Here is a 1153433-nt window from a genome sequence, read left to right as displayed (position 1 = left end):
TGACAGCGCTTCCCTATATGCCAACATGTCTCATGCTTATGGTCTTGCCACTATTCAACACTGTCTCCCCAACGTCCTTCAGACTCCAAACCCACTACCTCATTACTCATACACCTAACTAACTTTATTGTAACATACAACTACTACTCCTTTGAAGGATAGGTATACAAAACAAATCCGCAGCACAGCCATGGGCGCGCGTATGACATACTCCTACACCAACCTGTTTATGGGCCATCTAGAGGGCACTTCCTAGCCTCCCAAAACCCCAAACCTCTGGCATTGTTCCGGTTCATCGATGATACCTTCATGATCTAGACTCAGGCCCTAGACACCCTACCAATGTTCCTTCAACAGCCTGAACATTTTCTCACCCATCTACTTTACATGTCCTCCTCAACACAGCATGTCAACTTCCTGGACATTGACCACCATGTCTCTAATGGTTCCATCCACACCTCTGTCCATAAGAAACCCAACAACCACCAATAGTACGTGAATTTTTGGCAGCTGCCATCCCTTCCAACCAAAAAGTCACTCCCATACAGCCTGGCCACCTGTGGACATATGGACAGCTTATCTGCAGTGATAAGAACTTCCTTGACCAGTGTGCTGAATGACTCTCAAACATCTTAACAGACAGGCACTATCCCCCAGACCTACTCCATAAACAGATTTCTCATGCCATATCTCCGCACATACCCAATCCTCCCACCAAAACCCAAGAAGCAGCTACAAAGGATGGCTTCCTCTGTCACCCAATACCACATCAAACTGGGACAACTGAACCATATCCTTCATCAGGGCTTTCAGCATCTATTATCATGCCCTGAAATGAGAGACATCTGACCCAAGATTCTTCTCACCCCTCCTAAAGCAGTGTTCCACTGCCCATCGAACACCCACAGTGTCCCAGTCCACTCCTACGTCACTCTCAGTCCAGGGCCCCCGCCACAGGCATCATATCCCTGTGGAAGACCTAGTGTAAGGCCTGTACAACTCACTAACCCAGCACTTTCTATTCCAGTCCTATCACAGGCTTATCTTATGACATCAGAAGCTGGGCCACCTGTAAAAGCAGCCATGTCATATACCAGCTCTGCTGCAATCACTGCACTGTTTTTTATGTTGGTATGACTACCAACCAGCTGCCTACTAAGATGAATGGATACCCCCAAACTGTGGCCAAGAGCTAAGTGGACCACCCTGCGACACAACATGAAGCTGAATATAACATGCTTGACTTCGATGGCTGCTTCACAACTCCAGCCATCTGGATGTTCCCCTCCACCACTAGCTTTTCTACACTGTACAGATCAGAGTTGTCCTTATAATACATTTTCAACTCCTGAAATGATCCTGGTGTCAGCCTACAATAACCTACTGCCCCACACACTTTACCCAACAATTTCCGTCTCCCATGTCCTATAACTTCCTCCCGATCCACGACCCCTCACCCCTACTGTGCGCTGCTCTCTGCCTGTGCATCCACCAGTCTTTTCTCCTCTCTGCTCCTCTCCTTTTCTGCTCCCCATTCCCCTTCTGGCCCTCCTCCACAGCCTTCCAACACTTCAGCCGGTAGTTTTGTCCTGCCATCTTCTAGCCTCTACATGCACTGCCCTGCCAAACAACACTCTTCTCTCTCCCTCCCCCCACCCCCACCCATACCCTAACTACCCCCACCCATACCCTGATATCCCCCCTCCATTTCCCACTCCAGATTGCTGCTTTCATTCAACACAACAACTGCAGTCTGCCCAGGGTGGCCAGAGATAGCAGTCGTGTGACTTAGGTGTGCCTGTTTGTGTCAACGTGTGTTTTTCTTTACGAAAGCTTTGGCCAAAAGCTCGGTGTCTCTTCATTGAGCCTGTCCATAGCTCGGCACATCATCTTTAAGGTGAATGGCAATCTTTAATTTTCATAAATGGTAATATTCCAACCTGGACTTTCCATTGTTTGAATGTATTGTGAACATATTTTTACGTACCTTGAAATTCTTATATTTCTATGCAACTCTTGGAAATAATATTATTGTGCATAAATTGCACAAACATAACGTTTGTGTCAACGTGTGTTTTTCTTTACGAAAGCTTTGGCCAAAAGCTCGGTGTCTCTTCATTGAGCCTGTCCATAGCTCGGCACATCATCTTTAAGGTGAATGGCAATGTTTAATTTTCATAAATGGTAATATTCCAACCTGGACTTTCCATTGTTTGAATGTATTGTGAACATATTTTTACGTACCTTGAAATTCTTATATTTCTATGCAACTCTTGGAAATAATATTATTGTGCATAAATTGCACAAACATAACCCAGTAGTATTATTTCCGGGAAATCCGAAGACTACAGACTCCTGTCGAATTTGAACAATGAGGGAATAAAATAAAAAATATTACAACATGTGATCTTGGCAGCCAAATATTCTCATTTAGCAAATATGAGATCACTCCCAAGCAACGTGTGCAACTTATTCAAATAGTAGATAGCTTATATATTTCCCAAGACTTGTTCTTTACTGTTGTTGTTCATCTTTTGCACAAAATGTAACAGTTACTTAAGTGTACTTCTAGCTATTAAATGGTTTCCTGCAATGCTAAAACGGATCTGCTAACTCTAGTTTCAGAGATTCCGAAGCTGTAAAATCACCCACTTTCTGTGTGTGTGGGCAATCTGTTTTAAAGAGTTGGCACCAGAACTCCATTTTGTAGAACAGACAGAAACAACTTTTTTATATCATTCTTGTTGTCGAAGTCATTTGGAACCAACTTTTATTAGCTACAACAAATAACATAAAAGAATAAATGTGATGGCATACAAATATAAGAATGTCAAAGGCCTGAAAATATGTCTCCAACAAATTTTATATCACCGAATCTTGAGATAACACAGTTACCCAAAAATTCTCTCACCGTTGCCACTGATTAACTTGCAATGTGCAATGGCACACCATCCTGTTGAAACCAGGTTTTATGAAGCTGTGGAATATTGTTAAATGCAGTGCAACAAAGGATTGCAATGTCCTAACATACTGATCCGAAGTGACAGTAACTGTGATCTGCTCTTCACTTTAGAAAAAAGTAAGGACCAATGACCCCATGTGACAAAATGGTACACTATACTCTCTCTCACCTTCCTGAAATGTAAAGGGCACTCTTTATTCATGTAAACTGTGAAATGAAAATGGGCCTCAGCTGACATCCACAGCTTGTCCAGAAATCCACTGTCCTAACTTATGTCTGTGATAATCAGCTGACAGAATTCTAATCATAACTGGTAATCGTTCCCCTTCAGTTGCTGTGTGATCTTCAGCTTTTACAGTGACATTTTAAATCATAATGGAGAATTCACAACACACTGCTCACAGTTGCTTCCTTACAAACTACACACTGGAGCCTCTGTAAAACTGAAATGCATACAGCTTGGTATTCTGTGGAGTACAAGCACTTCTTGGTCATCCTGTTGGTTTCTCTTTTACAGAGCAGATCCAGTCTCTTCAAAGTTTTTAATACAAGTTTTTATTGTTTGTTTTGAGGGAAACCAACCACGACTCTCCATGCTGGGAAGAAGAAGGTTCGAACACACTGCGCAATTTCCAAACTATCATGGTTTCTGTAAAACATTTTTACGCCAAAAACGTACCGGTAACCATTGCATTGATCCATGATTACTAAATGAAGAGATTGTCTGCAGCTCAAGGTTCCTGTTCCGCGTGCTGCCGACTATATATGCCGACCACTAAGCATTTCAAAAGTTCCCATTTTTTCCAGGTCATGCTGCACCATTTGGAAGAAGTGTACAAGAGCTACCCAACTCATGAACCTCCACAATTTCCATATGTAGCCTTCCTGTTACATGTGATAGTAGTATGATCGAATCTTTGACATTTGAAACAGCACATTGGGTAGGGAAAAAAAAACAGTCACACCTTGAAGACGACATATAGTCTGTAAGAATATATTTGGGTAACGTTAGAGTGTTGAAGGTTTGGATAAATGATGCCATTTTTCCAATGTGCCATTAACTCTCCTCATATAGTTCCGCATTTCTGTGAGAACCCCATTTCTCCATTCTTCACATAACTCCTCATGTTCCATCTCCATTATATCAGAGCAAGTAATCACACTTTTACAAAGTTAAGGATGTTGTGCAACTCAGCCATAACAGGGTAGTCTTCTAAAGCCTTGCATCCCAGAAGCTTAGACACTTGGTGTGCTGCGGCAGTTTCTATTAGATGTGTTCCATTATGAAGTCATTTAATACTTTTTAAGGACCCTGCAATACCACCCAACACATGAATATAGAAGCCCTTAAACAGTGGTGTAACTATGGTGTGTGTGTGTGTGTGTGTGTGTGTGTGTGTGTGTGTGTGTGTGTCCCCTTGCATGTGCAAATAAATTTTGGGAGCCTTGTTTACAACTAAACCTTGAAAGAACAAATATGAAAACATTAGATATTCACGCACCACAGTTAGGTTAAAAGTGAAATAAGCTTTCAACTGATGCATTCCTTGTAGAACAAACAATGCTTTCAGTTTTGTAAAGTGACACAACATGCTGAAGCGAACTTGTCTTTCCAACTCTCCTACAACTGGCACTACAACCTTTTTGATAATGTCGTCCAAGTTAACAGAATACGTTTCATGTCCAACGCTTAGAAATTCTAAAGCACTTAAATTGAACTCTTGATATCGAGTCTCTCAGAAATGCTTTGAGTGATTTCAGTTTAGAAAATGATCTTTCTCCTGTAACAGAAGCACCTGGCAGAGTCAAGTGCAACCGAGAGCTGTGTGCACATTGTGGAGACTACTGACAAGGAAAGTATTTTCCACAAACAAAAATACTGTGAGATATTTAATTGACAATATGTTTCCTTTCTTTCCAAATTCTTTCGATATAAGTATTTTAGGCAGAACAGTTCATGTGAAGGATCTATGGTTAAATCTGATTCATACTTTCTGTCTAGTTTTTCTGCTCTCTTCTGAATATCTTCACTTTCAAACTCAAAACAATGAACAGGAAGGCACAGAAGAAAACTAATCATTAACATTCTGTAGGCTGGTAAAACACTTAAGTGCTGAATTAAAATATCAATAGAACCACTGAAAATGAGACTTGAAGAAAATTTAGTTTATTCACAATTCTACGATCTGCAGAAAGCTCATCAAAATGTTTCTTCATTTTATGGGTACGTTTTGAGGTCAATTTACAATCAAGGCTCCAAACTTTCACTAGTACTTTTGCTGCTTCTACTACAACTTCAAAATTGTTTCTTAGATTGACTAGATTCTTGCTTGCATTTAGAAGAAGTTGAGAGGCATTCTATCAGCATTAAAGGCTGGAGTAGTTTGGAAACTAAGTTAATATCTTCCAAAATCTCACTCTGAAACAAGAGAGGCATGACAAAATCAAAAGTCTTCAAAAAGACACTGGAGAGGTACTGCAAAATTCGTATGAAATTCTGTTTTACTAGTAACAATGAATCAGATCTGGAAGACCACCTCGTTGGGCACAGTTTGAAGTTGTAACACGCCTGATAGTTGCAACAGTTTTGTTCATTTGTTACCACCAAAGCACAGGAGCACTACAGAAAACACAAATACATTGTACTTTCTTGTAAATATGTTGCAATTCCACTACATTCATGCCGGAATCATTTAGTACAAACAGAAATTGTGTGTTGAATGATGTATGAATTCAGCGTTTAGGGCCCATGCTTTAATTCTTGAGTGCAAACCTGAGTATTTGCCACTTATAGATGCACCACCACCGTGTTGTTGACTTCTGTACTGATCCAGCAGTATATTCATCTTCTCTAAATCATTTATTATATCTTTTCCGTAACTATCAGCATCATAGCCTCTTACCTCATGACACCCTAAAAGTGATTTCTTTATTTCAAACTCCTTTTGTATCTAGTTTGCTTAAATATAAGTGCAAATATTTGACAACAGCACTAAGTTGTTCCTTTCTTGATACATCAGTGTTGTGCCTACAAAAAGCAGAAAGAATGGCTGCTGTTAATTTCACTGAAGATCCACTCTAAAACACAATAATTTAACAGTTGTGTCGTCTTGTTTTGAATTTGTGGCCTCAAATATTTTGTTTTAGGTTTTTCATTTAAAGGCGTGCCCTGAGAAGGATTATATTTCAGATTCACAATTGCTGCAGAAAGCAATCTGACAGAGAGCGAACATCCTTGTTACATCCAGTTGCACTACATTATCTGCAAGGCCATTATGTATGCTACTGTTGTCGAAGGTTCTGCTTGCTCTCTTGGTTATGATGTAAGTAATATGGCAGACTAGCACCATGTTACCATAATTCTGAGACTACTACTAGGGCAGAATGACCAGACTACTACTTGGGCAGAATGACCAGACTACTACTTGGGCAGAATGACCAACTGAGCTCTCTTTGTTGGGTGGGTGTAAGTACTATCTGAACTGCATCTGTCTCGTCAGGTGCAGATACAAGTTAATGCCACTCCTTAGGGATCCCACTAGAGAAACAAATGTCGACCCATGCGAAGTCCTGCATGCATGAAGGAGCCTTATAAAACTACTGGGTGGCATGTGTCACTGAGGTTGCATGACAGAGACTGTTCTGCCAAACACCCTATCAGCAAGCACACATTTTGAGACTGAGTGTTCTCTCTCTCTCTCTCTCTCTCTCTCTCTCTCTCTCTCTCTCTCTCTCTCTCTCTCTCTGGTGTGTATGCCTTCCTACTCTACAGGAGTAGTAGTCTGGCAGCACTGGCCAGTCTCCAGCTTAGGAAATCCAGAGTCGTTGCTGTGCCCATACCAAACCACTGCTGGAGGAGCACCGTGGGAGAAAAAACTGCCCTCCCTTTCACAACTTGTGGGACACTTTGTCAAGACCCACTGCTGAGGCCTGCCCTGCTTGGGAGGCCCTGCCAGTAGCTATGCTATGACTGATGATGCAAATGTGTGTTGCTAGAGCTGTGACCAACCATATTCTTTAGGAGATTCACAGTGAGTATAAACGTAAACTACATGAAGAATTATGCTCAACTTATCAAGAAAAACTGCTCCCTTGTCTTAGAGAAGTCGTATTTCACAAAAACAATACTATTATTCGCATCACATATTTTGAGTAAAGATTAAAGAACAAGATAATAACGACTGGGGCATACAGTCTCTCAAAAAATAGATGGAACAGGAAAGTATTTACGTGTGGTGCCGTTCAGTCGTGGCACTCCAGATGACAGTAATATCTTTCCAACTATTTTAAGTTGCCAGTGGAACAGTGTGTGCTACTGAAGATTGCTACTGCACTTAAACAATATGGTGGATGTCAGTAAACTAGTGCCTCCATCATTACTACCATCACATTATAATTTGTGTTGATTATCCCATAGCAACCCTCTGTTAATTTTTTTCTATTAACAAATCTTAACTTTTGTAACAATGTTTCGAGAACCACATTAATATAATTTTTTGCAAACCTACCCAACAACTTCAGTCCATCGGAAGTCAACTGGGCATGCATAGAAATCGAAGTCATATGCTGATAAAGCTTTCTGAAACGAAACAAATAATCCATATAAAAATGTTACACCTAATACGAAGTAGTGGCAACTATGTGTCAATATTCAATAATACCAACCTTTGTGTCTTTGTTGTAATCATTTTTTGCTGCATTTAAGGCCCTCACAAATCTTATGTACTGCTGATTATTGGCCCTGCCAATACCTCGAATGAAGTAAGATGCAACTAGTACGAGTCCAAGACCAGTAATAAACTTGGCTATTGTGAGCACTCCATCAACAACAAATAAGCCTTTCCTGTGCAATATTGCAGCTACAATTGGTGATGTATAAATCCCAAAGTTCCAAGCTAGATATAACTGAAACAAAACATATTTGCACCTTAATAATACCTGAAATATGAAGAAATGTTATATATTTCAGATAATCTAATTTTGTATCATCTACAGCTGAAACAAAATAAATTAACACTGTAAGTGGTTTAACAGATCCATCCCATATTACAAATATATGATTAATATCGAATTCCGGATGGGTTGACTCTTGACTTTTTCTCGGATATACACACTGTGTGTGTGTGTGTGTGTGTGTGTGTGTGTGGAGGGAGGGGAGAGTAGTAGTATACATCTACTAGGGAATTGATCCTGGCAACAGTAGATCTGAAGATGATATGCCCAGCCAGATCAAAATCACTCATCATTAACAAAAAACAGTGATTCAGGCAGATGTTTTCATTCATTATACCAACAGAGATCACAATTTCCTGAGACATGCTATATATTACAAGAAAAGCCATAAACTACTGTCTCACCTCTCTCTTGACCAAGTTCAAGAAAGTTCTCAAGTTAGTAATGTATTCCCATTTTCTTTCACAAATAATGTACTGGAATCCAAATAAAAAAAGTCACTTGGTATATTTTGCGATCTTCCTACGGCTTCAGACTGTGTGAATCACAAAGATCTCTCACCAAAGGGTGTCGCAAAGACATCTGAGGGCAATGAGAAATCAGCTAGAAGGTAGCTATGGATACAAGCAGCAAAGCAGATGGGGAAAGGGGGAGGGGTGGGGGTTAGGGTCCGACTAGGACTGTAACATTCTCAGGCAGAACATCTTTTTCAATTAATAAAGCAAAGACACAAGTGAAGCAGCCTTCAGTTGCAATACTAATATTACATGTTATCATATTATTATTATTATGTGGTATAAAGATTTGTTTATCAGTCACAAATACAATGATCACAGCCTAAATGAATTTTTCTAATACTAAAGTATCTCAGCACTTGAAGGGGGCAAGCACTTCACTTCACTGGATGTTTCTTGCCAAGAAGAAAGCGATGATGTGACAAGTGGTTGGTTGGTTGGTTTGTGGGATTGATGGGACCACACTACTAAGGCCATTGGTCCCTTTTTCCACAAACTTGAAACACCCACAAAGAATAAAAACAAACAATGAAGATTACAAGAGACGACACAGGACAAGAAAGACACAGACAGAGACCAGAAATAAGGAATTAAAATCACACTGAGTGTGACAGTGGTTGGCCAACCATACAAACAAAAAAAGAAAAGCCAACCACCAAGAAACAGAAACAGAAACAGAAAACCCCAGTCTAAAATCGTAGGCCAAAGGCCAGACTCAACACAAAAAGATAGGACAAACACTTAGATCGAGCGATAAAAACCCCCTGCATGAATAAAACTCAAAACTAAATCAGCCATTGCAACATCATCTGATAACAGTGCAGGAAGCATATCAGGCAGCGCAAACGTCTGCCTGAACGGAGTTAAAAGTGGGCAGTCCAACAAGATGTGGACCACCGTCAAAGCTGACCCGCAGCGACAAAAAGGTGGGTCCTCGCGGCACAATGAATAGCTGTGTGTTATCCAGGTGTGGCCAATGCGCATCCGGCAGAGGACAACAGAGTCCCTGCAAGAGACCTGCAAGGAGGAGCGCCACGCACCCGTAGCCTCCTTGATGGCCCGAAGTTTGTTGGGTGAAGGAAGGGTGCGCCATTCTTCACCCCACGTACGAAGTACCTTCTGCTGTAAAACAGACCTGAGGTCACTCTCCAAAAGGCCAATCTCCAAGGCTGGTGCACCGACAGCCTATTTGGCCAGTGTGTCAACACGTTCATTTCCCAGGTTTCCGACATGACGCGGGGTCCACACAAAGACCACAGAGAGCCTGCAACGGGCAAGAGTATGGAGGGACTCCTGGATAGCCATCACCAGACAAGAGTGAGGGAAAAACGGGTCAATAGATCATAAACCGCTCAGGGAGTCACTCAAATGAGCAGGAGCGGATATACTCTAGGGCGCGAGAGATGGCGACCAGCTCAGCAATGAAAACACTGCAGCCAGCCGGCAATGAGAGTTGTTCATAATGATCCCCTAGAGTAAGAGCATAACCGACATGACCAGCAACCTTCGAACCGTCAGTATAGACAACATCAGAGCCTTGAAACGCAGCAAGGCTTGAAAGAAAGCAGCGGCGGAGGGCCTGAGTCCTTCGGGCCCTGTGCCAAATCGCGCCATAGGCATGGGCGGGGCACACAACACAGGGGTATACGCAGAGGGGCACAGAAAAGAGGTGGAAGAGGGAAAACCTCAAGCCCAGAGAGAAGAGCTCTGACGCGAACCGCAATCGTATACCCTAACCGGGACCGCCATTCCGGAGGACTGAGGGAACAGGAGACGATAATTGGGATGCCCGGGCAAGCTACAAACATGTGTAGCGTAAGCGGCCAGTAATCAGAACCGCAATGGAGGGACACCTACCTCCACATATATGTTGTTGACAGGGCTTGTCCAGAAAGCCCCAGTGGCGAGTCGGATCCTGCTCTGAAGGATGAGGTCCAGCAACCACAATGTGGATGGGGATGCCGAATCATAAGCCAGGCGTCCATAATATCGACGGGACTGAATTAACGCCTGGTACAGCTGTAGAAGGGTAGACTGATCAGCACCCCAGCTGGTGTGACTCAAGCAACGAAGTGCGTTAAGATGCCGCCAGCACGTCTGTTTAAGCTGCTGAATATGAGAAAGCCAAGTCATCCGGGTATCAAAAACCAATCTCAAAAACCGAAGCATCTCCACCACAGCAAGAGGTTCGTCGTCAAGATAAAGCTGTGGCTCAATGCATAATGCAAGTCTTGGCAGCCAAAAACTGGAAGCCATGCGCTACACCCAAGACTGCGCCTTGTGGATAGCGCCCTGCAGCTGCTGTTCAGCTAAGTATAGGAGCTAAAGTATAGGCAGAAGTCGTCAGTGTACAAGGAAGCCGAGACAGACTTCCCACTGCTGCAGTGAGCCCATTAATTGCAATTAAAAAGCGGTAGACACTTAAGACAGATCCTTGCAGTACCCCATTCTCCTGAACTTGGGGAGGAACTATGGGAGGCCGCAACTTGCATGCGGAAGGAAAGATGAGACAGAAAATTTTGTATGAAAATCAGGAGTGGACCCCGAAGACCCCAACCATGAAGCGTAGAGAGGATGTGATGTCACCACGTCATATCGCATGCCTTCCACATGTCAAAAAAAGACAGCGACAAGATGCTGACAGCGAGCACAGGCCACACGGGTGGCAGACTCCAGGCACACCAAATTATCAGCAGCAGAGCGGCCTTTACGGAACCCACCCTGAGACGGAGCCAGAAGGCCCCGAATCTCAAGTAACCAACTCAACCTCTGGCTTACCATGTGTTCGAGCAACTTGCAAAGAACGTTGGTGAGGTTAATGGGGTGGTAGCTGTCCACCTCCAGTGCGTTGTTGCCAGGTTTCAACACAGGGATTATGATGCTTTCCCGCCATTTCGACGGGAACTCACCCTCAACCCAGATACGGTTGAAAAGGTCTAGGAGGCGTCACTGGCAGTCCACCGAGAGGTGCTTGAGCATCTGACAGTGGATGCGATCTGGCCCGGGAGCCATATCAGGGCAAGCGGGTAGGGCACTTTGGAATTGTACGATTCAAGGTGGCAAGTGTGAAATGAAAGGCTCTGACATTCCAACCGCTCTTTCAGGGAGCAGAAGGCCAGTGGGTAATTCGCAGAAGCGGAACTCTGAGCAAAATGCTCCGCTAAGCGGTTTGCAATAGTGTCGGAGTCAGTAAAGACTGCTCCATTCAGTGAAAGCGCAGGTACGCTGACGGGGGTCCAGTAGCCATAGAGTCGCCTAACCTGGGCCCAAATATGTGGGGGAGAGGTATGGAGGCCGACGGTGGAGACATACCTATCCCAGCAGTCCTGCTTGCATTTGCGAATGAGGCAGCAGGCTTACGCACGGAGCCGTTTAAAGGCCATGAGGTGTGCCAATGAGGGATGCCGCTTGTGACGCTGGAGTGCCCGCCTGCAATCTTTAATCACCTCAGCAATCTTAGGCGACCACCAAGGCACAGTCCTCTGCCGAGGGGACCCAGAAGAACAGGGAATGGCAGATTCTGCGGCAGTAACTATGCTGGTGGTGACCGAGTGAGCCACAGCATCAATGGCATCATTGGAAAGAGGCTCAATAGTGACAATGGAGGTGAACAAGACCCAGTCAGCCTTATTCGTAGCCCATCTGCAGGGGTGCCCAGAAGAGGTGATGCTGTGGCAGTGACAGAAAGATCAGGAAGTTGTCACTACCACACAAGTAGTCATGCACGCTGCATTGGACAGATGGTAATAGGCTAGGGCTGCAGATCAAAAGGTCGATGGCCGAGTACGTGGCATGCGCCACACTGAAATGTGTGAAGGCACCAGTATTTAAGAGAAAGGTCGAGCTGTGCCAATACTTGCTCAATGATGCTGCCTCGGTTTGTTGCCACTGATCCACCCCACAGAGGGTTATGGACGTTGAAGTCGCCCAATAACAGAAAAGGGATTGTGTCAGCTGCTGTTTTTGGGCAGACAGTGAGAGAGCAGTGGGCAAATGAAATGTCTGAAAGCAGGAGACAAAGAGATACTGTCACATTCTCACATCAATATAGGTGTGAAATCTGCTATGTACTCAGAAAAAACAGCTGCGACCTCAGCTCCTACTGTAACCATAACCTCAAAGAATGCAACAGATTTGAAAGATACAGTCAAACATTCATTACAACCAACATTATAAATTTCATTGCTGTTTGTATATAGAAATACATTGTCTTTCTCTCACTTCTCATTGATTAGGTGAAACTACACTCCCAGTTAATGATAACAGTGACAATGATAATGATTAAAAATAGTGATACAATAGATGACTGGCTCAGACTATAAGCAAAAAAGGAAGTGAAATAACCATTACTGTAAACCATTCCTTTTTATTTTACTACTACTTGTATTATCAACAAATGGTCTAATGTTGACTTTTACTGCAGATCAGTAAAACAGTTGGTTAGTTACAACACAACACAAATAAAAATTTTCTCAAAGAGCCTTTAGAGTTGTCTTATATTCAGGTAAATATAGTAATTTTTGGAGCAGTTTTTCCATCGCTGTAACATATGATTCAAATAGATGACAGTGAAATTACAATCCTGCTTCTCTTCAATTGGCAAGGACAGATGCTGCAAATCCTCAACCATGTTTATTACCAGTATTTTGTCATCATTCAGACCTTGTGCAGCTCCTTTAAAATACAGGGGACATTCCAACGAATTTAAAGCAAGTAATGAAGGCTGAAATTCAATGACAGAAACAACGCACATCTCAACATCAGTGATGGATTAAAGGTCACAGGCCTCCCGAAAACACAAAAAATTACAATGTTAAGCAAAGGACAAATGGAATGTATTAAAGAAATACTCTATAGATAGTGTCATTGAATACAACAAAATTTTTGACAAGGAATGAATCAGACAAAGCCTCATAAAACAAAAAACAACTCTTCATGAAGAAATGCAGAGGAATGGGTAAAAGTTATATATTGCATCCACCTTCCCATCTTTCATAGTTTAGGATGTTTTATGGAGTGCGGGTTATTGTTTACAGGTTTTGGGCGATGGGCAGTGGGGTTGGGGTCATGGGTCATGCATTGTGGATGATACGCATCACAATACTGGAGACTTAGCCATAATCTAATACAGGTTTTCCGAATTTGTCTTGCAGTTTTAATTTTTATGGCAAAAAAAAAACGCTTAATATGGTGTGAATGCAAACAGGTCAATCTGTTACTACAACCTTTATTTAAAGAACTACTCACCAAGCAGCGGCAGAACACATTCATAGAAGAAGGTTACAATTAGGCAAATTTTTGGAGTCAGTGGCTCCTCCTCGAGGCAGAAGGGTTGAAGTGGAAGGAAGAGGGGTGAAGGAAAAGTACTGGAGAGGTCTAAGAAAAGGTGTAAATTCTGAGAAAGTCACCCAGAACTGCGGGCCAGTGGAGACTTACTGGATGGGATGGAAAGGAAAGACAGATTCAGTCTTTCCTTCCCATCTCGTCCGGTAAGTCTCCCTTGAGCTGCAGTTCCAAGTGACTTTCCTAAAATTTTCCCCCTTTCTTAGACCTCTCCAGTCCTTTTCCTTCACCCATCTTCCTTCCCCTTCAACCCCTGGAGAAGGAATTACTGGTTCCGAAAGCTTGTGTAATTGTAACCTATTACATGTGTGTTCTGCTGCCTCTTGCTGAGTGGATTTTTTAGCTAACCAATTAAATTATTTTGCCAAAAATTGATTGTTTTCATTGTTATGCAACTTTTATTTGGCATTCATGTTCACTGGCTCTGCCAACTCACTACCAAATTATAAATTTCCAATTTAACCTACACCTTGGGCTACACTACAGATCAGTCTGTCACCACAACCAAGATGTGGAGGGTGGGAGTCATCCCATACAACACTCTAGCCAAACTGCAGCATTTATGCGATACAACCTGGGGATTTTGACATTATATTCAGCTGCCTTTCTCAGTCTTCAAATTTTAGTGTATGTAACATCGCAGGAAGTCAAAAATAAAACAGCAGATGTAAGTCATTTCATTCCAAGCAACTGGTAAAACACATACATTAAAGATGGTAAAGGGGTCCTCCACAATGTTTAATACCATTATTGTGTTGTATAGACCTTGTTCATCTCTGGTAAGATACTGAGGGCATTCCAAAACACACAAAGCAAGAGGAAAGGTCTGAAATTCAATTACACAAAAATTTGAAGACTGAGAAAGGCAGCTGAATATAAAGTCAAAATCCCCAGGTTGTATCGCATAAATGCTGCACAAACAAAGCACATCTCACAAAACTGGCAGTGATGGATTACAAAATACTGCCAAAAACACAAAATTCTCATTAGTCTGCAGGTCTCCTGGTACTACAGAAAAATTATGATGTTAATCAGAGGACTAATGAAATATATTAAAGAAACATTCTACATAGAGTTTGTCTGCTTTTGGCTGCAGATGTCACTATTACAAAATGTTCTGAGCTGTTTTCAGTGTCCGGTCACAAAGACCGGTCACAAATTCCGGTCACAGATTTGAATAGGATGAGTATTGGGCATTTAATGGGAAATCAAGATTTTTTTTTCTAACAGCGTCTGGTAAATGAGGCATGTATGTCAAAGTGCATAGGTGTTATGAGCATTCAAAAAATCCCTTTGTTCACTGCATACTATTTACTAGGTTTCTGTCGAATGCTAATGCTAAAATAGTGGTTAGCCGGTATGTTTCCTAGAAGAGCTCACATTTTTCTATTTGGGATGGTCGTCTTTATTTTAGGGTGTACGTTTTATGTACCCCACAGATGTAGGAAATACTATGTCGAGGTAAATTTTTTTAAATGTAATCATGTACATTTTATTGAATAATACACTCACCCTCTCCAAGATCTATTCACAAATATATCACACTTTACCATTTTTGTCAATAAAACGTAATGTGCAATAATAAAGAGCACAAGGGTTGTGAAGAAACCAACTGTTTACTTCTTTGGTTGTACACGTTACATACCCACTGTATTGCTATAATAGAGGTGTGGGTTTTGTTTATGATTTCTAACTCATGTAAACAAAGGTATTCCACTCCTCTTCGTCCCCCCCCTCCCCCCATTCACCACCATGCACCTTATTTGTTGTTGCTTTAGTGTACAGCACACTGCATACCAGTGTAGTTGTGCATCAGAGTGACTTAGTAACTGCATGGTGATAGTACACACTATGAATACAACTTTTGATGTGTAAAGGTGTCTGATGTACACGCATAACGATAAGGTAGAAATTCTGCCAATCTATGGAGAAAGTACGTAGACAGCAAATAATTTAGTAACTAGTATTTTTATGTTCAGCACTGTTAGAGAAAAACATGATTATTATGTTATTATGCCTATCTTGCTCTACTGTACGTACCTGTACTGCAATTTTCTGTAGGTGGGCGATATTCTGAACAACTACTGTATAGCAGGCAATTCCCTGACAAGCCACTGGCTTTCACTGGACGTTTGGTCACCTCATTTTTTTTCTACCTGAAACGGGCAGTTTAAATGCGAGAACACTAACAGACGAAGCTGCTGAGGTTGCTGTGCTCACTGCCGTACCCATTAACACTCTCCCTCCACACAACAAATTCCACACGAACTTGGTGTCTTGAAATTAAGTGCACATCGCGTTCTGCAATGTTATAAATTCTATCCTTACAATGTTCATTTGCACCAAGAGTTTCATGGAAATGACTTCAGCAATAGGCTTCAATTTTGTCAGTGGGCTCAGCAAACAACTTCTGACTAATCCTAATTTCTTCTCAGGTGTTCTTTTTATTGTTGAGGTGCCATTCTCCAACAGAGGTGTCATTCTCCAACAAAGGAATTGTCAATATAAGAAATATGCATTATTGGTCCATCAACAATCCACGATGGTTCTGACAGGTAGAGCATCAATGTCCATAGAACGCTAATGTTTGGTGTGGAATTATTGGAGATAACTTTTTGGTCCTTTCTTTGTCAGTGTCAAATGGCAGACAATATGCCTGCTTTGTAAGCCACTCTTTCTGTTCTCTTAGATGCCGTGCCTCTGATTCAGTGGATGGTCCTGTGGTATCAGCATGATAGACGTCATGCACATAACGCCTTACAAGGATTAATTGTGGACCATAAATATCCTCGTAGGTGGACTGGACACAGCAGGCCAGTTAGTTGGTCTGCCTGACTTCTGGACCTTACACCACTGGATTTTTTCTATAGGGAAGAATCAAGGCTGCTGTCTACTAAAATGTTCCACCACCGGAGGACATACGGCAACACATTACTGATGTCTGTACAGTCATTACAGACAAAGAAGTAGCACCATATAGGCCGGCCATGCACAGAGAAACCCTATGTATTAATGTCAATGGTCACCATTTTGAACATGTAATGTAAACACTTGTGTTTTCCATGTTGTGTTAGTGTCACAGTAAGAGTTACTACAAAGGGCCATGTTACTTTTGCATTGTCATAAGTATTGTAGTATGGTACTGTACAATGACAAGATCCAATTACTGTACAGTGAAGTACTGTTGCAATTAAACTTTATTGATAATTTGTAAAATGTTACAATGCTCCTTGAAGAGGTTAAATGACTTAGTTAATGAACTTAAGTGATATTTATATTAGAGAAGTTATGTATTATTTAACATTTCCATAGCTACTAGTTTTGGGATAAAATGGTGCAGTGTGATACATTTTTTAATACTTCTTTGAGAGATTGAATGTATTTTTGAATAAAATGTACAGGTTCCATATAAAAAATTTAACCTCCACCCCATATCTCCTACAAATGCGGGGACACATAAAACGCATTCCCTCGGCAAGAACCAACCAATGATGTTAAAAATCATTGGTTGGAACAATTTTTCATTTAACTTATCAGAAAAAAAGGCTATTTTGAGTGAGAAAGATGAACGGGACACCCTGTATACGGTGCAGTCAACCTGCACCACACAGTCACCTTTGCTGAGTCAAGTGGTACCAGGTGATGTGTGTGCAGACTTTCTACATATTCTGCAGTTCTGTGTATTGACATGTCCTTGGAGATGGAAATGGGTTCCATGGCCATTCACTGTTTACTTCCACATGAGCAAGAAATTTCAGATTTTTTCTTACTGGCAGGTTAACAGGAAGCTATGCATTGTGCTTGCAGGCGTGTCCAATGTTTGGGCAACATCCTGTGCACCGTGTGTTTGTGCACACCACGGCATTTCAGATCAACTGCTTTCCTCCCTCTGACACATTGCATTTCTCATGAACCTTTCTTGAATTTTGTAATCATTTTCCCCAGTGTTATCAGGCATCAGATCAATGCCTTTTTTGTACTCTTACATTTCTGGAACTTCTGTAGGGCTACAGCCAGACAGTCACCAGTTCCTGCTAAAGAGCTTTACCAGCAGCACGAGATCCTTCATGTAGACAGTCATGTTGGGCTTCTCGGACACTACATGAGGAACAACTGTCTGTTCGTGTGCATATTCTGATGCTTACAGCATCATCTACTGGTCGATTTTTCATTAATTCTTTGTTCCATGACATTTCTACTGTGTCAATAATATGCAGTTCAAATTTGACTTCATTCTTAGCAGTGGTTCTCATTCTATAGCGTTTTGACACTGGAACTTTAATTATGGACAGCCTGCTGTCCCTAATATGTGTTGTTTTACCTGGTCAACAGACTGTTGACCACTGAGGTTGCAAACTTTACATTAGACCAGTAAACTGCACGATTCTTTGAAGAATCAAACTCTCAAGTGTACACCAACTTCAAACTTCTGATTAGTTTACAAATGAATTATTGCGTTAAATATTTGACATTAAGCATGTAAGCAAAAAAGGCTTAGGAAAGGTTTGAAATTACATTTGAAGTTAGTTGTGAGTCACTAAGTGCTCTCATTCTCAAATACTGGATGAATATAGTCTGGATCTATGTGTGGTGAGTTACACTGCCTCAAGACATATGCATAGTTTGTAACTATAATACTTGTGCTAAACCTTTAACATACAATTATACCTCTTAGTGAGTAGATTATGATTGCAATTTACATTTGTTCAATAATTGTACAAAATATTAAAAATCAAATTTTTTGTTGCCTCTGGAAACCGTATGATTAGCAACCTGCAACTGGGATGGAGTGCCTTGAATTGGATTAGCCGTTTAGTACTATAGATTACATACACTTTTCATTCCAATAGATCTACAGCGAGGAGATCCTCCAGGATATAGAAATGTCACAAAACAAGAATACACAAATATTTACAAATTTAAAAAAAATGCCATTTTATTTTCCACAGATCCCAAGAGAAAATGTACTCATAAATGTGGAATAATACAAAAACTCTTAAACATATGTTCATTTCAAAGACTACATTCGTCACAAAACACGCAAATGTTCTACACTCTTGAGTTGCATATAAGAATTCTTGGCACTTATCAAGTTTAGGGGGACAAAATTTTCAAAAATATTTTTTCTCACTTTTTGATCAGTTAGACTATGTTGATCTCAAAGATGTTATTTACATTCATCCCCGATAAAAACTTTTTAATATACTGAGACAAAAAAAATTTTTTTTTCTAATTTTTTGACCAGACCACAAATATGTTATTTGCAAACATCATTGAAGGTAAATTGTAGCACATCAAAGTACTCTGAGAAACTAGCCTCATTCAGTTTACACTGAAGTCAAATAACAGTGAAGCTAAGTGTTAGTTCGGTGTTTGTTCTGTGCATTTGTTCTACTAACTCGTAATGACTAGAATCTTTCCTGATTTGGTCGAATTTCATATGGTAAATTTGTCATTATGTTGTTGTATTGTTACATTTTGATTAAATTACAATACGTTGTTTTACTTTTTCAAAACTGATGAAAAATATGTCATATTTGTGATCAGCATAGTCAAATTGACAATGTCGTTGTTGCTGTTGTTGTTGTTGTGGTCTTCAGTCCTGAGACTGGTTTGATGCAGCTCTCCATGCTACTCTATCCTGTACCAGCTGCTTCATCTCCCAGTACCTACTGCAGCCTACATCCTTCTGAATCTGCTTAGTGCATTCATCTCTTGGTCTCCCTACACAATTTTTACCCTCCACGCTGCCCTCCAATGTTAAATTTGTGATCCCTTGATGCCTCAGAACATGTCCTACCAACCGGTCCCTTCTTCTTGTCAAGTTGTGCCACAAACTCCTCTTCTCCCCTATTCTATTCAATACCTCCTCATTAGTTACGTGATCTACCCATCTAATCTTCAGCATTCTTCTGTAGCACCACATTTAGAAAGCTTCTATTCTCTTCTTGTCCAAACTATTTATCGTCCATGTTTCACTTCCATACATGGCTACACTCCATACAAATACTTTCAGAAACGACTTCCTGACACTTAAATCTATACTCAATGTTAACAAATTCCTCTTCTTCAGAAATGCTTTCCTTGCCATTGCCAGTCTACATTTTATATCCTCTCTACTTCAACCATCATCAGTTATTTTGCTCCCCAAACAGCAAAACTCATTTACTACTTTAAGCATCTCATTTCCTAATCTAATTCCCTCAGCATCACCCGACTTCATTCGACTACATTCCATTATCCTCGTTTTGCTAATAATTGGTAAAAAATCAAAGATTTCATGGGTGTCCCCCTAAACTCGATAAGTGACGAATTCTTAGGCTATGTAGTCACATATCATCAAACAGAAATATCATTTTACAACATTTATTTTGATATTGATCACTTTACTGAACTGAATTTGTAAGGAAATCATGTCTTATATAATACTGGTATTATTTGATATTATTAACACATTTGAGACAGCACCTGAGTCTCACTTGTGCAGTTGCATGCCTAGTGCCCAAGTGAGTTCGGGCACCGTATTGAAAGGGTTAATAACATAAATACATCAGTTGGTTCCGCTAAGAAATCCATCAGTGGAGGAGGAGGAGGAGGAGGAAGAGTTGGCCACTATTAAATCCTTAAGTTTTTCTTAAAGTGAACTATATAAGTAGCTATACTTTTTATAGCTGCTGGTAAGTTAATAAAAACAATTGGTCCTGAATAATGGATACCTTTCTGGACCAAAGTAACCTTAAATCCTTGTGAAGATTATTCTTATTTGAAGTACTGATTCAATGAACTGAGCTGTTAATTTGAGAAAGAGAAATTTATTGGGAAGCAGATGTTAGTATCCTCAGTTCTTTAAACAGGCCCCTGCAGAATATAATCGAGTTTGCATCACAAATAGAATATATAACACATCTTTGGACTCTGAAAACTTACATTTGGCTTGATGAGTTACCCCAAAAAAATGATCATATATGAGACAGTGGAACAAAAAAAGCAAAGCATGTTAGCTTTTTTATTTTTACACGATCTGTGTCTGCACACATTGCAATGGATTTGCTTAGTCAATTAAGCAGGTCTGTAGCATGGTCCAGCTGAATTTATTATTAAGCTGTGATCCCAAGAACTTACTGGTCAACTTTTTCTATCTTGTTATCATCACATTTTAGGCATACACTGGCAGGAAACCCCTTACAAGTTCTAAACTGCATAGAGTGTGTCTTTTTTTTTTTTTAATCTTTAAAGACACAATTGGCTAGGAATCATTTATTGATGTCCATGAAAAAAAAAGTTTGTTAAGGTTATACCTATTTTACTGTTTATCACAGTATCTGTATGATCTGCAAACGAAATGAACTTGGCATATTGTAATGCTTTTGTTTGAAGGATGATTGCTACATTCAAGAAAAAGAAAAGATCGTAAGGTTGAACCTTGTGGGACATCTCTAGTAATTAGGTCTCATTTGGATTACACCTCACACAGTTTTATATAGGTCTTTCCTAATGTCAGGCTTTGTTCCCTGTCACACATTTATGATCTGAACAATATTGTAGCATTTTACATTATACCCTAATACTTTAATTTAGTTAAAAGGCTATTATGATTTGCACATAACGATGCCTTTAATAGATAATGAAATATACCAGTAGCCTGTAACCTACTGTGTAATCCATTATGTATATTCCCATATGTTTGTGTATGTGTAGGCAGCCTGCCCTAGATTGGAACCCTTCAGAAATGCACACTGTGGCAACATATTATTTATAGTCAGGTGGTTAAGAAGCCGACTGTACACTACCTTCTCTACAATTCTTGGGAATACTAGCAAATATTAAATGGGACAGAAATCTGATGGCATTTCTTTACCTCCTTTCTTAAACAATGGCTTAACTTCTTCATATCATATGTGACCTGAGTCATGTGTACTAGGTAGAACTACATCTGCCAATATCTGGTTTTAATGAGCATGAACGGGGCTTTGGCCCTGAAACTACCTACAACCAAAAAATTAAAGAATTTCAGTGTGGCTGCATAAGAGTTATTTCTGGAAATATGTGTGGGTGCATACACACACACATTCCACAAGGAAAAATGCAAAGTAAAGAAACAACTAATACACGGCTCCCCATTGTGTGACAGAATTATTATAGGAAGAAGTCTTGTCAAGGAACAACCAAATGATCAGATTGTTGATAAGGTGAGTTAAATGTAACAGATAAAGTGAAGACAAGAGTATTACACACACTACATAGGATAAAGCAACAGTCCCAGTTATATAGCACCCAGGAACCGACACTCAGGATTAAATATGCTAACAGTAAAGAAGCTTACAGCAAATTATTCTCCTGCACGGTGTTACAGAATCTATCACATGCCAGTTCATCTATGTAGAAAACAATACAACACAGGAGATTGCAACACCATCTTCACAAAGATAATGATTTACATAACAAACTATACGAAAATTCGAAAGTTTCAACAGTTTTAGCTACACAGCCATACATCTGTGTATAAGTACGCTGATATCACGTACACACACTGGTACAGATCACATTCATCCGACTTAAAATTATTGCTAGCATTTTCAGCACAATATCCACCAAAAGGAAAACGTGTAATTTTGCAGGCAGTGCTTTACTGTAAGTTCAATATATTAAGGTAGCTCAAAAACTAAATAAGAAAGTCTTTGTTACTAATTACGAATCTGTCAAGTAACATAAATGAGTGAAATAGAAATGTATTGTCACGGTTCGTCTGCAGAACCACTGATCACGCTGCAGCAACAGCGGGACAGAGCGTAACAACTTACAAATAGCAGTTCTGGAAATTCGTTAGTAACATTAGTTCTCAATGCAGTTTTAACTTACCGAGTTAATGACTTGGTCACCAAATTTTTCTAGTTGGCCGGGTTCGTACACCTACAACAACAATAAAACAACGGTTTTGAAGGGTAAACACTCGATATCCTGGTAAGACAATTAATTTCTTTTGGTAAACACAAAACGTACTGCGGCGTCACTGTATACTTTGTACAACTTCGGCGTAAACATACATTGCCAAACCAACCTAACACCAGCCATATTTCGACCAAAGATGTGACTCTGAGTGAATGAAACTACGCTAGTGATCCAAAGCTCTCCAAACGACTCTAGACGAACTCGTAGCCGTAAAGTGCTCAAATGACAAGACCAGTGCAGTATCGATTTTCAATTCTACGACATTTTTCACAAATCAGCTCCATTTGTTTGCCATCAAATACAAACACCAATTAATCCTATTTTGCGACACTTTAAAGACTAACAATAATTTTATTTCACTTACGATAAATGTATAAGGGTATAGGTAATTTATTAATAAGTCAAACAAATGAACAGAAATTATACAACTTGAGTAGTTACCCATTAACAGTTAATTGGAAGAACCAGTTCACTGTGGGACGGAAATGTACTCATGTATTTCTTCTGATGAGAAATTGTAGCATTAGTGACAAGTAGGTCTGTACCAGAGTCTCTTGGTGTTTTGTTTATTTTTGTCTTTAATAGGAGGCATTAACATGGTGTTTATCCTCTTTTATGAAACATGTGCTGTACGGTTCTATCATCGATTTACCTTGAATGAACCGTGCAAGTCTCATACTGACTTCATTTATAAGACAAAGGAAAAGTTAAATGCCGGACAACATTCTTTGGTCAGTCTTGTTACACAGACTACCTCCACTAATTCAGGATGTCTTTATTTCGAAGGAACATGATTAAAAGACATTAATTTGTGTTTAGCTAGCTAGGCTTAAGGCAATTCCACAATAACGACAGGGAGCGGCAGTCCAACAATATAATCTTCCCCCATGTAAATTTAATGGCCAATAACCCAACCCGACCCTGTGCTAGTTCGCTATATTTTATCGTCTGTTGTATTAAAGCTGGGCCGATCAGCCAACAGTTCAGTGACCTTTCAGTTGTTAAGGTGAATATTTACAATACAGTAAGTTAGCGTATTTCACCTTCGGGAGAAATGCGTTTACTCCATGAAATATAGTAGTTGCAAGATGAACAGACTGTTTACATAAAAAATTAGTGATTAATGGGAACTCTGTTACTACAAGAGACGCAAGTGTGAATATGTACATGATTCTGATGCTAATAACTTTCTATTGTTACACGCCATTTGCAAAACAGATTGGAACTGAATTATTTGACGAAAGAAAGGGATAAAAAAGCCATTGGTGTAAGTTTCAGCAAGAATATACTGATATGTTAAAAGGCAATTCTATCAGTCTTAATTATATCAGGAAGTTTAATTTCTGTAAAGTATTCTATGCCAAGCTTCTATATAGGAACTCTGGACATTTGGTTAGTGATGTTTGTTGGTGAATCTGCAAGCATAGCTAAGGAAATTTGGGAAGTGTTTTCTTGCAACTAAGACAAATTTGCTTTATGACTGCGCATCATATAACGAAATGTGCACTGAATAGCACTGAATCAGTATCTGCAGATTTTATATAAGACCCTATTTATGAACAGTAAATTCACAGGCGACCTGAGATCATTGGCGGCTGCTTCTGCGCTACAGGATAGATGAGTTGCCATTACTGCAGTTTCATTGTTATTTGCAGGTAACAATTTTATTTCAGCACATTATATCGCGCTGTTTCAGCGAAGACATAATGATTAATGCTTGTGTTCTGCAAGACTATAATAATACAAATCATTAGGCCTTGCTACATTAGTTTGGATGTTGGATAATTAGTGAGAATAAATTCACTCAGTCATGAGATTAATTTTTATCTGTGTAGAAGTAGTATCCACAAGACATTACAATTATACATTCTTAGTAATGCAAAGTTTAATTACTTCAGTCAGTCATTAAGTGTACCTTTAATGCATCACTTACATTACATACATACATACACACACCTATACAAACTAGGGTGAAACTTTAACAGCCTTAGGTCTGACAGGACTAGAAACAGTGGATTTCTATTTTCAGATTTATTGAGTACTTTAATTGTTGTATTATAATACTCCACTCCTGGAAATGGAAAAAAGAACACATTGACACCGGTGTGTCAGACCCACCATACTTGCTCCGGACACTGCGAGGGGGCTGTACAAGCAATGATCACACGCACGGCACAGCGGACACACCAGGAACCGCGGTGTTGGCCGTCGAATGGCGCTAGCTGCGCAGCATTTGTGCACCGCCGCCGTCAGTGTCAGCCAGTTTGCCGTGGCATACGGAGCTCCATCGCAGTCTTTAACACTGGTAACATGCCGCGACAGCGTGGACGTGAACCGTATGTGCAGTTGACGGACTTTGAGCGAGTATAGTGGGCATGCGGGAGGCCGGGTGGACGTACCGCCGAATTCTCAACACGTGGGGCGTGAGGTCTCCACAGTACATCGATGTTGTCGCCAGTGGTCGGCGGAAGGTGCACGTGCCCGTCGACCTGGGACCAGACCGCAGCGACGCACGGATGCACGCCAAGACCGTAGGATCCTACGCAGTGCCGTAGGGGACCGCACCGCCACTTCCCAGCAAATTAGGGACACTGTTGCTCCTGGGGTATCGGCGAGGACCATTCGCAACCGTCTCCATGAAGCTGGGCTACGGTCCCGCACACCGTTAGGCCGTCTTCCGCTCACGCCCCAACATCGTGCAGCCCGCCTCCAGTGGTGTCGCGACAGGCGTGAATGGAGGGACGAATGGAGACGTGTCGTCTTCAGCGATGAGAGTCGCTTCTGCCTTGGTGCCAATGATGGTCGTATGCGTGTTTGGCGCCGTGCAGGTGAGCGCCACAATCAGGACTGCATACGACCGAGGCACACAGGGCCAACACCCGGCATCATGGTGTGGGGAGCGATCTCCTACACTGGCCGTACCCCACTGGTGATCGTTGAGGGGACACTGAATAGTGCACGGTACATCCAAACCGTCATCGAACCCATCGTTCTACCGTTCCTAGACCGGCAAGGGAACTTGCTGTTCCAACAGGACAATGCACGTCCGCATGTATCCCGTGCCACCCAACGTGCTCTAGAAGGTGTAAGTCAACTACCCTGGCCAGCAAGATCTCCGGATCTGTCCCCCATTGAGCATGTTTGGGACTGGATGAAGCATCGTCTCACGCGGTCTGCACGTCCAGCACGAACGCTGCTCCAACTGAGGCGCCAGGTGGAAATGGCATGGCAAGCCGTTCCACAGGACTACATCCAGCATCTCTACGATCGTCTCCATGGGAGAATAGCAGCCTGCATTGCTGCGAAAGGTGGATATACACTGTACTAGTGCCGACATTGTGCATGCTCTGTTGCCTGTGTCTATGTGCCTGTGGTTCTGTCAGTGTGATCATGTGATGTATCTGACCCCAGGAATGTGTCAATAAAGTTTCCCCTTCCTGGGACAATGAATTCACGGTGTTCTTATTTCAATTTCCAGGAGTGTATTTGTTGTAAATCATTGTGATTGGTGAAAGTATACAAATATATTCTAAATCGGCTAAATCTGTGTAAGCTGCATCCAGGTTGTCCAGTCAGCCATGATGATGAGGGTCCATCATATACGAATTTCACATATGAGTTTAAGACAAGCTCAAGAACAGTTTCCAATAGAGACAACCAGAATGATCCAGGAATTAGAAACTGTACAGAGAAGACAACAGGCGATGAAGACAGAAGTGGGGAATTTTTCTACATCAGTAAAGGAGATAGCTTCAGGGTGCAAAGTGCTTATGGAACAAAAGTTCCAAGCACAAAAACGGAGGTTCACCAAACAGTTAGAAGACTGGGCGCCAGATAAGACGCAACAAATTTGCTGTGTGTTAATAAAGGTATTAAAGAAGCAGTGAAGAACATACCACAAAAGGCTTACCAATATTGGGTAAAATGAATCGAGAACTTGAGAAAGTCTAAGATCAAATAGGGACAGAATTTGGTAAATGGAAAAAAAGAAGCCACACAAAATGTGCAAGAATGTGCACAGGGTTCAGAGGAAACACGAGGGGTAATTAGAGAAGGCAGGAATGAGAACAACATAGACTGGAAACCACAGGTTCCCTATTATGGATCTTTATCTGACTATGCAGATGGAGAGCAATACCATTGTAGAAGCCTGAACAAACGTATTTACGGAAGTGTGTCACTGTTGATTATGCAAAATTGGAGAAAAAGGTGTCAAAGCATAGGCAATTTCAAACATTTTTGCCAGAGAAAAGGACACTCAACTCAGCTGTTTTTATAAAGAGATTTTATGGTGTGTTCCCAAGATCATGGTCAGAAAGACAAAGGATTGATTATATAGCAGGATATATTCAAGGAGACGATAGCTTATGATTGACAGACATGAGTGATAAGTGCCAAACATGTGAAGAATTTGAGAAGGTGTTCTTGGTTGTGAGACATTAAAGAGAGATTGAAAATGGACGTTTTTAATCCCCCAAACTATTCTCACACAGAAGAAGAAACCTAAGAAGGTACCGAGAAAAATATTTGAACAAACCATGGTACTGGGATGAACTGGTACATCACCAAAGTATTCTAAGGACCCCAGAGGCCAAGCTACTCATGGAATTTAGGGAGAAGTTAGTACATGTATCTGAGGAAAATTTTTTGTTGGCTTTGGATTCACCCGGTTTGTTGCAAGAAGACCAGAGAAGGAGGATAAACTACAATAAATTTTACACACTGGAGAAGCTACAAGTCAATTATAATAATAGTAATTGTAGAAACAAAAGAAGTGAGGTAAAATGGTAATAGGACAAAGAATAATAATAGCAAAATTAATGGACAGAACAACAGCTGCGGACCCCAGATTTGCAACAACAGTTTCAGACCAAACAGGAAGAGACAGGCATAATATAACAGGAGATATAATGCAGTATATGACGCTAACAACAAAAAGAAGAGGGTCACCAAAATTTACCAGAGCCAAGACCAGAAAACAACCAAACATTTAAGGACAAACACCCATAATATCAGAGATGGAAGACAACAATGATCCAAACAGACATGGAAGTTTAAATTAAATACAACTGGGTTGAACAACAACATGTTTTATGTACAAGAATGGCATGAGTACAATGGAAGAATTAACCAAGGACATGAATCCATGTGAGAAAGTTTCTCTTACAGTACTGGTCTCAGCTACACAGGCAGAAATTTTAGATATCCCTAAAATAATACTAGATACCAGAGTTTCACTGAATGGAATACCCAATAAATTATTTAAAAGATTATCCCAGAAGACAGAGCTACCAAGATTTCCAGTATGTAGCTGTCAGATCATTGGAGCCACAGGTATCCAATCATAAACTGTCCGGATATAGACTATGTTAGGAATGAAAGCGGGAAATGCAGCGATTTTGTGAGCATGCCTGGTGATTCACAAATTAATTGTAGACTGTAACATCAGATTGGATACAATGAGTGAGAAGGACATGAAAATGGATTTCTCAAGGGGTAAAGTCAGCCTTTGCAATAGTGGAAAATTAGCACAAGTTGATCTTATCTGGGAGGAATGATGTCATAGAAAGTACTGTCAGAGGTGTGGAATTAAGTGTATCAGAAAGGAGAAGCATCTTAAGTGTTTAGAAGAAGGAAAAGAAAGGAAGATACTGGGAATAGATGAACAGGTGGGAGAGAAGGTCATAGAAACTCATAGAATGCAGGTGAAACAAAGGAACTAGCTGCAGAAGACCTTGGAGAAATATAGTTTGGGTTTGAAAGAAAGACCAGGATTATTCGTGGATTTACATGCAACTTAGAAGTGTTTCCACACTGTGACAAATCGTCTGAGTGAAAACTGAAGAAGTTTGTGGATGAAAAAATAGATAGGATGATAAATTGGGTCATAACTGAACCACTGACAAGCCCATATTATAGTCCTTTATTAGTTGTATCTAAACGAAGAGGGAAAGTAAAGTTTATATTTGATGCACAGGTCATAAACACAATCATCATGCCTCTGAGGACTCATCCAGACAAAACCAATCAACGAATACAAAAATTTCATGGGACCAAGCACTTCTCAAGTATAGATCTGTGTACCTCACATTGTCAGATTAAATTAAATCAACAATCGAGGAAATATACAACCTTTATATATGCCAGAAGAAGATATGAGATTAAGGTACTATCCTTTGAACTTAATGCAAATGTAGGGGTATTTATAATGGCATTATATACAGTTTTGGGGCCAGAGCAGAGATGTCAGCTAATGCTGTTTGCAGACAATATATTAACAGCAACTTTGCCATAGGAACATCCTGCAGACATGTTACTCTGATTGTCAGAACCAAGGTCAATTTACAAAAATCTCGTCTTGGAATGAAAAGGATAAAATTTTTGGGCCATATGATCAAGTCATGAACGGAAAACCGCTAATCAGTCTACTGAGGAAGAATGGATCTTGACAATGGAAAAGTGACTGTCACAACGCATTTGAGGAGATTAAATACAGCTTGATAAACGTAAAATTATTACACCACCCAGAAATGGAACTCGAATTTCGCCTGATCACTGACTCCACAAATGTGGAATTAGGAGCTTGTCTGTTTCAAATCAAAGCAATTGAAGGTCAGCCAACCTTCTGCTGATAACTTTTGAAATAAGATGTTACTGATTAATGAAAGGGAATATATAACAACCACAGAATAGGAAGCACTAGATGTTGTCTGGACCTTCAAGAAGTTCCACTATTTCTTATATGGATACAGACAGTAGTGTACTGCAATCAACAAGTCCTTAGTTTCATGCAGTTGTGTAAGTTAGTTATAGCAAGACTATTAAAGTGGACACTGGAGCTGCAGGAATAAAGTTTTCAAATACAATATATAAAGAGAAAGAAAAATCAAATTGCAGACGTCCTATCAAGATTTCCTGAAGGGTTAGAACAGTAAGAATCGTAGGATGAGAAATGTGGAGAATTTCTGATTTCGTTGATGAGGGAACAAACAGCACAGAGATACAATTCAGAGCTATGTCGAGAAATGCCGTTGTTACAGAAAAAGACCAGTGCTGGTGTGAAATACGATGGAAGTTGGAACCCCTCGAGTTTCTAAAAATAAACTAGTATTTTTGGGCAGTGAATGATGTACTATTCCAGATATCCATGAAAATGAGTTGATAAAATATATGCATCTGGCGTAGGGCCATTTTGGAATGACTAAGTGTGCGAATAACCTATGGACATATAGTTATTTCCCCAGCTTCCAACGGAAGGTACAGAGATCATGTGTAAAACGTCAGAAAACCAAATCAAGTAATAAAGGCAGCATAGGATTACCCCAGTAAGTTTTGCTGGAGAAGCTGTTAGATTTGGTATTGTGATATTCGCTATTTTTGGCTTAATTAAAATAGCAAATTCAGCCAGAAGGCAAATACTTGTTTATAAAGAATGATTAATATATAATAAGGCGTCGCATGGCGACGGTGGAATTTTCTAAATAATGTAATTCGTCGTCTCTGGGCGGCCATATAAACAGAAAAATACGGATGGATATGCGATCCTTCACTATTTTGTTCGCTGCAGAACAAATGAAGCCTTGAGCGCTAAAAAGACTTGTACTGTTTTTCTCGAGTAAGATGGACTCAGATTTGTGGCGGTCTGATCTAATTATTTTTACTAAATAAATAAAAACTTGTTCCGTCTAAGTTTGAGTGAAGTGTAAGAAGAACTGTTAAAACTTATCGTGACGACGCATGGGTGACTCAAAAGGACAATGGCTATATAAAAGAGCGCTCAATGGAAATGACACGGACATAAAAATCTACCGTCATTGTAGTATTAAGCTTAAGGTACGATATATGTTTTAGTTATAATAAATATTTGTTCTGGGAATACTGAATCATTTAGCAGTGCTCATTTCTATTATCTCCTCAGTATTATTTTCATTTTAATTATGCATTTTGCTAATATTACAGACTCCAAGATCAGCAGTCCAATGTGCGTGTTACATTGATAAAAAGAAAACTGTTTTATCGTCTTCTTGCATCAGCTTTAATATTGAATTTCCCTTTTGTGTGATGTTACAGTTGTTTTTGCGCCCTTAAGAACTTTCTGGTCCCTTAGGAAATTGTTTTGTCATAACAATAACTTCACAACCGGGTATGATCGTATCTACGATCATGAAGTAATTAGAAAGATGATAACGCAACTTCTTAATCAATAGCACGCTAGTTGTGACTGCTTCAAGCCACGCGAAACTGCAAGTAAAAACTATTCACATCTCATAATGCAATATTTTATGACAATGGTCAATCCATGATTCTTACACCAATTGTGAGTGATAAAACAGTTAGTTAAATCTCAATTTCCAACTTTCCATTGAATAACAACATCACTTTTATTTTGTAACATCACACCTGGCGCCCGAACAGGGACTTGACCAAAAATTAGTTCAGATACTTGGAAAATTTTTTATGTGCTTGTGTTAATAAATGTTCTGTCGTTTCATGTACACATCATCTCTCTGAGAGGAAGATGGAAAATATGCTGGTTGATAAGGCAGTTTAATTACCGAGAGAAAAGAAAAGAAAAGAGATGTGAATTTGCTGAGACAACATAGCGGTAATCAAGCCATCAAAAAGTAAGTCAGAATTTTGCATACGCAGTGTAGTGCTTCAGTAGCAACGTTGCTTTTCCAAGTCGATCCACATCCTTTCTATCTCCTTCCCGCTATAGAAAATCTGCTTTATTTTATCTTTCAAAGTAAAATTCTTCGTAGTCTGATAATAGAAATTATTTCTCCCCATTGTTAGTATAGCTGTATTGCATTTTCAACATGGTGGATAGTGTGCGCAATTTGCAGTGAAGAGCATCTTCATTCATTTGTCTGAAACAGTTAGGTTCCATCTTGTCTTCTCGCCAGATAGAATTTCATTTGTTGCTCACGCGAGAGCGGTGCTCTTAGCGGACTTACCACGTCACTGACAAATGACGAAAGCCTTGCGTAGCATGTGATTTACTGACGAAAATGGCAGATAGTAAACAGAGACAGGTGACAACAGGAGACGGAAGTGAAGATGTTAATAGTATTCCATACCCTTTACGGTCGCGAACGGTAGGTTCCCGTGTGGAAACTGAACTAACCATGTCTGTAACAGGGGAAAGTGACCCTAAAGTCCAAACTCTTCCCGCTGCAGCTACAAATGACCTCGGTGCGTTAATGGAAATGCTGAAACAGTTTGACGCAGTAAATGAGACTATAAAAACACAAAATGAGACTGTTAACGCCCGATTAGATGCTGTAAGCGAGTCAGTAAAAACACAAATTGAGGCCGTTAACGTCCGATTAGATGCTGTAAGCGAATCATTAAAAACACAGCTAGGCACAATCAAAACAGATCTGCATAAAGAAATTACGGCTGAATTAAATACCCATTTGGGTGAGGTGCAAACTAAGATCAGTGATCAAATTTAGAAAATGCAGAAACAGGTGAAAAGTGAAATAGCTGAAGTATCTGGAACATTAAACACAAAAATTCAGGCAGCTACCAAAGAAATAAACTCAGTTAGAAATGCAGTATCTGACATTGAAGGTGTAGTAGAGGATCTGTCGAGGCAGATAGACTCAATCAATATCGAAGAACAGGTTAAGAGCACTGTGAAAGCACACGCGGAGGCATTGTCGGAGCACTACGGTGAATGGATAAAGGGTAAAGATATTTTTATCGAAAAGAAGGTCAGGGAGGAGCTTGGGGAGACTGTCAAGGATGTAACTTATGAAATCTTAGCTGCTCCTGGTAAGTCGGGAGACACAGTGGTTTCTGAATTGGGACAGATTTGGAGGACACTTACACGGGATCTTCCCGAGTGGAAGCAGCAAGTAGTGGACGAAGTCAGAATGCTGAGAAAGTGGGTAGAAAATCCGCACACACATACGCAAACTATAGGGAACAACTCTTTAGACGGTGACGAATGTCAGTCAACTCCTTATCGTTCACCGCCTGATTACATGCAAAACAACAGTCCTGTTGAGTCCCGAGTAGGGAAACTAAATGATCCGCCCACAATTGTGAGTTTAATGCAAGAGGAAAGTGTGATTAAGCATCGCACTTTTCCTGTTTTTCATCCGCAGAAGCGAGAAATACACCCCATCGTGTTCCTAAAGAATTTTTCCGGCATATTTCCCAGGAGCTGGACAGACAGACAGCGTATTCAGTTCGTCACTGGCTTTATTTCTGGTGATGCAGCATTATGGGGAACGGAAATGGTAGACACGTGTAGGAATTATGAAGAGTTTGAGAAAATGTTCTTGGCAAAATTTTGGAGTAATGGGGTACAGCAAAGATTAAGGAAGGAGGTGTATGGTGCGGAAATTTTCAATGAGAAGCATGGAAGTCTCCGGCGATACTTCGAGAAGTATCTAGCAAAAATTAAATTCTGGGATTCTCCGATTTCTTCCAAGGACGTAATTATGATTCTCAAAAGCAAACTCCCTGTGTCTATTAGAGAGAAACTAGTAAATGTGTCCGAAGAAGACACGGATGTATTCCTTTCTGTGCTGGATTCCTTAGATTTAATTAGCGAGGATGTGCGCTCCAAGGTTGGCAGCGGCAAATTCTTCCCTGGCAGCCAGCAGAATGCATCGCACGTGGACAACAATGCGCCGAAGGAGAGAGCGAGCTACTGCGACCGCTGTTACCAACCTGCCAGCGGTTATCAAAACGCAAACGGCAATAACTTTAAACGGAAGCAGAAAACCAATTACAGTAATCAGCAGAGATACGACCCAATTTACAACCACCAGGTACAACATCAGTACGGAAACCCACCCTTTAATTCTGCGCCTGAGCAGTATGGAAATTCTCCACAAACGATTGGTAATTTTTCAAATGGGCCAGTGTACAATCAAAGTTATAGGTCGAAAAATAGCAAGTGGCATGGGAAAGGCGGAGGCCACCCAGCACAACATCAGAACAACTTTTCACAGGACAGAGGACCGCGGAACAATTTTCAAATGGCACCAAATGCGAACTTTCCTTCACAAGGAAATGGTTTTGCCGGCAACCAAAAGATCGGGCGACATCAGCCGTCTCAAGTATTCTATTCACAAGTGAATGCACCCAGTGGATTTTACCCCTTTACACCGGCATTTGTACCACATAACCAGCACCAATATGAAACGGAACAAACACTTAAGGCCATGAATGACAAACAGGTTAAACATCCTGCGGAAAATTAGAGGCAGCGCCTTTCAGCCTCCTAGAGGTCGCTGCCGGTTCCAGTGGGGGTACTAACGAATACTCTGATTCTGAGTATGTTAATGCGATACGGTACGACCATGAGACCGACTTACGAGATGACCTTGCACCTGACCTAGAAGCTCAAGACATTAATGACATTTAAGATGAACAGGTCCAGGCTTCGATTAAGATTTCTATTGCCAACATTCCTGTCACAGCCATTGTTGATACAGGAGCAAACATCAATGTGATGTCATGTCTTTTCAGACAGGTGTCTTCTGTTTCAAAAGTTTTATCACTGCCGATTCAGGGTTGCTCCATATCGGGAGCGATTGGTCCATTGAAACAGAGAGTTAGTTTACAGACACAGCCTCAACTGCAGATAGAATCTGTTTTGGTTTCCTACCTCTTGCGTACTGGAAATTTCCTTGTGTGAACTGTTAATGATAAGTATTGTGTTGAACAGCGCACTGACTACTTGGTAACGGCTACTACATGTAAACTTTAAGTATTAAATGCTATGTATGGAAAAATTGTTTATAGTGATGGATATGAACTAATATTTCTTCAACAAGCTGAAGCAGGAAATTAAGGTTGCAGAAAGAATTTCAATTTAGCTTTAAGTTAGTATAAAAAAAAATGTGCTTGCGAGGTGATTGCCCGGAGCTATATAAATATGTAAAGGTGAGAAATGGAGGAGGATGCGTAAATAAGCACTTCTCTCAAGGTACAAGAAGATTTATAGATTTATATTTAGTAATGTAAGTACTTGAAATTCTGTTGTAAAAGCCCAAATTACCTGCTTAAAAAAAGAGGTACATGTTCAAACAGTCCAGACAGTGAACAGCAGTAGAAGAAATAGCTTAAAGTTCAGTTAAAGCGTGCTGTTAAATGGAAAAACAAGTGGTAACCCACATGTGTTCACGCAAGGAGACAATAAGCTGTAGTAAACTAAGTTAGGTGAAATACAGTACAAATAGAGGCAAACCATAAAGCATCAATAATGTAGCGTAAGTACTCCACGAGGCCACTAATTGCTATGAAAGTAAACTATTTCCCTGTGATCTGAGCCCAATGTAAAGAGTATATGAGGAATGTTAGCTGACGAATTGATCTCAGTAGAATCGAGGTACTAAATAACCACACAGCAAGCCCCCTGTATCATAAATAAGTCCAAGTAAAGATCTTCAGAAGATTTCTAGTGTAATCTAGCGACCATTCAATACCCTAATTTAAGGCTAACCTAAAGAACAAGCAATGCAGTGATATTTAAACTTAATATTGACTATAACCAGAGTAAGACGTAGAAGTAGCAAAGCATGCTGTAATGAAAGAGGTTGAAATTTATATATGTGCCTATGTTTATTATGATAATTTTATTTACATGCAGATTTATTGCAAAAATGTCTCCTAAGACACTCCTCTTATGAAAGCCATTTTCCTTGTGCCCGTTCCTTTTGATCCTGGTTCATTAACCCAGACCAAGGGTCGACTTGTAAAAGGCACGTGTGCTTCGAAGCAAAGCAGTGCTTATGAGAAATGAGACACGTAGCGTGATGAACTTCGCTAGCTTTGGTAGTGTTTGTTATGGACCGGTTGCGTAAACCCAGTGAACTGTCGGTAATTCCATTCATGCGAAAAATAGTAGACACGCGTTACCCTATTTTTTTTTTAACAGAGAACGATTGCTGAGTACATGAAGCGAAGAGGGAGACCTATTGTTATCCAGTCTGCCCTCAAGTATAAAAAAAAAATTTGGCAAGCACAAAGGAAAGCATAAAAAGAAAAAAAAAAGATTCAGCGTTAAATGTGTACTCGTTAAGTAGTAGATATGCTGCGTGGCAGTAGAAAATGATCTTGGGTGCACTAAAGAATAAATGCAACGAGTGTTGCGAAACCTGTAGTTTTCATAATGAGGAAATGAGCACTTAAAAGAAAGTTTGAAAGAATATTTTTAGGTTCACTAGTGAAAGTAAACCTTCAGATATAAAGAGTCCATTCATAAAGCAGTTGTTCACTGGACTTAACAAAAGGAGTGACCATTAATTGTAAATATTAGCTCGTAAGTGATCTTTTGTAAATAGTAGAATATAAGTCTTTCTATACCACTGGAGGAAACGTGCAAAATTGATTGTTTTGTAAATGAACTCTATCGGCGAAGGAACTAAGCACGAATGCTGTGTGAAGATGCACACCAAAGTGCGACGTGCATAATAAAAATAACTGTTCACTGTATACTAGTGGTAGTGTTGTACTGCAAGTGTAAAAAGAAGTCAAGGCTACGACAACAGGTGCAACGCAAAGTTCAGTGTTGTTCTAAGTGCAGCGACAGCTAAAACATTCGTCGTCACTTACCTGTGAGCCTCATGGGAGGCAGTTGACAGAGAAGTATGGAGGCAGCTTCAGTGTCCGGCTCCTCCGATGGAAAACGCGCGCGAGGTGTTTGTATCGATGGACTCGGGTGACACGAAGTTCACAAAAAAAAAGGAGCAATCGACGACAGCTCTGTTACAGCCTGAGCGCGAACGGATACTGAGTATTGGAGCTCACGCAACACTGTGCAGCCGCTGTGAGTGGCTGACGTGTGGGTGACGAAACAATCCAAACTTTAAACTGCTAACCGCCATGACTTCAATCGTACATACTGGAGGAAAGACGTTTGTACACTTGTGTGACTACATTTTCGTACGTAAATTAAGCAATTCTCTTGTGTTGAAGTTAAGATGAGTGAGAAGTAGATTGTTAGATTACTCAGGCCATGAAGCCATTAATACCGGCACTCCTGAACACTGCTAAAATGAATTATAATCCTGTCTCTTGATGGACAAAGAAAATGAATGTGCCCTATAGGAAGACCCTAAACTCCAGACCAGTCCCGATCCTTAACAAATGTATCCAATAGGTTGTAAGTTATACTAATAATTTTCCACTTCTTCTGTTTCATATTGTAAATAAAAACCCGGGAAGCCACTTGAATTCCTGGCACCACAGTGGAAAGGACAGATGTACTGCATGATGAACGCCGTAGACAGCTAACACAGAAAGTGAAAGCATCACGAAGTGTAGTGCTACGTTATTAAACTGTAATCGAACCACAAGGAGTCAACAGATTCTCGAACATTGTCCACTCTAGTTTAGTGAAAATAAGCACTCACTGTACTCATGTATTAGTTGTTAAGCTCAAGAGAAAGTAATTTCTGAATTCTATCTCCTGAAGTGCGAAATGCACGTTCACTTATTGTTATAAGCAAATATGGACCAAACTTAAATATGCACAAAAATGTTAATCTTGGTATTATGGAATGAAGTGACTGATGAACAAAGAATGAAAAACTTTATTTTGAAAAACTGATAAATATCTGATATATGTTTATAAATGTAATTTCAATTTATGTACTTTGTACGCCAGTAACATTATGTAAATGTCACACCAAAAATCACGAATATCTCATGAGGACATGAGGATCGAGGTAATCCTTCGGCATTCCCTCTCTCTTCATGGGAGGCAATGTGATATTCGCTATTTTTGGCTTAATTAAAATAGCAAATTCAGCCAGAAGGCAAATACTTGTTTATAAAGAATGATTAATATACACTCCTGGAAATTGAAATAAGAACACCATGAATTCATTGTCCCAGGAAGGGGAAACTTTATTGACACATTCCTGGGGTCAGATACATCACATGATCACACTGACAGAACCACAGGCACATAGACACAGGCAACAGAGCATGCACAATGTCGGCACTAGTACAGTGTATATCCACCTTTCGCAGCAATGCAGGCTGCTATTCTCCCATGGAGACGATTGTAGAGATGCTGGATGTAGTCCTGTGGAACGGCTTGCCATGCCATTTCCACCTGGCGCCTCAGTTGGACCAGCGTTCGTGCTGGACGTGCAGACCGCGTGAGACGACGCTTCATCCAGTCCCAAACATGCTCAATGGGGGACAGATCCGGAGATCTTGCTGGCCAGGGTAGTTGACTTACACCTTCTAGAACACGTTGGGTGGCACGGGATACATGCGGACGTGCATTGTCCTGTTGGAACAGCAAGTTCCCTTGCCGGTCTAGGGATGGTAGAACGATGGGTTCGATGACGGTTTGGAAGTACCGTGCACTATTCAGTGTCCCCTCGACGATCACCAGTGGTGTACGGCCAGTGTAGGAGATCGCTCCCCACACCATGATGCCGGGTGTTGGCCCTGTGTGCCTCGGTCGTATGCAGTCCTGATTGTGGCGCTCACCTGCACGGCGCCAAACACGCATACGACCATCATTGGCACCAAGGCAGAAGCGACTCTCATCGCTGAAGACGACACGTCTCCATTCGTCCCTCCATTCACGCCTGTCGCGACACCACTGGAGGCGGGCTGCACGATGTTGGGGCGTGAGCGGAAGACGGCCTAACGGTGTGCGGGACCGTAGCCCAGCTTCATGGAGACGGTTGCGAATGGTCCTCGCCGATACCCCAGGAGCAACAGTGTCCCTAATTTGCTGGGAAGTGGCGGTGCGGTCCCCTACGGCACTGCGTAGGACCCTACGGTCTTGGCGTGCATCCGTGCGTCGCTGCGGTCCGGTCCCAGGTCGACGGGCACGTGCACCTTCCGCCGACCACTGGCGACAACATCGATGTACTGTGGAGACCTCACGCCCCACGTGTTGAGCAATTCGGCGGTACGTCCACCCGGCCTCCCGCATGCCCACTATACGCCCTCGCTCAAAGTCCGTCAACTGCACATACGGTTCACGTCCACGCTGTCGCGGCATGCTACCAGTGTTAAAGACTGCGTTGGAGCTCCGTATGCCACGGCAAACTGGCTGACACTGACGGCGGCGGTGCAAAAATGCTGCGCAGCTAGCGCCATTCGACGGCCAACACCGCGGTTCCTGGTGTGTCCGCTGTGCCGTGCGTGTGATCATTGCTTGTACAGCCCTCTCGCAGTGTCCGGAGCAAGTATGGTGGGTCTGACACACCGGTGTCAATGTGTTCTTTTTTCCATTTCCAGGAGTGTATAATAAGGCGTCGCATGGCGACGGTGGAATTTTCTAAATAATGTAATTCGTCGTCTTTGGGCGGCCATATAAACAGAAAAATACGGATGGATATGCGATCCTTCACTATTTTGTTCGCTGGAGAACAAATGAAGCCTTGAGCGCTAAAAAGACTTGTACTGTTTTTCTCGAGTAAGACGGACGCAGATTTGTGGCGGTCTGATCTAATTATTTTTACTAAATAAATAAAAACGTGTTCCGTCTAAGTTTGAGTGAAGTGTAAGAAGAACTGTTAAAACTTATCGTGACGACGCACAGGTGACTCAAAAGGACAATGGCTATATAAAAGAGCGCTCAATGGAAATGACACGGACATAAAAATCTACCGTCATTGTAGTATTAAGCTTAAGGTACGATATATGTTTTAGTTATAATAAATATTTGTTCTGGGAATACTGAATCATTTAGCAGTGCTCATTTCTATTATCTCCTCAGTATTATTTTCATTTTAATTATGCATTTTGCTAATATTACAGACTCCAAGATCAGCAGTCCAATGTGCGTGTTACATTGATAAAAAGAAAACTGTTTTATCGTCTTCTTGCATCAGCTTTAATATTGAATTTCCCTTTTGTGTGATGTTACAGTTGTTTTTGCGCCCTTAAGAACTTTCTGGTCCCTTAGGAAATTGTTTTGTCATAACAATAACTTCACAACCGGGTATGATCGTATCTACGATCATGAAGTAATTAGAAAGATGATAACGCAACTTCTTAATCAATAGCACGCTAGTTGTGACTGCTTCAAGCCACGCGAAACTGCAAGTAAAAACTATTCACATCTCATAATGCAATATTTTATGACAATGGTCAATCCATGATTCTTACGCCAATTGCGAGTGATAAAACAGTTAGTTAAATCTCAATTTCCAACTTTCCATTGAATAACAACATCACAGTATCTATCGATATCTGTGGATTGTTAGCCAGAATGAGAGGTGGATGCAGATTTATAGTAGGTTTCCTAGATGTACTTACAAAATATGTAAAATTATATCAATTGAAAATGGCCACAAGTAAGCTATTCTTAGAAGGCTCATTCAGGAGTATATACTACAAATTGGCAAGCCACAGGCAATTTTATCTGGCAGTGCCAGTAACTTCAACTGTTATACCTGCAGGAAAACATTGGATCAGAATGGAACTGAGCAAATATTAGCATCAAGATACCATACCCAGGCAAGTCTAACATAAAGGATATTTAAAAAACTAAATAGATTTATGAGGGTGCAGTGTTCAAATCGCCAGGTGATGTGGATAGATTACTTACTGGATTTTGAAGAAACTGTGAATTATCTACCCCATACCTATACAAAATTCACACCTTCTGAACTTATGCTAAAGAGAGAAGAAAATAACGTATAGATTAATAGTCTACCTAAATTGCAGAATTCTAAACAAAGTTGGGAAGAAAAGATACAACTGACCTTACTTAACATGGCCAAGAAGCCAAGAAAAAGGAAATTGAAGTATGACAGTAGTAGAATAAGGGTTCAAATTTTTAATGTGGGGGCAGGGTACTATTACTGACATACCAGTAGGCACTATTATTGAAGCAGTACAACAAGAAATGGCAGGTATTTTTCGTAAGTCCATTTGAGATTATATGAATCCCACACCCAGGTGCTTTATTGTTAGTGTACCTAGGAACATGAAATGAAATTTCAATAAGGTTATTTATTTGTTTATTGTCTGGAGTATTTGGGGAATTATAGTTATGTGGATCTATTTTCATTTCTTGATGATAGAAGCTTCCAAGAACATTTTGACATTAATTTTTTGCAAACACTGTGGATACATGAACCTGTCACAAGATAGGGAGTAATTTTCATGGTGATGGCAACTGACACAAACAGTGGGCGTGGATTTCTTTCTCTTGTGGTCGACTTGACTATTAATAGGTGGAAATTTATTTCATGACAAACTTTTCATGTAATGTAATCAGTGAGCTAACAGTGGCTGAGTTTTGCCTGCAGAGTTCTTCATGGTGACATGTCTGAATAAAATATTATCGGTTTTGAAGCAGTGTCAATTCGAATGAAGTACTCAAGCTTTCGATGGCCATCTCCACCATCACCGTCAGGAGTGAAATCACTGACTGTCGGGGCTGGCACGGGTTTCCGCTTATATGGTCACGACTGCAGCCTCTGGCACTCGCAGAAATTTATAGAAACACTCAAGAAAATGAAAATAGGCCGAAACAATGCAATGGTTAATATGGACGTTCTGTCACTTTTTACGAGGGAGTCATTGCAAGACATGGTGGATATTTTGGCCCAACAGTTTCCACCTGAATCCCACCGCGACGAATACTTTGAAATGACGGATGGGACAGCGATGGCCTCACCACTGTCATAAGCAGTCGCGAATTTCTAAATGGAGCACTTTGAAGAGCAGGCTCTGAACTCGGCGGCGTTGCCTACGTCCTGCTTCCTAAGCTATGTCGATGACACCTTCCTCATATTGCCTCACGGTGAAAATACACAGCTGCAATTCGTCGATCACATGAACGGTGTCCATCCCAACATTAAATTTACCTTCGAGGTGGAGAAGGGTGGCAAACTATCGTTCCTGGATGCTTTAGCTGCGCGGAAGGCAGGAGGCCGGGATTGTCATTCAGTGTACAGGAAACCGACGCACGCTGATCGATACTTGAACGCCGATAGATTTCACCGTCCTGTACACAGGAAAACGGTCCTGAACACGTTAATACACAGAGCAAAAATTGTTTCTGACGACGTCCACCTGCAGTATCAATTACAGTACTTGAGACACGTGTTCAGAGAGAGCGGCTACAGCAAGAGAGACTTTGCAAACCTTTCAGGTTCCTTCGAAGAAGAACGCCTTGTGAATCGGCTGAAGAGGCCAAGCTGGCTGCTTTGCTGCCATACTGTGGGACAACGAGCAGAGACATAGACTGAGAACAGTGTTCCAGCTCGCCCCCAAGATACGATATATGCTGCGCCCTGCTTAAGACGGCGGAGCTCTTCGTGTGCCTGGTGTGTATGATGTCCCTTGCGAATGCAGCAGCATTTCTATAGGTCAGACAATTCGTACAGATGAAGAGAGCTGTACCGGTTACAAGCGGAATATTAAATGAAAGGAGCTTGACAAGTCGGCCTTAGTCGAGCATTGTCTCGGAAACGGACACAAAATACTGTTTGAAAACACGAGAGTCTTGGCTCATGCGTTAACGTACTGGCATTCCTTTATAAAAGAGACGGCTGATATTAGAAGGAGCAGTAAAAATTTTAAGAGAGACAACGGGTACACATTGAATAGGGCGTTGGAGGCGGGCTGTAGATGTCGAAAGGAAGCAACGATGAATGCTTGACGCTTGTAGGGAGGTGGGAGCGGCTGTTCCAAACGGAGCGCCGGCCCCTTCCGCCACGTGACGTCATTCTTTCCCCCGGAGGGCCGGAGCTGCTATGAGCTGTGCAATCGCCTTCTGCACACTCATCGTTTTGGCTCTCTCTGACTGGTGCCAGCGGCCGTAACCGTGGCTATGTAAGCGGAAAACCGAGCCATCCGCTTAGTACCACTACAGGATATCACCAAAAGAGAGCAAATTATGCCCAAATTCCGGTTCGGATTCCAGCGATAACATTCTGCCCATCAACAAATATCGAGGGTGGTTGAAGCAGCCAGAGAAAGCTTCAACCGTAAAGGCTAGTGCGGAATTGTCTTATTAGACGTGGAAAAAGCCTTCGACTAAGTCTGGCACACTGGGCTGCTCCACAAAATGTATGTCCAGGGTTTCCCCGGAAAGATCGTGAAACCAGTGAAAAACTATCTCTCTGGTATAACATTTTCCGTGAAGACCGATACTTCGCTGTCAAGAGGGAGAAGAATACTTGCGGGAGTGCCACATGCTCAGTCCTAGGATCGACCCTGTACAGCCTATACATTTCGGACATCCCTACCAGCCGGCCTGTGTGGCCGAGCGGTTCTAGGCGCTTCAGTCTGGAACCGCACGACCGCTGCGGTCGCAGGTTCGAATCCTGCCTCGGGCATGGATGTGCGTGATGTCCTTAGGTTGGTTAGGTTTAAGTAGTTCTAAGTTCTAGGGTACTGATGACCTCAGATGTTAAGTCCCATAGTGCTCAGAGCCATTTGAATCAACCCTACCACACAGCATGTACAAACAGCGCAATGTGCAGACGACGACGCATTCATCTCCTGTTTCACGAACAGGAACCTGGCAACGAGACCTCTGCAAACTGCCCCAAACAGGACGGACAACTGGGCAAAGAAATAGCGCATCACTCTGAACTCAGAGAAGACGCAAGCAATGATGACCACTAGACGACTCTGAAGACGCCGACCTCTCTGAAGACCTACTAAAATGCTGCAACTTCAAGGACAAAACCTCCTCTGGAGAAACACTGCGAGTTACCTCGGTGTGACTCTAGACAAGCGCTTAACTTGGAAGTGCCACGTAGAGGAACTTCCCAAGAAGGTCCTTGGCAGGATGGAGATCATATACTCTGGCCTCAACAGTAACAGCACCCTTTACCAAAGCATCGTAGTAGCCGTCTATAGAAGTCTAATTACATAGATACTGGAATATGCGTGCGCTGTATGCGGATATGCGGTCAGATTGACGATAGAAAGCCTACACGTAGTATCGCGTTTCCCCACAGAAGACCTCCATGTTGCTGCAGACATGCAGAAACTGCAGACGCGATTGTTGGTTGTTTTCGGGAAGCAGACCAGACAGCGTGGTCATCGGTCTCATCGGATTGGGGAAGGATGGGGAAGGAAGTCGGCCGTGCCCTTTCAGAGGAACCATCCCGGCATTTGCCTGGAGTGATTTAGGGAAATCACGGAAATCACGGAAAACATAAATCAGGATGGCCGGACGCGGGATTGAACCGTCGTCCTCCCGAATGCGAGTCCAGTGTCTAACCACTGCGCCACCTCGCTCAGTTGCAGACGCGATTCCGCACCATGGCGGAACAGTTCTCTGCCAAAGCGAGAACACTGCGAAATGATAAAATCTTAAACATGGCTACGAATCAGCAACTGCGGAAATCTGAAGAAGTTGAAGAAATCAGCCATCAAGTTGCAAACAAAGATTTACACATGGTATTACATTAAAATAGATGATGCCGAACAGTTCTTGTCAGATTTAAAACTGACATAAAAATGAGAATTATTACATGCCATGACTTTAGATAGCAGCCAGATTTCATTTAGCGTAATTCAGAATAAAAGTCCACTGGTAAATGCCCACTTGTAAATGCCCCCAAACAAAGGCTCTTGTCCCGCTGGTGGATCCACCACGCATTATATCCAGTACGATGTCTAGAGGATGATCCGCACTGCAGTAAGTCCGGGATAAGGTTGAAAGGTGGATCCATCAGCGAGGCGACTGGGTGAGGCTTATGGCAGCCATCCATGACACTCGCATAGACACAGACATACAGAACAATAGAGCAAATGCATTGCATCTGTAGAACATTTGGTTGAGTGACTAGGTGCATTCGAGTATAGTGCTATACTGTTCGACTGATGTGCTGTTCTGTAATGTACATAAGAGTAATACTCACAAAGGACTGTCTGCATCGTTCCGACAGATATCTAGCACGCAAAATAGCGGAGCTGGGATAGTGATGTGCCATCATTGTGGATCTTTAAGAGCATAAAACGAGGTGTAACAGGTGCGGCAGGGTGTCTTGCTTTGTTGTTGTTACTGGAGAATCTACACAATATTGTTACGAAATATCGATAATATAACTTACATAGAAAATGTTATGTTCTTTAGCAGGATGAATTTAAATTTGCTTACATCCCCTAGAGAATCGTTTTACGACGAGTTTTTCGGTCTTTGCGGGTCTGTAGCACTGACGAAAATAACGTGAAGCGGTTTAAATAAAGACTTCGCGATTGGTAATATGCGTGCATAGTTGTGTGTGTGTGGAGAGCTGTTAGCGGCGGACAGTTACGGCTCTAAACGATAACTGGCTAAATGTTCGTCTATAAATTACGTTGACTGGGATGCGCACCCTGTAGGTATGGGGAAGGGAAATTCTCACGTTCCATAATGCTAAGTGCTGTCGACACACTGTCAAGTAACGAATAGCTTATTATTAAGATAAAAGAAATTCCCCAAAATCTAAAATTTGTAGATGTCCTAACATTGTTGAGGGGGCGTATCAGAGTTGGAAGGTGTAACAAAAGGAGCGAAGCTCGATTGGTAACCAATAAGAATTTATACTTAAGGGAAAAAATATCAGAGCAGCAGCAGAAATCAACTCTGTACACTGTCAACTCCCTGTTGCAGATCCCTGCACGGAGAGTGGAAGTCAGGTGAAGGTGTAGAACTGTGCAGACTTTGAGTTTGCATCAAGTGCATCGCTACATGAGTCTGCAGACAAACTCTCTGACGTATCGTAGCCGTAGATAGATTTGTTTCCAGACTATGAGTTTCCAATCTGAACCACTCTTTGTGTCTCATCAAGGTAGGAGGCGAGTGTTCCTACACTTTTCGTGATTTGGCTATCAAAAATACATGCGTGTAGATCATCGAGAAAAGAAGAATTCTCAGAATTTCTTTAGTAAGCTGGTGAATAGGACACGCTAATATCCCTGTATAAAGACAAACAACGCATGTGTATGCCGGCAATACAAGCATATACATACGGAAAAATATCAAAAAATATGAAAAGTTACATAAAATAGGTAAAAATTGAGGAAAACCTGGTATAATTACGGAAATTTGAGGTAAATACGACGAAAAATGCAAAATCACGAAAAAACTTGCATAATTACGCGAACTGACTGAGAATACATAAAATTAGAGAAAAACTATCATGAAATGCGGGGACCTGAAGTATGTTGGAGGCACCCGGACACTGCAGACCGAGAAAAGCTTAAAAATTATGCTCTAGTTGTACTCAGTTTTAACCCTGCCCTAATAAAGTACGTGGGTTTTCGTACACAAAGTACATATGTACTACACAGAGGCGCTAAGCATGCAAACCGTATGTATCCCAATCTGTAACAGTGTTCTCACAAACGTAGTCGAATATAGGAAATCCCGAATTACGGCCGGTTCTCACAGGCAATGTCATTCCTTAAGTATTAAGGAGAAGAATCAATTCGTTTGTCAGACATAAGCAATTTCCTAGAGCATCTACAGGAGAGTGGACCGATGTCACATGTGTCACCCCAAATAGTGTGAGGGGAGTGTACTCGAAACATGTGTTAGGACGAAATTACTAAATTATCCTACGCATGAGCAAAGCTACCTAACATAAGACCAGGACTTCTTTGTGCAACACAAACGCTACCAGAGCTATGGTGATGCTTCCTTGAACAGCAATAAGACTCTTACATCTCATTTGGCTACAGATCGTACTGCTTCTTCGCGTGCGTTTTCGTGTGGCAAGCTGTGGGTTGTACCTCAATCGAAAATATTCATGTCGCATTTTCTTGGCTCTATTTCCTAGTGAGACACAGCCGCATCCGTCATAACCCAAACTACTACTAATTATTAGAACGACTGATGAAGGAAGTGTGATTGAGGAAAATTGGAAGTCTGTGGTAAGGTCTTGTGGGAACAAACTGCTGAGGTCATCGGTCCCTAAGCTTACACACTACATAATCCAACTTAAACTAACTTATGCTAAGGACGACACAAACACGCATGCCCGAGGGAGGACTCAAACCTTCGACGGGACGAGAAGCGCGGACCGTGGCAAGACGCTCAAGACCGCGCGGCTACCACGCGCAACTGCGTTTGAGGGTACGTAATTTTCCGACTTAGAAAGACGTATAAAATCCAGTAATTTCCTAAGAGACAGAACAGCAGTCTCCGGACTTGGATCTAGCTAGTTTATAAGCAGCTCGAGCGGTAGACATACACTGACGAGTCATCCTAGAACACCAGAATAGTGCAGAAGGAAGTAGTTTTATCATTTTTAAGTTTGTCACCGTAGTGTTCGAGAAGGAAATTTACGGGGTGGCTTTATGTTTGATTTTGCACAAACATATCCTGCATTAGAGTATTACGAGCGTTGTACTCTGCGCATTAACTATATAGCAGTTTTGGGTGCAGAATCTTGTAACCATAGGAGTGTGTGTTTATTCTCTACGATTATTTGTCTCATGCCGGTACCTTGTACTGACTCCACACATTGGAATAATGGTTCAGAATTGATATCACGGTTGATTTACGTGAAATGTTTCAAATTCCATTCGTCTAGAGCTCCATCATGTATAAACAACACGTTTCTTCCCAACTGTCTGCTATACCACCCAACTCTCTCATGTCTACTGCACCGACAAGAGGCGTTACCCTCTTTGTCATGCACGCATCTGTAGAGGTATTGTACTTTTGGATGGGTGTAGTGGGTACGATTGGTGTTGCAGGGAGGATTGGTCAAGGATGTGGGAGCGATCTGCCAATCTCCGACTTTATCTTACGAATGCGTGAATAATCTTGTGATGTCCATCCACAAGGGAGAGATGGCCAGTCGTAGTGGTAAATATCGAACTATGGTCTATGCGTTGGAAATAGGAGTATGTAGATAACCTAATTGCACCGGTATAGGACGCTTTCTGGTATAATTTGGTGCATATGGTCGAACGGACGTATTGCTCACTCATCTAGCTGCATTCGTGGTACTTGCAAAATAGTGGAGGAGTGATTCAGCGATGGTGCAGAAACTGGAAAGAAATCTGCTGTGTCATTGGCTGACGTTGAAATTACGGAACAACTGATAAAATTGCTAAAATTGATCGTGCTATCAACTGCGGTGTGTATTACAGTACATCGTCCAGTATCAACAGTGTCTTTCCCATCCCGTCCGTCCACTCTACGCTGTTAATTACCGCCTAATGATTGATTGACACAACTTGGTTTGATGGAAGGAACCTTGGAGGAATACTATATAGCTACTATTTGTCACTGTGGAGTTTGGGATTAAATGTAGAGGTCATCACCTTCAGGCAGTTGTTTGGAAGCGTTCCTCAATGCTGCACTCTCGTCCTATTTCTATTTAGAAGAACGATCATCTGTATTACGTACAAATTACTTCTCGCCAATTGATTTGAGCATTGATGAATGGAGTATTGCATTGATTGGATTGGAGACGTACAACAGCTTCCCAAACATCGCTGAGACTAATAACAAACTGCCTCTGGATATTAATGGTGGGAAAGACATTGTGGAAATAGATCCTGGTGCATACGATATTGATGATTTAAACGAATTCCTATACAGTCCGGAAAAGGTATTGAGTTACGTGCAAACATCACTGCACTTAAATCTTAAATAAGTACTGTGAATGCAGCGACTGACTTTAACCAGAAAGGTTCAATAGGGCGCCTACTGCGTCTCAAAAAAGGTCAATATTTGCAGAAGGATCCTAGTAAATTTCACAAGTCAGATCAGACTGTTGACATACCGCCCGTTAGCACATTCCGAGTCGACTGTAACATTGCAACGAACTCCTATCTCAACGACAGTCTGATTCATACTATTTACTAATTCTTCCCCTCAGTTATAACAGGGTGTAAGACTGTTGAGACTCCCAGCAATGAAATATATCTTGCAGTAACAGTTCAGATACTGGGCTATTTAGAGTTTTGATTTGTGGACCAGATTAATCAACTTGTTGGCTTTCGTGGTGAGGAAATCATTGTACGATTACATCTAAGGCAGGATGGGCGTATGGTATAAAACAAGCGCACGCAATCCACAGCACGTCACTTCGTTGCCGAACCACAAAGTGATAACACGCGCGAACTACGAGTTTCTTAAAATAGTTGGCTTGAAACCTCACAATGACGTCCTCACTCAATGTAACCCGTCCACTAAAGTATGATGAGCGAATTAAACGTCAGGAATGCCTGTCGCATAAACCTTACGCATCAACCACATTTAACAATAATGATCAAATTACGATTGTCATCCAGCACCAAGACGCGCTGACGCTTCCATGCAAGAGTTTCATATATTTGAAGGGATAATTCAAGAAAATCGACGGCAGCGCTACAGTGGGATCCAAGCTTACACGTAACGCTTTATTCCTGTTTCAAGAGATACCCTCTGAACTCAATGGGTCCGAGATTGGCAGTACATGCAATGGAGACATAACATCAACCCTTAAAACATACGAATCTCAAAAATGGCTCTGAGCACTATGGGTTTTAACATCTATGGTCATCAGTCCCCTAGAACTTAGAACTACTTAAACCTAACCAACCTAAGGACATCACACAACACCATACGAATCTGCATCACCCACAGATCTGAATCGTTTAGAAAATGCGGGGTGGTTCATAGACGATCCGACGGATAGAGCAGTTGCAGAGTACAAAAGATTTACTGCATGCACACCTCTAAAAATGCTTATGGGCTACTTTGAGGACATGAGGCAGATTATTATGAATGCTCAACAGGAACTCATTCTCGTATGGAGTGCGACAAATAATACCTGATACATTCAAGGAGTTCAAGAAGAGAATATGATCACAATCAGCCAGACAATATGGCAAATGCCACACGTGTATCAGCCGAGGCCAACATGAACGGGAAACAACTCTTAGATTTCTGTGCCAGCATAGGCTTAGTAATCACAAACTCCTTTTCTAAACATAAGAACATTCACTGGCATACTTGGGAAGACAGGGGAACCAGATCTGTCATTGACTATATAATAACAGATCAGGAATTCAGGAAGGCTTTGAGGGACACACGTGTATTCGGGGGATTCTTTGATGGCACTGATCACTGTTTAATCTGCAGTGAAATTGGTATTGTGAGGCCAAAAGTGCAGGAGGTCAGGTCCATATATAGGAGCATAAGAGTGGAGAAACTTCAGGATAAGGAAATCAGGCACAAGTACATAACAGTGATCTCAGAAAGGTACCAGTTAGTTGAATGTAGTCGATTACAGTCATTGGAAAAGGAATGGACAGGGTACAGGGACACAGTACTAGAAGTGGCTAAAGAATGTCTTGGAACAGTAGTGTGTAAAGGTAGGATGAAGCAAACAGCTTGGTGGAATGACACAGTCAAGGCAGCCTGTAAAAGGAAAAAGAAGGTGTATCAAAAATGGCTACATACTAGAACTCAGGTAGACAGAGAAAGTTATGTTGAAGAAAGAAACAAAGCCAAACAGATAATTGCAGCATCCAAGAAGAAATCGTGGGAAGACTTTGGAAACAGGTTGAAGACTTTGGGTCAAGCTGCTGGAAAACCATTCTGGAGTGTAATTAGCAGTCTTCGAAAGGGAGGTAAGAAGGAAATGACAAGTATTTTGGACAGGTCAGGAAAACTGCTGGTGGATCCTGTTGATGCCTTGGGCAGATGGAAAGAATATTTTGAAGAGTTGCTCAATGTAGGTGAAAATACGATCAGTAATGTTTCAGATTTCGATGTACAATGGGGTAGGAATGATGATGGAAATAGGATCACATTTGAGGAAGTGGAGAAACTGGTCAATAGATTGCAGTGCAATAAAGCGGCTGGGGTGGATGAAATTAAGTCGGAACTCATCAAATACAGTGGAATGTCAGGTCTTAAATGGCTACACAGGATAATTGAAATGGCGTGTAGTCGGTACAGGTTCCATCAGACTGGACGAAAGCAGTAATCACACCAATCTTTAAACATGGAAACAGAAAAGAATGTAACAACTACAGAGGTATCTCTTTAATCAGCGTTGTGGGTAAAATCTCCTCCCGTATTGTTGAAAGGAAAGTGCGAGTATTAGTTGATGACAAATTGGATGAAAATCAGTGTGGGTTTAGGCCTTTTAGAGGTTGTCAGGACCAGATCTTTAGCTTAAGGCAAATAATGGAGAAGTGTTACGAGTGGAACAGGGAATTGTACCTATGCTTTATAGATCTAGAAGAGGCATATGACAGGGTTCCTAGGAAGAAGTTATTGTCTGTTCTACGAGATTATGGAATAGGAGGCAAACTTTTGCAAGCAATTAAAGGTCTTTACATAAATAGTCAGGCAGCAGTTAGAGTTGACGGTAAATTGAGTTCATGGTTCAGAGTAGTTTCAGGGGTAAGACAAGGCTGCAACCTGTCTCCACTGTTGTTCATATTATTTACGGATCATATGTTGAAAACAATAGACTGGCTGGGTGAGATTAAGATATGTGAACACAAAATAAGCAGTCTTGCATATGCGGATCACTTAGTTGTGATGGCAGATTCGATTGAAAGTTTGCAAAGTAATATTTCAGAGCTAGATCAGAAATGTAAGGACAATGGTATGAAGATTAGCATCTCCAAAACGAAAGTAATGTCAGTGGGAAAGAAATATAAACGGATTGAGTGCCAAATAGGAGGAACAAAGCTAGAACAGGTGGACAGTTTCAAGTACTTAGGATGCATATTCTCACAGGACGGCAACATAGTGAAAGAACTGGAGGCGAGGTGTAGCAAAGCTAATGCAGTGAGTGGTCAGCTATGATCTACTCTCTTCTGCAAGAAGGAAGTCAGTACCAAGACTGTGCACCGTTCAATCTTTCGACCAACGTTGTTGTATGGGAGCAAAAGCTGGGTGGATTCAGGTTACCTTATCAATAAGGTTGAGGTTACGGATATGAAAGTAGCTAGGATGATTGCAGGTACTAGTAGATGGGAACAATGGCAGGAGGGTGTCCACAATGAGGAAATCAAAGAAAAACTGGGAATGAACTCTATAGATATAGCAGTCAGGGCAAACAGGCTTAGATGGTGGGGTCATGTTACACGCATGGGAGAAGAAAGGTTACCCAAGAGACTCATGGCTTCAGCAGTAGAGGGTAGGAGGAGTCGGGATAGACCAAGGAAAAGGTACCTGGATTCAGTTAAGAATGATTTTGAAGTAATAGGATTAACATCAGAAGAGGCTCCAATGTTAGCACTGAATAGGGGATCATGGAGGAATTTTATGAGGGGGACTATGCTCCAGACTGAACGCTGAAAGGCATAATCAGTCTTAAATGGTGATGATGATGATGATGATGACTATATCTGTTGTATTGGCTCTGAGCACTATGGACTTAACATCTGTGGTTGTCAGTCCCCCAGAACTTAGAACTACTTAAACCTAACTAACCTAAGGACATCACACACATCCATGCCCGAGGCAGGATTCGAACCTGCGACCGTAGCGGTCACGCGGTTCGAAACTGAAGCGCCTAGAACCGCACGGCCACACCGGCCGGCTATCTGTTGTATTCTTCAAGCACAGGAGATATAATTTTATATATGTATGCTATAATTCTTTTGAAGCGGACGTGTTCACGTGCCTCCTCCTCCCATAACCCAATTCGTGCTGTGTGATAGCCGTAATTCCATGCAACCATTCTGTATATTTTGTTATTTTCGGTCTTACACTTCACCTCCTTAACAGCATACATCTTAGGAAAAACTAATGAATTTGCGACCTGCACGTATTTGCACGTAGCCGTACAGTATGTAACATACTCGCCAGCCGACCTATCTGGGAATGCTGACAATTTGCTTGGTCAGTGGACGTGCGTCCGGCCACAGTAGAGTAAGCCACTGCCCGCCGTCCGCTGCGCGCCATATAGCTAGCGCGGCCTCGGACGCGAATATTTCTCTTTTCTTAGCTCACCATGGAGCCTTTCGATACGACCGTAATTACCCGGTGTTAGGATGTCAGACACAATGATGGTAGGTGCGCGTAACATGCGTGTTTTGTAATCAGCCTTTTGTTAATATACCATATAAATGGAAATGATCATATGGTATTGTTGGCCAGGAAGCCCCATGCGGGGGAGTCTGGCATCCGTATTGCAAGTCCTCTTTAGTTAACAGCACTTCGCGAGTTGTGGGTCAATGATGATGAAAATTATATTGAAGGACACACAACACCCAGTTCCCAGCCAGGAATCGAACCAGGGTCCCTTGCATGGTAGTTGGAGACGCTACTGCTAAGCTGCAGGGGCTATACAAGGAAGACATAGGGTAACCAATTTTTTTAATTTATTCAGTTATTGAGACTACAATTCAGTTCTTGAGATTACAATATAGTTCTTGAGTTACAATTTGACTCTGCTATTCCAATGTGGAGATATTTTCAGCTTAATACTATAACAGTAACACTGGATGAGTATAATTTTTACAATTTTTTTTCCAGTAGCACTGGATGAGAATGTTTATAATTTTTCAAGATATATAAATCTATGCTAAAAAGTAATGCGGAGATACTTTTGCTGCAACTAAATTCCACAGTCCCAGTAGCATAGATTTTACAATAATTCTGATGGTCAGTGGACACTTAGAATTTAATTTCAACAACCACAGAAGCAAAGGTTTTTACAAAAATAATCATTCTAATGGACTGTTAGCTAACCACATACTGTGTGTACCCGCGCTTTATACTGTACGACCATCCCGCCTTAGATGTAATTGTACAATGATTTCCTCACCACAAAAGTCAAGAGGTTGGTTATTCTGGTCCACAGTACGCAACTCCAAATAGTCCAACATGCGAACTCTCACTAGAAGGTATATTACACTGGTGGGAGTCTCAACAATCTCATACCCTGTTGTAACTGAGGGGAAGAATTAGTAAATAGTATGAATCAGACTGTCGTTGGCCGTGCGGTTCTAGGCGCTTCAGTCTGGAACTGCGTGACCGCTACAGTCGCAGGTTCGAATCCTGCCTCGGGCATCGATGTGTGTGATGTCCTTAGTTTAGTTAGGTTTAAGTAGTTCTAAGTTCTAGGGGACTGATGACCACAGATGATAAGTCCCATAGAGCTCAGAGCCATTTGAACCATTTTTTAGACTCTCGTTGAGATAGGAGTCCGTTGCAATGTTACAGTCGACTTGGAATGTGCTGGAGGGCAGTATGACAACAGTCTGATCTGACTTGTAAAATTTACTAGGATCCTTCTTCGAAACTCGTCCCTTTGGGAAACCCAGTAGGCGCCCTATTGTACCTTTTCGTTAAAGTCAGTCGCTGCATTCACAGTACTTATTTAAGATTTAAGTGTATTGCTGTTTGCACATAGCTTAATACATTTCCAGACTGTTTAGGAATTCGTTTAAATCGTCACTATCGTATGCACCAGGTTCTATTTCCACATATGTCTTTCTTACCATTAATATCCAGAGGCAGTTTGTTATTAGTCTCAGCGATGTTTGGGAAGCTGTTGTACGTCTCCAATCCAATCAATGCAATACTCCATTCATCAATTCTCAAATCAATTGGCGGGAAGCAATTTGCTCGTAATACAGATGATCATTCTTCTAAATAGAAATAGGATGAGAGTGCAGCATTGAGGAACGCTTCCAAACAACTGCCTGAAGGTGATGACCTCTACATTTAATCCCATGCTCCACAGAAACAAATAGTAGCTATACAGTATTCCTCCAAGGTTCCTTCCATCAAACCAAGTTGTGTCAGTCAATCATTAGGCGGTAATTAACAGCGTAGAGTGGATGGACGGGATGGGAAAGACACTGTTGATACTGGACGATGTACTGTCATACACACCGCAGTTGATAGCGCGATCAATTTTAGCAATTTTATCAGTTGTTCCGTAATTTCAACGCCAGCCAAAGACACAGCAGAATCCTTTCCAATATCTGTATCATCGCTAAATCACCCCTCCATTACTTGGCAAGTACCACGAATGCAGCTAGATGAGTGTGCAATACGTCCGTTCGACCATATGCACCAAATTATACCAGAAAGCGTCCTATACCGATGCAATTAGGTTATCTACATACTCGTATTTCCAACGCATCGACCATAGTTCGATATTTACGACTACGACTGGCCATCTCTCCCTGTGTGGATGGACATCACAAGATTATTCACGCATTCGCAAGATAATGTCAGAGAATGGCAGATCCCACCCACATCCTTGACCAATCCTCCCTGCAACACTAATCTTACCCACAACACCCGTCCAAAAGCACAAGATCTCTCCAGAAGCATGCGTGCCAAGGAGGGTAGCGCCTCTTATCGGTGTATAATAGACCTGAGAGTGTTGCAGTGGTATAACAGACGTTTAAGAAGAAACGTGTGGTTTATACATGATGCAGCTTTAGATGGATGGAGTTTGAAACATTTGACGTAAATCAACCGTGATAGCAATTCTGAACCATTTTTCCACCGTCTGGACTCAGTACTAGGAAGGTACCGGCGTGAGACAAATGATCGTAGAGCGTGAACACACCCTCCTATGGTTACAATATTCACACCTAAAATAATGCTACATTGTTAATGCTGTAGAGGACAAGGGGTTATTTTTAGGAAATATGGTGCGAAATTGTGATTTAGTGTGTTTCAGTGCGCGATGCGCCAGCCTCACGGCAGACGGAGGACGAAGGCTGGCCAGTGCATTATGCAGATGACACAGTTTTGCAACGAGCGTCGGTATGTGTGTACATGCGCGGCAGCCATCAAAAGCCAGAACGCAGCATTAGTAGAATTACGCAGGCGCGGGCCGCGTGTGACGCGGTTGCGTTAGCCAACTCATCGAGAACATTCTAATACACACGGCACCGCGTAACTGGCGGATTCAGCAGCGGTCTGCACTATTTAAGGGGTTCCGGAAAGGATCAAAATCATGAAAAGTTCAATTTTTACTTTTTTGCGTTTTCTGAATCTGCAGACTATTACCTTTTAATAGATATATAATTTGTTCAATTCCGAAGACTACAACTATTTTTAAATTTTTTTTGAAATGAGTTCTACATGGGCGTGACCTACTGTGGCGCTGTTAAACTGCTGTCAAATGGTGTTATTATTAACATCCGTGTTCATCAGGTACATTTTAGTGATGTGAGATAAAGTATGTGTTGTGGCTAACCTGTGATGGTTCAATATATATCGCTGGTGTGATTGTCGATTGTTTCATGTTTATTTACTCTGTCGTTATCTCGAAAATATTCGTAATTAATTCTGTTTCTTGAGTCTCTGTTTTGTTGAAGTATAATAATGAGTAAAAGTAAAGTTATTAGAAATCGTCTGAAGGCTTCTAAGAAAAGGAGAAATGTTGGAAAGCCAAAGGTATGTGTTATTACTGTAAACAATAAAGATGAAGATAGGTTCTAACATGGTACGAGCGGTGCTTGCTTTAGACAAGGAACGCCTTCGGGCTGCAGACAGGGCTGTAAAGAGTCTAGAAATACAAGCAAGAGTAAACAGGAGGAGGAACAAGAGGAAGTTGGAGGAGGAGTTTGCAGAGGATGAAGATAATCCATCCTATGGACCTGGAATGCACTAAAAAGTTAATCCAATCTTTGTCGCTCGATTCCCAAAACTTTTATTTTCTCATACTAATTACGTGTTTCCTAAGGATCTTCCAAACATATTTGTTTCAAACTTTCAGTAAATGTTACACAGTACCTTGTGCATAATTTAACACAGCCTTTTTCCAAAAAACTGTATATTTTTGAATATACAAATAAAAAATTGCAAAAAAATGTTATGAATTTTCATTACAATTGAAAAAAATCATCTTTAATAACTGAACGAAAATTTTGTAAAATCACTGTGTTAAGTTGTAGCCCATATTCCAATAAATAATCTGTAAAAAGTTCAACTTCCTACCTCAAATACTTTGTGAGGAAAGATGTAATTTATAAGCGTTATTTTAACATTGCAAGTATAGGGCGTTCCGGAGCCCCTTAAGGGCATCAGAGGTGGGCGTCGGCATCGGTTCGACCGATTGGGCGTTCAGTCGCTGCTACGTCGTCGTCATCAGGGACGCTGTCCCTGAGGACCGGCCGGCGTAGGGCGTTGCCCGCTGCTGCACCGGCGACTCGCGGCGTCGTTATGAGCCGCAGCATCTGCAGGAGGCGTGCTAGGCCGGGCCTCGTGCTGCTAACCTCCTACCGCCTGTGCAGCCGCTGACCGAGCATGGCGTCGTGTTCCCTGGGCTGCGCGCATCAGCATGTCTCCACCACGACACGAGCGGTGGGGCTGAAGAACCAACAATAAAGAGGAAGATTGCTAAAAACAGCCACTTTCTTCTACCCAGCCACACCCTACAACCCCGACCACGTCACCCGCTCCGGTCATCCTATTACAAGTGGTGTCAGTCGGACAACCTGCGCATCACACACTCCTGTTACAATTGGTGACAGTAGTGGTCTTCCTGGATTTGGAGGCAATTGTGGCTGGTAATCGACGAGGATATGTGGCACCTGAGAAGGGCAACAATGGATCAGCAACTCCTGCAGTATGACAAGTAAGTTCCAGTTTTTCGTTTGGTGGTTTGTCTGAACCTGTAGCATAGTCTGTCTTCCCTTCCTGTTCCTCTTTCTGGGCCTACTTTAGTCTTGATTTGATAGCTGGTAGTGATGGAGCAGTCTGTGTCAGCCGAGGTGGCTATTCAGCAGCTACTTGAACGAGTGTTGGAATTAGAGATAGAGCTTGCCTGGTCTAAAGAAGTGAGCAAGGAACGGTTTCCTGTTAATGCAGTAATTCTTGACACTAACGCTGCGTCTTTGGCCACCCCTTTCTCGAGAAAAGCTGGGAAGGATGTTATAATTTTTTTTAGAACCTTAGCACAGCCGCTAAATTGGGAAATTGGGGTGCAGAACCACTTTTGCATGTGGCTAAGTTGAAAGTAACTGAGGATGCCAGAGCGTACGTTACATGCCATGAAGAATTAAGGGCTGCTCAGACATTTGAAGTATTCAAAAAAGGGTTGCTGGAAAGGTATCGGAGGAAAAATACGTCTAGATTTTCCCGGGAACAATTGAATAGAATGTATCAAAGGAGTGGGGAATCAATAGAAGCTTTTGTAGATCGAATTCGAAAAATTAATGTTAATACCTATGCGCTAACGAATTCCGATAGGGTTAATGGAGCCATTCTACAGGAAGCTGAGCAGAGGGCACTAGACGCCTTTTTGCGAGGAATACAACCTGAAACCTCCCGCAACATTATGATGGAATTCCCTAAGGCTCTCAATGAGGCAGTCGGAATCACTGTGGCGTTAGAGAAAGTTGAAGCAGTAACAAAGACGCGGGACAGGAAAGCAGTGTTTAATGCAGAAAATGTTTCAGATGTAGTCGGATGGGACACATTAGATGCGATTGCAAGGAAGTGCAGTGCAGGAAATGCAGACGTTGGGGTCATCGGGAGCGTAATTGCAATGGGTCCTGGCAGAGACATGAGAGGAAACCGCAAGGTTGGCCTCATCCCCCTCAGTTAAATGGGGCAGGGGGTAGTGTGTCCACTGTGCAACACCCCCGGTAAGGATTAATGCTAGTGCAGAATCAGTGGCAGACTTTTTTCTGACCGGCTTGGTGAGGGGCACACCGCGCAAATTTTTATTGGATACCAGGTCTCAGATATCCGTAGCGGGTAGAAATGTACCCGGTGAAGTAGAATTAAAACCACCACGCTGGGCGTTAAGTGGCGTGGGTGGGGGACAGGTGAAGTCACTCGGAGCAGGGGAGTTAAACTTCCGAGTGGAAATGAGGAACTTCCAGGCGAAGGTAGAAGTTCTTCCAGTTGTTGGCAGCAGCTATGATGTCATACTCGGATTGGATTTCCTGGTTGCGCATCACGCAAAAGTGAACCTGGAACGGCGTACAGTATAACTGGACGGAATATAATTTCGCCTAGGTTATGCGCCTGAAAAACCATTACTGTCACAAGGAACTGCCCAGACGTTGGGTGGGCCACCTAAACTGCGTACAAGATCCCTTAAAGTTAACTCGCAGTATACTATACCGAAGGGTACAGAAAAAATAATCTGGTCAGATGTTGGAGCTAGCGAGCCGGTAAATTCGTTGTGTGTCGTTGAACCTTTGTCTGAGAATGAGCCGCTGGATAAAATGAAGTATTTTACGCGCCGTAGTGCGTCCTACGTGCGGGAGATAGAAGGATAAAAGGTTGTGCCTGTCAGTATTGATAATTTTGGCCCTGAGGAGGTGCAGTTAGCACGGGGTACCGTAATAGTGAATCTGGAGATAATAGGGGAAGATGAACTGGATAAGGATTTCGCACCAGATTACACAATGCCGGGAGAGTCTGTCGGCTGGTCCGCACTGAGGGGTAAAGTAGCACATTTAGAAGGGCAAGACAGAGAAGTCATGGAGAACCTTTTGACGGAATATAAAGAGTTATTTAATTTTCATGGTCCACTGCCTACCACACCGTTAGTTCAGCATTACATCCCCACTGGGAATGAAGTACCGGAGTACAAACGTCCATATCGTGTTCCAAAAAGTTTACTGCCCGTCATGGAAGTTTATGGATGGGATAATAGAAACCAGTAGTAGTCCCTGGTCCGCTTCTGTCGTAATAGTGGGTAAAAAATCACCTGACGGGGGCAAGACATATCGTTTTTGTTGAGATTATCGTTTCCTGAATCAAAAAACTGTATCAGATGCGTACCCAATGCCTAATATCACTGAAACTCTGGATAATTTGGGTCAGTGTTGGTACTTCACGACCTTGGATCTTCGAAGTGGGTACCACCAGTTGAAGATCGCCCTGGAAGACCGACCAAAGACAGCTTTTTAAACACCTACAGGTCATTTTCAGTATCGGCCTTTCGGACTCAAAAATGCTCCGGCAACCTTCCAACGGTTGCTAGATAGCGTGTTACGAAGGCTGAAACCTAATCAGTGTATGGTATATTTGGACGACATAATTGTTTTCTCAAAGGACGTGCAAGAACATGTGCGCCATTTGCGCGAAATTTTCGATCATCTGAAAGCAGCTCGGTTAACTCTTCATATGGAAAAATGTCATTTTTTGTTGCAAGAAGTCCGTTATTTAGGTCATATAATAGAACAGGAGGGTGTCCGCATGGATCCAAAACTTGTGGAGGCGGTAGTGAATTTTCTGACATCTACAAAAGTAAAAGAGTTGAAGTCTTATTTAGGTCTCGCCAATTACTACAGGAGGTATATTCCAAAATTTGCGGAAATTGCAAGGCCCCTCACGCAGTTGTTGAAGAAGGGAGCAAAATTTCACTGGTCAGCAGAATGCGAAGAGGCTTTTCAAAAGTTAAAAAATTTGTTAACATCTAGTCCGGTTTAGGGTTTTCCACATTTTAGTAAACAGTTTATATTATCTTGTGACTCTAGCAATTTTGCTTTGGGTATTGTATTATCTCAGGAAATACATGGGCGGGAAGACCCGATAGCATATGCTTCCAGACAGCTAAACAATGCAGAAAAAAATTAAACAACCGAGAAGGAATTACTGGCATTATTTTTCGGAATAACCTATTTCCGGTGTTATTTGTATGGACGACGTTTCAAGGTGATTACTGACCATGCAGCACTTAAGTGGTTGTTAGGGCTTAAAGAGCCAACGAGTAGATTAACTAAGTGGGCTTTGCGTCTTAGTGAGTATGATTTTGAAGTGATTCATCATCGGGTAAATCGCATGGAAACGCGGGTGGTCTGAGTCATAGAGTATGCGCCATGGAATGCACAGGAATAAATGAGAACGAATGGGAGGAGGCACAAATTGCTGACACAGATTGTCAACGATTTACCTCACAGTGACAGTTTGTCGTGGAAGACAGGATATTGTACCATAAAACTCGGAACGGTCCACACATAGTCATACCAGAAAAATAGCGAAGCGAAATTTTAAGGCAAGCACATGATTCATTGTTTTCTGGTCACTGGGGTCGAAGATCAATGGAAAGGAGGGTAGCACCGAGTTATTGGTGGTCAATGCGTACGCAAGATGTCGATCAGTACGTAAATAATTGTATTCCGTGTGCTCAACGGGTGGAATTGGGTCATCAGAAAATTGTGTTGCCATGACTACCGGAAGTGGACAGACCTCTTCAATTACTTGGCTTAGACGTCTTGGAACTGTTTGTGCAAACACCACCGGGTAATCGCTATGTTTTAACAATAATAGATCATTTTTCCTGCTATGTGTCTATGACAGCTATTCCGAACCAGCGAGCCAAAACAGTGGCTCACACCATGGTACATCAATGGATATTGAAATTCGGAACACCTGAAACTATAATTACAGATCAAGGGACAAACTTTATGTCCAATTTGATGAAACAGTTATGCAAGTTGTTGCATGTAAAGAAATTGAGAACGAGCGCGTTACACCCGCAGGCTAATGGTCGGACCGAGAGAGTTCATCATACAATAGCTAAGATGTTAAGTTATTATGTAAATTAGCAACACAACAATTGGGATACCTTATTGGCGTTTGTAACCATGGCGTATAACTCAAAAGTGCATGAAAGTACAGGATTGTCTCCGTATGAAGTACTGTTCAGTCGGAAGATTCCATCTCCGTTTGAATTGTTCAAGACCCCACCAGGAACCGATATTTCAGCTGTTAAGGATTTCGGTCAGAAGATGTCATCTCCGTTTGAATTGCTCAAGACCCCACCAGGAACCGATATTTCGGCTGTTAAGGATTTATCCACAAAGTTGAAAACAATCTGGCGGCAGGCGAAAAAAATGTACACTAAAGCGTTAGAGAGACAGGACAAAGTTCAGAATAGAAAGGCAGCTTTACCCAAATATCATGTAGGACAATGGGTGATGATGACTAATCAATATGTGCCAAAAGGCAAAACGAAAAAAATTGTATCCCGTTATCAACGTCCTTTCCAGGTGATCGAGATGACATCGCCGGTGAATGTAAAATTGCAGCTTCCAACTCACCCCACTATTGTGCATGTGAGCCGAATTAGGGCTTTCAAGAGGAATTTTGAGGAACTTCCTTCATTGTCTGCAGTAACTTCTAGTGGAGAGAAAGATGAATCTAAGAAAAATAATAAGAAAGGAGTAGATAAACAAGAGAACCAAGTTAATTGTGGAAGAGATCAGACATGCTATTATGTTCTTAGGCCACGCGTAAAAAGGAAGAGCTAATGTGAGTTGTTTTTCTTTTGTTTCTCAGGAGGCGTGACGTTCTGGTAAGACCAGCAGTTTCAGCATCATGGGTTGCGCTGAAGAGCGAAGAGGGAAGGTGTGCACTATCTCTCTGTTTTGCTGTTGCAACTTAGCTAAAGCCTTGAAGGTACATCCTATATTAAGTGGTGTTTTGTTCTCGCGACAAGTGGACGTAATTATATCCAGACATCAATGGACCTTAAGGGTGGACTGTAATATTTGGGCGGTTGACGACGAAATCTGTAAATTAGAGTATACATTTAATGAACTTCATTCCATGGTGGCTAATCAGTCGAGGTTTAATGACACACAGGGGGAATATCAGCTACTATGATCAGCTTTTGCACACTTACAAGCTCAGTTGCGGCAAACTACAGGGTTAATCCCGCATGTCCGAAGGAAAAGAGGATGGTTAGACCCAGGTGGTCATATCCTAAAGACTGTTTTTGGGACCGCCGACGAAGAAGATATTAAATGTAGTGGACTGACAAGACAGCCAGTCCACAGTGACGGGTAACCGAAAGGCACGCGTTTAATTCACGCAGGCTTGCTTAAGTCTGAAACAGGATACGTAATGAATGCTATAAAGAAAAGTACGTAGCTGCTGGAATACTTAACTTTAATCCATCATTTGTATACAGCATTCTTGATGATACAAGTGAGGCTCTCTTTTGAAATGGTTAATGGCGCCTTGCTAGGTCGTAGCCATGGACTTAGCTGAAGGCTATTCTAACTGTCTCTCGGCAAACTAGAGAAAGGCTTCGTCAGTGTAGTCGCTAGCAAAGTCGTCGTACAACTGGGGCGAGTGCTAGTACGTCTCTTTAGACCTGCCGTGTGGTGGCGATCGGTCTGCGATCACTGACAGTGGCGACACGCGGGTCCGACATGTACTAATGGACCGCGGCCGATTTAAAGCTACCACCTAGCAAGTGTGGTGTCTGGCGGTGACACCACATTAAAAGTATTAATGAAACGCTACGGCAGGTACAGGATAATGTGAATAGCAACCAGGGAATGCTAGATCTTCACATAACCCAATTAGAGAGTTTAGAGAAAGATGTAGTTAATAATACGCGCCAATTGCGAGCTTTGGCCCCGGCCTTGACGTCCCAGATTAAGTCCACAGACGACAAAACCAATCACGATTGGTTGGATAACATCGATTCACAGCTGATAATCGCTAAGCTGCTCCGTCTCCTTGCTGATTGTAATATGGAAGAACTCATAGAAGCCACGAAACTACAGGAGGTTTTGGTGCACGCAATGCGCGGGCACCTAACCCTGATACTGTTACCTTCGGAACAACTTCGGGAAGGATTATGGAAAGTTCAATCGGAATTGCTCACATTCCTGGAGCTACTGACGACATTAACAGAGGAACACTTATCTTTGTATTACAAAATGGCCACTGTTACCAGTACGCAGACGGGTACCCTGCTGAGAATTCATATCATAATACCATTAACATGCAAGGATTGTAAATTTGAATGTTATGCCTAGCATACATATCCAGTAAAGTGGGAAATTTTGCAGAAATTCGTACAATTAACCATACGGGAAATAATGTTAGTGGTTCGTAACAGACAAGCTCATGCGTTCCTCACTGCACAAGATTTGCTGCGTTGTCGAGAGGTCCAGTTACCATCTGCCCCGCGAAATTGTTACACACTGTTCCCAAATCTTGTGAGTATTCTCTATTCCGCTCTCAAGAACCAGTCGTGGAGTGCCCTAAGGAAATTATAGCAGGCATGGTGCAGTTCTTTCAGCAAGTGGGTCCACATTGGGTATTTTTAGTAATGGAAAACACAGTCGTTTTTTTCGTTTGTTACGAGCAGGGTAAGCAAGGGAGTACACAAAGAATAGAATTGCAGGGGCAGGGACTGTTAATTAACGGCATACAGTGTGACATTTCAGGACCAACTTTCTGTTTACCAGCCGTGATTACTGGAGCTACAATCATGAACATAACACGCGCATTGATCTATGTACCCGACCAACCGGTGCAATTTGTCACGAAAGAAAATCTCACTCTTTTGAATAGCACATTAGACCCGACTTTGCTCGCCTCTTTGGACAGGATGCTAGCAGCTCAGGATGGACGTATAACTATGGAACATCTTTTACAACGAGGGCACGAGTACCGTAATGAGCATAAGCAACACTTACTAGTTATTGGATCATCAACCACTGCCACCTGTATTTTTATCTTTGTCGTAGGATTAGTGTACTATCGGCTCATGAGGAAGGTAGCCCAAATCTCGCCCCTTCCAACCTTTAACCTAAGGGTCCAGACAAAATCTGTGGTGTCACCGCCAGACACCACACTTGCTAGGTGGTAGCCTTTAAATCGGCCGCGGTCCGTTAGTATACGTCGGACCCGCGTTTCGCCACTATCAGTGATTGCAGACCGAGCGCCGCCCCACGGCAGGTCTAGAGAGACTTCCTAGCACTCGCCCCAGTTGTACAGCCGACTTTGCTAGCGATGGTTCACTGACAAATTACGCTCTCATTTGCCGAGACGATAGTTAGCATAGCCTTCAGCTACGTCATTTGCTACGACCTAGCAAGGCACCATTACCAGTTACTATTGATGCTGTAAAACATGTACCGTCAAGAGCGATGTTCACCAATTATGGATTAAAGTTAAGTATTCCAGAAGATACGTACGTTTGTTGCTAGTCTTAATTTCTTGTCCTGTTCCAGATCTCACGCCAGCCTGCGTGAGTTTAAACGCATGCCTTTCGGCTTCCTTATAGTGGGTTGGCTGTCTTGCCAATCCACAACAAAATCACAGAACAGTTGTGAGGCACTGCAGCAGAACACTGAGTAATGTTTATGAACAAATATTAGACTGAGGATAGAAGTGAATGAAAACAGTGTAAATAGTGAATCAATCGCATTTTGTGGTGTTTGTGAAGTGAACTGTAGTTGTTTTGACTTTTTGGTTGTATTCGGGGACGAATTCTTTTCGTACAAGGGAGGAATTGTAGAGGATAAGGGGTTATTTTAGGAAATATGGTGTGAAATTGTGATTTAGTGTGTTTCAGTGCGCGATGCGCCAGCCTCACGACAGACAGTGGAAGAAGGCTGGCTGGCGTGTTATGCAGGTGACAGTTTTGCAACAAGCGTCGGTATATGATTACGTGCGTGGCAGCCATCAACAGCCAGAACGCAGCATTAGCAGAATTACACAGGCGCGGGCCCCGTGTGGCGCAGTTGTGTTAGCCAACTCATCGAGAACATTCTAATAAACACGGCGCCGCATAACTGGCGGATTCAGCAACAGTCTGCACTATTTAAGGGCATCAGAGGTGGGCGTCGGCATCGGTTCGACCGATTGGGCGTTCGGTTGCTGTTACATTGTCGTTATCAGTGACGCTGTCCCTGAGGACCGGCCAGCGGAGGGCATTACCCGCTGCTGCTCCGGCTACTCCCGGCATCATCATGAGCCGCAGCGTCTGCAGGAGGCGAACTAGGCTGGGCCTCGTGCTGCTAACCTCCTACCACCTGCGCAGCCATTGACCGAGCACAGCGTCACGTTCCCCGGACTGCACGCATCAGCACGTCTCCACCACGACATGAGCGGTGGGGCTGAGCTACCGGAAAATGGGATGGGAGAACCAACAATAAAGAGCAAGATTGCTAAAAACAGCCACCTTCTTCTACGCAGCCACACCCTACAACCCCGACCACGTCACCTGCTCCGGTCATCCTATTACCATGCCATACAGTTTCGGAAGTATTAGTTGTGCAGAATGAAATGCTCGTGATACTGTAATGCAGGATATATTTGTCCAACATCAGACATACCCAGCAAGTTTCCTACCAGAATCACTACAGTGCCAAACTAAAAATGATGAAACTACTTCCTGCTGGAATCAGATTTTCACTCTGCAGCGGAGTGTGCGCAGATGTGAAACTTCTTGGCAGATTAAAACTGTGTGCCGGACCGAGACTCGAACTCGGGACCCTTGTCTTTTACGGGCAAGTGCTCCACCATCTAAGCTACCCGAGCACGACTCGCACCCCGTCCTCACAGCTTTACTTCTGCCAGTACCTCGTCTCCTACCTTCCAAACTTTACAGAAGCTCTCCTGCGAACCTTGCAGAACTAGCACTCCTGAAAGAATGGATGTTGCGGAGACATGGCTTAGCCACAGCCTAGGAGATGTTTCCAGAATGAGATTTTCACTCTGCAGCAGAGTCCGTGCTGATGTGAAACCTCCTGGCAGGCCAGGGGCATGAGTCGTTTTTGGGTAGCTCAGATGGTAGAGCACTTGCCCGCAAAAGGCAAAGGTTCCGAGTTCGAGTCTCGGTCCGGCACATAGTTTTAATCTGCCAGGAAGTTTTACTTTCTTCTGCACTATTCTGGCTTCCTGGGACGGTATCGTCAGTGCATACCCAACGCTTGAGCTGCTTATAAACCAACTAGAACCAAGTCTGGAGACTGCTGTTCTGTCTCTTAGGAAATTCATGGATTTTATACGTCTTTTTAAGTCGGAAAATTACGTACCCTCAATCACACTTCCTGCATGAGTCATGCTAATAATTAGTAGTAGTATCGCTTTTGATGGATGCGGCTATGTCTCACTATAAAATAGAGCCAAGAAAAACCGACATGAATATTTTCGATAGGTGATTCATTGAGGTACAACCCACAGCCTGCCACACGAAAACGCACGTGAAGAAGCAACACGATATGTAGCCAAATGAGATGTAACAGTCTTATTGCTGTTCAAGGAAGCATCACCATAGCTTTCGTAGCATTCCTCTTGCACAAAGAAGCCCTGGTCTTATGTTAGGTAGCTTTGCTCATGCTTAGGATAATACAGCAATTTCGCCCTAACGCAACATCTCTCGAGTACACCACGCCCCTTTCTCACACTCTTTAGGGTGACACATGTGACATCGGTCCACCCTCCTACAGAACATCCTAGGGAATGGCTTAAGTCTAATAAACGCATTGATTCTTCTCCTTAATACTTAAGGAATAACATTGCTTGTGAGATCCAGCCGTAATTCAGTAATATCTATATTTGATTGCATATGTGAGAACACTGTTGCCGATTGGGATTACCTATATTTTGCATGCTTTAATATAGCGCCTCTGTGTAACACTTCTGTCGCCTTTGTTGGAGTATGTATTACGAAAACCCACATAGTTTACAGGGGGAAGGGGAGGGTTAAAACTGAATGCAGCCAGAGCATAATTTTTGAGCTTCTCTTGGCCTTGAGTGTTCGGGTTCCCCCAACCCACCTCAATTTCCCGCATTTCGTGGTATTTTTCCTCTAATTTTGTATATTCTCAGCCAGTTTTCGTAATTATGCAAGTTTTTTTCGCAAATTAACATTTTTCGTCAAATTTCCCTACAATTGACGTGTTTCTCGTCAGTTTGTTGTTATTATATCAGGTTTTCCTCGGTTCTTACCTATACTATGTATTTTATGGCATTTTTCATATATTTTTGATATTTTTCCGTATGTATATGCTCATATTGCCAGCATACACATGCGTTGTTTTTCTTTATATGGGGGTATTAGCGTGCCCTATACACCAGCCTACTAAAGAAATCCTGAAAATTCTTCTTTTCTCGATGATCTACACGCATGTATTTTTCATAGCCAAATCACGAAAAGTGTAGCAACACTCACCTCGTACCTTGATGAGACACAAAGAGTGGTTCAGATTGGAAACTCATAGTCTGGAAACAAATCCATCTACGGCTACGATACGTCAGAGTGCTTGTCTGCAGACTCATGTAGCGATGCACTTGAAGCAAACTCAAAGTCTGCACAGTTCTACACCTTCACCTGACTTCCACTCTCCGTGCAGGGATCTGCAACAGGGAGTTGACAGTGTACAGAGTTGATTTCTGCTGCTGCTCTGATATTTTTTCCCTAAAGTATAAGTTCTTACTTGCGCTCCTTTTGTTACACCTTCCAACTCTGATACGCCCCCACAACAATGTTAGGACATCTACAACTTTTAGATTTTGGGGAATTTCTTTTATCTTAATAATAAGCTATTCCTTACATGACAGTGTGTGCACAGAACTTAGTAATTTGGAACGTGAGAGTTTCCCTTCCCCATACCTACAGAGTGCGCACCCCAGTCAACGTAATTTATAGAGGTACAGTTAGCCAGTTATCCGTTAGAGCCGTAACCGTCCGCCGCTGACAACTCTCCAAACACACAGGAATGCAGGCATATTACCAATTGCGATGTCTCAATTTCAACCGCTTTAAGTTATTTTCGACAGTGCTAAAGACCCGCAAAGAGCGAAAAACTCGTTGCAAAACGATTCTATAGGGGATGTAAGCAAATTTAAATTCATCCTGCTAAAGAACATAACATTTTCTATGTAAGTTATATTATCGATATTTCGTAACAATAATTTGTAGATTCTCCAGTAACAACAACCAAGCCAAGACATCTTGCCACATCTGTTACACCTCGTTTTATGCTCTTAAAGATCCACAATGATGGCACATCACTATCCCAGCTCCGCTATTTTGTGTGCCAGATGTCTGTCGGAACGATGCAGACAATCCTTTGTGAGTATTATTCTTATGTACATTAAAGAACAGCACATCAGTCGAACAGTATAGCACTATACTCGAATGCACCTAGACACTCTCAACCAAATGTTCTACAGATGCAATGCATTTGCTCTATTGTTCTGTATGTCTGTGTCTATGCGAGTGTCATGGATGGCTGCCATAAGCCTCACCCAGTCGCCTCGCTGATGGATCCACCTTTCAACCTTATCCCGGACTTACTGCAGTGCGGATCATCCTCTAGACATCGTACTGCATATAATGCGTGGTGGATCCACCAGCGGGACAAGAGCCTTTGTTTGGGGGCATTTACAAGTGGGCATTTACCAGTGGACTTTTATTCTGAATTACGCTAAATGTAATCTGGCTGCTATCTAAAGCCATGGCATGTAATAATTCTCATTTTTATGTCAGTTTTATATCTGACAAGAACTGCTCGGCATCGGCTATTTTAATGTAATACCATGTGTAAATCTTTGTTTGCAACTTGATGGCTGATTTCTTCAACTTCTTCAGGTTTCTGCAGTTGCTGATTCGTAGCCATGTTTAAGATTTTGTCATTTCGCAATGTTCTCGCTTTGGCAGCGAACTGTACGGCCATGGTGCGAAATCACGCCTGCAGTTTCTCCAAGTCTGCAGCAACATGGAGGTCTTCTGTGGGGAAACGCGATACTACGTGCAGCCGTTCTATCGTCAATCTGACCTCATATCCGCATACAGGGCACGCATATTCCAGTATCTGTGGAATTAAGACTTCTATAGACGCCGGCCGGAGTGGCCGTGCGGTTCTAGGCGCTACAGTCTGGAACCGAGCGACCGCTACGGTCGCAGGTTCGAATCCTGCCTCGGGCATGGATGTGTGTGATGTCCTTAGGTTAGTTAGGTTTAATTAGTTCTAAGTTCGAGGCGACTGATGACCTCAGAAGTTACGTCGCACAGTGTTCAGAGCCATTTGAACCATTTTTTGAACTTCTATAGACGGCTACTACGATGGTTTGCTAAAGGAAACTGTTACCGTTGAGGTCAGAGTATATGATCTCCATCCTGCCAAGGACCTTCTTGAGAAGTTCCTCTACGTGGCACTTCCAAGTTAAGCGCTTGTCTAGAGTCACACCGAGGTACCTCGCAGTGTTTCTCCACGGGAGGTTTTGTCTTTGAAGTTGCAGCATTTTAATAGATCTTCAGGGAGGTCGGCGTTTTCAGAGATGTCTAGTGGTCATCATTGCTTGCATCTTCTCTAAGTTCAGAGTGATGCACCATTTCTATGTCCAGTCGTCCGTCCTGTTTAAGGCGGTTTGCAAACGTCTCGTTGCCAGGTTCCTGTTCGTCAAACAGGAGATGAATGCGGCGTCGTCTACATAGTGCGCTGTTTGTACATGCTGTGTGGTAGGGATATCCGAAGTGTATAGGTTGTAGAGGGTCGACCCTAGGACTGAGTCTTGTGGCACTCCTGCAAGTATTCTTCTCCTTCTTCAAAGTGAAGTATCGGTCTTCACGGAGAATGTTGTAGCAGAGAGATAGTTTCTAACCAGTTTCACGATCTTTCCGGGGAGAGCCTGGATATACATTTTGTGGAGCAGCTCGGTGTGCCAGACTTCGTCGAAGTCTTTTGCCACGTCTAATAAGACAAATCCGCAGTAGCCTTTACGGTTGAAGCTTTCTGTGGCTGCTTCAACCACCTTCATTATTTGTTGATGGCCAGAATGTTATCGCTGGAAGCCGAACTGGAATTTTCTCTCTTCTGATGAGATCCTGTAGTGGTACTAAGCGGATGGCACAGTTTTCTGCTTACATAGCCACGGTTCAGGCCGCTGGCACCAGTCAGACAGGGTCAAAACGAAGAGCGTGCAGAAGGCGATTGGACAGCTCATAGCAGTCCCGGCCCGCCATGGGACCGAGTGACGTCACGTGGCGCGAGGGACCGGCGCTCCGTGTGGAACAGCCGCTCCCACCTCCCTACAAGCGTCAAGCATTCATCGTTGCTTCCTTTCGACATCTACAGCCCACCTCTAACGCCCTATTCAATGTGTACCCGTTGTCTCTCTTAAAATTTTTACTGTACATTCTAATCTCAGCAGCCTCTTTTATAAAAGAATGCCAGTATGTTAACGCATGAGCCAAGTCTCTCGTGTTTTCAAACAGTATTTAGTGCCCGTTTTCTAGGCAATGCTTGGCTAAGGCCGACTTGTCAAGCTCCCTTTGTTTAATACGTCGCTTGTACTCTGTACAACTCTCTTCATCTATACGAGGGAGGAGGAGGATATTGGTGTTTAACGTCCCGTCGACAACGAGGTCATTAGAGACGGAGCGCAAGCTCGGATTAGGGAAGGATGGGGAAGGAAATCGGCCGTGCCCTTTCAAAGGAACCATCCCGGCATTTGCCTGAAGCGATTTAGGGAAATCACGGAAAACCTAAATCAGGATGGCCGGAGACGGGATTGAACCGTCGTCCTCCCGAATGCGAGTCCAGTGTGCTAACCACTGCGCCACCTCGCTCGGTTCCTTCATCTATACGAATTGTCTGACCTATACAAATGCTGCTGCATTCGCTAGGGACATCATACACACCAGGCACACGAAGAGCGACGCTGTCTTAAGCAGGGCGCAGCATATATTGTACCTTGGGGGCGAGCTGGAACACTGTTCTCAGTCCATGTCTCTGCTCGTTGCTCCACTGTTTAGCAGGAAAGTAGCCAGCTTGGCGTCTTCAGCCGATTCACAAGGCGTTCTTCTTCGGGGGAACCTCAAAGGTTTGCAATGTCTCTCTTGCTATAGCCGCTCTCTCTGAACACGTGCCGGGCGGGATTAGCCGAGCGGTCTTGGCGCTGCAGTCATGGACTGTGCGGCTGGTCCCGCGGAGATTCGAGTCCTCCCTCGGGCAGAGGTGTGTGTGTTTGTCCTTAGGTTAATTTAGGTTAAGTAGTGTGTCAGCTTAGGGACTGATGACCTTGGCAGTTAAGTCCCATAAGATTTCACACACATTTGAACATTTTTCTGTGTCTCAAGTGCTGCAATTGATACTGCAGGTGGACGTCGTCAGAAACAACTTTTGCTCTGTGTATTAAGGTGGCCAGGACCGTTCCCTTGTGTACACGACGGCGAAAACTGTCGCCGTTCAAGTATCGATTAGTGTGCGTCGGTTTCCTGTACACTGAATGTCCAAGCAGACCTCCTGCCTTCCATTCAACTAAAGGGTCCGAGAACTGTAGCGTGCCATCCTTCTCCATCTCAAAGGGAAATTTAATGTTGGGATGGACACCGTTCATATGATTGACGAACTGCTGCAGTGTTCAAATGGTTCAAATGGCTTTGAGCACTATGGGACTCAACTGCTGTGGTCATAAGTCCCCTAGAACTTAGAACTACTTAAACCTAACTAACCTAAAGACATCACACACATCCATGCCCGAGGCAGGATTCGAACCTGCGACCGTAGCGGTCGCGCGGTTCCAGACTGTAGCGCCCAGAACCGCTCGGCCACTCCGGCCGGCTGCTGCAGTGTTATTTCCACCGTGGGGCCATATGATGAAGGTGTCATCGACATATCTGAGAAAGCAGGACAAACGCAACGCCGCCGTAGTGAGAGCCTGCTCCTCAAAGAGTTCCATGTAGAAATTCGCGACTGCCTAAAACAGTAGTGAGCCCATCGCTGTGCTATCCGGGGAGGGGGGGGGGGGTAAAAATTGTAGAGGGAGACCAAAAAATGAATACAGTATGCAGACTCTGGAGGATGTAAGTTGTAATTGTTATTTGGAGGTGAAGAGGCTTGCATGGGATAGAGTAGTATGGAGAGTTGCATCAAAGCAGACTTCGGACAGAAGATCACAATAACAACAACAACAACGTGGAGTAAGGAAGAAAGAGTGCTGAAATACCTCTGTGTGCGTTGTAATTAGTCTGATCTTGTCTATGTGGTCCCTACAGGAGTGGTATGTCTGATGTTGCAGTAGATTTCTGGCGCGTTTTAACTCTTCACGTAGGCTCTCAGGGGACAGTTTGCATCTATCTTAAAGCATCGTCAATTCAGATTCTTCAAAATGCCTATGATTCTCTATCACAGGTCATGCAAACCTGTGACCAACCGTGCTGCCCCTCTTTATACACATTTAGTATCCCCTGATAGTTCTATTTGGTATGAGTCCCATACAGTTCAGCAACATTCTGTGATGGGTCGTACCAGTGTTCTGTAAGCAATCTCCTTTGTAGACTAATGCATTCTCCCAGTATACAACCAATGAATCGAAGTATGTCGCCTACTTTACATAAGATTGAGTCTATGTGATCGGTTGGGGTTGCCAGATGTCCCAGTTTTTCGGGAAAGTCCCGGTTTCAGGTTAAAGAAATCGGTGTTCCGAAAAATATTTTCGGAACAGTAGTTTGTCTCGGATTTCACAAAAATATTCTCATACGATTTATTTATTTTCCAAATTCTTTCGTGGATCTACATTTCAACTCTAGCTGTTAAGCTAAATAACGCAAGTTTTTATTATCGCAGCTGTCTGAGTGCCTTACGGAGTATTACGGCGCGCTAACGCTGATGAGTTTCCATTACCGTCCCGTATCTCAGTTCAGTAACGTGGTTCTCTGTTTCCCTGTGCGAGTCTTAGTACGGTTAATTTGTTATTAAAGTGTTTGATTGTTTCAAGTGACCTCAGAATGCCAAAGAGGAAGTGTTCATTCCAAGAAATATGTTCAGAAGAATGGTTCTTCATAAAAACTGGGAGACGTGACAGTTGTGTCTAGGACTTCTGCATATGCAGTTCGCTAGACAAACAACTCGTATTAATGAGTTTTGTTACAACCAGACAATGACGATACTTGACTTTGATAGATGTGTTGCAAGCAAAGGGCGACGTACAAAATAATCAGTCTTCTTCAGAACAAACAGATACAAGTCTGCATATGCAGTTGCTAGACAAACAACTCGTATTAATGAGTTTTGTTACAACCAGACAATGACGATACTTGACTTTGATAGATGTGTTGCAAGCAAAGGGCGACGTACAAAATAATCAGTCTTCTTCAGAACAAACAGATACAAGTGTGTGCTAAGTAGAGATAGCTAACGAAGTGGATAACATTGAAACTGCTATCGAAGTAGGCTCTACCAGTCGGGCGCGACGCTTATGTCGTCATCACCTAGGAGCCGCTGCTGTCGATTTGTCGTCCTGGATGGAACTCGGTGAGTGCATGATTGGCTGACCTCTTCTCACAGCCTTCTCTTCCCTGCCCTTCCCGACAGGCGTGCCGGCGCTGACTTTACGCCGTAGCAGTGACTATGAAGTGAATGTGTAATTTGTGATATGTTTTCATTGCAGATAGGGGAAGAGCAGATGTTAAGGATCGCTTAGCTAGCGCAAAGCACGAATCAAACGTGTGCCCTGCAAGCACTTTTTAAAAAAATGGACAGTTATTTTGTTTCAAATACATTCAAACAGTGCAAATTAGTAAGAGCAGCGGAACTGGCAATACAAACTTATGTCCATTTTTAGTCAGTTTAAGAAAAATGTCCAGCTCTGTGAGACAGAAATTATGGCAACCCTCCGATCACTCCATCTAATATTCTTACAAACTGTTGCATCTGGGTATTTGTATGACTGGACTGTTTATAATTTTGTGACATACTGATATTGTAGCCATACGTTACTATTTTCTTTCGTTTTGTGAAGAGCATAATTTTACAATTTAACACAACTAAAGCAAGTTGCACAGCTTTGCATCCCTATCATATCTTCTCAAGGTGTAACTGAATATTTGTGCACCTGTTACCGGATAGTGCTTCACTATACAGGGTGGTCCATTGATCGTGACCGGGCCAAATATCTCACGAAATAAGCGTCAAACGAAAAAACTACAAAGAACGAAACTTCTCTAGCTTGAAGGGGGAAACCAGATGGCGCTATAGTTGGTCCGCTAGATGTCGCTGCCATAGGTCAAACGGATATCAACTTCATTTTTTAAAAATAGGAACCCCCATTTTTTTATTACATGTTCGTCTAGTATGTAAAGAAATATGAATGTTTTAGTTAGACCACTTTTTTCGCTTTGTGATAGATGGCGCAGTAATAGTCACAAACATATGGCTCACAATTTTAGACGAACAGTTGGTAATAGGTTGATTTTTTCAATTAAAATACAGAACGTAGGTACGTTTGAACATTTTATTTCGATTGTTCCAATGTGATACATGTACCTTGGTGAACTTATCATTTCCGAGAACGCATGCTGTTACAGCGTGATTACCTGTAAATACTACATTAATGCAATAAATGCTCAAAATGATGTCCATCAACCTCAGTGCATTTGGCAATACGTGTAACGACATTCCTCTCAACAGCGAATAGTTTGCCTTCCGTAATGTTCGCACATGCATTGACAATGCGCTGACGCCTGTTGTCAGGCGTTAGCGGTGGATCACGATAGCTAATATCCTTCAACTTTCCGACGGCCAGTGTGGTCGAGTGGTTCTAGACGCTTCAGTCTGGAACCGCGCGACCACTACGGTCGCAGGTTCTAATCCTGCCTCGGGCATGGATGTGTGTGATGTCCTTAGGTTAGTTAGGTTAAGTAGTTCTAAGTTCTAGGGGACTGATGACCTCAGATGTAAAGTCCCATAGTGCTCAGAGCCATTTTTTTTCCTTCAACTTTCCTCACAGAAAGAAATCCGGGGACGTCAGATCCGGTGAACGTGCGGGCCATTGTATGGTGCTTCGACGACCAATCCACCTATCATGAAATATGCTATTCAATACCGCTTCAACCGCACGCGAGCTATGTGCCGGACATCCATCATGTTGGAAGTACATCGCCATTCTGTCATGCAGTGAAACATCTTGTAGTAACATCGGTTGAACATTACGTAGGGAATCAGCATACATTGTACCATTTAGATTGCCATCGATAAAATGGGGGCCAATTATCCTTCTTCCCATTATGCCGCACCATACATTAACCCGCCAAGGTCGCTGATGTTCCACTTGTCGCGGCCATCGTGGATTTTCCGTTGCCCAATAGTGCATATTATGCCGGTTTACTTTACGGCTGTTGGTGAATGACGCTTCGTCCCTAAATAGAACGCGTGCAAAATCTGTCATCCCCGTAATTTCTCTTGTGCCCAGTGCCAGAACTGTACACGACGTTCAAAGTCGTCGCCATGCAATCCCTGGTGCATAGAAATATGGTACGCGTGCAATCGGTGTTGATGTACCATTCTCAACACCGACGTTTTTGAGATTCCCAATTTTCGCGCGATTTGCCTGCTACTGATGTGCGGATTAGCCGCGACAGCAGCTAAAACAACTACTTGGGCATCATCATTTGTTGTCCGCCCCCGGTAGCTGAGTGGTCAGCGCGACGGACTGTCAATCTTAATGGCCCGGGTTCGATTCCCGGCTGGGTCGGAGATTTTCTCCGCTCAGGGACTGGGTGTTGCGTTGTCCTAATCATCATCATTTCATCCCCATCGACGCGCAAGTCGCCGAAGTGGCGTCAAATCGAAAGACTTGCACCAAGCGAGCGGTCTACCCGACGGGAGGCCCTCGTCACACGCCATTATTATTTATCATCATTTGTTGCAGGTCGTGGTTGACGTTTCAGATGTGGCTGATCACTTCCTGTTTCCTTAAATAACGTAACTATCCGGCGAATGGTCTGGACACTTGGATGATGTCGTCCAGGATATCGAGCAGCATAATAGCACACGCCTGTTCGGCATTTTGATCACAATAGCCATAAATTAACACCATATCGACCATTTCCGCAATTGGTAAACGGTCCATTTTAACACGGGTAATGTATCACGAAGCAAATAGCGTCCGCACTGGCGGAATGTTACGTGATACCACGTATTTATACGTGTGACTATCTATCTATCACAAGGCGAAAAAAGTGGTCCAACTAAAACATTCACATTTCTTTACGTACTACACGAATATATAATAAAAATGGGGGTTCCTATTTTAAAAAATGCAGTTGATATCGGTTTGACCTATGGCAGTGCCATCTAGCGGGCCAACCATAGCGCCATGTGGTTTCCCTCTTCAAGCAAGTCGAGTTTCGTTCTTTGTAGTTTTTTCGTTTGATGCTTATTTCGTGAGATATTAGTGTTCCACTAAGCTACCGTTCAACATACTTAACATTCATTTGTTGTAGAATCTTAGAACATATTATGAGCTCAAACATAATGAGGTGTCTCCAATAAATTAAGTCAGTCAGGTAGATGCAGTATTTCATGACTTCTAAAAAGTATTTGACTCAGTACCATACAAAGAAATTTCTGACTGGATTGAGGAGATCTTGGTAGAGAGGACACAGTATGCTGTTCTGTATGGAGAGTCATCATCAGATGTAGAAGCAACTTCACGCTTGCTCCAAGGAAGTGTACTGGGGCCCTTACCGTTCCCATTTTAATTTACTGGCCTTGCAGACAATATTAATAGCAGTCCTAGATTTTTTGCTGATGACACAGTTTGCAATAATGACTGGATGTGTAAAAGAACTGCACAAAAATTCAATTCGATCTTGATAGGAATCCAAAGTAGTGCATGGGCTGGCAACACGGTTTAAAAATTGTAAAATGTAAACTTGTGCGCTTCACAAAACGAAAAAGTTTAATATCTTATAATATCAGTTATGTATGTGGTGTCTGTTCATTCGCCGGCCGGAGTGGCCGAGCGGTTCTAGGCGCTTCAGTCTAGAACCGCGCGACCGCTACGGTCGCAGGTCCGAATCCTGCCTCGGGCATGTATGTATGTGATGTCCTTAGGTTAGTTAGGTTTAATTAGTTCTAAGTTCTAGGGGACTGCTAACCTCCGCTGTTAAGTCCCATAGTGCTTAGATTCATTTGAACCATTTTTGTCTGTTCATTCGGACATGTCCCTAAGAACAGGCACCACATACGTAATTTAAGGCGATGACGACTAGCGGTCCCTTTAGCGCAGATGCACACCAAGCTGAACACTTGCGGCAATCGTCGAGATGCCACGAGAAATGAAGCTAATTATCAAAGGCATTACGTCAGTAGTGTGTGGTATAAGCTGAGAATTGGGGTCTGACGAGAGATGTGCTAGGGTAATCCTTGCGTCTGTAGTGACCACTGTGTCTGGATGGTGTTGTGGTCAGCGCGTCTGCCCAGCAAGCTCGAGACCCAGGTTTGAATCCCAGTCCGGCATAAACTTTCAACTTGCCCCAATGACATAAATCGATGCCCGCTGGCAGGTGATGTCTTTAATTCCCTTGTGCCTTTAATATCAATGATTCACAACTGGAATAAGCAATTCATAAAAATACCTGGATGTCAGAATATGTAAGGATATGAGATGGAACGATCACACAGGCTCAGTTGTACGTGAAGCAGGCGGCATACTTTGCTTCAATGGCTGGATACTATGGAAATGCAATCAGTCTACAAAGGAGATTACTTATAAAACACTCACGCTAGCCATCCTAGGATACTGCTCAAGTGTGCGGGACCCACACCAACTAGGAAAAACAGGGGATATTGAACGTGTACGGTGAAGAGCAGTGCGTATGTTCACACATTTATTTGAGTCATTAGAGAGTATCACAGAGAAGCTGAGAAAACTGATCTAGCAGATACTTCAAGACAGACGCAATGCCTAATTACAAAGTTTCAAAATCAACTTGTACGTGAAGAATCTAGGAATATACTACAGCCTCTTAAGTACCGTCTCTTTAATGATTATGAAGGATTCGACTAACTACAACACTCGAGGTTGCTTAAGTGATCATTCTACCTAACATCCACACACAAGTGGAACAGGAAGAAGTGTTAATAATTGCTACAATGGAAAGTATCCTGTGCTATGTACTTCCGTGAGATTTGCATAAATTCAGATGTAGATTAGACACACTGTCTGACAGAAAAAGTGAAGGACTGGGAACACATGGACAGATGTCAATATAACTTTGTACACGTACAGATCATCGACGGTTATCTAAAACATTAGATTCAAATGGCTCTGAGCACTATGGGACTCAACTGCTGTGGTCATAAGTCCCCTAGAACTTAGAACTAATTAAACCTAACTAACCTAATGACATCACACACATCCATGCCCGAGGCAGGATTCGAACCTGCGACCGTAGCGGTCGTGCGGTTCCAGACTGTAGCGCCTTTAACCGCTCGGCCACTCCGGCCGGCTAAAATATTAGAATTCCAATTCTCTGTGACAGGTAGAATGACAACTAGAGTGCATTAGTGATGTTCGTGTAAGTGTTGTTACTAGCTCTGATAGGGTACATAAGTGGAGTGAACAGTGACAGATGCCTGATCACTGTGAAAGACCCAAAGGTGCTAGTAGTCACATTAGACAGTGTTTTCAGCACAGAGTGACAGAGTTTGAAAGGGGCCTCATTTTTGGTCTCCGTTGGCCAGCTGGTCAAATAATGTAACATCCAGATGTCTGAGACACTGGGCTGTTTCATTGTCCCAATGTGGACTGCAGAGGAACGTGAGGCAGACATACTCGTATTAAAGATTCTGGTCAGGTAGATCTGACCACCACAAGAGAGGACCGCCATACTGTGCATTAAGCACGAGGTGAGCCCTTCACATCTGTGCTGGCATCTGTGAGCAAGTAATGGACTCCCTGCAACATACTGTGTCATGCCACATGGAGACTAACAGCAACCGGAATAGGGAATTACTGTTCCATGCAAAGGTGCCATCAACATCATCACCACACAAAAGGTTGCGTGACTGGGAAGCATGGACTGCTGAAAAACGTCGTCGCATTTTGTTCAGCAATAAACCGCCCTTCTGCACTACCCCGGATAACGATCGCCAGTGAGTATGGTGGCGACGTGGGAGAAGTCCCATTATTCCAATGTTTTGGATAGGCTCCACGGTGTTACTTCTGGCTCATAATGCGAGGAGCCATCGGTTAAAACTTCACATCATGGCTGGCAGTGACTGAGGGGACTCTGATGACACAATAGTCCGTCACAAACATCGAGGAACCTCTTGCGTTACCTCTTCAGCGATTGTACCCTGGTGCGACTTTTTAATAGGACAACTCCTGTCCACACATGCGACATGTTACTATGAACTGTCTGTGCAGTGCTGAAGTACTGCCACGGACAGTATGATTCCCAGGTCTGTCCCCAATAGAACATGTGTGGGAACAGGTCGGACTTCAGCTCCATCCGAGTACCAATTCTGAGAACCTGTTAGAACAGTTTTTACGAGGAGAGAATACAACGGCTTTATGACACCCTTCCCAACATAATCAATGCATACACCCAGGCCAGAGAGTGTGCTACTTTGTACTGATCAGGGCCTCAAGTTATTTGTAACTTTGTCTACATATTGTATTCACTGAAATAACATCACACATTCTCTCAACTCGTGAAGTTTCAGTTCGTTTCCTTCACCTCTTTTGGGTGCCTCACTTCTTTTATCTGGCAATGTATGTACAGGGTGTTTCAAAAATGACCGGTATATTTGAAACGGCAATAAAAACTAAACGAGCAGCGATAGAAATACACCGTTTGTTGCAATATGCTTGGGACAACAGTACATTTTCAGGCAGACAAACTTTCGAAATTACAGTAGTCACAATTTTCAACAACAGATGGCGCTGCGGTCTGGGAAACTCTATAGTACGATATTTTCCACATATCCACCATGCGTAGCAATAATATGGCGTAGTCTCTGAATGAAATTACCCGAAACCTTTGACAACGTGTCTGGCGGAATGGCTTCACATGCAGATGAGATGTACTGCTTCAGCTGTTCAGTTGTTTCTGGATTCTGGCGGTACACCTGGTCTTTCAAGTGTCCCCACAGAAAGAAGTCACAGGGGTTCATGTCTGGCGAATAGGGAGGCCAATCCACGCCGCCTCCTGTATGTTTCGGATAGCCCAAAGCAATCACACGATCATCGAAATATTCATTCAGGAAATTAAAGACGTCGGCCGTGCGATGTGGCCGGGCACCATCTTGCATAAACCACGAGGTGTTCGCAGTGTCGTCTAAGGCAGTTTGTACCGCCACAAATTCACGAAGAATGTCCAGATAGCGTGATGCAGTAATCGTTTCGGATCTGAAAAATGGGCCAATGATTCCTTTGGAAGAAATGGCGGCCCAGACCAGTACTTTTTGAGGATGCAGGGACGATGGGACTGCAACATGGGGCTTTTCGGTTCCCCATATGCGCCAGTTCTGTTTATTGACGAAGCCGTCCAGGTAAAAATAAGCTTCGTCAGTAAACCAAATGTTGCCCACATGCATATCGCCGTCATCAATCCTGTGCACTATATCGTTAGCGAATGTCTCTCGTGCAGCAATGGTAGTGGCGCTGAGGGGTTGCCGCATTTGAATTTTGTATGGATAGAGGTGTAAACTCTGGCGCATGAGACGATACGTGGACGTTGGCGTCATTTGGACCGCAGCTGCAACACGGTGAACGGAAACCCGAGGCCGCTGATGGATCACCTGCTGCACTAGCTGCGCGTTGCCCTCTGTGGTTGCCGTACGCGGTCGCCCTACCTTTCCAGCACGTTCATCCGTCACGTTCCCAGTCCGTTGAAATTTTTCAAACAGATCCTTTATTGTATCGCTTTTCGGTCCTTTGGTTACATTAAACCTCCGTTGAAAACTTCGTCTTGTTGCAACAACACTGTGTTCTAGGCGGTGGAATTCCAACACCAGAAAAATCCTCTGTTCTAAGGAATAAACCATGTTGTCTACAGCACACTTGCACGTTGTGAACAGCACACGCTTACAGCAGAAAGACGACGTACAGAATGGCGCACCCACAGACTGCGTTGTCTTCTATATCGTTCACATCACTTGCAGCGCCATCTGTTGTTGAAAATTGTAACTACTGTAATTTCGAAAGTTTGTCCGCCTGAAAATGTACTGTTGTCCCAAGCATATTGCAACAAACGGTGTATTTCTATCGCTGCTCGTTTAGTTTTTATTGCCGTTTCAAATATACCGGTCATTTTTGAAACACCCTGTAACTACATCATCTGCCAAAAGTTTGAGATTACTATTAATGTTCTTGCCAGTACACTAATATACACCTCACTGGGAGGCACAATGACTTTCCATCCAAGATAACTTACTGTGTCCTCCGCAAAAAGAAATCCTCAGTACCGTAACAAATTTCATTTTGTACCCAATGTGCCCATACCTTCGTTAATAATTTTCATCTACTTTCAGAGTCAATGTTTTTTGGAAAGTAAATCGCGAACAACTTGTAATCCTCTCTCAGAAGCCAATCCTGTTTCTGTGCCTGGAGGAAGTTGTTGTTAAAAGATTCAAGTGAGTGTGTTGCAAGAGCACTTTATTCATTTTAACTGGAAGCTGCGCTTTTCAGTAGACGGGAGTTCACTGGGTAGTGTCGTAGGAGCCTGTGGATTGCTGGGAGACGGTGCTGGAGCAGGTTGGAGGCATGCGCTCCAGCTCTTCCTGGTACTGCTGCTCCAGCTGACGCTCCAAGCGGCACGAAGACTCATGCAGATGCCTCATCAGTTGCTCCGGTGACGGCACGCCTCCAGGCTGCAACATGGCCCAAACAACACGTTAGTCATATTATGTGTCTGTCCAACAGTTACACTACTGGCCATTAAAATTGCTACACCACGAAGATGACGTGCTACAGACGCGAAATTTAACCGACAGGAAGAAGATGCTGTGATATGCAAATGATTAGCTACAACGTGCTGACATTAGGAAAATTTCCAATCGATTTCTCATACACAAACAGCAGTTGACTGGCGTTGCCTGGTGAAACGTTGTTGTGATGCCTCGTGTAAGGAGGAGAAATGCGTACCATCACGTTTCCGACTTTGATAAAAGTCGGATTGTAGCCTATCGCGATTGCGGTTTATCGTATCGCAATATTGCTGCTCGCGTTGGTCGAGAACCAATGACTGTTAGCAGAATATGGAATCGGTGGGTTCAGGAGGGTAAATACGGAACGCCGTGATGGATCCCAACGGTCTCGTATCACTAGCAGTCGAGATGTCAGGCCTCTTATCCGCATGGCTGTAACGGATCGTGCAGCCACGTCTCGATCCCTGAGTCAACAGATGGGAACGTTTGCAAGACGACAACCATCAGCACGTACAGTTCGACGACGTTTGAAGCAGCATGGACTATCAGCTCGGAGACCATGGCTGCGGTTACCCTCGACGCTGCATCACAGACAGGAGCGCCTGCGATGGTGTACTGAACGACGAACCTGTATGCACGAATGGCAAAACGTCAATTTTTCGGATGAATCCAGGTTCTGTTTACAGCATCATGATGGTCGCATCCGTGTTTGGCGACATCGCGGTGAACGCACATTGGAAGCGTGTATTCGTCATCGCCATACTGGCGTATCACCCGGCGTAATCGTATGGGGTGTCATTGGTTACACGTCTCGGTCACCTCTTGTTCGCATTGACGGCACTTTGAACAGTGGACGTTACATTTCAGATGTGTTACGACCCGTGGCTCTACCCTTCATTCGATCCCTGCGAAACCCTAAATTTCAGCGGGATAATGCACGACCGCATGTTGCAGGTCCTGTACGGGCCTTTCTGGAAACAGAAAATGTTCGACTGCTGGCCTGGCCAGCACATTCTCCAGATCTCTGACCAACTGAAAACGTCTGGTCAATGGTGACCGAGCAAATGGCCCGTCACATACCCCAGTCACTACTTTTGATGAACTGTGGTATCGTGTTGAAGCTGCATGGGCAGCTGTACCTGTACACGCCATCCAAGCTCTGTTTGACGCAATGCACAGGCGTATCAAGGCCGTTATTACGGCCAGAGGTGGATGTTGTGGGTACTGATTCCTCAGGATCTATAAACCCAAATTGTGTGAAAATGTAATCACATGTCAGTTCTAGTATAATATATTTGTCCAATGAATACCCGTTTATCATCTGCATTTCTTCTTGGTGTAGCAAGTTTAATGGCCAGTAGTGTACATACCGGCTGTTGTCCGAGCATTCAATACAGCATGTATAGATGCACTTCAGTCACTACTTGTTATCAGGCCATACGGCGGGCACAGTCAGTTCGGTATCCCACTGCTGCCCGGAGTGTCTCCAGACACGTCTCGCTGGTCATTGGGGCTCAGTTCTAAGTGGTACTCTTCACTGAAGACAGTTCTACTCCAGTCTAAGTCTTGAAATGTCGCGGACAACGGTGGATTACCATCGCGACTGTCACCCGCCATACGGCCGCACAACCAGGAGTGATGGACTGGGGTGTCAATTCTCTCCACACATGGACTCCTTTGCTTGTCATCCGCAGCACCCTTCAAGCACAGCGGCACGCCGACGATATTATGTGCCTCGTTTTTGTGTCCTTCATGGCATGCTATCCTGGGCTTACATTTCAGCAACGTAATGCGCGCCCGCACAGGACAAGAGTTTCTACTGCTTGTCTTCATGCTTGCCAAACCGTACCTTGGCAAGCAAAGCCACTGGATATCTCTCCAATCGACAGCGTTTGGAACTTTATGGGCAGGGCCCTCCAACCGTCTCAGGATTTTGACGATTTAACATGCCAGTCAGACAGAATTTGGCACGATTCCTCAGGAGCACATCCAACAAATTTATCATTTAATTCCAAGCCGAATAATTGCTTGCATAAGGGCCAGAGATGGACCAACGTGTTATTGACGTTCTCAGTATGTGAAGCTCTTTTTGTTGAATAAATCATCAAGTTCTTTTTTGAAATTGTAATCATTTGTTTGTCTGTAATAGTAAATCCGTCCCATTCGGATAATTCCTTCATGGTGCCTTGTTTTTTTATTTTTAAATTTTTTTTTACAGTGTATTTTCCAGGAATCCCCCGTTGCGGAATTCTACGTCTATGACCTATGCTAACATTACTTAGCATCTGTGTGAGTGGGTCCATGATTGCTGGAGACAACATACTAAATCTCTAGAACAGCTGAAACAGGAGGGGGCCATAAGTGAACCAGCGCCGTCGACCATAGTGTCATTGGGATCAGCCAACGGAACTTAACGGAACCACCACCACTCCACCCAACGACACCCCCCCCCACCCCCTCACCCCCCTCCGCAGCCTTCACTCGATGGGAGACCCACTTACGACGACTACAAGTTCCCACATACACATAGCTGGTCGTCTTCTGTTTAGAAATTAACTTCTGCATCGCGGAACCCTCGATGATATTCACTGCACACATAATGCTCACTTCAGCACTGTCACGTACAGTTGGGTTTTCTCTTACAGTGCTGTTCTTTTCTAATTTTTTTCTAATGACACTCTAGGATACCGATACCGTTTTCCTTTGTCTCTAACGATGTCACTTACTGCATCAGTGCCCATTGTTTGAGCCCACAGATGTTCATAAGCATGGCAGGTCTATTGGTCAACCAACGTTACTACATGCACACATTAGTCAGACTTTACTTTATTCTATCAGCATATGGTCAGTGAGCTTTCAGTCAGGAAATTGTACATCTAGATGGATATAAATGACTCATAACCATCCTCTCTTTAATATTTGGGAATATGTCGTATCCTCTGCGACCTATTGTGATACTATCCAAGTCTCGCTGCCACTCACGCACTCTAGTGAGGTTTTTATTCCCACATCAATAATTTCTCTCACCTTGGGAACATTCACTTTGCAATACTAGTAACAGAACGTCTGCATCTGACAATGATACACTACTGGCCATTAAAACTGCTACACCAAGAAGAAATGCAGATGATAAACGGGTACTCATTGGACAAATATATTATACTAGAACTGACATGTGATTACATTTTCACGCAATTTGGGTGCTTAGATCCTGAGAAATCAGTACCCAGAACAACCACCTCTGGTCGTAATAACGTCCTTGATACGCCTGGGCATTGAGTCAAACAGAGCTTGGATGGCGTGTACAGGTACAGCTGCCCATGCAGCTTCAGCACGATACCACAGTTCATCAAGAGTAGTGACTGGCGTATTGCGACGAGCCAGTTGCTCGGCCACCATTGACCAGACGTTTTCAATTGGTGAGAGATCTGGAAAATGTGCTGGCCAGGCCAGCAGTCGAACATTTTCTGTATCCAGAAAGGCCCGTACAGGACCTGCAACATGCGGTCGTGCATTATCCTGCTGTAATGTAGGGTTTCGCAGGGATCGAATGAAGGGTAGAGCCACGGGTCGTAAAACGTCTGAAATGTAACGTCCACTGTTCAAAGTGCTGTCAATGCGAACAAGGGGTGACCGAGACGTGTAACCAATGACACCCCATACCATCTCGCCGGGTGATACGCCAGTATGGCGATGACGAATACACGCTTCCAATGTGCGTTCACCGCGATGTCGCCACACACGGATGCGACCATCATGATGCTGTAAACAGAACCTGGATTCATCCGAAAAAATGACGTTTTGCTGTTCGTGCACCCAGGTTCGTCGTTGAGTACACCATCGCAGCCGCAGTCATTGGATCTCGACCAACGCGAGCAGCAACGTCGCGATACGATAAACCGCAACCGCGATAGGCTACAATCCGACCTTTATCAAAGTCGAAAACGTGATGGTGCGCATTTCTCCTCTTTACACGAGGCATCACAACAACGTTTCACCAGGCAACGCCAGTCAACTGCTGTTTGTGTATGAGAAATCGGTTGGAAACTTTCCTCATGTCAGCACGTTTTAGGTGTCGCCATTGGCGCCAACCTTGTGTGAATGCTCTGAAAAGCTAATCATTAGCATATCACAGCATCTTCTTCCTGTCGGCTAAATTTCGCGTCTGTAGCACGACATCTTCGTGGTGTAGCAATTTTAATGGCCAGTAGTGTATACTAAAAATTTCAAGAACGCCGTCAGCTGTAATTTCAGTATATTGGCTACTGGTTTCACCATTATACTACGTCATCATCAGGCCCTCTATACCGAATAGCAGGTGAATTTGCCCAGTGACAACATTATGTATGTTACATGCGAAAATAACCGGACTTCGCGCCAGGCATTACGACACCACCACTTGTGTTTGGGTCGTTGTCGTGTGCAAATGCAGTGTGAGAAAGAGCGGGATCCAAGTCCCGTTATTCTCACATATGACATATACACTGGTGTAAAAATTCAGTAGCTAACTGGTAAAGAGGGACTGATTATGGCGTATGGTACGGCTGGTATTGGAGATGAAGTTACAGCTGACTGTGTTGTTGACATTTTGAATCAGGAGTGATGGTCTGAGGTGCCATTTCTTTTCATATCAGACCGCTTTGGTTGACTTTCGCGGCGCCCTTAAAGCATAACGGTACGACGACTATATTCTATGACCTGTTTTGTTACCCTCGTGGCAAACCATCGTGAGCTTACATTCCAGCAAGATAATGCCCACCCACACACAGCGATAGTTTCTACTGTAATGAGTAATGATTTTTAGCAGTCTTCAGTGCTGTTGCATAATAGTCTCATTACTAGTTGCAGATCGTCTATCCAACTTACCGCTACTGTTATTCGAGGTGGCAACACTTTTCTTTAAGCACAATGAACAGTTTTGACACACAATACCACACGCGCACAACACTAACGTACTATTTCCTGTCAAAAATATTTCATAAAAGTTGTTGCGAAATAACCATGCTGTTTGCACTATATTTGAAGATTATTCACAATCTAAGTGGAAATTATTACCTCTGAGTGGGTTCTGAGCCACCAATACACAATTATTATCGCAATAATGACCATAACTGCCGCTGTAGTATTTCACTGAGATGGCGGCTAACATAAGACAACCACTTATCGATTCTACTTCGTGCACTGTTTTACTACTAACAAATAATATATATTATATCTTTTCTGTACCTTTACTATACGCATTAACATTTAAAAGTATTTCTCGATGTTAATCACTTATTATTCAGCATTTACCAATAAACAGCGCTGTAGATCAATAGCGCTAATGGCTGCGCCCCATTGTAGCTGACCAGAAAACTTAACAATTATATAGGATGAGAATCATATTGAAATAAAAGTTCAAACAAAAGGATTGATTCCAATGACACAAAAACTCTATTTTTCAATATTACTTAACAACATAATACAGTTTTCTTACAGACCTCTGTGCTATGAGACATCAATCACATCCGATCAGTACAATAGTTCGAATAAGAAGAAGGATTATTCTAGAAGAATCATAGATAACAAAAGATGGAGATTTTCATTATCTTTTTTCATAGGTATTGTCTGTGATATACGTTTTTACACAATATTAAATTATGTCACAGGCAATAATTATTTATTGTTTTAGTAACGATGGATTTCTTTGTATTAATATCACGAGAATGTTCATACAGATTCCACACACAATGATGTAAATATTTTTCTGAATAAAAGATATGCGTGGATGTTACACTACGTTACAAATCTTCAGTCGAATGTTTAATTACAGTTGTGTACAACTTTCTGCAACTGTGTGGAAATACCACTCTCGATAACTTCCAGATGGCATGCGTCGGGATTGTAAGCAATTACCCTTATTTACATAAAAATAAACCATTTGTTTGGCCGTTCAGAATTTACTGTCTCAAAAAGTAATGGTCCGATTTACGCGGAATGTTTTGCAAAATGATCAGCATTGTCCGGAAAACGTTTGTAGCTATTGCAACTTTTCAAGCAAAAAGTTGTCGCTTTTCCATTAAAACCGACTGTGAGAGAGACAGTGATGCCTTTTTAATACACATTTTGTGGAGGCTCAAATATGAAATATTTTATAAGGTTCTGCCATGGGAAAGTAATGCAAATTTGCAAACTTACCACATGAGACGAATGCACTATGGCACGTAAGAAAACGATAGAACGCTTTATCGACCTATTCGAGATCTACGAAGATATGCAGAACCTTCTGGTGGAGCTCTCATTTTATTAGCAGGCGACTTCCGACAGACTCTACCAGTTATATTAAAATCAACGCTGGCGTATGAACTAAACACTTGCCTCAAAGCCTCACATCTTTGGCACCTTGCGCATAAACGCACATTAAAAACCAACATATGTATTCATTTACAGTGGAATGCACCAGCCATATTTTCAAAACACTTCTTGGACATCGATAATGGAAAAGTTCCAGCTGGTGGTTATAGTTAAAACTGACGGTGTTCTGGCTGCTCCAGTGCGGGCTGTATGCATTGTACGACGTGGAAGCATCGTAGGTATCGGTGCGTTCGTGGAGTATGCTGAAAAAATAATAGTTCCACTGTCTGCCACCAGGAGAAAATATGACGCTGTAGGCAGTCATGTGAAATGTTTGCTGTTTTGATGTCAGTATGCTGTTTGTCGCTTGGTGACACATGCTGATTTCTTTTGTGTTGGTGTAAACGCTCATGACGGCTGAAATTGTCTGTACGAAACGCAATGGCTATTGAAAAGAAAGACCGTGCTCTGCTGGTTAGGTTGTTTTACAAGAAGGGCAGCAATAAATAGCAGCGCTGCACTGCGGGAATATGGCCGACAGAAATAGCAGCGAAGAAACCCCGTGTCAAGAAATGGATCAAAGAATAAGATCAAGAAATTTGAAGAAACAGGTGAATTAGGTACCGCAGTATTCCCGTGACAGTTGTTGATGAAGCTGCTGTAGCCAGTGCGCGTTAGCAGTGACAGGGGAATTGTCTCTCCAATGGTCAACAGTTTAAAAGATTTTGCGGCAAATTTTTGACTGATATTCCTACAAGATTCAGACTGTGCACCAAATGAAACCCCATGATAGGGTACAACGTCGTGACTTTGCTCATTCGATATTGGGCAAGTATGTAAATGGATGACATGTTGTCGGGCAATATTCTTTGGACGAACGAGCACCAAAAACGCTGCACGGTGACGTGAGTGCACAGAACTGTCGCATATGTGATTCTATTCCGCCACGTATTGTGCAGGAACATCCACTGCGCTCAGATTATGTAACTGTGTAGTTTACTTTCAGAGGCTCCTTCATTCACGGTCTATTTTTCATTAAGGAGATGGCACCTTGCGAGCTTGTTACGTGTAGAGTGACATCTGTACGTTAGAAGGACTTTGTTGTGGAACACCTGATTCCACTTTATCAAGAACGTAACTGTTTCCACACGGCCGTTTTCATGCAAGGTAAGGCAACACAAGAAGTTGCTCGCCAAGTGAAAGAGTTGCTTCTAGAAACCTTCAGTAACTTCCTCATCATCTCTAGGAAATTTCAAGATGTGTGGCCTTCCAGATCCCCCGATCCAAACCCATGTGAGTTCCGATTGTGGGGTGGTATCTGAAAGATCGTGTCTGTCAGAGATGTATCTAGACTCTTACTGGTCTGAAGGATAGCATATGACGACGCTTCGCTCTGATTGCACTGGATATGATGCGAGCAACTGTCGACCATGCTGTGTTATGGATGCAGCATGTTGCTGAGTCGAGATAGCATACTGAACACATGTAACTTGTGACTATGTCCTACCAAACGTGCCAAACCCACAGTTATCGTGTGTTTGATCGTTCCTCCCTTTTTCCTGCGCCCACACTACATTGTGACTCATTAAACAGTGCCACATTTTCACCTGATGGCAGAAAGTGGAACTATTAATTTTTTCAGCATATTCCGCAAGAGCGCCGATTAATGAACATACCCACTATGTTTCAACGTCCTGCGATGAATACAACCCGCAGTGTAGCACTCGGAATACCGCCATTTTAATTGTAAACACCCAGTATATTTCATTTCAATTTAACTTTTGAGTCAATGATTCGTTGATCGAACACATAATTGAGAAAGTTTTCCCAGAAACGGCCACAATTTACACAAATCATCAATGGCTACGTGAACATGCTATTTTGGTAGCAAAAAACACCGGCATCAGTGCAGTCAATTATGCCATCCATGAACAAACTGCGGGAGAGTCCGTCTCGCATATATCGATTGGCAGCACCGTGAATGCAGACGATATTTTAAACTATCAGCCTTAATTTTTGCTGTTGCAGTTGGTCGGTCAATGCTGGGACGGTTAATGCTGTTTGTGGATGACACTGGAGTTATCGTCCCATAATGTCCCATATGTGCTCGATTGGAGACAGATTCGTTAATCAGGCAGGCCAAGGCAACATGTCTACACTCTGTAAAGCACGTTGCGTTACCACAGCAGTACGAGGGGCGTTTGAAAAGTCCGTGCAAAGTCCGAGAGATGGCACCACCGGCGCGTGTCGAGGTCATGTTTAGTACTTTTTTTTTTTTTTGTTTTTTTTTTTTTTTGTGGTTTTAGGGCGCAAAACTTCTATGGTCATTAGCGCCCAAAATGTTTAGTTCGTAGCATCTTTGGAAAGAACGCACACCAAGTTTCAAAAAAATGTTCAAATGTGTGTGAAATCTTACCGGACTTAACTGGTAAGTTCATCAGTTCCTAAGCTTACACACTACTTAACCTAAATTATCCTAAGGACAAACACATACACCCATGCCTGAGGGAGGACTCGAACCTCCACCAGGATCAGCCGCACAGTCCACGACTGCAGCGTCTTAGACCGCTCAGATAATCCTGTGCAGTGCCAAGTTTCAGCCATATTGGTCTATTTCTTCGTGTTTGGCATTCATGTGAATCAAGGAAGTAGAGTGATTGTCAAAAAAATGGACGAAAAAGAATTTCGTGTGGTGATTAAACATTACTCAGGAGAGTACAGAGAAGCTTGATAAACATTACAGTGACTCTGCACCTTTGATTACAACAGTTTATAAGTGGTTTCAAAATTTTCGGAGTGGCCATATGGACACAAGTGATGCTGAAGGTTCTGGACACCCTGTGGAGGTTACGACTCCAGTAATCATCGATAAAATCCATGATATGGTGATGGGTGATAGAATAGTTAAGGTGCGTGAGATTGCTAGTATTGTGGGCATCTTGAATGTATGAGTACATAATATTTTGCATAAACATTTGGACATGAGAAAGTTATCTGCAAGATGGGTTCCGCGATTGCTCACGCTTGACCAAAAATGGAATCATGTGAAGTGTTTTGCAAGGATGGTATGCAGCTGTTCAGGAAAAATCCGCAGGACTTTAAGCGTCGTTTCGTTACTGTGGATGAAACATGGATACATTACTATACTCCAGAGACCCAGCAGCAATCTAAACAATGGGTTACCAAGGAAGAATCTGCACCAAAAAAGGCGAAGACCATTCCTTTGTCCAGAAAGGTTGTGGTGGCTGCCTTTTGGGATTTGCGAGAGATAATACTCATCGACTATCTGGAAAAGGGTAAAACTATTACAGGTGCATATTATTCATCGTTATTGGACCGTCTGAAAACCGAGCTGCAAGAAAAACGCCGACGATTGGACCGCAAAAAAGTCCTTTTCCATCACGACAATGCACCAGCACACACCTCAGCAGTTTTGGTCGCCAAAGTATTGGAAATAGAATTCCAACTCTTTTCACATCCCCCCCCCCTCCCCCCTGTTCTCCAGACTTGGCTCCCTCAGACTACTCTTTGTTCCCCAATTTGAAGAAATGGCTGGAGGAACAAAGATTTTATTCAAACGAGGAGGTGATTGCAGCAACTAATAGCTATTTTGCAGACTTGGACAATTCCTATTATTCGGAAGAGATCAACAAATTAGAACAGCATTGGACGAAGTGTATAAGTCTAAAAGGAAACTATGTCGAAAAATAAAAAAGGTTTACCCCAAACACGTAAGTAATTTTTAATTTTGCACGAACTTTTCAAACGCCCATCGTATGTGGGAGAGCATTATCCCATTGTAAAATGCCCCCTGGAATGCTTTTCATGAATGGCAGTACCACAGGTCGAATCACCAGACTGGCATACAAATTTGCAGTGGGGGTGTGTGGAATAAGCACGAGAGAAACCACAAGAGAGATCCTGCTGCTCCACTAAACCGCACCCCAGACCATACCTCCAGTATGTCTAGCATCCAGACAGGATTGTCGCAGACCCGCAACTGGTCTCCTTCTAACGAACACACAGCCATAATTGGCACCGAAGAAGAACTAGTTTTCATCAGAAAACACGACCGACCTCCACCCTGCTCTCCAATGAGCTCTCGCTTAACATCACTGAAGTCGGAAAATCGCGGTTGTTTGGGGTCAGCGGAATGCACGCTACGGGCGTCTGGCTCGGAGCTGTCCTTGATGTAACCGATTTGCAATAGTTCGTTGTGTCAGCTCAAATTGCTATTGCAGATGCAGACGATACGCCAGAGTTATGTGTCAAACACTATAGTCTTCCATCTCGGTAGTGCTATGTGGCCGTCCGAAACCCGGTCTCTTTGCAATCGTACATTTTCGTGACCGCCGTCAGCAATATGTACAGTGGCTACATTCCTGCCAAGTCCTTCTGCAGAAGGAACATTCAGCTTCTCGTGTAGCCCTATTATACCACCTCGTTCAAATTTAGAGAGGTGTTGATAACGGCGTCTTTTTCGCCAAAAAGGCATCCTTGACTAACATCAACCCACTACCTACAATCTCGAAGGTAACTAATGCTCACTACCTTTACAGGATGTACTTCAAAAAAACCTGATCTGCATTATCGTAGTGGCGCTACTAGCGCCACTCTTATGCGATTTGCGCGAAATTTGAAGAGACATCATCTTTCAGATGTAGAAACATGTCTACCAACTTTCGTTTATATCGCAAAACTCCTTTCGCTTTTGTTCGATCAGTGTTTAGATGAACCCTACCGAAAGAAGCAAAGTAATTTCGTTAAGGTTTTAATACGCACTGTCATTGGGTAAAATAAAAAACTAATATCGCCATCTATTTTTTCTTTGGTGTACTGAGAAACTAACAGCACCACCTCTCGGTTCTTTGGTGTACTACACTGTCACTAAGGTAAACATCCATAATACTAAGCTGAGAGGACTCTTAAAGTTTGAAATTACGGTAACTTCTCTTTTTGTGATCCGATTTTCACTACATAACGCCAGTTCGTTGTCTCAAGCTATGCTCAAGTTACCTGTGGAAACCCCTTGAAAATTCAACTACAAGTTTTGGAGATAGCGCGTTCAAAGAGACAGAAACGACGGTTTAAGATAAAACTTTAAATCACGATATGTTTCTCTTTTCACTACTAGATTTTTATTAAATGATGCCTATTTGTTACCGGAAGCTACGCTCAAGTTACCTGTGGAAACCCCATGAAAATTCGCCTAGTGGTTTTGGAGACTAGTATGTTCAAATGAACAGACATAACAGTTTTAGATAAAACTTTAAATCAGGATATCATTGTTTTTCATGATAGATTTTCTTGGGCTGGGGCCTATACAGTGCTACGCTCAAATCATCTGTGAAAACCCCAAGAAAATTCGTGTAGTAGTTTTGGAGATTAGCGTGTTCGATCAGACAGATGCCAAGGTTTTACAGTTTTATTATTAGTATAGATGTACATAACGCAATGATAAAGAAATTGTGTGTGTGCTTCGTTTATATGCATAATTTAAAAAACAATTGACAGACGAATTGCACTGCATACCGAGCATTAACGACTAAGTAAATGAACACTACGTTTCTACCTGTCATCCCAAAAATATCTTTATGTCATCTCTGTCAAACGTGTCTCTAACTTATTTAAGCCATGTAAAGCAGACATGGGAGACCTTTGATGTCCCGCGGGCCTAATTCAGAAACTGCTGCCACGTCACGTGAGGCCACAGCAGCGCTCTTAGCGCATACAGTCAAAACTATAGCGTTCATGACGTTAGTGTTTATGCACTAATATCAATGACACCCTCAACAAATTATGTCTCTGACACGCGTTTTTGAGCTTACATTCATTTTATGTTTTCCTCGTCATTGTTTCTTTACTTACGTCCTTTTAGAGATGCAGTCGTACTTCCGTGAAGTAAAAAAAAAATTGCTACGTCATCAGTAGAGAAACAATGTTCAGACGTAAATAAATGCAAACTTCTAAAGATGGGGAAAATAGACGGCTATAAAACCTACTGGTGGCAGATAATTCAGTACAATACACACTCAATTCCAACCGTAGCAGTATTATAATACGTTCACATTGGATAAGAATTATTTACTAATGTTAATACGAGAAAGGATAGAAAAACAATGAGATACGCAATTCCAGTAGATAAACAACTAGGAGAAACTTGGTGATTTTTTGTCACAAGCAGGTCATTCGCCTCAAATCTAGCGGCGGCGAAATGGCACTACAGATGCGCGGAGTAAGCAAAACTTTCGCTGGCCTCCATCACGACCTGGAAACTCCGAGGCGAGCCGAGCATTGGCGGAAATACCAGAAAATGCGTCCTCGCCGGAGTACAATGCGAGCGCCTCGCTCTCTCACTCACGAGTTTCTTCCGCGGGTCGGACTGCAACCAATCGCAAGCTCGATTCGGCCTGCAGACTGCCGGTTGCCCACCTGTGATGTAAAGGAACGTAATAACCGGAGCTCTGCTGAATAGGAGTTCATTTTGGCCACAATTATTTCAATAGTGGTGTGTTCTCCTGGTCCGTCTGTTAGTGTTTGCAGCTAGAATGAGATCTCTCTGAACAGAACAGCTGTGACCCCTATGCTAAGAATACGTCATAATATTGCTAACCTTGATAACTGCGTCAACTCGACGAGCAAGAGAGTTATCAAGCTTCTTTAGGCAGGTGACATCCAACTAAAGCCACTCATTGACAGTCTGAGCTACTAATTTGCAAGGATGATAAGAGCTAAGTTGTACCCACCGTTCCCAGACGTTCTTTTGAGGATTAAATAGGATGATTTGGAGGGCCAGTTAAGGTGCGTGACATTTATCAAACAAGGAATGAACACATGCAGCCCTGTGAAGAGGACTTTTCGTCATCTTCGAAGTATTGGATGATTGGAGTGTCCACAACACACTCATCATGAAGTAGATGAGGAAAGGGTAACATACTGTCATTGATAACGTTGATATGTTCACGGTTACCTAAATGAGTGGGGCCAAGTCATGGTGTGAAAAGCATCCCCAAAACATCACGGAACCGCCTCTGGCCTGGATTAAACCATCCACACACGGCGGGCTAAATGCCTCACTGGGCTGTCGGTGCACTCCGACATCTCGCATCATCTGAAATGACAACTCGCAGGATAACATTACACGCCTCCAGTCAGCTATTGTCCAGTTTCTGTGCTGATGGACCCGCTGGAGGCGTACAGCTTTATGTACAGCAATGAACACTGCCGTCCGCAAACTTTCCGATTCCAAACGCGCATTACATGCAGTTCCTTCGACAGCGATCGTTCGGTTCAGATGGATAGCAGCAATTACTGACGAGTTTGTAACCGACTGTCATTGACCAGACTTGATACTCATCTACATCCACATTTATACTCCGCAAGTCACCCAACAGTGTGTGGCGGAGGGCACTTTACGTGCCACTGTCGTTACCTCCCTTTTCTGTTCCAGTCGCGTATGGTTCGCGGGAAGAACGACTGTCTGAAAGCCTCCGTGCGCGCTCGAATCTCTATAATTTTACATTCGTGATCTTCTCGGGAGGTATAAGTAGGGGGAAGCAATATATTCGATACCTCATCCAGAAACGCACCCTCTCGAAACCTGGCGAGCAAGCTACACTGCGAAGCAGAGCGCCTCTCTTGCAGAGTTGCCACTTGAGTTTGCTAAACATCTCCGTAACGCTATCACGGTTACCAAATAACCCTGTGACGAAACGCGCCGCTCTTCTTTGGATCTTCTCTATCTCCTCCGTCAACCCGATCTGGTACGGATCCCACACTGATGAGCAATACTCTAGTATAGGTCGAACGAGTGTTTTGTAAGCCACCTCCTTTGTTGATGGACTACATTTTCTAAGGACTCTGCCAATGAATCTCATCCTGGTACCCGCCCTACCAACAATTCATTTTATATGATCATTCCACTTCAAATCGTTCCGCACGCATACTCCCAGATATTTTACAGAAGTAACTGCTACCAGTGTTTGTTCCGCTATCATATAATCATACAATAAAGGATCCTTCTTTCTATATATTCGCAATACATTACATTTGTCTATGTTAAGGGTCAGTTGCCACTCCCTGCAACAAGTGCCTATCCGCTGTGGATCTTCCTGCATTTCGCTACAATTTTCTAATGCTGCATCTTCTCTACGGTCGCTGTCAGATGGGATCTTTTTACAACCACTTCTTCTGACGCCGTGTTGCACGATTCTGAATGGTACACCATTCACTGTAGACTAGTTGCAAGTCTGAGCTCGTAACCCAACAAATTGACCAGTTTCATTCACGGTGTGGTCACTGTTGTGACCAAACGAAACCAAAATAGTTCAGCCAGAGCTGTGGGTTCTTTGAGTACTCCTGGAGATGATTCATTTTTAACTACAACAGATGAAATTTTAGTTCATTTTATTACATGAATGAATAAGAAGATTTAGTTACCTTGATGCAATTCTTCGTTACAGGAGAGCAATGAGTATTTACAACTGTCACTGAATATGAAAGCATCATTTTCAGCCTTAACACAACTGCGTGCCCCCTTAAGACGTCAATTAACGGAGGATGGTGTGAGGCGCTGTTGCTAGACATAAGAACGTCCTTTACGTCACCAGCGAGGCACAGTTTTCTGGCTCGAAGCAAGCCATAGTGCTTAATAAATGCTTGCTAATAAAAGTCGCTGTTAGCATTACAGATATTAGAGGAAGACTATAGGTCATGAGTACTTCCTTACAACCATATTACGTATAACGCCAGAAATCGCTCATCTTCGAAAATAAAGGAATAATGCTTAAGCTAACGGAAATGAACGAACGGCTATGAAATATCACGAGTGTAAGTACAAGGTACAGCCTGTGGGCCATAGTCACCAATCGCCGACAGGATGCCTTCCAAACTAGTTCTGTGGTACGACCATGCTGTCAGGAAGTTGTTAGTTTTCAGTTAATCGTTATTGTGTCGGTATTATCAGTTTATAGTATTTGATAAATAAAAACAACGTAATGGCATCCCTTTTTGGACTTAAGTCCGAATAATATAGCTTCCCACTTTATCACTAAGAATCACAGGAAGTAAAATTGCACTTTACAGAGACCGTGACGGCGCTGTTACTGCTTCTGCGAGGGACGTAAAAGTCGAGAGCTTCTCGGCAAAACTGGTTGAAAGAATCCTAAGAGATGACTCACTAAGATAGTCGAATGACGGAGTGTCTTAATCTCCACAAAACTCAAAACTACTAGTCGTGGTATACGCCTGTCACATCATCCTCTACGGACTCCCTGGCTAAACTGAGAACTGACACCATGAATCCTGCAGGGCTGTCCATAAATCCTTAAAAATATGACAGAGTGGAGATCTCTTCTGCACAACTCGTTGCAAGACATCCCAGATATGTTCAATAACCTTCCTGTCTAGGGAATTTGGAGGGCAACTGTCCAGCTGGAATTGTCCAAGTCCGTCGGATTGCACAATGGACATGAATGGATACTGGTGATCAGACAGGATGCTTAAGGTACGTGTCACCTGTCAGAGTCGTATCTAGACGTATCAAGGGTCCCGTAGCACTCCAACTGCACACGTCCCACACCATTACAAAGACTCCACCGCCTTGAACAGTCCCCTGCTGGCATTCAGGTCCTGGGATACATGAGGTTGTCTCCATACCCATACACGTCCATCTGCTGGATACATTTTGAAACGGGACTCGTCCGACCAGGTAACATGTTTCCAGTCATCAACAGTCCATTGTCGGTGTTGATAGGCCCAGCCGAGGTGTAAAGATTTGTGTCGTGCAGTCATCAAGGGTACACAAGTGGGCCTTCGACTCCGAAAGCCCATATCGATGATGTTTCGTTGGGTGGTTTGCAAACTGCCACTTGTTGATGGCCAGCACTGGAATCTGCAGCAATTTGAGGAAGGGTTGTACTTCTGTCACGTTGAACGATTCTCCTCAGTCGCCATTGGTTACGTTCTTCCAGGATCTCTTTCTGGCCGCAGCGATGTCGGTGATTCGATGTTTTACGAGGCTCCTGATATTCACGGTACACTCGTGCAGTGGTCATACTGGAATATCCCCACTTCATCGCTGCCTCGGAGATGTTGTGTGCCATCGCTTGTGCGCTGACTATAGCACAATTTTCAAACTCATTTAAGTCTTGATAACCTGCTATTCTAGCAGTAACTGATGTAGTAACTGATGTAACAATTGCGCCAGACACTTGTTGCCCTATAAAGGTGTTGGCGATCGCAGCACCGTATTCTGCCTGTTGTAGTGGGACGCGAAATTGAAGCGTCACCCATCCACCAGTGTCAGCCCAGTTTGCAGGTGAATATAAGTTTAATTTAGTTTTGTTTATGTATTTTTTTAATATTTGTAATGGTTGTGAATTGTCTAAAGTTTTTGTATTTATTTTTTATGTTTCATGTACGGAGAGGGCGGCGCAACGAACGGAGACAGCATCTTCGCTGCCGGGACCAGAGAGAAAATTGCTGGCCACTATACGTCGCGGGTCGACAGCCAAAGAGCAACAGAAGATCCTGGAACCGAGTTGTTGCGTCGTGCTTCTAATATCATAAGAAGTTTAATCTTATTGAAAATGTTAGTCCTATCTTGTCAAGGCTCAGGTTCACGTCTGTATGTAGGAAGATAATAAACTAGTGGATGCTACTAAAGTTGAAATACGTGTTCCGAGGATTTATTTATGAGGAATTATGTGAATGAATTAATAATATATTTGACAAGATTATTGAATTTTGACTGCGTTCATCGCGACTTTGAATCTCTAAAGTTTATTCAGTGTGGTTCTAATATCGATTAAATCAGATAACGTGTATCAATATAATTTCTGAGGAGAAACAAACGACATCTAAAATTTAAAAGGTTTACGCAAACCAATTGGCCCGAGTGGCGTAATTCTGCGCATACGACTCAAATGATGTTTCACAGTTTCGTTCAAGAACCATGCTGAGACAATTTAAAAAGAACATAAATAATTTTGAAGTGGGTTGTAACTGACGTAGGTGACGAAGTCTACACATGGTCATTATCGAAAGAAAATCATTTAGAAGAAACTTACGTCGTTACACTACACCGTGGTGACCGTGACAGGACTTGTGTGCAACTAAGGCACACAGGTACGAAACAAAACATCAAGAGTCCTTCGGAAGTCAACGCGAGTTTTCGTGGAGCCTTCACCAGCCAGCGGCGACTTCGCGGGTGTGGGCATCTGACGGAGCGCAGCCAAGCAGTACGGTCACGCAGTTATTCCACGAGAAGGCGCATCTGTTGGCAGCAGCTGAACGCTGCAGACCCCGACAACCTTTTTTCTCCCTAAACTAACAGGCCCAGTACGTCAGCTGCGGGGCGTTCCTCCGGCTGGTATTAGAGGTGTTGCTGAGGGCTTCGCCTGTCTACGGCGGTGCCGAGCGTGGTTGCAGCCAGTGACGTCTCAGGTGTTCGACTCAGCGTCCTGCCGGTTGCGGAAGCGGGGTCGCAGCATCTCAGCGGCTGCATCGACGGCTGTTATTTCTGCAGCCCATAGCAGCACACTGATCACCGAGAACTACAAACTACAATATTAGTGTCCGGTGAGTTTGTTTCAAGTTGGAAGTGGAGTGTTGTACATAGGGAGTGTGCTTTTACAGGATTGTTGATTACAAGTCTGCGTGTGTAACTAGTTAATATCTTACAATAATGTCGGGAAGTGAAATGTCAGACGAAGAGCAATCTATGTCCGATAGGAGCATGAGATCCCTTTTTAGGGCGATCGCTAAATTGAAACAATCTAACGAAGAATCTACTGCTAGATTAAAAGAGGAATTAAAACAGTCTAACGAAGAATCTACTGCTAGATTAAAAGAAGAATTAAAACAGTCTAAGAATCTACTGCTAGATTAAAAGAGGAACTAAAACAGGAATTAAAACAGTCTAACGAGGAATCTACTGCTAGATTAAAAGGGGAGCTAAAAAAAAAAACTACAGACAGGTTACAGGAACATGTTAATGAAACCAGTCGAGAATTAAGTGATAAAATAGAGGCTTCTAAAGTTGAAATGCAGGAAAAACTAGTAGGACTTAGTAATAAGATTGCTGATAATTGTAAAAGGTTAGAAGAACATATCCAGGAATCGCGTGAGGAAAAAGCTCGCATGCGAAATGATATTACTGACTTAACCACGAGACTAGATAATGTCAATTTCTTAGTTGTAAATGAAATAGAGAAAAATAACGATAAGTTACGAGACGAATTTTCTATGCAAACAGAAACTGTCCGTAGAGAATTATTAGAATCTATTAAACAGGTTTCTACCAAACATGTAGAGATTTCTTCAATAGATAATGTAGAATTAGAGACATTAACTCATCGAGTAGAAAAAGATCATACTGAAATAGAACACATGAAATTTTTAATTACCGAAATATGCAGTAACCTTGAGACTTCCAAAGATAATAACATTGATGAAGGTACAGAGCGTTCACATCGTGAACACAGTGAAGAATCGATATTAGCTAACCGCGTATCCGATACAGAAATGCGAATACAGGAAATTACTAAACGGTTATCGGAATTAGATAATAATGAAAACATTTCAGGAAGTAGAAGTAATAACGTAATCAGAGACAACAGTCGCATCGTGTTTGCTAGCTCGGACGACAACACAAATAAAGAAATCACGGCAAGCCAATCCGATGCAACTCCGTCTCTGCAATCTAAACAAAATCCAACTATGTCTCTCGCAGAATGTTGGGATGATATAACGACAAATTCCAATGTAGCAAGTCGATTTCCTGTATTCAAACCAGGAGGCGAACTTCACCCTATAATCTTTATAAAAGCTTTTGAAACATCATTATCTCCTAAATGGAGTAATGAAAAACGGATTCAATTTGTAATAGGACATTTAGAAGCAGAAGCTGCGGAATGGGCAGTACTGCATAGAACTAAATTTAGGGACTGGGATGATTTTGTTAAGCAGTTTAAACAAAATTATTGGTCAAGAGGAAAACAACAACACTTAACTTTAGAGTTGTTAGACCCTCCTCCATATTCTAAACGCTGGAGAGGTTATAGGAATTATTTCGAATGGCATTTAAACCGTGCTAAATTAATTGAAGAACCAATTATTGAAAGTCACCTAATACGAGTCCTAATTAGTAGGTTACCGTATTATGTAAAGGAAAGAATGATAGAAAGAGAATGGTCAGAACCTTGCGAATTATTAGGATATTTAGAACAGTTAACAGAGAAAGGGAAGACGAGAAATATAGATTTGGTAGAAATGACAATCCTCGAAATAATAATAATTCAGAACCACGAAAATACAACAACAACAATCATAGCCGGTTTTGTTATATAAAACGTCAATCCAAAGATAAAGAGAGCCAACAAAATCATGGTAATAACTCTAAAATGCGGAAATTACGCAATAACGATAATGAGATAAATCATCCTCAAGTAATTAATGAAGGCCAAGTTGTAGGTGACGTTATCATAGAAAGTTCGGAAAACTAGTAAAGTCCTTTAGTACGGGTCAACTAAAGGGAACTGTTGGTCAAGATTATACAAGACCCAATTGCAATTTATCATTAAGCTGCCAAAAGGAAGGTGATTGGCAACAAGATTTATTTCAGGAAGACAATCAGATAAGGGAGAATATAACTTATAAACCCGTTATTAAAGGTTATATTAAAGATACCGAAGAAAATATTATAATCGATTCGGGTAGCGAGGTAAGTATTTTATCTAAAGAATTATTTCAGCTTAAAAGAAAATATTGGAATTTCCCAACCTTACCTGTAACTGGGGTGAAATTTATAGGAGTTACTGGTAAAAGAAGTCAAAATATTACTGAGGAAGTTTATTTAACTTTTGAAATTTCTAAACAATTAATTGCCCACTCTGTACTTGTCGTAGCCAACTTAAATGTGGCCATAATTTTAGGTATAGATTGGCTGTGTAAATATAAAGCTATATTAGATTTTAAAGACTCTTCCTTAACCATCCATAAGGAGGCATGTGCTTTTAAAGTGAGGTTTTCTGATAATCGAGTACCTGAAAATTTCTACGAATCCTTACAGATTAAGTACACACAGACCATGAACCTATTAATAGATTCTAGTGATCTTGAATATGAAGTATACCAATGTCAGGCTAGTAATAGTATCGAAACCGAAGTGAAAGAAAAATGTTATTCTACGAATTGTCTATCCGAAAAAGAAAAGGAAGAGTTGGAATCTTTGTTGTTAGAATTTAGAGCCGTCTTCTCAGATGAACCGGGGAGAATTAAAGATTACGTTTGTAAACTTAAGATTAAAGATCAAAAACTATTCTTTAAGAAACCTTATCCTATTCCAGTACAATTCAAAGAACCGGCTAGTAGAGAAATAAGTAAGATGCTAGAACAAAACATTATCGAACGATCATGTAGCGCTTTTAACAGTCCTTTGTGGGTAGTTAAGAAAGCTACTGGTGGGGTACGACTGGTTCTGGATGCCCGTGAATTAAATAAAATTATAGAGATGGAAAGAGACAGACCTATTCCTATGGAGGACGTACTTCTTAAGATTGCTGGTTCTCGTTATATGAGTACAATGGATTTAACTGCTGGCTACCATCAAGTAATATTACACCCGGATTCACGGCAATAAACGGCTTTTCTTTTTGAAGGCAGATCATATCAGTTCCAAGTTTTACCTTTTGGACTTAATATATCAGTGTCAACTTTCATTAGGGCATTAGATTCTGCTTTGGGTCAGCAAATGTTACAAAAGATTATTTTATATGTAGATGATATTTTGGTAGCCACTAAAACGTGGGAAGAACACGTAACGATATTACGGGAATTGTTTGACCGTTTAATTGACAGAGGAATTACGTTAAAATTATCTAAGTCTTACTTCGGAAAGGAGGAAGTGAGATTTTTGGGGCATATAGTGGACAGTAAAGTTATTAGGCCAGACCCAGCACGTATTGAAGCTATTGCTGGATGCCCGAGTCCTAGAAATCTGAAACAACTGAAATCATTCATAGGAATGGTAGGATTTCTGAGAAGATTTCTTCCAGGGCAGGATATTGTTAATCCTAAATTACCGGATTTATTAAAAGAGAAGTCAGTATGGCTCTGGGGAAAAAAGGGAGAGGAAGTTTTTAATAAGATAAAAGGAGCGTTAACAGAAGCCAAAATGTTATACCATCCAGATTTCAATCAGGACTTTTGTATGTGTACGGATGCCTCTGATTATGGTGTGTCTTGCGTAATATTCCAAGGTGATCTGACCAATGAAAAGTGATTATATCGGCCTATTGGATTCGCTAGTAGAACTTTAAATAAACATGAAAGAAATTGAAACTTCCTGGCAGATTAAAACTGTGTGCCCAACCGTGACTCGAACTCGGGACCTTTGCCTTTCTGCAGAAGTAAAGCTGTGAGTACCGGACGTGAGTCGTGCTTCGGTAGCTCAGATGGTAGAGCACTTGCCCGCGAAAGGCAAAGGTCCCGAGTTCGAGTCTCGGTTGGGCACACAGTTTTAATCTGCCAGGAAGTTTCATATCAGCGCACACTCCGCTGCAGAGTGAAAATCTCATTCATGAAAGAAATTATTTTGTAACCGAGAAGGAAGCTCTCGCAGTGGTATGGGGTTTTCAACGATTTAGAGGATTATTAATGGGAAGAAAAACAATTGTATATACTGATCATCAGGCTTTAACCTTTTTGAACAATTGTCGGTTACTTCACCGTAGATTGTTACGTTGGGTATTATGCTTGCAAGAATTTCAGTACGAAATTAGGTATATAAAAGGATCTCAGAATGTAGTTTCGGGTGCTTTGTCGATACTTCCAGTAGGAATGGAGAATATTAACATTGCAGAAGAACCAGGAACAAATTACCATGTTTATTTCCTTTTAACTCAGGAGAACGAACGTAAGGTTAAACGGATAGTAACTACTATTAGATGCAATCAAAGAAATGATGATCAATATAGGGACCTTATACAAAACCTTAATAATGGGGACGAAACAGTTAACACCCAGGGTGTGTGGTTATATTTCAACGACTTGTTGTATTGGAAAGCACAGAGGGAGCACCAGAGATGGAAAATCTGCATTCCGAAAACTGTTGTGTACGAGTTAATTACTTATATTCATGAAGGTTACGGGCATTTTGGAATTCAGAAATGTATTAAACATCTAATGAAGTATTATTATTTCAAAAATATGTCCCGTATTGTGAGAAGTATTATTAGGGCTTGTGAAACCTGTCAAAAGGTTAAAGTTAATAACAAATCTAAGCGTTATAAATTATATGCTGTAATTCCTCGAGGTCTGTGGGATCTACTGTCATTAGATTTTTTCGGCCCTCTGCCTCGTAGTTCAGGAGGATGTACTTACGTGTTTGTTGTAATGGAATGTTGGTCCAAACATGTGAAGCTATATACTTTGAAACGAGCGAATACAGCAAGCGTTATACGCTGCCTCACCTGAGATTACTTTGTTAACTGGGGCATTCCTAAACGACTTATGTCTGACAACGATAGTGCCTTTATCAGTCAAAAGTTTCAAGATATGATAAAACAATATGGAATCAAACATATCTTAATTTCGAAATATCACCCTCAAAGTAATTTAGTAGAAAGAGTCATGAAAGAATTAGGACGATTATGTAGAACATACTCGGTGGGCCAAACTAATGCCTGAATTCGAAAAGATATTAAATGAATTGCCTCACCTAACGACGGGATTATCACCTATAGAAATTTTAGGCAAATGAATTATAGGTGAGCCTTTACTAGCTACTCTACCTTGGCCACCAGTAAATGAGATCCAACAATGCATCCCAGACGAAAAAGTTGGCGAACAGATTGTTAAAAATGCTGAACGGAGAATTAAAAGTTGTAATCAACATGCTATAGAACCCTCATTTCAGGTAGGAGATCTTGTATTAGTACGATCTCATCCTAATAAGGAATGCAGAAAATTCTTCTTTATCTTTGAAGGTCCATATGTTGTACATAAGATTGTACATCCCAAAGCGTTACTTCTTATGGAACCTTCATCAGGTGTAATTAAAGGATTATATAGTGTCGATCAAATGAAACCCTTCATTCCTAAATAAGTTAATATTTAGTATATGTTACATACGGATGACGTTCATAGTTTATTCATGTGAAGTTTTTCGTGATAGTTACGTGTTATTTTAAAGAAATGACGGGAAGTTTAAACAAGTGTTCTACAATAATCTACCGGTACTTCAACAGGAGAAAGATAAATAAAAGGGGATTTATATGGAAGAAATTTTGTTATTAGGTCAGAAGGAATTTTGTATATTTTTATATTTACTCGGATAGTAGGAACCAAAGAAGATGGTTAATAATTTTAGGGACCATGGGCGTCCACAGTTATATGGCTCACGAGAACATAGCAGAGTGCCTTTAATAGATATTTGTAATAGTGTTAAAATAGAACACAGCAAACGGGGCTCTCTCACTTGTTTCTCCTAAATAAATTGCCATTACCCAACAAAGGGTCCGAAGGTAAAGAAAGCCGTGCCGAGATTCTAAAGAAAGTTTTTCTTGATTTCTTCTTGACCTCAGGCATAAATAGGGCATTAGGGAAAAGAATGACGTAAAGTAAATAGTATTATTAGTTATTGTGAGAAACTTATTAGTAATATACATTTTTGGAAAGAATAACTCTAGTAAATGAATAAAACTGAAACTAATCTATCACAATTTGAACGCTCTGTCCTAATGTAACACGTTAAAGAACGTACTAAATTATTATTTACTAGCAACTATTAAATGAAAAGGAGTAATCTCCATATATTCGGTTATGAATTACCATAAGTAAGTAAGAGTAAATGACAAATAGTCACAACAATATTGTAGTAAAAGGATTAAATCTATCTAAGAGCAAGGACTCTAGATTACGTAAAATGTGAAGAAAATGTATTAACAGTTAAATATTGTATATAGAAAAAGTTTTATTTTCGGTTAAAACCTGACAAACTGAGCTTGTGGGTGGGGTATGTAGTGGGACGCGAAATTGAAGCGTCACCCATCCACCAGTGTCAGCCCAGTTTGCAGGTGAATATAAGTTTAATTTAGTTTTGTTTATGTATTTTTTTGTAATATTTGTAATGGTTGTGAATTGTCTAAAGTTTTTGTATTTATTTTTTATGTTTCATGTACGGAGAGGGCGGCGCAACGAACGGAGACAGCATCTTCGCTGCCGGGACCAGAGAGAAAATTGCTGGCCACTATACGTCGCGGGTCGACAGCCAACGAGCAACAGAAGATCCTGAAACCGTGTTGTTGCGTCGTGCTTCTAATATCATAGGAAGTTTAATCTTATTGAAAATGTTAGTCCCATCTTGTCAAGGCTCAGGTTCACGTCTGTATGTAGGAAGATAATAAACTAGTGAATGCTACTAAAGTTGAAATACGTGTTCCGAGGATTTATTTATGAGGAATTATGTGAATGAATTAATAATATATTTGACAAGATTATTGAATTTTGACTGCGTTCATCGCGACTTTGAATCTCTAAAGTTTATTCAGTGTGGTTCTAATATCGATTAAATCAGATAACGTGTATCAATATAATTTCTGAGGAGAAACAAACGACATCTAATATTTAAAAGGTTTACGCAAACCAATTGGCCCGAGTGGCGTAATTCTGCGCATACGACTCAAATGATGTTTCACAGTTTCGTTCAAGAACCATTCTGAGACAATTTAAAAAGAATATAAATAATTTTGAAGTGGGTTGTAACTGACGTAGGTGACGAAGTCTACACATGGTCATTATCGAAAGAAAATCATTTATAAGAAACTTACGTCGTTATACTACACTGTTTACATATCTTTGTATTTGAATTTGCGTGCCTATATCAATTTCTTTGGGGCTTCAGTCTATATTAACCTCTTGTGAAGGCGCTACTATGCTGAGAGGGAGGCGTGGTACTCGGGTGTGTCTCCCATACGTCGTTGCGGATTGCAGTGAGCCCTCGCTAATGCCCGTGGCGTAGATTAGCGTTGCCCACTTCGGTATGGCACCGCTATCGCTGGACAATACCACAGCCACAGGCATCTCCTAAAAGGATAACCCCTTTCTGTCGTTCTGTCGTGCCTCTTGCTTCACAGGTTCCATACAAATGACTGGAACATACATGTCATCTACACTATCAAGACTTATGTCAGAAGTGGAGGGTCACGGGACCACCTGGTAACATTTCTGCACCATCTCCAGCGCTCCAAAGCAGTCAATGTGTTCTCTTTTAACGGGGTAGACAATGTTTTGTCCGGTGAACTATTATAAACGACTCATATGTGAAGAATAGGACGAATCAGACCGAAGTTCTAGGTTCAGCTAGACAGCTTTGTACGTGGCAACCGGAGGCGTTTGAACACTGTAGTGTCACATTTAATTTGTACTGGTCACACTGCTGTCTTTTTCGCCTGATTGAAGATAGGTAAATGTTTCTATTTTAATATTGTAGTGTGTTTACGATTTCTATGTTTCGTGTGGAGTTGATAGTGGTCGTGATAGTGCGTATTGTCTTTTTCATCTGAGATAGGCATTCAAAGTACTTCTCAACACGATTTTTTTAGTCTCAGCCGACGGCCGCGAGGAGATTGCAGCCGCATTATCAAGATATCCTACGGTCTTTTCAATATTGAAAAAGTGTATTGAAAACAAAATCTGTTTGTTCCAACAATGTGATGTGCGGAAAAGAAAAAGTTAGTAATTATCTGTCAATCAAAAATGTACGGTTGTACAGTACTAAAGCTGGTGAGAATAGTCGTTCGCAATGGAATTTAATAAATGTCTTTCAAGTCACTTGGAGAAAACTGTTCTAAAGCTGAGTGTTCTTATTTATGAAGAACTGCATTTATTTGACAAAACTGAAGTAGGTCTGATAAAATTTGAAACGATTGAAAATGAAATTTAATAAAATGACAAAATTTTAAACCATTGCAATCTAAGTAGAATATATTTTATGCAATATATCGTAGAAACGAGTGGAAAAATTTGCTCATAAATAGTTACAATTTTTTTTCGAATGTAAGAAACTTATTTATTTCGATTATTTGCTTGTTCTATGTCGAAAAACACGAATCGAGTCGCCAAATTCATAAGAAGAAAGCAAAAAAACTCCCAAAAGCGTACTGAAGATAATTTACGAGGATGGTTTAGAACGGAATAGAAAAAAAGTACTTACATCACTCCAACTTTTTTATTTTTCAATGTTGTCTTCTTGTAGATTAATGCACTTGGTCCAACGAAGTTGCAGTGCCTTGATCCCATCTCGAAAATGAGTTTCCTCCAGGCCTGCAAAATAGTTGTCAACTCCGGCTATCAACTCTTCGTCTGAAGTGAATCTTCGTCCACCAAGCAAAATGTGAATAAGGCGGATGTGGCAACAATTCATACCTTATTTGGTATAATTTTGTCTTGACGACGGTACATGTGTGCAGGCGCTCAAAGTCTTTGATGGAAGATCAGTTTCTTCCTTGCTAAACCTGGGACTTTTTGCTTATCTTTTGTTGCAATTTGTCAACAGTATTCTCCAGTAATTCTTTACCCAGTGCTACAAACAGAATGCCCTTCGTATCCCAGAACAGTGATGTCATGACCTTTCCCACCGAAGGAATTTGCTTTCTTTGGTGGCGGAGAATCAGCATGTTTTCACTGCTTTGATAGTTGCTTTGTCTCTGGGGTGTAGTTGGGCACCCAAGTTTCATCTGTGGTCACAAACCACCGCAAATTTCTTGTTCTTTTTCCTAACATAGGCCAAATATTATTCTAATTATGTCCATTCTCATGCGGTTTTGATCCAGCGCCAAGAGTCGCGGCACCCATCTTGCAGATAATTTTTTCATTTCTAATTCTTCAGTTAAAATGTGATATACCCTTTCAGATGACAACTGGCAAGCGTGAGCAGTCTCACACACTTTCAATCAGCGATCCTCCATGACCATTTTGTGCACTTTTGCAGTGATTTCTTAGGTAGTGACACATCTTTGCCGACCGCTACGCGAATCATCATCTAAGCTCTCCCGACCAAATTTAAATTCATTTGTCCAGTTGGCAACAGTTGAATACAAAGTAGCAGAGTCCCCCACTGTATTCTGGAAATCGGCATGAATGTCCTTTACTTTCATACCTTTGTTTACGAAGTACTTACCGCTCGAATCTCGGTTTTTTCCTTCTTCGCACATCGCTATGTGGGAACAACAACAGAGCCACGACACCGCAACAGCTCTCTTCCAAGAGCACTGCCAGTGCCGTGGCACATGTTTACAGGCAACAGTCCAATGAATATCACGTGAACAACTCGTAGCGCTAGCGCTGACCTCTCATGGTGATTCCGAGAAATTTCAAAGCACCCACGGACTTCAGAGGTAAGAAATTTCACACTGTACTGATTCCCTGAGGGTCATATAATTAAGCTCTATAACATACACGGTCACTGAAACTTCGGAAAAAATTATTAATACAATGTAAATACATAAATGTAGCTGTTAAATGAAGGCTATTAGAGAGAACACGTCAGCAAGTGCGTCATCCTGCTGAAAGTGCTGAAAGACAATATTTTTTCCCCCAAAGGGACTGAATATTTATCAACTCATGAAGGGCTTTAGTCAATAAAAGGTTATACGAGGGTAAGTCAATTATTATCCGCAAATTAGTTATATTCTTGTTGTTTTGGTAGTACTGTCGTTTTAGTTGATGACGCATGCTTTGTTTATTTGTTGTTATATCTTTGCAAATTTAAAGCTGCTACGTTAGATCCGTTATCACTGCCGTGCTTTTAATCATGGCTGCTCAGCTGTCTATTTGCACCGAAGAAGAGCAACGTCCAGTGATCCGTTTTTTGTGGTCGGAAGGCGCATCAGGGTCCAAAATTCATCGAAGACTTTCGGTACAGTACGGGAACAGTGTTTTGCCATAACGGAGTGTCTACGAATGGATTGAAAAATTCCGAAATGGTCGCACAAGTGTTACGCACGATGAAGGAGGCAGACGACCGTTTATCGCCACGTGAAATTATCCTCTTAGACGATTAACTATTGACGAAGTGGCACATTGTCTGCAAATTAGTCACGGTTCTGCCTACGAAATCGTCCACAACAGACTTGGGTTTCATAAAGTTTTTGCAAGATGGGTCCTAAAACAACTCACACAGCTGCATAAACAAACGCGCTTGGACATCTGCAAAAAACATTTGGATCGCTATGGTAATGAATGGGACAACTTCTTAGACAGGATCATTACTGGTGACGAAACATAGATCCATTATTACGCGCCGGAGAGTAAATGGGAGAGTATGGAATGGAAACATCCAAATTCGCCGAGCAAGAAAAAGTTCAAGACCCAACCGTCCGCAGGAAAACTGATGCTTACGGTTTTTGGGAAGCACAAGGTTCAGTACTGGATCATTATGGGGAAAGGGGCACAACAATAAACAATTTACGTTACAGTGAGATGCTTACTGCCAGGCTAAAGCCTGCAATTCGAAACAAACGCCGAGGATTGCTGTCAAACGGTGTTGTGTTGTTGCACGACAATGCCCGTCCGCATACTGCTGCCCACACTGCTAAAAGTACTGCTGAAGTACTGGATCATCCTCCATATAGTCCCGATCTTGCTCATTCTGACTCACTCAAACAGGCATTAAGGGGCCGTCGATTTGCCTCGGACGAAGCAGTGAAAGAAGTGGTGCATTCTTGATTCGCAGCTCAGTCGAGGACCTTCTTTTATGGGTGCATGAGAAAGCTGGTTCAACGATGGACCAAGTGCGTTGAAACGCAAGCAGTCTATGTCGAAAAATGATGTTCTTGTAATTTTCCTATGTGATTAAAATAAAATTTTTAATTACTTTGCGGAAAATAATTGACTTACCCTTGTAATATCAATCCCAAACAAGGGAAAGTTGGAATCAAATAGAAGGTTAATTTAAACACGAGACAGCTTTGCTATAAAAAATAGGCGTTTCCCTATTAAATGTGTTATGCCCATAGCTTTCTCAGATATTTGGATTAACTTACCGAAACAGTTACAAGGGATCGTACAATTTAACAGAGACTTCGGAACGCGATGCAACATTTTCTCACGGAGCCATATAGACTCACGTATATTATTGTGCTCTCTCCTTTCCAATAAACTGATAACTATCATAAAATTCCAAGCACGCCAACACACCCAAATCCTCCTTTGACGACAAAAAAGAAACAAAGAAAAAATTCAGCTGCGTCGGATTTTTGAATAGTTCCGAGCATGTTCAGAACGAAATATTCACAGCTTTGTTTTTCTTACTCTCTATCTTATCAGAAGTAACGTTTCTAATTTTCTTCAGTCGTCATTTAAACCGTCACTTATTCAGCCGCGCGGGGTGGCCGCCCAGTTAGAGGCGCCATGTCACGGAGGAGGTTCGAGTCCTCCCTCGGGCATGGATACGTGTTTTGTTCTTAGCATAAGTTAGGTTAAGTAGTGTTTAAGACTAATGACCTATGACCTCAGCAGTTTGGTCTCTTAGGAATTCACACATAAACGGACACTTATTCGGTTGGAAGGTACTCAAATACGTCCAAACATTGCTGGGAACTGACTACGCGATTTTACCTTCGATCAGTTCTATGGAATTGTGGCACCATCCCTACCGAATTTTTCCCACAAATCAAACGTCTGTGCAGGTCATTAAAATACCACCTGAGTTGAGATGTCATCACAGTCTCGCAGATCTTGTTTCAGCTGGCATTTATTTTTTCAGAAAGAAAGGGTCACAGGACATTGTAGTGAATGCTGCAATGACACTTTCTGCACAGATTAATATTATGTGCCATCCATTCTGCAAAAGCCAAAGGACGAAGTTTGATTTCCGACCAGGCACGGGATTTTCATCTGTCAGGAGACTTCATACTGGGTTTAGTCAACCATCGCTGTTACGACTTCTACCAGATGCCCAGATGCTTAGCATCACTCGTGGTAGGATCTCCACAAAATTTGTTTAGCAACTTGCAGCCCCGAATCTACGATATTTCCAAACCGGCGCAAAAGCTTGACAGTGGTGCCCCCTCTCCTTTTCGTCGAGCATTTGTGACAGGACGTCGAAAATAAAAAAAAAATACATTTTTCAAAACTTTGTTCATTTTATAGCGCACATCTCTATGAAGAGTTTGGTCTATAAAACATATATGTTCAAGGAAATGTGAGAAATGTTATTCTGTCTTAAGTGTGCCAAACTGCAGTGCCACGCCTCTTCACATGGCGTTCTTGCCACCGTATTTCGCTCTGTAGAATTCAAACGTGTATATTTTGTAACGGAAGCCATCAAGCCTATATTCAGAACAGTGGAAATTAAAATGCCGTGTGGAGCCTCTCCTGTTTTGACGCAAGTAGTCGTTTTTATCTACTTCATTTACACAAATAACACGACAGAATATAATTCACGAAGTACCAATATCAAATTGCTATTAGACATACTACAAGAAAAAAGTTTTACGTCAGGAAATAGTTTCAGATTTCATACATACGCTACAGTTTCTCAAGCATGAGATCCAAAAGTAGTAGCACGAAATTTTTATATGGATTTGGGATCGTCATATTCTTCCGTATAATTTTTATGATGTTCCCGTTTCTTCTCCTTCCTCGTTGTAACAAGCAATCTTGTCATGATTAATTCTGTAACTATTCCTGCCATTGTCAAAACTTATTCTCCGAGTAACTACAATGACCCTGCCAAAATCACCTGTTTAGTTATACCGCGTTTATTCTCCGGATAGGTGTTATTATGTATTGGTAAAACGCGTTTTCCGCGCTATTCCGAGAATAGAACTTAAGCGGCTGCTAACCGGGGACTGTACAAATGGCCCTTAGCAGTGTAACGAGCTGGCAAAAATTTTCTGCCAAAATTTCATTTTCTTGGGTTCACCGAGAAGATCAATATGTAATCTTTCTTACATGTTATTCCTGTTTGTCATTTATTTCCACTCAAGTAGTCTGAATCTACGGATTTTGCAAATAATTATAACAACGCTTATAATTTGCACACCCAATCGACCGCTTAAACAGCTATTGGCATTCGCCCACTCGTGTTCACTCGACTCACTCATATAACCCCGTCCCCTTTTGCCTGCGGGAATGATTTTTATTTCTAGATTCCCCTGGCAGAGACATCACGTATACTATGCACGTATTCAAAAATCAACTTGTGATTCGTTCAGAAATCAACTTAAAATATGCTCAAAAATGTTCAAAAACCAACAGCGATGCGCTTCAAAATCATATGTATAATCAATAGACCAACGTGCGCTGGACGGTAGGCGCTTTGTGAAACAAGGTTTTTTCTTCAAGGCAATAAATTTGAGGCCCCCCTGAAATTGCCGCCCAGAGCACCGGTTTGCCCCCCCTCCCCCTATCCCATCCCCTCCTCCCACAGATCCGGGCCTGACAACTTGTTGACCGTAATACGAGATGGAGCATAAGCCTGACACACTTCGGGTTGCCATAATATCTGACTGACAAACCAGGACATTTCGCTTAAACTGACTAAAAATGAATACAGTTTGGGAAGCAGAAACCGGGAAAAGCCAAGACGCTTCTCTTACGGTTAAAAAAAAAAAAAAGTGAAAGATGCGAGCAAATTGTCATTTTCTGTCGGCAGACTGCGAACCGCTGAAGCGAACCGATCACGGCAGAAGTGGCTCACACAAGCAGGTCTTCTGCCAAAGCACCTCAAATAACAGCTGCTCTTCAGTCAGTTCGAGGGGTAGAAGTAGCCGCTGTTGCGGCTGTGGCGGTACTAAACAAAAGGAAGACGAGGTGAAGAAAGCAGCGGAGTCACCACATCACTGTCACAAGGATGTACAGGATGTACTTGAATGAAAGATTTTACCGCAAAGTTACACTTGCACATATATTGTTTTGCCGGTCAACTGCACTCGGAACTGCTCAAATTCACGACGTACAAATTTAAAGTTTTTTGGTGAACTAGTTGGCCTCAGCGTATTTGTTCAGTTTATTTCCAGACAACAAATGACACCTAACAAATGATACAGCCAAACTTTGCGAGTCCAATGTGGCTGTCTAGAAGCAGTGCAGACAGTAGTTACCTGTAATCTCAGTAGTACGGAATTTGGAACTGGCACTATTCCTTTGTTGTTAGAATTATCGCGCTTGCTTACTAGCGCTTACATGGTACATGGCCATCACTACAAAGTGTGATCAGTCGATTATAAGTTCACTCGTCGAGCGTAGTGCCAGTAGCAAGCGATTCGCTTTGCACCTGGGTCAGCTCCACAGACGAAGCAGTGCAGCTATTGCCATTCGCCCACTCGGGTTTACTCGACTCACTCATATAACCCCGTCCCCTTTTGCCTGCGGGAGTGATTTTTATTTCTAGATTCCCCTGGCAGAGACATCACGTATACTATGCACGTATTCAAAAATCAACTTGTGATTCGTTCAGAAATCAACTTAAAATATGCTCAAAAATGTTCAAAAACCAACAGCGATGCGCTTCAAAATCATATGTATAATCAATAGACCAACGTGCGCTGGACGGTAGGCGCTTTGTGAAACAAGGTTTTTTCTTCAAGGCAATAAATTTGAGGCCCCCCTGAAATTGCCGCCCAGAGCACCGGTTTGCCCCCCCTCCCCCTATCCCATCCCCTCCTCCCACAGATCCGGGCCTGACAACTTGTTGACCGTAATACGAGATGGAGCATAAGCCTGACACACTTCGGGTTGCCATAATATCTGACTGACAAACCAGGACATTTCGCTTAAACTGACTAAAAATGAATACAGTTTGGGAAGCAGAAACCGGGAAAAGCCAAGACGCTTCTCTTACGGTTAAAAAAAAAAAAGTGAAAGATGCGAGCAAATTGTCATTTTCTGTCGGCAGACTGCGAACCGCTGAAGCGAACCGATCACGGCAGAAGTGGCTCACACAAGCAGGTCTTCTGCCAAAGCACCTCAAATAACAGCTGCTCTTCAGTCAGTTCGAGGGGTAGAAGTAGCCGCTGTTGCGGCTGTGGCGGTACTAAACAAAAGGAAGACGAGGTGAAGAAAGCAGCGGAGTCACCACATCACTGTCACAAGGATGTACAGGATGTACTTGAATGAAAGATTTTACCGCAAAGTTACACTTGCACATATATTGTTTTGCCGGTCAACTGCACTCGGAACTGCTCAAATTCACGACGTACAAATTTAAAGTTTTTTGGTGAACTAGTTGGCCTCAGCGTATTTGTTCAGTTTATTTCCAGACAACAAATGACACCTAACAAATGATACAGCCAAACTTTGCGAGTCCAATGTGGCTGTCTAGAAGCAGTGCAGACAGTAGTTACCTGTAATCTCAGTAGTACGGAATTTGGAACTGGCACTATTCCTTTGTTGTTAGAATTATCGCGCTTGCTTACTAGCGCTTACATGGTACATGGCCATCACTACAAAGTGTGATCAGTCGATTATAAGTTCACTCGTCGAGCGTAGTGCCAGTAGCAAGCGATTCGCTTTGCACCTGGGTCAGCTCCACAGACGAAGCAGTGCAGCTATTGCCATTCGCCCACTCGGGTTTACTCGACTCACTCATATAACCCCGTCCCCTTTTGCCTGCGGGAGTGATTTTTATTTCTAGATTCCCCTGGCAGAGACATCACGTATACTATGCACGTATTCAAAAATCAACTTGTGATTCGTTCAGAAATCAACTTAAAATATGCTGGCTGACGCCCGCTCGTCTGAACGCTCTCATGTCACTCGGTCTGCAGCCGGTCCGCGTTCCCTCGCGCGAAAGATCCAAATCTGCTTTCAACTACGTAAATAAACTGCATTTAACGCCACGTATAATTAATTTAATAACACCAAATGAAAGGCATTATAACAACAGTACTTGTGGCAAAATAATAAATCACGCATACTATTTTCACATCTGTGCATTATGAGACACAAAATTAAATATTTAAGTATATTGAAATGCAGCGTTTTCGTTGCTTACACATAGCAAAATCTCACTTTAAAAATCTGCTCTCTTCTAAATTTGGTACTAATCGCATTTATGATCTTGAGAGAGAAAATCCTACCGCTGAATGATATAACCATTAAAGTCACAGCAGCCTATTTCGTCTACATCTACATGGATACTCTGCAAATCACATTTAAGTGCCTGGCAGAGGGTTCATCGAACCACCTTCACAATTCTCTATTATTCCAATCTCGTATAGCGCTCGGAGAGAATGAACACCTATATCTTTCCGTACGAGCTCTGATTTCTCTTATTTTATCGTGGTGATCGTTCCTCCCAATGTAGGTCGCTGTCAACAAAATATTTCCGCATTCGGAAGAAAAAGTTGGTGATTGGAATTTCGTGAGAAGATTCCGTCGCAACGAAAAACGCCTTTCTTTTAACGATTTCTAGCCAAATTCCTGTATCATTTCTGTGACACTCTCTCCCATATTTCACGATGATACAAAACGTGCTGCCTTTCTTTGAACTTTTTCGATGTACTCCGTCAGTCCTACCTGGTAAGGATCCCACATCGCACAGCAGTATTCTAAAAGAGTACGGACAAGCGTAGTGTGGGCAGTCTCCTTAGTAGGTCTCTTACATTTTCTAAGTGTCCTGCCAATAAAACGCAGTCTTTGGTTAGCCTTCCCCACAACATTTTCAATGTGTTCCTTCCAATTTAAGTTGTTCGAAATTGTAATACATAGGTATTTAGTTGAAGTTACGGCTTTCATATTAGACTGATTCATCTTGTAACCGAAATTTAACGAGTCCCTTTTAGCACTCATGTGGATGACCTCACACTTTTCGTTATTCAGGATCAACTGCCACTTTTCGCGTCATTCAGATATTTTTTTAGATCGTTTTGCAGTTTGTTTTGATCTTCTGATGACTTTATTAGTCGATAAACGACAGCGTCATCTGCAAAAACCGAAGACGGCTGCTCAGATTGTCTCCCAAATCGTTTATATAGATAAGGAACAGCAAAGGGCCTATAACACTACCTTCTGGAACGCCAGAAATCACTTCTGTTTTACTCGATGACTTTCCGTCAATTACTACGAACAGTGGCCTATCTGACACGAAATCACGCCGCGCGGGATTAGCCGAGCGGTCTTAGGCGCTGCAGTCATAGACTATGCGGCTGGTCCCGGCGGAGGTTCAAGTCCTCCCTTAGGATAGTTTAGGTTAAGTAACGTGTAAGCTTAGGGACTGATGACCTTAGCAGTTAAGTCCCATAAGATTTCACACACATTTGAACAAATCCAGTCACATAACTGAGACGATATTCCATACGCACGCAATTTCACTTCAAAATGGCTCTGAGCACTATGGGACTTAACATCTGTGGTCATCAGTCCCCTAGAACTTAGAACTACTTAAACCTAACTAACCTAAGGACATCACACACACCCATGCCCGAGGCAGGATTCGAACCTGCGACCGTAGCAGTCGCGCGGTTCCGGACTGAGCGCCTAGAACCGCTAGACCACCGCGGCCGGCGCAATTTCACTACGAGCCGCTTGTGTGGTACAGTGTCAAAAGCCTTCCGGAAATCCAGAAATAAGTAATCGATCTGAAATCCCTTGTCAATAGCACTCAACACATGATGTGAATAAAGAGCTAGTTGTGTTTCACAGGAACGATGTTTTCTAAACCCATTTTGACTGTGTGTCAATAGACAGTTTTCTTCGAGGTGTTCGAACACAATATATGTTCTAAAATCCTGCTACATATCGACGTTAACGATATGGGCCTGTAATTTAGTGGATTACTCATACTACATTTCTTGAATATTGGTGTTACCTATGCAACTTTCCAGTCTTTGGGTACGGATCTTTCGTCGAGCGAACGGTTGTATATGATTGTTAAGTATGGAGCTAATGCATCAGCATACTCCGAAAGGATAAAACATAATTAAAAAATATTTTCCTATTGCCTCAGCTGTTGATATTTATAATCTATTTTGTTCCTTCGTCCACTGGACATTCATGAGAGAATACTGTATCCACGTTAGCATTGTGTCTGGAACACTAAAGATGAGTCCACACAGATTTAGTAATTGTGAATACACTTCCACGCGTCCAAAATGTTAAAAGAAAATTAGTTCGTTTCTCCTCACATGACTTACTAGGCCAGTTATCACTATGCTTGCGAAATTGTGATACAGTGAACCGGTTGAGGAAGCAGAGCCGGTCAAACAATGCACTATCGTCGTTTGGTAATTCTTTAGCTTGCAGAAATGGTGCTGTCCTTGTCATTTAATTCTAAACAGCCACTGAGTTCAGCAACATCCATCTGAAAACGGAAAATTTTCTCAGGTTCTTTGGCCATTTTTAAATAATAGACACATGTTTCGTAAAACCGTTCAGTATCAGAATTAAATATCTGAATATCCCTAGCTTATACAACGTCTATTTTCTGCAACATGGATGTCGCTTTGAGTGATACAAATTTTTCTTCATTACGCCTTACTGGCACTCCGATAATATCATCCAAAATCGCAGCTACTTCTATAATACTGCTGTCTGTCTTCTCCAGTTTACGTATTTGTCTCTGAAATACACTCGTCTGGCATTGCAAAAACCGTAAGTATGGCTCAATCCGAAACAGAGTTGTCAGAAATTCAAGTGATTTTTTCTTCTGAGAGGGAGAATGACTCAAAAGCAACATATAATTTCAATACTCTGTCTACTGCAGTAAACAAAGATAATCACCTTGCCTTTGTATGTGACAACAACGCATGATCTCAATAAACTCACAAAATTCTTTTAGACATTTGTTCGTACAGTGCATATGGAGAAGTAATTGAAAAGTTTAACTATAAATGTTTCTACATCAACACTGCTCACCACGTCAGCGGCTGCCTTTGTCAGCATTGTGTAATATTTTCGTTTACTTCACTCTTCAGTTTCGCGAGCACTTTGTTGTACCAGCTTCTGTATTCCTCCAGATCAGTGTTGGCATTGTCACCGCAAAACGCTACGCACTTTCTCAACATTGTTTTCCTCTAAGGCAGTGACTCAAAACGTACTTATTATAGACGCTGTTTCATTTTTCACAAGAGTTAATTTCGATAATTTCACTCGAACGCCATTTTTCGGTGTATAATACTGGACAATTAACGGAAATATTTTCTCGGCTTCATGGTTACAAGCGTCTGTAGCTGTACCAAAATAACAGACCTTAGAAAAATCATCGAATATTTGTTTGACAGTGTCGGGCGCTAACACCAGTTTCACAATTGCTATACATTTTGTTCTACACAAAGTCATATTTTTGCTGCTTCGCAATCATTAAAAAGTTTGGAGCTGAGCCTACACGCACAGCCCACTGATTTCAACCACAAATGGCGTCGTTTGACCAGCAAGGTATTCCGGGAATTGATGCGCATGTGCGTTTCAATGTTCACACGACATTAGATTAGCTACGGCGATTCGAACCTTACTTTCCGAATAACCTTCGAATTTGATAACTTCTACAGTATGAGAAGTGACTGGGAAAAACTATTTCAAATGTGGTGTACATAGATTTAAGTGAACAGTTTTGTGGAAGCAAGTAACAGTTGAAAGGCTAGATACACGGTGGAGCCTGACATCAGGGCACCCTTGAGGGGTGTTAATAGCCGACTCCGGCCGCCCTGCCTTTCAATTTCAGCACATTTATGGGAGTAAGTTGGTAAAGAAGAGATGGGAGATTTGATACTGCGAGAAGAATTTGACAGAGCACTGATAGATCTAAATCGATACAAGGCCACAGGCGTAGACGGAATTCCGTCAGCGCTACTCGTATCCCCAGAAGATCAGCCATGACAAAACTTTACCACATGGTGTGCAGGATATATGAGACAGCCTAAATACCCTCAACCTTCAAGAAATCAGGTGCTGATGGTTCAAATGGCTCTAAGCACTACGGGACATCTGAGGTCATCAGTCCCTAGACTTAGAACTACTTAAACCTAACGAACCTAAGGACATCACACACATCTATGGCAGAGGCAGGATTCGAACCTGCGACCGTAGCAGCAGCGCGATTCCGGAATGAAGCGCCTAGAACCGCTCGGTCACAGAGGCCGGCGGTGCTGACAAGTGTAAATATTTTCGGACTATCAGTTTTATAAATCATGGTTACAAAACAATCACACGAATAATTTGCAGACGAAAGGGATGAAAACTATAGAAGCTGATCTCAGGGGAAGAATATTTTGGATTCAGAAGAAATGTAGGAATACGCAAGGTAGTACTAAGCCTACGACTTATTTTAAAATTTAGGTTAATATAGGAGATGGGACCTGGATAAACTGAAAGAACCAGAGGTTGTAGAGAGTTTCACGGAGAGCATTAGGGAACGACTGACAAGAATGGGGGAAAGAAATACAGAAAAAGAATGGGTAGCTTTGAGAGATGAAATAGTGAAGGCAGCAGAGGATCACGTAGGTAAAAAGACGAGGGCTAATAGAAATCCTTTGGTAACAGAAGAGATATTGAATTTAATTGATGAAAGGAGAAAATATAAAAATGCAGTAAATGACGCAGGCAAAAAGGAATACAAACGTCTCAAAAATGAGATCGACAGGAAGTGCAAAATGGCTAAGCAGGTATGGCTAGAGGACAAATGTAAGGATGTAGAGGCGCATATCACTAGGGGAAAGATAGATACAGCCTCCAGGAAAATTAGAGAGACCTTTGGAGAAAAGAGAACCACTTGCATGAATATCAAGAGCTGAGATGGAAACCCAGTTCTAAGCAAAGAAGAGAAAGCAGAAAGGTGGAAGGAGTATATAGAGGGTCTATACAAGGGCGATGTTCTTGAGGACAGTATTGTCGAAATGGAAGAGAATGTAGATGAAGATGAAATGGGAGATATGATACTGTGTGAAGAGTTTGACACAGCAGTGAAAGACCTAAGTCGAAACAAGGACCGGGAGTACACAACATTCCATTAGAACTACTGACAGCCTTGGGAGAGCCAGTCCTGACAAAACTCTACCATCCGGTGAGCAAGATGTATGAGATAGGCGAAATACCCTCAGACTTCAAGAAGAATATAATAATTACAATCCCAAAGAAAGCAGGTGTAGACAGATGTGAAAATTACCGAACTATCAGTTTAATAAGTCATGGCTACAAAATACTAACGCGAATTCTTTACAGACGAATGGAAAAACTGGTAGAAGCCGACCTCGGGGTAGGTCAGTTTGGATCCCGTAGAAATGTTGGAACACGTGAGGCAATTCTGACCCTACGGCTTATCTTAGAAGAAAGATTAAGGAAAGGCAAACCTACGTTTCTAGCATTTGTAGACTTAGAGAAAGCTTTTGACAATGTTGACTGGAGTACTCCCTTTCAAATTCTGAAGGTGGCAGGGGTAAAATACAGGGAGCGAAAGGCTATTTACAATTTGTACAGAAAGCAGATGGCAGTTATAAGAGTCGAGGGACATGAAAGGGAAGCAGTGGTTGGGAAGGGAGTGAGACAGGGTTGTTATTCAATCTGTATATTGAGCAAGCAGTAAAGGAAACAAAAGAAAAATTCGGAGCAGTAATTAAAATCCATGGAGAAGAAATAAAAACTTTGAGGTTTGCCGATGACATTGTAATTCTTTCAGAGATAGCAAAGGAGCTGGAAGAGCAGTTGATCGGAATGGACAGTGTCTTGAAAGGAGGATATAAGATGAACATAAACAAAAGCGAAACAAGGATAATGGAATGTAGTCGAATTAAACTGGGCGATGCTGCGGAAATTAGATTAAGAAATGAGACGCTTCAAGTAGTAAGTTTTGCTATTTGGGGAGCAAAATAACTCATGAATGTCGAAGTAGAGAGGATATAAAATGTAGACTGGCAATGGCAAGGAAAGTGTTTCTGAAGAAGAGAAATTTGTTAACATTGAGTATAGATTTAAGTGTCAGGAAGTCGTTTCTGAAAGTATTTGTATGGTGTGTAGCCATGTATGGAAGTGAAACGTGGACGATAAATAGTTTAGACAAGAAGAGAATAGAAGCTTTCGAAATGTGGTGCTACAGAAGAATTCTGAAAATTAGGTGGGTAGATCACATAACTAATGAGGAGGTATTGAATAGAATTGGAGTGAAGAGAAATTTGTGGCACAACTTGAGTAGAAGAAGGGATCGGTTGGTAGGGCATATTCTGAGGCATCAAGGGATCACCAATTTAGTACTGGAGGGCAGCGTGGAGGGTAAAAATTGTAGAGGGAGACCAAGAGATGAATACACTAAACAGATTCAGAAGGATGTAGGTTGCAGTAGGTACTGGCAGATGAAGAACCTTGCACAGGATAGAGTAGCATGGGGAGCTGCATCAAACCAGTCTGAGGACTGAAGACCACAACAACAACAGGTTAAACAACGGCAAATCTATCTTCATAGAATTTGAACGAGGACGTGCTAAAAAGTAGTCTCCTAATTTTTTTATTCTGTTGTCAATGTCGGTTGAGGTGTTGCATATCAATGCATATTGCTCGATCGACTTTCCTGCTTCGCTGATGCAGCTTGCAACCCTGTGACGCTAATAGGTCTTGAATTGAAGCGTTAACGTGACGGTATGCAACATACCAATGTAGGTGCATAAGAAACAGAGCGCTGTAATCGAGTTTCGAATTCGAAGAGTTTCTCCCTGCTTCGGCTGGGCATGTCCGACCACACGCGAGCGCTGCAGTATCTGCAACTATCCAACGCCTTGGGTTCATACCATCGATCGTACTCCATACAGTCCTACTTGGCACCCTCCGATTTTCATCTATTTCCAAAGCTTAAGGAACACGTTCGAGGACTTTACTTTCATAGTGATGAAGCCTTCCAAGTAGGGGTGAGGTTGTGGCTCCGCCAAGACAGTCAAACATTCTACAGTGACGGTATCAACAAACTGATCCTCACTGGAAGAAATGTGTTCGTCGCGATAACATTTGTTTAATTTAAAAAGCCTTAAGAGCTTTCGCATAAGAAATTCGGAGGCATTACTTTTCAGCAAGCCCTCGTATATTCAGAGAAAGCTTCTGACAATGATGACAGGAACACACTCTCTGAAATTGTGAAGGTAGCAGGCGTAAAGCACAGAGAGCGGAAGGTTATGTACAAACTGTATAGAAACAAGGTAGCAGTTAAGTGTCGAAGGACATTAAATGGAAGCAGTTGTTGAGAACGGAGTGACGCAGGGTTTAAGCCCGTCCCCAGAGTTTTCAATGTACAGACTGAATAAGCGCAAAAGAAAACCACAGAAAAAAACAGGGGCAGGAATTAAAGTTCGAGGAGGAGAAATGAAAACTTTGAGGTTTGTCTATGAAATTGTAATTCTCTCAGGGGCAGCAAAGGATTTGAAAGACCAGCTGAGCGGAATGGATAGTATCTTGAAAAAAAGTTATAAGACGAACATCAACAAAAGTAAGACAAGGGTAATAGAACATTGTCGAATTAAATCAGGCGTTGCTGAGGCAATTAGAAACGAGACACTAAAAGTAGTAGATGAGTTTTGCTATTTGGGCAGCAAAATAACTAATTATGGCCGAGCAGAGAGGATATCAAACGCAGAAAGAAATTTCTGAAGAAAGGAATTTCTTAACTTGGAATAAAAATTCAAGTGTTACGAAGCTTGTTTTGAAGGTACTTTTCCTTAACTTAAGTTATCCGTATTTTAAAGTTGTGAACGTGATTGTATACCATAAACAAGTAGTTTGAATAAAAAAGCTTTCAGTCATAATTTTTTCATGTTTTATTAAATTATGTGATGCATTTCTGTCCTGTGGGTCCATCTTCAGGTGCAAATCGTCTAATACATAATATATATTTGCTCTTGAGTGAGGCGAAATGCATTTTCCTGCTATGAGAAAGTTAGTTATTAGGTTTCGTATTTCTTTAATCAAGTCCGAAAATATGCGAGAAACAGTGAAAAAAAACAATGAAAAACTTACGGAACGAACAAAGAACATTTTAAACCTTTTGCGGTCAGAATAGGTTGGTTTATTCAGGTATTTGCGTTGACTGTAGCCTTGTGCGAAAGTGAAACGTATGCAATAAGCAGTTCACACAAGAAGAGAATTGAATCTTTCCGACTGTCATGCTACAGAAGAATGGTGAAGATGAGATGGGTAGATCGCGGAACTAACGAGGATGTACTGAATCGAAGGATTCAAGAACTTGCGACTGCCGAGGTGGCCCAGTGATTAGCACCTTTGACTCGCTTTCGGGAGGACGACGGTTCAAATTGTAGTTTGGCCATCCAGATTTGCGTTTCCATAATTTGCCTAAATCACTCCAGGCAAATGCTGGGGTAGTTCGTTTGAAAGGGTACGACCGATTTCCTTCCCCATCCTTGAAACATTTCGAGCTTGTGCTTCGTCTTTAATAGCCTCGATGTCGACGAGACGTTAAATCTTGATCTTTCTTCTTTCTTACGTCGACTGTCGTTAAAAAGTGTACGTCGTTCCATTAAAAAAAAAACATACTTGTTTAATTAACCCTTTCAGGGGCAAAATAAAAAAAAATAATTTTTAATTTTTCCTTGTTTTTATTCTATTAATTTTCATACAGCGAGACAGAAAAATGTAAAAATTAAATGAAATATACATAAACTGAGCATATACAGGGTGGTTTCAAATGAGGCCACTGCCCGCTACATGTCATCACTTTTGATGATACAGTAAAAAGCAATTACTTTCTGCAGATAAGCGTAAGGCTACCTGGCAGTGACTACATGTCCATCTGCCTATGTGGGGTTCTTTCTTTGTGCTGCAGTGCACACAGCGCCTTGAGGTTCCATGTTTTGGCAGATGTTTTGCTTCCAATATACGTTTCTCATGGGGAACAAGAGTTTTAAATTTTTTTGCAGATGATTCTGACGGTGTACTGGGATGGCCAGGACTATCTTTGAAGACATTACTGCTTACCAGGCCTGTGGCAGCACGTCTTCGAAAATCCTTTAGCACTTGCTTTGCTGATGGATTACATAATCGAAACAGAATAAATTCATTTCCAACAGAAATATCAACTATATACTAAAATAACCCTAGCCACCACCTTCGTGATTTCCTGTCTATTGCATAAAAACTGTTCATCATATCTGCCTAATCGACACATCCCATATTTGCATTATATGATTTCACTATTTTTGGGCAAGGTACCTTTGTGATTTTTCCATCCTTTTCTTTACGGCTGACGTCTTCAACACATACAGGGAATCAACTTTAGACAGCAACATGACTACACATTTGTCTTTCCAATTGATGCAGGCAGTGCCATTAGAGCAAACTGACCAGTCAAACTCTCCTCTTTGCAACTCTTTGTCTGTTTTTAGCGTAGGAAGCCCTTTTCTGTGTGATCTAATTGTTCCAAAGATAAAAAGTCCGTCTTCTTTTAGCTTCTGTAAAAGTGAGACACTGGTGAAAAAGTTATCAAAGTATATGTGGTATCCCTTGCCTTCCAAGCCTTTACACATATCTCTCACAACTCATTCTCCTAAGGATTTTTCCACTACGCCTTCAACTTTTCCAGATTTTGTATCCCCTATTGATTGGCTTTTGGGGCATATATTGTTTGAATGCGATTCGTCCTCTTCACCATGCATTCATCTATAGCTTGCTCCTTAGTAGGTGCGTAGAATTCTTTGAATTTTATCAGTATCTGATTGATTAGTGGACGGATTTTATATAATTTGTCATAATTTCTGCTCTTGATTGATGTGAATATGTGTCAAAATCCAGCTGAACCTTTTTACCGACATTAGTGAGGAAATGTACTCATTTCGAAGTTCCTTATGCCATGACCAGCAATCACGATAATAACAAAGTTTTTTGATTTCCATTAGAATGTTTATAGCCAAAAATACTTTTAGTTCTGCTTTAGAAAGAGGCCTGAAATTGCCACCTTTCTGTGTTGCGTACAGGTTAGACTGGAAAACTATGTGTTCTAACATAGTGTCACAAAACAGACACAAAAAATCTACTGGTTGCATACCTTCACTGTCATTTTTAAGTTTTCCTCGTACACCAGCTTCCTCTGAAAAATTGGCGGCACTGTTCATTGCACTGACGTCCTTTCTCCATGAAAAATTCGCGATTGGAGACAGTGGCAAATCGTCATAACTGCTGTCATTGTCAAAATGGTCCTCACTCTCACTTTCCGAAATAATTTGAGATAAAATAGATGTTTTCATTCGAAAATCCAGATCACTATCTTCAGCTAGCACATCACTTTCACTGTCACTGCTAGTGTCAATCTGTGAATCTGGATCTGAAGCAATACCTGCGAAAAGGCACTCCAGAATTTCCTCATCCTTTACTCTGTGAGAATACATCACGTGAAACTGGGGAAAAAAAATTCGTCACACCTACTAACGCTGCCGTTACAGGAGCAGTGGTTTCAAATGGAACCACCACAACATTCACGGAAATAAACGCATTATTTTGGATATTATTGCAGTACATATAGTATTAATGTAAACAGAACAGTTTCTGCATTTAATACATTATAAAAGTTACCTAATACAGAAGAATATAGTCACAATTTGAGAACAAAGACGTTCGCGCACAGCATACAAAAATGGATATGCAACTCGCCTCACTACTTGCTAATATTTACAGATTTTGAAGCGGTTCCAGGGACAGTCGCTAGAGGAAGCATCAACTAGGCTGTTGATTGGTGTCCCCAATTGTAGCCACTGCCCTTTTGCCACAAAATGAGAAAATTGTAGGTGGTTTCTAACGGAACCACTTCCCGTGAAAGGGTTAATGTATCTACATAGCGCGATTGTTCGGAAATATAGGGCTATTCAAAAAAAAGGAACAGATTTCAATATTTAGTGATTCCAAACTACAAAAGGTAGAAACACAATTCCAACGTTCAAATTTTTATGTATTCAATGTGGGCACCATGTGTTAACAAGACACATGTTAAAACGATTGCTCACTTCCTGTCACACGCGATGCAGCCGGTGTCTCGTTACCGAATTCACAGCTTCAACAATGCGATGTCACAGACTTCCAAGGGTGTTAGGCAAATGATGGATAATAAAAAAAAAAAAACACGCGATCTTTCACGTAACCACACAGATAAAAGTCACAAGTTGTGAGGTCTGGAGACCAGGGAGGCCCCCTCGTCGAAGTTCATCTTCCGCTCCTCCTCTTCCAATACACCGTCCTAGAATGGCTATTCAAGTACCGTCGGACGTGCTGAGAGAATTTAACTTTTGATGATCACAACCTAATTTTGTTCCTATTTATGCTGCATTATCAGTGGTAGTTGGTAACAGTCAAAATTATTATTTTATTTCTCGTTTTTTAGATCAGTTTTTTCGTGCGACTGCATTTTTCCATGCACTGTCTTGTAGGATTTAGTACCGTGCGTTACCGCGGGAGCTAGTTCCATCGTTTCACAGGAGTTTAATGCCACGCTGCAACTCGGAGAAGCGAATCGAGAAAATCTCGCTGTCTCTGGCCTCCAAAGCGACCGTTATGTCCGCTTCCAACTTGGGAAACCTAACAGTAAAGCTTACACAACACCTTTGTCCATGCCGTATTGACGCTAGCAGTGCAGTCCTCAAAAGGTTGCCTTTCACTAGACTAGGGAGTAGTACCGTCGCACCTCTTAATGTACAGCAAGTTCCAAGACATTTTTGGCACATTCTTTCCTCTTAATGATGTGCCCTGGTAGGCCCAAACTCAAGACGACGTTTAATTATTATATTCTTCCTGTAATGCAGGGCTTCCCAACGTGTGGTCCGCGGACCCCTTAGGGGTCCGCCGGCTCTTTCTAGGGGGTCCGCGGCCACCCTTCACTAAATAGTGTAAAATAATGAGTAAAATTATTGAATAAAAATGTGAAAACCAAATTCATCGCTATTTTTTTTCGTGTGAAAAAAATGTGTACTTTTACTTCAGGTCGTATTACCAAGTAGCCTTTGCGGTTTCTAAGTGAGAACGCATACACAGTTTAGTGCCGGAGAATGTGGCTTCTCTGAACGCCTGTTTCGCAACAATACGGGGGTCATATTGGAACAAAGAAGCCCTCGGTCACAAATATTAAGTCAAAATTGACCTGGTTTCGACGCTAGTATGAGCGTCGTCTTCAGAATTTGACTAACTGTTCTAAAACATATTAGGTATACAGAGTGTTACAAAACGGTACGGCCAAACTTTCAGGAAACATTCCTCAGACACAAAGAAAGAAAATATGATATGTGGACGTGTGTCCGGAAACGCTTACTTTCCATGTTAGAGCTCATTTTATTACTTCTCTTCAAATCACATTAATCATGGAATGGAAACACACAGCAACAGAACGTACCAGCGTGACTTCAAACACTTTGTTACAGGAAATGTTCTAAATGTCCTCCGTTAGCGAGGATACATGCGTCCACCCTCCGTCGCATGGAATCCCTGATGCGCTGATGCAGCCCTGGAGAATGGCGTATTGTATCACAACCGTCCACAATACGAGCACAAAGAGTCTCTACATTTGGTACCGGGGTTGCGTAGACAAGAGCTTTCAAATGCTCCCATAAATGAAAGTCAAGAGGGTTGAGGTCAGGAGAGCGTGGAGGCCATGGAATTGGTCCGCCTCTACCAATCCATCAATCACCGAATCTGTTGTTGAGAAGCGTACGAACACTTCGACTGAAATGTGCAGGAGCTCCATCGTACATGAACCACATGTTGTGTCGTACTTGTAAAGGCACATGTTCTAGCAGCACAGGTAGATGATCCTGTATGAAATCATGATAACGTGCTCCATTGAGCGTAGGTGGACGAAACTAAAATGAGCTCTAACATGGAAATTAAGCGTTTCCGGACACACGTCCACATAACATCTTTTCTTTATTTGTGTGTGAGTCATGTTTCCTGAAAGTTTGGCCGTACCTTTTTGTAACACCCTGTATAGTACATTAATAAAATTAAAGTTTGTACTGACTGGAAAAAATGCAGTACTTACAAGGGTTGCAACCCTTGTTCACAGTACGAGCAGCCCTTAGCGGCTCGCCATCTCACAACTGTTCATGATGTCACCTTTCCGGCTCAGATCTTTTTTAATATGTGACTTGTAAGTACTGCATCTTTTCCAGTCAGTACAAACTTTAATTTTATTAATGTACTAAATACCTAATATGTTTTAGAACAGCTAGTATAATTCTGAAGACGACGCTCATTGTAGCGTCGGAAACATGTCAATTTTGACTTAATATTTGTGACCGAGAGCTTATTTGTTCCAATATAATTCTGACACGGTCACTGAGCCTTAGCAGTTATGTTCAAAGTAATACGGGGGTCGTTTGTGTGCCGGCTCACGGAGGTAGATGCGCTGAAACCTTTTACGCATGCGCGAAGCGAGGTTTGTCGACCAATCACAGCATTCGCTGGCACGCATGCGGCCCCAGGCATCATTAAATGTTAAACTTGCTTTGTCAGTGCACTACCTATTTCATATGTCGATTACTTCGCGGGGGGGGGGGGGGGGGGGAGAGGAGGGGTGAGGGGAGGGGGGGGGGTTCATTGGGAACATGGAACTTGCATTAAGAAGCTTTCAGTTCCCAAGGGTTTCGCTCTGAAATTTAAAGTTACTGTGCTCTTGACTGACTTGGGGTCCGCCATGTATTTTCGACTGAAGAAGGGGTCCACCGGCTGATAAGGTTGGGAAGCCCTGCTGTAATGAATTATTCCAACCACAGTATCAATGAGTGCACTTAGAAATTGGAGTCAGCTACTAAAGTAGATCGTACGCATCTCGAATATATTACGAACAAATTACTAATTTCTGGGAATCATAAGACGAAGCATTCCAGACGTTCGGTTCCTACAAAAACTGGATAAAGTGAAGCTACTAAGTCTTTCGATTGGTACGTACAGATAGAACTGCCCGGACCTCGGTTTTCAGAAATCGTTTCATACAAATGCTACACAAATACATCACGGGCACAGTCGATGCCATATTCATAATTTGAAAGATTACAGGGTTAGGAGACAAAAGTGTGGTGGATTCTCCATTTCTGCCGGAGCTGATTAACTGCGTGGGTTGCAGAGTGAACTCACTACTAGGAACTGTCGAATTCCATTGGTCAGGTTTCTGGAAATAATCTGTAGACAGACAAAGAGGACTGTGTGCCTGGAAGGATTATGGTGAATGTCAGAACCATATGAGGACCAGGGCCGACGTTTATTATTCTGTCGTATTCTTTCTTCCAGACGGGAGAATAATACGGACCGAAAAAGGTAATACACGCACGTTTACTTTCAATTTGCCCAGTTATGGAACAGCTGGATCAGTTCTTCTGGGCCACAATATGGTACAGTTATGTACACATTTCGGTTGCATAGGCTGTACTGATAAGGCGCTCGCTGTCTGTGCTGCGTTTATAAGCGTCTCGTGTACGAACTAGTAGTTTGCGACAGCATAAACAAATCAGTGTGCCTGTAAATGTCGTATAAACCTGCTTCAGCACGGCATCAACGGAGCCCATACGCGGGGGCAAAGAAGGCCCACAGCCCTCTGCACCCCCCTCCCCCGCACGCTCTCAGAGAAAGGAAAAAAATATATTGTGGTCAGGCATTTCTCTTTCAAGAAAATAATTTACAAGTCGGTATTACTTAACAAAGTCAGAACTGGAAATTTTTTGCGGCTACTTACAAGTCGCCATTCGTCTTCCAAAATATTAAAAATATTTTATACTCCTGGCTTGCCACCGCCCCCCTCTCCCTACAAACCAGTGAATAGGTGCCCTTGCACGTTATAGATTGGGCATGGATAGTAAAAAGAGCAACAGAGAATAATTTGGGAAATATAATACCTAAAAGCTATTACTCATTCGCAAAGACGGATTTTCCTAGAAAGAAAAATGTAGTTTGAATACAATGAGTTATTCAAAGCCTAATGGATACTGTAGGACATACCGCAACCACACCCTACTAACCATGACCAATATATTTCTTCGTTCTTCCAGCTTATAAGGAAAGTGTCTTTGCCTTTGTCTCAAGATTTTTGTTCGCATTTCGTTAGACAATCGAAATGGACAAACATTCTCTCTCATTCTTGACTACGCAGCGAATCTGAAAAAAATGGTTAAAATGGCTCTGAGCACTATGGGACTTAACTTCTGAGGCCATCAGTCCCCTAGAACTTAGAACTACTTAAACCTAACTAACCTAAGGACATCACACACATCCATGCCCGAGGCAGGATTCGAACTTGCGACCGTAGCAGCAGCGCGGTTCCAGACTGCAGCCCCTAGAACCGATCGGCCACCCCGGCCGGCAGCGAATCTGAACACCTCGACAAAATTTAGTAAGTTGTTGAGGGTCATTTTCCGTGTATTTTGGCGTAAGGGACCCGTGGTCTCCGATGGCTCGTGACAGAGTTATTGCACCTCGTTTAACTTCTTGCCCTCATTTGACCCTGCGTTGATACTGGGCTAAAAATGTTATTTGCGTGAGATTATAAATGTTTACGATGTAGGATACGTTTTCTTGTTTGGAAACAACCTTTCTCCATTCAGTCGCAGTACTTGATACTGACAACAGCATGCCCATTTTATTCTTCACCCTTAACCTCGCATTCCGTGTTACTCGCTTCTGTATCGGATCTATTTCTTCCGGTAATGTTAGTTAGATGTTTACAATGACACACAGTGGTACGGATAGTGTTATAATAATGATTTAACCGACATGCGACTCGCGCAGGGGCATTCGTGGCAGAACAGGATACTGGTGTACAATGACATTGCACTGTTTTCTAGACTGGAGAGTGCTGCAACTTACTGCAGTGACACGTACATGGTGATAATTATTGACCGACATGAAATAAAATCGTCATAACTTCTGAACGGTTTGCGTTAGGACGTTCAAACTGCACAGTTGGTCGCGGGGCATGATCGAAATTAGTGTGGTATGCACAGTTTGGTTTAGCGACGAACCCCTCTTTAATTTAGGTGGGTTCGTCAATAAGCAAAATTGCCACATTTGGTAGACTGAGAATACGCATTTCGCGATCGAGAAGTCTCTTCACCCTCAATGTTGACTGTCTGGTGTGCAGTCACGGAATAGTCGGTGTGATATTCCTTGATGGCACAGTGACTACCGAACGGTACGTGAGCGTTTTGGAAGATGCTTTCAACCCCATTATCCGCAGTGACTCCTTTTTGTGGGACTATATTAAAGACAAGGTGTACAGCAATAGCGCCAAAACAATTGCGGAGCTGTAAACAGCCATTCAGGAGGTCATCGACAGCATCGATGTTCCGACACTTCAGCGAGTCATGCAGAATTTCACTATTCGTCTGCGCCACATCATCGCCAATGATGGGATGCATATCGAACACGTCGTAAAATAAATCCGATTATCTGTAGTGACATTTAGGTGCTGAATGTCTGCACGCTGTAGTTTATCACTAAATTATGTTTTCTGTTCATATAGTTCAATAATTGTCATCGTGTAACTATGTCTCTGATTGCAAGGGAAGGTGTGGCAGCTATTTCGACTTAGTTTGTACAGCGACTTGTTGTTGAATTGTTGTTCTTTCTGTTTCCAGTTGAGTCTTTATAATTTTTGTTGAATTTAAACGCAAGATAAGCCATTAATTGTTAGTTGTACACCCTCAAATGACATGTAATGTTAAAGTGCATATCACATTAGTTTCATAATACGTTTAAATCCGCCAGTTATTGTGCTCCACAAAAGTTGTTAACATGAAATGTGGTCTTGGAGTGGTACAGAATGTGGCAAAATTGGATAGAATCCTGACGTACCCCCATCATTTTTTGAATGAAGTAAATTTCAAACCATATACTGTGCTTAATTTTTCCCCCCTTGTTTTTTCAGATTGTGTGAACTTACATTAGAAAGACTGACAGAAAGCAATTGGATGTTAAATCAATGGAAACGGCTGTTTGCGCCGTTTCGTCTTGTAAAAGCACCTGAGGAGTTTAACGTACCCAGATCAACTTTGGAAAGACGGGTTGGTAAAACAGACAGTAGTTCCAAGTACAGAGTTGACAAATCAGATGGGAAATTTAAAAATTTGGTCACTGTAGAACAAAAATATGAGTCTGAAGTCAATGGAGAGCAGACTTTTTAGCCCAAAGATGAAACATCTCGTTGTCAGATGATTCTCCTATCAACTAGCAGAAAGAAATGGTTTAGCTCATAGATTTGATAAAAAGACTTGTCTTGCTGGGCAAGACAGGGTTGTGGGATTTATTACTAGGCATCCTACGTTGTCTACTCGTAAGCCAGAAAATAACACGATCTGTGGGATTCAATGAAGAAACAGTTAACTTCCAATTAAGCATTAAAAATGACTGTACATTTTTCAGGATCTCGCGCGAGTTCTAGAAACGGGGCGTCGACGTGCGTATACTGTCAGTCGTACGTAGCCACCAGCAAGGTTGAACCACCTGAAGAGCCGGACAGTTGCTCCGAGAAAATATTGCGGAATTTGCACAACGTGATCCGGCGGCAAACCCGTGAAGATTATTTAGAACTTCATGGCTTACTTTTAAGATGATATTCCTAATAACTGCAATAATTTCACAAAAAATTGCCTTCTCCCAGTATGCCACGTGGGTGGGGCAGAATGGGAAACATGGGAACATTCCTTTGAAAACATGTAAAAATTACATAATATATAGTTTTAAGTGATTTTCAAGTAAAATACGTTAAGTTAGGGTAATTTTTTTATATCTTTAAGAAATGTTTTCTTATGCTCCATTATTTTGCAAAAATTGTTAAATATTAAGTATGCAGTTCCACACCGAGTTGCCTTGTAGAGTGCTAAGTGAAGAGCGGCAGAACCTTAGGGAGGTGATCTTACGCCCCTGGCAGACCTGCCAACACTAGATGTCCCTTCCACCGCCACCCCCTCCCCACTCACCCTCCGTAAAAAAAAATCCTTCTTTTAATTTTTTGTACGCAAATTTAGCTAATTTCATTATTTTGTAGATTTAATAAAAATGGAGCATTATTGCAAAATATTACTTACATGAAATACATTGATAAAAATACTGTATACAACAAATTAAGTGTATCACTGTAGTAAGTGAACTGCAAATCATATCAACTTTCTAAGAGAACTATTGTTTATGGCAGCTACTGTACATTGAACTTTCGACTCTTTAGTGCGAGTCAGTTACATTTCGAGTAGAATAACAACAAAATACTTAAGCTTCAAAGACATAAAGGACATTTTAACAAAGATCGCCAACATATTCTATTTCTGTTTACCAATATAATGAAATAACTTCAGCAGCCGATGATTTCTATTCCCCTACAAAAACAATAGCCGGAGCAGAACAGTCAGAAAAAGCTTGCATTGCTGATAATCCTCCGAGGCACTTCGAGATTTATACTGACGGCTCCAAAACAAGAGACTACGGCAGACTGAGTTGTGCATTCCTGCGTCCAAAGCAAATGATTTCGCTTTCCGACGGAACTTCTCGTTTTTCTGCAGAAACTACAGCTATACTTGCAGCTTTAAATTATTTGCGGAACCACACAGTGAGAAACATTTTGACATAACGGATTGCAGAAGCTTAGTCCAAGATATGCACACACCAGACTTTCTTAAGAAGACTAATTCACTGATAATGAACATCATAAAACCTACAAAACAAAACGAAAATCTCAGCAAAAGGTAAAGTTTATGTGGATCCTAGAACGTGGTACAATAAATATAAGGAAATGGACGATGTCTTAGCGAAACCCACCGCTCAAAATAGCAGTCTTAAAAACATCGTATTACCGCCGTCAGAACTGAAGAACTCATTATAAAGAATAATAAGGCGCCAACAGCAAGACGAGTATCAATCATCGATATCCATTAAAGAAAAATATTATGGGCAAATACAGCCAAGCCGGCCGGAGTGGCCGTGCGGTTCCAGGCGCCTCAGTGTGGAACCGAGCGACCGCTACGGTCGCAGGTTCGAATCCTGCCTCGGGCATGGATGTGTGTGATGTCCTTAGGTTAGTTAGGTTTAATTAGTTCTAAGTTCTAGGCGACTGATGACCTCAAAAGTTAAGTCGCATAGTGCTCAGAGCCATTTGAACTTTGAAATACAGCCAAACATTCCCTCGAAGCCCTGGTTGTACACAATTAAACTGAATAAAAAGTCATTAAGTTCCATAATTCGCATGAGATTTAATCGTGGTTCATTCCCTAGCCATCTCCACTCAATACATGTTCGAGATAACGCCTTACTATGAATGTGATGCGGTAGCAGAAGGAGACATCAATCAAATTTTTTTTCCCAACGTAAACTGTGTGCAAACCACAAACTGATTTCATCCGACAGCTAATCACACCTCATTAGCCCTTACAACTGACATAGCAACGCTCCCACATGAAAATAATATACTGATTTCAAAACTAATTGTGTAATTTTTAGATAAATGTAACCTTACTCTCTAAAATTCTAAAACACTCAAAGATGACGGTATGACTTCAAGCCAAAAGTCACAAATTTTAAAAAGACTATTACAAAAACTTGGATGAACAGAATATAGTTATCTATAGGTACAACGACTAACAGCTCCTGTAATATTATTAACCAATAAATTCCCGATTCTTTAAGGAATCGAATTCCCACGTATAAAAACTCTTCAAACCACCGATTACTTTGCAAATGAGTTAATTTTTTAAATATTTTATATTACGCTTGTTAGCGAAAAAAAGTTTAGATCAGGTTTGAAATTATGTTTAAAGTTTGTTGGAAGTCGCGAAGTGCTCACATCATCAAATACTGGATGGGTCTAGTCCGTGTAATTTGCTCGCCGTTTCATGCAAAAGCTCACTGTTTATGACGTCACATCCCCTGAACCAAATGTGGCAGAGTGATATACGCTTGCAAGTTTATTCATAGCAACATGTGGACACTGTGCAAAAGTACTGCGAATACAGTTAGTAGTAAATAAGCAATACTTTAAAACGTTATGTCTAATGCGGCAGTTTTAATGCATGAAGCACGAAACTGTAGTAAGCGATAATCTCTTTTCCTTTCATTATTTTTGGGTGGAGGGGGGATAGGGGCCAGCGAGAAAAATGTTGGGCATTTACTGTATTTGTAAAGTTTGTTAAAAGGCATTAAGTGCTCTCATTCGCACTTCCTTGATAATATAGTCAGTATATTTGCGCACAGAGAGTTATGCTCCCTCAGTACATATACACAGTTTATATGTGTAATACATGTCTCACTGTTTTGAACGTTTCACATAATATTATACCTCTCAATGAGCAGATTATTTCAGTATTTTAAATTTTTAAATTCAGTCACTACTTACATGAAAAGTTGAAAATCAAATTTTTGTTTCCCCAGGAAGTTATTATAGGTGACCTGCAACTGGGATCAGATCTCAGGATAGTCGCTTAGTAATACAAATCAACGACAGGTTGGCCTATTCTTGAATTCCTTATTATTTACACAGCAGCATTTTTTTGTTCGCTTTCTGCACTATTGCGTCTATCTCCAGTTTTCAGTCAGCCAAAATCAGCAAAATTTGGACGTCTTCGATCAAATAGCATATTTTATTCAGTCCCCGCTCGGCTATCTTTGAGATCCTACAATACCTGAGAGAAGTAGCAGCAATGTTTGACATGAGCGAACTGTGTAGGCGGCAGCTGTGTGAACCAAGCGCTGTGTCCCCACACTAACCATGTCAGCGACAGGCACCTATTCCGTTGTAGTAGTTTCCATGACGCTACTAGGACGAAATGAAACTACAGAAATGACGCTGTCAAAAGAGCGTACCTTTACAACCGCAGGCCGAGGAAAAAGCTTCCTCTCGTATACAGAAGATAGGAATACGAGGAGTAGATCTCACTTACCTCTCCCAGTTAAATAATTAAACTTTTTTTCTGTGAATGCGTTCATTCGGGGGCCGATTACGCAAAGAGGGTGAAACTCATACTTGGACCCCCAGTAACATGACCTTGATCCATTGTCAAGCCACTTGGAGCACTGCAAATATATCAGCTCCTATTCTGATTGCATTCTGTTCGCATCCGCAACAGTGGGTGGGGTAAATGATTTGGTTTTGTTTCATACAAAATAAAGGCAGCTTTCGTTCCTTGGTGTTCTGTGGAGTCAGCGTATTTTTTACTGCTTTTGAATCTCTGTGTAAACTTCACGATTTAAATGCGTTTAAGTATATTGCTTTTATTTTATTTTTGTTTGCCTTCGTTTTCCGCTCTTTCTCGTGTTTAATGGAGAACCCCATGGTAGCAGGTTTTGACAGTATTAGTATTCAACTTCATTACATATTGTCACGCAATGCGTATTTAATTCTGCTTTAAATAGTGCACTGAACAGTGCACTTCACAGAGGCTTGCGTAGTGTGGATGTAAATATAGAAGTAGATTAGTATGCTTTATACTCTTCCAGTCTAGACCATTCTTCCTTGAAAATGCTAAAAGTACGAGAGTATTGACGCAAATGTTTTCACATGATATTAACAGATAGTAAAAACAGCAGATTTTATCAGAAGTCAAAGACCATTTCGGTGGCCTCCATAAAATGCGAGAGTACGAAAAACGGATCTACATTTACATTTACATGGATACTCTGCAAATCACATTTAATTGCCTGGCAGAGGATTCATCGAACCACCTTCACAATTCTCTATTATTCCAATCTCGTATAGCGCGCGGAAAGAATGAACACCTATATCATTCCCTATGAGCTCAGATTTCCCTTATTTTATCGTGGTGATCGTTCCGCCCTATGTATGTCGGTGTCAACAAAATATTTTCGCATTCAGAGGAGAAAGTTGGTGATTGAAATTTCGTGAGAAGATTCCGTCGCAACGAAAAACGCCTTCCTTTTAACGATTTCTAGCCAAATTCCTGTATCATTTCTGTGACACTCTCTCTCATATTTCACGATGATACAAAACGTGCTGCCTTTCTTTGAACTTTTGCGATGTACTCCGTCAGTCCTACCTGGTAAGGATCCCGCGCAACAGTATTCAAAAAGAGGACGGACAAGCGTAGTGTGGGCAGTCTCCTTAGTAGGTCTCTTACATTTTCTAAGTGTCCTGCCAATAACACGCAGCCTTTGGTTAGCCTTCCCCACAACATTTTCTATTTGTTCTTTCCAATTTAAGTTGTTCGTAATTGTAATACCTAGGTATGCCACTTCTCCCACCATTCAAATATTTTTTCTAAATCGTTTTGCAGTTTGTTTTGATCTTCTGATGACTTTATTAGTCGATAAACGACAGCATCATCTGCAAACAACCGGAAGACGGATGCTCAGATTGTCTCCCACATCGTTTATATAGATAAGGAACAGCAAAGGGCCTATAACACTACCTTGGAGAACGCCTGAAATCACTTCTGTTTTACTCAATGACTTTCCGTCAATTACTACGAACTGTGACCTCCCTGACAGGAAATCGCAAATCCAGTCACATAACTGAGACGATATTCCATAAGCACGCAATTTTACTACGAGCCGCTTGTGTAGTACAGTGTCAGAAGCCTTCCGGAAATCCAAGAATACGGAATCGATCTGAAATCCCTTGTCAATAGCACTCAGCACTTCATGTGAATAAAGAGCTAGTTGTGTTTCACAGGAACGATGTTTTCTAAACCCATGTTGACTGTGTGTCAATAGACAGTTTCGTTCGAGGTAATTCATAATGTTCTAACACAATATATGTTCTAAAATCCTGCTACATATCGACGTTAACGATATGGGCCTGTAATTTAGTGGGTTACTCCTACTACCTTTCTTGAATATTGGTGTGACCTGTGCAACATTCTGGAATATTTACTTTGTCTTCTTTCGTGAAGGCATTTGTGATGGGAATAAGAATAACGTACAATACGAGCAATATACTTACAATGCATTTAAATCGAACTGTTCACCCTGGGATCCGTTAGCAGTAACAAACAGACATGAGACCACAGAATACCATGCGAGGAATTCAGCTTGTTTCATGAAATCAAAACAACCATGGAATTATTTACCCCACCCAGTATTATGATAAGAGTAAAGATCACGCACAGCAGAAACAATATATTTACTACGCAATTCTACGAGTGCAATACACTCAAGAAGGTTGTAACCAGGAACGTAATCAGCTCGTTTACCTGGGCTACCAAAATCGGTTCTGGAAATCCTCTTCTAGTTGCCGTAATTGATTTTCGCTCCCATGTAAACGCAGCCGGTTTTGAAACGTGCTTGGGCTGTCAGGTTACGTCTTGTTTTTAAAATTTTTTGGTTAATATGGACGAAGTGGCTTTTTGTAAAGTGAGGGATAAGTAGAAATGTGAGACTGAAGCTGTTTACACCTCATTTCATTGGAGAGAAATAGCGATTGTGCTGGCTAAACCAGAAACTGTAACAGCTGCTTTCCAGGCGCCATATTTAACTGGGCTAGCAAATCCGCTTCAGACCTTAACAAGCAAACACGACAGCGCAAAATTGTTTCCGAAGTTCGGTTTTCATCTTTCGGAAGATGTGCCGCATGTAAACATAGTGAATTTCCTCTTGATAGTAGTCACATAATGGAAACTGCAATATTGACTTTTACAAATACACACACAAAAAAAGTTTTGCATCACCCTGGTTCCCAGAACTCCTGAAGATAGACGTTGACTGTGAATATTGCATCACTGACACAGTCCCTTTGACTGTTCAGAGATGTCACTAAACCCGCCCAAGGGGATACACGGCTCGTGTTGTCAGTAGTCCAACCATGACTAGACGGTCAATACCGCGGTTCGATCGCGTTCGCATTGTTACTTTGTGCCAGGAAGGGCTCTCAACAAGGGTAGTGTTCAGGGGTCTTGGAGTGAACCAAAGCGATGTTGTTCGGACATGGAGGAGAGACAGAAAGACAGGAACTGTCGATGACGTGCCTCGCTCAGGCCACCCAAGTGCTCCTACTGCAGTGGATGACCACTACCTACGGATTATGGCTCGGAGGAACCCTGACAGTAACGCCACCATGTTGAATAATACTTTGCGTGCAGCCACAGGACGTCGTGTTATGACTCAAACTGTGCACAACAACAGGCTACAGATGCGCAACTTCACTCCCGACGTCTTTGGAGAGGTCCATCTTTGCAACCATGACACCATGCAGCGCGGTACAAATGGGCCCAATAAAATGCAGAATGGACCGCTCAGGATTGGCGTCACGTTCTCTTCACCGATGAGTGTCGCATAAGCCTTCAACCAGACAATCGTGGGAGACGTGTCTGGAGGCAACCCGATCAGGCTGAACGCGTTAGACACTGTCCAGCGAGTGCAGCAAGGTGGAGTTTCCCTGTTGTTTTGGGATGGCATTATGTGGAGCCGACGTACGCCGCTGGTGGTCATGGAAGGCGCCGTAACGGCTGTACGATACGTGAATGTCATTCGGCGACCGATAGTGCGAGGCATTCGTCTTCATGGACGACAATTCGCACCCCCATCGTGCACATCTTGTGAATGACTTCGTTCAGGATAACATCATCGCTCGACTAGAGTGGCCAGCATGTTCTCCACGCATGAACCCCATAGAACATGCCTGGGATAGATTGAAAAGGGCTGTTTATGGACGACGTGACCCACTAACCACTCTGAGGGATCTACGACGAATCGTCGTTGAGCAGTCGAGATGACAGGCATCTTATCCCCATGGCTGTAACGGATCGTGCAGCCACGTTTCGATCCCTGACACAGCAGATGGGGACGTTTGCAAGACTACAACCATCTGCACGAACAGTTCGGCGACGTTTGCAGCAGCATGGACTATCAGCTCGGAGACCATGGCTGTGGTTACCCTTGACGCTGCATCACAGACAGGACCACCTGCAATGGTGTACTCAACGACGAACCTGTGTGCACGAATGGCAAAACGTCATTTTTTCGGATGACTCGAGGTTCTGTTTACAGCATCCTCATGGTCGCATCCATCCTACCAACCGATCCCTTCTTGTAGTCAAGTTGTGCCACATGGTCCTCTTTTCCCCAATTCTATTCAATACCTCCTCATTAGTTACGTGATCTACCCATCTAATCTTCAGCATTCTTCTGTAGCACCACATTTCGAAAGCTTCTATTCTCTTCTTGTCTAAACTATTTGTCGCTCACGTTTCACTTCCATACATGGCTACACTTCATACAAATACTTTCAGAAACGACTTCCTGACATGTAAATCTATACTCGCTGTTAACAAATTTTTCTTCTTCAGAAACGCTTTCCTTGCCATTATCCTCGTTTTGCTTTTGTTGATGTTCATCTTATACCCTCCTTTCAAGACACTGTCCATTCCGTTCAACTGCTCTTCCAAGTCCTTTGCCGTCTCTGACAGAATTACAATGTCATCGGCGAATCTTAAAGTTTTTATTTCTTTTCCGTGGATTTTAATACGTACTCCGAACTTTTCTTTTGTTTCCTTTATTGCTTGCTTAATATACAGATTGAATAACATCGGGGAGAGCCTACAACCCTGTCTCACTCCCTTCCCAACCACTGCTTCCCTTTCATACCCCTCGACACTTATAACTGCCATCTGCTTTCTGTACAAATTGTAAATAGCCTTTCGCTCCCTGTATTTTACCCCTGCCACCTTCAGAATTTGGAAGAGAGTATTCCAGTCAACATTGTCAAAAGCTTTCTCTAAGTCTACAAATAATAGAAACGTAGGTTTGCCTTTCCTTAATCTTTCTTCTAAGATAAGTCAGTATTGCCTCACGTGTTCCAACATTTCTACAGAATCCAAACTGATCTTCCCCGAGGTCGGCTTCTACCAGTTTTTCCATTCGTCTGTAAAGAATTCGCGTTAGTATTTTGCAGCTGTGACTTATTAAACTGATAGTTCGGTAATTTTCACATCTATCAACACCTGCTTTCTTTGGAATTGGAATTATTATATTCTTATTGAAGTCTGAGGGTATTTCGCCTGCCTCATACATCTTGCTCACTAGGTGGTAGAGTTTTGTTAGGCTCCGACGGCTGTCAGTAGTTCTAATGGGATGTTGTCTACTACTTCCACCTTTCTGCTTTCCCTTCTTTGTTTAGAACTGGGTTTCCATCTGAGCTCTTGATATTCATGCAAGTGGTTCTCTTTTCTCCAAAGGTCTCTCTAATTTTCCTGTAGGCAGTATCTATCTTTCCCCTAGTGATATGCGCCTCTACATCCTTACATTTGTCCTCTAGCCATCCCTGCTTAGCCATTTTGCACTTCCTGTCGGTATCATTTTTGAGTCGTTTGTATTCCTTTTTGCCTGCTTCATTGACTGCATTTTTATATTTTCTCCTTTCATCAATTAAATTCAATATCTCTTCTGTTATCAAAGGATTTCTACTGGCCCTCGTCTTTTTACCTGTTTGATCCTCTGCTGCCTTCACTATTGCATCCCTCAAAGCTACCCATTCTTCTTCTACTGTATTTCTTTCCCCCATTCCTGTGACTTGTTCCCTTATGCTCTCCCTGAAACTCTGTACAACCTCTGGTTCTTTCAGTTTATCCAGGTCCCATCCCCTTAAATTCCCACATTTTTGCAGTTTCTTCAGTTTTAATCTACAGTTCATAACCAATAGATTGTGCTCAGAGTCCACATCTGCCCCTGGAAATGTCTTACAATTTAAAACCTGGTTCCTAAATCTTTGTATTACCATTATATAATCTACACTCCTGGAAATTGAAATAAGAACACCGTGAATTCATTGTCCTAGGAAGGGGAAACTTTATTGACACATTCCTGGGGTCAGATACATCACATGATCACACTGACAGAACCACAGGCACATAGACACAGGCAACAGAGCATGCACAATGTCGCCACTAGTACAGTGTATATCCACCTTTCGCAGCAATGCAGGCTGCTATTCTCCCATGGAGACGATCGTAGAGATGCTGGATGTAGTCCTGTGGAACGGCTTGCCATGCCATTTCCACCTGGCGCCTCAGTTGGACCAGCGTTCGTGCTGGACGTGCAGACCGCGTGAGACGACGCTTCATCCAGTCCCAAACATGCTCAATGGGGGACAGATCCGGAGATCTTGCTGGCCAGGGTAGTTGACTTACACCTTCTAGAGCACGTTGGGTGGCACGGGATACATGCGGACGTGCATTGTACTGTTCGAACAGCAAGTTCCCTTGCCGGTCTAGGAATGGTAGAACGATGGGTTCGATGACGGTTTGGATGTACCGTGCACTATTCAGTGTCCCCTCGACGATCACCAGTGGTGTACGGCCAGTGTAGGAGATCGCTCCCCACACCATGATGCCGGGTGTTGGCCCTGTGTGCCTCGGTCGTATGCAGTCCTGATTGTGGCGCTCACCTGCACGGCGCCAAACACGCATACGACCATCATTGGCACCAAGGCAGAAGCGACTCTCATCGCTGAAGACGACACGTCTCCATTCGTCCCTCCATTCACGCCTGTCGCGACACCACTGGAGGCGGGCTGCACGATGTTGGGGCGTGAGCGGAAGACGGCCTAACGGTGTGCGGGACCGTAGCCCAGCTTCATGGAGACGGTTGCGAATGGTCCTCGCCGATACCCCAGGAGCAACAGTGTCCCTAATTTGCTGGGAAGTGGCGGTGCGGTCCCCTACGGCACTGCGTAGGATCCTACGGTCTTGGCGTGCATCCGTGCGTCGCTGCGGTCCGGTCCCAGGTCGACGGGCACGTGCACCTTCCGCCGACCACTGGCGACAACATCGATGTACTGTGGAGACCTCACGCCCCACGTGTTGAGCAATTCGGCGGTACGTCCACCCGGCCTCCCGCATGCCCACTATACGCCCTCGCTCAAAGTCCGTCAACTGCACATACGGTTCACGTCCACGCTGTCGCGGCATGCTACCAGTGTTAAAGACTGCGATGGAGCTCCGTATGCCACGGCAAACTGGCTGACACTGACGGCGGCGGTGCACAAATGCTGCGCAGCTAGCGCCATTCGACGGCCAACACCGCGGTTCCTGGTGTGTCCGCTGTGCCGTGCGTGTGATCATTGCTTGTACAGCCCTCTCGCAGTGTCCGGAGCAAGTATGGTGGGTCTGAGACACCGGGGTCAATGTGTTCTTTTTTCCATTTCCAGGAGTGTATCTGATACCTTTTAGTATCTCCAGGGTTCTTCCATGTATACAACCTTCTTTCATGATTCTTGAACCAAGTGTTAGCTATGATTAAATTATGCTCTGCACAAAATTCTACCAGGCGGCTTCCTCTTTCATTTCTTAGCCCCAATTTATATTCACCTACTATGTTTCCTTCTCTCCCTTTTCCTACTCTCGAATTCCAGTCACCCATGACTATTAAATTTTCGTCCCCCTTCACAACCTGAATAATTTCTTTTATCTTATCATACATTTAATCAATTTCTTCGTCATCTGCAGAGCTAGTTGGCATATAAACTTGTACTACTGTGGTAGGTGTGAGCTTCGTGTCTATCTTGGCTACAGTAATGTGTTCACTATGATGTTCATAGTAGCTTATCTGCGCCCCTTATTTTTTATTCATTATTAAACCTACTCCTGTATTACCCCTATTTGATTTTGTATTTATAACCCTGTATTCACCTGACCAGAAGTCTTGTTTCTCCTGCCACCGAACTTCACTAATTCCCACTATACCCAACATTAACCTATCCATTTCCCTTTTTAAATTTTCTAACCTACCTGCCCGATTAAGGGATTTGACATTCCACACTCTGATCTGCAGAATGCCAGTTTTCTTTCTTCTGATAACGATATCCTCCTGAGTAGTCCCCGCCTGGAGATCCGAATAGGGGACTACTTTACTTCAAGAATATTTTGCCCAAGAGGATGTCATCATCATTTAACCATACAGTAAAACTGCATACCCTCGGTAAAAATTACGACTGTAGTTCCCCTTGTTTTCAGTCGTTTGCAGTACCAGTACAGCAAGGCCGTTTTGGTTAGTGTTACAAGGCCATATCAGTCAATCATCCAGACTGTTCCCTCTGCAACTACTGAAAAGGCTGCTGCCCGTCTTCAGGAACCACACGTTTGTCTGGTCTCTCAACAGATACCCCTTCGTTGTGGTTGCACCTAGGTAGGGTTATCTTTATCGCTAATGCACACAACTCTCCCCACCAACGGCAAGGTCCATGGTTCATTGGGGTGGTGGGGGGGGGGGCGGTGGGGGGAGGGGAGGGGGCGGCACTACTGAGTTCGAAACGGTAACAAACACGACCTTGATTAATCTCTGTCGAGAGCTGGAATGGTGGTGCGAGTGCACTGGCTTGTGATCATGTTGCGACTTGATACCATATCTCCCTCAATTGAGTTCTAGTTTAAAATGTCCAGCACACTCTTCCTATTTCAATCATTTTGGAAAATGTCAAACATTGAGGACAAAGGTAAGAATCTGAAGATATTTGTTGTCCTCGATCAGTTTTAAAAGAATTGAGCACAAAAAATGACAATTGAGGACTGTTCCCAGAAAATGAGGACATCTGGTCATCCCCAGGAAATGAGGACATATGGCTACCTTAGATTAAAGATTAATAGCACATATAATAAGAGACTTACATGGTTGTGCCGTTGGTTGTTGATGGCGGTGGTGGAAGGGGGGATGTCGGAGAGGTCAATGGTAGTAAAAAAGAGGAGGCGTCATTTTTCAGTTCTCGCCTAGGGCGGCAAAACACCTAGCAACTGCCCTGCACATTATAGCACAGCGTAGCACCGCAAGGAGCGCTAAAGAACGTGCCACAGCTTCCCTATGTATAATCTCTCTCTCACTGGGTAGAACGCAAAGAGCTAATAGCAGAAGGATTTCTCGCCACCTCTTGCACATTTCTGGCTGCGTGGCTCTCAACAGCAGAGCGCAAGGTCATCGTCATTAACAAGCCTGTGGAGACAACCAACAAATACAAAGCAAAAAAAAAAAAAAACAATAAATATCTCTCTCTCATCTTTACATTCATTCTTTCTTCTCATAAAAGCTTTTCTGTTGTATCCCCATTAACAAATCCATGCTCTCTACCTTCCTTTCTGTATCTGTCTCCCGTCCCCCATTAGGATCCTCTATGACCTTATCCCCTTTCCACATCTCCTCCATTTCGTTGAACACATCCATATCGTCTACACCAACCATCGCCTGATCCCCCTCACCTGCTGGTGTCTCCATTCCTCTCCACTCCCCACCTGCTGCCGCGCCTTTACCGATGTGCCCCCCCCCCTCTCCATCTCCACACCCTCCACCTCCTCTTCCAAAAGAACTTCCAACATCTCCCTGTCCCAGATGATGTGCTTTGCCCCAATATTTATCCTTCCTTCCAACTCTGACCCTCCTCTTCCCCTCTTCTCTTGGGCTCGCTCTCCTTCTCCTCGCCCTTCTGCTGTTTCCTCCTTTCTGACCTCTGACCTTTTCACTTCTCCTTCCCCACTCCTTGCACTCCCCCTTCATCTCCTGCTCCCTTGTGTGCTACCGGCTCCACCCGTTCCTGCCCCCCTCCTCCATCTACGTCCCTCTCTCTTTCCTCTCTCCCCCCTCTCCGATCTCCCCTCCCTTGGCAGGTCCTTCGAATTTTGATGCAGTTACTTCTTCGTGTTTTGGTGCTCGCTGTGTATGTACATAAGTGCAGTGTGTGTTCAGTGCCATCGTCCCATACTGTGAATGCCATTTTTAATTGTGCTATTCGTTCCACCAGTGTTTAAGTACTACACTTTCATCGAGTGCCATTTTAACTGAATGAGGATTTTATGCAAATGTGCCTTGTCAAACTACCCTTTTTTTGTTTATTTTAACTTCAATTGTTTCCCCTTTCTCATGAGTACATTTCATCTTTTATCCCTGTACTTTATATATGTACTGCTCTGCTGCAGTATTTTACGTAATCACTGTGCTGAAGACAGACGAACTTTGCACTGCCAGGGAAAAAAAATACCCCTCACAGCAAGGGTTTGAATCCCTTAGCTCTGAGTAAATGAAGTGCTAAAACTGCTCTTATAGTTCTGGAAACTGTTAATTAAAACCTCTCCATAATTGCGTCGTTCTGTCGCTGCCGACAGCACATTCATCGCTGCCATCTTCACCACACTGTCGCTGAGAGATCACCTTCTCCTGCCATGGACGAAATAAACGCTGCCTCCATCGACGGACCACTGTATGACAAGTACAGAATGATGACATGGCCTGGAATCGCTGCCACAGTGACAACAACCACAATTTACACGACACTAACTGCTACTTGGACAAGAACGTGGGCAACGACTATCTGTCAGACATTCGCCAGACCTTTTTGCAACTCTCCTACACCACCAATGGCGCCGCCTGCTGCCCAGACATCAGGAGCATCACTGCCAGGAATCGCATTGCCAACCTCATAACCGACAGCAGCATCAGCCGCTGCAACTTCGCCAGCAGTCATACCAACACCAGAACCAACCAAAATGGCACTAGCAACATAACCAACTATTAGTCGACCATAATTTTATTGCACCTGGTAGTGAGAGCCCTTCGGTCACCTTATCGTGCTTTTGTATCGTAATATTTGATGAGGATATGCTGAACCACTTGATAGTATATGCACAACTGCCTTAAAATCATTCACAGTGCGATGAGCTTTTCTTAGCCACCACTGTACTTGTTTACTCTAACGTCACTGCATGTTTCCAATAACGGCCACGGGAGGCCACGTGCAATAATGTCGTGGCCAGGTTGTACGATGCTCACAAAAGTACCTGGAGGTAAACAATTCCTACCTGCAGTCATCCCACTACCTCCCTTCCACACCCAACTTAAACTCATTACAACAACTAACACAAGCCGTAATACAAGTGATTTTTACTTATTTAATCGTATGGCTAGGGCCCCCCGTCGGGCAGACCGTTCGCCGGGCGCCAGTCTGTCAATTTGACGTCACTTCGGCTACCTGCGGTAGATGAGGATGAAAGGATGATGATGACGACAGCACAACACCCAGTCCCTAGCGGAGAAAACCCCCGACCCAGCGGGGAATCGAACTCGGGCCCAGAGGATTGACAAGCCGTCACGCTGACCATTCAGCTACCGGGGGCGTACAATACAAGTGATTGTAAGACTGAAACTAAAAGGACTCAAGTAACTCTTTCAGACACTGACGACACACATCGAAATCACTGCAAAACCCAGTACATTCCTTTTCATTTTTGTTAATAAGATGTGACCCCAAATTTTCTAACCATAACACACACCTAATCCACACTCAGCGGTACACACCAGCAGCAATGCAAATCCAGCAACATGTCCGCAAGGGAGACTTCATCATCATAAGACCCATGATCCACATTCCCATTCATCTCACAACGAATTATCCTCTCTTCTGGAGGACTGTACTCGCAACAAGAAATCAATGTTTGCAAAGCACTACATAATCAGAGTGATAACGGACCTCACATCTTAGTAATAGTATTCCCAGAATCACCCGACACCCCAGACAAACTCATAAAATATGGGGTCTTCATTTACTGCAGGAAGCATCCTGTCGAAGTGTCCAGAACAACCACACAAGCATACCGACTTCAGTGGTGTCTTCCATACAACGGCCACCAGACCGAAAATTGAAAGAACACTCCAGCTCGTCGACGCTGGCAGCAACATCCGAATTTCGTCTACATCACTGGCGATTAAAATTGCTACACCAAGAAGAAATGCAGACGGTAAACGCGTATTCATTGGACAAATATATTATACTAGAAATGACATGTGATTACATTTTCACGCAATTTGGGTACATAGATCTTGAGAAATCAGTACCCAGAACAACCACCTCTGACTGTAATAACGGCCTTGATACGCCTGGGCATTGCGTCAAACAGAGCTTGGATGGCGGGTACAGGTACAGCTGCCCATGCAGCTTCAACACGATACCACAGTTCATCAAGATTAGTGACTGGCGTATTGTGACGAGCCAGTTGCTCGTCCACCATTCACCAGACGTTTTCAATTGGTGAGAGATCTGGAGAATGTGCTGGCCAGGGCAGCAGTCGAACATTTTCTGTATCTAGAAAGGTCCGTACAGGACCTGCAAAATGCGGTCGTGCATTATCCTGCTGAAATGTAGGGTTTCGCAGGGATCGAATGAAGGGTAGATCCACGGGTCGTAACACATCTGAAATGTAACGTCCAATGTTCAAAGTGCCGTCAATGCGAACAAGAGGTGACCGAGACGTGTAACCAATGGCACCCCATACCATCACGCCAGGTGATACTCCAGTATGGCGGTGACGAATACACGCTTCCAATGTGCGTTCACCGCGATGTCGCCAAACACGGATGCGACCATCATGATGCTGTAAACAGAACCTGGATTCGTCCGAAAAAATGACGTTTTGCCATTCGTGCACCCAGGTTCGTCGTTGAGTACACCATCGCAGGCGCTCCTGTCTGTGATGCAGCTTCTAGGGTAACCGCAGCCATGGTCTCCGAGCTGATAGCCCATGCTGCTGCAAACGTCGTCGAACTGTTCGTGCAGATGGTTGTTGTCTTGCAAACGTCCCCATCTGTTGACTCAGGGATCGAGACGGGCTGCACGATCAGTTACAGCCATGCGGATAACATGCCTGTCATCTCGACTGCTAGTGATACGAGGCCGTTGGGATCCAGCACGGCGTTCCGTATTACCCTCCTGAACCCACCGATTCCATATTCTGCTAACAGTCATTGGATCTCGACCAACGCGAGCAGCAATGTCGCGATACGATAAACCGCAATCGCGTTAGGCTACAATCCGACCTTTATCAAAGTTGGAAACGTGATGGTACGCATTTCTCCTCCTTACACGAGGCATCACAACAACGTTCCACCAGGCAACGCCGGTCAACTGCTGTTTGTGTATGAGAAATCGGTTGGAAACTTTCCTCACGTCAGCAAGTTGTAGGTGTCGCCACCGGCGCCAACCTTTTGTGAATGCTCTGAAAAGTTAATCATTTGCATATCACAGCATCTTCTTCCTGTCGGTTAAATTTCACATCTGTAGCACGTGATCTTCGTGGTGTGGCAATGCCAATGGCCAGTAGAGTATTTTCAAAATTTAAAGAACACCTTCGAGGACTTCACTTCGATAGTGATCAACGGTGGAAGCAGAGGCGAGGCTATGGCTCCATTAACAACTTCAAGCATTCTACAGTCGCAGTATCAACAAACTGGGACTCGCTGGGAGAAATGTGTTGTTTATCACCAACGTGACTGTGTTGAGAAATAAATATGTAGATATAAAGAATAAAGATGTAAAATGTTAATAACGTTTGATTTATCTAAAAAGCCTTAAGAAATTTCAGATAAAAAATTCGGAGGCTTTACTTTTCAGCACACCCTCGTATTTTCCTTACCGCGTCAGGGGCCCAAAACTCTACCAGGTGACATTTAGTCTCACATTGATTCCTCAGTGTAGATTGTCCTCTTTGCGCAATCTGCGTATAGGGGGAGGGAGGGGGGAGATACCCGACAAATGTTACTGGATACACTTAGATTAAAAAACCAATGAAGTCAAGTTCATAGTCTTTTGTAATATCAGCAGTGTCACAGTTCACCTTTGGAATATCAGCTGGTTCTCGACTCGCCCAGGAAGATACGAAACGCTCCAATTCCATCTTCAGATTCCATAGCTTTTGCTCGTGTCTGCTCAGTTCTATTTCCTGAAAAGAAGAACACATTATTAACGTCCTAGAAATGTGAGCAACAATTACAGTAGATTCCCCACCAACTGCAGGATTCTATCTCTTTCTGTATGTTGTCTTTGGCAGGTGTTCACAGAACCCGTCACGTTGAACTGTAACGCATGATGTTTAGTTTTGGAAAAACGAAGGAAGGAAGGAAGATTTGGGATTAACGCGTCGTTGAGGAGAGTTTATATGGAACGGAGCACAATCTCGGATTGTGGGAGGATAGGGAGGGGAAATGGCAGCGTCCTTTTCAAGGGAACCATCTTAGACTTAGCCTCAAGCGATTTAGGGAAACGTACATATGGTTGGCAGGACGGATAAGAGTACAGTGTGCTAGCCTCCGCGCCACGTCACTCGGTTTACGTACGGCACACTATTTTCCTAAGCAGTCGAATTCTCGCACATTAAAAGTCTTGCTGCCTCGGCGAAAAAATGTTAGCACTGATTAAAAACTGTACAGGCCACAAATATTTTTAGGTCGACCCTGGAAGATCTCGAAAGTCTGTGTCTACATCTGTACTCTGCAAAGCGCCGTTAACTGTATGACTGAGGATATGTCCCATTGCACCAGTTATTAGGGCTTCTTCCATTTCCATTCACGTATGGAGTGCGGGAATTATTACTGCTTACAAGCCTCTGTGTGCATTGCAATCAGCCTAATCTTGTCTGCTTGACCTCTATGGCAGTGATATGTAGGGGGTTGCACTTTTTTCCTAGATTAATCATTTAAAGTTAGTTGTTGAAAATTTGTATAAATATACTTTCTCAGGGTAGTTTGAGGCTAACTTCAAGCGTCTGCAATACAGTTTTTTTATCATCTTCATGAAGCTCATCCACAGGTGAAACAGACCTGTGACCATTCGTGCTGTCCTTATTTGCATAAGTTCAAAATCCCATATTAATCCTCTTTGGTATGGGTCCCAGACATTTGAGCGATATCCTAAGATGTGTCGCACAAGTGTTTTGTTAGTATCTCCTTTTGATTGCATTTTCGTATTATTTTACCAGTGAGCTGAAATCTGTCATTTGTTTTCTCTATGACTGATAAGAGAATGGTCCAATCAGACATGTCGAAACGCACCCTGAAATTTTTTGTGGAAGAAAAGTACGACGAAAGAAATTCACTGTCAAAATTTTAGCTACTAAGACGCACTGCAAGTATTTTTTAAAAATTCCTGAAGTTACTTGTTTTTGTCGCACAAAGACCCGTGTATGACAGTAGTTTGTATAGCCAGTCCCGACTGGCGCGCGATCGGCTGTGATAAGTGTGTGTAGTGCCACGTAGCGACACAAGCGAATTTGAAGCATCTAAACCATACAAAAAATGTCACGTACCATTAGTGTTTTGAATACGAGGCGGTTCGTAGCAAAAGCTAAACTCTTGCATATGTAATTCTTACAAAGGTGACTAGCAGAGGAAGGTAAATCAAGGCAATATAACAGACGACTTCTATCATCTGTGACTATAATTTACTGAAATGAAATATTTCTTACACATACATCATTTTATAACATCTCCTGTAGCACTGTTCTTAAGATTATTTTTGAATAATGTACATTTTAATAACAATCAAACTGTCCACGGAAGTAATTTTGCATCGTGGAACCAAATGACCACAACTGGGAATTTTGTTTTTTAGTTTAACAGATTTATTTCACTTCGGATTTTAAACTAAAATGGCTAGCAGAGGTGTCTCAGATGTAGAAATCGCTGAAATGCAGACTAATCTTTCTGGAAATGATGCCACACGCTTTTCCGATGATTCTATTGGAGACCGGAATGTTTCGCCTGCTGACGGTCGCAGTTCAAGTTCTGAGGATGATGATGATAAACATAACCGATTATGAATCTAACGATGACGTCCCTCTTGTGAGTCTTTCAGACTGGAACAAATGGGAACCTGTAGCAAGGGACAGAATTCATTTTGCTTTTTCTTCTCCAAACACTGATATTCATCGAGATGGAGTGCAAAAGCTTCAAGGACTACCTCCTATCTTTATTTTGAACACTTCATAGACGGAAATGTTATCTTGCTATTTGAGGCTCCAAAAATAACGAGTCGTAAAAGATTTAAGTTGTTACCTTCGATGTTCCATTTATCAAATAAAGAACCAGAAAGAGATCCAGAAGACAGGCTTTTCAAAATCTCACAACTTTAGGATATTCTGGGGGAGAAATTCAAAATAGAGGAAAGCAGCGTACCATTTCGTGGACGTATTTATTTTCGGAAATATATCCCTAACAAAAGGCATAAATATGGGATTAAGGTTTTCAAGCTTTCTGTTAGTGGAAGTTACACTAGGTCATTTAAAGACTTGTTGACAAAGAATGAGCAGACGGCATATCTGTTGCCACGAGGGTAGTAACATAATTACTGGGTGGACTCAGAGATAGTAACAGAACACTCTATACGGACAACGGGTACACTGGTGTTTCACTGTCTAAAAGACTAATCCAGCGCACTTGGAAGGCATGGTACGTGCAAATCGAACGAATAATCCCCCTGATGTAGTCAAACTGAATAAAAAGGGTCGTTCTAGCCCAACCGACTGGAGACAAAACTGTAGTCTTAATATGGAAGGATAAACGAGACGTTCTAACGCTTAATGTTAAACATGGTGACTCAACAAACAAGTAAGTTTTAAGGTCATCGACTATAACAAAGAAAAGGCTTTTATCGACCTCTTCGACCAGATGGCCTCATACACCCATACGTAAGAAGAACTGTCAAATGGTACAAGACAATTGTCTTCCATTTCATCACTTCTACAGCGACCTATTGTAAATGCTCTGCTTTTGTACAATTTGTTTCACGAGCATTTCTGTAACCTTCTACACAGCATTCATGAAACGAAAATAAAAAAATAATAATATAACATGTCACAATACGTTTTCTATTCTTGATCCTCAAAACTCAATATCAGTACATACATTCCGCCCAGTCCGCGTATGATTTTGTCGTTCATTGGCACCACAAAAATCTCTGGTGTATGGTTAAAACATACAAAACATGCCCACAGGCTACAAACAGGCTTGAAGTACGACACGCCGAATGACCTCGGGTTAGCAACTGGGCTGGCAGAGATATTTCAAAATGCCCACCAGCGGTCATATGGTGTTCGACGTGTTAGCTCAGTTTTATTTCAACTGTCAACACTTATGCTGCCACAAAAGCAATTAGCAATTATTACGGATATTAGATGAATTGCAAATTTGAATGAACTGTAACTGTGGATAGTTGTTTCAGAGAAACTGTTGCATGGGGGCTTAATTAAATAAAAAAAAAGAATGCAAATAATTTTAATTTTCTGGTTTAGTAGCTGTCTATCCGATTACGAAGTCTCGTAAACGGCTGGCCCTGAGTAGTTTTAGTACGCAATCTGACTGCTTAGAGTAACAACAAAGAATGAAGGAAAATTTCCGTTAACACACTTAATTAATTAAGTCCCCAGCAACTATAAAACCTACGAAACCAAAACACAAGTATAGCTGTTCTGTGTGTGAAGTGTGACTCAACGTACACATCTGGCACGGTTCTTTTTCAATAAGATAAGATAATTTAAACACCATATATACTGAAGCAATTAAAAGAAAATAGAAATACTATAATTACGCAAGAAAACCAGAATTACACTCTAATCCAAGAACACAAGCCAGATGCTTTGTTGACTGAACCTGTAATGACGCATTATTTAAGACACAGAAATAATGAAAAAAATAGTGTTTTGTTACCTTCATATATATTGACGAAATGCAGTCTAATCATTACAATATCTCCATTGGAACAACATCTGCAGTCTCTCCCATCAAACAACTGCATAAAACATGGAACAGGCACTCACTACAACGACATCTCAACAACTCTCCACTCCGACTTCACGACAACCACTCTCCACTACATCTGAACAAGAACTGCCCACCGCTACTTCTCAATAATCACTGCCAGTGGAGGCAGCGGAACAAAACTCTCTGGCGCTGTGGCTCAGTGTAGCCACCTTTCACTGTCATCGAAAACTGTAATTCGCTTTACAAATTACAATCATCATGTTATCTGTTACACCATCAACCAAGCATATGTGCCTGACACGTTGCACAAGCGCAGTCCGCTACAGCTCCGGCAGAGTAGTACAATTCTCAGCTGCCTGGCGAGCTACGAATTTGGTAGTTTTCAACATTTTTTTAAAAATACTTGCAGAGCGTCTTACCAGGTAAAATTTTGACAGGGGCTTTCTTTCGGTGTATTCACCCTATATAAAAAAATTTCAGGGCTTGTTTTGACACGCCTGACTGGACCATTTCCTTGTGAGACAATGTGATCATTTCACTTACAAAATTACCCATACAAATTGTTACAGCCAGGTATTTGTATGAGCGGACCGACTTCAACTGTGACTAGTTGGTATTGTAGTAAAGCGAAAAATTTTACAATTTTGAACATTTAACCCAAGTTGCCAATTCTATCATCACTTCGAAATCTAATCATGATCTCACTGAATATTTGTGCAGATTATATCGGGCAGTTTTTCGTTACAGATAACGGCTTCATCTGCTATAAGTGTGGAGTTACTACTAATACTGTCTGCAAGGTCGTTAACATACCAGATGAACAGCTAACACGCTTCCCTGCCGCACACTTCTACATCTGTCGATAAATCTCCATACATGATAACATTATGAGTACTCCCAATCCAGTCACATATTTCGATTGGTATCCCACATGATTGTACTTTCAATAATAAGCCGAAGTGTGCTACTGAGTCACATACTTTTCGGAACTCAACAAATACTATATCTACCTCACTGCCTTGATTCACTGGTTTCAAGATGTCATTTGAGAAAAGCGCAACCTGGGTTTCATATGCTCTGAGGTGATTCTATTCGAGATACCTTACTATAGCTGAGCTCAGAATATGTTCTAAAAATTCCAGAACAAATGGATCTACATCTACCCTCTACCACCCCTTGTCATTTCCTTTCCTGTTCCACTCGCAGATAGAGCGAGGGAGGAACGACTATCTGTTTGCCCCGTATGAGCCCTTATTTCTCGTATCTTAGCTTCGTGGTCCTTATGCGCAATGTATGTTGGCGGCAGTAAAACCGTTCTGTAATCAGATTCAAATGCCGGTTCTCTAAATTTTCACATAGTGTTTCTCGAAAAGCACGTCGCCTTCCCTCCAGAGATTCCAATTTGATTTCCCGAAGCGTCTCAGTAACGCTTCCGGTTGTTCGAACCTACCGGTAACAAATCCAGCAGCCCGCCTCTGAATTGCTTCGATGTCTTCCTTCAATCCGACCAGGTACGGATCCCAAACAATCGAGCAGTATTCAAGAATGGGTCGCACCAGAGTCCTATACGCGGTCTGCTTTACAGGTGAACCACTCTTTCCTAAAATTCTCCCAATAAACCGAAGTCGACCATTCACCTTCCCTACCACAGTTCTAACATGCTCGTTCCATCTCAAATCACTTTGCAACGCTACGCCCAGATATTCAAACGACTTGACTGTGTCAAGCTGGGCACCAGTAATATTATATACGAAATTTGCAGGTTTGTTCTTCCTATTCATCCGCATTGACTTACGTTTTTCCACATTTAGGGCAAGCTGCCATTCATAGCACCAACTGGAAATTTTGCCCAATTTGTCTGGTGTCTTTCTGTAGTCACTCAACTTCGACACCTTACCATAACTACGGAATCGTCAGCAAACAACCGCAGACTGGTGTCCACCCTGTCCGCCAAATCATTTATGTATGTAGAGAGGTACAGCGGTCCTATCACACTTCCCTGGGGAACTCCTGATGATACTCTTACCTCTGAAGAACACTCGCTATCGAGGACAACGTAGTGGATTCTACTATTTAGGAAGTCTTTGAGTCACTCACATATCTGTGAATTTACTCCATATGCTCGTACCTTCATTAACAGCCTGCTCAGTCCGGAACCGCGAGACTGTTACGGTCGCAGGTTCGAATCCTGCCTCGGGCATGGATGTGTGTGATGTCCTTAGGTTGGTTAGGTTTAAGTAGTTCTAAGTCCTAGAGGACTGATGACCTCAGATGTTAAGTCCCATAGTGCTCAGAGCCATTTGAACCATTTTTAACAGCCTGCAATGGGGCACCGTTTCAAATGCTTTCCGGAAATCTAGAAATATCGAATCTGCCTGTCACACTTCATTCATAGTTCTCAGTACATCACATGAAAAAAGCGCAGGCTGAGTTTCAAACAAGCGATGCTTTCTAGAACCATCCAGATTCGTGGTCATAAGCTTCTCAGTCTCAAGAAAGTTTATCATATTCGAAATGAGAATATGTTCAAGGATTCTGCAGCAAATGAAAGTTAGGGATATTGGTCTGTAATTTTGCGGGTCCGTTCTTTTACCTTTCTTATATAGGCTGCTGGAGTCATCTGCACTTTTTTCCAGTCGCTTGGGACTTTGCACTCGGCGAGAGATTCACAATAAATGCAAGCAAGGTAAGGGACCAATGCCGTGGCGTACTTTTTGTAAAACTGAACTGGGATTCCATCCAGACCTAGTGACCTATTTTCTTTCAAATCTTTCAGGTGTTTCTATACGAGAGTTATGCTTATTACTACGTCATCCATACGGGAGTCTGTCCGATGACCAAATGACGATATGTTTGTACGATTCTGCTGTGTGAACGATTTCTTGAAATTGAAATTTAAAACTTCGGCTTTGGTTTTGTTATTTTCGACTCCCACACCAGACTGGTCAACAACGGACTGAATGGATGTCTTAGATCCATTTATTTGTTTTGTGAAGTGTAAAATTTTACAGTTTTGAACATTTTGTGTATTATTTCTACTGGCTTTCTTGTAGATGGTGTGAGCTGTCCCAAGCCAAGTGTTCTGTACGTTGGGCACCCACAATATGGTTGCGGTTAAATACACTAATATCACAGGCCTGACTTACCCAAGGCCCAGTGCTATCACTATCTCTCTCTCTCTCTCTCTCTCTCTCTCTCTCTCTCTCTCTCTCTCTCTCTGTCAAAAATGGTTCAAATGGCTCTGAGCACTATGGGACATAACTTCTGAGGTCATCAGTCCCCTAGAACTTAGAACTACTTAAACCTAACTAACGAATCTGCGACTGTGGCGGTCGCGCGGTTCCAGACTGTAGCGCCTAGAACCGCTTGGCCACTCCGGCCGGCCTCTCTGTGTCGTTCAAGTTCAGCACTCTCTTTAATTCAGTTATTCATGAGTATTTGTGTGCCCGCATCTCGTGGTCGTGCGGTAGCGTTCTCGCTCCCCACGCCCGGGTTCCCGGGTTCGATTCCCGGCGGGGTCAGGGATTTTCTCTGCCTCGTGATGGCTGGGTGTTGTGTGCTGTCCTTAGGTTAGTTAGGTTTAAGTAGTTCTCAGTTCTAGGGGACTGATGACCGTAGCAGTTAAGTCCCATAGTGCTCAGAGCCATTTGCACCATTTTTTTGAGTATTTGTGTAAGATATTTTGCGTCTAGATACTGCGGGATAACAGGCAGCACTCTGCCTCTTTTCAGCATTCTTTCTTATCTTCTAAGATTCTCTCATTTCTTCTCCACAGAGTCTCTTTCTGTCTTCAGTCTACTTTGTAACAGGTTTCTTGGGGATTTCGGTCTCTGGCCTCACATTTCACTTGTGTATCTTGTCTCTGTATGTGTTTCTGTCTTCAGTATATATTGGATCAATTTGTACTTTTTCCAGGTCAACAGTGACTTGCATGGTCCATGATACTGTTGACTTGACTCCCTGTATGTATGTCAGAATTCTGTTGGTGACTCATTGGTGGTGACCTGCTGACACCACCTGCTAGTTTTACTTCTTCTCTATGGTTTTCCTAGAGCGCAATCTGTATCCCTTTTCTGTCATCTTTGGGCTGAGAATTTTTCTAATAATTTTGCGTTCTTCCTACAGTATGCTTTCCATGTTGCTTTTCGCATGGAGTGATAGCGTTTCACCTACATATAGTATTTCAGGGTTCATTATTGTGTTGTAGTGTCTGATCTTTGTTTGAACGGACACACACACTGAGGTGACAAGAATCATGATATAGCGATATGCACATATATAGATGGCGGTAGTATCGCGTACACAAGGTATAAAAGGACAGTACAATGGCAGAGCTGGGTGATTCATGTGCACATGTGTCAGAGACGATTATGGCCACACGACGGGAATTAACAAACTCTGAATGTGCAATCGTAGTTGGAGCTAGACGCATCGGACATTCCATTTCGTAAATTGTTAGGGAATTCAGTATGCCAAGACCCAAATTGTCAAGAGTGTGCCGAGAATACCATATTTCAGGCATTACCTCTCACCACGAACACGCAGTGGCTGACAGCCTTCAGTTAAAGACAGACCAGCGGCGTTTGCGTAGAGTTGTCAGTGCTAACAGACAAGCAACACTGTAAAATAACCGCAGTAATCAATGTGGAACTTAGGACGATCGAATGCGTTAGGACAGTGCGGCAAATTTGGCGCTAATGGGCTATGGGAGAAGACGACCGACGGGAGTGGCTTTGCTAACAGCACGACATCGCCTGTCCCGTCTCTCCTGGGCTGGTGACCATATCGGTTGGACCCCAGACGACTGTAAAACCGCGCTCTGGTCAGTTCCGATTTCAGTTGGTAAAAGCCAACGTGAGGATTTGACTGTGGTGCAGACCCCATGACGCTATGGACCCAAGTTGTCAATAAGGCACTGTGCAAGCTGGTAGTGACTTCATAATGGTGTGGGCTGTGTTTACATGTAATAGACTGGGTCCTCTGGTCCAACTGAACCGACCATTGACTGGAAATGGTTATATTCGGCTACTTAGAGACCATTTGCAGTCATTCATGGAGTTCATGTTCCCAAACAATGATGGAATTTTTATGGATGAAGATGCGCCATGTCACCGAGCCACAATAGTTCGTGATTGGGTTGAAAAAAGGTTTCTGGACAATTCTTGCGAATTGTCTGGCCAATCCAGATAGCCTGACATGAATCCCATGGAAAATTTCTAGGCCATAATCTAGAAGGCAGTTCGTGCCCAAAATCCTGTACCGGAAAACTTTCGCAGTTACCGACGGCTATACCGGCAGCATGGCTCATTACATTTCTGCAGTGGTCTACCAATGATTTGTTGAGTCCCTGCCACGTCAAGTTTCTGTACTATGCTGGGAAAAAGGAGGTTCAACATGATGTTAGGAGGTATCCCATGACTTTTGTCACCTCACTGTATGCCTTGTATTTTGCCGTGCCAGTGGCCTTGCTGCCAGTGGTAACACCGGCTCCCGTCAGATCACCGAAGTCAAGAGGCGTCAGGCTTGGCTAACACTTGGATGAGTGACCGTTCGGTCTGCCGAGCGCTGTTGCCAAGCGAGGTGCATTCAGCCCTTGTGAGGCCAATTGAGGAGCTACTTTATTAAGAAGTACCGGTTCCAGTCACGAAAACTATGACAATGTCTGCGACAGCAGTGTGATGACCAAATGCCCCTCCATATCCGCATCCAGCGACACCTATCAGCTGAGTATGACACGGCAGTCTGTTGGCACCGTTGGCCTTTCTGAGGCCTGTTCGGGAGGAGTTTATTTTTTTTTTTTAATATTTTGCCGTAAGCTCTCTTCATTTTTTGTATTCGAGTCTTCCGTGAGATTTTTTCTCCTCCTGTATGTTCGAAGCCTTCACCTAGACATTTGAAATGTGTAATTGTTTATCTTGCTGTATTTTGTATCTAATTTTTGTATGTTTAATTTTGCACAAAAGAATTCAGACGTCTGGAAAGATATTTGCAGGCCAACTTTTACTCCACGTTCCTTTTAGTATTTCTATTTGTTGTTTTGTTGCTGTTGCTTTGTAATCAGAGAGTATGGCCAGGTCGTCTGCGAAAGCTAGGTTTGAGATAGGCCTATCTATCTTGTCCCAGGATCGTCGCCGGCCGATGTGACCGTGCGGTTAAAGGCGCTTCAGTCTGGAACCGCGTGAACGCTACGGTCGCAGGTTCGAATCCTGCCTCGGGCATGGATGTGTGTGATGTCCTTAGGTTAGTTAGGTTTAATTAGTTCTAAGTTCTAGGCGACTGATGACCTTAGAAGTTAAGTCGCATAGTGCTCAGAGCCATTTGAACCATTTTGAACCAGGATCGTCCTAGTCGTGTTGGTTTCCATTGTCCTTGGATTTTCAGTTCTTTTTCCCATTGATTTGTCCAGGAATAGGTTGAACAGTAATGGGAATAATCCGTCGTATTGGCATACTCCAGTTTTGATCATAAAGGGATCAGAGATTTCACCCATGAATTTAACTTTCTATATTGTGCCATCCAATGTCTGTCTGATTAGTCATAGTGTTTTTGGGTCAGATCCCTGTTCTTCTAAGATGTTGTACAAGGTTTGTCGGTGAATAGAGCCGTGCGCTTTCTTGAAATCTTTGAAAGTACAAATTATTGGAGTATCCCTGATAGCCTTGTCTTTTAGAACTGTTTTCAGATTGAGAATTTGTTCTGTGCATGTACGACCGGGCCGGAAACCTGCCTGCTATGCACCAATTTTGTGTTCTAACTGTTCTTGTGTTCTCTAGAGTCAGATCGATGAGAAAACTTTGTAGGTGACTTGTAGCGGGGATATTCCTCTGTAGTTGTTCACATTCGTCCTAACACCCTTCTTGTGCAGCGGATGGATAAGTGCACATTTCCGGTCGTCAAGAAGTTTTTATGTTTTCCAAATGGTGGTTATTATTTGAGTAAGTTCCTGTAAAGTTTTTGGTCCGAGGTTCTTTAGTAGTTCTGCAATGATGTCGTCTTCACTGGATATCTTGTTCTTTTTTAATTTAAATGCACGGCTTTAGATTTTGGTGGGAGTGACACTGGGTGAGTGGGGGTGCAATCCTGTGTTCCGAATCTTGTTTCAGGTTCAGGGCCGTTGTGGAGATCAGAGAAATAACGTGCCACTTTCTGACAATTGTCTTGATTGTTAATGTGAATTTTCCATCTTGTTTTCTGAAAAATATGTTTTGAGATGTGTATCCGCGGACCTTCATTGCGAAACTCCTGTAGAATTCTCTCGTGGTATGGTTGCGGAAATTTTCCTCTATAGCGTCCAGTTGCCCCTTCATGCAAGTTCTCTTGGTCTGCCTAGTGAGTTTTGCAATCTGTTGTCTGGGCACGTTAATAGGATATAGGTTTTCTAAGAACTTTTTACTGTTGTATTTCTGGAAGATCTTTTTGCATCCTTCTAGTGCAGCATTTCGTGGGTATTATCAGTTCTTTTGCTTTTTAACTGCAATTTTTGTGGAATTCCACCCATGTTTGCTTGTTGTCTTTCCCTTCCCTGCTCTATGTTGGATTCTATTATGTTTTTCGTGTCAAACTTCTCTGTGTGTTTTATTTCTGACGGATTTCTTTCGGTGTAAATTTGATTTTGATTCGAACTAGACAGCATCCACATATGCCGCTGAATGCACCTACAAAATTGCATCATTGTGAGACGCTTAGTTCAGAAGATACGACGTCGCAAACATTCAGCTGCGGGAAAACAAACTGCAGGTCGAAATTCGCCAGAGATACAGGTGAGATATGAGAGATGCGTGAAATATACACATATCAAAAAAAAAAAAAATTTGCATCACCCCAGTTCCCAGATCTCCTGAAGATAGACGCTGACTGAATATTGTATCGCAGACACAGTCCCTTTGATTGTTCAGAGATGTCTCTAAACCCGTTCAAAGATATAAAAAACCATGCATGAGAAGCGCCTATTAAACGTAGGGGGTCCGACAGCCGATCAGTTCCAGTTATTCCATCAGGAAGGAGGTATACGGCTCGTGTTGTCTGTAGTTCAACCATGCCTAGACGGTCAATACCGCGGTTCGATCGCGTCTGCATTGTTACTTTGCGCCAGGAACGGCTCTCAACAAGGGAGGTGTCCAGGCGTCTTGGAGTGAACCAAACCGATGTTCTTCGGCCATGGAGGAGAGACAGAGGGACAGGATCTATCGATGACATGCCTCGCTCAGGCCGCCCAAGCGCTACTACTGCAGTGGATGACCGCTACCTACGGATTATGGCTCGGAGGAACCCTGACGGCAACGCCACCACGTTGAATAATGCTTTTCGTGCAGCCACAGGACGTCGTGTTACGATTCAAACTGTGTGCAATAGGCTGCATGATGCGCAACTCCACTCCCGATGTCCATGGCGAGGTCAATCTTTGCATCCACGACACCATGCAGCGCGTACAGATGGGCCCAACAACATGCCGAATGGACCGCTCAGGATTGGCATCACGTTCTCTTCACTGATGAGTGTCGCATAAGCCTTCAACCAGACAATCGTGGGAGACCTGTTTGGAGGCAACCCGATCAGGCTGAACGAGTTAGACACACTGTCTGGCGAGCGCAGCAAGGTGTAGGTTCCCTGCTGTTTTGGGTGGCATTATATGAGGCCGGCGTACGCCGCTGGTGGTCATGGAAGGCGCCGTAACGGCTGTACGATACGTGAATGCCGTGCTGCGATCGATAGTGCGAGGCATTCGTCTTCATTTACGACAGTTCGTGCCCCTGTCGTGCACATCTTGTGAATGACTACCTTCAGGATAACGACATCGCTCGACTAGAGTGGCCAGCATGTTCTCCAGACATGAACCCTATCGAACTTGCCTGCGATAGATTAGAGATACCGGTATGTACAACAATCTGAACCACCACCTCTGAAGGTCTCGCTGTATGGTGCTACAACACGCAATGTGTGGTTTTCATGGGCGATGATGAGGGTGGAATGATGTATATATTGATCTCTATTCCAATTTTCTGTACAGGTGATGCAAAACTTTTTTTGAAGTGTGTATCAAAACATACGTGGCATGAGTGTATGCGGGCAAAGCGAAAGGTAAAAATATCCTCCTAAACCCTTGGATCATTTAATGATACACATTAAATTTACTATATGGAAAAAGTACTGTGGGAGTAAGAAACAGAAATCACTGGGGTGGGGGTGGCAACGTGGAGAGGGAAGAGGGGGTGGGAGAGATGGCCACATAGAGAGAGGAAAGGAGGACAAGGACCAAGATTTGGGGGGGGGGAGGAGATTTACAGAGAGAGGTGGAAGGGAAATTGATAGATAAAGGGAAGAGGAGGAGATGCACTGAGAGAGGAGAGAGGAGGAAGTGGACTGAGAGATGGGGAGGGGAAAATAGACAGAGAAAGCGAGGAGGAAATGGACAAAGAGAGGGGGAAGGAGCGAATGAATAGAGAAGTGGGGGAGAAGGAGATTGATGGGGTGAAGGGAAGGTGGAGGTGTCAGGAGAAGAAGGACTCAGACGATGGAGAAGGAGATGAATATAGCGCGAAGCAGCAGATGGACAGAGGGGGGAGGAGCGTACAGACAGGGAGAGTGGGGATGAACACGTGGACACAGAAAGGGTCAGAAGGAGATGGACAGAGAATGGAAGGTGGAGGAGTTGGACAGAAAGAGCGGAGAGAAGGAGATGGCCAGCGAGGAGGGCAGAGAGGATGGACAGACAGAGGGGGAAGGAGATGAACTAATATAGTTGGAATAAATACATACCTGGGCAAAGACAGGTACTCAACTAGTAACAGATAAATAACGTTAATGGGCGGATGCCAGATAAGTCTCCTGATTTTAAAATCATTTTATGCAGCATTAACTATTACAGGTGGGGTTCTTCACTTGTCAGAAGCTGTTCTTTTCTAACGCCGTTACGGGCAAAATTTCTTTTATTAGAACATATACTCTACCTCATCGTCTCATTTGAGATTTCCATTAATTGTTTTGTGACTTTTTAACGCTCATTATGAATGTTACACTCTTTGCTGTATAGTAACTGTATATAAACGGGTAGTCTTCAGCACACATCATGTTTACATGCTATAATATCTGTCGTAGACCTGCGTGCATATGAATACTTTAATGTGTGGCTGTTAAGTTCAGTTGGTCGCCAGAAACCGGCTCGCTGGTGACCGCTTGTGACGCAGCTGGAACGTCCCCTTCATTTTGTGCTATAGATTTCCACCATGTCCCGCTATCCAGATTCTCACGGACATGAACAGCCTCGTCAAGGAAAGTGGTAAGGCCAACAGTGTGTAGTGGTGAAATCTCTCTACGGAGGAAGGATGCAACGTAAAGCCGCGCCCACACCAGCCGCGCCGGGCTGCACCGCGTCGCACAAAAGCAACAAAAGAGATTCGGCGTAGCGCAGCGCGCTGGGTGTGGCCAACAAAACGCGCCGCTCTGCGCAATAACAAACAAGCTCCGTGCAGTGTCGATACATCAGACGAAATGCGTTCATCCGCGTATCTATTTGGACCGACGTTTCTCATTATCCACTTTTATTAACACGCGTGCACACATTGCTGCGCACCTACGAACATTCTGCTCCATTCAGTGCAGTTCTGAGCTGCTCTGCGGCGCACGTTTGTGCTCGGTGCGGCGCGTCCGGTGTGGACACTGCTAAACTAAACCTAAGACTTCCTGTCCATAAGAGAATCTCGAGTGCTTTTAGATTCACCGATGCAGTTCCAAATTACCTTGTCGTTTGTTCATTTTATAATTGCGGTTGCGAGGCAGTGGTCTCAGAGAGATTCTACAAACAGTGAAGATGATCAGGCGTAAGTTATTCAGGTAGTGCTGGTCGTGTATTGTCTCAGCACGAAACGTAATGTGAAAAGATGAAGAGTTAATCGTTTGCTCTTTCATTGACACTTGGAATTACGGCGTAAAACAATGTTGGAAGAGCAGCGATTGAAAATATATTCACTTTAAAAAATGGCTCAAATGGCTCTAAGCACTATGGGACTTAACATCTAAGGTCGTCAGTCCCCAAGACTTAGACCTACTTAAACCTAACTAACCTAAGGGCATCACACACATCCATGCCCAAGGCAGGATTCGAACCTGCGACCGTAGCAGCCGCGTGGTTCCGAACTGAAGCGCCTAGAACCGCTCGACAACAGCGGCAAGCTATTCACTTTAAAGATGCTGATAAATGAAAGAAGGGAATTAAATAATGATATGCACATAGTTTTTATCTACTATGTATGTCTGTTAAACACAGATTAAACAGGACAAATATTTGGTCCATATTACAAGAAAATGGAATTCCGCGACACTCCGTAAAGCCCATAAAAAGCTTAAGCAGTGAAGCTAAATTTGTAATAAAAACAAGGAATAAAATAAGCAAAAATTGCGTTATAACTAACCAAGGAGTTAAACAACGTCGCTCTCTTCCGCCATTAATTTTAAAATATCAGTGGGAAAGCCAGAAGTAATGGCATCCCGGGAATATACTGATAGGAAACAAAATAATCGCCTAAGTAATGCATTTTAGCTACCTGGGCTGCGAAATTTCTTTTGATTATTATAAAGATGTAATTAATAAGACACTAAAATTTCAGAGTTTCTGCGAAACAATGTAAAAAAGCATTAAACGAAAAGACAAGTACAGAAATGCAACTGAAATAATGCAACTGAAATTCTGTAAAACGCTAACTGTTCTATTGCTTCTTTAGGGATATGAGGCTTGGATAGCAAACAAGGAAGACATAAATCAAATATTGACGTCAGAAATGGAAATCCTCAGATCAGCTAAAGGATGCAAACTAGAACCCGGATTAAGAAACGAAGGTATTAGAAATGAGCTTAAAATATTTACAGTAACAGAAAAAAGCAGAAATGGAAAGAACACGTAAACAGAATCCATCAATTTAGACAACATTGTCTATGGAGAGCAGCGAGATGCAGGCTAGGGTGGCCGAGCGGTTCTAGGCGCCACAGTCTGAAACCGCGCGACCGCTACGGTCGCAGGTTAGAATCCTGCCTCGGGCACGGATGTGTGTGACGTCCTTAGGTTAGTTAGGTTTAAGTAGTTCTAAGTTCTATGGGACTGATGACCTTAGAAGTTAAGTCCTATAGTGCTCAGAGCCATTTGAACCATTTTTGGCAGCGAGATGATGCTTTATTCAGGTTAAAGTGAACAGTCGAGATCTCAATAAAGATCTCGACGGTTCATTTTAACCTAAATATAGTTTCAGGTCGCTGCTCTCCATAGACAACGTTGTCTAAATTTAGGAACAATTTATCGAGTCAGGTATTTGGAGATCTAAAGACGTTCAACGACTTCAGAACTAAAATCATGAAATCATATTGCGATCTCGATTAAACATAAACAGAATGCCGCAAGACAGATACCCTAAAATAATTTTGCAGTATGCAGAGCCAATATTCACGAGTATGAGAGGAGGGATAGTACACATGGCCACTAAAACGCACTCCTTAAGAGACGTGATTACTTGTTCAGTAGTGTTCGATTGTGTTCGTATTGGCACATCTCATGACCTCTTCCACAGCGCAACTGCTGCAGCAACCCACTGTAATGGATACTACACAACATGGATTCTCAATAGCCTTGTGCAAGAAGCTGTCACCGGGTGACCACGTTAAAGTTTCGTAGCTCCTGTACCACTCTCCTAGCAGTCTCATCGGTGATCTACATGAACTATGGTTTTATCCACCTGGCGGAGATCTAGCATGTGCTAACTGCACTCCTCTTATAATGTGGAATTCATTTTAGGACTACCTTTAATAAGCAATCAGCTTTTTCGACTTTGAGTCTATCATAAAAAAGCCTTGGTATTTTACTGGAGCATTAGTTTTGACCCTTTCGACGTTCTCGTTGCAATGTATAAATTCCAGCTTTAGCCATTCAATGGTCAGTCTTTTAAGAGGTTACGCAATTAATGATTTAAAACTTGAACGATAGTACTTCGTAAATGCTCTCTATCCTTATGACATCAAAAGTTATTATCACCTGAAAGTGCACGTATAATGTTGTTGAGAAACCGGTTCTGTTGCCCAATAAAGGAAGCTGTATACAGATAATGCGGCTCTGAAGGTTTTTCATTAACTTTCTAAAAAAGTTGAAGCATTTTTAAGAACACTTTGGAAAAGTTTTGGAAATTTCATGACAGTAACAATGTGAACAAGTGTTCACATCGGTATGCACTTTAGTGCCTGTGCTTACTCGGCATTTCTTCTTGTTTTTGTCCATACCACTACCTCTCAAAATATGAAAAGCAAAGGGCTTGCGGTAGAAGAGATTTATTTCACAGTACGGAAGACGAGTGATAATTCCTGTCATATCCCTGAATACTGACCATTGCTCCTGGGATAAGCCTGTACAGCCTAACAGGAAAGGGACGTAGGTCAGTCCAGGGAACTACTGAGCTAAGAAGCTGAAGCTGGAACAGTTTTCTCGAACGTAACCCATAATGGCAACCACTCATCTGTTTTTCCCCGAGGGTGTGAAGAAATACTCAAAGGTCTTAAGGTATGCGGTATGCATTGTAGAGCCCCGATTTAGTGGACATTTTTTCCATGTTTTCGTCCATGCTAACTCCTCCAAAAATTTGGAAACCAAAGTGCTTGAAGCAGAAATGCCTTAATTTACAGTATAGAAGATGGAAAGTGCACATAGCTCTTAAGCTATGCGTCTTAGAGCCCTTCACCATCATCCCTGAAAGTATGTAACATCATCAAGAAACCACACTGTATGTAATGTTAATATGGGTTGGCTGCACCTTTTAACTTTGCATAAAATTTAACCTATTCACTGCCTCACTGAACATCATACCCATGAACAATGGATAAATCATTATACAGACTTATGGTGAACACAGAAGGCCGAAGATGACACTGGAAAAAGAATGTACAACGAAATAGTAGATCCAGTTACTGTGCAGGAGCTACAAGAGGCTTTGAAGTACACGAAGAATAGAAAATCCACTGGAACAGATGGAGTAAGTGCAGAACTAATTACATATGGAGGGTTCTCACTAGATAAAAGACTTTTACAATTAATAAATGTATGTTGGACGGACAACAGGATCCCAGACCCTTGATATACAGTAGAAGTGATCTCTCCTTTCAGGAAATGGGAACGTAATGACTATAAAAATTACCGTGGCGTCAGTTGTTTTAATGTTGGCCACAAACTATGCTCAAAGATAATCAATAACCCTATGAAGAATATCATAGAAGCTACTATCTCTGAAGAACAAAATGGATTTGGATCAAGTCTTTAATGCACAGACAATGTGTTTGTAATAACAAACATTATGGAAAAACACAGACAATTTACTACAGAAACCCAAATGGCCTATATCGACCTTGAGAAGGCTTTCGACAGCGTGGGCCATGATAGCGTATGGAAGATTATGTTTGAATGCGGATATCCTTATCATCTAAGAGACGTAATGAAAAGTCTTTACAAAAATACACGCATTGCAATAAACACACGTAGAAATCGATTAGAAAAATAATTATTAACCAGGGTGTTAGACAACGGTGTAGACCAGTGGTTCCCAAAAGGTGATCCGCGGACCCCAGAGGTTCGCAAGATGCTATTAGAATAAAAAATATATTAAATATATTTCGTATGATAACAGATCTTTTGTTTTGGCCGCTTCCTGCATGAGCAGAGCTTTAGCGAACGCTAACTTCTGCGTCTAGCGTCTTCCTAGAGCCAACTGACACTAGCACACTCTAGCGCAAAACTAGAATTAGATAGAGTCTTAATTTGGCTTCTTTAGGCACTTGATACTGTGATATGACAAAGTACCAATCATGCTCGATGAGGGGGTCCTCGAGAAAATTTTGTTGGGAACCCCTGGTGTAGACTATCGCCTACCCCTTTTAATATGTACTTCGACTTCATTCTTCATAAATTTAAATGTGAAATAAACAAAGGAATTAAGATAACGAACGAGGAATACCTGAATGTACCTTTCTTTGCAGATGACATCTTTATCATTCAAAAGAATGAACAAAAAACTTTGTGTTCTGCCTTACGGCAGCTCATGTTTTTTTAACGTTTATAAACTTTTATTTACAAAATAACAATTTTCGATTCACAAATACAGTTTGCATTTTACTTTTTCCGATAAGACAATCCGTTCTGTGCTTTTATTTTTTCTGTTATTGTCCAGGTAATTATTTCCTTTGGTCTTTCTATATTTATCCAGTGTCTGTCAGACTGAGTTCGTTAGCAGTTTCTTACGCTGTTTATTATTTCAGTTTAGCGTTTTCTGAGTCTTGATACATCACATTTGTACATGTGGTAGGAGGAATGTGGAAGAAAGCGTTGATTGCAAGATGTAGTTAGCTACACAGAACAATTGATTAATAAAAGTTATTTTAAGGAATTTTTACCTATTACTAGTTGGGTTATTTTATATATATATATATATATATATATATATATATATATATATATATATATATATATATAGTTTGAGCAGTGGATGTTCCCTATCCATTTTAAAATAATGTTGTATTTTTACTATTTTCTTATTAAACCTAGTGTTGGAAAGCAAAAATGGGAGGCATTTTACGTTGGGCCGTAGTGGAATATACATTAGACATGAAATCAACTTGACAGAAGTTTCAACGAATGTATTAACTGTCAGTCGTTATTTGTTGAGCAAAGTGGTATCCAAAGGAGAACACTCGAGAATAACTATCTTAACACAGAAAACAAAATATGATAAAATGAAAAAGAGAATTATTAAAACAATTTTGTCGGACAGTGAAGAGCAATACACTAGGAAGCAGTGGACGGTGCAATCGTAGAGCTAGTTTGATACAGGTGGTGAGCGAGAGTAATGGAGGGAAGGAAGCTATTCATGGTGGAAGGAAAGGCATATATAAGCACTTGAAACACTAATCTGTTGCAATGATAGAACTATAATTATATTGAGGTACTCACTGCTGGGCACACCTCTCGATTGCACACTCGAAGCAAGAGTTACGCTGGCACGATATGGGAAACTTTTACGTGTTGTAACACTTTTCACTGATTTTTTTTAACACTTTGCGACACACGTAATCACTATTGTATTGGTGCTTTTGGGATGTGGGAGGGCGTCGGTGACGGTGACAAGGGCGGGGGGGGGGGGGGGGGAGGAGGAGGGGGGGTGGCTGCGGGCGGCGACGGAACGTCACGTGGCGGCAGACAGGGCGTCCCTGAAGGCGGCGGTCAGCGGGATCTCCATGAAGTTGTGGAATGTCTCAGACTGAAACGCCTAGAACCGCACGGCCACACCGGCCGGCGCCTTCTTGTTCTCTTCCCACAAGTCCATGAGGAACTGCACGCTGTCTGACTGCCTTTTGTCAATGACTGCGTGTGCAGTCATGGCGAGTATCCACATCGTGGTCGTGCGTTTTGGTCTTGGAAACGGTTTCGCACCAGGGACGGTGAGTACCGTGACTTGAATGTTAAGTGGGTGGCTTCTGTTTATGTGAGCTATCATTTATTTGCTTGTCTCCCATATATTGCTGCTTGCCCTGCATAGGAATCGATGTTCTATGGTGTCCTTTTCGTTGCAGGTTTCACAGTTGGGCGATTCCTTTATACGGATTAGGGCCAGCCTTTCGTTGGTCGGTATGGTCTTCTGCGCTACTTTGTACCACGTAGATCTGGCGTGCTCCGGTATTGCTTGGGGGAAGCCTCGTCAGAGAGGTCCACCGCAGCGTCTAGGGAAGTGATTCGAGTGGTGGTTTCCCGTTGCCTTCCACTGATGATGAAATGATAATGAGGACAACAATACACCCTGTCCCTGAGCGGAGAAGATTTCCGACCCAGCCAGGAACCGAAACCGGGCCCCTTGGTGTGGCATTCCGCCGCGCTGACCACTCAGCTATCGGGGAGGACAGAATAAACAAGACCTCCAAAGATCAGTATACCAGCTGAATGAAATATGCAAGAAATACAACTTTAAAATTTCTAGTAATAAAAGGGAAATAATGGCCTTCTGAGGAAAATATCCAGTGAGATCAAAAATTGTTTCGGATAATTTAGTTTTAGAGAAAGTCTCACAGATCTCTTATTTAGGCAGTGCTATAAGCTTTGGTTTTGGCTCTGATACCGAAAATAAAATGCAAATATTCCAAGCTGTCTGCGATACCATTAGCAGTACACTGGGCCATAAAGTACAAAAAGAGACCATCATCAAATTCTGTAAATTGATGGTGGTTCACTAGTTATCCAAATCGAAGCGAAAGCAGGGTTACCACCAAAAAAATAAAATGAAATAAAATTCGAGCAGCACAGATGACGTTCCTAAGGGTAACGAAGGGCTGCATAAGAAGAGACATGACTAGGAATGAAAATATTAGAGCAGCATTAAATAATTTCAACATGAATGAAAAAATTCAAAAATATTGTGAAGAATGGAGACAACCCCTCATGTGAATGGCAGGTCACAAAGATCCTGAACTACAAGCCGAATGGTAAAAGAGATATCGGAAGACCTCAGAAAGATGGTAATGATTTTGTTTGTTTGTGATTTCGGACCTGGCAGCAGCCCAATCCTTGAAAGGAAGATGATGATTATTATGACAGTTTTTTGAGTTGCGTGGGATATCTTGAGGGTCCTGTAAAATATGCTGTGAGTGAGCCCAGCCCGTCAGTCATGTAGCCTATAGCCTTGAAGCTGGGTGCCGACGGAGTGGAGGCGATGCATTGGGCTGCCTACCTGCTGGATGCTGAGCAGGCAGCGCTTCCGCAGCTGCTCGTCCTCGATGTCCTTAGCAGCCTGCGGCTTCCCCGGACACACGGGGTCCGGCGGCGGGTCGTCCATGCAGCCGCACCGGCACGGCGGCAGCTTCTGCACACACCGGAAACCAAGTGCGGTATCGCTCACTGGCTGCTTCTGCACTCTGAATGCATTTACTTATCCTGCTCGCAGTAAGCAGTAGCGTGTACTTCTCAAGCGTTACTGAGAAAATCGCAAGATAATTTTGGTCGTCAAATACCTGGTGATCAAAAAGTCAGTATAAATTTGAAAACTTAATAAACCACGGAATAATGTAGATAGAGAGGTAAAAATTGACACGCATGCTTGGAATGACATGGGGTTTTATTAGAACCAAAAAAAAAAAAAAATGTTCACAAAATGTCCGACAGTTGCGCGTCGTTTGGTGATGATCGTGTGCTCAGCCGCTACTTTCATCATGCTTGGCCTCCCAGGTCCCCAGACCTCAGTCCGTGCGATTATTGGCTTTGGGCCTACCTGAAGTCGCAAGTGTATCGTGATCGACCGACATCTCTAGGGATGCTGAAAGACAACATCCGACGCCAATGCCTCACCATAACTCCGGACATGCTTTACAGTGCTGTTCACAACATTATTCCTCGACTACAGCTATTGTTGAGGAATTTGCATGGGGGCTTTATTATATTTTTATGAAAATATAATTTACTGTCTGTCCGGTTACGCAGTCTCGTAAACTGTTGGCCCTGACTAGTTTTTGTACGCAATCTGACTCCATAGAACAACAACAAAGAATGAAATGAAATTTTCCGTTAACACAATTAATTAATTAAGTCCCCAGCAACTATAAAACCTACGAAACAACAAACACAAGTGTAGCTGTTCTGTGTGTGAAGTATGACTCAACGTACACATCTGGCACGGTTCTTCTTCAATAAGATAAGAAATTTTAAGTACAATTTATATTGAAGTAATTAAAAAAAATAGAAACACTATAATTACGCAAGAAAACCAGAATTACACTCTAACACAAGAACACGAGCCAGATGCTTTGTTTACTGAACCTGTAATGACGCATTATTCAAGACATTGAAATAATGAAAAAAAAGCGAGTTTGTTACCTTCATATATATTGATGAAAAGCACTCTAATCATTACAATATCTCCATTAGAACAACATCTGCTGTCTAGCCCATCAAACAACTGCATAAAACATGGAACAAGCACTTCCTACTACATCATCTCGACAAGTACTCTCCACCACGACCTCTCGACAAGCACTGCACACCGCTACTTCTCAATAAGTACTGCCAGTGGAGGCGGCGGAACAAAACTCTCTGTCGCGATCTCTGGCGCTGTGGCTCAGTGTAGCCTCCTTTCATATGCCCCTCCTCCACAGGCTAGAATTTGATGGTATTTTTGCCAGCATTGGTGTTGAAAATACCACCAAATTCGTCCAAAAAGAAATACAGACAAAAATAAAAGATAATATTAATACGTAAATATCCCATAACTAGATAAAATTAGGCTTTGCACTGACCTTTCAAAAACCTAATATATAAAATACAGTAAGCAATACAAATTCTTTCATACATGTGACTTTATATAATAGTTTACACAAGTATTATGTGGTTAAACAGTTCAATCAATAGCGTCAGCAATGACGAATATGTGCAGGTAAGAGTCTCATAACATTTCACAAACAGTAATACACAAAAAATCAGTTTATACAAATATTCACATAAATGATTTCCATAGTTCAAGAAACAAGTAGTTGACAGTTCCAGCAGTAGCACCCAGCAATGGTCAACAGGTGCAAATACCAACAAGTGACATCATTTTAGTAGAAGCAGTTCCATCAGTGGCACCCAGCAATGTTGAGCAGGTGCAGACACCAACAAGTGACATTATTTCAATAGATGCAGTCCATCAGTGGCACCTAGTAATGTTGAACAGGTGCAGACATCAACAGGTGACATCTTTTCAGTAGAAGCAGTCCATCAGTGGCACCCAGCAACGTTGAGCAAGTGCAGACATCAACAGGTGACATCTTTTCAGTAGAAGCAGTGCATCAGTGGCACCCAGCAATGTTGAGCAAGTGCAGACATCAACAGGTGACATCTTTTCAGTAGAAGCAGTCCATCAGTGGCACCCAGCAATTTGAGCAGGTGCAGACACCAAGAAGTGACTTCATTTCAGTAGAAGCAGTTCCATCAGTGGCACCCAGCATTGTTGAACAGGTGCAGAGACCAACAAGTGACATTTCAGTAGAAGCAGTTCCATCTGTGGCACCCAGCAATGTTGAGCAGGTGCAAAGACCAACAAGTGACATTTCAGTAGAAGCAGTTCCATCAGTGGCACCCAGCAATGTTGAGCAGGTGCAGACAGCAACAAGTGACTTCATTTCAGTAGAAGCAGTTCCATCAGTGGCACCCAGCAATGTTGAGCAGGTGCAGACATCAGTCCATAATATTCACTATCACTAATCACACTGTCGATCAGAGTTTATCAGCAGAAATGAAACATGTCCTAGTGGCACCAATCACGTAGAAAAAGTGCAAGTAACAGTCCATAATATTCACTATCACTAATTAGACAGTTCATCAGCAGTAATTAAACATTTCCAGGTGGCATCCACCATGTTGAATAAGTACAGGTAACAGTCCATAATATTCACTATCACTAATCAGACAGTTCATCAGCAGAAATTAAACATTTCCAAGTGGCACCCATTATGTTGAACAAGTGCAGGTAACAGTCCATAATATTCACCATCACTAATCAGACAGTTCATGCATGAACAACAGTTTGAATGCACACACAATTGCTTTTACAAAATTATTATCAATGCTCTTACACTAAACATACAAATCATAATAAACACACAAATGATATCAGATAATTGTACATCAAAATGTACAGTTGCTGAACAACTGTCAGTGTGCCAAGATATGCAAATGCTTTCTCTCTCCAAAAAAAGTATATACTGCTTAGTGATTTAACAAAGTGTGTGTGTAGACAATCTTCCTTCTACTTAAGTGATCTAGTCTGCCATCTTCATCCTCCTTGTTCCATATAAACCAACAAAAAAAAAAAAAATATGCGCCTCACTTACTTTACCTCTTACCCACCAAAACTCCAATAATCATCAGCATCACATAATCTTAATACTTCAATAATACCTCTTACATCGATACATATAAACCTTATCATCAATATCATTTACCTTACCTCTTGTCCACCAAAACTCCAATAATCATCAACTTCACATAATCTCAATACCTCAATAATACCTCTTCAATACGTAGATACATATAAACCTTAGCACCAATATCATTTTACTTCCATAAGAACTCTTTCCTCTAGTCAGTCTCCTCGAACAAGTACAGATAAAATCCTAATGAAAACTTCATCATCCCATACAATCCGAAGACACAATGTCCACACACAACCTCTGTGTAATCCATCTGACCCAAATCTTCTACTCATTATGATTTATAAGATACGTTTTGGTTACCTTGTCCATCATTAAATAAAAGAAATGCATACATGACCTCTAACAGCCTTTAGTTTGAATAACTTTCAGTAAGTAAGTACGAGTACGAAGTGTTAATGATCGTAATATTTCACAGTGTGTACACCACTTCAAGAATCATGGCAGAAGCAAACGTGTGGAGTATTTCTTGTGTCAAGTGTCACTTGCTATTTCAATTGCTCACGAAGAATGCAGTGTAATAACTGTCAATGGTCTAAACCTAGTGTTGGTATGTCATGTCGTTAGCTCCCTTCCTATTAGCATAATTTTTACAGCTTCCATAAAACCTCCAGCTCATGTGACTTCAATGAATTTTCTTGTACTAATGTCGTTCGTAGCATTATAGCAGTTCATTTTCTTATCTTAAAAATATAAGGCACTGAGCGTAAGCAAAACATGCAACAGCGAGTAAATATACCAGTAGAGAACATAATGTCAACAAGTGGATGCAGCACAATTCCTACATGGAGGCTCTGCCAAGCGAACAATCTATAATTAATACCACAGTGTAACCTAAACTCCATGTTCGTACACAGTATATCAGCATTTCTGTACACCAAATTAAAGTGCAGTTATAACAAAAAAAACAGAAATGTGTTAATATGCAATCCATACGAAAAGCAGCAAATAGGTATCTTACATAATAAACAGGTCATTGTCATCATATCAGCATAAGCAAATAAATGTTCATATGTAATCTTAATAAGTAAACATGAAGGCGCAAGCAGATAAATCACAAAGTGTAACCTACATACATAACCATATCAGCACAATTAATCAAGTGACAATTATAATTTAAATAAATAAGCACAGCAGGCACATAATAGAAAAATATGACATCAGTGAAAAAGCAGTGCAGCCAAGCGATGCATAATATACACAAGTAACAACCCCGTTCATTAATCAATCATTGTCAATATCAGTTAATGTACGCAAGCACGTTGCTTCACAAGTAAATTCATAGAACATTAAATTTAGTACAAAGTATGAATCACGTAATCGCGAGCAGCAAATTACCTCTAAAGTATGTACCTAAGTGGAAATATGTTACCTGAAAAATAAACTCAATTAATAGTTACCTTTTTGGTTTATTACCTTTTTTTAGAAATTACATTCTTCCTGAAATTTTCTCGATAGCAAGTCCTCTTAACGTCGGACACATACCGAATTTACCTGAAGGTCTTAAATATTTTATACAACCGTATCCTGAAAAATACTGAACATTAATAACATAATTTATCAAGTCACTATAGCTTTATACTGAATTTAATCGGAGAAATTAGACTGTGTATTTGTTTACGGCTGTCAGTGTATTCGTACTGAGCGCTCGATCAGCTGTAGGCGCGTGACGTAGGAAGTAATTGTTTGCGGTCAACGACTGCCTTGTGCGGCGCGCAGACTTCACTGTTGCTTTGAGTATCTGCCGCCGCCGGAACACGGCGCGGTATCCTTGCATTCTCTGCGTGTTTACATGTAACTTAGTCTCTCAAAAGTATGTCATTCCACAAAAATTTTAACGTTAGATATATGATGTATTCCTTTAGAGCGTCGAGATTTAAGAGTTTCTACTTCAACAGTGTTATCATGAATAATTTTGCGAATCCTATATGGACCGTTATAAAGCAGAAAAAATTTGCGACACAAGCCTTTTCCTTTGTGAGACAAACGATGAGACTTAATTAACACCTTTTGACCAACTGACCAGGTTTTTAAACGACCAGGACGCTTAGCTGATTTCTCTCTTCTAGCAGCCGCAGATGCAATATTTTGTAGAGCCATGTTGACAACTTCAGAATGCTGCAGTTTCCGTGTAGGCGGAAAAGGAACGATTTCAGAAATGCGATTTGTCGGTGCTTTATTTTTTAATATCAGTATAGGCGGTAAAGAAGTTGAGTCATTAGGAAGTTCATTCAGAATGTTTTGAAAAATATGAAGATACTGATCCCATGTTCTGTGATTCTGATGACAATAAAGACGACACAATTTATTGATTTCCTTCATCCATCTCTCTGAAGCATTAGATTGAGGGTGAAAAAGTGAAATGAAAATTGGTTTAATCTTACGACGCCGTAGAGTACGAAGCCAAATTTTAGAGCGAAATTGTGATCCATTATCTGATATAACCTTATCAACACGACCCACTTCTTTAAGAAAATGTTTGATGAAAGCGTTAGATACTGAACGAGCTGTTGCTTTGCGTAAAGGTGTAAAACACACATATTTTTATGTCAGTTCCACTGCTACGAAAATGTACGCAAAACCATTAGTAGAACGAACCACTGGACTGAACAAATCGACCGCAGCCATGTCCTTTAATTTCGCTGGAATGATAGGAAACAACAGTGCTCTGTGAGAAATAGTTGGCGGCTTAGCCTTTTGACATAATTTGCATTTGGCAAGAACAGATCGAATACGTTTTTCCATATTACTGAAGTAACAATCTTCTTGCAATTTATGAAAGCATTTTCTAGGACCAAAGTGTGCATAACTGAAATGCGTGTACCAAATCAATTTATTGACCCACTCATCAGGAATACAAACTAACCAAACAGAGTTGTCGACCGATTTTCGTTTAAAAAGAATATCATTGTGAACTAAATAATGCTGTCTAATCGCTACGCTTTCCTTTCTCCTCCACTTCTCCTTAATGTCCTTCCAGATTGGATCCTTATTTTGCTCCTTAGCGATGTCCTGGAGCGAAGACGAAATAAAATTTTCGAACGCAACACCTTGAATATACATCAAACAATAATTGTTTTCTTTGCACTCCTCTTCGGCACTTTGTTTCAAACCCATAGGTGCACGTGATACAGCATCAGCAATATTATTTGAAGATCCCTGTATGTAAACAATACTAAAATCAAATTCCTGTAGGTACAGCGCCCATCGTGACAATCTTCCATGTGTTAATTTTGTTGACATAAGAAATTCCAGAGCTCGATGATCGGTGTAAACCTTAGTATGTCTGCCAAACAAAAATGTCCGAAATTTTGTAAAAGCCCAAACAACAGCCAAAGCTTCAAGTTCCGTAATCGAATAATTCTTTTCTGATTTAGAGAGAACACGACTTCCAAATGCAATAGTTTTCTGTACTACAACGCCGTTTTCTTCTATCTCTTGAAATAAATGTGCCCCTAGGCCTTTGTATGATGAGTCCGTCGCCAAACAAAAATCTTTAGATAAATCCGGGTGTGAAAGAAGTGGAGCAGCAACTAAAGCATCACGGAGTTGTTCAAATTCTGACTGAGATTCCTCATCCCAACACCAATTATAATTCTTACCAGACAGTTCACATAAACGAGGTGTGGCCAAATCGTCCAATCTAACAAAGCGTCTAAGAAAATTACAGTCACCAAGGAAACTACGAACATTACGTTTTGTGGTAGGAACAGCATAATTACGAATAGCGTCTAATTTCTCTGGATCAGGAAGAATACCTTCTGTAGAAATAATATGACCAAGAAATTTCACCTGAGAACGACCAAATTCAGATTTTTCCAAGTTCACTGTAATGCCAACTCTTGCAAAAATACGTAATAATGAATCCAAAATTTTGTTGTGCTCACTCCAAGAACGTTTAGCAATAAGAAAGTCGTCCACATATGAAGTAATATTGTCACGAAGATAAACAGGTAAAATTTCGTTTAAACTGCGAATGAATGCTGCTGAAGATACAGTAAGTCCAAACGGTAATTTCCGAAACTGGTAACAATTACCAAAGGCTAAAAAGGCAGTGTATTTTCTACAATCAGGGTGGAGTTCTATTTGCCAAAAACGTGCGCGCATATCAATCGTGGATAAAACTTTAATTCCATGAAAATGTTGAAGAAGTTCATCTAAATTTTGTGGGCGGTCAGTTTCAGGAATGATGATATTATTTATCTGTCTGGAATCCAGAACCAAACGAATTGACCCATCCTTTTTAAGAATGACGTGTAATGGGTTGGTATAAGGACTGACTGCTGGCTCAATAATGTCCTGATCTAACATGTATTGAAGTTCACTCTTAACCTTGTCTCTGTAAGCCAAAGGAATAGCGTACGTTTTCCCCCGAAATGGTGTGTGTTCTTTTACTTTAAATAAATATTGTAAGCCTTGTATAGTTCCTGTGTGATGATTAAATACTATAGCATGTGAAGTCAAAATGTGGTGCAGCTCTTCTCTTGCAACGTCATCTGGCACTTCAGCTTTCTTAACCTTTTCATTAATTAATTCTTCGCTATTAATTATATCATCCATTGCGTCTCTGTATCTAATGTCATTGTCATGAATAAACACACTGTCGTCATAATGCTCAACGAAAACATCAGAAGTAAGAAACCTTAAACATTTTGTATCTGATTCAGATCTTGCTAAACACTCGAAAAATTCCAAACATTTCGGCTTTCCGGCAACAGTCAAATTCACACTTCCTTCTTTAAAGTTCAAAATTGCTTTATGTGCGTTAAGACACTCCATACCTAATATAATTTGTGTGTTGAGTAATGGAACAATAATAAAATTAGCAGAAAATTCGTATCCTTGACAAATGAAATTTAAGTTGGTCTGTTGTTTGACTTCCACACTTTTTCCAGAAATAGCGCCTCGAATTGTAGTTTTAGAAATAGGTAACACAGGACAAGCAATAATTTTTACACATATACGAAAAACTGATTCACTAATGACATTCAATGGGCTCCCAGAATCTAAAACTGCAATGAACTTATTCTTACCCACACATACTTCAATAACAGAATGTAAAAATGCGTCTACATTATTTTCCTTTTCGTCTAGCAAAATGTCTCTCATGTCTTCCAGGCGTACGTAGTGTAAAGTCGTAGTGTCATTACTTTCTGAACCGTCTATATTGCTGCCAGAAGCCGAAGCTACAAGTCATTGTCGATTGTTTGCGTCACGTCTTTGATTATTCCCGTCATTTCGCGGATCAATTTCTACGATTTGCACTTGTCTCTCTGAAGTTCTGTCACGTGGAGGATGCCAATTAGGTCCTTCCTGTCTGTTAGATGCAAATTCTTGGTTGTGTCTGTTATTAAAATTTCTGTTTTCCTGTCTGTCTGCATAACTACTTCTTGTGTAATTTCGACTGTCACTTCTGAAATTATTGTTGTAGCTACTACCCTGATTATTTCTGTAGTAAGAACTTCTATTATTGTATGAATAATTTCTGTCTTGATAATACTGATTACTGTTTCCGTATGATTGATCATTCCGGTAGGAATTACCGTTATTATAATTGTCTGTGTAATTTCTGTTAGAACGTCTGTTATTGTCATACGGCTGATATCTATTATCCTGTCTGTTTCGTCTGTCATTCTCAAAATTACCCATATAAGGTCCGTTCCGTTCATTATCCCTTCTCTCTGTAAATCTATTGTGATTACTGTTACTGAAAAAATTACAAGAAGTCCCGTCGTCGTTGTCATACTCAAGTTCTTGTAACAATGTCTTAAAAGTCTCAATGTCGTCTTTACATCTTCCGGCTAAAGCAATTTGTCTTTTGGATTGTGGCAGCTTAGTTAAACAAATGCGAATTAATTCAGTCGGGCTATAAGGGTTGGAAAGGAACTGATTCTTTCGAATCATGTCTTCAAAATATTCTGCTGGCGTGCGGAATTCAGACTGTTTAAAATTACGCTGCATAATAATACTATGTTTGACTCTGTCTTGCGTGTTTTCGGACCAATATGCCGATAGGAATGCATGATAAAAGTCATTTAGATTATTACAATCTCTAATAAGTGCGCGCATGCGCGTCGTCGGTTCGTTTTCTAAATATCCACACATAAATTCCAATTTGTGACTTAGTGGCCAATTTGGTGGAAGTGCGTACATAAATTGATCTAACCATGAACATGGATGTATGTCATTCTTAGAATTGCGAAAGATCTTAAATTTCCGAACAGTTAAGAAGTGTTTATAGTCAAAGTTTTCTCCTCGTGGCGACAAAGACCTACCACGTCTGTCCATCACCACCTAGAGACAAGGCCGCGGCGCGAAATTCATAGCAGGCCGTGACGTCACTCCAAGCGGGCCACCATATTGTGTTTCGAAGCGTTTGTTTATCTACACGTTTGTTGGATCGAGTGCTATATTCGTGCTTAAAACTAGCGATTACAGTGTTTACGTGTAGTGAAGCTACTGTGAACATGGTTTACAAGTGTTGTGTGCCAAGGTGTCGTGGGAATTACGGAACTCGACCGAAAGTAATGTTGTTTTCCTTTCCGAAAGATGCGAATCTGCGTTGGAAATGTCTTTCAGAGATTCATCGGGTCAATTTCCAACCCACTGAGCACACGAAGGTATGTAAAAACTGTATACCTAGTACAATTATTATTTTTTTCTGGAGGAATATCTTGCATTTTGGATACATTTGACTAAAATTGTGAGCAAAAGTTCGCAGTAAATAGGCCTAGTATTCGTTGTCAAGTGGCTTTATTTTGATTTTGAAAACGAAATATAAATTTGTGGCTCGTGTTACTTTTTATTCGTGTTTAAATTTCTCTGCATTTCGTATTTTGTTACGCATTACTGATACGTTTTATTCTCTATTTGTGAGTGGGTGTTGTTTTTCACTCTCGCATTAGTTAGCATGAGTGCTAACGAATGTTGAAACTGCGGTTTTCATGTTTTAAAAAGCGAGCTCTCTGTATGAAGCATATATGTTTTATTTTTCGATGTGTCAAACAATGGAACAAATTAATCTAGAAATAGGTTAAATTTATTATTGACGTTTTTAGCTTGACACATTGTCTCATTCCAACTGTTGCAAATGTCTGCTGAAGGTTTGTAGATTTTCACTGTTGACTTATGCTCAAAATCTGCCATATTTTTACAGGAAAGAAAATTTACATTACTATAACAACGCATAATTGTTTTTGTGAGGTGAGTTAAAAGTGATTGTTTGCTTGGGGGAATGTACTCAGCTTTCCTGAGGGAGCTCTATAAACAGCTACACAATACTTATTTAGGATACTAAACGCAGAGGAATTTAATATTATACACTGTATTAGTGCAGAATTTTTCAAGTGAGTGTAAATAATAGTTGTCTGGTCCAGAAAGAATGTACTTTATCACAGTGCATTTTCCACAAATGTACCTTGTTTTATCATGTATATCGCAATATTATTTACATCCCGCACTCGTACGTTTTCACTGGCTATTGATAAGTCTTATGCAATTACATTACCGGTAAAAAAGAATTATAAACTATAGTTTCTGCTATATCGCGATTGATAAAGTTACTTATTTTAACCATTCGGCAAAGTACTCTCCTCTTTGCGTGGTATCATTTGCCAAGATCTCGTTTCGTTATCTCCAGCGGTTTACGAGATATGACTGGCGTTATGAATATTTCATTCCCGCGCGTTGCGATCGGAAGTGAAGTTGCTGCAGATGCTCAATTTTTTCGAAATTGGAAGCAGATATTGTTCCAAAGTTTTACGAAAATTTCAAATCCTCATCTGTATTTCATACTCAGCAATAGAATGTGTAATGTGCATCAAACACAAATTCATAGCGACCCCTAATTTTGATGGCAACGTTCTCCAATTTGATACTTATCTGTGAAATACCACAATAGTTATAACCATTATCGAAATGATTGGCACTTCATCATGAAGCTGCCATATAAAGCTAAAAGTATTTCAGAAATTAATTATTTTTTACGGAATAGGTTCTGTAAAACCGTTTGACAAAGATTTGCAGGCCGTGCGTCTCGTTTCTTTAAGCGCAGCGCCAAGCCAACCCTGGCCCGCTTTGCGTGACGTCACAAGAGCGCGCCGCGGCCTTCTCTTTAGGTGGTGGTGGTCTGTCCCACTCCCAATGTCGATTATTGTCAAGTTCGCGCGCCTGGCGCTCTCTTGTTGCTTCTCGTAAATGAAATAAATTATTTTCTTCAAACCCCTCTGCTATCTGTGATTCTAAATTTCTTCTGCTGTCTTTTCCTACGATTTCGCCTTCAATTTGTTTGACTTGCTTTCGTAATGCCTCCACTTCCCTTTTAACGCGTTCATTAAATTTTCCCTGATTTTCAACATGCTTATTTATGATCTGGTACTCTTCAGTTTCTGAAAAAGGCAATGGAGCTGTGTCATCTGAATCTCTGTCCCCATTTAAACTAAGATTTGTCAATTTATCTGAAATCTCCTCCACTCTTTCCGATAAGTCACCAATTTGTTCTTTCTGTTTATTTACGTCTTCCGTAAGTGTCGCGACTCGGGTTTCAGTATTAACACATTTAGTAGTTAACTGTTCATACTGTTGTGTTAGGTTATTTATTCTGTCATTTGGTACGGATTCCTCTATTCTTTCAAGTATTTCTTCCTTATCGTGTGCACGTTGTAAATTTAATTCTGAAAATTTTTGTACTATCGCGCGATCTCTTTCTTCCTGTTCTCTATTCTGTTCCTTTTGTCTAATCTCTACTGCAATTAATCTATTATTGTGAGCATTCAAAATCGGTTGTACTTCTTCTCTAATTTCTTTCTTTAATTCATCTTTCATATTTTTGAAACATGTCCCTATTCGTGAGTCTAACCGTGTTTCCATTGTTTCCATCTCTGTTTTAATTGTTCCTATCTCTGTTTTAATTGTTCCTATCTGTGAGTCTAACCGTGTTGCCACTGTTTTTAATTCAGATCCTAACTGCAATCCCAGTGAGTCTAACTGTGTTCCCATTGTTCCCATATCAGTTTTAATAGTTCCTATTTGTGTTTCCATATCTGTTTTTAATTCAAATCGTAATTGTGATCCCATTGTTCCCATCTCAGTTTTAAATTCAGATCGAAAATTTAATATTGCCCTCATCAGCTGCTCCATATTAACTTGTTCGAAATTCTTTTCGCCCCTAACATTTCCCGTAAAACTAACTTCCTTCGTCATAGCAGTAAAGCTATCTGTGTTCGATACTATTTCAGAATCTTCTAGCGTTAATTTCGTATTCTGTAAATTTTCTGATTGAGAAAAATTTTGAAATGGTTCCGGACTATTTTCCCAACTTATTAAATTGTTTTCCACTTTATTATTCAACATACTGTTCTCCTGTGTTGGCGAGTTCGCCATGTCAACAATTTCGTCATTCTGACTATCCATCATTTTTGCCTTTTTCATCGATCGCGTAATCATTTACAAAATATACAAAACTCGTCACTATATGAAAATTACACACAATGACACTTTATCATCAACAATATCATTCACACGAAATGCTTCCCTCAAACACGATTAACGAACAATTGAAATTTTCCTAACTGCACAAAATTGTCAAACCCGTGTACAAGACAACAAAAATTAAATTCTGCAAAAATACCGTCAGAAGAATGACAAGACAACTGCAAATGTTCAATTACAAAATCTACACATGAAATATAGACTACAATTACTGAACTACAAATTACTACAACAATACTACTGTCCACTATTTTTACAATCAGAAGATTCCAAGGGACGATCCGAAGCAGCGGTCGCCACGTGCATGGGGGCTTAATTATATTTTTATGAAAATATAATTTACTGTCTGTCCGGTTACGCAATCTCGTAAACGGTTGGCCCTGACTAGTTTTTGTACGCAATCTGACTGCATAGAACAACAACAAAGAATGAAATGAAATTTTCCGTTAACACAATTAATTAATTAAGTCCCCAGCAACTATAAAACCTACGAAACAACAAACACAAGTGTAGCTGTTCTGTGTGTGAAGTATGACTCAACGTACACATCTGGCACGGTTCTTCTTCAATAAGATAAGAAATTTTAAGTACAATTTATATTGAAGTAATTAAAAAAAAATAGAAACACTATAATTACGCAAGAAAACCAGAATTACACTCTAACACAAGAACACGAGCCAGATGCTTTGTTTACTGAACCTGTAATGACGCATTATTCAAGACATTGAAATAATGAAAAAAAAGCGAGTTTGTTACCTTCATATATATTGATGAAAAGCACTCTAATCATTACAATATCTCCATTAGAACAACATCTGCTGTCTAGCCCATCAAACAACTGCATAAAACATTGAACAAGCACTTCCTACTACAACATCTCGACAAGTACTCTCCACCACGACCTCTCGACAAGCACTGCACACCGCTACTTCTCAATAAGCACTGCCAGTGGAGGCGGCGGAACAAAACTCTCTGGCGCGATCTCTCGCGCTGTGGCTCAGTGTAGCCTCCTTTCAAATTATGGTGGACATATTGAGCATTTCCTGTAAAGAACATCATCTTTGCTTTGTTTTCCTTTGTTATACTAATTATTGCTGTTCTGATTAGATGAAGCGCCATCTGTCGGACATTTTTTGAACTTTTGTATTTTTTTGGTTCTAATAAAACCCCATGTCATTCCAAGCATGTGTGTCAATTTGTACCTCTCTATCTACATGATTCCGTGATTTATTCAGTTTTCAAATTTATACTGACTTTTTGATCACCCGGTATATACCCGTGCGTGGCCATTTTTAGGATGAAGCGGCGGCACCCGAGTGGTTAGCGTTCAAGCCCCGTAATCGCTGGATCGCTGGATCGAATCTCGTTCGTCAGTTTTTTTTATTTTCAACACAGTCATTTTCTTTACTGTTTATATTACAATTGATATAATGGGAAAATACGTGCAATCGGATGAACTTTTATTAAATTTACAATTTTATTTGGCAGTCTACAAATTTTTACTATCACAAGTAGTATAATATTTATAACTATCGACTAGTAAACGACCAAAGGCATTAAGTGATACTGAAAATGTACGCTTGTCCGTGTATTCACAACTGTTCGTATTTAATCGAAAGAGAACGAGAAATTGCTTCTCGTGAAGACGCTATTAAAATACACTCGATACGGCAGGACCAATTATCAGCGCCGATATTTAATGAAATGCTGCGTTACACATGGTTTGCTTCCAAACTATCGGCTGAAGGAGAGGTTTTCGAAAATGTTAACGAGGTTTGTTTTCCCACGGAAAACACCAAAAGACCTTGCGTATGCGGAAAAATAGCATTTATTCAATGCAGCTGGTGCCGTTTAGCTTTATGTTTTCCTTTTTTTTACGAAGAAAACCACCCTGCAACTTGTAATGTCGAAAGCAACGATTAATTGTACATCTTTTGAAAGCCGTCTGTGCCGGTCAAAACTTACAGGTAACAAGTCGTTTCGGGCTCTTTCCAGGTATAGGGGACTTCTCAAATCACGGCAAGCATACATTTTCGGTATCACTTTATGCGTTTGGTCGTTTAGTTCAAATGGCTCTGAGCACTATAGGACTTAACATCTGAGGTCATCAGTTCCCCAGAACTTAGAACTACTTAAACCTAACTAACCTAAGGACATCACACACATCCATGCCCGTGGCAGGATTCGAACCTGCGACCGTAGCAGTCACGCGGTTCCGGACTGAAGCGCCTAGAACCGCACGGCCACCACGGCCGGCGGTCGTTTAGTAGTCGATAGTTATGAATATTATATTATTTGCGGTAGAAAAAATTTGTAGACTGCCAAACAACATTGTAAATTTAGTAAAAGTTCATCCGATTACACGTATTTTTCTCATTATATCAATTGTAATACAAATAGTAAAGAAAATGACTGTGTTGAAAATAAAAAAAAAACTGACGAACATGATTCGATACAGCAGTCTAGCGATTACGGGGCTTGAACGCTAACCACACTTTCTTTTTTTTTTTTTTTGCATGGTTCGTTGTATTCGTCGTAGCGGACGTCACATGACATCCGTTGAAGTTCGTTGAAGTTCGTTGTTGATCGTTTCACTCAGTTTTTTTATGGCAGAGGCCAGCCAGCTGTCTGACCGAACAAGCTTTTTTTCCGTTGTGCTTAGTCGTTGCGGACGTCACAATGACATCCGTTCAAGTTAATTTGTTGATCCTTCCACTCAGTTTTTTTATGACAGAGGCCAACCAGCTGTCTGAGCGAACACGCTGAGCTACCATGCCGGCACCACTCGGGTGCCGCCGCTTCCTCGTACCATTGGCCACGCGCAGGTATATACACTCCTGGAAATGGAAAAAAGAACACATTGACACCGGTGTGTCAGACCCACCATACTTGCTCCGGACACTGCGAGAGGGCTGTACAAGCAATGATCACACGCACGGCACAGCGGACACACCAGGAACCGCGGTGTTGGCCGTCGAATGGCGCTAGCTGCGCAGCATTTGTGCACCGCCGCCGTCAGTGTCAGCCAGTTTGCCGTGGCATACGGAGCTCCATCGCAGTCTTTAACACTGGTAGCATGCAGCGACAGCGTGGACGTGAACCGTATGTGCAGTTGACGGACTTTGAGCGAGGGCGTATAGTGGGCATGCGGGAGGCCGGGTGGACGTACCGCCGAATTGCTCAACACGTGGGGCGTGAGGTCTCCACAGTACATCGATGTTGTCGCCAGTGGTCGGCGGAAGGTGCACGTGCCCGTCGACCTGGGACCGGACCGCAGCGACGCACGGATGCACGCCAAGACCGTAGGATCCTACGCAGTGCCGTAGGGGACCGCACCGCCACTTCCCAGCAAATTAGGGACACTGTTGCTCCTGGGGTATCGGCGAGGACCATTCGCAACCGTCTCCATGAAGCTGGGCTACGGTCCCGCACACCGTTAGGCCGTCTTCCGCTCACGCCCCAACATCGTGCAGTCCGCCTCCAGTGGTGTCGCGACAGGCGTGAATGGAGGGACGAATGGAGATGTGTCGTCTTCAGCGATGAGAGTCGCTTCTGCCTTGGTGCCAATGATGGTCGTATGCGTGTTTGGCGCCGTGCAGGTGAGCGCCACAATCAGGACTGCATACGACCGAGGCACACAGGGCCAACACCCGGCATCATGGTGTGGGGAGCGATCTCCTACACTGGCCGTACACCACTGGTGATCGTCGAGGGGACACTGAATAGTGCACGGTACATCCAAACCGTCATCGAACCCATCGTTCTACCATTCCTAGACCGGCAAGGGAACTTGCTGTTCCAACAGGACAATGCACGTCCGCATGTATCCCGTGCCACCCAACGTGCTCTAGAAGGTGTAAGTCAACTACCCTGGCCAGCAAGATCTCCGGATCTGTCCCCCATTGAGCATGTTTGGGACTGGATGAAGCGTCGTCTCACGCGGTCTGCACGTCCAGCACGAACGCTGGTCCAACTGAGGCGCCAGGTGGAAATGGAATGGCAAGCCGTTCCACAGGACTACATCCAGCATCTCTACGATCGTCTCCATGGGAGAATAGCAGCCTGCATTGCTGCGAAAGGTGGATATACACTGTACTAGTGCCTACATTGTGCATGCTCTGTTGCCTGTGTCTATGTGCCTGTGGTTCTGTCAGTGTGATCATGTGATGTATCTGACCCCAGGAATGTGTCAATAAAGTTTCCCCTTCCTGGGACAATGAATTCACGGTGTTCTTATTTCAATTTCCAGGAGTGTATTTGACGACCAAAATTATCTTGCAATTTTCTCAATAATGCTTGAGAAGTACGCGCTAGTGCTTATTCATTTTGTTGTCCTTAACGGAGTACAACGGGTGTACGAAGTTTGCAGTAAATCCGCGTTCCAAACGTCGTGGCCTGCCCTTGTTAGTGTCGGAGACTCTCACACCGTTGTTCTTCCTGCCTAAGCTATCAAAAGGCGTAATAATGAACCACCAGTACGCTACCTGATCGATAGTATCCGGACAGACCTGTGCACTGCGAAACTTCGCAAACTGACCACTAGATGTCACAAGACTTGCGGACCTGGAAGTATAAAAGGAGGCGTTGGAGTACTGTGTTATGCAGTTACCGACCCGCTGCTCTTCTTAGTGGTTTGGGCAAAATCTTCCAGAGAGTCATCCAGGCCCGCATTTTGGAACCAATGGTGGCAGACAGTACAATCAGGGCAGAACAGTATGGCTTCCAACGTAAATTATCCGCGGAGCTGCAACTCCTTCGTCTGTCAGAACATGTTACCAGGAATTTCATTCGGAAACTGGATGAACTGACGTCGATACCCAATTGTTATGTGAAACTTATAGCCAGTTTTGTGACAGAAAGAAAGATGTTTGTTGCAGTATAAGGCCAATCGTTTGATACCCGACTGGCGCAGACGAAGCTGCCTCAAGTATCTCAAGTATCCGTTTTATCCCCACTTCTATTTAATCTCTGTGTCAATGACATGCCAACAGTCACTGGGGTACAAATTACGCAATTTGCCGATGATGCGGCTTTTCTCACCAGCAGCAGACATATTCACGCCGACATTCGACGCCTTCAAAACTGTTCAAATGTGTGTGAATTCCTAAGGGACCAAACTGCTTAGGTCATTGGTCCCTAAACTTACACACTACTTAAACTAACTTAAATTTATGCTAAGAATAACACACACACCCATGCCCGACGGACGACTCGAACCTCCTGCGGGAGGGGTCGCGCAGTCAGTGACATAACGCCTCAAACCGCGCTCAACGCGTTCAGTGTCAACTAGATGCCACAGCCGCTTGGTGTAAGACCAGTAAGGTGCAACTAAATCCCGCCCAGACGACAGCCATCTGTTTCAACAAGAAACGCCCCTCAGTGCCTACCAACGTGAGACTGCTAGGGGGGATATCCCCTGGGGAGGCAACGGTGATTTACCTGGGGGTCACTTTGGACAAACACTTCTTTCTCCATAAAGATGTTGACCTCCTCACGAACAAAGCTTTCGGCATCGCCAAGAAACTCATCCCTTTTTTCCAAGAATAGTGACCTCAGAGCCACAGCAAGACTTCGATTATATAAGGCGATGGTGCTCTCTAAGATACTGTGTGGCAGCTCGGTCTGGGGTCTTTCCAGTTCAACATAAATTGGCTGTCTACAAGTTTTACAAAATATGTTACTCAGAGTGGTACTCCGTGCCAGCCGCTGTATTTACATCGCTGACTTGCACACTGCCCCACATGTGGATACAGTAGAAGCAGCTCGCAAATGGACGACAACCTTGCACAACAAAGTAGATATTTGGCATAACTCAGTGTACCATAAAAAAACTCTGGGGAGGACAATACCCCTCCCATTGTATCAGTATAAAAAAAATGGTTCAAATGGCTCTGAGCACTATGGGACTCAACATCTTAGGTCATAAGTCCCCTAGAACTTAGAACTACTTAAACCTAACTAACCTAAGGACATCACACACACCCATGCCCGAGGCAGGATTCGAACCTGCGACCGTAGCAGTCCCGCGGTTCCGGACTGCAGCGCCAGAACCGCTAGACCACCGCGGCCGGCTGTATCAGTATAAGGTACCATGTTCTGTGGTACCATGACACACTAACCCATTGCACCAACTGGCGGTACCTTATGGACCCTGAGTAGCTGAACCTGAGTAGCTGACCCCAAACATATATTCATAATAAAGTGAACCTAAGCACCTAATTACTTTTCACCACGAAGAAGTCTGGATTGTCGTCGACGACGGTAATTCGATTTACAGTGCAGCGTGTAAAGAAAAAAAAAAGAAAAAAGAAAAGAAAAGAAAAGAAAAAGAAAAAAAACTATGTTGTGTAGAGAAGCAGTAACGGCAGAATGAGCTGGTCAAGCGAGCTCAGTGACCAGTAATTTGATGTCACCCGAGTAATAAATCCAACAGCGACACTTCAGCCCTTCTAAAGTTGTCGGCTGTTGCTGTTGTGATTGTGAAGCGGAACCGCGAAGGAACAACCTCAAGTAATCCAAAACAGACAGATCTCATACGAGGGGCGTTTCAAAAGTCCGTGCAAAGTCCGAGAGATGGCACCACCGGCGCGTATCGAGGTCATGTTTAGTTAGTAGCATCTTTGGAAAGAACGCACACCAAGTTTCAGCCATATTGGTCTATTTCTTTGTGTTTGTCATTCGTGTGAATCAAGGAAGTCGAGTGATTGTCAAAAAATGGACGAAAAAGAACTTAGTGTGGTGATTAAACATTACTTTATGAAAGGCAAAACGCGTCAGGAGACTTAAGAGAAGCTTGGTAAACATTACAGTAACTCTGTACTTTCGATTACAACAGTTTATAAGTGGTATCAAAATTTTCGGAGAGGCCATATGGGCAGAAGTGATGCTGAACGTTCTGGACGCCCTGTGGAGGTTACGACTCCAGAAATCATTGATAAAATCCATGATATGGTGATGGATGGCAGAAGAGTTAAGGTGCGTGAGATTGCTAGTGCTGTGAGCAGCTCGAATGAACGGGTACATAATATTTTGCATGAACATTTGGACAAGAGAAAGCTATCCGCAAGATGGGTTCCGCGATTGCTCATGCTTGACCAAAAACGGAATCGTGTGCAATGTTGCAAGGATGGTTTGCAGCTGTTCAGGAAGAATCCGCAGGATTTTAAGCATCGTTTCGTCGCTGTGGATGAAACATGGATACATTACTATACTCCTGAGACCAAACAACAATCTAAACAATGGGTTACCAAGGCAGAATCTGCACCAAAAACGGCGAAGACCATTCCTTCGGCCGGAAAGGTTATGGCGACTGTCTCTTGGGATTCGCAAGGGATAATCCTCATCGACTATCTGGAAAATGGTGAAACTATTACCGGTGCATATTATTCATCGTTATTGGACCGTCTGAAAACCGAGCTGCAAGAAAAACGCCGGCGATTGGACCGCAAAAAAGTCCTTTTCCATCACGAAAATGCACCAGTACACACATCAGTAGTTGTGGTAGCAAAATTATTGGAAATAGGATTCCAACACTGTTCTCCAGACTTGGCTCCCTCGGAGAACTCTTTGTTCCCCAATTTGAAGAAATGGCTGGCAGGACAAAGATTTTATTCAAACGAAGAGGTGATTGCAGCATCTAATAGCTATTTTGCAACCTTGGGCAATTCCTATTATTCGGAAGGGATCAACAAATTAGAACAGCGTTGGACGGAGTGTATAAGTCTAAAAGGTAACTATGTCGAAAAATAAAAAAGATTTACTCCAAACACGTATGTAGTTTTTATTTTTGCACAGAGTTTTCAAATGCCCCTCGTATACTGACGGACAGAGACTGTCGAGCATTGTGGAGGGTGGTTCTAAAAAATCGAATGAAACCAGCGGAAGAAATCTCTCATGAGTGTCGAGGTGCTACCAGCAGTCCAAATAGCATAATGACGGTGCATAGGGAAATAAAAAGAATAGGGTAAAATGATCGAGCAGGTTCTCATAAGCCACACATTTCTGTAGGCAATGCTAAGCGGCGATCGATTTGATGTAAAGAGCGATGCCACTCGACAGTGAATGGCTGGAAACGAGTGATTTGGAGTCTTGAATCACACTATGCCATGAGACAATGCGATGGAAAGGTTTGGGTTTGTCAAATACGTGGAGAAAGTTACCTGCCACTCCCGTTTAGCGCCAACAGTGAAGTACGGAGGCACTGGTGTTATGGTGTGAGTATGTTTTCCGTCGTTAGGATGTGGTCCCCTTATTGCGCTTAAGGAAACGCTAAACGCCGAAGAACAAATTTCAGAGTGTTGTGTGCTGTGTACAACAGAGAGACAGTTCGAAGACGATGATTAGTTTTTTCAGCATACCAATACCCCCTGTCTAAAACAAAATGTGAGATGGAACGGTTTGAGGACAACAGGATTCCTGAAATGGGCTGACCTACCCAGAGTGCTGACTTGAACCCAATGGTACACTTTTCGGATCAGTTAGAACGTCGATTTCGCTCCAGGCCCCAGCACCCAACATCACTACATTCTCTGATTTCGGTTGTTGAGGAAGAATGGACTTCCATTCTTCCAGGGACATTCACGCACCTCACTGAAAGTGTCCCCAGCAGAGGTCACGCCATCAAAAAAGTGAAGGATGGACACACCCCATATTACAAGTAATTTCCACAATAGGTGTCTGGATGCTTTTGATCAGATAGTGTATTAAAATACAAGCATACTGGACCAAAAAATATTTTGCTGCTATGTTTGATGTTTAGAAGTCCGTGACTGCAGACACACGATGCGGTCTAGAATATGTCACTAATCAAACTTTCTTTTAAGTTATGTGAATTAATACAGATCCTTATTTGTGTGAAGCATATTCCCATGCATACTGAATTAGCTCTTCCATTGTAATATAGCTATGAATTTAGTGTTGACCCACACTATAATACTGATGAACCAGAACATTACGACCTCTATCCACTGCGAATCGAATGCCGTCTGTTGGCGTGGTGCGGTAAGGAAAGATCCTATGTGCTCTACAGGAGCCCATGGCGTGATAAATCGGGACATTTGTTCTTTCATTCAAGTAACAAGAGACACTACAGTTATTTAAATATCAGTCTTTTGCTTCTTCACCAAACGGAAATAAATGGCAGGCAATCTTATCTTTAATTTATCAAGTAAAATCTATGATTATAAGGGTAACTAAAAAACATAAAGTTGTGTTTCACGATCCGAACACTATCTTCAGATAATTGGTAATTAATCGATTTTCCGGCGTAATAACACACTAAGCGTGTAACTTTTGACTGAAATGAAAAGTACGTCGACCTAGCTGCTATATTACCTGCCTCAGGACCCTATCCAGGATCTGAGAGCCATGGGTGTCCAACCTTTACACTTACCTTGGCCACAATGGAAGGAAGAAGACGAGTATTTTTGGGCCGCGCGTAATATACTTAACAGTAACAATAACCACTAAAAAAAGAAAAGCAACTGGATGGACCAACGACAGAATAGCATCGTGTAACGGAACTTTCAAATTGAAGATAGTTTATCACAAATTTACATACAAGGGATTTCATGGTCTCTTTTTTTTTACCGATCCAGTGGTACATGAACTGTGTGTGCTATGATTCACGTTGTTGCGTGTCGCTTTGCTTTGGGAAACGGTTTCCATTCGCTTTGGGCCGCATGCCGCCCGCGGGTTGGACACGCCTGAGCTAAGCTGTGGGAGAGTAGTCATACTCGTTCTATGAAAGAGGGTGAAAAAGGGGCGTGTGGAGAAAACAACGCACAGATTCTTGCTAAATAAAACCACTGAAAAACACTGTTCATAAATCACCAAACATACTAATGTTACCACTTATAATAGATCCCGGTGTGTTTTTCTTTTTCAATTCCCCATCCGGGGCGGGCTCGCAGCAGCATTGGCCTAGATCCCTGCTATCTATTATGTACTTAAAAACGGAGGCAGATTAGTATATTTGTGTTTTTAACACATTGTTTTTTGTCAGGCAAGTAACGTTCAGATGCATGCGAATAGTTTCTTTATTCGTAGTTTTTGACATTTGGTCATAACTTTGGGAAAATATCGCGTATTGAAGACACAGCGGTACTAGAAGTTTTTATAACAAAGATACAACTGGTATTTTAGTTGCAAACAGAATGGCGGCGAACAGCAAAATTGTTAGAGATTTCACGTCAGATGGCTCGAGGTACACTAGCTATGAGCCAGTATCCATTGGACATGTGTCTAGTTGCCTAATGTGCTGTGCGATCTTCGTATATGTCCCATGACAGATTTTGACTCTTATAAATTTTACGTTTTATTTGTTTACAGACGATATGCCGCTTATTGTAAAAAAAACAGATGTAATGTGAAGATAATAACCATACATAACGTGGTAGGAATATTTACGTTGTTTTGTGTATTATAAAAGGTATCTCTTGGTTTGTCTCTATCTTTGACATCAACGCTATCTGGCGCCAAGTTGGTACAGAACGGTCCTCGGGTCTGCTGTCTTCAGCCTGGCATGCGAAGTCTCCAAATAACATCTTTTGCAAACACGCGTAACTGAAATTGCACATAGGACTGTACGTTTTTCTTTTATTGCTCACATGTATGAGCTTTCCTAAGCATATTGTAAGTATTTGTACTTAGTACTTACATTTATTTTGGCCCTGTAATTATTATGCCTTAGCTTTTCTGATTTATCATTTGAGTAGATTTTGTTACAATTATTTGATGATGGTAAATAAAGTTTTTAGCGATCAGGACGTTACCATGGAATTACTACATGTCAAGTATGGATGGCCATACATCTTATGAATGGAAGACTTCATCAGTCAAATGGAGTTAAAATACGCAAGCACTCTTTGCGTACGCGTCATACAGACGCACACACAATACAACTCTACCGGCCACAGTGAGCGGTATGTTTGATGCTATAAATGGGGACATTTTCATTACAAGAACAGTGAAAAATCTTCGTTTTCTGCGCTTGCATTGTGTGACACTAGTTTAAACTCACCGCAGTTGATTGATACGTTTGGCGTGTGGTGTCATGAATGAGAAGAAAGTGCGTACTAGCATGCGACAGTTCAAAGAAGTGTAAACGTAGCATGTCAGCGAAACGAAACAATCTCAACCTCGCGCCAATCGGTCACACAGTTTCGTGAGGAGACAGTTGTTTTGGAAGACTGCGGGAAAGCCCTATGGTGGCAATTTCGAGAGCTATCAAGATGTTTTGAAAAACAATCACCTGTCTTGTTGAGGTTAATAGCGTTAAGCTCATGTTTACACTATGACGAAAGGGACGCAAGGGTTTCTTCCTGAAAACATTTTTGAAGTGGTTTCTCACGCTCCTAAATCACCAGACCAGGTTCGTAGCGATTTCTGACACACCTCGAGGTTGCACATCGTCGAAACAGACTCCTAAGGAAGCGTTCGCAATAGCTGTGAAAAAATACGCAAGACTGCATGAGATTATGCTATGAAATGACAGAAATTTATAACTTTTGAGTGACTCGTTTGTAGAAATCAAAATCGGAGATCTAAGAACATGTTTGCCCTTCGCACTTCAGCGAATCAACTTTCGTAAGTTTGAAGTAGTCGCTCCCATATTACCACTTTTTTACCTCGCCGCATGTTAGCAACGGCGGCCGAAGCAGATATTAAAATGCATCACCCCGTCGATGCGGCGTCACACATTCGTCATAGCGTAAACATGAGCTTAATGCTATTAACTTCAAGTCAAGTGACTAGTCTTTTGTCCAGTGACATTATTTCAATCCTGTTTGACCATCTTATGGGTTCGTGACTTCCATTAATATACCTTTGTTGCAGCTTTGACTATAACGTCTCGCCATTTTGTATTGTCTTGAACAATCTTCTTCATCTTTCTGTGCATCCGTTCCGCATTTTCCATCAAACTGGCGATCGTTTCTACAGGCCTTTCACCTTGAGCATGTTTAATGCAGCAACTGTCAACAGAAAGCAGATGATATACTCATTGTAGCATAGCCCGTGAAAACTAAACAAGTTAGAGTATCAGAATTACACAGGGTTAACAGATTTTTGAAATTATTATTTTTATGTTATTACGAGGATAAGTCAATTATTATCCACAATTTCGTTATATTTTTGTTTATTTTGGTGGTACTGTCGTTTACGTTGATGACGCATGCTCTATTTATTTGTTGTTATATCTTTGCAATTTTCAAGCTGCTAGGTTGGTTTCGTTATCGCTACCGTGCTGTTATTCACGGCTGCTCCGCTTTGTGTTTGCACCAAAGAAGAGCAATGTTCAGTGATACGTTTTTTGTGGTCGGAAGGCGTATCAGGGGACGAAATTCATCGAAGACTTACGGTACAGTACCGGAATAGTGTTTTGCCACAACGGAGTGCCTACAAATGGATTGAAAAATCCCGAAATGATCGCACAAAGTGTTACGCACGATGAAGGAGCCGGACGACCGTTTACCGCCACAAACGAAGAAATCATTGAGCGTTCACGTGAAGTGATTTTCTTAGACAGGCGATTAACTATTGACAAAGTGGCACATCGTCTGTAAATTAGTCACGGTTCTGCCTACGAAATCATTCACAACAGACTTGGGTTTCACAAAGTTTGTGCAAGATGGGTCCAAAAACAACTCACACAGTTGCATAAACAAACGCGCTTGGACATCTGCAAAAAACATTTGGATCGCTATGGCAACGAAGGGGACAACTTCTTAGACAGGATCATTACTGGTGACGAAATGTGGATCCATCATTACGAGCCGGAGAGTAAACGGCAGAGTATGGAATGGAAACATCCAAATTCGCCGTGCAAGAAAAAGTTCAAGGCCCAACCGTCCGCAGGAAAACTGATGCTTACAGTCTTTTCGAACGCACAAGGTCCAGTACTGGAACATTATGGGGAAAGGGTAACAACAATAAACGGTGTACGCTACAGTGAGATGCTTACTGCCAGGCTAAAGCCTGCAATTAGAAGCAAACGCCGAGGATTGCTGTCAAAAGATGTCTTGTTGCATGACAATGCCCGTCCGCATACTGTTGCCCACACTGCTGAAACGCTCCAGAAACGCAAATTTGAAGTACTGGATCATCCTCCATATAGTCCCGATCTTGCCCCTTTTGACCATCACTCGTTTGGTCCACTCAAACAGGCATTACTGATACAGGGTACTTACAAACGGTGGAAAAATCGAATTTTTAAAAGACTTTATTAAATTCTATAGTCTTTCTTGATTACATTGATATATACATTATAGGATTTCAAATGAAAATTGACCTATATATACCAAATTTTAAAGTTACAGTCATGTATGCCGCCACGCTCCATTTATTTCTGTTACAGAAACCAGTATTATTTCGAAAAGAACTGTGAACTTTCTGTTTCCAGCGATTATACGTATGATACATTGTATATGTTGGCAACACTGCAGGTTTCTAGTGTCTGTGAATGATTATCTTTGCTAGTATTTACCTGTGTTTCGCTGAAGCAGTTTGTTCAAGTGTTACTGAATGTTTGTTGCCCAAGTGCAACAAATACTTGTGGAAGTACATATCCCTTAGTGTGCAATGAATATGAACTATGCCACGCATCTAGAAATTCAATAAAAGGGAATTCCGTGATAACCAATTCACAAACAAAGCAAGCCACACTGTTGAAAGTATCAGTTCTTCAGGGAAGGAAGTCCCACAAGGCACGCCTCCTGGTGATTCAAATTTTTGTGTTAACAATGACGCTGTTTGTAGTGGATTTGTTGTTGTTGACGTGGACATCTTATTTTCTTTGATAAAGGAATTGGCAAAATGTAAACAATGTGATGGTGTAGGCTGTCTGAAAATAACTAAACAACAAAGTCGCAGGAAGGGTTTAGCATCAAAATTAGTTGTTCTGTGTAGATCCTGCAATAAATCTACCTCGAAAATGAATTCGAACATGGTGCATAATTCATATCATGTGAATTTGAAGTTAGTGCATGCAATTCATGCAACAGGAAAAGGAAAAAAGGCTACTCAAACGTTTTATGGTTTGATGGACCTTCCTCCTCCTCCCAGTAGGTTCAGCAAGTACATAAAAATACTTTTAGGTGCCTTGACGGTAGTGTCTAAAGCATCTATGAAACGTGCAGTAGAAGAAACTGTAAATATTAGTGGAACCAGGGACATTGCTGTTGCACTTGATGGAAAATAGTAACATCGAGGACATCGTTCCTTGAATGGTGTTGTAAGGGCTACTTCTCTGGAGAATGGAAAAGTAGTTGATGTTGAGTGCTTATCTAAGTTCTGGTAACACTGAAGGACATACTGAACAGCAGTGTTCTAAGAATTATGGTGGTTACAGAGGAGGTATGGAGTGTGATGGAGCTCTAATAAAAATATTTCAGAGGTCGGTGTCCGTTTATAACCAAGGCGATGGGGACTCTAAAGCTTTCAATAAAATTAAATTAATGAGGTCAATGTTTATGGTGATACCTTGGTAACAAAACTGGAGTGTTGTGGACATGTGCAAAAGAGGATGGGTGCTAGATTGAGGAATCTATGAAGAGAAATGAAAGTTGTTATCTGTCTGGCCGAGACAGATTGACAGAAACTGAAATATACCTTCTTCAGAGTTGTTATGGGCTGGCCATTAGACGAACTGCATCTCTGAATTGTGTTACAGCAACGAGAAAAGCTGTATGGGCCGCCTACTTTCATAAGTACGAACAATACGAGACTGGAATAGAAGGGAGAACCGGTAGAGGTATTCAAAGTACCCTCCACCACACACCGTCAGGTGGCTTGCGGAGTATGGATGTAGATGTAGATGTAAGTTGTCCACAGATGACCACCCTGTTCACTGACTGCCCTAAAGGAGCAGATTCTTGGTGTGGTTACCAAAAAGCAAAAGAAAGTAGTCAAATACACCATCATAAGCATTCTCTTCCTGGGCCTGTTATGAATGAAATAAAACCAATTTTTAGAGACCTGAATGACCCTGTTTTGCTTAGTAAATGTCTTCATTGGGGCACTCAGAATAAAAAATTAAAGTTTCAACCATTGCATATGGGAAAGATGACCCAAGAATGTTTTTGTAGGGCTAAATACATTAAAAGTTGTGTACTAGATGCAGTGATATGTTTCAATGATGGAGTGATAGCAAGGTTGAAAGTCCTGAGAAATTTAGGCATAAAATGTGGTTCTAATTTGCAAGATCAGTTGCTTGGGTGTGACAGACAACGGGTGCATGAAGCTGCAGGTTCGCCCTTCAAGTTACCAAAGAAGCAAGAAGTGCTAAAAGAAATGCCAAGAGGAAGCTTGAAGATAAAGAAATGCTGCAGGATGAAGACTATGCTTAAGGAATGTTCTGAGGCACAGTTTAATTGGACTCATATCTTCATTCGCATTTTGCTGCAAGTTGCATTTTTCAGAATTCAGGTACAAATATTTTCTTAAGTTTATAAAGCATTGCTCAATTTTTTTTCTTCTGTAACTTGCAATAGTCCATACTTCTGTAGCAGACCTAAGCTTTATTGCACAATCAACTAAATTACAGAAAAATAACATTTTTATTAGGAAAAAATTATAAAAAGTAAAATGTAAGATGTGATATTTTTTATCATTGTAATATACATCATGACGATGAAGTCCCATACTCCAAGGAGAGTAGGGGACGATGCGCGAGACCCCCACCGCCGTACTAGGCAAGGTCCTAACGGAGGTGGTTTGCCATTGCCTTCCTCCGACCATAATGGGCATGAATGATGATGATGATGACGGCACTACAACAACCAGTTATCTCGAGGCAGGAAAAATCCGGCCGGGAATCGAACCCGGGATCGCGTGCGCGGGAAGCGAGAACGCTACCGCAAGACCACGAGCTGCGGACTGTAATATACATAATATGTGGAATTAAATAGGTCTAGTACCTCAGCCATTATGTCATGCATATCTGGTAAAAATTTGGTCTCCTTCAAATGTATAACATTGGATTAAATGGTACCTCAATTTGAGGAAGCATTTTAGAAAAAAAAAATGCATCAATTTCTCTGTAATTTTTTAATAACCCCAACAGGTTCAAAAATATTCAAAATACTTCTAATTTGTTTCGAAAGTGTGTTGAATTACCTGAGCCGGCCGGAGTGACCCAGCAGTTCTAGGCTCTACAGTCTGGAACCGCGCGACCGTTACGGTCGCAGGTTCGAATCCCGCCTAGCGCTTGGATGTGTGTGATGTCCTTAGGTTAGTTAGGTTTAAGTAGTTCTAAGTTCTAGGGGACTGATGACTTCAGCAGTTAAGTCCCATAGTGCTCAGAGTCACTTGAACCATTTTTTTGAATTACCTGATATCAACAAAAAATCTGTAAAACATATACATTAGAAACAGTGTCTGAAAGAAATAGGTATTGATTTTTACATAATATTGAGCCGGAAAAGCACCCCGCATCCTTAAGGGGCCATCGATTTGCCTCGGTTCAAAAATGGCTCAAATGGCTGTGAGCACTATGGGACTTAACATCTGAGGTCATCAGTCCCCTAGAACTTAGAACTACTTAAACCTAACTAACCTAAGGACATCACACACATCCATGCCCGAGGCAGGATTCGAACCTGCGACCGTAGCGGTCGCGCGGTTCCTAACTGAAGCGCCTAGAACAGCGCGGCCACACCGGATTTGCCTCGGACAAAGCAGTGAAAGAAGCGGTGGATTCCTGGCTCGCAGCTCAACCGAGAACCTTCTTTTATTAGGGCATCAGGAAGCTTGTACAACGATGGACCAAGTGCGTTGAAAAAAAACGAGACTATGTCGAAAAATGATGTTCTTGTAAGTTTCCTATTTCATTACAATAAAATTTTATAGCGACTTTGCGGATAATAGTCGACTTATCCTCGTAACAACTTTCATGGTATATTATTCTTGGTTCGATTTTCCTTTAATTTTTAAAAAAGTAATCATTTATTCGCAGGTTTGATTCCGTCACCCATCTTTTCCAATCTATTGCTAATGTTTTCGTCTCTCAGGAAGAAGGAAGGAAGACTGTGTGTAACGTTCCGTCGACATCGAGGTGATTAGAGACGGAGTTCAAAAATGGTTCAAATGGCTCTGAGCACTATGGGACTCAACTTCTGAGGTCATTAGTCCCCTAGAACTTAGAACTAGTTAAACCTAACTAACCTAAGGACATCACACACATCCATGCCCGAGGCAGGATTCGAACCTGCGACCGTAGCGGTCTTGCGGTTCCAGACTGTAGCGCCCAGAACCGCACGGCCACTTCGGCCGGCCAGAGACGGAGTACGAGCTAGGATTACTTCAAGGATACGGAAGGAAATCGGCTGCGCTCCTCTCAAAATAATCATCCAGACATTTTCCTGGAGCGATTTAGGGTATCAGGGCAAACCTAAATCTGGATGGCCGGGCAGGGGTTTGAACCATCGTCCTCCCGAATGCGTGTACCGAGCGAGGTGGCGCAGTGGTTAGACACTGGACTCGCATTCGGGAGGACGACGGTTCAATACCGCGTCCGGCCATCCTGATTTAGGTTTTCCGTGATTTCCCTAAATCGCTCCAGGCAAATGCCGGGATGGTTCCTTTCAAAGGGCACGGCTGACTTCCTTCCCCGTCCTTCCCTGATCCGATGAGACCGATGACCTCGCAGTTTGGTCTCTTCCCACAAAACAACGAACCAACCGAATGCGTGTCCAGTGTGCTAATCACTGCGCCACGTCGCTCGGTTTTCATCTCTATACAGGTACTTATCTAGGGTGTCGTCCAAACAGGCGAGTGCCACAGCAAGATTGGCACCTCGCACCAAAACCACAGAGTAATAGTCACTGCACGCCGCGACAACGAATGAGAAACGCCGACGCAGCCTCTCCTCCTAGAGCTTCACTATGCCGCCACATTAGATCGTCTACTTACGGCAGAGCAGAGGAACGCTCAGCCCAATTCGTAGTCAATGACGAAGACGGAAGTATCGTCTTAGATTGGGCTCTACTGTATTAAATGTCTTAGGCAGAACATTAATGTGAACATTGTGTCAGTTATTCTTCAAGCGAAGTGTCTTGCAAAATTGTCTGTATCAAGTGATAGTTTAACACCCAGAGACGTTTGTAAATACCCAGAACGTTCTAGTGTAAATGGATCATACGAAGTTAAGTAAATCTTAATATCTATGTTGTAATAAAGTGAACTAATATTTTACGTGTTCCAGGCAATCTCCTTCTGGAGCAAACCAAAGAACCAGCCGTTGTGCAAGCGAGGCTATAACAACATCAACATCCTCTACCGCCTGTAGCCCTTTTATTCCTCGAAACGTTTTCCACCAACTGCTCTTTCTGACGCCAAGTCAACTATTCATGAACTGCCTCTTCTTTCAGAAGGGGTTTGCCACTGTTTTCGTCTTTCTTTTCAGCACCTCTTCTTTAGCACCTTATCCACTCAGTTTTTGACACTCTCACAGTAGCACGTTTCGGATACTTCCTGTTTCTTCTCCGAATTTCCCGTGTTCCATACACATCCGTATTCCAGACGTACACACTATCTGGTTTTAAGTGTCCAGACACCCCTGTGTAATGCGCAATTGACCACTACAGTCTGATCCACGAACGATGGCGCTTCGCGCATGTCGAGGCACAGACGGGTATTGCATTACTGACGTTTCCAACGACAGTTGCGGTATGCGCCTGCGCGTGGTTTCCGCTCGAAGAAAGCGTATATCCTGCGAATTATGTCTCTCGATTGCTTCTGCAGAATTTATCACGTACCTCCACTATCAGCGATGGCAACTACCAACAAATGGACTAAACAACAAACACTAAACACCAAACACTAAACAACCCGCTACGGTCACGTTTAATGCGAGCATTAACAATAGAGTGCTCACAGTGCTACTCTACACTCATTGACTTTCGGAGAATGCGCAGAACAAGCCAAAACCCGACCACCACCGTTCTTGACTCCAACTGTAGATGTTGCGAGAGGTGGACCCGCCAGTATAAAAGGAGGCGAGAAGTATCGTGTTGTCAGAAGAGAAGCAGTAACAGCAGAAATGGGTCGCTCAGGAGAGTTGACTAACTAGAGAACGTGGAATAGTCACCGACTGTCACCTGAGTAGTAAATGCGTCAGCGACTTTTCAACCTATCTAAATCTGCTCAAGTCGACTTTGGTGGTATGATTGTGACGCGTAAACGCGAAGGAACAATCACAGGTAACCCAAGACTAGGCATAGAACGTGTACTGACGGACTGGAGCCGTTGAACATTGAGGTTGGTAAAAATCGCTTGAAATCAGTGTATGAAAATACGCGAGCTCCAAAGTGCTACCAGAAGTCAAGCCAGCACAATGATCGTCAGTAGGAACTTAACAAGAATGAGTTACAGTGGTCGAATAGCTCCTCGTAAGCCACTCATTTCTGTAGATAATGCTAAGCAATGGTTGAGATTGTATAAAGAGCGATGCCATTGGACTGTGGATGAATGGAGACGAGTTATTTGGTGTTATGAATCACGCTATATCCTGTGGCAATCCGACGGAGGCTACCCAGTTTGGCGAATGCCTGAAGCACGTTACCTGCCATCATGTGTAGTGCCAACAGTGACGTACGAAGTAGGTGGTGTTTACGGTAAGGGGGTATTTATAGTGATTAGGATGTCCCTTTATCGTGCTTAAGAAAACGGTAATTGCGGAAGCATATGAACACATTTTATAGCACTGTGTAATGTGTACAGTAATGAACAGTTCGGGGGCAATGATCTTATCAGCATGGTAATGCGCCTTGTCATAAAGCAGCATCTGTGAGGCAGTGGTTTGTACACAATAATATTGCTGAAATGGATTCGTCTGCCCAGGGTCCCGACCTGAACGCACTGAAACGCCTTTGGGATGACCTTGAATGTTGACTTCGCTCCAGACCCTAGCGTCCAACATTACTAACTTTTCTGGTTTCGGCACTTGAGGAAGAAAGGGCTGCAGTTCCTCCAGAGAAATTTCAGGCACCTTACTAAAAGTGTCCCCAGCAGAGTTCAAGGTGATATATGGGGCAAAGAATGAATACATTCCGTATTAATATCGACTATTAGGTCAACGGATACTTTTAATCAGGTAGCACAGCCGCAGTATCTTCCTTCGTGATTTCAGGAAAAACGTTTTATGCCAGTATAGCTGTTATGTTCATGGAAATTTTCTCCACCCAGTTCAATTAATTCTAAGATTTTCCTTTCTTTTGTCATTCTGACTAACCAAGTTATTGTGCCACTTTTTCTACTGTCTCCAGTTATGTAATCAGTTAAGCTGCTATTCAAATGTCTACTGATCTTCATCACTTTCGTGTTAATTATGTTTATCCTTTACTCATGTACGTGGCAAGTAAACTGTGCATTCCATTCTGCAGGTCTTGTAAGGGTTCTTTGCTTTCTATCAGAGAAGCTATGTAGTCTGCGACTATCAGCACTGCTATCTGTTTCTTTGAACTTCTGTTCTTCTTCTCAAATTTTATTTCACTTCCTTTGCTGCTACGGCGATTTATATGTGAAGCAACTTTGACAAAAAGCTGCAATCCAGCTTTACAGTTTTTATAACACAAAACGCTTTTTTCGTGATTTTCTATTGCATTACTTCTGTCTAAGTTGCCTATAACCATTGACAATTACACGGGCTGAGTCTGATTATATAACTCACGCAGCATAACTAGTACACGACCTGCGTTCTCATAAACACGCATATGTCTTCTCCAAAGGCCATGCAGTGAAGTTCTGCCGACTGGGACATTGAACCAACGTGTTTTCACATCGGAGAGTACTCGCTTCCTCTCCATGGAAAATGTTTCCATAATATCCTTCTGCGACAGGTTACATGAATCAGCAACGTGGCCTACTGAACAAATAGAGCAAGATTATTCCTCATAAAGTAAGGCCAGCACGGAAGTTGTTATGTTGTGCATGAAGCGCATCAATGGTACTCCTTATTTTATTATGGCAGGGCCCTTCTCCAGAATGTGATAAAAATTGGCTTCAGCTTCGCCTTCCTGGTGTTCTTAGCAACTGATTGCTGAATATCATCGCCATATGTATCTATACACTATAACTCACTAAGAAAGCCGTACCACTTTTGGTAAGAGACGTTATGAGCTAAAACATTATGACCACTGCCCACCGCGACATTGAATGTCACCTGGTAGTGTTGCAGGCACTCGAAGCGTTATGGAAAGTATACAGTGTTAGGAAAATGACTCGAGATATTTCTGTTGATGACTGAGGACAGTTCGTTGACAACATTATATCAGTATTTACTTCAATTGAAGAATAATAATTGTAGTTATTATGAGTAGTTAGTATCTCCTAATACACACATCAAAAAAAGTTTTGCATCACCTCGGTTCCGAGAGTTCCGGAACCTGTACAGAAAATTGGAATAGAGATCATCATAAACATCATTTCTGCCCTTTTTATTGCTCATGAAAACCACACATTGCATGTTGTACCACCATACAGCGAGACCTTCAGAGGTGGCGTTCTAGATTGCTGTACACACCGGTACCTCTAATACCCAGTAGCACGTCCTCTTGCATTGATGCCTCCCTGTATTAGTCGTGGAATGCTATCCACAAGTTCATTAAGGCGCTCTTGGTCCAGATTGCCCACTCCTCAACGGCGATTCATCGTAGATACCTCAGTGTGATTGGTGGGTCGCGTCCTCCATAAACAGCCCTTTTCAATCTATCACAGGCATGTTCGATAGGGTTTATGTCTAGTCGAGCGATGTCGCTATCTTGAAGGAAGTCATTCACAAGCTGTGCACGATGGGGACGCGAATTGTCGTCCATGAAGTCGAATGCCTCGCCAATATACTGCCAATTTGGTTGCACTATCGGTCGGAGCACGGCATTCACGTATCGTACAGCCGTTACGGCGCCTTCCATGGCCACCAGTGGCGTATGTCGGCCCCACATAATGCCACCCCTAAACAGCAGGGAAACTCCATCTTGCTGCACTCGCTGAACAGTGTGTCTAAGGCGTTCAGCCTGACCGGGTTGCCTCCAAATACGTCGCCGACGATTCTCTGGTTGAAGGCATATGCGACACTCAACAGTGAATAGAACGTGATGCCAATCCTGAGCAGTCCTTCGACATGTTGTTGGTCCCATCTGTACCGCGCTTTATGGTGTCGTGGTTGCAAAGGCGAACCTCGCCATGGACGTCGGGAGTGAAGCTGCGCATCACGCAGTCTATTGCGCACAGTTCGAGTCGTAACACGACGTCCTGTGGCTCCACGAAAAGCATTATTCTACATGATAACGTTGCTGTCAGGGTTGCTTCGAGCCATAATCCGTAGGTAGCGGTCATCCACTGCAGCAGTAGCCCTTGAGCGGCATGAGCGAGGCATGTCATCGACAGTTCCTGTCTCTCTGTATCTCCTCCATGTTGGAACAACATCATTTATGTTCACTCCAAGACGCCTGGACACTTCTCTTGTTGAGAGCCCTTCCCGGCACAAACAACGATTCGGACGCGATCGAACCGCGGTATTGGCCGTCTAGGCACGGTCGAACTACAGACAACACGAGCCGTGTGCCTCCTTCCTGGTGGAATAACTGGAACTGATCGGCTGTCCGAGCCCCTCCGTCTAATAGGCGCTTGTCGTGCATTGTTGTTCACATCTTTGGGCGGGTTTAGTGACATCTCTGAACAGTCAAAGGGACTGTGTCTGCGATACAATATCCACAGTCAACGTCTATCATTAGGAGTTCTGGGAACCGGGATCATACAAAACTTTTTTTTGGTATGTGTACATGTATCACAAGCAAGTCATTAATGGTTATTTTCCCTTGGGCAGCAGGTCAGGTACCGAAGTGTGGATGCACGGACGAAAAACGGAAAGTCTGTAATGACAGGCGTAGTCCTCCTTCACGACACAGTTATGACCGAGCAGGAAATTTTAGGTGGTAGATTACGTGATGTGTTTGTGGGAATACCGTTAGATGCAGAGAAAAAAACAACCAACACACTGAACTGGGTACGTATTAAAACAACAATGATCTCAAACCTGTACCTTTAACATCCTATATAAGTGGAGCAGAGACGAATGAGGAATCAATCTAGCGACTATATGGACCGCAGACGGGGAAGTCAACTGACATAAGCGATTTTTATCGAATGGCTCGTTGCTACGGCCCTGTGCTTGGTAAGGAGCATCTCAGACACGGTGAACCCGCATGGTTGTTCGCGTGCTGCTGTCGAGAGCATTTATGGAAAGCCATCGCAGAACAAGAAGGACGGGGCTTTCCCGCTCTGTAAAGCGGGATAGGCGGCGATCTGTGACAGATCTGAAGATGGGGTACAGTGATGATGCAGGCACAAGTGTTTGGAGGCACGCCCTTCACAGAACTTTATCGAACATGGCACTCTGCGGGAAAGACCCCTACGTGTTCCCGCACTGACACAAGGGATATCGTCTGTTACGACTGCAGTGGGCACGGGCTCATGGAGATTATACTGCGGATCACTGGAAACATGTCGCCTAGTTGAATGAATCGCCGTTTGTTTGTTACACCAGGTCGATGGTGTCGTCTGAATACTCCGTCATCCAAGAGAACAGCTGCATTGTGCCATGGATACAGACTGGTAACGACACTTTCATGCTATGGATGATATCCCTGGACATCCACGGCGCCTGTGGCAGCAAAGCTGTGAACTACTTGAATATTATTCTGGACCATTGCATCTCCTCGTACTTGTTGCCTTCCCCGATGCCGATGGCACGTTCCAGTAGGAGAGCTGTCCGTCTCACAATGCCAGAATCGTGTTCATCGGTTTGAAGAGCATGTTAGAGAATTCATGATAATGCCTCAGCCACCAAATTCTCCTGACCTTGTGACATAATTCTATTGAACTCGTTGCTCTTTTCATAAATCCAAGATTGACTGTGATCACTCGGTCTACTCCATCCTTGGCTTTGACAGTTGAACTCATCGTTTAAAAATGGAGGCACATAGCACAGTTGATCGAAACTTCCACTCCTTTAATGTTAATACCCTCCCTAAAAATAAGGTAGCTCCGTGGAACATTCTAGAGGCATATTAAACACACCCGAGAGAGAAAAGCAAGTAAATTGAACTCCTTTAGAAATACGACATCCGCACAGGAATCATAGATAAATTGGTGCGATGAAGTGAGTCACATATTTTATTCCACGTGATTAATGTTCAAAGAAGAAACATGTAAGGTTGCATACTTTAACAACAAGAAACAAAATTCGATCTGCTGACCAACTTAATTATGTCATCAATGTGTCTCAAGCTACATAGCTGAGTCCATCGACGAGTCTGAGGGTGGGCGGCTTAACCCCCCCCCTCCCCTTCTGGAATCTTTATGTTTCTTCTTTATACGGGCCGCCGCGCCCTTACGTTGGACGCGTTATTTACAGTGACTAGGAGCTAAAACGATATCTGCAATGGGGACGGAGGTGATTCTTGAACCAAATTATATGGCAAAAATGGAGCCTCAGAGGCCCACTCCACAGGATGAGACCCCTGCAGTTGAGATAGATACACAAGAGAGGTATCAGGCGTCACAACAGCTGGGTCGACAGGTAGAACTTCCTGACCGTCATTCACCTCCACAGGAGTAACAACAATCGGTCGTTCGGACTTCACCTGAAGGGGTGACATCAAGGGAGCAGATGAGTTCAGGGGCACCTTAATTTGCTGCTGTTGAATCACTGGAACGACAGACGGCTCAACGAATCCCCACTCTTGGTTGATTCTGGAGCAGTTACCTCAACAGCAGGAGGAACACTACGAGAAACAACAGAGACCTCAGCAGCTGTTTTTGCACCACCGACTCCATCAGGAGCGGAGAACTCAGCACTACAAAATACATCAACCGACTTCAGCGAGGGGTGGATGAGAAGAAGACGTGTCTGACTCCTCATCATCCTGTGTTCGACATCTCTTGTATTGCTTTGCAGACGCTGCCAGCTTGGCAACAACAATTTCAGCACCGTCCAGCGAGAGCAAAGTCGGAGATTCGGGAGCAATAAGCTGCACATCTCTCTGTTGTCCCATTGCACCCGGGGAAGGCATGGTACCAACCTTATGAGCAGTAGAAATGAGATCAGCAAACATCAGTTTTTAAATGACGACTTCAATACACACCCCCCGTGGGCAATTAGATATAAGGCGGCCATTTTCATCGCAGAGAAAGCACATCCACACTTGTCCAGTATACGTTACATGAATGTAGTAACCAGAGGCCTGTAGAGAGGAAAGAATGTCACGTTTGACAGCCATCTTCACTGAATGGATACCAGCGTTCGCGTCGTATACCTCTCACATCCCTTAAGTAAACTATCGTCAACCTGCGGAGGGAGTCTGAACACACTTACATTTATATAATCCAGTTCCTCTTTAGCAAGAAGCACTATACTTACGGAATCATGATGACGCTTAGAGGGAACTTGAGGGCCATGGCGCAAAAGCAACCTAATCTACTTGTAGGGTATCCAGAAACTTAAAGAAATAGACGTAGCTATCAGAATTAAAATAGGTAGTACGAATCTGATCATAAGAATGGTATCAGCATGCCAGCCATGAATCTCTAAAGACCCGGGCTACAAGGAACACGTGGATTTGTCAAAACTCTAGCTTAATGTACCTTTTATCAGAACACACTTGGAAGCTGAACAAACACTGGTTTTAGCCTTGTTTCACAATTTATTATTAATGTTATTGCACAACCTAGGTTTCGGGTTATAATCCCATATTCAAGTACATTACTGATTCCCGAAGATGATAATCCACACATAAGCAAGATGACCAGGCAAAGATAATCATTTCAGCTTCTTGAGGTATCGATCCATAGCTTAATGTACATTTCAACTTCTTGACGTATCGATCCATAGCTTAATGTACCATGGAGGTAAGAATAGAGGGAGACGCCGTGACGTCACAGCTGTGAAGCTATGTGAAGCCGAGGGTAGCCATCTCAATCCGACCAAAACATTGCTCCTGTAAGCTTGTGTGCATAGGCTTGTCGCTCGCTTTTGGAAGGATTTTGCGCTATTATGGTGACTTGTGTTGTGTTCGGATGTACGAATCGTTCTGATTGTGATGCGAAATCGAAGGGAATAACATTTCATGTGTAAGTTGTCTCGTTAAGTGTGATTTTACAACTTCATTGTGAATGAACGTGTGCTACATCGGTACTTGTACTATAGCGTGTTTTTCTCCTGTATGATTTTAGATTTCCTAAAAATGAAAGTCGGAAAGCGCTGTAGGAGAATGCCGTGAGGAGGAAGAATTGGCGTGCGTCTAAATGGAGCACTATATGTTCTCAGCATTTCCGAGAAGAGGACATAGACCGAACTTCCCTTTCAACAGTAAGGCTCCGAGAAAATGCTGTACCATCAGTTTTCCCTACACACCCAAAACATTTGCAAAAGGTATGTTAATTCAAAGAATTAAATTCTTAGTTTCCAAGTTCACGTTTCAGTATAATACGTACGTATCGTCGATAATAGAAGTGTTGAGTAACTCACTTTGTCTTCATCAGGTACCAAATTAAAAGCTAACACTACATTAACTGGCGTAAAGTATAGGCCTAAACGGGGCACTGTGTAGATTTGCCATTCTATGTACCGTATTTCAGTAAATATTGGTGGTAATGAACAGTGTTTCCCAGTAGTGTAACGTAACTGAAATGTCCCACTACGTATTACAAACAAGATGTATTTGGAGGGAGGGTATAGCTAACTTAGTTTTCAGTTTCTATTATTTAGTTTGTGATACACGTTTATTACTGAATTAACAAAATTGTATCATTTACATTGAAGGCTAGCTATTCGTAATATTACATTAAAAACTATTTTTAATCAGCAGAAATGCGGAATTTCGCCTTTACGAGATTTTATTTTAAACAAAAACTTTGAAACAACTAATCTGATGACGCTACATGCGTATATGGTGCAATTAGCGACTGTAATACACGCAGCGCTATAGCACACTGGCAATGTTGTGGTCAGAGTGTCATGACAGCGAGCCACGCCCCCATGGCTTCAAAACGTAGTACGGCTGGGATACGTAGCGCCATCTCCCCTTATTCTTACCTCCATGCAATGTACATTAAGAAGTTGAAATGATTATCTTTGCCTGGTCATCATGTTTATGTGTGGATTATCATCTTTGGGAATCAGTAATGTACTTGAATATGGGCATATAACCCGAAAACTAGGTTGTGCAATAACAGTAATAAATTGTGAAACACGGCTAAAAACAGTTTCTGTTTAGTTAATTTACAATGTTTCACCAAGAACCCACAGTTGATTCAATTACAAAACACTGGAAGCCATGGTCGACATTATGAAGCGCACTGCGCCACTACCAATGGATACACACAGCAACCAACGTTATGGACCAAACCACGATGTGACACACACGATAACACAAACAAAACTGAAGAAAAGCTGTCCACGCACACGCGATACTGGGATGAGGCGGAAAACTAGCGACCTTCCCGTCGACGCACGAGGTGGGACTATTCCCTAAGCTACGGAGGCGGACATTCCTCATGACACAGCAGTTTTTTTTTTCAGAATAGTGGCTTTCTTTCTACATTGAAGCGCCAAAGAAACAGGTATAGGCATGCGTATTCAAATACATTGAAGCGCCAAAGAAACAAGTGTCCGCATGCGTATTCAAATAAAGAGATATGTAAACAGGCAGAATACGGCGCGCGGTCGTCAACGCTTATATAAGACAAGTGTCTGACGCAGTTAGATCGTCTACTGCTGCTACAATGGCAAGTTATCGAGATTTAAGTGAGTTTGAACGTGATGTTACAGTCGGCCCACGAGCTGTGGTACGCAGCAACTCCCAGAGAGCGATGAAATGGGGATTTTCTCGTACAACCATTTCACTAATGGACTATGAATATCAGGAATCCAGTAAAATATCAATTTCCGACATCGCTTGCTGCCGGAAAAATATCTTGCAAGATCGAAACCAACGACGACTGAAGAAAGTCAAAAATGGTTCAAATGGCTCTGAGCACTATGGGACTCAACATCTTAGGTCATAAGTCCCCTAGAACTTAGAACTACTTAAACCTAACTAACCTAAGGACATCACACACACCCATGCCCGAGGCAGGATTCGAACCTGCGACCGTAGCAGTCCCGCGGTTCCGGACTGCAGCGCCAGAACCGCTAGACCACCGCGGCCGGCGGAAGAAAATCGTTCAACGGGACAGAAGTGTAACCTTTCCGTAAATCGCTGAAGATTTCAAAATGTTCAAATGTGTTTTAATTCCAAAGGGACCAAACTGCTGAGGTCATCGCTCCCTAGACTTACACACTACTTAAACTAATTTACGCTAAGAGCAAGACACACACACACACCTATGCCCGAGGGAACACTCGAACCTCCGGCAGGAGGGGCCGCGCAATCCGTGCATCGCGCCTCAAACCGCCTGGCCACTCCGCGCGGCGCTGCAGATTTCATTGCTGGGCCATCAACATGTGTCAGCGTGCGAACCATTCAACGAAACATCATCGATAGGGCTTTCTGAGTCGAAAGACCACACGTGTACCCTTGATGACTGCACGACACAAAGCTTTACGCCTCGCCTGGGCCCGTCAACACCGACATTGTACTGTTGACAACTTGATACATGTTGCCTGATCAGACGAGTATCGTTTCGAAATGTATCGAGCGGATAGACGTGTACGGGTATGGAGACAACCTCATGAATCCATGGACCTTGCATGTCAGCAGGGGACTGTTCAAGCTGATGGATGCTCTGTAATGGTGTGAGGCTTGTGCAGTTGGAGTGATGTGGGACACCTGATACGTCTAGATACGACTGTGATGGGTGACACGTATGTAAGCATGCTGTATGATTACCTACATCCGTTCATGACCATTGTGCATTCCGACGGACCTGGGCAATTCCAGCAGGGCGATGCGTCGCCCCACATGTCCAGAATTGCTACAGAGTTGCTCCTGGAGCACTTTTCTGAGTTTAAACACTTCCGCTGCCCACCAAACTCCCCAAACATGAACGTTATTGAGCATACGTGGGGTGCCTTGCAAAGTGCTGTTCAGAAGGGATCTCCAACCCCTCGTACTCTCAAGGATTTATGGACAGCCCTGGAGGATTCATGGTGTAAATTCCCTCCAAAACTACTTCAGACATTAGTCGAGTCCATGGCAAGTCGTGTTGCGGCACTTCTGCGTGCTCAAGGGCCCCTACACGATTTTAGGCAGGTGTTCCAGGTTCTTTGGTTCTTCAGTGTAATTTACTTCGTTAAATGTAGCTAAAATTGGCATGACTGTCACTCGTCAGTATACTGACTGTTTATTATTAACACATTATGTAGATAAGTTTTTTATGATTTGCTTTTAATTTGTTACTGTATACCTTGACTCGTTCTTTTTGATGGGATCTACAGCACGCAACGAATGAATGAAGGGATGCACGTGATAATTTCAGTTACTGTGATTTTCAATGCCTTTTTGTTGTAGACGTTACCAAATCCGCTAGTACCGGGGTGAGGTGGAGCAGAGGTAACAATGGCAGGTCAGAGGTTCAAATCTCCGTTCGACAATCGATTTTCAGGTTTTCCGTTTACTTCCCTAAGCGGCTTAAAGTGAATTTCGGTATGATTCCGTTGATGGTGAACGGTCAATTTTTTCCTCCAATGCGAACTTGTATTCCGTCTTTAATGAACAAGTTGCTTATGGGACGTTAAACCCTAATATTCCTTCCTTGTAAATCTTCTAGAAGAAGACAATCGACCTATAAAGGTGCCTTATAGTGACTCAGCACTAATTCAAATAAGGTAACATTTTGTGGTGGATCATTGTATGATCCCTGAACACCTCGAGTGACTCACAGCAACAGAGGCCAGCAGATACATCGCCGTTCGGCAAAGTTGGGTAAACTAAAAATTAGACAGCATCTGCAAGTTTACCACACAAATCCTTTCCACTGAGAGAAGCTATAATCAGTATCAAAGAGATGAGCCAGTCTTGCTATCACCAAAGTTGAAGACCTTGCCTGTCATCTTCATAATGTCTAAGTATAAGCACTGAACAATTAATTATAGCACTCGGCTGCCGCGATACGCTACAGCAGATGTTTAAACATGGTTGTGTAGCGATGTCTAACTTTGCATTCTCCAGTTCATTGTATACAGGGTGGTCAGAAATATTCGTTGTAAGAGAGGTTGTGCTGAGAAATAATTGTTAAGGAAAAGAATTTCGATCCGTTGCCGTTTCAGAGTCGTTTACCACTGAATTTAGGCGATCAGGTAATCGAACGCGCAAATTCGAGCACTTGCACGCGTTAAAATGCGGCAATGCCACTTGATGAAATGTTCATTACCAGCTAAAGTGTGTCTTTTTCGGAAGCAATAAATGAGCAAAACATACGTTTGCTCGGTTTGGGGAAACCAAACAAAGAGCACGCTTGTCGATACCACCTCTGGTTGCCGGCTAGAATTTGCGCGTGACGACCTGATTGGCTAACTTCAATGCTAAATAAGTCGGAAAGGCCCAACATATCGAATTTTTTCTTAACAATTACTTCTCAGCTTTTCATGCTGTTTCTGACCACCATGTATAACCTACATAATACACTCCTGGAAATGGAAAAAAGAACACATTGACACCGGTGTGTCAGACCCACCATACTTGCTCCGGACACTGCGAGAGGGCTGTACAAGCAATGATCACACGCACGGCACAGCGGACACACCAGGAACCGCGGTGTTGGCCGTCGAATGGCGCTAGCTGCGCAGCATTTGTGCACCTCCGCCGTCAGTGTCAGCCAGTTTGCCGTGGCATACGGAGCTCCATCGCAGTCTTTAACACTGGTAGCATGCCGCGACAGCGTGGACGTGAACCGTATGTGCAGTTGACGGACTTTGAGCGAGGGCGTATAGTGGGCATGCGGGAGGCCGGGTGGACGTACCGCCGAATTGCTCAACACGTGGGGCGTGAGGTCTCCACAGTACATCGATGTTGTCGCCAGTGGTCGGCGGAAGGTGCACGTGCCCGTCGACCTGGGACCGGACCGCAGCGACGCACGGATGCACGCCAAGACCGTAGGATCCTACGCAGTGCCGTAGGGGACCGCACCGCCACTTCCCAGCAAATTAGGGACACTGTTGCTCCTGGGGTATCGGCGAGGACCATTCGCAACCGTCTCCATGAAGCTGGGCTACGGTCCCGCACACCGTTAGGCCGTCTTCCGCTCACGCCCCAACATCGTGCAGCCCGCCTCCAGTGGTGTCGCGACTGGCGTGAATGGAGGGACGAATGGAGACGTGTCGTCTTCAGCGATGAGAGTCGCTTCTGCCTTGGTGCCAATGATGGTCGTTTGCGTGTTTGGCGCCGTGCAGGTGAGCGCCACAATCAGGACTGCATACGACCGAGGCACACAGGGCCAACACCCGGCATCATGGTGTGGGGAGCGATCTCCTACACTGGCCGTACACCACTGGTGATCGTCGAGGGGACACTGAATAGTGCACGGTACATCCAAACCGTCATCGAACCCATCGTTCTACCATTCCTAGACCGGCAAGGGAACTTGCTGTTCCAACAGGACAATGCACGTCCGCACGTATCCCGTGCCACCCAACGTGCTCTAGAAGGTGTAAGTCAACTACCCTGGCCAGCAAGATCTCCGGATCTGTCCCCCATTGAGCATGTTTGGGACTGGATGAAGCGTCGTCTCACGCGGTCTGCACGTCCAGCACGAACGCTGGTCCAACTGAGGCGCCAGGTGGAAATGGCATGGCAAGCCGTTCCACAGGACTGCATCCAGCATCTCTACGATCGTCTCCATGGGAGAATAGCAGCCTGCATTGCTGCGAAAGGTGGATATACACTGTACTAGTGCCGACATTGTGCATTCTCTGTTGCCTGTGTCTATGTGCCTGTGGTTCTGTCAGTGTGATCATGTGATGTATCCGACCCCAGGAATGTGTCAATAAAGTTTCCCCTTCCTGGGACAATGAATTCACGGTGATCTTATTTCAATTTCCAGGAGTGTATGAATCCCAACATAAAGTATTGTTAATGATTTTTTATTACTATTTGTTGGGACAGAGATTAGTATGAAAATCGATACAAGCGTATGGTAAATATCCTTATATTTCTACCCGACAAACTCATCATTAACTTGTGCGTACACTCGACCGGCAAGACACTGTGTCGAGATTGCAGATTTAATTTATGCCACTGTATGATTCGGCTGGACGAGAACACTACGTTCGCACCACTCCCTTCGTGTCCAACTAAACGCTAGTGATAATAGTTCCCCTGCAGAAGTTAACCGCAATGAGGCTAGGAAACAGTACACAGAACGCAAGATAGGGTTCAGATAGAAAGTGAAGGAACACTGGACTTGCAGGAACGCTCAAGATACCAACAAGGAAACAGCTACAAACTTCACCAAGGCTACCAGAAATGGTAGGCGACAACAGCAAAGCAAAGACACAAGTACCGTGGTTCACATGTGATTCAAACGAGTTAGAAATGACTGCTGTAACAATTTTGGTTGATGTTAACTAGAAAAGAAAAAGGTTGTCGCTTTCGTTTCTGATGAGTCAGGAAAACTTTTCTTTGACTCGTAAACAAATCATATAACTTCGTATTCTTGATTCGCTCATATTTATATAGCACTGTTTCTTTTATCCAAATGCGCAATGCACATAGCCTAGTGCAGAAATATAAGAGAGAGCACTGACATAACCACAAAAGCAATGTACTCACTTGTACAACATACAACACGCGGCAACTGTCGGTGGTGCGAAGTATACATTTTTTGTGACCCGTATGAAAAACGTTTTACCTGTGAGGATGTGTTTCCAGTTGCTCTTCTTCCATTGAAACTGCAGACGTTACAGCACTTGGATGAAGTTTTAACAGACGACCTTTTTTCACAGAGAAACTAAGGAATATCTTTGGCTACCAACGTAAGCAACTTTAACAATTCGGATCGCTCAGAAGAATATGGATGAACTGAAACTCATTCATTAGTGATTATACTATTAACTTGCGCGCATTTCATTTCTGCCTTCTGTCTAACGTCGAGGCTTAAGAATAGTGCAGCGATATTTGTGCCATGATTCAATTTCTCGAACGACATATACGAAGGGCAGAACAGCGAGAGCAGGCTCCACAATGATGACCACGATCTATCGTATACGGGAATGCAATTAGTGTTTCAAGCTGAAGCGGCAGCTGAAAGAACGATCCATACAAAAATATAAGCATTGGCAATTTATTTCGGTATCAAATGCAACCAGTTGCTTTTTTGAATTTTTGATACGGTTTATTTTCCGTGTGATTAACTAGTTTTCGAGGCACTGCAGGCTGATAATCAGACAGACACGACCGTTGGGTAAGGTTGCCAGGTACCCGCATTTGAGCTAGACTGTCCTGATTTTTCCGTTGACAACCCAACTCCTGATTAAAGCTTATCGGGATACATAAAAATCCCGATTACACAGGAACGGATAATATTTCACGCAATATGGTCTGCTCATTATACGAAATAAGATGCACTCATGTAAATGTAACTGAACTTAAAAATGCAACTCTTAGACCTAGATGTACACTCAAAAGCAGTTCAGAGTCTCAACTTTAAGTTGGCCGATCAGCTCCCTAAACTGAATCGCTGTATGACGACGACGAAATGCCTATTTAGGGCAAAGTAAGTCCTGAATCGGTGGAAGATGATAGGCTTTGGCCGATAGTCATTTGTTTTTGGGTGCAGCCATTTTTACCTACATAGCTAACAGTACCGTGTGAGGTCGTCATTGTTTCTGCTGTATTACTGGGTACTGGTCTTTGTTGCAGTTAACGGTGAGGGTGATGCATAAAAATCATTGGAATCTTCATGAAGTAGAGGGAACAACCGGTTTTGCAGTATGTCCAGATATGACATTTCTGTCACACGTTTCCCCCGCAAAAATTAAAGGTCCCATAAACTTTCTGAATGTAAACGGCACAAAACGCATTCAGTTTTGATGAGTGTCACGTTCAACGACGGCGCCAGGATTTTGTGACCCCCAAATTCTTACCCGATTGATGAAACGTCGATTCCTCCGATGTGAATCGTTCGGAAAAACTGTCCACAGCCATATCCTGGAGAACTGAAATGCAAATTCGTACCTTCTGTTGTGGTAGCCAGGACGCAAGTGCTGAAGTAACGGCAACTTGTAAGGCTTCGTATGCAGGCGCGTTTTACAACGCGCCGCACCGTTGTTTGACGAATTTGAATCTTTTTAATTTACTGGCTTTCGGAACGTGCCCATACAGCAGTCTCAACAGTGTAATGTCAATTGTGACGATACGAACGCAAGGACAACACAACACACTCTCCCTGAACGGAGAAAATCTCCGACCAGACTGAGAATAGAACCTGGGCCCTTCGGTTAGCAATCCGCAGCGCATCCAGGCGGAAAGTAGGTGAAGTTTCTGGCATACCCTTATCATGAACTTCGAGGGTTCCGGGCCAAAGCACCTCGGATGCTCTCGACATTTCCGTCAGACGTGCTTGGCCGACCAGTGTTCTTCCCTCCGCATATGCAACCTGTTTCCGAGAACCTTTTATGCCAGTCATAAATCTGTTTGTCCAGAACCGCCTTCTTGCTAAATCGACGGCGGAGTGCACGTTGCACTTAAACAATGAATTGACTTTGCGCCAATACCGAAAGACAAAATTATTTCTCTTGTGCTGCAGCCTCCATGTTCCTGCAGACAAACAACAGCGGCTGTGTTGAAACTTTTAACCTTCCTCCGTCTATTGGCATACATAATGTGTTTCCATTTTTGTACCTTTTCTGCAATAAGCAGCTGAAATCCATTCTTCCCTTTTTTTTTTAATCACCCCGTAGGATCCTCGCAAGATGTTACAAAAACATTATCTGCACCATGCCGAGGTAGAAACTGTGGTTGTGGTAACTACACTGCATCGTGGTTTCCGTGGTAAATCGCACTCGCATTCGGAAAGACGACGGTTCAAACCCGTTCCTGCCATCGTGATTTAGATTTACCGTGATTTCCCTAAATCGATTTAGACATATGCCAGGATGGTTCCTGTGAAAGGGCACGGCCAATTTCTTTCCACATCCTTCCCTAATCCGACCTTGTGCTCCGTCTCTAATGACCTCGTCTCTATCACCACGACCAAAGTGTCTAGCAACAATGGTGCAGATAATGTTCCTGAACACCTCAGGCTCATGATGAACTAGTTGAAGCTACAGAAGATAAATCATACCAAAAATTCAAAAAGGCAACTAGCTGCACGTTATACTCAAATAAATCCACAACTTAAGTCAAAATTGTAGTTCGTCATCCACAGATATAGCCAATTTCTGATTAGCTACCAGATGCGGATTGGTATGGATGTAGTGTATATAGCAAGTAACCGTAAAGTTCCTATGGATACAAGGGCAAATGATAAGAATGATGGAAAGAAATGTGTTCTGATGCCTGTACCACGATTTGTGTAGGAGCTCATAGCTCCCAGAAATGTCTACTGTATACTGTATAGCTGGCCGGGGTGGCCGAGCGGTTCTAGGCGCTTCAGCCTGGAACCGCGCGACCGCTACGGTCGCAGGTTCGAATCCTGCCTCGGGCATGGATGTGTGTGATGTCCTTAGGTTAGTTAGGTTTAAGTAGTTCTAATTTCTAGGGGACTGATGACATCAGAAGTTAAGTCACATAGTGCTCAGAGCCATTTTTATACTGTATAAACAGTGCATATAGGAACTTAATTTTGCAATCATGAGAAGAATACACACAGTATTCATAGTCCTTCTAGGCTTCCAAGACGTACTCTGACGAGAAAAAAATCACAACACCAAGAGGGATTTGTGCGACATAAACGGAAGTTGGTAGGCTACATCTGAAAGACGACGTCTGTTCAAATTCGCACCAGTCTCAGCACCTCACTGATATTGAACGAGGTCGCGTAATAGGGCTACAAGTGGCTGGATGTTTATTCTACGATACTGCATGAAGAATTGGCAAGAACGTAGCCCGTGTACACGATTGCTGGCCGCGGTGGTTATGAGAATGTAGTGTCCTAAGAAGACCAGGCTCCACGTGGCATAACGAGAGAGAAGACATGGTGTTCGGCGTAAGGCTCTGGCGCAGCGTACTGCATCTACAGCAGTAATTTGAACAGCAGTTGGCACCACAGTGACACAACGAACTGTTTTACAAATCGTTTAAAAACAGATGCCCTGACCTTAAACCACCACCATTTGTGACTTGAGCGATGTCGAGCGAGCGCTCGTTGGAATGCGGAGTGGAGGTCTGTTGTGTTTTCTTATGAAAGCTGGTTCTACCAAGGTGTCAGTGATGGCCATGAGTTGGTTAGAAGGAGGCCAATTAAGGACCTGCACTCAACTTGTCTGCATGCTTAGCACAATGGACCCTACACCTAAAGTTAATGGTTTGGGGTGCGATTTCGTACGACAGCAGGAGCACTCTCGTGGTTGTCCCACGCCCTCTGGCTGCAAATTTATACGTCAGTGTGGTGATTAGACACCCTTAGCGTTTGTTCTACTGACCTCAACCCGCCATTTGTGACGTAAGTGGTGTAGGGTGAGAGCTCTTTGGAGGGCGGAGAAGAGGTCTGTTGTATTTTCTAGTGAAAGCTGGTTCTGCCTTGGTGTGGATGATGGCCATTAGTTGGTTAGAAGGAGGCCAGTTAAGGCCCAGCACCTAACTTGTCTGCATGCTTAGAGACACTGAACCTACATCTGAAGTTATGATCTGAGGTGTGATTGTGTATGATAGCAGGAGCGCTATGCTGGTTATCCCACGCACCCTGACTACAAAATTGTAAGTCAGTCTGGTGATTCGACCTGTTGTGCTGCGATTCATAAACAGCATTCAAGAGGGAATTTTCCAACAGGATAATGCTCGCCCAGATAATGCTGTTGTTACTCAGGATGCTCTGCAGAGCGTCGACATGTATTCTTGGCCTACTTGATCACGAGCTCTATCTCTAATCGAACACCTATGGGACAGCATGGGACGACAACTCTAGCGTTGTCAGACAGCGTTAACCAACCGTATATTGACCGACCAAGTGCAACAGGCATGTAACTCCGTCACACAAAATGGCTCCGAAACCTGTACAGTACAGAGCATGCACATTCTGGCGGCTACACCGGCTATGAATGTACCGGCATTTCACTTTTGCAATGGCTTATCTCGCACTTGCATTGACATGTGATCTTGCGAAGTTAATCGCTGAAATATGTTACCTAGACAAATGTATTCCCAAAATTTCAATACTTTACATTAATTATATTTTTGGCTTTGCGAATTTTTTTCCGTCAGTGTAATATCACTAGCCAACGTTGTAAACTGCCTTTAACCAAGTGCTCAACCAGATGGAACGCTGGGAGCGACAGTTCGGCTCGCAGGATCACCGGCGTATTCAGTTATGAACGAAAAGTATTGTGCATGGAACATGCTATAAGAAGTATGTTAATCAGATAATGATAGCAGCTATCTTTCAATATCCCGCGGAACCAATATACAGGGTGCTCCATTGATAGTGACCGGGCCAAATATCTCACGAAATAAGCGTCAAACGAAAAAACTACAAAGAACAAAACTCGTCTAGCTTGAAGGGGGAAACTAGATGGCACTATGGTTGGCCCGCTAGATGGCGCTGCCATATGTCAAACGGATATAAACTGCGTTTTTTTTTTAAATAGGAACCCCATTTTTTATCACATATTCGTGTAGTACGTAAAGAAATATGAATGTTTTAGTTGGACCACTTTTGTCGCTTTGTGATAGATGGCGCTGTAATAGTCACAAACGTATAAGAACATGGTATCACGTAACATTCCGCCAGTGCGGACGGTATTTGCTTCGTGATTCATTATCTGTGTTAAAATGGACCGTTTACTAATTGCGGAAAAGGTCGATATCGCGTTGATGTATGGCTATTGTGATCAAAATGCCCAACGGGCGTGTGCTATGCATGCTGCTCGATATCCTGGACGACATCATCCAAGTGTCCGGACCGTTCGCCGGATAGTTACGTTATTTAAGGAAACAGGAAGTGTTTAGCCACATGTGAAACGTCAACCACGATCTGCAACAAATGATGATGTCCAAGTAGGTACTTTAGCTCTGACGCGGCTAATCCGCACATCAGTAGCAGACGAATTGCTCGAGAATCGGGAATCTCAAAAACGTCGGTGTTGTGAATGCTACATCAACATCGATTGCACCTGTACCATATTTCTATGCGCCAGGAATTGCATGGCGACGACTTTGAACGTCGTGTACAGTTCTGCCACTGGGCACAAGAGAAAATACAGGAAGGTGACAGATTTTTTGCCCGCGTTCTATTTAGCGACGAAGCGTCATTCATCAACAGTGGTAACGTAAATCGGCATAATATGCACTATTTGGCAACGGTAAATCCACAATGGCTGCGACAAGTGTAACATCAGCGACCTTGGCGGGTTAATGTATGGTGCGGCATTATGGGAGGATGGATAATTGGCCATATTTTATCGATGGCAATCTAAATGGTACAATGTATGCTGATTTCATATGTAATGTTCTACCGATGTTACTACAAGATGTTGCACTGCATGACAGAATGCTGATGTACTTCCATCATGATGGATGTCCGGCACCTACGGTCGCAGGTTCGAATCCTGCCTCGGGCATGGATGTGTGTGATGTCATTAGGTTAGTTAGGTTTAAGTAGTTCTAAGTTCTAGGGGACTGATGACCTCAGATGTTGAGTTCCATAGTGCTCAGAGCCATTTGAACCATGTCCGGTACATAGCTCGCGTGCGGTTAAAGCGGTATTGAATAGCTTATTTCATGACAGGTCGTCGAAGCACCATACCATGGCCCGCACGTTCACTGGATCTAACGTCCCCGGATTTCTTTCTGTGGGGAAAGTTGAAGGATATTTGCTATCGTGTTACACCGACAACGCCTGACAACATGCTTCAGCGCATTGTCAATGCATGTGCGAACATTACGGAAGGCAAACTATGTTGAGAGGAATGTCGTTACACGTATTGCCAAATGCATTGAGGTTGACGGACATCATTTTGAGCATTTATTGCATTAATGTGGTACTTACAGGTAATCACGCTGTAACAGCATGCGTTCTCAGGAATGACAAGTTCACAAAGGTACATGTATAATGTTGGACCAACCGAAATAAAATGTTCAAACGTAGCTATGTTCTGTATTTTAATTTAAAAAAACCTACCTGTTACATACTGTTCATCTAAAATTGTGAGCCATATGTTTGTGACTATTACAGCGCCATTTATCACAAATCGAAAAAAGTGGTCCAACTAAAACACTCATATTTCTTTGCGTACTACACGAATATGTTATAAAAAATGGGGGTTCCTATTTTAAAAAAACGCAGTTGATATCCGTTTGACCTATGGCAGCGACATCTAGCGGGCCAACCATAGCGCTATCTGGTTTCCCCCTTCAAGCTAGACAAGTTTCATTCTTTGTAGTTTTTTCGTTTGACGCCTATTTCGGAAGATATGTGGCGGTCACGATCAATGGACCACCCTGTATGTGTCACGTCGGTAACAGGAAAAAAAAGATCACTTCCGTTTCAAAGAGAAATGCTTCTAACATGGAAAAGGAAATCCTGAGGCCCCTTTAACCAAGCACTTAAAAGTGCTGTGTGCCTAACGAAATTCTGTTTACAAAGTAATGAACTTGTAAGTGCAATCTTCTATATTACAACAAGCTTGACGACTTGGTGATGAATTTGGCCAGCAAGTGGTGGGGCGGATTCAAAACGTAACTGACGTGGTAGCTGTATATGAGTGGTACCACAGATTTTGCTACCAAAAGCTGTTTCTGCTACTGGAGAGAAACGGCGGTACCGACCTGCAACAGAAATAGATGAATAGATGGAGGCTATATTTGCCTACCTGGAGACCATCACAGAAGAGTGTCAGTCTCCTGTGGACGATGTGTTAGAGTAAATATCAACATCACCTCGTCCTGATTTTCGATATGCAAAGGCTGACCTTTTCCAGAAACATGGTGACAATGCGATGAAAGCTGAAACAGCTTCATAGGCAGCAACGTTGAGCACCAACTATGAAAAAAAAAATTCAGTTTCTCTGCAGGAAAGACACCAATCCTCAATGTAACTACAAATATCACATTAGACGATATAAGATAGGAAGTGTGCGATGTCAAACAGTACCCTCCATCTGATAACTTTTTGTGTGACACGAAGTCTTGTTACCCCGGATACCACAATCTGCAAAACTGGTCTTTGACACGATAACTGGAACACAAGCGCTCTCTTGGAAAATGGGAGAAAATATGCGTTTCTCTTGCTCATGCGCTCGTAAGTGCTGTGAGACCACGTTCATTTATGGTCCTACTGACCGCGTTTGGTGCATACTGGTACAGGAAGTTAGGCTCAAGACATCTCACTCAGGTTTTGTCTGCCCTTGGCTTTGCAGCATAATGTATTCTTTCTTCATAAACATAATATGAAATAAAAGTTATCAAAAATGAGATATTTGGCCATTTTGCTTAAAATTTGGAAAACTGATTTATTTTGACGAATTGTAGCGCTCTTGGTTTTCGGTACAGTAAAAAGTTGTAGTAAATGAATTTGTAGAGAATTCTGTGCTTTTGAAAACGGAAATATAAGTCAAAGCGCTAAGAGCACAAAAAACTGAGATTTTTTGGAAAAATTGCAAAATACCCGGAATTTTTTGACTACAGAACTTTTAGTTAATATATATTTCTTTCTTTTTCTTTCCAGCCATATGAATGCGATCTTCTACCTCCCCTTTTGCAAGGTATATCTAATACCTGTTATCTGACTGGGCTACGCTGCTTAAATCGGGAGTAATACTCTGTTGCTCTTTTCCAATTAGAGACATGTCTGCTTGTGTCTGTGTATATGCGGATGGATATGTGTGTGTGTGTGTGTGTGTGTGTGTGTGTGTGTGCGCGAGTGTATACCTGTCCTTTTTTCCCCCTAAGGTAAGTCTTTCCGCTCCCGGGATTGGAATGACTCCTTACCCTCTCCCTTAAAACCCACATCCTTTCGTCTTTCCCTCTCCTTCCCTCTTTCCTGGCGAAAGCTTGATTTTTGTGTGTATGTTTGTGTTTGTTTGTGTGTCTATCGACCTGCCAGCGCTTTTGTTTGGTAAGTGATGATGATGATGTTTGGTTTGTGGGGCGCTCAACTGCGTGGTTATCAGCGCCCGTACAATTTCCCAATCTTTGCTCAGTCCAATTTCGCCACTGTCCTGGATGAAGATGAAATGATGAGGACAACACAAACACCCAGTCATCTCGAGGCAGGTGAAAATCCCTGACCCCGCCGGGAATCGAACCCGGGACCCCGTGCTCGGGAAGCGAGAACGCTACCGCGAGACCACGAGCGGCGGACAAATTGTTTGGTAAGTCTCATCATCTTTCTTTTTAGATATATTTTTCCCATGTGGAATGTTTCCCTCTATTATATTCATATCATTAAATGTATTGTTACATAATCATGTGTTTGATAAATTACTGTTTCCTGAACCTACACCCTAAACTTAGTGTGTGGACGCAGCTGTAGAAGTTGACTCACCACACAACAGACTTGAAAGTGGTCAAAATAACCTATTTTCGCATTTCAATGGTGATCTCAACATGATCTGTAGGCGAACACGTAGGGCAGACTTGATTCGTGGAAGTGATGCAGACAATAATGTAACAAAGCTGAAAATTACAATAATGCATTGTGACGTAAGGAACAGAATCTAAATTTCAGTGATGTTGCTTGTGAATGATGGATTCAACTTTGTACTCGAATGTAAAGTGCCATCGAATCTTATACACACCCCAATTTTGAATAATGAATATGATTAAAAATAAATGTGTACTAGAGTCACATAAAAGTGGTATACTGTTCTCATAGTGATAGTGAAGAAAAATGACAAGTGTAATGACCTGTTAACCTGTCATTCTTGTCTTGGTTGTTTACTTGTGGTCCTACTGCAACATTCCTGGTACATTATTACCTCACTGAAACTGGCTTGTCAAGAGTGATTTTTTGTGCTTAGGTGTCAGTGCCAAAATTGGATGTGTTGTGAATGCTATCTACTACGCAGTTTGGCACCCAAATAGGGAAAGTGACATTATAAGGGTCCATCCATCTAACATATAGTCTATAGAAACAAAATTAAGGTACTAGCAATGGTAATATAGTTTACTAATGATGAAAGCTAAATTCATTGTGAATGTTCTTGACATACATCATACACTATACTTCCACATTGCTGAGAATTAAAGAATATGGTAAATGTCATCCAGATAATTTCAGAATATTCACATTTATTTGCCCAAGGAAACATTTACATAAAAATAAACAAAAATCTCCCAACCTTGTAGAGAAACAAATCTCCCATGTCTTATCTCTCCAGTCACCTGCTAATTCCCAAAGTCCCACAATCTGGCCACAAAGGAGAACTCTTCTTGTGACTCAGTACCACACAGGACTGGAGCAACTGAGTCACATTCTCACTGTGCCCTGAAATGAGGAATATCCTACCCACTACCCTTCCCACCCCTCCCACATGGTGTTTTGCTGCCCATTGAATTTCACAACATCCTCATTCATCCGTACTCCACCCCCGCTCACAACCCATTGCCTAATTTTTAATTCCTCATTACTGGATGGGCATTCTGTTAGTAAAAGGGTAAATGGCCTTTCAGACCATGATGCACAAATTTTAACACTAAAAGGCTTCTATACTCAAACGAATGTCACATATAATTACAAACTATGTAGGAAAGTTAATCCCACAGCAATAGAGAGTTTTTTAAACCTTGTCAAGGAACAAGAGTGGCAGGATGTTTATAGTGCCAATAACATATATGATAAATATAATGCTTTCCTTAACATATTTCTCATGCTCTTTGAGAGTTGCTTTCCATTATAATGTTCTAAATGGGGTAGTGGCAGTAATAGGTAGTGTGGATGGCTGACTAGTTGGATAAGGATATCATGTAGAACAAAGCGGGAATTATATCAAAATGTTAGAAGTAGTCACAATCTAGGTACAGTAGCCCATTACAAACAGTATAGTAAGGTGCTTGAAAATGTTATGAGGAAGGCAAAGAGTGTATGGTATGCAAATAGAATATGCCTAGCTAATTCACGAGATAAAATTAAAACCATATGGTCAGTTGTGAAGGAAGTGTCTGGTCAGCAGCACAAGGTCGACGATATAAAGTCAGTTTATAGTAAAAATATGTCTGTTACTGATAAATCAGATATATGTACAGTATTTAACAATCATTTTCTGAGCATTGCTGGTGAATTAAATAAAAATTTAGTTTCTAGAGGGAATCATATAACTTCCTTGGCAAATGCCTTTCCGAGGTTGGGGTCTGAAATACTCCTCTGTGATACAGACAAGGGGGAGATTGAGTCAATAATTAAATCACTGAAGACTAAGGACTCTCATGGATATGATGGCGTGCCTAGCAGAATATTAAAGTACTGTGCTCCACATGTTAGCCCTGTATTTAGCCATATTTGTAATTTTTCTTTTAGGAATGATGAGTTTCCTGAATGATTAAAGTACTCAGTAGTAAAGCCACTTTATAAAAAGGGAGAAAAGGATAATGTAGATAATTTTAGACATATTTGTAAGCCATCAGTGTTTGCTAAAGTTATTGAAAAGGTTGTGTATGTAAGGATAATTGATCATTTTATATCACATGATTTGCTATCAAATGTACAGTTCGGCTTTAGAAGTTGTTTAACAACTGAAAATGCTATATTCTCTTTTCTCTGTGAGGTACTGAATGAGTTAAACAAAAGGTTTCGAATGCTATGCATATTTTTTAATTTAACTAAGGCGTTTGATTGTGCTGATCACAAAATATTGCTCCAGAAGTTGGACCATTATGGAATACAGGGAGTAGCTCACAATTGGTTCACCTGTTACTTTAGCAACAGACAGCAAAAGTCAGTATTCACAATGTTGAGAATGGCTGTGATGTGGGATCTGAGTGGGGTACGGTCAACTGTGCCGGAGGGGGGGTGGGGTTGCCCCAGGGATCAGTGTTGGGGCCACTCTTGTTCCTTATTTGTATAAATGATATGCTCTCTAGTATTATGGGTAACACTAAAATATTTCTGTTTGCTGATTGGTAGTAGAGGATGTTGTGTGCAATGTTGGCTTGGTTTCATATAGTGTGGTTCATGTCCTAAGTTCTTGGCTTGCAGAAAATAAAGTAATGCTAAATCACAGTAAGACTCAGTTTTTACAGTTTCTAACACAGAATTCAACAAAACCTGACGTTTTAGTTTCACAGAATGGGCATGTGATTGGTGGTAGGTAGATGGTTAGTGTTTAACGTCCTGTCGACAACGAGGTCATTAGAGACGGAGCCCAAGCTCGGGTTAGGGAAGGATTGGGAAGGAAATCGGCCGTGCCCTTTCAAAGGAACCATCCCAGCATTTGCCTGAAACGATTTAGGGAAATCACGGAAAACCTAAATCTGGATGGTTGGAGACGGGATTGAACCGTTGTCCTCCCGAATGCGAGTCCAGTGTGCTAACCACTGCGCCACCTCGCTCGGTATGTGATTAGTGAAACTGAACAGTTCAAATATCTAGATGTTTAGATAGATAGTAAACTGTCGTGCAAAGCCTGTGTTCAGGATCTTGTTCAAAGACTTAATGCTGCCATTTTTGCTATTCGAAAGGTATCTAAAGTGAGTGATCCTTCAACACAAAAATTAGTCTACTTTGCTTATTTTCATTCGCTTATGTCGTATGGTATTATATTTTGGAGTAACTCTTCCCATTCTAATAGGATATTTTTGGCACAGAAACGGGCACTTCAGGCAATAAGAGGTGTAAGTTCATGAACCTCTCGTCGACTCCTGTCCATGAGCCTGGGTATTTTGACAATGGCCTCTCAATATGTGTATATTCCTTACTGTCATTCCTTGGTAACAATATTAGCTTATTCCCAAGAATAAGCAGCTTTCACTCAGTTAATACTCAGCGGAAATCAAACCTGCATTTGGATCGGAATTCTTTAACTCTTGTGCAAAAAGGTGTGTAGTATACTGCTGCATCCATTTTCAATAAACTACCACTCAAATTCAAAAAATTTAGCAGTAATCCACATGCTTTCAAATCAAAACTGAAGATTTCATCGAGGGTCACTCCTTCTATTGTGTCGAGGAGTTCCTTGAAAAATTAAGCTGATTCTTGTTGTGTTGTTGATTGCGTTTACTTAAACTTATTTACTGACTATTTTTGGGTTCATAAACATTTTATTTTTGTCTGTTATTACTTTTATGTTGTAATTTCATGTACTGACACATTCCATGACCTTGGAGATTTGCTCCTCAATTTGGTCCTTTGGAACTTGGCATGTAAATAAATAAATAAAATTGCTGTAATAGACCTAGATGAAAGAGCTGGCCCATACATCCACCACCACCTACTCTAGTCTGGTCGCAAATGTCACCAAACCATCAAAGGCAGGACTGCCTGTGGAAGCAGTCATGTTATCTACAAGCTCAGCTGAAACCACAATGCTTCATTCTATGTGGGCATGACAGCCAACAAGCTGTCTGTTTGCATAAATAGCCACCAACAAGCTATGGCCAATTGACTACCTACCGTATTTACTCGAATCTAAGCCGCACTTTTTTTTCGCTTTTTGTAATCCTAAAAACCGGCTGCAGCTTAGAATCGAGTGCAAAGCAAGCAGAGGTTCTGAAAAATGTTGGTAGGTGCCGCCACAACTAACTTCTGCCGTCGAATATATGTAGCACTACACAGGCAAGCTTTGTAGGCACAAAGATAAATACTGGCGCCAAAACCTCTGCGCCAGTAAAAAAAAAAAAAAGAGAGAGAGGAGGGTGCAAGACGAGCTTTTTTTCTCCGCCACGAGTTTCAACCACTGCATTTTCATACATTATCCAATGAAGTAAATACAAATTCCGTATTGTTCATCTTCGAATGTAGCAGAATTTCAATGTACTACGAAAATCCGACTGGCAAGACTTTGAGATGTTTGTCAATATGGCCAACTCTACGTTCTCAATTTTTTCCTACCTGTGAGAAGAGATGGTTCCTAATAGGAACCTGATGAAATGTAAATCACATGCAGTATTCTCTTCACCATAAGAATAATACGAATATAAACATTTTGCCACGTATTTTTCATGTTTGCTGCTATCTCATTTAAATCCTGTCTGCCTAATAAATACGAAACTAGAGTGAGACAACAGCAAACGCGGAAGAATATACGTATCGTGCCATGTTTATATTCGTATTATTCTTATGCCTAATAGTGATACAGTCAGAAATGAAGCACGGCAACTGACTAGATTTTTAAACCTAAGATGACTAATTTCTGTGCAGAATTTGATGTACTAAAGAAGCGGCCGCAAAGATTTTCAAACGGAGAAAAATTTTCACCTAACTCTCATTCAGAACATGTTCTGTCATACGCAGTCTATTATTTGGTTCTTGTTAATCATTATCAAAGAAAGCAGCAGTGTAAGTAACAACAAATAGCAGTCTCTTGCCATTGTTTCGCTAATGAGACGATTCCTCTCTCTCTCCTTTTTTTTGTAAGCGGCAGTAGCACGCACAAAAGCAAGCCATGCCGCGAGCCGCGACAGGTCGTAAACACGCACTATCAGAATACGACAAACAATGCATGACACAGTACAGTAATGCATTTTCAGCTTAAGAGTGATGTAAACACCTATAACAAAGAAAAAGGCAATTATCAGATCGAAGTAAACTAAGCAATCGATTCAAACCAGACGAAGCACGTGAAAAAGGAAGGTACCCGAATAAATACGGACGGAGCGCCTGACGCATAGCAATGGCTACCTGGTAAAGCTTAACTGCTATGCTTACGACTCGAACCAAACTACTGTAGCTGTATCGTCATTCATTCGACCTAAATTGTGTCTCATATTACAATGGACCAACTTTGTTTCGATTTGGAGGTGCGGCCTAAAACTTTTCTCTCCCCTTGAATTTCGAGTCTAAAATTACAGGTGCGGCTTAGATTCGGGAATTTTTAATTTCCTTTATTTCGAGTCTCATTTTTCAGGTGCGGCTTAGATTCGAGTGCGGCTTAGATTCGAGTAAATACGGTAGTTGCTGAGGATGCTTTCTGATACAACGTTCTTCACTTAAATGACTGCTTCACAGCCTGCACTATTTGGATCATTTCTACCAACACCAGCTTTTCTGAATTGTGGAGGTGAGAACTCTCTCTGCAATATATCCTTCATTCCTGTAACTTTCTTGGCCTCAGTCTTCATTAGTTCGTATCCTTCATGAACCTATCCGTTTCACTGCTCCCACTCCAGCTCTACACAGCCTTCTATTCTGCCAATGCGCCCACTAGCCTCTCTGTCTCCTTTTTTCACCTTCCCTACTTCTCTCCTTTCCATTCCCCTCCCTCCTCAGCACTTTAACATCTGCCACCTATACCTTGCTATTCCACCATCTCCCTGCCCCAGCAATTTCATTTACCTGGGAAGCGGTGACTTCATAAGAAAGAAGCAGATAACCTGTTTTCTTGGAAAATATAGATCAGTGGTACACTAAGATAAAGATCCACTGTTAATTTCCTAGAAATTGTTTTATGGGTAGAAAATAGCAACCATAAATTTAAAATCTACAGGAAAGACTCCTTTATTGATACATTCATCCCAGCCTCCTCTTAATGTCCAATAGTTTACATACATATAGCATTCCACTCCTTTATTGATACATTCATCCCAGCCTCTTCTTAATGTCCATATAGCATTCCACGATGCAATCCACAGTCTCCTTTCTACACCCATGTCCCAAGAAGACTGATGAGAAACTTAACACAATAAAAACAATTGCTACAAGTAATGACTTTGAATTCAAAATTATTGACAACATTCTCAATAAAAGATGAAAGAAGCAAGCCAAATTGCTACTGAACATTGTAGATACACCAAACAGAAAATGGTGCAGTTTAACTTTTATAGATAAAATTTCTAATAGCATAAGCAACATTCAGAAAGCAACAAGCAGAAAGGTGGAAGGAGTATATAGAGGGTCTATACAAGGGCAATGTTCTTAAGGACAATATTATAGAAATGGAAGAGAATGTAGATGAAGATGAAATGGGAGATATGATACTGTGTGAAGAGTTTGACAAAGCACTGAAAGACCTAAGTCGAAACAAGGCCCCGGGAGTAGACAATATTCCATTAGAACTACTGACGGCCTTGGGAGAGCCAGTCATGACAAAACTCTACCATCTAGTGAGCAAGATGTATGAGACAGGTGAAATACCCTCAGACTTCAAGAAGAATACAGGGTTATTACAAATGATTGAAGCGATTTCACAGCTCTACAATAACTTTATTATTTGAGATATTTTCACAATGCTTTGCACACACATACAAAAACTCAAAAAGTTTTTTTAGCCATTCACAAATGTTCGATATGTGCCCCATTAGTGATTCAGCAGACATCAAGCCGATAATCAAGTTCCTCCCACACTCGGTGCAGCATGTCCCCATCAATGAGTTCGAAAGCATTGTTGATGCGAGCTCTCAGTTCTGGCACGTTTTTTGGTAGAGGAGGTTTAAACACTGAATCTTTCACATAACTCCACAGAAAGAAATTGCATGGGGTTAAGTCGGGAGAGCGTGGAGGCCATGACATGAATTGCTGATCATGATCTCCACCACGACCGATCCATCAGTTTTCCAATCTCCTGTTTAAAAAATGCCGAACATTGTAAACGGTAAGGCTTCTGCTTTAGCCTTTTCCGTAATATTTTCCAAACTGTCGGCTGTGGTACGTTTAGCTCCCTGCTTGCTTTATTCGTCGACTTCCGTGGGCTACGCGTGAAACTTGCCCGCACGCGTTCAACCGTTTCTTCGCTCACTGCAGGCCGACCCGTTGATTTCCCCTTAATGAGGCATCCATTGGCGAATGGAGTTAGCAGTTGGTGGATCTTTGTTGAACTTCGTCCTGAAGTGTCGTTGCACTGTTATGACTGACTGATGTGAGTGCATTTCAAGCACGACATACGCTTTCTCGGCTCCTGTCGCCATTTTGTCTCACTGCGCTCTCGAGTGCTCTGGCGGCAGAAACCTGAAGTGCGGCTTCAGCCGAACAAAACTTTATAAGTTTTTCTACGTATCTGTAGTGTGTTGTGACCATATGTCAATGAATGGAGCTACAGTGAATTTATGAAATCGCTTCAATCATTTGTAATAGCCCTGTATAATAACTCCAATCCCAAAGAAAGCAGGTGTTGACAGATGTGAAAATTACCAAACTATCAGTTTAATAAGCCACTGCTGCAAAAAACTAACATGAATTCTTTACAGATGAATGGAAAAACTGGTGTAAGCTGACCTCGGATCAGCTTGGATTCCATAGAAATGTTGGAACACGTGAGGCAATACTGACTCTATGAATTATCTTACACAATAGATTAAGGAAAGGCAAATCTACGTTTCTAGCATTTGTAGACTTAGAGAAAGCTTTCGACAATGTTGACTGGAATACTCTCTTTCAAATTCTAAAGGTGGCAGGGGTAAAATACAGGGAGCGAAAGGCTATTTACAATTTGTACAGAAACCAGCAGTTATAAGAGTCGAGGGACATGAAAGGGAAGCAGTGGGTGGGAAGGGAGTGAGACAGGGTTGTGGCCTCTCCCCGATGTTATTCAATATGTATATTGAGCAAGCAGTAAAGTAAACAAAAGTAAAATTTGGAGTAGGAATTAAAATCCATGGAGAAGAAATAAAAACTTTGAGGTTCGCTCATGACATTGTAATTCTGTCAGAGACAGCGAAGGACCTGGAAGAGCAGCTGAACGGAGTGGACATGGTCTTGAAAGGAGGATATAAGATGAACATCAACATAAGCAAAACGAGAATTATGGAATGTAGTCGAATTAAATCGTGTGATGCTGTGGGAATTAGATTAGGAAATGAGACACTTAAAGTAGTAAATGAGTTTTTCTATTTGGGGAGCAAAATAACTGATGATGGTTGAAGTAGAGAAGATATAAAATGTAGACTGGCAACGGCAAGGAAAGCGTTTCTGAAGAAGAGAAATTTGTTAACATCGAGTATAGATTTAAGTGTCAGGAAGTCGTTTCTGAAAGTAATTGTATGGAGTGTAAACATGGACGATAAATAGTTTATACAAGAAGAGAACAGAAGCTTTCGAAATGTGGTGCTACAGAAGAATGCTGAAGATTAGATGGATAGATCACATAACTCATTAGGAGGTATTGAATAGAATTGGAGAGAAGAGAAATTTGTGGCTCAACTTGACTAGAAGAAGGGACCGGTTGGTAGGGCATATTCTGAGGCATCAAGGGATCACCAATTTAGTATTGGATGGCAGCTTGGAGGGTAAAAATTGCAGAGGGAGACCAAGAGATGAATACACTAAACAGATTCAGAAGGATGCAGGTTGCACAGGATAGAGTAGCATGGAGAGCTGCATCAAACCAGTCTCGTGACTGAAGACCACAACAACAACAACAAGCAACATGTTAGAAACAAAGGGTTTCTCTGTGTTTTTCTATGTCCTACAGACACTGGGTAGATATGTCTTCACTTGAAAAGATAAGCAAGTGTCTGTAGGAAAAGTGGCATTTACAAGATCATCTGCAAAGAGTTTTGATCCTGCTCTATTGACTATTGAATGAGCAAACTCAGTTCAGTTACTCATGCCTTTTAGGCAGTGTTACAACTTCTACATAGAAGGAAAAAATCTGGATGCCTTCATTCATAAACAGATAGTGACACAAATTCCTGTGCACGTTGCCTTGCTCCAGTGTATGTTAATCATACTTATTGTCAATACTGTCCTAGTGACCATTGTAGAACTCAGATCTAACTGTTACAGAATTGTCAACTTTTATAGTTCAATTCAACTATTGATAGATTAAGAAGTTGACATGTTTGTCTATGCTTTGTTGCTATTTTTGGGATCAGTTGTGCTCTAGAAAAAGGGCTTTAACCTGAAACCTAGGCTGTACAGTAATAATAATGTTTGTGATACAATGCTGAATAGTTGTTTTGTTTAATTAATACACTATGCAGTGTTTCACCAAGAACCCACAGTTGAAACAGTTAAAATGAACAGCAAATTTAGTTTCATATGAGTGAAGCTGTGACTGATAGTAAATGGACAGTGTTGTCAATATTGTAAGACATATACCATCCACGCCCCTATTTTATAGTTGATAAAAACATTTTTTATCATTTTTTTAAATGTGTGATATCATGAGAGACAAGTGTGTTGTTAGAGAAACAGTTTGGGTTTTGCTATTGCAGAAACAGTGTAACAGTATCTACACAAGCCACAGAAAATAGACTGAAAGCAATGATATCTTTTAATTATAAGAGCAGTTATTATTATCACTGATTTTTTGTTGCATTCTTTCTTCTTGTTCAAGTAGCCATGATGCTAGCAAGATGCACTTTAATCTGCCACCTATGATAAGGTCTGGTATTATTATTGTTATGGAAACTACCTATTGTAAATTATTGGAGAAAAATAGAGAATAATGTTATTCAAGTTTATCTCATATTTTCTGTAAAAATATTACTAATCTTGATCCTCTGCATTCCATCTTTGCTTTGCTGCGGACGAGCTGAAATGCCGCCAATAGTGGTAATATATTTATATGATTTTATTGGCAAGAGTTATAGTTTTATTTCAGATTGAAAATGCCGAGAACAATTATTTAATGCTGATTAATGTATTTTCAAATTGAATTCAGTCAGTTATTTTCATGTAACCAGAACAGATTGATTCTGTGATACACCGATGTTCATTTATCTGCCACCATTTCCTGAAAGCTTTATGCAGTGAGTTTAAATTGCCGAATAATTCAGACATATATATTTGCCATTGTAAAAAGAATCCATGTAAAGGTAACTTGATTGTATATCCAAATCTATGCTATGAGAAACTATTTTAACATCTACCATTCTTTGCTGGTATCAGTACATAAATCTTTTGCAGCTAAAGCTCAGAAATCCTTTCAGTAAAATTTGCTGATTCCAATGTTGTGTGTCTCCATGTTATAAAAGTGAAGTGATATTCAAGGGTGAACTAAGTTTGTATGAAAGTAGTCAATGAACCTAATTGAATAATTTTAAACAGATAACACTTCTTTACAGACAACATATGAAAACGATTGTGTGTTTCAATTTAGTTCACATTCATGCTCATATCATATTCTAGCCAGGTAATGCAGTAATTGAATGACAATTTAGAACTGTAGACATATTTAAATATTTATGTTGGACTGCTAAATTTACGCATTCACAACATGGTGTAAAAGGCAGCACACTGGCGTCCAACGTGGGGCTTTATATGAAATATATATATGTATAAAGAATTTGTAACATCACCATATTTAATTAACATATATATTAAATATTTTCAGGTATATCATACTATTGCAATATATTAATGTATTGCCTTATTTTATTTCATGAGTGCTGATTGGAGAGCAAATGATAAAAGCAGTTGTCTGGAAGAGAGACCCCAAACAGGAAAGTAAAAATAAATATTAATGGGCATTGAATCATCACGAGCATGAGCGTTAAGGTAAGGACATTTGTTCATGTTTGTATATCATGTGGCACACACAGTTTGTGATCAACCCTTGTTGCATTTTAGTTTTCAAAACTTCATCCAGTATGTGCTGCAGCCTCATGAGTAGCTACCATTACATTGCGGCTGCGAGATAAAATGATAATTAAACCAGAACTGTCAATATCATAAAGTAGAGTTTATACCACACAGTATATGGACTTGATATTAGCTACCTATGTGTGTTAGTAGTTAGTGTTCTCAATTTCACAAAGTATTTTGCATCACACATTGTCTATACTTGAAATTATTTATGTATGTATAGGTTATAAGGTTTTATCAGTGTTTACTCTCATTGCCATTGTGAGTAAAGAAATTTTGTTGAAATGGTTAGGCCAAAGAAACAGCCCATTGAACTTACTGATGTTAATGTAGATACTGATGCAGTATCAGAGAGTCGAAGCCAACAAATACAGCACACTTCAGTGCAATTATTAGGACATATGTCATGAATTAATGACGAAATTTTAACAGAGTTACCAAACGAAAATGAAGTCAAGGATCAGCCTGAAATAACAGGCAATCCTCAGACAAAAGTTGCTGATATGACTGAGAGTAATGTAACAGAGCAGGGGGTGGACTTTGTTACTTTGTCAACTCCAACCCTGTCTGATAGTAACTTAATAAAACTTCTGTTCCAAAGACTTAATGTTATGGAACAAGAATGTAGGGAAGCTAGGGCTCTGAAAGAGCAAGATCAAAAGCAAAAGGAGGAAGAGATATTAAGGGAACAACAATGTGAGCTCAAAGAGCAAGAACGAGAAAGAAAATTTCTAGGTTTAATAAATAAAACATTTGTTGAGAGAGACAAAGATCTAGTAGAAAAATTCAGTCAAATCTTGGTTTAACGGGGCAAGGCTATTGTCAAATAGTTCAACAAAGACATTGATATTGTCAATAGCACTATTAAACCTCTGGCAACGGTCTTGCCACAGTGGATGCACCGGTTCCTGTCAGATCATCGAAGTTAAGCGGTGTCGGGTGTGGCCGGCACTTGGATGGGTGACCATTCGGGCCACCATATGTTGTTGCCATTTTTCGTGGTGCACTCAGCCTTATGATGCCAATTGAGGAGCTATTTGACGGAACAGTAACGGCTCCGGTCAAGGAAAACCATTGTAATGACCAGGAGAGCGATGTGTTGACTACACGCCCCTCCTATCCGCATCCTCAGCTGAGGATGACACGGCTGTTGGATGGCCCCAATGGGCCACTTGTGGCCTGATGGCAGAGTGCTTTACTATTAAACCTCTGGAAGATGTTCCAGTTCAGGTTGATACTATGCAGCAGGAAGTTAATAACTTAAATAAGCAGTTTTAGAGCTTGGCCATTACTGCAGATTCTATACAGGGCAATATGCAAGAAGATATCGAATCCCAAGTTCGTAAGGAAGTGACTCAAATGTTACGTTTAGAAAACCAGAATATCAAAAGGCCAGCAATGCGATGTAATGAAACAACACTCATTGAGAATCCATGCAATGTATCAAATTCACCTGCAAGCTATTCAGAGACACCTAGGGAACAGAGTTATGGCAACCGTGTTGTACTGCAACAGGTTACGCCACAACATTGGCCGAATTTGGAAACTGGCTGTACATGCTATAATGAGGGTGCAGCGCAGGTTAACAATAATAGTACAGTACAGTTAAATGCATTAATGCATGACGAAAGCCTTATCAAGCACTGGCCATTTCATGTATTCAATGAAGACAGTAAACAGAATATCCACCCAGTAGTTTCCATTCGAAACTTTAAGAGTATACTACCAAAAACCTGGACAGAATAACAAAAGGTACAGTATGTTGTCGCTCATATTACTGGAGATGCTTCTTCTCTGTGGGCACTTGATACCGCAGCAACATGCAGGAGTTTCGATGAATTTGAAAAGGAATTTTTAGAGCAAATTTGGTCTAAGTCTATCCAAGAAAGATTATGCAAAACAGTTTACAGTGTCAAAATATATAACCCAAAGATGGGTATGCTAAGGAAATATTTTGAAAAATTTATAATATGGCCCGTCACTGGGATGAGCCGGTAGCACCTAGAGATTTGTTGAGAGTTTTGAAAGCAAGACTACCAGTCACTATTCGACAACAATTATTTTATATCCCTGATACTGATATAAAGGAATTTCGTAACATAAGTAACTCATTAGATTTAGTACAGGAGGCTGTAAGAAAATCTACTGAAGGAACTGCCGATGGTAATAATAATAATAATAATAATAATAATAATAATAGTACTAATAATAATAATAATAACAGAAAACCCAGTTGATGTCAACACCTTCACCAAAACAGGCAAATTAAAGCAACTCACCAACACAATGGGAAAATTTGACCTGAAAATCATTGCACTGCAAGAGACAAGATTCATGGATGAAGGACACTTTAACACAGAGAATTACAGGATCTACAAGGGCTAACCTGCCATAAAAGTAAGAGACAGACTACCACTTTTTGGAACTGGATTCGCCGTACACACTTCCATACTCGACTCAGTTATTGAATTCATGTCTACCAATGAAAGAGGCTCCCTGCTTTCAGTAAAATCAGCTAATAAAGCCTACACTTTTATCACTGTGCACCCCCCCACAAATCATCACAATAAAATTGACCCTGCAACAGTGGACAGTTTCTGGGAAACACTAGAAGAAACAACAAATAAAATACCAAGGCACCATGTGAAAACCTTAGTAGGCAATTTTAATGCACAGTTAGGCAAGGGAAAAAAAATTGGAGATACCACTGGCCCCCATACCAAACACAAACGTACCAACAAGAATGGTGGAAAACTAATTGACTTCTGCAGAAACTTTGGACTTAAAATCATGAGTACCCAATGTCAAAAACCTGCACATAAATTATCCACATGGAGATCACCCAGTTTTAGACAGGGTGAATACCAAAGTGACCATGTTGCAATTTCCAAGGAAAATATAAAAGAAATTCTGAATGTCAGAACCCGCAAAGGTGTCTTTGAATCAGATCATCATCTTCTCCAATTAAAAACAAAATTCCAACCCAGCAGAATGTTAAAAAAGCCACCCAAAAGTACAAAATCAGATCCAGAATATCTGAAACTCAACAAAGAAAAAATCATCAGGCAAATCAATCAGGAGAAGTCAACGGACTGGAAGAAACTAACAGAGAAAATTCAGGAATCCATCAAATTAGGACAACCCCCTCGCACCAGGAAATATCGCTGGTGGAACACAACCTGCGATCAGGCAGTCGAAAACTGAATAACTGCGTGGGGAAAATTTAGCCATCACAAAACTGAAGAAAACTGGAAGAACTTTCTTAAAACCCAAAAACAGACCTCAAAAATAATTAGAAAAAAAAACGGGGATATGACAACAACAGACTCTAAGAAATCCAGCAAGATTTCATCAAAAATAATACAAGAAATTTCTATAACACTTTCAGAGAAAACTTAGACGGATATCAAGTGTCTAGCTTGTGCTTCAAAAAAACCTGATGGCACTTTGGAAACTAACATGAAAAATAACTGCAAAATCTTAGCCCAATATTTCAGTTCTCTCCTCAACTGTGAACCACCCCAAGAAAAACTTGTCTTCCCTTCTCCAGTATTCACACACCCAGACTCACATGCCCCGGATCTCGAAGAAATTATGGAGATAGTCAAATAGTTGAAAAATAACAAAGCACCAGGAGAAGATGGGATCATTGCTGAATTCTGGAAATTAAACAATCCTATACTTATGCAGAAACTACATCATATAATATCAGACATACGGATGACAGAGCAAATACCAGAGGACTGGAAATGCAGTCTAATTCACCTGCTACACAAAAAGGGCGACAAGAAAGACATCAACAGTTATAGAGGAATTTCCCTGCTCCCAGTCATTTACAAACTCCTTTCCAAAGCACTTTTAAACAGGATAGAATCCCAAGCAGATCCACTAATCGGTGAATACTAGGCTGGATTCAGAAAGGGACGATCATCTGCGAAACAGATCTGGTGCTTAAAAATGACATTACAAATGAGGAAATGCAGAAACACAGTAATTACATTCATCAACTTCAGGAAAGTATAAAATCATAGAAGAATTTGGGATCGACCAAAAGACACTAAAAATCACAGAACAGACACTTACAGGAACAACATTGAAAGTGAAATTCATGGGTGAAATATCAGAACCCTTCAAAATCAAAACTGGAGTCTGACAGGGGGACGGGCTATCCCCAATGCTGTTCAACATTGTTCTAGAAAAGATCATCAGGGAATGGGAATCTCATGTAAAGGGCATACAAATTAGTATCAAAAAATAGAACCGAATTAAAGTCAAGTACCTAGCTTTTGCTGACGATATTGCAATTATCACCAATAACAGAACAGAAGTGATTCACGCAGTGCAAAAGCTACATGAAATTTCACAAAAAACTGGACTACAGATATCTTATGAAAAAAACAACAAATATATGGAATGACAGACAGGAGATAAATCCCCTTTAATCACAAAGCATGGTAAAATTGCACAAGTCTGCCATTTTAAATACCCCGGTCATTCAAAAATTAGGGAAATAGAAAAGCAGGAAAGAAAAATTCTCAGGAAGATTTACAGGGCAATCAACAAAAACAGAATTAGGATGAAGAAACCACAAAACAAGCTCAATATAAAGACCAACACAGTAACAGATGAAATCAGGAAACGCCAAGCCAAATTTTAAACACACATTTCTACAGGATGGAAGACTCCAGAACAACAAGTAAACTTTTCAATATTATCACAAAGAGTAAATGTGGCACAGAATGGCTGAGAGAGAAGTCCAGAGGGATCTGCAGCAGATCAACATAAAAAATCTCGAAGATCGCACTGAGTGCCGGAATAAAATCACAAATGTGAAGTTTGAGGAAAGAACATCGCTCCAGTCTGGTAAAAAATGGACAGCAGAACGGAAGAAGGAGCATTCTGAGAGGATGAAGAGTTTTTGGGAAGCAAAGAAGAAAAACGTCCAGACATAAAATTACACTCCTGGAAAAGGAAAAAAGAACACATTGACACCGGTGTGTCAGACCCACCATACTTGCTCCGGACACTGCGAGAGGGCTGTACAAGCAATGATCACACGCACGGCACAGCGGACACACCAGGAACCGCGGAGTTGGCCGTCGAATGGCGCTAGCTGCGCAGCATTTGTGCACTGCCGCCATCAGTGTCAGCCAGTTTGCCGTGGCATACGGAGCTCCATCGCAGTCTTTAACACTGGTAGCATGCCGCGACAGCGTGGACGTGAACCGTATGTGCAGTTGACGGACTTTGAGCGAGGGCGTATAGTGGGCATGCGGGAGGCCGGGTGGACGTACCGCCGAATTGCTCAACACGTGGGGCGTGAGGTCTCCACAGTACATCGATGTTGTCGCCAGTGGTCGGCGGAAGGTGCACGTGCCCGTCGACCTGGGACCGGACCGCAGCGACACACGGATGCACGCCAAGACCGTAGGATCCTACGCAGTGCCGTAGGGGACCGCACTGCCACTTCCCAGCAAATTAGGGACACTGTTGCTCCTGGGGTCAGATACATCACATGATCACACTGACAGAACCACAGGCACATAGACACAGGCAACAGAGCATGCACAATGTCGGCACTAGTACAGTGTATATCCACCTTTCGCAGCAATGCAGGCTGCTATTCTCCCATGGAGACGATCGTAGAGATGCTGGATGTAGTCCTGTGGAACGGCTTGCCATGCCATTTCCACCTGGCGCCTCAGTTGGACCAGCGTTCGTGCTGGACGTGCAGACCGCATGAGACGACGCTTCATCCAGTCCCAAACATGCTCAATGGGGGACAGATCCGGAGATCTTGCTGGCCAGGGTAGTTGACTTACACCTTCTAGAGCACGTTGGGTGGCACGGGATACATGCGGACGTGCATTGTCCTGTTCGAACAGCAAGTTCCCTTGCCGGTCTAGGAATGGTAGAACGATGGGTTCGATGACGGTTTGGATGTACCGTGCACTATTCAGTGTCCCCTCGACGATCACCAGTGGTGTACGGCCAGTGTAGGAGATCGCTCCCCACACCATGATGCCGGGTGTTGGCCCTGTGTGCCTCGGTCGTATGCAGTCCTGATTGTGGCGCTCACCTGCACGGCGCCAAACACGCATACGACCATCATTGGCACCAAGGCAGAAGCGACTCTCATCGCTGAAGACGACACGTCTCCATTCGTCCCTCCATTCACGCCTGTCGCGACACCACTGGAGGCGGGCTGCACGATGTTGGGGCGTGAGCGGAAGACGGCCTAACGGTGTGTGGGACCGTAGCCCAGCTTCATGGAGACGGTTGCGAATGGTCCTCGCCGATACCCCAGGAGCAACAGTGTCCTTAATTTGCTGGGAAGTGGCGGTGCGGTCCCCTACGGCACTGCGTAGGATCCTACAGTCTTGGCGTGCATCCGTGTGTCGCTGCGGTCCGGTCCCAGGTCGATGGGCACGTGCACCTTCCGCCGACCACTGGCGACAACATCGATGTACTGTGGAGACCTCACGCCCCACGTGTTGAGCAATTCGGCGGTACGTCCGCCCGGCCTCCTGCATGCCCACTATACGCCCTCGCTCAAAGTCCGTCAACTGCACATACGGTTCACGTCCACGCAGTCGCGGCATGCTACCAGTGTTAAAGACTGCGATGGAGCTCTGTATGCCACGGCAAACTGGCTGACACTGACGGCGGCGGTGCACAAATGCTGCGCAGCTAGCGCCATTCGACGGCCAACACCGCGGTTCCTGGTGTGTCCACTGTGCCGTGCATGTGATCATTGCTTGTACAGCCCTCCCGCAGTGTCCGGAGCAAGTATGGTGGGTCTGACACACCGGTGTCAATGTGTTCTTTTTTCCATTTCCAGGAGTGTATATGATTAGATAACAGAATGGTAGGGACATTTGTGAAGAATTATATGAAGAGCCCACCATTTCAGACAAAGAGAAGCAAGAAATAATTCAAGCAGGAATAACTGCAATTATAAGCAGTGTGACTACCACTATACTTCTTGATACTGGAGCGAGTGCGTCAGTTAAGAATATGCAGTTGTATAAAAGGGTCTTGCAGATTACAAAATTACTGGTTTTGCCCGTTTCAAACTGCAAAGTTGTTCGTGCACTAGGACAGAAGGCCCAGACAGTCAAGTTCCAGACTCAAGCAAAGAAATGGAAATTGGAGCCATAGCGTGCCCGTTCCTTTTAATAGAAAATCTTTTGGTACCTGTATTACTATGACTAGATTTTATGCGGGAGAAGGAGGCAATTATAGACCTTCCCCATGGGACCTTCACCTTTAAATACTGTCAGCAGCAGATGACTATAGAGCTCAACCGTGAATTTGATGTAACCCATTTGCCAATAAGGAATTTGATTTTTTCCGTCAATGTTCCGAAACTGCTCATGTTGGAGTATGAACAAATGAAATTCTGTCATACCCATCAGGATAATGATGCTCTCAATTCCAATAGTGTCATGAGAAATACATTAATCATCATCAGTTCAGATCAGACCTGTGTTGATCACAGTACATAGTCCCTTCTATATAAACTCTTATTACTTTCATCATCATTCATACAGGTAACATGCCTTACTGAAAGTATAGGACAAATGTCCATGTTTGGCATTTCAATCATAAGTGAGTTTCGGAATACTTTAGTAAGAAACTCTCTTAAGTCAACCTGTACCCAAATGGTACACAAAATCTTACTTAAGCTGAGCCAAAGTCAGTAATTTAGAAAACACGCGGACTCATGTGCAGCTTATGCTCAACTCGTGTATCCATTCAAAAGTTATCTATCCATTGAATTATTCATTTAAAGACACAGGATAATACATGAATATTTATATTATGTACAAGGAATAGAAAACAAACAAGGTGCAGTGTTTTTCCTGATCTAGCACAGATAATAAAATTCAGTATAGAAAGTATTGAAATGATATATAAATTCACTAATCTTAAAATGTGATTCACATATCTCTGGCCTGATTGACCCTAGTTTCTTTATGTTAGTTTTCTGCATTTTCTGGTTGTGAAGTGCCCTAATCTTCAATTTTAAAATTAACAAGACACAAATAAATTTATGAAATGCTGTAAGTATATCACTTATAACTTCTATATACAATTCTTATACAAGTGTACCCATACTCGGCAGAAAAATGTTATTCACACCATTTCCATTGTTATTACCATTTAGTGAAGATATCTCTTTAAATCTCTGTGGCAATACAACCCTTTTATTCTGCTAGTAAGTAACATCCCTCATGTGGGATAGAACTAATTTTGTAGGGACATGTATATAGCAGGTGCCACTTCCTATTCTGCTTCTTTAAAAGTGATGCCTTGGGATGTGTCCAAATCAATACTAATTCATTTACAGCATATTCTTGTCGGTTGGTTATTTTCTTGTCGAACTTCATTTTATGGAATTCTGCTTGCCTAGTAATATTTCATAATGCCATATCCACCTTTTCTTGGTGTGATTTATCTTCGTTTTGCATCTTAGGTATCGCCTTAGCCCATTCGTTCTTTTCCTGACTATTACCCATTAACTCATTTGGTACAAATACAGTTGATAGGTGTGGTAAATCATTGTGTATTTCAATGAAGTTGTTCAGATATTCAATTCATTTTGTTTGCTTATTAGACCCATAGGTCCAGATAAATCTGTTTAATTCCCTGAACGTTCATTCTACTGGGTTACTACTAGGTGAAAATCTCAATAGTAAGACATGTCTTACTCCATATTCTTCCATTATTTTATATGTTTCCATGTGCTTCCAGTAAAATAGGTAGCATTATCTATTATATAACAGTGGTAAGGTATCCAATTGTTCTAAAGTAATCTGTAGTTAGCTTTCTTCCAATACTACTAACAGTTGCTGCATGCAAAGCATACATTTCAGAATAAATCGTATATAACTAGGATGCATTTTACCCCCCTTGAGCTGTTGGTAGAGATCCTGTTATGTCCATTGCAATTACCTCTCGAGGTCTTTTTGTTATTATTGGGTGTAATTCTGTATCCCTGAAATACCCATATAATTGTAATATGAACTTATTGTCTACAACATTTTGTGGCTTATGTCACTCAATATCTATGACACTATCAAATAGAAGGTAAATGAAGCAACAAACATTGAGGAATTTCAAGCTAAACAATTTACAGTTATTATCTAAATACCCTGCAGTATTTGCCGATAAACCTGGTATCATGAAGGGATATGTTTATGATATGCAGGTATATCCACATAAGACCTTTTGTTGAGTGTCTTACTTGGTCGTCTGAACAAAAAAGGAAGAGGTAATGAAAGAGATAAGGAAGATGATGGGCTGAGGTATAATTGAGACATCCAATTCCTCTTATAGTAATCCTTTGCTAGCAACAAGTAAAGCAGATAAAAGTATTAGACTGGTTCTTGACGCATGGGACATTAACAAAATTATCATGCCTGTGCGAATGAAACCTGAAAATTTAGACTAGCAGATCCAGAAGTTTTATGGCAAAAGATACTTAAGCTCTTTAGATCTGAGATTGTCATTCTGGCAGATCATGTTGTCGAAGCAATCCAGACAATATACAGCATTTGTATTTGGAAGGCGAGGGTTAAATATAAGCGCCAGAGTACTTATTGCAGCACATGACAATGTGCTAGGGCCACAGTTGCTTGATCGAGTCACAGATACATTGATGATCTCTTAATAGCAACAGAGACATGGGATGAGCACATTAATCTATTGCAAGATGTTCTAAGTAAATGTGCCATAAGGGGAGTCACGGTAAATTTAAAGAAATCAAAATTTACTCGAAAGGAGATTAAATTTCTAGGACATATTATTTCACCTGAGGGTATAAAACCAGATCCCACTAAGATGGCAGCAATTGCTAACTTCCCTTATAAGTGACAATTAAAGAGTTTGGCGTCCTTCTTCAGGTGTTTTCTATCCACTCAACAGTTAGACAGTGAGGCATTACTGCAATTATTATAGAAAAATGCACAATGGTACTGGACCAGTCAGATTGCACAAGTAACAGGTAAGGCGAACTCTAGATTGCAGTTTATTGGTAGAATCCTGAAGCGATGCAGTCCTTCAACAAAGGAAATAGCTTACAATACGTTAGTTCATCCAGTTTTGGAGTACTGTTCGTCTGTATGGGACCCTTACCAGTTGGGTCTGATTCAACAGATTGAGAAGGTCCAAAGAAGAGTGGGAAGATTCGTGACTGGTACATTTAGCCATCGCGAGAGCATTGCAAATCTCATAGAAAGTTTGAAGTGGGACACACTGGCAGATAGATGGTGTGCTAAGCGGAAGGGGTTGCTCGCTAAATTCCGAAATCAGATCTTCGCCGAGGATGTAGAGCATATAGTATTACCACCAACTTTCAAATCGTGTAATGATCATCATTCAAAGATAAGGGGAATAAGAGCTCATACTGAGGTGTTCAAACAGTCGTTTTTCCCTCAAGTGATCTACGAGTGGAACAGAGGAGGGGGGGGGGGGGGGGGGGGGAATACGACTTTGGTGCGAATTGTGCCCTCCACCACACACTGCTTGGTGGCTAGTGGAGTATATATGTAGATGTAGATATTTAGATGTAGACCAGTCAGTGCAGAGAAGGTTTTGATAGGATTAAAGAAGCATTAGTTAATGCACCAATCTTGCACCAGCCAGATATGTTAAAAGGCTTATTTATAGCTACTGATGCTTCAAGCTATGGTTTAGGTGCATGTCTGTTCCAAACTGAACAACAAGAAAATGGACTGGACATAAGAATGATAGGATCCGCCAGTCGTATATTGATGATGAAGAAATATGAACGGGCAGACACTGTGACAGAACTGGAAGCATTGGCCATTGTCTTCGCATTCTTAAAAAAATCCATTATTATGTCTATGGGAAGCATGTGAATGTCCTATTCAACCATCAGGCATTAAGATTCATGCATTCTTGTAAATTGCTACATGGATGTTTAGCTAGATGGACTCTGGCACTACAGGACAATTACTTTGAGATAAGACATGTCCATGGGCCAGATAATGTTGTTGCAGATACTCCTCAGAGATTGCCACAAGGAATGTCAGAATTAGTAGCATTAGTTGAGAATTCTATGGAATTTAAAGTTTTATTAATAAAAGACCTGACGTATCGAAAAAGATACATAGAAATGTGGAAAAACTTGGAAAAGTCACAGGAAAATGATCCTATGTGGAAAAACATTAGAGACATCCTCGAACAACAAGATAGTGTCTTACATCGATGTGACATAAGCCACAAAATGTAATCAAAAAACGAGGTCACTAATTATGTGATAACAAAACGAAACTGATGTAGCTGTTGTGTGAAATGTAAAACCACCGGCAGTGAATTGGACAGTGACACATGTCTAACTAAAAACTGCATAAAGAGGGTAAGATAGACATTTGCTAAACTGTGAATTTTTTTAAATAAACAATATCATAATTTTCAAAATGATTTTATGGCCACTCGTAGAATGAAATGATATTAGTTGCAGTGATAAGAGACGTTGATTTCAGTTAACAACTTAAAACAGTATAAAATGACAGACCTTTAGTAGTGCAGTCACATCTGTGCTATGTTAGTAAGATATTTTGAATCAGACTATACCTGCTGTGGTGCACCAACAATGTGTGCTACGTCACTGGCTCCGTTGTGTCACACAGGAATGTTTATAAACAGTGCTGACGAAAACAAAGTATCACGACGGACACCAGGTTTCGATGCAGCCCCTCTTTGCGATGTTCTCAAGACTTGACACAGTGGAAGACGTTCTTATCATCGGCATGAGGACCGACGATTTTAATGACTTATGTCAATCAAAAACTTTTAAAATATTTTTGTAGAACTGAGTTCCTATGAACTAGTCACAGAAATTTTCATAAGAAATACCCATATAATTCTAATATGAACTTATTGTCAACAAATGTTTGTTAATACCAAAAAATTCTATACCAGACTCAGAAAGTAAGTAGTTATGGATGTTTTGAAGTCCCTTGGATGGTTTTATTCCCAGTTTTCTGTATCCAGTGAATCCGACAGGGGGGGGGGAGAATAATCTGGGCAGTCTCCGCTGCTATTAATGAGGCATCTTTAACTACCAAATTAAACCTGACTATTACAAAAATACTTATTGTTATATGCATAGATCCATATAATATGTATATTAATATCAACATCCAAACTATTATGAGTCTAAGTATAATGAGACTATCAGATACCTGAACGATGAATAATTATGACTAAAACCAGTGCATGTCGTGGTTGTTGTGGACTGTTAAAAATAATTTTTAACAGTCCAAGGGGCAATATAGCATCCACATCGCTATTTTATAGTTGATAAAAACATTTATTAATATGTGATATCATGAGAGACAAGAGAAACAGTTTGGTTTTGCTAGTGCAGAGATGGTGTAACAGTATCTTCACAAGCAGAAAACGGACTGAAAACAATGATATCTTTTAATTATAAGAACAATTATTGTTATCACTAATTTTTTGTTGCGTTCTTTCTACTTGTTTGAGTAACCGTGATGCTAGCAAGATGCACTTTAATCTGCCACCCATAATAAGGTCTGGTATTACTACTCTTATGTAAACTACCTATTGTAAATTATTTGAGAAAAATAGGAAATAATGTTATTCAAGTTTATCTCATATTTTTTATAAGAATATTACCAATCTTGATCCTCTGCATTCCATCTTTGCTTTGCTGCAGATGAGCTGCAACATCGACATTAGTGGTAATATATTTATATGATTTTATTGGTAAGAGTTATAGTTTTATTTCAGATTGAAAATGCTAAACTTAATCATTCACAACACGTTTTAAAAGACAACACAGACAGTATTACAGGACACGTAGAAGAACTTTGCTCAAAGTTAAAAGAAAAATTAACCATACACAAATATGTACCCAGCAGAACAGTTCGTGGTGGGGCCTCCATGGTGTACCATCACTATAAAGGAACAGTGACTTCTGCATAATGTGTGGAGCCATAGATAGAAAAATATTGAATGAAACACATTATTTGGCTGCCAAGATGACCATGTGTGAAGCCTTCAATGGATACTGCAAATGAATGTTATCAAAAGACCTCTCACAAAAATCAAGGAAATTCTGATCAAATGTAAAGACTGTCCATGGTGCCAAAGGTGTCCAGATGCATACGGATGACACCAGAAATGAAACTGAAGGTAGTGAACCAAAAGCATAAATGCTGAACTCCCACACTAAAAAGGTTGCCCCAATTTATGACTCGCATCACTGCATGACGAGTGATATTGATATTAGTGTCAGTGTTGTTGAGAAACAGCTAAAATCACTAAAATTAAACAAGGATTCAGGGTCCAATATTCTATACAGGATTTGCAGCTAATTTAGCACCCATGTCAATGCTGATGCCATATATCTCTTGAACAAAAAAGCTGTATCCTATTATTGGAAAAAAAACACAGGTCACACCTGTGTATATGGAGGATAATAGAAATGATGCATAAATCTAACTGTCCAGTCTCATTAACATGTGTAGTAGAATTATAGTACATATTCTGAGATCAAATGTAATGGGCTACATCAAAAAGAATGACCTCCGCCATACCAAGCAATGTGGATTTTGAAGAGATTGATCATTCGTAACCCATCTTGCACTTTTAACACATGACATCCTGGAAGCCATGGATCAAGGCAGTCAAGTAGATGCATTATTTCTTGATTTGTGAGAATCTTTTGTCTCAGTACCACACCAATACTGATTATCAAAAGTATGAACAAGTAAAATTTTTGGTGAGATTGAGAATTTATTGGCAGGGAGGACACAACATGTTATTTTGGATGGAGTGTCATTGACAGAAAAATAACAGTTTGCAGGGATATCAAATAAAATGATCACATAGGCTCAGTCACTCTACAAACAAGACATCTTAGAATATTGTACAGGCTGTAGGACCCATACTAAATAGGACTAAAAGGGGATATTGAACGTATATAAAGACGGTACAAAAAATGGATCAGAACACTGTTACAGAAACAGTGAAAAAAACATGCCAAATTTAAGAGAATGCAAAATATCCTAAGTTGGCAATCTTTTACAGAAGCTCAAATTTAGTGCGGACTTCAGTGCGTGATGCTTATAACAATTTCCACAACAAAACTTTATCTCGGAACCTGGCAGAAAATCAAAGGAGATTCTGTTTATATGTGAAATATGCTAGTGGCAAGACACAGTCAATGCCTTCTCTGTGCAATAGCAATGAAAATATTTTCAATGACAATGCTGCCAAAGCAAAGTTACTAAACACAGCCTTCCGAAATTCATTCACCAAAGAAATCGAAGTAAATATTCCATAATTCGAATCAAGAATAGCTGCCAACATGAGTAACTTAGAAGTAGATATCCTTGGAGTAGTGAAGCAACTTAATCACTTGATAAAAGCAAGTCTTCCAATCCAGACTGTACACCAATAAGGTTCCTTTCAGAGTATGCTGATGCAATGGCTCCATACTTAACAATCATATACAAACACTTGCTTGACAAAAGATCCATACCCAAAGACAGAAAAGTTGCACAGGTCACACCAGTATTCAAGAAAGGCAGTAGGAGTAATCCTCTAAATTACAAGCCCATATCATTAACATTGATAGGACTTTGAAAGATATGTTGTGTTCAAACATTATTAATTACCTTGAAGAGAATGGGCTATTGACACACAGTCAACACGAATTTAGGAAACGTCATTCTTATGAAACACAACTAGCTATTTACACACATGAAGTGTTGAGTGCTATTGGCAAGGGATTTCAAATTGATTCCGAATTTCTAGATTTCCAAAAGGCTTTTGATACAGTACCATACAAGTGGCTTGTAGTAAAATTTCATGCCTATGGAGTATCATCTCACTTATGTGACTGGATTTGTGATTTCCTGTCAGAGAGGTCATAGTTAATAGTAACCAACAGAAAGTCATTGAGTAAAATGGATGTTCCGGTGCAAAGACAAGTGCCAGCACAAAGATCTAGAACAATACAGCAGACAGGGCTGTGAGATGATGTCAGCCAATAGCATGCTGATTAGGACGTCACCATCACAGGAGAGCATCTACATGAAGAGAATAAAAGTGACATGCCACCTAGCCGCAGCCGGACAGTAGAAGACGCGCACTAGTAGATGTGGACTAGAAGAGAGCACTAGAAGAGCTGCAGTGTTTTATGCACTTGTGTAATTAGCTTGCATGGAAATTGTATCTATCAAAGGGCATTGATTATTTGCATGTCGCCAGTTGCTTGTGACCCATCATGTAGAAAAGTTAAGTATTGTCAATTCAATTACTGTAATAAACTCCATTAATGTGATTTGCTTGTGTGTTGTCTAGTTATCTGAGAAAACAGCTTCCTAGGCACCCTAGAAGAGGCGAGTGGGCAGGATTCCACATTGGCGATGAGTTATCAGAAGAATCCAGTGCCTTGTAGCTATGGAATTTTCTGTTATGTTTTGCTGGTGCCTTAATTCTCTCTTTCCTTTAATTTGCATGGGTGTTTACTTGCTTTAACACTCTCTTTTGCTAATCTGTGTTTTCAGGTGGGTGTTACAGAAATTTTCTTTGCGTTTATACTTATTTTTCTTGCTTGCCTTGTCTGTTTCTTGCATTTGTCTCTTCCAATATGCCCATCCCACCTATCCAGTCCCCTGCTCAGGTGCCACAGCTGCAAGCATTAGATGCCACACAGCTAATGCAAATGTTTCAGTTCCAGACACAGCAAATATTTTTGTTGCTCAACATGGTGCAGCAGCTACTGGCCAACGCTGCACGCCTGACAGAACAAGCACCGCCTACAGCAACACATACTGCTATACCATCTTTTCGACAGTTACGTGAAGAAGAAGAAGAAGAAGAAGAAGAAGAAGAAGAAGAATGACTCGAGTGGTTGCAACAATTTGAAGCACACATACTTCTTCACAACATACCAGGTACTGAGAAACTTCTGTATCTATTACCCACAGTAGGAAGTGCAGTGTTCCAGTTAACTCAGAAGTTGTTTCCTAATGCCACTCCGAGTTAACTTTCCTATGAGCAGGTGGTAGATTCGCTAACAAACTATTATGCCAACAAGTGAATGTGGTAGCAGCTAGGTATCAATTCTTTAATTGTAAAAAACAGTCAGAACAAACTTCTCGTGAGTGGGTAACAAGATTTACAGGATATGACAAGGAAATGCAAATTCCAATGTGCTTGTGGTGAGTTATATTCAGATGTTATGTTACGTGATGCGATCGTGTGTAATGTAACTGATGTCAAACTTAGAGAACAGATTTTGAAATAGCCCGATCCATCATATCAGCAGGTAGTGCAAATACTAGATCAGTACGATTCAGGTGCCCTGTCAGCTGATAAATTTGAGCAGCCAGCTATTTGTCAGGTTGAGTCCCTTGTTTGTGATCAGCCCATTCAGTGGCAGCTTGTGCTAGCCACACCGAGTGAACAACACTCCACAGCTCATAAGCAATTCACTAAACAGGCGGCTATACAGGTAAAGAGAGAAAAGTTTTGCTCTCGGTGTTATTCACAGCACCAACACCAAGACTGCCCCTCCTGACAAACTTAGTGTTATGCTTGTGGTAGGAAAGGACATGTACAATCTGTATGTTTGCAACGGAACAAACCTAAGAATTCGGCCCAATCACAAAAATCTAGTCACAATGCCCATGTCATTAATGCAGTATATTAAAAGTCTGCAACAGGCATTAGCATAACTGGCACGTGAGCAGTTTCTTCAGTGATGCGCCAGTCAAACAAACTTCTTGTTCATTTACTTCTTTGTGGGAAACGTGTCAAATTTCAGTTGGACAGGGGTGCCTTTGTCACATTTCTAAATCATCACACATATGAACTATTAGGCTCCCCACACCTGTCTAAAACTATCGTGGAACTGATGGCTTATAATGGACAAGACTTTCCCATTCTCAGAAAATGTACTTTGCCTGCCATGTATCGCTCGCATATGCCAACAGTCACTTTTATGATGTTACAGTCACGTGATTGTGGGAACATATTTGGTCTTCATTCATTTGATTTGTTTGGCTTTAACATTCAGGACAATGTGTTGTCAGTGCCTGCATTCCATGCAAAAAACAGTGTAGATAGCTTGCTAAAAGAATTCTCGGAATTCTTTTTCTGAAGGTTTAGGCAAGGCTAACAGTTTTGTTGCATATATTACTCTGAAAGACAATGCTCAGCCAAAATTTTGCCTAGCTAGAACTGTTCCCATTGCATTACAGGACAAAGTTGCTGCTGAACTTAAAAAATTTGCAAGATAGTGAAGTTACTGTGCCCTTATCAGCTTGTCAGTAGGCAAGTCCACTGGTTTTGCTCCCTAAACCTTCAGGTCACATTCGCCTCTGTGTTGACTTTGTCTACAGTGAACTCACAAACTGTGACTGATATGGTATCTTCATGTACCACTAGATGAAGAATCTCAAAAAATGTGTGCAGTTAATACTTATTTGGGCTTGTTTAGATATTTGTATTTGCCTTTTGGCAGTGCTTCTGCACCTGCCATTTTCCAATGGTGTTTGGAACAGCTGACTGCACAAGTGCCAAACTGTTCAAGCTATTTGGATGATATTGTTGTAGCAGGTCGTACACCTGAAGAACATATTGGAAATTTACATGCTTTGTTTCGTATGTTATCTGGTGCAGGACTTAACTGTATACTGGACAAATGTGACTTTTTAAAACCTGAGCTGCAGTATCTTGGTCATGTCATAAGCAGTCAAGGTGTACATCCTCTGCAGTCGACTTTGTTAGCCATATAAGAATTGCCAGTTCCTCACAATGTCACAGAATTGCAGTGAGTCTTAGGGAAAATGAATTATTGTATTCAGTTCATACCAAATGCTGCACACATTGTGGCTCCACTGCATCGCTTGTGTCGCAAAAATGTCCCCTTTGTTTGGACAGATGAGTGCCAAGTAGCTTTTCGGAAACTTAAAGATGCATTGCTCAGTGATCTCTGCTTAGTTCACTTTGATCCTGAAAAACCATTTGCATTGCAAGTTGATGCTTCCTCTTACAGAATTGGTGCAGTGCTTTTCCACAGAATTGGTGATGAAGATGTACCTATTGCTTTTGCATCAAAAGTGGTGTCCAAAGCTCAGGGTAATTATTCAAAAATTGAGAAAGAGGCTGTGGCTATTGTGTATGGTGTCACTAAATTCCACCAACATTTGTATGGCAGAAAATTGTACTTAGTAATGGATGACAAGCCTTTGCAGTCCTTGTTTCATCTGACGAAACTGATTCCTGTATGAATTGCCCAAAAATTGCAAAGATGGGTTTTGTTGTCTCAGTATCAGTACGAGATTATGTATTGTCTGACAGCTCAACATGATAATGCAGACACACTTTCACATCTTCCAATTGGCCCTGATACAGACTTTGACGCTTCTACTGCATCTTGGTGTCACAGCGATGTTCAGGTTTCTGAATTGCTTCAATCTTTTCTGCTAACTATAAGAAAATTGCACACGCCACGGAAGCTGATTCAGATTTGAACATTTTACTAACATACATTCACACATCTTGGCCTCATTCCTTGCATAGCATAAAGAACTCTGTAGTGTGCGAATAGTTTGCCTGTCAGCATAGCCTTGCTGTACAGAAAGGTGTGATTGTTGTTCAAAATGACAGTAGACAGTCGTATGTTGATGCCTAAAGCTTTGCAAAAAGAAGTGTTGCTGTTACTTCACCAAGAACACTGGTGGATTGTTCATATGACAAAGTTAATGTGTTGCACTGTACTTGGCAAGGTATGGACACTCAAATAGAACAGATGATGCCACAGTGTCACGCATGTGCAGAAAATCAGTCCGCTCTGCCACAAAAATTCTTTGCTTGGCCTAAGTCACAATTGCTATAGCAACTTGTGCACATAGACTTTGCGGGACCTTTTTGGAACACTCACTGGGTGATTGTGGTTGACTCATATGACAAGTTTCTTTTTCAAATGTACCAATGAACTTGACACTGTCACGTAATACATTTCGGGTGTTGTCCTCTGTTTTTTTCCTCGAAGGATTACTTGAAGTCATAGTGTCAGACAGCGGCCGTCAGTTCATGTCAAATTTATTTGAAACATTCTGTGAACATGATGGAATACAGCACCTCACTAGTGCACCAATCCATCCACAGTCAAATGGCAAAGTGGAACATTTTGTCAGAACCTTCAAGCCAAACTTCAATCCGACATGCCAAGGATTAAGCATATCAACTGTTTCTTGCCTCCCATCAGACACTGCTCCACCTGCTTCACCCTCCTCAGCATCCGGCGCCGAAGGAAGGCCACAATTATTGCTTCGTGCTGCATGATATTGTCTTTCACAGGGTTTTTAGTGGCAGCAGACGGTGGATGCGAGGCGAGACCGTCAGTCAACTTGGTGCTTGCATGTATACTATTTCAGATCCAGATGGCTTGCAGCGCCAACATCAAAATCAACTTCACCACTGTCATTTGCTCGATGATCTTTCAGTGTCTCTTTGCGCAGATTTACAGTTCCAGAGGACAGTGTGGTCACAGCAGCTGCCAGTTGGAAGCTTGATGTCCCCTGCAGCCACAGCTTTCGGTCCAGCACTGCACCCACACTCCTGCCTCTCCCACCATTGTTGCGCTCCCTACGCGACAACGGTCCATTGCTTTTGAGAAGAGAAATGTTCTGGCATAACGATAAGTGCTGACACAAAGATCAAGAACGATACAGCAACGGAAGTGATTTCTGGTGTTTCCCAAGGTAGTGTTAATGGTCCTCCACTTTTCCTTATCTATATAAATGATTTATGAGACAATCTGAGCATATTGTTTGTACATAATGCTGTCGTTTATCGTCTAGCAAAGTAATCAGAAGATCAAAACAAATTGCAAAACAATTTAGAAAAGATATCTGTATGGTGTGAAAATTGGCAATTGATCTAAAATAACGAAAAGTGTGAGGTCATCCACATGAGTTTTAAAACGAATCTGTTAAACTTAGGGTACAAGATAAATCAATCAAATTTAAATTCCGTAAGTTCAACTAAATACTGAGAAATTGTGATTACAAACAAATTAAACTGGAAGGAACACATATAAAATGTTTGGGAAAGGTGAACCAAATACCGTATTTTATTGGCAGAACACTTAGAAGATGCAACAGATCTACTAAAGAGACTGCGTACACTACACTTGCCCATCCTCTTTTGGAGTAGTGCAGCACAGTGTGGGATCCTTACCAGATAGAATTAATGTAGTACATTGAGAAAGTTCAAAGAAGAGCAGCATGTATTATACTATCACAAAGTAGGAAAGAGAGTGTCACTGACATGGTGCAGGATATGAGGTGAACATCATTAATACAAAGGTGTTTTTCATTGCAGCAGGATTTTCTCATGAAATTTGAATCACCACCTTTCTCCTCTAAATGCGATAATATTTTGTTGACACTGACCTACATAGAGACAAATGATCATCATAATAAAATAAGGAAAATCACAGCCCACACAGAAAGATATAGGTGGTTTGTTATTTTTGTGCACTGTTCGAGATTGGAGTAATAGAGAATTATTGTGAAGGTGGCTCAATGAACCCTCTGCCAGGCATTTAAGTGTGGTTTGCAGAGTATACAAGTATATGTAGATGTAGAGTAGAGGCAGTAGTTGTAGAGGTGACACAAATTGTAATGTTTTGTTTGACTCATGAAAGAGCATCACAGAGATGTTGAAAAACCTGAATTAGCAGACTCTTGAAAAAAGACATAAATTATCCTGTGGAAACCTAATTACGAAATTTCAAGAACCAGTATTAAGGAAAGAATCTTCTACGCATAACTCTCATAGGGGCTGTAAAGACAAAATAGACTAATTACAACGTGCACAGAGGCATTTAAGCAATCTTTCTTCCCACACTCGACACATGACTGGAATGAGGAGAAACCCTAACATGTGATTCATGCAAAGTAACCTTTGCCATGCACTCCAAAAAGGTTTGCAGAGTGTGTATGTAGATGTAGAAATGAGCAGCGATAGTCTGGCATCCCACATTTCTTACACTGATGAAACATGTATAAATCAGAAACACACTAAACTGAAACTTCCTGACAGATTAAAAGTGAATGTCAGCCTGGGAATCAAACATGAGATCTTTTCTTTTTGCAGACAAGTTCTCTACTGATTGAGCTATCCAAGCATCATTCATGATCCACCCCTACAGATTCTACCAGTATCTCATCTCCTACCTTCCAAACATTACAGTTGTTCTCCTGTGTGGGGCTAGCTCTCCTGGAAGAACTTCTGGAAAGTCTGAATAGTAGGAGATGAGATACTGCTGGAAGCAAATTTGTGGAGTGGATTGTGAGTCTTACTTGGAGAACTCAGTCAGTAGAGCACTTTCCCATGAAAGGCAAAGGTCCCAGTTTTGAGTTCCAGTCTGGCACAGAGTTTTTATCTGCCAAGAACTTTCAAATCAGCACACACTCCGTTGCAGAGTGAAAATTTAGTCTGGAACCAACAAAGTCATTGTGACAAAAAAATGAGTGGAGAGCTTGGCAGTATTCTAGTTATGCTTGGTTAGAGGTTGTATATTGGACTGAACTAGATAAGTACTGAACTAATTATTGCATTGTCTGTGTTGCTGTTAAGTTTATGGTTGCATTGCATTTTATTCATAGCTAAAGTTTCATCTTTTGGAACAATGGTTAAGCAAATTTGCTACGTTTTGTTTATTTAAAGGCAAATAATGATCTCCAGTTGCTGTCATGTTAGTGCACACTAGAACAATTGTAGTGTTTCACAAAAGCGATCATTTCTGATTTTGTAAACTGAGCATGTAACAAGACTGTTTATACTGCTTGGTTATTATGGTTTATTTGAGTATTTGAAGCATGTGATCAACAAAGAGAATTATTTATAAATAATTTACTTTTCAAGCACTGCCTTGAACAACAGTTTATTGTTTTTGCTTTGGCCCAAACATATTTCACTGTTATTACACACAGATCAATAGTTTGTTATTACTTACAAGGGAAACTCCCCAATGCACCCCCCTCAGATTGAGTGGTAAAATGGTCCAGTGGATAGCCTGTCAAGACCTGAGCACAGATCATGAATGAAAACAGGAAGGAGGTGTACTGCACTGTGAAAAAAGACACAAAATAGAAACAGTGAATGGTCCAACCCAAGATGTGCAACATGAAGCAATCTGAATAACCAATGTGTCGTGGTTGTGTGGCCATGGTATTGGCCTGCAAAGTGGGAGATCCATGTTCAAATCTCCATTGTACCCTATATTTTTTATCACAAAATTATGAACTTCCCGTCCAGTCACTGATGTGTCTGTTCTCCTTCTGTAGTCTTGGCAATTGTTATACTATACATTGGTTTCAGAATAGGAGTCATTTGGTAAGAATATATTACCATTGCAAGAAAAGGTGATGAATAATGAAAGCATGTGAGCTGCTGCATGTATCTCTCATAGAAAGGAAAACAACAAATAACAGGTGTGAAATATCACAACAAATGAATTCAAGAATCAAAACTTCCACAATGGAAAGCTAGAGTCATGACATGTGGTACTTGTGTAGAATAAATAGGAAGTATGTACACCTTGGAGGTATCTTCCTTACACCTCGCTGTTGCAGACGGACGTTACACTACAACACAGACACAAATTTGAATACAACGAACAGACATATCATTGACCGGATCGAAAGTTCATAATTTTGTGGGAAATAAATAAATAAATAGGGCACAAGAGAGATTTAAACATGGATTTCCCCCATCACAGTCCAACACTCACCACACATTCATGATGCATTGGCTTTTCAGTTTTGCTTGATGTTGCACATCTTGAGCTTGGACAGTACGCTGTTTCTGTTTTCACGGTTTAGTGCACTTTCTTCCTGTTTTCATGCTTGATCTACGTTCAGTTCTTGATAGTCTATCCAGTGGGCCATCTTACCACAAAATTTGAGTGGGGTGTGATGGGGGGTTTTCTTTGTTAGTAGTGTACTTGTTGTTTACGTAACTGTGTGTGTTGGTAGGTACAAGTGTACTTTGCTAGAACTTGCCATTTCCTTTTAAAACTGTATATCACTGCTGACTTATGGTCATCCATCAGTCCTCTAGTTTCTGTTATTGAAAATCATTTCCAAGATTTTTCTTACTGTTGTGTGGTGACTCTTTTGTGATGGCAGACAGTTTCACCATCTACGAAATCATTAGTATGAGGTGCAATAATAAAGTAATGAGACTGATGTGAAAAAAAATGTTGCCTACCGTTTTAGTCAAGTTTAGTGTTTGTTGTCTCCTTCAAAGTAGTTCACTTCTGATTGCACACATTTTTCCAGCACTTCTGCCATTGTTGGTAACATTTCTGGAACTCATCTTCTGTAATATCCTCCAAGACCCTCATCACAGCTTTTTGAACATCTTGTGTTGTTTGAAAATGTGTCCCTTGACCATTCTTTTGACTCTTGAAAATAGAGAGATATCTGGTGAATAAGGTGGCTGTGGTAGTAGTGAAATTTGTTTTGAGGTTAAAAATTGCTGTACTGACTGAGCAGTATGGGATGGCGCATTATCATGATGCAAAATCCAATTCAATCTTCAGTTATTATTAGACAAACCTTTCTCGATTGATGTTCAGTTCTTCTGCAATCATTTTCACAGATAATTTTCGATCAGATCATGCGAGTTCATGCACCCTGGCCAAGTTGACATTCGTCCGTGAGGTTGATTGTTGTCCGCTGCGATCTTCATCTTCAACATTCGTTCTGCCTTCACTAAACATTTTATGCCAACGAAAAACTAGAGCTCTCGACATAACCTCCTCTCCAAAAGCCTTCTGAAGCATACTGTAAATTGTCGTCGTGTTTTCACCCAATTTAACGCAAAAAGAAATATCATACCATTGCACAATATTATGTGGTTACATTTCCATGACGAGAGACACAAACACATATTAACTTATTACAGGACAACTCATGACTGAGCAGTTGCATCGATGTGCTGCTTGGACTAGAAGCAGCTTATAGACCAAGGTCAGAGATATTGTGCCTATGCAATCCTGCAGGGTAGCCACATCTTTCAAAGAAACTCAGTATCATTACTTTATTGTCACACCTTGTATATTGTTTACTAGGTCCACAATATTTCTGCTGGAATGACAAAATCTTTTCAATAATTAATGTGCTGTGTGGAGGGAGGGGGGGGGGGGAGGGAGGGGGCAGGGGGTGGCATGTGCATATGTGCACGTGCGCCGTACCCAGCTATTTGACTCGTACTGTAATGACACATACAAAAGGCAAACTGGTGACTCTGCAAAGTATTCATTCTCTCTCTCTCTCTCTCTCTCTCTCTCTCTCTTTCTCTCTCTTTCTCTCTCTTTGTGCAGAATACTTCACTAAGCCATCTTCTTTTTTCCACACCTATCTTAATACTTGAAATAATTCTTACAACATACTTCTATATTAAGTCCACAGAGAAATGGCATACACATGGGCCCAGAAGTAAACTCACCCCTGTAGCTGGAAATACGAGAATCCACTGAGATGTACTGAACTTTTTGTTAAGGGAAGCAGTTGTAAAAAAATAAAATGTTATTTTCAAATATGAAATTACATGTTTGGTGAATTCCTTGGTCACTGGGTTATAAAGTTCAGACATGACCAGTTGCTGTAGGATATCCTTTTCAGTTAATAATACATGTAAGCATCCTGTTCGTGAGGGTGTGAACTACATGTGCAGCTTTTTATCTTTTTTATGGCTGGAAAGGTTCTCTTAGCTGAGGCATTGTATGCAAGAATATGTTCAATGAATTTTTTAGTTTCACAGTATGCTGTCTGGACCCCATTTGACAATAAGTTTCAACAAATCACCAACGCTTTTATGGTGGATTTCTACATCCACATCTGCATACATACTCTGCAAGTCACTGCATGGTGCTTGGCAGAGTGTATCTTGTAACATGGCTGGTCATTTCCTTTCCTTTTCCACTCCAAATACAGTGAAAGGAAAATGACTATCTTCATGCCACCATACGAGCCCTAATTTCTCTTATCTTAACTTTGTAGTCTTGTGTTTGTGGCAGTAGAATCATTCTGCAGTCAGCCTCAAATGCTGGTTGCCTCCAGAGATTCCCATTTGAGTTCACTGAGCATCTCTTTAACACTCACTTGATTATCAGAATCTAATGATAATAAATCTAACAGCACACTTCTAATCTGCTTCAATGTCTTCCTTTAATTTGAACTGGTGGGGATCCCAAACACTCAAGCAATACTCAAGAATGAGTCGCACAGGTGTTCTACACATGGCTTCTCTACAAAAGAGACACCCATTCCTAACATTCTCCCAATAAACTAAAGTTGATCATTTGCCTTCCCTAGAACAGTACTTACACTATTTGATCAAAAGTATCTGGACACCTGGCTGAAAATGACTTACATGTTTGTGGCGCACTCAACATGGTGTTGGCCCGCCCTTAGCCTTGATGGCAGCTTCCACTCTCACAGGCATATGTTCAGTCTGGTGCTCAAAGGTTTCTTGGGGAATTGCAGCCCATTCTTCACAGACTGCTGCACTGAGGAGAGGTATAAGTGTCTGTCAGTAAGGCCTGGCACAAAGTTGGCGTTCCAAAACATCCCAAAGGTGTTCTATAGGATTTGGGTCAGGACTCCATGCAGGCCAGTCAATTACAGGGATGTTATTGTCGTGTAAGCACTCTACCACAGTGCTCGATCGTGTTGAATGATGTAATCACCATCCCTGAATTACTGTTCAACAGTGGGAACCAAGAAGGTGCTTAAAACATCAATGTAGGCCTGTGCTGTGATAGCGCCACACAAAACAACAAGGGGTGCAAGCCCCCTCCATGAAAAAATGACCACACATAACACCACCGTCTCCGAATTTTACTGTTGGCACTACCCACTCTGGCAGATGACGTTCACCAGGCATTTGCCATATCCACACCCTGCCATCAGATCACCACATTGTGTACCGTGATTCGTCACTCCACACAATGTTTTTTCATTGTTCAGTCATCCAATTTTTACGCTTCTTACACCAAGCAAGGCATCATTTGCCATTTACCGGCATAATGTGTGGCTTATGAGCAGCCGCTCGACCATGAAATCCAAGTTTTCTCACCACCCGTCTAACTGTCATAGTACTTGCAGTGGATCCTGATGCAGTCTGGAATTCCTGTGTGATGGTCTGGATAGATGTCTGCCTATTACACATTATGACTCTCTTCAACTGTTGGCGGTCTTTGTCAGTCAACAGATGAGGTCAGCCTGTGCGCTTTTGTGCTCTATATGTCCCTTCACATTTCCACTTCAGTATCACTTCGGAAACAGTGGACCTGGGGATGTTTAGGAATGTGGAAATATTGCATACAGACATATGACACAAGTGACATCCAATCAACTGACCATGTTCGAAGCCTATGAGTTCTGTGGAGTGCCCCATTCTGCTCTCTCATGATGTCTAATGATTACTGAGGTCACTGATATGGAGTACCTGGCAGTAGGTGGCAGCACAACGCACCTATTATGTTTTTGGGCTGTCTGGATACTCTGATCGCATAGTGTACAAGCTCATTCTATTTCATATCGCTTTGCAGTGGTATGCCAAGGTACTTAACTGATGTGCCTATGTGAATCAGAACACTACTAATGCTGTATTTGAACATTATGGGATTGTTTTTTCTGCTTATCTGCATTAACTTACATTTTGAGCCAACTAGAAATGTCGTCAAGTAATCTTGTATACTCATACAGTCACTCAATGACATTATCTTCCCGTATACCACAGCATCATCAGCAAACACGCACAGATTGCTGCTTACTCTGTCTGTCAAATCGTTCATGTATATAGAGAATAAGAGCAGTCCTGTCTCATCTTCCAGGGACACTCCTGATGGATCCCCTTGTCTCTGATGAACACTCACTGTCGAGGACGCCACACTGGGTTCTGTTAGTTAAGGAGCTTTTGAGCCACTCACATATCTGGGAACGTAGCTTGTATGCTAGTATGTTCGTATCTTCAGTAACAGTCTGCAGTTGGTTCCGTGTCCAACACTTTCTGAAAACCTAGTATTATGGATTCTGCCTCTTGCCCTTCATCCATGGTTCTCAGGATATCATCTGAGAAAAGGACATGCTTTCTAAATCCATTCTGGTTTGTTGACAGAGGCTTTTCTGTCTCAAGGAAGATTTTTGTATTGGGTCATTCTATGTCAAGTGTCCTAGAATAAAAAAGCGGTCCCCACTCGACCATCTCAGATTCGGTTCAAAACTTGTTTTTGTATACATATGCATGTCTTAGGTCAATGTGCAAAATTTAGGCTCAATTATTATAGTGGTTCCAGAGCTAGGGCTACCTTAGTGGACCCATACCAAGTCACAAAGCACACAGTGTGAAGAATTTGGTTAACTTTGTTATAACTTTGTGCATCTTCTTTGATATTTATCACTCTGAATTTTTGTATCGTAATACAACTTTTGTTGCTGAATGCAACCAGAGCATTCAAATTCCTTAGAAATGACTATCTATTATGCTACTTGGTCTGAAAGTGCATTGTAAAATTTATTGCAGAAGATTCAAGCCCTAATTTAACCACCCTTTAAGATAAGGGAAAGACAGCTGGAACCTCGATTTTTGGGCTGCTAGCCAACAATCAAGTGCTCACTATATTACACCAGTATTAGCATTTATGAGTAAATAGCTCTGATTTTATTGACACTTGTCTCAAGTGTCAAATTGCAAATTGCAAATTTCTAGCACTTTTCAGGATCAGTTTTCTATATTGCTATCAACTCCGATCTTCTTTTTATTGACACCAGTGAAAAGAACACCCTTCTTTTGTGCTACAAGGGACTGAAAAAGTAGAATAGTAATATTCCATACAAGGCATTTAAAATAGATTAAAAGAAACCTAAGCTGTTAAGCTTACCACATGTATTGCCATGGTGGCAGCTGTTATGGAGAATGTCAAGGCACTTGACATGTGATTTGTTAGTACATATTATTTGCAGCATGATACTTTTGTTCCTCTGATGCGCAGGTACAACTGTTTCATATATGGGTTCCAGAAATTTCTGTAAATTGAGATGCAGATATTGCTGTTTTATAACACAGGGCATGGTTTCCAGAAACCTCTGGAAATTCAATATGCTAGTATGACTGTTTGATAATACACTCCTGGAAATTGAAATAAGAACACCGTGAATTCATTGTCCCAGGAAGGGGAAACTTTATTGACACATTCCTGGGGTCAGATACATCACATGATCACACTGACAGAACCACAGGCACATAGACACAGGCAACAGAGCATGCACAATGTCGGCACTAGTACAGTGTATATCCACCTTTCGCAGCAATGCAGGCTGCTATTTTCCCATGGAGACGATCGTAGAGATGCTGGATGTAGTCCTGTGGAACGGCTTGCCATGCCATTTCCACCTGGCGCCTCAGTTGGACCAGCGTTCGTGCTGGACGTGCAGACCGCGTGAGACGACGCTTCATCCAGTCCCAAACATGCTCAATGGGGGACAGATCCGGAGATCTTGCTGGCCAGGGTAGTTGACTTACACCTTCTAGAGCACGTTGGGTGGCACGGGATACATGTGGACGTGCATTGTCCTGTTGGAACAGCAAGTTCCCTTGCCGGTCTAGGAATGGTAGAACGATGGGTTCGATGACGGTTTGAATGTACCGTGCACTATTCAGTGTCCCCTCGACGATCACCAGTGGTGTACGGCCAGTGTAGGAGATCGCTCCCCACACCATGATGCCGGGTGTTGGCCCTGTGTGCCTCGGTCGTATGCAGTCCTGATTGTGGCGCTCACCTGCCAAACACGCATACGACCATCATTGGCACCAAGGCAGAAGCGACTCTCATCGCTGAAGACGACACGTCTCCATTCGTCCCTCCATTCACTCCTGTCGCGACACCACTGGAGGCGGGCTGCTCGATGTTGGGGCGTGAGCGGAAGACGGCCTAACGGTGTGCGGGACCGTAGTCCAGCTTCATGGAGACGGTTGCGAATGGTCCTCGCCGATACCCCAGGAGCAACAGTGTCCCTAATTTGCTGGGAAGTGGCGGTGCGGTCCCCTACGGCACTGCGTAGGATCCTACGGTCTTGGCGTGCATCCGTGCGTCGCTGCGGTCCGGTCCCAGGTCGACGGGCACGTGCACCTTCCGCCGACCACTGGTGACAACATCGATGTACTGTGGAGACCTCACGCCCCACGTGTTGAGCAATTCGGCGGTACGTCCACCCGGCCTCCCGCATGCCCACTATACGCCCTCGCTCAAAGTCCGTCAACTGCACATACGGTTCACGTCCACGCAGTCGCGGCATGCTACCAGTGTTAAAGACTGCGATGGAGCCCCGTATGCCACGGCAAACTGGCTGACACTGACGGCGGCGGTGCACAAATGCTGCGCAGCTAGCGCCATTCGACGGCCAACACCGCGGTTCCTGGTGTGTCCGCTGTGCCGTGCGTGTGATCATTGCTTGTACAGCCCTCTCGCAGTGTCCGGAGCAAGTATGGTGGGTCTGACACACCGGTGTCAATGTGTTCTTTTTTCCATTTCCAGGAGTGTAGATTCCAGAAACTTCTGGAAAACTGATATGCAGGTATGACTATTTCATAGCAGGGCATGTGTTCCGGAAATTTCTGGATGTTTGATACGCAGGTATGACTGTTTTATAAAACAAGGCATGGATTCCAGAAACTTATACGCAAGTACAACAGTTTTATAACAAGACACTTCCAGAATTTTCTTTAATGTTCTGGAATGTTCTCCAGTATTCTCATTTTATACATTCACACTATGTAAGATGTAATTTGATTTGGGTGTGATTCATGTTTGTATGCAAATTGTCAATCTTTGTATCATTTGTGGTTATTATCTGTGAATGTTTACCTTGCAGCTTGGTTGATTCCTTCACTCCATTGTTGATTCACTGCTGAAGTTACAACTTGTTATTGCTTCAATCAATGGAAATATGGACCTAGAGCAGTGCACCATTGGACAAGTCAACAAGTCTGTGTGCCCTTTAATCAAGTTCACCAAGAACAATGGCCTTCTGAAGTCATTTAGTGACCTCTCTGAGGAGGATCAGAATTTGCTGATTTGACAAGTTGTATTTCAGCTTGATTGTGATGCCAAAATATGTTTACATCATGAAGCAGAACTGTTGACCAGGTTTCAATAATGCAGAAATCATGCTGCAATCCATTGCAAAAGAAGAATCATGTGTTCAACAAAGGTCTGCATCCTATTGATGTTGCAACAGACGACTTTTTGAAACAACTTACAACAGTTGATGTTAAGCCTCGACAGAAGCATTGCCCTGCTTGTATAGTTGCCATCTAGCCATTGCCATCATCAGAGTTTGATGAGATGATTCTACAGTTGCTTCAGACAGCTTGAACTCTAGCCTGACAGCAATTGGTGTGTCACCATAAAAATTTCAGTACATTTCAAACCGGGATTCTAGTGGATATGCAAAACGAAAGATAAGGCATGTTCAAATGGTTGTGGCTACCAAAAGTGCTGAAATTGGCAGGCCTAAAGCAGACGATGTTATAGAACCGCAACCGGGTCAAAAATGCCACGATTGCTCTTCATACAAAGTGCACATCATTGAATTGAAAGCAAAGCTGTAGGTCTCCTCAGCTTCTGAGAAAATTCAGATTTTAACTTTGGCTCCTAGGAGTTGGAGCATTAAAAAAATGTTGGAAGAATTCAGTGCGTCTGAACGAATGGTGAAAACTGCCAGAAAGCTGAAGGAAGAGAAAGGCATATTAGCAAAATCAGACCCAAAGTGAGGAAAGGCTTTGCAAGAAGATATTAAGGAAAGTGTAGCAGAATTCTATGACAGTGATGAAGTCAGTCGAATCTGCCCTGGATAAAAAGACTTTGTTGCCATAAGAACATGTGCTGCCTCAAAAGTTCATACGCAGAAATGTCTGCTGCTTTTTAACTTGAAACAAGCCTATCAAGAATATTGCAGACAAAATATACCAAAAGTTGTCTTTTCCAAATTTTGTGAGCTCCAGCCAAAGTGATGCATCACTGTTGGCTCAGAGGAACATACTCAATTTGTGTTTGTACAGCAAATCAAAATATCAAGTTGATGCTAGTAGTGACTCCAATTAAGGATGACTACAAGACTTTGTTAGTCAAAAGGGTTTGCAATATGGATTTAAAAGACTGCATGCTCCACAAGTGTTACCAGTGCCCTGGATTAGAAGTCTTGGAAAGATCTGTAGAAACTGCATTTGAATGTAATGACATTGATGAAGCAATTGAATGCGAGGAATGGATACACACTGAGCAAGATGCCCTGGAGACAAAGCAGTCAGTGATTGAAGAATTTATCCAAACCATTGTGACCAAAATTGTGAATCTCTCACCCCATCATTACATAGCAAAGCATCAAAGTAACTACCTAAAAGAAACCAAAGAGAATCTAGAACCTGGAAAGCTGGTTGTTCTGATGGATTTTGCAGAAAATTACATTTATTGTGCAGGGCGCTGTACAAGGCCTCCATTGGGAAAATAGGCCACATTACATCCCATTGTTATTTAGTGCAAGGCTTTGACTGGAAAGCTTCTGCATCATCAGTGATTGCTTGTGACATGATACAGTCACAGTTCATGTTTTCTGCTCCAAGCTGATTCATCACCTGTGAACCCAATTTCAGTGCTGAAGCACATCAGCTATTTCAGCGATGGATCAGCTGCCCAATACAAAAATTTCAGGAACTTCATGAATCTATGTCAGCATTACAATGACTTTAGTATCAGTCCAGAATGGAACTTCTTCACCACAAGCTGTGGAAAGTCTCCATGTGATGGTATTGGGGCGACAACAAAGCAATTAGCAGCAAGAGCAAGTCTCCAATGGCCAACTTCAGATCAAATTCTAGCACCAAGTGATCTATTCAGATTTTGTGGTGAACAAGTTCACAAAAAAGGGAAATGGATAGGTTAAAGATAGATATAGTGGGAATTAGTGAAGTTCGGTGGAAGGAGGAACAAGACTTCTGGTCAGGTGACTACAGGGTTATAAACACAAGATCAAATAGGGGTCATACAGGAGTAGGTTTAATAATGAATAGGAAAATAGGAATGCGGGTAAGCTACTACAAACAGCATAGTGAACGCATTATTGTGGCCAAGATAGATACGAAGCCCACAACTACTACAGTAGTACAAGTTTATATGCCAACTAGCTCTGCAGATGATGAAGAAATTGAAGAAATGTATGATGAAATAAGAGATATTATTCAGATTGTGAAGGGAGACGAAAATTTAATAGTCATGGGTAACTGGAATTCGGCAGTAGGAAAAGGGAGAGAAGGAAACGTAGTAGGTGAATGTGGATTGGGGATAAGAAATGAAAGAGGAAGCTGCCTGGTAGAATTTTGCACAGAGCACAACTTAATCATAGCTAACACTTGGTTCAAGAATCATGAAAGAAGGTTGTATACATGGAAGAACCCTGGAGATACTAAAAAGTATCAAATAGATTATATAATGGTAAGACAGAGATTTAGGAACCAGGTTTTAAATTGTAAGACATTACCAGGGGCAGATGTGGATTCTGACCACAATCTACTGGTTATGACCTGTAGATTAAAACTGAAGAAACTGCAAAAAGGTGGGAATTTAAGGAGATGGGACCTGGATAAACTGACTAAACCAGAGGTTGTACAGAGTTTCAGGGAGAGCATAAGGGAACAATTGTCACAAAAGGGGGAAAGAAATACAGTAGAAGAAGAATGGGTAGCTTTGAGGAATGAAGTAGTGAAGGCAGCAGAGGATCAAGTAGGTAAAAGGACGAGGGCTAGTAGGAATCCTTGGGTGACAGAATAAATACTGAATTTAATTGATGAAAGGAGAAAATATAAAAATGCAGTAAATGAAGCAGGCAAAAAGGAATACAAACGTCTCAAAAATGAGATCGACAGGAAGTGCAAAATGGCTAAGCAGGCATGGCTAGAGGACAAATGAAAGGATGTAGAGGCTTATCTCACTAGGGGTAAGATAGATACTGCCCACAGGAAAATTAAAGAGACCTTCAGAGAAAAGAGAACCACTTGTATGAATATCAAAAGCTCAGATGGAAACCCAGTTCTAAGCAAAGAAGGGAAAGCAGAAAGGTGGAAGGAGTATATAGAGGGTTTATACAAGGGTGATGTAGTTGAGGACAATATTATGGAAATCGAAGAGGATGTTGATGAAGATGAAATGGGAGATATAAAACTGCGTGAAGAGTTTGACAGAGCACTGAAAGACCTGAGTCGAAACAAGGCCCCGGGAGTAGACAACATTCCATTAAAACTACTGACAGCCTTGGGAGAGCCAGTCCTGACAAAACTCTACCATCTGGTGAGCAAGATGTATGAAACAGGCGAAATACCCTCAGACTTCAAGAAGAATATAATAATTCCTATCCCAAAGAAAGCGGGTGTTGACAAATGTGAAAATTACCGAACTATCAGTTTAATAAGTCACGGCTGCAAAATGCAGATTCTTTACAGACGAATGGAAAAACTAGTAGAAGCCGACCTCGGGGAAGATCAGTTTGGATTCCGTAGAAATGTTGGAACACGTGAGGCAATACTGACCCTACAACTTATCTTAGAAGCTAGATTAAGGAAAGGCAAACCTAGGTTTCTAGCATTTGTAGACTTAGAGAAAGCTTTTGACAATGTTGATTGGAAAATGCTCTTTCAAATTCTGAAGGTGGCAGGGGTAAAATACAGGGAGCAAAAGGCTATTTACAATTTGTGCAGAAACCAGATGGCAGTGATAAGAGTCAAGGGACATGAAAGGGAAGCAGTGGGTGGGAAGGGAGTGAGACAGGGTTGTAGTCTCTCCCCGATGTTATTCAATCTGTATATTGAGCAAGCAGTGAAGGAAACAAAAGAAAAATTTGGAGTAGGTATTAAAATACATGGAGAAGAAATAAAAACTTGAGGTTCGCCGATGACATTGTAATTCTGTCAGAGACAGCAAAGGACTTGGAAGAGCAATTGACTGGAATGGATAGTGTCTTGAAAGGAGGGTAATGGAATGTAGTCGAATTAAATCGGGTGGTGCTGAGGGAATTAGATTACGAAATGAGACACTTAAAGTAGCAAAGGAGTCTTGCTATTTGGGGAGCAAAATAACTGATGATGGTCGAAGTAGAGAGGATATAAAATGTAGATTGGCAATGGCAAGGAAAGCGTTTCTGAAGAAGAGAAATTTGTTGATATCGAGTATTGATTTAAGTGTCAGGAAGTCATTTCTGAAAGTATTTGTATGGAGTGTAGCCCTGTATGGAAGTGAAACATGGACAATAAACAGTTTGGACAAGAAGAGAATAGAAGCTTTTGAAATGTGGTGCTACAGAAGAATGCTGAAGATTAGATGGGTAGATCACATAACTAATGAGGAAGTATTGAATAGGATTGGGGAGAAGAGAAGTTTGTGGCACAACTTGACTAGAAGAAGGGATCGGTTGGTAGGACATGTGTTGAGGCATCAAGGGATCACCAATTTAGTATTGGAGGGCAGCGTGGAGGTTAAAAAACATAGAGGGAGACCAAGAGATGAATACACTAAGCAGATTCAGAAGGATGTAGGTTGCAGTAGGTACTGGGAGATGAAGAAGCTTGCACAGGATAGAGTAGCATGGAGAGCTGCATCAAACCAGTCTCAGGACTGAAGACCACAACAACAACAACAAGTTCACAGAATCAAATTCCTTTTGATCATAAAGAAAGAAATTAATGTTGTAAGACCTTTGCAAGAAAGGAGATTTGAAAATCGTTGTACGGTTTTGGGGACCAGAGAAAACCACTGCTTTAGACCAATTGATGAAAAATGGTTACAAATTAGCAGAGTTTCCAGTGACTCAGTGTCATTTATTGCAAGTGTTGATCAATTAGCACACCTGCTCCCAATCTGGGCAATACATAGCCCGCATTTATGACAGCAAGTGGTGGGTTGGAAACATCTGTGACACATTATTGGGAGAACGAGATGCCTTAATCACTTTCATACATCCACATGGTCCAAATAATTCATTCCATTGGCCCCTAAGGAAGGACATCTGCTGGATCCCAGAGCAGCAGATAACTGGCATTTTGCCAACTCCAAGTGCCAATTCCTTGGGTTGGAGATGCACTTACCCATCAGAGGTGCTGGAGAGCATTGAAGAGAATTCTAGAACCATGGAAATGGTTTCATGAATTCTGGCAACAAATTTATGATGCTTGGTTCATTTTGTGAACTTAGTGCTTTGTTATGTTTACAACAATGTTGCTTACTTTTGTATGCTGTTCATTGAAGTATGCTTGAGCATACGGTATGTGCAAAGGCTAAGGTATCTTTAAAGCTGGTTTAAAAACCTGATATGGAAAGTTGCCATTCTACTTTTTAATGTTTCTTGCAGCAAAAATGAGCTCTTTCCAGTGGTGTCAGTTAAAAGAAGATTAGAGATGGTAGCCATATTAAAAACTGGTCCCAAAAAAATGCTGTAAATTTGCAATTTTTAGTTTGACACTTGAGACAAGGTTCAATAAAATCAGAACTGTTTACTCATAAATGATAATACTGGTGTAATATAGTGAGCACCTGGTTGTTGGCTAGCAGCTCAAAAATCAAGGTTATAGCTGGTTTTCCCTTATAGTAAAATATGCGTAAAGTACGACTTAAATCTTTTGCGGTACATTTTACGAGGTACTTTCAGACCAAGTAGCATAAGGGATAGTAATTTCTGAGCAATTTGAATCCTACAGCTGCATTCAGCAATAAAAGTTGTACTAGTGTACAAAAGTTCAATGTGATGGATGTCACAACAGATGCACAAAGCTATACCAAAGTTGGCCAAATTATTCACCCCGTGCACTTTTTGATTTGGTATGGGTCCACTAAGGTGGCCCTGGCTCTGGAACCACTGAAAGAATTGAGCCAAAATTTTGCACAGTCACCCAACACACACACATGTATACACATATAAGTTTTTAACAGGATCTGAGATGGTCAAGTGGGGACGCTCAGGACACTTTATGTGGAATGACCCTATTTGAACTGAGAATATGTTCAAGAATGCTGCAGTACAACGATGTTAAGGATATTGGACTGTAATTTTGGGGGTCCATTCTTTTACCCTTCATATACACAGGAGTCACCCATGCTTTTTCCCGTGGTTGGGACTCTGCGCTGCGTGAGAAATTTGCAATAAAGTAAGTTGTAAGTGCCAAGGAATACTCTGTAAAAACAAATTAGGACTCCATCCAGACATGGTGACTTGTTTGTTTTCAACTCCAACATTTGATTCTCTATGCCAGGGAAGCCTGTTACTATGTCGTTTATGCAGGAGCCTGTGTGGCTGTCAAACATTGGTATGTTTGTACAATCCTCCTGTGTGGCTGACTTCTTAAAAGCAAAATTTAAAATTTCAGCTTTTCTTTTGCTGCCTTCTGTTACCACACCAGACTGTTCATTGTGTGACTGGATGGAAGCCTTAAATCCGCTTAGCAATTTTATGTAGGACAGAATTTTCTCGGATTCATGGCAACATCTTTTTCTAAGGTATGACATTGGAAGCTGTTGTATGCTTTGCACAGATGCACAAATTTCTGTTAACTTTTGTCTGTCATCATCTGTGGGTTTTTTTTTTAAGCGAGGGTGAAACAGTCTGCTTTCTAACAACTCTCCGAATTTTGTTATTAAACCATGTTGGGCGTTTCCCATCCTTAATCCACTTACTTGGCACATACTTCTCCATAGCGTGATGCACAATTCGTTTAAACTTTGCCCATAATTCATCTACATCTACATCCATGATACTGTACATCCATGATTCTGAAACCAACTGATGTCCCTTCATAGTTTGAGTGGGATGTTAACAACTGTTTATCAGCTCATTCTAACGAAAATACTCTCATAACCTTGATGGATTTATTAACTTGAGTAACCATTGTTGCTATAACGCCATGATCATTACTCCCTTTCTCTATACTGATGTCATCAAGAAGGTCAGGCCTGTCTGTAGCTGCAAGGTCTAAACTATTCCCATTGTGTGTGGGCTGCTGATCTAACTGCTCAAGGCAGTTTTTGGAAAAAAGTGTTCAAAAGTACTTCACAAGGCTGTCTATCTAGATCACCTGCAATGAATCCACAGATGTCACAGTCTATACCTGGTGGGTTTAGGTTGCCTCCAGCTTCTATTGCGTTAACTGTGTATTTCCACACTACTGAGCATAGAATTTCTTTGAGTAATTCTAAAGACTTTCTTTGAGTAATTCTAAGACTGCCATAGCAGAATCAGTTGGCTGGTAAAATCATTGGGTAGGTAACTTGAATTTACCTAGACCTTTTACACACATCAATTCAACTTTACAGTCAGACTCATTTTTGACCTCGACAGACACTCTATTTTTGTCAACTGTAGTGAACACTCCCCCTCATACTTCGACAATTTACTGACATAATTTGGACCATCAAAGTCTCTTTCTTTATACGTGATCTACTTTTCCTCTCTGCATATTGACTAGCGAGCTTCCATCAGAGGACCTCAAACTACCATCTAGCCAGAAAGTCCCAGTATGCACAGTGTGCACTTCACAAGTGCTCTGCTACTCGAGTAGCTGTTTCCTTTGTGAAAGGCGCCCCTTACCTACCAAGGGGAGTCCTGCAATTCTCCACTAAATAATACAGGTCCAGAAATCTGCAGCCAACATTGTCACAGAATTGGCAGAGCCTTTGGCTGGAAACCTCCACTAACTACAAACCAAAAGACCCTTATCAATTCTGGGAACCATGCTTCAGATTGAGAGCTCTGCTTATATCCTGCACATGAGGCTAGCAACCTTCACCACTTCTACCAGCCACCTGTATGAGCTGAGGATGTCCTCAGGATCCAAGCAAACAGATATCACTGGTGAAGATTTGCCCCACAACATGCAGCTAACTGCACCCTGCAAGTTTGATAGCCACAGGCAGGACCTTGTCCACATCTTGGATGAAACCCCCTTCCAGAAGACATACAGAGTGCACATTGAATTTTTTCCGGCCCTGGAGGCTATTTCCGTAAGATGCTCCATGACATGCCTAACATTGGAGCTCACGACAACTAGCAAATCACTCCACCATATACCTGCTTAGGGTCTGGTCAAGGAGCAGCCACGTGTCCACTTGCAGGGTGAATGAACAAGGCCATATTGCCAAGTCCCACAGTGACTCTCCGCTTTGAACAACGCTACTCACCCTGTGGTGACAAAAGCCATTGCAAGGTACCTCCGCAGCAGAGCATGTGCACAAAACAAGCAACACATGAGGTTTCCCATGCAACACACCACATTCTCTGCCACCATTACACCCTGAGGCACTGGCATGAAGAGGCTGACAATAGCCAAAAGCATGTTCAGCTATTCGTAAACTGCGGCCAGGTCCTCCTGGACCCACACGCAGCATGCACACACCATACCCATCCTAGCATTACTAATTAAGAAATTAACTATGAAAGCACACAGAGAAAACTAACTATGTAACTTGCTACCTTCCTGATGTGTCACCAATGGATGCTGATATCTTACTGAGGTGTGTAGATGACCCTTCAAAAGAAATCACTTCTGTGCTACAGTCTACACTTTACAGTTACTAACACACAAGATTACATCTCTTAAGTACAAATACTTGCACAGAATTTAAGAATTAAACTATGAAACAACAACATGCTCTGCTGGTCCATCACAGGTGACATTCGGAAACTAACTAGGCTCAGAGAAATGATCACTGGCTGTTCCAAGCAAACAAATACATGCAATCACTGGTTGTGATCTTAAACAGGAAAAACAAAAACCAACCCATTAGCAGTCTTTTAATAATTGCAAAGCAAGTGCAGAATGACATTGTTTATATAGATAAAAATTATGTATATTTAAAAGTTCTAAAAATAATGAAGTGTCCATGTTACTGATTTTATAAGGATAATTAAATGAAAACACGATGATGAGAAAAGGTAAGTAAACTATTTATGATTTCAAAAGTAATCACTCTAACTGTTAATACATTTACCCTACTGTGAGACAAGATGGTCAATGCTTTCGTGGAAAAATGTTTGTGGTTGCCTGTGGAACCACAATTGTACTCAGGTGTGCACCTCTTTGCTCAAAGCAAATTGAAGACCACAAACATCTTCCTTCAGAGCTCCAAAAGCATGGAAATTGCATGGGTGGAGATGGGGGCCATGTGGAGGATGTGTCTGGGCTTCCCAGTAAAAACTTCTGCAGCATACTCAAAAACAGCTTTTAGTTGTAACTTCATGCCAAAGCCCATAGTCATCTCTCTGTGGGACTTGGTGGCTGGGGGTAAAAAGTAGCCATGCAGCTTGGATCTCCATCTGCTGCATGCACAGACCATTCAGAGAAAATGAGTCCTTGCCAGGGACTGTAGCTCATAGTGACCATAAACTTATGAATTTGACTGAGAATCGTGAAAATCAGCAGCACTGATAAAAAAAAAATTGTATATTACCACATTGTCAACCCTTCAAACAATGTTTTTAAACATGAATATTTCCATTAGTTTCATCATTGTTTCCAAATTATGCTGGTTAAGCAATACTTACCTTGCATCTGTTGAATACATGCTATAGTGAGAGTCGTGCTGAATTTGGACAGTGGATCAGAAGTAGTGGAAACGTAAAAGGTGCAAGTTATATATTTGTTTTCTTGCAGAACATGCTGCTTTGATAATGATGCCTGTGGAACCAGTGGGTAGAAAAGAGTCCTTTAGTACAGTGAGCAGGTATATGATCAAACTATGTGACTATGGCAGTGGGATGTCCACATGGTCCTAAGGCACTATATAGCTTTGTGCTTAGTGTTGGCACACCTACATGTTATACACTGTCATTATGATCATGAACCATCATGCTGCATTGTTGAGTGGTGTTAAAGACAAACACCATAACCGCACACAAGATGTGAATTCTTATGTATTGAGGAAATCAAACTTGCATTCAAACTATGTGGAGGGATATTCTTAAGAAACTTATCTAGTTTCTCTTTGATTCCATCACACAGTATTTAGATGCTCTGATTGCAGCATGTGGGGTCTTGTACCATACTGAAATTTCGAAGTTTGAAAAGACCTGCCATCCAAATCATTTGTATACCATCATATACCTAATTGTTGGTATAAAGTTCTTTTTAGTTAGGTGAATCATTCTTGATGTTGATTTTTGTTTGTTTGTATATAGTACTTCACGACAGGTTAAAACTGTTTACCAAACGAGGACTCAAACCTGTGACCTTCGCATTTTGCTAGCAAGCATTTTGCTGAGCTGTCCAAGCATGACTCACAGCCTGCCCTCACAGATTCACTTCAATCAGTACCTCTCCTCCTTCCATCCAAACTTCACAGAAGTCATCTGCTTACTGTGTTCCTGTTTCAGTTATTGGTAAGTAAATATTTTTTCCCTCAGAAATAAAAATTAGAGATGTTTGTATCATATGCTGATGTATATTATAATGACTTACTACGCTACTTATTTGCAAAAGAAGCTTCTGGTCTACTGGCAGTCTTTTTTGGAATTCTAGTTACTACATCCTAGAATATCAGTCTGTAATGTTTGGTATAATGTTTCCTTGTATTTGAACAAATAACTTCCTGACCTACTCTGCATAAAAAGCGTATCACTCCAGTTGAAAAAAAAAAGTAAGTTGTAGGTGTAACACACTTTACACGTCAACAATTAAAAGATCACTTGGAATAATCAGTGTCATTAAGTTTTAAAAAAATAACACAAAAAGTTATATTCTATTTGTTACATTTATTAATGGTCAATACACATGAATATAACTGAATACATGTGGGAAGAGTGCTTACATTATATGTTACAGATGCTGACTTATACATTTGGCTCCAGTCATCAATAGTTCAATCTATAAATACACTGTCATTCATTACTTTTTGCCAAAACAAATTACAAAACATTGTATCTTACACACATACAACCTAATCAGTCTTACTTTATACAAGCACATACTCTGTGGGGCATGGCAGTTTTTTTATATCTCTATATACAAATGGCAGAAGTGCAGCATCATAAAACATAAGGCAACAATCTTATGGCTCCTACTCTTGGTACAGAGGTCTGTGACTTAATTCATCATTATGACTCACAAAAGCAATCATTATCATGTAAAATTTAGTCATTTGCTACACCATGTTTTAGAACTTTGACAATTTTCTATTACTTCAAATGAATATCAGAGAATGCAGGAACATTTTCATGGCTAGTTATGTATAGGCTTCTGTATCCTACTTACACAAAGGAAATATGAGTGCTAAATGGATGAAGATGATCAAACTGATTACTTCAGATTGTTTAATGAGGATTCACCATTTTCTACCAATCAGCAAGGAAATTAAAAAATATCTTTCACATTCTTCTTCTGAATAAATCAATAATAAAAATTACATCCATTATAAAATAATGTGATACAGATACCCTGATAATTTTTATTTTCTACAATGCCTACACATGAAACACTGAAGATTATAAAACTTTTATCAAACAAGCTGGCAAAATGTTAGTGTTTTGAAAAGGTAACTTTTGTCAGCCAAACTTTCTGTTATTGTGTATTGTCATTTTGAAGTCTCTTTATTGATGGAGTTTGCACGTGGAGGCATAGCAAAGATGACATAACTGATGACAACTAATTCATATCACAGCATGTATTGTTGCCGTCAGTTTCATAAATTAAGAATAAAGATATGGAACGCTTATGGAATGTAAGCCAGTGAAATAATAATACACTTTACAGAATATTTGCATACTTGTTAATGATAAAAAAGCTCCATCTGAGAATATTATTCAAATGTATTTTCAAAGCAGAAGCTGTTTTCTGCCGAGGGACAGCTGCAGCCCAAGTTACATGGAGTGAACCTGCCAATCTTAGCAACATGCAAGTGTGGTATTTACAATTGTGATAGAGTATTGTAAATATCATCCAAAGCATATTTATTTTGTAATCACATCAATTATAAGCAGAGAAGGACTATTTTACTGCAGAAGTAGAAATATTTGTAAATGTGCTGTCAATATTCTTAAAATCCCTCCAGTATCATGCAGTTATTATATTTGTACATACATAGAATACTTATTATTTACATTTTAATACATATTTAAATATTTAGCTTTCTGACACGAAAACACTCACATTTTTAAGATTTAGATATGTTCATAAATAATGATACCAGTGATATTCTGAAAGATGTAGCATGACACTTCATAAAATTGAGCTGCACAGAATAAACTCCTGATTGAAATAAAGTAAAACTATATTGATAGTGATTTTAAATTGAAAACATTTAGTGAATAACAGGCACAGTCATTTCCGTTTGGTGCTTATATGGCAATATTTAAAAAAAAAAAAAAAAAAAAAAAAAAAAAAAAATTTGCACGTAATTTATTTGTTTTAAGACTGTGAAACTCATTTTTAAAGAGGTATCTTGCTATGTAAATGTTAAGTATCTTTCAGTTATGCCTTGTAGGCAGTATATCTCTTCATAAAGCACATATTTTACCACTTTTTATTTCATTAGAACATCACAGTTTTTGACTAGACCTTCAAACTAAATTTTCAACTTGTACTCCATTTATTTTTGATTGCTGCAAGGCCACCTCTAAGAAACTAAAGCTTGGAAGCAATTGAATATTTCTGATTGTACAAGGAAAAGCATCAGTCTGTTATGACAGTGAAATCTCCTTTACTATGTTCTTCCAACTCTAGTGTTTGTTGAATCTTTGAAGGTACATTTCCACATCAGTTGCCTTCCTTGAAAATCTGTATTTTTTAAATGTAATTTGCATTGCATTTTGTAGTACATTTGCTTACTGATGTCATCAGAGCTACAGACTCAGCTTAAAAGAGGAAGTCTAACGCTTTTATTCTCTTGAAGTGCCCTTCAATTGAAAGAAAATGTAGGCCCTAGAAACTCTGAGAGCACTCACAAACACTGCCCCAGCACTATTATGGGCTGTAGAGGACAGGATATAAAGACAATAATTCTTTATAAAAATATAGGAGATATAAATATAAAGAAACGTAACCTCTGGTTTTGTAGTATTAGTGAGATGGGGTGACAAGATGGTTTGCAACAAAATGAGACATGTGCAGCATGTCTGGTAGGATAACATTTTCCTGCCATCTTCAGAGCTGCAAATCACTACTGCTTTGAAAACTGGTTTCTAATTTATATTACTGCCCCATCAATGGATATTTACAAGTCGCTACTCATCTGGCAATTTAAATCAGGCTGATGCTAAAAAAATGAGCTTGGTCTGACGTATCATAAAACTTGCCACTGTTTGCATTGACTACATTACTTAGAAAAAAAAAAATTACATTTAGGCCACGAACATACCAAAATATTTTACACTGATAAAAGGCCATGACCTGATCATTACAAAAGTGAATCTTTTTGTACATTTTCCCTGTCTTGATTACTTATGAAAAACATTGACTTATAAACAAACAACAGTTCTATATTTTTGCTGAATGTCATTTTACAATACTGTCTTCTGGTTTTGTAAACTGCTTACCCATTCAAAAATACAATGCTAACTCCCCCCACCCCCCCCCCCCCAAAAAAAAGAAATGTTACTGCTTCCTAGTCATAGCTTGTTCATAACTTTATTATATTCATTTATTAGAAAGCATATTAGATCTGAACAATATCAAACAAACATGTTCTGCGTAAATAGAATACATAACCTGTGCACCTATATTTACATTTACTGTTCTTAAAACTTTTGCAGTAAGCAAGTTCACACTGATGACAGCTCTAATAAAAACCTAAAATTTATCTGTATGGTACATGTAACAGTAGTTGATACAGCAGTAACAGATGTAATGTACACTGTGAGTCAAAAGGAATGAATGTCAGATATAAATGCAAGCAGTGTTTGCACATATACCCACGCAATATTTATAATCAGAGTGATAAAGAGAGTTTAAATATATATTTTTCCATTTTAAGTAACAATAGAATAGATAATACTGGGGGATAAAACAACAATATTCCATATATTTGATGACTTTGTCCAGTGTGGTTCCAGAATAAACTTAAATGATTACATTATAGGCCATACTCGAATGTAGATGTTAAACAAGTCTTGTCACAAAATAATGCTCAAGACTTTGTTATGCACAGGAGGAACATTTAGGATATAGAAAAGTGACCTTAATATATGTAGAAAGATAATATTTGAAGATGTATCACAAGTTAACAACATACAACAACATAACTGTGTCACAGGACAGCAACAGTTACAACAGGAGATAACTTATCCGTATCGCGATTTAAATTAAAATTTTTATATTTTAACATTTTAAAACTTGGTTATACTTCTAGAAAGCTTAAAATTAGTATGTCTTCAGTACTGCTGAGGTACTGTAATGCAGTCAATAATTACACATTGCTTGTGCTCTTTAGTTTCAACACTCAAACTCACTTACTATTCACTTATAAATGTGTATAATTTATAAAGGTAAAAATGAGCTAATGAAGTTTACTACTGTACTTTTAATACTGAATCCAAAATGGCACTCGTATCCAATATGACATATAAAATTATGGTGTTACAAATGTGGAGGAGAACCTTGTACTACATAAATTTTTATATGGCCCTCAAATTTAATTGAATAGATTGTAAAAACCTTGACACAGAGTAAAAAAATAGAAGCCTGTAAGGGGATTTAATTGTGTTTCAGAACTGCTAATATGCTACACAAGTGACAATTTTAAGTGATTTTGATAAAATATGCTCTGTCATAAAAATTACACAATATATAAGTAAATATATAAGGATATGGTCATGTTGATCAGTCAGTTACTTAACTGTCTTCAAATGATCAACAGCAGCAACAATAACACAGCGCTAATCACCAAATGCGTGCTTACAAAACACTTGAACGGAGTTCATTGTATTTCCAGCTTCAATATAAAAATGTAAAGTATGTCTACTTCATACAATTCAGTAATATTTAACTAAGCAATAATACTCACTCTAAAACAAGTTTTGGTGGACTTTGTTAATATATCTTACAAATTCATTACAAAAATTACACACTACTGCTCTTAATGTTTCCACATTACCATTTGACAATGTGGATATTGAATTTAACTAATGCAGCTAATGTCATTTCATATTCACACCACTAGCCTTTTCCTTCGGCCTTTTATTCTGTAGATGAAAATACACCATTGCTCTAATTAACTTTAGTTATGAGGCAGATACTGATCAGAATCTCCACTGGATGCCATTGAAAAATTAGCTGAATCCCTATCCTGTTTGTGAAGAAGCTGCTGAGGATTGTACTTGACAACTGGTGTGATCTGAGGAAATGTGTGATGTACAGCTATGCCACTGTTTTGTGGATCCACACCACAAGTCTTTGAACTTGCCTGTATCGCTACCAGTGGCCCTAACGGAGGTGCGATATGTGGTGGACGTCCATTTAGAACTTGGTGGTGGTATGGTGGAAAACGTTTTACAAATGGATTTGGCCCACTGAATAGACGGACACCATTGTGGTGAGTGGGTATTGTGGTATGTTGTCTGGGGAAAAGGTGACAGCTGCCTGTACCTGATGAATTTGTAGTGTTGTGAACAATCGATCCAGATGTACTACTTGGTAATGGCATGGTTGAACAGTGAGGGTATACAGCAGCCACGGGTATGGGTTGTGTTGGATAGTGAGGTAAGGTAGAGGATGATGATGGGAAGTTCTCTTGTTCGGGCCTGGAGCCATCCGGGTTGTCTGTAAATGATGTCATTCTCATATTTGTTGAACGACCAAAAGGTTCATCCTTAAGGACAGGAGACTGAGTCCCATCACTCGTCTTTGGTCTCACCTGCTTTCGGCGAATAACGACTGTGCTCTCTGCAGCATTTTCAAGGAGGACTGCAGGACATCCCCCCACTGTTCCTGCATCAGTAGCGATAACTGCATTTGTAGAAGGCATGGCAGCTACACCAGAAAATCCAAAAGATGGTGGTGCTGCACCTGCACTACCTGAAGTTTGATTGAGAACTGCTGTATTTGATGTTGGTGGCTGTACATTCCTCTGGAGCGAAAAACTGCGCCAGGGAGGTTGTGTTCGAGGATTCTGTTCTGATGCAGGGAGATCGTCAACACTTGTTGAACGTCTCCCTGGCTGGTTTTCTGAACTGGAATTTGAATGCACTCCACTTGATGTTTCACTGTGATTTCCACATGGTGGTGAACCTCCAGAACTTTCAGTACTGACAGAATCAGATCGTGGTGTCAGTTCATCATGAGGCATTCCCGAATCAGCTCTTCGTAAACAGCGTGGTGTTTCCATACTCTGTAACTAATGAAAATATTACAGCAGATTAGTACTTAGTTTGAAAACTGCATTGAAGAATAAATACAAATAAGCCAAATACAGTAATAAGAGAAATAATATAATAACTGTAAAAACAATTGTGAGGCATAGAACACCTGTTTTTAAATATTTAATATTCACTTATTTCAAGATTATTCAAAATTATAATGGTTTATAGTATCATTTTATATCATTTCATGGCTGTGCTTTCTTCCAGTTTCATAGAGTGACCTGATCTGTCAAGTTATTTAGTTCTCAGACTGTGGTGAATTAAGAGTCAAGTCTTCATCAGCATTACAGACAAACAAATTAATTACACATTAGGATATGTACTATTACAAACATATTTCACTGCAACGCATAACTGCTGTGAAATTTCTATTACATAATTATTTTAATAAGTCAGAAAAATTGTTGTAGCCACATCTTAGCAGAGAGAAAAGAATGTTAAGAAAGGGTAACTGGATGGTTACAGGAATACGCAAAAAAAAGTTTTGTTTAAAAACGAAGTTTTAATAGCAGGTTGAAACAAAAAGCAGACACTAATGACATCAGACTGCAACTGTTTGCTTACCAGGAGAGCAAAATAACTTAAATGCAACTAGTTGTAAACACAAAGCAGTAACATGGCACAAAGCTCAGTAATTGAATTTCTGAAAGACTGGAGATAAAATGTTTAGTTGGATAACAATATTTTAATGCAAATTTAACTTCCTTACAGGGGAACAACATCATCCTCAAAATTAGTAACTTTAAGGAGATATCTTCTGACATAAAAACTGCTGCCCATCCTCTCACATAAAAAAATGCTCGTAATGCTATTCGCTGCATAGGGTATTTCCGATATGACAGTAGTAGTGAGACTACTGATAACAGGAGGTACTACTATCCATTATCATGAAATGCAACCTAAGGTAACTGCTTTTTTGTCTCATGACTGGGCAACTTAGTGAACCATAACATGCTTTGTTCCAGTTCATACAAATATGTGACTGTCAGAGTATTTAGCAAACTAATCAAACAACATGAAGAATACTGGATAAACAATTTAAGTTTTACAAGGGAGTATAATTCATTCCATGAATAATGTCATAGAAACTGCTAGTCATCTCTACACTTTGCAGTATATAAGTTTTAATTGACCTTTTCCCAGACAAACTTATCTTTGTTTTTCTAACAGCGGCCATCTACTTCTACCTGGCTTGGAACCAAATGAAGATGATTTGTGGAGCCATTTTTTACATGATTACCACAAACTACATGATAAATTATAGAAAACATTATGCACAAAATTAACTCTAAAGGCATCATTTATGTAATGTCTTAATGGTCAAAATGTGAGAGATTAAAATATTTACATATTTACATCAGCCACTTGGAGTGCACGGCAGAGGGTAGTTCTCATTTTATAGTTATTAGGGTTTCTTACAATTCAATTCACATATAGAATGTGGGGAGAACAATTGCACAGGCCAACAATGGAAAAACCTTTTTGCTGAAAATGCCTTATTCTTATGTTTTTAGGGTGGGAAATCCAAATATAATACTTAAAAAACTTTATCACCCACCATTTCTTCACATTTTACAGTTAAATTTATTAACTTAAGTGATTCTTAAAGAATTTAACAGCTATTATATAGTTAAAATAATTTAAAAAGGAGGTGTAATGAATGTAGATGATATTGGTAGCCTTTAGATTTGCTGTTCCTATGATATGGAGGGAGCCAATAAATCATTCTGATGATTGCTACTTTTGCTGTGTTGATATTACTGGTCATAATTTGAAAAACAAGAAGGTAATAAGCTACCCTAACCTTCCGTCTGCCATCCAACCAGTAGGGCATGGTGTTGATTTGTCAGTTCCTGAACCACCAGATGATTTAATTTCTATTCCATGATGATGAATTCCATTATAATACAGAAAGTCTAGAGCCCAAATTGTTTACTCAGACAAAGCTTAACGATTTGGTTAGGGCTCTGGGCTTAACAAAAGAAAAAGGTGAATTGCTTGGCTCTAGATTAAGAGAAAAAAATTTATTGGCAGTTGGAACCAGCATATACATACACAGAAAGAGAGAGCAGCAATTTTTCAAGTTTTTTCAACAAGAAGATGATTTAGTGTACTGCTGAGACATTCCTGGTCTGATGAATAGTTTGGTATTGAATACAAAAAGGAAGACTGGAGCCTGTTTATTGATTCATTCAAAACAAGTTTAAAGGCTGTTTTCTTACACAATGGTAACATGTATGCATCTATACCTGTTGGACATTCTGTACATATGAAAGAAAGCTATGAAAACCTAGAAATAATGCTAAATAAAATAGGCTATTCTGCTCATGGTTGGATGATATGTGGTGATCTAAAAGTAACATGCATGCTCCTTGGTTAGCAAGGTGGCTTTACCAAATTTCTGTGTTTCTTGTGTGAATGGGACAGTAAGGCTAGGGGCCAACACTGGTGCAGAAAGAACTGGCCTGTGAGGGAGTCATTAAAACCTAGTGAGAAGAACATTCTATGCAAAACCTTTTAGATCCAAAGAAATGTACTCCTACCACATCTACATATAAAGTTAGGCCTAATGAAACAGTTTGTAAAGGATTTGCCTACAGAGGGACAATGTTTTAAGTATCTCTGCCAAAAGTTTTCACACCTTTCAGACGCTAAACTAAAAGAAGGCGTTTTGTCGGACCTGACATTAGAAAATTGATGTTTGATGTTAACTTTGAATCCACAATGACCTTAAATGAGAAAGAAGCATGGGCATCATTCAAGTAAGTCGTTACAAAGTTCTTATGACATGAAAAAGACCCATAATATGTTTCTATTATAGCTATAATGTTAAAGAAGTTTAAAACTTTAGGATGTTTAATGAGCCTGAAAGTTCACTTTTTGAACAGTCACCTTGATTACTTCCTGGACAATATGGGAGATGTTAATGCAGAGCAAGGAGAGCGTTTTCACCAGGACATTAAAGTGATGGAAAAACGCTACCAGGGCTGCTGGAACACCAACATGATGGGGGACTACTGTTGGTCACTTCACCGAGAAGTTCAGCAAGCGATCCATTGTAGAAAAAGATACACAAGACGCTTCAAAGAAAAAAGAGAAAGAAAATACAAACCAATTCCAGCTGACAAGTGAAACCTCTATTAACACATATCTTTATTTTAAGTAGCTTACTGTAAACACAAACCATGCTTATGTTGTAACAAAGTGTTTCAATTTCCCCGTTTACTGTATAGCATAGGATTTTTATATTATATAATAAAAAGCATATTGCTCAAAAACTATGAGCGACACAAAAAAACTAAGACTAGACTTGGATTCAGCTCATAAAAATCTATAAATATCAGCTATTAAAGTAAAAAAAAGTTTTTCAAAAATTTTTTTTCGTTGGCCTGTGTTGTTTAAACACATCTGTGTGCACTGTATTTAATCTAATCTTGTCCTCACGATCCCTATCAGAGTGATTCGTAGGGGGGTTGTAATATATTACTAGATGCATCATTTAAAGCTGGTTCTTGAAACTATATTAGTAGGCTTTATTGGAATAGTTTGTGTCTGTCTTTAAGTGCCTGCCAGTTCATATTTTTAGCAATTCCATGACACTCCCTTGCACAATAAACAGACCAATGGCCATTTGTGCTGCCCTTCTGTGTAAACATTCAGTATCCCCTGTGATTCCTGTTAGGTACAGGTACCACACACTTCAGCAGTATTTTATGATGGATCATCTAAGTGTTTTGTATGCAATCTCTCTTTTAGAATGATTACATTTCTCAGTATTCTACCAATAAACTAAAGTCTACCATCTGCTTTACCTGTGACTGAGACTATGTGGCCATTACATTACATATCCCCAGAAATTGTTCCACCCAGTTGTTTGTAAGGGTTGACTGATTGCAATTGTGACTTATTGGTATTGTAGTCATATGACTTTTTTTTATGTTTTGTGAAATGCACAGTTTTTTATTTCTGAACATTTAAAGTAAGTTGACAGTCTTAGCACACTTTCAAATCTCATCAAGATCAAACTGAATGTTTGTGCAGTGTTATTCAGATGTTATTTCAGTACTGATAACTGTGTCATGTGCAAAAAGTCTGATGCTACTATTAATATTCTGTGCAAGGTCATTAATGTATGACATGAACAGCAAGGTTCCCTGGGTTACAAATGAAGCTACTTCTATATCTGTCAGTGACAATGTAAAAGTTATGTCTACCCTACCAAGAAACCCTAAATCCAGTCACAAATTTCCCTTGGGTACACCCTTGATTATACTTTCAATAATAAACATACATTTAACAGTGAGGCAAATGCTATTTAGAAATCATGAAGTATTACATCTATCTGACTACTTTAACCCTTGGTTTTTCAGGATTTCATGTGAGAAGAGAGTGAGTTGGGGTTCACATTATCAGTATTTCTGTAATGCGTGCTAGTTTGCATGGAAGCGATCATTCCGTTCATGGTACCTCATTACATCTGAACGCAGAATATTTTCTAAGATTCTACAACAAATGGATGTCAAAGATATGGGATGGCAGTTTTGTGAATTACTTCCATTACCCTTCTTGTAGATGGTTCTACAACAAATGTATGTGAAGAATGTTGGACGGTAGTTTTGTGGATTACTTCTGCTACCCTTGTTGTAGACAGGTGTGATCTAAGCTTTCTTGTAATTATTGAGCACAGTCCTTTGCTCAAGAGATCTGAATGGAAAACAGAAGTTCTTCACAGCCACTGTCTATTATGTGGCTGTGGGCTGCAAACATCTTGCTCCTGTTGCGCTGTATCATTGCCCATCATCTTACAAATTACATATAAGATGATAAAAAAGATTAGGTACCAAGGATGATATTACATTGTCAGAAGATGAGTGACTTAACCAGTGTGGAGTATTACAAGAGTGAGAATAAGTGACTTATATGATGTCTCTTGATACTGTTCAGCAGTCCACACATGATGATCAAGCTAAAAATATGTGATCAGCCTACATAAAGGATGACATAGTTTAGACTGAGGTGGGAAAGAATTACTCATACAGCTCACGGTAGATAGTGATTTGCAACAGTATTTGAGAATTTATACTTGAGAATGAAAATGTTCAAAAATGTATATTTAACCACCACTATGTTAATTATGTAAATAGCTCTTGACGAGTAATCAGACCAGATGCTTAGCAGTTTTAGAACCGTAAAATTCTTTCTAGCAGTGTGATTTGCATGTTTCTGCAGTCTTAACGTGTAATATTTTTGGGAGTATAAAAGTATCCTATGTAACACACATTTCCTCATTAAATTTAAGCTGTTTTTTATAGGAGTGAAATTATGGCCCAACATTCTAGAATTCACTGAGGAAAGAAACAATGTTGCTTCACTATAACATTGTATTATACAGCCTTCTAGCAAAATATGAACTTGATGCAGAAAGAAAAGATAAATTTGCATTGCCCACAATGAGACCGGAAACTTTCTAATCAGGTTCATGATGGTGTTGTCAGCTACTACCTTATCCTAATGAGAATCTAATGGAACTCTGAATGTCTCCTTAATGCAGATAATTATTGTTGCAACATGGTACAGACACAATATCAGAAGTAACACCAACCAAGTTTTATTCTGCTTCCATATGAAGAAAAGAACAACAGAATACAATGAAGTAAAGAACAATACAAAGTCTTGTAACTATAGAACACATCAAAAGCTGTTGAACTCTGCACAAAGTTCAGAAACTTTCTGGACTGTCTGACTGATGTAGTTGCTTCCAAACTGACAAAGCATTTTATAAATTCCAGGTACCCTGAACTCAAGAATGTCCATGAGTAGGTGTAGCACCACTTCCATCTTCTTGTGTGGTCAGAAAATAGCTCTCAAGTGTTATCTCTAAGGTCCTATTTATTTTACTAGATGTAGTCCCATAGAAAGGAAGAAATGCAGCAGAATGATCATTACATCACTGTGGAGCATATTTGCATTTTAGTTTCTTACAGAGTGCTAACTTGATGTCTCAGTTCCTATTGGGGACGTAGCATGATAACTGAGACCGTTTTATACAAGGCTACAGTTACAAGAAAATTGATGCTCAATAGCAGAACTTGTCTTCTGTTTGTTCCAGAATGATGACATTCAATATTGAATTGTGAATTGTTTTGAAACTCATATTACCTGTTCTCTTCTCCTTCAGCACCTGGTTTTCCATAGACTGAAAGTTCATATTACAGAATATTGTAAATTTTGCCCAGTCAACTTGTGTTCTGTGTGTGGTTTAGTTACTTGTCACTACTGGAGTTATCCTTCTTCTACAATATAAGAGGCAATCAAATGAAAATGAGACAGATGCAAAATTAACTGTTCGATTTTGAAATAATAATCACCATACCATAGCTTTCTATAGCCATGTTGCAAGATTGCCTCCAAACAGATTGACCAACCATCTGTTCACCTTCTGGCAAAACAAGAAAGTTTGCACCACTTGGCTGACAGAAACTGAGAAGGACATTAAAGAACTGGGAATAACTGATCTCCAGAATAGACAGTCTGTGAGACACACCCTGAAGAAAGTCTGAGGATTTCAGGGAAAGCCCCGAAGAAAAGGTACCCCCTGGACAGAAAAAAGGAAGAAGTTACACCGGCAGAGGATGTGACAGTACTGGTCAAAGATCAAAGCCCAACAGTTGAACAAGTGTGGTTCAAAGTAGGCCCATTAGAAACAAGAAGAAGATTCACCATACTTGTTAATACACTTTACCCACTGTGAGACATGACGATCAGTTGCCTTCATGGCAAAATGTTTGTGGTTACTTCCAGGACCATGATTGTACCCAGGTGTGTACCTCTTCATCCAAGCTATCTGTCAACATTCCAAGATGTTTGTGCTTGAGTACACACTTCAGTTTCTGAAAAGCATCCACATACTGCTGTTTGTTAATTGTGATTGTGTCCCATTTAGTCATTAAAAAGTAGGCCCTTGAAATAAAATAGAGTGGTCTTTATGACTTTTCCAGAGCTGGCATGCATAGCTTGGATTTATTTGTTGGGGGTGAATCCATGTGCTTCCCTTGTTGGCTCTGAGCTTGATCTCCAGCTCAAAATGATAACACCATGTTTCATCTCCCATGATAAAATGAGACAGGAAATGATATTCTTCAGTGTGGTACCATTCTGGATGCCACAGAGAAGTTTACATTTTGTTCAACTTCTGGACTCAGTCAGGCTGTGTGGAACTCATTGTGCACAAATTTTCTGGAACTGCAGATACTTGATCAGGATGGTATGAGCAGTACTATGACTGATGCGTAACATGAGCCAAACGTCTTCCACCATCTGCCCTCTGTTGTTTGTGACAGCAGCATCCACTGCAGCAACGCCATGTAATAATGACATGATGAACCAGTCCTAACCAAATGGTGTCTTTCAATGACACCCAACCTTCACAAAATCATGTATTCCATATAAACACATGCTCATGTCATACTGTGTTTGCCATATATAGCAGACATTTGTGCATGAATTTCACTTCCCAACACTCCTTATGCTGCCAAAAACCATGCTAAACCTCATTGTTCCTCTTTTCTGACCTCCATAATGAAGTTAGATGCACACACAATTCACTGACCTCACATTGAGCATTTCTAACAGACAGATGGCACAGCAGTGAACATTCACGCTGTTCCTTCCTGATTCCTAATAAAGGGCACTTTTATACATACATCTTCCTGCTGTAGCATTGTGTATGCCGTGCTCATTATCTAATCTGTCTCATTTTCATAATACTGCCTCTTATATGAAGTAACTGATGACAGAGGAATTTTGTGTTTTGTGAAACATGTCTCATGCTACTGTTTCATTTCTTTTGTTAAATAAGACCATTTGTTCTTTGGAGCAGTTGCCAAAGTTTAAAAATATGAATAAGTATATTTATATTATGAGAAGGAAAGCTGCTCCTCACCATATAGCAGAGATGTTGTGTCTACTTGCAACTCAGCATCTCCACTATATGGTGAGTAGCAGCTTTCATTCTCATAATAGTGTTACATTCCATCCTGGATTTTCCATTGTTTTATTGAATATGTATATTCTTCTTTCAACACTGTTTTGAACAGAAGAGGAATGTCTACTTACCCATTACTGAAACAATGATCATAAGAACAAATCTCTAGTCTTCAGAATTCCCTCACCAAGAGAGAAAGCAAAAAGGAAATATGCTTGGTTGGTTGGTTGGTTGGGGGGGGGGGGGGGTGGAGAGAAAGAAAGCTTAAGGTACAGGACAATTGACCAAAGGATAAGTTACCTCACAGCATGGAGAGAGACAAGGTGTAAGTTAAAAGCAATAATTTTTGTCACTTTCACATCTTATTCATTTTTATCAGCACCCTGTCATTGGTTTCAGATCTCTTCTTTGACCTAATGTCTGTATACATGTCATTATTAGGACTTCATTCTCAGTAACTACTCCATTGTTAATTCTGTCTGCTTCCATGCACCTTGCTCTTACATGGCATTACAAACTATGATTCTTTTTGTTTAGTGACATCTGTAAATCTCTGTTTGCTTTGTTTATTTTCTTTATATCAATTTCTCTTCTAACAGAAGTGCTTTAACAGTTATAAAGGTCTATTTTATGCATTTTGTAACCCTGCTCCAGTTATTTTTGTTTCATTAGCTGGTGAAATGACATTCCTCTTCTGTCTGAAATAGTGTTAATATCTTTCTGTTTAATTAAATTCCTGGTTTATTTTAACATGCAGCCTTAATATCAAGTATGTACTTAAACAGCTTAATGGAAGCACAATTTTAAAAATAGGATACATTTCAGGCAGATTGCAGTGTTAGAAGGAATTAAACTCTCACAAACTGAAGAAAGTATTAAAGAAGGAGCAGACAAGCACCTGTTATTCTTAAGCCATCAACAACATCAAAAATACCAAACTGTCACCTTACTTAATTGAGCTGGTAGATTCCCATCACTTATGCTGTCCCAATGGACATACAGAAATTACAACTGAAAAGATAAGGTGATTTAAGAAAACTAGAATTTATTTCCTTAGAGTAGTAATAGATGTTATTAGAGTGAAACTAATAAAAAACTCAAACCTGCATGCAAACATGATCCTTGTATACTGCCCACATTAAAAATATTGAAGTGATTATATAAAAGAAGATTATTACAGTAAATACTGAAATGCTGTCAGAATGACTTTCATCCATAAATAGATTATGTAAGATGTTAATTACACTGAAGTTCAAAAATTCTGATTTCAGATAGAGTTCACACAATTTATATCAACTCCCCACAGTACATAATCAGTTAAACATCACAAATAAAGTACAACTAAAATAAGCTACCCACTGAAAGAAAGTTTATCTTCATAGATCAAATGTGTGTTGCAGTAACTGCTTATTAATTATATTTAGGCATATTTCTCTGTATTTTTTTTGGGGGGGGGGGGGGGGTGGAGGTGGGGTGAATAAGTTGTTTTCCGCAAATCTTATGCACAAGTGTAAGTCACAGTTCAGAAAAATACTTAAGGCTTCATTTTATATTTAAGAAGAGTTAATAAATGTGTGGTAGCCCTATTCTGTTACCTTCATCATTATGAGAAAGGAGTATAACAATTAATGTACATCAAAAATTATCATTCTTACTTTACACCCAAAAATATGACAGTATATTGCTTCTGTACTTCCATTTTGCAATCCTGTGACTTAAGATTTTTTTAATCACTATAAATAATGGTCTGGCAGATGCATACTTGTTCTTTAATAACAACATGCAATCTGATTACATAGGAGATAACATCCCTCAGTATTCAACTTAAAACAAGAGAGAGGGAGGGAGGAGGAGGTGATTCATCGTTTTTGTCTGCATTGCGTTTGAGACACAACTGGGTAAGCAGACAATAGTGCAGCGATGAATTCTGCACTTTAGCTCTCTGATTTTTTTTTCTTTTCTAATAGTTTGCTAAATGGACTTCATCACATTCTCATATGACAAAATTTATACTTACATCATTCTTCTATTGGATTTCATGTTGCATATCAGCTTAGAATTTTATTCAGAATGAAATACATGTTGCAATAAAATATGAACAAGCAACAAACAAGATGTATGAGCCTCCCTAACTTTCAAGTATTTACTAACCAAATTATATCAAAAGATTACATTCAGAGTGTAATACATTGTTAACACATAGATTTGCTATGTTTCTAACTGGACTAACGGGTCATACAAACTAGAAAACTATACGACAGCCTTTTTTTAGTACCTGGTTTGGTTCTGAGCTGTTGTGAACAGAAACAGTGACAGGAGCCGTTACTGGGTGAGAGCTGCTTGGCTCTCCATGGGGCTCAGGTGTTAGTAAGGGACTGGGATCTTCGTAGTCACCAGGAGTCAGATCTTTGTTAGTAAGCCCATATGTACTGGAGCTGTCTTCACGAGAGGCTGAATCCAGCAGCTGTAAGCATGCAATTACACAACTTAGAGCAAGTTACAATAACAGGTAAGACTTTGTGGAAGTAAACAGTATTCTGTTTCCAAAGAATTCACAGCAGCTTCAGATATTCCACAGACAGTAGGAATTTTACTCACTGAATTGAATAGCTGACAGACAGAAAAATATGTATTCCTGACATTGTGCCAGAATGGATTCGATCTGCAGTGTAATAAACACAGGAGAAAAACTTTGAAAAGCCAAGATCACTAGTAAAGTATTTATTTCAATAACTAGATTTGGTGAGACTACATTACCATTTTCAGATCTTATGCTCAACAAATTCACATAATCTCCTCTATCTGTGTTATGTATCACGTCACATCATAAATACGCATGTGAAACTCATGAAAATCACTGAACATTGGCATGCTCACACAAAAGCTGACTACAGACTTGAGAGTCAGTAGTCAGCTGTTGTGTGAGCATGACCACTTATATTTGGCAGCTATTCTTATGTTTGTAAATATGGCTTGTTTTAAATTTGACATGCTGATATCCAGTGATTTTCACGATCTTCACTTGCATACGTGTGATGTGACATGATACATAGCACAGATGGAGGAGATATGTAAATTTGTACAGCATGGAACCCAAAGATGCAAACATAGTCTTGCCTGAAACTGGCTATTGAATTAAATGCTTGGCCTTTTGAACATTTTCTTATAAGTTTAGATGCAAAATAATTAAAACAGTTGTAAGGAAAAAAGGGTTAGATATCACATCCTTGATGCTTATGCAAGCATTGAATGTAGTTATTAGCATTCTACAAGCAACATGTAACCAGTAACAATTTGGTTAATAAAGTGTGTCTTATTGGGAGTAGTATTGATATTTTCATAAATGAAAAGATAAAGGGAATCTGGATATACACCATGCAGTATCATTTAAAAGAATATTTAAGCACACATAAGTAAGCTGAAGCATTCATTGCAGGCCATGTTATGGTGAGCAGAAACAGCTTTGAATTCATCAGTGAAATGAGGACAATTCAAGGTATAGTTTGTATCATAAGAAGTGTGATGTAGAATAAAAAGATATGTGGAAATACAGTCAATGTATACATGGGCATCTGTAGGAATTTTTCAAAGGGTGGGCAAATATCCAGTTTTCATATGAATAATTCGATGAGTGCCGCAAATACTAAATTTGACAAAAATACACAAAACTCATTGCATCTGAAAAGATCGATAGTAAATCTACTTTGTACTTATGAGGTAGATTACTCTGGCATCAAAATGATATGCATATTTCAGTGGTACATGCAAGTACATCTTTTATGTTGTTGATATGAATATGACTGCTGAAATTACATCCTCGTATGATTAAATCAAGAATCTGAATGAGTTATAGAATAAAGCTAGAAAATACTCATTATGTTAAGCTGAAACAATAAATAAAGTTTGGAAATAGAAAATATGTCAGCATGATAGAGAAAGTACTACATTAATTCTTCTCAATATGGGAAAAAAATAAATGAGTAAATTTACTGAACTTTGATGCCTTCTACAATAGTTAGTTTTCTCATAATACCTCACATCTTATCACGTTAATGTATTTATGATTTATGCCATTTCTTTCATACTATATAATGCTTATTGTGAGTGGCATAACTGAAGTTCAGCAAAATATATTTTCCAAGATACATTTTTTATTTTTGGCTAGGTAAAATACAGCCCAGTGTCAGTGTACATCACAATTAATGTGGGGAAACCTCCCAAAACTGTCCTCGTGGCAGAATCAACTTTTAACAGCCTGGGACTAAACCAAGGCAATGCTCATGTCTCCCATGTGTCACATGATTGTGCAGCTCTACTAACTGGAAAGCAGAATTTGTAGTTTTGTGACTGTATGTGGTGCTGTATTACACCCATAGACACTGAGAACATCCCAGTCCTGGAGAGGAAATTGTATAGAGCCTGAAATTGCACACTTTTCCCCTCTCATCTAGCACAAGAACAGTACTTTATTTTTTGATTATGATATACAGTATTTGAGATTAAGTACAGCTGTCTACACCTATAGTATACTACGGCTGTGTTCTTATTAGTGTACCACAATAGCTCATTCATGTAAAACTGAATGAAGAATCAGCAAGCCCTCATTGTGATCCTTGATCACCAATAAAAAGTTAACTACTGCTGGTATTCCATTGTGGAGCAAGGTCGGGATGTCTTTTTGAGAATCGGTTAGTGATGAGCGGCATTGCTTCTGTGGTTATGATATCTTGGGAATTGTGCTGAACCCATGTGCCATAGTCTAATTATCTCATATCTGTGGCCTAGAAAGGTGAGAACAGAGAAGTGGCAGAAAAGATTGAAGGCACTGTTCTGTAGAGGCGTGCATCCAGCTTGACTGCAGAACAGTGACAAAACCTCAGCTGCAACAAGGAAATCAGCATGGGCAAGTGTCCCCTTTTGTTCCATTCTCCTTGTGGATGCTAATGAATGTATGAATACCTGAATCACAGAAGAAAATGAATAAACAAGTGTAAATATTACAGTGCCACTGTGTGCTGCTAACATTCATCCTCCACAAATGGTACACAAGAGTGTTATCACAAATATATGAGAGCTAAGTGAAGTCAACTGTGCTAAACAAAGTAGGACATGTACTTTTGCAAGATATGAAAAAAGTTCTCGTTAGCAATAAACTTATTTTGCAGGGTTTATTAATCCATGCACATGTTTCTTAATATTTAGTCCTGCTGCTATCCTTCTGACAGTGCATGAAGTAACTAGATATGTCGCGCAGTGTTACCATAAAATTTAGATTTATGATCTTTGGCCTTTCAAATTTATAGAGGGAATGTGATTTAAACTTTCATCAGGAATCTCAGCAAATAAGCTTGCAATCTGGGTTATTGACTGTCACTGGGAATCAGTAAGACTACGTTACTGTATGCTGTAGCAGTGAATGCAAACTTCCCTTTCAATTCACAACTTTCCCATTGACACTTTTAGAAGCTGTGTGACAGATTTGTCCCATACAGCCTGACATGGGAGCATATGGACATCAAAGACATCAAAGTTAATTTTTTTTAGAGTTGTTGACCATGACCGGTTGTGACAAGAACATTATAGGCAAGATTAGTACTGGTGATGTTTTGTTTACGATCATGAAACAAAGTTTCAGATTTCCAAACAGGTAGGGTCAAAAGACCCGTGCTTCCAAAAATCCAGGGTAATGAACCTGTTTTTTTGTTAGGAGTGTAATTTTTCACAAAGAATATGTGTTTTCAAGTGGAACAGTAAGCAATGAATCCTACTATTCCCTTCATGAAATGCAAGTTCTAATGTTTCATTCCATTCACTATATTTGTCACCTCTGGTCTATTTCTTCTTCTCAAAACTAAAAATACTCCTGAAACTTTCAAGATTCAACACAATAGAGTAGATCCACAAAAGTGTAACCAACAAAGTTGAGGCAATTCTGAAAGAAGCTTCTCTAAGGCCCTGAGTTTTAAAAATCATGTTGAGCAATGTATCGTGCCAAATGGTTTGTATTTTGACTAAATGAACAGTCAGATCTCATGCACTGATGGTTTCAAATTTGTTACTTCCGTAGTTCAGCGACTTAGGATTTTACTATATACAAGATGGTCAGAAACAGTCTGAAAAGCGTGTAATGGAGTTGCAGGGGAGGTTGTGCTGAGAAATAATTGTTAAGGAAAAAAATTGGATACATTGTGCCATTTCTCAATCACTTAACATTGAAGTTAGCCAGTCAGGCTGCCACATGCACAAATTCAAGCAGCCTGGTAGAGACTGTGTCACCAAACTTGTTCTTTGTTTGGTGTCCTGAAACTGAACTAAGTAGCTTTTGCTCACTTCCTAAAAAGGCACATTTTAACTGGTAATCAGCATTCCAAGAGTGGCAACTTACAGATCCACAGATGTTTGTGCATTACCATATTTTAGCACATGCAGCTGCTTGAATTCGTGTGTACACTGATCTCACTTGCTAATTTCAATGGTAAATAATTCGGATATGGTATGACATACTTAATTTTTTTTCTTTACAGTTATTTCTCAGTACAGCATACACTGCAACACCCTTACATGCTTTTCAGACTAATTGTGACCATCCTGTATATATGCTCTAAGCTCCATGATTTCATTTATGTGGTCACTGTGCAATATATGTTTGCTTATTAAAACATAAAATTAAATGTTCATATTTTATTAGCCTATAAATGAAGTAGCTGTTCTGTTTATGGATGAGACTTAACCAATCATCACTTTGCTCCTTGTATATACCTCAACTGATAATCCACGACCATTCAGGGTCTGAAGAAATATGTTTTCTATAGTAGTTAGGTGTATTTTTCCATGGGGTTTGCACTAGTGATTATTATGCTGCATACTTCAGTGTCTATGATGCAGTCAAGGAGATGAATTACACTGCAATACAAAATATCTCATTTCACATAAATGATAACTGTTCATTTGAAAATAATGAGGAGAGAAACTAGTGACAAATATGAGCATTGAGACAATTGCTGAAATGTGCTCGGATTGATTGAATGGAATAGCTCTGCTCACAAAAGGCAAATGACCAGTTTGAAGTCCTGAGGCATCATGCAATTTTATCTGTTACATTATTTCTGCTTTTCTTCATTCTATATTGCTGTTAATACTTTATCACTATAAAATAATGAAACATGTTAAACTCTCTAGATAGTATATGTTTATTTAAGTAGTTTTCAGTAAGTTACACCCAGAATAAGACTATTTGTTATTTGATATTTCCTATAGCATTGTTGCACTGGCTGTCAGTTGCACCTTGGTTAAAGATCAGACAACAGGGAGTGAGCTATGATTGTTGACATTTAAATGTCCTGCCAATAGTGACTGACAGTGAAATACTTATATTCATTACACTACCCGAAAACTGCAAATGAACTAGCGCATGGCAATGGCAGACAGTCTGTGTATGGTATTATGACCTCTCATTGCAGAAAATTAGTCCCAAGGTGTGAAATGTCAGTTAAAATGTAATTTCAAACTATAATTCACATTTAGTTCCCATTGTAAAAGAGCCAATGGAAAGAAAATGAAATGCACAACAGTGCTTCAACATTGTAGTTACCCCATGACTGTAAGCCTACAAGACAAAAAATTAGTCACTCCCAGGTAACATCGTGCTGATACCATGTAATGCTGCCTTTAGCCATGATAATGGCCTCAGTCAGGTGAGAAAATGAATCCACAAATTTCTTCAGGTATGCCAAATCAAGCTGAAACAACTCATCTGCCTTCTACCTATTTTTAATCTATACATATATAAATTCAAGCCCCATACATATGTAAATTGAATTCCCCTATTGCAGTTCTGTCTGTATGTTAGGGCTATTCTCAGCAACTACTGTAGGGATTTTGATATGATTTTCGGTAATAAATAGAATGATCCATGAGGAAGGTTTGTGTATATACAGGTAAATTGTAAATATTTCAAACAAATTGGCTGCTCCACAATGAATTAAAGTCCCCTGCTACTATGAAATTGATGCCACAGCCCTATAATGGTGAATGCCATAACTCTTTGGAATTGCTCACAGAGGCATAAGGCTGTCTGACTGCAGCACCAGGTCACCATACCAATTTTGCATGGCAGTGGGTGCTTCAACAGAGTTGCATGACGGAGTGCACTTTGTACCGCTGTTGTGTGGTAAAGGGTCTCTCGTAACGATGTTGCAGGCAGACAGAAGGTAATAATATATTACTGGCATGTTGTTGTTGTTGATGGGGTCTTCAGTCCTGTGACTGGTTTGATGCAGCTCTCCATGCTACTCTATACTGTGCAAGCTTCTTCATCTCCCAGTACCTACTGCAACCTACATCCTTTTGAATCTGCTTAGTGTATTCATCTCTTGGTCTCCCCCTATGATTTTTACCCTCCACGCTGCCCTCCAATACTAAATTGGTGATCCCTTGATGCCTCAGAACATGTCCTACCAACCGATCCCTTCTTCTGGTCGAGTTGTGCCACAAACTTCTCTTCTCCCCAATCCTACTCAATACTTCCTCATTAGTTATGTGATCTACCCATCTAATCTTCAGCATTCTTCTGTAGCACCACATTTCAAAAGCTTCTATTATCTTCTTGTCCAAACTATTTACCGTCCATGTTTCACTTCCATACAGGGCTACACTCCATACAAATACTTTCAGAAATGACTTCCTGGCACTTAAATCTATACTCGATGTTAACAAATTTCTCTTCTTCAGAAACGCTTTCCTTGCCATTGCCAGTCTACATTTTATATCCTCTCTACTTCGACCATCATCAGTTATTTTGCTCCCCAAATAGCAAAACTCCTTTACTACTTTAAGTGTCTCATTTCCTGATCTAATTCCCTCAGCATCACCCGACTTAATTCGACTACATTCCATTATCCTCGTTTTGCTTTTGTTGATGTTCATCTTATATCCTCCCTTCAAGACACCATCCATTCCGTTCAACTGCTCTTCCAAGTCCTTTGCTGTCTCTGACAGAATTACAATGTCATCGGCGAACCTCAAAGTTTTTATTTCTTCTCCATGGATTTTAATACCTACTCCAAATTTTTCTTTTGTTTCCTTTACTGCTTGCTCAATATACAGATTGAATAACATCGGGGAGAGGCTACAACCCTGTCTTACTCCCTTCCCAACCACTGCTTCCCTTTCATGTCCCTCGACTCTTATAACTGCCATCTGCTTTCTGTACAAATTGTAAATAGCCTTTCGCTCCTTGTATTTTACCACTGCCACCTTTAGAATTTGAAAGACAGTATTCCAGTCAACATTGTCAAAAGCTTTCTCTAAGTCTACAAATGCTAGAAACGTAGGTTTGCCTTTCCTTAATCTTTCTTCTAAGATAAGTCGTAAGGTCAGTATTGCCTCACGTGTTCCAGTATTTCTACGGAATCCAAACTGATCTTCCCCGAGGTCGGCTTCTACTAGTTTTTCCATTCGTCTGTAAAGAATTCGTGTTAGTACTTTGCAGCTGTGGCTTATTAAACTGATTGTTCGGTAATTTTCACATCTGTCAACACCTGCTTTCTTTGGGATTGGAATTATTATATACTTCTTGAAGTCTGAGGGTATTTCGCCTGTTTCATACATCTTGCTCACCAGATGGTAGAGTTTTGTCAGGACTGGCTCTCCCAAGGCCGTCAGTAGTTCCAATGGAATGTTGTCTACTCCGGGGGCTTTGTTTCGACTCAGGTCTTTCAGTGCTCTGTCAAACTCTTCACGCAGTATCATGTTATATAATGTTTTAATATATTTACCTACGATTATATATATGATCAATGCACATATAAGGCTTGGTTTTGAATGTGCCTTAGCACCATGAATGATGAATGCATCAGATGATGCTCAGTATGGTGCCGTGTAATGCTTATTTAAATCGTTACTACAGGATTCGTACCAAAAGTACACTAATAATGTAATTTGTAAAGCTGTAATTGTTTTATGACTTTTGCCTTATTTCATTTTTAGACAGTATGTGTCCAACATACAGTAATGAACAGCATTTTTGGTAGTAATGCTTGGTATTATAATCTGCTACAAAAATATGGGGCTGTGTACAAGAGGGTGTGCTATGATATCACCTCCCGGCTTTGTATGTTCTGTTTCAATGCTATGTTATTTTGTAAAAAAAAAAAAAAAAAATTTTAACATTTCATTTAATGTAAAATGGATATTTTCATTTGATTGCTACATTATTTTGTGAAACAAAATTATCAGCATTTGATATTTCTTTACTTTTAAAAATCTTTTCATTTAATGACAATGGTTGCTGCAGCACCATAGAAAACTAATAGGCATCAATATGCACATGCTCATATGTATGAGGGCAACACCTGCAGATATGTCTTGTTGACTACTGTAGATAGTATTTGTCAGACTGGTTGTGTCAGTCAGCTGCAACAGACACACAGGCTAATCAATGAGGGTACTTATTGCTCACTGTATGCTTTGCTCTATAGAAGCCTTTTGTCACCATATTGTATGAATAATTATGGCTAAGAGCAAGGTATGTCTATAAGCGTTGAGTATCTGTAATGTGGACATACATATTGTTTGTAACATATGAATAATTGTGGCTAATAGCAAGGTATTTTTATAAGTGTATGAGTACCTATAATGTTGACATACATACTGTTTGTATGCATTATTGTTAGATATGTACTTTGTGATTTTTAGTTGTATGGTTTGAGAATGTGTGTGTCATTCAGAAACCAGTAACCAATACAGCTGAATTTTATGTCAATGCAAATAAGATGGATGAAACAAAAAATTATCCAATTTCCTCATTTTTTGTACAACTTTCACACAATTATGTTGCAGAGCCCATTCACTTTATACTTCCAGTCATTAAAATTGTCTTATTCTACATTTTATTGGCATTCTGGCCAGAACAGCTGGAGATAGTAGTCATATGTGTGTGAGGTGTGCTTGCTTTTGTGAATGTGTGTGCATTTTTCTTTTGTGAAGAAGCCTTTGGCCAAAAGCTTGTACGTAACAGTGTCTTCGTCATACCTGTCTGCAACTCTATGCACTGTCATTATGGTGAGAGTAGCAATCTATCTTTTTCATAATATTGTTGATATTTCAATCTGGACTTTTCATGGTTTCACTCTACACTGTATTTATGCTTTTCTTATAAGGCCATGTGGAAAATATATAGCAGCAGTATTTATAGAATCCATAATTTGCTTTATGGTCAATCTACATTTCAGACTCCAGGGCTTATAAGCATTGATGCATACCTTGTTTTCCTCATTTTCTGCCCGAGGCAGTTCTCGCAGTGTTGCATAGTCACCATCATCTTCTGACTCTTGCTCCAAACCATTCTGTGGGCCCTTCTTGCCTTTGCTCCCAGTTTTGGGAGACTTTGCTAAGAGACACTTTCCTTTCCTGTAATAGATGTACCTCCAAAGTAACATCAAACTAATTTGCAAAATGTTTCTAGTAAATTATTTTGGAGCCACACTTACTTTGATGTTGAAAGTGAATCATCAAATGTGACTTTGTGTTTCGTATTTGTGCTTAATTTGCGATTCAACCATGTTAATCTGTCAGAATCTGGAGAAGTCTTTGGTGAAGGTGGTTTTGGCCGCAACCAGTACACTTGTTCCTCATTTATATCATCAATACCTGCAAAAATGTGCACAATAAGAAAATAGAAGTACAGCAATTTATGGAGGAGGATATGAAACTATGAAGGTAATAAATCAACAACAATCATAATAAACTTAAGGAACATGCAAATATGTATATCTTTTCCAGTTCTTTCATTGTAACTTAGTATATGATTAATCCAATGCATTATCAAGGGGGAGTGGGAAACGGGACACTTTATTAAAAAAACATACATTTTAAAGAGGTACTGATGTGTAAGTAGGGGCCAGAACCTGAAAATATCTGTTAGCACTCCCTCAGCAATATCAACACACTTTCAATAACATGTACTACCAAGGGGGGAGGGAGGGGGATACTTTGTGACCACCACAAAAAAATTTTAAAAAATGCAAATGTTGTTCATTGCTGTTGACTTTTACACTTAACAGGCTTTTTAGGGAGCTATTGATATGAGGCCATGAAGCTGGAAATGTTGAATATGACTTTCACTGGGGAAAGTGACATCTACTACTGAAACTTAAATTTTTGTGTTAAGTTTAAACTGAAAAGTTTAAAACTTATGTGGAATCTAGTAGAAAAATTCATTAAAAAGAAAAACATTTTTTGAATAGTTTAAAGTATAAAGTAACTGACTAGATTACAATATTTTAGAATATTGGACACTAGGTACCCTTCTACCCCTTTGTACCACAAGGGTTAAAATTTCCACACATAATGGTACTTAACAACATAGTGGCTCTTCTTGTGAACTTAAGTTCGTTTTCAGAGCGTATACATAGCTTCTCTGCCTAGGATTGGAACCTTACTAGGCCAAGGTGCGATATTAGGTGAAGTGATGGGAAGAGGGGGGGGGGGGGGGGGGGTTGAAGAGAAGGAAGAAACAAAGGGTATAAGAAGAAGAGACAGGGAGAAAAGTGGTTAGAAATACAGCATCATTGAATCTTCACCATGGCATAGGAAGATTTAGCAGTATGTTAAACGCAGTGATGTAGGGTAGGTTGTTGGGTGGAGAGAGGCACGTAAATAGGAAAGAGAGACCACTAAGAGAACAATATGATTGTTGTTTCAGCAACCTATAAAGGGAATGAAAGTTATAACGTACTGGTGTAAGGTGAGGACTGGCATAAATTAAGGATAATGAAAAGATACCTTGGATAAACAGTTATGCAGCAAATATTAAAGTTGAATGTGGTGTGCTAAGTTGCATGTTTCACTGTTCTATGGCCAACCTTACTCTTGGCCTCAATTTACAGTGGTCATTCATGTGGGTGGACAACTGGTTAATGATCATGACCATATAAAAAGCCTTTCAAAGGTTACAGTGGATTTTATATGTGATTGGATAGTATATTCCATTGACAAGACAAATTGCTACAAAAATCATTCTGTGTTGATATCAGTGTCACTTGTCACAAGTAACATTGTGGTTCCTGCCGTACTTCTCTTTCATTTTAATAGCCTCTTTGCAATTTCTTACTCCCTCCATTAATTTTGCCTTAATTACAATGCCTGAGAGATATGCCAGGTTTTAGAGACATGTACATTATTTAATATTTCTGAGCCAATGATAATGTCATGACATGTGTGATATAATTATACATTTTATGCTCCTGATAATGGTTTCAACTGGGAGTCATGAAGAAACTCACACTCACAGGCAGCAGCTGGGAAAGTCACTGTTATGGGTGTCACGCAAACAGAACATGTACCATACATGAAGGTACAAACCACTGTAGATCTCCACTAATTTTTCATTTAAACGACTGCCGGACTCATAAAAATAGAACCTCAATAGGCATGCACCATAAGATATTTTCAGCTCAGTGTGGGGGGATCTGTAGCATATTTTCCCCTAATGATACATCATCATTATCTCTACAAAAAGTACAAAATGCATAAGTTTTAAAAACGTTTGCAGGTTACTGACTTGAAAGTGGACTTACTTTGTGCAGCCTTCGGCTTTCGCTCAGCAGCAACACGGTGCACAACACTCATGATGGCACGCTTTGGTGAGCTCTCCGTAATAGCATAGGTGCGGCCATTGCCTATTACAAGTAGTGGTGCACCAGGGCCCGCATCACGGGATGACAGCTTTACATCAGCCACAAGTCTCACAGACCGAGGCGAACGCACCTCGGCACGAGCCACACTGACCCGGAGACGAAAAGCCCAGCGTCGCTTAATGGTGAGTAGGAGCCACAACAGCACCCAGAGTAGAAGGTGTGAAATGCCACCTACTACACATGCGAGTACTGCACCATCTAGGCTGCCACGATATACAGCTGTGTAATCATGCAGGAGTGGCGCATTGCAGACAGCAATGGCAAGCAGAGCACACAATGCTGCACAATGTGTGAAGTACCCCCAGCCACGTGCTGCAGGTCGCCGTCCCAGCACAGCCCGCCGTTCTTGCTCTGCATGCACAAATGAGAGGAACCTGCAAAAAGAAAAAAAAATTGTAAATTATAATTGACAGTACAGGCACAAAACTAGATTACTTACAGGGTGACAAGTGTGACTGACAAAATGGGATTTGAACATGTTGCAGGGAATATCTTTACAATACATCACTGGCTTAGTGGTTGGAAGAACTGACATTTTAATAAATGTAATATATGTTAGTAGCATACGATAATGGCTGTAAGCAAACTTGTCAACATTGTATGTTAACAAGGAACAGTTGCTTGACATATATCACATAGCACATAGATATGATGGCAAGAGATCATTAATTTCTTGTCCAGCATGTGGAACATCATGGTGACAAGGCTTCAATTTTTGTAATAGTTTGAAGAAACTCTCCACTCGAGTTGCACTTTTCTTTTTATTTAAAACCACAACCTGTCCGCAAGACTGTTATCTAGTGGTGTATGTCAGGCATCCTGATATGGCTCATAATGTTCTTTGCCCTCCCAGGACACATAACATAGACCACTAGACAATGGTTTGGGGAGCCAAAACTTGTCATAATTTAAATGAAAGAAACATACAACTGGTGTGGATATTTTCTTCAAAACAAGAGATGATGTCTAAATATAATATCTGGAAGATACTATCGCATGGCTGTATTCCCAATATCTCACTCTATTAGAGTGAAAATGCCTCCTGTGGTGCTGCTGAAACAACAAGCACAACATTTTCTTATTGTGATTAAAAAAAAAAAAACCATGAAAAAATCTAGTGTACCCCATCATTCAGTCACACACTTTAATGATCACATCAACATTGGCATCCACAAGTGATGGCCGGGTGGGGTGTGTCTCCCTCCCCTGGAATCTGAAGTAAAGAGTTTTTATTCAGATATTGAGTTGATAAACATCAGCTCTCTTGGGTATAATAAGTTTTTGTTGTCATCCATAAAAATTTAGTTCTTATGGTGTGACATATCTCAAAATTCATCAAGTTATTTATATAAAAAATAGCAATTTCAGAGTCTTGCAACCCCCCACCCAGCCCCATCCACCACTCCCCGCTTGGAAAAATTGCTGTCGAACCCATGCACATCAGCAAAACCTGGACCTCACAACAGGGAATCTGTAGTAGAAAGACAAATTTGATCATGTGCCAGACATTTCCATCATCAGTTTTTCACTCTGCTTTTCTGTGTTGGAGAAACTGCATATCTGTTTTTACATTGTCTTTAATGAAATGTTTCGGCACACTTAAGATAACAGGGCAGTGGCAATGTGAATCTCAGTCCGTGCTTGTATTGTTTGGTAACTTGTCTCCTCTAGTCACAAATCAATTAAATGGTGCCAGAAATTCCCCATGTGAAAGAAGAAACACGTGGCGCAGAAAAAGAATTTCGCCTTTTGTTTACTAACAGCTATATGTTACAAGCCATGGATGCTGTTCAGCTAAATTTTGTTGTGTGGAAAATGGGGGCCATTTCTCGTGTACAGAAAGCCACCTTACCTGCCATAACCGTAGAGATAGAGGACAAGACTGGATGCTAGAACCAGCACACTGGAGAGTACATAGAGCACCAATGTGACCAATGGATTGAGCAAGAATGGTGACTCATTACCGCCAAGAATGGGGAGTGCTTCTGCAGCACCGACTACCTGCACCTGTAAGCGAGAAGAAGTCACAATCCAAGTTGTCTCAAAACTGCTCATGTCACATGTAAATGATAAAGTCTAGAAACTTCTAAAGTCATAGCTATACAATTTACAGACAGATGTTCTTCCACAATCCAGATACCTTTGAATTATCATAAATATATATTTTCAATCCTTGTTTCATTCAAAATTTCTGCACTTAATACTAAACAATCAGTTCCCTGCAATATGCCAAATGTCTGTATTGTTGCTTGGGGGAATTGTCTTTATGCTCTTAATTTCTTATCAGCCCTGAAACAAATTGCGTGTACAGTTACTTTCTCTTTCATATTATATGTACTGTGTGTGATAGGGTAATCTGATGAATTCGTATCCACTGATATTTTGTCACAACTATCTGTGAAATGTTGAGACTATTATTGAATATTAGCACTACTCATACCATTTCAGTACCGCAGCTATTATTTGTTATTAGAATTGCACTTCTGTCACCGAAGTTTGTTTTAAAGACTTCCATTATCATTATGCAGCTTTTATTTTATCCATCTTTTAATTTAAACTGAAACGTTTCATGTCCCAGTAGGAATAGAATATTGCTATGGATCAATAACTTTTCAGAGGAAAAAAAAAAAAAAAAAAGGATCTCCTTAGGAAACAAAATCAAAAGAATGAAAATGCAGTGCAAGAATAAATAAGAACATTGCCACTGAAAGTTTGTCACTATAGTGTCTCATTGGTATTGTACAGTTAGGCATGCTAGTGCATCAGGCATTAACGATCAATGTGTAAGAAGAATTTTTCTTTATTACTTTAAACTTTGTCCATAAATAGGAATGAAGTTCAAATGTGTAAGCAACTGGCCAAGCAGCACATGAGTTAATCCTCAATAATAATTACCAAGATAATATTTTGCTTTCAAGTAACAAGACATATTTTTCTCTGTCTGGGTATTTCAGTGAACAGACTTGTCTGTACTGGTCAGCTGTTAACCTATGAGAAGTTCACAAGTGACCAGTTCTCAGTGATACATCATGTGACATAAAGTTTCAACATGTGGCATGTTGAAGAAGAAGGACAGAAGATTAAGAGTTTACTGTCCCATGACAACGAAGTCATTAGAGACAGAGGACAAGTTCAGATTAGGGAAAGAAATTGGACATGTTGTCTCAGAGAAATAATCTCAGAACTCGCCTTAAGTGATTTGGATAAATCACAGATGACTTAAATCTGGATGGCCACCCAGAGATTTGATGCATCATCCTAGAGAATGCAAGTCTAGTCTGCTAACCATTACACCATCTCGTTCGTTTAGGTGTACTGGTCTTAGGTAACTCACAAGGCAACAGTAATGTTTTTGTTGGCAGATAACAATGTAGCACAACTTCCTGCTATCAAAACAATAAGTTTGGTTCAAATGAAATTTAGCTACAATAAAGTGGAGCAATAATTCCCACGCAAGTCTCCAGAAAATTTTTCTGGGGTGTTTGATTTCATGACATGGTAATATTCTATTGTCAGAATGTATGCCTATTGTCAGAATGCTCACCTGACATAACCATGATTTCAACCTTTGAGATTATTTCAAAGATGTAGTGTTCAATGTTCAATGACATTCAGTTACAGAACTGAAGAATGTCATTCAGTAGGAAATTTCAGCAACTCCACCAGTGATGACAGAGTGAACAATGGGAAGTTCCCAAATGAAGTTATATGAGTGCATGAGGGGAAAAAAATGATAAAACTGGATGACAATATTTAAGTAAACTATAACATATTTTATAATTTCAGTATTGTAAGTAAAACTGAGAAATTGAATTTTAATTTCACTCATTAAACTATGTATATACTATTTAAAAAATAAGATAATCTTATTATGCCTCCAAAAACATTAGATTATTCTATTGGAGACCCTGTACAAATAAAAGGTATTTGTCTTTTGAAGCACAGATGAGTCGATGTGCTATGAGCAACAATGTATTTCCCCCTACAGTACAGGTGCTCTACCATTACATATCATTTATGTGTGTATAGTTATCAGTTTTATGGCCTTGCAGAGTGGATGATTGTATGGAATGGTTGTGAAGTATATTTTTGTGTTAATATTTACATAAATGGATGAGGAAGTGAAAGGAAGGAAGAGAGTGAGATCTGACATTGAATATTTTTGAGTGCAAAGAGTTGCTGAACTTAAATTTGTCACCCAATTGTGGGTCACAATAAATTGTGACTGTGGTGTCTCCGTAGAACAGTGCAGACAAGATCTGAGATTTAGTTGAGGGCCCTTGGATACTGTACAGTGATCAGGAAATGATCACATCTATCCTTATCTTGTCACTCAAATACCCATGAGGTTAGAATTCACTTTATTAGTTCTTGATCAAGATTCATCTGTTGAGACAGTTTAACATCATTGACCATGAGATGAGTGTCACATGTTATACATGTGTATGTCATAATCTGAAGCTTTCGTAGTCAGGAGCATCTGCCTTCCTAATGAAATTACTCAAGAAGCTATTATCTACTAGCATATATGTAATCAACATGCAATGCCATTTTATAATAATTGGTGTTTGCTTCATCAGAATACTGTGAACTTTGCAAGACAGAATTAAACATGAAATTGGAGAACCTTGTAGTCAACTAATTAGATTTTCTGACTGATGTATCAGCTTTCAGATCATCCAGTCAGAGGTGCCGGTACTGGTGGCTGAATATATGTGAGGCGTGCTTGCGTGTGTGAAAGTGCATGTGTTTTCTTTGCTGAGGAACACTTGGGCCAATAGTTAAATGGATAACAGTGTTTTTGTTGTGTTTGCCTGCGACTCAATGGGTCATCTTTATTGTGAGTAGCAATCTATCCTATTCCTAATATTGCCCAGCATAGAAGATGTATGGGGCAAATGTTCACAGTGTAATAGTGAAGGTTCTGTTTGGTACTTGTTTGCCAGAGTCCTCTTGTTATCAGAACTTTCTGTCAAACATCTTAGTGCTATATGAAACCAAAATTTCCTGTTGAGCATCATGTGCAACATCACAACATTACAGATCTGCAATTAAAATTATAAGGTCCTGTCCATCAGGAACGGATATATTGTAAAACTATATAGAGACATAATACCCAACACTTACCACAACTGAAATTGTTAATTCCCATAATTGCACACATGGATGTGCTAGTGCTTATAAAAAATGTGAAAGTTCCTCTCTAGATAAGCTTAGCAACAGAAACATTGATAATAATGAGCAATAATGATCTGCTGAATCAAAATATTTGACTATATGTTTTGCAGTTTTCTTTACTGAGGTTTTGCACTCAGAAAATAATTTATTGCAATTTGGCACTCTGCACAAGAATGTAGCCACTTCCACTAATTAGTGAGTACAAAATAGTACTATATTCTCACCTTGTACAGAACGCAGACACCAGCATAGGCGAGCAGGCTCTGCACTCCATTAGCAAGTAATTGCAGTGAGAAGAGTGCTCCAAATGCCTTGTTGGTGTGCCAGAAGACAGCTGGGTATCGGACGGCGTAGACTAGTAAAGCGGCAGCATAATTGGCGAACTCTGCAGACACTGGCCCGATGGTCAGTGCGGGTTCACGCAGCTGATCTCCAGAGATAGCGAGCCTCGCAGCAGGTGGCACACTCGTGGTCATGTTGGTGGCAGTTAGAGGTTGTGGAGTGGGAAGTGCCCCACCAGTTGCTGGTGCACTGCTGTTGCCATCCGAGGCGGATCCCACTGTCGGACCACCTTCCACTACAGATAGCGGCGTTGTTGCTGGAGTTGTGCTCAGAAAACTCAGAACAACCAACCTATCACGGTTGCCAACGACAAAGTCGAGGTCGGTGTGCCATATCGCCTCTGAAAGATATAACAGTTCTTGTTATAACGATGAAAGATAGATCAGATGAGGCACTTTGTTATTCTATAGCTACATCATGAAAAGAACTTTGTTGATGTGGAACATGTACAATAAAATAACCTATGGATTACATATTTTACAAAATAACTGTTATGTTTACGTTTAATCTTCATGCCAAAAATTATAATAGAAGTAGTTCTACCTCTTTACCATGAACTCATGATGAAAGAATTGTTATTTTTAAATGATACTCACACAACTGTAATGTCAATTGAAGATCTCAATTCTGCACAGCCAAACAGAGGTGAATTCTGACTCTTGTTGCAAACTCCTTAACAGGTATTTCTAATACTGAACTATTTTGCTCTGCTTCTAATGTTTGCAATTTTTTTGTAATATGTTTACAAATGGGCAAAAATTTCTTCCATACTATAGGAAATGCCTCTAAATATTCTACATATACTCTGGCACAAAAGTGGTTGGATGTAGTGTATTAATAAATTATGAGACAAAATTGCTGGCCAGGACTTAACTTTAGGAGGCAATAAACAGACATAAAAGTAGTAGTGATGACACGATCCAAACTTTCAGATCAATTAGTTCCTTCCTCTGGAAGCAGAGAGAGATATGCTGGGGAAAGGTAAGAAGAACAAGCAGGGTACTCAGACTCTAGGATGAGAGATAACCACCTGTAGTGAAGACAAGGTTACAGGAGTCTAGTTCCAGCAGAAGTGGGACGCTGGACTACTGAAGGCATTGATACGTGTGTTTGTTGTCACAAATCATATTTGTAAACTGTAGTGACAATTTTAGCAGATGGATTAAAATAGCTGCTCATCATATTTTCAACTGGTACATTCACTGCAATTTGGTAGCTACTGCTGACTTTTCTCTCTTTGAGAACGGGAAGCTGCCAACTCATTATTTACAAATGCAACAAAAAGAGTATCAATATGCTCCCCCAGTGCTGTTATTCTGTTAATCCACTGATTTATATCACTGGTCCGCGGCTCTACCCTTTAAGTGCTACTCCTGTGAATATAAGGGTCCTCTGTTCAAACACTCTATAATACTGAAATATTTCTCCTTCCAAGTAACCCTGTGATAGTTCGTTGGGGGGCAGCTAGACTTGGGGGGTATGGAGTATTTTTAATATGAATAGTGACTTGTAGGCAGCCATAAAACAGTTTCAGTTCTGACCCTGTCACAAACCTGGGTAAATAATTTTGTTGAAAGATAAACACCTCACTACACTACATTTTTTCCCCTGACAGCTAGTGGGGATGGGGGGGGTTCTTGGTCCATACTAAACTCAGTAAGATCAGAAGAAGGGAAGCTAGGCCTGTAATCCATTGTAGTGTTAATATTCAGAAATGGATTTCTAAGGCTAGTGTGACAAGTATTGAAAGAGTTTTGTAAGTTTTCAAGCACACATATATTGAACTGTCATGCTTCTCAATGTATTTGAAGGCCCAAATTAAATTGTGCCCAATTTGTGGATACAAATTCGACAGCAAAATGACTAAAAATATTTCCATTAACACTTATTTATTTTGAAATAATGAGTTTGTGATTAGAGATAGCAGCCTTTGAAAAATATAATACTCATATCTAAAAGGAAACTAACTCTAGATTGGTTAATCAACATGCTCTAAAAAACTTCTGAAGAGGGCATCGACAAGAGGATTGCTTACGAAACACTCATGCCATCCATCGTAGGATATTGCTCAAATGTATCAACTGGTACTAAATATTACTAACGGAGGATATTGAATGAATACAAAGAAGGGCAACATGAATAGTCACAGATTTGTTTGACTTTTGGAAGAGTGTCGCCAAAATGCAGACAAACATGAACTGGTAGATGCTTGACTGGAGATGCCAGTTATTCAGCAAAAGTCTAATTACGAAGTTTCAAGGACAACTATTAAATGAAGAATATAGAGACCTTCATCATCCCTCTGTGTGTCACTTCGATAGAGACTGCAAAGAGATTAGATTAATTACTGCACACACAGAGTAATTTAAGCAGTTATTCTTCGCACAGCCCAAAACAGATGAAACAAGTGACTAAAATTGGAAAGTAGGATTGTGTATGGCAGGCATTCAGCGAAAAATCAATGGCTGGCATTTGGTTGGAATTGGGAATTAGTCATATGATGTCCCTAATTCGCTATTTTTGAGCCATCACATTGGATTCACTGCATTTCTTTGTTTTTGTATTACAACTTGTATTTTATAACAGTATGCCGTTTCAAGGCAGATCTTGTAAGATTTATAGCAAACACTTGACTCTAGGTACAATTTGTTATAATTAAATGTCAGGTAATGATATACTGGCTGTTAAAATCCTTCGGAAAGTTTAAGATGAATAGCAATAATGCTCAAAATTGTATGCAATTGCTGTGGTCATGTAGTCAGATACGTGCAGTTACAGAGTTGTAGGAGGTGTGTTCATGTCCTAATACATGCTAATATATGTTTTCTTTTTATCTTCACATTTGTAACACATTCCGGGACTCCCTTATTTATAAGTCAGAATTATGTTCTGCAATATTAGGTATTAATTACATATAAAAGTGTGCTCTCTCCGTTCTGAGTTCCTTCAATGAAACTGTTGTGAGGGAAACAAACATTTATATTCTTTCTTCTCACAAAAATTTGTGTGGGTTTTTTTTTCAATCCATTGTGATTCCCGACGGTGTGGTTAGGCAGGAATCTCGAGAGCACAGTACAATTTTTTGGCATATGAAACAAGCAGCAATCATATTTATAGACTTGCTTGTCACAAAAATTTGGCATCAATGAAATCCTTACCAATGCTTTCATGAATTTGGCGGCTAAGACAAAGATCTAGGCAATAACTTAACGAACTGAACATGGTTCAAGGTACAACCTGGCACTTTTCGCATAAAGAAATAAAATTCAAATACTGGTTGCATGCTTTTACCTGGCCCCTGGGCGGAGGATGCTGAGGGTGGAAGCTAGCGATCAGTTTGTAGTGCATTGGCTGCTAAGACAAACCGCACCTCCGTCTTCCACAGCAGATACTTTACAGCACATAAAACAACTGAATGTGTAATAGGTTAATGCATTACTGAGGTGACACCAAAGTTGACGATGAGTCGCTACAAGGACTATCTCATTTCCGTAAATAGTACTAACAATCTCTATGTACAACATCACATACGGATCAAAATTAATTCACAACGGCTGTTTATTGTTACAGTGGACAATACTGTTATGTAGTTAATGTTGGCAAGGACAGTGAACATTCCAGAGCGGCACAAAGTCAGCTAACTTCCGCCAATCACAGGGGGCCTAGTGAAAGTGTGGAATTAGTATATCAGTGGGTTTGAGGACGGGACGTCTAAGTTTGTAGAAGTAGCACTTAACCTGCAGAGCCACAGTGCAACGACACAATACAGAGCATTAACAAAATAACACCACTGAGGTGGGGTATGGGCGGCTATAGTGGCCAGGGAGTGTGAATTAGCCACCTGCTTTTATTCCCTTCGAGAGTGACGCAGCCTAATGGAGAACACTTAAAACTATTCAGAGACTTCTTTGGTATTGCCAGCGAGTCTTATGGAGATAGACGGCCGCACTCGTCTGCAGTGACATATTTTGTGTTTTCTATACATCTGATGAAGGGTAATTGACCAATTCAATTGCGTATATTTACAATGTATGTACTGCGACACTTAATGGCTACAGTTCTGGTAAAACGTATATTTTAACCTTGGGAACTAGATATTTATGTATTTGGTAGTTACGTATTGTCGTTTCCAGACAGCAATCAGCGTAATTTCGTCCAATCGGGCGAAGTGGCCAGTCGTCTGGTAGGGCAAAGCGGCCAAGTGGCCACTTCGCCCGAACATACTCTAAATAACTTGCTTATCTATTTTAAAACAACCGATTGATAATAAGAAAATAGTCTGTCTGAAAATACGTAGGTATACTAAAGCATTAATATATTAACCGATTGTTGAAACGTATGTTCTATTATTACACGAATGTGCTAAGATGCCGTCAAATTATTTGACAAAATCACTGCAACAGTCGTGGGTTTCCCAGGCTATGCAACAGGCACTGGAAGCTGTAAGAAAAGAAAAGATGTCCTTTGCAACAGCAGCCAAACAGTTAAATGTTCCAAGAAACACACTTAAACGAAGATTCCAGAAGAAAAGCCGTGCTATTGGAAATAAGAAGATTCTTGGAAACTTTAGATGTGTTTTCAACGAAAAGCAAGAAGAAGAACTTGTTAGCCATATTTTTGACATGGGACGAAGATATTATGGCATATCAGTTACTGATTTACGACACTTGGGGTTTCAACTTGCTGAGCGGAATAATCTACCACACCCATTTAATAAAGAAAAAAAGATGGCAGGCAAGGACTGGGTGGCACAGTTTCGGAAAAGACATCCAAACATACGACTTAGGAAACCAAAACCCACTTCAATGGCCAGGACTCAGGGCTTTAATAAAGCTAATGTGCAAAGATTTTTCAACGTTCTCCAGGAAGTGCAAGAAAAACACTTTTACCCTGCTCATAGAATCTACAATGTTGACGAAACTGATCTAACGACAGTTCAGTCTAGAAATTTCGAAGTTTTCTCTTGTAATGACAGACGCCAAGTTGGTGCTATTAGGTCAGCAGAAAACACCCTTTGTGATATTTCCCAGACAAAGAATGAAAGTTGAACTTCAAGATGGTGCTCCTCCAGGAACCGCATTTACCTGCCATCACAATGGATGAATATTTTCATGAAATGGTTTGATCATTTCTTGGATTACACAAAACCTACGGCTGACGATCCAGTCTTACTTATTCTGGATGGACACACCACCCACACAAAAAATATAGACTTCACAGAAAAAGTCAGAGAAAATCACACAACCGTAGTGTGTTTGTCACCACATTGTAGCCACAAACTACAACCTCTAGATGTATCATTTATGGCACCTTTCAAAACATTTTATGCCAGAGCTTGTGAAAAGTTTCTTCGAAACAACCCAGGAAGGGTAATAACACAATTCCAAATCAGTAAGCTTCTTGGAGAGGCATTTCTGCTGGCAGCTGTACCATCTACAGCGATTAATGGATTTCGTAAATGCGGGATTGTCCCTTTGACTCGTCTATATTTTTAGATGCAGATTTCGTTGCTGCAGAGGTGTGCATATCGGACATAGGCATGATCTGTGGAGAAAACTTAAATGATAATAGAAGGGACACAGGAAATGAGACAAACAATGGAACTGAAGGTGTTAAAGACGTAGTTAATATGTCTATGCAAATTTAGCAGCAAATAGTGAAGAAGCAGTTGATAGTCCTACTACTGAAAATGAAGCTGGTGCAGGAAGGAGAAGTGAGTGGCAATAACAATAATGAGGGCACTTTCATGGCTGACGCAAATGAGAAGGTAACACAGTCAACATCTTTTGCAGTACGCCCAAAAAATATTACAGGCCTACCTTTACCAAAATTCAAATTAGGCGAGCAGCAACAGCAAAGAAAGTAGGGGCAAAGAAGAGGTCAGGCAACGATAATAACCTCTAGCCCTTACAAATCCGAGCTGTTAGAAGATAAGGCGAAGAAGAAAAAGCAGATCAAGAAAAGAACAAACCCCGTAGAAAAAGAAATGACTAACACGTCTAAACCAGATTTTGAAATAAAAAGGCCTAGTAACAAAGTAAAAGTGCAAATAGGAAAGCTGGGAGTAAAGTGCAAAAAGCAGCTTTTTTTAGAATACAGTGAAGAAGAATACAGCAAGGAAGATAAGGACACTGAATGTTTCAATTGTAATGAGGCTTAATCTAAAGACACACTGATTGCAAGCTGTGGACTCATGAAGAATGTGCTGGACGTGGTGAAGATGACGACATGTTTGTGTGTGAATATTGTAGAGATAAGTGACTTATGACCCTAATTTGACTTTGATCTCATGACAACTGTTGCACTGTAACTTGGAAAGTAAAACTATTAACGTTTTGTATAGTCTGGTAAATTGGTAATAAGTCTGAATATTTTTTTCTCAAATTTAAATAAATTTCATTCTGTAAATGTGTAGGTTACGTTCTTCATTTCGCAATTCCTTTCTATTCACTTCGTCCTAAACTTGTTCTTTGAGTCTTTTTTACCTTTTATCCGCCTGTGGCCACTTTGCCCTACCTACTGGGCAATGTGGCTATTTTGCAGACATTCGTTTAAGCCCACTTCTCTACACAGAACAAGGTATTGAGTCTATAATGAAATTTTCACTCTTCAGCGGAGTGTGCGCTGATATGAAACTTCCTGGTAGATTAAAAATGTATTCCAGGCCGAGACTCGGACTCGGGACCTTTGCCTTTCTCGGGCAAGTGCTCTACCAACTGAGCCACCCAAGCGCGACTCACACCCTGTCCTCATGGCTGTACTTCCGCCAGTACCTCGTCTCCTACCTTCCAAACTTTACAGAAGCTCTCCTGCGAACCTTGCAGAACTAGCATTCCTGAAAGAAAGGATACTGCGGAGACATGGCTTAGCCACAGCCTGGGGGATGTTTCCAGAATGAGATTTTCACTCTGAAGGGGAGTGTGCGCTGATATGAAACTTCCTGGCAGATTAAAAGTGTTTCAGGAGTGCTAGTTCTGCAAGGTTCGCAGGAGAGCTTCTGTAAAGTTTGGAAGGTAGGAGACGAGGTATTGGCGGAAGTACAGCTGTGAGGAGTGGGCGTGAGTCGTGCTTGGATAGCTCAGTTGGCAGAGCACTTGCTCGCGAAAGGGAAAGGTCCCGAGTTCGAGTCTCGGTCCGGCACACAGTTTTAATCTGCCAGGAAGTTTTATATCAGCGCACACTCCGCTGCAGAGTGAAAATCTCAACTCGAAAGACCTGCACCAGGCGACCGGTCTATCCGACGGGAGGCCCTAGCCACACGACATTTCATTTCTCATTCTGGAATCTGATAGAAGTCTCTATGGTCACGCTACCATGATCGTTTGCGAGTCCCATTTCTGCTGTTTAGCTCGGGAGAAGCCAACTGAAGGCAATGGCGCACTGAAGATTTATCACAAACAAGTGACTCTCTTTTTACGATTTGTTATAATTAAAAATCAGTTATTGATATATCGGTGTTAAAAAGACTTTAAATGCAGATTATAGACATACACACAGTCGTCAATCGCGACGTATTCCGAAATAAACCGCAAATACTTGTTACAAGGAAGAACAGAAATACCTAACGGTAAAGCGACTGCTTGCGATAAGTGGGAAATCTGGATTCGAGTCCCAGTCCGGCACAAATTTTCATTGTCGCCATTGCATTATACTACTGATGGTTCTCCATATTCGCAATTGTGAATATATTTCATTCTCAGAAATTTCATTTTTTAATTAAGGCCTATGTTTGCTGCTAGTCTCGTTCTTCCAGCGTCACACTCGCAACAATGTACTCTTTCGTTTTTTAATCAGACTAATGTCACAAAATCTATCAAAGTCGCATCTGATAGAGGGCACTATTGTATGTAAATAAGATCTAATATTGCAGAACACAAAAAAAACACTCCATCTTCAGGCCACGAGTGGCCTACCGGGACCATCCGACCGCCGTGTCATCCTCAGTGGAGGATGCGGACAGGAGGGGCGTGGGGTCAGCACAACACTCTCCCGGTCGTTATGATGGTATTCTTGACCGAAGCCGCTACTATTCGGTCAAGTAGCTCCTCTATTGGCATCACGAGGCTGAGTGCACCCCGAAAATTGGCAACAGCGCATGGCGGCCTGGATGGTCACCCATCCAAGTGCCGACCACGCCCGACAGCGCTTATCTTCGGTGATCTCACGGGAACCGGTGTATCCACTGCGGCAAGGCCGTTGCTTTGCAGAACACAATTTTATTAAATTAATACGAAAGTCCAAGAATTTTTAACAAGTGCGAAGACGGAAAAAAATTGTGGCACCTCGTCGGATACGAACCTACTTCCTTCTAATTCTGACCTGCATCAGTACACTGTACCGTACTTGCTTGAAGCTGCACTACAGCTTCTGTCTTAATAACGATCTGACGACTTTTTAAAACCGATATTAACTGATTTTTAATTGCAACAAATTGTAAAAAAGAGTGACGTGTTTGTGATAGATCTTCAAAGAGCCGTTACCTTGAATTGCCTCTTCCCGAAGTGAACAGCAGAAATGGGCACCCTGGACTCGCAAAGGATCACGGTAGTGTAACCGTAGAGACATCCATCGGATTGCTCGGTAGTTTTGCGTCCCCGTTCATGATGGGCCCAGAGGCCTGTGCGTCGAAGCGGGTAGCGGATGTTTTGTTCATTCCCAGTAGGGAGGTCTGCTGTCGTATGTGCTGCCACTGTACGTTGCCGGGTGAGGCAGCACGCGGACATTCTTCGGGCTTCTTCGAGCCGACCGACGCTTTTGCATCCATATCATGAGCTCAGATGGAAACCCAGTTCTAAGCAAAGAAGGGAAAGCAGAAAGGTGGATACTGCGTGAAGAGTTTGACAGAGCACAAAAAGACCCCGGGAGTAGACAACATTCCATTAGAACTACTGACAGCCTTGGGAGAGCCAGTCCTGACAAAACTCTACCATCTGGTGAGCAAGATGTATGAGACAGGCGAAATACCCTCAGACTTCAAGAAGAAGATAATAATTCCAATCCCAAAGAAAGCAGGTGTTGACAGATGGGAAAATTACCGAACAATCAGTTTAATAAGTCACAACTGCAAAATACTAACGCGAATTCTTTACAGACGAATGGAAAAACTGGTAGAAGCCGACCTCGGGGAAGATCTGTTTGGATTCCGTAGAAATATTGGAACACGTGAGGCAATACTCACCTTACGACTTATCTTAGAAGAAAGATCAAGGAAAGGCAAACCTAAGTTTCTAGCATCTGTAGACTTAGAGAAAGCTTTTGACAATGTTGACTGGAATACTCTCTTTCGAATTCTGAAGGTGGCAGGGGTAAAATACAGGGAGCGAAAGGCTATTTACAATTTGTACAGAAACCAGATGGCAGTTATAAGAGTCGAGGGACATGAAAGGGAAGCAGTGGTTGGGAAGCGAGTGAGACAGGGTTGTAGCCTATCCTCGATGTTATTCAATCTGTATATTGAGCAAGTAGTAAAGGAAACAAAAAAAAAGTTCAGAGTAGGTATTAAAATCCATGGAGAAGAACTAAAAACTTTGAGGTTCGCCGATGACATTGTAATTCTGTCAGAGACAGCAAAGGACTCGGAAGAGCAGTTGAACGGTATGGACAGTGTCTTGAAAGGAGGGTATAAGATGAACATCAACAAAAGCAAAACGAGGATAATGGAATGTAGTCGAATTAAATCGGGTGATGCTGAGGGAATTAGATCAGGAAATGAGACACTTAAAGTAGTAAAGGAGTTTTGCTATTTGGGGAGCAAAATAACTGATGATGGTCGAAGTAGAGAGGATAGAAAATGTAGACTGGCAATGGCAAGGAAAGCGTTTCTGAAGAAGAGAAATTTGTTAACATCGAGTATAGATTTAAGTGTCAGGAAGTCGTTTCTGAAAGTATTTGTACGGAGTGTAGCCATGTATGGAAGTGAAACATGGACGATAAATAGTTTGGACAAGAAGAGAATAGAAGCTTTCGAAACGTGGTGCTACAGAAGAATGCTGAAGATTAGATGGGTAGATCACATAACTAATGAGGAGGTATTGAATAGAATTGGGGAGAAGAGGAGTTTGTGGCTCAACTTGACAAGAAGAAGGGACCGGTTGGTAAGACATGTTCTGAGGCATCAAGGGATCACAAATTTAGTACTGGAGGGCAGCGTGGAGGGAGACCAAGAGATGAATACACTAAGCAGATTCAGAAGGATGTAGGCCGCAGTATGTACTGTGAGATGAAGAAGCTTGCACAGGATAGAGTAGCATGGAGAGCTGCATCAAACCAGTCTCAGGACTGAAGACCACAACAACAACAACAACAACAACACGCGGGTGGCCCGCTTCCTTTGTGTGTGCGACGGATGGCGGATAGGAAATGCGCTTACCCCTGGGCAGGAGCCCCTCGTGCAGGAGGCGGGCGTCGAGCAGCAGCGTCGGTAGCAGCAGGCAGAAGGCGGAGGCGAGGTGCAGGAAGGGCGCGGTGGGCCCGCCGTGCGCCCAGAGGCGCGGTGAGGACGCAGCGAGCGCGGGGTCGGGGCGCGCGCCCAGGTGGCGGCCCAGCTTGGCGCCGTCGTTGGCCAGGTTGCCGACGCGGCAGCACGCCGCCGCCACCAGCAGCGGCAGCAGCAGCGCCGCCAGCCCGCACAGCGCCACCTGCGCCTGCACGTCCGCCGACCAGCCCAGCGCCGACGCCGCGCGCACGCTGCGCTGCGCCCCCTGCAAGCGGGAACATCTCCTTATACACTGCTTCGCTGCCGCGGGTGCAATGGTTCCCATCGTGTAATTACACTACTGGCCATTAAAATTGATATACCACGAAGATGACGTGCTACAGACGCAAAATTTAACCGACAGGAAGAACATGCTGTGATATGGAAATGATTAGCTTTTAAGAGCGTTCACACAAGGTTGGCGCCGGTGGCGACACCCACAACGCGCTGACATGAGCAAAGTTTCCAACCGATTTCTCATACACAAACAGCAGTTGACCGGCGTTGCCTGGTGAAACGTTGTTGTGATGCCTCGTGCAAGGAGGAGAAATGCGTACCATCACGTTTCCGACTTTGATAAAGGTCGCAATTAGCCTATCGCGATTGCGGTTTATCGTATCGCGACATTGCTGCTCGCGTTGGTCGAGATCCAATAACTGTTAGCAGAATATGGAATAGGTGGGTTCAGGAGGGTAATACGGAACGCCGTGCTGGATCCCAACGGCCTCATATCACTAGCAGTCGAGATGACAGCCGTGTTATCCACATGGCTGTAACGGATTGTGCAGCCACGTCTCGATTCCTGAGTCAACAGATGAGGACATTTGCAAGACAACAACCATCTGCACGAACAGTTCGACGACGTTTGCAGCAGCATGGACTATCAGCTCGGAGACCGTGGCTGCGGTTACCCTTGACGCTGCACCACAGACAGGAGGGCCTGCGATGGTGTACTCGACGACGAACCTGGGTGCACGAATGGCAAAACGTCATTTTTTCGAATGAAACCAGGTTCTGTTTACAGCATCATGATGGTCGCATCCGTGTTTGGCGACATCGCCGTGAACGCACATTGCAAGCGTGTTGTATTTGTCATCGCCATACTGGCGTATCACCCGGCGTGATGGTATCGGGTGCCATTGGTTACACGTCTCGGTCACCTGTTGTTCGCATTGACGGCACTTTGGACAGTGGACGTCACATTTCAGATGTGTTACGACCGGTGGCTCTATCCTTCATTCGATCACTGCGAAACACTACATTTCAGCAGGATAATGCACGACTGAATGTTGCAGGTCCTGTACGGGCCTTTCTGGATACAGAAAATGTTCGACTGCTGCCCTGGCCAGCACATTCTCCAGATCTCTCACCAACTGAAAACATCTCGTCAATGGTGGCCGAGCAACTGGCTCGTCACAATGCGCGTCACTACTCTTTATGAACTGTGGTATCGTGTTGAAGCTGCATGGGCATCTGTACCTGTACACGCCATCCAAGCTCTGTTTGACTCAATGCCCAGGCGTATCAAGGCCGTTATTACGGCCAGAGGTGGTTGTTGTGGGTACTGATTTATCAGGATCTATGCACCCAAATTGCGTGAAAATGTAATAACATGTCAGTTCTAGTATAATATATTTGTACAATGAACACCCGTTTATCATCTGCATTTCTTCTTGGTGTAGCAATTTTAATGGCCAGTAGTGTATTACGAGGTGCACTTGAAGACGAAGCTGGTAGTTCCGAAATCGATTACGCAATAAAGAAATTAAAAACGATTCTTGCAGCCAGAGGCTAATTTAATTACAGCTGCAAATCGTCACACGCCAGCATTCGCACCATCCAGTACGATAGTAAGTCGAAATGATGATGAAAGTAACAAGGAGTACCAGAAATTACATTAACGTTAACATAGAAACTGTAGGCCCCATTGTGGAAGAAGGGAAGGAATTCTGGTATTTCGGAGGCAAAATAACGCGTGATGAATGAAGCAGTACGGCATAAGAAAGAGACTAGCGCAGGCAAAAAGGGATTGTTGGCCGTAAAAAGTAGATTTGTACCGAACACAGGCCTTCACTTGAGGAAGAAATTACTGAGAATGTTTGTCTGTTGCGTAGTATTACATGGAAGTGATTCGTGAAAAGAAAGGAATCGTTGCATTTCAGATGTGGTGTTGACAATAAGGCGGACTGGTAACATAAGGAACGCGGAGGTTATCCACAGGATAAGCGAAGATAGGAACGTGCGTGAAACGATAGTACAAGAAGGGACAGGATAACAGATCACCTCCTGGTCGCATCTGTATACTTGTCTTGTTGCTGTTGGGTTGGCTGGAGCTAGTTTCTGATACCCATGGGAAGGAAACTCTGGACCTGCCTCGAGAGAATGGGTCGGTCTTTCTTTAATCCGGCTACATGGGCACTGGTCTGGGCTGAGCATGCTATTTTCAAGGACGAGCGATTTCCCCAGGATGTCGGTTTTACCAGCACCTGTTGGGAAAACTTTATTTCCTATTTATTGGCTTTCGGGACGTGCCGATTAACTTTTCTTCAATTTATTGGCTTTCGGGTCGTGCCCATTCAGCGATCTCAATAGTGGAATATCAATTACGACGATACGAACATAACGACAACACAACACGCAGTCCCCGAACAGAGAATATCTCCGACGCGGCCAGGAAGCGAACTTGGGCACCTCCGCTTAGCAATTTGCCGGGTTGATCGCGCAGCTACCCAGGCGGACTTGGAAAGCCCTGATAAGAAGCACGTCTTTGCTGGCTGCTATTAGTGGGAGCTGGGTTTGGCCAGTGGAGATGTTTGCATTTGTTGCTGAGGCTCATTGGCCGAATGGCCTGGACGTAAAGTAATTACGCGGAATGGTTTGTAGCTCGTGAAATCGACAAGTCCTCCAGGAGCCCTCGTAACGTTCAGCAGGCAATTTTTATACCCTCGGAGATGGTATTATAGAGTGTATTTCCGACGTATGTAGTGATCTGAAGTTATCAAGTTGTCCTCCCCGTGTGGAAAGTTTCGAAAGTGTGTTCAATAGGCCGGCCGGGGTGGCCGAGCGTTTCTAGGCGCTTCAATCTGGAACCGCGCGACCGTTTGGTCGCAGGTTCGTATCCTGCCTCGGGCATGGATGTGTGTGATGTCCTTAGGTTAGTTAGGTTTAAGTAGTTCTAAGTTCAAGGGGACTGATGACCTCGGAAGTTAAGTCCCATAGTGCTCAGAGCCATTTGAACCATTTTTTTGTGTTCAATAGCGCGGCGTGGTAACCAGCTTAATATCTGCCTGTTTGCAACGCGTCTCTTGCAGTTTATCAGGCGTTCACGTGTAGCAGAGCGTGGAGTCGTTAGCTGCCTGGAGGTATTGTTCGCGAACGAGGTGGGCTTGGCAAAGTGTAAAGGAAGACTCAAATTCCGTTTGTTACAGTGGTATATTTAAGTGTGGTGGTTTTGTGTGTGTCTTTCTCCTTTTTGAATTTCGACTTTTATCCTGTTTTGTTTGTAGAGGAGATTTCGTTGGGAAGAGGGGTGAGGGGGGCTAGAGACCATTTAAAACGTCGTTTTCGCTGTTTGCATTGCACGTTTCCCAATCCAGTGCTCGAATCCGAGAGTCTTTTGATAGGCCCGTTGATCAGTGTTATCAGAGTAACATCGATATTAATCCTGTATCGCAAGTCAAAGCGAGATGGGGGACCCTTATTTAGACTGATAGTATATGTGTAGTAATGCATGGAATTAATCTGAGTCAATCAGTAAACGTATCGATCAAATCAGCGGAACATTGCCTCGTGTAATTTATCTCGTGCGCTGTTCATCGCTACGTATGTGTGCAATTGGGACTTCCCGCAGCGCAGCGGAAGCTCTGTGGATGAGACGAAAGGGACATTTCAATTGCACATGTTTTAAGACATGACAAAATAGCTCCTATTTACTAGAGTAGGCATGGCCAGCTTATGGCGATCCGCGGGCCTGTTTCACATACTCACTTAAGCTCGCGTACTGCCTCGTCACGTGACACGACAGCAGCAGTTAAAACTATAGCATCCGTAAAGTTAATATTTGAGGGGTAACAAAATGATGTGAATGGCGCCCCTTTCCCGACACACCAAGCCCAGCCAACAAGTTATGAATCAAAATACTGGCATCTGAGAGTACATGCATTTTATGTTCATCCAGAAAATAGTTAAATTGATGCCACCGAGAAGAAAGACGAAAACTGTGAACTACGGCAGCATCGCATAAATCTAACATGTTGGGCGCTGTGAACTCGACCAAGAGCCAGCAGGAGTGACTTTCTAACAGCGTACCTATCCAGCGGAAATGAAAACACAGTTTTACAGTATTCTATTTTTTAATTTAAAACCAAAAAGCTTAGACTATCATCCTTGTGCCGGCTACCTGGTCTCCTTCACATGTAAGGGATATTGCAACCAAAGCTGGCTACCGGACCATTTATCTGTAGCATATCCCAGGTAATTGCTAGTAATTTAGGAAATTTTTTTGGTGTTAAATTAAAAAGTATGAATGCCATAAAACAATGTTCTCATTTTTTCCATTGGCTGCCATACCGCAATAGCAGCATCCTCAACATATAAGTTCGAAGATATAGCACCCCTGACGTCGTGTTTATCGATAAAAATTTTAACCCGGCCCTAACCTTTTCGACTTGCCATCACAATAAATTATACATCAAAATACACCTTTTCTGGAGAACATGAATACTATCAAACATAGAAGCTCTCATAATTAAACAGAAGAATACAGCACAACAAAATGTGTGAAACGTGCAAAGCGCTTCACCGTCTCCCATGAATTTCTTCGGCAGAACGGATTGAAACTAATGGCGAGCCACATCCGGTCTTCGGGCCGCTGGTTTTCCACCCGTGCACTAGAGGGAGAAGTATCGGCAAAAATTGTGGGGGAAACAGAGATTGGTATGTACCCGACAAATATTTGAAGACGTTGAGAGTAAGCGCTGCTCTGAGATGACACAGGACAGCAAGTCTTGGCAGAGCTCATCAAAGTAGTGTAAAGACTGATGGCAGAAAATAAAGTGATCCGACGTTCTGTTACGTAATGCCCCCGTGACCGAGGCCCAAGAGAAAGACAGGCCGCGGCGCGTACGTCACGAAGGTAGTCCTGAACTCGCTCGCTCGCTCAGCTCAGCAGACAAAATGCGTTTCTAAACCTGTTAACTCGCAGCTGGGCGTGTAAGTACTAACGAGAGTTGCATCTTCCACTGGATTCTGCTATTACGAAGTCTTTCTTAGTAACAGTACTATAGCAAAATTTAATTTAAGATCGATACTCGATATAAATGGTATAACGGCGTGTTTGTAGCATTTAGTCTCTTCTGTTTAAGAGTACTCATTACATGCTGGAAGTGGTACCTTACGCAACTGATAATCATTTTAGCATGATTTTATTTTATTGTACGCCAGTACAGCCGTAACAAATTATAAGTAGGCCCATGGACTTCCCATAATTAGGGTCTATAGGACTAATAACAGTAAGATTCCATAGTAGCGGATTTCAGTAGAAGATTCAGTTTTCGTTTGTACGGACACGCCTGCTTACGAGTTAACAGGTGTAGAAACGTAGTTTGTCTGCTGATTTGAGCGAGCGCAGGACTAGCTTCGTGACGTACGCGCCGCGGCCTGTCTTTCTCGTAGGCCTCGCTCGTGACTGGGCTTTCGACTCGCGTTGCTCCCGTAAAGGAGGAGCAGGCCCGCACGCACACACACACACACACACACACACACACACACACACACACACACACACACACACACGCACGCAAGACGTGGACGCACCTGAACGGCGAGGAAGGCCTGTATGGCGCCGGCCCAGAGGCCGTACCAGATGCTGCAGAGCCCGTTGGCGCGCGGCCGGCAGCCGCCCCTGCCCGCCTCCTCGTCGCGCCGGCGCTTCAGCAGCGGCGCCGACGCAGACGTCGACGACGCCGCCTGCACCGCGTGCTGGCGCGACGGGCCCGCCGACAGCGACGACTTGAGCACGCCGCCCCCGCCGCCTCCGACGCCGCTCCCACCGCCGCTGCCGCCCCCAGCTCCGCCGCTTCCGCTTCCTCCGCCGCCAGAGCCGACCTCGCTGCTCGTATCGAATGGCATCAGACTGCCTGTCATCGACATCCTGTCCTGGAAACACAAACGGAATCGCTGTTAGCGCCTTCAGTTTCGCCTTATCGATGTAGTCACTGTATTGTCTGTAACACTAAAACGACTAACCCGGTTCATGCTGCGCTGTCCCAGTTGCAGATTGTCTAACGGTTTTCAGGAGCAACACAAAATTTACTTTGAATATTTCTTGTAATTACTGACCAAACTTAAAATTTTAAATACGTTGATAATCTACTCATAAAAAGGTGCACTGAAGCGTCAAACGAACTGGTACAGACATGCGTATTCAAATACAGAGATATGTAAACACGGTTAATACGGCGCTGCGGTCGGCAACATCTATATAAGACAAGTATCTGGCGCAGTTGTTAGCTCGGTTACTGCTGCTGCAATCGCACGTTATCGACATTTAAGTGAGTTTGAACGTCGTGTTGAAGTCGGCGCACGAGCGATGGTACACAGCATCTCCGAGGTAGCGATGAAGTGGGGATTTTCCCCTTCGACCGTTTCACGAGTGTACCATGAATATCAGGAGTCCGATAAAACATCAAATCTCCGACATCGCTGGGGCCGGAAAAAGATCCTGCAAGAACGGGACTAACGACGACTGAAGAGAATCGTTCAACGTGACAGAAGTGCAACCATTCCACAAATTGCTGTGGATTTCAGTGCTGGGCCATCAAAAAGAGTCAGCGTGCGAACCATTCAACGAAACATCATCGATATGTCAGAAGTATGTGAGAAGAAGCACGCAAGAAGCTCACGTAGAAGGAAAGGCACGCTTTCGTCGCTCGTCTGCATTTGCCAAGCATAGCCAAGCCTAGAGGACGTACAGGGACTTCAAAGTAACTACCCTCTTTCAAATAACTAACCACTACTGGAAAAATCCAACAAACATTATAACAACTGCAGCAAAGGAAACAATTGATATATTAACAAAAATAATACACAGACGTATTAAGAACAAAATTGTAGTCAATTTAGCTGAATACCAATATGGCTTCCGAGAAGGCAGAAGCACATGTGAGGGTATATTATGTCTTAGGAGGGTAACTGAAGAAAGCATTAGGGCCGAAAGAAAAAAATTACACAGCTTTTGTACACCTTCGACACTGAAACAAACTTACCTAAATTCTAAATTGATTAATCTAGACTAAAGAGATAGAAGAATGAAGAAAAAATATACAGATGACACACAGTAACAGTAAAGTAAAAAATACGCAAAAAGAAGCTAGAATTAAAGGTGTCAGACAAGGATGCATCCTCTCTCCATTCCTATTCGACATCTACATAGACTATGCAATAAATGAGTGCAAAGAATACTGTAAAGGTAGCAGCCTAAATGGAGAAAGAATGCACAAACTGAGGTATGCGGATGACATAGCTGCGGCAGCTCCACATGAAAGAACTCTCCAAAGAATCTTGGAGCTTATGGATACAGTCCTAAGGGACATGTACAAAGTAGAGATTACGTAAAAAAAAAAAAAAACAGAAATACTCATGCGTTCCAAGAGGTTAAAAGACGTAAACATTAATATTAGAAGAAATAAAAAAAAATATACGAATATTTAGGCGGTAACATAACAGAAGATGAAAGAAGCAAAGATTTAAATAAACAAAAGCAATATTCATGAATAAAAAAAGAGATTTGTTGAAACAATGTAAGTACTGCAGTGAGGGAAAAGATGGCTGACAGCTGCTGCATTTGGAACTAATTTGTCTGTGACTGCGAAACGTGGACAAGAGGCAAAAATGAAATGAAATCTCTTGAAACGTTCGGTGTATGGTGCTGCAGACACCTGTTAAGGACAAAGCAAACAAATAAAACCACCCACCGTAAAGTCCTGCAAAGTACCGGCGAGGCAAAGCTATTCATAGAAACAACAGGGCAAAGTAAACAGAGGTGGATTGGTCACATAATACGACACAGACAGTTTCTTGTAAATGTTCTAGAAATAACATTACAAGAAAAGGTAGCCCGAGAAAAAGAGCGACTGGCATTTTAAAAACAAATTATACATAAATCAGGAGTCTCTAATTATGCGGAAATCAGAAAAGTTAATTTGTAATAGATCCAGATGAAGAGCTGCCAACAAGGTGGAAAGATTTATGATGAAGAAGATCCTCTTTCGACGAAATTTGATATCATAATAGTGGCGGACGAAATCTATTTGAAATACTCTTTTATCCACAAATGTCTTGATCGTATTGGTGCACATATTACACTTTACTGGTTTCGATTCTAATGAATAGTCATCAGAACGAAGTACTGTAGCAAGAAGAAACAAAAGTACAGAATGCTATTGTATATACACAGTTATAAAAATATTAGCAAGTGTAAGCTACAGGGAAAAAAATATACCTAGTACCTTTCGAGTGACTAGCTCACGAGACAAATTTTAAATTTAAGAGGCAGAGAAACGTTCGCTTCAAAGTTAATATTCATCCAGACACAATCTACTCCGACAAAGCCATAATTATGTTTTTTAGTGATTTTTTACGTACTGATTGAAATCCGTACTAAACTTTGGCAGGACAAGAGAGCAATGTGTATGGAGGTACTTCAGCGCTGCCTTCTTTTGTTGGGATACAGCTCTCTTTTAATCAGGAATAAAAGGCAAACAGTTCTGCTATTGCAGCGTTCCCGAGAGTATAAGCTGTGGCGGTTATGCAACCTGCAAAGCGAGTGAGTCCCGCAGGTAGCATCAGCAATTCCTGCAGGGGCTGTGGAAGACAGCTGGAGTTGCGGCGAGCGGCGCCGAGGGACTCGTTCGCAGCCGCGGCTTAACGCTATCGATCTGCCTCCATAGGACAGAGCCGCCACTGCAAAGAGTACGCTGCACCGCACCACAATAACAACCGTACTGCCGTATTGGCCATTCCTTAGTCTGCCACAATCTGCAACTAGTCAGCGCAGTTACTTGTCAACTATGCACACAAACACGGATACCCTCAAAATGAGCGCAGCTACACTTTGTAATCAAAAGTATCCGGACACCTGGCTGAAAATGACTTAAAAGTTCGTGGCTCCCTCCATGGGTAATCGTGGAATTCAGTATGATGTTGGCCCACCCTTAGCCTTGATGACAGCTTCCACTCTCGCCGGCTCACGCTCAATCAGGTGCTGGAAGGTTTCTTGGGAAATGACAGCCCAATCTTCACGGAGTGCTCCACTGAGGAGACGTATCGATGTCGGCCGGTAAGGCCTGGCACGAAGTCGGCGTTCCAAAACATCTCAAAGGTGTTATATAGGACTCAGGTCAGGACTCTATGCAGGCCAGTCCATTACAGGGACGTTATTGTCATATAACCACTCCGCGCACAGGCCGTGCATTATGTACAGGTGCTCGATCGTGTTGAAAGAGGCAATCGCTATCTCTGAATTGCTCTTCAACAGTGGGAAGCAAGAAGGTGCTTAAAATATCAATGTGGGCCTGTGCTGTAATAGTGCCGTGCAAAACAACTAGGAGTGCAAGCCCCCTCCATGAAAAACGCGACCACACCCTAACACCACCGCCTTCGAATTTTATTGTTGGTATATGACGTTTACCGGGAATTCGCCATACCCACACCCTGCCATCGGATCGTGATTCGTCCCACCACACAATGTTTTTCCACTGTTCTGTCGTCCAGTGTTTACGGTCCTTACACCAAGCGAGGCGTCGTTTGGCATTTACCGGCGTGATGTGTGGCTTATGAGCAGCCGCTCGTCCATGAAATCCAAGTTTCATGGACCTAGGAATGTTTAGGAGTTTGGAACCCTCGCGTACAGACGTGCGACACAATTGACACCCAATCCCCTGAGCACGTTCGAAATCCGTGAGTTCCGCCGAACACCCCATTTTGCCCTCACACGATGTCTAATGACTACTGAAGTCCCCGATACGGAGTACCTGGCAGTAGGTGGCAGCATAATGCACCTGATATGAAAAACGTTTGTTTTTGGCGGTATCCGGATACTTTTGATCACATAGTGTATGTTAAACAAGGCAGAAGAAAGCAAAACAATACTTAAAAATATGTTTCAGTGATAGCATTCTTTACGAGAACCTTAACAACAGCCTTTATTGTTTCATTGTGAAACATGTAATCACAACTGTGGTATGAAAAAAAAGTTAGTTCCGTATACTGTAAATTGCCATATTGCTTTGCTCTGAACGTAAATACGTAAAGCGCTCCTCGCCTGAAGATTAGTTTGAACACGGCAGCGCTTTGCTATTAGAGTTGCGCTCTATCAAAGCTAAGGTTCGGTTGTTTTTGTACAGTACCGAAATGACGTAGTAAATGGTAGAAGTACCAGTAGTACTGGTGGCATTGGTAGGGAAATAAACATAAATTAATGTATAAGTGAGAAACTGGGAGCCTAGGAATTCTCTTTGTTTCTTGTTTGTTTCTTCTGCACGTAAATGGAACCGAACATCGTTCAGTGTTAGCCTATTGAGCGTTTGCTTCCTTATAAAATATAAACTGCATTTTAGAAGCCATAAAAATTAGCTGATAGCGTAACTTCTGAGCTTTAATGCAGCCAAAACAGTTACTTTTCATGCAAATACTGTTTACATTCACAAAAATAAAAAAATCTGTTTAATTGTTACTATTTTATTCTCGATACAACGTTCTTCATCATGATCAAAGGTAAGATTTTGCTGTTATTATTGACAAATGCCAAAGCTTTTTTTTTTAGGAATAACAGAGACATGTTTTATATAAACTCTACGAAGTATTGAAGCAGTGTTTGATACATTTTTATTTTGCATTTTTTAAATTTAACTCTTTTTGAGGAAACTGCGTTTTCTAGCGCTGTAAGATAAACCTGGAATTTTTTTCTTATTTCTACTACAACAACATTCCGTTTCACGTCACAAAGCAACAGTTTCCGAATAAGACCTGAATTAAACACAGACAATTTCAAGCTTGGTATAATTATTGTTTATGTTTAATTAACAGACAGGAGGATAACTATGTGCAACAAAAATGTTCTTTATGTTACGCGGACATGAGACACTTAAAGTAGTAAAGGAGTTTTGCTATTTAGGGAGCAAAATAACTGATGATGGTCGAAGTAGAGAGGATATAAAATGTAGACTGGCAATGGCAAGGAAAGCGTTTCTGAAGAAGAGAAATTTGTTAACATCGAGTATAGATTTAAGTGTCAGGAAGTCATTTCTGAAAGTATTTGTATGGAGTGTAGCCATGTATGGAAGCGAAACATGGACGGTAAATAGTTTGGACAAGAAGAGAATAGAAGCTTTCGAAATGTGGTGCTACAGAAGAATGCTGAAGATTAGATGGGTAGATGACGTAACTAATGAGGAAGTATTGAATAGGATTGTGGAGAAGAGAAGTTTGTGGCACAACTTGACCAGAAGAAGGGATCGGTTGGTAGGACATGTTCTGAGGCATCAAGGGATCACCAATTTAGTATTGGAGGGCAACGTGGAGGGTAAAAATCGTAGGGGGAGACCAAGAGATGAATACACTAAGCAGATTCAGAAGGATGTAGGTTGCAGTAGGTACTGGGAGATGAAGAAGCTTGCACAGGATAGAGTAGCATGGAGAGCTGCATCAAACCAGTCTCAGGACTGAAGACCACAACAACAACAACAACATGTTACGCGGCCCTTTATACATCCTCACTCAGTTGATATACAATCCATCTCTTCCGGTTTATATAAGAATCTAGTAAGACACTGACCGCATACGCAAATAAAGCGATCAAAATGTAACCTCGATAGACATGCAACCCATCTAACGTAAACGAAACTGGCCAAGGCTGCTAGGAAAACTACCACAGTCTATGACAGTCTATGGTAGGCTACGGTAGTTTAACAGCTGTGTTTACTGTCTACCACATTTATCGGTAGAACCAGGACTTTCTTCTCAACACGTCGTTTTTAAAGCGCCAAAATCGACAAATACAAAGGTAATTTCAGGAGGATGCCAAGAGAGGTTGATAGGATCATTACTGTTTACAACACATATTAATGGTCTAGTTGGTAACGTCGGAAGCTCCATTCGGATGTTAGTAGATGATGCCGTTGTGTGCAATTAAGTAGCAATGCCAGGAGGCTGTAGGGAATTGCAGGAGAACCTGCAGAGTATCGACGATCAGTGCAAGGAATGAAAGTTGACCCTCAAGGTAGGTATATGTAACAGATTGCGCATAAAAGTGCGAAGAGAAACTGTTCGATTAAGCTTTTTGGAGATAAATCACTGGAAACAGTAACTACCGAGAAATACCTGAGACTAACTATCCCAAGTGACGTAAAGGACAATGACAAGCCACAAAAAACTATAGGAAAAGCAGGCGCCAATATGAGATTTACTGGCAGGAATCTTAAGGAAATGTAGCTTACAAAATACTTGTTCGACTCCTTCTTCATTATTGCTCAACGCCTCGGAACTTCAGCAGATTGGATTAATAGAAGAGATAGAGACTATCCACCGAAAAGTGGCATGTTTCATCACAGAATCCTTTTATAGGAGCAAGAGCGTTAAGATGCTCAGCGAACTCAGATGGCATACGCTACAAGAGAAGCATTGTACATCACGGAGAGGGATGCGGTCGAAGCTCCGAGGGAGTACGTTCCAAGAGGAGTTGCGCAACGTAATACTACCTCCCACATGTGTCTCTCAAAATGATCGCGACGATAAAAATCAGAGAAATTAGAGCTCCTACGGTGGTTTACCGACATAATCCTTTGCACGCGACATTGGCGAATGGTACATGGAAGTGGGTGACGGTACCGGAAGTACTCTCGTCCGCGCACCGTAAGGCGGCCTGCGGAGTATAGGCGTAGGTGTATCTGTAGATCAAAATCGTTGTTAGGTGATGATTCACTCCGTGGAGCTACGTTGTTGCTATCAGAGTTCGAACGGCACGTGCGGACTAGTCCACGTTGCAAAAATTTCACAATGAAGTGTCATTTCACTACCGTCTCCGAGTAATGTGTTCAAGCGTAATAGTTATCAGGCAGTGCCGGCAGTCCATTTAACTGTCTCCGGCCGCAGCAGAAAAACTCTTTCTGCCCGTGGTAGCAGCCCGCTCCTTGTTGTAGGAGCCAATGTTCACACTACAGCGGAGTGGATGCAGATTTAAATCTTCCTAGCAGATAAAAACTGTGTGCCGGACCGGGTCTCGAACCTAGGACCTTGGCGTTTCGCTGTCAAGTTATCTACTGACTGATATGTCCTAGCACAACTTGCGATCCGCCTTCAAAGTTTTATTCCCGCCAGTACTTCTTCTCCTGCCTTCCAACCTTAAATTTTCCTACGTAGCTTACGGAACAAACATTGAGGGCGGATCAGGGATCGTGCTTGGATAGCTTAGTCGGTAGAGCATTTGCCCGCGAAATATGTATGACCTGGCGCAAAACATCGGAAGCTTCAAGAGGCTTTTCAAAAGACATCATTTCGCCATTGACTGCAGAAAGTATTTATTTTCACAACTGCAATTTCGACCTTAGGCCATCATCGCGTGGTACGCAGCATACGACTATGCTTCAGTACATGTTAAGCTTGAAGTAATCTTTGAATTGTACACATGTCATCGTCGTATCTAAGACTTATGACAATGTAAACATAAAAACCGGCTAAACCACTGTTGTTGTACACGTGAACCGTGGCAGCTGGCGTGAAGAACAGATTCAGAGAGCATTCCAAGAGGCTGTTTGCGGATGACTCTGTTGTATATGGAAAAGTTACAACACTAGAAAATTGCAGCGAAATGCAGGAAGACTTGCAAAGATCGACGCTTGGGGAAGGGATTGACAGTTGACCATCAACATGAACAAATGTAACGTATTGCATTTAAATGGTAGGAAATCACCGTTATTTTATGATAGTGCGATTGCGGAACAATCACTGGAAGCAGTCACATACATTAAAAATCTTGTAGTGTACAGGTTAGGTTTGACCCGTATTTGAGTATTGTTCGTCAATTCTTTGAGTCTTACAAGTTAGGATCGAGGGAGGAAGTAGAGAAGAGAACAGAAACAGAATACAGAAGAGGAACAGAAGATCCAGAGAAGCGCTGTGCGTTTCGTCCGAGTTCGTTTAGTAACCGTAATGACGTCCTAGAGATATTCATCCAATATTACTTCCGAGAAAGTACGTTTCAACTAGACTCAACTAATATATTGCTTCCGCCTAGGTATATGTGTGTGTGCGTGTGTGTTTGAAGTTTACGGGCGCTAAACAGCGTGGTCATCAGCGCCCAGCCTAGGTATATCTCGCGAGAAGGCCATGAGGGCAAAGTTAAAGGGATTGGAGCTCACACGGATTCTTACCAACAATCGTTTTTCCCGCGGACCATTGACGGCTGGAATAAAAAAGGGGGAAGTGTGAGTGATACAGCAATTACCCTCCGCTAGATACCGTAATGTGGTTTGCGTAGATGTAGCTGTAGATGTGTGCCTTTGCCATCATCCCATCTTTGAACTGATTTTGCCAACTAGTTACAGTGTGGACGCACAATTTAATGTAGACTCCGATCTACGTGTAATTTGGCATTTTTCACATTAATAAATAATTGCTGAAGGTGAAAAAAGCAGTAAGTGATAGAAAAAACCTAAAAGCGATTGACCCGGACCTTTGATCTTTTAGTTCGGCATTTACCCACTGAGCCACACGTGTATAATGTCCTTAGCAGGAAATTCTGTAAAAGCGAACATTTTACGTTAAACTTTACCGTGTATGTTATTTATATGAGTTAAAACTATAAATTTACTATTACAGTTTATTTTATTTTAACTACTCGTTTCAGTTGTTGAGACCACTATCTTCAAATAGATTAATAAGAAATAATACGATGTACACATTATGTGTTGTGTGTACGACTTCGATGTAACTTGTGACTCTCCAATGGTTATACGCTTCTTTTCCTGTAGAATTTGCATCACATACACTTTGTAAACAATGTGTACTCTATCTGATCAACAATATCTGGACATTCCTACGCTATATGGAACTGAATGCAATATGTCAAGAGAGACTGACGCGACAGTATAAAAGGTGGCGCTGAGTGTTGTGTGTCAGAGGACATTCAGTACTGGCAGAATGGGTCTGTCAGGAAAGCTCAGTGACTTCGAATGTGGTCTAGACACTGCATGTCACCTAAGCAGTAAATCGTTCTGGGACACTTCAACCCTTATGAAGGTGTCGAAGTGGACTGTCGGTGATGTGATTCTGAAGACGAAACCTAAAACAACAACCACAGTTAAAACAAAACCATGCAGAGCTTATGTACTGATGGCAGGAAGCGTCAAACATGGCGGAAGCTGTTGCAAAGATTCGCATCGTATCTACGGAAGGACTCATTCTTGAGTTCCAAAATGCTACCAGCACACCAGCTAGCACAGTGACTGTGCTTAGGGGGTTAAAAAGATTGGAACACAATGCTTGAGCAGCTTCTCATGCCACACATTTCTGTAGGCAATGCTGAGCTTGAGGTCGTATAAAGAGCGACTTCACTGGACAGTGGATGGTTGGGAACGAGTGATTTGAAATGATGAACCACCTCATGCCCTGTGGCAATCCGATGGAAGGGTATGGTTGGCGTTTGGCGGATTCCTGGGGAACGTTACCTGACGTCATGTAAAGTGCCTACAGTGACGCACGAGGCAGATGATATTACAGTATGGTGATGTTTTTCGTGGTTAGAGTGTGGTAGTTTAATTGCCCTAAAGCAAACGTTGAATGCTGAAGAATATGTGAACGCTGAAGAAAATGAACAAGTTTTACAACAATGTGTGCTGCGTACGGTAGAGCAACAATTTGAAGACAATAATTGCATCAGCATAATACATCCTGCCATAAAGGAGCACCTGTGAGACAATTGTTTGTAGACAATAACTTTCCTGAAATGGTCTGGCCTATCTAGAGTCCCGACCTGAACGCAGTGGAACACCTCTGGGATGTTTGAAAGTCGACTTCGTTCCAGACACTAGTGTGGAACATCATTAGCTTCTTTGGTTTCGGCTCTTGAGGAAGAATGGGCTGCCATTCTTCCTTCATAGACATGCAAACACCTCACTGAAAATATCCCCAACAGAGTTTACACGGTCATAAAGGAAGAAGGTAGGAAAGAATATAATAGTTGAACGTCCAGTCGACATCGAGGTTATTAGAGGCGCAGTCAGAGCTCGAAATGTTTCAAAGATGGGAAGGAAATTGGCCATCCCCTTTCAAAGGAACCATCCCGACAGTTGGCCTGAGCGATTTAGAGATATCACGGAAAACCTAAATCTCGATGGTTGGACGCGCATTTGAACCGTCGTTCCGCCGAGTGCGAAGCCAGTGTGCTGACCGCTGCGCGCTACCTCGCTCGGTGCCGTCATAAAGGAGAAGGGTGGACACAACCCATACCTATGTCCACTGATAGCTCTCCAGGTGTTTTTGATCAGATAGTGTATCTGATATAAACACGACGTAGAAAGGATCGTGGATTGCCAAAAGTTACATCAAAGTCGTAAACACAACACATACAGTACATGCCGTGTTAACTCATATAAATCCATCTGATGACTGAAGCACTAAGTGAAAATAAAATAAATTGTGACTGGTAAGAGTAAACTTGTAGTTTTTATTGAGGTAATATTTATTTAAATGTTCAATTCACAACTTACTTCATCTCTTGTATTACGAGGGCTGTTCGGAAAGAAAGATCCGATCGGTCGCGAAATGGTAACCACAGTGAAAATAAAAATTTTTTTGTTCGCAACAGGTAGCCACACCTTCCACCTACCTCTCTAAATAGTCACCGCTCCGACTTAGATATTTGTCGAGGCGTTGTACAAACTTTCCAGTACCCTTCTCACAGAAAGCAACAGCCTGTGCCTTCCACCAATTCTCTACGCTGGTCAGCTTTTCGTTGTTTGTGCCAAAATGTTGTCTTCGTAGACAGCGGTTCATGTGAGCAGAGATGAACATCGGAGGGAGCCAGTTAAGGGCTGTATTGTGGGTGATCAAACACTTCCCATCGAGGACGCTGTAGGAGCGTCTTCATTGTCCCTGCAGAATGCGGCTGAGAATTGTCCTGACGAAAGAAACGCACGACGTTTATGTTACGTGGGCTGCGTAGTTTCAGACGAAATCCCTCACTAGATCCACATACTTGGCGGGAGACACTATTGTTTTAGGCATTCCTATGTGATCACTTTGCGTTCTGAACTGAAAAGAATGACGTGAAGCGATCGACAGGCACGCTAAAGACACTGCCTAACACATGTGCAAAGCTCCATTGAATTTTCACTGTGGTCTCCATTTCGAGCCAAATCGGACTTTACTTTCCGAATACCCCTTCTATTTTCTGTCTCATGACTTACGTATAAAGATCCAAGAACGGAAATAATTTTGACTATTGTTGGTTGAAACATTTTGACAATTTTTTTTAGTTCGATATTTTTGATCCCCATTACAGTAAAGACGTCATCGAGTTGCGCTCTTGGAAATGCGACAAAACTTACGTATACCGTTGCACAAACGTTCTCAAAAATTTTAAGTAATTTTGCTGTTTTTAATTTCTGCTCCTCGTCGCTCGGTACACGATCAACAAGAGGTAAGTGATCGCAGTGTATATATGAAGAATTCGTCAAAGAACCTCCAACAACGTTGAAATCTAGGGGAGTTTAACCTCGTCCCTCCACTGAATCGAAGACCTTACACTAATCAGTTTACGAGCAGCAGTAGGCAGAGGGCATTTCGGCCGAAAGTGCACTCATTGCCATAAGCGTGAAATAACGATTATTGCTCACATGCCCCCTGTGCAACGACAGACACGTCGGCACGCAGAGGTCTCCATCACGGCAACGAGTTCCGTGCAAGCTCGCATTGCGTGCTTTACAAGCTTCTGCGGCTATCGTGTCACGAGCACACATCAAAGAGAAATTTCCTCCGTTCACATCTATTAACCCACTCAGCCCACAGCCAATAACATCTTTTATTGCCAAGCCGCTGCCCTCTATCTCTCTCTGGTACCTATTAAAGTCATACACTCCCGCGAAGGCTTCTTCCTGATCTAGATACGATATACTTCCAAGCCTTCAAAAGATATGTTAGTATGACCATGCGATTCTTTCATGGGATATGACAATAATACAGAGTATAAACGGATAATATTTCGTACTATTATTAGTTAGTTACATCTTTCCTGGATCATTTCAACGTGATTTTTTAATTTAAATGATATGTGACGAATCAGATTACAGAATATGTGTATATGATTAGTTTCACGGGATGGTTCCACGCTGGCCATTTCCTGCATAGTATAACCGACTAAATTTAACATTAAAGAACATGTTTTTCTGTCCTTCTCAAGAAATCACACTTTTTTTTTCGTCTGTCTTCTGACTAGTTTGATGCTGCTCGCCACGAATTCCTCTCCTGTGCTAAACTCTTTATTTAAGAGTAGCACTTGCAACCAACGTCCTCAATTATTTGTGGTATGTATTCCAATCTCTGTCTTCGTCTACTGTTTTTTCCCTCTACAGCTCCCTCTAGTACCATGCAAGTCATTCCCTTTGTCTTAACAGTTGTCCTATCATCATGTCCCTTCTCACTATCAGTGTTCTCCACATATTCCTTTCCTCTCCGCGCAGAACCTCCTCATCCCTTACCTTATCAGTCCGACAAATTTTCAACATTCATCTGTAGCACCACATCTCAAATGCTTCGATTCTCTTCTGTTCCGGTTTTCCCACAGTCCATGTTCCTCTACCATACAATACTGTACTCCAGACGTACATTCTGAAAAATTTCTTCCTCAAATTAAGGCCGATATTTGATATTAGTAGACTTCTCTTGGCTAGAAATGCCCTTTTTGCCATTGATAGTATGCTTTTGATATCCTACTTGCTCCGTTCTAATCCTGCCTCGGGCATGGATGTGTGTGATGTCTTTAGGTTAGTTAGGTTTAAGTAGTTCTAAGTTCTAGGGGACTGATGGCCTCAGATGTTGAGTCCCATATTGCTCACAGCCATTTTTTTTCCTCTGTCTCTTTATCTTCAGTTTGCGACGTCGGCATGTATACTTGGACTACCTGGACAATCGTTGTCGATGCTGGTTTGCTGCCGATTCTGATAAGAACAACCTATCACTGAACTGTTCACAGTAACATACTCTCTGCCCTATCTTCCCGTTCTGTTAAGATTTCTTACATCCTGCTCCAAACTCTCAGCTGCATGAGTGTGTGGTGTAATATCGACTTGACCAGGACCAAGCAGACTGACATTAGGTGCCAGTTGGCTAGCGTTACTGTTAATATAAACGTCTCTGTGTTGTGAAGAAAATTGCTGCGTACAAATTAAAATAATATTTCAATGTTCTTTCATTCACATATAGCATCTTCTATTAATCATACAAATGGCGTGGCACGGTAGCTGAGTAGTCAGTGCGACAGAATGTCAATCCTAAGGGCTCAGGTCCGATTCCCGGCTGGGTCGGAGATTTTCTCTGCTCAGCGACTGGGTATTGTATTGTCCTAATCACCATCATTTCATCCCCATCGACGCGCAAGTCGCCGAAGTGGCGTCAAATCGAAAGACTTGCACCCGTCAAACGGTCTACCCCACGGGAGGCCATAGTCACACCACATTTACAAAAAATGGTTCAAATGGCTCTGAGCACTACGGGATTCAACTGCTGTGGTCATCAGTCCCCTAGAACTTAGAACTATTTAAACCTAACTAACCTAAGAACATCACACACATCCCTATCCGAGGCAGGATTCGAACCTGCGACCGTAGCGGTCGCCCGGTTCCAGACTGCAGCACCAAGAACCGCTCGGCCACTCCGGCCGGCCCACATTTACATTTTACTCTTGTGGAGTCACCGCTTACAACGAACAGCACAAATGCTACCAGTCCGCGTATGTTACCGCTGTCATCTGACTTCTCTACTATGCGTTCCAATGCTGTATCCCAACTCTCTGGACCATAGACTGATCCCGGCGGACAGCCTTTTGTTATGGCCTTCGTCATTTCCTTTCTCGGGCATATGAAAGTTGCATGTCTTCTGCGACAATAGTCTCTCAGGCAGTTGTGCAGTGACTCTGAACACTCCAACTCCCTAAGGCGACTAATGAAAGACAGTCACCATAGGTTATCGAAAGCGCCAGTAATATCGATCATGATCAGTAGAGCGTACGTAAAATGAGTATCTTTTACTAGCGAGATCGCCCTATTAATTGCGTTTTCAGTTGATTTACCTCTACTAAATCCGCACATGTGAAGGCTCATCCCTTGCAGTAGTCTATAAACTTATAATATTTTCCGTAATAACTTTCCAAATATCTTACCAAGATCGTTCAGAAGATAAATTCGTCTGTAGGATTTCCGTATAATCGGATCCTGCTCTTCCCTTTTACTGATAATCACTACCTCGGCATTCTCCCACGGTGTAGGGGCCCTTCTTTGCAAGAGACATTCGTTGTACACTTCACGCAAGCAAGTGCCTACTTGGTCACATAAGGCTTGTACTATTTCGGCAGGGATTCCGTCCAGTACTGGTGATTTTTTTTCTTTTTTTGCCTGATAATTGTTTGTCCATTTTCTTTTTGTGCGAAGGGGTACACGAGCTTATTGTTTCTATAGTATTCCCGTAACATAGTCCGTGATCTAAGCCGATCTTCTGCCTCGACTTCCTCTTCGTTGTCAGAAAGCAGTGTTTCCATTAGCAGGGCAGCTGATTGTTCCCAACTTTCTGTTGCTGTCCCATCATTTGTTTTGAGCTTGGACAAGACTGTCGGCGATCGCCCTTTTTTCGCAGACTGTTTTGTGTAGTACTCCCTGGGAATCGGTTTTTTAAGTTAGTCTCCACTAAGTGTTTCCTTCGTTCCATTTTCGTTTTCCATAACTCTTCCTTATTGTGTCTATGTAGTCTTCGGATTCTTTCTTTTTGTATGATGCTGCTCTGTTATAGCTTCGTGGATATTCTTGTTTCACATCTTAATTTTTGCCGCCCCTCGGTACAGGTGCAATTTATACCTCTAGAAGGACCTCTCCTGATAGGTATCGACGCCTCCATGGCAGTATCTACGGCCGCCATCAGTACTTGGGCTTTAACATCTACATCGTCACCCAGCCAAGGACTCTCTGGACACTGAAACTCTCTACTGAGTTCTTCCAAGTTAGCCTTCTTGATAATAGATTTGGGCGTCATGCGCACGTTTCCTGTAGTATCTTGGATTTCCCTTCAGTGACGATGTGGCGTCTGATACTGTGATCACTCGATGTCATTTCTCTCAAAGTTCTGCCTTTCACACGGCGCGCCGCTGCCATATTTGCTAGAGTGACGTCTGTGTTATACGTTGCTCCGACCCTCCCGTCGTATGTTGGCGGATTGCGAGATGTATTCAGTATTTGTAGATTGGGTTCCACGATGATTTCTTCTAGTTATCTTCCACAGTTATCAGTCGGGCAGCTGTGCCACAATATTGACTTCGCATTTGCATCAATGGTGTACAGAAGAGGCTTAATTCATCCAAGATGACTAATACCGCCTTAACTTTAGCAAATACTTACCGATATCGTGACTAAATAAAGACATAGCTACCAAGATGCAGCTCTCCTTCCTAGTTGACAATTCCTAACAGATAACGTGTTCTGATCAATACTGTTGTACTGTATATGGTCAGGGAAAGGGGGGGGGGGGAGGTTGTTACATATTCCAGGTGGTCAAGACTTGAGAGTGGGCATCCAGGGTTGCCGTTAAATGACAGAACAGGAAATTACGTACAATAAAGAGAATATATTTCAGTGTATGGCATACAAGGGGCACGCCTAAGGTCGGGAGTTACCAGGTTTAGGCCAGTCTAGGAGGTCGAACAATTAATTGAAATGGGCAACGTAAGGGGAAGCGGTTCATGTTAACTTATGATGGTGGCCGGTCGTGAAAAGCAGAGCCAGACGCTCTGCTTCCGAAAAGACGTCTGTTCTGCTCGAGGTCTGGATTACAAGAGAGAGAGGCAACTGTGTTCGGCACCGCAGAACGCTCCAGCGTCCACACACGTGACCTGTATCCCACGCACGCTATTGGCTAAAACCAATGGCGTGAATTCGCTAGCAGCTTCAGCAGAGGTCTCAGACCGTCTTTTGTCAGCAGCTTTAACTGGACAGAACTGCCTCGGTTTTGAAAGCCAGGCGCCGGCCGGAGTGGCCGAGCGGTTAAAGGCGCTACAGTCTGGAACCGCACGACCGCTACGGTCGCAGGTTCGAATCCTGCCTCGGGCATGGATGTGCGTGATGTCCTTAGGTAAGTTAGGTTTAAGTAGTTCTAAGTTCTAGGGGACTTATGACCACAGCAGTTGAGTCCCATAGTGCTCAGAGCCATTTGAACCATTTTTTTTGAAAGCCAGGCAACTTGTGCCACGTAGGCACAGCGTAAGTTGCTCTAGGAGTAAACCTGTAAAGATTTGACTGGGCCTTTGAAATAATTTTATGAACCAATTCCCTAAAATATTCCTTGACTGGCTGCCATCATGCACACTATGATATCTTTGTTATAGTAATAGCCTTGCTAAATACTATTGTCGCTGCCATAGGATGTTGTCCTTGGGTGACTATCTGGGGGCAGTTATTGGCATACTGGAGACCCTTCAGGCTTAGTATCCGGTTCTTGAAGGTAGAGAAGTTAGTGATGGTGGATGTTGGGATCGGGAGCGAAGTCGACGTTCAAACTCATCCCAAAGGTGTTCCTAGGCGTTCTGGTCGGGACTCTGAGGAGGCCAGTCCATTTCAGGAATGTTATTGTCTACAAATCATTGCCTCACAGTTGCTGCCTTATGGCAGATGCTGCAGATACAGTCATTATCTCCGACTCAAGTCACCTTCCATTAGGAATGTGGATTCACTCAACGACAGTGACATGAATTTTCAAGGCGATGGAGCACAGCAATCAGTCGTCCTTTTCTTTCAGGTTTTATTAAACCAGATCTGGTTTTCGGGCAGTGCCTACCCATTCTCAGTGGACTATTTCATATTTCATGTAATAGTACGTCAATCCTCTGTTGTTCGGGCTTTGTGAATTTGGAAATTTGTGGTAAGGTCTTAAGGCAGGCTGTTCCAACCGAGCTCCAGGGAGCCGGAGCGCTCACTGCGGCAGCTCGGAGCCTGCGTGGAGGGGGAAGCGAACTCACTGCCCCCTGGCCGCATGCAGCCTCAACTGACGCAATAATCCGTCTTCAATGACATCTACGACTGGCCGCGGGAGCCCTGTTCCTCTATTGGAGGAGACCTTTCCATTCATTGAGAGGGATGGTCGTCCGCAGTGTGTTGTATATCATAAAGTATTTAATTGTGGGAAGAGGTACAATATACAACGACATTATACATCTTCACGCAGCGCATTACGATCAGGTAGAAAGCGTCACCAAGGTTTTGCTTCTCGTTTGAAAAATAAACTCAGAGACGAATACGGGAAAAACATTTTGACCCTTCATTGTTTTATTCACCAAGAGGCACTGTATGCTGAAAAAGTAGAGCATGTGGCGCAATGAAAGATGTCGTGCAGTGTGTGAATTTTTGCGGCGTCACGGTATGCATCATCGCCAATTCAAAGGATTCCTGAAAGATATGGCAGCGGAGTATGGGGATATACCTTACCACGGCACAGTTCGTTGGCTGAGTCAGGCAAAAGTTCTTGATGTTTTCTTAACCATTCGTGTGGAAATATCCCTTTTTCTCGAAATGAAAGGGGAAGAAATGCGTTGTCTGAAAGATATAAAATGGATATCAGACCTGGCGTTCCTAGCTGACATAAGTATGCATCTGGATAATTTAAATCTGTCATTGCAGGGCAAAGGGCAGCTAATAGTTGGCATGCACGACCAGATCAAAGTGTTCGTGGAAAAGTTACGTTTATTTGAGAGGCAGATGAGCAATGGACATTTAACGTTCTTCAATCGTCTTGTTTCTTAAAACTACCTGAAGGTACTACTTTCGGCGATTACCAAGCAAAGTTAAAGCAGCTCATCACGTCGTTTGAAACACGATTCCGAGACCTCACTAGTCTTGAAATGGAACTTAAGGTGTTCAGCATTCCTTTTTCAGTTTCCCCAGCTGACTTTTCATCGTCACTTCAATTGGAGATTATTGATTTGCAAAATTCAACTTTGTTGAAAGAGAGGTACTACAACACGCTGGATTTGTCACGAAGGTATCACTCATTACAGCAAAAAACATTTCCCAAGCTTCACAACAATGCCGCTCAGTGCATGTTTGAATCTACGTATTGTTGTGAGCAGCTTTTCTCAGCAATGAAAAGAGTAAAAAGTAAGGAACCATCGTTTCTTCAGGATGCAACAATGAGGGCCATCCTCCGCATTAACGCTGCGAACACTTTGACGCCTGATATTTCCGATCATGTAATGAAAAGAAAATGTCAAGCTACAGAGGCCCAATAAATTTAGTTTGTAAATTCTTGTAAAACAGTTGTTTCTTATTTATTTCCTGGACATCGTATTTCCTCGTGTAGCATGTCACCACGTCTTAGCAGCTAAGAGTATGAGGTTGTCGATCTTGTAAGACGCAGCTGGCACATCATTGACGCTTGCCTTGCCGCCTGCCTCAGCCAGCCGTGCCGGCGTGCCGGCCCACTTGAATGGCCACAGCGAGCGACACGGCTCCCTGGAGCAGGGAGCGCTCCGCAGCTCACAACGGAGCCGACGAGCTGGAACAGCCCGTCTTAGGGACCAAACTGCTGAGGTCATCGGTCCCTAAGCTTACACATTACTTACTCCACCCATGGAGGACTCGAACCTCCGACGGCGGCAGCCGCGCGAACCATGACAAGGCGCAAAGAGACCGCTCGGCTACCCCGCGCGGCCTTTTCGGGCTTCTGTCACACTTCTGTGCGTTCTCCACAAAGCCTACCTTCATTATACAGTAGTCTCTAATGAACTGCGACAGAAGCCCGAACAACAGCGGACTGACGTAATAGGACATGTATTGAAACCATGAAATAGTGCACTGATAATGGCTAGGCACTAGCCGAAATCTAGATTTGCTTTAATAAAATATCGAAGAAAAGGACGACTGATTGCTGTGCTCCATCATTTTGAAATTATCTCCGACTGTTGCCCTATTGTACACAGCACACGATGTCGTAGAATGTGCTCATTTTCTTCAGCATATAGCGTTTTCTTAAGCACAATCAGACGACGACACTCGAACTACTAAAAACACCCTCATACCGCAACGCCACCTCCTCCGGACTTCACTGTTGGCACTACAGATGACGTCAGGTAACGTTCTCTAGGCATTCTACAAACCCAATCCTTCCACCGGATTGCCGCAGTACATGGCGTGGTTCATCGTTCCGTTATCCACTGTGCAGTGACGTCGTTCTTTACACGACCTCAAGCGTCGCTTAGAATTGACTATATAAATATGTGGCTTATGAGGAGCTGCTGGACCATCGTACCCCATTCGTTTAACTACCTAAGCACAGTTTTGCTAGCTTGACTCCTGGTAGCACTTTGGAACTCACGAATGACTACTTCTGTCGATTTCATGCAGTTTTTTTACACCCACTCTCCGCAATGCTCTACGGTTTCTGTTTTGTAAACCCTCATCGCCAGTTTTGTAAATACCTCGTCGCTACTGCTGTGGAGGCCAAGTTTGTGAGTTCGTGAAACGGCTTCTGTTGCAGTACACCGCTAAGACAATTTGTCCCTGCCACTATTACACAGCTATGCCCCTGGATCATGTAACGGGATAGGAGAACGAAGGTTCTACAGCACTCCAACAAACTAGTAACAAAGTCACAAAAATGAGTTAAAAGATTTACTTATTTTTGTGACTAGTTGACTAACGAAGTCTGCAGCACTGCTTGTAATATAACACAAAAAAGGCCCTCAGTGGCTAAGTGCAAATAATCTTAGATAAACTTTACAGTACATAGCAAATGCAACTTACAACAACTGTCTGTTCACTTCTAAGAGTTCACTAACCGACGTTCCTTGTCTAAGTCTGCCCTAGACCATGATCTACACTCCTGGAAATGGAAAAAAGAACACATTGACACCGGTGTGTCAGACCCACCATACTTGCTCCGGACACTGCGAGAGGGCTGTACAAGCAATGATCACACGCACGGCACAGCGGACACACCAGGAACCGCGGTGTTGGCCGTCGAATGGCGCTAGCTGCGCAGCATTTGTGCACCGCCGCCGTCAGTGTCAGCCAGTTTGCCGTGGCATAAGGAGCTCCATCGCAGTCTTTAACACTGGTAGCATGCCACGACAGCGTGGACGTGAACCGTATGTGCAGTTGACGGACTTTGAGCGAGGGCGTATAGTGGGCATGCGGGAGGCCGGGTGGACGTACCGCCGAATTGCTCAACACGTGGGGCGTGAGGTCTCCACAGTACATCGATGTTGTCGCCAGTGGTCGGCGGAAGGTGCACGTGCCCGTCGACCTGGGACCGGACCGCAGCGACGCACGGATGCACGCCAAGACCGTAGGATCCTACGCAGTGCCGTAGGGGACCGCACCGCCACTTCCCAGCAAATTAGGGACACTGTTGCTCCTGGGGTATCGGCGAGGACCATTCGCAACCGTCTCCATGAAGCTGGGCTACGGTCCCGCACACCGTTAGGCCGTCTTCCGCTCACGCCCCAACATCGTGCAGCCCGCCTCCAGTGGTGTCGCGACAGGCGTGAATGGGGGGACGAATGGAGACGTGTCGTCTTCAGCGATGAGAGTCGCTTCTGCCTTGGTGCCAATGATGGTCGTATGCGTGTCTGGCGCCGTGCAGGTGAGCGCCACAATCAGGACTGCATACGACCGAGGCACACAGGGCCAACACCCGGCATCATGGGGTGGGGAGCGATCTCCTACACTGGCCGTACACCACTGTTGATCGTCGAGGGGACACTGAATAGTGCACGGTACATCCAAACCGTCATCGAACCCATCGTTCTACCATTCCTAGACCGGCAAGGGAACTTGCTGTTCCAACAGGACAATGCACGTCCGCATGTATCCCGTGCCACCCAACGTGCTCTAGAAGGTGTAAGTTAACTACCCTGGCCAGCAAGATCTCCGGATCTGTCCCCCATTGAGCATGTTTGGGACTGGATGAAGCGTCGTCTCACGCGGTCTGCACGTCCAGCACGAACGCTGGTCCAACTGAGGCGCCAGGTGGAAATGGCATGGCAAGCCGTTCCACAGGACTACATCCAGCATCTCTACGATCGTCTCCATGGGAGAATAGCAGCCTGCATTGCTGCGAAAGGTGGATATACACTGTACTAGTGCCGACATTGTGCATGCTCTGTTGCCTGTGTCTATGTGCCTGTGGTTCTGTCAGTGTGATCATGTGATGTATCTGACCCCAGGAATGTGTCAATAAAGTTTCCCCTTCCTGGGACAATGAATTCACGGTGTTCTTATTTCAATTTCCAGGAGTGTATAACCAATTGGGCGAAAGCTGCTGTTCTACTTCCCGAGTAGGCTTCTGTCCGTTGTCGTCCGGTCATTGGCGTATTGTACCCGGCCGGCAATTGGCCGAGGCGAAGTCTGTATCTTCATTCTCAGCGCCGCCCGTGGCGTGGGTGGAACTCGCACAAGTGGCGAGTCTCTACGGCACTGGCACCAGCTCGCATCTCTGCGCCTGTGGTGCTTTTGTCCTGGCTGTGTCTTGTTCGGACGGCACAGCATCCTGTCCGTCAGTAACTGAGGTCTCCCTGGTTTTGGCTAAGCTGTGCTTGTTCCTTCGCATTTCCGTTCCACAGTCACATCACGAACAGTCGACTTGTCAGCTTTCTAGAGTTGAAATGTCCCTAATGGATTTGTTAGTCATGTGGCATCCAATGACTAGAATACGATCGAAGTAATGAGCTCTCCTAACCAAACCATTCTGCTGTTATTACTTTTCTGCTCAGAACATGTAATATTTCTGGCTTAGTTAGCCATCATATTAGGCTCCAAGAAGCTGTTCCACAGAGGAGTGGAGATGCAAGAAGTATATAGGTGACGAAATGTGGTGTGAGGTTCCTGTGACAGATGTTAGATTCGGTACCATTCCCGTAAAAAAGACCGCCTGCGCAATGCTACTGCTCTGTGATTGGCTGTTGTGTTTGGAGCAAGGGCGCCAAAACGTTAAAGTATAGTTATTATTATTAGTTAAACTACTCATTGGAATGACTTCACTTTTTAATATGAATATCTCTCAACAGCTGACTATCAATTAGTCATTTTAGAATTATTAAAAGCAATTTAAATAAAAAACAAAAGACAGACGAAATTGCAGACGCCGCACTTCGGAAGCGTTCGGGTCACGCCTTTTCTGGTGTGGCGCGCGAAGTGTTTCGGGCTGTTCGTCACTCTGGGTTAGGCAGTCGAGATGTACAGTCACGTTGTCTGTGGCAGGGTGTGTTTGCCAGTATTCAGTATTAAAACATTCACTCCGGTAGTCATGAGGCACAGACACGTGCCACAAATAGTATAAAGACACATTTTCGTAAACATTGTGTTTGATCATGTACTTTGCTGTATCAGAAGGTGTAGTATTAAGATCATGTAGTCTTCTCGTGCGGCTATATTAAAATACAAGAGTGGCATCCCAAAGAAGTGATACATCATTTCAGAACAGAACCTCGCTAAAAGTCAGTTTCAGCCTCAAGATACATAACCGACGACCTCGTGCTGTTTTCTGCGCTGCAGACATCAACCTGGAGACAGCAGGTTAGTGAACTATAACAGAACCTTCGTATTCCACACAATGCAGTGGAAACAACTAGGCGCCTCACGTGTACTGCATGCACAGAACAAATGTGCTCAGTGGCACGTCATCTGCAGTAATGCAGAGGAGGTAAAGAAAGATGATCGTTATTAACACCAACAATCAATTCATTCTTCCTTCCTTACCGTAAACACAACACTTCGCGCCTTCTTTTATACTGTTGCGTCCACCTCTCGTGACTTCTAGTGGTCAATTCCCCATTATAATTGCGTGTCCAAATAGTTTTGATTAGATAGTGTAATTTGAAATGTAAAGAGAAAGGTGAGGAGAAGTTTGCAGGACGATCTTTCTACAGCAGTGGACGAAAAATGACGATGGTAATGACGCTAATGATAATGATGTGGTCTAAAGAACTGAAGATATCCCCTAAATCGATTATAAAGTTAAAAATTATCTCACTTCTGAAGACTAAAATGTTCCAGTGGAAATGAGATGACAGACACACCTTTTCAATATCATATTCTTTTTACTTCGTAGGTAAGACGCCAAGAGGTGAAAAATTTCATTTTCTACAATTGCGTAATAAGCGAAAGCTTCGAAACGTAATATAGAGTGAGTAAGCCGCGAAACAGCAATTTCAGTGATGCCCTGTGGCATTATCAAAATGAAGCTTCAAGGTTACGGCTGTCAAAAAAACGAGAGTACCGCCGGAATAATTAGAATTACATCACCGCAACAAAAGGGACGATTACAAAGACGCCAAATCCGGAAAAGGCGCAACGCAGAAGAAGGCAGGAGATTCCATAACAAGAGGGGCTTAATTTCCAGCGGGAAAGACGAAAATTAAACGTCGCTTTCAGTGCCTTAATTAATTTGCACCAGTGTGCCGCAGGAGAGGTCTTGAACTTATTTCATTCAAAGCGCCTGCGGCGTGTGCCGCGAGGAACTAAATTAATACGAGTGTATGGATCTGAATCTGGGCCATACTCGAGCGGCCGCCGTCGCTGGCGTAATTAATTACGGGCCGGTCCGTCTGAAATAAACGCGCCTTTGGAGAGGCGAGCAGAGCAGAGGAGCCAGTCGGCGCTACTCACGCAGATCTCAGTGGACCGGGTCCTCAGCGACGGCTGCCCAGCGTCTGCGCGCCCCCGCCGGACGCCGCCATGGAACTGCCCTCCTGCAACAAACACAACCGAGGACTCCATCAGTATGTGTGCGTCTCACATCAGCAACAACTAGAGTTGTAACACTACCGTACGCTACCATAGGTAACGGCAGACTGCCATAGTTTTCCTAGTAACCTTCCTCAGTTAAGATCAGCCTGCGTTACTTGTTCGTTAGGTGTGTCGCGTACCTATCAGCCTTTACGACATATCGATCACTTTATTTACGTATGCTCTCAGTGTTTTACTAGGTTCCCAAACCAGATGTGGTGAACCATCTAGAAACTGTGTGGTAATATACACTGAAGAGCCAAAAAAACTGGTACACCTGCCTAATATCGTGTAGGGTCCCCGTGAGCACGCAGAAGTGGCATGGACTCGACTAATGTCTGAAGTAGTGCTGGAGGGAACTGACTCCATGAATCCCGCAGGGCTGTCCATAAATCCGTAAGAGTACGAGGGGGTGGAGACCTCTTCTGAACAGCACGTTGCAAGGCATCCCAGGTATACTCAATAATGTTCGTGTCTGGGGAGTTTGGTGGCCAGCGGACGTGTGGGTGTCGCAATATCCTGCTGGAATTGCCCAAGTCCGTCGGAATGCAGGATGTACGTGAATGGTTCTAGGTGATATACAGGATGCTTAAGTACGTGTCACCTTTCAGACGTACCAGGGATCCCATATCAAACTGCACACGTCCCACACCATTACAGAGCCTCCACTAGCTTGAAGAGTCCCCTGCTGACATGCAGGGTCCGTGGATTTTTGAGGTTGTCTCATACACGTACACTTCCAGCCGCTCGATACAATTTGAAAGGTGACTCGTCCGACCAGGTAACATATTTCCAGTCATTTCCAGTCATCAACAGTTCAATGTCGGTGTTGATGGGCCCAGGCGAGGAGTAAAGCTTTGTGTCGTGCAGTCAGAAAGGGTCCACGAATGGGCCTTCGGCTACGATAACCCATATCGATGATGTTTCGTTGAATGGTTCCCACGCTGACACTTGTTGATGGTTCAGCAATTAAATCTACAGCAATTTGCGGAAGGGTTGCGCTTCCGTCACGTTGTACGATTCTCTTCAGACGTCATTGGTCCTGTTCTTGCAGCATCTTTTTCCGGCCGCAGCGATGTCGGAAATTTGATGTTTTACCGGATTCCTGATGTCGTCGTGTGACTAGGTCCTCCCGTCGGGTAGACCGTTCACCGGGTGCAAGTCTTTCGACTTGACGCCACTTCGGCGTCTTGCGCATCGATGGGGATGAAATGATGATGATGTTTATGACGATACAACACCCGTCCCTGAGCGAAGAAAATCTCCGACCCAGCCGTGAATCGAACCCGGGCCCTTAGGATTGACATTCTGTCGCGCTGACCACTCAGCTACCGGGGGCGGACTACCGGATTCCTGATATTCACAGTAGACTCGTGAAATGGTCGTACGGCAAAATCCCCACTTCATCGCTGCCTCGGAGATGCTGTGTACCATCGCTCCTGTGCCGACTGTAACATCACATTCAAACTCACTTAAATCTTGATAATTTGCCATTGTGGCAGCAGTAACCGATCTAACAACTGCGCCAGAAACCTGTTGTCTTATTTAGGCGTTGCCGATCTGCCTGTTTACATATCTTAGTATTTGAATAAGCATGCCTATATCAGTTTCTTTGGCGCTCCAGTGTATAAAGGGCCACATAACCACTTTGCTATTTTCTTGTCTGTTACTTAAAAATAAACAGTATGTACAGAAAAAGTGAAATGTTCAGTTTTTAATCCAGGTTTTATGCGAAACTGAAATTTCTAAGTCAGTGCAACCATAAGATACTGCCATTTCTCTCACGTATTTTGGTACTCCACAACTTACTCATCAAAACTTACAGAGTACTTCCCGTTGACCTAAAATCATGAAATTTGACAAGCTGCAAGTTTTCACCGTAAATGTAAAGGAAAAAGTACGAAAATTGTTAATTTGTAACTGCATCACACAAAAATTCTTTTTGACATTTGTTATTCGACTGTTTGCTCGTCTCTTAAGAGTGCTTTTTTCTCAGGAACGGATGGACATATCAAGTTGAAATTTATGTCACATACTGAGACCTATGCTCCCTTGACGATGGGTAAAAATTAAGCTTATAAGTGAATGCAAAAACACGTGTCCATTTATGTCACATATTTTGATACTCGCAAGCTCACCCATCAAAAAGTGTAGGGTACTTCCCATAGACCTAGATCATGAAATTTGGCAAGAAGCAAGGTTTCATATACAAGTAAAGAAAAAAATTGTTAATTTTTAATTATATCGCACGAAAAAATATATCTTTTGTCATTTATTATCCGACTTCAAACTTAAAATTAAAACATTCCCGAAAGTCTTGGAAGTCTCGGGACCGATATCTTCCCAGTATCAACCTCGATAATAATCAAAAATCGTCTAGATTCTCGATTCCCGGGATGGGTGATCTGTCTACAGGGTGAAAAGTATTTAAACCGGCAAACTCTGGGAGGTTGTAGGAGACATCAAAACAAATATTTTTCCCTAATGTCATTTTCTCCTATGAGGAGTATTTAAACCGGTAGAGGAAGATTGCTCTGGCGGTAAATTAATTAAACCAACAAACACTTTTCCATTTTTTATGACAAAGAGACAACACACCACAACCCAATTTCAGTTACAGTAGATTTTCTAAAATGCCTCCACTGACACGTAAACAAAGGTTACACCGTCGGATCGTGTTCTATCTGACACGGGCCAAAACCCCAGGAGTATCCTGAATTGTTCCTGCTGCTGCTGCTACTATGCGGGCAACCAGATGCTCTTCTGATGCAACAGGAGTTGCGTAAACAACGTTGCGCATCTCTCCCCACACAAAAAAGGCCAGAGGGAACTGGGAACCGAGCAGGCCAAGGTACAGGACCACCTCTGCCAGTCCACTTTTCTGGGAACCGTAGGTCCAGGAATCGACGCACACGACGACTGAAATGTGCCGGCGCCCCGTCATGTTGGAACTATATGCGTTGTCTTGTAGGGAGCGGGATGTCTTCCAGCAATTTTGGCAATGCTCTGGCGAGAAAATTGTAATAGTGCCTGCCATTTAATGGCCTAGATAGCAGATACGGCTCAATTAAACAGTCCCCAACAACACTGACCCACACATTAACGAAGAACCGCACTTGATGAGCGCTAGTACCTGTGGCATGTGGGTTATCCTCACTCCAAAGATGCGAATTGTGCATGTTGAAGACTCCATCACGACCCAACGTTGCTTCATCGGTAAACAACGCAGAGAATGGAAATGTAGGATGCATTTTACACTGTTTCAGGGACCACTGCGAAAACTGTGCTCTGGGTGGATAATCAACTGGTTCCAGGTTGTGGACAAACTGTAAATGAAATGGACGTAACAATTGCTCTCGAAGGACTGTTCTTACGTTCTTCTGATTTGTCCCCATGTTAGTGCAATTGCACGAGTGCTGATTGAAGGATCCCCCTCCACATGCTGCAAGACAGATTCCTTAAATTGCAACGTTCTTACCGTGCGACGGCGTCCCTGTCCAGGTAATCTGGTAAATGACCCGGTCTCATGCAGACGTTGGTACACATCAGCAAAGGTCGTGTGATACGGGATACGGCGATTAGGATATTGTTGTTGATAAACCCTCTGTGCAGCTCGTCCGTTGTGATGCGCTACGTAGTACACACCAACCATACCAGTGTACTCACTCCAGGTGTATCGCTCCATTAGTAAGCAGAGACAATGCACTACTACACTGGTTGCCTACAACTGAAGAGCGTAATACGCCCTCTAACAACTGAAGTGCGTTATACGGCGTCCACCGGTGTAAATAATCCTCATAGGAAAAAATGACATTAGGGAAAAATATTTGTTTTGATGTCCCCTACCACCTCCCAGAGTTTGTCGTTTTAAATACTTTTCACCCTGTATATACGTATCTACATCTCGTTTAGCAGTTATCAAAAACACCCACAGGAAGGCCATTGTCAACAGTTGGCGAAACGTTGGAGAACTGAAAATGCGGCCACCTAACCAGAAGAACTTTATTGAATGTGATTGACCGTGGAACGCTACGCTTACATTCTTAAAAAAACTTAATAGAAACTGTCAGTGCGGAGCTGTATCAATCAAACGCCTTTGCGAAAACTAGGGACAAGGCATCAACCTGGACACACTTATCTACAGCGCTCCGAATCCTCCAGGCAAACAGCTAACAACACGCTTAATATTTCACATAGCGTTACTGCAGCAACGAGCTTGGAGAAGCTGATACATAAAAGGGAGCATGAACGTTTCTTTGTTTTGCCATGTTCGTGGAGTTGCCAGCTAAAAAAAGAATACCTTCTGCTTCGAGGCACCGCTTATCAGAATAGCAACAGAAACCTCTCGAGATTCTCTCAGTGGTTACGAAGAAATGCAAAGAATGCCGTCTTAAAACTTTGCGTATCAAAGCTACAAATCCCAGAGGCTGGCGAAACATTTGCGTTCCGGCGTTGTCAGCGCGCTCGCGTATCTCCGAGTCGCAGGCGGCGGCTCCCCTTGTCTCAGGAGCACAAACTCTCACTCAGCTCTCAGCGAAAGCGGCGCAGCAGCGCCGTCGGCAGGCGAGGAGCCGTTAGCGTGAAGAGCGACAGCAGTGTCCTCTGGGGAAATGCAGTCTAAACAAGGCGTCCCCGTCCTCCGGCAGCCGCCGCTCGGCTGCGCTCGGGCGCGCTCGCGCCGACTCGGCCCGGCTCGTTACTTAGCCCGTCGCCGCCTTATCGCCTGCCATCATCCTCTTCCTCCGCCGCGCGTCTCGTGGGACGAGGGCTTAATTGCTCTGTTTCGAATCGCTCCGCCCGTCATTGTCCCGAAAGGAACCTTTTAAACCAAAACGAAGCAAAAATTGTCCCCGCAATCATCTGAGAAGATCTCCGGGCCTGTCGGCGGCGGGGCCCGTTCGGAGCGGAACAAATGTTTCGGTAGTCTCGAGACGACGCTCTGGCGGAACCGAGTGCTCGCCGCACCGCACGCTCGCCTCTGCTCCCCCACACGACCGGTCTGGATTATACGGCGATTCTCCTTGGCCGGCGAAGGAGACACGCTGGAAATTTTCCGAGAGTTACGGCAGCATCAGTCACTCAGAACAGAAACACGTACAAAGACTCATTTCATGGAGATTTGCGAAGCATCTGCAGCACAGGGTGTATTCAATTGCAAATGGAACGCGTTCTACAGACAAGTATAAGTAGTAAGAAAACCAATAGTGCAGCGTATTCAGAATTAGCAAAGACGCAGAAATCATTCCGCTGCGTCCGGCAATAGTAAATTTTATGGAAGTGAGACTTCCTGGCAGACTAAAACCGTGTACCTGACCGGAAGTCGAAACCAGATTCTTGGCTTTTGCAGCCAAATGCTCTACCGCTTGAATTATTACTGACAATCTTTTCTCACGCTAAAAGTATTTTATTGTGAAGAAATATAGTGAGCTAAGCAGTTGTACAAATATTAAGCTCAAGCTTCACCATTACCAACACCTCAATCCATTTATTTGCATTAAATAGACAGGGAATTAAAAAAAATGACAATTCCAGTGCATATTTCTGTATATAAATTTATTTTCAATAGCATAAAATTAATTTTATTTTCTTCTTGCACAATATTTAAAGTTTCAATAATATAAAATTGAATTTATTTTCTTCTTGAACAATATTTTCTCTGTGCTGATATATTAATTGAACTGGTTTTACATATAAATTAGGGAACTTAAATAGCAGAATTCCTACAGTTGCCACAAAAAAAAGTGTGCTACAGAAAACTGAACATTGATTGTCTATGTCGACCTAGATCCCACGGAAACAATAGCTACAAAAAGGGCGGACAAATATTAGTGTCACTAGTATATTGCACTTAGCTTCTTTTTTTTTGTGCGGAATATTCAACACAAAGATCTTTGGCTCAACTTACCGGGCGACTGTCATTCTCCGAACTTTTCTATGTTCACTTCTGGTATCACACAGACAGGAGAAATATCTCTGGAGTCATCATTACATTCTGCGCATTTTGTCATCAATAAGTTGGAAGCGTCACGTGATCTCGAGACGACGCTATTTGTTTAAGGCCAATTCACAGTGGTCGTCATGTAACGTCACGTCACGTCAAAACATTCCATAAGGAATTTCAAAAAGCGGCGTTCGCACAGGTCGCCAACGGAACGTTACGTAACGTCACAGCACGTCAAGGTTTCTAGCCAATAAAGTTTTGACGGTGTAGTCGTCTGTTAACATCGATAAGTTACGTATTTTCGTCCTCCACACTCGTGCTATATTAGTGGATTTTGTGCTTCTTTGTCTTCATAATCTTAATTTTTTATGCTTTGTTTTCGTGGCAAATTATAAATGGTCCATGACTATTCGGGTATATTTTTCCATTGACTGTTCTTACGCAAGCGATGTCAGATATCTGCAAGCGAGAATTATTTCGGTTTTACAATGACAGAACAGTGCTGACGTCCACAATGTACACCATGTGACCAAAAGTATCCGGACACCCCCAGAAACATACGTTTTTCATATTAGGTGCATTGTGCTGCAAGATATTGCCAGGTACTTCATATCAGCGATCTCAGTAGTCATTAGATATCGTGAGAGAGCAGAATGGGGCGCTCCTCGGAACTCCGACTTCCAACGTGGCAAGGTGATGTGTGTTACTTGTGTCACACATCTGTACGCGAAATTTCCACATTCCTAAACATCCCTGGGTCCACTATTTCCGATGTGCTACTGAAGTGGAAACGTGAAGGGTCACGTACAGCACAAAAGCGTTCAGGCCGACCTCGTCTGTTGGCTGACAGAGACCGCCGACAATTGAAGAGGGTCGCGATGTGTAACAGGCAGACATCTATCCAGAGCATCACACGAGAATTCCAAACTGCATCAGGATCCACTACAAGTACTCGTATTATTACAGTTAGGCGGGAGGTGAGAAAACTTGGATTTAATGGTCGAGCGGCTGCTCATAAACCTCACATAACGCCAGTAAATGCCAAACGAGGTCTCGCTTTGTGTAAGGAGCGTAGATATTGGACGACTGAACATTGGAAAAACGTTGTGAGGAGTTACGAATCACGGTACACAATGTGGCGATCCGATGGCAGGTTGTGAGTATGGCGAATTCCCGGTGAACGTCATCTGCCAGCGTGTGTAGTGCCAACAATAAAATTCGAAGTCAGTGATGTTATGGTGTGTGTGTGTGTGTGTGTGGGAGGGGGAGGGGGAGGGGGGCGGGGGGCCTTGCAATCCTTGTTGTTTTGCATCGCACTATCGCAGCACAGGCCCACACTGATTTTTTAAGCACATTCTTGCTCCCCACTGCTGAAGAGCAATTCGAGGATGGCGATTGCATCTTTCAACACGACTGAGCACCTGTTCATAATGCACGGCCTGTTGCGGAGTGGTTACACGTCAAAAACATCTCTGTAATGGACTGGCCTGCGCAGAGTCCTGACCTGAATCCTATAGAACACCTTTGGGATGTTTTGGAACGTCGAATCCGTGTCAGGCCTCACCGAGCGACATCGATATCTCTCCTCAGTGCAGCACTCCGTGGAGAATGGGCTGCCATTCCACAAGAAACCCTCCAGCACCTGATTCAACGTATGCCTGCGAGAGTGGAAGCTGTCATCAAGGATAAGGGTTGGTCAACAGCATACTGAATTCCAGTATTACCGATGGAGGGTGCCACGAACTTGTAAGTCATTTTCAGCCAGATGTCCGGATAGTTTTGATCACATAATGTATATAAATAATAAGTTGACGAAGCCATTGCTTAAAACCTCATCAACTCCTTGGTCTGCTTCTACTAAACGTGGTATACATACACTACCGGCCATTAAAATTGCTACACCAAGAAGAAATGCAGATGATAAACGGATATTCATTGGACAAATTATTATATTAGAACTGACATGTGATTACATTTTCAAGCAATTTGGGTGCTTAGATCCTGAGAAATCAGTACCCACAACAACCACCTCTGGCCGCAATAACGGCCTTGATACGCCTGGGCATTGAGTCAAACAGAGCTTGGATGGCGTGTTCAGGTACAGCTGCCCATGCAGCTTCAACACGATACCACAGTTCATCAAGAGTAGTGACTAGCGTATTGTGACGAGCCAGTTGACGACCACCATTGACCAGACTTTTCAATTGGTGAGAGATCTGGAGAATGTGCTGGCCAGGGCAGCAGTCGAACATATTCTGTATCCAGAAAGGCCTGTACAGGACCTGCAACATGCGGTCGTGCATTATCCTTCTGAAATGTAGGGTTTCGCAAGGATAGAATGAAGGGTAAAGCCACGGGTCGTAACTCATCTGAAATGTAAAATCCACTGTTCAAAGTGCCGCCAGTGCGAACAAGAGATGATCGAGACGTGTAACCAATGGCACCCCACACCATCACGCCGGGTGATACGCCAGTATGGCGATGACGAATACACGCTTCCAATGTGCATTCACCGCGGTGTCGCCAAACACGGATGCTACCATCGCGATGCTGTAAACAGAACCTGGATTCATCCGAAAAAATGACATTTTGCCATTCATGCAGCCAGGTTCGTCGCTGAGTACACCATCGCAGGCGCTCCTGTCTGTGATGCAGCGTCAAGGGTAACCGCAGTCATGGTCTCCGAACTGATAGTCCATGCTGCTGCAAACGTAGTCGAACTGTTCGTGGAGATGGTTGTCGTCTTGCAAACGTCCCCATCTGTTGACTCAGGGATCGAGACGTGGCTGCACGATCCGTTACAGCCATGCGGATAAGATACCTGTTATCTCGACTGCTAGTGATACGAGACCGTTGGGATCCAACACCGAGTTCCGTGTTACCCTCCTGAACCCACCGATTCCATATTCTGCTAACAGTCATTGGAAATCGAGCAACGCGAGCAGCAATGTCGCGATACGATAAACCGCAATCGCGATAGTCTACAATCCGACCTTTATCAAAGTCGGAAACGTGATGGTACGCAATTCTCCTCCTTACACGAGGCATCACAACAATGTTTCACCAGGCAACGCCCGTCAACTGCTGTTTGTGTATGAGAAATCGGTTGGAGACTTCCCTCATGTCAGCACGTTGTAGGTGTCGCCACCGGCGCCAACCTTGTGTGAATGCTCTGAAAAGCTAATCATTTGCATATCACGACATCGTCTTCCTGTCGGTTAAATTTCGCGTTTGTAGCACGTCATCTTCGTGGAGTAGCAATTTTAATGGCCAGTAGTGTATTACCATCTGGAACGAAATACGTTGGAGGTAAGAACTGGTAATCTCCTATTGGGGTGGCGGTGATAACACAGAGAAGGAAGGGGGAGGAAGAGATAGATACATAGAGAGGGGGAAGAGGGAAGGAGGACAAGGACATAGATGTGGGGAGGAGGAGATGCGCAGAGAGAGGGGGGATGACACATGGTTAGAGAAAGGGGAGAAAAGTGAAAGGGAATAGGAGGAGATGGGCATAGATAGGGGGGAGGAGGAGATAGGCAGAGAGATGGTGAGAAAGAAATAAGCAGAGAAAGTGAAGAGAAGGCGAACAAAGGGGGAGGAGGAGATGGAGAGACAGGGGGAGGAGATGGAGAGAGAAACAGGGAGGAGGAGATGGAGAGAGAGAGAGAGGAGGAGATAGAGGGGGGAGGCGATGGATATAGAGAGGGGGAGGAGGAGATGTGTTAATAGAATTTGAATAAATACATACCCGCGAAACGCCGTGTACTCAGCTAGTAATAAAGAACGAGTTTGCCGTGTTAAGAACCTGACCATCTAGCTAATTTAAGCAAATCAGACTAGAATTTTCTTCTGCGGTGCGGTTAACAAATTTAGATAGACGGGTGAATAATGGCTGCTGCATTTGAGTACTAGGCCCGTGAAATTATTATGAATTGTTCCGTTGTTTAAAAATGCGCTGCTTCCCTAATGTGCCAGGCCATATCTGTTAGGTGTTCCCCGCCATGACACAGGTAATTCAAAAAGCAATCTTTATCATTTGTTCCTTGACCGCTGAGTCACTTCATTGAAAGCTCTGAGCACGTTTCAGATATTCTGACGCTGTTGTGTGGACTGCTGATTCATTCGGCCTTGTACGAGTCGCCTTTGCGGATTGTTAGGTCTGGTCCGCAAACATCGGGCGAAACGAAAAACGGCCGTTAGGACTTCAACGTCCCGTCGACGATGAAATCATTAGAGACGAAGCAGAAGAATACGACTAAGATGGCGAAGGAAATAGGATATCCCACTTCCAAATAAACCATTTCGGCATTCGCCTTAACTGACTTAGGATAGCCACGAAAAACCTTATCTGGATGGACGGGCTATTATCTGAAAGTCACACCTACCAAATGCGAGTCCAGAACCGTAATCACCATGTCAGATCGCCCACTAGACGTTGGTGAGGCGGCTTCATTTAGGAAAAACTCAGTAATCTTCCTCAGCTTCAGGCAAAGAAATTTTCATTGCTTTTTTTATTCTTGGTAGCTCCATTGATCGATCACATGCGCACTCCAGGTCTTTTTTTTTATCCATAATCAATATAATTCAGAGTATCTTCTCAAACGTATACTCAAGTCGAAGAATTTTTGACGAGTAGATACTAGTAACATATTCTAGTTGGCGAGCGCACATTAGCAACAGAAACATGTCACTATTACTCTAAAGATGCATTATAGAAACGCTTTTATTCTGAATGTCACCAGTCAGGCAATGTAAACAGCACTTGCAAACTGTACTTGTTGAGTAAGTCAGACAAAATAACCGGTACATCAAGAGCACTATGCCACAGAAGTTAGCCGCATCGATTAAACATCTAGGGACGGCACTGCGAAGCTATATGGAAATACAAAATCATTGTAATAATGACAAACAGAAAACTTAGGTCAGTCGAGAGAATTACTTGCATTTGAAAAGGAGACAGCACACGAGACTCTTGTACAATCTCTCCCCGGATACTTGCTTGGCCTGGCCTGAACGAAAGATATGGAAGGCTTCCAGAGAAATGTTGCTGGAGGCCTAACTATCTGTTTTAGTTATTACGACAACATTATAGAGATGCTCGGCAATCTTGCTTGGGTGCAGTTAGAAGAGAGAGGACTGTTTTTGAGGAAACACCAGGGCGAACTTTCAGAGACCTAATACTCAAGACTGTAACATTATTCTACTGTCTACATTGCTCAAACCACGGAAGGAGTACATAAGAAATAAGTAGATGGTGCCTACGAAGGAACTAGGCTGTTTTTCTAACGCTCCATTCGCGAGTGGGACACAGAAGGGAGGTTCGAATAACGTGTTGGATTGTATTATGGCTTACGGAATATTTATATCCTGTAGATATAGATCTTGAAATATCGTCATTGTTGATTATTGCCTGTTTTGTTTGTGTATCGACACATTTGCAGATGCAGTGGCACAAACTCGAAGCAGTTCATGACATGTTTATGTAATGGAAATGTATTTCCTCCAACGATTTGATAAGAGAGATTTCAGCAGTAGCTTGCACTCGTAACTGATGTTTCAGGGCTATTAGTCCTCAAACAATGTAGTTATGCACAAACAACAGCACTGACTTCGCGTGTCGACGATCAAACTATCTCGTCCAGTGCAAGGCAACGAAGTTTACTTTCTAAAATCGGTTTACGACAAGTAAACATCACGTCAACTGCAGTCAGTGGAATATCTGAAAGTGCACGAGCCACACACATCTAAAGCTATGCTCCGCAAGCAGAGGGAACTTATTTCCTTTCCGTTCGAGGCGTCAATGGTTTGCTTGAAGAACGATTGCCGGTAAGCCTCCATATCGTCTCGAATATCTCCAGTTTTAGCTTCATGGCGTCTTTGCGAGATATACGGGGGAAGTAGTATATATGTTGACTGTTCTAGAAACATTCGCTCTCCGATTTTAACAGTGAACCACACCGAAATGCAAATCGCCTCTCTTGCAGTGTCTGCAACTGAAGTTTGTTGAAAACCTCCGTAACGCTTTCGTGCTTACTACATGAAACTGTAACGAAAGGCGCTGCTCGTCTCTGGATTTTCTCTGTTTCCCCTACCAAAGACTACTCACAGAGGTCGAGGGTGGGCTGTAATTATCGTATGGCAGCGAAATTTGGTAGGTATTCTAGTGCTTCATAGCGGAAACGGTTTACACTGGAAAAATATGAGTTCCAATTTTGGCCACCATGGTCAAATCTGGCGCTGTGAATGAAAGACGTATGAACATTTTCCTGTGTAATGGATTAGGAGCGGTACATGGGCAGGAGAGGTCAGACAAGTAAATAAGATATAATTTTGATTTTATTATTACCTGCTGCTTACACAGTGTGTTCAATAGGAGCACCGGAGACGCCGACAGATGCTGTACAGCGTCAGATTTGCACCTGGTACCCAAAATCGTAACTATTTTTTCCATTTAAAATCGGTAGTGTATTGACGCCTTAGAATATCTACCAAGTTTCGCTATCGTACGATAATTACAGCCCACAATAGACCTTCGTCAGTAGCATCATAATTACGAGTATAACCACTCGGTATGACTCTGCCAGTGCATGGCAGGAATCGCCGATTGAAAACCCTATTGCGCTGTCTGTCTATAATGAAAGACGGCGCTCGAGATGACGAGTACAAACTGTCACGGCTTGGTGCGGGCGGAGTCCGCCGACGTGACTTCCTCCAGACGGGGTGGGGTGAGGCCACCTTCCGGCTGCGAAAGAGCGTGTCGCCCGCCAAACAGCCGCTTCCGATGCCTCTGCCCGGCTAGTCACGTCCCGTTGTCTGCCGGCTCGCATTGTCCCGCGGCGTAGCAGGCGGCGGACTAGCCAACGAAACGAAGCGCTCACGTCTTCACATCAAGCCAGTGGCACTCAGCGAACCAGTACGCCGCACAACTTCAACTGCGCTGACAGCATCCTCCACATTTTACTGTTGTCTATGGAGTTTGTAATGGTTCTTTATTTACGTGACCATTACGGCACTCCAAAAAATGGCTTTGAGCACTATGGGACTTAACATCTATGGTCATCAGTTCCCTAGAACTTAGAACTACTTAAACCTAACCAACCTAAGGACAGCACACAACACCCAGCCATCACGAGGCAGAGAAAATCCCTGACCCCGCCGGGAATCGAACCCAGGAACCCGGGCGTGGGAAGCGAGAACGCTACCGCACGACCACGAGATGCGGGCACGGCACTCCAACCCCAGTTCTCGATACCAGTAATATTGTACTACTTTTTGCGAAGTAACAGATATATTTTTGTGACAATATCCACATTTTGTTTTATTAACGTATAGGTACTCCGATGTATCGATATATTACATTGATATGGTTCTTGTGTGTATTCATTTCTGTGAGACTGTCATAATCTTTGGCTTACTTGTAACCGTTTTGGCGCGAATGCGCACAGAGCAGTCTTTGTTTCACTTTGCAGAAGTTAAGTTGTTATTTCGCTTTGTAAAAGAACAGTCAAGTCTTGTGTTTGGTTAAAGTGGAAATTAAATATATGAAGATTGATACAAAACTGTTTTCTTGATGATGTGACAATTAAGAAGAAGTATATGTGAATTTACAAGAAGCTTAATAAAAATGTGGATCGTGAACACCAAGTCAAAAATTATTTCTACCATACCATTGTTCTGAGCTGGGATTGTATGATCATTAAGAATTTCCTGAAAAACGCATTTGTTAGGTCTTCAAATATTGCTAAAATACAGATCTGGACCTTCTAGCAGTCAAAGTGGAATCACCCTAAAATCAACAAGATCAGCCATAGCAACTTCGACGAAATCTACGTGGGAATGCATTCAAGATAAGTGCCAAAATTAATGACTTGTTTACAGTGACTTCATTATTTCCGTTCTGACGATACCATCCACAGTCAATAACTTTGTTGTTGCCCGATAAAGCGAACATATGCTGCGTGAGCAACATTACTAATCTGATTTCTAACCTACTTTGCAAGTGGTGGTATTGTTAAAGTTCCACCTAAGCATATCCAGAAACTACAAGGGGCCTTCAATAAGTAATGCCATACATTTCTTTTTCTGTGAGCAGATTGGTTTTATTCACGATTCCAAAACACGACATTCCTTTGGCTACAAAAATTCATTTTTCAAAGAATCTCTATTTCAATTTGACGGCCTTATGCCACCTTACTGGGAGAGCCTCTATGTCCATCCTTCTTATCATCCACGTACTGCTACCAGCGGAGTGCATCATTCATTGCCAAACAGATGGAAGTCGGAAGGTGAGAGATTCGGGCTGTAGGATGGATGAGGAAGAACAGTTGCGATGATGACAGTCGCTACGCCCAACGACTCAGCGTGTTTTTGTTCACTGCCAGGTCTCCGTAGGCATTCTGCAAGGGCCTATGAATATCTGCGATGCTCTGGTTTTCCGCCAAAAGGGACTCACTGACAGCTCTCTGCTTGGAACGCAGCTCCACTAGAGACTCGATTTTGAAGCTACGTATAGCGTCACCGCCTGTCAGAACTTTATGGAATTATGGGGGCTGAAGTGGAAATATATGCAACAAACGCCTAATTTTTTCATCCGAAACTGGCCGAGAAAAAAAAGTGTTTCATTACTTACTGAACGCCCATCGTATATTCATTTTCGTGAAGCAATATAATGGGTCAGGCAAAGAGTGATTGACACCAAATTCACTAAATGCTGTTGCTACCAAAAATCACTTGGCTCAAAAAAGTGAAGCACTCAGAAAGGAAGGAAGGAAATAAAAAATGGTTCAAATGGCTCTGAGCACTATGGGACTCAAATTCTGAGGCCATCAGTCCCCTAGAACATAGAACTACTTAAACCTAACTAACCTAAGGACAACACAAACATCCATGCCCGAGGCAGGATTCGAACCTGCGACCGTAGCGGTCTCGCGGTTCCAGACTGTAGCGCCTAGAACCGCACGGCCACTCCGGCCGGCAAGGAAATAAAACGAGACTTCACTGATCGAGGGTGTGTGATGTTATTCCAGTGATTACAGAATCGAGTTAAATTTGCAAAGAACATGAGACTACGTACCACTATGACGTTGCAGATGACTCTGGCTTGAATACACGCACAGTCTCGGTTTAGAAGTGTGTCGTAAGGTCTTTGTATCCTCTTCTGAGGCAGGTTGGGCCGCAACTGTTGTAACTGGTCCTTGGTATCATGGATACTGGTACTGCGGAGTTTATGTCCAAGCTGCTCGCAGATATGTCCTATCGGGAACAGATCTGGCCATCTTGCCGGCCACGAGACTACCTCGACATGACGCACACAGTTCACAGAGACACGTGCATTGTACTGATGAAAAATGGCACCACGATGATATCACATGAGAGGTGCACGTGAGGACGTAGGATGTCCGAAATCTAGGATGACGGTAGGAAGATGGAATCTGTCTGTTCACTTGTAACAGCTAGTTGTAGGATGTCCTGTAGGTATGAAGCAAGTTGTATCTCAAACGTATTTTCTCCTGAATTCCTGCTGATTATCTTGGAGAAGTCTGTTTCATCCAAGAACGTCATAACGTTCTAACTTAGAATATACTTTAGGATCCTGTTAAAGATGTATGTCAGCCATACTAGTCTGTAATTCAGTACATCTGTTCTTTTGCCATATTTGTACACAGAAGTGAGCTGTGCTCATTTCCAGTCACAAGGACCTGCAGGATGTGAACTGCTATTTAATACGCTCTGGCTACAGCTATATAGGGTAAAGAAAAATTCGCGCACTCGGACTTCGCAGCGCTATCCCTCACATACTATCAGTACAAAAACGTCTGTCATAAAATTTCGTACTGTGCATATTTCGGGCAGTAAATGGACGTTAAAGACTGGCAGTCTGGCATCTCTGTAATCAAAGCTCCGGTAACTACCTTTGTCAGGAAGTGGAGCAGTACTGTGCAGTTGGAGCAGTCGATAGCGTTTTGGGTTAGCATGCAGGATGTCGATTCTGGTTTGAGGCTTATTTGTTTTTATTTGCTAAAAGTAATTTGCTTGGTATGGTATCTAGCGTCTTTATCATCATACAGCGATTACAGTGAGTCTTCTACAAAATATTTGCAGTTACATACTACGAACACAGAAATGGAAGTACAGTCGTTTTCACAGCTTTTAAAGAAAGCTTTTCCACGTCGTGAACGCGAGTTTTTTCGCGCCACTGCATCTACTAGATTGCAAAACCTGTTTACTGTCTACCCTCCTCGAATGAACCCATAGAAATTATTTGCAAAGCACGTTGCTAGCCCCACTGGTAACGTAAAGCCCTAACGAAATGTAATGGACTTGAACGTGACAAGAATATTAGTTCGCATTAATCGATGGGGCCATTGGGGGAAGGTACACACAAAACAAGTTTGGACTCTAGTAGTTGCAGTGGTCCGAAACAATTCGCGTCCATGACGTGCAGAAGGTTTCTTTAAAAGTTGACTAATGAAAGCGAATGTTATTTTCATTTCTGTGTTTGTAGAGTGTATCTGCAAATTTATTGCAGAAGAGCCACTGTAATAGCAATATAACTATTGAGACGCCAGATATCGTACCATGTGGATTACGTTTAGCAAATAAAAACAAATAAGCCTCGACCGCCTGCATCCTAACCGAAAACGCTATCCACTGCAACGACTGCACACCACTGCTGGTATATCCCGACAGAGGTAGTCACCGTACACATGATTACAGTGTTGCCAGATTGCCAATCTTTAACGTCTAGTTACTGCCAGAAATATGTGCAGGATTAAATTTTGTGAGACATTTTTGTATTGCTAATGTGCGAGGAATCGCTCTGCACGAATTTTTCGTCACCCTGTATATACTGTACGTATATGTATATACACTCCTGGAAATTGAAATAAGAACACCGTGAATTCATTGTCCCAGGAAGGGGAAACTTTACTGACACATTCCTGGGGTCAGATACATCACATGATCACACTGACAGAACCACAGGCACATAGACACAGGCAACAGAGCATGCACAATGTCGGCACTAGTACAGTGTATATCCACCTTTCGCAGCAATGCAGGCTGCTATTCTCCCATGGAGACGATCGTAGAGGTGCTGGATGTAGTCCTGTGGAACGGCTTGCCATCCCATTTCCACCTGGCGCCTCAGTTGGACCAGCGTTCGTGCTGGACGTGCAGACCGCGTGAGACGACGCTTCATCCAGTCCCAAACATGCTCAATGGGGGACAGATCCGGAGATCTTGCTGGCCAGGGTAGTTGACTTACACCTTCTAGAGCACGTTGGGTGGCACGGGATACATGCGGACGTGCATTGTCCTGTTGGAACAGCAAGTTTCCTTGCCGGTCTAGGAATGGTAGAACGATGGGTTCGATGACGGTTTGGATGTACCGTGCACTATTCAGTGTCCCCTCGACGATCACCAGTGGTGTACGGCCAGTGTAGGAGATCGCTCCCCACACCATGATGCCGGGTGTTGGCCCTGTGTGCCTCGGTCGTATGCAGTCCTGATTGTGGCGCTCACCTGCACGGCGCCAAACACGCATACGACCATCATTGGCACCAAGGCAGAAGCGACTCTCATCGCTGAAGACGACACGTCTCCATTCGTCCCTCCATTCACGCCTGTCGCGACACCACTGGAGGCGGGCTGCACGATGTTGGGGCGTGAGCGGAAGACGGCCTAACGGTGTGCGGGACCGTAGCCCAGCTTCATGGAGACGGTTGCGAATGGTTCTCGCCAATACCCCAGGAGTGTCCCTAATTTGCTGGGAAGTGGCGGTGCGGTCCCCTACGGCACTGCGTAGGATCCTACGGTCTTGGCGTGCATCCGTGCGTCGCTGCGGTCCGGTCCCAGGTCGACGGGCACGTGCACCTTCCGCCGACCACTGGCGACAACATCGATGTACTGTGGAGACCTCACGCCCCACGTGTTGAGCAATTCGGCGGTACGTCCACCCGGCCTCCCGCATGCCCACTATACGCCCTCGCTCAAAGTCCGTCAACTGCACATACGGTTCACGTCCACGCTGTCGCGGCATGCTACCAGTGTTAAAGACTGCGATGGAGCTCCGTATGCCACGGCAAACTGGCTGACACTGACGACGGCGGTGCACAAATGCTGCGCAGCTAGCGCCATTCGACGGCCAACACCGCGGTTCCTGGTGTGTCCGCTGTGCCGTGCGTGTGATCATTGCTTGTACAGCCCTCTCGCAGTGTCCGGAGCAAGTATGGTGGGTCTGACACACCGGTGTCAATGTGTTCTTTTTTCCATTTCCAGGAGTGTAGATAGCTATGAAAAATATCTACATGTACATGCACGTCTATACAATACTCAGCAAAACACTGTACGGTGAAGGCGGAGCGCACCATATCCCACTACTAATCATTTCCTTTCCTTTTCCGCTCGCAGACAGAGCGACGGAGAAACGACAGTGTATATTGCCCCGTATGAGCTCTAATTTCTGTTATTGGTCTTCAAGGTCCTTACGCTGCCGTTAGTAGAATCGATCTGCAGTCAACTACAAATGCCGATTCTCTAAATATTCTCAATAGTGTTCTGCAGCAAGAACTTTTTCTTTTCTCCAGGAATTCCCATTTGAATTCACGAAGCATCTCTGTAACAGTCGTATGATGATCGAGTGTACTGATAACAAATCTAGGAGCACCTTTCTGAATTACTTCCATGTGTCCCTTGCATCCGACGTAGTGGGGATCCAAAGAACTCGAGCAGTACTCAACAATGGGTCGCACTAGTGTTCTGTACGCTGTCACCTTTACAGATGAATCACACTTTTGTAATACGCTCCCAATAAATCGAAGTTGACCATTTGTCTTCCCTACTACTGTCGTTAACGTGCTCGTTCCATTCCATATCGGTTTGCAACGTTATGTCTAGATATTTAATCTATCTTTGTCAGACAACACACTACCAATGGTGTGTTCGAAAATTACTGGACTGCTTTTCTTAATCATGTGCATTAATTTATATTTTTCTACATTTACAGCGAGCTGCCATTCATGACACCAGCTAAAGATTTTGTCTACGTTATCTAATCACTCAACGTCGACACCTTCCCGTACACCTCGGCGTTATCAATAAACTTGCACGGGTTGCTGCTCACCCTGTCCGTGATATCATTCATATGTACAGGGCTATTACAAATGATTGAAGCGATTTCATAAATTCACTGCAGCCCCATTCATTGACATATGGTCACGACACACTACAGATACGTAGAAAAACTCATAAAGTTTTGTTCGGCTGAAGCCGCACTTCAGGTATCTGCCGTCAGAGCGCTCGAGAGCGCAGTGAGACAAAATGGCGACAGGAGCCGAGAAAGCGTATGTCGTGCTTGAAATGCACTCACATCAGTCAGTCATAACAGTGCAACGACACTTCAGCACGAAGTTCAACAAAGATCCACCAACTGATAACTCCATTCGGCGATGGTATGCCCAGTTTAAAGCTTCTGGATGCCTCTGTAAGGGGAAATCAACGGGTCGGCCTGGAGTGAGCGAAGAAACGGTTGAACGCGTGCGGGCAAGTTTCACGTGTAGCCCGCGGAAGTCGACGAATAAAGCAAGCAGGGAGCTAAACGTACCACAGCCGACGGTTTGGTAAATCTTACGGAAAAGGCTAAAGCAGAATGCCAGGTCAGCATTTCTTAAACAGGAGATTGGAAAAACCGATGGATCGGTCGTGGTGGAGATCATGATCAGCAATTCATATGGCCTCCACGCTCTCCTGACTTAACCCCATGCGATTTCTTTCTGTGGGGTTATGTGAAAGATTCAGTGTTTAAACCTCCTCTACCAAGAAACGTGCGAGAACTGCGAGCTCGCATCAACGATGCTTTCGAACTCATTGATGCGGACATGCTGCGCCGGGTGTGGGAGGAACTTGATTATCGGCTTGATGTCTGCCGAATCACTAAAGGGGCACATATCGAACATTTGTGAATGCCTAAAAAAACTTTTTGAGTTTTTGTATGTGTGTGCAAAGCATTGTGAAAATATCTCAAATAATAAAGTTATCGTAGAGCTGTGAAATCGCTTCAATCATTTGTAATAACCCTGTATATATAGAGAGAGCGATCCTATCACACTTCTCTGGGGCACTCCTGAAGATACTCTCGTCTCTAATGGACACTCCCTATCGAGGACAACGCACTGGACTCTGTTAGTTAACAAGTCTTCAAGCCACTCACAAATCTGGGAACCTATCCCGCATGCTCGTACCTCCGCTAACAGTCTGTAGTGGTGTACTGTGCCAAACGCGTTCTGGAAATCTAGGATATGCTACCTTCCTGTTGCCCTTTATCAGTGGTTCGCAGAATACCGCGCGAGAAAGGGGCAAGCTGAGTTTCGCGCGAGAAAGGGGCAAGCTGAGTTTCGCACGAGCGATGCTTTCTTAATCCGTGCTGATTTGTAGACAGAAGTTTTCCTATCTCAAGGAAATCTATTATATTCGAACTGAAAACATGTTCCAGAATTCTGCAGAAAACCGTGTCAAGGAGATAGTTCTCTATTTTGTTGGCCCGTTGTTTTACCCTTCTTATATGTAGGAATCACCTGCAGTTTTTCCCCGTCGCTTGGGACTTCGCGTTTGGCGAGATGTTCGCGATAAATGAAAGCTAAGTAAGACGCCAATTCCGTAGTTTACTCTTTCTAAAAACGAACTGGGATTCCTTTCGAAACTTGCGACTTTTTTCTTTCCAACTGTTTTAGTTGTTTCTCTACGCCAGAGATGATTATTAGTACGTTCCCCATAAGGGAGTCTGTGTGACTGTCGAATGTAACGATAGAGCTAGCAAACTGAAGACGAAGCAGAAGCTAAGTGGTGGACAATACCAGCCGTGTGGACAGTGTGTTTATTTATGCGGCTAGAAACCAGCTGCAGCTCTCGGCACACCAACGTCACGGCCAGGCCACAGCTTTCTCAGCCCCATTAGCAGACCGCAATGGGCAGCGCTTCCGGCGGACCAAGGACCCAAAGGCGCCGCCAGCCGACACGTACGCCGCTAGCCAAGGCCACCGGTCGGCGACTCATTCTACGCCGACTAAACGTAGCGAAAGTAATGACGATGGCACTGGCCCGTGAGTCCGCCAATCTCCAACCGAACTCACTGAATAGCATACAGCGATGCAGTGTGACGCCCTCCTTGAAGTTGTGCACAACTAGCGATGCGCCGCGGCTTCGAACGTTTTCCCCCTTTTATTCCTATTTCAGTTCGCCACGAGGAGCGGCTTGGCAACAGATAAAGGCTGCTCATGATTACCATTTCAGAAAATATGGGTGATGTGTTCAAGAGTAAGAGCTTCAAAGACTGAGAAAGTTAGTAACGCATTAGTCCATTTCTGGTCCTTAACGCCAACCAGTTACTCGGCTTGGCATTGTTTGATAGAGCTGTTGCATGTCCTCTTGAGGGATATCATGCGAAATTCTGGCCAAATGGCGGTTTTTTATTTTTTATTTTTTATTTTTATGAGTCATCGGTCTTCTGACCGGTTTGATGCGGCCCGCCACGAATTTCTGTCCTGTGCCAACCTCTTCATCTCAGAATAGTACTTGCAACCTACGTCCTCAATTATCTGCTGATGTATTCCAATCTCTGTCTTCCACTACAGTTTTTGCCTTCTACAACTTCCTCTAGTACCTTGGAAGTCAGATGTACTATCATTCTGTCCCTTCTCCTTGTCAGTGTTTTCCACATATTCCTTTCCTCTCCGATTCTGCGCACAATCTCCTCATTCCTTAACTTATCGGTTCATCTAATTTTCAACATTCGTTTGCAGCACCACATCTCAAATGCTTCGACTCTCTCGTGTTCCGGCTTTCCCACAGTCCATGTCTCTTCCTCAAATTTGGACCTATGTTTGACAATAGTAGACTTCTCTTGCCCAGGAATGCCCTTTTTGCCATTGCTAGTCTACTTTTGATGTCCTCCTTGCTCCGTCCGTCACTGGTTATTTTGCTGCCTAGGTAGCAGAATTCCTTAACTTCACCTGCTTCGTGACCTTCAATCCTGGTGTTAAGTTTCTCGCTGTTCCTTCATTTCTGCTACTTCTCATTACTTTCGTCTTTCTTCGATTTACTCTCAATCCATGTTTTGTACTCATTAGACTCTTCTTTTCATTCAGCAGATCATGTAATTCTTCTTCACTTTCACTCAGCATAGCAATGTCATCAGCGAGTGGTATAATTGATATCCTTTCATCTTGAAACCTTTCTTTTATTTCCATTATTGCTTTTTCAATGTACAGAATGAGCAGTAGAGGCGAAAGAGTCCATCCCTGTCTTACACTCTTTTTAATACGCGCACTTCGTTCATAGACGACCAGTCTTATAACTCCCTCTTGGTTCTTGTACATATTGTATATTACCCGTCTCGCCCTAGGGCTTACCCTTATTTTTCTCAGAATTTCGAACATCTTACACTATTTTACATTGTCGAACGCTTTTTCTAGGTCGACAGATCCTATGAACGTGTCTTGATTTTTGTTTAGTCTTGCTTCCATTATCAACACCAACGTCAGAATTGTCTCTCTCGTGCCTTTACTTTTCCTAAAGCCCAACTGATCGTCATCTAGCGCATCCTCAGTTTTATTTTCAGTTCTTCTGTATATTATTCTTGTCATCAACTTGGATGCATGAGCTGTTAAGCTGATTGTGCGATAATTATCGCTCTTGTCAGCTCTTGCAGTCTTCGGAATTGTGTGAATGATATTTTTCAGTCACCTGTTATTTGCAAGACTCACACATTCTACTCGTTTTGTTGCCACTTCTCCTAATGATTTTAGGAATGCTGGTGGAATGTTGTCGATCCCTTTTGTCTTATTTGATCTTAAGTGTCCCAAAGCTCTCAAATTCTGATTCTAATACTGGATCCCCCGTCTCTTCTAAATCGACTCCTGTTTCTGCTTCTATCACATCAGACAAAATCTTCCTCCTCATAGAGGCTTTCAATGCACTCTTTCCACCTATCCGCTCTCTCCTCTCCATTTAACAATGGAATTCCGGTTGCACTCTTAATGTCACTACCCTTGCTTTTAATTTCACTGAAGGTTATTTTGACTTTCCTGTATGCTGAGTCAGTCCTTCCGACAGTCATTTTTCTTTCGATTTCTTCACATCTTTCACGCAGCCATTTCGTTTTAGCTTCCTAGCACTTCCTACTTATTTCATTCCTCAGCGACTTGTACTTCTGTATTCCTGAATTTCCTTTACCGTTTTTGTACTTTCTTCTTTCATCAATCAGCTGAAGTATTTCTTTTGTTACCTACGGTTTCTTTGCAGTTATCTTCTTTGTACCTATGTTTTTCTTTCCAGCTTCTGTGACTGCCCTTTTTAGAGATGTCCATTCCTCTTCAACTGTGCTGCCTACTGAACTATTATTTTTTGCTGTGTCTATAGCCTTAGAGAACTACAAGCCTATCTCGTCATTGTTAAGTACTTCCACATCGCACTTCTTTGCGTATTGCTTCTTCCTGACTAACCTCTTAAACTTCAGCCTACTCTTCATCACTACTACATTGTGATCTGAGTCTGTATCTGCTCCTGGGTACGCCTTACAATCCAGAATCTGATTTCGGAATCTCTTTCTGACCGTGATGTAATCTAACTGAAATCTTACCGTATCACCCGTCCTTCTCCAAGTATACCTCCTTCTCTTGTGATTCTTGAACAGAGTATTGGCTATTACTAGCTGAAATTTATTACAGAACTCAATTAGCCTTTCTCCTCTCTCATTCCTTATCCCAGGCCCATATTATTCTGTAACCTTTTTTTCTACTCATGGCGTGTTAGATTGTCAAAATCCCGAGGTAGTCTATCTCAGAAGTCTTCCAATGAACTGCAGACTTGTATTTACTTAGACTCATGCGCCCGTTCCATGTAACGTGATTTCTGGCAGGAGTTCCTAGGCATGTGGTTTCTTTATCACACATGGGGTATGCAGATGCTAATGGCTCTTTACCTTTACCATTGTAGTCGCATGTGACCATCGATTAACCACAACAGGCGATGAAACACTTGATCACTTAACCGGGGAGCACGAAAGTCTAGCTCTACAGAGAGACGATGCTTTCACAGTCAGCTCGCCAAGTCAGAATACCTATGCCGTGTGCTGGGCGTTTGCTAATGGATTTCAAGTGGATTGCCGAGCTACCAGTGAAGGTTCAACGCGCGGACGTAAAGTGCACGCGACTGGCGGACGGAGGCTATTAGCGGACACAAAGAGGCGACTTCAATGGGGACAGGAGGCTGTTGGCCGGCTGATAACGGCCGTCCCTGGCCGGCACGCAAATCGGCATCAACCCCTGTGAAAGTGTGCTACGCCCCTCGTTGCTGACCTGTTTGTCGGGATCCATGAAGTCTCTTTTATCTCGACAGACACAGAAGTGGAAAAAGAGCCGTGGCGAGATAATGTCTACTGAACGGTGAACGGAGGGGCCTATTCGGAATTGCTCCGATGCTGATGTTAGACATCGCCGCCACGTTCCTAGGCAGCCAATATTTTGAGATAAGCAATAATACTGATCCTGAGTGAAACTCGCCGCGTGGGATTAGCCGAGCGGCCTAAGGCGCTGCAGTCATGGACTGTACGGCTGGTCCCGGCGGAGGTTCAAGTCCTCCCTCGGGCATGGGTGTGTGTGTTTGTCCTTAGGATAATTTACGTTAAGTAGTGTGTAAGCTTAGGGACTGATGACCTTAGCAGTTAAGTCCCATAAGATTTCACACACATTTGAACACTTTTTTTGAGTGAAACTCTCAAAGTGTGTTATTTATACCGGCAATTCAGAGCCAGTGTTGATAAGCACGACTGCCGGTAACTAATGTGTCCTGATTCGAAAGGTAGTTTGCACGGCTAGTACTTTTCCAAGCGTTGTCTTTGGAGACCTTATTTTGCCTTTATTTTTCACTATGACAATTGGGTCATTCGGGAAGTTACAGAGCGATTTACAATTCGACGAAGAATCAGAAACACGCTGCAAATTCTTTTCCGCAGAAAGATGAAGCAAACAATAGTTGAATGTCACATCTGTTGTCACAAGATAAGTCTAATATCAAATGTAGATTGAATCCCGGATTTCCGTGCCACGCTTATGAACTGCGCAGCCAAGATAAAGCGCCTCTTCGGATATGAGTGAAGCTGTTGGACAGCTGTCAGATCAATAATTTTATGTTTTATGGCTTATCTGTTTCCTCAGTCTTAAAAGAAATCTCAATCATTTACGCACAGTGACATTTGTTTTCGTATTTTGGACAAGTACTTCGTTTCTACCTGGCTTTTAATTTAAACGCATACTTTATTAAGCGCTAAGCACGTGGTGGGCCTGAAGTGCACGGTGAATATAGACACATCGTCCTCGTAAGCAGTACGCATCATTCAATTGTGCACTCGAGAGAGGAGCGAGCCCTTGTAGCTTGCCGGCACAGCTTAATGAGATTCGCTTTTGAAATAATAACACGGTGGAAACGAAGTTCTTTAAGTTCATGGAGACTGGCGTCCATTCAGAAGAACATTTTCCTATTGTATAAATCTGTGCGTAAAAAATTAAATTTTTTTGCTTGCGTCCTATCACTGGGGCCGGGCGGAAACTTTTGTCAACAGTATAAACGAACCAGACGTATTTAAATTACGTTCACGATCAAAATTTTAATATAAAATTTTATCTCCATCCCGAGACAGCTCATCAAATGAAAACGTAAACGTCGTATGACAGTGCTGGCTGGGATATTCAGCGGGGTGGATATAGCCGCCTGTCGATTAGAGTCTTTTTTTCCTCCGCCCACTTTGGCCCCTTACGTTGCGGATATGTGGGAATTCTGTCTTTTATGACGTTCGCTGTCGTCGAGCTAACGTCTCCATCCGACGGACAGGTCACCATGAACATAGCAACACGCCCTCAGTTCATGAGACATATAAGCTTCCCATGTGGTGTACGAGAAAGTGTCGTCGTCGAGTGACTGTAAGAGGATACAAGATAACTTGGACAGGATTTGTGATTGGTGTAAAGAATTGCAGCTAACTCTGAGCGTAGGGGAACGAGACCCATACTTCTTTACAGAGCGTAGGGGAACGACGCGGGAGACCCGCGCCGCCGTACTAGGCAAGGTTCTAGTGGAGGTGGTTTGCCATTGCCTTCCTCCGACCGTAATGGGGATGAATAATGATGATGAAGACGACACAACAACACCCAGTCATCTCGAGGCAGGAAAAATCCCTGACCCCGCCGGGAATCGAACCCGGGACCCCGTGCTCGGGAAGCGAGAACGCTACCGCGGATTTGTGATTGGTGTAAAGAATGGCAGCTAACTCTAAATATAGATAAATGTAAATTAATGCAGATCAATAGGAAAAAGAATCCCGTAATGTTTGAATACTCCATTAATAATATAGCGCTTGACACAGTCACGTCGATTAAATATTTGGGTGTAACATTGCAGAGCGATTTGAAGTGGGACAAGCATGTAATGGCAATTGAGGGGAAGGCGGATAGTCGTCTTCGGTTCATTGGTAGAATTTTGGGAAGATGTGGTTCATCTGTAAAGGAGACAGCTTATAAAACACTAATACGACCTATTCTTGAGTACTGCTCGAGCGTTTGGGATCCCTATCAGGTCGGATTGAGGGAGGACATAGAAGCAATTCAGAGGCGGGCTGCTAGATTTGTTACTGGTAGGTTTGATCATCACGCGAGTGTTACAGAAATGCTTCAGGAACTCGGGTGGGAGTCTCTGGAGGAAATGAGGCGTTCTTTTCGTGAATCGCTACTGAGGAAATTTAGTGAACTAGTATTTGAGGCTGATGCAGTACAATTTTACGGCCACCAGCTTATGTTTCACGGAAAGACTACAAAAGATAAGAGAGATTAGGGCTCGTACAGAGGCATATAGGCAGTCATTTTTCTCTCGTTCTGTTTGGGAGTGGAACAGGGAGAGAAGATGCTAGTTGTGGTACGAGGTCCCCTCCACCACGCACCGTATGGTGGATTGCGGAGTATGTATGCAGATGTAGTAGATGTAGATTATATAGCGCGTTTCCCTGGTCAATTTTAGCTATTTTCCTAATTTACCTTGCAATCGTAATCACTACTGTAATTTGACCTAGTTGTACTTGAGACTGAAAGCCAATTTCAGTAGCTCATATTTAATTCAGTTTTAATTTTTAATTAGTGGAATTTGTACAAAAACTAAAAAAAAGTATGCACACTACCCAGAATGTTTCCACGGTCTTAAAATCGGTTATAGTAATGTTACTAACGACAAGCAACGCTTTCTGTTACTGTATCATTTACGTTTAGTTATCAATTTCATTTGAAAAACAACTCCCAGCCTTCGAAAAATAAGGTACCGCAGTCTTACACAACCCTCATGCTCTCTGCTGGCGTATACCAGCACCCATGCTGTAGGTACGCCACAGTGCCCGCGTCAGTTTCCTCTACGACTTAATACCGACTGCTCTGTACATAATGTCATCATTTCTTCATGGCAGCCGAAATAGCTGTTTTTCTACGTATTATCAGGAGTTCAACATTAGTAAGTTGCTACCGAACTATATTTACTGGGCCGGCCTTGTGGCCGAGCGGTTCTAGGCTCTACAGTCTGGAACCGCGCGACCGCTACTGTCGCATGTTCGAATCCCGCCTCGGGCATGGATGTGTTTGGTGTCCTTAGCTTAGTTAGCTTTAAGTAGTTCGAAGTTCTAGGGAACCGATGACCTCAGCAGTTAAGTTCCATAGTGCTCAGAGCCATTCGAACCATATATTTACAGGATTCGCATATCACAGTTTCGTGTTCTGCTTATCCGACCTATTTGTCAAGTCCAAATTAAAATGTCCCTCATTATCTAAGATTATTGATGGTCCTTTCAGCATCAATTGTATTTGATGGCGCCAGGGTACGTGCCTTTTAGAACAGTGCGAGATCGTCTTGGTTTAACAGCTTCATGTAATCCAGCCAAGTGAGTACTTTTCTATCTTATCCATAGCAGGCGCTATTATCATTATCGAGAAACCGATTGTACTTCGGTTCTAAAATAAACGAGGTTTAGCAGCTATAAAATTTTTAGAAAATTTTACCACAAAAATTAAAAAAAAACAATATTTTCACTAATTTCATGGGACACTCCGGAGAGGTCTAGAATTTAATCCAGCAGATTGGTGCGAAGATCAGGAACTTTACTCCACCACCCTTCCTCCCCTTGTCGGCCAAATACTGGCAACATCAGGTTTCGAACCGGCATACCTCTGAGTCGAGTGCTACTGCGCAGGCGCGAGTTAGCGACCGCGACCGTGGAAATCGGTAATTCGTCGGGTTATTCACGAGAGACGAATCTTTGCGATAAAACACGGGGAAGAAGGAAATATTTTACGGCGATATATTTCACTATCGCTTTACAGTACGTAAAAGTCGGATGAGGGGCCTTCAAACGTCTTAAAAAGGGGCAAGGGAGTCGCTTAATGGCGCGGCGATACTGCGGACTTTATTGCAGCTTTATCGTCCTCCTGTCCCCACAGTCGTAAACCGTTCAGCTGAGCTGGCATAAGAGGTGTGACGCCCTCATACGTCAACCAGAGCGGGGGCCGTCTGGTGGTCCGCCGACGGCGAATATATGAATCTTTAGGAGCGGGCGGACACCGCGCACCCGCCGCCGCGCGCCTTGCCGTATTCCTTTCGGAAGCTCGGACGCTCGGCCCCGGAGACTGTTTAATGAATTATTGATGAGCCTGCGCGCCCGGATAAACATGGCCGGCGAAGAATTTCACTTTCATATGCGGCCGCATGCGCAGCCGCGGGTTCAGAGTTCGTGATGCTGCAAACGTCCCATCTGAATATTGAGGAATCGTGGGCGGGCGGTGCCGGCCCTCTTTGGTCACAGTTTGTCGCGGCGTACGCGTGAAATTGGATGCCTCGACAGCTGCGCTGGTACTTGGCGGTGGCCAGTGGCTCTGGATGGTCGGCAAGGCACAAGTTCGTCAACAGTGGCCTAGGAGGACGGTTCACTTAGTATCGACCGTTGCATAGAACTTCGTAACGCGAGCAGCCACAGCCGTTAAAACTCGATAACGATTGGAAGTAAAATGAACCACAAGACAATGTAATTGCTGTTTTCTGTATTCAACCCGACTTCGCTGCATTAAAACATAATTCACAGGTGAACTATATACGAAGGAAAGGATCCCAAGTAATACAATCCAAATTCTATAAGAATCTTTTAAAAAATTTTCAAAAAATTTAAATTTTTCCGAGAACTTTAAAGATTTCTTTTAACATTTTTTGTAGATCTTACATGAAGAATTTAAACAGGCACAAAAAAATCGAAGTTAAAACGTACTTACAACGGTATCACATTAGCGCACCAAGACGCGCCTAACGTTCGTAGTCAAAAATGAAACCTCTGAAGAGGGGAAGTCGCCAAAATAAATAAAACAGGTTATCGGAGTGAATATGAGATATAAAACCATATATAAGAACAATGAGTGGAAACGAAATACACAAATAAGGAAAGATCAAAAATGGGGCCTCGAGAGAGCTAAATAATCCAACGACTCCCCCTCTAGGCATGGTTAAACTACAGACAACACAAGCCGTGTACCTCCTTCCTGGTGGAACGACTGGAACTGATCGGCTGTCGGACCCCCTCCGTTTAATAACCGCTGCCCATGCATGGTTGTTTACATCTTTGAGTGGTTTTAGTGACATCTCTGAACAGTCAAAGGGACTGTGTCTGTGATACCATATCCACAGTCAACGTTTATCTTCAAGAGTTCTGGGGACCGGTATGATGCAGAACTTTTTTTGATGTGTGTATCTATTATATGGAATCCTTTCCTTCTTATGTAGTACACCTGTGGATGCTGTTTTAATGCAGCAAACCGATTACAATTAAGAAATCACAAATTGCAGCTGTCTTGCAGTTCGTTTTCCTTCCATTATCGAACGTTTCGCTTTAGCACATTCGAGAAACTGATAAAAAAAGATATGTGACATACAAACCCGCTCTTCAGCTGTTGTATATTAATGACCATGAACACAGTAGTAACCTATACTTTTCAAAGACAATACAGTTACGGAAAGAGCTGCATAAAAATTCAGTAAGACCTTGGTAAGATTTAAAAGTGATGCAAAAATTGGTAACTCACTTTAAATGTGCAGAAATGTGAACTTGTGCATTTCTCATAATGAAAAATCGTAGTATTCTATGGCTACAACATCAAGTAGTCACAGTTGGAATAGGTCAGTTCATACAAATATCTGGATGTAACTTTTGGTACTTACATAAAATGGAACGACCACTTAGTTTCATTTGAAGGTAAAGTATGTGTCAGACTACGGTTCATTGGTGCAATGCTATCGAATGCAGTAGGTCTACAAAGGACATTGCACACAAAACACTCATGAAACGCATCTTAGAATATTGATCACGTGTGTGAGATCCGTAAAAAGTAGGGCTACCTGGGGAACTGGACAGGTACAAAGAAGGGCAACACGAATGGTCACAGATTCGTATGACCCCTGGGAGAGTATCACGAAGATACTAAAATAACTGATCTGGTAAACTCATGAAGATAGTCGCACATTATCCCTTTAAAGCCTACTTAGAAAGTTTCTAGAACCAGCTGATGACTGTAGGGGTATATCGCAGCCCTCTACATATCGCTGCCTTAGAGATCGCGAAGACAAGATTAGACTAGCGTCAGCGTACACATAGACCTTTAAGCAATCATTCACTATCCTTTCCATACGTGAATGGAAGAAAGCCCTAATAGCTGGTGCAATGGGACACTTCCTCTGCTATGCATTTCACTGCGGATTGCAGAGTATAGATTTAGATGTAGATGTAGACGATGAAGAAAACTGCAACCAGCCACACTATTTTTAAATGAATAATTTATTTTCCCGTAGGTGTGAACAGTTTGTGCGACAGAGCTGACATCCGAATTGGTACCACACACGTTCTATCGAGGAAAGATCAAGAGAACAAACCGGCCACGGGATTACCTCAACATCACGCAAACAATTCACAGATAGTCGTGCCATGTGTGGACTAAGAGTGTCCAGTTGACCAATAGCATCACGTTATTGTTGTGAGAGAGGCAACACATGAGGAAGCCGGATGTCAGTGACTTACCGTCACTACCAGCAGTGACCTGAGCCGGCGGATCCCAACACTATGACACCAATAGTAACATCACTGTGCCCCACCAAGCCATTGGAAAAGCGGGATCTCTCTCCAGGTGACCGCCACACTTACCGACGATGGGTAGTGGGGAACCGCAATTCATCGTTGAACACAATGTGACCACATTCATCGGCAGTCCATGCTTCATGTTCTCTGCACCATGTCACATGCAGCCGTTTTTGTTCCGGTGCTGACGGCATCCTACGCATGGAACGGTAATTCGCCGGTGCAGCTGTTCTTAAGTCTGCAACTAGTTGAGCAGAATGACACAGAATGTTGCAAGGGGCCCAATACTGGTTCTCCGATGGCAGGCACGGATGTAAAGGGATTCAGATGTGCCTGTGGTTGTCAGTCGTGATCTACTGCGACGTTGACGGCAAGTACACTGAAGCGCCAAAAAAACTGGTATAGGCATGCGTATTCAAACACAGAGATATGTAAACAGGCAGAATACGGCGCTGCGGTCGGCAACGCCTGTACAAGACAAGTGTCTGGCGCAGTTGATAGACCGGTTACTGCTCCTACATTGGCAACTTATCAACATTTAAGTGGGTTTGAACAAAACCCTTTACGCTCTATCCAAGACTTACTTTTTAATATTACAACACAGAGGTCAGCTTCCTCGATGCGCGATTGCTGAGCCATGTGCCAGACTGAGGACAGTTTGGCGTACACATGTGTTGATGTATGTTGTGTTTACTTCTGACATCACGTCAACAAAGTGATTCGGTTGGTTATAACAAGGACAAGATGGATAAATAGCTTACTTTAATTCTCTCATACACTTAACTTTTTGTCATCATGGTCCACGAGTTTTACTATTGCACTGCCTTAGATGACTACCGCCTGTCCATTAAGTGAATCATTCTCTTCAATCTTCACCGCGCCGTCACGTACAAATCGTTTCCCGCCCATAAACTCTTCAATTTATGCATTATGAGTTATAGACAAAATCAACAGGTGTAACGGTAATTTCAGAGGTATCCGAGTGTGTTACGGTCGTTACTGTTTACGTTATTTACTGATCCAGTGAATAACACTAGGGGGACGTGTTGCCTCACATATAAGATGTTCATATTTCATTGATTAAAACTTCCTAGCTAAGACACTGTAGTCTAACAGTAAACATTCTTCCTCCTGACGTTTCGTTGCCAACTGCGGGCAACATCCGAGGTGAGCCAACGACTTGCTATAAGCCGTGGAGGTCCTCTTTATATAAGGCGCACAGAGGGCGCCACAAGTTGTCACATGCTGTCGACAGTGAAACTGTCTCTGATTAAGTGCATTTTTAAGGTGGCACCTACAATTACATGTGCTGAATCGCCCAGATACCCGAGCACGTTAACGCTCCACCTCCCACGTCCCGCCTCAAATATACGCTACACTTATGTATGGGAAAAGTTATCATACTTGAACATGAGATGAGACGCACACACATTCCATCCCAGAATGTGGGGGGCGGGGGCGGGGGAGGAGGAGGAGGAGCGTTGGGAATGGTGGTGTCAGTAAGGGCATCCGACCACCATCTGTCACCAACATTGCCACAACTCGAATAACAATGCCAATCCTGTAGGGACAAGTAAAGGAGGAAGAATGACACGTGATATTTATGAATAGATCCATTCTATTTTTTTAATACGTCCTAAGAATCTGAAAAATAAACGCCCTTCACGATTCGATGGTAACTTACGCTCCATGTCTGTGACTCATTCACTAGATTAACACACTCTACGTAGATAGAACGAGCCACATTCCTTTGTATCCGCTTGAAGTCCATGACTATAGTACAGATTATACACCATTAAGTAAGGAAACGTACGAGGTGACAGCCAGTCAAGGAATGTTTTAGGGAATTAGTTTAAAAAAAATCATTTCAAGGACCCCAATCAAGCGTTTACAAGTTTTCTCCCAGGGTAACTTGAAGTGTGTCTACCGAGGCAGTCCTCTCCGGTTAAAGCGGCTGACAAGAGACGCTTCCAGCCCTCTGCTGACTTGTCGGCTCATTTACGTCATCGGTTTAGCCAAAAGCGAGCGTGGGAGATGATGGGTCATGTGTGTGGACGCTGGAGAATTTTGGAGAGCAGAAATCAGTCGCTTCTTCCTCTTGTGATCCAGACCCCTACTAGAACAGGCGTCTGTCTTGGGAGGCAGAACCTCCGAGTCTGCGTTTCATGGTTACTCCGCAATTCACACTTAAGTGCCTGGCAGAGGGTTCATCGAACCATTTTGATACTTCTCTACCATTCCACTCTCGAATGGCGAATGGGAAAAAGGAACACCCAAATCTTTCCGTTCGAGCTCCGATTTCTCTTATTTTATTATGATGATCATTTCTCCCTACGTAGGTGGGTGTCAAAAAAATATTTTCGCATTCGGAAGAGAAAGGTGCCGATTGAAATTTCGTAAATAGGTCTCGCCGCAAAGAAAACCGCGTTTGTTTCAGTGGCTGCTACCCAAACTCGCGTATCATATCAGTGACACTCTCACCCCTATTGCGCGATAACACGAAACGAGCTGCCCTTCTTTGCACTTTTTCGATGTCCTCCGTCAATTCTACCTGGTAAAGATCCCATACCGCGCAGCAATATTCTAGCAGAGGACGGACAAGTGTAATGTAGGCTATCTCATTAGTGGGTTTGTTGAATCTTCTAAGCGTTCTGCCACCAAAGCGCAGTCTTTGTTTCGTCTTCCCCACAATATTATCTATGTGGTCTTTCCAATGTAAGTTGCTCATAATTGTAATTACTAGGTATTTTTTTTGGTAAACATTTTTGGAATAGAGTGTTCAATAGATTATTATATTTTAACTAAAGTTCTGTCTTGATCACAAGATCAAGACTGAACTTCAGTTAAAATATACTAGGTATTTAGTCGAATTGACAGCCCTTAGATTTGCGCGATTTATCGTATACCCAAAGTTTATCGGATTTCTTTTAGTTCCCATGTGGATGGCCTCGCCCTTTTCTTTGTTTAGTGCCAATTGCCACTTTTCGCACCATACAGAAATTCTCTCTAGATCATTTTGTAATTGGTATTGATCGTCTGATGATTTTACTAGACGGTAAATTACAGCATCATCTGCAAACAAACTAAGGGCACTGCTCAGATTATCACATAGATCATTTATGTAAATCAGGAACAGAAGAGGGCCTATGACACTACCTTGCGGAACGCCAGATATCACTTCTGTTCTACTCAATTATTTGCCGTCCATCACTACGAACTGTGACCTCTCTGAGAGGAAATCACGAATCCAGTCACACAACTGAGACGGTACTCCATATGCACGCCACCAACACATTATCACGAAGCGACACCTCTCCCGATGACCACTTCTTTAGTGTTTTGTCCGTTTTCCTAGGCGGGTCTCCATTCCCAAACATTCCCTAGACGGGTCTAAGCCTGGTAACTTCGCTATCCTAAGCGCGCCCAATGTTTTCCGTATTATGAGGTACATGCACTTTATTTGACCTAATTTCCTGTTCTCATTTAACATCAGTTCTGGACGTCCACTCTCAAGTGCCGACTGCTCAGCAACCTGTACAGGGCGTCCTTTTGACACGTAACGCAAGATGGTGTCTGTTCACAGAAAAATTTGCCGTCGTTGAAGAGCTGGTGGCAGCCGCTAGCAGACCTCTAAAACGAAAGCGTTTCTCGAATGACACTAAAGCCCTGTAATGAAAGTCTAGCCTTATATTGCCCCACAGTCCATTCTCCAGCTTGTATTGCCGCACAGTCCATTCTCCAGTAGCACGCGGAAAGTCCTACATTAAAATGTAGCAGTTTCTCGTTAACGTAAGTTTTCATTAGTACTGCAAAGCTCGTAATTAAGTAAGCGGTCCGCTGAAGATAGTAGCGGGTGGCCGACGTGCTCGTCGTATGTTTGCAACTAATGCGTAGTTAAAAGTGAATCGCCGTCAGAGCGCTCGGCCGTGTTGCTCCTTTTGCAGCGCAGAGCGAGCGAGATGGGGCCTTGCAGTGCCATCCCCTCATCCCCTGCAGCAATAAACATAGGGGGCAGCGGGCCGCGTTTATGCTAATGGCCACTCGACCCCTGGCTGGCTGTGCCCGCCCGGAGGTCGATACCGCCGCCTCTGCGAATCCCTCACACAAACTTTACAACTCCCGTCTTCCTCTATTGGCTCCGCGAAAAAAAAAGTACAAGTAGTAATCAGCAGAAAGTCTGAATACCGCAGTGCTCCAGTACTCGCGGACTTAGTGGATGGGTATACTCTTGCCGCGGTCGTAGGACCACGATTATCACCATCATCAGTCACATCATCATCTCCCACATCATCATCTGCATCCATTACAAAACGACGTGACTTACTTATGTCACACCTTATAAGTCGTCCTCACACGGGACGTGTTTCTCATCGTGCAGCACGCCAAACGTGTTTATCAACGCTGTTAGTGCCTACTCAGAAGCAAGCTGGTACATCACACGTAACGTACTCCTCAACGTTATCTGCCACCGTAGAGATCTCCAGCAGCAAAAAAAAAAAAAAAAAAAAGGTTCAAATGGTTCTGAGCACTATGGGACTTAACTGCTGAGGTCATTAGTCCCCTAGAACTTAGAACTAGTTAAACCTAATTAACCTAAGGACATCACAAACATCCATGCCCGAGGCAGGATTCGAACGTGCGACCGTAGCGGTCTTGCGGTCCCAGGCTGCAGCGCCTTTAACCGCACAGCCACCTCGGCCGGCTCTCCAGCAGCAGTTGACGGTTACGTATGGCGCACAAACAACATGTTTCGTTTACGAAAGTAGACACGTGTAATACGGCTTCGTTAGCTCTGTTACGATCGTCGAAGATGAGCGGAGAAAATCGTTAAAAAGATAGTCGACACGTCGATGGACTAACGAATCGGTATGAACAGTCAAAAATTTTTTTGCCATACCTTCATAACCATTAACTCTGGTCTAAGATATTTCTTTTTTCAAATACTCGCCGGCCAGTGTGGCCGAGCGGTTCTAGGCGCTTCAGTCTGGAACCACGCGACCGCTACGGTCGCAGGTTCGAATCCTGCCTCGGGGCATGGATGTGTGTGATGTCCTTTGGTTAGTTAGGTTTAAGTATTTCTAAGTTCTAGGGGACTGATGACCTCAGATGGTAGGTCCCATAGTGCTCAGAGCCATTTTGATTGCAAGGGTTCAGCCAGTGGCGCAGAAAGAAATCTTGAAATTCCCCAGTCCATGTACGAGGCATGTTCACAAAATCAAACAAACTCACTCTTTAACGGAGAGTGGTCTTATCTACAATAAAATCGAATATTACAGAACGCAGTTTCATAGCATGCAAGTTATAACACAAAAGTAGTTATCACCAATGTGTCATTTTCCGTCATTTTATTATAACAAATCGTACCAAAAACGACATGTTTTTTAGAGATCGCTAACGGACCGATACTTTGGAACAGCACATGCAACTTGTCCCAAAAACCGCCTACAGACTTTAGAGAAATGTTCCTTATGCAGAAATAAGTAAAGAAGTCTAGTAAACATGGGCTCTAAAATACATACCTGAGGAGGCATGAGCACTTGTTCATCTTCGATACTATGAAACAAATCCCTTCTATTGCAAGGTCTTTGTTTTCCATATTTAGGGAAGAAGTTGGTTGGTTGATTTTGGGGAGGGGACCAAACAGTGAGGTCATCGGTCCCATCGGATTAAGGAAGAATGGGGAAGGAAGTCTGTCGTGCCCTTTCAAAGGAACCATCCGGCATTTGGCTGAAGCAATTTAGGGAAATCACGGAAAACCTAAATCAGGTTGGCGGGTTTCAACGGCCGGCCTCCCGGATGCGAGTGCAGTGCGCTAACCACTGCGCCACCTCGCTTGGTTTGGGAGAAGGAAGTATTGACCAAAACAAGAAAAAAATGACTAGCAAACACAGGCTCTAAAATGCTCACTTCAAGACCCATGACAACTTGTTGATCTTCGTTGGTGTGAAACACATCTCTTCTACTGAACAAGTGCTTATACAGGGTGTTTCAAAAATGACCGGTGTATTTGAAACGGCAATAAAAACTAAACGAGCAGCGATAGAAATACACCGTTTGTTGCAATATGCTGGGACAACAGTACATTTTCAGGCAGACAAACTTTCGAAATTACAGTAGTTACAATTTTCAACAACAGATGGCGCTGCGGTCTGGGAAACACTATAGTACGATATTTTCCACATATCCACCATGCGTAGCAATAATATGGCGTAGTCTCTGAATGAAATTACCCGAAACCTTTGACAACGTGTCTGGCGGAATGGCTTCACATGCAGATGAGATGTACTGCTTCAGCTGTTCAATTGTTTCTGGATTCTGGCGATACACCTGGTCTTTCAAGTGTCCCCACAGAAATAAGTCACAGGGGTTCATGTCTGGCGAATAGGGAGGCCAATCCACGCCGCCTCCTGTATGTTTCGGATAGCCCAAAGCAATCACACGATCATCGAAATATTCATTCAGGAAATTAAAGACGTCGGCCGTGCGATGTGGCCGGGCACCATCTTGCATAAACCACGAGGTGTTCGCAGTGTCGTCTAAGGCAGTTTGTACCGCCACAAATTCACGAAGAATGTCCAGATACCGTGATGCAGTAATCGTTTTGGATCTGAAAAATGGGCTAATGATTCCTTTGGAAGAAATGGCGGCCCAGACCAGTACTTTTTGAGGATGCAGGGACGATGGGACTGCAACATGGGGCTTTTTGGTTCCCCATATGCGCCAGTTCTGTTTATTGACGAAGCCGTCCAGGTAAAAATAAGCTTCGTCAGTAAACCAAATGCTGCCCACATGCATATCGCCGTCATCAATCCTGTGCACTATATCGTTAGCGAATGTCTCTCGTGCAGCAATGGTAGCGGCGCTGAGGGGTTGCCGCGTTTGAATTTTGTATGGATAGAGGTGTAAACTCTGGCGCATGAGACGATACGTGGACGTTGGCGTCATTTGGACCGCAGCTGCAACACGCCGAACGGAAACCCGAGGCCGCTGTTGGATCACCTGCTGCACTAGCTGCTCGTTGCCCTCTGTGGTTGCCGTACGCGGTCGCCCTACCTTTCCAGGACGTTCATCCGTCACGTTCCCAGTCCGTTGAAATTTTTCAAACAGATCCTTTATTGTATCGCTTTTCGGTCCTTTGGTTACATTAAACCTCCGTTGAAAACTTCGTCTTGTTGCAACAACACTGTGTTCTAGGCGGTGGAATTCCAACACCAGAAAAATCCTTTGTTCTAAGGAATAAACCATGTTGCCTACACCACACTTGCACGTTGTGAACAGCACACGCTTACAGCAGAAAGACGACGTACAGAATGGCGCACCCACAGACTGCGTTGTCTTCTATATCGTTCACATCACTTGCAGCGCCATCTGGTGTTGAAAAGTGTAACTACTGTAATTTCGAAAGTTTGTCCGCCTGAAAATGTACTGTTGTCCCAAGCATATTGCAACAAACGGTGTATTTCTATCGCTGCTCGTTTAGTTTTTATTGCCGTTTCAAATATACCGGTCATTTTTTAAACATCCTGTGTGACTTAAGGTTTGCATTTTATATGCCATATTTACTAGATTTTTTTCTAGTTTTGGTCCACATTACCTCCTCTCAGTATACGAAAAGAAAAGAGTTAGCAGTAGTAGAGACGTGTTTCATAGTATAGAAAATGAACAATTGCTCATCTCTTAAGAACTGCTCTTTAGAGCCCATGCTTACTAAACATTTTTTCTTGTTTTTGTGTGAGGAAATCTGTTCCTAAAGTTTTTCGTTTGGGACACTCCGTATACTCAGCACCAGAGTTGTTATACAGAAATCACAAGTTACAGGCTTAATCGACAAAAGACGTAATCGAATATGGTGTCTCCTGAGTTCTCATAGTGACGTAGACAGCGATCTTGCATCTCAGTGAACGTGTTCCTCTCCACGAAGCAAAAGTCTGACGTGTATCAATCTGCCTTCTACGATTGGGAATGCATCACTGCAGACCAGTATCCCGAAATATAATCTATGACACGATCATCATGAGAGAACTTAGCAATTTCTCAAAAATGATGGCACTCGTTACGATCTAGAGAAAATTTGAACGGCCTAGTCTTCTTCGAAGAGGCGCGTTGATACAGGTAACGTCCTCCATTGAGTCTGCTGGCACCAAGGCCAACGAGGAACGAAAACATTAGCTGCTATTGTTGCGTAGAATAACTATTTATTCTCTTCATTTTGCAGCTTCTTCCAAACAGCTGTATTTGATTATGTCCATATACTGCGGTCAGTTACAAAGCTCTGATGACTTTCTATGTCACAGTAGGAAGGGTTTGTCCACTGTTTCACTCAGTAGTTGGCAGGACGCCTATTTGCTGACATAACAAGCTAAGTCGGGAGCAGTCACTCCGAGGTCATAAAAACCTGGAACCCAGCCCTCTCATCTCATTCTTCGTACTCGGACATCAGAAGCTGCAGTTAGATGGCACTTTCGGAGGACCGCTTTCGGCTCCAAGCATTTGCCGTCTAGTTGTGCTGTTTGGCTGTTCATTACTTTTGACAGAGACACATAGTGACGCCTGCGATAAAGCGCCACCATTTTAACGTTGTGCAGGCAACTTTTTCGATCAGGAGCGTTTTAGCAGCCCTATGGATGCTGGGATGCTGCAACTCACATTTAAAGATCCCGACGTGGTAACAAGAGATCTTATGAGTGCAATGAAATGATCGAATTGCATTATTGGCCAGAAGGCCCATTCTGCAGTTGTTCAGCCGCCTGGTGGGAAAGTCATTTGACGCCACTAGCGCGTCGATGAAGATTAGATGAAGTGATGAGAACAACAGTAACATCAGTCCTGGACTGAAGAAAATCCCGACCTGACTGGGAAGTGAGCCCGGGACCTCGCGATCTAGAGGCAGCAACAGTAACCACTATACCACAAGCTGCGAACAGTGCAGTGATCTCTCTGACCTCTATGGCTTGTACTGAAATCTTTCTCCAGCAGTATCTATGAGTACACTGTCTAGTCACATTAATGTGACCAGTTGTTAAAGGCCTAAATAACCCATCTTTAGCATCGCAGACCACTGCGAGACGTGCTGGAAGAGAATCGGTGAGATTCTGGAAGGTACCAACAGGGATGTGGAGCCATGCCGACCCCTGTACGCTGGCCAGCTGGCCCAGGTTTCTCAGTTGAGGATCTATGGCGTGAAGAGCCCGATCGAGATGGTTTTGGCCAGGGGGGTAAGGGAAACTCTTCCTTGCGCTCTTCGAACCACGCAGGTACACTGTAAGCTGCGTGACACGTTTCATTATCCTGCTGATAGATGCCATCGTGCGAGGGGTGGACGTAGTTCCAAAGGCCAGATGCATACTTGTGTTGATCTGCTGTGCGTTCCAGGGTGACGATATCGCCCACGGAATTCCTTAGACCATGTCAGTCCCTCCTCCAGCCTCCACCCTTTGCTTTCACTTTGATGTCGTGCACGCCAATAGTCATCTGTCGGTGAAAAGCAGTCAGCTTCGGTGCATGGATGATGGCCCACTCCGGACGCACATATGCAGCGATGTTTGCTGAGCGATTATTGGGGAAAATCTGTGAGTAGCGCCGTGAGGGATTAGCCGAGCGGTCTAAGGCGCTGCAGTCATGGACTGTGCGGCTGGTCCCGGTGGAGGTTCGGGTCCTCTCTCGGGCATGGGTGTGTGTGTTTGTCCTTAGGATGATTTAGGTTAAGTAGTGTGTAAGCTTAGGGACTGATGACCTTAGCAGTTAAGTCCCGTAAGAATTCACTCACATTTGAACATTTTTTGAACTATTAGTAGCCCATTAGTCCGTCTGTGCGTTCCGCTCTTGAACAATTGCGCGTCTATTCGCTCGTACACATAGCCGCAGCTGTCGTTCAACCCTGTCATCTACGGCCTAAGTTGCACCACCGTTTCCTAACGCTGGTTTTGGACAGACCTAATTTGCCGTGCATAGTAGACTTTAACCACGGCGGCACGTGAACTGTTTACGAATTTAGCCGTTTCGGAAATGCTTCGAACCTTGGCCCGAAAACTAGTAATCATGTCCTTTTGGACGTCAGACAAATTTCTCCGTTTCTGCATTATTTTCCGACCCCTCCCCCCCCCCTCCCGCCCCCCGACACGCTTTATGTACCCTCCACTGTTAGTGATGCCACCTGCCGTTTAGGAGGAGTTATTGCACGCTGACGTCGAAAGTAGATGGTGGTCACATTAATGTTCTCGAGTATCAGTGCATTACTTTCAGGTGCCTGATGTGAATTCTTCACTGCAACTGTAGTTTTGTATAGGCTGTTCTTGGCAACGTGTAAGATTACGGTTCTGACACAAGAATATTTTGATTATAACCTTTTTCTTTGTGTGTTGTAGACATGGTGCACCTCCCCAATCTCTTAATCAGTTTAGAACCCCCACAAGTAGGGATCTTGAAAATCATTTTTCATTTTCCGATGGGCAGGGCACAAGGTGGAGACACTCTTTGTCCCTCGGTTAAACTGGGTGACACTCTACCAAACATAATTGTTACAATATGGCGACCATGACAGGACTGTATTGGCACAATCTGGAGACCATGACAGGACTATACTGGCTTCGAACCAAACCAGATTAAACTCTGATAACTGCGTGCAGAAATTTCGCATTTCTCCCAAACGTAACAAGATCCATGATACCTTTCTATTGGTTATATTTTTAACAATAATGCTGGTTTCCATTAATTTTCGTATCAGCAGCGTAACACATGACGTGGCACAAGCAGGGACGAGAAAGCCGACGCAGGACAGCGCAGCGCTAGCAGCTGCAGCTTTGGGCTGAACTAATAGCGGCCTGTGTTTGCCGCTGCTGGCGCCGACAAGCGGATTAGGCCCTGTCGATCAGCGGCTACACGCCGGGGTCGCGTGCGCGCCTTTGTCAACGCACCGCCGAGTTGCGCCGCGCCCGAATTTAAACAGGCTCTTAATTTAATTCGGCTAGCACGCACAAGCCGCAGCCCCCGCAAATTTCGCGAAATCTGTTGACGGCGCCGACAGGTTACGCCGGGCGGTAAACTTGCAATGAGATTACCGGCGAAGGGGATCCAATTCTGCCGGGCTCCGCCGTAGCGGTCGGCTGCGTGAGGGTCGGTCGACCAATCCGAGTTTTCGTTAAGCTTCCCTCAAATAGAAAAGCTCTTCCCCGTCTGCAGAACTCGTATTTTTATCTCATCCGTTTTGCACTCTGGGCTTCAGGGTTCGAAGTAGCGTTCCGTACTCCCAGCTATACGCGTAAATTTCTATGCTTCTTCAATTTTCGCTAAAAGTTCTTCGTTCCTTATCCGTACCACTCTGTTAGGCATCAAGTCCAACTTTTTTTCTCCCTCTTTCTGATGAACTGAATTGGGACTGATTGCCTAGTGGTAATGCTCTTGCCTGGAGATCGATACGTCGCAGGATCGAATCCCGGTCGCATCACGGAAATTTTCAATCAGCTTTTAATGTAGCCTTCACCTCTCAGTGATGTGACGAGTCACCAGGAACGACAAGCGATTCGTATTCCATGTTGAATTGTAGGTTCCCTTCCCAAGATTGGATAGCTGGGGTAGATTATGGACACGCAAGTCGCCGAAGTGATGTTCATTTGAAAGACTTTCACCCAGCTATTGACAGACATGCAGTTTTTAGATCCAGAGATTTATTCATTTTCTACACTGAAGAGCCAAAGAAACTCGTACACCAGCCTGCTATCGTGTACGGCCCCCGAGAGCACGCAGAAGTGCCTCATCACGACGTGGCATGGACTCGACTAATGTCTGAACTAGTGCTGGTGGGAATGTACTCCAGGAATCCTGCAGCGCTATCTATAATCGGTAAGAGTACGAGGGGGTGGAGATCTCTTCTGAACAGCAAGTTGCGAGGCATCCCAGATATGATCAAAAATGTTCATATCTAGGGAGTTTCGTGGCCAGCGGATGTGTTTAAACTCAGAAGAGCGTTCCTGGATCCACTGTGTAGCAATTCTGGACGTGTGTGGGTGTCGCAGTATTCTGGTGGAATTGCTCAAGTCTGTCGGAATACACAATGGGCGTGAATGCATGTAGGTGATCAGACAGGATGCTTACGTACGTTTCAGCCGTCAGAGTCGTATCTAGACGAATCAGGGGACACATATCACTGCAACAGCTCACGTCCCACGACATTACAGAGCCTCCACCAGCTCGAACAGTCCCCTGCTGACATGCAGGGACTATGGATTCATGAGTTTGTACATGTGAGGTATTCAACTTTGGTCATCAATCTCCTAAATGTTCAGAATGGTTAACTGAATGGCACTTTGAAATTATTTATAAGTTCATCTGCATATGCACCATGTCCTATCAAGACTCAACAGCGATATTTTCCTTTTTTTTATTTTTTCAAATCGATCCACTCAGGTGAAGAACATTCCGGGAAACGGCTAACGTCCTTAACGAAAGTCTTTTGCGATTTTTGATGTCTCTTGAAGCTTTGTTGAGAGCATATCTATTGTGGGCAACAAGAATAGACGCTTAAGTTGATCAAGAATATAATTTGAAACTCTGTCGAAGTAAATAGAAGTTTGGAAACAGGTATTTTGCCGACAAGCATGGATAACTTCGGCACAGGACTTGGCAGTGTGGACATATCGCATGGAATCGTCGAAGTGCTGAGAGCAAGGAGGAAGTGTTTTACAGTAGAATTCTGACAGTTTTTTTCTTTTTTTTTTCCTTTTTCTTTTTTTAACAGAAATGTATGCCAGCCCGTGACTTGCCAGAGATGAGCGTGTGTGTGTGCTATTGCTGCATTTGGTGTAATGCAAAGCAACTATTTTAAGGCTGCAACAAGGAATTCAGATGCGACGTGACATACGCACATTTCATGGACTTCCAGCGCATATTAGGCTCTGCAAGATGGGGAGGGGCACTCACTCCCAATAAATACGTGCGCCAACGTTTTCTGTTTGTGATTACCAGATCGATATGCAGGTCACATCACCCCATTTAATTCGTCGTCGTTTTGTTGACGTCTGTGATGCGGAAACCAACGAGCTTGTTCCAGCGTCCCCATAAACATTCCGTACCGTACTTCGAGACTGCTAGGTTTCAAACTACGACAGCAGAGATGTATAGTGCGCGCAAAATGCCGTGGCTGCCAAATGCGCTGGGGAAGCGTGGGGAGAGCTCAGAGCGCTGTAGGGGAAACGTCGAGCGCTGGAGGGGAAATGCCGTTCTAAAGTTAAGCCTACACTCACGTTTTTGGTAAATATTAAGTGGCCCCTCTCCACATCCTCAGTTGCATGGTGATCATTCAAAAGGATCTACCGTCACCTCTGCTTACCTTAGTATCAAAAAAAAAAAAAAAAAAAAAAAAAAAAAAAAAAAAAAAAAAAAAAAAAAAAAAAAAATCCGCCGAGATGGGGGAAAACACAACGATTTATTTTCGCCTGGCTTGTTAACCATTTCTAACTTTCAGAGAATCGTCATGAGTGGCGAATTTTGAGGAAAACCTACACATTTCTGTGGCTATCATGTCAAAATTTGCTTCTTTTGTCAAAACACAGTGGAGTTATGCAGACACAATTGCGAGAATATTCTGAAACAGTGGTTTATTAATTTTATTAAGTGAGGAACTGAGGAAAAGTAAGGTCAGTAACTTATGTAAAAGTACATAATCGGTACAAAAACACATGTAATGTCTTCACATATATTGTCCCTATGCCCACAGCATTTATCGTTTCACCAGCTATCGATGGCCCTTAAAATTACGTTCTTTCACCGAAAAAGTCCGCAGTTATTGAAATAACACTGTAGATAATGAAGTTTTACATAATAAAGATATGGCAGAACACTCTTCTCTTTGCGTGCTATCATTTGCCAAAATCTCATTTCGATATCTCAAATAGTTTATGAAATATGAGGAATGTTGTGGATATTTCACTGTGTCTTTATCGCTGGCGCGGCGTGATCGCAAATGAGTGTCTACATCAAATCATTTTTCACGAGGTTGGTGACAGATAGATACCTCTACCCAAGTCTAAAGAAAAATTTAATATACTAGGCCGGTTTTTGTAATAAGTACCGTTTTTTAATTAAAAAAAAGACATTCTAAGATATCTCAATAATTTTATTTTTACATGAAAGCCTGTACCTTAATCTACGCACTGACGCCATTACAGTCTGATTCTTCCTTGTTTACTTAATGTACTGAGTGCTTAAGATGCCTCCGATAATCGTGAGTCCCGCGGACTGTGAAGTGCGGGCTGTTATAAGATTTCTTAGTGCTTAAGGCCTAAAAGCGATCGATATTCATCGTGGGATCTGTGCCGTCTACGGAGAAAACATTATGAGTGATGGAATAGTAAGAAAGTTAGTGATAGCATTTACAGATGGCTGCACAAATGTGCATGATGAACAACGGAGTGGGCGTCCTTCGGTCGTTAATGAAAGTTTGGTGCAGGAAGTGGACAATAAGGAGAGAGAAAACAGACGCTTTACGATTTCCTCCTTGCGGGATGCCTTTCCTAATGTTTCTCGTAGTGTTTTTTATGGCATTGTGACCGATCACATGAATTACCGAAAATTGTGCGCACGTGTTGGGTACCGAAAATGTTGACGGATGTGCACCAAACCAATCGTTTAGACAGTGCACTGACTTTACTTGACCAATACCACAACGACAGTGATGATTTCTTAAGCCAAACTGTTACGGGCGACGAAACATGGGTGGCCTACTTCACACCAGAATCAAAGCAACAGTCCATGGAGGTTGAGCAAGGGCATCGTTTTGCTGCAAGACAATGCCCGTCCACATGTGGCGAATCAGACCAAAGATCTCATCACATCTTTTCGATGGGGAACTCTAGATCATCCTCAGTACAGCCCCTACCTTGCGCCAAGTTACTACCATCTGTTTCTGCACTTGAAGAAACAACTGGGCGATCAGCGTCTTCAAGACGATGACGAAGTCAAAACAGTGGTGATGCAATGGTTAACAAGTCAGGCGGCAGACTTCTATGAGGAGGGTATTCAAAAACTGGTACAACGTTATGGCAAGTGCCTCAATATTGACGGAAATTATGTAGAAAAGTAGATTAAGTTTCATGTAAAAATAAAATTGTTGAGATATCTTAGCAAGTCTTTTTTAATTTCGAAACGGTACTTACTTAAAAAAACACGCCTCGTATTAGCTGAATCTCATGCGCAACAACATATGTAATATGCACCAAACGCAAAATCATGGCGACCTGTATTTTTCATTGCACACTGTTCCGAATTTCGCGTGGTGTCTTACTTTCATGTAAATAACACAACTATGACCATTAACGAAATGATGGGTACCTCGTCATGAACTTGACATACGAAGCTATAAGTAAAGCAAAAATGAAATTATTTACCGAATAGTTTGTGTAAAATCGTTTGACAAAGACTGTAGGGTGCGCACCTCGATTCTCCATCACTCACCGGCCGAAAGGTAGGAAACACTTATCGCCCTCCCCTTCCGAACAAACGAATGAACTCGTCCAGCGCTTTGGACGAAAACTGGTCACTACGCATCGGTCACCTTATCCTGAGTGAGCGGTAACAGACAGCACTGGTACCACTTGTAGTATTTCGGTGAGATATACCGGAAGAGTGTCCTTTAAATGTTCACGGAACACAGGAAGGAAACGGTTGTTGAACATAAGTTGACAAGTCTGGTGCAGCTGTTGGCCCGAGAGACTCACAGAGAACGGTTGCACGGCCGTTCGGCTTGGGACGCGGCGCGTGCTTAATATAGCCGCCCGCGTCTTTCCTCGTTTAGGAAAGACACGCCAGGGAGCCGCTGGAATCCGTGGCGAAGTCGCGTCGGGGCATTGACACGCCGCGCCAGAGGGTGCGCTGCAGCAGGGCTTGTGCAGCGCTGGCGCGACGCCAAGCCAGAGTGTCACTTAAAAATAAGTGTGTTGTACGAGTTCTGTTTCAGCTCGCTAACCTTTTTGTAAAAGATATATGCAGGAGACACATTCGAGCCATATTACTATGATTAATATGCACAGAATACTCGTAACAATTAGATGACGTGAAGTGAATCGGCTGCTTTTCGTCTCTAATGATATATGGAGCCAGGTGTTCGCAGTATGGCGAAGGATACGCAAGGCGGATCTGATGACTACGACATTCCCACAGAGATTCGATCGCCTTCGTCCAACTCAGGCACTTCCATTCGTGAGAAAAGATGCATATCTTGAGAAAATACTATCCTCGGTTGGCTACGCAATTATGGCGCAATGGCAATGTTATCTCAGATGTTTAACTAGTAACCATATCGAAAAAGGAGTTCCTTCCAAATGTATTTATCATCTGAAAGGGCGCCAAGCCACTGAATCTAAGGAAATCCCAACCATTCACTATTTTGTATTCTCTCAACTGTAGTTGCAAACCGTACTTTCCCCGACTTTCCTTGTATAAAACGAGACATCCGTCGTTCTATGAAGCAAATGGCGTGACTCATTGGTGAAAACTACAGGTTTCCAATCAACAACACTCGAATTTCGATTCTGAGGAGCAAATTCAAGTCTACTCACTAATGCGGTGTTGTTACTGTACTGTGCGCGACAGCACACAACTTTAAGCGCGCGCGCACACACACACACACACACACACACACACACACACACACACACACACACACACACACACACACACCTGGTGCAGTCCATTGAAGTTTCCTGAGCTTCTCTCGGGGACGCACACTTGAGTGAGGCCATGTGTTGTCGTGGAGAAGGAGAATTTCCTTTGCATCTTTGTGCGATGAACACGTGGAAGTCGTTTCTTCAATTTCCTGAGGGTAGTACAATGCGCTTCCGAGTTGATCTTCGCATCACGAAGGAGGACATCAAACAGAACAACCGCTTCAGAATCCCAGAAGACCATCGCGATGACTTTGGCGATTCAGGGTGCGGCTTGGAACGTTTTTATACAGAGGAGAGGTGCTGTGGCGCCTTCCATTGGTTGCTGTTTTGTTTCTGGTGCTAAGTTATGAACCATGTTTTTGTATCTCGCCAGGGAGGCGGCGCGTGGGTAGGAACGGGAAAAGGTAATACAAGTCGGTACTGCTAGAACGTGGTTTAATGGTGCAAAAACAAGGTGATAAACGATTACATAACTTTGTCCGTAGGTGCGATGCCGAAGCGAAGTGTCCTGGCTGGCTGCACCGGATCAAATGGGCTGAAGCAGTCGCGGAGCTCGTACACCTCGACAGCACCGGCTAGAGGGCGCTGTCGTCTGTGTCTCTCGTAGTGCCAACTTGAGAAACTATTCCGCGGCATCGTTGCTAGCGATGTCATATATGTTTCATCATCTGTGAAGATGTTCGACAAAATACTGTCACGATCAGCCTCGTAACGCGCAAGCAATTCAGCACAGAGGGTCGTTCGCTGGTCTTTGTGGTCTTCTGTGACACGGCGAGCAGCCCAGCAAGCACACAACTTTGAGAGAATCCCAACTGGTGGACGAGTCTGCCAGCACTACAAACGGAGACGTCCAGTTGTGCAGCGAGGTGTTTGTTTGTGATCTGTCGGACAACGCGACTGAGAGTGTCCGCACGTTCCAACATTGCAAGAGTCACAGCAGTTCATGGCCGGCCAGCACGCGGGAGATCGGACGCGTTTGCGCGATCTTGTTGCGTGGATGACAGACGCCTCGTCCAACGACTCGTCGTGCTTTTGTTCACTGTCAGGTCTCCGTAGACGTCCTGCAAATGTTTATGAGTATATGCAATGCTCTGGTTTTTCGCATAATGGAGCTTCAGATGGTTCAAATGCCTCTGAGCACTATGGGACATAACATCTGAGATCATCAGCCCCCTAGACTTAGAACTACTTAAACCTAACTAACATAAGGACATTACATACATCCATGTCCGAGGTAGGATTCGAACCTGCGACCGCAGCGGTCGCACGGTTCCAGACTGAAGCGCCCAGAGCCACTCGGCCACACCGGCCGGCGCATAATGGAACTCCGCGACAGCTGCGTGCTTGGAACGCACCTTCGTTACAGACGCCAGTTTGTAGACTATGTACACTACTGGCCATTAAAATTGCTACACCACGAAGATGACGTGCTACAGACGCGAAATCTAACAGACAGGAAGAAGACGCTGTGATATGGAAATGATTAGCTTTTCAGAGCATTCACACAAGGTTGGCGCCGGTGGCGACACCTACAACGTGCTGACATGAGGAAAGTTTCCAACCGCTTTCTCATACACAAACAGCAGTCGACCGGCGTTGCCTGGTGAAACGTTGTTGTGATGCCTGGTGTAAGGAGGAGAAATGCGTACCATCACGTTTCCGACTTAGATAAAGGTATGATTGTAGCCTATCGCGATTGCGGTTTATCGTATCGCGACATTGCTGCTCGCGTTGGTCGAGATACAATGACTGTTAGCAGAATATGGAATCGGTGGGTTCAGGAGGGTAATACGGAACGCCGTGCTGGATTCCAACGGCCTCGTATCACTAGCATTCGAGATGACAGGCATCTTATCCGCATGGCTGTAACGGATCGTGCAGCCACGTCTCGATGCCTGAGTCAACAGATGGTTCAAAATGGTTCAAATGGCTCTGAGCACTATGGGACTTAACATCTATGGTCACCAGTCCCCTATAAGTTAGAACTACTTAATGCTAACTAACCTAAGGACATCACACAACACCCAGTCATCACGAGGCAGAGAAAATCCCTGACCCCGTCGGGAATCGAACACGGGAATCCGGGCGCAGGAAGCGAGTACGCTTCCGCACGACCATGAGCTGCGGACAGTCAACAGATGGGGACAAGACAACAAGCATCTGCACGAACAGTTCGACGACGTTTGCAGCAGCATGGACTATCAGCTCGGAGACCATGGTTGCGGTTACCCTTGACGCTGCATCACAGACAGGAGCGCCTGCGATGGTGTTCTCAACGACGAACCTGGCTGCATGAATGGCGAAACTTCATTTTTTCGGACGAATCAAGGTTCTGTTTACAGCAACATGATGGCCGCATCCGTGTTTGGCGACATCGCGGTGAACACACATTGGAAGCGTGTATTCGTCATCGCCATATTGGCGTATCAGCCGGCGTGATGGTATGGGTTGTCATTGGTTACACGTCTCTATCACCTCTTGTTCGCATTGACGGCATTTTGAACAGTGGACGTTACATTTCAGATGTGTTACGACCCGTGGCTCTACCCTTCATTCGATCCCTGCGAAACCCTACATTTCAGCAGGATAATGCACGACCGCGTGTTGCAGGTCCTGTACGGGCCTTTCTGGATACAAATAATGTTCGACTGCTGCCCTAGCCAGCACATTCTCCAGATCTCTCACCAATTGAAAACGTCTGGTCAATGGTGGCCGAGTAACTGGTTCGTCACAATACGGCAGTCACTACTTTTGATGAACTGTGGTATCGTGTTGAAGCTGCATGGGCAGCTTTACCTGTACACGCCATACAACTCTGTTTAACCCAATGCCCAGGCGTATCAAGGCCTTTATTACGGCCAGAGGTTGGATTTTCTGGGTACTGATTTCTCAGGATCTAAGCACCCAAATTGTGTGAAAATGTAATCACATGTCAGTTCTAGTATAATATATTTGTCCAATGAATACCCGTTTATCATCTGCAATTCTTCTTGGTGTAGCAATTTTAATGGCCAGTAGTGTATACCTCCGCCACATATCATAACTTCATGAAACTATAGGGGCTGAGGCGGGAATATTCCACTATGTCCCACAACAATTCCGCATCTTTTCTACCGAAACTGGGCGAGAAAAAAAAAAAGTGTTTCATTACTTGTTGAATGTCCCTCATATGCATGTACACAGAAAACTATCGTTACACTTTCTTGACGTAGTTCTTGTCCTTGCACTGTGCCAACTGTTGAGGAAGACAACAACGCGTCCGCAGCTCGTGGTCTCACGGTAGCATTCTCGCTTCCCGCGCCCGGGTTCCCGGGTTCGATTCCCGGCGGGGTCAGGGATTTTCTTTGCCTCGTGATGACTGGGTGTTGTGTGATGTCCTTAGGTTAGTTAGGTTTAAGTAGTTTCAAGTTCTAGGGGACTGACCATAGATGTTAAGTCCCATAGTGCTCAGAGCCATTTGAACCATTTATGACAACAACGCCACTATAGTCATCAAAATCTGGTGCGTCCAGTGCAGATAACTGACTGTCTCGGAACACCATGTGGTGTGTGTGCGTGCGCGTGCGTGGGCATATGCGCTCGCGTATGACTGCAGTAGCATTACGAAGAAATGAAACGCCACGCTTCCAAGCTCGCATGAAGAGCGCCGATGGTGACTCGTGTCGGAGCCTGGGGAGCTCAAGTCGCAGGGCGAGTCCCCCCTCGGCAGCTCAGAAGACGGCGTGCGCTCCAGCCGAGGCCCCCGACAATGCGGCCCTATACAGTACTGTATAGCATTCGATCGCGCGGCGCCCCGGCCGGCCCGGAGCGCCCCACGCCGCCCCCGCAGCTGCAGGACACTCGGTATCGACCGGCGGCGCATCGCGGAAGGCCGCTGCCCACAGAAACGACTCCGGCCCGCTTCTCGGTCACGTGCCCGCCGTTTGGCGCGGCTTTACAGACGGCCTGGCAGATTGCTGTCGTCACGGCGCTAGCAGCCGGGCCAGCCTCGCTCTGCTTGCACGTCACGTCCTGCCACTGTACTCCGTCAGATCCTCCTTTTTCTTCGGAGCTTGTTGACCTCCATTCCTAAACTTCCTTCGTTACATTCGTGCTCCCCATCGTAGATGTGGGACCCATACCAGATACACTACTGGAAATGCCGGAAAAAAATTAGTATACCCTTTTGGAGGTTTCCAGTTAACCCAAGATTTATTGTTGTAAAAGTGTATGTGGAGCATAAGAACTGATTACACTTAAATATCTCTTGCAAAAGTGGTTCAGAGGTACGAACTATTTTCCAATGCTGAGACGCCCGTATTATTATGTGGTGTAGCCTCCATGGGCGGCAGTGCATGTGCTGACTCTGGCATCCAGTTCATCGTACAGATGGCGACTACTGTCCTGGGATACGCCATGCCACGGCTGCTCAGCCTGTTCACGTAGCTCTGCAAGAGTTGTTGGTTGACAAGTCGCACGAGTCACTTCTCGCCTCGTCATATCCCACACGTGCTCCATTGGAGACAAGTCCGGAGATCGTGCTGACCAGGGAAGTTGGTAGCATTATCGTGTTGGGCCAACACATCACCGTCCTGTTGCAAGAACGGCAAAAGAACAGGTCCAACAACATTCTTCACGTATAGAGCGTCCCCTCCAGAAACACCAAAGATGAACTAGAGTTGTAGCTTATCGCACCCCGGACTATAAGGCCTGGGGTGGAATCAGTGAGCCTCAGACGAATAAGAGCACCATGGAACGGCTGACACCTCATCTGGCAGTTGCTGTTGTCATCGTCTTTAGCTCGTATATGGTTTATTGCAGCTCTCCATCTCGTCTATCGTGTGTCAGCGTCTTCATCTCCGCATTACTACTGTAACCTTCTTACCGTGTCCATCCAATGGTCTACCTCTGCAATTTTCAATCCCCCCCGCCCCCCGCGACCCATTTCCCTCCATTACCAAATATCAACGGATCCCTTTTTTTTACCCAAGTTGTGCCATAATTTTCGTCTTTCTCCAGTTAGATTCAGTATATCTCTTAATCCATCCAACCAATGTTTAGCATTCTTCTATAGTATCACATTTCAGAAGTTTCTACTGGCTTCTTGCCTCAACTCTTTATAGTGAGCGAGATGGCGCAGTGGTTAGCACATTGGACTCGCATTCGGGAGGACGACGGCTCAAACCTGCGACCGGCCATCCTGATTTAGGTTTTCCGTTATTTCTCTAAATCGCTTCAGGCAAATTCCGGGATGGCTCCTTTGAAAGGGCACGGCCGATTTCTTTCCCTATCTTTCCCTAATACGATGTCTGCATGATTAGCTGAGTGGTAACGTGCTTGCCTACCCTGCAGCGGCCCCGTGTTCGATTCCCAGCTGGGTTGGAGATTTTCTTCGCTTGTGGATTGGGTGTTGTGTAAGTCGCCCAATATGGCGTCGACTGAAATAAGACTTGCACTCGGCGCCCGGATGGGGCCACGATCATTTCATTTTTTCCTAATCCAATTGGACCGATGGCCTTGCTGTCCCGTCCCCCAAATCGAACGACCAATCTGAACTCTTTATTCTCAACGTTACACTTCCGTAAAAGATAACACTCCATATAAACACTTTTAGAAAAGCTTTCCGTACACGTATTTATAGCAGATGATTCTAAAAATGTTCAAATGTATGTGAATTCCTAAGGGACCAAACTGCTGAGGTCATCGGTTCCTAGACTTACACTCTACTTAAACTAAGTTATGCTAAGAACAACATGGACACCCACACCCAAGGGAGGACTCGAACCTCCGGCGGGAGGTGCCGCATAATCAGTGACATGGCGCCCCAAACCGCGCGGCCACTCCGAGCGGCGATGATTCTAAAACAAAGGATAGCTTTCAGCTGTTTATTACAAGAAATTATAAAAGATATAAACACAGTGCGCATGTCACTGGATAGGGGAAGGTTCAAAGTTTGTACGCGGCTGAGCTGTTGTTTGTTTATAGCAACATGACGACTATAACACGAGAGGTCATTTTGTGTGTTGGAATTTGCACGATGTCCATTCATTGCTGCAGTGAAACGTATGTTCCACTGTCGATTTAGCAAGAAGCCGCCTCTGCACAATCAGATTTATGACTGGCCTACAACATTCTGGGAACCTCGTTGCATATGCAGAGGGAAGAGCACTGATCGGCCACGCCCGTCAGATGAAAATGTCGAGCGTATCCGAGATGCGTTCACACGGAGTCCTCGGAAGTCCACAAGACGAGCAGGCCAAAAACTTCAACGGTGTGGCCTGTTGCAGTTACTGCCGCAATTGTGTCACAGCGTCCAAAGCAGAAGGTACGAATTCTGCATTTCAACTCTCTATCTTTTCGGATAAATCGACATTTCACCTATCGGGTGAAATACACAGCCATAATATTAGAATCTGGGTGGTCACAAAATCCTGGCGTCGTCGTCGAACATGAAACTGAAACTGAATGTTTTTGTGTCGTTTCTATTTACCACTTTTGTGGACCTTTTTTGCGGAGGAAACTGTGACAGGAATGTCATACTTGGACATGCTGCAAAATTCATTGTTTTCTCAACTTCAAGAAGATTCCAATGATTTCATTTTTACGTATGACGTTGCCCCGCCTCACTTCCACCGTGACATGCGGCGTTATCTTGACAGCACCATCCCATATCGTTGGATTGGAAGAGGTGAGCAACAAGATCTTGTTCATTACTTTCAGCCTACCAGTTCACCTGATGTCAAACCTTGCGTTTTTTATCTCTGGAGGCACATAAAAGACAATCTTTGTCCCACCTATGACAGCTACTCTTCAAGACCTGAGAAATCAAATTGCCGAAGCTGTCGATTCAATAAACACAGAGACCTGTTGATTCATGTGCAGAATCAGGTGGGCTACCGTTTCGATGTTTCCCGAGCGGCGCATGGTGCTCATACTGAGTTTATGGTAGTGTCTGTGTGAAAAGAAAATCTTCCTCTATCCAGTGACATGCGCAGTGTACTTCTGTGTTTCATAGTTCGTCTCTAATAAACAACTGAAATCTGTTATTATTTTTTGAATCACTGTTTATTAGAAATCCTTTTCTTGTTCTAGCCAGTCGCCACTTCATATCCTCAACTTCTATTATCATCAGTTAGTTTTTTGTCTAAATAGTAAAAATTAATAATTCCATCAGAATCGTCTCATTTAATTCGGCTGCTTTCCATTCTTTGTTTTTTTTTATTATTTTGTGTTCTATTTACAAGAAAGAATCCATTACATTCGCCTACTCTTCCAAGTCCTTTGCTCTCTCTGACAGAATTACGATGTCTTCTGCAAACCTTAAAGGTTTTCTACAAACTGATCATTGCAAAGAAGAAAATAGCAACCAGCCATTCAAAAAATGGTTCAAATGGCTCTGAGCACTATGCGACTGAACATCTATGGTCATCAGTCCCCTAGAACTACTTAAACCTAATTAACCTAAGGACATCACACAACACCCAGTCATCACGAGGCAGAGAAAATCCCTGACCCCGCCGGGAATCGAACCCGGGAACCCGGGCGCGGGAAGCGAGAACGCTACCGCACGACCACGAGCTGCGGACAACCAGCCATTGCTAATATTGCTATTTATTTACACAATCAGCGACGTTACCGGTTTAGAAAGGACAATTTTATCCTCAGACGGCTGTTCACTTCATTGTATGAAGACCGTTAGTTCGATAAACTGTGGCTGTGGTGTCTCCTTCCAGACAATCCACCATTTCGTTACTGATTGTCCTCTTCGAGCGTAAAAAGGGACGATAATGGACAATCACCACACACCGGATGAAGCGACCGAATTGATCATGGAACTAGGTCTTGAGATGTGAGATTGTACAAGTTTGTGATTGTGCACATTTGTCCATAAATGTTGTACATACGTATCTCCTTTCATCATACGACAAAAAAAAACAAAAAAAAAAAAAAACAGATTTACTGTGCGCTATATATGTTCCCGATTTCTTGTGGAATGGAGATGCTGGTTTGTAACATGATGCTTTATAAGGATTACGGGTTGCTGCGCAAACACCTTAAGCTTAAGATAATCTGTTTATGACTGAAAACAGTTGTGAGCTAAACTGATTATTACAGCTGTGGTCAACCATGATTCTTCAACAATATTTATAAACTGTAAATCATCACTCCTCAAAATAATAATTAAAAATAATATCAGACCAGTAAGCTACAATTATACGCAATTTTGTGGTTTTCTTAGTGCAGACGTTGTAACTTACGTCATTCCATATGTAGGTTTCCTCTCTGTTTACATTTCCTTCGCAGTCATTCATGTCTCTTGATATTTTCCTGCCAGTTGGGAAACAAAAATATACACTGAGGTGACGAAAGTTATGGGATAGCGATATGTACATAGTAGGCTGTAGTATCTGGTACACATAGTATAAAAGAGCGGTATCCCGGAGGAGTTGTCGTTTGTAATCAGGTGATTCATGTGAAAACGCTTCAGATATGTTTACGGCCGCACTACGGTAACTGACATACTTTGAATGCGGAATGGGACACTCCAACTCGGAAATAGTTAGGGAATTCAATATTCCGAGACCCAAATTGTAAAGAGTGTGTCGGGAAACAAAATTTCGGGCATGACTTCTCACTATGGACAACGCAGTGGCCGACGGCCTTCACTTAACGACCGACAACAGCGGCTTTTGCGTAGAGTTGGCACTGCTAACAGGCAAGCGACACTGCGTGAAATAATCGCTGAAATCAATGTGGAACGTACGACGAACATATCCCTTAGTAGAGTGCGGCAAAATTTGCCGTTAAGGGGCTATGGCAGCAGACGATCGATGCGAGTGCCTTTGCCGACAGCACGACATCGCCTGCAACGCCTCTCCTGTTCTCGTGACCATATCGGTTGGACCCTAGACGACTGGAACACAGTGGCCTGGTCAGCTGTCTCACGACGTCAGCTGACTGTAGGGTTGGTTCAAATGGCACTATGCGACTTAACATCTGAGGTCATCAGTCCCCTAGACTTAGAACTACTTAAACCTAACTAACCTAAGGACATCACACACATCCATGCCCGAGGTAGGATTCGAACCTGCGTCCGTAGCAGCAGCGCGGTTCCGGACTGAAGCGCCTATAACCGTGATGGTAGGGGTTTGATGTGGTGCAGACCCCACAAAGCCATGAACCCAAGTTGTCAACAAGGCATTGTGCAAGCTGGTAGTGACTCCATAGTTGTGTCGGCTGTGTTTACATGGAATGGACTGGGACCTCCGGTCCAACTGAAGCGATCATTGACTGGAGATGGTTATGTCTCAAATGGTTCAAATGGCTCTGAGCACTACGCTACTTAACTTCTGAGGTCTTCAGTCGCCTAGAACTTAGAACTAATTAAGCCTAACTAACCTAAGGACATCACACACATCCATGCCCGAGGTAGGATTCGAACCTGCGTCCGTAGCAGCAGCGCGGTTCCGGACTGAAGCGCCTATAACCGTGATGGTAGGGGTTTGATGTGGTGCAGACCCCACAAAGCCATGAACCCAAGTTGTCAACAAGGCATTGTGCAAGCTGGTAGTGACTCCATAGTTGTGTCGGCTGTGTTTACATGGAATGGACTGGGACCTCCGGTCCAACTGAAGCGATAATTGACTGGAGACGGTTATGTCTCAAATGGTTCAAATGGCTCTGAGCACTACGCGACTTAACTTCTGAGGTCTTCAGTCGCCTAGAACTTAGAACTAATTAAGCCTAACTAACCTAAGGACATCACACACATCCATGCCCGAGGTAGGATTCGAACCTGCGTCCGTAGCAGCAGCGCGGTTCCGGACTGAAGCGCCTATAACCGTGATGGTAGGGGTTTGATGTGGTGCAGACCCCACAAAGCCATGAACCCAAGTTGTCAACAAGGCATTGTGCAAGCTGGTAGTGACTCCATAGTTGTGTCGGCTGTGTTTACATGGAATGGACTGGGACCTCCGGTCCAACTGAAGCGATCATTGACTGGAGACGGTTATGTCTCAAATGGTTCAAATGGCTCTGAGCACTACGCTACTTAACTTCTGAGGTCTTCAGTCGCCTAGAACTTAGAACTAATTAAGCCTAACTAACCTAAGGACATCACACACATCCATGCCCGAGGCAGGATTCGAACCTGCGACCGTAGCGTTCGCTCGGCTCCAGACTGTAGCGCCTAGAACCGCACGGCCACTCCGGCCGGCCGGAGACGGTTATGTTCGGATACTTAGAGACCATTTGCAGCCATTAATGGACTTTACAAACAATTAAGGGTTTTTTATGGAGGACAATATGGCGTGTCATCGGGCCATAGTTGTTCGCGACTGTTTTGAAGAACATTGTGGGCCATTCGAGCGAATGATTTGGCCACCCAGGTCCCCGACTTGAATCCAATCGAACAGTTTTGGAATATAACTAACAGGTCAGTTGTGCACAAAATCCTGCACCAGTAACACGCAATTATGTACGACTATAGAGGCAGTACAGCTCAAACTTCCTGCAGGGGACCTCCAACGACTTGTTGAGTCAATGCTACTTCGAGTTGCTGCACTACGCCGGGAAAAAGCAGGTCCGACACGATGTTATGGGGTATCCCATGACTTTTTTTTACCTCAGCGGAATAACTATTTCGCAGTAAAGTAGAAAAAGAATTGGAAACCTTTATTAATCTGAATGTGCATATGATGGCCGGCCGAGGTGGCCGAGCGGTTCTAAACGCTACAGCCTGGAGCCGCGCGACCGCTACGGTAGCAGGTTCGAATCCTGCCTCGGGCATGGATGTGTGTGATGTCCTTAGGTTAGTTAGGTTTAAGTAGTTCTAAGTTCTAGGTGACTGATGACCTCAGAAGTTAAGACCTATAGTGCACAGAGCCATTTGAACCATTTTTGCATATGATGTTAAAGCACGATCAGGTTTCTCGCCGCTTGCTGTGTTGCTGTCTCTCCAACAGTTGTACAGTAACAACTTTCACAGCAGTCATTATTCCGACTATATACTTCAGATGAGAGAAGAGCAGTTGAACGGAATGGACAGTGTCTTGAAAGGAGGATATAAGATGAACATCAACAAAAGCAAAATGAGGATAATGGAATGTAGTCGAATTAAGTCTGGTGATGCTGATCCCTCACAAATGAGACACTTAAAGTAGTAGAGTTTTGCTATTTGGGGAGCAAAATAACTGATGATGGTCGAAGTAGAGAGTATATAAAATGTAGACTGGCAATGGCAAGGAAAGCGTTTCTGAAGAAGAGATATTTGTTAACATCCAGGATAGGTTTAAGTGTCAGGAAGTCGTTTCTAAAAGTATTTCTATGGAGTGTAGCCATCTATAGAAGTGAAACATGGACGATAAATAGTTTGGACAAGAAGAGAATAGAAGCTTGCGAAAAGTGGTGCTACAGAAGAATTCTGGAGATTAGATGGGTAGATCACATAACTAATGAGGAGATATTGAATAGAATTGGGGAGAAGAGGAGTTTGTGGCTCAACTTGACAAGAAGAAGGGATCGGTTGGTAGGACATGTTCTGAGGCATCAGGGATCACTAATTTAGTATTGGAGGGCAGCGTGGAAGGTGAAAATCGTAGAGGGAGACCAAGAGATGAATACACTAAGCAGATTCAGAAGGATGTAGGTTGCAGTAAGTACTGGGAGATGAAGAAGCTTGCACAGGAAAGAGTAGCAAGGAGAGCTGCATCAAACCAGTCTCAGGACTGAAGACCACAACAACAACAACTTCAGATTGTGTAAAGTACTGAACATTATCATTTATCGTCAACGAGACAACGTGCATTTAAGCCTTGTAAACAGTTACAATTACTTACACATAAATAATGCAGTCACCGAGTGCCAATACCAGCTACATCTTTTCCACCATTTCACCTTTGAAGCCATCAGCACAGTCAGGGTGTGAAATTTGTATACAGTGAGAGCCCAACACAAGCTGTCACTCCGTTCCACGCGTTCCGCACATCTGCGTGAACAACTCATTAACTGCACTCTGGCCGAGCGACTTTCTGTCCTCCTGTCACGATTTGTCCGCGTCGCTTGCCGCTGCACCTGCATTATGAATCGCGGTGTCAGCGCGCCGTTCACACAAGTACGGCGCTCGCAGTAGCCGGCAGACAGGAACACGGGAACGCTCTTCGGCCGGGTTTACGACACGCGACGAGACTCCACGGCAATTTAGAGCCCTCGAGGTCGGCACCGGCGGTACTCGCCATTGATCGATGCGGCCTGTCAACTCTCGAGCACTCTCCAGAACGCACGCTGTCGCTCGCTTGGCGCACAAAGACGTATTCGCCCGCCGTCGAAGACCCTTCAGTACGCTTCTGTACTCACAAATAACGCAGAGAGCACGCTTCGCTCTGCAGATCACATGGCTAAATGTATTGATACTGCACACAGAATCACTCTCTGAGCCACTGATACGAGGTAGAAGTCCAAAAATACTCGACGAACGAGCGAGGCGATGAAAGATCACACTTGTGCCCTGTAAACTGTCCGAAAAGCGTACAGGCTCTTTTTACATGTGAGGTACACAGTAACGAGATGTGTTCAGCTGTAGTCCCCCGTGTGTTTTGGACACTACGAAGTCGCAGCGAACCACAGCTCAGCTTCACATCGGACTGTCCTCACTGAGAATAACAAGCTCTTCCCTAACTCTACCCGATTTTATTCTTGCATAAGGACCATTTCCTCGTGCAGCATAGTGCTAACTCCGTGGCTCCGGTTGTTTGCTCCTCTTCTTTAACTAGATTTCATTTTACTGCTAACTACCATCTTAAAGTTTTTATTTTCTTTAAACAGATTAATATTTTCTTACTCCCTACTGTTGGACGTCGTGTCCGTCACCTGGAAAATGCCGACAGTTAGGTATTTCTTCTACTTGGACGTGTGGTTGCGCCTCATTCTTACTTTGATAAAGTTTCCTATTTGTTTCGGTATATATCGATCATCACCTTTTTACGTCCGCAGCTCGTGTTCTTGCGGTAGCGTTCTCGCTTCCTGCGCACGGGGCCCCGGGTTCGATTCCCGGCGGGGTCAGGGATTTTCTCTACCTCGTGATGACTGGGTGTTGTGTGTTCTCCATCATCATTTCATCATCATTGACTTGCAAGTCGCCGAAGTGGCGTCAACTAAAAAGGACTTGCAATACGGCGACCGAACTTCCCTGCATGGGGCCTCCCGGCCAACAATGCCATACGATCATTTCATTTCATCACCTTTTTACGCCATAACTATTGCCTATACCTTGCAACTACTATCTCATCTCCTTTGCAGTGGCGGCTCAGTATTAAACCAAACGGGGGTTCAAATGTAAAATCACATGAAACTCGTTAGAAGGTTCATAGGAAACATATACAGTTTTACTAAAAAATACAACTGCAAATAAAATAAATCACTCACGGAAGTTATGTTTCTGCGTAAGCTGTTTTATTATTCTACATAATCACTTTATTTCATATTGTAGCTATTAGCTAATGTCATTTGGTATTGTTTGATAGAGAAGGCCCAAGGGAGTGAAATTGGCTACTGACTAAATATTACTTCAAAAATAAAACAGCCTACGCAAGAAAATGACTTCCCTCAAGAAACACACCGTGGCCGCGGATCCTCACACACAAAAGACTAAAATAAGTCACTACCAATATCTATATGCATTTCTTGTACACAAAGTCCATTTCTTCTGTCCTTCCATGAACCAAAAAAGTTGATATATTTCTCCCTGAAATTAGATGTTCTTTGAAAAATGTTCTTTTCTATGGACAAAATTACTTTTTTTCATTATATTCATCGGATTGGCATGTTAATCTAGATTTGGCAATGTAATGCTTAAGTTCCGTCAGTGGTAGAGGGTGGCAGGATGAACTTGTTATCGAGCCCCCTATACCCTTTCCCGTCATCCTTCCCCCCCCCCCCCCTCGCCCTCCTCCGCCAACCCGGGACGACGGAATACGTCTAAGCCATGTATCTGCGCCCAGAGTTATCAAATGGTGCAAATGGCTCTGAGCACTATGGGACTTAACTTCTGAGGTCATCAGTCCCCTAGAACTTAGAACCACTTAAACCTAACTAACCTAAGGACATCACACACACCCACGCGCGAGGCAGGATTCGAACCTGCGATCGTAGCGGTTGCGCGGTTTCACACTGTAGCGCCTAGAACCGCTCGGCCACCCCCGCCGGCGTCCAGAGTTATCCCTTGTGAAAATGTGAGAATGTTTTCGAAATGTTTGCGAATCGTATGACTGAGGCCGGACGGGGGTATTCACCCAATCGGATGTAGGCAACCACCTAAAAACCAAATCTAAGCTGGCCGGCACAACACTCTTCGTCGTTAATCCGCCAGGCGTATTCGACCCAAGGCCGACGCCTCTCCCCAAATCCCAGAAACGGCGTGCTAACGCGTGTGGCTGCCCGGGAGCTTCTATGGACTAAAATACAAATGCACTGAAAATGACCTCTAGCACTCTCTTCATACTCTCCAGAGCTGAGGAACATCTCACAGCCTCATCGGTGTTCGTTGATGTGAAGATAATTGTCAGAAATCTGCATGTTCCTGAGAACGTTGTTTCCAGGTCGTTTTCAGCTATCAGCTGAGAGAAGGTTTCTAGGGCTGGTCGTGGTTCAGAAGTCGTGGTGTCTGCAGATAACTTCTAATTCAGTTTTTAGACGTTCCTGGCTTTTTAAAGGGATATGCTTCTATTGTTTGTGCCACCATCTAACCAGGGAATTCTTTTCCATATTTTGAAAAGCCTAGGACACTTGACGTCTCAGAGGGTATAACAGAGACATCACGGGGGCAGTGGCAGAATCACCACAGTCCTCGGTGTTTATGGTGTTCATAGCTGTGAACTTTAAATCCGGCTGCTGCAGTGCGTCCTCGTTGTTACTGAAGCTTGCCGGTACTATAAATATGTTTACTTATTACGCCTCCTGGAAAACATTCCTGATTCAGTTCCTGACCAGGATACAAGAGTTTAATTGAAAAGAATACCACTTGTTCTTCTTTCTGTTCTTGGTCCATCCAAGCTTGTGCTCCACATGTAATGCCCTCGTGGTCGACGAGACGTTAAACCTTCTCTTCCTTTCCTTCACCACAACTAGATATCGTGGATGTAGTCATTTTAACGATTTCATGGGGAAAAAACATTGTTCAGAAACCAAACATGTTTTTCTCCGTAATTTCCACATTTTGTAGCTTCACGGAAAAGGTAGCTTCTCGGAAAAGCACCTGTAAATAAAAAAAAAATCAGTAGCGCATTGAGGCGAATTACTACCTACTTCTTCTAATTCTTCTTATCCATTTCTTGGATTAAGTTTTCTCGCTCGTTCAGGCTTTACAGTTGCGAATTACGTATTTTCTTAGTAAGGTCATCTGGGTGACTTTGAAACAGGTGATAGTGGTCCCACAACCTATTATATTGAGAAACTGTTCTACATGGTGTGGCAATCCTGATGGGTGATATAGAAACAGGTGTTAATGGGTCCACAACCGATTTTATTGAGATATGGAACCAATGGCCAAAAAATGAATATTTATTATGTTATGGTCATACACAGCGTACACCGCGTAACAACAACGTACTTCATAGTAATTGTTTAAAGTGACGACCGGCAGTTTCTAGGCATGTTTTGCAACAGCGCGTGCAGTTCTACCGCACTCTCGCAAACATCCCGGATGTTCAAAAAATGGTTCAAATCGCTCAAAGCACTATGGGACTTAACATCTGAGGTCATCAGTCCCCTACTTAAAGCTAACTAACCTGAGGACATCACACACATCCATGCCCGAGGCAGGATTCGAACGTGCGACCGTAGCAGCAGCGCCGTTCCGGACTGAAGCGTCTAGAATCGCGGGTGATAAATAGCGTACACCCGACGACTGCATGCATCGAATCGGCGCATTAACCTGTGCTGCACGCCACTATCCCTGGTGTCAGTTGTCCATTGCATCAGACAGCTTGAGATTTGTCCATGGTGAGGTGTGCTAGTGTTTACAGTGCAAGACTCGTAGACAAAGATGGAAAGTTAATCGTCTCGAAAGTTGGCAGACATGCATTTATGTACGGCGCGGTAGGATGCATTGCCCGTAAAGCAGCACAAATGTACAAAGAACGCTTTCCCAATACGTGTCATCCTAAATGAAAAAAGTTTATCTATGTGGATACCAACAAACGATAGACGGTGTCATGCACGTCACAGAGATACGACCACGGTTACCGCTAAAGACCGAACACCAGACTTTGAGAAGATGGTATTGCATCGTGTGTGGTCGACCATCCTGCAATATGCATCTGTCAACTTGCTCCTGAAAAGTACATTTCGAAGGTTACAATTTGGAGAGTACTGAGGGAACATGTATTACACCCATATCATAAAGAACGTGTGCAAGCACTAGGACCAAACGATTTTGAGCCATGCGTTCACTTCTGTCAATGGATTGTCCAAAGCAATGTCGTAATGCCGAATCTCATATAGTTTGTACTGCTTAAGGATGAGGAATCGTTCACTCGCGATGGTGTCCTCAACAGCCGCAGCAGCCATGTCTTGAATTGTCTCTGAACTATAGTAGCATATTTGGATTCATAGAACCATAAATAGCAATGCGCACGTCGTGCACATTTATACGACTCCGTGATGGATGTTGGAATAAATCATCAGCGCATGCCGCCTAGCGGGAACGTCGGGAACTAACAGTGTTAGGCGGGAACAAAACTTGAAGATATACTGCACTCAATGCTGTATCAAACATTTCTTTAAGTTATTTACCCTTTTCACAATTAAAGGTTACTTTAATAAAAGAAATTTATAAACACCCTGTATAATTTACAGAATGATGATGTTCTTCGGCGCAATGCTGCAGAGCTTTAAAAAGTGTTCCACATTCATTGCGACCTTTTTTGTGTGGAAAAGATGTGACGTATCAGAATCGTTAAGAATTTTATAAAATATTTGAGTAACAGAAAGACTTCTAAAACTTTTAAACTATGCTTACAATTAAAAGTCACTGCCAGGAGCGGAAGAGAGAGCACGAGAAACGGAGGCGTAAAGCAACAACCAGTAAAGTCTGCAAAAGTTTAATTTCCCGGCGAGATCTGACGTGCCCAGCTCTAGAGATGACTGCGCTCGTTTCGGACGAAGAGGCACTGCTAACGCTAATTCCATGTTAATAAACTCGATGTTTATGACTGACGCTCTGGTTTGTATTCTCGTCGGTGTTTGCTAATTTTTACAGCAAAATTACTTGGCCCCTCATTCGTAATTTGTTTACTCCATCGTTTGCACTGCAGCTTGGGAAGTTCTTGTCAATAAAAATGTCAGCGGCGTATGAAGTCAGCTTACTGTGATTGCCGTCACTCGGCAGGGATCGTGGATGTAATTGCTCGCAGTTACGCTAATGAAACAAGATTCCGGAAGTTTCAGTAACGTGTATATACTTTCCTCGAAGTGGTACCTCCACTGTCGAAATGATGTATGAGCAGTGTTGAACAGAAATTAAATTCAGTGGACATTTCTGCAAACTATTCTCCCCGTTAGAATTTATTCTTTCTGGTAGATGTGGGAGAATGCTGCCGTGTAGAAATTTGTTTCCAAGCCCGTGACAAAATGTTCGCATTCCTGTCGGTAGAACATCGACCGCAAATGCTGGCATAAAAACTGGAACTTGACCTTTCATGTCACGCAAGCCAAACTAAAGTGCATCACGCAAACTTGAGTTTATTCGACGTCGAGTTCCAGAATAAGAAACCCGTTCCTAGAACTCGCCCTATGAGGTGCACCTCCGAGCAGAACATAAATTTTGGTTTTATTGCGGCTGTGGAGTAGAGGCTACATCAATAGAATTAAGTAACTTCCGACGTGCTCAACAGAAATGTGGTGGGACCCTTGCTGTTCATGTTGTATATCAATGACTAGCAGACAGTTAATAGCACTCTCAAACTTTTCGAAGATTATGCAGTTGTCTGCAATGAAATACTGCCTGAAAAAAGCTGCACGGTTATTCAAACGAATCTCGATAAGATTACAAAATGGCGCACAGATTAACAACTTGTTTTAAGTGTTATGAATTTTTGCACTTCACAAAACGTAAAAAGCTTAGCATCCTATGACTACAATATCAGCGAGTGACAGTCGGAATGGGGCAGCTCATACAAATACCTGGGTGTAATTATTGAGTTGTGCATAAGTTCTTCGCGTTTTTCCCTAACTTTAATAAACACAACAGATACTCATGACAGAGATTTTAGTCATCAGTAATATACTCTCCTTCACTATTTACAACAGTCTGCCAACGCTGCGGTAACTTTTCGATTTTGCGCCTGTAGAAATAACGTGGTTTCGGGGATGAACGCGTTGTGCTATGTTCGGAGCGAATTTTCATCCTAAAGGAAATTGATTGAAGGTTGCTCTCTAGAGAGCGGCAAAGGTGAAAATCTCAGGACGCAAGATCAAGTGAACGAGGTAGGTGCGAAATGACTTCCAACCCAACTCCTGTACAGAGTTTTTGTCAGTCTAGCAGAATGCGGGCGGGAATTATCGTGGTGCAGCATCACTTTCCTCTATCTTGCTGATCGTTGTTTGTCTGCAAGATGTCTCAGTTGTTGAGAATAAACGTCAGCAGAGATGGTTACAACTCGGCGAGGCAATTTGTAGTATGCCACATGGTCGCTGTTCAAGCACATGCATTACGTTATCTTTTGTTGATGCGCGCAAATCTTTGTCTGCGGAATTGCTGCTTTCCTTTGGCTCAACCATTCCTTTCTTTTTCTTAGCATATAGACATTTTTCGTCACCAGTGACGGTACAAGATAGGTATGGTCGATGTTGTTCGTGAGTCAACTGACAATAAGCAAGTACATATGGCCACCCGATGATTTTTGTCACTTTTATTTAGAGCTTGCGGTACCCATACATCCGATTTTTTTAACGTTTCCTGCTGAATGGAAATGCCGCACGATGATGGAACCATCACAGTTCACCACATTTACCAGTTCTCGAATACAGTGACGTGGATCATTGTGGAGTAATGTGTGCGATGGGGAAGTTCTCTTGTAAGTATTGAATTCTCGAACAGAATTCGAACGAAGAAAGCTTGCTGAATGCGCGGTTCTTGAAGGTCTATCGATGAGCTGGCAGAATCTTTTAAGACTTTCAAGTCAGCAGACTGCCCGGTGGGAGAAATTGGCGGAGCGGTAGGAGGCCGAGTCGCCGGGACAAGGCGGCTACCTGACGTGGAAAATCGTTAATGCCGGATGCACGTACCGGCCGTATCGAGCGCTGCGCCGGCCCGGCACGCTGGCCGTGGCTTCTTCTGCCGCCGCGGCAGTGCCAGCAGTAGCGGAATCCGACTATAGCGGTTGTCACCTGGCCGCCACGGTTACCTACGGCCTCGCTATATTCTTACCCGATGCTCCATAAACTGTGTACTCCATCCTATAAAAAGTGTCCGGGAATCCTTACATAATACGGAAGACTATATGTCACGAGAGTTGGACCTGCTAATTCATATAAAAGGAGGCGGAGATTATTGTCAGTAGAAAAGCAGTTAACAGCAGAATGGGTCAGTGAGAAGATCTCAGTGACTTCGAACATGGAAATCGTTGTCACCAGAGAAACAAATCCATAGGGACATTTTAACCCTTCTGAAGCTTCTGAAGTCAACCGTTAATGACGTGACTGTAAAGGAAAAACCAAAGGTAGATCAAGTCCAGCAGATGTCATGTTGTGATGGAGTATTGCAGAAGTGGCTGTAAAAAAAAAAAAAAAAAACAGCATGAAATTGAGAGGTGGCATGAGCCCCCTCTCATATTTCTATCTTACTCTGAGTAATTCGATTTTCCTCTCTAATTGCATGCAGTGAAAAGTTGCTATTCCTTCACACGCGGACTTCCCACGAAGCGTCTCTGGTCACCCGGGTGGTCCATTGACAGGCGGGTTCTGCTGATCTTGAAAGGGTTAAGCCGACGGGTGTGAGGGAGTCGAGTGAATGCTTTCCAGGCGCCGACATTGTCATAAGAGCGGCGGTGACACACCCACAGGGGCCTGACGGAGCGGCTGGGCTAAAGATTCCGTTACTTCGCCGAGACTTAGTGAAAACACTTTCTGGCAGGCTACCAGCGAGGCGTGGGAATGACTTATGTTCCCAGGCAGTCTTAGCGGGAAAATTCCCGCGTTTTCTGCAAAATCAGAACTGTGGTTGGCTTGCTCACGGGATAGCTCCGTGGCGTAGCAAAATTGGCGCAGAAATTGGCGCCAAGTATCTCCATTGGTGGACTAGTAGTGCGTCGGCAATAGAGTGGAATTTTCCGCCGGTTTTCGAGTTGCTGATTGGAACGTTTAACCACGGCCACTGTCGTGGGGGTGGGAATGTTCTGTGTTCGGTTTGTACGGGTGCTTTTGAGAGAGTTGGCTCTCAGCTTTAGGTCAGGGTAGGTTACAATACTGAGCTCTCGCTGCTCTGGACACCCTGCCTTGCGTTGGCTGTCTAATATACTTTCATTTAATTGTAACTGTTTGACGCTGAAGTTTCGACTTCAACGTAACTTTCCGAGTACAGTTGGCAATTGAGCATTCTGCGTACAAGTGGCCTATGTTGTCCGTCTTGAGCAGTTTTGGCTAAAGTTGACTGTACTGGAGTTACTGTGTGACTTCTCTTGTTAAAACCACTCACTGTACCGTCAGTGATTGTGTAGCGAGCCTTCTTCGTCTCCCTCAGAGGCGTATTTGTGTTGCTAGGAAGTCTTTAGTCTGGAACAACCAGACCAGGAGAATTTGTTTCGGGCTATACTCACAACATTATCATCACCACGACGGGACGTTGAAGCAACCAGCCATCGCCTCCGGTATGCCAGATTGTGTCCTTGCAGTTAAGAAGACAGCTTGGTAATGTACGTCCGCAGCACCGGCAAATTAGGGAATTTTGCTAGGTGATAATCAGAGCTCAGAAGAGCGCGCCTGTTCCCATCTTTGCTTACGTTGTTCTGTCTTGGGTGTTCATTGTCTGAGTTCTCACTACTGTAGCAGCAATTAATGTTGGGTTGGCTGTGTGTTTCTCTTCAGATTTGAGTCACAAGGAATTGGCTCCACATACCACTTGGTCATAAATGCCACAATCTAGTTTATGGACAACTTCTCCTTCACAGCATTTATTTGAGTATCCAATTTGATGTATTGTAAATGTTTCATGTGTTTTGTTTATTATTTTGAGTTTAGTCATAATAAATCAAATTGTTATTTTGGACCGAACTTTCATTCTGTTAATCGGTAGAGCAACCTTTTCATTTCTCACTATGTTAATGAAACTTTCCTTTATCTAATTAATTTCTATCCAATTAAATTATTGCAGGTGCCAAACTCTTTTCTACTCCACTTGCAGGGCCGATTACAGTCAGTTCGCGTTTCGTCTTAATCCATGTGCAACAGCAAAAGTCGGAGTTAGAGAAGGGGGGGGGGGGGGGGGGCTTAGAGCATCATTTCCATATGAAGATTCGAGAAGAATTTAGTGTTAAATACACTGCTAGCCCCGGCACCTCGCAAAATTAGTCGTAGGAACCACTCGAGATTTGCGAAGCGCTACCAGCAATTCACCTAGCACAATGGCTGCACGGTGTTGAAAAGAGTAGGGGACCCCATTAGGCACAAATTTCTTTATTCAGCACTAAGCGACCCTTGGGTTGGTGTGGAGAACGACGCCAATGGGCAATGGATGACTGGAGGAAGAGGAGGAGGAGATTAGTATTCAACGTCTTGTTGATAATGAGGTTATTAGAGACGGAGCACAAGCTCGGATTAGGGAAGACTGCGGAAGGAAACCGGCCGTCAACTTTCAAAGGAACCATCCCGGTATTTACACGAAGCGATTAAGGGAAATCACAGAAAACCTAAATCAGCATGGCCGTACGCGGGTTTAAACAGTCGTCCTCCCGAATGCGAGTCCAGTGTGACTAACCACTGTTTCACCTCCCTCGGTGGTGAATAGAAACGAGTGATTTATTAATGATGACTCACGCTGTATGTGACAATCAAATGGGATGCTTTAGATTTGGCGAATGTCTAGAGAATTTAACTGCCATCATGTGTAGTGCCAACAGTGGTGTTAGGGTAAGGTTTCCTTTCTCGATAGGGAGTTGTTCCCTTATCAAGCTTAACAAAACAATAAATGCGGAAGGACACGAACACAGTTTACAGTGTAGTGTACTGCGTACAGTGGAGAAACAGTTCCACGATGGTTGTTTCTGTCAGCATGACAGTGCGCCCTGTCACTGTCTGTGAGACAATCTTTTGTGGACAATAACACTCCTAAAATGGACTAACCTACCAAAAATGTCCACGTGGACCCAGTGATATAATTTTGGGATGAGTCAGAACGTCAACGTCGCTCCAAGATCGCTTCCTTCCTAGTTCCGGCTCTTGAAGAAGAATGGGCTGCCATTCCTCCACATATATGAGGGTAGTCCAAAAGTAAGTTCCGTTTCGATTTTTCTCCGCAGTACTGCTACGATCGCAGTTCCGTTCACGCGCAGTCGTAACTCTCGTTCAAGTAGGACGAAATGACGCGCTCTGTGTTGTTGTCTCGTTCGTAGTGATTGTAGAGGCATCGTTGATCGAAAATCCTGTTGCTTGTGAATTGAGATGCGTAATTTGTTTCCTGAATGCTGTTTCCGCGAGGTTTATAGAAACAATTCGATTATTGCTTCTATAGTGAGAAGACGGGTTTGACAATTGACGGAATTGCGTGATCAAGTGCATGACAAGAACGAAGTGGACGTTCATCCCGGATTTCTGATGAAATGGTTAATGCAATAGAAGAAATGATTAAGAAAAACCGTAGGTTTACAGTTAATGCTATTGGTTGTCAACTTCCACAAATTTCAAGAAATGTAATTTACGTGATTATTACTGAAAAACTGGGTTTTCATAAATGCGCACGTTGGGTGCCTGAACTTCTTAGTGAACAACACAACAACGGATGGGCAGCGCATTTTATTTTTTGACACGTTAAGATGACGGTGGCAAGAAATTTTTATCCCAGAGAGTCGCAGGGGATGAAACTTTGGTTGCTGATGGCACCCCTGAAAGGAAACGGAAATCAATCGAATCGAGGCACACTTTGTCCTCACGAATGCTTAAACCCAAGCAAGATCGAAGGACAAGGATGAACCACAACGACGGCAAAATCAGTTTCTCTCCCTTTTATTAAAAATGTGACGGATCAGATCGCTAAGATTTTACAGTAACAAGACATGAGACCGGTTTTTAGACCAGCAAAGAAAGTAAGTCAAGTACTCCGATCTGTGAAGGATAAACGCCCTCCTCTGTCGACATGAGGTGTATACAAAATTCCTTGTACGTGCGGTAAAGTTTATATTGGAACTACCAAGAGGAGCGTATACACACGGCTAAAAGAGCACAAAAGTCTTTGCCGCCTAGTAAAAATAGAGAAACCAGCGGTAGCAGAGCATGCTCTTCAGTCAGGAACCCACGAAGTGAAGTTTTCTGAAACAGAAATTTTATCTACAACGTCAAATTATTCAAAATGGTTCAAATGGCTCTGAGCACTATGGGACTCAACATCTTAGGTCATAAGTCCCCTAGAACTTAGAACTACTTAAACCTAACTAACCTAAGGACATCACACACACCCATGCCCGAGGCAGGATTCGAACCTACGACCGTAGCAGTCCCGCGGGTCAAATTATTACCCACGACTATGTAGAGAAGGTTCTGAAATTTATAAGCATCAGGATAATTTTAGTAGCAAAGAAGAGGCAATGGAACTTAGAGTAGACAGTAGCTCTGCAGAATCGCTCGACAATTTTATCTTTGACAAGACGACAATCGATAGGTAAGTTTTATCTTTGACACGGTATTATCTCTGCTCACCACGTGTTAATTCGACCACACCTCCTTTCCTACAGTATACATGTCGCTCTCGGACGTCCGACCGGTCAGTCGGCAACACTCAGCGGAGGAGCGCCTCTGAGGATGTCCAACGCAGCCCTGGACGAAACGTCAGGACCGGAAGAGTTTCTTGGACCACGACCTCACATCCCGAAAGATTTACCAGTAGATAAACCCAAGCAACAGACAAGGCATTTTACTGGGTGATTTTTACCACGAGTTGAAACAATCAGTAAGGATGCTTACTGCGATACGCTTAAGAAACTGCGCTGCGCAATACACAACAAGCGCAGAGGAATTCTCCCAAAAGATGTGGTTTTCATTCACGACAACGCCCGACCGCACACTGCGAATGTGACAAAACAACCCCAGCTTTGGCTGGGAAGTTTTCGGCCATCCTCCGTTCAGTCCGGACCTCGCTCCCAGCGTTTTTCATCTCTTTCGGCATCTGAGGCAGTTCCTTCGCGGTAAGTGCTTCAGTAACTATGAAGAGATAAAGAACATGTTACCCATTGGACTCGCATTCGGGAGGACGACGGTTCAATCCCGCGTCCGGCCATCCTGATTTAGGTTTTCCGTGATTTCCCTAAATCACTCCAGGCAAATGCCGGGATGGTTCCTCTGAAAGGGCACGGCCGACGTCCTTCCCCATCCTTCCCTAATTCGATGAGACCGATGACCGCGCTGTCTGGTCTCCTTCCCCAAACAACCAACCAACCAAGAACATGTTACCACATGGTTGATAACAAAGGAGGCGAGTTTCTATGACGAAGGAATACATAAACTTATACCACGCTATGAAAAATGCCTGGAAAATTACGGGGCTAAGTTGTAAAGTAGTGTAAACGTTAAATATTTTTGTGAAATAAAATTGCTTTCTTTATCTGTATCCGATTCCGTTTTTATTGCCAAATGGAACTTACTTTCCGAACTACCTACGTATTTAGACGCGTCACTGAGAGTCCCCAGCAGAGCTCAAGCTGTCTTAAAGGCGAAGGGTGGACACACTACATTAGTGTCCACTAACAGGGGTCCGGATACTTTGGTTCACATAGTGTAAACTGCAAGGCCGCATGCTTTCTCCTGTACGATATGTTACACCTCGACTGTGAGAAACTACTATTTGCTTATCTCTTACTTCCTCTTCTTCCCTGTTTCTGAATGTGCTCTGACATCACTGGTTTCTTTTCTCTTTCTCTTCTTACAGGTAGCGTACTTTAATAGTGCTTCTGTCGCAATGGCGTGAATTGCTGGACTGAGCACAATGTGTCTTGTCGCTTCAAGACACAAGGTCGACCGGCTGGTGTGACCGAGCGGTTCTAGGCGCTTAAGTCCGGAACCGTGCTGCTGCTACGGTCGCAGGTTCGAAACCTGCCTCGGGCATGGATGTGTGTGATGTCCTTAGATTAGTTAGGTTTAAGTAGTTCTAAGTTCTAGGGGACTGATGACCTCAGATGTTCCCATAGTCCTCAGAGTCATTTGAACCATTTGAACACACAGTCGCTTATTACAGTTCAGCAACAATTCCGAAGTGCCTATGGTCGAGAGTCGACAGATGTGAAGACCATGAAAGGGCGGTACGAAAACCTTGGCCAGTGATGGAAACAAGGCAAGAAGCTGTAGAGTTGGAGTGAGTAACATCGTAAAGCATTTCAACGCAGTCCGCGGAAATCGGTTCGTCGTATTTCCAGAGAAACAGGTACACCTCAGAGGACTGTGGTGAAGGTTTTACACAAAAGGCTGCATTTTTATGCATACAATGTGCAACTACTGCAAACTTCGCAGCAAGATGATAGACCCAGACTAGCTGACTTTGCTAGCAACATGCTGGAATGGATCGATGCATCGATGGATCGATTAATAAATTCGTTTTTTCGATGAAACGACTCTTCATATCTCCGGGAAAGTAAACAAGTATAATGTCCGCATCTGGGGGTTGACGAACCCACATAGCGTGGTACAGCAGATAAGAGACAGTCCGGAAGTGAATTTGTGGTGTCGCTTAATGCACAACACAATTAATCGACCGTTCTTCTTCACTGATCTTATCAGTATGACAGAAGTTTGCCTGGACATGTCGGAACTTTACTTTGCAGTTTGACTACAGCAGTTTCAACCGTGGATAGCGTTTAAGCAAGATGCTGCACTGCCATATTGGGTTATTTGTTTACTAGTTCTTACATAAAAACTTTTCGGACAGATGGGTCGTTAGAGATGGATCGACATCATGGTCATCATGTTCACATACATAACCACTCTTAACCTTCGTTTTTGTGAGATTACGTCAAGGATAAAGTGTTCAACAGTCTGGACTGTTGCAAGGAAAGCGTTTCTGAAGAAGAGAAATTTGTTAACATCGAGTATTGATTTAAGTGTCAGGAAGTCTTTTCCAAAAGTATTTGTATGGAGTGAGCCACGTATGGAAGTGAAACATGGACGGTAAATAGTTTGGACAAGAAGAGAATAGAAGCTTTCGAAATGTGGTGCTACAGAAGAATGCTGAAGATTAGATGGGTAGATCACGTAACTAATGAGGAAGTATTGAATAGGATTGGGGAGAAGAGAAGTTTGTGGCACAACTCGACCTGAAGAAGGGATCGGTTGGTAGGACATGTTCTGAGGCATCAAGGGATCACCAATTTAGTATTGGAGGGCAGCGTGGAGGGTAAAAATCATAGGGGGAGACCAAGAGATGAATACACTAAGCAGATTCAGAAGGACGTAGGTTGCAGTAGGTACCGGGAGATGAAGAAGCTTGCACAGGATAGAGTAGCCTGGAGAGCTGCATCAAACCAGTCTCAGGACTGAAGACCACAACAACAACAACAACAAAGTGTTCAGTGCAACAAAACCAGTTGTGCAAACTTTACGGTTCCAATACGAGCTGCTGTAAAACGGAGTGTATTTAGAAGTATATCCGTAAGATACTTTGTAGGTTAAGCTACCATTTGCAACAGACCATAGCTGTACCTGGTATAGTTCCTTACAAACACAGTTTTGTACTCAGGTGATGACTTTACACCCTCCCTGTATTTCAGCTTTAAATCTCTTACTTGTGACCTTACCTGACATTGTGGCGTCGCGTGTTTCCCCTCATTTCCGCTGGCACGTTTTCTGCTTCAGAAGTGATATAATTTTTAGCGTTTAAACGTTCGCGGGGATATTATCAGGATATCAGGACGCATGAATATCGTCAGCAACATTATCGTCACAATTTGTCGTCCGCTGCCGTATAAAGACCCCATTTTATTACCCTCATATTGCGACTTCTCGCTCTATATTTCCAAGTATGTCCTCGTGCCGTCTACCAACTTCTACATCTATGAGTACTTCTTCCGACGTACTGGCATGTGTCATTCGTTACCATGACGAATGCAGCAATAACTTACAGCGGCCCACCTTCAACAGTTACATCTTTATCCGCAAGCCGTCTCACGGAGCATGGTGTAGGACACTTCTGGGATGACCATAATTTCTCCGCTTCCTCTGTTCCATTCGCTAATGGGCGTTATACTGCGCGAAGAAAAATTCGTGCACTCTGACCTCGCAGTGCGATTGCTCACATAATAGCACACAAAAATATCTCTCACAAAATTTCGTCCTGTGCATATTTCCAGCAGTAAACGGACATTAAAGGTTGGCAATGGGGCAACACTATAGTCATATGCACGGTGACCACCCCTGTCAACAAAGAGCAGTAGTGCTTTGCAGTTAGTGCAGTGGGTAGCGTTTTGGGTTAGCATGTAGGAGGTCGAGGGTTTGATTGTGGGTCGAGGCGTATTTGTTTTTATTTGCCAATTTGATTCTGCCATATAATACTGCAACATGCATCGTTTCTGAAGTCATATGTATCGGTAATTTACATAGCACATGTTTGGAAATTATGTGAAAAGCAATTTGCTAGCCGTACTGGTGACGTATGGCCATAACGAAATGTAATGGACCTAAACGTGCTGACTATAATAGTTGGTCCTAATCGATGGGGCTGTTGGTGGAGAGTACGCAAAAACATGTTTGGAATCTGGTAGATGCAATGATGTGAAACAATTCGCGTCCACGACGGGCAAAAGGCTTGTTTAAAAGCTGACCAGTGAAAACTATTGTACTTGCATTTCTGTGTTCGTTGTATGTAAGTGCAAATATTTTGTAGAAGACCCACTGTAATCGCTGTGTGAGGATTAAGACACCAGATACCGTATCACGCATACTACGTTTAGCACATAAAAACAAATACACATCGATCGAGACTCGAACCCTCGACCTCCTGCAAGCTAACTAAAAACGCTATCCACTGCACCAGCTGCACAGCACTACCCCTATATGTGATTACAGCGTTGCCAGATTACCAACCTTCCATCCTTTAACGTCCATTTACTGCCGGAAATATGCGCAGGACGATATTTTGTGAGAGACATTTCGTGTTGCTAGTATGTGAGGAATAGCGCTGCGAAGCCCGAGTGTGCGAATGTTTCTTCCCCCTATTGAACGGCTCTCGGCGCGCCATATAAATTCAGAAGCACAGAAACTGCTTTAACAGAAAAGAAGAAGGGCTGAAATTGGACAGGTTGTGGGCTTGACTACGAAATAAAGCAAACATCGGCAACCCCAAGTGTCTCCTACCATGTGGCCCGACAGTCAGGAGTCATTGTTTGGAGAACCATTTCTTTTCAGAGCAAGTCCCCTTTGGTTGCCGTACGCGGCACCCCTACATCACAGCGGTACGTTGACGATATTCGACGCCCTGCTGAGTTGCCCTTCATCGTGAGCCACTCTGACCTTACATTTCAGCAAGACAGTGCCCACCCGTACACGGCGAGAGTTCCTACTACTTGTCTCTGTGCTTAACAGTAAGGTCGCCGTATCTCTTCCCAACTGAGAACGTTTGGAGCAACATGGGCAGGGCCCTCCCAGCAGCTCCCGATTTAGACTATCTGACGAGCCAATTGGACAGGATTTGGCACGATTTCCCTCAGGAGGCCATCCATAAACTCTATCAATCAATGCCAGGTCGAATAACAGCGTGCGTAAGGCCCATAGGTGGACCAACGAGTTACTGCCTTGCACATTTTGTGAAACTCTTTCTCTTAAATAAATCATGTTTTTCTGAAATTGTAATCATTTGTTTATGAGTACATGTACATCACATCTAATGATTTCCGTCCCATTCCGATAACTCCCTCATAGTGCGTCTTCTTTTTTGCCTTACGATGTACTTCCAAAGATGTCGCCACCGCTGAAACATCTGCGCTGCACACCTCCAGGTGCGATCAGGCGTTATCCGCAGAGCACCCTAACTCGATCCAACGAACGTAGTTATCCCGATGCGAGACATCGTTAATCCGCATCACCTCAAGCGACGTCAAGTTTGCCTGTGTTTGCAACTCTGCTTAGTCGCGCTGGGGGGAGGGTGGCCGCCTCCTCCTCCTCCTCCTCCTCCTCTTTATGCTATCTCCTCGAAAATTTGATTCACCTTTTACGCGATGCGACTGTCAATAACATTTCACGTCTGAGCGAAGCCCGCTGGCGGGAGGCTGCTCCCGCCTTTGCGCAGTTATTCCTTCGCTCTGCCTTCCCTGTAAGCGCAGCCAAAGGACGTCGGAATGAAATTTGACTTCACAGGGCAACTTCTATGAATTTTAATGCTTCTGACAGGTCGTCTGCTATGCAAAGTTTTTGTGCTCTTTGCTACTACGAGAGCTGTAGCAGCGTGGTACCAGAAAGCGTCTTAGAGGAAATACCTTTTTTTTTTGTTCCCAGCTACCTACCTGTTTAGTCCAACTGACTTCTCGCGCTGCCATTGGCATAATTGTTGTCCCGCCAGCGGTGGAGATATTACCGAAACTTCTGCTTTGAATACTGCGTAGGACTTGGACCCATTACCCGACTCGGAAGTAGCGCCAACTTTTTGCGTGCGGCAAAACCGCAACTTATCCCGGTTGCTTCCGGCCTGACGCCGGAGAAAAACCTTAGGCCGACACGTCTCTTTATTGCTTTAGCGCGGTAATTAAATATCAGAGCACCCTGCAGAGTTGAGAAACAATGCGCGGAGCCATTCTCAGGGTCGCGGGGTGCAATAATTTGAATAATGAGCAGCGGCGGCAGTTAGTTCGGTCGGCGGCCGCCAGGGGCGCTGCAGGCGGCGCGTGGGAAGCGTGCGGGCGCCCTGCGGCTGCAGTTCATGCATATACATGCCCAAATGGAGCGCCTCTGTCCGACAGCATTTATATTCACGACGAAACTTCGACCTTTTTTTCAGTCCCCGAAATAATTTCGCTAGGGCAAGACGCGAGCGCCACACACAGCACAGGCGAGCATAACAATGAAATTATTTCACTTGACCAGCTTTGTAATGGACACTAGGTTGACCCCTGCGGTAAATTATTTTAATAACGCAGACAATATCCGTTTTTTAAGGAGATACACATAAAGATAAATGTAAATATTATTTAATAAAAAGGTGTTCTGCACTCACCGACGCTATCAGGATATCGTCCGGATAATATACAAGGTATATCATAATTAATACGGTAAACGACAGAGGAAAGGGTATATAATAACAGAAACATTCTACAGACTTGTCAGTTACATAAACTTCACGTAAAAAATTCTTTGATCACAGGACACAATTAGTGCCCATAAGTTATATATTTTAATAACATTTTTTTTATTTTTCTGTCTGAATTTACATCTCTGATTGTATGCAAAATGTCACCTTCCGTCAAATGTAATTCTTGTCATGTTTATACATTTTGGTCTTCTTATATTTATAATGATCACCATTATAGGAATATTGCCTTATGATTGTCCGCAACCTTTGTCCACCATATTTGACTTATATACAAAATTGTAATGTTGTTTGACAATTTGTAATTTAAGAAGATACTCAGAGTTTTCGTGTATATATGCGGTGTCTGTTCTTTCGGAGATGTCCGAAAGAACACGCACCATTTTGATTCTGCAGCCAGTAAGAATCAAGGCACAAAGGAATTGTCATTAGCTGCCAGTGGGCGCTGATTTATATCAACTGGGGCAAGGTGAAAATTTGTGTCCGACTGGGATTCAGTACCTGGTATTCTGCTTACACAGTGACCACCACAACCGCACAGACTACCCCAGTACGTTTCCCGTCAGATCCAAATACTCAGCTTATACCACAGACTATTGATGTAGTGACCTTGCTCATAAGCCCTATTATTCGCGGCATCTCGCCGATTCCTGTAACAGTTCGAGCCTGGTGTGCAACTGCACTGAAGGGATCATGGGCTGTCATCGCCTTAATTATATATTTGGTGTCAGCTCTTTCGGACATTTCGAGCCTGGTGTGCAACTGCACCGAAGGGATCTTTGGCCATCATCACTTTAGTTATATATGTGGTGTCTGATCTTTCTGACATGTCCAAAAGAACACACGACATATGTAATTAAGGTGATGATGGCCAATGATCTCTTCAGTGTAGATGTCCACCAAACTCTAAATCTTACAGGGGTTGGCGACATGCTACGAGTACTGAGGCTATTGAGAAGGGTATACGAGGATTGACTGAAAAGTAATGCCTCCACCTTCTGAACTCTTCAACAGTTGGCTGCATTGATATGCGGCAGGTACTGGCTTGTTCCGTAGCTTCTTCTCTACAGCTCCAGTCGGCGGGAAGCCTTAGCACTGAACGGTTGTGTTGTTACAGTGTAAAGTATGGAGCCCTGCGCAGACGATCGATCAGTGCGATTTAAGCAACGTGCAGTCATTGAATTCTTGACAGCAGAAGGCGTCACCCCCAAGTAGATTCATCAGAGAATGAAGGCAGTTTATGGTGATTGTGTTGATGTGGGTACTGTGCGTCGTTGGGCGAGTAAGTTTAAAGGTGTTCAGGCTGGAACATCTGACCTGCGTGACAAACAAAGAGTTGGACGTCCTGTGACAGCAACCGCCGAGTTTCACAAGCAAAATGTTGACAGAATGAGATTTTCACTCTGCAGCGGAGTGTGCGCTGATATGAAACTTCCTGGCAGGTTAAAACTGTGTGCCCGACCGATACTCGAACTCGGGACCTTTGCCTTTCGCGGGCAAGTGCTCTACCATATGAGCTACCGGTAGCTCAGATGGTAGAGCACTTGCCCGCGAAAGGCAAAGTTCCCGAGTTCGAGTCTCGGTCGGGCACACAGTTTTAATCTGCCAGGAAGTTTCAAAATGTTGACAGATTGATTCAGGACGACCGTCGTATCACTCAGAGAGAAACTCCAAGCACAATCGGCATTTCACAAGAACGTGTTGGTCTCATTATTGCTTTGCTTGGCTATCGAAAGATCTGTGCACGGTAGGTACCCCAGATGCAAAACTTCAGAGACTGAATCTCACCACCGTACAGCATCCTCCATACAGTGAAGATTTAGCGCTGTCTGACTTCCATCTGTTCCCGATAATGAAAGACGATCTGCTGGGACATCATTATGCTTCTGATGAGGACGTTGAGAGAACTGTGAGACTGTGGTTGCGGAAAAAGTGTGTCAACTTCTTCCGTGACGGCTTCACAAAACTTGTTCATCGTTGGCAGAAATGTATCCAATTGGCTGGTGATTATGTGGAAAAGTAAATATTGGTAATTAAAGATCACATTCTAAGGATTATTTCTGCATTTGATTTTCTAAAATATTCCCATCCAAACCCAATTTACGAAGGTGGAGGCATTACTTTTCATTCAACCCTCGTACATAAGTACTGAGAATTTTGGTCTGATGGAAGGCGTTTACGATACTCTGTGCAGCTGTGGTGACCACTGCGTCCCCGTGGTGTACTGTTCAGCGCATCTGCCTAGCAAGCAGGAGACCCGGGTTTGAATCCTGGTCTAGCACAAATTTTCAATTTGCCCCATTGATATAAATCAATACCCACTGGCAGCTAATGTCTTTTAATTCCTCTGCGTCACGATTTTGGGCATTAAGTTGTCATTTTTAAGACTGTTATTGGCTTGTTTAATTCTCACCTTCCGGGCCTTCTAGAGTTTTTAATATTGGAGGCACTCACACCATCAATTTTCACTCTACATGTAAGCCTGACAGAAGTTCATATTTTACACAATTTAATGGTGGTTGTAACTTTATACTTCCAGTGTATATTTAGAGGCACACCATTTGACACTATGGGCAGGACACTTAAGATACAACCTGTTTTTAGTATACTTCTATTTAAGACTGAGCTTTAATTTAGATTTACATCTGAAAGATTATAATGTCCCACATACTAATCCTTGACAATTGTAGATCTATATATTCAGTAAGAATGATGTGTGGACTGAGGCCTACATACATGACTGTATCCGAACTATAGCAAAGTGTACATTTTCCTGTGTTACTACGTTATGACAATATTCTGATATACTTGTATGTGACAACTGCGCACTTGCATCCAGTAAAGGCCGATGTGCAGCCCGACGTCTATGTGTATATTCAAATGGTTCTTCACATTATTAACTAATATGATTTCCCTATGCTACGGTATTGAGTGAACACGAGTATAACTTCCAGTTTATTGCAGCACGTCTTGTGAACTTTTACACTTAGCTTGACAGGTCTAGTCTGAATACTTTCATATGACAGTCACATGTTACACAGAAGCATGGGCTATATCGTCTTAGTTATTTAACAGTGCTCTGTTGGCATTTAAAGAACTATATGGCTCCTTAATTAATCACTGTACAACCTGTCGTTATTTATTGTATAAAATTATACTTGCAGTGGCTCAGCCCCTACCAACAATACGATGTATTTATATGATATATTTCACGTTGCTTTTCTTGGCACCCTGTACATGATGTAAGTACAGTTATGTTTATTTAAATCAATTTTGAGGTTTCACTACATTTTTTTGTGTATATTACATGTGTTCAGGTTTGATGTGGACAGACGTTCTGTGATGGCGGTCTATGGCCGAAAACGTTAGACATATAGGTTCATAATAAGCAGCTGATGGTTATGAATTAGTTTTTCAAGAAAAAAAACGTTGCAGTACACATGAGTCTGCGAAGGAGCTGTTTGTGAGACAGTTTCAAATGTGTGTGTACGAGCTGCCGCTGACTTCAGTATGAGGTATTGTCCTGATTAGTATAAATGTATCTGAAACGTAAAGCCTTTGATCAGTTCTCCATCTAAATGGGCTCACAATTCACCCACAGCTCTTGGTTAGGAAATATGATAGATTTATGATGGGTCCACGGTGTTTTTACTGCTGATATAAAACGACATCTAAGTAAGAGATGAAGTGTACATTATTTTCGATGGTATGGCTGAAGAATTGAAGCATCCAATTGTACTGTCTCTTCAAGAATCAGAAAGTGTCAGGGAGACTTTGTAACTCAGCGCAGAGACAGGTGCAATGTTTCATGCAAATGAGAAACTGCACAGGGAACACCTCTTCAACATATGAAATTGTGCAGGGTGTCCCAGAAGAAATGCTAACTGCCTCTGTAATATGATGGAATTACATTAACGAGAATAACCACTGTATATTGTAAGCTACCATACGACTTGATGAGATAGTTACGATTACAGTATTCGAGTGATTAGTATATATATCGGGTTCCGAACCATAGATAACAATCGCTGAGTGAGTTTTCAAGCAACATGATGAATACTTATTAAGTTTTTAATTACCACTGAACCACAGAAGACGTCACGTAACATTTGGTAAACACACATTCACTACCTCTCCTGAACGCAGGCAGGAAACACAGCGAATATTTTTCTCCCTGCTGTTCAAAATCACGCTGGCACTGCTATATTTAATTTTCACTCGCCCGGCTGTCGACAGCACAATGCAGTGACACCTCGTGTACCTGTAATTATTATTCATGGAGCATTTCTTCCGTCCTCGTTAATGGCAATTATTTTTGTTGATTTATATTCTGACAGGCTTGGCGCCATATCTGCCCGGTCCTCGTTTACCGTGGGTTGCTGGATTCAGCCTGAAACTCGCTTTGTTCGGGCAGTGGGTCTGCAGAAGTGCTATTTATTCGCATCAGTCTCTCTGCCATCTACATGATTATCTGATGTATATTAATTTCTATCTTTTTAATTTCCTTTCATCATCACATACTCTAATTCTACGGCTAAAATGGAGCTGAGAGGCGACACACTATTAAAATTATTCAAAAGATATCTATGAATACGGTTTTTAATGCCTGGTCTTTCTAATTAGTACAGGTAGCCGAATTTCAAGCATTAGACATGGAATGAAATGTTTATGTATGCCAGATACTGTTTTAAATTTTTGACGTGCGTGCAGGCTACTTTAAGTGGAAATTGACCATAAGGTCGATATTGCACCAGTGGAGGCTGAAATTCAGAAGGCACTCAAATATACACATGGTGTCTCTGCTAAGAGACACCAGGCGAATTTTTTCTGGTGTTTCGGTAGATATTTGCTGTTTAGTTGTTGAAATGTGTAGAATGAGTCGATCCAGACAACTACTGGTCATCAAATGCTTCATGCAAAGCCCAGCGTCGACGGGAAGCGTCGGTTTGTTTCCCATGAAAAAAAAAGGTTTTTAAAGCGAAATTTTACTTGCCCATTCGATAGAGTGGTCACAAAACATGGTTCAAATGGCTCTGAGCACTATGGGGCTTGACATCTGAGGTCATCAGTCCCCTAGAACTTAGAATTACTTAAACCTAACTAACCTAAGGACATCACACACATCCATGCCCGAGGCAGGATTCAAACCTGCGACCGTAGCGGTCGCGCGGTTCCAGACTGAAGCGCCTAGAACCGCTTTTTTTTTTTAATCTCATTTTGTTCGCTTTCGTTCGTTTCATCTGCTCGGGGCGGACGTCGTAAGACATCCGTTTAAGTTCGTTGTTGATCGATTAACTCAGTTTTTTTTATTACAGAGGGCTGCTAACCCTCTGACCGAACACGCTGAGCTACCGTGCCGGCAGAACCGCTCGACCACACCGGCCGGCCAGAAGAGTGGTCACAGATTAGTCTAGTGCTACACTTGTTTTATCTTCCGGTAAACCTTCCGGGATGTAAGGTCGTGGTCCATGAAACTCTTCAGCTCCTAACGTTTCGTCCAGAGCTGTGCTGGACATCTTCAGAGGGGTGTTTCTGCTTGTCTTGCCGACTTACCGGAGGAGAAACACCTCTCTGAAGATGTCCAGCGCAGCTCTGGACGAAACGTTAGGAGCTGAAGAGTTTCATGGACCATGACCTTACATCCCGGAAGGTTTACCAGAAGATATGTCATCCGGTCGTGAAAGCCTTCATACTACACTTGTTTTATCGACATGTAGTAACAGGGCCAGTAAAACACGAGGAATAACGAATACTCCAGCAGCGACTGAGTAACGTGGTTCTGCATGGCGGTAGCAGTCAGCGAGGACCAGGGCGGTGCCGTCGCTACTGGAGTACTCGTTAAAAAAGATCATATTTTTCCCTTGTTTGCTACTGTTCTTCAGATCAATAAGTATCTTGCACTACACGCTTCCTGAAGTAGTCTATGTTCATCGTCAGTGTTCAAGCTATCTCCATACTACATTTCACTGAAATTAGATCAATGGCTTAGTCGCGAAAACGTAACAGTTGTGTTCGCATTGCAATATTAGTATCGACTGGATTCAATTAAAACCCTGACACTCCGTCTCGATCACTAAAGCACCCCCATCCAAGTAGATGCCTAGCTTCACAACTTAATGTGAGGTCCCCGTATACTCACTAAACAGCAAATCCCGTCTTGAAAAGCGGAAATGACTCAAACAGAAACCCACGGCCGCGCACTGGAACGCACTTTCGGATTCGCTCACTTTTCTGTAATGCAAGAATTAACTCGCAGTATCACGAGTACACAGGTGTGGGAGTACCAAGCGTCGGTTTCTGAGAAAAACGGCTAACGGCCGAAAGAACTGAGTGGTCGACAGCAAAAACTGTGCGTACATCCTAAGGACTAACGGAGAGAAATCCAAAGTGTGGGGACAAAAATCGTCAACAGCGAACAAAGAAGCCGGAACAGCAAACCGAGAGAAAAACCAAAAAGCAAAATAGTAACAGCATGCGAAAGTAACGTTGGCGAACGGAAAGCTTCGGAAACATCAAGGCAGCTGCACCAGGAAAGTTCGCACACATTCCTGTTAGCTTATTCCGCCAGAGGGCCTTACCAAATGACGCATAGTCCACGACTCCCACCGTGGGGACACAGAGCAAAACAAGTCTGGATGCCCAACGCTGGTGCGTCCGTCTCGATATCCGAGTCCGGCGAGGCTACTGAAATCACCCACGTCTCTGCTTCTGACATACGCTAAAAGTAACCCTTTCCACAGATGGCACTCGACTCCTACAACCCGTGAGGTCTGCCGGCCGACCGATTTCGCGGTCTACAAACCGCCCCATGAATGTATTTAGTATGCGCGTCTTTCAGAATCTGGAGCAGAATGTACGCATTTTCATTGGGCATTTGCTGCTCCCACTTATAGCACTTCTGTAAGAACCTGTTTTCGACGAGGACTTTGAGAATGGCAATAGCTGAGGAAAACACTGCTCATCATGAGGAAATCACTCGACGTTGAGCCGACCCGAGAACACTACCCATTTAGGAGGACCAGGAAAACGACAGTCAGTTACTCTAGCCTGGAGGTAACCTCTTTGCCTGGCAAACACGCCACAGAAACGAGCAAACACCCGCGGTCCGGGAATTGTATGTTACAAGCTGCATCAAAATCATTCGGGCTGAAGACCACAATGACGACAACCACAACACTCTCGCTTTCAGTGTTCTGCTTTCTGGCAGTGAGGTGTGGGACGTTACTATAGGAACGGAAATCTGGCCACTACTTGTTTCGGCGATGCCCCCTGGCCGCAGCGTTTAGCACGTCACTTTGGGCCTGTGGGGGTGCTGTGTGCGCACTGTGCTGACACTGGTCTGCGCGTGACGTAATCCACGCTTTGTGCTGCGCCGCCCTTTGAAAGGCCGCCGCCAGCCAGCCACCCACCCACCCACCCACGCGGCCGAGCCCCGGCCTGATCTGGTGTGGCGTGGCTCGCCCAAATGCTCCGTTAATTGCGGGGTGGCGCCTTTTAGCCGTCAGGGGCGGCTGCGATCGCGTCACAAGCCAAGGCCGCCATCGCCCGCAGAGTGGGGCAGCGATAGCGCTTATAACGCCCGGAGGCAGCAGCCGGCTTCCTGCTCGAGGAGGGCGTTAGGCAAATTAAAAAGCCGAGTCGAGGTACACCGATACCGACACGACGAGGAGACACGATGGGGCGGAAAGTGGCTGGGGACGGGAGCGGCGCAGAAGTTGCTGCTAACCTGGTCCTGTCACATAGGCGTCTACAGTATGCCCATGACCACGCGATACGTGGCGGACTGGTTCATATCTGTTATACACCAAGGAATTTATAAACCCATGAAATAAAAGAGATGCTGCAAGAATAAATCTCAATCCAAGTATGTGTATTTATTAAAAGCAGGAGGCCACGAAAAACAAATTACACTACTGGCCATTAAAATTGCTACACCATGAAGATGACGTGCTACAGACGCGAAATTTAACCGACAGGAAGAAGATGCTGTGATAAGCAAATGATTGGCCTTTCAGAGCATTCACACAAGGTTGGCGTCGGTGGCGACACCTACAACGTGCTGACACGAGGAAAGTTTTCAACCACTTTCTCATACACAAACAGCAGTTGACCGGCGTTGCCTGGTGAAACGTTGTTGTGACGCCTCGTGTAAGGAGGTGACATGCGTACGATCACGTTTCCGACTTTGATAAAGGTAGGATTGTAGCCTATCGCGATTGCGGTTTATCGTATCGCGACATTGCTGCTCGCGTTGGTCGAGATCCAATGACTGTTAGCAGAGTATGGAATCGGTGGGTTCAGGAGGGTAGTACGGAACGCCGTGCTGGATCCCAACGACCTCGAATCACTAGCAGTCGAGATGACAGGCATCTTATCCGCATGGCTGTAACGGATCGTGCACCCACATCTCGTTCCCTGAGTCAACAGATGAGGACGTTTGCAAGACAACAACCATCTACATGAACAGTTCGACGACGTTTGCAGCAGCATGGACTATCGGCTCGGAGACTATGGCTGCGGTTACCCCTGACGCTGCATCACAGAAAGGAGGACCTCCGATGGTGTACTCAACGACGAATCTGGGTGCACGAATGGCAAAACGTCATTTTTTCGGATGAATCCAGGTTCTGTTTACAGCATCATGATGGTCGCATCCGTGTTTGGGGACATAGTGATGAACGCACGTTGGAAGCATGTATTCGTCATCGCCACACTGGCGTATCACCCGGCGTGATGGTATGGGGTGCCATTGGTTACGCATCTCGATCACCTCTTGTTCGCACTGACGGCACTTTGAACAGTGGACGTTACATTTCAGATGTCTTACGACCCGTGGCTCTACCCTTCATTCGATCCCTGCGAAACCCTACATTTCATCAGGATAATGCACGACCGCATGTTGCAGGTCCTGTACGGGCCTTTCTGGATACAGAAAATGTTCGATTGCTGCCCTGGCCGGCACATTCTCAGGATCTCTCACCAATTGAAAACGTCTGGTTAATGGTGGCCGCGCAACTGGCTCGTCACAATACACCAGTCACTACTCTTGATGAACTGTGGTATCGTGTTGAAGCTGCATGGGCAGCTGTACCTGTAAACGCCATCCAAGCTCTGTTTGACTCAATGCCTAGGCATATCAAGGCCGTTATTACGGCCAGAGATGGTTGTTCTGGGTACTGATTTCTCAGGATCTATGCACCCAAATTGCTGTAGGGCTGAACAAAATGACTGACAAGGTACAATGCATCTTGTAGAGGGTATAGTATGGACGTATTGGAATAATTAATGTCAGGTGATGGTTTTAAAGTAATTCACACGATATGAAAACTTTGTGGAAACGAGTCGATTTACTGGACGCTAGTTTACCCCAGGGAAGTATTTAGAGTTGACCATGGCCAGCTGGGGAACGGCGAAGGGAAGCAACAATAGGCAGCTTAGGGCGGCTTAAGCTCTGAGAAAGCGGTAACGGGGCGCGGCCTCCAGCTGCCTTAAGATGAGTGACAGCATGGGTGGTTGACCCCGACACCATGCTGGCGTACCGGGAAGCAGACGGAGAACTTGTACACCTGTTGATAAATGTCCGTCGTCCCGTTTTCAGGGAAACATGCGAGAAAGCCACGCAAAGCTACGGTGGAGCGGTCATCACAGGTCAAAATATGCGTGTTCGTGACTATAGCAACTTCACGCTGAATTCATGGTCCGTACCGTCTGAAGTAAATCAGGTGAAGAGCGACAGAATGAAATACGGCGGCCTCCGATGGGAACATAGGACCGAGGAATTTGAAGTTCTCTCCTGGGAGTCAGAATTCCGGAAAAATTGGTGTTTGTGCAGACACTAACTTTGATGGGTGGCCTGGGAGGAGCTAAATAGAATAAGTTGAGAGGAAGGGAAATTTTGTGGGAATTCGTTCACTTCCCAGAGCAGGCATTGGTCGGCGCTGGGAAGCGACGCATAATTAACGCGACTTGCGTGCTGTGATTTTGCGTAAGTGATTTTGCTGGAGGGGAAACCGAGGCGAAGAGCGGACTGGGAGAAGTCCCTGTAGAGGTCTTCCGTTCCCAGCTTGCCTAGAGTGCGGATGTGGCGTTCTTGACTCAGCTTGCCTGAGAAAGAGTGAGCACCTCTGCAGTTTAGGACTTAGCAAATGGAACGATTGAGCTTGGAGATAAGAAGTTTTCGTTCAGCTATGTACTGAGCAAGATAGCTAGGAGTGAATAGACGAGTGGAGCCTTGCAGCACCACGAGGCAGGCCGACGTCCGCACAACGACGCCGCTCCGCCACGTTGTATTCGGTGATATTGCGCCCGCTCCGGCCACTGATTAATTTGCTGGATCACGTCGGCAAAGTTTCCACGAGGGTTTCATGGGCCGTGTACTGTAGAATTCTTCTCGCACTTCGCGTTACTCCTGGGTCAGTGGATAGGAATTACTTTCGATTTATCGCCCTTTACTCCACGCAAACGCAGTTTATTACCACTGCTTGTTAGGAGAGTCATGTAATGTGATGATTGAAGGTCGTGAGTTAAAATAAATCTGTGCTAATCGACTGTATCTGTTTCAATCAAGTAGTTGAATTCCCAAGTCACTTCCTTAATTAATTTTATGTTCAACATTTGCATCTGGTGTTCAATAGCTGAATATAACATCAATGTGCACCCCTTTTTAATTAAAAGGGATCAATTCTGAATCAATTAATGTCAACACTGCCACCACAGCTCAATCAGGAGTCACAGGGCCTTATTACTTTCTTTGCGTTATCCGACATTGCGGCAGTTTTGCACTCTCTGTTGATCTGTTGGTTAGTTACCTGGGGTGAACACACACCAAAACCAGATAAGTGACGGGTGGGGTGTTACATAGTGTTAACAAAATGTTCAAATCTGTGTGAATTCCTAAGGGACCAAACTGCTGAGGTCATCGGTCCCTAGACTTACACACTTCTTTACTGACTTATGCTAAGAACAAAACACACCCCCATGCCTGGGGGAGGACTCGAACCTACATCGGGAAGGGCCGCGCTAGTGTTAACAAGTGTGTAAGGAAGGGGTACAACTAGTCATCGCTGTTTTTCGTTGAAGAAGCAGGAATTCAGATAACGTTTTTGAATAATGGTAAAAGTACAGTCTAATACATAGGTACCTCAATTGTTTCAGCAGACGACAGCGTCAAAAGAAGACACACATAAAATACGAGTAAAGTCATGTCAGTGGATCGAGCATGTCTCCAAGTTTTTAATTCACACTAGGTTATTGCCTGCCACTTCGCCTATGCATGCGTATATCACATGTATTTCACAGACACCTATATAAGTCATATATATTTCACAAATATTTGTTCACATACTGTATTTCATATGTATTTGTAGCGAAGTTTTTCCTTCAGTTTCATCTGAATCCTGAGGAAACTGTCTGGTTCTCCGCTGTTTTACGTCTTGCAACTTCATAGAGGATGTTAAATGTGAGTGTGATATTTAGCCGTGTAGCATAGCCTCAAAACATGCTGACAAAATTATTAGCCCGTTGCAGTGTTCATTTTCGCTACCTGGTTGACGCACTAAACGGTACAATTTGCGCTTCCTACTTTTGAAACACTCCAACTCCACTAAATACAGGCCTGTTGTAAAATATTTTTAAATGCCATACCTTCTCATGTCCACCTCCGCTGCAAGAGGTATCAGAGGTTTATTAGTGCCACAAAATTTTTTGGGATAAATAACGCGTCATTTGTGTACCAGACTTGGTTGAAATCACACCAGGCGTTCCTGACTTATGCTTTTATGTTGCCCCTTTTTACCCTGCCACCAGTCACAGGGCTACTTGGCCTGCCCGACTGTCACAGTAATTTTCTCCATACAGCAAGTGACATGTGTGCCAAGATCGGTAGAAACTGCTCAGGCGTTACAGAGCTAGGCCGATATGTCACTGTCTTTACCTCCCACCTCTCCACTCTTCCTTCCAGGAGTGAAACGTGATCAGAACTGTCTCCAATGACCCTAGTGTCCCCGAAAAATGTGGATTCGATACTTACATCAGCCATCATAGAATATTTTTACATGTCATATATTCCCAACTTCAACCTCATCCACACCACTAGAGGGGCTGTCGGGATATGGTTGTAGTAATTCAGAAAGCTTCGCGAGCGGGGACAAAACTCGATAATGTTTCAATGCAATCGGATGAGTGGTGTTGGAACGCATAGAAGACGCACAAAGAGATATTAATTTTACAAAATTAGATGTAGGTGCTCAATATGGGCACAGTTTGTGACGCGGCAAACGTCAGTTCGACATGCGAACGTGTTCCACGGCAGCAGCGCGCTTTGGAAATCTGCTCATTGGGTTGTATGTCTCCAGGCGTGAACTAACTCGATGCGACAATACGGAGAGGATGAGTTGTCTGCAAGTTCTGACTCGCCTGTCCCCTAGTGCAACTACATCTCGACAAGTATTATGAATCGAAATTTTTTTGAGTTGGTCTATCCATGTGTCACTGTTCTAATACGAGGGATAGTCGGAAAGTAAGTTTCGATCGGTCAAGAAATGGAAACCACTGTGGACATCTAATAAAGCTTTGCACATGTGTGTTCGACAGTGTCTCTAGTATCCCTGTCGTTTGGGTCACTTCGCTCTTTTCAGTTCTGAGCGCATGGTGAGCACATAAAGATGCCTAGAAAATAGTGTCTCCCGCCATGTATGAGATCCTAGTGAGAAATTTCGCCTGAAGTTATGCAGCCCACATTACAGAACTGTCATACGGTTCCCACTTCGTGACAATTCTCGGTCGCAATCTGCAGGGGCAATGAAAATGTCCCTGCAGCGTTTTCGATGGGAAGTGTTTGATCAGCCGCACTACAGCCTGTATTTGGCTCCCTCTATGTTTCATCTCTGCTCACATTAACTATAAAGACATTTTCGCACAGACAACGAACAATAGATGAACGTAGAGAATTGGTGCGAAGCACAGGCGGCTGCCTTCTACGACGAGGGTATTGGAAAGTTGGTATAACGGTATGACCGGTATCCTAGCTGGAGCGGCGACTACGTAGAGAAGCAGCTGGAAGGTGGAGCCAACTGTCGCAAATTAGACATTGCTGATTTTCAATGTAGTTTCCATTTCGCGACTGATCGGAACTGTCTTTCTGGACAAGCCTTGTATCTCATAGTTCTCACGCTCTTCTGAAATAACGGAGGTATTTACGACGAGTTAATAAAAACATTTTCGTCGGAAAAAAGCTGTACTGAACTTCTTTTCTTCGGGCGACGATGACGATGTATTCTATCCATTAGGTAGGCCCATCTCTGCAAGTAAAGCACTCTCCAACTGCCCTTTTCTCGCCATCCTTTTCGCAGCTGTGTATGACACATATATCTTGATGTTGTCAGTTAACTGGTATCTTATTCTTCCTGTTATTCACTTCCCAGTGCTTTCTTCTCATTCAGTATATTAGTCAATTTCTTTTCCTCCTGTTGTTTCCACTATTTGTCTTTTCTTGTTCACCCTCTGTAAAACAACCTCATTCCATATTTTATTTATTCTGTTCACGCCTTCCATTCTTTTCCAGATCCACATCTCTCCTGTCCATATTTCGGCACCACACAGGGCAACGCTGCACATAAAACACTACTAATAATATCCTCGCTGTTTGTTTAATGGGAAAGTCAGACGCCTTCTGTAAAATATTTAATTCGCAATATCTATCCCTGTTCTCTTCTTCATTACATTTAATGCTAGTGATAAATTTGTATCCCAGGTATCTCAAGTTTTCAACTTGTTCCACGAACTTGTCACAAATTTCGTTTCATCTTCCTTGAGTGCCTTATAAAAATCATTGCCTCAGCTTTCTTCAGATTTATCTTCTTTACGCCTTCTTCACAACTGTTGTTCACTGCTTTTGATGTGTTGTTAACTGTTTCTTCGTTTTCACTCAGTAGTATCATGTCAGCAGCAAACCGCATACATTTTGCTATCCTTCATCCTATTGTCATACCATATTTTTGTTGCAAACATTTTTTAACAAAATCATCTTTTCTCGAGATATTTCATAGAGTGATCACGGTTGTGAAGTTGAGGATCTAATCATCGTTCCGTCAGACGTCTCTCAGTATTTCTCGTGATGTAAGAATTTTTTGTTTTCAACTCGTACTTAAATCTAATGACTCTGCTGCCTTTTTTCAGAAAGAAGACTGAGACGTCAGACGAAGCCAGCAAAAATTATAAAACGAACCATTCTATCATGTAAGTATAGAGATGCGCTCTACCAAAACTATGGTTAGGCAGTTTTCATAAGTATATAAATGACACAGTGAGTATAAATGACGTAGTGAATGGTAGGATTACTGGTAGTATTGGAAACTCTGGTAGGGATAGAAACATAATTGAATGTGTGAGAGAGAAACTGTGAACCGACGCTTGTTTGTGTATATTGTAGCCTTACAAAATATAAATTGCACTTTATAAGTAATAAAAATAATAGTTTATCGCCTAACTTCTTCCCTTTTGTGCAAGCAAAGCAATTATTTTTATGTAAGTAAAGTTTACGTTCTCAAATATATAAAAATCTTTATAATTATTGTTGTTATTTTGTTCTCAATAGAACGCTCTTCATCATGATCTATGACAAGAGTTTCCTGTTATTATTGGTAAGTGTGGAAGTTGTTTATGAATAACAGAAACATACTTTATGTAAACTCGATGAAGTATTGAAGCATTTGAATTTCATCCATATTTTGCAGCTTCAGACGGGACTGTATTCAATACACGGGAGGTATGAAATAAAAAACGCCTTCAGTCACAACTTTTCGTGTTTTAAGTACATGAAGAATTTTGGACATTGTGGGTCCATCACCGGGAGTAATTTGTCTTAATACATACTTTATTTTTCTCTTGAATGAGGCGAAATGCATATTCCTGTCACGAAAAGGTTTGATGGTAGAGCATGAATTTCGTAAGTCAAATATGGAAAATATGTGCGGAATAGTAGAAAAGGTGAACAGTGTAAACTTGCCAAATAATCTATGAAAAGCGAACGTTTTAGCACCAGCATACATTCTTTTCTCCATCGTTTTCATACATATCACTTCATTCAAGAGGCACATCCGCATACACATGTTTGTAAACACTCCATAGATGTTTATGTACATGGTGTGGTCAAAGATGAATTTACTCATAGTGCTACAGATGTAATTATTAAACAACTAACAAATGCAGGAAACAATTGACACATGCAGGAAATAATTTTAGAATAGGTCTTTAAAATTATTGAAATAGCTGTGGCTTCCGAAATCTGTTTGTTCATTTTTTTTGTTCTGGTTTTTTTAATTTTGTAGAGGTATATCTCCAGTTGTTCTAACAGATTTAGAGTCTTACCATTGACTTCGTTATGTAGTACTACCAAATTGTTTTCTAGATAGTTGATATGTTTCGATTCCAACGTATGTTGTGCAGCGGTGATTTTTCGAAGTAGCTGAGCCTGAAAGCATTTACGTGTTCTTGGAAACGGGTTTTGAAGTTTCTGCCTGTTTTCCCTACATAGTAGGCAGGACAACTGGGGCATAATACTTTTTACACTCCACTGTTATTGTATGTTCGCGTATTTGATTTTATGTTACGAACGAGAAAGTTTCCTAACTTTTTTTTTTGGAAAAGTTACCAATTGTTTGTGATATGGAGCCCTGGTATGAGAATATTTTATCTTCTTTCACAGTGTGGACATTCGTTGTCTTGTTTTTCTGTCTTTGTCTGTCTAAACTGTCAATTGTTTTGGCTGTGTAGCCATTGCCTATGGCAATGCTTTTTATTGTATCAAATTATACCCGATGATGGACCCACAGGGTCCGAAATGCATCGTGTACTTAATAAAACACCAAAAGTTGTGACTGACGGCGTTTTTTAATTCCTACCTCCCGTGTATTGAAGAATTGTTTATATGTTTTTGTTTCGTGTTTTTTTAACTTCACTTTTTTCAAGAAATTGAGTTTCTAGTGCTACGCCATAAGTCTGTGTTGTTTCTTACTTTTATTGCAACACATTAAAAATGAACATTTTTCGAACAAAGTCTGTATTAAACATTGACAATTTAAATGCTGTTTATTTTGAAGCAACAGATAGGAGGATAACTATGTAGAACAAAAAATTTTCCGGAGGTTTCGTGACTCTTTATATACCCTCACTCAATTCCTAGACGGTTCACTGCTTCCAGTTTCTAGGGGAATCTCGTAAGACACTGGTCGCATATGCAAACAAAGTGATCGAAATTAGATAACGCCCGATAGATATGCAACACACTTAATGTACACAGGTAACGCGGTTACGGTCTTAACTGACCAATGCTACCAGGAAGACTACCGTAGTTTATGCTTACTTACGGTAGTGTGCGGTGGCCTACGGTAGTTTTACAACTCAGTAAATATTAACTTGTAGATGATCGAAGCGAAATCGATTCTCTGGTTGTGAACATGATCGTTAGTACTGGAAACTCGTTTCTTTCGCTTAAGCGTAAAAAAAAAAAAGAAAAGCCGAAGGAGACCGGCCGGCATGATGCGCCTTGTTGCCATTAGGCAACCACACGTCCCACTTCGCGTTATCTGGCGGCTCGAGGACAGCCGAAACAACGGAGGTCCTACAGACGAGGTCGAACAAGCCTGTGTAGCGGAAGCTGTGAGGCCGCCCCTCGCTTACGCGGGCGCCGACAGCTAAAGCAGGTGCTTTCAGGTGGAGCAACACCCGCTGTCCGCCGGCGGAGTGGGGAGATCGACAAGTGCTTTGTATTCACTGCGTGGCGAGCGGATCCCGTGCAGTTCCGGACGGCTGCGTCCCCACCTCACCCAGCGCGGGAAGTGCTCACTCCCCGGCATTCAGGAGGGACTTTAACTGCTTGTACTGCAAGCAGGGTAGTCAGCTCGTGTTACCTGTCGCACGGCGCTACAATCGACAGAGTCCTACCTCCGATGTTACAGCTTACGTAGGAGAATCGACAATGGCGTACATTAGGATGTTATTGCGTGGCTTACTGGTTTAGCCTGGTAGTCATAAAGTTCAAATCTGCATCCTTACTCCACGAGCCTCCTCGCTGCGGCGGCATTCCTGGCATTACTCCACAGAGGCGTACTGCATACGCGGCCGTAGTGGGGAATTTCAAGGGTATTTCAATAAGTAATGTCTCACAATTTTTCCTCTGGACAGATTTATTCTTAAGATTCAATCAACATTTCTTTTAAACATGAAATTTTTCTACATGGTCGCTATCACTTTCTATGGTCTTATGCAAGCGTTGTGTTGTTGTTGTTGTGGTCTTCAGTCCTGAGACTGGTTTGATGCAGCTCTCCATGCTACTCTATCCTGTGCAAGCTTCTTCATCTCCCAGTACCTACTACAGCCTACATCCTTCTCAATCTGCTTAGTGTATTCATCTCTTGGTCTCCCTCTAGGATTTTTACCTTCCACGCTGCCCTCCAATACTAAATTGGTGATTCCTCGATGTCTCAGAACATGTCCTACCAACCGATCCCTTCTTCTAGTCAAGTTGTGCCACATACTCCTCTTCTCCCCAATCCTATTCAATACTTCATCATTAGTTATGTGATCTACTCATCTAATCTTCAGCATTCTTCTGTAGCACCACATTTCGAAAGCTTCTATTCTCTTCTTGTCTAAACTATTTATCGTCCATGTTTCACTTCCATACATGTCTACACTCCATACAAATACTTTCAGAAATGACTTCCTGACATTTAAATCTATACTCGATGTTAACAAATTTCTCTTCTTCAGAAACGCTTTCCTTGCCATTGCCAGTCTATATTTTATATCCTCTCTACTTCGACCATCATCAGTTATTTTGCTCCCCAAATAGCAAAGCCCCTTTACTACTTTAAGTGTCTCATTTCCTAATCTAATTCCCTCAGCATCACCCAACTTAATTCGATTACATTCCATTATCCTCGTTTTGCTTTTGTTGATGTTCATCTTATAACCTCCTTTCAAGACACTGTCCTTCCGTCAACTGCTCTTCCAAGTCCCTTGCTGTCTCTGACAGAATTACAATGTCATCGGCGAATCTCAAAGTTTTTATTTCTTCTCCATGGATTTTAATACCTACTCCGGACTTTTCTTTTGTTTCCTTTACTGCTTGCTCAATATAAAGATTGAATGACATCGGGGATAGGCTACAACCCTGTCTCACTCCCTTCCCAACCACTGCTTCCCTTTCATGTCCCTCGACTCTTTCTACGGAATCCAAACTGATCTTCCCCGAGGTCGGCTTCTACCAGTTTTCCCATTTGTCTCTAAAGAATTCGCATTAGTATTTTGCAACTGTGACTTGTTAAACTGATAGTTCGGTAATTTTCACATCTGTCAACACCTGCTTTCTTTGGGATTGGAATTATTATATTCTTCTTGAAGTCTGAGGGTATTTCGCCTGTCTCATACATCTTGCTCACCAGACGGTAGAGTTTTGTCAGGACTGGCTCTCCCAAGGCTGTGAGTAGCGTTGTGTTAGAGCATACATTCCCTGTTTATAATAGTTGTTGTATTGTACTTGTAGCCACGGTTTCGCTGTCTGAATTATGCTCTCATCATCTTCAAAATGTACCTCACGTACATATTTCTTGACTTCCGTATTCATTCGACATACTTCCGCACTGTCATTGTAAGGTTCTCATACGTTTTCTGCCATTGTAAATAATTCACCTTTACTGTACTGGAATAAAGATGAATGAGCGCACTGCATGTGTAGTGAATAAGATCCCTTGATTCTGTGTTTAGTTTTGTCTGTGGTTGACTTGTTAGTCAATCAGTGCAGCGTTGGGACATTCTTATTTGAGGCAAAGTAGCGTGCAGCTGAGTTTTTCAAAGAATGAGATCTGTTCTTTTGTGAATCTCGGAGAAGCTGTCTAGAATGCTTTATTATGGAGATGAAAAACCATTTATAATACTTTCTTGTTCTTTATACTGATGGAGAAGATTTTGGAGCAATTTTAAAGGTACAGTTGTAATGAGAGAATTTTGTCATTGTTAGGGTCTTGTTACGTTGTGCAATCTTTTTTTCAATAATAAAAGTCTGATCTTTTAAAAATGATTCTCCTTAAAGTAAAATTCAGCTCCATAATTTACAGTAAAGAGTAGGGCATTTTATCGTGCCAGCATTGCACCTTACGCCACACGAAGTCACAGGTTGTTCCTGACAAGCAAAAAGGAAAGAAATTAGCAGCGAGTAGTTTAGTTTCCTTTTGCTGTTACATCTGCTGATTTGTACATATTTCTCGCACGCTCCCACCTCGAAGCGCTTGAACTGCCAATGACGCAATGAATGGACCCTCAGCGTTGAAGATATCTCTTATAGACATTATGGTATAAAATCCGGATTGCTACCATAGTAGTTCAGTGTTTTTATTATGATCGATCCTTTTCGCCTAGATTGCCATCTTCAGACCATCTGCGAAAGTTACATAATATTTTGTATTTTGTTACAATGTTGGCTAATCGTATTTCCAGATATACACATTTGACACTTACGTCCGTATAGCATCAGTGGTAGCTCTCATTCTGTACTGTATTACAAAGTGGTGTGGCTTTAGGACTCAAGTACTATTAGCTGTTTGTGATTTTCTGTAGTTCATCGTCCTTTCTCGTAATTTTTATAATTTGACATTTTATTGTCAGATTTGACAGACTGACAGTTGGTCAAAGATGCTGCATGATTACAGTTGTTGCGGTGAGTTGAAGTTATCATTTTTGGTTCTATGGATAATCTTTGAAATCAACGCGTCTGTGGATTGTTGCTTATGTCTATCCGTTACGTTTCGTTACGAATACCATAAAATTTTGAATGAAATGTTTGTTTTGAATCCATTTGTTCATTTCAGCACAAAGAAATACCTACAGACAGATCGATTACAAACATCATACATACAGCCAAAAATGGTGACATCAACACTCCATGACAACTGTAACCATTCGGGATCTTTAGCTAACTGTCACATCTGTCAACCTGTGAAATTATAAAAATTACGAGAAAGGACGATTAACAACAGCAGCAAACCATGTAACAATTGACAGCATAAGAGTGCTAAATCTACACCACGTTGGATAGAATACAGAGTGAGAGCGACCACTGCTGATGTATGGACTAAGTACCATATTTGTATATTTGCAAATACGATTAATCAAAATTATAATAAAATAAAGAATATTGTGTAACTTTCGCAGATGGTCTGAAGATGGCAATCTAACGAAAGTGGAGCCATATCAATAGAAACGCTAAAGTACTATAGCGGCAATCTGGATTTTATTACATAATGTCGCTTGAATACCGCTTCCCATCGTCGATGCTGTTATAGCGTTGATCGTTACCTTGGAGGTAATTTTGTTCTCGGCTGATTATAATGGACAAGGGAATACGTTGTTCACTTCTGCAACAGACACAGGTATTGCAGCTAACCACTTCAACACTTAAATTTCCATTCTTAACAGCAGTTACGTTTCACACGCACGCCGTAAGAGCTGCCCTCGCCTTAAAATTCTCCTCTGCGCGGGCGCACAGTTTATCGTAACGTGAGAAGCGTTTTCGACGGCAGCGGGCGCTATTGTTTCTCGTGGCAGCCGGGGCTACATTCGAGCCGCCATTGACGCGTACGCCGGCGGCGACGCCTAATTGGTGAGAGGGTAGCCGCGACCGGGAGCACGGCACGCGCTTCGGCGGTAAACCGCAGTACGCGACTCTGCGTCGCACCGCAGCGCGGCGAATTTCCTCGCGAACGCCCGCCTACCTGCGCATAAACGTTAACGGGCTGCACACAAGGGCGGCCGGAGGGCCCTAAAAGAGAATAAAGGGCCGGCCCTGCGCGGTTTTTTATAGCGCCCTCAACAGGCCCCGCGCGGACACACGAGCAGCTAAGCGACGCTTGGCGTCGGTTTTGCGGTCTGCCCGCGACAAACGCGAAACACGAAGCAGAGCCCGCGCTCAGAAGAACGTTGCGGGTGTGCCATGTGACACGGAGGGAACGACGTCACAACAGTAGGGATGGCGGTTAACGCTGAAACAACCGGTTTCCGGTTATCTGTTTTATTTTTTTTTCTACACCAGTTTAAGCTCACTGTCAAAACTGCTCAAAATTACCGGTTTCTAAAGTAACCGATTTTCTGTTTCCATTTCTATTATTTCCTCCAGTAAACGTAGAAATCTAACAAAGATTTAAAAAAATTACTCTCTCCGCTTCAGAATACTTAAAATAAAAGTATTAAATTAAATAGGGAAATAAAAGGGAACTTCCACTAAACTGACAAAAGTTAGGGCATAGCGATTTGTACATATGCAGCGACTCCCTCATCGCGTACACAAGCTATAAAAGGGCAGTGCGTTGGCAAGCCTGTCAGTTGTACTCAGGTGATGCATGTGGAACGGTTACCGACATGATTACGGCCGCACGACGGCAATTAACAGACTTTGAACGCTGAATGTTAGTTGGAATTAGACTTAAGGGTCATTCCATTTCGGAAATCGTTAGCGAATTCAGTATTCCGAGATCCACAGTGTCAAAGGTGTGCCGAGAATACCACATTTCAGGCATTGCCTCTTACCAAGGACATCGCAGTAACCGATGGTATTCACCTAAAGACCGACAGCAGCGGCGTTTCCATGGAGTTGTCAGTGGTAACAGACAAGCAGCACTGCGTGAAATAACCGCGGGAATTGACGTGGGACGTACGACGAACGTTTCCGTTAGGGCGGTGCGGCGAAATTTCGTGTTAAAGAGCTGTGGCAGCAGATGACCGACTTCTTCAGTGCGGATGCACTCGCATCGCTCAAACTCTTACGGGAATCGGTAGATTGACTGCCGTGATTAATAAGTATAGAGGGCAGGGGCACTACGAATGTAGTATGTGGACAGTAAGTTGGGAATGTGGGTCTGGCGGGGAGCGTGACAGAGATGTCCCTGCAGTCCGTGGCCTCGATGGTTCAGTCGGCCATGTCCGAAAGAACAGATACCATCTTCATACACTATGATTATTGTCGCATCCCGGTAAACGTTGTCCTAGCAAATTCTAGCTTCTACTGCCTCTTTAACAATAGGGGACACGTCTTTAACAACATCAAACATTATTTTTTGACTATTTACATGGGAATAAAAATGCAACCAGTCACTTTCTCGGATATTTGATACGATTTTCGAGCCACTGCAAGCCCATCATTAGAAGGAGGTGATACACAAACATTACATCGTGGAGCAAGTGTAGCTCGATGCTACAGATGGAACTCCTTGATCAATTAGCAATTTACATTCACTAGCTAAAAATTACCTAAAAAAATTCTTAACGTACAAACTGAATCAATGCAGAACTTTTTCTTCCAGACTTTCCGATTCCTGCAAGCAAAATACCAAAAATGACAATAATGAGACATAGTCACCCTCCTGCATGAATTATATTCTCCTCGTCATGTACCAATTGTGGTGTTCTGTAATTCTTTCACTCTTTTGGTTTATCTTCTGAGAAACTTTCAATTCACTATATATATATAGGGTGAGTCACCTAACATTACCGCAGGATACATTTCGTAAACCACATCAAATACTGACGAATCGATTCCACCGACCGAACGTGAGGAGAGGGGCTAGTGTAATTGGTTAATACAAACCATTAAAAAAAATGCACGGAAGTATGTTTTTTAACACAAACCTACGTTTTTTTAAAATGGAACCCCGTTAGTTTTGTTAGCACATCTGAACATATAAACAAATACGTAATCAGTGCCGTTTGTTGCATTGTAAAATGTTAATTACATCCGGAGATATTGTAACCTAAAGTTGACGCTTGAGTACCACTCCTCCGCTGTTCGATCGTGCGTATCGGAGAGCACCGAATTACGTAGGGATCCAAAGGGAACGGTGATGGACCTTAGGTACAGAAGAGACTGGAACAGCACATTACGTCCACATGCTAACACCTTTTTATTGGTCTTTTTCACTGACGCACATGTACATTACCATGTGTGGTGAGGTACACGTACACACGTGGTTTCCGTTTTCAATTACGGAGCGGAATAGAGTGTGTCCCGACATGTCAGGCCAATAGATGTTCAATGTGGTGGCCATCATTTGCTGCACACAATTGCAATCTCTGGCGTAATGAATGTCGTACACGCCGCAGTACATCTGGTGTAATGTCGCCGCAGGCTGCCACAATACGTTGTTTCATATCCTCTGGGGTTGTAGGCACATCACGGTACACATTCTCCTTCAACGTACTCCACAGAAAGAAGTCCAGAGGTGTAAGATCAGGAGAACAGGCTGGCCAATTTATGCGTCCTCTACGTCCTATGAAACGCCCGTCGAACATCCTGTCAAGGGTCAGCCTAGTGTTAATTGCGGAATGTGCAGGTGCACCATCATGCTGATACCACATACGTCGACGCGTTTCCAGTGGTACACACTCTATTCCACTTCGTAATTGAAAACGGAAACCATGTGTGTACGTTTACATCACCCCTCATGGTAATGTACATGTGCGTCAGTGAAAAAGACCAATAAAAAGGTGTTAGCATGTGGACGTAATGTGTTGTTCCAGTCTCTTCTGTACCTAAGGTCCATCACCGTTCCCTTTGGATCCCTATGTAATTCGGTGCTCTCCGATACACACGATCGAACAGCGGAGGAGTGGTACTCAAGCGTCGACTTTAGGTTACAATATTTCCGGATGTAATTAACATTTTACAATGCAACAAACGGCACTGATTACGTATTTGTTTATATGTTCAGATGTGCTAACAAAACTAACGTGGTTCCATTTAAAAAAAACGTAGGTTTGTGTTAAAAAACATACTTCCATGCATTTTTTATGGTTTGTATTAACCAATTACACTAGCCCCTCTCTTCACGTTCGGTCTGTGGAATCGGTTCGTCAGTATTTGATGTGGTTTACGAAATATATCCAGCGGTAGCGTTAGGTGACTCACCCTATATATATATATATATATATATATATATATATATATATATATATATATATATATATATATATATATATATATATATATATATATAGTCATTATATGAACGTTCCTGCAGCTAGCAAGGTTCAGCTAAATTTATTATCTGTACTTGTAATATTTATACTGCAATGAATTAGATTGCTGGCCAAATGTTATGATGTAGCAATGTGTGACATCTTTCATATTCATATTCTTTGTAACAACATTCAGTGTTTACCTTCGGCTAATAAGTGTAAAACGAAATGCAACTTTATACTATTTATTTGTGTGTACTACCTGATAACGTACATAATGGGAACGAATTTACTATGGATTTCACGATGCAGTGCACTGTAAGTACCCAAAACATAACAACTTTCCCATTTCATTAAATGTATCTTTACCGAAAACTAAATTTTCATCGTCTTCGGCAGTGCCACCACCTCAGCGTCTAGCTACACTTGGTCCCCGAAGTAATATTCCTCTAACACCTCCATCTGATAATTACGGCAGCAGTAGGTCAACAACTTGTTAATAGTACATCAATAACGCAAGGAAGTGACTTGTTGCACATTTATTCCTATATAAATCGTAAATTTAAATCACAGCCGTAGTTCGTCATCCATAATAGCTATATTGAAAAATACATTATCCTGCTTACACATAAATTTAATTACGATCGTGCTACCACGGGAACATCTGAGGAGCCACCCAGCACCCACTAACTTAAAAGTCGAAACCCGTCATAATAAATAAATATCATTGCCATCTAGACTGCTACTATGAACCAAAATAATCTGCTTTTATTTATGAGGCTGTGCTAAACAACTGCTGATCTCCCAAATTTTCTATTATTTTTAGATAGTGGTACACCACAGCTCGTAAATATTTGACAAACGCCATGATTCTTCGCGAACAGCTGGTGATAAAAATTTCTTTATTACACAAACAGGCCATCATTAGGTATCATAAAATATTTCCAACAACTTACAAAGTGATATAAATTAAATGGTGTCAAATAATGTAAAATCGATAACTCGTCACTGTTGCCTTGCTATTGCTACTTGACAATTATGGATTTAATATTTATTACGCCATTTTCTTTATATCTGCTGGTAAGCGTCCCGTCGTGTGTAAATGTAGAGCTCCACGACGCATGTATCGATAACGTCTTCCGGATCGCCTCAGTCTATCAGTCACTATTATCGTCTGACTACACAAGGGGCCGGCCGCTGTGTCCGAGTGGTTATAGGCTCTTCAGTCCGGAACCGCGCTGCTGCTACGGTCGCAGGTTCGAATCCTGCCTCGGGCATGGATGTGTTTGATGTCCTTAAGTTAGTTAGGTTTAAGTAGTTCTAAATCTAGGGGACTGGTGACCTCAGATGTTAAGCCCCATAGTGCTTAGAGCCATTTGAACCATTTGAACTTGCGTCAGATTGATGGGGGATATACCGTGACAACCACTCCAACTAACACGTTGTCTAGTGGAGTCGCTGTTTGCGCCACCTCAAGTGTCGCTTATCAGTGACCACAAAAATGTATGGTTTATGAAGAGCTGCTCGACTGTTGCACCCTCTCCTCTTTAACTCCCTGTGCACAGACATTGTACTAGCTGGAATTCTGGTAGCACTTTGGCACTCGCGAGTGATTCCTTCCACGGATTCCGTGCGGTTTTTTACAAGCACCCTCCGCAATGCTCTACGGTCCCTCTCTGTGAGTACATGACGTCTGCATGGTCTCGGTTTATCTGTGATTGTTTCTTCGCTTTTCCACTTCACAGTCGTCTACAGTCGACATAGGCAGCTTAACAAAGGTTGAAATGTTACTGTTTGCACTGCTCTTCTTTGTGCGTGCTGCTTGTCCTCTTTTAGCATGGATGCAATATCCTTCAAGAACCTTCCTCACGATCTGTATAAGTGTTTTATAATAAATATTCACTAGAAAAGCATCCTACCAATGATTCGAAACCTGTCATTTCCTTAACCTCTAATTTCGCCTGGGTGAAATACGAGGGGCGTTTGAAAAGTTCGTGCGAAGTCCGAGAGATGGCACCACTGGCGCCTATCGAGGTCATGTATAGTTAGTAGCATCTTTGGAAAGAACGCACACCAAGTTTCAGCCATATTGGTCATTGTCAAAAAATGGAGGAGAAAGAATTTCGTGTGGTCATTATACATCACTTTATGGAAAGCAAAACGCCTCAGGAACATAAAGAGAAGCTTGATAAACATTACGGTGACACTGCACCTTCGATTAGAACAGTTTATAAGTGGTTTCAAAATTTTCGGAGTGGCCATATGGGCACAAGTGATGCTGAACGATCTGGACGCCCTGTGGAGGTTACAACTTCAGAAATCATTCATAAAATCCGTGATGTGGTGATGGATGACAGAAGAATTAAGGTGCATGAGATTGCTAGTGCTGTGGGCATCTCGAATGAATGTGTACATAATATTTTGCTTCAACATTTGGACATGAGAAAGCTATCCGCAAGATGGGATCCGGGATTGCTCACGCTTGACCAAAAACGGAATCGTGTGAAGTGTTGCAAGGATGGTTTGCAGCTGTTCAGGAAGAACGTGCAGGACTTTAAGCGTCGTTTCGTCACTGTGGATGAAACATGAATACTTTACTATTATATTCCTGACACCAAACAACAATCTAAACAATGGGTTACAAAGGGACAATCTGCACCAAAAAAAGCGAAGAATATTCCTTCGGCCGGGAAGGTTCTGGCGACTGTCTTTTGGGATTCGCAAGGGATAATCCTCATCGACTATCTGGAAAAGGGTAGAACTATTACAGGGGCATATTATTCATCGTTATTGGACCGTTTGAAAACCGAGCTGCAAGAAAAACGCCTGCAAAAAGTCCATTTCCATCACGACAGTGCACCAGCACACACCTCAGCAGTTGTGGTCGCAAAATTAATGGAAATAGGATTCCAACTCGTTTCACATCCCCCATATTCTCCAGATATTGCTCCCTCGGACTACTATTTGTTCCCCAATTTGAAGAAATCGCTGGCGGGACAAAGATTTTATTCAAACGAGGAGGTGATTGCAGATACTAATAGCTATATTACAGACTTAGACATTCCTATTATTCCGAAGGGATCAACAAATTAGAACAGCGTTGGACGAAGTGTGTAAGTCTAAAAGGAGACTATGTCGAAAAATAAAAAAGGTTTACCCCAAACAGTAAGTAGTTTTTATTTTTGCAAGGACTTTTCATACGCCACAGTAGTGACTGTGCGAAGCTGGAGAAATTTGCTTCTTTAATAGTCAGTGGTGATGGTGCCTTCCAACGCCTAACATTTGTACTTTGGTCAGTCTAGGCGCAATGCGACTGGACGATTTCTACGATCCTCTGTTACGGTTGCGCCCCTTGTCACACACACCCTGCAGACGTTTCATCTCACGGGCACTGGCTCTTTGCCAGCTCTATGTTTAAGACTTCACACAAATCTTCCCTTCCAGGGCCGGCTACTATCAGCGAACGTAAACATATTGCGGCGACCCTTGGCCGCTTCAGTACTCCAAGTTTTCCAGCATCTAGTGGGCGTTTGCCCCTTAGTCGTTGCCTCGTTACAGCTAGCTTCCACCGTGGCCCTGAGTTGACAATCGCTCAGATGCTAAGAGAAATGGACGCGGAAGGCACGGGTCCATGTTACAGCTGTCGAGTAGCACTCAGTTTTGATCCATCAATAAGTTGCACTGCTTGTACGGCTACCATTATTTAACGTGGCGTGAGATGATTAATGAAACTTCATTTAAAATAAACAAATAATGTACAAATAGAAACCCGCACGCGCGTGCGTCCACACACACACACACACACACACACACACACACACACACAAACGAAAACAAGTCCCCTGACCGTCAACGAACAGTTCACATATGGAGCACCCTCTCTTTCAGCATGACAAATCCAGATGACAGCCGGTCGGAGTGGCCGTTCGGTTCTAGGCGCTACAGTCTGGAGCCGAGCGACCGCTACGGTCGCAAGTTCGAATCCTGCCTCGGGCATGGATGTGTGTGATGTTCTTAGGTTAGTTAGGTTTAATAAGTTCTAAATTCTAGGCGACTGATGACCTCAGAAGTTAAGTCGCATAGTGCTCAGAGCCATTTGAACCATCCAGATGACACACGAGCGCTGCAACATCTGCAACAATCCTAAGACTTGCGTTTTCTGTCATCGATCATTCTCTATACAGCCACGACTCGGTCCCATCCGATTCTCATTTGTTTACAAAAGGAGAAGAACACCTTCGAGGATTTCACTTTGATAGTGATGAAACAGTGCAAGCAGAGGTGAAGTTGTGGGTCCGTCGACGAAGTCAAAGAAACTACGGTGATCGTATCAACAAGCTGGTCTCTCGTTGAAAGAAATGTGTCCGCCACCAGGGTGACTATGTTGAGAAATAAATGTGTATTCATGAAGAATAAAGACGTAACATGTTACTAAACTTCGTTTTATTTCAAAAAAACTTTAAGAGATTTCAAATAAAAAATTCAAAGGTATTACTTTTCAGCACGCTAGGAGTGGTACTCCCGCAGGGACGCAGTAGAACTTCTGCGAAGTTTGGAATTTAGGTGAGACGTACTGGCGAAAGTAAAGCTTTAAGGGTGGGTCGCGAGTCTTGCCTACTTGTATATTTCAGTGGTAGTACACCTGTAAGGCGAAGGTTCTGTGTTCGAGTCCAGGCTCACCACACGGTTTTAATCTGCCAGAAGGTTTCGAATCAGAGCACACTCCTCTACAGAGTGAAAATTTACTCTGTGAATTTTTGTGTATGGTAAGGCAACTCACATGTAAAAAAAAAAAAAAAAAAAAAAAAAAAAAAAACATGTGTTTTGACGAAAGGATTTCTAGCCATCTGACGATGAATGCGTAAGTCCCAAACCGGTAACGGTACTCATTCAATGTAGTAAATCAAAACCAAATTGTGACAGGTTGCTGCTAAACACTACGTTACATATACAGTAGGAGGAGGACCGTTAATTGCGTGAGCTCAAAAAGGGGAAGGGGGAGGGTCGGCAAAATCTTACCAAATCTCATTTAAAGGATGGATTCACAGATCATACCTTACCATAACGGATTTCGTTTAGGTCTACAAAAATTACTCCCGAGCGTAGATAATTTAAAGTGCCCACTAATCTTTGCGGCCTCTATAAAGTGAATATTTTACACGACCACATGTCCGGGATTCTCGTTTTGAAACAAGTGTCACACTTCATTCGGGGTGTTCTGTGCCGCACCTTCGAAAAAGTTACGAGTCAGTGAGTCAGTCGCGATACTCTGGAACGCGTATGAAGCCGATGTTATTGTGTTCAATATGAATTTGTGTGAAGACTTTTACAATGCTTGTGTTAAACAGCATGCCGACAAATCGAGCAAACGTGCCAGCTCGAAGTTAATCAAGGTTTCCAGAAATTATTGCGACCAGGCGACTGCTTGCAGTAATGTATGGACACCTTTATTCATCACAGTCGCAGTGGTCTACATCCATAATGGATAAAAGTTTTAAGAAGTTAATCGTTTGCGAAAGGAAGCTAAGCTGAAGTTCACCGACAAGAATTCTCTTAGTGATCATATAAATCAAGAAAGTGAAAAACTACGTAATCATACTATTCAAAGGAAGGCACAAGAAGTATTATCTTCCGTCTGCAAAGTAAATAAATAAGTATAACATCTCGATAAAAGATAACTTTTTAAGGATCTGCCCAGACGGTTATCATTTTTGTGGAGCCTTTTGTTCGTCTGTCTCTGTATGTCCCCCCGAATAGGCCTACTACTCAGCGAAGTTAAAATGTTTTTAATAATGTGTCAAAAAGACGTTTTAATGCTCTTTCTAAATAAAACATGGTGTTATTAAAGGGTTTCAATCAATATTTAAAACAAATAAAAAATCATTTTTACCCGAATGTGTGGTAAACCTCACGTGAGGGGGGAAGGGGGGTCCGCACTAAATCTCACCAAAAGGAGAAGAAGGGACCAAATTTTAAAGAAAACCCCTCACGTTATTAATGGACATCCATTAAGGTATCTTTTAAAGTGTCTTACGTCAATGCCGGCCGGGGTGGCCGAGCAGTTTTAGGCGTTACAGTCTGGAACCGCGCGACCGCTGCGGTCGCAGTTTCGAATCCTGCCTCGGGCATGGATGTGTGTGATGTCCTTAGGTTAGTTAGGTTTAAGTAGTTCTAAGTTCTAGGGGACTGATGACCTCAGCAGTTAAATCCCCTAGTGCTCAGAGCTATCTGATTTTTTTACGTCAGTGAAAATACGAGAGCAGTTCAATAAGTATTGCAACACTTTTTTTTCTCGGCCAATTTTGGTTGAAAAAACCGGAAATTTGTTGTGGAATATTTTCAAACATTCCCGCTTCGTCTCGTATAGTTTCATTGACTTCCGACAGGTGGCAGCGCTGTACGGAGCTGTTAAAATGGCGTCTGTAACGGATGTGCGTTGCAAACAACGGGCAGTGATCGAGTTTCTTTTGGCGGAAGACCAGGGCATCTCAGATATTCATAGGCGCTTGCAGAATGTCTACGGTGATCTGGCAGTGGACAAAAGCACGGTGAGTCGTTGGGCAAAGCGTGTGTCATCATCGCCGCAAGGTCAAGCAAGACTGTCTGATCTCCCGCGTGCGGGCCGGCCGTGCACAGCTGTGACTCCTGCAATGGCGGTGCGTGCGAACACACTCGTTCGAGATGATCGACGGATCACCATCAAACAACTCAGTGCTCAACTTGACATCTCTGTTGGTAGTGCTGTCACAATTGTTCACCAGTTGGGATATTCAAAGGTTTGTCCCCGCTGGGTACCTCGTTGTCTAACCGAACACCATAAAGAGCAAAGGAGAACCATCTGTGCGGAATTGCTTGCTCGTCATGTGGCTGAGGGTGACAATTTCTTGTCAAAGATTGTTACAGGCGATGAAACATGGGTTCATCACTTCGAACCTGAAACAAAACGGCAATCAATGGAGTGGCGCCACACCCACTCCCCTACCAAGAAAAAGTTTAAAGCCATAGCCTCAGCCGGTAAAGTCATGGTTACAGTCTTCTGGGACGCTGAAGGGGTTATTCTGTTCGATGTCCTTCCCCATGGTCAAACGATCAACTCTGAAGTGTATTGTGCTACTCTTCAGAAATTGAAGAAACGACTTCAGCGTGTTCGTAGGCACAAAAATCTGAACGAACTTCTCCTTCATGACAAAGCAAGACCTCACACAAGTCTTCGCACCCGAGAGGAGCTCACAAAACTTCAGTGGACTGTTCTTCCTCATGCACCCTACAGCCCCGATCTCGCACCGTCGGATTTCCATATGTTTGGCCCAATGAAGGACGCAATCCGTGGGAGGCACTACGCGGATGATGAAGAAGTTATTGATGCAGTACGACGTTGGCTCCGACATCGACCAGTGGAATGGTACCGTGCAGGCATACAGGCCCTCATTTCAAGGTGGCGTAAGGCCGTAGCATTGAATGGAGATAACGTTGAAAAATAGTGTTGTGTAGCTAAAAGATTGGGGAATAACCTGGTGTATTTCAATGCTGAATAAAACAACCCCTGTTTCAGAAAAAAAATGTGTTGCATTACTTATTGAACTGCCCTCGTAAAACTGTGTTTTTAAATATTTGTTTTAATGTAGAAAGACCTTGTCTGTTTACGGGGATGCGTCATCCTATTCTGGAGGCAGTGGTGTGGGGAGACCTGTCACAGAGATAATATCGACCACGGGCGGCCGGGCAGGCCCCCCTGTGTCCGGCGTCATGCTAGAGGGGCGCCAGCTGCAAAGCCCGCCACATACCCTCCGCACTGCCGGACATTGAAACGTCTCTTGGCTGATCCGCAGACAATGACGTAGTAAATCCCATCGTGGCCACCGGGAGTCCTCCAGACGTCGTTCCGTTCCCGGCAAAAGAACACACAAAGTGAGGGCCGGGGAGGTGCGTCTATAGCTACGAAACAGGAGACACTCGAGAAATCTCGTGTGATATTTCTCCCTTAAGAGACACTGTGCGACAGAGTGGAAGGTAAGTAGGTACTCAACACACGGCCGACTGGGCGCCTGTAACAGAGTCCCTGCCCAGACAAATCGCAAATGGACCGTGCTGGACAAAAGAACCAGCAGACGACGCTATTCGCTCCGGGTTAGGTGAGTAGCAGCTCTGATCCTTTACGTGAAATCGAGACAAGCAGCAGAGGGAACTGTAGTGAGAAAGAGTGTACGAAATCCCTACTCGACCTAGGTCGAATGTACTGTTACTGGAACTTTACATGTGTTCCCTAGGATATCGCATTATCTCCCGCCAGGAGAATACAGTACTCAATGAAGAAATTTAATAGATTTTCAGCAGACACAGTCTTCTATCTCGATGAGGTTCTTTGTGGAATACTTTAATTTCATGCAGTTTTATCAGCAATAAACTATTGGTGGCGGTCCCAAGGAAACAAGACATCGACGTTACGCACGATAGCAGTATTCGTTATGAAGTGCATTTTGTATTTCGTACACGTGACTGATCAAGTTGCCCATTCATTCGAAGAACAAAAGCGTCTCTGAAGGGACAAAAATGTTATTTATTCTGAATCACTGTGCGTCTAGTTTCTGATACGCTCTTACGCAACACATGTCACCCATTTTACGGAGACAACAAATGTTTAAAAAACGAAACAGTGAGCTTGCTTGGTCACGTGGTTCATTTGGGGAAATGTTTTAGGATTCTGTACTTCGCGCCTCTTGTCGCTCATTATTCTCAGAGAGATTGCAGTGGTAATAAACAGCTTATATTTAGACTTCAAATTACTAGAGCGTGCTGTAGGTCATACGTAAGAGATCAAGAAGCATTCACACACAATGAATATGAGAAATACAGTATAATAATATCCACAGTCTTTAGTTCGAAATTGCCGGCCGGAGTGGCCGTGCGGTTCTGGGCGCTACAGTCTGGAACCGAGCGACCGCTACGGTCGCAGGTTCGAATCCTGCCTCGGGCATGGATGTGTGTGATGTCCTTAGGTTAGTTAGGTTTAATTAGTTCTAAGTTCTAGGCGACTGATGACCTCAGACGTTAAGTCGCATAGTGCTCAGAGCCATTTGAACCATTTAGTTCGAAATTGATTACTGTACCGTGAAATCTCATCTGATTGCGCGGTAGAAAGTATAAAAAGCAAAAGGTTATAATCAGTCATCACTTAACCTCAATCGATAGTATTTCATTTTTCTCAAACACCAGCACATAGACTTTTACCCGCACAAATATATGAAACTAATGTCTGAGTTTCGGTATCGCTAAGCCAACGGTTAAGAACAAAATAGGAATAAAACGCCTCCATCATAATCACCATCATACCATTCATAAAAATGAATGAAAGTCAGCACATGTAATAGTATTTAGTTTATTAATTTAGATTCTGTCTACGCAACTACTACATCTCTTTCATCATCGCCGTAAGTGCCCTCTTTTATTGATCGACAGTGCTTGTTGTTCGTGTGTTCTTACCTGTTCCCGACTGACATCACGATGTGTTGTCTACGTGCAGGGCCGTGCGGGATTAGCCAAGCGGTCTCAGGCGCTGCAGTCACGGACTGTGCGGCTGGTCCCGGCGGAGGTTCGAGTCCTCCCTCAGGCATGGGTGTGTGTGTGTGTGTTTGTCCTTAGGATAATTTAGGTTAAGTACTGTGTAAGCTTAGGGACTGATGACCTTAGCAGTTAAGACCCATGATTTCACACACATTTTTTGAACTACGTGCAGGTTTCACCGCCTCTTTCGTGTTGGTTGAGATTTGATGGCCCTTTTTATATTTGCGCTATTACACTTTTCCCTGCAGCACATTTTCTAGCACTTAATTAGATTTTTTTGATAGATAAAAAATAACTGGTTTTGTTCCACGTGTGGATTGGTGGCTAAGTGGTAAACGTCGCACTACAAATATAAATCAGACAGTCCCATGATTTTTTTCTTGTCACTTATTGCGTGTTCCGCCTCTGGTAATGATTGGTATCTGTGAAAGACCGTAAGCTGCACCGAGGTTTGGAGTCCGCCTTAAACTGTAGTCCCCTTATAAATGTCCGAGAAAGTCAGTTCAAAAATCGGAGGAAGAGAAAGGCATACAACCGTCAACGAAGCATCCCTTGTGGTGTTTAGACCAAGTAAGCTATGGGTCGAGGATGTGCTTTCCTTAGTTGTTTCACAGCCTGGACACAAATTAATATAGAACTTACGTTGCTCCAAATACTCCCATAAATGAATAATTTAAGAGAAGTTTCGATGCAAGGCTACCGAAAGAGCCGAAGATGAGCTAATATAGAGGGTGGACAAAAATACGGACGCACCACAAAGACCGGCCGGGGTGGCAGAGCGGTTCTAGGCGCTGCAGTCTGGGACCGCGCGACCGCTACGGTCGCAGGTCCGAATCCTGCCTCGGGCATGGATGTGTGTGATGTCCTTAGGTTAGTTAGGTTTAAGTAGTTCTAAGTTCTAGGGGACTGATGACCTCAGTGCTCCCGTAGTGCTCAGAGCCATTTGAACCACAAAGATAACACTTTACCGTGCCTAATACTGTGTAGGGAACGGCGTTCAAAACGACGTACATTGGAATCGATAAACATAGGTCCTTTATGGTTCTCAAGGGAATCTTATACCGTTTCTTCCTGCAAATTAGTGGCATATTCAGGTAACGAAAATGGTGTGTGTGTGTGTGTGTGTGTGTGTGTGTGTGTGTGTGTGTGTGTTGGGGCTTATGGGCGCTCAACGTCGAGGTCATCAGCGCCCTGACACACATTAAAGGGAACGAATGTGGGCAGACCTAATAAAACTGAAGCACACACGCAAAGAAAGCAGGAAAAGAAGGAAAATGCTACATAAGAAAGTAAAACGTAAAGAAAGGGATAACGTAGCAACAAGAATGCCACAGTAAATTGTCATTGGCTAGCCGCTTACATAAAATATGAGAGAGCTTGTCAAACAGTGAGCAAATTAAGATCATCTCCCTAAAATCTGGGTAAAAACCTTTGACTTGGCACAGAACTTTAAAACTTTAACCACATTCGTCCGAGTGTTGCCTAAAAGAGATGGCAGGTCCGCTGGCAAGTCAGCCGCGGCCCGCTGGTTAGAAAATAAAACACAATCCAATAAAACGTGGCGCACAGTGACCTGGACGCCACAAGCACCACACATTGGAGGGTCCTCCCGCCGGAGCAGGAAGCCATGCGTCATAGGGCTGTGGCCTATCCGAAGCCGAGTGAGGAGAACCTCGTCCCGTCGACGGGGCTGAAAGAAAGTACACGACACACGCGTTGTGGGCTTGACTATACGGAGCTTATTGTCAGTCACTTCCAGCCATTCATCCTCCCACCGACGCATGACTCGTGAGCTCAACAGCGAGGTGAGTGCGTGCAGGGGGATAGCACACTGAGATACTTGTGGATGGAGACACGCCCCCTTTGCTGCGAGATCTGCCCTTTCATTCCCAGCAATGCCGAAATGTCCCGGACCCCATCCAGAAAGCCACCACCTTCCCCAATCGCTGTAGTTGGAGGAGGGCATCCTGGATGGTCTGGACTATTTTATCTGCTGGATACAAACGTTGCAATGAGTGAAGGGCACTTAGTGAATCGGAACAGACAAGAAATTTAGGACAGGAAGAATGTCTCATCTGCTCCAGTGCCCGCAAGATCGCAGACAATTCTGCATCAAAGACAGTAAAAGTCAGAGGCAGTCGGACCTTGAGGACACGATCCGGAAAAACAACAGAGCAACCAACGGAATCCCCTTGTTTCGACCCAATGGAAGTGGACGGCGATCACGCTCCTGTCTCTCCAAGGTAGACGACAGAGGCTCACTAATACTGAGTTCTGGTGACTGTGAAGGCCAAGGGAGATGCGGTAATTCGCCGTCGTTCTCACGCAACCAGTCCTGAACGATGTGTGAATATTGTGTCCTGTGTTAATGTTGTACAGTGGGAGAGACCTGATCAGCCTAAATGGCCAGTTAATCATGAATACCACGATTGGGTGCCCAAATCATCTCCGAACCCCCACTATGTTTCACTGTAGGGATGTAAACTCGGCCAGAGTGAAACAGAATCAAATGACATTCTTCTGTTGCGCCATAGCACAGGTTTATGGCTTCGATACCCATTATCCTGTTACGGGCATTTGTATCACTGATGTGTGGTTTTGAATCCCAGTTCGCCGTGTAATTCCCTGCTTATGGAACGCCCTTCGCACTGTTTCGGTCCTGACAGCATTCGCGAGAGCGACATTCAATTCTGCAGTGATGTTAGCAGCTGTCGTTCCCTTATTTTTCGTCCAGTCCTCTTCGACGACCGTCTCTCACGATCACTCAAAACACACTTCCGTCCGCCTTGAGACGTAGATAGCGAAGTTTTTCCGCTTTTCCTGTATGCAGTACAGATCTTCGATCCGTTGCCTCTTGAAACACCAAAAACTTTGGTTGCCTTGGTTACAGAAGCACCATAAGAGTACCAACAATTTGCCAACTCTAGCGTTCACTTAGCTCCGACATCATACTGCACTCACAACTACACAGCACACTAGCCGTCCGCTGTGACAGAACGGTTCTAGGAGGCTTCAGTCCGTACCGCGCTGCTGATACGGTCGCAGGTTCGAATCCTGCCTCGGGCATTGATGTGTGTGCTGTCCTTAGGTTACTTAGGTTTACGTAGTTCTAAGTCTAGGGGACTGATGACCTCAGAATTTAAGTCCCATAGTGCTCAGAGCCATTTGAACCATTTGAACCTACACAGCACATTATTACGACCAAGACTGAGTCTCTCAACGTGTATTGGGCACTGCACAGCTACCGTTCGTGGTCAAATACGACAGCGCCACCTTCAGGCTTGGCTATCCTCTGTATTTATGTTCAAAAATGCATTCCTCGTATTGTTACCATGTTTTTGTCCATCCCCTGTATGTCGGACACGCGCAGCCATGTATTGTAGTCTTAAGATTTCTAACAAGTTATGTTATGGGATTGGCAGTTGTGAAGTATAAGCGGGAAAATGAACAAATTAATACGAAATTTCCCGCAGTTTTGTTAAATTTTTTATTCACGACATTCCTGGAAAGGATGCTTTATTCGGAAATTAATTAGAATAGACTGCTGTAGCAACTGCAGCACTGTAAATACGAGTAATTCGTATCCCGGGTCTGATATTTACAGAAATTAATGTAACTGTTGAAGCATCCGACGGTGAATGAATAAAACTGATCCAAACCCAACTGCGTTAACAATCTTTAAACAACATCAGAATTTGCACTCGTGTGACTACACTCCCGCTGGCTGTAATTGGATGAGAGTCAGCGAAAGAATCTCGTCCGTAATTAACAGACCGCTCGTTTGCACCCAGCGTAATAAGCCGCTCCTAATGAACTTCTCCGGAGCAGACAGCTGCTAGCTGCATTAACTCGGCGCATTGTCCCAGGCGGCCGCGACAGCAATGCACTGTTTTGCCAACTGAAGAATGCGGCGTTACTGTTAGTGACCGTCATGTCTATCTGGGTCACTCACACATCCGCAGCGAGCTTGCCACAAACTTACTAAGGCGCCAGACAGCGCTTCTGCTTCCCTGTTGTAATACGCTGCAGAATGACGCGATCGATGTGAGAATTAAAAGTAAAAACGCAATAATTATAAAGCCCACTACTCACGCTGCAACGCACTGCAATTACATATTGGAGAGCTAATCGAAGGAAATCAAGGAGACATTTGTAAGGGCAATTATGGTTCAGTGAGAAGAAATTAAAATTTATGATAAAATTCAGTAAAACAGTCTAGAACCCAGTTCTAAGCAAATAAGGGAAAGCAGAAAGGTGGAAGGAGTATATAGAGGATGTATACAGGGGCGATGTTCTTGAGGACAATATCATGGAAATGGAAGAGGAGGTAGATGAAGATGAAATGGGAGATACGATACTGTGTGAAGAGTTTGACACAGCACTGAAAGACCTGAGTCGAAACAAGGCCCCGGGAGTAGACAACATTCCATTAGAACTACTGACAGCCATGGGAGAGCCAGTCCTGACGGTATTCTACCATCTGGTGAGCAAGATGGATGAGAGAGGGGAAATTCCCTCAGACTTCAAGAAGAATATAATTATTCCAATCCCAAAGAAAGCAGGTGTTGGCAGATGTGAAAATTACCGAACTACAGTTTAATAAGTCACAGCTGCAAAATACTAATGCGAATTCTTTACAGACGAATGGAAAAACTGGTAGAACCCGACCTTGGGGAAGATCAGTTTGGATTCCGTAGAAATGTTGGAACACGTGAGGCAATACTGAGCCTACGACTTACCTTAGAAGAAAGATTAAGGAAAGGCTAACCTACATTTCTAGCACTTGTAGACTTAGAGATAGCTTTTGACAATGTTGACTGGAATACTCTCTTTCAAATTCTGAAGGTGGCAGGGGTAAAATACAGGGAGCGAAAGGCTATTTACAATTTGTACAGAAACCAGATGGCAGTTATAAGAGCCGAGGGACATGAAAGGGAAGCAGTGGTTGGGAAGGGAGTGAGACAGGGTTGTAGCCTCTCCCCGATGCTATTCAATCTGTATATTGAGCAAACAGTAAAGGAAACAAAAGAAAAGTTCGGAATAGGTATTAAAATCCATGGAGAAGAAATAAAAACTTTGAGGTTCGCCGATGACACTGTAATTCTCTCAGAGACAGCAAAGGACTTGGAAGAGCAGTTGACCGGAAGGACAGCGTCTTGAAAGGAGGGTATAAGATGAACATCAACAAAAGCAAAACGAGGATAATGGAATGTAGTCGAATTAAGCCGGGTGAGCCGGCCGCGGTGGTCTAGCGGTTCAGGCGCTCAGTCCGGAACCGCGCGACTACTACGGTCGCAGGTTCGAATCCTGCCTCGGGCATGGATGTGTGTGATGTCCTTAGGTTAGTTAGGTTTAAGTAGTTCTAAGTTCTAGGGGACTGATGACCACAGATGTGAAGTCCCATAGTGCTCAGAGCCATTTGAACCATTTTTTAAGTCGGGTGATGCTGAGGGAATTAGATTAGGAAATGAGACACTTAAATTAGTAAAGGAGTTTTGCTATTTGGGGAGCAAAAAACTGATGATGGTCGAAGTAGAGAGGATGATGATGATGAGCGTTTGGCGTCATTGGCCGGGAGGCCCCTCGCGGGGCAGGTCCGGCCGCCTTGGCGCAGGTCTTATTACATTCGGCGCCACATTGGGCGACCTGCACGCCGGATGGGGATGAAATGATGATGAACACAACACAACACCCAGTCCCTGAGCGGAGAAAATCTCCGACCCAGCCGGGAATCGAACCCGGGCCCGGAGGACGGCAATCCGTCACGCTGACCACTCAGCTACTGGGGCGGACAGTAGAGAGGATATAAAATGTAGACTGGCAATGGCAAGGAAAGCGTTTCTGAAGAAGAGAAATTTGTTAACATCGAGTATTGATTTAAGTGTCAGGAAGTCGTTTCTGAAAGTATTTGTATGGAGTGTAGCCAAGTATGGAAGTGAAAGATGGACGATAAATAGTTTAGACAAGAAGAGAATAGAAGCTTTCGAAATGTGGTGCCACAGAAGAATGCTGAAGATTAGATGGGTAGATCACATAACTAATGAGGATGTATTGAATAGAATTGGGTAGAAGAGGAGATTGTGGCACAACGTGACTAGAAGAAGGGATCGGTTGATAGGACATATTCTGAGGCATCAAGGGATCACCAATTTGGTACTGGAGGGCAGCGTTGATGGTAAAAACCATAGAGGGAGACCAAGAGATGAATACACTAAGCAGATTCAGAAGAATGTAGGCTGCAGTAGGTACTGGGAGATGAAGAAGCTTGCACAGGATAGAGTAGCTTTGAGAGCTGCATCAAACCAGTCTCAGGACTGAAGACCTCAACAACAACAGTAGATCGCAACAGATGTTTATTTTGGTCGGCAATCTGTTTCAGTCTATAATTTAGAGCATCTTCAGGCCGTAAGCACTGCATTGCAATACTAATAGTTATTCAGAGGGATTTCTATACAAAGAGGCGGTAATATGGCAAACAACATCTAGAATAAAAGATACATTTATAGCCAAATAAATTGTTATATCCATGATGGTGGTTGGTGGCAATGGACGGAGAATGATTCTACATCTACATCTATTGGGTACTCTTCAAATCTCACTGAAGTCCCTGGCAGAAGGATCATCGAACCACCTTACCAATAGTTCCCTTTTATTCCAATCTCGAACAGCCTGCGGAAAAAACGAACACCTATATCTTTTCTTGCGAGCTCTGATTTCCCTTATTTTATTAAGACGATCGTTTTCCCGTATTTAGGTGGGCGTCAACAAATTCTTTTCGCATTCGGAGTACAAAGTTGGTGACTGAAATTTCGTAAGAAGATTCCGCCGCAACGAAAATCGCCGTTGGTTTAACCATGTCCATCCCAAATCCTGTATCACTGTGACACTCTCTCCACTGTTTCTCGGTAATACAAAACGTGCTGCTCTTCTTTGAACTTTCTCGATGTATTCCATTAATCTCATCTGGTAGGGATCCCACACCGCGCTGCAGTACCCCAAAAGAGAATGGACAAACGTAGCGTAGGCAGTCTCTTCAGTATTTTCTAAATGTTCTGCCAATATAACGCAGACTTTGGTTCACCTTCCCCACAACGTTCGCTGCGCGTTCTTTCCAATTTGATTTGTTCGTAATTATAATTCCTAGGTACTTACTTGAATTTACGGCCTTTAGATTTGACTGATTTATCGTGTAATCGAAGTTTAACGGATTCCTTTTAACACTCATTTAAGGTAAATTGCCAATTTTCACATCATACAGATATCTTTTCTAAATCATTTTGCAATTTGTTTTCATCATGTGATTAGTAATAACACGGACCTCAAGACAACAACAGACATGATTTGATCGATTTCACTATTTTAAATAGATTATGACAATTTTTTTTGAATCGTTGTATATGTAGTTTTTGTATATATTTTGGTATATTTTTTTTATAAATTTCAAGTATACCTTTTAATTAACATATCTCACGTAATGAGTACAACATTGGTTGTCAATGGTGAAATGCCGTGTGCGATGGGCGTGGTTTACGGTACGTATTCTCGAGTAAAGCTGCCTTATTTACCTGTTGACGTCCGTGTCTTACGTATCTTTCTCCATCCACCACCACCAGCCGTCGCCATGGATATGACAGTTTATTAGGTTATTATTGCAGCTTTTATTCTACATGCTTTTAGCCATGTCACCATCTCTTTCGTAGAAATCTCTCTGAATATGTATTACTATTGTATTGCAGTGCTTACGGCCTGAAGATGGTCTAAATTACAGACCAAAACCGGCTGCCAACTATAGTAAACATCTGTTGCAATCGAGACTGTTTTACTGAATTTTAATATTTTACACCGATCGCTGTTCAGTTTCCACTGAAGGAATGGTTTCTAAAAAATTTATACTTCTACGTTTGACTATGACACTGTAATTGTAAGAGACGGCCAACGGTTTGGGAGACAAATTGAACACAGTGGACAGTGTCTTTTAAAGAGGTTACATGGGCAACAACAACAACAGGAAATCAAAGGTAATGAAATCTAGTCGAATTAAATCAGCGTTGCTGAGAGAATTAAGTTAAGAAATGAGACAATAAAAGCTGGAGATGTGATTTGTTATTTGGACAGCATAAATGAAGAAGGTAGTATAGAGAGGATATAAAATGTAGATTGGCAATAGGAAGAAAGATGTTTTTGAAAAAGTGACATTTGTTAAAATTGAATATAAACTTATTTCTCAGAAAGTTTCTTATGAAGGCATTTCTCTCGAGTGTCACCTTATACGTAAGTGAAACATGGGCTTCACAAAAGAAGAGAACTGAAGTGTTTGAAATTTGGTACAACAGGAGAATGCTGATGATAGACGGTAAGATTGATTAGTTAAGGAGGATGTACTGCGTCGGCTTTCGGGAGAAAAGAAGTTATCGGTGGATAGCACACATTCTGAGGTATCAAGAGATTGTCGATTTGGTAACGAACGGAAGTGAGGAGGGTAAAATTTATAAAGGGAGAAGCACTGAATAGCGTGGAGAGCTGCATCAAACCAGCTCTTCTGACTAAAGACCACAACAAAACTCACGTAAGACTCATAAGATGCATCGTATGTATCGTTTAGGTCTAATGACTATTTTGTCATCGAATATCTAACTCACGCACAATCTAATGTTGTATTGCACACGTATATGACACAGTTAAAATCTCTTGTAACTTTTTTCCAATGAAATAATAACTACTGTAGTAAATATTCGAACTAGTACATCTTATAGTTTTCGTAATGACTCATTCTCACAGCTTCTAGGTGCTTTCTCAGCCTATAGTAAGTACATTAATTATCTGAACAGAGTGAAATAAAGTAACAAAAAATAGAAAAATAGGATACGTTTTACTTACAGCTTTTGATGCGACGACTTTTCTACGGGGCACAGTCGTCTTTATCAGTTAAGAGGAGCGGTTTCCCAAAATCAGCCAAGCTTTGATTCGCACTGTACTACGTGGAGAGCGCTAAGACTGACACTAAATAGTATTATCAAATTATCAACTTTTTCGTATACTAATAACACAAAATAATCGCTGACCAAATCTTAAGTTTCTAACAATGAAGTACGACCGCAAGACTTGGCCACTGCCTAAGGGTGGTTTACAGATCCCAAACTTTCTCTCTGCAACGGACTATACGCTGTAATGAAAGTTCTTTACAAATTACAACTGCCTAGATTTGTCCAGGACTCGTACCCGTGCAATGTCCTTTCGCGGGGACTATTCCAAGCGTTGAATTACCCGCTCGCACTTCGTAGCCAAACTCAGTCTTTCCTGCTAGAGATTATCTTGCATTTTCATAAGCTCCACACGACATAAAATCATCCCACGCAATACACAGACTGCACACAAACTTCACGTCTTTTCGACACTTTTCTCGATCACACCATTACGCCGCCAGCACCACACTAGTCACGTCTGGCGACGCTCTGCGAATCCCCGCCCTATCCAGATCGGCGCGTGGCACACACTGGTTCGTAAACTGAGTTACGAGTCGCCGGAGCAGAGCACGAGGCGCAATTTCGTTAGTGGCTTAATGACGTTCCTCACTCCACCTTATCGGGTCTCCCGCTGCGCGGGAGTGAGATACACAACCACGTATGCAGCTACTGAGAGACAGTGCATCTTGAATCGCTTAGCACTCCGGTTCGCTACACGCTCTTATCCCGGTCCTCGCTTGACAGACGCCGAATTCCTTGGTGCCAGATAACGGTGCTGCCGGCGGAACGTGGTGCCTGGCTGTCCTGGTGTGAATCACACAAGACGTGTACGTTGGTGGGGCAACTGTTCCACAGCACGGAGAATAAGCTTCCGCACAAGCAGCGCGTGGGCTATCTTTGTTATCTCAGGCTAAGTTCACATTTGTAAGACCTTTATTTACGATGACCGATTTCGGTAAATAGATGAACCCCGAGAAGCTTATGTACGAATCAGCACGGTTTTAGAAAGCATCGCTCGTGGCAAACTCAGCTTGCCCTTTTCTCACGTGATTTACTGCGAACTATGGATGAAGGGCAACAGGCAGATTCCGTATTTCTAGATTTCCGAAAAACATTTGACACGGTGTCCCAGTGCGGAATGTATGGTCCGAGCGTACGAAATAGGTTCAGAGATAAGTGGGTGGCTATAAGACTCTTTAAGTAATGGAATCCAGTTTGTTGTCCTCGACGGCGAGTGTTCATTAGAGACAAAGGTATCGTCAGGGGTGGCCCAGGGAAGTGTGACAGGGCCGCTGCCATTTCTATATACATAAACGATCTGACGAACTGGTTGGGCTAGCAGTCTTTGGTTATTTGTTGTGCACAGTAAGACGTCGCCTTTAAGTGCTTGTAGGATGATACAAGATAAACAAAGTTTATAGTTGATGTGATGAATGGCAGCTAACTCTAAATGCAGAAAAATATAAGTTATTTCGGATAAATAGGAAAAAAGCCATATGTTTGGATACAGCATCAGTAGTGTCCTGCCTGACACAGCCACGTAGTTTAAATATCTGTTGGTAACTTTACAAGGCGATACGAAATGGAACGAGCACGTGAGAATTTTGCTAGGGAAGGTGAATGGTAGGCGTCGATTTATTGAGATAATTTAAGGAAAATGTGGTTCGTCTGTAAAGGAGGCCGCATATAGAGCGGTAGTGGGACCTATTCTTGAGCACTGCTCTAGATTTTGGGATACGTAGCAGGTCGGATTAAAGGAAGACATCGCAGTAATTCAGAGGAGAGCTGCTGCATCTGTCACCGGTAGATAAGAACAACACGCAGGAGTTACGGAGATGCTTCGGGACCTCAAATGGTAATCTCTAGAGGGAAGGTGGCGTTCGTTTCGAGGAGTGCTATTGAGAAAATTTTGAGAAGCGGCATTCGCGTATGGACCACGAAGGTAAGATATTAGAAATCAGAGCTCATACGAAGACATGTAGACATGTAGACATGTAGACATTATTTTTCCCTAGCTTCGTTTGGGAGTGGAACAGGAAAGTAAATGATTAGTAGTGGTACAGTGTACCCTCCGCCACGCACCGTACGGTGGCTTGCGGAGTACATGTGTAGAAGTAGATGTTTACCGAAACCGGTCATCGTAAACAAAATTTTACTAATGCGACCTTGGCTAAGAAGTTGTCTTCCTTCAAGTTGCCTATCTTTGTGTTTGGCGTAATTTAAAATTACCGATCATCTCACACTTAACAAGAGATAAAGTTACACCCTCACGGTACGTTTCGACTCTCACGAATCATTCACACAACGGTTTAAATTTCTGAAATTAATGCGAGTCCGCTTTATCGCAATATTTACGAGTCCAAATTCTCATACGGCCATTTTGTTAAAGATTAGTTGTGGTTTCCACTTTGTCTGGACCATGGCGGTATCCGTACTTAAACCTTGTCGCGTCCGAGCTAACGGCTCGTCAGCAATTTATTCACTGAGCAAGATCGCACAGCTGCAAGTACCACAGTGGACTCAGTTTCAGGAGGAAAAGGTCTCAGAGTCTGGTTCGATCTCCCAGTTTTAGTTTAATTGGTTTCCGTGAATCCCGTAAGTTCATATGCTACGATGATCTCTTTCGAGAGCACATGGCTGATTTCATTCTCCATCCTCGTCCATCAATAATAACCACCTCGCCAAGAGGAAGTTAAACCCTCTCTACTTTCTGAGGACTTTTTTAGATTTTTTATCCAGTTATCTGTGTCAAAGACGCAATGCCATGAATACACGAATACATCTTAACATACAAACAAGCTTCCCGAAAGAAAAAAGTGCAGGATAATAATAATAATAATAAGAACAAGAAGAAAAAAGAAAAAAAAAGCATTTCAAAATTACAGTTGCAACAAAGAAGAAACGCAGAAGAAATTCCTCGAAGTTCGCTAAAAAACATCCAAGATTTTAAGACGAAAATATGTCAATGACCAACTGGAGTCAATTGAAGATAACTTCAAAAATTACAACAAACAGGATTTCTGCAAGACCTTTGCGAACCAAATCAAACGGTGCTCACCACAGAACCTCTGCTTTCGAAAAAACATGATGGTAAAGTAGTCTTGACAAATAAAGAAAATTGCCAAGAACTAGCCACTATTTTTCACAGCTTTTAAATTCTCCGGAGCTCAAACAGAGATTCCAGAAAATACACTCCTGGAAATGGAAAAAAGAACACATTGACACCGGTGTGTCAGACCCACCATACTTGCTCCGGACACTGCGAGAGGGCTGTACAAGCAATGATCACACGCACGGCACAGCGGACACACCAGGAACCGCGGTCTTGGCCGTCGAATGGCGCTAGCTGCGCATCATTTGTGCACCGCCGCCGTCAGTGTCAGCCAGTTTGCCGTGGCATACGGAGCTCCATCGCAGTCTTTAACACTGGTAGCATGCCGCGACAGCGTGGACGTGAACCGTATGTGCAGTTGACGGACTTTGAGCGAGGGCGTATAGTGGGCATGCGGGAGGCCGGGTGGACGTACCGCCGAATTGCTCAACACGTGGGGCGTGAGGTCTCCACAGTACATCGATGTTGTCGCCAGTGGTCGGCGGAAGGTGCACGTGCCCGTCGACCTGGGACCGGACCGCAGCGACGCACGGATGCACGCCAAGACCGTAGGATCCTACGCAGTGCCGTAGGGGACCGCACCGCCACTTCCCAGCAAATTAGGGATACTGTTGGTCCTGGGGTATCGGCGAGGACCATTCGCAACCGTCTCCATGAAGCTGGGCTACGGTCCCGCACACTGTTAGGCCGTCTTCCGCTCACGCCCCAACATCGTGCAGCCCGCCTCCAGTGGTGTCGCGACAGGCGTCAATGGAGGGACGAATGGAGACGTGTCGTCTTCAGCGATGAGAGTCGCTTCTGTCTTGGTGCCAATGATGGTCGTATGCGTGTTTGGCGCCGTGCAGGTGAGCGCCACAATCAGGACTGCATACGACCGAGGCACACAGGGCCAACACCCGGCATCATGGTGTGGGGAGCGATCTCCTACACTGGCCGTACACCACTGGTGATCGTCGAGGGGACACTGAATAGTGCACGGTACATCCAAACCGTCATCGAACCCATCGTTCTACCATTCCTAGACCGGCAAGGGAACTTGCTGTTCCAACAGGACAATGCACGTCCGCATGTATCCCGTGCCACCCAACGTGCTCTAGAAGGTGTAAGTCAACTACCCTGGCCAGCAAGATATCCGGATCTGTCCCCCATTGAGCATGTTTGGGACTGGATGAAGCGTCGTCTCACGCGGTCTGCACGTCCAGCACGAACGCTGGTCCATCTGAGGCGCCAGGTGGAAATGGCATGGCAAGCCGTTCCACAGGACTACATCCAGCATCTCTACGATCGTCTCCATGGGAGAATAGCAGCCTGCATTGCTGCGAAAGGTGGATATACACTGTACTAGTGCCGACATTGTGCGTGCTCTGTTGCCTGTGTCTATGTGCCTGTGGTTCTGTCAGTGTGATCATGTGATGTATCTGACCCCAGGAATGTCTCAATAAAGTTTCCCCTTCCTGGGACAATGAATTCATGGTGTTCTTATTTCAATTTCCAGGAGTGTACATCCAAAAATCACAACAGAAAGTTCGTCATCGCCACCAATACAAGAAACTTCACACATCAAGAAACTTAAAAACAACAAAGTTTCACAGGAGGATGAAATTGTAGCTGAACTTTTGAAAATTTAGGCCCAATCTCACACAAAGAAATTACACAAATAATACAAAAAACTGACAAACCGAAAAAATGCTGGATGACTAGATGATCGCTCTAATCCACCCGTTACATACAAAAGGCAACCAATCAGATTTAAACTATAGAGGGATCTCCCTCTTACCGGTCAGCTACAAAGCCCTATCAGCTTGTCTCTTGAATGTAGCACAAAACCAATTAGAACCAAAATCAGCAGAATGTCAAGTAGGCTTTAGACCGAATAGGTCATGACCAGAACAAATTTTAACCTCAAAATCATACTGAAAATGCGAGCCCTCAGACAAAAACCTCTAGTATGCTCATTTGTACATTTCAAAAAGGAGTACAACTCGATAGACAAACCCTTATTATTCTAAACATTAGAAGTGATGGGACTAGATCCCAAAAATTGAGAACTCATAAAACAAACATTAACTGGCAAGAAATCTAAAGTAAAATTTATGCGGAAATCTCTGAACCCTTTGACATTCAAACAGAGGTGAGACAAGGAGATGGGCACGCTATTTTCTGTTCTATGAAAGGGCATGGAATAATGGGGAGAAAGAACTCAAGAGATTTGAGTTTTCAACAAATCCTACTGGTCTTTCCCAGAAACAACCTCTACACACCATACCTCGCGGTTGCGGACGACCTGCGGTGCTTAGAGGACGAAGAGACTGCCGTGAAACATCTCGACATACTTTAAGAATGTGCAGAAAAAAGTAGGGTTATAGATCTCATTCGAGAAAACTGAATTCTAACGTCCAAAGATAGGAATCGCGAACCAGAAAACAATATACGGTACAATCAACAGGGGCCCGGACTTTAAATACCACGGATAATTCGTCGAACTGACAGTCCTTGAAAAAAATCTCGTAGCAAAATCGCCTTGAAAAAGTCTTAAAAAAGCATTAGAGCTAGTCTAAAACTTGTAGAATAAGGAGTCCATGTCAAGACAGACAAAATTTCAGTACTACAACACTGTCATCAAAGCAACACTCCTCCACGCAAGCGAAGCTGTGACGCTTAACAGAAAACACGAACATGAAGAAATAAAAAAAGAAGAAAGAAAGATCATTAGGAAAATTTTAGGAGTAAGACGTACCCATGACGGTTACAGGTTACAATCATTGAAAACAACAGAAAAGTTTTCAAAGGACGAAACTGACATTAAGAAAAGGCGAATGATATTCTTTGGTCTTCTCCACAGATTACCAGAAAAACAATTGGTAAAAAGGATACTAGGCTGTGTAACTTTACTTAAAGACATTGTTGAACGAAATCCCAAACGACCTCAAAAACGCAAACATAGGACCAACCGACATTTCAGACAGACACACCTTCAGACAGAAAGTAGACAACTGGGAAGCTGCGTCAGAGCAACCGAAACAAAAACAGTGCAGAAGGCAAACAAGCCTTCTCGAAAAGAATGAAAGTCTATTGGAACAACACGAAGAAGCTAGAGGAAAGCTGACTCGCTTATTTGCTTAACGTCTTCCATTTATTGGGAGAATTGGATCGAGAGTGAAAGCTCTGCTACATACGTTGGAATTAGCCTTATTAACTGCATATTTATAAACCAAAACGAACGTGTACGTGAGGAACTCACACAAGTTGCTTACGGAAGAACACCCCAATTGTTTATAACCATTATTCTTAAATACATATTTAATTTGCCCTGAATAGTAAAAATGTATTAACAGCTCAATTTCCCACCATTCCAGTCTTTATATTGGGAGGTTCTTTAAATGTTAGATTAACTCTAAAGTATCTACGTTATATGAACGAGAATAATAGTTTTATAAATAATCTGCGTTTCCCTTGGCTAAACTATAATTTTAGAAGGGAAGAAACAAATAGCTACATAGTAAATGCTATTATTTTCGTCTATTTTCGCGTTCATTACAGTACACGAGTTTCCTCATAATGCGACGCCGATACCACGCATTAAACATTCACGCAAACGAATACGCCAAATTATTCTCACAAAAGTTTTCTAACTTCAGCGGAAAGCCGATTCCCGCATAACAATTTAAAATGTGGTTACCGTCCTTGCATGAATGATTTAGATATTCCGCGCTACTAAAATCACAAATAACGACTGTTTAATGTAATGGCACGTTCTTTCTGTTCCTTCAGTTACGAGCCCGTTTTGATAATAACCGTCAACGGTGCGAACCAAATAAATATATAAAAAAATTCAAAATTAATTTATGCACGCAACATGTAATATCGGATTATGCATTCGATTATGAAAACTGTTGAAAGAATTCGTGGCAATAATAAAAATAACACCGACGCCAACGAAAAAAATTATTTATTGAAATTATTGACAGAATTGCACGATATTAGTCAACGGTTTGACGTGCGAATGTAATTAAAACGCACATGTCGTTGGTGCCATTCAGGACAAAATTAAATTTAATTTAATATTTTTAGCATATCATATCTGTTGCTGTAAATATTTCATTTGAGTACTACTTTCTTGTGAAGCACCTCAGATGTTCTTCAACACAAGGATTATCTTTGGGCGTCTCTGACAGCTTAATGTCTGTGTCTGATCCCCTAACTACTGACTGGATGGTAACAAGCAGGAAGTAGACTACAAAAGCCTACTTTCCGTACCTCCAAGAGGACAGCTAAAGAAAAGAAAAACGTCTGGAGTTTCGTCAAGGAACATTCCTATTTCCTCATTTGTGTGGCTATGTTGTCCGTAGCTCCTTTACTATTCCTGAGGATAATTTCGTTCTGTCGTTGCAACTCTAAGAAAATGCGTGTTTTTCCTCACCAGACGCGATTCGTTTTATTGAGGCAAAGCAACTATATTTGTTTTTAAGATCGAAAAGCAGTTCGTTAACAATATGTTGCTTTTTACTTACGGTGATTTCTGCTTTGTTTCTCTCCTACATCGGAAAATGCCGTCTGCTAGCACAACTCCGTAGTTTTTCTTCGTTAGACAATGATACTCGTAGTCTAATTTTAAGCTGCTCTGCAGAACTATACATTTCTTACGTTTTACACACCAAAAATTTTCGCACGCCATTGCTTTCTGTTTATTTTTATACTTCTAAGTATGTACTGTGGTTCTTGTATTGTAGTGCTGCCATCATGACATTGCCACTAGTCTGTCTTTGACACACACTCTTTTTTCTTTATTTTTGTATTTTATTTTATTGTATGTGCGTAATTCTATTTAATTATGTTGCTGCGTATTTATATACTGTGTATGAATAGTGAAGAAGTAGTAATTTTATTGTTGGTGAGGGAGAAGCCATGAAGATTATATGTAAGTGTATAGTGGTGTGATGGAGTGTTAGTTGGGGAAGAAGGTGCGGAGCAAGAACCAAAATTAAATTGGGAGGGGGGGGGGGGGGGAGAGGGTTGGGTAGGAGAGGGTGAAGGATGGAAAAGGCTCTTTGCTCTCTCATGTAATTTCTTCAATTATTTTATGTAGTGTCTGGCTTCCAATATTTCTTTCTTCACTGAGGAAGTATTTATTTTGTGTTAAAGCTTTGTGTGCTAAACATTTTCTTGGAAAGGGAGGAGGTGTCCGTCTTTACTGATTCTTATGATGTTCATAATTTTTTCAGTATTGCTTGATTTCTGGTATTGTCGTTTTAGATGATGGGCAAATGTTGAATGGTTTGTACCGTATTTAAATGCTCTGACATGTTCTTTATATCTTGTGTGAAATATACTGCTAGTCATTACAATGTATATTTTTTCACAGTTCTGCAACTGAGCTGACAGATAGCAGATTGTTGGTTTCTGTCGGGTTTTGGTTTCGGGTTTGGGATGTGTTTTTTATTGAGTTGTTTGTTTTGTAAGCAATGTTTATGCCTTGTTTTTTGAATGTGTTACCTATTTTACGGGTGAATTTGTTCTGGTATATCGTTGTACGCCATCTTTCTGTACTAGTGCAGGTTGAATGTATTACTGCGTTTGGCTTAGGTTTTTCTTTCATTATTTGTGTCTTTTGTGGGAATGTTATGTTGGCAACACTACAAAACACAAACCACCATACATACTTAGGAATATAAAAATAAACAGAAAACAGTGGTGTGAGAAAAAGTTTACTGTGTAAAACATGAGAAATGCATAGTCCTGCAGAGTAACTAAAAATTAGACTATAAGTACCAGTGTCTAACGAAGAAAAACTGCAAAGAGGTGCTAGCGTTTGCCAACGTAGGAGAAAAACGAAGGAAATCACCGTAAGCAAAAAGCAACATATTGTTAACGAACTGTTTATTGATCTTAAAAGAAATTCAAATTATAAATATCTTTAATTACAGACCACTGATGATGCTTTATCTCAAATCGAAACGCGTCTGACGAGAAAAATACGCATTTTCTTGTTGTTGAAACGACAGAACGAAAATATCCTCAAGAACTCCTATTTCCATATAGCATCTTCATATTAATTTTTGTCTCTCGATAGTGATTCCTGAACTAGAAAGTGGGTACATGGCAGAACGGCTGGGACAACAGTAAAATGGACCGAAGAGTGCGCTAACTCTTTCGTGCATTAGATAACGCCTAGCCCTTGGCTACGTAAATCCCAGTCAATGGCACGGTATAGTACGTGACGGGACATGGCTCATATCCAGCTTACCTGTTCAGGTTCATCATGGAAGACAATGAGATCTGTACATGTGGTCATACAGGAACACCCTGCGAAGCCTACAATGGAATTGGGGGCAATAGAGACTAACCGACTACAATATGATCATGTAAGAAATAGACAACGTTGCTAACACCATTTCTCGTTATGAAACAGACGAATGTGCCAAGATACGAAAATTACAAAATACCTCCCATTCCGCATAGCATTACCACAGAAGTAACAGTGCCAGAAAGGAAGTGCTGCAGCGTCAAGTTACGTTTCAGCGCCGGTGACGAGGTGTATGCACGACGAAGGAGGTGCATAACACATGCAGTGTAAAAAGAGCTGTAAATAGTCAAGATGCTTTTCCGAGACTGTTTTCAAACACAAATAAGAAAATCTAAAAATGTGATTGTTACGTCAGAGACAGAACGCTTACTTACTCTGACGCAATTACAGAACACGCGTGCATAAAGAGAGAAGAGTATTTATTTTCTAACTGTTTCTCTCTGCTCGTAGTCTTTTTTATTCAAAACTGTCATATATCGGTATGCCTTGAAACAGATAATTAATGTGCTTTGGCCCTTGTGCATATTGTTTTGGTCAGGGACAGTGAGTCTTGTACACAGACAACATTCTAGGGCCCAGGAATCAAACCCGGCACTCCTCTTTCAGCAAGAAAGTTTTCTAGCGACGAGCTATAGGACCGTTTATAGTTGTAAAGGGTTTGTTTGCAAGCGCTGGTCTTCCGTTTAGCAGTCTCCTCTCTGTTGGTGTCGAGTACCCTTTACTGTTCTGCTTAGGCAAACCTATCGGCGTCTGTGGCATCCGGCACTAACTAGCGCGTGTGTGGTGCTCTAGTGGTATATAGAAACACGAGCATATTCGACTACAACGTTATGTCAAAATTTCAAAGCAATCGGTGAAGAACTTTCGGAAATTTACAATTTTGTAGACACAAGCAGTTATATTTTTATTTTATAGAGAACAAAAGCCATCGCGTTTCCTATGACACGGTGTCGATTATAAGGATGTTCTCGATCGTCCCCTCTTTTTCATCTCTTCGGAAATGTTTTGTAAAAGAATATCATCTCTAATTAAGTGTGCAACGAGTTTTTCTTTGCATTGATCTACAACTTACAGTAGTTGTTTTTCTCTCCTATTTCTCGTTAGTTTTTTCTGACAGTTCATTCTCGTTCGTTTTTTATGTCAGTTCAACTGGTTCTCTTACAGTGTCATAGTTAACAGCTTCGAGGCAAGCTTTCTCCTGCTCTGCTGACGTCCACATATTACATCTGTAAGTGAGGACACTCCACGGAAAAATCTTAGCAAACGTTTTCTTAATGTGGATGCTGACGTGCTTGTTCACCAGAAGATACTTTCTGTTTTTATAGTCCCTTTGGTCAGTGCTATTCTTCCCTTGATTCCCTTGAGACGTTTTGTTTTCCTTCACAATGCTACTGAGATCGCGAAGTAAGGTTACTTCCCCGAGTTGTTCACTGTCTATTCTTGTGTCAGTCTTACCTGCACTTTGTCCCTCGTTTATAGCTATGACTTTTGCCTTCTTGATATTTGTTTTTAATTTAATTCTATTATCTCTTGATTTAAGACTCTAACCATTTCTTTGAGTTCCTCCTCTGGGTCTTCGGTTATTCGCAATGTCATCAACAAATCTGATGCAGTTAATGAGCATAACATTAATTTTAATTCCAGTCATCTTCCTTTCATTGTTTCTATTTCTTCCTCTATAAATACATTAAACTAGCAGGAAACCCAGCATTGCCCGGGTATGTGTATTCCAGTCTTCTACTACTCCATCGCTTCCCGTTACCTCATTCTCTGCCAATGATCTCCTCCTACTCCTACTACTCCCCACTCTGCGTCCACCTGCTCTTCTCCCTCCTATCTGTCCATCTGCTGCAACCCCCCCCCCCCCCCCGCATGTCCATCTGCTCCACCTTCCTGTTTCCATCTGCTCATTCCCTCTCTGTCCATCTATTCTTTCTTCTCATATCTAATCCCATTTCCTCCCCCTCTCTTTATCCATCTCCTCCTCCCACCGCTCTGTCCATCTCCTCCTCCCTCACTCTTTGTCCATCTCCTCCTCTTTCCTTCCCTTGTTCACCTCCACTCCCTCTCTGTTTATTTCCTCATCTTTCCTTTCTATGCCCATCTCTTCCCCTCCACTCTTTCGCTTCATCTTCTCTTCCCCTTTCCCTCTACGCTATATCATCCTCACCCCAATAGGAGGCTGGCGGTTCTTATCCGCACAGTATTTCTTTCCAGACCATAAATAATACGAGTATGTGTACCAAATTTGGGTAAAATCCTTCCACTGGTTTGAGATGAACTTTTTATCCGGACTTTGCCATCTTACGCACATATCAAAGATATTTTACGTATATTTAATTTATTTCACACGTATTTGTGTACTTATTTCACCTGCATATACAGTGAATTTCGCCCTGCATTTTCATTTTCACGCAGCCCTATGTTTATGACATCGTATCTCCTGAACAATGTGTCGTACAAAATGGCTCTGAGCACTATGGGACTTAACATCTTAGGTCACCAGTCCCCTAGAACTTAGAACTACTTAAACCTAACTAACCTAAGGACATCACACACATCCATGCCCGAGGCAGGATTCGAACCTGCGACCGTAGCAGTCCCGCGGATCCGAACTGCAGCGCCTAGAACCGCACGGCCACCGCGGCCGGCCAATGTGTCGTACAATGATATAATTTTACTGGTACATTAAGTGGTACAAGTGAATACGTTCTGCAATATGCGTCACGAATTCAGTAAGTAGAATTTAAAAGTCATGTTTCATGTTGCAGTTTTGTGGGCGTTGTCACCGAGAAATAGTTTCGTAAATGTTTGATATTATGTGCCAAGTTTGTTGCAGGTTACTAAGTGCTCTCATTCTCAAATACTGGATGAATAGAGTACGAGATTTCGTGCATCGAGACCTACGCCTCACTGAACTCGCATTCGGAAGGACGACGGTTCAAACCTGCTTTCGGCCACCCTGATTTATGTTTTCCATGATTTCTCTAAATCAGCCCAGGCAAATGCCTCGATGGTTCCTTTGAAAGAACGCGACTGATTTCCTTCCCCATCAAAAATGGCTCAAATGGCTCTGAGCACTATGGGACTTAACATCTGAAGTCATCAGTCGCCTAGAACTTAGAACTACTTAGACCTAACTAACCTAAGGGCATCACACATCCATCCCCGAGGCAGGATTCTAACCTGCGACCGTAGCGGTCGTGCGGTACCAGACTGTAGCGCCTAGAACCACTCGGCCACCCTTCCCCATCTTTGATGAAACATTCCGAGCTTGTGCTCCGTCTTTAATGACCTCGACGTCGATGGGAGATTAAAACCCAATCTTCCTTTCTTCCGTGAGGTACACTGCTTTATTCCTTCCACCTCCACCCCTTTGGTAAGTAGGTGGTTCTTGCGCCAACAGCGATTCTTTCGAGAAAGTAAGTGATGTGTGTACCAAGTTTGGTTGTAATCTGGCCGATGGTTTAGGAGGAGATGTGCAGCATACACACGTACATAGTTTATATATGTACATCCATTTTCATATGTGTGGATGTATGGATAAGTAAGGCGACAGAGGCGTCCCTCATTCCTTATCTGATTTGTGCTTCTTTCTTACTGCATTAATATCCAGTTCAGGATGTTGAATTTTGTGTACACCCAAGAATAGTCATATCCCACTTTGCGCTTTGCTTTAAATAATAACTTCCAATAAGCCATATCAAGTGCCTTTTCAAGGTCATTGAATGATATATATGTATTTCCGTTTACTTCTAATCTTGTTTCCAAAATTCAACAGATTGCCAACATTGCGTCCCCTGTTTTTTTTTTTCCCCTGATCTGAAGCAGATTTGACGACTGGCTAAGTTCCAGTCTACATTCTTTTTAATCCTCTCTTCAGCTATTGACAGTTACGGTGAAAGAAATCAGTCATTCAAACTGATTGCAGTGATAGTTATAAAGCTGTTTAGGGATTTTAAAAGGGAATCTTCGGAAGAAACAATATTCGTGAAGTACTAATCTTCGAGGCAGACTTCAAAGCGATTTTAATATCTCTGTCATATCTCCTTCGACAGAAAAGTAAAAACTGGGTAAATGATTAGGCCGCTGGCGGGGCACGCAAACAGTAACATATCCTGCGTTCCATTCGCGATAGGAACAGGGAGGAAATTGACAAATAATGGTCCGAAGGGCTGCGTCATGAACCGGGCAGTGCCCTGTGGAGTATATACGTGGACGTTTTTCTCTCTCACAAAGAAAGCACGCGAGCATTTAACAAACTGCGCCGCGTCAAAAATACTGCCGAATGTCGCACCACAGCCGATAACTCGCGCTTTTTCCAACTGTGACAAATCGCCCGTTCTACCTCGACAGTAATGAGCGATGTGTGTGTTTGCAGGCGGCTGCGGGGAAAGAAGCAAGCTACCCACTAAGTCGTGGGCTACTGGTTGGTAAAATTGCAGTTATTTGTTGTCGAATCGGAATCGCACCAATTTACAAGCGATATACAAATCGATAGAGTAACATCCGAAAACATAACACAAGTGATGTGGTTTTGATCCTTTCATTCCAGGCGCTAGGGATGGTTTGCAGCAGATATCCTGTGTGCAGTGTGTTGGCGTTGAATCTCGTGACTTGTAGTTTGTTGTTATGAATAAAACAGAGGATTACAGCTTAATGTCCCGTCGACAGCGTAGTCAGAGACGGAGCCCAAGATCGGATTATAAAAGGATTGGGAAGGAAATCGGCCGTGTCCTTTCCAAAGCAACCATCTTGGCATTTGCCTACAGCAATTTAAGGAAATCACGGAAAATCTAAATTGGATGGTCGAACGGGGATCTGAAGTGTCGTCCTCTCGAGTGCGAGTCAGTGTGCTAACCGTTGCCCCCTTCACTCAGTAGTTTGTTGTTGTCCACAATAACAAGTCACTTGACCTATATGGAACGCCCATAGTGTCTTGTTATCTTCGATCTTCCCACTCCTGGTCGTGTCTTGTTTAGCATCTTCTACAGCGTCCAGCATTCACTGGGAACACCACGGCACGGAGAGCTGTTGGGTTATTATTTATTTATCGGTCAAGTTTTAGTCTACGAAGAAAATAAATAGGGTAAAAACTTGGAAACGAACCTGTTATCTGCTTAAACGCCCCCTTTTCAGGCTGTGGATTCAGGCAGAAGCACTGGTAGACGGCTGAATGGGCAGTTCCATCCTTGGCGGTTTACCGCAGAAACAGGGGAGAATTAGGCGATTTGCATTATCAGCGTGAGAAGAGCACTCCTCCAGAGTCTTTTTACGTATTGCATGCGCTGTAATGCCGAAGATTTGCAGCAAGTTTCTCTGCTCTGCGAAGCCGCCTTCGCTTATGATGTTTTCTAATCTTGCAGAGCAGCTTTTAAAGCGGAAAATAGCGGCACCCATGCGTACTAAAGAGCCTATTAAAGGCCTTAAGCGCACGTCGCTCTCTTCATTAGCGGCTTCTCTCTTTGCTGTGGGCCCGAGGCGGCGCCATCGCTGAGGTCCGGCGCTACCCTCTCCCCCCTGCCACACCGCTCTCTATCTCCCTCACTCTCCCTCCCCCTTCCCGCCACTTTTTTTATGAGATTTGAGGCGACCTCTGCTGTGCCCTATACATCACATGCACTCGTGCGAATGAGTGGTGGAAAATGGCCTGGAAAGTAAAGAAACAACGATACACGTGACACTTCTGGGCTGCCATGGAAAATATCAGAACGAAAAGAAACACAGGCGTAATAGTAATAGGACCATCGCTCAATACATAACTCCCCAAAATTGTGTCCTCCGAACACGTTTAGTCTTAAGTTAGAATTTGGTGACGATATCAATAAACATTTCTTTACATGTACTATTTCTCTACATAGTCTCCATAACGTTCTCGTGCGCTCGTAGCCACGTTTTCACTGCATGAATTACACTCCCATCTTCTCATGTAGAGAACCCTTAAACGGCCCAGACAGATGGAAGCGCGATCGCCAAACAATACTGCATAGTTACCGTACACTCCACACAAACGTTTACGCATGATCGCCACGGTTTTTTTTTTCGCTACCAAAAACTGAATTACAGTACATTTCTTGTAACGAACGTCTTGCGTGGACACCATTTTTACTGTTCACTACGGCTCTGCCATCGGGCGTAGTTGTTAACTTCGCACACGTGGAGAAGAAACAGTACATTTGAAGCGCCACAACAACGTTTTCTTATACACGACACGACTAAAAAAAGTAAGTTACACATTATTACGGCAGGCCAAGTAACTTTTATTGAATGCTGCATTACTATTCAAATTGACAGATTCATGACAATCTTTTTCAAGACAGTCACCGAATCGTTGCAAACGACGGACGGAACGCTATAATAATTGTTCAATTCCTCGGCGATAGAAACTCCATCTTTGGACACGGAGCCATTCGAGAACCGTTGTGTAAACGTTTCGACCGTTGCAGAATCTCTTTTCCCCCAGATATTCTTTCAGCGTGGTGCAAGATGGTTTAAATGGTTCAGATGGTTCTATACCCCCGCCGGCGAAACATTGCACTTGACAGTTCGCTTTTTGTCTAGTTAGGTTGGCTATACTGTAATAGCGATGTTGCAACAGCAGCCTCTATACACACAGCAGACGATACAGTTTTCCGTCCCGTCTCGTAAATGCAAGCGATTGAGCAATTACAGTGTATATAAAAACTCGTTTTTAGTTGTACTACAATGACAGGAAGTAAGCAACCGTATAATAATGCATGTAAAAGCATAACAATGCGCACCAATTCGATAACAGAGCAAAGAAATACAAAAAACAAGCATCTGACGACTGGTACTTTAAAATCAATAATGTACGTAGTTTACAAAATAAATAATAACCGAGATTGCAATAAATAACCAATATTAGTAATTTTTCACTCACCAATTTACAGCGATAATGGCGCAATTCCATCCAGCTCGCCATCGTCACTGTTGTCCGATTCATCGCCAAAACCGTCTTCATCGTCGTCATCAGCAAGACAAATCATTAATTGTTCATGGCCACTGATAATGCCTTCTATTGTCTGTGCTGCTCGTATAAGCTTCTCGACGTGCTCTACTTTTTTTCTCCATGAGGCTGCATCCACAGTCACAAGAGCTTCACGCAACAGCTTTTCCACCTCTGTTATTGTAAAGGACTTGTTGTTGTTCCTTACATACATTTTTACATCACTCCATATTAACTCAATAGGGTTGAAATGGCAGTGATATGGTGGCAGCCTTATTACAGTATGACCCTGCTCCTTGGCAATTTCGTCTACTACATGTGTAGGTGTCGTAGGCTTATTTTCTTTAACAAGAGAATATAACAGAACTTTTGTCATACTCATATCCGCTGCAATATTTCGAGCCTGTAACCACTGCACCATAACTTCTTTCCGATCATTTGTGGTTGGGGCTTTGTTCTGTATCACCGAATGATATGGAGCATTGTCCATTACAATTGTTGTAGGGACAGGAAATTGTTTTAAAAGGTTCCTGAACCACTCAACAAATCGTGTGTGATCCATATCTTCATGGTAATCACCAGTCTTTTTTGATCTAAAAACTAAAAGTGCGTCAGGGACAAAACCACTGGAGGAGCCTGCATGGACCACAATTAATCTAACTCCTCTTCCCGTCGGCTGATGGCCGCTACTGCTGGGTGTGTTATCCGTCCAACATTTACTTACAGCTTCCCCGGCATTAACCCACGTTTCGTCTAGCCAAATTATGGAATGAATGTCTCTGCCCACAATTTTGTGCAAGAAAATGCTACGAGCGGTAACAATATGTGCCCTCTCTAACAGTACTTTGCGTCCGTCTAGCGTTTTGTAACGGAAACCCATGTTTTTTAGCACAATTTTTAGTGATGTTTTACCACCCCTGAAGAGTTCACTTTCTTTTAAAGAGATTAATAATTTAGCTACAGTCCTTTTCTGCTGTAGTAAGCATAAACATGCCTACGAATTGCATCAGTCTGGAAAGACTCTGAATCTGTGATAGGACTAGGTCGCTTTTTCTTCTTTCCTGGGGTTGATAAAAATGTATTATTTGATCCAGACAGCTCGGAATCATTACGGCTCACTTCAGTATCTTCCAAGTTTTGTAGTAATACTCCTTTACTTACTACGGTTCTTGCACTAATACCAAGAGTTTTCGACGTACGTTCCACCACTTTGTCGGCAGGAATTGATGGCTGTCCATGAATGCTTACGTAGTTTTTCTCCTGCTCGTAAAACTCACGAGTTCTGCGTAGTAACTCCAGTGCCTGGCTGTTTAGCGGCACCCCTCGACGCAAAGGATTGTCACTAGGTGAACGAAGTCTTTTCGGTGGCATTTTCCAAGTATGTACACTCACAACGTAACAAAAGTCACAACGATATAGCACACAGTACAACGAAAACACGCGGTAAACGACATGCAATTCACGTTGTATACACATTCACTAAACAAAGCCGGCAACGCGGGAACTTTGACGTCACAGCACGTGAGTAACAGCTGTGCTCACTGCGCTGTGATTGGCTGGCGCCCCACGCTGAACGCCTAGCGCCTATCGTTCTTCACTTGTTACTCTGTTGCTGCCAACTTCATACGCAAACGTCAAGTGCAATGTTTCAGCGGCCCGGGTATAAGCACCATGGGACTTAACATCTGAGGTCATCAGTCCCCTAGACTTAGAACTAATTAAGCCTAACTAACCTAAGGACATCACACCCATCCATGTCCGAGGCAGGATTCGAACCTGCGACCGTAGCAGCCACGTGGTTCCGGACTGAAGCGCCTAGAACCGCTCGGTCACAGCGGCCGCGGGTGTTGCAAGATCTGAACTTTCCGATTAGGATCATCCACATCTGTGCGGCCTCGATCAAATTGTTGACACCATTTCACTACGACTGCACGTGAATCGTAATTACTCCACATACCGCCAGAATATAACGGTGAATCTGTGCGCTGTTTAGATGTTTTTCTCACAACAGTCGCTCACTAGATCGCTAATGGACGCCTGTGCGGTGGCGGTGGACACGGGGATACGCCAGTTCGAATCCTGCTGGTGGAAAATTTTTTTACTGTCAGTATTTGGCCGGCAAGGAGAAGAGAAGTGATGGAGTAAAGTTCCTGATCACCAGTCTTTGCACCTGTGTCCTGGTTTAAATATCAAACCTCTCCGCAGTGGCTCATGTGGTGAGGGCATGTGATACTGTTGATGGTGATCCGTATGTCGCATGGGGCGTTAAGCTTGGCGATCCCCTTCGTGCTCTCCGAGAGGAGTAGGCTATGTGCTGGTAGAGGGTTTCACCCCCTCCCGCGAATACACATGTATTACAGATATTGTAATGGAGCATGTTGCAAATACATTTTAAAAAAATCGAAAATAAAAACAATCGCTTGTTTCAACTTCGGAGAACTTCTGCAGATGGCGCGCCATTTCACTCCCACACTGTGATGCACATGTTATCTGTATCTCAGCAGAAACTCAGGAAATCCGGAACATGTGCTCCCTTCTGACAATGCGACACTCTCGTGGCGCAGTGCTCGTAGCGTGGGAGGACACGCGTAACTTAGTCTCTAATTCCATATTGACTCGTTATTTATTGAAGGAGCCTCTTGTTGTACAGGCAGCCCACGCAATAATTCTTCACAAATCATTCAGCGTTTTGAAGCAAACTTATGGTCAGTTAATAATTCGGAAAGAAGCGTATGTTTCATTGTGACGTTGATTTCACTAATTGAATTAGACAGATAAAGTAGCGGTTCCATCTCAATTGACCTTGCAACTGCTGGGAGTTTCTTCCCTCTGAACCAGTTAGGTTTTGGTTCTAATGGAACTCATTAAAAATTGAGGAGTTTACTGACATACGCTTGTCATCATTTGCAGCGAAAATTGTGGCAAAACATTCGTAATCTTTGCTGTATATGACGATCAATACTGCCCACACAGGGTAGCTTTTCATCGATTGCGCGCAAGTATCGGGTAACTGTGCGGCAGTTGTTTAGTGTCGCTCAGTGTTTGCAAGTATTCTGCTGCGTTCTACGAAAACTTCCCTTGTAACTTTAGCGAGCCCTCGAAGGAGTAAAATGTACGTCATCCTATTTAATGAAACATAGACTCTCGATGGATAACAAAGAAGCGTTCAACACACAGAAAAAAAAAAACTCGACCCTTTCAACATCTATATGTATGAATATTTCGTTCATAAAAGAAAGCATTACAAGTTGTGTGACTGTTGATAAATAGAAATAAAATATTAATCTCATGGAATTATATTTCAACTTTATGTTTTATAAGTACAAAAGCTGAAGCAATAAATTAAAATTTGTGCCATTGCCGGGAGTTCAATACTGGTCTTCTGTTAACAATCTGCCCAGTAAGCAGGAGACCCATGTTCAAGTCCCGGCGGTGGCACAAATTATAATGCGTTCCTTCAGCTTATTAAAAAAATGAAACAGTTTTCTGCGTCAGTCACTTTTTATTTCGCTACTACGCGTTTCGGTGGTTCGTCATCTTCAGGTGGAGAGTTGTTTATTTACAGATGTAGGTGAAGAGTACAGACGTCTTTTCACAGTAGCAGACCAAGGGCAGTGTGGACTATGTTGCCTCTTTTGCTAATGATAAAAGTAATTTATTTAGAAATGGCACATTTGAGGTTAAGAGAGATGAATTTCTGTCAGTGAATTGTGCTTATAGGGGCGGTAGAGTCATACTGCTGACTGTTATTCTCTTCAGATATCGTCGGTCGTTCTTGCAGGTTCTTTTTCCGGCCGCAGCGATGTCGGAGATTTGATGTTTTACCGGATTCCTGATGTTCACAGTACACTCGTGATATGGTCGTACGGAAAAATCTCCACTGCATCGCTACCTAGGAGATGTTGTGTTATTCTGTTCTGAGGTCATCAGTCCCATAGAACTTAGAACTACTTAAACCTAACTAACCTAAGGACATCACACACATCCATGCCCGAGGCAGGATTCGAACCTGCGACCGTAGCGGTTCCTGACTGTTGCGCCTAGAACCGCTCGGCCACCCCGGCCGGCTACGGAGAGAAGCTCATAAATCTATAGACCCTACATGTCAGTAGGAGACTTTTTAATCTGGTGGAGGCTCTGTAATGCTATTGGGTGTGTGCAGCTGGAGTGATATGAGACACCTGATACGTACAGAAACAACTCTGACAGGTGACGACGTACGTAAGCATCCTGTCCATTGTGCATTCCGACTGAACTGGGCAGTTCCAGCAGGACAATGCGACACCACACGACCAAGACTGTTACAGAGTGGTTCCAGGAACACTCTTCTGAGTTTAAACACTTCCGCTGGCCACCAAACTCCCCAGACATGAACATTATTGAGCATATCCGGGATGCCTTGCAACGTGCTGTTCAGAAGAGACCTCCACCCTCTTGTACTCTTACGGATTTTTGCCGGCCGGGGTGGCCAAGCGGTTAAAGGCGCTACAGTCCGGAACCGCGCGACCGCTACTGTCGCAGGTTCGAATCCTGCCTCGGGCATGGATGTGTGTGATGTCTTTAGATTAGTCAGGTTTAAGTAGTTCTAAGTTCTAGGGGACTGATGACCTTAGAAGTTAAGTCCCATAGTGCTCAGAGCCATTTTTCTTACGGATTTGTGGATACCCCTGCAGAATTCATGGTGTCAGTTCCCCGCAGCACTACTTCAGAAATTAGTCGAGTCCATGCTACGTCGTGTTGCACCATTTCTGCGTGCTTGCAGGAGTGGGGGCACACGATATTAGGGACGTGTACCAGTTTCTTTGGCTCTTCAGTGTATATACTTCAGGGATGCAAATTATGTAAAAGTCCATTTTTTTTCATCCGTATCGAACAGAACCTCCCATTAACACCAGTATAGGATCTGATCTCTTGCGTCTTTAGTGGCTTAACACTACAAATAGCTCGCAGAGTAGGTGCACTTGTCTGTATGGAGCAAAGATAAGCGCTGGAGGGCGCTGTCAGGTTTCTAACGAAACTGCAGCAGACCCAAATTGCACTCGCACTTTACGCCCGCGCCGACACGCGCGCTATCGCGAAAAATTCCGCCAGCGTGTTTATGCGCGCAACGCGGGCGTCTTGTAAATAAGGAGGGCGGCGGTGGCGGCGAGATAAGGCAGGAGGCGGGGGCGGCCCAGGCAAACAGCGGGCCCACCCCCGCAGGCAGGCGGCGTGCGTGGAGCGCAGCGCGCGGCTGGCGTACGCACGGGTACGCGCTCCACGTACCGCGGATCGATGCCGGCCGCCCGGACAGACACCTGCGCGGGCTCTGCGCCAAAACTCGGCGCCGCAAGCTGGCCGTCCGCCGTAGAGAGAGACACTTTCACGGTCGTCTCTGCCGGCCAAGCCTTGGCTGTCTCCTCGTAACTGATGTCGTAAATGTACGCTAGTGCAGTGACGCTCGACCTTTTGGTAACCAGTTCGATTCTTGATCGCACCAGAATGTGGCTACGAAGCGTTGAGATCTACTTGCTTTAATTATTTTTCGACCGCCACTAATAACGTAGATTCCGCTAATCCACAACTCCCGTAGATACATTTATCTCGTAGTCGTTTGTTGTCCAGAGCTGCAGGCCACGGCTTCGTATACCGGGTGCTTCTCTCACGAGTCGTCAGGGACATTTTCTGTGGTGTTTCGGCAGGTTTTTGCCTGGTGTAGGTGGAGTTAGCCCAAACAAAAGTTCTCATCACGTCTTTCACGCAGCGGCGTCAACAGAAAGCGTCGATTACGAACAAGATTACTTTTAAATCGGAATTATACGTGCACATTCTATAGAGCGCTCCCAAATTAGTCTAATCCGATATTTATTTTATCAGTTTGTTTTAACAGGGAATGTAAAAACCAAGAATAAATTGCAATCCAGCAGCGACTGAGTAGCGCTGTATGCTTGGCGGCAGCAGTCAGCAGGTGTCAGGGCACTACAGTCACGGCTGGAGTACTAGTTGTTCTTCACGTTTTATTGTTAATACATACTGATAAAGCGAATATCGGACTAGACTAATATGGGACAACTCTATCGAATGCGCACATAAAATTCCGCTTCAAAATACTTTTATCTCTAACGGGAAACAAACGGACGCTTTTTGTCGGCGATGGGTGTCGTTTGAAAGAAGTGATGGGCAGTATTTGTTTGGTCTGACTCCAGGCTACACAATTCTGAAACGAAATTGCCAATGTCTCCGGAAAACTAGAGAAAATGCGCCTGGCGACTCTTAGGAGACACACATTGTATATGTTTGAGGTGATCTTTTAGGTTCGTAAGTAACAAACAAACACTTCGAATAATCTTGGTTTATTATTGTTCTTGTCATAAAAATAAGATCGAGGCACTGAACAACTGAAGTATCTTGCTGCCTCAGTAAGTCAGTGTTGCCACTTTCAAAACAAAACAAAAATAAATAAAAAAATGCAAAATAAGAATTTAAAACAGTGTTATCAAGATATACATATAACGATTCCGTTTGATGAGGGGATTACAAAACTGTAATTCGATTTATTATTAATGTTGCAATTAACTCACACAGTCGCCATGGAGAGAGCGATCTGTAAACTTGAATACTGTAGATTTTTTAAAATTAAAACCTTTATATGCGAAGATCGCGGAGTGGAAAACAGAGGTTACCAGTTTCTGCCGCTTACACGGTCACCTTCACATGAGGATACAAATGCAGTGTATACATCCCCCGACCGTATTCGGAGCTACTATGCCATACGATATCCCAGTCGCGGACGCTCATTTTATTTTCGCATTGAACGATGAATAGATTTGAGATTCCCGGGAAATGGTTCTTGGTACAATTGCCACTACAGTCAACGATGGAACAACGACTTTCCTGCGCGCTTTGGGATTGATAATGATATAAGAGTAATTGCTTCCCTGGATGCACCTGATGATCCTAGAATTTTTTTTCGACTAAGACCATGTCTGCAGAACTAGAAGGCAAGGCATGATTGCGCTCTCTTCGGTATCATCAGGGATAGTAGTTAGATAGTAACCCAGAGGTAAAACTACGCACTCTGTAGTAGTTATATCTTGTTGCTGAATAATTTAGGCCGGCCGAAGTGGCCGAGCGGTTCTAGGCGCTTCAGTCTGGAACCGCGCGACCGCTACGGTCGCAGGTTCGAGTCCTGCCTCGGGCATGGATGTGTGTGATGTCCTTAAGTTAGTTAGGTTTAAGTAGTTCTAAGTTGTAGGGGACTGATGACCTCAGATGTTAAGTCCCATAGTGCTCAGAGCCATTTGAACCATTTGAATAATTTAGACAGTCCAGTTTATGACAATTTCAAGGAACAGCGTAAAGCCTAGCGTTGTTTGCGATTCAATTGTCATTTCTGTAGGGCAAGCTAAGCTTGGTACACCGTAAGGAAACAGAAGCGATCAATAGCCTCTCACACAACGTGCGGTATTATGATTTATCTGCATTTGTATCAAGCACAAGTCGCTGGTTTATCAGTAGGGATGCGTATGTCTCTGACGCAATATCACGTGGATGTATTTACACGTTAACATGAGGCTGTGAATTAGAGGTAACCAGAAGGAGCAACAAGTTACCTGTTGGAATTAAAATCTGAAGGATGTTCCGGGTGAAAGAGGTAAAATCAATTTTTTTTTTTTTTTTTTGAAATTTGTGGTAAGGACTTTGGGACCAAAATGCTGAAGTCATCGGTCCCTAGGCTTACACACTACTTAATCTAACTTACGCTAAGGACAACACACACACACACACACACACACACACACACACACACATGCCAGAGGGAGGACTCGAACGTCCGACGGGGGGAGCCGCCTGAACCGTGATAGGATCCCTAGACCGCGCGGCTCAATTTTTCTGATAATTCGCACCAAAGAGTCACTTCATACCCAGGTCTAATTTCTTCTGTCTATTGTGGCCTGACGCAAATGACGAATGATAAATTCTCTTGGTTCTGTGAAAGAACAATACTAACACCACGAAACGACAAAGCTGCAGGCGCTACCTTAGATGTGTTGGCGTACATCGACGGGCCACGCGCTCGATACATAGAGATCTGTAGCAAAATGGTGTTACCAGTCGCCCAATCAGATTTTTAAATTCGTTAACTGTCGTTGAGTTTCCGTCCCACAAAATAAATTCCCTACTGGGCGTGGCAATTAAACAGCTGCGAAATCTGAGTTCATTGCAACTGTGAAATGGCACACAAATGAAGTTACTGCTCTACAACGAAACGTAATAAATAAGGAAGTACTGACTGGGTGTAACACGAGCGATCGATTTTTAATCCAATGAATTCTGTTCGTTCGAAATAGATTTCCGTGCATGTTTAAACGCGTACTGCTCGCGATAAATGCGTGTTCCGTTGCTGTGTTAAATGAAGCTTAGCGACAGACGCTGACGCCGAGGAAAAAGGAAGGAATTTTGTCGTTCAACGTCCCGTCGATATCGCGGTCATTAGAGATGGAGCACAAGCTCGGATTACGAAAGGAGGGGGAAAGAAGTCAACCGTGATCTTATCAAAGCAACCAGCGCGGCATTTGCCCGGGGCGATTTAGGAAAATCACGGAAAATCTAACTCTAGATGGCCCGAAGGCGAGGCCAGTATGCGCCTTCGCTCGATCTAAGGTGACCAGCTAAGCACCGAACGCTTCAGACGTGACTCTTCCTGCCCCATTAGCGATATGAACAGCCTGGTAAGCCACAGGCCTCGAAACACACTGAACGTCGTTTACAAATCCATTTTGCAAACGAACATGGAATCCTTACACAGGGTGATATTGCTAAATGGAGGAAAACTGCACGAAACGATCCTCGAGAGGATAAGGAGCAAAAAAAGGTTCTACATCTACATATACATTCTGCAAGCCGCCGTAAGGTGTGTGATGCAGGGTTCCCTGTACCACTACTAGCCATTTCATTTCCTGTTCCAGTCGCAGAGAGAGTGAAGGAAAAACGTCTATCTACACTCCTGGAAATTGAAATAAGAACACCGTGAATTCATTGTCCCAGGAAGGGGAAACTTTATTGACACATTCCTGGGGTCAGATACATCACATGATCACACTGACAGAACCACAGGCACATAGACACAGGCAACAGAGCATGCACAATGTCAGCACTAGTACAGTGTATATCCACCTTTCGCAGCAATGCAGGCTGCTATTCTCCCATGGAGACGATCGTAGAGATGCTGGATGTAGTCCTGTGGAACGGCTTGCCATGCCATTTCCACCTGGCGCCTCAGTTGGACCAGCGTTCGTGCTGGACGTGCAGACCGCGTGAGACGACGCTTCATCCAGTCCCAAACATGCTCAATGGGGGACAGATCCGGAGATCTTGCTGGCCAGGGTAGTTGACTTACACCTTCTAGAGCACGTTGGGTGGCACGGGATACATGCGGACGTGCATTGTCCTGTTGGAACAGCAAGTTCCCTTGCCGGTCTAGGAATGGTAGAACGATGGGTTCGATGACGGTTTGGATGTACCGTGCACTATTCAGTGTCCCCTCGACGATCACCAGTGGTGTACGGCCAGTGTAGGAGATCGCTCCCCACACCATGATGCCGGGTGTTGGCCTTGTGTGCCTCGGTCGTATGCAGTCCTGATTGTGGCGCTCACCTGCACGGCGCCAAACACGCATACGACCATCATTGGCACCAAGGCAGAAGCGACTCTCATCGCTGAAGACGACACGTCTCCATTCGTCCCTCCATTCACGCCTGTCGCGACACCACTGGAGGCCGGCTGCACGATGTTGGGGCGTGAGCGGAAGACGGCCTAACGGTGTGCGGGACCGTAGCCCAGCTTCATGGAGACGGTTGCGAATGGTCCTCGCCGATACCCCAGGAGCAACAGTGTCCCTAATTTGCTGGGAAGTGGCGGTGCGGTCCCCTACGGCACTGCGTAGGATCCTACGGTCTTGGCGTGCATCCGTGCGTCGCTGCGGTCCGGTCCCAGGTCGACGGGCACGTGCACCTTCCGCCGACCACTGGCGACAACATCGATGTACTGTGGAGACCTCACGCCCCACGTGTTGAGCAATTCGGCGGTACGTCCACCCGGCCTCCCGCATGCCCACTATACGCCCTCGCTCAAAGTCCGTCAACTGCACATACGGTTCACGTCCACGCTGTCGCGGCGTGCTACCAGTGTTAAAGACTGCGATGGAGCTCCGTATGCCACGGCAAACTGGCTGACACTGACGGCGGCGGTGCACAAATGCTGCGCAGCTAGCGCCATTCGACGGCCAACACCGCGGTTCCTGTGTGTCCGCTGTGCCGTGCGTGTGATCATTGCTTGTACAGCCCTCTCGCAGTGTCCGGAGCAAGTATGGTGGGTCTGACACACCGGTGTCAATGTGTTCTTTTTTCCATTTCCATGAGTGTATATGCCTCCCGGCTGGTCCCGGCAGAGGTTCGGTGCCCTTCTCGGGCATGGGTGTGTGTGTTTGTCCTTAGGATAATTTAGCTTAAGTAGTGTGTAAGTTTAGGGACTGATGGCCTTAGCAGTTAAGTCCCATAAGATTTCACACATATTTGAACATTTCTATATGCCTCCGTAAGAACCATAATCTGTCTAATTTTATTTTTGTAGCCATTACGCGAGATGTACGTTGGCGGCAGTAGAATTGTTCTGCAGCCAGCCTGAAATGCCGATTCTGTACATTTTCTCATTAGTGCTCGTCGAAAACAACGTTGCCTCCCCCCCCCCCCCCCAGTGATTCCCATTTGAGTTCCTGAAGCATCGTCGTAATAATCGCGTTTTGTTGGAACCTACCGGTAAGAAACCTAGCAACTCGCCTCTGAACTATTTCGATGTTTTTCTTTAATCCGACCTGGTACGGATCCCAAACACTCCAAAAGTACTGAACAATATGTCTCACTAATGCCTTATATGTGGCCTCCTTTACAAAGGAACAAAACTTTCCTAAAATTCTCCCAATAAACCAAAGTCTACCATTCGCCTTCAATACTAGAATCCTGACATGCTCGTTCCATTTCATAGTGCTTTGCAACATTACTCCCAGATGTTCTGACGACGTGACTGCGTCAAGCAGGACAATACTAATGTTGTATCCGAACGTTACAGGTTTGTTCTTCCTACTCATCTGCATTGACTTAACGATTTTCTACATTCATCACACCAGCCAGGAATTTTGCCTAAGCCATCTTGTATCATCCTGCTATCACTCATCTCTCATACCATTCAGTGCGCCACAGCAACATCAGTAAATAACCGCAGATTGCTGCCCACCCCGTCCGCCAAATCATTTATTTATATAGAGAGCAAAAGCGGTCCTATCACACTTCTCTGAGGCAACCTTGTCTCTGATAAACATCTACAACTACATTTACATCTACATGGTTACTCTGCAATTCACACTTAAGTGCCTGGCAGGGGATTCATCGAACCATTTTCATACTACTACTCTACCATTCCACTCTCGAATGGCGCGTAGTTAAAGGAACACCTAAATCTTTCCGTTCGAGCTCTGATTTCTCTTATTTTATTACGATTATCATTTCTCCCTACGTAGCTGGGTGTCAACAAAATATCTGCGAATTCGGAAGAGAAAGTTGGTGATTGAAATTTCGTAAATAGATCTCGCCGCAAAGAAAACCGCCTTTGTTTCAGTGACTGCCACCCCAACTCGCGTATCGTATCAGTGACACTCTCACCGCTATTGCGCGATAACACTAAACGAGCTGCCCTTCTTTGCACTTTTTCGATGTCCTCCGTCAATCCTACCTGGTAAGGATCCCATACCGCGCAGCAATATTCCAGCAGAGGACGGACAAGTGAAGTGTAGGCTGTGGGTTTGTCGCATCTTCTAAGTGTTGTGCCAACAAAGCGCAGTCTTTGTTTCGCCTTCCCCACAATATTATCGATGTGGTCTTTCCAATTTAAGTTGCTCGTAATTGTAATTCGTAGGTATTTAGTCGAATTGACAGCCCTTAGATTTGTGCGATTTATCGTGTACCCTAAGTTTATCGGATTTCTTTTAGTACCCACATGGATGACCTCGTACTTTTCTTTGTTTAGTGCCAATTGCGACTTTTCGCACCATACAGAAATCCTCTCTAGATCATTTTGTAATTGGAATTGATCGTCTGATGATTTTACTAGACGGTACATTACAGCGTCTTCTGCAAACAATCTAAGGGGCCTGTTCAGATTATCACTTAGATCATTTATGTAAATCAGGAACAGCTGAGGGCCTATGACACCACCTTGCGGAACGCCAGATATAATTTCTGTTCTACTCGATAATTTACCGTCTATTACTACGAACTGTGACCTCTCTGAGAGGAAATCACGAATCCAGTCACTCAGCTGAGACGATACTCCATATGCACGCAATTTGATTAATAATCTCTTGTGAGGAACGGTATCAAAAGTCTTCTGGAAACCAGGAACATGGAATCGATTTGAGATCCCTTGTCGATAGCACTCATTACTTCATGGGAATAAAGAGGTAGCTGTGTTGCACAAGAGCGATATTTTCTGAATTCGTGGTCGTTATGTATCAATAAGTCATTTTCTTCAAGGTGATTCAAAATGTTCGTGTTCAGTATATGCTCCAAAATCCTACTGCAAATTGAGGTCAGTGATATGGGTCTGTAATTCAATGGGTTACTCCTATTTCCTTTCTTGAATATTGGTGTGACCTGTGCTACCTTCCAGTCTTTAGGAACAGACCTTTCGTCAAGTGAGCGGTTTTATATGATTCGAAGAAAGGCGCTATTGTGTCCGCATACTCTGAAAGGAACCTGATTGGTATACCATCTGGACCGGAAGATTCGTCTTTCTTAAGTGATTTGTTTCGCAACACCTAAGATATCTACTTTTATGTCACTCATGCTAACAGCAGTTCTGGTTTCAAACACTCGCCGACGACGAAAGCGTACTGGGTTCTACTACTGAAGAAGTCTTCGAGCCACTCACGTATCTGTGAAACTAATCTATATGTTCGTAGCTTTGTTAACAGCCTGCAATGGGGCACCGTGTCAAACGCTTTCCGGAAATACAGAAATACAGGTTCTACCTGCTGCACTTCGTCCACAATTCCAGTACGTCATGTGAGAATAGGGCAAGCTGGATTTCCCACTAGCGATGCTTTCTAAAACCATCTTGATTGGTGGACATAAGCCTCCTGGCCTCAAGAAAATTTATTATATTCGAATTGAGAATATGTTCATGGATTCTGAGCAAACCGAAGTTAGGGATATTGGTCTGTAATATTTTCTGGTCCGTTCTTTTACCCTTCTTATACGCAAGAGTCAACTGCGCTTTTTTCCAGTCGCTTGGGACTTGGCTCTGGGTGAGAGACTCGGGATAAATGCAAACAAGGTAAGAGGCCAAAGCCGTAGAGTACTCTTTGTAAAACCGACCTGGGATTCCATTCGGATCACAAGTGAGGTTACCTTTACAGGGAGCGGTATCGTCAACCTTCAAAACACCCACCTGAGGGCTACGGCCAATCCCCATCTGATAGCGGCTGCGAACCATCAGAGTCGGTTCGGTCTCAGGGTGTTGGCAGGGTTACTGGCGAACTTCCACAAAGCCTCACAGGAGAGCTGTAGATGCACTTGGTGCGGGTGACGCTGCGTCCCCTGCTGGAAGACGTGTCTTTAGCGGTACGAAGGGTAATTTGGCCACTACATTATGATGATCCAGGTCATTGCCCTCTTCAGTGTGCAGCTAGAAGACTGGTACAGGCATAACACTCCCACTTGCGTGGTGTGTTCTCATGTTTGCTTTCAATCATTAAAACCTACACTGTCAATGATCTTTTATCTCTACTTGGAACGCATTTCCGGCCACCCATCTACAAGACCTTTATCGTCCTCTCAGGAAACTTCCCTGCAGTCATGAGCACACTACGGACGCCGATGTAGAAGAGCCACGCCGGCCGTCCCCCAGCCACTTTCCGCCGCATCGTGTCTCCTCGTCGTGTCGGTATCGGTGTACCTCTCCTCGGCTTTTTAATTTGCCTAACGCCCTCCTCGAGCAGGAAGCCGGCAGCTGTCTCCGGGCGTTATAAGCGCTATCGCTGCCCTACTCTGTGGGTGATGGCGGCCTTGCCTTCTGACGCGATCGCAGCCGCCCCTGACGGCTAAAAGGCGCCACCCCGCAATTAACGGAGCATTTGGGCGAGCCGCGCCACGACACGACAGAGCAGGCCGGGGCTCGGCCGCGTGGGTGGGTGGGTGGGTGGGTGGCTGGCGGCGGCCTTTCAAAGGGCGGCGCAGCACAAAGCGTGGATTACGTCACGCGCAGACCAGTGTCAGCACAGTGCGCACACAGCACCCCCATAGGCCCAGAGTGACGTGCTAAACGCTGCGGCCAGCAATACGTGTAGGGGCAAAATCTCCGTCCTAACAGTGATTCCCACAGCCCACTGTCCCAAAATTGAAACCTGGAAGCGAGAGTACTGCTGCTGTTGTTGTCTTCCCAATGCCATCCATTTCATGCAACTGCTCTTCCTAGTCCCCTGACAGAGTTACGTCTTTGGCAAACTTCAAATTTACGTCTTTGGCAAACCTCAAAATCTTTGTTTCTTCCCCCTGTATTTTAATTCTCTTTCCAAATTTCTCCTTGGTTTTTCACAAGCTCCTCGAAGTACTGACTGAATGTCACGGATATGCTACCACCCTTTCTCGCTTATTTCTCAATTACTGCTTCTTCTTCATTGCCTTCGCCTCTTACACCCGTAATTTGGTTTCTGCGTAAGTTGCAGATAACGTTTCCGTCGATGTATTTCATCATTGCTAACCTTCAGAATTTCATCGAGTGCAGTCCATTATAATATCGCAAAAGTTTTCTCTAAATCTACGAATGCTATAAACGTAGGTTTGCCTTTATTTAACCTACTTCTAAGATAAGGGTCAGGCTTACGTCGCGAGGCCCTACGTTGGGGCTTACGAAACTAAACTACTGGCCATTAAAATTGCTACACCAAGAAGAAATGCAGATGACAAACGGGTATTCATTGGACAAATATATTATACTAGAACTGACATGTGATTACATTTTCACGCAATTTGGGTGCATAGATCCTGAGAAATCAGTATCCAGAACAACCACCTCTGGCAGTATTAACGGCGTTGATACGCCTGGGCATTGAGTCAAACAGAGCTTGGATGGCGTGTACAGCTACAGCTGACCATGCACCTTCAACACGATACCACAGTGCCTCAAGAGTAGTGACTGGCGCATTGTGAAGAACTAGTTGGTCGGCCACCATTGACCAGACGTTTTCAGTTGGTGAGAGATCTGGAGAATGTGGTGGCTAGGGCAGCAGTCGAACATTTTCTGTATCCAGAAAGGCCCGTACAGGACCTCCAACAAGCGGTCGTACATTATCCTGCTGAAATGTAGGGTTTCACAGGGATCGAATGAAGGGTAGAGCCACGGGTCCTAACACATCTGAAATGTAACGTCCACGGTTCAGATGGCCGTCAATGCGAACAAGAGGTGACCGAAACGTGTAACCAACGGCACCCCATACCATCACGTCAGGTGATACGCCAGTATGGCGATGACGAATACTACTTCCAATGTGCGTTCACCGCGATGTCGCCAAACACGGATGCGACCACCATGATGCTGTAAACAAACCTGGATTCGTACGAAAAAATGACATTTTGCCATTCGTGCACCCATGTTCGTCGTTGAGTACACCATCGCAGGCGCTCCTAGTCTGTGATGCAGCGTCAAGGGTAACCGCAGCCATGGTCACCGAGCTGATAGTCCATGCTGCTGAAAAGGTCGTCGAACTGTTCGTGCAGATGGTTGTTGTCTTGCAAACGTCCTCATCTCCTGACTCAGGGATCGAGACGTGGCTGCACGATCCGTTACAGCCATGCGGATAAGATGCCTTTCATCTCGACTGCTAGTTATACGAGGCCGTTGGGATCCAGCACGGTGTGCCGTATTACCCTCCTGGACCCACCGATTCCATACTCTGCTAACAGTCATTGGATCTCGACCAAAGCGAGCAGCAATGTCGCAATTCGATAAACCGCAATCGCGATAGGCTACAATCCGACCTTTATCAAGGTTGGAAACGTGATGGTACGCATTTCTCATCCTTACACGAGGCATCACAACAACGCTCACCAGGCAACGCCGGTCAACTGCTGTTTGTGTATGAGAAATCGGTTGGAAACTTCCCTCACGTAAGCACGTTGTAAGTGTCGCCACAGGCGCCAACCTTGTGTGAATGCTCTGAAAAGCTAATCATTTGCATATCACAGCATCTTGTTGCTGTCGATTAAATTTCGCGTCTGTAGCACGCCATCTTCGTGGTGTAGCAATTTTAATGACCAGTAGTGTATGTTTCAAGTGATATCCCTCGGGAAGACCACTGCGCAACAAGAGTGGCGCATTGTCGAAAGAGAGTGTTCCGGATTCTGCTGCTGTGTGGAAAAAAAGTGTGCGATTGAAATTGATCGACAACTGAAAACGTACTGAAAAGTTGAAGTGCACGGGACAAACGTCTAAACTGGACACAGATTATGGACTATGGACTAGTTGTAGGGAAATGGTGCCAACAATGTGACCAGGCTACACAGACGCAGGTGATGCTGATAAAAAAAATGTAAACTCCGCCCGAACAGACCATGAAGGCCTAACGATACCGACCGACCGTCGTGTCATCCTCAGCCCACAAGCGTCACTGAATGTGGATATGGAGGGGCATGTGGTCAGCACACCGCTCTCCAGGCCGTAAGTCAGTTTAGGTGACCGGAGTCGCTACTGGTCAATCAAGTACCTCCTCAGTTTGCCTAGGCCACAGACATCGGCCACAGACGGGAACGTCCAGGCAATCGAGTAAATAATTCGCAGCAATCGCAGAGTTACTGTTGCGGACATTGCTAAGTACATGCACATCTCTATACTTCTGTATCACTGTAAACTGTGCTCACGCTAGTTTCTGCGAGCACAGCCTCCTGCACACAATGCCGCAAGCTTTATGGCCATAACGGACCAGAGATATGGAAAAAACAAAGCAAAGATATTGTTCTCTTGCATGACTGTGTATCACCCCGTAAGACGCGTACAGAACAAGCTGTGGTTGAAAGTTGTCTGCGGCAAGTTTCGAAGCGACCGGCATTGTGTTCAGGTCTTGCACCATCCGATCTCCATAGTTTCGTCGAGCAGCAACAGATCTGGAGCGAGAGACCTTTTCCAAAGTTGAGGACGTGGACGCATGTCTCCGGGACGAAGGAGCGGATTTCTACCATTGGGGAATTAAACGACTGGTAGAACATTCTGACCGTTGTTTACCGAGGTATGGCGACTATGTTGAAAACTAGTGTCAAGTATATGTGTCGCGATGGAATGTAGTTCAGCAGTCAATAAAAGTTATTACTGCCATAACAATGTGTGATTTATTTTTTGAAGTCCTCTCGTACATAGGTAAATCTCAGAATCACTCCATGGTGATGACCTGTCGATAAGATTTTGACTATTTCTTGACAGTTTCATGTTTTACAGTGGCAGCCTGTCCCGAGCCTATTATAGCGGCCACCACTTTTCAGTCACATTACCGCCCTACGGTAGTGCCACTTAGTTATAATTTCAAATGTTAGTAAATATTCTGAAAAAATATTACGTATCCCTGTTTTTAGTCTTGAATACGATGGAGTACTTTCCAAAAGGTGGTTCTTGCCAGTTCCTACAAAAAAAATTAATAAATAAATAAAAACTAACACTAAAAGAAATTTTGAAGAAAATTTTTTAAAATTCAATCTGTGTGAAAAAATAAAACGACTGACATATTTCGACTGAAAATAGTATGTCAACATTCACAAAGTGTGTAAATGTATGTGGTGCACATTTTATCGTGAAATATGAAAGTATTCCCAGACAAAAAATAAAATACCGCAGAAGGTGTGAAACTGTTCCGTTGTGTAACGAAAAATGTCGTCGCTGATGAAACTTCGTTCTTTTGGATTTCATACAAAGTTCCAACGAAAAAGTTGTTAAGGAAACTATGAAATTAATTTTGGTAACTTCTGAGACATCATTATTGTATCGTGTCACGTTTGAACGCATTTTACTTATGAGAGACTCCGCGCGTGACAGCACGAACTACTTGAATGCCGTGTACAGGATTTTACATGCGACGGTTCCCCTAAAAACGGCCGAAAATGTTTCCTACGTCCAGAAATTTGTTTATTTGCAGCTCTTATTGACCCTTCGTCACTGTACCAATCAACCAGATCGCCGGTATACCATATACGAAAGTAACTGTACGTACTTTCAGGGCACTACTTCCCTTAAAGTCGGGCAAAATATATTTTTGCGTGGGGTTTTACGAAACGCAAATTTTATCGTACTACAAGACTATTGTCCTCAGCAGGCAGTAAGTGCATTTTACACAAAACTTGGTTCTTGCTGTTTCACTGTCTCTGCATTACATTAAAAAATTTTGTCCATCGTTATACAATCTCAATGAAAACAAAGCGGCCGGACAATACAAAAAAACGCAGGTTTTGAGCCAGAATAATTAATTTTTGATGGCAATCACTTTATATTTTTCTAGCCATTGGATATTCTCATCTGTCGTAGTATCAAAGTACAGTTCTACACACTAACTTTTTGTTAAAATCGTCACATTCCGTAATTTATGTTTTCATTTCTATCCTTTTATCAAAAAACGTGCCTCTTCACTGGTGGCCAGAACAGAAAAAAAGAATCTTCATTACGTTCGATACGACATTTTTAGATTATTTTCGAATGTCTTTTCGCCCTTTACGCACATCGGAGTAGCAGTAAAAGTTGGCTCTTGCTCCTGCATTTCGTACGGAAACACAATATTCAATTGGCGCTGGCCGACTGCAGTTTAATAGTGTAGATACGGCAACAAAGCTATGCGATCGGCGAACCACGAAGTTTAGGTGTCATTTTCTTTCTAGTAACAATCTAGGAGGATATAAGATGAACATCAACAAAAGCAAAACGAGGATAATGGAATGTAGTCGAATTAAGTCGGGTGATGCTGAGGGAATTAGATTAGGAAATGAGGCACTTAAAGTAGTAAAGGAGTTTTGCTATTTGGGGACCAAAATAACTGATGATGGTCGAAGTAGAGAAGATATAAAACGTAGACTGGCAATGGCAAGGAAAGCGTTTCTGAAGAAGAGAAATTTGTTAACATCGAGTATAGATTTAAGTGTCAGGAAATCGTTTCTGAAAGTATTTGTATGGAGTGTAGCCATGTATGGAAGTGAAACATGGACGATAAATAGTTTGGACAAGAAGAGAATAGAAGCTTTCGAAATGTGGTGCTACAGAAGAATGCTGAAGATTAGATGGGTAGATCACATAACTAATGATGAAGTATTGAATAGAATTGGGGAGAAGAGATGTTTGTGGCACAACTTGACAAAAAGAAGGGATCGGTTAGTAGGACATGTTCTGAGGCATCAAGGGATCACAAATTTAGCATTGGAGGGCAGTGTGGAGGGTAAAAATCGTAGAGGGAGACCAAGAGATGAATACACTAAGCAGATTCAGAAGGATGTAGGTTGCAGTAAGTACTGGGAGATGAAGAAGCTTGCACAGGATAGGGTAGCATGGAGAGCTGCATAACACGAGTCTCAGGACTGAAGACCACAACAACAACAAACAATCTAACGTAAGATTACTGCATCATCTAAGAGAGTTATAAAATGCCGAGAAGACATTTGTACTTGGGTATAGAGTAGGTGCAGTTTGGTTGTATTCTGGACTGGTATGTTGCAGCTCGCTTCCATCTTGGAGTGACGTAGCGCATTTAACGGCAAAGTCTGATGGCGCCCCCCACAGTGGCCGGAGGACGTCACGGACCGCGGATATTGCGCGGATTAACCGAGGGGTGGGGGGGTGGGGAGGGGACCGCCGTGATTTAATCTAAACGCTACACGCGACCAGGGATTGCGGTGCCCAATAAATCACGCCTCCTGTTTACAGCGACGCTATATAAGCGCGACACGGGAGGGGCCTAAACGTGAAAGGGTATCCAGTCGCTCTGTTTGTTTTCCTTTTTTTAAGGGACTAGACAGCTTACCCTGTAACTCAGGCCTGGGTGTGACGCATCTGCAGTGGCTGCTTATTTACCATTTAAACACACTTCTCTTTTATAGCCAGGAGCGTGGAGCATAAATTGTACACACTTCGTCCATCCCTCCACACAGCGTCAGGCCTACTTCGTGCGTTATTAACAATAAAACTAACAACTCCAGAAAGGAAAATCCAGGAGCGGACAGCAGCTCCTTCCTTCCTTGGAGTTGTTGCTGGAAACGAATTCCGGCAAAAGGGTGCCACCTATAAACAACGCAGTATATTTTCTGTAATACACTGACGGGAAAAAAAGTCGCAGCACCAAAAAACAGTTAATGCAGAGTAATGAAATTTTGGGAATACATTTGTCCAAGTAACGTATTTAAGTGATTAACGATGCAAAATCATCGGTTAACGTCAGCGTGAGGTAAGTCATTGTAAATGTGAAATGCTGGTACAAGGGTGAGTCAAATGAAAAACTTAAATATTTTTTTAAATATTATTTATTATGCAGACGTGGTACAAAGCTGTATCACTTTTCAATACAATCTCCCCCACGCTCAATGCAAATCCTCCAGGGCTTACAAAGTGCATAAATTCCTTTAGAAAAAAAAAAATCTTTTGGTAGTCCGCGCAACCACTCATGCACCGCATGGCGTACCTCTTCATAAGAACAGAACTTGTTTCCTCCCATTGCGTCTTTGAGTGGTCCAAACATATGGAAATCACTTGGGGCAAGGTCAGGTGAGTATGGTGGATGAGGAAGACACTCAAAACTCAGGTCTGTGATTGTTACAACGGTTGTAGGGACAATGTGGGGCCTTGCATTATGTTGCAAATGGACACCTGCTGACAGCAATCCACGTCGCTTTGATTTGATTGCAGGCTGCAGATGATTTTTTTAGGAGATCTGTGTATGATGCAATGCTAACAGTGGTCCCTCTACGCATGTAATGCTCCAAAATGACGCCTTTTACGTCCCAAAAGAGAGTCAGAATGACCTTCCCTGCTGATGGTTCTGTTAGAAACTTCTTTGGTTTTGTTAATGAGGAATGGCGCCATTCCTTCCTCGCTCTCTTCGTTTCCGGTTGGTGGAAGTGAACCCAGGTTTCGTCCCCAGTAACGATTCTTGTAAGGAAGCCATCACCTACCAGTTCAAAGCGCCGAAGAAGTTCTTCACAAGCATCAACACGTCGGTCTATCATTTCAGGAGTCAGCTGTCGTGGCACCCATCTTGCAGACACTTTGTGAAACTGGAGCACATCATGCACAATGTGGTGTGCTGACCCATGACTAATGTGTAAACATGCTGCAATGTCATTCAGTGTCACTCGGCGGTTTTCCTTCACTATGGCTTCAACTGCTGCAATGTTCTGTGGAGTCACAGCTCGTTGTACCTGAACTAGACTGGGAGCATCTTCCACTGAAGTCACACCATTTCCGAACTTCCTACTCCATTCGTAGACTTGCTGCTGTGACAAACATGCATCACCGTATTGAACCTTCATTCGTCGATGAATTTCAATAGGTTTCACATCTTCACTACGTAAAAACCGCATAACAGAACGCTGTTCTTCCCTGGTGCAAGGCCAAAGTAGGCCGGCCATCTTCATACTGATACTGCGGCGGTATGTGTGCATCTGCACTATGTTGCCACCTACAAGCCATTCCGCATGCTGTTTGTAGCACGCTTACCAACTTACAGGAGAACAGAGCGAAATTTCGATTTGTTATTACAAATTTAACGTTTTCATTTGATTCACCCTCGTACGTTAATAACAGGTGTAACCGCTAGAATACTGAATGCAGGCATGCAAATGTTGCGCTGTACAGGTGGTGGATGTCAGTTTGTGGGATGGAGTTCCATATCTGTTGCTCTCGGTCAATATCTACATCTCCTTACACACCCTACAATACACCGCACGGTGCGTGGCGGAGGATACGCTCTACCACTACTAGCCGTTTCCTTTCCAGGTCCACTCGCAGACAGCGCGAGGGAAATACGGCTATCTCTATGCCTCCGTATGAGTCCTAATTTCTCGTATCTTATCTTCGTGGGTCCTACGCGAAATGTATACTGGTGGCAATAGAATCATTCTGCAATCAGCTTTGAATTCCGGTTCAGTGAAATTTCTCAGTAGTGTTCTTCGAAATCAATGTCTTCTTCCTTCCACGGATTTCCACTTACGTTCCCGAAGCATATCCGTAACACTTGCAAGCTGATCGAACCTACCGCTAACTAATCTAGCAGCTTGCCTCTGAGCTCAAATGGCTCTAAGCACTATGAGACTTAACCTCTGAGGCCCTAGACATTATTTTTTATTTAAAAAAATTTTATTCTTCAATATATGATGCATTACAACCCACCACCTCAAACGATTAGTGGGTCGTAATTGATACAATATAAGTGTTATTACTACAGCTTATTCTATGGTTAGTTCATTTACTCACACTATGGGCACTACTATTGTGTCTAGATTCTGTTAGCGTATTTCTACTTATGCTAGTCTACTCTACCTGTAGCGTTACAGGTGTGCCAGCATTGTATAAACCTACGTTGTTGGCCGTGTTCACCGAGCTAATCCCGGTGAACATGCCCCTGGCACCGGGCTGGCCCGGAGTGGTTCAAAAATGTTCTAATGTGTGTGAAATCTTATGGGATTTAACTGCTAAGGTCGTCAGTCCCTAAGCTTACACACTACTTAACCTAGATTATCCTAAGGACGAACACATACACCCATGCCCGAGGGAGGACTCTAACCTCCGCCGGGATCAGCCGAACAGTCCATGACTGCAGCGCCCTAGACCGCTCGGCTAATCCCGCGCGGCCCAGAGTGGTTGATCGCTGCAGTGTTATACTAGTGTTGCTATCCTAGCTTATCCTACATCTAACCTAATATTTAACCTAATGTCGAATCCGGTGAGTGTCTGAATCGGTAAGAAAGGCGCATCCTCCCCCTAATCCCAGACGTGGCGGATTCCAGCCGTGAGGCTGCTGGCCAAATCCACGCCTCGGCGGAACGGGACAAGTGCACGGAGTCAAGTCAGTAGCAATGTGAGATCTTAATTGTTGTTCCTTAGGAATTCCTCTATGACTTTGTGTGGGATTTCGTTTGCCAATTTGTTCAAGACTGAGAAATGGTCCTCATGCCTGAGCAGGTGGTACGTGTCATGGTTGGGTAACTGTTGACGTAATTGTGCCGCTACGTCGTCGAAGAGGTGGCACTCATATGCCACATGTTCTGGACTGCCTGGTGTGGCCCCACAGTCACACGCAGGTGTAGCCCGTTTCCCGAACCGGCATAGGTATGCCGGGTAGGGTCCATAAACCCGTAAGAAAGTGCAGCAGTCCTCTTGAAGGTTTGAAATGTTTTAATTGCAGTCGCTTCCTGATACTGGGCAGTAATTCGTGTGTTTTGCCACCGGTTTCCTCATTGTCCCACTGTTCTTGCCAAAGCTCTTCCCCTCTGCGTCTGATTTCCATTTTGTTCCCCACGTGAATCCCCAGTAGTTCGATTATTTTATACCTGTCTCCCTTTTTGACCCAGTACCATGTCGCTTGTTCTCTGATCTTTATATCGAGCGGACAGAGCCCCATTTGTACTGTTAGCGCTCCACCCCGGAGTTGTTCTGTATGCCCCTACTGATCTCAGGAGCATATTTCGCTGCACTCTTCTTACAGCCTTGGCAGGCACGACCCTCGTGAGCCTGTGGGCCCAGTCTCCTGACCCGTATCCTACAGTTGATGTCAAAATGCTGTTATGGTATAATTTTATTAGTTCTGGTGGCAGATGGAATCGTTTGTGTCCAATCGTTATCAGATTGTTGAATAAACCTAACTAACCTAAGGACATCACACACATCCATGCCCGAGGCAGGATTCGAACCTGCGACCGTAGCAGCAGCGCGGTTCCGGACTGAAGCGCCTAGAACCTCTCGGTCACAGTGGCCGGCCCTCTGAGCTGCTTCGATGTCTTCTTTCAGTCCATGTGGTGCGGATCCCACACGCTCGAGCAGTACTCAATACAGGGACGGTTGATGCTGTCTGTGGATGATACTGGAGTTATCGTCCAATGATGTCCTATATGTGCTCGATTGGAGACAGACCTAGAGATCGAGCAGGTCAAGGCAACATGACGACACTGTAGAGCATGTTGGGTTACAACAGTGGTATGTGGGCGAGTGTTTCCCCGTTGGAAAACACCCCATGGAAAGCTGTTCATGAATCCCAGCACAGCGGGTCGAATCACCAGACTGACATACAAATTTGGAGTCACAGTGCGTGAAATAACCACGAGACTGCACCTACTGTCATACGAAACCGCACTCCACATCATAACACCAGGTGTAGGTCGAGTGTGTCCAGCACTCAGGCAAGTTGGTTGCAGGTCCTCAACTGTCTAGCTCATAAGAGACATCATCGGACGCAACTCCGGCGTCATCCACAAACAGTATTAACCGTCACTGTGTTGACAGGCATGGGACTCCATCCCACTAACTGGCTTCCAGCAGCTGTACAACAAAATACATGCACGTTTTCATGCTTGTATTAAATTCTACTGGCCTCCTTCTAACCAACACACGGCCATCACTGGCACCAGATTTCATCAGAAGACACAACAGACCTCCACCCTGCCCTCCAATGAGCTCTCACTTGATACCACTGAAGTTGCAAATGGCGGCGGTTTGGGGCCAATGGAATGCAGACTAAAGGGCGTCTGGCTCGGAGCTGTCCTTGAAGTAACCGAATTGCAACAGTTTGTTGCGTCACTGTGGCGCCAACTGGTGCTCCAATTGCTGCTGCAGATGTAGTGCGATCCCGTCCGCAGCGCTGTCTTCTTGCGACTGGCATTCTCTTGACTGCCGCTGCCATCAGTCATGTAGAGTGGCTGCATTCCTGTCAAGTCTCTTTGCAATATCGCAGAAGGAAAATCCAGCTTCTGGTAGGACTGTTACACGACAAATTCAGTGGGGTGTTGCAAATGGTGTCTCCGTCGCCTTAAAGGCATTCTTAATTAACATCAGCTTACCATCTCACGACCATTACAGCGTGTATTTAAAGCAAACCTGATATGCATCCACATAGTGGCATTACTGGTGCCACTCTTATGCGACTGGCGGGAAATTTAAATAGACCTCATCTTTCAGATGCAGAAACACGCCTACCAACTTTCTTTTATGTCGCACACCTCCCTCTTGCTCTTTCGATTTTTTCCCGACAGAGTCGAATGAGAGAATTCTATCTGAGCAATACCCCTCGCGCTGAGCCAATAAATCAGTCACAAAAGCCAGAACACCACGAAACCTTCGTGTTCGTGTATCGGGTGGAAGAAAACCGATACACAGTATTCGGCGATAGACTTTTATTTCACTGAGCTGCTGTCAGTGCAAAACGGACGATGTGCAGCAGGAAGTAGGCGATGTCGGATATAGCAGCACGCTGATAACCAGTACACTTTTGGATATCAAGACACACGCCACATGGCTAATGCAAAGTCTGTTCTCACAAGCAAAATTATTGCGACAGTTCCCCAAGAACTAAATAGGGAAATGTCGGGTAGTGTGGGAAACATAAGATTTTTCGGCACTATATTTATTTCTAAAGGTTGTATTGGAACGCTCTTCACATAAAACATTTCCATTGATACAATACTTGACAGAGTTGTAAAATTCGATGCTATAATAATATACAGTCGGCGTTTTTTTATATATTTCCACCTTTTGATATCTGAACGTTTAAATTTTTGGAGTGTTATATAGGACAGCAAATTGTAAAGCAATAAAGTAATTTGTCACACAAAAACGTTGTAACTGGATCGTAAATGGCTATAAACTTTAAAGAAAAGTAAATATACATCGTATTCATGAATCTGTTTACAGAGTTAACATCGATGAATGAGTACACTAACAGTCACGGTTCTTATAGACTCACGACGTATAGGCATAGGTATTCAAATACAGAGATACGTAAACAGGCACAATACGGCGCTGCGGTCGGCAACGCCTGTATAAGACAACAAGTGTCTGGCGCAGTTGTTAGATCGGTTACTGCTCAGTTCCAATGGTAGGTTATCAAGATTTAACTGAGTTTGAACGTGGTGCTATAGTCGGTGCTCGAACGATGGTACACAGCAAGTCCGAGGTAGCGATGAAGTGGGGATTTTCGCGTACTACCATTTCAAGAGTGTACCGTGAAGCCGGCCGGAGTGGTCGAGCGGTTCTAGGCGCTACAGTCTGGACCCGCACGACCGGTACGGTCGCAGGTTCGAATCCTGCCTCGGGCATGGATGTGTGTGATATCCTTAGGTTAGTTAGGTTTAAGTAGTTCCAAGTTCTAGTGGACTGATGACCTCAGCAGTTAAGTCCCATAGTGCTCAGAGCCATTTGAACCATTTTGCACCGTGAATATCAGGAATCCGATAAAACATCAAATCTCCGAAATCGCTGCGGCCGGAAAAGATGCTGCAAGAACGGGACCAACGACGACTGAAGAGAATCGTTCAACGTGGCGGAAGTGCAACCCTTCCACAAACTGCTGCAGATTTCAATGCTGAGCCGTCAACAAGGGTCAGCGTGCAAATCATTCAACGAAACATCGATATGGACTTTCGCAGCCGAAGGCCCAATCGTGTATCCTTGATGACTGCACGACGCAAAGCTTTACACCTCGCCTGAGCCCGTCAACACCGATATTGTACTGTTGATGACTGGAAACATGTTCTCTTGTCGGACGAGTCTCGTTTCAGACTGTACTGAGCGGATGGACATGTACGGGTATGGAGGCAACATCATAAATCTATGGGCCCTGCATGTCAGCAGGGGGCTCTTCAAGCTGGTGGAGGCTCTTTAATTGTGTGGGGCGTGTGCAGTCTGATACGTCTAGATACGGACTTGGCAATTCCTTCTGGACAATGCGACACCCCACACGTACAGAATTGCTGCTGAGTTTAAACACTTCCGCTGGCCACCAAACTCTCCAGCAGACATATTATTGAGTCGTGGTCGTGCGGTAGCGTTCTCGCTTCCCGCGCCCGGGTTCCCGGGTTCGATTCCCGGCGGGGTCAGGGATTTTCTCTGCCTCGTGATGACTGGGTGTTGTGTGATGTCCTTAGGTTAGTTAGGTTTAAGTAGTTCTAAGTTCTAGGGGACTGATGACCATAGATGTTAAGTCCCATAGTGCTCAGAGCCATTTGAACCATATTATTGAGCATATCTGGGATGCCTTGCAACGTGCTGCTCAGAAGAGATCTCTCCCCCCCTCCCCCCCTCCAGGCCCTTTCATACTCTTAAGGGGTTATGGACAGCCCTGAAGGACTCATGGTGTCCATCCCCTCCAACACTACTTCAGACATTAATCGAGTCCAAGCCACGTCGTGTTGCGGCACTTCTACGTGCTCGCGTTTGCCCTACACGATATTAGGCAGGTGTACCAGCTTCTTTGGCTCTTCGTTGTAAGTTATATATCTTATTCATGAATCTGTTCATAGCGTTAACGCCGATGAATGTATACACTACCTATCACGGTGTTTATAGACTGACGATGTAATTGATATTACAATTTGTATTACTATATGATAACAGTGTCTAATTCATGGTTTTATCATTTGACGACAATAATTTTATGTTTAGGCTAATATGAAGCTGGGAATTCTTTTACGAACATGATGATGACTGGTCGATCGAAACTGGCTTTGTAGATTTTACCAGCAGCTCAAGGCGGTAATATGACATTTTTCAGGCAGCTAGCAAGTGCGCACATGGACAACGAAACACACGCCATGAAGAATAATAATAAAAAAAGAGTTTGGCGATCTTAGGAAACTATGTACCGAATGAAGCAAAGACCCATTAACATTTTGAAAATTCAATACTTCACAGAAGAACTTGGGTAGAGAGGTAAAATTGACAAACATACCTGAAATGACATGGGATTTTATCGAAACCAAAAAAGTGTACAATATGATGACTGATTTTTACCAGAGACGACGTTCTTTATAACAAATGCTCAACACGTCGACCGTCATTGATTAAGAATACCTTTAGTCGAGGGACAATGTTGTGAACAGCGCTGTACATCGTATCAATCAGTATGTATGGTGAGAAATTACCGTCGGATGTTGTCTTTTAGCATCCCTAACGAGGCTTAAGATAGCGGCAGAAATGTGACTTCCGGTAACCCCCACAATCACTGATCACACATATTGAGGTTTAGGGACGTGGGAGGGAAGCATGCCGGACATGGCGGCTCGGTACGCGATTTTCACCAAGCACTGTGCGCAAGAGATCTTTTACGTGTGTTGGAGTATGGAATGGACACACACTCTCTCTCTCTCTCTCTCTCTATAGGTCATTTTACACACGACTGTCATGCGGCGTCACTGGCGGTTGTTGTCCATTGCCATCTGTTGGACAGTTTTTGCTCTCGTTTTTGGTTAGTTGGTTGATTTGTGGGGGGCACCAAAGAGCGAGTTCATCAGTCGCATCAGATTAGGGAAGAATGGGAAGGAAGTCGGCCGTGTCCTTTCAAAGGAACCATCCCGGCATTTGCCTGAAACAATTAAGGGACATCACAGAAAACTCAAATCAGGATGGCCGGTTCGTTGGTTTCAACCGCCGTCCTCCCGAATACGAGTCCAGTCTGCTAACCACTGCGCCACCTCGACCGGTCTCTTGCTTTTGGTTTCGATAAAACCCCATGTCATTTCAGGCGTGAGTGTTAAGTTTTACCTCCCTATCTACATTATTCCGTGAATTAGTGGATTTTCAAATGGTAACGTACTTTCGATCACCCTGTAGAATAAAATTGTGGACGGTCTACTATGACGCTAACAATTAGAATTTTCTTTTTCAGATTATGGCTCTTGTAAACATTTTTGTGTGCTCCATTGCTCTTCTCGTTGTTTTACGTATCGTATTTATGGAATTTTGTGTCGTTTCATATTTACGGAATTTTGTCTCGTTGCCCACTTCTACATTCCTGCAGAAGCAAACAAATCGAGTGCCTCTATGTACACGCATCATTTCTCAAACTGAAACGAAATAATATTTTGCTACTGCTCGGATTACGACATGGCGCTGCAATGCTGTCGGCGTGAGGGCGAGATAGGTACAGGAATGGCTCGGCCATACAAAAAATTCTCCACCCTTGGTGGACAAATTTGACAGCAACTCGGAAAATAACTGCAAAAGATTGCTCCATCACCAATATTACGGGGCCATCGGGCAATACCGCAGTATGGCTGTCTACTGCAGTCACATCACGTCCGTGTTGATAAGAACAGTATTGCGGACAAACGTTTCCGCAAAGTATGGCCCGTGACGACGCATCTTCAGATTAGGTGGCAGGTCAGACCATTCTGTACGTGAGAAACGCAGCGTGTAGTGGACTACGAAACATTTCAGTCGCAGCATTCCTTCTGGTAATACAAAATCAAATAAAACACAAATCTGGAGTATCGGACGAGGTATTTGAACTCAGCACCACACGTTTGTGAGTTCAATGCTGTAACCACTGCGCACTCGTATTCCGCGAGACGGCAGCGGAAGTTTAGCCACTAGGGGAGTGCCATGCAGTGTTGTCTTTCTGTGAAACTGGCCCGCTTGGTACTCACAGAAATTGGATGGCTCATTTCAAGAGCACTACGCGTCGCTCTGTGTCAGTGCTGAGAGATCGAGCAGGCACGGCTCGGAACTCGCGGGGCGTCTGCAGAGAAGAGTTCAAAGCGGACGCTCCCTTCGCCGTGGGTCACTATGTTCTTCCGAGTTTCCTCGGGTGTCCGCAGACGGTAGGTGGGCAGGGGGGGGGGGGAGGAAGATGTCCTTTCATCAGTGGTGCCGGACGATGGACGGCCCTGTGTGTTGGTAAGACCGCGGCCCGATCCCATTTAATTAAGAGTCGGCGGGAACAGTAAAAGACAAAAGACGGCGCCGTCTTTTACGACGCGCGACGTCTGGACGGCGTCTGAAGGCAGAAGGGTTCGCCGAGGCGCTCCACCGGCCTCGGCAGCAGAGTCGGGGCGGTTGCGGGGGTGGCAGTGGGGGTGGGGAGCATTGATCTTCGTCCAGGGGCCGAGGCGACCGCCGTCCGGACTTTGCAGGCAGGCGGCGTTCTTGACCCAGAGCAGCAAGTTCGCGGACGCGGCCGCCAGCCGGCGATCTGGTTAGGGGTATGTTGAACTGGGCCGCCAGCAGGCGGTGATACGGGGGGAGGAAGGTTATGACACACCCCTAACTTGAAAGCGTTTATACTTCTACTATTAAGGGATGTGTGTGTGAAACCTTATCGGACTTAAGTGCTAAGGTCATCAGTCCATAAGCATACACACTGCTTAACCTAAATTATCCTAAGGACAAACACACACATCTATGCCCGAGGAAGGACTCGAACCTCCCCCTGGACCAGCCGCGCAGTTTAAGGGATCGGTGAAACGAGTGGTGTCTCTTCTTTCAGACACATCCGAAAGAACACACACACACACACACACACACACACACACACACACACACACACACACATATATATATATATATATATATATATATATATATATATGAGTGAGGTTATGTCAGACTGAGTTGTGTGTGGATAAGTTAGGAATTCAGTCAGGAAGCGTGTCCAGATGGACGAAGCGGCGCCGGCACGGTAGCTCAGCGTGTTCGGTCAGAGGGTCAGCTGCTCTCATCAACGATGAACTTGGACGGGTGTCGCCCCGAGCTAATGCAACGAGCAGTAGCGAACAAAATGAGACAAAACAAAGAAGGCGGTCAAGGCGACCGTTCCCGAGAAACGGAAGAATCCGGGTTCGTGCCCCTGTACGATATATATTTCCAACTTCCCCTATTGAATTATTTCAATGCACACTAGCACCTAATGTCGTTATTCCTTTGATTAATAATAGATATTAGTCTGATCACGTAATCTGTTGCATTTTTCGGTAAACACGGAACTGTTATTTGATAATTGTCACGTTCGGTCCGTATATGTGCTACTGAATAAAACCAATTTTATCATGCGATACGAGTTTCGCCTTTATTTTTTGAAAGTGGCAACGCTGGTAGCTGAGGTTCGGTATCAGTGCTCGCTTTGACTGTCTTAAAGCCGTTCTTCTGCCTCCTGTCTTTGGAATTATCACTGGCACAGCACTGAGAATATGAACATAATTTTCCTTTTGGTTTCTAAGCTGTTCTTCTGCTCCTAGTCTTTGGAATTATCGCTAGAACAGCTCTGACAATATGAACAAACATTTTCTTCAGGAAGAAAACGAGCGTTCATATTCTCAGCGCTGTGCTGCTGATAAATAAGAAAACTGGAAGCAGAAGAACAGCTTTGAAACCAGTAAGCTACAAACAGCAGCTAAGAACCGTGCCAAAAGTAAAAGCGAAACACTTACGGCGTGATAGAACTGGTTTACTCAGTTGCACATAGATGGACCCAACGTGAGAACTATCAACATAATACTATGGACGTCATTATTTTTCACACGAAAACTTTATTACTGAAAACAAATACATCATAGTATCATGAACTGTGAACCTTGCAATATAGTCACTACCGATACTGAGACATTTATCTTAGCATGAAGTCAGTTTGGACAACCCACTCTGGTAAAACTCGGTGCCCTGCGATGCAAGTAATTGTCTCACAGCCTGCTCCACCTCAGCATTGGTTTGGAAATGACTTCCCGAGAGTGTTGGTTTCAACGTAGGATACAGGTGAAAGTCCGACGGGGCAAGATCGGGGCTGTAGGCAGGGTGATCCACTCTTCCCATCCGAAGCGACGAATCTGATCCTGTGACAGCCTCACTGTGTGTGGTGTTGCCTTGTCGCCCAAGAGCACAACACCTTCATTCAAGGGCCCTGGTCTGTTTCGCTGAATGGTACACCTGAGTTTGGTGAGGGTTCGCAGTAGCGTGCGCATTGAAGGTCCCTTGCGGGAGGAAATCAGGGAGAATTCCACCTTTCACGTCCCCGACCAGTGTCGTCAAACCTTTCCTGCGGAGGGTGACACTTTGAATCTTTTTCCTCTTTGACGAATTGGGATGCTTTCACGTCACTGAGATGACCATGGATTCTGGGTTAAAGCGGTGTAACCATGTCTCACCGTCTGTGAGGATTCTGCGCTGGAACCCATTACCCCCGCGCGCGTGCCGCATCAAGCGATCGAGGCTGTTTTCTATTCTTGCACTCCTGTGATAGGGGGTCAGAGTTCTCGGTATCCATCTTGCAGACACTTTTCGACAATCCATGGAGCGTGTGACGGGCCTGAGCACTGCCAATACGTAGTGTGGACAACTCTGACATCGTTATTCGCCTGTCTGCTAACACCGAGTCCTATACTCTATAAATGTTGTTTTCTTATTTGAGTGCGTGGCGTCTGTTGCTTCGAAAGAACAGACACCACGCAGATCCCGCAGCTGTGAAACACTATATGTAAATTGAATGGGGATCACTGCTGTCAGCTGCAGCGGGACATTAAACGGAATCAGAGGCGACGAGCGATCGGATCGGGATTCGAACCCAGGACCTCCTACTAGGCAGGTGCGGTACCCACTGCGCCATCCGGGACGCAGCATTATCGCAACTGCACGGACTATTTCGGTACACCTCACGGCCGATCGACACTCCCAGAGAGCGCCACGTGTCCTCCAAGGTCACCGGATCTGCCTGTCTGTGATTATTTCTTGTGGACTCTGTTTATGTGCCTCTGTTACCAACAACCATGAATGAACTGTGACATCTCGTGATTACAGCTGTGGAAGCCGTAACTCAAGACGTTCTCGCTGCAGTGTTGGAACAATTTGAATACCGCATTGATACATGTCGTCCATCTCAAGGGGGGGGCATATTGGTCACCTATGAAAAGGTATGAAAAAAAAAGATTTGTGAGTTTCCAGTTCATCAAAAATCAAAATTCATTGTATATGTTTATTAGTTTCAGAAACACAGACGTGCCGAATCGGATGATTCTTTTTGATACACACTGTATAAGAACATTGTAAATCAGTCATTCTCCAAGACAGTATACCAGTTTTTGCAATAAAGCCTTATCGTGGTTGGATTTTATAGGGAGTGTTGAGCGTCAGGGAAACTAGAATATTCCCACTCTTTTACAAAGTCTCAATTTTACTTAATAGAAAATCTAGGAAGTTTTGGTTTTACGTTAAATCAATAAACGGGTCGAAGCCATCTGTCCAGACACTCTGCGATCATAACGGCAATGAAACGTAGGACAAACAGAGAAGGCCGAAATACTGAATGTCTCATCCAAAACTGTTTCGCACAGCAAGACAACACTACAGTTCCTCCCTTAAATCATCGCATATATGAAAATATGACAGACAGCGAGTTAAGTGACCAGGGGACAGGAAAGCAAGTGAAATCGCTTAACAGAGGAAATGCCACTGGACCTGACGAGATACCAACTCGATTCTAAATAGAGAATGCGAAGGAAGTTGCCTCCCTTCTAGCAGCAGCGTACCGTAGGTCTCCTGAGGAGCGGAGCGTTCCTAAAGATCGGAAAAAGGGAAGGTAATTGCCTTTTTCAAGTAGGATCGTCGAACAGACTTCAAAAACTATAGGCCTATGTTTTTGACATCGATCTGTTGTAGAATTTTAGGACATGTTTTATGCCGGCATATTATGACATTCCTCGAGAACGGAAATCTCCTCTGTGTGAATCAATATAAAACTACAACTAAACTACGTCCGAACAGGCCTTGGATGGACCAACGGCACCGACCGGCCGCCGTGTCATCCTCGACCCACAGGCGTTAGAGATGGGCAAAACTGTTCTTTTCAGAGATTGGATCAGAACTGTTCACTCCCTGAAATGAATTAGCTCTTTTTCATGACTCACCACTCATTTACAATATAAAATAAATGGAAGGCACATTGCCCTTTAAACTTGGTTTATTCCAGTACTATACCTGTATTTTGATCTTATTTGACCCTATTTTGAAGTAACACAGATAATGAGTAAGAATTTTGTATTGTTTATTGAAATTTCCACGATATGACAAAGTTTTTGATTATTGATTTATTTTGCACTATCGTGGTTTTTTGGGTGATCGGAAAATGTTGTAACTTGAGATTTACATTAACAATATATTTGGCTATAACGTATTAAAATTTCATTAACCTCATACAAATACATCGCAAGCCATATATTTTTAAAGTGAACGTTTCCTTTCGAAGACGCCTAAAATCGCAAAATCCGTACCAGAATAAGAAAAAAAAATATAAATTTGACTGTAAAACGAAAGTGCTGCATATAGCCTTACGCAGAATAAAACAAGGAAAATATTGGTGTATCACATTGTGCGATATGTTTATCGGTTCGCTCGTAATTAAAGCGTAAATTCGAGTGTCTATAATAAAAATCCTATAGTAAGAGGAGTCATCAGGAACCTAAACTAATCAGTTTAAACAAATAAAAATAAAATAAAAACAATTGATGTATACATAACATAATAATGTAATATACATAGCGGCATTACTACGAAGAACAATATCCAGTGGGGACGAACTCCGATGCAGAGGCGCTGAGTCGAGCAGGTCGAGCCGCGAGCTGTATTACTGCGTGAGCTGAGACCGCAGAGACCACAGTGACACCTGAGTCGCTTTGCTCGACGCTCTGGCTAGAGTCGAGACGGTGGGGCGAGCGTTGAGCGGGCGAGTTCCGAGGGAGGGGGTAGCGGTGAACTCACCCGCTCCGAGACAAATAGTTCGTTCCCTTGCGAGCGGTTTTTGCAAGTAGTTCCTATGTTATCCGCTAGGTGGCTCTCTGTCCTGTTGCTCGCATCAACTGCCCAGAGGGCAGGACGTGCGACTGAAACGATCGCCGACAGAGTGCGATGCCAAGTTAAGCTGCGCCAGACACTGCGCGGCCGTCTCGCCACGGCATATGTGAAACACAAAATCCAATGGGGCACTGCACAATGCAGACAGCCAAGGTAGAAGCAGGGCAGAGGCCGGCGCTGGCTGTGTTGTGTGGCGTGCACTGTGCTGTGACCAGCAGAGGCGCTGCTGATATGCTCCGTCTCTCTCTCTCTCTCTCTCTCTCTCTCTCTCTCTCTCTGCCGTGGGAAACGTTTGGAGCTACCGTTCTTTTTTTCTGAATCACTGATTGTTCACTCCTTTGAAAGATTGAACTCTATGAATTAGTTCAAGAGCGGATCCCCCATCTCTAACAGGCGTCACTGGATGCAGATATGGAGAGGCATGTGGTCAGCACACCGCTCTCCCGGCCGTATGTCAGTTTACGAGACCGGAGCCGCTACTTCTCATTCAAGTAGCTCCTCAGTTTGCCTCACAAGGGCTGAGTGCACCCCGCTTGCCAACAGCGCTCGGCAGACCGGATGGTTACCCATCCAAGTACTAGCCCAGCCCAACAGCGCTTAACTTCGGTGATCTGACAGGAACCGGGGTCACACTGCAGCAAGGTTGTTGGCCTGTAAGAATAAATATGAGTTCAGAAAACAACGATCGTATGAAACCCAGGTCGCTCTGTTCGCCCACGTGAGTCAAAAAGCAGTAGGTACAAGCGCCCACATAGATGCCGTGTTCCTAGATTCCCGTAAGGTGTTTGATAAAGTTCTGCACTGCCACCTAATAAACAAAATATGAGCGCAGGGAATATCTGACCAAATGTGTGACTGGACTAGAGAATTTCTAGGGAACAGAACACAGAACAGACGTAACTTTTGCTCACCTAGTTTAAATTTATCACATCCTAAGTGGGCACATTTTACCTAGTAATGAGCATCTGAGCGAGTGGCAGCTCACGAACCCCGAAGACGTTTACGGATTACCGCATTTTAGCGCGTGCAAGTGCTTGAGTTTGCACGCGTACGACCTGATCGGCGAACTTCAGAGCTAATTAAATCGTAGACAGTGTAACGAATCAAATTTTTTTCTTGATGATTATTACTCATCAGAACCTACCCTGTGATACCCTTACCAACTTTTCAAACTGTAAATAAACAACCTAGTAGATGACGTCGGAGGTTCTATACAGCTTTAGAGGGATGATGCTGTTGCATACAGAGAAGTTGCCACGCTAGAAAATTGTAGCGAAAAATAGAAAGACTTGCAGAGGATGGAGGATTGGAGCGGGAAGTGACAATTGACCTTAGACATAAACAATGTAACGTATTGCTAATACATAGACAGAAAGACTCTTTATTGTATGATTACATTATTCCAGAACAATCACTGGAAGCAGTTACTCCCAAAACGTACCTAAGAGTACGTGCACGGGATGATTCGAAGTGGAACGACCACATAAATTTAATCGCGGGAAAGGCAGAAAAAAAAAAGTTTAATGTGTGTGTAATCCTATGGGACTTAATTGCTAAAGTCATCAGTCCCTAAGCTTACACACTACTTAACCTAAATTATCAGCCGACCGTTGTGGCCGAGCGGTTCTGTGAGCTTCAGTCTGCAACCGTGCGACTGCTGCGGTCGCTTGTTCGAATCCTGCCTCGGGCATGGATGTGTGTGATGTCCTTAGGTTGGTTAGGTTTAAGTAGTTCTAAGTTCTAGGGGACTGATTACCTCAGATGTTAAGTCTCATAGTGCTCAGAGCCATTTGAACCACATTGCTCGTCAGTCTGGGATCCGTACCAGACTGGACTGATAGGGACGTGCCAAAGAAGAGCGGCACGTTTCGTGACAAGTCCAAGTCACAGTAGTACACAGTGTATCCTCCTCCACACACCGTGAGGTGGCTTGCGTGATATGGAAGTAGATGTAGTCAAATACATGTTTGTGAAGAAAGCTGCATTTGCAGTCTAGAATTTTTGCTTTCTATAACCTTTTACAGGAGCGGACACTTCAGGACGCGGCGGTAAAACGTGATATTAGCATCTGCAGGGCTTGCAAGGGGATCCGCTCGGAGTGCGCGTGACACGTTCTCGCGGCTGCCAAAGGGCGACCAGGGGCTCACCCTCCCCTGCTTCACGCTCTCCTCTCTCTCTCGTCCTAATTCGTCCCCCGCAGCTGGCGAGCGCCGCTTTTAATGTTTGTACAGCCTTTGTCGCGGCCGGGCCCTCCGCGCGTGGCGCGAGCAATGAATTGAAAATCCCGCTGTTTTACGGCGGTCGGCGGGGAGCTTTAACACTCTCCAGGCGCCGTTACGTCGCCCGCTCCCACGCAGCGCGCCCGCCACAGATTGCAGAGGCGCCTCCCACACCTGCAACCGCGGCTGCGTCTGCGGCTCTGTCCAAACAATGGCTGTCTGCGTCCCAGCTCCCACCGCTGCAGCAACCGCAGTCGCGCGCGCTCCTACTCACAAAGGCTCCCGCCGGGACCACGGATTACCACCGCTTCCTTTTACTTTCTTTCGTCTTCAACATGTCTCGACTGCAAGTTCATCTACAAGCGGGAGCCACTGTCGTCTGTGTGGGGAAGAGTACCACGGTTTGCATACCCCCTTCCGTCTCATCAATTACCTAACTCTCAGCGAATTATGAGAAATCTGCACTGAAGAGCCAAAGAAGCTAGTACACCTGCCTAATATCGTGTAGGGCCCCCGCGACCACGCAGAACACTAGAGATGCCTTCTAAACAGCATGTTGCAAGGCATCCCAGATATGTCCATTAATGTTCATGTGTGGGGAGTTTGGTGGATAGCGAAAGTGTTTAAACTCAGAAGAGTGTTCCTGAAGCCAGTCTGTACCAATTCTGGACATCTAGGGTGTCGCATTGTCCTGCTGAAATTGCCCAAGAATGCACAATGGACATGAATGGTTCAAATGGCTCTGAGCACTATGCGACTTAACTTCTGAGGTTATCAGTCGCCTAGAAATTAGAACTAATTAAACCTAATTAACCTAAGGACATCACACACATCCATGCCCGAGGCAGGATTCGAACCTGCGACCGTAGCGGTCGCTCGGCTCCAGACTGTAGCGCCTAGAACCGCACGGCCACTCCGGCCGGCGGACATGAATGGATGCAGCTGATCAGACAGGATGCTTACGTGCCTGTCACCTGCCAGAGTCGTATCTAGACATATCAGGGGTCCTATATTACTCTAACTGCACACGCCCCCCTCCATTACAGAGCCTCCGCTGGCATTCAGGATCCATGGATTTATGAGGTCGTCTCGATACGTTCATCCCCTCGATACAATTTGAAACGAGACTCGTCCGATCAGGCAACATGTTTCCGGTCATCAGCAGTCCAATGTCAGTGTTCACGGGCCCAAGTGAGGTGCAAATTATAGTGTAGTGCAGTCGTCAAGGGTACACGAGGGCCTTCGGATCCGAAAGCCCATGTTATTGTGTCTCACTATTTAGAGGCAAAAAACGCGTGGGTGTTTTCAGCTCGTTACTAAATGCAAATAAGCAGGAGGCCGAGTTGATAAGAGCGGAAGGAGTCCAGGTTGCAATAATATGCGGTACGGCACACTGTTAGAGAGAAGGATTATTATTCAAGAAACACATAGTACAATCAAATTACTTATCTTCAGTAGTTGGTAGGACTGCAGGTGCGGCTATGAACTGACAATCTCGTAACATGGAATATCATGAACTAATACAACATATTCTCAGGGACTAAACCTGATGGGCCCTCCTCAGAAAATCAATGCAGACATTACCGAACTGGCTGAGGGCCGATTATGAAAGTGCGTCTGCCTCGGTTTAAATCCAGCTAAGAAGTGAACGAGGCACACTCCAGTTCCGTCGAGCTGCACAGCCCGCTAGAGTGCGCTGTGCTCGGCAGAAGACGGGCTGCCAACCTTGTGTTGGCGCGGCGTTGTAGTAGTTCAAAATGGTTCAAATGGCTCTGAGCACTATGGGACTTAACACTTGAGGTCATCAGTCCCATAGAACTTAGAACTTAGGTCATCAGTCCCATAGAACTTAGAACTACTAAAACCTACCTAACCTAAGGACATCACACACATCCATGCCCGAGGCAGGATTCGAACCTGCGACCGAAGCGGTCACTTGGTTCCAGACTGTATCGCCTAGAACCGCTTAGCTAACGCGGCCGGCGTTTAGTAGTACCTGTGACAATGATACTACACATATCGATAATATTTCGTTGAATGGTTCGCACGCTGACACGTTTTGATGATCCAGCATTGAAATCTGCAGCACATTGCGGAAGGGTTGCACTTCTGTCACGTTGAACGATTTTCTTCAGTGGTCGTTGGTTCCGTTTTTGCAGGATCTTTTTCCGGCCGCAGCGATTTCGGAGATTTGTTGTTTTACCGGATTCCTGATATTCACGCTACACTCGTGAAATGGTCGTACAGGAAAATCACCACTTCATCGCTATCTCGGAGATGCTGTGTCCCACCGCTCTTGCGCCGGTTATAACACCACGTTCAAACTCACTTAAATCTTGATAACCTGCCATTGCAGCAGCAGTGCCGTCCGCGGTGGTCTCGCGGTTCCAGGCGCGCAGTCCGGAACCGCGCGACTGCTACGGTCGCAGGTTCGAATCCTGCCTCTGGCATGGATGTGTGTGATGTCCTTAGGTTAGTTCGGTTTAAGTAGTTCTAAGTTCTAGGGGACTGAGGACCACAGCTGTTAAGTCCCATAGTGCTCAGAGCCATTTGAACCTTTTTTGCAGCAGCAGTAACCGATCAGACAACTTTGCCAGACAGATGTTGTTTTGTATAGGCGTTGCTGACAGCAGCGCCGTATTCTTCTTGTTTACATATATCAGATTTTGAATACGCATGCCTATACCAGTTTCTTTGGCGCTTCTGTGTAGTTTTGATCAGTACTGTGGGACACTTCTTTTTTAAACAGACTGCATGTCTGCAGACCTAACAAGCAGTGTCATTCTGTTTAGACATCTTGTTGTGACATCCTTCCCAGCGCGTATCAGAGGCGTCCTGCCTGGTAATAGAGCATGGGTGCAGAGAAGTGGGCGGCACGGCCGCGCGGACAGCAGGCAGCTGCTCCTACACGTGCGCCCTGCGGAAGACTTTCTGGCTTCGCCTCGGGCTGCCGTATATCATGGCGGAATTTTAAAAAGCGCCCTGGCGGCTGGCAGCGATCCGCTCTGCCCGCCCGCCGTCAACAAAAAAACTCTTATTGGTATTTATAACGGCACAATCCGGGGTCCGGGCTCCGCCATATATATCGTGGCCGATGAGCGATGCCGGAGCGGCGCGGACGGCGCGGGCTATCCATCAGACGGCAGCTGACGCCTCCATCACCAGCCGCCCCCGCCGCCTCTGGAGGCGGCCAGGTGACGCACGGCGCGTCATCGTAGTCATTATCATTATCGCCGCGGTCATCGCTGGTACCGCTTGTGCAACTGCGGCCGCTCAACAGGTTACAGGCACTGCCTATCCTCGTATAGTACCCACTCACACTATCAGTAAATTCACAAGCGATACATCTTCCGGAAGACGAAAACCGAATTTCGGAAAAAGTTTTCCGCTGTCATGTTTACATGTTAACGAGTGGAACAAGTTTGCTAGATCTCTCAAATATGGCACCTAGAAATCATATATTTCGCTTTCTGATTTAATCAGCACAATGACTGGCGCTCTCTTCGGTCGAATATTAGAAGTTGACTTCATGCTCAAAAAATGGTTCAAATGGCTCTGAGCACTATGCGACTCAACTTCTGAGGTCATCAGTCGCCTAGAACTTAGAACTAATTAAACCTAACTAACCTAAGGACATCACACACATCCATGCCCGAGGCAGGATTCGAACCTGCGACCGTCGCGGTCACGCGGTTCCAGACTGAAGCGCCTTTAACCGCACGGCCACACCGGCCGGCACTTCATGCTCAGTCAAATACACTACTGGCCATTAAAATGGCTACACCACGAAGAAATGCAGATGATAAACAGGTATTCATTGGACAAATATGTTATACTAGAACTGACATGTGATTACATTTTCAAGCAATTAGGGTTCATAGATCCTGAGAAATCAGTACCCAGAACAACCACCTCTGGCCGTAATAACGCCCTTGATAGGCTTGGGCATTGAGTCAAACAGAGCTTGGATGGCGTGTACAGGTACAGCTGCCCATGCAGCTTCAACACGATACAACAGTTCATCAAGAGTAGTGACTGGCGTATTGTGACGAGCCAGTTGCTCGGCCACCATTGACAAGACGTTTTCAGTTGGTGGGAGATCTGGAGAATGTGCTGGCAAGGACAGCAGCCAAACATTTTCTGTATCCAGAAAGATCCGTACCGGACCTGCAACTTGCGGTCGTGCATTATCCTGCTGAAATGTAGGGTTTCGCAGGGATCGAATGACGGTAGAGCCACGGGTCGTAACACATCTAAAATGTAACGTCCACTGTTCAAAGTGCCGTCAATGGGAACAAGAGGTGACCGAGACATGTAACCAATGGCACCCCATAACATCACGTCGTGTGATATGCCAGTATGACGAGGCCGAATATACGCTTCCAACGTGCATTCACCGCGATGTTACCAAACACGGATGCGACCATCATGATGCTGTAAACAGAAGCTGGATTCATCTGAAAAAAATGACGTTTTGCCATTCGTGCACCCAGGTTCGTCGTTGAGTACACCGTCGCAGGCGCTCCTGTATGTGATGCAGCGTCAAGGGTAACCGCAGCCATAGTCTCCGAGCTGACAGTCCATGCTGCTGCAAACGTCGTCGAACTGTTCGTGCAGATGGTTGTTGTCTTGCAAACGTACCCATCTGTTGACTAAGGGATCGAGACGTGGCTGCACGATCCGTTACAGCCATGCGGGTAAGATGCCTGTCATCTACTGCTAGTGATACGAGGCCGTTGGGATTCAGCACGGCGTTCCGTATTACCCTCCTGAACGCACCGATCCCATACTCTGCTAACAGTCATTGGATCTCGACCAACGCGAGCAGCAATGTCGCAATACGATAAACCGCAATGGCGATAGGCTACAATCCGACTTTTATCAAAGTCGGAAACGTGATGGTACGATTTCTCCTCCTTGCACGAGGCATCACAACAACGTTTCACCAGGCAACGCCGATCAACTGCTATTGGTGTATGAGAAATTGGTTGGAAAAGTTTCCTCATGTCAGCACAATGTAGGCGTCGCCACCGGCGCCAGCCTTGTGTGAATGCTCTGAAAAGCTAATCATCTGCGTATCACAGCATCTTCTTCCTGTCGGTTAAATTTCGCGTCTGTAGCGCGTCATTTTCGTGGTGTAGCAATTTTAATGGCCAGTAGTGTACTTCTGCTTCCCATTCATTTCACAAAAAGTTTTCTTTCCATATGAGCTGTAAATTTTTGAAAATAAGACAACCCAAGAACATTGCAGAAACGATTGAGCGTTTACATGCAATCAGCTGTGGAAATGGAAATCCGTGAAGTAGAACCACATTTCCAGCATCGATATTGGAGCGTTTGGGTGACCAACCAGAATTGGTATTGGGAAATCAGTTGATGAAATCCGGCTTTGGGAGCCACATGTAAATATAGAGTATGATGACTAGAAGATGGGGTTTCAGTATTTACTGCCTTTCGCTGGAGACACTTGACATTCAAGGCGGAGGTGTTACAGTAACGTGCTGATGCTCCCCCTGGGTATCTGGAGATATGCTGCACACAGTGGGGTGTGCAGATTTTCAAGAAATATGAAACAGAACTCACATAGCAAACTTGACAATCAAGATAGTCGAAGATATTCAGTTACATCTACATACACACCCTGCAGACCAATGTGCACCACTTGACGCAGGGTATTTGAGATCAATATTAGCTATTCCCTTTTATATTTTACTACTGTATTCAGGGAGGGAAGAATTGAGTGTCTAAATGAGGCTACGTGTGCCCTGATTTCTTTTCTACAAGCACTTGATGGTTTGTGGCGGAGGGTACTTTGTGTACTAGTGACAGTTCCATCTCCCCTGTGTTCAAGCCGCGAATGGTGCCCAGGAGGAACAAATATTTATATCAGTGGAAGTATCAATTACAAAACGCCTTTACTCACAGCTTTTCGTGTTTTATTGAGTACATGATGCATTTCGGAAACTGTGGGTCCATCATCAGGTGTAGTTTGTTTAAATACATACTTTATTTTTTCTCTTGAATGAGTTGAAAGAGAAAAATGATCACTCTCTCTGTCCGTTCCCTGTTCCTCCTTTATCTGTCTCCTGTTCCTCTCTTGTTCCCTCCATCGCAACCTGTTCCCAGCCATGAAAGCAATAAAGCAGACTGATACTTTGCCCCAACACACCTGCCATGCAGGGCAGGCTACACATCAAGGGCTTGAACATGATTTATTTGCCCGTGACGTACAGGCCACCATGCAAAGGGACTCGATAAAGCAGACCAATACTACTCCAATGCAACAAGGCAGTTCTTGCTCCTGACATGTAGACTGCCCTGCGAAGCAGGCTGATTTGGAACCGATACATTCTCAACTAACAAGCAGGGCAGACTATAAACCAGGGGCTGGAAAAAACTTTTTTTTCTGTACCTCCACTCCTTTTGTAGCTAGGAGGCTATAAACTCCACAGTGCTGATACTTACGAGGCCTGCTGTTTCTGTACCAAATCCAGCTGAAACTGATCAAGGGGTTTGGGAGGAGACCCGGGACATATACACATACACTGAGCTTTATATATGTACTGTTTATTACTATTTTTATATTGTATTGCCCACATTAATAGTTTTAGAGTTTATGCCCTGCAGTGTGCAAGGCATCTACCTTATACTTGAATGAATGTTCTGTGGAAGGAGGTTTGCTTCCTAATATCTTGGATTTAGCGACTACAACGCCTCTCATTCAGGCTCATGCGTTTGCACTCTTTATTTGTATGTCTGTTTCTTGCATTTCATTTCTACACACTCTTTCAGACGATTTAATCTACGGCTGATTAAGAGTGCAGCAGTACAGCAAGTGCGGCGGCAGACGCTGTTTTGCTGCGGGACGTTCTGTCATTTGGCGAGCGCCAACAAGTGTCCCACTTCATTTATAACGTGAGTGAATGGGCGAGAAGGCGGTGCTCGAGTGCGCGAGTGAGCGAGCGAGGAGGCGGCTTTGTGAGGCGCGGGGCGGCGCTGGCTCAATCACGGCCGCCGGCGGATCAGGGAAGACCTCGCAGTGCTCGCGCCCCCTCTGTGGCAGGGGCTGCCGGCCGCAGTGAGAGGCCCAGCCCAAGCCAGGCCGGCGCGGCGGCAAAAAGGGCCGCCTCACGGCTGACGGCTGACGGCTACTGCTGAGTAATTCGCTGTCGATGCTGGCCGCAAAGGCGCTACGAGCGTCCCACGAGGCTGTGCGGGCTCACACCGAACCACTGGAGCCTTACTTCGCCAAGTCTCGTGTTCCACCATCGCGTAATTCAGTTACCGCAGCTTGGTTTCTTTTCGCAGGCGCCATGTTGGGTCAGTATCACATTGTTCTCTTCACGAAATGAACGAAATTGCCAAGTAAAGCTGTAGTTCAAAAATGGCTCTAAGCACTACGGGACTTAACATCTGAGGTCATCAGTCTCCTACACTTAGAACCTAACTAACCTAAGGATATCACACACATCCATGCCCGAGGCAGGATTCGAACCTGCGACCGTAGCAGCAGCGCGGTTCCGGACTGAAGCGCCTAGAACCGCTCAGCCACAGCGGCCGGCTAAGGCTGTAGTTTTTTGTTTATGTAGTATTCTGCCTAGTGGCAGGTCCATGTCTTCGTACGCAGAATTTCTGATTCCACTGTTTCCTGTCTTCAGCTCCTTCCTTCAGTTTGTTGTATCTCCTACCATCTTTCATGTCGTCCAGATGTATGACATCATGACATCATGTATGAGTCCCTCGTGTCTAAGTACATGTCCAATCCAGTTGGCCTTTCTCTGAAGAATTGTACGCAGAATGCTTCTCTCCTACTCTTCGCAGTACGTCGTCATTTTTATGCGATATGTCCACTTGATCTGCAACACATGATGAACAATTTGGTGGAAACGGGAAGAAAATACGGCATAGGAATCAACTGGAGAGATCAGAGACTTAATAACGAACTTGTCCCTGGGACAAATGGTAAAGGTACGACTGAACTATGGAGAAACGAACAGTGTGGAAATAGGAAGGGGAGTGAGACAAGGGTGTTGTCTGTCGCCAAGTCTCTTTAACCTGTATGGAGAAATGCTGGCGAGAGAAGCGCTGAAAGGATGCGGAAACTTCAAAGTAGGAGAACGTCTCATCAACACCATAAAGTATGCAGACGACCTGGTAGTGCTCGCCAAAAATCACAGACAGCTGCAATACATGATGAACAATTTGGTGCTACGGTCGCAGGTTCGAATCCTGCCTCGGGCATGGATGTGTGTGATGTCCTTAGGTTAGTTAGGTTTAAGTAGTTCTAAGTTCTAGGGGACTGATGACCACAGATGTTAAGTCCCATAGTGCTCAGAGCCATTTGAACCATTTTTTTGAACAATTTGGTGGAAATGGGAAGGAAATACGGCATGGAAATCAACACCGAAAAATCAAAAGTGATCCGCATATCAAAACGTGAGAAACACTTGAAGATAACTGTTGACAATCCGGAACTAGAAAATCTGAAGCAGTTCAAGTACCTGGGAAGTTTTATCACAAAGGATGCCCACTGCACCAAGGAAATCCGAGCAAGAATCGCCATGGCCAAAGCTGCTTTCAACCAGAAGATGACTCTGCTGACCAGCAAGTTGAGTTTGTTATTGAGGAAAAAACTGATAAAGTGCTACATTTGGAGCATTGCACTTTAATGAACAGAGGCATGGACCATGAGAAACGAGGAAATCTGTAGTACAGGGTGGTTATAATTAACGTGCAGCTACTCACAGACATCTAGTGTGGGCCGCAATTATCGTGTAGCAGCGAAACTTGTTAGGTATTCTAATGCGTTAATGCGAAACCGATTTACGCCAGAAAAAGATTAGTTCCAATTTGGGCCACCAGGTGCAAATATGGCGCTGCGAATGCAAGAAAGACGTGTTACGAACAGGACATGGGCAGAAAAGACCGAATAAGTGAGAAAGGCATAATATTGATTGTATTACTAACCACCGTTTACACTATTTGTTCAGTACGAGCAACAGAGACGTCAACAAGAAGATGGATCCGCAAAATGATGTAGTCAACAGTTGCTCGCACCAGTGCCAGTGGAATCTGAGCAACGTGTTCCTGTACACTGGCCTTCAGTTCAGGTAGAGACCAAACGTGTCCCTGGTAAACGCATTCTTTTAGACATCTCCATACCCGAAAGTCACATGGATTCAGATCAGATGATCTTGCAAGCCAGGCATCTGGAAAACCTCTGGAGATAAGACGCTCGTGGAATGTGGTATTCAGCAGATCTTTCACTGGGCGAGCGACAGGAAAAGTGGTTTCCATACGTGTGTTGTGTCCCGATAAGTCGCCATTTTACCTTTTTGCAAAAGATGCAAAGTGTCGACTGTACCACGGCCCAGTGACACGTTTAACCGCAGTATGTGGAGAGTATAGTTCAGACCAGAAGTCATTCCTTGATGGTTCAAAATGGTTCAAATGGCTCTGAGCACTATGCGACTTAACTTCTGAGGTCATCAGTCGCCTAGAACTTAGAACTAATTAAACCTAACTAACCTAAGGACATCACACACATCCATGCCCGAGGCAGGATTCGAACCTGCGACCGTAGCGGTCGCTCGGCTCCAAACTGTAGCGCTCAGAACCACACGGCCACTCCGGCCGGCTCATTCCTTGATGATTTGGGGTGTTTTTCACACGACGAAATGGGCCACTCATTGATGTTTCTAGGGTATTTGTATCAACATTCTCGATGACTAAGTATTTCCCTTTTTGTGCTTGTCAGCTTGCAAAGCAGGAATCACATGTTGTACAGGGAGGCTCGATAATATGCTGACGTCACTGTACGTCTGACAGGCTCTCTAGGTGTATTCTTGCAAAGAAGAGCGGACCGAAAATAAAGGCGCTTGTGAATCTACACCACACAGACACATACGGCAAGTGAAGTGACTTTTCATGCACAACACGCGGTTTAACAGTACCCAAAATTTGGCAGTTCTGTGTATTCACTGCGCCCTTTAGTGTGAAATGTACGTAGTCATTCCATAGGATATTCCCCGGCCACATGTCGGCAACTTTGATCCGCGCCAGAAAGCGAAGATCAGATTCAGAACGTTGTTGCGGATCCTAAGCTTTCAGTTGCTGCGCCATCTGGATCTTGTACGGACACCAGTGTAAAACAGACCGCTAAACGTTCCGTGTTGGTGACCATGGAATGGACAATTCTCGTGACACTGTATAGGGGTACATGCAGCACCGTTAGTTACAGAAGCAGCAACCTCGTGAATAACTTAGAAACGGGATAGGATGTCTACCTCTTTCAGGTGCTCACTCGTATTTTCGAATTTCATCCTCGTCTTCTTTGAACCGTTTAATGACATCGGAACTCTTCTGAGGCCTTTCAGTCGGTGATACTATCTTAATGCAGCACGTAAAATAGTTTCACTAACAGCGCAGTCTCTCTTCTCCAGAGCCATACTGTTCACTCCCGTTATGGCTTATCTCTCAGTGGGATGTCCAACAACTCTCTCAATCAATGGCAAGTCGAATAATGGCTTGTATAAGGGAGCCACAGGTGTATCAACGCGCTATTGACTTGTTCAGTTTGTGAAGCTCTTTCTCTTGAATAAGCCGTCCAATTTTTTCTGAAGTTGGAATGATGTATTTGTCTGTACATGTATATCACATCTACCGTCCCTTCGGACAATTCCTTCGTGTTGCGTGTTTTTATTTATTTATTTAGTTTCCGTGCGAATTTCACACTAACCCCTTGCTAAACGTCGGTGCTCATATACCCTCGTCGGAGTCGCGCTGGTTTGCATATACGCTGCAGCAACGACCTCGATCGGAATTTTTTTGATCGCCCCTTATGTTTTGGCAGTGCTGTATATCTGCTTTCATCTGTTATTTTATACTACTGGCCATTAAAATTGCTACAGCATGAAGATGACGTGCTACAGACGCAAACTTTAACAGACAGGAAGAAGATGCTGAGATATGCAAATGATTAGCTTTTCAGAGCATTCACACAAGGTTGGCGCCGGTGGCGACACCTACAACGTGCTGACATGAGGAAAGTTTCCAACCTATTTCTCATTCACAAACAGCAGTTGACCGGCGTTGCCTGGTGAAACGTTGTTGTGATGCCTCGTGTAAGAAGGAGAAATACGCACCATCATGTTTCCGACTTTGATAAAGTTCGGATTGTAGACTATCGCGATTGCGGTTTATCGTATCGCGACATTGCTGCTCGCGTTGGTCGAGATCCAATGACTGTTAGCAGAGTATGGAATCGGTGGGTTCAGGAGGGTAATACGGAACGCCGTGCTGGATCCCATCGCCCTCGTATCACTAGCAGTCGAGATAACAGGCATCTTATCCGCATAGCTGTAACGGATCGTGCAGCCGCGTCTCGATCCCTGAGTCAACAGATGGGGATGTTTGCAAGACAACAACCATCTGCACGAACAGTTCGACGACGTTTGCAGCAGCATGGACTATCAGCTCGGAGACCATGGCTGCCGTTACTCTTGACGCTGTGTCACAGACAGGAACGCCTGCGATGGTGTGCTGAACGACGAACCTGGGTGCACAAATGGCAAAACGTCATTTTTTCGGATGAATCCAGGTTCTGTTTACAGCATCATGATGGTCGCATCCGTGTTTGGTGACATCGCGGTGAACGCACATTGGAAGCGTGTATTCGCCATCGCCATACTGGCGTATCACCTGGCGTGATGGTATGGGGTGCCATTGATTACACGTCTCGGTCACCTCTTGTTCGCATTGACGGCACTTTGAACAGTGGACGTTAAATTTCAGATGTGTTACGACCCGTGGCTCTACCTTCATTCGATCCCTGCGAAACCCTACATTTCAGCAGGATGATTCACGACCGCATGTTGCAGGTCCTGTACGGGCCTTTCTGGATACAGAAAATGTTCGACTGCTGCCCTGGCCAGCACATTCTCCAGATCTCTCACCAATTGAAAACGTCTGGTCAATGGTGGCCGAGCAACTGGCTCGTCACAATTATTACTCTTGATGAACTGTGGTATCATGGTTAAGCTGCATGGGCAGCTGTACCCATACACGCCATCCAAACTCTGATTCAATGCCGAGGTGTATCAAAGCCGTTATTACGGCCAGAGGTGGTTGTCCTGGGTACTGATTTCTCAGGATCTATGCACCCAAATAGCGTGAAATGTAATGACATGTCAGTGCTAGTATAATATATTTGTCCAATGAATACCCGTTTATCACCTGCATTTCTTCTTGGTGTAGCAATTTTAATGGCCTGTAGTGTATATTTTGTTTGCACTAAAGCCGTTGAGTCCAACTTATTATAACGACTATAGCTTAGCTGTCATCGCCGACATATGTTGAGGAACCGACTAAACGAAGCGGAATTTGTGCGAGGAAGCTGCCTAAAGTCAGAGGTGAAGGTAAGTCTGTGCGTCGATGCTGGGTCTCCGGTGGGTGGCTGTCCGGTGCAGAGCCGTACAGAGGGAGGCTCGCTCGCCAGCCGAGGTGGTGCTCGTTGTTCGGCTCATCAGCCTTTGTCCGGCTGAGAGCTGAGCCGCCGGACGCGCCTTGTGCAGGAACGCCACGCCGTATCGACCGACGCACCAAGACTGCAGCAGTCGGACAGGGGGCAACGGCCTCTCCTTACTGTCGCCACACCGCGCGGAAGGCCCAGGTCGTCTCGTTACTGGTAGTGCGGGCAGCGCTGACGGCGGTTGTGGCAGGTACCAAGGGCTCCCACAGACACGAGAGGCTCACTCAATAACCCGTTACGTAAGCGATTGTAAGAGCCCTTTTTCGAAGTATATTATCCACTGCATCGAAAACATTTCTCACAGAACAGTAACTATCTCAGGTAAAATCCATTCATCACGCGTTTCGGTAAACTGTATTGTCAGATAAAAAAAAAAAATCTTTCAGAAATACACAGCATACCGTCAAAAACAAATGGCTCTAAGCACTAACATCTGAGGCCATCAGTCCCCTACGCTTAACACTACTAACCTAAGGACATCACACACATCCACGCCCGAGGCAGGATTCGAACCTGCGACCGTACCAGTCGCGCGGTTCCGGACTGAAGCGCCTAGAACTGCTCGGCCACAGCGGCCGGCGTGTAGCTTCAGATCTGTATTTCGTTGTACTATGCAGGGTGTTGCGGATTGGCAAGACAGCCAATCCACTATGACAGGAAGCCGAAAGGCACGCGTTTAAGCTCACGCAGGCTGGCGTGAGGTCTGGAACAGGATACGGAATTTATAGTAGCAAAGAACGTACGTATCTGCTGGAATACTTAACTTTAATCCATAATTGGTGAACATCGCTCTTGACAGTACATGTTTTACAGCATCAAAAGTAACTGGTAATGGCGCCTTGCTAGGTCGTAGCAAATGACGTAGCTGAAGGCTATGCTAACTATTGTCTCGGCAAATGAGAGCGTAATTTGTCAGTTAACCATCGCTAGCAAAGTCGGCTGTACAACTGGGGCGAATGCTAGGAAGTCTCTCTAGACCTGCCGTGTGGCGGCGCTCGGTCTGCAATCACTGATAGTGGTGACACGCGGGTCCGACGTATACTAACGGACCGCGGCCGATTTAAAGGCTACCACATAGCAAGTGTGGTGTCCGGCGGTGACACCACACAGGGGATACTGTTGCGCTGGCCGCGATAGCCTAGCGGTTCTAGGCGCTGCAGTCCGGAACCGCGCCTCTGCTACGGTCGCAGGTTCGAATCCCGCCTCGGGCATGGATGTGTGTGATGTCCTTAGGTTAATTAGGTTTAAGTAGTTCTAAGTTCTAGGGGACTGATGGCCTCAGATGTTAAGTATTATAGTGCTCAGCGCCATTTGAACCATTTCGGATACTGTTGTACCTTGAGGATAGTGTAACTAGGAACACAGTTGTTCCTTGATAGATATTTCAGTCTAGTGGCCGATTTTAGAATCGCATGAAGAACTGCGCAGTAGAGACTGTCATAAGCAGTTTCTACCATTTTTTACAGTTGTGGTTATTGTGAGACGTGGGGTTGCCTTTTGTGCACCATTTATAAATATTTCGCGTTCTACTCATTTAAGTGCTGTATATTACATCAAACCTATTTGGGAGATACTGTTAATTAATGAGTTGCAGATTTTTTTGTTTCAACACGTAAACCTGTAAATTATTAAGCCACACTTTGTTGGTAGTGCACTATCTTCTATCTTGAAATAGGTGAGGGTCTTCTACCACGGAACATATGATATTTGTATATGAACTGTTGTTTTTTAACGTCTCAAAAATGTTACCAGTAAATTGTAGATGGTGGGGAGAGAAGGGAAAGGAAAGGAACTGATGAAATTAGAATTATATATTAATACCTTCAGCTTCTGACGGGCGTTGATATATATATATAAAGGGCACAGGTGAAAATGTGTGCTCCGACCGGAACTCGAACCCGGGATCTCCTGTTTACATGGCAGACGCTCTATCCATCTGAGCCACTGAGGGCACAGAGGGTAGTGCGACTGCAGGGACTATCTCGCGCAGGCCTCCCGTGAGACTCTCATTCACATCTTATATGTCCACACACTACATTCGTAGTGTTCCTACCAAACACACTCATTACTCGTGGAAGACATTCTTACCAAGTCCTGTAGTAGTTCTGGTAATCTGGTAATGTGTGTGCGTCCTCACAGAAGAAGAAGGTCATGGCCGGTATTGCGAAAATGGCTCTGAGCACTATGGGACTTAACATCTGAGGTCACCAGTCCCCTAGCACTTAGAACTACTTAAACCTAACTAACCTAAGGACATCACACACATCCATGCCCGAGGCAGGACTCGATCCTGCTACCATAGAGGTCGCGCGGTTCCAGATTGAAGCACCCAGAACAGCTCGGCCACAGCGCGGTATTGGGACAACTACATACTTATATGGGTATGGTGTCTGTTTTTTCGGACATATCCGAAAGACAGACACCATGCCCATATAAGTATATAAGGAACTGATGATGTCAGCTGTATCGACCTTTATGCGAAATACGTGGCGACGAGTGGAAATGTGTGCTAGACCGAGACTCGAACCCGGGATCTCCTGCTTACTAAGCAGTTGCGCTAAGCACTGCGCCATCCAGACAAGAGTTGATCGCAAATGCGCGGAGTCTCTTGGCATGCTCCTCGGCTGACCTTCACTCCCACCTAGTGCTGCCATTTATCTGCAGTCCCTGTTCATATCTTGTGAGCCCACTAATTTTAGATTCCCACTGAAGTTCTAATGTAAATGTGCATCTGCACTGATTGTTTTGGATTCATAGTCCATCGAGGCCTATCAGTTACATGAATGCATGGCGTCCCTTCTTTCGGACATGTATACGAGGTGTGGCTAGAAAAAAACCGGACTAGTACTGGTCAAACAATAAAACGAATGCAATAAGGCTGAAAGTCGCGTGGCCTGTCACGTGACTCTCGCTCCGCCTACTACTCGAGTTTCATCTGCCTCCTGCACTCAGTCTGCCCATGGCGTCTGTTTTAAGTAGTTGACGTTTTGTCTGTGCGTCGGAAAATGTTGAGTGTACAGAAAGAACAGCGTGTTAACATCAAATTTTGTTTCAAACTAGGAAAATCTGCAAGTGAAACGTTTGTAATGTTACAACAAGTGTACGGCGATGATTATTTATCGCGAACACAAGTGTTTGAGTGGTTTAAACGATTTAAACATGGCCGCGAAGACACCGGTGATGACACTCGCACTGGCAGACCATTGTCAGCAAAAACTGATGCAAACATTGAAAAAATCGGTAAACTTGTTCGACAAGATCGCCGTTTAACAATCAGAGCAGAGCAGCGATCTTGTCGAACAAGTTTACCGATTTTTTCAATGTTTGCATCAGTTTTTGCTGACAATGGTCTGCCAGTGCGAGTGTCATCACTGGTGTCTTCGCGGCCATCTTTAAATCGTTTAAACCACTCAAACACTTGTGTTCGCGATAAACAATCATCGCCGTACACTTGTTGTAACATTACAAACGTTTCACTTGCAGACTTTCCTAGTTTGAAACAAAATTTGATGTTAACACGCTGTTCTTTCTGTACACTCAACATTTTCCGACGCACAGACAAAACGTCAACTACTTAAAACAGACGCCATGGGCAGACTGAGTGCAGGAGGCAGATGAAACTCGAGCAGTAGGCGGAGCGAGAGTCATGTGACAGGCCACGCGACTTTCAGCCTTATTGCATTCGTTTTATTGTTTCACCAGTACTTGTCCGGTTTTTTTCTAGCCACACCTCGTATAATTTCAGCACTATTGAAAAAGGAAATTTGTTTTAGTTTCAGATAATTTCTCTTTGAAAATCTACTTACTTGTAACTGGTTTCTGATAATACGTTTTCTTAATTTCATTTCACATACCGATTTTTGGAGTGCAGTAGAGAAATAATACAACAGATAGGCGATGAAATAGAGAACTGACAAGATTTTCTCGGTTGCAACACTTTTAAACTCCAACACAGGTGCAAGGCCATGTTGTACCTTGAGACGTTTATTTGCATTTGGGAAAACCTTCCTTTTCTGGAGAAATTTTCCTAATTTCAGGAAAAACTCCCGCATCCGAAAAGAAAATGCCATCATTCAAAAATGGTAAAAGAAAATATACTGAACTTCTGTTACAATGTAGACTAGAGACAAAAATCTGAAAAGTTCAGGGTGTTCAAGAAATGTTGCGACAAACTTTGAGGGGTTGTAGAGGGTGTCTTGAAGAACAAATGGAGGACAGGAACCGGTGTCTGGAAACGTCATCTAACGACGCTACAAACCATCGAAGTTATAGGCGCCAGCGCCTGCAGCTAGGCCACTCCTTCAGCAGAAAATGTGACTTTCTGCGCTGGTGGATCTTAGGTGGAACTTCTCGCAATGCCGTTTGTTATTCAGTGATCGCGACTGATTGCTAAGATCGCCAGTCGAGAAGACGGAGCTAGCGGATGTGTAGAAAGGCCTTGTCTCCTATGAATACAATGCTCTGTTGCCTCCGTGGATGAAGGTTTTGGGCAAGAATTTCCATCCATAGTTTATTTTTCTTCTGGTATCCTCTAAAATCTCCAGTGCTTTTCTGTATACATTCGAAGTTTGTCGCGTCATTTCCAGGGCACTTTGTATATTTCTGGAAGAAAGTTTTTATTTTTTGTGATATGGCGATGGAACTACGAAACGCGTCGTATTTGGTTATTAATTAAAATAAAATGAATATGATATCAAGATAAAAATTTAACAGTTACAAAAACATTAGTCACAAACTCCTACATGGGATTTCTAGGCGTACTGTGATTTCTATTACATAGTCACTTCTGTAGCAAACAGGAACACTCACTACTACTTTCTTCCAGCAGTAAATTTGTGCAGAGCGTGTCACATTGTTGTCATACGTTGCTTCTTTTTTTTTTTGTTTTATGCACTGGTTCTTTCCATGCAGTAGGTATATAAATCGTACGAGCAGGTTCATTATAATATGCAGATCTCTTGTCATCTTTACACAGCTTGAAAACAATAAATGAAGACAATGTGATATATGAAAGTTTGTGTCGGTCCTGAAACAGCGTTCGGATAGTTTAAGTTGTTAAGGCGAGAACATACGTGAGTGGAACTTCACGTCAGTAGGAAATTAATAAAATAGTTGCAACTTCGGCAACACAGTGTGGGTAATTTGGGAGTAATAAAACAAGTTTCAAGTCCAGCGACAGATATCATTCCAATTAAGAGATGGAGAAAGCCGCCCCCCCCCCCCCCCCCCCCACATACAGAACGGCTACCAACCTCTGGGATTCGCAGTGCGGGGTCCCCAGCGTCAGCAACGAGATAAGCCTGCCACCAGCAATGACTGTTTCCTGTTCCTGCCATTCACGAACCCACGGGAGCTTTCAGTTATCCCATCGCTTCCCGTAGTCGCAAATGTGCCCATTTTGCCAGCTCATGCAAAAGTCATTTCATCCCATTAATCCGCGGTAACTGTCGTGCTCACAATGTAATCTCTTCTAATTATTTGATTCACTCTCCCCAATCCCGTAATCCAGCAATATGCAATATCCATGCACCAAACATCAGCGCATTACAAAACACTTGTTTAAAATCCGCCTCTGGAACGAAACGGCACATTTTACTCAATGTATGGTCGAGGCATTGCACCTTCCTACCATCTGTGCAACTAACGAGCGAAAGTTACGGACTGATCCTCTTCAATTTTCTCAGTACGTATAGCATTTGGAAGGTACTACCCGCACATTAATTTCCGAAAGCAGTACGACGCACTTCTCGAAAAATGTTACTTCAGAACCTAAAAAAGCCGCCTTTTAAGATAAGAAAATTTCGAACATATACAGAGTCCCGGGTAACTGAGTGCGTGGCACGTAAGATTAGTAGCGAAACAGCTTTTTAGATGCTCGCTGGTAGTGACCTTTATTTAAATTTTAAATTTATTACGAAATGGAGGTATTAATTACAAATATAGAATGACAATTTTTTAATGTTGTTGTTGTGGTTTTCAGTCCTGAGACTGGTTTGATGCAGCTCTCCATGCTAATCTATCCTGTGCAAGCTCCTTCATCTCCCAGTACCTACTGCAACGTACAACCTTCTGAATCTGCTTAGTGTATTCATCTCTTGGTCTCCCTCTACGTTTTTTACCCTGCACACTGCCCTCCAATGCTAAATTTGTGATCCCTTGATGCCTGAGGACATGTCCTACCAACCGTTCCCTTCTTCTAGTCTAATTGTGCCACAAACTTCTCTTCTCCCCAATCCTATTCAACACCTCCTCATTAGTTATGTGATCTACCCACCTAATCTTCAACATTCTTCTGTAGCACCACATTTCGAAAGCTTCTATTCTCTTCTTGTCCAAACTATGTATTGTCCATGTTTCACTTCCATACATGGCTACACTCCATACAAATACTTTCAGAAACGACTTCCTGACACTTAAATCTATACTCGATGTTATCAAATTTCTCTTCTTCAGAAACGCTTTCCTTGCCATTGCCAGTGTACATTTTATATCCTCTCTACTTCGACCATCATCAGTTATTTTGCTCCCCAAATAGCAAAACTCCTTTACTACTTTAAGTGTCTCATTTCCTAATCTAATTCCCACAGCATCACCCGACTTAATTCGACTACATTTCATTACCCACGTTTTGCTTTTGTTGATGTTCATCTTATATCCTCCTTCAAGACACTGTCCATTCCGTTCAACTGCTCTTCCAAGTCCTTTGCTGTCTCTGACAGAATTACAATGTCATCGGCGAACCTCAAAGTTTTTATTTCTTCTCCCTGCATTTTAATACCTACTCCGAATTTTTCTTTTGTTTCCTTTACTGCTTGCTCAATATACAGATTGAATAACATCGGGGAGAGGCTACAACCCTGTCTCACTCCCTTCCCAACCACTGCTTCCCTTTCATGCCCCTCAACTCTTATAACTGCCATCTGGTTTCTGTACAAATTGTAAATAGCCTTTCGCTCCCTGTATTTTACCCCTGCCACCATTAGAATTTGAAAGAGAGTATTCCAGTCAACATTGTCAAAAGCTTTCTCTAAGTCTACGAATGCTAGAAACGTAGGTTTGCCTTTCCTTAATCTTTCTTCTAAGATAAGTCGTAAGGTCAGTATTGCCTCACGTGTTCCAACATTTCTACGGAATCCAAACTGATCTTCCCCGAGGTCGGCTTCTACGTTTTTCCATTCGTCTGTAAATAATTCGCGTTAGTATTTTGCAGCTGTGACTTATTAAACTGATAGTTCGGAATTTTCACATCTGTCAACACCTGGTTTCTTTGGGATTGGAACTATTATATTCTTCTTGAAGTCTGGGGGTATTTCGCCTGTCTCATACATCTTGCTCACCAGATGGTAGAGTTTTGTCAGGACTGGCTCTCCCAAGGCCGTCAGTAGTTCTAGTGGAATGTTGTCTACTCCCGGGGCCTTGTTTCGACTCAGGTCTTTCAGTGCTCTGTCAAACTCTTCACGCAGTATCGTATCTCCCATTTCATCTTCATCTACATCCTCTTCCATTTCCATTATACTGTCCTCAAGTAAATCACTCTTGTATAGACCCTCTATATAATCCTTCCACCTTTCTGCTTTCCCCTCTTTGCTTAGAACTGGGTTTCCATCTGAGCTCTTGATATTCATACAAGTGACTCTCTTTTCTCCAAAGGTCTCTTTAATTTTCCTGTAGGCTGTATCTATCTTACCCCTAGTGAGATAAGCCTCTACATCCTTACATTTGTCCTGCAGCCATGCCTGCTTAGCCATTTTGCACTTTTAATAAGAGTAATATTTTTATTTTTAATTACTAATTGCAATAAAATGCAAGTACTCACAATAAATAAGAGTTTGATGCAAAAACGCGAAACATTATGTAGAAAATAAAACACTTTTTATTTGTAGATAGCGAACAATACATGTGTATAGTTTTTTTTATTTAACAATGACGCATTTAACTTGTCTGAACAACATTTTACTTTCACGCGATTAGAAATTAAATTTAAAAAGATGGCACTTTTATAAAAGAATTATGATTCCATTTGATAGTAAGGACAGAACTTAAATAAAATAAAAAAAAACGAAGGATTGCTACTAGCGAGAATCGTATCAGCGATTTCGTGATGGCAAAACTTGCACTTCACGCTCTCACTTACCAGCGACTGTATCAATAAAATAACGCTGTTTTGTCGAAAACTTTGTATACCACGATATTTTTGGTAATTTTAATAACAAAATGCATTCTTTATTTGCTTCATTTAATGGTAACCAATGGTCATTCAATGTAAATTGCATACAACGAAAACTTTTTACGTCATAAATTTTCTGCAGTCACATCAAAGTGCTTACATATCGTAAGATCTCTATGAAAGACACTCTTTGACACTTTTATTTGGGACCCTGCCACTTCTGTAGACAGTTACCATGTGGCCAAAAAAACTCGGTATTTGTGTGTGTGTGTTACATACCACACAATGCTGTTAAATGTGTTCATATCCTTCGACGTTTAGCGTTTTCTTAAGCGCAATAAGATGATCATGCTCTAACCACGAAAAATATCTCCACACGGTAAAATCATTTCCTCTGCTCCTTATTTCACTGTTGGAAGGTAACGATCTCAAAATTGGCTCTGAGCACTATGGGTCTTAACTTCTGAGTTCATCAGTCCCCTAGAACTTAGAACTACTTAAACCTAACTAACCTAAGGACATCACACACATCCATGCCCTAGGCAGGATTCGAACCTGTGACCGTAGCGGTCGCGCGGTTCCAGACTGTAGCGCCTAGAACCGCTGGGCCACTCCGGCCGGCGGTAACGATCTCCTGGCATTCGCCAAACCCAAACCTTCCCATCGGATTGCCACAGGATACAGAGTGATTCATCACTCCAAATAAGTCGTTTCCAGTCATCCACTGACCAGTGGCGTCGGCCAAAGAAACTGATACACCTGCCTAATATCGTGTAGGGCCCCGCGAGCACGCAGAAATTCCGCAGCGCGACGTGGCATGGAGTCGACTAATGTGTGAAATAGCGCTGGAGGGAATTGACACCTTGAATCCTGCAGGGCCGTCCATAAATCCCTAAGAGTACGTGGGGCTGAGATCTCTTTTGAACAGCACGTTGCAAGGCATCCCACATATGCTCAATAATTTTCATGTTTGGTGAGTCTGGTGGCCAGCGGAAGTGTTTAAACTCAGAAGAGTGTTCCTGGAGCCACTCTGCAGCAATTCTGGTCTTGTGGCGCGACGCATTGTCCTACTGGCATTGCCCAAACCGTCGGAATGCGCAATGGACATGAATGGATGCAGGTGATCGGACAGAATGCTTACGTACATGTCACCTGTCAGAGTTTTACCTAGACGTATCAAGTGTCCCATATCACTCTAACTGCACACGCCCCACACCAGCTTGAACAGTTCCCTGCTGACATGCAGGGTCCATGGATTCATGAGGTTGTCTACATACCTGCACACGTCCATGCCCTCGATACAATCTTGAAAGGAGGATATAAGATGAACTTCAACAAAAGCAAAACGAGGATAATGGAATGTAGTCGAATTAAGTCGGGTGATGCTGAGGGAATTAGATTAGGAAATGAGACACTTAAAGTAGTAAAGGAGTTTTGCTATTTGGGGAGCAAAATAGCTGATGATGGTCGAAGTAGAGAGGATATAAAATGTAGACTGGCAATGGCAAGGAAAGCGTTTTTGAAGAAGAGAAATTTGTTAAGAACGAGTATAGATTTAAGTGTCAGGAAGTCGTTTCTGAAAGTGTTTGTATGGAGTGTAGCCATGTATGGAAGTGAAACATGGACAATAAATAGTCTGGACAAGAAGAGAATAGAAGCTTTCGAAATGTTGTGCTACAGAAGAATGTTGAAGATTAGGTGGGTAGATCACGTAACTAATGAGGAGGTGTTGAATAGGACTGGGGAGAAGAGAAGTTTGACTAGAAGAAGGGATCGGTTGGTAGGACATGTCCTCAGGCATCAAGGGATCACAAATTTAGCATTGGAGGGCAGTGTGCAGGGTAAAAATCGTAGAGGGAGACCAAGAGATGAATACACTAAGCAGATTCAGAAGGATGAAGGTTGCAGTAGGTACTGGGAGATGAAGGAGCTTGCACAGGATATATTAGCATGGTGAGCTGCATCAAACCAGTCTCAGGACTGAAGACCACAACAACAACATTAAAAAATTGTCATTCTATATTTGTAATTACTACCTCCATTTCGTAATAAATTTAAAATTTAAATAAAGGTCACTACCAGCGAGCATCTAAAAAGCTGTTTCGCTACTAATCTTACGTGACACGCGCTCAGTTAATCGGGACTCTGTTTATGTTCGAAATTTTCTTATCTTAAAAGGCGGACCAGGAAAGACGTTTCCAATCATCAACTGTCCAATGTCGGTGTTGACGGGCCCAGGCGAGGCGAAAGCTTTGTGTCGTGCAGTCATCAGGGGTACACGAGTGGCCCTTCGGTTCCGAAAGCACGTATCGATGATGTTTCGTTGAATGGTTCGTATGCTGACACTTGTTCATGGGCCCAGGATTTAAATCTGCAGCAATTTGCGGAAGAGTTGCCCTTCGGTCACATTGAACGATTCTTTTCAGTCGTCGTTGATACCGTTCTTGCAGGACCTTTTTCTGACCGCAGCGATGTCGGAGATTTGTTGTTTTACCGGATTCCTGATATTTACGGGACACTCGTGAAATGTTCGTACGGGGAAAACCCCACTTCATCGCTACCTCGGAGATGCTGTGTCCCATCGCTCGTGCGCCGACTATAACACCACGTTAAAATCTCACTTGAATCTTGATAACTGCCATTGTAGAAACAGTAACCGATCTAACAACTGCGCCAGACACTTGTTGCCTTATACAGGCGTAGCCGACCGCGGCACTGTATTTAGCCTATTTACAAATCTCTGTATTTGAGTACGCATGCTTATACCAGTTTCTTTGACGCTTCAGTGTATAAGGAGCTGTTCAACCGTTGTATCTCTTCTAACTGCCTAAGCAGAGTCCCTGTGCTGGTAGGATTACTCGTAACGCTGCGGAACCACCGAGTGATTCCTTCCGTTCATTTCCTACGAATTTTTTTACAACCACTCTCTACCATGATCGACGGTCTCTGTTTGTCAGTACATGAAATCTGCCTGGTATTGGTTTGGATGCTGTTGTTCCTTTGCATTTGCACTTTACAGTGACATCGCCAACTGTCCACTTGCGTAGCTTTAGAAGAGCTGACATGACCCCAGTGGATTTGTTGCTCTGGTGACAAGCAATGCATAGTCCAAGTTCGAAGTCACTGTGCTCTGCCGGCCGACCTGCTCTTCTGTTGCTGCTTCTCTGCTGGTACCTGTAATACTCCCCGCGTCCTCTTATACAGGCTATTCGCATCTAGTGGTCAATTTCGCATTACATTGAGGAGCCCAGACACTATCAGACAATGTAAACAGCGGCGAGATATCAACATTTCTTCCCATTCGGTGTAACATCCACGAGATAAATTTTAGCTACAGTGCGACGAGAGGAAATTATGCCTCTAACAGTTATAAACGTTAGCTATTCGACATATGAAAAAATAGTGACAGCGATGATAAATATTAATTATTTATATAATATTCTATGATGAAATTGGACATATCGATGTGTATCATACAAAGACAATGATAATTCTAAATTCCTTTTATGATCTGCGTTTGTCTTCTTTTGTTTTTTACCTTTTGTTGGATGGCTTTTGTAGTTTGCGGACGCATATCAAACTGAGGTCTGTTAAGAAATTGTAATTATTTGTTAATTATTACTTGAGAATAGAGTTCATTATTATTATAAATAGGAGTGAATAATTACTTGTAACTTTAATTCCTTACTCAATAAGCATTATCTGTGTTAATTATTTCTTTCCGTTGCAAAGAGCGCAGCACCATTGATGATAGCGATTTGTATCGCGTTTTTTGTCTGTGTTTTCCTTAGAAAAAAATCAAATGTTTGCTTGATGAAATCTAAATAGTGCACAATACGAAAGTAAAGTTTAATAAGCATTTCAAATACTTATCCTATTTGCTCTAACAATAGAAAGTCTCTATCAATTGTCTGCCGCCATCTTAACAATTATCTCGGCGGCAAATTCAAATTATCAACTCTGCAAACATAAATGCCTAAGGTAATACAAATGTGTAAAAATAAATGTGCACCGGTGGTCCTGAACTCATTTTAATGAAAATAATTCGAATCAGATTGTTTCTTTAAAAATAGTGCTCATAGCACGATCCTTACAACAAACTTTTCTAGCTGATGTATGGAGCCGAAATTAATTAAGCACGAGTTACGAAGAATATTGTTTCAGGTAACATACGTCAGTGTTGTGCGCGGCTCATATTCGGTGGTTTTAATGATCATTTTGCTGAAGATAACTGCTTCCATCATAACCAATAGTTGTATAGAATCTGTTGTATGAACTGTGATTTACTGACACACAACTTACAGACAACACTTTAACACGACGTTAACTTGGAGTTCTTTAGCAACTTGACCAAATCTTTAGCCGGGAGAAAAATTATTTAGTAATTACTCAATGTAATAAAATAACATTATCATTTTCATTTACAAATTAGTTAAATACCAAACCACTGAATAGAACAGCGAACGCCACATCGGGTTGGAGTCGAGGCATCGAGTGCGCATAATAGCTCAGCTGGTAGCACCTACAAAAGGCAGCTGGAACATTGTTCTGACTATTCTGCATAAAATGGAATCAAGAGCTCAGCTGGACATCCGGAACCACGCCACAGGGTGTGGATGGAGCTACAGATTTTGCTGTAGAGCGCAACAGCATGCCCTCACAATTCGCTGACATGTTGTGATGAGTTTGGAAGGGCGGTAGATGGCAGAGATCAGCTGGAAGTGCACCCTCGCCTGGGTTCCTCGCGGAGGCTATCTCGCCGTGATTGGCGCGCGCCGCGGTAATCCCGTTTGCCGGCAATTGCGCGCCGTAACGCGATCACGCGGTCACTGCTGCTACTGCTGCAGACAGCTCACACACGTGCCCCACCTTCAGCCCGAGCTTTCCCCCCTATGAGCTGCGCTGCCCACCAGTGCAGGTCGATATTTCATCTGCCGCGTTTACACCAAATTATGAGACGTCGTCATTATTATCATCGTATTCATCGTTAACACCGAGCTGGATGCCGCAGTGGTTAGCACACTGGACTCGCATTCGGGAGGATGACGGTTCAAACCTGCATCCGGCCATTCTGATTTAGGTTTTCCGTGATTTCCCTAAGTCGCTTCAGGCAAATGCCGGGATGGTTCCTTTGAAGGGCAAGGCTGACTTCCTTCCTCAGCCTCCCCTAACCCTATGGGACGATGACTTAGCTGTTTGGTCCCTTCCCCCAAATCAACCAACCAACCATCGTTACCATCATCGCCGTGGTCACCACCATCGTGGTCGCCACCACCATTGTCGACACAACATAGTCATCATCACTGAACTTATCGTCGTACTTGAAACTTCCTGGCAGATTACAACCGTGTGCCGGGCTCACGCCTAGGACATCTACTTTTCGTGGGTGAGTTCTCAGAGATATCCGAGCACGACTTCCGACTCGTACTGACAGCTTTACTTCCACCAGCACTTCTCTTCTCGGTACGAAAATACATTGTGGAAGCATACCCGTAGCCTGTGGCTAAACCATTTTCCCGCAATATCTTCAGCAGTGTTACTTCTACAACGTAGGCAGAAGACGATGTGCTGGCGGAATTAAATCTGTGAGGCGTGGTTGTTATTGTTGTAGTTGTTGTGGTCTTCAGTCCTAAGAATGACTTGATACAGCTTGTAATCTCCCCACTCGTTCGTTGTTCCATCTACTGTGCACGTTAAACAATGCCCAGTCCAAGTAATTAATAAGCAAAGTCTTTTATGAAGATTTGAGAGGAGCGAAAATTACAATAAATTTTGAAGTTTACTGAGCTCGTCATGTTGATATGGCTCCAGTTTTCTTGTCTAGGGGTCTGATACTTGAATCTGATATTCTAACTTCAGATTCCTCACGAGGGTTTAAACTAAATAAATTGGAAGATTGTTGTTTGCAGATTTTTTTTACGTAAATATATTTTCCACTGAGTTTCTCACATTTTGGTATATCATACAGTGTCTTGACTTTTCACATTAACAAAGGCAAAATTACATTGTTCACACCTGTTATACAAAAATACGTCCGATCATATCAGATGCAAGCTTACGGCTCTCACACTCTGCGGAAATAACTACATTGCAGAGGGTTTACAATTTTTCTTAACAAATGAATTTCTACTGGTTTTCGTTACATTATTCATATGGTTCAAATGGCTCTGAGCACTATGGGTCCTAACATCTGAGGTCATCAGTCCCCTAGAACTTAGAACTACTTAACCTAACTAACCTAAGGACGTCACACACATCCATGCCCGAGGCAGGATTCGAACGTGCGACCGTAGCGGTCGCGGGGTTCCAGACTGAAGCGCCTACAACCGCTCGGCCAGACCGGCCGGCTCGTTACATTATTAATATAGATTATTATGTCATAAATGAATCCAGAAACAAACATAGTAAACAGTACAGGATTACGTAATTAATAATAGAAATTTTAAGTGTGCAAATAATTCGTAATTTCAAATGATTCGAAAAAAAAAAATCTGACTGTGCATTCGTAACTACCACTTATCGATAATAATATCAAAACCAAAATATTTTATAAAGTAATTCTTTTTCGTAAATTTTAGCTTGAAATATAAAATACTGTGTATAAAACTATATGAAAGTTTTCAGAAAAGCAACTGAGATAATGCTGACCCTTCCAAAATTCGAAAAATAATACTAGTATCGAGAATTACGTTGGGGAAAATTAATGCTAGAGGAGGACGTCCCATTACAAGCTCTCCATGCTACTCAGTTCTGTACAAGCTGCGTCTTCTCTGCATAACTACTGGAAACTATAAGGGGCAATCAATTGAAACCCGAGCACCCGCTATGACGCGACCATGGAATGAAACCATTGAAAAGTAACCACCACACGTGTTAACACACTTATCCTACTGAGACACGATATGATCAGTGTCTGTTTCGAAGAACGCAGTCGGCCACGGACGGATCCATAACGCATCCACTCTTGCACTTCCTCGTCCGACTGAAACCGACTTCCACGCCTATTTTCCTGCAGGGAACCAAAGATATGAAACATCCGGGCTATTGCAGTGTTTCTCAGCCATATCGCTGAAGCATAGTCTTCGTCTGATTAGCAGTGTGGGGGCGGGGGCTATCGTGCATCAGGATGATTCCGCCCGACAGTATTCCTGTGCGTTTTGACTTTGCGGCGCGTCGCAGTTTCTTCAAAGTATCTTCATAGCGCCGCGCATTGATTGTGATTCCACGCTCGAGGAACTCGAAGAGCAGAGGACTCCTGTTGTCGAAGAAGATCATCATGACCTCATCGGAACTTGTGTAAACAGCTTTGGAGTTCTTTGGCGGCGGAGAGGGGCGGGGGGAGATGTTGGATTTTTCCACTATTGGCTCTACCGTTCGCCCACGGACTGTCAGGATGTTGTCGGACAGAATCATCCTGTTGCACGATAATGCCCGCCCACATATTGCCAATTGGTTGAAGGCTACGCTTCAGATCTTGGTTGGGAAACTAACATCCTCCGTACAACCCGAATCTTTCAGCATGTGATTTTCTCATCTTTGGCGATCTGAGGAAATTCATCCGTGGACGTCGGCTTCTGTCGGACGAGGAAATGCAAGAGAGGGGTGTGGCTGTGCATCCATCAGCGGAAAACCCGTTCTGCGATGCAAGAATTGATCGTCTCATTTCCCAGTGGTATAAATGTCTTAAGGCGTGTGGTGATTACTTCTGGATGGAACCATTCCGTGTTCCCACTGTGGTGGGTGTTCGGTTTTCATTTGACTGCCCCTTGTACCCGCATTTGAACTTGCTTACTGTACTCAAGTCATAGTTTCACCAACAATTGTTTACCCCGAACCCTCCCCCCCCCCACTTGCTTTCATTAACAAAATGACGATTTCTTGATGTCTCAGGATGTGCCCTATCAAGAAATCCTTTATTTTAGTCTGTTACAAATTTATCTTTTTTCCTTTAATTAGCTTCAGTATCTCCTAATTATTTATTCGATTTACTCATCTAATTTTCAGTATTCTTCTTCAGCACGAAGACGAACTGGAGGGAATTTGAAGCTTTGAGTCGATTCATGAAGCGTGCATGCATATCTCAATCGGAATTTACAGGGCAGTTACATTAATTTCAAGTGTTTACATTCGGTGCATAGTGCTCCCATAAAATATCGTTGCTCAGACTTGTCAGTATAACTACTGAATGTAAGAAGTAAATGTGTTACCGAGTTTCTCTCTCTACATTGTCATCATTGTCTACGCGGAAATGTGTCACGCTGTTCAACTCTGACGGAGTCCCCGACACGCCCATACTTGTATGCAAAATTCATTTCCGGGATCGTAATTCCTTGTTAGTCATACTACCAATGTCTACGCCCTACGGCACTGTCGTGACCAATGTCGTAAGCAGTTTTCCACGAACCTGACCTGTCGTCGTCTTCTTCATGTGCTTCGTCCAGGCATCTGACTGTAGTCGGTAACTGTAAAACTAATGTTTTGAACATGCCACAAACTCAACTATTAGCTGTTCATTTCCGCACGTTATTTAGCCAACCGGGCCGTTTTCGAACTGCACAGTATCTGTCTTTGCTGTTTCCTAACAAAATAATCTGCAGTGCATCTTACGTGTTCGCAAGCAGTTAACGCATGGGGTTGAGATATATGACTCTTGTTGTAGTAGGTGTCTTCCTGTCCTAATTCTCAATATCTGGAAAATTTGTTAAAATAGTTTTCCTCGTTTCGAAATTTTTCACTCAATCCTTATTCTGGTAAAGCAATTTCATAGCGTCCACGTCATGTAGGATACCATGTACGTGTAATATGCTAGACTCCGAAACACAAATAATTGAAGACAAAGATGAAAATGACTGTGTACTTCGCTTTGTGTGTAACTCGAGGTTATTGGATAAACTAGTCTTGACATATGTCGAAGTGTCTACTTCTTCGACCATGTGGGAAAATGTCTCCAAGATAATTAAACGCAGAGCTGTAGTCACCAGTTTTCTTAATTAAATATTATCACAGTTCACTAAATGGCTCTGAGCACTATGGCACTTAACATCTCAGGTCATCAGTCCCCTAGAACTTAGAACTAGTTAAACCTAACTAATCTAGGGACATCACACACATCCATGCCCGAGGCAGGATTCGAACCTGAGACCGTAGCGGTCGCGCGGTTCCAGACTGAAGCGCCTAGAACCGCTCGGCCACCAGCGGCCGGCATCACAGTTTACTGACTGTACCAAAGGAAAGTTTTATTTTTGTCTATCTGAAGCAAATGACTAACATTTTAAACTCAATTACTAAAGAATACGTGTTCTACAGTCCACTATGAAATATTTACGAACTACTTCTAAGATACGTGTTCATTCGGGATCACACAATAAAGCGTCAGCCGCAGAAATGTTCAGCTAGAGAATGTCTAAAACTTACGACGTCTGGATATCATGCGGGAATCACGCTTTGATTTAAACGCAACATCCTGATGAAAGTTGCTTCGCCTGCCTACTTGCAATCCGTGGAGGTTTGTAATATGAAACCTACACTCCTGGAAATTGAAATAAGAACACCGTGAATTCATTGTCCCAGGAAGGGGAAACTTTATTGACACTTTCCTGGGGTCAGATACATCACATGATCACACTGACAGAACCACAGGCACATAGACACAGGCAACAGAGCATGCACAATGTCGGCACTAGTACAGTGTATATCCACCTTTCGCAGCAATGCAGGCTGCTATTCTCCCATGGAGACGATCGTAGAGATGCTGGATGTAGTCCTGTGGAACGGCTTGCCATGCCATTTCCACCTGGCGCCTCAGTTGGACCAGCGTTCGTGCTGGACGTGCAGACCGCGTGAGACGACGCTTCATCCAGTCCCAAACATGCTCAATGGGGGACAGATCCGGAGATCTTGCTGGCCAGGGTAGTTGACTTACACCTTCTAGAGCACGTTGGGTGGCACGGGATACATGCGGACGTGCATTGTCCTGTTGGAACAGCAAGTTCCCTTGCCGCTCTAGGAATGGTAGAACGATGGCTTCGATGACGGTTTGGATGTACCGTGCACTATTCAGTGTCCCCTCGACGATCACCAGTGGTGTACGGCCAGTGTAGGAGATCGCTCCCCACACCATGAAGCCGGGTGTTGGCCCTGTGTGCCTCGGTCGTATGCAGTCCTGATTGTGGCGCTCACCTGCACGGCGCCAAACACGCATACGACCATCATTGGCACCAAGGCAGAAGCGACTCTCATCGCTGAAGACGACACGTCTCCATTCGTCCCTCCATTCACGCCTGTCGCGACACCACTGGAGGCGGGCTGCACGATGTTGGGGCGTGAGCGGAAGACGGCCTAACGGTGTGCGGGACCGTAGCCCAGCTTCATGGAGACGGTTGCGAATGGTCCTCGCCGATACCCCAGGAGCAACAGTGTCCCTAATTTGCTGGGAAGTGGCGGTGCGGTCCCCTACGGCACTGCGTAGGATCCTACGGTCTTGGCGTGCATCCGTGCGTCGCTGCGGTCCGGTCCCAGGTCGACGGGCACGTGCACCTTCCGCCGACCACTGGCGACAACATCGATGTACTGTGGAGACCTCACGCCCCACGTGTTGAGCAATTCGGCGGTACGTCCACCCGGCCTCCCGCATGCCCACTATACGCCCTCGCTCAAAGTCCGTCAACTGCACATACGGTTCACGTCCACGCTGTCGCGGCATGCTACCAGTGTTAAAGACTGCGATGGAGCTCCGTATGCCACGGCCAACTGGCTGACACTGACGGCGGCGGTGCACAAATGCTGCGCAGCTAGCGCCATTCGACGGCCAACACCGCGGTTCCTGGTGTGTCCGCTGTGCCGTGCGTGTGATCATTGCTTGTACAGCCCTCTCGCAGTGTCCGGAGCAAGTATGGTGGGTCTGACACACCGGTGTCAATGTGTTCTTTTTTCCATTTCCAGGAGTGTATAATTAGTCCTTATGCAGTGTGATGTATTTCTGCAGCTTAGAATAGTATGGATTGAAAGTAAAGGAGAGAATGAACTTGGTATCCGTCTACATCACTCTTTTGTCAAAAAGCGCGACGGGGGATACGACAAAGAACATATCGTTAAGGCGCGGAAACGCTGTAAAAGATATGTCTTGGTATTCGATGCCTATTTGGTCTAGGAATTTGGGATAAAATGTTTTGGTTTAGCTCGGACCAGCGGACATTTGTATATCCATTCGTACATCTGTCTTACTGTAGTTATGTTACAGTACGTTAAGCAACGTTTGGATGACGAACCAGAGCTGGCGCCCAGGCAAATTGCGGGAATCGACTAATTTCTCTTGAAAAAGATTTTAATTGGGCTGAAATTAATGCTCAGCTAATGACACCGTTTGTATGCTCACCGTTCGGATTTTATGTGCAAAAACTGTTACTCTTAAATAACTCAGGACAGGAGCGAGACTGATGGTTCAAATTTGCTCCACTGGTGTTTCGGACCTTGGTCTAAGATAAGCATTAACCATTTGAAAAAATCTTGCCACATTCCGATTTTACGCATAAAAAACACATTTTTTTGAGTTTAAGCGCGCCACTCCTACGCATTTGTTTCCGACTTGTGCGAATCGGTTCAAATTTTGTAAGAATGTAGACAAATGTAATTAATGGCTGACCTGTTGTTTTGCGAAAGCTTTGTCTCTTGCCACGATACAATCAATATGGTTCGAAAGACAATCAAAAAGGCCTATACCGGATCAGTCGACACCCGAGTGAACAAAAATCTTTATCGGTTCTCAGGCTATTGGCGGTCTAACGTGAAAATTATGGTAGAGTAAAATATGGGAACCAGAATGAAAAATGCTCCTATCGTAGCACAAAAAATGCCAATATGTGATGGGCAGAGTTCGGGATGTAAAAGAACGGAACTAGCTTTTCGACTCAAATGGCTCTGAGCACTATGGGACTTAACATCTATGGTCATCAGTTCCCTAGAACTTAGAACTACTTAAACCTAACTAACCTAAGGACATCACACAACACCCAGTCATCACGAGGCAGAGAAAATCCCTGACCCCGCCGGGAATCGAACACGGGAACCCGGGCGTGGGAAGCGAGAACGCTACCGCACGACCACATTTTCGACTCATCTGGCAGCTTCAAAGACATTTGAATCAAACCACCTTGCTATAATCGCGCTTTTTTACGAGTTATCGCTGCTTCTCCAGCGCACTGAGCACTTCCTGTTACATGTACGAGAGGGGGGCGGGGCATAAGAACAAATAGACACAAATTTACGTGCTGCTAGAGAGTGGGATGTATCTACAATAGAAATTATGCGAGAGTGGGGTTGCATCTACGACAGGAAGAACCCCCGAGTAAGAATGCAATGCATCTTAAACTTTAATGCCATGAATTCGTCATATTGCACACGACATGGCAAATGCATGTTGGATCACATGATAGCAGGAGTCTTGTTGTACGACATGACATCATGTAACGTTACTTTACTTGACACGATGCAGTATGTTGCATATCATGCGTACTTATACTACAACGTAAAAAGCGCGAATACGTCAATATGTTTTGAAATGTCTTTGAAGCTGCCAGATAAGCCGAAAAGCAAATTTCGTTCTCTTACATCCCTACCTCTGCCCAGGCCATATATGCCTGTTTTGTGCTACAATAGCAGCATTTTTCATTCTGGTAACTTATGTCTAGGAAAGGATGGCGATTTTGCAATAAAGCAATTAGTACTCAAATGTTCAAATGTGTGTGAAATCTTATGGGACTTAACTGCTGAGGCCATCAGTCCCTAAGCTTACACACTACTTAACCTAAATTATCCTAAGGACAAACACACAAACCCATGCCTGAAGGAGGACTCGGACCTCCGCCGGGACCAGCCGCACAGTCGATGACTGAAGCGCCTAAGACCGCTCGGCTAATCCCGGGCGGCCAATTAGTGCTGCTATATTAGATTACATATTACAAGCTTCATAATAAACTAACGCATATTTTACAACGTAGATGGCGCTGATAAACAAAATTATTCTCTTAATTGCAGATTGTTTGGTTTTTATTTAAGTCGAAGTCAAATCGTCCATTGTTGATTCCAGGAGTAAGCCGAGATGACTTTCAAGAAACTATCGGGACAGCACACGTTTTTATCGACCCGCTTACTCTGACAGACAGCACCTCCGAACTTTTGCATCAATTTTCAGCGTCTGTGTGATAATGAGTCCTATCAGAAAGACGGACAACATAGGAGGCGGTGTGACGATCGTTTACAAAGTCTGAACAAAATAGGGTGACACGATATTAGTACCAACCCCACTAAAAGTCACAGAAACGTGACTCTCTAGAGTGGAGTAAGCAGAAGGACTGAGTTGCGTATCTTGCATGAAAACGAATACTATGCTTATCACCTGCACACGTGCAGGGTTTATCGGCAGCAGATTTTCCTCCACGAGAAAGTATTCTTGCTGGTTGTAGAAACAGTTCACCAACATTATGGGATTTCTGTCGTCAGTGTTCCTCAACGAGGAAGCGACCACTGGCAAAGATGGCATCAAAAATCTACAATTATCTGTGAGCTACAGAAAATTCTCGGGGAATGGTTGAGTAGACGCATCAACGAAGGCTTAGCATGAATGGTTTGGACCGGAATTATAGGCAACCACAAACGTGGACCTTTTGTTTTGCCACAACGCCGTAATGGGAATATATATTTCTGCGTGTGCTGGACAGTGGCAATTTATCAATACGACAGACAATGCGACTGATACACTTCTGTAGTATTATTCATTAAGACATCAACATCTTCCCCAGCAGTTGGATAAGACGAGGAGGGCCTTGTGCCTTTCCTGATCTTCTACCCCCTTTACTGTTTTTTGTGGGGCACCTGACAAGAGTTCCGTATGCTGAACAAGTTGTTAATGTGCAGAGCATTTAACGACGCGTCGTGTAACCTCTGACGATGCTCGTGTAACCTCTGACGATGCTCGGCTACAGGCTAGGACGTTCGAAAGAGTGAGACAGTTCATGATGCCACGTGCGATGGCGTTTTCATTGCATCTCATAGCAGCCAGTTAGAACATCTTTTGTGAAATAGGAAATAATATCTTGTAATGTATATTGTAAGGTAAAGAGAGACCGTTCTGATGCCGCAGTTAATAACTGAAGTAAGGCTGAAGAAAAATTAAGACACGATCGTAGGACTTGTCAACCTGAATAAAATGGTGGAAGATGTTCGAAGTCATGAGAATGATAGGGATAAGCTGTAGGGAAACGCGGGTAATATACAATATGTACAAGAACCAAGAGGGAACAACGAGAATGGAAGACCAAGAACGAAGTGCAAGGTTTTAAAAGGGTATAAGACAGGAATGTAGTCTTTCGTCCCTGCTGTTCAATCCGTGCATCGAAAAAGCAACAACGGAAATAAAGAAAAGGTTCAACAGTGGGATTAACATTCAATTCAAAGGATGTCCATGTTAAGATTCGCTGATGACACGGCCATCCTCAGTGAAAGTGGAGAAGAATTACAGGATATGTTGAATGGAATGAACAATATAATGAGTACAGAATATGGATTGAGATTAAATCGAAGAAAAACGAAAGTAATGAGAAGTAACAGAAACGAGAACCAAAAAACTTAACATCATAATTACGCAGGAAAATGATGGACGGAGCAAGGAGGACATAAAAAGGAGACTAGCACTAGTAGAAAGAGCATTCCTGGCCACGAGAAGTGCACTAGTATCAAACAAAACTGGAACAGAAGAAAATCGAAGCATCTGAGATGTCGTGCTACAGAAGATTGCTGGACATTAGATGGACTGATAAGGTAAAGAATGAGAAGATTTTCTGCATAATCGGCGAGGAAACAAATATACGGGAATCCCACACAAGAAGAAGGGACAATATGATAGGACGCTTGTAAAAACATCAGGCAATACCTTTGTAAGTAGGCTGTTTAGGTTTTTATGTTGGTAACGCCACATGGAGCTCTGTATGAAAATCACTGACTGTGCTGTGTGCGGTCTGTGGCTGGTTTGCATTGTTGGAATATTTGCTATTGCAGTGTTGGGCAGTTGGATGTGAACTGCGCGTAGCGTTGCGCAGTTGGAGGTGAGCCGCCAGCAGTGGTGGATGTGGGGAGAGAGATGGCAGAATTTTGGGAGCAGATGATCTGGACGTGTGTCCATCAGAAAGAGTAAATTTGTAATGCTGTATATCATGAACTGCTATATATTATGACTTTTGAACACTATTGAGGTAAATACATTGTTTGTTCTCTATCAAAATCTTTCATTTACTAACTATGCCTATCAGTAGTTAGAATCTTTTATTTAGCTGTCAGTATTGGCGCTCGCTGTATTGCAGTAGTTCGAGTAACGAAGATTTTTGTGAGGTAAGTGATGCATGAAAGGTATAGGTTATTGTTAGTCAGGGCCATTCTTTTGTAGGGATTATTGAAAAGACAAATTGCGTTGCGCTAAAAATATTGTGTGTCAGTTTAATGTTGATCAGAATAAGTAAAGAGAGAAGTGCCTGAGTAGGTTCAGTTCTGCTCAGCTGTTTGAAAATCAAATAACGTAAGAGGTTCATCAGCACAGTAATTCATTAAATTTTCTTAGGGGATGTTTCAACTTCTGTGGTACTAGAAGGATCTGTAGATGATAAAAACTGCAGAGAAAAACAGAGATTGGGATACATCCAGCAAATAATTGAGAATGTAGGTTACAATTGGTGCTCTGAGATGAAAAGGTTGGCACAGGAGATGAATTCGTGGCGGTCCGCGATATAGTGGTGTTACGCCGCTTAAGCTCGCACGTACTGCAAAAAATGTGGAAAAATAAGTACGCGGCAGTCGGCAGGATGTTTCCAACATGCTCGTGTATGGTGAAGAAAGGAGCTGCACAGAGAAAATATAACTCTGCAAACAACTGCCGATTTTTGCTTGGGGGCACCCTTTCTTCCCTACCCTGCGGCGCCGGCAAATGCTCACTTTATTCAGACCCTTTATTCGACACGTTTACCAACACACGCGTCGGTGGCATAGAGAGAGAGAGATGAAAAAAGAGGAAAGTTCTTTCACATTCATAATACGGGTACATTTGCCTAAGATACTCTTTGACGAGGGAGAAGAATGGAAGGCGAGCAAGTGTAAGGTGAGGGCTGCGAGGCAGCCAGAGGGGGCTTAGCGGTCGCAACAAAGGACGCGGCGTGCGGGACGCGGCCGTGTCTCGGGGCGGAGGAGAGGGGAGCAGGCCACAACAGAGTGTCTCAAATAAATACCCCAGGGCCCAGGCCAGAAGCCCACCAAAAGCAGCGCCGCGCTCCTAAATAACCAACCGGAACTGCTACCGAGCCGCGAAAATACATCGCGAAATCAACACACCGCTCTATCAGTATATCCCCATGAACGTCACTACGCGTGGATACGTTTCAAACACAGCGGACGAAATACAAGGCATGTTCAAAAGTGAGTGTACTAGACTTTTATATTTTTTTAGATACAGTGCATTTTGAGAAAAATACAGGATATTGTTGATACACTTGGCTATTTTTCCACATAATCGCCATCCTCTTCAACGAATGTGGTGAACCGTGGTACAAGCTTCTTTATGCCCTGCTCGAAGAACTCTCCCGCGAGCTTCTTCCCTCACTTCGGAACCTCTTTCTGCACCTGCTCATCTGTTGAAAATTTTATTCCATTCATGTTTGCCTCCAGGCAGGTGAAAAGATGATAATCTGAAGGCACCAAGTCAGGGATAAAGGGCGGTGGTGCAAAACATTCCAACCAAATGACTCCGATAGCACCTCAGTGGCTAAAGCTGTGTGAGGACGGGCGCCTCTCGCCATCATTCCCCTCCCTTTTGCTCCTTTTGAGTGTTTCAGGCTCTCACAATACCGTTATGCATATTGATGGTCTCCCTCTGCGGCAGAAACTGGACCAAAATGATGCATTTTCGATCCCAAAACAAAGAGACCATGATTTTTTTTTTTTTTTTTTTTTTTGCGCGCGCGAAATTGTGGTCTTCAGTTTTTTGGCAGATGGGGTATTGGTGTGACGCCACTGTGACGATTGTCTGCCTCTGGCGTGTAATGAGCCAGCTGTTTCATCTCCAGTCACAATACAGCTCAGAAAATCCTCACCCTCCAATTAAAGCCGCTCAAGAAACTAGCGGGCGCTTCTGACCCGATTTTTCTTGAGCTGCTTTGTCAATTGTTCTGGGACCAATCTTACTCGTAGTTTCCGTTGTACCAGCGTTTCTATGAGTGTCTCTTGTAAGAGAATTCTGTAGAGTTGTGGAAACATCACAGAAATTTCATCCACTGTCAACCGGCGGCCTTCACGAATACTTTCCTCGATTTTTTGCACAGTCAAAAGGGAAGGTCTTCCACTCCTCTGTTCGCAATGAACATTTGTTCCGCCTGCACAAAACTCTCTACACCGCTTATAGACTTTCGTTTCTGTTCGTAACACCTTCGCCGTGAACAGTTTTGATTCGCAAAAAAATTTCGGTAGGTGTTGTTCTTCCCGTGAGTAGGAAGCGGACACAGCACGTGGCGCGGCATTTCTTACCGACGTCTTTCACGCAACTGAACACTACAACGTGAATTTACTTAGCACCGGGTTCGTGCCACGCTCGCTCTGGTCATGGAATCATCTTCTGCGTCTCGATGTTGCCAAGCCTCAAAAAACAAAAACCACAGCCCGCAATGCTCACAGCACAATTTCTTTCTAAGCATGCCTCATATCATCTGCAGTTCTTTTAAATTTTCAACTCTGAATGTACAGTTAATGTAGTCTTATATATACGGGTGTAAAAAACTACGCATACAAAATTTCAGAAAGTTTAGACCAGGTAAAAAGTGACAAAACTTTCACAGGTGCATAGTTTTGACGTTAGTGACATTTGGAGATGGTATTCAAACTGACGTATATCAGAGATGTTGCTGACTTACGGATTTCATCTTTTTGAGCGGCGGAGGGGGGGAGGGGGAGGGGTTCAAAATGGTTCAAATGGCTCTGAGCACTATGCGACTTAACTTCTGAGGTCATCAGTCGCCTAGAACTTAGAACTAATTAAACCTAACTAACCTAAGGACATCACACACATCCATGCCCGAGGCAGGATTCGAACCTGCGACCGTAGCGGTCGCTCGGCTTCAGACTGTAGCGCCTAGAACCGCACGGGCACTCCGGCCGGCGGGGGGAGGGGGGGATGATGCGTTTGGTATACGAGACACCGACAGACACTCCAGAATAGCTGGTTTCCGGTTCGGCTGAAGCTGTAGCCATTATTCGTCAAACACCTGATTGTCTTGGGCGTGTTAGACAATCATTAGTATGCAGCTATAATTTTTGCATTAATGGAAACAGACGACATTATCACCAACATACGTTCAAACAGCAGGAGAGCACCCGTCGTCTAAGGATGGTGGCACGGTAGCTAAGCGTGTACGGTCAGAGGGTTAGCTGTTCGCTATAAGAAAGAAGCTGAGTGAAGGGATCAACGGCGAAGTGGGTGTCATGGGACGTGCGCCCGGAACAAATGCAACGAACAACTTGAGATCAACAAAAAAGAAAAAAAAAGGTAGCGGCTTTGATTACTAATCAAATCGTTCTCGGTTCCGTGTTCGAAACCCACCCCTCTTGAATTCTGAATGATAATCAGCATTGGCAGACGAAGACTTCCGGCATAAGAAGTCACCCTCATTCTGCCAATGGCCTTGTCAAAGCGGGCGGAGGCGCGCACAGAGATTCAGAGCACTCTCTTGCCGTTGGGGTGGGAAACTGCCCCTAAAGGCGGAAGGATCAGCTATGATCAAAGACATGGGTATGCAGAAGGCAATCGAAACCACTGCATTAAAGACACATAACGTGTAGCCACAGGGCATGTGGCCTGTAATTGAAGAAGTGTCGTGATGATCTCTCCATTGGCAAAAGATTCCGGAATAGTCCCTCATTCTGATCTCTGGGAGGGAACTGCCAAGGGGGAGGTATTGAAAACCAACGAAAGGATAACGTTCTACGAGTCGGGTCGTGAAGTCTCAGAAGCTTGAACCTTGTAGGGAATCTAGAAAATCTGAAAACGGAAATGCAAAGGCTCTATCTAGACACAGCAGGGGTCAGTGAAGTGAAATGGAAAGAAGACACGGATTTATGGTCAGATGAGTAAAGGGTAATATCAGCAGCAGCATAAAATGGTATAACGGGAGTAGCATTCGTTATGAATAGAAAGATAGAGCAGAGAGTGTGTTACTGTGAACAGTTCAGTGATAGGGTTGTTCTTATCAGAATCGACAGCAAACCAACCACTATAACTATAGTTCAGATATACATGCCGACGTTGCAAGCTGAAGATGAAGAGATAGAGGAAGTATATAAGGATATTGAAAGGGTAATACAGTATGCAAAGGGGGATGAAAACCTAATAGTCATGGGGGACTGGAATGCAGTTGTAGGGGAAGGAGAGAAGAAAAGGTCACAAGAGAATATGGGTTCGTGAAAAGGAATGAGAGAGGAGAAAGCCTAATTGAGTTCTGTAATAAATTTCAACTAGTAATAACGAATACTCTGTTCATGCATCACAAGAGGAGGAGGTATACTTGGAAACGCCTGGGTGATACGGGACGATTTCAGTTAGATTACGTCATGGTCAGACAGAGATTCCGAAATCAGATAGTGGATTGTAAGGCATACCCAGGAGCAGATATAGACTCAGATCTCAATACAGTAGTGATGAAGAGTAGGCTGAAGTTCAAGAGATTAGTCAGGAAGAATCAACATGCGATGAAGTGAGATACGGAAGTACTAAGGGATGTCGAAACACACTTTAAGTTCTCTAAGGTATTGGTACAGCAATAAGGAATATCTCAGTAGTCATTACACTCGAAGAGGAATGGACATCTCTAAAAGGGGAAGTCACAGAAGTTTGAAAGAAAAACGTAAGTACAAAGAAGGTAACTGCGAAGAAACCATGGGTAACAGAAGAAATACTTGAGTTGATCGATGAAAGTAGGAAGTGCAAAAATGTTAAGGGAAATTCAGGAATACAGAAATACAAGTCGCTGACGAATGAAATAAATAGGAAGTTCAGGGAAGCTAAGACGAAATGGCTGCATGAAAAATTTAAAGAAATCGAAAAAGAAATGATTGTCGGAAGACTGACTCAGCATTTAGGAAAGTCAAAACAATCTTCGGTGACATGAAAAGGAAGGGTCGTAGCGTAAAGAGTACAACGACAATTCCACTGCTGAATGCAGAGAAGATGGCAGATAGGTGGAAAGAGTGGGGATCCAGAATTAGAACCAGAAAATAAGAGAGCTTTGGAGGACTTAAGATCAAATAAGGCAAAAGGGGTAGATAACTTTCCATCAGAAATTCTAAAATTATTGAAGGAAGTGTCAACAAAACACCTCTTCACGTTGTTGCGTAGAATGTATGAGTCTGATAACATACCATACGACAATTCTAAAAATGTCATCCACACAATTCCGAAGACTGCATGAGCTGACAAGTGCGAGAATTATCGCACAATCTAGCTTAACAGCTCATGCATCCAAGTTGCTAACAAGGATAATGTGCAGAAGGATGGAAAAGAAAATTGAGGATGTGCTCAATAACCATGAGTTCGGCTTTAGAAAAGGTAAAGGCACCAGAGAATCAATTCTGAGATTGCGGTTGATAATTGAAAGAAGAAAAAAAATCAAGTCACATTCATTGGAATTGTCGATCTGGCAAAAGCTTTTGACACTGTAAAATGTTGCAAGATGTTCGAAATTCTGAGAAAAATAAGAGTAAGCTATAGGGAGTAGAGTCCTGCATGACCGAGTAAGCGAGCACAAAATACGAGATGGGGCGAGCACACCCTAATTGGATAGGCTGCCCGCACTAGTTCTAGTGACCGAGCATAGAAGCCGTGACCGAATACGTAGCACGCAACTTCAAACACATTACACGTGTCATTATCCGTGTGAGACTGCAGCCAGTACGGGATTCTCATTTGTGGTCTCTCTCTCTCTCTCTCTCTCTCTGCAATCATGCAGTGCGAGGAAACCAGTGCAGTAAGACGTAAGATTGAAATCAATGTTTACACGTTGAAGAGACGGGAAGGCTAAAAAGCCAAGTACGGAGCATATTTTTGGTGGTTCTAGACGAAAACAGTGCGTCTACTGGGTACGTATCGTGCATAAACTGCTCCACATTATTGTGTTTCCAATCGCGAACCACTCTTTTAAAGAAACACAGTTGCAAGAAACCTCACAAAGATACAGCTCCTTCAGGAATACCGGCAGTAATAAAAAATAGTATTACAGCAAAGTGTGTTGCAATGTGTGCTAAAGATATGAGACCTTTTAATGCTGTTTGCTGTGAAGGTTTCAGAGAACTATGCCAAGAATTAATACATCTAGGTGCGCATTATGGAAAAGTTAACGTGGCAGATGTCATGCCACATCCCTCTACTATAAGCAGACATATCAAAGAACAAGCTGATGCGATACGAAACAGTATAATGCCTTCTGTTATTGCGGAAGTTATTAATAAAACATGTGCTGCGACAGTTGATATGTGGACTGATCCGCATAATCAGGTGCACTATTTGACACTTACATTTCATTACATTAACACAGATTGGTCTCTTGTGATCAATGTTTTATTTACAACAAAATTCCCGGACTTAGGAAGACGGGAGTAAATATTATAAAAGAAAGTGCTCTATGAATTTAGCTGTGTAACGTACCCGTTCATGGAAACGTTACTTTTGTATTAAAAGAGAGAGAGAGAGAGAGAGGCGTTGGATTTGTACAGTACAGTGCAGTGCAGCGAGCCGGGGCGAGGCGAGGTGAGACGTCAGCGGTGACCGGTCACGCTCGGTTATCCGCGTGTCCGGAATCCGGACATGAGACATGGGGCGAGTACGTGACCGAGCCGAGTCGTATGGGACCGGACACGAGCTGCTCGGTCCCCCCGTCAACAGGCGAGCCGTGACCGGTCAAACATGGAGCGTTGCAGCACTCTACTAGGGAGTGCTGGGTAATATACAATATGTACAAGAGCCAATAGGGAATAATAAGAGTGGAGGACCAAGAATGAAGCTCTCGGATTAAAATGGGTGTAAGACATGGATGTAGTCTTTCCCCCATTCTGTTCAATCTGTTCATCGAAGAAGCAATGATGGAAATAAAAGAAAGGTTCAGGAGTGGAATGAAAATTCAAGGTGAAAGGATATCAATGATACGATTCGCTGATGACATTACTATCCTGAATGAAAGTGAAGAAGAATTGCATGATATGCTGGATGGAGTAAACGATCTAATGAACACAGAATATGGATTGAGAGTGAATCGAAGAAAGACGAAAGCAATGAGAAGTAGCAGAAATGAGAGCAGCGAGAAACTTAACACCACGATTGATGGTCCCAAAGTTGAAGTATAGGAATTCTGCTACCTACGCAGCAAAATGATGGACGGAGCAAGGAGGATATAAAAAGGAGACTAGCACTAGCAGAAAGAGCATTCCTGGCCAAGAGAAATGTGCAAGGATCAAACATAGGCCTTAATTTGAGGAAGAAATTTCTGAAAAAGTACATCTGGAGCACATCATTGTATGGTAATGAAACATGAACTGTGGGAAAACCGGAACAGAAGAGAATCGAAGCATTTGAGATGTGGTACTACAGGGGAATGTTGAAAATTAGGTGGACTGATAAAGTAAGGAATGAGGAGGTTCTGCGCAGAATCGAAGAGGAAAGGAATATGTGGAAAACACTGACAAGGAGAAGGGACAGGTTGATAGGACACCTGTTAAGCCATCAGGGAATGACTACCACGGTGTCAGAGGGAGCTGTAGAGGGCATAAACTGTATAGGAAGACAGAGTTTGGAATACATCCAGCAAATAACTGAGGACGTAGGTTGCAAGTCATACTCTTAGATGACGAGGTTGGCCCAGGAGTGGAATTCGTGGAGGGCCGAATCAAGTCAGTCAGAAGACTGATAGATTGATGACACACACACACACACACACACACACACACACACACACACACACACACACAACAAAAAAGAAATGTTAAAACAATATTTATCACATGGCTGTTTGAACTCGGTCTGTGAACATCAGTAGCGTTTCAAACCTTCATCTACCCCTACACACACACACACACACACACACACACACACACACACACACACACAGGAGACGAAACAGAATTATCGCCTGCTTAACAGAATGTTGATCCACAAATGTGAAGCAATACAGCAGTGACTCTGGGTAGCATAGATCCGAAAACTAGCTTGGTAGCTTTCGAGGTCTGAGCCACCCGATATCTAAATACGAGTCCCGTAAATTATGACTGTTTGCGCGGTGCTGGCGCCCGATTAAGTCGCGATAGCGATTGCCGAAGTCGGGAGTTGGGTTGGGTTGTTTACAGGAAGAGACCAAACAGTGAGGTCATCGGTCTCATCGGATAAGGGAAGGACGGGGAAGGAAGTCGGCCGTGCTCTTTCAAAGGAACCATCCCGGCATTTGCCTGGAGAGATTTTAGGGAAATCACGAAAAACCTAAATCAGGCTGGTCGGACGCGGTATTGAACCGTCGTCCTCCCGAATGCGAGTCCAGTGTGCCAACCACTGCGCCATCTCGCTCGTTGATAACTCGCTGTATATGGGTTATCCTCAGTGATGCTAGTTACTAATTTGTAAGGTAATTTCTTTATATTGTATCAGAATATTCTTTTCCTTTACGTATTAGTTTTCAACATTTTTCCGACTGAGTAATTACTTTTCCCATATTTTCAGAATTAAATTAATTCTCGCATAACCACTGCGCCACCACGCTCGGTCCCGATTAAGTCCGTTCGGATCAGGAGAATTCGGTGCCCAAGAATAAACATTAGTTCACTATCATGATCCTACACCAGTGTAGAACGATTCTGGCCTTGTGACACGGACGGTTACCATACTAGATGATGCCATCGTCGTCGAGGTATATACAGGGTGTTTCATAATTACACCGACAAATTTCGGGGAGGTGCAGTAGGTGTCTTGAGGAACAAAATGAGATAGGAACCGTGTCGGGGAACGTTATGAACCGACCCTACACGGCGTTGCATTTTCAGGCTCGATGCCTGTATAAACAGGAGGATTCCGTGATGATTTTACAAAGTTTCAGGCTTGATGGAGAGGGATAAATGAATCAATTTGAGGCAAGAGCCCCTGATCCGCAAACGAACCAGTCGGAAGTTACAAGCGAAAATCGTTCTGATAGCTCTGACAGGGGAATACAAGTATCGGCACTGTTGTTGCCAAGATTCTAGGATAGGAAACTTTGGAAGGTGAGAGTATGGATGAAAACAAGTAAAACACACTAAACGTACATGGGCTCTAAAATAAATACCTGAGGAGCTACGAGCACTTATTCAGCTTCGCTACTCTGAAACACATCTCCTCAGTGTTCATAGCTCTTAAGGCATGCATTTTAGAGCTCATGTTAACTGAACACTTTCTTACGTACTCTTACGTACTTAAAATGTTATAACGCTTTTAGTAAATCTAACCCGCAGGAGTGACTACGTTCCTGAACGCTCTGAAGGAAGTCGCAATAGTAATTCACGGCAGTAAAATCCACAAAGCCCATATTATTTGAAGGTCTTTGAAGTTTGGAAGGCTTTTTGAATGAGAACTAAGGAGTAAAAGACGCACTTAGCGGGAAGGTATCTTAAGTTATGACAGTTCATGGAATGTAAATGACAATACGAATAATTAGTAGTTTCACAGTATACGGTGCATAATAACAATGCACAAATCTGATAACCATGAGTTTTCCTCCTAAGTTCTTCTGCTGTTGGTGTTGCAACAATCTCAGGTGAATCCAGGGAACTGCCAGTGTTAAAGGCACTAAACAGAACTTCTCATCGTAATGGCTGTAACAAACAATTAATGTTTTGAAATTTGAAAAAACATGGCTGTGCCACATGATGTTATCCGATGCTCTGTTACTTTCGTTTTTTAGACACAGATTATTCATCTACCATCAAAATGAAAGTAAAATATCGTTTCACTTTGAATATTTCAGTAATCATTGTTCTGTGCACAATGCTTTCATTTTATACCATCTGTATTGCTTTTTACATGTATTTCAAATGACATACATAACATTCCCGCTTAATTTAGATGACTTAAGAACCACTATTTAATAACAATTGTCACCTCTTCTGTTAGCATTTGCTTACTATTACGTATTTAAAAATTTGTATTATCCAAAAATATATCGTCATTGTCATTTTCTAACATTTTTCATAACCTTGTATTTCAGCCATTTGATGAAAATTAGGATTAGTCTTGTTTTCATACGTTTTGGAAACTTTAAAGAATAATTAGGATTCGTAACACAATATAATTAAAATTTGTTAATTTCATCAGTTTCTTGTACAAAATCTAGTTTATGTGCAACAGCAGTTAAATCAGTAAAACCAATATAAAGCGAACGTTATATTGAGATTAAGTTAATGAAATTATCGAAAAATATTTTTTCCTACACGAACTTGCATTAAGGAAGGCACTCAAACATTAGAGAGTGACACTAAGCTGACACAAAGTTCATTTACGACTCAGTTGGCTCTTTAATTCAGGAAGATAAAGTATTTATGAATTTCTTGAATTTAGTAACGTTGGTAGCAATGTTACATTATGCCACAATGGACGAAAACTGTATTGAAAACAAAATAGCATTGGGACCAATACATTCACGAACTGCGTAAAAAAGAAAACTCCGAAATTTTTTACTGGAAACAAGTATACTCCAGGACAACAGCAGCAATTGGAGTCATTTGTTTCATTCTGCAAGCTACTGTCGACGAATGGCAAACAAATGCAAATGTCACAATTGCGTTACGCGAGAGAGCATTTGAAAGCTGTCAAAATCCAAAATTAATAGTCTATGATACAATAAATACGAAATTTATGCAGAGACTAGAAGTAACAACCCTCTTCGACACAGATGGAACAATACGACTGTTGGAGACCGCTTTACGGTCTGCTGAATGTTTTCATGACATTAACTTGAGCGGAAATCTTCTCTGATGCAACTAACTTCGAATATAATGTGGAAGAATTCGATAGCCAGTACTTTACGATTGTTTTTCGCGAAGAACGTTAGATCTTGCCGTATCACACGGATGGTAGTGTTTGCAATTGTCTAAAGCAGGTCGACAGAGAGCAGAATACTTCGCTGCTATAAAAATTCTTGGCTTTCACCTCAGCTGAATATCTGTGGGACCATCTTGGTCGTCGTATTCACTGCACGAAACCTGCGCAAGAGCTGCAGACATTATCTCTCCTGATATTACGGAAACAAATGAGGGTCTGAGCCTTTTACAGATGGTTCAGTTACTGTGTTCACTGTAAACGCCACTTAATGCGTACAGTGTGTGGTCAAAATAATGCCACTTGAAGGATTACTTATTCATGGATATAATTTTCAAGAAATACGAACAATACTACTAAAAAGAATTTTGATTTTATTGGATAAACTAATAAATACTTACATTATTTTGCTGCACTGTGTATGTAGCACTTGTTCGGAAGTGATCGCAGAAGTTGGTGGAGAGACGATCGTTTCTGGTCTACAACAGAAAAAAAGTAATTAGCCGCTTGCTTAATGTTATGTAAGAATCTGCATAAAAAGTACCCTTAATTCAGCCATATAAAATTAGCATCTGTTGAAGTACACACATAACGAAGAGATGCCTAAGGACTGCACAAAGTAAGTTAGACATGTCGTTCCACTGTGCTACAAGAGTGACGAGTTGTTGGAAGAGAACGCTTGTTCTGGGTTTCCTGCAGGCAGAGTTCTCTGCGGTGTGGATAACAGACGTGGGAGTGAAATGACGCAGAAACTGGAAATGTTCTCGAAAATTGAAGCATGCAGAATAGTACGATTCTCGTGAGCAAAACGCCTAAATTGCACACAGACTGACGGTGAAATTCTTGCGGTATATGGACAAACGCAATTACGAGTCCAGCGGTAGCGAAATAGTGCCAACAATATAACCAAGGACCCACTGTCGTATGTGAGGCTGATCAGGAACCATCACTGACGTACGTGAGGCTGATTAGGGACCCCCACTGTTGTATGTGAGGTTGATCAGGAACCCACACTGTCATATGTGAGGCTGATCAGGAACCCACACTGTCATATGTGAGGCTGATCATGAACCCACACTATTGTATGTGAGGCTGATCAGGAACGCACACTGTCATATGTGAGGCTGATTAGGAACCCACACTGTCATATGTGATGCTGATCATGAACCCACTCTGTCGTATGTGAGGTTGATCAGGAACCCACACTGTTGTATATGAGGCTGATCAGGAACCCACACTGTTGTATGTGAGGTTGATCAGGAACCCACACTTTCGTACGTGATGCTGATCAGGAAAGAAGGAAGATCGTGATCTTGCATCATGCCATTTCCATCTCTTCGGTAAGCCAAAAGAACATCTGGAGGGGGGGGGAAGAGGTTTACCAATGATGAGGATGTTCACACAGTGGTCCTCCTTGAATATTTCCGTGATCAAACATCGGATTTTCATCATCAAGGAGTTGATTGGTAGAACGCATTGACCGTCGTTTACAGTGTCTTGATGACTATTTTGAAAAATAGTGTCATGTATCTGTGTCACTTAAAAGTGTAGTGCAATAATCACTAAAAGCTACTTGGTATGCTAAAAAAGTATCGTGTAACTAACTTTTTGGAGCCCCTCGTATTAATATTCCGATGTAGGCCACAGAAAACATCATATTTTGGGTTGTCTGATGTTAGAAATCTGTATCAGATGGCCGTCACACGATGGAGACGTTTGCTAAGAAGATTTAATGATATATGACCATATTTTTGTGTTGTGACGGCGAAGAAATGGCAACCGTTCACCATAGGATGTATTTACTCTTTCGGGTTACCTTGCTTCAGCAGCTGTATGAGTGTCACAGAGGGTATACTGGCGGAGTGCAAACTGTCCATTTCCCGCTATATCAATGTGAGTTCGAAACACCGAGCGACACGACAAAAACAACAGAAAACAGTCAAAGAAATAGCTGCATACCTGATTATTATTCTTGGATGTGTATATCCTCCCTTTGGCCATAAGCTGCTACGGTTTTAGGAGAATGCAGAGAATGATTCAGAAAAATGATGTTTTTCTTTCCACTGACGAGCGCTCAATACGCTACGTTCAGCCAAAGATCAAGCTTACGATCAATGAGTGCTGACATCCACCTTCTGTCTTTTTGAGTGCGTGCTACGTCTTAAATACGGGCTAAAGCAGAATTCCACCAGTAAGATTTCGGAGGTTGTTCAGGGATATTTTGAGAGTACTTTGATATAAGGAACCTGTGTTCTTTGTGACACCTTACGGAATAGTAACTTAATTGTGGTCAATCAACGCTTCGTGGAATGTGGCTGCATTATTAACGTGTAAAATTCTCCGACGTTTCTGCCATTGTCGTAAATGACCTTCCTTAGAGTGTTTTTCTAATAGTTAGAAAAACACCTTGAACAAGGCCATTTGCAACAGTGGCCGAAACATCGGAGAATTTTACGTATTAACAATGGTGTCCCAAACACAGAATAATTTTATTGACTATAACAACGGCCGTGGAAGCCCACGCTTACAAACGTTGAAATGTGTGTTGATATTTACTATTGGCTTCTCTTATAACTTGGACACACAGACGACAGTCGGGGTTACTTTGTTTCTCAGACAGTGCGCAATGTCATCTGTGACACAGTGCGTCTATACTAATATCTCTGCACTGGCCGCTCCTCATGGAGGCTGATCGTAGAGACAATGTAATCGTCAAGTGAGCCACGACCGAGAAAGCGGCATGGCGAGAATGATGAAAATTTATCTTTATCGAGGAAACAGATTTTATAATATCGTTTTTGATATCTTCGCTTTTGATTGATTTGCTGAAGACTTCATAATAAGGTAACAAGTAATTTTCTTTCCTTTAATTGCGCGCAAGCTGCTGCCTGACACCATTATAACAATTTAGTATCTGATACAGAAAGGTCCCCGACTTCTTAGTTATATAACATTAGCGACAATTCAGGAAAGATTAATTCAGTTAATGCAACCTTTTGTAACCCACAATGAAAATATACGTTTCGTAATAATTCTTTGACCAGGACACTACCGAACAAAAAACATAGTATTTTCAGAGTTTGTCATTTCTTTGCAGTTCCTGATTATAATGAAGAGCACTTTTGTTTAAGCGATATTTCTAAATTTGCCAAACACCTTTTAAAGAAATCAATATTAATGTAATAAGCACGTCATCATTCATGTTCCAGTCTGTGTCATTCATTAGGTAAAGTTTCACAATTTCAATTTAAAACGCAGAAACATTACGTGGACTCATTGCACACAGAGTTCGCCTGTAGTTTGCCGCCCAGTAAATGAGACGCCCCTTTTTAGTAGCTTTCAACAGCAGCAGCAGAGGCAGCGGCGGAAGTTTCCAGAGAGCAGTTTCCGGAGTGTTATTCATTATCAAAAGTACGCCAAAAGGAAAAAGAAAAAAATATTAGATTTTAGATTTAAAGGGGCTATCTTTTACAACCAGAGATCAGTAAATGTTTTGTCATATTTCATGTCACAGAAGTAAAGAAGTATGAAACAGGGTGTTACGATTTTTGAAGAGAACTTCGGTAGAATCTGGTTCTTGGAAATCATTCAGTCAGCTTAACTTCTGTTTCGATTCATTGTCTGCAGTAGCTGCAGCTTCTCGAACAACCTTTCAGACAATCCTAGCAAAGCAATTGCCAGTGCAAAATCCCAAGTAGAAGCTATCAGTAAAACTAATAATAATAATTTTTTTATAAAGAGACATTCAACATAATTAGGATTTTTTCGATTTGTTAGCATAATTACCTCAGTTTTCGTGGAAACGCCTTCACAACAGTAAAAAAGCATGCAACTTGCAACCTCCAAAACTTACAACACAGAAGATAGAGTAATGCAACAATCCTCAGATAAACAGTTCAACGTAGAGTCGTTGTGGTGCTCTTCCGTTGCATATAGTGAACAAGTTGTATTTCTGTCAAGTCTTAATTAGTAAGTCTATCGATACTCTTGAGTATCGCTGTTGTCATATAACTAACACTGTCGGAAAAACGAACCTTAGAGAAAAGTAAGCCGAACTTAATGCACACTTGATGTCGAAGAGTGAAGTAGGCATTGCTTCTGCTAACAGTATGACTGAATACGAGAATTTTGTTTCCAGACGAGACACACGTACCGTCGATCTATGCACTGCTGTGCAGATATTTTCAGCTCAATACAGATACGAAGACGAAAGGGGTAAGAAATGAAAAGAATGCAATCGGTCTGTAATAAGGCACTGGAAACGACGGGTCGTTTACATTGAAACTAAAATCTTATGGCATGGTTGGTAGGGAGACCCCGAGCGATATAACTGCATTTTCGCGAAGATTAGTTGTGTGTTAAGGGTCCATTTTCCCCAGTCAGCAAATGATACAAGCGATTTTTACGATTTTTTCTTGGGAAAACAAATGAAGAAATCTTTTTGCACATTATTTATTGATTCTTGGATAATTGATTCTGAGGTAACATTTGTGATTTTTGTTAAGAAATTCAATCATCATTAAGCCCCCCATCCGAGGACTTAAAGTTGTTCTGTCCAAAATGAGGCGTGTCCATGACGGAAGTCCTGCAGTCTGCAAATTTTAAAACTTTTCTTAGTTTGTAAGATACTGAGCACGGAGTGATAGCACAGTTTTTCGAAATTTGACAAAGTAATAAAATGACGGACGTTTGAAACAAAGATGATTTGTCGCCTGTTTTTGGTCACGTTATGTGCAATAAATAATGAATACATTAAAATGCGGACATGCCCAAGGCGTAATTCAGCCAAATTAAAGAAGGATAGCTTTATTAGCGCGACCGCAATCCATTCTGTCAGCTTGAGATACTGTTATTTTCTGGTGTACTAATAAAGATATCTTTCTCAAATTTGCCTGAATAACTCCTCGGGTATGTCCCCAAGGAGTAATAGAATTATTTTTATATTAATTTATTCATTATTTATTGCAAATAACGTGACCGAAAACACACAACAAACACCATTATTTCAAACGTCCATCATTTTATTATTTCGTCAGAATTTTTAAGTAATTGTGATGCTACTTCGTGCACAATATTCTATAGACTCAGAATTTTTTATTATTTCAGATTAGATTTGCAGACTGGATGACTTCTTCTGTCATACACCCACTTCATTTTGGACAGGGCAACTTTATGTAACTCCTCAGACGGAGTGGGGTGACTAAATTTCTTTAAAAAGATCGCATAATGCGGTCCAATAATCAATTAAAAAGGTGCAAAAAGATTTACCTTGATTGCTTCATTAGTTTGCAAAAACGTAAAATCGCTTACAATATAGGTTGACTGAGGAATGAGGACCCTTATGTGTATTTGTTTATTGTAGGTAACTTTAATGGGTGTTTGTATATACTGTCTTACTGTATGACGATGAGAGAAGGGAGAGAATGAAAACCCGGAGGCACATGGTATACTTTTCTCGAATAGCAGCGAACGCGCTTAACGTACGATGCACGCACCTCCATCGACAATATCACATGCTTTCACTCCACGAGCGGCTGCGGAGAGGTTCGGAGTTAAAATCCAGGACACAGACGCAGAGTCTGGTGATCATCTCCCCTTGTCAGCGAAACATCGGCGGTGAAACTTTCTTCCATCACCAGGATTCTACCCGGCTCACCTCCGAGGCAGGTGCCAACGCACAGGCGAACGTTAAAGATCTCGGCTACGGATCCGGGTCAATATTAAGAAAATGTCCCTGAACAATCTCCGAAATATTGTCGGTGAATTACGAGGTTCAAATGGTTCAAATGGCTCTGAGCACTATGGGACTTAACTGCTGTGGTCATCAGTCCCCTAGAACTTAGAACTACTTAAACCTAACTAACCTAAGGACATGAATTACGAGGATCATCCTGTATACATACTAATACAGCAGCAACGTATTGCCGCGCATTTGGACCACTCAGTGGGTTCTAGATGGCAAAAGAGCTCGTATTGGTGACGAAGTGAAACTGGAGGCGCTGTAGTACTTAAACATTCGACCAGAAGTTTTGCGAGACATATAAACTAAATTATGTTACTGCACAGAAGGTCCACATGAAAGTTTTCATTTATGTAGTATACGCCCCACGGATTAAAAAAAAAGTTAAGGTTCTTTTCAGACGTATTTTCAGCGACAGCCCTATGAAAAGATTTTGGTACAATAAGTAGCAGCAGATTTTTTTCTTTTTTTTTCTGCGGCTAGCCATGACGTCTACTTTAAGAGTTAATATGAGGCGCGGCGCGGAGCCTGTGTCACTGTGATGCTGCCCCCGGAATTGAGGCTTAGGCTATGACATATTCGCAGCCCCCGCCGCCGCCGGCCCCCGCCTAGCGCGGCTGCGCTGAATCGATAGCTTAACATTCCCGGCGGTGGCGGTTTGCAGCCGCACGCGTGCACCTGGCATGCCGAGCATGTTGGCAGCACTGGCGCGTCCCTCTATCAGATTGCATACGGTGCCCAGCCTGCCGTCCACCAACACTCTCTCCCTTAGTAATTAGGAAAAAAGAAGTTGCTTCACACTGTAATTAAATAGTCTTCATTTTATTATATCATGTTCGATGTTGGGGATGCTAGCCTCGTCATCAGATGTGTCTACATCTAACGAGTTTGTTTGCGTGGCCATCCTTCGCAGCAAGCACAGAAATATTTGTTCCGTAAACAAAAAACGCCTTCTCTTGCTGCACTGCATTTTATTCTCCCAGACGCGTTTCGCCTTTTTCCACTTTAAGGCATCGTTAGGGGGATCTATAATGGTACAGTTATGATACACTTTTGTTTTGATATGTATTATTCGTAGATTATAAAACAGTTCACTTCTCAATTTTTATGTAAATAAGTAATTACTGGCAGTTCTTTCCGTTTTTAGTTGGCATCTGCATATCCTCTCATCTGCTCACATGATGCTCGAGGTCGCACTGCCGCTCCATTTACGAAACATAAGCATGTTTTTATGTTTCGAATATTTTTCTTCCCACTTTTCATTTTGTTACAGAAGAATGCTGAAGATTAGATAGGTAGATCACATAACTAATGAGGAAGTATTGAATAGGATTGGGGAGAAGAGAAGTTTGTGGCACAACTTGGCTAGAAGTAGGGATCGGTTGGCAGGACATGTTCTGAGGCATCAAGAGATCACCAATTTAGTATTGGAGGGCAGCATGGAGGGTAAAAATCGTAGAGGGAGACAGACCGAACGTGAGGAGAGGGGCTAGTGTAATTGGTTAATACAAACCATAAAAAAATGCACGGAAGTATGTTTAACACAAACCTACGTTTTTTTAAAATGGAACCACGTTAGTTTTGCTAGCACATCTGAACATATAAACAAATACGTAATCAGTGCCGTTTGTTGCATTGTAAAATGTTAATTACATCCGGAGATATTGTAACCTAAAGTTGACGCTTGAGTACCACTCCTCCGCTGTTCGATCGTGTGTATCGGAGAGCACCGAATTACGTAGGGATCCAAAGGGAACGGTGATGGACCTTAGGTACAGAAAAGACTGGAACAGCACATTACGTCCACATGCTAACACCTTCTTATTGGTCTTTTTCACTGACGCACATGTACATTACCATGAGGGGTGAGGTACACGTACACACGTGGTTTCCGTTTTCAATTACGGAGTGGAATAGAGTGTGTCCCGACATGTCAGGCCAATAGATGTTCAATGTGGTGGCCATCATTTGCTGCACACAATTGAAATCTCTGGCGTAATGAATGTCGTACACCCCGCAGTACATCTGGTGTAATGTCGCCGCAGGCTGCCACAATACGTTGTTCCATATCCTCTGGGTTTGTAGGCACATCACGGTACACATTCTCCTTTAACGTACCCCACAGAAAGAAGTCCAGAGGTGTAAGATCAGGAGAACGGGCTGGCCAATTTATGCGTCCTCCACGTCCTATGAAACGCCAGTCGAACATCCTGTCAAGGATCAGCCTAGTGTTAATTGCTGAATGTGCAGGTGCACCATCATGCTGATACCACATACGTCGACGCGTTTCCAGTGGGACATTTTCGAGCAACGTTGGCAGATCATTCTGTAGAAACGCGATGTATGTTGCAGCTGTTTGGACCCCTGAAATGAAGTGAGGACCAATGAGGTGGTCACCAATGATTCCGCACCATACATTTACAGTCCACGGTCGCTGTCGCTCTACCTGTCTGAGCCAGCGAGGATTGTCCACGGACCAGTAATGCATGTTCCGTAGATTCCCTGCCCTGTGGTTTATGAAACCCGCTTCATCGGTAAACAGGTAGAACTGCAACGCATTCTATGTTAATGCCCATTGACAGAATTGCACTCGATGATTGAAGTCATCACCATGTAATTGCTGATGTAGCGACACATGAAACGGGTGAAAGCGGTGACGATGCAGTATGCGCATGACACTACTTTGACTCAGTCCACCGACTGTCGCGATGTCCCGTGTACTCATGTGTGGGTTCATGGCAACAGCAGCTAACACACCAACTGCACCCGCTTCTCATGTGACGGGCCTGTTACGGACCCGTTTGCGTGCTACGACCATACCTGTTCCATACAGTTGGAGGTAGATGTTTTGCAATGTGCGGCACGTTGGATGCTCTCTGTCCGGCTACCGTTCTGCGTACACCCTGCAGGCTTCAGCTGCATTTCGTCGACACTCGCCATAGCTGAGTATCGTCCCCGCCTTTTCAGAGTTCGAATACACCATGGTCACAGTTCCTACAACACTACACTATCACAGACGTCTGGTAACACGGTGTACTACAGTTGGTCTGCGAGCAGAGACGAATGTAGAATAACAATAGCAGCAAGCGCTACATGCGGACACTGCGACAGCTAGACCAAACCCCAACAGTGCACTACAGCCACACTCGTAAACACAGTCGTCATAGTAAACATGTCCCTGCAGATGCTGCTCGCCGACCGTGGCCCGTGTTTGTTACAACACGCAACTGAACGTCGGAGGTTTCAAGCGTCAACTTTAGGTTACAATATCTCCGGATGTAATTAACATTTTACAATGCAACAAACGGCACTGATTACGTATTTGTTTATATGTTCAGATGTGCTAACAAAACTAACGTGGTTCCATTTAAAAAAACGCAGGTTTGTGTTAAAAACATACTTCCGTGCATTTTTGTATGGTTTCTATTAAACAATTACACTAGCCCCTCTCCTCACGTTCGGTCTGTGGAATCGGTTCGTCAGTATTTGATGTGGTTTACGAAATATATCCAGCGGTAACGTTAGGTGACTCACCCTATATATATATATATATATATATATATATATATATATATATATATATATATCGATGCAGATGTAGAGTAGTAGATGTAGATACTTGGTGTCGTACATAAACAACACCTTCTCTTGGTGCACTGTATTTTATTCTACCAGACGCGTTTCGCCTTTTTTCACGTTAAGGCATCATCAGTGATGATTCAGTTATGATACTCTTTTGTTTGATACGTATTATTCGTAGATCTCGCCCCCCCCCCCCCTACCCCCCCCCCTCTCTCTCTCTCTCTCTCTCTCTCTCTCTCTCTCTCTCTCTCTCACACACACACACACACACACACACACACACACACACATATATATATATATATATATATATATATGTGTGTGTGTGTGTGTGTGTGTGTGTGTGTGTGCCTCTAAAGGCGCAGGTCTTCTTGCAGCGAGGAAACAGCGAAAAAGCCATACAGACAAGAACGAGGAAAATAACTGCCAGTTTGATCATAGAATGAAGGCTTTCATGGCAGGTCCTGTCATCACTTCCGGGCTGAGATGCCGTGGTCCATACATAAGACTCTCCCCCGACGTTTCGCCTTCGACAACGGAAGGCACCCTCAGAGGAAAATCGGCGAACTGCAACGAGAGCGCGAATGAGCGCCGTATATATAAGCCATCCACAGGGCGCCGCTGTCAATCACGTGACGTCGGCTGTGCTATGATCTCTGATATTGCCAACTTTCTCAGTTGAAATTAATCGATTGTCGCGCTGTTGCTGCAATGTTGACATCCATATCTTATCCAGCTTAATGTCTTCATCTTATCTATTAAAATTATTGCAGTGTTTCGCAATCTCAATGGCCTCTCTGTACATTTGCGCTATTACAAATTGTCAGTTTGTAATAGAAACGTCGGAATTCCTTCATTCTCCCAGAGCAAGATTGTATATCATGTTTAAAGTTCGAATTTGTTGAATTAATATACCAGCAATGTCAATTTGTTTTCGTGCTATTTCTCTACAATTATAGGGGTTTCTAGCTATGTATAAGCCAAGACCGCGATATTACAGTGCAGGTAATTAACAAATATGTGGTCCGGGTGTGTGTGAAACTCGCAACTTTGTTTGAATTCAACATACATACCATTAAAGTGCAAGCTAAACGTTCTAAATGTGACTGTCGATGGAAATTTAAAAATAGTTTTGGCAGCAAAAAAAATTTTAGTAGTACGAAATTATAAGCAATTGCATTTTTTAATCCCAGATCGACGGACTTTACTTGAAAAAAAAAAAAAAAGTGTTCACATGTTGTATGCATGTTTATAAATTATTTCTAGATCAAAATAAAGTTCATAAGATTGTGGAATAAAGAATTTATCGTATTTTGATAATATTTATTGTTAATGTACGTACAGCTGTTAACTGGCAGTTAATGTCGGGAGCAATTTATCGATGTAGGGCATAGCAGGCTACTCAGGCAATACAGCTGCGTATTTATATTTCAATGGTGAAAAAGCTGAATGCAACAACAAATTGCGACAGTCAACGCTAACTCAATTGTCAGGCGTCTCTTTATTTCCACGCTTGCTGTGTTTCACTCAAATTTGATTCACATTAAAACAGTATAAACAGCGAACTTATCAGAAGGATTTTCATGAGTGAGACCTATAGCTATGTACCCGAAAGGAGAAAACGCTAAATTTAAATACACTGCTGGCCATTAAAATTGCTACACCACGAAGATGACGTGCTGCAGACGCGAAATTTAACCGACAGGAAGAAGATGCTGTGATATGCAAGTGATTAGCTTTTCAGAGCATTCACACAAGGTTGGCACCGGTGGCGACACCTACAACGTGCTGACGTGAGGAAAGTTTCCAACCGATTTCTCTTACACAGGCAGCAGTTGACCGGCGTTGCCTGGTGAAACGTTGTTGTGATGCCTCGTGTAAGGAGGAGAAATGCTTACTTTGATAAACGTCGGATTGTAGTCTATCGCGATTGCGGTTTATCGTATTGCGACATTGCTGCTCGCGTTGGTCGAGATCCATGACTGTTAGCAGAGTATGGGATCGGTGCGTTCAGGAGGGTAATACGGAACGCCGTGCTGAATCCCAACGGCCTCGTATCACTAGCAGTCGAGATGACAGGCATCTTATCCGCATTGCTGTAACGGATCGTGCAGCCACGTCTCGACCCCTGAGTCAACAGAACGGGACGTTTGCAAGACAAAAACCATCTGCACGAACATTTCGACGACGTTTGCAGCAGCATGGAGTATCAGCTCGGAGACCATGGCTGGGGTTACACTTGACGCTGCATCACAGACAGGAGCTCCTGCGATGGTGTACTCAACGACGAACCTGGGTGCACGAATGGCAAAACGTCATTTTTTCGGATGAATCCGGGTTCTGTTTATAGCCTCATGATGGTCGCATCCGTGTTGGGCGACATCCCGGTGAACGCACATTGGAAGCGTGTATTCGTCATCGCCATACTGGCATGTCACCCGGCGTGATGGTATGGGGTGCCATTGGTTACACGTCTCGGTCACCTCTTGTTCCCATTGACGGCACTTTGAACAGTGGACGTTACATTTCAGATGTGTTACGACCCGTGGCTCTACCCTTCATTCGATCTCTGCGAAACCCTACATTTCAGCAGGTTAATGCACGACCGCATGTTGCAGGTCCTGTACGGGCCTTTCTGGATACAAAAAATGTTCGACTGCTGCCCTGGCCAGCACATTCTCCAGAACTCACCAACTGAAAATGTCTGGTCAATGGTGGCCGAGAAACTGGCTCGTCACAATACGCCAGTCACTACTCTTGATGAACTGTGGTATCGTGTTGAAGCTGCATGGGCAGTTGTACCTGTAGACGTCATACAAGCTCTGATTGACTCAATGCCCAGGCGTATCAAGGCCTTTATTACGGCCAGAGGTGGTTGTTCTGGGTAGTGATTTCTCAGGATCTAAGCAACCAAATTGCGTGAAAATGTAATGACATGTCAGTTCTAGTATAATATATTTGTCCAATGAATACCCGTTTATCATCTGCATTTCTTCGTGTAGCAAGTTTAATGGCCAGTAGTGTACATATCCTAAAGGAGAAAACGCTAAATTTAAATAGTTACCAGAAGTACGACAGTAACAAATTATGGGGGAGTGAACCATAGCTTTGTGTATAAGTTATGTTCAGCTTTACTCATCCTTTTTGGTCATGTAATTGAAGAATGAATTTTTGTCTGAAGACCATTACTGACAGCTGTCTTTTTAAGTAATAAAGTAATTATACATGCATTATGACCTTACCTAGGTGGCAGCTGGGGAACCCATGTTTGAACTACTGTACTGCACCACAGTGAATTAAGAGTATACTTGGAGAGTCAGAGTTACAGTAGGAGTTATATACAAGTCTGTACCCCTACTTCCACGTGGAACATAAGGTGTAATATAAGGTATAAGTGCAGATATTACTATTGGTGAATGGGGACGGTGGACTGGAAAACATTATATCAGTATTTAAGTCATTTGCAGATCAATAATTGTAGCTATTAGGAGTAGTATGTTAGTACCTCCAAGGACATTGGCACGGGTAAGCCATTACTGCATTTTTGCTCCTGGGCAGCAGGTCAGGTGCTGCAGTGTGGACGCATGGACGCAAAACGGTTAGTCTATGCTGACGGGCATAGTCCACTTAGTGGTGCAGTTATGTCTGTGCAGAAAACGTAAGGTAGTACAGTTTGTGACGTGTTTGAGAAAAGACTGTCCGATTCAGAGATAAAACAGCCGATATACTGATGTGTGTACATATTAAGGCACCACATTAAAAATATTTGCACTTGCGCAAGTTATATGCTGTATGTACAGGGTGTCTCATCTGTCTTAACCACTGCAAATAACATTTAGTCCAAAAGCAAAATGAAAAAAAAAAACATATATCAAGCCAACATTCTTTAGGTACCAGAGAGACATTAACCAGCGCAATTGCCTTTCGTGCATCCTTATTCCTTGCGAAGATACGAACAGCAGTACGGTTTTGTTTATACAGTATAGCGCTCTATAATGTTTATTTGGTAATGCAATTCCTCTCCTCAGGACCTGTACAGAAACGTATCACATTTCCACAACACGCACTTTAATAAGAAACGGAAACAGGGATCATTAACACCCTTTTGCAGTGACGCGGGTGCAAAGGCAACATTACCATCCAAGGCTTCCAACATGAAAAAACGTACATCATCTGGACTAAAACTGCAACTTAGATGGGAAATATTCAGGAAGGATCACACACATGGATTGCAACGCATATTTTCTGAATTTGACTCCACTTTCAAAAACCCAATGTAGTGATGTCTACGAAAACAATTTGTTGCGGAAATAAATGGTACAATAGTCATATTCTGTTACACTAACACATGCCGATAACGTTGGAGGTGCGGTACTAGCGGTCGGATTTCTCGTCATCGCTGCATTAATTTATTTTTTGTGTCAGTTCGCAGTACGGCAGAATCTGGCAAACAATTGTACGAAATGGAGATTTATGTGAAGCATGGCGTACAACAGATTTCTCCATGCGGAAAAATTGCATCCGCTGATACTCATCGAAGCTTGTCAAACACTCACAAATAGGAAACGATGGATGTTAACGCAATGAGGCGACGAAAGAGACTTTCTAACGGGGGTGATAGTCCCGTATGGGCGGGAGCAAGTGATTTGTCACAAATCGAAGAACCTGTTGATCACATAGAGAACAACCACTAACAACGACGGTGCGTCCATAGCCGATTAACAGCATTCGATGTGTTCCGAGCGACAGCTATTAGATCAGAGTATTGCGAAAGCTTTTGTTTTGCTTGTATTGTGTAACATATAGAGCGCTAACTACAGTGTGAGGGAGGCTGCACTCGAATCCGTGAACTAGATTAACTGTCATGGTTAGTTTGACACATCGACCATCCTGACTGAGGATTTTCGACAGCCTTTATAGAGAAAGCTTTATTGCTTCGCACTCTTCGCTTCTGAGAATTTATGCGTAAACAATTACAATACGAAAGCAAGAAGAACAAAATTTACACAGATTTTGTAAGTATCCAAAAATTCAAGTATATTAGATAAACTATTCGATACAGTGGACTAATATCAGATCCCAAATAATTAAAACTATGTACGAACTCTCCAAGGGTATATTCAATACAAAAGTAAGCTCCATAAACGCGAACATTATCCACTCTGTGCTGCGGAATGCATTACTTTAATACAGAAAATGTTGGGAAAATATTGGAAAAAGAGAATAGTAAGTAATTGGAAAAAGAGAACAGGAAGTGGACCAATTAATCTAAAAAATACGGAATTAATGTATGTTTCTGAAGAAGACATACGAAACAAACAAAACTTCAGAGCCAAAATTAAGAACGTTATGGGTTTTAAGAGAAGGGAAAAAAATGAGAAACCTTCACCAAGGAACAGAGAAATAATGAGAAAAGCATTGCGAAGGAAAAACGATGGAAGTAAATCATAAGCAATTGTTACACGTGGCTGGATCGGACAAACATAAAAAGTTTTGCAAGATTCGCAAGCGGACTGTGTGGAATTTCTTTAAGGTGACGGTATGGCGTCAGTAAGAGCATCCGACAACAACAACAAATGCCGGATCCACGGCGAATAAAAATCATCAGTTCCGTATACTGCAATTTAAGCAGGATAAAGCCAAGAATCGCGACAGACGTTTGCGTCTGTTGTATTCGAAGAATACCAGAGTACAGTTTCGAAAAGAGGTTTTCATAACATTTTTTTAATGAAAGAAAATAAAAAGAACAGATTCAGGGCAGAGCGGAAGTTTCCACATCGTATCAATACAATATGCATATCTGGCTAAAGTGGACTGTCGAATTTATGCCTGGTTACATTTCGCAACAAATGATGAGTTCTGTGACGTAAGAAAATGTGGCTGCTAATGGGTGACGAAATCATTCTGGGGGGGGGGGGGCGGGGAGGGGGGCAGTAACTGAATCAGTGACGTTCGCTAGTGTCTCGAAGGTCTAAAGCCAGAAAATACGGGCTAATCCACAGAGGCACGCCGAGACCCGAAACCAAAACAACGTGATGACCGTCACCAGCACCTCTACATTTATTTGTACTCCAAAGACCACCGTGAATTGCGCGATGGACAGCACAGTTCTGACTTTTCCTTCTGCTGAAGTATTCATGGATGGAGCGCGGGTGTAACAATTGCCGGAAAACTTCCGATTAGGAGCATTTTTCTAATCTTGCAGTTATTATGCGAGATGTGAATGAGAAGAAGTAGTTTTGTCTTGATTGGCCTTGGAATGCACACATGGAAGAGCTTTAGTGTAAGGCACAAAATCTGTTCTGTAACTGCTCCCACTGGAAAGTTGTCGAGTTTTTTTGTGAGTGTCTGATATGAGCAGCTCTTTTTCGACTCTCCTACCACTTTTCGAACTTTTCGATTAATGCAACTTGGTAAGGCTCGATCGCGTCCGCGTTGTTACTTTGAGCCAGCATGGGCTCTCAAGAAGGGAAGTGTCCAGGCGTCTCGGAGTGAACCAAAGCGATGTTGTTAGGACATGGAGGAGACACAAAGAGACAGGAACTGTCGATAACATGCCTCGCTCAGGCCGCCCAAGGGCTGCTACTGCAGTAGATGACCGCTACCTGCAGATTATGGCTCGGAGAAACCCTGACAGCAATGCCACCATGTTCAATAATGCTTTTCGTGCAGTCTCAGGAAGTCATGTTACGACTCAAACTGTGCGCAGTAGGCTGCATGATGCGCAACTTCACTCCCGACGTCCATAGCGATGTCCATCTTCGCAACCACGACACCATGCAGCGCGGTACAAATGGGCCCAACAACATGCCGAATGGACCGCTGAGGATTGGCATCAAGTTCTCTTCACCGTTGAGTATCGCATATGCTTTCAACCAGACAATCGTCGGAGACGTGTTTGGAGGCATCCCGGTGAGGCTGAACGCCTTAGATATACTGTCTAGCGAATGCAGCAAGGTGGAGGTTCTCTGATGTTTTGGGGTGGCATTATGTGCGGTCGACGTAAGCTGCTGGTGGTGATAGAAGGCGCCGTAACGATACGTGAATGCCATCCTCCAACCGATAGTTCATTCCTATCGGCAGCATGTAGGCGAGGCATTTGTCTCCATAGACGACAATTCGCGTCCCCATCGTGTACATCTTGTGAATGACTTCCTTCAGGACAACGACATCGCTCAACTAGTAGCCAGCATGTTCTCCAGACATGAAACCTATCGAACATGCCTGGGATAGATTGAAAAGGGTTGTTTATGGACGACGTGACCCACCAACCACTCTGAGGGATCTACGCCGAATCGCTGTTGAGGAGAGGGACAATGTGGCCACCAGTGCCTTGATGAACTTGTGGATAGTATGCCACGTGAAACAGAGACACGCATCAATGCAAAAGGACGTGCTGCTGGGTATTTGAGGTACCGGTGTGTACAGCAGTCTGGACCACCACCTTTGAAGCTCTCCCTGTATGGTGGTACAACATGCAAGGTACGGTTTTCATGAACAATAAAAAGGGCGGAAATGATGATTATGTTGATCTCTATTCCAGTTTTCTGTACAGGCTCCGGAACTCTCGGAACCGAGGTGTTCCAAATCTTTGTTTAATGTGTGTGTATATTACATTTCTTTCGCAATTTGCGGTAAATATTTGAAACTGCAGTACAACATAATTTTACTTTCACTGTATGAAGGAGTCTTACTACTTTTTGAGCCTTCATGACGTCCAGTCTTTTTCTTTGACTGTATGAAGCAAGTATAAGTGGCACAAACGAAGAAGTCCGATTGCATTGGGGGGGGGGGGGTGTATGTTATAATAAGATTTCTGATGTGAAGAAATAGCAATGCGTTGAAAACAATTGGTGTGCAATTGATGTGCTATTTCTTCACATCGGAATTCTTCAAAAGCTGTTGCTGAAAATGATGAACAAAAATCTAGAGTCTTTGCGGTGGGCGGAGACGTGTGCGGGGAAATGCTGACGTAATCGGCGTTCGTCCCTACCAACAATATCTGCAACGTTTAAATTCGCCACACAAATTCGACATTACAACTGTTAGCTCGCTGGCGTTGGCACAAACAAAAAAAAACAGGGATGTCGAAGTGAAGTGTTCCGGACAAATCCGATATTTGACGAAACCAAACCACGCAAGCATCGGACACTTTTTATTGTGCCACTTACATGCAGTTACCATTGCTAGAAAATTGATTATCACCAAGTGTGAACGTGCGTAGTTTTCCTTTCAGTTCTTGCTTTAAGGGGATAGGCAGGCTGCTGGCTTGTTGATGTACACAGTACCTAATAATAAACCAATACTTATACAGCTCTAAAACTGGCAGCATGTTTATACTGTACAGCCAATATTTTTATAGGTGGATACGTGGATGATTTCTCCGTCGATATATCGATTTTTATTTAGATACGTCAAGGGCCAAAAATGATATTTCTTAAATATCGATATATCGGATACCAGACGTTTTCAAAAACATCAACAGTGCTAGTGCCTAAGATCCTAAGAAAAAAATTACATTAAAAAATGTTGTAATAAATTTTAATCTAATTTTTTCCTTCTTTAATAGTCAAACAGGAGGTTAATTTATGAATATGACTTTGTGTATTTGAACAACCAGACTGACTATCGCACTCAGCTGAGTAGGGACTTGGTAGGCAGAAGTCGAGGTACGCGTGTTGCAGGCCGCAAAGCGCAGCCTGGAAGATGAGAGGGCACACGCCGCTGGCCACGCCCGCTGCCGGGAATGCAGACGGATGGCGCGTTTCCGGGCAGCGCGCGCCCCCGCCTCTTTCGCTGTAATGGCGCAGCTGAGCCGAGCTGCAGCAATTTAGGGACGGCCGGCCAGCCTGGGAGTACTTTTTCAAAAGTCGGCTCGCGTTTCATTTCGGCCCGTGCGGAGAGCGAGTGCGGGGCGACGTGGCGGCCTGGCGGCACTGGGCTCTGCTTCACAGCCGCTGCACCTGACGCGGCTACTCACGCCGCGCCGCGCCGCGCCGCGCCGCGCCGCGCCGCGCCGCGCCGCGCGTCTCTGCCGACAATATTAGTTGCCACTCCATCAGATCGATGCTGGGCCCTCTCGCCACTGCTGCAGCTGACAGCTTCGTTTATTCATCCTTGTCCACGCTGAACGTCGCAGGACGCTGCAGAGGTGGCGCATAAGCAGTATCTGTACTGGGTCAACAACGTTTACTTGTATTAACGTGCCACAGCAATGCCTCGGCGACGTGCATGGCGACGTCGCTTGCGGCACAGCATTCCTGTGTATCGTGCATTGAAGGCAATTGATATTGATTTGGCTGGACAGTTCAATAAACAACAACTGATTGGAGGTCCCAATGTGTTTCGTGGACTCCGCCTGAACTTTACATGTGATGTACAAGCTCTTTTTGGAGGCAGTACATGGCTTACACTAGCTGTAGTGTGGGGCAATCACTGTGACTACGGTGGCCTTGAAGCATTTCCAGATGCTAATATTTTAGCCTGGAAAACATGGAGTATAGCAGAGACAACAGGACTTTTAGCTAAGGTTCCATATGGTACGCTTGTTCCCAGTATGCCATTTGCATTGACTACCAGAAGAAAGAAGAAATTGAATGCTGACGAGTACCTGTTTATATGGGCTAAAGACAGCGTTTCGGACGTTCGAAAGGTTTGTATGGTAACTAAAATGGTGGTAAGCCACAGCTTGTTTCCCATGTTGCCACTTGGTGCATCTCTGAATGCCAATGCAATAAAAATTATCGTTCGACTCGGAATGTTGTCACTTTAAACATCTTCTCAAGCTGAATACATTAGCGATACGTAGTCTCTGGTTTCCAGAAGTTGCGTTACTGACAAGGGAACCTCCCCATCGCACCCCTCTCAGATTTAGTTATAAGCTGGCACAGTGGATAGGCCTTGAAAAACTGAACACAGATCAATCGAGAAAACAGGAAGAAGTTCTGTGGAACTATGAAAAAAATAAGCAAAATATACAAACTGAGTAGTCCATGCGCAAGATAGGCAACATCAAGGAAAGAGTGAGCTCAGGAGCGCCGTGGTCCCGTGGTTAGCGTGAGCAGCTTTGGAACGAGAGGTTCAAGTCTTCCCTCGAGTGATAAGATTACTTTCTTTATTTTCGCAAAGTTATGATCTGTCCGTTCGTTCATTGACGTCTCTGTTCACTGTAATAAGTTTAGTGTCTGTGTTTTGCGACCGCACCGCAAAACCGTGCGATTGTTATTGAATTCGCGAGCTATATTTGCTGGATTCATATTGCCCACGGAATACACTCTCGTCCAAAGTAGCGAACAGTCAACTGCCAGCCAGGGAGCCTCGTTAGCAGGAATACTCTCTCTTCCGTGCGCTGTAGTCGACTGACGTCGTCTGTTTCGATGTTTGTTTAGGTGTAGCGTCCCCATACTACGGCGCAGTTACCTCGCATCGGACGGACGGGCGGACAGATAATAATTGTCTGAAAATAAAAAAAATTAAACTTTTCACTCAAGGGATGACTTGAACCAAGGACCTGTCGTTCCACAGCTGCTCACGCTGCCCACGGGACCACGGCGCTCCTGAGCTCCCATTATCCTTGATGTTGCCTACCTTACGCATGGACTACTCAGTTTGTATATTTTGCTTATTTTTTTCATAGTTCTACTCAACTTCTTCCTGTGTTCTCGATTGATCTGTGTTCAGTTTTTCGAGGCCTATCCACTGTGCCAACTTATAACAAAATCTGAAGGGGGTGCGACGGGGAGGTTCCCTTGTGTGTAGAGCGCGGGCAAGCAAATATGTAACAGTCGAGCGGAGTCATAGCGTTGCGCATTAGTAGTTGGTGACTCGTGAAGAGGAGGTTGTCTATCGTGGCGGAATGAGGAACTTGGATAGCGGATGCGCCACACAGAGAATTCTGTTTGAGATGCTTCATGACTGTAACGTGAGGATGAAGATTAATTTTTAAGACGACTGAACAGACAGCACTTCAGAAAAAGGTAACTTACATTGAGTTTGTTACACGCAAGCGCGAGCTCAGAAATTATTGCTGTACAAAGATTTCACTGTGGCCAGTAATATCTGTACGCTGGTAATCAGGAAGGATTATCAATCATGTTTTCAGTATTAATTAGCCTTATCTCATTTAGATTAGTTAAATAGTATTGCTTTACAAATGCAGGGAAACACATTTTGTAAGAGAAATATTCTGTAGAAGCAGACATTATTGTACCTGACACTGCGGAGAAAGACAGTGCTAATTGTTCATATTAGTTTGCGCTGATTATTGTGTCATTAAAATGATTCAGTATAATTTCTAACTTTGCACTTTTGAGTGAACATTAATTTATAATTTTGACAAGAGAATCAAAAACTAATTTGCTGAAGAGCAGTCTAAAAGAAACAGTTTCAACGCCTGACGTCTACTGACTGTTCCACGTATCGTCAACTTCAGCTGATTGTGCTGTTTGAAGATGGCGTAAGCCTAGGCCGAAACCGACATTTTAATAAAATAACCAGTGCTGTCAAGACTTTTTTGAATTCAATGGAATAAGAATTCAGACAGCCGCGGAGTGATTTATTTGAGTTTATCATTCTGTCCGTGCAACCAGAGCAGACTCAAATTATCCGTTGCAAGATAAGAATCTGTTGTAGGGCCTAAACGAACATTTCAGACAGAATATTACGAACAGTTTTCAGTTAGTGAAATTTCATGTTGATTCAACATTTGCGTTTCTGTAATGAGTACATTTAAATCACATAACAGTTAGCCATTCAGTGTATTCTTGTCAATCATTTAAGCAGTCTAATTTACAGACCGTCAGATACATTTCAGATTAGCTAAAATTCACATGCCTGATAAGTAACGAGTATAAATAAGATCATGTTCAAAAGTTGGGGAGCTACGCCGATTCTAGATCTGAATCTGTAATCAGAATTTAGAAATCAGACAATTTTAAGACTGCTAGAGAGAAAGTCTGTTACTCACAGTTTAAGCACACAACTTACAACAAAAGTACAACTTTGTAGTTGGTCGGGGATATGCACTGATTATTGTTCTATAAAGAGACACGTGGTTCGCTGTCACTCGTTTCGAAGGAATAATACATATACAAGTTATTCGGATTGTTAACCTAATTACTTTAATCTCTTTCAAAATACTTACCAACAATGTAAAGCAATTTCCGAAACGTTCAACACAAAACATAGCGTAATGCAACAACTCACAGATGTAAAAAGTACTCCGATGTGTTTGCTTTCCAGAGGTAACACATCGGCGGAATCCCTACACTCTTCCATTGCGTTCAGAGAACGCATAAAATGCAAGCCTTTCAGGAATGAACACTTGTGTGGCAGGTCTCTCAACATTACACAACAACACACCCGTGCATTCCGTCATAACCATGATTTTCACAGGCAAAACTTTCTGAATGACCCTCATAAACTGTAACATGCGCCAGGTTTGGTCAGAGCTGTTATTCGTTGCACCTACGTATAACTAAAGTCAGGTATTTCTAGCAAACAGGACAGAGCATGCCATTCTCAGCGAAGAGAAATCTTCAGACGTGAAAGTAACTTCGGACGTACCGCAAGGTAGTGTTAGAAGACTATTACTTTCCACAGTATATATAAATGACCTAGTAGATAACGTTGACTTTTCATGAGACTTTTCGCGGATGATGCTGTTACATGCAGAGAAGTCGTGACACAATAAAACTGTTGCGAAAAGGAGAGGATCGACGTCTGCTGCAGGCAGTGACAATTCTGACAGTCAGCATAAACAAATGAAATGCATTGCTTATTCATAGACAGAAAAACCCATTATTGTATCATTACACGGTTTCAGAACAATCAGTGGCAGCAGTTACTTCCATAAAATATCTAGGAGTATGCATACGAAACTATTTGAAGTGGAACGACCACATAAAATTAATCGCCGTTATGACATATGGCAGAACGAGATTCATCGGAGAAATCCTCACATAATGTAGTCCATCAACATAGGAGACAGCTTATAAAACACTTGTTCGACCAATGCCCGAATATTGCTCATCAGTGGGATCCATAGGAGATAGGATTGGGGAAATACAGAAGATCCAAAGAAGAGCAGCACTTTTCGTTATAGATTCATTCAGCAAGCGCGAAAGCGTCACGGACATGCTCAGCCAATAATAGTAACAGATGCTGCAAGCGAGAGTTTAGTTTAGTTATGTCATGTTCCGTAGATCATTTTCACGATTATTTTATTGATATGATGTGGAACAAGTCATATTACAAGATATAGATACACAGATGAAGAGCGCTAATATTAATATTACTGAAATTTTTAGTTCTACACATGCAACTACATTTAGAGGTACAATTTTTTTTTTTACCAGATCTGAAACAGAAACTCGTCCATGGAATAGAAGGAGTTGTCCAAAAGAAATGATTTCAAACTAGATTTAAAACTTGACCTGCTACCTACCAGACAGTTTATGTTGTTGGGCAAATGATCGAAGATTTTTGTTGCTGAATAATGTACTCCCTTTTTGAGCAACTGTAGCTTCAATAACGGATCGGAAAAGTCATTTTTCCCTCTAGTGTTGTACGTATGAACATCACTGTCTTCGCGAACTGAGATGGATTATTTATAACGAATTTCATTAGCGAATATATGTACTCTGATGGTGCAGTTAAAATACCTAACTCCTTGAATAGGTGCCTAAATGACGTCCTTAGGTGAACACCACTAATTATTCTCACTGCTCTCCTTTGCGAAATCAATAATTTATGTCTAAGTTGTAAGTTACCCTAGAAAACTATTCCATAAGACATTATTGAGTGGAAATATGCAAACTACGTCAGGAGGCTGATCTTTTTACTACCAAGGCTAACGACTATACGAAGAGCGAAAGAAGCTGAACTTAATTGTTTGAGGAGCTCAGTAATATTATTCTTCCAGCTCGAGTTGTCATCGATGTGAACATCCAAAAATTTGGAGAAATCTACCCTGTTAACTGAGTCCTGTTCATATGCTACATCTATTGTCGATATGACTATTCGGCGTACAGAACTGGATATAGTGAGTTTTTCAAAACTAAGGGAGAGTCCATTTTCTGAGAACCACTTAATAATTATTTGAAAGACATCCTTAACAATATCTTCCATGGATATGGATATAACAATATCATCTATCCACATCATGGAATGGGATTTATTATAGCACTCGTGTCATCTGCGAAAAGTACTAGTTCTGCTTGCTGAACGTTAAGTGAGAGGTCATTCACATGAATAAGGAGCAGCAGAGGACCTAAAATTGAACCCTGTGGGACTCCCTTTGTGATAACTCCCCATTCACTGGAATTTACCAACCTCCCAACATTATTTGCGTTATTCAGCACAACTTTTTGTTTTCTGTACGTTAAATATGATTCAAATCAGCTGTGTGTGTATAGCCTTCAATTCAATAAAACCTGAGTTTTTCTAAGAGTGTGACATGATCCACACAGTCAAATGCCTTGGAAACATCGACGTTCTGCATCACGGTGTGGGCTACTGTTTAAGTTCCAAGAGCATACGTTCTAAGAAGAGTTAATATATTGCATCCGCCCACGTATAGCACGTGATAAGACCATGAAGATAAAATTAGAGAGATTTGAGTTCACATGAAGGATTACCAGCAATCGTTCTTCCCGCGAACCATTCGAAACTGGAATAGGCAAAGGGAAATTGAAACTGGCACACGAAGTACCCTCCACCACACATCGTTCGCTGAGCACAGATGTAGAAGTGTAGGTGGAATTGTGAAGAATATCTAAATGAGATCGCACATCTCAGACATATGAAACTAGGATGCTTACGACATGAAAGACGACCTCCACTAGGACTTGGAAAGAGCAAGAATTCCGCAACCTATGTGCGAAACATAACAGGTTCACCGAAATCCAAGGCGGATTATCTCACCACTGCATTTTTCTGAAAGAAGCGGATACATAGATATAACGTACATACAAAGGTAGGCGAAAATTCACCCCTTAGTTAACAAGCTGCCTAATAAATTCTTGTCCTGTCAATGAGCACCCAACACGAGAAGCTGACACGTGGAGGGAGTTGAAGGAAACCTATAGTGACTTAATAAACGCACGTAATATAATAGCTGTGGTGGTTTTCTTAACCATACGATCATAACGTGTTGAGACTTTTCTGGCACTGCGAAGCCAGGAAGCGTTGAGGTAGCAACTCGTGGTTCATTGTCGATATTTGATGTAGTGCCGGCAGTCAGCCGCCTGGAAAGACACCGGAACTGCTCTGTCGGAACGACAAACAGTTGTGGAGGAGGCGCGCTGGCGTGATTTACGAGAGCTCACATACAACAAATAACTCTTCCGATAGCCCCGAGAGCTGCGGAAACAAAAGGGGGGCGGCGAGGCCAATCTTTGCTGCCTTTCTTGCGGCTGCGAAGGGCGAGTCTTCGGAATTACTTCTTACGACTTCACAGATGGAGCGGGAGGCAGAAAAAGTGGGAAAGGCGGGGGGGGGGGGGATGAAGGAAGGGGCTGAGTCGCTCTGCAGGCGCTGGCAGCCGTAGAAATATCGCAGTAATCGCCCCCAGGAACACCGCTTCCATTATGGATTCAATTACTTTTAGATTTCGCAAGAAATGCGGCTGCGGTATCGCACTCAAGTATCTAAATACAGTTTAAATGAGTTTAATGTCGCGGTTGCCCTTTCATTTCTGATGGTAAAGAAGCGAAACGCTTTTCCCGCCTCGTCTCTTATCTCCGTAATTGCTAGAGGATTATTTATTATGAATTCTGAATTAATGGGGACCAGGCGCCGTGAATAGTTACTTTCTCGTTAGGCACTTAAGTCTTACTTTTAATATCTGAAATGATGCATTTACGGCAGACAATGCTGTTTAGAAAGCCACTAAAGGTTTTCCTTAAAGCTCTTCGAGAACAGTTAAGAATATGTAATCCGTCATGTCTTCGAATCGATCGATAGGAACGGAAAAGAAAGTGTCGTATGTCGTTAACTGTTGGTAAACCGCGTCTTGTTGTTCAAGCACCTAAGTGCCATGGATTTCTTCTATCGCAGACGTTAACTTCTCTTCAGTGGAGTGTGGCGTGTGGGGTATTATGTACCAAGTTTATTTATTGTAGCCAACTGGCGAATGTTTGTGTCACGTTTGTGTAGTTGACGTCGCCGGGTGAAGCTGAAACCAGATGCCTGCGGTCTTCTGTGCAGTCATACCATCTGTTACTAACGCATAGTGGCATGTGGAGATACGGCCTGGACCATCGCGTCAAGCACATACTCAGTCAGCGGTATAATCACTTCGATCTGCCTAAAACACGTCTACAGAAGACGAACTTATAGAATGAGTAGCTTGGAGATACGCCATTTCGTTTGAGAGAGCTGCGGCTTATGCTCTCCGTAACGTAATAACTATCTTCTTTTACTACCAGTATGACTATCTGAGAGGAACGCTCATTCAAAGATAGAGAGCAGCGCGCGACATTAGCATAAAAATGTGGAGAACCAGCCGCTCGCGGTGGCTGGCGTGCCTGGAATCCACATCGCCATTCGGCCAGAGGCTTATTGCTGCAGAATGAATAACACAAGGCGGGAGCATTGAAACTATTTTCATTTCTGTCCATGTTAAACATATTTGAGTTTTAAGTGCGTTCGGTAAATGGATTTTGTTCGTTCATAAGTATTCACTTTGTTTATAGATGTCTGATTTGTTCTTTGTTTCCCTTAATTTCAACAAATGACTGTTAACACCTTTCAGATTTTTGTGGACGACTCGATAAAGAATTGGGCCTACAACAGCCTCATAATACATTTTTTTCTTCGTGGAGCTTGTCAGCTATCAGTCACAGTTCGAAAACAAGCCTAATGCTCACAGATACTAGTATAATATTAGGAGAACTAACGTAAACGATCCATCACTTGGTTTGTTTATTATTATTGTAAGTCAGTTCATCTGTCTGAGAAAGCCAAGCGCATACCACCTCCATCAATACCGTGGCTTTACTGTTGAGACATCGATGCAAGAATGGCATATTTGGCACTGAATAATAAATGTATGAAATTGTTCGGTTTCAGAAGAATTCAGTTTAGAATTCATTTTAGTTTGCACGAAATATTAAATTATCAACGTGATTCTCCAGACTCCGATATTTTCTCTAATAATTCTCATGTATGGAACGCACAAATATCTAACTCACAAACCAACCCTAATGCAAAGCTGAGTGTATCAAACGAAGTCCCAACATTTCTTGACCTGAAACTTCCTGGCAGATTAAAACTGTGTGCCCGACCGAGACTCGAAATCGGGACCTTTGCCTTTCGCGGGCAAGTGCTCTATCAACTGAGCTACCGAAGCGCGACTCACGCCCGGTACTCACAGCTTTACTTCTGTCAGTACCTCGTCTCCTACCTTCCAAACTTTACAGAAGCTCTCCTGCGAACCTTGCAGAACTAGCACTCCTGAAAGAAAGGATATTGCGGAGACATGGCTTAGCCACAGCCCAGGGGATGTTTCCAGAATAATAGAGCACTTGCCCGCGAAAGCCAAGGTCCTGAGTTCGAGTCTCGGTCGGGCACACAGTTTTAATCTGCCAGGAAGTTTCATATCAGCGCACACTCCGCTGCAGAGTGAAAATCTCATTCTGGATTTCTTGATGGTTGTTATCGTTCTGCTAAAGCACATTCTGTAGCAGATTCGTCTTACTATAATACTGCTGCACGACTAATGAACAACTGCGGCCTGCGGTGTCGGCGGTTGGTTGTTGTTATCTGACCCATAAGGCATTTGTTTTCTCTCATCTTAATAGTAGCACACTTTTTCCAGATTTTGATGTAATCGGTTAGTTACTGTTGTAAGTCACTGAGTAATGACCAGTCCATCGGAACGTCTCGTCGTAAGTATTGCGATTATGCAAAGAGTAACGCCTTCCTGTCCCATGGAAATTCGCTGCCGTGCGGCATTGTTTCTCTGAATAGTGGAAATTCGGCATGCGTCTAGTCCGTCTGTAGCTCTCAAACTGCCTCGTCCATGCTGCAGCTCCAGAGATTCACAACTCTGGTAGTGTCTTGTCCAAACTGCTTGAGTAGCCACGGGTACCCCGCAGATAAGTGCCTGAGCAGCTAAGTGCGTGTGAACAGAAAGTGGCACGAGGTGATCTCCTGGGACTGAAGATCACTCAGGTGGCACTAGCTCGCGTTCCCTATGGCCCTAAGAGAATAGGTGGAGTGCCGACTGACTGTCGCCAGCTGGCTTCCTGCCCCTGCCGAGATCAGTTCGGCAAATAGTACACCTGTTCAGTCTCGCACACAGACCGCATTTCAAGACCGCCGCGCTTATGGCTATAAGCGTTTCGAGTATGCACTTTCGGCAGCTTGTAAGTCAAGGTTTCGCATGTTAGAAGCACATTACCCGAACAAGACACGTACAAACAAAAGAAAAGGAAATCTAATGAAGGCGATCACTGCAGCGTGTTGATCGTCAGAGGTACCCTGGTGAAGCTTAACGCATGAGGATGGGGATAATGAAAAAAGAAATCGTTCTGAATAAAATGTTCTCGGGTTTTCAGCCGCGTCAATTGCTTAAAACTACACGAGCTTTCGGCCAAGCACTCCTTGGCCATTGTCAAGTGGTTTGACTGCCAGTGGGCTGTTGGTGCGCCCTTATATACGCTAGCTGCCGGCTGTGGCGTCACTGGTGCCCCTGACATTGCCATATATGGGCATGTTTTGAGTCGGCGTTCACTGGATCCCACGCAGCGCTGAGCTGTAAGCCACCGTCTCTATTCAGAGTGTTTGCGGTAATTTTTATTTCAATAGCTTCCCTTATTTAACTGTCCCAGAAGCCGTTAGTGCGAGCCACGACAGAGGTATCGTTTTCTAACGCATGCTCAGCTAACGAAGATTTTCTGGATAGCGTAGGCGATAAAACCTCTCATGTTCTTTCCTGCGTTGTTCCACAGTGCGTACTGTTTGTCCGATGTACTTCTGGCTACACTCACGAGGTATTTCGTAGACTGCAGATGTTCTGAGACCTACTGCGTCTTTAACTAGCCTCAGTAATTGACGGATTTTCGTTGGAGGCCTAAAGATTGATTTGATCTTGTGTCTTTTCAACAGGCGACGATAACCTGCCCCATGAACTGAGCCACCTACGCAAGGTTTTCAGGAATAACGGGTACAGCGCCCATCAAGTTAAAGAAGTGATTTCTGGGAAATATCAGAATAAGACCACCGACGAAGAGCAGGAAAAGAAACTTGCTTTGCTGCCATTCTGTGGCTCTGTGTCGGGCAACGTTCTTTCAATGTCATCACCGCGAGACTCTGCATTCGTGAAATCGTTCTGTTCACCAAATGTACTTGATGTCCAACATTAATGTAACGAGAAGAGAATCCTCTACCGCAGAAAGTAGTTGCTGTTACTGAGGTGACTCATTCGCACGCAGCAACTAGACAATCTCGTTGCTGGGTCAAACAGGTTTAGGCAAACTACGGCAGAAGTTATGGCAACAACGATTAGCAACCATTTATTTACAATAATTTATTAAAACAAATGAATATGATGCGCGGCAGTGATCTTAAATGTTCACGTGGACAGATTAATCTTGAATACCAGTCTAATACTGAGTCTATTAACGTTTCGATGAATAATTTTTGCCACTCTGCAGGACGTGATATTCACAGTCAGTTCCACTGTCTACAAGTTCTGAGGGTAAACAGTCTCTATACTCCTCTCTGAAGATCTAACTAGAACGACGACTTTCGCTCCTACCTTGCCTAATGGAAATGGCTTACAGTTTAGCCTCCCGTCGATAGCGCGGTCGTCAGAGACGGAGCACAAGTTCGTGTTATGAAAGGACAGGGAAAGAAATCGGTCGCGCCCTTTTCAAAGAAACCATCCGCGCATTTGCCTGAAGCGAAAACATATCTGTATGGCCAGGCGGGGTTCTGAGCCGTCGTCCTCCCGAATGCGAGTGTATCATCTAGTTGGACTAAAGCCGATCTGCCACTTGTCAAGGTCCGAGGAATGGAGACCGAAGCGTGTGCAGATTGGGGCCTGTCTGCTTCAGTATTGGTTCCCACGCATTCCTAGACACAGCTTTTGCGTCGTACGTGAGACACGCAGTATATTTCACCTAATGAGCTCCAGATCAGTCTTAATTCTACTGTGAGATGAAAAGATTGGCACAGAGGAGAAAATCGTGGCAGGTTGCATCAAATCCAGAGGACTGATGATCCACGCCCCATTCCCTCCATCCCCCAAGAAAGAGCAGTCGTTAGAAGGTTAGTTTTCGCGGTTGGAACTGGAGGAAAAATTATTGGACCATACATCGCCATCCTCTACCGCAAACCATATCGCAGGTAACAGTAGACACAAAAGGACAAAAACGAAATTACAAACTCTTTAGTACAACGAAGGAATAAACACAAATGGTTTGCAAAAAACTTTAACCTCACAAGTACAGGGTGTTTCAAAAATGACCGGTATATTTGAAACGGTAATAAAAACTAAACGAGCAGCGATAGAAATACAGCGTTTGTTGCAATATGCTTGGGACAACAGTACATTTTCAGGCAGACAAACTTTCGAAATTACAGTAGTTAGAATTTTCAACAACAGATGGCGCTGCGGTCTGGGAAACTCTATAGTACGATATTTTCCACATATCCACCATGCGTAGCAATAATATGGCGTAGTCTCTGAATGAAATTACCCGAAACCTTTGACAACGTGTCTGGCGGAATGGCTTCACATGCAGATGAGATGTACTGCTTCAGCTGTTCAATTGTTTCTGGATTCTGGCGGTACACCTGGTCTTTCAAGTGTCCCCACAGAAAGAAGTCACAGGGGTTCATGTCTGGCGAATAGGGAGGCCAATCCACGCCGCCTCCTGTATGTTTCGGATAGCCCAAAGCAATCATACGATCATCGAAATATTCATTCAGGAAATTAAAGACGTCGGCCGTGCGATGTGGCCGGGCAGCATCTTGCATAAACCACGAGATGTTCGCAGTGTCGTCTAAGGCAGTTTGTACCGCCACAAATTCACGAAGAATGTCCAGATAGCGTGACGCAGTAATCGTTTCGGATCTGAAAAATGGGCCAATTATTCCTTTGGAAGAAATGGCGGCCCAGACCAGTACTTTTTGAGGATGCAGGGACGATGGGACTGCAACATGGGGCTTTTCGGTTCTCCATATGCGCCAGTTCTGTTTATTGACGAAGCCGTCCAGGTAAAAATAAGCTTCGTCAGTAAACCAAATGCTGCCCACATGCATATCGCCGTCATCAATCCTGTGCACTATATCGTTAGCGAATGTCTCTCGTGCAGCAATGGTAGCGGCGTTGAGGGGTTGCCGCGTTTGAATTTTGTATGGATAGAGGTATAAACTCTGGCGCATGAGACGATACGTGGACGTTGGCGTCATTTGGACCGCAGCTGCAACACGGCGAACGGAAACCCGAGGCCGCTGTTGGATCACCTGCTGTACTAGCTGCGCGTTGCCCTCTGTGGTTGCCGTACGCGGTCGCCCTACCTTTCCAGCACGTTCATCCGTCACGTTCCCAGTCCGTTGAAATTTTTCAAACAGATCCTTTATTGTATCGCTTTTCGGTCCTTTGGTTACATTAAACCTCCGTTGAAAACTTCGTCTTGTTGCAACAACACTGTGTTCTAGGCGGTGGAATTCCAACACCAGAAAAATCCTCTGTTCTAAGGAATAAACCATGTTGTCTACAACACACTTGCACGTTGTGAACAGCACACGCTTACAGCAGAAAGACGACGTACAGAATGGCGCACCCACAGACTGTGTTGTCTTCTATATGTTTCACATCACTTGCAGCGCCATCTGTTGTTGAAAATTGTAACTAATGTAATTTCGAAAGTTTGTCCGCCTGAAAATGCACTGTTGTCCCAAGCATATTGCAACAAACGGTGTATTTCTATCGCTGCTCGTTTAGTTTTTATTGCCGTTTCAAATATACCGGTCATTTTTGAAACACCCTGTAGAAGACGTATTTTCGTGTACCATTTTACGTAACGATTTATATAAACGATACTTAAGGAAAGAGAATGAGGTAGGGCTTCAAACATTCTTACGATTTTCAAAATGTACTGAGCTTCAAATGAAAAGTTTGGCAGGCAAGTGAGTGTGAAACTGACGATACTTTCTTCTATACAAAGGAGTCATACGACGTTGTTGGCTACGAGAAAGAGGTAAGTCCAGCCACCTAATCGGAAAGCGTTTTCCTCGCACACAATGACGCCTTTCACTGCGAAGTGTGGGACTTGAATCGTATGTGTATCTGTTGAGGTAGACGTAATCATAGTTTTGTGTCCATCTTCGTGTTGTGTGATGATTAGAGAAGGGAGGGGCTGAAATTCGGTAACAGCACACAACCTACTCCCACCGATTAGCACCAAAGAGGTTGCCGAACATAGAACAGCATAATGACAATAGAAGACTTATTTATGAGAGTCCAGTGGAATTCTTTCCTCCTGCGCGGTTCTTCACCTAACACAGTCATTTGCTTTTGGAAACGGCACCATTTGGGTTGTGCTAGAGATGTCTTATTAATAAAAAGCTTTTTTTAATGACCTTACTTTCCGCATAACCCCATTTAATTAAAAAAAGAAATAATCGATTTCGAGCATCACTAACCATCTTCAGAACTACAAACAGAGATGCAGAGTGAACTAATGGTTAAGGGTAGTTCGGGAAGTAAGGAACGATCGGTCACGAAAAGGAAGCCACAGTGAAAATCCGATGAAGTTTTGAACAGATGGGTTGGGCAGTGTCCATAAACGGCGTTACGTTGCTCTTCTCAGTTCTGAGCTCACAGTGAGCACTTAGAGATGCCTAGAAAATAGTCTCCCGCCAAGTACGGGTGTCTGCCGAGACATTTCGCCTGATTTCAACCCCACAAAACGAAACTATAATGCAACGCTTCTCCATGACAATTCAAGGCCTCGCACTGCAGGGGTAATGAGGACGCTCCTGTAGCGTTTTCTATGGAACGTGTGTGATCACCCACCATACAGCCCGGACTTCGCTCCCTCCGATTTTCATCTCTGCTCAGTTGAACCCCTGGTTATGAAGATAACATTTCAGTACAGACAACAAGCTGCAGTAAAACGTAGAAAATTATCGAAAAGCACAGAAGGCTCTCTTCTACGACGAGGGTGTTGGAAAGTTGGTACAACGCTACGACGGAAGTCGGAACGGCGACCATGTAGAGAAGTAACTGAAAGATGTAGCTAACTGTGGCAAAGAGAACAGTTTTGATTTTCACTGTGGCGCCGTCGTACTAACCCAGAAAACATTTCATGCACATAAGACAGACAACCCAACGTACATCACATCGTCCGGACACAGAATGGTGTAAGTTGGGTTGTCTATCTTATGTGCACGAAACGTTTACTGGGCCACTTTCATTTTGTCCAGCCTGTAGTAGGACATCACTGTATTTTAAGTATTTCAATATGTATAGCTTCGCTTTTAACTTTTAAACTAATTTTCCTTGTTGTCCGTTTTGTCTATAAGAAGATGGCCAGTGACAACCTAAACCGGATATTTCTTGTTGAAATTACAAGGGAATTTTTTTCAAGACTCCATCGATAGCGAAACGGAAACCACAGTGAAAATCTAAAATGTTTTATTTGCGACAGTTAGCTACATCTTCCAGTTACTTCTCTACAATGTTGCCGCTCCAACTGAGACATCTGTCGTAGTGTTGTGCCAGCTTCCTGTACCCTCGTCATAGAGAGCAGCCGCCTGGGTTTTCCACCAATTCTCTACGTTGGTCTGCAACTCATTGGCTGTGCCAAATGCTGTCATCGTACTCTGCGGTTCATGTAAGGAGTTGAAAATCAGAGGGAGCCAAGTAAGGGACGTATGACAGGTGATCAGACACTTCCATCAGTAAACCTGCAGGAGCTTCTTTGTTGCTGCAGTGTGCGGCCGAGCGTTGTTACGAATAAAGACAATGCCTTTTGAAAACAAACCTCTTGGCTTATTTTGAACTGCTTTGGTCGGCGATTTTATCGAATCGCCTCGGCTACTCGCTGAACAAGATCACTAGTTGACTCTCGCTTCCTTCCCTGATCGCCTGCGTCATAACAGTCTCAACGTCATTCTTTAAAGTTCCTGCACCATTGCCGCTCTTTCCAGTCACAACACGACAATTACGTTAAGAAGTCTGCATGAAATCAGGTGGAACCCCTCAGCATGAAGACATCGAAGCACAGCGCGCACTTCACAGTTCGCAAGAGACACTATTGTTCGAGGCATCTATACGCTGCTCACTGGGGCTCATAACTAAAAAAGTGCGAGATAACGCTATCGACGGGCGTACTACACTGAAGTGCCAAGGAAACTCACTGACCTGGCTAATGTCGTGTAGGGCCCAAGCGAGCACGCAGAAGTGCCGCAACACGACCTGCCGTGGACTCGACTAAAGTCTGAAGTATTACTGGAGGGAATTGACACCAGGAGTCCTGCAGAGCTGTCCATAAATCCGTAAGAGTACGAGGGGGTGGAGATCTCTTATGAACATCATGTTGCAAGGCTCAATAATGTTCATGTTTAGGGAGTTCGGTGGCCAGCGGAAGTGTTTAAACTCAGGAGAGTATTTCTCGAGCCACTCTGTTGCAGCTCTGGACGTATGGAATGTCGCAGTGTCCTGCTGGAACTGCCCAAGTCTGTCGAAATGCACAATGGACATGAATGGATGCAGGTGGTCCGACGGTATGCTTACGTACGTGTCACCTGTCTAAGTCGGGTCTAGACATATCAGGGGTCGCACATCACTGCAACAGCACGCGACCCACACCACTACAGAACCTCTACCATCTTGAGTAGTCCCCTGCTGATATGCAGGTTCCATGCATTCATGAGGCTGTCTCCATGTCGTAATGTCCATTCGCTCGATACGACTTGAAACGAGACTCGTCCGATCAGGCAACATGTTTCCAGCCATCAACAGTCCAATGTCGGTGTTTATGGGCCCAGGCGAGGCGTAAAGCTTTGCGTAGTGCAGTCATCAAGGGTACAAGAGTGGACCTTCGAATCCGAAAACCCGTGTCGATGATGTTTCGTTGAATGGTTCGTACCATGTTGATAGCCCTGCACTGAAATCTGCAGCAATTTACGTAAGGGCTGCACTTCTGTCACGCTGAACGATTCTCTTCAGTCGTCGTGGGTTCTGTTCTTGCAGGATCTTTTTCCGGCCGCAGCGATGTCGCAGATTTGATGTTTTACTGGATTCCTGATATTCACGGTACACCCGTGAAATGGTCGGGCGTGCAAATCCCCACTTAATCGCTACCTCGGAGATACTGTGTCCCATCGCTCATGCTCCGACTATAAAACCCACGTTCAGGCTCACTTTAATCTTGATAACCTGCCATTGTAGGAGTAGTAACCGATCTAACAACTGCGCCAGACACTTGTATTATATCTGCGTTGCCGACTGCAGCACCGTATTCTGCTTGTTTACATATCTCTGTATTTGATTACGCAAGCCTATACCAGTTTCTTCGGCGCTTCAGTGTAGAAACACTGTGCAACTCATATGCGTAAACAAACATCGGATTTTGAGTTTGGCTTTAATTTCGCGACTCATCAGATCTTGAGTAAAAAGAAATGGACAGTCATCGTATATGTAATGCAAAAATAAACTACTACTAAAGAAAGCTTAGTCGTCTTCGTGCAGCGTAATTAGACGCGTTTGCTGCCTAGCCTGCAGAGAAAACACAGGAGGGGCTTCCAGGAATCAAGCGAAGTTAGCTTCAGAAATCACTTGATGGTCGTGACTTGCCACCGTATATACGTAGCACGATAACTGGCACAAAAAAGGGGAGGCTAGAGGCCAGTTCATCAGCAAGGCGCGAGGGCTGCGCTGGACACAGCCAGTGCGGTGAAGGGGCAGGGCTAACACGCCAAACAACGGACGCCGTAGACGCAGAAGCGGCGCGGCGATGAATAAAACATGGCGGACGGCTTCCGTCAACAAGTTGATTACGCGCGACGGACAGCGGCAAGCACGCCGGCCGCCTAACTCCATTAACGTGGCCGCTGCCGGATTACTGGCCACTTAGCCCCTACCTCATTATGCCTCAATTTGAAAGCCTACAACTAATTTTATCTCCGGTAATCCGTGCGCGCGTGGCCACCTGTGTTATGCTCGCCGCCGCAAACAAAATCGCAAACAAAGTTTAAAATAATTTGTTCCCCCCGATTTTACAGTTCAGCGGACCGTTAACTTCAGTAGGTAGCTACGCCTCCTTTCCACTACTCCGACGGCGAACTTTAAATTAACGCTCCATCGGCTGTATGATCTTTCTTGGAAACATCGGGTACATGCCGGAGGAATCGCTTAGGAAATTCCTTTTTCATCGAAATAACACTTGTCCTACCATCTTGGCATGCTTTTCTCTTATGTGTATACGAACGATAAAATCTACAAGATTTAAGTTAAAATTATTGCGAGCGACTGACAGTTTTCTGAAATAATGATCCTGCTGCTGCGTTACGTTTGCAGGATCTACGGATTCGGGCGAACGTTTTTTTCTGAGTCCATTTTTAGTTTCCGCAAAATCTTTCTAAGTTGTGATATGTGCCATATGGCCTGTTTCAGTATCAAGCTACAAACAGCATCATCCTAGTGATCGCAAAGAGGCCGTAAAGTTTATCTTACAAAATAACTCAATCAAACATCCTGAAAGCTTTATACAAATACCTTGTTTTATTTACACTGTTCATCTCAATCAGTCCGTCAAAGCAACAATGGGCTTCCAAAAATCAAATACAGACACCACTACGCTAAGATCAGGCTAATTCTGAACGCTATATACATAAATTTTAAGACTGAATCAATACTGCATTTAGACATGCAGTATTCATTCAACGCCTGTAACAAGTTTGTGCCTCGCGTCTTGACAACATCTTCTTCCATGTGCCTTTTCACAGATGTGTCGAAATACATCGTGAATTTAGTACCTTCGCTAATGGCCTTTTCGTCGTGGGACCTAAACCCTAATCTTTCCTTGAAATTATTTCCGATAATATGTTGACGGAGTCAACTCTAACGATATTCCTTGAATGAGGTGTTTCCTGCTGCATTCAGCATAAATGAGAAACTGTTTTGGATTTTTTATTCCTTTACCAAGAAGAACGTTAATACACTCCTGGAAATGGAAAAAAGAACACATTGACACCGGTGTGTCAGACCCACCATACTTGCTCCGGACACTGCGAGAGGGCTGTACAAGCAATGATCACACGCACGGCACAGCGGACACACCAGGAACCGCGGTGTTGGCCGTCGAATGGCGCTAGCTGCGCCGCATTTGTGCACCGCCGCCGTCAGTGTCAGCCAGTTTGCCGTGGCATACGGAGCTCCATCGCAGTCTTTAACACTGGTAGCATGCCGCGACAGCGTGGACGTGAACCGTATGTGCAGTTGACGGACTTTGAGCGAGGGCGTATAGTGGGCATGCGGGAGGCCGGGTGGACGTACCGCCGAATTGCTCAACACGTGGGGCGTGAGGTCTCCACAGTACATCGATGTTGTCGCCAGTGGTCGGCGGAAGGTGCACGTGCCCGTCGACCTGGGACCGGACCGCAGCGACGCACGGATGCACGCCAAGACCGTAGGATCCTACGCAGTGCCGTAGGGGACCGCACCGCCACTTCCCAGCAAATTAGGGACACTGTTGCTCCTGGGGTATCGGCGAGGACCATTCGCAACCGTCTCCATGAAGCTGGGCTACGGTCCCGCACACCGTTAGGCCGTCTTCCGCTCACGCCCCAACATCGTGCAGCCCGCCTCCAGTGGTGTCGCGACAGGCGTGAATGGAGGGACGAATGGAGACGTGTCGTCTTCAGCGATGAGAGTCGCTTCTGCCGTGGTGCCAATGATGGTCGTATGCGTGTTTGGCGCCGTGCAGGTGAGCGCCACAATCAGGACTGCATACGACCGAGGCACACAGGGCCAACACCTGGCATCATGGTGTGGGGAGCGATCTCCTACACTGGCCGTACACCACTGGTGATCGTCGAGGGGACACTGAATAGTGCACGGTACATCCAAACCGTCATCGAACCCATCGTTCTACCATTCCTAGACCGGCAAGGGAACTTGCTGTTCCAACAGGACAATGCACGTCCGCATGTATCCCGTGCCACCCAACGTGCTCTAGAAGGTGTAAGTCAACTACCCTGGCCAGCAAGATCTCCGGATCTGTCCCCCATTGAGCATGTTTGGGACTGGATGAAGCGTCGTCTCACGCGGTCTGCACGTCCAGCACGAACGCTGGTCCAACTGAGGCGCCAGGTGGAAATGGCATGGCAAGCCGTTCCACAGGACTACATCCAGCATCTCTACGATCGGCTCCATGGGAGAATAGCAGCCTGCATTGCTGCGAAAGGTGGATATACACTGTACTAGTGCCGACATTGTGCATGCTCTGTTGCCTGTGTCTATGTGCCTGTGGTTCTGTCAGTGTGATCATGTGATGTATCTGACCCCAGGAATGTGTCAATAAAGTTTCCCCTTCCTGGGACAATGAATTCACGGTGTTCTTATTTCAATTTCCAGGAGTGTAATTCTAACTGCAAAGAAGACAGATGCTGACAGGAATAAATATTAGCGAACATCAGTTTCATAATTCATACCTGCGAAAGATGGACACGAATCATTTACAGAAGGATGGAAAAAAGGTAGAAGCCGACCGCGGAGAAGATTAGTTTGGTTCCCGTAAAAATGCAGGAACACACGAGACAATACTGAGGCTATGATTTATCTTAGAAGATAGTTTAAACAAAGGTAGACATACGTTTATAGCATCTGCAGATGTAGATAAGGCTTTCAGTAATGTTAACTGCATCACACTCTGAATTTTGAAGGTGTCATGGATAAAATACAGGGAGTGAAAGATTGTTTACAATTTGTACAGAAACCAGACTGCAGTTGTAAGAGTAAAGGGAGGTAGGAGGAAGTGAAACAGAGTTGCGGACTATTCCCGATGTTATTTAATCTGTACATTAAGCAAACAGTAAAGAAACCAAGAAGAAAATCAGGAACGGTATTAAATTTTAGGAAGAAGAAATAAAAACTTAGAGGTTTACACAAAACACTGCATTTTGCCATAGGTGGAAATGGGCCTGGAAGAACAGTTCAACGGAATGGATAGTGTCTTGAAAAGAGATTATAAGATAAACATCAACAAAAGTAAAACAGGGGTAATGGAATGTAGTCAAAAAAATCCGGCGATGTTGAAGAAATTAGACTAGGGAAATGGCACACTGAAAGTAGTCGATGGGTTTTGCTATTTGGATGGGAAAAAACTGATAATGGACGAAGTACAGAAGATATAAAACGTTGATTGACAATAGCAAGGGAAACATTTCTGAAAAAGATAAATGACAAAAAAGTGACAAGGAATCGGTCGATAGAATACATGTTGATGCACCAAGGAGTAGTCAACTGGAGGGAAGCGTGGGAGGTTAAAATTGTGGAGGGAGCCCAAGTGCTGAATACACTTAACAGATTCGAATGGAAGCAGGATGAAGTATTTATTCAGAGAGACAGATTCGCGTGGACAGCTGCATCGAATCAGTCTTCGAGTGAGGCCCACAACATTTCGTAGCATACAGAACCTTGCACCTCTATCTCAACGTGGAGACTTCGTCACAGTCAAAATTAGCGACCTCAAGAAAATATGACTTGGCTGCAACTATGTGCCTATTTAAATTACGCAATAGATAGTCCTGACTGGTATGTGGGACTGTTTGCGGACGGCGCTGGCGCTACGGAATCCAGGAAGCCTTCCAGGGATAGTCATCCCGTGGCATGAAAATTGACAGTCGAGTCTCGGTATAAGTAAAGGTAAGGTCATATCCGTGAGCAGGTGAAGGCCTCCCTCACTATTTGACTCTGTAGCGATGATACATCACAGTCAGTTATAAAAATGACCTGTATGGACACTGGAACGATATCATATAAAGCCGTCCGAAAAGCAGCTGATAATGGACTAATATTTAGAAAGAGTAAATAACCACTTTCTAAATTCTTATATAATTCATTCATGAGTACTATTGTCTGTGAACCTAATGAAATATAACTAGCAGAAGAGATAGGAAGAGTGCCTAAAAGAATCATCACTTAAAAAATTATCTTTCTATCCACTCTTGAGTACTATTCTACTGTTAGCGATACTCATTCATTACATTTCCGAGTCCGGTCAGCACTTCCAAAAAATAGCAGCTGCGATAACTTTGTCATTTCCTTCGTAAACATCTTGTACTGTGCACGGGTTGTCCAGGAGGGGGCGTACAAGTAGGTGGCTTGATCTTCTTCAGCCCCGCAGTCGCAAAAGATGTCATCGCTCGCTGGAAGGATTCTCCATTTCTTCAGGTCGATCTTGCATCGGGGAACGCCCACTCTTAGGCGGTTGAGGGACCTCCATACGGGGTATTGTATGTTTGAGAGAGGAGCTAGTTCTTCTTTCGGTGAGACGTCTAGGGGCAGTGAGCTCTTCCATGTTGCAAGACGAATTGCCTCTGGTGCTCCCTCCAGTGGCGCAGTCCTAGCAAGGAAACTCTTGCGGGATTTAAGGCGGGATCTTTCTGCCATGCAGAGGATGTCGGCGGTCATTCTCCCGCTTTGTTCTCTCATTGTCAGCAGCAGTGGTCCTCCGGATGTTGGGTGGCGCTATTCCAACAATCGGATACAATTTCTGCATTGGTGTTAGCTTCAAGTATCCTGAGATGATCCTTGTAGTATCGTCGACCGTAATATCGACTTGCTTAGCATGAGCTGAAGCGTTCCACACAGGAGCAGCATACTCAGGGGCCGATACTAAAGAAATATGAATAATAGAATAAATGGAAGAAAGTTAATAGAACAACTGCCACATTTGTCAAAGGTAAAGTAGAGTCGGCGGTATCCTCAGCATACTGAATCAGAAAACCCTAAAACGAAGACCTTATGCGATTCAGACTAATTAATATTACAAGAAATATGCTGTTAAAACACAGCTAAAAGTCTTTGTCAATCATGTCATGTAGAGGCGTGCAGGTAGTAATCGACTTAACCAGTTGAATGGAAAACTGTAGACATGAGGACAGCAAGGGCAAAAGGTACTGATACTGATATACTATGTATTATCAAATGCTTCAAATGGCACTAAGCACTATAGGACTTAACATCTGAGGTCGTCAGTCCCCTAGACCTAGAACTACTTAAAGCGAACTAACCTAAGGACATCACACACATCCATGCCCAAGGCAGGATTCTAACCTGCGACCGTAGCAGCAGCGCGGTTCCGGACTGAAGCGCCTAGAACCGCTCGCTCACAGTGGCCGGCTATGTATTATCCGCCAAACGCAACGACTACCGGTCGTTAGATGTAAATAACTTAGTTTTTTTCATTAAACTTATGAGTATATTTACACTGATTAGCAGAAACATGAGGACAGCTGCTCAGCGTGTGACTGAATGCCTCTTGGCGGCATGCGACACAGCAAGAAACGTACACAGTGTGAGTCAGCTGCCCCTACCTATGGGTTATATGCAAGCCGCAACGCCTCCAAAAACCACAGACAAGATTTTCAGATTCTCGCGATGCACAAACTATCCTACGGAAAAATTAATGGGACCTTTTGTAGGAAAATTAATTTTGTACTGGGATGCATCTTCACAAGAGGCCATAGTTCTCGAGTTATTCAAGAAAAATGTACGAAAGTCCCCTACAAATGCGTTTTTCGTAGATAACCATGGACTCCAGCGAAAACGTATCCTAGTACAATTTAACTAAATTAAATTTCTACAGAAAGATCCTGTTCATTTTTTATGACTAACAGTTTGGGTGTAGAGAGTGAGAGAATACGAATAATTTACTTGCGGTTTTTGAAAGCGTTGTGGGTTGCGTAAAACCCATAGGCTGGGGCAGCTGAATCACCCCGTTTAAGTGGAGCAGAGGCGAATGGGGCATCAAAAACGGTTCAAATGGCTCTGAGCACTATGGGGCTCAACTGCTGTGGTCATAAGTCCCCCTAGAACTTAGAACTACTTAAACCTAACTAACCTAAGGACATCACACACATCCATGCCCGAGGCAGGATTCGAACCTGCGACCGTAGCGGTCGTGCGGTTCCAGACTGTAGCGCCTTTAACCGCTCGGCCACTCCGGCCGGCGAATGCGGCATCGTTCTAGCGATGATACCGACCGCAAATGGAGAAATCCACTGGCATAGACGACTTTGGCGAAGGGAAGATTGTTATAGCCCAGCATCTAGGAACGAACATCTCAGAAACGCCGCAACTGCTCGGCTGTTTGCGTGATAATGTTGTGAGGATCTATGAAAAGTGAGTGAAGGAGGTGAAACCACGAGTAGGCGAGTTGGCTCATCGGTGTATATGGAGACTAGATTTATGTGACTTCTCATACCAAAGACTGTAGCGTTAGATACGAACAAAATTCTTGTGTAATTATTTCCTATTATCTCTTACTATCAACACTACAAATACCTCTGGTCCCCTAACGACCACATATATTTCAGTGCCAAGTGACGGTTTATGATTTCCTATGCTGTCTCCTCCTGAGAGGCTGTTATGAAATGTGAATACCTTTCTACCAATTGCAGTTCATGAGTTGTCTGTATACTTCGGAACAACCGCACGCTGCTCACGATGAAGTAGGCAGCTTCAACAATTCGCGGATAACGTACGCCACATCTTGCAGCTGTCACTGTGAGTTTACCAAACATCCGTGAAAGCCAACATTGCGTTACGGCGACTTAGTTTTACACTAAAAGATTCAAGCAGACTTCTTCTACCAAGGCCTAATGATAGGGCCAGAACGCAGTGTAATCTGGATATTATTTATGATTTCCGCGCGATGTACTTGACAGCCGGCCGGTGGTAGTAATAAGGCAACCATTCTACGGTTTTATGGCGTACCCTAATACATGGAAACAAAATCGATGTGTCTCATCTGCAATTCATGGAAAGCAACAATCGGACAAAAAGTGAGGGGTTTAATCATTCCTCGCGTTGTTACGAACAGGTGCGTTGAATTATTTATTGCCAGGGGTAGAATAAAAAATAAAAGGGAAGAAGGGAGCTGTGATAGCACTTGAGTGTGCTTTCTGCACGCAAAGACGTTGTCTTGTTACTCGTTCCTCATCATAATAACACTGGTAAGGGCTATTTTACACCTTGTGGTGCTTTAGTTCCCTCCTGCACGATTTGTCTTACTAAACTCGGTCTTTATTATGAATGCTATAAACTACCCTTTACAGTGAAACACATGTCCATCAAATGTTTATAGGTATATTTAGAACTTTCAAGGAACACGTCCCTCCTTCAAAAATTCACATATTATTTTTGTTGTGATGAAATTCTTAGTTTATTGTATATCTTTATGCGACGAATCCTGTGTGTATCAGACTTTCAGATTTACACTTCAATCGGTGCCGATGTTCACTGAGACAAATTTGGAAAACATATTGGCAATTAATTTTCCATTCTCGTTGTTCTCAACAACTACCCACCTCTATAATTCCTTCTTGGTGATCTAGAATTTTCTTGAAGTGGTCATACGATTCTTGAAAAATGAAAAAAAGAGGAAAAACGATTTTATGGTCGGCTTTTCGAAAGATGCAGGATCCAGTACGTCGAGAAAGGATCTTCCATATCTGAGTGCGTAGCGAAGTACTTGTAACATCACCGTTCCCAAGTAAAGAAGAAATAGACCGATAATCCACATGGCACATACTATGATTACAAAAGAACTTTCTCTATTTCCAATTCTCTCTTTAATTCCAGTCAATGATCACAAGCAAATCATCGTGAGACTATCCAGTTCTGTTCATGATAATCATCTTCAAAATCTTCTGTTGGTCTGGTTGAAACAATACACTCTGCTCCTGTATACTGGAAGTAGCTGTTATAATTTCACTAAGCACGTGGACCAGGAAGAAAACTGGAGTACATTGTTTCAACATAGTAAAAATCTGAAGATGGTCATTATGAACCGAAATCGACAGTCTGACGACAGTTTGTTTGTGTTCATTGACTGGAACTAAAGAAAGAACTGGAATTAAAGAAATAAATGATGTTCTTCCTGGATCACAGCTTACATTCGCGACTATGTCACAGCTTGAGAAACGAAATGACTCTTGTCGTGGGAGACTCTTTTTCGATGTTGAATTTCATCCACATACTACGACAATTTTCGTCAAAGCCGATTACCTCAGTGACAGTGTACGAAAACAGTACTAAAATGTATTCTCGCGTCCGTGTACGTAGGGACACTCCGACATTTCTGATATGTTTATAAATCGATGTCTTTGATTCAGTAGCCATGGTATGGATGTAGACACCAAGTATCGGTAATCTGATAGTGCCGCAAAAGTACCATAATATAGCTATCGACTAGTAAAATAATCGATGTGACTGTATACAGATTGTTTGTTTCTTACCCTGTGGTATGTATTTGCCTTGTTGGTTATTTTCTACTGGCGAACAGTCCTATATCATTTATCCTTACAAGCAATTTTCGTTGTAATTACAGATCTGAAGACAGGTAACAACCTTAGCCGACACTAGTAGTCAATAAAAATAATAAACTGCGATCTTGGCTAATAAAGGATCCTTTCCGAATCCTATTTCTGTAGATAAAATAATAACTTGTCACAGTATATTGTATGACAACGTCGAAATTTTGGCAACTACATCATCTTTTTGGGACTAGATAGTGAAGGAGGCAATTGAGATTCGCTTGGCGACGAACTTAATTAATAGAGATAGTGGTTTCAACCTTGATAAATCGTGGAATCCGGCACTTGGTGTAATAAACTCACAAAGACGTCGTCACAGTGCAGCTTACAATGATATATCGACATGCCAACACAGATCGACTGCGGAGTCATAGATGTAACTCGCGCATTGTGCACGTCTCTGCCGCCGACCAACGTCTCTGGCGCATTTGCATCTGTGGCCGCATGCGCAGCTGCGCGGTCCACGAGTATAAAGGGCCGAAGCGAGCACTGGAGCGGCAGCAGCGGCAGTCTTGTGGCTCACTCTGAAGATGGCTAAACGTTATACAGCCGAAGTATTAGAAGAAGAAGGAGAATTCTTGCGGCTGCACACCCGAAACTTAATGGAACAACTTAATGGCATGTTCGATAGGGTTCATATCTGGAGAACATGCTGGCCAATCTAGTCGAGCGATGTCGTTATCCTAAGGGAAGTCATTCACAAGATGTGCACGATGGGGGCGCGAACTGTCGTCCATGAAGACGAATGCCTCGCTAATGTGCTGCCAATACTGTTGCACTATCGGTCGGAGGACGGCATTCACGTATCGTCAGGCAATGCGCCGCCTTCCATGACCACCAGCGGCGTACGTCGGCCCCACATAATGCCACCACAAAACATCAGAGAACCTCCCATCTTGCTCCACTCGCTGGACAGTGTGTGCAAGGCGTTCAGCACGACCGCGCTGCCTCCAGACACGTCTCCGACGATTGTCTAGCTGAAGGCATATGCGACACTCATCGGTGAAGAGAACGTGATGCCAATCCTCAGCGGTCCATTCGGCATGTTGTTGGGCCCATCTGTACCGCGCTGCATGGTGTCGTGGTTGCAAAGATGGACCTCACCATGGACGTCGGGAGTGAAGTTGCGCATTATGCAGCCTATTGCGCACAGTTTGAGTCGTAACACGATGTCCTATGGCTGCACGAAAAGCATTATTCAACATGGTGGCGTTGCTGTCAGGGTTCCCCGAGCCATAATCCGTTGGTAGCGGTCATCCACTGCAGTAGTAGCCCTTGGGCGACCTGAGCGAGGTATGTCACCTACAGTTCCTGTCTCTCTGTATCTCATCCATGTCCGAACAACATCGCTTTGGTTCATTCCGAGATGCCTGAACACTTCCCTTGCTGAGAGCCCTCGTTGGCACAAAGCACAAAGCGGACACGATCGGACCGCTGAATTGACCGTCTAGGCATGGCTGAACTATAGACAACACGAGTCTTGTACCTCCTTACTGGTGGAATGACTGGAACTGATCGGCTGTCGGACCCCCTACGTCTAATAGGCGCTGCTCAATTACGGTTGTTCACAACTTTGGGCTGGTTTAGTGACATCTCTGAACAGTCAAAGTGCCTGTGTTTATGATACAATATCCACAGTCAACGTCTATTTTCAGGAGTTCTGGGAACCGGGGGTGACGCAAAATGTTTTTTGATGTGTGTATTTAATACATAGCGATACATCGATAAGAATTTCAGTGAATGTAAAAGAAAGTTTACTTTTTTACACACTACATAGGTGTTCTACACGACTCTCATAAGGTCGATATCCAGGCAATAATCCACTTCACGGCCCAATTCATAAGCACATGTGAAATCAAAGAACACAGCATCGTCATAACCAGGATGACCGATGCAACAGTTTGGAAAATCTAGATTTAAAAATATGCAAACCTGCATATTCAATTGTACGGTACTTCGACTTGCTGAAAGGTACAGTCCAAGAAATCCGTATCACGACAGAACGACGACTGTTAAATTCTAACAAGCAGCATGACTTATGTACAGGATAGACCATTTTCACTTACGGGACAGAACTTCGCGCACTCCGTGCATGCGACGGTTCCCGACTCCCTGCGCTTATGCAGCGATCGAAACTTTGAACTTTCTTTTACATTCTGTATATTCTTAACTATGTGTTGCTATGCATTAAAGACTTGCAGCCGTTTCTAATAGCTACGTACATTCGTTTTGAATTGCCGTATATAATTTTCCTTCTTCGGCTTGTGTTCTAAATACGTGCTTTTGTGTTAAAGAAATACTTGGAATATACTTAAAATATCAAACAAGATTTCTGATACTGTTGTTACATGTATTTTTGATCCAAAGTAATCTGTCGATACAATTTTAGGTATTGGTTCCGATACCAAAAATCGAACCGAATCCGGTGCTGGAACATACGTAGCCTACAAGTAAACAGAATCAAATTGCGTTTGTGTATTTACAAAGTATGTTCAGCTAGAGGAAGCGACCTCCAAAGTAAAAGCCATCTGAGCGTACGGACATCTGCATCTCTTTCTTCCACTCCTTAACACATTTCTTTAAGTCGTTTTCCGTGATTCTGCGTAGGTGCTCTGCCGTTCCTGCTTTCGAGTGGATCGATTTTGATGAAACATGTCACAACGTAAGGACACAATCGCGCACTAGTACGACACGACAAGTAGTTCCTCAGTCTCTTTCCTTTTTTTGCCAAACGTTGTATAATTCGTCTCATGTCTGAGGGATAAGAACACCATAAATGTTGGTTCAGCGATCCGGAGAGAATATGTGTCCCTCTCCTCCTTAAAGTCTGTTGGCTTCAGACCATGTGACGGAGCGGTAAATTTTCCCAAGGAAGTTATGGTCGGGAATTAGACTCTTGGCAGTATCTTCCCGCTCGACACAAGTTCGGAGGCATGAAAGACAAATTGGAGGAGCCAAAGTAAAGCGAAGGCAGTGGGGCTAAAGATCAACACCACCAAGACTCAGAGTTAACTCCGACACACAGGATCACCCCAGAAATGTTTCAAACACGGGAGAAGATATCTGTATGCCTTGGAAGCGTCGCGCCAAAGGCAGATGGGGCACGCAAAGATATTAATATCTACGTACGCTGAGCTAATTTTGTGTTTTCCGTCTTTATAGAATACGGCTATGCAGAAACATCTCCAAAAGGACCAAGACTAGAATATTCGGTAGCAATATGAAATCAGCTGTACGGAAGGTCACACCAAATTTACTGCTGTCAAACTGGAGTGTTCATAGATAGTTATTTGTGGGAGCCGTTCACTTATTAAACAAATGTAGCACGGGGAGAATCAAATTGAGATGGTAGTTAAAACAGTTTTCACCAGGAACAGTCACGCAAACTGAGAAAGGTAGCCAGAAGGACAATGTGAAAGTGGGCTACGCAAAATCTTTCCTGAAAACATACTGTAGCTCGTCATTGACGAGAACGGCGAAATTATATCTGCTGAGACTATTTCTCTTCCCATACTTGGATTTGTAGTCAATTCTCGCTGGTTCCTGTTCTTTATTCGTTAGTCCACAAAATACACTGTTTTGCCTCTCTTTTTTTTCAATTTCTGAATTTATTTTCGTTATTAGATGTGTTGGAGATTAGCATGTGGCGCTTCAGAGTAGTCATTTATCGGGTAAGGAATCTCTCACAAATCTTGTAAAGAAAATGCACTATATTATCTAGTGCTGGTAAGCAAATGGATAAAGAATTATACGAGTAGTTATTAATTATTCGGGAGGCGCAGTTCTGATAATTGTAGAACGTGTTACGGAAAATGATTCACATTGAGGTTGTAAACAGGAGTAAAAAAATCCTCCTCATACTTTAATGTGAAAACAGTAGTTGCAAATAAGGCCGTAAAGTAAAATGGTTTAAATGGCTCTAAGCACTATGGGACTTAACATCTGAAGTCACCAGTCCCCTAGACTTAGAACTACTTAAACCTAACTAACCTAGCCCGAGGCAGGATTCGAACCTGACCGTAGCAGCCGCGTGGTTCTGGTCTGAAGCGCCTAGAACTGCTCGGCCACCGCGGCCGGCGCCGTAAAGTAGGAAGGACTCCAGCCTCTGTAAGGTACTCTAACAATACGACAGAATGAATCTGACAGGTAGATAGCAAGAACCGACCAAAGTAAGAAGATATGAGAAGTGGCTTTGTGCGAGAGAAGAAATCTTTGCTCTACAAAAGGGCTCCACTGTCGTGTCCTGGCACATGCCCTATCACCAACTTTGGATGAAGGTGTGACGTGTGGTGCAATCAGGACGTTGACGACAGTGTGACCTGAGGTCTACTAAGTTATCTTGAACGGACTGAGAAGGAGGAAGTCTCCTAGGATGCTTAGCTAGGAAAGGAGGAAAGAAGTTGTAGGCTTTGCAGGAAGTGGATGTTGGTGCACACACTTAAGGATACAATTTAAAAACAATTTATTCTCGAATAGTTCTTCCCTATTCAGAGAGGTGTCTTACAGTGGCTTTATATCTGAGCAAATCAATGAGTATTCCCCACCATTCTATATGTTACTCATTTTCAGCAACTACCACTTTCTGAGTTCTACCTTTTGCTATCAGAGGCGAGAGGCTGTGCTTGCATCTCCTTCTGACAATAGAAAGTCAAATATTTTAATTGCAATGGGAGAGAAGTGTGAGTCTGCGGTTATTCCTCTTTATATTCTTACAGACACAAAAATATTACTCACTGCTGCTTGTCCAGATAAATTCCACAAAGCTTGTTCTTTACTACCAGCTGGAAAACTGGTCGTTTGTGGATTTTTCAGGGAGTTTTGATCGAGTTTCTCCCGCACAGGTCTTCCTAAAGATTTTTCCAGGACTTTCCAGATGGCACTGTAATATTCTGGCTGTACGCCGGCTAGTCGCCTTGGTGCCCGGGGGTGTTGTATTTGCCTAGCCATTACAGCACCACGCTTCCTCAGCAGGTTCTCAAAGAGTCTGACTTTATATGGGGCACTGGCCCATTTCTTGATGTACTCCTTACACCAAACCTTGTGTGTTCTCTTAAATATTACTGTTAATAAGGTTTCTCTTGTTTCCTGGCACCCATGCCACTTGTTACATTAATGAAATTCGACAGCCATGACATCAGAACTAGTTACTCATTTACAGGGTGGTCAGAAAAAGAGTGGGAAGCTTGTAAAGGTGTTGCAGGGTAGGACGTGCTGAGAAATGATCGTTAAAAAAATTCGATACGTTGCGCCTTTTCCAAGTTAATTGACACTGAAGTTTGCCTATGAGGCTGTTGCGCTCACGAACCTACTACACATGGCAGGTAGTCTTCACCAGGCATTCGCCTAATTCAGATCCCCTCCATCGGATTGCCGAACGGCGTGGCTTGATTCATCACTCCAAATCACTCATTTCCAGTCATCCACTGTGTCTTTACACCATCTCAAGTACAGCTTAGCATTCTCTATAGGAATGTAGGGGTCATGAGAAGCTGGTCGATCATTGCACCCCACTCTTTTTAACTACGTACAGACTTTGTGGCCGCGCGGGATTAGCCGAGCGGTCTTAGGCGCTGCAAATGGTTCAAATGGCTCTGAGCACTATGGGATTTAACATCTGTGGTCATCAGTCCCCTAGAACTTACAAGGGAACCTCCCCATCACACCCCACTCAGATTTAGTTATAAGTTGGCACAGTGGATAGGCCTTGAAAAACTGAATCCAAATCAATCGAGAAAACAGGAAGAAGTTGTGTGGAACTATGAAAAAATAAGCAAAATATACAAACTGAGTAGTCAATGCGCAACATAGCCAACATCAAGGACAATGTGAGCTCTAGAGCGCCGTGGTCCCGTGGTTAGCGTGAGCGGCTGCGGAATGCGAGGTCCTTGGTTCAAGTCGTCCATCGACTGAAAAGTTTAATTTTTTTATTTTCAGACAATTATTATCTGTCCGTCCGTCCGATGCGAGGTAACTGCGCCGTAGTATGGGGACGCCACACCTAAACAAACATCGAAACAGACGACGTCAGTCGACTACAGCGCACGGAAGAGAGAGTATTCCTGCTAACGAGGCTACCTGGCTGGCAGTTGACTGTTCGCTACTTTGGACGAGAGTGCATTAAATACGTGAGATGTATTCCGTGGGCAATATGAATCCAGCAAATATAGCTCGCGACTTCAATAACAATCGCACGGTTTTGCGGTGCGGTCGCAAAACTCAGGCATTAAACTTATTACAGTGAACAGAGACGTCAGTGAACGAACGGACAGATCATAACTTTGCGAAAATAAAGAAAGTAAAATTTTCACTTGAGGGAAGACTTGAACCAAGGACCTCTAGTTCCACAGCGGCTCACGCTAACCACGGGACCACGGCGCTCCTACGCTTGTCTTTCATGGTGCATATCTTTGACATGAACTACTCAGTTTGTATATTTTGCTTACTTTTTTCATAGTTCCACACAACTTCTTCCCGTTTTCTCGGTTGATCTGTTCAGTTTTTCAAGGACTATCCACTGTGCCAACTTACAACTAAATCTGAGGGGGGTGCGATGGGGAAGTTCCCTTGTTAGAACTACTTAAACCTAACTAACCTAAGGACATCACACACATCCATGTCCGAGGCAGGATTCGAACCTGCGACCGTAGCTGTCACGCGGTTCCAGACTGAAGCGCCTAGAACCGCACGGCCACACCGGCCGGCTAAGGCGCTGCAGTCATGGACTGTGCGGCTGGTCCCGGCGGAGGTTCGAGTCCTCCCTCGGGCATGGGTGTGTGTGTTTGTCCTTAGGATAATTTAGGTTATGTAGTGTGTACGCTTAGGGACTGATGACCTTAGCAGTTAAGTCCCATAAGATTTCACACACATTGGAACAGACATTGTGCTACTGTAGTTGGACTGCTGATAGTACTTCGGGACTAACGAGTAGTACCTTCCGCCGGTTTCCTGCGACTTCTTGCAACCACGCTCTACAGTGCCCGATGGTCCCTGTCCGTCACTACAAGGGGCCTGCCTCATCTTGGTTTGGCAGTGTTTCTCTTCACGTTTCGATTTCACAACCGCATGAACTAACAGTCGACTTGGACAGCTTTGCAATGTCTGAACTGTCGCTCTTGGATTTGTTACGCAGGTGACATCCAGTGGTTAGCCCATACCCCTTTCCTTTCTGCTGTTACTGCTTCCCTACTGACAGTACCTCCCACCTTCCTTTATTGTGGCGGGTCGACCTCTCATGACATCTAGTAAGCAGTCCGGTCCCGGTAGCTGAGTGGTCCTGCCTTCGGCGGTGCTACGGCACGGACGTCTGTTTACGTCCCTGCCGGAGAAGTTCGCGCTCGCGCAGTTGTTTACCTCGTCGGCGTACTAGTGCGTTTAGACGACTCGATATAGAATGGCACATGCATACCGAAAGTCGACTCTCAAGATTAGTTTTTCGAATGAATATGCGAGACCGAAAGCCTACGAAATAGAAAGGTTCCTACGAGACGAAGTTAAACTTGACTACAACGAACTTATCGGAATCCACCTCTCCATAGTGAGCAGTGTTGTTTACGTCAAGCTGATTAACGACGCAGTATGTGACAGAATCATCCGAGATACTAAACATGGACTCAAATTTTGTCACTCTGATGGACATGTTGGAGAAGTAACTATTGATCATGCAGGACTGGGCTTACGGAACATACGTATTTTCGAACTTCCCTTCGAGGTTCCGTCTGACTTGGTCGTTGACGCCTTACGCCCATATGGCAGAGTGCTTAGCCACGTTGAGGAAAAATGGTCCAACTTCACGACTTACCCCGTTCTCAATGGGGTGCGTCAAGTTAGAATAGAACTGACACGACATGTACCCTCGTACTTGTTCATCGGCGGATGCAGAGCTATAGTCATCTACGATGGACAACCCAAAACATGCTCAGGCTGTGGGAAAGAGGGCCACGACCGTTCCGAATGTATGCAGCGGCGGATAGTGCAAGTTCCAAACGGTGAACCCGTATCTCCGTCCACGTTGACGCCGCTGCCACTAACGTATGCGGACGCATTTCGAACGGATCCCATCCCGAAGAATGACCAGCTACAGAATCCTGACAGTTTACGGCAACCGACTGCGGCAGAGACCGCCTCCACTGACGAAACGACGCACACCTCTGCCGCTCCGGCGCCGACGACGCACTTAACCGAGCGGAAAGGATCGGTAGGAGAAATGGAAATTGATCCTGCTGTTGTGCCGACAGCTGCTTTCGTCCCTGAGCACCGGGAGTCACTTCCGCACTCGGATACGGAGGCGCACACGCGCAAACAACGATCACCGAAGCGCCACAAGAAACGACGGCTCGCGCCGTCGGATACCTGCTTACTGCAGTCCACGTCAGACGGACTTGGGTGTAACGTCGATACAGTGCATCCGGATGCGCAACGGGAGGATCTACCTCCCACACAGCAGTACGACGCGAATCATGCTACGCAGGGGTTGAATACAGACACACCGGACGGAAAGCCGACGGACGGAGTCCCTCCACCCACCGCAGCAACGCCACCGCCTTCGGTCAGCCCGGCCGGAGAGACACGACGGGAGCTGGAACTCCAGCACAGGAACTGGGCCGACGAATCCGATACTGACCCCCACACCGACGACGCACCCGCAATGGCGAGTGCTGCGTCCACCGGATGTTAACCGCGCAGAAGATGCAGACTGACGCACAGACAGCATGTCACCGGGCAGCAGCACACAAATTAACATAAGCGTTCATGTGCGCTTTACGCACTGAGGAACAGCGGCAGGCATATCGAACAGCCTCTATTAATATTAATACGATCAGAACGCCTGTCAAATTGCAATTATTACGAGACATGTTGCATGCGTCAGACGTCGACATCGTTCTGCTGCAGGAAGTATGTGTTGAGAGCTTCCCCGACCTCTATGAGTACGATACGTACATTACACCTACTACCGACGGCGGCAGCGGAACAGCGATACTTCTACGTAGCGGCATAGTAGCCGAGGACGTGGTGTACCTGCCGTCAGCGCGAGGACTAGCGCTCACAGTGTTGGGAGTACGGGTTGTTAACATTTACGCACCGTCGGGGTCAGACAGACGGCGCGACCGATCCCGATTTTACGCAGAGGAGTTTGCAACACTATTCTTAGGTCGGTATGAACATGTCTTATTTGGAGGCGACTTCAACTGCGTGCTCGCACCAAAAGATCAACACCCCCGTTATACTTCATGCCCGGAGCTGCGGCAACTCATACTGGACATGAATCTCATTGATACATGGGAGCAGATACATGGCGACAGACGTGGATACACCTACGTCACGAGTCACTCTGCAAGTCGTCTCGATCGCATTTACGTAACACGTCGTCTCGAACCTGCGATCCTCGATGCGGAATTGTGGCCTGTCGCCTTTTCAGATCACGTAGCATATATATGCACGGTCTCCCTGAGTCGTCAACAGGTGTGGAGGAGTCGCAGTGTTTGGAAACTGAATACAGCACACCTTAGGGAACCTGAGTGCAGACGCTTAGTCGAAGACACTTGGCATGTGTGTGAACGACGCCTCCCGACATATCCGACGACGTTGCAGTGGTGGCTGGAATGCGTTAAGCCTGCATTGCGCCGAGCGTTAATTGCATACGGAAGAGAGCAGATGATGTGGAGGCGGTACACGACGGAATTTTATTTCACGATGCTCCGCGAACTATCTGTACAAGCACCTTCACAGGAGCGTCGTGCCGGTATAAAACGAGCACAGGCCCAAATAATTTCCATAACGCGCCGCCGACTGGAGGGTGTCGCAATCCGTGCAAGGGCCTTTGAACGAGTCGGTGGAGAATCCCCGTCGATGTATCACGTTATTAGAGAAAAACAACGTAGCCGCAGAACCTTAATACAGACGGTCGTACTGCCAGATGGTCGCCACATGACAACGCAAAAAGACATTGCCAACGCTTTCGTGGAACACTACGGTCATCTCTATGAAGAAGCGGAACACGATCAGGCAGCCTTTCATGAGGTCCGACGAACGCTCTCCGCATGTCTCGACGAGTCGGCCAACCTGGAGTTAACAGGTGAAATCACAGTTGACGACGTAATGGAAGCGATTGATAAGGGAGCGTCGCACAAATCGCCGGGGCCCGACGGGTTTCCGTTAGAGTTCTATCGTACATTTAAAGATCTCATGATTCCACGATGGACTGCCATGTACGGCGAATTGATGTCTCCCAACGTGCCTCTTCCACCCTCCTTCGTGGAAGGAATGATCATCCCCATCCACAAACCATCTGGCGGCACAGGGATACAGGCCTACCGGCCACTGACCCTTCTTAATTGCGACTACAAGATCTACGCCAGGATACTTGCAGCACGCTTTAAACGCGTAATACGACAAGTGATTTCACTCGACCAAACCCAGCTAGGAGGAGCTAGCAATATACAAACGGCACTCAGCGACTACCGCGATGTTATCGCACTGGCATCAACATGTCGTCTCCGGGGTGTATTGGTATCGATAGACTTCGATCGCGCATTTGACAGGCTGAGTCATGCTTATCTCACGGACGTGATGATGAAAATGAAGTTTCCGGAAAGTTTTGTCACCGTCGTCATGCGACTACTCCACGGAGCCGCATCCAAAGTGCTCATCAATGGACGCTTGGTGGGGCCCATCACCATCTCACGATCGGTCAGACAAGGGTGCCCGCTGTCAACGATATTGTATGCCATCGCTGTCGAGCCGCTGCTTTGCGGGCTCCGGAATCGACTCCAAGGAATGACGATAAGGCACACCAAGTTTGTATGCCGAACATACGCAGATGACCTAGTGTTTTTAGCAAGGTCAGGCGACGAGGCAGGAGCGGCCTTGCATTGGATTAATTTGTATTGTATGGCTACGGGAAGTCGCCTGAACATGGCAAAGTCGGGAGCGATGAACATCGGGAGAGGACTCCCAACAGGAAGTGTAGCACCATTACAGCCGATCAACAAGATGAAATGCCTAGGAATTATCTTCACTACCGACGTTCGACGCACGGTGGCACTGAGTTACAGAAATCTTCTGCAAACAATTCGTGCGAGTGTCCGAAGTCACAGGTTAAGGGCACTGGATATGATACAACGGGTCCCCTTTGCCAACACTTATCTAGCCTCTCGCATCCCCCACCTGGCACAAGTTCTTCCTATGCCGGTGGTGTTGGCCCGCCGAATCCTGGCGGCACTCGGATATTTTGTGAGCACAGGTCTGCTTTTTAAGGTAGGGTACGAAACCCTCACCCTTCCTCGTAGTCGTGGAGGTCTTGGACTAGTCCACGTACGCGACCGAGCAGTGGCTATTTATGTAACCACAATGATAAAGATGTGGACACGACACCAGACAAGTCTGACGGGCAGCTTGATAGACGAACTCGCTCCACCTTCTCTTTCGGCTCAGGTAACGGTGGCTCACATCTCACCATCGCTTGCCCATATGCGAACCTTCTTTGTGGAACACAGTTATGTACATATGGAACTACCGACTACCAGGACGGCAACGGCACGTGATATATATCACATCTTCACTCGACGACGGCCGAATAATCCCGTAGAGCGCCGCCAACCAACAGTTACGTGGTCAGTGGTATGGCGTACAGTGCACCACCCACACCTCGATACGGGAACGCGCGCGTTGTGGTATCAGGTGGTAAATGGGAAATACGTGACTCGTTCCAGGTTGCATACAATTCATATGGCGGACGAGCCACTGTGTCCGCAGTGCAATGTTATAGACACTGAGGAGCATCGCCTGATATGCGGTCCTTCGGCGGACGTGTGGTGTTTGGTCAAAAAAATGATCGCCTTCCTCCTTCGGGTGGGGCCGCAAACAATAGAACCACGCACACTACTTCTCCCAGATAGGACATATTATCCCCGAACGAAGACAAACGCAGTGACTTGGATTCGAGGTTTGACTGTGCGTTATCTTTTCCGAGACGGCAGTAAGAATGTGCTTGACTTTTGGGCCTTACTACAGGAACATCACTCACAGCTTATGAGACATCCGAGATATCGAACATATTACGCAAATTTTTAGGGAGTGCCTTGCTTGATCCTCCACCCAGTTGGGGTGTCCCGGGTAGGAGAATGTAATTATTGTCTATAAGTCTCAGAACAAGAAAGGACCAGGACAGTGGAGAGGATCCACAAACACACGTGAAGACGTACCCGACACCAACGCGAGGTGTGACGGGATTAGCGAGGTACGCGCCTAAAAGAGGAACGTAGACCGTTATTGTTTGTACTGCCAGAAGCAGGATATTTTATTTATTTTTTTTTTCACTATTATGTTAAAAAAATCCACTTATTTACGTTTCCCAGAAACATTTTCTTTTATAGTCATCGTCTTATATATTACAAAAATGCTAGAAGCAGTTTATGTTTGTTATTGTAAAAAAAAAAAAAAAAAAAAAAAAAAAATGTTCTGCACTTTCGTAAAAAAAAATGGTCAGCGTGACGGATTGTCAATCCTCTGGGCCCGGGTTCAATTCCCGGCTGGGTAAAAAAAAAAAAAAAAAAAAAAAAAAAGTGGTCAGCGTGATGGAATGTCAATCCTAAGGTCCCGGGTTCGATTCCCGGCTGGGTCGGAGATTTTCTCCGCTCAGGGACTGGGTGTTGTGTTGTCCTAATCATCATCATTTCATCCCCATCGACGCGCAGGTCGCCGACGTGGCGTCAACTCGAAAGATCTGCACCAGGCGAACGGTCTACCCGACGGGAGGCCCTAGCCACACGACATTTCATCTAGTAAGTAATTCCGGGATACATACGAGTGTCCGCATACTTTCGATTAGATAGTGTAGATACAAAATAGCACATTAGACCTTCTTGTCTGATGCCCTGGTCCACGATTTCTTCCTTTTGAGATATCTTGTTGAAGAGCACACACACAATATATATATATATTCTTTGATGTTTTCTTATGCTTCAGTGATCCACTTTGTCTTGTTTTTGCTCTTGTTTACTATCTCAAAGATTTGTATTTTGAGCGTGCTTTTGTTCATCCTTCTGACATGTTCATAAAATTTCATCCTTCTCTTTCTAATGGTGTCGGTTATTGTTTCTATGTCTTTGTAAATCTCTCTAGTTGGCATCTTCATCCAATTTCCTTCTTGAAACACTGGCCCATATATTTACTCAGAATTTATCTTTCCTGCTTTTCAGTCTCTCTGATCTTCGTATGACCACGAATCACTGTAGTTTCAGCAGCATAAAGTGCTTCTAGTAGGACTACTCTGTTGTAATGCCTTAGTTTCGCATTGACAGAAATAGATTCCTTATTATAGTGATTCCAAGTGAGCTTATATGTTTTTCTTTAATCTGGAGATTCTATCTTTATTGGCTATTGAGTTCGGTCCTGATGGCTCGATGATCTCTCCCAGATATCTCAAGTGGGCAACTTGTGCCACTTTCCTGTACTGAGTAGTAATGGGGAGATTATCTACAGGTTTGTTTTCCATATACTGTGTTTTCTCCTAGGAGATTTGTAGCAAAGTTTTCTGTGAGATTTCGTGTGGTTTTTCCAATGCAAGTTTGGCTTTCTCTCTATTCTTCGTTAGAATGGCAAGATCGTCCGCGAAAGCCAGACGCTTCACCCTAATTCTCTGCTCTTTTTTAATCCCAAGCATATACATAATTGGCTCTAACGTTTTATTGAGTGGCTAGGGTAACAATTCTGTTTTCATATTTCGATGTAGAAGATCTCTCGTCATCGAGGACTGTATACGTAGAAGATTTTCTAGTTAGTTGTTTTGCTATCGTAAACAGTGCAGCAATTCTTGTCACAAGACTCACCGGAAGACGCTTCGTGCAAGACGTGTTCTTTGGCTAAATGGCTCTGAGCACTATGGGACTTAACATCTTAGGTCATCAGTCCCTTAGAACTTAGAACTACTTAAACCTAACTAACCTAAGGACATCACACACATCCATGCCCGAGGCAGGATTCGAAGCTGCGACCGTAGCAGTCACGTGGTTCCGGACTGCAGCGCCTAGAACCGCACGGCCACCGCGGCCGGCAGACGTGTTCTTTCCACTCGCTCTTTCTAGCACGACGGAGTGCTCTTTGGGACGAACACGGACAGAGTCGAAGAAAAGGTTCTCGTCGTCGCTAATACAATGTTAACATACGAGTTACCATGGTTTCGCCCGCCGTGGCTGGTCGCCTGAACCGACAGACGAAGCCGTCGCGTGACGCTGTGAATAGAGGAGGGCGGAGGCACGCACGGGTCCTCCGAGACGCCGGCAGCAGCCAGAATTCGCCAGAATTCCGAGAAGCCATTAGGCGGCCCCGGGCTATTATTCCGTGAAAAGGCGCCCTCAGATTACAAGGTGGGGAGATTGTATGCAAAGAGGTGCCGCGACGAGGCGTGAGCCGTCGGCCGAGCAGGTGGGTAGCGGCTGAGCAAAAGGAGCCAGCCAGCTAGGGGTCCCAACGTGGCGCCGCGCCACGGCCCAGAAATGTAATAAATGGCCCGAGGGCGGGGGTGTAAGGCTGGGCGGCGTGAGTCATCACGGGGGAGGCGGCGGCGCGGGGGAGCCATAGCGTATCCTCTCTCTCTCTCCCTGCCTCAAGACGTGGGGCGGCGCCCCGTCCAGGCACCGCAAGGCGCTCTTGATCGCCCCGAGGCATCCCGTGTCTTCACACAAGGCACACGGCGCGGAGAAATTTTCCGAACAGAAAACGGTGTGGCTCTGCGCTGAAAATTGGTCGCAACCTGTGCCTCTTGCTGTCCTTTTTTGAGAGGACTTTAAAAAGCAAGTTACTCAGTATAATGGCAGGTGTCTATCTTTTACTGAAATCTACACTACATGTTAAAGTGACACAGATACATGATATCTTACACTACTAGCCATTAAAATTGCTACACCACGATGATGACGTGCTACAGACGGGAAATTTAACCGACAGGAAGAAGATGCTGTGTAAGGAGGAGAAATGCGTACCATCACGTTTCCGACTATGACAAAGGTCGGATTGTAGCCTATAGCGATTGCGGTATATCGTATCGCGACATTGCTCCTCACGTAGGTCGAGATCCAATGACTGTTAGCTGAATATGGAATCGGTGGGTTCAGGAGAGTAATACGGAACGCCGTGCTGGATCCCAACGGCCTCGTATCATTAGCAGTCGAGATGACACGCATCTTATCCGCATGGCTGTAACGGATCGTGCAGCCACGTCTCGATCCCTGAGTCAACAGATGGGAACGTTTGCAAGACGACAACCATCTGCACGAACAGTTTGACGACGTTTGCAGCAGCATGGACTATCAGCTCTGAGACCATGGCTGCAGTTACCGTTGACGCTACGACAGGAGCGCCTGCGATGGTGGACTCAACGACGAACTTGGGTGCACGAATGGCACAACGTCGTATTTTCGGATGAATTCAGGTTCTGTTTACAGCATCACGATGGTCGCATCCGTGTTTGGCGACATCGCGGTGAAGGCACATCGGAAGCGTGTATTCGTCATCGCCATACTGGCGTATCACCCGGCGTGATGCTATGGGGTGCCATTGGTTACACGTCTCGGTCACATCTTGTTCGCATTGACGTCACTTTGAACAGTGGACGTTACATTTCAGATGTGTTACGACCCCGTGGCTCTATCCTTCATTCGATCTCTGTGAAACCCTACATTTCAGCAGGATAATGCACGACCGCAAGTTGCAGGTCCTGTACGGGCCTTTATGGATACAGAAAATGTTCGACTACTGCCCTGGCCAGCACATTCTCCAGAGCTCTCACCAACTGCAAACGTCTGGTCAATGGTGGCCGAGCAACTGGCTTGTCACAATACGCCAGTCACTACTCTTGATGAACTGTGGTATCGTGTTAAAGTTGCCTGGGCAGCTGTACCTGTACACGCAATCCAAGCTCTGTTTGACTCATTGCCCAGGCCTATCAAGGCCGTTATTACGGCCAGAAGTGGTTGTTCTGATTTCTCAGGATCTATGCACCCAAATTGCGTGAAAATGTAATCACATGTCAGTTCTAGTATAATATATTTGTCCAATGAACACCCGTTTATCATCTGCATTTCTTCTTGGTGTAGTAATTTTAATGGCCAATAGTGTATTTTGGGTTTTGTAACTCAATCGGCAAAAAGCGAACTCTTATAGGACGGACTGTCCGACTCTTAAAAACCATTCTTCTCAGGAATGGGTAAATATATGAAGTAGAAATGTAAATGACATATTAAGGTCAAATGTCTCTTGGACTGTGTAAAAAAGCTTCTAAGTCAATGCAGTCCGAAGACACGGCTATTTGTGTTACATATTCTGATACTCACACACTTGTTCATCCAAAACTGTAGGGTACTTCCCCTTGGCCTATAATCGTGATATTTGGCAAGTAGCAAGGTTTCACAGTGCAACTACGTGAAGAAATCGGAAAGCTGTAAAACTGTAATTAATCACACAAAAAATTGTTTTGTTTGTACTCTGTCTGTCTGTCCCTTCGTTTGTTAAGACCCCCTTTTCTTAGAAATTTTTACACTTATCAAGTTGAAATTTATGTCACATACTAAGATCTATAGTCCCTTGGTGGTTTAATAACTATAAGCTTCTAAGTCAGTGCAATTGAAAGATAAGGCCATTTATGTCACATATTCTGGTACTTGCAAACCTACTCACCAAAATCTACAGAGTACCTCCGTTTGACATAGAAACTTGAAATTTGGCAAGACGCAAGGTTTGACATTACAAGTAAAGGAAAGAATACAAATATTGTTAATTTATAACTATGAAACACAAAAAATATTTGAATTCAAACTTGAAACTGAAACATCCTGGGAAGTGTCGTAATTTCCGGGACCGTTATCTGGCCAATGTCAATATCGTTAACAGACAAAAATCATAGAGATTCTTGATTCCCTGGGTGAATGAACTGTCTGTGTACATAATTAAGTTTGTACGCATCCCTCAGAGTGCGAGTCCTACCTCGCACCTGGCCAATTTTAACATAGCGAAGAACTCTGAATTCAACCGCCGGAAAAAAAAGACTCTGAGCACTATGGGACTTAACATCTGAGGCCATCAGTCCCCTAGAACTTAGAACTACTTGAACCTAACTAAGGAGGCAGGATTCGAACCTGCGACTGTAGCGGTCGCGTGGTTCCAGACTGAAGCGCCTAGAACAGCTCGGCCACAGCGGCCGGCAATGTATAATCAGTCTTTCCATTCATTGACGACAGAAAACGGCTTCTCGGTGACGGAGCCATTCGAGAACCGCTGTGTGAATGTCATCGCTGGGAAATCGCTTTCTAAACGCTGTTCAGGTTGTTGAAAAGGTGGAAATCGCACGGTCGAAAATCTGGTCTTCCCGGTCACATGACCCACGTCTGTTAATTCCCATCGTGTGGCCATAATCACTTCGGAAATCTTTCCACATGAATGACTTCAGAACAACTGCCATCTCCTCCAGCGCACTGTCCTTTCATACTTTGTGTACGCTACAGTACCGCCATCTGTATATATGCATATTGCTTTCCCATAAGTTTTGTCACTTCGGCGTACTCCTTGATCCACCGTCGTATCACCTAACGGATACTGCAGTACTGTTGATCATATCGGTGTTGGTTCAAATGGTTCAAATGGCTCTGAGCACTATGGGACTTAACATCGGTGGTCATCAGTCCCCTATAACTTAGAGCTACTTAAACCTAACTAACCTAAGGACATCACACACATCCATGCCCGAGGCAGGATTCGAACCTGCGACCGTAATGGTCACCTGGTTCCAGACTGAAGCGCCTAGAACCGCTCGGCCACAACGGCCGGCTGGGTGTTGTGAAGTCGAAACAACTGACACGATCTTCCTTCTTTCCTAAAAAAAATAAATATGCCGCCACTTTTATGCCAAACAGTCGATCCACAAGCCTGTGGTCTGGGAAACAAAGAAAAAAAAGGTTCAAATGGCTCTGAGCACTATGGGAATTAACTTCTGAGGTCATCAGTCCCCTAGAAGTTGCAACTACTTAAACCTAACTAACGTAAGGACATCACACACATCCATGCCCGAGGCCGTTCCAGACTGAAGCGCCTAGAATCGGTTTGCCACACCGGCCGGCGGTCTGGGAAGCGTTCACACTGCACATCGGAAGAGGAAACTACGAGGGTTGGAACTTTAATAGTGGCAACTATTAATTTACAGCTCCTACAAAATACATACGTGTTTCAAAGTTTTACTGACCTTCAAAGTGGTCACCAGCATTGTGTATAACCCGTTGCCAGCGATCTGGAAGTCGTAGGATACCCTTAGCACTGCCAGTTGTGTTGACAGTTCGAGCGGCGCGGTCTATAGCCCGACGAGTTTGTAGCAGCTCTGAAGCGAATGCCGTGAAGTGTTTCCTTCAACTGAGGAAGACAGGACTACAAAAGTTGAAGAAATCAGAAAAAGGTTGCACTGTACGTGCTTGTGCATTGTCCTGCAAAATGATGGTCAGCTCCTGCAGAAAGTGTCTTATGTCTGCATGCTGTTCATTTTTGGAACACAACCTACGACCATCTTAGACACAGAAGTATGACAGTTTCTGCAGGACCTGATCATCACTTTGTATGACAACGGTCAAGCACGTTCAGTGCAAGCTGTTACTGATTTCTTCAACTTTTGTAGTCCTGTCTTCCTCAGTTGCGTGTATTATTACGGTATGTTGATAATTTTTACTTATGGGCCGTGTGACACCAACTGAATAAGACACAATTTTAGTGCCATACGCGTTTCGCCTTTACTTTCTGCAATGCATCTTCAGTGGCCCGGAATATGTACATACGTTTGCTATTTAATTTACATTTTTGTCACTGTGCCTATACGTTATAATCAATTCTGGTGCTTGGTATTTCCTATTAAGTAGTAATGTTTTGAACTGTACTTACAGGTTGCGTGGACAATTTCTTACATATTACGCTGCAGTTGCATTTTTGGTGTTGTTCTTTTTCTTATGAATGCCAATTTGCGTTTTTTTTTCCACATTCCACAGCACTATGAACTCAACGCTTGTTTCAATGCAATGTTTTGGTTTCTGTTGCCGACTGTCAAATGTTTTTGCCAAAGATCGAATGTTATTGCCAAACTTTCGAGTGTAATTATTGAAGTATCTGTGATCTGTTCGTGTATGCATTTGTGTTTGCGTATGTGTGTGTGTGTGTGTGTGTGTGTGTGTGTGTGTGTGTGTGTGAGTGTGTGTTTGTGTGTTAGTGTTATGTTGTTGTATATATACAATTTATAAGCACAGTGACAAAAATGTAAATTAAATAGCAAACATATGTACATATTCCAGGCCACTGATGATTCCTTGCAGAAAATAAAGGCGAAACGCGTATGGCACTAAAATTGTGTTTTATTCAGTTGCTGTCAGACGCTCCTTAAGTAAAAATTATCAACATACCGTAATATTACACGCAACTGAGGAGGACAGGACTACAAAAGTTGAAGAAATCAGTAACAGCTTGCACTGCACGTGCTTGAGCATTGTCCTACAAAGTGATGATCAGGTCCTGCAGAAAGTGTCATACTTCTGTGTCTAAGATGGTCGTAGGTTGTGTTCCAAAAATAAACAGCATGAAGACATAAGACACTTTCTGCAGGAGCTGACCGTCATTTTGCAGGACAATGCACAAGCACGTACAGTGCAACCTGTTTCTGATTTCTTCAACTTTTTTAGTCCTGTCTTCCTCAGTTGAAGGAAACACTTCACGGCATTCGCTTCAGAACTGCTACAAACTCGTCGGGCTATAGACCGCGCCGCTCGAACTGTCAACACAACTGGCAGTGCTAAGGGTATCCTACGACTTCCAGATCGCTGGCAACGGGTTATACACAATGCTGGTGACTACTTTGAAGGTCAGTAAAAGTTTTGTACGAGCTGTAAATAAAGTTGCCACTATTAAAGTTCCAGCCCTCGTATGTCGTACAGCGCGCTGTGGACGCGGCGAAGGAGCGGAAAGTGCACGCGGTCGATGCTCTGCGAACCATCAGTCAGGCTGCTCGGCTCTGGGCGGAGTGTTGAAGCAGGAAGCGCCGCCTCCCAGATTAGCGAGCGCAGGGGCCGCGCTGGCGGCATTAATATGCAGTCACGCGATGCGCCCCGCACGGCACCGTACACGGCCCGCAGCTGCGCTCCCACGTACCGGGCTCTGCCGCCCGTGACGGGGTGTGGCGCGGGTGCGCTGCTGCGGCCGGCGAACAACAGGCACCGGCTGCCAGCCCCGCGTTTCTCATTGTCGTCACGGAGCGTTAAGACAGCTGGGGGGGAAATGGATAAACACGAGTACACCCCGGTACCACAGACAATAATGGTTTGGCTACAAGCAGATGCCGCCTCACCCTCCCACGGGAGGGAACTCTGCTACAACGAAATATGGATCTGTGAGTTGCGGTGGGGTAAGAAACAGCACTATTGAGACGTCATCAACATACCAGTGAGGTAAACTCGTGTATTACATTGAAGAGCCAACGAAACTGGTCCATCTGCCTAATATCGTGTAGGGCCCGCGCGGGCAATCAGGAGTGCCACAACACGGCATGTTATATACTCGACTAACGTCTGAAGTAGTGCTGGAGGGAACTGGCACCATATATCCTGCAGGGCTGTCCATAAATCCGTAAGAGTACGAGGGCTTGGAGATCTCTTCTGGACAGGACCTTGCGAGGCATCCCAGACATGCTCGATAATGTTCATGTCAGGGAGTTAGGTGGCCAGCGGAAGTGTTTAAACTCAGCAGAGTGTTTCTGGAGCCACTCTGTAGCAATTCTAGACGTGTGCGATGTCATATTGTCCTTCTGGAATTGCCCACGTCCGTCGGTATGCGCAATAGACATGAATGGATCCAGGTTATCAGACAGGATGCTTCCGTAGGTGTCACTTCTCAGAGTCGTATCTGGGGTTCCATATCACTTCAACTGCACACGCCCCACACCATCAAATTGAACAGTCCCTTGCTGTTATGCAGGATCCATGGATTCATGAGGCTGTTTTCGTATCCGTACACGTCCATCCGCTCGATACAATTTGGAACGAAACTCGTCCGACCAGGTAACATTTTTGCAGCCATCAACAGTCCAGTGTCGGCGTTGACGGGCCGAGGCAAAGCGAAAAGCTTTGTGTCGTGCAGTCATCAAGGTTACACGAGTGGGCCTTTGGCTCCGAAAGCCCATGTTGTTGATGATTCGTTGAATGGTTCGCATGCTGACACTTGTTGGAGGCCCAGTATTGAAATCTGCGCCCGCGCGGTATTAGTCGAGCGGTCTTAGGCGCTGCAGTCATGGACTGTGCGGCTGGTCCCGGCGGAGGTTCGAGTCCTTCCTTTGGCATGGGTGTGTTTGTCCTTAGGATAATTTAGATTAAGTAGTGTGTAAGCTTAGGGACTGATGACCTCAGCAGTTAAGCCCCATAAGATTTCACACACATTTGAAATCTGCAGCAATTTGCAGAAGGGTTGCACTTCCGTCACGCCGAACGATTCTCTTCAGTCGTCGTTGGTCCTCTTCTTACAGAATCTTTTTCCGGCCGCGGCGATGTCGGAGATTTGATGTTTTACCGATTCCTGATATTTAGGGTACACTCGTGAAATGTTCGTACGAGAAAATCCCCACTTCATCGCTACCTCGGAGATGCTGTGTCCCATCGCTCAGTCGCCGACTATAACACCACCTTCAAACTCATTCAAATCTTGCTAACCTGCCATTGTAGCAGCAGTAACCGATCTAACAACTGCGCCAGACATTTGTTGTCTTATATAGGCGTTATCGACCGCAGCACCGTATTCTGTATGTTTACATGTCTCTGTATTTGAATACGCATGCCTATACCAGTTTCTTTGGCGCTTCAGTGTATACTATCTGATCAAAAGCTTCTATGACCACTAGATGTCAGGAGAGGCAGATCCACCAAAGGAGGCGGACAGTATTGCGTTGTCAGTAGAGAAGCAGTAACCGACCAGTGTGACGGTCAGGACAGCAGTGACTTTGAATTCAGACCAGTCATTGTAAGTAACAAATCCGTCAGGGACATTTCATCCCAACTACAACTGCCTAAGTCGAGGGATGGTCATGTGATTGGGAGACAGAAATGCGAAGCTAAACCAAGAGCCGGCGGATATTATGTACAGAAGGACAGGGACCGTCGAGCATTGCGGAGGGCGGGTATAAATATTGCAAGTAATCAGCAGAAAGAATCATTCGTGAGTTCCAAAGCCCTTCCAGCATTCCAGCTTGCACAAAGAATATGTGTAGGGAGTTTAAAAGAATGGGGAACAATGGTCTTGCAGGTTCTCAGAAGCCACACATCTCTGCGATGTTTGAAGTGGTATAAAGTGTGACGCCAATGGACAACGGATGACTGGAAACGAGTGATATGGAGTGATAAATCACGCTATACCTTGCGGAAATCCGATGGGACACTTTGGGTTTGGCGAGTGCCTGGAGGAAAAAAATGGTTCAAATGGCTCTGAGCTCTATGGGACTTAACATCTGAGATCATCAGTCCCCTAGAACGTAGAACTACTTAAACCTAACTAACCTAAGGACATCACACACATCCATGCCCGAGGCAGGACTCGAACCTGCGATCGTAGCAGTCGCACGGTTCAGAACTGAAGCGCCTAGAATCGCTCGGCCACCGCGGTCGGCTGCTTGGAGGACATACCAGCCTTCATGTATAGTGCTTACAGTGAAGGCGGTGGTGTTGCTTGTGGTTACGGTGTGGTCCCGTTATCGCACATAATGATGTGAACACATTTTGCAGCACTACGTACTGCGTACGGGAGAGTGATGGATGATTGTTTATGTCAACATGATATGTACCCTGTCGTAAAGCAGCATCTGTGAGGCAATGGTCTATGGACAATAATATCCCTGTAATGGACTGGCCTGTCCAGAGTCCCTAACTGAACGCAAGTGAACACGTTAGGGATGAGTTAGAACGTCCACCTCTCCAGATCCCAGCGTCCAACATGACTACCGTCTCTGGATTCAGCTCTTGAGGACGATTGGGCTGTCATTGCTCTGAACATTCAGACGCGTTGAAAAAGTCCTGAGGAGAATTACAGACGTCGTATGGACGGATTGCGGACACAGCCCATAGCATCCGTACACTTCTGATCAACCTATAAACAAAGGTTTCATCAGTACAGCCAGAAAACAAAATTCATAATGACTGAGTTACAAAGATACATTCTAAATGTGTGAGCGGAAGTAATAATGTTTTAGTTATCAACTCTAAAAAATGTTGCGTTATTAAAGTTTTGTTTGTTTGCAGATACATATCCGCAATTCTGTTACGCATTGAAGTCCCGGCGTCACTGTATAGTTGCACGCAGGTTGAGCAGAGGAAACAAACAGTGCCATTCCATCACCACTTTCTCAACAGACCGCGCGATTTTGGTTTGCCTCCTCTGGCAACCTCCTATGGTGCTCTTGGGTGAAGATTTCAGTGTGTACTGGGCAACAGATGTATATCTGCCTTTTTTTTTGAGATGTTAAGTAAAACTTTATGAAGCCCCTCGTAAAATGTAGATAAACAGTTACAAATAATTTTTCAAGAAATGAAACATAGATCTAGCTTACACTGAGTCCAGCAAGAGGTGTGAAATGACAATTGTGCAGGACACGCCTGGAGAACAGATGATAGGTGGAGTGGCTTCCAACAGAATGAACATTTCAAAGAGAAAAAAAAGAAGGGAAAAACAAAGAAGAAGATGGTGAGACGAAATGAGAACTAATAGGGGAGTGTCATCACTAACGACAGCACGAAATAAGAACAAATGGAGGCAGCTTGAGTGGCTTTCGCTCAGCAGTGAAAAACTAACGGCTAATCTCAACATCACACAGTTAACTAAAAAAAAGACTGGATATGCAGACAGATATCAGCGAAAGATATAGAAGCGAAAGGTACTGCTGTGAAATTCCTATCCAAATCGATGTCGATGTAGTCTGAAGTTGCATTGTCTTTTGTTGCATTGTCATAACACAATATGGAAATAAATAATAAAAAGGGCTTACACAGATGTGATATTTTATTGCAAAAGTAGATACATTTCCCAATCTAAAGCGGGGAACAAAATGCGCTGTGTAACACACCCGTAAACAAAAATCTACGAAGTTTGACATATGTAGCAGGCTGTGTTTTTTAACAGATTGCTAAGGGGACAGCGCAATTCCGTATTTATTTTGCTTCAGTCGCAGCTGCGAGTCCAGAAAAGGTTGCATAGAGTATGGAAACTGGAGCAAACGTAGGATGGTGAGGAACTTCGTTTCATTATTAAAGAAACTGTGCCAGCTTGAAGACACTTAGGAACAATGCAGAAAATCACACTATAAAGGAACAGCAGAGGAACAATATCAAAATGGCTACATGTGTATTTCTAAGAGGGGATTTCAAAAAGCTAGTTACTCATTGTTATCGCAATCCAAGTAACTTTTATTGAATGCTGCACTACACTTGAGAGTGACTCAAACATGTCATTATATTTTTGAATATAATCACCAAGTCTCTTTAAACAACGGCCCGAACGTTCTATCAATGTTCGATTCCTCGACGATAGAAATCCGCTCCTCGGTCACGGAGCCATACGAGAATCGCTGTGTGAATGTCCTTATCAGAGGAAAATCTGCGACTGCTGTGAATCAGCTCCTCGACTGCACATTCATTGTCGTCTGTGGTCGATCTCGATGGGCGTGCTTTCCGAACTACATCGACCACGTATGTGCAGCCCTGATCAAATTGTTGGCACAATTTCACTACGGCTGTACATGACATCGTTTTTGGTCCATATACAGCCAGAATTTCACGACGAATTCGTGTTTAATTTAGATGTTTCTCCCAAAAGAATCGGCTGAGCCATTTGAATCAACCCCCCCCCCCCCCCCCACTGTGATGCAACTGTTATCCGTACTGCAGCAAACTCAGAAGATGAGCTGTCTTCTCGCACTGCGCTACTCTTGTTCCGCAATGGTCTTTGCGGGGAACGTATGTGTAACATACTTTATTAAGTCCACACGTAGGACACTTGGAAAAGGCAAATAAAAATTACGAGTACATGTAAAACAATCCGTAAATCTTACAAAATAAGAGCTGACTTATACTCAGGCCGAAAACCTCGAATCAAAGCCATGTGTTCTATCAATCTGACGGAATAAGTACGAACAGAAAAATGCAATATTTATAAAAGTGACTTAAAGCACTTAGGGCAGTAAGACTTTAAACACTGACTTGTTTAAAAGGATCCTTCAACCCTGAAAGGGAAAATGCACGTGAGTGCAATTATATATATATATATATATATATATATATATATATATATATATATATAATTTATTTTTTATTTTTACTTTTTTTTTGTAAATACTACAGAACATTAGCTCGAGTATGATACGATTGGGAACAACAACACGAATAAAATACGATCGCTTTGTGCACGATACTTCCCAACGCACAGCATTCTGCTCCTCTGCATGCTGGCAAATGTAGGCTGAACTCTGGAAATGAATGCCAACATACCGCGCATTCTGGTAGGGCTTCCGGCCGTAACCAACCACCGAAGATCACTTTACAACTGCGTAGCGCTGTCGCACCAAAGAGGTTAGTGCACCAGCGATGTAGTTGGACCGGTGATCAAAATTTATTCAGCTTCAGTTTGTGCATAATAGGACAAAAGAGAAGAGAGAGAGAGAGAGAGAGAGAGAGAGAGAGAGAGAGAGAGAGAGAGAGAGAAATCGTTCGCTCCAAGTCATCGAGTAAAACAGAAGTAATATCCGGCGTTCCCAAAGGAAGTGTTCCTGATCTATATTGACGACATAGGAGACAAACTGAGTAGCCGTCTTAGATTGTTTGCAGATGATGCTGTCATTTACCGTCTTATAATGTCATCAGATGACCAAAACGACTTGCAAAATGATTTACATAAGGTATCTGTATGGTGCGACAAGTGGCAGTTGACCCTGAATAAGGAAAAGTGTGAAGTTATTCACATGAGTACTAAAAGAAATCAGCTAAATTTCGATTACGCTAAGTCACACAAATATGAAGGTTGTAAATTCAACTAAATACTTAGGGATTACAATTACAAATAACCTAAATCGGAGCGATGACATAGATAATATCGTGTGTAGAGCAAACCAAAGACTGCAATTCATTAGCAGAAAGAAGATGCAACAGGTCTACTAAAGGGACTGCTTACACCACGCTTGTCTGCCCTATTCTGGAGTATTGCTGTGCGGTGTGGGATCCGCATCAGGTGGGACTGACGGATGACATCGAAAAAGAAGGGCAGCTCGTTTTGTATTATCGCGAAATAGGGGAGATAGTGTCACAGACATGATACGTGAATTGGGGTGGCAATCATTAAAACAAAGGCGTTTTTCGTTGCGACGGGATCTTCTCATGAAAAATCAATCACCAGTTTTCTCCTCCGATTGCGAAAACATTCTGTTGACGCCCACCTACATATGGAGAAATGATCATCACGATAAAATAAATCAGGGCTCGCACAGAAAAATTATGTGCTCGTTTTTCCCGTGTGGCTTTCGAGAGTGGAACGGTAGAGAGACAGCTTGAAAGTGGTTCATTGAACTCTCTGCCAGGCACTTTATTGTGAATAGCAGAGTAATCGCGTAGATGTAGATATAGATTTCTTAAACATTTATTTCTGTTTATTTCCCTACCAGTGCTACCGATTCTTTCGGTAATCCTACCATTTACTAAGTAATTTACGTATTCTAACATAACTACCAATCATAGTTTTGGTAGAGCGCAACTCCAGTTGTCTAACTCTTCCACGAAAATACTCCCGTGAAATTTCAATAGAAAATCTCTCCGTGATGCACAACGCCTCTCTTGTAGCGTCTGCCAAATAAATTTGTTGAACGTCTCGATAAAACTCTCGCGCCAACCAAACGAACCGAAGACGAAGCGCACAGCTCTTCGTTGGATCTTTTCTATCCCTTCTATCATCATTACCCGATAGGGGTCCCAGACTGATAAAAAATACTCAATAATCGGTCGAACAAGCGCCTTGTAAGGCACTTCTTTCGCGGATGAGTTACAGTTCCTTAAGATTCTTCCTATGGATCTCCGTCTGGAACCTGGTTTTCCTACTATTTGCTTTATGTGGTCATTCCACTTAATGTAGGGTGACCAGACGTCCCGTATTTTATAGAATCATCCCTTATTTAGCTTAAGTGTCTCATTCTCCTGGCAGAATACGAACGGGACGAATCTTGTCCCGTTTTTCACTAACCGTCACGTGTAGCATAACCAAATGTGGAGCAATGTTGTCACACCCAAGGAATTAACCAAACAGAACGAGGTCTATCATTTTCAAATTCCTTACGCTTCAAGATCACTCCTGCAAGAATTATTAGCTCATAACTGCGTTTGTACTAATTCTACGTTGCACTAACGCTACTGCAGAAAGAGAGTTCTCGATCACAAATGATAAATGAATTGATTAAAAGATCAGGTTTAGTATCGAAGCCGTTAAGGAAATAGTTATAAGTGAGATTCATTTTCAGGATGCTTCATGTACTGATTTTTATAAAATTCCGTTTGACAATATCAAACGCCTGAATGACATTAATTCTTCTGCAATATATTACAAAAAATGCTTTTGAGAAACTACACACGGCGTAACTTTCAGGCCAACTGAGATTGGAAAATAAGTAACCTACACAAATAACAATCATTATCTACCCTAGTTAAAGACATCGTTATAGTAAAGTGATTTATTGGTATGTGACAACAATAAACTATTTATCCGATTAGTAATGCAAGGTATTTTGATAGGTTTTGTTGTCCGAATTTTAAGAAATTGCACGGTGATCAGTGTAGTTGTAGCATAAACATCTACATCTACATCTACATCTACATGGATACTCTGCAAATCACACTTATCTGTCTAGCAGACAGTTCATCGAACCACCTTCACAATAATTTTCTGTTATTTTACATTCTAAAAACGCGCGGAAAAACTAACACCTACATCTTTCCGTGAGGGCTCTGATGTCCCAACAAAATATTTTCGCATTCGGAGGAGAAAGTTGATATGTTGTTTAAAACATCATCGGTCGCAGAAGAACGAATCCGAGTCAACACACACTTAAAACTCGGCGCCAACATACTGCCCGGGCGCGCGCTGGGCCGCTGCTTGCGGACGCGCTTTCCCCGCGTCGCGAATGAGAAGTCCGTGACCCGTTTGTCCGGCAGGGGGCACTGGATGTCGCCGTGCTCTATGGTTCTTCTACGATGACGTTATAGCCACAACCATAGGCGCCTGCGCTTTTCTAGCGAGTCAGCGTATATATTGGCGAGCCATTGCAGCCACACACCAAGACCCAGGCGATCATTGTAGGCAAAAGCACCACTTCCTTCCGTCTCCTCGACTTCTATATCACCCTTTATGGCCATCCTATCACCCTCACCCCCACCCTCAAGTACCTTGGCGTCACCCTTGACCGTCGCCTCTCCTGGACCCCCCCATCTCCGGACAATCCAAGCCAAGGCACGCTCCCACCTCCATCTCCTCAAGCTCCTTTCTGGGCGCACATGGGGTTGGACCCCTCCACCATCCTCCACACCAATAAATCCCTCACCCGCCCTATCCTCTGCTACGTCCACCCTGCATGGATCTCCGCCTCTCCAACCTTTTACAAATCCCTTCAAATCCTAGAACGCCATGTGCTCCGCCTCCCCTATCGCATCTGTCTACACTCCCCCACGTGGATCCTGTATGACCTTATTCCGTTCCCACACCTCCTCCTTTTCCTCGAACAGATACGGATCCTCTACAGCTCCCATAAACTTGATTCCCCTCACCCGCTTGTCTCTCCCATCCTTGCCCACCCCCGTCTGCTGCCGCGCCTGTGTTCCCACATTCCACCTGCTCTCCATCTCTGCACTCTCCATACCCTCGCCCAAGATGGCTTCCACCAACTCCTCCTCCCTGATGATGCCCTCATTCCCTCCATCTGCCCCCCTATCAACTCTGATCCTCCCCTTCCACACCCTGTGTTTTTTCCTTAGGGCACTCTCTCTCCCTTCTCTCCCTCCTCCCTTCCTCCTCCCCCTCCTACCCTGGGCTTCCCCTACCCCCTACCTTCTTTCCTCCCCCTCCCATCTCCTCTGCCACTGGCCTCTACCCCTCCCCTCTCCCTCCTCCCCCACCTTTTCCCCTTTTGGCAGGTCCCTGGACTTGTACACGTAAAGTGAACATTCGCGTGCTGGAGATCGTCCCCAGTGTTTTGTGTGTGCCATCGTGTTAGTGATTCAGTGTTTCGTCATTTGTGCTCCTTCGTTCACGTGTGCCGTTTCTGTCGTCTCTGTTAGCGCCCGAGTACTGACCGTTTTTCTTTGGACGCTGCACTTGTGAACGACTTCATGTATTTTTAAATTTGTGTGTCTACTGTTGTCAATCCACCGTGTTCTTTCGTTTTTCGATGTCTCCACTTGTACTAAATGTATTATCTGTGGCCGAAGAGCTGCGTAGTACTGCCGCTGCCGCCGTACCTTTGTAAAGGTGTCAACATAACAATAAAGAAAAAAAAAGACAGCCACATGACCTTCCCTTCTTTTCCCCTCCTCTCTGACCTCCAGTCCCTCGGCAACTCCCTAGCAGTGGTATTTTATTCTTTGTGAGAGTTTCGTTGTTTCCAGTGGTTTTGTTTTTTAAATATCTCACTCTGTGTGAATTTTATACTGTGTCCGACTTTTATCTTGTGTTTGACTCTAGTGATTTTAAGTAGGCAACGAACTACCAGCTGTGTTCTCTTAACTTTATGTCGACTTTTTAATTGTCCCCCAATGTCCCCATATTAGTGTATATTTTAACTCCCATCATCTCCATTTACTACATTTTTATGTCCTCCTTTTTACCCCCGTTTTCTGTGTAAGAGTTCCCCTTGTATTTTTGTTAAAGCCATTTGGCTGAAGGGCGGTGGACTGTGCCACTGCCCATATGGGGCAGGGGAATGAAATTACAATAAAGGTAAAAAAAAGGAAAAAAAACAGCCACACGTCAGTAAGCACCTGAAGAGGATGAGCAGCTGTCTCGTCGAAATATGGTGCAGCTTTCATAACATATTTGACACGGCCGTGAACCAATGAAGGAGAAAGTTGTAGATTGAAATTTCGTGAGAAGATTCCACAGCAACGAGAAACGCCTTCGTTTTAATGATGTCCACCCAAAATCCTGTATCATGTCCTTGACACTCTTTCCCCTATCTCTCGATAATATAAAACTTGGTGCCCCTCTTTGAACTTTCTCTGTGTACTCCTTTAAGCCTGTATGATAAGGATCACAAGCTGCACAGCAGTACTCCAAAAGAGGAGGGACATGCGTAGTGTAGGCAGTCTCCTTAGTAGATCTGTTGGATCTTCTAAGTATTCTGCCAACAAAACGCCTTCCCCACAACATTTTCTATGTGTTCCCTCCAATTTAAGTTGCTCATAATTGCAAATCCTAGGTATTTATTTATTATTAGGGCCTTTAAATTCGGCTGATTTATCATGTAGCAGAAGTTTAATGGATTCCGTTTAGCACTCATGAGGATGACCTCACACTTTTCATTATTTAGGGTCAATTACCGATTTTCGCACATTACACATATCTTACGTAAATGGTTTTGCAATTTGTTTTGATCTTCTGATAAGACGGGTGCTCAGGTTGTTTTCTAAATCTTTTATATAGATAAAAAACAGCAGAGGGCTTATAATACGACCTTGGGGAACGCCAGAAATCACTTCTGCTTTATTCGACGTCTATCCGTCAATTATTACAACTGTGACCTTTCTGATAGGAAATCACGAATCGAGTCGCAGAACTGAGACGATATTCCACAAGCACGCAATTTTATTACAAGCTGCTTGTATGGCACGGTGTCAAAAGCCTTCTGGAAATCTAGAAACAACAAGCAGTTTACAAAAATGACTTTTTTTAAATAATATGAATATTTATATATGTGTTCGGAGAGGGAGAGAGAGAGAGAGAGAGAGAGAGAGAGAGAGAGAGAGAGAGAGAGAGAGAGAGAGATTGATTTTTGATAGAGATTTTTACTTTAAGTCGTAACTGGTACCTGAATTTTGGTTGCTGCCTCCTTGAATGATCACCTTCTGCACCAGTTGTTGACGCATTGCAATTTGGAGGAAGTTATTGTTCTTTAAGGTTTAAAATACGACTCTGTTAATTACTTGGCCGTATTGCGAATAGCTTTGAGCCCAAGTATTCGTAGCTTTTCATACCTAAGGGACCACTGTCGTAAGTAAGTAAGATCAAACAGCAATCTGCTTTTCGTGAGAAAAGGAGATTGCTTGGCACACAAACTCCCTTCAAACTACAGGTCCTGCTACGTCAAAATTGGTCGGTGGAGTTCAGCATCATACTATTGTACAAGAACATAATCCAATTACTGTAGGCCAGCCGGTGTGGCCGACCGGTTCTAGACGCTACAGTCTGGAACCGCGCGACCGCTATGGTTCCAGGTTCGAATCCTGCCTCGGGCATGAATGTGTGTGTGGTTTAAGTAGTTCTACGTTCTGGGGGACTGATGACCTCCGATGTTAAGTCCCATAGTGCTCAGAGCCATTTGAACCAATTACTCTAATTAAGAAATTATGAGAGGTCGTTACTTATTGAATGCATTTCTTTTCCTGTATTTTAGTGAACTTTGTATACTTACAATTCTGTAGATCGATAGACGGCAGTCGGTCAGTGTGGCCGTGCGGTTCTAGGCGCTTCCGTCTGGAACCGCGTGACCGCTACAGTCGCAGGTTCGAATCGTGCCTCGGGCATGGATGTGTGTGATGTCCTTAGGTTAGTTAGGTTTAAGTAGTTCTAAGTTCTAGGGGGCTGACGACCACAGATGTTAAGTCCCATAGTGCTCAGAGCCATTTGATAGACGGCAACAACAATGAAGAGTTCACCTCCTTTTCCAAAAACAAGATATTTCTATTCTTCACTTCCAGAAAATTTGTATACATAAATGTTTGGCAACTCTTACGCACACTTTACTCGGTTTTATCACTAAAATCTCAATTTTCATTAGCGACGGCCTGGCAGCACGTCCTCTTTTCACAAGATACAGATTAACAGTTATCTTTTTTTTAATAAATCAATTGTCTTTTTTTTAGAGTCCATACTCAAAGATTCACAGCTACTATCGTTGTGGGGATTGCGCGCTAAAGAGTCCAGCTGTCCAGCTGCGCTTCACCTCACTTCAAGTACTTTTTTAATCAAATTTACATTTACGGTATTTACACGCATTACTAAGCTTCTCAGAATAAAATCAGACACAAATTAGTTTAAATAAAAAGGGGGGGCAGCGAGGCTCACATAACATTACAAGTTTAACATAAATCTACTATAAAGATAGAGTAGTAACGAAAGTTTCCGCAAAAAGATGCATTTCAACTTCTAACTTACGTCCCATATTTTGAGTTGGGAAATCTGGTCACTAACTTGTGGTCGCTCCGGTTAGTTACTCCTCACCTCGCTAACGAATAAAGAGGACAGGAAAACATGTAAAGTAGTGCCGCAGCGCTGGACCGCTTAGAAGCAGTGGTCCAGAGTTTCGTGGCGCGGTGTCTGGCGGTGAAGTGCGGCGCCGCTTCAAAGGCGGCGGCCTCGCGGACAGCTCGCGGGCGCATCCATAATGCACCAGCCGGGCCGCCCGCCGGGCTGCCGGCTCTCCAGGCGCTGATCGCGCTACGGTGCGGCGCTCATTGTTCTTTCATAGCCGGCGGCGGCTGCTGCGCTGTTACGCCGCGCCGCTCTCACGCAAAGAGCGCAGAGCGTGCGTGCGGCCTCCACGTGGCTGCCCAGGCAGCGTCTCCACTCAGCCCGATGTGGTAATCTCAATTCGCCAGCACTGAGAGCGGATTGCGTGGAGCCAGGAGGACCGTATCATCTCGAAAGCCAGTTACTTGCTTTCAGAGACTGGCTAAAAAGTTTCCAACGCGCTGAAGAAAATACACGAGGGTTGCGGTCTCCCAATTTCACAGAGATGTTGTTACTTCTGAAACACAGTTTTCGTAGATGACAGGAGCAGAAATTCTTGGATAAATTTTCTGCTTCGTGTAATGAATGGCAGCTCTTTATCGGTGTAGGTAAATGCACGAAAATGGCTGTAACAAAGAGAAATCATTCAGACAGGAAACATTAAGTTGGCGTATAAGTTCCTAGAGTTTCTCCACAAGTTTAAGAAACACAGCCGATACAGATAGTAGAGACTTTAGTCATCAATAATATATTCTCCTTCAATATTTACAACAGTCAGTCAATGATGATATAACTTTTCGATTCCGCGACTGTAGGAATCATGTCGCTTTGAGGCGAAGAACTCGTCAAGCCATATTCAGAGCGCATTTTCATCCGGAAACGTTCCTTGAAGGTTGTTCGGTAGAGAGCGGAAAAGGTGAAAATCTGAGGCCGCAAGATCAGGTGAGGCCGGCCGCGGTGGACGAGCGGTTCTAGGCGCTTCAATCCGGAACCGCGCGACTGCTACGGTCGCAGGTTCGAATCCTGCCACGGGCATGGATGTGTGTGACGTTCTTAGGTCAGTTAGGTTTAAGTAGTTCTAAGCTCTAGGGGACTGATGATCTCAGATGTGAAGTCCCATGGTGCTCAGAACCATTTGAACCAAGATCATATGAATAAGGTGGGCGCGGAGTCACTTCCCAACTCAACTCCTGTATAGTGTTTCTTGTTAGTCGAGCAGAATGCGGTACACCCAATTCCTGAGTCTTCCCCATTGCATCAAATGTCGCACGACGGTGGAACGATTACAGTTCATCACATTTGCCAATTCTCGAATACACTGACGTGGATCGTAGAGGGGCAATGAAGTTTAAACGAACTTCACCAAGGTCTAGCGGTTCTAGACGCGAAGTCCGGAACCGCGCGTCTGCTACGGTCGCAGGTTCGAATCCTGCCTCTGGCATGGATATGTGTGATGTCCTTAGGTTAGTTAGGTTTAAGTAGTTCTAAGTTCTAGGGGACTGATGACCACAGATGTTAAGTCCCATAGTGGTCAGAGCCATTTGAACCATTTGAACTTCACCAAACCCTGAAGATCTTCCTGAACGTGGTGAGTCATTAAAGTCAAGACGATTCTCTTTAAAAAGTGAAAACCATTTTCCTGTCCAATGGCATTATACCCATACACAACGCAAATGTTTTAGCTGCCTCCGCTGCTGTCATCCTTCTATTGAACTCAAACAGAAGATTATTTCGAAATGTTCCGATTTCTCCACTTGGCACTCCATTTCCTAACGTCCACTCACTATCGCAAAATGACAGAATGACAATATGCAAATTCAAATGGCAACAGTAAACTACAAATAAAAAATGACAATCGATAAATAAACCCACAGCAACCGGAATACCAACATGAAAAACGAAAATGCTACGATCATAGGCACGAAACTAACAAATTGTGTGAACAATTATCGTCGATTTTTGCTTGTAATGGTGAGTAAATCCCGTTCGTTTTACAATCGCTCTTTCACACTTTGCTGCGATGCTCACATTCCTTGGAGCAAATAGGTGTTTGTTGTCATCTAAAAGAATTGCGAATGAATTAGGAAAGAGGTTCTCAAAGTGTTGTATCTGGAGTTTAGTATTATATGGCAGTGACCCATGGAGAAATAAAATAAAGAAGAAAAATATGTCGTTTCGCAACCTAGATCGCTAGCACACGCCTGTCGAGTGGCGTACGCTTTGGCAGCGGTCGGTGCGAACACTGTTGGTGGAAGGCGTTTTCACCGCCAGATCTCCCCAGCAAGGAGGGGAGGGGAAATGGCGTATCGTTCCTGACCACAGGACCTTGGGGGAATGTCCTAAAATGGTTCAAATGGTTCTGAACACTATGGGACTTAACTTCTGAGGTCATCAGTCCCCTAGAACTTAGAACTACTTAAACCGAACTAACCTAAGGACAGCACACACATGCATGCCCGAGGCAGGATTCGAACCTGCGACCGTGGCGGTCACGCGGTTCCAGACTGTAGTGCTTAGAACCACTAGGCCACTCAGCCCGGCGGAATGTCCTAAATTAAATTACAGAAGTCTCCGCAGTGTCTCAGGTAGTGAGAACATGTGACGCTGTTGACGGTTATCTGTCCGCCGGATGCAGACGTTAAGGTACTCTAACACCTTGGTGCTCTTCGACTATGTACCAGGTTTCAATCTATCCCTTTCCTTCGTCGATAACAACACAAACACGACACTACAGTGTACAAGCAGTCATCACAGTCATCCACATGAGAAACATATAACTTTACCGTGTGCTTATGGTACTTTCCCTAGGCGTTAGTTAATTTTCAACCGTTTATACCCATTCACATTGATGTGCCCCTCATTGTTTATTTCCCTGATCATTCAGCAGTCATACTTTGTACATTCTGAAAGGCATCTTTTGGGTATACTCACTTTTTTTATGACAATTCACCAATGTGGTTTGACTCTTAACGTAGCTAACTTCCCGAAAGCTGGGACTCCATAATTGTCCACCTACATTGTTAAAATATAACCACTGTGAATGCTTGTCATTGTTTTTTTGTTGATTGGCAACACTAGGATTCTTTGTTTCTACTATTTCAAAAAATTTCACAGAAGCATTTTTATTCTTGGTAGATAAAACTAAAGATGCTTCTTTACTGACGTGAAACCGATAACTCTGTACTGACTTGAAACGGGTAGTTGTGGATAAAGCATCTTCATACATCTATGGTGCTTTTGAAAACATATCATTTTAGCTTTTTAATTGCTATAATTTTTATGATAATTGAAATGGTTATTGAGTGTTTTTTTTAATTGTTATCCAGAGTGTCTCTGAACTCTGCTTCCCTTCCCGGAAAGTTGTTTGCACACTTGCCACTTTACAAGTGGTCGGAGGATGGCAGCAGCAAACCACCTACACTGTGAGATTGCGCGTGACGGAAGTGTAGGATCCGTATTTGCCCGCAACTCTTAAGTCCTGAATATGGGGCTGACTTGTTTAGATCGCTTGGCGTATTCCTATATTTGTAATCATGTGTCGGCTGTTGCGGTCGTCGTATCAAATGTTTCAATCCGTAAAACAGCGTTCAATGTCAGCTGCAGTCAAACCTAGACCCTGATTACGCAAGCATTTTATTGAAACTGACACTGAACAGCTGCCCACACGTCTTCATCTCGTTTAGAGTTCTACGTAAATAGCAACGGACTTGGATTCCGCACGTCCTTCAATATAATGGAAGTGACGTTATTCACGCACACTCGTTGCTTTCCTCTGCCGCGTCCTGGTGCACAGGTAGAAGTGATCTGCTCTCTTCCTGACTGGCAATGCAGTTCCTAACATGTGTCTAGTCTGTCAATCAGTTCGTAGCTGTAGAAAAGTGGCCACTTTATTATCATCAATATACTTCACTGGAATCCCGCTAATTTCATACAGCGACCTTAATTTGAGAATGAAATTTCTGATCGTACGTCTGAAGCACAGCAATGCAAGGAGTGTACCATGCAGTGTGTGAAAACCGGAAATAAGAGAACTGAAGCGTTTGAAAAGTAGTGTTACAGGTCGACGGCAAAAAGTAAGCGGGCTGGTAAGATAAGAAATTAATCATGTCCACTGCGGATGACGAACTGCAAGAGTGCCTTAAATTGGTGATATAATATGCAACCAGTAGCTTTTTTTGTATTTTCATAAGATTTATTGTATTAGTAGCTGACAAACCTGGCATTGTGCGGGTATTCATTTCGCCAATTTTCAAACGAAAGCGAAAAATGAACTGTGTTTGTAATATCCCGGACAGTTTCTGTACGCTAGGCATTGCTGCTTCGCGCGTCTACAACGCGATTTTGCAGAACTTTCCATTGCAATGATTCTGGATAAATAGACGGCGACTGCTTTCGCCTACAGCCGTTTGCGCTTCCCAGTTGAAAGCTGTCAAAAGCGCTGCCAGATCAGGGATTTCGTAAAGTTGACTCGACTATAGGTGTGTTTTAGTAGTAAAGAATAAATATATGAAAAATTCACGAATGACTTGGCCTTTTTTTCACGGATCTCTGTATTTGTGACGTCATATCTCTTGTATTGTGTGTCGCACAATGACACATTTGTTTAGGTACAAGCAGCGGCAAGTATGGATACTGTCTCCAAAATGTGTAGCGAATAGAGTTAGTAGCAAAGGCGTGATAAATTTAAACGTCATGCACAACGCTGCAGTTCTTTACGAGTATCGATGTTTATCACATCATACCTTCTGAACTATGTGCATTCCCATGATATAATCTGTAGGTACATTTGGCGGCGTATATGGGTACTGTATGTGAAATTAATTGTGAATAGAGCGAGTAGTGCAAAACTAGTAAATTTAAACGCCATGCATGATGTGGCAATTTTTCACGTATCTCATTGTTTATGACGTCACATCTCCTGAACTATGATAGGTAGGTGGTTCTTACCCCGACAGTGATCGTTGTCCTGTAGTAAGGAATATGTTTACCAGGTTTGGATGAAATAGGTTCAGGGGTTTAGAAGGAGATGTAGAACACCTCTACCCACCCACCCACCCACACACACACACACACACACACACACACACACATATATATATATATATATATATATATATATATATATATATATACGTTGTTTTCGAGCTGCAGCACCATAATCAGGTGAAGCTGTTGCAGTACTGCAGCTAGATGCTAGGGTGGTGGGACTGGCGGACCCGATGAGGAGGGTCCAGTGGCCCTAAAACTAGTTAATGGTACAATAAATCGTATCAAATTGAAAAAAATTACTGTTTGCGTATTATAGCCTCATAAAAATGCTAAGGTAAGCAATAAAGAATTTTTATTAGAATCGGCGAGGAGAGGAGTATGTAGTAACACTGACAAGAAGAAGGTACAGGATTAAGGAATAACTTCTATGGCACTAGATGAAACCGTAGACGGCAAAAACAGTAGGGGAAAGCAGATATCGTAACATAAATAATTGAGGACGACGCTCGTAATTGATACTCTTGAGATGAAGAGGTTGGCACAGGAGAAGAAATCGTGTCGGGCAGCATCTAACCGATGTGAAATTGATTGAAAAAAGCACCAAATAGGAATTTTGAAAGGTTAAACTTATTATATCACGGGACCGCAGAATTTCTGAGAAAAATTTCACTGGCTAGTTCTTATAGTGTCAGAGAACCAGGAAACATGCGTTGAAAAATATCGTCGGCTGATAACCGAAGAAAACTGCACCACAGCAGCATGTTGATATTCGTTTTAGCAATTTCCCTGCCACGAGAGAGACGGACAGAAAGCGTAACACTGTTATTTCGATGAGGGAAGCCCTACGCTATCTACCGTATAACGATCGCGGTTGTCGAATGCAGTCTGAGTTGAACAGAGTTACTGTATCTCTCACTGATAAATTCGCTATAATTTTGAACAAAATCCATTACGGAGGTACAGCGGATAGCAGTGAAATGCGTTGGGGAGAAATGGCATTGTCAACAATGTAACAGGACGCCCAGGCAGGGAGACGGTGTCTGCAGGAGCGTGACAGAGGGGCAGTCGCTGGGATCAGGCGGCGCCGAAGGGGCGAAGGGGGAGGTCCCGGGGCTCGCAGGTAGCGAGCGCACAGTCACGCCGAGTTCCCGGGCATTCAGCGCCTGCTGCAATATTCCTCTATACAATGTGGTTCCTTCCTCCCGCAAATTCAATTTCGGAGTTTCTGTAATAAGATCAGGTAGTACGTCGTATGTCGAAGGCGGCATATGCCCCGGGAAGAGCCGTTGCACTGAATACTGTTGTTATTGTGATCTTTAGTCCGAAAACTGGTTTGATGCAACTCTCCAGACTTCTCTATCCTGAACATGTCTCCTCACCTACCTTTCTGCAATTGCTTCAGTAGTAATTTGCAGCTCATAACCTCTACAATATAGTTAGGATCCACCACATCAAGCCCTGGAAATATTTTGCAGTTTAAAATCAAGTGTCAAGGTGTCTGTACAACCATTACGTAACCTATCTAAATAGCTTACGGTATCTCCAGGTGTCTTCTGCATGTACAGCCTTATTTTATCGTTCTTAAATCACATATTGGGAAAGATTAAATAACGCTCTGTAAAAAATTCTATCAGGTTTCTTCCCTTTTCATTCTTTTCACCCAGTCCATGTCCTATGTTTCATTTTCGTCAATTTCTTATCAAATTTCAGTCTCTTGACCAAATTAAATTCCTGTATCTGAATAACATCCTTTCATTCCGCACACGATTTCTCAATCTCTTCCTCATCTACTCGACATTTGAAGTTGTGCTACTGTAGTGAGTGTTGGCTTTGTATCTATCCTGGCTACGATAGTACATTGACTATGCTGTTCGCAGAAACTTACCCTCCTTCATATTTATCATTCATTATTGAACCTACTTTTACATTACCCCAATTCAGTTGTGTTTTTTTAAATCCGTACTCACATGACCAGTAAGTCCTGTTCGTCTTACCACAGTTCTCTAATTCCCACTATATCTAACTTGAACATTTCCATTTGTAATTTTAAATTCTCTAACCTATCTACACAATTAAGAGCTCTGACAATCCAAGCTCCAACCCTTAGAACGTCAGTTTTGTTTATTCTGATGGCAACATCCTCCTTAGTAGCCTCTGCCCGGAGGTCCGAGTGGTGGACTACGTTACCTCCGCAACATTTTATCCAAGAGGATGCTAACATAATTAAGCCATACGCTACAGCTGAAAGACTTCGGAAAATATAACGGTTATATGAAACTTCCTGGAAGATTAAAACTGTGTGCCGGACCGAGTCTCGAAATCGGGACTTTCGCGGACAAGTGCTCCACCGACCATCTTTTTTTTAAGTGCTTCAAATATTTCAAAACCAGTAACATTATAATCCGAAATAAATCACCTCTTGAAAATTAATAAACAAGGTACGACAAAAATTCCATTGTTGTTCGTCTTGCTTGACCGAGCTACCCACGCATGACCCACGACCAATCCCCGCAACCTTGCTTCCGACATTACCTCATCTCCTATTTTCCAAACTTCACATAAGCTCTCCTGAGAGTTTGTGACGACGGGTTGTAATTCGTACCTGGGTAGCTCAGTCAGTAGAGCGCTTGCCCGCGAAAGGCAAAGGTCCCGAGTTCGAGTCTCCGTCTGGCACCAGTACCAATCTGTCGGGAGGATTCATATGGGAGCACACGCAGAGTGAAAATATCATATTCATAACGGCTGTAGTTTCACTTTGCTTTCAGCCGTTCGCACTGTCAATATAGCTGGGCGTTTTTGGCTGATGTTACAACGCTGGAAGGGATCAGTCGACAATCCATACTATTATACTTACAATTACTGGAAAGATGACTATTGTCTCTCTTCAGGAACCAGGAACGGTAATGACTTTAAAAGATTATATAAGATAAACATCAATAAAAGTAAAATTAGAGTAGTTGTGAATGTAGACGAATTGAATCAAGCAATGCAGAGGGAATTAGATTAGGAAATGGCACACTGAAAGTGGGCGGAAAAAAAAAAAACCAGGATAACTGATGAAGCCTGAAGTACAGAGGATACAAAATGCAAAATCTAGCAATTCCAAGAAAAGTATTCTTGCAAAAGATAAATATTTTAACATCGGAAATAAATCTTTTGTGGAAGATTTTGTATGCAATATGGACTATAAACAGTTCAGACAAGAAGAGAAACTTTTGAAAGAGTGCCGAAGATTGGACAAGCAGATCAAAAGACTAATGAGGAGGTACTGAAGCCGGCCGCTGTGGCCGAGCGGTTCTAGGCGCTTCAGTACGGAACCGCGTTGCTGCTACGGCCTCAGGTTCGAATCTTGCCTCGGGCATGGCTGTGTGTGATGTCCTTAGGTTAGGTTTAAGTAGTTTTAAATCTAGGGGACTGATGACCTCAGATGTAAAGTCCCATAGTGCTTAGAGCCATTTTTCTTGAGGTACTGAATCTCATCGCGGAGAAAAATGTGAGGCACAACTTAATGAAACAAGAGACTGGTTCATTGGACACATTCTGAGGTATCGAGTAACGGTCTTTTTGTTACTAGAGAAACCACTACGTTGAGAGGCTCCGAATGGATACAGGTTGCGGTAGTTTTGCAGAGGTGACAGACTTGCACAGGATTACACCAGGGCAGAAAGCAGCATAAATCCAGTCTTTTTAATGAAGACCATAAGCAATACTGCAGAAAAATTTCTGAATGAGAAACCACAGAGAAGAAGAATTTACATGACAAAATAATCCACGGGTGTATGTCCGGCTGCTGAAGTGCCAAGGGCGTAATATTTCGATTATCGATCTTGTCACCATCATCAGGAGGGCTGACGAACTGACCGTCAGGTGGGTAGGGGAGAGCTAATAACATAAGCGCCCCCTCAGCTACCAGAGTGTCACTCCATCAGCGCACTTGATGACGGCGACAGGGGCGATCGCAAAAATCCTGCGTCCTCTGCACACCAACAGCCGCAGCATAGCCGTGGATTATTTTAGCATCAAGTACGCCAAGAAAAAACGATGAATTACAGTGCTTGAATAATATTTTAGACTGGAAGAAGAATAGAAACATAAAGCTCACAGCCGAAAGAAAATTAAGACAAAAGACGAAAGGAGCCGTGCATATATCTATAGGATGTCAGTAGTTATAGGAATCCTGGGTCCCGTGCGAATCTTTCGCACTTCTGTTGTTTTAAATAATCGTCATGTAAGGGTAGTTGAAATGTCTTTAAAAATGAACCAAACGACGTGAGATAATAATCATCAATTCATGATATATCTATTTTTATACATTTCCACGCACATAATTTTGAACAAAATTCTTTACAGAGCATTGCAATACCTCGGCGTAAACGATATTTGACGTAAGAATGTAATCTTCGCGTATCTTAGTTTTTCATTTTGATTAAGGGACATGTGTTATCCTTGAAAAGACTACATACAATTGTCTGTGAGTAAATGCGGTTGGTAAATACAAATGTGCTCTTTTCAGCGTTTGTCCCTGCTACATGTTTATAGTGATCGCGAATGCAATTTTAATAGGCAACTGTCTTCTTCTCAATTTAAAAGGCATGCTTGGCGCAGCCGATGCTAAGTTTATCCGTGGTATTACAACAGTTTTCCCGGCGTCAATCAGCTGAGCATTAATTGTAAACATGGGAACCGTGCGAAACATTCGCACTTTTATAATTGCACATAACGGCAGTATTTGGAATAAGTGTAGTAGTTAGGATAATGGTAATTGTCAGTATGAAGAAACAACCATGCACATCCATGCACATACATTTGAACAAAATTCTGATTGCACAACGTACTTTATGTTGTAGCAGCAACACATAAGTGCACTATAGAAGCAGCAATTGCAAATATATATTTGTGTTCAAAAACATATTTTGCAAACGGAATGTTTGTCCCGGCATGTACGACGGGCATAGATCAGGGTCTTTCAGTAGGGCTACCTATAACTTTAACTAGACAACCATTTTCATTTACGGTAAGCTTATTAGGCCGTGGTAGCAATAGGTAAATCACAATTCAAGACTACAACGACGAATACGTTTATCGTTTCCGAAAATATATTAGTTTAAAAAACTCAAATTGTACGACGGGTAGAGATAATGGACTACCTCTGGGGTCACGATTATTATTTATGAAACTGCCGTAAACAAATTATCCACGTGATAAGTACTTTAAAACAAATAAAATGGTATTTGTAGGAAGATGCTGTGAAAAGAGTGTCTCTTATTGATGATTAATAAATTAGCACCGTAAAATATAGTATTACGCTGGGCATCCATGATTCCCTTTTGATTATAATAGTTAATAGTCTCCTTTACGTTATAATTTTCTACAAATAATACGTTCTAGCGCAAAATCGATATGCAATGTCGGAAACTGGTTAAAAAACCTTTCTAGAGATATCTCATTCATCCCTGTACGATTAATGTGAGTTGAGAAAAAGGGATGTTGACTTGGAAATAATATATGTAAGCATGAAACTATAGGACGTATGGTGAACCAGTTTGCATAATTCTGCGGTGAACCGTAAAATACATTCAAAATAAGGAGGACGATGAAGTCAGAGCAGAAAGGCTTACTCACAGGAAAGACAAAGGTTAGAACCGATTTATTAGTGCCCTGCCTTTAGTAAGTGGTACTACCGCCCTCAAGTAGATAGCGCAAAAAGAGGTTCCATGGCTACTGTAGAACGGGCTAAGTGAACGATGTTGGTCACTATAAGTTCTTACTACAAAAATAAAGGCAGTGAAAACTGGTGCCGTCTCAGATAGCCGATCGAAACATCCCCATCCGATGGATGTATTCACGTAAGAGCAGCTTATGTCCTGACCCCGTGAATTAATTACCTCATACTCCAGCTTCCGTATTTGCTCTTTCTTCGATATCAGACAGGTTAGTTGGTTTACAAATTAATACATCCAAAGAGCAGTAATAACTGTTTCTCGTTCAGGCGTCCATTATCTAGTAAAGAAAGTTTTTGAGTTCTACACTTAAATCCAGTAACTAGGTCTGTACAGAAAAGTAAAGCGCATTGTCATTTCTTCCCTGTGTCTTGTAGAGCACAGATGTAGCATAAGCGCCGATCCAAATCACAGTACTTCCACGTTTGTGAATGTTTTACTGAACTTGTCCTGGTTCGAGCCACCGTTTTCTTAGAGGCCTAGTTCCTTCACGAACCGAATATGTCGGCTTAACGAGCGACAGGAAATTAATTTCCTGTTGGAAGGTGAAAGGTCTGCGCAGCTCTAGCGCTGCATACTTCCTGTGCCGGCTAAACGTCCAGGTAATAGACACGTAGACGGGGGCATCTATTAATGTCATCTCGGCATAATCTAAGTACACGAGATCTTTCTGAAAGAGAACTTAATCATTACCAGAGTAGATAAGAATAAACATAGATTTAACGAGAAAAAGTGTCTGTTGCAGTTGAAAATATTACTGCCGAAACTCCCATTTCAACTGCAAAACGTCCTGTCAGAAATATGAACGGTTTTCCTGAAATACCAACAAAAGGGCAGGGGCAGGCAGATAAATTAGTTACCGTGTTACTTCTCCTGTCACTGTAGTGACTGACGCACCTTCATATTACATGTACTACCTGTTTAGCTCTGATTATAACAATGCGTTTTACCAGACTGACGCCGGGTTCAGGACTGAGAATCTAATCCACGGCCTTGCCTTTCGCCGCAGTGCCCTTACCGAAAGACACATCCAGGCAAGATTCACAACCTCACCCCTGGTTCCCTCATAACACGGACTCTGCTGCACAGGTTGCTAGGATGGCATCCGTGGCAGAAACAATATAGTGGAGCGTGGCATAGCTAGAGGGCAGGGGTGGTTTCTAAATTGCAGTACGGGAGAGGTATCGGTGGAGTGAACTTTCAACAGGACACTGAATCGCATTGGCATATCTGATGATCTGAAATGTTTAGACAACACTTTTTCTATTCTTCCCGCTCTCGGCACTGTGGAGAGTTTACCATACGACCAATGTTAACGGCATGCACTATGAATTTTGGTTTAGTCATTGACAAACCCTACTATCATTGCTAATTGCTTAATACTGTTACTGCATACAGACTGTTTTACATCCCGGACGGTTTCTCATAGCCTTACTTTCACTATTCGGTACCGGGATAAGCGACGTTACGTTCTGTCGAATGTGACTACTCCATTATCTGACGGTTTTTGATCGCTTGTGCGGAGTTACATTTCTGTGATGAGCGATTCTTCAGACTGTGGCTGCTGCTGGGATAAGCGACTTGTTGCAGGTAGCGCACAGAAAAATTCATAATACGTTTTCTCTCTAGCAGTGCAGCAAAACGTGCTGTAGTTTACAATATGTATTACTAAAAATTATGAGGACTATTCATTTAATTCAGTGTCTGGCCGATCGCGAAATGGAAATCACAGTTACAATCAGATGAAACTTTCCACAGATGTGTTGGGTAGTGTCTCTAGTATGTCCGTCGATCGCGCGACGTCGCTCTTTTCATTTCCGAGCGCACAGTGAGCACATAAAGATGCCTCGAAAATAGTGTCTCCCACCACATAAGAGGTCCCGGTGAGAGATTTCTCCTGATGTCACGCAGCCCACATAACATAGCTGTCATTCGTTTCCTTCTTCATGACAATTCTCGGCCGCACTCTGCAGGGGCAATGAAGGTGTTCCCCCAGAGTTTTTGATGGGAAGTGTTCAGTCAGCCACAATAAAGCCCGTATTGGCTCCCCCTGAGTTTCGTCTCTACTCACATGAACCGTTGGCTATGAAGATAACGTTGTGGCACAGACAACGAGACCAGCGTAGAGAACTGCCGCAAAGCATAGGTGGCTGCCTTCAATGACGAGACTTCTGGAAAGTTGGTACAACGCTACGACAGATGTCCGACTCGGAGTGGCGACTATGTAGACAAGTAGCTGGAACGTGTAGTAGTTACTTATTGAAAATAAAATATTATTTTCTACCTTGTCTGTAGTTTCCATTTTGCGACCGACCGGATCTTAATAAACTAATAGCGCTCGTAGTTTTAATACATCTTGAAAGGTTAGAAAAACTGCGACCAGTTTCTGTTTATGATTATTTTCACTTTATCAGTTTCAAGCTTTTTCCCATTTCTAGGTGGAAACTGGGTTATTACATTGTATGAGGAAACTGGGTTAGTTGCATAGTGTAAGTTGGCGAAGCCAGCGAATGTGAAAGTAAAACATGTGACTGTGGTGACTAATCTGTAACTTAGCACGAGGTTTGGTTAGGTTGCAATGTGACAGTTTGGTTGTGATTTGACGAAGTAAATGAATGTGAAAGGGAAAAGCTTGGTTGTGGTGATGGACTGATCTGTATTTTAGCCCGATATCTAGCTTAGGTTGCTAGATGACAGTCTGATTGTGAGCTGGTGAAGCCAACGAATGTGAGATCAGAAAATGTCCTGAAGTGCCTTGGGCTACGCAGAAGTTCCAGCACATTCCATATCCACTCAAGTCTCACAAACTCAATTTCGTCAGAATCCGCTGAGATTCACTGTGAATCGCCCTTCACTAAAAATGTCGATGCCACAAGTGCGCAGATTTTAGGGCCGTCACCTTTAAACAGGAATGACAACTCGCGACACGCGAGTCTCCCTACAGGAGTAATGAGTCAGTGTCGCTGCAGTGAACTCAGTTATCACGAGGAAAGGCTCTCGTGTTAAAGGTGCTCCGTAAATGGCAAAGGCACGGGTTCGAGCATTAGAGCGAACACTCCGCTGCAGAGCGAAACATCCGATGTGAATAAAGCAGCAAGTGCAGGTGGCCAAGGTGAGCAACTGAGTGCGGGCCTTGCACCGGGGACAAGTGGTGTTGCTGGCAGCAGGCGGTCCGAGCGTTAGCGGGCTCTCGGTTCACACCCAGCTGCGCTGAGAACGCCGGCGAAAAGTGAAAGCCCGCCGCCAACTGGAACCTATGTCGATGCAGAACGACGGCATTTCCTCTGGGACACAAAAGCGCTCACTCACTATTCACTTCAACGTAACTGTTTTCTACAGCTGACACAGGATACCCCCAGCAGGTTGTCCTGCATCTACATTAAGTACTCTGGAAGCCACTGTACAGTGCGTAGCGGAAGTAACATCGTACGAATATGAAAATGACAAATGACAATACACTGATTCCCACTGACATAAAAAAAACCACAGAGATATTAAGAAGACGTTAAATGTGAGGTAAATTTATGTTAGTGCTGGACACATAATAATATAGCAAGAAAATGGAATTCCGCGACGCTTGATATCGGCGAAAAAAGCTTATTAAATGAAATTAAATTTGTAATAAAATCAGGGGACAAATAAGTAATGGAGGGTCTAGTTGGTTGGTTGGTTGTTTGATTTAGAGGGAGGGGAGGGGGGGGGGGAATCAAACAGCGAGGTAATCGGTTCCCTTGGATTAGGGAAGGAAGTGGGCCGTGCCCTTTCAAAGGAACCATCCCTGTATTTGCCTGAAGCGATTTAGGGAAATCACGGAATCAGGATGGCCGGACGCGGGTTTGAATGGTCGTTCTCCAGAATGCGAGTCTAGTGTGCTAACCACTGCGCCACCTCTCTCGGTCAGGATACTGGAACTTAGGAAACGGTGGGGCGTTTGACTCAGCATGGCTGACAGTTTAAACGCAACATATTTTTTAAATATAAAATTTTCAATCTTAAGCGAGAAAAGAATTACTGATGCACTTATTCCAGAATCATAAATGGATGTGAACTCTGAATGTACAGTCAACGTTCACAGTTTCAAAGCTGTAAAAGAAGGCCGTTTCAAATCTCTGTGATCCTACATGTGTTATGGCGTCGCATCGCCTAAGCAAATTTCTGCAACAGATAGGTTTACATGAGCATACAATGTTCAGGATGATTACAAGTCACGTTCACGAAAACGGTATGTACTCAAGCACACAAGTCACAGTCGCTCTCCACTCAGTTCTCCACGTGAGCACATGGATTTCAAACAAAACTGATCCCTTAAATGAACTAAAATATTTTTCCTAATCCCGAGCTGAGGTTTACTTTAGCACAGTCCCATTAATTTACCTCCAGAGATAGAAATCAGAAAACAATAGCTAGCTCAGCAATGAACTAATGCAGTTAGATCTTGCCTAAGAGTCAAGTTTGTAACAGCTCACTAGTTTCAAGTCGTAAAGGTGAACGTGAACTCCGTTATAAGGGACAACAACGTAAGTAATACAGAAGTCCGAGAAGGATTAGATGAAGTTTATCAAGACAATACCTTTAGTAATTGTCTTCTCGAATGTTGGCGCTGATAGTCCTGTTTAGCTAAATGTAACCACATCACATTACATCAGTTCGAAGATGGCATGACCTTTTGATACATGCCCAAACCACAGTAAACACGTGAGACAGACTAAAATTAAGCACCTTATGGAGAGCCCACTGCATCAGCTTTACTAGTTTGGCATTTCCTGGAAACACAGCTTTGTAACACCTCAGAACACAACCTTCACAAAAGCTTCTACTTTGCGCTTATTCCATAAGCTGTAACAATGGTATTACTACGGAGCACCATCGGAGTACTGTCACCTACTCAGTACATCCATAGAACAATCTTCCGCCCGGAAACCTGTTGATATCGTGGTCGCCTTAGTATACGACAAAGCCACGACTCGGATCGGGTGCGAATCACACACTGACGTGACTCTGGTCCGTAACTGTCGCTCCTCACTTCCTGCTTCTCTCTCTCTAGATAAACACCTCGTTCGCCAGCGATGTACAATGACTCGCTCGAGGAAGTAGTGCCAACCTCAACTGGTGCGCCAAGGCACAGACCATACATCTGGAGCACAGCACTGTATAGAAGAGCCATGGACCATGGGAAAACCGAGAACCAAAACGTTAGAGATGATATACTGTAGAAGGATGATGGAAGTTAGATGGACTGATAAGAAATGAGTCTTCCGCGGAATGAGCGTGGAAAGAAAAATATGGAAAACGTTGACAAGAAGAAGAAATGGGGCTATAGGACACGTGTTAAAGACGCCATGGAATAAATAGCTCTACATGGTGAAAACGGTAAGGGATGACAGAGACTGGGCTATATTCAACAGATAATTGGCGTCGCGTGCAAGTGCTACTTTGAGATCAATAGATTTGAGATGGTGAGGGTTACCCGGCGGGACGCATCAGACGACGATATATCCACACCAGTGCAGGCATCTACAGACATTCATTCTTCCAACGCACCATAAAAGGAGAGAAACGATAGCAGCGACCAGCGCTCTCCACCACTCGGCGTATACTAGCTCAGGCTCGATGCACACGAGCGAGAAACAGCCGCGCGTGCTACCAGCGAGATGGTGGCGTCAGAAATCGTTTCTGTGCAGATGCGGCGTCATCGCAGCGAAAACCGCGCTGCAGTACTAGATTGGAATCCAACCAGTATGCACATAGGCGGGAGAAAGCAGCCAGTATTTGCTTATTTCGTTTATGACTACTTTAAGAAACGCAACAGGAGGTTGACACGTTTCCTAGCCTTAAAGGGGAATCAAAAATGTAAATTAGGGTTCCAAATTAATAAGGAAGGACGAAAGTGCCATTAGATGGCGGTCGCGCGCGTATTGTCGCCCGCAACACGGACGGCGCATCGCGATGAAACTGCAACGCTCCGTGCCGAGTTCGGAGTGAAGCGGCTAGTGTGAATTAAAAAATAAAACATCGACCACCATCAATAATTTGAACGAAGCGGGGCCTGCGTCCGACTGGTGTAGGTCGCACAACGACGTCACTGTTAGTGGACGGCGGGCCAAATCATTCTTCGCGTCACTCTCGTGAAAACTGCGGCAAGATGCAAATGAAATGATCGGCGCACCGATCTCAGGGACGTGGAGCGATATACGCGCTTTGAAATTAATGACTGAACACGAGAAGTGTTCGGCCATATACGTCCACTAACAATGGGTCGTCGGCGTCTCTTTTCCAGCCGTGATCGTCTAAAAAAACATAAATCATAAACCATTAATAACAAAGTGACATGGAGAGTTGAAATTTAGATATGAAAATCATAATAAAGTTAACTTTGACTGTATTATAAGCACTTAAGGTACATTTTAACATAGATTCATACAGAGCCATGACAATACGTCTGTACCTAATCAGAGCGAGAACAGAAAAAAAACCAGCGGACGATGGTTCAAATGGCTCTGAGCACTATGGGACTCAACTGCTGTGGTCATAAATCCCCTAGAACTTAGAACTACTTAAACCTAACTAACCTAAGGACAGCACACAACACCCAGCCATCACGAGGCAGAGAAAATCCCTGACCCCGCCGGGAATCGAACCCGGGAACCCGGGCGTGGGAAGCGAGAACGCTACCGCACGACCACGAGATGCGGGCCTCAGCGGACGCTACACAAAAAAATATACATAAAAATGACTACCGAAATTAAACAGAGGTTGTACGTCAGCAGATGCTGCGCTAAGTACACACAGATGAAACTATAAGACAGGATGTAATATGGAATCAAACGTCGGAAATGATTTTAAAGGCAAAATAATTACTACTAATTAAAACGTAATACTACTAGGTTTTGGACTCAACCAACAGTTAGTTCACGGCTGCTGAAAGGAGCGTTCGTCACACTTTCTATGGTTTTCTGTAAGATGAAAGTGAATTCTTTATTTTTTAATGAATGTACAGTCGTTTGATGAATTAACAGTAAAAACGGTAGCTGTAGTGTGAACTGTTTACCTTTTACAGATATCTGAGCAGTGGATACGCTCTCATTCATCCGTATTATTTATGCAGAATCGGACACGCAACACCTTGTAAAATAGTAAGGAAAGTTTGTAATGTTGTGTCGGGAGTCTTGCACACAGAGTGCATACCGAAATTCACATAAGAAAACTGGACGTAAAATGCTACGGATTTGAAAAGTGTGCTATGTTATCTGGAAAATAAAATCTGAACAACCCAAGGAGGAAGTTCGCTTAACAGTAGAAGAAATGTCTTCGTTGATTACTTTATAGACGGCAAAGTACCACAAAGCACCATGGCAAGACAAATGTATCTATACCTGACCGGTAACTGTCGTAGCGAACACTGAATCTATTTATTGGTTGAAATGGCTCTGAGCACTATGGGACTTAACATCTGAGGTCATCAGTCCCCTAGAACTTAGAACTACTTAAACCTAACTAACCTAAGGACATGACACACATCCATGGCCGAGGCAGGATTCGAACCTGCGACAGTGGCGGTCGCGCGGTTGCAGACTGAAGCGCCTAGAACCGCTCGGACACTTCCCAAACGTGAAACACTACTAAAATGTGTGTAATTATGTATTTTTTGGCCGTATTATGGAAAGCATTGACTATAATGAACCGGCTGGGATAACAGAGTAATTTTAAACTTAACTGAAGATGAAAGGACTATTGCCAAGGAGCAAAGCATTTTCTGCTTAGTGCTATTCAAGTTTTAAATGGCAGCATTCGAGCAAAAACTTCACCTCTAGAAAACAAACACAAAATACTTTAACAGTAATGTTTACCCACATTGATCAGCCAGAACATTATGACCAGCGGTCTACTATCAATATACACACGGCCAGGCGATACCAGCGTCACCTGGCTAGGAATGACACACGCGCTGCATGTAGTATCAGTGAGCTGGCAGGCCGCTGTGGCCGGGCGGCTCTAGGCGCTTCACTCTGGAACCGCGCTGCTGCTACGGTCGCAAGTTCGAATTCTGCCTCGGGCATGGATGTGTGTGATGTCGTTAGATTTAAGTAGTTCTAAGTGTAGGAGACTAATGACCGCAGTCCCATAGTGCTTAGAGCCATCTGATTTTTTTATCAGTGAGCTGGTTGTCCTTGTGTAGAATCGTGCAGGCCCGCGAACAATATGAGTTAAAACGAGGGCAGATTGTGATGGCCCGGAGGCTCGGCACGAGCATTTCGGAAATTGCACGACTTATCAGGTTTTCGAGGAACGCTGTGGTGAGTGTCTTCAACACGTGGCGAAACCCCGGTGAAACCACGTCCAGACCTCGTGGGGTTGGGCGGCCACCCCTCATTACAGATGTCGGACGTCTTAGGCTGGGCAGGGTTACTGTGGTGGAACTAACATCAGTCTTTAATGCTGGGTAGAGTAAAAGTACGTCTGAACATACAGCCACCGAACGCTCCTAACGACGGACTCCACAGCCGACGACCCACGCAAGTACCAATGTTAACACCAGGACATCAGCAGCTACGACTGAATCGGCACTAGACGTTGGCGCAGGCGCAGAGCGCTCCATGGTCTGATGAATCCCGATACCTTATTCATCATGCCGGTGGGAGGGCGCGAATTTGCCATCTTCCAGGGGAACAGCTCCTTGATACCTGGACTGCGGGACAGAGACAAGCCGGTCGCGGCTCCATTGCGCTCTAGGGAATATTCACGTGGGCATCCATGGGTCCAGTGGGGCTCGTGCAATGCATCATGACGGCAATGAGTACCGTACTGGTTACACACCACGTACACCCCTTCACGACGATCATGTTTCGCGACGCCAGTGGCACTTTTCAGCAGGATAATGCGCCATGTCACTAGGACAGGAGTGTGATGGACTGTTTCGAGGAACACAGTGGCGAGTTCCAATTGATGCACTGGCCCCCCTATCTCGTCAGATCTGAATCCGATCGAACGCGTCTGGGATGTGGTTGAACATGGCGCCAGAGATGATCTTCCCTCTCTCTGGAATTTACGGGAGTTAGGTGACTTGTGTGAGCAGATGGGGTGCTAACTTCCTCCAGCGACCTACCAAGGCTTTATTGGTTCCAGGCCACGACACGTCGCCGCTGTTATATGTGCCAAAAGCGGACATATCGGTTGTTAGGTAGGTGGTCATAATGTTCTGGCCGATCAGTGTGTTTCGGTTTCGCAGCACACCCCCACAAAACTTCACATACACTTGCAAGCACGCGGCTCTGTTGTTAATCGTATCGTGATAGTCCTTGAGGAATGTGCCCCATATTTCAGGGTATTTTTTTCACTCCATCAGTTAATAAATATACGTCTAGACCTGCTGCATCCGTGGCAGGCAGACGGCAGTTTCTGTTGGAGCTACTAAGGCGGGTGCACCTCCCCATTCACCTACAACGACTGCCGCTTTGCGACGATGGGCAAGATCGCCGCGATGCAGCATTGGCTAACGAGCCTAGTCGCAGCGTCGCCGCCTTGTGTGCCTGGCGCCATTGTTTCAGAAGCACTGCTGAAACGCGCGAGAAAATGGCGCTGCGAGCACGCGATAATCTCTGGTGTGCATCGAGTCTAATGGGGTATAGATGTGCATACAAGTGTAGACAAATGTCTTACGAAATTTGAAGAAAACAGGGTCGTATTACGTATTTATCTCGAGTACTGACTTACGAAACGCTTGAATAATTTGTAATGATGCTGCATTACAGAGGTCGAGCCAGCTTTACGGCTTAATGCGGCACAGTGGCCGGCGTGTCGCGTGTCCGCCTACTTGACACGAAACGAGCCGCCGAGGCACGACGGTAGAGGACAGCAGGTGGGCAGAAGGGGGGCCCGGCCGCCTGGTGCCTGCTGAACAGCGGCAGGTTATTTACCTTGCGCCGCGCCGCCGCTATTTGTGGAGCGCTATTCTCGCTCCGCCCGTGGCCCTGCCCCGCGGTTCGCGGTTGATTCATAGAATCGCCGCCGCCTTTTCGAGCCCTCTCAGCCCGCGACACAATCTCGTCATCGCCACATGTCGCGCTGCCTGTAATTTCTCGCTGATAAGCAGCGGCCGCTGTGAAACGTGACGTATGCTTCTTTGTCACGCTCGCGCATTGCCATAGTGACCCACATACGCACTTGCTTCTCTTCGCGTTCACCGACAGCCAGCCTCATTACGAAGAGTCATAAACACTTGGACAAATCATGGCTGTTGTACTGTTCGAATACGACACCAGACAGAACGAATTGTTTATGAGGGTGGTCGAGTAAGTGATGCAACACATTTTCGGTTGAAAAAATGAGGAATTTGTTGTGGGACATTATGGAATATTCCCGCTTCATGCCCTGCAGCATTATGAAGTTCCAGTAGGTGATGGACCTATACGTCGCCTTTAAAATCGTGTTCCGGGCAGATAACAATCACTGAGTTTCTTTTGGTGGAAAACCAGAGCATCACAGATGTCCACAAGCGCTTGCAGAATGCCTACGGAGATCTAACAGTGAACAGAAAAACGGAGAGTCAATGAGCGAGGCGTCTGTCATCATTGCAACGAGGTCGAGCAAACCTGTCCTATCTCCAACGTGCCGGCCGGACGCACAAACCTGTGACTCCTCTAAAGTTGGAACGTGCGAACACTCTCATTCGAGATGATCGATGGATCACAATGAAGGACCTCGCCGCACAACTGAACGTCTCTGTTGGTAGTGCTGAGACAGTCGTCCACCAGTTGGAAGTACTCAAAGATGTGTGCCCGCTGGGTTTCTCGCTGCCTAACGGATGATTATAAACAGCAAAGAAGGACCATCCGTTTTGCCCAGTGTAGAATGTACCCATGCGGGAAGAAGTACGTTGGTGATTAGGAGGTTATCGATGCAGAAAAACTTTGGCTACGACGTGAACCAGTAGAGTGGTATCATGCGGGCATACAGTAAGGTGGCCTAAGGCCGTCGCACTGAATGGAGCTTATGCTGAATAGAGTTATGTTGCCAAAACAGAGGGGAATAATATGGTATACTGGAATCATGAATAACCTGCTTTCAGACAAAAATTTTGTGTTCCATTACTTATTGAACGCCCCTCGTAGTACACTGATGATGATTTTCCCTAAGATGTGAGCCGAGCGGCGTGGCGCCGTGGCAACACACTGGACTCGATTTCGGGAAGACTGCGATTCCAATACTCACATAGGCTTTTAGTCTTCCGTGGTTTCCCTAAATCGCTCGAGGCAATAGCTTTGGAAACGACATGGCCTATTTCTTTCCCCATACTTCCCGAATACATCTTCTGTTCCAATGACCTTTTTCTCGGCGGGACTTTAAACCGTAACTTTCCTTCCTCAATAGATGCCACCTATTTAATGTATAATCCTTTTTTAGATGCCAGTTCTTATTTTTCTTGTGCCTCTGTCCCGCATAGATGCAGAATCAGCCTGGTTGTTACCGGATTAATTTTTAACATGTGGCCGGATATCCTTCCTGTTGCGACTCAGTTACCACCCTGCACGGGTTACGAGTAAGTTTACCCCACTGTCTGCGAGTACTGTTATTGGTGTGAAACTGAGCGGAAGTTTTGTAAATATTTACGAATCGTGTAGCTAAAGCTGGGCTTTTTACCAGTCCGCTATTCGCCTAGTGGGATGTGGCAAACCGTCTAAATTCCACACCTAGGCTCTCTGGCACACCGAGGCACCGATTCTCGTGGTTAATCCGCCGGGCGGACTCAATCCTGGGCCGGCGGACCTCCTTGTCCCAGAAGCGGCGCTTCAAAAAATGGCTCTGAACACTATGGGACTTAACTTCTGAGGTCATCAGTGCCCTAGAACTTAGAACTACTTAAACCTAACGAACCTAAGGACATCACACACATCCATGCCCGAGGCAGGATTCGAATCTGCGACTGTAGCGGTCGCGCGGTTCCAGACTGCAGCGCCTAGAACCGCTCGGCCAGCGGCGCTTCAGCACGCTCGCCTATCCGAGAGTAAAAGTTGTCCCTCCTCTACTCTGCCTTGTATTGCGAGTCTTCTTCTACACTGCCTACTTCTTGGAAGAACCATTTGTTTTATTTTCTTCACACGATGACAATTTTAAGCACTTCTATGACTTCACCAGTTATTAATGGTTCAGACGTCTTAAGCTTACCGCAAATAGAGAATATTTTACACAAGATGCCTTTCGCTTTTCATTTATGGACCATCTTCCATGCTCATTCTGCAGATATGGATACATATGGTTTCTATACATTTCGGTATTTACAGATTAAAAACAATATAAAATTATTAAGTCTATCGTAGCTGCTTGTTGGCAAATTGTCTGTTGGCAATGGAGAGTGAAGCTTTGACAATGCCAGCCACCCGTGATGACGAAACGTCGGAAAAATTATCAAACTAATGTCAGGCGAAGAACCTGAGACAGAAGGTAGCAGCTAATGCGTCATTAAAAACAACCTTATTTTTTTCTCATATTACTTAGGAGTTTCCTTCTATAAAATAATACTGAAAGACTTTATATTTGATGGAAAACCTTTTACTGTTTCTGGCCAGCGACCAAATTAATAAGTTGTTGCTTGCTGTTCCCTTCTTGGAGATTTACGTCATGGAAAGTACAACTGGTCTTTTTCGATAGACTGCTGGCCTAAAAAGAGTAAACGAGCGGTGTATTATGTTCTACGCTTCATGTCATCTGTGTACTGTTGTATTTTCGGCTATAATACTGTTCAACCTGTCTCAGGTATTTTTTCTTTCATTTCTCTTTATTAAAAGTGCTAAATAATGACAAATTTCTTTATTTATATCTGCTTAAAAGTATTGATACCAATCTGAATAACACACTATCTCTCTCTAACACACTTCGAGGAAGAAAAAAGTATATGACGCACGAGGAAGGAATTATCCGAATAGAACGGAAATCGACAGATGTGATGTACATGCACAAACAAACATGATTACAGTTTTAGAACAACTGGGTAATTTATTCAAGAGAAAGAGCTTCACAAAGTGAGCAAGTCAATAACGCATTGGTTAACATCTAGCCTTTATGCAAGCAGTTACTCGGCTGAGGGATATCGAGCCAAATTCTGTCCAACTAGCCCGTTAGATCGTCATAATACCGAGATGGTTGGAGGGTCCTGCCCGTAAAGCTGCAAACATTCTCAATTGGGGAAAGATCCGGTGAACCTGCTGGCCAAGGTAGGATTTGGAAAGTACGAAAAATAAGCAGTAGAAACTCTCGCAGTGTGCTAGCGGGCATTTTCTTGCTGAAACTGAAGCGCAGTGTGGCCTGCCGTGAAGGACAATAATACGGGTCGTAGAATATCCTCGACGTACCGCTTCTCTGTAAGCGTGCAGCGTTTGACAACCAAAGGCATCTTGCTATGAAAAGGAATGGCACCCCAGACCATCATTCGAGGTTGTCAGGCCGTATGGCAAGAGCCAGACAGGTTGGTATACTAGACACCCTTTCGCTGGTCATAGGGGCATGGAATCTCACTGACTGAAGTAGAATTGTCTCCAGTGATGAATCCCGCTCAGACTGTACATGTGCGTCACATCTACCGATTTCAGTCCCATTTGGATAATTCCTTCCAGGGTGCGTCGTATTTTTCGTCTTAGAGTGCATTATTGAATGTTGTTGTTGTCTTCAGTCCTGAGACTGGTTTGATGCAGCTCTCCATGCTACTCTATCCTGAGCAAGCTTCTTCATCTCCCAGTACCTACTGCAACCTACATCCTTCTGAATCTGCTTAGTGTATTGATCTCTTGGTCTCCCCCTGCGATTTTTACCCTCCACGCTGCCTTCCAATACTAAATTGGTGATCCCTTGATGCCTCAGAACATGTCCTACCAACCGATCCCTTCTTCTGGTCAAGTTGTGCCACAAACTTCTCTTCTCCCCAATCCTATTCAATACTTCCTCATTAGTTATGTGATCTACCCATCTAATCTTCAGCATTCTTCTGTAGCACCACATTTCAAAAGCTTCTATTCTCTTCTTGTCCAAACTATTTACCGTCCATGTTTCACTTCCATACATGGCTACACTCCATACAAATACTTTCAGAAATGACTTCCTGACACTTAAATCTATACTCGATGTTAACAAATTTCTCTTCTTCAGAAACGCTTTCCTTGCCATTGTCAGTCTACATTTTATATCCTCTCTACTTCGACCATCATCAGTTATTTTGCTCCCCAAATAGCAAAACTCCTTTACTACTTTAAGTGTCTCATTTCCTAATCTAATACCCTCAACATCACCCGACTTAATTCGACTACATTCCATTATCCTCGTTTTGCTTTTGTTGATGTTCATCTTATATCCTCCCTTCAAGACACCATCCATTCCGTTCAACTGCTCTTCCAAGTCCTTTGCTGTCTCTGACAGAATTACAATGTCATCGGCGAACCTCAAAGTCTTTATTTCTTCTCCATGGATTTTAATACCTACTCCAAATTTTTCTTTTGTTTCCTTTACTGCTTGCTCAATATACAGATTGAATAACATTGGGGAGAGTCTACAACCCTGTCTCACTCCCTTCCCAACCGCTGCTTCCCTCTCATGCCCCTCGACTCTCATAACTGCCGTCTGGTTTCTGTACAAATTGTAAATAGCCTTTCGCTCCCCGTATTTTACCCCTGCCACCTTTAGAATTTGAAAGAGAGTATTCCAGTCAACATTGTCAAAAGCTTTCTCTAAGTCTACAAATGCTAGAAACGTAGGTTTGCCTTTCCTTAATCTATCTTCTAAGATAAGTCGTAAGGTCAGTATTGCCTCACGTGTTCCAGTATTTCTACGGAATCCAAACTGATCTTCCCCGAGGTCGGTTTCTACTAGTTTTTCCATTCGTCTGTAAATAATTCGTGTTAGTATTTTGCAGCTGTGGCTTATTAAACTGATTGTTCGGTAATTTTCACATCTGTCAACACCTGCTTTCTTTGGGATTGGAATTATTACATTCTTCTTGAAGTCTGAGGGTATTTCCCCTGTTTCATACATCTTGCTCACCAGATGGTAGAGTTTTGTCAGGACTGGCTCTCCAAAGGCCGTCAGTAGTTCTACTGGATTATTGAATATTGCAAGCAAAAATAACGAATAATTAGGTCCCGAAATACAAAAAATGAACACGCTTTGTTCACGAGATAACAGACAAATGGACGAGGAAATATTTAGGACATTACTCTTCGGCATCAAGTCGGAGATGTGTAACGAGACATCCTTCTCTAGCATTACTTTTCCTCGACAGCAGTTGTCGATAGCAGTATTATCTTTCGAATTTTGGACAGGTCAATATTATCTCAGCTGCTTTTCTGAAAACTTCCATATAATTTTATACACACTATGTTATATTTCAAGCTAAAATTTATGAAAATGGATGTTATAATCGATAAATACTAGTTCTGAATGTACAGTTAAAATTATTTTTTAGAAACATGTGAAATTACGAATTATTTGTCACACTTAAAATTTCTATTATTAATTACGCAATATAGTACTGTTTTTTATGTTTATCTCTGGATTCATTTATGAAAGAATAATCGAACTTAATAGAAGTTCATTTCTCAAGAAAAAATGTAAACCCTTTGGAATACTATTATTACCGCAGAGTGAAGGAGTAGTAAGCATGTCTCTGATGTGATCGGACGTATTTTTGTACTTTGGGCGAACAATGTAATTTCGGCTTTCTTAATGTGAAAATTCAAAAGACTGTGTGATATACTAAAATGTGACAAAATATATTAACGTAACAACAAAAATTCTGCAACAATAAGCTTCAAATTTATTTAGGTCCATTCAACCATGAGGTCCTAGTGACCAAGCGGTTATAGGCGCTTCAGTCGGGAACCGCGCTGCTGCTACGGTCGCAGGTTCGAATCCTGCCTCGGGCATGGGTGTGTGCGATGTCCGTAAGTTAGTTAGCTTTAAGTAGTTCTAAGTCTAGGGGACTGATGACCTCAAATGTTAAGTCCCATAGTGCTTAGAGCCATTTTAACCATGAGGTCCTAAAATGTGAGAAATTCAGCTTCAAGAATCAGACTCCTAGACAAGAAGAACTGGAGCCAACTCTACACGAAAATCTAAGTAAACTATGAAGTTTGTTGTAATCTTCTCTCCTCTCAAATTTTTCATAAAAGACTTTGCTTATTGCGGACAATAGCAGCAACTAGGAAGAAGGGGGGAGATTACAGATGGCACCGCTCTCTATACTGCTTGATACTGCGTGAAACATCATTCAGAATGTGTGGCGAGATGCTTTTCTTTTTGTGGTACAGCCACGGGTGGCACAAATGTTTTACAACACAGTTATTGTTTTCCCTGGGCAGCACGTCCATTACGTATAAAATGAAACAACCATTTGAACCATATACTGGGGATCGCCTGAATCTTTTCTTGGAAGAGGCAAATGCTAGACTGAAATTCATTGAGATGGCTCTGAAAGTTGAGGTTTTTCCAATGATACAAATATCTTGTAATTCCTTCCGTGGTCTTTAATAGGCGTCGTTGACTTGACAGATATGGACCGGGTTACGAGTCCCTAATATGGACGTGAATGAACCTTGCGAAGAACAAAAACTACGTCATCGATGGCTTTCGCATAAAATTCTAAACGGGCAACAAATGAAAGCGTACGATATCGACAACACAGTTGTGGCTGGTAGTCCGCAACACCAGAAAACACTGTTTGTCGCATCTTTCTACTTCTACGATTTAAAACTTGTGAAAGATAACAAAGAAGAACGCGGTGGTAGTAGAAAAAGTGATTACAGTGTATTCAACGGTTTGTTAAAGCAACATTTTTATTAATGCAGAATGTAAATGTATAATTTCATAACAGTATTACAGCAGAAAGTTTGAATTTTCCATTGTCGGTATTTTAATACTCATGACATCTGAAAGAAGAGCGCTTTAGTATAAAAACATGATGTCGCTACGAGAGAGGGATTTTGCTGTTCGATAAATCTGTCTGAACGAAATTAGTTTCAACTGAATATCGCAGACCAAATGATTCACTGCGTGCGACGGTAAAAATACACGTAGGAAGCCTAAGGGCGATATTCCGTTTGCGTGAGTGATGGCGATGCGTTTTTTACTCGATACTCGCTCACACTCACAGCAGAGCGTCTCGGTTAAATATACAACGACTCCCGAAAATAAACGAGGCGGAAACCGTACACTCGCACATTACCGTGCCTTTCACTCTCTCGGCTGATCGCGTTCGCTGGAAAGATGACACGCCAACAAACAAAGCACCGCAAAATATTTGTCTCCGCCAACTTCGTACTACCAGGCGGGGCAAATGTTTTGACAAAATATTCGTCGGAGGCAAACAATTTTAGTGGGCGGTGCACGTCAAACAGAGGAGAGCAACATAATCAAACTGGGAGCCTGCTATGTACGGCGTCCGCAGTTTCAAGCGTTTGACAAACACCTCTTAATGTCAGTAGTGCTATACGCCACTGTCGTCGATGCTGTAACGACGGCGTATGGATATAAAGCAGGTTGTCGGGTCCAGCCATTGATATACGCAACCTGAGCAAAAGTATCTGTACGCCACTATATAATGAGGAATTCGCTACTAAATGTCACAAGAGGCAGAGTCGTCAGTGAAAAAGGATGCGGGAAATATTGTGTTAGCAGCAGAGCAGCCGTAACGGAAGGATGTGTCGGCTAGAACTCAGCGACTTCGAACGCGGATTAGCCACTGGGTGTCACCTAGTAACAAACCCATCAGTAATATTTCTTCTAAAACTGACCATGACGACTGATGGTTATACTTTGAAGACCCAAAGAAACTGATGCACCTGCCTAAAATCGGATAGGGCCACCGTGAGCAAGCAGAAATGCCGCAACACGACGTGGCATGGACTCGAGTAATTTCTGAAGTAGTGCTCGAGGGAACTGACACCTAAAGCCCAGGAGTGCGAGGGGGTGGAGATCTGTTCTTAAAAGCACGTTGCAAGGCGTCCCAGATATGCTCAATAATGTTCACGCCTGGGGAGTGTTTTAACTCAGAAAAGTGTTCCTTAAGCCACTCTGCAGCAATTCTGGACGTCTGGGGGGTCGCATTGTCCTGCGAGAATTGCCTTAGCCCATCGGAATGCACAATGGACATGAATGGACGCAAGTGATCAGACAGGATGCTTACGTACGTGTCAACCGTCAGAGTCGTATCTAGATGTATCACGGGTCCCATATCACTCCATCTGCACGCGCCCCACACCATTACAGCCTACACCAGCTTGAACAGTCCCCTGATTACATGCAGGGTCCATGGATTCATGAGGTTGTCTCCACACCGATTCGAATTCGAAAAGAGACTCGTCCGACCAGGAGACTTTTTTCCAGTCATCAACAGGCAAATTTTGACGGGCCAAGGAGAGGATTACAGCTTTGTGTCGTGCAGTCATCGAGAGTACACGAATGGGCCTTCGGCACCGAAAGCCCATATCGATGATGTTTTGTTGAATGGCTCACACCTGACGCTTGTTTATGACCCAGCACTGAAATCTGCACAAATTTGTGTAAGGGTTGCACTTCTGTCGCGTTGAACGATTCTCTTCAATCGTCGTTGGTCCCGTTCTGCAGGATCTTTCTCCGGCCTCAGTGATGTCGGAGATTTGATGTTTTTCCGTATTCCTGATAGTCACGGTACACTAGTGAAATGTTCGTACGGGAAAATCCCCACTTCATCACTACCTCGGAGATACTATGTGCCATCGCTCGTGCTTCGACTATAAAGCCCCGTTTAAACTCAGTTAAATCTTGTGAACCTGCCATTGAAGCAGCAGTAACCGATCTAACAACTCCGCCAGATACATGTTGTCTTACATAGGCGTTGCCGACCGCAGTGCCGTATTCTGCCTGTTTACATATCTCTGTACCTGAATACGCGTGCCTATACCAATTTCTTTGGCGCTTCAGTGTAATAAATAAATAAATTCTCTCGTTTTAAACAAACTATTCGCGTGCTGAGCTGTTGTATTGGACATCCAGAGTGGTATTTTTCTGTACGGGTGTGGGAACCACAGGAAAATTTAATTCTACAGACCGTAAGAATCTCGGTGCTTGCACGAAAGTTAGGTCCTGGTGCTGTACAGTAGTGGTGTACGTGCGGAAAGGAAGAGCGTGTGAGGTGTGGAAAGTGTGCCGCCTTTGTGGTGTCAGAGTGGAGGCTGGGGTTGGACCGCGCGCTGCAGCTGTCGCTTCCTGCCCTCAGAGGCGGCCGGGCCAGCAAAAACAGCTCCGCCCAATCTGGGCGCCAGGTGCGCAGCGGAGCCTACCTGCAGGCCAGCGCTTTGTTGCTGCGCGCCGAAAGTCGACACCGCCACCACAGCGGGCTGCCACTGTTAGCGCCACCACTCACCTGAAACAAAAAAAAAAGTTATTATGCAGGCAGCATCCACCACTGTTTTCATTCTTACACTGACAAACAATGGCAAGAACTGCCAACATTACTCTCAGATTACTCAACCACAATGCGTTTCGAATGCTGCTGTCAGCCTCAGTTGCCTTACGAGGAGTGATAAAGTGTGAATTTCATCTGGCCACGGATCAAGCACGAGTTACTGGTAAACAGCATTGGTATTCAGATGAAGTACAACCGAAGACAACAGTTGAAAACAAAATAGTATCACATCAACTGAATATCAGTAGAAAAGATTAGATACTTCTTGCACAGTGCGGTTGCAGAAAAAAAAGGAAGTAACAAACGTGTACCTGAAGATGAGCCTGCAAACACTGAACTGCTTCGAGCTGAAATGTGTACAATGACATTACTTTTATGTTCCTATAGTGGGTGTGTGACGGTAATGATGGAACGTCTTTCATAATCGGTTAGATCGTAGAGATCCGCATTGAAGAGAGGGTTTTATTTCTACGAGACATAATGTAGTTGACATTAAAATGTGTGAAATCATCAAATATCGCAATTAATACTAGGTATGGAGCCTTAGCTAACTATCTTATGGAAGTGTAGACGATTATTTCCTCTTTACTTGTATCCACAGTCCTGTAATTATTTGAAAATGACATTCCGACTTGCCGGCCTCAGTGGTCGAGCGGTTCTAGGCGCTACAGTCTGGAACCGCGCGACCGCCACGGTCGCAGGTTCGAATCCTGCCTCGGGCATGGATGTGTGTGATGTCCTTAGGTTAGTTTGGTTTAAGTAGTTCTAAGTTCTAGGGCACTGATGACCTCAGATGTTAAGTCCCATAGTGCTCAGAGCCATTTGAACATTCGGACTTGGACTGTTATGTGCAATATCTGATCAAATTTTCCAGACACCTGTCAGTAAACAGTAACATGATGTGTGTCCATCCTTCTCCTTTACGATGGGTCAACAACTTGTCTAAATGTCCGTGGATGACTGGTAACTCATCATTCTTCACGACCCGTCACTCATTTCAAGGACGCCGTGGCTTGGACCGAAGTCGACGTTCTGTCTCGTACCATAGGTATTCCATTAAGTTCAAGTGGGGTCTATGGGCAAATCAATCTATTTTAGGCTTGTTATTTCTCACAAACTATTTGCTTGACAAATGCTGCTTTATGTCAGGGTGCATTGTCATGTTGATACAATCAATCATCGTATTTGAACTGTTCCTTACTGTATGCAGTACACAACCCTCTAAAATGTGTTCACATCCTTCTGCATTTAACGTCACCGTAAGCTCAATAAGGGGACCACTCCCTAACCATGTACAACACCTCCATATCGCCACACCACCTTCTCACTGTTGGCACTACAAATGAGGACAGGTAACATTCTCGAGGCATTCACCGAACCCAGATCCTTCCATCAGACTGCCAGAGGGTACAGCTTGATTTATCACTCCAAATCACTCTTTTCCAGTCATACAGTATATCCGCTCTTTACACCACGTCAAGCTTCGCCTAGCGTTGACTTCAGAAATGTGTGATTTATGAAGAGCTGCTCCACCATTACATCCCTTCGCTAATGAGAAAACAACACTATCCGTCTTATTGCATTCTTCCGGGTCGGCTTCCGGTGACATTAGTGGTCATTTCCGCATTACATAGGAGTATTCGGACACTGTTCATCATATTGTAGAGTATGTATTCATAATCGTGACTTAGGCATATTACACCAAGTGAATGCTATAACAACATAAATTACCTAAAGACCAGTTCATGCTTAGGGATAAACTGTGTTCACAGTTTCTTTATATACACTCCTGGAAATGGAAAAAAGAACACATTGACACCGGTGTGTCAGACACACCATACATGCTCCGGACACTGCGAGAGGGCTGTACAAGCAATGATCAAACGCACGGCACAGCGGACACACCAGGAACCGCGGTGTTGGCCGTCGAATGGCGCTAGCTGCGCAGCATTTGTGCTCCGCCGCCGTCAGTGTCAGCCAGTTTGCCGTGGCATACGGAGCTCCATCGCAGTCTTTAACACTGGTAGCATGCCGCGACAGCGTGGACGTGAACCGTATGTGCAGTTGACGGACTTTGAGCGAGGGCGTATAGTGGGCATGCGGGAGGCCGTGTGGACGTACCGCCGAATTGCTCAACACGTGGGGCGTGAGGTCTCCACAGTACATCGATGTTGTCGCCAGTGGTCGGCGGAAGGTGCACGTGCCCGTCGACCTGGGACCGGACCGCAGCGACGCACGGATGCACGCCAAGACCGTAGGATCCTACGCAGTGCCGTAGGGGACCGCACCGCCACTTCCCAGCAAATTAGGGACACTGTTGCTCCTGGGGTATCGGCGAGGACCATTCGCAACCGTCTCCATGAAGCTGGGCTACGGTCCCGCACACCGTTAGGCCATCTTCCGCTCACGCCCCAACATCGTGCAGCCGGCCTCCAGTGGTGTCGCGACATGCGTGAATGGAGGGACGAATGGAGACGTGTCGTCTTCAGCGATGAGAGTCGCTTCTGCCTCGGTGCCAATGATGGTCGTATGCGTGTTTGGCGCCGTGCAGGTGAGCGCCACAATCAGGACTGCATACGACCGAGGCACACAGGGCCAACACCCGGCATCATGGTGTGGGGAGCGATCTCCTACACTGGCCGTACACCACTGGTGATCGTCGAGGGGACACTGAATAGTGCACGGTACATCCAAACCGTCATCGAACCCATCGTTCTACCATTCCTAGACCGGCAAGGGAACTTGCTGTTCCAACAGGACAATGCACGTCCGCATGTATCCCGTGCCACCCAACGTGCTCTAGAAGGTGTAAGTCAACTACCCTGGCCAGCAAGATCTCCGGATCTGTCCCCCATTGAGCATGTTTGGGACTGGATGAAGCGTCGTCTCACGCGGTCTGCACGTCCAGCACGAACGCTGGTCCAACTGAGGCGCCAGGTGGAAATGGCATGGCAAACCGTTCCACAGGACTACATCCAGCATCTCTACGATCGTCTCCATGGGAGAATAGCAGCCTGCATTGCTGCGAAAGGTGGATATACACTGTACTAGTGCCGACATTGTGCATGCTCTGTTGCCTGTGTGTATGTGCCTGTGGTTCTGTCAGTGTGATCATGTGATGTATCTGACCCCAGGAATGTGTCAATAAAGTTTCCCCTTCCTGGGACAATGAATTCACGGTGTTCTTATTTCAATTTCCAGGAGTGTATATAGGGTGATTTTTTCCACCGTGTAGGAACTCTACGGATTGATGGATGAGAGGATACGGAACAAAAAACCTCTAATGAATTTATGCAGGAAATCATGAAGGATGTACCTGAAATGTTCGGACACCAGACTTGGAGGAAAATGTTATGAACACTGTGGAAGGCGACCATCGTGTCAGTACCGGGCAGTTGGCCCGCCAGTACAGGGTAAGCAACACGACCGTGTGGAACATTCTCAATGCCAATTGTTATTGCCCATATCACTTACAGCTCGTGCAGGGCTTATTAACGACAGACTTTTCAGGACGGGAGCAGTTTTGTCACTGGTTTCTTCAGCAGGCAACCTCGATTCCGGGATTTGTGTCATACATCTTTACGCGGAGTGGTATCTTCAACTTTCATAAGAGTCATATGCGGGATGGTATGCAAAACTCAGCGAATCATCAGCATCGGTGCAGCCGGATGTGCGGGCCGAGATAGCTGACAGTATTTTGGGACCAATCCTCCTTCCACGTCGCCTAACAGGCCGGAGTTATCGGCGTTTCTTGCGGGTGACTTTGCCTCCCCTGCTGGAAGACGTGCCATTTTTGATTCTAAGGGTTATGTGGCTGCTTCATGATGGTGTTTCGCTGCTAACGTACGGAGTCATCTCAGTCGTGTCTTCTCTGGTCAATGGATCGGTCGAGAGGGTCCAGTTGCGTGGCTTGCTCAATCCGTGCGATTTCTCTTTATGTCCGTCTTTTTAGCGATGGTCGCGGGTCTCGGCAGTTCGATAGAGAATGTCAAATTAAACGCCTTTCAGCCGTCAATTTTCAACCTTATATAATTAGGCAACCAGTTTCAGCGTTTTACTACGCCATCTTCAGGCCCCTGTCCGACGTATCGGGGCGAGACCTCGCTTGTGAACGTAGCAGGAGCCAGTAATACTGGTATTAGTAGACATTTGCTACAATGACCACTTGAAACATCACCTGCAAACCAATGTTTGACGTAGTCACTGTAGCAGATATCTAGTAATACCAGTATTTCTGGCCCCCTGCAACGGTCACAAGCGAGGTAGATTACTCCTACACGTCGGTCAGGGGCCTGAAGATAGCGCAGTAAAACGTTGAATCTGGTTGCCTAATAAAATAAGGTTGAAAACTGACGGCTGAAAGGTGTTTAATTTGATACCCTGCGCGATTTCTGGTTATGGGACCCTCTCAAAAGCATCGTGTGTGCATAGCCCAGTCCAGATGTGGAGACACTGGAGCAGCGTATTCATGCTGCCTTTGACACAGTTCGGATGCAGCATGGTCGATGTTAACGTGTGGGACAGAACATGCTATGGGGCACATGGAAATCATTTTCAACACATACTGTAACTATGTTTGGATGGAATAGCGCGTATTAGACCGCACTCCTTGTAACAATGCCGGCCGGGGTGGCCGAGTGGTTCTAGGCGCTACAGTCTGGAACCGAACGACCGCTACGGTCGCAGGTTCGAATCCTGCCTCGGGCATGGATGTGTGTGATGTCCTTAGGTTAGTTTGGTTTAAGTAGTTCTAAGTTCTAGGGCACTGATGACCTCAGATGTTAAGTCCCATAGTGCTCAGAGCCATTTGAACATTCGGACTTGGACTGTTATGTGCAATATCTGATCAAATTTTCCAGACACCTGTCAGTAAACAGTAACATGATGTGTGTCCATCCTTCTCCTTTACGATGGGTCAACAACTTGTCTAAATGTCCGTGGATGACTGGTAACTCATCATTCTTCACGACCCGTCACTCATTTCAAGGACGCCGTGGCTTGGACCGAAGTCGACGTTCTGTCTCGTACCATAGGTATTCCATTAAGTTCAAGTGGGGTCTATGGGCAAATCAATCTATTTTAGGCTTGTTATTTCTCACAAACTATTTGCTTGACAAATGCTGCTTTATGTCAGGGTGCATTGTCATGTTGATACAATCAATCATCGTATTTGAACTGTTCCTTACTGTATGCAGTACACAACCCTCTAAAATGTGTTCACATCCTTCTGCATTTAACGTCACCGTAAGCTCAATAAGGGGACCACTCCCTAACCATGTACAACACCTCCATATCGCCACACCACCTTCTCACTGTTGGCACTACAAATGAGGACAGGTAACATTCTCGAGGCATTCACCGAACCCAGATCCTTCCATCAGACTGCCAGAGGGTACAGCTTGATTTATCACTCCAAATCACTCTTTTCCAGTCATACAGTATATCCGCTCTTTACACCACGTCAAGCTTCGCCTAGCGTTGACTTCAGAAATGTGTGATTTATGAAGAGCTGCTCCACCATTACATCCCTTCGCTAATGAGAAAACAACACTATCCGTCTTATTGCATTCTTCCGGGTCGGCTTCCGGTGACATTAGTGGTCATTTCCGCATTACATAGGAGTATTCGGACACTGTTCATCATATTGTAGAGTATGTATTCATAATCGTGACTTAGGCATATTACACCAAGTGAATGCTATAACAACATAAATTACCTAAAGACCAGTTCATGCTTAGGGATAAACTGTGTTCACAGTTTCTTTATATACACTCCTGGAAATGGAAAAAAGAACACATTGACACCGGTGTGTCAGACACACCATACATGCTCCGGACACTGCGAGAGGGCTGTACAAGCAATGATCAAACGCACGGCACAGCGGACACACCAGGAACCGCGGTGTTGGCCGTCGAATGGCGCTAGCTGCGCAGCATTTGTGCTCCGCCGCCGTCAGTGTCAGCCAGTTTGCCGTGGCATACGGAGCTCCATCGCAGTCTTTAACACTGGTAGCATGCCGCGACAGCGTGGACGTGAACCGTATGTGCAGTTGACGGACTTTGAGCGAGGGCGTATAGTGGGCATGCGGGAGGCCGTGTGGACGTACCGCCGAATTGCTCAACACGTGGGGCGTGAGGTCTCCACAGTACATCGATGTTGTCGCCAGTGGTCGGCGGAAGGTGCACGTGCCCGTCGACCTGGGACCGGACCGCAGCGACGCACGGATGCACGCCAAGACCGTAGGATCCTACGCAGTGCCGTAGGGGACCGCACCGCCACTTCCCAGCAAATTAGGGACACTGTTGCTCCTGGGGTATCGGCGAGGACCATTCGCAACCGTCTCCATGAAGCTGGGCTACGGTCCCGCACACCGTTAGGCCATCTTCCGCTCACGCCCCAACATCGTGCAGCCGGCCTCCAGTGGTGTCGCGACATGCGTGAATGGAGGGACGAATGGAGACGTGTCGTCTTCAGCGATGAGAGTCGCTTCTGCCTCGGTGCCAATGATGGTCGTATGCGTGTTTGGCGCCGTGCAGGTGAGCGCCACAATCAGGACTGCATACGACCGAGGCACACAGGGCCAACACCCGGCATCATGGTGTGGGGAGCGATCTCCTACACTGGCCGTACACCACTGGTGATCGTCGAGGGGACACTGAATAGTGCACGGTACATCCAAACCGTCATCGAACCCATCGTTCTACCATTCCTAGACCGGCAAGGGAACTTGCTGTTCCAACAGGACAATGCACGTCCGCATGTATCCCGTGCCACCCAACGTGCTCTAGAAGGTGTAAGTCAACTACCCTGGCCAGCAAGATCTCCGGATCTGTCCCCCATTGAGCATGTTTGGGACTGGATGAAGCGTCGTCTCACGCGGTCTGCACGTCCAGCACGAACGCTGGTCCAACTGAGGCGCCAGGTGGAAATGGCATGGCAAACCGTTCCACAGGACTACATCCAGCATCTCTACGATCGTCTCCATGGGAGAATAGCAGCCTGCATTGCTGCGAAAGGTGGATATACACTGTACTAGTGCCGACATTGTGCATGCTCTGTTGCCTGTGTGTATGTGCCTGTGGTTCTGTCAGTGTGATCATGTGATGTATCTGACCCCAGGAATGTGTCAATAAAGTTTCCCCTTCCTGGGACAATGAATTCACGGTGTTCTTATTTCAATTTCCAGGAGTGTATATAGGGTGATTTTTTCCACCGTGTAGGAACTCTACGGATTGATGGATGAGAGGATACGGAACAAAAAACCTCTAATGAATTTATGCAGGAAATCATGAAGGATGTACCTGAAATGTTCGGACACCAGACTTGGAGGAAAATGTTATGAACACTGTGGAAGGCGACCATCGTGTCAGTACCGGGCAGTTGGCCCGCCAGTACAGGGTAAGCAACACGACCGTGTGGAACATTCTCAATGCCAATTGTTATTGCCCATATCACTTACAGCTCGTGCAGGGCTTATTAACGACAGACTTTTCAGGACGGGAGCAGTTTTGTCACTGGTTTCTTCAGCAGGCAACCTCGATTCCGGGATTTGTGTCATACATCTTTACGCGGAGTGGTATCTTCAACTTTCATAAGAGTCATATGCGGGATGGTATGCAAAACTCAGCGAATCATCAGCATCGGTGCAGCCGGATGTGCGGGCCGAGATAGCTGACAGTATTTTGGGACCAATCCTCCTTCCACGTCGCCTAACAGGCCGGAGTTATCGGCGTTTCTTGCGGGTGACTTTGCCTCCCCTGCTGGAAGACGTGCCATTTTTGATTCTAAGGGTTATGTGGCTGCTTCATGATGGTGTTTCGCTGCTAACGTACGGAGTCATCTCAGTCGTGTCTTCTCTGGTCAATGGATCGGTCGAGAGGGTCCAGTTGCGTGGCTTGCTCAATCCGTGCGATTTCTCTTTATGTCCGTCTTTTTAGCGATGGTCGCGGGTCTCGGCAGTTCGATAGAGAATGTCAAATTAAACGCCTTTCAGCCGTCAATTTTCAACCTTATATAATTAGGCAACCAGTTTCAGCGTTTTACTACGCCATCTTCAGGCCCCTGTCCGACGTATCGGGGCGAGACCTCGCTTGTGAACGTAGCAGGAGCCAGTAATACTGGTATTAGTAGACATTTGCTACAATGACCACTTGAAACATCACCTGCAAACCAATGTTTGACGTAGTCACTGTAGCAGATATCTAGTAATACCAGTATTTCTGGCCCCCTGCAACGGTCACAAGCGAGGTAGATTACTCCTACACGTCGGTCAGGGGCCTGAAGATAGCGCAGTAAAACGTTGAATCTGGTTGCCTAATAAAATAAGGTTGAAAACTGACGGCTGAAAGGTGTTTAATTTGATACCCTGCGCGATTTCTGGTTATGGGACCCTCTCAAAAGCATCGTGTGTGCATAGCCCAGTCCAGATGTGGAGACACTGGAGCAGCGTATTCATGCTGCCTTTGACACAGTTCGGATGCAGCATGGTCGATGTTAACGTGTGGGACAGAACATGCTATGGGGCACATGGAAATCATTTTCAACACATACTGTAACTATGTTTGGATGGAATAGCGCGTATTAGACCGCACTCCTTGTAACAATGCCGGCCGGGGTGGCCGAGTGGTTCTAGGCGCTACAGTCTGGAACCGAACGACCGCTACGGTCGCAGGTTCGAATCCTGCCTCGGGCATGGATGTGTGTGATGTCCTTATGTTAGTTGCGTTTACGCAGTTCTAAGTTCTAGGGGACTGATGACCTCAGAAGTTAAGCCCCATAGTGCTCAGAGCCATTTGAACCATTTTGAACCTTGTAACAATTTACGGTTGAACAAATGGTCTACACCAAGGAAACCATACATTTCCGGACACAAGTTTAAGACCTTTTTCGCTCCGTATCCTCTCATCGATCAATCCCTAGAGTTTGTACACGATGGAAAAAATCACCCTGTGTAAATATTTCACGCCTTGTTACTTATTATGAAATGTGTCAGTGCACTGTAGTTCGACTTAAGAGGTCGCGCCGATGTGTCAACCATTCTGTATGCGTAAGGAATACTGCATAGCGTTCACTTGATAGCAATGGCATAATAGGCCGAAATCGACGAAATCGCCTGTATACGATGCACCTGTGTACGTACAAATTTAGTCAAAACCGTAGCAGCAGAGTGTGCAAGGAGGAAAATGCAGTGTCGTGCTTGCCAGCTGAGTCGTGTTGTACGGGAATGAAGCTCTGTGCGTCGGCGGAAGGAGACACAAAGCATTGACGGGCTTTCCCTCTTTCTTCCCGTCCCTCGAGTGGCAGCAGGGCTCTCGGCGGACCGTTGAGCGGGTCACTTCTGTGCGGCAGACAGCAGGGGTCAAAGCCGCCACAAAGGAGGGGCTTTGGGACCCGGACTGTCTGCGCTACTGAACAGCAGGCGAGAGGGGAGGGAGAAACTCTGCGGACAGGCCGGCCTCACTAGGGAACCCAGGTAGCGGCAGATGTTCCTCCCAGTCACAGGTAGTGGTGGTCCAGGGAGGCGAAGGGGCGGTTCACACACCACACAGGGTACCGTGTTGCGACTGTGCTTCTGTCGTGTCGCGTAGCGTGCACCCCCCACATAAAATTCCGTGTGCGAGCTACGATCAGTCAGCAATGGAGCAAATAGACGACGGTATTGTTGTGGCTCTCGAGATTTAGTTTTGTTAAGGAGAAATCAAATGCGGGAAAGAAATAAAACGTCATTACTGCGTTCACCCTCTATTCAGAGCTGAAAAAGAATTCCACGTGATATTTAATAGTCTCGCTGATGATACTGGCCGCGCGGGATTAGCCGAGCGGTTTCAGGCGCTGCAGTCATGGACTGTGCGGCTGGTCCCGGAGGAGGTTCGAGTCCTCCCTCGGGCATCGGTGTGTGTGTTTGTCCGTAGGATAATCTAGGTTAAGTAGTGTGTAAGCTTAGGGCCTGATGACCTTAGCAGTTAAGTCCCATAAGATTTCACACACATTTGAACTTTTTTTTTGTTGTTGTTGATGATCCTGTGAAATGCTTAAAGTATTTCAGAATGAGTTCTACTAACTGCAAGAATTCAAGAATTTATTGTAATCCCTTCTTCCCGAGCTTCAGAAAAAACACACTAAATGGGAAAAGTGTATTTCAGCTGAAGACAGACTGGCTGTAACACTAAGAAATTCCAGTTGCGCTCATCATTAATTATTTACGCATTATTCGTTGACTGATTATTTTGTTCACTACATTCATCCGTTTCAGTTTACTGTGTTGTAGATATAGTGTTAGTAGGGACTCTCAAGTTTTTGTGAGCTTCGGCTACAGAATATCCCATCACCATTTCCAACTCTAAGCTCATCTGGAAACTTCTGTAGTCTGTTGAAATGCCGCCGACAACTGAAAAATTGGTAATTTGTGGTAAGGTCTTTATATAGGACCAAACTGCTGAGGTCATCAGTCCCTAAGCTTACGCACTATTTAATCTAACTTAAACTAACTTACGCTGAGGACAACACACACACGCCCATGCCCGAGTGAGGACTCGAACCTCCGACGGCGAGAGCCGCGCGAACTTTGGCAAGGCGACCGAGACCACGGGGCTACCCCGCGTCACCGCAGCCAATTGAGGCAGCGTGGAAGAAATTGTAGGATGTAAGATCCGCCAGTTATGCAAAACACCGTTTTTTCCAAGTTCGCAAACATGTTTCAGCACCACTGTGTCATCATCAGTAGGTTTCCGTTTTATTTAATCTGTAATGTGAATATTTTTACTAAATGATTACAGAAATTATGTGGATATTTAGTTCAAACATAATTTTTGTAATCATTTAGTAAAAATGTTAACATTACAGATTAAATAAAACGGAATCCCACTTATGATGGCACAGTGGTGCAGAAACATGTTTGTGAACTTGGAAAAAAACGGTGTTTTGCATAACTGGCGGACCTTACATCCTACGGTTTTAACTGCAAACACAGTAAACACAAGGAGGTGTAAATCCAAATGATGAATTTAGCGTGGAAGAAGATTGTAGCAGACTTAGCCTAGATGTGTCACTTTCCTGTCTAGATGCTACCTTCGGAAAGGGCTTTTGCGCCAAATCGTAGTTCTGGATGGTGCTGAACAAGTATTACGAGATCATCGACCACAATTGTGAAAGCCACGCAGCGCCTAGAGTGAGGTCAGACAGGACACGTGCGTTCGAGTGAAATTCGCAGCAGTGCGGGCAAAGCTGGCAAGTACCGACCACAGAACGACGGTTAAAGCTGTTTTTACTGATTCTGATTTCAACGAATTCTTTCATTACAGAATCCCAGCAGGTAGATGCATGAGATAGTATTTCTGTTTTATCAAACATAATCGTATGTTTGTTAATGAAGCAGAATTCGGCAACAGCAAAGTTATCGAAATCGCGATAGTTAATGCGGCGTCTGTACTTTCTGAAATTGTTCGTATTGACGACCACTATAACTGGTACCGCATTCCCTGGCAGTTTTATAAATTACGTCACAGGCATCGATATAATCTCTGGTAGCATATGGTTCTCTGACTTCGTGATGTGTCCATGACAATTCGGCCGACTAAATAAAATCCCACACGACCTACAGAAATTTCCTGACGATTACAACAGAGGAAGTCGTCGAAAGTTACAGATTAATAGGAATCTGACGCGGTAAGAAGTCCGTGAAGCATTTACTGAAGACAGCCTCCGCGGAAAACTACTTTGTCGCGTTTTAGATCTAGAAAACAAACGATTACACGTCACTGATTTTGTTTTATATCAACAAAACGAAACGTGTGTGGTGACATAAATATGCATTTCTTTTACTAGTTGCAAAGTCGGATTTTAAATACCTTTAATTTTTGTTTCTATAACAAGCAGAGCAACCAGCTACTTTTTAATGTATTTTTGTTAGTACCATTACACGTTTGGAGCTTTCACTCATCTTCATACTTAAAGCCGGCCGGAGTGGCCGAGCGGTTCTGGGCGCTACAGTCTGGAGCCACGCGACCGCTACGGCCGCAGGTTCGAATCCTGCCTCGGGCATGGATGTGTGTGATGTCCTTAGGTTAGTTAGATTTAAGTAGTTCTAAGTTCTAGGGGACTGATGACCTCAGCAGTTAAGTCCCATAGTGCTCAGAGCCATTTTTTGAACATACTTAAATCTTCAATTAGGACACGCGAATAACATGGAGTGCAGTTTGTTTGCATCGGAAAATTACAGTCAGTCTACTTACTGATTCTGGAAGTACTACCGAGGACATTATTTTACAATGTAAACATCTTGTCAGTGCGCTGTTTTTGTGTAGCATACAAAGAAAAATTCTTAGCGCCACGCTTATAAATGCGGAAAATAGGAGCAACAACAAGCATAGTAGAACGTAAGTGCATCGAACGAGAAATCTGTTCTACATATATAACTCTTAAAAGCGCATTAGGGAAAGAAAATTGTTAATTTGCTCGAGGGTACTGTAGCATCCAAACTGCAATCGATGTTTTAACTATGTGCTACTTGAAGTTTAAAGTGTGTATCACGCCAATTGAAGATGGGTGAAAACCCGAAACGCGTACTGGTGTGAATAAAAATACAGGAAAATGTCTGGTTGCACTATTCCTTAAAATAATATAATACACAACTTCGGAGCTTAACAATCGCTAAAACTGATTAATTAATGCTTAATTTTTGTGTTTACTTGCAACGACAACAAATGTATTGAGTTATCTTTATCATTTTCAACATTGAAATTCACTAAAATATTCAACAACAAAGACCGGACACCAGTTTCACTATATTTGTCACAATTTCAGAGATTTCAGAGCTAGAGCCTTGTTCAGAAGGAAGTATATCCTTCCGTAAAAAAAAAAAAAAAAAAAAAAAAAAAAAAAAAAAAAAAAAAAAAAAAAAAAAAAAAATTTTGCCAGTGCCGCCCACAGGTATCCGAGGATTGCCGTTGCAACATTGGCGAGCCACCCACTGCGAAACCGGATGCGAGGCTGTTCCCCAGATAAGGCGCGCCGGCAGGTTAATTCGTGCTCTCGGCAGCCACGGGCAGGTACAGGCAGGCAGGCAGGGAGACTGGCCTGTTGAGGAAGCCCTGCAGCCGACACCCGACACCACACAGCACAGCCGCAGCTTTTTGTAGGCCCACGGTCCGCTGCTACTGAGAACGTGCCGCTACAGGTCTGCATCATGCACCCGCGTTTGTTTCTGTTTCCTGCAGTCACCAAACTTCAGCAGGTTACACACTGGATAACTGTTTCCCTGTACACTTGCCGCGTCAAATATTATTTACGAGGGGTGATCAATAAGTAATCCAACACATTTTTCTCTCTCGGCCGATTTTGGTTGATAAAATGTCGAATTCGTTTTGGAACATCATGGAACATTCCTGCATCAACCCTTATAGTTTCATGAAATTTCGATGCGTGGCGGCGCTATAAGAAGCCTTCAAAATGGTGTCTGTAACGGAGGTACGTTACAAGCAGAGCGCTCTCATTAAGTTTCTTTTGGCGGAAAACCAGAGCATTGAATATATTCATAGACGCTTGCAGAATGTCTACGGAGACCTGGCAGTGATCAAAAGCGCAGTGAGTCGTTGAGCGAGGTGGTTGTCATCGTCGCAACTCCACGCAAACGTGTCCCGTCCCCCGCGTGACGGCAGCTTGCACGCGGCTGCGACTCCTGCAATGTCGGAACGTGCGCACGTCTTCGGTCTGGAATCTCATTGACTGGAGTAGATTTCTTCTCAGTGATGAGGACAAAGCCCCAAGACGAAGATGTGTCTGGAGACGCCCCGGTCTGTGGGGGGATACCAACCTGCCAATCGCCCGCCATAAGGCCCGACAACCAGCAGTGGTTGTCTGGGGTACCAATTCTTCTCATAGCAGGACGCCTTTGGTGGTCATCCGCTTCATTCTTACAACACGGCGATACGTCGACGATATTCTACGCATCGTTTTGTTGCCCTTCATAGCAAGCCATCCTGGGCTTTCATTTCAGCAAGATAATACCAGCCTGCACAAACTGAGAATTACTGATGCTTCGTTGATTTGGGGGATGGAACCAAACAGCGAGGCATCGGCCCATCAGATTCGGGAAGGATAGGGAAGGAAGTTCACTTTGCCCATTTAAATGAACCATCCCGGCATTTGCCTGAAGCGATTCGGGAGTGGCCGGCCACTGTGGCCGAGCGGTTGTAGGCGCTTCAGTCCGGAACTGCGCTGCTGCTACGGTCGCAGTTTCGAATCCTGTCTCGGGCATGGATGTATGTGATGTCCTTGGGTTAGTTAGGTTTAAGTAGTTTAATTCTAGGGGACTGTTGACCTCAGATGTTAAGTCCCATAGTGCTTAGAGCCATTTGAACAATTTCGATTTAGGAAAATCACGGAAAACCTACATCAGGATGGCCGGACGTGGGTTTGAACCGTTGTCCTCTCGAATCCGAGTCCAGTGTGCTAATCATTCCACCATCGGTCTACTGCTTGTCTTCGTGTTTTACAAGCCCCACCTTGGGCAGTAAGTTCACCGGATTTCTCCCAAATTGAGAACGTTTGGAGCGTTATGGGCAGGGCCTTCCAACCAGCTCGAGATTTTGACGATCTGACGCTCCAATTGAACAGAATCTGGCACGATATCCTCAGGAGGACATCCAACAGCTCCGTCAATCAATACCAAGCCGAATAACCGGTTAGATAAAGGCCAGAGGTGGAACAACGCTTTATTGACTTGCTGATTTTGTGAAGCTCTTTTTCTTGAATAAATCAGTTTATCTGAAATTGCTATCATGTGTTTATCTGTACGTGTACATCACATCCACCGCCGATGTCGGTCTCATTCCGATAGTTCCTTTGTGGTCCATGATGCTACTCCAGGCGGGTGTAAAAATGAATGTGCGCAACAGAAAATAACGCTAAAATGTTGATTTGGCCCAGTCTGACTACCATCTGAAGCAGATTGTAGTATCTCTTAATGCTCTTTTTTACATATAAATTACAATCTAAGTGAATGATGAAGACCACTAATACTACTAAATGATAAATGTTGTTGTTCAATATATTTATTATACATTAAAATAACCCTTTAGGTACAATTGTGTATATTTCCTAACTAAAATTATTAATCAATTGCCCAACTCTGCCCCTTATTATGATTGCGCGGTCTAATACCACTAACGCGAAATAACTGACATCAGCCGGCCGCGGTGGTCGTGCGGTTCTAGGCGCTCCAGTCCGGAGCCGCGCTGCTGCTACGGTCGCAGGTTCGAATCCTGCCTCGGGCATGGATGTGTGTGATGTCCTTAGGTTAGTTAGGTTTAATTAGTTCTAAGTTCTAGGGGACTGATGACCACAGCAGTTGAGTCCCATAGTGCTCAGAGCCATTAACTGACATCATCTACGTACCAGGCACTAGAAGACACTACTTTCAAAGATGATCTACGGTGGTGTGGAACCTCAGTGAAAATAAACTAACGTGATCATAGCTGTTTAACTTTACAGCCCTAATAAGCCGAAGCAACTTGAGAGATCACCGTACGTACTGCATCCGGTGCGTCGAAGTGATGGTTCTTGTACTCGTCTGCGACGATGGAAGACAAATAAACGCGTCCAAACAATAGGACGGCAGAAAGCGGTCCTCTGACTAATATACTCTGTCTTCTCCACTCGGTATTCTACAGCCGAGAAACGCGAACTCCAAGCCACAAGGACGGAGTTCAGATGTCTCAACGTAAGTATAGGCAGAAGAAGTGCTCTCAGTTACTGAACGCTGCGTTCTCAACGACGACTTCCAACACGAAGGTGAAATCCAGAATCGTATAGGTTCGCAACAGTACAGTGCCTAACTGTTCCGACTACAAACTCTACTGAGAGCAATGACAGCAAGTCCGTCTGTACCAGAAAAAGCTGATGTCGAGCGACCGTCACACACGGGCGCTCACAACGGAAGGCCACGTCTCTCCAGTGCTGGCTTCCCAGCAAGGCTTGGCTTCCCATCATCGTAATTCCAAAAACGAATCAATTTCCGAAACCACGGAATATTCTCCCTCTCTACAGATTCTTCCGAACGCCGACCAACCATATTTTAGTCTTTTGTCGTCCAGCGCGGAAAGTTTGCGAGGAAAACCCTACACCCGTACAATGGTAAGCTTCTGAGTAAAAATTATTGGAAATAACCCAGCCCGCATGGTTTTCCGAGGTGCCGCTTCTTCGTTCCTCTCACCTGCGTCCAAGATTTGCAGAGTTCCCGGTTATCTTTCCGGTCCTGCTACAATAGCGGCCGACTGTCACCTTATTGTGCTGCAGAGCTTAGGTGCCACGCCTCGTGGGATTAGCCGAGCGGTCTAAGGCGCTGCAGTTATGGACTGTGCGGCTGGTCCCGGCGGAGGTTCGAGTCCTCCCTCGGGCATGGGTGTGTGTGTTTGTCCTTAGGATAATTTAGGTTAAGTCGTGTGTAAGCTTAGGGACTGATGACCTTAGCAGTTCAGTCCCATAAGATTTCACACACATTTGAACATTTTGAGGTGCAACCACGTACGTCTAGCTACTTCCTGTTTTTAAGCAGGGCCCACACCTGTGCGGGTCTTCCACCCAGAGCTTGTGTTCTGCTTGCCGTTTCATCTCTACTGTCGTTCAACCTCTACTAGGCAATCATTCATTACGCAGTTCTGTTAATAAAGACACTCCGTCACTTTTCATGCAATAAGCGTTAACAATTATTTACAAGGCATACGTGACAATGTCAGCCTTCTTTAAATATTCATATATACGATGTACAAGCTATCAAATGATACCTAATCGTGGTTGTAGGTGACGGCAAAGTATGTGGGTGAGTGCTTGTAAGATGCGAAATTATAGCCACCTTACTTCGTTTTCTTCCGCTCTTAGGGTGTATTTTTGCTGAGTGACTGAAAGGGGAGGGGGGGGGGGGATGGGGCGGGTTCAGTAACAAAACTGTGACTCAGCCACAGCGGAATCCTAGATATGAGCCACAAACGGAGTCAGTTTCTGGCGCGAGGACACTGTTAAATATTACTGAGAAACAAAGGGCGTTCGCGGATGTTGGGAATTTTGGAAGCGGGTGGAGCAGATGCTTTCCTCGGAGACGAGGGGCTAAGCCCACCTGTCCTGGAGCTCGTAATGAATGAAGCTCCCCACAACGACGGTGAGTAAACGCCTCCCTGGGGCTGCCTGCTGCTCTGAACACAGCTTTGTGGAGCGCGCTGCGCGGCTGCCTACTGTAGCAGTCGGTGGGGAGCGCTGCCGCTGCCTCTAATTGACGCCAACAATGAGCGAGTTGACGGCCCTTTGTGCCGCCTCCTTTATGTCTGCGATCGATAATGCGCGCAACCAGACCGCGCCAGAGCACGCACTGCTACGTTCAAGGGCACCCGAGTCACAGCGAGCAAAGCACCGAGGAGAGGCTTAAGCCTGATTGCAAGTTTAAGCTCTGCGTTTACTGGGAGTGCTAAAAACACGGCCAAGCTTTTTTCTTCAGAGTGTCGGCTGCCCGAGCAATATAACCAGTTGCTTTTGAGAATACAAAACAATCACAGTTACAGGATCACCAATTTAGCGTACTAGCCTGCGTTTCATACGTTACAGAATGTTCAAGTAAATGGCAGTAAATCACGCATGAATAGTGACAGTGAAGTATAATGTCTTATCGGCTATCACTAGTAATCAAATTACGTGAACGTGTTATTAAGAGTCTCACGTACACTTCACGAGAACTTTTTTTTTTTTTTTAATTTAGACGCGACACTTTCCTCTTCGTCAGTGTCCAGCCATCTGATGAACTATGACTGTCGAGGGCGATCTCAACAATGGGCCTCAAGCGTTCCATATTATTTCGACTGACATCGGACAGTAAAGTTTGAAGATACGAGGGTAATCCCAAAAGTAAGATATCCTATTTTTTTTACAAGTACATAGACCTGTTTATTTCTACAATGGTTTACATCAGTTTACAGCTTGAACATTTAGATATTTTTCGACATAATCACCATTTCTGTCGATGCATTTTTATAGACGCTGTGGCAGTTTTTGTATGCCTATGCCATACCAGCTCGCCGCATGCTGTTCAGAAAGTTATGAACCTCTTCTTTCACATCGTCGTCAGAACTGAGTCGCTGGGAACACAATTGACGCTGAGAGGTACTGTGAGACTCTGAAATAACTCAAACGGGCAATTGAAAACCGGAGAAGAGGAATGTTGAGAAAGGGCATATACATTCTCCGTGACAACGCTCGCCCACACATAGCTCGGCAAACCATTGCTTTCCTGCAACAGTTTCAGTAGGAGATAATCACCCACCCACCCTATAGTCCTGACTTGGCGCCCACTGACTATTACCTGTTCCCTAGGTTAAAAGAACATTTGGCCGGAAAGCCAAATGGTTCAAATGGCTCTGAGCACTATGGGACTTAACTTCTGAGGTCATCATCCATGCCCGAGGCATAATTCGAACCTGAGACCGTAGCGGTCGCACGGTTCCAGGCTGTAGCGCCTAGAACCGCTCGGCCACCAGGAAACTCGAATCTGTGATTGAATTATGAAATTAGTTTTGTTTGGACCTCTTTTCTTTGACGGGAAGTGTCCATCAGAGCCGTTGTGGCAGCCCCTGGTCGTTGTATGTCCTTAAAAAATCTCTGCCTCACATACTTTTATTACTTGCCGGCAGTCGGCATTATGTGGCAGTCCATCTCCCGCTGGACAGCGCTCATAATCTTTTGGCCCATCAAAGTATTACCGATATCTTGTAAGAACGGTCTGTGCAGTTGCTGTTCTGGAGATGAGGTGGAGGCCATACGTGATATTAGCTACTCTGGACGGTGATAAGCCAGCGATGGCACCGCCTGCACCGCCAGAGCCGTCCCCGTCGCCTAAGGTTTCTCTGGATTTTTGTTGGGGAGTAGGGTAGTTTGGATTACCCCAGGCGCCTGCAGGGTCCCTAGCGATCGCTGGCAGCCCCGAGCACCAGCCCGCCTGTGCCTCTCGACAGGAGTGTAGCGAGGGTTGGAGGAGGGTAGGGGGTGCGCCAGCTGGAGGGCTGCGCGGTGCGGTGCGCTTTACGGCGCAATCCAATCAGGTCGCTGGCGGCGGCGCCGTGGGAGGCGGGCTGGCGCCACTCCGCCCGCTGCCGCTGTCGCTACACGGATTAACTCACACCCAGGGCACGCGGTCGCGCGCCTGCCACCTTCTCGCTAAAGACGCCCGCGACCTCCTCTGCAGAAATATGCTGATTATCAGTAGCATTGCTAAGAAGCTAGCAAGGTTAAGGTGAAACAAGCGCATTTCTGCTCTGATTCCTGAAAAAGATCGGGGTAATTGTTTCTCGGATTTCTCGCCGAATGCTTACACTTTCCACGATCTCCTCTGTCGTCATTGCAGGAGATATCTACACTACTGGCCATTAAAATTGCTACAGCAAGAATAAATGCAGATGATAAACGAGTATTCATTGGACAAATATATTATACTAGAACTGACATTTCATTACATTTTTTCGCAGTTTGGGTGCATAGATCCTGAGAAATCAGTAACCAGAACAACCACCTCTGGCCGTAATAACGGCCTTGATACGCCTGGGCATTGAGTCAAACAGAGCTTGGATGGCGTGTACAGGTACAGCTGCCCATGCAGCTTCAACACGATACCACAGTTCATCAAGAGTAGTGACTGGCGTATTGTGACGAGACAGTTGCTCGGCCACCATTGACTAGACGTTTTCAATTGGTGAGAGATCTGGAGAACGTGCTGGCCAGGGCAGCAGTCGAACATTATTTGTATCCAGAAAGGCCCGTACAGGACCTACAACATGAGATCCTACATTATCCTGCTGAAATGTAGCGTTTCGCGGGAATCGAATGAAGGGTAGAGCCACGGGTCGTAACACATCTGAAATGTAACGTCCACTGTTCAAAATGCCGTCAATGCGAACAAGAGGTGACCGAGACGTGTAACCAATAGTACAATAGTACCCCATACCATCATCGCCAGTATGGCGATGACGAATACACGCTTCCAATGTGCGTTCACCGCGATGTCGCCAAACGCGGATGCGACCATCATGATGCTGTAAACAGAACCTGGAAACATCCGAAAAAATGACGTCTCGCCATTCGTGCACCCACGTTCGTCTTTGAGTACACCATCGCAGGCGCTCCTGTCTGTGATGCAGCGTCAATGGTAACCACAGCCATGGTCTCCGAGCTGATAGTCCATGCTGTTGCAAACGTCGTCGAACTGTTCGTGCAGATGGTTGTTGTCTTGCAAACGTCCCCCTCTGTTGACTCAGGGATCGAGACGTGGCTGCACGATCCGTTACAGCCGTGCGGATAAGATGCCTGTCATCTCGACTGCTAGTGATACGAGGTCGTTGGGATCCAGCACGGCGTTCCGTATTACGCTCCTGAACCCAGCGATTCCATATTCTGCTAACAGTCATTGGATCTCGACCAACGCGAGCAGCAATGTCGCGATACGATAAACCGCAATCGCGAGAGGCTACAATCCGACCTTTATCAAAGTCGGAAACGATATTGTAAGCATTTCTCCTCCTTAGACGAGGCATCACAACAACGTTTCAACAGGCAACGGCGGTCAACTGCTGTTGGTGTATGAGAAATTGGTTGAAAACTTTCCTCATGTCAGCACGTTGTAAGTGTCGCCACCGGCGCCAACCTTGTGTGAATGCTCTGAAAAGCTAATCATTTGCATATCACAGCATCTTCTTCCTGTCGGTTAAATTTCGCGTTGTAGCACGTCATCTTCGTGGTTTAGCAATTGTAATCGCCAGTAGTGTATCATATTAATGGGCGGTGTGGTACTTACATGTTTAGTTGTCACAATCATGTCAAGGAGACACTACAAATTCGTGGAACTTTTCCTATTATGTCCATGTCCTTGATGGAGGAACATCACTAGCGATATTTTGCAGAAGAGAAAAATGTGTACAAAATTTGTCCCACACATTTTGATTCCTGAACAAAACCAACGACCGGTGGACACCTGGTGCAACTTGATTGAAATCCAAAATGCGGACAGTTCTTTTGTTGAGAAAACCATCGCGAGTGACGAGATTTGGTCTTCTCAATACGAACCTAGCACAAAACGGCAAAGTACGGGGTGGTTGTGGTTAAATGCAGCTACTCACAGAGGGCCAGTGTGGGCTATAATTATTGTGTAGGATTGAAACTTATTAGATTTTCTTAGGCGTTAATGCGGAACCGATTTCCGCTGGCAAAGCAATTAGTTCCAACTTTGGCCACCAGGTGCAAATCTGACGCTGTGCAACATGTCGTCGACATCCCCTATGCTCATATTGAACAAATTGTACAAGGGACTGTTAAAAATGAAATCAACATTATGCCTTTCTAACTTGTTTAACCTTTTCAGCCCACGACCCGTTCTTAATCCATTAAATATGGACACATTTCTGTACATCTTTCTTGTATTCACGGCGCCAGACCTGCACCTGCTGGCTAAAATTGGAACTAATTTCGTTCCAGAGTAAATCGGTAGAATGTATACCAAGTTTCGCTGCCATACGATAACTACAGTCCACTCTTGACCTCTGTGAGTGCGTGCACTTTAATTATAACCACCCAGTATTTATTTGACCGAATCACATCACGGAGACGTTGCAAAGTCACAAAATTACCACACACTACTAATGAGTATATCGACATCCACGGCCGAGGAACATCATTAGCGACGATAATCCGTTAAATAGTGGATAATTCTATTTATTTCTCCGTAATATTTCAGCATTAAGTACCCGTTTCCATGCAGCACTAACGGTTATAGCCACTGCCCCGGTTAAAGCTGTTGTTGCACATTCGGATCTCTAAGTCTTCTTTGATGACCTAGTCTAGTAGACAGATGCATCGGATTAGTTTTTCCTTTCATCAAACATCATCGTATATTTGCTTTTGTGGTTGTACTCGGCAGCAGAAGAGTATTTCGAAAAATCGCTATATGTAATGTGGCAACCATGTTCTGTGCAGCGTCCTGAAATGGTACACATATGCTGACCAACCGATGTAACTGCTACTACTTTCACAGCGTATGTTATAGATACCAGGGACACTTACACGCGGTCGAAAAATGGATTGATTAACTTGTCTGCCTCTAAAGAAGAGAAAGAGAGCTGTAGGCTGTTCATCCTGTGACGTAGTGAAGGTAATGAATGCATTAACCAGTTGCAGACTATAGTATCTCGTGTTTCCGATTCTTTGCGTTGACGTTTTACAATATTTTCGCGAGAATGTAAGCATACCGATACTATAGCGCCATTTTAAGACTTTAACAATGCCATGAGTGTTTCCACGTCGCTAGTTACGCTAACGTATTTTAACGTTTTCTATATGCTGGCACAAAATGCCTCATAAGAGTTGCACTTTTTCCATTTTGCATATAGACTTCACATCTTGGTACTTGGATGTCTCTATAGGCCCCCTGGCTCAGCAGCTGTTGTTGCAGAGCACCTGAAGGAAAATTTGGAAAGTATTTCGAGTAGATTTCCCCAGCATGTTATAGTTCTGGGTGGAGATTTTAATTTGACGGATATAGACTGGGAGACTCAAACGTTTATAACGGGTGGCAGGGACAAAGAATCCAGTGAAATTTTTTTACGTGCTTTATCTGAAAACTACCTTGAGCAGTTAAACAGAGAACCGACTCGTGGCGATAACGTATTAGACCTTTTAGTGACAAACAGACCCGAACTATTTGAAACAGTTAACGCAGAACAGAGAATCAGCGATCATAAAGCGGTTACTGTATTGATGATTTCAGCCGTAAATAGAGATATTAAAAAAGGTAGGAAGATTCTTCTGTTTAGCAAAAGTGACAAAAAGCAGATTACAGAGTACCTGACGGCTCAACACAAAAGTTTTGTCTCAAGTACAGATAGTGTTGAGGATCAGTGGACAAAGTTCAAAACCATCGCACAATATGCGTTAGATGAGTATGTTCCAAGCAAGATCGTAAGAGATGGAAAAAAGCCACCGTGGTACAACAACCGAGTTAGGAAACTGCTGCGGAAGCAAAGGGAACTTCACAGCAAACATAAACATAGCCAAAGCCTTGCAGACAAACAAAAATTACAAGAAGCGAAATGTAGTGTGAGGAGGGCTATGCGAGAGGCGTTCAATGAATTCGAAAGTAAAGTTCTGTGTACTGACTTGGCAGAAAATCCAAAGAAATTTTGGTCTTATGTCAAAGCGGTAGGTGGATCAAAACAAAATGTCCAGACACTCTGTGACCAAAATGGTACTGAAACAGAGGATGACAGACTAAAGGCCGAAATACTAAATGTCTTTTTCCAAAGTTGTTTCACAGAGGAAGATTGCACTGTATTTCCTTCTCTAGATTGTCGCACACATGACAAAATGGTAGATATCGAAATTGACGACAGAGGAATAGAGAAACAATTAAAATCGCTCAAAAGAGGAAAGGCCGCCGGACCTGATGGAATACCAGTTCGATTTTACACAGAGTACGCGAAGGAACTTGCCCCCCTTCTTGCAGCGGTGTACAGTAGGTCTCTAGAAGAGCGTAGCGTTCCAAAGGATTGGAAAAGGGCACAGGTCATCCCCGTTTTCAAGAAAGAACGTCGAACAGATGTGCAGAACTATAGACCTGTATCTCTAACGTCGATCAGATGTAGAATTTTGGAACACGTATTATGTTCGAGTATGATGACTTTTCTGGAGACTAGAAATTTACTATGTAGGAATCAGCATGGGTTTCAGAAAAGACGATCGTGTGAAACACAGCTCGCGCTATTCGACCACGAGACTCAAAGGGCCATAGACACGGATTTCCAGGTAGATGTCGAGTTTCTTGACTTCCGCAAGGCGTTCGATACAGTTCCCCACAGTCGTTTAATGAACAAAGTAAGAGCATATGGACTATCAGACCAATTGTGTGATTGGATTGAAGAGTTCTGTGGTGTCACCGCCAGACACCACACTTGCTAGGTGGTAGCTTTAAATCGGCCGCGGTCCATTAGTACATGTCGGACCCGCGTGTCGCCACTGTCAGTAATTGCAGACCGAGCGCCACCACACGGCAGGTCTTGAGAGACTGACTAGCACTCGCCCCAGTTGTACGACGACTTTGCTAGCGACTACACTCACGAAGCCTTTCTCTCATTTGCCGAGAGACAGTTAGAATAGCCTTCAGCTAAGTCCATGGCTACGACCTAGCAAGGCGCCATCAACCATTTCTAGAGAGAGTCTCACTTGTATTATCAAGAATGCTGTATACAAATGATGGATTAAAGTTAAGTATTTCAGCAGCTACGTACTTTTCTTTATAGCATTCATTACGTATCCTGTTTCAGACCTAACGTCAGCCGGCGTGTGTAAACGCGTGCCTTTCGGTTACCCGTCACTGTGGACTGGCTGTCTTGTCAGTCCACTACAAGTTCCTAGATAACGGAACGCAGCATGTCATTCTCAATGGAGAGAAGTCTTCCGTAGTAAGGGTGGTTTCAGGTGTGCCGCAGGGGAGTGTCGTAGGACCGTTGCTATTCACAATATACATATATGACCTTGTGGATAACATCGGATGTTCACTGGGGCTTTTTGCGGATGATGCTATGGTATATCGAGAGGTTGTAACAATGGAAAATGGTACTGAAATGCAGGAGGATCTGTAGCGAATTGACGCATGGTGCAGGGAATGGCAACTGAATCTCAATGTAGACAAGTGTAATGTGCTGCGAATACATAGAAAGAAAGATCCCTTATCATTTAGCTACAATATAGCAGGTCAGCAACTGGAAGTAGTTAATTCCATAAATTATCTGGGAGTAGGCATAAGGAGTGATTTAAAATGGAATCATCATATAAAGTTGATCGTCGGTAAAGCAGATGCCAGACTGAGATTCATTGGAAGAATCCTGAGGAAATGCAATCCGAAAACAAAGGAAGTAGGTTACAGTACACTTGTTCGCCCAATGCTTGAGTACTGCTCACCAGTGTGGGATGCGTACCAGATAGGGTTGAAAGAAGAGATAGAGAAGATCCAACGGAGAGCAGCGCGCTTCGTTACAGGATCATTTAGTAATCGCGAAAGCGTTACGGAGATGATAGGTAAGCTCCAGTGGAAGACTCTGCAGGAGAGACGCTCAGTAGCTCGGTACGGGCTTTTGTTGAAGTTTCGAGAACATACCTTCACCGAGGAGTCAAGCAGTATATTGCTACCTCCTACGTATATCTCGCGAAGAGACCAGAGGCATACCGACAGTCCTTCTTTCCACGAACAATACGAGACTGGAATAGAAGGGAGAACCGATAGAGATAGTCAAGGTACCCTCCGCCACACACCGTCAGGTGGCTTGCGGAGTATGGATGTAGATGTAGATGTACCTACTGTCACACAACGAAAAAGATGTTCGGTGTACAACACGATTGTTGTTTTAGCTTGATAATACTCAAGGGGGTCGAAATAAGCTAATTACTACATAATGAAATAAAGTGTACATTATCAAATAAAAGAACGGCCTACGCAGGAACATAGTTTCTTCTTCTTCCTCTTTTTCTTGTGCCTTTGCCGCTCTTCGGCGCAGGGTCGGCATGATTATGATCGGATTTTGCATGATTAGCTTTAGGCGTGGCCGGATGCCCTTGCTGTTGCCTTCCCGTAACCCCGCCCTCCGGGACGCGGAACACGCGCACCACAACTGTCTGCGTGAGTGCTATTCATGTGAAAGTGAGCGAAAGGTTTCTAAATGATTCTGAATCGTATAATTGAACGAGACCTGGGTACCAGTCCGGTATTCTCCTAGTGAGATCTGAGAAACCGCCCAGAAACCACATTGGGGCTGTCCGGCACACCGACCCCTTGTTATTTATACACCGGGCGGATTCGGTCCGAGGAAGGTGCAAGGAAGCGGCGTTTCAAGACGCACGACTACCTGTCCGGGTTGTACGCAGGAAAAAAAAAGTTTCGTCTGAAATACACTGAAGAGCCAAATAAACTTGTAAGTAGGCTGTTTACGTTTTCTTATTGGCAACGTTACGTAGCGCTCTGTATGAAAATCACTGGCTGTGCTGTGTGCAGTCTGTGGCTAGTTTGCATTGTTGTCTGCCATTGTAGTGTTGGGCAGCGGCAGCTGGATGTGAACAGCGCGTAGCGTTGCGCAGTTGGAGGTGAGCCGCCAGCAGTGGTGGATGTGGGGAGAGAGATGGCGGAGTTTTGAAATTTGTAAGACTAGATGTCAATTATGACTATTAAGGTAAATACATTGTTTGTTCTCTATTAAAATCTTTCATTTGCTAACTATGCCTATCAGTAGTTAGTGCCTTCCGTAGTTTGAATTTTTTATTTAGCTGGCAGTAGTGGCGCTCGCTGTATTGCAGTAGTTCGAATAATGAAGATTTTTGTGAGGTAAGTGATTTGTGAAAGGTATAGGTTAATGTTAGTCAGGGCCATTCTTTTGTAGGGATTATTGAAAGTCAGATTGCGTTGCGCAAAAAATAGTGTGTCACTTTAGTGAATGTTTGAGTACGTTCAGTTTTGCTCAGCTGTTTGAAAAGCAAATAATGTAAGAGGTTTATCAGCACAGTAATTCTAAAATTGTTCTAAGGGGACGTTGCAAACTGGTACACCTGCCTACTATCGTGTAGAGCCTCCGCGAGCACGCAGAAGTGCCGCAACATGTCGTGGCATGGACACGACTGTCTGTAGTAGTGCTGGAGGCAATTCAAACCATGAATCCTGCGGAGTTGTCCATAAATCCTTATGAGCACGAGGGGGTAGAGTTCTCTTCTGAACAGCACGTTGCAAGGCATCCCAGGTATGCTCAATAATGTTCATGTCTGGGGAGTTTGGTGGCCAACTGAAGTACGTAAACTCAGAAGTGTTCCTGGAGCCACTCTGTAGTAATTCTGGACGTGTGGGTGTCGCATTGTCCTACTGGAATTACCCAAGTCCCTCGGAATACACAATGGACATGATTGGATGCAGGTGGTCAGACAGGATGCTTACGTACGTGTCACCTGCCAGTATCGTGTCTAGACGTATTAGGAGTCCCATATCACTGCAGCTGCACACGCCCCACACCATTACGGAGCTTCCACCAGCTTGAACAGTGCCCTGCTGACATGCGGGGTCCATGTCTGCATACCCGGACTCGTCCATCCGCTCTATACAATTTGAAACGAGACTCGTCCGTCCAGGCAACATCTTTCCAGTCATAAACAGTCCAATGTCGGTGTTGACGGGGGCAGGCGAGGCGTAAAGGTGTTTTTCGTGCAGTCATCAAGGGTACACGAGTGGATCTTCGGCTCCCAAAGCCCATATCGATGATGTTTTGTTGAGTGATTCTCAAGCTGACAGTTGTTGATGACCCAGCATTGAAATCTGCAACAATTTGCGGAAGGCGCGCTGACACTTTCTGATGACCCAGCATTGAGATCTGCAACAATTTGCGGAAAGGTTGCACTTCAGTCACGTTGAACGATTCTCTTCAATCGTCGTTGGTCCCGTTCTTGCGGGATGTTTTTCCGGCCGCATCGATGTTGGAGATTTGATGTTTTACCGGATTCCTAATATTAACGGTACCCTCGTGAAAGGATCGTACGGCAAAGTCCCCACTACATCGCTACCTCGGAGATACTGTGTCCCATCGCTCGAGCGCCGACTATAACACCACGTTCAAACTCACTTAAATCTTGATAACCTGCCATAGTAGCAGGAGTAACCGATCTAACAACTACGCCAGACACTTGTTGTCTTACGTAGGCGTTGCCGACCGCAGGGTCGTATTCTGCCTGTTTACGTATCTCTGTACCTGAATACGTATGCCTGTACCAGTTTCTTTGGCGCTTCAGCGTAATTTGATCTTACGATATATTTAAGGATGAAAGGCAATGTTCCATGGAACACACGATTGTGCTTTGCTGAGCTATGAAATTTTCAATAAATCTGTTTTATGTAATGGATCAGTCACTCAGTCAGTCGCTTTCACATTTTCCTAACCTTTAGGTTCCAATGCCTCTGCACACTAGTGCACTGCATATCAAACTACAGGAGCAGGTATCTGATACACTTCTCTTTGTCGGGCTGATTTAATGGTGCTCTGCCAGTGTAAAATTTTACACTACTGGCCATTAAAATTGCTACACCACGAAGACGACGTGCTACAGCCGCCAAATTTAACCGACAGGAAGAAGATGTTGTGATATGCAAATGTTCGACTGCTGCCCTGGCCAGCACATTCTCCAGATCTCTCACCAATTAAAAACGTCTGCTCAATGGTGGCCGAGCAACTGTCTCGTCACAATACGCCAGTCATTACTCTTGATGAACTGTGGTATCGTGTTGAAGCTGCATGGGCAGCTGTACCTGTACACGCCATCCGAGCTATGTTTGACTCAATGCCCAGGCGTATCAAGGCCGTTATTACGGCCAGAGGTGGTTGTTCTGGGTACTGATTTCTCAGGATCTATGCACCCAAATTGCGTGAAAATGTAATCACATGTCAGTTCTAGTATAATATATTTGTCCAATGAATATCCGTCTATCATCTGCATTTCTTCTTGGTGTAGCAATTTTAATGGCCAGTAGTGTAATAAAAGCTGAGAGGAACTAGTGCGCGGAACGCTAGGTTGCTGTGCGGCAGAGGACGCACCGAGAGCATTGTCCGCCGGCGTGTTTACACCCTGCAGGGCAGGCAGGGGCGGGCGGAACTGAGGTCGGTCGCCGCAGATAGCGCGGCTCCCGCAGATAACCCGCGGCGCCCGGAACCAGAGCTGCTTTTGCTTTGCTTCCCCGGGCCGCCGCCGACTCTCCTGCTAGGGGCAGCAGAGGCTCTGCCGCCGGCCATCGACCAGCGTATCGGAATCCGGCGCTGATTGGTTCCGCGAAACCGAACGGGAAAGTCTGCGCAGCCGGAATTAAACACAACCCCCTTCGCTAGCAACGGCGCGCGGCAGGGACGGCATGTGCGCAAGCAGCAGGCGCACCTTGTTGCGTAGTTTGCTGGGCAAAACGCGGATGTGAGGGCGGATAACGGAAAACGAAAAACTATGTTGAACCTCTTTCCTTTTGTCAAAACGGAAGTTCTTCCGGGAACCGGTGCATTTCGCTATTGAATGTCCCTTTGTTAGCCGACGAGCAGTTAGGTTTTAGGAAAGGTAAATGCACCAGGCAGGTAATACTGACGTTGGAATTGATAATGGAAAGAAAAATCAAGGCACCTTCATAGGAGCTTCAATATGCAAAAAGCCTTGGACAATGTAAAATGATGCAAGATGTTCGAAATTCTGAGAAAAATAGGAGTAAGCTATCGGCAAAGACGGTAATATGCAACATGTACAAGAGCGAAGAGGGAACATTAAGAGGGAAGATATGCACGGATTAAAAAGGGTATAAGGCAGGGATATAGTCTTTCGCCCTTCTGCTCAGTCTATACATCGAAGAAACAATGACGAAAATAAAAGAAAGGTTCAGAAGTAGTATTAAAATTCAAGGTGAAAGGATATCAATGATAAGATTCGCTTATGATATTGCTTTCCTCAGTGAAAGTGAAGAAGAATAACACGATCTCCTGAATGGAATGAACAATCTAATGAGTACAGAATATTGATTGAGAGTGTATCGAAGAAAGACGAAACTAATTAGAAGCAGCAGAAATGAGAACAGCGACAAACTTTCCATCAGATCCGCTGATCATTAATTAGATGAAGTTGAGGAATTCTGTTACATGAGCAGCTAAATAGCTCATGACTGAAGGAGCAAGGAGGATATAAAACACAGATTAGCATTCGCAAATAGGGTAGTCTTGGCCAAGAGAAGTCTGCTAGTATCAAACACTGGTCTTAATTTGAGGCAGAAATTTTGACAATGTATGTTCGGAACATTGTATGCCAGTGAAATATGGACTGCGGAAAAATCGGAAGAGAAGAGACTTGAAGCATTTGAGATATGCTACAGAAGAATGTTGAAAATTAGGTGGACTGATGAGGTAGAGGAACGAGTAGGTTCTCCAGAGAATCGGCGAGGTGGCGAATATAAGGAAAACACCGAAAGAGAGAAGGGGCAGGATGTCAGTACATATGTTAAGACATCAGGCAATAACTTCCTTGGTACCAGAGGGAACTGTAGAGGGCAAAAACTGTAGAGGTAGACAGAGGTTCGAATACATCCAGCAAGTAATTGAGGACGTAGGCTGCTAGTGCTACTCTGAGAGGAAGAGGAGAGTTAGAAGACTGATGACTCAAAATAATAATAATAATAATAATAATAATAGTACCCTGTCAGAAGTGCTGACACACGACGATGGTGGAAATCTTTATATAATAATGTAACTGATGCCTGGAGCAAACTTCGATTTTTGCGACCCCGCCCTTCCCACGTTTCCTGTTTAATCCTCATCTCACTCCCTCATCCATCCGCCCTTGCTAGTTTGCTACATCTGAATGCAACAATAAAACAAATTAACAATGTACGTGCTTTTCTTAACACTAATCACTATGCTTCGAATTACAATCTCCAAAGAAACAAACCGTCCAATTTTGCAAATTCTTACGACAATGCAATCAGTAGATTCCTAAGTAAATGAGTAAATGGTGCACATTTCAATAATTATTTTTATATGAAAAATTCAAAAACATGGACGAAAACAGCCTTTAGCACTGTTTGTTGCAATAACGCGACTCCTTTTTCGCTGATTAATTGCAAGTCAATACAAAGCTTTATTCAACAAAAGAAGATACGCAGAATATACTCATTACTGCTGCATTGGTTGCATCTAGTAGCCAGAAACCAGATGTCAGCTTCTCGATATCATGGAGAGGAAGGTCTCGTGCAGAGTCCAATCCGTGTCTCCTCATGGTTTGTCCTCATGCATCACCCCCCTTTCATACTTTAATGCCCTTCCAACCCTTTCCTTTCTTCTTAATCCTTTCCCTCCTCCTTCGACCTACATTTTGCCTTTTTCTTTTGAATTTTATCCGTTCTTAGTTGATTACAAAACTGCGCTCCCACAAAATAAGCGCTCAGGTTATGCAACCCATCTGCCACAACCTACGTACGCCACAGCAAGCGTCGGTATTACTTACGTTCAGGTCGTCGTGGGAAACGGCAATGGTTAAACCTCTTGTGAGCTAATATCACACGCAGTATCTTTGCAAATATGTGACTGGCTTAACATTTCGCTCATAGAATCCAATAGAAACCAAAGCCTATGCCCAGCAGTAAATAAAATCCGCCGGCCGGAGTGGCCGAGCGGTTCTACGCGCTACAGTCTGGAACTGCGCGACCGCTACGGTCGCAGGTTCGAATCCTGCCTCGGGCATGGATGTGTGTGATGTCCTTAGGTTAGTTAGATTTAAGTAGTTCTAAGTACTAGGGGACGGATGACTTCAGCAGTTAAGTCCCATAGTGCTCAGAGCCATTTGAACCATTTAAATAAAATCCAATAACCAGTACTGAGTTAAGAGAAAATCGGCATTGAACATTAACTCGCCAGATGTCGCTAGTTAAAGTTAACAGGTTCGAGTGAGATATACAGTTAAAGCCGGATTGCTATTGGCGAAGGATAGAAATTACTAGTATCTTAATTTTTTTTTTTTTTTTTTTTTTTTTTTTTTTTTTTTTTTTAGTCGTATCTCTTCCTACTGTTTTGCTGCTGCCCGCCACGAATCTCTCTCCTGTGCCAACCTCTTCAGCTCAGAGTAGCACTTGCAACCTACGTCCTCAATTATCTTCTAGATGTATTCCAGATTCTGTCTTCCTCTACAGTTTAAGCCCTCTACAGCTCCCTTTAGTACCATGGAAGTCAGGGCCTGATGTCTTAACAGATGTTCTGTCATCCTGATGTTCTATCATCCTGTCACTTCTCAGTGTTTTCCACAAATTCCTTCCCTCTCCGATTCTGCGCAGAGCCTCCTCATTCCTTACGTTATCAGTCCACCTAATTTTCAACATTCGTCTCTAGCACTACATCTCAAATGCTTTGATTCTCGTCTGTTCCGGTTTTCCCACAGTCCATGTTTCACTAGCATACAATGCTGTGCTCCAAACGTATATTCTCAGAAATTTCTTCCCCAAATTAAGGCCGATGTTTGATGCTAGCAGACGTCTCTTGGCCAGGAATGCCCTTTTTGCTATTGCTAGTCAGCTTTTGATGTCCTCCTTGCTCCGTTCGTCATGGGTTATTTTGCTGCCTAGGTAGCAGAATTCCTTAACCTCATTTACTTCGTGACCATCAATCCTGATGTTAAGTTTCTCGCTGTTCTCATTTCTGTTACTTCTCATTACTTTCGTCTTTCATCGATATACTCTCTATCCATATTCTGTATTCATTAGACAGTTCATTCCATTCAGCAAATCATGCAGTTCTTTTTCACATTCACTCAGAATAGCAATGCCATCAGCGAATCGTATCATTGATATCCTTTCACCTTCAATTTTAATTCCACTCCTGAACCTTTCTTTTATTTCCATCGTTGCTTCTTCGACTTACTGATTGAACAGTAGGGATGAAAGACTACATCCCTGTCTTACACCCTTTCTGATATGAGCATTTTGTTGTTGGTCGTCCATTCTTTTCCCTGTTGGTTCTTGTACATATTGTACATATTGTATATTACCCATCTTGTAAGTAGGCTGTTTATGTTTTCTTATTGGCAACGTTACATAGCGCTCTGTATGAAAATCACTGGCTGTGCTGTGTGCAGTCTGTGGCTAGTTTGCATTGTTGTCTGCCATTGTAGTGTTGGGCAGCTGGATGCGAACAGCGCGTAGCGATGCGCAGTTGGAGGTGAGCCGCCAGCAGTGGTGTATGTGGTGAGAGAGATGGCGGAGTTTTGAAAGTTTGTAAAAATGGATGTCATGAACTGCTGTATATATTATGACTTTTGATGACTATTAAGGTAAATACATGGTTTGTTCTCTACTAAAATCTTTCATTTGCTAACTATGCCTACTAGTGGTTAGTGCATTCCGTAGTTTGAATATTTTATTTAGCTGGCAGTAGTGGCGCTCGCTGTATTGCAGTAGTTCGAGTAACGAAGATTTTTGTGAGGTAAGTGATTTGGGAAAGGTATAGGTTAATGTTAGTCAGGGCTATTCCTTTGTAGGGATTTCTGAAAGTCAGATTGCGTTGCGCTAAAAAATATTGTGTGTCAGTTTAAGCACAGTCATGTATAATTGTTCTAAGGGGACGTTTCATATGTCGACCCTTAGCCAAGGATACCTCACTGGAATCTTCTGACTTTTTTCTTGTAGTTTGTGTAATTAGTGTAGCTTTTGTTTATTGCTAGCGCGTAATTATAGAGAGAATTTCCTTTGTAGTTGTAGTTTTTCATTGTTGTACTCGTTTTGTTTAATATCTTGTTTCCAGCTATGTTGCAGCATTAGTTTTATAAAATAAACTTAGATGCACTTCCTAATGTGAACACTTTCTGTCAACAGATCTATTAAATAATTATTTTATGATCCACATTCTTCGAAAAAGGAGCTCTTGGAATGGAAAGAACAATAAGAAGGGACTGATAACAATAACTGCATATATAATTTTCTTTTCAAGTACTTGGTAATTTCTTTTGTAGAATAAGTCGTGGTGCACCACTTTAATTACATAGACATTAAGATGTGGTTGGTTGGTTGGTTGTTTGGGGAAGGAGACCAGACAGCGTGGTCATCGGTCTCATCGGATTAGGGAAGGATGGGGAAGGAAGTCGGCCGTGCCCTTTCAGAGGAACCATCCCGGCATTTGCCTGGAGTGATTTAGGGAAATCACGGAAAACCTAAATCAGGATGGCCAGACCCGGGATTGAACCGTCGTCCTCCCGAATGCGAGTCCAGAGTCTAACCACTGCGCCACCTCGCTCGGTATTAAGATGTGAATAGACATTTCCCTTATCTGCATTGTTGTCTTTTTAGTGTACTATTTTTTCTGCTTGAGCTTTGTCATGCTTAGGTATAAGTTATAGCATTTACTGCTGCTGTTTGCCAGGCATAGTGCTACTAAATTTCACTTTGTATTACTCTGTTAAGCTAGTTTTACTACTGATTTATTTTTCTTGTTGCTGCACATTGGCTCATATTAGTTGTAATGTTGCATTGCTTGGTAATTTAGATTTACTGTAGCTTGCTTTGCAATTTTCCATTTTTTTTGTCATTGTTGTTTGTGTTAATTGTTTTGTGCTGCTGAATTGCCTCGTCCCTTAGTTTAGCATCTGAGCTCAGTAGATTTAAGTTAGCTTAAGAGGGGGTAGACTATATAAGAAACTAACTATGATGAATTGGAAGAAATGCATTGAGAAGCTATAAGAAAATGGTGTGGCCAAAAAAAAGAATTTTGAAAGAGGATATGAACAAAAAAAGTAGGGTTTAGGGACAACAGGTTTAGGTAGGATTTTCTTGGAAATAAATGTTGAGGTAAGATAATGGTAAATAAATAATGAGGTAAGAAATGTGTGAACAGAATACAGAAAGCATGCTTGGATAGAATTTGTTGGCTGGAGCAAATGTCGAAATAAGAGGAACGATCTATGGAATGAAGTTTTGGGTTGGACTGCAGTACCAAATGTTACACTGAAAACAAACCCTGTCCTTTCCTTTTGTGTTATCCCACTATGTGTTTGTGTACCCTTGTGTATTTGTTTTCTTCCTGTCTCTGTGTAGTTTCATAGAATTTTTTCTTCTTCTAATTCTAAGCTACATTCACTATGATGAGGAATACTGTAATCCTCGAATATAATTGGCATTAATAATATGTTATTTACCTTGTAAAGATGTTTAGACATTATTTATTCTGTTTTGTTTTAATGCTCATGTGTGAAGTTGATGTTTCAAAAGTTATTCTGATCTTATATGTATGTACTCATGTCATGTAACACTGATGTATATGTTATTTCTATTCTGTTGTAAAGCCTGTACTACAAATGTTATCTGTATTGTTATGTTCTTTAATGATGTATTTTGTACCTTTGTAATTGTATTCTTATGTTATAAAATTGTAATTGACACCAGTTCATCATATTATTAACTTGTAAGTTACATTTCACTACATACACTCCTGGAAATGGAAAAAAGAACACATTGACACCGGTGTGTCAGACCCACCATACTTGCTCTGGACACTGCGAGAGGGCTGTACAAGCAATGATCACACGCACGGCACAGCGGACACACCAGGAACCGCGGTGTTGGCCGTCGAATGGCGCTAGCTGCGCAGCATTTGTGCTCCGCCGCCGTCAGTGTCAGCCAGTTTGCCGTGGCATACGGAGCTCCATCGCAGTCTTTAACACTGGTAGCATGCCGCGACAGCGTGGACGTGAACCGTATGTGCAGTTGACGGACTTTGAGCGAGGGCGTATAGTGGGCATGCGGGAGGCCGGGTGGACGTACCGCCGAATTGCTCAACACGTGGGGCGTGAGGTCTCCACAGTACATCGATGTTGTCGCCAGTGGTCGGCGGAAGGTGCACGTGCCCGTCGACCTGGGACCGGACCGTAGTTAGTGCCTTCCGTAGTTTGAATCTTTTATTTAGCTGGCAGTAGTGGCGCTCGCTGTATTGCAGTAGTTCGAGTAATGAAGATTTTTGTGAGGTAAGAGATTTGTTAAAGGTATAGGTTAATGTTAGTCAGGGCCATTCCTTTGTAGGGATTTCTGAAAGTCAGATTGCGTTGCGCTAAAAAATATTGTGTGTCAGTTTAAGCACAGTCATGTATATTTGTTCTAAGGGGACGTTTCAATCTCTCCCTATAGCTTACTACTATTTTTCTCAGAATTTCGAACATCTGACACCATTTTACACTGTCGAACGATTTTTCCAGATCACAAATCCTATGAACGTGATTGAGTTTTCTTAGGCTTGCTTCCATTACCGTCCGCAACATCAGAATTGCTTCTCTGGTGTCTTTGCCTTTCCTAAAGCCAAACTGATCGTCATCTAGCACATCCTCAATTTTCTTTTCCTTTCTTCTGTATATTATTCTTGTCGGTAAATTGGATGCATGAGCTGTTAAACTGATTGTGGGATAGTTCTCGCACTTGTCATAACGATTTTAGAAATTTTGATGGAATGTTATGGATCGCTTCTACCTTATTTTATCTTAAGTCCTCCAAAGCTCTTCTGATTCTAATACTTGATCCCCTATCTCTTCTAAATCGACTCCTGTTTCTTCTTCCATCACATCAGACAAATCTTCCTTCTCATAGAGGCCTTTAATGTACCCTATCCACCCATTCGCTCTGTCCTTTGCATTTAACAATGGAATTCCAGTTCCAGTCTTCATGTTACCTCCCTTGCTTTTAATTTCACCGAAGATTGTTTCTAATTGCCTACATGCTGAGTCTGCCCTTCAGACAATCGTCTTAAATGTGGAACCACTATAACCACGATCTTAATAAATACTGAAGCAGCCTTCAAACTATCATCCACAATCCGAGATATACCAGTGGTATTATCATTAGCTTGATAATCAAATCAGAGGTTCTTAAGAACATCAGTTGTCCTCATGGAATTATCTTTAGCACAGTTTATATATAATTTAACAGAGGAAAAATCATTTAAACATCTCATAAAAAATTCCACTTATTTTTCTGAAAGGTTGTTGTGATATCTAAGAGGAAAGAAAAAAAACTTACTGCTGCAAGAAACACGTCAGTGCCACTATATAAAGCGGATCTCTTTCCTAAAGTCCAATATAGCGACGAGATGTGGAATTAGCCACAGGCTTCCAGGCCTTAAATCACAAAAACAACTGTCTGCACTTAATGGTTTTATAATTTTATTCGTTAACTGAACACATCTTACGTAAGTCACTACTCATTGGCTGAAGCTCACATTACGCAGTAAGAGTGCTCGTTTTCTACTGCATTTAACCCGTGGCAAGCTAGCCATCAGTAGGAGTAAACAACCGTGACTTCACACAACTGTTCCGTGGACCGCCGACTGCAGCCATATTGGTAAATGTTAAATTATTATAATTATTCTTGGTCTGTCTATTTTCTCACACAATTGTATTTTCTGAGTTCCCTATTGAATTTGACACTGTTTATATCTTTACAGTGCGTTAGATCTGAAGATGGTCAGCATCAAGGCCGTAACCAGCCATCACTTTTAAATAAATTATTATTGCGATCTTGGCTATTTTACTAAGTGTTAATTAAATAAGACTCTTTGGAAGGAAAGCGCCGTCTAGCCCATTAACCCCTACTGGGTAAATTTAGAAAACTTGTATTTGATGAAGACTGTGTAACAATAATACTGCCACAAACGTGTTGAAACGTCCCCTTTGAAAAATTAATGACTTACTGTGCTGATAAACCTCCACGTTATTTGATTTTCAAACTGAGAACTGAACGTACTCAGACATTTCTCTCTTTACTTATTCTGATCAACACTAAACTGACACACAATATTTTTAGCGCAACGCAATCTGACTTTCAATAATCCCTACAAAAGAATGGTCCTGACTAACATTAACCTATACCTTTCATGAATCACTTACCTCACAAAAATGTTCGTTACTCGAACTATTGCAATACAGCGAGTGCCAATACTGACAGCTAAATAAAAGATTCTAATTACTGGAGGCACTAGCTACTGATAGGCATAGTTAGCAAATGAAAGATTTTGATAGAGAACCAACAATGTATTTACCTTAATAGTGTTCAAAAGTCAATATATATATATATATATATATACATATATACATACATACATATATATATATATATATATATATATATATATATATATATATATATATATATATCAGTTCATGACATCCAGTCTTACAAATTTACTCTTTCTGGCGGACACACGTCCAGACTATCCGCTCTCAAAACTCCGCCATCTCACTCCCCACATCCACCACTGCTGGCGGCTCACCTCCAACTACCGAGCGAGGTGGCGCAGTGGTTAGACACTGGACTCGCATTCGGGAGGACGACGGTTCAATCCCGCGTCCGGCCATCCTGATTTAGGTTTTACGTGATTTCCCTAAATCGCTCCAGGCAAATGCCGGGATGGTTCCTTTCAAAGGGCACGGCCGACTTCCTTCCCCGTCCTTCCCTAATCCGTTGAGACCGATGACCTCGCTGTCTGGTCTCCTTCCCCAAAACAACCCAACCTCACTCCCAACTGCGCAACGCTACGCGCTGTTCACATCGAACTGCCCAACACTACAATATTCCAGCAATGCAAACCAGCCACAGACTGCACACATCACAGTCAGTGATTTTCATACAGAGCGCTACGTGACGTTACCAACATAAAAACCTAAACAGCCTACTTACAGTGTGTCTTGCACAGAGATTGTGTGAATAATATACGAGAATTAGGTTGCTTACAGCAGCGTGAACACACTCTTCCCTCACTCATTACGCTAGTGGAATAAGAAAGAAAATTGATAATATTTGTACGATGTTCCCTCCGCTATGTATCTTATGTCTTATTGATGTAGATGTATATGTGGATGTAGAGCTTTTGATGAGACGCCTCGTCGTTTTGCTAGTTACTTATTAAGGCATTCAGCGTTTTGCTTCTGTGATTGTAGACGGCTATCAGTCCGGATCACGGTGCTTCGGCCTGTTTACCCAACAGCAGACGGCGGAAGGCTTGTGGCCGCGTGCTGTCGGTCAGCTGCCGTCGAGCGACCCGCCAGCCGAGTGGCTTCCGACAAGGGCGTCGGCGCTCCGGCGGAGTGACAAGTTAAGCCGGATGAGCCCCTGAAGACGCGCCGGAGGGTCCGGGACGTTATTACGGAATTTTACGGTTCCTCGAGCGACCCCGCGTGCCCATAAATACGCAAATGGCCTTATTGAAATGCCTGCCGGGGGATCGGTCAGAGAGAGAATCTGCGCCGGGTGTGCGACGACTGTTATTGGATAAGTTCCACGGGGAAGCTGGCGCACGAGGGGTGGAAATTGTCTTCCAGAGCGACGGGTGCCAACTGCGGCGCTCGCGACGCGGGCCGCGAGCGCCCGGCCGTGTTTTAATTCATTGTGGGCCACTTACAAATATTGCCTCTGCTGCGCCCGGAACTACTAAACTTGCTGTCGTTGCTTGTCGACTCCATCCGCTTACTGCCACGAAAACTAGTATCGCTACTGTATCTTCTATTACATCTAGCATCATACTCCACACGCCACTATATTGTGCATGGTGGTGTGTACCCTGCACCACAACTAGTAATTGTCTTTCCTGATCCACTTTTAAATGGATCGAGGGAAGACAGTTTATACGCCTCCATGCGAGCACTAATTTTGAAACGTCCCCTTTCAACATTTGCTCCAGCCAAAAAAAAATCCTATCCAAGCATGCTTTCTGTATTCTGTTCACATCCTCTTTCAAAAATAGTTTTTCTCCACTGTGTCTAACTTTTGAAGATTTTGTTCCATTGTGTCTAACTTTTTAAGATTTTGTTCCACTGTGTCTAACTTTTTAAGATTTTGTTCCACTGTGTCTAACTTTTGAAGCTTTTGTCCCATTTGTTGCATTAACTGTAATAACAATGCATTAGTGTCTGGAATCTGTTCCTCTACGCTTTTCGGCAGTGCATTTGCACCGGCAACATTCACATTTTGACAAGCAGAAAATGTGTCTTGACTTATTTGAGAAAACGGTGAGGACGCAAAACCTGAATCTACAGTATTTGCACAATTGTGTCCTGTCATTTCGGATTCCTGAGGCGAGCTGTTGCCGAGTGATCGATCGATAATGCTTCCCTGTTCACTAATTGTTTCACTGCCTACACCACTGTTTGCCGCCCGCACCATTTCGTCGTCACTATTATTTCTCAGTTTACTTTGGAGCCTAGTGTTACGTTTTTCACACGCCATTATTGTCACAATATTTCACACGATAACACAGAAAAACACAATTTGAAGAGCAAAAATAGGGGAACACATTAACATAGCACTGAAAATAATATTTAGTTAATTGCAAGAGCAGCTGCGAAATACTTGGTGCAAATCTACATGCATGCCACAACTGTTTTACTGTACAACAATGGAAGACTGCAACTACAAAGGGGATTCTCTCTACAATTACGCACTAGCAATAAACAATAGCTACACTAATTACACAAACTACAAGAACAAAATCAGAAGATTCCAGTGAGTTATCTTCGGCTAAGGGTCGCCATATGAAACGTCCCCTTTCAACATTTGCTCCAGCCAAAAAAAAAATCCTATCCAAGCATGCTTTCTGTATTCCGTTCACATCCTCTTTCAAAAATAGTTTTTCTCCACTGTGTCTAACTTTTGAAGATTTTGTTCCATTGTGTCTAACTTTTTAAGATTTTGTTCCACTGTGTCTAACTTTTTAAGATTTGTTCCACTGAGTCTAACTTTTGAAGCTTTTGTCCCATTTGTTGCATTAACTGTAATAACAATGCATTAGTGTCTGGAATCTGTTCCTCTACGCTTTTCGGCAGTGCATTTGCACCGGCAACATTCACATTTTGACAAGCAGAAAATGTGTCTTGACTTATTTGAGAAAACGGTGAGGACGCAAAACCTGAATCTACAGTATTTGCACAATTGTGTCCTGTCATTTCGGATTCCTGAGGCGAGCTGTTGCCGAGCGATCGATCGATAATGCTTCCCTGTTCACTAATTGTTTCACTGCCTACACCATTGTTTGCCGCCCGCTCCATTTCGTCGTCACTATTATTTCTCAGTTTACTTTGGAGCCTAGCGTTACGTTTTTCAATTTCTCTTTCTTTTGCGGCCCTTACGTGAAGTAGACAACGGTAGAATTGTGTTGCAGTCAGCTCCAAATGGATGGCCTCTATTTTTTCTCAACAGCGTTTCACGAACAGAACCTCGTCTTACTTCCAGGCATTTCCATTTGAGTTCACAAAGCATCTCGGTAACACTCGCGTGTTGATCGAAGCTACGAGTAACAAATCTGGCAGTACGCTTCTGAAATGCTTCGATGTCTTCCATTAATTCGATCTGGTGGATACCCTAAACGCTTGAGTAGTTGCCATGAATGGGTCGTACTGGAATTCTAAACGTAGCCTCCTTTATGATTGAGTTTATTTTCTTCCGACTGGTTTGATGGGGCCCCATCACGAATTCCTCTCCTGTGCCAACCTCTTCAACTCAGAGTAGCACTTGCAACCTACGTCCTCAATTACTTGTTTGGTGTATTCCAGTCCTTGTGTTCCTCTACTATGTTTGTCCCCTACAGCACTCCTCCAGTACCATGGAAGTTATTTCGTGACGTCTTAACAGATGTACTACCATCCTGTCCCTTCTTTTTTGGCAGTGTTCTTCATATATATATCTTTCCTCGCCGATTCTTCGGACAACCTCCTCATTCCTTACCTTATTAGTCCACTTAATTTTCAACATTCTTCTGGAGCACCACAACTCTCTTCTGTTAAGGCTTTCCCACAGTCCGTGTTTTATTACCGTACAATGCTGTGCTCCAAACGTATATTCTTACAAATTTCTTCCTCAAATTAAGGCCTGTGTTTGAAACTGGTAGAATTCTCTTGGCCAGGAATGCCCTTTTTGCCAGTGCTAGTCTGCTTTTTAACGTCCAACTTGCTTCTTTCCTCATGTGTTATTTTGTTGCCTAAGTACCAGAATACTTCTCATTACTTTCGTGTTTTTTCGATGATGATGATGTTTGGTTTGGTTTGTGGGGCGCTCAACTGGTGGTCATCAGCGCCGTATTTCTTCGATTTACTCTTAAGCCATATTCTATACGCGTTAGACTGTTCACTCCATTCAACACAACCTATAATTCTCATTCTTCACTTTCACTGAAGATAGGAATGTCTTCAGCGAATCGTATCATTGACATCCTTTTACCTTTAATTTTAATTCCACTCGTGAACCTTTCTTTTATTCCCATCATTGCTTCTTCGCTGTATAGATTGAAGAGCAGGGGAGATAGACTAATCCATGTCTTATACCCTTTTTAACCCGAGCACTTCCATCGTGGCCTTCCTCTCTTTTCGTCCTCTCTTGATACTTGTACATGTTGTATATTATCCTTATCCCCCTATAGCTTACCCCAAATTGTCTCAGAACATCTTGCACCATGTGACATTGTCGAACGCTTTCTACAGGTCGACAAATCCTATGAGCGTGTCTTGATTTTTCTTTAGTCTTGTCTCCATTATCAATGGCAACTTCAGAACTGCCTCTCTGGCGCCTCTACCTTTCCTAAGCCAAACCGATCGTTATCCAACAGATCCTCAATTTTCTTTTCCAATTTTAATGTATTTTATTCTTTTCTGCAACTTTCATGCATGACCTCTTCATTCGATTATGCGATAATTCTCGCACTTATTGGCTTTTGCCCAGCTACGCTTTTCTAAAATTCTCCCAATAAGGCAGGCCGCTGTGGCCGAGCGGTTCTAGGTGCTTCAGTCCTGAACCGCGCTGCTGCTACGGTCGCAGATTCGAATCCTGCCTCGGGCATGGATAGGTGTAATGTCCTTAGGTTAGTTAGGTTTAAGTAGTTCTAAGTCTAGGGGACTGATGACCTCAGATGTTAAGTCCCATAGTGCTTAGAGCCATTTGAATCTCCCAATAAAGCGAACACGAGCATTCGCCTTCTCCCTTACTGTCCTTACGTTTTCGTTCCATTTCATATAACTTTGCAACGTTATACCTAGATATTTACTCGACATGACTGTCAACCAGCACACCACTAACTCTGAAGTCGAATATTACACTATTGTTGTTCCTACTGATCTGCATTTTCTTACGTTCTTTTACATTTAGAGCAAGCTGCCGTGCATCACACGAAATATAAATTCTGTATTAGTCACCTTGTATCCTCGTACAGTCAGTCAACGACAATCATTCCCGGACAATGCAGTGTCATCAGCGAATAGCCACAGATTGCTGCTATCCCTATCCAGCGGATGATTTATGTACACACAGAACAAACGTGGTCCTGTCACACTGGGATACTCTCTAATGGACATTCGACGCGGAGGACAATGTAGTGGGTACTATTACTTTAGGAGACTTCGAGCAAGGCTCGTATTTGAGAACCCATTCAACAAGCTCGGACCTTCGTTAAGTCTGCAGTGGAGCACCGTGTCAATAGCAAAACTGAATGAAATTGATTGCAAAGAGCTCCTGCTTCATTTAGTACGAGGTGCATTCAAGTTCTAAGGCCTCCGTTTTTTTTCCTAATTAACTACTCACCCGAAATCGATGAAACTGGTGTTACTTCTCCACGTAATCGCCCTGCAGACGTACACATTTTTCACAATGCTGACGCCATGATTCCATGGCAGCGGCGAAGGCTTCTTTAGGAGTCTGTTTTGACCACTGGAAAATCGCTGAGGCAATAGCAGCACGGCTGGTGAATGTGCGGCCACGGAGAGTGTCTTTCATTGTCGGAAAAAGCCAAAAGTCACTAGGAGCCAGGTCAGGTGAGTAGGGAGCATGAAGAATCACTTCAAAGTTGTTATCACGAAGAAACTGTTGCGTAACGTTAGCTCGATGTGCGGGTGATTTGTCTTGGTGAAACAGCACACGCGCAGCCTTTCCCAGACGTTTTTGTTGCAGTGCAGGAAGGAATTTGTTCTTCAAAACATTTTCGTAGGATGCACCTGTTACCGTAGTGCCCTTTGGAACGCAATGGGTAAGGATTACGTCCTCGCTGTCCCAGAACATGGACACCATCATTTTTTCAGCACTGGCGGTTACCCGAAATTTTTTTGGTGGCAGTGAATCTGTGTGCTTCCATTGAGCTGACTGGCGCTTTGTTTCTGGATTGAAAAATGGCATCCACGTCTCATCCATTGTCACAACCGACGAAAAGAAAGTCCCATTCATGCTGTCGTTGCGCGTCAACATTGCTTGGCAACATGCCACACAGGCAGCCATGTGGTCGTCCGTCAGCATTCGTGGCACCCACCTGGATGACACTTTTCGCATTTTCAGGTCGTCATGCAGGATTGTGTGCACAGAACCCACAGAAATGCCAACTCTGGAGGCGATCTGTTCAACAGTCATTCGGCGATCCCCTCAAAACAATTCTCTCCACTTTCTCGATCATGTTGTCAGACCGGCTTATGCGAGCCCGAGGTTGTTTCGGTTTGTTGTGACACGATGTTCTGCCTTCATTAAACTGTCGCACCCACGAACGCACTTTCGACACATCCATAACTCCATCACCACATGTCTCCTTCAACTGTCAATGAATTTCGATTGGTTTCACACCACGCAAATTCAGAAAACGAATGATTGCACGCTGTTCAAGAAAGGAAAACGTCGCCATTTTAAGTATTTAAAACAGTTCTCATTCTCGCCGCTGGCGGTAAAATTCCATCTGCCGTACGGTGCTGCCATCTCTGAGACGTATTGACAATGAACGCGGCCTCATTTTAAAACAATGCGCATGTTTCTATCTCTTTCCAGTCCGGAGAAAAAAAAAACTTACTTACCTTGTGGCGTGTGCAATTTCAGCAAAATATGCGATCAGTGAAAATACGAGTTGCTAATGGAGATAGTGTACCTGTGAAACTGTTTCTTAACGTGTGACACAACAGTTAATTCTTACTTAAACTACTTACAACTGTGTATTATTAGTGTCAACATCATGTTGGTATCACTGCAGAAATCTTTTACTGATCATTTAGACAAATGTACTGTGGGACGAGGAGACCTCGGAAGCCAATGGCGCAACGCTGGTGCTATCGTTAAACGCCTTGAACTGTAGGGAATGCAGCGCCATTTCTCGAGATAAACAAGTTTCACACCAAATCTGAATTGCACCCGTTGTAATGGAGGTGGTAAAAGGCCTTTTACGGCAGAAATACCGCCGCCTCGATTCGAAGCACGTTGTACAATGAAGGAACTAGTAACTGAGCGCGGTAGATGTGGCAAGGAGAGTTCTACCCTAACCACACGAATCAACAGCTTATAACTGACGCCAAAACAAACTTTTAGTTTCGATGCTTAAGTTAAAATACACACCAAGTTTACGTGTTCGCTTAAGTGGTATTGGAAGCGTCTCTCACTGTACAGAACGCATCATACGCCCGCCTTCTTACTTTCAACACCACTCCAGTGCTAGAGCACTAGCCTGTGGTACGTTTGTACATTGAAGTCTGACGATTTGCTGTGTATCGATGTCTTTTTAAGGTCATTTCTGAATATTTCGTAAGCCGAAATCTCAAATCACAAGCCGAAACTCGTTAAGTTGCGTAGTTTACGAAAATTAAAAGCGATCATGGCGGAGAGTGATGTTAACTTTACTGTGTTACTTTTTTAATTTTTAAAGTTTGTAGTTCAGATAATAATGGCAGCAGCAGTGTTAATACAAATCAAGGCAAGTTCATAGGTTTAGACAATATGGAAAAAACGCTCAACAGTGCAACTTGAAAATTCTCAGAAAAAATTGGTAATATCTACAGGGCAAGACGGGTAAAATTGAATACGTTCAAGAACCAAAAGTGGACAACTAGAACGTAAGACGAAGAAGGAAGTGCTCGGATTAAAAATCGTTTAAGACAGAAAGAGAGTCTCTCTCCACTACTGTTCACTTCTTCATCGAAGAAAAAATGATTGAATTAAAAAATAAATGTTCAGAAAGGGATTAAAATTCAGGTTAAACTTGTTAATGATATTGTCATCATCAGTGAAAGTGAATAAGAACTGTACCACCTGTCGAATGGAATGAACCGTCTAACGAACACACTATGTGGATTTAGGATAAACCTAAGGAAGACGAAGTAGCGGAAACGAGATTAGCTATAAACTTAACTCAAAAATTGGCGTCCACGGAGTGCAAGGCGTGAAGAAACTCTGCTACCTTAGAAGCAAAATACGAGGGGCGTTCGATAAGTAATGCAACACTTTTTCCTCGCCTCATCCCCTATAGTTTCATGAAGTCCCGAGAGGTACTGGCACTATACGTAGCCTCCAAAATGTAGTCTGTGACGGAGGTATGTTCGAAGCAAAGAGTTGTTACTGAGTTTGTTTTGGCGGAAAGCCAGACCATCACAGATATTCGTATGCGCTTGCAGAATGTCTATGGTGACCTGGCAGATGGGAGCGTTCTCTCGTTTTTGAAGCGCTCTTCTTACTCGTTTCGGAGGGGTCCCGCCTTCCACCAGACTTTTCCCGCAAAATGGCTACTATTACATACTAATGGGCACTGGTAGGGTCACTAACAAGCTTCATTATGCCAACTACAAATCGGTTTAACTTCCGATCGACAATCGCTTCATACAGCTAACTTATAACGACACCAGGCTCTACTTACGGTTCTGAGTGAAATTCGGTTCTGTTTGATACGTAAATTCAACTAAATACCTAGGTATTTCAGTTATGAACAACTTAAATTGGAAGGAACACATAGAAAATGTTGTGGGGAAGGCTAACCAAAGACTGCGTTTTATTGGCAGGACAGTTAGGAAATGTAGCAGATCTACTAAGGAGACTGCCTAGAGTACGGTTGTCCGTCCTCTTTTAGAATACTGTTGCGAGGTGTGGGATCCTTACCAGATAGAACTGACGGAGTGCATCGAAAAAGTTCAAAGAAGGGCAGCACGTTTTGTATTATCGCGAAATATGGAAGAGAGTGTCACAGAAATGATACGGGCTTTGCGCTGGACATCATTAAAACAAAGGCGTTTTTTCGTTGCGACGGAATCTTCTCACGAAATTCCAATCACCAACTTTCTCCTCAGAATGCGAAAATATTTTTTTGACACCGACCTACATAGAAAGAAATGATCACCACGATAAAATAAGGGAGATTAGAGCTCGTACGGAAAGATATAGGTGTTCGTTCTTTCCGCGCTCTATACGAGATTGGAGAGAATTGTGAAGATGGTTCGATGAACTCCCTGCCAGGCACTTAAATGTGATTTGCAGAGTATCCATGCAGATGTAGACGTAGATCTCCTTAGTTACCGAGTCCCACGATCACGGAACTTCACCATGAACGGAGCTCCACGGCACGCCGCACTGGTCTGCAGATTCAGGACCCCTGCCTATTGTGACTTCACAAGCAGCCCACAATATCTGCAACACAAATCACGACATCAGTCCGTAGAGAATCTAATTTTCTTTTACCTTTCACTATTATAACTTGTACCTAGCGTTCCGTGGCTCAATTTCCATTGCAGCCGGCCGCGGTGGTCTCGCGGTTCTAGGCGCTCAGTCCGGAACCGCGCGACTGCTACGGTCGCAGGTTCGAATCCTGCCTCGGGCATGAATGTGTGTGATGTCCTTAGGTTAGTTAGGTTTAAGTAGTTCTAAGTTCTAGGGGACTGATGACCACAGATGTTAAGTCCCATAGTGCTCAGAGCCATTTGAACCATTTTTGAACTTCCATTCCATTCCATTATATTTCTGTCAGCATCAACACAGACGATCTCGCAATCCCAATTCAGCAGTAAGGTTGGATATCCCCAACTACCACTGACCGCCATGGGCATTTGCAACCCAGCACAGTGAATAAGAACATGGTGAGTTGTTGGGCGTCTGTCATCATCGCAACAACACTGTACTTTTCTTAATCATTCACCCTACAGCCCGGATCTCACACCTTTTTACTGCCATCTGTTTGGCCCAATGGAGGATGGACTCTGCGCGAAGCAGTACGTGGATGACGTGAAGGTTATTGCCGCAGCAAGACGTTGGCTCCGACGTCGACCAGTAGAGTGGTACCACGCCCTCATAGGTGGCGTACGGCCGCCGCTTTGAACAGAGATTATGTTGAAAAAGAAAAAAAAGGGATTTTTAGCCAAAAGAAAGGGGAATAATATGATGTACTGGAATCTTGAATAAAACCAACCTGCTTTCAGCAAAAATTATGTGGCATTACTTATTGAACGCCCCTCGTGACACATGGCGAATGAAACAAGGAAGATATAAAAATCAGACTAACACTGGCAAAGGAGGGCATTCAAGGCCAAAAGAAATCTGGTAGAATAAAAGATCGACCTTAATATGAGGAAGAAATTTGCGAGAGAGCACGTTTGATGTCAGCTTGTATGGAAGTGAATGCTGTGCTATGGAAAAACCGGATAAGAAGAGAACCAAGCGTTTGACATGTGATGCTGCAGAAGCACGCTAGAAAGTATGTGGGCTGGTGAGATACGGAGTGAGGACGCTCTCTGCAGATTCAGTGAAGAGGGCGACTAATGGAGAACACTAACAATAAGATATATCACCGCTTCCGGTTTGTAGAGGACTCTAGTAAGACACTGATCGCATACGCAAACAAAGGAGTCGAAATAAGTCCCGATACGTATGCGACACACCTAACGTAGAGGTAACGCGGTTACGGTCTTAACTGACCAAGGCCATAAGGAAAAATACCATCGTCTACGCTTGCTTATGACAGTGCTTATGACATTGCTACTGAAGTCTTACAACTTTAATACGAAATACACTACTGGCCATTAAAATTGCTACACCACGAATATGACGCGCTACAGACGCGAAATTTAACCGACAGGAAGAAGATGCTGTGATATGCAAATGATTAGCTTCTCGGAGCATTCACACAAGGCTGGCGCCGGTGGCGACACCTACAACGTGCTGACATGAGGAAAGTTTCCAACCGATTTCTCATACAGAAACGGCAGCTGACCGGCGTTGCCTGGTGAAACGTTGTTGTGATGCCTCGTGTAAGGATCGGATTGTAGCCTATCGCGATTGCGCTTTATCGTATCGCGACATTGCTGTTCGCGTAGGTCGAGATCCAATGACTGTTAGCACAATATGGAATCGCTGGGTTCAGGAGGGTAATACGGAACGCCAACGGCCTCGTATCACTAGCAATCGAGATGACAGGTACCTTATCCGCATGGCTGTAACGGATCGTGCAGCCACGTCTCGGTCCCTGATTCAACAGATGGGGACGTTTGCAAGACAACAACCATCTGCACGAACAGTTTGACGACGTTTGCAGCAGCATGGACTATCAGCTCGGAGACCATGGCTGCGGTTGTCCTTGACATTGCATCACAGACAGGAGCGCCTGCGATGGTCTACTCAACGACGAACCTGGATGCACGAATGGCAAAAAGTCATTTTTTCGAATGAATCCAGGTTCTGTTTACAGCATTCTGATGGTCGCATGCGTGTTTGGCGACATCGCGGTGAACGCACATTGGAAGCGTGTATTCCTCATCGCCATACTGGCGTATCACCCGGCGTGATGGTATGGGGTGCCATTAGTTACACGTCTCGGTCACCTCTTGTTCGTATTGACGGCACTTTGAACAGTGGACGTTACATTTCAGATGTGTTACGACCCGTGGCTCTACCCTTCATTTGATCCCTGCGAAACCCTACATTTCAGCAGGATAATGCACGTCCGCATGTTGCAGGTCCCGTACGGCCCTTTCTGGATACAGAAAATGCTCGACTGATGCCTTGGTCAGCACATTCTCCAGATCTCTCACCAATTGAAAACGTCTGGTCAATGGTGGCCGAGCACCTTGCTCGTCACAATAAGCCAGTCACTTCTCTTGATGAAGTGTGGTATCGTGTTGAAGCTGCTTGGGCAGCTGTACCTGTACACGCCATCCAAGCTCTGTCTGACTCAATGCCCAGGCGTATGAAGGCCGTTATTACGGCCACAGGTGGTTGTTCTAGTTACTGATTTCTCAGGATCTATGCACCCAAATTGCGTGAAAATGTAATCACATGTCAGTTATAGTATAATATACTTGTCCAATGAATACCCGTTTATCATCTGCATTTCTTCTTGGTGTAGCAATTTTAGTGGTTAGTAGTGTAAAAAGAGTCAGTCTCTTCAAAGAGACAATGCACAGCTACAAGGGGAAGCTGCGATACATGCGTGCTGCCAATGTGGTCGCATCCGTTGACGAGGCAGCCGGCAGCCGCGGACTTTTTTAAGCTGGCGCCGCGCCCGCTGGACGGGCCAGCGCAGGCTTATAAGCCTGTCTGCATGCCGGCGCCGCCTGCGTTAATCACAGCCTGCCGCCGCCCCGCCATTACGCGCCATCGTGGAATTACTACGGCCGGTGTACCGGTAAGTTATTTCTCACACGGCCCGCGGCAGATAGCTTTACCCGGAACTGGCCAAACCGCGCTTTGTCTGCAACAGTAGACACCGCGTCTCGAGCGAACGCTAGGCACGTCGGCTGTTTGTTACTCTCGCAACTGCATAATAAAATCGTAATTTTAGTTCCTTTATGTCCTAATCCCGCTTTGCACACTGCGCAACTGACCTATACTCATTATCGAGCTCTGATCTCTTCCTTCGGAGTGTTGCTTATTTGAATCTATCGACTTCGACGTTATCTACGACAACGAATGTTACTATGCCATCTGTCAGCGACTCTTGTGAACTCTATACTGTGTGTTTTCGTATATTAAATTTTTATTTGAATGCATGGTGTCTGTTTCTTCGAAAGAGCACGATGTGTAAGTTGAAGGGGGATAACTCTGTCAGCTGCAGCGGGCATTAAGCGGAATCAGCGTGACGAGCGAAAATGTGTATCGGACTGGGATTCGAACCCGGGACCTCCTGCCTGCTAGGCAGGTGCGGTACCCACTGGGCCATCCGGGACACAGCGTTATCGCAACTGCACGGACTATCTCGGTACGCCACAAGGCCGATCCACATTCCACCGAGCGCCTCCTATCCGCAATCCCTATCCATTACACTCCTGTAAGTTCTTAGAGATTCCCAAAGGATGTCGGACGTATTTGTGCATTCGCACTGACGAAAGTGGATCCAGTGCCTAGCCAGGCTATCAATTATTTGAATGCATGGTGTCTGAGTCCCGGATGGCGCAATGTTTACCGCACCTACCTACTAAGGAGGAGATCCTGGCTTCGAATCCACGGTCCGGTACACATTTTCGCTCGTCCCCGCTGATCCCGCTTAATGTCCCGCTGTAGCTGATAGCAGTGATCCCTCTTGAATTTACACATAATATTAAAATTTCGTTTGCTGGCTGGTCGGTGAGGCTGAGCGGTTCTAGGCGCTTCAGTACGGAACCACGCTGCTGCTATGGTCGCAGGCTGGAATCCTGCCTCGGGTATGGATGTGTTTGATGTCTTTATGTTGGTTAGCTTTAAGTAGTTCCAAGTCTAGGGGACTGATGACCTCAGGTGTTAAGTCCCATAGTCCTTAGAGCCGTTTTTTTCGTTTGCTGAATTAGTAACTGCGCCCAGTAGTTTCCTAAAAGGATATTAGAAAGCGCCCAAGGCCACACTTACACCGGTTGTTGTACAACTGTCGTTAATGGACGAGTGGATATCTTTGTCGAATGGCTTGCTTCGCCGTCTCACAACGTATCACTGTATTGACAAAAAGTTTATGTGTGTACGTTATTGTGGTCTGCATGTGTGGTAGTGCTAAGGTTCTATGGGACGAAACTGCTGTGGTCATCGGCCCCTAGGTTTACGCACTGCTTAATCTAACTTAAACTGCTAAGGACAACACACACACCCATGCCCGAGGGAGGACTCGAACATCCGACGGGGGAAGCCGCGCGAAACGTGACAAGGCGCCTAAGACAGCACGGCTACCCAGCGCGGCTGCATGTGCCAGTTGTGTGTTGTTGTCTGTGGTCTGCTATTTTTCACTTTTTCTTTATTGTACGCATGTGTGTGGTTTCTATTACATATACAAATGAAAATGTATATGTATTTCTTGCCGCTGACGGTGCTTTAACAAACTGAGGCGTTCTACAGGACGAAAATACACTTTTGGGTAAAACGGTGGGTACTTTGATTTGCTCTGGGAGGAAACGGAGTGGATACTATAACATTGTAGTTCTCTTTGTAATAACAAAGATAAGAATAATTACTTAACTCTGTACAATTCATTTCTACAGGCATCATTAATATTTACAGATATCTCTGACATTAACTTATCAGCTCTGAACATTACCGCATCACTTGATACAGACCAAATACAAGTCTCCAACTCAGAATACATTCAACAATAATTTTCTTGTAGAGTTGTGCCTAAAATATGGATCACACAGGTGACCTGCTAGAAGACGATGCTGTCGTCTTAGTCGGTGATCGCGGACTGGGCTGCGTAGTCCTAAGTTCGACCGTAAGAGTAGTTGCGGCGGTGTAGCGAAACGTTTGTGGGCGTGGCTACGTCGGTGTCGCTCATTCGTCGATGCGGCTTGCAGCGACTGCCATTTCTTGTGGTTGGGTTGTGAGGTACCAACCTTGCTTTCACAGCTCGCTCTTCGGACAACACCAAATGAAGCAAAACGCTTGTGGCAAAAAAAAGCTTTTATTCAGTTGCATAAAGACAACCCCAGCCTAAAAATCATTAATACACTACATGAGACTAATGTTGGTCGTGTGGTGGTGAAACATAATGAGCTACTAGATTCTCACCTTTTTTTTTAGCGGGTTGTGTTACATTTGTACTTGAGTCACGTGCGTGACAGGTGAGTGCACGTGAAGTACCACACTGTTGTGAAAGGGTGTACTGTGACATAAGGTAGAGTGTGAAACTCTAGCGCTGGCAGGTAGCCTTCTCCCGGTGGCCGAGTGAGGTGGCGCACTGGTTGACACAATCGGAGACGGCGACGATTCAAATCCACGTCGAACCATCCAGGTTCAAATTTTCCGTCATTTCCCTATACTTCGGGAAAATCACGGTATAGTTCTTTTGAAAGGGTACGTCTGATTTCCTTCTCCGCGTTTGAAACAATCCAAACTTATGCTCTGTCCCTAATGACCTCGATTTCGATGAGAAAACCTTATCATCACCCCTTCCTTTCTTCTTATCGCTGGGCTAGACAAGGAGGATGTGTGCCCTTGCGTTTCTAGGATATTGCACCGGCAGCTACAAGGTGCACCTTGGTTCCAGAGTCTTCATAAATTTAATACAATTTCGGTACTGGCCAATGTGTTTCCATCCCCTCATATAGACGAACAGTACATTTGGGGCCGGAATTAGGAGTGTGGAGGCCCCTAATAATTTTTTAAATAGTTTAAATATTTTTTTTCTTTCGAGTGTTTCAATAATTTGTTGCGAGGAAAAATAATAAAGTGACAGAATAAAATAAAATAGAAGAAACAAACAAAAATTAAGACACGCCGTTAACAAATGTAACCTTGTGAGCTTTTTTCGATTAAACGTCATTGATGGTTTCGCTGAAATCGAGCTCTCGGAGTAAATCTGTCTCACTGCTGTGAAGGATAACTTCGATAGGCTGTTTTGCCTCATCGATGATTTCACTGAAATCGAGCTCTCGGAGTAAATAAGTCTCACTACTGAGAAGGATAACTTTGATGGGCTCTTTCGCCTCAGCGATGATTTCGCTGAAATCGAGCTCTCCGAGTAAACCAGTCTCACTGCTGAGAACGGATAACTGTGACAGGCGGTTTTGCCACATCTAAACTTAGTTTTTATAGTTTTCACTTTTGAAAATGAGCTCTCTTCAGGGAAATTCGGGACCCTCAAAACAAATTACATTCTCCGTGTACTTTAAATGTTTCGGAATATAGCTCTGAAATTTTAATTGTCAAGAATTTGACATTAGCACAGGTCTTTACATTGGCCTTTTTGATAATCCTTTTTGTATAAATGTATCAACGATACAAACTGAACCAACCCATTACCTAGACTAGGTTGTAAATTATCTCTGTAACCTTTTACCAATATTTGTGCAGCAGCATACAGATATGCAGCGTTCATATCTTCTAACTGATTCAGAAATCCAAATCTCGAACGGACAGCATCGTATGAATGCAACCTTTCAGTAAGAGAAACACGTATCTAATCGATCACTGTGATCAAACCTGACACCTTAAGCATCTCTTTTGGTCAAAGGATAACGTTAACTTATTGCGCTTTCATATTATCGACTGATTCTGGTGCGTGATTGTACGCACTGGTCAGTATTTGATAATCCTTCAGCTATATCTTCATGTTTATCAGACTTGTCTCTTTTGAATTCAACAAATGATTTCATCAGCGATTCCAATGTACGCATGACAGCCTTAAGAATCATTTTCGGGTCCTGGAACACCTTCTTTGTATCACTGAATCGGTCCAAAATGTCGTTCCAAAAAACAGTTTCGAAACCATTCCTCTTTTCCAAAAAAATGCGTTGTTTCATTTACGTTGATGTCTTTTTGCTCCGCATCGGATGATATGCTGGTTAGAGCTTCTTTCATTTTAGAACAACTGTTGACAATGGCCTCCGTAACTTCAGCTCGACAGGACTAGTGAGTATCGCGAAGATTTTTCAACACCTAAAACTGTTTTTTTTTTCTCTCTGTGATAATTATTTAGTTAGAATTCAGTATCGGTTTGTACTTTCTGTGAAAAATGCATATAAATTCTGAACGAAATCGAAGAATTGAACACTTGATGGTCATGAGTTAATAGCCTTCCCAAGTAAATTAAGAGAATGACCACAATAAGATACAAACATCGATACGTGTTTTTTTTTCCATAATCAAATCTTGAATCCCTCTGTATTTGCCACTGGAATTTTACAAGGGTATTGTATGATAGGCCGCGGCAATCGAGTACGTCAGTTTCATAAGTCACTTAAGAATTTTAGTAAAGTGTTTGCTGTGCCTCTACATGTGCTGTACAGGCACAACCGGGCTAAAGGAAAGGATCGGTTGATAGAACACATCCTGATGTATCGAAGAAATGCTACTTTGTTAACGCAGGGAAGTGTTGGGGACACAAATTGCAGGGACAGACCAAGACTTCGCCAGATGTAGCTTCGCAGTAGTGATGCAGGTATGAAGAGCTTTGCATATTGTGGACTATAGTGGTGATCTGCTTCAAAACAGTCTCCAGACTAAAGACCACAACTATAAAAATGTATGAAGCAATTCGTATGCAGCGAATATGGTCTCATTCGAAGATGTGTTCTGTGCCACAGAGGAGTGAAAAGCTTCCGCAGCAGTCTGCAGATCCGTGTGCTGGCGGGCGCTTTGTAGCGGAGCGTGAAGCCACGCCGCCAGAAATATCGGCAAAGGTATTTCCTCTGCACGTGGCGAACGCAGCCTCTCTGACTCGCCGCGTCTTCTCTGTGTCTTCTTTCTGCATCTGTGTGTACACTCCCATACCCCAGTTTTTCTTGCAGAAAATGTACATAATATATAATCATTCATTTAGTTTTGTACACCTGCTCGTGCAACATTTCTACGTAGATCCTTGGTCGATGAGATGAACCAAACCTAGATTGATTACGGACACCAGATTCCCGGTTGTGGAAGGAGGGGGGGGGGGGCATTCACGCTAGTTTCGTAACGAGCAGTGAAATAATTTAGAGATTTCACGACGAATGTCTCTGTGCACACCTGCTGTTAGTATATATCCATCGCATCTTCTAGTTTTCTCTGCGCTGATAGCAAATTCATATATCTGTCTGGTTGGGCATTCGGCGACTAATTTCCCTCTACGTGCCACATCTATGATCAGCAAAGACTCATCATATGCACATGCAATAACTGTGAAATTAGGCAACTGTGCAAAACAGTAGTAAACAACAAAAGGATATCCTTAACCAGACACAAATTTAGTTAAGTAATGTTGAGCGACGTGTTTCGAGGCATCTCCCGGATGTCCAGATAGACCTAATATGCATGAAGATGATGTATAAAATCAGTAACCTGATCCCTGACTAATTAATGAAAAATAAGAAAAACTCCTCCATTCTACAGAGGAATGTACAGTCTGTGTAGCGCCTTAATAGTCTGAAGCTGCTTGTCAGATAGGGACTCGAACCCAGACCCTTGCCTCGTACAATACATAGTATTACCTACAGAGCTATTCAGACTCGTCTCACGACCTACCTAACTGTTTCAGACTGCCGCTAGTTCTTTCGTACTTTCCAAACATCATAAACCCACCCTGCACCTCTTGTTAAACTGACTAAAATAGAGCCTTAATGAATTACTACACAGTAAACATCCAAACGTTTTGTTTTTTGTGGAACTCACCGTCCTTCTCTGGATTTTTAGGTACGGGTCTACAGAATAATAACAAGTGTACCCTCTCCCGTCTTGCACTATGATAAATAAATAACACATCACGTTCGATATGAGACAATGGCATGTCCTCTACGTCGCTAAACTTGATATTCATGACGATATACTGTAAATGACTGGAAATGTAAACAAAGAGACGGAGAACATTTCTCGAGCAACTACTGGAATACTTCACAGCTAATTTATCGGCATATATAGAGGTTGAGCTTTTATGAAGACATACTTGTTAGCGTTTTCTGTACAAGAAACAATGGATCGCAAAAGATTTTGTAATTTTTTTTCTTACGCATTAAGCTATGGAATAAAAAGTATGAAGTACGACGCAGAATATTTTCAGTTGTAAATTTCAGTCTTGCACCATCGTTCCAGTACGAACGTAATGGTCAAGAGTCTATGTCCTGGATGGCTTGTTGAAAGACCTTGGATTGGAAAAAAGATTAATCAAATCATATTTATGTTTTAGAAATGAGTTTTGAACACCCCTTTAATACAGAATGGCAGCGGAATTTCAAAATGGTGCATCTTCATACTTCATTTACTAATCAGATTCAGGCTACTGTAGAAACAATGCATCATTAATAGTAAGCACTTAGATAACGTAGTTATCAATCTGAAGATTGTTTGGAACCTCACAGGATGAGAGTAGTTCTATTAGTGGTAGCCTGCCATTGCCTTCCACCGACACTGCCAAACTTTAAGAGGACATTGAGTTTAAAGGGCATCCACACTATGACTGAATCTGTTATTTCTTCATTTTCACAAAGCGTTGCCAGAGATGAAAGGCGCGATATATTCTGGAAAATATTTCTGATATCCATGGAAGATCGAATACCGAACCCATAAAATTATAACCTAAGAAGGCCAGAGTCAATGAGTATCATGCCTTTATGCATAGTGTTTAAGTAGACCTAAAATATGCATCATTTGTCATCATCAATCGTAAACCAAACGAATAATTTACATTACATTAATATGTGAAATGTTTTCCTTACGGCTCCGTTACACAAAATAATGTAATGGAAACAGAGAGTAAATAATTTATTTAATACTCATATGTTTACTAGAATCTATCAACGGCGAAAAAATTATCTATCTATAACGTACAGATGCCATTAACGAAGCAAATGAACCTTATTAAGAACTTCCTTCCCACCCATTCACACATACATAATACATTCGAATGTGGAGACATCTGTGATTCACGTGTTCATATATTGAGACAGTGAGAGTAATAATTAGGGATAGCCACATAGAAGGTAACGAATTTGTTCCGTGTGTATTAAGTAAGTCAGAATAAATTTCTATTCACTTCAGCAGATGGGTTCGTTGCTGTAAAGTACCGATGCGGCACACACTGTACTACGTATGGTATGTATAACGCAAGACCTTAAAATGTATGACTAACTTAACTTTAGGAACGGCCACGCACTTATACTTTGTGGTGGCACTATCGATACAGAGTTTAAACAGTAGATGATTCGGTCGTTTGTTTGAGAGCTTTGCTGTTTAGTGTGCTCGTCATACGAAGTATACACTTTTCATTTACGTAAGGCGCTAGAAGAAGATTTATAGGTTGCTGTTGAACTGCTTATCCCTATAGTATAAACTCTGATCCTTTTCGGTCTCATTTACATTTCTTTTAATGCCCTTCTTGCGACGAAAAGTCTGAGGCGATTGAAAACGCATCTTTGGGGCACTCCCAGAGAAACTTCGCCGCATTTATATTGCGTTTGGACCGGGATTAGGATCGCTAGCCGTGTTGCTGGCTCATGAGACGACGGTTGAACAATCCTGCAATTTCCTTGATTACCACTAAAATTTCTCTAATTCACAGTATTAAGATTTTATTTGCCAATAAAGTCCATTCGTTGGTATAGATTGTAAACCTCACAGTTGAACATTAAAGGGACCCTTCTGCACTTACTTGAGGCAATTAATTAAGGGCGATGTTTCATTTGGCCCAGGCAACCAGTGGCGGAATATATATGATGAAATAAGTGTATTGTATATGCAGTAAATGGGACTGTTGAGTCTTTTCTTCAGCTCATAAACTAGCTCGTGTCTAACGTCCAATCTCTCACGCTTGCCTTTGACACATGATGCTAGTACTAACTCACAGACTGAAAAAAAAGTTATTATCGTAATGAGGTTCTTTGCAGTGCACTATTTCTTTGCAAAAATCTTCTGACCTGAAATTCATGTTTTAAAATATGTGTCAATTTCATGCTTGTTCATCTTCCTTAATACACCGCCAATCTCTACAGGTTTCCTCGGATCGCCCAACGACTCCCCAGACTTCAAAATTATCCTTTATCATCATAACTTATTCTGATGTCTATCTCGAGGATGTAATATTTGTTCTACATTTCTAAAAATGAAGCACGCAACGCGGTCTAACGGTTGGGGTCTCTGTCTATAGATCGCAAGATCAGGTTCGCTTCCCTGCTAGGCAGAGATTTTCTTTGCGTGGGGACTAAACGTCTTTGTTGTCCTCATCACCATCGAATTGGAAGCTGCCAAACTGTCGTCAAATAGAAAGACTTCACCACTTTTACAGCCTCAAAAGAGTGCCACGGCACACCAAAAAATATGTTTCTAGTGCCTATTATGTCGACGAGATGTTAAGCTCGGGTCTGATGGAAGTTTCCACATGAGATATTTTCAAGCTTCCCGAGGCGCGGCTGAAGCCCAAAACACTAAATGGAAATCTTATTGAAGATTAATACTAACGTATCTGTATTACTAAACGGCTAACACGGTTCATCATGGTGCCGGGGGCCAATTCATGTTGCCTATCTAACGGCTTCCAGGGGCAACGAAAATTTGATTTTTCGTATTTCAAATACATACTGACCGAATTTAAAACTTTAAAATGCCATTATAATCTAGTGATTAAGAGGTATAATCTTATGTTAAAGATTTAACAGAATAAACACGTATTACAGTTAGAAACTGTGTATATGTGTCAAGGGAGAGGAAGTCACGGAGCACAACTTACCCAGACTGTATTCCCCTACATCAACATCTACATACATACTCCGCAAGCCACCGTATAGTGAGTGGCGGAGGGTACACTATACCACAACTAGTCGTTTCCTTTCCTGTTCCACTCGCAAACAGAGCGAGGGAAAAAGAATGTCTACGTGCCTCAGTATGAGCCCCAATTTCTCTTATCTTCGTGGTCCCTTTGCGAAATGTATGTTGGCGGCGGTAGAATCGTTCTGCAGTCAGCTTCAAATGCCGGTTCTCTGAACTTTCTCAGTAGTGTTCTTCGAAATCTTCCCTCCAGGGATTCCCACTCCCGAAGCACATTCAAACACTTTCATGCTGATCGAACCTAGCAGTAACAAATCTAGCAGTTTCGATGTCTTTGTTCAATCCGCCCAGGTGTGGATCTTAAACACTCGAGCAGTATTCAAGAACAGGTCGTACGGGCGTCCTATATGCAGTCTCCTTTACATGTGAACCACACTGTCCTAGCAACGTTACGCCCAGACACTTAAACGACGTGACTGTTTCAAGCAGGACACTGCTAATGCTATATCCGAACACCAAGGGGTTGTTTTTCCTACTCATCCGCGTTTACTTACTTTTTCCATATTGAGAGCTAGCTAACACTCATTACCCCAACTAGAAATGTTTCCTGGGTCATCTTTTATCAATCTAGTCACTAACCTCCGTTACCTTCCTGTACACCACAGAGTCATCAGCGAACAAACGCAGATTGCTGCCAGCTGTGTATGCCAGATCATTTATATATACAGAAAATAGCAATTGTCCTAGCACACTTCCCTAGAGCACCCATGATGTTACCCGTGTCTCTGATGATCACTTTCCGTCGACGACAACATACTGGGTTCTATTACTGAAGATGTCTTCAAGCTACTCACATATCTGGGAGCCTATTCCGTATGCACGCACTTTCGCTAACAGTCTGCGGTGGTGTACCGTGTCGAAAGCTTTTCGAAATCTATAAATCTGCCTGTTGTCCTTCATCCATAGTTCCCAGTATTTGAGAATGAGGGAACTTACTGTTTTCCAACCAATTTTACACATAATTCAAATATTTACGAAGCTTTTTGTCGGTGACGTGATGAAAGCAGAGAAGTTTATAGCTTACTACGTTTTCGCTGTTCATGCAGTAAAGCTTCACAAGCAGACATAATGTTTTAATTTATCATTCTTACTTCTAAATATATTCGCAACACATTTTACAGACAGTATCGACATACACCACAGAATGTCCCTGCAATATTATATCATTCCATGACACAGATTTCATGAGATATGTCGTCTTAAACAATGAGTGAGATTGGTGAAAGTAACTTCTACTTAAAGTGAAGCGTAAAGTACCCGGTTTATAGTCATCCAGTTTTTAGAGACTTTTAGCGAACTTTAAACAGAATTTCAAACTTTTTCCAACATTTTCCTCGCTTTTAATGCTTTGAATTATGTAACACATTAAATTATTTGTAAACAGATGTAGGAGCTGTTTTATACGTGAGAGTTCGGTTCTTTAAAGAATCAGTATTTGGGGGTCCACTGATAAGTTTCGTATTCTGAAATTTCCTTGCGTGCAAAAAATTTGATCACGACATTCGGTACGGACTGTGTATCTGGACCGAGTATCAACAAGGACCATACAGCATGTACGGTGGCAGTACAAGTAAAGAAAATAATTTATAATATTAGAAGGCAAGATCGCTTGATGTTAAAGAATTTATTTCGTGATCCGTTTCGACAGAAACGAGCTGTCATACTCAGGCTCCAGATCTCTCAGAAATATAATTGCACGTCAGTGTCGTCGACTTATTGAGAACATACTCCATGTATAACAATACGGCTTCACACTGATTTGTCACACATGTAAAACTTGCTAAATAAATCTTATAGCCCGCATCTCGCGGTCGTGCGGTAGCGTTCTCGCTTCCCACGCCCGGGTTCCCGGGTTCGATTCCCGGCGGGGTCAGGGATTTTCTCTGCCTCGTGATGGCTGGGTGTTGTGTGCTGTCCTTAGGTTAGTTAGGTTTAAGTAGTTCTAAGTTCTAGGGGACTGATGACCATAGATGTTAAGTCCCATAGTGCTCAGAGCCATTTGAACCATAAATCTTATAATTAAATTTTCCCTGAGACATTCAAGTCTCACCTTTATCTACGATAATGGTGGAAGCTGAAGAAATGAATTAAAATTTGTGCCAAGGCCGGGACTCGAATCCGTAAGGGGAAAATAAGCTGGAGATGTGAATTAGAGTTTTTGTTGGGGAGGGCAATCGACTTCGGTAGTTCGTGCAGCTATATTGACCATAGTGCTGCGGTGGTGTAATGGTCAGCATATCTGCCTAGTAAGCAAGACGACCCTTCGAGTCCGAGCCGTCCTGGGTGTTTGTGTTGTCCTCATCATTTCATCATCATCCAGGAAAGTGGCGAAATTGGACTGAGCAAAAGATTGGGTAATTGTACGGGCGCTGATAACCACGCAGTTGAGCGCCCCACAAACCAAACATCATCTCGAGTCCGAGCCGTAGCACAAACTTTCTCCAGCTTCCAACATTACTGGTTCAAATGGCTCTGAGCGGTATGGGACTTAACATCTGAGGTCATCAGTCTCCTAGAACTTAGAACTACTTAAACCTAACCAACCTAAGGACATCACACACATCCATGCCCGAGGCAGGATTCGAACCTGCGACCGTAGCGGTTGCGAGGTTCCATACTGAAGCGCCTAGAACCGCTCGGCCACACCGGCCGGCTCCAACATTATTGCTAAATGAAATATGCGTAGCACCAATAAGGAGCACAGGTGCAAAAATACGTACATCAGTACTCCTACACTCCTTATAGATGCTACGGGTTCTTTTTTAGCGTATTACGACGTTAAAACTACAAGAAAATGAATGTTTTTCACCCCAGAAGCGTTTCAAATCATCAGCGGTTTGTAATTAAAGGTGTGGATCGAGAAACAATTCGTTAACAAATAGTTGGGTTTCACTTATGACAATTTCTGCTTAATTTTTTTGCCTACTTCAGAAAATACCGTCTACTGGAATGTATTTTAATTCTTTCTTCGTTAGGGACTGATACTTGTGGTCTAAATTTAGGCTGCTTTGCAGAACTATGCATTTTTTTACGCAGCACATTTCTTCATAGATCAGTTTTCTTTGTTTGTTTGTATACTTCTAATGTGTATTATGTTATGTATTGTTGCCAACATTGCCACTAGTTTTCCTTTGATATATGTGTTTTTTTTCCCTTTCTCAGTAGTTCATTAAACAAAAATACCCACAGGAATTGTAAAGCAACTACGGGCGATATGGCAACACAAATGAAGAATTCGAGTTTTTTATATTTGACAAACCATCGTGGAGTTGAATTGTTGTAACGGGAGCATGCTCTCAGAATATAGACGTGACTGGCGTGTAATTACACTACTGGCCATTAAAATTGCTACACCAAGAAGAAATGCAGATGATAAACGGGTATTCATTGGACAAATATATTATACTAGAACTGACATTGATTACATTTTCACGCAATTTGGGTGGATAGATCCTGAGAAATCAGTACCCAGAACAACCACCTCTGGCCGTAATAACGGCCTTGATACGCCTGGGCATTGAGTCAAACAGAGCTTGTATGGCGTGTACAGGTACAGCTGCCCATGCAGCTTCAACACGATACCACAGTTCATCAAAAGTAGTGACTGGCGTATTGTGACAAGCCAGTTGCTCGGCCACCATTGACCAGACGTTATCAGTTGGTGGGAGATCTGGAGAATGTGCTGGCCAGGGCAACAGTCGAACATTTTCTGTATCCAGAAAAGCCCGTACAGGACCTGCAACATGCGGTCGTGCATTATCCTGCTGAAATGTAGGGTTTCGCAGGGATCGAATGAAGGGTACACCCACGTGTCGTAACACATCTGAAATGTAATGTCCGCTGTTCAAAGTGCCGTCAATGCGAACAGGAGGTGACCCAGACGTGTAACCAATGGCACCCGATACCATCACGCCGGGTGATACGCCAGTAAAGCGATGATGAACACAATGTGCGTTCACCGCGATGTCGCAAAATACGGATGCGACAATCAAATTTGCAGTAAACACAACCTGGGTTCATCCGAAAAAGTGACGTTTTGCCATTGGTGCACCCAGGTTCGTCGTTGAGTACACCATCGCAGGCGCTCCTGTCTGTGATGCAGCGTCAAGGGTAACCGCAGCCGTGGTCTCCGAGATGATAGTCCGTACTACTGCAAACGTCGTCGAATTGTTCGTGCAGATGCTTGTTGTCTTACAAACGACCGTATCTGTAGATTCAGGGATAGAGACGTGGCTGCACGATCCGTTGCAGCCATGCGCATAAGACGCCTGTCATCTCGACGGCTAGTGATACGAGGCCGTTGGGATCCAGCACGGCGTTCCGTATTACCCTCCTGAACCCAGCGATTCCATATTGTGGTAACAGTCATTGGATCTCGACCAATGCGAGCAGCAATGTCGCGATACGATAAACCGCAATCGCGATAGGTTACAATCCGACCTTTATCAAAGTCGGAAACGTGATGGCACGCATTTCTCCTCCTTACACGAGGCATCACAACAACGTTTCACCAGGCAACGCAGGTCAACTGCTGTTTGTGTATGAGAAATGGGTTGGAAAGTTTCCTCATGTCAGCACGTTGTAGGTGTCGCCACCGGCGCCAACCTTATGTGAATGCTCTGAAAAGCTAATCATCTGCATATCGGTTATATTTCGCGTCTGTAGCACGTCATCTTCGTGGTGTAGCAATTTTAATGGCCAGTAGTGTATATTTCTGACAGATCTAAGAACCTGAGGATGAAAGACACTATTTCAACACAAGCGATTTTGGCTTTTAATATTATAAATTACAACATTAGATCGCCCTAACAACATGTGTAAATAATAAGAAAGCTTAGGGAGCAATTTGGTTTAATCTCATCTCATAGGGGGCGTCTCAGTCAGCACTACGGAATATCAGACCCTCTGAAGAGACAGCCACAGTATTATTTTCTTCGAGTAATATCAGCCGTGTTCCAGATGTAACAAGTTGCGATGAGACTGGTATAACAAAAGGGAGAAAAGAAAATGAACGAAAAAAAATATTCTAAAATATGCTGCGCTGAAAGGGGGAGGTTATTTACATGGTGCGGCCCCGTAGCAATTCGGTTGGCAACGCGGCCATTGTGGCACGGGGAGCCGAGCAGCTGGCGAGTGAAAGTTTGCAGCGGCCCCGCCCTGAGGAAATTTGCATCATTTGCCGGCGCTGGCGCAGAGCCGTCCTCAGAGGCTTACTCGCTCCGGCAGGCCGCGCCTTCACGCTCAGCCGGCCGGCGATTCCTTCCGGCGCAGTTGGCGGCCGCCGCCGCTTTCTCCGCCTCCCCCTTTGTGCTGATCTGTCAGCTCTGCTCTGCCAGGTGTTTTTCTGCGGACCACTGCTCCCGCTCGCTGCTTGCTTTCCCTTTTTCTGAGTCTGAGTGGTTCAGATAGCTCTCCGTGCGGTGCCAGGGCTTGCCGCGCCGTTATTAACCCGTGCTCCTCAACCCTCTGCCCGATCTCCTCCCCCCTTCCCTGCCCCCTCTCTCTCCTTCTTCTCTCTCTCTCTCTCTCTCTCTGTCCCACTCTCAAGGCGTAGATCGAAAGCAAGCACGGATCCAAGGCGGGAGAAATCATGAACCCATTCCCCACCCCCCAAAAATAAGAGCACTGTACTAATCACTGATTTAAACTAGTTACGATTATACAGGGTGGTGCAAGAAAAGCCGGCCTCGTATACAAAATTCTCGACAATTACGCTCGAAGTGTTAGCCACCACGACAAACATTTAACAATTAAACGGTAAAGAAATGACAAATAAGCTAATACAATGTTCTGAATTTACTGAATTGATCTTGTCTTTTACTTAAAAATTACATTAGGTACTGAAAATGGGACATGAAAGGGAAGCAGTGGTTGGAAAGGGAGTGAGGCAGGGTTGTAGTCTATCCCCGATGTTATTCAATCTGTATGTTGAGCAAACAGTAAAGGAAACAAAAGAAAACTTCGGAGTAGGTATTAAAATCCATGGACAAGAAATAAAAACTTTGAGATTCGCCGATGACATTGTAATCCTGTCAGAAACACCAAAGGACCTGGAAGAGCAGTTGAATGGAATGGATGGTGTCTTGAAAGGAGGATATAAGATGAACATCAACAAAAGCAAAACGAGGATAATAGAATGTAGTCGAATTAAGTCGGGCGATGCTGAGGGAATTAGATTAGGAAATGAGACACTTAAAATAGTAAAGGAGTTTTGCTATTTGGGGAGCAAAGTAACTATTGATGGTCGAAGTAGAGAGGATATAAAATGTAGACTGGCAATGGCAAGGAAAGCGTTTCTGAAGAGGTGAAATTGTTAACATCGAGTATAGATTTAAGTGTTAGGAAGTCGTTTTTGAAAGTATTTGTATGGAATGTAGCCATGTATGGAAATGAAACGTGGACGATAAATAGTTTGGACAAAAAGAGAATAGAAGTTTTCGAAATATGGTGCTACAGAAGAATGCTGAAGATTAAAATGGGTAGATCACATAAGTAGTGAGGAGGTATTGCCTAGAATTAGGGAGAAGAGAAATTTGTGACACAACTTGACTGGAAGAAGGGATCGGTTGATAGGTCATATTCTGAGGCATCACGGAATCAACAATTTAGTATTGGGGGGCAGCGTGGAGGGTAAAAATCGTAGAGGGAGACCAAGATATGAATACACCAAGCAGATTCAGAAGGATGTAGGTTGCAGTAGGTAGTGGGAGCTGAAGAAGCTTGCACAGGATAGAGTAGCATGGAGAGCTGCATCAAGCCAGTCTCTGGACTGAAGAACACAACAACAACAACAACTGAAAATGACATTACGGATTCATATAATTGATACGCGTCAATGGGCTACCATCAGCGCAGACGCACGTTTATGTCAGACCTAAGTAGCGGGCACAATGGACTTGGACAGTGACTGTGGGTAAGTGGAGGCGATAGGTGGGAGTGTGAGTCCGCCGAGGAGCGTGCCGACCTAGCCTGCGCATTTGCCGACCTAGCCTGTGTCTGGTTGGCGCAATGGTTAACGAAACTGCAAAAGACGCAGGAGATCCCGGGTTCGAGTCCCAGTCTAGCATACATTTTAACTCGTTGCCGCTGATTCCTCATTAAGTCCAGATGCAGCTGATATTACGAGTTCCTTCCCTGTCCTTTCCTTTCTCCGCCCTCCACCTCTTATTTACATAATATGTATCACAGTAGAGGGGGCCATGTGGTGTCTCTTCTTTCGGACAAGTGCGTAAGAGAAACCGTGGACTAATATAAATGACACGCCTCGATGGGCTGCGAATCCAAAACCATCACTGCAGACGCACATTTACAATCGACCTCCGTTGAGAATCTAAAATTAGCGAGCCCTGAGAACATGGATGGGGACTGCGGATAAGTGGTGGCACTAGGTGGGAGCGTCAGTCAACGCACATGGTTAATGCAACTACCTCATAAGCAGAAGACCCCGCGTTCGAGTCCTGGTCGAGCACATATTTTCACTCTTTGCCGCTGAATCCGCACAAAGTTCCGATGCAGCTGTTGCCCTCAGTTCCTTCACTTTCCTTTCCTTTCCCCTTCTTCCAGCTGTAAGTAGGCTGTTTAGGTTTTTTTATTGGTAACGCCACGTAGCGCTCTATATGAAAATCACTGACTGTGCTGTGTGCAGTCTGAGGCTGGTCGGCATTGTTGCAATAGTCGCTATTGTAGTGTTGGGCAGTTGGCTGTTAACAGCGCGTAGCGTTGCGCAGTTGGAGGTGAGCCGCCAGCAGTACGGATGTGGGGAGAAAGATGTGGAATTTTGAGAGCGGACGATCTGGACGTGTGTCCATCAGAAAGAGTAAATTTGTAATATTGGATATCACGGACTGATATATATATATATATATATATATATATATATATATAATGACATTTGGACACTATTAAGGTAAATAAATTGTTTGTTCTCTATCAAAGTCTTTCTTTTGCTAACTATGCCTATCAGTATTTAGTGCCTTCAGTAGTTTGAATCTTTTATTTAGCTGGCAGTAGTGGCGGCTGTATTGCAGTAGTTCGAGTAACGAAGATTTTTATCAGGTAAGTGATTTGTGAAACGTGTAGGTTAATTTAGTCAGGGCCATTCTTTTGTAGGGATTATTGAAAGTCAGATTGCGTTGCGCTAAAAATATTGTGTGTCAGTTTAAGCACAGTCATGTATAATGTTTCTAAGGGGACGTTTCACAGCTTCCACACACATAAAAAAAAATTGCATCACCCCAGTTCCCAGAACTCCTGAAGACAGACGTTGATTGTGGATATTCTATCACAGACACAGTCCCTTTGACTGTTCAGAGATGTCACTAAATCCACCCATGAATGAGTAGCGCCTATTATACGGAGGGGGTACGACAGCCAATCAGGTCCAGTCATTCCACCAGGAAGGAGCTACACGGCTCGTGTTGTCTGTAGTTCAACAATGGCTAGACGGTCAATACCGCGGTTGGATCGCGTCCGCACTGTTACTTTCTGCCAGGAAGTGCTCTAAACAACAGGCGTCTCGGAGTGAACCAGAGTAATGTTGTTCGTACGTGGAGGAAATACAGAGAGACAGGAACTGTCGATAACATGCCTCGCTCAGACCTGCTAAAGGCTACTACTGCAGTGGATGACCGCTACCTACGGATTATGGCTCGGAGGAACCATTACAGCAACGCCACCATGTTGAATAATGCTTTTCGTGTAACCACAGGACGTCGTGTTACGACCCAAACTGTGCGCAGTAGGCTGCATGATGCGCAACTTCACTCCCGACGTCCAAGACGAGGTCCATCTTTGCAACCATGATACCATGCAGCGTGGTACAGATGGGCTCAACAACATGCCGAATGGACCGTTCAGGATTGGCATCATATTCTCTTCACCAATGAGTGTGCCATATGCCTTCAACCAGATAACCGTCAGAGACGTGTTTGGAGGCCACACTGTCCAGCGAGTGCAGCCAGATGTAGGTTTCCTGATGTTTTGGGGTGGCATTGTGTGGGGCCGACGTACGCCGCTGGTGGTCATGGAAGGCGCCGTAACGGCTGTGCGATACGTAAATGCCATCCTCCGACCGATAGTGCAACAGTACCGGTAGCATATTGACGAGCCATTCGTCTTCATGGACGACTGTTGTCGCCCCCATTGTGCACATTTTGTGAATGACTTCCTTCAGGATAACGACATCGCTCGACTAGAGTGGCCAGCATGTTCTCCAGACATGAACCCTATCGAACATGCCTGGGATAGTTTGAAGCCGGCCGGTGTGGCTGTGCGGTTCTAGGCGCTTCTGTCTGGAACCGCGTGACCGCTACGGTCGCAGGTTCGAATCCTGCCTCGGGCATGGATGTGTGTGATGTCCTTAGGTTAGTTAGGTTTAATTAGTTCTAAGTTCTAGGCTACTGATGACCTCATAAGTCGCATAGTGCTCAGAGCCATTTTGATAGATTGAAAAGGGCTGTCTATGGACGACGTGACTCCCCATCTACTCTGAGGTATCTACACCCAATCGCCGTTGAGGAGCGGGACAATCTGGACCAACAGTGCCTTGATGAGCTTGTGGATAGTATGATATGACGAATACAGGTATGCACCAATGAAAGAGGACGTGCTTCTTAATATTAGAGGTACCGGAATGTACAGAAATCTGGACAACCACCTCTAAAGGTCTTGCTGTATGGTGGTACAACATGCAATGTGTGGTTTACACGAGGAATAAAAGGGCAGAAATGATGTTTATGTTTATCTCTATTCCAAATTTCTGTACAGGTTCCGGAACTCTCGGAACCTAGGTGATGCAAAACTTTTTTTTGAAGTGTGTCTTTACGTAAAACTGTCCTTCAAATCTTGTAATGGTTTTGGGTTATTTGCGCACACGTTTCCCTTTAGATTGCTACACAGATAAAAAGTCACAAATGGTTAAGTCTGGCAAATGCGATGGCTACAGTCCTTCACTGACAGTTCTGGCAGTGACAGTATGACTGTGCCAGAACGGCGACCTACTTCACATCACATTTTAAACATAAGTGACAATGCTACGCTGATTTTGTATATATTTTGTGACGGTGCCACTATTGCTTTATTAGTTTAGGACAAGTTGCAAAACGGCTATGCCTCGTCATATTTTAAGTGCATGTTTTCATATCCACGAAAGTAATAATTTTTTATCATGGCATATTTTATTGTTCCAACATGTAATTCGTTCACTAGTTGTATTCCATTTCCCATTTTTTGCTGCTGATCTGAAGATGGTCATTGCTGACTGAAACCGGTAATCTAAAGACCAAAAGCTTTGGTCAGCGGCGGAAGTAAAAGAAACTCATTCTTCACTTCCTGGATCACTATTTTAATCTGCGACCACGTCGCAATTTGTGATTGTGTATTTTAAGTGTTATTTCCAAGTTTATGAGCAGTGATTAATAAGTTTCGAGGAGCCGTGTCAATGGAGGTAACTGAACACACCAAAAGAAGAGAGCCATCTCCTCTGAAAAAATGAGTGATTATTTAATAATTTTTATGTGAACAGCAGACCAACGATCGAAAATATTGCCTCATATTCGGTTAACCTTCCCTTTCTCCGCAGCATATGGCAAGACTGAAAAAACAATTACGTGCTTTTGTTAAATGTTACTGTCACTGTGGTCTGAAAATGAAACATGTTGCTTCACTATTTAAGTGAAGAGAGTCAACTAATTTTGTGCCTCATAGCGGTCTCCGAAAAACCTTTTCGAAATACAAGTTGTGGTTAACACAGGGTATTTTTCAATGATTACACGAGTGGCTGCCCGCGTGGATGGGCTCGCTCCCTGGCCGCAGTCAGGTAGGGGTGTCACAGATCCACAGGGCAGGCTGACCGTACCTGCCACCAACAACAAATCCGAGACCGTTCGTAAGTCCACAGAAAGTGAAGTAAGGCAAGACAGAAAGGGAAAGACTCTGCACTAGGAAAAAGATAACAGGCTGTGTCCCCGAACATGGGTGGAAACGATTGAAAGAAACAGCAACTCGCTCATTTACTTGCTCCTCAATGTAAATATTTTTCATTTGTTCTGTCCAACTGTGTCTCATTCCCAGTGTGATTTTAGGTGCATCCCATTCCCAGTGCGATTTTATCTGCAGACATAATAGGAGCATTATTTCATCAGCTATTTATTCACGCAAATTTACAGTGCCACAGCTATATCAACGATCTTCGTTAAATTCAGTGCTCGATTTTCACTCTAATTTTCGTTGTACGTAATCAAGCTCAGTCGCTGTGATGATACTTGGTGAATCTCAGGTATACAAAATCCATTTTCTCCTTAGAAAACATGGAAAATCTAAGAGAAAAAGAAATTCTAAATGTATTCCAAGGCTTGCCAGGACCACTGGTGTCGCTACGTCGTGACGAAGGTGACCATCTTTCCATTCGCCTCTTGCCCCACACTCAGCGAGCGTGTGCTCGTATAAAGCTGTGAGAGGAAACTGCCGACTGCATGCTTTCGCACCGCGTGCAAAATAGAGTGATGAGGAACGAACCCCGCTTACGCGCGTTCACTCTCGGCTTCAGTGCTCTAGCGCGCAAACAAAAGTTAAAAAAGAAATGAAAGAAACGGTTGTACACCCAGAGCAGATGTTGGTATTGGAATACAGCCTTTCTAGTTCAGCTTCACACATGTGCTTATCGAGTACAAGCAAATTTTTCTTTCCGTCCTGAGAGATCGTGCTGCACTGCTTCGGGGGAGGGGGGGGGGGGGGCGGCAGCAATCCTCGTGACGCCGCATCAGTCCCAGTATTGTGCTCTGCGTGTACTCAGCTGCTCACTGAAGGGGAAAAAGGACTGAGTTTTCTTTCGACGGTCAGATTCTTGCCATTAGCTTTTAGCCCGGCTGTCTGTTGACACCGGACCGGCCGCGGGCTGCCTTTTTCCGTACAGCACACGCGCACAGAGAGACAATCGTAAAAAAACATGAAGGTAATGTGTCTGGCCATTGGTACACCGAATACAGACGATGGCATCAGGATACAACCTTTCTGCTCGGTTTCATACGTGTACATATAGGGTGCGTGCCGAATTATTTTCCTCCGTCCTCAGAGACCGTGCTACACCGCTTCGGTGGGCTGCTGTTCTCGTGACGCTGTAACAACACACGTCTGTGTGGGGACAAGCCGCCGGCACCACTCGCTCTTCTCTTTTTAATCGCGATTTGTGTAGCGCGCAGTTGATTGCTTTGCTGGCGTGTTTTCCGGAGGCGTGCGCTGCGGGGCAGCCTAACCGGCAGGCGGCGGCGCCAGGCCGTCTGCTCGCCTCCCTGCCGGCGGTCGATACGGCCGCGGCGGGCGGGGGTGGAGGCGTGTGGAGGCCGCGGGTAGGGGGTGAGTGAGTGGACCCCGGCCGGAGTGGAGCGGAGCGAGTGGACGAGTATAATTGTGGCGGCGCGCAGCTGGTGGCTGCTCTATCACCCCGGCACAATTACGCGCCCCCACCGGGGTAGGTGGCGCTGCCAGTAATGGCCCACGCCCCGTCAGGGGTTCTGCCCGGAGGGTCGCCTCGCCCAGACGTATAAACTCTCGACGTACTTCTTTTTTTTTTCTTCCTCCTTTTTGTCTTTGGACAACATTAGCGCCGAAATCGTCGCGTCAGCAGCAGTTAATTGGAGATTTAACACGGAAGTGTCAGCTCGCAGAGAGATGGACCGATGTGCTAACCTGATGTTATCGCTCGCAGTTGACCGCAACTGGTCCTCATCTTTCTCCTTTCGCAGTGTCATCCATGCTGTCTAAGGCGCTGCAGTCACGGACTCTGCGGCTGATCCTGGCGGAGGTTCGAGTCCTCCCTCGGGCATGGTTTGTGTGTTAGGATAATTTAGGTTAAGTAGTGTGTAAGCTTAGGGACTGATGACCTTAGCAGTTAAGTCCCATAAGATTTCACACACATTTGAACTTTTTTTTGTCATCTGTCGAATATCAACCACCCTCATCACTCTACACAGTACGCTTACCCCACTCCCCTCCCCCACGCCACTAGTGGCGCGTATTTAAAATCATAAACTTTTTCTCGTCATTCTGGTTTTACAGCTTACAATCGGAATCCACGCTCGATTGGTTACTTTCCTAAGGGAAGGTGCCACGCTCTTACAGGTGCCACGCTCTTACAGAAATCACAACTTTTCTGCCGTCTTCTATAATTAGCGTTCCGTGCCTCAAACGGTAAAAACGGAACCCTTATAGGATCAGTTTGTTGTCCGCCAGTCTGTCTGTCTGTCTGTCTGACAGTTAAAAACCCTATTTTTAAGGATTAAGCAGGCTATCGAGTTGAAATTTATGTCACATATCGGCTTCTTGAGAGTGTAAAAAATTGAAGCTTCTACTTCAGTGCCATTAAAAGAGACAGCCATTTAGGTCACATATTTTAATACTCTCAAACTCACTCATCAAAATCTATAGGCTACTTCCCGTTGACCTAGAATCATGAAATGTGGCAAGAAGCAGGGTTTCACAGAACAACTAAAAGAAAAAATCCGAAAATTGTTAATCTGTAATTACATCACACGAAAAAAAAATATTTTTCTTTGTAATTGGTTGTCTGTCTGTCTGTCTATGCGTCAGTTAATACCCGTTTCTCTCAGGAACAGCTGAACATGAAGTTTATGTCACATACTAAGGTATATGGTCCCTTGGCAGTGAAAGAAATTTAACCTAAGTCATCGCAACTTAAAGATTCATTTATGTCGCATATTGTGATACAAAATCACTCACTAAAAATTATAGGGCACTTCTCCATAACCTAGGGTCATTAAATAGGGCAAAAAGCAAGTTTCACAATACAAATGAAGGAAAAATGCGTTTTGTTGTCCTTCGTGGCAATCCATCCTGGGCTTACATTTCAGCAATATGATGCCCACTTGCACACCACGGGAGTTTCGACTGCTTGTCTTCGTGCTTGACAGATGCTACCTTGGCCAGCAAGGTCACCGAATCTCTCCCATTTTGAGAACCTTTGGAGTATTATGGGCAGGGCCCTCCACCGAACTCGGGGTTCTGACGAGTTAAAGCGCCAGTTGGACAGAATTCGGCACGATATCCCTCAGAGGATATCTAGCAACTCTATCAACTAATGCCAAGTCGGATAACTGCTTGCATGAGGGCCAGAGGTGGACCAAAGCGTTATTGACTTGTTCAGTTAGTGAAGCTCTCTCTCTTCAATAAATCAACCAATTTTTCGGAGTGTAATTATTTGTCTGTCTATACATGTACGAGTATATCACATCTAGCGATTTCCGCCCCATTCGGATAACTGCTTCATGGTATGGTGTTTCTCGTGTCGTGGAGTGTAGAGAGCAGCAACATACCAGTCCCGCAGCAAAGAGATCACTCGCATATTGCAATTCGGGAGGATGATGGTTCAAACCCCCATCCGGCCATCCTGATTTAGGTTTTCCGTGCTTTCCATAAATCGCTTCAGGAGAATGTTGGGATAGTTCCATTGAAAGGACACGGCCGATTTCCTTCCCCATCCTTCCCTAAGCCGATGAGATCTACGATCTCGCTATTTGGTCCCTTCGCCCCCAAACCAACAAACCGCATATTGCACACCATGCATACACGAAATATACTACTCCGTGCGATGTCTTCTTCTCGTCTGTATTTGTGTGCCGTGATATCACAGCACATAAAAAGTTCCTCCCCCCTCAGTAGGTGGCGCTAAGGTGGCAGCAGTTTACTGCTATTGCCGGGAAGGCGCTGATATCAAGAGTGGAGTCCTCACCAGCGCCATCTGAAATCAACAAGCTGGAGACCGGAGTGACAAAAAGTGAGTCTGTCTGGAAGCAGCAATGCAGCCTGCTCAGCTGAGTGTCGACACAGAGAGAGCGGCGCCTAACACAGGGAGGGTTCGAGTCCCGATCTGGCACTTCTCACCACTGAATTCATTTCAATGCCCAGTTACGACCGATGTCAGAATTTATTTCATTTCAACAGAAAGAATGAGTCGGCGGTGTTTTGCTCGTTCCCGGAAAGGTAGAGCTTCAAGTGCACGGACGTGGCTTAATTAGTTCAAAATGGTTCAAAAAGCTTTGAGCACTATGGGACTTAACATCTGAGGTCATCAGTCCCCTAGACTTAGAACTACTTAAACCTAACTAACCTAAGGACATCACACACTTCCATGCCCGATGCAGGATTCGAACCTGCGATCGTAACAGCAGCGCGGTTCCGGACTGAAGCGCCTAGAACCGCTCGGTCACAACGGTAGGCGCTTAATTAGTGCTATGTGCCCTGTATTAGGTATTGTTCAAGGACCGTTACTAGCATTACGTAGTGCAGTTGGCAATCGTTTATACTTTTTATGGATTTCATGGCTCACCATGGTGGATTAGTTTAGTTGTGTGCTTGTTGTATTTCGAAACTGTGTTCCTGATTGCTCACTGTCTAATATTGTTAGCACGGTGATTTTGACTACCTTGTTCAGTGTCTTTGTTACTTTTTGTGGGAAGTACTTAGGCAGAAGATTCGCGTTAGCACTGATAAAACATTGTTCCTGAAATCTGAAGTTTTGAGTTTGATGTTTCGATACGTTTCAGTATAGATGGAAGGACGGTATTCCGCTAGCGTAATATTTTGACTTACGCCAGCATTGCGATGTATCTGATTATGTCGTATTTATTATGTGTGATTAAGTTTTAACTGTGCCTCTTAGATTAGAGTTATAGTGTTGAGTTGTTGAGTATCCTCACACTGAGCGTTTTGAGAGTTATAGAGTTAGAACGTCTTATGAATGCGAGATTTGTAACATTCGTGCAGAGGGATTTAGTTTCACTGATAGTGAACTACTGCTAATGCTATTTCTTTCGCACAAATAAAAAAAAATTGCATTATTGTTTTGGGAATTGTTGTTACTGATTATGAACTAGTAAAATTTTGCTTATATTGTAATGTTAATTTTTAAAATTATCGTTTAGGAGAATTTTACTTAACAGTTTAGTGGCTGTGTTCAATAGTAGTTGGGGTTGGGGTTGTATGGGGAAGGAGACCAGACAGCGAGGTCATCGGTCTCATCGGATTAGCGAAGGAAAGGGAAGGATGTCGGCCGTGCCCTTTCAAAGGAACCATCCCGGCATCTGCCTGGAGCGATTTAGGGAAATCATGGAAAACCTAAATCAGGATGGCCGGACGCGGGATTGAACCGTCGTCCTCCCGAATGCGAGTCCACTGTCTAACCACTGCGCCACCTCGCTCGATTATTCAGTAGTAGTGTTGTTAATAAATGGTATCACTGCTAAATTATCATTACGCCTTCACAACCCCTCAGCCGGTTTCAATCTATAGCCTACTTTGCTTCTAATTCAAATTCCTCTGCACCAGTTATCATCCGTTATCGACTAGCCTTGTAGTTTACTATAGACAATGAACGGCTCTGGCTCTGAGCACTATGGGACTCAACATCTTAGGTCATAAGTCCCCTAGAACTTAGAACTACTTAAACCTAACTAACCTAAGGACATCACACACACCCATGCCCGAAGCAGGATTCGAACCTGCGACCGTAGCAGTCCTGCGGTTCCGGACTGCAGCGCCAGAACCGCTAGACCACCGCGGCCGGCCAATGAACGGCATTTAGTGTTAAACTAGTGAACCTCCGATTCCTTAAAGACTCAAGCTCCCATGTATAAAACAGCTTCAAACGTCTCATTACTTCACAAATGAGTTAATACGTTGAGTATGTGACGTTAGGTGTGTAGAGGGGAAAATGTTTAAATAAAGTCTGAAATTATCCCTCATTCTCAAATAGTGAAAGAAAAAAGTTCAGGTATTTGCGCGCCATTAGTTACACAGCCTCAAGACAAATACACGGTTTGTCACTATTACACTTGTCTTATTATGTTAAACTTTTAAAATAAGGTTATGCTTCTTCAGGAGTAGATTATGATAGAATTTTAAATTTTTAAGTTTGCTCAGTGATCATGCGAAATACTGAAATCAAATTTTTGTTGCCCATGCAAGGCGCTAGAGAGGCGACCTGTAACTGGTATCGGTTTCCGGGTTAATCCCATAGTAGCGTAAGCAATGAGTTTCATTTGTATTTGGTTACATTGGGAAACTTTGCACCCTTCACGTTTCAGCGTAGGGTAATTGTTGCCCATCAGTTGGCAAGTGACTGTACTGTGTGGAGTAATGGTAGCGACCCTGAGCCGCGGTGGCAAAGCTCCCTTCAAGCGGGGTGCTGTAGTGTAGCGCGACGGAGGCTCGGGGCGACAGCCGGCAGCAGGGGTGCCAACTTGGGGAATTAGCGCGCCGTGTCTCGCAGCCGCAGCCGCAGCAGCCGCGGAGCACACAAGCAAAGTTTGGGCCCGCCGCCGCAGACAACCACAAAGGCGCCAGACAGCCTGCTACGGCAGCGCTCTGGCGCCCAAACACTGCCTGCGGCGCCGAGCCTCCGCTGCGCGTCACACCTCTGACACACTCTATACACGCTTACACCTCTCCCTTATTGCCCCATCAGCAACTGAGTTGTTCAGTTGTCTACAGTGCACTGAAAGACAGGGTGAACCCCTAAAACTTGCAATGCAAATATTGCGTAAATGGAAAGTGCTATTGATGTGCGGTTTTCACAGAATGGATTGGTACTTGGAGGCTCGTATTGTTAACCAAACGAGAGATTGTAATACTACTTAAAAAGTGTATTTTTTGTGCGAACATACACTTTTAAAATGGCACAACGCCTACTGGCATTATCAAACTAAAAGTAGGCTAAATTAGAATGTCACTGGTGTTTATTGCAAGATTCTAGTGCGAGTCGTTTAAGAGATATCATATTTTCAAAAGTTCCCACGCCGACACTTGAACAATACCTGTGGTATGAAACTTCCTGGCAGATTAAAACTGTGTGCCGGGCTGAGACTCGAACTCGGGACCTTTGCCTTTCGCGGGCAAGTGCTCTACCAACTGAGCTACCCAAGCACGACTCACGCCCCAGTCCTCACAGCTTTACTTCTGCCAGTACCTCGTCTCTTACCTTCCAAACATTACAGAAGCTCTCCTGCGAACCTAGCACAACTAGCACTCCTGAAAGAAAGGATATTGCGTAGACATGGCTTAGCCACAGCAATGTCTCCGCAATATCCTTTCCTTCAGGAGTGCTAGTTCTGCAAGGTTCGCAGGAGAGCTTCTGTAAAGTTTGGGAGGTAGGAGACGAGGTACTGGCAGAAGTAAAGCTGTGAGGACGGGGCTTGAGTCGTGCTTGGGTAGCTCAGTTGGTAGAGCCGCGAAAGGCAAAGGTCCCGAGTTCGAGTCTCAGCCCGGGACACAGTTTTAATGTGCCAGGAAGTTTCATATCAGCGCACACTCCGCTGCAGAGTGAAAATCTCATTCTGGAGTACCTGTGGTAGCACACACTAAAAAACAACACAAGGGCGTACACTAGTTGTGTTGATTCTGACCAGTAACGAGACAACTGACGATCACAGGTTGTGTTCAAAATGACCACCAACAGCGGCGATACACGCTTCCAGTCTGGTATGGAACGACTGCTGCGCACTTGCTAGCATTTTACCGAAGACGTTCGAGCAGACTGCAGTAATACGTCGTTGCATATCATTGGGTGTAGTTGGTATGACCTTATAGACGGCATGGGTCAGGTTTCCCTATAGAAAAAAGTCCACAGGCGTCAAATCCGGGGAATGGGATGACCAGACTATAGGTCCACTGCGACCAATCGAACGAATTGGAAACAATTAGTGAAGACACGCTGTAGTACTTCTTGCATTATGGGCTGGACAGCCATCATGTTGGTACCATGTCTGCAGAGCACGTCTTCTAGCATCCGTGGAAGATGGTCTGCTAGGAGGATGCAATACTTGCGCGCATTCAATGTTGCGTCTATGAAACACGTCCGTGAGCTCATGATTAACTATACCACATCACATAATCTGCTTATCGGCTAATCATACGAGCCTCTGACTACCAATTCATTCTGTGAAAACCGCACATCAGTAGCACTTTCCATTTCCGCAATACTTGCGGTGCAACTGTTAGATGATTCACCCTGTATAAAAGATGACACAGGGACACGAGGCGGCACAGCGTGAATGAAATGCAGGGAAAGTCTTGTAATGATGCAGGTTGTGATGCTTTCCATTAAAATGCACAACCGTTTCTTCCTGCACGAGTTACGAACAATTAGCTACTCGAAAACGTTTTCATCAATAAGCGAAAAGAATGTTGGGTTACGTCCAAGAGGAGAGGGGAATGAAAGATTAAGCCTTAAGAGGAACCGTCCGTGAGCAAAAAAGTTCAAATGGCTCTAAGCACTATGGGACTTAAGGGGGGTAGGACGTCAAACAGGCCGACTTGGAGCAGGAGAGGCACCACAGGACATTTTAATTTCCACTGTCTATACTTTTACAAGTAAATTCATAAATCTTTGTCAGCATGACCAGAGAGGATTCAGGATTCACACTCGTAGCAGCGGAAATTCAAAAACATAACAAAATAATTTTTTTTACATGTGAAATTTCATCGTTTTTTCACTTACTATTGGCTGCATTTGTTGCTATAGGTACACTTTTCTTCATAAGTAAGAGAGACTGTTCGATGAATTTTGCACAGCATACAAACCATACTTACAGGTGTCTGAAACTCTAGAATCTATTTAATTTATGAAAAAATGAATGAGCTGTTACGTTTTAAACTTTATGTTTAGAAAAAATCAAATTTTGTAGTTAATTATCTCAATTTTTACCACGGTTTTTAATAGATTTGGAAAATTCTATAGTTTCATACACCTGTAAGTATGGTTTGTATGCTGTGCAAAATTCATCAAAGAATCACTCTTACTTGTGAAGAAAAATGTACCTACAGCAACAAATGCAGCCAACAGTAAGTGAAAATATGATGAAATTTCATATCTAAAAAAATTTATTTTGTTATGCTTTTGCACTTCCACTGCTATGGGTGTGAATCCTGAATCCTTCCTGGTCATGCTGACAAAGTTTTATGAATTTATTTGTAAAAGTATAGACAGTAGAAAATAATATGTCCTGTGGTGCCTCTCGTACTCCAAGTCGGCCCGTTTGACGTCCTACCCCCCTTAACATACGAGGTTACGAGGTCATCAGTCCCCTCGACATAGAACTAATTAAACGTAACTAACCTAAGGACATCACACACATTCATGCCCGAGGCAGGATTGGAACCTGTGACGTTAGTAGCAGCGCTGTTCCGGACTGAAGCGCTTAGAACCGCTCGTCCACAGCGGCCGTCCGTCCGTGAGCGAATAGGTCCGTAGCTCCCAGCAATGCGGGCATTTGCAGGGGGCTTTTGTCAGCCTGCCGCAACCTCAGCTGATCAATTGAGAGAAGCGTATCCTTTATGTCGACTCGATTCTATGCCGATATCACTGAAAACTCCCAGCCAACTGACTTACCCGTCATCGAAAGACAACAATGCATCCACGACGTCAGTTTTAAGAATCTGAGGCCCACAAATGCTGTTCAAGGCATGCGTTCGCATATACAGTTACTAAAACTTTCATTGCGATTTTGAGTTCTCCCACGGATGCATTTAGCAAGGACGTTTAACTAGCTAACTCTCTATGGCTAGGTTTTATAACATTTGCTATTGTCACTGATAAGTGACAATTACGACTATATTCATCAGCATTTACACGATGACTTGCGATCCTCTGAGGGCACAATTAGCAGTTGAATAGTTATTACACTCGTGGTTCTGATATACCTGTTACCTTTATTCCTAATGTTAAACTTCCTCTGTCTGCACATATTTAAAATATAACTATAAAAACAATAAGATTACTTACTGATACCAAGTGCAAAAACCATACATATTGCGACCGAAATGAAAAATCCTTCCACCATAACACAAGAAAGGGGAGTATCTTCTTGGCAGATAGCGGTATAAAGGAAGGGAACTAGCTTTTCGGTTTATCTGGCAGTTTAAAAGACATATAAATGAAAACATATTGACATATTCACGCTTTTATCCCACCACAAAAACTTTAGCTATTACATGTATGCTCTTCAGCCTTATGATGATATATTGCTTACTGTGGCAGGCGAATCTTCGGGATTTTTGAGCACAGGTCTGTAAATTGCAAGATGAGGTACGCCAACAACTTCCAACTACGAGAGCACACTCCACTGGGGAAATAGGATTAACTCATAAAAAGCGCGAGCATGTCAAGATATTTTGATTTAAATGTTTTTGAAACAGCCAAAAAATCGAAAAACTAGTTCCCTTCTTTTACATCCTTCACTCTGCCCAGGACGTAGGCACCTTTTTTGTGCTATGATAGGGACAGTTTTTCATACTGATTCCCAACTTTTACCCAACCATAATTCTGACATCACTCCGTCATTTCCTGGAAACTGAAGCAGACTTTTTGTTGACTCGGGCGACGAGTGATCTGGTACACGTTTCTTTATTGTCTATCGAACCGTGTCGCTCATATCGTGGCAATGGATAAAGCTTTCACAAAAAGCAACAGGATGGCCATTAGTTACATGAGTTCGTCTACTTACAAAATTTGAACTGATACACACAAGTGGCGTGCGTGAAAAATACAAGATAGTGCTTTTTGTGCGTAAAATACGAATGAAGCAAGATTTTTTAAAGAGAGTTTTGAATTTTATCGTAACATAGCATTTTTTATTTATTTGTTCCGCTTTAAACCGTTTCCGTGCATTCAGTTCACATAAGAACTATGTTTTGTACATTTAAATCAATTTTAAACCATCGTATCTCGACAATGCATAAAGATTATCCGATAAAAAATTTCATTTTGCCTTTATCCATGTATCTCCCTTCGTGCAAAATGGCTCAAATGGCTCTGAGCACTATGCGACTTAACTGCTGAGGTCATCAGTCGCCTAGAACTTAGAACTAATTAAACCTAACTAACCTAAGGACATCACACACATCCATGCCCGAGGCAGGATTCGAACCTGCGACCGTAGCGGTCACGCGGTTCCAAACTGAAGCGCTAGAACCGCAAGGCCCACACCGGCCGGCCTTCGTGCAAATTTTCAATCGATTTGTACAAGTTTAACGTATAGAAGGCCTCATAAACTTGCGAGAAAAACGATTTTTTTACACGTAAAATCAAAACTAAGCAATTTTTTTTCAAACGGTTAAAACTTGTCTTACATCAGTGTCAGATGCACCACTGGACCAAATTTGAACCACGAGTCTCGCTCCAGTCTGGAGTTATTTACGGGTGACTGTTTTTGCACTTAAAATCCGAGTGGTACACATACAAATGGTACCACTAGCTTAGCATTAATATCAACCCAATTAAGACCTTTTGCAAAAGGAATTAATCGATTCGCATGATGCGCCTGGGCGCCAATTGTGGTTCGTAGTTTAAACCTTGCTTAATATACAGTAACACAGCTACAATAAGACAGATGTTATAATGACTATAGAAATGACCGCTGGTCCGGACTACATCAGTAACATTTTATGTCATAAAGTGAAACACTTGCAGCCGTAAATTTTGATGTTATTTATTATCTCGAAAACAAAGATCGATAGAGGAATGCAGTAAACGGTATGTTTATTGTGAAAGCTGAAAGTAGTTTATACAGCAGTTTGAAATAATAGTTACAAAAGCTGCTAACAGATGGCACTGTACGCTGTACAGCTCATATCAGCATACATAAGTGAAATAATCGTATGAAACAATCTTCGCAAACAATCACATCACAATGTTTTCAAAATGTTCACCATTGGCACTATAGAGGTGGCGCAAACGAAGAATGAAATTCGCCATCACATTTCGTAGTGTCTCAACCGAAATGGATTCACATGCCACAGAGATCACCGATTCAAGCTCGTCCAGCGTGGCGGGATGCTTCGGGTAGACCATGTCCTTCACTGTGTGCCCCAAAAAACCGCCTTCCTTGCCCTTGCCTCCACCCTGCAGCGCTCCCAACACGTTCTGCAATCCCATCTTGACCGGTTCACCGCTTGGTGCAACCAGTGGTTGCTCAAGGTCAATCCCTCCAAAACCCAGGCGATCATTGTAGGCAAAACCACCCCATCCTTCCGCCTCCTTGATTTCTATCTCACCATATATGGCCGTCCTATCGCCCTCACCCCCACCCTTAAGTACCTTGGCGTCACCCTCGACCGTCGCCTCTCCTGGACTCCCCACCTCCGGACAATCCAAGCCAAGGCACGCTCCCGACTCAGTCTCCTCAAGCTCCTCTCCGGCAGTACGTGTGGTCTGGACCCCTCCACCATCCTCCACACCTATAAATCCCTCATCCGTCCTATCCTTTGTTATGCCCGTCCGGCTTGGATCTCCGCCCCCCCCCCCCCCCTACCTTTTACAAATCCCTCCAAATCCTTGAACGTCATGCTCTCCGCCTCGCCTATCGCATCCGTCTCCCCTCCCCCACGGGGATCCAGTACGATCTTATCCACTTCCCCCACCTCCTCCTTTTCCTTGAAAGGATACGGATCCTGTACACCTCCCGTAAACTCGATCCTCCTCACCCGCTCGCCTCCCCGATCCTCTCCCACCCCCACCCGCTGCCGTGCCTGTATTCCCACGTCCCGCCCGGTCTCCATCTCTCCACCCTCCTTACCCTCTCCCAAGGTGGCTTCCGCCTGTGCTTCCGCCAGCTCCCTCTCCCTGATGATGCCCTCCTCCCCTCCATCTACCCCTCCTACCAATTTTGATCCTCCCACCCTCCTCCTGTGCTTGCTCCTCTGGGCACCCTCCCTCCCTTCTCTCCCTTTTCCCTCCCTCCTCCATTTCTCCCCGCTCCTCCCCCGGGCTTCCCCTCTCCTGTCCCTCTCCTCCTGCCCCCTTCTCCTCAGCCATTGGCATCCTTGTTCTCCCCTCTCCCCCACCTCACCCCTGTTCCCCTCTTGGCAGGTCCCCGGACTCGCACAAGCTACGTGGACATTCGCGCGCCGGAGATCACCGCCATCAGTGTCTCGTGTGTGCCGTCATGCTTAGTGTTTAGTGTTCACCGTCACACTCCATCGTTCACCAGTGCCATCGTCTTCTTCAATGTTTGTGCGTCGTCTCAACAGTTTGCAGTGTGGATTCCCGTCGAGTGTGAACGGCTCCGTGTCTTTATGTGTCTCCTGTTTTATTGCCCACCGTTCTGTAACTTATGTGTCTTCTCCGTGTTTATCTCTCATTGTGTATCCTACGGCTGAAGAGCAGCGTAGACTGCTGCTGACAGCCTGCCTGTTGTACGGGTTTAAAATAACAATAAAGAAAAAACAAAAAAAAGTGCCCCACAAAAATGTCACAGGGAGTCAAATCCGGCGAATATGGAGGCCAATCCATGCCTGCACCAGTAAATTTGGGATATTCCAAAGCAATGACTCGATTCCCGAAGTATTCCTCAAGAAAGCGAAACACTTGTTCGGTCCGATGTGGTCGGGCTCCATCTTGCATAAACCATTCAGTACCTGGTCGATCCTCTAACGCTTGCTGTGTGGCGACAAATTGTTCCAAAATTGCAACGTAACGTGCACCAGTGACCGTTTCTCGAATGAAAAAAGGGCCAATAATGCCTCTGCTGCATACTGCAGCCCACACAGTAACTTTAGGAGAATACAGGGGTTTCGCTTCACACCAATATGGCTTTTCGGAACCCCAAAATCGCCAGTTCTGCTTATTCACGTATCCATTCAGGTGGAAGTGTGCTTCATCTGTAAACCAGATGCAGCCAACATCAAATCCTTCATTATCAATCACTGTGAGCATCTGATTAGCAAAGGGAACCCTTTGTTGCACAGCTCGTACGGGTATGGCCTGGTGCGTTTGAATTTTGAATGGAAACATGTGTAGGCTCTTTCTCAGTGTTTTCTGCGTGCTGGAACGCTTCGAACCAGTCTCAGATGCAATTCTACGGACGGATGACATTGGGTTTCGCTGAATAATGCCAGAAACTGTGGCGATATTTTCAGGCGTAACTGCGGTTTGCTTGCGGCCAACATGCCCCACTAGAACATCAGTTACGCTGCCTGTTCGTTGAAATTTTGTGAAGAACGTACGAATGGTTTTCGCATCGGGTCCTTTTGGAACATTAAATCGTGCTTGTAAACTTCGCCTTGTTGCCCTAGGACTCTCCTCTAACCTGTGGTACTCTAGCACCAGAAAAACGCGTTGTTCAATGGAGTACATGGTTTTAATCTCTTCCTTCGGTACGCTAACCTCCTTTCACGTTTCAATAGTGGAACTGATCGCTCCGGGCTTCGGATCACTATTTATACTAGGCATTAGGTATGGCGATTACAGCGCCATCTGTTAGCAGCTTTTGTAACTATTATTTCAAACTGCTGTATAAACTTCTTACAGCTTTCACAATAAACATACCGTTTACTGCATTCCTCTATCGATCTTTGTTTTCGAGATATTTAATTTTGAAATCAGGCAGTCCTTTTCTGGACACCGTGTATGAATTGCCTCTGTAGAATACTGTAACAGCGATGTTGTGACTGCAACAACAACGAGTTTAAGTAGCAGGTCTTTTTGTTACAAGTCTATTGTCTGCCAGATATGATAGATGACACATGTGTGTCCAATGAAAAATAACTGCAATTCTTTTAAGAGTTTTGTTCAACAAGTTTTGGATGAGTGCCTACTTGATGCATTTCTGTCTTAAACTTAATATCTGCTGCATATTTCGAGCTAAAGCTACATGCAGAACTCAATCATGTCATTATTAATTGTATCATATGCACTGTTGTCCAGTCACTTAATTCGTAACTCGAGAGGTGACTTTTCTGTAACGTATACCACGAGGTGGCGTCCCTGTACCCCTATGTTTAAACCGAGATTTAAGGCAAAAATCATATGAAACTTTTAATGTATGCTATATAAAATTTATTTTTACAATTATTTAAGTGTTGTTTAAATCTTCTAGTTGATTATATAGCAATAAACAAAGCCTACAGCATTTTACTATTTATCACACAAAAACACGTAATTTTGTGTGGTTCTTTTAAAAAGTGCACATAAATGGACTGTTAGAGTACTAAATTTTACAGTCTGAAAAATTATATAATCTCGGTAGCAAACAGATTTCCAGGGTTTAAATTTGCGCATAAAAATTGCACCCGATAGATACAAAAAGAAAGTCTGTCAAACTGACATTCATTGCTGGGAACTACATTTTTCTTATCACCACTCAGAACACATTCAATTTTAACAGACACTTTAAGTATATTATTGAAGAAACAGACAGATCCCCATCACAACTTTTCTGAAGTTCTTTCTCTGTACGATGCTCTTGTTCGATAGCAGAACTGTGATCGCTAGCTACTGTAAACCCGTCGTCTTTTTCGTTTATTTCTTCATCCATATCTGTGACACCTGCCACCATAGACCGACTAACAATTTCATCAAACTCGGGAAAACTGACACATTCGTGCGAACACATTTTGAGCTATAGGGTACAGTACTGAAGAAAACAGGTACGTATCTCACGAGGCGTGGTCTAGGAGACTCCAACACCTATCAATAACACGTGTCAACAATAAACACAGAAGGTGATAACGCAAACGACAACAGAACATCGTAGACTTGGCAGTTTAAGGAGAGTGTGTGTATTTGAACCGGGGACCTAGCAACGACGGGGAGGCTTCGTCCCGCCGTAGTCCTCAGTGGTTCACTACCCCACAACAGACCACAGCAGTCCACCCACCCCACCGCCGCCCCACACCACCGAACCCAAGGTTATTGTGCGGTTCGGCCCCGTGGACCCTCCCCCCCCCCCCCCCCCCCCGTTGAATTTCTTATACCAGATGAGTGTAATCCCAAATGTTTGCGTGGTAGAGTAATTACGGTGTACGCGTACGTGGAGTCAGTGTTTGCGCAGCAATTGCCGACATAGTGTAACTGAGGCGGAATAAGGGGAATCAACCCACATTCGCCGAGGTAGATGGAAAACCGCCATAAAAACCATCCACAGGCTAGCCGGAACACCGAACCTCGACACTTCCCCGGGCGGATTCGTGTCGGGGACCGGCACGCCTTCCCGCTCGGGTTAAGGAGGGTACGGGTTGTATAGAAGCATTCCACCATAACTGGCCTTGGGGAGCGAGTTCGACAATTTTCGCGCAGTCGAAGAGACCACACCTCGTGAGTTAAGGGTTAAGTTTCTCTACTACTGATATGAGTATTTTACTTATTAATATGTAACCAGTAAATGTTCACACGATTAATTATTATTTTATGATTATGGTTTTGATGATTTGCTCGTTTTGTTATATACAAGTTTAGATATTGCTTCTTTGATTTTGGTGATTGCGAAAGGGAATTCATATAATGTTGCAGTCCCACGCTACCCCTCCTCCCCCCCCCCCCCCTTCCTTCGAAACTTCCATTCCCCAGGCTATTGTTGCTGCTAAACTCTCGTTCCAAATGTTGTGACTTTCTGCAGCACATCTACATCTACATCTACATCCATACTCCGCAAGCCACCTGACGGTGTGTGGCAGAGGGAGCCTTGAGTACCTCTATCGGTTCTCCCTTCTATTCCAGTCTGGTATTGTTCGTGGAAAGAAAGATTGTTGGTATGCCTATGTGTGGGTTCTAATCTCTCTGATTTTATCCTCATGGTCTCTTCGCGAGATATACGTAGGAGGGAGCAATATACTGCTTGATTCCTCAGTGAAGGTATGTTCTCGAAACTGCAACAAAAGCCCGTACCGAGTTAATGAGCGTCTCTCTTGCAGAGTCTTCCACTGGAGTTTATTTATCATCTTCGTAACGCTTTCCGGATTACTAAATGATCCTGTAACGAAGCGCGCTGCTCTCCGTTGGATCTTCTCTATCTCTTCTATCAACCGTATCTGGTGCGGATCCTACATGGGTAGCAGTATTCAAGCAGTGGGCGAACAAGTGTACTGTAACCTACTTCCTTTGTTTTCGGACTGCATTTCCTTAGGATTCTTCCAACGAATCTCAATCTGGCATCTGCTTTACCGACGATTAATTTTATATGGTCATTCCATTTTAAATCACTCCAAATGCCTACTCTCAGATAATTTATGGAATTAACTGCTTTCAGTTGCTGACCTGCTATATTGTAGCTAAATGGTTCAAATGGCTCTGAGCACTATGGGACTTAACATCTGAGGTCATCAGACCCCTAGAACTTCAAACTACTTAAACCTAACTAACCTAATGTCATCATACACATCCATGCTCGAGGCAGGATTCGAACCTGCGACCGCAGCGGTCGCGCGGTTACAGACTGAAGCGCCTAGAACCGCTCGGTCACAGCGGCCGGCTGTAGCTAAATGATAAAGGATCTTTCTTTCTATGTATTCGCAGAACATTACACTTGTCTACATTGAGAAGCAATTGCCATTCCCTACACCATACGTCAATTCGTTGCAGATCCTCCTGCATTTCAGTACAATTTTCCATTGTTACAACCTCTCGATATACTACAGCATCATCCGCAAAAAGCCTCAGTGAACTTCCGATGTTATCAACAAGGTCATTTATAGGGGTATATTGTGAATAGCAACGGTCCTACGACACTCCCCTGCGGCACACCTGAAATCACTCTTACTTCAGAAGACTTCTCTCCATTGAGAATGACATGCTGCGTTATGTTATCTAGGAACTCTTCAATCCAATCACAGAATTGGTCTGATAGCCCATATGCTCTTACTTTGCTTACTAAACGACTGTAGGGAACTGTATCAAACGCCTTGCGGAAGTCGAGAAACACGGCATCTACCTGGGATCCCGTGTCTATGGCCCTCGTCTCGTGGACGAATAGCGCGAGCTGGGTTTCACACGATCGTCTTTTTCGAAACCCATGCTGCACATACATATAAACTTATTAAAATTCAGTTGAAAAAAGCGAGTAATTACAATGAAATGAACACTCTTAGCTGCTTACTGTTGTAGTTAATAAAAAAGAAAAAGAGAAGAAAAGAAAAGGTTGAAAATGTGGGATGAAATCGTGAGTAAAAAGGTTTTTTTTTTTAAATCGTAAAAGAAATGCAAATCGTACTTCGTATTACAGAAAAGTTATCGGACTTCGTGATTCGGAAAAGCTATTGTTGGGGTGGTCCTTATGGCGTTTCTGAGCAAAAGTCAAACCAATTTCCACTACAAAAATTATTTGAAAAAAGACAGAGAATCAGAAATGTAACTAACAGGGGGAAATGGCGTAGATAAGAGTTCATCCTTTACCATGTTAACATGTCTTCTTTCGTGCGGCGTCCAGATCTTCAAAAATCTCCTACTTCATTTCTGCGTGAAAAGTCTGCTCCGAAATCTTGCAATAAGTTTCATTGTCCAGGAATTTTTAATGTATACAAAACCGTCTTGATATTAAATACAATTTATTTTACGTTGCTTCCCTCCTCCAAATGTCATAACGACTTCCACAATATGTCTACACATTAATAAGTTTTTTTCGTCTTCATCCGATCACGTCTGCTTAGCTTCCGCTCTCGAGAGACAATAGACGAATAGAAAAAAAAAAGAGTTACAATTTTAGTACTTTCTCTGCCGTCGAGCGCGCATACCGCTGCGACGGTATAATTTATGTCTGAGGGAACGAGTGTAGCGCGGCGAAATTCAAAGTCCCGCTACATTACAGGCGTTGACATATGTCAACGGGGACAGATGAAAATGTGTGCCCCGATAGGGACTCGAACCCGGGATCTCCTGCTTACATGGCAGACGCTCTATCCATCTGAGCCACCGAGGACCCAGAGGGTAGCGTGACTGCAGGCATTTATCTCTGGCAAAACCCACATTCTCAACGTATTGTCCCGCACTACATTCGTAGTGCCCCCGCCCATTACTCGCGGCACGTTGCCGATTCCCGTAAGAGATCGAGCACTGTTTGTGCATTCGCACAGAAGAAGAAGATGGTCAAGTGGCCGGTGAGCCTTAACTATATATTTACTAAGATGGTATCTGTTCTTTCGAACATGTCCGATAGAACAGATACCATCTTAGTGCCGGCCGTGGTGGCCAAGCGGTTAAAGGCGCTACAGTCTGGAACCGCGCGGCCGCTATGGTCGCAGGTTCGAATCCTGCCTCGGGCATGGATGTGTGTGATGTCCTTAGGTTAGTTAGGTTTAAGTAGTTCTAAGTTCTAGGGGACTGATGACCTTAGAAGTTAAGTCCCATAGTGCTCAGAGCCATTTGAACCATCTTAGTAAATATATAGGCGAGTAATTGTTATTTCTCCCAGCAAGATAAGCGCCATTGAAGTAGCAACTGGAGAGGAATGGCTACAACCTCTTGCACTTAGCCAGTAGTGATAGCGGTGGCTACGAGGAGTGCAGCTCGAGGTGAGGGAAGTGGAGAGCACAGAGGCCGGGTGCGTGGGGTGCCCGAGCAAAGGCGTCGCGGCGTATGTAAAGCGGCGCTAAAGAGACTGCGCTGCCGAGGCGCGCCGGGCGATTAGCTGGAGAGCTGGAGGGCTCTCGCCACGAGTGTCGCCGGCGACGGGGGCAGCAGCAGCAGCGGAGGCGGCAGCAGTGGCGAGGCGCTAGTCGCGGGTCGCCTAGCGCGAGGCGCCGTCTTTGCCGGCTGCTGCCACTACCAGCTCAAAGCGCTCCGCCGTCAATGGCGGCCCTGTTTTTTGTTGTGACGGCCGGCGCCTCCGTGCGTCTCTTCCGGCGCCGCGCCGCGCCGCACTCTTCCGGCAACAAAGCCGCTCTCGGCACGCCGGGCCGGAGGCTGCCGACGCCGAGAGGTTATTGTGTGCCGAAACAACAGCCCGGTGTCAGCGCGTAGCCGCGACAAAGCCAAAGGCGACAATCCGACCGGCGGAAGAGAGCGTTCAATCCTTTCCACCCCAGTCACCAGTTGAGCACTCCCAGATCACAAAGCATTTTCGTGCTTCTTTTAGCACCTGTTGTGTTTAATCAAACATGTTTTACAGCTCTTTATTGATTCGCTGTTTTAATTTAACTTCTGAGAGGGGCAGGTGCTCGTTTCGTCGTCTACCTCGCTGTTTAGGTTTATGAAAGAGAGTAATGTTGGAGAAAATTCGATACCACCTACAAGAGAACGCTGCTTATTTGAAACAAAACCGGTTTCTGCAATGTGCCGCTTATCAGGTACTAATTAATTATTTAATCTCTCGCCACAGACACTATAAAAGCAATAATAATAATAATAATATCTAACTACGACATCGCAACATAAACAAAAGATGTACGAAAAATCCGTGGTAACAGTTGGTTACACTACACTGGGTGATTCATCTAAAACTATGTCCACCTCCGTAACGTAGCAGTAGCGTTACCGCGTACCACTCAAGGGCCCGGGTTCGATTCCCGGCAGGGGTTCAAAAATGGTTCAAGTGGCTCTGAGCACTATGGGACTTAACTGTTGAGGTCATCAGTCCCCTAGAACTTAGAACTACTTAAACCTAACTAACCTAAGGACATCACACACACCCATGCCCGAGGCAGGATTCGAACCTGCGACCGTAGTGGTCGCGCGGGTCCAGACTGTAGCGCCTAGAACCGCTGGGCCACTCCGGCCGGCCCCGTCAGGGGACTGGGTGTTGTGTGTCCATCATCATCATTGAGTCACAAGTCGCCGATGTGGCGTCAACTAAAGAAGACTTGCAATACGGCGGCCGAACATCTCATCTCATCTCATCTCTTGCACCGCAAATGTTGTGGAAATGGAAAGAGCTAGTGATGTGCTGTTTTCGCAGAATGGACTCGTAGCCAGAGGCTCTTATCAACAGATTGTAAAAATACTTAGAAAGTGTATTTTTTTTCTTTTGCAGATATAAACTGCCTTTAAATGGAAAAATGACATTAACAAACTAAGGTAAATGGAAATGTCAGTAGTGTTTTTTTTTTTTTTTTTTTTTTTTTTTTTTTTTTTTTTTGTGCAGGATTCTAGTGCGAATTATTTACAAGGTATCGTATGGTTCAAATGGTTCTGAACACTGTGGGACTTCATTGCTGAGGTCATCAGTCCCCTACACATAGAACTGCTTAAACCTAACTAACGTAAGGACATCACACACATCCATGCCCGAGGCAGGATTCGTACCTGCGACTGTAGCAGCAGCTCAGTTCCGGACTGAGGCGCTTAGAACCGCTCGGTCACAGCGGCCGGCTAATTTTTACAACTGCAGCGTAGAAAGTCACCCTGACATGGCCGCCATTATATTACGTAATTGGCAAAATGGGAAAAGCTGCTGTGTAATAGTTGATTACAAGTGAAATAAAATGATCGTATGGTATTTTTGGCTGGTAGCCGTCGTCTGGGTGTGTTCGGCGGCCTGGTGCAGGTCTTTCTATTTGACGACCCTTCTGTGACCTGCGCAGTGAAAATGAGATGAAATGATTAGAACAACACAAGTCCTTGAGCGAAAACAATCTCTGGCCCGACCGAGAATCAGTCCACGAACAGCCGACATTACGAGGAAAAAGTGTTTGTTTTGTTTTGTTTTGATGAGCTATCATGATGGTGTTATCTCATAACAACATCTAACAAACAAATGCTACAGTTTGCGTATATTTTTAACGATTCAAATTTACGTTACATCAGAAGCATGTAGTCTCAGGAGTGCATTTGGTTAAACAGTATGACGTGAACAGTGGATGTTAAACTCTTTTTGAATAATTAATAGGAGTTATTTCAACCACATGTTCCGATTAAGATTTAAAAAGGTATTTCTTTTTCTTCCTTCTAGTGTCATCAATACTCAGCAGCGATAGTACGCTGCATATTCATTTAGATATGCTGATAGAATTTCCTGGCCCAATAATTTCGATCTATAGCTAGACCTATGAGTCAATGACGGTTCCGCCAATGTTCGCAGAGACACGAACGGTTTTTAAAAACTCAAGTATTTACATTATTTTGTCCGTTTTGGTTGGAGTACACCTGAGCTGTTTGCATAAATTACATCTGTAGGAAATTCTGCAACCGGTCACAAATTTTCTTTAAATGGTGTTATTAAACCTTTACTAGTTTCGGGTTGAACCCACCGTCAAATGGTAGCGTTGACTTCTTGCAAGTTTTACATTTGTGTCTTCCTGAAAAGCCCTCCTGTTACCTCTGTCTTATAATACGTAAAGGAGGGATTTTCTCAAGGCACAAATGTAAAGCTTGCAAGAAGTCAACGCTACCATTTGACAAGGGGTTCAGGTCCGAAACTAGTAATGGTATAACAAAATCATTTGAAGAAAACTTGCGGCCGGTCGCAATATTTCCTACAGTGTAATGCAAGTGTTTACGCTACATGTACGCATATCCAGTCGTCCGGAGGCATCAGAACCGCAGGGAAAAGCTTGATCAAGAGGCAGGCTTTAGCCCAGAGAGCGTATAAAGTCTGCAGCAGCGGCGCTGGTGCGTGAGGACGCAGATAAGCAGCGATGCCCCGAACCAGTCGACCCGAAGACTCGTCTTTGGCGTCACCACCAGGGAGAAGTCCAGGTCTTCCGCACTGGCGGTGGGGATGATACGTAAGAGAGTCCTCTGGAGGGTATTACAGCAGAGAACAGTTTCTGCCTCAACCTGCTAATAAACGGCGACGCATGTACTTACGGAAGTACACACGGCTTATCATGGATGTTTTCTATCAGAGTTCTCACCTCACAACTGCCACACGGTAAGCATTGGAGAGGAAAACACTTTCATAATACATAAACAAAATTAAAGAAGTAAATATGTTAAGTATTTTATCCATCTTCAGCGACTGTTGTTTTATACATCGAAATAATCAGCAACCAGTTGCATAAAGGAAATTTAATTTCTTAACCCGTTTCAAACACTTTGTGCCCTTCTTCACAAGATTATAACTATAGAATTATTTGCGGGTGTCAACAATACGTTGCATAGAGCATATTTCTGTGGTCATGTGGTTCATTGTGCCTATACGAAAGTAATCTAAAGAAGCCAATCCACCTAATCCACCTAATTTCCAACAGTCTTCTGTAGCTCGCATTGATTCTCTACGTAGCCCGTGATTTACTACTATACAAGACTGTGCTCCAAACGTACATTCACCGAAATTTCTTCCTGTAAGGCCGGTTGATACTAGCAGACTCCTGTTGCCCAGGAATGGCCTCTTAGACTGTACTAATCTGCTTTTTATGTCCCCCTTGGTTCGTCCGTCATCCGTTATTTTGCTTCCAAGTTAGCAAAATTCCTTCGCCCAGTTTCTTGCTAATCACATTTCTGCCATTCCTCACTACTTTTGTCTTTATTCGGTATACTCCTAGTACATATCGTGTTCTCACTGTACTGTTCAATCCATTCAAGACGGTCTGTTATTCTTTTTCACATTTACTGAGGGTAACAACGTCATCAGGGAACCTCAACGTTGCTATTCTTTCACCCTGAATTTTAACTTCACTCTTAAACCTTCCTTTTATTTCCATCACTTCTTCTTCGACGTATAGGCTGAACGGTAGGGGCGAAAAGCTATATTCCTGTCTTAGAACCGAGCGAGCTGGCACAGTGGTTAGTGCACTGGGCTCGCAATCGGGAGAACGACAGTTCAAACCCGCGTCCGGCCATCCTGATTTACGTTTCCCGTGGTTTCCCTAAATCGCTTCATGCAAATACTAGGAAGGCTCCTTTGAAGGGGCACGGCCGACTTCCTTCCCCATCCTTCCCTAAACCGATGGGACCGCTTACCTCGCTGTTTGGTCCCGTCTCCCAAATCAACCAATCAACCTTTCTTAGAGTCTTTAAGTCCGGTACTTCATTCTCGTTCTTTCATCAGTATTGTTCGCCTTTGGTTCTTGTACATATTGTGTATTATCTATCATTCCCTACAGATTACTCCTACTTCCTCAAAATTCCGAACACCTTGCGCTGTTTTACAGTACTAAACGCTTTAGCCAGGTCGACAGACGCTATGTACGTTCCTTGATTTTTCTACAGCTTTGTTTCCATTATCGATTGTAACGTCAGAACTACATCTGTGGCACCCTTTCCTTTCCTAAAGCCAAACTGATACTCATCTAACAGGTCCCGAGTTTTCTTTTCCTCTTTTTTATATATTATTCTTGGCGACATCCAGGATGCGTGATACATTAAGCTGACTGTGCGATAGTTCTCTGATATAAAGTTCGAATAAAACAGATGTTCAAAATGGTTCGGCTGGCTCTGAGCGCTATGAGACTTAACATCTGAGGTCATCAGTACCCTAGAACTTAGAACTACTTAGACCTAAATAACCTAAGGACATCACACACATCCATGCCCAAGGCTGGATTCGAACCTGCGACCGTAGCAGTCGCGTGATTTCGGACTGAAGCACCTAGAACCGCTCGGCCACCGCGTCCGGCAAATAGATGTTCCAAATCGTAAAACAACGGCCTCCGTATGACGTGATAAACTCTGAGAAGGAGTAAATGAAACTCCGTCTTGGGCTCAGGAGCGTGAGACAGCGGCTGGTCGATGAAATGCAATAATACTGTACCAACAGTCGTTACTTTGATATTGTTTTTTTAGGCAACCAGTTTCGACGTTGTTGTCATGTCGTCTTCAGGCATGTCGCATGAATGACACCAAGTACCACTAGCGCTTGTGTAAGGCAAGGCACCAATATTCGAATCTACGGAACCAGATTCGTATATTGGTGCCTTGTACGCGAGCGGTACGCCATCTGTGCGAAAGGCTTGAAGAGGACATGATAGGAACATCGTTGCCTAATACAACAATGTCAATATAACTGCTTTTGTTACATTATTTTTACATTTCTTGGAAGTAGGAACACTCACTGCTCTCTGCCAGCCACGACTCGTTGCGAAGCTCGGTCTGCCTGAAGTCGTGGCGGTGGCAGAGAGCCTTTAGTTGCCACTATGCTTCTCTTTGCCAGCAGGAAACCGGGCAGTTGATTTTCAGAGACACGGCGCTGTTTTTAGGACGGTTTGGGGGAGTCCATACCGCTCTGCGCTCGGTGCGAGATGAGCGCCGCATTTCCGTCGGGGGGCGTCGGCGTCGCGGCAGCAGCGACAGTTATTATTTTAGGGGCAATTACGCCGTAACGAGGTTGCGCCTTATTTCCGGCAATTTTCCGCGTCTGCTGCAGCCCAACCCCCGTCCTGCGCTGCTCCGCCCCTGACCTAATTCTGGGTGCCATCACAGATCACTTGGCGCCCTGCCCCGTTCCCAGAGCACAGTATCCAGTCACGTTCATCGTATTTCACCTCGTGCACAAGGGTGCTAACAGGTATCCAGTGTCTTGAAGAACTCAAGTTCGACTACATGCAAAACTCGGGGACGCGATGTTTTGGAATTTAACCTTCCGAATTTCGTATTTTAGGAAGCGCAAAGACCAGATCCCACTTCCCACTAGTATTAAATGCCTGAGTCATGCTGCGTGGAGCTGAAGCATGGAACAACATTTTAAATTCCCCAGAAATCACAAAAAAGAAGAATTTATATCGTATTTCTCGAGCATCAGGTCGTCAAACGGTTCAAATGATCTGTTTGAAAAGGAAGAAAAAAGCGAAATAGTAAAATACCGTAAACTGTTGTAACCTTAGTTTCTAGTCCCCAGAAATCACAAAAAAGAAGAATTTATATCGTATTTCTCGAGCATCAGGTCGTCAAACGGTTCAAATGATCTGTTTGAAAAGGAAGAAAAAAGCGAAATAGTAAAATACCGTAAACTGTTGTAACCTTAGTTTCTAGTTGCGTCTCAAGCTCTTTTGTCGACGTGCTTCTCTACCTTTTGTTTTAAGGCTGTTTCTTTAGCTGGCAATTTTCCTTTTCAAGAGCGTGTTATAACTAACCACGTCGTGTTGTTCAGACTCCGCTGTAGCTTGAATGGATTTTTAAGTTTGTTTTATGTGCCCGACTTCTAATTTCACCAAACAAGTCTCCAGGGTTGAGCAGTTATTGCCCAATGACGACACGCAATACAGTTTGTTAAAGCGGAGTTAGCCGTTATTAATTATGTTGTTAGATTTAATTTTATTACTCGTACAGAGACTCAATGTTCCTTTGTTTAACAGCGCGTCGTCAAAATAAGTATGAAATGCTAATGTCTTTGCAATACATAATGTCGACTATTGAGTTAAAGTTCGTACTTATTTTGCCATTTTAGAGAAGAGAAACCTTAAACGCTTCTGCTTCTATAGTCTCAGAATCAAATGTTCACTAATTTCAATTTACTTCCTATCTCAGTTCAGTATTTAACACAAATTATATATCAATGTCATTTCAGAAATTTTACGTCGGTTCCACACTAACGGAATAACACGTAATTGTCATTTAACATCACTTTTATTAATAATCCTTTTTCTTATGACGTAAATGTTAATGAATGATCACTATCTAGGAGGAAGGAGGGATTGATCCTAATCATGAGATAATATCTTTTAATGAACCCGCAATCGTTAATTAAATAAAAAGTCACGTTCAAGGATGATATGCGAACAACTTTCGTTACGTCCGTTTTCACGTATCTGTCAAAACTAATCCTGTCGCCCACAATTCAAATTAACACTGATGTTAACCCCTTTTGTCGGAACATCGAATCGTAACTATTATGTGAAAGTTTATTCTAGTCCTCGAATTAATTCCTTTCAGATACGCGCACGACCGAACAGCAGAACGGAACACAAACGACTTGTTTTAACAAGCGAACAACGCAATGACGTAACATTCCGACAATGTCCGCCCAATGAACATCTCTTTGACTTTATCTTTTCTACTCTGCTTAGTTAAATTATTCCTAATTACAATTTATGCAGCTATTTAACGAAAACATCTAACAAAAAATAAAATAAATTTATCCCAACGTAAAAGATCCGTTATAGTGTGTAATAAGGTTATTTTAGAATGCATTTTAAGTCAGCAGCAGATATTTGAAACTTCCTGCTAGATTAAAACCTTGTGCCAGACTGGGACTCAAGTGTGGGACCTTTGCTTTCCACGGGAAGGCTCTATCTATTGCCAATAATTTTATCTGTAAACTCTTCCGCCGGCCGTTGTGGCCGAGCGGTTCTAGGCGCTTCAGTCTGGAACCGCGCGACGGCTACGGTCGCAGGTTGGAATCCTGCCTCGGGCATGGATATGTGTGATGTACTTAGGTTAGTTAGGTTTAAGTAGTTCTAAGTTCTAGGGGACTGATGACCTCAGATGTTAAGTCCCATAGTGCTCAGAGCCATTTGAACCATTTGTAAACTCTTCCACTGGTCCGTGTTTGCATACAAAAACAACAATATGGACTGTTGGGTGTACCTTGAGGCAAAACACTTTTATTGCAGTGGGTTCTTTGATTCTAAAACATGTAGAAGTAGCATGCTTTATGTGCACTGTTTGGTTGCAAGTATTGTTTTCCGTGAATGATTTATTTTATTTACTGCATGATTTTACGATTGATTGCAACAACACACTCTTTACCGCTATAAGACTACTGACACAGGACACAAGAAAACAGAACAGGAAACACACACACACACACACACACACACACACACACACACACACACACACACACACACACAGAGAGAGAGAGAGAGAGAGAGAGAGAGAGAGAGAGAGAGAGAGAGAAATAAGGAACAGAAGATGTCAGGACTCTGCCAACAATTTTCATAACCTTCTCGTAATACGCGATACTATGTCTAAAAGTAGCTGCAAGCCGTCCAACGAACGCGAGAACTTGACAAACAACCTAGCACACACCAAAACTGTATCCAGAACACTACCGCAGTCCTAAGTGTATAACGCTCACATACTTCACGTTTTTGTATTTAACACCCACTCATACAGTTGCAGATGACATGATGCATGGCGACGAAACAACAGCATACATATAATACCGATTTACAATGTTTTGTAAGTACGCTATTTCTGCATGTTTTAGAATCAAAGAACCCCTCATGATTGCGTTATTTGTCGTTGAAGCTTGTTTGAGAAAAAGAAATAACGAAAGTGTTTTGCATGAAGGCGGCCCCAAAGTCCCATATTGTTGTTCTCTGCCTATTGAGCTAGCCAAATACGACTCAGGACTAGCCTTCATAGTTTTACTTCCATCAGAAGCTCTTCTACCAAATTTCAGAGATTCGGTAACTGCATCTTGTATAGATACCACAGCAGCTGGTCGACGACTTGCAGAAAGCAGATTTCCAACAGCCGTAAATTTATGGAATGATTTTATTACGTTACCAGTTTCGCTGCCTCATTGGCACCATTTTCAAGCTCCTATACACGAAACGAGAAAAGCCATCCAGTCGTTTGTGCTTGCGAAAGGGCCACCGTATGAAACTGGTTTCCATAGATACCAGCACAGTAGATGTGGACACTATCACGTCGTTATGTTCCAATGTTAAAATGTGTGTGAATTCCTAAGGGACCAAACTGCTAAGGTCGTCGGTCCCTAGACTTACACACTACTTAAACTAACTTATACTAAGAACAACACACACACCCATGCCCAAGGGAGGACTCGAACCTCCGGCGGGAGGGACCACGCAGTCAGTGACATGGCGCCTCTAATTGCGCGGCCACTCTTCACGCCGTTAGACGTGCGAAGTTTCCACGTCTATTGTACTGGTATCTACGGAAACCAGTTTGGTATAGTAGTCCCTTTAGTAAGCATAAATGACTGCGTGGCTCATCATATTTCGTGTATAGCACCGGAACTGGTAGCGTAATAAAATTATCCCGTAAATTTACAGCTGTTGGAATCTGTTTTCTGCAAAACTTCACAGAAGTTCTCCTGCATACCTTGCGAGACTTGCACTTCTAGAAATAGTCTCCTACTCAAGGGCTAAACCGTTTCTCTGTAAAATCCTTTCTTCCAGGAACTACGTTATACAAATGTTGATGTATAGCCTAATCTTCAAATTATCTACATTGAGCGATAAATTAGTAATAAAAATACCTGAAAAAATGTTAAACACGTCTGCGTATCTGATGTTATGACGTCTTGTAGACTAACTGCCGATATGTCATTAACTGACAATTAATTATAGCAAATCGCTTCGAGAAGATGCGTTTTTGTTGAATCATCAATGTGCCGTTGCCTTGAAACAGCATAATTTCATTACACGACACTTATAATACGAAAAAAAACACTAAATTCCTTTAACCAGATGTAAGGTCTTTCCAGTCATTTTATTAGAACAAATCATACCGAAAATGACACATCTTCAGCTTATATTAATAGCACGCGAGTTATAATATAAAAATGACAAAATATTGACTTCAATGCAAACGACGTAATCTAATATGGAGACTCTTAAGCTCTACTTATGACTTAGAACGCGGTCTTGCTTCTCGTTGGCCACGTCCCTCCGGACGAATCAAAAATCTGACGTGTGTGTTGCTGTTTTTCACACTGCAGAATGCTATAGAATGTACAGTGTGACATCACAAAACCTAGCCAGCTACATATGCACGGTCGCTCTAAGTCTCGTGTGAGAACGGCTGTTTTAAGCAGAGATTACGCCAAGTGTAAAGAGGCCTACAGGAAGAGAAAGTGGGAAACTTCTAAGAAATTGGCGTTGAAATATGTAACTGTAAACAGCTTACGAAACAGCGAGTAAGGCTGACAATGGCGAGATACAAACTGTCGTAAAATAAGAGGGAAACAACCAACGCCCTTTTCCGTGGTGTGCGGGCGCTGGGCGGAACGGCTAATAAAGATAATGCGGCAGATTACAGGCCGACAGGAGAGCAGGCGCTTTCCTCAAATGACGTCACGATCTACACAAGATTTCACGATTGCCTGAGTAATTTTCGTGATTCCTGTTTCAGGTGTTTACCTTTAATCACTTATTATTTGTTGCTCTTGCTTTTTTTCCTAACCAGAAACACAGCAGGTTTGTCTTGTAGAACTTTTTGAAGGAAAACATTTTTACCTTTGCATGCCACCTTAATTGGATTTCCATCGAAAATGGCCTTTTGATTGGAAATGTAATTAAAACCATTGATGACTAGTTACACACAATTATTTCTCAGTCACAGTTGCGAAGGTAAACAGTTGATTATCGATTTCGGCCGTTTAGGGCCATATTCAAATGCACAAACTGAAACAAAGAATGACCATAATTGCAGAAGGTACCACGATATACCACTCTTTGAGTAAATAAACACAAAAACATAAATTTTCATCTTGGTTACAGTGTCAAATTGATCGCAGTGTATTAAGGTGGAGGGGGGGGGGGAGGGGGCGGGGCGGAAGGAAGGTATTCAGGAAAGCATCTACAGAGGCATCACGCTAAGGTGGTGGACGGGTGGGAGTCAGAGAGAGTAGGGTAGAAAGTGGTAGAAACATTCAAAAACAGGTGAGCATGTGCAACCTTGTTTGCTCAGATTGTGTACGTCGTTTTCGTAGTTCCTGAAATTTGGACACATGATAACATTAAATGGAGTTAGAGAGCGCATTATTGGTTTTGACGTATTTCGTTTTGCAGTGGACTTTATTTCTGCGGTGAAAATGAGATCCATGGAATTTATTTCTCTATACAGCTGACAGAATGACAGACATGGAACTTTGTAAATCTGAATTATTTAGAAATTTAACAAAAAAGTATTTCGCTTTATATTAGTGCGAAGCCGCTAATGTTCAGCTACTTCAATGCACACCACAGATTTATCAGCTTAAACAATGAAACCTTAATGAAAGTGGTCGAATGTCGTACGGAAGACTGTACAAGTGCAAGAAAAGCTTCAAAAAATTTTATACTTCTTTTGGCTTTTTACATTTCATACTTTATTCAGTACAGTCGAAGGCGAAACAATATCAAGCAGACTACTGTTATTGCTTAAAGCGTCATCGTATGTAACGGTCCTGAGGTCCATGAAGAGATTTTCAGTGTTTGGCGAATCTGATTATTATACAACAGTATCACACATGAGGAATTGCAACAGATATGAAAGCCACAGCGTATATTTATTACTATTTTTTTATTTGATGAGTTGGGCTTATCTTCATAATGTCACGCACAATGTTAGTTCACGAACAACAAGGTGAACCAGAGCAGAATCGAACCTGTGTCATGGGCTACTCACCATTTGGCTGATAGTTGACTCCTTTAACTGATTCCAGTGGCAAACTATACATTGATTTAAATAATTTTGCCGTTTCAGTGGATGGAGGAGCAGGGTCCTGTTGGCAGTCAACCACAGATGTAACTCGGACTCTATACGCTCGCTGTGTTGTCTGTTTTGCAGGTGTTTTGAGAGAGTATGGACAAGAAACAAGGCCAGAGTTTTTGTTACTTCCGTTTACAGTATCATAGGATTAAAGATGGGAAAAGTTGCTGCGAGATGGGTTCCGCATGATGTGAGTGAAGAGCAGAAAGCAAATCGCAGAAGAATTGCTTGAAAGTTATTGAACAGAAGGAAAAGTGTTTCTAAAAGGGATTGTTGCGCGTGACGAAACATGGATACGAGTGTTTGAGCAGAACTGGAGTCTCAGTCATCACAATGGTAAACTTCAGCCTCTCCACGGTCGAAAACATTTCGCCGCCAACAATCAAATGTGAAACAGACGATGATCTTCGCGTTATGGCATGGAGAGAGTCTTGCCATATGCAAAAAGAGTTCCCAGGGACGTTTGTAGAAATAGCGCACTACATGCTGCTGTTTCTACCAAGTATTCTGCATCCGAAAATCCGTCAAAGATGACCTGACAAGCTTGCAGCTGGTGTCATTTTGAACGATAATGCAAAGCCGTTTATTGTCCTACCAGTGAGACATGCGCTCAACAAATATGGAAGTGAAATACTTCGTCCCCCCTCCCCCCACCATACAAGTCCTGATACGAACCCAACAGACTTTGTTTCCCAAACTGGAGGAACAACTCCATGGAAAACGTTTTGATACGATTGATGATGCTTCCAGTTAGGTGACCCGAGTAAACAGACAGTTCAACAATGAAGGTGCCCTGTCCGAAATACAGAAGTTTCCAAGCTATCAAAAGCAAGAACAGAGATTATATTGAAGGCCTGTAGAGGTAATTTGTAAAATAAATTCTATTCTTTAATTCTGTCTTGCAGTATGCAGAACTTTTCAGTTATTATAAAAGGTGTCAACGATTCCATATACGAATAACAGCTATAATGTAATTACTAATAATACACTGAAGAGCCAAAGACACAGGTACACATGTTTAACGGTCGCAGGTTCGAATCCTGCCTGGGGCATGGATGTGTGTGATGTCCTTAGGTTAGTTAGGTTTTAGTTCTAAGTTATAGGGGACTGATGACCTCAGATGTTAAGTCCCATAGTGCTCAGAGCCATCTGAACACCTGCTTGAAATCATATAGGGCCCCCGCGAGCACGCATAAGTGGCTCAACCCGACGTAGTATAGACTCGACTAATGTCTGAAGTAGTACTAGAGGGAACTGACACCATGAATCTTGCAGGACTGTCCATAAATCCGTAAGAGTACAAAAGGTTGGAGATCTCTTCTCAACAGTACGTTGCAAGGCATCCTAGATATGCTCAATAATGTTCTTGTCCGGGGAGACTGGTGGCCAGCGGAAGTATTTAAAATCAGAAGAGTGTTCCTGGATCCACTCTGTAGCAATTCTGGACGTGTGTCGCATTGTCCTGCTGGGATTCTCAAAGTCCGCCGGAATGCACAATGGACATAAACGGATGCAGGTGATCAGGCAGGAGGCTTACGTACGTATCACCTGTCACAATCGTATCTACACTCCTGGAAATTGAAATAAGAACACCGTGAATTCATTGTCCCAGGAAGGGGAAACTTTATTGACACATTCCTGGGGTCAGATACATCACATGATCACACTGACAGAACCACAGGCACATAGACACAGGGAACAGAGCATGCACAATGTCGGCACTAGTACAGTGTATATCCACCTTTCGCAGCAATGCAGGCTGCTATTCTCCCATGGAGACGATCGTAGAGATGCTGGATGTAGTCCTGTGGAACGGCTTGCCAAGCCATTTCCACCTGGCGCCTCAGTTGGAGCAGCGTTCTTGCTGGACGTGCAGACCGCGTGAGACGACGCTTCATCCAGTCCCAAACATGCTCAATGGGGGACAGATCCGGAGATCTTGCTGGCCAGGGTAGTTGACTTACACCTTCTAGAGCACGTTGGGTGGCACGGGATACATGCGGACGTGCATTGTCCTGTTGGAACAGCAAGTTCCCTTGCCGGTCTAGGAATGGTAGAACGATGGGTTCGATGATGGTTTGGATGTACCGTGCACTATTCAGTGTCCCCTCGACGATCACCAGTGGTGTACGGCCAGTGTAGGAGATCGCTCCCCACACCATGATGCCGGGTGTTGGCCCTGTGTGCCTCGGTCGTATGCAGTCCTGATTGTGGCGCTCACCTGCACGGCGCCAAACACGCATACGACCATCATTGGCACCAAGGCAGAAGCGACTCTCATCGCTGAAGACGACACGTCTCCATTCGTCCCTCCATTCACGCCTGTCGCGACACCACTGGAGGCGGGCTGCACGATGTTGGGGCGTGAGCGGAAGACGGCCTAACGGTGTGCGGGACCGTAGCCCAGCTTCATGGAGACGGTTGCGAATGGTCTCGCCGATACCCCAGGAGCAACAGTGTCCCTAATTTGCTGGGAAGTGGCGGTGCGGTCCCCTACGGCACTGCGTAGGATCCTACGGTCTTGGCGTGCATCCGTGCGTCGCTGCGGTCCGGTCCCAGGTCGACGGGCACGTGCACCTTCCGCCGACCACTGGCGACAACATCGATGTACTGTGGAGACCTCACGCCCCACGTGTTGAGCAATTCGGCGGTACGTCCACCCGGCCTCCCGCATGCCCACTATACGCCCTCGCTCAAAGTCCGTCAACTGCACATACGGTTCACGTCCACGCTGTCGCGGCATGCTACCAGTGTTAAAGACTGCGATGGAGCTCCGTATGCCACGGCAAACTGGCTGACACTGACGGCGGCGGTGCACAAATGCTGCGCAGCTAGCGCCATTCGACGGCCAACACCGCGGTTCCTGGTGTGTCCGCTGTGCCGTGCGTGTGATCATTGCTTGTACAGCCCTCTCGCAGTGTCCGGAGCAAGTATGGTGGGTCTGACACACCGGTGTCAATGTGTTCTTTTTTCCATTTCCAGGAGTGTATATGTATCAAGGGTCCTATACCACTCCGACTGTACACGCCCCGTACCATTACAGAGCCTCCACAAGCTTGAACAGTCGCCTGCTGACATACAGCTGCATGGATTCATGAGGCTGTCTCCATACCCGTACACGTCCATCCGCTCGATACAACTTGAAACGAGACTCGTCTGACCAGGCAACACTTTTCCAGTCATCAACAGTCCAACATCAGTCTTGACGGGCCAAGGCGAGGCGTAAAGCTTTGTGTCGTGCAATCGTCAAGGGTACACGAGTGGGCCTTCTGCCCCGAAAGCTCGTGTTGATGACGTTTCGCTGAATGGTTCGCACGCTGACACTCGTTAATGGCCCAGCACTGAAATCTACAGCAAAGGGATGCACTTCTGTCACGCTGAACAATTCTCTTCAGTCGTCTTTGGTCCCGATCTTGCAAGCTCTTTTCCAGCCGCATCGATGTCGGAGATTTGATATTTTATTGTATCCTGATATTCACGGCACACTCGTGAAATGGTTGTACGGTAAAATCCCTACTTCATGGCTACCTCGGAGATGCTGTGTCCCATCGCTCGTGCACCGACTAGAATACCACGTTCAAACTCACTTAAATCTTGATAACATGCCTTTGTAGCAGCAGTAAACGATCTAACAACTGCGCCAGACACTTGTTGTCTTATATAGGAGTTGCCGACCGCAGCGCCGTATTCTGCCTGTTTGCATATCTGTGTATTTGAATACGCATGCCTATACCTTTTTCTTTGGCGCTTCAGTGTAAAATGTGCGTGATACATGCTTTAACCACCTAAGTCTGCTGCGTTGAAACGTCTCTGTGATAATTACAGATTTTCCATGCCGGACAAATTAATAACAATAAGTATTGTTTCTGCGTAGAGATACTGTCAGCAGGCGACGCAAGAACGAGAGCATGATGCGGGAGCAAAGGTACTAGCGAGAATTGGTCCACGGCTCGCCTACATTACACGTACAAACTGCCGGATGTAAAAATAAACCGACTCTCCAATGTTGGGATAAAATAACAAAAGCGACATATCTGATACTCGCTGGGAAAGTGATTTGGCCGGCGGGTCGCAGCAGCTCTTAGCTCAAGGTAATCCCGGAGCCGTGTGCTGTCATTAGGCTTATGTCTAATAATAGAACGGCATCAGCCCCGGCCAAGGATTAATGGGCAGCTGTAATGCCTGTACGGCCCTGCGAGCAGCTTAATTACAGGTAGCCCGCTGGATTCCTGAGTCCCCGGCAGCGCTAATGAAACTGATACTGCACACGCAAGCTGCCAGGCGGCAGTATTTAAGCGCACAGCCAAATTAACGCCCAGCTCAACATCCGGTGTCAAACAGTACGCTGAGAGGAAAAATTGGTGCACTGCAAAGACGCAATTCATTTTCAGGTAACTCGAACAAATATCGAAACTTTCGCCGAGAACAGTCGTTTTTCCTGTAGGAACGACAAAAGCACCATGTTCTATACGCAGTAATCAGAAAGGTATTACAGTGTTCTACATTCGTACCTGAAACATAGCGACATTATTACTCAAAACGCCGATCAGTGTTCAGACAATGCTGTTAAGAGCGTGGAAATCGTAGCGAATGTAAAGTGATGTGCTTTAAAATTTTGTTCTCATGTAGCGAACGAAAACCATTCAAAGTGTCAATAGAAAGTAAGTCGAGCTTTTTTCACTTATCCTTTTTTCTGGCTCAGATTACAAACGTGTTTTAGAGAGACAATTTCGCCTGGAAAACAAGAATTACACGTATTCGGACTGTGTTCTAATTAATTTAGTGGATATTATTTACTTGCATGCAACTTGCGCACGTAATTTCATTTCATTATTAATGCATAACACGGAGTTATGGCACATTTAACTATACCAGAAATGGGAGAGGAATCAGCTTTACGAAACAGCGATACAGTAACGAGGTGAGAACTGCGGAATGGAAAAGGCCGTATCTTAAATACCACTCCTGACACCTTGACACCACGATTGTAGTGAACCGGTCAGGCACGGATCTGGTTGGGGGAGGGGCGCGCTCACAGTTGCTCACTTCCTGTTTTCCCCCCACCTTTCCCCGAACATGCTTCGTCACACCATTTTTAACGTACTACATTTGCCTAAGATTTAGTAAGAAATATAAAACAATAAAAATGTTTCAATATAACAATAATAATTCGTTTACATCAATGGTTGTAGCGTCCTGGCTTGGGCGGAGGGGATAAAACGCTGGAATCGATTGATCGCGTCCAGGTTGACGTTTGCATACTTATTCATTTATTAATAACTGGAGTGAAGATCAAAATAAAAGTGCAATTTGCTTGAACAACAAACCTGTCCTATTAACTGAAATGAAACTGACAACTGAAAAATGTTTTAAACACTCTGATTCAATGAAATTCTACAGTATTCAGCATCACAAGAAATTAAGCGTAAGCATAACGACCAATGGAACAATTACTTCCAACATTTTCTCAGTTTTTTAAAAAAATGAAATATTTACAAAGACACTCCCTAATAGATCTTTTTACGATGACAAGTACTAATTTACTTAAAATCCAATAAAATTACAATATAATTATGTTTTAGAAAAACACATGCTCATTTTAACCATTTACAAACAGGCCGGTACCAAATCTGAATTTACATAGGATCGTCGATGACAATGGTAACTTCCATGGCATAGTCCGTTGGATCGCAAGCGCTCATTGTCATAACATGTACTTTAGTGTATGAATGTCAATCCGCTAGAGCTCATAAAAATATAAGAAAATGTCAGAGACTACCCTGAAACAACTCAGAAACAGGAAAACATGGAGGAGATTAGTCTTTAACGTCGCGTCGACAACAACGTCATTAGAGATGGAGCACAAGCTCATATTAGAGGAGGATATCTGCCGGCACCTTTCAGCAGGATCATCCCGGCCTTTGTCTGAGGCGATTTAGAGGAATTACGGAAAACTTAAATCGGGATGGCTAGACGTGGGTTTGAACCGTCGTCCTTCTGAATGCGAATCCAGTGTGCTAACCACTGCGCCATCTTGTTCGGAGCGTACGCACATAATATAGTAGCATTACCTACACGTCTAAAATGGATCCACAACACGCACTCATACAAAGCCCGTCGCAAAATAGAACCACAGGAACACAATGTAGGGCCAAATCCGTGAATATAGTTTAAATACACTCTTTCGTTGGACAGTCTGTTCAAAATGGCTCTGAGCACTATGGGACTTAACATCTGTGGTCATCAGTCCCCTAGAACTTAGAACTACTTAAACCTGACTAACCTAAGGACATCACACACATCCATGCCCGAGGCAGGATTCGAACCTGCGACCGTAGCAGTCGCGCGGTTGGACAGTCTGTGAGAGGTAACTGGAAAATGGCGATATGGCCAGAAATCACTCTATGCGTCAGCCTTGGGTAGACGCTCTACAGTCACTGCCGTAAGTTCAGGCTGCGCCGCCTCCAGAATACGCTGTCCAGCAAGCTCGCGACCGCTTGTGTGTGCGGCCGGTCCCACAAACAAACCACAACCTGCCTTTAGGCTACTCCGGACTGAACGAGTAACCGATTTGCCTCGTGGCTCCGGGCGATGACTGCCCACTTCCGTATCCTCACAGAACTCAGATGAACGCTTCGGCAACTAGAGAGACCTCACCACAAAGCACCTGGAAGTAAGGCCAACCGCTGACTTGGACCTGAAAGTGCCAATCTAGGTAATAGCTTGTAAACTAAAGCTGGAGGAGGAAGAAAGGAAAGGAAAGGAACTATTGATGTCAGCTGCGACGGGACTTTATACAGAATCAGTGGCGACGAGTAAAAGTGTGTGCCGCACCGAGACTCGAAGTTGGGATCTTCTGATTACTAGGTAGTTGCGTTAACCATAACGCCACGGACACAGTGTTTGTGGCAAATGCGCGGACCATCCACACTACCACCTAGCACCATCTATCCACAGTCCCGCCTGAGATCGAACGTAAATTTTCATCCGCAATGAAAGTTGTGGATTAATTAACTAACGAGGCAAATCAGTTATAAGAAGGCGTGGTGTCTGTTCTTTCGACATGTCGGAAAGAAAACAGAAAGGTATGCGAATCTCTCAAAGTAACGAGCATGGAGGACATGGAAACATGGATGGGGATTGTGGATAGGTGGCACTAGGTGGGAATTGGGGGGGGGGGGGTAAGGTGAGAGGCGTGTCGAGATACCTGGCGAAGTTGCGACGAACACTGTGTCCAGGTGGCACAGTGGTTAATTCAACTGCCTAGTATGCAGAAGATAGCGGGTTCGAGTCCCGGTCCGGTACACAATTTCACTCGTCGCCACTGATTCAGCATAAAGTCCCAGTGCAGCTGACATCAATAGTCCCTTCTCTTTTCTTTCCTTTCTCCCCCTTTCACCTTCAATTTAAATAATATGAACCATAGCTGCGGATTCTGTGCTGTCTGGTTTTTCGGACAAGTCCGAAAGAATAGACACCATGCCTTCATATACTAGGTGATACTGCATCACTTTACGACCGCTTACGACGATAATAATTTACGCGATATAAAATCGGAGTGTCTACTCACCACAAGTAATATTTCACTTAGCACAATGACTGGGAACGCGGCTCTCGAGACAACTGCTATGCAACAGTGCAACTGAGAGAAATGCTATTACTTTCAGTCGTTTTCACCTACAGTCGAGAAAGTCAGTCTTTTTGTTGTTCTTCTTTGCTTAGAGGAGGGCCTTGCCCATTCCGTCTTGCCTTACTCGTTGCGGTTTCGTGGTTCTCCCTCTGAATTTAAGAGCTGTGTCAGATCTCTTGTCGGCAGCGTGCACCGCCAGCGTCTGAATGGGCACCTTTCTCTATCTAAAATATTCTCTGTAGCCGGTCAGTCCGCGGGCTAGCCCTCAAACGAGAAACTGAAAAGTGTCGGGTGTTAAACGTAGTCTGAAATTTTAGAGAATTCCTTGTCATTTTTTTAGTTATCATACTGTCAACTGGGAAGTGTAAGAATGGATGACCAAGAATGAAGTGCTCGTATTAAATAGTGTGTAAGACAAAGATGTAGTCTTTTGCCTCTCCTGTTAAATCTATACATTGAAGGAACAATGATGGAAATAAACGAGAGGTTCAAGAGTGGATTTACAATTCAGGGTCAAAGGATATCAATGGTAAGATTAATTGATGACACTCCTATCCTCTGTGACAGTGAAGGTGAATTACAGGACGTGTTGAATTGAATGAACCTTTTAATCAGTACGGAATGTGGATTGAGAGTAAAGCGAAGGAAGACTAAAGTAATGAGGAATAGCAGAAATTATGACTAGCGACAAACTTAACAACAAAATTGGGGCCACGACGTAGGCTGAGTTAAAGGGATTCTGGTACCTTGGAAGAAAAATAACGCATGACTGAAGGAAGAAGACAGGAAAAACATCAAAATTGGGGCCACGAAGTAGACTGAGTTAAAGGGATTGTGGTACCTTGGAAGAAAAATAACGCATGGCTGAAGGAAGAATACAGGAAAAACAGGCTAGCACGGGCAGAGCGCGCTTTCCTGGCCAAGTGCAGTGTGCTGGGATCAAGAATTGGCCTTCATCTGAGGAAGAAATTTCTGAGAATGTGCGTTTGTAATCGAGACGAGTAATTTGATACAAGACAAATGGTCTCTCTAGCCGGGAAATAAACTCAAATTGGCCTTCAAAAGCCACAGCGCATGCACACCGTGCCAGACTTTTTAATATCTTCTCGCCTTCTTATGACATCCACTTATCTCCTCTTAACCGATGGAAGCTAATTTATTTTTCTCTCCAAAATCGCCCTTGAATATTAAACACATCTGCTATTGCACCTACAAACCGTAAAACCGACGTTTGTAAAAATTTTACCTCATAACTTTGTGAAGTTTAACAATTAGTTAATAATTAAATCGTTTTAGTTCTCTGGGCTTCTTAATGTGAAACTACTGTCTTACTGGGCTTAAGTTCAGATCAAATTGCAAAAGTAATCAATTTTTGCATACCGCCTACAAAACTATCACGGGGAAGTTTAAATTGCTAATATTGTCAAAATAAGATACACTCCTGGAAATTGAAATAAGAACACCGTGAATTCATTGTCCCAGGAAGAGGAAACTTTATTGACACATTCCTGGGGTCAGATACATCACATGATCACACTGACAGAACCACAGGCACATAGACACAGGCAACAGAGCATGCACAATGTCGGCACTAGTACAGTGTACATCCACCTTTCGCAGCAATGCAGGCTGCTATTCTCCCATGGAGACGATCGTAGAGATGCTGGATGTAGTCCTGTGGAACGGCTTGCCATGCCATTTCCACCTGGCGCCTCAGTTGGACCAGCGTTCGTGCTGGACGTGCAGACCGCGTGAGACGACGCTTCATCCAGTCCCAAACATGCTCAATGGGGGACAGATCTGGAGATCTTGCTGGCCAGGGTAGTTGACTTACACCTTCTAGAGCACGTTGGGTGGCACGGGATACATGCGGACGTGCATTCTCCTGTTGGAACAGCAAGTTCCCTTGCCGGTCTAGGAATGGTAGAACGATGGGTTCGATGACGGTTTGGATGTACCGTGCACTATTCAGTGTCCCCTCGACGATCATCAGTGGTGTACGGCCAGTGTAAGAGATCGCTCCCCACACCATGATGCCGGGTGTTGGCCCTGTGTGCCTCGGTCGTATGCAGTCCTGATTGTGGCGTTCACCTGCACGGCGCCAAACACGCATACGACCATCATTGGCACCAAGGCAGAAGCGACTCTCATCGCTGAAGACGACACGTCTCCATTCGTCCCTCCATTCACGCCTGTCGTGACACCACTGGAGGCGGGCTGCACGATGTTGGGGCGTGAGCGGAAGACGGCCTAACGGTGTGCGGGACCGTAGCCCAGCTTCATGGAGACGGTTGCGAATGGTCCTCGCCGATACCCCAGGAGCAACAGTGTTCCTAATTTGCTGGGAAGTGGCGGTGCGGTCCCCTACGGCACTGCGTAGGATCCTACGGTCTTGGCGTGCATCCGTGCGTCGCTGCGGTCCGGTCCCAGGTCGACGGGCACGTGCACCTTCCGCCGACCACTGGCGACAACATCGATGTACTGTGGAGACCTCATGCCCCACGTGTTGAGCAATTCGGCGGTACGTCCACCCGGCCTCCCGCATGCCCACTATACGCCCTCGCTCAAAATCCGTCAACTGCACATACGGTTCACGTCCACGCTGTCGCGGCATGCTACCAGTGTTAAAGACTGCGATGGAGCTCCGTATGCCACGGCAAACTGGCTGACACTGACGGCGGCGGTGCACAAATGCTGCGCAGCTAGCGCCATTCGACGGCCAACACCGCGGTTCCTGGTGTGTCCGCTGTGCCGTGCGTGTGATCATTGCTTGTACAGCCCTCTCGCAGTGTCCGGAGCAAGTATGGTGGGTCTGACACACCGGTGTCAATGTGTTCTTTTTTCCATTTCCAGGAGTGTATTTCAGAAGCCTGACCGACTAAGCCGCTGGCGTAAGAGAGTGACAGGATATTACAAATGTCGTGCGGTACGTAATGCTTCGGCTTAGGTGGCGTTTTTAGTGCAATTTTTGGCTTCATAGGCCACAAGCGTTCGTCTCGACTTCCCCTACACCACTGCTGTACACTATAAATAGTTACCGATCACACTGCGTAAGTCGTGCCTGCAGTATCGTGTCTGCTGTGTACCCCGTTCACGAGCCTAGACTAGGGGTGAGGTTTCATGACGAAATGCCGCGCCCAGTTGGTTCCGTTGACGATTCATCCGTTCCCCGAATCGACAGGAGTAGTACGTCTATAATAATGCATTTCAGTGGGTGATTAGTGTAATTTACGCCTTCAGGCTGGATGGCAGGTAGTATTTCAGGGCTCGGTGGGGGTCCGGCCAACCCTCAGCCCCGAGACAGCGGACTCGTTGCGGCGTCCTGCGCCATCGACGCCGGCGGCAACAGGCGGCCAGGCGCTGCCAGGACGAAGAGGCCCGGCCGGCCATCAGCGCTTCCGTCTAGTGCGATCCGAGTCACGGCCCGTAACTGCCTCAACACTGATACGTGCTCCGCTCCACCCTACCACATACTGTTACAGCTTTATTTTATTCGACTGTAAATATTGCACATTATTATCCAAAAGAACAGACGGATGAATGTCCTGACCGACTGACTGATTCATCAGCGCCCAGCCCAAACCGCTAAAGATAGAAACTTGAAATTTGGAGAAGCTGTGGATATTCGTCGAAGGGATGTTTTGGAATTCCAATCCTACGGGGGTGCTATAGGGGATGAAGATTTTTTCTTTTTGAAAATGTCGCTATAAGGCTGTTTTGAAGCTAGGCCTACGACAACTGGTATTTGGTTTCTCAGTCAGAAATAAAGAAATACGTATGTTTCGGCATTTTTAGAAATTTAACCCCACGGGGCGAAATAGTGGGTGAAAGCTTTTTTGAAAATATATCATTATTAAAAAACTACTGAAGTATTTTTAAAGCTACATCTATGAACATTGTTATATGACTTCTCGGTTACAAATACAGAAATAAATGTTTCAGCGTTTTTGGAAGCTGAACCCATAACTGGATGAAACAGGAGATGAGACTTTTTATGAAAATATTTTATTATAAAAGCCTTTTCAAAGCTAAATTTATGAAATTTTGAATTTGGTTTCTCAGTTAAAATAAAAGAAAATACGTGTTTTCTATTTGCGGAAATTCAACCTCTGAGAGGGTGAAACGGGGAATGAAAGTTTTTATGGAAATATTTTATTGTGCAAGCATTTTTGAAGCTGAATCTATGAACATTTGTACTTGGCTTCCCTGTTAGAAATAAAACATGCACATGCCACTGTTTCTGGAATTTCAACGCCTAAGAGGGAGAAACGTTTTATGAAAATTTATCATTGCAAAAGCATTTGAAAACTAAATCTTAGCCAATTGGTGTTTGGCTTCTTGGTTAGAGATGAAAAAGTACGTGTTTCACTGTTTTTCGAAATTCAACCCCTAACAGGGTCAAATAGGGTCAGACTGATTCACTGACTCAACACTGCCCAGCGTAAACCGCTAAGGATAGAAACTTAAAATTTGGAGAGGGTGTGGATCTTATACTATAGGCATCATTTAAGAAAGGATTCTCCGAAATTCCACTCCTAAGGGGGTGAAATAGGGACAAAGGCTTTTTGAAAGTACGTCTCTATTAAGGGAATTTTGAAACTAGAACTACGAAATCTGGTATTTGGCTTTTCAGTCAGAAAATAAAAAATACATGTTCCAACCTTTTTGGAAATTCAACCACTAAGGTGGTAAAATAGAGACCGAAAGGCACTTTGTAACTACATCATTCCTAAGGTGCTACTAAAGGATTTTTAAGCCTACAACTATTAAAATGGTTCAAATGGCTCTGAGCACTATGGGACTTAACATCTGAGGTCATCAGTCCCCTAGAACTTAGAACTACTTAAACCTAACTAACCTAAGGACACCGCACACATCCATGACCGAGGCAAGATTCGAACCTGCGACCGTAGCGGTCCTGCGACTCCAAACTGAAGTGCCTAGAACCACTCGGCCACATCGGCCGGCGCTACACCTATTACAACTGGTATTTGACTTCTCGGTTAGAAACAAAAAAATAGGTGCTTCAGTTCTTCTGGAAATTTAACTCATAAGGGAGTGCAATAAGGATGAAAATTTTTAAGAAAATACTTCATTACATAAAAAATTTAAAGTTAAATTTGTGAAAATTGTTATTTCACATCTCGGTTACATATAAAGAAACATTTGTTAAGGAATGAAAGTTGCTATGCAGTTATCTCCACAAGAACGCAAAGGGCATGATTAACAGAAACTTTGGACTCCAGCTAGCAGAACCGCTTTTTGGTAAGAAGTACATTCGGAAACGACCATGCTTATGTGACCTTAATTGACGTGAGAAGTTTAGAAGGTGTTGCAACTTGAACAACATGAAAATTCGATTAAATATAGAAAATCTCTGCAGGCCATACCGTCTACGCGAGCGATGCAGTGGGCGCTAAGCTAGTAGAAAATAAACACAACGAAGCGGATTAGCCCGAGAGACGAGTACTGAATCCCTGTCCGGGAAGCCAAACTTACATTTTACATGTAGCAGGCAATTTACTAAATTCGATGTGCCTGACTATGACGTGTACTTTGCACCCTGTGCTTTTCGTGCATCAACTGTTTTCGTTTCTGCAAGCTTCCTGTAGGTTCCAGCATCTGTCTAAAGAAAGCTGTTTATCGCAATTTAGCATGGCTTCGAGAAATTATCAGATCATACTTTATCCTAACAGCAATTATTACGCGAAAAGTTTCCATTTCTTTAATTTTTTTCTCGGAAAATAGTGGCGGATGTACATACGAGGGCCAAAACAAGATTCAAAATTTGTTTCTCTGTTATTTTTATTTCACGAAGTCTCCAACGTAAAATGTTGCTGGCAGACGAAGTAGGCGTGCAGTGTGTAGAGAGCAGTTGCTATATTACTCAACAGTGGGCCGTGTTAGCCAAAGACACCGAATACACATTTCTTAGAAGAAATTTCACGGAGAAACGACGAGCGGACCCTTCGAAGTAACCGCACAGAGAATAAGGACTTCTATGAACTTCTAGAAGTGATAATGCTGTATGTTTACATCGCAGAGCAATAGATATTAGTGACTAACGTAATAACATTTCGCCGCGAGGGGTAGCCACGCGGGCTAGGTGGCTTGCCACGGTTCGCGCGGCTTCCCCCCGTCGGAGGTTCGAGTCCTCCCTTGGGTGTGGGTATGGATATGGGTATGTGTGTGTTGTCCTCTGAGTAAGTTAGTTTAAGTTAGATTAAGTAGTGCGTAAGCTTAGGGACTGATGACCTCAGCAGTTTGGTCCCAGGCCATAGGAACTTACCACAAATTTCCAAAATTTTTAAGAACATTTCTGAAAACAAAAAGAGACGAACTTCATATTGATATGTGAAGAGAATATAAACGGTAAAGACTACAATGTAAAATAACGTAATTAAAAAAATTAAGTTCCAAAGGATAGGTATTTTCCGATTACTTACAAGAGTAATATTTCAATTTTATGGTTTAATGAGAATAATGTTGTTGTCCTCAGTAACCATAAATGGATAAGCAACCTGAAATCTCTTGTTCATTTGTTAATTATCTGTAGTTGCGTACATCACCGGTTTGGACAAACAGAAATATAATTCGGCGTAGTATGGCCTGACAAAATATTGATATCAAGTAGTAAAAGATACAGCAATCAGTCACACTGATGTTTATTGCACATCTTAATTTCGGTCACTGTGTTACAATCTTCAGTGTAGTAAATGTAAGGTGAAACATTAAAAGCAGTTGTATATGGACTTCATTAAAAGCACTTGTACATGGACATAGTCCCAGATGGACTATTCATGTCAGAGGTTGAGCACACACTGCGACTGAATGCTGTACCCTTTACTACTTGAAATCAATACAGTCGCTGATAAAAATATAAGTAACTTCTGCTTTCTTTCAGCAATTTTGAACTAGAATGTGTTTAGAATATGTAATAATATGTTAATACCCTCTATGCCATCGAGTACGTCATAGTTTATTTCCTTACAATAATGCGTTGATCGATTTTTCCCACGAAGGCACAGCGCATACATTGGGCAACGACCTATAGTTTCACATACACAAGAGAGATTACAAGAGGAAGAAGAGACTGAATAAGATGAACCGGAATGTGGTTACGAAGATGATGCATTTTCAGTGAGGAGACGCCCCAGAACACCAAAGCCTGCGATATTACCAACAACAATATGTTCCATGTCATGCGTCCACCTGAGACATGAACAGCCCACTAAAGTTGTTTCAGACGTTAGTTGCCCGGATGCAAGTGTTTCACATGGTGCAGTGCAAAAGTACAAAAAAATATCTTTGGTTCACAGAAATAAAGACCATATACGTCGGGAGTTTAACAAGTAAGTTACGCATCTTGTCCTACGCAAAGACGATTGCACAGCAAGACTAGTGCATTGTCAGAAGAGATTCGCTGTTCTGAGTTTCCTGCAGACACAGTTCCGCCGCGATACGGATAACTGGTGCATCACACTCTGGGAATGGAATGGCATATCTATCTGAAGCGTATTCCAAAGCTGAAATACGCAATAATGTACAATTCTTGCGCGCAAAACGTGAAAATTGAACACAGATTCACAGAGAAATTCTGGCACTGTGTGAACCAAATGTAACGTCGCGTCCAGTCATAGTAAACTGGTGCCAACAATTTGACCAAGGCAGCACAGGAGTGGGTGATCCTTACCGGGAAGGGAGGCCATCGATGTCGACCACAGACAGCAATGTCCAGCCAATCGAGGAACTATTTTCCGTGGATGAAGATGTTCACCAGCGATTTTCGAATGGCTCCGTAATCACGAAGGAGTGCATTTTTATCATTTAGGAACTGAACTGCTGATAGGACAGTCTGACCGTTGTTTACAAACACTTGGCGACTACGTTGAAAAATAGTGTCATTTATCTGTGCCACTTTGAAGTGTAGTGGATAAATGTTACTTGGCCTACCATAACAACGCGTAACTTACTTCTTGAAGTGCCCACGTATGAAAAATTTTCTGATATTGGTTCCAGACAGAATAATAAAATAACATTTTGTAGTACTTAAACATATTTGCGTTTTTCAGTTGTCAGTTTATAAATAAAATCTACCAAAGAAATCCCTGAAGACATATCTTCCTAGAATTAAAAAACGTATTCGAGTCCTGGTGTGGCATGCCTAATATTTTGCTGAATCACAACAGTATCTTAAACGTAATATTTTAGTCTTAATTTGTCCCTGAACAATGTATAAGCCACCAATACAAGTCTTTCATTCACAAAAATCTAATCACACGGCTGAAGAGGTTAAATGCATGTAGGTGAACTTCTGCATGGTTCCCACACACTGCAGCCTATTTTGTCCCTGTCTCGTCCAAATGATTTTCTGCTCTTTATTTAACGACTTGGAAGTAGACCAGATATAAAAACCTATCAATAATTTTACGTTTTTACCATCCCCCGTGAAGGGACCTGAAAGCCGAAGGAATATCAGGATTCGCATGGTATGAGGTCGAGACTTCCTGGCAAACATTTCATGAGCAGGAGACTGTGCGCCAAAGCCTGAATCAAATCCCAAACCTCTAATTGACCCTTTAGTGGAGCGGAGATTCACGATGGTATACAAAGAAGGACTGCGTGAGTGCTCACGAATTTATTTGATTCACGGAAGAACGCCACGGAGGTGAAGAAGAACTGAACTGGCAGGCCCTGAAAGATAGACATTATCTACCCCCCCCCCTTCCCTCAGCATAACTCCACCCCCTCCAAAAACATTTTTCCAAAATTGCGATACTATTTACACTACGTATTTTAGGTAAAGATTGTAAAGCCAGTCGTAGTTATTTAGCAAACAAAGCTACACGTTTCGAAAGTGAGACTCTCATGTGCGTTGGAGACGATGGTTTATTTTATAACTCTTTTTATTTATTTTTAAGTGCATTGTGCTACGAATTAAACGCAGTCAAATGATGGGAGCTTTAGTCTCGAAAGGTGTCGCATTCCAGTTAAATACAAGATAGGTAACATACTGTTTATTGTTTCGTGATTATCAGCTATACGCGAAACCGGCTGGACAAGAAAGTTTTCAACACAGCTGAGAGGTTTCTCTTCAAATAAGACGACCTGAAATTCTTGCGAACTGTAGGGTATCATGATTCTGAAATGGCAGCGTTAGCTGATTTCAGTATAAATTGAATTATTAAATATTTTTCAGAAGAAAACAATACTGACTAAAACTGTTTGAAAAGGGATTCAGAGACGAAAAGATTCTTGTTGTATGACAGACCACGCAAGAGATAGTTGCCGCTGTACAGTAGTGACATGCATAGACCATGCACGTTTCCTTATACAGCACTGAGATAGGAGTCCCCGGACAGCACAGCTATTACTACCAAACATGTTGACCGGCTGTTGTGTGGTCGCTCCGACACTCGGGTTTCCGTGATGTTAATGGGACACCACCGTTACCGGGCTAACGACTCCAGGTCGGCTAATTTTAGAAACGGATCAATATTACTGTTCTAACTAGCGCCGTGTCTGCGTCAAATATTTATTCCGAGGCAGAGCTAGACTTCGTGTTAAATTTTACTCTCTACAAATTCTAGCCTTACAGAATCTGAGTTAGAGGGAGGGGGGGGGGGGGGGCTATCTAACTAACTATACTCGTACGCTAGAACGTTTAAACCGAATCACATTTTTAGGTGATAGGAGAACACGGGCGAACGTAGTAGCATCTAAAGTCGCCCCAATTTCCCGCCCTAAAAGAGTAAGTTTTACGAGGCGCGGCGAACGCGTTTATGACGAACTCTAATAAGGAACGGCGGGCCCAGTTCCCCGTATGGTCCGGCGCGGCGTCTGCTCGTTACTGTGCAAATGAGACCCAGCAGCGCAGGGCACAAGGCGACACGCCGCTAATTTTAAAACTCGCCCGCCGAGCGCTACCGCTGCTCTTTCTAAAGGGCTCCCTTAGAAGGTCTTGCATCAAACATTTACTTCTTACACTACTGGCCATTAAAATTGCTACACCACAAAGATGACGTGTTACAGACGCGAAATTTAACCGACAGGAAGAAGATGCTGTGATATGCAAATGATTAGCTTTTCAGAGCATTCACACAAGGTTGGCGCCGGTGGTGACACCTACAACGTGCTGACATGAGGAAATTTTCCAACCGATTTCTCATACACAAACAGCAGTTGACCGGCGTCGCCTGGTGATGCCTCGTGTAAGGAGGAGAAATGCGTACCATCACGTTTCCGACTTTGATAAAGGTCGGACTGCAGCCTATCGCGGTTTATCGTATCGCGACATTGCTGTTCGCGTTGGTCGACATCCAATGACTGTTAGCAGAATATGGAATCGGTGGGTTCGGGAGGGTAATACGGAACGCCGTGCTGGATCCCAACGGCCTCGTATCACTAGCAGTGTAACGGATCGTGCAGGCACGTCTCGATCCCAGACTCAACAGATGGGGACGTTTGCAAGACAACAACCATCTGCACGAACAGTTCGACGACGTTTACAGCAGCGTGGACTATCAGCTCGGAGACCGTGGCTGCGGTTACTCTTGACGCTGCATCACAGACAGGAGCGCCTGCGATGATGTACTCAACGACGAACCTGGGTGCACAAATGGCAAAACGTCATTTTTTCGGATGAATCCAGGTTCTGCTTACAGCATCATGATGGTCGCACCCGTGTTTGGCGACACCGCGGTAAAAGCACATTGCAAGCGTGTATTCGTCATCGCCATACTGACGTATCACCCGGCGTGATGGTATGGGGTGCCATTGGTTACACGTCTCGGTCACCTCTTGTTCGCACTGACGGCACTCTGAACAGTGGACGTTACATTTCAGATGTGTTACGACCCATGGCTCTACCCTTCATTCTATCCGTGCGAAACCCTACATTTCAGCAGGATAATGCACGACCGCATGTTGCAGGTCCCGTACGGGCCTGTCTGGATACAGGAAATGTTCTACTGCTGCCCTGGCCAGCACATTCTCCAGATCTCTCACCAATTGAAAACGTCTGGTCAATGGTGGCCGAGCAACTGGCTGGTCACAAAACGCCAGTCACTACTCTTGATGAACTGTGGTATCGTGTTGAAGCTGCATGGGCAGCTGTACCTGTACACGCTATCCAAGCTCTGTTCGACTCAATGCCCAGGCGTATCAAGGCCGTTATTACGGCCAGAGGTGGTTGTTCTGGGTACTGATTTCTCAAGATCTATGCACCCAAATTGAGTGAAAATGTAATAACATGTCAGTTCTAGTATAATATATTTGTCCAATGAATAGCCATTTATCATCTCCATTTCTTCTTGGTGTAGCAATTTTAATGGCCAGTAGTGTATTTTCTTCTGTACAAACTCACCATATTCATAAAAACTGATTAAGCAGGTATATATTTTGTGCTTTTTAACATACGACGGAATTCAACCCTATTGAGAAAGTAAATGCCATATAATAATTTTGAATTAACCGAACGTTTGACTGCGTTGTGCAGAATTCCAATTCTAACCTGCCGGAAGTTACAGGCCTGTCAGTAATCTGATTTCATCTATATACAGACTTGCCGCTCCAGCTTTCTTCTGGCAGTTGCGAGTGACAAATTGAATTTTATACTGACATGCTTTCCATGTAAAGCTACGCAGCGAAATGGCATTCAGAGAAAAAACTGTCAGCAGTGGTCAAGTAGGAAGCCTGATGCGTAGTGTGTAGTTTAGATTTTATATGAATTCTCTAATCAGTTCATCTTAAATTCGAGCGATTGCTTCATTATGACAATTTAAGTCCGCATTTTAAGCAAATAACTGTTATTTTCAGCGTGCAAACATGTTTCGCTACATTTTCTTGATTTCTGTCAAATGATAATAATGGTTTAGGCGTAATTATGGGGACAAAAATGACACATAGAAACAATTTTATCTATTGTGATCATTGTGTTATTGTGTAGAATGTCAAGTTCCGTAGGACCTACACTACATTATTATACACAGTGATTCATATACCCTACCTACAGGTTTTACGCAACTTGCAACACATTCAAAAACCACACATGAGATTTCCATATTCTCTCATTCGCTACACGCAGACCTTTAGTCCTACAGAAAGAATGGACAGGATCCTTTTATAGGAAATTTAATGCAGTTAAATTTTGTACTGGGATATATTTTCGCTAGAAGATACGGTTTTCAAGTCATTCCACAGAAATGCGTTTGAAGATCACTTTTGAGCGTTTTCCTCGAATAATGCGCAATCTACGATCTCTAGCGAAAACGTATCCCAATGTCAAATTTAATTACATTCAATTTCCTACAAAAAGATTCCATTCATTTTTTTCTGTAGGACTGCTGGTTTGCACGTAGCGAGAGAGAGATCATGAAAATCTTGGTCGTGATATCTGGTGTTACAGGTTGCATAAAGCCCTTATTTAGGCGTAGCTGAACCAGTCCTTATAACTTGCTCTCTGCCACGAAATGGTGTTATTGTGAGGTTAGTTGGCGAGTTAAGAAATCATTTCATCTGTAAACATAATTTTGTTGCATGGAAATATTTCGGGGCCATATTTTCCAGGACTTAGCTATTTTTCGTGGAACCTGCCCTCATTTTCTGGTTCAACTGTTGTGGAAATACACGTAAATGCACTGTACATGATTCTGTAGAACTGATAATCATCTTTGATGGTAGGTTTTTCGATTCTATGATTCGAACTTCACACAAACACGATGTTGGTGCTGTGTGTTTGGTCTCTGTTGATGCTCACTTGTTTTCAAACTCGTTCTGGCGCTTCATTTGAACTTTGTTTACTTTCTTCCTGTGTGTGTGTGTGGGGGGGGGGGGGGGGGATGTGTGTGTGCATGCGTCAGTGTTAGTTTTTACTTTATTTTATTTTTTTGTTTTGTGTAGTGGTTTATAATCTGTTTTCCTTCTGCTAATTCCCTCCTTATGTGTCAGAGTTTAAAAACGATGACGCGCGACACACAAGCAAAACTGTTCAGACATCTACAGAAATTGAGATAAACAAGAATTTGTTTCTGTATAGTTCTAATTTTCATGAATCTTAATGTGATTTCTGAGCTTTTATTGGAATTTTTCATTGATGGACAAAGAATCAAATGTAGTCTGCTTCAGAGAACCATCGTACCTTACGGCCTTTTGTAAATCTTCCAAAATCGAGCTTTGGGGACCGGCGCGCAAAATGAAATGGTCGTTTCAGCTAGAAACGCGAATTATGTCTGATAATATTTACTTCAGAAAGTGATTTAAATATGTGGATTCAGAGCATTAATTTTTAAATAATGAGATAAACGGTTTTGTATACATCTACTTGTTTCTTACTTGTAAATCTATTGTGTAAAATTGACATGACTAGCATAGTTAACAGTACCATTAAATAACTAAAGACTTTTAGAGTTTATTTTTTTATATGCGGATATCGTAGTACACTATTCTCAAATGTCAGCCGACCGTAAATTTTGACTGTAAATTTCATTCATTTATTTCATTGCCAGAGTAACCCACCGCCTTGTAATGTAAGGTGGACCGGATGCTTCTAAATCCAACAGCAAACACTTCTCATTATTACAGTGTTATTGGTATACAGTTGTTAATGCTGTTTTTCAGTAATGTAAAGAACAGAATATATAAAAATTTCCCTAAGGTTACAGCGAATTGAGTGCTTAACTGTTGTTATAATAGTTCTATATAACTTGTTTCTGAATAGTTGATGAGAATATAATTTATACAATGCTAATGTCAAAGAAAAAGAAAAGTGTAATACAATGAGTGTGGCGAAAATAATTTGTAATCTGTAGAGGGAAGTGAGATACTGTATCTGGATATGTAATATAGCCTATGTAGCATGTTGATTGGTAATGGCCTATTTCTACCTATTTCAGGTGAGAAGGTCTAGTCCGCCGCTCGTGGTCTGGCGGTAGCGTTCTCGCTTCCCGAGCACGGGGTCCCGGGTTCGATTCCCGGCGGGGTCAGGGATTTTCACCTGCCTCGAGATGACTGGGTGTTTGTGTTGTCCTCATCATTTCATCATCATCCAGGAAAGTGGCGATATTGGACTGAGCAAAGATTGGGAAATTGTACGGGCGCTGATAACCACGCAGTTGAGCGCCCCACAAACCAAACATCATCATCATCACATGAGAAGGTCTCGGTAGTACCTCGAGCTATTCTCATCTGAGATGGTTTGTGCTTATGTGTGTTTACTGGGTTTGTGTGTATTGGCATATTACTAGGAGTGTTGCAAGTCAGGAGACTACATGATATTCAACAGCTGTTTGTCCTTTTTTTGGTAGTTGCGGTATATTCTATGTGATACGCTCGATACTTACGCCTGGTATTATATAGATTAAATACTGATTGAGCGTTTGATACGTGGAATACATGAATTTTAGCGTTACATGAGGAATAAACTTATATTTATAAATTTGTTAGTAGAAACAGAATTTAGTTCATGGCAACTAGAATGCATTATACCTTAAATGACTTAATACATTACATATTCAGTTTTACAGATACTTTATACAGAAAGTACATTTGATGTATAAAATTAATTCATTGTAGCTTTAAACAGAGAAGAGAATATACTTATATCTACACATAATAAGACGAACAATACATTACTGCTTGTGTACAGTATACTTTAAACACTATGCAATATGTCGTTGTGGAATAAGAGACTCGCAATAAAAAATTTTCGAGCCTTCTCCTCACAAGTGACGTTGCGTTATTACTAGAGTCTTAGTATGTGGTGTCCGTGTTTGTTTGTTTTATGATTGTTACTGCCTGTTGTGTTGTCTGTGATTGTGTTGTGGCATGCAGTGTCATGCGTTGTTAGTTTGGGTCCCTTACGTATTGATCCCTTCTGAGTCATGTTCAGTTAGTGCGTTGGTTCCTTCCTCGGTTTCGGAATCTGTGATTGTGGTTGTGTCCTCTCATGTGGTTTGTTGTGTTATTTATGCTTCTCTACGCTTCCTTCCATATGGGTTTTGGCGCTTGTATCCTTCATGCAGCGTGTTCGATACAATATGGGCTACGACATTTATTGTGTTCCAGTCTTCTGGATTACGTGTTATTCTTGTGATGTCATTGTCATTATGTATAGGTCTCGCTTGTGCAAGCGTGTTGCATGGCAGTGTGACATCTTCTGGTGTCTCATTTTCTCCGCAAACGCATATTTCATCGTTAGTTATCTCATGCGGTTTAAATGTACCGGTTACGGCCGGTGGCCTGTCAGGAAATGGACCATCCCCCCAGCTTGGGTCGACATGTTTCAGTTGTAATCTTTCGCGTACGCCAGGAAAGAAAGAGTGTAGTCGGCGACCCTTGTCGGCTGCGTCCCACTCTCTCTGCCATGTTTGAATCCGCCATCGTTTCATTTGTGTTTTTCGTTCATAATGTTGGTTTCTGTAATTTCGGCGACTTTATCGAGCCTGTACCTCTTAAAACCATAAAGTGCAGCCCTATCCGTATTGTTATGTCTATAGGGAAAGTCCCCATGACAACGCAAAGTGCCTCTAGTGATGTGGTGTTGAAGGTTCCGCTCATTCTCAGGAGTACACTACGCTGACCTCGTCTTTCAGTTGTCTTGTTAGTCTGTATGTTCAGTCTGTGAGCCCATGCACTTGCGGCGAAGCATGTTATGGATTCAAATATCGCAATGTGGTAAGTCCTTAGCGTCTTAAAAGGTAATTTGTATTGAGTTATGTTGCGACTTTCATAACGACCGGGAGAGCGGTGTGCTGACCACACGCCCCTTCTATCCGCATCCTCAGCTGAGGATGATACGGCGGTCGGATGGTTCCGATGGGCCACTTGTGGCCTGACGACGGAGTGCTTTGAGTCTTGCTAGTTTGTGGATAATTTTGGAGGCTTTGTCAATTGTCAATTTGATATGATAGTTAAAAGTCTGTTTTTCGTCAAGATGCAGTCCTAGATAACATCATCCTACTAGAGAAAGCAAAGTAAAACAAAGAAAAACCACCACAGAAGGTCGTAATGATTATCAACAGCGTCACAATTGGCTGTTTGATAGTTCGGAAGTTAATAGTATTGACTCACAAACGACACAAGAGCACCATCTCTTATTTTGCCAGCAAGTATTATTAGTTTATTCTGACAAAAGAATTTGAACTACCTACCTCAGTGAGACGATCTGTCAGCCTTAACAACGTCGACCACTGAAGAAGCATAGTGTTGGACGTCCCGTCCACAGTGCAGCATTAGAGACGGAACTCGGCCAGAGGCGATTTATCCCGATACAACAGGCTCTAGATACCGGCTCCAAGGTTGATGCCATATTTCTCGACTTTCGAAAGGCGTTCGACTCGGTTCCGCACTGTCGCTTGCTCCAAAAAGTGCGCGCTTACGGTCTATCCGATGACATATGCGGTTGGATAGAAAGTTTTCTAACAGACATGTCGTCCTAAATGGAGTGACTTCAACAGAAGCAAGAGTAACTTCAAATGTGTCCCAGGTCAGCATAATAGGTCCACTGCTTTTTACGATTTACATAAACATTCTGGTTGGTGGTATTGACAGCGGCATTACACTGTTTGCCGATGATGCTGTAGTCTACAGGAAAGTAGTATTGACACGAAAGTTATGAACGAATCAATGAGGATTTGCAGAAAATAAATGCGTGGTGTAATGACTGGCAGTTATCTCTCAATATTATTAAGTGTAACCTACTGCTTATAACAAGACGAAAATCCCCATTAATGTACGAGTACAAAATAAATGCCCAGTCTTTGGAAGCGGTAACATGCGTCAAGTATTTGGGTGTGACTATTCGAAATGGTCTCAAATGGAATGATCAAATTACGCAAGTAACGGGCAAGGCGAACTCTAGATTGCGGTTTATTGGTAGAATCCTGAAGCGATGCAGTCCTTCAACAATGGAAATAGCTTACAATACATTAGTTCGTCCAGTATTAGAGTATTGTTCGTCTGTATGGGACCCTTACCAATTGGGTCTGGTTCAAGAGATTGAGAAAGTCCAAAGAAGAGCGGCAAGATTCGTGACTGGTACTTTTAGCAATCGCGAGAGCGTTACAAATCTCATAGAAAGTTCGAAGTGGGACACACTTGCAGATAGACGACGCGCTAAACGGAAGGGGCTGCTCACTAAATTCTGAAATCCGATCTTCTCCGAGGATGTAGAAAAATGGCTCGGAGCACGATGGGACTTAGCTTCTGAGGTCATCAGTCCCCTAGAACTTAGAACTACTTAAACCTAACTAACCTAAGGGCATCACACACATCCATTCCCGAGGCAGGATTTGAACATGCGACCGTAGCGGTAGCGCGGTTCCAGACTGTAACGCCTAGAGCCGCTCGGCCACCCAGATCGGCGAGGATGTAGATCATATATTATTACCACCAAGTTTCAAACTGCACAATGATCACCATTCAAAGATAAGGGAAATTAGAGGTCGTACTGAGGCGTCCAGACAATCGTTTCTCCCTCGCGCGATCCGCGAGTGGAACAGAGGGGGTGGAAATATTACTTTCGCCCAAACTGTGCCCTCCGCCACACACTGCTTGGTGGATAGCGGAGTATATATCTAGATGTAGATATGCTGACAAACCACAAATTTTCTTAGGGGAAAAATTATATCTTCTTTATATGACATCACTATTACATTAGTAAATACTCGTTTTCCGTTTTAGAAACAACGGTGTAATATGAAGTAAGAATGCTGCTGCATGGCTCAGTGAGTGGGCAATACGCAAGCTACGTCCACGTCCGCGTCTGCGAAATAAAGGAAGCAGAGCTTGGAGCTGACGAGGAGACATGTGGCGCGCATACTCCTCGCCTCGGGCCAAATATTTTGGTCGTTGTCAGCGCGGCTGTTAAGTCTCGTCGCGTCTGCAGCCAGCAGGCCACTGCCGACAGTTAAACCAGAGCGTAAATAGTTTACGAGATTCGAATCGGTCTGCTAAGCAAAATCTTTGCAATTCGTTACTGATGCTACAAAGAAACAACTTTAACAAGTGTTGGGTGGGTTGCTACACTTCCAAAGAGCGAGTCGTGTTGCACAAGCTTCACCATTGTCCTTTTAGCATTCTGTGCCTCAGTCTCTTAAACGGATCCCTTATAGGATCACATTTTTGTTCCTCTGTGTGTCTGTCCGACTGTTAGAAACCCTTTTTCTCAGGAACGCGTTGACGTATCAAACTCAAATTTATGTCACATATTCAGATCTATTTTCTCCTGGAGGTAGGTAGCTATGGACGCTGCGGTCGACATTAGATTAGACAGAAGTTCTGCAGAGATTGCAACTACAAAACTCAGAAAAAAATATAGCCAATTCGCGCTTTAAATTTTCCACAGTTTTCTTAAGTCATACAAAACGAAAGATGGCTGCTACTTGCAACGGCGATCGAGCGAGATGCGGAGGTATAGGGCCTAAGACTGGACTATTATTTGAGGGAAGCTGGTATTAAATCACTGATCGGCAATACTGATTTACGTTTCAGTAGCTTTTTAATCGCCTTAGGTAGACACTGGGATGTTTCTTGAAACAGACTGCAAATTGCACCTGATTCTTGTTTGCAACCTAGTTTCTGATTACCTCGACGTGGATAGGCCTTTTGCGAAAAAGAAATGAACTGGTCGGGAATATAGTAAATATCTTTAACACCTGCGCATTGACAACTTTTGTTGTCGCTTCTGTCCTATGCTAGCTAATTTCTTTGATGATTATGAATATGTGTCAGATGTCTGACCAATAGTTATTATGCAGAACGTTAAAACCCGCAGTTGTAGGATATGTGTAGTTTAAGAAACTGGGCTCTCTACAGTGTTATTGGGCGTATCAAAACTAGAAAATAAAGAAGAAAAAGAAGTATCTAAACCCAGGACCCAGCGCTCCAACTCGAATACTCTTAAGACAAAACAGTATCCACTGCACTACCTGGGAAACACACCTACAGCGTATTAAATGACAGTACTTATTGTACCTATGACTACAGAGTTGCCATATTTCCTTCCTTTGACGTTCATTTTCTACTGAAATTTGCAGGGGACGAATTTTTGTTTTTGGAGATTTTTTGTACTGCTAGTATGAAAGGAATCGCACTACAGACTCCCAGTATCCGAATTTTGATGCAGCCTATATAAGAAATATGTCAATTTATTTATTTATTTCCACTTATTTATTAATTCCACATGCTTCTCTATCAGAAAATTTGAGCAGAACAAACATTACGTGCCTAGTCGTAGTTAGAGCCCAGTTCAATGAAATTATTCGGGTGCGCGAACGCGTCGCGCTTGATGAGCTTACCCATGTGTATGCTGCTACTGCAGGCAGCCTTCATCAGAAAACTAGAACGGTAATTTTATCACATTCGACGCCGTCCATACGCAGAAGGATTTTTATCGAAAAGATCAGATACTGTTAAGCGAAACTGAATCTTCCAGATTCATAGAAGAGATGCGAGGATGGTATAAAGAGCAGCATTAATGCTAGTACACCACAAATGCATATTTATGGCTCGCACAAGTGTACAGTGTACGCCCACCTACTTTCGAAGTTTCTGTCCAAGCAATACAGTGAGTGCTGTTGCGGAATGAATGTGCCTGGGACAGAGGACAGCTTGCCGCCGGCAATATTTTGTCATGCGGGACAGGCATATGCGCAAGCATTCCGAGAGTGTTATTGATGTGTGCGACGTCATTAATATGGACTGCCATCAGCAGTTCTCCTATTGTCCGACGCAGGACGTTACCGGACTGACAGATGTTCTCCTGTCTCCCGTGGCAATGTATTGGAACGTTTGCCACCGACCCGCCTTCGAGCTCGAGGTTGCCAAATTTCCGTGACGTTGTATCTTAAAGTCACTGGTTCGAATCTCAGTCACAAATAAAGCTCCCGTCGTCGGGAGAGGAGAGAGCGAGCAACCTTGTCGCTTCTGTTTACTGAAAATACTTCATCACAGTGGTTGACGGAAAGAGCGGAAGTAGTTACATTGTAGCTGATGTTGACCACGACCTTTTTCAAGAGGAGCAGATGCATCGGCGATGGTTTGCATTCACTTCACTTCACTCATTCTTATCACAGCTCACAATTAACAGCACAAACACGTCGTTACGTCGCACTCAGCTCATGCATCAGCTTTACTACGCAGTTCTGAAGCTGATAAGCGACATACTTGAAGAAACGGAATGGCAAATGACTTGCACTATACAAAGAAAACGAAGATTAAGGTTTAAGAGGTCTTTAGAGACGGACCATAAGGCTTGGAGTAGAGGAAGAATCGGCTGTGTCCTTTTCAAAGAAACCATACCGGCCTTTCCGTTAAACGATGTAGGGAAACTACAATAAACCTAAATCTGAATGACCGGACGGGATCTGAACCGTCGTCCTCCCGAATGCGAGTTCAGTGTACTTCCGGTAGCAAGGGAACTGCGCCTAATCGTCATCACCGCTTCCGTCCAGATTTTTAGTGTATGCAGGTCTTGGCCAGAAATGAAAATGACAGGAGTGAAAGCTCCAGATGGCCAAGCGATTACATTGCAGACAGCGTTGGCTTAGTGGGAAGAGTACAAAAGGGTACTCCAAGAGTCAAGGGGTCGAGTCTCTTTGCGGAGTATGTGGCAACGTTTTATTTTATTTTACTTTTATTTTCAATCTTTAAGCTACACGAAGATTCAGCCTCCTCTTCTTCACATTCCTCTCGATCGTCGACTTCTTCGGACCAAAACCGCGCGGCTGCCCCCGTCGGAGGTTCGAGTTCTCCCTCGGGCATGGGTGTGTGCGTTGTCCCTAGCATAAGTTAGTTTGAGTTAGATTAAGTACTGCGTAAGCTTAGGGACCGACAACTTCAGCAGTTTGGTCCCATAACACCTTACCACAAATTTCCAGTTTTTCGGACCAAATCAACTCATCGTCGCGCACAAACGTACGCACTGATAAAACTTTCTACTTTCTCGCGTATTTTACTTCTAATTTGAACGTGTTGTTCAGATATTACTGCGGAACTTTCTGATGTGATCAGATCGTTTTCGGCCAAAAGATGGAAAGTATAGTCACGCGCCGTTTTAAACCGGTGGTTAGACACTTTGCTGTGAATGCAGTCACATAATTATTTTCACCTGTACTATCAGGAATTTTCGGTCGACTCGATATTTTCACAGTATTCGCACAGTGTTGTCACTGTCCGATAGGTCGATTTTACCTACATTCGGCCATTATTCGCATGTGGCTGTTGAGGCTGTTTGAAGGTGCAAATAATGTAAAAGTTGACAATAAAAAAGAGTTTTCGCTTGTGCACGCAAGCGTACGGTACGACCGTCGGATTAACGTTCTGTTCTCCTTCCGCTGCGCCGACAGCCACCTGCAAACTATTTAAACATAAATGCCTCATGCCTTGCCCAACCCACGCCAAAACTACTATCTTTTTCTAAACTTTTGGCCATCTGGATCTCCCAAATCTACCATTTTCATTTCTCGCCAAGTCCAACATATACCATAAAGTTCTACGTAATTAGTCACGTATAGGTCCGGTCCCTTTGTAAGTGTTCGGCGAGGATTATCGTAGGGCAGAATTATCTGACAATGGCAAGACACGGGCACAGTTGTTCACGTAGAATTACGATAGTTCTTAGGCTTTAGTTTCATACGAATTCCGTTTCTGCATGAATTTGCTTTTTGGTTTGGTTTGGTTTTTTTTTTTTTTTTTTTTTTTTCCTTCCCGGCTGTTGTAATATTGCATATTATCGAAGTCTCTAAGAAACCTAATCGACAATTTAATATCCCATCCTCAAGAAATAAGTAAGAACATAGTGAATGAAGGCGTTAGTCTGCTACACTGTGCACAGCTTAGAGGTCCACATCCGAAATGTAATTTCCAAAAGACCTAGATACTCTAATGCAGCCTGAGCTTAGTGAAATATTCGACTCGCTAGAAAAAAATATCACTACGGTTAGTGAATTTTTATCGGCGACAACTGGGAAGAATTTAAACTATCCTTATTCCTCGGAGCACTGCGCACGTTCTCGAATATCGTCTTGTGCTTCATCAATTGCTTCTCTACCTACCGAATTCTGCTCTCAATAAAAAGGAAAAAATGAACATTCAGCATTCGATGCACTCGCATTGGGAGCGTGGTCCAGACTGTTATGGGAGGCTTGGTGAATGTAATATCTCCTGGACGTGACCAGCATTCGAGCGTCAGCGCCGGAAAGCAGAGATCGTTGGCGTGGCGGGAAACTGGCGCCAGGAAATCGCGTTCGCGAGCGGACGCGGAAGCGGCTCGCTGATTACCAGACGCCCTCCTTCCTCCGTCATCGATACTGGCGCCATTTCGCCAGATAGCAACGACTATTTCTGGCGCCGCACCGTCTGTTCTCCTAGAGACCTTCAAGTTTGTAACCGTCTGTTTGGCGCGACGGGCTGGCACCTACAGTCAACTGAGCTAACAGGTCGATTTAGTGAAAGAAACAAGACTTGTTGGATGTGGTAATTAGATGATCAAAACGGCGACATAACTAGGAACCTTGCAGAAAAGTTACTTGACCTAACTCGCCGATTGTGAGTGTCTTTATTCCTTCTTATGTCTTAATAGTCAAGAGAATGCACTCTTTAAGAGGTTACCGATTCTTGCATTATCTGGTTTTAGAATCTATTTGTACAACTAAAAAAATGGCTGAACGCACACAAACCAAACTCCACTCAGTTTAAAAAAAGAAATTATGCAGACTTATCTCAGGACCCCACTTCTGTGTTTTGAGGCTACCACCACAATGAACTGTTCTAATTTTGCTTTCTAATTAGCCTATAAAAATTATATTTTGTTATAATACATTTTTTCAGCTGTATCCTAGAAAATAAGACATGATTTAGAGATGACCATTCATACTTAAATGAACCTGAATGACAACTAATTGTAGGAAAATGAAACGTCGGATTATAGCTGACAACATTTTGGATGCGGAGGCAATATGTGAAAATATTTTGTAGTTATGTTTTTTAAACAGTCATTTTATCTGCACTTTTCTAATATATAGAATTCGTACTAAGTCGGAATACCGGAATATATTGAAAGAACATGTGCTTCTACCTTCGTAACTGGCAAACGCTGTCAAACATGAGGAAAACATAGATGTTTCAGACTTGTTGTTTTATATGAGTAGCGTTGGAGAATAGAACAAACTACTTTACTGGCGTAAATCTGATTCTGAAATTAAATATCTGCACAAGGTCATGAGAATTAACGACAAATATTGTATAGCTATATATTTTCAACTAATACGGATTACTTCGGACAACTGCCATCCTGTTAACACTATCTCATTGAGTGGAAACTGTGCGTTAGATACCTTTGATGCTGAACCATTGTCGCAAGCAAATTTATCCTCATACAATAACGTCGGAGAAAGGGCAAAGCTGATCAGATTCACTCAGGCAACGGAAAAACACGGAACCTGGGATGTCAGCATTCGTGCAGAGTACTCACTGTCGCTATACGATTATGAATTATCATGACAGTACTTCACAACACTAACGTCTATGTTGCCTGACAATGGTACGAATCTCAGCGTTAACGAACTAGAAAGGATTTTTTTCTTTATTTGAGGTTGGAAAAGCGTCAGAGACCAACCACGGAAGAGCGAGGTGGCGCAGTGGTTAGACACTGGACTCGCATTCGGGAGGACGACGGTTCAATCCCGCGTCCGGCCATCCTGATTTAGGTTTTCCGTGATTTCCCTAAATCGCTACAGGCAAATGCCGGGATGGTCCCTTTCAAAGGGCACGGCCGACTTCCCTCCCCGTCCTTCCCTCATCCGAAGAGACCGATGACCTCGCTGTTTGGTCTCCTTCCCCGAAACAACCAACCAACCAACCACGGAAAGAGGAGAAATTCGTAAGCTTGCTGTAGTAAGTATGAGGAAATGGCTGTATTTCTCTGGTTGTGTGACTCAGTAATGAATTTCAAATCCAGTGTTGTGCTGAAAGAGAATATACTGCAAGATAAATCATACGATCTCTTAAAGAGACTTTCGAAGAGAACTTCGAAGTAGTACAGATGTCTGTGAATGATGCTCTGATTCATCAACAGGAAAACACAACCGAAAATAAAATGATAACCAAAGATGAAGACGGAAGAACCAAGTTTCAGATAGTGGAAAGGACCCCATATGAGACTACTAGAGATACTAACTTCCATATTTCGGCTTCGGGCTGTTTCTTCTCACAGCGATAGCTAAGTTGGTCCTAAGCTCACAGAGGGAATGCTATACAGTATAGACTCTTCAGATTTCGTACGCAGTATATTTCATCGATATGCATTAAAGTGTATAGGTTCGGATCTCTGTATTTATATTTATGAGTGAGCATTTGGGGGTTAAATCACGTAATCCTTAAGGCAACAACCGGCTTCGCGGAATACCGCTTTAAGAATAAATGTCCATGACCAGTATGGAGGCAAGCATAAAGCCTCCATCCTCTGCGATGTGAAGTCTTCGTGTAAACACAAGACAAAAAATTAGCCATTGGCTGGCCAGAATATAGTAAATATGGACATACTAATATCGCAGCCTAGGCGATCACACTTGAACAATTAGAGAAGGAAAAAATATCAGTATAAGTATAACAAAAGAAAATGTTGTGGAGGTAATTGAAAAAGTTAATCTTCACTCTGCAGAAACATTCGATGCCCTTCTAGAATGGCGGTATAACTTTTGGTCCTGTGAACGGACATTTGATTGAATATACATTCGACTTTGGTGGTACGTTCACATTCTAAAACTTCAGTGGAGAGAAATTCAGTACGTCGGGTTCTGCAGTTCGCAAAACTCGGTTACCTGCAGCAAATCGACATGCAATACCACCTTGAGCTAAACAGACCCTCCAACCAGAAAAATATAGTGTTTTGACTTAAAATTATTATGTGATGCATAAACACGTAGAATAGGTATGTAGATGATTTATTGCACGGGTTTCGTGGCAGTGATTTTTAGTACACACTTAAGCCCCAAGCAGTTTGACGTCGGTCTTTTCAACATCTGGAGATGCGCAACTTAATTGTAATTCAGCACTGACGTCTGCCAGAGGTGTTTAGAACCTCTCATCAAACAGCCGCCAATTACCTGTCTCGCAAGAAAATGAGAGGTGGAATGGGGAGAGGTAGCCGCTCAATTTTCAATGGGAAGACGGAAGCGGAACAATTTCAGCACATTATATGACATTACTCCTCACATAAAAATACATTTCTCTTGCAACTGAAGAGATGTAAATATAATAATGAATATTTCCGTTTAACGTCCCGTCGCTGCCAAGGTCATCAGAGACGGAATACATATTCATGCTGGGATAGGATAGGGGAGGTAATAGGCCGTGCCATTTCAAAGGAACCATCCCGGTATTTGGTTCAAGGATTCACTGAAATCAGGCGAAACATAGTTCTGCATGGTTGGACGGGGATCTAAACCGCCGTCCTCCAGAATACGTGACCAGTGTGTCTCGAACGCGCCACCGCGCCCCGTTGGTGATCCAGCATGCAAAGCTGAACTGGTGATTGGCGATGGCGATGTCCTAGAGCCAAAGTGAAATGTGTACTTAGTCGTACGCATTTGTTAGTGAATGTTGTCCGGAATATTTTCAAGACTTGGGTTGCTGTCAGTTTCTTCAGTACAATTTTACAGCTCATACAGACAATTTCTAAGACCAAAATAACGGAAGAAAAGATCTCTTCTAGTGCATTCTTCCAAGGAGTAAGGTAGGAGAAATGAAAGTACAGCTTATTCACATTCAGCACTACGTGTACCGTGCACGGAAGGCCACATCTTTACGGCATTCACTGTATGTAGAAGGGTAATCTTTATTCTGTTCCATAACGAACAACTTATTCCAAAGGGCAGCCAGGTTCTTTTTCGTTCACTGTTCAACGGTGGAACTCTGAATATATAAGGCGGAAGCATCCTGAGTACAGCCTGTAAATTAGATGCCAAAATGCTGAAATGCAAGAGCAAAACATATCATGGAAAATCTAATGCCTGAAGTACAATCAAGATTTGGAAACCGACGATCAAATAATAAGAATATTTTTACACTACAACACGTTAGAGAACAGAGACGATAATTGAGTAGCGAAATCGATATTGAAAACGCATCTGATAATGTGAACAGAGAAATGCTATGAAACATAATACCTAAACAAAGTTATCCACCTCATTAAAATGCTATTAACACTCTATACACAACCACTGAAATTGTTTAGGTATAGGAAACATAGAGCCAATGAAGATAAATTCAGGGCATATAACAAGTAAGATCAAAAATAGTTTTGAATAGCAAAAACTTGGATCAAGGAAACATTTTAAATATCAAGGATACGACATCACATACGTACACAATCATGTCGAGGACCAAAAATTAAATAAATTTACTTTGCTACAAGTACCGATTGTAAAAAGTTTGCAGAATAAAACCAGGAAAGAAGCCCAGATGGGGCTTTAGAAAACCATAGCAGTACCAACCATTACTGACGGAAGTGAATCGTGAGTAACAAGATACCAAGAAAGAAGAATACAGGCTCAAGAAATGAGGTTTCTTGAAGTTAATTGAAGAATGGAGGGATTAAAAGAAACAACCGTGAAACAAATGAAGAAGTAAGGAAAGATTTGGGAATGTATAATGTAAACGAAAAAATAAAAAAGGGGAAAATGGAATGAATATGTAGACTGTATGGGTGGAAAAAGGCACCGGTAAAAGCTCTCAATTATAAACGCATTGGAAAAAGAAATATAGGAAAGTCATACAAGAGATGGAGTACCGTAACAGGTAATTTTCCTAATATACGAGGTGAATGCAGTAGTGAAAGGTATTTACATAAATAATACCCGTCTTAAAGAAAGAGCAACGAAGGACACCATTAACACGGCACATCTCCGCTGGTACATCTTCGCACACAGTGGAGACTTGTACTCACCTTCAGTGCATTTGGAGTGGTAAATGCAATCTACAACAGCCGGCCCCAGAGGCTCTGGCGTTCGTTGTTGAAACCAAGTGAAAGTGAAACCGACCAGCAGCTTGCGGTATTTCGCAGTAACAGCGTCGTTCTTCGTTGTTTATGTGAAGGAAAACAAAGAGCGGTTATAGCAGCGTGAGACAGTTAGTAGTGGCAGTGTTGTTGCATCAGCCACTACTTAGTATCCTTGCTCCTAGCTTCTTCCAGGAAAAGGGCGGTCTCCGAGTCTTAACATTATTTTCCTCCTTCCTGTACAGCAACTGGTCACTGCTACCCGAGATATTCTTAGCCGCTGTTTACTCCAGAGCGGAGGAGAAAGAAATATTGCAGAAACACAGCAATCTTGCATGGGGTCCTTTTTAAGCTGCTCAGTGAGAGGCGTACCATGCTGTAATGATTGTAGAAGAATTTCCGATAAGAATTCCGAAATTTGTTAAAGATAATTACACTCGACACGATATATGGACAAGCTTCAAGTGGAGATTCTACAAATAGTGTCGTACATGAAACAGCTACTCTTCAAATTCCAGGAAGCCCTCTTTAATCTCAGACGATTCTAGGAACATACTACGACGTCGTGTAAGTGTACACTCTATTCTCTGCCGTATACTACACGCACAAAAGCTGCGGGAGGGCACACATAACCCTGTAAAAAGTAATAGGAGAGATATTACTTAGAGCGGTAGCTGGTAGTATTACCAGACTTTTCTTATGACTTTCATTTCAGTGTTGTGTAGCCAGTAGGAAACCGTCATCCGGTTTAATTGATGGTTAAATATACGTCAACTTAATTGTAACAAATAATATTGGTACACGTACTGAGAATTAAGTGCCGAATGTTGCACTTTGCGCGATATACGCTACAGATAAGCTCTTGGATGTTGTATTATATCGAAAATTAGCCTGATGGGGCGTGACATGGGCGATCTACCGTCCCTATATTGTGTGTTTCTACAGTTAAGGATACTGCTATCTCCACAATACCCAAGAATTTCGATGGGAGATGTGAGGAGAATTTTCCCGTTTCTGAGATTCAGTAGTGATCTAGGTTATAGGTGCAACACAATAGATGTTAGGTTTCATCATAATATTGGCAGTCATGATAACAAATGAATATCTAACCTGACAGAGACAGCGAATCATGTAGACTGCAGATGAATAGTTTGCTTCGTCACACAACCTAATACGCCCAGCGTCCACGTAGCGGAAATGATGCACCTGCTGTTGCAAAACAACCGCAATGTGCACTTGTACGAAACTGTTACATGGGCAGCAACGCTCAATACGTTTTCCTGCTACCTGCACAGTCGTTTGCTGTAACAAGGACGAGCACCGCCCGCATATAGTGTTCCAAGCTACGGCAAGCAGGTCTGGTCTCGCTAATGAGGCTATTCTGCAACACAGGAAGAGCGTAGGCAGCAGGATACGTGCAAAGCGCGGCCAATCAGCGACCTCTTAGGCAACCAACCGGAGAAGAGACGTAAGTTTGACGCAAGGAAGAATCTTCCGATGACCGTTGTAGCACTCTCCGAAGGGAGGAATTTGAAAGGTATCGAAATGAAGCTGCCAAGTAAATTGGGTTACTGAAGTGTCTTCTGAAAGCAAGAAGTAAACGCTTCTTAGCATATTCGTGGCCCTCTAGTCACCAACGGGTGTACTTAGTGTGTGCAGCGATGAAGAGCAAAACGACGTTTTATGTTATAAGTTATGTGAAGCAAATATTATAATATAAATCGAACAACATTTTACAAAATGGACCAAGTTCAACTGTTAAGACATGCAGCTGTTAAGACTGCACAACACATAGGCAGTTGTATTACTTTTTCACGACACGAAAAGATTTGTTGCTACTCGGAGGCGGCTTAGACAACAGTTTAGCGCCGGCCGGGGTGGCTGAGCGGTTCTAGGTGCTACAATCTGGAACCGCGCGACCGCTACGGTCGCAGGTTCGAATCCTGCCTCAGGCATGGATGTGTGTGATGTCCTTAGGTTAGTTAGGTTTAAGTCAGGGGCGGGCAAACGTTGCACGCGGCTCGTGAGCGCACAGCGATGCACGTGTGCTGCTCGCGTGCAATCGTCGAATGGGGCAGTGGCGACAGCGGGCAGGTTGCGGCAGTGTAGTACAAGGCTAAGCCGCGGACGTTGATGCGAAGCGACCACTACGTAGTGAACGTTGTATTTCAAGAACCGGAAAATGCTGAGGGAATCAAGGAAACGGAGACGTGGAGATTTGCTATCTTTTAAAAAGTAATGGGAGAATCATTTTTTCTTTGTGGAAAGACGTGAAAATTCGAAATGTTTAATATGTGGCAGTATTCTCGCTGGTCAGCGGAAGTTTAGTATTGAAGGCCATTATAATAAATTTCACAAGGACGAGTACAATTTATTGTCGGATTCTGAGCAGATGGGGAAATTGACTGAGCTTAAGAAGAGCGACCTGACGATATTAGATGCATCTGTCCTAGTTGCCGTTGTCACGAGAGATCTGCGACTTTCTCTCGTCATGTCTCTCATCTAACTGATTTAACATTTTATGGAGCACTGTTTTCAATTTTTCAGGACGACAACAATAATAGCCCAGCGGTACGTGCAAGCTATAAAATTGCGCTTAATATAGTGAGAGCTGGAAAACCATTTGCTGAATTAATAAGCCTCGGTTAAGAGCAAACATAAGTGATGAAAATTTACGTAACTGTTTGCGTTTGTCTGCATGCAGAAATTTTGTTCCAGATATTAAACGTATTGTAAACTCCACCTGTGAGAATTAAATAAAACGTATCGTAGTTAATAGGTACTCTTTCAAACCATGATTTATTTCAAGCACTCCTGCTAACCTTATTCCATCATTCAATAAAGCAAGCTAGAAAAACAAAACGCATTACAGAGGAAGGAGTGGACAGAAGGTATGGTGGGGAAGGGAGGTAAGCGGGTGGCCAGGTTGCCCCTGTGTGCACGCAGAACATCTGTTAACTGCACGCGTGCAAGTGCACCGCACACGTGCAGGATTTCTGCCCGCCCCTGGTTTAAGTAGTTCTAAGTTCTAGGGGACTGATGACCTCTGAAGTTAAGTCCCATAGTGCTCAGAGCCATTTGAACCATTTTTTTTAACAGTTTAGCACACGGCGGGCCCCTTGACGAGAGTCATTCGCAGGCCGTGTGATAAGTTTATACGGGAAGGATCACTGTCGTAAGCGAAGCGAGTTCGGCCGAGCCTGCTTGTTCGCCGGAAAATACTTAAGCGGTACGAGTTGCTCAAGAGAGAAGCCCCGGAAAATTGCGCAGAAAGGCAACAGTGCAACTGGGCATATCTCTAGGCACTTCGCTCAGTGGATTCTTAGGTGCCGGCATCTCGTGGTCGTGCGGTAGCGTTCTCGCTTCCCACGCCCGGGTTCCCGGGTTCGATTCCCGGCGGGGTCAGGGATTTTCTCTGCCTCGTGATGGCTGGGTGTTGTGTGATGTCCTTAGGTTAGTTAGGTTTAAGTAGTTCTAAGTTCTAGGGGACTGATGACCTAAGATGTTAAGTCCCATAGTGCTCAGAGCCATTTTTGATTCTTAGGTGTGGCCTCGGGTTGTAGCCGCACACGATGCCCTCTTCTCAGAAGCTCACTGCCCAACACATGCGGCAGAGACTACTGTTTGCTCGTTGGGCGGAGGATAGGGAACGAACTCTCAGCAACGTTTACTTTCCAGGCGATGTACATTTTCATTTGGACGGTGTGGCTAATAAACAAAATGTATGCTTTTGGGCTACTGAAACTCCGCAACGTCATGCTCCGACGATTACGGTGTGAGCCACAGTTTCCACTCACGGACTTGCTGGACCTTTTTTCTTTGAAGAAACGGTGAGGAGTGCACGTTATCTGAGCATGCCCCACAATGACTTCATTTCACAGTTTCTTAGTAGTGCGTTGCCGTTCATCACGCAATGGTTCATGCAAGATGGTGCAAGGTCACTCCGCTGGATTTCATGCACGAGCGCCGGCCGGAGTGGCCGAGCGGTTAAAGGCGCTACAGTCTGGAACCGCACGATCGCTGCGGTCGCGGGTTCGAATCCTGCCTCGGGCATGGATGTGTGTGATGTCCTTAGGTTAGTTAGGTTTAAGTAGTTCTAAGTTCTAGGGGACTTACGACCACAGCAGTTGAGTCCCATAGTGCTCAGAGCCATTTGAACCATTTTTTTCATGCACGAGCGTTTCGACATGCGAGTCATTTCATTCAGATTTCCAGGTCGTTTCAATGACGGACAATTTTGGCCTCCCAATAGTCCACATGACATCATGTGGCATCCTGTATTTGAGATGATGGAGAGTTTCTGTGGCCGGCCATCCTGATTTAGGTTTTCCTAAGCCATTTCAGACAAATGCCTGAATCAGTCCTTTATCAAGGCCACGGCCGACTACTTATCGTGTCCTCATAAAGCATGCTTATATATACTGTGTGTGTGTATATAATGTGAGCTACTGAGTAGCATGATATTACCATGGCAATTCATATACCATTGTGATATGATCCTTTGATGAACAAATATACAAATAAAAAATTATCATAACTACCACATGTGTGCTTGTTGTACGATGAAATCAGGTCTTGAATGAACTCTGGGTGTTCGTTCAGAGGGAACAGGATGAAGTTTTGGAATATTGGGTAGGGAAGACCATTTACGTTCTATTTCTTAAGATGACTACAGATATGACAAGGCATAATGCTTGATATAGCTGCTCATTTGCAAATTCGGCCAGTTTAGGTGACAATCGTATGCTGCCTCACTTTGTGTCACGAATAAACAGTTGTACCAATGTGATAGTATATGGCATTCTGTGCGTGAAATAACCGTGTATAAAATGGCGGTAATATTCATGACGCAACACTGTATTGGACGAGCACGACTCTTGTTTCAGAATCAGCATAGGGACAGCCAGGAACTGAAAGTACGATACTCTCAGCTTCATGTCTGTTTTCCTGAACATACTGAACGTACCTCATTCAGACAATGAATCACGGTACTGGTGAGTCCAGCTGCAGCAGAGGGCACCAGCAACTTCATGATTGTGCCGAGACCATAGTGTCTGATGATGTTTGGTTTGTGGGGCGCTCAACTGCGTGGTTATCAGCGCCCGTACAATTACCCAATCTTTGCTCAGTCCAATTTCGCCACTTTCCTGGATGATGATGAAATGATGAGGACAACACAAACACCCAGTCATCTCGAGGCAGGTGAAAATCCCTGACCCCGCCGGCAATCGAACCCGGGACCCCGTGCTCGGGAAGCGAGAACGCTACCGCGAGACCACGAGCGGCGGACATCCCCCTTAGTGTCTAGTCACGTCTCTGCATTATTTTGCTGTTCTGCTTGTACCAGAGGTACCTACGGCTCTCACTTCACTTTCAAGAGCTTTACTCGCAAGGTATTTTTTTAACGCACTGTGTAATGAGCGAACTTACACACAGAACGAGAATGTGCAGTGATCTTGTATTCGGGAAGACTGAGGCTAAAGTTTCTTTCAGATTTGGATTTCCCATTATTTTCCTTTGTCTCGTCGGACGAATGCCACAATGCAACGACTGACTCTTTTCAACCTTTACTCCGAAAATGAGCTCCTACTCCGTTGCTAATGAGACAGTTAAATCTAGCCTACTTTACTTCCAATACACTTCTTCCTGCTGTGAACGTTCAGTACTGACATTCATATATCGACAGCCCTTGTTCTGAGTGTCTTGCGTCCGCCATATTCATAAAAAGAGTGTGGTATGGAAGAGCGTGTTGTCAGCACACCGCTCTCCCGGCTGTTTTGCAGAGTTTCCAGACCGTGAAGCCGCACTGCTCGGTCAAGTAGCTCCTCAATTGGGATCGCGAGGCTGAGTGCATCCGTAACAGTTCTTTCACTAAGGAAAAATCGTTGGCAGTACCGACTATCGAACCTGGGTCTTCTGCACAGCAGCGATCTATGCTGACCAGCTACAGTGGCAGACATTTATTTTGATTAGGGGCTCCTTATTGTTGACAACTTCGTAAATAAACATTCTTGGGCATATGAATGAACTTCCCTGCTGTTCTTCCATCTTCGTTCTACGCCATAGAGAGAGAGAGAGAGAGAGAGAGAGAGAGAGAGAGAGAGCAACTTTCTGAAAGAAAACGACGCCAGCATCCATTGCACTAATTTGGGAATGTGGTTAGAAACCTAAATATTGATTGCTGGCTGTAGGTTAGCAAAACGAAAGATATTAAACGTGTCATCGACGCTGAGATCTACTATGACAAGAATGAATCATCGCGGGTTCTGTCTGAAGTTATCGAAGGTGACCACGGATAACAGTAAATTAGTGTGGCCTCGCAGGCATTTGAACCTCTCAAATTTGAGAGCACTGATTTCGCCAGGACTGTGCCAACAGAAGCCACATAACAGGGCAAGTTGGAAATTTCGTTATCCTGGTTGTAACATAAAAAAATTATTAATAACCCCTTTAGAGACTACACTGTTTGGTCTGCAGCGGTTTCGATGGCGTAGGACTGGTTCCAGGCCATCGTGTGATCCTGCACCACTGGTGTAAATCGTGGCAGCGAAGTGGCGTTGTACACTCCGGGAAATTGAAATAAGAACACGGTGAATTCATTGTCCCAGGAAGGGGAAACTTTATTGACACATTCCTGGGGTCAGATACATCACATGATCACACTGACAGAACCACAGGCACATAGACACAGGCAACAGAGCATGCACAATGTCGGCACTAGTACAGTGTATATCCACCTTTCGCAGCAATGCAGGCTGCTATTCTCCCATGGAGACGATCGTAGAGATGCTGGATGTAGTCCTGTGGAACGGCTTGCCATGCCATTTCCACCTGGCGCCTCAGTTGGACCAGCGTTCGTGCTGGACGTGCAGACCGCGTGAGACGACGCTTCATCCAGTCCCAAACATGCTCAATGGGGGACAGATCCGGAGATCTTGCTGGCCAGGGTAGTTGACTTACACCTTCTAGAGCACGTTGGGTGGCACGGGATACATGCGGACGTGCATTGTCATGTTGGAACAGCAAGTTCCCTTGCCGGTCTAGGAATGGTAGAACGATGGGTTCGATGACGGTTTGGATGTACCGTGCACTATTCAGTGTCCCCTCGACGATCACCAGTGGTGTACGGCCAGTGTAGGAGATCGCTCCCCACACCATGATGCCGGGTGTTGGCCCTGTGTGCCTCGGTCGTATGCAGTCCTGATTGTGGCGCTCACCTGCACGGCGCCAAACACGCATACGACCATCATTGGCACCAAGGCAGAAGCGACTCTCATCGCTGAAGACGACACGTCTCCATTCGTCCCTCCATTCACGCCTGTCGCGACACCACTGGAGGCAGGCTGCACGATGTTGGGGCGTGAGCGGAAGACGGCCTAACGGTGTGCGGGACCGTAGCCCAGCTTCATGGAGACGGTTGCGAATGGTCCTCGCCGATACCCCAGGAGCAACAGTGTCCCTAATTTGCTGGGAAGTGGCGGTGCGGTCCCCTACGGCACTGCGTAGGATCCTACGGTCTTGGCGTGCATCCGTGCGTCGCTGCGGTCCGGTCCCAGGTCGACGGGCACGTGCACCTTCCGCCGACCACTGGCGACAACATCGATGTACTGTGGAGACCTCACGCCCCACGTGTTGAGCAATTCGGCGGTACGTCCACCCGGCCTCCCGCATGCCCACTATACGCCCTCGCTCAAAGTCCGTCAACTGCACATACGGTTCACGTCCACGCTGTCGCGGCATGCTACCAGTGTTAAAGACTGCGATGGAGCTCCGTATGCCACGGCAAACTGGCTGACACTGACGGCGGCGGTGCACAAATGCTGCGCAGCTAGCGCCATTCGACGGCCAACACCGCGGTTCCTGGTGTGTCCGCTGTGCCGTGCGTGTGATCATTGCTTGTACAGCCCTCTCGCAGTGTCCGGAGCAAGTATGGTGGGTCTGACACACCGGTGTCAATGTGTTCTTTTTTCCATTTCCAGGAGTGTATGTGCCAGTGATAGTATGGAATCAGCACAATAAGATGGCTCTAGGCGAAGACACGACAGAATGTCTGAAAGAAGCTATCGTGTTTTAGCATGACAGTACGACACCACTCAGAACTTACTGTATTTGTTGTTCAGGTTGTCGTAAGCTGAGCCCCTACAGTGCAGGCGATATTGAACTTCACAACCCTGCAACTCAGCTGTTAGACCAGCAGACAGTATCAACAGCACTCTGGCCAGGCCAACAGGTGTCGTACATGGCAACGATAGGGGTCGCTGGCAAATCACACCGCTTCGTGCATCCAGCATGCCACATCCAAAATAGTCGTGCAAGCAATGATGCGGTTATTCAGGCCAGCACACGAGCCGCAGACAGCAGTTCAGTCGCAGCCATTAACTTGAAGATCTCCTCTACACTGCACCAAGGATTGGGATGTCGACTTCTGGACAGCTTGCCAGCTCCTCAGTTAGGGCTCCAAGTGACAGAGTGACTTGATCGCTGTTCTTCTAGACAACAAGGTATTGTCAGACTGCAAGTTTTCAATCCTTGTCAGACTTAGATATTTCTTTACTGTTGGTTTCCAATATTTTTTCAGAGAAGTACACCATAAGCGTATTTATTCTTCTCGGTTGAAGTTTGATTTTGGACTTCATTTTTGAAGTGAGAAACTTATTTTTCCATTTCAATCTAAATTTTATTAGGACTTCAAGATTCTGCTCATTAAAGAAAATGTGACTACACAAACGTAGTTCACCGTCTTAAATCTTTAAGATTGTGTTCACTGAAGCGTGTGTAACTCTTTTTCGAGTACCACGAAACATATTTATTTACATTGTGAGTCTGGAAGTCTAGGTGTCTCTGTTATTTGCAAACCCTCTTTTACTTTATTTCATTTACTCTAGGAATAGCATCCTTTTTGTTTCACTTACTGAAGTACCATCCATTTATTTACTGTGGAGAATAATTTCGTTGAAATTGTGTTCAATAACAGTTTCTTTGTTCCCCGTACTTGTACTGTTTCCTTGTGCCCACCAAGGGTGGGCACATCACCTCTCGCAGCTACGTACTACGGAATAAGAACAGTGGACACGTAAAGATATTGAGAGGGAACGTAGACAAGTGTAACGTTTTCAAGGTCGACACTGCCGCTGTCATTGGATCCTGGTCCATTTGTCAGTTTTCGAGCGAAATTCTGTACAGGGCCACATGTAACAGACATTTGGAGCCATGTACGGGCTATTGTTAACAGTGGCACATAAAGCTTCACGTCTTCAGAGCTCCAAAAACACGCTGTCTAGGCATCAGCTGACTGGATGTGTACAGTGTGCTGTCACGAGTCGCGATTTTGCCTCTTTTCAATCGATACAGGGTATCGAGTGCATCGATACCCCAATGAGACGTTTACCACATTGTGTGTAGAGGGTGTAATTCAGATCTAAGGTGATTCTGTGATGTTCCTAGACAATTCTTGGGTACATTCATTCATGTTACCATGAACATGACGCAGAACTTCAACGTTGTTAGTAAGCAAGTGTTTTCCAGTATGACGAAGCCATGTTCACAGAGCTGTACACATACATGCCTTCTAAATCATCCAATGTGAATCCCAAAGAAAATGTCTAGGACTATTCGGAACAGTTGGTGAACCGTTGCTATCTTGCAATATGGTAGCTATAGGGGATCTTATCATCAATAAGTGGTTTCAGTTGGATAACATAACTGAAAAAACTTGTAGACCCTCTTCCTCGCCAAACTGAGGCCATTAGGACTAACTTTTTGCACAGCGTGCATACACTATCTGATCAAAAGTATCCGGATATGTATTACAGGACTGTAATATGGAGTTTTTCCAGTCTTCGCCTCAAGACAACTTGAATTTTGCTGGGGACAATTTCAATGATGTGTTTGAATGCTATGGAAGAATGGCTGACCATTCTGCCTCAAGAACCGGAACCACAAAAGGTAGTGATGTTGGATGCCGGTGTCTGGAGTGAATTCGACGTTCTGATTCATCCCAAAGTTGTTCCACTGGGTTCAGGTCGAGACTCTGGACAGCCCAGTCCATTTCAGAAACATTATAGCCTCACAGAGTCTGGTATATGATAGGATGCATCGTCATGGTGCTAGGATCATACTCTCCAAACTGTTCCTCAACTGTGACCTGTACACAATTCTGTAAAATGCGTCATAACGTCACGCTTGTAGCTTTTTCTTAAGTGCAACAAGGGGGCCACTCCCTAATCACCAAAAAGAGCCCCATACCGTAACACCGCCTCTATATTTCTGTGTTGGCACTACAGATAATGGTAGGTAATGTTATCCAGGCATTCGCCATACGTAAACCCATCCGTCGGATTGCCTCAGGGTGCAGCGTGATAAATCAATCGAAATCATTTGTTTCCCTTCATACACTGTCCAATGGTATCGTTCTATACACCATCTCAAGCTTTGCTTAGCACTGACAGTGGCCATGTGTGGCTTATAAAAAGCTGCTCCACCATTTTATACCATTCTGTTTACTTCCTACATACAGTAACTCTGGTAGCTGAACTGCTGACAGCACTTTGGAACCCATGAGTGATTCCAGTGATGATACCACCTTATTTTTTACAACAAATCTCCGCAGTACTCAGTGGTCAATGCCTGTCGGTACATAAGGTCTGCTTGGTTCACCTTTAGCTGTGGTTGCTCCTCCAACTTTCCACTTGACGGTAACATCATGAACATTCGAGGTGGGCAGATTTAGAAGGATTGCGATGTACCTGACCGATTGGTCATTCAGGTGATATACAATGACTTGTCTCTGAGGAGCATTGTCACGGTCCGCGCGGCATCCCCCGTCGGAGGTTCGAGTCCTTCCTCGGGCATGGGTGTGTGTGTTGTCCTTAGCGTAAGTTAGTTTAAGCTAAGCCCGCCCGGTTAGCGGTGCCGTCTAACGCACGGCTTTCCGGACTGGGAAGGAGTGTCTGGGTCCCCGGCACGAATCCGCCCGGCGGGCTTGTGTCGACGCCCAGTGAGGCGGCCAGTCTGTGGATGGTTTTTAGACGGTTTTCCATCTGCTTCGGCGAATGCGGTCTGGTTCCCCTTATTCCGCCTCAGCTACACTATGTCGGCGATTGCTGCACAAACAAGTTCTCCACGTGCGCGTAAATCACCATTACTCTGCCACGGAAACACAGGGGTTAAACTCGTCTGGTGTGAGACGTCCCCTGGGGGGGGGGGGGGGTCCACCGGGGGCCGAACCGCACAATAACCCTGAAAGAGTGATTCGGTGTCGGGCGGCGGAGGGGTGAAGTGGACTGCGGTAGTCGTCGTGGGGTTGTGGTTGTGGACCACTGCGGTTGCGGCGGGGACAGATCTTCTCCGTCGTTTCTAGGCCCCCGGTTAACATACAATAGAATACAATAGTTTAAGATTAAGTAGTGTATAAGCTTAGGGATTGATGACCTCAGCAGTTTGTTCCCATGAGACCTTACCACAAATTTACATTTACAATGACTTGTCCCCGTTCAAAGTCCTGAGCCCTCCTGATTGACAAATTGTGCTGTTACCGTTTCTGCACTGACAACACAGTACTCTCCGCCTCCTTTCACCTCTCGAGGATACTATTGGTTAGACAGTGTATACGCACTCGCTGTTACCATAGCGTAACATCAGATTAGTAGTGTGCCGGCCGGCCGAGGTGACCGAGCGGTTCTAGGCGCTACAGTATGGAACCGCGCCACCGCTACGGTCTCAGGTTCGAATCCTGCTTCGGGCATGGATGTGTGTGATGTCCTTAGGTTAGTTAGGTTTAAGTCGTTCTAAGTTCTAGGGGACTGATGACCTCAGAAGTTAAATCCCATAGTGCTCAGAGCCATGTGAACCATTTTTGAGTAGTGTGCCACATCTAATGCAAAATAGCTCTCGGTGGTGGTTCAAAGTTAAAATTACATTAACAAAATCAGGGGAAACGAAAGACATCGGAGGACCCGTGGGTGCTATGCATCGGAAGCAGGCGGCGCCCGTCACTGCGAGACATGTGACGTTGGCGGGCAGCAAGTGGGACGGGCCGATCGATCTGCGGCGACCGGGTTCAGGGACCGCAGCCATTACCGAATCCGCCACCAGGCGCTTAATGAGCTGCGGCCGCCGGCGCTGCTGCCAGCCACCCCCCCCCCCCCTCCCACCCTACAGGCCTCTTACCAGAATGAGCAATTACTGCGGCCCGTGGCAGGGGGCGCCAGCGGCAGCGGCAGCCGTAGCGGCAGAGGCGACCCGACACGAGACGCGGCCCGCCTCCCGCCTCTCTCTGGCCGCCGCTGTTTGGGTTGCGGCGGCGCGTGTGAGCGGGGCTGGCGGGCGCTCGACCGTTCCTTACCGCCGCCGCCGCGTAATTAATCACATTGGCGGAACGAGAGGGGCTCTCGCTCGCTAATCTAACTGAGCGCCGTAATAAATGTTTCGCCGGCGAACTTCTTCCTTTCTCAATGTCGTGCCCGCGCACTTCAGCGCCTTTCTCCGGTTCTGCAACCCGTCCGCTGGATCTGCATTCCTGGACCGCAAGGGATCGAGAGTGGAGAGTATACAGGGTCATTCAGCTGTCCCTACCTATGAGTTTTACGCAACCCGTAATGCCTTCAAAAACTAGAGGCCGTAGTTTCCGAATTATTTACTGAAAACTTACGAAAGTGACCTTCAAACGCATTTCTCTCGAGTAAGTCGAAAACCGTGGCCTCCAGCGGAAACATGTTCCAGTAAACAATTTAACTACATTAAATTTTCTGCTAAAAGGTGCAGTTCATTTTTTCCGAAGGACTAATAGTTGCCGGCTGGAGTGGTCGAGCGGTTCTGGGCGCTACAGTCTGGAACCGCCCGTAACCGCCATCGTCGCAGGTTCGAATCCTGCCTCGGGCATAGATGTGTGTGATGTCCTTAGGCTAGTTAGGTTTAAGTAGTTCTAAGTTCTAGGGGACTGATGACCTCAAAAGTTAAGTCCCATAGTGCTCAGAGCCATTTGAACCATTTTGACTAATAGTTCGTGTGTAGCAAGTGAAATGATGTGAAAATCTTGCACGTGGTTTTTGAAGGTGTTGCTTATTGCTTGAACCCCATAGATAACACTGGACTCGCATTCGGGAGGACGACGGTTCAACCCCACGTCCGGCCATCCTGATTTAGGTTTTCCGTGATTTCCCTAAATCATTCCAGGCGAATGCCGGGATGGTTCCTCTGAAAGGGCACGCCCGACTTCCTTCCCCATCCTTCCCTAATCCGATAAGACCGATGACCACGGTGTCTGGTCTCCTTCCCCAAACAACCAACCAACCTGTATATACAGAGTGATTCCATACTCTGTATATAGTTCGTATACCCTTATCAGAATAACAGACTCACTGATAGCTAGTTGTTTAAAGGACTGCTACATCAAAGCAAGTTACCCTCACAGTAAAATACAGTAAATAAAAACACAATATTACGGCAATAGCAAGAGACTTTATATGACAAAGAAAAAAAAATTATCTGCGAAATAAAACAAAAAAGAAATATTTGCTTATCAACTGACATACATTATCGAAAAACATAAATTTCAAAAGCCTCAGTTCCTACGTAATATCCGTGGTACATATCAATTAACAACACTGTCAGCGTCAATGATGTAGCAGATTTGCGTGGTACAAGTCAATTAACAACAATGGCAGCGTCACTGATAGATTATACATTGTTGATAAGCCAAACCAAAGTGTGTTTGCCGTGTAATCTCGTGGACACAGTACTACACAGGTACAAAGGCAGAGGGAACACTATATCAATTCTAACTGGAAACAAGACAATCTACCATTTCTGTCAATATCTTCACCAGACTTTACTAACTCACTACTCCTTTGTAGACCACAAACAAAATTTTGTCCACAAGCAAAAAACAGTTACAGCAACTCCATAATGAAAAACTATGTAAATTATTTTATGAATAAATTAGCTCCCGAAAGCGAAAGAGATTTTCAAATGTGCAGGAAATTCGAATATGAAAGAAGTGAAACGTATTCGGATCGCAAGAGAAAATATGGCAGTACGTTGCACATCATATGTGAAAGAGTCGGTAAAATAATAATGTCGTGTGACGAGGGCCTCCCGTCGGGTAGCCCGCTCGCCTGGTGTCTTTCGATTTGACGCCGCTTCGGCGACTTGCTCGTCGATGGGGATGAAATGATGATGATGATTAGGACAACACAACACCCAGTCCCTGAGCGGAGAAAATCTCCGACCCAGCCGGGAATCGAACCCGGGCCCTTAGGATTGATAGTCTGTCGCGCTGACCACTCAGCTACATTTATGGGGCATAATAGAGAGGTGCCGGCCGGGGTGGCCGAGTGGTTCTAGGCGCTACAGTCTGGGACTGCGCGACCGCCACGGTCGCAGGTTCGAACCCTGCCTCGGCCATGGATGTGTGTGATGTCCTTAGGTTAGTTAGGTTTAAGTAGTTCTAAGTTTTAGGGGACTGATGACCTCAGAAGTTAAGTCCCATAGTGCTCAGAGCCATGTGAACCATGACAGAGAGGGCACTTCGTGCACAAAGTGATGCACCGGCAATACTTCGTCAATTATTGACGGCTATAGAGGCAGCAACCTCAATATTTCTTCAGGGGGCTTCAAGTGATTTATTGAGTCCATGCCGCGTCGAGTTGTTTCATTACGCTGGAAAAAATGAGGTTCTACACGATTTTAGGAGTACTTTTGTCACCTCCTTGTATATCGTAAATGTACAACACACTAACTGTAGTAACTAAACAAATTTGTTAATTTCGACAGGCCAGTTTCAGGATCCAAATTGCTGCCGAAGTTTTAACGATTTACTTACTGAAGATTGAAATGTTTATTACACTATCTGAAGATGGATGCAATCCCGAAACACGTATTGGCATAAATAAAAAATACATAAAGAAGTGGCTGTTTTCTGTATTTCTTGTAATGTAACCCACATCCACGGAGCTCAACAAGCAGTAAAATGGATAAATTACTTCGTTATGGTTGGTTCTCTCAAGGTTATTAATAATGATTGCGAAACTTCTTGCACTCCAGGAGCCTGGTTTTTATTTAGGGCTTTCAGTGTTCTCTCAAAGGGAATAATTACGCTGCGTTAAAGGGGTAGTGAGAATTTCGTGTGGAGATAGTGTGGAAGAAGTGTAGAGCTCATTATGGGAGCCGACCGCTCGCACTGAATGGGCGGAGCAGAGGCGGCGGTCCGTAGCGTGGCCGCCCGCACTGATTTGCCGGGTTGGCGCCCCGCCAGCCTGGGCCGGCCGCTGCTGGCGTCGGCTTCGTTTTTCTGGGCGCGCCTACCCGCGGCCGCTGCTCGTTTTGCTGACCGCTCTCATATGCGGACACCCCCACTGCGGCGCTGCAGATCGCCAAGAACTGACGACGAGAAACTGCAAAATGTATCCAGAATTCACTCTGCAGCGGAGTGTGCTCTGATACGATACTTCCTGACAGATCAAAAGTGTGTGTCGGACCGAGACTCGAACTCGGGACCTTTGCCTTTCGTGGGCAAGTGCTGTACCATCTGAGCTACCCAAGCACGACTCACGCCCCGTCCTCACAGCCTTACTTCTGCCAGTACCTCGCCTCCTACCTTCCGAACTTTACAGAAGCTATCCTGCGAACCTTGCAGAATTAGTACTCCCGAGAGAAAGGATAGTGCGGAGACATGGCTTAGCCACAGCCTGGGGGATATTTCCAAAATGAGATTTTCACTCTGCAGCGGAGTGTGCGCTGATATGAAACTTCCTGGCAGATCAAAACTGTGTGCCGGACCAGATGGTAGAGCACTTGCCCGCCGGCCGCGGTGGTCTAGCGGTTCTAGGCGCTCAGTCCGGAGCCGCGCGACTGCTACGGTCGCAGGTTCGAATCCTGCCTCGGGCATGGATGTGTGTGTTGTCCTTAGGTTAGTTAGGTTTAAGTAGTTCTAAGTTTTAGGGGACTGATGACCATAGATGTTAAGTCCCATAGTGCTCAGAGCCATTTGAACCATTTTTTTTGAGAACTTGCCCGCGAAAAGCAAAGGTCCCGAGTTCGAGTCTTGGTCCGGCACACAGTTTTGATCTGCTCGGAAGTTACAAAATGTCTGTCTGGTGGACAGGTAAGCAGGTGCTTCTAATGAACTTCTGTCTCTCAATATCTCTAAGACATATAACCACACCTTCAGTGATATTAGTGTGAAGAAAAGTCATGGGATAGCGATAGGCACGTATACAGACATCGAAAGTAACGAATAGACAATCTATAAAAAGGCAGTGCGTGGGCGGAGCTGTCACTTGTACTCAGGTAATTCATGTGGAAACGTGTCCAACGTGATTATGACCATACGGCAGGAACTGACAGACTTAGAACGCGGATGGTAGTTGGAGCTAGATGCGAGGCGCATTCCGTTTCGGAAATTCAGTACTTTGAGATCCACAGGGTCAAGAATGCGCAGAGGATATCGAATTTCAGGCATTACCTCTTACCGAGGACAACACAGTGCCCGACGGGCTTCACTTAACGAATATCTTTTCCGAAGATATGTTGAGAGTTTATAATTAACAGTTGTAATGTGAATGACTTCAAATGTAATAATAATTGGGTAACCTAGTTTTGAAATAAATCCAATGCTTGAAAAATAATTAAGTTTTTTGAAAAAATAATGAAATTAATATTATTTCTGTACATATATTCTATTTGTAAGTGCACAAAACCATTTTATTTATGCCGTTGAAACTATACGAAATGCAAGATTACAATTTGAACTTTTCTGCCTCGTATAGTAAACTTATGGAGTGCGTCAAGTAATTTGGTACGTAACGATAGATAAGTCATTGACTAGTTCCATTACAGGGTCATATTGCTCATATCAATGACGCACGTCTATTCCATATGCGATTAACGTTTAATCGTTTAATATCAGTTACGTGATGAGCACCTCCAGAAAGGACAAACTTTGATATATTCGGACTGATGCTCCATTGGGTAAGACTTTTCCATCAGAGTACGGCAGCGCTGCATTATTAAACGGGTCCGCGCTTTGGAGGCAGACGCAGAGCGAATCACCGGACGGCGCTGCAGTGTAGCCACGGCAACGGCGTCGCGTCGCCTGATGCACAGCCTGCAGTTTTCCCCAGCAATTGCGCGCTCCCTGACCCTCCTCACAGCCCACCCTCTGCTTCCAGTCCCCCGTGAGATACGACCGTTTCGAGAAAAAGCTATTTCCAACTAGGGGACACGTCCCTCGCAATGGGGGCGGATCTCCGCCATTTAATGTCTCCTAAGAGAACACGTGGAAGTATTACTAATGTAAGACTCTGCTCCGTGCTGCGTCTCGTGCGAGATTTTGCAGAGCAGCATCGTAACCTCTGCAGTTTACCTCTCGTGCATCAAGCAGTGACCACTGCTTAGTTCAAGTATACTGTCGGAAAAAATATTAGTACACCCTTTTAGGGCTTTCCAATTTACGCTACCGGCCATTAAAATTGCTACACCACGAAGATGACGTGCTACAGACGCGAAATTTAACCGACAGGAAGGAGATGCTGCGATATGCAAACGATTAGCTTTTCAGAGCATTCACACACGGTTGGCGCCGGTGGCGACATCTACAACGTACTGACATGAGCAAAGTTTCCAACCGATTTCTCATACACAAACATCAGTAGCCGGCGATGCCTGGTGAAACGTTGATGTGATGGCTCGTGTAAGGAGGAGAAATGCGTACCATCACGTTCCATTGCGGTTTATCGTATCGCGACATTTCTGCTCGCGTTGGTCGACATCAAATGACTGTTAGCAGAATACGGAATCGGTGGGTTCAGGAGGGTAATACGGAACGCCGTGCTGGATCCCAACGGCCTCGTATCACTAGCAGTCGAGATGACAGGCATCTTATCCGCGTGGCTGTAACGGACCGTGCAGCCACGTCTCGATCCCTGAGTCAACAGATGGGGACGTTTGCAAGACAACGACCATCTGCACGAACAGTTAGACGACATTAGCAGCAGCATGGACTATCAGCTTGGAGACCATGGCTGCGGTTACCCTTGACGCTGCATCTCAGACAGGAGCGCCTGCGATGGTGTGCTCAACAACGAACCTGGGTGCACGAATGGCAAAACGTCATTTTTTCGGATGAATCCAGGTTCTGTTTACAGCATCACGATGGTCGCATCCGTGTTTGGCGACATCGCGGTGAACGCACATTGGAAGCGTGTATTCGTCATCGCCATACTGGCGTATCACCCGGCGTGATGGTATGGGGTGCCATTGGTTACACGTCTCGGTCACCTCTTGTTCGCACTGACGGCACTTTGAACAGTGGACGTTACATTTCAAATGTGTTACGACTCGTGGTTCTACCCTTCATTCGATCCCTGCGAAACCCTACATTTCAGCAGGATAATGCACGACCGCATGTTGCAGGTACTGTACGTCACAATACGCCAGTCACTACTCTTGATGAACTGTGGTATGGTGTTGAAGGTGCATGGGCAGCTGTACCTGTACACGCCATCCAAGCTCTGTTTGACTCAATGCCCAGGCGTATCAAGGCCGTTATTGCGGCCAGAGGTGGTTATTCTGGGTACTGATTTCTCAGGATCTATGCACCCATATTGCGTGAAAATGTAATCACATGTCAGTTCTAGTATAATATATTTCTCAAATGAATACCCTTTTATCATCTGCATTTCTTCTTGGTGTAGCTATTTTAATGGCCAATAGTGTACTAAGTTTTTTTGTTGCAACAGTGCATGTGAAGTACATTAACGATTACATTTACCGATCAACAGCACAACTGGTATGGAGATTAGAGGTATCAACCCATACTGAGGAAACAATGTAAACATTGAAGAACATTGAATCACAGTCGGTAGCAAAGAGAAAAAGGTAGGGCGAACAAAACACGATCACCGGATCAAGACATACAAGTAGCGAACAAAGCAGATTTTGTTTAATCTTGGTCTGGGTAACAAATTCCTGTGGTCGCGTCTTCAGAATTCTGCAACTGCTGCGCTACTAATGACCTCTCGCTGGCTGGGCCACAATCACAGAGCTGCGGTCCCACAGAAATCACGGCGGGCGGCTGTTACTACCACCCCCTCCCCCCCTCTCCCGTTTTCCTTTACAACTGGAACACCGCGGGCGCGGAGTTAATTAAATGTGGACCGTAATTTGTGGCTAATGGAACGCTGGGAACATTTCACGACCGCAGGTGTTGCAGCGCATTACGCTTCATTAAATTCGCAAAAAGAAGAGAGGGGGGAGTGGGAGAAGAGGCAAAAAAAGAGGGGATGTGTAGAGAGAGAGGAGGCGGGGGGGGGGGTCAGTGGGGTGAGGGATGTCCCTCCCTGTTGTATTCAATTAAACTACCGCTGAGTCGTGAATCGCTGACCAATCGTAAATGCTGCGCTTTGTATGAAGTCGATAGCCTGCGAATAATTGTCGTGGGGAGATGGTGAGATAGTCAGTGACTGGGGAGGGGGGGAGGGGATGTGGCTTGGAGTGGCACTTGACAGCGGAGGTGTGACGTGAAATGCTTTGGGCATGAATGTACGACCGGCCTGAAAAGTTGCAGACTACAATGGAAGTGTGATTCACCACGCTATTACAATGCGCTGTAATGAAATCGTGCAATGAATCGACAGCTTACAGACTCTTAATTTTTGCTTTGGTATCCCCTTGCTGCCCTATTCACTAGATGCCATTACAGAACAATACGTGCAGTCTATTTTGTAAAACAGACGCGTTCTCATTACTCTCTCCGCGTCCCATGAGCAACTTTCACGGGCACGTCTAGGAATAGAGTCCTCGATGAACTTTATGAGATTCACAACATCTCGCAGACGAGGGCCAGGGAATTGTGGCTCCAACCATTTCTCATTGTAAACAGTCGCATTAAAATCTTTTATGTTGTACATACTACACGAACGAGGAGCTTCCTGCACCGAATTCCCCCCGTCCGTACTTTTATCGAGACAAAAGAACTGCGGGTGTGGCATTGCACCCGCATTTTCGTCTTCCGGCTATAATCTGCAGGTGTGGCGCCGAACTGACTCACTCAGCGCCACCTGAGCCATGGCTCTCGCTTTCCAGGATCCTTTCCTTTGTGCTGTCTTTTGTAGTCTGGCAGTTTCAGAGGGGACACTTCTGGTTCTACTCCACATTCATTTGCAGTTTCGCTTCATTGAAATCAAATAATCCGAACGCCTTGCCACAATCACACGATCTCCAGAGCTTGATTCCTGACTTTAGTACTACCGTTGTCACCTGCTCTTTACTTTCACTATAACTTTACGGTAATGCTCTAAGTTTCCATCGTTACGGTGTTGTGCTGATATATCGCCATGAAAGACCTCACACCTTTGCAGCGAGGGCAATTGACGACAACCTTTCAGGTAGTACTGAAGTGATAACAGTCGCAAATCTTTTAGGGGTGATTGACCGACGAACTTAAAATGTGTTTGGAAAGCTTTGCAAAAATATTAATAGCATGAGCAACGCTCCTTTTGTTACGGAATGACACTGCAAAACTTAATGAGATAAATGACTTGTTAACTAAAGCCACATTCAGCAGATAATAGTTTCTACATTTCTGCCTACACTTGGACTCTTCGGTGGACTGTTTCATGTATTTTCATTTTGTGTAATATTTGCTCGAATGTTTGAGCGGAACGAAAATAAGTCTCTCTAGAAAAAACTCAATAGGTTTTTGTCCGAATTTTCATAGCCAAACGAAGAATGGGAAAAAAACAAATGGCGTGTCAAATTCAGAAGCCTGAGATCTAGTTTTGCAAGAAAATATTTAACTACGCTAAAGTAATACGGGTAATTAATAAAAATTTTGTTAGTAATCTGTGGGAAAACTGAATTACTTTACGAACAGTTGCTGCTACCTGTGTAAGTGAAATGTCAAAAAGTATCAAATAACAGCACCAATTGAAAATACTCTGATTTCTCTTGATTTATATTCTCTTAATAATAATAGAACACCGGTCGATATTTAAATATGTTCGATGCTTTCTGATCAAAACTTAGAAATAAAAAAAAGAAATAAGTGAAGAAAAGATGAAGTATTTTGTGAAATGATCTGTCTAAGAGCCGAAAAATAAACTACATTAGAGAAACATAATTATGACGCGTCTTTGAACGACGCTCGAAATATTGTACAGCACATGTGCCGATAGAACGTTTAATGTTCAATGTTTGACTTAGAAGCTTAGAATTTTGAGGAGTAGTGGTAAATATTTGTCTGGCGAAACTTCGCTCAGTGGTCACTAACGTGTGGGCATCTCAGTTACTGTACAGGAGTTCGAGGATCATTAAAGGTGCATTGAATGTGTCTCTAAATTGTTTTATTTATTTCTTTTAGACAAATCGTTTCACAAAACATTTGAGAGTTTTTTCAGTTTCTTTTGGTATCTTATGTCATATGCTCATAAAAGTATTTTGATATTTACGTATATAAAATTAGACACTTCGCGGTTCAAATTTATTTAAAGGTAAGGTGAAGCTCTCATCAATCCATGGTTAGTAAGAACGCAACGGTGCTTCACTAGGTAGGCACGTTCCTTGTTGGAGGTGGTGTGCCGTTGTCTTCCTCAGACCTATGAAGTGACTTACCCAGCCTACAAATGGACCTAAAGTTTGACCTGGACTCCTTGATTACAGTTTTGATGCAACAATGACCCGTTTCTCTCCTCGCAACAGCTGCTCAAAATGTCACTCAAGAACCTTAGCGTCCAGCGCGCACGAACGTGCCGGATTTGCTCCTCTGATGTGTTTCGAAACTAGATATCTATAATCGTGACAACTTATTTCACACCAGTAAGCCCAGGGAAATTTTATGCAGAAAAGATGTAAGAGTTCAGCATTGAAGCAGGAAAGAGAAGCTGGTCTTATGTGGCTAGTCGTGGAGTAATCGTCTTCACAGTTCCTGTCGTGATGGATTCACACCTTCTCATGGACAGCCATTTCAAGCGAAACTTCAGAAATGATCCACGAAAAACCGGGTTACCTTGATTAATATAACCAAGGAAGAATTGCCTAATATGGGAGTAATGAGCTCCAGAAGTAAACATGCTTCAGTTTCAACGTCTATACTTTCGATTGCACAACCACTATGAAATGTTAGGACCATGATTCCGAGATGACTGTTCAGTTTCTTGAAAACCGGCGATTTATTAGTATGTCATATTTGGCCTATTTAGACCATGTCAAGCGCTACCAAGAAGCTGCCAAATATATCACATGCAGGCAGTGGTCACACACAACTGAATTTTGATTTTTGCAGCCGCTTTGGGACCATGGTTTTAATCTTTAACATATTTGAGCATGTATCTCTGTGATTTGGCTTATCCGTGGAATGTTTACGTCTGCTTAATGTGTGTGTGTTTGACAGAGTGCCTCGCGACTAAGATATTTATAGTATCACTGTAGTTGTCGTTCACGGTGAATGAAGAGAATAGACATAATTCTTAAATCTTGCGCTTTGATTCACGATTGAGGCTATAGCAGACCGAGAGCTTTTTACACAAGACTGCCGCTGTGGAAGCTCCTTGGAGAGCAAACAGCATCTTAATGCTGCAGAACGGTTCATTAAGAGCTATGTTTTGAGCAGATACAATTCTGTACTTTCTTTCGCGACTGATCACGCATCTTCACAGTAATCAGTAAACTTCCCGAAACTGAACAGATGACGCACCAGGCGATATTTTTCGAGTACTAGAACTACCGCTGATTGAGCACATTGACCTAGTATCCATCGATGGAAAGTATACGAGGAAAATGCTGTGCAACGCAACACACTGGAAGCCGCGCGGGGTAGCCGTTCGGTCTCAGGCGTCATGCCACGGTTCGCGCGGCTCCTCCGTCGGAGGTTCGAGTCCTCCCTCGGGCGTGGGTGTGTGTGTGTGTGTTGTTCTTAGCGTAAGTTAGTTTAAGTAGTGCGTAAGGCTGGGGACCGATGACCCCAGTAGTTTGGTCCCATAGTCCTTCTCACAAATTTCCAACACGCTGGAAAACATTGACGTATCACACTGGAAAACATTCTATAATCAGCACGTGAATTAGTATCGACAATATTGCCAGATTAATGACTAAGTAATCAATCACCTCGGACAGATGTAATATCTCAGAACACAGCTTTAGTTCAGAATATACTCCGAAGCGCCAAAGAAGCTGGTATAGACATGCGTATTAAATACAGAGAGATGTAAACAGGTAGAATACGGTGCTACGGACGGCAACACCTATATAAGACAACAAGTGTCTGGCGCAGTCCTTAGATCGTTTACTGCTGCAACAATGGCAGGTTATCAAGATTTAAGTGAGTTTGAACGTGGTGTTGTAGTAGGAGCACGAGCGACGGGACACAGCATTTCCGAGGTAGCGATGAAGTGAGGATTTTTCCGTACGACCATTTCACGAGTGTACCGTGAATATCAGAAATCCGATAAAACATCAAATCTCCGACATTGATGCGGCCGGAAAAACATCCTGCAAGAACGGGACCAACGACGACTGAAGAGAATCGTTCAACGCGACAGAAGTGCAACCCTTCCGCAGATTGCTGCAGATTTCAGTGCTGGGCCATCAAGAAACATTAGCGTGCGAACTATTCAACGAAACATCATCAATATGGGCTTTCGGAGCCGAAGGCCCACTCGTGTAACCTTGATGACTCCACTACACGAAAGTTTGCGCCTCGCCTCGGCCCGTCAACACCGACATTGGACTGCTGATAACGGGAAACATGTTGCCGGATTGGACGAGTCTCGTTTCAGATTGTATCAAGTGCATGCACGTGTACGGAAATGAAGACGATCTCATGAATCCATGGACCCTGCATGTCAGCAGGAGACTGTTCAAGCTGACCGAGGCTCTGTAATGGAGCGGGGCGAGTGCAGTCGGCGTGGTATGGGACTCCTGATACGTCTAGATACGACTCTGACAGGTGACACGTACGTAAGCATTCTGTCTGATCACCTGCATCCATTCATGTCCCTTGCGTATTCCGACGGACTTGTGCAATTCCAGCAAGACAACGTGACACCCCACACGTCCAGAACTGCTACAGAGTGGCTTCCTCTGGCCACAAAATCCCCAGACATGGACGTTATTGAGCATATATGTGATGCCTTGCAACGTAGAGTTCAGAAGAGAGCTCCAACCCCTCGCACACTTAACGAATTTATGGACAGCCCTACAGGATTCATGTTGTCAGTTCTCTTCAGACATTAGTCGAGTCCATGCCACGCCGTGTTAGGGCACTTCTGCCTGCTCGCAGGGGCCCTACACGATATTAAGCAGGTGTACCAGTTTCTTTGGTTCTTCAGAGTACTTAGGCTGAAATAAAAGCCGAATTCAAAACACCTACGAAAACTCGCGAGGTTCTACTACCTTTCACCTGTGAGACTAAACAGCAAGCAGCTTGTTTGCTTGCCAGCTGCATGTTTGGTTATCAGTTTCGCTCGTTTTATTTTCGAAGCATCTTCAGTGACGATTTTATATCGTCGTTTCTTGATATAAGAGCCGCATTGGAGCTATGTTTGGTTTTTCTATTGAGTTTAATTTATATTCGTGACATTTACGTGCAGATTTCACTACTTATACCTCGCGTTTAATGAGTATAATTTTGAAAACATGTCATTACTCTTTGTGGTTGCTTCCTTTAATGTCTGTTATGAGCTCACAGGCAACATGCATGTTTTCAAAAATACGGTTGTGAAAACGCGAGGTATATATAATTAAATGGTTCAAATGGCTCTGGGCACTATGGGTATAATTAAATGTGTGCGTAAATTTTAAGAATGCGGTCTCCCGCACTAAATAGAACAGCCAAGTAGAGTTCCATCGCGGCATATATCTGCATGAAGAAATGACGACATGACAACGACACTGAGATGCTTCAAAAATAAAATTAGCGGAACAAGTCTAATGTAAGGTTTTAATATGTTTTCTGCCATTGTGAATATTTGACCTTTGCTGTACTGGGACAAAAAGTATGAGCGCGTTGCACGAGTAATGGATAAGACCCTTGACTGTGTTTAATGTAATCTGCGGTACGCTTGGTCGCCAGTCAGCGGCGTAGCGCTTGGGCATTCTTATTAGAGGTTTATATTGTGCCGGCCGCGGTGGCCGTGCGGTTCTGGCGCTGCAGTCCGGAACCGCGAGGCTGCTACGGTCGCAGGTTCGAATCCTGCCTCGGGCATGGGTGTGTGTGATGTCCTTAGGTTAGTTTAAGTAGTTCTAAGTTCTAGGGGACTTATGACCTAAGATGTTGAGTCCCATAGTGCTCAGAGCCATTTGAACCATTTTTTTGTTTATATTGTAAGCAGCAGTTGTTTTTTAGAGAAGGAGACCTGATATTTATTAATCTGGGAAAAATTATCTGGAATACTTCATTATGGAGATGAGAAACTTGTTTGTAAAGATATTTCGTTGACTGTATGGATGGAGATTTTCGTAGCAATATTTCAAGATAACCAAAGCACGAGCAAAAATGAATGTTTGTTCGTCAGAACTATTAACTGAAGGAAACCTTTGTCCTTTAGAAAACTAAAAATATTCATGAATTAGTGTTAATGTGATCTCTTTGTTTTCGCTGTATCACAAATAATGCAACTTATTTAAATGTCTATAATTTTTGTAATGCTTCGTAATTGTTAGAGTCTTATGTTGTACAGACTTATTTGGCAATAATCATAATTAAATTTTCAAAGAACTCTTTTCTTGAAAATAAAACCCTCCTCATTCATGCTTGTAGAGTTTTAAATATTTTGCAGTGTATGCATTGCACCTTACGCCACACGCAGCCACAGTTTGTTCCTGACAAGCGAAGAAAAATTTAATAGCGAGCAAATTATTTATCTTTAATTGCTGCATTTTTCTGATTAAAATTTACTTTCGAGAACGTCAGTATACCAGACACTGTGAAATTTTGCTTTTTGCCAAATTTAAAGATTCTACGTAAATAGGAATACCCTATAGGTTTAATGAGTGAGTTTGGGAGTATGAAAATGTGTGACGTAAATGCCGGTATCTTTTGATTGCACTGACGTAGAAGCTTACGTTTATTATAGTGCTTAGGGACCATAGAATTTCTACTTGATACGTCAACCCATACCTGAGAAAAAGTGATCTTAACAGACGTATGAGCAGACAAACAATCTGACAACAAAGAACAAAAAATTTTTTTTCGCGCGATATAATTACAAATTAACAATTTTTGAATATTTTCCTCTGATTGTACTGTGAAACCTTTTGTTCTTTCCAAATTTCTTGATTCTTGGTCTGCGTGAAGTAACCTGCAGGTTTTCGTGTGAGTTTTCGTGTATCAAAATATATGGCATAAATGGTGTATCTTTCGACTTCATTGACTAAGAAGCTTAGAATTTTTTCACCGCCAAGGGACTGTAGACCTTATAATGTGACACAGGTTTCAACTTGATACGTCTACCCCTACCTGAGAAAAAGGGTTTTTACAAATCGGACATATAGACAGAAGCACGGATGGACAACAGCGTGAATCCCGTAAGGGTTCCGTTTCTACCGACTGAGGTACAGAACCCTAAAAGAGATTTAGATATATGTTTATTGTGTTTTGATTCGTCTTCTAAGGAGGCTATTTAATCTCGTAGTAAGATTTTGTGGAATAAGTAAAAATCAAAGAATTGTAATTTGCAGTTTGGTTTACGAACGAGAACGTTCCGTAGAAAATTTATCGCTTCGTCACGTATAAATTTCATGCAAGCCCGGAGGTTTTAGTTTGGATTAAAATGTTAGAAACGAGATGTGTTATCTGCGCGCGGTGTGCGGCAGCTACCGAAAGGCTGCGATACGCATCGAGAGAAGAGTAATGGGAAGTCGGCACGGTAGGGCACGCCTCATCCGAAACATTAGCCGAGGGGAGCAGGCAGTCTGCATTCGCTGCTCCCCCATCACTCAGGCGCGCCTGAAGAACGCGCCGCGGCGAGCTCTCAATTCGGCTTCATTTGTCGGCCGGTGACAGGGCCAGCCAGGGCTGCCAACACCGTCGCTAGCCAAACAGCTGAGTCGCGCGCCGGCACGCGCCGGGGTTTAGCCGGCACCGGCAGGAGGGCGTCGTTACGGCCCTCGAAAAACTCGTCGAGTGCCGCCGCCGCGGTCGACGGCCTAACGAGCAGCGCCGGCCAAAGAGCTCGGCTCGAGACAGTAAAACTCGTTACGGGCCGGCAGAGGGGCGCGAAACTCGCTCGCGGCCGAGAGCGCTCGAGAAAACAAATTGCCCGCGGCGGGCACAATGCGGCAATCACGCTGCTGCTGCCGCTACTGCTGCCGGCGCGCCGATGGATGTCTCGCGCGGCTGGAGGAAGTTACGCGCCGATACCGGAAACACCGCGTCGCTCGATACGAGCGGCAGAAGGGGGAGAGGGAAAAGATGAACGGGACCGCGACGAACCCTTATTTCGGGCGCTCCGCTGTTAACCGACTTCATTATACATGCAAATACTGCTCTCGCCCGAAAAAAAAGAAAAATTGGAAACGAGAGCGGTGGATGCCAGCGCACACGAATTTGTATAAAGGGCGGCTTAGCGCCGAAGAAAAACGAGTCAACGGAGGGGTCCCCCCTGATCGCTTGTAGGATGACCCCTGACCACCTACGAAGCACAGAACAGAATACATTTGTCTTTGGATGAGCACATCCAAACATTGGGTGACTCCATTTAGACACTGCAATATGGCAACTCCAAAATATTATGTTACTGTTGGTTCTCCATTCTGAGGAGTGGTGTGGTGCCGCTATCGCAACCTACATTTATGTGAACCCACCTACTGTGGTGAAGTCTTGGCCTGCCTCTGCAATTCCCCTTGCCCCTAGGCTGTGCCGCGCATATAGAAACATTTCTTTCCATTATCATATTTATGCTCAGGATATACTCTATCACGCCATCCCAGCTTTTACTCTCACAAATTCGAAGCAGTAGCTCCACATATCCTGCCAGGCCAGTTTCGAGACTGTATTAAATCTTTAACTCGTCATGCTCTGCCGTTCCCTAGGTCATGAGAACATGTTTAAACGCGGTCCCTCGGTTCTCCTGAAGCGCTATTGATGTGTTCCGCCGACCTCTCACTGTTGCGGCTGAGTTACTTCCATATGCAACATATGTGCTCTTTCCATTCTAACATTCGCAAAAAACCTCGTTTCTACATCTTCAGCCGCCTGAGAAATATCAAGATTTTTATGACCACATAATTCCCGATTCGCAAGAATGGCATCGCGCACGTAGCGTGTGCCGGCCGTAAGCTCTAAAAATCAGTAACTCGAGATGAAAAAGATATATCTTTATGCTTTCAATTTGAAATAAAATTTAGATATCTTATGTACATTTCAGACACTGCAATGTATGAGATTAATTAACCACACACACAAAGTTAACGCAATGCGTTTTCACATCTACAAACTCTTTGAAATTGGTTGGTTTAGAGGAGGGGACCAAACAGCGAGGTCATCAGTCCCATTGGACGACGGAAGGATGTGGAAGGAAGTTCGCCATGCCCTTTCGAAGGAACCATCCCGGCATTTGCCTGACGAGATTTACGGAAATCATGGAAAATCTACATCAAGAAGGCCGGACGCGGATTTGAACCGTCGTCCTCTCGAATGCGAGTCCGCTGTGCTAACCACTGCGCCAACTCGTGCGAACTCTTTGAAATATCATGCAATATTATATTTAATTTGTTGCAGCACCTAACTATGACGAATAATGAAAAGAAGTAGGGTCCTTTATCGAGTGAAGATATCAAACTGTAAGAAGATCAAAAATAATTTTATTTCAGTGAATAGTTGCCCTAGTATTTCATGGCAGCTGGAAGGCCATCTCTCAGCACAGGTATCAGCATTTGGCAAGAAGTACAGCCACAAAACAGCCGCACTTATATCAGAATGCAGTAAGAATGTCTGTAGCAGTGTAAGTGTTAGTAAAAGTTTTAGGCCCCTTTCACACTGGGACACTGGTGACGGTAACCAGCGACGGTCACTGACAGAGATACATTTGTCTGAACTGAAGCTTTCACACCGGGACACTATACTGTCTCACCGACCAACTGTGACCCAACAGTGACTCACTCTCGCCACATGTGACGGACAAGGTCACTGTGTTCACACTAGTCACCGCCGGACATGCATTAGTTTGAATTGCAGTGTTCGCACTGGGACACAGGTCACAGAGACAGCGCTGCAGATTTTCCAACCGACAGGCAGTCATTTCTGAGACAGTGATGCGAAACATTCATTCTACATTATACTATGCACACTGTAGCTATGAGTTTAGATTTGATTAACGTGCGAGAGTTTATAAGTGAAGTAGAAAGTCGTCCTGCAGTTTGGGATGTGAAAAGCGATGACTATAGCAACAAAGTGATGGAAACGAATGCGTGGCAAGAAATTATAACGAAGTTTGTGCCTGATTTCAATGAGAAGAGCATGGATGAGGAAAACGCAATTGGTAAGTTGTATGTTCTTTTTTCAAATTTAGTACTTTATTTTTCTGACCATAAAACTCTAGCGAAATTTCGTTACTACCCCTGTACGAGTCCATTTCACTAACTATCAGTTGGCAATACCTGCGGTGTCTGACCCCAGTGATCCGAGAGTGTTCATCACAGTCACCGGTGACCATCACTGCTGACCGTCACCAGTGTCCCAGTGTGAAACGGGCCTTAGTGCTTCAGGTGCTCTACATAGTCTCTCCCCACTTGTGCACAACGCGCAGCATAATGATGAACTGTCTGATTTCGGTCTTGTCGTAAAAGCGTTGATCCTTCATATGAATTTTTATTTTTGGGGATTAAAAAATCGTCCCTCGTTGCAAAATCAGATGAACACATAGGGTGGTTGAATACTGGCACTTGTTTTTTCGCTAGTAACTGCACTACAACGGCAGCCATGCGAGCGGGAACTTTGTCTGGCACCAAAAATAAATCCCTCCCCTTCAATTGTTGCCTTCTGAAGCTTCCTGCGCAACTTATCCATGACACCCAAATAATAGTAGGAATTCACCGTGGTGGTGGTCGGAACAAATTCGCTGCGGATAATTCCGTTAGCATCAGAAAAATGGCGAGTATTGTATTCATTTTTGATTTTGTCATGGGCACCTTCTTCGGCCTTGGCCAACCATAAGAGACCCACTCCGTTCTTTGTCGTTTTTTGGTAAGTTCGTATTGACAACAACAAGCCTCGTCACTGTTCGTGATTTTTTTCAGAAATGAACTGTTCGCATTTTCCATTTCAATCATGTCTCGCAGCGTGCATGCGTCGTTGTCTGTTTGGGAGTCAATGGGCGAGGGACAAAATTTACACACACTTTCCGTTTCATCAAGTCATTCTGGAGAATTTCGCGAGCACTTCATTTAGAGATGTTCAGTTTTCCAGCGATAACTCTGCATGAGAGATGACGGTCGGTTTTAATAAGCTTTCAATATACTCAATGATTACGTCGGACCTGGCCCTGTCATTGTACTCCAGACACATACGTCCCTTGAAACATTTAAACAAAACTCGAGCAGAAGTTGAAAAATTATCGCCGTAAGGCTTTTTCATGGACTCAGATGTCTCTGTAGCCGTTTTACCGAATAAAGCTCGAAACGGAGGCACAAAAACGCTGACACAGTACGGCTACATGTCCACTACTTAACACTGTCTGCTCACATCTGATTGGTCTAACGCATATCCGTTGTTTACAGTTCTTAGTTCAAGCTGCCACCGTAATTATTGCACTGACGTCACTTGTACGCCCAACGAATAAAAACTGTCACGGGAGCTTTTGGCAGATATAGACTGTGCCTTTCGCTCCTATAATACTGAGTAGCAGACGCACTACTCACTATTCATTGCTCCTCTTCTGCCATCATAGCGATTTACAAAAGCTCTCTTGAGTACACTTTTGGACGAGCAGCCCTTGGAAAAAGAAAGAATGCCTATCCAAAGCCTGGAGTTGTGTCCAGAATGAATCCTCCAGTGCGCAGCGAATCTTATGAATCTCTGTGAGGGATTAAACTGTGTAGCCGACCGAGACTCGAACCCAAACCACGTATATATCGCAGTCTGGTACACAGTTTTACTCTGATACCAATTTTCATAACAGCGTGCATGTAGCTGCGAAGTGAAGGAATAATTCTCCGTGTAAGCAATATACCCAGTCCTAAATTGGAAACAAAGGTCAGTAAGTGAAAGTTTGATTTGAACACAACAGTGTTTTAGTCATGTTTAAGATACATAGCAAACGACGACGAGGTCTTTAGTGCTGGATCACTACCTCATTTCACCAGGAATAAGGAATATTAGTCAATTTTATATACAGGTACCAGCTTAGCACTCGCTGCTTCGTTCGCGTGGACTGTGCGGTCTGCAGAGCTGTTTTGTTTTCGAATTTTTATGCTGTTCGCAATTTGCAACAACTTCTAAGCTTTTCACGCTACTTAAGCCATATGAGCATGTGTTTTTCGAATTTACTTCTAACCAAAAAGCAGTTCTGTTAGTTGGAGTCCAAAGTTTTTGTTAATCATGCCTTTTCAGTTCTTGTGGAGACATTTCCATAGCATCTTTCATCCCCTAACAAATATTTCTTTATATGTAACCGAGAAGTGAAAGACCAATTTCAAATTTTTGTTAATGTAACGAAATATTTTCTTAAAAATTTTCATTCTCTATTGCACTCCCTTAAGGACTGAATTTCCAGAAACACTGAAACAAGCATTTTTTTTATTTCTAACAGAAAGGCGAATACCAATTGTCAAAGTTCTAACCTTAAAAATCCCTTAGTAATTCTTCAGTAATTATTTACTTTAAAAAAAAACTTTCACCGACTATTTTACCCCCTTAGTGGTTGAATTTGGAAAAATCCTGAAACATTTCTTCTTGCTGAAAGATTTCTGACTGAGAAACCAAATATCAGTTTTCGTAGTTCAGAATTTCTTTAATAGCGACATACTTTGGAAAAGCATTTCATCTGCTATTTCGTGGCCTTAGGAATGAAATTTTGGACAATCCCTTCTTAAACAAAGCCTACAGTATAATTCACATCTACTCCAAACTTCTATCCTCAGCGGTTTGGGCTGGGCAATATTGAGTCAGTGAATCAGTCTGACCCTGTTTCACCCCCTTAGGAGTTGAATTTCCAAAAACAGTGAAACACGTATTTTTTCATCTCGAACCGAGAAGCCAGACACCGATTTTGAAAGATTTCGCTTTAAAAATGCTTCGCATTGAAGTATTTTCATAAAACGCGTCAACGCCTATTTCACTCCCTTAGGAGTTGAACAGTGACATGCGTGTTTTATTTCTAAGAGAGAGACCAAATATAAATTTTCATGCATTTATCTTCAGATATTCTAGCACAATGAAATATTTCCCTCAAAACTTTCATCGCCCGCTTCACCCCCATAGGAACAAAATTTCCAAAAACAGTGAAACACGTATTTTTCATATCTAACTGTGAAGCCAAATTTAAATGTTCATAGATACAGCTTTAAAAATGCTTCCACAATAAATTTTTTTCATAAAAATATCTTATACCATATGTCCCCCTCTTAGGGATTCAGTTTCCAAAAACAGTGAAACACACACTTTTTATTTGCAACCGAGAAATCAAATACCAATGTTCACAGCTGTAGATTTAAAAATGCTTTGAAATACTTTTGCAGTTCTTTAATAATGACATATTTTCAAAAAAGCTTTCACCCACTGTATCACACTCATAGGGTTAATATGCCAAAAGTGGTGGAACACGTGCTTTTTATTTCTGACCGAAAAAATACCCATTTTCGTTTTAGTTTCAAATTGCCTTAATAGTGAAATTTTTCAAAAAAGCCTTTATCCCCTATTTCACTCCCTTGGGGTTGGAATTACGAAAAGTCCCTTCTTAAACAACGCCTACAATATAACATCCACACCTTCTCCAAATTTCATGCTTCTGTCCTTAGCGGTATGGGCAAGGCGATAATCAGTTAATCAGCCAGGACGTTGCCTTTTATATGTAGGGATTACGGAACACCTGAATCTGGAAGAACTGGCAGGGATCTGAATCCGGCTCTCCCCGAAAACGTGTCTTGATTACTAGAACGCCACCTAAAGTAATCGCGAATTAACGTTGTTACCTACCAGTGGTTGTTGTTTCCTGAGAGCTATGCGTCCTCATTGTTCTAATAATCATTTCGGACTGGGAACACTACGAAAACTCCTGGGTCATAGAGACGATCACATCTTATTGTAAATAAATTACAGAAAACCTGAACTTCCTGGCAGACCGGACCGGGACTCGAACCCGAAAACGTTGCTTTCGCGGGCAAGTGGTCTATCAACTGAACTCACAACTGACTACCCGGCCTCACAGTTTAGTTTTCGCCAACACCACCTACCTTGTAAAATTGAGAGATGTTTTGCTGCACACCTTGCGTGAGCAGGCAGGTTGGCTGGGGCTCCAGACGAGACCCCGTTCGGCCGTTGCACCTGCAGCTCCCACCAACCGGTCCAGTCTGGACCTGCGCTGATATCTCGCACCGCCTCGTGGCACGCACGCCCCACTGCTTGGCGCCTTCCATACCGCCACACGCAACGATTCCACCAGACTCTGACAGTTTCACAGCGCATTCCGTCACGTGGGCGGTAGCACGAGATGCAGCGATTCTATTAAACTCACTTTAGTTGTAGATCACTGTGCACAAGAGAATAACACAGTGAAAGAAACGCAGTGGCGAGAAGTTTCAGCTCACAGTTTTTCTGGCGGAAGGACGGTAGGATTTTACTGTTCGGGAAGCATCTTCTAAATCGCTCTATCACATTCAGATAGTTCAGCTAAAGAGGCAAATCTTCAGCCTTGAGGATGCTCCACATCACTTCGACCTCTGTCTTACCTCATTCAACTCATTCATTCATTCATCCATCCAGCTTGCTCCATACATACCATGAAGGAGACTTCAGCGATATGGAACGGGTCATGGAATACATTGATAGAGGAGAAGCAACTTCTAGAAACTTAAAAGTTTACACTGTATTAACAGTAAACTATTGCTATACTGCCTTATACTATTTGTGCCCACGTCAGCTAAATTTAACACAGAAAGAAAGAACCATCTAAAATACAGGCGGCTGCTTCTTCCGTCATATTATTACACTACTGGCAATTAAAATTGCTACACCACGAAGATGACATGCTACAGACGCAGAATTTAACCGACAGGAAGAAGATGCTGTGATATGCAAATGATTAGCTTTTCAGAGCATTCACACAAGGTTAGCGCCGGTGGTGACACCTACAACGTGCTGACACGACGAAAGTTTCCAACCGATTTCTCACACACAAACAGCAGTTGACCGGCGTCGCCTGGTGATGCCTCGTGTAAGGAGGAGAAATGCGTACCATCACGTTTCCGACTTTGATAAAGGTCGGATTGTAACCAATCGCGATTGCGGTTTATCGTATCGCGACACTGCTGCTCGCGTTGGTCGAGATCCAATGCCTGTTAGCAGAATACGGAATCCGTGGGTTCAGGAGGGTAATACGGTACGCCGTGCTGGATCCGAACGGCCTCGTATCACTAGCAGTCGAGATGACAGGCATTTTATCCGGGTGCCTGTAACGGATCGTGCAGCCACGTCTCGATACCTGAGTCAACAGATGGGGACGTTTATAAGACAACAACCATCTGCACGAACACTTCGACGACGTTAGCAGCAGCATGGACTATCAGCTTGGAGACCATGGCTGCGGTTACCCTTGACGTTGCATCACAGACAGGAGCGCCTGCGATGGTGTACTCAACAACGAACCTGGGTGCACAAATGGCAAAACGTCATTTTTTTCGGATGAATTCAGGTTCTGTTTACAGCATCATGATGGTCGGATCCGTGTTTGGCGACATCGCGGTGAACGCACATTGGAAGCGTGTATTCCTCATCGCCATACTGGCGTATCACCCGGCGTGATGGTATGGGGTGCCATTGGTTACACGTCTCGGTCACCTCTTGTTCGCATGGACGGCACTTTGAACAGTGGACGTTACATTTCAGATGTGTTACGACCCATGGCTCTACCCTTCATTCTATCCCTGCGAAACCCTACATTTCAGCAGGATAATGCCCGACCGCATGTTGCAGGTCCCGTACGGGCCTGTCTGGATACAGGAAATGTTCTACTGCTGCCCTGGCCAGCACATTCTCCAGATCTCTCACCAATTGAAAACGTCTGGTCAATGCTGGCGGAGCAACTGGCTCGTCACAATACGCCAGTCACTATTCTTGATGAACTGTGGCATCGTGTTGAAGCTGCATGGGCAGCTGTACCTGTACACGCCATCAAAGTTCTGTTTGACTCAATGCCCATGCGTATCAAGGCCGTTATTACGGCCAGAGGTGGTTGTTCTGGATACTGATTTCTCAGGATCTATGCACCCAATTTGCGTGAAAATGTAACCACATGTCAGTTCTAGTATAATATATTTGTCCAATGAATACCCGTTTATCATCTGCATTTCTTCTTGGAGTAGCAAATTTAATGGCCAGTAGTGTATATTTCGAATGTGTGGTAGTAAACGGCACACAAACTGGACGGAGTAATTTTCCGTACTTCAATCAGTTACGAAGAGTTTACATCACGACAGTAAGTATATGTTGCGTTTAGCCTCTAGATTAGAATTCGGACAACATCTGTGACAGGCTTATTGTTTGTAGAGTTTATCAACAATGTTAACACTTGGTTTAAGAATCACGAAAGTAGGCTCTGTACTTGGAACAGACCAGCAGATGCGGGAAATAAAACTTTTATTCGGTGTGTGTGTGTGTGTTGTGTGTGTGTGTGTGTGTGTGTGTGTGTGTGTGTGTGTGTGCGTGTGTGTGTGTAGCACATTGCGACTCTGGTGAATAAAGGAGTCCAGAAACAACTGCAACTAATCACCTGTCCCGATTTTTCAGTTTTATTCACTGCGATCGGCTCCATTAAATGTGTACCATCTGATGACGAATCACGAGGTGATTTGAAACGCGGAACGGAAATAAGAATTGAAGAATCACACAGGCAACTGGTTGGAGTCCTTGGAAACGTTTGGATGCAAGTAGGTTTCAGATTGTGTGACGTAACGAGCAGCAGGCTCGATTGCCGCAGGGCAGTCTGAATCTGACAGGTCGGCTGTGGGCGGCCAGCTGTCAGTCGGACTGTGACAGGTGAGATGAGCGCAGGTATAGGGGCGGCTAGCACGTCACGAGGCCCAGCGGTATCGGATGGGAAAGAGGCGTGTGTTCCGACGCCATGGTCGAAGGCTGAGCGGAAGGGACAAAAAATGGCTCTGAGCACTATGGGACTTAACATCTATGGTCATCAGTCCCCTAGAACTTAGAACTACTTAAACCTAACTAACCTATGGACATCACACAACACCCAGTCATCACGAGGCAGAGAAAATCTCTGACCCCGCCGGGAATCGAACCCGGGAACCGGAAGGGACATCCATTATTTACGTGAGGGGTTTTCTTAAAAACATGGACCCCTTCTCCCTTAGTGACATTTGGCGAGACGTGGCGAGAGCCCCACTCCCCCTCACGTGTGATTTATCCCGTAGCAGGGTAAAAATACGTTAAAGTGAAAAAAATATTTCTTTAAACATTGATTACAATAGTATAAAAATAAAGTTATAAAACTATAACAAAAATCCACTGGTAGTAGACAACATTCTGTTAGAGCTACTGGTAGCTTTGGAGACGCCAGGCATGACAAAACTCCTCCATCCGGTGAGCAAGATGTATGAGACAGGCGAAATACCCTCAGACTTCAAGAAGAATACAATAATTACAATTCGGCAGAAAGCAGGTACTGACAGATGTGAAAGTTTCCGAACTATTAATTTAATAAGCCACGATTGCAAAATACTAACACGAATCCTTTACGGAAGAATAGAAAAACTGGTAGAAGCTGACCTCGGGGAAGGTCAGTTTGTATTCAGGATAAATGTAGGAATTCGCGAGGCAATATCGACCCTATACCTTATTATAGAAGACAGGAAACATACCTTTATGGCATTTGTAGACTTACAGAAAGTTTTTGACAATGTTGACTGGAATACTCTCTTTCAAATTCTAAAGGTGGCAGGGGTAAAATACAGGGAGAAAAAGGCTATTTATAACTTGTACAGAAAATAGATGGCAGTTATAAGAGTCGAAGGGCACGAAGAGGAAGCACTGGTTGGGAAGGGAGTGAGCCTCTCTCCGACGTTATTCAATTTATATATTAAGCAAGCAGAAAAGGAAAGTAAAGAAAATTTGGAGTAGGAATTAAAGTCCAGGGAGCAGAAATAAAAACTTTGAGGTTCGCCGATGACGTAATTCTGTCAGAGACAGCAAAGGACCTGGAAGAACAGCTCAATGGAATGCGCAGTGTCTTGAAAGGAGGATATAAGGTGAACATCAACAAACGCAAAACGAGGATAATGGAATGTAGTCGAATTAAACCAGGCGATGTTGAGGGAATTACATTAGCAAACGAGACACTTAAAGTAGTAGACGAATTTTGCTATTAGGGAAGCAAAATAACTGATGATGGTCGAAGTAGGAAGGATATAAAATGTAGACTGGCAATGGCAGGAAAAGCGTTTCTGTTGTATGGAGTGTAGCCATGTATGGAAGTGAAACATGGACAATAAACAGTTTAGACTTGAAGAGAATAGAAGCCTTGGAAATGTGGTGCTACAGAAGAATGGTGAAGATTAGATGGGTAGATCATGTAACTAGTGAGGAGGTACTGAATAGAATTGAGGAGAAGAGGAATTTGTGGCACAAGTTGACTAGAAGTAGGGATCGGTTGATAGGACACATTCTGAGGCATCAAGGGATCATCGGTTCAGTACTGGAGAGTAGCGTGGAGGGTAAAAATCGTAGAGGGAAACAAACAGATGAATACAATAAGCAGATTCAGAAGGATGTAGGTTGCAGTAGTTTCTCGGAGATGAAGAGGCTTGCACAGGATAGAGCAGCGTGGAGAGCTGCGTCAAACTAGTCTTTGGACTGAAGATCACAACAACAACACGACAAAGGCGTGTTTTATTTAGGAAGTGTATTAAACAGTGTTTTAACACGTGATTAAAATGCTACTTTAAACATGCCAAACCTGAACAGTATCCGGATGGACAGACAGACATACGGATACAAAGGCTCCACGAAAATAGTTTTAACCATTTGAAGGATCCTAAAAATTGTCCTTTTATTGGCATAGTACATACATTAAATGTCATTCACCCTTTACTTATTTTGCAGGTGAAAGACTATATTGTTTTTACCTTAATTTGAACTGCATCATTCCGTAGCTTTTCAATCTTTCGATTTATAAGATCACTAAGAGAGCTCCTGTTCGTAAACTTCAGCTTAGCTTCCTTCCATAAACGACTTCTTGCTCGCATGTGTGTTGTATGCCGCTTAGCTAACGCGTTGCAAAAGTTTTGATAATAATTCATGTTGAACAGAATAACATCGGCTTTATATGCGTCGCAGAATATCACGACTGACTCACTCACTGACATTCAGTGATTTAAACCGGCGCAGCAGAGAACTCTCCTAATGAAATCTGACTTTAGTGCGGGACTTACTACTGCATCACAATTGTTTGTAACGTAAGGGATACACGACGTGAGGATTAGGAGCAAGACCATCCAGAGTAATTACATATTGCTAAGGTAGAGATATCGAAACCATAATTAATACTGCAAAACATTGCCAGAGATAGATGTGGACTCTGACCATAATTTATTGGTTACAAACTGCAGCTCGTGAAGTCGAACAAGTGTGTCGAGGGTTGTTTAATTCTGTGCATCGTGTTGCCATCGATCAGCATGATCAGCAGTGGCGCCTTTCATCAAATAGAAAGCCAACTGAAGCGGGTCGCAGGCATACATGACATGAGCTCCGGCGGGCTCGATATAATACTGTGCGGTGTTATGCCTGATGGGCCTGCAACATATTGGCTTTGCGCTGGTCTTTCCTTTTCGGTGCTGCTGTATAACTCTCGCATTCGCTCGGTACTGGATTTTTTAAGCTTTCTGGATTCCTTTCGACGTGAGCTTTCCTCTGACTTGCTTTTTCTGTAATTCGAGCGTATTTATGAGACATCTGAGAGGACATCTTTCGTTATTTTGCAACATTCAATTTAAACCAATTTTGTGTCCTAGCAATGTTCCGCAACCTGTTCACAATGACACCGCAATCAATATCCTAGCTAAAGACGTTCTACCGCTACACCAATTTATAAGCTTGCACAAATCTAATTCGTAGCAATCACGCGCTTGCACCCAACCTGTTTTGTCTGCGTCAAAAGAAATTCTGTGTGTCGAACACGTAGAGGCATGATATATCCCCTGTGGGCTGAACCATTGTTTGCGCATCATTAGTCTCGTAGCTTATTTACATAAGTTTGATAAACACAACAAATACCAAACTTCCTGGCAGATTGAAACTGTGTGGCGTACTCACACTCGTACTCGGGGCCTGGGAACAACTTATACACACAATAGATACTTCAGTCATCAATACTGAATTCTCCTGCACTATTTACAGCGGTCAGCCGACACTGGGGTAACTTTCCGATTGCGCGAATGTGGAAATCACGTGATTTTGAGGCGAAGAACCCGTCGAGCCACGATCGGAACGCGTTTTCATCTGGAAAGGAAGTTCCTTGAAGGTTGTTCAATACAGAGCGGAAAAGGTGAAAAATCTGAGGATGCAATATCAGGTGAAAAAGATGATCCCGGTCTGACTTCCCAACCCAACTCCTGTACAGCGTTTATTGTCCGTCTAGCAGAGTGTGGGCGGGCGTTATTGTGAAATAGCATCACTTCGCACAGTCTTCCTTGTCGTTGTTCTTGGACTGCGCCTGAAAGATGTCTCAGTTGTTGACAATAAATGGCAACAGTGATGGTTACAGCTCGAGCAAGCAATTCGTCCTACACCAAACAGTCGCTGTTCCACCAGATCCCTAACACTATCTTTTGTGGGTGCTCGCAAGTTAAAGTACGGGGAGTTGCTACTTTGTTTGGGATCAACAATTGCTTTCTTTTCCTTATGTTAGCATAAAGACTCAATTTCTCGTCACCAGTAATGACACAGGATACGGATGGTCGGTGTTATTCACGAGACAATTCATGACGAGCAAACAGAAAAAAAAAGTTGTTCAAATGGCTCTGAGCAGTATGGGACTTAACATCTGTGGTCATCAGTCCCCTAGAACTTAGAACTACTTAAACCTAACTAACCTAAGGACATCACACACACCCTTGCCCGAGGCAGGATTCGAACCTGCGACCATAGCGGTCAAGCGGTTCCAGGCTGAAGCGCCTAGAACCGCACGGCCACACCGGCCGGCGAGCAAACGGAGATGCACGTATGACCAACTGCTGAGTTTTGTGATTTTGGCTTAGAGCATGCAGTACCCGTACATTCGATTTTTGAACCTTCCTCACTGCGTGCAGATATTGCACGATGATGGAGTGATCAGTTCATCACATTTACCAGTTCTCGAGTACAGTGAAGTGATTCATTGCGAATTAATGCGTTTAAACGATCTTCATCAAAGCCCGATTGGCTCCCTGAACGTGGAAAGTCACTAATGTCAAAACGACCCTCTTTAAAACGAGAAAACCATTTTCTTACCGTGCTCTGTCCAATGGCAGTGTCCCCACACGCGGCGCAAACATTTCTGGCTGCCTCCGCTGCTGTTCTCCTCTAATGAACTCGAACAAAAGAATTTGTTGAAAATGTTCCGATTTCTCCACCTGGCACTCAATTTACTTGCGTCCACAGCTCTAATCATTGCCTCCAAATGGTAAAATGACAATACGTAAACTCAAATAGCGACAGTGAACTACAAACAAAAAATGACCATCGATAAATAAACCGACAACAACCGGAATATCAACATGCATGCCGCGCGGGATAGCCGCTTGGCCGCGGCGCCTTGCCACGGTTCGCGCAGCTCTCCCTGTCGGAGGTTCGAGCCCTCCCCCGGGCATGGGTGTGTGCGTGTTGTCCTTAGTGTAAGGTAATTTAAGTTGGCTTAAGTAATGTGTAAGCCTAGGGACCGATGACTTCAGCAGTTTGGTCCCATAGGAACTGTAATGGTTCTTTATTTGCGAAATCATTACCACCCGCCAACCCAATTTTTCGATACCGTAGATTAATGAATATTTTTCTACGTAATGTCTCATATTTTTCACTCTATTCAAATTTGGTTTCATTTTTATATGTAGGTACGTCGATGTTTTGAGATATTGAAATCGATATAATATCTAGTGTGAGTATCTTTGTACTTATTATCTTTGAGGCTGGCTTGTGACTTTTGGCGCGGAAGTGTACAGAGTAGTCAAGTTTTGGTGTTGAATATGAGCAGTCTTGACTTTGTGTTGGAAATGAAAAGATGAGTCTGAGTTGCGGACAACGAAAAATGTTGTGAGTTTTATTAACGGAGTAACGGCTGCGAAATTGTATGATGAAATAATGTTTTGAACATCTGAATTTTTGTGAAACATGAGTGTCAAGAATTATTGTCAAGTGACCATTGTTGAAAAAAGTATGAAGCACATTGCAATGAAAAACATAAATCGTCAAATTAATCCTGAAAGATTGTCTTCGTAAATTCTTCAAGTCGGCGTAATTAACATCCGAGTGCTTTTCACACCAACAGCGACAGGCATGCTACCTAGACAACATTTTTTATTACGAGCCAAAGCCAGAGCGAGATAGTCGTTGGATTGCAAATACAAGATAAGTGATATTATTGTTAATTTTCTTCAGTGACTGTAATCAACTGATGTCGCAATACCTGCCACATTAAAGAGCTTTTAGTTGCGCAATAAAGAGATCATACTTCGAGTGCACGACGTGATAATTTTTGAACTAACTAACTGTTAGTGGAGGTATTGTTATAGAACTTATCACAAATTTCCAAATTTTCAACATGCAAAACAAAAATGCTACGAACTTTTGAACTAACCTAATATAAGCTGTTCAAGTATACTTTCTCACGAAGTTCGACCGACGAGCGAATAATGTTTTCACGTCAAAGAAGGAAACATCCGATACACCACCAGCTACGACGGGCCGGAGCGCCACGTGGTGATGACAGCCTTCCTACGGGGCTATCGGTTCCGCACAGTACTGCAAAGCGCGGTTACGTCGCGAAGGAGCTGTAATAACGGCCGCGCACGGTTCCGGTAACAAGTGGTACACAGTGAACGCACAGCTGGTGCGTGCGCGACTGTATCAGCGGAGGGGCGGCGGGCTTGGCAGGCGCCGCCGTGCGTGCTGGCTGCGGTCCAGCGGAGGCTCCGAATGCAGCACGCGCCACGCTCAGCTCAGACTGCGCGGCGGGGCTTGCGTTACACTGCAGGGCCTCGCGTCTCACACACATACATACACTACTGGCCATTAAAATTGCTACACCATGAAGATGACGTGCTACAGACGCGAAATTTAACCGACAGGTAGAAGATGCTGCGATATGCAAATGATTAGCTTTTCAGAGCATTCACACAAGGTTGGCGCCGGTGGCGACACCTACACCGTGCCGACATGAGGAAAGCTTCCAACCGATTTCTCACACACAAACAGCAGTTGACCGGCGTTGCCTGGTGAAACGTTGTTGTGATGCCTCGTGTAAGGAGGAGAAATGCGTACCATCACGTTTCCGACTTTGATAAAGGTCGTATTGTAGCCTATAGCGATTGCGGTTTATCGTATCGCGACATTGCTGCTCACGTTGGTCGAGATCCAATGACTGTTAGCAGACTATGGGATCGGTGGGTTCAGGAGGGTAATACGGAACGCCGTGCTGGATCCCAACGGCCTCGTATCACTAGCAGTCGAGATGACAGGCATCTTATTCGCATGGTTGTAACGGATCATGCAGCCACGTCTCGATGCCTGAGTCAACAGATGGGGACGTTTGCAAGACAACAACCATCTGCACGAACAGTTCGACGACGTTTGCAGCAGCACGGACTATCAGCTCGGAGATCGTGGCTACGGTTACCCTTGACGCTGCATCACTGACAGGAGCGCCTGCGATGGTGTATTCAACGACGAACCTAGGTGCACGAATGGCAAACCGTCGTATTTTCGGATAAATCCAGGTTCTGTTTACAGCATCATGATGGCCGCAATCGTGTTTGGCGACATCGCGGTGAACACACATTGTATTCGTCATCGCCATACTGGCGTATCACCCGGCGTGATGGTATGGGGTGCCATTGGTTACACGTCTCGGTCACCTCTTGTTTGCATTGATGGCACTTTGAACAGTGGACGTTACATTTCAAATGTGTTACGACCCGTGGCTCTACCCTTCATTCGATCCCTGCGAAACCCTACATTTTAGCAGGATAATGCATGACTGCATGTTGCAGGTCGTGTATGGGCCTTTCTGGATACAGAAAATGTTCGACTGCTGCCCTGGCCAGCACATTCTCCAGATCTCTCACCAATGGAAAACGTCTGGTCAATGGTGGACGAGCAACTGGCTCGTCACAATACGCCAGTCAGTACTGTTGATGAACTGTGGTATCGTGTTGAAGCTGCATGGGCAGCTGTACCTGTACACGCCATCCAAGCTCTGTTTGACTCAATGCGCAGGCGTATGAAGGCCGTTATTACGGCCAAAAAAATGGTTCAAATGGCTCTGAGCACTATGGGACTTAACATCTAAGGTCATCAGTCCCCTAGAACTTAGAACTACTTAAACCTAACTAACCTAAGGACATCACACACATATGCCTTCAACAAGACAATCATCAGAGACGTGTTTGGAGGCAACCTGGTCAGGCTGAACGCCTTAGACACAGTGTCTAGCGACTGCAGCAAGGTGGAGGTTCCCTGCTGTTTTGGGGTGGCATTATGTGGGGCCGACGTACGACGTTGGTGATCATGGAAGGCGCCGTAGGTCAATCATATCGGCAGCATACTGGCGAGACATTCGTCTTCATGGATGACAGTTCACGCCCTCATCGTGCACATCTTGTGAATGACTTCCTTCAGCATAACTGACATCGCTCGATTAGCCAGCATGTTCTCCAGACATGAATCCTGTCGGACATGTCTTGGGTGGATTGAAAAGGGCTGTTTATGGACGACGTGACCCACCAACAACTTTGAGGGCTCTACGCCGAATCGCCGTTGAGGAGTGGGACAATCTGGATCAACAGTGCCTTGATGAACTTGTGGATAGTATTCCACGACGAATACAGACAAGCATTAATGCAAGAGGACCTACTGCTGGGTATTAGAGGTACCGGTGTGTACAGAATCTGGACCACCACTTCTGAAGGTATCACTGGATTGTGGTAAGACATGAAATGTGTGGTTTTCGTAACCAATAAAAAGGGCGGAAATGATGTTTAGGTTGATCTCTATTCCAATTTTCTGTACAGGTTCCGGAACTCTCGAAACCGAGGTGATGCAAAATTTTTTTTGATGTGTGTAAAAAGCAGCCACAGGTGAAAGGATATCAGAGATAAAATTCGCTGATGTCATTGCTATCCTCAGTGAAAGTGAACAAGAATTACAGGGTGTATTGAATGGAATGAACGGTGCAATGAGTGCAGAATATGGAGTGTGAGTAGATCGAGAAATGACGAAAGTAAAGAGATGAAGCAGAAATGAGAACAGTGACAAACTTAGGCTCAGAATTGGTGATCACGAAGTAGATAAGCTAAGCAATTCTGTTACCTAGGCAGCAAAACAACCCGTGACAGACGGAGCAAGGAGGACATGAAAACCAGAGTAGCACTGGCAAAGGAAGAATTCCTGACCAAAAGAAATGTAGTAGCATGAAATATAGGCCTTTATTTGAGGAAGAAATTTCTGACAATGTACGTCCGGAGCCCAGCATTGTATGTAGCGAAACGTGGACTGTGCGGAAACCGGGAAAGTAGAGGATCAAAGCTTTTGAAATATGGTGCGTTTTAAATATGGTGCTACAAAGAATGTTCAAAAACAGTTGGACTGAAAAGGTAAGGAATGAGGGGTTCTCCGCAGAATCGGCGAGGAAAGGAATACATAGGAAACACTGGCAAGAAGAAGAGACAAGATAACAGGACATCGTTAAGACATCAGGAAATAATCTCCATGGTACTGGGGGGGGGGGGGGGATGTGGAATAAAAACTACAGAGGAAGACACAGGTTGGATATGTCCAGCAAATAAATGAGGACATAGGGTGCAAAAGCTAATCTGTGATGAAGAGTTGAGCGCAGGAGAGGAATTCGTGGGGGGTCGCTTCAAAAAGGATCTCTGATTTCTTTACTTCTTGACCCTTACGCGAAATGTACGTTGGCGCCAGCAGAATCGTCCTGCAGTCAGCTGCCAGTGCCGGTTCTCTAAACTTTCAGAAAATCTGATCTTCCACAGGCGTCATGCAAATCAGTATCGATTCCATCACCGACGCATATTGTTGTTCTGTGTAGGAGGGCGTTGCCTTCCGCAGACGAGATATAGAACAGTGTAAATGGATGCAGAAGAGTATGAAATTCTGTAATGTTTGAATACAGTATTAGTGTATTTTCTTTCGTGAAAAGAACATTGTCTTCCCTCCAGGAATTCCCGTTAGAGTTCACGACTCGCGTCTGTAATATTCGCTTGTTGATCCAACCTACCAGTAACAGATCGAGCAGGACACCTCTGAGTTGTTCCTTTCCGCCGACCTTGTGGCGTTTTAAAACACACGAGCAGTACTCAAGAATGAGTCGCAGTAGTGTTCTGTACGTTGTCTCCTTTATAGATGAGCCAGACTTTCCTAGAATTCTCCCAATAAACCGAAGTCGACCATTCGCCTTCTCTACCACATGTCTTATGTGCTCGTTTCTTTTCATATCACTTTGTGACGTTACACCTAGATATTAAATTGGCTTGACTGTTTCAAGCGGCACTACACTAATACTGTATTCAAACATTACAGAATTTCATACTCTTCTGCATCCATTTACACTGTTCTATATCTCGTCTGCGGAAGGCAACGCCCTCCTACACAGAACAACAATATGCGTCGGTGATGGAATCGATACTGATTTGCATGACGCCTGTGGAAGATCAGATTTTCGGCATTTTGCACTTGTCCGTGGCACTGCAGGTCACTAAATTTGCCAAAATGAGATAGATTATTTGAAAAGGAAAGAGACAGACGATTAGGTTTGTTCAGTTACCATCTCACTAGATCTGCTTGGGTTAATTTGCTATTACACACGGTTACTATCCCTACTGATCTTTTAATAGCATCGGAGTTTGATTTCGGCAGTTACGTTGTTCCTAGGTTTTCGGAAAGCGTTTGACACAACGCCATACTGCAGACTGTTAATGAAGGTCCGAACATTTGGAATAGGTTCTTCGGACATGTGAGTGGCTATAAGTCTTGGTAACTAACTGAAATCATCAAATTCTCCTAGACAACAAGTCTTCAAAAGGTATCGTCTGGTGCTCCCCAAGGAACTGTGATAGGGCCACTGTTGTTCTGTATATATATATATATATATATATATATATATATATATATATATATATATATATATATATATATATATATATACGATCTGTCGGATACGGTGAGCTGCTTGTTCCACACATTGTGGACCGCATTGAGCCTGTCGAACGAAGACATCGCTCGCTACTTAATAGGCAGCTCTGTTTATCAGCGTCATTTGGGTAGTAACGCAAAAGAGCGGCAAGGAATGGAGAACCGATATCTCACTATGGACGTCCCATACGGAAACTACTGTTGGTCACTAGAAGAAATGAGTAATCTCCAGAATTTACAACTCAATCTGCAGCGAAGTGAGCGGTGTTTTGAACTTCCTTTCAGAGTAAAACTGTGCGCCGAGTAAGGACTTACCTTTCACGGGCAATGCTCACACCAACAGACGTACCCATAGTCTACAGGACTCGTGATCCGGCCTCACACCTTCTTTTCGTTTTTGTCGCCTGATGGGCGAGTCCGTTCATGTTTAATGTTGTTAGTTATGCCCTCGTGCTCTGAAATTTGCACCTATCTAAAATAGACACAGATATACGTTTCTAAATTTCCTTACTACGCATCCTTTTCTGAGCAACAGGTCATTATAGCTTTGTGGTAGATTGTAGTGCACTGTTGCTTCTTAATTCGCACTCTACTTCACTTCCCCAGGATTACAACCGGCGAGGCGACTTTATATCCAGAACTTCGAATGAATGTAAAAAATAAAATTATAAGCATCTGTTTTGTACACATAAACGTGATTGAAACGTCAGTCAAGCTGTTAGAAAAATAATTCGGAAACAGTATGATCTTGGAATATCAGGTGCAACGTACATCACTCGCTGTGCTTGATTAGAGAGAGGACGCTCCAATACTTCTGTCCGTCAGTGGCACATGGGACTACTGCTTCCAGCTAGCACGAGGAAATGACCATTTTTGAAATTCAGTGTTGTGGTACCTCAGAAGAATCCAGTTAGTGGTGAAGATAAAGGAACGCCTATTCCAGAAGGAAGTCTTATTTCAGTGCCATTGAATCCTGCGTATTGTTAAGCGTCACACGCTGAGGGTCTGGATTAGTCAACGATGCGAAATATTCCAGTCCGCCTCATCCGGAGGGAACTCAAAATGTTGTACTGTTATCGGAATTTGTGGTGTTTTATGATGACAGAGTGGAGTAGCTCTATACGAAAAGCCCTCCTTCTCTCTCCCAAAAAAAAAAAAGGTGTCAATAGCCCATACAGATGACAAAGTGATACAGTGGCGCACCTACATACAGCCAAGCGCATGCGCGTCCAATAATTTTTACATCTACTCCGCTAGCCACCTTACGCTGTGTGGCGGTGGGTACTCAGGTAACACTTGTCTTTTTCTCTGCTTCCTGTTCCATTCACGAAAGACGCGTCCGTAGGACGATTATAGGTAAAGCTGCGTACGCCTGAATTTCCCTCATTTATTCGTTGTGGTAATTTCGCGAGAAACATGCGGGAGATCGCCCGACTTTTCCGAGAACGTACTCCCTCGAAAACTCAACGACAAACCTCTCCGCGATACATAATGCCTCTCTTTTAACATCTGCCACAGGAGTTCGTTCAGCTTCTCCGTAACTCTCTCGTGCCGACTAACCAATCCCGCGACGAAACGTGCAGCTCTCAGTTGAATCTTATCTAGCCTTTCTGTTAATGCAACCTGGTAAAGATTCCTCATTGATGAGTAAAACTCAAGAATCGGCCGTACACCTTTTGTATTCCTAAGTCGTTTTTCATTCTGTCCGATTGTTCTGTCATTATATAACACTCACATTATAGCCATAAATATGTGTCTACAATAACATTTCACAAGGTAGCTTCTCTGTCTCCCGGCACGCGATCGGATGTAGTAAGCGACGATGTAACGTTGCGCTCGTGATAAAACAAATTGTCCGCACGAGACCTGTACGCTAAACCAGTATTACTTTAGAGATTAGTTCTTACTCATGTTCATCTGTTGTCCTCCGTACAGAAACCGGGACATATACTGAATACATTTCAAAATTTTGTACATGGCTGCACGTTCAGAGACCGTGAATAGTTGCAATTGAAAGAAAACAGCCCTCGGTCACTATTTCTAAGCGAATTAACTGGTTTTCAACACTGCTAGGAGTGTCTTCCTCATTATTTAAATCAAAGAATGGTCTATAACATGGTCACAGAATTATGACAAAAAACGTGTGATACAGAGTATAATTACGGAATCATCGTGAAAGACTGGCAGTACTTATATGTCATTTATGAAATAATAAGTATGCCAAAAGGGCATATAAGCACTGCTAGTCTTTCACGATGATTCCGTAATTATACTCCGTATCACACGTTTTTTGTCATAATTCTGTGACCATGTTATAGACCATTCTTTGATTTAAATAGTGCGGAAGACACTCCTAGCAGTGTTGAAAACCGGTTAATTCGTTTAAAAATAGTGACCGAGGGCTGTTTTCCGTCAATTGTGAATACATTTCGCCATCTCCTCTCTACATAGGGCATGAAGTTTCTTTTACATTTCTTTCATGTCAAGGTTTCTCTGATTGGACCTCTGCGCCATGAACGTTCCATCAGGATACGTTTCAAGCGAGAACTCGAGAGGACGCGGTCTGGACTCGCAAGAGACGAGCTACTCTTTCAGTTCCCCTGGAATTTTCTCCGTGAGCTGCTCTCGACAGAAGTAATTAACTATACCCGCCGACAGGGAGGATCACGTTTCTTTGAGGCTCCGTCCAATTATCCTGCGGAATCGATTTGTCGCCTTCCCTGGGGGACTCGGGTCAATCCGTCCCCGCGAGCGAGGCTGCTGCGGGAATTAGTCCAATCAGGAGGCGCGGCGCGGATTAACAGTGCCACCGAAAGGCGAGCAGGCAGCCACTGCCGCACAGAAAGCCTACAGCCGCCGCCCGTCTCCGCTGAATCGGCGTCTTTATGCCAAGGTGAAGGAAGTGTGGCTGCCTTCAGAACATCTGCAAAATACCTCACTGAATGAACTGAAAAAGAAAGAGGTTCATCTCTTGTACAAGCAGCACATTATGTCTGGACGTAGATGTTAGCGGGATGATACTAAACAGAAAATTGTATTGGGTTTCAGGGCCGGGAACTTAAATATTGTATTCGTCGTCGTTGCTGCATGTCTTCATAGAGGTGTCATTGATAAAGAGACATCTAAGTATTAGGTCGTGTTGATGTCCTGTCATGTTATGTTCAGAAGTCAAATCTTGCTTCGAGGCAGCATCGCTTCGGTTCTGGTGTGCAGGATTTTGCCTCTGGACAGTCTAGACACTGGTAAAAGGGGGAAACAAGGAAGCCATCTAGATCATAGTATCCAGGTTTTACTAGTCATATCTGAGTAGACCGAATTTTTTTTTCATTTCATACACCACTAGTTAATGATTATGACAAACAGGGAAACTAGTCTTTCATGAAATATTAAACAAAAATTGCAATCTACACTAATTTCGTTGTTAAAAGTGGCGAAATGATCGCTACCTATTACATAGATTCTGTCTCCTTTTGTTAAGTATGCGAGTAACAGAAACACACTTATCCTTGTTTCCATTAGAAACCGCCGAACTTTGAAATCTAACTATTAACTATCAATCTCCCACCTAAGCGCAGCTAACAAGTGATTGCAGAAAATGGCACCGAAATGAGTCAGTAGATTTAGACAACAAAACGCAACTCATCAGATTAATACCAGTCACAGTGTATATATGGTTACGCTCGAGGTTAATGTAGCCGTATCCTGTGTATGCACTTGACGTTTCACATGTAAGTACCCTTCTTGCTAGTCACTGAACTGCACGCATAAAACTGCTGTCATAGCACACGTTACTTCATCGAAAGACGCAATACAGCGGACTGTGAACAGCCATATTTTATTGTTTATAATGTTTAGCACATAGCCACTTGTAAAACACTAGATTATACCATCATTTGTAAAAGTACATCTTTTTTTTATTTTTATGCTAACCGGACAATATTCACTGAATCGCCGATATAACTAAAGATTTCGGTTGTCAACTACAGCTTTCCCGAGATAATTTTATGAGTGCGCATGCGCCTCTGTGGTACACTACTTGCTCTGCAACAATGATCTGAGAACTACTGTAGATCACAGCTGAAATAAAACCAGGGATTATGGAGAAGTTAATAAAAGAATAGAAAAGGATAATTTTTTTAATCACATAGATCCCCGGCAGAACAATTATTCAGCATTTCACAAAATCAAGGTATATTTTCCTACGGGTGGCAGAGGTAAATTTTCGTTCTAATTGTCTCGTTTTTGGGTAAAAGTAGTGACTGTCTTGCATTTCTTGTAGTTAATGTACAATGAACGCCCTACATGATGAATATCAAAATTCTCTTTGGAGAGTTGTCAATTATCTAATAAACGTTTTTTGTGCTTCTCTTCCAGTTTCTCTTTTTATAATGATAACTACGTAAAATATGGCAGAGTGAGTTAAATATGACACTAACGCCGCCAACTGGCTACGCTACAGATCGGTCTGTCACCACTACCAAGGTTTCAGGGGATCGTCAGTAATGGGTAAGCGTGGGGGAGGCACTTTAAGTGTTTTCATTTAAGGTACAGATAACTCGCCACAGGTCGCACGTTATTTGGTTTATGACCAGTGAAGCTCTTCAGACACGAGCACCTTTAGATATTGTCAGTTGATGACAACACCATTAAGGTTCAAAGCTTCGCTAAACACATCGTCAAGAGAAAAATGGACTGGCATATTTAAATGTAAACTGCACAGCTCGTCAGATTTTTAATGCCCGCACAGTCCCGGCACTAATCTGATGGCGAGGAATCGCGTTGGCCGCTGTCACGTGGATGTCATGTCAGACTTGTGCCTGCCTGAGCGGCTCGGCGCGTCACTTACCGCGGCCTGGGCTGCAGCCGGCACACGTGTTGCAGCAGCGGGGCTGAGCAGACAGCAGCGGCAGCAGGCGGCTAGCACTCGCACGACACCACACGGTAAGGTAAGGTAAGCCACGCTACGCTAAGACACGGACGCGGCGGCTCGCGACGGCGCCTATCGATCGGGCGGGCAGCCGGAGGGTCGAGAGGCGACCATGGCGCGCCCCGCTCACACTCGCACTGGCCGCCAGCAGCCCGCCGCGTCCCCGCCTGCCGCGGCCGCCGCCAGGGGCGCTGCCGTCGCGGCCGCAGCATCCCGCACCCGAACCACCTGCCCGCTCCGCCTCCCAGCTGCCTGCCTGCTACTTGTTTGTTTCTCGCCGCCGGCCGATTTGGGGCCGGTGACTGCGCTGGGGAGCTCACCGCTTCTCGTTCTTATGCGTCCCTTCTGCTGAACTGACAGGAGAGATCCAGGGTTCGATTCTCGACGGAGTCAAAGCTTGTTAGAGTCTCTGGTCCCCATGCTTCTGCTGTTGGTGATGACGGGATAAATTCACACTAAGATAAATGAACACTAAGACAAACTAAGAAAAAAAACCGAGACTCCACAAAGGAATGATCCAAACGGGACCTAATTCAGAAAAATTGGGTGATGGTTCAAATGGTTCAAATGGCTCTGAGCACTATGCGACTTAACTTCTTTGGTCATCAGTGACCTAGAACTTAGAACTAATTAAACCTAACTAACCTAAGGACATCACACACATCCATGCCCGAGGCAGGATTCGAACCTGCGACCGTAGCAGTCCCGCGGTTCCGGACTGAGCGCCTAGAACCGCTAGACCACCGCGGCCGGCAAAAAAAAATTTGTGTGATTTATTCAAAGGTGAGTGCTCGTCGGAGGTGAGGGTATCATCTGGAGTGCCCCAGGGAAGTGTAGTAGGTCCGCTGTTGTTTCCTATCTACGTAAATGATCTTTTGGATAGGGTGGATAGCAATGTGCGGCTGTTTGCTGATGATGATGTGGTGTATTGGAAGGTGTCGTTGAGTGACTGTAGGAGGATACAAGATGACTTGGACAGGATTTGTGATTGGTGTAAAGAATGGCAGCTAACTTTAAATATAGATAAATGTAAATTAATGCAGATCAATAGGAAAAAGAACCCTGTAATGTTTCAATACTCCATTAGTAGTGTAGCGCTCGACACAGTCACGTCGATTAAATATTTGGGCGTAACATTGCAGAGCGATATGAAGTGAGACAAGCATGTAATGGCAGTTGTGGGGAAGGCGGATCATTGGTAGAATTTTGGGAAGATGTGGTTCATCTGTAAAGGAGACCGCTTATAAAACACTAATGCGACCTATTCTTGAGTACTGCTCGAGCGTTTGGGATCCCTATCAGGTCTGATTGAGGGAGGACATAGAAGCAATTCAGAGGCGGGCTGCAAGATTTGTTACTGGTTTGATCATCACGCAAGTGTTACGGAAATGCTTCAGGAACTTGGGTGAGAGTCTCTCGAGGAAAGGAGGCGCTCTTTTCGTGAATCGCTACTGAGGAAATTTAACCAGCATTTGAGGCTGACTGCAGTACAATTTTACTGCCGCCAACTTACATATCGCGGAAAGACCACAAAGATAAGAGAGATTAGGGCTCGTAAAGAGGCATATAGGCAGTCATTTTTCCCTCGTTCTGTTTAGGAGTGGAACAGGGAGAGAAGATGCTAGTTGTGGTACGCGGTACCCTCCGCCACGCACCGTATGGTGGATTGCGGAGTATGGATGTAGACGTAGATGTAGAAGGGAAGAGCTTCACACATTGTCCAAGTCAATAATGCGTTGGTCCACCTATGGCAGTTACGCAAGCAGTCATTTGACTTGACATAGACTGAGAGATTTGTTGGATGTCCTTTTGAGGAATGTCGTGCCAAATTGTCTCCAATTGACAATGAGGATCGTCAATTAGGGAGAGACCCGGCGATCTTGCTGGCAAAAGCAGGGTTTGGCAAGCACGAATATAACACGAAGACAAACAATAGAAAGTCTTCCTTTTGCGGGTGGACGTTATCTTGCTGGAATCTGCGTCCAGGATGGTTTGGCATGAAGGGCAACAAAACGGGGCGCAGAATATCATCAACGTACCACTGTACTGTAAGGGTGGAGCGGATGACAGCCAAACTGGTCCTACTGTGGAAAGAAATGGCACCCCAGACCATCTCTCCTGCTTGCTGGACTCTATGGCTGGCGGCAGTTAGGTTGGTATCCCGCCGATGTCTGGAGACGCCCCTAACACGTCTTCGCCGGTGAGGGGGGTCTCAATTTGAGGCGGAAGTCATCACTGAAGGCAGTTCGACTCCAGACAATGAGATTCCAGGGCGATGACGTGTCTGGAGACGCCAAGGGCAGCAGCGGGAGACCAATCTGTCGACCGTCATAAGAGCTGACAATGGGGTGTGATGGTCTGAGGTGCCAATTCCTTTCATAGCAAGACTCCTTCGACTGTCATCCACAGCACCCTTACAGCACTGTGCTTTGTCGACAATATTATATGCCCCGTTTTGTTGCTCTTCATGACACCCATCCTCGGCTTACATTTTAGCAGTATAACTCGCCCCACAGAGCTAAAGTTTGAACGGCTTGCCGTCGTGCTTGTCAAGCCCTACCTTGGGCAGCAAGGTCGCCGATCTCTCTCCAATTGAGAACATCTGGAGCATTATGGTCAGGGTCTTCCAACCACCTGGGGATTTCGACAATCTAACGGGCCTGCTGGACAGAATTTGCCACGATGTCCGTTAGGATGACATCCAACAACTCTGTCAATCAGTGCCATGCCGATTAACTGCTTGCATAAGAGCCAGAGGCGGAGCATTGTGTTATTGGCTTACTCAATTTGTGAAACTGTTTCCAATTTTTCTGAAATTGTAATTACTTGTTTGTCTGTACATGTACAGACACATCTACTGAGTACGTCCCATTCGAATCCTTCGTGGTGTGTCGCTTTTTTTTTTTTCTTGGGATGTAGATCCCCGACTGTCTATGGAGTTCAAACTTGAAAGTTGTCTTCAAACTCGTTGTTGTTTGTTTGCTGTCAAAAAATAGTTCAAATGGCTCTAAGCACTAAGGGACTTAACATCTGAGGTCATCAGTCCCCTAGACTTAGAAGTACTTAAACCAAACTAATCTAAGGACATCACACACATCCATGCCTGAGCCAGAATTCGAACCTGCGACCGAAGCAGCAGCGCCATTCCGGGCTGAAGGACCTAGAACCGCTCGGCCACAGCTGCCGGCGTTTGCTGTCATTTCGTTTGGTTGTCCTTCAGTTTCTGCAATATATATGGTATCCTTGCTTGTTAGGAACTTCTTAGTTGCACAGCAGGTTCACGACCACCTGGTGGAGCTAAGCAGCTAGTTATTTATATGTTACATAGATCATTTGAACGAGTCATTTATGAAAAAAAATGAGATGATCGTATGGCATTGTGGCCCCAGTGGCCCCATTCGGAGAAGTTCGGCCGCCAAATGCAAGTCTTATTTCAGTAGACCCCACATTGGGCGACTTGCGTGCCGGTGAAAATCAGAGCTCGTGCGGAAATGTATAGGTGTTCATTCTTTCCGCGCGCTATACGAGATTGGAGTAATAGAGAATTGTGAAGGTGGTTCGATGAACCCTCTGCCAGGCACTTAAATGTGATTTACGGAGTATCCATGTAGATGTAGATGTAGATGTAGATGAAATGATAATAGGACATCACAACACCCAGTCCAGGAGAGGAGAAAATCTCCAACCCGCCCGGGAATCATAAACGGGCCGGCTGCATGAGACAATTACGTTACCACTCAGTTAAGCAGGTGGACTCTTTTATAGAAATGATCTGCAACGTGCCAGTTCACAGGTTGTGTAAACACTATTTGCGTTAATATTAATGAAGATATTACTTTTGGTATTTATCATGCAACTACACTTAAAACCTAAGTTTCTCTCTTTCTTACTGGCTATTAATTTGTTTTGTCCAGGAGAAATATTTTTAGGTCAGATTTATTTAAAACTTACTTTGCTACGTGGCACACGTTTTATGTTGTTGGGCAAACGATCAAAAATGTTTGTTGCTGCATACTGAATTTTCTGACGCACATATACCTTTAATAACGGTAATAAAGGTCTTTCTTTTTCCTCTAGTCTTTTTCCTCTAGTCTCGTAGTTTGGACAACACTAAGATGAAACATTTGTGGCGAATTTCATTAGCGAATATTTGTGTTATGTTGCTGCAGGTAAAATACCTGACTCCGTGAAGAAACACCTACATGACGACTGCAGGTAAACACCACCTATTATTGTCACTGCTCGCCTTTGTGCAATCAATATTTTCTTTCTAAGTGTTACTTTGTTCCAGAAAATTATTCCATAAGATATACTTATGCGCAAATAAGCAAAATATGCCAGGAGGTTGATTCATCCGTTTCCAAGGCTAGCAGTTATATGAAGAGCGAAAGTAGGTGAACTTAACTGTTTGAGCACCTTAGTGGTTTAGTAATATGCTTCTCGCAGTTCGGGTTTTCATCTATGTGGGCTCCCAAAAATTTGGAGCATTCTAAAGACTTCTGTTCGTGTGCTACGTCAGTTGTTGTACAGAAGTGAATATAGTGTGTTTTCTCAAAATTTAGTGGGAATCCATTTTCATTCAATAATTCTCTGAAAAACATTAACAAGCGCTTCTGTTGCTTTCTCTTTAACGGGGTTTATTATAAAAAAAGTGCCGTTACCAAAATTTATCAATTGTGCTTGATGAATGTTAAGTGGAAAGAAATAAGAGCGGATCCAAAATCGTACCTTGAGGCACTCCCTTTGTAATTACTCCGCAGCTACTAAAATTTTATCTCCTGAACTATTCAGCACAATTGTTCGCATTTCGTATGTTAGTTATGATTTAAAATGGTTGTGTTTAAAAGCATCAACATTTCTCGTCACTACGTAAATGTCGCTGCTTGTGGTTCTGTACTGACAGCGAATAAAAGAGTGGCGACGCCTGGCGAAACTTCTCACTGATGTGAGGCACTTACGTGACCTTGGGCAGGTTGGCGGACGGAAAGTCTCGCGCAGTGCATCACTAGACGGAAGACCCTGTGATGGAGCCGCTGCAGGCGTCCTGCGTATGTCGACGATGTGCTGCTCCACATGACTGTGGCGTATTCGATGAATGCACCCACAGGTTACCCCTTACCCCAAAATGTGGTGGCAGCGTTGACCGTAGGCTGAGGAAGAAATGAAGCAGTCAATCTCTTTCTCTTGCTTTTCTGACGATGTCGTCCCCATGCTGTTTCCATGTTAGTCGACTGTCAGTTATTACTCCCAGGTACTGGGGTATGCTGGCCCAAGCTGCGGCCGTTCCTCTACTGTTGATTCGGCTCAGTGCTATTGCTACTGGTCTTCCGAAGATGGTGGTCTGTGTTTTGGTTCCGTTAAAATACAGACGCCATTTCATCGCCCATCTTTGTAGACGGAAAAGAGTGCCGTGTCAACATAGAGGACCAATGAATGGTACGCGACCTGTCCTTGGCAAGTCCGCGAAGTACGGAATACACAGGAGTGGTCCATGTACAGAGATATGATGTACTTCTGCCCCGATGCAACTGTTCGTCAAGGTTACCTATATTCTGACCTTGAACCACATTCCATTCAAAAACGTTTTGACGAGATGCTCGTTTGACAAATGTACTTCCATGACCATGAGCGTATGCCGGAGCCCCTCATGCGGTACATAGTCTAACATTCTCGAAAGCCTTGGAATACTGTCCAAAGCAGTCTTTTCGCTCGATACAATCGAGCGACTCTTCCACGAGGTGTAGAAACTGATGTATCATCCCATTTCCTTTCCAGATGCCGAACTGTTGCCCGGGGAGCAGCTGCTCTTTGTAGCGGAAGAGTTCATGGCTTGGATTGATAATACTCACAGTTCGTTGCTCTTTCGTAGATTTTTGGCTTTGAACAATACTGTAATGAAGTCCCAGCCTCCGTATTCGCCGGTCATAGCACTATGCGACTTTTTTGTGTTATTAAAAACAAAGAACAAGGGAAAGAGATTCAGTAGAAGAAGGATGGGTAGCTTCAAGAGATGAAATAGTGAAGTCAGCAGAGAATCAAGTAGGTAAAAAGACGAGGGCTAGTAGAAACTCTTGGGTAACAGAAGAGATATTGAATTTAATTGATTAAGGGAGAAAATGCAATAAACGAAACAGGCGAAAAGAAATACAAACCTCTCAAAAATTAGATCGACAGACTTAAAGAAGAACATAATAATTCCAATCCCAAAGAAAACAGGTGTTGACAGATGTGAAAAATCCTGAACTATCAGTTTAATAAGTCACTGCTGTAAAATACTAACACGAATCCTTTACAGGCGAATGGGAAAACTGGTAGAAGCTGACCTCGGGGAAGATAAGTTAGGATTACGTAGAAATGCTGGAACACGCGAGGCAATACTGACCCTACGGCTTATCTTATAACATAGGTTGAGGAAAAGCAAACGTACGTTTATGGCATTTGTAGACTTAGAGAAAGCTTTTGACAATGTTGCCCAGAATACTCTCTTTCAAATTCTAAAGGTGGTAGGGGTTAAATACAGGGAGCGAAAAGCTATCTATAATTTGTACAGAAACCAGATAGCAGTTATAAGAGTGGAGGGGCACGAAAGGGAAGCAGTGATTAAGAAGGGAGTAAGACAGGGTTGTAGCCTATCCTCACGTTATTCAATCTTTATTTTGAACAAGAAGTAAAGGAAACAAAAAAATTGTAGTAGGAATTAAAATCCATGGAGAAGAAATAAAAACTTTGATGTTTGCCGATGACATTGTAACTATGTCAGAAACAGCAAGGACCTGGAAGAGCAGTTGAATGGAATGGACAGTGTCTTGAAAGGAGGATATAAGATGAATATCAACAAAACCAAAACGAGGAAATGGAATGTAGTCGAATTAAATCGGGTGATGCTGAGGGAATTAGATTAGGAAATGACACTTACAGTAGTAGATGAGTTTTTCTATTTGGGAAGCAAACTGATGATGGACGAAGTAGAGAGGATATAAAATGTAGACTGGCTATGTCAAGGAAAGCATTTCTGAAGAAGAGAAATTTGTTAACATCGAGCATAGATTTAAGTGTCTGGAAGTCGTTTCTGAAAGTATTTGTATGGAGTGTATCCATGTGTGGAAGTGAACATGAACGATAAATAGTTTCGACAAGACAAGAATAGAAGGTTTCGAAATGTGGTACTGAAGAATGCTGAAGATTAGATGGGTAGATCAGGTAACTGATGAGGAGGTACTGAACAAACAGAACTCGGGAGAAGAGGAGTTTGTGGCACAACTTGACTAGAAGAAGGGATCTGTTGGTAGGACATGTTCTGAGGCATCAAGGGATCACCAATTTAGTATTGGAGGGCAGCGTGGAAGGTAAAAATCGTAGAGGGAGACCAAGAGATGAATACACTAAGCAGATTCAAAAGGATGTAGGTTGCAGTAGGTACTGGGAGATGAAGAAGCTTGCACTGGATTGAGTAGCATGGAGTGCTACATCAAACCAGTTTCTGGACTGAAGACCACAACAACAATAAAAATAAAGAAAATTTGCGAGGGAAGTTGTTTCACAAGATTAGACAAGAATAATAACGCATTTCTGAGAGAGCGAGAAGCTATCGTAACCGTTGAGTTGCAGAAGAATTTCAGGAACTGGAAAAAGTGCCGACATAAGTGTAAAATCTAATGGGGACTATTTTGAAGGGTTTTGAAAAAATCGTTTTTCTGCTATCAGCTGTACAAGTCTGTGTTTATTCTCTACCGGTTTGAGTTATTACAACCATCTTCACAGGAGAATGTGTACATCATTTTGGTCAAATACGACCCAACCAAATGTAGAATATACGTAGTCCATATAAACGTTGCTGTACCCTGGCACATTTACACATTTCACACTACCGTAAATATGCCTAGGTACAACAATGTTTAGATGGACTACGTTCAGAAAGACTATTAGGGCAGATAGGTACGTTCTATGTTTGGTTGGGTCGTATTTGACCGAAGTGTATTTTTATTCCATTGATGTACACTGTTTTCCTCCTGGGAGGATGGATGTGATGACTGAAACCGGTAGAGATGGTTCAAATGGCTCTGAGCACTATGGGACTTAACATCTGGGGTCATCAGTCCCCTAGACTTAGAGCTACTGAAACCTAACTAACCTAAGGACATCACACACATCCATGCCCAAAGCAGGATTCGAAAGTGCGACCGTAGCAGCAGCGCGGTGCCGGACTGAAGCTCCCAGAACCGCTCGACCACAGCGGCCGGCACAATGTCTGTCTCACAAGCGAAACTGCTGCGATGATTTCCCAGAAACACGTACAAGCAGATTTTTTTAGGATGTAGGGCTACCAGACTATAAATATGTAGTCCGTCACTGATATAATCAATTGATGGGTTACATTTTCATGTATTCAAATATACCAGTCATTTTGAAAAAAGTCCTTACAACATAACATACTGTGCCACTTAAAATATTCTGATTATTGTTTCCACGCTGGGTGGCTAATTAGTCGTGAGTTTAATGTATCTGCAGGCAAAAATACGTTATTCAAAATGGTTCAAATGGCTCTGAGCACTATGGGACTCAACATCTTAGGTCATAAGTCCCCTAGAACTTAGAACTACTTAAACCTAACTAACTAAGAACATCACACACACCCATGCCCGAGGCAGGATTCGAACCTGCGACCGTAGCAGTCCCGCGGTTCCGGACTGCAGCGCCAGAACCGCTAGACCACCGCGGCCGGCAAAAATACGTTATTATGACCTATAAAATATTTCTGAGAAACCGAGTAAAAATGCTTAAAAGGCAGATTATCTTTGAATAAAAATGAAGCATACTTGAAAAAAATTCGCGTCTGTTAATGCTTGCTTTCACTGGTGACATCGTAGTCGAATAAAACTACTTATCCTGACATGAGATCCTTCTTAGTAAACGAGACTCAGCTGAATAAAAATGCTAAAACTGTCTATTATATGTGGATGACTATCCATTTAATGAAAAACAAGCGTCTAGCCATCCACGTAGAGCACATTTATATCATCTCCCCAACACTTTAGGTAGGAGTCCCGACATTTCACAACCTTCGTTGTTGTGGACATTGTCAGTTACCATGATGGACAGGTCTCCAGCGAAGCAAAGGTTTGTCCTTACGTCAGCATAAGAAACACATGTCTTTAAATATGTGTTGCCCCATTAACGAAGTTCCACAAGCTTCACAGACTGGTGAAACATCCTACCAGGGGAGGGAATTATCAGTGGACAACGTCCTATTCTTAACCGGCTAAACGTCACTTGCCTCGCTAAAGTGGCTGATTTCATAACCGTAATTTGGCGTTTTCACCTCCAACCGCTCGTTTCCCCAGCGACATATGTTAAGTTTCTTTTTCACCTAAGGAGAATTTGTTTCAAAGTTACTAAGGTGTCACTCAGAGAGATGCTTAGTTGCACTTAATGTTTCCCGAAGAATGACGAAACAGAATACATGCACCTGCCGGAGCTATCACATAATACCTGTCGAAATCTTCGTGTATAAGAAGGGACTCATTCTTTGCCTGTCCTTAAGGTCGATTACACACAAAGCAGATTTTTCCGCCGCGCGTGATTGACCGTCACCATCGTTCCAACAGTAGTCCACTGACGTAAATTAGATCTTGCACATTAAGCAGAAAAAAACGAGCGGTAAATTTGCCTTGGCCGGTAGCTGTGCGACCGCCAGCTGCCACTGGCGCCAACGGTAGCTTAAAGGTCGCCGCCCAAGTAGTGGCGTACGTTAACAAATGCGCGTTTACGTACGTAGCGGATTCTCTACCGTCGAGAGATGTTTTGTTCAGTGTAAGTTGAGCTTTCGTGAGGTACACAGCTGCTGACTGGATTTTTCTGTTGCAAACATGATTACCAGTAACCAAGATACAGATAACGAAATTTTAATTTCATCAATTCAAGAAAGGCCTGTTTTGTAGGATAAAACCTTCAACACATTCAAAGGATGAGACGCTACCAGAAATATCTGCCTAAGAGTTCGTAGCGACTTTGATGTGCTGGAGGAAATAAAGAGAAATGATAAGTACATACTGTTTCACATAAATGTAATAGAAGAAATTCGACTAAGAGATTCTAGAAGACATAATGCTCACAATCTGGCTCTATAGTAGCACAGGATCTTGGCATTGCAGGAGTTTCCTGTTTTAATTATTCATTTGTTTTTATTATCTAGACAAAACGGTGGGCTATTATTGGCAAATGTTTTATTTGTAGAAATATACAAATTGCTGGAAAATCAGTAACAATATAACTGTTTTGAGAACAATTTTATAATGCTTGCGACTTGCTTCTGGTATTACATTAATAGAAGATAAAAAAATCTGTGTTGAAATACTTGTGTTCAATAAGAAAGCAGTTCATTTGATCATTACCTGCGCCGACGATATGCCGTTCAAAATTCCCTTATATCTTGAACATCCACTGTTAAACTACACATGTAATAAATTACGTAGAATGTTACTGACATCGTTTTCTTTGAGGCATTTTGTTGTAGTATTCTCTCCTTCAGTACTTTCCAGCACTATTATTGACGATGTATCAGCCATGTATCGATCTGTATCTCTAAGATAACTATGAAGAATAACGCAGGCTTGGAACAATGTCATTAGCAAACTGTGGATGGGCATTTAATGGTCGATGAAATGTTCTCCATTTATTTCCCATCTACTACCCCTAAGCAGTGGGATAAGTTTGCTATAGGTTCAAATTCATTTGCTACTGACCGCCACATTTCTTCTGTAAGGGTAGGTATGCACTTGCTTTGCATAATCTATCACAGTGCTTTACAAACATCTGTATCACGTTTGAGTTTGAGATTGCTGCTCTGAAGAAATGATGGTCTGTGAAAGTACGTCCGCTAGTGAGATATCTTAAAAAAGGAAAAAAAGTTATTTACTTTATAAAGAAGAAATGAATTATTGTTTCGTTTGTTAACTTTGTTAAAGTAGACGGTACTTAATTATTTCTTTTTTAGATAAATAAGTAATAAAACGGTGGAAACATCTACGTGTAGAAAGCTTCAGGCTACCCTCTTCTTTCATTAATTGGCTGAACCCAAATTAGTCGCTACCTTTTTTCCTTTTAACTCGTCGACATAATAACAATAAACCCGCAATTTGCGCTCTGTTGATTTGAAACAACATTGTGTGTTGAAAACAATAATTAAGTTGGGTAACGTGTAAAATTAAGTGAACTGATTTGATAATGAAAGTATACCGCCAATAATCTGGAGACGCGTGCAACGGCGGCAGAGATTTTACCACCGTGTGTAAACGCTAGATTTATGTGACCGGCGACGGTCAATTGACCGCGGCCTGCATCCGGCCTAACGAATACGCACCACGGCAGTTAGAGCGCCTGACATGGATGCAACCCGCTTTGACTATCTGCGGTTCAGGACCAGCAGCTGTGGCTACGGAAACAAGGGGCAAGGCAAATTGTGAAAATCTACGATGTATCAAAGATGATTTGTATGATATGTCTTAATGATGTTGAACGAATCTGTGCATGTTATTTAACATACTCTTTTTGACCTGCGTAGAACGCCGCCGAATTACACACAGTTCACGAGTCAGTAATTTCAAACGAACACAGTGATGAACCAAAACTGTTCACCACAAGACTGTGTGCTGTGTGTTGACATTGCTTACATGTCGCGTGGTAAGTACAAAATATAAGCAGAGTAGAGACAGAGGGTGGGGTGAGGGGGGAGGGGCGAATTATTCTATTAACGACAGAGGGCTGCAAGTGAGGAAATTTGTACGGGCGCTGATAACCGCCGTTGTGCGCCACACGAAACCAAACATCATCATCATCATCATTATTATCAAGTGGGAAAATCCACTGGTATAAGCGACTTTTCTATGTAAAGTGGTCCCAAAATGTAAACTAAACGGTAAAAATATATACATATTCCAGGCCACTGAAGATCCCTTGCAAACAACAAAGGCGAAACGCGTATGGTACGTTGTAGTTAGAGTGCCCAAAGGAAAAAATATCAGCATACCGTAATATTACACGCTACTAAAGATGTTTAGTAAATTGCCTTTTTTGCGCCTTTATTTAACTTCTGAGTGTGAAATTTAGTCTCTATTTCCTAGAAACAGCACCTAAAAATTGCGAACTTCATACGTGGTATTTATAAACCATCCAGACACCTACTACTGGACAGCAATATGGGCGTTTCCACCACTAGCCTTTATGATGCCTTGAACTCTGCTGGGGACACTTTCGATAGGGTTTCTGAATGTCTATGTAGTAATAGCAGCCGATTCTTCCTCAAAAGTCGAAACCAGACAAGATAATGATGTTAGACGCTGGAATCTCGAGCGAAGTGACGTTCTTACTCATCCCTTAGGTGTTCCATTCGGTCCCTGTCGGAATTTTGGACAGGCCAGACCATACTAAGAACGTTACTCTCCACAGACCGTTGCTTCACAGATGTTGCTTTATGACAGGGGGGATTGTCATCCCCTTTGAACTGTTCTTCTACTGTACGCAGTACACAATACTGTAAGATGTGTTCATATCCTTCCGCATTTAGCATTTTCTTATGTCCAAAAAGGAGACCACGCTCTAACCACGAACAAGACTTCCATACCTTTACACTACCACCTCCGTACTTCGCTGATGACACTGCACGTGGCGGCAGGGAACGTTCTGCAGGCATTCGCCACGGGGTATTCTGGGGTTCAACATTGCAGATCACTCATTTCCAGTCATTCACTATTTACTAGCGTCGCTCTCTACACCACATTAAGCGCCGCTTAGCATTGATTACAGAAACGTGTGGCCTATGAAAAGCTTCTCCACTATTGCACTCCGTAGGCAGTCATAGTTCTAGTTGGACTGCTGGAAGAACTTTGGAACTCACAAGTGATTCCTTTCGTTGATTTCATGAGATTTTTTACAGCCGTGCTTTACACTGCTCGACGATTCCTGTCGCTCAGCTCACGCGGCCTGCCTACTGTGGTTGCTCCTTCGCATTTCCATTTCAGTTTACAAAGATTCAAATGTCCCTGATGGATTTGTTACTCAGGCATGATGTGACTGAACTCTCTTGACCGTCCCATTCTGCTGTTACTGCTTTTTACTGAAAGTACAATACTCCCCGCCTCCTTTTATACTGTAGGGTCTATTGTTGTGACATCTAGTAGTCACTTCCGCAGTGTGGAGGAGTGTTCCGGATGGTTTTGATCGGATAGTATATATACTGAAAACATTGTGTTTTCTGGGTACCCATAGGATGATACTTCCGTTTCTGTGGAACATTCAACGTGTAATATAACGTACTCGTTTCTATTAGTCAAACATTCCTCGAGTCAGTCACATATTTGTGAAGATATTCCGTACAATAATCGTCATCTTCCATTCCAAAGTCGGCGTTTACCCGTTCCTAAACCAAAAGCATTTAGCAAAAGTGTTGTGTGCATCTCTTCTCTGGTCGTCCTACACCCTCTCTTCTAGTCTGGATATAATGTAATGCTTACTGTGGCATGTGCTCAAGTGGCAACAGTTTTATGTGGCCATGTACACTACTGGCCATTAAAATTGCTACACCACGAAGATGACATGCTACAGACGCGAAATTTAACCGACAGCAAGAAGATGCTGTGATATGCAAATGATTAGCATTTCAGAGTATTCACACAAGGTTGGCGCCGGTGGTAACACCTACAACTTGCTGACATGAGGAAAGCTTTCAACCGATTTCTCGTACAAAAACAGCAGTTGACCTGCGTTGCCTGGTGAAACGTTGATGTGATGGCTCGTGTAAGGAGGAGAAATGCGTACCATCACGTTTCCGACTTTGATAAAGGTCGGATTGTAGCCTATCGCGATTGCGGTTTATCGTATCGCGACATTGCTGCTCCCGTTAGTCGAGATCCAATGACTGTTAGTAGAATATGGAATCGGTCGGTTCAGGACGGTAATACGGAACGCCGTGCTGGATCCCAACGGCCTCGTATCACTAGCAGTCGAGATGACTGGCATCTTATCCGCATGCCTGTAACGGATCGAGCAGCCACGTCTCGATCCCTGGGTCAACAGATGGGGACGTTTGCAAGACAACAACCATCTGCACGAACAGTTCGACGACGTTTGCAGCAGCATGGACTATCAGCTCGGAGACCACGACTGCGGTTACCCCTGACGCTGCATCATAGACAGGAGCGTCTGCGATGGTGTACGCAACGACCAACCTGGGTGCACGAATGGCAAAACGCCATTTTTCGGATGAATCCAGGTTCTGTTTACAGCACCATGATGGTCGCATCCGTGTTTGGCGACATCGCGGTGAACACACATTGTATTCGTCATCGCCATACTGGCGTATCACCCGGCGTGATTGTATGGACTGCCATTGGTTACGCGTCTCGGTCACCTCTCGTTCGCATTGACGGCACTTTGAACAGTGGACGTTACATTTCAGATGTGTTACGACCCGTGGCTCTACCCTTCATTCAATCCCTGCGAAACCCTACATTTGAGCAGGATAATGCACGACCGCATTTTGCAGGTCCTGTACGGGCCTATCTGGATACAGAAAATGTTCGACTGCTGCCCTGGCCAGCACAATCTCCAGATCTCCCACCAATTGAAAACGTCTGGTCAATGGTGGCAGAGCACCTGGGTCGTCACAATACGCTAGTCACTTCTCTTGATGAACTGTGGTGTCGTGTTGAAGCTGCATGTGCAGTTGTACCTGTACACACCATCCAAGCTCTGTTTGAATCAATGCCCATGCGTATCAAGGCCGTTGTTACGGCCAGAGGTGGCTGTTCTGGGTACTGATTTCTCAGGATCTATGCACCCAAATTGCGTGGAAAGGTAATCACGTGGCAGTTCTTGTATAATATATTTGTCCAATGAATACCCGTTTATCATCTGCATTTCTTCTTGGTGTAGCAATTTTAATGGCCAGTAGTGTATTAATAAATTTGTTGCTTCCATGGTCCAGCTTCTTGGCGTTTTTAGAATTCCCTTTTTCTAATTCTTTGCTGGTAGATGTATATACAGTGAAGTGACTTAAGTCATTGGATAGCGGTATGCACATACAAAGATGGTGATAGTATCGCGTACAGAAGATGTAAAAGAGCAGTGGTTTGGCAGTGCTATCATTTGTAGTCAGGCGATTCATGTGAAAAGGTTTCCGACATGATTATGGCCACACGATGGGAATTAACGGACTCTGGACGCGGAACGATAGTTGGAGCTAGACGCATCGGACATTTCATTTCGGAAATCGTTAGGGAATTCAATATTCCGAGATCCAAAGTGTCAAGTGTGTGTCAAGAATGCGAAATTCCAAGCATTACGTCTCGCCACGGACAACGCAGTGGCCGGCGACCTTCACTTATCGTTCAGATGGCTCTGAGCACTATGGGACTCAATATCTGAGGTCATCAGTCAAAAATGTTCAAATGTGTGTGAAATCTTATGGGACTTAACTGCTAAGGTCATCAGTCCCTAAGCTTACACAATACTTAACCTAAATTATCCTAAGGACAAACACACACACCTATGCCCAGGGAGTCCTCGCATCTCCTCCGCGACCAGCCGCACAGTCCATGACTGCAGGGCCTTGACCGCTCGGCTAATCCCACGCGGCGGTCATCAGTCCCCTAGTCTTAGAACTACTTAAACCTAACTTAAGGACATCACACACATCCATGCCTGAGGCAGGATTCGAACCTGCGACCGTAGCGGTCGCACGGTTCCAGACTGAAGCGCCTACAACCACTCGGCGACATCGGTCGGAGTCACTTAACCACCAGCGGCGTTTGCATAGAGTTGTCAGTTCTAACAGACAAGCAAAACTGCGTTAAATAACCGCAGAAATCAATGTGGAACGTATGACGAACGTATCCGTTAGGACAGTGCAGTGAAATTTGGCGTTAATGGGCTATGGCAGCAGACGACCGATGCTAGTGCCTTTGCTAACAGCACGACATCGCCTGCAGCGTCCCCTATGGGTTCTTGACTCTATCTGTTAGACTCTAGACGACTGCAAAACAGTGGCCTGGTCAGATGAGTCCCATTTCAATTGGTAAGAGCTGGTGGTAAGGTTCGAGTCTGGCGCAGACCCCACGAAGCCATGGATCCAAGTTGTCGAGAAGGCACTGTGCAAGCTGGAAGTGGTTCTATAATTTTGTGGGCTGTGTTTACTTGGAATGGACTGGGTGGTCTATCTCAGTTGAATCGATCATTGACTGTAAATGGTTATGTGCGGCTACTTGGAGACCATTTGCAGCCATTCATGTACTACACGTACTGAAAAAAAGGATGGAATTTTTATGGGTGACACCGGGCCACAACTATTCGCGAATGGTTTCAAGAACGTTCTGGACTGCTCAAGAGAATGATCTGGCCACTCAGATCGCCCGAAATGAATCCCATCGAAAAATTATGGGACATAATCGAGATGTCAGTACTGACGGCTGTAGAGGTAGTAGTTCAGTATTTCTGAATCGGTCTTCCAAGGACATGACACGTCGATCTGCTGCACTACGCCGGGCTGGATATTAGGAGGTATCGCATGCCTTCTGTCACCTCAGAGTATCGTTATGAACTCAATGTCCACGAGACTCCTGCACAGTAGTTTGTGCTTCCCCATTCCCTTGTCACGATAACTGCTTTGACGAACAACTTTTCTGCCTCTCCGAAACGAACAATTTGAGAATTGGACGTCTTCCGCCAGCGTCGCGTGTGAAGGAACAGGCCGGGTGCAACGCACTGCACGGCGACGCGACCACGGGCACGCACTTCCTCCTTGAGTTGGGAAGGTGGCCCGCTTATCGCTGTTTGGCCAGACGTCTGGCGACCTCTCGGGCGCCGCCGGACTGGCCTCACTTAATTTGTCACGCATCCGATGCCGGCTGGGAGCGAGGCCAGGGGGCAACGGCCCGCCGTCGTCAAGGCTGTCAGAGGAAGAGGTGGTGGTGGTGGGGGGGGGAGGGGAGCAAGGGGGGAAAGAGTTCAGCTTGGACAGGAACGTTTCCCACGGCCTTTTCTGAAGTAACCAGTCCGCCATGCGTCTGAAGCGTTACACAGAAACCACGCGAAACCTAAATCAACATGGTGAGAGGCGGATCTGGATACAGCTATTCACGAGTCATCAGCCCCCTCTGTCGGTGTGAACACATCCGATGCTTTTGGAAACTTTATCCACTCTCTGTAAAATCTCACCAACATCCAGATACACTATCACGCTAAATTCTGGTACTCTATACACGAGGGACGGTCACAAACGTCTAAATCTACACTGGTGTCCAAAATTTAAGTAATAGACGGAAATGTTTCAAGGCTGCGTTTATTTTGTCACAAAACAGGTGATAATAAAGTAGAAACAATATAAAGACCACAGAACTTAATCAACTGCTTATGCTTATCCATTACGGATACTTTAGAACCGTGACTGTATATTGAACGTAAATAAGTTGTACAAAACTGCAACCAGTCACTTTTTTGAATAATTATGTTTTATTCCATGAACCGGTTTTCGAACCTTTTCAGGTTCACCTTCAGATGGTTTCAGGAGGATACATCATTACTGGTAGTAGCATAATGCTGGGTGCTGGCTTGCGACAGTATAGGCGGCTTTTTTAGGTTAGTGTCCATCTGTCTGCCTCCATTTTGATGTCCACTAGTTATATAAGGACACACACTTCCACACAAACTATATTAATTTACACTTGGCAGCGAGACTTTTCCTGCATCCAGCATGCGCTTTACAACTTTTTTTTTTTTTTTTTTTTTGGTTACAAGCAACAGTTGTAGAGCGCATGCTGGATGCTGGAAAAGTCTCGCTGTCAAAGTGTTAATTAATATAGTTTGTGTGGAAGTGTGTGTCCTTATATAACTAGTGGACATCAAAATAGAGGCAGACAGATGGACACTAACCGAAAAAGGCCGCCTATACTGTTGCAAGCCAGCACCCAGCATTATGCTACTACCAGTAATGATGTAACTTCCTGAAACCATCTGAAGATGAACCTGAAAAGGTTCGAAAACCGGTTCATAGAATAAAACACAATTATTCAAAAAAGTGACTGGTTGCAGTTCTGTATAACGTATTTACATTAATCAACTGCAACATGCATAACTCTAGACAAAAATGTTCTTTGTTTTTTCCAACTTAATGGATTTGCACACACATTCTGACAACTGGTTAAAGTGCTCAGTATGGGGTTTGACCACCTCTGGCCCAATACAGACCTGAAAACGACGGGACATGCTGTGAATGATGCCATCAATCTCATGTTGAGATAATAACACCCATTCTTCCTGCAGAGCTGTTCACAAGTTTTGGAGAGTGGGTGGTGGATTTTGACGTGACGCAACCCGTCTCCCTAGTGCATCCCACACGCGCTATATGGGATTCAAATCGGGAGAGCAAGCGGGCTCCGGTATGCGTGCAATATTCCGTTTGTAAAAGAACATCAGCCATCCGTGCTCTATGAGGTCGAGCATTATCGTCTATCAATACGAAGTCTGGGCCCACAGCACCTCACACAGCCGCGCATGAGATCCCAAGATCTCCTCACGCTACCAGACAGCAGTTAAGTTTTGCTGGTTAACCTGTACAATCGCATGAAGAGACGTTTGAGTGGTCAACATAATCCCTGCCCATACCATTAGGGATCCTCCTCGATATCGGTCTCTTTGCACAATGTTTGGGGCCCTCCAGATGCGAGTCCGTCGAGAATCACTCTCCAGACCAAATCGGGACTCATCTATGAAAAGAACACTGATCCACCGTTCGACCGTCCAGGTGGCATGTTGACGGCTCTACTCTAAACGTTCCCTTCTGTGAAGGACACGCCAGCGGTAAACAGAAAGTCTCCAACAATAAACGCCGCTCTACACCGCTTGCCTCGATACAACACGTTCAGGGGATGCTGCGAGGTCAGATGCCAAAAGCAGTGCAGTAGTGAGGCGGTACGCCGTGCCCTTACAGCCAAATAACGATCCAATCTTTCCGATGTCACGCGTGGTCGGCCCTGTCCTGGTCTCCGGGATACAGTTTCGGTCTCTGTAAACTGTCGCCTCATCCGAGAAACAACATAACTATTCGCATTATGCCACCGGCCCACATCAGTTTGCAACTGTCTTGCGCCCGTTATTCCTAAGGTCCTCCACAGCAGAGAGTCTGTAGGCGTCTTCTCTGCGCCATACTGCACCATCTGTGACTGTGTATACAGCGGTTGTGGATGTGGTACTGCCCTGCAAACACTACCCCGCTTGATAGGTGTCTTGAAGTCATTGCTGGTGTTGTTCTCCGTTGACCCGTTGACCGGGACGCCATCTTCCGTGCAGAACACGATCATAACGACATCTGTTGACAGTTTGTATGATTATATCGTGAATTAGTCACAGGACGGGAAAATAGCAGTTTGTTGCTTTAATTTTGGACACCAGTGTACGTGGACATGGATACTCTGCAAATCACACATAAGTGCCTTCAGAGTGTTTATCGAACCACCTTCACAATAATTATTCCACTCTATAACAGCACGCGGAATAAACGAGCACCTATAGCTTTCCGTGCGATCTCTGATTTCTCTTATTTTATTATGGTTTCTTCGGAGGAGAAAGTTAGTGATCGAAATTTCGTGGGAAGATCCTGCTGCAACGAGAAACGCCTTTGTTTTAATGATGTCCACCACAAATCCCGTTTCATGTTAGCGGCATTCTCTCCCCTACTTCTCGACTGTACAAAACGTGCTGCCTTCTTTGAACTTTCCCGATGTACTCCGTTAACGCTATCTGGTAAGGATTCCACACCGCGCAGCAATACTCCAAAAGAGGACGGACAAGCGTGTTGTAGGCAATCTCTTTAGAACATCTGTTAAATCTTCGAAGTGTTCTACCAATTACACGCAGTCTTTGCTTCGCCTTCTCCACAATATTTTCTACGTGTTCTTTCCAATTTAAGTTGCTCGTAATTGTAATTCTTAGATATTTAGTTGAATTTACGGCTTTAGATTTAATTGATTTATCGTATAACCGAGCACTCATGTGGATGATCTCTCACTTTTCAGTACTTAGGGTCAATTTCCAATTTTCGCACCATACAGATATCTTTCCTAAATCGTTTTGCAGTTTGATCTTCTGATGACTTTACTAGAAGATAAATGCAGCATCGCCTGCAAACAACCTAAGACGGCTCCTCAGATTGTTTCCTAAATCGTTTAAATAGATAAGGAACAGCAGAGGGCCTATAGCACTACCTTGGGGAACGCTAGAAATCACTGTTGTTTTACTCGATGACTTTCCGTTAGTTACTACGAACTGTGACCTCTCTGACAGGAAATTACGTATCCAGTCGCATAACTGAGACGATATTCCATAAGCGCGCAATTTGATCACAATACGCTTGATAGGTGCATGGTGTCAAAAGCCTTCTGGAAACCTAGAAATATCGAATCAATTTGAAATCGCTTGTCGATAGCACTCAACACTTCGTGTGCGTAAGGAGCTAGTTGTGTTTCAGAAAAACATTGTTTTCTAAATCCACGTTGACTGTGTTCTAATAGACCGCTGTCTTCGAGGTAGTTCATAACGTTCGAACACAATATATGTTCAAAAATCCTGCTGCATAGCGACGTTAATGATGTGGGCCTGTAATTTAGTGCATCACTCCCATTGCCTTTCTTGAATATTGGTGTGACCTGTGCAACTTTCCAGTCTTTGAGTCGGACCTTTCGTCGAGCGTGGTGTATCGTAATTAATGGCGTAAACGCGTACAGTTGAAAGTACACGATACTAGAAGCAAAAAAGTCTCATTAAACATAGGGTCGAAAATGCATATCTTAAGAGCTACGAGCAAGTTTTCATCTTCGATACTGTGAAACAAATCTCTTCTACTGCAAGTTCTTTGCTCTCCATATTTTGGGAAGTAGTAGTATGGACCAAAGAAGAGAAAAATGTCCATCAAACATGTGCTCTAAAACGCATACCTTAAAAGTTACGAGCACTTGATCATTAGAAGAGTTGGGTTTCAAAGTAGCAAAGATGAACAAGTGCTCATAGCTCTTAAGGAATGCATTTCAGAGCACCTGCTTACTGGATTTTTTTTCTTTTTTTGGTCCATACTAACAGTTCCCAAAATATGGAAAGCAAAGAACTTGCAGTAAAAGAGATTTGTTTCACAGTATATGAGATGAAAAATTGCTCGACCCTATGTTTACTGAGACTTTTTTGCTTCTAGTATCGTGTACTTTCAGCTGTATGCGTTTACGCCATTAACTATGTTACACGCTGTATATGATTGCTAAGTATGGAGATATTGCATCGGCATACTCTGTAAGGAGCCTAGTTGTTGATTGTGTCTTGCCCCTAACATATTTCACATACGACGAGAATCTTCTTGGATTTTCTGTCAGGTTTCAAGATGAAGTTTCGCTGTGGGAACTATTATAAGCATCTCGCAGTGAAGTTCGCTCTAAATTTCGAGCTTCTGTAAAAGATCGCCTATCTTGGAGCTTTTGCGTTCGTTTAAGTTTGGCATGCTTTTTTCGTTGTTTCTACAACAGTGTTCTGACCCGTTTTGTGTTTTGTTAATTTAGCTGATATAAATCTCTTAAATGCTATAGATACTATTTCTTTGAATTCAAGCCACGTCTGGTCTACACTTACTGGTACATTGTTAATTTGGAAGGAGTGGAGATTGTATCTCAGGAAGGCGTCAAGTGATGTTTTTTTGAATAGGTATATTTTTGGAGGATTTGGGAGTTACAATATTCAGTCTCGCTGCCACAACCCTTTGTTCACTAATCCCTGTATCCGTTTTGATGGTCGTTATGAGCTCAGGATTATTTGTTGCTAAGAGGTATAGTGTGTTTTCACAACCGTTTGCTATTCGAGTGGGCTCGTGCACTAATTGCTCGAAATAATTTTCAGATTTGGCACAATTTCGGATTTAAACATGTATTTTCGCCAACATATCTTGGTTAAATCGAAGTCACCACCAACCGTAATTTTATGAGTCGGGTACGAGTTTGAAATTAGACTCAAGTTTTCTTTGGACCTTTCAGCAGTTGTATCATCTGAGTTGGGAAATCGGCAAAACGATGAAGTTATTGTTCTATCCCGGTTGCCAAGAATATTTTCTGTCCATACTAACTCGCAGGAACTATCTACTTAAATTTCGCTAGAAGGTTAGAAGGTAAACTTCTTCTAACAGCAACAAACACTCCACCGTGTAACCTATCCTTTCTGAAAACCGTTAGGCCTTTCGCAAAAATATCGGCTGAAAATATCTCCGGCTTCAATCAGCTTTCAGTGCCTATAACGATTCGAGCACCAGTTCTTTCTATTAGCGCTTGTAGCTCTGATCTTTCCCAACAGAGCTGCGGTAACTTACAACTGTTATACCGATGGTTCCTAGATCTATATTGTTCATTTGTTTGACCTGCCCCCTTTGAGACTGAAGCGCTTTTTGTGTTTCCCCCGAGACCCTCTAACATAAAAAACGTCCCAGCCCACGTCATTCAGCCCCCGCTACCCTTGTAGTCACCTCCTGAATATAATAGACTCTTGACCTATTTATTACCCAGATGAATGAAGTTGCGACCAAGAAACTTGGTGGTAGAATTGTTGCTGCGGTCTGTGTTCCGAAGACTAGTTTGATGCAGCTCTCCATGCTGGCCTATATTGAATAAGCCTGTTCATCTCTGCATGACTGCCGCAGCATACTTCTGTTCAAACTTGCTCACTATACAGAGTGTTCGGAAATCCCGGTTGCCAACTCCTAGAGCTTGTAGAGGGGAGTGAGTAAATAATATTTTAGGTAGGAAGAAATGTCCGGAAACATATCGTTTCCATTTTACAACGGTTTCAATTCAGATGTTTAACTCGTGCCTGTTTCCTCGAGGAAAGGAATTAGGCATGACACAGTACAGTAATTAGTAACAGCTCGGAAGAAAACATTCATTTATCATTTAAGCACATTTGTTTGTACTATCACTTGAACATTGCTTGTTTACATTGTTTCAAAGCAAAAAAAAAAAGAACCCAACATAGAGTACGTACAGAGCAATACTGATCAATTATAACAGCAGCTCGATGTAAATCGATTCCTCGTAGTCTTGTGTTAACACTACCGCGAGCACTAAAGTATCACATCGGATAACGCAAGAACTAAAACAGAGTGGCCTGTCGGAGCGATGTTTAACACTGTCCTCTACAGACGAAAATAGGATCGACAAACCCAACCGCTGCACTTACAGCGAGCTTTGTTATCTGGTGACGTCACATATTCAACATTTGTCATCCACTTTTAGGTTATTTTCCGACATTTGCGGCCCCATGTGTCTTGTATTAAATTATTCGTCTCAACGCCTTCTGCATATCTTCGAGGGTTTTTAAACGTTAATAAGAATCACCCTATATGTTAGCTACCTTAGTTATAAGAAAAGTCCCTTGAGGACGTCCGCCAATGACAATTTAATTTCAATACATGAGCCACATAGCGTGCTAAGCTCGTATACGGAACAGGCGCTCAAACTCAGGCACTTTACTTTCTCGGGAAATATTCCCTGAAAATCGGTTCAGCAGATCTGCCAAATGTCAGGCCCTGCTTTGCGTTCCGCGCAGGTGGAGTGATTTTATCTATCAGACATTTCATTTACATTGCAGAGTGAAATATAAGTTTTTGCACGTAACTTTTCTTTACCTACGTTTGTATGACGTTACTTCTACATACTGTTACTCAAAAGTTTTATTGTTCACTTTGAGGGAAAAGTGGAACTACGGACAATCTTTAAAAAACCAAACATATAATTTTAACTGGTTCATCGAGGGTTCTTGGTGAAGTATTTCCTGTAATTAATATGAAAAATATAATTAAACGGAACTATAAGGAACAGGGCAAAAGTATACGATCGAGAAATATGACACAAGAAATTACTTGAACGGTTAGTGACATTATTTTACAAACATTATTAGCAACTCTTTATTTTGTTTTGCTTCAAACCAACAATGTGCAAACATGTTGCAAGTCTGTATATCAGTCATCTGATTTGCTAAGTAAAGCAGGGCACATAATATAATTTCTAGAAATACAGTGTAATGTTTTATTTAAAATATTTTTGTTGTTCCACGTATGTTAACATTCAGTAAGTGTACTCCAACACAACAGGATATTAATGCTGTTTTTAATATGTCAAAAGTTTTAAAATTCCGAACGAACTTGAGAACGTTTAATATCACAGACATTGAGCTAATCGACAAAAGTAATGTCTTGTAACAGTGTCACCATTACAACTGTTGTTTTATAAGAATGAAAATATGTTTTCGTGAAATGAAATTTCAGCAGTTCATGCAAATTATGTATCGTTCTCTCAAACCTTCTCACGATAACTGGTAACTTGCAGTACATTTCGACATGAGTGTTCCGTAAAGCACATGAATAGTTCAACTGCACTCACTTAAGACGGTAGTTCGGCTGGTGGTGGTGAACACGAGAAGGGTTTTCTTATACTGGACCAAATGGGGTACCTGTTTCCTCTCCTTTCCCACAGGCAGACGAAGTTCCCGCTGGTAAACTACATTTTCGCAAAAAAAAAAAAAAAAGGGGGTACACACTATCTTACTGGTCACTATAGATCCTGCAACACTGATGTAAGACATAGCAATGATGTGGTTTGCAGGAGACGATAAGAAATCAGCGCAGTATGAGATATCGACACGGGGAAGAGAACTGCATGCAGCGAACATTTGAAGCCTTCACACGTCTCCACGGTTCAAACGACACTGAAACTGATTAGACCTTAGCGGACTGGTGTGTAGAGTGGTCTGAAAAGTCCCAGTTTTGACTGTTTGTAAATGGTATGAGGTCTCGAGTGTACTGACGGCCCAATGAAGCGTGCTACATGATGTAGTGCAGGATTTGGGTGGACTGACAGTTGTGCAGGTATGGCCTTATTTTACAATAACGTTTATTTAATTGCATATACACTAGCAGAGAAACATAAGGACACCGACAGAAGTGATGGGCAGTGAATAAGAAATCAATAGTGTTTTGGCCCAGAATAGTTCTGTAAACATTGGCGTCGCACAGTAACAATTACAAAATGAGAAACTTTTCCTAAGCAAGTGAAATATGTGCAACTCGTATCTGATTCAGCCCCTGTGGCACATAAACATGCATTAACAAAGAACAACAGAACAAAAATCATAATCTCCACAAATTCAGTTAGTTGTATATTTCAAATGGGTAAGCATAACAACACAGTATACTAAATGAACAAAATCACAGAAGAAGCTACCTTTACTATCAGTAACTGTAACTAGCTTATTTGGTTTGTGTTATTATATTGTAGGTCTGCTAGTACTGATCGTTGACGTTCTATAAAACGTTAATGAAATCTGTTTGTATTTTTTACAGTAACTTTTTTCTTTTCTGTGTTAACGTTGCCTATCTTGGATTGTAATGATTTTGTATATACAGATACAACGTAATGTATTACGTAGGATCAGTATTATTATTTATTGTGTAATATTGTTCTTATGTATTATGTAATTTCGTTGTAATTGGAGGAACTTCGGACTGTTAGATAAATTAATATCTGTGGAGAGTGCTACACGAACAGTCGAGGAGCGATGGTGGGTGTTGTTTTGTTGCAATTACGAGTAAAGCTGAACACTACGAGTGAGACGGACTGTCATTTCAGACGGTGAACTGTGTATCATAAGGTTCCGTATGCTCACAACTGTAACTGAAATTTATGTGAGGGCAAAGTTCCAAAACAATTCAGTTCTGGCGTTGCGAAAAATAAAAGGGTTGACTGCACTTCAGGGTGGACATTCGGCCAGCCGTGACCTGTTGTTTTCTGGAAATTATCTCGTAGTCTTAATATTATATTTACTGAAAGAAGGAAAGTTATTATGGAGTATTTCGACGGGTGTGCGTACAACGAGACAACGGAGCGTGGACACCAGAGATTTTACAGCAGTCGTCTCAGGCAGGAAGCTGCAGCACGCACATCTCTGCAATCACACTGCCGATTGCATTGATGCGAGTTGTCAGTACGAATCCCATCCATAAACATTATCAAAACGCGTCAGTAAATGCAAGTCAGTTTTCAGTTTATCGTTCAACAGGTCTTCTCCAGTAAAACCTCTGATTAAATTTGCGTTCTGTGCTGTAAAAGGCCATTTCAGGTGCAAGAACTTTACCCAGTTGTCTCATAACAATGTGTGTTGATATAACAGTTTATGCTGAGGCCATTATAATCATTTAACTACGATCTGAAATAAAAACTCTTAACACATTACCTAAAGCCAATTCATCACTTATTCTGTAGTGGTGACAATAATATATTTGCAGCTTAGACTGAATTGTCATTCTATTGATTAGCAGAGGTTGCTGACCCAAGTTACTCCAGCATGTTGGAAGTTCGTGCTTTAATTCCAGTCAGGGATCTCTTATTTCTTTGTTGATTGCTCTGCTCAGTAATTAAAGATTCCCACCAAGGACATCGTGAGTCATAACAGATCTAAATTGATAACATTAATAAACCAATAGGCATCAGATTAATTAGTTTCGTGGAAGGACATTTTCGTATAACAAACTTGCACTGCCTACCCACATTTCCTGAGTTATTTACTGCTACAGGAGCTCTTGCTAAATGGTATTTTAGCTGCTTAAATGTATTACATATATGTATGTATGTATTCTGCATGCGAGTGAAGTGTGCTTGAATTCCATATCTGCGCTCTCAGTCTCAGTTGGGCAGAGTCTGCTTATGAGTTGGATGAAGTGGACAGATGAGTGACATTTTAATCACAACCGTTGTAGAGGTGTTTTGGTGAATGTCTTGGTACAGAACCTTTACATGTTACGTGCAGTAAGGCACTTTCAGATTTTACAAGTTAATTGACAAGATGGGGGAAGGTATCGGCTGAGTATTTACTTATAGGACACGGTGGATATAGAGTGACACTGCCTGCAACTTTTCATTAGCAGTACCAAGAAGTTAGGTCTGTTGTAGAGCCTCCACCCGCCTCTCACTACTGCTACATATAGTAGGACATCACGAAGCTACCTGGTCCAAAGACAACAACCACTAATATAAAATTTAGAAAGCTTGCAGCTATGTACAGTAGTTAAACACATCTCAGTGCCATTGTTGTTGTTGTGGTCATCAGTCCTGAGACTGGTTTGATGCAGCTCTCCATGCTACTCTATCCTGTGCAAGCTTCTTCATCTCCCAGTATCTACTGCAACCTACATCCTTCTGAATCTGCTTAGTGTATTCATCTTTTGGTCTCCCTCTACGATTTTTACCCTCCACACTGCCCTACAATGCTAAATTTGTGATCCCTTGATGCCTCAAAACATGTCCTACCAACCGATCCCTTCTTCTAGTCAAGTTGTGCCACAAACTTCTCTTCTCCCCAATCCTATTCAATACCACCTCATTAGTTACGTGATCTACCCACCTTATCTTCAGCATTCTTCTGTAGCACCACATTTCGAAAGCTTCTATTCTCTTCTTGTCCAAACTAGTTATCGACCATGTTTCACTTCCATACATGGCTACACTCCATACAAATACTTTCAGAAACGACTTCCTGACACTTAAATCTATACTCGATGTTAACAAATTCCTCTTCTTGAGAAACGCTTTCCTTGCCATTGCCAGTCTACATTTTATATCCTCTCTACTTCGACCATCATCGGTTATTTTACTCCCTAAATAGCAAAACTCCTTTACTACTTTAAGTGTCTCATTTCCTAATCTAATTCCCTCAGCATCACCCGACTTAATTTGACTACATTCCATTATCCTCGTTTTGCTTTTGTTGATGTTCATCTTATATCCTCCTTTCAAGACACTGTCCATTCCGTTCAACTGCTCTTCCAGTGCCATTACAAACACAATATACAGGGTAAGTCACTAACTATTGCTACTAAGAATAACTCCGAAAGTATGATAGGAACTGAAAAGTTTGTGGGACAAAAGTTGCATGGGACAACGGGGGCCATTATATGACTTTGGTTTTTTGTTGCTTGGTGGGGTCGCTTCAGAGATATGAAGGTCAACTTTGTTTGGGATGCTATAGTTTGGTACTTACTTTCTGATAGCGGCTATCTGCCAGGAAGTTTCATATTAGATTTTCATCTCACTTTACGCACTGTATTACACTTTCAGTATCCTCATATACATATACTTATCTTCATACACTTATACTTGTCAAAACAAACACCGTCCGAACAGGCCTTGAAGGCCCTACGCTACCGACCGGCCGCCGTGTCATCCTCAGCCCTTAGGCGTCACTGGATGCGGATATGGAGGGTCATGTGGTCAGCACATCGCTCTCCCGATCGTTGTCACTTTTCATGACCGGTGGCGCTAGTTCAGTCAAGTAGCTCCACTTGCCAAAAGCACTCGGCAGACCTGGACGGTGACCCATCCAAGTGATAGCCGAGCCTGACAGCGCATAACATCGGTGATATGATGAAACCCGTGTGCTGATTTCATTGAAAGCTCCCGCTTATCCAGTTTTTGTTTCCAATCTCTCTACGAATTATTTTTCTTTTTTTTTTCAAGATAAAGATGATAAAAATAACAAAAAGTATAGTTAAACATTCATACATAATAAACTTGTTAGAATTACGTGAGAATGAAGAGAAAGTCCCGGCAGCGAGATTCGATCCAGAAACCTCACTCTTATTGGAACTAAGCGCTTACTCGCTCGGCTGCGGACTCGAATACTGGCGACCATGCAAACTACATAACCATACCTAAAATTTTCGAACTTGATTTTCTCGAAAACGGTTGTGAGTTTCGTCTTACAGTTTACATGTGTTAAAGTTCTAGCCATTCCCTACATAGCCTGTCAACATGAATCCTTGTCAGTGAAGCTGACTAACTAACTTCTTCAGTGCCGCGCCACCCCAGTTAGCCTCCGGAGCAGGGTTGCTGTGAGTCAAGTGCCACCAACCTTTCTTTCTGGCCAAACTATGGGCGGTCGAGGAGCACCGCCGGCTAGGCGGGTAGGAAATCAACCGTGCCACGAAATACAATTTCACAGTACATTATGTACTTCAGACTGGAGGTGGTTCTGTGACGTAGTCAGAGTGCGTTCGTACCATGACCTGCGTCAGTTCATTCGTGACCTTGATGGCTTAGTTCAACATAAATGACCAAGTGTTGCCCTTTCTTCTACATCTTCATGATGAATATGCTGCAAACGCTCTTGCAATAGCCATGTTCACAGGACTGCACGCGTACATTTCTGGCTTCACATACATTCGGCCACTCAACCACACCTCGACTGGCCCTCTAAATCACCCGTTCTTACTCAAACAAAAAACGTCTGTGACTTTTTGCCTCAGCTAGTGAAACTCAGCCATCAGCCTCCTCACAGTTTGTTAGCTCTACAGGTTGTAACATCAATGAGTAGAGTCAGATGAATATGACATACTTGCAGAATCATGTGGACTCTGTTGCTGCCGAACCGCAGCTGTTATGAAGGTTGGACGCAGTATTAGACAATAGTAGCATAGCGTGTCCTTGAGGTTACTAACGTTCGGTGTGCTTACGACCGGCGTCGACATGTGGGCGAAATGAGGTAATAATCTACAGTAAGAAAATGTGCGATTCCTTTGGCCATCAGTCTATATGTACTACTTTGTAGATCATTGCTGTAATCTAAAAATTTTATGTTCAATAAAGGCTGTTTGCTGAAGTTGCTTCTGTAGTTTTGATGTGTTTTGATCGACATTGTTTCGCGATAGCATTCAGCAACAACTGGAGTACAAGAAGTTGCCTTTCGTAACGCTCTTTTCCACTGCCACTGAGTTATTTGATTTTGATGAAGCTTGTCTTATCACAAGCACACGATTCAAGACCGAAAAAGAGTCGCACCCCATAATGCGAGCAGATTCTTTTTTCTTGTAGTGTACTTCGTATGTCCATCATATGTTTTATAATTGTCTCTTTTATATGGCGTAGTACATAATTACACAGTAGCATTTATGGAAAAAATAGGATATTGCGTTGTCCATTATATTCAAAACAAGAAACTGTATCATTTTGAACGTAACCATCGCGGAAAATGTTATATTCAACGCGTTGACCACTGAGATCGTTGAGTGTATCTTGGAACTGAAGTAACAATTCTTCCTAGGGATCATCCTCACTGTTCAGAAGCTGTAACGAAGCTTGAAAGGTTTGTATAGCACCGACTAGTTGGAAATCACATCTCCCTTCCCCTAATAACGCACTAGTATAACTCGTCATTAAACTGCTTGTTGTGAAATCACAAGTCTCTGCTTAGATTTTATTTTCGTGTGTTGTACATCACATAACACGCACTGATACCCTTTTTAATGTGCATTATGGGAGGTGCGACTCGGTGCCATCGAGAGTTTGTGCGATAATTGGTGCAGACGCCTTTCATGTTCCCACTGCGGCCAAAGCGTGCCACGTTTGCACAAAGGAAAACCAATTATAAGCTTCAAATGCAAAGTTATCCGAGTAATTAAGGGACACGCAGGTGCTGTTGAACAGGAAAGCGAGGCATAGAAGCCACCACTTACGAAATCACTCACGAAAATAAACAGTACAACATGAAAACACGACAGCGACCTGAATAATCTGTGCAAAGATTACACAAACACACACTCTCTCTCTGTCTGTCTGTCTGTCTCTCTCTGTCTCTCTCTCTCTCTCTCTCTCTCTCTCTCATACATACATACACACACACACACACACACACACAAACACACACACACACACACACACACACACACAATCGCTTTTAAAGTATTTGCAACGACAAAATACAAGTGAATACTCATGATAAGCAACTCAAAAAGTGTGTTGTACCATCCATGTATCTATGAAAGTGAATAAGCTTAGATTCAAAAGGGGTGGGGAATTAATCAATAAACATTATGAAACTAAAAGAAAGTTGCTTTACAGTGAAGTATAAAAACAAAACAATTACTAAAACAAGAGCAGGGGCCACAGTTGATAGACCAGGTTAAGAGGTTCATCAAACCAGTTTTCAGACTGAGTATCACAACAACAACAAAAAAAAGTCATTTGTCAGAAAATGCCATGAGAAAAACAGTGAATAACCTACGAAGCAGTAGTATTCTGCTAGTTGGAGCTTGGAATGTAGGAAGTCTGGGTATGGTAGGACAGCTACAGAATATGAAAAAGGAAACTCAAAGGCTCAGTCTAAATACAGAAGGGCTCAGTGAAGGGAAACGGAATGAAGATAAGGATTTATGGTCAAATGGATATAAAGTAATATAAAGGCTCGTGTTGGAAAGTGCCATGACAAAAATACTGAATACTCAATGAAAGGGTAGCATTTTATGAGTCAGAGCGCGGAATGTCAGAAATTGAAATGAGGTAAGAAAGCTAAAAACTCAGTCACTTAAAAATGGCATAAAATGCCGAAACCTGGGTCGTAGTCATATAAACATCAATACAGTCAAATGGCGGCGCGTTCATTTAAAAATTGTTGTATGACTATTGCTCAGCAACATCAAAAACTGTTTCTGAAAAGAGAAATGAAATGGCTTAGTCTGGTTATAGTCAGTTAGTAAAGTGAAATGGAAAGAAGATGCGGATTTTTGGTCAGATGTATATAGCATAAAATCAAAAGCAGTGGAAAACGGCGAGATGGGAGTAGGATTACGCACGAATAGGAATAATGGGCAGAAAGAGCAATTGTAAACAGTTCAGCTGTAGGATTATTTTCATTAGAATCAACAGCAAACCAACAACAAAAAAGATTAGGTGACCATGCGTGCTTCACAGTCAGAATCTGAATAGATAAAGTACGTAAAGGTAGATGAAAATCCGTCACTGGTGACTGGAACACTGTTGCAGGAAGGGAAAAGAAGACAGACTTACTGAAGGATATGAGCTCTATAGCTAGAGTCAGAGAGGTGAAAGACTAATAAAGTTCGGCAATAAATTTCAGCTAGTAACGGCGAATATACGGCTCGAAAATCACAAGAGGAAGAAGTATACTTGGAAACGGACTGGAAACATGGGAAGATTGTAGCTGAATTACCTCTTGGTAAGTCAAAGATTTAGAAATCAAATAGCTGCTTGTAGTGCACCCAGGATCAGACAGAGATCCAGTATTGATGTAGAGTAAAATGAAGAGTAGGAGCATCGTCCGCAAGACCCAGTGTGGGTAAAAGTGGCATGATGTGCACTGGTTCTCTAAAGCTGATACTGCGATAGCGAATGCCACAGGAAGCATTTTACTTGAAGAGGAATGGACGTCTCTAAAAAGGGCACTCACAGAAACTGAAAAGACAAATGTAAGTACTAGGGAGATAGTTGCGAAGAAACGTTGTTAACAGAACAAATGTTTCAATTTATCGAGGAACGAAAGAACTACAAATTTGTCTATGAAACGACAGAAATATTGTGGTATAAATCACTTAGGAACAAAATAAAAAGGAGATTAAAGGAAAGTGAATCGAAATGGGTACATGAAAAATGTGAAGAAATCTAAAAAGAAATGGTCGTTGGAAGACTCAGCATCTAGAAAACTCAAATCGACATTTGGTGAAACTAAAAGGAAAGGTGTCAACATCAAGACTACAAAAGAAACTCCCCTGTTGAAAGCGGAGAATAGAGCTGGTCGTTGGAAAGGGAACATGAAGGCCTCTATAAGGAGGAGGACTTTTCTGATGACACGGCAGAAGAAGAAATGGGAGTCGATATGGAATGTATAAGAGATCTAATGTTAAAGTCAAACAGAGCTTTCGAAAACTTGAAATCAAATAAGATGGAAAGCACAGAACACATTCCTCTGCCGGAGAGACCGTTCTGTCGTTGTGCTTGACAGTGAAAGGACTTAAGAAAATCAAGACAAGTTCATAGGATTTTTGAGTTAGAAACAGCGTTCGACAACGTAATGTGAAGGAAGATATTCGAAATTCTCAGAAAAAATAGGAGTAAGTTGTTGGGAATGACGGGAGACATACAATATGTACAAGAACCAAAAGGGGACATCGAGAAAGGAAGACCAAGAACGAATTACTCGGATTAAAAGGGTGGAAAACAGGCATGTAGTCATTCACCCTTATTATTCAATCTATGCATCGAACAAGGAATGAGGAAAATACAGAAAGGTTCAAGAGTAGGGTTAAAATTCGGGGTGAATGGATATCAATGATAAGATTCACTGATGACATTGCTGTCCTTAGTGAAAGTGAAGAAGTATTACAGAACATTTTGAATAGAATGAACAGTTTAATGAGTACAGAATATCGGTTGAGAGTAAACGAGAGAAAGACTAAAGTAATGAGAAGTAACAAGAAAGAGAATAGCGATAAAATTAACATCAAGACTGGAAACCACGAAGTAAATGAGACGAAGGAATTCTGCTGCCTTAGAGGCAAAGTAACCCATGACGGACAACGGAAGGAGAACATCTAAAGCAGACCAACACGGGGAAAGAGGAAATTCCTGCCCAAATCTGCTAGGATGAAACGCATTCATCTGAGGAAGAAACTTCGGAGAATATACTTTTGGAGTATAGCATTGTGTGGTAGCGGATCATCGACGGTGAGAAACCCGTAAAAGAAGAAAATCGGTGTGTTGACGTGTGGTGATACAGAAGGATGTTGAAAATTAGGTGCACTGAAAATATGAAAAGGCTGACCGCAAAATCGGTGAAGAAAGGAATATCACTGACAAGAAAAGCGGCCATGATGATACGACATGTGTTACGACATCAAGGGAATAACTTCCACGGTACTGAGTTATGGAGGCTGAAATCTGTAGGGGAGATTGGAATACCCCCAACAAATGATAAAGCATGTAAGGTACAAGTGTTATTCTGACAGAAAGTTTTGCACAAGAGCGAAAGTTGTGGCTGTGTGCACCAAAAAAGTCAAAGAGTGACATACGAAAAAAACAGCGAACATGTTTCCCTCGCATAGTAAATTTCACGACAGTGTACTCTTCTATTAATGACAGCCTTTTTGTACACTCTCGTCCACAATTTTGTAAAGGCCTCGTCGCTACTGCTGTGGAGGCCGAGTTGCCACTTTTGTTACGGTAGGCCGAGTTCGTGAAACGGTTTCTGTTGCAATACACCGATAAGACAGTTTCTCCCATCACTATTACACAGCTATGCCCCAGAGTCAGGTAAAAGGATAGGAGAACGAAGATTCTATAACACTCCAAAAAATTAGTAACAAAGTCACACAAATGAGTTAAAAAGGTTTACTTATCTTTGTGACTAGTTGAATAAAGAAGTTTGCAACACTGCTTGTTATATAACACAAGAAAGGCCCTCAATGGTTCGGAGCAAATAATTATAGGTAAACTTCACAGTACATAGCAAATACTATGTACAACAACCGTCTGTTCACTTCTAAGAGTTCACTAAAAGACGTTTCCTGTCTAAGTCTGTCCTGGACGATGATCTATAACCAAGCGGACGAGAGCTGCTCTTTTATCTTCCGAGTAGGCTTCTGTCCGTTGTCGTCCGATCATTGGCGGATTGTACTCGGTTTTGCAATTGGCGGAGGCGAAGTCGTATCTTGATTCTCAGCGCCGCCCGTGGCGCTGGTGGAACTCGGGCAAGTGGCGAGTCTCTATGGCACTGGCACCAGCTCACATCTTTGCTCCTGTGGTGCTGGTAGTGGGAGAGAAGAAGAGCCCAATGTTGCAATTTCTAAGGAGTACGAAAAGGAATATGTTTGGCCGGATTGAAGAGTGACTGCAAAGACTTGTGGTACTGGACCAATGGAATTTTCGACCACATAAGTACTGGTGAAATTTAGTCACTCAGAAAATGATGTCGAGAGCTTCCATTTCTATTTGGGAATAGTTCTACTGAGCTTTGTTCAAAAGTATGGAAGTGAGGACAATAGTTCTGTCTGACGAACCAATCCGTCCATAGGACGATGCGTCCGTGGCCAAAATGACTGGATTGTTTGGATAGAAATGAACCAAGCATCGATCACCGAGCAATGCCGTTTTCAGTTTCTGAAAGGCCCTATCACAATCGTGGGACCAAACAAAAGGAACATTTTTGCGGCGAAGGCGATGCAAGAGAGCCGCTTTATGAGCTGCATTAGGGATGAAGCGAATATAATAATATAGCTTCCCTGGGACAGATTGCATTCTTAGGCGGTTTGAGGTCACATATTGCTTGCAAATATGCCTGTGTCGGATGAACTCCTCGAGAATTGATAACATGGCCTAAATATTCTTTATTACACTGGAGTCCGGCCTCAGACAAAACTCGAAATAAAGTGCGCAAGTTGGCAAGATATTCTTCTACTGTGAGGCCAGCAACTACAGTATCGTCCAGGTAATTTGTGCATGAAGGTACAGAAGTAGTCAGTAGGTAGCGTTGGAAAATGACAGGTGCTGATGCGCTAACGAAAGGCAAACAAAGGAACTTGAAAAATCCTAAATGTGGACTGATGTCAACACATTTTACGACGATTCATCAAGAGGAATCTGAAGATAGGCATCGCGAATGTCAATTATGAAAAATAGCGACCTGCGCTTCAGTGATCCATGAGTTCGTCACGGCAAGGCAAGAATAAGTATCCACAACTATCTGAGGATTGACAGTGGTCTTGAAATCGGCATAAATCCTAATTTTTCCTGATGTCTTGCGAACATAAACTACTGGGGAAGACTATAGACTCGCAGAGATTGCTGCGATTATGCTATTTTCTTGCCAGTGAGCCAGCTCTTTTGCAACCTCTTCACGAAGAGCAATAGGCATCGCACGTGCTTTGAAAACGCGCGGCTGCGCGTTGTCTTTAAGCATAACGTGCACTACAAAGTTATTGGCTTTACCTTCGCCAGGAGCAAACAGTTCTTGCAATTCGTCACAGAGCTTACCAGCTCTGTTACATTAATTGAAATGAGACACAGCTAGCTCACCGGCCACACTGTTTAGTCCAAACAAGTAGAACAAGTCGAGACCAAAAATATTGACTGATTGTCTACTTCGTAGCACTTGAAAGGAAACTGCATTCTGCAGATTCTGATACGTGGCCGCAATTTTAAGTGTTCCTATCACTGGGATGTTCTGGCCATTGTACGCTGTAGGCGTATTTATAGATAGACTCAGTTTTGATTTGCCTAACAGTTCATAAGGTTAATAGTTTAACAAGGAGACTGATGCACCTGTATCTAATTGAAGTTTTACTGTACGGCCTGCAATCACTAATGGTACGCACAATTTATTACAGAGACGCTGCACAGCAGAACTAGTGTTACGAATAGCTGTACACAATTGTTCTGTGGAAGCAACCTGTTCTGAATTTACAAGATACACTTGCATAGCAGGGCACAACTGTTCCACCTTGTGACCGGGAGACTTTTGTCTTTTTATGCAAACACTACATACATGTCTAAATCTGTGGCAGGAGTAGCAAGTGGCTTGGCGTGACGGGCAATGTTCACGTTTATGTGCTGTACAGCATCGGGAACAAGATTTTGTACCACGTTGTTGGTGAGCAAAGCGCGGCTTGCGCTTAAGCTGTTGACGTGTTACGGCGTTCTGTGCACGAAGCTGTGTGCCGTTAAGTGTGGCTGTTTACGACACCGCGTAGCACTAGAACTATTTTCGCCTTTCCGTTCTACGGCACGGATGTTACCAGACTGCTGAAAACTGTCTGCAGCAAGATCACAAGAGTCTTGGTAATCAGTGATCTGCAACAGCTGTTCAAGAGTAGGATCGGAATATTTCAGAATCTGTTTTCTGATCCTTTTGTGTGACACATTTTGTGTGATTGCGTCCCTGATCGTATAGTCACTGTAATATTATCCACATTCACAACGGAGCTTGCAAAAAATGTTCAAATGTGTGTGAAATCGTACGGGACTTAACTGCTAAGGTCATCAGTCCCTAAGCTTACACACTACTTAACCTAAATTATCCTAAGGACAAACACACACACACCCATGCCCGAGGGAGGACTCGAACCTCCGCCGGGACCAGCCGCATAGTCCATGACTGCAGTGCCTTAGACTGTTTTTTTTCCGCTTTTGTTCGTCGCATCTGCTCGGGGTGGACTTCGTAAGACATCCGTTTAAGTTCGTTGTTGATCGATTAACTCAGTTTTTTTATTACAGAGGGCAGCTAACCCTCTGACCGAACACGCTGAGCTACCGTGCCGGCGACCGCTCGGCTAATCCCACGCGGTGGAACTTGCATTTCCGCGTTAAGGCTTATAACTCAGTCACCCACTGATGGTATGTTTGTCCTGGCTGCTTCTTTAAACGAAAAAACTTAAACCTGGCAGCCGCAATGTTGCTACAGTCTTCATAGTATTTATTTAAAGCACTGATTAATGTTTCGAAGGGGACGTCTGCAGGCCGTTATGTAGGAAGAGTTTTGTAAGAGTCTTATACACAGATACATCTACGACGGAAAGGAAGTAAGCCTGTATCACAGTACCTGGTATTTAGTGGACTGCTAGGTGGGCCCTGAATTGTGCAGTATACTCCGTCCCGTCTTCTGCGTTTTCGGCGAAGGAGCGATACGGCGGCAGGAACTGTAGCGCGGAAGCTGCAGGCGTGGCTGCCGACGCGCTGCTTGCTGTCTGAGCTGCCGCTTGTCGTGTGACGAATTGTGTCATGATTTAGGTCATCTTCTGAAGCAACTGCATCTGAAATTGATGGAAAGTATGAAGATCCTGCGGTTTTGTCAGCATTAGGCTGAAATGGCTCAATTGGCTCTGAGCACTATGGGACTTAACATCTGAGGTCATCAGTCCTCTAGACTTAGAACTACTTAAACCTAACTAACTTAAAACATCACACACATCCATGCCCGAGGCAGGATTCGAACCTGTGGCCGTAGCAGCAGCGCGGTTCCGGGCTGAAGCGCCTAGAACCGCTCGGTCACAACGGCCGGCCAGCATTGGGCAGTGGTTGGGAAGGAACAGATACAACTTGCTGATTCTGTGAATTTGGAGCCTCAGTCGGTGCAGGCATAGGTGACGGAATAATGATTTAAAATTGTGGTTGAGTAGTGGGTGGGGTTGACATCGTAAGTAGTTAGACAATAGCAATGACACAAAAGCAAAAGGTGTGACGTACACGACGTACTCCCACAACTAGAAAAAAAACCGTCACAAATGTACAATGTTGGGTTAGGAGAGGAGGAGGAGGAGATTAGTGTTTAACGTCCCGTCGACAACGAGGTCATTAGAGACGGAGCGCAAGCTCGGGTGAGGGAAGGATCGGGAAGGAAATCGGCCGTGCCCTTTCAAAGGAACCATCCCGGCATTTGCCTGAAGCGATTTAGGGAAATCACGGAAAACCTAAATCAGGATGGCCGGACGCGGGATTGAACCGTCATCCTCCCGAATGCGAGTCCAGTGTGTTAACCACTGTGGGGTTAGGAGAAACAAGGCAAATAAGAACACTTTAAATTCGAAGCTAAATACACGCCAGTAGTTGTCGTCACTGCTTCTGGCTTTGGAAGCCGCCACCTCGTCGCCACTTTTGTAAACCCTCGTCGCCAGTTTTGTAAAGGCCTCGTCGCTATTGCTGTGGAGGCCGAGTTGCCACTGTTGTCACGGTAGGGCGAGTTCGTCAGTTTGTGATACGGCTTCTGGTGCAGTACACCGCTAAGACACTTTCTTCCTGCCACTACTACACAGCTATGCCCTATGGTCAGGTAACAGCATGGCAAAACGAAGGTTCTACAGCACTCCAACAAATTAGTAACAAAGACACACAAATGAGTTAAAAAGGTTTACTTATCTTTGCGACTAATTGAATAAAGAAGTCTGCAACACTGCTTGTAATATAACACAAAAAGGGATCTCAATGGATAGGTTCAAATACTCGTAGGTAAACTTCACAGTACATAACAAATGCAGTTTACAACAACTGTCTGTTCACTTCTAAGAGTTCACTAAACGACGTTCCCTGTCTAAGTCAGCCCTGGACGATGATCTATAACCAAGTGGGCGAGACCTGCCCTTCTGTCTTCCGAGTAGGCTCCTGGTCTGGAACCGCGTGACTGCTATGGAAGCAGGTTCGAATCCTGCCTCGGGAATGGCTGTGTGTGATGTCCTTAGGTTAGTTAGGTTTAAGTAGTTCTAAATTCTAGGGGACTGATGATCTCAGATGTTAAGTCCCATAGTGCTCAGAGCCATTTTAGTAGGCTCCTGTCCGTTATCGTCCGGTCATTGGCGGATGTACTCGGCCAGCAATTTACAGAGGCTAAGTCAATTTCTTCATCCTCAGCGCCGCCCGTGGCGCTGGTGGAGCTCGCGCTAGTCGCGACTCTGTATGTCACTGGCACCAGCTCGCATCTCTGCGCCTGGGGTGCTTTTGGCCTGGCTGTGTCTTGTTCGGACTACACAGCAAGTCTCATAGTCTCAAATTTGTTTTTCTGAAAGTACCGATTTCGAGAGAAATATAAAATTGACAAAGGAACTGTAATCTAGTAGTCAGGGAGAGCCAGGATAAGGCAACGATTGTGGATGGCGCAGTAATCAGCTACCGTTGGCTGCAGTAAAAACATGCACTTTATTTGAAGAAATAACTTGAAACAATCATTTTAAAAGATTTTACTACACTAACTGCTGAAGGCCTTATTAAAAAATAATTGAAAATTATTTGTCGGCTGAAGGCCACAAGAATGTTACAAACAATTAACAGCTGAAGGCCTGATTAAGAAAAAATCGGCTGAAGGCCACAAGCAATTTCGGATTACCCAACTGCTGAAGGCCTGAATTACAAATAAAGTGGACAATTACACGTTAAAAATAGTAAAACCTTTTTAAAACAATCTTAACAAACTGTAACAGGCTATAGCGACTGCTGAAGGCCTTATTACGACATAATTGAAAATTATTTGTCGGCTGAAAGCCACAAGCAGTGTTACAAACAATTAACGAAAAAATGGTTCAAATGGCTCTGAGCACTATGGGACTTAACAGCTATGGTCATCAGTCCCCTAGAACTTAGAACTACTTAAACCTAACTAACCTAAGGACACCACACAACACCCAGCCATCACGAGGCAGAGAAAATCCCTGACCCCGCCGGGAATCGAACCCGGGAACCCGGGCGAAACAATTAACGGCTGAAGGCCTCAATTACACGTGAGGAAGGCACTTACACGTTATAACATTAGGGTAAATTTTAAAACAATTATGACAACTTGACCAAATAAGACGGAGTGATTCACAGACAGTACTCCCTGGATCGACCTGAGGAAGGTGACTACAGCTGTGTAAGCGGTGAGACAGGCAGCCAAGCGTAATGTTCACCCAAGGAGGGCAATACAAACTAGAAATGTTTTAAACGCCGACAAACCTTCTTAGCAAATCCAACTAACCAGATAACCGGTACAACGATGGAATAATTCAGGCGAGAGAGAAGTGACAGCCGGCCGAAGTGGCCGTGCGGTTAAAGGCGCTGCAGTCTGGAACCGCAAGACCGCTACGGTCGCAGGTTCGAATCCTGCCTCGGGCATGGATGTTTGTGATGTCCTTAGGTTAGTTAGGTTTAACTAGTTCTAAGTTCTAGGGGACTAATGACCTCAGAAGTTGAGTCCCATAGTGCTCAGAGCTATTTGAACCATTTGAGTAGTGACAGCACTGCGTCTCCAGAATCCGGTGTTTAAAACACCAAAAGGCAGAAGGAACCACTATAACCCAGGTGGGCAAGGAAAACAATTATCCATATCCCAATCAAGGAACATGTCAAATTACACGCCCTGCCGGACAGCATCGGCAACACGAGGGAAAAGTACAGTGTCGAAAAATACGCTAACCTCCAGGGCAGGTAACCGGGGCGTTAGCGGCCACTAGGCAGTAAGATACCGCTGGTTGCGCTTCAGTAATAATAAAACTACATCCAAACTAACATCAAGCAGTAGAAGGCAGCTAATAGCTTCCGCCAACCTGACAGACTCCACTTGTTGCGGTTGGTCTGACCGACCCTGGGAGCAGCAACACGCAAACAACAACGAGATCACCAACAGTGGAGGTTTCACTACTTGATAAGGTTCACTCAAGTTGAAACATCCTGGGTTCGGTCGTCGGCTACAGCCCTTCGGTCCGACAGTGCCTGCACGCCACTAGCGGTCCCGGCCTACCCCCGCGCTGCGTACTTCCTCGCTGCTCTGTCCAAATCAGAACTGCCCGAGACACACGACGACCTGGAAATACTAGCCGTGGCACCAAAGATAGTACCACAGTACTGGCTATCGATAACCGCTGCTGCTGCCACTCGTGGACAAACAATACTAGCAAACTCAGTGGCGCCATTAACACAAGAAGGAAGCTAGACGCCACTACGCTATTACAAGACACTAAGTTATGAACGGCAAGAACGCGAGTCGCACATGGCTCAGGAACTTTTACTGTGCAACTTCAGTGTTTGTCATTACCTGACGGTGCATCAGTGGTTTGTTGCTTTAAGTCTGTTCTTCAGACAAAAGCGTCAGCGAGTAGTGGATGTTTCTAGCATGTGGCAGCAGCTGGACCAGGGGCTTAACACCAGTGACTATAATGGTCTTTGGGACCTCCCAGCAGTAGTTCAAGTGACTATCACCAGGCACAACAGAACTATCAATATGAGTACATCGAACACTCCTGTCCCCCATAGCGTTCTGCAAAATCCCATCCCTGAATGTGTGTCTACTTTCAAATGGACTGCTCAGATTCTTCATTCCAATAGTCACTTTATATGGAACTATTGTTGCTTTTGAGTAACGCCGCCGGCCGCGGTGGTCTCGCGGTTCTAGGCGCTCAGTCCGGAACCGCGCGACTGCTACGGGCATGGATGTGTGTGATGTCCTTAGGTTAGTTAGGTTTAAGTAGTTCTAAGTTCTAGGGGACTGATGACCACAGATGTTAATTCCCATAGTGCTCAGAGCCATTTTTTTTAGTAACGCCTTCTTTTTCTGTGCTAAAGATGTTGCTCTTACCAAAACGTTTTCCTCCATTCCAGAGACACTTAGATTGCAATATCTCGACCAGAACTGCAAGCTTTCAGGTACTAATGTCCCATCAATTAGGGTTCTGGCACAATTTATTATGCACAAACGTCCGTCGATTGCAGACCGAAAGTCGAAAGATTTCCATGGCAACTTTAATGGTGCCTTCGAAGTTCCCCTCCCCCTGTCCTTGAGGCTGCATTTGTGAGAAGTTTTGTCTTCAGTCTTCCTCAACTATAAATTAGCGATCCGTAACTGATTTTTATCATAATGGTAGTTACTTACACTCTTGCGTGTTGTCCTAGCATTCAGACGATTCATTTGATCACAGTCTTCTACCTAAACACGGGTAAAACGCAAATTTACTCATGACATATATTTAATACAGTTGTTGACTTAGTGTTCTGGTCGCTATTAACCTTCCTCTGGTATCACGTACTGATACCACCCCACAGCGTATCATGGTTGGTAGCAGAATGGCAAGTTTCTGTCTCATGCCGAAAGCGGTCAAACGGGATCTAATGGAACCAATGGCTCAAGCCCACTGAGCCACACCTTCAGTAGATCTGTACTACGAGCGCCCTCTGCTGGCACGACATAAGACGGCCGGCGGAAACCACTCAACCTATCCGCGCTCGGAGCCACTTTGCTACTACACCATCGTCCTTGCTTACTTTATGGAGCCCTATCCTTGTTGACATTGTAATACTATGACTGTAATGAGCCTTTTAAGAAAATCTTCTGCTTGTTGTGTTAACTTGTTCACTAATCATTTCAGCTCCGGTCCAGATTTCCTACGACAATAGTTGTTGCACCATTCTGTAGCCCAACTCTCCTTACCGTTGTGTACGAAGCTATACACAACACTTTGTGTATATTGCTATCCTTACTGCTACATGATTGCTTTAATTAAACCAACTTTACTCAGTGCCCAAAGTGATTCGTAACATTTCACTATACTGAATACTCAACGTCCAGATAATTGACCTTGTGTCACCAATAGTGATAGATACACGACCTCATGCCCCCTCCCCCCATGCTGAATTACCCTTCAAGACCCCTCATTGTCGAGACGCGCTACACACAACCCACACGAGAAAAATTAACGCTACGACATCGCTGCGATCGCCCGTGAATTTCAAGGGCAACTTATGGAATATAAGTCCCATAGATGTACTCCGCAAATTGTATGTGAATGTCTCAAAGAGACTACAGAAGTCGCTTTAGGGAGCCAGCTGCAGATGCCGACATAAACATTGGTAAATGTTATGGTACTTATGATCACATAAAAAGAAAGACGTTAGTGGGAGATAATAAAGGGACGTTACTGAGCAGTTGCGATTTGCTGAAATGAAAAATAATCAGTAGTAAAGTGAAATTTACCCACAAAATGGATGAGGAACAGTGGTACATTTTCCGACAATTTGAGGCTCACTACACTGACTGCGAACGTTGACTTCTTTCAAATCGGCAAACCGGTCGCGCACTAGCCCACAGGGGCTTAACCAAATCGTCGGTCTGCTCGTCAGATATCTCAGTACATGATATCTTCGTGTGGCACTTTGCTATCGACACAGGACAGTTCACCGTTTCCAGTGATGTTGCACTAACTGGGAAAAAAGTTTCCACGCCATCGACAACAACATACCAGATTCAGTTGAAAAGATTTGACTCACTGACTCCACAATCGTATTACAAATGTCAACAACATTATGTTCATATAACTGAAGTTGCACAGTAAAAGTTCCCGAGCCATGTGCGGCTCGCGTTCTTGCCGTTCATAACTTGGTGTCTTGTAATAGCGTAGTGGCGTCTAGTTTCTTCAATCTGTACATCGAGGAAGCAATGATGGAAATAAAAGAAAGGTTCAGGAGTGGAATTAAAATACAAGGTGAAAGGATATCAATGATACGATTCGCTGATGACATTGCTATCCTGAGTGAAAGTGAAGAAGAATTAAATGATCTGCTGAACGGAATGAACAGTCTAATGAGTACGCAGTATGGTTTGAGAGTAAATCGGAGAAAGACGAAGGTAATGAGAAGTAGTAGAGATGAGAACAGCGAGAAACTTAACATCAGGATTGATGGTCACGAAGTCAATGAAGTTAAGGAATTCTGCTACCTAGGCAGTAAAATAACCAATGACGGACGGAGCAAGGAGGACATCAAAAGCAGACTCGCTATGATAAAAAAGGCATTTCTGGCCAAGAGAAGTCTACTAATATCAAATACCAGCCTTAATTTGAGGAAGAAATTTCTGAGGATGTACGTCTGGAGTACAGCATTGTATGGTAGTGAAACATGGACTGTGGGAAAACCGGAACAGAAGAGAATCGAAGCATTTGAGATGTGGTGCTATAGACGAATGTTGAAAATTAGGTGGACTGATAAGGTAAGGAATGAGGAGGTTCTACGCAGAATCGGAGAGGAAAGGAATATGTGGAAAACACTGATAAGGAGAAGGGACAGGATGATAGGACATCTGCTAAGACATGAGGGAATGACTTCCATGGTACTAGAGGCAGTTGTAGAGGGCAAAAACTGTAGAGGAAGACAGAGATTGGAATACGTCAAGCAAATAATTGAGGACGTAGGTTGCAAGTGCTACTCTGAGATGAAGAGGTTAGCACAGGAAAGGAATTCGTGGCGGGCCGCATCAAACCAGTCAGTAGACTGATGACCAAAAAAAAAAAACGTCGGTAAAAGATACTTCAATTTCTCTCTTTGAGACTGTTGTGGAATCAAAAATTTGTGTTCAAAATTCGTGAAAATACAGTCTTATAAGATCGTGCAAATAATTCTATTCAGTTTCTGTATCTGTACTTGATGGGACTCCATTTTTACGCTGGGTAGTTTGACATATTTGTAAATATTTCGCTAAGCAGAAGTCACAATATCAACAGCTGTTTGATTGGCTTAATCTCGTTAGAGTCTGGCATCGAGAAAAATTCTACAAAAAAATCTGAAGACCTCATTCTTGGTTTTCCATTTTTCTGTGACCTCTTGATTCTTGTAAATATTGTGTTGTTCACGTTTTTCCCTATATATCACCCTCGGCCACGGCGACACAGCAGTTATTCTTACCACTTGACACTGAGCGAGCTGGCGCAGTGACTATAACACTGGACTCGCATTCGGGAGGATGACGGTTCAATCCCGCGTCCGGCCATCCTGATTTAGGTTTTCCGTGATTTCCCTAAATCGCTCCGAGCAAATGCCGGAATGGTTCCTTTGAAAGGGCACGACCGACTTCCTTCCCCATCCTTCCTTAATCTGATGAGACCGATGACCTCGCTGTCTGGTCTCCTCCCCCAAACAATCCAACCACTTGACAATTGAGGAGAGCTCGGTCGAAAGCTCGTGGGATTTTAACCTCCTGACGCGGCTGGAAGCCCGAGAAAATGTTTTTATATTACCCCTGTTGTTCTCAGAAAGTTAGAACGTCTTGCACGATTTTACATTGTCGAACGCTTATTGTAGGTCGGCAAATTCTATGAAAGTGTCTTGATTTTTCTTGCTTCCATTTTTAAGCGCAACGTCAAAACTATCTCTGGGTGGCTTTATCTTCTCGAAAGCCAAACCGGTCGTCATCTAAGCCATCCTCTGCTTTTTCTATTCTTCAGTATATTATTCTTGTCGGCAGATTGGATGCTTGAGCTATTATGCTAATTCTACGATAGCTGTCGCTGTTATGTGCCCTTGCTGTCTTTGGGATTGTGTGGATGATATTTTTCCAAACTTTGGATGCTATGTCTCCAGATCATAGATTCTACACATTGACTGGAATAGTCGTTTGGCTACCGCTTCCTGCATTGAATCAGAAATTTCGAAGGAATGTCATTTACCTCATCCGCCTTATTTGATCGCAAGCTTTTTAAACTCTGACTCTGGTAGCAGATCCTCTATATCTGCCTTATCGGCTCCCATTTCGCCTACTGTCCTTCCCCTCGCAGAGGCCTTCACTGTATTCTTTCCATCTTTCCGCTCTCTCCTCTGCACCTTACACTGGAATTCTCATTGCACTCATAATGTTGCCACTCTTGCTTTAACTTCACCGGAGTTTGCTTTCGTTTTTTATGCTCTGAATACGTCCTTCCGAGGACCATTTGTTTTTCGATTTCTTGTAGCCATTTCCCTTGGCTTCCCTACACTTTCCATAATTTCGTTCCTAAGTGATTTATATTTCTGTATTTCTCTTTCACTGAATTTCGTCGACCAATTGAAACAGTTCTTCTATTACCCACGTAGTGTCCCACTTCTTTCCACGCTGATTGCTTCGAGTGGTTTTCTTAAGTTGTACTCTAATCTTCATTATTATTGGATTGTGATCTGAGTCTATAACTGCTCCTGGGCATGCTTTACAGTCCAACATTTGGTTTAGAAATCTTTGTCTGGCCATGATGTAATCCAGCTAGACTCTTCTTGTGCTTTAAGGCCGTTTCCAAGTATACCTCCTCCTACTGTGGTTTTTGAACACTGTATTCGCTATTACTACCTGAAATTTGTTGCAAAACTCATTTAGTCTCTCTCTCTTTGTCTCTCTCTCCCTCCCTCTCTCCCTTTTACTACCGAGGCCATATTCTCTCTACTCCTTCCCCTACTATCGTATTTCAATTCATCATGTTAGTTACTTTGGTTCAAAAATATCAACGTAAACTATCGGTTTCACTGTGAACTAAAGAAAAATTTTGTGCCAGTAAAAAAATCATATTTTGTGCTTTCATTACAATCATCCAGCTGGTGCACTTAATACTTTTTATCTATATACATTATGAAAATGTATGTATGTATATAGGTATGTTCCACATCTCCTGTTAAATCACTGGACCAAACTAGGCACACATATCATTTACTGTCTAGAAAGAATCGCCGTAGGTGTGAGAACCATTTACCTATGATAGGGGTGGGAATAAAAAAGAAGTGTAACCCTGGACGCGCGAATACTCCATTTTATTCATCCTTTATTCGAGAATGAGGGCACTTAGCGACTTGCAACAAACATTACGCGTGATTTTTAGCAAAATTTTTCTCACTGCCAACCTCCACAAAATGATGAATCGAAAAAAGTTCATAGCTTACGCCTTTTTCGCTGTGCGTCAGACATGAAGCTACGTCTTTGCTACTAACTCTATTCGCAACACATTTCGCAGACAGTAACCAGGTGTCTCACTGAATGTACCGACAAAATTACATCATTGTGCTATACACAGTTCAGGAGATGTGTGGTCATAAACACTGAGATGCATGAAACCGAAACTACAGGGTGAAATTCTCTAGGTGAACAATGTGTAGAAATATGTGTGAAATATGTCGCATAAATGTGAAACATATGGCACTCAATGTATATACAAAATTATATTATCGCATGATACATAGTTCAGGAAATACGACCTAATAAACACTGAGATGCGTGAAAAACTGTTGCATCATACGTGACGTTTAAATTTATTACTTCGTTACCACTAACTCTATTCGTAATACTTTTTGCTGACAGTATCCACATATGCCGCTGAATGTACCTACAAAATTATATCACTGTGCTACACAGAGTTCATGATATGTGACGTCATGAACATTGAGCTACGTGTAACCGAAACTACAGGGTGAAATTCGCTAGGTGAACAATGTGTAGAAAAATGTTTGAAATGGGTTAAATATAAGGCAGGGGCGGGCAAACGTTGCACGCGGCTCATGAGCGCACAGCGCTGCACGTGTGCTGCTCGCGTGCAATCGTCGAATGGGACTGTGGTGACAGCTGGCAGGGTGCGGCAGTGTAGTACCAGGCTAAGCTGTGGACGTTGAAGCGACCACTACGTAGTGAACGTTGTATTTCAAGAACCGGAAAATGCAGAGTGAATCAAGGAAACGGAGAAGTGGAGATTTGCTATCTTTTAAAAAGAAATTGCTATCTTTTAAAAAGGAATGGGAGAATCATTTTTTCTTTGTGCAAAAACGTGAAAATTCGAAATGACAGTATTCTCGCTGGTCAGCGGATGTTTAATATTGAACGCCATTATAATAAATTTCAATATGTTCCCGTACTTAATGCAATAAAAGAGGAAATTCTCAAGCGATTTGGGGATATATCATACTTATCCCAAGGTTTTGAATAGTTCTCGAGACAATTTGCTGTTTCTGTAGATAATATTCATCCCAGTTTGCGAATGGAATTAACAGATCTACACTGTAGATTCTACAGCGTAATTCTCGTATGAGAGACAAGTTCCTTTTGGCAAGACGTGTAATAGATTTTTATCACAACTTTCCACAGCAAGAGTTTCCTCGTCTCCATCGTGAAGCCGCGAAGATAATATGTTTGGCTCCACATACGTTTGCGAGAGATTTCTTTCTGTTATGAAAATTAATAAGTCTCGGTTAAGAGTAAACATCAGTAATGAAAATTTACGTAACTGTTTGCGTTTGTCTGTATGTAGGAATTTTGCTCCAGACATTAAACGTATTGTAAACTCCACCTGTGATAATTAAATACAACGTATCGTAGGTAATAGGTACTCTTTCAAACCATGATTTCTTTCAAGCACTCGTACTAACCTTATTCCTTCGTTCAATGAAGCGGTGAGACGGTATGGTGGGGAGGGGAGAGAAGCGGGTGGCCAGCTTGCCTCTGTGTGCACGCAGAATACCTGTTTACTGCACACGTGCAAGTGCACCGCACACGTGCAGGATTCCTGCCCGCCCCGGGACTACGGTCTATGTGCTGGACAGCGTGGATGTGGATTTTAGGCGGTTTTCCGCATTCCACTAAGTGAATACCAGTCGGGTACCCTAGTCCCTTCTCGTTTACACGATTCGCGAACATTAGAAAACGTCGCTAATTTTCACATGAATATCACTACAAGCAGAATTATGAGGTGTGCAAATTCCGTCCCAGAGAATAACGGCTACCCCTTAAACTAACCATGTCAAATCCATTCATAACCATGCGGATCCTGCCTTGATACGGGACAAAGGCACAAGAAAAAGAGGTAGTGCAATGTCCGCCATTAACAAATGAATAAAGTTATGGTCAGTTCTCGTCGAATTCCTTACAACCTGGTCTCCGTTTGAAAATTACCAGTTGCATGCAAGATGGTGGCTTTTAAAGGAACCGCCGCTGGTTTTCCCCCCGTCCCATCTTATACTGCTTTTAATTCCTGCTTATCCACCTCTTTTTGTAGTGGAAGGGTGGTTTCTCGGCTATGGACTACGCTGTCTGCACATTAGTATATAAAATCAAATGTTAACTTCAAAATTACCTCTTATTACTGTAGATAATGTCATGAAGTTACGCCCAATGTTGGTCAAAACAGAGCATAAAGACTATATCACTTGTGGTGTTAGGGATATAAGTGCAGATGTTTTTATTAGAGACTGAGGACCGTTTACAGAGCAATATTAAATTAGTATTAACTTCATTTTCTGACTAATAATTGTAGCTACTGCGACTAGTACATTTCTAGGTTGATTAATACCTCCCAGTACATGTGTCAAGAGCAAGCCATGAACGCTTTTTTTTTCTCCTGGACAGTAGGTTAGGTGCTGAAGTGTAGACACCTGTACTCTAAATGATTAGTCTATACTGACAGGCGTAGTCGACTTAGTGGTGCAGTTACGACCTTGCAGAAAACATCAGGTAGTAAATTATGTGACTTGTTTGCGATAAGACTGTTAGACAGAGAAAAAGCGACTTCTGCAGTTGCACCCCTCACACAATGTTCAATAAGCGAGCCAGAGTGCGCAGGTATTGTTTTTAGGATAATGATCTCCCGTGGTGCTTTAAATGACAGAATATGAGAGGAGTTGTTCTCTTTTCGAACTAGTGCACAGAGGGAGCGACAACCGGTGATTTTCGTCGGGTGACAACAAAGGCGGCCAATTAGCAAGGGACGGCCGTGTGCGTTACGTCTGCGCGGCTGCGCTTCATTTCGCCCGAGTGGACCTGCCCACGTCTGCAAAGTTTCCCCCCGCTGAGAGCGGGATGCTCGGAAGTCGACCGGCTCCAGCTTGTCATAGTAGACCGACAACGGCTGGTTGTGCGACTGGTAGCCGCATTGTGTGGATGGGGAACGGCGAAAAACTCAGCACAAGCTTTTCTGCCCACTGCGCTTCTTAAGGGGACCACACCCTGCCTATCCAACCTATGTTAATTTAGGCGAGTGTTTGACGCATTTCTGAAAAAACTATTTGATGCATGACCTTAATATTTTTACTGTATGTTACATGATGCAAATAGAGTCAACTGTACTAAAATCTACTTTTTTCCATTTTATGGTTTTTAAGAAATACTTTTTAAATTTATTAACAAAAAATATTAAGTTTTTTCTGCATAAATTTTTTTGTGAAATTCCTGATGGGGGAATATTAATGAATGTAGTATCAGAGGTAGCTTTTTATGTTATGCAGAGTCTCTGAAAATTTCATTCATTTATCTATGATAGTTTCTGATATAATGTGGCATATGTACTGAAAATTTTAGTTTGCGGGAAATTCACTTTAAAGAAAAAACTTTTGAAATTTGTTACAGTTAATTAAAATTGTCCTGCTGCATATGATGGCCCTTCTTTGGTCTCTAGCGGGTCTTCCAGCTTCGTTTTCGCCTTCCTGGATGTTTGTCTTGCTTTATTGGCCATAACAGATGCAGACCTGTCTGCATCGGCTATCCTCATTTTATCGCAATGTTCCAGCCCAGTGGTCATATTTTCACCAGGATTAATTCCCAGCTTTTTCAGAGCCCAACACTTTCCAATATTACCACAATTGAATGTAATAACAGCATCATGAACTCTTAGTTTAATTGTATACATGCCTACAAATACAGTTTTAGGAAGGCGGTTCCAAATTATGCTGTTGAAACATTCATTTGGGTTGTGTGTCTGCCCATGCACACATTTCCTTAGAAGGTCAGGATGAGTCAAGTCTCTGAAAATAGGTTTAATTGCTGTAATAACAGCAACAGGAAGAGAATGCTGGTGAGAATAAGATTCTCCAGTTGCCTGAGCCCTATTGTATTTGCACCATGAATTTTCTCCTGATGGACACAATCCACGACATGGACTTGTTGCCTCTAAATTATCGTTTCTTGAAAATGTCTTTACGTTTCGTCGTCTTCAATACACACAACAAAACACAAGTAAACGAGCACTGTAAACGTAAGTATAACAACTACTCGCAATCACACTTGAACAAAACTAACCGTGTGTTTGAAAGCGTGTTGTTTACAAACAGAAGAAACAAAAGAATACCGAACGTTGCATTCCAAGGATAGCCAACACACTCGGGAGTAATAAAAAAATCCCTAACGTGCAATGTAGGGGATATAAAGACCTAAAATATATGCAGAAACGTGGGTGACAGAAAAATGGGCGTGTCACATAAACACTCATGGTAGGAAAATGCTCTATAAATTCTCGAAAAAAATTTTTTTCAGCAAAATCATTTTCAGAGTACTTCAATAAAACCTTAATCTATCGATATATGATGAAAACTGAAAATCGATTTTTTTCGACCTGAACCACGGTGTGGTCCCCTTAAACGACGCGCGAGTGTCGGAAAACGTACCATATCTGAAAAATCAATCACTTTTTCGCATCGCGGATTGCTTCTTATGGACCACCAGTCTATGTTATAAACAACTGTCTGAGACTGATATTGAGGTAGCGTGGGTCTAGAATCCAACCCGAGCTCCATACTTGTCTGAAGTGTGACATGGTAACGATGAGGCGAAATACTTCGGCTACCTGCTGAACAGAGTCCTGATCGGCATTTATAACAAAACGCAGCAGTGGTTCTACGTGACATGGGTTCAACAAGCCCTCGATAGGTTTACAGAGATTATGTTGGAGGGGCTTGTAGGTAAATGGATGGCCAGACTGGTTTTAAATTGATATATAACGTAATTTATTCATTAAGTTTTGAAGAACGTAACTGCATAAAATCATACTACCAAAGTCTTCAGATGTGCTTGGAATAAGCACCATTAAAAGTTTGAAATGCTGTTATAATGTACACATTAAGAAGTATAATCTAATGTAAATTTTAACACAGTGAAAGACGTGCTATGTAATGTCTTGTGGCAATGTAACTCACGACGTATAAATTAGCCAGACTATATTCATCTAGTATAGTAGAATGAGGCAATTAACTACTATCAACAATCTTTATACATGATTTCAAACCCCTACGAAGTTTTTCCCTTTGCGACACGCATGAAAGGAAAAGAAAGTTTATCTTGTCTCTTACTACATTATAGCTATCCATGAAGTAAAACTGTAGTGTAAGTTGTGACGCTCTCTCTATTGGCAACACATTTTGCAGACAGTATCCACATACACCACTGAAAGTACCTGCAAAAATATATCGTAGTACGACACATAGTTTAATAGACAGGAAGTCATAAACAATGAGATGTGTGAACAACTAGCCTCTGATTAGAACAGATCGCAAACTAACAACACAGTATTATCCAGTGCTTCATAATGAGAGCACTTAGCGACATCCAACAAACTTTAAGTGTAATTTCAAACCTTTTCTAAACTTATTCTGACTTACACGTTTAACGTAAAATACTTAAAGACTTACATGTTTAACGTAAAATACTTAAAGAATGGACTCATTTGCAAAGTAATACTACGCCCAAAGCTGTTTTTATACATGGGAGTTTCACTCTTTAAAAATTGAGGGTTGGTGGTTGACTTCTACAGTTGTATTGCAAATGACGAGCCATCTGGAGATTTCGTGAACTGTCCAAAATTTTGGGTGATAAAGCTCGGAACCTCATGTATCTCACAAAATAAATGTATAAGTATCTTGTTAGGTGTCACGACAAATCTTAATAACAAAAGCACCTGAGGCTTTGTCAGCTCACAGTTCGATTTCTGAGATAATGGTCGCTAGTCTGTTGGAGCATAAATGCATGCCAGAGAGGTTTCTGTATCTTAAATTTAAATGTTTGTGATGTTTAAAGACAGAATCCGGAGCTACAGGAATTTCTGTATTTGTTCGTCAATGATGACGCTCGTTTTTAACGTATGCTATCGCAGCATAGAACTGTGTTCTGGCCGGCCACTGTGACCGAGCGGTTCTAGGCGCTTCAGTCTAGGGGACGGCCATCCTGGCAATACAGTAGGATGATGCTACTTTGTAAATGTTTACAAATTTGCTCAGTGTTCCGAAATTTTTTGCCGTGCACTCGGGCATCACTACTATTTATTCCAGAATTTCGGTTCAGACCCTTCCAATCATTGCCATGGCTCGTTGGTGAACGACTTGCGAGTGTAAAAGCGCACCTCTATATTCCTTGAGAGGACAAAATAAACGATCCAAATATATAAAGAAGGGCGACGCGAATGGTCACATGTTTGTTAGACTCACGGTGGAGCGTCACAGAAACGCTGCAAAACATGAATTCGCAGACGGACACCAATTATCCCGGATAGCTAGTGTTAAGAGCAGAATCTAGGGGTATTCTTTAGCTCTGTACGTGTTGAGACGTTGGGGAGTCGCTGGCGCCATTGATTCTCTTATCTAGCAGGGGTAGTAATCCCGTTCGTTCTGGCATGCTCGTTTTCTCTTTGGTTTTCCTGTTCTGGGCGCTATTTAAGCGCGGCGCATCCGGCTATGTCTTTCCATCAACTTCCCCTCCCGAATGATGCCCTCTCTCCCTCCATTTATCCCTCCTATCAACTCTGATCCTCACTCCCCCTCCTTTCCTCTGTCCTTTTCGCGGGCTCCCTCTCCCCCCCTTCCAGCCTCTTTCTTCCCCACCTCCCCTCTCTTTGCCCCCTTCTCTCCCCCGAGTCCTTTTACATTTCCCTCCTCTGCCTCCTCTCATTCCCTCTCACGTCTGCCCTTCTCCCCCTTTATTCGTCCTCTCCCTCCTTGGTCCCCCCCTTTTTTTTCCTTCCTCCCTCCTTGTTCTTCCCCCTCCTCCAGGTCCCCCCCCCCCCCATCTGCCTTTGGCTCGGGAGTGTCATCTTTGTGCCGCCACTTCCGTGAAGTGTTCTACATTGAGTGTTCTACAGTGAGTGTTCCATGTTGTGTTTTTTGGGAAGTGTTGCGAACGGCCATCATACTGTCGCTGGGTGTGCCTTTTATCTCTTGCGAACAGAAACCAGACTGTCGCTGTGTTTTTTTACTTGTGTGTGTACTATGTTACTTGTCTGATTCCTGTGTCTTTTAATAACGTTGCCAACCCCTATCGCTTTCTGTTTTAACTTTCCGAATTTTTCCGCCATTTTACACTTGACAACACCGTTTTATCGCCTGTTTTTCTTGTTTCTTTTCTTCTTCCGTTTTTTAAAATAAAAGTCTGTAGGCTGTAGAGCAGCGTACTAAGCTGCTGCCAGCCCGCCCCCTTCGGGGGGAATTGAAAATCAATAAAGGAAAAAAAAGTCTATGTCTCTCAGTTTTCCGCTCCGGGGCCCTAGTGACCGTGCTTGCCCGTTGCTTGGGCATATGCTGTGTTGGCGGGTCTTGGAGTGACCGTTACGGAGGGGTGTTGGTTGCTCTCTGAGCGGTGTTTTGATTTGAGGAGTGCGACGGCGGTGGGCTGGTGGTGATGGCCTCCAATGCACTACCAAGTGTGTATGTTGTACTAACTGATGCTGGATGCCTATGTATGCTATGTGGATTCACGTCGTTTGCTGCTACTAACGGTGGGCATCTGCTATTTCTTTGAAGTTGTGTTTTGTGATAAATCTGATAGTAATTTTTGTTCACAGCCGGAAACAGTGATTTGTATGTAATTATCCCCGCCGTGGCGGGAATAAGGAATTCACTCTAGGTTCCGGTATAAATTGAGTAGTGGCGTTAAGAGCGTAAAACACTGCTCAGTGGCAGGAGTACTAAGCGTGAGTAGTGTGAAGGCTGCACTAGTCATTCTAGGATAATGCGCAGGCCATGTTTAGTGTTAAGACAGTGTGCTTGTAATGTTACTTGAGTATCTTACTATTTTTTCTGTGGTCTTCAACTGAAGGATCGTGACTTTGGTGTCTTGTATTATGGGTTTTAATGCACTTGGATCGACAGACTTTATGCTTGTTATTGGGGTCTGCCTGTAAGAGTAAACAATTACGAGCTTTAAGAAGTAAATATTTTCCATGTTATTTGTCCGAGGTCTTGCATGTGTTAAGGGTATTAAATTTAAGGGGGGGGGGGGGGAGGGCATAACTCTGAAATAAGGGGGTTTGTATTGTATCCTTTGGTTTGGTTGACTGTCCTTTCTTTTTTTTTTTAATGACACAATGTACTACATGCGGTTCCTGATTGACCAATACAGCGGACGGCGCGTTGACTGAAATATACTCCTGGAAATTGAAATAAGAACACCGTGAATGCACTGTCCCAGGAAGGGGAAACTTTATTGACACATTCCTGGGGTCAGATACATCACATGATCACACTGACAGAACCACAGGCACATAGACACAGGCAACAGAGCATGCACAATGTCGGCACTAGTACAGTGTATATCCACCTTTCGCAGCAATGCAGGCTGCTATTCTCCCATGGAGACGATCGTAGAGATGCTGGATGTATTCCTGTGGAACGGCTTGCCATGCCATTTCCACCTGGCGCCTCAGTTGGACCAGCGTTCGTGCTGGACGTGCAGACCGCGTGAGACGACGCTTCATCCAGTCCCAAACATGCTCAATGGGGGACAGATCCGGAGATCTTGCTGGCCAGGGTAGTTGACTTACACCTTCTAGAGCACGTTGGGTGGCACGGGATACACGCGGACGTGCATTGTCCAGTTGGAACAGCAAGTTCCCTTGCCGGTCTAGGAATGGTAGAACGATGGGTTCGATGACGGCTTGGATGTACCGTGCACTATTCAGTGTCCCCTCGACGATCACCAGTGGTGTACGGCCAGTGTAGGAGATCGCTCCCCACACCATGATGCCGGGTGTTGGCCTTGTGTGCCTCGGTCGTATGCAGTCCTGATTGTGGCGCTCACCTGCACGGCGCCAAACACGCATACGACCATCATTGGCACCAAGGCAGAAGCGACTCTCATCGCTGAAGACGACACGTCTCCATTCGTCCCTCCATTCACGCCTGTCGCGACACCACTGGAGGCGGGCTGCACGATGTTGGGGCGTGAGCGGAAGACGGCCTGACGGTGTGCTGGACCGTAGCCCAGCTTCATGGAGACGGTTGCGAATGGTCCTCGCCGATACCCCAGGAGCAACAGTGTCCCTAATTTGCTGGGAAGTGGCGGTGCGGTCCCCTACGGCACTGCGTAGGATCCTACGGTCTTGGCGTGCATCCGTGCGTCGCTGCGGTCCGGTCCCAGGTCGACGGGAACGTGCACCTTCCGCCGACCACTGGCGACAACATCGATGTACTGTGGAGACCTCACGCCCCACGTGTTGAGCAATTCGGCGGTACATCCACCCGGCCTCCCGCATGCCCACTATACGCCCTCGCTCAAAGTCCGTCAACTGCACATACGGTTCACGTCCACGCTGTCGCGGCATGCTACCAGTGTTAAAGACTGCGATGGAGCTCCGTATGCCACGGCAAACTGGCTGACACTGACGGCGGCGGTGCACAAATGCTGCGCAGCTAGCGCCATTCGACGGCCAACACCGCGGTTCCTGGTGTGTCCGCTGTGCCGTGCGTGTGATCATTGCTTGTACAGCCCTCTCGCAGTGTCCGGAGCAAGTATGGTGGGTCTGACACACCGGTGTCCATTTCCAGGAGTGTATGTTCGGACGGCGTTACATAGGCCAGCTACCTCTTGGTGACGCTCGGCGATACTTGGCTGTATCCTGTCAGAGTCGCTGCTCGTCCCAGTAGTTGACAAAAGTTGAGTATTCTCTCTCGTAATTATTTGGAGATTCCTCTCATTAACGTGTTCGGGCTGTGCCAAGGTGCGTCCTCTGTTCCTACTAGTTTGGTGCTTCTTGTATTAGGGTGCATCATCCTTTGGTGTGTGCCCACTGTTGCGTGGAACTTAAACGTCTTTTCTGCCTAAATAGTGTTGTTATACTTGAAAGGGATTTGACGAGTGAGTTCAATGGAATAAGTCACTACATAATTGTTGGTATTCCGTTGTTCTATGATCTGTTTATTGGTCTAAGGTTCCAGTTGGGGAATTTGCTTTTTTACATAAAATTGTTAATTAATATTCTGTACTGTTGCTTGTTTTACCAATGAGGATTTAGTCCCGGTAAATTCCTGTTAAATTTGTGGGCCATTATGCTTGTCATCTATATTTATCTGGGGCTCTTTGTTATTTAGTTAAAAGGAAGGATCTATATTTAACTTGTTTCACTCCATATACTCTTGTAAAGACTTTATAACGTTTTTAATTACATTTGATATTGCTGGCTATTGGAAGGCCGGTTTTGTAAACGATTTAGTAATTCTGTTTTTGGGGCTATGTGTAATAAATCTTTGAGATCTACAAACGTGTGTTTGCGTTTTCTTGTGATTGCCCTTTGTGTCTGGTTTGAGGATTGTAAATTTCAAGTCCCACGTGTCTATGCGGCAGGGACCACGAAGAGAAGATTAGATTAATTTCAGCTCGCAATGAGGCCTTTGAGCAGTGACTTTTGCTATGCAACACACGTAGTTGGAACGGAAAGAAACGCAGACTTGCGGTACAACGCAAAGAACTCTCTGGCATACGAAGAGGGTTACAAAGTATAGAGTTAACAAAGTATATATAAAGAGGCAGATGTAAATACGCTGTGAAATTCAATGCTCTTGCGTCACAGATAATACGTGAGCTACATTTCACAGTAAGTCTCTGAGTCACCTATTCTCCACAGTGTCGTAAGTCAAAGAAGGTTTTGAGCCGAAATAATATCGCAAGAAGTAAAAAATTTTCTGGATGCACGATGTAAATGATGAAATATTGTAGCTGCAGGGAAACCTCCTTAATTAGAATCGAATGCTTTTTTGGAATTGAAATTGGAGATTGGACAAGCTACGGAGTTTGTGAGCAATATTACCAAAGTCTCTTTGCTAAATATAGGTTTTCTACCAAGCCATGTCATTAGATATAAATTTGCAAAAGTGGTAGCCTACGTATCATAATGAGTGCTGCTGCCAGTAAGATTGCACGCAGAGTGAGTGTGGCTCTGGTTTGAGAGAGGATTATGTATACTCGTCAGAAGTTGAGTTCGGACTCGAAAGTATGCTTCCCACTTGTTCATATTCGCTACTGTGAAAAACATTTCTTCTACTGGACAGGTGCCCATAGCTCTTAAGATATCCATTTTAGAGTCAATGTTTATTAGACATGTTTTTGTGGGATCTTGTCCACTCGTCGCTTACAAGGTGCCTATAGGATGCTACGTTGTCGGAATGCTATACAACAATTCAAACAAATAGCATTAGTAGTGAGCCGTGGCTGGCTCATGTTACGTGTTGGATTAAACCTTGGTTGCTATTGTGTGTTTAGTCTGCCGCGGTTATCGCGATTATGCTGTTATTGTCTCTCTCCGCGAGTGGCAGCAGCGGTGTGTATCCATATTCGCACTTTGTACTATCTTTGGCCTGGCGCTTATAGTTTCCGGCTGTGCTGTGTGCGACCAGTTGGTCAGTTGGCGTGGAGCAGCGAGGAAATCTTCGCGGCGCGTAGTTTGGCCGAGGCCGCTGGCGGCGTCCACGCGCGGTCGGAGAGTGTGGTGCTGCTCCCATTGCTACGAGGTCCGTGGCTCACCGATCCTAGACACGCAAGTTGAGTTTTGACTTAATCTACCAGCAAGTCACGACTGTTCCCGTTGTGTCGTTTGGATATCGTTGTCGGCTGTTTGGACATTCCCGCGAACAAGAACGTGTGTTTTCAAGTTGACAAATTTAAGCCACCCTCCGGTGGAGTTTAACTGTACTTGGTTATTTTGAATTTAAGTGCACCAGCGGAATCTTCTGCCTTGGGGCCGTTAACGTTCCGGTTACCTGCATTAGCCGTTAAATTCAGGCAGTGTTTTTGCTCATCGTGTTGTCGCTGTCCAGCATGGTGTGTAGTTTGACAGCTCAATGTATAATTGGTTGTGAGCGCCAATACCTTCTACGATGTTCCATTGAACTCCCTGTTGTGGAATGGAAGTTATCTTGCTGGTGGGTCCGTTGACTGTCTGTCGGTTGGGTTCTCGTCGGATCGAGAATGGTTGGGCCGACTGCCTGTCTCGACTAAGCGAGCGTTAGTGTTTGAATTCGAGGCAGACCCTCGGAAACTTCTGAGCGCCGTTGGGTGTACTGCCTTTTCTTGTTTGTTCTTGTTGTTTGTTTTTGTATGGCTTCCAACCGATTTTTAAATTAAGGTTGTTTTGCCCTTAAGGTGTAAGATTGTTTGGGCCTTCAGCCTAATTTAAAGAACTGTTTTAAATAAGGCATTTGGCCTTTTTTTTAATTAACTTTGTTGAGTCTTAAGCGATGGGCCTTCAGCCGATTTTTAAATTAAACTTGTTTGCTCATAAGGTGTCAGATTGTTTGGGTCTTCAGCCTAATTAAAGAGCTGTTTTAAAATAAGGCCTTTGCCTTTTAAATTATTTAATTTTGGTTTGAGTCTTAAGAGATGGGCGTTCAGCCAATTTTTTTAACAAAATAAAACTTGTTTTGCTCTTAAGGAGTGAGATGGTTTGGACCTTCAGCCTAATTGAAAGAACTGATTTAAGACAAGGCCTTCTGCCTTTTAAATTTCTGATTTTGGTTTGAGTCTTAAGTTATTGGCTTTCAGCCGATTTTAAATTAAAGTGGTCTTGCCCTTGAGGCATGAGATTGTATGGCGTATTCAGCCGGTTATTGAGTTCCAAAAATTAATGCCTTTTTTTTCAAAAAAATTCTTGGTTCTTGTATTGTTTGGTCAAATAAATAAAGTTGTATCTTCGAGTGTAGCTGACACCCACTTATATTGGCCCCTTTCCACAATTTAAACTACCTGTCCTGTCCTGCGAATTTAACATGGTGTCTCTAGCAGTTTTATTTCAAATAAGAATGTTGACAATACTTAACTTTGAGATTCACAAGTAGTAGTCGCAAACGAGGGGTGACATGCAATATAATTTAGAGTCCTTCGCTATGTGTAACGTTCCTGGAAGCTGACAGACATCACTAATACCGCCCGGCGAATCCTGTCCACTACTGTCCGTATACGGAGCAGATCTGAGCGGCCGAGGCTCGCAGCAGCGGCTCTTATGTTCACTTATCGCGGGCCGCTCCTGGCACGGCTCGGTCCATGTCAGGAGGCTATTCGCTGACGTTTCCTCACCGCCTTCTCTGGACTTCTGTTCGTCGTCTTCGTTCCGGCACTTGTGGTTACGCCAGAACAGTTTTTCCTTTTTTGTCTGTACTACCATTTCTGAAAGTTGCAAGTACCTATACACGTATTCCACTGCCAGAGGCTTAAGAATAACTTTCACTTACAACTTTCGACTCCTCTCTTACCTCGAATTGCACAGGTCACACCAATATTCAAGAAAGGTAGTAGGAGCAATCCACTAAATTACAGGCCCATATCGTTAACGTAGATATGCAGCAATATTTTAGAACATATATTGTGTTTTAATATTGTGAATTACCTCGAAGGAAACGGTCTATTGACACACAGTCAACATGGGCTTAGAAAACATAGTTCCTGTGAAACACAACTAGCTCTTTATTCACATGAAGTGCTGAGTGCTATTGACAAGAGATTTCAGATCGATTCCGTATTCTTGGATTTCCGGAAGGCTTTTGACACTGTACCACACAAGCGGCTCGAAGTGAAATTGTGTGCTTATCGAACATCGTCTCAATTATGTGACTGGATTTGCGATATCCTGTCAGAGAGGTCACAGTTCGTAGTAACTGACGGAAAGTCATCGAGTAAAAGAGAAGTGATTTCAGGCGTTCCCCAAGGTAGTGTTATAGGCCCTTTGCTGTTCCTTATCTATATAAACGATTTTGGAGACAATCTGAGCAGCCGACTTTGGTTGTTTGCAGAGGACACTGTCGTTTATCGACTAATAAAGTCATCAGAAGATCAAAACAAACTGCAAAACGATTTAGAAAAAATATCTGAATGGTGTGGAAAGTGGCGGTTGACCCTAAATAACGAAACGGGTGAGGTCATCCACATGAGTGCTAAAAATAACTCGTTAAACTTTGGTTACACGATAAATCAGTCCAATCTAAAAGCCGTAAATTCAACTAAACCCCTGTATATTACAATTACGAACAACTTAAATTGGAAAGAACACACAGAAAATGTTGTGGGGAAGGCTAACCAAAGGCTCCGTTTTATTGGTAGGACACTTAGAAAATGTAACAGACCTACTAAGGGGTCTGCCTACACTACGCTTGTCCGTCCTCTTTTAGAATACTGCTGCGCGATGTGGGATCCTTACCATATAGGACTGACGGAGTACATCGAAAAAGTTCAAAGAAAGGCAGCACGTTTTGTATTATCGCGAAATATGGGAGAGTGTGTCACAGAAATGATACAGGATATTAGCTGGACATCATTAAAAGAAAGGCGTTTTTCGTTGCGACGGAAACTTCTCACGAAATTCCAGTCATCAACTTTGTCTCCGAATGCGAAAGTACTTTGTTGACACCGACCTACATAGGGAGGAACGATCACCACGATAAAATAAGGGAAATCAGAGCTCGTACGGAAAGATATAGGTGTTCACTCTTTCCGCGCGCTATACGAGATTGGAATAACAGAGAATTGTGAAGGTGGTTCGATGAACCCTCTGCCAGGCACTTAAATGTGATTTGCAGAGTATCCATGTAGATGTAGATGTAGATGTAGAATTGATACATTCATTTTTCTGCATCATCCCTGATAGTTTGAGGCACCGTAACGAAGTCGCCCTGCATGTTATAAATGGTGATGATGATGATGATGATGATGAGCGTTTGGCGTCATTGGCCGGGAGGCCCCTCGCGGGGCAGGTCCGGCCGCCTTGGCGCAGGTCTTATTACATTCGGCGCCACATTGGGCGACCTGCACGCCGGATGGGGATGAAATGATGATGAACACAACACAACACCCAGTCCCTGAGCGGAGAAAATCTCCGACCCAGCCGGGAATCGAACCCGGGCCCGGAGGACGGCAATCCGTCACGCTGACCACTCAGCTACTGGGGCGGACGTTATAAATGGTTATAGTCCTATAGTAGTCCCTTCTGGAAATCTCGAAATTAACTTTACATTTGTTGATTCTATTTGCCTTTAAGAATGATGTGTTTACTAGGATGTGAGAGTATACTCCCAAATCCGGTCCTATACTGTGCAAGTTCGTATTTAGTTTTGTTAAATGACTGTGAGAAACTCTATCGAAAGCCTTCCTGAAGTCAAGGAATACAGCATCAACCTGGGCGCCCTTGTCTACGGCACAGGATTTCGTGGACGAAAAGAGCGAAATATGTTTCGCAGTATCTCTGTTTACGGAAACCACGTTGATTTCTGTTGGGAAGGTTTTCATTCTCCAGAAACATCGTAATGCGTGAGCATCAAATATGTCCCACAATTGCCGGCCGAGGTGACCCAGCGATTCTAGGCGTTACAGTCTGGAACCTCGCGGCCGCTACGGTCGCAGGTTCGAATACTGCCTCGGGCATGTATGTGTGTGATGTTCTTAGGTTAGTTACGTTTAAGTAGTTCTAAGTTCTAGGGGACTGATGACCTCAGAAGTTAAGTCCCATAGTGCTCAGAGCCATTTTAACCATTTTGTCCCACAATTCTACAACAGTTTTATGAAGTGATTTGGCGTTTAATTCTGTGGAGCCATCCGAAGTCCCTCCTGATATCAGGAAAGGCCACCTCCTTTTTCCTATCCCTTAATACCCTGCTAAATTCGCAGGACAGGTAGTTTAAATTGTGGAAAGGGGCCAATATAAGCGGCTGTCAGCTACACTCGAACATACAACTTTATTTATTTGACCAAATTTCTGCTAGAAGTGGGGAAAGGTTTTTCGCATACTCTCTGTAGGAACCCATAGATATCTCACATGATCGAGATGTATTTCTACTATTGAGCGAATGTAGTTGAATTGTCTACACCCTCAACAATTTGCGAACTAACAGATTTATTGACAATATTTTGCATCATTTTTAATAGGTGATTCCTCACAGCTTTCAGATACTTAGTAAAAATCACTCTACACCACCATCAGTTGATGTGAAAAACTCTTACTATTGCTCCCAGTTTCGTTTGTCATAAATCAGTACCAGAACTTGCGGTATCTGTGTGGATACGTAAATTACATCCAGTCCCACTCCACCACGGAAACATAGAGGCCAGAAGTACTTTTCTTATGGTTGTGTTTCTGAAGGATGAATATCTCATAGCAATAAAAGTGTTATGAATCATAGATCACACAGTTTCCGTTTCCTGTGACGTATGCTCGCGTATTCATATTACTACTGCAAATACTTCCTTCCATTATATTAACAATATCCCGCATATAAGGATTTCTTCCTCTAGGAGAGAGACGCAACTCGAAAGTTTGCTCGTTCAATAAACGGCGCTTTATGTCTCGTATTGTAGAAGGTAGTTGCACAACACTGCTGCGATGCGAGACATTTCAGCTGTTGTTCTTGGCTGCACTGTTATTGGAATATTAAAGCGCGCGTAAAACTGCAGCTCTTCGCTTCTTTGCAGTGGTCGTTTAACGTTGAGGCGTAACCGTGAAGAATAACTCGGAGAGTGGAGGGGCCACGACGTGTCGGCAATGCTCGCGCTTATGGCACACCGACCGGAAACGGCGATCATAAAATGTGGGCTTCAGGCCTCGAAGATGAAACGTTTCTTAACGGCGTCATAACAATTACGGGATGTTTCATTTACGATGCAAGCGCTGTCACCAACGCTACAGCCGCGCGGGATTAGCCGAGCGGTCTTCGGCGCTGCAGTCATGGACTGTGTGGCTGGTCCCGGCGGAAGTTCGAGTCCTCCCTCGGGCATGGGTGTGTGTGTTTGTCCTTAGGGTAATTTAGGTTAAGTAGTATGTAAGCTTAGGGACTGATGACCCTAGCAGTTAAGTCCCATAAGATTTCACACACATTTGAACATTTTGTGAACCAACGCTACTCCGGAAGTAGTACCTCTATAGGCAGGTGCACAGGCCCCCGTCGCCACAAGAAGCTGTTGCTCGGACACTGTGGCAGGTGGCATATCGGTTGTACCCAACATCGAGTGTGGTTTGGTACATCATCTCCACCACGTCAAAACTACCGTCTGACGGGAAAGTTGAGTGTTGTTACACACCTATTGGTTTCTGAATTGAGCTGTTTTATTCTGTTCCAGGAATTATCCCAGGCATTTAAAAGTTTATTGTATGGTAGGAAATACAGTATCTTTTAAAGAGGTCTCGGTATTTGACGTTTTTTAAACTCAATCTGTTGATCGACCTTGAACTCATACACACAGGATCTACTATTTAGTTTATATGTGGTCGGAGGCTTTCCCGGCGTATGTGTTGTTTCCAGAGCTCTCGGATGTCCAGCCGGATGCGATCGTTGAAGTTCCACGATATTTCGGCGAATAACCTTTCGGCCATCATCACCTGATGATCACCTGATGATGGCGGAAAAGTTATTCGCCGAAATATCGTGGGACTTCAACGATCGCATCCGGCTGGACACCCGAGAGCCCTGGAAACAACTACTATTTAGTTGTTATGAGGATTCACTAAATTGGAAATTAACATAATGTAGATTCACATCAACATTGTAAAAACATTAATGAGTGATTAAGATTTGTTGTCATATTTAGCAAATCATACAACATGAAGTAATAAAGAAGAATATGTACACATAAGACGTAATGAAGAATGGAACACAGTTTTTAAATAGAATGTTTATTTTACAGCCCGTTCACAGTAAGGGAGATACAGTCATTGTGAGCAACAGTTCATTATGGGAGTGCTGTAAGTACTGAAGAAACAATGATGATTTAATAGATAACTTGCTAGAAGCTGACTACATTAGAAGTATAGAAGGAGTTTTTCGAGATGTTGTTGTGTGGAAAACGAGAAATCTAGATTTGTCAATTACTTACACATATGGCGAAGTGATGAAAAGTTAGTGACTTGTTCCGAGTTTGCTTCCTTTGTCTTCGTTCGGCAACCACCGAGTTGGACAGAAATATGGAAACACTGCGAGATGATTGTGTTTGAACATGAATGCAGATGCCAGCCGAGCCAGCAGGTGGCGCCGTTGTATCCGACCTTGGACGGCACCTGCGCAATGTCCTCAAGATGCAAGCGTCAGTCGCGGTCGCAACAGTGTCTTCTGTAGTTGTGAGTGCATTTCGTCGGAGCTGACTGAATTCGAACGAGGGCAAATTGTTGGTGCTCGTAGGTGGGTGCTTCCGGAACCAAGGTAGCCAAAGTGAGTAGAGTTTCCAGAGCCGCCGTATCGAGGGTTTCTGACGCAAACAGGGAAAGCGAAAAAACAGCAACAGTTAAGTTACAACGTCGACGAAAGTGTGTGTTGAGTAATTGTTGAGGACGGTCACTGAAGAAGACTTTGACGAAAAATAATAAAGAAAGAAAGCCGCCAAAGTCACTGCAGGACTCATTAAAACAACAAGGACATTCCATAAGCCGGGAACTGCAGCTCCAGCTGGAATTCCAAAACCAATTCAATGGGTGATCCATGGCTGGACACGGCGAGACGACAGAACGAAAGGACCGAGCAATTGTCAAAGAGGCACTCAGAGACCCGGATTCAACATCATGATCGATCCGATGTGCAGCTGGTGCTTCAGTGAGCACGAGGACCATTACTAGGCGGTTCAGAGAATGGGGCTCAGCTGACGGCAGCCCTTGCTCTATCATTGACCTCTACACCAAAAAGTCCGTTCGCGGTGCGTACTGGAATCTCATTGGTTCGAATAGAATTGCCTTCAGCGACGAACCCAGTTTCGAAATGAGACCCGATGACCAGCAAAGACGTGTCTGAAGGCACCCTGAACAGCGGTGGGATACCAGCCTAACTGTGGGTCGCCGTACGATCCGACAACCAGGTATTCTTGTCTGGGGTGACATTTCATTTCATGAAAAGACTCCTTTGGTTGTCATCAGCAGCATCTTTACAGCTCAGCATTTTGTTGCCATTCATAGCAAACTATCCTGAGCTTGTATTTCAGCAAGATAATGCCTGTCCAAACACGATGAGAGTTTCTACTGCTTGTCTTCGTTCTCACCAAACCCTTCTTCGCAAGCAAGGTCACCTGACCTCTTCCCAACTGAGATCGTTTGGAGCGTTATGGGCAGTGCCGTGCAAACACCTCGGGATTTTGAGGATCTAACACCCCAATTGGGCAGAATTTGGCACCATGTTCCTCAGGAGGACATCCGACAACTCTGTCAATCAATGTCAAGCCGAATAATTGCTTTTATAAGTGCCAGCGTTGGACCAACATATTACTGACTTGTTCAATTCGCCAATGTCTTCTCGAATAAATCATCCAATATTTCCGAAACTGTAATCATTTGTCTGTCCGTACATGTACATCACACCTACCAATTCCCGTCCCATTCGGATAATTCCTTCCTGGTGTGTTGCTTTTATTGTCTTAGAGTGTATTTTTTGGTTGATTATGCACTCATGATCCAAACCATTATCACCACCTGCTTAATAGAATGATATTTTCACTCTACAGCGGAGTGTGCGCTGATATGAAACTTCCTGGCAGATTAAAACTATGTGCCAGACCGAGACTCGAACTCGGGACCTTTCCCTTTCGCGGGAAAGTGCTCTACCAACTGAGCTACCCAAGCACCACTCACGACCTGTCCTCACAGCTTTACTTCTGCCAATACCTCGTCTCCTACCTTCCAAGGCAAAGGTCCCGAGTTCGAGACTCGGTCCGGCACACAGTTTTAATCTGCCAGGAAGTTTCATATCAGCGCACACTCCGCTGTAGGGTGAAAATTTCATTCTAGAAACATCCCTCAGGCTGTGGCTAAGCCATGTCTCCGCAATATCCTTTCTTTCAGGAGTGCTAGTTCTGCAAGGTCTGCAGGAGAGCTTCTGTAAAGTTTGGAAGGTAGGAGACGAGGTACTGGCAGAAGTAAAGCTGTGAGGACAGGGCGTGAGTGGTGCTTGGGTAGCTCAGTTGGTAGAGCACTTTCCCGCGAAAGGCAAAGGTCCCGAGTTCGAGTCTCGGTCCAGCACACAGTTTTAAAGTGCCAGGAAGTTTCACCTGCTTAATAGCTTATAGGTCCACCTTTCGAAGACAATACAACAGCGATTCTGCGGGTATGGCTTCGACAAGTCCTTAGAATGTTTCAGGAGATATGTGAAATTGCATGTCTACGCACAGGTCACGCAGTTCTCGTAGAAAGCCGGTCGATGATTTTTGGACGTGGGGCTGGTGGCCTATAGCGTCCCACAAGTGTTCTATCGAGGTCTGATCAGACGAATTTGGTCGCCAGTACACCAACGTGAGTATACATCACGTTCCCTAAAATACTGTAGCACCCTGGCTTTGTAACACGAATAGTCATCCTGCCGGAACGTGCAATCGCCGCTGGAGAAGATATTAGGCATAGCAAAACAGTGTCTCCACTGGCCTGCGCCCACGGTACGGTGCATTTTTCGACCAGCCGCCCGCCTGGATGACAGCTTATCTGGACAGGATCACCTACGTGGTGTAACAAGAACGTAATTCATCCGACCAGGCGACACATTTCTATTGATCCACGGTCCAGTCTCGATGAGCCTGTCTCATTCATAGTCGTAATTGACAATGTTGTGAGGTCAATATGGAAATTGGTCGTCTACTGCAGAGTTGTATGTTAAAAAAATGTGCGACGAATGGTGTGCTCCGAAACACTTGTGCCTGCACCACAGTTGTGCTTCTGTGGTCAGATCCGCCCACGATCGCCGCCTCTTCTAGTGCACAAGGAGGGCAAGTCACTGAACATGTGGACGTCAAACATGTTGTCGCCTATTCGTAGTTTCTTCTACCTAATCAACTTTCCATAGATTCTCACGACAGTAGGACACGAACAGCCGACCAGCTTCGCCGTTTCGAGACGCTCGTTCCCAGGCTAGGGCCAAAACATACTCGCGTTTATCAAAGTCGCTTATTTCAGAAGTTTTTCCCATTTTCGGCCCATATCGTCACTAGGATAATTCCCCATTCGTCACGGCTCCGTTTATACACTGATCAGCCAAAACATTGTGGCCACCACCCGCCGTGACGCTGGATGCCCTCTGGTGGCGTTGTGGACACGTGACGTGGTAACAAAGGTATGTAAGCGGAGCAGACACGGACGGGGGATTATCCTATCGGAAATATGCGCTGCAAATGGGGAAATCCATTCAGATAAGCGACTTTGACAAAGTGAGGATTATTATTACCCCCAGCCTGCGATCGAATATCTCGAGAAAACGGCGAAGCTGGTCGAATATTCCTGTGCTATGTTCGTGAGCATCTATGGAAAGATGTAGGAAGACAGTGAGACTACCACTGGGCGCTAACCGGTTGGACGTCCAAGGCTGTTCACAGAACTTGGGGTTCCGAGGCTTGTCTGCTCTGTAAATTAGGATAGATGGTAATTTATGGATCTACGGGGGATCATCCTATAGAACAGGGCTTAACAACTGGCCGGTTTTGAGCGCGAGTACTCGCGTCTGCTCAGGCACGTGCTCGCGAGCAGGTGCAAAGGTCGCGGAGTAGGGAGGGAGGGGAGGGAGGGGAAATGCGCGCGCACGTTTGAATGTGATCTCGCGTTCGTAGCAGATTTAACTAGCCATCTGAATGCTTTGAACATTTTACTACAAGGTAAAGATCTGCTAATTACTCATTTCATAGATCGAATACGAGCTTTTAAAATGAAATTGACACTTTGGGTGAGTCAGCTGGAAACAGGAAACCTAGCTCATTTTGCTAAATTATCATCCATGCAAGATGTTCACAAAGACTGTGAACGTTATTCACGTAGTTTAGTTGATCAGCGCTTTCAAGATCTGACAACACTAGACAGTGATTTTGATCTGTTCGCTCCATATTCAGCGAATATTTAAGAGATTCGTCCTGAGCTGCAGCAAGAAATTATTGACCTGCAGTGTGACAGAGAATACAGAGACTACTTTCAGAACAAGAAAAACATTTTGGAATTCTACAGACACTTCCCTCAGGATAGATTTCCTCGTTTGCACAAACTGGCGGCTACAATAATATTAATGTTCGGTTCCACGTATGTTTGTGAACAACTGTTCTCTGCAATGAAATGTAACAAGATGCGCCTGAGAAACGCATTGTCTGATCGAATGCACAAGAACAATTACTCCGAACATAGACGCAATTGTAAAGGGCAAAAAGAAGAAGATAACCGAGAATCCCACACTTCAGTGACACCTTTTATTGTGTAACAGTTCACAAATTAATGCGAATGTAGAGGCATACACTAAGCTAATAAAATTATGTGGCATGTGTACATTCTCCTTTATTTGTTTCATTTGTCACAGTAATAATACGTGAGTGATATCCCTGCAGGTGGCCGCGGATTTACATTGACTGGCGGCAGCTGTTGTGTGCCCCACGTGACTTTCCCCACTCTCCGCTCTGGTCTGGTAGTGGGGGGAGCGTGCTCGCGCTGCTCCGTGCTCGCGCCTTGCTGCTCACAGCTTGCTCCGCGAGCACGTACACTTCCCAGCAAATTAGGGACACTGTTGCTCCTGGGGTATCGGCGAGGACCATTCGCAACCGTCTCCATGAAGCTGGGCTACGGTCCCGCACACCGTTAGGCCGTCTTCCGCTCACGCCCCAACATCGTGCAGCCCGCCTCCAGTGGTGTCGCGACAGGCGTGAATGGGGAGCGATCTCCTACACTGGCCGTACACCACTGGTGATCGTCGAGGGGACACTGAATAGTGCACGGTACATCCAAACCGTCATCGAACCCATCGTTCTACCATTCCTAGACCGGCAAGGGAACTTGCTGTTCCAACAGGACAATGCACGTCCGCATGTATCCCGTGCCACCCAACGTGCTCTAGAAGGTGTAAGTCAACTACCCTGGCCAGCAAGATCTCCGGATCTGTCCCCCATTGAGCATGTTTGGGACTGGATGAAGCGTCGTCTCACGCGGTCTGCACGTCCAGCACGAACGCTGGTCCAACTGAGGCGCCAGGTGGAAATGGCATGGCAAGCCGTTCCACAGGACTACATCCAGCATCTCTACGATCGTCTCCATGGGAGAATAGCAGCCTGCATTGCTGCGAAAGGTGGATATACACTGTACTAGTGCCGACATTGTGCATGCTCTGTTGGCTGTGTCTATGTGCCTGTGGTTCTGTCAGTGTGATCATGTGATGTATCTGACCCCAGGAATGTGTCAATAAAGTTTCCCCTTCCTGGGACAATGAATTCACGGTGTTCTTATTTCAATTTCCAGGAGTGTATGTTGTGAAGCCCTGCTACAGAAGATATGGGCTGCTGAAATAGCACAATGCTGGTGCACTCACAAGTGTTTCGGAGCACTCCGTTCATCGTACAGTGTTGAACATGGAGCTGTCTGACATCGTCAACTACGATTGCAGTGAGCACAGGACCATTGAGATTCGACCGTCGATCAATGGAAACGTGTCGGCTCTTCGGATGAACCACATTTTTGCTACACTAGGTCGACGGTCGTCCCTACAAACGCCATCATCGAGACTAACGTCGGCTCGAACCGTGCAGCGTGCCACGGACGCAGGCTGACGGGAGCAGTATCATGCTGTAGAAGACATTCTCCTTCGCTTGCATGGGAACTGTGGCAGTAACCGAAGACACGCTAGTAGCAGCGAACGACGTGCGTCCCTTCGTGCTTGATGTCTTTCTCGATGGCGAGGTCATCTTTCAGCTATATAATTGTCCGTGTGTCGGAGTCAGAACCGTGCTACAGTGATTCGAGGAGTGGTACAGTGAACTCGCGTTGATGTGTCGGCGATCAAGTTCGCCTGATATAAATCTTAAATCGCTATCGGGCGCCATCACCACGTACACATGTTAGTGGTTTGTTATGTACGCGAATTACATGACCTGTGCGTAGACAGGTAATACCACATACCTCCACAAACCTACCAACAAACAGTCGGCTCCCTGATACGAAGAATCAGTGACGTATTTCGTTCCAGAGACGGACAAACAAGCTATAACCAGATCTTCATAATGTTTGGGCTCGTCAGTGTATAGCCCCCTTACCGTGTCGTATGCCCGCAATGTCACCAGGTCGCATTCAGCCTAGCGTTGGGCAGAATTCTGTTTTGCATTATCTATGTACGAGAGAAGTATGTGCCAGAGCAGCAATGGAACACACATACCTAACTTCCCAAGGTAGTTTGTTGCCGAATGCGCTACAGGAGCGCACCTCAGAAACCATACAAGCGATTCAACTTCCCCATAACGACTGCAGTGCAGGTTTTTCTACCCGGGTATTGCTACAGTATTAATTTGTCCCGCACAAGCAGTGCAACATATTATAAACTGCTAAATGGTAACTGAATGTCGCGTCATTATTATTAACTAATTAATAATACTTCTACATGCGGTTCAATGAGGAAAACAACTATGACCCAATAACCAAATGTCTTTTTGCGGCTCTGGAGCCTCCAGCAATTTCATCCCGATTAAAATGGACCTAATAAATTCCTAGCTGGATTACGTTAGGTGTTAATGTGTAGAAACCGCTTACATGTAGAAAAATCTTACACTCTTTACGGCTAAAAACTGATATAACGGAACCACGTAGACGGCGCAAAGGAACCCAATACAAAGTAAGTATATGTACTTCAACTGGACTAGAATATGGAAAAACACAAACAATGTCGTGCAAAAATAGAATGACCAAGCCAACTGGCATGCAGTAATAAAAATAAAGTGCGCCATTGCCGTTAGAGAACATCATCTCAAAATCCATGGAAGTTTCATAGTCTGAAAATCACATTTAAGTTCCTGGCAGGGTTTACAAGGCCTCTCCCTCAAGGAGATTTGTATGCAGAGAATAAAACGAAATGTGGAAATATTCCTGAAGAAAGGTAGCCCAGAATTATTACCGAACCAGCAACACATAAATCAACTTGAAGTATATCACCTCAGGCAGGACGAGGTATCACATTATAAAGCACAACACTGTGACGTTGTTGATGGATTAATTTCTGTACAACCCAATAACCAGCAGACCGTAGTCTACACCCGACTTCATAAAAACTGAACCACAGAACATTTTAAGTTTAGAGCAAATCCTAAATATCAGTAGTTGGTGAAACGTTTCTTATAACTCTCCATGCTTCCTGAGTTGTATATTTACGTTTGATAGTAGGTGCACTTATTTTTATAATGCAAATTGTAGCACCTTCTTCGCCTTTATAATGAAAATCGTGCTACAAGTTACAGGACAAAAGTAAGAGCACCTAATTAATAAGCAAACGCAAATATTCACCTGGTAAGCTAGTGAACTGTATCATTGTTATTTTGCGCAGCGAAGATGCAACTTCAAAATGCAACCGATGACAAACATACTGACGAAGATATAACTGTATTGACCAACTGATTAGATGTTGGTATAGTTAAAGCCACAAGAGAACTCCAGAAAGTAAGTTACACATTATTATAGCAGATCAAATACCCTATTACATCTCAAACGGACATAGATGCATGCTACTGTTTTGAACGTATTACCAGATCTTTGTAAAGCAAGTGTTCAAATCATCACCAATAGTGAACCCACTCGACAAGCGCTTTTTGAACATCCTCGCCGTTAGACCGTCGCAAAACATCTGCCCCCGCCCGCACGTCCTCCATCCCAGATGTTCTTTGTTCTTTCAGTTTGACGAAGAGATGGAAATCCAACAGTGCAAGATCTGAATTTCCCCTTCAACAGACTCAAGTCTGTGTGGCATTGGTCAAATTGTTTAATACATTTCACTACTGCTGGACGCGACATTGCCTTTGGTCCACATACCTCCAGAATTCCACGGTGAAATGTGTGCAGTTCAGATGTTGTGATCACAAGAACCGTACTGTCCCAAGTATTTCAACTGTGAAGTACGCCATTCACTAACAATTTGTGATGTACATTTTATCATATCATAGCAGAACTGTGTCTGCAGGATACCCAGAGTACGTGCTCTCTTCTGACAGTGCGCCACTCTTGTTGCGCAGTGGTCTTAGGGGGGGGGGGGGGGGAACCGTATGTGACTTACTTTCTGAAGTCCCCTGCGTACAGAAAGAAATGACTGGAACTGAGCTTCCAGATAATTTCATCCACAGCCATACTTTTCAACCAGCATTAACATGGATAAATTAACAATAGTCGGAACCGCCAACTCGCACAAATATTTTCTCGTATTTCTTTCCAAGGTCGCTCCTACACTTAAGCGCCAAAGAAACCGGTATAGGCAACCATTTTCAAATACTGAGATATGTAAACAGACAGAATACGGCTCTGCGGTCGGCAACGCCTATATAAGACAAGCGTCTGAAGCAGTTACTGTTGCTACAATGGCAGGTTACCGAGATTTAAGTGAGATTGTACGTCGCATTATAGTCTTCGCACCAGCGATGGGACACAGCAACCCCGAGGTAGCGATGAAGAGGGGATTTTCATGTGCGGCTATTTCAAGAGTATACCGTGAATATCAGGAATCAGGAGTACACAGTATGGTTTGAGAGTAAATCGGAGAAACACGAAGATAATGAGAAGTAGTAGAAATGAGAACAGCGAGAAACTTAACATCAGGATTGATCGTCACGAAGTCAATGAAGTTAAAGAATTCTGCTACCTAGGCAGTAAAATAACCAATGACGGACGGAGCAAGGAGGACATCAAAAGCAGACTCGCTATGGCAAAAAAGGCATTTCTGGCCAAGAGAAGTCTACGAATATCAAATACCGGCCTTAATTTGAGGAAGAAATTTCTGAGGATGTACTTCTGGAGTACAGCATTGTATGGTAGTGAAACATGGACTGTGGGAAAACCGGAACAGAAGAAAATAGAAGCATTTGAGATGTGGTGCTATAGACGAATATTGAAAATTTGGTGGACTGATAAGGTAAGGAATGAGGAGGTTCTACGCAGAATCGGAGAGGAAAGGAATATGTGGAAAACACTGATAAGGAGAAGGGACAGGATGATAGGACATCTGCTAAGACATGAGGGAATGACTTCCATGTCACTAGAGGGAGCTGTAGAGGGCAAAAACTGTAGAGGAAGACATTGGAATATGTCAAGCAAATAATTGAGGACGTGTATTGCAAGTGCTACTCTGAGATGAAGAGGTTAGCACAGGAAAGGAATTCGTGGCGGGCCGCATCAAACCAGTCAGTAGACTGATGACAAAAAAAAAAAAAAAATCAGGAATCCAGTGAAACATCAAATTTCCAACATCGCTGCGTCCGGAAAGAGATCCTGCAAGAACGGACCAAAGACGACTGAATAGGATCGTTCAACGTGACAAGTGCAACCCTTCCGCAAATTGCTGCAGATTTCAATTCGATATGGGTTTTTGGAGCCGAAGACCCACTCGTGTGCCCTTGATAACGGCACATTAACGCCGACATTGGTCTACTGATTACTGGAATCATGTTGCCTGGTCGGACGAGTCTGGTTTCAAATTGTATCGAGCGGATGGATGTGTACGGGCATTGAGACAGCGTGATGAATCCATGGACCGTGCTTGTCAGCAGAGGACTGTTCAAGCTGGTGGAGGCTCTGTAATGGTGTGGGGTATGTGCAGCTGGAGTTATATGGGACTCCTGATACGTCTAGATACGACTCTGACAGGTACGTAAGCATCCTGTCTGATCACCTGCATCCATGGAACCGCGCGACCGCTACGGTCGCAGGTTCGAATCCTGCCTCGGGCATGGATGTATGTGATGTCCTTAGATTAGTTAGGTTTAAGTAGTTCTAAGTTCTAGGGGACTGATGACCTCAGATGTTAAGTCCCATAGTGCTCAGAGCCATTTGAATCATTTGAGCCTGCATCCATTCATGCCCATTGTGGATTCCGACGGACGGGCAATTCCAGCAGGACAATTCGACACCCCATACGGTCTGAATTGCTACAGTGTGGCTCCAGGAGCATTCTTCTGAGTTTAAATACTTCCGCTGGGCACCAAACTCTCCAGGAATGAACGTTATTGAGCACATCTGGGATGCCTTGCAACGTACTGTTCAGAAAAGATCTGCACCCTCTCGTACTCTTACGGATGTATGGACTGCCCTGCAGGATTCATGGTGTCAGTTCCCTCCTGCAGACATTAATGACACGTCGTGTTTCGACACTTCTGCGTGCTCGCGGGGACACTACACGATATTAGGCAGGTGTACAAGTTTCTTTGGCACTTCAGTGTATCATTGTTATTATTAGTCGCAAAGCTCCCAAAGTGGAAGACGAAAAGTAAAGAAGTAAAGATGGTTCATTTTCCGTTCTTCTTGTTCTTCTGTTTTTTTCCCACCAGTTTTTCATTGTGTGCTAGAACTTAGCTCTCCTTTCATCTCTCCATTTTGTTTGTTCCGGTTTTTCGGGCTTTTGTCTCTGGTTTAACCTCTCATTTTCCTACTTTTATTTTAAAATTGTTCCCTACGTCTATTTCTTCTTTGGTGATTTTGGCTAATTCCAAGTCTTTTTTAACATTTTGGATCCATTATTCATAAGAGAGGGAATCGACGTATTTTACTGTTCTTTTTGTTAGTCTGTGTTCGGGAAACCTCATTATGTGGCCATAGAATTTGAGGCGTCTTTTCCTCGTGTCTGTCTCTATGTTACAATATTCTTCAATTTTGGATGTTTTCTGTAGTCTATATCCATTCTCAGTCCACCTTGGTCCCCGAATTTTCCTAATTATTTTTCTTTCTTCTTTCTTTAGATTTTCTATATCGATTTTCCTGTCAGTGTCAAGGTTTACTGTTTTTTAATGTCTAATTTTGGCATATAAAGGTAAGCATTTTTTATTGTAGAGGTTTTGCACTAATCCTAAACCTTTACGAACTTTTTGTATTCTTTCTTGTTGTGCATATTTTTCAGAGATAATTTCTCCCAGATATTTAATGTGTGATACTCTGTTAATTTCTCCATATTTGTTTCGTAATTTGAAAATTTCTAAATGTGTTGTTGTAAACACAGTCTTTTCAAATGATATCTGCTGGCCGCCTTTCTCTGCGCATTATTTTAGAGTTTCTATCGGTTTTATAGCCATCTCACAAGAATCTGCCATTATTGTGAAATCGTCTGCAAAGGCTAAGTAGGGGATTCGCAGGTTATTTTTTTTTTTTTTTTTGGTTCCTAATGAAATTGGTTTCCAGCAGTTTTCTTCTTCAAGTTTCTTTTCCCATTCTTCCATGACTCTGTCTAGAACGACACTGAGCAACAAAGTCGATAGCCCATCACCTTGTCTAACCCCAGTTTTTATCTCGAATGGTTTTGAATGTTTTCCCATCAATTATACTTTGGATATTGTATTTGTTAATGTCGGCTGAATGATTTTCTGTATTTTTAGATCCAATCCTTTTTCTTCAAGAATACTAAATAGTGTGGGTCTGTGGACTTTTTGAAGTCGACAAAGACATACACCGCAGGTTTGCCTTGAATCTTCCTTATTTTTATGATTAATTTTAGGTCAAAAATAGGCTCTGGGCACGAACTGTTTGGCCCGAAACCAGCTTGGAAATCTGAGATTTTGGGTTCTAGCAGTTGTTGTGCTCTTTCAAGATTACAAGCTGATAATACCTTATATGTGACAGGGAGTAGAGAAATTCCTCCGTAATTATTCCCTTCATTCAGTGTATTATTATTATCATTATTTTTATTATTATTATTGCCGCTGTTATTATTATTGTTGTTGTTATTAATGTATATGATAATATTATCAACCAATGTTAGAGATTACAAAGCTTGTTTGTTAGGTGGCATGTTATTTTATGGAACCACGTAGAAAATGTGATAACGAAGTACAAGGGAGGGCATACACTCACAATGTAGGTAACTGCGTTCCCTCATGTTGTTCACCACTGCAATGCGTGAGATTTCTGTACTTGAAGTAGAGATGCAGATCGTGTTGGAGTACGTTGTTTGCAGCAAATACTTCGCTTACAGCGTAATGCTAAAATCTCACGTAACAACCACATTGCGATATAATCGCTGGGTTACCTGTGAAAATTCTCATTATGCCCCTTTCCGCCTTGAGTCACCGCGGAGACGCTGCCGAAATAGTCGCGTGCGACTGCACTAAATTGCTCGTAAAAAGGGGACTCGTGTGACGTTAAACGATTAAGAAACGCCTGGGAAAGATGTGCACGATAAAGGAAATTACTCACTTCCGACGTAAGAGGCTACAAACCGCCTCTTCATTGCCGCCGCAGGAGCTGAGACAGCTAATTGCCCGAAAAATTAACGTCAGTGGGTCTGCATTTCTTCAGTACTTTCGTGCGATGCTAATTGCTCGTGAGTCCACTGTTACACAACCGAAATGACATTGTCGAGTGAATAAAATGGCCTCGTCAGATACTGAGAAACACGTTGCCGGATGAGTTCAAATAATTTGCAAACAGTAGCGTCAAAATTGTAATAGCAAATGACAGCGCAGGTCAGCAAAATACACTTAAGTGAAACGAGAAAGCTACGGTCGCAGGTTCAAATCCTGCCTCGGGCATGGATGTGTGTGATGACCTTAGGTTAGTTAGGTTTAAGTAGTTCTAAGTTCTAGGGGACTGATGACCATAGATGTTAAGTCCCATAGTGCCCAGAGCCATTTGAACCATTTTTTTGAAACGAGAAAAATACGGCGTTGAATTTGGAGAGCAAACAAAAAGATCACAACAGACCACAAAACGTGTAGAAACAATGAGAAAGGACGTTAGTGCTGCTTCAGAATGAGTTATAGTCAGCTTTCCGAGGAATTCAGCTGGATTGTTTGTGATATATAAATCGTAAGGTATAGGCTTTGTATGTATGCTCTGGTGAGCAAGATGTATGAGACAGGCGAAATACCCTCAGACTTCAAGAAGAATATAATAATTCCAATCCCAAAGAAAGCAGGTGTTGACAGATGTGAAAATTACCGAACTATCAGTTTAATAAGCCACATCTGCAAAATACTAACACGAATTCTTTACAGACGAATGGAAAAACTAGTAGAAGCCGACCTCGGGGAAGATCAGTTTGGATTCCGTAGAAATACTGGAACACGTGGGGCTATACTGACCTTACGACCTATCTTAGAAGAAAGATTAAGGAAAGGCAAACCTACGTTTCTAGCATTTGAAGACTTAGAGAAAGCTTTTGAAAATGTTGACTGGAATACTCTCTTTCAAATTCTAAAGGTGGCAGGGGTAAAATACAGGGAGCGAAAGGCTATTTACAATTTGTACAGAAACCAGATGGCAGTTATAAGAGTCGAGGGACATGAAAGGGAAGCAGTGGTTGGGAACGGAGTAAGACAGGGTTGTAGCCTCTCCCCGATGTTATTCAATCTGTATATTGAGCAAGCAGTAAAGGAAACAAAAGAAAAATTCGGAGTAGGTATTAAAATCCATGGAGAAGAAATAAAAACTTTGAGGTTCGCCGATGACATTGTAATTCTGTCAGAGACAGCAAAGGACTTGGAAGAGCAGTTGAACGGAATTGATGGTGTCTTGAAGGGAGGATATAAGATGAACATCAACAAAAGCAAAACGAGGATAATGGAATGTAATCGAATTAAGTCGGGTGATGCTGAGGGAATTAGATTAGGAAATGAGACACTTAAAGTAGTAAAGGAGTTTTGCTATTTGGGGAGCAAAGTAACTGATGATGGTCGAAGTAGAGAGGATATAAAATGTAGACTGACAATGGCAAGGAAAGCATTTCTGAAGAAGAGAAATTTGTTAACATCGAGTATAGATTTAAGTGTCAGGAAGTCGTTGTGAAAGTATTTGTATGGAGTGTAGCCATGTATGGAAGTGAAACATGGACGGTAAATAGTTTGGAAAAGAAGAGAATAGAACCTTTCGAAATGTGGTGCTACAGAAGAATGCTGAAGATTAGATGGGTAGATCACATAACTAATGAGGAAGTATTGAATAGGATTGGGGAGAAGAGAAGTTTGTGGCACAACTTGACCAGAAGAAGGGATCGGTTGGTAGGACATGTTCTGAGGCATCAAGGGATCACAAATTTAGTATTGGAGGGCAGCGTGGAGGGTAAAAATCGTAGGGGGAGACCAAGAGATGAATATGCTAAGCAGATTGAGAAGGATGTAGGTTGCAGTAGGTACTGGGAGATGAAGAAGCTTGCACAGGATAGAGTAGCATGGAGAGCTGCATCAAACCAGTCTCGGGACTGAAGACCACAACAACAACAACATGTATGCTCAATACGTAGAACAGAAGTGACTTGGAAATATACTACTGTTTGTAAAAGGTGAAACGGAAGCAATGGACTACAACACGCCACGACAGGAGGACGTTTAGAACAGCGGGATCATAATAAGCGATTTAAATGAAAGTGTGGTGGCATGCATGTAGATCCAACTGCTCCCTCTTCCGTGTGACCGGACAGGTCAGTGTTAGGCAACGCTCAGTCGGTGCGGAGCCTTCACAGGAAGTGGAAACGTGTAACCAAGTGTCATAATGCCTCACCAGCATCACACGGTAGAACATCCGCATTTGAGTGCGTTCGAAGGGGCCGAATGATTGTTCTCGGGCAGGCGGATCTATCGTTTCGTAACAATGCGGCTCGTACAGGGCACGCTGCTTCAGTAGTGAGGCGTATGTGCAACCAGTGGACCAGTGGAGAGAAGAGGGCCGTACACTGCGCCGACATGTTACTGGACGACGCAATGTGACCATAGCGCGAGATGACCGCCATTTTTTTCGGCTTGACCGTAACGGACAGAGTAGCTTCGTCCAGTGTTGGCGAAACGTTGGAGCACTGCAACAGGTATGGATATGTCTGCGTCGACGGCTAGACTCCGTCTTCTGTGGGCTGGACTGATGGCATACATGCCATTGCGTTGGATTCCATTGACCCGAACCCTCCAACACCGCAGACTGCAACAATGGGCACGTGAACGCCGATTCTGACATGCTGAGTGACAAGGTGTAGTTGAGCCGTGGCGACTGGTTCTAATTATGCTCCACTTACGTCGTTGATATCGACACTCGTCTGGTCTTGTATCTCTGACTGTTCCGCCTTTGGTTTTCCGGCTTGGCGTGTGGCCGGGGCCTCTCTCCGGCCGGCGTTCAACGAGGCAACATGTTTTGAAGGAAGTCCCTCGTCTTGATCCGCTGTGCCTGAGCCTCCTCGACCTTACCATTCTGCAGCGCGTCGGGTGTACGGGGCTGACTAGTCGACGGGTTTGTGTGCGAAACGGTGGCGGGTCCGTCATCTCATGCTGGACATCTTCTCATCGCGTCACTGGAAGCATGAAGTTACGTGTGATTCATATTGTGCTGTTAACCTGTGAAGATTTGTGAAACTTATGGTGGCGTGTTGTATCTACTGGAGATGAGTTAAGGATAGTTTTGAATAAGAGAGTGTTATACGGAACTTACGAAGTCTAAGGCTTCGAAGTGTTGTTTCCGCGGAGCGGAGTCTAATTATTTCGGCTAATGCAAAAGTGAATAGAGTTTTACTGCTTGTTTTAAAGGTTCCTTGCAGTGTTAATTTGATGTAGTATGTTAATTAGTGTGCTCTTCGCCCAGTTTTGGTTTTAGACTTTCTTTTACTATGAAGGGCAGAGCTTTTGTTAAGTCAGTTAATTGTCCTTTTATTCGATAAATGTCGCAGTTTGGTTTTCAGTTATGTTACAGATACTCAAGTAGTTAGTAAGCCTTGCATGCTCTTGAGAAGGGTGAATCACGAGTTGAATTTGTCTGCCGCGTGTATTATTTGCTGTTGTAGACATGGTCTGGTATGTTGCGCAGATGGGGTTTGTCGCCTTGGCGGGCAGGCTGAGATCGTGTGTGTGATCGTCGTGTTTTCTGCCCTGGCTTGCAGCCTGATCATCTTCGAAATTGCTTGGCGGTTGCTTTCTAGTCGTTTGTTCCGAGTACCACCTTGTATAAGCCGCGCTTCCTTCCTTTGGTTAAATATCCGGCCTGTCCACCGGGACGGTCGAGATCTTTTCATAAATAGCTCAAGGTGAATCATTAGTGTTGTGCAAAGGTTAAAGTCAGTTGTATATTTTCTTAAGAAGACAAAGGTCCGAATTAAATTTCTATATTGTTATCCTGATTCTGTAATTCTGTAATAATGAAATTTGTTCTTTAGTTTAAATTAAAATTATGTACCAACCACAAGTTTGTCCATCAGCAAAGATCCCTAGCTTTCTATCTCCTTTGAGTAGGTGTGGTTAAATTGCAATTTTGGTTTCTCTGGCACGTAACGTGTGCAGTAAGACAGCTCAGTAGTGTTTTCGAACGAGTTCCGCTTTCACTCGTCCTATAGTGAAGATCGCATACGCATTCGGAGCCGTCGTGGTGAACGCAGTCGGGTAGACGGTAATGTTCAACGACATAGCGAAGAAACGGCAAGTGTGATGGTTTGGGGCGCCATTGCCTGTACCACACGATCTCGCTTCCTACGTCTTCAAGGCAAACTGAACACCTACCGCTGTGTCAGGGAGGTTCACAGGCCGATGAACTGGCCCTCCTGCAGGCTGTTGCACTTGCTATATTTCAGCAGGACAACACCCGGCGGCGTGTGGCGTCATATGTGCAAGCTTCCTTCGAAGAACGACTGGTACAACTGCTTCCCTGGCGTGTCTGTTCGCTTGACTTGTTGCTCATCGAACACGTCTGGACATGGTCGGTCGGCAACTTGTTGAGGTCGTCCTGGAGCCACCACAGTTGATGCTTTACACACACGGCTACAAACAGCGTGGAAGATTATTCGCCAACAGCATATTCAGGCACTCTTTGACTCCATGCCACGACGTCTAGCGGTCTGATTGCAGCACGTGGTGGCGTTACTCTGTACCGAATTTCCACAGTCACAGTGTAGTACAAGTGTGTAATGTTAATCAGTTGTGTAGTGTCGTGTTTCTAAACGGTGGAATAAATTTCATTGCAATCACATCTCTCAGTCTTGGCGTTTCATTTTTTTCCTAACAGTAGTGTAATTCACAAAACAATGCCCGACATTCGAGTTTCTTAACACTGAATGTGATCTGTGACTGCCATCAGGTGCTGATCCAAAGACGGGGTTGGCGATGGTGGTGATGGTGTGTGTGGGAGGGGGGGGGGGGGATGTGAGGTCGATTCCATAAAAACAAATAAGAGTCCCGAAAATTATAAAGAATTCTAAAGGTTACAAGTTACTACCACAAGACACATTATAGTTTATTGCATGAGGGCCTGCTGAAGTGGATTTTCTTGTGGCCTTAACGATAACATTCAAGCAAGGATTAGGCCTCGGGTCAGTACCGACTGGCCGACTGCTCTGCGGTCGTGGGACGTTTGAGCACCCTGTCGCCAATCCATCCTGCCATTATTGCCAGCAGACGTTGATGACGCTGCTGCTTTATTCAAGCAGCTCCTCATTTAGCCTCACAAGGACTGAGTGGATGCCATACCAGTCCTCCCCATCTTATAAAACATCTGAGGAGGCAGTGGAAATCCAACTCAGGTCCCTCCGCAGGGAAGGTGCGAGGCCAATGCATTTTTTTTCATAGTAGCATATTTTATTTTTACTACCTGTATCTTACTTCGAGAGGTTAAGGTGCGTGCAGAGTACAAGTAACATAATGGGTAAAAGTAATAATCTTAACCATAAATTAGAAGTACAGGATTCAGTAATGCACACATGGGTACGAATATCTCAGATGCAGCAATAACATACTTTTGCATAATTTGCAAAACTGTTTTGATAATTTCGTTTTTTTCTGCAGTTCATGGTGTAACGTTGTCAGTTAAAAACTAAATTCCATGAAACTCAGTGTTTCTGGTGTTGCCCTGTATTTTATGAATTGATCCTCTAGCCATATTATCATATTGTTTTTCTGGCCATCGCTTTTGATGTTATCTACCCCTTCTGCTTTATTTGATCTCCAAAGTTCTTTTAAATTCTGATTCTAATACTAGATCCCCCATCTCTTCTAAATCGACTCCCGTTTCTTCTTGCCTCACATCAGACAAATCTTCCGCCTCATAGAGGCTTTCAATGTATTCTTTCCACCTATCCGCTCTCTCTTCCGCATTTAACAGTGGAATTTCCCTTGCACTCTTAATGTTACCATCTTTACTTATAATTGCACCGAAGGTTGTTCTGACTTTCCTATATCATGAGGCAGTCGTTTCAAATAAGGCAGAAGAGGTAGATAACATTCCATCAGAATTTCTAAAATCATTGGGGGAAATAGCAACAAAGGGACTATTCGCGTTGGTGTGTAGAATGTGTGAGTCTGGTGACATACTATCTGACTTTCAGAAAAATATCATACACACTATTCCGAATACTGTAAGAGCTTACAAGTGCGAGAATTATCGAACAGCGCAGTGGTTAGCACACTGGACTCGCATTCGGGAGGACGACGGTTCAATCCCGTCTCCAGCCATCCTGATTTCAGTTTTCCGTGATTTCCCTAAATCGTTTCAGGCAAACGCCGGGATGGTTCCTTTGAAAGGGCACGGCCGATTTCCTTCCCAATCCTTCCCTAACCCGAGCTTGCGCTCCGTCTCTACTGACCTCGTTGTCGACGGGACGTTAAGCACTAACCACCACCAATTATCGAACAGTCAGCTTATCAGCTCATGTATCCAAGTTGCTGAAGAGAATAATCTACAGGAGAATGGAAAATAATATTGAGGATGTGTTAGATGACCTTCAGTTTGGCTTTAGGAAAGGTAAAGGCACCAGAGCAGCAATTCTGACTTTGCGGTTGATAATGGAAGCGAGACTCAAGAAAAATCAAGACACATTTATAGGATTTGTCGACCTGGAAAAAGTGTTCGACAATCTAAAATGGTGCAAGATAATCGAAATTCTCAGCAAAATAGAGGTAAGCTATAGGAGGAGAGGGGATAATATACAATATTTGCGAGAGCCAAGAGGGAATAACAAGAGTGGACGACCAAGAACGCAGTGCTCGGATTAAAAAGGGTGTAAGACAGGGCTGTAGTCTTTCGCCCCTACTGTTCAATCTGTACATCGAAGAAGCAATGATGGAAATAATAGAAAGGTCCAGGAGAGGAACTAAAATTCAAGGTGAAAGGATATCAGTGATACGATTCGCTGATGACATTGCCATTCTGAATGAAAGTGAAGAAGAATTACATAATCTGCTGAATGGAATGAACAGTTCAATGATTACAGAATACTGATTGAGGGTCAATCGAAGAAAGACGAAAGTAATGAGAAGTAGCAGTAATGAGAAATAGCAGCGAGAAACTTAAAATCACGATTGGTGCTCACGAAGTAGATGAAGTTAAGGAATTCTCCTACATAGGTAGCAAAATAACTAATGACGGACGGAGCAACGAGGACATCAAAAGCAGACTATCACTGGCAAAGAAGGCATTCCTATTCAAGAGAAGTCTACTAGTATCAAACATATGCCTTAATTTGAGGGCCGGTCGCGGTGGTCTCGCGGTTCTAGGCGCGCAGTCCGGAACCGCGCGACTGCTACGGTCGCAGGTTCGAATCCTGCCTCGGGCATCGATGTGTGTGATGTCCTTAGGTTAGTTAGGTTTAAGTAGTTCTAAGTTCTAGGGGACTGATGACCACAGCTGTTAAGTCCCATAGTGCTCAGAGCCATTTGAACCATTTGAACCTTAATTTGAGGAAGAAATTTCTGAGAATCTACGTCTGGCGTACAGTAATGTACGGTAGTGAAACATAGAGTATGGTAAAACCAGGACAGAAGAAAATCGAAGCATTTGAGACGTGGTGCTTCAGACGAATGTTGAAAACTAGGTTGACTGATAAGGTAAGGAATGAGGAGGTTCTGCGCAGAATCGAAGAGGAATGGAATGTGTGGATAACACTGATAACGAGAAAGGACAGGATGATAGGACATCTGTTAAGACATGACGGAATGAGTTCCATGGTACTAGAGGGAGCCGTAGAGGGTAAACACTGTAGAGGAGGACAGAGACTGGAATATGTCCAGCAAATAATTGAGGACGTAGGTTGCAGGTGCTACTCTGAGATAAAGTGGTTGGCACAGGAGAGGAATTCGTGACGCGTCAGAAAACTGATAACCCCCCGTCCCCCTTCCCCCCAAAAAAGACGTACCCCGTCAATACCTTCGTATACTCTCTCTGTCTCTTCATATTCAGTTTGCGACGTCGGCACGTATACCTGTACCATCGTTGTCGATGTCAGTTTGCTGCCGATTCTGATCAGAACAGCATAATCACGGAACCGTTCACAAAAACTTACTCTTCGCCTACCTTGCTATTCATAACGGATCGTACTCCCGTTATACCATTTTCTGTGGCTGTTGATATTACCCTATACTCATCCGACCAGAAATCCTTGTATTCTTTCCATTTCACTTCACTAAGTCTTTCAACTTCCCTTTTCAGATTTTCTACCTTCCCTACCACGTTCGAGCTTCGGACATTCCACGCCCCGACTCGTAGAACGTTACCCTTTCATCGGTTATTCAATATTTTTCTCTTGATCAACTATACTTGGCAGTCCCCTCTCAGAGAGCCGAATGAGGGGCTATTCCTTAATCTTTTGTCAACGGAGAAATCATTATGACACTTTTTCAATTACAGGCCATATGTCCTGTGGATTCACCATATTTGACTTTAACGCAGTAGTTTCCATTGCCTTCTGCACCCTCATACCGTTGATCACTGTTGATTCTTACGTCTTTTGGGGTAGTTTCCCACACCAAGAACAAGAGAGTGCCCTGAACCTCTGTCGGCTCCTTCGCCCTCTTTTGACAAGGCCGTTGGCAGAATGATGGTGACTTCTTATTCCGGAAGTCTTCGGCCACCAATGCTGGTTGTTGGTCAAAAATTGAAGCGGCGGCGTGTCTCGAACCTGGTACTGGGGACGTTTTGATTACTGATCAGACTCTACCTCTAGAGCAAGGGTGCAACAGCGTTATACATTTCCTTTGCTGTTAAGTCTTCGCTGAGATGTTGCCTGCTTCTCTTAGCATGCCGTCCATGCCGTTCAGAAAAACTGATTCGAGGTTATCGTCTACGTCTACTGCATCACACAACTCATAGAAACGTTGCAGCACCGCGTTTGATATGAGGCTAGTGTTGTATTGATTCTTTTCCTACGTTGAGTTCCTCGAGTACTTCGTTTTGTCCTTTTCGATGTTCTGATTAGATGATAGAGTGGCGCATTCTCCTCGTGGATAATACTGTCAGCTCTTGACCTTACTTTCAGACCCTCTAGTGTTTTTCTCTGAACTGACATTATCTGTGCTTTAAACTGACTTTCTGTAAACTACTAGTGGTTTTGTCTGCCTCCATAGCTCAGTGTCAGTGCAGTTGGTTGGTATGCGGAGGACCCGTGTTCGGTTCCCGATACTGCCAAGTATTTTATTCCTTGGTGGCAGAACTGGTACGGGTGGACTAAGCCTCGTGTTGTCAATTGAGGAACTCCTTGACTAAATAGTAGCGGTTCCATGGTCTGAAAAGTCTTCAAAACGGCCGGGAGGGCAGTGTGCTGACCACATCGCCCTACATACAGCATCCGTATGACGTTGTAAGGCAGAGTGTGGCACGGCGGTTGGTAGACATCCCTTGGGCCTCCAGCCATGTCGAAGAACTCCTTCGTGGTTTTCTTTTTAAACTAATGACTGTATCTCGCGTTTGTTGGTGCTATTCTCGAGATACGTGAAATAAAATTCCTAAAATTCGTTTGTACTTTTCTCCAGCTCACTTTTGTTTTAACTATATTGTTTGAGCAATCTCCGTAGTTTGGATTTCGAAAGCTCCACCCACCAATTTTATCTGCTGGGGTGTTTCCCCAAGTTAGTGACGCAGGTCTTCCATGTTTCCAGCATCATAATTCTTAATTCCTCATCTCTGTGTAAGATAACTGAGACGCGGGACTTAGGGAAATCAAGAAAAGGTGTGGACAGGGCCTAATCAGTTACCGTTGGTTGTGCAGTAAACACATACACTTCATTTAAGGAAATAATTTTTTTTTAAAACAATCGTTTTTTAAAAAAAATTGAGTGCAACACAAGCTACACTGACTGCTGAAGGCCTTATTAAGAGAGAATTCAAAATTATTTGTTGGCTGAAGGCCACAAGCAATACTTCAGAACAATTAGCGGCTGAAGGCCTGAATTACAAGTGAGAAAGACAACTACACGTTGAAAATACCAAAATAATTTTTAAAACGATCATTAAAAAAATGACTGTAACACAAGCTACACTGACAGCTGAAGGCCTTATTAAGGAGAATTCAAATTATTTGTCGGCTGAAGGCCACGGCCTATAGGAATAATTTAAACAAAATATTATTTTTAAACAATTGACACAATCAGACCAAATAAAAAAGGGAGTGATCCACAGACAGTGCTCCAGGGATCGAACTGAGAAAAGTCCTTACAGCTGCGTAAGCGGTGAGACAGGCAGCCAAGAGTTATGCTCACCCAACAGTACGGCAAGCCAAACTAGGGACAGTTTAAACGCCGATCAATCTTCTTACCAAATTCACATAACGTGTGATAACCAGTACAACTATGGAATAATTCAAGCGAGGGCAAAGTGACAGAAAGCACTTCGTCTTCAGAAGCCGGTATTTAAAACAGCGAAAAGCAGAAAGAACCACTACAACCAAGGTAGACAAAAGTAACCACAATCCACGTCGCAATCAACTACATAGCATACCGGACAGCATCGGCAAGACGAGGAAAAGTACACTGCCGCAAAAATACACTAACCTCCAGGGCAGGTAACTGGGGCGTTAGCGGCTACTAGGCAGTAAAATACCGCTGGTTGCACTTCACCAGATAACAACACAAAATTCAAAACTAATAACAGGCTGTAGAAGACGGCTAATAGATTCCGCCAACTCGACACGCTCCACTTGCTGCTGTTCGTCTCACCGCGACCCCCGAGCATCAACGCACGAACAAACGGCGTGATCACAAATTGGAGGTTTCACTACTGGATTAATGTTACTCAGCTCAACGTGCTGGTTCCGGTGGACAACGAGGTTGTGGCCTTCGCAACTACAGCCCCTCGATCCGGCCATGCCTGCAGGCCGCCAGCAGTCCTGGCATGTCCTTGTGCTGCCGGACCTCTCTGCTGCTCCGTCCCAACCGAACTCCCGACACACCGACCCGGAAAACACTTCACGTTCTTCCAAAGATAGTACGGGTATTAGATATCGATAAACGCTGCTGCTGCCACTCGCAGACAGACAACGCTAGCAAACGTAGTGGTGCCAGTAAACAGAAGAAGAAAACTAGACTCCACTATCTCTATTACACGACGCCAATCTACCAACAGCACCAACGCGAGCCGCACACAGTAATATTTAATTTCCAAGATATTTTTCCACGGAAAGGCGTTAGCAAAATGTTCAAATGTGTGTGAAATCTTATGGGACTTAACTGCTAAGGTCATCAGTCCCTAAGCTTACACACTACTTAACCTAAATTATTCTAAGGACAAACACACACACACACACACACACACACACACACACACACACACACACGCATGCCCGACGAAGGACTCGAACCTCCGCCGGGACCAGCCGCACAGTGCATGACTGCAGCGCCCTAGACCGCTTACTAATCCCGCGCGGCAAGGCGTTAGCTTCTGTAAATTGATTCCGGTAATATAAGCACAATGATCGGATAAATTTACAGGCTAGATTTCTGACATAGTGATGTTATGTACTAAGACTTGTGAGGTGTGAATCTGGTCTACTTTGCTCGCTATATGACTAGTGACGGGTGTACGTCAATGAGTCTGCACTTGTTGCCTCCACATGATAATCATATTTAAATTCCTAATGTATTAGAGTTCCACGCATCTGCTGAAATTTGACGTTTAGTCCTTTTTGCCCATAATAGAGTTAAAATCACCACCATTAGGACTCTGCTCCATGTCGTTGTGGAATAGACATAATTTCCTGCTTGAAAATTTCGGACCTCACTTCTCTATTACTGCTTCCAGACGGAGCATACTCATTTACAAAGACTGTATCTTCTATTAATCGTGATATTCCTCTGCTGCTTAAAAGCCTTCCAGTTTTTATCACTTGTATGCCGTCTTTTGTTGATATCATCGTATCTGCACTTTCAGATCTGTTGAGAATTGCGTTGTATCTTGCAGGCTGTTAGTTTCAACTTCCTGCAGTAATGCCATACCGATTTCAGTAGCGTGGAAGAACCGGTGGAATCAGGTCATTTTTTGCAAAAACAGACATAATGTCTTATGGGATAACAGCAATCAGTGATTTTATGTTGCTTAAAATCCGTCTTGATTGCAAAAAAATTTTTTTTATTATTCATATGACCGGTTTCGGTTCATTCAGAACCATCTTCAGATCTGTAAAAATAATTATACTAATTTACCATTTCACGGAAGCAAATGTTTTTCATCCTATCTAATCAACATCAAATGTACCAGAACGTACCTGATATTTCAGTTACAGGAGTAACCCGTCCAAATCCAGCAACTTTCACATGCTACGTCACATAAAATTGGTTGGCAGAGTGCACGTCATTTATATTAATTATAGCACTATTACCGACAGGTGGCGTCTGGTACATTTGTTACATTCCATTTGTACATACTGTATTCCGTAGATCTTTTTTATATTAAAAATATTTGGCTAAAATATGTAGATGTCAAAGTTAAAATCTGTACTTGTCAGGATTAAAAAACAGTAAAATTATCATTTTTATACGATCTAAAAGCATAGGGCGATTTCTATATCTATGGTGCTGGTGTGAACTTGTTTTCCTCTACGGTCTGCTTCCGTGGTTCCCGCCATTTTGGTGTTGTGCCGCGGTGCGCTCAGTCGTCTGATGTCCATCGCCGCGGGCAAGAGGGCCGCACAGGAGGGCCCCGTCAACGACGCCAGGCGCTGCACGCGTCTTCCGGCTTCTCCACCGTGCACCATCTCTCGTCCCTCGGCCTGGATCTCCACACGCAACAGTTGTCATCTTACAAGGGAACATCCCCATCGCAACCCCCTCAGATTTAGTTATAAGTTGGCACAATGGATAGGCCTTGAAAAACTGAACACAGATCAATCGAGAAAACAGGAAGAAGTTGTGTGGAACTATGAAAAAATAAGCAAAATATACAAACTGGGTCGTCCATGTGTAAGATAGGCAATATTACGGGAAATGTGAGGCGAGGAGCGCCGTGGTCCCGTGGTTAGCGTGAGCAGCTGCGGAACGAGAGGTCCTTGGTTCAAATCTGCCCTCCACTGAAAATTTTGCTTTCTTTATTTTCGCAAAGTTATGATCTGTCCGTTCGTTCATTGACGTCTATGTTCACTGTAATAAGTTTAGTGTCTGTGTTTTGCGACCGCACCGAAAAACCGTGCGATTAGTAGACGAAAGGACGTGCCTCTCCAATGGGAACCGAAAACATTTGATCGCAAGGTCATAGGTCAACCGATTCCTCCACTAGAAAACACGTCTGATATTTTGTATACGACACTGGTGACAGCATGTGCGTCACATGACAGGAATATGTTGTCGACCCACCTAACTAGTACACTTGGCGAATGGGTGAAAAGTTTCTTCTACCTTGCCCGATTTAGGTTTTCTTGTGGATGTAACAATCACTCCAAAAAAAGTGATGAAAACATAAGAGTTTTTCACAGAAACTGAAAATAAAAAGTTAAAATTTTCGGACGAGGGAAAATTTGAACCAAGGACCTCTCGTTCCGCAGCTGTTCACGCTAACCACGGGACCACGGAGCTCCTCCCCTTACATTACCCTTAATATTGCCTATCTTTCGCATGGACGACCCAGTTTGTATATTTTGCTTATTTTTTCATAGTTCCATACAACTTCTTCCTGATTTCTCGATGGATCTGTGTTCAGTTTTTCAAGGCCTATCCACTGTGCCAACTTATAACTAAATCTGAGGGGGGTGCGATGGGGATGTTCCCTTGTTAGTAGGTCGTCATAAACGTTAAAATAGGCGTTATGATTGAATTCGTTTTGTTCATTGACGGTTGAATCCGGATCTTTATTTTTGTGGGTGTATATTTCGGTCTCTTCTAAAATGTTAAGAAAACGCCCCTTATGAGCTCTATGCAGGATTTCTAAATAGTTTTCAATATTCGTGACTGAGTACTTTGTCGCAGCCATATGCGCCCCAAAAGCTGTTTTGTTTTGAGAGTAGGTGTGCTCCCTGAATCTGGTTTCAAAGTTCCTACCAGTCTGTCCTATATATTGTTTACAGCAGTCATTACATTTGATCTTATATACACCTGCATCCTGAAATTTATTCCTACTATTACATATTCTATGCCGGAGCTTCAATTTTAACGTGTTATTTGTTCGGAACCCTATTTTAACGTCGGATTTACGAAAGCATCTTTCAATTTTGTCTGCAATTCTTCCATTGTAAGTGAGAGCTACATATTTTTTCTTGTTGTTCCTCTTAACTGCTACTTGACTTCCTTCTCTTTGTTCCATTTGCTTCTTCTTTATCTTCCTATAAATATTCATCTCCTGCTTACACGTATATCCGTTCGCTACGGCCACTTGTTTTAAAATACTTAACTCCTTTTCTACTTCCTGTTGGCTTAGTGGCAATCTTAGTAGCCTGTATACCATCGAAGTAAATTATGCCCATTTGTATCGCGGTGGGTGACAGGAGCGCTCATTGATAACTAGATCTGTACACGTAGGTTTTCTGAATATGCTAAATTCATGCTTCCCATCTTTCTTTATTAGTGTTAAATCTAAGTAATCTATACGGTTGTTTTCTTCAAATTCCATGGTGAATCTAATTTTCGGGTGTTGAGAGCTCATTTTTTGTGCTAAGTTTTCGATATCATTTTTATCTCCTTTGTATAACAAAATGGAGTCGTCAACATATCTCCTGTAATATACAATTTTCTCAGCGATATTAGGATTTTCATCAAAGAATTTGTTTTCTAAGTGATTTACAAAAATGTCAGCCAGCGTCCCAGCTAAACTGTTGCCCATTGCCAGCCCGTCTTTCTGTTGATAAATTTTACCATTGAAAGTAAGGTAATTGAACGACGTGTTCCAACATTTCCACTAGTTCAATCACTTCCCCCAGTGCCAATTTACCATGAGTGAGGAGATTGTTCTTAATGATTTCAATCGTTTCTTTTACGGGAATGTTTGTGTACAGATTGGTGGTATCTAATGAAGCTAGTGACGCATTCTGAGGTATAAGTACGTCTTTAATTTGCTCGGCAAATTCGTAGCTGTTGCTAATGTTGAAAGTCCGACGATATGTATATGCCGCCTTCAACCTGTTATTTAGCTCTTTATTTAATTTATAACTTGGGCTGCTGGTGTTATTAACGATTGGGCGAATCGATTTTTCTATTTTATGGAACTTTATTTGTGACCGTAATCCGGGGAATCGCGGATTCATTACTTTCAGTTTACACTTTTCCTCCTCTGTGAATAGAAACACACTTTTATCTATTTGTTTCCTTATTTCTGTTTGAAATTTCTTGGTTGGATCTTTCTTGACTTCTACTATTCCGTTTTCCATAAAGAACTTTTCAGTTTTCTCTATATAGTCTGTATCGTGTATTAAAACCATAGTGCTGCCCTTATCTGCCTTTGTGACGATAGCCTTACGTGATTCTAACTTCTTATTCAAGCCTTTAAGAGTTAGTAGATCGTTTCTGTTCTTGTGAGCAGAGTGCATTTCATCTATAATCGACTTCTTTACTTTAATTGCCGTGTTTGTCTGTTCGTATCTATTCATATTTGCGATATCACATGCAATTTTCACTTCTGCGATAGTCTTTTTTATTGTATTTGAGTTAATTGCGGGATTTAGGTTATATTGCAGCCCTTTATTTAAAAGGTTCTGCTCATCCTTTGTTAATTCTATCTCAGTTAAGTTCACGACCCTCTCACAAAAAGTATGCAACTTTTTATACGCCGTTTCGTTATCAATATTAAAATCTACACCTAGGTTAAAAAGCTTCTTCTGATGTCTGTTTAGAGTTAATTCTCGCTCCCTGTCAATTCTATTTTCAATCTCTCTGCTTACGTATGTGAACTGTAATGGAGATAAAATGTCACCTAAAATCAAGTGAAGATTAAAAGCTTCTCTATTTAACTTGTCTTTCATTTTATATGCTTCTCGAATTTGAGTTTTAATCCATAATATTTCACTTTTACGTTTTACTATTTTGCTATGTTTGATATATTCCTGATTTTTACTTTTACGTAATTAGGAGTAATCCCTGCGTCTAAGCATGTTTTGCTAGATTGTATTTTCAAGTTTTCTTTCATTATCTTTGTCCTAATACGTAAGAACTTCGTAATGTATCCCGAAGCCTGACGTGGCACAATCTTTGCAAAAACAGACATAATGTCTTATGGGATAACAGCAATCAGTGATTTTATAATGTTGCTTAAAATCCGTCTTGATTGCAAAAAAAAATTTTTTTTTATTATTCATATGACCGGTTTCGGTTCATTCAGAACCATCTTCAGATCTGTAAAAATAATTATACTAATTTACCATTTCACGGAAGCAAATGTTTTTCATCCTATCTAATCAACATCAAGAAAACAAATTCTTTGATGAAAATCCTAATATCGCTGAGAAAATTGTATATTACAGGAGATATGTTGACGACTCCATTTTGTTATACAAAGGAGATAAAAATGATATCGAAAACTTAGCACAAAAAATGAGCTCTCAACACCCGAAAATTAGATTCACCATGGAATTTGAAGAAAACAACCGTATAGATTACTTAGATTTAACACTAATAAAGAAAGATGGGAAGCATGAATTTAGCATATTCAGAAAACCTACGTGTACAGATCTAGTTATCAATGAGCGCTCCTGTCACCCACCGCGATACAAATGGGCATAATTTACTTCGATAGTATACAGGCTACTAAGATTGCCACTAAGCCAACAGGAAGTAGAAAAGGAGTTAAGTATTTTAAAACAAGTGGCCGTAGCGAACGGATATACGTGTAAGCAGGTGATGAATATTTATAGGAAGATAAAGAAGAAGCAAATGGAACAAAGAGAAGGAAGTCAAGTAGCAGTTAAGAGGAACAACAAGAAAAAATATGTAGCTCTCACTTACAATGGAAGAACTGCAGACAAAATTGAAAGATGTTTTCGTAAATCCGACGTTAAAATAGGGTTCCGAACAAATAACACGTTAAAATTGAAGCTCCGGTATAGAATATGTAATAGTAGGAATAAATTTCAGGATTCAGGTGTATATAAGATCAAATGTAATGACTGCTGTAAACAATATATAAGACAGACTGGTAGGAACTTTGAAACCAGATTCAGGGAGCACACCTACTCTCAAAACAAAACAGCTTTTGGGGCGCATATGGCTGCAACAAAGCACTCAGTCACGAATATTGAAAACAATTTAGAAATCCTGCATAGAGCTCATAAGGGGCGTTTTCTTAACATTTTAGAAGAGATCGAAATATACACCCACAAAAATAAAGATCCGGATTCAACCGTCAATGAACAAAACGAATTCAATCATAACGCCTATTTTAACATTTATGACGACCTACTAAGATGACAACTGTTGCGTGTGGAGATCCAGGCCGAGGGACGAGAGATGGTGCACGGTGGAGAAGCCGGAAGACGCGTGCAGCGCCTGGCGTCGTTGACGGGGCCCTCCTGTGCGGCCCTCTTGCCCGCGGCGATGGACATCAGACGACTGAGCGCACCGCGGCACAACACCAAAATGGCGGGAACCACGGAAGCAGACCGTAGAGGAAAACAAGTTCACACCAGCACCATAGATATAGAAATCGCCCTATGCTTTTAGATCGTATAAAAATGATAATTTTACTGTTTTTTAATCCTGACAAGTACAGATTTTAACTTTGACATCTACATATTTTAGCCAAATATTTTTAATATAAAAAAGATCTACGGAATACAGTATGTACAAATGGAATGTAACAAATGTACCAGACGCCACCTGTCGGTAATAGTGCTATAATTAATATAAATGACGTGCACTCTGCCAACCAATTTTATGTGACGTAGCATGTGAAAGTTGCTGGATTTGGACGGGTTACTCCTGTAACTGAAATATCAGGTACGTTCTGGTACATTTGATGTTGATTAGATAGGATGAAAAACATTTGCTTCCGTGAAATGGTAAATTAGTATAATTATTTTTACAGATCTGAAGATGGTTCTGAATGAACCGAAACCGGTCATATGAATAATTAAAAAAAATTTTTTTTTGCAATCAAGACGGATTTTAAGCAACATTATGGAATCAGGTCAGTTTTAACTAAGTAGATATTCTGTTAATTTTTAAAGTACAAATTTTATAATTTTGAAAGGTCGTTAATGTCTTTTGTGGTTGTAATTATTCTTTCGCACTTTTTGTGTCTATAATTGTTGTTCCTGACCTTGTAATTGCTCTGGATTTTGGATTGAGATGAGGCACCTCTCTCTTCCTATATTTCCGCGTTGTTCTACTTGACTTACAATCATTTACGATTGTCCGCAAACATCTGTTGTTCGGCACGGGAGATCGCGTCTGACTCAGACATTGTTCTATGTACAGTCTCTCTTTAACCTTGGTCACTAATGACAGTTGTTTTAGATTCTTTATTCGTTTCGCTCCCCTTCGCCACTATTCGCAGAAATTTTCCTCTTAGACTTTCAGGTCGAAACTTGACTAAGTTTTTATGTACCAGCAGACTCGGTTCTGTCCATTTTTCACAATTCGGCATGATTTCACACTAAAATGGGCCATTCTAACTGTTGGATGAGAGATGAAAGTTGTTGACGCAAGGCAGTGAATTCCGGGACATGGCGTGGTTTCTGCTGAGGAGCGACAGAAAAGTTTATCTAAAGTCGGTTGGTAGGTCTGGGACGGTTCCCAAGGCCTGCTCGGCGGATTCTGAAATTGCACTTTCCAGGAATTAATCCCCGATGTTCGGCCGCAAAAGTGCCTTAAACCACAAGTGCCCACTTGAGATAGCAAACATCTATTAAGCATGCATACCAATAATAATCATGCCTTTCCCTTCCCGTGACACAGCTTTTAGCTTTTCTGTTCGGCCAATCCTGTGTGTTACCTACACATCTAGCCAGTGTATATGCTTCATCAACGTTCCAACTCGGCATTAACTGTAGATTCTTTTATGCATATTTTTACGCCGTGTTAGGGAAAGTTTCGCCGCGTTCTTCCCTATTTTCATACTTCAAGGCACATTTTCATTTGTCATTTGGCTAAAACCTCACTGCCGTCCGTCGAAAGAGAATGTGGGCTGAGTGCGGAAGACTTTGTACGAGGGGAGTTCAGTAAGTAATGCAACACTCTTTTTTTCTCAGCCAATTTCTGTTGAAAAAATGCGGTATTTGTTGTGGTATATCGCGGAATATTGTCGCTTCAGCCCCTAAAGTTTCATGAAATCCCGATATGTGGCGTCGCTTTACGTAGCCTTCAAAATGGCGTCTGTAGCGAAGGTGCGTTGAAAAAAAAAAAAGAAAAAAAGGGGGTTCAAATGGCTCTGAGCACTATGGGACTTAACGTCTTTGGTCATCAGACCCCTAGAACTTAGAACTACTTAAACCTAACTAACCTAAGGACATCACACACATCCACGCCCGAGGCAGGATTCGAACCTGAGACCGTAGCAAAAAAAAAAGAAAAAGGTTCAAATGACTTTGAGCACTATGGGACTTAACTTCTGAGGTCATCCGTCCCCTAGAACTTAGAACTACTTAAAACTAACTAACCTAAGGACAGCACAACATCCACGCCCGAGGCAGGATTCGAACCTGCGACCGTAGCGGTCGGGCGGTTCCACACTGTAGCGCCTAGAACCGCTCGGGCACTCTGGCCGGCTCGTGCGCTGCAAGCAGAGAGTTATTGAGTTTCTTTTGGCGGAAAACCAGAGCATCACAGTCAGTCACAGGCGCTTCCAGAATGTTTACGGAGACCTGGCAATCAACAAAAGCACAGTGCGTCGTGGGGTACGGTGTCTGTCATTATTGCACCAAGGTCGTGCAAACCTGTCCTAAGCGCTACAGTCTGGAACCGCGCGACCGTTACGGTCGCAAGCTCGAATTCTGCCTCGGGCATGGGTGTGTGTGATGTCCTTAGGTTAGTTAGGTTTAAGTAGTTCTAAGTTCTAGGGGACTGATGACCTCAGAAGTTAAGTTCCATAGTGCTCAGTGCCATTTGAGCCAAACCTGTCTTATCTCTCGTGTGCAGGCTGGCCGCAAACAGCCCTGACTCATGCAGTGTTGGAACGTAAGGACACTTCCATTCTAGATGAACGACGGATCACAATCAAACACCTCGTTGCGTAGCTGGACGTCTCTGTTGGTAGGGTTGACACACCAGTTGGGGTATTCAATGGTGTGTGTGTGTGTGGTTGTGTGTGTGTGTGTGTGTGTGTGTGTGTGTGTCAGAAATCATATGGGACTTAACTGCTAAGGTCATTAGTCCCTAAGCTTACACACTGCTTAACCTAAATTATCCTAAGGACAACCACACACACACCCATGCCCGAGGGAGGACTCGAACCTCCGCCGGGACCAGCCGCACAGTCTATGACTGCAGCGCCTTAGACCGCTCAAAGGTGTGTGTCCGCTGGGTTCCAGGTCAGCTAACAGGAGACTTTCCTCTCTTTGGCCCAATGAAGGATGCACTCCGCGGCACGTGGATGATGGGGAAGTTAATGATGCAACATCACGTTGGCTGCGACGTCGAGCAGTAGATTGGTATCATGCAGGCATACAGGCCTTCCCAGTATGGTTACGTAAGGCCGTCGCATTGCACAGATATTATGCTGAAAAACAGGGTTTTGTAGGCAGAAGAGAGGGTAATAATATAGTGTATTAGGATCCTGAATAAAACGAACCAGCTTTCAGAAGAAAATGTGTTGCATTTCTTACTGAACGCTCCTCCTATTCTAATCATTCATTTCCGGGGATTCGTCCCATGCTGACTATTATTCGTTTCCTAAGAGTGATCCAGTCCTATAATTAGTTCCTTGACTGTGGCTCCGTGCTGACTGTGCAGTTTGAAGATGTAATTGTCGCTTTTTGCTACAGCGGGAGGTACTAATATCATATCTCAGAGTCTGTTTTCAGAGCATCTCGCATTTATGTGATTGTTTGTGCTTCTCGGACACGAAGTTCATTGGGTTGTTATTTTGTTTGTTTGAAAATGCGAGTCGTGTAGATGAGTGACTCTGATTGGTGCTTCTTTCCGTCTTCCCAAAAATGTAAATCAAAGTCTCACATTATTAGCTTTAATTTTTTCATGTTAATTTTCTGTGTTTTTATTTCCCAGTAATAATATTGGAGTGGTTTTCAATTCTGAATGAAAGTTTAGAAATGTGTGAAGTCGACACTTATGAACCCTTTTTCTTACAAATTCTCCCATGAATAGGCGACAGCTCCTTAACAAAGTATAATCAGGAATCAGTAGGGGCTTTCTTCAGTATGATGGCGTTTCCAAGTGCGTAGTGGCCAAACTATAAATGGAATGTTGTATAATGGGAGAATTTGTAAGAAAAAGGGTTCATAAGTGTCGACTTCACACATTTCTAAACTTTCATTCAGAATTGAAAACCACTCCAATATTATTACTGGGAAATAAAAACACAGAAAATTAACATGAAAAAATTAAAGCTATTTAGTGGGTGGCGCCCGCTGGTTTTTATTTTGCAGTCAAACCGTTACCAATGCAGATCGCTTTAAAGGTGTTTGTACAAAGTTTCTCAGGAGGAATGGTCAATATTCAGGGATATGACAGCAACGATCATTCGAATTAAAAAAGTGTAGTAAATATGAGCTGCAAAATACATACCTTAAGAGCTACTAGCTTTATAGTGAAACAATTCTTTTCTACTGAAAGTTCTTTACAGTTCATATTTTGAGAAGAGATAGTATGGAATAAAACAAGAAGAAAATTTTCTGTAAATATGGCTCTAAAATTCATAGCTTAAGAGCTATGAGTACTTGTCCAGTAGAAGAGATGTTTTACAGAAGCGAAGAAGAACAAGTGGTCTTAGCTCGTTTTCTTGTTTTGGTCTATACTACCATCTCTCAAAATTGGAAAACAAAGGCCTCGCTGTAGATCAGATTTGTTTCACAGTATCAAAGATGAAGTGTTCATAGCTCTTAAGGTGTGCATTTTATAGCCCATGTTTATTGGACCGTTTTGCTTTTAATGATCTTTTGTATCATATCCCTAGAAACTCGCTGTATAGGAACTGCCACTATTACGGATTAAATTAATATAGCCCTGAATATTGATCGTCCTTCCTGCGGCACCCTGCACAGACATTTACCCGAGATCAGAGACTGCACGGTGCGAAGGCTGCCAGGCAGAACGAGCCCAGAAATTCAGGCCCCGTGTGCGAGACGTCTTTCAGCGGGGCGTCTGCTGACTGTCTCGTCCCCCGCGATCGCTAACGACGTCTCGCGTCGCAGAGGTGAGGTCTGCTGGCAGTCGGGGTGGGGGGCGACGGCGCAGGTGGCGCGCTAGCAGGGCTCGTAAATAAACGCAGGGGCCACCCCAAGCCATACCAGCTCCTGGCTAACGCACGGCGTAACAGCCGCAGGTGAGCTTCTAACTCTGAGTAGCGTCCAGATGCGTCTGTGCGCGTGTGTGTGTGTGTGTGTGTGTGTGTGTGTGTGTGTGCTTACGTGCGTGCGTGCGTGTGTGTGTGTGCGTGTGTGTGTGTGTATGTAGTAGTAACAGTATTGCCACATAATGAGTCACAAGGTACGCATACAATTCCGAATGATTCAAGCCGCTTTGATTCTTTCCTGCATGGCTATGTATGAGGTCGCTGTTGTGCGTTATATACACTACTGGCCATTAAAATTATAACACCAAGAAGAAATGCAGACGATAAACGGGTCTTCATGGGACAAATATATTATACTAGAACTGACATGTGATTACATTTCCACGCAATTTGGGTGCTTAGATCCTGAGAAATCAGTACCCAGAACAACCACCTTTGGCAGTAATAACGGCCTTGATACGCCTGGGAAGTGAGTCAAACAGAGCTTCGATAGCGTGTACAGGTACAGCTGCCCATGCAGCTTCAACACGATACCACAGTTCATCAAGAATAGTGACTGGTGTATTGTGAGGAGCCAGTTGCTCGGCCACCATTGACCAGACGTTTTCAGTTGGTGAGAGATCTGGAGAATGTGCTGGCCAGGGCAGCAGTCGAACATTTTTTGTATCCAGAAAGGCCCGTACAGGACCTGCAACATGCGGTCGTGCATTAACCTGCTGAAATGTAGGGTTTCGCAGGGATCGAATGAAGGGTAGAGCCACTCGTTGTAACACATCTGAAATGTAACGTCCACTATTCAAAGTGCCGTCAGTGCGAACAAGAGGTGACGGAGACGTGTAACCAATGGCACCCCATACCATCACGCCGGGTGATACGCCAGTATGGCGATGACGAATACACGCTTCCAATGTGCGTTCACCGCGATGTCGCCAAACACGGTTGCGACCATCATGATGCTGTAAAAAGAACCTGGATTCATCCGAAAAAATGACGTTTTGTCATTCATGCACCCAGGTTCGTCGTTGAGTACACCATCGCAGGCGCTCCTGCCTGTGATGCGGCGTCAAGGGTAACCGCAGCCATAGTCTACGACCTCATAGTCCATGCTGCTGCAAACGTCGTCGAACTGTTCGTGCACATGGTTGTTGTCTTGCAAACGTCCCCATCTGTTGACTCAGCGATCGAGACGTGGCTGCACGATCCGTTACAGCCATGCTGATAAGATGCCTGTCATCTCGAGTGCTAATGATACGAGGCCGTTGGGATCCAGCCCGGCGTTCCGTATTACCCTCCTGAACCCACCGATTCCATATTCTGCTAAAAGTCATTGGATCTCGACCAACGCGAGCAGAAATGTCGCGATACGATAAACCGCAATCGCGATAGGCTACAATCCGACCTTTATCGAAGTCGGGAACGTGATGGTACGCATTTCTCCTCCTTACACGAGGCATCACAACAACGTTTCACCAGGCAACGCCGGTCAACTGCTGTTTGTGAATGAGAAATCGGTTGGAAACATTCCTCGTGTCAGCACGTTGTAGGTGTCGCCACAGGTACCAACCTTGTGTGAATGCTCTGAAAAGCTAATCATTTTCATATCACAGCACCTTCTTCCTGTCGGTTTAACTTCGGCGTCTGTAGCACGTCATCTTCGTGCTGTAGCAATTTTAGTGGCCAGTAGTGTACATTGCAAGCCACAAAAAAAGAGACGAACCATGAAGAAGTTATGCAAAGTGGTCGTAAACTGATATTTATAGAGATATCGATGGAAAATGCAAAACTGTAAGCTTCGGCGGCCGATGCATGAATGTGTGACGCTGCAGCGCTGTTACACCACGCAGCTGGCAAAGATAGTCAACAGGAAACGTGTCGGTATCAGGACATTTCATTCTGTGTACTCAGTTGAACACTAACTACCCCGCACAGACAGGCGTGTGAACAATATACACAGATTTTGGCATTTGAAAGAGGACGTGTAGTTGGACTCAGAGAAGCCGACTGCTGTAATCGGCGAATTGCTCAACATCTGAGCAGGGGTGCTGCCACTGTTCGACGATGTTGGCAGGAAGGTTGACTACCATTGACCCCTGTACACCGCCAAGTCTGTTTGTAATGGTGTCGGGCACATTCGGCCTGGAATCTCATTGACTGAAGTAGAATTGCCTTCTATGATGAATCCCGTTTCAAACTGAGACCCGATGATCAGCGAAGAGGGGTCTGTGGACATCCTGGACAGTAGTGGGATACCAACCTGAGTGTCGCCTTCTATACTGCACGACAACCAGGAGTGATAGTCTGGGGTACCATTTCATTTCATAGCAGGACCTCTTTGATGGTATGTCCGCAGCACGTGGTCTCGCGGTCGCGTTCTCGCTTCCCGAGCACATGGTCCCGGATTCGATTCCCGGCGGGGTCAAGGATTTTCACCTGCCTCGAGATGACTGGGTGTTGTCCTCACCATTCATCATCACTCATGAGAGTGGCGAGATTGGACTGAGCAAAGGTTGGGAATTTGTACGGGCGCTGATAACCACGCAGTTGAGCGCCCCACAAACCAAACATCATCATCATCATCATCTTTGGTTATCATCCGCGGCACCATCACAGCACAGTGACACGTCGCCGATATTCTGTACCCCATTTTGATACCCTTTGTGGCAAACCATTATGGGCTTACATTTTAGCAACATAATGCCTGGACGCACATGGCGAGATTTTCCTTTCCTTGCCTCAGTGCTTGCCATATTCTACTTTGACTAGCAAGATCGGCAGACATATTCCAAGTCGAGAAAGTTTTGAGCATTGTCGGCAGCCAGCCGCTGTGGCCGAGCGGTTCTAGGCTCTTCAGTCCGGAACCGCAGTGCTGCTATTGTCACAGGTTAGAATCCTACCTCGGGCATGGATCTATGTGGTGTCCTTGAGTTAGTCAGGTTTAAGTTCAAAAATGGTTCAAATGGCTCTGAGAGTAGGGGGACAATCTTCGCACCACCCCACTCTTCATTGTTGCCAAATTTATTCAAGATGGCGGCGATGACGTCATCCAAGATGGCGCCTTTTGGCGGGAGAATAGTCCAATCGTGCTACATCCACTAACCTAACCTCAAGAAAAAATTGCGGGAAGTTTGAATTTTGGCGGGAAAATAGTCCAATTGCGCTACGTCCACTAACCTAAGCGTCCAGAAGAAAAAAAATGGCGGGGAGTTTGAATTCACACAGGATAATGCATGCAAAGACCGTACTTGTCTTTATTATTATTACTGATTATCATTCATTATCATCATTCATTATCATCATTCATTGTCATTCATTATCATTTATTGTCATTCATTATCATTTATTATTATAGGCCTACCTCCACTAGAAAATTGCGCCAAATTCAAATTCCAACACGATATTCTCTCTAAAACTGTACTTCTATGTATTATTATCATTTATTATTTATTCAAGATGTCCGATTTTTTCGGTGAGAAACCCATTCTCCTTACATCCATAAGAAAAATCTATCACAAGTTCAAATCCCCAACACCACAATTGTTCACATGTACGAGCTTTCTCCGTCACTTATCTTTTTTTCAGTGCTAGCCTATCATAATTGCGTCAAATAATAAACTGCACTTATAGTAACGTAATTCACGTCCTTTGATTTTGCAGGGGGGGGGGGGGGAAGGGACTGAAGACTTTATTTCAAACAGTACGGTCATCACTTGTTCTTCAACACAGTCAGCACACACATCTTTGATATCGCAGTGCAGTCACCACGACGTCCGCGCTCCAACAGAATTAGTTCAAATCCTCACCACCCCCTGGCCAGCGCGCGGAGACACTGGCTTTACTTACCTGTCACGTGGGGCGGGGGGGGGGGGGACGAGCACAGTTGGTTGGTTGGTTGGTTGTTTGGGGAAGGAGACCAGACAGCGTGGTCATCGGTCTCATCGGATTAGGGAAGGATGGGGAAGGAAGTCGGCCGTGCCCTTTCAGAGGAACCATCCCGGCATTTGCCTGGAGTGATTTAGGGAAATCACGGAAAACCTAAATCAGGATGGCCGGACCCGGGATTGAACCGTCGTCCTCCCGAATGCGAGTCCAGTGTCTAACCACTGCGCCACCTCGCTCGGTGCGAGCACAGTGATCGCTCCCATGTCGTAAACAGGTTTTCGCTGGACACGCTGGAACTTGTCCGCTCACCACGTGTATTCGTCGCCTTCACACGTTTCCCCCAAAAATTTTCTCCCTCAGAGCTGAATCACACAACAGTCGGCCGTTTCCCTGCAACACTTTCGGCGCCACGTTCAAACCTGACGATGCCGACCTCACACAGCCGTTCGCCACATGTCCCTGTGCGAGCGAGAATGCAGTGCTACACTTTTGGCGGCAATGTCTGCTCGACAGTGGAATCCGCCATGACTATATAACAGCACCTTTGGACCACACTAGAACGCCTGCTAATTGACTTCTGCAAGAGTGAGTTGGCGTGGTCAACACGCTCGTCAGCGCTCAAAGCACATACATACGTCCGTCCAGGAACGCGATCCCGAGCCGCTACCATCGAACGCAGGTGAAAGTCAACTTTATATCAACGTAGCATAATTCCAAAGCTCATCCTCCATAGGCTAGAGACATCATAGCAGCACATGTCTTTACCTCCTATGACACTGTAGCACACTGCACATTGCTCCTTACAAGACATTACACGGCACTTTAACTAAACATAACTACACATCCCTGCTCTCACCTTCTCACGTGACCAGCCATCTAAAAACCTTCTCAATATTATTCTTGCTTTACAACATTTTTTAAAAAAAGAAGATCTAATTTACACCTCCCACCGCACCTAACCTCACACCCGTCCCACCATCAACATATGCAAACGTCCTCAACCCTATCTTGACACTCATATATCACCCCACAAACCATGCCCATTAATCAATTTACCATTCTCATCCCCTCTTTTCGAATTACAAACGTAGCCTGTATCTAAACGCCAATCAACTCATCTTTCTCGCACTTTCCACAGTAAAATTAATTTTACACACACCCAGAAATACCAAACCCAATTAAAGATTCAAACTTTTATACAAAGCATCAAGCACATGTGACAATATTCAAAGCCTTGTCCATGATCTCTGCAATTTAAGTTGGAGAAAGACGTATCTATTACCTTCTGCAACCTGTCTATAAACAGAACGATCTCAGTTACTACAACAGTATCTTGTTTTGACCATTCGCCGGAAATGCACGCAATGTTGTACACCTCAAACTAGGTACAAGTACAACAGATCCTCAACACCCTATCATCTTTATCCTCTGCCATCAAACAGTGAAAAAGTCACGAAGGCACTAATGCGATCCACCTCCAGTGCGGACAAATGGAATTCACAATACTCCCCCCGAATAACTCAGAGTGCAACCATCCAAGAATTCTTAACAGCTCACCGAATCCAACACCTCAAACTACAAATGCCTATATGAACAAGGTCATATTAAATATACATACACACTGCAGAAAGCCCTTTAAAGTTTGATCACCCATACTGTAAGCGAATGAGAAGCTGCCTCTGGCCCTTGTTCAGACAGTGTTTTCTAACACGCTTTTGCACACTGCCGTGCATTTCGTCTTTCTGCCGCGACTTCGAAGTCATTGTCTGATTCTAAACAGACATTAACACGGACTGATGCACGGTCTCTCACAGGAAAGTATACCTTACACCTTATAAATCATATTCTTACAGTCGATAGCATAACATTGAATGATTTTAAATAAAGGACACCCACAACACAAGGAAAATAGAAGAGCCTGCTGGCGTTGTAGCCACTTCCCTCGAAAGTGATTGACCACCTCTAAATTTAAACTCATATGTCGCAGTGACCGAATAGTTTATAACTCTGCATTCAATTTCTAGTGATTGGTCATTTTTGCACACAAGTACAGGATCACCGCCCTCGTTGCTAGCAACCCTGGAAGTTGTGGTCCATCAACCAAAATTTCTCCCCCAACTCAAGCAAGCATTGTCAGTCAATCATTATGTCGTACCCAATGCACAGATGCGATGGATAAGACACTACCGATCTACTGTAATATTATCCATCACAGCTGATATCGCGAAAAATTTTACAGTAAGTCCAACACTGGCCAATAATGAGACAGCTTGTTTTCTTAATTTCAGTATCACAGCTAAACCATACATCCTCTACTTTGCAAGTATCATTGCGATCATTCATAGATGACTGCTCAACACGTCCATTAACACTTAATTCTCGAACACATAAAGACGATCAAATTATACCAGACAACGCTATACATATTTCTAAGACCTCGCGCATAGTACTCGATCTATCTCTTTGCGTGTGGCGGTCACAGAGATATCTAGTCCTCTTACGTTAAAAGACCATCCTCACCTCGGCATTGACCTACCTACCCCGCAACATCGCTACCCAATTATTCCTCAACCGAGCAGACGAATACAGCTACACTCCACCTCTCTTGACTTAATAGAGCTTTCCTAGTCCTAATCCATCCAAGTGCACCACATTTCTCTAAATGTAACCAAGTCTTGGAGCTTAGCACACCATATCGATATATAGTAACAGTTCTCAAAGTGCCTTAATTTAATAGCATACAGTTAAGAAGAGCAAGAACGGAGCGATATTTATACACAACGTAGTTCGATAGATTTTTAAGAAAATCATCCAATCTATCATGTGTAAAGTATTGTTCTAGAGCCCATGATCGGTGCATCGAAGGTTCCGGTAGGAGAGAGAGAGAGAGAGAGAGAGAGAGAGAACATAAACACATACAGACTCCTAAGACTAGAACGTTCAGCACTTAAAAACGGGCAATAACCTTAGATCGCTTACTTTTCCGTCCTGTCAGACATACATCTTTCTCCCCGGTCACCTTACGCTGAGCTATCTCTACCCCAATCGTAAAACTTTTCCTTTCTATGATACGAGCCCAATATAGCCCTGCGGACACGTCTAGTGCCCAATGATCACACCAGATCACGAGTCAGAAATAATACTATTACTCCATCAGGTCTATATAAAAAATGATAGTTATTAGCAGCCGGTACATCCTACAAGCAAACAGATACGTATAACAGCAGCGTCCAATATGTGAAAATTAAAAGTCATCCCGTCACCGACTCTGTAAACACCCGTCTGTCGGGTAAGTGTGTACACAATGATTACAGCCCCTCACAAATACCCACAGCTAACTTAGTTATGACGCTGAAGTTTCGCTGGTCACGCAACGAGGCGAGAGCAGGGATGTGTAGTTGTGTTTAGTTAAAGGGCCGTGTAATGTCTTGTAAGGAGCAATGTGCAGTGTGCTACAGTGTCATAGGAGGTAAAGACATGTGCTGCTATGATGTGTCTAGCGTATGGAGGATGAGCTCTGGAATTATGCTACGTTGATATAAAGTTGACTTTCACCCGCGTTCGGTGGTTGCGGCCCGGGATCGCGGTCCTGGACGGACGTATGTGTGTGCTTTGACCGCTGACGAAAGCGTTGACCGCGCCAACTCATGCTTGCGGAAGCCGAGCAGAGGCTGTGCGAGGTCTGAAATCGGACGGATGGGTGACTTCACGATCCTGTGGGCAGGATGCAGAGTGGGGGTACCTGCGCACGTCTGCTGAGTAATTTTACGAGCAGATCTGCAGGCTCTGCTATGCGTTATTAGGATAGTTTACGAGTACTGAGCGTATCTACACATCTGTGTGATGTATTATTTCGTAGCAGTTTGCTATAGTGTGTACTGAAATTATGATTGGGTGCGTGTCTGTGGGCTGCGCAACATGGTCCAGGGCACATCTGGGATTGGTGTTTTGTGATAGCGTGATAGATACACTGTATGGTTAAATAAGTTGTTCGAAAAAAACACATAGTGTTCTCAATGATTACACGCGCCTGCAGCGCAGATCAGAGTGATTTGGTTTTTCCGTCACCATCTCGGTTGCATGCGAGTAGTAAATGTTTTCCCGGCCGTGTTAATCGAGTGTGTCAACGAGCTATGAGCTATTTTGAGAATAGACGTAAAGGTAGGTCCAGACCTGAGACGCCGGCGGTATACATGAGAAGAACAATGCAGCTTTCACATGTGTCGGCTGCCACGAGCGCTCGGAAGATGAACTTGGCTGGAGACTCTGGAATCCCCTTCCCCGCCGACCGCACGCGCGCGCAGCCTGCCTTGGATGGTCCGCAGCTCGTGGTTGTGCGGTAGCGTTCTCGCTTCCCACGCCCGGGTTCCCGGGTTCGATTCCCGGCGGGGTCGGGGATTTTCCCTGCCTCGTGATGACTGGGTGTTGTGTGATGTCCTTAGGTTAGTTAGGTTTAAGTAGTTCTAAGTTCTAGGGGACTGATGACCATAGATGTTGAGTCCCATAGTGCTCAGAGCCATTTGAACCATTTGAACCTGCCTTGGAGCGTAATCTAAGACGCATAGGCGATATCAATCTCTCCGGTGATAGGTGCGAATGCGACTGTGTTGAGATCATGTTTGGGGGAGGCCAAGCAGAGACTTTTGGTCGGTTTGGCAGCTGGTGGTGTTTGGGCGCGTCTGTTGCACTATTTTGCGAGCATGTCTGTGCACTGTGCGGTGCTTTATTTGGAGAGTTTAAGAGTACAGAGCTCGTCTGCTGATATTGTGTACTGCATTATTTAAGAGCTGTTTGCTATTGTGTGGTGAAATTAGGAGTTGTTTACGTGTTTGTGGCCTGTGTCAGATGACCACAGTCGGATCAGTGCGGGTGTTTTGTGACAAATATACTCCACGACTAAATAAAAAGGCTCCAAATAAATAGAGTGCAGGAATTCCTTACTTCCCCGAGCAGCACTGCGCAGTCTGAGCTGTTTTTGCGCAATAACGGCAATCTGGTCAGAATGTGAGTGAGGAGACAAATTTATCTGTAGAGGCGTTACAGGTCTGGAATGGAATGAATATCTTGATCGGTGTGGTTGTGTTGCCAAGTATAGTGCACTACTGGAGTTCAGAAACTGCCTTATGTCAGCCTTACATATCGAAACCTATGAGAAGTAAAAGTTTCAAAAAGATATGTTGCAAATAAATAAAGTACACTCGTTCCTCCTTCCATCAGCATATGCACTGAAATTATTTCCAAAAATTAGCAGCTGTTTGGCTATTTTGAGGTAAATGTTTTGCATTATTTACGAGCAGTTCACAAGTCTGTAGGCTGTGCTATGAGTTATTTTTAACTATTTACAATTAGCAAGCGTGTGTGTAGAACATTATAAATGAGTTATGTAGGAGTGTTTTGCAGGTCTGTATGATGTCGGTCATGTCAGCGTGATACATATACTCCATTCCTAAATAAAGTAAATTCGTTCCTCCATCAGTGGACGTAGTGCAGGGTGAGTCCGTTTACCAGAAACGTGTAGGAAGAGGTTGATTGCTGGTGGCTTAGTTTGAAACAATTTTCTTAGGTTGGTGGCGGAAGCGCAAATGAACTTTGTTTACTGGCAGATTTCAAACTTGGCGCTGGTTCCTAGGAGGAGGCGGAGGTGGTGTTCTGGTCCTCGAAAAGTAGTTGAAATTAGGGAGTTGAACACGTTTGAATACAGAATGAAATTTTCACTCTACAGCGGAGTGTGCGCTGATATGAAACTTCCTGGCAGACTAAAACTGTGTGCCGGACCGAGACTCGGACTCAGGACCTTTGTAGGTGCTCTACCGACTGAGATACCCAAGCACGACTCAGGCCCCGTCCTCACAGCTTCACTTCTGCCAGTACCTCGTCTCCTAGACAAAGGTCCCGAGTTCGAGTCTCGGTCCGGCACACAGTTTTAGTCTGCCAGGAAGTTTTACTTTTGAATATGTATATGAAATTGTAAATAGAATTATTTAATATAGCAGGGTGGTGAGAGTGAAATGGCGAGCGTTCTCATGACGAGTAAACGCGCTCTTATATGGTCATGGTGGATTCCACTGTCGGTCAAACTCTGGTTTCAAACGTATCCTTTGTACGGCACGCAGTCGACATGAAATATCATGTCCGGTGTTAAGTGCTCGTGGGTGCGGCCGACCATTTGTGGCGGGAGCCTCAGGCTCCGCTCGCTGCTGTCTACCTGTCGCACTGGCCGTAGGGGTGTGCTTGACATCAGTGGGCCAGGGAGCGGGCTCAGCCGGCCGCTCGTACGTCAGCTGCGCTCTGGAGTTTCGCTGTGTGAGCATGGAGAAGTCAGTTGCGACACACCTGCATGACCGTAATGCCTGAAATAAACAGTCATTTTCCAGGTATTTACAAAAGGCTATGTCCGTCGCTTGTGTGGAGGGTGTGTGACGTAAGCGGGGGCGGCGGCGCAGCGATTGTTATTATGCACGTGCGAGAGCGAGTCAATTAGCGGGCGTTCTAGTGTGGTCCAAAGGTGCTGTTATATAGTCATGGCGGATTCCACTGTCGAGCAGACATTGCCGCCAAAAGTGTAGGACTGCATTCTCGCTCGCACAGGGACATGTGGCGAACGGCTGTGTGAGGTCGGCATCGTCAGGTTTGAACGTGGCGCCGAAAGTGTTGCAGGGAAACGGCCGACTGTTGTGTGATTCAGCTCAGAGGGAGACAATTTTTGGGGGAAACTTGTGAAGGCGACGAATACACGTGGTGAGCGGACAAGGGGCCTCTGTGACGTCAAACTCGACATGTTCCAGCGTGTCCAGCGAAAACCTGTTTACGACGTGGGAGCGATCGCTGAGCTCGCCCCCCCGCCTCACGTGACAGGCGTAGCCAGTGTGTCCGCGTGCTGGCCAGGGGGTGGCGAGGATTTGAACTACTTCAGTTGGAGCGCAGACGTCGTGGTGACTGCACTGCGATATGGTGTTAGGGATTTGAACTTGTGATAGATTTTTGTTATGGATGTAAGGAGAATTGGTTTCTTACTGAGAAAATCGGACATCTTGAATAAATAATAATTGATAATAATACATAGAAGTACAGTTTTCAAGAGAATATCGTGTTGGAATTTGAATTTGGCACAATTTTCTAGTGGAGGTAGGCCTATAATAATAAATGATAATGAATGATAATAAATGATAATGAATGACAATGAATGATAATGAATGTTAATAAATGACAATGAATAATAATAAACAAAACTAAGGTTTTGCAGTCATTATTGTGTAGGAATTTCAATTTGGAGGGAATTTTGTAGTGGAGGCAGGTCAATAATAATAAATGATAATGAATTATAATGAGTGATAATGAATGATAATCAATGACAATTAATGATAATGAAGGGTAATAAATGATAATGAATGTTAATGAATAACAATCAATAATAATAATAAAGACAAGTACGGTCTTTGAATTCAAACTTCCCGCCATTTTTTTTTCTTCTGGACGCTTAGGTTAGTGGACGTAGCACAATTGGACTATTTTCCCCTCCAAAATTCAAACTTCCCACCATTTTTTGTTGAGGTTAGGTTAGTGGAGGTAGCAAAATTGGACTATTCTCCCGCCAAAAGCCGCCATCTTGGATGACGTCATGCGATGTAGCCAAGTCTACATCCCGCCATCTTGGATGACGTCATCGCCGCCATCTTGAATAAATTTGGCAACAATGGAGAGTGGGGTGGCGCGAAGATTGTCCCCCTACTTCTGAGCAATATAGGACTTAACTTCTGAGGTCATCAGTCCCCTATAACTTAGAACTACTTAAACCTAACTAACCTAAGAACATCACACACATCCATGCCCGAGTCAGGATTCGAACCGGAGACCGTAGCGTTCGCGCAGTTCCAGACTGTAGCGCCTAGAACCACTCGACCACTGCGGCCTGCCAGGTTTAAGTAGTTATAAGCCTAGGGGACTGATGACCCCAGATGTTAAGTCCTATAGTGCTTAGAGACATTTGAATAATTTGAACAGGGCTCTCTTAGCAGTTCGGGATTTTGACGAGCTAAAGCGCTTGTTGGACATAATTTGATGCAATATGCTTCAGGAGAACATCCAGCAACTATATCAGTCAATGTCAGGTGGAATAACTGCTTGGGTAAGAGCCAGAGGTGGACCAATACCTTCTTGAATTGTTTAGTTTCTGAAGCTCTTTCTCTTGAATAAATCATCGATTTTCTAATAAAGTGGAATGATTTGCTTGTCTGTACATTGACATCAAATTCACCGATTTCCATCCCATTCGGATGATTCCTCGATACACCGCTCTGCAAAACTTAACTACGTGGTGGAAATGAACGAAAGTGCGAGCATGGTGGCAAATGTCTCCCAGTTGTGCACAGAAAGTTAAACGTCACATAGCGTGTGTCAGCGCGTGATTGGAGCGCCAAATTGGGCTGCCACAGCAACGGGAAAAGATAGAGTGTGCCATTCAGCGACCAGTTACGGTGCAGTGTAGTGGTGTTCTCCGCTGCAATATGTCCTGAAAACAGCAGCTGGATGACATCGCATGGGACAGTATCACCAGGAAGCTGAAAGAAAGACGAAGTTTGATGAATGTAACCCCAGGTATTTGGTATTTCTCTCAGCATTGTTAGACGTGCGTGAGGAGAGTTCCGAACCACAGGCAATGGTGCCCGAAAGTGGTCGACCGTGGTCAACTACTGCAGCGGATGACCGCTGCATTGTGCAGCAGGGAAGAAAGGAGCAACTTCAGACATCTGGTGCAATAGTAACTGCATTTAACGGGACTGCAAGTCACGCAATCTCACGTTCCATAGAGGCACGACCACTGCATGGGGGTGGTCTCTTTGCCCGACGACCAGTACATTGTGTTCCACTGACACCCCATATCGGCAACACTGTTTGCAACGGTGCGAAGAGCATGGGACTGAGCCAATGAGGAGTGTGGTGGCGTGCTTTTCTAGGATAAGGGCAGATTAAGTCTGAATAGTGATTCTGGAAGTATCCTCATATGGTGAGAGGTGGGAATACGTAATGCTGCCAGGGACATGATCGTTTTGGTGGCTCAGGTGTTATGGTATGGGGAAGTATAATGTTACATTGGCGTACTGATCTCCAACCAACACTCACTGGTCAACTGGTCAATGTGACGCTGTTTCCCCACGTGAGTCTTTTCGGAAGTCCTTTCCGCGCAGTTTTAATTTTTACGGGTGATAATGCACGACCGTTCTTGGAACGAGAGGATATTCGGCGAATGGACTAGCTTGCCCAGTCTCCGGACTTAAATCGGTTCGAGAAAGCATGGGATGCGTTGGGAAGACGTACTGTAGCACGTCCACACGCCTCAATGGCCACCCGGTAATGGTCAACCGCACTGGTCGAGTAATGGAACGCCACAGCATAAGAACTCCTTACCAGAATTGTGGCCACCATGGACCATGTTTCAGAGCGTGCATTGCCGTCTGGACTCACAACACACCGCTTTTTCTAATGTCTAGGGGATCACCATAAATAGCGGTGACTTTAGTGTTGCGTTCATTGTGGTTTTATACAGCTCTCCAAGCTACTCTATCCTGTGCAAGCCTCTTCATCTCTGCATAACTAACGCAGCCTACACCCTTCTAAATCTGCTTAATGTTTCATCTCTTGGTCTCCCTCTACCACTCTTATCCCTCATACTTCCCTCCACACTAAAATGTTGCTCCCTTGATGTCTCGGATCCCTTCTTTTAGCCAGATTGTGCCACAAATTTCTTTTCTCCCCAATTCTACTCAGTACCATCTCATTAGTTACGAGGACTACCCATCTAATCTTCAGCATTCTTCTGTAGCACCACATTCCAGCCGGCCGCGGTGGTCTAGCGGTTCTAGGCGCTCAGTCCGGAACCACGCGACTGCTACTGTCGCAGTTTCGAATCCTGCCTCGGGCATGGATGTGTGTGATGTCCTTAGGTTAGTTAGGTTTAATTAGTTCTAAGTTCTAGGGGACTGATGACCACAGATGTTAAGTCCCATAGTGCTCAGAGCCATTTGAACCATTTTTGAACCACATTCCAAAAGCTTCTATTCTCTTCTTATCTAAGCTGTTTATCGTAGATGTTTCACTTACATGCTTTCAAAAAAGAACTCCTAGCACTTAAATCTATATTCGATATTAATAAATTACTGTTCTTTAGTGCTTTTCTTGCCATTGCTTTTCTACATTTTATATCGTCTCTACTTTGACCGTATCAGTTATTTTACTGCCCAAATAGCTACTTTAAGAGGCTCGTTTCCTGATCTAATTCCATCAGCATCACCTGATTAATTCAACTACATTTCATTATCCTTGTTTTGCTTTTCTTGATGTTCATCTTATACCCTTCTTCAGGACACTGTCCATTCCGTTCACCTGTTCTTCCAAGTCCTTTGCGTATTTTCTTCAGTTACCCTCTGTACTATACTGTCGCAGTTCCTTCTACATATGGTTTAAATTTCATGGAGCTATGTTACTTGACAATGATACATCAAGCAAAAGTTAATTTCTTTCCTATGATTTGCACACCAGTGTACATTGTGTCTATAACAAAAGACTAAGCAGTAGGTTTCTCACTCAGGAATCACATTTGAGTGTTTTATGTTCGTGAGACTGCGTTACGCCTTTTATTTATTTATTTATTTATTTACACTTTAAGTTCCGTAGGACCAAATTGAGAAGCACATCACCAAGGTCATGGAACGTGTTAGTACATGAAATTACAACATAAAAGTAATAACAGATAAAAATAAAATGTTTATAAACGTGAGAAAAGTCAGTCCATAAGTTTAAGTAAACGCAATCAACAGTACAACAAGAATCAACTTAATTTTTCAAGGAACTCCTCGACAGAATAGAAGGAGTGACCCATGAGGAAACTCTTCAGTTTCGTTTTGAAAGCACGTGGATTACTGCTAAGATTTTTGAATTCGAGTGGTAGCTTATTGAAAGTAGATGCAGCAGTATACTGCACACCTTTTTGCACAAGAGTTAAGGAAGTCCGATCCAAATGCAGGTTTGATTTCTGCCGAGTATTAACTGAGTGAAAGCTGCTTTTGCTTGGCAACAAGCTAATATTATTAACAAGAAATGACAGTAAGGAACATATATACAGGGCTATTACAAATGATTGAAGCGATTTCATAAATTCACTGCAGCTCCATTCTTTGACATATGGTCACAACACACTACAGATACGTAGAAAAACTCGTAAAGTTTTGTTCGGCTGAAGCCGCACTTCAGGTTTCTGCCGCCAGAGCGCACGAGAGCGCAGTGAGACAAAATGGCGACAGGAGCCGAGAAAGCGTATGTCGTGCTTGAAATGCACTCACATCAGTCAGTCATAACAGTGCAACGACACTTCAGGACGAAGTTCAACAAACATCCACCAACTGCTAACTCCATTCGGCGATGGTATACGCAGTTTAAAGCTTCTGGATGCCTCTGTAAGGGGAAATCAACGGGTCGGCCTGCAGTGAGCGAAGAAACGGTTGAACGCGTGCGGGCAAGTTTCACGCGTAGCCCGTGGAAGTCGACGAATAAAGCAAGCAGGGAGGTAAACGTACCACAGCCGACGGTTTGGAAAATCTTACGGAAAAGGCTAAAGCAGAAGCCTTACCGTTTACAATTGCTACAAGCCCTGACACCCGATGACAAAGTCAAACGCTTTGAATCTTCGGTGCGGTTGCAACAGCTCATGGAAGAGGATGCGTTCAGTGTGAAACTTGTTTTCAGTGATGAAGCAACATTTTTTCTTCATGGTGAAGTGAACAGACACAATGTGCGAATCTGGGCGGTAGAGAATCCTCACTCATTCGTGCAGCAAATTCGCAATTCACCAAAAGTTAACGTGTTTTGTGCAATCTCACGGTTTAAAGTTTACGGCCCCTTTTTCTTCTGTGAAAAAAAACGTTACAGGACACGTGTATCTGGACATGCTGGAAAATTGGCTCATGCCACAACTGGAGACCGACAGCGCCGACTTCATCTTTCAACAGGATGGTGCTCCACCGCACTTCCATCATGATGTTTGGCATTTCTTAAACAGGAGATTGGAAAACCGATGGATCGGTCGTGGTGGAGATCATGATCAGTAATTCATGACATGGCCTCTACGCTCTCCCGACTTAACCCCATGCGATTTCTTTCTGTGGGGTTATGTGAAAGATTCAGTGTTTAAACCTCCTCTACCAAGAAACGTGCCAGAACTGCGAGCTCGCATCAACGATGCTTTCGAACTCATTGATGGGGACATGCTGCGCCGAGTGTGGGAGGAACTTGATTATCGGCTTGATGTCTGCTGAATCACTAAAGGGGCACATATCGAACATTTGTGAATGCCTAAAAAAACTTTTTGAGTTTTTGTATGTGTGTGCAAAGCATTGTGAAAATATCTCAAATAATAAAGTTATTGTAGAGCTGTGAAATCGCTTCAATCATTTGTAATAACCCTGTATATTGAGAGGCCAATGTTAAAATACCCAGACTCGTGAACAGGGGTCGACAAGAGGTTCGTGAACTTGCACCATTTATTGCACGAATCGCCCGTTTCTGAGCCAAAATTATCATTTTAGAAAGGGAAGAATTACCTCAAAATATATTACCATACGACATAAGCGAATGAAAATAAGTAAAGTAGACTAATTTTCGTGTTGAACAATCACTCAATTCAGATACCGTTGGAATAGTAAAAATGGCAGCATTAAGTTTTTGAACAATGCCCATTCCGTGAAATTAAAACGTCAGGTTTTGTTGAATTGTGTGTTAGAAACTGTAGAAACTGAGTCTTACTGTGGTTTAGCAATAGTTTATTTTCTACAAGCCATGCACTTATGTCATGAACTGCACTATTTGAAACCGAGCCAGTGTTGCACACAACATCCTTTACTACCAAGCTAGTGTCATCAGCAAACAGAAATATTTTAGAATTACCCGTAATACTAGACTTATACTTACATAAATAAGAGAGTGGCCCCAACACTGATCTCTGAGGCACGGCCCACTCAACAGGACCCCGCTCAGACCCCACATCACAGCTATTCTCAACAATGTGAATAATGACCTTTTGCTGTCTGTTGCTCAAGTAAGAGGTGAACCAGTGGTGAGCTATTCTCCATATTCTGTAATGGTCCAACTTCTGGAGCAATATTTTGGTACAACAGAATTAAACGCCTTAGTTAAAGCAAAAAATATGCCTAGCGTTCGAAACCTTTTGTTTAACCCATTCAGTACCTCACAGAAAAGAGAATATAGCATATTCAGTTATTACACGATTTCTAAAGCCGAACTGTACATTTGATAGCAAATCGTGTAGTATAAAATGGTCAATTATCCTTACATACACAGTCTTTTCAATAACTTTAGCAAACACTGACGGCATAGAAATAGGTCTAAAATTATCTAAGTTATCCCTTTCTCCCTTTTTACAAAGCGGCTTTACTACTGAGTACTTTAATTGTTCAGGAAATTGACCATTCCTAGAGGAAAAATTACAAATATGGCTAAATACAGGGCTAACATGTGCAGGACAGTATTTTAGTATTCTCATAGGCACTCCATCATAACCATGAGAGTCCTTAGTCTTCAGTGATTTAATTACTAACTCAATCTCCCCCTTGTCTGTATCACAGAGGGTATGTCAATCTCGTAAACGAGTTTGCCAAGAATGTTATATGATTCCCAGTAGAAACTAAATTTTTATTTAATTCACTATCAGTGCTCAGAAAATGATTAATTACTACACATGTATCTGATATATCAGTAACAGAAATATTTTTACTACGAACTAACTTTACATCGTCGACCTTCCAGACACTTCCTTTACAACTGCCCATATGGTTTTAATTTTATCCTGTGAATTAGCTATTATATTTGCTTACCACATACTCTTTGCCTTCCTAATAACATTTTAAGCACCTGAAAATACTGTTTGTAGTGGGCTACTGTAGCTTGATTGTGACTACTTCTAACATTTTGATATAATTCCCGCTTTGTTCTACATGATATCCTTATCCCACTAGTCAGCCATCCGGGTTGCCTATTACAGCTAGTACCCCGTTCAGAACGTGCTAATGGAAAGCTACTCTCAAAGAGCATGAGAAATATGTTGAGGAAAGCATTGTGTTTATCATCTATGTCATTGGTACTATAAACATCCTGCCACTCTAGTTCAATGACAAGGTTTAAAAAAACTCTATTGCTGTTGGATTAACTATCCTACATAGTTTGTAATTATATGTAACATTTGTTTGAGTACAAAAGCCTTTTAGTATTAAAATTTGTACATCATGGTCTGAAAGGCCATTCACTATTTTAGTAACAGAATGCCCATATAGTAATGAGGAATGAATAAAAATATTGTAACAAGGAGAAAAATCTACTGGCAACACATATCAACAGCGGCAAGACGGCGAGCTATAAACTGCCGTTTACCGTTATGCGATATTGCTGCACTCGTTGGTTGTAACCTACAACTGTGACACTAAATATGGGATCAATGGGTTTAGGAGTGTCGTACTCAGCTCCATGCAGCATCTCAACGGCCTCACGCGACATAAGCCCGGGTGGACGGAGATATCGTTCGCTCTGCCATGCAGGCTCGTACAGTTACGTCACTTACCTTAAGAAATGGGCTTGTCTGCAGTAATAGTCGTCTCCAGACTAACAATGCGACAACGTCTATGGCACCAGAGGCACTCGATGCAGCAGCAGAGTAGAGTGCGCCGACTACAGTGCAACCAGCGACAACACTGCTGGCTGCAGTGGTACATCGTTGTCGATCCAGACAGTTTTTTGTTTGCGTACGTCATCACGATGCACGTATCCACATTTAGAGGCTCAGAGGAAAGCGATCATTGCCCGATATTAATGTCATCTCCATACGAACCCAGCATGGGGTGCCACAGCATGCACAACACAATCGGCTCTGGTTCCCTCACAAGCGGGCTATACGAATCTCACCTCAGCGATGTGATTGCCGGGCGGGGCGGCCGAGCGGTTCTAGGCGCTACAGTCTGGAACCGCGCGACCGCTACGGCCGCAGGTTCGAATCCTGCCTCGGGCATGGATGTGTGTGATGCCCTTAGGTTAGTTAGGTTTAAGTAGTTCTAAGTCTAGGGGACTGATGACCTCAGCAGTTAAGTGCCATAGTGCTCAGAGCCATTTGAACCATTTGATGTGATTCTTATTGACAAGATGTAAGGGACTCGACTAGAACTTCGACATACATACACAAGAGGGCAGAACTCTCAACCGTTTTCAAAAAAATCTAGTTTGCAAATTTTACGTGTAGTCGCTATTATTGATTGAGTCCGCAGCCGAGCTCATAAGCGCTTAGTTTCAAAAGTACCAGGTCTTTGGATCAAATTTCCATGCGAGAATTTCATTTTTTCCATTTCCACCTCTTCTATCAACAGATTTATTATGACTGCACAAATTCACTGTTCGACATGGGTTCTATTTCTGATATTAAAGTATGTGCTTCTAGACGACGTTACCGTGGGAAATTCAAATATGTAAACAAAATATCATTGTCAGGGATACTTTTTATGTAATATGTATATCTATGTATATTCACAATTCATGGCAAACACAGAGACGTTATAGAGAAATATGGGTATGTTGCCGCATCCAGTAGTGATTGAACGTGATAATTTCTTGTGCAACAGCAGATGGGAAGAATCAGACATCATTAGGTTATCCCCCGGCACACCTATGTCATTAAGACCACCTGAAACATCTCATTAACTCGAACGGCGACAGCCAGTCGCTGCCTCGGCAGTAAAGCTTCACGCCTCCTAGGGGCAGGTGCATCGGGTTTACAACAGTGGTGTTAGCCGCAATTTGTGTCAGTCTTAACAAGTGGGTGTTTTGGCTGACAAGTTAACTGTCTGTCATATTTCCGAGCACGGTTGAATTTTTTAGTTCCTGTGTGTAAACTGATTGAGCCTGGTGCTGAAGGTAAAACGACTGCTTGTTTTTACACATCAGCGTTCCCCTAGTTCCCTACTATTAATTTAATACAGGTGTATTACCAAAGTGGTATTTTTAAATTTGCAGAAATGCCACGTCGTCGTGGATGTCGATATACGCCGGACAACTTCTGCTACATCTGTGGGAAGTTCACTTTTGCCAGAAATAGGAAGAAAATTTCTTCAGTCATAAAGAAAGCATACAAACATTACTTTGGAGTAGAGGTAGGAGACCAAGATAAAGAATGGGCACCACATTTCTGTTGTGCTACATGTTACTGCAAACTAATTCAGTGGTGGAAAGGTAAAGAGAATGTGGCGTTGTTTGCTGTTCCCATGGTGTGGAGGGAGCCTAAGGACCATGTTACTGATTGTTATTTCTGTCTAACAAAAATTCAGGGTTATACAAACAAAAAGTCGAAGAGGCACATTGTTTACCCAGATCTGCCTTCAGCGAGAATGCCAGTGCAGCATTCCGACAACCTTCCAGTACCTTTAAGAGCTCGAGGTCAAATTCCGAGTGACAGTGAAATAAGTAGTACTGAAGAAATCACAGATGATGATTCTTTATATAACTGCACAAGTGAGTCATCGCCACATTTGTTAACACAGGCAGATTTAAATGGTTCAAATGGCTCTGAGCACTATGGGACTTAACAGCTATGGTCATCAGTCCCCTAGAACTTAGAACTACTTAAACCTAACTAACCTAAGGACAGCACACAACACCCAGCCATCACGAGGCAGAGAAAATCCCTGACCCCGCCGGGAATCGAACCCGGGAACCCGGGCGTGGGAAGCGAGAACGCTACCGCAAGACCACGAGATGCGGGCTTAAATGATTTAGTACGTGATCTAGGACTAAGTAAACAAAAGGCGCAGCTGCTTGGTTCAAGATTACAAGAGTATAATCTACTGCACCAAAGTACTAAAATCAGTGCGTTCAGGCACAGGGAACATGCCTTTATTTCTTATTTTTCGACTGACGAAGCACTGACATTTTGCAATGAAGTTGCTGGCCTGATGAAAGCGCTGAACTTCACTTATATTTCACAGGAGTGGAAACTTTTCATAGATGCATCGAAAACAAGTCTGAAGGGTTTTTTGCTCCATAACGGAAATAAAATACCCTCTGTTCCAGTAGATTACGCTACTTTGACAAAAGAGAATTACGAATTCGTACAAAGGATGCTAAATTCATTAAAATACAATGAACACAAATGGAAAATATGTGCAGATTTCAAGGTAATTACTATGGTACTGGGAATGCAACAAGGCTACACAAAGTATGCCTGTTTTCTTTTCGAGTGTGGTAGTCGAGACCGAAATTCTCACTACGTGAAGTAGAAATGGCCTAGACGAAGATGGAAAGTTGGCGAAAAGAATGTACAGCGTGAAAGTCTGGTAGCTCCTGAATATATACTACTTCCATCGCTTCACATCAAACTTGGCCTGATGAAACAATTCGTGAAGGCCATGGATCCAACAGGCTGTGGGTTTGCATATCTAGCTACCAAATTCCCCCGTCTTTCAGCTGCAAAAATAAAGGAAGGTGTATTTGTGGGCCCACAAATCAGGGAGCTGCAGAAAGATGCAAATTTTGAAGCATGTTTAACTGATAAAGAAAAAAACCGCATGGGACTGTTTCAAGATGGTGTCGGAAAACTTCCTCCGAAGAAGAGGAGCTGCTAACTACAAAGCAATGGTGAAGGATATGATCAAAGCATATCAGGATTTGGAGTGCAGTATGTCTTTGAAGGTAAATATGATGGACTCTCATCTGGACTACTTCACAGAGAGTTGTAGTGACGTATCGGATGAACATGGGGAAAGATTCCATAAAGACATTTCTACCATAGAAAGGCGCTATGAAGGGAAGTGGGTACCTTCTATGTTAGCAGATTATTGCTGGAATATCATTCGAGAGAAGAAAGATTCACAGTACAAGAGAAAAAAGTTATGTGCATTACAAGGCAGTGACTCATTGTTTGCCAATTTTCTGTAATTTCTCATGTCAAATAAATGCTTCAAAGTGTATACACAAAGGTTACTGTGTTATATGTTAGAGTCCACCGTCGATTAATGTGATGAACTTATAACATCATAAAGATGTGCATTTGTTTGTCGAATTTCACCTCACGTTTGCAGCACTATATCAGAAACTGAAAATAGAAATAAAATTGCGATTACTCATAAACTATCCCTGACAGAAAAAAACAAAAAACAATTTTTAATTCAGCACTCAAAGTAAAACTAGGATCACAACATTTTTTATCAGAAATAGAAAAAAAGTTTTTTTGTAGGTGTTATCAATATTTAATGAGTTATTCTTAATTTTATAATTATTATCCTGAAAAAAAGAAAAAAACATCTTATAGATGTTGGAAATAAAAAAGGATAAAAGAGTACAGATATTTTACACTGAAGCGCCAAAGAAACTGCTATAGGCATGCGTATTCAAATACAGAGATATGTAAACAGGCAGAATTCGGCGCTGTGGTCGGCAACCCCTATATAAGACAACCAGTGTCTGGCGCAGTTGTTAGATCGGTTGCTGCTGCTACACTGGCAGGTTATCAAAATTTAAGTGAGTTTGAACGTGGTGTTATAGTCGAGGCACGAGCGATGGGACACAGCATCTCCGAGATAGGTATGAAGTGGGATTTTTCCTTACGACCATTTCACGAGTGTACCGTGAATATCAGGAATATGGTAAAACATCAAATTTCGGACATCGCAGTGGCTGGATAAAGATCCTCTAAGAACGCGACCGATGACGACTGAAGAGAATTGTTCAACGTGACACAAGTGCAACCCTTCCGCAAATTGCTGCAGATTTCAGTTGTGGGCCATCAACAAGTGTCGACGTGCGAACCATTCAACGAAACATCATCGATTTGATCTTTCGGAGTCGAAGGCCCCCTCATGTACCCTTGATGACAGTACCATAGAAAGCTTTACGCCTCACCTGGACCCGTCAACACCGACATTGGACTGTTGATGACTGGAAACATGTTGCCTTGTCGCACGAGTCTCGTTTAAAATTGTATCGAGTGGATGGACGTGTACGGCAAAGGAGACAGCCTCATGAATCCGTGGACCTTGCATGTCAGCAGGGGACTGTTCAAGCTGGTGGAGGCTCTGTAATGGTGTGGGGCGTGTGCAGTTGGAGTGTTATGGGACGCTTGATACGTCTAGATATGAGTCTGACAGGTGAAATGTGCGTAAGTATCCTGTCTGAACACCTGCATCCATTCACGTCCATTGTGCATTCCGACGGACTTGGGCAATTACAGCAGGACAATTCGACACCCCACACGTTCAGAATTGCTACAGGGTGGCTCCAGGGACACTCTTCTGAGTTTAAACACTTCCGCTGGCCACCAAACTCCCCAGACATGAACATTATTGAGTATATCTTGGATGTCTTACAACGTGCTGTTCAAAAGAGTTCTCTACCCCCTTGTACTCTTTCGTATTTATGGACAATCCAGTAGGATTCATGGTGTCAGTTCCCTCCAGCACTACTTCAGACATTAGTCGAGTGCATGCCACGTCATGTTGCGGCTCTTCTGCGTGCCCGCAGGGGCCCTACACGATATTAGGCATATCAGTTTCTTTGGCTCTTCAGTGTATTTATATTATTGTATCTGTATTTTTGACAAGTATACTGTGTAACGTTGGAGCACAGCACGAATCTGTGTGTTACTAATTATAGAAAAATGGAAGATAATAATTTATGCGACATATAGTCCTTATGACGAACGCCGAATTTTTGTGTGTGGACGTACAGTGTTCTAAAGATATCTATTGCAAAGCAAACTAAGTTTACGTTCATAAAAAGTTCTCGGCCTTCACAGAATTTCGTGGTATTTCACACATATCTGTTGTTACAAATACGTGGGAATGTACCGGCAGCGAGACTGGGTATACAGCCCTTGCGCTTATGAATCAAAGGGCTTAAACGCTCGGCTGGCAGCTTCTAGAATGCTGGTTACTATACGAAGTACATAAGCACCCCTAAAATTTACAAACTCAATTTTCTCGAAAAAGACCTAGGTGCATCCTGTACAATCTGTCAATATGAATAGCCAATAGCCAATAGCCAACTTACCATCCAATATGTTTGATCGTTTCTGCAGCATCTCTAAATCGCTAAGGTTCGTATGAGCTTGGTGTTATTCAAGACCCCCATATCTAGGCTTGACAAGCGTGTTGCGTGCCACTCTACGGTTCCTCTAACCTCACTGACCGCTTGCTCCACCTGCATTATCGATGGATTCAGTACTTGGACACCATCATCATCCGCTGTACCGAATACCGTTTTCAATATCTTTCCCCCTTGGTATGCAATTCCGAAAATGATTCCTGTAATTTTCGCACTTTATTCCTGATCTTCCATACCTCTATTGTTGTTCGTAGCGACCACTTATGACTAGTTACTAATATATCTGGCTGCCGTGAACACAGTACCCCCGACTGCAAGGTCTGGATCGTTAAACGTTGAGGTCGGGCTCCACTGCTGTTATTACAGATCAGCAACCCCATGGCTATCATCCAGCATGTCCACATACGTTCTGACCCTGCGAAGAAAAGGAACGAAACATTAGTGTACAACCTCTTTTCCACTACAAGTTACTACAACATTATACAACATCCTCAGCATCTCTTTGTAATGGTACTTGAATTACGCAACCATTACGGCACCTCAACTTAACCTCTCGATACCAGCAGTATTCTACTGTGTTTCTGTAAAGTAGTTAACATATTTCTGAGACAACATTCAGATTTGATTTCATTAATGTAGAGGTACTTTGATAAATCGATATGTTTATGTTGCAATGATATTATTCTTATGTGTATTCTTTCTTTTGTCACTATGATCTTTGTCGTACTTGTAACTCTGATTTTTGGGCGCGTAAGCGATTATTAGTTAGTTAGTTAGAGAGTCGGACCTTGAGAAAGTCAAGTCTTGGACGTCATGTTGGAAATACGCATAACGTAGTCAGCTTATAAAATGTGAACTTTTAACAGTGAGGAAGATGTGTTCAAGTATGTTCTGTATTATGAAGTGATGTTTTGTGTGTTACGCGATATTGCAACAAAAGCAATAAAAAGGAAGTGTAGCTTAAATTCGGAGTGCTGATTATTTTTTTACATCACCGTTGTTCTAGCTTTCTAAGGTTTAATATTCAAGAATGGTTTGTGAAACACATCTACAAAACTTTTGAATATAGCAAAATAAAACATAGGCCTCTTTGCATCCAAGCTCGCATGCAAAGAGGCCTAGGTTTTATTCTGTGACAAAAGAAAGAATACACATAAGAATAATATCATTGCAACATAAACATATCGATGTATCAAAGTACCTCTACATTAATGAAATCAAATCTGAATGTTGTCTCAGAAATATGTTAACTACTTTACAGAAACACAGTAGAATATTGCTGGCATCGAGAGGTTAAGTTGAGGTGCAGTAATGGTTGCGTAATTCAAGTACCATTACACCTTACAATTCACTCTGCCCATATTGAATTCTCTGTAAAAAAAAAATAGTCTCCCCCATACAATGACAAAACCAAAACAACAAACAAGAAAAACGCAACTATTATCGGACCCATCAAAACGCGAGAAAAAGAGAAAAAAAAACCACACACACACACACACACACACACAAAACGCAAATCATCCGTTGATACGAAAACACAAAATGTAAACATGTCATACAATATTACACATACAATAATTTACTGCCTCCATGACCATACGGAACGTTATGCGTCCACTGTTGTCCTTCCCCCTAGACCTTCTTCTTCCGTTTGCTTTGCCTAGCTTCTGCAATCGGGTCACTTCCTTGTAATTGAGGTAATCCGTCCACCATTCCTTTAAAAGGCTTTACTCTACTCACGGGGATAATGGATGTTTTTGTTGGCAGCTGCACTTTAACATTCACAGTTGAAGTCATCGCCATGACTTGGTATGGACCGTGGTATTTCGTCAAGAGTTTTTTCGTCTTTCCCTTAGGTGTATATGGATTCGTGATTAATACCCACTGACCTACCCTGTACCGTGGTAAAGGTCCCAACCGCTTACTCGGTTCTTCCTGCCTCTCTAAAGTTTTCGTATTGGCCTTCTGTACCTTCTTCTAGACTTCCAGTATTGTTCATGCAAATTCCCTCACTGCGTCCCCTTTAACTCCAGATTTCGGGCATAGAATGTCAAATGGCGATGGCATCTTTCCTCCATAGACCACCTCGAACGGTGACATTCCGAGCCCCGAATTTATTTTAATGTTATAACTCGATACCACGTATGGAAGATAAATGTCCCAGTTATCATGGTTTCCATTCACATAATAACTTAACATTTTCTCAATAGTCCTATGTACTCACTCCGTTCTCCCATTCGCCTGCGGATGAAATGGACTGGTCCATTATTTTTTAATTCTCAATAGACGACACAAGTGTGACATTAGTTCGGACATGAAATTCGTTCCCTGATACGTAATTATGGTTTCAGGCATCCCAAACTTCAGTAACCAGCTATTGATTAAAGCTTTTGCTACCGTACTTGATGGTTGGTCTGGTATTGCGACCATGGCTAGAAACCGCAAAAAGTGAACAATTATAGTTAAAACGTAATGATTCCCTGCCGGTGTTTTGTTGTATGGCCCGCCCGCAAATATCTAGCCCGATAAACTCGAATGGTTTCAAAGCTTCTGGTAACCGTTGCAATGGAATTCTTGCGCGCCGCACATCTGCTCACAGAGCACATTGCACACAATTTGCTACGTATTGTTCCACATCCCTTCTCCGGGTGCGCCACCAAAGTCGTTCTGCTACTCGTCTTCCCGTTGCTCGACGACCACCATGTCCTGAGAGACTTCCTCTCTCGAACTCTTTGGTACCACTACCCGTGGTCCGTACTTGGTAACTCTACACAACAAATTTCCCTCCACAATGAATTCTAAAGCCATGGCACTCATCCGCTGCTTGTGCCGTTTGCATTCCGCGATACTCTTACACATTACTTCTAATGCGTCTAACTTGCGACTTAATGCATCTGCATTCCCATGTATCTTCCCTGGCTTATGAATTACTTCAAAGTCAAATTCACTTAATTTTAGAGCCCACGTGTTAATCGGCTTAACGCAGCATGATCCGTCACGACCTTAAACTTCCTACCATAAAGGTAACAACAAAAATACGTTACTCCATATATTACAGCCAACATCTGCTTTTCCGTTGTGGAATAATTCCGCTCTGCCCTATTTAACTGCCTAGAAGCATACGCCACCGGATGCTCCTGTCCATTCACCATTTGCCCCAAAACAGATCCTACTGCGCCATTTGAAGCGTCACACGATAAGATGAAATCTTCTTCAAAATTCGGAAACACCAACACTGGACCAGGAACTAATCTCATCTGTAATTTATCAAAAGCTTCCTGACATTCTTCCGTCCATTGAAATTTAAGCCTTTTTGTTAAAAGCTTTGTTAACTGCTCGGCTATTTTAGCAAAATCTTTTACAGATTTACGATAATATGAACTTAACCCAATATACGATTGTAATTGCTTCGTTGTACGTGGTGTCGGAAAATTTTGAACTGTCTCTGTTAACCGAGGATCGGTTTGAACCCCTTGTTCACTGATTACATGACCTAAATATTTGGCCGGCCGGAGTGGCCGAGCGGTTCTAGGCGCTACAGTCTGGAACCGCGCGACCGCTACGGTCGCAGGTTCGAATCCTGCCTCGGGCATGGATGTGTGTGATGTCCTTAGGTTAGTTAGGTTTAAGTAGTTCTAAGTTCTCGGGGACTGATGACCTCAGAAGTTACGTCCCATAGCGCTCTGAGCCATTTGAACCTAAATATTTGATCTGCGTTTGCGGAAAATTACATTTTTCTAAACTTAATATTAACCGTGCCGACCGCACTCTTCTAAAGACTTCTCTTAAACGCGATACATTTTCTAGTACATCCTTCGAAAATACGACAGTGTCATCTAGGTAAACAATACATGTCTTTGGTTTCAATCCCCTTAAAATTCCATCTAATAATAGCTGAAAAGTTGCCGGTGCATTCTTCAACCCGAACGGCATATGTATATACTGCCCCAAGGAACAGTAAAAGCTGTCTTTGGCCTATTCTCTGTCACTACTTCCAACTGATGGTATCCACTCCGTAAATCCATCATCGTAAAATACTTACATTGCCCCAGATTGTCCAATGTGTTCGTGATATTCGGAATCGGATATACGTCCGAAATGGCTTTCGCATTCAGAAACCTATAATCACAACAAAACCTATATTTCCTTGTACCATCGCCGGCCGTGGTGACCGAGCGGTTCTAGGCGCTTCAGTTCGAAACTGCGCTGTTGCTACAGTCGCAGGTTCGAATCCTGCCTCGGGCATGGATGTGTGTGATGTCCTTAAGTTAGTTAGGTTTAAGTAGTTCTAAATCTAGGGAACTGATTACCTCAGATGTTAAGTCCCCTAGTGCTTGGAGCCATTTGAATTTGAACCTTGTACCATCCACCGACTTCTTAAGGACCAGAACTACATTGCTTGAATATGGACTATCACTATGCTGTATGATTTCATCCTGTAATTTTTCTATAAACTCCTCTAGTAGCGGTTGCATATGATGTGCTGTCCTATATAGTTTCCTGAACACTAGTGTATTATCCTCCATTGGTATATGATGCTTCGTAATCAGTGTTGCCGGTAACCTACCCTCCGTTCCGAATAAATCGCTAAACGTCAATAATAATTCCTCCATTCGACCCTGTCGTCTCCCTGCAAATGCTGTAATTTTCCCCTTAATTGCGCTGCATCGACGTTTTGCTCGTGGCTCACCTGTAAATTCTCCCTATCGAGGTCATCTTCATCAAAAACCCCCAACGTGGCCAATAACAACCCTTTCGACGAGCTAAAATCCACTTTGCCGAAGTTATCTATACTTACAGAAACTCTATAATCTCTTTCCACATAACTTGCGTGAGCTAAACTCCTCCACACAGAACAGTGCACATTATCCAAGTCCTCATTATTTGAGAGTGGCTCCACCATGTACAACGTCTCCTTTGGTAAGCCTGTATTTATCGAAACCCAAACTACCTTCCCTGTACCTGCCGGTATGTTATCCTGCTGATCGACCTTTAATGGATCCGTTCACAGTTTAGCTGGCGTCACCTCCATGTTAAGTGCGCCTTGCTACATTCGTCCATTTGCAATTTCCCCATGCTAAACATTGATGCACCGAGTTCCACTGTTTGTTGCCGAAGATCTATCCTCGCACGATGTTTGTCAAGGAAGTCGAGTCCGAGAATCACAGAATACCTCTCACCCACACATGGTAACACTTCTGCCTGCTTACGAAACTTAGTTCCTGCGATCACGAATTGAAGTACCGTCGTACCCAATGACTCCACATTATTATCTCCCACCCCACGTAACCTATAACGTGGTGGCTCAAGCGTTCTTCTGCTAACCAGGTCCAGACTAATAATAGACACGTGTGGCCCCACATGAACCAGAAACCTTTGTTCCCTCCCGTTCACCAAGCCTAATAAGCAGCATACTGTCTGTGCACCCACAAGTTCATTACCTAATTTCACTGGGACCGCCCTCAGACGGTTGAAGCAATCCCATTCCTATTTAACGGCTGCTGCCGCCGAGGTTCCCCCCTACTTTTACTCCTGCAGTTCACTGCCCGATGACCCATTTTCCCACACGAGTAACACTACAACTGACGCTGATATTGCCTCCTAATGTACCCTACCTGGCCGCAACCAAAACAATTTTCGCTGCCAGGACTCTATGCTCCACCCTTTGCTTCGTCTCATAATCTACCTCCTCTATGCATGTGGCACCCATTAGAGCCACTGCAAGATCACTGGGATTCTCCATTCTCACCCAATGTGACACCTTCTGCGGTAGTCCCCACAAAAACACATCTAACACCCTTTTCTCGGCCTCTTGTAACAGCACTTTATTAGTCTCCCCATTCTGTGACAGTTCGAACGTCTGTACATTCCGAGAAAACCACCACAGTCTCATTTTTTTCATAACTAACGCACTTATTTTTTCCCGAAAAAGCCTGGTTCTATTCTGCTTTTGGTACCTCTGGCTTAACCCAGCCTCAAGCTCTGAAAACCGCCCCACATTGTTCAGCGTTTCATGGTACAATGTGTACGACTTGGCATCCCCTATCAAGCTGCCGTCATCAAGGTCGCCCACCGATGTAAGTCGGCCGCGCTCTCCTGGTCGCTGCCCGCGCCGCTCCACTGCCCGCGATTCTGGAGGCTGCTACAGTCCCTGGACCTCGCCACCCTCCACCCAGTTGGCCTGTGCTGTCCGACTATGGGACGAAGATGGGTGTACTGGTCACCCGTGGCCCTCGGACCACCACTGCTCCCGGGAGAGGACCGGACTCGAACCCGCGCCCTCCTGGACACTGTGCCATAACTTGCCTCTAGTGGTTCTTGCCAGATGGCAACACCCGCCACCATCTCTGGCGCTGTCGCAGCGCTGCTGCGCCTTCCGCAGGGTACGCCTTGCCCGGACCCCGGTACGTCACGTGGGAAGCGAACGTGGCCCGTACACTCGAGTGGAACCGAGCCCCTCCTGGATCCGCTGCAGACTGCTGTCACTGCTCTCCTTCAGGCAGACTGTGCGATTTCCAAGTTCCAGACTGCCTTTCCATCCTACCCCGTTTTGTGTCCCCGGAGGCGCAATATAGCCTGAACAAGTACATAGAAAACACAAGTTTATGCAGAATACTTAATAACATTACTGCCAGACTGACACCTATCAGCAGAGTCCAGCACAGATCTGTCCCGACGCTCGACTGACCTGTCACACTCTGTCCCCAGCTAAAATTGCCTGTATGTTTACATTGGTTTCTTCCTCACTTCTGACGTAGTGTCAGAGAGAGACAGAAACTACGGCAGGGATAAATTCCCACACGTCAGCCACTTGCAAACGGCCACTCTTGGCTGTGGCCTAGTGCCCCATCTAATACATCGCAATAACTTAAAGCATCACTGCAGTTTCCTGCCTCGTTGTTGCTCCACTCAAAACCAATCGTGCGTGCAATACTGCTGTCGCAGCTCCGCGCCCGCGAGTGCCTTGTTTACCTTGCCTGCCCTGCTGACAGTCGACTGTTACCACACTCTGCCAGCAGGCCCAGATTTCATCGCCCAACCGCGCCTTCGTTTAATTTTGATAAAATTTCCCTTTCCCTCGACTAGGACTGACACTAGAGCAGCATTGTGAAAGTGTTGCTGGTGCAGGATTTTGTGCACGAACTGATCTCTCGATCGGCTGCTACCATAGTCCACTAACGCCAAATTTCGCCGCACTATCCTAACAGATACGTTCGTCGTACGTCCCACAAGGATGTCTGCGGTTATTCCATGCAGCATTACTTGTCTGTTACCACTGACAACTCTACGCAGAAGCCATTCCTCTCAATCGTTAAGTGAAGGCATTCGGCCACTACGTGTCAGTGATGTGAGGTAATACACAACATTTGGTGCTCTCAGCACACTCTCTGGCTGCAGCTAATATTCTCCTTTAATTCTTGTCGTGCGGCCGTAATCACATTGGAAACCTTTCTACATCAGTTACCTGAGTACAAATGACGGGGCCGCCAATGCGCTACCCTTTTATACCTTGTGTATGCGATACTACACCCATCTGTATGTGTGCATGTCGCTATTCCGTACTTTTGTCACCTTAGTACATGTCTCTACATTTTGTTATTTACAGATTAAAAACAGTATCTCTTTTTTAAACTGGCGCATTATCTACCTACGCTGTTTTTCTGTAGAAACATGCGAGAGAAAATCAAAAAGTAAAGAGACTTTTGCAATATCTCGGCGCAGGGCTTGGTAACACCGATAATATCCAAGGCTGAAGTATTCTCGTGTGCAAAACTGCTGCACAAGGAGTCACTCTTGTAGCAGAGCGTGAAACATGACATCTTCATTGTGGATTTGCACCAAGGAGGAAATGAGTGCAGTGATTCGCTTTTTATTTGTGGAAGGTGTTAAACCTGCGGAAATTATTCGTCGAATGCAAGCGCAGTATTGTGACAGCTGTTTATCGAGAAGCAAGATCTACGAATGCACAGAGCGCTTCAAACGGGGAAGAATTTCTGTATGTGACGAGGAAAGATCGGGCAAGCCATCGATGTCAACAACTCAGGACCATTTTGAACTCGGTGAGGGTATGGTGTGGAAAACAGACGAATCGCAGTGGACGAAATCGCGAATACTTTATACATCAGCTGTGGCTTAGCGTTTTCAATCTTAGGCGACAGGCTACATTTTTGGAAAGCGTGTGCAAGGTGAGAATCGAAAGAATAATCAGCGCAGCATCAGGGGCAAGCATTTGGCCCGTTGTCATCGTTAAGGACATGGATTTTTACAGAAAATCGTTACTGTAGGCAAAATGTGGGTGCATCATCACGAAACGGAAAGTACGACTGCGAACGTGGTTTGGAAACACTCAGAAGTTAAAAAAATTAAACGTCAATCATTAGCTGGACTCATTACGCCAACACTGTTCTGGGACATGGAAGATATAGTAACTGTTCATTTCATCCAAAGAGGCGAAACTGTGAACAGTGAGAACTATTGTGATGCGTTGCGAACTAAACTGAAACCTGCACTCAGATGCAAATGTCGCAGAAGTCTGCGAAATCTGTCACCCTGCAGCAGGATAACTCTCGGCCACATTCTGCTGAATGGACGGCCGAAACAATTAAGTAGTTGGGATTCGATTTGCTGAAACATCCGCCATACAGTCTAGACCTCGCTCCAAGCGATTTCCATATGTTTGAGCCATTGAAGGAAGCACTCAGAGGAAGAAGATTGCAACAAACGCAGAAGCCTTTGATGTGGTGTAAAACTGGGGTGCAAACAAAAAACTTTGTTCGGCGGAATCCAAAAAAAATTGTGGAACGTTGGACAAAGTGCGTTGATATGCAGTGAGGTTACGTAGAAAAATAATGTATGTTTCAGTTTTCTTTCATTAGAATAAATATTCGTTTTTTCAAAAGTCCCTTTGCTTTTAGATTTCCACCCGTAAAATATAAAGGGCGTAACCAGAATGACCGCAGAAGATGCTTTAAAAGCAAAAGCGAAGATGAGCGTATAAACGAACGTAGTAAAGGTTACGCGCCTACATTTTAAAGGTTTTCTTAATTAAATATATTTTAGCCATCTTTATTGGTATACTATAAGTAACATTCCTTTCAGGAGGGATCAGTACAAACCACGGAGAACAGCAAATGGAATTTTAGATTATTATTTCCGAAGTTATTAGTCTCTGCGGTGAAAAATGTTCCTGGAACCACAGTGGCCGGATAATGTTGAGATTCGGCGATTAATTTGGCCACGAGAGGTACTGAATTTCGTTTCAAGTTATTTAAACTGTGCCTCAATGGCTGTGTATTTTGTAACAAATCGGTTCCTAATATAGGGAGTGCTTTCATGTATTAATTACTCATCAGCAGGAATTTTAATTTTAACAAGTTTGAAATACGTCAGAGATGAAATTAGAGATCAATATAGCAACGGAGTAATTAAATCGTTGCGGCTGTTTCTGATTATGCTGGCTGACCTTTGCGAACACTTTGTGGCTGCTCCGTGTATAAGCATCTACCGTAGTTGCCTGTCATGACCAGAAAGTGTATTTACTTAAACTCACTTTAAAAAGAGTTCTTCGCCCGTCACAGTTTTTTACAGTGTGAATGGAAACTCATAACGACTTTTGGGTAAAAAATTTTTAACATTATGTCCTGTAGAGCCAAGAAGACAAGTCAACTACAAAACCTTTTTCGACTAATCAGGAATCCGCGATTTGTGGTTGTGGCTTCACAGCCAAAATTAACGAATTTTCCAGCATATGAAGACAAATAATTACTAAACGACAGTGAAGCAACAGTCAAAAAATAACACTATTAGAATATTATAAAAGGACTTGTACGAGTATGAAAAGCTCTCTTGTTCTTTTATTAACTTGCTCTCTTGTTATTTGTGCTCTTGCTTTCTTGCCATTAGATCTTGAATGGAATCAGGTTTTTTTCGCTTAGCTGTACTGATAAACTGAGTCTGATTTGCGTCTGTAAGCTGAATGTTCATTAAAGCATAAAATAATAAATAGCGTATTACGACTACGTTATATGAAGATCCTCCTCCATTTTGTATAAAAAGGAAAAATAGATTTCATTCATTAAAAGTGAGGAAATTAAATACGGAAGCCTTCGTTTGGTTCGGTATTATTTTATAAGCCATTTCGTGTGTAATTATTATCTGGATATAAATTCATTAAAACCTATAGTCATTTATTTCTCTCGAAGTTCGATGATTGAGGCGTTGACACGGGGAAGGGAGTAAGTCACGAAAAGCAAATTTGACACAATGAAATACGAATTTGTACTTACAAAATGGTTACAGAAACTCCAAATTAACTTTACAGATATACACTCCTGGAAATTGAAATAAGAACACCGTGAATTCATTGTCCCAGGAAGGGGAAACTTTATTGACACATTCCTGGGGTCAGATACATCACATGATCACACTGACAGAACCACAGGCACATAGACACAGGCAACAGAGCATGCACAATGTCGGCACTAGTACAGTGTATATCCACCTTTCGCAGCAATGCAGGCTGCTATTCTCCCATGGAGACGATCGTAGAGATGCTGGATGTAGTCCTGTGGAACGGCTTGCCATGCCATTTCCACCTGGCGCCTCAGTTGGACCAGCGTTCGTGCTGGACGTGCAGACCGCGTGAGACGACGCTTCATCCAGTCCCAAACATGCTCAATGGGGGACAGATCCGGAGATCTTGCTGGCCAGGGTAGTTGACTTACACCTTCTAGAGCACGTTGGGTGGCACGGGATACATGCGGACGTGCATTGTCCTGTTGGAACAGCAAGTTCCCTTGCCGGTCTAGGAATGGTAGAACGATGGGTTCGATGACGGTTTGGATGTACCGTGCACTATTCAGTGTCCCCTCGACGATCACCAGTGGTGTACGGCCAGTGTAGGAGATCGCTCCCCACACCATGATGCCGGGTGTTGGCCCTGTGTGCCTCGGTCGTATGCAGTCCTGATTGTGGCGCTCACCTGCACGGCGCCAAACACGCATACGACCATCATTGGCACCAAGGCAGAAGCGACTCTCATCGCTGAAGACGACACGTCTCCATTCGTCCCTCCATTCACGCCTGTCGCGACACCACTGGAGGCGGGCTGCACGATGTTGGGGCGTGAGCGGAAGTCGGCCTAACGGTGTGCGGGACCGTAGCCCAGCTTCATGGAGACGGTTGCGAATGGTCCTCGCCGATACCCCAGGAGCAACAGTGTCCCTAATTTGCTGGGAAGTGGCGGTGCGGTCCCCTACGGCACTGCGTAGGATCCTACGGTCTTGGCGTGCATCCGTGCGTCGCTGCGGTCCGGTCCCAGGTCGACGGGCACGTGCACCTTCCGCCGACCACTGGCGACAACATCGATGTACTGTGGAGACCTCACGCCCCACGTGTTGAGCAATTCGGCGGTACGTCCACCCGGCCTCCCGCATGCCCACTATACGCCCTCGCTCAAAGTCTGTCAACTGCACATACGGTTCACGTCCACGCTGTCGCGGCATGCTACCAGTGTTAAAGACTGCGATGGAGCTCCGTATGCCACGGCAAACTGGCTGACACTGACGGCGGCGGTGCACAAATGCTGCGCAGCTAGCGCCATTCGACGGCCAACACCGCGGTTCCTGGTGTGTCCGCTGTGCCGTGCGTGTGATCATTGCTTGTACAGCCCTCTCGCAGTGTCCGGAGCAAGTATGGTGGGTCTGACACACCGGTGTCAATGTGTTCTTTTTTCCATTTCCAGGAGTGTATTTACAGCAAGCTGTCACATTTGTGTAAAAAAACATAATTATTGTGTTGAAAGATTGTGTAAAATGCTTGATATTTAATGACCACGTAGTACACCATCGCCAGGAAGTCTCTTTTTAGCTTCACCAATGATGGGCCTTTGTCCAGCTGGTGGTAGAGAACGAACTGCAGAAATGTTCTCGACAGATTTACGCTTTCTCAAAACATTGTTCTCCCTTCACGGTTCCATTTTATTGCACGAATCTTTTATTTCTATGATGGACTGCTTAACCCTCACAATTCTAATCCAAGAAGCAGAACTGATCTTCACTAGTGCTGTATACAGTAAAGTATCCCATACCGGGATGAAATAATGGAAATCTTTTTCCGTCATCTGTGCGACATTCTCCGGTTGTAAATTCTTTGCTTCTCGAATATGTCACTTATTTCGTCAGGAGTCATTGGTTGTGAAACCTTCTTTCTCTTCTCTATTACGCCGAAATCTCGGTCATAAGGGATGTACGACTGCGCCGATACTAGATATTTCAAATTTATGTTATCAATCACATTGTTTACCACGGCGTAGATTAAAGCAACTAAAACCATGCGATCTTTATTTTGGCCAGAGCAGTTGTACAGTGACAGAGTCAGTGACCGATATTTATCTTCTGCTCAAAGCAGGATCTTCAATATAACGCATCCTTCTTTGTTTTATCGGACCATGTTGATAAAACCAAAAAGAAAATTACCTTGACTTACCCAATTTTACTTCCAAAACTCTGAGTGCAGCTTCTGTACATCATTCTCTTCAAAACTATACGTAGTTATGTTTGCATTTACAAGTAGCGTTTATAAAAGAAGTACACAAATTAGTTAGGTCATAATCAAACACATAACTAGGTGTAATCACTTAATTTAATCAAGTACATTTCATTCCAGATGGAAAATATGACTTACCAGTTTGTATGAACAGGTTTCGGAGGCACATTGTTCTACTAACAATTCCTAGTAACGTTAATCCTACTAACAACTACTAGTAAAGTTAATACCGAATCAATAACACAATAATGAACGGTTGGTCACAGAGTAAAAGCTGGTAAAAATGGCTCTGAGCAATATGGGACTTAACATCTGAGGTCATCAGTCCCCTAGAGCTTAGAACTACTGAAACCTAACTGACGTAAGGACATCACACACATCCATGCCCGAGGCAGGATTCGAACCTGCGACCGTAGCAGTCCCGCGGTTCCGGACTGCAGCGCCAGAACCGCTAGACCACCGCGGCCGGCATCCACACTTCCTTACGATAGTTAGCTAAGGCTCTATACCCACTATTAATTGTGATATTTGATGATTTCACACAGTTTAAGGTCATCTAAATTATGTCTCGTAAAAATAAAATTCTCTCTTGTATGCGGCAAAAGCTGGTACTCGGTGGCTTATTGACTTACTCACATATCAATGCCAGCACAAGGGATGTTACCGCAAGGACCATCTTGTATCGTATCATTCTGCATTCGGCTATTCCTATGCCACTGACGACATGTGGGTGAAAAATCTAAAAAATGATTTGTTTTGACTTACTACCTTTCCCAAGACAGTGTCTCAGTTTTTCTGAGTGCAGTTGTTACGAAAGTAAACTTAAATTCTTTTCATGGTCACTAAAATGCCAAACGAAGTGTTTGCAAGCTATGTGCCGTAGCTATTTTGCAGTTTCAAAAATAAATGAAAGTTTACAGTATTATTATCGTTCTTGATTATTACGAATGTACATAATAGCATTAGGCTCCAGTTTTCTTATAACATTACTGTCAAACAAAGTTTTCAGAATGAGTTCATGTAATAGTTCATGCTAGTGAAATCAGATACAGAACATAAAGCAAATTTTACGTAATTACAAGTGGTAATGGCCCCTGTTATGTTGCACATCGCAGCGAGATATTCAGTTTTCTAATGTGTTCCCATACAGTTTCACTTGAAAGAGGTATTCTCTTGCTTGCGCTGCTCGACTTTGGCTATTTGTTGGGGATTTGGTAGGTGATAGGCTATCGCTCTCACCTGCAAGTTATTTCTGACAGACGGTACTCCTCAGTCAGTTCCCTGGACAATCGGATAACGGACTCCATAACATACAGGCTGGAGTAAAACAACGTGATAATACGGCCAGTTCAGGGCAGAGGGTATCTGATAGAGCAAAATTTGCCGTATAACCACAGTTCGCAAATGGCCCGCAGTGGAGCTGCAGGCATGAAACAACAAGCAATCAGCGGCGACCATGCTGTTCTTCGGAAGGGTGTGCCAAACATATCATCGGCGATGTAAAACTTGTAGCTGTGCTACGTTCAGGAATTTCGGGAATGGGTTGTTAAAATCTGATGTGAGAGAAAAGAGTGTATAAAAGACGATGTAGGCTTTCACGGCCAGTATTGTCTTCACTTAAAACTTCCGGGCTGATATGTGTGTATCGTGTATCTGATGCGGGATGTCGGTACCAGCCCGATATTCGCCTAGTGAGACGTGGAAAACCGCCTAAAAACACATCCAGACTAGCCAGCGCAACGGCCCTCATCGTTGATTCTCCGGGCGCGTCAACAACGAGATCCAGCGCGCTTCCCCCGTGTCTCGGGAGGGAGCAGGAGTTCGACAACGTTGCATTTACGATCTATGCTTATTATCTGTAAAATTATGCTCAATTCGACGCCCACTACGCTGATCTGACCACTTTATCACGTTTTCTTTTTCATGCACCCTGTATACACTGACGGAAAAAAATCTCAGCACCATGAAGAAGTTGTAGGAGATAATCGATAGTTGGTAGGCGTATTCCTGCATCTGAAAAATGACGTCTATTCAAATCTCGCACCAGTCGCATAAGAGTGGTGCTGTGGCGTTCTCCACCAGACATCACGGCGCCTAGAGTATCAGCAACCAAAGTGACAGCCTGCAGCCGCCGGTTGCCCACTTAGCAGGAACACCGAAGCACTATACAACCGACAGGCAATATTGATGAACGGCCACAACAACAACAACAACAACAACACAGCAAAGACACCACGGCCACCAGGGGCCACTACCTGCCGACATAAACATAAGGAAGAGGTCGCTGCAGATTTCAGAACTACAGTCCTGGAAATGGAAAAAAGAACACATTGACACCGGTGTGTCAGACCCACCATACTTGCTCCGGCCACTGCGAGAGGGCTGTACAAGCAATGATCACACGCACGGCACAGCGGACACACCAGGAACCGCGGTGTTGGCCGTCGAATGGCGCTAGCTGCGCAGCATTTGTGCACCGCCGCCGTCAGTGTCTGCCAGTTTGCCGTGGCATACGGAGCTCCATCGCAGTCTTTAACACTGGTAGCATGCCGCGACAGCGTGGACGTGAACCGTATGTGCAGTTGACGGACTTTGAGCGAGGGCGTATAGTGGGCATGCGGGAGGCCGGGTGGACGTACCGCCGAATTGCTCAACACGTGGGGCGTGAGGTCTCCACAGTACATCGATGTTGTCGCCAGTGGTCGGCGGAAGGTGCACGTGCCCGTCGACCTGGGACCGGACCGCAGCGACGCACGGATGCACACCAAGACCGTAGGATCCTACGCAGTGCCGTAGGGGACCGCACCGCCACTTCCCAGCAAATTAGGGACACTTTTGCTCCTGGGGTATCGGCGAGGACCATTCGCAACCATCTCCATGAAGCTGGGCTACGGTCCCGCACACCGTTAGGCCGTCTTCCGCTCACGCCCCAACATCGTGCAGCCCGCCTCCAGTGGTGTCGCGACAGGCGTGAATGGAGGGACGAATGGAGACGTGTCGTCTTCAGCGATGAGAGTCGCTTCTGCCTTGGTGCCAATGATGGTCGTATGCGTGTTTGGCGCCGTGCAGGTGAGCGCCACAATCAGGACTGCATACGACCGAGGCACACAGAGCCAACACCCGGCATCATGGTGTGGGGAGCAATCTCCTACACTGGCCGTACACCACTGGTGATCGTCGAGGGGACACTGAATAGTGCACGGTACATCCAAACCGTCATCGAACCCATCGTTCTACTATTCCTAGACCGGCAAGGGAACTTGCTGTTCCAACAGGACAATGCACGTCCGCATGTATCCCGTGCCACCCAACGTGCTCTAGAAGGTGTAAGTCAACTACCCTGGCCAGCAAGATCTCCGGATCTGTCCCCCATTGAGCATGTTTGGGACTGGATGAAGCGTCGTCTCACGCGGTCTGCACGTCCAGCACGAACGCTGGTCCAACTGAGGCGCCAGGTGGAAATGGCATGGCAAGCCGTTCCACAGGACTACATCCAGCATCTCTACGATCGTCTCCATGGGAGAATAGCAGCCTGCATTGCTGCGAAAGGTGGATATACACTGTACTAGTGCCGACATTGTGCATGCTCTGTTGCCTGTGTCTATGTGCCTGTGGTTCTGTCAGTGTGATCATGTGATGTATCTGACCCCAGGAATGTGTCAATAAAGTTTCCCCTTCCTGGGACAATGAATTCACGGTGTTCTTATTTCAATTTCCAGGAGTGTATTTTCACACATCAAACCACGTGATGGAAAATAGTTCCGAGGTACTTATCCGCCGAAGCGCTATAAAGGCTGGCGCTCGGCCGCACATCGGTGATCTCCAGAACGCCTATGACCGGGTCTGGCATCCCGGGCTCCTTTTCAAACTCCAGACCTATGCTCTCCCCATCAACTTCGTCCATCTCGTTGCTTCCTTCCTCTCCCATCGTCCCTCCAATGTGACTATCCACAATTCCAACTCCTGTACTTTCTACCCCTCTGCCGGCGTGCCCCAAGGTTCTGTCCTTTCCCCTCTCCTCTATCTCCTGTACACTGCTGATATGCCCAAACCTCCCCCTCCTGTTCATCTTCTCCAGTTCGCTGATGACACCGCCTTCCTAGCCCTTTATCGTACCTTTCAACGGTCCCAACGTACCCTCCAAACCCACCTTGACAAATTCACCGCTTGGTGCAACCAGTGGTTCCTCCGTGTTAATCCCTCCAAGACCCAGGCGATCATCATAGGCCGCACCACCCGCTCATTCCGCCTCCAAGATTTCTACCTCACCATTTATGGCCGTCCTATCCACCTCACTCCTACCCTCAAATACCTTGGCCTCACACTCGACTGCCACCTCACCTGGACTCCCCATCTCCTTACATTCCAAAACAAAGCTCACAACCGCCTCCGCCTCCTGAAACGCCTGTCCGGCCGGACATGGGGTCTGCATCCTTCCACCATCGTCCACACCTACAAATCCATGATCTGCCCCATCCTTTGTTATGCCAGCATCGCTTGGATTTCCGCCCCTCCCCGGTTCTATAAATCCCTCCAAATCCTCGAACGCCATGCACTCCGCATTGCCTTCCGCATCCGCCTTCTGTCCCCCACGCGCATCCTCTATGACCTCAACCCCTTCCCCCACCTTCTCCTTTTCCTTGAACACATCCGCACACTATATATTGTCGCCGCCTTGATCCCCCTCACCCCCTGGTGTCTCCCTTCCTCTCCACTCCCAACCAGTTGCCGCGCCTTTACTGTTGTGTCCCTCCCTCTCTCCATCTCCACACCCTCCATCTCCTTTCCCAACACAACTTCCACCGTCTACCCCTCCCGGATGATGAGCTTCGCCCTGACATCTACCCTTCCTACCAACTCTAACCCCCTCTTCCTGCCTCCTCCTCAGGGCTCCCTCTCCTCCCCCTCCCTCCTTCTGAGCGGATTTCCCCTCCTACTCCCCCTCCATCTCTTGTGCCTTCTTTCAGTGTCTCTGCGCTCCCTCCTGCCCTGTCTTCCCTTTTCCTCTCCCGCCCCATGTGTCTCCTGCCTCTTCGTGAACCCACAGTTGCCCCTCCTCTCTTCATCCCGCCGCTTCCCCAGCTACCCCATGCTCTCCCCTCCTTTTCCATCCTCTCTGACCTTTCCCTCGGCAGGTCCCACCTGGTAGTTTTATTCTTCGTCGTGTGTGCTCCAAGTGGATTTTAAGTGTGTTGTTTCGGAGTGTTTTTAATACTGTGGTCAACTTTTAACCTGTTCATGCGCATCCAGTGTCTTGTCTGTGTTTTAAGAATCGCCAACTGTGTTTTTTTAACTTTCTGGTGACTTTTTTAACTGTCCCCAATGAACGTCTACATGTCAGTGTATTTTTACCTCCATTTTCTCCCCTTACTCTGTTTTATGTTCCCCTTTTTTATCTCCTTATGTATGTATTATTTTATTCTTGTTTTAGTTGTCGTGTCACTCGGCTGAAGAGCGGCGGATTGTGCTGCTGACAGCCCTCCCCTGCCCATATGGGGCAGGGGAATGAAATCACAATAAAGAAAAAAAAAAAAACCACACATCGGCAGTTCATCGACCGCCAGCAGACGTGGATAGCTGCCACCCCTGCAGCACAGCTTGGATCTTCTCGCTGATCTCTGGATTAGGCTTGGTATATCGGAGGAGTCTCTGGTAGAGACTAGTAGGAAATTATTTCAGTTGTTTTCTATATTATTGTTGTATGTAGCTGTGATTCGAAGGCGGATCACTGTTTTGTGTTGGTGTTATACTTGGAGAATTTGTTTTGGTTAATTGAACAGTCCAATAAATTGTTTTCGGACTTCGATCGTTAGTTTCTTCTGCTTACGCAGACATATCAAGAAGCGGTTGTAGCGCCACCATGAGAATGCATATTAGGTCCTCTTTAAAGACGCTCTTTAACGCTTGTGAGCGTCAGGTACCTTTGAGATTGGACATGGTGAGTTGTTGTTAGTCAGTCGGCAAAGCCGCCATTGTTAGCGCCTCACCCAGTAGGAACGGGGTCCTGTAATAGGGCTACGAGAAGCTGGATGTTCCTTCCACGATAACGCAGAGAGTCTTGGCTGGAATGTAGCTACTGTGTTCACAGAAAAAGTACGATGTCAAGGAGGCTGGGCTCCGGATGGTCACACGGCACTACCGAGAGGGAAGACCGTCGTTTTCGGCATATGACTCTATCGCGTCAAACTACATTTGAAGCAGCAATTCGAGTAGCTGTTGGCACCACAGTGACACAACGAACTGTTATAAATCGGTTACTTCAAGGACAACTCCAAGCCCGATGACCTGTAGGGAGCATTCCACTAACCCAAAACATTGCCGTTTGTGGCTTCAGTGGTGACAAGCGCGAGCTCATCAGAGGACGGAGTGGAGGTCTGTTGTGTTTTCGGATGGAAGCCGGTTTTTCCTTTGTTCCGATGATGACCGTGTGTTAGGAGGCCAGGTGAGCGCAGTCAGCTAACGTACCTGCGGCCTAGAAACGTTGGACCTACGCCTGGACTTATCATTTGGAGAGCGATTTAGTATGACGGCAAGAGTACACTCGTGCTTATCCCATGTACATCCCACTGCAAACTTATTCGTCAGTCCATTGATTCGACCTGTTACGCTGCCTTTCATGAACAGCAATCGGGCGGATGTGCTCTGGCAGGATAACGCAGTCCCACACACCATTACTACAACCCAACACGCTCTTAAGAGTGCCGACGTGTTGTCTTGGCCTGCTCAGTCCCCAGATCTGTTTCCAGTCGAGCACGTGTTGGTCATCATCGGACGATAATTCGAGCGTCATCCACAACCAACATCAACTCTCCCTGTGTTGACCGACAAAGCGCAACAGCCATGGAGCTCCATGGCACAAACTGACATCAGGCGCCTGTACGGCACAAATGCACGTTTGCATGTTTGCATTCAGCATTCTGACCTACATTAACCTGTGATCTTGCAACGTTAATAATTTGAATGTATTACCTAGACAGATATATTCACGAAATTTCGTTACTCTACGTTAATTATTTCTTGGTGCTGGGTTTTTTTCCGTCAGTGTATTTTAGCCACACTGAAGCGCAGAAGAAACTGGTATAGGCATGCGTACTCTAATACAGACATAAGCAAACAGGCAGAATACGGCGCTGCGGTCGGCAACGCCTGTATAAGAAAACAAGTGTCTCGTGCAGTTGTGAAATCGGTTGCAGCTGCTACAATGGCAGCTTAGCAAAATTTAAGTGAGTTTGAACGTACTGTTATAGTCGGAATACGGGCGATGGGACACAGCATCTTTGAGGTAGCGATGAATTGGGGATTTTCCCGTACTATCATTTCACGAGTATACCGTGAATATCAGAAATCCAGTAAAACAACAAATCTCCAACATCGTTACTGCCAGAACAAGATCCCACAAGAGCGGGACCAACGACGACTGAAGAGAATCGTTCAACGCGACAGAATTGCAACTATTCCGTAAATTGCTGCAGATTTCAATGCTGGGCCGTCAACAAGTGTCAGAGTGCGAACCATTCACCGAAACATCATAGATATGTGCTTTCAGATCCGAAGACCCCTTCGTGTACCCTTGATGATTGCACGACACGAAGCTTTACGCCTCGCCTGGGCCCGTCAAATGTTGAAATGTGTGTGAATTCCTAAGGGACCAAACTGCTGAGGTCATCGGTCCCTAGACTTACACACTACTTAAACTAGCTTATGGTAAGAACAACACACAAACCCATTCCCGAGGGAGGACTCGTACCTCCGGCAGGATGGGCCCATCAACACCAACATTGTACCGTTGATGACTGGAAGTGTGTTGCCTGGTCGGACGGTCTCGTTTCAAATTGTATCGAGTGTATGGACGTGTATGGGTATGAATACAAACTCATGAATCCATGGACCCTGTATGTATGCAGCGGACTGTTCAAGCTGGTGGAGGCTCTGTCGTAGTGTGGGGCGTGTGTAGTTGGAGTGATATGGGACCCCTGATACGTCTAGATACGACTCTGACAGGTGACATGTAAGCATCCTGTCTGATCAACTGCATCCATTCATGTCCATTGTGCATTCCGACAGACTTTGGCAATTCCAGCAGGACAATGCGGCACTCCACACGTCCAGAATTGCTACAGAGTGGCTCCAGGAATACTCTTCTAAATTTAAACACTTTCGCTGGCCACCAAACTCCCCAGACATGAACATTATTGACCATATCTGGGATGACTTGCTGTTCAGAAGATTTCTCCACCCCCTCGTACTCTTACGGATTTATGAACATCCCTGCAGAATTCATGGTGACAATTCTCTCAAGCACTACTTCAGACATTAGTCGAATCCGTGCCACGTCGTGTTGCGGCACTTCTGCGTGCATGTGGGAGTCCTACACGATATTAGGCAGGTGTACCAGTTTCTTTCGCCCTTCAGTGTAGAACTGCAACATTCTGTAATTTTCTTAATTTTCCTGTTACTAGAGATCCATTCAAGAAGCACTGTATACGAAATTTACAAACACAATTAGCTTGATGTACACGAATACATGTTAATAAAATTTTGTGCCACTGCATGAAACAGTAGTTCCATTATTGTAAACTTCTTCCATGTCACTCTCAGTGAAAATGAGTACGAAGATGTTCGAGACGTAGAAGATATGCCATGAGATAGTGTACCTGTCAGAAATGTATTGGACTTAATGCAATCATTTTGAGGAGGAATCGTTATCAAGAAACATTTCATAAAAGTCATTATTCGGGAGAAGACCCAGTCATGATTTAAGTTTAGTCTGAATTGCCTTCAGCGACGTGTAAGAATCTATAACCAATGTCAGTGATAAGACTCTAATAAATTTTTCATTGGAATTATGTTGAGTCATTTAATGGCTACATTACAAATGGGAAAGTAAGAAGTATTTATCTTCTGTGCTGTTGTTGTCGTCTTGATTCTGAAGAATGTTTTGATGTGCCCTCCATGCTAGTCTATCCTGTGCAAGCCTCTTCATCTCGCCATAACTACCGCAACCTCCATCCATTTGTATCTGATTCCTCTATTCAAGTGTATGTCTCCATTTACAGTTCATTTCCACACTTCTGTCTATTACCAAATTGTCAATTGCTTGATATCTTACGATGTATCCTTTCAACTGCTCCCTTCTTTTACTCAAGTCATGTCATAAATTTCGGTCCAATACCTTCCAACTTGTTATTCGATTTACACATCTAATCTTCATCATTCTTCTATAGCACCACATTTCAGAAGCATCTGTTCTCTTCTTCTTTGAATTGCCCGTCATCCACGTTTCACTTCAATACAAGGCTATACTCCACACAAATACCTTCAGAAAAGATTTCCTAACATTTAAATTTATATTAGGATTTAACAAAGTTTTCCTTTTGAAAATGATTTTCTCGTTATTGTCAGTTTGCATTTTATATCTTCTCTACATCGGCCATTATCAGTTAATTTGCTGCCAAAATAGCAAAACCCATCTACTACGTTTAGCATCTCATTTCCTTATGCAGTTTCCTCAACATCTCCTGATGTAATTCGACTGCACTCCATTATCCTTGTTTTATTTTTATAGATGTTCAGCATATAGCTTCTTTTCATATTATACATTCCATTCCACTGCTCCTCCAAGATCTTAGCCATCTCTGATAGAATTACAATGTCATCTGCAAACTGCAAAGTTTTTGGTACGTAATACCCTTGTCAGGCTGTCTGTGGTATGAAGGACAATGGCAAAGGGAGACTGAACATCATTCGTGTGGTGAACTTTCTATTTTAACATAACACAATGAGTTGGATTTATTAAACATGTACTGGAAAAACACCTCCAGCGGTATTGACTACTAAGAAACAGAACAATTTACAGCCATAAAACTGTACCAAACTGATTAATAGCAAACAGATTAAATACAATAACAAAACTGTAGCAATACAATAAAAGAGCTAAAATTTTTTTCTTGTACGAAGCTTTAAAATGTAGAGTTCAAAACAGAAGTAAACAAAGAAAGATGCACCATATAAGAAAATTACTATACCGCTGGATATCGGAGGTGCGCAAAGCACGTAAGAGAAATAACCAGACAAGATTGGTGTTAAATATTGCGTTCTGAATCGTACAAATAGTCAGTGAGAACCTTCATGAAATTAGCAGATCTTAAATCTCCTAGAGATTGATCAGTTAAAAAAAACCAACAGTGCATGCAACAGGTAAGATTAGTAACCATTTAGTTGGCCGAATCACACTTGCATGAACACTTTTAAGTAAATAAAACACGTAATTACTCAATTGGCAAATTAGCCAGTTAATACTTCAACAGTATACGTGAACTAGAAATAAAAACATTTAAAAGGAGAGCTGCAGTAGGCGCGCAGTGACGAAGAGACAAATAAATACATCGACGTGCTATACAACCCTGACTTGGCAAGGTGTAGTTTGCTCGGGAAGATTAAGTGGCGCAGGTCCGCCTGCACCTGGCTGGCCATTCGGTCGAGAACGGACGTGGTTCCGCTTTCGGACGCAGCGCCTGCTCTATTAAACAGGCAAATTTCACCCAAGACACACACAAGAAACAGAAATGGTAGCCTAATTAACAGAGAAATACAGAATTAACAAAGGAATTGGCCAGACTTCAACTATAGACCGAACGCCGCCGCACGACAGTCAAAACAGCAACAAGAAAAACAACTAAATAATTTTTCAGTGAGTTAACGGAGACAAATCAATGAAATCTGTAAGGCGGCCAAAATTTACCTACAGTTACTGAGCAAGAAGTTCGACTACCAACCACAAATTGCCCCAACTCGCGTCATGTGGGCGAGGTGTAAACAAGTAACCGCCATGTGGAACGGAGCCCTAAATCTAAGCTAACGCATTGGGTTGGCTAACGAACCCATAACAGCAGACGGGATGCAACCTTTTGAATAATGTTATAGCGACGTGAGAGATCGTAGTTAAAAAAATTCTTCACTGAGAGAGACTTAGTAATTAAGATTTAGGAGACCCCACCCACACAAACAATAAAAAACACAGTCAATCTTAGTAGAATAAGCACCGACTAATACAATAAATGGAACTGTGCGCTCCCGTAATAACACGTGGAGGACGTGGGACATGAAATGAACCCACTTGATACATAAATGCGCGCCGTCACAAATCTGACACTTTACAGCAGACAGCTAAGAAGTTAAGGCCGAACTTGGCACGTAAAACTCAGAATGGGCATGAAATAAACAAACAAATGCAGTAGTTTTATAGAAATGCACTTACAACTCCCCTACCTGAGACAGAAGCGGGACCAATAACCAGAAGTCTGATTTGTAACCGGACGTGAAACTCGAACAAACAAACAGAAAGCTATAGAACTAAACAGCCACAGCATAGGTACAGCTGTGGTTACTACCGATGCTCGGCTTCCTCGCATCCGATAAACCAAATCGGAAGCGCACCAGACACATCCGTATAACGATTCAGGAAGGCCAGCGTCGAGCAGACACATAACTTCAATACAGCTGCAGTTCACCGACCGCCTTCAGGTCAGCTCGGTCGCTGAAGGACACAGTACACTCCTTCCCTCAGTACGCGCCCCACACGCCCGAAGCTTTGCAGCCATGCGCAACCGAGGTAAAAATGGTTCGCAATCCAGAAACCCGCCTGATATTGCGGCTATGCTCAGAGCCGGCGATTGTTAACTCCCGAACTTATACTAGCCATCAACTGCCGGCACACTGCTCGCCACGCAGCCAAATTCTAACTCGGCCGCCTCACACCGAGTGAACTATTTCATCTTCCAGGTCTCACAGTCACTGCCATCGCGCCTCCGACTTCCGGGCGAACCACGCCCTCGAAAGGGAAAGATGTTCTACTCGAGACCGTGACTCGACCTGTCTATCGCGCAGCGGTTCAGTTCTCTCTGAACATTAATTACCTTTACAAATTTCTCTCAGATTTCCTTCACAATTTTCCCAACGTACAGACTGAATAACAGCTGCACGGGCTACAACGCTGTCTCACTCCATTCTGAATTACTGGTTCCCTTTCATGTCCTTTGACTGTTATAACTTCAAAAAAATGGTTCAAATGTCCCTGAGCACTATGGGACTTAACATCTGAGGTCATCAGTCCCCTAGAACTTAGAACTACTAAAACCTAACTAACCTAAGGACATCATACACATCCATGCCCGAGGCAGAATTCTAACCTGCGACCGTAGCGGTCTCGCGGTTCCAGACTGATGCGCCTAGAACCGCTCGGCTACTACGGCCGGCTGTTATAACTGCAGCCTGGTTTCTATACAAGTTTTAAATAACCTTTATCTCCCTATAGTTTATCTCACATACCTTCAAAATTTCAAAAACGGTAGTCCAGTCCACATTGTCAATAGCTTTCTGTAAATCTACAAACGCTAAAAACGTAGGTTTTCGTTTCTTCAACCTATAAGGCACGATTAAAAAGTTTCCGTTTGAAGGCTGTAAATTCCAGAATCGGTATGCCAATTGCACAAAATCGCCGTGAGCACTGAGGTAATCAGCCCATCTACACAGCAAGTTGAAGATACCCATTTGCTAATACACCCTGACCAGCTGTGTCAAGAAATCCGTAACTAACTGCTGCACATCCTCGTCCGATAGGAATCGTCGACCCTTCAACGCCATTTTTAAGGAACCGAAGGCATAATAGTCGCGTGGGGAGTGATCAGGACTATGGGGGCTGTGTTAGAGTGTTTTCCAGTTGAGTTGGCGTAACTTCCGCATTACGACATTTGCCATATGGGGACGTGCGTTATTATGAAGCAGCAGCTGCCCTTATCTCAGTTTCCCAAGACGATTCGCTTTAGCTGCACGCCCTGAGTTCTCCAGCATTTTGCAGTACCGTGTCCCGATGATGGAGACACCAGGTTCCTTGAAATCAATAACCAATGGGCGCCGATAATCAAAGAACATCGTGAACATCACATATCCAGTTCTTGAACCTGTTGGGACGACGGGACGATGGAAGACACCACTGCATCGTCGATGCTCTCGACTCTGGTTCCCAGTGGTGGCACCAGCTTTCGTTGCTCGCAGCAGTGCACTCAAGGGATGTGTTGCCTTCAATATTGAAACGCATCACGTTCTTCAGGTAAACAGCCATCCGATTTGCCTTTTATTCAGCATTCAATGCCTGGGGTATCCGCTGGCTGCAGATATTGCGGCAAAGTAACTCCTACCGGATAATGCTTCGTATGCTACCAAAGCTGATGCAGAGATTCTTTGCCACCGCGCGAATGTTTACGCACCAGTCCCCGCTTATCGCATCATCAATCGCCCATTTGTTGTGCGTAATGGATGAGGCTGGCCTCCCAGATTGACTGGCGCCCTGTGCTGAATTGCGACCAGCACGGAATGTTAAATCCAGCCTACTCGTCAAATATGGGATGTCTACGAAACCTGCTTTCTCGGATCTCTAGACAACATTCAAACAAATCGTATTAATGTGTTTCATAACAAAAGGAAAAGAATATAGTACTTAACTTTGACTATTACACAGAAGTGTCGTAAGCAAAGGGCGACATGCAAATCAGTTTATGCTACATAGATCCGATGCTTCTATGCAAGTCGCTAGTCTTGCCGCGACAAGTCGGGTGCGGCGCTTATGTCCTCTTCACACAGGGGGCGCTGCTGTCGCGTTGTCGTCCTGGAGGGAGGTACAGTCGGCGTGCTATTGGCTGACCTCTTCTCACTGTCGTCTCTTCTCTATCGTTCCCGACTGGCGTGCCGGCGCTTGACTTTACGCTGTAACACGGCGGTTTTCGCAGATACATTCTTCAAAATGGTTCAAATGGCTCAGAGCACTATGGGACTTAACATCTATGGTCATCAGTCCCCTAGAACTTAGAACTACTTAAACCTAATTAACCTAAGGACATCGCACAACACCCAGTCATCACGAGGCAGAGAAAATCCCTGACCCCGCCGGGAATCGAACCCGGGAACTCGGGCGTGGGAAGCGAGAACGCTACCGATACATTCTTCTTTCTCTGATAATTGTCTACCGGTGTTTGTCCTTTATCACCCAAGAAAAGAATCGCAGCACGTTGATCCTGTTTGGACGCATTTGGTGATAACGTAGTTATGATTCATGTTTGCACATTTACGCACGCAAGTCAGAGAGACATGAATATCACACTAATTACATGTCGGTGCTTATATTGGAGTCACGCTGGGTATCAGATACGCTGCAGCAAAACCCTTAACTGGAAACTTTTTGATGGTCCCTTTTATTTTCTAACGATAAGTCGTAGTGTCAGTTTACTCTCGCTTGTTCCCACATTTCTCCAGAACCCACACTGATCTTCCCCAATGTCAGCTTCTACCAGTTTTTCTATTCTTCTGTAAGTAATTTGTGTCAATATTTGCAGTCATGACTTACTAAACGTATGGTTTAGTGGTATTCACACCTATCGGCATGTTCCTTCCTTTATTATTACACTCTTCCTTAAGGCCGAGGGTATTTGGCCTGTCTCGTCTATCTTACTCACCAGATTGAATAATTTTACCATGGTAGATTCTCCAAAAGACCTCAGTAATTCTGACAGAATCCGTCCACTCTAGGTGCTTTGTTTCCTCTTAGACATTTCATTGTAATGGCAGATGTTTATTCTCTAATCCAGGCTAAGTCTGAATTTTAGATTTATCGACCTCTAAATGTTTCATTAAAATCTTTAACAATTAGACTGTAGTGCATTTTGGCTGACTGCTGTTATTAAACAAGAATTTAGTGTTAAAATGACCATTTTTCAGCTCATTTCGTCTGAGACTTCTGATGGTAAAATTCTAATACTTACTGGTGCTTCTTACAATGAACTGAAGACGTAGTTGATCCATGGAGTTAGAAAGAATAGACGACGTAAAGGACAATAAGAAGAAGACTCACCATCATAACAAAAAAAGTACTTCAATGTTCGATAATATGGTCTTTGAAATGGGAAAAAATAAATTTAATGCAAATATTTGTGCTATATATCTGTAGTTATAGTATAAAAATTGGCAAATTTATTAACTGTTATATGTGTGTCATTTAAACACCGTAAATTAGACTCGGGGCTTGCAGTCTAGAATTTATCGAAAGAAAATGTTATGCCATCCACGGAATATATCCGACTTTTTTTTTTTAACCATGCGGCCTTAAACAGTTTCCTCTCCTGCTCCAACCTCTTCATTTGCGCCTTACGTTATTTGTTCCACGTATTCCAGTGTCTGTTTTCCTCTACAGTTTTTACCCTTTGCGGCTCCCTCTAGTACATAAAGATTATTCTCTGATGTCTTAATACATGTCCTCTTATCCAGTCCCTTCTTCTTGTCAGTCTTTTCCATATATTCTTTTCTTCGCCGATTCTGCGGAGAACTGAGAGGTTTTTGGAGAGCTAAAAGCTCCTCTGTAAGAAATAACAAGTATTCCGCAAACATGTATCTTGTGAAACGCATCTCGTCCTGTACCTCGATGAGATCCATAGCGCTGTAAGCAACGGCGCTCAGGAGGGCATATTACACACTCCCGAACTGCCGCTTAGTCAAAGAAAATAGCAGCTTATCGAGTATCGGAACAGATTTGCAAATGGATTCAGGACTTCCTTTCAGATATAACTCAACATGTCGCTCTTAACGGAACAAAATCGAGAGATGTAAAGATAATTTCCAGAGCACCCCAGGAAGTGTGACAGCCGATTACTGTTTAAAAGTTATCTAAATGATCTAATAGAAAGAATCGCATGCTCTTTAAGACTGTTCGCAGATTATGCGGTTGACTATAAGAAACAAGTAGTGCTAGAAGACAGTATCGATATGGGTAATGAGCTACAGAGGATTGATAAATGGTGCAGGCTCTGGTGGTTGGCGCTGAAGGTAAACAAATATAAGACATTGCACATACGTAGGAAACGAATCCACTACTGTACAGCTACACTACTGACGACAAATTGCTGGAACTATCCAGAGCGGTCTGGAACGAAATGATCACATGCAGCAAATAGTAGGAAAACCAGATGCCAGATTGAGATACACAGGAAGAATCCAAAGGAAATGTAAGTCATCCACGAAAGAAGTGGCTTATAAGACACTTGTTCGACCGATACTTGAGTATTTTTATAAATCTGGGACCCTTACCGGACTGATAGAAGAGGTCTGATAGTTGAGACACACAATTTCCAATAAAGAGCGACGCTTTTCGTCACGGGATTGATCAGCACGAGATCGTTACATTGGTGCTCCACAAGCTCCATTGGCAGGCGCTACATGAGAGATGTTGTGCATCACGGATAAGTTTACTATTGACATTTAGAGGGAGTGCTTCCTTTCACATCCCGCGAAATGACCACAACGATGCAATTCGAGAGATTACAGCCGATACATAGGCTTAGCGATAAACATTCTTCCCACACGGAATCTACAAGTGTAACATGGAAGGTGGAATCAGCTAGTGGCACCAGAAGTACTCTCAGCCACACACCTTCAGGTGGACTGCGGAGTGTTGGCACAGGAGGTATAAAACCTCTCATTGTAAAGTTCATGAAGCAAAAAACTTCTGCTAATTGCAGGTAATCGAACATTCATTAATTTAGCAACTATTTTGTTGCGTAATGTGCCTTTATTCGAATTTGAGAGAACTGGATTTGCGATATCAGTTTCACTATGTCCATGTGCGGCTTTCATGGTTCTGCATTATTTCAACAGCGCCATGGCCGATTTTTTGCCATCTTGTAATCAAAGAACGAACTCCTGTTAGATGGAAGGCGAACTCCTCACAAACGAAAAATATCGTGAGACCGTGTGTCAAAGAAGCGTTAGCAAACGGAAAATATACTGCTGTCCATTAAAATTGCTACATCATGAAGAGGGCATTCAAGATACGTCAAATTGTCATTAAGTGAACTGTATGCTTGGATGGGGTAGTATTTCAGCCGTACGCTACAAGTATATGTATACGTTCAGTTCACAAGCAAAGTCATCGCAGGAAGTCTCTCTTTCCGAAATTGCGTATACTCTCAGGTGACAAAACCGATGGGATAGCGATATGCACATAGACAGAAGGCTGTAGAATAGCGTACACAAGATATAAAAGAGCAGTTCATTGGCGGGGTTGTCATTTGTACGCAGCTGATTCATGTGAAAAAGTTTCCAATGTGATTATGGCTGCACGACGGGAATTAACAGCCTTTGAACGCGAAATTGTAGTTGGAGCTACAGAGAGTGCCGAGAATAGCAAATTTCAATTATTACCTCTCACCACTGAAAATGCAGTAGCCTACGGCCTTCAGTTGATGACAGAGAGTAGCGGCGTTTGTGCAAAGTTGTCACTGCTAACAGATTAGTAGCACTGCTTCAAATAACCGCAGAAATGAATGTGGAACGTCCGACTAACGTATCCCTTTAGGACAGTGCGGCGAAATTTGACATTAATGGGCTGCGGCAGCCAACGCGACTGCCTTTCCTGAGAGCATGACATCGACTGCACCGCCTCTGCTGCGCCCTTGACCATATAGGCTGGAACCTAGACGACTGGAAAACCGTGGCTTGGTCAGAAGACAACATATTTCAGTTAGCTTGACGCTGGTGCAGAGTCCACAAAAGCCATGGACCCAAGTTGTCAAGAAAGCACTGTGCAAGCTGGTGGTCGCTCCATAGTGGTGTGGGTTGTGTTTGTATGCAACGGAGTGAGTTCTCTGGTGCAACTAAACCGATCGTTGACTGGAAATCGAGAACAGCCATTCATGAACATCGTGTTCTCAAACAACGATATCATACCACTGGGCTACAATTGTTCCCAATTGGTTTGAAGAACTTTCTGGACAATTCGAGCCATCCAGATCGATCTACATGAATCCAATCGGACATTTATGGGACATAATCGAGAGGTCAGTTCGTGCACAAAATCCTGCCCCGGCAACACTTTCGCAATGATGGGCGGCTACAGAAGCAGCGTGGCTCAGTATTTCTGCAGGGGACTTCCAGCGACTTGGTGAGTCCATGCCACGTCGAGTTGCTGCACTACGCAGAGAAAAAAGAGGTGCGACACGTTATTAGCAGGTAACACGAGTTTTTACGCCTCGGCGTATATGCCCACTGAGAAAAATTTCGTTATTTGCTGGGCTTAGCTGGCCGTGGTGGTCGAGCTGTTCTAGGCGCTTCAGTCCGGAACCACGCTGCTGCTACGGTCGCATGTTCGAATCCTGCCTCGGGCATGGATGTGTGTGATGTCCTTAGGTTAGTTAGGTTTAAGTAGTTCTAAGTTTAGGGGACTGATAACCCCTGCTGTTACGTCCCATAGTGCTTAGAGCCATTCGAACCTTTTTTTGCTGGGCTTCCTGGTGTTGCGATTTTAATGGTCAGCAGTGTACATAACATAAATCGTGGAGTTTTGTACAACAATTCGTAACCATCATTAACGGTATCCAATAATAACGATATTGGAACATTGAGAATTTGGTTATGCATTGAAAGGTCTCTGTTGGATTCCTTTCATGTTTAATTTCTTAAATCTGTTGCCATTTATGGAATAAATTCCTCTTCTAAATGTACTGTGGCGTGTCTGACTATCTGGGAGGAGACTGAGCAGTGGAACGTGTTACTTTTACACATAAACAAGAACGATCTGTCACACTACTACACTTTAAAGCACAGTTTATATGTAATTCTTATATGTAATTCATGTCACGCAGTCTCATACAGAACCTACATCCGCTTTCTTTTATGTACTGTATATGATAAGATACTGTCATCCCCCTTCCCTTTTGTGTGAGAGGATGAATGAGCATATGTATTTCTAGTTGCATGCTTGAGGGTAGCAGACAAGGCTGTCTGCTGGAGAACAGTAGGACCAACGTCGGAACAGGTAGCTACGCTTCCTAAAAGCAAAGAGGTTTCTATCCTTAGTATGGTCCTGTCCGTCCGTTGTCATGTTGGTATAGGAAGCTGCCCCTCTGGCCACTTCCGTTGGTCTTTGTGAGCCACCCCTCAGGAAGTACGCTCGGCGGTAAGGCAGTTGCTGTGTGGCCGTGGCGAGCGTCTGAAGTGGTAAGATCTCCGGCTAAGCGCGTGTCTGTTAAGTCCGTAGGACAATGGATTTCTTAAGTTCAGCCTAACTGAAAATTTAATCACTTTTATTTCGGGTTTAGGTCTAAAATATCCGATGTTATCTTAAATTGCAGCGCAGTGTAATTATCGTGTGAAGTTCAGATTGTCTTTCGGTAGTTGCTTTGTTACTACTTTGTGAGTAAAGTGGAACCACGTGTTGATCAGTAACTCTAACTAAGTTCATCAATCTTAAATCCGAATGTGCGTGAGATTATAACGTCTCGTCTTGAGAATATTTTTTTAATATAGCAACTTTTCTTTATGCTTTTCTTTATGTTCAACCCACGTGGGGTGTACTTTGCGAGACCAGTACCACGTGCTTATATAACTGTTTGACCCATCAGGTTAATAGTAAGACGTTAGTAACCAGTTCAAGGTTTTTCTTTTGTCAATTGCTTTTCGATCTAATGTATTTTAATTATCAAAATTATTGTGGAGTTGTACGCTTTGTGTAAACCAAGTTGACCACGTGGAGCATGTGGTGTAATCATCAAAGTAGCCCTCAGCTATTCTTTTTGCGAAGACTTCACAAAGAGTTAATATGAATTTAGTATACCAGTGTGTGGTAATTACAAGACGGACAGGATTGTGGTATGAACGTAATTTCTTTGGGTAAAAACTGAATCTGTTGGTTGTGGTTAATTTCTTCTTGCTTATGTTTCAATGTTCTTCGTGTGTTATTTTATGAATGGAGTGTTGTATGCAGTTTTCCAAATCTTGGCTCCATATTTTATGTGTTCCGTAAGATTACAATCTCACATTTTTTTCAATCGTAAATAAGGCACCAGCTCAGTTATAACTCACGTATAATACGCTGAAATTTCAATGAACAATCTTAAAATAAATTTCCAAGTATAAACTGATTTCTTTCTTTTTATTTAAATTATCCTTTATATATATATATATTACCGGTTTTGTATGACTATTAAAAGATTATCATTAATGTTAGTCTGGTTGGTAAACCAAGACTAAATATCTGATGAAACAGTTGCCCAGTAATCCACGGTTAACGTCCCCAGACAGATCACGGCTTTTAACCCAGCTTTTATTGTCTATTAGCACCGATCTCAGCATAACAAAATTAAAGTTACAATATTACACATCAGCATAGCAAATTAAAGCTACAATATTACACATGGCGACCCTGTTCTGTGATTCCGCTAGACTCTGTAATCTCTGAAACGTTAGATTGCGAGCGTGTTATCATCTTAATTTTTTTCCTACAGCGCTCAAACAACTTCTGTGTTGTTTCCGAGCAGACTTTCAAAAGATTCACGGCGTTGTTGATCAGCGTTGCGTTGTTTGTCTTGTTTTGTTTTTTATACTTGTGTGTTTTATATGTCTGTGTGTTTTTTATTCTCGCTTGTAAATTCCACTGTTTCGATCTAAGATAAAAATTTGTTTTGCGTGTGAAAAAGTGCGTACTAGGTTGGGTATCTTTCGTGTGACTGTCGTAATTTTTGTGGGACACATTTATTTTGATTAGTGTGTCGCATACCGGTTATAAATTGCACTAATGCAGACACGTAACCAAACTAAAAGTAAGCGGTCCGACAACCTAAGCAACATGGACCAAGGGGATAATTTAATTTCGAATGTTAACGCGTCGGGTGGTTCCGAAAATGCAATGGGGAATACTTCAGACGAAATGCAAAACAGGACGAACGGGCTCACAGCAGAGCCAGAAATTAATTTGCCTCCTACTAACCAAATTGATTTGGCAGAACCCATGAAAGCCTTATTGCAACAAAATAAAGAAAACGCAGAGAGATCAGAAAAATCGTTCCGAGAACAAAAAGAAACATCCGAAAAATCGATCCGTGAGCTAGGCGAACAAATAGACGAAAAACTAATCCAGCAGACAAATAAAGTCGACAAGTCGATGCAGAGAGTGTCCGATGATATCTCACAAAGAATAAACAATCTGGCAAGTGAGATAAAAAGTGATATTATGAAAGAATTAGGTCGTACATTTGAACAAATCGATGATCGTCTCCAAGCTTTAGAACAGAGCAAGCGAAGGGGCGACACCGAATCTAAAGAAAGCGAAGAACGGCTACTTAGGAATTTCCAAGAGCTGAGGGAAGAATGCCAAAGGGAACACCAGCAGGTAATCTCGAGGGTTCAAGAGGCGGAAACGCGTTGTCCCACGTCCGTTAGCAACACAATAGCGGACAACAGTTTAGCGATCCACGCGTTGGAACAGCAAGTAGAACAATTGAAGCAGACTGGGGCGGAGGACAAGAGACAAATTGATGATAAGATTGCGGCATTAGCGGACGTTGTAGGCACGATGAAGCTGACGGAAAGCGAGAACAATACTACACCGGTAGCGGCCGCAGAGACCGAAGAAGTGCGTTCGCTTCTGAAATTTCAGAAGGGACAGTTCGAAGTGAACAGGCAAAACAGAGCTGTAACAGGCGAATTACAAGAACGCGTGGCGCATCTGGAAAACCGCATGGCGTGTGATTCCGAACTCGTCAATAGCATTAAAAATAGCCGTACGAACAGTGCAGAGAGGGACTCCGGCCACGAGGGAGATTTTGACGACAGGGAAGAATGTAATTTGAGGGGCAGACATGAGAATAATAGAAACATTCAAGGGCCTCGCCAGGAGGAAATGCGGGGATTTGATTTCAAACATTTCCTTACGGTGAGAAAGTTTGAGATATTCCGAAATTCGCAAAAAGGAATACATCCACGAGCATGGCTCGAGCAATTTGAGTTTTGTCTTCCCCCCGACTGGGCAAGTTCACATAAGATAGAATATATGTGTGGCTATTTGGAAGGCGAACCGGCGATTCGCATGAGGTCGGCAGCGCGTCACTGCAACTCCACTCGGGAGTTTCGACAAGCCTTTCTGTCCGCCTATTGGTCGGAAGCGGCACAAGATAGAGTAAAGCATGGCATAATTATGCTGCCAAATTTGAACCAGTCTGGTTTCGGCAGCCCTGCACGCCTATTCGACCACATGCTGCAGGCAAATCAATTCCTATACGACCCATACGGGCCTGCGGAACTAATTAGGATATGCATCACCAAATTGCCGATGCACTTGCGGCACGTCATTCTTGCGGGACGATGCAAAGAGGACGTGGAAACGTTCAAGACGCTTCTCCAAGAGTTGGAATACAATACAGGAGAATGCCCGCCTAATCAGGCACAAAGTTATTACGGGGCACAGCAGCGCGACCGCAGTCGTGGCCGTATTACTAATCAACGGCGTGACTGGTCGTCGCGACGCGAACGGAACAATAATCGGGACCGGCCGTATAGAAACTGGGGTGACAGTCGCGAACACAGGTGGAACAACAGAAATGATCGAGGACGTAGACAGGATCGTGAACGCTACAGGTACGGCAACCAGAATCGTTACTACGATGAATACGGTGGGAATAGGACTGTAGGCGGAGCACCTCATGATATCGAAATTCGGCCGGCCAACCCTAGAAATAATCCGGCAAATGGAAATGAACGAAACCGGCAATGACAAACGATCAGCGCAGAAGGCGCCCAATCGGAACAAATGAGCGACATGGCAAATGACTAGAAAGGACAGTGAGAAGTAGAGAGGACGGTGAGGAGAAAGAATTGATTAGTTTAAATTTGTGACGAATGCATTTTGAATAATATGTTGGTAAAAAATTAATGATAAAGATGTTTCTTTGTGATGTATTGAAGTGATGTTTTAATTTTTTTCTCTCCTTGTGCAATTAGGATTTAGTTTGATTCAAACGTGAAGATAAAAGGTTTCTTTGTGAACGAGTAAAATGCTGTTTATGTTTTTTTTGTGTGTAAATTGAAAAGAGTCGCTCCTGAGGAAAGCAAGATCGTTGCTGAATTAGTGCATAAACTCAGGGGAATATCCGATCTGTGGGTATTATGGGTCTGGCAAACCCAGGTCCCCAGCTGTTAGTAGCCTTGTTTCCGATTTTCTGCTTTCGGTGCTACTATCTATCTATTACTATTCTATATCTGTCAGTATAAATGAGGAACTCTTACTATAGTATGCGTGCTGTATGAATATTTTAAGATAGGAGAACTCTGAGAAAGGAATGAGTAAGTTTGGAATCTTGAAAACAGGATGCGATAATACGATTGTTGAACCATTGGCTTCCAATATGCGATGATATGTTAATATTGATGATATATGTCTTTTTTTTGTTCTTTATAGCTGAGTACGTAAAGTGCTGTCTGTGGATTTCGTAAGCATATTGATTCCCTTCAAGGTGAAAGAAGAATTGTGGTTTGTGTAATTTACGTGGCTCTGAAACATTATTGTGGTAGTCAAATACGAGCATCTTTTCAGCAAATGGAGAATGGACCGGAAATATGGATCCTTTTTGTGGTCTTGATTGATGTTGAGCCAAAGCCTAAAAAATTATTCTGCGTTAATACTTGTCCTAGAAAAGCGACGTTTATGTGTTTTGCTGATGCTGTGAGCATTACAGCTTACTGTTTTCGCTGGTGCGGGATGCACTGCAGCCTATATGATTTGTACTGAGGAAATTTCCCCCTTGAAGGTAGAGGATGATTAAATAATTTTGATTATGGGAACGAGGGAAAGCTTGGTTTAAGGTAATAAGGATAAAGCAAAACATTTGTCATTTAAACTACAGGAGGATTCGGATCTTTTGTGTCTGTTGTAAGTTCAATATGTTAAGATGATGCTGTTTTACAGAATAGAGGTGACCACAATTTTGCCATTCATGAGAAATGAATCCAGAATAACCACCACAGGCGAAATAACTGATTTGGAAGCGAAAGGTAACGTAAAGAAGGAACGAAATCGCAGCAAAATGGGTAAGAAAATGTAATATAACCTGTATAATGCAAATATTTTTAACCTTCTCAGAGTCATCTGCGTGATTAATTGTTGTGATAACGTAATTTTAGGTGAAATTTTCTTACTGTTTTATGTGTGAATATATGAGTATGATAAATGTATAATTGCGAGTCTCTTTTCAGGTGTGCGAACTGGTATAAATGTTTTGGCGTGTAAATAACCATTATTCTTTTTAATGTGTATGTTTAAGGAAAGTTCTCCATATTTATCATGTGACAAGACGTATGCCGCGAGCGTCAAGAAGAGGATGAATTAGAACAATGTTGTAGTGGTATATACACGGTGTTGAAATAGCATTGAAGTAGCTTATGGGCTTAACTAGTAGTGGATAGAAGTAGAATATTGAGTAATGCATGTTTATGGGTAGTTAGTTTGTAGAATAGACAACAGGTGTGCATGTATGTGTGTGTAAATAACATGTGAACCCTATGCTGTCCTGACCTATACTTGCACAAGGCATAATCCTATTCATTTTAGTGAATTAATAAGTAGCATTTGATTTATTAAAACGTAAGTGAACCACATTAGTGATGTGGATTTAAATATTATATTGTCAGTTTATTTAACTTTTATTTTTTTTACATTGTAAAGTCATTTCACTTTTATTTTTTTTACATTGTCAAGTCATTTAAACTTTATTTTATATTGTCGATTCATATAATTTTTAATTTAAAAAAAATTAAGACTCACTTTGTTCTTAAAAAATTGTGAAAGACAATACTAAGTGGTATTACGTATGACATTGTGTAATCACATAAGGATGATGAAAAATTTCTGTGAATGCAGTTGAGAACGTGAAAGCGAACCGGCAAAACTCTTAAGAGACAGCGGGAGCAGCCGGACTAGTTGTAAACTGGCGGATTTCCCAGCGGGACACGCTGTCATCCGGGCCACTTTGGGAGCGCGGCCGACAACAAAAGGAGAGTAAGCGGCAAACACTTTCCCTTGTACCTGGAGCTAATGGGCGGCCGCCCCGGGCGACCCTTCCTCGAGGCGATGACCTGAGATGGGCGAGCGGTCCACCGCGCGGAAATCCATCTGCTGGCAACGCACCACACGCACGCGACCGTGACGAGACGGCCGCGGTGAAACAACACAAGGGGCGTGGGGCCTTTTGACAGGTACTGCCCAGAGAAACTTGCAGACGTCAACGACGCCTATCGACATTTCCTGATGGATGCCTACTGTCAAGCGACAGTAAATCTTGGTTCGATGATCTCTGGTCGCTAAGGGTGGCACAAAAGAAGAGCCATTAAGTGTCATCCTTGCCCGAGAATATCAACCTGGCGTGTCAAACGAGGATACCACACGAATTTGACAATACAAACATGGAACCAAATCGAGATGTACGTGACACGAGAGAAACTTCATGAGAGGGCAGAGACGGCGGGATCGCATGCAACAGATGGACAAAAATCCCTACTGACAGCTGCGGCGACGAAACCCCCCCCTTTCCCTTATATTGTGCCTCGGAACAGTGGAACTACTGAGTGTGTCAGTGAACAGTGATTATACGGTTCTTAGTCCAGTGCATATACGTGTGTTTCTGTCAGAGAAACTCTGACTCGTGTGTTTTGCAGGAGTTCGATTTATTGGTGTTTATTAGACTGATTCTTGTATTTTGCAGGTGTTCTATTTATCTTTTTTAGTCTTTGACTCTTGTTTTTTGCAGGTGTTTTATTTATAGGTGTCTTTTTTGTTTTAGATGTTGACTATTGTACTGTTTTATTTATCAATGTTTGTTTTTGTGTGATGTATTAGATTTGTGATATTTTGTTTCGTAAATTCATTGCTGTGGCATTGCTTCGTTTATCAGTCAGATAGCTTTTTATTCTCATTGAACTGTGATCGATTAGCCTTTGCATGGGGCATATTTACTGTGAGGAACCCCTTAAGGGTAACAATCACATAATTATTGTAGTTTCAGTATAATGACAGTGCTCATTGTTTGCTAGCTAATTGAAATATAGTAGACTGATTAAATGAGTGCTACATAGTTATTTTAATTCTACAAATTATTAGTTTTATACGATATAGAATCTTTTTGCGATAACCACTTTGTAAAACATGTTTTTTCTCTTATCATTTTGTTGCTTTTGCAGATTGGTCATTGTTATGTTCTCCTTTTTAATACCGATGTTATTTGATGTTCTTTTTTTTAATTGCTGTGGCACCTTTGCTATTTTCATAAATTTTGCTTGTTAATAAACAGTCATAAATTTTCCTGTGATCAGTTGGCTCTTGCAATGAGAAAATACTGGTGAACTCCATAAGGGTAACAACCAGAAATTGTTTTCATATTAATGACACAGGAACCATTGTTTTTACTTGCTGACCGAATTAGGTCTACACTACCTTTTAAATAGGTGTCACAGATTGTGTTCTTTTTTTTCTGTTTGAAATTGGTAGATTCTAAAGATGTGTTGAAATTATTGTGTTTTAGCAAGTAGCTGGTGACCTTTTGCCTTTTCTTTATTTTTTTTAGTTTAAGTAGGGTGTGAGAAGCCTGCTTGGGAATGTCCTAGCACGGCCAGAAAATTCCCTGCACAGTCTTTTCCCGGAGCGTTGGGGTTATGAAAGGTCTCTGTTGGATTCCTTTCATGTTTAATTTCTTAAATCTGTTGCCATTTATGGAATAAATTCCTCTTCTAAATGTACTGTGGCGTGTCTGACTATCTGGGAGGAGACTGAGCAGTGGAACGTGTTACTTTTACACATAAACAAGAACGATCTGTCACACTACTACACTTTAAAGCACAGTTTATATGTAATTCTTATATGTAATTCATGTCACGCAGTCTCATACAGAACCTACATCCGCTTTCTTTTATGTACTGTATATGATAAGATACTGTCATCCCCCTTCCCTTTTGTGTGAGAGAATGAATGAGCATATGTATTTCTAGTTGCATGCTTGAGGGTAGCAGACAAGGCTGTCTGCTGGAGAACAGTAGGACCAACGTCGGAACAGGTAGCTACGCTTCCTAAAAGCAAAGAGGTTTCTATCCTTAGTATGGTCCTGTCCGTCCGTTGTCATGTTGGTATAGGAAGCTGCCCCTCTGGCCACTTCCGTTGGTCTTTGTGAGCCACCCTCAGGAAGTACGCTCGGCAGTAGGGGAGTTGCAGGGTGGCCCTGGCGAGCGTCTGAAGTGGTAAGATCTCCGGCTAAGCGCGTGTCTGTTAAGTCCGTAGGACAATGGATTTCTTAAGTTCAGCCTAACTGAAAATTTAATCACTTTTATTTCGGGTTTAGGTCTAAAATATCCGATGTTATCTTAAATTGCAGCGCAGTGTAATTATCGTGTGAAGTTCAGATTATCTTTCGGTAGTTGCTTTGTTACTACTTTGTGAGTAAAGTGGAACCACGTGTTGATCAGTAACTCTAACTAAGTTCATCAATCTTAAATCCGAATGTGCGTGAGATTATAACGTCTCGTCTTGAGAATATTTTTTTAATATAGCAACTTTTCTTTATGCTTTTCTTTATGTTCAACCCACGTGGGGTGTACTTTGCGAGACCAGTACCACGTGCTTATATAACTGTTTGACCCATCAGGTTAATAGTAAGACGTTAGTAACCAGTTCAAGGTTTTTCTTTTGTCAATTGCTTTTCGATCTAATGTATTTTAATTATCAAAATTATTGTGGAGTTGTACGCTTTGTGTAAACCAAGTTGACCACGTGGAGCATGTGGTGTAATCATCAAAGTAGCCCTCAGCTATTCTTTTTGCGAAGACTTCACAAAGAGTTAATATGAATTTAGTATACCAGTGTGTGGTAATTACAAGACGGACAGGATTGTGGTATGAACTTAATTTCTTTGGGTAAAAACTGAATCTGTTGGTTGTGGTTAATTTCTTCTTGCTTATGTTTCAATGTTCTTCGTGTGTTATTTTATGAATGGAGTGTTGTATGCAGTTTTCCAAATCTTGGCTCCATATTTTATGTGTTCCGTAAGATTACAATCTCACATTTTTTTCAATCGTAAATAAGGCACCAGCTCAGTTATAACTCACGTATAATACGCTGAAATTTCAATGAACAATCTTAAAATAAATTTCCAAGTATAAACTGATTTCTTTCTTTTTATTTAAATTATCCTTTATATATATATATATTACCGGTTTTGTATGACTATTAAAAGATTATCATTAATGTTAGTCTGGTTGGTAAACCAAGACTAAATATCTGATGAAACAGTTGCCCAGTAATCCACGGTTAACGTCCCCAGACAGATCACGGCTTTTAACCCAGCTTTTATTGTCTATTAGCACCGATCTCAGCATAACAAAATTAAAGTTACAATATTACACATCAGCATACCAAAATTAAAGTAACAATCTTACAGCATTACCATTCACCTGAAACAACTAAGAACATGTGCTGCATTTCGTAGAGAAAAAGGGACGAGAGATAAAAATGCCAACATCCGATTGTAAGATTGTTACTTTATTTTGTATGCTGATGTGTAACGTTGTTACTTTAATTTGGTATGCTGAAATCGGTGCTAATTGACAATGAAAGTGGGTTAAAAGCCGTGATCTGTCTGGGGACGTTAACCGTGGATTACTGGGCAACTGTTTCATCAGATATTTAGCAGACTAACATTAATGATAATCTTTTAATAGTCATACAAAACCGGTAAAATATATATATAAAAAGGAGAATTTAAATAAAAAGAAAGAAATCAGTTTATACTTGGAAATTTATTTTAAGATTGTTCATTGAAATTTCAGCATATTATACGTGAGTTATAACTGAGCTGGTGCCTTATTTACGATTGAAAAGAATGTGAGATTGTAATCTTACGGAACACATAAAATATGGAGCCAAGATTTGGGAAACTGCATACAACACTCCATTCATAAAATAACACACGAAGAACATTGAAACATAAGCAAGAAGAAATTAACCACAACCAACAGATTCAGTTTTTACCCAAAGAAATTACGTTCATACCACAATCCTGTCCGTCATGTAATTACCACACACTGGTATACTAAATTCATATTAACTCTTTGTGAAGTCTTCGCAAAAAGAATAGCTGAGGGCTACTTTGATGATTACACCACATGCTCCACGTGGTCAACTTGGTTTACACAAAGCGTACAACTCCACAATAATTTTGATAATTAAAATACATTAGATCAAAAAGCAATTGACAAAAGAAACCCCTTGAACTGGTTACTAACGTCTTACTATTAACCTGATGGGTCAAACAGTTATATAAGCACGTGGTACTGGTCTCGCAAAGTACACCCCACGTGAGCTGAACATAAAGAAAAGTTGCTATATTGAAAATATAGTCAAGACGAGACGTTATAATCTCACGCACATTCGGATTTAAGATTGATGAACTTAGTTAGAGTTACTGATCAACACGTGGTTCCACTTTACTCACAAAGTAGTAACAAAGCAACTACCGAAAGACAATCTGAACTTCACACGATAATTACACTGCGCTGCAATTTAAGATAACATCGGATATTTTAGACCTAAACCCGAAATAAAAGTGATTAAATTTTCAGTTAGGCTGAACTTAAGAAATCCATTGTCCTACGGACTTAACAGACACGCGCTTAGCCGGAGATCTTACCACTTCAGACGCTCGCCACGGCCACACAGCAACTGCCTTACCGCCGAGCGTACTTCCTGAGGGGTGGCTCACAAAGACCAACGGAAGTGGCCAGAGGGGCAGCTTCCTATACCAACATGACAACGGACGGACAGGACCATACTAAGGATAGAAACCTCTTTGCTTTTAGGAAGCGTAGCTACCTGTTCCGACGTTGGTCCTACTGTTCTCCAGCAGACAGCCTTGTCTGCTACCCTCAAGCATGCAACTAGAAATACATATGCTCATTCATCCTCTCACACAAAAGGGAAGGGGGATGACAGTATCTTATCATATACAGTACATAAAAGAAAGCGGATGTAGGTTCTGTATGAGACTGCGTGACATGAATTACATATAAGAATTACATATAAACTGTGCTTTAAAGTGTAGTAGTGTGACAGATCGTTCTTGTTTATGTGTAAAAGTAACACGTTCCACTGCTCAGTCTCCTCCCAGATAGTCAGACACGCCACAGTACATTTAGAAGAGGAATTTATTCCATAAATGGCAACAGATTTAAGAAATTAAACATGAAAGGAATCCAACAGAGACCTTTCATAACCCCAACGCTCCGGGAAAAGACTGTGCAGGGAATTTTCTAGCCATGCTAGGACATTCCCAAGCAGGCTTCTCACACCCTACTTAAACCAAAAGTGTAAAAGAAAAGGCAAAAGGACACCAGCTACTTGCTAAAACACAATAATTTCAACACATCTTTAGAATCTACCAATTTCAAACAGAAAAAAAAGAACACAATCTGTGACACCTATTTAAAAGGTGGTGTAGACCTATTTCGGTCAGCAAGTAAAAACAATGGTTTCTGTGTCATTAATATGAAAACAATTTCTGGTTGTTACCCTTGTGGAGTTCACCAGTATTTGCTCGTTGCAAGAGCCAACTGATCACAGGAAAATTTATGACTGTTTATTAACAAGCAAAATTTATGAAAATAGCAAAGGTGCCACAGCAATTAAAAAAAGAACATCAAATAACATCGGTATTAAAAAGCAGAACATAACAATGCACAATCTGCAAAAGCAACAAAATTATAAGAGAAAAAAACATGTTTTACAAAGTGGTTATCGCAAAAAAAATTCTATATCGTATAAAACTAATAATTTGTAGAATTAAAATAACTATGTGGCACTCATTTAATCACTCTACTATATTTCAATTATCTAGCAAACAATGAACACTGTGTCATTATACTGAAACTTCAATAATTATGTGATTGTTACCCTTAAGGGGTTCCTCACAGTAAATATGCCACATGCAAAGGCTAATCGATCACAGTTCAATGAGAATAAAAAGCTATCTGACTGATAAACGAAGCAATGCCACAGCAATGAATTTACGAAACAAAATATCACAAATCTAATACATCACACAAAAACAAACATTGATAAATAAAACAGTACAATAGTGAACATCTAAAACAAAAAAAAACACCTATAAATAAAACACCTGCAAAATACAAGAGTCAAAGTCTAAAAAAGATAAATAGAACACCTGCAAAATACAAGAGTCAGTCTAATAAACACCAATAAATCGAACTCCTGCAAAACACACGAGTCAGAGTTTCTCTGACAGAAACACATGTATATGCACTGGACTAAGAACCGTATAATCACTGTTCACTGACACACTCAGTACTTCCACTGTTCCGAGGCACAATATAGGGGAAAGAGGGGGGGTTCGTCGCCGCAGCTGTCAGTAGGGATTTTTTTGTCCATCTGTTGCGTGCGATCCCGCCGTCTCTGCCCTCTCATGAAGTTTCTCCCGTGTCACGTCATCTCGATTTGGTTCCATGTTTGTGTTGTCAAATTCGTGCGGTATCCTCGTTTAACACGCCACGTTGATATTCCTGGGCAAGGATGACACTCAATGGCTCTTCTTTTGTGCCACCCTTAGCGACCAGAGAACATCGAACCATGATTTACTGTCGCTTGACAGTGGGCATCCGTCAGGAGATGTTGATAGGCGTCATTGAAGTCTGCCAGTTACTCTGGACAGTATGTGTCAAAAGGCTCCACGCCCTTTGTGATGTTACATTCTTGGGTTATCCTCAATTGGCTCGCCGGTTTGATATTCCTGGGCAAGGATGACACTTAATGACTCTTCTTTTGTGCCACCCTTAGCGACCAGAGAACATAGAACCAAGATTTACTGTCGCTTGACAGTAGGCATCCATCAGGAAATGTCGATAGGCGTCGTTGACGTCTGCAAGTTTCTCTGGGCAGTACCTGTCAAAAGGCTCCACGACCCTTGTGTTGTTTCACCGCGGCCGTCTCGTTACGGTCGCGTGCGTGTGGTGCATTGCCAGCAGATGGATTTCCGCGCGGTGGACCGCTCGCCCATCTCAGGTCATCGCCTCGAGGAAGGGTCGCCTGGGGCGGCCGCCCATTAGCTCCAGGTACAAGGGAAAGTGTTTGCCGCTTACTCTCCTTTTGTTGTCGGCCGCGCTCCCAAAGTGGCCCGGATGACAGCGTGTCCCGCTGGGAAACCCGCCAGTTTACAACTAGTCCGGCTGCTCCCGGTGTCTCTTAAGAGTTTTGCCGGTTCGCTTTCACGTTCTCAACTGCATTCACAGAAATTTTTCATCATCCTTATGTGATTACACAATGTCATACATAATACCACTTAGTATTGTCTTTCACAATTTTTAAGAACAAAGTGAGACTTAATATTTTTTTAAAATAAAAAAATTAGATGAATCGACAATATAAAATAAAGTTTAAATGACTTGACAATGTAAAAAAAATAAAAGTGAAATGACTTTACAATGTAAAAAAAATAAAAGTTAAATAAACTGACAATATAATATTTAAATCCACATCACTAATGTGGTTCACTTACGTTTTAATAAATCAAATGCTACTTATTAATTCACTAAAATGAATAGGATTATGCCTTGTGCAAGTATAGGTCAGGACAGCATAGGGTTCACATGTTATTTACACACACATACATGCACACCTGTTGTCTATTCTACAAACTAACTACCCATAAACATGCATTACTCAATATTCTACTTCTATCCACTACTAGTTAACCCAATAAGCTACTTCAATGCTATTTCAACACCGTGTATATACCACTACAACATTGTTCTAATTCGTCCTCTTCTTGACGCTCGCGGCATACGTCTTGTCACATGATAAATATGGAGAACTTTCCTTAAACATACACATTAAAAAGAACAATGGTTATTTACACCCCAAAACATTTATACCAGTTCGCACACCTAAAAAAAGGCTCGCAATTATACATTTATCATACTCATATATTCACACATAAAACAGTAAGAAAATTTCACCTAAAATTACGTTATCACAACAATTAATCACGCAGATGACTCTGAGAAGGTTAAAAATATTTGCGTTATACAGGTTATATTACATTTTCTTACCCATTTTGCTGCGATTTCGTTCCTTCTTTACGGTACCTTTCGCTTCCAAATCAGTTATTTCGCCTGTGGTGGTTATTCTGGATTCATTTCTCATGAATGGCAAAATTGTGGTCACCTCTATTCTGTAAAACAGTATCATCTTAACATATTGAACTTACAACTGACACAAAAGATCCGAATCCTCCTGTAGTTTAAATGACAAATGTTTTGCTTTATCCTTATTACCTTAAACCAAGCTTTCCTTCGTTCCCATAATCAAAATTATTTAATCATCCTCTACCTTCAAGAGCGAAATTTCCTCAGTACAAATCATATAGGCTGCAGTGCATCCCGCACCAGCGAAAACAGTAAGCTGTAATGCTCACAGCATCAGCAAAACACATAAACGTCGCTTTTCTAGGACAAGTATTAACGCAGAATAATTTTTTAGGCTTTGGCTCAACATCAATCAAGACCACAAAAAGGATCCATATTTCCGTTCCATTCTCCATTTGCTGAAAAGCTGCTCGTATTTGACTACCACAATAATATTTCAGAGCCACGTAAATTACACAAACCACAATTCTTCTTTCACCTTGAAGGGAATCAATATACTTACGAAATCCACAGACAGCACTTTACGCACTCAGCTATAAAGAACAAAAAAGACATATATCATCAATATTAACATATCATCGCATATTGGAAGCCAATGGTTCAACAATCGTATTATCGCATCCTGTTTTCAAGATTCCAAACTTACTCATTCCTTTCTCAGAGTTCTCCTATCTTAAAATATTCATACAGCACGCATACTATAGTAAGAGATCCTCATTTATACTGACAGATATAGAATAGTAATAGATAGATAGTAGCACTGAAAGCAAAAATCGGAAACAAGGCTACTAACAGCTGGGGACCTGGGTTTGCCAGACCCATAATACCCACAGATCGGATATTCCCCTGAGTTTTCCTATCTTAAAATATTCATACAGCACGCATACTATAGTAAGAGATCCTCATTTATACTGACAGATATAGAATAGTAATAGATAGATAGTAGCACTGAAAGCAGAAAATCGGAAACAAGGCTACTAACAGCTGGGGACCTGGGTTTGCCAGACCCATAATACCCACAGATCGGATATTCCCCTGAGTTTTCCTTTAATTCAGCAACGATCTTGCTTCTCTCAGGAGCGACTCCATTCAATTTACACACAAAAAAAAAACATAAACAGCATTTTACTCGTTCACAAAGAAAACTTTTATCTTCACGTTTGAATCAAACTAAATCCTAATTGCACAAGGAGAGAAAAAAAATTAAAACATCACTTCAATCAATCACATAGAAACATCTTTATCACTATTTTTACCAACATATTATTCAAAATGCATGTTATAAATTTAAACTAATCAATTGTCTCTCTTCACCGTCCTCTCTACTCCTCACTGCTCTTTCTACTCAATGTATGGTTTTACATTTGACACATGGTGTAGTCCTTTTGATTTCTTCGATCGAAGAGTTTCCACTTCTATGGCGTTTTTATGGGGAATCTTCCTTATCCGATACGGGCCGTTAAAGAGATTAAAAAATTTCTTGCAGATACCTGAGCGTTTGTTAGACAGCTTGTGTGATCTGATAAGAACTTTTTGTCCTTCATGAAACACTGTTTTTCTCACGTGTTTCTTATACGCCTTGACTCTGGCTTCTGCTGCACGCTTGATGTTGCGTAAAGCTAAGTCAACAATTGCGTTCCGGCGTAGTCTCGGCTCTAGTGGCCAAGGCACCACCTCTTTGAATTTGCTTGGGGGCTCCTTGTTTTTTAGCACAATGATTGGCGGAAGCTTTGTTGACGTATTAGGCAACTCATTAATTATGTTCTGAAATCCTTTTAGGTGTATGTCCCACGATCGGTGATCACGACTGCAGTATAACCTACATAATTTTCCTAATTCACGCATAATACGCTCACTGGGGTTCGAGCTGGGGTGAAAGAGATATATATATATAGGTTTAATTCTTCTTCTTCGAAGCATCCGCTGCCAGTATTGCGATCTAAATTGTGGTCCATTATCCGAGATAACCCTTTTCACGCTCCCAACTTCATGCAGAAACTGCTTTGCAAATGCAGTTGCCACTGCCCTTCCTGTGGCTCGCTTCAACGGAGTCAGACACACAAACTTGGAGGTTAGCTCCACCGCTACGAAAACATATGCAAAACCTGCTTTAGATCGTATTAGTGGCCCAAATAGATCCACGGCCGCGAGGTCACAAAGTTTGCTTGGTATTATCGGGTGCAATGATGCAGCATAAGTCACTGTGGCCGCCTTTGCTCGCTGACAAGGTCCGCACACTCTAAGTACACCACGAATACGCCGTAGCATGTTATTAAAATAGCATGTCTCTTTCAGTTTTTCACAACATTTCTGTGCTCCGAAGTGACCATAACTCAAGTGTATGTACCATATAATTTTGTTTACGAGTTCCTCCGGAATCACCAACACCCATCTGGAGTCGTCCGGGGCTCGTTTCTTGAATAATATTCTATTGCGCACTAAGTAGTACTGGCGTATTCCTACATTCTCCTTGTCCTCCCACTTCGTCTTTATATCTTTCAGTACAGCGTCCTTATCCTGTTCGTCCGCTATACTCCCTAAAGAGGTGGTAACAAAATTCTCGAACGCTACATTCTGTAAGTATAGGATGCTAAAATTATTTTCACCCAGTTCCCTTTCTTCTGTGTGAAGCAAACTTATAGGAATGCGCGATAGAGCGTCAGCAATTACATTTTTTTGTCCAGGAATGTATTCTACAGTGAAGTTATATTCCTGTAGGTATAGTGCCCAGCGTCCTAGTCTCCCATGCGTGATTTTTGTGCTCATAAGAAATTGGAGTGCACGATGGTCAGTGTACACCTTGGTGGTCCTCCCAAATAAAAAATACCTAAATTTTGAGAATGCCCAAACTATCGCGAGTGCTTCGAGTTCCGTGACAGAATAATTTTTTTCACATCGAGAGAGCACCCTGCTCCCAAACGAGATTGTTTTCCAAGTTGTAATATCATCATTTCCTCCCGTTTGAAACAGTACCGCACCTAATCCTGACAAGGAACTGTCCGTCATTAAACAGAATTCTTGTGTCAGGTCGGGATGCACGAGGATGGGAGCCTCTACCAATGCCTTTTTTAATTTATAAAATTCATCCTGTGCCTCTTGATCCCAGACCCACAAAGCGTTCTTCCCTGTTGGTCCACATAGACGGGGTGTACCAAGTACACTAAAATTTATAAATCGCTTATAAAAATTACACAGGCCTAAGAATGCTCGCAACTGTTTTTTATTTGTCGGAATTGCACACTCCGCTATCGCCGCAATTTTCTCCGGGTCAGGTTGTATTCCATTTGCTGAGACAATATGGCCTAAGAATTTTATGTTCTCTCGTCCGAACTGTGACTTATCTAAGTTGACTGTTACACCTGCCTTCTCAAAAACATCCAGTAGTCTGTTCAGAACGTCATTATGGTCCTCCCACGACTTTTCCGCAATTAATATGTCATCCACGTAAATTGTCACTCGCTGTTTCAAATCATCAGGTAAAATGCTATTTAATCCCCTTATAAAAGCAGCTGATGAGACGTTTAGTCCGAACGGGAGACGCCGGAATTGGAAACAATTTCCGTAACACAGGAACGCTGTATATAATCTGCAAGATGGGTGTAGCACGATTTGCCAAAAACTCGAACGGAGGTCGACAGATGATAGTACCTTTACTCCGTGGAAACGTAAGAGTTCCTCAAGGCTCTCAGGCCTGTCCGTTTCCGACATAATAATTGTGTTTATCTGTCTCGAGTCTAGCACCAAACGAACTGAGTTGTCGCGTTTTGGCACGACAAGCAAGGGTGAATTGTACGAGCTTACTGCCCGCTCAAATATTCCTTGTTCTAACATCTTGTTTATTTCCTTCTCCACCTGGGCTTTATACGCCACGGGAATAGGGTATGGTCTAACAGAAAACTTCTGATGGTCGCGTACTCTGAATTGGTACGTAAAACCCTTAATAGCCCCCGGAGTCTCAGAAAATACCCGTTCATGATTCCTAAGTAGACAATACAATTTCTCCTTTTCCCTGTCCGTGGTTCTGACACCCGCGATGCTCTTTCTCAGTGCATCAGCAAAAGCAACATCTTTCCCCTGCTCACCAGACGTAGAGCACGACTCACTTACATAGTTCACGAGTAGCTCCAGTCTGGGTTGCGACTCGGTTTGAGCTTGAAATTTTAGGCAACTAATTTCTGATTCGGCACGTAATATGCATTCATCAAATACTAAATTAATTGGCTGATCCCCAACATGAACTGTCATTACTCCTCCACCCATGTCAATTACTGCATGGTGGGCATTCATGAAGTCATTTCCTAAAATCATTGCCACATTCAGCATTGGGAGCACAAAGAAGTTGTACTCAAACTCTCTTCCCTGGCAGGTAAAATTAAGCCGAGTTTGCCTTCGGATTTCTATGCTCTTACCGTAGATTGCGCCCTTCACCTTAATTCCTCGCACTTGAAAAACGGGCCAAGTCCCAGTCCCTTCGCATTTTTGAAATGCTGCCTCGCTCACTATCGAGAAAGGGCTTCCAGTGTCAATGACACACTTAAAACATATTTCTTTTACTGCAATTGTCACGACTGGATTTACTCCCGAAATTTTAGCACTCGTAGTTTCTTGCAACAAATCCTCTCTAATATCTTCCCTCTCTATATACCGTATGCACTCCTTTGCCATGTCGTTCATTGTTTCCGATTGGGCGCCTTCTGCGCTGATCGTTTGTCATTGCCGGTTTTGTTCATTTCCATTTGCTGGATTATGTCTAGGGTTAGCTGGCCGAATTTCAACATCATGAGGTGCTCCGCCTATAGTCCTATTCCCACCGTGTTCACCGTAGTATCGATTCTGGTTGCCGTAACTGTTCCGTTCACGATTCTGTCTACGTCCTCGATCATTTCTGTTGTTCCACCTGTGTTCGCGACTGTCACCCCAGTTTCTATACGGCCTGTCCCGATTATTGTTCCGTTCGCGTCGCGACGACCAGTCACGCCGTTGATTAGTACTACGGCCACGACTGCGATCGCACTGCTGTGCCCCGTAATAACTTTGTGCCTGATTAGGCGGGCATTCTCCTGTACTGTATTCCAACTCTTGGAGAAGCGTCTTGAACGTTTCCACGTCCTCTTTGCATCGTCCCGCCAGAATGACGTGCCGCAAGTGCATCGGCAATTTGGTGATGCATATCCTAATTAGTTCCGCAGGCCCGTATGGGTCGTATAAAAATTGATTTGCCTGCAGCATGTGGTCGAATAGGCGTGCAGGGCTGCCGAAACCAGACTGGTTCAAATTTGGCAGCATAATTATGCCATGTTTGACCCTATCTTGTGCCGCTTCCGACCAATAGGCGGACAGAAAGGCTTGTCGAAACTCCCGAGTGGAGTTGCAGTGACGCGCTGCCGACCTCATGCGAATCGCCGGTTCGCCTTCCAAATAGCCACACATATATTCTATCTTATGTGAACTTGCCCAGTCGGGGGGAAGACAAAACTCAAATTGCTCGAGCCATGCTCGTGGATGTATTCCTTTTTGCGAATTTCGGAATATCTCAAACTTTCTTACCGTAAGGAAATGTTTGAAATCAAATCCCCGCATATCCTCCTGGCGAGGCCCTTGAATGTTTCTGTTTCTCTCATGTCTGCCCCTTAAATTACATTCTTCCCTGTCGTCAAAATCTCCCTCGTGGCCGGAGTCCCTCTCTGCACTGTTCGTACGGCTATTTTTAGTGCTATTGGCGAGTTCGGAATCACACGCCATGCGGTTTTCCAGATGCGCCACGCGTTCTTGTAATTCGCCTGTTACAGCTTTGTGTTGTCTGTTCACTTCAAACTGTCCCTTCTGAAATCTAAGAAGCGAACGCACTTCTTCGGTCTCTGCGGTCGCTACCGGTGTAGTATTGTTCTCGCTTTCCGTCAGCTTCATCGTGCCTACAGTGTCCGCTAATGCCGCAATCTTATCATCAATTTGTCTCTTGTCCTCCGCCCCAGTCTGCTTCAATTGTTCTACTTGCTGTTCCAACGCGTGGATCGCTAAACTGTTGTCCGCTATTGTGTTGCTAACGGACGTGGGACAATGCGTTTCCGCCTCTTGGACACTCGACAGTACCTGCTGGTGTTCCCTTTGGCATTCTTCCCTCAGCTCTTGGAAATTCCTAAGTAGCCGTTCTTCGCTTTCTTTAGATTCGGTATCGCCCCTACGCTTGCTCTGTTCTAAAGCTTGCAGACGATCATCGATTTGTTCAAATGTACGGCCTAATTCTTTCATAATATCACTTTTTATCTCACTTGCCAGATTCTTTATTCTTTGTGAGATATCATCGGACACTCTCTGCATCGACTTGTCGACTTTATTTGTCTGCTGGATTAGTTTTTCGTCTATTTGTTCGCCTAGCTCCCGGATCGATTTTTCAGATGATTCTTTTTGTTCTCGGAACGATTTTTCTGATGATTCTTTTTGTTCTCGGAACGATTTTTCAAATGATTCTTTATTTTGTTGTAATAAGGCTTTCATGAGTTCTGCCAAATCAATTTGGTTAGTTGAAGGCAAATTAATTTGTGGCTCTGATGTGAGCCCGTTCGTCCTGTCTTGCATTTCGTCTGAAGTATTCCCCATTGCATTTTCGGAACCGCCCGACGCGTTAACATTCGAAATTAAATTATCCCCTTGGTCCATGTTGCTTAGGTTGTCGGACCGCTTACTTTTAGTTTGGTTACGTGTCTGCATTAGTGCAATTTATAACCGGTATGCGACACACTAATCAAAATAAATGTGTCCCACAAAAATTACGACAATCACACGAAAGATACCCAACCTAGTACGCACTTTTTCACACGCAAAACAAATTTTTATCTTAGATCGAAACAGTGGAATTTACAAGCGAGAATAAAAAACACACAGATATATAAAACACACAAATATAAAAAAACAAAACAAGACAAACAACGCAACGCCGGTCAACAACGCCGTGAACCTTTTGAAAGACTGCTCGGAAACAACGCAGAAGTTGTTTGAGCGCTGTAGGGAAAAAAAATTAAGATTATAACACGCTCGCAATCTAACATTTCAGAGATTCCAGAGTCTAGCGGAATCACAGAACAGGGTCGCCATGTGTAAGATTGTTACTTTATTTTGTATGCTGATGTGTAACGTTGTTACTTTAATTTGGTATGCTGAAATCGGTGCTAATTGACAATGAAAGTGGGTTAAAAGCCGTGATCTGTCTGGGGACGTTAACCGTGGATTACTGGGCAACTGTTTCATCAGATATTTAGCAGACTAACATTAATGATAATCTTTTAATAGTCATACAAAACCGGTAAAATATATATATAAAAAGGAGAATTTAAATAAAAAGAAAGAAATCAGTTTATACTTGGAAATTTATTTTAAGATTGTTCATTGAAATTTCAGCATATTATACGTGAGTTATAACTGAGCTGGTGCCTTATTTACGATTGAAAAGAATGTGAGATTGTAATCTTACGGAACACATAAAATATGGAGCCAAGATTTGGGAAACTGCATACAACACTCCATTCATAAAATAACACACGAAGAACATTGAAACATAAGCAAGAAGAAATTAACCACAACCAACAGATTCAGTTTTTACCCAAAGAAATTACGTTCATACCACAATCCTGTCCGTCATGTAATTACCACACACTGGTATACTAAATTCATATTAACTCTTTGTGAAGTCTTCGCAAAAAGAATAGCTGAGGGCTACTTTGATGATTACACCACATGCTCCACGTGGTCAACTTGGTTTACACAAAGCGTACAACTCCACAATAATTTTGATAATTAAAATACATTAGATCAAAAAGCAATTGACAAAAGAAACCCCTTGAACTGGTTACTAACGTCTTACTATTAACCTGATGGGTCAAACAGTTATATAAGCACGTGGTACTGGTCTCGCAAAGTACACCCCACGTGAGCTGAACATAAAGAAAAGTTGCTATATTGAAAATATAGTCAAGACGAGACGTTATAATCTCACGCACATTCGGATTTAAGATTGATGAACTTAGTTAGAGTTACTGATCAACACGTGGTTCCACTTTACTCACAAAGTAGTAACAAAGCAACTACCGAAAAATAATCTGAACTTCACACGATAATTACACTGCGCTGCAATTTAAGATAACATCGGATATTTTAGACCTAAACCCGAAATAAAAGTGATTAAATTTTCAGTTAGGCTGAACTTAAGAAATCCATTGTCCTACGGACTTAACAGACACGCGCTTAGCCGGAGATCTTACCACTTCAGACGCTCGCCACGGCCACACAGCAACTGCCTTACCGCCGAGCGTACTTCCTGAGGGGTGGCTCACAAAGACCAACGGAAGTGGCCAGAGGGGCAGCTTCCTATACCAACATGACAACGGACGGACAGGACCATACTAAGGATAGAAACCTCTTTGCTTTTAGGAAGCGTAGCTACCTGTTCCGACGTTGGTCCTACTGTTCTCTAGCAGACAGCCTTGTCTGCTACCCTCAAGCATGCAACTAGAAATACATATGCTCATTCATCCTCTCACACAAAAGGGAAGGGGGATGACAGTATCTTATCATATACAGTATATAAAAGAAAGCGGATGTAGGTTCCGTATGAGACTGTGTGACATGAATTACATATAAGAATTACATATAAACTGTGCTTTAAAGTGTAGTAGTGTGACAGATCGTTCTTGTTTATGTGTAAAAGTAACACGTTCCACTGCTCAGTCTCCTCCCAGATAGTCATAAACGCCACAGTACATTTAGAAGAGGAATTTATTCCATAAATGGCAACAGATTTAAGAAATTAAACATGAAAGGAATCCAACAGAGACCTTTCACGATGGATTACGAATAACTCAAGAGAATTCCAGAAAGATTTGCATCTCTGCTTTAATGATTATGCTACATAAAGCCTTTGATGGAGTCGATCACAATAAATTATGGGAAGTCCTCAAAAACACGGGAGAAGTAGACTATCGCATTTACTTGATACGGAATTTTTACTGACTAAGAAGCCGCGATGATAACCGTACATGGAGCAACTAAATGGGTCAAGATTCAGAAGGTAGTACGGTAAGGCTCCATATTCTCATCTTATTTACGCCATGAGCAATGCCGGGCTAGATGAAGAAAAAACGGGGTTAAAATAGCTGGGATCAATATAAATAGCCTTCGATACGCAGATGATCCCATATTGATGGAGACAGTGAAGAAGTGTTAAAGATTCTCTTACTGAAATTTAAACAAGAAAGTGCAAAGGCTGGTCTAATGGGAATATAAAAAAAAACGAAAACTATAGGAGCTACACGTACCATTTCATGGTATACACTGATGGGACAAAACATTATGACCACCTGCTTAATAGCTCGTTTGCCCGTCTTTGGAACGAAATACATCGCTGATTCCACATTCCAGGGATCTAACATTTTGTTTTTAGGTTTGTAGAGGTAAGTGGTATTAGATGTCTACGCACAGGTCATGTAATTCGTGTAAATAACGGGCCGCTGATTTGCATGCGCGGTGATGGCGTCCTATAGCGATCCAGAAGGGTACCATAGAGTTTACAATAGGCGGCGAATTTGGTCATCTAGACATCAGTGTGAGTTCTCTGTAACGCTTCTCAAACCACTGTAGCAAGGTTCTCGCTCCGAGACACGGACAATTACACTGCTTAAAGCTGACCTCATCATCGGGGAAGAGATCAAGCATGAAGCGCTGCAGGTGGTTCGCAGCTGTCAGATCACTATTACAGGTCCCATGCAAGCACATGAGAATGTCTTCCATAGCATAATACAGCTCCCTCGAGCCTGCGTCCGTGGCGCACTGTATGTTTCCAGCCCCCGTTCGCCTCGATGAGGGCATTTACGGAGACGATCATCGACCTAGTGTAGCAATACTGTCTTTCATCCGAAGAGCCTACAAGTTTCCATTGATTGACGATCGAATCCCGGTGGTCCCGTGCCCACTGTAAACGTCATTGACGATGTCGTTGGGTCAACATGTGAACACGTATTAGTGGTCTGTTGCGGAGCTCCATGTTCAGAAATGTATGGTGGACAGTGTGCTCCAAAATGCTTATACATTCACCAGCATTGTGCTCTTTCGACAGAGATGCTACAGATCACCATCTAATCTACTTTACAGAACAGGCAGGCCTTCGAACCCCACGTCCAACCATTTAGCGCCTAGTGGTGGTTTCGCTGTCCGTCTACCTCTTTCCTGTAGGTGCTCACGACAGTTGCATATGAACATTCGACAAGTTTCGTCGTTTTTGAGATACTCGTTCACAGAATCTGCGTAATAATAATCTTCCCTTTGTCAAAGAAGCTTATATCAGTGGATTTTCCCTTTTGCAGCCCATATCTTCGATAGGGTAATGCATCGTGCGCATTCGCTCCACTTACATACTTTTCCTACCACGTCATGTGCCCCCAATGCCACCAGGAGGCAACCAAGGTCGCGATTGACGGTGGCCATAATGTTTTGGCTTATCATTGTACCGGGGGAGAAAAAATGCAGTCTGCTGGTGACTGCAGTGACGAAATCAAGAGACGCTTGTTACTTGACAGAAAGGTTGGAAACTTGAAAATGTTTTAAGAAGTAGAGACATAAAGTTAACAACAAAGTTCCGTGTAGTAACGGCTACGGTCTTTCCATTTGTGTTGTACGGTTGTGAGCTCTGAACCGTAAGAAACGTTGAACGGCACGGAACAGACATCTTTGAATTGTGGTGTTGGTGGAAACTCCTTAGAGTTTCATGTGCGGTGGGGCAGGCTATAACCTCTCATCACTTTTAACAGTTCTGTCCGCCTACGTCGAAAGGCTTCTTGCCGTTTGCCCCTTCACTCTGGTTTGGTAGGTACTCGGCCGATGAAAATTAGTGTTGAAAAGACGCAGACTAAATACCTATCAAGCAAAGGCATGGGAGCAGCATCTGTAAATTAGTAAAATTTCAGTCAGGATCTATAAACTTGCTTGAAAATGTTTTAAAGTTCAACTAATTAGGCTTTAATGCCTCCACATTATGTTGCAAAAGACTATCAATTACGTATTTACTGTCCAACTAATACTGATGCAAGCTAATGACTGTTTTACTAGAAGTTCTCTACACCAAAGCAGCCAGAAGTTCACCAGTCCAACACGAATGATTTTATGTTCCACACAGTTACTGACCCACAGCTATTCATGAGTTATTACATCAAGTCGTTCAGCGATTTTAGAAAGAAGCGCTCGCCTAAATGTTCCTAGGTGTTCCCGGAAAACGCCAAGTGGAGTTTAAATACTACCAGAAAGTTCACATGCAAATAGCTTCCAAAAAAGCCACTTAAAATTTCCACTCTTTAACCATAATGTTCAAAACTGAAGTCGCTTTATAATTCAGATACAACGTATGATTTGTTTCATCCTACCAAAAAATCGTGTGCAACGGTTTCACGTTGATTTGTACACTAAGACGGTTCACGATCGACTCCTAGGCACACGGAACTGTAGCACAAAGCACTACAAAAAGCGGAAAAAATGCTTAATTCCTATTGGCTAAAGATTTAGGCAGTCAATCGGAACATTTCCAGCCCTCAAGTACTCACGTTAATCCCTAACTTGTCCAAAAGAACCACAGAAAGTAAATTATAAAATAAATTCCCCATGTACGAAACGAAACGTAATTTTCATAAAACAAATTACTGATTATTCGCAGCAATGAAGTTCTAATTGATCTGCCACTTAACTTTTCTTCTGGCTGCTTTTGATACAAAAGCGTGTACACTAGGACATATGTCACATGGTTCATGGTTGCACAAGAACTTTCCAACGCATGAATTTTACATAATTTTAATAAAATAAAACATCCACTCTTTACGTATGTCCTACATATTCTCGCACTCTCTTTACAACAAAATATAAATAATGATATTTGCAAATGGTTTCTATTATATCAGCAGTTGTTGTAATGAAAGCGAATAAAAGTCTAGAAAATTAACTTCTATGAACAGAATCATTTTCATTGTAGTTCCCAATGATATTATAAAAGAACGTATTACAATCCCTAGCTCAGTTTTGTAACACAAGAAAGGTTATTGTGGGTTTTAGAGAAACGTTTGTATCTCCAAAAGTACTGAAGATACTGAAATGAGATTTTTACTGTATAGCTGTACTGTATTATCAATACATGTCTGTGTGTCGAGTGCGAAAAAGATCGAACAAAATTTAGTACTATTTCTTTAGATGAATAACGAAATCGTACACATAGGGTAGGGCAACACTGCTCCAGCGGATATAGGTAGCTGTAAATATGTGAGAACAAAAAACCACCGCAAGACTAAGATCGCGTACTTCTTTGCAAGGTAGCAAGACTCGGAATGATTTGCTACATTACACATGGACCGCAAAGAGAACGAATAGGTCAGTAGCAGAGCAAATAAAACCAGATTGCTACTTGAAAGGTCTGAAACTGAAAAATAAGGAACTGGTGTACTTTGGACACATTGTGAAAAGATCTGATTCGCTGGAAAAGACGATAATATTAGGGAAGATCTAAGGCACAAGGAAAAGAGCGTAGCAAAAGATGAATGGATTGATGGCATCACAGAAGCACAGATGTAATGGATTACAATGCGGAAAGAAAGCGGGAGAAAGTGTAGGACAGAAGAAATTTGCGATGGAGCCACAGCGAGTTGGAATCAACTATACGCATAGAGACAGAGAGAGAGAGAAGGAAGAGAGGGAGGGAGGCAAAGAGAACCTTGCGATACAAACATCTTTGAGCGGTCCTAGGCGCTACAGTCTGGAACCGCGCGACCGCTACGGTCGCAGGTTCGAATCCTGCCTCGGGCATGGATGTTTGTGATGTCCTTAGGTTAGTTGGGTTTAAGTAGTTCTAAGTTCTTGGGGACTGATGACCTTAGAAGTTAAGTCCCATAGTGCTCAGAGCCATTTGAACAAAGATCTTTGCAGAGCAATCGCACAGTGTGGCGAACGGAAGAGGAATTCACTGGACTACGTATATGGTTTACTAGCAGTTCCGTAGCGTGCGGTGCGTCACAGCTTACGAGATTCTCCGAAGTCTTCGCGTAAAGTATCTAACGAGAAACAACTGCAGAGCAGAAAAAGGGTATCTGGGCGCAGCACACTTGGAGTATTCTTAGCATGCGCTGCGAAAGCGCCCGCTAACGCGCAGAGCTAACGCGGAGCTAGGTCGGACGTGCCAGGAATTTTCTGCGTGTACCAAGGTCGGCGGAGGCTAAACACACCTCGACAGACAACCAGTACACTTGTCTTCAACAGGGCTAAGTTAATACGCTATAACGAACAAGTTTTTATGCGTCTCATGCGACTAAATGAACGTTGTGTCCTGTAAACTCTGCCTAGTAAAATCTGCACCCAGTCAAATGTGCGTTCAGAAAAGGGTGAGGGAAAGTCCACCGTTCCTCCTGTCCGAACTTCACAACTTGCCCGGCATGTAGAAGAGCCGAGTGCCTTAGGTGGTGTTTCATTACTGATGAAATGGACTGCAGGTGCCCGAAGGAGAACTATAATATCAAAACTTGTACATTCGAAAGTATCATAATTTATTTTACTTTGTGGCTGACGTAGTCGCAAAATTTTCAGTATATCCGAATTCTCGGACAGTACAATGGAAAACACAAAAACCAAATTATAAACACAAAATTTGAAAAAATTGTGTCTCTTGTATTTCACAAAGCATATTTTAAAATAAACATAAAGCAACCTGTGCCTGTGGATTTTCGTATGGTTCATTTAATGTTCGTAAGACACGTACTCGTGTCAACTAAAAGGCCAGGAAGATGCACGCATGTAGTGACGGAAGCTGTGCGTAGCTCCTTATAACAATATATTTACTTTTGTGCGTTAACATACAGCTATAATCGATGGTGGAAATATATTTGCAGAGAGAAGCACATAATGAGATATATTGTATTTTAGGGCCTATAGACATAACTAGTTATTGTAGTGGTTTTGAATACCTTTACTGGTCAGGACTAAATGACTATTGAAGATATAATTGTTTTTGGATAGCTCAACATGAATTCCCTAAGGGGCCGAAGTTTGTCATGCATTTACCAGTAGAATAAGGTGCGGAGAAACTATTTCGCCGTATGCAACTTCCGTCCGATTTCGACGAAGCAATTTGTGACTGTCAACGATCAAAATTTGCAGAAAGGTGAAAGAAAATTAAATACGTATGGCCATTAAGTAGTGAGACATAGGTTCTATACGAAATAATTAGTCCATACACAAGTTCCATTTAACTTTCAATTTATGGTAGTCGATATATAACGAACTTACATTTTTTAACATTTCCAGATACACATTGCACAATATAGCTTCTCACATGAATCTACTGCTATGCAGTATGACACTTCCATTTTACACTAAAATAATATATTTTAAACAATAATAATACGGTGGCAAGACATGCGTGTCCGACACAAATTACGAGAGACAGAAGAATGAGTAACTGTTCATCGAGAATATCTCGTACATCAAAAGAATGTGTAAAAATGTTCTTCTTTTGTCTGCTTTCAAAGTCAATAGCTCACTGTATCTCTGACGGCGCTTCCACAATAAACACGTCACATCACAGGATGTTATTTGCTAACTGTAGCTGTTGCCGAGCGACTGCTCGGTTAGTGAATGATTTAAAATGGTGTGGTTACATCTTCCTCCGACTTCTAGCGCTACATGCACGCGACATCTGTACCTGGTTTCAAAATGTCATAATTTTCTTCATTATTGTAATTGTGGGTGTCATTGTTAGATTTATGAGCATTAGGAAATTATTTATTAAATAACGTATAACGGGCAGAGTATGCATCGTAAAATATCTTACGTAATAACAAACAAAAAATTTCTTATTTGGCAGTGCATAACGTGATTTTTCGTATTAGGAAAGAGTTGTTGTTGTTGTTGTTATTGTGGTCTTCAGCCTTGAGACTGGTTTGATGCAGCTCTTCATGCTACTCTATATTGTGCTAACTTCTTCGTCTCCCAGTGCCTACTACAGCCTACATCCTTCTGAATCTGCTCAGTGTATTCATCTCTTGGTCTCCCTCTACGATTTTTACCCTCCACGATGCCCTCCAGTACTAATTTGGTGATCCCTTGATGCCTCAGAACATGTCCTACCAACCGATCCCTTCTTCTAGTCAAGTTGTGCCACAAACTCCTCTTCTCCCCAATTCTATTCAATATCTCCTCATTAGTTATGTGATCTACCCATCTAATCTTCAGCATTCTTCTGTAGCACCACATTTCGAAAGCTTCTATTCTCTTCTTGTCTAAACTATTTATCGTCCCCGTTTCACTTCCATACATGGCTACACTCCATACAAATACTTTCAGAAACGACTTCCTGACACTGAAATCAATACTCGATGTTAAAAAATTTCTCTTCTTCAGAAACGCTTTCCTTGCCATTGCCAGTCTACATTTGATACCCTCTCTACTTCGACCATCATCAGTTATTTTGCTCTCCAAATAGCAACACTCCTTTACTACTTTAAGTGTCTCACTTCCTAATCTAATTCCCTCACCATCACCCGACTTAATTCGACTACGTTCCATTATCCTCGTTTTGCTTTTGTTGTTCATCTTACATCCTCCCTTCAAGATACTGTCCATTCCGTTCAATTGCTCTTCGAAGTCCTTTGCTGTCTCTGACAGAATTACAATGTCATCGGCGAACTTCAAAGGTTTTATTTCTTCTCCATGGATTTTAATGCCTACTTCGAACTTTTCTTTTGTTTCCTTTACTGCTTGCTCAATATATAGATTGAATAGCATCGGGGAGAGACTACAACCCTGTCTCACTCCCTTCCCAACCACTGCTTCTCTTTCATGTCCCTCGATACTTATAACTGCCGTCTGCTTTCTGCACAAATTGTTAACTGCCTTTCGATCCCTGTATTTTACCCCTGCCGCCTTCAGAATTTGAACGATAGTATTCCAGTCAACACTGTCAAAAGCTTTCTCTAAGTCTACAAATGCTAGAAATGTAGGTTTGCCTTTCCTTAACCTTTCTTCTAAGATAAGTCGTAGAGTCAGAATTGCCTCACGTGTTCCAACATTTCTACGGAATCCAAACTGATGTTCCCCGAGGTCGGCTTCTACCAGTCTTTCCATTCGTCTGTAAAGAATTCGCGTTAGTATTTTGCAGCTGTGACCTATTAAACTGATACTTCGGTAATTTTCACATATGTCAACACCTGCTTTCTTTGGGATTGGAATTATTATATTCTTCTTGAAGTCTGAAGGAATTTCGCCTGTCTCGTACATCTTGATCACAAGATGGTAGAGTTTTGAGGGAGGAGGAGGAGATTAGTGTTTAACGTCCCGTCGACAGCGAGGTCATTAGAGACGGAGCACAAGCTCAGGTGAGGATAGGATGGGGAAGGAAATCGGCCGTGCCCTTTCGAAGGAACCATCCCGCATTTGCCTGAAGCGATTTAGGGAAATCACGGAAAACCTAAATCAGGATGGCCGGAGACGGGATTGAACCGTCGTCCTCCCGAATGCGAGTCCAGTGTGCTAACCACTGCGCCACCTCGCTCGGTAGGTAGAGTTTTGTCAGGACTGGCTCTCCCAAGGCTGTCAGAAGGAAAGAGTATCCATAAACAATTGGGACAGTAGGACTTAAACATTCAAACAACAAGAACTAGTGCAACAAGCGTATGTGAGAGGGCATATTGTAGAACGCTGTGTCGACCAGTGGTGGCGACCCTCTTCTGGCAGCAGGATGCATTCCTATGATTTGCATGGTGGCGTTGACACTGCTCGGACAGGGCGCCTGCAACTCACTACAGGCAGCAGCCAGTTCCAGCGGAAATAAACCGCTCCACCTGCGTCATCTGCACACATCATCAATAGGTCAGTGTAGGCGACAGCAGCAAGTTTATTTTGTTCATCAAGCAGCCTGACTGGCTCCAGCGTTTTTGCAATGGAGATCTCCAGTCTTCTAAAACGGTACGTTGCCTGCAGTCTTCTATTTTGTGCATAATTTCCATTTGCTCTTCAATGGTACCTGTGCTAAGTTTCTCCTTATCGAAATGCCAACCTAATGTAATCCTGTTAAGGGTGATTCTTCAAGCGTCATCCACTTGAGTGGATGAGGATTTCCGGAGTGCAGGTTGCCGACGACTCGTAGGAAGAATTTCCGGTGACGAAGTTTCTCAGAGTGCAGGTAATTCAGTGAGCACGTAGTTTCCGAAACAGAAGGCAGAAATTTCACAGATTTTCGGTTGTACCCTGTACCTCAGAAATATTTTGCCTTTTTACCTTACGAGAGTTTTAAGTGCTTCCCGGATCGTAGATGTGAGACAAAATAAATAAACGTCCAGCGGACAAATAAAACAGATTCCATATTGCGCAATACGCAACTTGTGACAATGTGTTACTGGGCACTGAATTCACAAACCAACCGAACGTCGAGTCGGCCATTTCAGCAGACTTTCACCCAAGGCAATGAGTTACATGTTTGAAAAACACTGAGAAGTACCGCAGGCAGACGTCTGCCTTAAACGGCAGGTCACCGTGTTAGTATGGTAACTTAATTCACAGCTCGGAGGAAGGCAAATTGCATCGCTTTGAACTAAGTTACCATACTAACATATGTTGTTGTTGTTGTTGTGGTCTTCAGTCCAGAGAGTGGTTTGATGCAGCTCTCCATGCTACTCTATCCTATGCAAACTTCTTCATCTCCGAGTAACTACTGCATCCTACATCCTTCTGAATCTGCTTAGTGTATACATCTCGTGGTCTCCTTCTTCGATTTTTACCCTCCACGCTTCCCTTCATCACTAAACTGATGATCCCTTGATGCCTCAGAACATGTCCTACCAACCGATCCCTTCTTCTGGTCAAGTTGTGCCACAAACTTCTCTTCTCCCCAATCCTATTCAATACTTCCTCATTAGTTATGTGATCTACCCATATAATCTTCAGCATTCTTCTGTAGCACCACATTTCGAAAGCTTCTATTCTCTTCTTGTCCAAACTATTTATCGTCCATGTTTCACTTCCATACATGGCTACACTCCGTACAAATACTTTCAGAAACGACTTCCTGACACTTGAATCTATACTCGATGTTAATTTCTCTTCTTCAGATACGCTTTCCTTGCTATTGCCAGTCTACATTTACACTCCTGGAAATGGAAAAAAGAACACATTGACACCGGTGTGTCAGACCCACCATACTTGCTCCGGACACTGCGAGAGGGCTGTACAAGCAATGATCACACGCACGGCACAGCGGACACACCAGGAACCGCGGTGTTGGCCGTCGAATGGCGCTAGCTGCGCAGCATTTGTGCACCGCCGCCGTCAGTGTCAGCCAGTTTGCCGTGGCATAATGAGCTCCATCGCAGTCTTTAACACTGGTAGCATGCCGCGACAGCGTGGACGTGAACCGTATGTGCAGTTGACGGATTTTGAGCGAGGGCGTATAGTGGGCATGTGGGAGGCCGGGTGGACGTACCGCCGAATTACTCAACACGTGGGGCGTGAGGTCTCCACAGTACATCGATGTTGTCGCCAGTGGTCGGCGGAAGGTGCACGTGCCCGTCGACCTGGGACCGGACCGCAGCGACGCACGGATGCACGCCAAGACCGTAGGATCCTACGCAGTACCGTAGGGGACCGCACCGCCACTTCCCAGCAAATTAGGGACACTGTTGCTCCTGGGGTATCGGCGAGGACCATTCGCAACCGTCTCCATGAAGCTGGGCTACGGTCCCGCACACCGTTAGGCCGTCTTCCGCTCACGCCCCAACATCGTGCAGCCCGCCTCCAGTGGTGCCGCGACAGGCGTGAATGGAGGGACGAATGGAGACGTGTCGTCTTCAGCGATGAGAGTCGCTTCTCCCTTGGTGCCAATGATGGTCGTATGCGTGTTTGGCGCCGTGCAGGTGAGCGCCACAATCAGGACTGCATACGACCGAGGCACACAGGGCCAACACCCGGCATCATGGTGTGGGGAGCGATCTCCTGCACTGGCCGTACACCACTGGTGATCGTCGAGGGGATACTGAATAGTGCACGGTATATCCAAACCGTCATCGAACCCATCGTTCTACCATTCCTAGACCTGCAAGGGAACTTTGTGTTCCAACAGGACAATGCACGTCCGCATGTATCCCGTGCTACCCAACGTGTTCTAGAAGGTGTAAGTCAACTACCCTGGCCAGCAAGATCTCCGGATCTGTCCCCCATTGAGCATGTTTGGGACTGGATGAAGCGTCGTCTCACGCGGTCTGCACGTCCAGCACGAACGCTGGTCCAACTGAGGCGCCAGGTGGAAATGGCATGGCAAGCCGTTCCACAGGACTACATCCAGCATCTCTACGATCGTCTCCATGGGAGAATAGCAGCCTGCATTGCCGCGAAAAGTGGATATACACTGTACTAGTGCCGACATTGTGCATGCTCTGTTGCCTGTGTCTATGTGCCTGTGGTTCTGTCAGTGTGATCATGTGATGTATCTGACCCCAGGAATGTGTCAATAAAGTTTCCCCTTCCTGGGACAATGAATTCACGGTGTTCTTATTTCAATTTCCAGGAGTGTATATCCTCTCTACTTCGACCATCATCAGTTATTTTGCTCCCCAAATAACAAAACTCGTCTACTACTTTGTCTCATTTCCTAATATAACTCCCTTAGCATCACCTGATTTAATTAGACTACATTCCATTATCCTCGTTTTGCTTTTGTTGATGTTCATCTTATATCCGCCTGTCAAGACACTGTCCATTCCGTTCAACTGCTCTTCCAGGTCCTTTGCTGTCCCTGACAGTATTACAATGTCATCGGCAAACCTGAAGTTTTTATTTCTTCTCCATGGATTTAAATTGCTACAAATTTTTCTTTTGTTTCCTTTTCTGCTTGCTCAATATACATATTGAATAACATCGAGGATAAGCTACAACCCTGTCTCACTACCTTCCCAACCACTGCTTCCCTTTCATGCCCCTCAATTCTTATAACTGCCATCTGATTTTTGTACAAATTGTAAATAGCCTTTCGCTCCCTGTATTTCACCACTTCCACCTTCAGAATTTGAAAGGGAGTATTCCAGTCAACCTTGTCAAAAGCTTCCTCTAAGTCTACAAATGCTAGAAACAAAGGTTTACCTCTCCTTAACCTATCTTCTAAGGTAAGTTGTAGGGTCAGTATTGCCTCAAGTGTTCCAACATTTCTACGGAATCCGAATTGATCTTCCCCAAGATCGGCTTCTACCAATTTGTCCGTTCCTCTGTAAGGAATTCGTGTAAATATTTTGCAGCCGTGACCTATAAAACTGGTAATTCGATAAATGTCACACCTGTCAACACCTGCTTTCTTTGGGGTTGGAATTATTATCTTCTTCTTGAAGTCTAAGGGTATTTCGGCTGTCTCATACATCTTGCTCCCCAGATAGTAGAGTTCTGTCATAGCAGGCTCTCCCAAGGCTATCAGTAGTTCTGATGGAATTGAGGAGGGCATTAACGTCTTTATTTGTCGATAAAAGTGAGAGTGCACAATGAGTTGATGGTACAATTCCGTTAAAACCGTTATTAGCTTCTCCTGGTTACTACAACGAGCAGGACGTATTTATTTTGGAGCAGAGGTAGCTCTCGTTACAACTATAATATAACCGTAGATCTCTTGAACAAAAACCTGTCCTCAATGATCGGAAGAGAGCAAGGCTCACAAGAACGATAATAGAAGTGGTGCACAAGACTGCTGTCCAGTTTCAGTGGGATCCGCCTGTCGCATACTCTCAGATTAAATTCCGAGATCAAGCGTCGTGAGGTATCTCGAGCAGAATAATCACCTCCATGCCGACCAGCATGGGAAATCGATCATGGGAAACCGAATCTGCACTTTTATCATACGATATCCTCAAAATCTTGGATCATGGCGACGATGAAGATGCTATTGACTTCCGAAAAACATTTGACTCGGTAGCACGCCAATGTTTATTAACAAAAGTACGATTATAACGGTTCCAGACTAGATTTGTGACTTGATTAAGAATGTCTTGGTAGCGAAGATGCTGTATGTTTCGTGGCTGAAGAGTCATCGACGGGATTAGAAGTAACTTCAGACGCTATAACAACGTATTAGTACTTATCTCTTTTTTCCTTCTTTAGTGAAACTGTTTTTCTTTTAAAGAGCAAATATAATTGACTATGAAGTGTGTTACTTGGGATGAAGAAAATACTCAGGTATATGTAACGTAATGCTGTAATGCTTAAAGTCTGGGGGAAGAAATTTAGTAACTGAGTAATCATTGTAAAGGTGTAGTCCTCTTTTGTCTGACGTGATTCACTTGTCACTTCCTTCTTTACCTTCCCTTATCCAAGAAACGATCTGTTAAGGGGCATGTATTAAGGTAAATTTCTTTATGTGAGAGTAATCACTCATTTTTGTTGAAACATTGTGTCACGTTCTTTTACCTAGTACCACTAATACCCTTGATATACTATTGTCGTGTATTACAGTGGAAGTCTTATTGCATGAGCGAAAATAATCGACTTAGCCGATATCTGCTTAGCCACCATTGCGACCATCTCGCCGACGTAACTACAAATTGTAGTAATTCCTTAGAACTTGCCTGTCAACTAATGAAGTCCGATTGACCAGTGCGAATAAAACCACCACCCGAGCCAGAAAAGAGGCATGATTAGTACGCTCGTAACGAGAGCAGGACGAATATGTGAGCCGCAACACCTCAAACGAGAAATGCAGCACCTGGAAACTGTTCTGAGGAGCAATGGGTACTCCACAAATTACATTAGAAGTGTAACAGAGCCAAACACTGGGAGAAGTAAGGAACCAGAAAAAGAAATGTCGGGTACGGCCTTTCTGCCATACATTCCCAGAATGACGGACAGGATCCGCCGTATATTGCGCAAACATGGTGTAAAGACGATTTTCAAACCGACAAGGAAGATCAAAGAGTGTCTTAGATCGGCGAAGGAGAAAAGAGACCCACTTGCAATGTCGGGAATATACCGTATACCATGCACATGCCGAAAAGTTTGTCGGAATGACTGGACGATCAATTAACACCAGGATCAAAGAGCATAAGCGACATTGCAGGTTGGGGCAGGTGGAGAAATCGGCCGTGGCGGAGCACGTACTGAATGAGACCGACCACGTAATAAAATTCGCCGACACGGAAGTTCTGGCTGTAGAGAAGCACTATCACACGCGCTTGTTCAGAGAAGCTGTAGAAATACAAAAACACGCGAACAGTTTCAACAAGAAAGAGGAAAGCCTTAAGGTAAACGGATCCTGGCTTCCCGTACTGCAGCGAAAGACCGTCGCACGTAGCAAGAGGAGAACCGTACCGGAAATGACCACGGAGAAGCCCTCGGACGTTGGCGCGCCAGGTACATATAGTCTGCGGCCGTGAGCTCGGCTCCAGTTCACCACCGGCAATGGAGGGTGAAGCTTTGACAATGCCAGCCACTCGTGCTGGCGAAACGTCAGAAAAATTATTAGATGAACGTCAGCCGAAGAACCCGAGACAGAAGCCAATAGGCAGTTTATCAACAAGTGGCCACGAAAGCATTAACAATTTTGTACTACTGAGGTTGCTGATACGGAGTACCTAGCAGTAGGTGGCAGCACAATGCACCTGGTACTGGTTTCTGTAATTATGCCTCCGGCTCGTTTCTTTTTGAAGGCCCCTTATTGTATAGTCACGCGTGTCTCACCGTAGCAGCGATCCACCCTTCATTCCAGCTCCGTTTCATTATAGTGGACGTTCATTACGTAACAGACGCAATAGTAGTTTTATTCATCCATGTATCACTTTTACAGGGATGTTAGGCGATTAATGGTATTGCAGTATAAAAAGAAAAACGTCGTATACACAGAGATTTACATAATGATAGTGAGGACAGTATTAACGGTAACGTCTACATCTACATCTACATACATACTCCGCAATCCACCATACGGTGCATGGCGGAGGGTACCTCGTACCCTAACTAGCATCTTCTCTCCCTGTTCCACTCCCAAACAGAACGAGGGAAAAGTGACTGCCTATATGCCTCTGTACGAGCTCTAATCTCTCTTATCTTATCTTTGTGGTCTTTCCGCGAAATGTAAGTTGGCGGCAGTAAAATTGTACTGCAGTCAGCCTCAAATGCTGGTTCTCTAAATTTCCTTAGAAGCGATTTACGAAAAGAACGCCTCCATTCCTCTAGAGACTCCCACCCGAGTTCCTGAAGCATTTCCGTAACACTCGCCTGATGATGAAATCTACGAGTAACAAATCTAGCGCCGGCCGCGGTGCTCTAGCGGTTCTGGCGCTGCAGTCCGGAACCGCGGGACTGCTACGGTCGCAGGTTCGAATCCTGCCTCGGGCATGGGTGTGTGTGATGTCCTTAGGTTAGTTAGGTTTAAGTAGTTCTAAGTTCTAGGGGACTTATGACCTAAGATGTTGAGTCCCATAGTGCTCAGAGCCATTTGAACCATTTTTGAACAAATCTAGCAGCCCTCCTCTGAATTGCTTCTACGTCTTCCCTCAATCCGACCTGATAGGGATCCCAAACGCGCTACAGTACTCAAGAATAGGTCATATTAGTGTTTTATAAGCGGTCTCCTTTACAGATGAACCACATCTTCCCAAAATTCTACCAATGAACCGAATACGACTATCCGCCTTCCCCACAACTGCCATTACATGCTTGTCCCACTTCATATCGCTCTGCAAATTACGCCCAAACATTTAATCGACGTGACTGTGTCAAGCGCTGCACTACTAATGGAGTATTCAAACATTACAAGATTCTGTTTCCTATTCATCTGCATTAATTTACATTTATCTATATTTAGAGTTAGCTGCAGTTCTTTACACCAATCACAAATCCTGTCCAAGTCATCTTGTATCCTCCTACAGTCACTCAATGACGACACCTTCTCGTACACCACAGCATCATCAGCGAACAGCCGCACATTGCTATCCACCCTATGCAAAAGATCATTTATGTAGATAGAAAACAACAACGGACCTACCACACTTCCCTGGAGCACTGCAGATGATACCCTCACCTCTGATGAACACTCACCATCGAGGGCAACGTGCTGGGTTCTATTACTTAAGAAATCCTCGAGCCACTCACATACTTGGGAACCAATCCCATATGCTCGTACCTTAATTAGGAGTCTGCAGTGGGGCACCGAGTCAAAATCGTCAGCTTGTTCGCAGGTCATGCAGTTAGCCACAGAGAACTGCAGGTTGAACGATGCTGTGCAACTATTCAGTCTGTCCTTGATAATGTTTCAAAGTGGTGCGAGGATTGGCAGCTTGCTTTAAATGTTGAAAAATGTAAAATTCTGCACTTCACACACAAAAAATAGTATCTAATGAGTATAATATTAGAGAATCGGAATCTGTATACTCATACAAATACTTGGGTGTAACTCTTCTTAGGGACATGAAATGGAACTAACACATAGACTCAGTCGTGGATAAAACGGGTAGCAGACTTCGTTTTATTGGTAGAATACTAGGGAAATGCAGTCGATCTACAAAGGAAATAGCTTACAAATAACTCGAGTGACCCTTCCTAGAATATTACTGAAATATGTGGGACTCATACGATATAGGAATGGCAGCGAACATTGAACAAATACAGAGAAGGGTAGCATGAATGGTTATAGGTTTGTTTGACCACGGGAGATTGTCACAGAGATGTCCAAAGAAGTGAACTGCGAAACTCTTGAAAATAAACGGAATCTATCTCGAGAAACAATGTTTCAAGAACCGGCTTTAAAAGATGACTGTAGGAATCTGCTGCAACCCCCTACATATCGCTCCCATAAGGGACGTGAGGACAAACCAGTAATTACAGTACCCACAGAAGCGTTTCAAAAATAGTTTTTCCCGCGCTCCATACTGAATGGAACGGGAGAAAGCCCTAATAACCGGTATAGTGGGACGTACCCACTGCCAAGCACATCACATTGGTTCTCAGATTGTAGATGTAGGTGTAAATGTAGAAAGTTTACTTCTTGTGGATGTTTTATTCTTTAAGATCTGTCGGAGTTTCGTTTTCTAGTGTTCTGAAAAATGTGAAAACGGTGTACAACTTACTCTCGTTCTTCTTCCTCTTCCAACTTCCACATGAGAAGGTCGTATGCATTTTGTTAGCATAATTTTTTAACGAAATAATAAAGATATTCTTAAGAAACATTATGTTTTATTTAGTAGAGGTATGTTCAATATCACGCCTCGCTAATCAAACCCAGTTAATGTACTTTTCAGCCTGTTAAATTAGTTGGAAGTGGTCGGTTTGGAAATGCAAGGATGGCGCGCCATTAGCACACTATCGTATCGAAATTACAACGTACATCATTCGAGTGTGCAGTTCATAATTTTAATGAAATCCCATCATAGTTGTTATTTTCATGCAAAGCTGACTTTTTATATTAACTGTAACAACCTTCTTTGTCAGAAAATTAACTTTGTCATTTTATCTTTGAGGGACACATTGTCAATTAGATGGGGAATTCATTACAAGTAGGAACTATCTCAGTACTTGCTTGAAGTAATGTGGGGAAACGACGGAAGACGTAATTGACGATGGGCAGATGGAGATTTGATCCCACATCCTTCCGAATACAGCTCCATCACCACCCACTCGCTTGCTTCACGCAGTTCTCGGACGATAAAATTGCTTGCCAAACGTATTTTGCCATTTCATTCATTTCTGTAAAGGGAACGTTTATGAGCTTTTCTTATCTTTCATTATCATTCTCGGTCATTAATCTCTCAGCTTGTATCTATTTCATGCCGATTCTTTAATTCTGCTTTCAGCGCATTGTTCTCACTCCTATTGAGCCCTCCATTGTGTCCCTCGGAGCCCATTGTAGTGATACAAGTCCCTCGCGCAGCTATTAAACATAAATTACGACGCAAGGGCGTTAGGTTCTGGGCCTTCGGTTGTCCGTGCGCTCACCAGGACGGGAGACGCTAGGCAGCACTTACAGGTCAAAGCCCCCGTGCATATTCCTGGCACACGCCGGAACTCTTTCCGGGAAAGATTGGCGCCGATAGACATCAGCTAGCGGCAAGGACACTTAACAGCGCACCCGGGAGGTGCGTGGCCAAGTGTGCGCACCAAATACTGTGCCATAAAATCCTAAAACCCAAACAATTAGTCATACATCGACAATTACAACTACACCGAGGTGACAAAAGTCATGGGATACCTCCTAATATCATGTCGGACCTCCAATAGCCGGTGTAGTGCAGCAATTCGACGTGGCATGGACTCAGCGAGTCGTTCGAAGTCCCCTGCGGAAGTATTGAGCCATTCTGCCTCAACAGCCGTCCTTAATTGCGAAAGTGTTCCAGGTTCAGGATTTAGTGCATAAACTGACCCCTCAATTATGTCCCTATAAACGTTCGATGGGTCCAGCCTGTTCTTCAAACCAGACGCAAACAATTGTGGCCTGGTGACATGACACATTGTCATCCATAAAAATTCTGTAGTTGATTTGGAACACGATGTCCATAAATGGCTGCAAATTTTCTCTAAGCAGCCGAATAAATTTGAGCCATGCTGTGGCTCGCGTTGGTGCCGTGTGTAGGTTTCTGACAGACTGTATCGTTTAGTTGGCATGGTTGCGTTGTTTGTCTTCTTGTTGTGTTCACTGGCACCACTCGGTTTCGTAAGTGTTGCCTGTCCGCTAGTGGCAGCAGCGGCACTCATCGATATGTAGTTATGCTGCCTTATCTTTGGGGCGACCTCGAGCTTCTTCCGTGTGGTGTGAGTGTGGAGTTCAGTTGGCGACGAGTAGCAGCGAGGTCCGCGCAGAGCGACAACACGCCAGGACCGCTCGCGGCGTGTATGGACTGTCGGATCGAAGGGCAGTGGTCACGAGGGTGCTCGACCTCGTCGAAACCGGATCCTGCAAATCTAAGTTGAGTGCATTGCAATTCGCGTAGAGAAACCTCCACCATTGTGAAATCTCGCGATTCTCCAGTGACTTGGGCTCGTGTTGCTGCTCGTAGTGTCAAATGGTTCAAATGGCTCTGAACACTATGGGACTTAACTTCTGAGGTCATCAGTCCCCTAGAACTTAGAACTACTTAAACCTAACTAACCTAAGGACATCACACACATCCATGCCCGAGGCAGGATTCGAAACTGCGTCCGTAGCAGTAGCGCGGCTCCAGACTGTAGCGCCTAGAACCGCTTGGCCGGCGGTCGTAGTAGTGTCGCCGAGGCGAAAAGCAGCGAGTGGAGTACCTGAGGAAGGTGGATCTGATTAGCCGTCCTGAGCTTCTAATTACTATTTACTATTTTCAGCTCCTTACATTGTTAAATTCAACCAGCGGTATTTTTCTGTCTTGTGTCCGCTAACGCCTCAGTTACCTGCCCTGGGGGTTGGTGTATGTAATAGCAGTTTACATTTCCTCGCCTTGCCGCCGCTGTTCGGTCAGGCATGTAAGTTTGACAGCTCCTTAACTGTAGGTTGGGTGGCGTTCTCCTCCTTTAGTAGGAGTCATTCCTTCTTGTTCCGGGCGATCTAAGCACAGTATTCTGCAGGCGGAGCCCAGACTGCCGGTTCCGGCTTTGGCGTAATTTTACATCTTACAATTGTTTGGTTGAATGTCGGGTAGCCTCATCAAGATTATCGTTAGTCGCTCGTTAGCCATCTTGTGATCTGAATGCAACTCTTGGCTGCATTTCTCTTCGCTCGCGAAAGTGTTTTTGTTGTGACGTACTCAGAGGTCGATTGCTGGAGCACCGTCTGTCACTGGACCTTGTGTTTTATTTTATTATTGTATTATTCACTTACCATCAATTGTCTCACCTATTTGGTGATCTGTTGTTGCTTTTTTAAAATTATCTTTTGCTATGCCATTCGCCGTTTGACAGTGTATTTGTTAAATTTTTTATAATTGGCATTTTGGCGTTAAAGGCCTTCAGCCGTGATGGTGGTTACTTGCCTTAAAATTCTGACTGCGACCACACTGGCTGGTTTTCCAAAAATTATTTGCTGTCTGAATTTTGTGTGTGTTGTTTAATTTTTATAATTGCCAGTCTGGCGTTAAAGGCCTTCAGCCGTGATTGTGGTTACTTGCCTTAAAAACTGATTGCGACCTCATTAGCTTGTTTTCAAAAATTATTTATTAAAATAAATGATTGAAATTGCAAAGCAAACCAATAGTAATTGATTCGGGCCCCGTTCACAATCGAAACCCAATCCTGCCTTCCTTAATTACCAGGTTTCAATAACAATTTCCAGTCAGTGATCGGTCCATTCGGAGCAGAGGACCCTGTCAATTACATGTAAACACAGCCCACAACTTTATGGAGCCACCATCAGCTTCCACAGTGCCTTGATGACAACTTGGGTCCGTGGCATCTTGAGGTCTGCAACAGACTCGAGCCCCACCAACTGAAATCGGGACCAGGACACGGTTTTCCAGTCGTCTAGGGTTCAACCTATATAGCCACGAGCCGAGTAATGGTGCTGCAGGCGAAGTCGTGCTGCTAGCAAAGGCACTCGCCAGATTTCGTTGCACTGTTCTAACGGAGACGTTGCTCGCACGCCCCACATTGATTTAGGCATAACTTTTACTATTTGGACTGTTCGTGATTGTGTATCCTGTGGGGCTCTCGATTCAAATACTCTTTGCGTGTTATTCGGCATATGTGCTTTACTCTGCTGGCCGGATTCCGCTGTCTGTGGATTACTCGGCTGTCTGGTATTGTTTTGCGTTCGCCAAGTGCTCGGGTGATTACTGCCGGTAGCTTGTGTCTGTACATATTGTGCAGGCTGGCCATGCACTACTTGTCCGTTGCAGTTGTTTTTCTTGAATTTTTGCCCATCTCTTTTATATCTGCCCTTGAATTTACGGCTTTTGCCATTGCCATTGTGATTACCGTTAACGTTACCGTACGTCTGTGCGGGGTAAGGTTGTCATCTGCGTTGTACTACGAATCCATTATTGACTTGTTGGTCCCTAAATCGCTGTGGCACTATCTGCGTATTAACAGACTTGGGTTGTAATGGTCTCTCTTCGTATATCAAATCTATTGAGTCCAAGTATTCGGTGCCCTGTTCCGGATTGATAACGAGTTTTTCCCTAATGTGGGCAATTTTCAGCACGTCTACTTGAGATACCGGGTTCGTCCAGTATCTGGTATTATTAAAATATTTTTCAAAATAGCCCCTTAAGGTTCCATATCTGCTACCGAATAGAGCTGGATTGAATACTTCACGTCTGAGCCTCTCTTGTAGGACCTCAGACAAATACTTACCCAGAAATGCTTTCTCAAATTGTTGATAGTACTGTCAACGTTCTGCCATGTCCGTAGCCCATAGTGGAACGTCAGCCTGTGTGTATCCAACAACAAACCTAATTTTCTGGGCTTCGGCCGGCCGCTGTGGACGAGCGGTCTAGGCACTTCAGCCAGGAACCGCGATGCTGCTGCTGCGGTCGCAGGTTCGAATCCTGGATGTGTGTGATGTCCTTAGGTTAGTTAGGTTTAAGTAGTTCTAAGTCTAGGGGACTGATGACCTCAGATGTAAAATCCCATAGTGCTTAGAGACATTTGAACCATTTTCTGGGCTTCGCTCCAGGTACGAGGTAAAACATTTCGAAGTGCTCTGATAAAGACCACAGGGTTTGTTCTTTTCCCTTCAGAGGTAAACACCGGAAATTGTCGATGCCTAAGTAACCCATCATCTGCAAGTAATGTTGACAAGCACGCCGCGCTGTCAGCGACAGGCGTGTTTATGTTCGCTTGTGGCGTAGCGAATGACAACTGCACTTGCTCGACAGGTACAGCTGCCAGCAAGTGTTGCTTCATTCTGCAACCTTCGCTATTTTCCGTTGAAGGGCTAGCCACGTATTGTAGGTAACCAGTGAAAGTGTCTAACTGCTCTAAAAGCATGGGTTTGTTTTCTGTCAAATGTTGTTTTGGAATGCCAGTAGTTTTAGCAATACTTCCTCGTAACATTTCCTCTGCTTCCTTTAAACCTGAATCTATTTTAGCTAGAAAGTGACTTTGTTTCTCTTTTAGAGGTTCTTCTACTGTATCTACATAAATTTTGCACTCTGACACCCTTTACATCTGCACATACATTATCACCGGTTTTTGGAAAATTTTGACTCTAAAGTTAACTGGTCCACTCTTAGACTTAACTTCTGTACTTCTGTAGGTAAGTTTTTGCACGCATCTTGCAGCTCTCTGACTGCGCTCATCACATTTTGTACCAACGCATCCACTTGGGATTGCGTCTCCTGAATTTGGGGAATATGCTTCACTTTGTAACTCACCTGCTAGTTGTTCCTGTTTATCGTCTACGGATGATACTCTTTCGGTTAACGTATTTATACTGCGGGATATGTCGGTTGTTATTCTTGTCATAGTTGTCTACCTAGCTCTGTCAGGTTCGCAGTTGCTTCGTCAGATAATTTAGTGCGTATAGTTTTGCTCACCTCACTGAACTGTTGACTAATATTATTCTTGAAATCGTTAAATGCCTGATTTTGCTGTGTAATCTGTTGTCCTGTATTTTCCTCATGTATTGTGAACGGCGGTCTCATGCCCTTAGTTGTTGTGTTATTTGTTGCATGGGTTTTGTTAAACTGTGTGTCTCACTAATATTTACATTATTTTTATGGACTGTTTCCTGTTATTGCGTTCGCGATGTCGTGAGCGAGTAATCAAAGGAATTTTCGGTGTTGCGCGCTTCAGTTTCACTATTTGAAAAAAAAAAAAATTTCCGCTGAGAATTGAGAAATTGTCTCATCGAGAGTCATAGAAGTGACGTTATGATTAGTTATATTACAAGTCATCATTTATTGATAGCGGGACTCCAACCTCCTTGTTTTGGTTGCCATCGACCAGTTCAAGAGCTGGTGCGTTGGCTTCGATTGTTACCAAGCTCTGATTTCCGACATCTTGGCACGTTGCGTTTCGTATGAATTTTCAACAATGGCCATTTCCTTTGACTCCACTGTAAATAGTTTTTAACAAAATTACGAATAAAATTTTGCAAAACTGTAATTTTTCTCTGTATCGGTACTTTTCAATTAAAGTAGGTCTAGCTGCATATTCACTAATGAACCTGATTGTTATCTGACACAGTCTCACAGAATTTGAATAACTTATCTTGCAGTTTAATGATGACTTTGTTAAAATTTTCGTCTTTTCTGTAGAAATGCACTTTCGGTAAAGGATATTAATTGGAAGGAAAAAAAAATTATCTAGTGCCAGAGAGATGACGCCAAGCGCGGCCATATAAGCACAAAGCATAGCAACTTTCTACCTTTACCGCTGAAATCAGCATTCCTGGCTCGTCTCGTCTGTAGGCAGAATTTAATTTTAATTTGCTCTTTCGATGTTTTTATCCCTCCCAGTCTCGTGAATATGTAACAAATACAATTAAAGTTTGATTAGTTCCTTGCAATAATAATGACTCATTTATCTCAAAAATTTTTATCTCAGCAATTGAAAGGTTTGTTCATGCTTCACTCGGCGCGCCCTTTAAATGGTCACCATTGAATAGGTATGTGACAATGGAAATGGATTAATAATTGCTTGAATAATGGGAAAAATTGATTGGAAAGAAAAGTCGGAAAGAAATTTTGAAGGTAATTTATGAATCTGTGCACAATCTTGGGTGAACTTTAACTGAAACCAGTATCAACAGACCTTTAATATTCTTACATTGGAGGGAATAAACATAATTTGCATTACGTACTGCTGCTTCCAGTAGTGTACGGTACCAAATAATCGATCTTCACATTAATTCAGTTTTGTTTAGTCTTGATTGTGACAATGTCGATGCAGGAACGCACCTCCGGATGCCGCGTAAATTCTTTTTGTCTGCACCGAACCTCCTGATGCAGGACCTCGGCGGCGAGTGAAATGTTGAACAGATAGGAGTTGACCTCATAACCGTACGAATCAATATTACTTTTCTAAAAACTTTTTATAACACTTTTAATGAACGGATAAAATACACATTTTTAACAATGGTGATACATCCGTACACTACCACTTCCCAAAACAAAAGGGTGAAGATACCGAATTAATAAATTGAAGAGCGTGTGTCTTACTTTGTTCCATGTAGATATTTAACAATGTATGAAAAAATTTTCCATGCACAAAACAACTCGTTAATGTAACTTTGGCGGTGTCTATAACTCCTTCAGTTTACGTATAGCTTATATATAATAAAAGAAAGAAAAACCAATATAATTCAATACATTACTTAACAGAACGTGCTGTCTAGAGATGACTCCCTCTTGTTTTTCCAGTGGAGACATAGTGCCACACGATTGTCATTTCTAGTGGACGACAGGTGAGATGAACATGTTTGGAACGTTTTTCTGCCCGCAAAGTTTTAACTTCAATTTGTATTTCAGCCAAACTTGTGAGAGTTTTGTGCAGTGAGTTACGGGACATTTGATCTATTAACTTCAACGTATTAAACGTACTGAAATTTGTACAGCTCTCTAATCCTACATTAAAATCGTTAATGACGTTTGATTAATAAACACAAATGTAGCCAATCGTATCTTTTATTGGAATGCTCATAAGTCCAGTGAACTCGCCATAAAGAGTTAATATCAATGTAAATATACAATTTTAAACCAGCTCCCTCTCGTTGTAATTTTGGAAATTTGTGGCAAGTTCCTATTGGACCAAACTGCTGAAGTCGCCCTAGGCTTAGACACTACTTAATCTAACTTATACTAACTTACGCTAAGGACAAAACACACACACACACACACACACACACACACGCCCGAGGGAGGACTCGAACGTCCGACGGGTGGAGCCACGCGAAACGTGACAAGGCGCCCCGTTCTGTGTTAGCTGTTGCGTACAAATGCCAGCCAGGAGAAGCGCATATAAATTCAGTGTGTAATCTCCCTTTTTCTCGTGTAATCTTATAACGAGTGCAAATATTGCTAAAAGGAAGTGCGATCTGTCAGTGCTCAGTAATGCATTTCATGGTCTTTTCGTAGGCGCGCCTGATCAGTCGAATGCGAAAAGTAACCGCAAGCGCCGCTCGGTGCAATACTGCCGCTGACTCCTACATTACTCTTACTTCTGTAGTTGCTAAGAGTAATGAGACTTAGAAGCAGCAACTCTGGCCCGAATCGTACTTGAAGATAGACGTGTTCTACACTGGAGTATTTCTTCTTAATTGTCGTGCGCCATCTTAGACACATAACAGAAATTCCATGTTCGAAGTTAAATGGGAGTGAAAGGATGATGTCAAATGTACGGAAAGTGTTGCAAGAAGATTACTCAATGCATGTATTAAATTAAGGTGCGTATTAAAAATTAATTCTTGCCTTACCAAGAACCGTTATCATTGCGTGACTTCTACGCTACAGATTTGAGCTGCATATAATTTGGTTGTATGAAAGAATCTGCTATTTCTACAAGGTCATAATATTCCTCTTGCCATCATCGAGGAATTTAACTTGCATATCGCATTCACTCCGCTCCACGAACTACGAATTGATATGTGACAGTTCATAATTGTACCCAGACGAGTCCGTGATTTATCTGCACGGCGTCGAATCTATTTCTGTGCGTTCCGTACTAAAGAATTTCAGGGGGCGCTGCTGCTTCCTAAAAGCAACGTAAAAGGTGGCTGAACTTCATCAAGTAGATGAAAACTACGTGTGTCGTGTGAGTGATCAAGAGTTAAAGCTATATCGACGGATTATGCAACAGAACAATCCTTTCGCTCAGATTTAAAGACCGATATTCCATCTTTATATCAGTTCATAATTTTATCTTTGGCACTCATTGTAATTATTCGTGATTCATGACAATGATAACTATTACGTTAAGTTCATACTCAGGAGCTACTTTAAAGGTCAAACCCGTTAACCGGCAATAGGAGATAGTGAACTATTGATTCAAGAGTTGAAATATCCATCTACTTCGAACTTTAAATGGTGTGGTCTGTGTGAAGGTATATAGTTTGAACTCATTTGATTACATCACTTGCTCCACTTGGCCTTACACATCCCATGCACTTTGCTATAGATGCAAACAGTTCAGCTGCCAAATAACAAACTAACAAATAAACGGACACATACATCCATCCATATTTTGGTAGAGAGAGAGGGTAATAGCGTTACAGACAGAAAACTTTACTACCAAAGTGTCAAGTTTTACGGCTCCCTTCCTTGAAACGTTTCGCTGAAACAGCTTATTACTCAAATATAAACTTCTTCTCATAGTCACACTACACAAGAGTACTTTGAAGAAAGACACACACGGAATGATGGACACTACTGTGCTCATTGGTGTAGAAATACGGAACAACGAGAGAAGATGTTTTAATGAAACCTATTTTGAAACAGAGTATCACAATATAAATACATAAGGAGCGAATGTCTTATTTGGTTGGGGACGGATGTTAGTATTTCTGATAGCAACCGGTTTCCTTTATCCGAGATCTGAAAACAGCCACAAATCATGTTAATGGTTTTTGTAACGCGAACTTAGTTAGTAAACAACATCAGTGTGAAAGAAGTAGCCATGACGTGCACCGCAGTATTTTGTTAGGTTGATAAATATGTAAAAGAGAGCTGTCAGTTGTACGACAATTGAAGGTCAGCACCACAAACAAAATGAGGGCATAGGAACCACGTGTGACAGTTCTAAGAATATTCGTGGACAGACGTCATGCTTTTTCGGGAAGTTCACTTACATACCTCAGGAATGTCTGATCACTAATTTTTTTTAAGAACTGGAGCAAAAATGGGAAAACCTAAGCAGCAAGCGGGAAACAAGGACAGTTAATGCATGTTCAGAACATTTCTCACCAACAGATGCGTCTGTACAATCTGTTCCAGGCTATTGACCGCCACACCCTCTAAATACTGTTTTGAATGGTTTATTTATTGATGAGTATATTGAAAGAAGCAGATCTGCTTTTAAGTAGTGTGTTGTTAGTAAATTTGCTACAAGAGAAGCATGTCCTTATCGAACAAATTTCTTCGAGACAGCCGCTGAAACAGGGTTCAGGAAATATTTAATGGAAAAAACGACGAAAATCTCAGCGTAATGAACGACATGTGGACGAAAGAACAAAAAAAAAAAAAAGAAATACCTGTTACAGCAGATCCATAAACCACGTTCAGCCATCGTATTCGGATATCTTCTCCGCTGCGTCACAGCAGATGTATTCGGGGGACCTGCTGCGGAAACTGTCGAAGTTACCAACTTTTCCGATTAAAACTTTTGGAGAAAAAGGGAGATCTCAGAAAGTTTGCCCTCTGAATTACATGGACGGCAGACGCTATGAATTTATTGGTGACACGTGACAATTATTAGGCATGTTTTCATCGTAAACCGGGGACTGAAATCGTTTGTCTCGAGACTAGCATTTAAGCCTTGTGCAACACTATCTTCAACTATTTCTGTGTGGAGTACACACCCCTTCACGCCCGCCTGAAGAAGGAAACTTGTACGAAGGATGTTAGAACTGTTCCATCTACCTTATGTTCTGTAACTGTACTTTAAATTTTATTATGATGGTTCTATTCACAAAAGTATTTATTTTCTGTTCCATCAAAGAAAACTGGACTAGCTTAAAGAATATTTATTGAGGAAATAGAAGAAAGAAGTTGTAAGATGTACAAATAGATTTTGTTGGAATCATTAACGACACCGAGTCCTTAAAAAAAGATTGAAACGGCTTTGTTACAAAATTGTTTCTAATGACGTTGTAGAAATTACGAAAGATGGTGTTTGTGTGTGGAATGTAAGATTTTGGTGTAATATGTAACATAACACCATAAACTATAACGTTTCGATATATACAAGTAAAGACAATAAATTATTTGAAAATGTATATCCATAATGTTGTATGGGATGAAAATAGTATCTTAAGAAAGGAAGAGGCCACATAAAATGTCACCATTGTATTTGAATGAAGACTGTTTATTATTGTTTGAAACTGATATTATGTCATATGCAAGCAAAGCTTTAAAAATTAATGATTTTTAAATGCTAAATTAGAGTAAGTAGTACCACGAGACTACTCAGCATATAAGATTAGCCCAAAATATGCAGGAAGAACAACCTAATTCAGCATTATGTAAATGTAAGAGTTAAAAGTAGTTGTAGATCGGAACAAAAATCAAAAGAGCTTGCAGACAAGTGTTGGCTACAGAATGAAATTAGAACTCTGCATTCAAAAAATGAATCACTGAGTAGAGTTATATTTGAAGCTCCTCAATAGTAAGCAGAGAATCGGGCAGTTCTACTGTTTTCATGATGATGTCAGAAAAAGCAGAATATTAGAGTGAAATACATTCAATATAAACATATACAAAAGACAGTGACATGAAGAACAAAAGAAGTAAGCGTTACATCAGAATAAGAGCTATCAGTCACAGGAACATCAACACACTTCTCATTCGTGCTTAATAAATCTCATTGAGACACAGTTAACTGAATAAGAAATATGTTTGTAGGAAAAAGGAATAAAATATAATGCCAGTACCACAATGTACATCCAGCACACAGATAACTTAACAGTTGGAACTGGACACATCCTAACAGAAGAAGGAAACCAAATCAGCACAGACGTAAATGTGAATGTGAAGAGAATTAATAAAGAAAGAAATTAAGGTGAAAATAAAACAAGCACACCTGAGACCTAATAAGAACGGCCACATAGGAGCAGCGACTATAAAAAAACTGAAATGAAAGACGTTATCTAATAACACTACTGTAACAAAAACAGATAAAATGAACATTAACAGTACTCATACAGAAATCATACGAGGGTTGCCCAGAAAGTAATGCATCGCATTTTTTCTTCAACAGTTCTTTATTGAACATTATGAACATTACACACACGAAAGAATGGTGTTTTATCCACACACCCTATTTTTCCACGTAATCTCCATCCCGTTCTATGGCCTTCCTCTAGCACGAAACAAGGAAGTGTATGCCCTGTCAGTACCAATCCTTGTCCTGGTGTGAATCATCTCCTCATCGTCCTCAAAATGTCTTCCACGGATGGCATCCTTTAATGGCCCAAACAAGTGAAGTCCACGGGGGCTAGGTCAAGTGTGACAGCCGTGGATGGTCTCCCCAACCGCTGCAAATCGTGGAGCTTCGTCGACCCGTCTCCTATTGACCTCACCCTCCGTGCCCAGAGACTAACTGTACTTCTGTCCACAACAGATGCTCCATAGACTTAGCACAAGCGTTTGTGAATATTCCCCACAGTTTCTTTCTCTGCAGTGAAAAATTCAATGATGTTACGCTGCTAGTAACGTACATCACCTACAGACGCCATTTTGAAACTCTTCTGCAACTATGCTATCTGTCGGAAGTGACGGAAACTTGGCGTTCTCACTCAGGAGTTTGAAATAATACATACGTAACTTTTTTGGCTGAGAAAAAAACTGCTATGCGTTACTTTCTGGGCAACCCTTGTAGTATACTATATAAACTAAGGAATTCATATGCGCTAACACCATTCACACACTGGAATCATAAACAGTCACCCATTTCGAATAAATGTAAAAAGAACTCTTGAATACATTGGACACTTACTGACAAACACAAACATAACATAAAACCGAAAAATTCATAAGAACCAAAACCCCATAGCCAACCAAAAAACACAAACACGATGTACCAGTGAGACCATCAATAAAATTCGGAAAATCTCCGACGTATTGCATGGATAAATGCAAAACATACTACTTGAAATTGCCAAGGAACAGAAATACGAGGGGAATCCCAAAAGTAAGGTCTCCTACTTTTTTTTATAAGTACATAGACCTGTATATTTCTACAATGGTTTACATCAGTTTACAGCTGGAACATTTAGCTATTTTTCTACATAATAACTGGGACCACAATTAACGCTGACAGGTACTGTGAGACTCTGAGAAAATTCAAACGGGCAATTCAGAACAGGAGAAGAGGAATGTTGAGCAAGGGTGTACACATTCTCCATGACAACGCTCGCCCACACATCGCTCGGCAAACCGTTGCTCTCCTCCTGCAACAGTTTCAGTGGAACAAAATCAGCCCCCCCCCCCCCAATAGTCTTGGCTTGGAGCCCAGTGACTATCACCTGTTACCCAAGTTAAAAGAACATTTGACCAGAAAGCGATTCAGCTCCTACTACGAGGTGAAAGAAGAGGTTCATAACTTTCTGAACAGCATGGCGGCGAGCTGGTATGACATGGGCATACAAAAACTGCCACAGCGTCTACAAAAATGCATCGAAATAAATGGTGATTATGTCGAAAAATAGCCAAATGTTCAAGCTGTAAACTGATGTAAACCATTGTAGAAATAAACAGGTCTATGTACTTATAAAAAAATAGGAGACGTAACTTTTGGGATTACCCTCCTATTATTGGACATGTATAATCACAGGTGACGATGGATGACATAAAATACGGTACATATATAATAAAGGTGAAGTGGTGTATTTATAGCTAAAAATGGTGCAAATTTCCCCACATGTAAAAGTGTGATAATAGACATAAATAACGATCATGTTTGAAACTGGTCAGAGTCCGAATACAGAGTTCAATATCGGACTCTCAGTAACGAATATGCCTAATGTGGTGTCACCGCCAGAAACCACACTTGCTAGGTGGTAGCTTTAAATTGGCCGCGGTCCATTAGTACATGTCGGACCCGCGTGTCGCCACAGTCAGTATTTGCAGACCGAGCGCCACCACACGGCGGGTCTAGAGAGACGTATTAGCACTCGCCCCAGTTGTACGACGACTTTGCTAGCGACTACACTGACGAAGCCTTTCTCTCATTTGCCGAGAGACAGTTAGAATAGCCTTCAGCTAAGTCCATGGCTACGACCTAGCAAGACGCCATTAACCATATCTGGAGAGAGTCTCACTTGTATTAACAATAGCGATGTACCACAATGATGGAATAAAGTTAAGTATGAACGCAGCTACGTACTTTTCTTTATAGCATTAATTACGTATCCTGTTCCAGAATTCACGCCAGTCGGCGTGAGTTGACGCGTGCCCTTTCGGTATCTCCGCCTTGTGTCTAGACTGTCTTGTCTAGACACAACACCTAACTCAGGCACTAATGCACATTTTGCACGTGCTGGTTGCCAATCTATCGAGGAGTTCTTGGGGTCGTTTCGTGTTCTTACATAATCGAGAAAGAGGCTGTTCGTTAAGAAAAGTTTCTGTCCCGGGTATTCTAAACAGGGTGCGTCCAGCGCCTCAACAGTCATGTGTGTGTGTGGAATTATTGTCCATAAACAGAAAGTCAGGACCTACCGCACCCTAAACATACAGACAGGATCCAGAATAATCTCCCTGCAATACCACTGTGCTGTAACAGTACCTCGCGCAAAGATATGGAATAGTGTTTGCCTATTGAGTATAATGTCTGCCTACACGATAGCACCTAGGCCATACCGTCGTTGTTCATGAGCACTCTGTGGTGTGTAAAGTGCTCCTCTCTCTCCGATGGTTGCCACAGTGAAGAGGGATTCGTCGGGGAATAACACTCTGAACCACTGTTGCTGGCCTCAATCAACATGCTCCCTGCATCAAGAAACTTTTTCGTAGCAATGGCGTGATTGAAGTGGGATGCATTTAACAGACTCTTAAGCTCACAAATCAGCCTGATTTAGTCGCCATGATCTGGCTCTGATACAGACAAGGGTGCCGGTAGCAGCGATCTGCCTAGGAGTGAGGAGTCTGTTCCTTTTCGCCACAAGGGCTGTGTATCCATCCTCTTGCGGTGAGATAGTGCTCATATGGTTCAAATGGCTCTGAGCACTATGGTACTTTACAGCCGAGGTCATCACTCCCAGAACTACTTAAACCTAACTAACCTAAGGACATCACACACATCCATGACCGAGGCAGGATTCGAACCTGCGACCGTAGAGGCCGCGCGGTTCCAGACTGAAGCGCCTAGAGCCGCTCGGCCACCTAGGCCGGCCCGGTGAGGTAGTCTGTCCACGTCCACCGCCATGGTTTCACATAGCATTTCTACCTTCAGAGCTTTTTTTTAATCGCAAGATAACACTTTAGTACACTCTCATTACTGTGGTCACAGTAGTGACACTTTGACCAGCATCGGGCCGTCGAACTGTTCGTCCACGATCGTACGCATTCAGACGGTGTCTTGCAAATATTTTCCTGGACTACACAGAACGTTGCACTAATCGGTTCGACAACAACCATCGTCGAACGCTATACTGCATGAACTGTCGAATGCATAAAGAGCATTCGCGTAAAGGCTTCGCTGCAGTTAACACACTCCGCCCTCTACATTTCCATTTACTGTCATTGGTCGGGTGGTCCGTAACAATTTTAGGTTGTTCCGTAGCAGTTGACACTTGTTGCTTAGCAAGCGTCAGTTTTTTCTTAGCAGTTGTCGAACAGTGTAACAGGTAACGCACAGAGATAACGCCGTAAAGAATGCAGGAGAGCTGGTAGGAAACACGAAAAACATAGATATAATACACACAGCGTTTTCTAATATCAGCGAGCAGACATACGTACAGGGTGGTTCACAGGAAATAGTGTATTTTCAAATGGTTCTGAGCACTATGGGACTTAACTGCTGTGGTCATCAGTCCCCTAGAACTTAGAACTACTTAAACCTAACTAACCTAAGGACATCACACATATCCATGCCCGAGGCAGGATTCGATCCTGCGACCGTAGCGGTCACGCGGTTCCAGACTGTAGCGCCTAGAAACGCACGGCCACTCCGGCCGGCCGTGTATTTTCAATTGGACAACTTACAAAGATGTAGACATGCCCGCATTATCTACCACTTGTAAGTAGACCTCCTAGTGAGCCATTTAATCCTGTATGAAACAGTGGCTAATGCAAGGGTGCACTTGTAACACCGAAAATGCAGATGAAATACATTCTGCAGCATCCAAAAATATTCACCGTTTAATATCCGTTGATAACTTGTACTATACTTCTGATTCTGAAGCTGTAACCTGTATTACAGAAACTGTGTTTAATAAGTAATCGATGTAATACTGTATTTATTTCTGACTGTATATAATTGATCATAATTATAATGAAGATATTGTTAACTGCTGGGTAATAGCCAGGGGAACTTTATTCCATGTACTGATAGCAACGACGAAATGGCAGTAGCCGTGCCGTTGTTGGTCTTTGCGTATGGGGACTCTCTGTGGCGTTGCTAGCAGAGAGGAGGCAGAGCAGCTTGAGTGATGAAAGAGTGCGGAAGTGTTTGTTGGGCGCTCCAGCAGACGCGGTGTGCAGCGATGCTCGCGCCGGTGTTGGCGCACCTGATTCGTTAATCCGCGAGTACAGCACGGTAGAAGTGGACAGGCGGAGGGAGCTGCAGTTCTGACTACTGCGTGTCCGTAATTATCCGTGGCTCTCGAGACGACTCCGTGTTCTCAAACAGCAGCAGCAGCAACAATGGCAGCTCAGCATTGTCGTTGGCTACATTCTTCTTCGTTTGCAAAGCTACAACATCGTAAAACTGTTAACTGACAGATACAGGAATGTAGCGGCTTTACCTAGTTACATTTATTTTACAAAGTATGACTAACTTGAATAATAACTTGCAATAGTTAAAACTTGTAGGAAACCTGTGTTGACATTGTACTCTGACATTATTACCAGGCAGGGTCCCCTGTCCTTTCTATGCAATCATCGAGTGTCGTAAGAATATGAAAATTGATTAAATATTTACTGCCAGTTTTGTGTGTTTGCTTATGACCAGTTTCAGTCTAAATTTTCTGCCTCAGTAACTATTCATTCTTGTATTGCTTAACAGAGGCTTAACTTGCTTATTTTGCATATTTTAGTTTTAACTTCATTAACTTAACGTAAAATTTCACTGCCAGAACTAATAAAGATACAGCTCAGCACAAATTAAGAGTGCGCAATTTCATTTATTCTGTATTTAGAGTAGCGAGTGATTTCTGCTGGCTTAGTATGTATTTTATTGTTGTTACTTCAAAAGTAAAATCAATTACTCATTTACTTAAAGTAAATTCAGTTCAATCTTTCAATAATCAAAAGTAAATTGCTTGCCTTTTTGTAAATTTTGCATTACATTACTCAGTGGTTACTTAGTCATTTTTTACATCACAAAGTTCAAGTTTATTTAACCAGTAACTCGATTACTTTCAAAATTTAATATTTCAGAATAAGTAACTTCAAACTCAGTGCTTTCTGATTCATTTATTTTCTCGTGAACTATTGAGGAAAAGCGTGACAACATTCTGTTCCACGCCAGTGATTATTTGCTTGAATTTCTTTGCCATTACCTTTCGTAAGATTCTGGAGAATCTAGCGGCCTGGCAACCGTTTAATATCCCTTTTTTAGCTAATCAGTGTTTTATTTGTATTATCACTGATTTTTTGCAATAAATATTACGTGGTACACTTTTCCCCCTATGCTGTTCGTGAGCGATTGCACTATATTCCACCCATTTCAAAATTATCATCAGTGTTTAACTTAAGTTTAGAGTAGATTCTTCCATCAGAAGAGTGTGTTGTACACTTTCCTCCAACTAATAGGTGTTATTTTCCTTCAGTAACGACAGCCTTACTCACTGTAAAATTTCATTACGCACATGCGATCACGGTCAGCTACATCGCAATCCAGTAGTCCAATTAGAAAGGAGAAGATTACACACTGAAGCAGTGCAAAAGTGGTGCCAAGTGCAGAGCATTGTTCTTATGTAATGCACATTGAGTAGATGTACTATGGAAGAGAAAAAACTTTTCTTGTACCAGACAGAAGGGCAAAATCTTGGTGGATAAAGTAATGGCATGAGAGGAACTCTGTAACCAATGTGAGGCATAAGAGACTTGAAGTGATAGTCCGAACACCAGAAAATATTTCCTGAGTTGGTGCAGTGATCTGTCTGTCACCAGTCCAAAACATTTCAAATCCTTTGCAAATCTTTGCAGAGTACTGTGAAAGAGAATTTCAAGTTTAATGCTTACAAGCTGCAAATGACTCAGTATTTACGGCTGGTAAATGAAGTGAGTAGGTGCAATTTCTGCGTAGCAGTACCGGACAGAACTGACAATGATGACGCATTTTTGACACATCTTTTTGATGAGGTAAAATTGCACCAGAGTGGGTTTATCCATAAACAAATGTTTGACATTACTCGGGCAAAAACCATCAGCTCATTGATGAAAACAACGGCTGCCAGCCAGCGAGTGTTTTTTCTGAGTGGGATGTGGCGATGGTCAGCAATTTCTTCATTTTATAGCTGCAATGACACTGATATCTAAACGTGATCTGTTTTCATCAAGGTGGGGCTCCAGTCTACACAGCCCATCATTCAGTGACTTCACTGAGGCACCGCTTCCTACATCAGTCGCTCTTACAACCTGGCGATATCTCGTGATGAACTCTCAGCCCCCGATTTTTTCTGTGGTGAAATCTCAAGCACGAAGTTCTTCCCCAGCGATTCCACAATACTGACGGAGTGGAAGCCACAAACCAGGAAGAGATAGAGGCCGTGCCTCAAGAAATGATTGAGAACACCACGAGGAGCTTCCGTGAACAACTTGAGCAATGCATTGCCAAAGATGGCACCCATTGGTGTGATGCAATTTTCAAGAAATGAATTTGTGTTTGGTTTCTCAACAGTGACAATGGCCGCTTCCTGTGGACCACCCTGTATAATCGCAGAATAACAGCAATAGCCATGCTGACGATATGCATGCATATTAACACATGAACAGTAACGTTAAACAAAAACACGTTAATTCTTCAAGCTCTCCAGGCGAGGAGTTTTTTATTTCAGCTGCGTGACTCGCAGTCTCCTTCAGGTGTTGTCTGATACTGATTGCAGTGTGGAACGATTTCATTATTTACGCCTATGTTGTGCTGAGCGATCCTTCTGCGATCCACGCCACGTCCGACGCTCTGTCCGTGGCGTTCCCCGGCCAATAGCAGCGGCTGTAGCGTTCCTTTGTCAGTATCGCTGAATTACGTTCTGAATGACGTCCCAGCCGTGCTAGACGCTTCATCTTCCGATAGTCGACATTTATGTCATTCTGTCATTCCGATGTCCTTGGCCCCATGAGCGGCTGCAATGTTGTTTTCAGGCCGATGTTCATATTGCCGTCCGAGACCCGGATAAACGACCTCAGATATTGTATCTGCTGTCTGAGGTACCATTTAACGCGCTTCCTTTGTTACATGTATGGGCAGTTAACTCTAATTACATCTTCATAATTGTGTCCCTTGGGATCTTGAAGTTGGTTCCGTTGCGTCTTCAGAAGATCGAGTGCCGGGTTTCAAGCCGAGCTCAGCTGGAAACCGGTGTGCCGGTTGAAGAGAATCTCCGCGGCTTTAATCTCGATAGATTCTTTGATGATGCTTTCCCAATATCTCCATGTTTGTGTTAAAATCTTGGCATCATTATACTTCTTAGAGTGATTGAGTTCTGAACAATGCTCAGCAAACGCTGACTTGGTCACCTGTCTCAGTCTGGTGTGCGTTTGGTGCTCTTTGCACCTGATGTCAACGGTCCTGGTCACCTGGCCGAAGTATGCCATATCACATTCACATGGTACTTGGTAAATACCAGGTTTCTGTAGACACAGGTCATCCTTCACACTCCCTAGCAGAGCTTTAATCTTGATGGGTGGATGGAATACGCTTTTAATGCTATGTCTGAGGAGAATTCTGCTGATTTTGGTAGATATCGGCCCGACATATGGCAAATATGCAACCTTCTGCATTTCTTCTTGTATTTCTTCAGGAACCTCTGGAGGGGAAACAGAGTGCAATGCCTTTTGAATATCCCGATAAAAGTATCCATTTTTGTAGAACACAGATTGTAAATGTTCTATCTCCGTAGCCAAATTATTAGAATCTGACAGAGTTCGTGCCCGGTGAATCAGAGCTCTGAGCGCACCATTTTTCTCTGCCAGATGGTGACAACTACTGGCTTGCAGGTACAAGTGGGTGTGGGTGTGTTTGCTGTACACACGGTGACTGAAGGTACCATCTACCTTCCTCTTAACTAGTGCATTTAGGAAAGGGAGTAGTCCATCCTTCTCCAGTTCCATGGTGAAGTTAATGTTTGGGTGGCGACAGTTTAGGTGATCCAAGAAAACATCGAGCTCTTCTCTCCCGTGGGGCCGTATGACAAAGGTGTCATCGAAGTACCTAAAAAGCATTTCGGTCGATCTGGGGCCGATGTAAGTGCCTCATCTTTAAATCTTTCCGTACAGAGATTGGTCACCACGGTGAGAGAGGGCTGCCCATTGCCACCCCTTCCGTTTGCTCGTAAAATTTACCCCTATACAGGGTGTTACAAAAAGGTACGGCCAAACTTTCAGGAAACATTCCTCACACACAAATAAAGAAAAGATGTTACGTGGACATATGTCCGGAAACGCTTAATTTCCATGTTAGAGCTAATTTTAGTTTCGTCAGTATGGAGCACGTTATCATCATTTCATACGGGATACTCTACCTGTGCTGCTAGAACATGTGCCTTTACAAGTACGACACAACATGTGGTTCATGCACGATGGAGCTCCTGCACATTTCAGTCGAAGTGTTCGTACGCTTCTCAACAACAGATTCAGTGACCGATGGATTGGTAGAGGCGGACCAATTCCATTGCCTCCACGCTCACCTGAACCCAACCCTCTTGACTTTCATTTATGGGGGCATTTGAAAGCTCTTGTCTACGCAAGTTGTAGATTTTTCAAATAATATAATTAAATTAATTTAAAGAAAACTTCTAAAATAATCAGTATAAAGATGAAATGTCCGGAAGGTTTAGGTAATGATCCAAAAATATCAATAGCTATCCAAAAAATAATTGAAGACGTAGATTGCAAGTGCTACTCAGAGATGAAGAGGTCGGCAGAGAAGAGAAATTCATGTCGGGCTGCATCAAACCAGTCAGAAGAGAGTTGAATTAAAAAAAAGCCACGACATATACCTTCACTTAAATAATATAACCGTCATTTGTCTCCAGACTATATTATTTTTGAGAGGTCACCTGGATAGACGAGCGCATTAATCACACGTTTATGAGACACGGGACGCACGCCGCTGGCCCCGGAACGATCCACCTGACAAAGGTCAGTGTGTCGGCCAGTCTGGATATGTTTTTTAGGCCGTTTCCACATCCGACTGGGTAAATACCGGCCTGTTCCCACATCCAGCCTCAGACACACCGTACAGAGACATTTAGAAAACATTTTCACACTTGAGCATGAAATTCTCTCTAGACACAGACACACAGTGTACATAAATTTTGTTCCAGGGGGAGTGTGGTGACGTCAGGAAGGCCATCTGGCCACCACCTACAATCAGCATTGCCACAAATTAAGTAACACGCAGACCCCGCGGAGACGCGAGAAAAGGAAAGAGAGAAGATACCATTATTGAGTGATGCGAGGGAAGAAGCGTGTGTGTAAGCTCGAATGCCTTTCATTTTGATGAAATATGACGTAATCACAGGGAAGGACTCAGCTATTCGTTGCTTAAAAACTGTAAAATTTAAGCCTTTCATCTCAATGTTTTATGTTATTTTATTACTGATTTCGATCTTTATGATCATCAGATACGTGTAAAATAGGCATAAAGAATCGTACGTCAATGGGGGATTAATATACAACAGTAGTGGAAGCAGCATTTATGTAAATTACCTGAGAAGTAGTTAAAAGTCATTATGTGGGCAACTTGCAACAGTAGTGCATAAAATATCAAAAACTTGTAGCCGAGACACACCGTAAAAAGATATGATATAGTAAAACTATGTGATAAACAAACGCTAGTAACGTGTAGTGTAGGATCACCTGCAACGTATCATTTCCTGACGGCGCCTGTGTCATCTTTCTGTGGCTACTGTCTGCTCCAGGGTCGGCATCTGGCGGAAGGAAGCCTTAACTAGCTAGGAGCTGACAGTCTGGTCTTTCCATGATCCTCCTAAATGTGTTGTGGAGAAAGCTGGCTCAAGGGTGAGTGAATTTCCCACGGTGACAGGCATTCCTCAGCGTCTGCTGCAAACAAACTTTTGAAAAGCCCTGTCAAGAAGCAGTAATTTACAGTGGAGTGATCGGCGCGAACGGGAAATGGCTAATGAAATTGCCTGCACGTGCCTGGTTAGCTAAAAGGCAGTGATTTTAAAATAATTTTGGGGAGCGTTTTTGGAACTCATCACATTCGGAGCCCACCCTCAGGTCTCGTATCTCGACGTGGCTAGTCTTGGGCCTTATGGAGTGGAGTTTTGCAGTTTAAAGTGGTTATCATTTCGGAAGTTTGGAGTCACTGATCCTTCGTGATCAACGAGGTTACTTTTCCAACACGAAAAGTCTAGAGGGCATTTGAAAGTCGTTCCCATTCAAGGGGATGGAATTTTGCGTAGGCGATTTCCTGTTTTCTCAGCAAGTGTTCCGAATTAAAGAGCGTTTACTTGTTCGGTAGAAAGAGGCTTCAGATCAGAACTTGAAACCAGTAGGTAGCTCAAGGTGGTGTTGAATAAAAGTGACGAACTTAGCTGTTGCTAATTGGTGTCAACCAGTTTCATTTGTTCCTGTGCAAAAATTTGCAGCTGCGGTGCAAGTAACTGAAGACACTTGGTGCTGATATCGCTCCCTGAATTGTGAGTTCGCAGTTGGTACAACGAAAGAATGAGAGGCGTAGCAAAATTCTGCATAACTCGTTAATGCTATAACAAAAAATATAACTGGTACCAAATACTCAGGCTTGTGATGAAGTAATAATTACAGTTTTAAAAAATTCCCACTGTCATAGTATAATGTAAAGCGCGTTGCGAGGAGCATATCGAACATCGAAAAAAATCTGAGCACAGGGTGCACACATAGGACCAGACATGACAGATATCGGAAAATGCCACGTGCTCCTACGACCGGTGAGGACGCGGGAACAGAAATTAAAAGGTATCATATCACGGAGACAGTAAAATACACTCCTGGAAATGGAAAAAAGAACACATTGATACCGGTGTGTCAGACCCACCATACTTGCTCCGGACACTGCGAGGTGTACATGCAATGATCACACGCACGGCACAGCGGACACACCAGGAACCGCGGTGTTGGCCGTCGAATGGCGCTAGCTGCGCAGCATTTGTGCACCGCCGCCGTCAGTGTCAGCCAGTTTGCCGTGGCATACGGAGCTCCATCGCAGTCTTTAACACTGGTAGCATGCCGCGACAGCGTGGACGTGAACCGTATGTGCAGTTGACGGACTTTGAGCGAGGGCGTATAGTGGGCATGCGGGAGGCCGGGTGGACGTACCGCCGAATTGCTCAACACGTGGGGCGTGAGGTCTCCACAGTACATCGATGTTGTCGCCAGTGGTCGGCGGAAGGTGCACGTGCCCGTCGACCTGGGACCGGACCGCAGCGACGCACGGATGCACGCCAAGACCGTAGGATCCTACGCAGTGCCGTAGGGGACCGCACCGCCACTTCCCAGCAAATTAGGGACACTATTGCTCCTGGGGTATCGTCGAGGACCATTCGCAACCGTCTCCATGAAGCTGGGCTACGGTCCCGCACACCGTTAGGCCGTCTTCCGCTCACGCCCCAACATCGTGCAGCCCGCCTCCAGTGGTGTCGCGACAGGCGTGAATGGAGGGACGAATGGAGACGTGTCGTCTTCAGCGATGAGAGTCGCTTCTGCCTTGGTGCCAATGATGGTCGTACGCGTGTTTGGCGCCGTGCAGGTGAGCGCCACAATCAGGACTGCATACGACCGAGGCACACAGGGCCAACACCCGGCATCATGGTGTGGGGAGCGATCTCCTACACTGGCCGTACACCACTGGTGATCGTCGAGGGGACACTGAATAGTGCACGGTACATCCAAACCGTCATCGAACCCATCGTTCTACCATTCCTAGACCGGCAAGGGAACTTGCTGCTCCAACAGGACAATGCACGTCCGCATGTATCCCGTGCCACCCAACGTGCTCTAGAAGGTGTAAGTCAACTACCCTGGCCAGCAAGATCTCCGGATCTGTCCCCCATTGAGCATGTTTGGGACTGGATGAAGCGTCGTCTCACGCGGTCTGCACGTCCAGCACGAACGCTGGTCCAACTGAGGCGCCAGGTGGAAATGGCATGGCAAGCCGTTCCACAGGACTACATCCAGCATCTCTACGATCGTCTCCATGGGAGAATAGCAGCCTGCATTGCTGCGAAAGCAACAATGTACTAGTGCCGACATTGTGCATGCTCTGTTGCCTGTGTCTATGTGCCTGTGGTTCTGTCAGTGTGATCATGTGATGTATCTGACCCCAGGAATGTGTCAATAAAGTTTCCCCTTCCTGGGACAATGAATTCACGGTGTTCTTATTTCAATTTCCAGGAGTGTATAATACGATTACAATAGTCCGTTGTACAGTGAAATATACGCATTTGGTGTGCATTCCTTTCGTTCATTCGAAATTTCATTGGGGTGGTGTTAACTGTAACTGCACACCTCCACTTCTTCTAAGAGATTCAGTAATCAGCCTTGTGGCGCAATATCTACGACTTGCATGTTGTTATCTACTTTCCTTACGGTATCGAAGACATAGACCAAATGTAAATTGTTCTGCGATTTCGTGTGTTCCTTGTATTAAAATTTATGCCTGTCTGTCAAGTGTAAAGTCTTTAAAGTTACTGCAGTTTGCTTTGTATTCGCATTGTTTTGAAAAAGTATTATGTTTGTTTCCTATCTTATGCCTGCGCAGAAGCTTTAGAGTACAATTTATTTGATAGCTGCAACCGACCGTCGTATGTTTGAAATGCTTCTTTATTTGCAGTGAGATTTTTCCACAATGTTCTTTGGTAGAAAGCCTTGCTGTCATCTGTATCTGCGGTAGTCTGTGTTGCTCTTTTTTCTTAATCTTACTGTACAGTTGCATAACTTGGTTTTCTGTGTACCGTCTGTTAAGGCCGATTTTACTGTCGTGGCTTTGCACTCGATGCATGCGGAGGATCTAACCTAAGTGCCATCCATGTCAACGATGAAACTACGATTCGCGGAAATTATTTGAAGGAGAAGGACCCACTTCAACGAGAAACTCGACGATAACAATAAGAAAAGTTTGTACCAAATGTTACGGTTTGTAGTGGAGGAAGACTTTCCAAAGATGCAGTTTGGAACGCTGCTGCCACCTGCATGCCAAATGCTGCACTGCTGGCCGTCCGTGCCGTCTTGCAGAGATGCGGGTCATCTGCATTGCAAAATAACGTCCTTGGGACGCCGGACGCAGTGAAGGCGTCGGACCCCCACGTTCATCCCTTAAGAGCAGGGGCGCTACGAAAGCACGATGGGGCGGGAGGAGGCTGGAACTTAGAGCTGCTGCCGCACGTCAGGGGAGAGCCAGGCTGCGTCAACATCCCGTCCACCTCTGCAGCGCTTGGATGTGATGTGCTTGCGTGGGCGGGCGGGCATGTGTGGGTGAGGCGAGGGGGTGACTTCGGAGAAGAGGGTGCCTGAAATTTTGATAGCTGAGTGGCAACCAGAAGAAGTGATTCCGAATGTCGTATAATTTATTTTGCACCACTCTTCACCCACGATGTAGTGAATAATAAAGACAGTCGCTTTTCTGTCAGCAAAATCCTCACAGAGAAGCAATTGTATAGCACAGTTTTATAGTTTTCATTTATTGTAGTTTGTGCTTCCCGCCCATCTGTCGATATTTGCGAAACAATCGACAGTAGTAAGCTTTGTTATTAGCCAGGTCTTTAGTATCTAGGTGCAGAATGAAGCAAGATACAGTAAAATGTCTTTCATGTGAAATAGGGTCAGTTTCCACAAGATCCCGATTATGTGGAGTTTGTTAAAAAAACTTAACGGACAAGACGGTTCAACAAAGAAATAACGAAGAAAGAAATCTCTAGACGAATTAGCACGGTATTTAAGTTACTTCATGTTTCCCAAAAGACACCCTGAAAAAAGAAAAATTTGGTTCATTTAGTGATTCAGTGGTCGTAAACGCTGACAGTAAATTTCGCAGCAACATGTTCACAAGCAAAACAATGTAAATATAGCATGCAATTTTAGGCTAATGAAGTAACTGTCACAACGCTGGCTGCAACACATATGTCATGGTTCAAATGGCTCTGAGCACTATGGGACTTAACATCTGTGGTCATCAGTCCCCTGGAACTTAGAACTACTTAAACCTAACTAAGCTAAGGACATCACACACATCCATGCCCGAGGCAGGATTACCTGCAACCATAGTGGTCACGCGGTTCCAGACTGAAGTGCCTAGAACCGCACGGCCACACAGGTCGGCCATATGTCATGAAGAAGAAACTAAAAGCATCATAAAAGTTACAGTAGTTTCAATATTTGAACGAAATTAAGTGCTCAGTGAGTAGCGAGATAGGTTTAGCGTTTAGCAACTGCAGCTTCTTACTGCTCCTAGAGAAAATCGAAGATCAGTACTACTGTCTGTCTCGATAAATTACTTTTTCTGTTTAAGAAACCAAAGCCTTGCTTAGAGAGAACGTTGATTTTTCGTCAAAGATCTTCGGATACTGTGATGATGGCTAATAATACTCGTAATTTGTTTGCTCTCTTTGTATGACGACACGTAAAATTTTGACCAAATTCTGCATAAAAAGAAACTAAAACAGCATATTAGCAATATTGAGAAACACTTTCAGGGAGAGGTTTTGTTGGAAAATATTCGGTCAAATTACGTCCAAACGGACATAATTTCTGTAATTATGAACATAAAAATCGTGAGTGGAAACGATGAGACTTAAAACGGTTTAAGACTGGTCTATCTGAAAATAAGAAGTTGGGGTTTCGGCTTTCACGTCTGAATATAATGACAGGAGAAGCGCAAAGGAACATCTTTATATTTTGTGGGTGAGACGACGTAAGCATAAGACAGCTCATTGTTTTACACAATTTGCTTAACTATCGGGACATATGAACAGTGTTGCGACGAGCGAATGGCACTCAATAGCCAGTTTTATATTTTCTGTGCAATCAGGAAGATCTAAATGTGTCGTACTGTGATGGTACATATTCTTTAGAAAAAAGGCATATATGTTTGTAGACCAGTAGTACTTCTTCATTCTCCATATCTTCTATCGGCAACATCCCACTTCACTTATTTTCCTGTCTTCACACTAAAACCATCATTCGTAACATAGTTACGTTTTTCAACACTTTCCTACCACTAAGCCCATATTCTCCTGTAACTCTGCCTTCTAATCTTTCCCGTGCTACCACGTTCCATTCGCCTATGATTATTTGATCATACTGAATTATCTGTCAGTCTCCTCCTATACTCTATCGTTGCTTTTCCGTTTGTAACGTCGACATGTATACATGATATACTGTTGATGGTGTTGATTTTCTGTCGACTATGATAAGAATGACTCTATCGCTGAACTGTTCACAGTAACTCACTCTCAGTCCTACCTTCATATTCATAACGAATTCTACACTTGTTACACCATTTTCTACTGTATTTGATATTAGCCTACATTCGTCTCACCAGAAATCCTTATCTTCACCGACCTCCATTTTATCTAGGTTGAGGGTTTACATCTCGCTTTTCATATTTTATAGTTTGCGTGCCACATTCAAATTTCTGACATTCTGCTCTCCGACACGTTTAACTTTACTCTTTCCTTGGTTCTTCCATCTTTTGTTCATTGTCACCTCCCGCTTGGCAGTCCCCTCCTAGAGAACCGAACGGGCCCCAATCCTGAATCTTTTGCTAACTGAGAGATCATCATGACACGTCTCAGTTACAGGCCACATGTGGACATACATTAAATGTCTCACATTCAGTGGTTTCCATTGTCTTCTGCATCCTCATGCCGTTGATCATTGCTCAATATTCCGCCTTTTGTGGACAGTTCCCCACCTCAAGGAAAAGAGGGAGCTCTGATTCTCTTCCGCTCCTCCGGCTTCTTTCACAAGGCCGTTGGCAGAACGGGATGACACTATGTTGGACATCATCTCCCGCCATTGCTGATGATTTTTATTTAAATTTTAAGCCGTGGTTGGAATCGATCACGGGACTTTTTATTTGCTTCTGTCTTCTTAAAATGAAAGTAATTGCTTTAGTTATTCTCTGTGTTTCCCACTTTCTGCAGCCAGAGGATATTTCTAGCAACTATTTTTCAAAGGTTCTACACTACTGGCCATTAAAACTGCTACACCAAGGAGAAATGCAAATGATAAACGGGTATTCATTGGACATATATATTATACTAGAACTGACATGTGATTACATTTTCACGCAATTTGGGTGCATAGATTCTGAGAAATCAGTACCCAGAACAACCACCTCTGGCCGTAATAACGGCCTTGATACGCCTGGGCATTGAGTCAAACAGAGCTTGGATGGCGTGTACAGGTACAGTTGCCCATGCAGCTTCAACACGATACCACAGTTCATCAAGAGTAGTGACTGACGTATTGTGACGACCCAGTTACTCGGTCACCATTGACAGACGTTTTCAATTGGTGAGAGATCTGGAGAATGTGCTGGCCAGGGCAGCAGTCGAACATTTTATGTATCCAGAAAGGCCCGTATAGGACTAGCATTATCCTGCTGAAATGTAGAGTTTCACAGGGATCGAATGAAGGGCAGGGCCACGGGTCGTAACACATCTTAAATGTAACGTCCACTGTTCAAAGTGCCGTCAATGCGAACAAGAGGTGACCGAGACGTGTACCCAATGGCACCCCATACAATCGAGCCGGGTGATACGCCAGTATGGTGATGACGAATACAAGCTTCCAATGTGCGTTCACCGCGATGTCGAAATGGTTCAGATGGCTCTGAGCACTATGGGACTCAACATCTGTGGTCATAAGTCCCCTAGAACTGAGAACTACTTAAACCTAACTAGCCTAAGGACATCACACACATCCATGCCCGAGGTAGGATTCGAACCTGCGATCGTAGCGGTCACGCGGTTCCAGACTGAAGCGCCTTTAAGCGCACGGCCACACCGGCGGCCGCGATGTCGCCAAATACGGATGCGACCATCCTGATGCTGTAAACAGAACCTGGATTCATCCGTAAAAATGACGCTTTGCTATTCGTGCACCAGGTTCGTCATTGAGTACACCATCGAAGGCTCTCCTGATTGTGATGCAGCGTCAAGGGTAACCGCAGCCGTGGTCTGCGAGCTGATAGTCCATGCTCCTGCAAACGTCGTCGAACTGTTCGTGCAGATGGTTGTTGTCTTGCAAACGTCTCCATCTGTTGACTCAGGGATCGAGACGTGGTTGCACGATCCGTTACGATAAGATGCTTGTCATCTCGACTATTAGTGATACGAGGCGGTTGGGATCCAGCACGGCGTTCCGTATTACCCTCCTGAACCCACCGATTCCATACTCTGCTAAGAGTCATTGGATCTCGACCAAGGCGAGCAGCAATGTCGCGATTCGATAAACCGCAATCGCGATAGGCTACTATCAGACCTTTATCAAAGTCGGAAACGTGATGGTACGCATTTCTCCTCATTACAGGAGGCATCACAAGAACTTTTCACCAGGCAACGCCGGTCAACTGCTGTTTGTGTATGAGAAATCGGTTGTAAACTTTCCTCATGTCAGCACGTTGTAGGTGTCGTCACCGATGCCAACCTTGTGCGAATGCTCTGAAAAGCTAATCATTTGAATATCACAGCATCTTTTTCGTGTCGGTTAAATTTCGCGTCTGTAGCACGTCGTCTTCGTGGTGTAGCAATTTTAATGGCCAGTAGTGTATATTAGTTAAATTTCAATACTTTGCACTATTTCTTTCTTATTGCTTCCCCTGTTTCTTTTTTCAGTAGGTCATTGGTAGCACCACATATAAACAGTGATATTCTAGTATTATTTCATTGTTGCCCCATTTGGCTTATTTAAGATTACTGACTCGCGATATTATGTTGCCATTAGGCACGAGACCCACTGGAGGAATGAACGTTAACTTACCGTATCTGGACAGCAAGAGAACGTGCCGGCCAGTGTGGCCGCGCGGTTAAAGGCGCTTCAGTCTGGAACCGCGCGACCGCTACGGTCGCAGGTTCGAATCCTGCCTCGGGCATGGATGTGTGTGATGTCCTTAGGTTAGTTAGGTATAAGTAGTTCTAAGTTCTAGGTGACTGATGACCTCAGATGTTAAGTCCCATAGTGCTCAGAGCCATTTCAGTAAGAGAACGTGATGGTGTACAGCTGCTTATGGACAGACAGTGCGCCAAGTTATTGGATTATTTACCATATTTCACTGCAGAGTCTAGTGGAATGACGGTACGTGACACCTGTTCATGATCTGCTCGTCGTGCGGGGCCCTTGAGCTCGGCAGCAGCTTAGACTCCTAGAGGCTATTGGAAAGAGTTGTGTTGCGCGTCCACGCCGTGTTTCATCTCATTTTCATAGACTCTATAACACTCATAACAATCTATTCTATCTCTTGAGTCTTGTCCCGCAGTTACGCAGGGTCAGCCCTCGTTAACCGGATTTGGCATGCTAATGTTAAAGGGGTGGCCAGATGACCTTCCTGCCGCCACCCCGTACCCCCCGGTATGGAATTAGTGTACCCCAACTGTCTGCATCGAGTGAAATCCATGGAATAGTGCGAGAGTTCAAATGGTTCAAATGGCTCTGAGCACTATGGGACTTAACATCTATGGTCATCAGTTCCCTAGAACTTAGAACTACTTAAACCTAACTAACCTAAGGACAGCACACAACACCCAGCCATCACGAGGCAGAGAAAATCCCTGACCCCACCAGGAATCGAACCCGGGAACCCGGGCGTGGGAAGCGAGAACACTACCGCATGACCACGAGATGCGGGCAGTGCGAGAGTGTTCAGATGTCTGCGAGCCGTGTAACTGAGGCGGAGCATGGGGACCAGCCCGGTATTCACCTAGCGGGATGTGGAAAACCGCCTAAAAACCACATCCAGGCTGGCCGGCACATCGGCCCTCGTCGTTAATCCGCTGGACGGATTCGATCCGGGGCCGGCGCGCCTACCCGAGCTCAGGAAGCAGCGCGTTAGCGCTTTCGGCTACCCTGGCGGGTTATAACACTCATAACAATATAAGCACAACATAATACTTATCACAGGTCTAGTAAGGAGAAATGATCTCGCCCGGTTGGCCGTGCGGTCTAACGCACGGCTTTCCGGGCGGGAAGGAGTGCCGGTCCCCGGCACGAATGCGCCTGGCGGATTTGTGTCGAGATCTGGTAATCCGGCCAGTGTGTAGATGGTTTTTAGGCGGTTTTCCATATGCCTCGGCAAATGTGGGCTGGTTCCCCTTATTCCGCCTCAGCTACACGATTGCTGTGCAAGCAAGTTCTCCACGTACGAGTACACCATCATTACTCTACCACGCGAACATAGGGGTTACACTAGTCTTATGTGAGACGTTCCCTGGGGGTTCCACCGGGGGCCGAACCGCACCATAACCGTGGGTTCGGTGTGGGGTGGCGGAGGGGTGAAATGGCTTGCGATAGTCGTCGTGGGGTTGCGGACCACTGCGGCTGTGGCGGGGACGGAGCCCCGGTTAACATAACATAACACAAGGACAAATGAGTAGCGCCGTAGTTGACAATCAGGGTCGTAACTAAAGACCACTGATCACGTGCACAAGCCAAACAGAGTGCATAATAGGGGTTTCCAACTTTCTTATAGATCATTTTCTGATTCCTCATCTCCACCTAGGAAATAGAAACGTGACATTCTCTCTCCCTCTCCCTCTCTCGAAGCACACACACACACACACACACACACACACACACACACACACACACGCACACACGGAAAGGTAGAGCCTAGCAGCAGACATATTGTTGCTTTTCTGTGTATGATCATAAGGAACACAAAAAATAAAGTTTTTAAATTAAAACAAAAGAAACCATTTAAATATTCAATGGAAGAGCATCACTGATCAGCCAAAACATTATGACCACTGCCCACCGCGACGTGAGATGCCGCCTGCTGGCGTTGCGGGCACGTGACGCGGTAACCTAGTATGTAAGAGGAGCAGGCACGGACGAGGGACTACTCTAGCGAAGATACGGCCTGCAAATGAGTAAATCCATTGAAATAAGCTACTCTGACAGATTATTATTACGCAGCCTGTGAACGACTATCTCGAAAACGGCGAAGCTGGTCGAACACGTGCTGCTGTAGTGCGCGTCTACGGAAAGAGGTAGGAGGACAGTGAAACTACGACTAGGCGCTAAAGGGTTCGACGTCTACGACTCTTCCCACGGGGTCGGAGGCTTCCATGCTCTGTAAGGAAGCGTAGGTGGTGATCTGTGGCATCTCTGCCGAAAGAGCATAATGCTGGTGCATGCACAAGTGTTTAGAAACACACCGTTCATCATACATTGTTGAACATGGAGCTCCGCAACAGACCACACCTACGTGATCACATGTTGAGCCAGCGACATCGTCAATCATGACTTCAGTGGACACGGGACCATCGTGAGTAGACCTTCGATCTATGGAAACGTATCGGCTCTACGGGTGAATCACATTTCTGCTACACTAGGTCGATGGTCGTCTCCACAAAAGCCGTCATAGAGGTGAACGGCGGCTCGAAACGAGCAGTGCGCCACGCACGTAGGCTAGTGGGAGCAGTATTATGCTACGGGAGACACTCTCCTGCGCTTGCGTGGAACCTCTGGTAGTTATCAAAGACAGCTGCCAGCTGCGAACCACCTGGTGACTTCCCTAACGGCTATGTCTTTTTTGAGCAGTATAATTGTCCGTGTGTCGGACCCAGAACCACGCTACAGTGGTTTGAAGAACATTGTAGTGAACTCACGTTAATGAGTCGGCGACCAAATTCGCCTGATGTAAATCCTATAGAAAGCATCTGGGTCGCTATCGAGAGCCATCACCGTGTTCGCAAATCAGCGGCCCATTATTTACGTGAATTACGTGACCTGTGCGTAGAAATCTAATGCAATATACCTCACAACAATGCAATATACCTCACAAACCTACGAACAAACTATCGGATCCCTGAAAAACAGAATCAGCGATGTTTTTAATTCAAAACACAAACAGAAAGCTTTCAATCCGGTTGTCATAATGTTTTGTATGTACTGATGACATTTACGAGGTGCATTCAAGTTCTAAGGCCTCCAATTTTTTTTCTCCAGACTGGAAAGAGATAGAAACATGCGCATTGTTTTAAAATGAGGCCGCGTCCATTGTCAATACGTCCCAGAGATGGCAGCACCGTACGGCAGATGGAATTTTACCGCCAGCGGCGAGAATGAGAACTGTTTTAAATACTTAAAATGGCGACGTTTTCCTTCCTTGAACAGCGTGCAATCAGTCGTTTTCTGAATTTGCGTGGTGTGAAACCAATTGAAATTCATCGACAGTTGAAGGAGACATGTGGTGATGGAGTTATGGATGTGTCGAAAGTGCGTTCGTGGGTGCGACAGTTTCATGAAGGCACATCGTGTGACAACAAACCGAAACAACCTCGGGCTCGCACAAGCCGGTCTGACGACATGATCGAGAAAGTGGAGAGAATTGTTTTGGGGGATCGCCGAATCCAGAGTTGGCATTTCTGTGGGTTCTGTGCACACAATCCTGCATCACAACCTGAAAATGCAAAAAGTGTCATCCAGGTGGGTGCCACGAATGCTGACGGACGACCACATGGCTGCCCGTGTGGCATGTTGCCAAGCAATCTTGACGCGCAACGACAGCATGAATGGGACTTTCTTTTCGTCGGTTGTGACAATGGATGAGACGTGGATGCCATTTTTCAATCCACAAACAAAGCGCCAGTCAGCTCAATGGAAGCACACAGATTCACCGCCACCAAAAAAATTTCGGGTAACCGCCAGTGCTGAAAAAATGATGGTGTCCATGTTCTGGGACAGCGAGGGCGCAATCCTTACCCATTGCGTTCCAAAGGGCACTACGGTAACAGGTGCATCCTATGAAAATGTTTTGAAGAACAAATTCCTTCCTGCACTGCAACAAAAACGTCCGGGAAGGGCTGCGCGTGTGCTGTTTCACCAAGACAATGCACCCGCACATCGAGCTAACGTTACGCAACAGTTTCTTCGTGATAACAACTTTGAAGTGATTCCTCATGCTCCCTACTCACCTGACCTGGCTCCTAGTGGATTTTTCCAACAATGAAAGACACTCTCCGTGGCCGCACATTCACCAGCCGTGCTGCTATTGCCTCATCGATTTTCCAGTGGTCAAAACAGACTCCTAAAGAAGCCTTCGCCGCTGCCATGGAATCATGGCGTCCGCGTTGTGAAAAATGTGTACGTCTGCAGGGCGATTACGTCGAGAAGTAACGCCAGTTTCATCGATTTCGGGTGAGTAATTAATTAGAAAAAAAATCGGAGGCCTTAGAACTTGAATGCACCTCGTATATACAAAAAAGGTTGACGACGTGGCTTGTACTTCGATATACTCGTAGGTGCTGTTGTTGCTTCTGCAACATAATGGACAGGTACTGGTAAATGCAGGCAGGAAGGATAGACGGTTGAAATCTAAATGATACCTGCGAATCTGAGTGGAAATTCGTGTCTATTTATACCTTGACAAACCGAGACACGCCACTCAAACATGACATACTGTGTAAGTCAAGGTCCACGCATGACAGTCGACAGGGCAGCATCTCAGTCACAGAGATTCTAATGTTGGTTAATACTAGCCTGGAAAGCAAAGCGACCAGTTACTGACCTTCAACGAAATCCAGGTTGAATCCCTGCAGGGGTTTGATTGCCAAGGAACGTATTGAAGGTCAGATTGTGCGAGCAAAGCGTTGGAAACATCACGGAGCTGGCCGGAAGAAACTGAAAGTCGGCTGTGAGAGTTAGGCAGACGTGTCGCCATTTATACCGGTGGCAGGCGCCGGAATCTCAAGAGACCAAGACTCAGAACAAAAATATGGTATGAATTTTGATCTCCTTCTTTTCCCTTCGTGGGTTGGATGATTCTACTCGATACGGTCACAAAAGTCCAGCCATCTCTCCCGTGGTAGCCGGCTGCTGTGACCGAGCGCTTCTAGGCGCTTCAGTCCGGAACCACGCGGCTGCTACGGTCACAGGTTCGAATCTTGCCCCGGGCATGGATGCGTGTGATGTCCTTAGGTTAGTTAGGTTTAAGTAGTTCTCAGTTTAGGGGGCTGATGACCTCACTCCTCCCTTGGCAGTCCCCTCCCGGAGATCGGGATGGGGGATTATTCCGGATTCTTTTGCCAATAGAGATGTCATCATGACACTTTTTCAATTACAGATCACGTGTCGTGTGGATACACGTCATGTGTCTTTAGTGCACTTATTTCCATTGCCTTTGTCATCCTCATGCCGTTGTCATTGCTGATTCTTCCGCCTTTAGGAGCAGTTTCCCTCCCCAAGAAGTGCCCTGAAGCTCTACTCACCCCTCCGCCCTCTTGACAAGGCCGTTGCCAGAATGAGGGCGACTTCTTATGTCGGAAGTCTTCGGCCGCCAATGCTGACAGTTAAAAAATGGTGCAAATGGCTCTGAGCACTGTTGGACTTTAATGCTGAGGTCATCAGTCCCCTAGAACTTAAAACTACTTAAACCTAACTAACCTAAGGACATCACACACACCCATGCCCGAGGCAGGATTCGAACCTGCGACCGCAGCGGTCGCGCGGTTCCAGACTGTAGCGCCTAGACTCGCTCGGTCGCTTCGGCCGGCTGACAGTTAAAAGTTAAGCGGTGGTGGGTTTCGAACCATTAACAGAGGGAGTTTCGATTATCGTACCCTTAGATGATGCGTGTAGTATCACGTAATCAAGGTGTAAAAAATAGCAGGCATTAGCAGAGCCGTCAATGTATTCACTTGATACAGGTGAAAAAGTTTCTGACGTGATTATGACCGCCTGATGGGAATTAACGCTCTTTGAAAGCCAAATAGTTGTTGCAACTACATGCATGGGGCATTCCATTTCGGAAATCGTTAGTGAATTCAATATTTAGAGATCCAAAGTGTCAAGAATGTGTCAAGAATAGCACATTTCAGGTGTTATGTCTCACCGTGGACAACGCAGTAGCCGTACGACGAACGTATCCGTTACGACAGTGTGGCGAAATTTAGCGTTAATGGGCTTTGCTAACACCACGACATCTCCTGTAGCGCCTCTGCTGGTCGTACCATATCCGTTGGACCCTGGACAACTGGAAAACCGTGGACTGGGCAGATAAGTCTCGATTCCAGTTGGTAAGAGCTGATGGTAGGGTTCGAGTCTAGCCAGACCCCATGAAGCCATGGGTCAAGTTGCCGACGAGGCACTGGGCAAGTAGGTGGTGGCTCCATAATGATATTCTGCCGCTCAAATTATTCTCGGTATTGAGAGACAAAAGACTGAAACACGTTCATAGGATTTGTCGACCTGGAAAAAGCGTTCGATAGTGTCAAACGGTGCCAAGATTTTCGAAATTCTGAGAAAAATAGGGGTAAGCTGTTGGGAAAGAAGGGTAATACGCAAAAGTACAGCAACCAAGACGGAACAATAAGAGTGGAAGAAAAAGAACGAAGTGTTCGGATCAAAAAGGGTGTAAGACAGGGATATAGTATTTCGCCCCCACTGTTCAATCTATACATCGCAGAAGTAATGACGGAAATAAGAAAAACGTTCAAGAGAGGAATTAAAATTCAAGGTGAAAGTATATCAATGATAAGATTCGTTGATAACATTGCTATTCTCACTCAAAGTGAGGAAAGATCACAGAATTTGCTGAATGGAATGAACTTCTAATGAGTACAGAATATGGATCGAGAGTAAACTGGAGAAAGATGGATGTAATGAGAACTGTCAGAAATGAGACCAACGAGAACCTTAGTATCAAAAAAATGGCTCTGAGCACTATGGGACTCAACATCTTAGGTCATAAGTCCCCAAGAACTTAGAACTACTTAAACCTAACTAACCTAAGGACATCACACACGCCCATGCCCGAGGCAGGATTCGAACCTGCGACTGTAGCAGTCCCGCGGTTCCGGACTGCAGCGCCAGAACCGCTAGACCACCGCGGCCGGCCCTTAGTATCAGTACTGATGTTCAAGAAGTAGATGAAGTTAAGGAAATCTGCTAGCTAGGCAGCAAAATAACCAGTAACGGACGGATCAGAGAGAACAAAAAAAAGTAACTAGCACTAGCAAAAAGGGCATTCCTGGTCAAGAAAAGTCTTCTAGTATAACATAGGCTTAATTTGAGGAGGGAATTTCTGAGAACGTTCATTTGGAGTACAACATTGTACGATATTGAAACATGGACTGTAGGAAAATCAGGAGAGAACTGAAGCATTTGAGATGTTTTGCTACAGAAGAATGTTGAAAATGAGATGGATTGATAATGTAAGGAGTGAAGATATTCTCCAGAGAATAGGCGAAGAAAGGAATATACGGAAAACACTGACAAAAAGAAAGAGGATGATAGGATATTGAAACGTCCCCTTGAACAATTTATACACGACTGTGCTTAAACTGACACACAATAATTTTAGCGCAACGCAATCTGACTATCAAAAATCCCTACAAAAGAATGGCCCAGACAAACATTAAACTATACCTTTCACAAATCACTTACCTCACAAAAATCTTCGTTACTCGAACTACTGCAATACAGCGAGCGCCACTACTGCCAGCTAAATAAAAGATTCAAACTACGGAAGGCACTAACTACTGATAGGGATAGTTAGCAATTGAAAGATTTTAATAGAGAACAAACAATGTATTTACCTTAATAGTCATAATATATATAGCAGTTCATAATATCCAGTATAACAAATTTCAAAACTCCGCCATCTCTCTCCCCACATCCACCACTGCTGGCGGCTCACCTCCAACTGCGCAATGCTACGCGCTGTTCACATCCAGCTGCCGCTGCCCAACACTACAATGGCAGACAACAATGCAAACTAGCACACAGAGCGCTACATAACGTTGCCAATAAGAAAACATAAACAGCCTACTTACATAGCCCCCATGCTCCCCACAAAAAATTTTACAAATTGTTTTGGGCAGTGGCCAATAATGATTTGATAAAATTTTTCATAATTACAATAACAAAGATATCCAATGCACACACTTACTAATACAATGTTGGTCAAAAGCTAAAATTTTCTCACAGTCCATAAAGACAGTCCAAATTGTTCATCACTGTAAAATTGCAGTGTTTTTCTCATAGTCTGAGCAGTAAAAGAAAATGCACACGAAGTAGTGGATTTCCATGGAGTCTTGAAGAAGTAGTGTTGTCCTTCCAACGGAAAGACAGTGCTGACTCTTGACATGCTGACAGGTAATGGGCCACAAAAAAATGGTTCAAATGGCTCTGAGCACTACGCGACTTAACATCTGAGGTCATCAGGCGCCTAGAACTTAGAACTAATTAAATCTAACTAACCTAAGGACATCACACACATCCATGCCCGAGGCAGGATTCGAACCTGCGACCGCAGCGGTCGCTCGGTTCCAGACTGTAGCGCCTAGAAGTAATGGGCCACAACAGAGAAAATCCACAGTAGAGTCATTCGAACTTCTGAAGAATATTGGTAGGTAGGTCATCACAGAGTAGACCCACTGTAGTCCTGGTAGAGATTGTGGTATTGGTGGGCCACCAGAGGTGCAGACCCACTGCAGTCCTTGTAGAAATAATGGTATTGGTGGGTCATCAAAGGTGTAGACCCACGGTAGTCCTTGCAGAAATAATGTTATTGGTGGGTCATCAAAGGTGTAGACCCACTGTAGTCCTTGTAGAGATGGCCAGCAACCATCTGCTGTGACTGTGCAGGTGCACAATCACCATCGAAGAGTCTTGCAGAGAAGATAGCAAGTCCATAAACCACCACTTGTGCACGCACAAAGTTTTTGGAATTGTCCTTAGAAGTCTTGCAGACAATATAGAAAGTCCATAAACCACCACTTGTACACTCACGAAGTTTTTGGAATTGTCCTTAGAACCAGCAATGCTGTTAACCAGTCCCTTGCTGAATTAGTAACACACGTGCAAGCACTAATAGTCCCAACTTCTCACATATTGTGCAGTACTATGACCAACAGAAATGTGTGCAGTGAAATGAATGCTTACAAGTTACTTAATTTGATGAACTGGTGTCAATTACAATATTATAACATGAGAATACAATTACAAAGGTACAAAATACTTCATTAAAAACATAACAATACAGATAACATTTGTAGTAATACAGGCTTTACAAAAGAATCGAACTAACATATACATCAGTGTTACAGGAATTATGACATAAGTAAATACATAAAAGATCAGAATAACTTTTGAAACATCAACTTACACATGAGCATTAAAACAAAACAGAATAAATAATGTCTAAGCATATTTACAAGGTAATAACATATTATTAATGCCAACTATATTTGAGGATAACAGTAATCCTCATCATAGTGAATGTAGCTTAGTATTAGAAGAAGAAAAAATTCTATGAAACTACACAGAGACAGGAAGAAAACAAATACACAAGGGTACATAAACACATAGTGGGATAACACAAGGAAAGGACAGGTTTTGTTTTATTGCAGTATTTTGAAAACAAAACTTTCTTTGCTTCTTGGAGATCTCCCTTCATTCATCATTATTCCCAAAAAGTCCTATCTATACCTCCTTCCTGCATTCTATTCATATTTCTTTCAAAATAATTATTTCTGATTGTACAATACTCATTTTGGCCCAAATCTTTTTCATATAACTTCGCAATGCATTCTTTACCTATTCTCCATAGTCAGTTTCTTATATAGTCTACCCCTCTTAAGCTAATGTAAATCTACTGAGCTCAGATGCTAAACTAAGGGACGAGGCAATGCAGCAGCACAAAACAATTAACGCAAACAGCAATGAGAAAAAAATTCAAATTGGCAAAGTAAGCAACAATATTACAACTAATATAAGGCAATGAGCAGCAAACAAGAAAAATAAATCAGTAGTAAACTGGCTTAGCAGAGTAACACAAAGTCAAATTCAGTAACACTATGCCTGGCAAACAGCAGCAGCAAACATGACAAATCTCAAGCAGAAAAAATAGTACACTAAAGACAACAATGCAAATAAGGGAAATGTCTATTCACATCTTAATGTCTATGTAATTAAAGTGGTGCACCACAACAACTTATCGTAAAAAAATATTACCATGTACTTGACAAGAAAATTATGTATGCAGTTACTGTTACTAGTCCCTTCTTTTTGTTCTTTCCATTCCAAGAGCTCCCTTTTCGAAGAATGTGGATCATAAAATAATTATTTAATAGATCTGTTGACAGAAATTGTTCACATTAGCAAATGCATTTAAGTTTATTTTATAAAACTAATGCTGCAACACAGCTGGAAACCAGATATTAGACAAAATGAGCAATCTCTCAACTACAAAGACAATAGATGTAAAATGTTTCAAATCATTTCATTAGGCATTTTAGTAAATATCATAAATTACGAGCTCCACAGTATGCTTCCAACAAGGAAATGTCAATAGCGTGGACAATGGCCTCCCCTTTCTTTTTTTCTACCTGTGCCTCTTACGAGGCACTCACTAATGACTTGTTCTCCAGGCGTCTGACACAGCTGGGTGCCCACGACGCACGTGCAGGTGGTCACTTAACTTCCTTATGGAAATATTTACGACAGCAGTTTCCGCTACAGTGACAGTCTCATATACAAAATTTCACGGGTCGAGAATTTGCGTTGCAAATGTGTAGAAACAAAATCTTATGAATATAACAGTGTCCAAAAAAATTTTGCCGGCATTGTGATACATTCACGCATTTACACACATTTCATAATTCTTAAAGTACGATTCTCGGTTTCCAACATCCTTTTCCACAAATCAGAGTCCCTAACCACTACTCATTATTCATATACATATTCGTTGGCACTTCTTCAATATTTCATCATAATAAATACATAGCATAATCAAATTCCTCATATAGCATCAGCTTATTGATCATAAACATACATCAACAGCATAGTACAAATCGTCGTCGTAATAATATCATCATAACACCTCAGTCAAATCTCAAAAACGTCGTAGCTTCCTGCAATAATTTCAAAACCTAAAAAAAATTCTCTGCTCATTTCAGTAGTGTCATCTACCTCAAACGTACTTTAAAATCATGCTCCCTTACCAAGTACATCATTCAAAGCTCTCATAATATCACAATGGTTCTGAAAAAATATGAACAGTTCACAAAGTACAGACAAAATACAATTTCGTAAGTGTGAAGTTATCCGACGGTGTGATTGCGTAAACATGTGTCACTGATGTAGTAAAAAAAATGTTTGTTTGTCTGTTAAATAATCAGATAGCTGTGTAATTCTGTGTTAGAGAAATATGGTACCGATGTGTAAAGTTGTATAAGCAAATACCATATTAGCTAGGGCTCCTTGTGCGTGCCAAACACATGATACACAAAGTAAGCGTGTACCCCCCTGAGGATTAATGTAATATACCCTCAGGTGTTACAGATTACAGCAATGGAATGAAATGTATCACGGAAAACTTTCTTTGTAATTCAAAAATCTTTAAAAATAAATGTTTTAAGTACAAAATTAATCACTCAAATGCGTGTCCTGTAGCGCTAAATGTGCGTTTTGTTGTAAGATAATCTCTGTGGAAGTGTCGTAGTTATCGTCCTCCGAAAGCTAAGTTCTGCAGAAGTCAATGTACTTACCTCATGATAAACAAAAGTGAAATGCTTTGCGTATAGATATCTTAGTTATTACACTTATTATTGTGATGATGAAAGTACTGTGCTGTAACGTATTGTTGTGCTACGTGAAAGGCTATATCCTTGTAGCTATACCACAAAAGTTACTACTAAAACATGTTTTACTTTACAGAAGAATTCAGAAAAACTGTGCAGATATAAAACAGATACACCGCAAAAACAACATTGTAAATTGTCACTCATTAGCAACGTAGTGATATAATCGTGTAGCTGTCACATAAACTACCCACTGTGTCATCTGGTATCTCTCAGAAAGTACTTTAAATCCAGAATGTACTTTCAAGTAAACCAAAATGTTGCATTAAAATCTCATTAGCAGTACTGGTAAATGTTCTAAGTATGTGAGCCTTATAGTCGTTACATAATCGTGCAACTAACAAGCAAGAATGTACACGCACAATAACACTGTGTCATCTGTTCGCAATAACAATGCATTTGTAATTACTGTTTAAATAAGTTCTCTTGGTTCTTGACTGGATATTTAACTTCAAACATTGTTGCATGGTAACAGTTTCTAAAGCATGCTAGTAACGTGAAGTGAAACGTTTTATGGCAAAGACAAAGTTAAAAAGCAGATTATCTCTCAATAAACGGTTTTACATGTGAAATGTGGTGTAAACCTTTACTCTTCCTAGTACGCAGAGTTTCAACTTCAACGCAATTATCATGTGGTATACGTCGGATTCTGTAAGGTCCATTGTAAACTAGAAAGAATTTGTGACTCAAGTGTTTCTTCTTATGTGACAATGAATGAGCTTTAATGAGAACTTTCTGACCGATATATAATTTCTTTGCATTTGCTTTACCGTGTAGTTTTCTCCTTTTGTCTGCTGCAGATTTTATATTTTTAAGAGCCAAATCAATTATGTCTTTGTGTCGAAGTTTACGTGTATTCGGAAAGGTACAAGCTCTCTGATTCTGTTCGGTGGTTCTTCATTCTTCAGTACAAGAGTAGGTGGTAAAGCAGTGGAATCATGAGGCATTTCATTCAGCACATTTTGAAATGAGTGTAAATATCTGTCCCAATGCTGATGCTTTCTGTGACAATAAAGTCTGCAAAGCTTGTTGATTTCTTTCATAATCCGTTCAGACGGGTTACAATGTGGTGAGTACAATGAAATAAAAACAGGTTTGATTTTATGATTCCGAAGCATGCGTGACCAAACAGCAGATCTGAATTGCGGTCCGTTATCTGAAATGACTTTACTAACGTGTCCAACTTCACGTAAGAAATTTTTAACAAAGGCGTTGGATACAGACCGTCCAGTGGCTGTACGTAACGGAGTGAAAGAAACAAATTTTGAAGTAAGTTCAACAGCAACTAGATTGTACGAAAATCCATTCGATGTTCTGACAAGGGGTCCCAAGAGATCAACAGCAGCAAATTCTTTTAATTTAGAAGGAATGATAGGAAACAACGGAGCACGATGTGAGATAGTAGATGGTTTCGCCTTTTGACAAAGTTTACAATAGACAAGACTCTTCGAATTCTCTTTTCCATATTGTTAAAATAACAAGTCGTTCGAAGAATATGATAACATTTTCGTGGGCCAAAATGTGCGTAGCTGAAATGAATGTACCAAATGAGCTTATTAACAAAATCGTCTGGAATGCAAAGTACCCATAGCTTGTCATCAACAGTGCAGCGAATTGAAGAGTATGTTGTTTCTAACCAGGTAATACTGCCGAATCTGAGTGTGTGTCTTTTCATGCCATTTACTTTTGATGTCTTTCCAAATCGGATCTTTATCTTGTTCATGAGCAATGTCCTTTAAAGATGTGGTGATGAAGTTTTCAAAGGCGACTTTCTGAATGTAAAGAATTCTGAAATTTTTCTCGAGGTTGCCTTCTGTGTTACTTTTCTCAAGCCCAGCCGGTGCGCGTGACAGTGCGTCCGCAACAATGTTCTCATTGCCGGGAATGTAGACTATTGTGAAGTGGAATTCTTGCAGAAACAATGCCCAACGTTTTAACCTGTCATGATTTAATTTTGAAGACATAAGAAATTGTAATGCACGATGATCACTGTATACTTTTACGTGCTTACCAGAAAGAAAGAAACGGAATTTGTTAAATGCCCAAACGATAGCTAAGGCTTCTAATTCAGTAACGGAATAATTTTTTTTCAGATTTTGTTAGCACTCGGCTAGCGAAAGCAATGGTTTTCTGAATGGTAGTGTCATTTTCTATGGCTTCTTGAAATAAATGGGCACCAAGACCGACTTTAGAAGAATCCGTGCTAAGGCAGAAATCTTGTGACAGATCTGGATGAGCTAGTATTGGCGCGTGAAGTAACGCTTCTTTCAAAGAATTGAATTCCAACTGTGCTTGTTCGTCCCAGTTCCAAATAGTATTTTTTCCAGTGAGAGAACAAAGTTTTGGTGTAACTAGAACTTGCATATTCAGAAAACGACGGTAAAAATTTACGAGACCTAGAAAACTGCGGACTTGTCTTTTTGTGGATGGAACTGGAATGGCTCTGATTGCCTCTAAATTTTCAGGATCCGGCTGAATGTCTTCAGAAGAAATAATATGTCCCAAAAACCTCACCTTTGACCTACCGAATTCAGACTTTTCCAAGTTAACTGTAATTCCAGATTCTGCAAAAATACGTAACAAACTGTTGAGGATGCGATTGTGTTATTCCCATGAAGCTTCTGCTATCAGAATATCGTCCACATATAAGGTGATGTGACGTTTTAAGAACTCAGGTATATGGAATTTAACCCGCGAATGAATGCTGCCGAAGAAATGTTCAAACCAAAAGGAAGTTTCCGAAACTGATAACAAACGCCGAAACAAAGGAGAGCTGTGTATTTTCTACATTCTGGATGAAGTTCGATCTGATAAAAGCTGGATCTGAGATCAATGGAAGACAACACTTTTACACCATTAAAATTTGGAAGAAGTTCTTCCATCGTCTGCGGACTGTCTGTTTCAGGAATAATGATAGTATTGATTTGTCTCGAATCTAAGACAAGCCTGATCGATCCATTTTTCTTCTCAACAACATGTAACGAATTGTTGTATGAGCTTACTGCAGGCTCAATAATGCCCTCGTCAAGCATAGATTGTATTTCTGTTCTAACACGGTCCCTATAATGTGCTTGAATTACGTATGGTCTAACACAAAATTTAGTATGCTCACGAACACGAAATTGGTATTGAAATCCCTTGATTGTTCCTGTTTTGTGAGTAAAAACTGTGGAATGTGCTTGTAAAATCTCAAAAAGGTCCTACCTATCAGTGTCATTACAATTCTCAATTGTTTGAATTTTATTCTGAATTAACTCATTAGTTTCAAATATGCCGTCGATGTCATCCCTGTCAGTGCTTGCAGAGTGATTGTTAGTGTCTAGTTCCGAAGAAAATTCCGAACTGTTGTCTAACAGAAGGAAAAGCCGATTAATTTCGTCATCATGGTTTGAGAGCCAGTCTTCAAATTTCAAAGCTATTGACTTACCTTCTTTCTCTAAACTTATTTCAGCATCGTGAAAGCTTAAGATTGCTTTGTATTCATTCAAAAAGTCTACTCCCAGTATAATTTCCGTCGACAATAATGGGACAATAAGAAAGTTCATAGAGAAGCTGTGGCTTTGACAAAAGAATTCTAAGTTGGTTTGTTGGCGTACATCTACACTTTTTCCAAAGATTGCACCTTGTAATTTAATCTAACATAACGGAAGTGTGGGGCAATCGTTCGATTTGCTGCATTTGCTAAAAGCTGTTTCACTAATTACTGAAATGGGACTGCCAGAGTCAGGTACTGCCGTAAATTTTACGTCATTTACAGTAATGTGAATCACAGGATATGCAATGTTGTTATGTTTTACGTCGTGTTCCTGGAGTAAGATGTCCCAAATGTCTTCCATTTTTACGTAATTACTAGCTACGGCAGCTGCGTCGTCAGTTTCATAAGTACGTTTTGTGGCTGCCAGCGGTGTGAGTCATTGCCTATTGTCTCTTCGTTGGCGCGCGTCGTTATTGGGATTAGGAGACCTAACTTCCACAAATTCACGTTGTCGAGAGTGCTCTGCTCTGTTTGAATCCCGCCAGTTCAGATGCAATTCAGGTCTGTCGTTACGATCATATCGTCTGTCGCCATGTCGGTAGATTCCATAGTTTCTTTCTTGTCGGTCACGTGGTGGAGAATTTCTCCCTGAATCGTAACTGCGCACTGGACCATTGCGTCTGAAGTTATTCTGTCTCCCGTGATAATAATAGTTCGGGTTGCCAAATTGTCTGTTTCTATGATTGTCTCTGTCATATTCTTTACTACGGAAATGCGATCTTTCTCTGTAACTATTACTCTGCCAGTGGTTGTCATACGGGTGGTGTCTGTTTTGGTCATGATTTACGTTGTAAGAATAGGCTTGTTGTGTCCAGTTATTGTTTCTGTCGTCACGGAATTGTGACGGATGTGACCTGTAGTGATTATTTTCCTGTTTTCGCATCCTGTGACTGTCAGTGTCAATTTATAATTCTTGTAACAGTCCCTGAAAATCTTCAATGTCGTCTTTGCAACGTTCTGCTAAAATAATATGTCGTAAATGTTCAGGCAGTTTGATTAAGCAAATGCGGATGAGTTCTGAGGGGCTGTATGGGTTTGACAGGTACTGATTCTTGTGCAACATGTCTTCAAAGTATTTCACAAGACTGGAAAATTCAGATTGTTCGAAATGTTTCATCATTATGATGCTATGTTTTACTCGGTCTTGTGTAGCTTGAGACCAATATGCTGAGAGGAAGGCATGATAAAAATCTCCTTCACTGTGACAATCGTGAATGACCGATCGCATTCTTACAGCTGGTTCATTCTCCAAGTAGCCACACATAAATTCTAACCTGTGCTCCAATGACCAGTTGGGAGGAAAACAATGAGAGAATTGATGGAGCCACGCTTGTGGATGAATGTCGTTGGCAGAATTCTTAAACGTTTTGAATTTACGTGTAGTAATGAACAGCTTATAGTCAAAATCATCATGTCCGCGAGTCGCATATCGGTCATTGTTACGTTGTTTCGGCGGTTCCATTTCAAAATTCGGTGCACCTTGCCAATTTCTTTCATAATTTCCGAAGTGCCCTGAGTTATTATTTTGTGACTGTTCCATATTTCTATGTCCCTCTTCCCGTATTGGAGCACGCGTGGCCTCTGAAATACGTAATTCTTGTATTACCTGTGTCAGCTGATCTTTTACTTCCCGGATTTCTCTTTGTTGTTGCGTATTAATTTGATTCTGATTTTGTTTGAATTTCCTAATTTGTTCGCACTCTTCTGTATCATTAAAGACTACTGGTTTTGTGTCATTCAGATTATCATCTACCTTCGTAGATAAATTATTTAGCTGATCCGAAAGTTCAACTACTTTCTCTGATAGTGTACTTATTTCCTCCATGCGTCTTTCTACTGTGTCCTTTAAGTTTTCCTGAGTTTTTGCAAGTTGCGTAACCGAATCGGTAGATGCAACTGAGTCCATTTTAGCTTGCAAGTTCTCATGATTTTCATGAACAATAGTTTGCAGTTCTTTTATGGCTGCTTCGTGATTCTGTAATGCATTTTCATGACGCGAAAAAATAGGTTGGAAATGCTCACAAATTTGTGTTTTTACGTCATTACGGACTTTTTGACATTTCGATTCAATGTTATGTAACTCAGCAGTTAAATCTTCACGTGTTTGTTCGAGAGTTTGTTCCAATGAGTCTAACTTTTGAAGCTTTTGCTGTGTTTGTCTCTGATTTTGTTCCATTGTGTGTAACTGTTGCTGTGTTTGTCTCTGGCGTTGTTCCATTGTGTCTAACTTTTGAAGATTTTGTTCCATTGTGTCTAACTTTTGAAGATTTTGTTCCATTGTGTCTAACTTTTGAAGCTTTTGCTGTGTTTGTCTCTGATTTTGTTCCATTGTGTCTAACTTTTGAAGCTTTTGTCCCATGTGTTGCATTAATTGTACTAACAATGCACTGGTGTCTGAAACATGTTCCTCAGTGCTATTCGGCAATGCATTTGAACCGGCAATATTCGCAGTTTGAAAAGCAGAAAATGTGTCTTGACTTATTTGAGAAAAGTGTGAGGACGCAAAACCTGAATCTACAGTATTTGTAAGATTGTGTCCTGTCATTTCGGATTCCTGAGGCAAGCTGTTGCCGACCGATCGATCGATAATACTTCCCTGTTCACTAATTGTTTCACTGTCTACACCAATGTTTGTAGCCCGCTCCATTTCCCTATGTACAATTACCAAATTACTACTTTGAACATTAGTTAATTCATTACTCGGTGGCGCTAACACACTGCTTTCGTCTTCACTGTCATGTCTCAGTTTACTTTGGAGCCTAGTATTACGTTTTTCACACGCCATTATTGTCACAATATTTCACACGATAACACAGAAAAGCACAATTTGAAGAGCAACAATAAGAGAACACATTAACATAGCACTGAAACTAATATCTCGTTAATTGCAAGCGCAGCTGCGAAATACTTGGTGCAAATCTACATGCATGCCACAACTGTTTTACTGTACAAAAATGAAAGGCTGCAACTACAAAGGAAATTCTCTCTATAATTACGCGCTAGCAATAAACAATAGCTACACTAAATACACAAACTACAAGATAAAAATCAGAAGATTCCAGTGAGGTATCCTCGGCTAAGGGTCGACATATGAAACGTCCCCTTTGAACAATTATACACGACTGTGCTTAAACTGACACACAATAATTTTAGCGCAACGCAATCTGACTATCAAAAATCCCTACAAAAGAATGGCCCAGACAAACATTAAACTATACCTTTCACAAATCACTTACCTCACAAAAATCTTCGTTACTCGAACTACTGCAATACAGCGAGCGCCACTACTGCCAGCTAAATAAAAGATTCAATCTACGGAAGGCACTAACTACTGATAGGGATAGTTAGCAATTGAAAGATTTTAATAGAGAACAAACAATGTATTTACCTTAATAGTCATAATATATATAGCAGTTCATAATATCCAGTATAACAAATTTCAAAACTCCGCCATCTCTCTCCCCACATCCACCACTGCTGGCGGCTCACCTCCAACTGCGCAACGCTACGCGCTGTTCACATCCAGCTGCCGCTGCCCAACACTACAATGGCAGACAACAATGAAAACTAGCACACAGAGCGCTACGTAACGTTGCCAATAAGAAAACATAAACAGCCTACTTACAATATCTGTTAAGATATCAGGGAATAATTTCCGTGGCACTAAAGAGAGTTGTACAGGGTAAAAATTGCAGAGGGAAACAGAGACTGGAATACAACCAGTAAATAATTGAGGACGTAGGCTTCAACAGCTACTCTGAGATGTAGAGGTTGACAGAGGAGAGGAACTCGTGGCGGGCCACATGAAACCAGTCAGAAGACTGATGACTCAAAAAAATGGTATGTGAATGTTATAAATGATTGTAAAGATCGTTCGCTGATGGTACAGTGAAACGAATTCAGATCTGTTCGTCAATTTACGTGCATTTCTTTAATTTTATCTGTGATAGGAATGATGAGAGCTAGCTGTTAATATTCACACCAGTCACTGATAATCTGCACTTCTCTCTGTGATCGGTACCGAGTTTCTTATCATATTATCCACTTGTGCCGAACTGCATCCCCTGCGAAAAGCCTTATACATCACATACTTGTAAGGATGTTCGCTGACGATGGTGTCGTGTACCTGATAGTATTGCCGTTCGACGAATGCAGTGAACTGCAGAAAAATTCCACTTGGTGTATTGAATGACAGTCTCCTTTAAATTCGCACTGATGTAAGACAATGATTACAGCAAAGAGAATGAACCCGATAGGACCTTATTGCTTGATCGTTGAGAACCATCAGGAGCACGCCACATCGTACCTGTATATAGGGTTAATACTAAGAAGCTGTAGAAAACAGGAGCATCTCGTAAATTCGGTAAGAGGGAAGGTGAATGGAAGACAAAGTTTTGGAAGAGTTCTGTGGAATTCAATACACCTGTAGAGGAAATAGTATACAAGACACCAGTACAAACATTTCTAGGGTGTTGTTCCAGTGTTTGAAAAATCAAGTATGCCAGACATCGAACGTACTGAGGGACGTTGTCCTAGAATGCTAACAGGTCGATGTAATCCATACGAAAGTACAACAGAAATTCTCGGGGAACTTAAACGAGAATCCTTGAAAGAAAGACGATGTTGTTGTCGGTAAACCCTGTTGTGTATATTTATTTGAGAACCTGACTACGAGAAGACTGTGTAACCAACATGCTGTCACCGCAATGTATCTTGCATAGGAATCATGAGAATAAGGTAACAGGGATTAGGGGCGTTCAGACAGCCATACAGTATCTGATCAAAAGTATCCGGACACCCGTTTGTAATGTGTAATTGACCACTAGCTGTCACGGAAAGCGGACATGCCAGAGCGATAGGAGGCTGAGAGTATTGTGTTGCCAGTGGTACAATGGATTAGCAGCTCTTCATAAGCCACAAATTTCTGCCGTCAGCGCTAAGCAACGTCACTGAGCCACGTTTGATTGCAATGGAGTGATTTGGACTGATGAATAACGCTATACCCTATGACAATCTGATGGAAGGATTTGGGTTTGTCGAATGCTTGTAGAACATTACCTACCATCATGTGTAGTGCCCACAGTGAAGTGAAGTAAGGTATGGGGGTGTTTTTCGTGCTTAGGATGTGATCCCCCTATTGCGCCTAAGAAATCCCTGAATGTGGATAGACATAAAAACATTTTGCAGCACTGTGTACTGCGTACAGTAGAGAAACAGTTCGGCGACATTACTGGTTGTAGCAGCATAACAGTGCATCCTGTCACCGGGCGGTATATATGCGACAATTGTTTGTGGACAATAACATTTCTGAAATGAACTGGACTGTCGACAGCCCCGACTGAAACGAAATGTAACACCTTTGGAATGAGTTAGAACGTCAGCTTCTCTCTACATCGCAGTGTCCATTACGTCTCGCTTTGGCTCTTAAAGAATGGGCTGCCACTCGTCCACAGACAAGCAGACACGTCACTGAAACTGTCTCTACCAGGGTTAAAGCCGTCATAAAGGCCAAGGATGTACGAATCCCATATTAAAGTCAATTTATAGCCGTCCGGACGCTTTGACCAGATAGGATGTATCTCTCGCTCAATACGTGAAAGGATTAGGAACGATAATCAATAATATTCCGCCATCTGTTTTACAGTGGTTTGCGAGTATACGTGCAGATTTAGATACAGATATAGACAGTATCCATCACTACCGGGACCACTGAATCCCGAAAAGATGAAGACTGTCATATTTCATAGAACGACCAGTAGAAATACAAAGCTCCGCTACGGTTGGTTTTTCCATGTCAAGAAGGAAGATATTGCAGCGTTGCACTCATGTCTCGCAGTGAGCGTTGAAAAAGTTAAACCCTCAAATTGTGCTCCTTAGTACAGTAGAACAGCTGCAACATGGAGGCAAACCACTGTGAAGATATATATACACAACCGTGTCATCAACGGAATTTATTTCATTCGACTAGTTTCGGTCCAACACTTTCGCTGGGGTGCTCTATGAACCAAAAGGGTTCGTTCATTCCATGGCCCATGTATCGTGGACCCCATATAATACCATTTGTCGTAGGTTGTATACATCATTAAACAGCCGTGACATGGAGGCAACCCACAGAGATGGTTCAAATGGCTGTAAGCACTATGGGACTTAACAACTGAGGTCATCAGTGCCCTAGACTTAGAACTACTTAAACCTAACTAACCTAAAGACATCACACATATCCATGCCCGAGGCAGGATTCGAGCCTGCGACCGTAGCAGCCGCGTGGTTCCTGACTAAAGCGCCTAGAAACGCTCTGGCACAGCGGCCGGCCAATCCACAGAGAGGATAAAAAAAAGAACCACCACAGCCGTATCATCAAAGAAATTTGTTTGAAGCGACACATAGTTTCGCTCAAACACTCACGCCATCTTCAGATCCTCTGTAAACCAAAAGAGTACTTTCATTCCTTGGCCCATGTGTCGTAGAACACATACAACAGTAGTCGTCATCGATTGCATACGTCAGGAGTGTATACTCTACAACACTCTGTCACCAAATTGGGCATACACTTCCTTATTAGATGGGCTCTACGACACATGGGCCAAAAAAATGAAACTACTCTTTTTATTTATAGTGGACCTGAAGATGGCGTAATGTTGGACAGAAAGAAGTCGTTTGAAATAAATGTCTTTAATGATATGGCTGTGGGGGGTTGCCATCTCCATTTCTATTATTAGCCACTGAACCACGTCCGCGAGAGCGATGGACTTCCACATATTGAGGATGGCTATCGTGTGTGTAAGTTGCACGCTTCAGTATTGTATATTGTAATTTCTGAAATATTTAATACTCAGAGCACTTTTTGGAAACCATCTCCTTAGTTACTTATTTACAGTTGTACCAGGCCGGTGAGTAACTTGATGGGTGTCATTGCTCGGAAACAGAAACTAATAAACCTCGAGTGATTTTTGCTGTACATTACTTCGTATATGGAGAAAAATGATCGGCTTAAATATCTCAGAAGGTTCTGACCTGTAATAGAAAAGCACCAACACCAACAGTGTCCGGTCGTTCGTCTCCGAACAATCCTCCACTAACCTCGCCTGCTTTGTCCTGAAACAAATACAGAACGTAACAGAAATGACCTAAATGGTTAGGAGGCAAGGTGGTGGCTGAATCAGTATTGGAGCCAAGACAACAGATATTTTAAATAACTTTTATTGACCAAATATATTTACAACTACCAAACTTACGCCGGCCGGAGTGGCCGGGCGGTTCTAGGCGCTGCAGTCTGGAGCCGAGCGACCACTACGGTCGCAGGTTCGAATCCTGCCTCGGGTATGGATGTGTGTGATGCCCTTAGGTTAGTTAGATTTAATTAGTTCTAAGTTCTAGGCGACTGATGACCTCAGAAGTTTCGTCCCATAGTGCTCAGAGCCATTTGAACCATTTGAACCAAGCTTGCATCCGCTAGGCTTTAGTTCCTAAAAACAAAAGACGATATAACAGGAAAAAGACAGGTGAAGTTTTTACTTTCGAATTTGTCAATGGCTTTGCATTCACCACCTTTACAAACTCTGGAAGTTCTGCTGTATTAAATGCAGTCTTCGAGCATTTCACAAACATGTTTATTACAAACTGTTATTTTTTTTACAAATGTGTAGTCCTTTTTTTAATATGTCATTATATTACCAATTATAAGAATAAAAATGAGGGAAGAAGAAGAAATAATAACGTGAAATACTTTTGTGAGCCGCAGGTGTTGAAATGCAGAGTTATTCCTTAGCACTTAGTTTCTGCTATGTAACATTTTCTACATCGGCACAAAATTTGATATATTTCCGACTTGTCGTATGTTGTCCTTGAGTCTAAAGGAATAAATATGCAATAATTTCCGAGTTGGAAGCCAGTCACCGTTTCGTCTTGACTATAACTCCAAGTTCGTTAGTCACAATGTCGGAAAACTGGTAATTGTTATCCGCGCTGGGTGCCTTAGAACTGTTGGAACGTTACCTGTGTGATAAGTTAACGAGTGGGCTGCACGTACTGCCGAGGAACAAGAAGTAAGGTTTGTAAGCCTACCGCAGGCTGTGCCGGAGCCGCCGCAGCGTAATGACCGCCACCACAGCGCAACACAGAGCGGCAGAGCGGCGGCAGGTATCGGGAATCGATCCTGACCCGCGGGCCCGGCACGCACGCCACGCACCTGCATCGTTAAGGACCGCCAGCCGATAGCGGCGCGAGAACTAACCTCGCGACAGCTCGGCCGCGCCTCAGGACGCCCCTTCCCCATTACGCGACGTCTTTGCACGGGCTACTATTACTGCCATCGGATGTGGAAGGCGAGTCATCCCCTTGATACTGTCGTACTCTTATCTGGTGTATTTTCTTTGGTTCCATCAATCAAAACCTGAGCACCTTGTCTGTTTTAGAAATTAGACACCAATGGACCACCGTGGCTCCCCAAGCTTTTCTGTGTTGGGTCAGATGAATGCTGCACAAGACTTTATACTTCCTATTACATGATTCATTCTTAAATACACATCGAACTAGTCTCGGATTCTCCATAATGTTAATAATAACACAGGTCTGCGACATAAAAAAAGTTTTGAAATGTATTAAGTGATTTTTATAGTGTTTTCAACGCTGATTTCGGGAAAAATAGTGAAAAAATTCCATCACGTACAGTTATTTCACAAACAGCTTGTCTATTTTTACCTTTTGTCATTATTTCAGCACACTAGTGAGCTTGAATTTTGGATTTTAGTATCTCCATAAACTGTTATTAAGTCGTCTTTATACACTCCTGGAAATTGAAATAAGAACACCGTGAATTCATTGTCCCAGGAAGGGGAAACTTTATTGACACATTCCTGGGGTCACATACATCACATGATCACACTTACAGAATCACAGGTACATAGACACAGTCAACAGAGCATGCACAATGTCGGCACTAGTACAGTGTATATCCACCTTTCGCAGCAATGCAGGCTGCTATTCTCCCATGGAGACGATCGTAGAGATGCTGGATGTAGTCCTGTGGAACGGCTTGCCATGCCATTTCCACCTGGCGCCTCAGTTGGACCAGCGTTCGTGCTGGACGTGCAGACCGCGTGAGACAACGCTTCATCCAGTCCCAAACATGCTCAATGGGGGACAGATCCGGAGATCATGCTGGCCAGGGTAGTTGACTTACACCTTCTAGAGCACGTTGGGTGGCACGGGATACATGCGGACGTGCATTGTCCTGTTGGAACAGCAAGTTCCCTTGCCGGTCTAGGAATGGTAGAACGATGGGTTCGATGACGGTTTGGATGTACCGTGCACTATTCAGTGTCCCCTCGACGATCACCGGTGGTGTACGCCCAGTGTAGAAGATCGCTCCCCACACCATGATGCCGGGTGTTGGCCCTGTGTGCCTCGGTCGTATGCAGTCCTGATTGTGGCGCTCACCTGCACGGCGCCAAACACGCATACGACCATCATTGGCACCAAGGCAGAAGCGACTCTCATCGCTGAAGACGACACGTCTCCATTCGTCCCTCCATTCACGCCTGTCGCGACACCACTGGAGGCGGGCTGCACGATGTTGGGGCGTGAGCGGAAGACGGCCTAACGGTGTGCGGGACCGTAGCGCAGCTTCATGGAGACGGTTGCGAATGGTCCTCGCCGATACCCCAGGAGCAACAGTGTCCCTAATTTGCTGGGAAGTGGCGGTGCGGTCCCCTACGGCACTGCGTAGGATCCTACGGTCTTGGCGTGCATCCGTGCGTCGCTGCGGTCCGGTCCCAGGTCGACGGGCACGTGCACCTTCCGCCGACCACTGGCGACAACATCGATGTACTGTGGAGACCTCACGCCCCACGTGTTGAGCAATTCGGCGGTACGTCCACCCGGCCTCCCGCATGCCCACTATACGCCCTCGCTCAAAGTCCGTCAACTGCACATACGGTTCACGTCCACGCTGTCGCGGCATGCTACCAGTGTTAAAGACTGCGATGGAGTTCCGTATGCCACGGCAAACTGGCTGACACTGACGGCGGCGGTGCACAAATGCTGCGCAGCTAGCGCCATTCGACGGCCAACACCGCGGTTCCTGGTGTGTCCGCTGTGCCGTGCGTGTGATCATTGCTTGTACAACCCTCTCGCAGTGTCTGGAGCAAGTATGGTGGGTTTGACACACCGGTGTCAATGTGTTCTTTTTTCCATTTCCAGGAGTGTACTAGATATACGTAAAATAAAGAGTAATTAGGAGAAACCAGCAGTATTTTCGTGTCAGTGCCTGTCTGTCGCTCTGCCCCTTCCCCCGCCATCACCAAGCAGTGAGCTTCTGCTGTTGTCTTTCAGTTTACACCTCTTCACTCTGTGCTGTTCACGTGTTGATGTTACTAGTACTTAAAAGTAGTGACTGTTTTCTTGTGTTGTGTAGTTGTTTTATGGACAATGGACAATGGCTACCAGAGGATGTATAAACTCGCCAGATTGCTTCTGCTATATTTGTGGTAACTATACCGTTAAAATGCAACACAGAAACATTTCCGATTTTGTTGAAAAAGTATATTTCGCCTACTTTTTAGTTAGGCGATCAATATAAGTCTTGAGCCACACACTAAGTTTGTTCCGTGTGTTTTGAAGAACTGAGGCAATGGTTTCAACGTAAAAAGCAGTACTTACGTTTTGGAATGCCAATGGTTTGGAGGGAGCCCAAAATTCATAGTGATGACTGCTATTTTTGTTCTTGCAACGTACTAGGTTTCAATTTGAAAAAAAAAAGGATATTTCTTACTGTTGTTTTGCAGTGATGTTCGTAGACTTATGGCACGTTTCAGAATAGAATATGCTCCTCACGTCTTGACTACTTCCCTGCAAACCTTGTAAGAGGTCCATGTTTAAGGAATTTGTTGCTAGCGCACTCGAGCAGGTGTAATTTCGATGGATTGCTCACGCGCTGCCTGCGATATGTAAGGTATAAGAGAATCTCAGACCAGAGAGCAGTGTTGTATGCAGTAGGAATTGTGTAGTAGTAGCGAGCAGTCGTGTGTATCGACTTGGCTGGGCCGGTCCTGGGGAGCGATGGCAGAGCCTGTGCGTTGTAGTATAAGGTAAAAGCAGCCTCGCGCATATGTAGTATTGTTATATCAAGTCCCATGTAAATGTTTAAAAAAAATCTCTTAATAATAATCTTTCTCATAAAAAGTAACTTCTGACGATCATTCATTTCAATTTAAAGAATTTACTAATTTCTCCAATCCTTGGTCATCCCGATTATGGAAAAGAAAAATCAGTTGTTTCTTTTTATACATGACAAATCTATCGGCCAGCATTGCGCTGAGCTGTGCCAGAAAAATTTCTTATAGGAGCAGATATATACGCGTTATCCGGCGACCTAATTAAGGTAAGATTTTTCAATTTATTCAGAATGAATTTTCAGGGCCATGACGCAGCACTGCAGACATCCAGAATTTGCCAGTTTAAATTCACAGTCAATTGTTGAAAGGTTATAAGTGAGTCACATTTTTATTATTCCTAGGTTACGGAATAATAAACTGTTGGAAGGTTATGCTGAATGTGAATGAAATAAATAATTATATATATTTTACTGTTGTGAGGTTACAGAATTTTTTGTGGGGAGGTTACACTTGGCGACCCTGCCAGGATCGTATTTTTGTGAATTTCTGAGAGGTAGTCAGTTATATATCTGCTCTTATTTACTTAATATTAAATGTAATTTGCATCTGGCGCAACGCATTTTCTAATTTGTCACTCTTTCTTTCACAGATCGTCGGCAGTTTATTGCTCTTTGTTGCAATTGTATTTGTTCCATTTTTGCTTTGTGTTTGTTTCATTTTGTGCTTAACTTTGATTTGTGAAAATGCCGCGAAAAACTGTTAAAGTACATCGCGATGTGCAATGAGTGAAAAAGCCGACTCGAATAATTTGACCGATAATACTAGCGACACTCAGTGTCATAATGATAATCCCCCAATTACAGATAATCAGTGCGTGCCGACCACCAGTAATGATTCTAATCTAAATGATAAGCAAACAAATTCAATCATGTCCACACTTAATTTAACGACAATTGATGACGCGGCACGTTCCGTTACAATGGACACTGCCCAGTTTGATACACCTGATTTCCAAAATTTACACAGTAAACAGATAAATGTTTCTAGCAAAGATGAACAATGTACTCAAAATACGTCAGATTTGTTTGATTCCGATGTAGTGACCAACAGTGCCCATCCGATCAGCAAACCTTTTCGTGAATCAGATAATGGCCAAATGCTTACACAAAACGTGACACATTCAGATACACCATCACACAGCGCAGTAAATAGAGTCGCTAATTTTGGATCAAGATATGGCATTATTACTTCAACTCAATGAAAAACACGACAACTATTTCAAACAACTTAATGAAAATCTCAAACAGTGGAATGAAAAACTAGACAACAGTTTCAAACAACTTAATGAAAAACAAGACAACAATTATAAACAACTTAATGAAAGTTTCAAACAGTCGAATGAAAAACACGACAATCTTAATGAACATAACAAACAACTTAGTGAACAGATTACAGCCGTTACCGTGCAACGTCATGATACTAAAGAACAATTACGTGAGGAAATTAAGGCTTGTGCTAGGAACAGTAGTGAAGAAGTTAGATCTGTTGCACAAGAATTAAGTAGTAAACATGCAGCCACATCACAATCACTTAGAGATGAAATTTGTGCGGTTGGTAAACAATGTTCAGAAAACGCAACACAGTTACGCGACGAGTTTAAATTAATGTCAGCAGAACTTTCACGCACACTGGATGTGAAAGTAGACACGAAATTTGAACAACAGAACAGCCAAATAGACGAATGTTTTAAAGTGACAGAAATGAAAAATGTTTCAGTCTCTAACACGTTACATCTTGAACATTTGTCACACTCACACAGCCAGTGTAACTTAGGTAATTTACAGAGAGAACGAGTCTTAGAACCCGAACAAACACAGACAAATAGATTCTCATGCAATCCTGAACCTGCTCAGACATACAGAGACGATAATATTGATTACAAGTACTTTATATCCGTTAAGAAATTTAAGAATGACAGAAAACAGATTCACGCTTTGGACTGGGTACAACAAATTGTTTTTGAATTTTCACCGGCATCGACTGTAATGCAGAAGCTAAAATTTAGTTGCAGCGTGTAAGTGACCTCATGGGATTCACTACGCTTCGATGAATATGTGCCGTAGCGTGCACAGGGCCCCGAGCCGCAGTAGTGCTATCTCATCTTTACTTTTCTGCACTGCTGCCTTCTCTTTTACTATCCTTTATATCTATCAAAATAGCTCTTCAACTATCGATCTATCTAGGATTAAGAAAAAGTAAAGAGAACCTGATATGACAAGTTTTACCGAAAGTGACAGTTTTCATAGACACTACTGAAATGACAAGAACTACCAGTATAATTTTAAAACAGACAAAATTTTAATCATCTATATCATCGAATTATCAGCAACAGCAAACACATTTTGGCAACAATAAAGGCTTTTCCCCACAACAGCATCAAAAACAGCCGGTAAACATACCTAACCAACAATGTAGTCAGCAAGGTCAACCAAGCTTTAATGTTTCGCCGCCTACACGTATAGCGTCGGCTCCACCAAATAGTAATCCACAGCAGCAAGGAAATCACTACGTGCAGAAGACACATTATTTCAATTCCTGTCGCAACGCGCCGTATAGTAATGACTATCATGACAGACGTAAAAGTAATGAGCATAGTTTTCAGCGTAACAGTCGGTCTTACCAACAGCAGAATCATCCGCAACAACAGATTATCATGAATGAACCAGACAGTCGGTATCATCCCGAACCTAATACGTCAGGAAGGAATAACAGAACAGTGCAAATAGTCGAAATGCCACAGCATCCTCCCGCAAATAACAGCACGGCAGAAAGAATTTGACTAGATACAGTACAGACTGAATCTTCCAGCAACGTAAGCAATACTTTTGACAGACAGACTCTTGTTCACAAAAATGTTATTACTTTTGACGACATCCGAGACACTCTTTTGCATTAAAAACCAGTTAGTCAAAAAACCATTTCCCACCCTGTCATTGAAGTAAAGATTGGAATATCCACATTTTCAGCAGTAATCGATTCTGGATCACCCATGTCAGTTATAAATGAAGAAACCTTCAACGAATGTAACAAAGAGAATATTTATCCTACGTTACCATTAGGCAAAACTAAAGTAAAAGGAGCAATATCTAGTAAAGGAGTAGATGTAAAATTACAGACACACTTATCATTTTGTATTGCAGGTCATACGTTCCACTCAAATTTTTTGATTGTTCCCTTATTGACAACAGACGTTATTTTAGGTACGAATTTTCTGGTACAACATGACGCAATTATTGACTTTCAAAATTCCTATTTAATGTTAAAGGATGAGAATGTACAACTGGCATTAGAATTTCAGCACGCTTTATCTGCAGATGAACAGGCAATTAATCGAACAGAGGTCTTTTCTACATCGCCTAACGCGGACTGTCATTCCACATTGTTCACACATACGTACGTACACAACTACAATACACCAGACGAAGCCGACTATGATGTTATGCAAATGATTTCTGATAAAGTTAAACAGAGCAGTGCAAATACTGATGACGAACGTATTCAACTACGCAATATTCTTTTACAGCAAGCTCCAGTTTTTGACAACATCCCTGGTACTATGTCCGGTTTCATGTATGAATTTCAAGTTAAACAGCACGACACGTTTAGAGCCAAAAATTATCCCTTCCGTATATTCACAGAGAACAAGTTAAGAAAGAATTGCAAGCTATGCTTGACCAAGGTATTATTGAACCGGCATTTAGTCCGTACATAAACCCGCTCCATATTGTTAAGAAAAAGGATGGATCACTGCGCCTCGTGCTGGATTCGTGTCACGTCAGTGACATTATTATTAATGAAACAGATCGCCCACAGACACTAGAAGAACTTCCACAGAAATTTCATGGTACTGCTATTTATTCCACATTAGATTTGAAGTCGGGATTTTGGCAAATTCAGCTCCATCCCAACTGCGGAAAGTACACAGCATTTCTCTGTTTTGGTGATTGTTATCAATTTTGCAAATTACCGTTCGGTTTAACAATTTCTTCAGCAGCATTTATTCGTGGTTTGAATACTATACTTCCGACAGAACTCAAAGACAGAATCACAACATATGTAGACGACATCCTTATCGCAGAAGCTAACCGGTCTGAACACAATTTGATTCTGGAACAACATGTGCAAACTTTTCGTGCACAAGGACTGACAGTTAATCTTAGCAAATCACACTTTGGCAAAACTTCTATAAAATTTCTTGGACACGTAATATCAGCAGAAGGCATTGCGCCTGACCCGGAAAAACTTCAAGCTTTACGTGACATTACTGTTCCAACGTCGAAGAAACAACTACGCAGCTTTTTGGGATTAATTAACTTTTTCCGTAAATTTATTCATTACTCTGCTTTAGACACCCCAAGATTATGCCAACTGACGGGTAAAAACGCTATTTGGTCCTGGGGTAGCCAAGCACAGTCTGAATTTGTCAATCTGAAACAAGCTTTGTTGAACGCACCACTTTTATCACACCCAGATCCTACCAGAAATTTTTCCATTGCCACCGACAGTTCTAACACCGCTTTAGGCGTACACATTTTTCAGGAAATTGAAGAAGACGGTACTACAGTAATTAAAAACATCGCTTTTGCAAGTCGCATTCTGTCACCAGCTGAACGCAATTATTCTGTTAAGGAGCTTGAAACATTATGTGTTATATGGGCATTTAGCAGATTTAGGCATTTTCTTTATGGAAGACGTACTACCGTTTACACAGATCATAGAGCTATACAGTTTTTACTCTCCGCTAAATTTACACATGACAGATTAAGCAGGTGGAAACTTTATTTATAGGAATTTAATTTTACAATTGTTCACATTCCCGGTACACAAAATATTGTAGCAGACGCACTATCCCGCTCTCTCAGCAACAATCAGCAAGACATCGCAACCAACTTCTGCTAAGCAAATTCTAGCGTCATGTATATTCAACAAGTTGCATTTGAAAATTTCATTTCGTCGTCATTGCGAGACATAGCACAAGAACAGAACAAAGACAACGTGTGGAAAGAAATTAAACACCTTTGGCAAGATAGTAATAACGTTACCATTAGAAACCATTACACTGTACGCAATAACATTCTGTTTCGCCGCTCTCACCCTGACAGCAACAACTGGTTATTATGTATTCCTGACGAGCTTGTTAACAAATTAATTTGGTATACTCATTTAAGTTACGCACATTATGGAGCCAGGAAATGTTTTCTTATACTGAGACAGAACTGTTATTTTGCGGCCGGCCAGAGTGGCCGAGCGGTTAAAGGCGCTACAGTCTGGAACCGCACGACCGCTACGGTCGCAGGTTCGAATCCTGCCTCGGGCATGGATGTGTGTGATGTCCTTAGGTTAGTTAGGTTTAAGTAGTTCTAAGTTCTAGGGGACTTATGACCACAGCAGTTGAGTCCCATAGTGCTCAGAGCCATTTTTTTGTTATTTTGCCAACATGGAAAAACGTATTCGACGAGTTTTAACGTCATGTAAAATCTGCCAGAAAGCTAAATCAGACACGACTTCACATATTCCTCCGTTACATCCCATTGTACCCGTTAAATTGAGACACATGGCCGCTGTAGACATTTTTGGTCCGATTCCCAGATCTAATAGAGGTTTTTGGTACATCTTTGTTGCTGTTGAACTCACTTCGAAATTTGTTACCTTCACTCCGTTACGCAAAGCTACTGCTAAAACTATTTCGAATGCATTTGTAAAAGATTTTTTATTTCATGTAGGGCATGTTGAAAGGGTCCTGTAGCCACCTTTCATTGCCAACTCTCGTAGTGGTCAAGTCGGCAAAGAGGTTTCCGCTACTCGGGAGAAATCCACCTGCGTTAGGTTGGTGGCGGAAATGGCATCCTGGGGTTTTCCGGTCCACGCGGAGCGTGGAAGAGGCTGGAGAAGCGGGAGGCAGTCTGCCGCCGGTACGGGAAGCGTACACAGCTGTGCTCCAGTTGAAGAAGGGTGAGTTGGACTGACCGCGTGGCGCGTTGTCACATAGAGAGGGGAGCTTTTAGCTTTTGGTCACGAATTTCGTCTTATAAAGATTTACTTGCTGGGTTACAGCAGGGAATGCAAGGCTTTTGTAGACTTTCAGTTTGATTCCCAATGCAGTCTTGACTTTGATCCGTGAGAGGAACGCAGCACAAGGGAGTTGCATATGTTGAAGTGCCCTCAGTTCAGTGTGAATGCTTATGTGCCTACAACTGTGTGTATGCTTCTAACCTTTTCCAGATCTTGATAAATTTTGTGTATTTGTGAATTTTCTTTGTCTCATGTGATTAAAATTTGGCCACGGTCCATAGAAATTGTCTCCGCGGACCGAGTGGGCACGCGAGTATGTTATGAAACGTGTCGTATTTCACAAGCAATTGTACATAGTTAGCATGCAACAGCAGGCTATAGATGCACTACATCAATGTTTTAAGGAATAAATAATTTTGCCTTCAATCTTATCTTGTGTACCGATGTTACGTCGCCGTTACCTTCGCCATTTACCTCGTAGTTTTCCTTGTTGGCCCACCTATAGCGTTTCCATGTGCACAGGTGTAGTGATTAGTGTCCCTTTTTTATCTGAAACAAATGCTCTGGAATAGATCGTGTTTTCATGAATCTTGCTGCAGGCTGCACTTACGCATGGTGTTCACGCCCTTTTTACTTTACTCAATGTTTGATTCACGGGAAGAATGCCTGGATCATATTAATAACTACATCTCATTCTTTATCAATGACTTTACAATGAATGTTCTTTTGTGAGTTTTTCTTATTAATAAATTAAGTAATTTTCCGACTCAGTGCTACTTCTTCTTTGTCGTGTGGCTAGAGTTGGTGGCGACCCTATCTTTTATATTGATTTCAGTGTCAAGTAGCATTTTCTTATTCAAAGTGCGCGTGGCTCTTTTAGCTATCAGGATACATTCAAAGGGCGCTTCATGCTTCTTGCACATAGCGTCCTTATATTCACGCTACCTTATATTCACGCTACTTACACATGGCTTACCCTGCTCACGGATTTTGGTAAACCAGAGATCTTCTGATGCGCAGTAAGGATTAGTTATTTTCGGTTGGATGTGCTAATTGGTATATTGTCTTTCTGTGATACAGAATTTACGTGAATTTATGATATAGGTGTGCATTTTCTTACATGTTTTATCTTGTATATGTATTACTGTATAGATATTGTGATTTAGTATTCAATTGTGTTACAAGTGTGGGTTGACTCTTGTCCTGTGGCGTGTATCGGTGTCATATAGTAAATCTTGGGTGCTTTGTGGGGACTGTGAGTCCATTAGGAGACTTTGGCATTATTCTTGTTGTATTTTGGAGCACGGAGTAACTATCCTTATGATGGAGACGCGTAGCTGTTCAGGGAGCCGCGATCGGAAAAACCTGCCAGACAATAACCCTGCACAAGGACGAGGTCCGACCAGGAACGAAACGCAAAAAACGCAAGCACAAGTGTTGTCCATCCTGAGCCCGCTGTAGTGTTTTCGAATCAGTCGATAGATGCAAATTCATTACAGACTATGCTACGGCAATTACTAGACAGTAATAAAAGGGACATCGAGGAAGCAAATAAAAGATTGAGTAGTGAAATAGTACAGGGTGTTGGGGAGAAACTGGCGATCATTGAACAACGCATCTCCGCCTTAGAAGAGGGGCACCAAGTCATTAGCAAGCAGGTGATGGAACAAGAAGAAAGGTTCGCTGGGAATATTTGTATACTAGCAGAACAATGCCAGGGTGAACAAGCGGCTCTTGAGTCCCGAGTAGGACGAAATTCCGCCAGGGATCTCCGCGCGTTAGCAGAACAATGCCAGAGTGACCACGCGGCTCTTGTGTCCCGAATAGAGGACACTGCGGCTAAGTGCCCGGTCCACCTTAGCGCGCAGGTAGAAACCCTCAGCCAGGCGATAATAGCTCTCGAGCGAGAGCAAGGGCTTACGCAAACAAAACAAGACACGGCCCACCGAGAGATGCGAGAAGAAATAGCCAGGATCTCAGACGCAGTGGCGCGTAAGTCTGACAATAATAGGGAAACGATTACCTCGTCATCAACGGATGCAGACGAAATACGGTCGATAACGAAATGTCCGCGTGGACAGTGTGAAATAAAAATACAACAAAGAGGGGTTACCGAGGGAATATGTGAGCGCATTGCCCGTTTAGAACTTCACCTAAAAGGGTTAAAGGCCAATGAAGTTGAAAGAAATGAACGAAAGGGCCATTATTCCGACGATGATTCCGAGAACGATGGCGAATTTGATCATCGTCATGATCGCGGATCTCGTACCAGGTGGGAACGGCACCGATCCCCTCAGGAACGTTCGCCAAGGGAAACTCACGAATTTGACTTTAAACATTTTCTGACCGTGAGGAAGTTTGAAGTCTTCCGTAACTCGGCTACGGGGATTCACCCGCGGGCCTGGTTACAGCAGTTCGAGTTCTCCCTCCCTCCTACGTGGCCCAGTGCGCACAAAATAGAGTATATGTGCGGCTACCTCGAAGGTGAGCCAGCGGCGCGGATGAGGTCAATTGCACGCAATTGCTACACTGTTGGGGAGTTTCGTCAACACTTCCTGTCGATATATTGGTCAGTGGCAGCGCAAAGTCGTGTAAAACACGGACTCATTATGCTACCAGAGTTAAACAGGTCAAAATTCTCCAGCCCTGTGCAGATGTTCGAGCACATGCTGCAGGCGAATGAACATCTTGACGATCCTTATGGACCTGCAGAAATTATTCGTATTTGCCTGGGAAAGTTTCCAATGCAGTTACGGCACGTTATCCTTGCAGGACGATGTGAGGATGACGTAGAGGGGTTTCGCAATTTCCTTTTAGAGCTTGAGTGCGATGCGAATGGCACCACGCAGAATTACGGTCAGAGCGCCTACGAGCAGCGGCCGCGCAAGCGAAGCCGCAGCCGTAGAGACAGGTGGCGATACAGACGTAATGAGTCGCCTGAGAGTTACAGAATGCGCGAGCGTTGGCAGCGTCGCGACTTCTCACGGAACGCGGGCAGAACGAACTATGCCAATGGTCATCATTCGCCTAGAGGAAATCAAAGACACCCCTGGGAGTATAGAAGATATGGTAATGAGCAGAGATTTAGGCGCAATTACAGCGGACCCAGGAACGGTAGTCGTGACCGACCCCAGAATAATTATCAAACAAGCAACAACAGGGGTACCGTAAACAGTACGGGTGGTCCGCCAGTGGGTGTTGAAATTCGTCCCGCAAACCCGCGGCACAATCCGACAAATGCCTCTAATCAAAGGGATCAATGACTGTTGGCTGGCTCGGTTGGCGTCAAACTTAATGAGGACCGGTGCTATTGATGATATTGATGTGCATTTGAATAAAGGAAGACGATATTTTGGAAGATTTGTTGAGGGAGGGCCATAGTATTGGTGTGCCCGCGGTAAACCCAGTCGCCTCTGTTTTGTAAAATTACAGTGTATATTTTCCAATGTTTTGATTCACTCTGGTGTGATTGAAATTAAAGTTTATATTTTCTATGAATTGTAAAGGGTCCCCCAATATGTGTGTAGTTATTTCTTCTTGTCAGCAGAAAGGAGTAGTGTTGTGCAGTTTCAAAACATCTGAATGTGAATGATTATGAGGCTCATATGAAGCGTTTCCTATTACAGTAAGATGGCTTTCGTTCTTTGATGACTAAAAAGGTATCGGGTGTATTGGCGTGGCGAGTCAATGGTCGTAAGGTAATTCTTGATGATAAATTACAGTTTTAGTGTTCTTATTCCCCTTAGGTGAGCAAGATTCAGTGAGACTTTTCAAATGTACTGCGATGTTGATGAAGCGACTTGGTGACTTGTAGGTGAAGGATTTGTGTATGAAAGGAGATTAATAGAGTTTGATTTTCAGAGTTGCCACCTTATAAGACATTTGGAAAGTGTAACTTGCCGCCACATACTACTAGGTACGGTTGAGGGCACCAGGATGTGAAACCCCAGAAGATGTATATGGAAACAGCTTATAAACTCAAGCAGTTTGATATTTAATAGAGAATCAATGCGACTACCTCCAAGCTAAAATAACATGACGGTAGGTGAGGACCCCTGGGGACATGTGGTGAGTAAGTGTGTAATCATTATGAGTATCTTATGATAGCAGTAAGTTGGGTACTCATGGCCCTGGACAATGGATTTCTTTTGACGGTATTTTTTTATGTACTTATAGGACGAAGTGTTTATGTGTTTGCTAATAGGATAGGATGATTTTTATTTTCATTTTTATGCCCACTGACCTTTTGCATTAATCTGGTGAATAGATGTTGAAACATTTACCATTCCAGATGTGACTTGAATGAACCTTCTGTGTCTCATTAATCATAACTTTTATTATGCAATGTCCATAGAAAAGAAGTCTCGGAAATTTTTCACAGATCAGCAAACACGTTCTGCAAACCTTGGAGGAGCAGTCAATGAACAACGATATGGGTATTGGTGTTGAAAGGAATATTTTGTTTATATGTGGGAATTGTAGTCGGGCTATATGGTGATGGTGACTACTACGAGCTGTGTAGATTGTGTGTGAGAGCGTAGTTAGGAGCAGGTAGAGTTTTGTGTCTGTAGCTAGCAGCGGCGCCAAATCCTATCCAAATCCTGACCAAACCTTGTACAAGATCTGCCCTGAATGATTGACAGCAGATGTAATGCTGGAACTATATTTTATAAAAAGGATTTTTTGTTTGTTTGAATATTAGTTATTTAATTTTCTTCATTGTTTTTTTATTAGTAATGTTAAGAAGGCCCTTTTTGTCAAGTTAATTTTGGGCACTATTCCATGTATTGATCAGGAGTGAGAAACTCCGAAGATTTTGTGGTAATCTGTACACATGATATTTTGTAACGATCCCTGTGAGTGCAGTTCTTAAGTGGGTGCAAGGCCGCCTAGGGAGCCTCCGCATCAGAAAGCACAGGGCTTGGTCCACCGGCAGGCGTTGCCGAACCCTGGTATCAACGGCGAAGCAGTGATGCGGCGAGCGGTCACAGCTGTTTCCCCGTCAGAGGGGAGGGGACGCTGGTCTTTCCCCAGGCGCAGGCTCACACCGGAGTCCGCAGGCGTGTCACCACGGCAGCGCCAGCTGATGGCCGGCGTTCCACCCCATGCGCTAGTCATCTGACAAGCGAAAGGGAAAGTATGACGCACACCAGGCGAGGCCGCCGATCCCTGAGCGCCGCTAGTCCAGACGGCTGCTGCGGTGAGGTAACGCCCACTGCCCGGAGGGACGCGGGTCCCACCACTGACGCATCAGCTGAGACGGTGCAAAGAGGTGATAAGCGGGTCTCGAGCCCGACACCCGCACGAGTTTACGTCGACCTCGATGCGACGCAGAAGAGCGCGTGTCTCCCCATTGACACGACAGGAGACGGGGGCGTGTGTCGGTAAAACACATTCCTCCACAACACACGGACGACGACCACCAAGCCGCCTTCTCGATGATGAGGCAGGGCCCACAAGTGGCGATGTCCTGCAAATCTGCAACGCAGAACCATCCCACAGTATGGACGCAGAGGTGGAAACGGGCACGAGGCAACGTCGCGGGGTGCTGTCTAGGATGAACAACCTGGGTTACAACGGACGTTACAATCAACGCCGCTGCGAACTCCCCAGTTCAGTGTTGTGGTCCCCTAGTAGCTTATCCTCCAAGTCGCCTTTAGAAGAGACGCCCACCCCAGCACCTAAAGAGAATACCCAGTGAAACAACCATGTGGCGAAACTGAAAAATGACAGCGTGTCAACGAGTTGATTTCTGGATGTGTTTTTGTACTCATGTCTTATTTTCCATAGGTGATTATTTACCAGCTGTCATACCACTGGGTTCATTAATGATTTTGTATCACTGTATTTGTTGTGAATATTGTATTTTGCACTTTCACTTGCATGTTTTTATATATGTCAGCACCAGATGATACTGCTTTGGTTCGTGATAATGATTTTGCATCATTGTATTTGTTTATATATTTATATATATTATGTACCTGTTCACCTATGTCTCTATGTTAACTTTTGATAGTTGGTTAAAGCAATTTTAAAATAATATCTCATGGTTGTGGTCGTAATAGGTCAGATGACATGATGTTAGCGTAGTATATCACGCTTAATTCAATTTGTTCTGTTTGCTTTGCGGACCGCATGAGGTCACAATTATTGACTAAGGTCAGATAAAGCTCACTTTGATATAAGAGATTAATCAACTCCTTTGTGCTGCTGTTTACTGTTGCAATTGTTACTCGTTAGGGTATGTTTGTTTCGAAGACTGTTGGCGAATCTCCTAGCATGGCGAGAAAATTCGCGGCACAGTCTTCTCCGGGACGTTTGGGGTGATGAAAGGGTCCTGTAGCCACCTTTCATTGCCAACTCTCGTAGTGGTCAAGTCGGCAAAGAGGTTTCCGCTACTCGGGAGAAAGCCACCTGCGTTAGGTTGGTGGTGGAAATGGCATCCTGGGGTTTTCCGGTCCACGCGGAGCGTGGAAGAGGCTGGAGAAGCGGGAGGCAGTCTGCCGCCGGTACTGGAAGCGTACACAGCTGTGCTCCAGTTGAAGAAGGGTGAGTAGGACTGACCGCGTGGCGCGTTGTCACATAGAGAGGGGAGCTTTTAGCTTTTGGTCACGAATTTCGTCTTATAAAGATTTACTTGCTGGGTTACAGCAGGGAATGCAAGGCTTTTGTAGACTTTCAGTTTGATTCCCAATGCAGTCTTGACTTTGATCCGTGAGAGGAACGCAGCACAAGGGAGTTGCATATGTTGAAGTGCCCTCAGTTCAGTGTGAATGCTTATGTGCCTACAACTGTGTGTGTATGCTTCTAATCTTTTCCAGATCTTGGTAAATTTTGTGTATTTGTGAATTTTCTTTGTCTCATGTGATTAAAATTTGGCCACGGTCCATAGAAATTGTCTCCGCGGACCGAGTGGGCACGCGACTATGTTATGAAACGTGTCGTATTTCACAAGCAATTGTACATAGTTAGCATGCAACAGCAGGCTATAGATGCACTACATCAATGTATTAAGGAATAAATAATTTTGCCTTCAATCTTATCTTGTGTACCGATGTTACGTCGCCGTTACCTTCGCCATTTACCTCGTAGTTTTCCTTGTTGGCCCACCTATAGCGTTTCCATGTGCACAGGTGTAGTGATTAGTGTCCCTTTTTTATCTGAAACAAATGCTCTGGAATAGATCGTGTTTTCATGAATCTTGCTGCAGGCTGCACTTACGCATGGTGTTCACGCCCTTTTTACTTTACTCAATGTTTGATTCACGGGAAGAATGCCTGGATCATATTAATAACTACATCTCATTCTTTATCAATGACTTTACAATGAATGTTCTTTTGTGAGTTTTTCTTATTAATAAATTAAGTAATTTTCCGACTCAGTGCTACTTCTTCTTTGTCGTGTGGCTAGAGTTGGTGGCGACCCTATCTTTTATATTGATTTCAGTGTCAAGTAGCATTTTCTTATTCAAAGTGCGCGTGGCTCTTTTAGCTATCAGGATACATTCAAAGGGCGCTTCATGCTTCTTGCACATAGCGTCCTTATATTCACGCTACCTTATATTCACGCTACTTACAATGTATTGAAAGTAATTTCCGACAATGGACCGCAATTTCGATCTGCTATGTGGACACGTATGTTACGAGCTAGAAACATTTCTCCGATCTATATATCCAGTTATCACGCTTCTTCGAACCCTTCTGAACGACTGATGAAAGAAATTGGTAAACTGTGTAGAATATACTGCCATAAAAGACATATTGATTGGGATACACACACACTCTCATTCCAGGATGTAATTAACTCCATACCAAATGAATCTACTATCCTATCTCCGACAGTTATATTGAAAAATGTTGAACCACCTAACAAAATTAAAGACTTAGTATCATTTCCCACATCTCGTCGACTACGCCACCATGAAATAATTGACATTGCACTCAACAACATCAAACGTGCTGCAGAGCGCCGGAGAATACAGCAAAAACAGGTTTGTACACGCCGTGACTTTCACATAGGACAGAAGATATTAGTACGCACACACTATTTATCCAACAGAGGAAAGAGTAGATGCAGTAAATTTGAGCTTCTGTACGCAGGTCCATGCAGAATTCGCAGCAGTCCTCACCCCAATGTAGTACATGTTGAAACTTTGAGAACCAGAAAAATCAAAGGCAATCACCATTTCTCCAATATCAAACCCTTTATTGAATGAACATAGTTTATGATTTATCACACTGTAATACCATTTGCTGATATTTATATGGCCACTTATGCAATTATATTTATGTGACTACTTACTGATAATGATCGTATTATTTCTTCGCAAGTGCCCAGCAAGTTAAGGTTAGCAGGTCGCTTTTCTTGTCGTTATATATCAGACCGTGCACATTTTCCATTTTTTATGTATGTATGTATGTATCATTGTATTCCTATCGAAAGTAGAATTTTCCCAGTATGCACTCTGAAGTATTTAAGATGTAACAAACAAGTTGACTTTGACATTTTTGCCTTATGATATCTCAATATCTTCAGTATTCTACATTTTTGCTACTACATTATGATATTGTGTGCATTTCTGCACTTGAAAACTGTCTATGTTTTTGACCTAATACGTTTTCTGTCATGCTATGCTGTATGCTTAATTATATCACTAGAACCAAGTTTTCATTTACGGAGTATGTGATTTAAATGCAAGGTATTAATCCTTATTCATCATTTTCAGAAAGCAATACCGTGTAAAAGAGATAAATTAAACAACCACAGTGGTTTACTATGAAATGGAAATTTCACCATCGGAATGAAGGAAAGAAAATGCAATACCTTGTCATGAAGAGCAAATGAATCAGAATTAACAAGCATTAACAAGAATATACTATACACACTGTATAATAGCAGTCTTAACTAATTATTTTCTTTCAGAATACGGGGCGATTGATGCAGGCTGTCAGACAGAACTACACATGTTAATTTTAGTGATGAAATATGCTAGAAGTAAGAAACTCTATACTATGAATAGTTGTATGAAGTTATGGTAAAATGAATAATGAAGTTTTTCTTTGCAGACGATGATAATGATGAAGTTTATATATTTTCTATTAGTTAAGAGATGCTATGTAGTTATTTAAGTATTTGTTGCAGTTCCTTTTGACAATATGTCTTATGTCGCATAGTATAATGACTGAATGTTTTGTGAAAGACAGCTGGAGTACATACATATTCAGTACACGTTTCATTACCTATTAATTCAAAGTTTACTACTTTTCAGCATAATATACATTTTTTCTTTCAGATCAATAATTCACTTAGTATTTTTACCAGGAGAAGCTTTTCATGATATTAATACGCTATAAACACATAGTTGTGAAACCTGTTCTAATACTTGCATTTTTTACGCATTTGTGTGTATCATTCATGAATGTGATCACATATACTCTACTTGTTTCATAATCTTGCTGCAGCTGACTCATGACGAATGACGTTACTGATCCTTATTTCCAGCAATAAGTCAAAAGCAAATATTTTCATGCCCCAGCAATTGACTATCGATCCCAATGCAATGCATTGCTAGCAAAAAAAAAAATATTACCAGTCCCAACTATTATCAGTATACAACTAAATAATGCTACCAGTTGAAGATATATTTCTAGTCCTAAATATAATGCAAATTTCTCTGATGTATTGAATCTATTATATCTATGTATTATTGGACTACAGACCTTGAGTAATAGTTACAGTGTGTTACATTTTAAATATGTCCTATGTCACTTGAATGATGAGTTCTGAGTAATACTGAATGATGTTTTGTAATAATGCATAAATGCTGTGCCAATGATTACTGTAATGAGATGTATTGTGAATGATGTTTTGTAACACTGCATAAATGCTATACCAATGATTACTGTTATAAGATGACTTAGGCATAAATGCAATGCCAATGATTACTGTAAACTGTAATGAGATGACTTATGATGCCAATGATTACTATAATTAGATGACTTATGCATAAATGCTATGCCAATAATTAACTCATTTTGAATGATGACTTCTGAATAATGCATAAAAAAGTGCTTTTTAACTGGCCAATGAGTGCCAATACTTACTGTATTGAGATTACTTACGAATAATGTTCTGTAATAATTACTGTAGTGAGATGAGTCATGAATATGCTATGCCATTAATTACTGTAATTAGATGACTTAATGAATAATGTTCTGTAATAATTACTGTAATGAGATGTCTTATGATGCCAATGGTTACTGTAAACTGTAATGAGATGACATGATGCCAATAATTACTGTAATGAGATGAGTCATGAATATGCTATGCTATTAATTACTTTAATTCGATGACTTATGAATAATGTTCTGTAATAATTACTGTAATGAGATGTCTTATGATGCCAATGATTACTGTAATGAGATGACTTATGCATAAATGAATGCCAGTGATTACTATTATAAGATGACATGCATAAATGCTATGCCAATAATTACTGTAATTAGATGACTTATGATTAATGTTCTGTAATACTTCATACATAGTACATAAATGTTTAGTAAATGGCCAATGAGTGCCAATAATTATTCAGATCGGTTGATACACTAATGTAATTCTAAATGATGACTAGCATAAGACTTAATGTCCTTCACCTTCTGACCTAATTACCACCAATTACTGCAATATCCATATGTCCTGTCCATCCTCATGATCATGGAGCACAATATTTGGTTTTTGCACTAATTCTACGTTGATGTAAGAGTATGCATACTACAAGAATGTGGTGTTGACATATCAAGCTGTCCACCACCTCCAACGATGGAGATGTTATTATGGTCCTACTGTTTGGTGTACCTAATGTACTACCAAAACGGTAACATAAAATACTAATGCAACATTTCAGTGTCTTTGCTACACTGGTAAATACTTCAGGGAAGAGAACTTCAGATTGTCTCACTTGGTGTTGTGCTTCTGTAGAAAGATATGGACTTTCAGTGCAGCTACGTGCAACCTACTGTGCTACAACCATGATGCAAGCCTTCCCATTCCTTTCCTAGTTCTTGTAAAATGTTAAAGACTTATACAGTGCGTTTAAATTCTTGTAAAATGATAAAGACACATACAGTGCATGTGCACTTCATTTCATTTGTTAATAAGATCAGTTGTCCTAAATATGCTAAAGACTTCTACAGTGCGTGTGCACTACATGTCATTTGTTAATATGATCAGTTGTCCTAAATATGCTGAAGGTTTTTACAGTGCGTGTGCATTTTATTTCATTTCTTAACGTATTAAGTTCTTGTAAAAAATGCTAAAAACTTATACAGTGCCTGTGCACTTCATGTCATTTGTTAATATATTTTGTACTCATTGCGTATACATTTTGTCATTTCTTGATATGTTATGTACTCAGTGCGTGTGCACTCGATTTCATTTCTTAATATGTTCTGCACTTATCAATAATGTACATACTCTGTGACTGTAGACTTAGTAACTAAATAGATTATAGAAAAATTTGTTGCTCATGGCAAGTCCAACTGACTCACCATCGCTGCCCAAATTTTTGCCCCCCCCCCCCCCCCCCCCCCCCCCAGTGGAGGGTTATGTAAGAGCTCCATGATTAAGGAATTTGTTGCTAGCGCACTCGAGCAGATGTAATTTCGATGGATTGCTCACGCGCTGCCTGTGATATGTAAGGTATGAGAGAATCTCAGACCAGAGAGCAGTGTTGTATGCAGTAGGAATTGTGTAGTAGTAGCGAGCAGTCGTGTGTATCGACTTGGCTGGGCCGGTCCTGGGGAGCGATGGCAGAGCCTGTGCGTTGTAGTATAAGGTAAAAGCAGCCTCGCGCATATGTAGTATTGTTATATCAAGTCCCATGTAAATGTTTAAAAAAAATCTCTTAATAATAATCTTTCTCATAAAAAGTAACTTCTGACGATCATTCATTTCAATTTAAAGAATTTACTAATTTCTCCAATCCTTGGTCATCCCGATTATGGAAAAGAAAAATCAGTTGTTTCTTTTTATACATGACAAATCTATCGGCCAGCATTGCACTGAGCTGTGCCAGAAAAATTTCTTATAGGAGCAGATATATACGCGTTATCCGGCGACCTAATTAAGGTAAGATTTTTCAATTTATTCAGAATGAATTTTCAGGGCCATGACGCAGCACTGCAGACATCCAGAATTTGCCAGTTTAAATTCACAGTCAGTTGTTGAAAGGTTACACGTGAGTCACATTTTTATTATTCCTAGGTTACGAAATAATAAACTGTTGGAACGTTACGCTGAATGTGAATGAAATAAATAATTATATATATTTTACTGTAGTGAGGTTACAGAATTTTTTGTGGGGAGGTTACAACCTTGGTGATTTAAGTGAAGAGCAGGGCGAAAGATTCCACCAAGACATCAAAGTAATGGAAAGAAGATATCAAGGAAGATGGAACGTCAACATGATAGCGGACTACTGTTGTATGGTAAAAAGAGATGATCCTCAACGAGTCCACAGCCGGAAAAGCAATAAAAGAAGCTTCGACAGAAAGCTAAAGCGTTATTATAAGGACTTATGAGCTTAAAGAGAAATGGAAGTGTACTGGAAATGTGGCTTAGAACATGAATAAAATAAAATTTTATAACGATGGAAAAAATGTGATAAATTGCGTAAATTTTATTATTATACCCAAAAATATTCCCATTTTTGTGAGAAAACCTGACGTGATAGAAAAAATGGATTGCATTTCGAAACCAGCGTTGAAAAGTACATAAAAGTCAGTTATAAAATTTCAAACAACTTTCAAAAAATACTTTTTTGCGGACCTTTGTAATTCTAGTGGATGTGAGGTAGGCTTGGGGAAATTGGCCACTGAATTTTTTTTTTCCCAGAAGAGTGTTGCTGCCCGCAGAAAAGTTCTTAGACTTTTTCTGATATACACGGTTATTGGTGTCAGTCGGTTTATTAGAGGAAGTTCGTTCCGTTATTATTTATTAAAATTACCCAAATTTTCAGTCGTCCGATGCAAGGAAAGTCATTTACACTATTCCCAGCATCTCACTTAAATGCAGAGTAATACCTTTTTAAATCAGTGTTGAAACAACTGGCGGAACTGAAGCTGTGAGGACTGGTCGTGAGTCTTGGTTGGGTAGCTCAGCTGGTAGAGCACTTTCTCGCGAAAGGCAAAGGTCCCGAGCTAGAGTCTCGGTCCGGCACCCAGTTATAATCTGCCAGGAAGTTTCATATCAGCGCAAACTCCACTGTACAGTGAAAGTCTCATTCTGGAAACATCCCCAAGGCTGTCACTAAGCCATGTCTCCGCAGTATTTCTTCCAGGAGTGCTAGTTCGTAAAGGTTCTCAGAAGAGCTTCTGTGAAATCTGGAAGATAGGAGACGAGGTACTGGCCGAATTGAAGCTGTGAGTACCGGGCGTGAGTCGTGCTTGGGTAGCTTAGTTGGTCGCCGTCACGGTAGCTCAGCGTGTTCCGTCAAAGGGTTAGATGCCCTCTGTAATTACACTACTGGCCATTAAAATTGCTACACCAAGAAGAAATGCAGATGATAAACGGGTATTCATTGCACAAATATATTATACTAAAACTGGTATGTGATTACATTTTGACGCAATTTGGGTGCATAGATCCCGAGAAATCAGTACCCAGAACAACCACCTCTGGCCGTAATAACGGCCTTGATACGACTGGGCATTGAGTCAAACAGAGCTTGAATGGCGTGTACAGGTACAGCTGCCCATGCAGCTTCAACATGATACCACAGTTCATGAAGTGTAGTGAATGGCGTATTGTGACGAGCCAGTTGCTCGGCCACCATTGATCAGACTTTTCAATTGGTGAGAGGTCTGGAGAATGTGCTGGCCAGGGCAGCAGTCGAAGATTTTCTGTATCCAGAAAGGCCCGTACAAGGCCTGCAACACTCGGTCGTGCATTATCCTGCTGAAATGTAGAGTTTCGCAGGGATCGAATGAAGGGTAGAGCCACGGGTCGTAACACATCTGAAACGTAACGTCCACTGTTCAAAGTGCCGTCAATGCGAACAAGAGGTGACCGAGACGTGTAACCAATGGCACCCCATACCATCACGCCGGGTGATACGCCGGTATGGCGAAGACGAATACACGCTTCCAATGTGCGTTCACCACAATGTCACCAAACACGGCTGCGACCATCATGACGCTGTAAACAGAACCTGGATTCATTCGAAAAAATGACGTTTTGCCATTCGTGCACCCAGGTTCGTCGTTGAGTACACCTTCGCAGGCCCTCCTGTCTGTGATCCAGCGTCAAGGGTAACCGCAGCCATGGTCTCCGAGCTGATAGTCCCTGGTGCTGCGAACGTCGCCGAACTATTCGTGCAGATGGTTGTTGTCTTGCAAACGTCCCATCTGTTGGCTCAGGGATCGAGACGTGGCTACACGATCCGTTAGAGCCATGCGGATAAGATGCCTGTCATCTCTACTGCTAGTGATACGAGGCCGGATTGATCCAGCACGGCGTTCCGTATTACCCTCCTGAACCCACCGGTTCCACATTCTGCTAACAGTCATTGGATCAATGACAAGATGGCCGCCGAGTAAGTGACGCCAGAAACCATTTCCAGAAAGTTAAGTGATTTAGACAGGAATATAATTTAGTTTAACGCCGACAACAAATTAAATACGTGCATTAGTGTATCGTTTAGTCTTGACGTTAAAGGTTTGAATTTTCCTTGCGTATTTTTTCAGAAAACACGAAAAGATCGTAACTTCGCGAAGTCGCGCTTAGGCTTAAATTTTGTAAACGTGTTTGTTTCTTGTTTCACGGTAATTTAACTAGTTTCTCGGTAACAAATAAGTAAACTACCGTAAATAGCGTATAACTTCATTGTTTTAATACAGATTTCAGAAAAACAGCGTAATTTTATATCAGAAACTTGCCTATATACATTTGTTTATAGGCCTAATTCTCGTAACGTTTTTCGAGAATCAAAGTTAAAGTATCTCGTTTAATTGTCCTTTTTTTCATTCCATCGAGTGAAATATATAATAAATAGCGTATACCTTCGTTGTTTTAATACAGATCTCAGAAAAACAGCGGAATTTTAAATCAGAAACTTGCTTATATACATTTGTGAATAGGCTTAATTCTTGTAACGTCTTTTTTGATTTTCGGTAATTTAATTGATTTATTCTAGCTAAAGTATTATTTTTGCCATGAGTGAGAAGTGCCTGACTTGCCGTAGAATTGTTAGTTCCGGGGTTTGGTGTGATGGATGCAGTAGTTTTTTTCACTGGGGGGACTGCAGTGGCGTGGGTGTTGGGAAAGTGGATCAGGCTCATCAGTGGTTATGTAGGATTTGCAGCAGAGATAGGAAGATAGTGGAACAGGAGGGGAAAATTGCTGCCCTTCAGGCTGAGCTAGATCAGGCTAGGGAAGATCTGGACAGGTTAAGGAGGGAGAAGGGCAAAGAGAGGTGGGAAGTGGCAACAGGTAGCAGAAGGAACAGGCCTAGAACTCTGACAGTTTTGTGGTGAATGTCAAAAATAAGTTTGACCTGTTGCTTCAGTTATAAACTGATGAGCCTCAAGCAGAGGTAGGTGTAGACAGGACACAACAAACTTTCAATAGGAAATTGAAAAAGAATGTAGGAAAGTCATCGAAAAGGATGAAAGTTTTGTTGTTAGGCAGTTCTCATGCCAGAGGTGTAGGCCAACTTCTGCAGGAGGAATTAGGACCAGAATACCAGGTCACAAATTTTTTCAAACCAAGTGCTAGTCTGGATCAGGTGACAGAGGATTTAGGTTCACTCTGTAAAGGATTTACCAGGGAAGACACCGTGGTTATTGTGGGAGGGCCAGGGAACAGCATCGACAGAGATCCTGGGTACAGTATAGAGTGTGACCTGGTAAAGATTGCGTCGGCATCGAGACACACCAATGTTGAGTTTGTATCTGTCCTGAGACGCCATGACCGGCCGCATTTGGACTCTTCTGTTGGGAGAGTTAATGTGGAGTTGGAACGGCTGCTTGGGTCAGGTGCGGGGGCTCATATTGGTGTGGTTCCTGTTGATTATCTCAGTAGGTGGGACTATACCAGGCACGGCCTACATCTCAACAGGAAGGGGAAGGGGAAACTGGCTGGGGTAATAGCAGGAAATTTAAGGGGGGGAGGCACTGCCATGAATGGTAAAATACCAGTGGTTACAGGTGTTGGAGCAGCACCTTTTTTAGGATAGGTAAGACAGAAAGATGTCAAGTTCTACGAGAGGTCAGGATTGAAACAAATCTTCAGTTTAGGAAAGAAATTAAACAGCACAATTCTAGCACATTAGATCACCAATCACAGCTACCAATTATAAATTTTCACCAATCACCAGAAATTTTATCTCCACCAAGTTGTATCTCAGTCCTAGGTAATTGCATTGATGAATTAAAGTCACCCAACCCAGTTGACATAATCTGCCTCTCTGAACACCATGTGACCACTGGTATAGGAACTAGGCCTAAGCACAATGAGAAACTCAGACAGGAGAGTACTGCAAATGTTAGAATAAGGAAAGGTTCTCATAAAAGTATAATTAAAAATAATGTAAGTATATTTCATCAAAACATTGGGAGTTTAAAGAATAAAGTAGATGAGCTTCTGGTTTGTTTAGAAGATTTAGAAGCTGAGAATGAAATAGATATACTATGCCTGTCTGAGCATCACATTGTTACTGATATGGATAAGGTAAATGTAAGTGGTTATAAGCTCTCTGCACATGTAATGAGAGAAAATATGGAGAAAGGAGGAGTTGCCATATATGTCAAAAGTTATCATTGTGCAAAAAGTATAGAAACAAAAAAGTTTTGTGTAGAGAAACATATAGAAGCATGTGCCTGTGAGCTTAAATTAAATAAAGGCACATTTATAATTGTAACTGTATATAGGTCCCCATCAGGAAATTTTCATCTATTTCTGAAAAATTTGGACTCCTTGTTGTGCTATCTGACAGACAGGGGGAAGCAAATTATTATTTGTGGAGACTTCAACGTAGATTCTCTGAAAGAGGGTAATAGGAAAAATGACCTTGAAGTATTACTCGGTTCTTTCAATTTGACACCCGTTATTGATTTTCCTACTCGGGTGGTAAAGGATAGCAGCTCACTGATAGATAACTTCTTTGTAGACCAAGATAAGTTTAACCAGATAAATGCTCAGCCTGTTGAGAATGGTCTTTCTGATCATGGTGCACAGCTAGTTACAATATATGACATAGCTCCATTCAGCAATACTAAACAGTCCTCCAAAGTAGTGCGTTCAGTCAACGATTTAACAATTGCAAATTTCAGGGAAAGCCTACAGCAGTTAGACTGGGATGAGGTGTACCGTGAACCTGATGCCAATTTAAAATATAATTTATTTCATGACATTTTTGTAAATGCATTTGAAAACTGCTTCCCCAAGAAAATAGTTAAATATACTCGTAAGAAACCTTGTAACAAACCATGGCTTACTAAGGGTATAAAAATATCTTGTAAACGGAAAAGGGAAATGTATCTGACAGCAAGAAAGAGTAGTGACCCAGAAACTATCAAAAATTATAAAAACTACTGTGTTATATTAAGAAAAGTTATTAAAAAATCCAGGAGTATGTGTATCATCTCTGAAATCAGCAACTCTGATAATAAAATTAAAACAATTTGGAATATTATTAAAAGAGAAACAGGTCAACCAAGAGCAGAGGAAGACAGTATTACCATCAAATTGAATGAAAGCTTTACGAACAAAAAGTCAGAAGTTGAAAATATTTTTAATAATCATTTTCTAAATGTTGTGGATATAGTAGGATCCAGGTGTTCATTAAAAGATGCTAGGCTGTTAATGGAAGAGGCCATACCTATGCAATTTGATACAATTGAAATCTCACCCACTTCTCCCTCTGAAATTAAGAAAATAATAAACTTGCTTAAAAGCAAAAACTCACATGGAATTGATGGCATTTCCAGCAAAATACTAAAAGCTTGTTCTCAACAGATAAGTAAGATTCTCAGCCACCTGTGTAATAGCTCTCTGGAACAGGGCAGTTTCCCTGATAGACTGAAATATGCTATTGTTATACCTTTGCATAAAAAGGGGGATAGATCTGATGTCAACAATTACCGTCCAATCTCCCTTCTAACAGCTTTATCCAAAATTTTTGAGAAAGTAATGTATTCAAGAGTAGCTTCACATATCTGTAAAAATGAAGTACTAACAAAATGTCAGTTTGGTTTCCAGAAAGGTTTTTCAACAGAAAATGCCATATATGCTTTCACCAGTCAAATTTTGAATGATCTGAATAACCGAAAACCACCCATTGGGATTTTTTGTGATCTCTCAAAGGCTTTTGATTGTGTAAATCATGAAATTCTGCTAGACAAGCTCAAGTATTGTGGCATGAGTGGGACAGTGCACAAATGGTTTAATTCGTACCTAACTGGAAGAGTGCAGAAAGTTGAAATAAGTAGTTCTTGTAACATGCAAAGATCAGCACATTCCTCAAACTGGGGAACTATCAAGAATGGGGTTCCACAAGGGTCAGTCTTGGGTCCTTTGTTGTTCTTATTATATATTAATGACTTGCCATTCTATATTCATGAAGAGGCAAAGTTAGTTCTCTTTGCTGATGATACAAGTATAGTAATCACACCTGAGAAACAAGAATTATCTGATGAAATTGTCAATACTGTCTTTCAGAAAATTACTAAGTGGTTCCTTGTAAACGGACTCTCACTGAATTTTGATAAGACGCAGTACATACAGTTCCGTACAGTGAATGGTATGACGCCATTAATAAATATAGACCTTAATGAGAAGCATATAGCTAAGGTAGAATGTTCCAAATTTTTAGGTATGTCCATTGATGAGAGATTAAATTGGAAGAAACACATTGATGATCTGCTGAAACGTTTGAGTTCAGCTACTTATGCAATAAGGGTCATTGCAAATTTTGGTGATAAACATCTTAGTAAATTAGCTTACTACGCCTATTTTCACTCATTGCTTTCATATGGCATCATATTTTGGGGTAATTCATCACTGAGGAATAAAGTATTTATTGCACAAAAACGTGTAATCAGAATAATAGCTGGAGTCCACCCAAGATCATCCTGCAGACATTTATTTAAGGATCTAGGGATATTCACAGTAGCTTCTCAGTATATATACTCTCTTATGAAATTTGTTATTAACAACCAAACCCAATTCAAAAGTAATAGCAGTGTGCATAACTACAATACTAGGAGAAAGGACGATCTTCACTATTCAAGATTAAATCTAACTTTGGCACAGAAAGGGGTGAATTATACTGGCACTAAAGTCTTTGGTCACTTACCAAATAGTATCAAAAGTCTGACAGATAACCAACAAGTATTTAAGAAGAAATTAAAAGAATTTCTGAATGACAACTCCTTCTACTCCATAGAGGAATTTTTAGATATAAATTAAGAAAAAAAAATATTAAAAAATAAAAAAAATAAAAATAAAAAATAAAGAAAAATAAAAAAACACACAAAAAATAAAGTTGTTATATTAACTTAAGTATGTTGTTAAATTAACCTAATTATGTCATGTATTGGAAAATTCGACTCGTTCCACATCATTACGAAACATCGTATTCATGATGCATGGAACTAGTATTAATCTAATCTAATCTAATCTAATCTAATCTTGACCAATGTCACTATACGATAAACCGCAATCGCGATAGGCTACAATCCGACCTTTATCAAAGACGGAAACGTGATGGTACGCATTTCTCCTCCTTACACGAGGCTTCACAACAACGTTTCACCAGGCAACGCCGGTCAACTGCTGTTTGTGTATGAGGAATCGGTTGGAAACTTTCCTCAAGACAGCACGTTCTAGGTGTCGCCACCGGCGCCAAACTTGTGTAAATGCTCTGAAAAGCTAATCATTTGCATATCACAGCATCTTTTTGTGTCGGTTAAATTTCGCGTTTGTAGCACGTCATCTTCGTTGTGTAGCAATTTTAATGGCCAGTAGTGTATTATTTCCAGCATCTCACTTAAATGCAGAGTAATACCGTTTACAACATGAGGGTTTAAACAACTGGCAGAACTGAAGCTGTGAGGACTGGTCGTGAGTCGTGGTTGGGTAGCTCAGTTGGTAGAGCACTTTCTCGCGAAAGGCAAAGATCCCGAGCTAGAGTCTCGGTCCGGCACCCAGTTTTAATCTGCCAGGAAGTTTCATATCAGCGCACACTCCACTGTAGAGTGAAAGTCTCATTCTGGAAACATCCCCTGCGCTGTGGCTAAGCCATGTCTCCACAGTATTTCTTCCAGGAGTGCTAGTTCCTTCAAGCCATGTCTCCGCAGTATTTCTTCCAGGAGTGCTAGTTCATTTAGGTTCTCAGAAGAGCTTCTGTGAAGTCTGGAAGGTAGGAGACGGGGTACTGGTAGAATTGAAGCTGTGAGGACGGGTCATGAGTTGTGCTTGGGTAGCTCAGTTGGTCGCCGTCACGGTAGCTCAGCGTGTTTCGTCAAAGGGTTAGATGCCCTCTGTAATTAAAAAAAAAACTGAGTGAACCGATTAGTGATCAACTATAACAGGTGTCATGGTACTTCCACCCCGAACATATCTAATGAACAATTCCGAAAAAATTGAGATCAGAAAAAAAAGAAAATTGGTAGAGCACTTGCTCGCGAAAGGCAAAGGTCCCGAGTTAGAGTCTCGGTGCAGCACACAGTTTCAACGTCTTTTGGCTTACAAATGTAGTTTCTTATTGTTCCTCGGTAAACTGACATATGGCCAGGAGAGCAGTATGCTGACCACATGCACCTCCACACCTGCGTCAGTGACGCCTGTGGTCTGAGTGTGACACGGCGGCCGGTGGGTACCGTTGGGCCTTCGTGGCCTGTTCGGACAGAGTTTAGTTTTATTATTGTTCTCGGTGGTACCCGCCCACTGTTATTGACTATTTTAAAAATGTACCTTCTATCTATATGTAGAAAAACTTAAGTCGCCTGAGGCGTCTGCAGGTAGGCAACCACCTGTCACATCTTCAAGGCCAGGTTCTATTTTTTTTTTACTTATTTTTTATTTTTGGTAAAGGCACATTTTTAAAATACCCAATAAATGTGGGTGGATGCCACGGATGGATTTGACGAACTCATGTGTCAATGTCGCACTCCTCTGTGATCACACCACAGGATGGCGTGAAGCAGGACCACTGAAAAACATAAGGACCCTTTACTGCTTTAAATCACGTTTAAATTTCGCCGAATGGTTTTGACCGGTCCGTAGTGGTTCCACCCCACACATCAGAGTAAAAATTGCAGTCGCACTGTACCCGAAGGGGTCTGTGGCCCTATGATGTCGGTCGAGAAGACTTTAATCGCCTAGGAGGTGTCAACAGTGCCACAAGTTGTCAAGAACGTCGCTCTTTTGCACATCACACCGCGAACTGTCCCTTTTGGTAGCGAAATGAGTGGGAATCAACGTCCCAAGGAAAGAGTCGGTTTCATTGACGCCGTTTGTGCCACCCCCTGAGGCCGTTTAGATCTTGAGCGGCAGTGCATCTGCAATGTTTTCATCGGTCACACAGCGTGATTTCAGTGCTGAACGTCGTGGTTCTGACCTCCATCGCAGAGGCGTCAAAAGAAAGGATGACATGTAGGTAATACGGGATGTGACGACCTCCCTATCGTGTGACGTGTCCAAGGAGTGATTTTCAGCGAAATTTGGTGCCAATGTGACGTCATTTATCCATTTTATACGTCACGGGAAGTTCTGAACTCTGGTCTTTATTCGCACGTGTCCTTGCCTTGATGTTCGTAGCGTCGTCGATCCCGGGTGGTGACGTCGCAGTGAGCCACACTTTTGCACTGTTACAGAGGAAGGCACCTTTGAGCCAAATTTAACCCTTTCAGGACAGAGCGCGTTTCTCCAAAGCGGAGCAATTCGGGGTCCATTTCCCTTAGGTTTCTTTCATCGCTTATAAAATCTACAGTTTTTGACTTATCGGTGTAATTTTTTTTGTAAATGAAGCTTAAAACACGCTCTTTACTGGCGTACTATTTTCATTATTACATATCGCGCACTTTTGGACTTGGCGGTGGTATTAAAATAGAAAAAGAGAAAAATTTGAGTTTTTCTTACTTTTTGTGGTCGAGAGGTGAAGCATTGAATTAGACATATTAAAATTAGTTGTATCTTATTCTTTAAAGTTTTAGCTTTAAAACGACATATAAAACACAATTTTATCTGTTATGAGACGTACGTGGGAAGAAAAATAAAAGTCCATTTTGAGGGATGAAAAATTTAATTTATATCAATAAAATACAAAATTTCATAAAATTTGCTTAAAACAAACTTTACAACTTTGGCATATCGATTTTTCGATAGGCAACCATATTGTACGAGTCCTTTCGGTACTTTGCTACTTTGTGATACCTGTTGAAGCACTCAGGTACATGAAGAGAAGGGTTGGACGGACAAATTTCGCAAAAAAAGGGAGACCGTTTTCGCCATCCTGACTTGGAGCGATCACTGCAAACGACACAGTCTCCTGTTTTCCGGTGTCTGTTCTTGCGATAGCATGGCACAGGCTGTGTAGGTCACCATACTCAGAGCGTGGTCTCTTCCTCGATAGGTTGGTTGAGCCCTGACGTCGCCCAAAAGCTCCTTGAGGAGACTCTTCCGGAACTGCAAATGACTCTTTGGTGTCGCTCCTTTTGTAAGTAGGCTGTTTAGGTTTTCTTATTGGCAACGTTACGTAGCGCTCTGTATGAAAATCGCTGGCTGTGCTGTGTGCAGTCTGTGGCTAGTTTGCATTGTTGTCTGCCATTGTAGTGTTGGGTAGCGGCAGCTGGATGTGAACAGCGAGTAGCGTTGCGCAGTTGGAGGTGAGCCGCCAGCAGTGGTGGATGTGGGGAGAGAAATGGCGGAGTTTTGAAATTTGTAAAAATGGATGTCATGAACTGCTGTATATATTATGAATTTTGATGACTATTAAGGTAAACACATTGTTTGTTGTCTATCAAAATCTTTCATTTGATAACTATGCCTATCAGTAGTTAGTGCCTTCCGTAGTTTGAATCTTTTATTTAGCTAGCAGTAGTGGCGCTCCCTGTATTGCAGTAGTTCGAGTAACGAAGATTTTTGTGAGGTAAGTGATTTGTGAAAGGTATAGGTTAATGTTAGTCAGGGCCATTGTTTTGTAGGGACTATTAAAAGTCAGATTGCGTTGCGCTAAAAATATTGTGTGTCAGTTTAAGCACAGTCATGTGTAAATGTTCAAAGGGGACGTTTCACTTTTTCTTTGCTATGATGACATATAGCAAGAAAGCATTGACGATCCCCACCTGAAATTAGCCAGAACAATTACCCTTTTGTCAGGATGTGCCCCGTCCAGTCCCTAGATACAGCGCTGGGTGTGTAACGCAACAATCGGGTCACGTATACGGGCCTCGCATCCCATAGCGACTGCCGCCCACGTATACCAGCCTCGGGTCCCGAAAGGGTTAAAACTTATGTTTCGGAATGGGAGGCAATTACGAGGTTCCGAAAAAAATGATCCCTAAATTCTTTTCTGCAGTGTATATATGGCATTTCGAAGTCATTGCGGCCGGCCGGGGTGGCCGAGCTGTTGTTGGCTCCACATTCTGGAACCGCGCGACCACTACGGTCGCAGGTTCGAATCCTGCCTCGGACATGGATGTGTGTGATGTCCTTAGGTTAGTTAGGTATAAGTAGTTCTAAGTTCTAGGGGACTGATGACCTCAGAAGTTAAGTCCCATAGTGCGACGAGCCATTTGAACCATTTTTGAAGTCTTTGCGACAAACGTCGACGGGTCAGGGGGAAAAAGTTTTGTTAGAGATTAAATGGTCCCTGGCGCTTCCCGGCGACAGTAGGCATCCGACAGTAGTCACGTGCCCTGCGATGAAAGATTTCGCTGAAACTAACACGGTCTACTAAGCACGTTTGTTACACCATCCACCCCAGTAAATTCATGAAGTGATCAGGAAACTTTAAGAACGAGTGTCTCCTTGCGGGGAAATATATTTTTGGAGAGAATCAGGAACTTTAATGGGCCCATCCTGCACCCTTTCACATGGAGCAACACACACGGCATACGTACACTGCAGAGTGCCTATACACTGCCACCTCTCGGGGGCATAACCAATACAAGACGCCTAGCATCGCCGGGAAGCAGCGAATATTTTGTCTCCAACAAACGTTGTTGCACATGTCACAATCTATCACCCCTAGACATTTGATACAAAGTGTTTGAAAAACTCTGAATACAGGCCGCGGAATCCAAACACCAGTCGTTCGGCTGTGAAGCTATGCCGAATCCATGTCACTCGATTATCTGATTGGTGGAAGATAACAAAGTTACGGACTTCGAACGTTTTCAGCTATGCAGCGATATATTGTGAATGTACTCAAAGAATTTTACGGCTAATTTTGGACTCTATTTCTCGAGTACTTCACCAAGTAGGGACTTAAAGTAATTATATAATAATATGGGAACTTTGGTGGCTAGCTTTAACTTTCTCGTGTTTGCTGGATCTTGAATTTTAATCATTTCATTGAATCAAAACTTTAAATCAGTAATGACACTCTGATTATTCTCATATGTATTCTGCTCCGTTCTATGTAACCATGTGGCAGCACCATTGCATTTAGAATTTTGATAGATTTTATACTGGGTTGTTCTAAATAAGAATTTGCGCCTTTTCTACATGATTTACTTGATCAGAACCTGTTTCCCATTACAACCCGATATTATTATCCACATCCGGTTCAATAAATTTTAGTATAAGTGTGGATGTTTTGGCTAGGCATAGTGTGTGCTGTTTCTACCTGCGCCTATGTAAGCTAGGCAGCTTGCATCACCAGCTGATGGGTCAGTTGAACTAGGAGAGAATAACAAATAAAGATTTCATTTTGTGTCGAGGGTTGAATGACACTTAGTCGGCGTTTTTGTTCTACTGATTTTTATTTGTATGAACTAGTTTTCAGCTTATTAGGCCATCTTCAGATAACTACTGGCTATTGTTTACAAGGAGCATGTGTTCTTACGAACCAGACATTCTGGACTAAGATACAACGCACTTGCATACGATCTTTAGTTGTGGTGTTGTTTTTGGAATTTTCGAACAGGTCTTTTGGCTTTTTGTTCTCTAAAACTTTTCTTTAACATCGCATTTTATGGTTTTTCGGTACCATATATGACAACAATTTTAATTATTAGAATACACATTACTACAAATTTACAATTTTTTGGTATTTGTTGTGAACAGTTGCACTGAACTTTAATTGTTGGTTGTACAAGAGCGATATTTTCTTTGGCGGTTACATTTTGTTATTAGAAAATTGTGCTTTAATATATGCCAAATAATACATTGTTATAGTTGAGTTACAGTTAGGAATGCAAACACATAAGGAATATTACATTTTATTGGGGTGTGAATTTGTTTACTATTGGGACACTTTGTGGTTAGTAGCAGCTTTACTTTACTGCATAAAGTTTAAGACTGGTGATGTGCTCAGTTGCAATTCGGCATTTAGAACCAGTTGGAGATTTAGGCTTAAGTTTTTGTTAATTTCAAGTGCTTCTAGTAGGCTGAATTTTCTGCCTTTGTTAGCCATATGTAGCACTTCTGTGTGTGTTAGATATTTGTGTCCTCCTATGAGCACATGTTCAGCAAAGGTGGAGTATGGTTTATTTAATTTCCAGCTGCGTTCATGTTCAGTCAGCCTTGTTGGTAGGGCCCAGCCCGTTTGACCAATGTACAGTTTATTGCAGTCAGTGCAGCTTATATTGTAGACTCACACTGTTGCTTAATTTATCTGTTTTGTCCTTGCTATTGAATAGCAGATTAGCTGTAGTGCCTCTTACATAAAATGATTTTTTATAGTTTTGGGCTTTCAGTGCTTGGCTAGTTTGTCTGGTAGCTTACCTAGATATAGTATAAAACACCAGTTGGTTTTTAGTGTAGTTGCTATTGCAGAGGGGGCATAAATGTAGGGCAAGATTTTCCTTCTTTGTTTCTTGTGCAGGATTTTTTCAACTAATTCAGGATTATAGCCATTGTTATATGCAACATATTTAATGGTGTCTACTTCTGTTTGGAAATTCTGTTTTGACATTGGTATGGATGTGAGGCGATGTGCCATGGAATGGAAGGCGGCATGTTTTTGTGTTATTGGGTGTTGTGAACATGAGGTTTTACGGGTTTACTGTAAATTTTGAAAGTCTGTATTTGTGGTGATATCTATGTTAAGGTCTAAAAAGTTAATGGATTTTTCACCTAGCTCCATGGTGAATTGTATGGTTTTGTGTTGTGAATTTAGATGCTGTAGGAATGTGTTCAGTTGTCTGTTGGTACCTGTCCACATACACAGTACATCTACATATCTGTACCAGTATTTAATATTATTACTGAAGAGTTCATTTTCTAGGAACTGTTTTTCGAAATTGTCCATGAAAAAAAGATTTCATTTACAATCAGTAAGTAAAATCTGCAACCCGTCACCTCTTTCTGAAGAAAATAGTAAACCCAACCCTCTCTTAAGGTCCAGAAGTCTTGTTTGTTCCATCCAATCATATTTTCGACTACTCCTTCCCACGCTGTAGCTATAACCGTGTAAATACCTCTCTCTACCTTTTGTCATCTAATTCCAACGCTTCCAAAATACGTAAACACCTACAACTCACTCGTTATATTCATTGTACATAATGCAAGTATATTAATGCTGCACAATTCATAGTCACTATATCTCCGACAGGCAACAGATAAAAAAATCTGTTTACCTGATGCTTCATTATACTACACAGCAGCAGTCACGTAGAGTGTAACACCGAGCCGCAGGATAGAAAATATTGTCCCTCAAGTGAAATGAATCTCACTTTGTAATACGTGCTCTTCATTCAACTGCTCCATCATTGACCAGCTTCTAAATATGGCCCATACACCACTAAAACTCAAGAAATGTGGATTCGCTATTTTCATCACAGAGGCCACAAAAAAACTTTAGACTATGTATAGTATTCCAATTTCCAGTTACAAATCTAAACTCTGATGGAGGGCTGAAATTCTCGTCCAGCAGTACTGATTTCCTTTTTCCCGGTATTGCCGAATCACTTGAGACGAATTTCCAGTCTCCCATATATCTCGAAGATACCAGTTTTATACAGATTTTACACTCGTTTGCAACCAGAGACACTTTAAATTCAGTTCTGCTAAGACCGAGAGAAAATGCAGAAGCCTCGTTTACTCGCAAGTGCTGAGCGAGAGACGACCAGAGTCCACAAACTGACGGTTCCGCATCCTACGTCTGCAGATTTCTAAATTTAGACGTCTTAGCGGCACCACGTGGTGACCTGTCTAACGTTCATGCATGCAGAAACGCCTGCGATATCAAAGGAAGCCTTTGACAGCGCTGCCCGCATCTGCTGAACATAACTAACACTCAGCCTGCGCTGTGTTTTGTTTTTCCCCCACCTCCGCAGTCGCTGGCGCCCGCTGAGTCGTTAACGGGACATCGTGGGTGCTGTGTCCCAGCAAGCCTTGTAACAGATTGCGTGTTGCCAACTTAAAAGAGTTCTTCCGCCTCACGCACGCTGAAATTATTTCGTAAGCCCCACCTGTCTGTGGTCTGTAACTTCTACCCCAAGCAAAAGTTTGTGCGCTGACACTATCTTATACGGTTTATTGCTTCCAAAATACGAATAATTTCTGTCTCGAGCTACACAAGAAAGGTCTCTGGGAAAACTCTAGACTGCTAGAATTTAAATGCGTAAAATTACGAAACGATAGCTGAGGAAGCACATTAACTTGTCACTGAAATGCAGTCATGTTAACAAAATAGTGTTAATTATTTCATACGACTGTAAATTATGGGTTCCATTTTGCAAAAACAGGAAGAAATTATGTAGCAACAAAAATCCAGATACACACGCCTGAGGACATGTCAAGCTGGCACATGCTGCTCAATGCGTTGCTAAAAAGTTACTGCTGTTTGAGAAGAGCATCATCTCCTTGGTTATTACACAATGTATTGAGTCCAGTATTCACGATACATGAGTACCGTGAAAACATGTACCACTTGCACACTAAACTTACGTACTTAACAACAATCAAAACTGGATGTTCTTGCTCGGGCTGGAATGTCAACCTACTATTCTCATCTTTACATCACTCTTCAGTTACATGTCTCTTGATAGAATTAGGCTAGCAGCGTGATCTTCACAAAGATTTCTGAAAGAAAAACAAATTACTGAAACACATTACTCGGGTGACTGGAGCAGTACAACATGAAACTACTTTTTTGGCGATCGTCGCAATAAATCGAATATCGTTTTTGTTGTGGTCTGCAGTCCAGAGATTGGTTTGATGCAGCTCTCCGTGCTACTCTATCCTGTGCAAGCGTCTTTATCTCCGAGTAACTACTGCAACCTACTTAAATCCTTCTGAATCTGTTTAGTGTATTCATGCCTTGGTCTCCCTCTACGATTTTTACCATCTACACTTCCCTCCAATACTAAACTGATGAACCCTTGATGCCTCAGAACCTGTCCTACCAACCGATCCCTTCTTCTAGTCAAGTTGTGCCACAAATTCCTCTTCTCCCCAATAATATCCAGTACCTCCTTATTAGTTATGTGACCTACCCATCTAATTTTCAGCATTCTTCTGTAGCATCACATTTCGAAATCTTCTATTCTCTTCTTGTCTAAACTATTTATCGTCCATTTTTCACTTCCATAAATGGCTACACTCCATACGAATACTTTCAGAAAAGACTTCGTGACACGTAAATGTATACTCGATGTTAACAAATTTCTCTTCTTCAGAAACGCTTTCTTGCCGTAGCCAGTCTACATTTTATGTCTTCTCTACTTCGTTCATCATCAGTTATTTTGCTCCCCAAATAGCAAAACTCATTTACTACTTTGAGTGTCTCATTTCCTAATCTAATTCCCTCAGTATCACCCGATTTAATTCGACTACATTCCATTGTCCTCGTTTTGATTTTGTTGATGTTCATCTTATACCCTCCTTTCAAGACACTGTCCATTCCGTTCAGCTGTTCTTCCAGGTCCTTTACTGTCTCTGACAGAATTGCAATGTCGTCGGCAAATCTCAAAGTTTTTAATTCTTCGCCATGGATTTTAATTCCTACTCCAAATTTTTCTTTTGTTTCCTTTACTGCTCGCTCATATTCACATTGAATAACATCGGGGATAGGTTACAACCCTGTCTCACTCCCTTCTCAACCACTGCTTCCCTTTCATGCCCCTCGACACTTATAACTGCCAGCTAGTTCCTATACAAATTGTAAATAGCCTTTCGTTCGCTGTATTTGACCCCAGCCACCTTCAGAATTTGAAAGAGAGTATTCCAGTCACCATTGTCAAAAGCTTTGTCTAGGTCTACAAATGCTAGAAACATAGGTTTGTCTTTCCTTAACCTATCTTCTAAGATAAGTCATAGGGTCAGTATTGTCTCACGTATTCCAACATTTCTACAGAATCCAAACTGGTCACCCGCAAGGTCGACTTCTACCAGTTTTTCCATTCGTCTGTAAAGAATTCGTGTTAGTATTATAGAATATCTATGTATCGTGATATGTTATACTTGGATAAAGAAATTAAAATAGGTGTCCAAAATTCGTAGTACGAAGAGAGGAGCTTATTTTGCTTTAATGTTAATAAATGTACTAAGTTAATACACTTCCGTTTTTGTGGAACAATTTACTTATAATTTAATCCGAAAGGCCTTGAAAAGAAATTTACAGGGGTGACATGCAACATGAAGTCTATATAGACACTTTTC

General features: G+C 43.3%; 2 protein-coding genes, 1 long non-coding RNA gene, 1 other non-coding gene and 1 pseudogene across 4 annotated transcripts in view; all 5 read right to left on the bottom strand.

Moving 5' to 3' along the window:
* Window positions 1-22904, bottom strand: part of LOC126187947 (phosphatidylserine lipase ABHD16A) — a 181388-nt gene extending 158484 nt beyond the window's left edge. Inside the window, exons 1-4 of the mRNA XM_049929322.1 lie at window positions 22774-22904; window positions 22633-22683; window positions 7628-7867; window positions 7471-7541 (exon numbers count right to left, since the gene is read on the bottom strand). Of these exons, the coding sequence (XP_049785279.1) occupies window positions 7471-7541; window positions 7628-7867; window positions 22633-22683; window positions 22774-22845 (434 nt within the window). The 5' untranslated portion in view covers window positions 22846-22904. The remainder of the gene's footprint in view (window positions 1-7470; window positions 7542-7627; window positions 7868-22632; window positions 22684-22773) is intronic.
* A 260366-nt stretch (window positions 22905-283270) lies between these two features.
* Window positions 283271-322372, bottom strand: LOC126188701 (protein tincar). Its single transcript, XM_049930309.1, has 8 exons — window positions 322250-322372; window positions 311495-311950; window positions 307945-308099; window positions 305973-306466; window positions 303885-304044; window positions 303657-303804; window positions 294671-294859; window positions 283271-284386 (listed from the first exon to the last, which is right to left on the bottom strand). The coding sequence occupies exons 1-8, from the start codon at window positions 322370-322372 to the stop codon at window positions 283271-283273; spliced, it is 2841 nt and encodes a 946-aa protein (XP_049786266.1).
* On the bottom strand, window positions 319696-319813 carry LOC126189217 (5S ribosomal RNA; annotated as a pseudogene).
* A 5732-nt stretch (window positions 322373-328104) lies between the features above and the next one.
* LOC126187893 (uncharacterized) lies at window positions 328105-867032 on the bottom strand. The gene is made up of 4 exons (XR_007537803.1): window positions 866830-867032; window positions 573599-573676; window positions 351999-352081; window positions 328105-328242 (listed from the first exon to the last, which is right to left on the bottom strand). It is a non-coding gene; the product is annotated as an uncharacterized LOC126187893 (long non-coding RNA).
* Trnat-agu (transfer RNA threonine (anticodon AGU)) lies at window positions 541408-541481 on the bottom strand. Its single transcript has one exon. It is a non-coding gene; the product is annotated as a tRNA-Thr (tRNA).
* Window positions 867033-1153433: the final 286401 nt, after the last annotated feature.

The sequence above is a fragment of the Schistocerca cancellata genome, chromosome 5 (genome assembly GCF_023864275.1).
Source record: "Schistocerca cancellata isolate TAMUIC-IGC-003103 chromosome 5, iqSchCanc2.1, whole genome shotgun sequence".
NCBI lineage: Eukaryota > Metazoa > Arthropoda > Insecta > Orthoptera > Acrididae > Schistocerca > Schistocerca cancellata.
This window is presented reverse-complemented; position numbering and strand designations above follow the sequence as displayed.

Bases quoted from the DNA above. Each gene is read 5' to 3' on its own strand.
- LOC126188701 (XM_049930309.1), bottom strand. From the start codon at position 322,372: ATGGGAACCATTGCACCCGCGGCAGCGAAGCAGTGTATAAGGAGATGT. The intron at 306,467-307,944 runs GTAAGGTGGCTT...TTCTTTTTGCAG, and splicing joins TATCTCTACGGTTATGGCAG to GTTCCTCTCATTTGTGCATG. The intron at 294,860-303,656 runs GTATGCATCAAT...GCATGCTTACAG, and splicing joins CAGAAAATGAGGAAAACAAG to CTGCTGGATTCAGCCTCTCG.